This window comes from Pogoniulus pusillus, chromosome 2 (genome assembly GCF_015220805.1).
Source record: "Pogoniulus pusillus isolate bPogPus1 chromosome 2, bPogPus1.pri, whole genome shotgun sequence".
Lineage (NCBI taxonomy): Eukaryota > Metazoa > Chordata > Aves > Piciformes > Lybiidae > Pogoniulus > Pogoniulus pusillus.
The window spans coordinates 7,390,324-8,240,605 of record NC_087265.1 but is presented as its reverse complement, the minus strand read 5'-3'; the positions used below and the strand labels follow the sequence as shown (position 1 = coordinate 8,240,605).

At 47.4% G+C, this 850,282-nt stretch overlaps 14 protein-coding genes and 2 long non-coding RNA genes across 50 annotated transcripts; 9 read left to right on the top strand and 7 right to left on the bottom strand.

Moving 5' to 3' along the window:
• Nucleotides 1-25,587: 25,587 nt before the first annotated feature.
• On the top strand, nt 25,588-38,461 carry HNMT (histamine N-methyltransferase). Of its 2 annotated transcripts, XM_064155622.1 has the most exons (10): nt 25,588-25,672; nt 26,353-26,408; nt 27,136-27,324; nt 28,469-28,524; nt 29,857-29,995; nt 31,648-31,700; nt 35,031-35,138; nt 35,247-35,377; nt 35,847-35,940; nt 37,008-38,461. In XM_064155622.1, exons 3-10 carry the CDS (start codon nt 27,299-27,301, stop codon nt 37,361-37,363), a joined length of 963 nt encoding a protein of 320 aa, XP_064011692.1. In that variant the 5' UTR covers nt 25,588-25,672; nt 26,353-26,408; nt 27,136-27,298; the 3' UTR covers nt 37,364-38,461. The 2 variants fall into 2 exon arrangements, with proteins under 2 accessions (XP_064011692.1, XP_064011701.1); XM_064155631.1 differs by lacking the exon at nt 26,353-26,408 and having other exon boundaries at nt 25,590-25,672.
• Nucleotides 38,462-42,040: 3,579 nt separating this feature from the next.
• Nucleotides 42,041-68,646, bottom strand: MARCHF7 (membrane associated ring-CH-type finger 7). 6 transcript variants are annotated; one of them, XM_064155600.1, is made up of 10 exons: nt 68,511-68,646; nt 63,254-63,455; nt 58,980-59,138; nt 56,856-57,027; nt 54,521-54,688; nt 50,421-51,537; nt 49,997-50,166; nt 47,993-48,102; nt 46,514-46,627; nt 42,041-42,957 (listed from the first exon to the last, which is right to left on the bottom strand). In XM_064155600.1, the coding sequence occupies exons 2-10, from the start codon at nt 63,398-63,400 to the stop codon at nt 42,796-42,798; spliced, it is 2,319 nt and encodes a 772-aa protein (XP_064011670.1). In that variant the 5' UTR covers nt 63,401-63,455; nt 68,511-68,646; the 3' UTR covers nt 42,041-42,795. The 6 variants fall into 6 exon arrangements, 4 of the variants coding, with proteins under 4 accessions (XP_064011670.1, XP_064011661.1, XP_064011640.1 ...); XM_064155591.1 differs by having other exon boundaries at nt 63,254-63,410; XM_064155570.1 differs by lacking the exon at nt 68,511-68,646 and adding an exon at nt 68,377-68,394 and having other exon boundaries at nt 63,254-63,410.
• A 27,712-nt stretch (nt 68,647-96,358) lies between these two features.
• On the bottom strand, nt 96,359-100,702 carry LOC135181981 (uncharacterized). Its single transcript, XR_010305033.1, has 2 exons — nt 100,632-100,702; nt 96,359-99,902 (listed from the first exon to the last, which is right to left on the bottom strand). It is a non-coding gene; the product is annotated as an uncharacterized LOC135181981 (long non-coding RNA).
• BAZ2B (bromodomain adjacent to zinc finger domain 2B) lies at nt 98,708-241,174 on the top strand. 15 transcript variants are annotated; one of them, XM_064155439.1, is made up of 38 exons: nt 98,708-98,818; nt 132,624-132,666; nt 147,449-147,656; nt 164,031-164,186; nt 170,743-170,904; nt 172,896-173,089; nt 181,421-181,624; nt 182,811-183,209; nt 186,744-187,353; nt 188,561-188,857; nt 191,195-191,255; nt 191,809-191,917; nt 192,180-192,281; nt 198,050-198,260; nt 199,569-199,661; nt 199,774-199,835; nt 200,566-200,631; nt 201,360-201,425; nt 204,098-204,142; nt 204,398-204,430; nt 205,636-205,701; nt 207,460-207,600; nt 208,387-208,641; nt 209,848-210,062; nt 211,381-211,455; nt 216,321-216,564; nt 219,805-219,867; nt 223,415-223,559; nt 227,315-227,979; nt 229,994-230,270; nt 230,450-230,605; nt 231,064-231,224; nt 232,095-232,405; nt 232,793-232,928; nt 234,644-234,790; nt 236,880-237,139; nt 237,539-237,682; nt 239,539-241,174. In XM_064155439.1, exons 4-38 carry the CDS (start codon nt 164,033-164,035, stop codon nt 239,690-239,692), a joined length of 6,483 nt encoding a protein of 2,160 aa, XP_064011509.1. In that variant the 5' UTR covers nt 98,708-98,818; nt 132,624-132,666; nt 147,449-147,656; nt 164,031-164,032; the 3' UTR covers nt 239,693-241,174. The 15 variants fall into 15 exon arrangements, with proteins under 15 accessions (XP_064011509.1, XP_064011552.1, XP_064011546.1 ...); XM_064155482.1 differs by lacking the exon at nt 147,449-147,656 and having other exon boundaries at nt 188,561-188,845; XM_064155476.1 differs by lacking the exon at nt 147,449-147,656 and having other exon boundaries at nt 204,398-204,424; nt 229,997-230,270.
• A 3,599-nt stretch (nt 241,175-244,773) lies between these two features.
• WDSUB1 (WD repeat, sterile alpha motif and U-box domain containing 1) lies at nt 244,774-267,731 on the top strand. 4 transcript variants are annotated; one of them, XM_064155389.1, is made up of 11 exons: nt 245,010-245,273; nt 247,522-247,944; nt 252,802-252,986; nt 255,226-255,318; nt 256,675-256,768; nt 258,735-258,768; nt 260,885-260,925; nt 261,017-261,123; nt 262,621-262,800; nt 265,797-265,937; nt 267,003-267,731. In XM_064155389.1, the coding sequence occupies exons 2-11, from the start codon at nt 247,547-247,549 to the stop codon at nt 267,158-267,160; spliced, it is 1,431 nt and encodes a 476-aa protein (XP_064011459.1). In that variant the 5' UTR covers nt 245,010-245,273; nt 247,522-247,546; the 3' UTR covers nt 267,161-267,731. The 4 variants fall into 4 exon arrangements, with proteins under 4 accessions (XP_064011477.1, XP_064011459.1, XP_064011467.1 ...); XM_064155397.1 differs by having other exon boundaries at nt 245,010-245,278; XM_064155407.1 differs by lacking the exons at nt 265,797-265,937; nt 267,003-267,731 and adding an exon at nt 263,932-265,790 and having other exon boundaries at nt 244,774-245,273.
• On the bottom strand, nt 267,600-356,542 carry TANC1 (tetratricopeptide repeat, ankyrin repeat and coiled-coil containing 1). Of its 7 annotated transcripts, none has more exons than XM_064155331.1 (26): nt 356,346-356,535; nt 333,019-333,093; nt 314,979-315,182; nt 306,748-306,849; nt 305,343-305,464; nt 303,931-304,120; nt 298,706-298,963; nt 297,195-297,320; nt 296,231-296,512; nt 295,192-295,343; nt 292,675-292,906; nt 290,070-290,236; nt 289,037-289,644; nt 285,259-285,367; nt 284,918-285,040; nt 283,802-284,038; nt 283,068-283,256; nt 281,580-281,658; nt 277,935-278,068; nt 277,342-277,465; nt 276,582-276,757; nt 275,996-276,128; nt 274,979-275,070; nt 273,465-273,611; nt 271,148-271,248; nt 267,600-270,088 (listed from the first exon to the last, which is right to left on the bottom strand). In XM_064155331.1, the coding sequence occupies exons 2-26, from the start codon at nt 333,077-333,079 to the stop codon at nt 268,717-268,719; spliced, it is 5,520 nt and encodes a 1,839-aa protein (XP_064011401.1). In that variant the 5' UTR covers nt 333,080-333,093; nt 356,346-356,535; the 3' UTR covers nt 267,600-268,716. The 7 variants fall into 7 exon arrangements, with proteins under 7 accessions (XP_064011401.1, XP_064011426.1, XP_064011417.1 ...); XM_064155356.1 differs by having other exon boundaries at nt 305,343-305,428; XM_064155347.1 differs by having other exon boundaries at nt 314,979-315,179.
• Nucleotides 356,543-363,961: 7,419 nt separating this feature from the next.
• Nucleotides 363,962-369,783, bottom strand: DAPL1 (death associated protein like 1). Its single transcript, XM_064155317.1, has 4 exons — nt 369,476-369,783; nt 366,886-366,973; nt 366,016-366,079; nt 363,962-364,224 (listed from the first exon to the last, which is right to left on the bottom strand). The coding sequence occupies exons 1-4, from the start codon at nt 369,576-369,578 to the stop codon at nt 364,105-364,107; spliced, it is 375 nt and encodes a 124-aa protein (XP_064011387.1). The 5' UTR covers nt 369,579-369,783; the 3' UTR covers nt 363,962-364,104.
• Nucleotides 369,784-376,628: 6,845 nt separating this feature from the next.
• Nucleotides 376,629-474,338, bottom strand: PKP4 (plakophilin 4). Its single transcript, XM_064155305.1, has 22 exons — nt 474,202-474,338; nt 437,254-437,387; nt 423,278-423,390; nt 412,718-412,752; nt 407,976-408,101; nt 407,648-407,838; nt 406,115-406,673; nt 404,825-405,016; nt 404,200-404,420; nt 400,442-400,570; nt 397,038-397,251; nt 387,405-387,588; nt 386,907-387,024; nt 385,879-386,070; nt 385,571-385,744; nt 385,076-385,226; nt 382,201-382,396; nt 380,689-380,773; nt 380,467-380,584; nt 379,411-379,542; nt 378,289-378,362; nt 376,629-377,684 (listed from the first exon to the last, which is right to left on the bottom strand). The coding sequence occupies exons 2-22, from the start codon at nt 437,380-437,382 to the stop codon at nt 377,436-377,438; spliced, it is 3,582 nt and encodes a 1,193-aa protein (XP_064011375.1). The 5' UTR covers nt 437,383-437,387; nt 474,202-474,338; the 3' UTR covers nt 376,629-377,435.
• A 172-nt stretch (nt 474,339-474,510) lies between these two features.
• On the top strand, nt 474,511-571,724 carry CCDC148 (coiled-coil domain containing 148). Of its 5 annotated transcripts, XM_064155267.1 has the most exons (15): nt 474,628-474,710; nt 499,770-499,851; nt 506,358-506,479; nt 513,717-513,820; nt 515,185-515,267; nt 516,141-516,286; nt 516,502-516,597; nt 516,685-516,866; nt 527,517-527,655; nt 532,248-532,454; nt 553,150-553,290; nt 559,467-559,585; nt 566,004-566,121; nt 568,950-569,090; nt 570,930-571,724. In XM_064155267.1, exons 2-15 carry the CDS (start codon nt 499,797-499,799, stop codon nt 571,140-571,142), a joined length of 1,866 nt encoding a protein of 621 aa, XP_064011337.1. In that variant the 5' UTR covers nt 474,628-474,710; nt 499,770-499,796; the 3' UTR covers nt 571,143-571,724. The 5 variants fall into 5 exon arrangements, with proteins under 5 accessions (XP_064011328.1, XP_064011345.1, XP_064011354.1 ...); XM_064155258.1 differs by lacking the exon at nt 499,770-499,851 and having other exon boundaries at nt 474,511-474,710; XM_064155275.1 differs by lacking the exons at nt 499,770-499,851; nt 553,150-553,290 and having other exon boundaries at nt 474,511-474,710.
• A 4,894-nt stretch (nt 571,725-576,618) lies between these two features.
• Nucleotides 576,619-587,116, bottom strand: UPP2 (uridine phosphorylase 2). Its single transcript, XM_064166404.1, has 7 exons — nt 587,040-587,116; nt 586,334-586,451; nt 584,719-584,877; nt 581,491-581,605; nt 580,686-580,895; nt 577,344-577,490; nt 576,619-576,802 (listed from the first exon to the last, which is right to left on the bottom strand). Exons 1-7 carry the CDS (start codon nt 587,063-587,065, stop codon nt 576,630-576,632), a joined length of 948 nt encoding a protein of 315 aa, XP_064022474.1. The 5' UTR covers nt 587,066-587,116; the 3' UTR covers nt 576,619-576,629.
• Nucleotides 587,117-595,889: 8,773 nt separating this feature from the next.
• On the top strand, nt 595,890-597,180 carry LOC135187571 (uncharacterized). The gene is made up of 2 exons (XR_010307373.1): nt 595,890-596,145; nt 596,349-597,180. It is a non-coding gene; the product is annotated as an uncharacterized LOC135187571 (long non-coding RNA).
• An 11,193-nt stretch (nt 597,181-608,373) lies between these two features.
• ACVR1 (activin A receptor type 1) lies at nt 608,374-666,733 on the top strand. 2 transcript variants are annotated; one of them, XM_064155241.1, is made up of 9 exons: nt 608,374-608,526; nt 645,346-645,612; nt 646,367-646,584; nt 651,910-652,009; nt 654,041-654,187; nt 658,105-658,380; nt 662,923-663,120; nt 664,275-664,405; nt 665,684-666,733. In XM_064155241.1, the coding sequence occupies exons 2-9, from the start codon at nt 645,366-645,368 to the stop codon at nt 665,816-665,818; spliced, it is 1,452 nt and encodes a 483-aa protein (XP_064011311.1). In that variant the 5' UTR covers nt 608,374-608,526; nt 645,346-645,365; the 3' UTR covers nt 665,819-666,733. The 2 variants fall into 2 exon arrangements, with proteins under 2 accessions (XP_064011311.1, XP_064011320.1); XM_064155250.1 differs by lacking the exon at nt 608,374-608,526 and adding an exon at nt 608,541-608,624.
• A 10,072-nt stretch (nt 666,734-676,805) lies between these two features.
• ACVR1C (activin A receptor type 1C) lies at nt 676,806-713,163 on the top strand. Its single transcript, XM_064166381.1, has 9 exons — nt 676,806-676,884; nt 692,618-692,848; nt 703,231-703,476; nt 704,666-704,896; nt 705,541-705,708; nt 707,481-707,637; nt 709,835-709,959; nt 711,061-711,191; nt 712,901-713,163. The coding sequence occupies exons 1-9, from the start codon at nt 676,812-676,814 to the stop codon at nt 713,024-713,026; spliced, it is 1,488 nt and encodes a 495-aa protein (XP_064022451.1). The 5' UTR covers nt 676,806-676,811; the 3' UTR covers nt 713,027-713,163.
• An 8,317-nt stretch (nt 713,164-721,480) lies between these two features.
• CYTIP (cytohesin 1 interacting protein) lies at nt 721,481-735,981 on the top strand. The gene is made up of 8 exons (XM_064166371.1): nt 721,481-721,675; nt 723,395-723,444; nt 723,727-723,781; nt 730,769-730,871; nt 730,993-731,086; nt 731,957-732,026; nt 734,401-734,467; nt 735,509-735,981. Exons 1-8 carry the CDS (start codon nt 721,529-721,531, stop codon nt 735,979-735,981), a joined length of 1,059 nt encoding a protein of 352 aa, XP_064022441.1. The 5' UTR covers nt 721,481-721,528.
• A 7,891-nt stretch (nt 735,982-743,872) lies between these two features.
• Nucleotides 743,873-748,120, top strand: ERMN (ermin). The gene is made up of 3 exons (XM_064166360.1): nt 743,873-744,328; nt 744,880-744,966; nt 747,454-748,120. Exons 1-3 carry the CDS (start codon nt 744,082-744,084, stop codon nt 747,879-747,881), a joined length of 762 nt encoding a protein of 253 aa, XP_064022430.1. The 5' UTR covers nt 743,873-744,081; the 3' UTR covers nt 747,882-748,120.
• Nucleotides 748,121-754,738: 6,618 nt separating this feature from the next.
• GALNT5 (polypeptide N-acetylgalactosaminyltransferase 5) lies at nt 754,739-770,819 on the bottom strand. Its single transcript, XM_064155229.1, has 10 exons — nt 769,762-770,819; nt 766,672-766,838; nt 764,863-764,982; nt 763,859-763,994; nt 763,377-763,496; nt 762,147-762,264; nt 761,011-761,334; nt 757,706-757,786; nt 756,638-756,793; nt 754,739-755,554 (listed from the first exon to the last, which is right to left on the bottom strand). The coding sequence occupies exons 1-10, from the start codon at nt 770,817-770,819 to the stop codon at nt 755,414-755,416; spliced, it is 2,421 nt and encodes an 806-aa protein (XP_064011299.1). The 3' UTR covers nt 754,739-755,413.
• Nucleotides 770,820-850,282: the final 79,463 nt, after the last annotated feature.

The window sequence follows — 850,282 nt, the reverse complement described above, 5'->3', positions numbered from 1 at the left end:
ACAAGAGAAAGATGTAGGCAGAGCTAAAGGCAGTGCTCAACTTGTTCTGTGGCTGTTCACAGCTTTGTAGAGTGGTTCAGATATGATGGTGGTGCAGATAAGTTTGCTTCCCCAGGTCAAGATCCCACCTGTCCAGCGTTTCTCATGCAGCACTGAACTGAGATGATACTGTGTTATCAAAGCAAGGTCAGGAATATGCTTTCCTCCTCCTGCATTAAAAGAAAAAAAAAATGGAATTCTGAGGAGAAATTCTCTCCCTTTTTTATGTCCCTGAAGATGTTCTCCTACTTGCTACCTTAGAGCTGTAACTGTTTATAAAGCAAGATTTGATGTTCCTCAATGGCATGGGGAGCTAAATCTTTTTCAGTGGTGTCCTATAGAATCATAGAGTCATAGAATCAACCAGGTTGGAAGAGACCTCCAAGATCATCCAGTCCAACCTATCACCCAGCCCTAACCAATCAACTAGACCATGGCACTAAGTGCCTCATCCAGTCTATACTGATCTAGTCTGGATGACTTAGATTAAATCTTAGGAGGAAGTTCTTCAATACGAGGGTAGTGAGGCTCTGGAACAGGTTGCCCAGAGTGGCTATAGATGCCCCCTCCCTGGAGGTGCTTAAAGTCAGATTGGATGAGGCCTTGGGCAACCACATCTAGTTTAGAGGTGTGCCTGTCCACGGCAGTAGGGGTTGTAGTAGAGGATCTCTGAGGTCCCTTCCAACCTAAGCCATTCTATGACTCTGTGAATATGTATAGAGTAAGAATTCCAAGGAGACTACTGATCTAATTCTATTAGGGAGAGTGCTGACAAGTCTTAGTATATTTTTCCTGTAGTCTATGACTTGAGGAGAGTGGTACTTACTGAATAATGAAGCAATAAACTCCATCAAGCAAGCTGTTTAAAAATGCATTGGAGTGGGAGAGTTGGTATAATAATAACCACAAAACTGCAATTGAAGATGTGGTCATTGCCCTCAACACCAGGGCAAATGGCAGTCCCAGCTGTGATGTCCAGCACAGGAGGTGTGGGATGTGTGGTGAGCTGCCCTGGGGAGACAAAGAGCTCCAGGTACAACACTCCAAGTATCTTTGTACTGAGCAGAAAGATCCACTAGTGTGCCTCAGTTTGGCAGTCTCCCTGCAGTCTTTGTCCATTTCTGGCCAGAGCCCTGCAGGGTCTCCCCAGGGACTGCCCATGGTTAGAACTAGATGATCCTTGAAGTCCCTTCCAGCCCTGAAATTTCTATGATTCATACTGGGGCTAGGCACTGCTTGCAGGACTGGCACTGTGCGAAGCATTGGCACAGGTGGCCAAGGGACAACATCTGCTGCAGAGCTGCTGCAGTTCAGTGAAGTGTTTAGGGAATGAAGACACCTGTTTGATTGGATATTAAAATAGATAGAAGGAAAACATGTTTTATGCTGAGAGTGGTGAAACGCTGCCAGAGAGGTGGTAGATGCCCCATACCTGGAGGTACTTACTGATGGTAGATGCCCTATGCCAGCTCAGACTGGTCAGAGCTCTCAGCAGCCTGGTCTAGCCAAAGATGTCCTTGCTCAGTTCAGGGGGGCTGGTTGGAATAGATGACCTTTAAAGGTCTTTTCCAACTCAAGCCATTGTAATTCTGTGACTTTGTGCAATACAATAAAATGAAACAGAAGGAGAGGCTCCCAAGGCTGCTTTTAGAGGCAGCTGTTGCAAGCTGTGTGCTGTGCCTCCTGGCATACACATGCACTCATGGTCCAGCTTGGACAGCGTGGTGATGCAAATGTCACGATGTAATTGCATTTATTTGCTAATTTGGGCTTGAATTAAGCTGTGAAATTAAACTAAGGGATTGGTGGCTCTGCGGGGTCCAGGAGGCTGAGAGTGCAGCATAATGCAAAAGAAAGATTTGGTTGTTTAGACAGATACCGAGATTTATTGCTGTTTGTAGGAGCCCTGGATCTCCTGCTGGGAGGGACGCCCAGCCTCCTGTGGGAGTGCTGGAAATCAATTCCTACCTGCCAGAGTCCAAAATCAGTCATGACGTAGAAGAGGGATTACTCCCAATCCTTGTCTGTGTGGGGTTTCTGAACCTTCTGCTGAAGGAGCTGATGCTGACCAGCACCAAAGACAGGGCAACAAGAAGAATTTCTTCCTTGGTCCTGTTCAGGGAGTAATTCCCCAGCCAGGGCACTCCATTAAGAGTCTCCACGTGGCTGTGAGTGAAAGTATCCGAGAGTGAAAATTTTGCCAAGTGGCAGTGTCTGGGTAGCTAATAACCAGGCAACAAAAGAGTCTGCATTTTGTCATCTTTTGTTTCAACACCTGGTTTCAGTGTCCACTGCCAGTGACTTCCCTGTCACAGCTGTAGAACATGCAGCTCCTGGCTTTTTTGGAATCTCTGTTCTGTGCATTGTCTCTCCTCTGTTCAAAGACTCTTTAATATGCAGCAGCAAAACGAAATAGCAGGAGCTGAAGTAAGACACTGAAGAAAACAAAGTAGCAAGAGGTGCTGAGATATTTGCATACCTACAGCATTCCTGCAGTCATTTTGGCTCTGCTTAGAAATGGGATATTTGCATGCACCGGTGCCATGGTTATGCATATCAGTGTGCCTAAACACTTCTGTAGGAGGGATGCAAAGTCACAGATTCACAGCATGGCCTGGAGGGGTCAGACTGGGTGAACAAGGGGACACAGTCTCAAGTTGTGCTGGGGTAGGTATAGGCTGGATGTTAGGAGGAAGTTCTTGCCAGAGAGAGTGATTGGCATTGGAATGAGCTGCCCAGGGAGGTGGATTCTCCATCCTTGGAGGTGTTCAAGAAAAGACTTAGTGCCTATCCAGTTGACTGGCTGGGGCTGGGTGCTAGGTTGGACTGGATGATCTTGGAGGTCTATGGTTCTATCTGGATTGGATGTTAGCAACAGGGTCTGCATCATGAGGGTAGTAGAACACTGGAACAGATTGCCCAGGGAGGTGGTTGGGGACCCATCAAACTACTTCTTTTCCTTCAGAAATATCCTGAAGTTGTGGAAGGCTTTCACGGTGCTAGGGCTGGATCCCAGCCCTACTCTCTCCAGCAGTCACACCAGAAGCGTCACTGAACGCTTGAACTTCAGGTGCTGGAGTCAAGAACAAAGGCTGTGATTCTCTTCCCTTCGGAAGCAGAGGAGTGGTGTTAAAATTCCCGCAAGATAAAGCGGCTAAAGACTTGTAAATGAGCTTGCGCTTGTATTCTTCGGTGTCGGGGAAGATCCTTATTGCATCGTTTTCTCTGCTTAAGCGCACTTACGTTCATGGGCGGTTTCATCAGGAAATGAAGAAAATATTATCTTGGGGGGGGGGGAAAGAGAAAATCGGTTGAGCACTTCTATTTTGGATTCCTCCCGATAAGAATGAAGCTATTATTAGAGATCAGCAGCACTCGCGGAGCTGCTCTCTGCAAAGATTTCTTTTCTCTTTTTTTTTTAAACATATATAACTTAATTTACACTTACAAATGGAAGAAGAAATGGAGTTTAAAATGTAATTTCAGGGCTTGTTTTCAATGGGGAGGCAGTAACACGGTTAAAAACCAAAGAAAAAAAGTTGCAGCTCAGGACCTTTTGAAAAGATGGCTCAGGATAGCTGATGTATGAACGTGCCTCAGGACAGATTACAGTTGTGGCTGGTTTAAAATGTAATTTGAATGAATTAACTTGCAGCTCTCCCAGCTGTGACACACGCCTGTCCTAGGCAGGGGCTTGATTTATATTACCTTTATGAAGATGTATCTGTGTGCATACCATTAGCTGCCATCAGTATGCGCGCTTCCCGCAGCCGCCGCCTGACAGGTGACTCTGTTAGTGTCACTTAGCTGCTGACATGACTTGTGCTGCTGGCCATGCCGCTAAGCCTCTGTGATGTGACATGGCTTGGTTCCTAAGGCGGCAGGCCTCCTGCTGCTGCTAGTCTTGGAAAATAAAGAGCCACAGGTAAATGCCTCTGGGGCTTAGAATCATAGAATCATCCAGGTTGGAAGAGACCTCCAAGATCAGCCAGTCCAACCTAGCACCCAGCCCTAGCCAGTCAACTAGACCAAGCTAGGAGCAGGTGTGGATCTGCTGGAAGGTAGGAGAGCCCTGCAGAGGGACCTGGACAGGCTGGATGGGTGGGCAGAGGCCAATGGGATGAGATTGAACAAGGCCAAGTGCAGGGTTCTGCACTTTGGACACAACAACCCCAAGCAGCACTACAGGCTGGGGACTGAATGGCTGGAGAGCAGCCTAGAAGAAAGGGACCTGGGGGTACTAGTGGATAATAGCTGAAGATGAGCCAGCAGTGTGCCCAGGTGGCCAAGAGAGCCAATGGCATCCTGGCCTCTATCAGGAACAGTGTGGCCAGCAGGACAAGGGAGGTTCTTCTGCCCCTGTGCTCAGCACTGGTCAGGCCACACCTTGAGTGCTGTGTCCAGTTCTGGGCTCCTCAATTCAAGAGAGATGTTGAGGTGCTGGAATGTGTCCAGAGAAGGATGACAAAGCTGGTGAGGGGCCTGGAACACAGCCCTGTGAGGAGAGGCTGAGGGAGCTGGGGGTGTTTAGCCTGGAGAAGAGGAGGCTCAGGGGTGACCTCATTGCTGTCTACAACTACCTGAAGGGAGGCTGTAGCCAGATGGGGGTTGGCCTCTTCTCCTAGGCAACCAGCAATAGGACAAGGGGACACAGTCTCAAGTTGTGCCGGGGAAAATATAGGCTGGATGTTAGGAGGAAGTTCTTCCCAGAGAGAGTGATTGGCATTGGAATGGGCTGCCCAGGGAGGTGGTGGGGTCACCATCCCTGGGGATCTTCAAGAAAAGACTGAATGAGGCACTTAGTGCCATGGTCTGGTTGATTGGATAGGGCTGGGTGATAGATTGGACTGGATGATCTTGGAGGTCTCTTCCAACCTGGTTGATTCTATGATTCTATGATTCTATCACAGCTCATAAAGCAGCACCTGGCTTACGTCGCTCTCTTCTCCTCCTTTCTACCTGATTGCCTGTGGGATGTATGCACCTGTAAATAGAATCTCCCTTTAAACTGCCAATCAGTGCTCAGTATTTCCATTTTTACTCCCCAGAAGGAGTAAATATCATTTCTGTACTCCAGTCTCAGGTAGCTTATGGCTCTAAACTGGGACTGAAATTAATTGGAGCTTAATGTTGGGCTTGCTTCAGAATTAATTGGTTTGGGTTTTTTTCTAAGAAATGTATGTTTGGAAGTCAAAAATGAGGTTTCAAAAGTGAGATATAACAAAAAAGTTGCATGTGCATGAGGTGGTCATAAGTGTGGCACCTTGGGGTGTTCTGTCTGGAGAAGAGGAAGCTGAGGAGAGGCATTAGCACTCTCTACAACTACCCTGAGAGAGGTTGGAGGGAGGAGAGGGCAAGCCTCTTCTCTTTGGTAAGTGGCAGGATGTGAGGAAATCAGTATGAGCTGCACCAGGGGAAATTTAGGCTTCATATTAGGAAATGTTGAGGTGCTGGAAGGTGTCCAGAGAAGGGCAACAAAGCTGGTGAGGGGCCTGGAACACAGTCCTGTGAGGAGAGGCTGAGGGAGCTGGGGGTGTGCAGCCTGGAGAAGATGAGGCTCAGGGGTGACCTCATTGCTGTCTACAACTACCTGAAGGGACATTGTAGCCAGGTGGGGGATGGCCTCTTCTCCCAGGCAACCAGCAACAGAACAAGGGGACACAGTCTCAAGCTGTGCCAGGGGAGGCATAGGCTGGATGTTAGGGGGAAGTTCTTCACAGAGAGAGTGATTGGCATTGGAATGGGCTGCCCAGGGAGGTGGTGGAGGCACCATCCCTGGAAGTGTTGAAGCAAAGCCTGGATGAGGCACTTAGTGCCATGGTCTGGTTGACTGGCTAGGGCTGGATGCTAGGTTGGACTGGATGATCTTGGAGGTCTCTTCCAACCTGGTTGATTCTATGATTCAAGCAAGCAAGTGGGAACCACCTTACTCTTTGGAATTGTTTCAGAGTCTGTGGTTTATGTTTATTTTAGAGTCTATGAAATACTTCTTCACTGAAAGGGTTCTCAAACATGGAACAGTCTGCTCAGGACAGTGGTGGAGTCGCCAGCCCTGGAGGGATTTAAGTGGCATGTGGGCCCAGTGTGTAGGGACATGGTTTAGTGTTGACCCTTCAGCAATGGGTCAAGGGTTGGACTGGATGATCTTTGAGGTCCCTTCCAACCAGATGTATTCTGCGATCTAAGACTAGAAACATGAGTGTGAAAAACAGAGGAATTCATCTGAACTGCCATTAAACAAATGAAGTTGCACACAGCCATTCTTTGTCCTACCTAGAAATGAGAGTCTTACTGTGAACTCTGATAGCATGGGACCCCACTGACCCTTCAAATGGGCTATTATTTGGCCACACTTTGTGATCTGGTTACATTTACGTCGGGGAGAGAAGCTTAGATTTGACTGAATAGTTAATAATGACAATCGTGGCTACAGGATGCTTTCTGCATGGATTTTTGATGCACACCCTTTTGTTTTTGCAATCTGACACAGTTTATTCCTATTTTAAAATAGAAACCCGTGGTAAAATGGTCACACACCAAACGTCTGAGAAAAGAATCCAGACACCCCATATTTGCACTTGGCTGGTAATTATGCTCATTTCCTTTGATTACATGCTTTGTTACAACAGCATCTAGAAGGGACTATGTGGGTTAAAGCAATTTATAGGATTTATCCTGTCTGTGAAGAGATGCTTTGATGGAATGAAAAAACAGATTCAATTTTCCCCCATAAGGAAGAATGCTAATTTCCTCCTCTGCTTTATGAAAGTTCACCTGCGTGTTGCAAATGTTGTGGTGGTTGCATGCCAATATGACATTTGGGGGGGGGGGGAAAAAGCCCTCTTCAAACCTAATAGCAATGAAGAATCTTTCAACAGTGTGTGGATGAAGTGGAGCACCAGGCAGTAATTTGCCAGATGAGGAGGGTGGCAGTTGTAATTTTCTTTATTTTCATTTTTTGGGGGGGTGTAATCTGGCTCCTACCCCACATAAGCGGGCGTCAAGTAGCTGTTCTGCAGAAGTGTCTTGAGTGGATGGATGCAGCCCAGAAATGGTGCTTCCAGTTTGCTGCCATTGCCCAGTAACCCAAAACTGCACAGCAGCAGGATCAGGCCGAGGAATGATGCAATGTTTTCCCACTCCATCACAACCATCCTTTGTTAGCTGTGTTCTGAAACTTGTGTTTAGCAGAAATTACTCTGTGTGTGCAGGAGGTCACTCCTCTGGCACTGCTCTAGCGTCAGGTGTTTGGAGGGATGTAGCTAATCCACCCAGTAAATGGTGCCTATTGACTTCACTTAGAGATGATCAGATCATTTGTAGGTTATTATCTGCTACTTCCTTGGAGTTTTCCACCTTTAATGCCCTTTGAGAATATGAATTCATCGATTGTGGAACACCTCATGTGGCAAATTAAGTGATTTAATTACATCATTTGGTTTTGCCTTCCACATTGCTACTCAATTTAGTTCAGTGATTGGATTAGAGCAGAACATACCACCAACTGATGGGTCAGAGCAGTGAATGATCCAAGTGTACCATGAAAAATGTGATCTGTGGCTGCTCTCTGCAGCGGAATGGTTAAGGTTCTTGGCTTGTGTGCATTTGGATAGACCAAGCGTATCCAAGTTTATTGAAGTGGAGCAGCTAGGGTCTGCCTGAGGATGGAAATACAGAATGGGTTCAACTGATGGGATGCAACAGAGATTTAATTTATTGTCTACCCTGCTTTGAGGAAAAAAACAGTGCAGAAAGGGCCATGGTTGTAGCTGACATCAGGATTTCTCCTGCTTGCAGTGGATGTCCTAAGTCTTTCCTTGGATGGAACAAAAGCTTTGTCCTCAGGTAAGCAATCCAAAGAAAGACTTTGGGAAAGAAATTTCTCTGTGACAGGCTTTTTACACACTACGTAGAACTTGTGGAGGCTGTGGCCCAGCTGAAGCACCAATGACTGAGGGTGTTTCAGCCTCTACAGGTAAGCTGTTTGTTTCAAGAGGGGTAAGAAACACATTTGCTGAAACCCAGGCAGTGTGCCTGATCTGTCTCTCCCAGTGAAAGGCACACTGAGGCACGGCAAGGAAAAGTCACAGCAGCAACAGCTGGTGGCAGAGCAACTCACAGCAGTCTGTTGTTTTCTCTTAGGGCCCTCCACTGTGTTTTTATCTGGACAAAACACTTCATCTTCCAATATCTGACAGTCCTGGAGCAGAGAAAATGGGGATTTCTATCTCAATCCCAGTTCTAGGTCTGACTTCTATTGCCATGGGCTGTGCCTGATGGTCTCAGCAGAGGAGCTTCAGAGATGTATGTCTGTATAAGCTCTACCCCAAGACTGCAGGCTGCACACCACGGTGGCAGTGATGACATTCAGACAGGTTCCTCATTGCTGGGAAGCTTTGGGAGGGAGATTGCTACTTCTTCAGCAGAGGCTGGTGGAAAATATCACTTCATGTCCTGAATGTGATCAGCTGCAGGAGCCTGTTGAAGAGTGAATGGAGATGAAAGGCTGTAATGCAGATGTGTCACGTCGTGCTTGCACTGTCACTCTGTTCCTTCGTGTGATACGGCAGATCCACAGCAATTACGTTTAAAGGCAGTCTCCATTGCCTCCAAGCAGTAGCTGGAAATATTTGCTATTGCAGTTGCTTCATGCCAAGGGAGATTCCACTCAGTTTGTCATTAAAACCGCTGTCCTCTTCTGAGGGAAGAGACTGTGTTTACATGGAAATGCTCTCCAGTAATTCTGTGGTTTCTACAGGAGTAGGAGCTGGCACCGATTCCCAGTCTCGCCAAGCTTTGTCCACAATTAAAAGGGCTGTGCTGGTGAGCCTGTGGGACCAAAGGCAGATGTAAGGGAAGGGAAGGAGTGCGCTCAAAGGGCTGCAGAAGGGCCAAAGGGATTACCCTCCCATTCCTTTGTCACCCATGCACAGGTGCCATGGATCATCTGTCACCAGAAATACCCCAAACCTCTGAAATCCACAAAAGCTCTTCTGCTTCCAGTTTGCAAAGTTATGCAGTACTTTTGATGTTCTGGCAGAAGATGACTTAGAAATGATGAGCCACTGTCTGAGGTGAGTCTCCTGGGTTCCCTCTGCAGTCCCCACTGCACACAGTTATGATTTCCCTTTCACAGAGATCATACAGCTGGCTGAACTGGCAGAGGCTGAGGGAGCTGGGGTTGTTTAGCCTGGAGAAGAGGAGGCTCAGGGGTGACCTCGTTGCTGTCTACAACTACCTGAAGGGAAGTTGTAGCCAGGTGGGGGGTTGGGCTCTTCTCCCAGGCAACCAGCAACAGAACAAGGGACACAGTCTCAAATTGTGCCAGGGAAAGTCTAGGCTGGATGTTAGGAGGAAGTTCTTCACAGAGTGATTGGCATTGGAATGGGCTGCTCAGGGAGGTGGTGGAGGCACCGTCCCTGGAGGTGTTCAAGCAAAGACTGGATGAGGCACTTGGTGCCATGGTCTGGTTGATTGACTAGGGCTGGGTGCTAGGTTGGACTGGCTGATCTTGGAGGTCTCTTCCAACCTGGTTGATTCTGTGATTCTGTGAAATCACAAAGTGTGGCTCCCCCAGATAATGAAAACTTGGAGCATGTTTCCGTAGAATGCTGGTGCTTTTACTCTCCTCCATCTTGATTCCATCACCAGGAGAAGCAGGAAGGACACTGAGATGCTTGAGCGTGTCCAGAGAAGGGCGACGAGGCTGGGGAGAGGCCTTGAGCACAAGCCCTACGAGGAGAGGCTTAGGGAGCTGGGGTTGTTTAGCCTGGAGAAGAGGAGGCTCAGGGGTGACCTTATTGCTGTCTACAACTACCTGAGGGGTGGTTGTGGCCAGGAGGAGGTTGCTCTCTTCTCTCAGGTGGCCAGCTCCAGAACAAGAGGACACAGCCTCAGGCTGTGCCAGGGGAAATTTCGGCTCGAGGTGAGGAGAAAGTTCTTCACTGAGAGAGTCATTAGGCACTGGAATGGGCTGCCTGGGGAGGTGGTGGAGTCGTCGTCCCTGGGGCAGTTCAAGGCAAGGTTGGATGTGGCACTTGGTGCCATGGTCTAGCCTTGGGCACTGTGGTAAAGGGTTGGACTTGATGATCTGTGAGGTCTCTTCCAACCTTGGTGATACTGTGATACTGTGATACTGTGAAAGTACAACTCTAAAAACCAGAAAGCTGCCTGTCTTCCCTAATCACACAAACCTGGTGATTGGATACTGGGGAAAAACCACATGCTGTGAAATTTGAAATGAAACAGTCAGTGATGCATGCCAGAGCCCAGGGCCTTTGGTGCTGGCTGTAGGACCAGCACCCTCTCAGGGCTTGGCTGCAACAGACAAGGCTTGCTTGAAACTTCTTTTTCCTGTCATTGTCCTAGAAAGGAAAATGTGCTCACTCATCAAGACTGTAGAAATGCAAAATGCACAGGCTCACCTATACCAGCATTAAGCCCCCCCTGTTTAGTCACTGGTCCTCCTCACCCTTAAACTTCTGCTTCTCAAGGTATGAGCCTCTCTTACCCTGGGAAGCAGCCTGGCTTTATTTCACATGTGCAATGGGTACTGTGGGTGGGACTGTTCAGGTGCTGCTGCTAGGACAGTGTTAAAACCTAATTTAAACAGAAAAGAAAAAGTCTGCTTTGTGTTTGGAGATAAACCCTGCTGCAGAGGCAGATGATGGTGGCTGCCAGATGTGGGCCATGGACAGCAGCAGTGCCAGCACTGGGAGCTCTGGAAATCTCCCTATTAAAATGCTGATGGTGGCTGGTGCTGCTGCTTGGTGCAGTCAAGCATGTTCTGTGTTTCTCGTTGCAGTTAATATTAGACACTTTGTCTGGTCTCTTTGGCTCCTTGCTTTGTTTTTCTATTAATTATCTTTGATTTCCTTTTGCTTCCCTATCAGCTTTGCTACTTTCTTTTCCCCTGTAGAAGTTCAGATCAGCTTTCTAAGCAGAAAAAAAAAATGAAGTGGAGCTTTTTTCCTCCCTTGCTGGCACTGTAGCAATGAATATGGATCAGAATTTTCATTTCCTTTTTTACCACATCCTTTTGCTTGATAGAACAAGCTCACCAGCCTAGTTTTACTTTGATGAATCTAATAAGGAAAAAGGACTTTCCAGCTCCATATTATTTTATGCCTTGTTTGTGACTTCAGCATCCCTTACATAGGTTTAAAGACAATTTATTTTTGTTGCCCTTGAGTCATTTTGGGAGAGCACTCCTGTTTTTTCCTGATACAAAAATATCTCCCTATGACTTGATGAATATTGAGTAGGTGCTTGAATGAAAATGAAAGGATGCACTGTGACCTGACAGCTCCATTTATTGCAGCATGGCTGGGAGACAGACAAAGTGTCAGTGTGGTCTGGCTGTGGATGCAGGGATGTGCTCCCAAATTATTTCATCAAGTGGCCAATTTCACTGATGGACCTAGATGCTGCTGTGAAACTTCTTCTGCAGAGAGTAGGTCCTGCTTTTCTAAGAAATGGGTTTGCTTCCCAGCTGAAAGCAGACCTTGGCTGCAAAAACATGGAGCTGGTTTCTACTGCCAGAGGGGAGCAGTACACAACTGGAGTGGATCTTCCCGCAGGAGCAAGGTGAAAAGCCTGAGTTAATTTATAAAGGTGATGATGTGTCACTCCTAGTTAAATCAACAGGTCTGCTGCTTTGGTATCATGAGGGAACAAAGATCAGACACTCACAGTGGCTGCAGCCCCCACAAATCACTCAGCTTCTCCATGTGAGTAGGGCAAGGGCTGAGCATCATGAGGGATATATTACAATAACAACCACCCTGACTTGGGAAGTGGAATCAGTTCCTTCCTCATTCATGTACTCAGGAGGACTTAAACCTAAACCTAACTGTAGCCATAACTAATCCATCTCCATCCTTCCCATAGGATCCCTTCAGGTATTGGAAGGAAAATGTTTAGCAATAAGAAGGAATGGTTTTAAGCTGAGGGAAGATAGGTTTAGACTAGATCTTAGGAAGAAGTTCTTCAGTACAAGGATGGTGAGACTCTGGAATAGGCTGGCTGGGGAGGCTGTGGATTCCTTCTCCCTGGGGATGTCCAAGGATAGGTTGGATGAGGCCTTGAGCAGCCAAGTCTAGTTGAGGGACATCTCTGCCAATGGCAGGAAGATTGGACTAGATGATCTCTAAGGTCCCTTCCAATCTAAGCCATTCTAGGATTCTTTGAGAGAATGTGCTACTTTGAAGCTAGCTAGAATGTTTTGGTGAGAATAACTAGATTACAGGCTGGGAAAGAGAAACAAGAGAATTTGCTTGGCACATCTATCCACCTGCTAAAGGGAGAATTATGGTGGTGACTGGGAGCCCCCAGTCTGGAGATGCAGACTTGCTCAAAGGATTTTTCCTTCAGGATGCTCAAATACTGTGTAAAGAAGGTCAGGTTCAGACACAAGTTCCTTATTTTACCATTCATTGGGTTTATGGTCCACGTTCATGTACATTAGTGAGGAGGCTTTGCCCATTTTCCTTCTGTAAAGAAATAAGTGAGATGAAATTTCCAAGTCTTAGTAGCTGGAAGCAGCAAGGCCAGGGCGACAGGGGAGAGCACTGGGGGTCTGTAGAGCATCTGGGAAGAGCTTTCAGACTTAGAGGACATTCCAACTAATTCCGATCATCCAAGACAGAAAGTCAGAAGGGTTTGCCAAAGGTTACACGTAAAGAAAGTGGTGACCCTACCCTAATGTCCCGCTGGTTGCTGCTGCTGATTGCTGCTGCTGATTGCTTCATCTACTGAGCAACACCTGGAAAAACAGCAAGGCATGCTTTGTGTGCCCCTTCTGACCCTGTTTTCTCTTCCATCTCATCATGTTGACTAGCTAAATCTGGCCATTTTCCCCTCTTTGTGAGCAAGGACGTCCCCAGAACTTTTATCCACCTTTCCAGCCTGGCTTTGTTCCCAGCATCTCTCACCCTTGATGCTTCCATCCAGTGCTCACTCACCAGCCAGTGACAAGCGCAGGTAGTTTGGGCAAGACTTCTGCCAGACTTTCTTTCCTTGGCTGTGCAGTTAGCAGTTGGCCTTGATGAACTTAAAGGATCTTTTCCAACCTGAACAGTTATGTGATTCTACGAAGCACAGTTAGGGACAGGTGCTAAGTGATGCTTGGCCATCAGTCTGAGATGAGCTGCCTCAAGTGTCCATCAGGCATCACCTGCACATCACAGACAAAGAGTGCCCTGACTAGTAACAGCGGTTTAGGGGAGAAGAGGAGGAATAGCTGCTTGTAGCTTCCCCCAGGGATTTAGGGTTATTGAGTAAACAACAGTGGGAAAAGCTCCTCAGGGGCTCCTCCAGTGACAAGGTTCTGCACCAGGTATACTTGGTGCCATGGTCTGGCCTTGAGCTCTGTGGTAAAGGGTTGGACTTGATGATCTGTGAGGTCTCTTCCAACCCTGATAATACTGTGATACTATGATAATAATCCCACCATCTTCCTGGCCTGGCCTGTAGCAAATTGCATTTTTTGTTGGATCTAGTGAGGTTTGTGAGGATTTCTGCACCATTTCTGTCATCGTTATCCATAGTTTCTCTCTTTGTGTAACGTTTTTGCTGAGTCAGAATTGCTGGTGTGTTAAACCACCTCTGTAAACAACTATTGGCATCACTGGTGTTGGTCACATCTGCAGCATAGGACTCCCTCTTGGGTGCACATCCATGAACAACTTTCCCAGTGTCACACCATTGTCCAAAACACAAAGTCCACCTCTGAGCAGCATTGGCAGTGAGATTTTATGCTCTTGTGTCCAGTCTTTAAATAGATGCAGAATCATAGTCAGTGTTCTATCCTGTTTGCTGGTTGTGAATGTATTATTAAGTGTTTATTGGTACCAAAAGAGCATAATTAAATAGCATGCCAAGTGCAGAGGAAGTCAGTATTGATGATGGCTTGTGGCACAGGAGAGGTGTGAATTTTATTAACATTGTCATTTCCAATCGCCAGCATCATAAAGGACTTGGACATTTTCTATTACAGGCACAGCTCTACCTTAATGTTGCTAAAGCAATCATAGTGTGGGAAATTAGGTATACACTGAAAAATAATTAAAGGCCTGGTGACAACTTGATAACACTGAATAATTAAAGTGCTGGTAACGAATCCTGAATTTTAATGTTCTTGCTGTAGCTGATATTAGTAATTGAGATCAAAAGCATCTTCACTCCTTTAGGAAAGCTCACTCACATATGTATTATTTAAGGAGGGGAAGGAAAAAAGATGAAAAACATAGCTCTGGATTAGGTCTGCTAAGAGCTCAGGAATCACGTTAAAGCCTGCAGACAGGGCTGTGCCAGAGCCCGCTGAGCTGCTTCCCTCCAGCACTCTTTGAAGAGCATTAAGCTGCAGGAGGTACCTTCAGCAGCCCCAGCAATGTGTTTTGTATTTAGAATACACTCCCCGGGCAATAAGTGAGTGGAAGTGATCAGGGACGTTAATTTTAAAGCAGATGGCCACTACGCAGGGGCAAATGTGAGCTCTGCAGTGTGCCCAGGTAGCCAAGAGAGCCAGTGGCATCCTGGCCTGCATCAGGAATGGTGTGGCCAGCAGGAGCAGGGAGGTCATTCTGCCCCTGTACTCTGCACTGGTGAGACCTCATCTTGAGTACTGTGTTCAGTTCTGGGCCCCCCAGTTTAGGAGGGACATTGAGATGCTTGAGCGTGTCCAGAGAAGGGCGACGAGGCTGGGGAGAGGCCTTGAGCACAGCCCTACGAGGAGAGGCTGAGGGAGCTGGGATTGTTTAGCCTGGAGAAGAGGAGGCTCAGGGGAGACCTTATTGCTGTCTACAACTACCTGAGGGGTGGTTGTGGCCAGGAGGAGGTTGCTCTCTTCTCTCAGGTGGCCAGCACCAGAACAAGAGGACACAGCCTCAGGCTGCGCCAGGGGAGATTTAGGCTGGAGGTGAGGAGAAAGTTCTTCACTGAGAGAGTCATTGGACACTGGAATGGGCTGCCCGGGGAGGTGGTGGAGTCGCCATCCCTGGGGCTGTTCAAGGCAGGGTTGGACGTGGCACTTGGTGCCATGGTCTAGCCTTGAGCTCTGTGGTAAAGGGTTGGACTTGATGATCTGTGAGGTCTCTTCCAACCCTGATGATACTATGGTACCGTGACATGGGCTGTCCAAAGATGAGCCTGCTGGCCTCAGCCATGGAGTCTGGCTGTGTTCAGAGAGCAGAGGTTACGCTGGAGCTGCTTCGTTTGCTTCTCTGCCGTGGGATTTTTGCAGCGCAGAGTTTGCTGAAGTGTTTGCTGCTGCTCTTTTCCTGACTCCTCACACCTGCCTGGAGCTCACCTGTCAGACAGTTTCTGGGGTAAGTAGTTAAAATCTGGTTGTGGGGGGAGAGGAAATGAACTTTTGCTGCCACAGGAGAGAGCAAGGACAGAAGGAGGAGGCCAGGGCCATCAGGGCCTGTTAGCACCTCACTGGCCATGAAGGGCTTAGAAGAATGAGTCGCTGTAAGGATAACTTCAATGGATCATAATGGCATCATTGCCTGAAAAGATGCCAAGTACCTGCGATTGCTCAGAGCTCATGCTGCATGCTTTCACCCATGTAAGTCACCGGGGCAGCCTCCAAGGGTTGTTGGGGCTGATCCTGAACCCCTCTATTGGCCAGGGCCACCCCAGAAGAGTGGCACAGGGGCAGCTCTGCTCTGCACTATGTTATGCGAGTGCAGCTGCCTCTGGGGCTTGGTGATGAGCTCAGCAGGATTTGTTCACAGGTGGAGGGAGCAGCAGGGGTGCATCATAGAATCATCATAGAATCAACCAGGTTGGAAGAGACCTCCAAGATTATCCAGTCCAACCTATCACCCACCCCTAGCCAGTCAACCAGACCATGGCACTAAGTGCCTCATCCAGGCTTTTCTTGAAGACCCCCAGGGACGGTGCCTCCACCACCTCCCTGGGCAGCCCATTCCAATGGCAATCACTCTCTCTGTGAAGAACTTCTTCCTAACATCCAGCCTAGACCTACCCTGGCACAACTTGAGACTGTGTCCCCTTGTTCTATTGCTGGTTACCTGGGAGAAGAGGCCACCCCCCACCTGGCTACAATGCCCCTTCAGGTAGTTGTAGACAGCAATGAGGTCACCCCTGAGCCTCCTCTTCTCCAGGCTAACCAATCCCAGCTCCCTCAACCTCTCCTCATAGGATTTGTGCTCCAGGCCCCTCACCAGCTTCGTTGCCCTTCTCTGGACGTGTTCCAGCACCTCAACATCCTTCTTGAATTGAGGGGCCCAGAACTGGACACAGTACTCAAGGTGTGGTCTGACCAGTGCTGAGTACAGGGGAAGAATAACCTCCCTTGTCCTACTGGCCACACTGTTCCTGATGCAGGCCAGGATGCCATTGGCTCTCTTGGCCACCTGGGCACATCAGGTAGAAGTACATAAATCATTGAGTTGTTCCTGTGGCACACAGCTCACAAACTTTAAGCTTCCAGCATTGTGCAAGGTGATAGAAGGCTGCCTGAGCTCAATCTTTGCAGCAAAACAATCTCACTTTCTCTTGGCTGCCCTGTGTATCTATGCACTCACACACACAAAGTTCTGAAATCAACTCTATTTGCTCCCTGTGCTGGCACCAGTCACTACTGCACATTCCTTGTCTAATAAACCCACAAAATGACATGCTGACATAATTTAGAAGCCATAATTAAACAACACTGGAGGCTAGAACTTGTATCATGACTCCAAAGTGCGAGGATCTCCTCCATCCTTCTCCATTGACATTGTGTGGTTTGAAGGCAGCACAGACACTTGTGTGAGCAATGCCTTTCCATGGCAGTGCTTCCTCCCCTGCATGTATACCATGTCATTGCACTCATCTGAGTGTTTATTGATCAGCTTTACTGTGCTGGGTTTGACAATGAGCACAGTGTTGCTGTCTCACACAAGACTAGGCACAGTTTAATGTATGGTGAGGAACATTCTGGCTCTGATTGTATGTTTAGGAGTTATTTCCTCTGTTATCTCATTCATTTCTGATCTCAGTTATTATCTGGAGTACTGTGTCCAGTTCTGGAACTTCTGTTACAAGCTGGACTGTTCTACTGAAACATAGAATCATAGAATCAACCAGGTTGGAAGAGACCTCCAAGATTATCCAGTCCAACCTAGCACCCAGCCCTATCCAACCAGCTAGACTATGGCATTAAGTTGATTGGATAGGGCTGGGTGATAGGCTGTCCAGAGAAAGGCCATCAGGATGATCAGAGGACAGGAACATCTCTCTTATGACGACAGACTGAGAGTTAGGATTGTTCAGTTTGGAGAAGAGAAGGCTCTGAGCAGACCTTATTGTGGCCTTCCAATATCTGAAGGAGGCCTATAGGAAAGCTGGTGAGGGACTTTTTAGGGTGTCAAGTGGTGATAGGGCATGGGGGGATTGATCCAAGCTAGAGGAGATTTAGATTAGAGGTTAGGAAGAAGTTCTTCACCATGAGGATGGTGAGATACTGCAACAGGTTGCCCAGGGAGGTGGTGGAATCCCCATCCCTGGAAGTTTTTAAAGCCAAGATGGATGTGGCTCTGAGCAACCTGATCTAGTGGAGGATGTCCCTGCCCATGTCAGAGGGGCTGGAATTAGATGATCCCTTCCACCCCTGACGATTCTGTGATCTTAATATGCTTTGTAGCCCACCTGACCCATTATTTGGAAACCCTTTGAATCAGGTATTGGCTGTGTTATTCAGTGTCCATTTGGGAATCAAATCAAAATCAAACTGTAAATAACAGACAGAAACAGGAGGTGTTTCAGTAGGACTGTGATGCTAGAGTATGCTTGGGGAGAAACTTACACACCTGACACTCAGATCTTTTCCATGGACTAGGAGATCTTGGGCTGAAATAAGGCACAAATACCTCAAAAAGCAGTGATTCTGTTCCAAGAGAATGATAATCTCAGTGAGCAAAAGGAAGAGATGTTGAGAGACAGGGAGGAAAAGAAGAAGTACTTGGATGAGGTCTTGCAGTAGACCAGCATCTCCTCTACTGCATGGCATCCCATGTTCTCCAGCAAACCCATGCCCATGTTTAATCAATCTGTTAAGCATTTCTGTATTTGAAGCAGTCTGTCCTAGGAGCTGCTGCTGGAGCCGATGGGATGGGGAACACACAGCTGCAGCAAGGGTGCAGGTGCTGCATGAGGTCATGCCTGCATGGAACATCACAACTGATGCAGCAGGGCAGGAACCGGTAAGTGCTCCCCACTGCATTTCAGGGATAGCTGCAGCTGGCAGGGGGAGCCAAACTGCAGCAGCCATTCCGAGGGTACATCCTGCACCTTATCTGCTTTGGGTGCTCAGCTCTTGTCTTGATGCAAACCAAGGACAGAATGAAGGTGTATTTTCCAGGCAAGAGTTTGACTCTACTGCCTCTGTAAGAGCCAAGCAGCACAAGAGCAGATTGTAAAGGGGCTCAGGGCCCTGTAACTCTATCAGTTTTGATCAATTTTTCAGTCGAGTTAGTAATACACCAGAGAGCATGTCACCGTGCTTTATGGGGGTCTGCAAGTGCCTACCGTGGCTAATCCATAAAGCTCAAATGGTTTCCTGGAAAACAGATATTTTGTTGTCACCATGAGGAGACTGCTAAGCAGGTTGGGGTGGGGGGGGAAGAAAAAAAAAGCAGACAGAGGCTGCAGTACCTGCTTCGGCTGCTGGGAACATCTCAGCAAGAACCGCAGGCAGCACCTGCAGGACTGCCTCACCACAGCTGCCTGTAGTGTCTGACAGCCACGGAGGTCGGGGGAATAGCCACTGCTGTGAACACAATGTCCTGCGGCCCTTGCAGCCCTTCTACCCTCCACGTGGGAAAAGCCATTGCCTTGCTGCTCATTTCTAATGAAATGTAACACTCAGGTTCCAGCAGTTCATGGAGGTGCAATTCAAAACGTGAAACAATCCCCTTAGCCCTGGCCCCCGCTTCTTAAAACATGAATAGCTACTGAATTGATGCCATTAGCTCTGTGCCTTAAGCATATAGAGTAAGACAGGCATGTAACCACTTAAATTCAGTGTTTCTCACAGTTTTCTGAATTCATTACTATGATATGAGGTTATTTTTTTCCTGCACAACCAAACCATTTTTCTCAGGCTGCATTTCTGAGCTGGGTACTCTGCCCAAGAATTCCTGACTCCCCCTCTCTTCCTTCTTACCAATCACTGACAGTTTTTATGAAATGGCTTTTAAATTAATCAATTTTAGAATCATAGAACCAACCAGGTTGGAAGAGACCTCCAAGATCATCCAGTCCAACCTAGCACCCAGCCCTAGCCAATCAACCAGACCATGGCACTAAGTGCCTCATCCAGGCTTTGCTTCAACACCTCCAGGGATGGTGCCTCCACCACCTCCCTGAGCATCCCATTCCAATGCCAATGACTCTCTCTGGCAAGAACTTCCTCCTAACATCCAGCCTAGACCTCTCCCAGCACAACTTGAGACTGTGTCCCCTTGTTCTGTTGCTGCTTGCCTGGGAGAAGAGCCCATCCCCCACCTGGCTACAATGCCTCTTCAGGTAGTTGTAGACAGCAATGAGGTTCCCCCTGGGCCTCCTCTTCTCCAGGCTGCACACCCCCAGCTCCCTCAGCCTCTCCTCATAGGGTTTGTGTCCCAGGCCCCTCACCAGCTTTGTCGCCCTCTTCTGGACACCTTCCAGCACCTCAACATCTCTCTTGAATTGAGGGGCCCAGAACTGGACACAGCACTCAAGGTGTGGTCTGACCAGTGCTGAGCACAGGGGCAGAAGAACCTCCCTTGTCCTGCTGGCCACACTGCTCCTGAGCCAGGCCAGGATGCCATTGGCTCTCTTGGCCACCAGGGCACACTGCTGGCTCATCTTCAGCTACTATCTACCAGTTCCCCCAGGTCCCTTTCCTCCTGGCTGCTCTCCAGCCACTCTGTCCCCAGCCTGTAGCACTGCTTGGGGTTGTTGTGGCCAAAGTGCAGAACCCTGCACTTGGCCTTGTTAAATCTCATCCCATTGGCCTCTGCCCACCCATCCAGCCTGTCCAGGTCCCTCTGCAGGGCTCTCCTACCTTCCAACAGCTCCACAGCCGCTCCTAGCTTGGTATCATCTGCAAACTTACTGATGCTGCACTCAATCCCCTCATCCAGATCATCAATAAAGATGCTGAACAGGACTGGGCGACTTCTTTCAAAGTATACTCTCTGTTTGGAACCATGGAGTGCATTTTGAGCACCCCACCACAACCCAGAAGCTGAGATTTTACTGTTAAAAATTTGCTAGGAGAGGTTTTTTTGACCTTCACTTGCCTCCAGGAGCTGGGAACTAGTAACACCAAATACCCTGACACTTAAGCTAACACACTAGGATTGGGTGCTCACTGCAGAAGGCCAAGGCGAACAGAGGTCAGAGCAGAACATTCATGTAGAGCTGGAGCCCTCTTTGCCCCTTACCACCCCACAGCATTGCTAATGCCTTCATGGCTTCCCACAGCCCATACGTGCTTGTGGTATACATCTATGGATTGATCCTGCCTCCATTGCTGCCAAGCCAATCTTTCTGGTTTTGTCTCTTTTATTCATGGGAGAATGAGAGATCTCAAAGCAGGAGGAAAGAGAAACTTGCCCAGAGGTTTTCTCCTGAGCCCGAGGGAAATCTCCTGGCTCTTTTTGCACGGTAGCTGTTCCGAAGTATGGCCAATTTCAGAGATTACCAGCTTGCTGAATGCCCTTTCCCCCCCCCCCCCCCCCCACTGTGTTCAATCTAAAGTACTTTTGCTTTCCACAGCCTATAAAAGAAGACTAATCCGTAAACTGAAAGCCAAGTCTTTCACTCTTCCTTCTGCCGAGCCTTGATGCAGAGAGTAATATTCTGCAAGCGGTAATCACATCGCAACTGTTGCCTTAGGCTTGATTCGTACAGGATGAAAAGTCAGCGAGTGATAAGTTTCAAAATGACCTCTGTCAGCTCCTGAAAAGAAAGAGCAGAGACAACAGCCCTTGTTAGCGAGGAAGACCGTCTCCAGCAGAGCTGCATAGGGACCCAAGGGCAAAGGAAGAGCAGGAAGATGTCCTTGCATCCCCATCTAGTGGCTTTTGGTAACATTAAATCCCTCTCGTTGGGACGTTTTGCTCTCTGACTGTTAAAGCAACCTGCTTAAGCACATTGTGAGCTTGAGTCAGAAGGGCTAGGCTGAATGAAAGCTGCTTACTTTGACCTGTTTCTTTGGATTCCATTTTTATACATATTCTTCAGCAAGTTTTCAGGCTTTCAGCTGTTTCCTTCATCTCTGCTCACTTAGTGGCCAAAGCCCTCGCAGCACCAGAGAGCTGCTGGGCTCTGAAATGAACCAGCTGCCAAGCTCCAGAGGGTCTAACTGGCATGTTTGCTGCCTGACATAACGGCCAGGGCTTGAGAATAGCAGGACTTACACGAATAAGGAGGAACTGTTAATCCAACTTAAATAATCTAGCTAAAGATAACCTTTTAGAGAGAAGGGCAAAGCAGAAAGACTCACAGAAAGCTGCTCTGCTGTGAAAGGTAAAACACCCCCACTGGACCCACACCTGCTCTCCCACTCTGCCTTCTCTGTTCATCCAGAAACAAAACAAAAAGAAAGGTGTCCTTGGCTGCATGAAAAGTAGTCTGACCAACAGGTCGAGGCAGGTGATTCGCCCCTCTACTCCTCTCCTGTGAGACCCCCATCTGCAGTATTGCCTCCAGTTCTGTGGCCTCCAACAACACAAGAAGGGCATGGAATTGTTGGAGCAGGTTCCTGGGAGGGCCATGAAGTTGATCAGAGAGATGGAGCATCTTCCCTACGGGGACAGGTGGCAAGAGTTGGGAGTGCTCAGCCTAGAGAAGGCTCCAGGACACCTTAGAGCAGCCTTCCAGTACTGGAAAGGAGCCTACGAGAAAGCTGGGGAGGGACTTTTGGCAAGGGCTTGCAGTGCTAGGGTGAGGAGCAATGGCTTTTTGCTGGAAGAGAGGAGGTTTAGACTGGAGATTAGGAAGAAGTCCTTTACAATGAGGGTAGTGAGACACTGGAACAGGTTGCCCAGGGAAGCTGTGCATTGTGCCTCCCTGGGAGTGTTCAAGGTCAGGCTGGACAGAGGCGACTTGGCCCAGTGGAAGACATGTCTGCCCATGGCAGGAAGGATTGGGCCTAGATGACCTTTAATGTTCATTCCAAGCCAAACCATTCTGTGATCCTATGTAAAGGGCACCTTGTCTTCCCATTTCTGTTGATGCCATAAAAAGAAATATTGTTATTTGTAACAGATTTTTGCCAGGCAGAATGGCTTCTCCTGAGGTACTTTGGCTGCTGTGTCTGCTCAGGCCTCTTTTCTTTGGAGATGGTGCAGTGCCATGCATGTCATGATGGCTGGGCTCAGCCTTGCTGTAAGAAGAGGTAAGTAAAGAGCATTTCTATTCCAATCCTTCATTTTGGGTGTAATGTAAATGTAATCAGGAACATTAATAATTCAGTGCTACTGCTGTGTTATTTACTCTCTGAGCTCTTTATGACCCTTATGGGAGTTCAGCGTCCATGATTCTCTGCTTCTGCCAGCAGCTTGCATCACCTTACAATGTGCTATGATCTATCTAACCTGCCCAGCTGGAACTCCTGCACCTGCACACTTCCTTGGTCCCAGTTACAGGCAGGCTGGTGAGCCCTACTGAAGCACAGGAGCATCAGTGGAGCACAGCAGCAACACTGAGAAATCCTAACATAAGGCAAAGCTCCAGCAACACCAAGCTTCCCTGGATCTGCCCACTCCTCATCTGCCTCAGCCCTGTCAGAGTCCCTTACTCCAGACTTAATCACAGAATGTTCTGAGACCTTTAAAGGTCAAATCTAACCCCCACCCCCTGCAGTAAGCAGAGAGATCTTTGACCGGATCAGGTTGCTCAGAGCCCTGTCCAACCTGGCCTTGAATATTTCCAGGGATGAGATATCTACTACCTCTCTGGGAAACCTGTTTCAGTGTTTCACCACCCTTACATTTTAAAAAAAAATGTTCCTTCTATCTGATCTAAACTTCCCCAGTTTTAGTTTAAAACCATCACCCCTTGTCCTATCACAACAGACCTTGCTAAAAAGATTGTCCCCCATCTTTCTTATAACCCCACTTTAAGTATCACAGTATCACCAAGGTTGGAAGAGACCTCACAGATCATCCAGTCCAACCCTTTACCACAGTACTTAAAGGCCACAACTGGGTACCCCTTCAGACTTCTCCAGGCTGAACAACCCCAGCTCTCTCAGCCTGTCCTCACAGCAGAGATGTTCCACCCCTTAGATCATGTTTGTAACCTCTTCTGGACTCACTCCATGTCCTCCTTGTGTTGACGACTCCAGAGCTGGACAGAGAACTCCAAGTAAGGGGCTTGTCATTTCACTAGAGGCTCCTTCTCCCTTAGTCACTCACACCCCTCTAGGACAGGCTTTTGTATTAGAAAAACTTCTCAGGGACAAGTCTTAGTATTGGTACAGCTGACTCTGAGCCGGGAACAAAACCTCTTTCCCTGGCAATTCTCTACATTTCCATATTGCAAATGCCTTGGTTCTGGAGCACTGTACCTGTCAGATGTGTTTAATCCTGCTGGTTCTGTGCTCCCAGCACATGCTGTTGGCAGCAGTATGGGTTCAGACAGTGAAAATTAAATTCTGAGCATATTTTTTTCCAGCTGAAGCCCCATGATCTCCTCAGGGGTAAGAGGCACACTTTACCAAAGATGCCTTTGCTTTCAGAGAGACCTTTTTGGGGTTTTGAACACTCTCTGTAGAGCACCAGCTGGTCTTCACTCTGAATCAAAGAGCCTTTTCTGAAGGTGGTCGAGTTGAACTCTCTCTCTGCCCTTGCCTTAGCTCTATAATTACAGCTACGTGAGATAGAACCTCTAGTCAAACAGTTTGAAAAGGCTGGTTTCAAAAGGGTTGGAAGAAGTGCAGCAGCAGGCAGGCTTTAATAAAAAGGCAGGAAGGGCTGTGTCAAGGAAAACAATTTATACCCAGACCTAGATATTTGTGGGGTTTGGGAGGTTGAATCAAGCAATGGCTGAAGCAGTTGGGCTCAGCAGCAGTGGATGCTGTTGCACCCAGAGAACAGCTGGGTTCTGCTTCTCCAAAGTAATCTTTTTCAGTCCCATGCTTTTTCCTGTAGGTAAAAGAGCCCTGTGTCCACATATACAAACAAATACTGTTGCTCGAGCTCCAAAATCTGCTGCTACCCAGAAGCTGTTGAAGGTTTAACAGGATGAACGCAAAAACATGTCATTAACTGTCAGGAAAATGGATGCCACAAAGTTGGTGGTTATCTTCCTCTCTACCAGGACTTGCCTTATGAGGGAAGGCTCAGAGACCTGGGGCTTTTTACTCTGGAGAAGAGAAGACTGAGAGGGGATTTAATCAATGTTTATAAATATATGAGGGATGGATGTCAAGAAGGAAGGGACAGCCTCTACTCACTTGTGCCCTATGATAGGACAAGGGGCAATGGATATGAACTACAGCACAGAAAGTTCCACCTCAACATGAGGAGGAACTTAAGAGTCACAGAGCACTGGAACAGGCACCCCAGAGAGGCTGTGGAGTCTTCTTCTCTGGAGATTTTTCAAGATCTATGTGGATGCATTCCTGTGTGACCTGCAGTAGATTATATGGTCCTGCTCTGGCAGGGAGGGTTGGCTCAATGATCTCCAGAGATCTCTTCCAACCCATACCATCCTGTGATTCTGTAATGCACCATAACATGTTTGTAACAAGTATTTAATTTAGGAGAGTACAGAAACTGCTGCCTACACCTTAGAAGATTTGTCTAGGAAGTTGGAAATATCTAACTGATGAAAACACTTTCACTAAAAATAAATCAAAGTTACATGGCACGACCTAAATCAGTAATTTCAGATGGAGCTAGTAATGCCATGAACAGCTCCATAAAAATGCCAAGGATTTCCCTGACATTCATCAGCCTAAAGGCTGATCACTATTTAGAAGAGAAATTCATTGAATTTTTGTTTCCAAATACTAAGACATTCCTGCCTTGTGATGCATGGTGGAGTTTTGTCAGGGAGGGCTGATGGAGGTAGTGCACTGAGGGGGCTCGGCACCATAGATGATACCAGCCTTGGGCAAGCTTGCCCCTGGGACAAGTGAATGACCTGATTCTCCAGGATCAGCCCAAAACTGTCCTCCACAGCCACAGTGTGTGGGGAAAAACACTGGTGCTTTGTTTGTCTTGCACTGCAGCTGGGCTCTAGCTTTATCCATCATCTCTCTGACCAAACTCCCAGCTTTTTCAGTGTGCATGAAAACACAGTTTAGAGCGGATTTAGTCACGAGCTTGCCAGAAAGCACCCCAAAGCACAACGTGTGGAGGGTACATCCTCCAATGCCACCCTGCAGGCAGCTAGCTGCCCACAATGTGCTGTTGTTTCCAAGGCCGGGGGAACAAAGGCTGTTGTTGTAGGCTAATGCCGGCTCAGTTGTGGCATGCGCCTAAGTGGGTTGTTTGGGCTGGGGGGGAAATGGGAGGGAGGAGCAGGGAGGGGTATCAGCCTCCACTGGGTGTACAAGGAGGTTTCCAAGGGCTGTGCAGTTCCTGGATGCTGGAGGTTTCTCTGCAGCCCCTGTTGCTCTGGGGAGGTATGGCTGTCTGATGGCACCCGAGGGGTGTCCGTCCCTGGCGATGGCGCGGTGGGGTGGAGCGGTGCCTGGGCCCGGTGCTGGGATGGGGCAGAGGTAGCATGGCAACATCAGTTAGCTGCAGATGCAACGTGTGGGGCTCGGCTGACAAACGCCAGATGCCTTCTCCAGCTGCATGGTTGGTGTCTGGGGGCTGGCATCTCCAGTGGAAATATTTAGGGATGGAAATGGTTGATGTAAAATTACCACCTGGGTGGTCAAAGAGCATACAGAGTCAAACCTGCATTTTGGAGATAGCAATGAGGCTCTGGTCTTATCTTTGCTATGAATTTTCTGGTTAAGAGCAGTGATGTGGCCATTTCTAGAGGAACATGCTGTTGTGGCTCTGACTTGTGGTAGAGAGAACTTAAATCCACTTGGAAGCCAAATCTAGCATAAACCAAAACAGATCATTTGATGGTGTAGCATCCTGACCTGACAATGTGGTCCTTGGCCTCGGTGAGCTGTGTGGGGCAGGCAGTGTTTTGGGGGAGGGATCTCAGTGAGGGAGGAGGTTTCAGTTGTTGTCTCCTGAATTTATTCTGCCTTTAAGGAAAGGGAGTGGAAATGATCCTCATGCTGTGCTTTCCATCTCTGAGCTTGCATAACCATATAAAGTCTCTACATATTTTCCTTTTTAGCTTTGTGTTATTAGATTTTGGTCAAAAGGAGGATTTCATGGATGCTGTCATTCTCGGTAAGAGAAAAGGGCAAACTGAGGGAGCACTCAGGATTCTCTATATTTGTCATAGTGATCACTGCACCTTCCGTTGTGTCATCCCACTGTGGGGACCTTCATTCACCTTGGCCAGCTCTCCTCCCAGAATGTTTTCTTGCTTTCTCACCCCTGCAGTTTAATGAGCAGAGTAAGATCAGGCTGGGCTTGCTGCCCCTCACCCTGGCTCCCATCCCCCTTGCCAGGCAGGGACAGGAGAGTGCCAGGCTTCCCAGGGGGCTGCTAAGGTCTGCTTTCCCCTGAACTGGAGAGGTTAGAAACCATTTACTCAGGTCTGTGGCTGTCCAGCAAGACTCTTCTCTCTGGAGACAGTGACGATCTCCCACGAAACTCCCCAGCCTGCCCACCAGGCAGTAGCACAACACGGATGCAGGAGAGCAGCTGGTCCCAGCCGGGGCAAGGGGCACAAAGGAGGGAGAGGCAAGGTTCAAGGCAGATTAAAAACCTGAGTAAATAGCCCCCGAGTCTGCCTGATGCCAGCTGACACCCCTCCGCCACTCTGACCCGGCTTTGGCAGTCTCGCTCAGTCCCCGTTTCCTTGTTTTTCTCCCCTTGGGAACGGCTCCGCTGCCCTGCCGTGAGGACGGCCCGGCGGAGGCTCGGGCACCGCCCGCCCCGGCCGCTCGCTGCTTGCCCGCGGGGCTCGGGTTTCGCCTCCGCGCTCCGGTGACGCTGCCTGTCCCGACAGGTGCCGGCAGAGCCGCGGCCGCCCGCCGGGATCGCCGCCGGGCTTGCGATGGGGTGAGCAGCGAGAGGCGGCAGGTGGACATGCTAACGTAGCGGGCAGGCACCTGGCTAATCCCGGGGCCCGTGCCCAGCCGCCGTGTCCCGGCACCACACCCACCCCGACCATGGACTCGACCCCAGAGATGAAGAGGTATGTGGGTTTTGGAGGGGAGTGAGGGCACATGTTCCCTGCGGCTGGAACAGCCCGTCCCCACTGTGCCTGTGTCACCGGAGGGCGTGTGTGCGGTGGGAGTAACAGCAGCTGTGCCCGCGTCCTGGCAGGGATGAGGGCTGCGCCAGCCGTTGTGAGAAGACCTTTTCCTCCGTTAGCAGCCTAAGTTTAGCGAAATGATGAGATGTTCTTGCCGTTAATGTGCTAGATACATTGGGAATTTAAGGATTTCTTCGACTTAAAGGTGACATTTTGAACTCTCTCTGTGCCCTACACCTGCAGTCCAGAATGCAACCTGCTCAGTTCATGGAGGGGACAAGGTTTAACCTTTCTAACTGTGAGCTTCTGCTTAGCCAGGAGCTGTAGCAGCATCTCCTGCCCTCAGCATCCTGCTCTGTGACAGTCACTGCTTCAGTCCTACTACGGACTATCAGGGTCCTGGCATGGGTAGCAGCCACCCAAGGTATTGCAGGTTTTATAGGAAGTCCATTTGGTTTCTGGCAGTAATTAAGGCTGTTTCACCGTCCCAGCAACAAGTGTTAATCAATCTTAGAAACCCTGCCTGGGGAGAAATGACGAAAACCTTGGTGGAAGACTTATCTTGGCATCCTCCATCCTGGTGAATACTTGGGCTGCAGTCTATCCAGGTCACCTGGCAGGTCTCCTGGGATGGCTGGAAACGTTTGACCGGTCAGAAATGGACTTCATGTCCCAGGGTCTTTCTAGCACTTCAAATGCTGAAGCTCGCTGTAGCATTTCCCTGATTTCACTGCTGCTTCTTCTACTCCATTCATGGTTAAAAGCTTCACAGGGTGTGTCATATTAGGTTAATGCCTTCCAGCATATTGACTGGTTGTCAGTTCTTCAGAGGTGGGAAATGCTTTCCAATACATCTCAGAGAAGCACTGGTGCAGGTGGCCATTTCATTGCTGAAGCTCATGGGTGATCAGCTAACCGAGAAGTTTTGACTTTCTTTAGTCTACTTAAAGAGAACAAATAGCACTGATTATCAGGCAAGGGATATCTGTCCTGGAGTATCTTCCTTCTCTTCTGCATTTTCAATGCAGCTTTAGAAAACCATGCAGGTTCTTCAAATAACTGAAGCACTGTATTTTCCTTACAGGAATAGGTTCCCCAGCATGAATTTTGAAGCAGAGATTCTGACAGCTCCACATTCAGGTAATTCAGATGTTTGGGAGAATAAATAAATAAGATACTAAAGGAAAATGTCCTCAGCTTGTTATCACTACAGATATGATTAATTATTTTTTAGTTAGGGATTGCTTGGGGGATAAAAAAAGGACACAGGATACTAAACTGACTACAGTTCAGGTTTAAGTTAAAGTATACATCCAAAGTGTGGAGGGTGGATGTTGTTATCTTCACCTGCAAGAGGGCTGAACATAGAGTCTCCATGCATATCTACCAGAAACACAGCTGGCAATGACATGTGCTTTTGGAAGCAACAAGGGCATTCAAAGTAAGGTTGCACAGCTCTGTATGAGACACACATAGTGTTCTTACTAAGGTTAGCTAAAAGCAAATGACAAATGAGCAGCTCCTTCAAAGGCAAAAAATGAGGGTGAAGATGTTTTGCTGAGTCCTGTCCTTCACCCACACTTTGTTTAGGAGGAAAGGCTGAATGCTGCTTTTCCAAAGCTGATCTCACTTGCTGAAGTCTGACGCTACGACTGCCTTACTACCGCAGCCCTCTGTTTGAGATTGACACCAGAGCCAGCACTCAGCTGCATGACATCTTCTCATGAGCCTTAAGTCTTTAATCTGATAGTTACTCCTCAGACCAGCAGTCAGAGCAGTTGACCAGAGCTTGTGCCCTGGCAGCAGCAGCACTGTCATTAGGATGAGACAGCAGGAAGGTGAGTTTTTGCAATAATTGCTTGCAACCTCTTGAGTAGCCCTGGGTGTTGGTTCAGAGATAGAAATCTTGGTCTCAGCCAGACACAGTTGAGCATGATCCCATTTGGATTAAATGCTTTTGCTATCAGTTGCCCTCCTGACTATGAGATGCAGTTCCCAGTAGGGAATTCACCTCTCCAGAAGCACATTGCCATCCCATGATGGCAAGAGTCAGAAAGGAGGAGCATGGAGCTGACTATTTTTGCTTGAGCTGCAGGTGTCTGGTTTTGTATTGCATCACCCCTGACAGCAAATGTGCTGTGAGTCCAATCACCCCTCTGCAAACTAAGGACCATATATCTGGTTAAGTATTTTGGAGACATTTCCCTCAGGCTGACTTGTAGTAATGAAGCACTTAACAAATATGCTCATGTTAAAGGGAATCTGAGAATGGTTTTCAAGCCCCGAGTGTGAACAAGCTGTAAAGTGTTCACCTGAGCCCATCTGTATGGATGGCTCCTGTGCCATGCATTGTTTGTGCCATCTGCACAAATCTCTGGCTTCTGTTGAGCTGGGATTCTTCCATGAGGTAAGTGCTTTACTCTTTTACTTGCCTTGAAACCACTAAGACACAAATTTCATTTGTTCCCTAAGAGCTATATGTGATCCCTTCTATGAGAAGTCTCACAGCTGAGGAGTATGTAGAGGCCTTTAAGTCATTTTTGGATCATTCAACAGAGCACCAGTGCATGGATGAGTTCAACAAGGAAGAAATGCCCAACATCATGGCTGAGTAAGGAGCACTTCCTCTGGGGTGGCATAGGCACTTGTTATCCTCACAGAGCAACCTACAGACAAGGGTCAGCAAACATGCTTAAACATTTGCTGGGGCAGGAATGAACTTCTAATGCTTTTCAGGTTTAAGTCCCTTCAGAGCAGCCTTTGGGGTATTCTGTTGAATGACTCCAGCCCACATGTTGTTTCAATCGATAAGCTGTGCTGCTGCTCAGCTTATGCTCAGGAAAGAACCAAGACCTCATTTTCATGTCCATCTCTTTTCATTAGCTGATTTTCCAAGGATTAAAGATTGGGAGGGGTTTGTTGTTCATTTGTTGTTGTTTTCCAAGAGAAAGCTCTCTTGTGCTCCTAGGACTTCATCACACATCAGTCCAAATAGAAACACATCTCTGATTCTCTTCTAGTGACTAATTCCTGGCTTTCTCAATCCCCTGAAATCTCCTTATTTCCATCCTAAGTCGATTTGTATTGTTTAAGTAGCAACTGATAATCAGTTTTGTGAAAGATTGATGTAATACATTAATCTTGGATGACTGCAGATAGTTTTAGAACAGCCTAGATCCAAACCACAAGAAAGTTCTTTCAAGTCTGGGTAATTTTTGGATTATTATAGAAACTGTATTCTCCATTGAGGAAAAAGAATAGTCAGGCAAATATTTATTCTACAGAACATTTATATGTAGAACAAACAATAAAAGAGTACATTTTAAAGTAATTTCTGTGGGGAAATTTTAACTTTAAAGCTGAAGTGAATTTTAAATGATGCAAAATATTGTGGCTTCCTGTGATGCTGATTGTAGGTCTCTCAAAGGGTCTTGACCCTCTTTAGGGCTAAGGCTCCTTGACTAGCTCACACCCTCCAGGATTTAATACTCCTTCCCCTCTGATTGAATCATTGCTGTGGTGTTTTCTGCCCCCTCTGATTGAATCATTGCTGTGATGTTTTCTGAGAGTGTGTGGGGGAAACTCAGTCCTTGCCTGGCAGCAGGGTAAGACTATAAAGCAGGGCCAGAGCAGCAAGACATCTCTAGCCTGGGCTTCTCATTCTCAAGCCAGGCAGGGTTTAGATATTGTGCTAGGACCCACATGGTTGGAGCATTTTTGGTCTTTTCACAAGAAGTTTTTCTAAGATAAAAGTTATTGAAGAGTCTGACCTTCCCTCCCAATTTCAAACCAAGGTTAATGTTGAAGAGAAGACTTCCAGTCACCTGGAGAGCCTGATGTTTTACTGCTTCTGGGCATTTTATGCCAAACATTGGAAACTCAAATAGGTCTCCTGAGGGTGTGGAAGTTTCTCTCTGGTTCACCTTGCTCCTGCTCCCCAGCAATGTCTATCCCAGCCAGGCACAGCCCTCAAAGGGAACCCTTTTCCTTGGGGTTTCCCAAGGACTTTTTGCATGGTGCCAGCCACAGCTTGAAGGAAACTCTCTGGCAAAGGATGAGAAACATTCTATCATGATGCTTACTGTACTTTGAAATATGAGCTTGCTAACACAGTGCTGGCTCCCACCATGTAACTAGCCTCCAAAGGCATTCATGTGGACAAATATGAAAATTCCTGTGCTAGCATGGCATCCAAGATACTAAAATTAAAGCATGAAGCCATATGACATAGTGTGGTTAAGTGATGTCTACTTCTAATTTCAGTCTTGGAAATGGAAAACCGACAATAAATGTTCTGGGAGTTGGAAGCGGCACAGGTAAGGAGCCAGTGGTGGGGGATGGAGGTCCTTATGGATAGCACAAAGTGACCCTCAAATTTTGAGCAACAGGGATGAGCACTAAGAAGTTCATAGCAATGTTACTCATTGAAATAGAATAATAGAATCATAGACTGCTTTGGATTAGAAGGCATCTTTAAAGGTCATCTAGTTCAATGCTGCTGTAGTGGAAGTCTTCAACTACATCAGATTGCTCAGAGCCCCATCCAACCTGGCTTTGAATGTTTCCAGAGATGGGGCACCTGTCACTTCTCTGGGAAAGCTGTGCCAGTTGCCTCACTACTCTCACTTGTAAAAGATTTCTTCCTTTTATCTAGTCTACACCTCCTGCACTTCTAGGTTAGAACCATCACCCCTTGTTCTGTCTTCTTGGCCTGAAATAGTGAACAGTAAAATGGGGTGAGGAGCCAGGACGAAGGTGATGCTCCCTCCCTTCCTTCCCCATCTCATTTCTGAAATACTCCTGCTCAAATCTTTACAAGAGTGTGATGATTTTAGCTTAGTTTCTACCTCTTGATAACTCCTGCCTCATTTTTTGTGTTCTAAAGCAAGGAGTCCTACTCTGGATTAGGTGTAAGAGCATCTTTAAACCCTGCTGGAGAGAATAGGAGTTATCCAAGAGTTCAATCCACCCAAAGATCTGCCTTAGAGTATCCCACCTGAAAGGATCTCTCTTTTTACTTCACTTTTAAGCATCTCAGAGGCCAAAGCTTTGCTCCAAATGCTGCAAAACCAGCTGGCCACAACCATAAGCACAGGGCTGCATCAGCTTTTTCAGGTCATGTGTCTTTATTAGTACTGTGCTTTTATCCACTGATAACTAGGGCTCAATTACAAATGATATTTGCTCCCAGAGAGAGATGCAGCTGTTGAAGTAATAGTTTTAATGCACTTGTGGTTACAAAATAAAAATAATTAGAATAAATGAATCATCCAAATTTGCTCAGAAACAAATAAAAAGTAGAGAGAAGAAAGGACAGTTTGATTTGTCAGAGTTTGCTTTTGCTTTAAAGCATATTTCCAGCTGATTTTTAAGTGTTAATGCTTTTAAATGAACATTTTTGTCTCACTTTTTTTTTTTTTTTTGCATGTTTTCTTAAGTAAAATAACATTGAATTGTTTTCCCCAATGGGGAATGTGTTGGAGCATAAGAGAAAGCAAGCAGGAAGAAATCATCCAGTTCTCCATTGTGCTCTGTTTTCATTAAGTAATATAAGACCAAAATTCTGACTTAAGAAAAAATAACCAACCACAAGGAGGAAATGAGCTTTGTGCACCTTCCTCATTTTTCATCAGTTCCTCTTCAGAAGATGTTTTAATGGAAAAGTAAAAACTCTACAGTTTCCCAGATTTCCTGACTGCCCCTCACAGAAGACAAAACAAAGATGCAGGGTACTGACTTGCACTCCCCTCAGCTTACCCGTGGCTGCAAGAGCTGAACTTCTGCAGCCAGGGAGAGGAGTGAGCTAGGATGGCATTGAGCAAAAGGTTATATCTGATCCCTGACCTTTCCAGACTTGGACTCTGATTTCAGACAGCCCCCAGAATTAGTTTAGTTGACAAACATATTAATGGGGATTAGTGACTAACTCCACTCTCTTCAGAGATTGTTGACATTTTCTCATTCACCACATGTTTCCCCATAGCTGGTTTAAATATCCTGGTTGTAACCTCCCAGTTAGAACTAGGGTGGGCTGCTCTTTGTAGAGGGGTTCCACTGTGCTTTCTGGACTACCTTGCTGTGACTAGTGCTGAAGGGTTGTTGCTGGCAGGGCAAGCTGGAGCTCTGAAGCATTGTATTTTACTGCTTGTTTTTGCAGTCACTCCAGACCAGATTAAGGATTTTTACAGAGATGGAACAAAAAGCAAAACCTAAGCATCTTTTTTAAGATACACATTTCCTGTTGATACACCAATTTGCCACCATCAGTGGCTCCAGCAAAGCTCTTCCCTGAGCCTGCAGAGAGCCCACATCAGCACCTCTAATTACTGGTGATCTCCACCCTGGGCACATCCTCACTGCCATTTGGGACTTCTCTAAAATGATTCAGCTGCTCATCATAGGGATCTTCCTTCCTGGCAGCAATATTGGTCCATACATCTACCTTCAATAGATGCAGCAGCAGCAGCCTCTTTCCGTGTGCCTTTGGCCAGCCCTGCACTTCTGCCACTGATCTCAAGGATCTGGGATATTTTTTTCTCCAGTTTCCAAAGACTCATCCTTCCTTGGATGTCTCTGTAGTGCTGGCATGGCTGGCATTTCCCTCCTTAAATTCTATTTACTGCAACACTTGCCAGTGATGATGACTTTTCCTGATAGCTGGTACATCAGCTGAAAGGCTAGGGAAGATGCAGTATCTTGTATCAATCCCCTTGTGGGTGACATTTGCGAGGACAGGATTATTTTTAGGCCAAATCATCAGATAGGACAGGAGTCTCAGAAAGGTCCACCCAAGGTGGTCACTTCTGCTGTTTATTTGTACAGTCCCAGATGGATTTTGTACACTTGGTGGAGTGTGGCCTTTCTGAAAGAAACAAGAGATGACTTCACGTCACCTGGAAAGAGGCTAAGTACTTCCTAGGACAGAAGGATAGGTTCCCACTTGCTCCTCTAGAACTTAGCAACAGAGGAGCATCAATAGCTACATTTGCAGGGTACCTACACACAAATATAGAAGTTTCTATTTGCAGCTCCAAGCTAATTGCCAACTAGGTAGCAGATGCCCAGAGCTGAGGCCACGTGGCTGGTTCCTGAAGAGGAAAGATGCAAAGAACTGTATGTCAATGGGCTTTCCTCTTGCCATGCAGGCCCCCAGGTCTCTAAACCATCTCACACCAGCAGCAGAGCAGCCATCACCTCCCTAGAGCTGAGCCAAAGGAGTGGGCCCTGGGGCATGATGACGTTGCACAAGCGTGCTGATTCCCTCCATGCCCCAAATCAAACTTTGTGGGTTTGTGGAAAACTAATGCTTAGTGGGTTTGGCTTTTTAAAACAGTGACCTCTGATCGTTTTGGCCTGTCTGTCCCATGACCCAGAGTACTGCCATTAGCAGGCTTCTGCACTTCTTAGTCTTACCTGCAAATACCTATAACCTCCAGCAGAGAGATGTCATGGTAAGACTGATTAGATGCCACAGAATCACACACAGGTTGGAAAAGACCCTCAGAATCACCAAGTCCAACCAATAACCTTACTTCACAAGGTTCACTGTAAACCACCAGGTAGAGAGTGCCTCATTTCTACCTGAGACATTTCCTGTCAGCAGGTACACAGACATCCTTTGTAATGTATTTGTGTTTACTGAATAGGTGAGCAGGATTTGAAAATGATCAGGATGCTGCAGGCTGCACACCCAGGGGTCCTTATTGACAATGAAATTGTAGAGCCCAACCCACAGCACGTGGCAGCTTACAAAGGTAAGGCTGTACCTGTCTGCCTGGGGTATAGCCAGGAGCATCTATCTGAACCATGAGCTTTTCTGCTGCTCTGTGAAATTCATGTTTTCCTTCTACTTTTTTAAACAGAGTTGGTGAATCAAGCTCCAGACCTCCAGAATGTCTCTTTTATTTGGCACCAGATGACTTCCTCCAAGTACGAACAACAGGTGAAAGAGAAAGGCTTACATAAGAAATTTGACTTCATCCATATGATCCAGGTAACAGAGCACTGCTTTAATATAGGAGAATTATCTTTAGCTACTCTCTTAATTTCCACTGTATCCATGAAGTTGTGGGCACCTGAGCTCAGCACAGTTTTCACATGAGCAATAACTTCTGCAGCAGCTTTACAATCACCAAACCTCATTTCCTAACCACCCAAGTTTTGATCTCTGAGTTGTACTAGTTTAACTGTGGGTATTTAATACTAGTGAGTAATAAAATAAGATGAATCCCAGGCTGAGCAGAAGGTCCATGGATTTAATCCTAGGCTATTGGTGCCAGAGGTAAGCTGGTGATGCTCAGCCCTGTGGGGCACCCCTAAACACATGTGCTGAGTCAGGAGAGGCTGGGAAGTAACTGGGAAGTGACTTAAAGCAAGTCTACAGAGAAAGGGTTTAAGCCTTATGAAGGGTCACTGCACTGTGAAGGAGGACTTACAGCTGTGTGCAACTCTGCCACTTGTAGATGCTGTACCGTGTGGAGGATGTACCCAATACTATCAAGTTTTTCCACAGCTGCCTCGACCATCATGGTAAACTTCTGATCATAATTTTATCAGGTAAGAGACACCCTCTTATTTTTCATTTAATTGCTGGTGTTTTGAAGAGCTTCGAAATTTAGAAGCCACAAATATTTGTCTTGGGATTTCAGTAATGCTTATGCTATAATAATTACATAAAACAAATGCTGTCTTTGACAGGGAGCATGCTTAGCCTCTTGGAGCCCAATGTCTGATGGCACCATTTAGCTGTAGCCTTTGTGCTCCAGCCTCCTTGATTATGATCTAGATCAATTGCTCCATACTTCAAAGAGACCTCCTACTGTGAAATTACTGGCTAGAGAGAAGTGTGACTGTTCATGAATGAGGGTCAGGCCTTCTTCATGATGAAAGCAGCACTGTAAAAACACAAGCTCAACTTTGGAAGCACCTGCCATTGGGTTCTTCACTCTGTAGAATTGTTCAGAGCCCAGCAGAACAATGGGTACTGACAAGGGCTGTGGATTTATGGCAGGACAGGAAAAAGAGGCACTTGCACTACTGAAACTGATTTTTCTGAAAAGAGTGTTTTTCCCAGTGTGCCTTTCATGAACCCCTGGCTTATGGTGCAGTAGGCAAAGCACATTTCTCCATGCTTGCCATTACAACTCCCTCTCACATCACCAGCAGGATGTTGTCCTTGCTAGCTGGGATTGGCTTTTCTCAGGTATGCATCCTTCAATATGCACTTAAAATTTGGTCCAATATATAAAGACACCTGCACTTCTCTAGAAAGCCTTCTGTGCGGGCTCAGTGCATTGGTGCACTCGAGGTGCACCCTTCCAAATGGACAAATCCTATGCTGGAGACTCTCTCTCCTAGAAGCTTCCTTTAAGCAGGAGACTCTCTCTCCTAGAAGCTTCCTTTAAGCAGGAGAGGCTTGGAAGAAAGGCTAAAGGAGGTCACAGATTTAGACCTCTTCAGGCACTGACGTAGGTAAGTGGACTCAAGTAAAAAGATAACTCTTCTGCTTCTGGAAAGGTTTAGACCAGCAGTGAAGCAGCATTTCAGGCTCATTTAGTAGCTGCATTAGTTGCTGTCTGACTGCCTTGACTTTGCAAAGATAACCTTCTCTCCTGCCCTGGCAGACAGTAGCGGATGGGCCAGCCTATGGAAGAAGTACAGACACTGCTTGCCTTCCACTGACAGTGGCCACTACATCACCTCCAATGGCATCATGGAGATTTTAAAGAGACTGGGCATTGAATATCGTGCTTATGAGTTCCCATCAGGCTGGGATATCACCGAGTGCTTTATCGAGGGAGACCCAGTCGGAGGCCTCATGATGGATTTCCTGACAGGGACAAAAAACTTCCTGGGCACAGCCCCACCAGGACTGCGGCAGCAGCTGCAGGAGGCTCTCTGCCAGCCTGAGTGCAGCAGCAAAAAGGATGGGAGGATCATCTTCAGCAACAACTTGAGTATGATTGTGGTTGAATCCTAGAGTCTGGATGAACTGCACCAGAAAAGTTTGGGTGGGTGTGGAGGTAATGCAGTCATAGAAGTGTGTAGCTTTTAAACAAGGCAACTGGCAGGTAAGAAAGTGGAGTTTAGCTGCAGCCTCCCATGCCCAGCCAACGGCAGCAGAGCCACCTGCAACACAAGGGATGAGCTCTTTGTCCCGCTGACGTCAGGGCCAAGATTCTGAAATCTGGCTGCTTAGTCCAGCCCTAGGAGAACATTTTCCAGAAAGTAAAGAGCTTCAGCTCAACTAAAAACCTAAGTGGACTTGGTTATTTTAACAGTATGCATCCTAGCTGTGATTTGACACAGGGATTTCCACTTTTCTATATAGTTAGCACCTTTACACACCTGATGTGTCTATATGACCAGGCACCACACTGCAGACAGGAGGAGGCTGCAGCCCCTACGCTGGCTGCATACAGACCCATTGCTTCCAGCTGCACCAGGACAAACCAGCAAGGTGTCCCTACTGCTTTGCATCCCCAGTAACATGCCTCACTGGACCCAGCTCTGAGCTGTAAGTTGCTCTATGCTAGGCTATTTCACATGGTTTTACCAGCATAGACAGTTGCTGCCCCAAGCATCTCAGCATCTTGCACTATACTAGTAATAGTAGTGTAGTAGTAGTGGTGGAAGTGTGAGCTCTAGGTAAGCAGTGGGACTTGGCCATCTCAAAGGTCTTTTCCAACCTCAACAGTTCTACGATTCTATGACTGAAAAATGATCTGTCATCTGCTTCCAGAATCAGGCTAGAAGTCATATCAGAGTATATTTGCTGTTAAAAACTCATTTGGTTATTCAGAAGAGAAACAATTAAATCTGAGCATGCAATGGGAAGTTTGTTTTTGTAATTAAGGTCTGTCTCAGTTTCTAGGATTGCTGCATTTCACATGGGTGTCCCCCGTCTGGTCATAATCACTTCATCTTGTTGGGGCCAAATATGCCATCTTTAAAATCTTCCTTTCCCTGCAGGCAGGTCACAAGGCTAAATCTCTTACTGTAAGTAATTGAGAAGCTTTATTAGAGAGGTGCTTAGTGTCACAGCGATACAATAAATAACTCCTCTGGACGTGTAAAAGGGATTGGCATGATTAATTGCAATCCAAGCTCCTGTAGTGTGTGTGGACTGGGATTGAATGCAGAATAGACCAAAAGGTTTTTCTCTTGTTATATTTTTGTACTTCAGAAATTGTTTTACTTTGGTGCAGTGACATAGCAAGAAACACTAACCTTAGTGGCAGATCCCTAACCCTAAAGCTAACAAGCACGAACCCTAATCCTACCCATAACGGCCTTAACTCCCTAAACCTAACTCTAGCTCTAATAACCCGAACTCCTAACCCTAGCCGGGCAGCACACTCCGCTACTGCACTGCAGTACCGGTAAGTAAGCAGTGGGTGGCAGCACTGAGTAGTGAAGGAGCGGCACATTTCGCCTACGACCTGCAATGCCAACAATTAAACACTGGGTGGCAGCACTGAGTACTGCCGGGGCTGCACTATCCAACTGACCGAACGGCACTCCAGCGGAGCGCACGGCGCTACTGTGAGGCAGGCCTATGTGGGACTGCTCACTGCCAACAGACCCTGCACCAAGCCACGTACCACCCTGCCCTCCAGCATGGCAAGCTGCCATAGGTGGCACAGGGACAGCAAGCAGGCAGGCTGGTGTATTCCAGTTCCCCAGCAGAGAACCTGAAGGTGCCATCCTCACCTGTGCAGCATCACCTCTTTACTCCTTGCCACCAAGCACTTTGCTGCCAGCAGAATGCTGTGGATGGGTTCCTCCGACCTTGGGCAGTGCAAGCAGCTCAGCTTATTTGGCAACCGAATTTGCCTCTTTAAAACCCTCCCAATCTCTCACCTACTTTAATACTGACCTGAAGGTTACAGAGCCCGGAACATCTCTTTAACAAGTTGAGGTCAGCTATGCCCGCTGTGCTCCTCCAACTCCATACACCCTTGTGAGCTGAGGAGCAGGGTGCAGGGAAGGTGAGGTAGGGGGGAATGGGAAGACTGGGGGAGATTAGGGGAGGAGGGGGAAATGTGTGTGCGAAAACTGCCTGACAGGTCTGGGTGCAAAACCATTATGAACTTGGGCTTTTGACACATAGGGAGGTATGAGGGTGGCGGGACACTTGGATAGAAAAAAGGTGTGGGAACTTTTATACAGGAAAAAACATGGCTAGAAATACAACCTTCATAATAAAACAAAATCATGCATACAGTACGATAACAGAGCCTGGGCTGCCAGCTGAGGAGATTGCTTAGCCTTGTGTTAAGCACCAGAGAAGATGAATTCCATCAATGTATGTCACATCCTGCTTGATCCAAGAGCAGGAGTGGGAAAAGGAGTGACTCAGATTCAATGATTCATTTGGGTCAAATTATGGCCTTACACCACAGGTTCAGACAAAAAAAGATATTTAAATCCCTGTGTCTATATTCACAGTGTGCCTAACAGAAAGGAGGAAGAATCAGTAAAAACCTGGATCACCGCTCAGACTTTCAGCAGTGTCTCACATGATCTGTTTCTTGGGTCTTTAGTGGTAGCTGCACACCTGTCAGCGTGTCCAAGTCCTTTTCACTCCTTGCTAAAAGGGGCGCTGCTTAGTGAGGTTATCTCCTAACTTGCACTGGGAATCACTGGAAGGCAGTTCTTGCCAATGTGCACGCATACCAAGGGTGAAGGACGCTGATAGTATGCAGCAAACTTCCTTATCTCCCAGGAACAGCCATGAACATGGCAAGGGGACAAGGCCATTCGTGCTCCAATACATTCCAAACCCTCCTACACCGGCGTATTTTGTTATCTTAACCCCAGAGCACACGCTTGTCCTAACTGCAAGGCTGCCTCACACAAAGTTTGAGATACTAACTCGTTTACAGCCAAGTCTGACACTGCGTCCAAGTACCTGAGAGGAGGAAGTAAAGTGGAGCCTAACAGCAGAGGAGACAGTGGACACAAAGTGACATACAGGAATTGCCACTTAAACATGGAAGGGAAAAGTACTTTTTTTTTTTAACTGACCCTTGGAACAAGTCACTCAAAACAGTTGGCTGATTTTCCACCCTTGAAGATACCAAAACCTTAACTGGGTCCATTCGACTGTACTGAGCAGGATGTGTGTAGCATGCAGGTGGTGGTAGCACTGATGTTTGGACTTGTGATCCCTTTCACTAGCAACTGCTCTGTCCATTCATGAACCAGAGGACTCCACAGCATACCCAAAGAGCCAAAGGAGGGGTCCTGAACATTTTGAAGGGCAGATGGAGTCCTTGCAGCAAACAGAAGGGTCTGGCACGCACAGAGGAACAACAACGGGGCATAACACACAGAATGGCAAACAAGGAAGTAATAAGGAAGAGTGCAGGGGAGCAGAGAGCAGGACACCGTGAGTCCTGGAGGAATGATCAAAGAACATGATGCAGCCATGAAAGCACATCATCAAACAAGACAAATGCATGCTTGCACAGGACACTTGCATGAAGATGTTTGCTCTGTGCTCAAAGATACTTCCACGGACTCCCAAAGACTTGCACAAACAAATACTCCCATGGATGGGGATCTGACAGCACAAGTATATTGAAGATAATAAACCATGGCTGCTCCCAACCTCTACCATTCTACAGCCACAGTAGGTCTGGGGTGCAAGGCAGACCCCGCCCAATGGGAAGCAGCAGCATCTCCCCCAGCTGGTGCATTCAGGCCCTCTGCTCTTCCCCAGTTCCACCATGACATTGCCCAACACCACTGCTTCATTCACACTGGAGCTCAACATGGCTGCAACAACAACAAAGCACCAATTCACTTGAACTGAACTAATACCTTGAACTGCAGCTACTTAAAGCTGCATGCCTACATGGAATCCTTTTTGTTACAAGGACAGAAAAAAAAGTTTCAATATCCTTCATCAATTTATTAGTCTATCAGAGCTCAGGGTTGTAACTCTAAATTGTACCAAGTGCATATAAAATACTGTCTGCTTCATTAAGCTATACCGACTAACTCAGGATTAAACATTTAACTTTTATTATAAAACTGAATTCACTGTCTTTGGAAATGAGTTGGAGACATTTTCATATATGCCTGGACCTTCACTTCTCAAACAAATGCCTGAAAGAGAGCTGTATCTCAACTAATTGCTGGAACAACACTTCTGACTATTGGAACTTGAATACCCAAGGCCTAAAGTTACCAGAACGAGCACAGAAATCATGCCATTTCCTTGGTCTTCATTTTCTCTCAAGTTTTGCAGATGACAGGCTGTCTCATGGAATGCTAAAAATCACGAGTTCATTTCATCTGTTAAGGCACATCCTTTCTTTTGCACAAGTTAGTTTTACATACTGTATAATAACTAAACTCTAGGTATTTCAACATACCAGACTTTGCAGATACAGTGTGACTGTAGCAATTCAAAAAGCTAACATAAATATTTATAGCAAATACAATTCCAATACATGTATGACAATTTATTGTATCACCATTCATATAAAGCTTTTCAATCCAAAATGGTCAGAAACAATCTTAAATATCTGCATAAGAATTTACAAACATTAGTAAAGATATACCACAGACTACAGCTCTCTATAGTTTCCAAATCTAAGTTCTGGTAGGTAACTCTCTTAAACAAAATGGACAATACCAGTAGAGATGCATACCTCTATTGTCTTTATTTATAAAGAAGTGACAACACTAGAAAACACATTGATAACCAGTGCTTTGAACAATGAAGGAGGGATCTAAAAAAGTCTGATCAAACTAAACAACCTTAGGTCTTAATCAAGTTGCATATCTGCTAGGAATGCTGAAATGCAAGAGTTTATGCCTGCAATATCCCATGATGGAACAGCCACTTAATATCAAATATAATCTCCAATTTCAAAACCAGTACATAAAAAAGCCATCACTAAGTATTAGAAGACCACTGCAAGTTCTTATTGCTTTTTGAGTTAAATAATCATCTTCAAATAAAATGAAACCAAAACTGTCCCTACAGAACCTTGCTCATCCTCCTGCTCATTTGCTAACACTGGAAGCAATCAGCTATATGATGCAACAACAGAGGCATTTTAAAAAACCCAAACAAAACCTATTTAAGTACATGGACAACCCCCGCCCTCCCTACCCTCCCTCCCCCTGAAACCCACTATAATCACTGAGTGCCCGTGTAGAGGAGCAAACTCCATCGACAAAACCAGAAGTCTGACTACAGTAAGAAGGAAACAAAGGGAGATATAACTTCCTTAAATATTCAAAATCTCATGTCTTCCAAAATAAAGCACATCATCCTCACCATTTAAAAAGGGATGTTGCTTTACAGGTATCTAATCCTTGCACATGCTGAGGAGCTCTCAAGTCCACTGAGTTCCACTGTGCAGCAGTTGTGACTTGGAATTCAACAATGCTTCAAAAACTACGGTAATATTCAATGCACTTTTTACTAAAGAGAGGAAAAAACCCAAATGCATGTTGATGTTCTTGCCAGTCCAGCATTTCTGCAGCAACTCCATTCATCTCTCGCAGTATCAAAGTTCTACCAGCATCAGTCTTCTGAGTCGTCCTCGGAGGCTGTTGGAATAACACAGCATAATCAGAAGCTTTGACAAAGCTCTGTGAAATTAGAACACTTTCAGATGAGTAGTGGAAATAACGGTCATCTTCTAATATTAAACAGCAGACTGTAATACCCACCCAAACCTTGTGTAAGTACATGGCTGAATTTCTGAATACATCTCGTATCTGAAAAATACAGCATCTTCAAAGCAAAACTCAACTTTACAAGACACTGAGCCCTCCTGCCCTTCCTCAAAAGGAAAGGAAAACTTAATCATGCCAGAGATTCAACTTTTATGCAGTGTTTACAGTGGCTAATTCCAACAGTAGTCAGAGGAGAACATATTCAATCCATGACAGCAGCACTCAAGGGAAAGAAATTACTTATGAAGCCATCAGTTTGGACACTACAATATTCAGAAAGGTTCGACAGTCTAAGCAATCCAAAGACTCCTAAAAGTGCTCTTTTATATATGTTGCTTAATGCATTTAAGTGAAGCCTAATTGACAGCAGCTCCTCTCCACTTCCATTTTTAAAGCCTATTCAAAAGGAACGTAAAAGCCACATGTGCAGGATTTTGTTGCTGCAAGGTGAATTAAAAGCCAATCATACACTTATCAACTGTGATTAAAAACGGTCAGTACACACATCTACAATAGGCTTGGAAAGTGTTGGCTTGTCTGTAACAGGAATCTCATCTGTGCTCTTAAGCAGATTCTGCAGTCAAAGTTCATACACTGGAGTAACTTGTTCCACCTCCAACACAGAAAATGAGGTCTGTCTCCACATTTCTCCAGTTCCAGTAACTAAAGTAGCATCAATAACATATTTAGAGCTCAGTATTCCTCACCTGCAAGTTTGGTAACAGCTGAATCAAATACAGATTACTGTTCAAAACAACACTAAGATTTTTACTCTAAAAAGTAATAGAGTAGGAAAAAAATCTGAACTCAAGTCCACCTTTGTCTGCTCTTAAGTGCAGAAATCATCTGCTCCTTGAACTAAACACCCCCCACATTCCTTATTGTACTTCAAAAACATGTTGTGCACTGAAAAGTCAAACTTTGAATGCTGACAGACATTCACATGTACACCAGAACAACAAAAACAAAAGGCAGATAACTACACTTCTACTACCTGTTGATCATGTCTGGAAACTTAGGTTCAGAATATATTTACCAGAAGTCACAATATCATTCTGATCTTAACCACACCAAAGAAGCTACCACGTGAAAAGCAGGCTAGTCCTTTGCCAAAATTGGCAACTGTTATATCTCATTCCTGAAGCGGATTATGTCTGATCAAAGAATACACACAACCAAAATGTATGCGTGTGCACAGAAAAGAAGAAAGGGGAGGAGAGGACGTAAGAAAGGGGAAAAGGCGAAGTGGCAAGAGAAGTGTGGCTACTAAAGTGCAGTGAAATTCAACTTTACATGTTTCTTTTCTGCCAGAGCTCATGTGAAAGGCTACAATGTGAAGGCCATTACCAATTCCATAACCACATGCTACAAGAATTACAATAGCCAAACTGTAACTTAGTGAGGACTCCTCTTATCACTTGCAGAAAATATTTCTGTGGTCTGAACAACTCTGCTGTTGAAAAATTCATCATGGAGAATTAAAACTAGTTCCCCCTCGGAATAATTCTACTGATAAATGGAAAAAGCACTGCTGGATAAAGTCAGATTTTCAGTAATTAAGTTCAGTATTATGAATCTTGGCAAGGACGAGTGTACTCAGTTAACTTTGACGTGATCTAATGGGAGGGGAGGGGAAGAGGGGAAGCACCTACTTTCAATATCTTCCATATGTGCCTGAAGAGTTCTTGCAAGGTTAATAAACTAGAAACAAGGCAAAGAGAAAGTAGTTTAAAAGTTGCAAAGTTATCTGCAGAAATTTGCAACAAGTTAGCAAAGTTTTCTTCACTTTATAAATCCCACAGCTTCATCACTGGGTCGGTTATCCTAACCCACTGGCCCAACTTACAAAAAGACAATGAAAAATTTAATGTAAATCCCCACATAATAGACTTTAAATTGCTATTTCAGTTATTTCAGCTTCCATTCTATGTCAAATGTTTCTGGCAGCAGTTAGTGGCATCATCTTCATGTTCTACGGTCTGTAAGACACATCAATTTTGAAAACAGCACACAAAAACCTGCCAGTTCTACAAAACTGTTCCCAGAAATTCTAATGCAGAGAAACACAATCTGTAAGTACTGCATTAGTTGGATACATTTACTTCACTAATAATATGGCAAAACAGAGCCCTCTGACTGAATGAGGTTAATAGAAAATGCATAAATAAATTGCAAATAAAAAGTTTAAGAGCAGGATTACTAGTAGGCTACTTATTATTAAAAGTACATGGTATCAAAACCCAAAGCCAAAATCCCTAGAACACAAGTTCCTTAGACAACTCTCAAAGTCTCAGTCAAGTAGTTTTTTTTGTCAGTGGCAAACTGATTGACAGTCCAGATACTGAGACACAGAAAATAAAGTCAGACAAGAATACAAAGGGTAGGGTTGCTTTAGCTTAGTGTTATGCTGAGTGCTGAACACACATGGGTGCTCCCACAGGTCTAAAATACAGTGAGTGATGCACAGAGTGTCATGCTGCCTCTCATGAGAAAACAGTAAAAACATCTTATTTCTGCTAAGAGCCTGTACTGGATGCTGGCTACTGTCAGATTACATCTTTTATGTCTCTACACTAGTAACAGAGAAAACTGGACACTTCATTTGTGGATCACGGAATATGAGTTCTACATTAGCTGTGCACAGAAAAGAAGACCACTGTTCTAACAGAGGTAGAACATTAGAGCACAGTCCTGAAAGGCCTGGTACCCCCTAGTAACCATTCCAACGTGTATTGGGCAAGGTTAATGTTTAAATTCTTTACATATGATTGAAAAAAAAACACAAAAAAGATCAGCTTTTCAGGAGCTCAGTTGATGGGGAGCACTAATTTGTTATTTAGGATTAAATAAATGTGTAGAACACAGGATCTGTGTATGAGTCACTCTGCTGTACGATGAGCTCTTATTGGTAAAACTGCACTTACTGCATTTCTAAGCCAAGCTATTCAAGTGACAAGAATCCAGTCAAATCCAACTAGTAGGAGTTTTGAATAATGGCAGAAAAAAATCATACCACAGCTTGTCAGTTTCAGAACATAATGTTCAAGTACGTATGTAGGCACAACCCAGCAGACAAGCGTTGCAAGGTCTAGACCTTTGCAGTGTTGACTGGCATAATGCAAAAAATTAATCAGATAAGATACTCCAACATTCTCAACTGTGTTCTTGGTACAGTGGGAGGGGAACTTTTCAGGTTTGCATAAATTCACACTAATCACAACAACATACATGCAAAGCAATGAAATACTAATAATCTTGATAAGAGTGATTTTGTACCACAGTGACTTCAATAATACCTTCAGTTTCAAAGCAAACATGGTGTTACTGCACTGACAAACTCAGACCATCTAAACCTAAATGCATTAAATAAGCAAGCTTCTTGGGTATCCAGCTTCTGTATCTGACATAAAAATCGTTGCATACTTACTCTAACACGTGTGCTGGCCTCACTTGCAGTTCCTAGCATATCAGAAAAGCGCTGCTCACATAAGTGTAACAACACTACAAGGTAGAGACCAGAGCTGATAAATTCATAGTCTGCCTTAAAAGGAGATAAAAAGAAACATTCAGAACAATATCCAGCAATGTGTCTGCATATACTCTTCAAGAATTAGAACAAAAATTTTAATGAGAAATTATATGTACTTGATCTGTAGTTGCTCCAAGAGAACAAGAGAAATATAATGCTGAAAGACTTCAATTACTGAAAAACTATTTATACTTCTGGTTCTTCCTACCCACCCCAGATCTAGTATTTTATCCTTGAATATAAATAGAAGGAGTTCTACAAATAAAATCCCAGTCAGCATGACTGGTTCACAAGAAGATATCTGAGACTTAGAGTATTACACCACTAGGGAAGACAAAACAAACAAACTTTGCTGGTTCCTTCTCTGGTGGTCCGAACACTTTCCAGAAATTCAACATTAAAGGGAAATATTCTAAAAAAAAATTTATGTTTTAAATACTTTGAGAAATTCTTTAGCTAAGACAAAGGAAAACTTTCCATATGCTACTGCTGAACTGACCATTTAGAGTCAATTCTTTAGGAAAAAGTTTCAAAGCTCTTATTTCTGTTGAAGTACAGTGACAGTAACTATCAGCAGTACTAAATCACAAGATGACAGCATCCTCAAGGAAGGCTTTTCAGAGTCTGGTCCAAATGATAGCAACTAAAGTACTGGGGTAAGAATTCACTCTAAATAATAAAATTAAACAAAACTGGTGTCACTGTATTTTCTTTCAACTTCAGAGGCAGAAAAATTTCATTAGTCTTTCTATATTCATAGACTACAACCCAGAGAATAAGGAAAACTCTGAAAAAAGTTCATTAGAACAATGCCAACTTTTTGTTGTTTACTTGTTTTTAAATGCTACACAGTCCAGTAGTTCCAAGATAGTAACTTTCATAATGAGAGTAATATTAACAGGCCTTTACTTATTTTTAATTTAGGAAATTACTTGAAGGAGTAGCAGGAACCTGTTAGAAAAGAGGTTAGCTTCTACCACTCCAATGAAACAGAAGCTTTTAACGGTATGCTTATAGCAATTGCTTAAGAGTGTTAAAAATCATCTGAAAGCAAAGACAATTCCTAACTTAATGTGAAATTCAATCTAATCATACTCATTTCCACTGCACCTATGTGTCAGAGAACCTAGACTGCAAAGCTAAACAACTAAGAGAAGGATAATAGATGTATTACACTTACTGAGAGTTCAGCTATAGGAAGCACAGCAGGAAGACAGAATTTGTCTGAATACTGAGAAAGAAAAAATCTGTTCCATGCTGACATTACTTTATGGGCGTAACAGTCCTTCTGAAAAGGAGATGCATTTTCCTCCTCTAAAGAAGAGCACCTTCTCAGCACTAAACCAACACTTACCAAATTAGGCAAAATATACTAACTTGTTCATTTGCATGTGCCCTATAGAGTTCATGAATGTCAAAGTCTTCCAGATTCAGATGCAACTTCTCCTTGCACAGTTCGCAAGTTGTTACTGCTTCCAGAGAAGAACCTGGTGGGGAGGGGCAGGGGAAAGTCAGTGTCAAGTGGCAACGATCTATAAAACAGGGCACAATTACACAAGCATTACAAATTCTAACTAGCTCCTGGCTTTATATTGCAAAGTAAGAAAGCCTCTAATACAAATATACTACCTGCTGCTGTCAGAATGTAAATACTACAGAATGTTTATTTTCTATCCAGCTCCACATATTTTTTCTCGTGTTCATTCCAGGTAGCATATGCCTCTTACTGGAAGTCTGAATAAAATCACTGCTTGTACAGTTTGAATTCTACATTGTAATCCAAACATACACAGAAATAGTAATAAATACACTGGAGTATCTTACAGTTACTGTCAGAATAACACTTTGTCTTGAAAACAAACAAGTTTATAGTGGATTTATGTCTTACACACTTAAATACTTCAAATTCCTTTCTCCTACAGACTGAGGCTTCTAACACATCCATACTCTGGTGTGGGTTCTCCAAGTAAAAAGGAGATGCTAGCACCTTCCTTTTGTAAAAAGCATTCCATGATCCATGAGGGTGGAAACTAGCTGAGAGAGCTCAGAGTCGCAAGTCTAGTTGGAGGTACATAACAAGGTGTATTCCCCAGGGTTCAGTACTGAATACTCTGCCCTGGTGAGGCCATGACTGGAACAATGTGTCCAGTTCTGGGTCTCCCTGGTTCAAGGATGGACAGGGAACTGCTTGAGAAGGTGCAGCAAAGGGCTATGATGCGGGGACTAGAACATCTCATTTATGAAGAAAGGCTGAAAAATTTGGGTCTTTTTAGCCCAGGGAAGACTGAGGGAAAATTTATCAATGCTTATAGAGTGTGCATGTCACAGAGTATCAGGGACTGAAAGGGACCTCTAAAGATCATCCAGTCCAACTTCCCTGCAGAGCAGGATCCCCTATACAAGACCACATGTGAGCACATCCAGGTGGGTTTTGAATATGTTCAGAGAGGGAGACTCCACAACACCCCGGGGCAGCCTGTTCCACATCAGGAGCATGGGGACAGGCCTTTTTCAGTGGTGCCCTGTGAGAAGAGGTGACAGCCGCGAACTGGAACACAGAAAGTTCCATCTAAACATGAAGAGGAACTTTTTAAAGGGTGCTAGAGAAATGGAACAGATTGCCCAGAGAGGTGGTGAAGTCTTAATTTCTGGAGTCGTTTCAAACCATCCTGTGCAACCTGTTCTGGCAGAGGGGCTGGACTGGATCTCCCAAAAGTCCCTTCCAACCCCTATCATTCTGTCATCCTGTGATCTTCACGTCTTCTACCAGGCCACATATTTTTTAGTCTTAAAAATACTATAGATAACTGTTATAAACTGGTCGGTTTACCACAAAAAATATTTGTGTAGTGTGTAATTGCTGAAGTGTTTCTTTAAAAAATTCTATATGCACTCTAAAGTACTGTTTTTGAGGAAATAGCTTTAACTACTCTCAACAGGAGTAGGCATCTTTTAAACTAAAGAATATTTAAGTATAGTTACAACAGGAAAAGACATTTTCAGATTTTCAAATTCCTGTCATTCCACTCCAGTGAGCACAGCTACAGAAGTCTTAAAAACTGCAAATATATGTACGAGGAAGTTTAGGGAACAAACTCATTCAAAATGATAGAGTAGCTCTAAAGCTACTTCTGCTACGTTAAGATTTGTGTGTAGAACCCTGGTAGGCAATCCCAAAAATGTAATTCTGTGAATGACACAATACAGTTCTTGGAACTACTCACAAGAGAAGCTGCACAGAGACTCAGCAAGCTTTAAGTGCCACACTGCAGCTTGTCCCCAACTGCTCATTTTTCAAAGACCTTGGTATTAGTGAGAGTAACCCTCCTGATTAGTCTTCCCAAGTACCTAAAGTCTACCTTAGTCTACCTCAGTCTTTACCTGAATTAATCTTGGATTGCAGCCATTTTTTCATGCACTCCTGGTGGACATACTGCAGACTTCCAGTGCATTTGCATGGTTCTATTAAAAGGTTGTCAGAACTTGCAGAGGACATCTGACAGATTCTGCATAAGTCACCCTCTTCATCTTCAGAATCTTCTAAAAGCAGGCTGAATGGGAAGGAACAGTAACAAAACACGTGACACATTTCGTGTAAGACTTCTGGTAATGACAATTCCATTCATCAAATTGTTCACCTACAAGAATTGAAACAAATTTCTCTAAAGATAACAGTGAGAACATAGGTGACAGCAGACTATACTGCTGCCTTTTCTAAGAGAAGCTTCCTTTCTAACACCATGTTTACAGAAAAGGCCTCTCATGTTAAGTCAGGTATATTTTATCTCAAAAGATGCTACTTTACCTCTCTTTAATTTTCTGGAGTCTTTCTGGATCTCTTGAGGGTGGTATTTTAGACTTGCCACTTTCCTGTCCATCAGACTGGTTCCAGCCAGAAGGAATAATATCTACAGTTATCATAAGATTGTCAGACAGATTGCTTCCTAATGTTGGAGGCACTGCAAAGCGAAAGAGAGAACCAGGCAGAATTCCAGAACTTCTCCTACTGTGGGCTGAATCTGGTGTGGAGGCAGTAGCTGCAGAAACACCAGATACTGCAGGTGTTGGTGGTCTGCTAATAGGAGCCCGGGAAGTGCTTTCTGATGCTTCAAGAGAAGTCTCCTCACCCGACTCTCTCCTTCTGAAGATATGTTGTGATCTAGCAGTTGTATCAGAGGTAGAGATCCTTGCAGATTCATCTCTTCCTTCTCTTCTTCTTCTGGAAAACAGAGGAGTACATCTGTTTCTCAAAGACGATGATAACCAGGATCCTGTGCTCCTACTTTCAGAGTCTGGTCTATAACTTTCCCCATCTGAATCAGAGTTATGATTCTGTGAAACTCCTGATAAACCCCATCTCCGTCTAAGAAAACTAAATCCCTGAGAAGCTTCGGATGTCTGAAGCCCTGGAACTTCCGGAACTGCAGATCCACTACTGTTTGACAGAGTAGAAGCTTGACTTCTTGGGACCTCCGTTGCCTCTTCAGAGCCCAACGATCTCGAATGCAATGAGTCTTGGCTAGATCTTCGTGAGAAAAACGTAGATGACATACTAGATGCTAAACGAGACAGCAGCTGTCTGGTTGTGCGCCTCCCTTCACTGTCAGCTGCAGGTTCATTCAGTGACCTCTGAGAAGACAAAACCCTTTCAGAACCACTTGAGGAAGAAGTTGCATCTCTAATAGCACTTAGAGAAAATGCTGTCTGCATACTCCTCTGGGGAGACTCCAATTCATTTCTCCTTTGTCTTGAAGAATAGCTAAATCTTGAAGAGCTCACATTAGAGTCTCTGCTGAAATAAGATGGCTGCTGATCAGAAGGCAACTGGTGGTTCATGGATGTATTCAGCCTCAAAGTGCTTAATGAATTCTCTTTTGGTCTTGCTCCTTCTGCATATGAAGAGGCAGGCCTGTCTTGAAGATCTGTTGCAGAAAAGCACAAGAAAATACTATGACAAGATATGCTCCAATTATTACATTCCAGATGTATGACACTAAACAAACAAGTGCAGGATTTCATGACCTTTACTCAACTACTTCCAATTTGGCAGGTAGATTCCAGAACAATATTAAGCTTAAATTTACTTCCTAGAATTTTAATTTTAAACTGAAACCTAGTGTGGTTTCAGTCTGGTAAACCCCTTTGGAATGTAACGCCCCCAAAATCTTAAGATTTTCAAGATATGACTTGCTTGCTAAACTGTGAATACTGTCAAAACTTATGCAAGAATAGCATCTGTATTAAAACCAAACTATACATTAGTGTTACTCAAAGTTCCATTCTGTCTGTAGACTGAGAAAGTCACGTTAATTAAAACTTCAGCAATGCAGCAGACATTAGAGCACCCACAACAAATGCATGGATATAGCCAAGTACATTCCACATCTATTACAGCAAGCTGCCTTTTATTTCTTCTCCTAAGTTCAAGAAAAGACTGGATGAGGCACGTAATGCCATGGTCTAGTTGACTGGATAGAGCTGGACTGGATGATCTTGGTTGGATAGGTTGGACTGGATTATTTTGGAGGTCTCTTCCGACCTGTTTGATTCTATGATTCTAAGAACATCAAGATCTGCAGTTACAAACACTCCTTAACCAGTAGCTAAATTAGGTACTATAACAATGTTTTAAAACAGGAATTAAAAAAAATATATAATATCCTAGAAATGCTCCAGCCAGGGCCAAGAATGGTTATCTAGTAGTTATTTCTATCAGAGAAATGCAATTATGTTAGTTCACACATTCAGCTACACAATTGACTTAAGCACATCAGCTATTGTGGATCAGCAACATCATCTGCTCTCCCAATTACCCTGACTACTTGTACTTTAGATTAACTATCACCAATGAGTTCTTCCCTACTTTTTAAGCATACATTTGATCACCCAGTGCTTCCCAGGGGCCAAGAGGGTCAAGGGAGGAAATTCTGCCCCTCTGATCTGACCCCATCTGCAGTGCTGAGGCCAGCTCTGGAGTCCTTCGCACAGAAGAAACATGAACCTGTTGGAGCCAGAGGAGGACTCAGCAACGATCAGAGGGCTGGAAGCCCTCTACTGTGAGGCCAGGGTAGGAGATTTGGGGTTGTTCAGCCTAGGGCAAAGAATGCGGCTCTGAGACCGCTGTGTGGTCCAGAAAACTACAGGCCAGTCAGCCTCACTTCCATCCTTGGAAAGGTGATGGAACAGTTTATTCTGGAGGGCATCTTTAAGCACATGGAGAAAAACAAGGTTATTAGGAATAGTCAGCATGAATTCACAAAGGGGAAATCTCATAGCCTTCTATGATGGTGTGACCAGCTGGGTACATGATGAGAGAACAGTGGATGTTGTCTACATCAGCTTTGGCAAGGTTTCTGACATTGTATCCCTTAACATCCCTCAAGAAAGCTTAGGAAGTGTGGGTTAGATAAATGGACAGTGAGGTGGGCTGAGAACTAGGGGAGTAACACAGACAGAAAGTGTGGTGCAGGGTCTAGTTGGAAGTCTGTTGCTAGCAGAGTTCCCATGGGGTCAGTACTGAGCCCAGTGGTGTTCAACATACTCAATCACGGACTTGGATGAATGAACAGAGTGTACCCTCAGTAAGTTTGCTGATGACAAAACTGGGAGGAGTGGCTGACACTCCACCAGGCTGTGCTGTAATTCAGTAAGACCTGGACAGGCTGGATAATTGGGCAGGGGAAACCTCATGAAGCACAGCACAGGTGTGGGGCTGACCCACTGGAAAGCAGTTCTGCAAAGGAGAATACTTACACAGTAAATACTGTGTAAGTACTTAGACACCTTGAGACTTCCACTGTAGCAGAACTGTAGTTAACATCACATGAAACACCTGAAGAGGCTAGTATCAGCTAATCTCCTTCCTCAAGTGGCTTGATCTAGGGAACATGGTAAAGAATGAAGCAGCTGACATAGTTAACCTCACAAGGAGGAAATTACTTCAGAACTTTAACTACTTAACAAGCATAGGCAGAGTAAGGTGGGAGGCAGAAGCTTTCTCCATCTAGCCTGAAATTGAAATCTTTTATGTTTGAAGTGTTGGTAGCATTTTTCTTTTGTTGTCTGGGGTTTATTAGGAAACACAGTTGAGAGGTGTTTTTAATAGCACTTAACAGTGGCACTACTGCTCAAAATGGAGCAGGCCAGCACGAAGCAATGCTGCCCACCCATCCATTTCTCACATAGGCTTTACTACCAGGTAAATGCCAACTGTCCACTTACCAAATAAATGTAGTGTACAGTAACATTAAACCATACCCTTCCAGTAAGGAAAGACAGCAAGATGAAATCTGGAACTATGTTTTAGCTTTTCTGCTCATTTTCTATACTTGTAAAAATGTTTTTTTAATTCTTTCTTGAACTTCTGAATTATTAAATACCATTAATGCATCTGCAAAAAAACGACATAGGAGGACTGATGACAAGTTTCTCTCTAGACAGCTCTAAAAGGCCCCAACACTCTGAACAGAAAGTGAAAATGACAGTGCAGAAGTCTATTCTAGTCCTAGCAGTTACCATGGAACAAATCTCGCCTCTTGCCAAGTATGTGCTTTAATTTTTCTTTTCAGTGTCTCCCTAATAACCACCCAAGAACCCAAAAGGAAAAGAGATAGTATGACAGGCACCTTCATGAAAACCCTTTGCTCAGACAAATTGTTTCTTTTCCCACGTCTGAATACGAAGAGCTCTGAGGTGCTGTTCCAACAGCAAACACCAGTACTACTTCTTACTGCTGACTTCATCTACCAGCTAGACCATTCACATAACCTCTGATGGTTTGGCCAGCACATAAAAAAGTGGCCAACCAACTTTAAAAGGACACCTTAAAATATTAAATGAACAAGTGAAGAAACTAAAAGGCACACAACCTAGGGGTTTACAAGCTTTCAGTTGTACAATACATACATGTTGAGGATGAAAAGTCACTGTTTCTGTAGCTGTGATCCACCAGGTTATTAACAGACAGATCTGCTCTTCTTTCTAACTCTCTTCGCTCTCTCACCAGCTCAGTTCCAAGGGAGCCTAGCATCACTGATGAAGACCTAGGAATCCTACTGTACCTCCAAGAAGAATCTAGAAAGAAAAAGTAAATAAATGCCCTGGGTTTGTAATAATTTAAAGAAAAAAAAAAATCTATGAAAGCTAGTACTTAGGCACTTGTTCTGGTTACACCACATTAGGACAAGTTTAACAACACTACTGAGCTGATCAACTGACAGTTGCCAATAAAGTCAAGAACAAAGCAGCACTCTGCTGATGCTGGCATTTATTTAACCTTGTACTGAGTTAGTTCTGGAAGCTTTAACTGGATAAAAAAGTAATACCACTTCGGTGAAAAGTCAGACCCATAAACTCATACAGGACAGGAGGAGGAAGAGAAATATCATCTCGTTTCCTAACGACAGTGAGTTATTAAATGGGCTTTATGATATCAGTAAAACAGTAGTGTGAGACTTAGTAAATGTTGCCATTCTAATGAAGCTTCTTAAATGCCTCTAAAATATTTTTTTCCAAAAGACAGGAAAGCTTAAATGCAGCTTAGGCTTAACTTAAAGAACAACAACTACTACTGTTCTTGCTCACATTGCAGAGTAAATACTTCAACTTAAAAAGGGATCTTGGGTTTTTTGTTGTTGGTGTTTGGTTTGTTTTTTTTACAAACAGCTCCAATAAGTACCTAGGAAGCTGTACATACTTCAGCTATAAACAAAATTCTTGTTCCAAAAGTGTTCTTCAATGGCTCTGAAAAATTCAACTCAATTTTGTTTTACTGCTAGCTTGTAAATCTAAATTTAAGCATTGTGCTGGTTTTGGCTGAGATGGAGCTAATTTTCTTCCTAGAGCTGCTATGTGGCTGTGTTTCGTATTTATACTGGAAACAGTGTCGACAACAGGGATGTTTTAGTTACTACTGAGCAGCACTTACAAAGAGTCAAGGCCTTTCTGCCTTTCACACCACTCCACCAACAAGGCTGAGGGTGCAGTGACACTCAGAGGGTACAGCCAGGACAGCTGACCCCAAGTGATCAGAGCAACAACTCTATGACATCATGCTCAGCATATAAAACTGGGAAAGGAGGAAGCGTGGGATGTTCAGAGTGACGACATTTTTCTTCCCAAGTCCCCATTACATGATGAATCTCTGTTTTCCTGGAGATGGCCAAATGCCTGCCCACTGATGGGAAACAAATTAATTCCTTGGTTTACTACTATTTCTCTATTAAACTGCCTTTATCGCTCAATCCACAAGGTGTCTTTTACTCATCTTGATTCTTTCCCCAGTGCCAGCAGGGGGAGTGCTTATTTGCGGCTGAGTTTGTTAAACCACGTCACCATTCCCAACCAATCCAGAAAAGCAAAGACACACAGTCCTACACCAAATGAAAAATGTAAATGGTGGCCAATTTTTTAATAAGGAGTAAGAAGCACCAACAATTTGGGGTTGAGCAGGAATTTATTAACTTCTATTTGGATGGCTATATGGCGCCATAAGGGGATACGAAAGAACACTGGTCCATTCTCACAAGGGCAGTAGTCTGAATGGATCTAATGGTCTGTTTCAAAATGTTCGACTTTTAGTCTAAGTTTCTGACCATTATTTCCTGACCTTTAGACTTCTAACAGCATATTGCTTAACTTATATTTATCCAAGTATCTCATATTTACAGTTTTAATCAGTTTTCATTAAAGAGCTCCTGCTGTACAACGTTTCTGTTTGTTTGGCCTACAGAATGAGTTTGTTTGGAGAACAGAACGAGTTCAGGCCTTGCTAACGAAGAACTCTTTCTTCCCAAACCCTAACAACAGCCATGACACTGTGCTTCCTGGAACACAGAGCTAAGTAAGGTAAAAATTTCCTTTTAGCTGTCCCTGGCACACACAGAGCTTTACCAGCATACTCTGACTCATGAAATAATAGCAGCTGCACTCATTCTTTCCTTGAAATCTTAAACAATTAAGATATATTTGAGCCACAAAGTTCAGTTTTACTACAAATGGAAAAGGTACAGGGAATAATTTTTGAAATTACATGAGTACAATTGAGTTTTTTCAAAAGACACTGTTAAAAGCATTCTCAGTACTTTGGATACTGCTATTAGTCTTCTGTTATGCATAGGTTTGTAATATTGGAGTAATAAAAGCATAATATTTCAAAGCAAGTCCTTTACAACTTTATAAAACCTGATCTTCCTATTCAGACAATTCTCATATAACTCAGCTCAAGTAATCAGCCTCTCACCTGAAAAGGCAGTCAAGCCATTACTTCTCACAGAAGAGGTAGATGTACAAGATAGCTTAGGTCTCTTTGAATCACTATCTCGCTGCTGGCTATGCAGTCTTGAATATGCTCCCTGAGTTCTCTCAGACTCACCATAACACCCAGATGTAAAATGAGAGGAAGATGATGTAGACTGAAATAACATTAAAAACAAAATAGAAAAAAAATTACAGACAGTATTTTAGATGTACTTACACTGAACAAAAAGTGTACATAATACAAGACTCACAAAAATATTAAGGAGTAATCTTAAGATGCAAAGCCTTATTTTAAAATAATATAGGACTTACGCTTGTGCTTCTCATCAGTATTCCTAGATTTACTGAAGGCAATCCTACAAACAAAAGCCAATTTCTATGACAATCAGCATTACTTTTCCTTTATAAATAGATGTGGCTTAGAGGTGAAAAAGATATACTGGACTTATAGGATGTTATAAATGTTATCATACACAGCTGTACAGATCTCCAAGCAAATACAATTTTGCTCCCTAGAAATGATCAAAACTGATAAACATCACTATTTAATAGTTTAACTAATCCAGCTTGGTTTTTTACTGACATAAAATACACTTAGCTAAGGAGTCAGCTCTAGCCCTTATTAAGCTGCTTAGATCAGATACATTTTGGTTACATTAAGCTCAAGTGCAATCACAAAGTAAAGATTGGGTCCAATACACAAATTTTCAGAAACTAGTACTAAAAAAAGGAAAACATTGAGTCTGGTTACTTGCAGTCTAGGTATTCATTTTCTATTTGAATTTTTGTTTATATATAAACAACTTGAGCTCAATATAGCTCAATTAAGCTGTCTGTCCTCCCAGAAAGTATCTAAAACCAAGGTCCTGTAAGGGTCAGCCAAATTGGAGCAGAAGTTGTGTTTAAATTTTAGTTATCTTTTTTACTAAGCTTATGCCACTCCTTTTTACTCCTTACAACCAAGAACTATATAAGCACTTCTCTTATCCCATCATAAAAGACAAATGGGGAGACTAACATCATAAACCAAGTACAAAGGTAGATTAATTTCTCTCATGCATCATCTGTTTAACACAACTTGTCTTTTAATCATTTGCTATTTGCTAAGTAGAATTTTTGTGTGTCTTCTGCAATGTTCACCTGCATTAGAATTTAAGAGAAAAATGAACCCTGATGGAAAAAATAACATGCAATTTTGAAAACTCTGCACCACCAATTTATCTGGATATGTAAGCCACTTATAGCCATAGACGGTTTGCATTTCAACTATATCTACCATGAAGGCCAGCATCCCCACACAAATTTCTTGCTCCCCCTTACTTTTATATCAAAGTGTCTTCATCTTTAAATCATACTATGAAAACAAATATCTAAAGTTAGCACTGTCATGTACACAAATAACTTTTTCACTTGTTCACAGTCTTCATCTCAAACATATTCAGTTTTCAGATTCTCTCATCTTCGTACTTTTACTGCAACTGTATTTTAGTGTCACTCTAGAGAGCATATGAATGTCAAAGAAGCAAACTACTTTATTTTTTGGAGTTACGAAGGCACATTCTGGAGCCTAGTTAAGACAAGCTGTTAAGGCCTGAGCCTTGGATCCCAGTCTGGTGACAACTCCATTTTCATTCACAGCACACTGTAAGCAGCATGTATGCATGTGCTGCAAGCACAGACTATGAGCTGCTCCTCCACAAAAAAGTTTTATAAAGTATGTCTGCAAAATCACGAATTGTGTTAACTCACAAAACTTGCACCATCCAAAAAAAGCACCCTTTAGACACACCTGACAGAACAAACTATGAACAATATTGATGTGTATGAGATTAATTGCTTTTTTCCTTCTTAAATGGAAACTTGCAGAGCCACTCTCACTTCAAATTAATTTCTTAACACACCCTTATTATTTTGTTCTCTGAATAATTTAACACCACTATCTTCTTATGAAGGCAAATTAGAGGGAAAGCAAGATCTACTTATCTAGAAACATTATAAGCCTCTGCCAGCAGCTCTTCAGGTTGGAAAGGCAGAGGTAAAACCCTAGGTTTCAGGGGATTTTGTTTGCAATTATTTTGTAGAAGTATTACATATTAACAACTCTCACCAATCTGCTTCCGCTTCCCAAAAATCTTCCAGAATGTGGATGATCAAGTGTCCCTGAGTAGCGAGTTGGAGAGGACGTTGTAAGCTTCCAAGGAGCATCATGGGTGTCTCTTTCTCCAATTCCCCAGTCTCTACTGGAACTATTCAATACACTGGATTCCTGAAGAACAACATGCTTATCATTTGCATCTTGCAACTCATAATGAACTCAGTACCTGATGTGAATACTGACAACACAGGGAACTGGAGGCACTGTGAAATCTGGAAACCTCTCATGAGAAACCTCAATGGATATCCAAGAAGAAGTTAAAGAGGCTTAAGAGAGAACCAGAAGCAAAAAGAAAGTTTGCTTTTTAAGTTACTTCCCACCAATATCAGCTTCTTTATTTGTCCCCTCATTTGACTGTGAACAATAAAAACCTGAAGCAGTGAAGGCTCATGAGGCACTACCCCATCTTAAGATACTTCAGCAACAGGGTAGAGACTCCAAGACTGGAAAAGAGGCCACATCAACAGTGGCTCTCTGACCACCTGTCTTGTCCTGGTCATCATTTTTAATGCAGGAAAGAGTGGATGCAAAGACAGGGAAAAAAAATAAGGCAAAAATCATATTTTGGGCCATATTTTGGGCCATATTTTGTGCGCTGAATTTAGTAAAATTAATAAACAGAGATTCAGCCACTTTATTAGAGTTAACTGGAGTCTGATTATTTGTTCATCCTCTTTCTATGAACAATAAATACTAGAACTGCAGTAGTTTCTGTCACTACCTTAAAAGTTGTACCACTGAGATTTTAAAGACTGAATACTCATACTCACCTCAAGCAAAATTAAACCTCAAAAACCAGTAGCAGCCAGTAAGTTGTCTCATATTCAAATTCTCATTTAATTTCATACGTTAATTTTCTGTCCAAGGGCACAAGACTACACAACATTTCACCTTCAAGTGAAGCTCACTTAATGTGTTCTTAATATAAGGTACATGTAGCAGATTTATGTTGAAATACTTTCCTTTCCTCTTTCTCCAGTTGTTAAAATTCTGAGTGTCTGAGAATTTCACCTTAAGTGTCTAGATTACTACAATAAAGACCTTAACCCAAGAAAAATACACTCACACTGGCACAGTACTAAAAGCCAGTTCATGAAACTACACCCTCTACCACTCTAATGCAAGATAGCCTTTGGTAGCTGCACTGTGCTCATTTCTTTGAAAGATGTTCCATGGTCAAAACAGAAAGAAAAACCCCAATATACTGGGTATCACAAAAGTGGCTGTAAAAGAAAGATGATCAGGAAAGCTCAAGCTAATTTCTATACCTGAAACTAACAACAACATCTCAGTTTGCTTTCTTCTTTCAGTTCAGCTTAAGACTGTTTAACATCTCTTGTCAGAACTTAACCATTAAAGCATTTTGGAAGGTTTCCCGGTTTTGGTGTCTATTCTCTGTAGCAGAAAAATGTGACTGGGAAACCTTTTTAATTTTTTCTATATTTAACTTGACCCTATAATTTCATTATAAAAAAATAAAGAAAAAACTCATTTGCACTTCATTTCTTATGAAATAGCTAATAATGTTGCATCATACAGCATAGGAGAAATGTGATTTTTTATAAGTCACCTAAAAACAATGTTATGTCACATGCATCAGATTAGTTTACCTGCTTGTTATGCCTTCCCAAATGAGCACAGGCTACTACTCAGACTAATCATAAATGTGCATGACAGGTAACCATTATCTACATGGAAAAAAAAAAAGAGAAAGGAAAGAACACAGCCACTAGACAGAAGCTTTCCTGATCTTTTTCTCTCAAGTCTCATCAAAACCAAACACTCAATGTCTTGACAACTATGTCTCTAAATCTTTGAGTTAAGCTACAAGTAAGAATGGTCTCCATCTGTAAAAGCAACTGCATTAAGAAGGAAAGTCTCCGAGTTCTCTTTCCTCTGTATACTCAAAAGCACTACTGATATTAGTACTTTTCTGCTTCTAAGCAACAAACATTTTAAAGTACTTAGACCTGAAACAGCTCTCAATATTTTAAGGCATGCTTCTGAAGGGATTAACAAAGTGAGAAGGCCCACCTACTCCATTCCTATTTAACTGGACATAACCTCATTTAGAGTCATACAATCACAAAATGCTTTGGGTTGGAAGTGACCTTTAAAAGTCATCTAGTCCACCTCCTCATAACAAGCAGGGATAACTGCAACTAGAGCCCCAAACAACCTGACCTGGAGTAATTCCAGAGATGGGGCATCTACTGTCTCTCTGGACAAGCTGGGCTAGCACCTCCCCATCCTCAGTGTAAAGCGTCTTCCTTCTATCTTGTCTAAGTCTCCCTTCCTCTAGTTTAAAACATTGCCTCCTGTCATGTTACAACAGGCCCAGCTAAAATGTCTGACCCCAGCTCTCTGATCAGCCCTTTTAAGCACTGAAAGGACACCAGAGATGCTCCAGATCCTTCTTTTCTCCAGGCTGAATGATTCCAACTCTCAAGCCTGTCCTCACAGCAGAGGGCTTTGAGCCCTTGAATCATTTTTGTGGCACCTCTGGATCTGCTCCAACAGGTCCATGCTTGTGCTGAGGGACTCCACACCTGAACAGAGTATACCAGGTGAAGCCTCACTGGAGCAGAGTAGACTTTCTCTGTTCTCATCCCAGCCCCTTGTAATGTTAATCTGAAAGCAATATTGAAATTTGCTCCTATCAGCTCTGTAAATATCAAAGTCAATAGAGGAGAACTTCCCAGTGCTTTTATCACTAAGCATTAGTTTTTTGTAACAAGATCTCAAGACTACCTTCTAGAAATTGGAGTGGAAAGAAGGGATACAATTTAATCTTCTATACATTTATTTTCCCCTGTAACAGAGAAGTCACAACTTTCATTCCAAGGGGAAGCACTCTGCTCAAAAAGATATAGTCAAAACATAATAGACAGTGTAGTGAACACACTGCACTTCATATGATAAATGACATAACATACACAACTCTCTTGTGTTGTAATTTCATAACAGCAGTAACACATCTAACTTCACAGCACTTGGTTAGGCCAAGATTCATCTTCTGAGCAAAAGCTTTCAGTTCAATATGTAGACTGTGCGGGCCCACAAATTCCTACAAGACTATCTGATTTGGTTTTGCTGAGCAGATAGTTAGTGAAAAGTGTGTAGAAATCCATAAAGAAATAATGACCGAAAATTACCCTAAGACATTCCCTACAGGACACCTACTATGCCTGCTAGATAAGGCAAAATGTAACACATATTCATGTAATTGTGCTAAAAATAATTAATGCTCTATAACTTGTAAAGCTCTTTCTGGAAAAGTCATTATATAATACAGTGTCCCAGATCACTTGTCAGCAGGGACCAAATTCATAACCATTTTACATATATATATATATATATATATATAAATGGAAAAAAAAACCACCCAACCCACAACATTTAATCAGAGCTAAGCCTCTGCAATTTGAAAGACATTTCTAGGCCCAAAACTGAGGTGAGAGGGGCTGACAGAAGCAGAAATGAACTGGATCAAACAACCATCTGTTTCCAAGTGGCCAAAATAATATGTGAAACAGTTTAATCTCTACTTCCTATGATACTTTCACAGTGCAAGTTATCTACAGCATGTGATGACTCACTCTTGAGCAGGACCCCTCTGCCCCACCAAAACAATCTGGTTAGTGTAAAACATTGGATGTGAAACAGCAATGGCCTTTACCCCAGCCCTGTCTACTGCAGGCACAGCCTAGCTCTATTAATATACTGACATCAGTAAAGAAAGGAGGTGCGGCAGAGCAGAATTTCCTGCTAACTTCTAGAACTGCAATAGGTGCCTCTGCTTTTTGCACCATCCACAGATGAAGTATAATGCTCCATACATATCAAAATCTTCACCTCCCCTCCAAAGAAAACTTCTTCTACCCAGATTTAAGACTGCCCTATCTAATGCCAAAGCAGATCCACAGCACTGCCCTTCCCTCACGGAACAGCCAATTCTTAAAGATGCAGTTACAAACAAAAGCAGGTAAAGATGGCATACCTAGAACAATCAGTTCAGCAGTTCAAACTGCAAAACACATTCTTGGGCATGCTTATTAAATATGTGCATTGTACAAGTAATCTGGGGGTTTGTTAACAAATCCAAGGCCCTGGGTGGAACTTTTCCTTGCATCTCCTTTTTGTTGTTGTTGTTTGAGTTTTAGTGCTTTTCTTGGTTAAAAATAGACTTTAATTTATACTTTACAGAAGGAGAAAAAACACATTACCTGGTATCCAGATTCTAATCTTCGTGAAGAGTCTCTTGCACTATATGCACCAGCTAAACTGTTTCCAGTTAATGTTCTAGATCCTAGTGAAGAACTGGAGGCCTGAACAGATATCCTTCGAGGAATTCTTGAGGGCTTTGACTCCATTCTCTGTATCCTGTGTAAGGACACACTGATTATAGTTTCTTTTAGAAGCAGGGACCTATATGCAAAACATGCACAAGTCATTCTGAGTGCATCATAGATATGACTCACATACAAATATTTACACAGTGCTTTGGTCTGACTGTGCATCAGCAAGATGGGGGAATGAGCTCTTATCCTAGTTTTTGTAACCTCTTCATCTCCGATTCTGTGTTGGAAAACACAAAACATAGCTCCTTTTGCTATTCATGTTATTACATCAAAATATATTATTACCATTATATTACAAGAGAGACTCAATCTTACAAACTGTGCAGCACTAGTTATTACCATAGAATGAGCCAAGACACAGCAAAAAAAAATCCTGAGTTCCAGAATTCATGTAGTACTTTTTTATAAATGAACTCATATCAACCCTCACAGAAACTACACTCAGTCCTATTCTTCAGAGTCAAAACTATATGAAACTTTATCCTCCTATCAAAAAAAAACACATTTGCAGTCTACCTGCCTCAAAGAAATATTTCACTTCTCCAAAGAGAACTCCCATGACAAGTAATGTATACAAAAGAGCAAATGATGTCTCACAGGCATATACAGTTACCTCCACGTCACAGTGTGCTTATTTGCTCTTTTGGTACTTCTAAGCATTTCAGAAGTCATGATGCTGCCTTTCCACATGAGAAATAATCCTGTAGTCATTCCTGTCCTTGAAAGGGTATCTAGACTTAAGAATATCTTGCTGAAGACCTCCAAATATCTAGCTAAATGGTTTGCTAACATTCCCAGATTCTTCCTTCTCAGGATAGTACAGAGAGACCACAAAACAGTTTGAAAGTTAAATAAAATATGAACTGCAGTATCCTCAGTGACATGGTGCAGGAAGAGTAACATGGTAACTAAAAGCTCTAAACCAGATGGATGAGAACTCCATTGGTGATTTGCAGAAGTACAATCTGATTTATTTAACCATTTTTAACTAACCAAGAAGGAAAATAGCCGTATCAGGAAAAAAATTAAAAATATATCAATCAGTTAAGCACATTTTTTCCCCACACATCAGCCATACTCTTCAGTAACAGTCTGTGAAAATCTGCAATATTGATCTTTATCATGGCTGGCTGCAGTTTGAATTTGAGTTCATATTTGGGACTTCTGATTGTAGATGGAAGTCCTGCTGCATTACCCATTCTACCTGGTAAAAGCTAATTTGACCAGAACTCCATTGACCAAGCCGTCACAGCAAAGGTTAATAAATGGAAGGTTATTTTAACCACTGTCTGGGTACACATTCAGTGGCTAGCTTTGTAACACAGGTCACAACATAAAGTAACCTAAACCCTAATCTTACACATCCGACTTCTTTTTTTAATTTGGGGGTAAAAAATAAAGCATACCAAGTTTAAGTGACTGCTTGCACACATGTACAAAAGTGCTATGGAGTTGTATTATGGTGAAGCACACCAGATTCTAGGCCATGTTCCAGACACTGGCAATTCAATCACTTTGGCCAGAGACATGATTAGTTAAAAATCAGATCAGGAATATGCAACTCAATTGCCTAATTTTGGATCATTAATTCGTTAAACTTTACAGATCACATTTAAACCCTTGTGAGAGCCCAATGACTTCAGTGTCTCAAAACAATGTATGACATACCTGGTCTGAACAGACAGGGTGATGGCTTGGATAGCCCTTAACAACTCTCCAGAAGAGTGTCTGGTCTGGCAGAATGGCTTAGAGAGAGAATTGGGAATTCCCTCTTTCCTTCTTTTAAAATCACTGCAACAGCATCACAGAAAGGCCAAGGGCAGACACTGCACTGGACAACTCATCTCTGTGCTCGCCTCATTCTGTACACCTCCCTTTGTGATTTACAGAGATAACTCTCCCCCCTTCCCTACTATCCCCAGCCAAAAGGGTATAAAAGGACCACAACTTCTGGGGTTGATATGTTGCATTTACCACAGAAGGAGCTCTGCTGTGATGAACACCCACTACTGAAGGACTTGGAAATATGCCCGTGAAAATGTCACTGGATCCAAGACTGTGATATCTTTCTTTTTCTCTTACTTTTTTCCTCTCTTTCTACTTTTTTCTCTCCTCTTTCTTACCATTTTCCCTCTGCTCCAGTCCAACTAAGCATCTCTAAGGTGAAAAAGAATTTTCATTGGCTCTAATAAGCCTGTTTGGTGCTGGTTCACGCTAATTTACTCCAAAGGGATTTTTTAATCTTAGCACAATCTATCCCACTCCCAAAGCTGGCTCAGAATGCCAGGTCATGACAACCCTGAAGTAAATATTGAGCAACTGTATGCAATTCTCAAAGTTGTAAGTACAGCTGTATTGACAGAAGTCCTCTAAGTCACATTCTGAAGGGCAGAAGAACACTGCCGATTGATGAAATCTAAATGAAATTCAGTGCAGACAAATGTAGTAAACTAAGCCACACCACTCTGAGTGAATCATTTGAGCAATAAAATGTAACAATCATATTTCTTCATATTTCTAAACTTAGATAAGACACTGTAATGACGGTTAATTTAAGCTTTAATCTGCCATAAAGAGCACTATAAGTTCTGTACTTCTATTCTGAAGCTGCACTGAGCATGAAAAATGTCATTAATGAAGGTGCAAACTGTGAAGCCAAATTAATGTCACAATAACACAGACCAGGTGTATGCTGGACAGGAGAGGTGTAAGTCTTGATGAGGCTTCACAGTCAAAGCACTGTTTATCTGTGTTTAACTCCTACACAAAATGTAAGAGACAGACACACAAACAGATTCAACTCTGTGCTATTAAGTACTTCACAACGAGTGCCAGCATCATCACATTCATTATGATTGTGCCCTTTCTGGATCACCCTGTGTCGGGTAGGTGTGGAATGGTTGAAGTAAGTAACACAGAAATCTGGTACAGGCATATGTAGGATATACAAATGTTCTAGAAGGGCTGGAAACTCCTACCAGGAGAAATTAATATCCAGAAGAATAGGAGAAGACACAGAACTGTAAGAAGCTATAAGAACTTCAAGACTAAAACAGAGATCATTTAATACTAATAAAATTGCCGATGGACCATCCATAGTACAGACAAAGGAAGAACAACCAGACAGGAAAGGACAAGGCAGAAGACTGTAGACATCAAAGTGAACTACCTCTAGAAGCTGAAAACTTCTAGATCTTTCTGAAGCTGAAAGCAATATTAGCAAATTGCTTCTACAAACATATGAAAAGGCACCATTTCTTCTCCAGCGGTAATGCTAAGAGGACAATGTTACCACCGAACTTCATCTTGTGAACTAGCACAGGTCAAGTTTTTAACCTATGTTGGGATGACACTATCTATATTGTATTTTATTTCTCTACGTAAAGAAATCTTGCAGAAACTACAAAGTAGCAAATCAAGATAAAGGCAGCACCAAAAAAATAACTTCTCTCAAAAAAAGATAACAATAAAATAAATTTGTGTTGCATTATGAACGGATTTAAAGGTTATTCTTGCCACACCTTAGTCAAATAACACCTTAGTCAAATATGACACCTGCCATGTCCTTCAGTGAGCAACCTCAACACACTACCTTGGCAAAATATACTTCTAGCTTCACTACCATTTTGGCAATACTCAGGCTGGTATCCAACAGAGAAATGAGCAGGGAGAGAAGCACTCCTCATGAAAGCAACATATTTTATGCCACATTACGCAAAGCCTCATGCCATGTAGCAATCAAAACTTCACCCAAAAATCTGCAAACACCTCTTGTGTCTCCTGGAATAAGGGATACATGTGATGTTTCTCAAGACTTGGTAAGAAACCAAGTTCTGAAATCAAACTCAAGTTGTACTCAGGAAACAGATGAACAAGTTGTAATAGGAGGTGGAGTTGAACAGCCTATTTTGAGTACACAGCTCAAATGTCTTGCCCTTCTTGATCTGTCATCCCTCCAACTACACTACAAAATATCAACTAGACCTAACGTAGTCACAGATAGTGACAGTAACAGGTAAAAAATCCAAGAGATCTTTGTGGGAAAACAGTATCATTTCAAAAGGTAAAAATAACACGAACAGCAAACAAATAAAAACGTCTCATGCCCTCCTTCTTCTGCCCTGAACTACCTCACCGTGAGAAACAAGGCCAATCTGAGGTATTCTATCTACCAGTGAGGGAAATCTTTACTAGCTTCCATGGCTTTCTACTGTCAGTTTAAAGCACTCTTGTACAGTCAAGCAGAGGACAACACACTTCACTCCCAGCTCCTAAATTCAAGTTTTCTGCCTTAGAACTACGTGGTAACACTTGTAAGGCTTGAGTTTTCATATCTACAGATTAGTGTATGGTTTAATGTATAACTACTCCTTTCTCCTGAGCAACTTGGGATCATCTCTCTTCCTCTGTTTACTCTGTCATGTTTTTATGACAAACAAGATGGAGTTCAGGGACAAATCTAGTCTGCGTAGTTCTTTGTTTGGGTTATTTTCTCAACCTTCGATCAAAGAACACTGACAAAAACCTCTGCAGCCTCTCAGGAGTCCCACAAACAAAAATATTTACAAATGCCGATCGTCTGCCTACGCTGCAGCAGCTGATAACACGACGCCGGACTGCTCCCCCAGACTACAATCAGCAAGCTCCAGACAGCAGGTGCTCCGCAAAGCCTCTGAGGAGACCACCATACCCTCTTCCCTAGGCCTGAAGAGGCCCGGACAGCAAGGCTCAAACCCCAGCCAGGAGCTCACGGCCGCGCCCGTTGCTGCGCCCGCGCCCCAGACCAACGGCAAACCGGGTCTTGCGCCAGGATGAAGGGCAGCAACGACCACTTTGTCCCGACCCCGCAGGCCAGAGACTGGTCAGAAAGAGGGAAGCCGCGGGACGCTTAGTTAGTGTCACACAGCTCCGTCGCCAGAGAAGACGCAGAGGCGTGCGGCCGTCACAGGAGCTTCGCAGAGAGAAGGGCGGAGGAGGCAAACACCAACCCCGAGACAAAATGGTTCCCCCCAGCCCTGGCACGGAGCGACCGGCTCCGGCCCTGGCCCCGCACACAGGCGCAAGCTCGACCGTACAGGGACATCGTCTCGTCCTCTACACCGCAAGGTGTGTCTGTACTCACTCTCACGGCACAACGCTCACGCCGCATACATTCAAGAACCGAGGATCTCCCAGAAGAGCTAACTCGAACCAGAGCCACAGGCCGCCACACCAAACCCAGGGCCTCTCCCTGCAGCACAATGGCGACAGCGCTGAGGCGGCACGGATGTCAATCACCGCCCCGCCCAGGCCTAGCTCTCGCGAGAAGTGCGGCGGCCGGGACTAGCCCGGGAGCGGCCGGGGGTCATCCCGGCGCCTTCGTCCGCGCTCACCCTCTCGGCCCCGGCGGGCGAGTGGTGCGGTGGCGGGTGGGGGCGCAGCTGCGGAGCGGTGTTCGCTCACAGCGGATAATGCCGTCAGGAATCATAGAATCATAGAATGGTAGGGGTTGGAAGGGACCTCTGCACATCATTGAGTCCAGCCCTTCTGCACAGCAGGTTCACCTAGGACAGGTCACACAGGCAGGGTTTGAGTATCTCTAGGGAGACTCCACAACCTCTCCTGGCAGTCTGTAGCAGTGCTCCGGCACCCTCACAGTAAAAGCGTTTTTTCTCATGTTGAGATGGAATTTTCAGTGATTGAGTTGATCCTCATTGCCACTCATACTAGAATCATAGAATCGGTCAGGGTTGGAAGGGACCACAAGGATCAGCCAGTTCCAACCCCCCTGCCATGGGCAGGGACACCCTACCCTAGATCAGGCTGGCCACAGCCTCATCCAGCCTGGCCTTAAGCACCTCCAGGGACAGGGCCTCAACCACCTCCCTGGGCAACCCATTCCAGGCTCTCACCACTTTCCTGCTGAACAACTTCCTCCTCGTGTCCTGCCTGAACCTACCCATCTCCATCTTTGCTCCATTCCACCTAGTGCTGTCACTCCCTGATATCCTGAAAAGTCGCTCCCAAGCTCTTTTGTAGGCCTCCTTTAGATTGTGAAAGGCCACAAGGTCATCTTGGAGCCTCCTCCAGACTGAACAGCCCAAACTCTTTCAGTCTGTCCTCATAGGAGAGGGGCTCCAAGCCTCTGATCATCCTCCCAGGCCTTCTCTGGACACGCTCCAGCATGTGCACATCCTTCTTGTAATGGGGGCTCCAGAATTGGATACAGTACTCCAGGTGAGGTCTCATCAGGGTGGAATAGAGGGGGAGAATCTCTTCCCTCGACCTGCTGGCCACACTTCTGATGCAGCCCAGGACCTGGCTGTCCCTCCGGGCTGCAAGTGCACACTGCTGGGTATCACTGGAAGCAGACTGGCTCAGTGCTCAGGACAGCCACCCTTCAGATATTTGCAGACATCATTTCAGCCTTCTCTTCTCTAAACTAAACAGCTCCAAGTCTCTCAGACTTTTTTTCGTAAAAGAGATGCTCTTACATCTCATAGCATCTGTTGAACTCTCTCCAGTAGTTCCCTGTCCCTCTTGAACTGGGGAGCCCAGAACCATAAACAGTATTCCAGATGTGATCTAACTGGGGCCGCGTAGAGGGGGAGGAGAACCTCCTTCGATTTGGTGCCAATACTTTTCTTCATGCACCTCAGTGTACTATTGGCCTTCTTGGCCACCAGGGCACATTGCTCTCTGTGCATAACTTACTGTCAACCAGCACTCACAGGTCGTTTTCCCCAGAGCTGTTTTTCAGCGGGTCAACCCTTAACCTATGCTGGTACATGCTGTTATTTCTCCCCAGGTGCAGAACTCCACACTTATCCTGGTTGGATTTCATTAAGTTAATCTTTGCCCAGCTGTCCAGTCTGTCCAAGTCTCACTGAATGGCAGCGCAACCTTCTACCTTACTTCTTCCACCTTACTTCTTCCACCTGATTTTTCTCAACAGTTCTTTTCTCATCCATGCATGTCTCCAGCCTGCTCTACTTGAGTTTTTACTCACCATTTCCTCTTGGACTATGGAGGTCTCTTTCTGTTCCCTATCCCTGTCTTCCAGCTGGAGGGGCTGGCTAACCAGCAAACAACTAGTCATGCTATTAAAGATTGAGGCAAGGAAGGCATTAAGTACCTCAGCCATTTCCATGTCCTTAGTCACCATGGTTTCCCCTCTGCATCCAGTAAAGGATGATGATTTCCCCTAGTCCTCCTTTTGTCATTAATATATTTATAGAAGCATTTTTAATTATCTTTTACAGTAACTAGACTGAGTTGGGCTTTGGCCCTTCTCGTTTTCTCCTGTGTAGCTTCACAGTGGTCAGGTCCTCCTGAGTGGCCCCTCACCTTCTCCAAAGGCTGTAAATTCTCCTTTTGTTGCTGAGCTCCAGCCAAAGCTTTGCATTTGGCCAGGTCTTTCCTTCCCCACCAACCTGTCTTTTGTGGCATGGGGATGGTTTATTCCTGCCCTTTTTCACATTTCCTTCTTGAAGAGTGCCCAGCCTTCTTTGGCTCTTTAGTCCTTCAGAATGGCCTCCCATGTGTGCATCAATCCTAAAGAGGTGATGGTTTCCAGTATCTCTGCCCTCTACTGAAAATGGCAGAGATTCACACTATAGTGTTTTTTAAACCAGGCTTTGAAGAAGACATGTTGTGTTATTGCTACAGAGTCTAGGCTTCTATTGCTGTAGTCACAAGTCTCAGTAATTCACTGATTTAACATCCACCAGTCATCAGTCTATAGCAGGACTTTCCTGAGTCCCAATGTCACAATGAGTGCCCTAGATTGCACTTTTACAAGTCAGATAAAGGAGTATGTAATAGTAGTAGGCTGAGCATTCTTTAAGTAAGGAAAAAAGGAAGGGAAAAAAAAAAAAACCACACCAAAACACAAACAACCAAGCACCACAAAACCCCAAACCAATCAAAAAAAAGAAAAAAAAAAAACCCACAAAAAAATCTCAGAGTACATGATCAGCCATCCTGGCACGGGGCTACAACACATGCAAATTCAATGTATACATGTGCCTAATAGCTCTGACAGATCAGGGACACATGTCTGACTAGCCAGGCTGGTTAGAAACTAGCCAGGTGGCATCTCGAAATTATAGGACAGTCATATGTTTAGCAACATCCTTGATTCTGTTTCCCATTCATGCTTTTAAATGAGTTTTTTCCTTATGTTTGGATTGTGATGGGGTTTGTTCATGATTTGTTTTCCATAGAAGATGTCGGGCAAAGTACTGGTGATGGGGAGATGAGAACAAAGGGCTGGCAAGAGCTGTATACAGAGAAGAAATTGGGGGGGGAGGGGGGAACTGATAGGAGAGAAGGACTGCTGGTTTTTGCTGATGGACACATTGCTTTTCACCAGCATGCCCAAAGCAGTGTTTATTTGACTTGGAAAAATGTTGTCTCTAGCAGCCAGAAACAGGCTGCTGCCCCTGCCAGTGCCAGTTATTTGGCATTTCTGTCTCCAGGGACAGAGGACAGCTGGGAATGGGCCTTGTGAACTGTTCCAGTAATAGAGGCTGTCCTTTCTCCTGGTAAGCAAACAAGAACACTTATAGAAAGAGTTAGATCTACATTAAATTCATTCCTTAAAGGAGACATTCTGTCTTATAGTCATGCATGGATCAACTGTGATCAAGTGAAATGACTGTGAATGCACAGGACGGAGAATATAGGCCTCCTGGTGCCAGAACAGGTCATGGCCACCACTAAGCAAATCCATTATGATTTTCTTTTTAAAGCAAGTTAAAAGGGTAAGCTCCATCCACTACAAAACTTCAGAGCTCTTCAACTCAATTCTCAGTATCATCATCAGAGGATTTCCTTGGGGTGCTAGAAAAGATGTTATACCACTTTTAGCATTAGCCCTGCCCAGTGCAATGCACAATTTGTATTCCTTGAGGGATGATGCAACACCCTTTCATTAGCAACCTAGGAGCCATTTGTTGGCTGTACACTCCTCACAACTTTGTTCCTCTTCTTAGAATTAAAAAGAAAATTACACCAATAATTACACTCATAAGCTTGCATTTATTTTTTCTATCTCCATAATGGATCAAGACTCTGCCCTGTAATATTGCAACACTGCTTAAGTAAATTAGTTTAGTTACAAATATACATCACTGGGAAAGATCAGGATATAATGATCAATATCACAGCATTGCACAAAGACTTCTTTACATTGTGAATCATTGGTAAAATGAGTCTGGAATACAGGTAGAGATTTATTTTAGTGAAAACTTCAAAATGCTGGGTGATAGTGACTGAAGTCACAAAAGCTGTGTAACAATGTGCTTGCAAATGGCAAAGCAGCAGACTTAAAGCACATCTGCTTCATCATGTCCTTTAACCATATCAAGAGCATGAAAACAGGCAGATTCGGTCAGGTAATTATTAACAGCTACTATGTCTAATTTCATTCTTACATCTTCCCCAGGAGCTTTAAGGTATCTCTCTATGGGCCTAAGTTACCAGAATCAAGTAATTGCACTAAGCCAACACATATATACACAAACATACAGAGTTTAACAAGTTTTTTTAACAATAATAATAGCAATATAATTTTTCATTGAAATCTATTTGAGCTCTGTTACTTACTGAGAATAAGTAGGGTGGGGAGTACAATGTTTTACTGCTGTACTGGTGAGAATGGATCAGAATACAGGAAAAGCATAATCATTGTTATTGTGCTATTGTGACTAATTCTGTGTTAAAGCAAAGAAGGAAGTAGGAGGAGCAAAGAACGAGGAATTATTAGTTGCATGCACACACATCAAGGGGATCATTGTACTTTTCCTCTTACTGAAAGACAGGCGGTAGAACTGTCTCACACTCTCAAAATAACTACTTGATTGCTTGTTTGTGTTCCTTTATTTTACATCATTTCTATAGGTAGGAATGAATGACTATGATTAGGAAGCAATAGATCTGTTAGTAGTCAAGCTCTAATAATTAAAAGAAGAATATGATTGAAAATGTAAGATCTATTTTTTTTTCTGATTCTGTAGATTATTCTATATTCTATTCTATATATGTTATATACTTATTATTGAGGCTATGGAGTTGTACAAAAACATGTTACATTTACAAACCAAAATCTGTACCTGCACTCTTTGTAAACAATGTTTGTTGGGAACTATGTGATTGTTAGTGAAACAATCACATTTTTCAAGCCACTGTTCAAATTACTCTTCTGGTTAACATGAAGACTGTTAGTGTTTTGACTGCTGATTTGTCTGCACTTGTCTGAAAGGAAGGAAAACGCAATGGAGGCTATTAGCTTTTTCAGTTCTCATTAAATAATCTGAAAATACAACTACTAACATTTTACTCCTGAAACAATGAAATGTGGGAGAAAAGACTTTTACAATAGGAGCAGCTCCTGCACGCTGAATAGCAGCCAGTAGAAGCCTATTTAGAAGACTTCTGCGTGGATACTGTGCTGAACAAAATGTGGAATTTAAGCTGTTGTTAACTGCAGATAAAGGTCAGGGACTGTGATCTCCAGAAACAATAATTTACCCTTTTTTTTTTAAACTTTATGCATGAGAGGGATGTGCAGTGCAAAGACTAGACAAATCACTGCAAAGTAAGGTTTTCTTGGCAAGCGGGAGGAATTTACTGCTCCTAACAAAGAGCGGCATACAAATGGGCTTGAAATTCAGACACAGACAAGCGTTGTAAAAGAACTGCAGAACAGTATTTGTCTTGCATCAGCTGGCTGCTAGACAAAGGGCATAATCTGACATTTTTTCCTAGGAAGTATTCCTTTTGTTGCTGGAGCTCTTTCTTATGAGTTTATGCTTAGAATTTGTAAGCTTCCTGTTTAGTGATAACCATTTACAGAGGTAAATAATGTTACAGAAGCAGTTCAGCAGTTCATACATATTAACAGACCTGTCCCGTTTACATGATTATAAACATGTATAAACATTCTTACCTACATCATTGCAGAAACATAATAGCACTTACCATAGTGCATTTATCTTCTAATTAAAAACTAATACATGTATTATGCTTTCCATTAGTTTTTGTTTGGTTGGGTTTTTATAAGTTTATTTTTCCTATATCATAGAATCATCGAAGCAGCCAGGTTGGAAGAGACCTCCAAGATCATCCAGCCCTATCCAGTCAACTAGACCATGGCACTAAGTGCCTCATCCAGGCTTTGCTTGAACATTTCCAGGGAGGGCAACTCCACCACCTCCCTGGGCAGCCCATTCCAATGCCAGTCACTCTCTCTGTGAAGAACTTCCTCCTAACATCCAGCCTAGACCTCCCCCAGCACAACTTGTGGCTGTGTCCCCTTGTTGTATTGCTGGTTGCCTGGCAGAAAAGACCAACCCTCACTTGGCTACAGCCTCCCTTCAGGTAATTGTAGACAGCAATGAGGTCACCCCTGAGCCTCCTCTTCTCCAGGCTAAACAACCCCAATGCTCCAATGAATCACAGGTATGTGTTTTGGTTTTGACCTGTGCAGGTAGTGGCATTTTAACATGCTCTTCACCTTCTAGTAAAAACTAATACTGTATCTAGCAATAGTAATACCAGTAATACTGTATCTAGTAATAGTAATATCAGTAATACTGTATCTAGTAATCTAATACTGTATCTAGTAATCACTAACTGCTGGTTAGTGATTACTGATATTGGAACTGGTCTGGCAGACTTTACTCAAATAAATAAGCTTTGTGTATGCAGCTAACAATTTAATGTGAAACTTGTGTTTACAGATCTTACTGGCGTCCTCTGTAAGATAGGCTGTGACTTTCACATCAGATATCTAGCTTGATTTTCAAGCAGCTGTCCTTATATGCTATGTGGGCGTTAGGGAACTTTTCACAAACTTTAAAGGTTAGGATACTCATAAATCTTTGTAATGCTAGAGGTTAAGAGTAGCAAAGCATAAATTTGTGTTGATACGGAGATACTGGCTGTACCAGCTGTGTGTTCCTAAATTTACAATAGGAATCTGGGCTTGGACACCATTGCCATACATTTAAAAATATCTTTAATAGTTTAGTGAGAACATCTCTGGGCTTCCTTTGAAAGAATTTTGGGGTAGCCATTTTAACTGGCTTGGAAATGTAGCCTTGCTTTTACTTACTGATAACCTTGAAACCTTGCCTCTGTAATAACTACAATGATTTTTTTCATCTTGTAAAGACTGGGAAGTCTACAGTCAGGTTCCTTGTATAATGCATACCATGTTTTGTTTTCTCCAGTGAGAACTATGCAAGACTTGCAAGCTGTTTCATTTCCTTTTTTTCAACTTTACATAGTCTTGATGGTTTTGTATAAGTACACCAAAGCTTAGTTCTAATTAATTTCCATCTAATATGTTTATGATCAACATACATAAATGTAACTAATGATTCCAAGTCATCCTAAATATTTACAAATAAGCAATTCCAATTTATCCAAGAAAATCCAACTGTGTAAGAGTTAACTTATGATTGTGATGGCAATTTAATTTTTTTTTAATCAGAAAATATACATAAGAAGAACTTTATGCACAGAAACTCTTGAAAACATTTCTGCTTATATTGCTTGCCTGTAGAGCACACAGTAAATGTACAGGAACAATAACATCTACTGGTGACAAAACTAACATAGCTTATTTTGGGTTTCAGGGAAGGCAGAATTGCTCCTGTAAGCTGTTTCAGAATAGATATGGTTTAGTACCTGGCTATTATACCCGTTCTTCATCTGTGTCGTAGCAAGTTCGAATTCTATTTCACAATTCCCTTCAGATGAAGCTGTCTGCACCTGCAACATCATGGGCTTTGACTTGAATCAAAATAGGCAGAAGGGAAGATAATTTTTATTCCCCAAAAGCCAATGGAGCTTTTCTGATTTTAAGGCAGCTATACAATAAAAGAATTAGAGAGTGTAAATTTGTCTCAGCAAAACAGAAGTTCAAACCTGTCTTTGGTGCAATTTTCAAGACTGGGTAGGAAAGCAATGGATGATGCTAGCACACTTTTGCCCTAGAACAAGTAGAAAAGTCTGTGGCAACTGATGTGGGTTTGTGGATCTGTTAACTTCCATGTTTATCTGACATGCTGCTCCTGCAATTCACAGAAGCCTTCTCATAGCTATTAAATCTCAGCACTGAGTTCCATAGTTTCTGGAATCTCAAATACTTGCCCAGATCAAGATCCTTGCACCTTCTTTGACTGAGATGTATTTTGGTACATTGAGATTGAACGGGTACAGAAGTGATAATCAAGAAGATAAGGCTTTTGTCCAGGTTTTAATTTTGTCTAGTCTTTTGGCAACCCAAACTTGAATTTCATTGCTGGTACGCACTGAAAAGTGTTCACACGCTGCATGGAACCTCTCAGTGTCTTTCATTTGATCACATCACCATTCACTGATCATTCACTTGCATGATTTTAGTATTCCTCCCCCTTCTTTGCCTTTCTAGCTGTGTAACTCCTCTCCATCCAGCAAATTATAGTTTGTTTCATTAGCGAAAGAATTCATCCCACTGCTTTTAATCTTGGATAGAGCGAAGATTGATTGCCACTGAAATTTTCAGGTAGATGTTAATTTGCAATGAGATAATTTCAAGAGCTAGCTAACTTCAGTAGGTATTATATATTGAATAGGAACTGAACAAGATTTAAGTATAACATTCAGAATTGGGTATTAATGTAATCAGGTCAGAATCTCTCTCACTCACTACATTCATTACAATGCCTTTTTCTGGCCTAGTTTGTTCTCTTGTTTCTAAATGAAGTTACAGAATTCTCAAACCATACATAATATACAAATGTAGTATAACTCAGTGTTTTACATAATTATCTGTATCCTGAGAATAAGTCTAATAACCAATAAAAATATTACTGCACAATGTTGATTTTTTTTTTTTTTTTACATTTTTTATTCTGAAGGCCTCAATTCAAACCAGAGAAGCCACAAAAATTTACTTGCTGTCTGGCATCTCTCTTCCCCACTTACTTTGCTAGCGCCTCACTTCTTCCCCACAATCACAGCACATTCAAAATCTCACTTGGAGTGCATTCGATTGTGGTGGTGTGATTGACCTGCTTGCTTATGAGTACCACTAAATATCATCTTCCATGCATGTGATTTTTCTTCTATTCTTCACCTTGATTAAATACTGAGTCTCAAAACCCTTTTAGAAACAGATTTATACAAGGTAGTATTTGCTTAATGCAGTGTCAAAATCTTGACGTGATTAAACTGACGCTATCCCGTGGGTGCAGATGTGTTGGGAAACTTCAGAAATATGCCATTTAGGCTGAAGAGAGGAATGCCAGGTCATTATTTAATAATGTCAAGTCATCAAAAGCACAATCTAGACACGAATCTGTAAGATGAGTTAGGTATATAATACAAGAATTGTATCATAGAATCAACCAGCTTGGAAGAGACCTCCAAGATCATCCAGTCCAACCTATCCCCCAGCCCTATCCAGTCAACTAGACCATGGCACTAAGTGTCTCATCCAGTCTCTTCTTGAAGACCTCCAGGGATGGTGCCTCTACCACCTCCCTGGGCAGCCCATTCCAATGCCAATCACTCTCTCTGTGAAGAACTTCCTCCTAACATCCAGCCTATACCTCCTCAGGCACAACTTGAGACTGTGTCCCCTTGTTCTGTTGCTGGTTGCCTGGGAGAAGAGGCCAGCCCCCACCTGGCTACAGCCTCCCTTCAGGTAGTTGTAGACAGCAATGAGATCAGCCCTGAGCCTCCTCTTCTCTAGGCTAAACAACCCCAGCTCCCTCAGCCTCTCTCTCTCCTAGGAGAGGTAAAAATCAAGTTTAGTCTCTTTCTGGGGAAACTCATAATCTTGTGTGAAATGTCCTTACAGTGCACTATTGGCTATGCTATCTATAAGAGAAAATGAGAAGAGTCATTGCTGTTATGCAGGAAAAGGTTAACCATAATTCAATATCCATGAAAGCTGAAAATGACATTATCGCTTTCAGGACCCTATTGCCTTTACCACTAATAATTGGACACATCCACATATGCATAAATGGTTTGTTTTCACTGAAACAAATTCTTCTTCTGGATGAAAAAACTATGTTTAGATATAATTTTTTCACATCCAAGACATCATTTTAAAAATTATATGTCTTTTTGGAATGTGAATGAGAGGGAATGCATTTATGGAAGCCTCATCCAAACTCCACAGGAACAAATATTTCTCACAAACCCATATTTTTCTGTTGCTGATTTATTATCTTTTCCTCCTTTTATGAGAACTATAAGCCTGTATTCCGTGTCTTTCTCACGCCCTGTTGACACTTGATATGTGGTCCATGAGGCTTTGGTTAATGCCTTAGTGATACTTGGCTACGTATTAGCTGTAGCATGAAGCATGATAAGTTGTAATGACACACTGAATCCTTAGAAATAGCTGCTGTTCTGATACAGAAAGGAAAAAAATATGTTGTTAACCTAGGATGCAAAGTTAGTACACAGGAAACAGGACATAAAACAATGAGAACACATTTCTCACTAGATCAATGGTGCTCCCACCAAAAGGTCATCATATATTTAAAGACTGAATCCTCATCTATATATACAGGAGCCCAATGTGAAAGTGGTTAAGACACAAGTGCCTAAAGATTTCTAAACGTCATTTTCTCTTTGTCAGGTTTCCTGAGAAATAAATTGCTCGTGTGCTTTGGCAGTTCAGCAGATGGCACTCTTGCTTCTGAGTCACTTAAGTACAAAGGTCCTGTACTGTAAGGGGGAGACAGTGTTCCTCTACAGGTGCTAGGGTATTTCTTTATCAATTTGGATATAAAATCAGCTTTTGGAATTACTTACTCCAGGTCATTATTTACAAAAGCTATAATATTTATACTTTTATACTATTTACATTTCTGTTTTTGTTTTTTTTTGCAATTCCAGATTCAACACTATTCACAGAGTCACAGAAACATTCAGGTTGGAAAAACCCTCAGGATCACCAAGTCCAACCCATATCTCTACTCCATAAGATTCACTTTAAACCATATCCCCAAGCACTACATCCAAGTGACTTTTAAACACATCCAGGGGCGGTGAGTCAACCACCTCCATGGACAGCCCATTCCAATGCCAGACCACTCTTGCTGGGAAAAAAAAATTCCTAGTATCTAGTTTAAACCTACCCAGTTGCAGATTGAGACCTTTCCCTCTTATTCTATCATTAATTACCTGTAGGAAGAGATCAACACCAGCCTCTCCACAATGTCCTTTCAGGTGCGATGAGATCTCTCTTCAGCCTCCTCCTTTTCAAACTAAGCAGCTCCAGCTCCTTCAGTTGCTCTTCATAAGATTTATTCTTCAGCCCCATCCCCAACTTTGTTGCCATCCTCTGCACTCACTCCAGCACCCCTCATATAATGAGGTGCCAAAACTGAATAGGATACTCGAGGTGTGGCCTCACCAGAGTCGAGTACAAGGGGACAATCACCTCCTTAACTCCTGCTGGACACAGCATTTCTTATACAATCCAGGGTGCCATTCCTGCTTGTTTAAAACAAGTCTGCAATGTTAACATATATTGTCAAATAGGTATTGAGCTCCATTTCAACAATGGATTCAGTTACCACTGAGCTACAGGATCCTTAGATACACAGTTTGGCCATTATCCCTATATAGTGTCTTGGCTTGTTATGTTGCAGTTATAAAATATTTTGACACTTTGGGATGAAAATCGCTAAATATCTGTAAAATTATTACAGATATTGTGAAAAAAAAGGGTAAATAAAATTAATTTCGTTTTTAAATGCGTAGGCAAGTATAAAAATAAGGAGGATATCTCCAGAATAAAATAAGGAGAGAGTTATTTCTAACTGCACAGGTTGCCAACTCCATAAATCCCCTGGAAACGTTTAAGACCACTAGGTGGGGCTGTAAACAATATTTTATTGGTACCCCTAAAATTGGTCAGATTTCAACTATGCACTGCCAAAAATGCAATCTCCGCCAAGTACAGCAAGCAACGCTACACTGTCAACACAGAAATAAGGCTTTCACAATCATTTATTTACCTTAAAACACCAAATCTCCTATGCAGGTAGGAAAAAGGTTTCTAAAACACACTCCAGGCTGAATGAGTCTATTGTGTCATCACACAGCACTGTGGGCTCTCTCTATCTCAGTGTCCATTTTCCTCACTTATGCAGCATGTGGGTTTGGTTTTTTTTCCCCCTTTTTTGTCATAGTTTATTAGCATCAGTTGACACAGCAACACTAAATGGTGAAATCAGGAAGCTTGTGCTACGGTAAAAACTGATTTTTGTGTACTTTTCCTGTTTCTGCTTGTGAGGAAAATCATTCAGATGAGCAGACCTTGCTCTGTGAAGCTACACAGTGAAGCAATTTTATAACTGAATTCTTATTGATTAATGCTATCCCTGTGATGTACAAAGATGGCAAGAAAAACTGTGCCGCCCCAATCCTAATACTCTCAAACTGCTTTTAAATACCCTTTGAGAAATTGCTTTGTTGCAAGACATTATGCTGCTTTGTGGTGTCATTTATGCGTATTTCTTGAGGGTAACGTGAGAAGGACAAGGTCACTTACTACATCACTGAAATGGCTGAGTGTATATTCTGAGGATAAGTTATCCTCTTTAATTTTTTAGCAACTTCTAATGAATTTACTTCTTTTCTTTGTCTCACTTGCAGGTAAGGCTTGCATCCGTGTAACTGCATGCAAAAGCACCAGTCTTTTTTGTTTGTGTGTCATTATCAGGGGTAAGGATTTTGTAATATGTTAGACACATTCTATTCAGTTTCAGTCATAAAGGTTGCTGTTACTTTCTTTTTGCTTTCTGAGTCTCGGTCAGTTAAGCACTGATCAGCTTTGAAATCAGCCATGGATTTTTTTTACTGTCTTTTGCTTCATCTCCATGATCATCAGTCTTCTTAGCTAAGGCTATGATAAGAGCTTAGCATATTGCTGAACAAGTGATATTGCCTGGGATTTAAATAATGTAGATTCAGTAAGAAAAATACTGGCATTTGAGGGAGAGTGGATTGAATTATGGATTATTGCTTATCTGTGAAGTTAAATGCTTGGATTGGAATCTAGCTCCAGAGAGCAAAAGAAGTGTCTGACAAAAAGAATTTATCTGGATCTTTTTTTGTAGCATAACTCTGTCTACTTCCATTTACTGTGCAGAAATATAATATTCTTATGCTAATCTGTTTAGATTCCTGTGATTACACTTGACATCATTCAATTTAGAATGTGTTTTATTTGGAAAGTGTCATTTAGCCTCTGCATTATTGTCAATTAATAAGACAAAAAAAAAACCCCATATCATAAGAAATACTTGTAATTTCTCATGATTCAAAACATACTCATGCAATTAGTTAAATGATTTTATGTATCTCATTTGATATCAAAACCATAGGTTCTTTTGTTTGCCTTAATATTTAAGCAGGACTGGCAGATTCATATGAAGAGATAATACAGGGGAAAGAAGACATGATTTTAGTCTCATCCTCAGGCTCTATGAGCTGCAAGTGAGAGGTAAAAATAAACACAGTGCTCTTTTAAAATAACCAGTCAGCATTTATCATTGTCAGCTGTAAAATAGTTAAGGTAATATCTACTTTAGGATAAACAGTCATCCAAACCATTATCCAAATCAAATAACATGCAATTAACATTGATTATGCTCCTGAAACCACATAGTTACTGACCTGGAAAAAAAAAAAAAACAAACACTTGAACAATAAAACAAACCAAAAATCAACAATAAAACCAACACACAAAAAACGTCCCAAACCAACCTAAAACCTTCAATGACAGAACATGGGAATTGAGTTTGTATATCGCAACCGTCCAGAAAGTTTGTCAAAAATCATTTATTTAGGCAGCACTTTTAGGCTTTTGAGACTTTAGAGCCATCTAAAGATTTACTCAGGAACAGTCAGGATGAAACTGGTGGTCAAAGCTTTGGCATAATATTAAGTGCTTGACAAGAACCCGAATTGCTGTTTTATAAGATAAACCCCAAAGTTAGACTGTGGCTCTCCAAAGATTTGTTTACTAATAGGCTTGGTGCTTTTTGCAGTGTCTTATCAGATGGTTATTATGCTGGCTTGAGCTATCAGTGACAACAACCCCTAAGCAATTTGGCTGACAACAATCCCCAGAACCATCAGTGAGGCTTTCTGTGCTCACCTTTCGCCGGTCGGAGCATGCTAAGATGTGGCAATTTTGGCTGACGGAGCATTTGGAAAGAAGTCCTTGCAGTGTGAGGTAAGTTCACTGCCTCTAGAAGGATAATGCTTGTGAGGCTGTCAGGATCGCTCCTGAATGATGGAGGAAAAGTTAAGGGCAAAATTAAGAACTAACACAGTAATTAATAATAGTCAGCTTGTTCCACCCAGCTTCTGTGGAACACCTCTTTCTGAAGTTAATAGATGATAGGACATGGAATCAATGCATGGGTTATTACATAGCTTGTAGACTAAAACCTCTAATGTTTAATTCAGTTTTCTTCAACAATTTAGATTGTGGAAAACCAAATGTTTTATTTGTGGAGACAAAAGTACTCCTAAAATTAGTGGAGGAGTAAAAAAAAAAATCAATTTCACAAAGAGAGGACTTGGAGAAAATACTTTTTCATTTAATTTGCCATGTTTACAAAGCAACAGCAATAAAAATCACCTTTGGATTGGAGATGTATGAGTAAAATTTCTCTGACAGAAATGCCAGCATTCTGAGCACAGGAATCTTTAACAAAATTGCCTCTCCAGTCACAGGTCTCAAATTGCTGCTGTGTAATTTTAGCAACAGCAATACACATCAGATTGATTACAGGGAGATATTTTAAACAAGTCTCCAAATGTCTGTTACTACATTGAACATAAATCAGTTGTCCTGTTTGAAAGCAACTGAAGTCAAACTACAAAACCAGATTATCATAGAATAAGAGAATCAACCAGGTTGGAAGAGACCTCCAAGATCATCCAGTCCAGCCTAGCACCCAGCCCCATCCAATCAACCAGACCATGGCACTAAGTGCCTCAGCCAGGATTTCTTGAACACCTCCAGCGATGGTGACTCCACCACCTCCCTGGGCAGCCCATTCCAATGCCAATCACTCTCCCTGGCAACAACTTCCTCCTAACATCCAACCTATACTTCCCCTGGCACAACTTGAGACTGTGTCCCCTTGTTCTATTGCTGGTTGTCTGGGAGAAGAGACCAATCCCCACCTGGCTACAGCCTCCCTTCACGTAGTTCTAGACAGCAATGAGGTCTGCCCTGAACCTCCTCTTCTGCAGGCTGCACACCCCCAGCTCCCTCAGCCTCTCCTCATAGGGTTTGTGTTCCAGGCCTTTCACCAGCTTTGTCACTCTTCTCTGGACACGTTCCAGTATCTCAACATCTCTGTTGAATTGAGGAGCCCAGAACTGGACACAGCACTCAAGGTGTGGCCTGAGCAGTGCTGAGTACAGGGGAAAAATAACCTCCCTTGTCCTGCTGGCCACACTGCTCCTGATGCAGGCCAGGATGCCATTACTCTGACAATTGCTTGTGCATACTAACCGAGGAAGGACAAGAAGCTTCTGCTTCCTCTGCTGTAGTAATGTATGCACTGGAAAGGCACATGAGGAATTCATCAATTCAGAGGCAAGAAGTAGGCCATAAGTAATGATTTCTTTAATCTGGAACAAGAGCAAACATTATTTTAAAGTACATTCTTTGCAATATGATGATTTAGGTCACGAATTAGACCTTGCTTCTATGACACTTAATTCTGGAATAAGGAATCCTGATCTAGCATACCAGTTTATATTTATAACATGTGGTGTTTTTTTCATCTTTCATATGTGGCATATTGGAGTACATATCTGCTAACTTTACTTGACTGGTTTGGATCCTCAGGTCGAGCACCTGTGTTTTGTGAAGATGTTTTCTGGAACAACAGCTCTAAATTGATGTCAGTGGCAATTGTGAATACCCTGTACTTTAAGAAAACAGGTGGTCAAGATGCATATTTAGGTAATGAACAGCTCTATGAATTCAGTTCAAGAAAAAAAAACCATCTCATGTCAGAGGTAGAGACAGAATGCCTGCTCTCCTGTGTGGTGGTCATGTTCCTCAGAGAGCAACAACTCAATATTCCACTTAATTCTGTGCTCCAACTTCTGAGTCAAGAATTCAATAGACAGCTGCCTCCTTTGTGTACAGCTCTGATACCCCACTACACCATACTAGAATAACAAGCTCATGAGCACAAGGAGGCCAAAGTGATATTACACATGCAGCACTAGTTCCATGTGTTGACTCAAAGAGCTTCTCTTTGCAGTCTTGACAATGATTCTTTTTATAACAGCAAAGGCCAGTGCAGAGGTACAGGATTATTTTTAAAATAGATGTAAATTTTCAGTCCTTAGGTCTGCTCAGCTCTTAGATGACTGACATTTAATAGCTGTCAACTTTGTAGTCCTTGACAGGAAGCTAAATCTGAGATCTTTGTCTATTTCACTTACTTAAAAATCTAAACCAATGGAATAGGAATCAAAATGAACAGCTCTTACTGATCCACTCCAAAAGTCTGTTCTTTCTTTCTTCTTTTATAGCTGACACCCAGGATTTTGGAATCCAGATACTTCTTCCTTGGCTATCTAAATTTCCATTTTGTGCTGGCATCTTGTTACAGCCATGCACATCAAGTATATAGCTGCTCATGTGTGTATGATCAGCCCCACTAATGGGGTATTTTCAAGCATCCATGAAGGAGAGGATTTTTAAAGTTCTACTTTCTTATGTAAAAAAAAACCCAAACAAAACATCTCCAGAGATGATTAACAGTTGCACTTGTATTTGCATACAACTTCATATATAAATGAAGCTGCAGAATGTGAAGCTGGCATGGCTGCACATTAAAATGGATGTCAGATTGAAAGGGATGTCATGAATACCATTTGTAGTCCACTCATATTATTTAAGACCATGTAGGCAGGCATGGAAGGACTAATTTCCAAGCCTGATTGCACCAAGCCAGTCCATCAAAACCTAAGCTGTTTATTAATGGGCTAGTTGTGCTGTGCTTTAAACCTAGCCCTAGTCAAAATCCAACTAGTGTCTAGACTTGAGAGCAAAAAGCCTCATTTCTCAGCTTCCTCAAAACATGTATGAAGCTTAGGCTTGTTAGGCCATAGAACCTGTCCCCTAGTTTCTTTTCATTCCATATACTTCAGGATACATAGAAGACAGACAGGAAATCCATAAGTGCTGATGACTGCAAAAGGGATCAAGGTAGGTCTCAGACAGCCTTAAGAGATAGCTTAATAGCTAATAGTAAATACCTGCTGTGTGCTTATAGAATTCAGACTTTCATGATTGTATCAATCAATACAATTACTATTATACAGCAAAGTAGGACAAAGAAATCAAAACTCACATTACTTTTGTCAATGCATTTGACAAGAAAAAATTGGTGGAAGTTAAGACGGCTCAGGGAACTGAACTAATAAATTTGACAATGGGCAAAATACTCTTCTCCCCTATTTTTATCTGAATTCTTAGAATCATAGAATCAACCAGGTTGGAAGAGACCTCCCAGCTCCTCCAGTCCAACCTAGCACCCAGCCCCATCCAATCAACCAGACCATGGCACTAAGTGCCTCATGCAGGCTTTGCTTGAACACCTCCAGCGATGGTGACTCCACCACCTCCCTGGGCAGCCCATTCCAATGCCAATCACTCTCTCTGTGAAGAACTTCCTCCTAACATCCAGCCTATAGCTCCCCTGACACAACTTGAGACTGTGTCCCCTTCCTCTGTTGCTGCTTGCCTGGAAGAAGAGACTGACTCCAAACTGCCCAAAGCCTCCCTTCAGGTAGCTGCAGACAGCAATGAGGTCTGCCCTGAGCCTCCTCTTCTCCAGGCTGCACACCCCCAGCTCCCTCAGCCTCTCCTCACAGGGCTGTGCTTCAGGCTCCTCACCAGCTTTGTCGCCCTCCTCTGGACACCTTCCAGTATCTCAACATCTCTCTTGAATAGAGTGAATGGAAAAATAGTAAAAACCAACACATAGCTCAAGGTCTTGGAGTGGAGGAGTACCCTTTTGTAGCCTGCAAGATGGAAAAAATAATGCCTGGTAAGAATGGGCTCAGAAATGCAGTGTTTCTTTAGTAAACAGGTTTTCTTAATACATGCCCAAGTAGGAAAAGACAGACTGTTGAGGACTTGCTTGGTGACAGCTTTCAACTGTAACTACAGGAATTCTTTGCTAGCAATTTCCATGCCAGCATCTAGATCTCTTGACAGTAGCACTATAATGATACTATTAAGGTTAGCTATTGAGGTTATTTGAGACTTACCTTGATCTTCTGTCTTGCAAACAGCAGTGTCTACAGATTTCTTGGCTGTCTTCTATGTGCACTTAAGTACAAGGGATGAAATCATTTGAGGTTAGCCTGCAATGGAAAAATTGCCTGTTGTTGGCACTTTGTCCTTACTCTTAAACAATGTTCAACTCTGGAAAAACTTGTTGAACTGCCTCTACTACCAGCTCCAATTTTTGACAGCAGATAATATGTCTAATAGAGATCAAGCAACTCTTTGTTATTGGAGTTATTTGTTAGATTTACACATTGGAATCTCATGGGAGCAATTGGTCCTTTCTTTTTGTATTCAATGAGAGAAAAGGATCCAAAGCTGGCTGCTTTTGATTCCTGTAAAATTTGAGACTTGCACTCATGATTTGTCTAGAGGCATTATTATTACCTTTACACTGTGCTTATATTGACTGTGTTAAAGCTTAGGGTTCTTGGCTTCCTACTTCAGACATCATCTACACGCAAATGCACATACATCTGCCTTACTAGCCTCTTGTTCAAGTACTGCTAATAGGTGATTGAAAAGAGGTTTGGGGTATTTTTGCCACTAGCTTCAGTATTTTTACTGTAGAGTTCCATACTAGAGCTAAGTCCAGCAGTGAAAACAGGTTAATGAATATGCCTAACCTCGCTCTTTCATAGCCTTTTAAGGAGCAAGTACATCTACTAACCTGTATGTGTAACTGCTTTGAAAAAGAAAAGAACTGAGCCTTTTGTTTTCCATCTAAACTGTGCTGATGGCTATTCCTTCCCCCACTGTCCACCTTGATTGCTCTGTGCGCAAATATGCTCCTACCTACTCTAAACATTCACACATTTTACATTGAACATTTCCCTTGTTGTTGCCTCACACTTTTTATGTAGGTAAATGGAGTCTTTCAGAAGCACTGCCCTATTTGACACCTACACACATTTTCATCAAAGGAGCACAACTGGATTTCAGTGTATTTAGAAGATTTCTTGACAGTGAGTGAGGATATTGTGCAATAAATCACTCCAGTTGAGCAGGAGGTCACCTCCAATTGATCTTACACTAGTAAAAACCAACTTCAAGCAGAGTTATGGTTTAAAACCCAAGGTGGGCCCTCATCTTAAGTGTTTCCTGGCATTCAGAGGTGGATCTGCTTGGGGGAACACAAGCTCTGGAGAAGCAAGGGTCAGCTCAGTCTAGTGCATGGTCATTTCTGTTACTGTGCTGTGCAGCCATAGAGGCAGGAGGCAGGGCTGTGTCTCCCCTCTCACAGCCAGGCAGGCTGGCACAGCTGTCTGATGGCTAAGTCTGGCTAAGGCCATGGCCTGAGGATGAGTAGGTGGATGAGGGCTGCCATGTGAGAAGCCATTGTCTGAGTGCCACATCAGACCACAGATGTTCAATAACTGCCCTATCTGCATCAGGGGCAGCAAGGGTCACATTTCCTTATCTTGCTAACTGGGTGAAACTCAGGTCATCTTATGTGTGCCTACAGTGGACCTTATTTGGATATTGATGAGTGTGAGGAAAGAGGTGACCAACTGGAAGACAGCCTTGGGGCTTGAGGGATAATGAAGGTATTAAGATGCACCTTGGCTTGATGCTTCTTGTGTGATGGTGTTGGACTGAAAACTCTAGTTTGCATGCTGCTTCAACAGTTAGAAATCAAAAGTACAGCTGAATGTGGGCCAAGAGCCATTAATAAAATCAAAGAAAAGGAGCAGAGTGTAGCAATTAACTCTATAGGTATTCCACTATTTGCTCTCAATTTTATTTTTAATACTTCCTTATTTTTTTTGCTAAACTGCTGAAGTACCACAGAAGAGGAAATGAAATGTAATATATATAGCCTATTAAAAATACTGGGGAAAGCATCAAGGTTACTTTTCACCCTTCAGTTTTAGGAATGTGTGCAACCTTTTACCTTATCTATCATGAAGCTGTCTTTAAATTTGCTGAGTATGATTTAATGTTGAAATGTTATGTTGAAGATTAGACACTTGTAATGTTTTGGTTTTTCTCAGTATTTCTCCATGGGAAATATTAAGGAATCTTTACTGGCTTCCTTGATCAAAATGTGCTCAGAAAACTAGAAGCTAAAATTTGGATTGACATGTTTGAGAACAGTACCTATGATAGTCATAAAAAGTCCAAACATGACACACTTTTTACCACTTAAGAGAATTGTTATGTGCTTTCACAGAACCACAAATGAGTTGTTTTACCATGCCAGCAGCAAGTGCTTTAGGCAAGGTTTCATCATAGAGCTTTGCCAAAAGCTCTCTGTAGGGGATAGTAATAAATTTGTGCAATTTTAATATTCAACAAAGGAAGTTAGAATCACAGAATCACAGAATCAACCAGGTTGGAAGAGACTTCCAAGATCATCCAGTCCAACCTAGCACCCAGCCCTATGCAGTCATCTAGACCATGGCACTAAGTGCCTCATCCAGGCTTTGCTTCAACACCTCCAGGCACTGTGACTCCACCACCTCCCTGGGCAGCCCATTCCAATGCCAATCACTCTCTCTGCCAACAACTTCCTCCTAACATCCAGCCTAGACCTCCCCCGGCACAACTTGAGGCTGTGTCCCCTTCTTCTGTTGCTGCTTGCTTGGGAGAAGAGGCCACCCCCCACCTGGCTACAATGTCCCCTCAGGTAGCTGTAGAGAGCAATGAGGTCACCCCTGAGCCTCCTCTTCTCCAGGCTGCACACCCCCAGCTCCCTCAGCCTCTCCTCATAGGATTTGTGTTCCAGGCCCTTCTCTGGACACATTCCAGCACCTCAACATCTCCCTTTAATTGAGGAGCCCAGAACTGGACACAACTAAGCTTTAAATATAAAGCTTCGTTCAGTTTTCCAGAGCAGATGAGTCTAGTCTGGGTTATTTCATTATGTGTGGGGTGGGTAACTCCCAGACCATCACAAGCCAGTTTCTTTTTGCTGGTCAGCATCAATAAGACAAGGAGCAATGGCTACAAACTGGAATATAGAAGATTTTATCTCAACATGAGGAGAAATTTCTTCACAGTGAAGAGTGATGGAGCCCTGGAGCAGGCTGCCCAGAGAGGCTGTGGAGCTTCCTTCTCTGGAGACTTTCAAAACCTGTGTGAACTACCCTAGGTGATCCTGCCTTGGCAGGGTGGTTGGAGTCGATGATTTCTGGATGTCCCTTCCAACCTCTAAAGTTCTGTGATTCTGTGATTGCTTGCCTGAGATACTCCCAGATGTACAGCAATAAACTTAGTGTATTTTGAATTTTCCCTAGTAAGGAAAAGGTCCTCTGCACGATTGCTTTCATATCACAAGATGCTAGTTATTCAGTGTATGAAACCGTTTAAGATTTCCTTGATAATGTGTTTTAGTCCTTTAAGAAACATATTTTGAAAACTTTCCATATTTTGAAAAATATGGAAGTTCCAATAGCTGGAGTTATAATTTCCAGATCTGTAGTTCACCCCTCTGTAATGCTAGGAGATGCCTGATCTGTATTTGGGTTACCTTGTGCCGTGCATGGTGACGATGTTCTGAGAGGTCTAAGTGACTGTGAGAAGAGTTGAGAAATCAAACTGATGATGCAGAAAGTGTTCTCAGATTAAGAAATAGTGGATTAGCAGGAGTTTCTGAAGACATGGAGATAGGAGAAACTTTTTTTTTTTTTTTAATTACAATAGTCAGCATTGCAGTCATAGGATCACAGGATCACAGGATGTTAGGGGTTGGAAGGCACCCGAAAAGATCATTGAGTCCAACCCCCCTGCCAGAGCAGGACAACACAATTTAACACAGATTACAAAGGAACACATCCAGACAGGCCTTGAAAGTCTCCAGAGAAGGAGACTCCATGACCTCCCTGGGCAGCCTGTTCCAGTGCTCTGTGACCCTTACAGGAAAGAAGTTCCCCCTTGTGTTGAGGCAGAACCTCTTTTTCTGCGACTTACGCCCATTGCTCCTTGTCCTATCCCAGGGAGCAGTGAGCAGAGCCTGTCCCCCTGCTCCTGGCAGCCCTCAGATACTTATAAACATTTATCAAATCCCCTCTAAGTCTTCTTTTCTCCAGACTAAAAAGCCCCAGGTCCCTTAGCCTCTCCTCATCAGCCATGCCCTCCTGTCCCCTATCATCCTCATAGTCCTCTGCTAGACTATTTCCAGCAGATCCCTGTCCCTCTTAAACTGGGGAGTCCAAAACCGAACACAGTATTCAAGATGAAGTCTCACCAGAGCAGAGGGAGAGATCCTTCTGAACACATCTACAAACTGTATTATTAAAAAACAAATTTCTGGAGAGCAATCAGTTTCTGGAATGTGTATTTCTTTACCAACAGCTACAACTAACCCTAGTACAAAACTCTTCCTAATAAGTGTTTGTTTAGTGTGTGGAAGGTAGAACTTAGTAGGACTTAAAATCTCAGGCTTATGGTTTCAGGTCTTAGTTCTATCAACCTTAGTGTTTACCTATAAAAGATCATAATCATTAGCTGTTTTCAAACTTAAGGTTACTGCTTGTGACACAATGAAGCAACAACAAGTAAATGTAACCTTTAAGGAACATTGTCTAATTTACCTTTGAATCCAGCTCTCATCTAGAATAGTATATATGATATAGGGAAACAATCACAAAATCATAGAGTGGTTTGGGTTGGAAGGGACCTTGAAGAACCTCTAGTTCCAAGCCCCCTCCTGTGGGCAAGGACACCTCCCATGAGATTGCTCAAAGCCTCATCTGACCTGACCTTGAACACCTCCAGAGAGGTGCATCCATGACCTCCCTGGGCAAACTGTTCCAGTGTCCCATCTCTCTCACTGTAAATAACATCTTTCTGATACCCAGCCTAAATCTTACTTTTTCTAGCTTATATAAACACAATAAGGACAGACTAAGAGAAGAGCTAAAAACTTCCTCCGAACTATGTAAGCAAAGACAGTTTGTGCCTCAAAACTGAAGGTTGTGAAGGCATCAGAGAGGTTAAGTAAAACCTAGGCAAGACAACAAAACAGGACAACAAAAAAATAACCAACCACCAAAAAATGTCTGTGTTGTGTGGCAGTATTGCTGAGTGTTGAAAACAAATGCTGCGTTATTCTGATTTAATATACTAAAAATCAGCTAGGCAGCATTTGATGTAGCTTTAAAGGTAGCCAATTGCATAGCATTTTATGGATAAAATGATTTAAAGTGTCTTAAGGATAACTTTAATAGTCCAAGTGAAACTCAGATAAGCATAGACTGACAAAATAATTTGTCATAGCTCCTTTTGGTGCATACTGTACATATATACAGTAGTAATATGCTGTGTTTCCAAATTAAGTTCTTGGGCAACTAACAAAGAGTTTGCTGAACTTCTTGCAAGAGTTCTTAATCCTTGTGACCTGGCTGGATTTCAAGTTGGCTTAATTACATAAGGTTATTTCCTGCTTAGCTATAGTTTTATAAGAGATGCCATCACTTCCTGTCCTAAACTATTGTCTAGTCTTGTCTGCTGTGTAACAGCTGTTGTACACCGCCCAAAAAGAGCTTCTTTTCACTTGTAGATGGAATTACTACAGACTCACACTAGATTTTGAGGTGGGGTTTTTAGCCTGGAGAAGAGGAGGCTCAGGGGGGACCTCATTGCTGTCTACAACTATTTGAAAGGAGGATGCAGCCAGGTGGGGGTTGGTCACTTCTCCCAAGCAACCAGCAATAGAACAAGGGGACACAGCCTCAAGTTGTGCCAGGGGGAGGTCTAAGCTTGTTGCTTCGGGATATGCATAAAAGTTTTTGGACTTCTGTCAGTGAAAGTGTTTGGATTTTTTGGGTTTTTGTTTCTTTTTAAAGATAAGTATTTTGAACATGCTGCTGTGGGGATAGGGACAGATGTGATACTCTTGACAGCCTGGACTTCAGGATCTGGTTAAGCCTTAGGTCCTTGGGGTAGCCTGTAGAAATGTGTAACATTGGCGTAGTATAAAGTACAGGATGGATGTTAGGAGGAAGTTCTTCACAAAGAGAGTGATTTGCCATTGGAATGGGCTGCCCAGGGAGGTGGTGGAGTTGCTGTCCCTGGAGGTGTTCAAGCAAAGCCTGGATGAGGCACTCGGTGCCATGGTCTGGTTGATTGGATAGGGCTGGGTGCTAGGTTGGACTGGATGATCTTGGAGGCCTCTTCCAACCTGGTTGACTCTATGATTCTATGGGTAAAGGAGCAAGAAGAAGAATTAAGAAACATACTACATCATTTGATCAGAGAAAACTTAGCTTTAATTTTGGTCCCCCCAAATGAGAGCTTCACAGGCATTAAAAAACAAACAAACAAACAAACAAAAACCCCTCAACCAACAACAAAAACACACAAAACCACCACCAACAACAAAATACACACACAAACAGATAAGAAATCAAAACCAAGCGGAAAAAAAAAGCAAAACCTTAAGCTATTTTATAAAGTATTTCACAATCAGGGATGGGGAAATGCAAATACACCTAAATAGCAAAAAGCATCTGATGCTTTTGAAAAAGATTAAAATTAACTGAATTTGCAAGGTAGTATTTATCTGATTTATTTCTGATTAAATGCTTAGAAAGAAACCTACACAATCCGCTCCTGATTCTTCTTTTTTTTGGGTTGTAGCATCTCTTTTGGTCAGTGGATTTAGATAGAAGAAGATGTGCTCTCGTAGTAATGGAGCATTTTCAGTACCTTAATTGCTAACTTTACTATGTGTTTTTCCAGTCAAACAGAAACAAGTAATCTAAGTATTTTCTAGTATTCTACACTTTTATTACCTGACTTAAATAAATAAATAAGCATATTTTTCTTTCATTCCAAGGGTCAAAATTATATCCTGGCTATCTGGCCCAAATAACTTGCAGCTAAAAGCACTCTAGTACTTAAAATGGAACACTGGTTCTGAGATGATCCATGTCTCCTCTGACAGATCCGTGTGTTTTAACAGTAAGATATAATTAGTACAGAGAGAACTTACTGAAGAACTTTCATAGAATCAGTCAGGGTTGGAAGGGACCACAAGGATCATCTAGTTCCAACACCCCTGCCATGGGCAGGGACACCCTACCCTAGATCAGGCTGGCCAGAGCCCTGTCCAGCCTGACCTTAAACAGCTCCAGGGACGGGGCCTCGACTACCTCCCTGGGCAACCCATTCTAGGGTCTCACCACTCTCATGATGAAGAACTTCCTCCTCACATCCAGCCTGAACCTGCCCATCTCCAGCTCCAGCTTTGCTCCATTCCCCCTAGCCCAGTCACTCCCTGATATCCTGAAAGGTCTTTTTATTTTTCCATCTATCTGCTTTTAAAGGGTTGATAGTTTAATTGTTTAAAATTAACTGACATTTCTTATTGTTAGTGATTAATTTGCTTAATAAAACGCTGGTTTTGTTCTCGCTTGGGGCTTTCAGACAGGAGATGTGGAAGGGATGCTGGGGAAGCTCTGGAAGGCAAGGGTGGAGCATGAGAGAGAATAAATAACAGATTTTGCTGTCTTAAGGAGAGCGGAAGTATCCTTTAACAACTAATAACTGAAGGGAAATAGAATAACTCATAGCTAATTTTGTCTCTTTTCACAGTGAGATGTGTGATAAGCAGACTGCACTTTCTAATAAGTGTATCTGGTAAGTTGTCTGTAACATAGGCTGCTGCAGGAGCTCCTTAGGGAAGACTTTAAGGCTTTGATAGTATGTGTGAAGTTGCAGCCTAGATTCTTTCCCATCCTTTGGAAGTCCTTGTTTTGGCTCTTGTTCAGATCATCTGACTTAAAGTCTGTGTTTTCTGCAAACAGGGCTGTTCTTCTGGGGATTCATTTGCCTCAGCACCTTTGCAAAGCTCCCTACATAGTGCTTTTCAGCAATTAAGCAGCATTTCTTAATGGAAGCAACCTAGCAGTGAACACATCAGTCCAGGCGAAAAGCCTTTTTGTCTTATATAGTACATAAACCTGTTTGTACTTTCAAAGATTTCACAGCGTTTTGTGCTTCTAACCTTTTTCTTTATAGTAAGAAGCTGATCCCTCTTTGGCCACCTTAGAATGACAAAACCAGTGGTGTTAAGAGCATAAAGCCAGGAGTACTTGGATGTGTTAACTTGTATAAACAGCCATCAGAGTGGTAGCGTACCCTCTGCGGTGCCAGCAAGTACCTGTGATGAGAACAAACCTCTTAAACCCAAAGTAAATTCAACAAAAAGGCGACGCTTTCTACTGGTTTACACCATTACTTTTGAATGTAATGATTTAAAACGCAGATTGCACACCAAAATTGAATTATATCTTGTGAGTCTCTTATGAAAATAGAGCTTGATTTATTTTATAATTAATTGTATGCATGAATGCTAACTGTTCCTTCCTTTCATCAGACAAATAGCTACTTCTACTGTCTTCCAAAACCAATTTTTTTCTTTGATGGTAACTTTCTGCTGGTCCTTACCTTGTCAAATCTGTACTAAAGTATTTTATAATGATAAAATACATGTTTTGCAAACACTACTCCAAGACATCTGCTAGTGGAAGAATTGACTATGGTTTCTAGCCTCTAGTGAATACTGCACAACCTTTTAAACACTTTTAAATAGTTTTTATTTCCTTAGATGAGTAAGGAGGTCTGCCAGAATAGGCCACGTTACAAGATCAGAGTCTGGAAATGTTTGTGTGGGTTTTAACTTTACTCATGACCTTAGAGTGTAGCCCCCACAAACAGCTGAGTTGCTGCAAAGGAACGGATGTAAACTCGTGCTGCTAACCGGTGAACAGGGGCAGATCAGACAGTCACCTCTTAAACCGGCTTTGCCTTCAAAGAGATCATTACAGTGAACTTCACCTACATAGTATGATTCTATAGTCCTGTAGGAATTTCGGGCTTGACATTTATGTATGGTATGTGAATGGTCCTAGTGACACCAATGTCGTTATTCAAGCGTGTAAGGTTACATGTCTGTAAATATGGACCTTACTTGATTTTATTTCTGGTTTCTCCCATTTCGGCCATCAAGTTTAGGAATGCATTAGTGGTGGCAAGCGATTAGGTGAAGAAACATTAATGACAGGGTCAATAAGCACAGCAGAAAAGACAAAAGGACCTATGAAATAATACTTTGACTTGGCATATTGCTTTGTTTTGGTGGCAATTATAATGGAAGCCTGCAAAGAATGCAAAAGCTAACTCTATGTGTAAGTAATTCATCATACAGAGAAAGCAAAAGAAACCAGAATCCCATTTTTGTAGTATACATGCTGAAGTTTGAATTTGCATTTTTTGAAACTGAGAATTACAGTTTTAACACTGCCTGGGGGTGAACACACAAATTTGAAAGCAAGGAACCCTTCTGATGTCGTAGTTAATCACTTTAAATGCATCAGTAGCATCCACTACCAGCAGCTTCTGTTGAATAAGCATATTAAAACAAAGGTATTGATACTGTATCTTTTATACCATAGTAAGATGTGCAGTAGCAAAATGGATTGTTTGTGACCACTGGAGAAACAGTAACTTTTTAAACCTATTTGACTGTGGACTATGACAGACCATGCAGTGACCTAAAACTACTTTAAATTGTTGACCAAAGGCCAAATAAATACTCAGTGCAATGCAAAAGGCATTGCTCAGATGTTTAGGTTAAATATACTGCAGTGGTTTAAATTTGGATAGCAGAGTGAACTTTAGAAAAGAGAAAATATATGTGTTGGGGCCTGTGGTGCTGTGTTCAAGTTGATTAAATTCTGTCCTGCTGAGCATTGCAGAAAACAAAGATTACATAACATTGTCCAAACATACACAGCTCTTTATTTTTCATAAGTTATTATGGTTTGGCTTAGTAACAGGAAAAAAATAAAATGGAATGGTTATTTGTAGTAGTAGCAGCAGTAATAACAAATACTATAATTTGTTTTAAATGTTATAAGCAGCTGGTAAATTTGATAGTGAATTATCTAAATCCATTGTTTGCTTCCCCTTCTAAAATCCTGCTATCTCCTGAGTGACAATGCTGTTGTCTTGGAAAATGCATGAGTTTTTGATGCATAACATTCTGAGCAAAACAGCTATTTATTGTACCCATATTCATTCTTATCCCACACTCTTTTTTTTCCCCCAAGACCATTATTAGTAAATTTTGAGGTTAGAGAGGTACTGACCCAATCAAACATGTACAGAGCTTGGCCTCCGAGTTAATTAAATACGGGTTAATAACATATTATAAGGAAATCATTGTCCTTATTACAGTTATTAGGTAGTTAGTCAAATTATAGCTTCAAAGGAATGCAGAGCATGGAGAACTCAGGACTAAATTATGCATCTGAACCTTAGGCCAGCTTTTACTGTTGAGACAGTTTGCTGCTAAAAGAAATTGTGTGTCATTGAAATTAAATGCCTTTCTGAGAATGGAAGGTTCCAGTTTTTAATGAAATTACCGAGTGTGGTGTAGTGAAATGATTAAAATCTGTATTCCGGGAATGTGGTGGACCAAAAAAAGAAAGAAAATCAATAAATGCCACCTTTGCTGCTGGATGTGAATCACGGGAATGAAATAAACTAGTAACCAACCACACCGAAATTTATATCAGCACATTAATGTATTTATCATGAGTCTCGCAAGACATCATCTTCACTAATTTTTAGCATACATTTTACTGTGTAATGAGCAGCTTTCTTCTCTCATATCCATATTAGGCAGCATTTCTGCCCTTCCCCCAGTGTTCCTGCACTGCAATCATTGTGCTTGCACTTATTATGTTACAAATGACCGAGGTAAGGCTGACATTCTCATTGCATGCAAAAAGAGCTAGCCTGCCAAGCTTTCTTTTTTTTTTCCTAATGAAGCAGCTTTGTGAAATCTCCCCATGTGTTAATACTAATGAAGATCCTCCAGCACAATTAAAATCACCGCCAGTGGCTGAAGAGGAAACAGAAAACAATGGCATCTTTCTACATATGCATATTTCTTTATGCTGAGAGCAGCTTTATTTGGAAATAACGTTGATTTTAAAAACGCTGGCGTGTAGCACTTAACAAGGTTAACAAGTTGCGCGTTCCTGGATTCTGCAAGCACGATTTTTACCTGCTTCTACTGCAATCGTTAAAGACTTTCCCCATTGCGCTGGGGTGTAACTTTATAGCGTTAGGGTTTATAGGGAGCAGTCTTCTGGCTCCTGAAGTGTACTTTAACCCCGCTCGAGTTTGAGACTCTGCCGAAGAAAGAAAAAGCACAGAGAGACCATGCGTATACTTTGAAGGGCTGCTGTAGTGAAGCGCTGCTTTTACTTTACAAATAACCTATCTCGGTCGTTTGAGGCAAGAACATGGGTATTTAAAAGATGTACTGGATTTGTAAAAAGTCATTTGTGTGTCAGCAGCTGGTGATTTTTAATATTTCCCCCTGACTTTACCGTAAATCCCTCGCCCTTGCTGCCTTATTAATTTCTATAGTTCCGCTGGAGCATAAAGTTGAACGTTGCATCCACCGCGAATTTCGGGTTTGCTTGGCGTCTTTAAAATGCCTTCTCCTTCGAAACAGGTCTCCTTTCTCCCCCAGCTATTGTTTGTATCGCAGATTCTTTGTGGCCGTGTTAAAATTATTGTTTTCTTTTGAACCTGACCTTAATCTGCAGTGTAGGCATTACTTCAGGTACTTAAGGTGCGCAGTCGTGTTTCTCGTCCGATCGATCCAGTCATCGTTAACAAGGATCAAATACCGACTCGCATCCTTTTGTCGTTGCCTGAAGAACGCCAACTGCCCCTAACTTTTTCTGCACTCAAAACGACCGTGCCGAGGGCGCGTAACGCCCGCGCCTGGGGAGCCGCAGGCCGCTTGGCGCCCCGCTGCTCCCGGGAGGCTGGAAGGAGATAAACAATTCCGCCTGCCGTCCTGCTCACCGCGAATCGCCTCGTGAGGAGCGAGGCCGCCTGACGTCAGCCCTGCCTGGCGAGGCCGAAGCGGCCCCGCGGAGCGACCGACTTAGCCTGGCGCGGGGCACGGGCCGGCCGCCTCCGCGCGCGCCCCCGCCCGGCGCGCGCCCCCGCCCCGCGCGCCCCCGGGCTCTGTTGAGCGCGGGGAGGGACGGCAGCCTTCCCGGCACACGCAGCCCGGCCCGCGGCCAGCCGGCACACCGGCAGCTCTCTCCCCGACTGCGGAGGTGAGTGAGAGCCGCTCCTCCCGCCCTGCGTGGGGAGCAGGCAGAGTTGGTTGTGGGTTTGGTGGTTGGTTTTTTGTTTTGTGGGGCTTTTTTTTTTCTCCTCCTCCGCGACGAGCGCCTTGAACGCCGCAGCGCTTCGCCGTGCCTCGCTTCTCGGTGCAGGCAGCGCCTGCCGCGCCGACCGCTTCCCTGTCGGTGCGTATCGCCTCTTTGTTGTGGTGGGCTGGCCGCGTCCCGCCATGGGGCCCTGCCCGGGCAGGCCTGCGGCCGGGAGGCGGAGGGGCCGCGGGGAGGCGAGTCCTGGGCAGGCGAGTCCTGGGCAGGCGGCCGGGCCGGGGTTTCTGTAGACGGGACGGCCGAGGTCCCGAGCGATTTTAAACTTTACTTACGGCCGCAAGCCCGTCCCTTGGCCGGGCGGCGCCGGTCACGTCTCTGCCGGCGTTCGCCCGCAGCCTCTTGGGCGGCGCAGCAGCTGGCGGCGGCCGCCGGGGCGGCTCTTTTGTGTGGTGCGGCGCGCTGCGCGCCGGCTCTCTCTTCCCCCGCTGGTGCTCCCGCTCTTCTCTCGCCGCAGCGGAGCTGGCCCGGCGGCCGGGGCTGTCAGGCCGAGTCAGGCGTGCCGGTCCCAGGCGTGCTGGCCGGTAGGGCGCGGACCGGCGTCAGCCGTTCGACGGGGCCGCGCAGAGTGGCCGCTGGGAAGCGGCCGTGCGGAGCCAGCAGGGCTCGGCCGCTCACGAGCGGCCCCCGGCTCCGCGGAGCTCCGCGCTGCTTAGCGCGGGCGCGCAGGAGAAGCTCGTTCCGCGGCGTAACGCTGGCAGGGCGGTGGGGCGGGCCGGGAGCGGGCGCCGCTCCGCCGGCTCGCTACGGGCCCCTCAACCTTCATCTTTTGTGCGTGCTGCGTCCTTAGGAAGAGAAACAGGCAGCTGCAGTCCCGCGCCGAGTTGCTGAAATTTCTCCCTTTGTGTATATTTCAATATCCTCCATTTTTCTGCCCTCCAAACAACGAGCCTTTCGCCATCTTGGGCAACATTTATCCCCGACTCTGCCTGTCTCTTTCAGGAGGGGACGCGTGGAAATTCTCAAAGTCCTTTTGGAAAAGACTCAAAGTTTAGGAAATGTTACAGGGACATACAGTGACGTCATGTAAAGTTTAAGGGGGATTTTTTTTTTCCCCCCCAGAGCCTGTACTTCTCTCCGGAATTCCTGGTCTAACGTGCTGTAAAACCGCACTTTAAAGAGAAAGGCTCCTAGTTGCGACTGCACGTTCAGGGAACATTAAGGATGTGTTTCTTTATGTGGCGTTTGGTTTTGTTGCAGAGAGAAAGAATTGCGCTTTTGGGCTGTTCTCACCACCACCCCCCCCCCCTCGTCTTGTTTGTGTGTTTGTTTTTTCTTTTCTTACCCCTTCTCTCCCTAGGCCTTTAGTATTTAATACGTAATGCTTGCTTAACTTAAGGTCACTTGTTTAAAAACACATTCCAAAGTTCTTGTGTCAAATAACGACATATCTGCAGGTTCGTATTGTTTTCGTTTACAGAAAGTAGTAATCCGATGTAAAGTAGGTACTACTAGTGTCTTCCCTGCGGATTAAACAGGTTTTTCTTTAGGGGGGAGAGAAACGTGGGAAACGCAGTTGTTCAGCTTTTAACTGAAAGATTTGGGAGATGTATTTGAAGGCAACTAAACTACGTTGTTAAAAGGTTCTGCTGGAAAGTACCTGTGTCTGTGTGAGGTGCTGTACCAGATCCACTGTAATGTGGGTGGCCAAACGTAGTTACTGTACTAAACTAATTTAAAAAGAACAAAGTATCTTTACCTGTGGCTATGAGCTCTGTGACAGCTGTGGTGAAAAGGGAAGCGATATCTGGCTGTGTTCTATCAATTTACTTCTCAATTGCACCTCTTAAAAAGAAAAAAAATCTCATAGAAGTTTTTCTGGTCACATGATAGGACTTAGTGAAACGCGGAGCACCTGATAAAGAATAACTGTTGTAGCTTAAGTTCTGTCTTCCCATGTTTTTTCCTATACTCGTCTTACTTGCTGCATATTAACAGTCACACTAAGGAGAACATGAAACTGCCTGTATTTAATTTGCATTTTGTCTTCAGGGTTGGGAAAAACACTGACAACTGTTAACATAGGAAGCAATGGGAATAGCTGCTAGTACATCAAGATGCTTTCTCCATCCGAGTCAGTATTGAAGGATGTACCTATGGCATCCTTAAGATTGCACTGGAGCAAATGTCAGATGCCTACCTCGAGGGGTACATGTGGGCTTTGTTGTGTTGGTTTGTTTTTTTTTCAGTGCATCACAAAGCGTGGTTGAATCAAGTATTTTCCCACTATGTGAAAATTAGGTAGATGAAAATGTTTAAATAGTTGAAAGCTTGTACAACAGATGGTTCTAAAATTATACATGCAACAAAGGTCTAGGAGGTTTGACAGATTATAAATGGTGAGCAACAGAGGATAAGTAATTCTAGAAAATGGTAGTGCACTTGCCATCTCATGCCTCTAGTAAACTATGTATACATTTTTGTCACAATGCTGCAAAATCAATACACTGCATAGTGTTAAGAAAATGGTAGCCCAGGTAATTTTTGTGAAATGTGTATAGAGGAAAGATTAGGAGTTGTAAAGGGATCTCTTTGATGCTCAAGCAATTTTATGTTGATTTAAAGCACAGGATATTTATTTAATCATAGATGATACCAAGTCCTTGCCAGCAACGCAATATTAATACTAGGTTGTGATGCAATTCTTAAATAGATCTCTAGATTGAAGAAAATGTTTCTTCAAAGGGTCGGGCAATGTTCTTTCTTCATTCCTCACCCAAAGTGTATTCTGAATTGCACAAAATAAGGTCGTGTGACTACTGTATATTGAAAAGAAATTATAATTGTGGTACCAGTATTCTCATCCCATTTAAAAAAACAACAACAAAACAAAAAAAAAAGCCCTAAATACAACTGTGCTGGGTTCCTTGCAAGTCAGTGTTCCCACAAAAAAAAGTAATTGTTTCTAAGTTTAATTACCATAGAATATTGCAGGTTGCCAATAACGTAAAATTATTTGAACGGTATTACAGGAAAGATAAGTAAATACATGCTTTGTACCTTTCGATGTGAAATAGTTTATCCTCATTAATATGTAATAAAATGCTTTGCATTTTCACAAGAGAAATCGTCAGTGGTTTTGTTATGGAGGCAACAAGCATTGTTTGACCACTGCACTATATTTAATCTTCATACTGGCTTTATGATAAGGAGAAAGTGCTACAAGAATGAATTCCTGTCTTCTTGGGAGACGTTGAAAATGCTAATAAGACAGTAATGTAAGGCTTTCTTTTTAGATCCTGTTGCCTTTTTTCTCGTTTTCTTTGTTTGCATTTTTATTACAGATCTGCAGTGTAAAGGAGCAGATGTTTTGCAAAACATCCTGATGTGTTGCTTTTTCTTATGGGAGTGCATTGCTGTTTCTTCTGATGCATCGGCTTGACAGCTGGTTGATTTCATGGAACTGCTAAGAAGCCATTAGTGGTGTCATTGAATTGAAACAGAAGTCACTCCCAGCTTGAACTGCAGTTGTTAATGTCTTTGTTGCTACTTTTGTGTTCCTACACAAAATGTGGAATCTTCGCTTGCGAAGAAAAGGAAATTTGTGCGTTCTGTCTCATCTCCCTGAAATAGGGGAGGCAGGCATTAGTAATTGACTGCTTTTACTTTTACAATATTCTTAAAATCGCATATATTGACTTAGGAGGTCTTAGATGTTGGGAGGGAGACTTAGCACCACCAAAAATACGCTTTGTTTACACACCCACTCCATGACACAATAAGGACATGCAGCAGTTCAAATTGCTTCACTGTGATCCCACCTGTCGCATCCCTAGCACAGGTATCTTTAAATCAAACCAGAGGTAGGTGGTGTTTGTTTGTTTTTAAATTAGCAAACTTTATTCTAAGAGAATACTAAAAAGAGTGGTACTTTGTGTTGTTCATCACTTGGATTGCTTACAGAAGATTTCCTGAAGTCTGCCAGTTTTCTCTCAATTCTGGTGCAGCTTTTGAGTTAATTTTTCTTTACTACAGTACATTCAGTAAATTATACCATATTTTAAACTAGTTTGTGATCACAAGTTATAAGAAGAAACACTAACACAAGTAGCAGAGGAATCACTGGATTTGGATGGGTTCACATTATTTTCTTTGTGAAGGTGAGAGTGTAGTATATTCACTGTTACACAAATAAGGACTCTGATGCATGGAAGGATTTAGTCTTTGACCAACATGGCAATAATGGTAGAGGTAGAAAGAAAAACTCCATTGACTTCAGTCTGTAGCGTGTTGGGTATGTGTTTCCTTGAAACCTGAAATGCATGGTTTGTTATTCTGCAGGGAGTAATATGGCTATGCTACTTGAGGTAAGTTGAGTGCACATAGTTGTTTAAAAGAAATTGGGACTATGTTTTCACCCAATCTCTGCAGAACGACCAAGCAGGATGTAGCAATTTTTATGTTAGCTTCTTAATAATACATTTTAAATAAACAAACAAAAGCCCTGCCCCCCCCCAAACAAACAAACAAACACAACAACAAACCAACAACCCATCAACCAACCAAAAAAAAAAAACCCCAACAACCCCCAAAAAAAACAAATCCCAACACAAACCAACCCTGGAGCATTTAATTCAACTGGCAGCACACATTTTCACATCTTAGCTTTGTTAAGCTAAGCTCTTCCTTAGTCTTTTCTGTAGGCAGTTATATAGTGCTGTGGTCTTTACTTCAAAAAAACCCAACTTTGAAAAGACTGATAGAGAATTTCATTTGAGACTTAAATGAAAGTAAAGTGCAAAGCCCTTATTTTACAGCATCATTTTGGGTTTTTTCTTCCCACCCTCTCTACCCACCCTGTTTTGTGGGGTGAGGAGAAAGTATAATTTATTTCATTGCAGTAGTGGCATTTAATGAGACCACTAATTGAAAAAAAAACCACTCAAGAGTGAGGAATTCTTATGCTTGCTGCTTCTTTTTTTTTTTTCTTTTCCTTGTTGCTACATGGAAGAAGAAGAAAGAAAACCCCAAAGATACAGGGTGTTAAAATCCCTGCTTAGTTCAACAGAACTAATTTATGCATTTGACAAAATTGCTAATACAATTTTCTTCTTTTTTTATGTGAGTGTTTTTGAGATCTATGGGGAAAAGACAAATAGAAAGTACACACTTTCAAACCTTAGCTAGTGACAGATGATCTCTCAGAAGTAGTCTCTGGAAGTATGGATTTACAAACAGATGCGCTGGGCTTGTCAGTGCCTCCGTGTCAGTCTTTCAGAAGGGTGATGCCTGTTGCCTTTAACGTGAAATCTCTCCCCTTGCCTTCCTAGTCACACCCATCAGGGCCTCCTGAATGTCTTGTTTTCTGTGTGTAAAGGACATAAGACTCTCTTTTCACTTGATGTAGGTCAGGCATTGTAAAGAGCTGAATGGGTTAAGCCTTGGTAGTTTGCAAAAAGAGATTGCAGAGATTTTTCTAGCCCCTGAGGGAGGAATCGCACAAAACCTTCAAATTCAAACTACTGGAAATGGGAGACACTATCTGAACGATTGGTCTACCTGATGGACTGTTTACATTAGCAATTGTCCCTTTGAAATCTGCGGGACTGATGAGTTTTAAAGTGTTGTCTAGAAGGTAGGTTTAGAAGTAATTCAGTGACCATCAGCTGAATTTGTCTGTCTTTTTGGAGCCTCACTTCTTCTCTGGAATTGTTGGGAGGGTAAAATGAAGATTATGAACTTTTGTGTAATGGAGAACCCTACCAGTGTGTTCTTGCAAATGACAGGAAGTATAAGCTAGATTTTGATTAGAATATTTATTAAATATGGTGATTTAAATACACAAAAAGCTCTGCCTAGGTGTTTTTAAGTTTGAGTCGAAGTTGCGAGACTGATGGATGAGAAGGTACAGTTTGGAAATCTTCTAAGGAGAGGGTTTTTTTTTCCTTCACTTTGAATACATTGCTAACAATTTTTGATTGTGATATGAATACATTCATATCCATATTAATTAACACGGAAATATTCTTTATTAAACAATGCTGCATTTTATCTGATACTTGTTCAGAACATTGGTGTGTGGTATTCAAATACAGTCAGCAAAATTCAGCCCTTCTCGAGTCCTTTCTTGTGAAAAAGACTATTATTGCAGATGCATAGGGACATAATTGTGTGGATTTTGCCCCATTTTCTGTTCTTACACTTTTCCACAAGCATGCACTCATTAATCAAAGACGCTGTACTCCTGCTGAGGGCAGAGAGGTTCATCAAATTGGCAGCCAGTTTGGTGTAAAGAACAGTGTGCTGAAGCTCTTAACGCGCTAGGACATAAATAAATCTAAGGTCTTTGTATGCAAACCCTGGAGGTTAATACTGTATAATTCGATGTCCTGTCTTTGTTTTTATGATTGATGTTTTTAAGTGTTTGAAGCTTGACGCAAGCCTTCAAGCAGGTCAGGGCCAATCGTCTGCCTGGCTGAGGCAAAAAAAGCATTAACTTGGCAGAGGGGCTTTCTCCTGTTCTGTGGAGAATTAAAAAATAAGAATTTTTGACTGGAGATGGCTGTTGCATTGCCTGAGCTGCTGTAAGAAAGTTCCAGATTGACAAGCCCTGCTGTGATAATGGACTTAGCGCATGAAATGCTGATGGTTTGGTCCTGTTTGTTCTGAAGCCTACTGCTATTTGTGTCCTTAACAGAACTAACATGTAGAACAAACGAAAACTACTGGGATTTCCCTGTAGAAATAGTGCTGGGATTTGGCTTTAACATGAATTGGTTGCATATTCATAATTTAAGAACAGCTGGTTACAGCAAGCACATAGTCATTTGCACACTATTATAAACCATTCTACTCACACATGGAGGCTGTGCCTGAGCTTTTTTTTTTATTGATCTACCTGCATTTGAAATCTGGTCACTGCAGCCTCAGAGGCCTTTCATTTTAGCTGTGCTTGCATCACAGAACAGCCTCAGTATTAAATATTTAACTAAATGATGAATAAAATGATAAACTGAGCTTTGAAGAAACAAAGTGTTAAGGGTGAGCAGTGACACATCTTAAACACAAAATCTTGTTATGTAAAGCAGCCTAAAAAAAACCTCACATCATCCAACCTTTGTAGTCGTGTGGTAGCTTTTGTTGTTCTGAATAATAAATCTTTGTTAGATTTACCCAAGGTTACCTTGTGGAAAACTGTAGTTGCTGAAATCTGTGGTTTTCATGCATTGTGTGCCCAGTGTTTTTGGAGCAAACACCGAAAGTATAAAATGCAATTATATTTCACAAAATGATGGGGTAAGACAATAGCAGCAAGCACAGTCTTGCCAAATATCACATGGGAAAAAAATCATGAATGTATTAGAAATGACTGTACACTTACATGGGTAAGCTTATCTGCCATTATAATGGGGAAAATGCATATTTGGAAATATTGCTTAGTAATATATACAAGTTTAATCAAATTGATTTCCTTCCCTCTTACTTCAGTTTTGCTCTTCCAGGTTAAAAATAAAGTGGGGCATTTCCACTAGTTTATACATATAGTTTGCTTGCCCTAGAAACTGGAACTTCTAAAAGGAGAACTATACTTTTGACTATCAAAATCAGGTTTTGGAACATCCTTAGTTCTTGTGGGACTAAAAGGGAGTCCAAAGTGCTCACTCAAACACATCTTTGGTGCACTGTGTCGCTAGTTAACTACCACATCACCTGGGCATGTAGGCAGAAAGTATTGCTAGGGAAAGTTGTAAAGAAATTCTTACTTTATGTGTATGGATCCAGGAAAATTGGAATCCACTGAGGAAGGATCCTTACTATGTTAGTTAATGAGTTAAAAAAATCAGACATACATGCCTGAAAGAGTCTAGTTTTTCAAGCTTTATCAGTTGATTTAATACAAGATATTATCACTCCCTACAGCTGTGGTCTTTTCTAAGTAGTTACGGCAATTTTGAAAAGGCTAAACTGTAAGAAATGCAAACCAGTATTTTTCCACTGCAGCTCTGTTCATTTTTCATCCTTGGAGTTACCCTTAAGCACCTCACTGCTTCTTTTCATTGTTGATGAAAGAGCTAGATCAGAGATAATAGTTGAAACTACAACTTCGTGGTTAGGAGAAAAGTGAATCAGAAGTACTCAATAGATGATCTGGGGACCCAACCTCTAACAGCTGTAATGCCAGAAACAAATTCTATGGGGACGCTAAAGAAGTAAAGTGATGCTTTTTTTCTGCCCCTCCTCCTGGGACTAGTCTACTTATTAATCATTCACAATCAGACAACAACAGGCAGTGACTGATCAATATTGTTTGTTTGTTTGTTTTTTCACCATGTTGTCAATATAGACCATGTTAAAAAGTTGCTGAAGGTCTGAGAAAGGGGAGGAAAGCTGAGATCCAAAATCTTCATTAAAGACAATGAAAGTGTGCAGATCAGTGGGGAAAAAAAACACAGTAACACATTCCAGCAATTCTTGATCTTCCTGGCAACTTAGAGAAAGCACTTGGGCTTAGTCATACCTCGAATGCACTGGGAAAATATTTGGAGGACAGGGTTTAAGCAAAGTGAGTGGATGTTTTGAACTCTTAGAATTGCTTACTAGAAGCCTTCAGTTTGCCAAGCTTGTTTGGTTTTGGTTTGTTTGGGTTTTATTACTTCCTAAGAGCTGCCAAATAAAAATAATGTTACAGAGTTTGTACAGTTTACTTATTACTTAATGCATGTAAGGGAGTTTGGAGAAGTAAATTTTGGAAATGGAAAAAGGACCTAAGGAATTAATATATTCCTAGCATGCTGACAAACCAAGGTCCTTTGTTGTTTGTTATTTTACAGTGATACTAGCTAAGTTTTTCTTGCAATTATCTATTTCTTTTCTGGAAAAAGATTTGCAAGCCTTATTCTCCCTTTGGCTTTTATGTATAGCAATTTGTCCTCAGTGAACCAGATGTAATCTTGAAAAGGAGTAGGAAATGTTGATTCTATAGGTGAGCCTTGTCCAGAGGGTTAGTTTTGAAGTAGTTTTCTTTACAGCAGTTTGAGAAAGTGTGTTCATCATGTAAAGGAGTAGTCAAAGGACATGGATGGAAGGAACTCACTTGATTATTTTAGGATGGAACTCATGTGAAGTGCACTGTGTAGTCAGTTGTAACATGTCCTTTTTCTCCTGGCATTAGGAACCTAAAGGAAGAGGCTATCTTAGCTTCTACTTCCTTGTTATCACATGCACATAAAGATACAGAGTATCTTGGAAAACTTTTCCTGTTTTTCCCGAGAGATGTTTTACGTGTATCAAGCTGTCTCTCATAATCGTTGAGGTAAATTTACAATCTTTTAGAGCCTTGCAGATGTTGATAAATTTTCAGCGTTAACAATTACGAGCTTACGGATATACATCATATTGCAAAGATTGTTGTGGTGTTATATGTGATTTATACAGAGGATCTGAGTGGGATCACATCATGCACTTGGTAAAACTGAGCTACCTTTTTTGCAGAGCTGGGGTGCATTCCATTGATTTTATAAAAGATTGAGGGAAGGGTTCACTCTGTAGTGTGTTTCCCTGTCGCTTCCAGCAGCACAGGTATTATATGGACGATTTGAATGTGGTGTTTGGGATGCTCAGTGATCTGTTACTGTGTTTAAAGAGTTCTCTGGCTTGATCGTGAGAAATAGTTGCTGGTGCAACTAATTGTCACTTTTTTCATCCACATTTTGTCTTTTTAAGATTTGTGATCCTTGACTTGGAGAGAAAAAAGTAGAATGAAAAGTAAATCATTGGTATGTGTGAGTTGTTTACCTCTTAGTAGTAGCCATAGGGCATGCACAAAATAGATAAGTGCTTATTTTTCAGGTTAAAACTATTCAAACCTGAACTTTTCCCATGAAAAAGGGCATAAAGGGCCTTTCATTAATGTGTCTCTTCAATTTAATGAAAAGACAGTTACTTCTTTTGCAGTTGGTGCGGTGATTTGGTCTCTCTGGCCCTGGACCCATTGACTGCTACTTGTTTATTGAGCATCCATGTTAATGCTTACAGACTGAAAAATGCAAATGCAAAACTGACTAAACTGTTGCATTATATAGGCTAAGGGGCATCAGATTACTTAATGCACATAGCAAATTTGGTACGAAATTTCATTCATTATGAATTCCCCAGGTACTTTACCAATTTTGGTTTACTGAAATTCTGACTTATTTTTCTGAAAAAGCAGCAGTCCCATTCAGATTAAACCTAAATTAAGACTTCCTGCTAGTTAAGACCTTTCAAACAACTGCTTCAAATTCATGAGACCCTTATTATTTTCTGCTACTGTGTAGCTTGTCCTGAGGGATTTTTCTTTTTTAATGGCTTGGTTACAGTGCAGGATACCTTTAATAAGATATGATTGAAAAAAACTTTATAGGGTATAGACTGAGAATATCTGTTAACATATATTAATTCAAGTCACCCTGTCAAGTAGAATGAAAAGCAAACAAACCTGAAAGGAAATATCAGTTTCAGAACACTTCCCATATGAGATGAGAGTTTACGAGATCTAGCTTGGGCTGTGACTAAGCGCTACAAAGTTATGCTTGGAATAGTAAAATGTATAGAAAGTATTTTTTTAGCATTTCAGATAAGACTGAAATGCAATATTGAACTTATAATCACTCAGTAAAACAAAGCCCAGTACTTTGTTAGCATAAACTGTGAACTTTATGCTAAGATTTAAATGAATATTGAAGTGTCTTTATGTTTTTTTTTATGTGAAGGATTGAAAAGTAATCATCCTTGGTTTGTGATTGCTCACTAAAATTTTTTTTTTCAGTCATCACTGATTCTCCTGTACCTCATTCCTGTTTCTTTTTGCATTGAGTTGTTAATGTGCATTCTTCCATTAACATAATGTAAGAGAGAACAATTTTACGTACTGTAACATTGACCTTGCAGATTTTCTCCCGTCCCTGTGTGTCTATTTAGTCTTAAGGTGTATCACATATGATATTTGTAAACTCAGTCTTCACCCCTTTTCTATAATTTAAAGTATTTGTTTACCTTCTCTCCAGCTCCAGAAGATTAATTCTGAGAAAGCAAAATGAAAATATCCTCTCCTCCAGTGAATTCTCCTAACATCATAGCTGATGAGCCTCATATGTTTCTAAAATAGTCTGGATCTCAAATATTTTATAAATCATATCTTCAGGTAGTACATTTCATACATGGTCCTTAGTCCTAATGTATATATTTTCCATATAAAAAAAAGTCTTAGACCAGCTATGTGTTGCAGTGCCTCTAATATTAAGTTAGCTGAAAACATGGGAATAAAGCCCAAGATCCTTGTAGGGTGTAGACTGTAACCTATTGTTAGTTTCAGCAGAGTGGAAAACAAACCAGAAGTTCCAGGATCAAAAGAGAAGAGCATCCAGAAGGAAAAAAGCTACCCAGGAAATGGCAGGGTAAAAGAACAATGCATGGACCTGAGGAATCCTGTATATTTTATCATACTTCAGTGGCAGAGAGATGATTAAAGTTTTGTTCCATGAGCAGCCTCATTCTGTTTTCTTTTGAGGCAGTAGCCAAGTGTGACTATGATTAGATGGTACTTGCTGCAAATTCTTCGGATTTAGTTTCTACTGCTTGTGGCAGTTCATGACCAAATTGCACATAAAAAAACCCCACAACAACAGAAAAACCAGAAGCTATTTCTGTTCTAAAATAAGACTGGAACAAGCTTGTTTATTGTGGTGCCAGCTATGCATGAGCAAATAAATGACAACTATGTGTATGACAGTATGCATGTGTGTTCTTACATAGGAAGGGAGAACAAGGAAGAAGGATTTTGGTGGGTGTCAGAGTTTTCATGCTGTGCAGATTCTTTTAAAAGTGAAGAGGTTTTGATGCTTTTGTAATTATTTTCACAGGCTGTTTTTTCTCTTCTATCACAGAGCTTCCAATGCAATCTATATTTATTAGCATATCAGAGCACAGAGGTAAGGTTTTTTTTTGGAGGGGGATGGTGAAATAGCACTTCTGCCCTCAGCTGTTGCTTATCTCTTTTATTTGTTTTCCCTAGTGCCATATCAGTTGCCATAGGAACAAAAGTAGAAATGGAGAACCAGCAGCTGGCAACTGAACTGTCTGACTTAGTTTCTCCTTCTCTTTCCATGGGAACATCCTTTAGAGCAGAAGATAAAATAAATACTTAAATTATGCTGGGAAATTTTGCTTTAACTTTTTGTGACTCCTCTGATTTGGACAAAAAGTACTTGAGCCATGAGGGTTTTATTATGAGCTTGGTGAAGAGGCCATGAGTAAGACAGATTAATGTGTCAGGAGAAAAAGAGTTGAAGAGCTGCATAATTTTTTTTTCACTTAAAATCCTGAAATAATTTATTATATTTCTATGTTTGCTTTAAACTTTATATGTTTCCACTAAATTCTGAAAATGGGACAATTTATACTATAGTGCAGGTCTTCATAAATGCCTTTTAGTCATTGATTTGATAAAGGTTTGATAGCTCCAAGTAAAATTTCACTCTGAACAAACTGCAGGGACATTTTACATGCAAAATAATGTACATTTTCATCAAGTAAAGCATTCTAAAAACCAGTGACATGCCATTAAAACCATTCCTTTGGTTTTGAGACTGTGAACAAATACTTGGGCTGGGTCACTACAGACCTCAACTGTTAATCTTAGTCTACTTCAACTAATTCCTAGGATACCAATTACATTGCTCTATTGTAGATGTAAAAACAAAACAGCTATTTCTTTTTTACTTGGACTTTTGAAATAATAGACTGTTTGCTTTGATGCATCCAAATATTTTTTGGGGGATATTTCTGTTTGACAACCAAAACTGGTCCTTTGTTTTGGAAACGGTTTTTAAGCTTCGGCTAGTGTGTGGGTTTTTGTTGGTGTTAGCACATTTAAGCATTTAGACCACAGAATTACAAAGTGCAACAATTCCAGTGTGCATAATGCAGATTATAGCTAATGTGAAACAATTTAGAAGTAGAAATTAAAGCATATACTAGAAAAACAACAAGATGAAGCAGTTCTTCTGTAAATTTGGAATTCTGAGTTTGCCTTTCAAGTGCTAAAGTTCCAAGTCATCTGAAATGGTGTCAGAGGTGCTAGTAATGTTTACAAGGAAGAATATTTGGAGCAAGACTTTGCAACATGTTATTAGAATGGAGATTTAAAAATTAGCTTTTTGTGTGCAATAAGTTTGTCTGGGAAAGAGTTTTAAGTTTTTGATATAGTCTAAATGAACTTTCTGAATGCTCTTGCAACTTTGAACTCAATTTTAGGAGTGGGAATAATGTAAAACATGTAAGGTGCATAAGTGGGGTCAGTTACTTGACTGATAAGGGTTTGTTCTTTTCATTGGGGGAAAAAAAATGTGATACCAGTGTAGTAAACAACAAAACTGTAATGGGAAAAGTACCAATTTCTTGTGAACTGTGATCTAAAAATACCCAGAAGACAAACTATAGCAGGTGTCAACTCAAAGAGTATGTTGTTGGCATTAAATGGGAGTAGAAAATGTCCCAATGTCCTATCCTAAAGACTTCACACAACGTTGCAATTAAATTGTAGCTACATTTGTGCTAATGTGTTTGACTGGAGTAATGAATAAAAGTTTTGAAACTGCCTGTGTCCTGAGTGGCTTACAGTAGCTGAGGCAGAGTTTGCATTTGGTTTAGAGCAGGCCTGTTGTAGCTTGTACACATTAAAAAAAGGGCTCAGAGAAGCCACCTGCTACATACAGTTCTCAGCCTGTTTTCCTTCTGGATCACCTGTGAAAGGAGAAGATTAAAAACACACCAGAAGCTAGTGTGAACATGTTACTCTGTTTGCCCTCTTCTTGAATGCAGCAGGTAATCTATCAGTGCTGCAAATGCGAAGGAGGTAGCTGTTTTGTTAGTAAGCAGAACATTTTGGGGCATAATACAGGTTTTGAAATAAGAATATATATAATAATTATAGCTGCAACAACATTGCTCCTAGGAGCAAACAGCATTATTTTTAAACAGAAGCCTGCATCTGTTAATTATCACAACCAGGCTTGACTGTTAGGTTGGCTTTGTGTACATGGATATATATTGGGTTTGACATCAGCGATAAGAATAAGAGAAATAGCAGTGCTAGGTATGGGAACAAATGTATACAATGGATGAAATATATTTTTGTTCTAGGGTGAGAAAGCATTTTAGATTAAATTTTAAAATGTTTTCTTAAGAGAGGTTTGTGGCTTCAATGTCACAGTGATATTTTTAAAGGATTTTTTTTTGTTTTAGTTACTTAGAAAGCAACTCTTATTTTGATTAGGCTAAATTTAAGTCTCTTGATGAACTTAAGTTTGTTCCTAAATCATATGCATTGTAAAAATTGAGGCTTTCTTTTTGCCAAGTGCATGCGTTTTCTGAATAGAACAGATACAATTGAAGCAAAACTGATCTATCTGAGGACTGTTAAGTGAAAGTAACCTGATCCAGGGTGCGCATTAAAACTGATGTACTGGGTTAACATTGATTGTAAATGTTGATTCAAGAAGAAGGTATACATGTATTCCCAAATCGTGTTTCAGGGAAGGAGATACACTAGGGAAAGTGCCCTGCTGGGTCTGTTGTTTGTGAACAGACAAAGACTTCATGTGAAGGCTGTCTTGGACACAGCAGCTGTGAAAAGGTAGTTTTTGGGGAAGAAAGGAAGGGACTCAGCAGAATTGCTACCTTGTGCTTCTGCAGGGCAGATTTCAACTTGTTTAAGGGCCTGTTTGTCATAGTCCCTTGGAAGTCTTGAAGGGCGTGAATCCAGGAAGGTTGGATGTTCTTCAAGAAGGAAATCTTGAAGGCTCAGAAGCAGGCCATGGCCATATGTTAAAAAAGCTGTTGGGAAAGAATACTAGCCTGGCTGAGCTTTGACTAGAACTTGGGGTGAAAAAGGAGAGTTTCTGACCTTTGGAAAAAGGGGCTTACAGCTCAGGAGGACTACAAAGTTGTGAGATTATGCAGGGAGAAAATTAGAAGGGCCAAAAACCAACTAGAACTTTAGTTACTGCTCTAAAAGACAATTAGAAATCCTAAAATGGCTTGAGTTGGAAGGGGACCTTAAAGACAAGATTAGTTCCAAACCCCCTGACATGGGCAGGGACACCTCCTGTGAGTTTGCTCAAAGCCTCATCCAGCCTGGTGTTACACACTTTCAGGGATGAGGCATCTACAAACCTCCCTGGGCAACCTGTTCACTACCCTCATAGTGAAGAACTTGTTCCTAATGTCCAATCTAGGTCTATGCTGCTCTAGTTTCCAACCATTTCTCCTCATCCTGTCACCACAAGCCCTTGTAAGAAATCCCTCCCCAGCTGTTCTGTAGCTACCTTCAGGTACTAGAAAGCTTCAGTATGGTATCCTGGAGCCTCTTCTTCTCCAGGCTGGACAGACCCAATTCTCTTAGGCTGTCCTCATAGGAGAGGTGCTCCAGCCCTCATCTGAACCCTCTGCAGCAGTTCCATGTCCTTCTTGTGTTGGAGGCTCCAGAGCTGGATGCAGTACTCCAGGTGGGGTCTCAAGAGCAGACTAGAGGAGCAAGGTCACCTCCCTTGACCTGATGTGCAAAAATGTTTCTGTAAATACATTATCAGCAAAGAGAGAGCTAAGGAGAATCTCCATTCTTACTTGGCTGAGGTACTTCTTTGCCTTAGTCTTTAATAGTAAGACTTATTTTTTGAGCTGACCAGACTCCTGAGGTGAAAGACAGAAAGCATCAAGAAGTCCCCATAATCCAAGGCAAAAGGGCTAGTGACCTGCTACATACACGATTTAGACACTCCCAACAGTATGGTGCCAAATGGTATCCACCCAAAAGTACTGACAGAGCTGGCAGGAGTGCTCACCAAGCCCCTTCTCATCGTTTATCAGCATTCTGGCTAACTGGCCAGACTGAACATTCACAAATATGAGGCCCATGTACAAGAAGGGTCAAAAGGAGGAGCTGGGGAACTACAGGCCTGTCAGTCTGGCCTTGGTGCCAGGGAAGGTTATGGAGTGTCATCATGTAGCACGTGCAGGACAACCAGGCAATCAGAACCAGTCAACATGGATTTATGAAAGGCAGGTTCTGCCTGACTGACCTGATCTCCATTTATGACAAGGTGACCTGTTTAGTATGTGAAGGAAAAGCTGTGGATGTTGTCAACCTAGGCATTAGTAAAGCCTTTGACACCATTTCACACAGTATTCTCTTGGAAAAAAACAGCTGCTCATGAGTGCAGTTTGCTGGGTGCAGAACTGGCCAGGTGGCTGGGCCCAAAGAGTTGTGGCCAGTGGAGTTAATTGCAGTTGGTAGCTAGTTTGGAGTGGTGTTTTCACAGGGTTCATTACTGGGACAAGTTCTCTTTAATATCTTTTTCAGTGGTCTGGACAAGAGGCTAGAGGACGCTCAGTAAGTTTGCAGGTGACCTGGAACACAAGTCCTATGAGGAGAGGCTGAGGGAGCTGGAGGTGTGCAGCCTGGAGAAGAGGAGGCTCAGGGGTGACTTCATTGCTGTATACAACTACCTGAGGGGAGGCTGTAGCCAGGTGGGGTTGGTCTCTTCTCCCAGGCAACCAGCAACAGAACAAGGGGACACAGTCTCAAGTTGTGCCACGGGAGGTCTAGGCTGGATGTTAGGAGAAAGTTCTTGCTGGAGTGATTTCCCTTTGGAGTGGGCTGCCCAGGGACGGGGTGGGTTGCCATCCCTGGAGGTGTTCAAAAATGCCTGGATGAGGCACTTGGTGCCATGGTCTGGTTGACTGGACAGGGCTGGGTGATAGGTTGGACTGAATGAGCTTGGAAGTCTCTTCCAATCTGGTTGATTCTATGATTCTAAGTTGAGGATGTGTTGATCTGCTTGAGGGTAAGGAAGCTCTACAGAAGGATCTGGCCAGGCTGGATTGATGAGCTGGGGCCAGTGGTATGAGGTTCAACAAGGCCAAGTGCTGGGTCCTGCACTGGAGTCGCAACAACTCCATGTACACTCCAGGCTTGGAGCAGAGTGGCTGGAAGTTGCTCAGTAAAGAAAGACCTGGGGGTGTTGACAGCCATCTGAATATAAACCAGCATGTGGCTGTGGCCAAGAAGCCTGGCAGCATCTGAGCCTGGGTTTGCATGGCGTGGCCAGCAGGAGCAGGGCAGTGATTGTGCCCCTCTGCTCAGCACTGGTGAGGCCACACCTTGAATACTGAGTTCATTTTTTGAGCCTTCACTGCAAGAAGGATATTGAGGGGCTGCAGCTAGTCTAGAGAAAGGCATCAAAGCTGGTGAAGGGTCTGGAGACCAGGTCTTCTGACAAGCAGCTGAGGAACTGGGGATTGATTAGTTCAAAGAAATGGAACTGAAGGGGAGACCACCTGGCTCTGCATGGCTAGCTGGAAAGGAGACGTAGTCAGATGGTGGTCGGTCTCTTCTCCTTGGTAACAACTGATACAGCAAGAGGAAGTGGCCTCAGCTTTGCCAGGGGAGGTTTACGTTGGGCATTAGGACCAATTTTTTTTCCAGAAAGGGTTGTGAAGGCCTGGCCCAGACTGCCCAGGCCAGAGTCTCCATCCCTGGAGGGACTTAAAACACAGGTTTACTATTGGATGTAGGGCCTGTATCATAACTCAGATGTGGTTAGATTAAGTCAATACATTCTAATCCCAAATAGATTTCACCGCGTGCCAGCATTCATAAGCAGCCATTAACCTACTGACACTTAAAGGAGCTAAGCAGGTAAAATTGTTTTGCTGAATCTCAACCATAAATTGGTCAGTGACTGGGCTCTTCTCATGGTTTCAGTAGTAACATAAATGGCATTTTGCTCTCTGTAGTAATTGTTATTTTTTTTTGTCTTCATAATAACACAAACTTTTTCTCAGCAGAAATCATTTACCAGATTTCAACAGGCATCTCAGCCTATTAAGTGATGTTTCCTTTACTTCTGAGAAATATTTCACCCCACTTGCACTGAGTTGCAGTAGACAGAAGAATTTAAGCCAAAAGAAAAAGTTTTTTTTACATTTTTTTTTCTGTGCAGATTCCATGTCCCAGTGTTTTTATTTATTTAGACATGACTCCTTTTCCTACACACAATCACCAGAGAAGGAAGGAAAGTATCATATGTGGGTGCTGATCCAGTGAATGTGGTACTGTTTGAACGTGGTCGTGTTTTGTACTCAGACGTTTGGCTTTGGTGCAAGTACACTCTTCATATTGTGGCTCTTGATCCCAGTTAAAAAAGCTAGTGATGCATTGAATGGCATTAGCTTAAAGATGGAAAAACAATTTTGGATACTGATTCTGTATGATTTAGACAATCCTTAAATAGATACTGTCGTGAAACTAGAGCCTCCTTAGCCTTGGAGCTGCAGATTAACTTGTATTTACACACTTTATTCTGAACAGAGATTGAACTCAAATGCTGTTTATGAAACTGAGCAAGTGATTTGTGATAAAACCCAATCACTTTTAAAACGCTGCACGTTACTTCTAGTTGTGCAGAAGGTTCTTTTGTGGCTCTTTCTTTTTTAAATACCTGTTGTGAACACACATAAGATGTTATAACCCCACTGTGTCTTTTCACCTGCTTGTCCATGTGACTGTCCTTCCTATGCAGTAACTTATGGCACTCGCATTCAGCCATAATTGAAAGGTGAAGCTCCACAGTTGTCTGGAAATCAGTGACTGTGTTGAAGATGCACAGATCAGACCTGCCAGCTGCAGAAATGGTGGGCAGTACTGGCATGAGTGACTTCACCCTTGCCCCAAGCAGTTCTCCGATTTCTCAGTGTGTGCTCATTGTACAGCGTGAATTTGCAATGCTCACCACCATCACTGCCCTTGGCAAGTGAGTTGCTGCAGTGGGCTTGTATTTCCTGGAGAGGATATAGTAGTGTATGACAGTAGGAGTATTCAGAGGACTGTCATAGGAACACTGCTCACAAGAGAATTTTTTTTCTGCCACACCTCAAAAGTAACATGCACAAAAGGAAAGCTGTAATAAAGAGCTATTGCATGGTACTTTCTTACATATATTCTATATATAATAGAGTGTGGACACAGGACATTCAAGTTTACTTTTTGGATCAAAATTATGTTTTCAGAATAGGTTCAGTAGGGTTTTAAGTTGCTGGTCACTTCCAAGTAATTGGAATAGAATGATGTTTACCTATGTAATACAAGCAACCTATTTATTTCTATTGGTAAAAATACCTTGGAGTCATTCCCTTGTGCACACGTATTTCTTACTGAGGCTGCAGATATGCTAACGCTAGTCATGCTAATTTGTCATTACCTTTTCATTCCAGCATTGCAGGAGAGAATAAATATTTGCATTGATGTGTGAAATGAAAACTTGCCTTTATGAAATGTGTGCACATAATACACACAGTTTTTCCAGAGCTTTCAGCTAGCTGGGCATTTTTCAGAGCCCATCTCTGTGTGCTTAACAGTTTCCTGTGAAGCAGATTGTGCGCACGGTTAGCTTATGGACAGCTGATTGTGGTTTCATCAATAAAACCAGGATGTGCCCTTTTATTCGGTCAAAAGTAAATGAATATCATAGGAGTTTAAAAAGTGTGGTTGTAGCTGCTTGAATGTGAAGGTAGGTGTGGGTTTGGGTTTTTTTTTCTGTGTGTGGGTTTTTTAGTATCATGGACTGGATTACAATGATGCAGTGGCTCATATCTGATTCATTTCCATACTGGAAACTAAACCAGACTAGCAAGAGTCAGACCAGTTCGTCAGATATTAAAGCCTGCACAAATGGCTGCTTTATTGTAATGTAAAGCACACTGGTTCATGCATGTGGCAATAATTAACTTCTGTTGATGTTAGAGAAGAAGCCATGGTATCATTGCTGAAAAACAGGTTTCCGTGTGTTTTGGCTCAGCTAGCAGAAGTTAGATGCCATTAGACAAGTATAAATTTAACTAGTTTTGAACAGCAGAAGTGTAGGGCTATTGTTTTTACTGGACTTGTGTTTTAAACAAGACATGTAAGTTGTTTTCCTTTTTTTTTTTATGGAATATTTTCTATATATATTAAGCAATGCAATAATCAGAAAGCACATCTTTTAAAGAACGTAGACACAGAATGATTATTTTTCAACTTCCCTGTTGATGGCCCACAGAAAATAACCAGGAAAGCAAGCAACAAGTAGTCGGGGTCAGGTTTCTAGGGATCTGTAAACACAAACTGAATGCAATGGTGTTAAGTTTTAGAACAAATGCATCTTAACTGTCTTTGGTTCTAAATAAAAAGTAGTTTGTTAATAAAACTATTCCAGAGAGGATTATTGCTCATTTGCTTTAAGCTTTTGTCTGAGAGATTCAGATGTCACTTGATAATTATGGCAACACTTAAAAACGCTTAGCATTTCTGTTGATACTTTTCTCAGGAGTGTTTTGGACTCCATTAGTAGCAGAGTTCAATTAGCACCAAGCAGAAGTGCAAGATTCATTCTTTAGCTCAAGCACCAACCTTTAAGAAATGAAAAACCAAGGTTATTCTAGTAAGAAACACTTTATGTATTTGAATTTCAGCTAGTTTGTGGCATCTTTCACCATCATACTCTGCAGTGATCCCTTCTACTCAGATTTTAGTGCCCTTCCTTTACAGAATTTTCTTTCAGTCACTGAGCAGATAACTGAGGAACCTGTAGGAGAAAGTTATGTTGTCAAATTTCACCCAAGTGAAAACTCTTAACTTGAAAATTCACAGACCCCAGAAGAAAGTACTCACAAGCTTATTTTTGCCCAGAAATAGTAGAGATACAGAATGAAAAAACTTCTGCATGTAAAGCTGTAGTCTTCAGTCCTGTTATAATCCATGCTACTGTTTGCTTACCATCATCATCAGAGGCCAGATCATTGTTGCTAAACTAGAAAGATGCCAGGATAATAAATTAAATACATATGAATGTTTTGAAGTAAAATATTTATGACTGCCACTAGTTCCTTATTTTTAGACTATTTTGTGTGTATATAACAGACTTTTCCCCCTCCTTGCCCCCTCATATGTGGTGAAGATGTACATCATCAGCTAAGCAAGACTTGGCTCACAGGAAAGGAGAAGGGGGAGTACAGAAAAAACACTGACAGTCCTGGCAGTAGAGTCCATCACCGCCCCCCCTGCCACACCCCCCAATCTCAGTTTTGTTTTAACTAGTAACAAGTTAAATTGCTCACTTGCTTTACAATTCCACTTTCCAGTCATGTGCTGGTGTCTGCTGTTTTGGTGCTGTGCTACTGTCAGTGTTTCTCATCCTGTGGAACTATTTCCCATTAGTATGGAGAAACACCTAGATGCAGTTCCTGTTTTCTTTGAAGTAGTTCTTACCATAATTCTTTATGCCATAAGAATTACCATGATTTGTAAGTTTTTACTGTAACGTGCAGCTGGATACATGCTGAAAGACAGAGGTGAAACTTGTCAGAGGTGTAGAGTTCTGCATCCAGCTTTGAGCCACTCAAGTATGAGAGAAAGATGGAGTTACTGAAGAGTCTGATGAGTGACCTTTAAGATGTTGAAGGGACTGGAGTACCTCTCCTGTGAGGAGAGGCTGAGAGAGCTGGAACTGCTCAGCCTGGAGAAGAGGCTCAGGGGAATTTAATCGTTGTGATAAATACCTGAATGGAGTATGCAGAGACAATGGATCCAGGCTCTTTTCAGAGGGACTCAGTGACAAGGCAAGAGGCAATGGGCACAGAATGAGACACAGGGCGGTTCTTCTGAATATTAGAAAACACTTTTTTTTCCAGCATAAGAGTGACTGAGTACAGCTGCAGGTTGCCCATGGAGGTTATGAAGTCTTCACCCTTGAGGATACTCCAAAGTTGTCTGTACATAATCTTGAGCATCTTAGGCTTTGGGTAACTGCATGAGCAAAGGGGTTTGACAAGATGACCTCCCTTTCAATCTCAACCACTCTGTGATTCTGCATCACTTTTTTATATTTTAGGATGTTATCACAGAATGTCAGAGGCTGGAAGGGACCTCAAAAAATCATCTGGTCCAGCCCCCCCTGCCAGAGCAGGATCACATAGAGCAGATCACACTGGAACGCATCCAGATGGTACTTGAATATCTCCAGAGAGGGAGACTCCGCAACCTCCCTGGGCAGCCTGTGCCAGTGTTCTGTCACCCTCACAGGGAAAAAAAATCTTCATCAGATTGACATGGAACTTCCACCCATTGCCCCTTGTCCTGTCACTGGACATCACCCAGCAGAGGCTGGCTCCATCCTCCTGGCACTCAACCCTTACATATTTATAAACATTAATGAGGTCACCCCTTAGTTGTCTCCTCTCCAAGCTAAAAAGCCCCAGCTCCTTTTGCCTCTCCTCGTAAGGAAGATGTTCAACTTCCTTAATCATTTTTGTGTCTCTGCACTGGATTCTCTCAAGTAGCTCCCTGTCCTCCTTGAACTAAGGGGTCCAGAATTGGACACAACACTCCAGATGAGGCCTCACTAGGACAGAGTAGAGGGGAAGGAGACTCTCTCTTGACCTACTAACCACAGCCCTTCTAATACACCCCAGAATGGCATTGGCCTTCCTTGCCACAACAGCACACTGCTGGCTCACGGCCATCCTTCCATCCACCAGGACTCCCAAGTCCTTCTCCCCTTCACTGTTCTCCAGCAGGTCAGTCCCCAACTTATACTGATACATGGGATTGTTCTTTCCCAGGTTTAGGTGAATTGTGTAAACTAATTTTGTGTTGGAGTGATACTAGGAGTGCATGCAGGGTCCTAACTTCTGATCAGAAGAGTAGAATATTGCTGCAGTCTTGAAATAACTTACTCTAAGATTGGGAAGTCTTTGAAGTTTCATTGGAAGAAGATGCATGAGGATTGAAATTCAATTTATCCAACATGATCTTTAGTGAAGTAACTTACTATTCTGCTAGTTTCTATGATTTGGACAATTAATGCACGATGTCTTGCTAGAGTAGGACTTCATAAATGTCTCAAGGAAACTACAAATGTGGAAAGTACAAAATGTTTTTTTCCTTGCCCCTCTGTTGTATGTGTCATGAGAGAACAACCACACAGGTGGTGTATCTAACTTTGTCATAAACTGTGAGTTCAGGGATATGTGAGCATAACAGGTTAAACTTCAGCTCTTTTTTGTTGCTTTTCCTCAGAATAATAAAAGTGTTGTAAGCTGTCAGAATGGAGCTACAGACAAGAAAGCTGTGTATTTTGTTCAATGAAAATAATTGGTGATTTTCAGGGAAGAACAAAGGAGCTGATTTTTAGAAAATAAAAAATCAGCCTTCTCCTTTCCTCAGGTTTTGGGTAAGGGAGAACTTGGCAATGTAAATATATGCAGTAATCCATCAAAGACAGAACTGAAGAACCTACTACTAAGCCTATAATGAAATTACTGAGTCTAACTGAATGTAAAGCACTTGTACTGTCCTTTTTTTCCTTAACCAGGCATTACAGAGCTGTGGTGTAAGTGACACTATCAGTGTAAATTAAAGCAGTTCTTATCTTTGCTTTGAGAAATGTAAAGTATTTTCCTCTTACTGGAAGTGTAGTTCCTGCATATCTGTCAATGGCCCTGTAGAGTGGAGGATGCATTCTTATGGCTCCTATCTTGTGTCTGCTTATTTGCTTTATCAGTACCTAGCAGGGAGCAAGATAACTTCTCTATTCCAGATTCACATGTGGTAGTCCAAGCTGCAGGTTCTGCTTTCCTTTTAGCTTCAAGGAAAGAGAACTTTCTGTGGCAGGGTTCTGTGCTTAGGAAACTGTAGAACAGCCTTCACTCACCACTGTGGTGGTTGTGTGTTTTTTTGTTTCAGGGGACATGTCTTACACCTGTGTCTATCATAAATCAGCTGGGTATGCCTGTTATATGGCTCTTGGCAGCTGAGGGATAAACAACTGCAGATATCCATTAGTACTATGTTTTTTTTCAGTGGTAAAGGCTTTTATATTGCCTTGGACAGGATTATTTGCACATTGACCAATCTGAAGCCTTTTATTATTCTTCAAGTCTAACATGTTATTTCAAAGTAGCCGTTTTAATCTGATAAAATATGTTCACTAGCTTAATTTTTTCTGTTTGCAATTCTGCCTTTTAATAATCATTCTTCATTTCTGCAGGCGTGAAGCCAATAAAGGGAAAGGTGTAAGCATACTGTGATTCTGAAAATTAGGAAAATGACTATTTGTTCTTTGCCATGTTAAATTTAGCTTGCCAGCTTCAGGGCCTTTTTTTTTTTTTTTTTTTGGTAGACTTCTGAAACTAACCAGAAAAGTGAAAAAATCACCAATCAGCCAACCCAAACCACCCCACCTGTCCATAAAACCAAAGCCATTTTTCACCCCTTTTGTTGATCATTCCAAAAAGTGATGCTGCCTTCACTATTATGTGTGACTAAGGAACGTGTAGTGTGATCCATTATCTTGTGATTTTCACAGTGATTAATAAAGAGCAGTGATCCAAGGTAAGTAGAGTGGTTTAAACCAATAAAAGCTTACTACAAGATTTTTAATTTAAATCAACCATCTCACTAAACACTCTTAAATGAAAACAAAGATGTAATAGTCGAATCACAAAAGGGGTGTTTTATTATCACAGCTTCTTCATACCCCGATATATTTTTAGTACATATTGCTGCTATTTATCTTCCAGTAGTAGGTACTTGTTAACGACACCTCCCAATGCGTGGCTCTGTAACTCAGATTTGAATACATGCTGCTTCTACAGTAGCATAAAGGCAGGCTGTGGTTCTCAAGGACAGAACTGAAGAGTGCACATTGTGAAACACAGAAGAGGGAATGTGATATTACTGTCTAAGCACTATGTGATACGTAAAATAAGTGCTAGTATGATCCATTTCGTGGCAGATGTCAGAGCAGGAGCCTATGATTGTTATCCTGGAAGAAAATGAGCTTACAAACTAGAGGTGTATGGCCTGCTGAGGGGTTACATGTGAGTGCTTGAACATTCTATTATGCTGACTTGGCTTGTGGATAGATGGAAATTTTTGGTTCCTGTTAGCAAGACATCCCAGTGTCTAAAAGTGCTACACCTTTGTGCTTAAAGGAGATAATGTTATCTTGAGCAAGAGTGAGTTAGAATTACAATAAATTATTGTTATTACATATATACATATTTGCAGATAAAAATGTCTCAATTCCTGCAGTTTACAGATTCACAGATTTCATCAGGTTGAGTGGGACCCTCAAAGATCATTTTGTCCAGCTCTCCTGCAGTAAGCAGGGACTTCTCCAACTAGATCAGGCTGCCCAGGGCCACATCAAGTCTGATCTTGAATGTCTCCAGGGTTAGGGCCTCCACCACATCCGTGGGCAACCTGTTCCAGTATTCCACCACTCTAATTGTGAAAAGCTGCTTCTTAATGTCCAGCCAAAATCTACCCTGTTCCAGTTTCAAACCATTGCCTCTCATCCTATCACCACAAGGCCTTCTAAACAGTCCTACCCCAGCCTTCCCACAGGTTGCCTTCAGATACTGAAATACAGCTCTAAGCTCTTCCTAGAGCCTTCTATTTTTCAGCCCAAATTCTTTCAGCCTGTCTTCATAGGAGAGGTGCTTCATCCCTCTGATCATCTTTATGGCCCTCCTCTAGACCCACTCTAGCAGGTCCATGTCTCATTTGTGTTGGGAGTCCCAGAGCTGGACAGGATAATACTCTTCTAGTTGAATCTGTTCTGTCTTTTTTTCCAGTGTGCCTATAACACATATGCACTGTTATACAGTAAATAATATGATCTTAGAATTACCTTTTTTTAAAGGAATCAAATTTGTATTTTCACACCCCAGCTATACCCATATGTTAGCAGGAGACTTCAGTGTTGGGAGACAGTAAAAGTGAATTTTCTGTGTTCTACATATGATTTCTTGCTATAATAGCAAACATGCCCAATAAAGGTACCTAGATCTGTGGTGAGAATTTGAACATTAAAAACTTTGAACTATTTGTATTCACAGTTCTAGTAACTAGAATAATAATGCAAAAAACCCACAAACCTGTCACTTCATTCCTGCACGCTGTTTACCTTTGCCTTTTTCACTGTGGTTTTGTTTTTCAGTTAGGTAACCGAATTTATTACTTTTTAGAAGAAAAAGAAACAACTCTTCTGTTGCCTCTACAATAGAGGGATGTGGTCTGCCCACTGAAGAAAGTAGGGACTGCAGCTGATCCGAAGGCTCTTTCTGACTTTTGCTTTCACAAAGCAGTGCTAAAATACTCACTGTGTGGCTTCCTGAGTTTAGGACAATAGCCATTAAAATGGACAACTCCCATTTTCTGCTGTTCAGAAAGTGATTTCTTTGTACAATGAAACCGAATTAGCATTTCTTAACGTTCATTCTGGTTTTGCAGTTAAGATGTGGGCAAAGGCCTTTGTTTGCTGCCACTTCTAGAAAATGGGGTATTTTAGGGCCACAAACATCTGTTTTCCTTTTTACTATTCCAGTGAAAGAGTCTTTCAGGATGACAGACCTTATCTTGTGTAGAGAAACTTCCTTCAGCATTGGAAAATATTTATGTGCGTTTTAGGGAACAAGTGCCCCCATTTCATCAATGTTACTTCTATCAGATTCCAAGAAACACTTGCTATTCTGTTAACGTTGCTATAAATGTTAACAGGAGGGTGATACACTTGGACAGAGTTTGCCTAATCTCAATTATTCATTCTTTTATAATGCTGTAACTTTGTTAGCTGTCCTGTCCCAGTAAATATCCAGGGCAAAGTCCTGAATTAACTAAGGAAAACAGAATGTAACTCGAAAGCTTATGTTCTTTCAACCTTTGTTTGCAATATAATTCAAAAGGGTACCAAGTAATTCGAGAAAATCCAGGTGTATCTTTTGTGGTATGTTTGCACTGGAGAAAGAAGCAAATTGCTGCTGAGTAAGAAAGTATCTTGCTTCATAGCGCTACACAAATGGTAGTTCTTTTGCTGCAGTCACTGCTTTTCAGATTCTGAGTTTTCATTTAATTGGAAAGATGCCCCTGCCAGAATGTAAACCAGTTATTCTAGTTTTGCTTTAAAAACCACTTTGCAAAGTGATAACAGTAACAAAGGTGGGAATTCACACCACCCAGTCTTCCCACTTTAGGCAAACCTCAATTAGCTCCATTTATATGCTAATATTAAGCACAGGAAACTTCCTTTTTCTTTAAGTGTACATGATAAGAAAATAATGTGGAGGGGGGAAAAAGAGGATAGGTTATATTAGCATAAATGATGAAATCTTTCCTGTGCACGCTAACTGTCCCATTGTTGGAATGAGAAGCACATTTTTGCCTGTGTGTCTGCAGTGCACTGCAATCCATGAGACACTCCACCTGTGCCTGGTGAGTCCTGAGAATAGAAACAGAAAGTTTACAATCTTCACTTTCAGGCACTCTACTGTTTCTTCTCCTTCTCCCTCTCCCTCTCCCTCTCCCTCTCCCTCTCCCTCTCCCTCTCCCTCTCCCTCTCCCTCTCCCTCTCCCTCTCCCTCTCCCTCTCCCTCTCCCTCTCCCTCTCCCTCTCCCTCTCCCTCTCCCTCTCCCTCTCCCTCTCCCTCTCCCTCTCCCTCTCCCTCTCCCTCTCCCTCTCCCTCTCCCTCTCCCTCTCCCTCTCCCTCTCCCTCTCCTTCTCCCTCTTCCTCTCCTTCTTCTTCTTCCTCTCCTTCTTCTTCTTCTAAATATTCATCTTCCACCTATCTCCACGAGTGTGGGATGTCAGCTGTTGCTGGGCTACTATTCTTAGATTGTTAGAATTTTGTTTTCATTTAAGGATTTGTTGGTGTTATGCTTTGTAATCATAGAATCAGCCAGGTTGGAAGAGACCTTCAAGATCCTCCAGTCCAACCTATCACCCAGCCCTATCCAATCAACTACAATAACCAGTTCTGGAAAAAAAATTTCTGAAATTAAACCTCACTAGAATGCTTTTCTGTTGAGTTTTGTTAGTGGAGTGGCAGTGAGTACTAAGAAAGTTGCAATGACTTCTTTTACTGCAGTTAGAAGGTAAATTCTGAGCTCTTCATGTTTCTATGCATGTATGGTTGTGTTAAGGAAGAGAATATTTAGTCTGAAACAATATTCTTTGGTAATTTCCTTTTTTTCATTTGACAGAGAGGTCAGTGTTGTGTAACTTGATAAAGTTCATGTCAAATTATATCTTTGCCATTGAGTTTTAGCTTAGTTTTCCACTTAGTATTTGTGTATTTAAGGCATTGTGCTAGTTTTGAAGCTAGCTAGAATGTTTTGGTGAGGACTAGATCATAGGCTGTGAAATTAATACAAGAGTGATTTCTACTTACCTCATAGGCTTGCTGAGATGAATAAAAATATAAGTCAAAACACAGATGAGACACTGGGCACACCACTCTCACTTGGGCTGCTGGCTGAGCTGCATCTCTCTAACCTCACCCTCCATTTTGGGCTAATCCACTTTGCTTCGTAAGCCCCTGGCCGAACCTCCATTCTTCCTTGGGACTGGGGTAAGGTTGAGAGGGGTAGGGGGAAGGTGCAGGGGCAGTTGAGAGCCCCTCCTGGGGACTCAGGTTTCTGGAAGGGGAGTTGTGTTCCTGTATTACCTTTTTGCCTTTTATCTTTATGTATATAACTGTATATACTGTAAATATCTGCTTGTATAATGTGCCAGCTGTAAATAACAAGCTTCATTCATATTTCCAGAGCTGGCTGAGTCTAGTCTGGGTGATTTCTAAAGGGGGGGGGGAAGGGCAGGGAATGCCCAAACCATCACGGGCATCTGTTTGTACTTCAGATGGTAGAGCCAAAAGAAGTCTCTGCACCTTTAGGAAGAAAAATACTGATGTCTGTAAGGAACATGTTATTTATAAGAGTAGATGCTTCCTCTGGTTTTAGTTTTAAATTTCAAAGCATCAGTCTTGATGTATATATAGATCTGCAGCAAACAGTATGTTTTTCCAGATCTCAGTCACTTGTCTTAGTCACATTTGCTGTAGTCTATTTCTGTGTGAACATAAAATCATGAATTATTCCTTGAACTTACTTTTATCATAAGGGTTTTTTTTTTATGTTAATTTTACAGTTGTAGAGCAAACCTTTACATGGTCAGCTAATGAAAATTCAATTTTGAGTAAAACAGTAAGTTATCAATCAGAATCACGTTTGCCACAATAGAGGTGCCTTTTACTTACTAGTTGATGTCATCAAGTTGGACCTGTTAGCTGTAAAGTGAATGGCAGAAATGTGTGACAGGCAACTGTGCAGTACTGAGGTAATGAAACATCACAGCTACCAAAACTATGTGCTCTTGTTTCCACCTGAATACTTTCTTGTCATCATTTATTATTTTTGGTTCTGATGATCAAAATTCTTGCTTTTCCTAAGAGAGGTTTAAACCAGTTAAAAGTTACTACCACTGAACTGGTACCTTTTTCTATTCTGTGCTGAGGTGTTCCTGTAAGTAGTCCCACTTGCAGTGGCTGCATCCTGACCTTGCTTTGCACTGGACTGCATGTTCGCTCAGCTGAGCAGAGTGAGACATTGACATGTTTATTGTGCCATTGAACACTGAAGATTGACTTCAGCAGGTCTTTAGCCAAAGAAAGTAAGAGAACACAAATACAATTTGTAGGAGAAGTGTGTTTCCCATTACTGTGTGATGTAATTTGTGTGATATGAAGCTTTGAGATGGCTCTGGACAGTATGAAATGATTTTGCTTATGAACATGTCTAATAATGATTTTTTTTTGCTTTGGGAATACTACTTAACACATGCAGACCCGAGAGTATTTGAGCCATAGTAAAGCCTGATTTTAAAGATGTTAATCTGTTTCTATTTGCATTTTTGCCATCCTTTGTATTACGATTTCTTAAGCGCCTATTCCAATCTTTTGGTGAGAACTTATTTGTTTACATTTGTTTTTACATTTGTGATAAAGTTGTAGAGGATTTCCCAAGTAGTGACTGTGTTCATGTACTAAGGACAGAGAAGATACTAAAAAAGCCCTCTTTTCTCTGTCCTTGGTTTACACACTTGCATCCAGTTAGAGCAAAGTGTAGAGGAAAACTCATCAGCTGCTGAAAAAGTGGTGAAGCAACAGATTAGCAGGGAATATCAGGCTGCATCTACAAGTCACTGTTTCCTCCCAGTCGTCCCTTTTGGAAGTGTTGTTACCCTGAGGAAACAAATAGGCTATTTTCCAATGCATTTGGATCCCTAGGGATCTGGGTAGCTTTTCTATGGAGAAACATTTTCTTCTGCTTGGACAGCATGAGGAAGTTGTGACTGCAGCATGCTCTGCCTACCAATGTGGTGGCTGGTTATCATCCCTTACAAGTGGCAAGCTGGAAAATAAAGAGCTGTTTTCACTATCCTCAACTCTGTTGATCCTTCTACATTTGTCCCAAGGTGCAGGTTTCGGTGGGCTAATCACTGCCTTCAGGACTGATAACAAACTCGGAATGTAGCAGTGTCCCAAGTATTGATGCAGGCAGTAGTAGAACATATGTGCAAAATTCTAACAGGCAGCAAGTACATGAGCTTCAGCTAATACAAGAAATACCATGTTTCCATGTTAGAGGAGGAAATGGGATTTTGTTTTCTGCTTTCTGAAGGACAGTTTAGGGTTTCTAATCTGCCAGCAGGATGGTTGAGAGCAGCAAAATTCATGCTTTGAGTTTTTCCTCCATCAAATGCTTTGCTCCCAGCTTTTAAATGGTAGTAGTTACTGTGTCATACCTCCTTCCATCACTTCTCTTGGTTCAGGTCTAATAGGTTGGGAATTTTTTTGATGTTGTCAAAGCATGCCAATAAGACATAGAAAGAAAAGAGTAATGTTTTGATTTCTCCTTGGGATAGCAAACGTGATTCCTTTCCTGTTTAGGTTGATGATGTTGCCACAAGCTGTTAGGAGGAATGATTTGCTGCTGGTTGTCCTTTGACAAGGGAGAAATATACCTGCTGTTTTCCTGTCAGGCCCAGGAGTGTAGTTTTACAGCAGTGGCCATAACAAAACCAACAAGCCCTAAACACAACAAAACAAAAACCCCACAACCTCTTCCCACCCAGGTTAAAAAATCACACACAAAAAAAAGGAGACAATTATTGTTGGTGTTTAATGCTGATACCTTTCCAGCTTGTCATTTAAAAGTAAACGTAAGAGACTGTGACTGCTGATGTAATTACCTACTTTTATTTAAATTGTAACCTAGCTTATCTAATTGTAAAAGAAATTTTAGCTCCTATAGGTTTTTTGTATGTTATTCTTGACAGTGACACTGTGAGACAGGCCAGCTTTATACTCCTATCCACGTTATGCTCTAGAAAAGTGTTCTGTTTCAAGCAAAACCCCCAAAGAAACCAGTAAGAAAAGGACCCTGATGCCCCATTTAACATTGCTTGATATGTGGGCATTTGTGCATCCTTGCTCAGCTGAAGTTTTCCACCAGTGTAGCTGAAGAGAGCATCTACAAACTTTGTATAGCAAGTATGTGTTTAATACATATGGATCGCACAATCACAGAATGGTGGCCTTTGGAGGGGACCTCTGGAGAACATCTAGGCCAACCCCTCTGCTAAATCAGGGTCATCCAGATCAGGTTGCCCAGGATTGTGTCAGCACTGTGCTCAGGTGGCCAAGAAGGGCAGTGGCATCCTGGCTTGCATTAGAAACACTGTGGCCAGGAGGAACAGGAAGGTGATCATCCCCCTGTACTCAGCACAGGTGAGGCCACACTTTGAGTATTGTGTGCAATTCTTGGCCACGCTACAGGAAGGACATTGAGGGGCTGGAGCATGTCCAGAGAAGGCCAACAAGGCAGGTGAAGGGCCTGGAACACATGGCCTGTGAGGAGCATCTGAGGGAGCTGGGGCGTTGTTCAGTCTGAAAAAGAGAATGTGAGGAGACTTCTTCACTCTCTACAACTACCTGAAGGGAGCTCGGAGCGAGGATGTGGTCAGCCTCTTTTTGATGACAAGCAGCAGGACTAGAGGAAATGGTTACAAACTGTGGTAGGGAGAGGTTCAGGCTGGATATTAGGAAATATTTCTTCATGGGAATTGTTACCAAATGTTGGAGTGATCTGCCCAGGGCTGTGGTGGAGTAACCATCTCTGGGAGTGTTCAAGCCACACGTGGACCTGGCACTTAGGGATGTAGCTTAGCATTGACCTTTCAGTGCTGGGTTGAAGGTTGGACTGGATGATCTTGAAGATCTCTTCCAACCAACTCTATTATGCCATTCTGTATCCAGGAAGGTGATACTTTGAAAAGACCAAGCTGACAAAAAGAGTTATTAGTAAACCCCAACAATACCAGATTTCTGCTGCTACAGCAAGTAACATCTTCCTGAAGTGTCTGTATTACCCTGCTCAGTGTGATTAGAAAAGCTTCATCTACCCAGGGAAAAAGAAGTCTGGGAGGAAAACAAGCTAAACCAGTGTTGAAAAATTATTTTTAGTTTTAATTTTTTAAAATTTTCAGTGAAATGTATATGGATTTTGTACTGACATAAAGATGATTTTGAATTCTCATAGTGTGAGGAGAATTGGAAATCCTTCTGTGAGAGAGATTCATAGAATCAACCAAGTTGGAAGAGACCTGCAAGATCATCCAGTCCAACCTAGCACCCAGCCCTAGCCAGTCAACTAGACCATGGCACTAAGTGCCTCATCCAGGCTTTTCTTGAACACCTCCAGGGATGGTGACTCCACCACCTCCCTGGGCAGCCCATTCCAATGCCAATCACTCTCTCTGCCAACAACTTCCTCCTGACATCCAGCCTGTACTTCCCCTGGCACAACTTGAGACTGTGTCCCCTTGTTCTGTTGCTGGTTGCCTGGGAGAAGAGACCAATCCCCACCTGGCTACAACCTCCCTTCAGGTAGTTGTAGACAGCAATGAGGTCACCCCTGAGCCTCCTCTTCTCCAGGCTAAACAGGCCCAGCTCCCTCAACCTCTCCTCATAGGATTTGTGCTCCAGGCCCCTCACCAGCTTTGTTGCCCTTCTCTGGACATGTTCCAGCACCTCAACATCTCTCTTGAATTGAGGGGCCCAGAACTGGACACAGTACTCAAGGTGTGGCCTGACCAGTGTTGAGTACAGGGGAAGAATAACCTCCCTTGTCCTACTGGCCACACTGTTCCTGATGCAAGCCAGGATGCCACTGGCTCTCCTGCCCACCTGGGCACACTGCTGCCTCATCTTCAGCCTACTATCGACCAGTATCCCCAGGTGCCTTTCTTCCAGGCTGCTCTCCAGCTACTCTGTCCCCAGCCTGCAGCGCTGCTTGGGGTTGATGTGGCCAAAGTGCAGAACCCTGCACTTGGCCTTTTTAAATCTCAGAGCATCAGTAAGGCAATAAAATTCTGGTTCTGTATAAACAGGATTTTAGATTCCTGTTGATTTCTGGGAGGCCAGAATTATTTTTGCATTTTAAAGTTAAGGATTCTATTGACTTAGTGTGTGTACATCCAAAGGGAGCACATTGTACCTCACGGTTCACAATTCAGTCAGTGTAGCATGGGTATGTGTATTTAAACAGCTGGCTGCAAACAAAATATGTGATTACATAACATTTGGCTCAAACTATTCTTGTGTTAATCACTACAGTATCTGGCTGTGGGAAGCAGGCTTTTCAGCACACTGGAAATACTTTCCATATGGGATTTTTGGGAGAAATTTTACTTTTCTCTTTGATGTCTTTTCTGTGACCTTGCAAGAGTTGTGCTGAAAGGATGAGCCAGCTGATTGTTCATTATTTCTTTGTTTGCAGGTTGCAAAACAGCAATGTCACAGAACTGACCACATTCATCACAGTAAGTAAGCTGTGGCAGTAAGCATTCTGATAATTTCCTCAGAAGCATGAATCATATTGGGAAAAGGCAAATGTTATGAGTACTAAATCCTGCATCCAGGTCCTGATTTCAGCAAGACATTAAAAACAGGCTTAACTATGACGTTTAGATTCTTAGTTCACATGGACAATTACTTTAGTGACTTGAGGCTTAACTATCAAGTAGGTCTTCAAAAATGAATGTCCGTGATAACACTGTTAAAATTCTTCCTGGATTTCTTTGTCAGCTTGAGAATAAATATGTTAGAATGTAGTTTTACTATGTTGCATACTTTCAGTACACCTTCAGTAGTTTCTGTGTCTGATATTATACAGTTCAGGGAATGTTTATAGAATCATAGAATTGTTAGGGCTGGAAGAGACCTCAGGGATCATCTAGTTCCAACCTCCCCTGCCATGGGCAGGAACACCTCACACTAGACCAGGTTGCTCAGAGCCAAATCCAGTCTAGCCTTTAAAACATCCAGGGACAGAGCTTCTACCACCTCCCTGGCCAACGTGTTCCAGTGTCTCACCACCCTCATGGTGATCATCTTCCCAACATCCAATCTGAGCCTACCCACTTGTATTTTTTCTCCATTCCCCTAGTGTTACCACTACTCAAAATCATAAAGAAGTCCCTCCCCAGCTTTCTTGTAGGCCCTCTTCAGACACTGGAAGGCCACAATAAGGTCTCCTTGGAGCCTTCTTTTCTCCAGATTGAATGACCCAAACTCTCTCAGTCTGCCCCCGTAGGGGAGGTGCTCCGGCCCTCTGATCATCCTTGTGGCCCTTCTCTGGACATGCTCCAGCATGTCCATACCTTCATTATAGTAAGGACTCCAGAACTGGACACAGTACTCAAGGTGGGGTCTCATGAGAGTGAAGATGTGTGTGTGTGTGAGAATCACCTTCCTAACATTTAAAACTAATTGAGAGATGAGTGGAGATTGATAGAGATAGAATTGATTAGATGAGAGTGTTGATTATAAAATCAATTTTAAGGGCTTCAAAAAGTATTTTGAACAGTCAGAATGTGAGATATTTTGGTACATAATGAGTATGAATTGGTTTATTTACAGTAGCCTAGTAGACTATCTATCTATGGAATGAATACTATTAGGAAATGAAGAGTTTTGCATTTATTTACATGAGTTTGCCTGGGCTTTTTTCAGCATGTCTAAAGGGGGAAAAAAACCACATGTTTGTGTCTTACTCCAGGATTTTGCTTTAGACAAAGCTAACAGTGGAAACTAAAACAGATAAAGAGATTTAAATGAAGTCTGGCTGGAGTTGCTTAGCTCACAGATGCAACTTCTGTCAGGTACAAGAGAGGAAAATCTGAAATTGATTTGAAATTACTTTTTTCAAGTTTATTATTTTGGTGCTCTTCTCATAACCATCAATTCTTCATGGAACAGGTGGTCTCGAGTGCCATCACAAAGCACCTACAGGATGGCCAAGGGATCAGGCTCATCCAGCATGGGTTTAGGAAGGGTAGGTCCTGCCTGACCACCCTGATCTCCTTTTATGATCAGGTTACCCACCTGGTGAATGTGCAGCAGGCTGTGGATGTAGTCTACCTGGACTTCAGCAAAGCCTTTGACGCTGTCTGCCACAAGAAGCTCCTAGCCAAGCTGGCAGCTCATGGTTTGGACAGATTCACTCTGTGCTGGATCAAAAACTGGCTGGATGGCAGAGCCCAGAGAGTGGTGGTGAATGGTGCCACATCCAGTTGGCAGCCAGTCACTAGCGGTGTCCCTCGGTGATCAGTGCTGGGCCAAATCCTGTTCAGTATTTTCATTGATGATTTGGACCAGGGGATTGAGTCCATCATCAGCCCTATGAGGAGAGGCTGATGGAGCTGGGGTTGTTTAGCTTGGAGAAGAAGAGACTTGGATGACCTCATTGCCGTCTACAACTACCTGAAGGGAGGTTGTAGCCAGGTGGGGGTTGGTCTCTTCTCCCAGGCAACCAGCAATAGAACAAGGGGACACAGTCTCAAGTTGTGCCAGAGGAGGTCTAGGCTGGATGTTAGGAGGAAGTTCTTGCCAGAGAGAGTGATTGGTATTGGAATGGGCTGCCCAGGGAGGTGGTGGAGTCACCCTCCCTGAAAGTGTTGAAGAAAAAGACTTGATGAGGCACTTAGTGCCATGGTCTAGTTGACTGGCTAGGGCTGGGTGATAGGTTGGCCTGGATGATCTTGGAGTTCTCCTCCAACCTGCTTGATTTTATGATTCTATGAAATGAATTTAAGTCTATGCCGGTTTGAGGCTAATTGGAATATTTTAATGAGAGAAAAGAATGATGAAGTCTATATCACTCATTAGTTTGCTGAAAGGGATAAAAAGGCAAAAAGTGAACAATTCATCCTACTCCGTTTTGGGATGCTTTATCTATTTGCTTCCTCTTTGTGCTGCTCTAATATCTCAGTGTCTCTTGGCTAACACATAACCTAAGCTTTGCTGGTTGTTTTGTTTACCTGTCTGGGAAAGTAAAAGGAGAAAGAGAGGGTAGCTTTGAGCCCCTTCTGGGCAGTTTTCTTTGTCTATATATGTCTGTAAATTTAGCTTTGCTGTGACTATAACTTCATCTTATGTCCCAGCCATCTGAGCCAGTCTGGTAAATTTCAATAGTGTGTGTAGGGAAAGTTCCTAAGCCACCTTAAAGGTCAAAAAAGAACATTTTTTTTAAGTGAACAAAGTGATATGAAAGAAGGTAAGGGCAGGAGGTAGGACAGTCTGCTGTTTTGGAGTGAGGACCAGCAATCAACCAATTTTGCTGTTGTTGTTTGTGGGTTTTGTTTTGTTTTTATTGGTTTTGGTGTTGGTTTTTTTTCTTCTGTTGCCTTTTGAAAGGAAAAACAGAGCTGGGTAAGTCATGTACCTGGGATTTAGAATTTATTGCAGGGAGCAGACATTGTCAAACTTTTTGTGACACAGTAGTATACTGCCAGTTTCTCTAAGGTGAGCTGGTTTTAATGTTAAAAGCTTTCTTTTCCTAAAACTGAGCTCTGATGTGTTTCTGTTAAGAAAACTGAAAGACTGCTACCTTCCCAGCCTCTGTCTCAAGAAGCATGTTGCAACTTTCATACAGAAACTTCCAGCTTTGCAGCTGGTAGGAGGTTGTAGTACCTAACTGGTTTTAAACACTGTCTGTGTCCTGGACTTCAGAAAGTTAAACCTGCTAACTTTCTGACTCCTGAAATCTTGGGTAAAAACAAACAAACGAACAGAAAAACCCAACAAACCAAACAATTTAATCCTTTTCCTTGGGAATGAGATGGAATCTCACCGAGAGAATGCAGCTGCACAGAAATGAGGAAACACTTAATTGCTCGAGTTGAAATTGTCTCTGACTTTCCTGAACACTGAAGTATTCTGAATCCTCTGTCCATAATGTTTTGGGAGGTATTTCACACAAGCAAGTCGAGATCCTACTTTGAGGGGCACTTTTCTGTAGACCTGCAACTGCTGAATTGAGATCTTCTAGTGGCTGCAGGTGACCTCTTACTGTGTGAAACAATCAAGGTGAATACTGAACAAAAAAGTGCCGCCTTACTCAGTAGAATAAGAAGAATGTTCCATAAGTGGTCGAGTTGACATTGATAACTTTTCTCTAACTGCATATTTAAAGGCAGAAATTTATAGCAAAACTTGTGCTATTCAATCAGTTTTTCTGTGGGCCTCTAAAAATACAAGGGAAGCTATAGATGGATAATCTTTCCCTTAGCAAGCTTACTTTTGAGGCTGATTGTTGAAGGTCCATTCCAAAGCGAACAGTTCTGTGAGACTACAAAATAGTGTTTGAAATAGTGCAACTTTTGAATTTGACAGTAAAGGTGGAAGCACCATTTGGCAAGCTCAGATGCAGAGATACGAGCTGGAGTCAGAGTGGCTAGAGAGCAGCCAAACAGAGAGAGATCTGGGGGTGCTGATCGATACCTGCCTGAACATGAGCCAGCAGTGTGCCCAGGTGGCCAAGAGAGCCAGTGGCATCCTGGCCTGCATCAGGAATGGTGTGGTCAGCAGGAGCAGGGAGGTCATTCTGCCCCTGTACTCTGCACTGGTTAGACCACACCTTGAGTACTGTGTTCAGTTCTGGGCCCCCCAGTTTAGGAGGGACATTGAGATGCTTGAGCGTGTCCAGAGAAGGGCAATGAGGCTGGGGAGAGGCCTTGAGCACAGCCCTACGAGGAGAGGCTGAGGGAGCTGGGATTGGTTAGCCTGGAGAAGAGGAGGCTCAGGGGTGACCTTATTGCTGTCTACAACTACCTGAGGGGTGGTTGTGGCCAGGAGGAGGTTGCTCTCTTCTCTCAGGTGGCCAGCACCAGAACAAGAGGACACAGCCTCAGGCTGTGCCAGGGGAGATTTAGGCTGGAGGTGAGGAGAAAGTTCTTCACTGAGAGAGTCATTGGACACTGGAATGGGCTGCCCGGGGAGGTGGTGGAGTTGCCGTCCCTGGAGCTGTTCAAGGCAGGATTGGATGTGGCACTTGGTGCCATGGTCTAGCCTTGAGCTCTGTGGTAAAGGGTTGGACTTGATGATCTGTGAGGTCTCTTCCAACCCTGATGATACTGTGAATACTGTGAAAAAGTGTAAAAGTGTCCGAAATGGTCCACCTCTCAAAGAACAGGAGAAATCACTTCATACACATGTAACACCTACAGATTTAATTGTATCTTTACTTCAGAATAACAGCAACAATTATCATCAACTAAGCAAGTACAAATAATGCAAGTTTAACAGTTTTATGTGCTTACAGTAATTACAGAGTGTAAAAAAAGGCAGAAGGCAATTATGGTTTTTTTTCTACTTATTTTTGCATGGTTATCTTTAGACAAATCATTAAAAATGAGTTTGTTGCTGTGTGTTGCTCACTGGACTGCAGATAGGGTCATCATGTCTGTATGCGTACACGCTTGCTTGTATTTGGATGTTTAGGTTTATTTACCAAGCAAAACGAATTAGCATGCTAAATAAAACAATCACAGAAGTAAAATTACAAAATGACTGAAAGTGTCAAGGAAGGAATTAATAAACTGCATATTTCCCTTTAGAATACCCAGTGGGTTTTGTAGTTTTATTGCATTTTTCTTTTAAACTAACAGACTCATTTGATGTGGTCTGGTTTATAATAGGAAGGCAGCTCTCTAAAAACAAAGCCAAAGACCTCTCCACCACTGACACAACTTCTGTAAGAGTTGCTCTCAATAGTTTTAATTCTCCTGCTGCAAACCAGATTTAATAATGGTTATTTGCTGAAAGGGTTAAAGAGCAGATTTTGATTGTGTGTTGTCAATCCACGATTAACATCTATTAGGAGGAATAAGTGGTTTATTAAGCTTTACTGTACAGATGGCAACTGGAGGAGCTCAGATGTAAATTGAATTTGCAGTAGTATTGTATTGTTAAGACCAGCTGGTTTTATCTTTGCAATAGCAGTGATCTGTTTGCACAAAGCAGTGGTTTTGCTGTTTACAGTTACTTCCAAGGTTTAAAAGTTCAGGAATCCTTCCAAGTACATATGATTAGGAAAGAGTTTTCACATTGCTTGGTTTGGCTTTCTTATAGAAAGAAGTGTTCTTGACTTCTAAACACAAAGTTATGTTCACTTATGGCAAATATTTCCCTAATAATTAAATGGCAGTCTTAATGGGCAGTAGCTTTAATTTCAATGTTTAGGTTAAGAAGGTGTTTCTGGTCAACTCTCAGAAAAGTAATTTTCCATATGCAAGTTCATGCGACTTTATATTTTGCATATGAGCCTTTGGGGAATTTACTGCTGGCAGCTAATCTGAAGGATGATGACTACCACAGACCATTCCAAAGTTTGATAACCCACTCTGTGAAAAAGTATCTCCTAGCATCCAGCCTGAACCTTTGGTGCAGCTTGAAACCATTTCTAGTAGTCTGTTGCTTGCCACCAAGGAGAAGAGACTGGGCCCCTCTTTGCTCCAAACTCAGGGAGTTGTAGAGAATGATAAGGTCTCCCTTTAGCTTCCTCTTCTCCAGACTGAACAACCCCAGCTCCCTCAGATGCTCTTCATAGGCCATGTGTTCCAGGCCCTTCATGAGCCTCACTGCCCTTCTCTGAACACGGTCCAGAACCTCAACCTCCTTCCTGTAAAGAGGGGCCCAGAACTGAACACAATACTCAAGGTGTGGCCTCACCACTGATGAGTACAGGGGGATGATCAGCTCCCTGTTCCTGATGCCCACAGTGTTTCTAATACAAACCAGGATGCCATTGGCTTTCTTGGGCACCTGAGCACACTGCTGACTGTCGACCAGAACTGCCAGGACCCTTTCATGATAGAGAGAGTGTGTATGCATGCATGTGTGTGTCTGTATACATAAAAATATTTATTCAAACAAAAAAAACCCAACAAACTCAAACTTTTGCAAATTCACATATAATCTATTTTATCTGAGAGCCTACTTCTTTAGTTATTCATTCAGTAAGGCAAGATTCTCTTTCCTGCTGTGACCTGTCCCTAACCTGGAATTTGTTTTTTAAATCAGTTTGTATATATGTCAAGAGATGTAGAGCTGAATGTAGTTTTGTTGGTATCAGTGAAGCTGTGACTGTTTATTCTCCATGGTGATCTGTAATAAGGACCTTCCCAGACATGTTTTATTTATTTGGAAAAGAAAAAAAAAATAGAGACTGTGGGCTGTGTATGTTACATGAATACACATTTCAAAGTGATCAGATGTTTTCTAACTGTTTTTACATGTTTTGTCAATATTTGAAAGGTTTCCTTTCTAGGTTTTTCAAAAGTGAGTTATTTAAATGATGCAAGCAATGAAAAGGATGTAGAATTTGGAGGTTTAATTCAGAGGAAGTAAAAGAAATGGTATGTTAGATCACAGCTTAAATGCATCAGTTGAATAAAGGAAGGGCTTGGAGCTTGTAGAGGGGTTTTATGTATCATCTGTTTTAGGTGTATTGCAGAGGTGATGTCAAGGTGAAAGCAGACTTGCAGAATGGTTGGAAATCATTGATATTCTGACTCCGAAGCTGTAAATGGCTCTGTGGCAGATGGAGTCTTTGTCATGGAAGAAAAATGGCAGCTCTGGAACATCATAGATGGTTTTGCTTAGCAGCTCAGCACATAGGCTGTGACCTTCCAGTGTTCAGGAGTTCTCCCTGTGCTTTAATAAATTGTCCTCCACTTTTATTCCCTAAAAGTTAATAAATGGCAATCATCATAATTCCTTACAATTTGGGATATTTCATTGTGGAAAAAACATAAGCATGTGTTACTGCCAGACTTTAAAAAAGTAAGCCTTGAGTTTCAACATGAAGTGCCAGAAATAGTTTTAACTAAGCATTGTGTGGTACTGAAAATAAAGAGGGATGCATGTTAGTGTGCTAGTATAGCAGAAGACTAAAACTGTCTGTGAACTGTTAAATCTCTGGAATAAACCAAAAACAAACTCCCAGGCAAAGTGAACAGTGTTGATTTTTAGATTATGATGATCCTGTGGACTACTACGCCTTTGATTAATTTCAGCAAAACACAGAATTTTAGACTATACTGAAGAAATTATTTTGAGTTAGTTCAGAGAAGATAATTATGTTTGATAAATCCAGTCTCGTTTCTGAGACTGTTACTCTTCATTGATAAAACCTCAGATACCTGTTAAAAGCACCTGGCAGCATCTCATTCTATGTGCTATTCCATGCAGTTTCATCTGTGTTCTTCCATGAGGTTATGCCTCACCTTTTAGGATGAAGGTTCACTTTTATCTGTAGGGCAAATTGTTTCTATAGTCTCATTCCTATTAAGGAAATTTGTGCCATGTTGTGTAAGTGGTGAGGTTTGATGCCTGTACTTCAGATATATACATGTATGTGTCAGGTTTTGGATCAGAATCCCATATTTCAGACATCAAGTAGATTCCAATGCTTCAGAATCCTCATTTAATCATTTAACTTAAGACTGTATCCTATAACAGTTCTCTGTATTCTTAGGTCACATACACAGTCGTTTGATGCTAATAAAAGCATAGCTGTCAGGTGTACTATATGGCTTCAGGAGCCTATCACATCTTGTAGAGGATGCTGGATTGGACAGTTGACCTATATTACAGGGTAATAAGTCACTGTTAAAAGTGTGAGTATTTCACAACTATCACCTGCCAGCCATACTCTTCAGCCTACTTGACAACTGTTAGAATTATAGAAAGCAATCACTGTTTATCACAGACAAAAATGACCCAGCACTTCCAAGGGTCAAGGTTGTTGCATTAAAGTCTCTTTCTTTCAAACCCTGGAGGTTGCATAGTCTTTGCTTTTACAGGTGAGCCCACTATAATTAACTGTGCCTCTATCCATCCAGTCTCGGTCATTTTGCGATGTAACATGGATGGCTTTTTTGCAGGAGGACAAATGCTTTGTAATTGAAACAGAAGCCTTTTTTGATAGTGTGTGATTGAAAATAGTCTTTTACATCTTTTTAGTGGGACATCTTAATGCATGAATGAGAGTAAGACACTTTCATGTGACATATGCTTGGATGTTTATATCATGTAGCCACACAGCCTGAAAAGTGAGAGAAATGGAAGGAAAAATAAGGCCATGTGTTGGATGCTTTCAGCTTCCAAAGCTCTCAATGATGTAAGAGCTAGTTAACTTACAAAGGAAGAATTGGAGCACATATTAAGTGGGTTCATTGAAATTTTTATGCTCTGAATTACTTACCTAGCTCATTACATCCAGTATCTTGATGGTATTCTTCCTGGGTTGTATGATATGACATGGGAATGGTTAAATCCATTTTCAGACATTTCATTATTCCTCTCCTCTGTTTTTCAGTAGTGTCTTATGCCTTCTATTTTTGTGCCATTTAAATTATAGAATAGGTGAATGTCTTCCTTATGTCCTTTATGAGAAAATAAACTAAAAATTAGTTTTGTTTACTCCTAAGGAGTTCTGTATGCAGTTTTAGTTTATGAAAAGCAAACAAATAATTGGTGGTTTACCCTCATGAAACTGGGTTTTTTGAGTGTTAGTTAAAAAATAATTTCAAAAAGAAAGGAGGAAAAAACAAGTAAATGAACCACCTCCCCCTCTACCCTCCCCCCCAAATAGTTGACCCTACCAAACAAGCCAGTAAACTTTGATTCCCCACCCTGCTTTATATTTGGTTTTGGTATGAGTTTGGAGCTTACTCACAATAATTTTGCCTTGATAGTGGTATTATGGTAACAATATCTTTTTTTTTTTAAATTAAAAAGCTCTAAAAAATGAGAGCAGTGGAAAAAAATGTCTGTTTTATTATTTTTAATAGGTTGGGAATGAATTAAAAACATAGCTTTTGATACTCTTAGAGATGGGGGTGTAAATAGATTGTATTTTATCTATGAAGTGTAAGGCAGCATATATCCCACAAAACCAAAATAGGATATTAATATTATGAGAGGAAAAAAATGTCTTTTAAAATAGCATTGTAATACTGTAATTTTTAAGGCCAGCTTTGAGTAGTAGAAGAAACAATTTTCTTACATACTCATTTCTGTTTCAGTAAAGTCTTTTGCCTAACTGAGATGTATACCACACGCCTACGTGTACTGTTACTGATCTGCCTGGATGGTTTTACTTGATTTCCTGGTGATTTTGTATGTTCATGCAAAGCAATTACACCTTTAGCCATGTAATGGTTCTAAATTCTGTTCTTGATTAATAATTAGATAAACAGAGAAGAAAATAATAAAAAAACCCAACAGTGTTGTTCTTGGATTAATTTATTCTGTTGGTTGGAATGCAACTTCAGCTGTGAAGGTATAGTTTGTTTCAAGTGACACCCATTTTTTAATTAGATATTCCTGCTGTTTTACCCAGAAACAAAACTCCTTTGTCTCCTTAGCATCTTTCCCTTCCCACCCCCCCTCCTTCCTTTCAAGGCTATGTTAACAATGCTGACACAACCCACGCAAATAAAATCCACATTTAGCAGTAAGTAAAGGAATAAATTGTGTGAAATAAAAAGTGTACTGCATACAGTGTTAACAAAATATTTTGCAATGTTGCTGTTACTTGAAGCAGAGAAGCCAGGAGGAGGACAGGATACTGAAAGGTCGAGGCAAAATGAGAGAAAGAACAAACGATGCAAAAAGAAAATGACACTGAGGTCTTGGTTTAATACATATGTATTCCAGGTTGATGGCTGATTTCATTAGCAAATCTCATTGTTATGCAATGTCTGTTCTTCTGCAGCAAAATGAATATTGTATTCTCAGAAGGTCTGTGAGTGTAGGTACGTATATGTTTGGAAAAGAGAGAAAGAATACATATTTGCAGTTCTTCTGACCTTGTAGAACTTCTGAAAAATGATGTTTTCAAAATGATTTTGTATTTACATGTTCCAATAAGGTAGTGAGTTAATAATTATGGAAAATACTTTAACCCTTGTTCTCTGTGTACTACTTTGCCTTGTTTGCTACCTATTCAGTCTTTTTTGCCAAACCCCTCAGTTTGACAAAATTACAGCTAATATGGAATTTACCATATCAAACCCAAAACTGTAAGAATATTGATCTCTGTAGTGCTTTTAAATGGATGATAGTAAGGTGTATGGAATGCTGAAATAATTCATTCTCAAACCAGCCTGGATGTGTTCCTGTGTGATCCTGCTCTGGCAGCGGGGTTGGAGATCTTTGAAGGGCTCTTCCAGCCCTTGACATTCTGTGGTCCTGTGATTCAAATCTTGTTAGACTCTGACAGTAAAATATATGAAAATACTGAGAAATGGTTTCTTGTAAGATACATGAACTTTATTATGACATAATACATACATATATAGGACAGTGGGCTCCTGAAGACGCTGGTGTGCTTTAGTTGCTTTTGTTTCTGTGTTGCTAGTTAAAACTATTCCTTCTGTAATATGAGGACATTTTGAGAAGGGTTGGATTCAGTAAAAGAAGAAATAGATGAGAAGGCTGTGGTCTAGGAAATTTAAAATGCACTGAATTTACTTAATTCAGGTAGTTTTCCATGCTCGTTTAGAATTTATTCTCTATCTCAACCTTGTGTGGTAACAGCAAACGTATGAAATGCACCCACGTAAATGATAATTTGAGATCTTGAATAGTTTCCTCATTAGTCTTAAGTAATGAGCCAGCATGAAGAATGCTTTTGGGCATTGTAGTAAAGAACAACGTAAAGAACAAACTAGTTTCCTGAATTCTCGTTTGAATGATGTTTACGTGTCTTGGAACAGTTCTGTTCTTATCAGGGTTTTGTAAGAGCTATGTATTTAGTAAAAGCAGAAGATAAGTGCCTCATTTTGAGTGGCAGTGCTGTAGCACCTACCATGTTTATTCCAATTCCAAGATAGAATTTTAAGGATTAAATCGATAGATGAAGGAAGTGTTCATGCATTTGCTTAATGCAGCAAAGACTAAATGGCCTTTAAGATGAAAGAGGTAGAACATGACAGTCCTGCCTCTCTTTTCTCCTTTGGAAAGGAAGCCTCCTCCCCTTTGCTTTGGCAGGACTCTAACCGCTATAAAGATGCAGATTACTTACTATCAGCTGATGAGTTTTAAAGATTGGTTGGTTTAGTTGGTTTGTGAGAAATTAATTGAAATGAGATCTTTCTCTTACCTAATGTTTTCATTTGTGGGGACCGATTTCAACAGCTGGTGTTATGCTGTGTAACATGGGAACCCAAGAATGATCTATCTCTGTGCAGTAGCACATTTAGGGGAAAAATGGTATTGAGGCTCGTGAATGTTGTCAGAATCCAGTTTACAGGAACACAAATAGGACTTGTTTTGCAGTATACCATTTTGTGTGGGGCTCTCGGGAGTAAAAGGTGATTGAGAGATTTTAGCACAGGTGGACTATGAAAAGGAAAGTTGTGTGTATGGGGGGGGTGTTCATCCCCACCCTCCCCATCTTTTGTACTTTAGCTGGAGATCGTTTTTATTAAGTTGCTAATCTTTCTTGAGTAAAAAGATAATTTAGGACCTCAGGCATCCCACCTGAGAAAATTATTTTTGTAAGTAATCATTTATCACTTCTGTTCCCTCCTTATTTGCCAAAGGATTCCAGTTAAAATTACTAGAAGCAAATGGACTAACACAGTATGTGAAACTTGGAAAAAATAACTGTTACTGATATAAGGTACTAGAGAGATGGCCACGGGAAGTTCATTCTGTCCAAAACTGCTGCTTGCAGGTTTCAGTTCACAGAAGATGCTGGATTTAGGCATTGTGTTTATATTCATAAATTGCTCACTACCTTCAGCAAACGTTTCTGCTGTGATCTCTGTTTCTTGCAGCAGTTTCAATATTGGCATCAAAGTCTGATGCAAAATACAGATCTTTGGCTTTGCTGGCATTCACTAGAGGTTGTGTACAGATGAGATGCTCTTCTCAGGAAAGTATTGGCAGCACTCATGACCTAACTGTTCTTAGATTTCTTTAGCATAGGCTCGGATATTTCTTTTGAGGTCGATACTTGGTTTTTGGATACAAAGTTGAACTGATTCTTATACTCTGTAATACTGCAGGGCTTGGTATGGGTCAAGAATCATAGAGCACAAAGCTGTGTAAGAAGCTGTTCACGTTTAAAAAAAACCCAACACTTTAAAGATTTCAGGATTTTGTGTTTTCATTACGACCAAAGATTTACTGGGCAATGTTTGAAATCTCAATAAACACCACCACCCCCCCCCCGCCCTCCCCAGTTCAGTGCATGCTTTATTATGCACTGTTTGAAAAACATTTGCAGTTAAAAAAAAAAGTTAAAACTTATTTTTCAGCACCTGTATTTATAGCTACAGTCACTACCTATATTTATAGATAGAATTTACTGTATAGAAACTGATATTGTTAAAAAGAAGAATCCCAGGAATACAGTGACTGTTCAGTTGGGCTCCACAGGTTGACACTGCGCCATTTCACGACGGCAGGTGTTGATGTGGATGTAAAACAGTGATCTTCAGTGTTCTGTTAGGCCTGTTTTGTAAACATAATTTTTTCATGGAGCTGAAGTGTTGGGCACCACTATTTTGATAGCTTGTAGAACTTCTGTCTGCCAACAGCAGTTGCTGAATCATTATTCTTACTCCCTTGCTGACTAACATGGAAGTAGTGGGTTGTAGGTTTGTTTATTTACCTTCTCCAATGCCTGCACCGGTGAAAAACAAATCCCTGCTTTTAACGTCTTGCATGGAATGTTACTAGGCTAGGGTCTGATTCAACTTGAGTTCAGAACCTTGACTTTAGACCTTGCTTGGCTGCTTCCAATGCCCTAATTTTCTTTCCTTCTCCTTCAGTGCTCTCTCAATGCAAACCAGCTGTTTCACAGTAAATAGTTTTTATGTAATAAGCAATATTGTATTAAGGAGTTCTGGTAAGAACGTTATTTATGCACTAGGACTTTAACATGTAGAACTACTGAATGTGACTCTCCCTGAGTCATGCAATTCTTTTGTTCCTTGATTTGTTTCTTCAGACCTAAAACTTCAGTGGATTCCCTAGGTATTGTTACATGCTGCTGTTCTGGAGAGAGGGGAAAATGTATTCAATTGACCTTTTTCCTGCCCCCACCTCTGCATATTTCCTCTAGTTTGCAAATCAGCTCTTATTTTACTGCCTCCTAAAGTTTAAGCCCTTGTGCTGTTGTTTTAGGGCACTGAAAAAGTTTCACTTCCATAATAAGTTGATGTATGTATCCCTTAAAGAAATTCTGTCTTCTGTCAGTGGACCAACTACTTTAGTTGCAAGCTTTTTCTTCCTTAGTTGCAAGCTTTTTCTTCCTTTAGTCGCAAGCCTTTTCTTCCTTTAGTCAAGGATTTCGTGCTGTTGGTTGTTTGGTTTAGTTTATTTTGGGGGGGTGGGCGTTGGTTGTTTATTGTTTGGAGGTGTTTTTTTCATAGTAGCCTAGGGCTCTCTTCAGTTCTATGGTGAAAATGTGGTTTGGGGTTTTTTAAAACTATTGAATGGGTTTTTTAAAGACATTAAAGTTAGGCAACAACTAGCTTTTCTCACTGAATGTGTCAAGACCATATTTGATTAATTTTGTTTTAAGAAGGAAAAGTTTTTAAGCTGTTTGAAGGAAAAGTATCTCCCCACATTGTTAGTAGATTTCTTTGAGGGGTGGCGTGGGTGGCCAGTGTATGAGATGGATGCAGAAGTTCTGAACCCACTATTCGTTTTTCTCAGTTTCATCGTTTTTTCCCCCTGGGTTGAGTCAGGTTACCATGATGCTATTCTGGCAGGGGGGTTGGACTCGCTGATCTCTGGAGATGCCTTCCAACCCCTGGCATTCTGTAATGCCGCGATTTCACAGCGCAGTACCAGAACAACTTCTGGAGCGGTGGACACAAGCATTGTTTAAAATGCTTTTTTTTTCCCCTCGGGCTCGGCTTAAAAAAGGACTCCAGCAAAAGTACAGTGGCTGGGAAACGTGGCGGTGAAACATGCCCTTCATAGCTGCGGCATTTTTGTTTGGTGCCTCATGCCGTTTAAGTGCAGCAAGCCTTTTGTCCCGTGGCGGCGGGCACGGGAGGACGTGTGCGGACTGGCGATCCCGGTGCCCCGCCTGCCTCGGCTTGTTTACCAGGAAACCAAGATGTGTACACTGCAGGAAGTACTGTTTGACCCTCCCCGCAGTATCTCATTACAATAATTGCTAATCTCTGAATAAGACAGCCATGTTTTGTGTGTAACACAGAGGGAGGTTGTGGTGGATTTTAGGTGCTTCCTCCAACACCGCTTTGTAAACGCTGCCTTAAATGTCGTTTTCAGGGTAGCTTTTGCTAACAGACATCTGGCGACCTTTGGGCTCAGCAAAAGGCTCGGGCAGGATTGCGTGCGTGCTTTCTTCCTTCTTGGCTGCAAAAAAACACCCCAAGGCACCAACCACCACCAAAGCCACGGCTTGTTGTTTCGGAGTGCTGTCCCTGCTCTGCAGCGACAGGATAATGGCTACTTCCTGATTAAACCACTCTCCACAGTAAGCTCTTCGCGTTCCGTCTCTGCTCCGCTCTAACGCCAAGCGCGCAGCGCTTCTCCTCTCTTGCTTCCCTCCCTTTTCCCCCGGCTTAAGAGTTCCAAATGGCAATAGATTGAGAAAGTATATATGCAGTTGCAACTTTAATTTTGTTGATCCTCTAACACAGATAAATACTGTTTGTTTGGTGTGTTTTTTTTTTTTTAGTGGGGCATATCTGATAGGAGTTTTGAGCAAATAGATCTGATTTGCATGGGATTAAAAACTACAAAACTATATAGGTTTTAGACAGCTAGTAAAACCTTTATGGAAAATACTGGTGACTACTCACTGGAGAAACACCGTGGTGTGAAATGCCTGTCTTTTGTGCATAGTATGAAGTACTGGCATTTCATGGCTTATTTTTCTCTCTTGGGGAACCATTTAGTGTCTAACAAACTTAGTTTTCAAATAGAACAAAGCAGCCTTTTTGTCATCTTTTAGCAACAGAAAACGTTCTCATCCTGTATTTATTATAGTTGATGATCTGTGAGGTCTCTTCCAATCCTAATAATACTGTGATACTGTGATTTTTACGTCAAGTGATTCCTTGGCTGTTGCTGGTGGGGGAGGACTAGGTGGGTGTGACAGATACAACTCAGTGCACAGGTCCAGCTTTATTTTGCTCCCATGTATCAGTCCAGCAGATTTCATGTTTTAAAACAAAGGTGGCAGTGTGGTTTTGATGTTATTCTCCTGTGTAAAATCAATCTGCAATGATTTATTTTCTTTTTTAATCAAGGTTGATCTTGCCTTACACAAGCATAAATGTACATAGAATTTGCAGTAGTATTGTTTGTACCATAACAGAAGTTCTGTACTAGATAAAACCAATGCGTGTTCTTGGTTAATGTCATCAAAGCTTAGAAAGCTGCAAAGTCAAATTTTGCAGTTCTAAAAAAAAACAAACAAACAATATTGTGTTCTTGGTTAATGTCATCAAAGCTTAGAAAGCTGCAAAGTCAAATTTTGCAGTTCTAAAAAAAAAAATAACAAAACAATATTGTGTTCCTGGTACCAAAGACTTCGTGGACCTTTAAAAAAATATATATATGAATATGGGAAAAAAGCTCTAGTGAGTTACTAACCAAAATTACTGTTGCTCTTCAAAATGACCATATCTACAGTAATTAAATTTTGTGCAGTTTCATTTAGTAACAGGAGGTATCCTCTGAGTTCACAGATACTGGAACTGTGAATGATATCTGGGAGAAATGTTATGCAGTTAAAAGAGATGGATTTTTCATCATAGATGTTTTATAGAGTAGCTGTTTTCCAATTAAATGGGTGTTATTAACAACTTAGAAAGTAAAGAGCATATACAATAAATCTCTTGTTTGTTTACATGGTAAAAAAGATGAGTAGGTGAGGAGCTGAAACAGTGTTCCTCCAATTTGGCGTAGAAGGATGTTTTTGGAGTTAGGTGACCTGTTAGTTCACATGGATTGCTATAGAGGTAGGAAAAGGCATGGGCAAGAGTATCTAGAAGGTTATAGGTAAAGGCCTATTTATAAAATGAATGTTTTATGGGATGACCTTAGGTTTCTGATGCATGATGCCTCCTTTACAAGCCCCTTGACACTGTAATTTGAAAGACTGTTGACCTGGAGTACTACTCTATACTAATCCCTCTTACAAAACAAGATTCCATTAGTTTTCTGATGAAATACTGAATTGCTCCTGTTGTTTTAGCTTATTTAGAACATGATATAATAATGCTTAATATTGTCAGTGTCCTGGAACATGTTCTGGTTTGGGTGCCAGCAAAACATGTATCCTCTTCCAGTCTGGCTGGTATTCTTGCACCCCTGGACATTTTTGCCAGTGTCCTACAATCCTGGTGTTTTAAAAATATTTCCCTGAACAATTTTCATCTTTCTTAATGCTGTGTCTCTATAGAGGCTGTTAAACTCAAAGCTTGGTGTCTTACGTCTGAACTTGCTGGCTCAAAGCTTCAGTGGGCTGGCTTGGCAAATCCCTGTTCCTGTAAAACAGGAGGGACTGCCCTAATGGGTGGCTGCTGAGCTGCCTTCCAGTTCAGTCAGAGGGGGAGGGGGAAGAAAAGGGGGCAGCTGTTCTGGCTGCACGGATGAAAGCAGATCCTAGTTGAGGGTGCAGCCACAGGTCATCACTGGGATGTCTTGCTGCCATGCTCTTGGAGTGAATGCCGGGTGGCATTTGGGGCTGCTTTCAGGGGCTTCCTTCTCCCCCACCCTATGAAAGAGCTGCAGTTTTTCTTGTTAATATAACCACGATGTACCAGCTTGCCTTTGCAGAATGCCTTTGAAAGAATGGCTTATGGGAATGCTGTGTATCACTGTTAATCTTTAAGTACCTTCCAAGCTTCGCCAAGGAAACAGTGCCTGATGCAGCTGAAATGGACTCCTGTGTTTTAACCAGTGTTGTGTGATGGTTAGCATGTGGCTTCGTTAGAAGCCTGAAATCTAGATATGGACTTTGACACGTACTTTGGTTTTGTAGATGGAAGTATGCATGGCTTCCTGCCTTCTTTCCCTCCAGTATGTGGAAATAAAAATGTGATCTGTCAGGTTTTTTATGTCTAACCACTTCCTTCAAGTGTGTAAATAGCATTGATGTGTCAGATTTGCATCTATTCAGTTTGTAAGAATAATACTGTGAATGGAGTCATCAAGGATTGTCTTCTGACATGGTAATCACTCCAGAGGCTTCTCTTGAGGCTTGGATTTATTTCTTTGTATCTTAAGAATCCCATTATTATTATTATTTCTAGGTGCTCTGTTGAGGTAAACTTCATTGGACTCCTTGATTGGGCTTTTTGGTTTTGTTCGATTTGGATTTGTGTAGCTTAAATACATATATATAATTATTATAATGCCTTAGAACTGGAAGAAACACTGAATCTAAGAATATTGTGGATACCATGAGTGGATGTCAGTGGTGAAGCTGACTTAAATTGATGGATGGTATGGAACATGGAATATTTCTGTCTAGAACTGGTTCTAGGTATCCAAAGAACTATGGAACAACTTAAACCGGTTCTCTGTTTTGGTCACGCAGCCTCAGACTACTGGTGGGAGCCATTTAATTTCTACAAGGTGACACCAGGAGATGCTGTAAGAGGTTAAAAACTGAGAACTTGGCATTCCTCAAAGAAGTGTTTTAGTCTTAAGTGCCAAAACTCATGTAATGAGGTTGATTGACTTTACTGTCTTAGGGGCTAAAACTAGTCTTTGCTGGCATTGCAGAACTGAATGTACAACTCAAATGTTTAGCTTTTGTTCTTTTTGTTTAAATTTAAAACAAATTGTAGAATAATAAGACTGAGGTTTTGGTGCTGTTATGAACCAGTTTGGGATGCAGTCCAAAAACCTGAAGCAGGTATAGGTGCACATTCAAAAGATTTGTTTCTCCTGAGTGCTTTAATGGAATTCTGACGTATGCAAGCTCCCATTTTTCATCAGAAGATGCTGGCTGGTTTAGTTCTAGCAATTCTTAAGGGCATAAAAATAGTATTTTGAATTGTTAGGATGAAAAAGCAAAACAAGTAGCAGCAAATGGCAGGCTTTGGTTTGTAGTCACTTCTTCCCAGAATTACCCTTCCCGTAGCTTATGCTTTTGAAGTTTAACTGTTGGGATTGACGTTCCACCTGCCCATTCACTTTTCTTTATTGCACTTTTTTCCCAACATGAAGCAAAATACCAGGTGAGCAAAACAGAGTGCTTGTAATGAGTTTTTGTGTAGGTATGTCAAAGCAGATGCCTTAGGTTTCACAAAGTTACCTTTCATTTTAGTGCTTTCTATTGTTCTTCAGTGAAGATAGGCTAGGTTCATTTATGGAAGTATTAACCAGTATGTTTGCCATAAGGATAAATTTTAACACTGATGAATTTTAATAAGTCTCAGACAAACCTGTGGCAGCTTTTGCCATGAAAAGTTCAGCAGGACACATCCTCTTCATTATTTTTTAACTAAAGCTCTGGTGGTGACTGTAATTCAAGTTAAGCCTAGATTGCAGATCTGAGGAGGTAAGTCTGGCTTTTGAACCATGGGAAGGGGTATATAATAAACAGCTACTAAGTTTCTGGGTGACAAAATTCAGCAAAAAAACCCCACCCAAGACTATGCTTTTGGGGGACTGAAAGTCAGGTTTTGGAAAAGTACAAAAGGGAAAGAAAAGTCATTGACCTCAGCTGTCTGGTTTTGAAGTTCTGGGCCACAGAATGTATTTTGTATTGAGTTTCCTGTTTAGCTCTGTATCTGCTCTGAGTTCTAATACAGTTAGCTTGAAGTCACTGTCTTCTGTGAATGCACTGCTGTTATGTTTATTGGTAGGAGTTGAGGAAATAGATTTGAAGATCAAAAAGAAAGGATTTCTTAAGCTAATAAGCAGGATTTAATTAAATACATATTTTGACAGAAGAATTGTGGTATGTTTTAGGGATTTTTCTTAACATGAAGTTAATTTTAAGAGACAAACCCTGACTGTCTATTAAATTAATAGAATGTTTAATTTGAGACCTGCTCATATAGTAAAATGGAACAATCATTAAGAACACAGAAATTGATTAGTTACAGGTAAATCAGACAATGGTCAGAAATACCCAGCTGCTAAGCAGCATTGCTTCATCCTGTGTATTGACTCTCTAATAGTAAATGCCATTAAACAACAGTAAAGAAAGTTTGTGTTGAGAGCTGTGTGCATAACAGTCAATTTCCAAGAGTATCTGTGAAGATGATTTTGAAAACAGTCTGCATAGGTTGCTGCTTTGCTCATGTTGGTTTGCTGCTCACATGCAGTCTTAATGCACAATTGCTAATGTGCAACTTCCAGATGAAATGGAACTTACTTATAATTCTAGGACTTCTAGAAGTACTAGAAGAGAGAGCATCCTTTTGTTTCAGACTTGACTTTCAGTCCTGTTTAATCAGAGTATATGTTAGAGAATGTACTGGTTGTTTTCCCCCTCCACTTCCCTGTGCCTCAGCTTTGGAGTCTAAAAGGCAAAGTTTTTTCCTTGGTCCCATTTTTTTTTTCAATTGTAGAGTTGGAAATATTTTTATTGGAGAGAAAAATTAGGATATATGGAAGGTAAACTTGTTTCTGGAGTATCTATTTAGGCATGTAATTGTTGGAAATGAAAGCAATTTAAGGACATACAGGCACTTCAGTGAAATAACTCTGTGTAAAACTTTGTGGACCTTTGTTTTCAGTTGCTGCTGTCCTTAACACGCAGACCATCGTTACAGAATGTGTAGCTCCATCCATGGGTATCTATACTTCCAAGCGATTTCAGAGGAATTGGAAAAGCCAAACCCAGCTGTCCCTACACGTAGAGGTTTCTAACAACTGGATGACAGAGAGATTTCTAGCAGATTAGGAAAAAAGGTAGCCTCAAAAATTGTCAGGGTGACAGTCCCTTCAGAGGAACATGAGTTCGGTGAAGAGTGCACAGCTTAACCTTGTAGTCCTTTCAAACTGGCTTGCTTTGCTGGGGAAAGTTTTGTGTGCTTTTGCCATTCGAAGGACTAAGCTGTCTTTTCACAGCTGGCCTGATGCATGCTGCAGAAAATGAACACCAGGAGCCTCTGATGCTGTTAGCAAAACAAGATGAGGCAGTGTTCTTCTCTTTATCGTTGGGGCACCATGGTTGTGTTTGGTACCGGGAGGGAAAACACTAAGAGAGGAGTTCAGTTATCTGCTCTCTCAGCTAAGTACAAGACTAGTTAATGCAGTTCTTAGCAGCAGATCCCAGGTATTTAGTCGTGTGAAGCACAGGAACGTTTTCACCTAGGCTTGCCAGTAGAGGATATCTGCCTTTTACTATTAGAATGTGATATCTGTAAAGCAATGATAGCGATAATGTGAGACACTTCAGATTGTCTGCCGCAGGGGCGTTGAGATAATCCTTTCCTCTTCCTCCCTGCTACAGTCCAGTCAGAGATGAGGGGTATTGCTTCTGGGCCTAGGTTTCACTGCTTTAAAGATCCACTGACAAACTTCATTGAAAGTGACTCTGCTCCTGTGCTGCAGCGGTCGTTCCAGCCTCTCCATTTCTAAAATGATGCAATTTGTTGCGTTCCCTTTTTGGTAGATGAAGAAGAGGGCAATCATATCAATGTGCATTCACACTTTTCATCAGTTCTTAATGCATTCTTTCACCTCTCTGAAATGTCTAAGTACTACAAAGCTCTAAAAACCTCAAGTGAAAAATAGGACACTGCATAATAACTGGTAAGTAAAATAGAATCATAGAATCAGTCAGGGGTGGAAGGGACCACAAGGATCATCTAGTTCCAACCCTCCCTGCCATGGGCAGGGACACCCTACCCTAGATCAGGCTGGCCACAGCCTCATCCAGCCTGGCCTCAACCACCTCCCTGGGCAACCCATTCCAGGGTCTCACCACTCTCATGCTGAACAACTTCCTCCTCACATCCAGTCTGAATCTCCCCACCTCCAGCTTTGCTCCATTCCCCCCAGTCCTGTCACTACCTGATGGTCTAAAAAGTCCCTCTCCAGCTTTCTTGTAGGCCCCCTTCAGACGCTGGAAGGCCACAATAAGGTCACCTGAGAGCTTCTTCTCCAGGAGCGTAGTATGGAGTGTATCAGAGGGTAATTATTGTTTTAGATATAAAGTTTAAGATATAAAGTTTTAGATATGAGAAGGGAAGGTAACAAAGTGATTTTTACAGAAGGATTCTGAAAAAAAAATCCAGTTGTTTAGTTGGGAGAGGTGAATAGGAGAAGAGAAGGTAGATGACTACAGAGCTTGGGTGATGGTGCTTGCTCTGGCACAGAATACCAGACTAGGTAGTGGCTAAATAATATATTACTGAATAGTCTTATTTATCTTAATGGTGTTTGGAAACTGGAGGCTTGATGTTCATAGTCCGGGAGCCTTACACACCACTAGGGTTGTAAGACTGCAGAGCAAGATGTGACTGTACCTATATATTTATGCATTTAATTCAGAGTTTCCTTGATTGGAAGTGTATTGCCAGAAAGGAAGACAATGCATGGTCTTTCAGCTCTGTGTTAAAAGTTACTGCATCATCAAGTGACTGGATAGATTGGGCCCTAATTTGTTCTGTAGTTCAAAATGAAAGGAAACAGAATGTTTAACACTGTAGTTTTTAATACATACAACAAAAAGTAATAAGTGGAGTTTTGAGTGCCTGAAATAGGACAAATAATCTTTATACTCCTTAATATTGTGATTATTTTTGCAGCTGTTCTTAGAAACAAGGGTAGAGCCAAATAGTGATTTCTGTAAAAGGCATGCAAGTGGAATTGCTTGCTTATACTCTATTTTCTATACTCCTTCAACACCTAGTGGTTTTCAAATTACTGATGGAATAGGATTTCTACTGTGGGTTCCTGTTAGCTATGTCAGAGCTACCCTAAAAAGGATTGTGACTACATGTTTTAAAAGTGTTGCATTGAATATCAGTATGCAACAATTAATTTATGATTTAAAGAGTAGTAGTAGTAGTTACACTGTGTACTCAGTGCCATCATAAACTTCAGTAACAGCATAAACCACTATCAGTCTTGCTCCTGTAGAACAAGTGCATATAGTGCAAGTGAACCAAGTATCAAAATCAGGATATGAAAAAAGTAGTTCTCTGGGGAATGAAGCATTGGCTTTTTACACAGAAAGGGGAAACTTCCTTTTAATCTGTGTAAGATGAGCTGTTGTGCACAAAAATATAATCTTTATAAAGGATTTTTAAGGAGTCATTGCACTTTCCATGAGCCTTAATGTTGTGTCCACAGAATTGCTCTGAACCATTTTCATCTTGCTATCTGAAACATGAGTGCTCATCTTCTTGAGCTGGATGAATTGCACAGCTTTTTCACTGGCAAAAGTAAATTTTATGATGGGATCCTTTTCTTCTCACCTGATTGAAATTCACCACTCCGCAAGGAGTGGCTTGTGCAGATTAATTGTACTAGCTGGTGGCTTTTGTAGGATGAGCATTCCTAGATTTTAAGTGCTTAAGGCAATCCACACTAATCTATTCTTGTATTTTGAGTGTCTGATTTTGCTGCCCTAAATCAAGATACAAGTGAAAATAAGAGAAGGTGAAGGGACGCTTGCTGGAAATTCGTGGTGACTGCTAAACAGAGAATCATAGAATCAACCAGGTTGGAAGAGACCTCCAAGATCATCCAGTCCAACCTATCCCCCAGCCTTATCCAGTCAACTAGACCATAGCACTAAGTGCCTCATCCAGGCTTTTGTTGAACACCTCCAGGGATGGCGACTGCACCACCTCCCTGGGAAGCCCATTCCAATGGCAAATCACTCTCTCTGGGAAGAACTTCTTCCCAACATCCAGCCTATACCTAAAGTCAGTATAACCTCATACAGAATGGCAGATAGATTCAACTTACTTAAACCAGACTTTTATTGTTGATATTCTGCATATGAAATGCTTCTTTTAAGTAGACTTATGTCACTTCAACAGTAAAAGACTGTACCAGGTGTTGCCACTCACTTCTTGTGGATAGTTTTTATTTCTTACCCAGCATTATGCAGCTTTCAGGGACATATTCTGAGGTTTATCCAGAAGTGAGGATCATAGAATATTGTAATTTGACCTGACCTGTGTGCCCCTCCATGGAATGTAGAAGCAATAGAATTATAATGCCCTTTGTCATTCATGAGTATTCTTTCTTTACTATAATCATGAGGATCATGAAATGTGTGAATGCAAAAGTGTTTGAAATGAGGTTTATTTCTAACTAAAAATAACACAATTACTTGTAAAATGGGAGGAAACAAGGTTTTGAGTGGCAACTTAATTTGCATGTATCATTTAGGGATGATTTTATCTTGTCAAGTGGAGTCAAAACAGATGCCTTTAAAAAATGTCATATTTTATCCTGAATCTATTTAAGATGGCCATGGCTAGTTACCAAGTGGTGGAATGGAGACTTAATCCCTTTTCTGTTTCCATATTTGCCAGTCCTGCCTCACACTAAACTTAAAAAGACTTTGATCTGTGTTTAAGTGGCTTTCAGTAAGTCTCCTTTTGTGGGTAAAGGTATAGAATTGTGATGTGGAATAGATTTATGATTTTGTCTATATTCACTGCTGTGGATTCTGATGCACTTAAACAGTGAGCTGTTAACACCTGAATCTGGTGAGGGCTCTGCAAGAAGACTTTGCAACCCTTCACGACAGTGGCAATAGAAGGAGGAGGACTGTAAAGGGTTTAGAGGATAATGCAGGAACATACGGTGTGCCTTGCACAGGGTTAACTGACAGTAGCATACGAAAGCTGCTTGTGGAGAGAAGTGTCTTTGTAGTTGGTTTTGAACTCATGAAGCACAAGGCAATCTGGCTGTTGATTTACCAAAAGAAGCTTTATCGTGGTGGCTTTTTTTCCCTAGGGAGTTTTATGTAAAGTGCTTAAATTATTGAAAGTGACATAATTGCAGAGAACTTCCACAGAACTTGGAATGTTTCGCACTTAACCTGGCCTTTAACACTTTTACAACTTTTGAGATGCTTAAAGTGAATCTCCTTTTATTGACATCTTTATTTGAGCTGAAAAATGTCATGTGTCTACAACAGTGCAGCAGCAGTAGACTGCGGTAGGTAGCCTGTGACTAGACCTTGTCGCTAGAGAAGGGAGCAGCACTGGCAGCCTCCTGCGTCTGTAGCTTGTCTGAAAACCTGCATTCCTTCCTTTGGGTGCTGCACATCATAGAATCAACCAGCTTGGAAGAGACCTCCAAGATCATCCAGCCCTATCCAGTCAACTAAACCATGGCACTAAGTGCCTCATCCAGTCTTTTCTTGAACACCTCCAGGGACAGTGACTCCACCACCTCCCTGGGCAGCCCATTCCAATGCCAATCACTCTCTCTGCCAACAACTTCCTCCTAACATCCAGCCCATACTTCCCCCGGCACAACTTGAGACTGTGTCCCCTTGTTCTATTGGTGGTTCTCTTAAGTTTTCAGTCTTGTTTGTGTAGTGTACTTTTTTTGTTCCACACCAGCACTTTTGCATCCATTCCTTCTTGTGACATGACAGTGCTGAACCCACGGGTGCCACTTGGCTTGCTGGGTCACCCCCTGGCCAGTGCCCATGCTATGTGTTTATCATGCACTGACCTTTTTGGGCTCTGCCTCACTTTGAAGGAGAAGAGATAGATGTTAAGTTTTACTTCACAAAGTGAGATTGGATTTCAGATTTGTGAGGAACTCTGCTGTGCTGGACTGTCTGTTCTGAAAGACTCTGATGTGTTTTCCTTCAGCAGCTCTAATGTTTAGATTAGAGGATTCATCTTGAGTCAAAAAGTACTCACGGACTGGCAGTGTTATGATGTAATACATTCAGCTGCCTCACTGTAAGGTGAGAGAGTACCAGTGTGGGACTCTTCTGCAGTTGGCTGTCAAATAGTTGTTACAAATTTCACAAATTTCTTCTTCATTGAAGAAGAGTACAGTATATTTGTACCCTTCCACTTTGAACTTACTCACTGTTAGAGCTAGTCATTGAACTAATGAAGCAGTAGAGAGGTTAAACTGGAGGCATTGCTACTGCTGGTAGTGTGTCTCACATCCCAGCTGTCACTGTTGGGTTATATCCTTGGTAATGTCCTGTGGAAGGACGTTTGGAGCATGGGCTTTACAGATAACTTAGCCCGAAGAAATTTCATCTTGCTAAATGTGACAATTTGATTGTTTTAATGTTTCCTGTAGTAAAACTTTACCTATTTTTAGTAGCTTTATTTTTATTAAACATGTATCATTCCCCTCCTCACCCACCTTTTTTTTTTCTTTTCCCAGAAGTGACATTTTCCTTGTGTAAAGCTGCACATCCTTCCATTCTTTGTTCCTTCTCAATGAGAGATTGTTTTCTGTTTTCATTGGGTTCAGTTGCACTCATGGTGGTTGTTCACTATAGAAGGTCATGTGAAAATAGCTGGAGTTTTGGGCAAAGCATGGAGAGCAACTAACATGAATCACCACACCTGGTAAATACAAAGCACCAGGATTTTTGTCTTCCCTAGTTTTACTTCCTGAATTTCTCTTTTATGAATATTAGAGTTTGAAAAGCAATCATCGTTTCATCAAAAGCGTCGATGGGCAAAACACACAGAAATAGAACAAAGGCCTGATTTATACTTAAGTTGAAAATGAATATGGATCTGCTGCAAGTGCATGGACCCTTTTAGTCACTGAACGCATTAGGTCTACAGTGTAATTATTGCTGATCCTGACTAATGACTGTTTCGGGGATTATCTCTTTTGGAGTTAGCCATCTGCTGTGGTTGGAGTAATTAACTAAACATAATTAAGGGTTGACTTGGTTTGAAAGCAAAAGTATGTATGTCTCTAAGAAAAAAGAAGAATTTCTTCAGTTCCAAATCATGCAGCAATGCCAAGATTTAGGGGTTTTATTAATGACTTCAAACAAGCAGCTGAATTAAAGGTTGGTGGTGCAGTCCCTCCAAAACCACCCCCTAGCTGCCCACAAACTAAAACAACGAGGGGAGGAGAAGGAAGGAGGGGAGCCTTAAAAGAGCAATTTATTACAGTTCTTCCAGTTCTTACTTGATGCTGTATTACCACTTCAAGCAGATGGCTTATGCTGGTTAAAAGCTTACAAATATAACTAAATTTACATTTTGCATTTTAAAAAAAGTATTGATTTACCAAAGATATATTCTCATTCATGATACAAGCATGGGTTGCTTATAGGAGGTTCTTTTATCTGCTTATTTATAAAATACATTAGATGGTAAAGACTTATTAAAGACTTAAAGGTTCAATCCTGAGTTTCAAATGTAGTTTATTAAAAGTTAGAAATAATTCCCCCTTTTACAAGTGATTAATAGCACCATTATGATGAGTCTCTAATATTCCATATATACAATAAATTAGCTGTGGCCACAGTGAATTACTACAGTGAATATCAAAATACAACAAACCCATACATTTTTCTACAAACAGCTGCCTGTTGGCCTCACCCTAACTTCAGTCATTCATAGTCTTAAAAAATGTGCACGATTGTGTTCATTTATGTCTATTTATTTCTCTTTCTATATATGTGCACTAAAGATAGTAAATGTTTTGTAGTGGGAAATTATACATCTGTTTGAAATTATACAGACCTAAATCATAATATCATATGAAAGGGTTTTCTATTAATTATTATCCTTAGAAAAACTCCAAAATTTAATGAATACAACATAAACAGCCTACATCAGATGGAGTAGCTTTCAGTGGCCTGCTTCAAGTGAATAGCTGAATTATGTTCACAGGGTACTTCAAATCAGAGAGGTGTTGTTTAACCGTGGATAAAAAATATGGAGTCCCAAATTAATTTTTTTTAACATTTAATATTTTTTTTTTCCTCAAAAGAAAATATTTATCATGGTGGGAAGAGATTTAACAAGGCCAAGTGCAGGGTTCTGCACTTTGGCCACAACAACCCCAAGCAGCGCTGCAGGCTGGGGACAGAGTAGCTGGAGAGCAGCCTAGAAGAAAGGCACCTGGGGATACTGGTAGATAGTAGGCTGAAGATGAGGCAGCAGTGTGCCCAGGTGGCCAAGAGAGCCAATGGCATCCTGGCCTGTATCAGAAACAGTGTGGCCAGCAGGACGAGGGAGGTTATTCTTCCCCTGTACTCAGCACTGGTCAGGCCACACCTTGAGTGCTGTGTCCAATTCTGGGCTCCTCAATTCAAGGGAGATGTTGAGATGCTGGAAGGTGTCCAGCGAAGGGCGACAAAGCTGGTGAGGGGCCTGGAACCCAAACCCCATGAGCAGAGGCTGAGAGAGCTGGGGTTGTTTAGCCTGGAGAAGAAGAGGCTCAGGAGTGACCTCATGGATCTCTACAACTACCTGAAGGGAGGTAGTAGCCAGGTGGGGGTTGGTCTCTTCTCCCAGACAACCAGCAACAGAACAAGGGGACACAGTCTCAAGTTGTGCTGGGGGAACTATAGGCTGGATGTTAGGGGGAAGTTCTTGCTAGAAGAGTGATTGGCATTGGAATGGGCTGCCCCGGGAGATGGTGGAGTCACCATCCCTGAAGATGTTCAGGAAGAGACTGGATGAGGCACTTAGTGCCATGGTCTGGTTGATTGGCCAGGGCTGGGTGCTAGGTTGGACTGGATGATCTTGGAGGTCTCTTCCAACCTGGTTGATTCTATGATTTCTGCTGTTGTTTCCAAGGAAAGGTTGACAGCCTTCATGTTCAGTGCAGCAGTTAATACTATTTTGTGTGCTATACCAGTTTAACTAGTTGATTTTTCAGTATTTGCAGAAATAAATCTAATTCTCTTTTGCATGCATGAAAATTACATATGATAAATAGGGCTATAAAATAAATAAAAACAATTATGCCTCTCAGTGCTGCTTTTTCAGAGTGGCTGTTAGCAGTTTGTGTAAAGGGAGGCAGTTCCACATGATATACTGTATTTCTTTTCTTTTGCACAATTTTCACTTCAGGGAATTAGTGTCTTTTGTTCTGCTAGTTAGCAAGTCTGGAGACTTGAACATAGAAATTGTTGCCTATAAAAAATATTAGCGGTAAGAAGTTAATGATTTGGTTAAAACAGGCATAGTGTTATCTCCCAGATATTTTCACAGTATCACAGTATTATTAGGATTGGAAGAGACCTCACAGATCATCAAGTCCAACCCTTTACCACAGAGCTCAAGGCTAGACTATGGCACCAAGTGCCACGTCCAATCCTGCCTTGAACAGCTTCAGGGATGGCGACTCCACCACCTCCCCGGGCAGCCCATTCCAGTGTCCAATGACTCTCTCAGTGAAGAACTTTCTCCTCACCTCCAGCCTAAATTTCCCCTGGCACAGCCTGAGGCTGTGTCCTCTCGTTCTGGTGCTGGCCACCTGAGAGAAGAGAGCAACCTCCTCCTGGCCACAACCACCCCTCAGGTAGTTGTAGACAGCAATAAGGTCACCCCTGAGCCTCCTCTTCTCCAGGCTAACCAATCCCAGCTCCCTCAGCCTCTCCTCGTAGGGCTGTGCTCAAGGCCTCTCCCCAGCCTTGTCGCCCTTCTCTGGACACACTCAAGCATCTCAATCTCCCTCCTAAACTGGGGGGCCCAGAACTGAACACAGTACTCAAGGTGTGGTCTAACCAGTGCAGAGTACAGGGGCAGAATGACCTCCCTGCTCCTGCTGACCACACCATTGCTGATGCAGGCCAGGATGCCACCGGCTCTCTTGGCCACCTGGGCACACTGCTGGCTCATGTTCAGGCAGGTATCAATCAGCACCCCCAGATCCCTCTCTGTTTGGCTGCTCTCCAGCCACTCCGACCCCAGCCTGTATCTCTGTGTGTGTTTGCTGTGATTCTTGCTTCTGTACTGCCCTTAGCTTTTTCACTGAGAGGAAGCAAGGATGCCCTGTCTTTTGGGGCAATAGATAACACCTTGTATGCTGGGCTTTACAAATGAGCATTTGAGAAGTCATTATTTAGTATAGCTTTGGGTCAGAAGTGCTGTTTAACACAGCTCTTTAAATTGATTAATGTTTGGAAATAAGTGTCTGTGTTGTGTACTTAGTGTTGGCTTTACAAAGACTGGACTGAGGTGTTACAGTCATTGCTCAGCTTAAGCTTAGTATTTGGTCTTTCCGTGGTTACAGTGGCAGGTCTGAGGTAGGCTGCTTTCACAGTAGCTGAAGGAGCCACTCCAGGACAGGAACTGGTTTCTTAGGGCTTGCCTGTTAGGACTTAAGTGTACTTAGTCTCGTTGCTGTGTGGCCAGCACGTCTACACAGCTCATGTGAGACCTCACCTGGAATACTATGTCCAGTTCTGCAGCCCCTATTACAAGAAAGATCTGGATGTAGTGCAGCATGTCCAGAGAAGGACCATCAGGATGATCAGAGGGCTGGAGCTCCTCTCCTATGAGGACAACTTGAGTGAGTTGGGGCTGTTCAGTTTGGAGAAGACAAGGCTCTGCGGAGACCTTATTGTGGCCTTCCAGTATCTGAAGGGGGTCTATGAGAAAGCTGGGGAAGGACTTTTGAGGGTGTCAGGTAGTGATAGGATATGGGGGAATGGATCCAAGCAGGAGGAGGGGAGGTTTAGTTTAGACATTAGAAAGAAGTTCTTCACAATGACAATGGTGAGACAGTGGAACAGGTTGCCCAGGGAGGTGATGGAAGCTTCATCCCTGGATGTTTTAAAGGCCAGGCTGAATGTGGCTCTGAGCATAGGTGTCTCTGCCCATGGCAGTGGGGTTGGAACTAGATAGTCCTTGAGGTCCTTTCCGACCCTTACAGTTCTATCATTCTGTGACTCTGAAAAGATTTCTTTCCACCTTCTTTATGCTCTCATTGTGACTCACCATCAACTGCAGTTGTGGTGGATTCTGTCGGATAGTGGCAGCAGAGTCAAAAGACTACGCTTAGGTCGGCTGCTGGTTTTAAGTATTTAAGAAACTACTTAACAATGAGTATTTTTAATAATAATTTATGTGTATTTTTCTTAGAATGCCTATGCTTGGTAAGTGAAACAATCCTGGTCACTTCTAATTTGGACAATCCATCCACAGACAAAACAGATATATTTTATAAGAAGAGCTTACCAGGAAATAGAAAGCTAGCAACTTACAGGGCTTCTTATAGTTATACTATCTCATCATACTTTCAGTGTCATTCCCTAAATTACCCCCCTAGTTAGACCCTTTTGGCATGTGTTACCTGTTTTACCCCTCTAAAGCTGAGGTCTGTCAGGCAGATGCAGCATTAGGGCTGCCCTGCAAGGTGTGACAAGCTGGCAGTCGAGGACAGTGGAGGTAGGGCTTTTCCCAACTCTGTCTCAGTCTTGCAGGATCTGAACACTGCTGGTCACTAGGTGCAGACAAAATAAAGGAACCTGTCATACCCAAGGTCCCAAGGTCCATCTAGTAGTCTGATGAGCTGTGGCAGAAGATGAGAGCTGATGCAGGCCTGGAGGGCAGCTGTAACATGGGACCTAACCAGGACATGTGAGCACAGGCCAGGCTGCAGAGCTATGGTCTGACTCAGACAAGGGCTCAATCTGCCAGACTGAGTTAAATGGAGCTTCTGAGCAGAGGGTGTGGGTGATGCTCCCAGGTGAGGCTGTTGGCATTCAAGATGAAGTGTGATGTAGCTCTCCACCGGACTAGATAATACTCTTAATTGCTGCAGTTGTGCTGGATTCCTTGAATGACTGAGTGCTGTTTATGTGATGTACCTCTCATGTGAAGGTCTTGTAGAACTACTCAAGAATCGAGTCCAGATCCCGAGACATGGTCAGCTCAGACATTATTGTAGCCCCTGTGTGATTTAATTTCCTGCCATAGAAGACAGACATTTGTCTCCTCTCTTACAGATATGGAGTCAGGAGAGCGGTTAACGTCATCGTCAGTCTCCTCTACTGCAGCTGCTTCGACTCCAGCATCTTCTACTCCATCTGTAGCTTCAGTAGTATCAAAAGGTGGCCTTCCCACAGGAGCTGCATCACTGAGTTCCACGGTCAACACATGTGGTAAGAATGAGTCACTTGCATACTTCAGTGGGAATTTAGTGTTTGGCAACACTGGTCATTATTATTGCAGGTCAAATATAATAAGGGGGAAGAGATGCATTGAAGAAAAGTGTCTGAGGTTCTTCTGCCAGGTAGCATTCATATTGTGGATATATTTTACATAGTACTTGTTTACTGAAGGAGAGGTTTTCACATTGCAAAGCTGCCTCAGAAGCAGGATTAAATGAAAAGTTGAGTGCACTAAAGCAAACTGTACCACTTTCAGATTAAGGTCTAATAATCAACTTACTGAATATGCATCATATTCTCAGCACTGAAGCCCAAGTCCTGCTGTATTTTTCTCTCTGGAGTGTTAGTTTCTTCTAATGGAATTTGAGATTGAAAAGATAAATTTTGAAATGTTGTAGTCTTAGTCTGGAGTAATCTTAGATCCTGTGATCCTCTGATTTGGAGAGAAATGTCTCCAAAGGCCTGTAGTGACAGGACGAGGGGCAGTGGTTTCAAACTTGAGCAGAGTAGATTTAGATTGGATGTTAAGAACAAGGTCTGCAGCATGAGGGTAGTGGAACACTGGAGCCACCCAGGGAGGTGGCTGCAGCCCCATCTCTGGAGATACTTAAGGTGAGGCTCAACAGGGCTCTGAACAACTTGATCTAGCTGAGGATGCCTCTGCTGACTGCAGAGGGAGTTGGAGTAGATGACCTTTGGAGGTCCTTTCCAACCCAGGCCACCCTGTGATTACAGCACAACATCTGGCTGGAATTGAAAACTATGGAAGGTTTCTCTGAGCAATAATCTCATTTTTGTGAATGAAACTCCTACTTGAACTGAATGATGCATATGTCATCAACAGAACAAGAAACTGTAAATAACTCTTGCCTACTTCTTCTTTGGAGAAATCTTGTTCACTTTGGAGAACAAATTATACACATTCTTTTTGTTAGCCTGAGTATTACTGAGTCTCTTAAGATACACAGGGAGTAGGAAGTAAGCTTCAATTCATGGTAATCAACTGTTTGGTCCTTGCAGTAGAGCGTGAGAGATTGTGTTCTCCAAACCAAAAAAACTCTTCTGCCCTCATACTGTGGGTACTGAGTGCACTACTGCAGCCTGTATTTTCTTGTGTGTATTTTCCTTGGGAAGAAAAATAGAAACCACAACATAACAAGAATTACAGCTCAACTATTTAATTGCTATAAAAACAGCCAGAAAAAAAAATATAACTAAACCTGATCAGAACAACCAAGCACATGTCCAAAAGACTTTTGTATCTTACGTTCACTAGCTCATGCCATTTGAAATAGGTCTCTCTGGTGGTTCCCAGAAAGTGGTGGGAAGTTCTGTTACATATGGCTTATAAACACACAGTTCCAAACTGAGGATTTATGTGACTCATTTACCTCTCCTTGCTGCCTTTGCTTTGCTTTGTGTATGCATAGGGTATATGTTTGGACTATATATAGGGTATGTATCTGGTCTAACAAAATACAGTAAGACCAAAGCAGTTGAACAATGTATTAAAGACACTAAACTCCCAGTTTTATAATTAGAATATCAAAGTATTCTTTTTCTCAACCTTTTATTCTTAACTTTTATTAATAATAATAAGACTGTATTATGTGACAGGTGCTAAAGACTGATAGTAATTCCCAGTATTCAGGGATTGCTTCCTTTTTATTTTTTTTTCATGGTCAAATCCCTTGCCTGGCTGCATCTGGTCTTTTAAGAGCATAAATATTTCTCAAGGACACTTTGTATTTCTAAAAACAAGCTTGAATGTAGTTTACTATCAGTAGTGTCCCATCAGTTTTATTTATGGGTGTCTATTTCTCTACCTGACACAGTACACTATGGTTTCTGTTGCACCCCTCTGAAAAGGTATACGCTGTCCTAGGGAGACTTCACAGAAGTATTTATGCTGTCAGGCAGCCAAAGCCTGTTTTCTCATGAGTGACCTGTGGCTGGAACAGCAATTCCAGAGTCAAAACTTTCTTGACTTTTCAAGATACTCTGTAGTCAAGCTAGACTGGTATCTTTATATCCCAGTCTGTTTCTAAACTGAGATGATACTCATTTCTCTGATATTTAAAAACAATTCTGATGATGTCCACCCATCTCAATCTTATAATTGTCTTCACCTTCTCTAGCATCTAATAAAATTGTTTAAGAATGAACTATTATTCTTACTAAGAGAAAGTAAAGGCATCATTTTAAATCTATGCATTATATTAGAGAGGTTCTTTTTATCCCAATTCGTCTATTTATTTGCTTTGCAGCAATCAATAGTCTATTAAGCAGTCTGGCAATAAACTTGATTACATGCCCTGTCAGGTCCCCACGATGCCTGGAGAGTTAGGATTGGGAGTCTTTATGCTTTGCCAGCGAGACTGCACTACAGATAAATTATGTTGGCATGTTCCCAGGTCAAACAGACAAAGCACCTGTATCAAACCATTATGGAATATATCATATACAGTTAATTTAATTGGTTGATACAGCCCTAGTTCCTGAATAATTGAAGCACTCCAGTCAAGTACTCAGATACATTACTCGCTTTCTTGTTCACCCATTGCTGAAAACAGGAAGGCACGTTGGAAAAGAAGCACCAAGCACCTCATAGTTCTTAGATTAAAGCAAGTCTCACTGAGAGCTGTCATGGGATTGATACTTTGCAAAATACAGCTTAGTAGGTCAGCGCTCTGTCTGCGTTCCGCCTATTCTTACTCCTTGAAGTTAATCATCTGCAGTGTTTATGCTGGAATTATGTATCAGCTTTTTCAGTAGTGTGCAGTTCTGTCAATCTCCTTTTAAAAATGGCCTTTTTTTCCCCTTAAAAAAAAAGAACACTAATCCACAGCTACTTCTTTTTTAACTTATGATTTATGAAGGAAAGTTAAAGATGGAGTCCTTGTAATTGTGTTCATGTTTGCTACCTTTGTATTTGTTTCTGTGAGAGCATATTCAGAGTTTATTGAGATGCCTTTTTATATCCTTTGAAATATTAAGGTAGCCAGTGCTTTGCTCTTCATTTAAATGAACAGGTACTTTTGATGTTAAATGAGGGGCCTTGTGTTTTTTTTAAACCAATTATGTGAGTGCATGATTGTTACATGTGTATTTATAAGCCACTTCCAGCCTTTTCCATGCTTTGCAGATTTTTACACTGAGGGATGTTCACCAGTGTCACAAAATTATGCCTACAGGTAGTTTGGAGTCATCTGTACAAGGAGTTTGGTGTTGGAAGGCATTTAGAAGGCAGACTTTGCTAGCACTGTAATAATTAAAGAGCACAGAAGGGAGGGAAACGCATAGTAATTTCTGTCACCCTAAGCAGTTCTCTGGATTTGCTGTGTGAGTTGGAATGCCTTTAGCATTACCATTACCTTAGAAATACCATGTTATTTTTGCATTTCTGCTGGTTGATCCATTGGTGCTTTGTATTTTAAGGCATTATTTAAGTATTTATTTCATTTTGGCTCTATTGATAGCCTTATATTGCACGGTGAAGTTCAATAATTGTCACAAAGGCATTTGGTTATTATTCCTTGTTACTAAGAGACCAGCAGTGCTGCAATGTTTGTTGCCCTTTGGAGTAATATTTTCAATCATTTATTTGTGTAGTGGTTAGAAGAATTTCAAGAGCTGTGCTCAAAAATATTTAGCCTATTTGAAGTAAGTCAAGAATGTAACGAGTGCAGTCTTAATACACAATCTTGCTAGGCAGAGAGTGCATCTGCAGTCAGTAACTTAAAGAGCAAAGACTAAAATAGGAAAATTAAGGAAAAATTAGAATTAATTACTAGACAGACTGTTGATGTTTTCATTAAATAAGAAAGATGAAGAATGTCAGTTTGTTAAAAGGCTTTGCTTCCACTTTTATTTCTTCCATGTTTCTAAATGCATGTTTGAAAATCGATGGCTTTTTTTTCCTAGACACATTAAGTAATTGCTTATGTAGCACATGGTTTGCTTAAGGTAATCATCAGTAATATAGTCTAAAGCCTTTCTTTTTGGGATGATGAAAAAAGAAGTTGGTAAACTTCACAAGCTCAAAGGATGTTTTCACTTGATCCTTCTTCAAAATGTTGTGAAACATCACAGTTTACTGTTGCTCATCAACATCGTTAAGAAATCACAACTGCAGTCTGTGAGGGTTGTTACTGGCTCCTTGGAGGAAAAACTCCCAGAGGTAATTGTGATGTTTCATGATTGAGCTGCATAGCAGATGGTAACTAACATTTAGTATTACTAGTTGTGCATGGACATCAGTTGTGGAAGAAGGTGCATGAATGAGATTGTTTTGTTGTTGTTGTTTTGGGGTTTTGTTGTGGGTTTTTTTAGTGTGATAATTTAAGCTAAGTTCAGCAAACTTGGAACTGAAGTACAGTATCTTTAAACTTGAGCTGAAGGTATAAAGAAATGTTGGCTATACACATCACCTGGAATAGAGTAAGTGAAATGAAGTACAACTCTGTTCTCTTTGAGGAAAAGAAGTAAAGCTGCTCTAGATCATGCACATGCTTTTTCATAGTTCAGGGAGCAGAGAGATGCTCTTTTACACCTCCCAAAAAAGGTGCTCCACACAGCATTGGAAAGAACTGGAAACTTCCATTTAAATAGAAGTACTATTCACAGCTTGTCGTGGAACAGAGTTTAGGGGAATTTCGGGGAATAACATGCGAGGCCGATGTATAAAAAAGTTTAAATGATTTATTACTAAAACACTATAAATTCCCTTCCCCAAACTTATTTATAACCATCCCACCTAAGTTCTTGGTTCGCGGTTGCAATTTAAAATACAGAATGGCTAAAATGAAGAGAGTCTGTGATTTTAAGAGAGTTCATTTGAGTCTTGAGAGATTATTCAGTCTCTAAATAATGTTTATCAGTTACTCACTGTGATGGTTTGGGCTCTTACCCATCCCCCCACACTTTGTATTTGCCCCAGCTAACTCAGACGGACCCTGGGAATATAGATGAAGCAATTTATTTACAGCTAGCAGAATTTACAAGCAGCTATTTACAATATATACAGTTATATACAATTATATACAGAAATATACAAAGGATAAACAATACAAAAGCACAACTCCCCTCCCAGAAACCTGAGTTCCCAGGAGGGGCTCTCAAACCACCCCAACACCTCCCCTGGCCCTCTCAACCTTACCCCAGTTCTCAGGAAGAAGAGAGGTGCAGCCAAGAGGTTAGGGAGCAAGGTTAGTAGGAGCAAGGTTAATGAGATGTGTCTAGGTCTGAAGGCAAAGGCAGAAGAAGAGACAAAATGGAGAAAGTTTACTTCTTCTTCCCAGAGTTCTTGGCAAGACTGTGAGAGAAGTTGACATCAATTGTTTTCATTTCACTGCCTGTTATCTAGTTCTTTTACCAAAACATTCTAGCTTGCTTCTAACTAGCACACTCACTGTCCAAATGCAGTTCAGAGAAGAGTCTTAAGAGTATTTATGAATTTAAGGTGCATTGTCCGAGCCTCTGCAAATCCGGGCTGTGCTGAGCGCTGGCTTCCGAAGTTGACAAGGGTCGGGCGCGGCCGTACCGTCCTGAGCTGGCCGTAACTTTAGTGCTGCGGTGCGAATGCCGAGCGATGCGTGTGCAGGCAGGGTACCAGTCGGAAGAGGGGTGCAAGGGAATGCTCAATTAAGGCAAATGCAGCATTTTTATAGTGTTCAAAGGAGGTGTGTTCAGCCAGTTCAGGCAGACTCAGGTTAATTTTACAGATTGGTACAAAGTTATAATTAATTCATATAATTGGACAATTCTTACTAAAAACAACCTGTAGAACCTCCCAGGGGTCAGCCCCCAGCAGATGTTCGTCGGGTGATGGGAACCAAGGTCTTTTACTCCAAAACATAGGCTATGTTTACCTTTTGCCCCTCTGGGGGAGAAATCTTCTCAGAGGCTCTGTAGCTGCTGGGATAGCAGATAGAAAGCAGTGTTTTGATTTTGTGATGGCTGGCCTTCATGTGAGCCACAACCCTGTGCACAAATGGGGCCTGCAAAAGGGCTCTGCCACCTTCCATGACACAGCTATATAAACCAGCACAGAAACATACAACATGCACAAATCCGTTGTCACCCTCAGCCCAGCTCTTCAATCTGGGCTTACCACAGAACCTCATTATGTCAAAGCTTTCCACAACCATCCCCTAAGCCTCAACGTCCGGCCAAAACCCCAGACCTCATATGTCCCCCCCCATATCTGCCTTCCCTTCCCTGCCCTTCCTTTCCCACCAGGCCCAGATGACGCAGCTAAAAATTCAGCTTGCCAGCACCAGGCCCCACTCCCCTTCACGCAGGAGATAAGGGAGCCTGCGCCTGGAAGGGAGCAGGGAGAGAAGTGGCCCAACAGCTCGTGCTGCTCCTTTATTGAGGGGAGATGTAGGCATTCTGGGAAAGAGATAACAGAAAAATCACACTTTCTGCGCCACCCCTGGATTTTATGGCTAAGACATCCCAGTTTCTTGAACGCATATAACACGCTCACAGAAATATTTAATGATCAGAACAACTGAAGTTTGGTTTTGTTTCCTTTGCGGTGCAGAATGGTGGCGAGCGGCAGACACGCACTCGCGTCCCGGGGCAGCGTTTTTCCCACCACTGCTGGGAATTCCACCACTGTTTGCACCTCCTGCACAGAATCACGATTCTGCTTCGTTTCACTCCAGAGCTACAGGAAAAAATAGTTGGAGCAGCGCAGAAAAAGGTAACGGCTAAAGTTCTAGAGGCTAAAGTTATATCTTACTGAACTTCTGCACACATAGAAAGATGTAGAATTAACAGCAAGATGTTCATTCTACATCATTCTTTCTTCCCATTCCTAGACAGTTCTGTAAAAATTGATTCTCTTAACTAAGCATGAGACATACAAGTGTGGGCTTACAGTAATGAAATACTCTTTCTGCTTATAGTTCTAAAACCTCTTCTTCATTAGGCAGTTTGTATGAGATTGAGTAGTAAGGAAGTTTGGGGGTTTTTTGAAGCCTCAATGGAGGTAGGCCAATGGCATCAGAACATTTTCTTGCATTTCAAACTAGTTGTGATGGTTTGGGCTCTTACCCGCCCCCCCACACTTTGTATTTGTCCCAGCTAACTCAGACGGACCCTGGGAATATAGATGAAGCAATTTATTTACAGCTAGCAGAATTTACAAGCAGCTATTTACAATATATACAGTTATATACAATTATATACAGAAATATACAAAGGATAAACAATACAAAAGCACAACTCCCCTCCCAGAAACCTGAGTCCCCAGGAGGGGCTTTCAAACCACCCCAACACCTCCCCCAGGCCTCTCAACCTTACCCCAGTTCTCAGGAAGAAGAGAGGTGCAGCCAAGAGGTTAGGGAGCAGGGTTAGTAGGAGCAAGGTTAATGAGATGTGACCAGGTCTGAAGGCAAAGGCAGAAGTGAAAGACAAAATGGAGAAAGTTTACTTCTTCCCGGAGTTCTCAGTGTGACTGTGAGAGAAGGAGACACCATGTTTTTCATTCCACTGCCTGTTATCAAGTTCTTTTACCAAAACATTCCAGCTTGCTTCTAACTAGCACACTAGTGTTTTATGCAGTGGCACTGCTCACCTTTTGAAGAGATCAAATATGTGTGTGTGATACTAGGTTTGTTCAGCTTAGAAAAGAAGAGGCTGAGAGTATGAACCCATTGCTCTCTGTAGCTTCCTTATGACAGGGAGCAGAACTAGAGCTGCTACTCTCCCCTCTGGTGTCCAATGACAGGATGAGAGGGGATGGTTTAAAGATGAAGCAGTGGAAGCTCACGTTGGATATTAGGAAGATCTTGCTCAGCAAGAGAGCATGAGCAATCTCATCAGGGAAGTGGTCATAGTCCCAAGCCTGTCTTGTGATCAAGAATCATTTGGACAAAATTCTTAGATCTGTAATTGGAAGTTCTAACCTGTGGAGTTAGGATTTGAACTTGATCCCTTCCAACTCAGTATATTCAATTCTGTAATGTACAGGGCATCTTTTTTTTTTTAGTTTCTTTTTTCTTTTGAGGCAGGGGGCAGGGGTGGTGGTGTTTTGATAGATTTTAAGCCCTGATGTGCATTTCAGAATCAATCTGGAAATAGTTCCAGGATTGCAGAGTAGCAGTTTTGCCTGGTTAAGGATCTTTTCTCAGAAAGCAACAGTCTTCCTGACAAGGAAGTGAGCAAGCTTGAATGTGGATATTTCAAATAACATTCCCACAATTTCCCTTCTACCTTGTTTTACACACTGCAAATCTCATGAAATGTCTTGGATTGTATGTGATTTTCCTTTGGAGCTGACTGATACTTCAAAATTGTAAACAATTTATTCTGAGAGATATTTACTGGAATATATATATATATATATATTTGTCTTCTTTCTTCAAAATCCTCTTTTTTGCCCCTGACTAAATCAAGCATAGGACTTAAGATGGGATGGTTGCATTTTTTTTCCTTCTTACACATCATTAAATGTGTTTGTCCTTTAGATCATGGATACTATGCATGTTGTAATTAAAATAACTCCATGAGCAAATCAAAGTGGCTTTTGGTTCTTGAATTTTCAGCATATGTTGGGAGTAACCTGTGAGCAGTGTAGTGTCTGGTTACGTGTTTATGGAAGCAGGGTTAGTGTGACTGGAACGTCTCAAAGAACATGTCTGCTACTTTAAAAAGCTCTCAAGTCTCACGTTGTAAATCTGTCATCTTAAGGTATAAATGGATCACTGAATGGGAACAGTACCACTGCAGTATCTGGTGTCAGCACATCTGTGTTATCCACGAGTATTGCAACATCTGCAGGACAAGTAAAGGCTATAACCTCAGGAGCAGGAGGCCGCAAATACAACCAGGAGCAGTGCAAAGTTCAGCTTTTGGACACCAGAGCTGACAAAATCAAAGACAAGGTAAATATACAGAAAAAGATCTTTAAAATTCAGACAAAAAATTAACAGGGTAAGTGCACACAGTAGCATTTTGAAGTGTTCTCTCCCAGTACAAAATGTTTTAGGATTTTCTTACTATTGTTTATTAGAGCATCATCTGTGCCCTTGTCTTTCTCAAAGTTCTTTCTTGTGTTGGGGCTTCTTGTGTTTTGATGTGAGGGTTTGGTTTGGTTGGGGGTTGTTTATATTTGCTTCTTCACATGTTTATGAACCAAAAGGTACCATTAGCACTAATTCCACTAGTTAATAGCAATATTCAATAAGTTATTATTATGTAAAGTGTATTATTTTAGCACCAGTATTTGACAGTGTGATATCATAGCGTAAACATCTGTAATTGCAACCTATTGTAAACTCTATTTGTTTAATGGTGTTTTAATGTAACTTAAAAATACAGAAAGTTTCAGAGGCAAATTGTGTTTTTTTTCAGTCATTAAAAGAAAAATGCTTTTCTAAGAGTAATTACCTATCTATTCACTTAAAAACTTAGGTAGCTATCTGATATGAACAACATAAGCTCAAGGAGTTAGTAAACCTTATGTATGGACCCAAGAACCTGCTACACTTGCAATCAAACTACTTAATCAAGACACAGGAAATGGAATATTGGGAAATTGATACTGTCAGAAGAGAAGCTAAGGGAGTAATTTCCAACTGGCAGCCATTTAGGCTGAAACACTTTTATTTGAAAATACTTATTAATATTTTTACTTTGTGAGCAAATTTGGCATAATGTTGTCTCTTTTCTGTTATGGCATTACATTCAAAGCTCTTAAATGAGAGGCTGATCTTTTGAAAGGACAGTTGACATTTGTATCTGCATAGAAATAGCTGTTAGCACCAAAATGGTTTGTTATGTTTGTGTAGCAATGTGGGGTTTAAAGTGATGAGATTTAACAAGGCCAAGCGCAGGGTTCTGCACTTGGCCACAACAACCCCAAGCAGCGCTACAGGCTGGGGACAGAGTGGCTGAGAGCAGCCAGAAAGAAAGGGACCTGGGGGTGCTGGTAGGTAGTAGGCTGAAGATGAGGCAGCAGTGTGCCCAGGTGGCCAAGAGAGCCAATGGCATCCTGGCCTGCATCAGGAGCAATGTGGCCAGCAGGACAAGGGAGGTTATTCTTCCCCTGTTCTCAGCTCTGGTCAGGCCACACCTTGAGTGCTGTGTCCAGTTCTGGGCTCCTCAATTCAAGAGAGATGTTGAGATACTGGAATGTGTCCAGAGAAGGGTGACAAAGCTGGTGAGCGCCCTGGGACACAAACCCTATGAGGAGAGGCTGAGGGAGCTGGGGTTGTTTAGCCCAGAGAAGAGGAGGCTCAGGGGTGACCTCATTGCTGTCTACAACTACCTGAAGGGAGGCTGTAGCCAGGTGGGGTTGGTCTCTTGTCCCAGGCAACCAGCAACAGAACAAGGGGACACAGTCTCAAGTTGTGCCAGGGAAAGTATAGGCTGGATGTTAGGAGGAAGTTGTTGGAAGAGAGAATGATTGGCATTGGAATGGGCTGCCCAGGGAGGTGGTGGAGTCGCCATCCCTGGAGGTGTTCAAGAAAAGCCTGGATGAGGCACTTTGTGCCATGGTCTAGATGACTGGCTAGGGCTGGGTGCTAGGTTGGACTGGAGATCTTGGTGGTCTCTTCCAACCTGGTTGATTCTATGTTTCTATGATATTAAAAGCAAATTTTCTTCATGTTCAGTAGTAAACAGCTTGTGGAGCTGTTGAGGTAGTTACAGGTATTTGGGAAATTTTTACTTTTATCAAGGTGAGATTCTAGTAATTACTGTTTCTAAAATGCTTCTTTTATCCTGGAGGTCTGTGTGAAATATAAACTTTGTTTTTATGGTTGAGAGGTGAAATTTTTCCAGATAATGTCTCTGCACTGCTGATTTTTAAAGGTCTTACACAGAGTACCACATAAATTACTGCTTTTTAGTATCTTCAAATACATTCCCAGAAGTGTGTACTGCATGTAAATGAAAATGGTGTTCTCTCTTCACTTGCTGGCTCTTTGCCTTATTCAGAAAACAGAACTGGTTAAGCTAGTTACTGGTTAACATGATTATCACTGAAAATGTCACATCTTGCCTTTCTCCTCTTCCCCAGATTTCAGTCAGGATGCTTTTGTCAGCAATGTTATCTTCTCCTTCGTATTACCATTTGTCTTTAAGTATAGATTTTTCTGTCCTTTTTGTATGTGGGTACTGATTTTAATGGATTAAGTTAATTTATTCAAGTGGATTAAGTCAATTTATTAAATTAATATACCTCCTCTCTTAAATTTGTTTAGTTTTGTAACTTAACATCTAAGCCATCTAATGCAGATACATTTCAGGTTGTCATTAGTTTTACTTTCCAGGTGTTTTGTAGTAATTGTTCAATATCCAAGTGGAGTGTTTTGTTGTTCATCTTACTTGATAGATCATCATTCTAGATGTTTCTCTAACCCTTATTCCTAGCTTCTTGTCTCCTGAAGTTTTTTGAGGTAATTGATGAGTGTAATGATTTTAACAAACTTTTCCAAACAAAATATACAGATAACTCTCTATGTAGAGAGGACCCCAAAATAGGATCATCAAGAGATTTGATTTAAAAAAATTATAATAACCCCAAATAAAAGAATATTTTTTATATCAGTATGTTAGACAAAGACACAACTGGAAATGAAGGCATAGGAATGAGCAGAGAGCAATAGGCAGATGGAGTATTTTGTGGTGGCCTTGTATAAGTGATACTATCTTTTTTGATTTCAAACCCATTTTCCTTTCTTTCTGAAGAGCACAGTTTATTTGAAAACATTTCATTTATACTTCTCCCAACATTCCTTTCTTTAGGACTTCATTCTCTTAGTATACAGTTAGGGCTGGGGGATAGGTTGGACTGGGTGACCTTGGAGGTCTCTTCCAACCTGGTTGATTCTATGATTCTCATCTGGTATTTCTTCAATCATAACCCTAGTTGTAATTTTCCTTTGAGTTTGGTATAAATAAAAACCAAAATTTTTTTAAAGGCAAAACTGATACCAAACCTGTTTTGCAGCTGATGAAACTCTAGTTACTTTTTGTGCAATGTTGTCTTCTTGATTGAATACTAATTCTGTTTTCCTACCATCTTAGATAGAATCAGTCAGGGTTGGAAGGGACCACAAGGATCATCTGGTTCCAACCACCCTGCCATGGGCAGGGACACCCTACCCTACATCAGGATGCCCACAGCCTCATCCAGCCTGGCCTTAAACACCTCCAGGGATGGAGTCTCAACCACCTCCCTGGACAACCCATTCCAGGCTCTCACCACTCTCATGCTGAAGAACTTCCTCCTGATGTCCAGTCTGAATCTTCCCACCTCCACCTTTGCTCCATTCCCCCTAGTCCTGTCACTACCTGATATCCTAAAAAGTTCCTCCCCTGTTTATTTTCTAGGCCTCCTTGAGATCTTAGGGACTTCTGAAGTGCAGTCTGATGGCAAAGTTGTATTACATGAATTTATTTTTTTTACTGTAGTCTGTGGGGAAAAAAATCTTCTGAATTGACAGAAGCATCTGATCTTTAAAGATGTAGTTACTCAAAGTTCTCATCCAGTTTCTCTTCTCTGAGGTGTGTATGTGGCCCTTCAAAGGGTGAAACCTCAATCTGTCCAAACCATGAGTTTAAAATTGTGCCAGATCCTCAGTCATCGCTGTATATTCATGTTATATTGAGCATAACAGTGTTTTGCTGAAGACAGTAGTCATCATGATGGTCTGATATACTACGCATAAAGTACTTCTTACATGTAAAATTTGGTAGTTGCATTACCTTTTTACTTGCTGTGTTATAGTCACTGTGTTGATGACTTGAATTGTCTTCTTTCAAGCATGCTCTGTTTGTGGCCAAGATAGAACTGCTTTAGAAATAATCATTCATCTGAATGTGCTGCTCCAGCCTCACCAAAGAACCATAGAACTGACTGCCCCTCTCTTGAGCACATGAGTAATTCCTAGGATAAGGAAGGTCAGCAGGATTTTGGCAATGGTAGAGCAACAGTCTCCAAGGAAAAAAGCTTAACTGGTGAACTAGAGTCTCTCCTGGTGTGGAAAAAGTCCCCTACCATTATTGGCAGCTGGTGAGATAGGAATCCTCTCTGAGATCTTGCTCTTGGGGCTTTTACTTATCTGGATTCCAGAACTAGGCTCAGGACACTGGGTTATTAACTGTCCTGACATTCTTTCAGCATTTCTTGCTGGCAACTACCATCTTGCATTTCCTTTACAAACTTCATCGCTTTGAAATCATGACTAAAATATTTTCAACTATCACTTCAGCCACTTTTTTATGGGACTATCTCACCGAGTCATTAAGGTCAGACTGCTGTTCTTGGTACTCTTACTGAATCTAGATGATAGCTTTCTGAGCAATGAATGCTTTCAATTAGCATAACCATCCAGCAGATTTGTTAAAGTTACTGAACCAAAATCAAGTACGAAATTTACTTTAATTGAACCCACTCTTGCTTCAACTTTTATGACTGTGTCGTTGCCAGTAGAGGAACTAGTCAGAATTAAATCTGCATGTAAAATATAACTTAGTAATAAAGTTTTATTGGGTGTATTTCTTGAAGCATTTTAGTATTTTTTTTTTAAACAATACACTTTTTATAGCCTATAAATATCTGCCTATCTTACCTGTATCATCAGAATGTTCTTTTATTTTCCTTCTAGTATATTACAAATGAACTAAAACTCACTCTTCAGTCTGTATTTTTTTCTTCTCTTATTTCCTTTTGTGTCAGCAAGCTTTTAGAACTTCTTTCAAGTATTTTTTGGTGTTCTAAATGTCTATACAGAGTTATTTTTCTTTACAGTTATCTCTTTCTCCTCCTGGCTCATATTATTTGGTTTAGTCTCTGTCCAGTTTAGTGGCACCTTTTTGCCTCAACGCCCAGGTGCTTTATGTTTCATGCTGGATTTGATAGAAAGTTCTTCCTCATGATTAATCCTTTCATATACACAAATGTAAATTTTCCCTATCATTGCATTTTCCTGAAGCTATTAATTTGCCATTCTTTCTTGTGGAATCCTACTAATTCAACTTCTTTGTGTTGGTTTTACCTATGTCAAAAGATTCTACTTGCTTATGAAGTAAAAACTCCCTGGGAAGCATTTGTTTCACAAGGTAGTTAGGTGACTGCTTTGTTTTGAAGCATCTGATTGCTTAAAAGTTATACTAGATTTTATGTCAAAATTAGCTGTCCCATTTCCTACTCGAGGTAATTGTTTGTGAATCAGACTTAGTTGTTGGATGTTGCTTGGTATTTGCTGCTCCTTTTTCATAGATGTGTTTCTGACTCCTTGGTGTGGGGATTTTCTTACGTTCTTGTCTACAGTGTGAAGAAGGAAAGTTGCAAGATTCAGCAGCTAACACATTTTGTAAAAGGGGGATGGGCAGCAAAAGTCTTAGTGTTGACGATTGAAGTAAACACTGTCAGCTAAGTAAGCCTGTCAGCTGCTGCTTTTTCACCAGACTTTTGCATGCATCTCTTCAGAAGCTGCTGTTGCAAAGATTTGTTTCATCAACATTGCAACAAAACTCAATATTTGTGATTTTTAGTGCTCCCTCTTCACATACAGAGATAAATAGAGAACCATAAAGGGGAAAAAACTATAGTCCAATGCTAGAGATGTAATTCGAGGAGGCATTGTTACTTCTACTGCTTCAGATTGTGGTCTTGTCCTTCATTTTATGATCTTAACTTTCACAAAGAGAATTTTGCACCTGTGTCAAACGCTGGACAGGAGGAAACTTAAAAATGAAGGACACCAGCAATGCAACAAAGGGCCTACTGGCCCAGTTATTTGGATTGCTTATTTTTTGTCAGCATACGTTCAGGTCATTGTCCCTCATTCATACTTTCAACTGACACCTTTCTGAACTGAGCAGTGAAGCAGTAAATCCAAATAAGCAGACTTAAATTCTTCAGGTTTCCCAGCAGTGAAGCAATACATGTGATGGTATGCAGAAAGTGTGATATGAGGTATTACTGTGTTCAGAGAACCTTGCTTAAATTAATACAGATACCAACTAGCTGACAAGTAGATGAGACCTAATCCACTCACAGCTCCTGCTCTTTTCACAGCCTTTTCATGATGTAGATTTGGTCCCATTGCTGTGATTTAACTGCAGTGGGCAGTTCAGCCCCACACAGCTGCTTACTCACTCCATCCCAGTGTGATGGGGAGAGAATCGAAGGTCAAGACACAAAGTTTTCTCACATTTGACCTAAAAGCCATTTCACAGAGAGTGCAAAAGCTGCACATGCAGGCAAACCAGAGAATTCATTCAGTGCTTCCCATCAGCAGGCTGGTGTTCACCATTCTCCAGGAAAGCAGGGCTTTAGAAGACCCATGCACTAACTCTGAACATCTTCCCCTTCCTTCTTCCCCCAGTTCTACTGCTGAACACAATGTCTTACAGTTTGGAACTTCCTTTGGGTCATTTGGCATCGGCTGTCCCAGCTGTGTCCTTTCCCATGGAATCATAGAATCAACCAGGTTGGAAGAGACCTCCAAGATCATCCAGTCCAACCTAGCACCCAGCCCTAGCCAGTCAACCAGACCATGGCACTAAGAGCCTCATCCAGGCTTTGCTTCAACACCACCAGGGATGGTGACTCCACCACCTCCCTGGGCAGCCCATTCCAATGCCAATCACTCTCTCTGACAACAACTTCCTCCTAACATCCAGCCTATACTTCCCCTGGCACAACTTGAGACTGTGTCCCCTTGTTCTATTGCTGGTTGCCTGGGAGAAGAGGCCACCCCCCACCTGGCTACAGCCTCCCTTCAGGTAGCTGTAGACAGCAATGAGCTCTGCCCTGAGCCTCCTCTTCTGCAGGCTGCACACCCCCAGCTCCCTCAGCCTCTCCTTGGTTTCAGAGAGAAGATCTGGGAAGGATGGAAAGTTACAAGCAATGCTCACTGGTGGAGTAGAGTGAGGAACAGAACAGTTGTTATTGTGCAAGTGCTGCTCAGGAATGACCAACGTGTTTCTGTAGCACCAATGCTCTTTTGGTCACTCTCCAAAACATAGCACCATAGGAGCTACTATTAAAAAATTAACTATCCCATTCATAACCAGATGAATACTTTCCTATTCTGGTCTACAAATTTGTTCTTTCCAAGAGTTTGACTATAATCTTTGTCAGAGTTTTTCAGCACATTTCAGACCATTTTTCAGCAGCAAATCCCAAAAGCAATTTAATGAGCATATTCTTTTCAGTCTTAAAAATTGTACATTGGCTGAAGCTCACATACTGTGAAACTACAAGCAGAAATGCAGTTAGCATGTCACTGAAAGGTAAATGATGAATCCAGTATGTCTTGTTCTAAGTCAGTTTGCAATAAACCTTTGGTTTGAATTTTCCTCGAAGCAGTACTTCCTATTGAGGTTTGCTGGACCTGATTTCTGGGCCTAAATTTGGTTTGAAATGTAGTGAAGCCAACTGTTCTGCCCATGCATGGTAACAGAACAATGCTTTAGCTGAACCTTGTGACCAGTCTTCCATCATCTTGTGAAGCACTTCTTTAGCCTTCTGCAAAGACAGTCAGTTACATTCAAAGGTTGTGGATCAGTTTAATGCACAGCATTCATAGAATGATAGGGTTTGGAAGGAATCTCTGGGGATCATCCAGTCCAACTAGGCTGTCAGTGCAGGCATGCCTGAATCAGGTTGCACAGGAACATACCCAGGCAGGTTTTGAAAGTCTCCACAGAAGGAGACTCCACAACTTCTCTGGGCAGCCTGTTCCAGTCCTATGCCATCCTCAAAGTAAAGAATTTCCTCAAGTTCAAGTAAAACTTCCTGGTGTTGTAATTCTTACCATTTTACCTTGTCATATCACTGGGCACACTGAGAAGAGCCCAGCTCCATCCTCATGACCTCTGCCTTTTGGATATTTTTATGCATTGAGAAGACCTCATCTCAGTCTTGCCTTTTCTAGGCTGAAGAGCTCTGGGTCTCTCATTATATGCATTGAGAAGACCTCATCTCAGTCTTGCCTTTGAAGAGCCCTGGGTGTCTCAGCCTGTTCTCTTGAGAGGCACTGCATTCTCGTGGCCTTCCGTTGGGCTCTCTCCAGTAGTTTCCTGCGCCGTTGATCACAACCCCCTGTGCTCTGTCATTCACTCAGTTCTCAACCCACCTCACTGTCTACTCATCTAACCCAAACTTCTTGAGATTGCCTATGATACTTGTTGTTTTATGCAATATGGTGTGACAGATTAAAGCCAAACCATTAACAGAGTGTTCATCTTCCTGGTAGAAGCCGAGGAAAAAAGCAGTGGAAAGCTCTAGTAACACCGACAGTGATTCGGGCTCCTCTTCGGATACCTCAAGTGAAGGCATAAGTAGTAGTGACTCTGATGATCTAGAGGAGGATGAAGAGGAGGAGGACCAGAGTGCTGAAGAGAGTGAAGATGATGAATCTGATTCTGAAAACGAAGCACATCAGAAAACCAAGAACAAGGTATGACACCCCCTGTGCTGCTCCCAGTCTTGTCACGCAAAGTGGCATGTGAAAAGCTGCTCACCCCAGAGTACCGGTGAGCAATTACTTAACTACATGGTAGTGAATGCTAAGAATGTTCTTTCTGGGTTTGTTTCAGGAATTTCTTGAGGATTTTTTGCTCTCTTTTTGTTTGTTCATTTGTGTGTTTTGCTGGCTTTTATGGGCTGGAAGTTTTAACAGGTGATAGACTGTTGATTTTTGTAATGAAATGAGAAATGCACAGGAATTGAGTGCTGTGTGCTGCAAGTGTATTGGGAATTTATATTTCCATGGCTACTGCTTTGGCAGCTGCTTTAGTCCTAGCAGAGTGGTTACTTTTCCTGGTAGCTATTAGAGTGACAAGGTTGAAATCTTAGGTATCCTTTTAGGTTTACTACATGGCACCGGTGAGGCCACACCTTAAGAACTAGGTTCAGTTTTGGGCCCCTTACTCTAAGAAAGATGTTGAGTAGCTGGAGTGTGTACAAAGAAGAGCAGTGAAGCTGGTGAAGGGCCTTGGGCACAAGTCTTAGGAGGAATGGCTAGGGGAAGTGGGGAGATGAGGGAGACCTCATCACCTGCTAGAAGGAGATTGGAGCCAGGTGGGACGTTGGTGTCTTCTCACATGTAACAAGTGACAGGACAAGAAGAAATGGCTTCAAGCTGTGCCAAGGGAGGTTCAGGTTGGGCATTAGGAAAAATGTCTTCACTGAAGGGGTTCTCAGGTACTGTCACAAACCATCCGGGGAGGTGGTGGAGTCACCATCCCTGCAGGTATTTAAAAGACACTTACATGTGGTGCTGAGGAATGTGGTTTAGTGGTAGTAGCTTAGCAGCAGTGGTGATTGCAAGCTCTGGATGAGCAGTTGGACTCAGTGGTCTCAAAGGTCTCCTCCAACCTCAGTAGTTCCATGGTACAGTTGAAAATACATTTTAAAACAACCATGTTTGTGCTGCCTCTCTACTAAGCATTCCCTTGCCATGCAAAAGCTATCTGGGGAAAAAACAAAAAGCAAATCATAAATATATGACAAGATTGATTAAAAAAATATTATTGCTTATGTGTTGCTAAGAATAGTATAGAAGTTTTGGAGAGCAGATGATGTTTTTTGTTTTAAAGAAACTTTCAGTGTTGACTGAACAGTCAAAAATGCATATTTTACAGGTGCTAATGCATAGTGGCGTAACAGATGTGAAAAGTGATGGACAAAAACCACACGAGAAGTCCCAAGAGAAAAGAACACACCAGCAGATACCTCTTGTGTCTGATTCTCAGACTCACTCATCATTCCAGTCCCAGCAGAAGCAGCCTCAGGTTTTGTCACAGCAGCTTCCAATTATTTTCCAAAGCTCTCAGGCAAAGGAGGAATCTGTGAACAAACACACAAGTGTAATACAGTCTACGGGATTGGTGCCCAATGTGAAACCTTTGTCTTTGGTACATCAAGCCAAAAAGGAAACCTATTTAAAACTCATAGTTCCTTCCCCTGATCTTCTCAAAGCAGGGAATAAAAATACCTCTGAAGAATCAATCTCTTTGACCAGCGATGTAAGATCGAAACGGGTGAGTGAAAAAAAGACTGGGTTTAAATAATATGTAGCCTCTATTGCCTGCTTAAGAAGATACAACATTGTGCTACCCAGGTCCTTTAAATATAATGCTTTAATAATATGTGTGTGTTTATTTTCATACTGTGTTTTTTTTCCTGTGTTTTTAAAGTGGATACAGATACCCAAATGATGTAAATGAACTAAATTTCTGTGGGTTGTGTATGTTTTGAGTGGTGGTTAGGTTTGTTTGGGGGTTGATTTATGTTGATTTTTTCTTTTAAGAGCAGCAAATACTATGCTTCAATTTTGCAAATGCCCTAAACTGTTCTGTAGCTGTGTCATCTAGGTGCACGTGCACATAGGCACAGCCTCATGCATGCATGATGTGCTCACACACACAACTCACTGCCACATAATGCTAGGCTGCAGTTTCATGCTCATCATGTAATGGAACTTCACATCTCTGTTGAAGCAATCAGTGTATAGGTGGGAGCAACAGGTAGCAAAAGATTGTGCCTTGCATCTCCTAAGGAAAATGAGCAGCTAAAATAAGAGAAGTACTCATGGGTAAATTGTGTGGCTGAGGTATTTTTCCTGTGATTCTCCTAGTTTCAGTTAGAATGCCAATTAAATACTTTCCATGTCTAGTATGTCAATGTGGCATTTCTTTGGTTCGAGTTGGATCCTGGAGGAGAGGAGACTCAAGGGGGACCTTATATCAGTCTACAACTATCCGAAGGGAAGCTGTAGTAAGCTGGGGGTCAGATTCTTCTCTCCCAGGCAACTTGTGCCAAGATGAGAGGGCATGGCCTGAAGCTCCACCAGGGGAGGTTTAGCTTGGATGTTAGGAAGCACCTTTTGATGGAAAAGGTGATTAAACACTGGAATGGACTTCTCAGGGAGGTGGTGGAGTTGCTGTCCCTGGAGGTGTTTAAGGAAAGATTGGATGTGGCACTTAGTGCCATGGTCTAGTCAGTGTGGTGGTATTAGGTCATAGGCCAGACTTGATGATCTCAGAGGTCTAAGTACAGCCTCAATAATTCTGTGATTCTGTGTGATAGTTTTAAGCCACAGTAGTTAAAATTTCCTATGTTCACCATGATTTTATACAACATAGCTGAAAGCCCTTTTAAAAAACAAGTTCCATTTAATCTTGGGGTTTTATTTGCACTTTAAAGACAGGAAGAGATATTCATGTACTTGCCAGCTGTTAAAATTTACTGTGGCCGTTGTAATCAATCTGATTCTCCATTGCACTGATCAGGAGTCTATGACGTGTCTGTCTTAACAGTTCTGTAGCTGACAAAAACTCTTTGTAGGTTCTCACTTTATTTGCTTTGTCAATATTAATTATGGTGTCAGGTGGCAATTTTTAACCATTAGATTTGAATGGGGAGTAGAAGAAAACAAAATTGCAACATTTTAGAGTTGCTGAGGCTCTCTATATAAAAATGTTTTTAAAATGGCATTTACCAAGACAAATTTTTATTAAAGTAAGGAGTACTTAACTGAACTCTGATTCACAGCTAACTTGCAGTCCTCACTGAGGACTGTAAAAAGTATTTTATCACATAGCTTTTATTTTTACAGTATCACAGTATTATTAGGATTGGAAGAGACCTCACAGATCACCAAGTCCAACCCTTTACCACAGAGCTCAAGGCTAGACCATGGCACCAAGTGCCACGTCCAATCCTGCCTTGAACAGCTCCAGGGACGGCGACTCCACCACCTCCCCGGGCAGCCCATTCCAGTGTCCAATGACTCTCTCAGTGAAGAACTTTCTCCTCACCTCCAGCCTAAATTTCCCCTGGCGTAGCTTGAGGCTGTGTCCTCTCGTTCTGGTGCTGGCCAACTGAGAGAAGAGAGCAATCTCCTCCTGGCCACAACCACCCCTCAGGTAGTTGTAGACAGCAATAAGGTCACCCCTGAGCCTCCTCTTCTCCAGGCTAACCAATCCCAGCTCCCTCAGCCTCTCCTTGTAGGGCTGTGCTTGAGGTCTCTCCCCAGCCTCGTCGCCCTTCTCTGGACACACTCAAGCATCTCAATGTCCCTCCTAAACTGGGGGCCCCAGAACTGAACACAGTACTCAAGGTGTGGTCTAACCAGTGCAGAGTACAGTGGCAGAATGACCTCCCTGCTCCTGCTGACCACACCATTCCTGATGCAGGCCAGGATGCCACTGGCTCTCTTGGCCACCTGGGCACACTGCTGGCTCATGTTCAGGCGGGTATCTATCAGTACCCCCAGATCCCTCTCTGTCTGGCTGCTCTCCAGCCACTCCGACCCCAGCCTGTATCTCTGCATGGGGTTGTTGTGGCCAAAGTGCAGCACCCTGCACTTGGAGCTATTGAACCCCATCCCATTGGACTCTGCCCATCTGTCCAGGCGGTCAAGGTCCCGCTGCAGAGCCCTTCTGCCCTCCAACCCAGCCACATCTGCCCCCAGCTTAGTGTCATCTGCAAACTTGCTGATGACTGACTCCATGCCCTCATCCAGGTCATCTATGAAGATGTTGAAGAGGATGGGGCCATCCTCTTTAACCAGAAGATCAATACTGTTTTTCCTTCCAGTTTGTAAGATTTAGCTAAGATTCAACTTCAAATAGTTAAATAAATGTTCATTATGAAAACATACATCTTTGCTATTGGAAGAGACTTCTGCTGTCAGATTTAGGTTTTGAGCCTTTAGCTGATGATACCTCACCTATTTAGGGGTTAGATGTCTTCAGAACTTTGCTGGCAATCACAGAATAGGTTTTCATAATTTCTACCTCAAATGTTTGTAACTTCAAGAATATTTTGCATTTGACTTAGTATTTCAAAATTGATTTATCCACTGTGTTATTTTTTTTCTACCAAAGATGATGTATTTCCTTTTTCCTTGGAAGAGTCTTAAGTTGAGAGATGTTGTAAGCTTGACATGCATTTCTGAGCCGCTACTGATTAAGTTTTACCTGAAGAACTTCCATGTGCTACTTTTTCAGAGTTAAAAGCCTGGCATATCACAGCACTTCTGGGAGAGGTCTTTTTCTCTCTTTCTAACAAAAGTTTTCTGTGCCAAGAGCCCTCTCTGGGTTTCCTGCTAACGTTGCAGCCATTAATGTTTTGTGTTTTCCTTGTGCTTTAAAATGAACAAACTATTAAAGCTAGTTTTGTGTTCTCTAGTGAGATTTTTACATACTTTATATGAGTGAAAAGCAGGGTTTTATCCTATGCCAGTATATAAGCATTGTTTAAAGTTTCTTTTTTTCAAGATGCTTAACATCTTCATGAAAATCACTGTCTAGAGTGATGTAGCAAGTGAAGAAGCTTCCCTACATAATTTAGATCACTTTTATCTTGAGTTCAGTTTATCTTTTCCAGCTTGAACTGCAGTGAAAATAATGAGAGCCTCACCTAACTTGTAGTGGCTGATCTCTTCTCTTACAGCTACTGCTACATTTAACCTGATAAAAATAGCTTAGCAGATGTTTAAGATTTCAGAGAGTTCACCTGCCTGAATATTTTAATCCCTATTTCATTCCTCTGTCTCCTTATTTCTTTAGGAACAATATAAACAGACATTCCCAGCAGCACAGCTAAAGAAACAGGACTCATCTAAGAACCTGAAGAAGGTTATTGCAGCTCTGTCAAGCCCCAAACCAACATCTAGTTCACCAGCTCATCAAAAACTCACATCCTTGGAAAACAACCATTCTAATCCATTCCTGACAAATGCACTTTTAGGTAATCACCAACCCAATGGAGTTATTCAGAGCGTCATCCAGGAGGCACCTCTTGCACTTACCACAAAACTGAAATCCCAGACCAAGATCAATGAAAGTGTAGCCATTTCTAGTAGCACCCCGTTTTCTTTGCCAGTAAACTTGAGCGCCTGTGGGAAAAAGCCAGCTGGGAACCGGACACCTGTTATGGCCTCTACCTCTCCTGTGTTACCCAGTTCAGGAAAGGAGAAACCAGCCAGCAATAACGCAGTAAATGCAGCGAAAACACAGCACCGCCTTCACTCTGCCAAACTGGCAGTGGAGCAGTTCAGAGGGGTCGACTCGGATGCCCCCAGCAGTAAAGACTCTGATGACTCAAACGATGATGATGACGACGATGAAGATGAAGATGAGGATGATGAAGATGATGATTCTGATGATAGCCAATCAGGTGGTTTAATCTTTTTTTTTTTTTTTCTTAATAGAAAAAGCAAAACTTTTGAGTGTTGAAAACATGTATTTGCCATGTAGCCTGTGCAATGTCCTACAGCTGCCCTGGAAAGTAGCACACATCTTCCAGTCCTCCACTGTGCCATGTCCAGAATCACGTTTTGGATATTCTGATACTTGGGCATATGAAAAGTATACTTTCAGCTGTCCTAGTAGGATGCCTCCACAGCCTTCTAGAAAGGTTGTCAGAAACCTACCTTCCAGATCAGTCATGCAGCCTGCGGCTCAGATAATGCTGCTGTTGCAAGGTGCCCAAGATGGGGATGGAGGAATAGGCTGGTTGATGGTTCTGGCAGGAAGAGCCCATCTTCAGAACTGGCTTCTCTAACTAGAGAGGGAATAAACAAAGGCCTTCAAGTTGTCAAAAGTGGCAAGAAGAATATGTTTCTAGGCTTTGTTTGGGAGCATGGTAGTTAACGAGCAAGATCAGAGAAAAATGCCCAGGATAGTTGTAGGGGATTGTGCAGTATTCAGATTACTATTTTAAAGGCTCTTAAGCAATTCAGAAAGGCAAGACCTATTCTGAAGTGTTGATTGTGTGTTTCCAGCCACTCCTTATTCCCCTGTGTGCTGATATCTTTTGGGTCCAGAACCACCTTCATTATTCTCTTTACCCCTCTCATCTGCACGCCCTATACGAACCTTGTTTTTTAACGTTCCATACCCTGTCTACCCCTTAACTCTTGCTGTTCCCAGGTTGCCACACTTCTGGTTCTGACATCTCTCAGTCTGTACCCGTTTCCATGCTTGCTTTGTGCTCATACAGGATCACAAGACCCATGAAGTGCCCTTCCCATGGCAGTGTTTAGCTGCTGCCTAGCTTAAGAGGGATGTCCTAGGGGGAAGCTCATTCTACCTATGCTGCAGTTTCTGTCTCTTCTCATGAAAAACCAAAGAATTCCATCTGAAACAACAGGGCATTATCACACAGAATTACTTTATGCTGTCATGTTTGTAGTTATTTTTTTAAGTTTAGATAGAATAATGATAACTTTCTAAATGCATACTCCAGAGATACTATTTAAAAAAACTGAAGTTGGAAAAGCTTAATAAGACAAAAGACTTTGTGAGTGTTAGAACTCAAATGTATTTGCTATGAAGTTGTAAATTCATAATGTGCTTTTTGCCACACTTCTATTTTTAAACAGAGTCTGACAGTAATTCTGAGTCAGATACAGAAGGGTCCGAGGATGAAGATGATGAGGATGATAAAGATCAAGATGAATCTGATACAGATACAGAGGGAGAAAAAACTCCATTGAAACTGAATAAAACTTCATCCTCTGTGAAGAGCTCTTCCATTGGTCTTGCAGCTCATTCCACCCCGCTTAATTTGCAAGTAGCAAAGACCCCAAGCTCTGCGCCAGCTGCCTTATGTCCTGAGTCCCAGCCTGCAGTTTTTCTTGGAACAGCACCATCTGCTCTTACACCAAGTACACACTGTGGTATCTAAATGTCTTTTGTTATAGTACAATGTAACATCTACCTGGCATGTGTTGTATATATCGTTGTTGTAGAAGTAGCTTAGACACTGGCATCAAATGTGCTTGACAAAAGAGGGGAATGTTTTACAGTGAGAAAATCATTCAGTGGAACCACCTCCCCAGGGATGTGGTAGAGTCCCTGTCACCAGGGGATTTCAAGATGTGGTTGGACATACAACTTAGATGAGACTCTTTAGCACCCTCTCCCGTGAAAGGTTGGAGCAGATGATATTTTGAGGTCTCTTCCAACGTGGACTATTCTGTGATGTATTCACAAGTGTTGGCAGCAGACATGAAAATTAAGGCAGCAGAATTCACAGAATCACAGAATGAAGCAGGTTGGAAAAGACCTTCAAGATCATCAAGTCCAACCTGTCACCTAACACCTCAATTAAATAAACCATGGCACCAAGTGCCTCATCCAACCTCTTTCCAAACACCTCCAGGGATGGGGACTCCACCACCTCCCCAAGCAGCCCATTCCAATGCCAGTCACTCTCTCTGGAAAGAACTTCCTAACATCCAACCTGAACCTGCTATGGTGCAGCTTGAGGCTGTGTCTTCCTCTGTCCCTGGATGTCTGGCAGAAGAGACCAACCCCACCTGGCTACAACCTCCCTTCAGGTAGTTGTAGAGAGCAATGAGGTGTGCCCTGAACCTCCTCTCCAGGCTGCACACCCACAGTTCTTGAGACCTGATCATTAAACTTAGTCCAGGACATTTTAGCTCACATAGTTATTTGAGAGAAGGTAGGATGGAATAACCAGAGTTGATTTTCATTATGTTAAAACCCATATTTTTTTAACATTTTATTCTAAAGTAGTTATTTATTTCTCATTTCTATGCAATATAGTTTGCATTCTGAATCTTCTATTTCTACCCCTCCTCCCTCAATAAATTTAATAGCTGTATTTAGTTAAAATACAACTATTCATTCTAAAATTCTCAGTAGGATTTATGGATTATGTGCACAGAATTATTTTTTTTAAAGTGCATGAAAAGTACATTTAGCATTTGCCTGATGCTATATAGTGTTTATAATCCTTCATTAGCTGACTAAGATTTAGGCATTACTACTGCTGCAGAAAAGAACACACTTTTGAAACAAATCACACCTTCTCAATCTGCATGCTGACAATTAAATGAAATTGCATATTTGCTACCTCGAACTAGAAACTTTACTGAATTAACATGCAAGTAAGAAGACTTTAAGTGGGAACATCCATTCATAAATTGTTATTTATGTTGGGAATAAGAATTTCATTCCATGTCATCGGGGGCATTAGCTTTGAAAGAGTGTGATGTGACCAGCTTCATATTTTCCCCTGAAACAGGCCTATTCATTAGAAAGTTTGTAAAAAAATTCCCAGGCATTAGGAGTAATCCAGGTTGTTAAGATTATGTTTTTTTCCTCAGGAATCTGTTTTGATTTCTATTGCTTTGAAAAAGCTCATAGCAGATTTTTGTCCATTCACAGAGGTGGGAGATAGAATAATTCGGTTTTGTGTCCTTGTTTTACCTGCAGTACTTTTTCCTAATAAGAATCATCAGAATACAATTAAAATAGTTTTGTGTCCATTTTACTTACAGCTGGTCTGATGCTGAAGAGTGTCTCTCCTCTGTATCTCATTTTCACTGGACAACTCCTTTTTTCAGTTCACTTGTGTTTGGGCAGGATCATCAAGTCTAAGCATCAGCCCAACATCACCATGCCCACTACACCATGTCCCCAAGTGCCAGGTCTATACAATGGGCTTTTTCTTAATGCCTTCAGGGACTGTGATTCCACAGCCTTCCTGGGCAGTCTGTTCCAATGAAAAGAAATTTTTCCTTGTGTCCAACCTAAACCTCTCCTAGCACAACTCGAGGCTGTTTCCAGCTAGTTACTTGTGGGAAGAGACTGTTTTAGAAGAAGAGGTTAGAGGAAACTTCAAGGAAAATGTATTTCAAAAGGAGTCAGGCATTGGAACAGGCTGCCCAGGCAGGTGGTTGAGTCACCAGCCCTGGATGTGTTTAAAAGTCATTTGAGTGCGGTGCTTAGGGATGTGATCAAAGGTGCACCTTGTAGAGAAGGGATATCAGTTGGACTTGGTGATCCTGAGGAGCTTTTCCAACATGAATATTCCTGTGATTCTGTCCCTACAATTTCATTAATTTTCTTGGTACTTGAGGTATGTCATGGCTAGAATGTAAAAAGGATTTGTCTTTAGGGGATGTAAGGATAAAAATTGTGTTTTAGGAAGATGTTGTTTTCATTTTGTGAGTTCTCTTAGGTGTTAATCAGAAATTCTCTCTTAGGTATTTCAAAGAGACGAAGAGTAGCAGATGAACGTGAGCTGCGTGTTCCTCTGGAGTACGGGTAGGTGATGTATATGTACATGCCTGGTATTCCTTAGAGGGAGGTAGTAAGGCACTACATCCAAAAGTCACTCAGTAAAGAAACAACAGCTTATCATTGTTTGAAGCTGAATAAAAAGGAAAGGGCTCCAGTGATACAGATTTCCAGCCCTCTGTTTTTAAATGCCAGCATATTTCATATGCTATATTTTTTTTTTGTGCATTCAATTTGCTGTTTTACAATCACAACCTGTTCCTTAGCAGTTTTGCCACTGGAAATTGATTCTGATGGTTAGCTCTGAGCCAGGGCAGATTTCAAATAACTCCCTGAAATCTAGTTCTAAGCTGTTTAAAATCTGGCAATGTGTAAGTAGCCCGATGGCAGTAAATCCATGCATAGCCAGAATTTGGACAGTCTCCATACCACTCAACTCTGTGTTTGCCTATTTGATTTAGAATGCTCTTGTTACGTTTTTTAGGTATGTGCCTTTTTGCTTTCATGTAAAAATCTTCACCAGACATCAATTAATTGTTTCTTAAAAAGTGTATTTTTGTATGCAACTATTTCATGTTAGCTGGCAAAGGGAAACCCGAATAAGAAACTTTGGTGGCCGCCTTCAAGGAGAAGTAGCATATTTTGCACCTTGTGGAAAGAAGCTGAGACAGTATCCTGAAGTAGTAAAGGTACATTCCTGCTTTCTAACTTCTGTGTTCTAATGCTACTGAGCATGCCTGCAATTAAATTACCATTTTTTCCCCCCCTTCAATAAAGATACTTACTTCAAAATATCTTGTGATGTGAGGCGTAATGTATCTCAGTCCGTTCCTGTAAATGCATATCCCTCGATAGAATATGCAAAGCATTACACTCGCCAAGTTAGCTGTACATCAAAGCTAGGTTGTAATTATTTACAAGCTGAAGTGGAAAAATATGTGATTTTTTCAGTATCTCAGCAGAAATGGAATAATGGATATCTCAAGGGACAATTTCAGCTTCAGTGCAAAAATAGGAGTGGGTGACTTCTATGAAGCCAGAGATGGACCGCAGGTATCTGCTTTTTAAAAAGTAAAGTCTTTGATCCAAGGAGCAATAACTTAAATTTAGGTGAAATAGTTTTTGCTACAATCTGAAGCATTGCTGGTTTTTAGTTAATTCTTTCTAAACATGGTGTGTATTTCTTAATAGTAGTGATACTGGGGTACCAAGAGCTTGATCCTGGACAGTGTTGAAAACTGCTCCTCTCAGTGATTTTTACCAGGAGGCTGCAGGAGTTCAACATGCCTTATGATCAACTCTGGTCATGGATTTGTTTCATATCAAAGAACTCTGAGCTACATATTTTATTCAGAAATATCTGGTCAGATAAAGCTTCATTTCTTCTTTTGCTGTATAAACAATGTATGTGTCTATGTTAAGTCACACTCTTTTCATGTGTTTGTGTGCGTGATCCCTATAAAATACATGTTTAAGTAGAAGTGTTTCCTTTGTTGAGAATACAGTCAGTGCTTCCTGGAGTGTGAGGTTTGTAAAGGAGGGAATGCTGAATTTATAGCACTTGTGCTTTTTAAAAACACTTAGACTTTGTGTAGATAAACCACTCAAGGGTAAGTAGAATTAGAATTCTGAAGGAAAGTAATGCTGCGTTTGTGCCACATCTTCTTACTGAATTTTGGTCACACTCTTGTTGCTTCAGGATATGCATAAAAGTTTTTGGACTTCTGTCAGTGAATGTGTTTGGATTTTTTGGGTTTTTGTTTCTTTTTAAAGATAAGTATTTTGAACATGCTGCTGTGGGGATAGGGACACATGTGATAGTCTTGACAGTCTGGACTTCAGGATCTGGTTAAGCCTTAGGTCCTTGGGATAGCCTGTAGAAATGTGTAACATTGGCGTAGTATAAAGTGTAGGCTGGATGTTAGGAGGAAGTTCTTCACAGAGTGATTTGCCATTGGAATGGGCTGCCCAGGGACGTGGTGGAGTCACTGTCCCTGGAGGTGTTCAAGCAAAGCCTGGGTGAGGCACTTAGTGCCATGGTCTAGTTGACTGGCTAGGGCTGTGTGCTAGGTTGGACTGGATGATCTTGGTGGTCTCTTCCAACATGGTTGATTCTATGAAAGCAATACAGAGTTCATGGGAAGAAGCATATCCTAGAAGTAGCTTCCTGATTCATGGCTTGCAGGGTAAAACCTTGCTAAACCTTCTTCACATTTGGCCTTCATAAAACAATTACAAGTTCATGTAGTTGTGAATTTCCTAACATAACTGAATCGAAGGAATTGTGAGGAATTGAAATAATTCCTCACACTGTGAACATTACTCAGTATGAGAAGATCTGCTCTTATATTACCCTCTTAAGTGTTTCGTGTCTGTTGCTCACACTCATTAGTCTTACCCCTTCTCTGGTCTATCTCTTCTCCTCTTTTCAGTCCATGAAACGTTTGTAGATTTTGTGCTTTTGTACTGTAAAACTTAAGAATGAAGGCATTGGGAAGAGCAGGTTTCTGTTGGCAGCAATGGTAATGTGAATATTACTGAGTTGGTGTACACCTCAATGCAGTTTCCACTTGTATAGTTTGTGGTAGGTTCCTTTGAGGTTCGGTTAGACAAAAGGAGATTGTTTTCTTGCCAAGTGGGACTGAGAACTGCTCTTCCAGGTGTACTAAAAAATATTTGCATGTTATGTATGAGATTTTGAAAGGAAAGATTATAATGTAAACAGCAGAGTTACGCTCAGACTGATAATGTGGGCTTAGTAAAACAGTACTGATTCTGATCCTTCATGAAGAGAATTTGTACCCTTCTATCCAACTTCAAAACAATAGGTGATAATCATGTCTGGAGGTAACTTCAGGAATTGTATTTCTACCTTTTAAAAGTATTTTGATTATTCTGTATAGCCTTTCATGGTTCCCTTTTTTGGTTATATATTTCTGTCATCTTTTGGGACATGCAGCAGGGTAAGTTTTGCAAAGCTTAGAAATGGAACAAGATGCAAAGAACATTATCAAAGGGCTAAGGAAGTTGTATTGGAGAATCACCTACAGTCATGGAATAGTAGGGTTAGAGGAATGTTTAGAATTTGACAAATGAGGCAGGACTTCAGGAAACTTTGAAGTGCTGTAGTTTAGAAAAGGTAGTGTCAGTGTGATTTGGGATGACACAAAGAGCATGGATCCTTGTGACTTGGAGTAATATGGATTGGAATACTGTATCAGGAAGAGGTGGAAAAGAGTGTTCTGCAGTGATACTGAGCTGTGCCCCAGCTTGCTGGCTTTGATTAATATGTAACATCAAGAGTATCTGTCACAGAGGTTGTAAGGGACCATTAGAGGTCACCAAACCCCTCTGCTCAAGAAAGGGTCACCTAGAGCCAGCTGTTTAAAATTTCTAAGGTGAGAGACCCTACAACCTCAGTCACCTTCACGGTGACAAAGTGTTTTCTGATGGACAGAGTGTCTCCTCCTATGTTTTAGTCTGTGACCACTGCCTCTTGTTCTGTCATGGGGTCCTTCTGAAAAGAGCATGGCTCCATCCTCTGCACACTCCTGTCAGGTATTTATCACATTGATGAAATCCCCCATGGCCTCCTCTTCTCCAGGCTGAGCAGTCCCAGCTCTCTCACCCATTCCTTTCATAGGTTCATTATGCAGTTAGAGAAAACTTGATTCTTCATGCAGCTCCATTTTAGTTGAAGATTTAACACTAGTAAGGGTAAAATACAGACCTTTTAACTTGGATATATCTCTCTAAGAGTAGGTAAACATGGCATGACTTTTTTTTTGCCAGTTAAGATTTGTGTAGAGCTGTAAAAATAATGGTTTGCATTGTCTTTTGTGTTTGTTTGTTTTTTTCTTTTTCCCCAATGCTTGTCCAGGAGTGCAGCTGAATTCAGGAACAGGAGAGGAAGAAAGTCCTTAAAGTACTTTTCCCTATCTCCTTAGTGTGAAGTAACTCCTATGCACATTAGTCTTTCTCGGTGTGATTTTGGTGCTGCCTCTGAACAAATACAGTTCATCTTTGCAACATGTTAAGTCTACCTATTTTTAGTCAGTTCCTAAGCTGCTTTTTACCTAAAAGACTTGCTCAGTGAATAAGTATCTAGAAGTCTGAAATGTTTCTTGCAGATGCAATAGAAATACCATGCAAAACAGCATATGTGTTTGTAACAGAGGAGCAATTACTTGCTTCCTGTTCTAGAAACTGGAATTTAGAATGTTTGCTCTGGTCTGAATTCTGTAATTCAATCTGGAAAGCTTTGTTGTTCGTGCTTTTTTTTTCAAATCTCAGATGAAATTCATTAAGGTGTCTGCTTCTTGGGAAGCAGTGGTTTTGTTCCTTAGTTTGGTTAACATACTTTGGGCTTGATTCTGCTTCTACCCATAGTTTTCCTTCCCTAGAGGTGTTCAAGAAAAGCCTGGATGAGGCACTTAGTGCCATGGTCTGGTTGTCTGGCTAGGGCTGGGTGCTAGGTTAGACTGGATGATCTTGGAGGTGTCTTCCAACCTGGTTGATTCTATGATTCAAGAGCCAGCTCCATGGCAGGATATTTTCACCCATGGATGCTTCTCTTTTTCTCTGAATTTTGTTTTTCCTGTTTTTTCCCTTTCCTTCCCCCTGGCACTTGCAGTTTGTGGAGTAAAACTTCCTGGGTGAAAGCTTGTAGATGCTAAGTCCAACATTAAATATAGCTTATGTTGCTCAATGGATTGAACCTGGGATAAATTTTAAGTTGAGTGTAAGACTTGTGGAAGTTGAGTGTAAGACTAACTGAAAGTGCATGCTTAAGTAGTATTCTGAAAGACAGGAAACAAATTAACTTCTTGTTAAAGTGGTAGAGGTGACTGTTGTGGATGAGAAGGTCCTTAATGATGCATTGTACACAGGATGATATGGTCATGAGTCTGAACAGCTTTGTTTTAGGAACACAGTGAATAACAATGCTCTTTGGAATGCCTCTAAACAAAGTGGAGTTGTATTTTTGGGATGGTGTTAACTGGGAGAGACTGAGACTTAAAAAGGTATCTCTGGATACCAATAGCTTCCTTGGGATCTGAATTTCAGTTTCTTTAGCAAAATGCCATTTATTTTGTTAAGTCTTTCATTAAACATTTGTAGTTATCAACAATGACAAGAAACAACTGAATTATAAATTGTCAGAATAAGCAAATAAAAATATTTTTTATGGTGCAGCAGATTTGATGTATGTATGGATGTGAAAACTTGAGTAATGCAACTGTAATTTTTCTGAACAGATAATGAATGTGTTTTGTATGTTACCAGCTTTCATCCTTGCTTTAGCAGACGTTTTCAAAATCTTTTACAACCCTTTTAAAGGCAAATCATGGAGTAGCTCTGAAGGGTACTTCACTTAGGTTTTTGTTTCGCCCTACACTTTTCAAAACCTTGGGAAAATGGCAAAGACATTACAACTTTGAAATACTTACATTCAGTCAAGTAGGATCAGATGGACCATGCTCCTGTTAATGTTCAGGAGGTGCAATAAGCTCTGCTTTTCATCACTTAAAGCCGTTTCTCTGTGAAGGCCAACGTGGATGTTTGTATTGGAAACTATTTCAGTATTTGTTTTTGAGACACTACAAAAAAGCAGTGTTAGTAGTGAAGGGGTTGAATGTATTGCTGGGTGTTTGGTTTATTTAGAGACTGTAGGTAAGGTTTCAGTTCAGGTAGGTGGATTGTTTAAAGTTACAAACTTCAAGCTAAACCAAATTTTCTTTCAGTGGATGAAGGGAGAATTAAGTTTTACTAAATAAAACTTCAGGATTGAAATGATTTCTGTGTTTTTCAACTCGGTTGTTGGAATCTGCACCACCCCAGAAGGCAGCATTTGACAATATGCTGCTGCATTTGCTCCTTCTGTATGTCACAATGTCTGTAAACACTAAGAGTTGGAAGATGATGACTCGTAGCTCAACACTTTTTTTTTCTTCACATTACACAGTGGATGATGTGAAAGCAGAGCAGTTTAATTTTTGAGTTTATGTGATAAGGAAGAATATATTTTGCCTTTTAAGGGAAGTTGAGCAATATGTGATTTGGTCAGAAATTCTTAACAGTAATGCAGTATTGGCATACCTGGTTAGATGGTAATTGCATGTCATTGAATAGTCTTTGAAATCTTGCACGGTGGTGTAATTTACAGCAGTTTGCAGTGATACATTCTCAGTATATAGCTTCTGGGCATCATCAAAGCATCACAGTGCCCAAACAGTACATCACAGTGTATTTTACATCTACAACTTGTTTTAGAAGAGTCCCTCTTGCTGTTCATGTTCTCAAGTCCAGAGAAGGGTGACAATGCTGGTGAGAGGCCTTGAGCACAAGCCCTATGAGGAGAGGCTAAGGGAGCTGGTATTGGTTAGCCTGGAGAAGAGGAGGCTCAGGGGTGACCTTATTGCTGTCTACAACTACCTGAGGGGTGGTTGTGGCCAGGAGGAGGTTGCTCTCTTCTCTCAGGTGGCCAGCGCCAGAACGAGAGGACACAGCCTCAGGCTGCGCCAGGGGAAATTTAGGCTGGAGGTGAGGAGAAAGTTCTTCACTGAGAGAGTCATTGGACACTGGAATGGGCTGCCCGGGGAGGTGGTGGAGTTGCCGTCCCTGGGGCACTTCAAGGCAAGGTTGGACGTGGGACTTGGTGCCATGGTCTAGCCTTGAGCTCTGTGGAAAAGGGTTGGACTTGATGATCTGTGAGGTCTCTTCCAACCCTGATGATACTGTGATACTGTGAAGTGCCTTATATTTGCTGTCCCTATTCAAAAATCTTGTTTGTAATGCTTGTGAAATGTGTCAATTAAAAGGGTATGCAGTGGTGTCTTCTGAAGGAAGAGGAAGTCATTCCCCGTATCAGAGCTATGGAAGGGCGTAGAGGACGACCACCAAATCCAGACAGGCAGCACACTAGAGAGGAGTCAAGAGTGAGGCGACGCAAAGGCCGGCCGCCGAATGTTGGCAGCTCTGAATTTCTAGACAGCACTGATGCAAAGCTCCTGAGAAAGCTGCAGGCTCAAGGTAAGAAGTTGTGTATAGGGAGTTAACATGTTTTCTCATGAGGAGTGATGTATTTTACTAGGATGCTGACATAAGTTTTAGTTTGGAAATTTGGGACATGCTTTTTTTGAAGGCTTTGGCTTCTTCAAGATGAATAACTGCACCTGTGATTCAAAGGGAGAAGCATGTGTAAGGTCTTACTCTGTAGTTCATTTAGATGTATACAATCTTAGAAAAGCAGGCATCCAGCAATCTGGTTACCACTGATGTATTTCTTAAATTGGCAAAAATGATCAGACCTTTGTTTTCCCCTGTATCAGCTCAAACAATAGTGGACCTAGAAACTGAGAACTGAACTTGGCATGTATGTGAAGCTTTTGGCTATTCTGGGCTTAACACAGGAGTGCTTAAATGTTGCTCAGTACAGCACGTAGTAGCTGAAAGAAAAGATGGGCTGTCTGACTTGTCACTGTTGTTTGCAGTGTTGGTGTTTGTTCCTATCTGTCCTTGAAGCTCTGTATAACAGAGATTTTATTTTCCAACTACTGGTTCTGTTTCAGTTAAGGTGTAGCTTCTTCTGTGTAGCTGTGCACCCCTTCTTCTTGTGGTGTGCCAGTTTACAGTGCCCTTGCTATCTACACCATCATCCTATCTTTACATGCATTTTTTTTCCATATATTTGCCTGTGTTTTGGTGGTTGCAGAAGAAGCTGGCAGTATTTTGGAGAATGTTCTCAAATTGGTCCTGAACCTCAGTCCTTCACAAAGCAAGTTGAATTGAACCTCCATAAAGTCATCCTTACAACTGTCTTACATCAGTGTGTTCATGCACAGTTCATGAATGTTTCATAAACATTCTCCCTTAAAGTAGTAGAGTACTTTAGGGAGAGTGGCTGGCTGTAGGTAGCCACAGTAAAGAGAAGTGTGACCCACATAAGTGTGCTCTTACTGCATTGCTGAGAAAGGAATAGATGCTGACATGAGGTGACTTACAATGTAAACAGTAATTTAAGCCAGATGTTTTCTGCTTTAAAAGGAAAGAATAAATCAGACAGCATTATTGGCTCGATGCTATTGCCTAATAGATGACTTTTTCCCTCAAACCCAGTATTTTCCTGTATGTAGATGATATTTGTGTTCATTTTTTGCTGTTGATGTAGTTACTAATACATCAGATATCATTAAAAGCAGTTGATGGCTAAATGTTGTCAAGACAAATGTGTGCAGAACAAACCCACTGTTTTCTCTATTTTTACCTCCCCCCAAAGGTCTGCAGTATGAGCTGTATCTTTACTGTTTTTATGAACTCCATATTTCCTTGTTGTAACAGAAATAGCCAGGCAAGCAGCACAGATCAAGCTACTGAGAAAACTCCAGAAGCAGGAGCAAGCTCGAGCCGCTAAAGAAGCGAAGAAACAGCAAGGTGAGTGTAACTTGGGGAGGTTTGTGTGTTTTGAAGAGCAGTGATGAAAAGTTTGCTGCCTCTTGTCATGGTCTGCTGGTAGTTACTGTTTTCCTTTGCTTCTGTTTGTTAGCTATTATGGCAGCTGAAGAAAAGCGAAAGCAGAAGGAGCAGATAAAGATCATGAAGCAGCAGGTAAACTTCATGTGATTGTCAAATACATTGTAAATAATCTTTTGGCTTATTAAATTAGGGGTATTTAAATTACTGAGTAAATTAGGTATGCAGATTATGAAGTGAATACAAATCAGTTTTTAAAGAGTGCAAAGTTTGTATTACTTAAAATTCTAAATGCTCTTTATGTCATCAGGACATAACATTTCTGTCAGTGTTGATTTTAAGTCACCAAACATATGTACAGTATCAGTAAGAGAATAACAAAAATTGTAACAACAGATTTGAATAAATGAGCAAAAATTTCTGCGGTTTGAGAATCTGAAAGTTTTGTAAAGGGAATCTTTTGCATCCAAAGTTACTTTTGTGCGATTGGGTTTTTTTATATTCAATCTGATCAGTATGAAGCTTGCTGCAGAGTATGGAAATGGAGTACTTTGGCTGGTAGTAGCCAAAAGACAAGGGCTTTAGCTTTCAGTGTAAAAACAGTTTTTTTTAGTATTGAGTATCATTATTGCTTTGGGGTTTTACCCTCTCACAGCATCAGAGAACCTTTTGAATGTAGGAAAAGTTGACTTGAGTAGTCCAATTGAACCTGTGGAATTAGCGTGTATGCGTAGTAGAGATTATTTCTGAACCAGAATGAAAAGAATGCCAAAGTATTGTTTAACCCTTTTATGCTCAACATTCTTTTTCATACCATAGTAGCATTTGTAGAGGCTTAAAGGGAATAACTTGCTTCCCCTTGTAGGAAAAAATTAAGCGCATCCAGCAAATCAGAATGGAGAAAGAACTTCGAGCTCAGCAGATTTTAGAGGTAAAAATAATGAATTAATACAACTTTTGTGTTGCCCTTTTAAAGAATGTTGTATGTTAGTAGTCACTCATGCAGTTAGGTATGTAACTGAAGGCAGCTCTAAGAACTTGGACTACTAAAGGCTGGTTCAAAAACTTGTGTTAAAGTATTTTCCTTAAACAAATGATGTGACCTAAATCTTGCAAATGCTCACTTGAATTCCTGACTTCCTGTGGTTAGTCTTGTATTTGCTAAAGTTAACAGAATGACTGTTCCTGTGCTAGAAAACAAGGCTGCAGCAGTAGGATGTTCAAGTAGTGTCATGCTCTGCTCTGCATGAAGTGCAGTAGAGTTAAGGTGCTAAGTTTATACAACTGCCAGAGCATACTGGTGTGCTGTACTGCTAGTGAGCTAGCAAAAGTAGATGGCTGGTTTTCAAGTCTCCATTCAAGAGAAATCATTGGTAATCTTTCTGCCATTTAGATTGTATTGTTTCAGTGTATACTTAACCTTCTTGGTTATAATAGCCAGGTGAAGCCAATTTGAGTGGGACTTGAAATTCTGGTTTGGTTTTCAGCAAGTAAATAAACCCTGAACTGACTGAATATGAAAGCTGCATTGGGGAAATCTGTTGCAATGAAAATGATATGTGATGATGTGATGACTTTTAAAGGCATGTAAGTTTATTTCTAGTCAGATTGTTTTCAAGTTGTGATGGTGTTGTTGTGTGACCTGTTTTGCATGCACAGGCAAAAAAGAAAAAGAAGGAAGAAGCAGCAAATGCCAAATTATTGGAGGCCGAAAAGCGAATAAAGGTTAGTTTAGAGAAGCTCCAAATCAAGAACTGTGTTATTGTGCACAACTGTAGAATAATAGAATTGGTATGTTTAGAAAAGACCTCTAAGATGAAGTCAACCTAACACCAGCATCACCATTTAACCATGTCCCAAAGTGCCATGTCCACACGTTTCCTCAGCACCATCAGGGGATGGTGGTGACTCCACCCACCTTTCTGGGTAGCTTATTCTAATGCCTCAACCACTATTGCAGGAAAGAAATTGTTCCTAATATCCAACCTAAACCTCCCCTGGCACAATTTCAGGTGGTTTTCTTGTTGTATCACCTGATACTAGGGAGAAAATACCAATCCCCACCTCCCTGCAACATCCTTCCAAGAAGTTGCAGAGAACAGTGAGATCTTCCCTCAACATCTCCTCTTCTTCAGACTAAACCAGCCCAATTAATTGCTGGCTCATGTTCAGCCATCTGCCAGCGAGCACTCCCAGGTCCTTTTCTGCTGGGCAGTTTCCAGCCTCCCTGCCCCAAACCTGTAGCATTGTGACCCAACTGTAGGACCCAGCACTTGGTCTTGTTAAACCTCATAGAAGTGACCTTGGCCCATTAATCCAGCCTGCCTAGGGCCCTTTGCAGAGCCTTCCTACCCTCCAGCAGATGAACACTCCTGCCCAACTTAGTGTCATCTGCAAATATGCTGAGGATGCACTCAGTTCTCTCATTAAGATCACTGGTAAAGATGTTAAACAAGACTGGCCCCAGTACTGAGCCCTGGGGAGTACCACTGGTGACCTGCCACCAACTGGATTTAATTCTATTCCCCACCACTCTCTGTGTCCAGCTATCCAGCCACTGTTTGATCAGCAGAGTGCACACCCATCCAGGCCACAGCAGTCATTTTCTCCAGGGGGATGCTGTGGAGGATGGTGCCAAATGCTTTACTGAAGTCCAGATAAACAACATCCACAGCCCTCATCCATGCAGCAGATCATCTTGTCATAGAAGCAGATCATACTTGTCAAGCAGGACGGGCCCTTCATGAACTCATGCTGACTGGGTCTAATCACACAGTTAACCTGCATGTGCTTTGTGACCTTTCCTGCCACTGAGGTCAGACTGGCAGGTCTGAAGTTCCCCAGGTCCTCCTTCTGGCCCTTCTTGTAGATTTGTGGCCATATTTGCCAGTTTCCAATCAAGTGGGGCCTCCCCAGTTAGCCAGGGCTGCTGGTAAGTGGTGGAAAGTAGCTTGGTCAACGCTCATTACCCTTGAGTGTTTGGCATCCAGATGCAGAGACTTGTGTTTGTCTTAAGTGGTGCAGTAGGTCACTGAGCATCTCCTCTTGGATGATGGGGGCTTCATTCTGCTCCACATCCCTACGTTCCAGCTCAGGCAGCTGGGTATCCAGCAAATAACTGGTCTGACTACTAAAGACTGAAGGTAGTGAGTCTCTCAGCCTTTTCCTCATCCTTGACCACTGTGTTGCCTTCTGCATCCACCAGTGGACAGAGATTCTCCTTAGTCCTCTTTCTGGTGCTTTTGTGGAAGAATTTTAACAGTGGAAGCCAGATTAATTTCCAGCTGGGCCCTTTCACTTTTCTCCCTGCATAGCCTCATGACAATCTTGTAGTCATCCCAAGTGTCCTACTCCTTGTTCTGATGCCCACAGACTCTTTTTCACTCTAAGCAGCAGCCAGATCTTTCTGTTGAGCCAGGCCCCTTCTTCCCCACCAGCTGAGCTTTCAGCACATGGGGACAGCCTGTTCCTGTGCCAGGTAATGCATGTAGAAAAGCAGGAAATTTGGAAGAATATTCATTGCTAATGGAACTGTGGATACAGCCTGTGAAGAATGCAGCCCATGCTTATATAAACATGCACAGAAATTTCTGTGTAGAATCATAGAATCAACCAGGTTGGAAGAGACCTCTAAGATCATCCAGTCCAACCTAGCACCCAGCCCTAGCCAGTCAACTAGACCATGGCACCAAGTGCCTCATCCAGGCTTTTCTTGAACACCTCCAGGGATGGTGCCTCCACCACCTCCCTGGGCAGCCCATTCCAATGCCAATCACTCTCTGTGAAGAACTTCCTCCTAACATCCAGCCTATACTTCCCCTGGCACAACTTGAGACTGTGTCCCCTTGTTCTATTGCTGGTTGTCTGGGACAAGAGGCCACCCCCCACCTGGCTACAACCTCCCTTCAGGTAGTTGTAGACAGCAATGTGGTACATGCATGTGCACATGGGATAGACACAGTAATGTTTTCATGTGCCATTGCCAGGAGTTTTGCTCACACTGCACTAGGTTTGCATAACTCAAGATGCTCGTGCAGGAGCATTGTTCACTGTACTCTTTGAAGCAGTCTGTATTAGAAAAAAATTAGCCTGAACAAGTGTAGCCTTTTCTAGACTGTGTGCATGCAGGAGTACAGAAGTCTCTTACAGGGGCTGGGAAAGACAGTTACAGATATACTTCTGTCACTGCTGTGGCAGTCTGGGTGTATTTTATCATGGGCCTCCCAGCTCAGTAGACTGTCAGGTGTACACTGTGTACTGTCTGCTTACTTTTGGGAGGGCAGAGAAGTAAGAGTTTAATTCAGATGTGCTGCATTAATATGGTAAAAATACACATCTTACTGAGTAAGTTGATTTTGAGGGATACTTTAAATACTTCTTTGTTCTTTTGTTTTAAGGAAAAAGAGATGCGAAGGCAGCAAGCTGTTCTTCTGAAACACCAGGTTGGTAGATGTGCAGTTGACCAGACAGACAGAATGCCAGTTGTGAACTAACTTAAGCTGTGTGGTGGGGTGGTGGGGAGGCAAATCTTCAAAACAGGCCCTTTAAAAATTCCTGGGTTTGATTCCTGCACAAATTTTCTTTCGCTTAATGATTTATTGCTCTGCTCTGGTATTGGGGTCTTTTGGGGGATTATAAAGTGGTTTTATGACTTTGTGATTTCTGTTTCATAATGTTGTGCCAACTCTTTCTGCCAGGAGTTGGAGAGGCATAGACTAGATATGGTATGGGTATGTTTATTTTTGTACATCTAACACCGCATTGTGATTTGGTTGTGATATGGTTGTCATAGCAATGCATAAAATGTAGCACTGGCTGCTGTCATATTACATACTGCTGCATGGCTTTACAGCACAGTGCATTGCATACATCTGCTTGTCTTGTCTGTTGAGGGAAAAAAACAAACAAACCATGTCTTGAACATGTGTAGAAATTGAACATGGCAATAAGTAAAGAAGACTTTTTTTAGTTTCTAAACTAGATATCTGTGTTGCTTATGTCCCAGTAGAGATTGGACTGCTGTTTATAATCAGGGATGGATGGAGGCAAAATTAATAGGTGGTAGTTTGATAATTTTCAGAAGCCTTTTCCCATTCACTGGGAATTAGTCCAGATATTTTCAGTACAATTTGAATCAGTCTGTTTTAGAACTCAGAGATGATGTCTTCCTTAAGTTTGCTAGGTCCTGAGGAAGTTAGCTTTCAGTCAGTGGTGAATACCTAAGAAGTAAACAGTGAAAAGTTTGGCTGCTACTCTAACTTTGCTGAATTGGATGATCAAACAACCTTAGCCTTTACTGGGGCCAAGATTTGCTCTTCAGTTTTTAAGGCAGAAAACATATCCTTAGTGCTCTGGAATACAGCTCCTTAGTGATTGGAAGTTACTGACATGATCTGCTCTGAGGGAGAGGCATCAGTAAATACAAGTGTTGTTGCACGTGTGTATGCAGCACCACTGGCTCCATTAAGACTGATCTGGAGCTGAGAAAATTAATTATACTAATTTGTGGCTTGGTTACAAAAAGTTAACATTTTCAGAGTTTGAAAATGGCCACTTAAAATTTCTGCTGAATTGGCTGCTGAAGAAGTAAATTGCAAGTTCCATAATAGCAGATGTAAGGTAACTGACCTGTTCCAGCCAACCATTATGCTTTTTGTTCTGCCAGCTTATGAAGGAGCATCACAACTGACCATAAGTAAACCTGTATGCTTCTTTTTTACACTGTCTCCATGTTCATTGCTTTACCTTTTTGCTTTTGATTGTTCTTGTATTTGCTTTCTAAACCTGAACTAAAACATGCACAGACTTGGCCATCCTTGTCCTATATTTAGTATTTACTGTGACTTGTCTATTAATGCTATAAATTTGTTACTCAGCTTTTTTACCTATTTGAAAATGTGGGTGAGTTTTATCCTAATCTTACCTGCTTCAATAGGAACGAGAAAGGAGAAGACAACACATGATGCTTATGAAAGCCATGGAAGCACGTAAAAAAGCAGAGGTGAGTATTAACCTCTGACAAGTTTGAGGTCCTCATGGTTTCATTCTGCAGCGATCAGTAGAAAAGCAATGTCTTTGTATGTGTAGTTTTGCTATTAGGCTGGCAGGACAAGAAGCAATAGGCACAAATTGAAATGCAGGACATTCTGTTTAAGCCTTTTTACTTTGAGACTTATTGTTGAACACAGGCATAGATTGGACCAGGTACCTTGTGGAGTTGTAACCTGCTGTAGCTGATACTGCCTGTGGGGGAAACAGTGTTGGGTACAGCACGAACACAAGGATAGGGTCTGGATGATCTCAAGAGGTCCCTTCCATACTTAGTGAATCTAAGCAAAAGTAAATAGTAATTGCATAGTCATATGAGAGTCCCTGATACTCCCTGGAAAGGAAGTTTTATTTTCTCTTCTTCACATTGCTCACTTGTATAAGAAGAATAAAGACTTGATCATACTGACTTGCTGAGCAGGTCTTCCTCAAAATTTACCCCTCACAGGGGTAGAAATTCATCTCTTATATTCTAGTCCTGGCTTCTTAAACTTGCAGATTTTGGACCATGATGAAGCCAAGAAAATAGGATTATGAGACCTTAAGAATTTAACTTTTTCTCCTTCAGGAGAAAGTACTGGCTGTGCTACAGAAAAACAGATGTTCCATTTCCTGGTTTACTTCAGATATGTCAGAAATTCTGAACCAAGGGATGGAGAAGCCTAAATGCCTATGGGTCATTTTGTGTACAGTCATTGTACTTTATCCATTTCTGAATCTAGTTGCTTAACTTGTTTTCATTTTTGAACACGGTGACATTACACTGGTAACAAAGACCTGGCTGATTTAAATTTCCAGAACTTCAGGCTTCTTTTGATGCTGATCATCTAAACATCTAGCTACTTGCTTCTGATTTGTTAGTGAAAACAAGACTGTTTCCAAAAGAGCTTCCCTTTCCTTGTAATTAGGGCTGCTTCTTCTGCTGTTTCAACTTATCAAAATGTAGTGTATCGCAGAAGGACCTGATAACATTTGATTATTCTGAGCATCAGTGCTAAAGATTAAATACATATTCTGTGCTATTAAATTGGGTGTTTGTTTGGCAACTGAATTAAACTGCTCCTTTTGAAGTACTGCAAAATAGCAATGCTTTTCATAATTCAAGTTATTACTTTGCTTACCAGTAAAGGAGTTCTGGATACTTCCCTTGGGGCAGACAGGGAGTACAAGAAACTGGTAGTCTGGCATATCCTAACCCCAAATCCATCATGGTATTTTCACTGAGTCAGCTAATCAGGCCTTTAAATTATAGAATCATAGAATCAGCCAGGTTGGAAGAGACCTCCAAGGTCATCCAGTCCAACCTAGCACCCAGCCCCATACTCTTAACCATAGCGATGCAACAAAAGACTGAAGTTGCCCTGAGCTGAAGATAATGTAAAAGTGGTTTTGCATTAGAACTTGTTCTTAAAACCAGTGGAAAGGTTTTAATTTTGCCAGAAGGTTACAGCAGGAACTCACCTATCTGAAATGTTACTCCAAGCAAACTCGATGCTCATTGTCACGTGGAGAGGAAAGGAAAAAGTGGATTTTCATTTGCTCACAGTTCCATGTTTTCTTCTGTCTCTGTAGTTTCCCCTTTCCCTTCTGCTTGAATGCAGATTCCTTAATTGCTGTGGTAATTACATAAATGGTACTTTTCAAATCAGGTTGTTCCACTGTTAAGTGTAGTACCTGAGTTTTATTTTCTGCCCTTTTAATTCTACACAAGGAAAAAGAACGACTGAAGCAGGAGAAACGTGATGAGAAAAGATTAAACAAAGAGCGGAAACTGGAACAGCGAAGATTGGAACTAGAAATGGCCAAGGAGCTAAAGAAGCCTAATGAAGACATGTGCTTAGCAGACCAGAAGGTAACCCTAGCAGTGTAAACTTATTTTCCTGCCTCTTGTTTCTGTATTTTGTCATTGTGTCACTAAGTTTTTTCTTGCAGCCATTCCCAAAGCATTCAAGTTTCAGTCTAGATAAGTATTTGAGATAAATATGTATATATAGATATAAATACAAGTTACTACAGACATTAAAGTAGCATACATTTAGTTAATGAAAAGCACTTCGTTTAAAAGTGGCCTGCTTCCCAAAAAGCACTTGCATGATTGCTTAAAAGGGGGAAAATCAATTACTCTGATCTAGTTTCACAGCAGGAATATGCATCATGTCTCAGTATATAGGCACTAGACAAAGCTTTTTCTCAGATGTGCAGCTACTCTAAGCTGTTACTATAGAACACATGCTATCCTACTCTTTGGTGTTCTTAATTTTTGCCTATCAGGACTTGATGTACCCCAGGTTCAAGCCCTCTCTTCTCAAAGAATTTCCTCTCCTCATGTCCCCCAAATTTTTCTAACTGCCTTTTAAAGTTTGGCTCAGAATAGAGCCTGAGAGCATCTTCTGGCCAAAAAATAAGTACTTATTAATCTCTCTCCTCCTTAAATGTGTGAAAAGGTAAATGTGCTTCAGCTTTAAATTGAATTTCTCGTGTGGGTTGTGCAGAGGCAGCTTCTCTTTAGCCTTTACCTTCTAGCATTTGTCACACTAGGTTGTATGGACCTACCAGCCCATTTCCCTAGCTGGTGTCAAAAACAGTCTTCTTTTGAAATATGCTACTGATTCTGCCACTGCTGTTCTTTGCCTTTCAGCCTTTGCCAGAGCTGCCTCGCATCCCAGGCCTCGTTCTGGATGGAAGCACATTTTCAGACTGTCTCATGGTAGTGCAGTTCCTGCGTAACTTTGGTAAAGTTCTTGGCTTTGATGTGAACGTGGACGTCCCTTCCCTGAGCGTTCTGCAAGAGGGTTTGCTAAACCTAGGGGACAGCATGGGAGAAGTGCAAGACTTACTTGTAAAGCTTGTCTCTGCAGCTGTTTGTGATCCAGGACTCGTTACAGGATACAAGGTGGGGGGAAAAAAAAGGCCAGATTAAACATGCTGCTTTTGCTAATGTGTTCTTCATAATGCATCTTTGACACCTCTGATTTCCATTCTCTTTCCCAGTTCTTCTCTCTGCTGTCACTATTCAAAGTCACTCAAGACTTTCTGTGTCCTGTCAGCCTTGTAATTTTCCAGAAGGGATATTTCTGACCATTTTCAGAGAATTACAATACTGCCTAGATTGGAAAAGGCCTTTAAGAACATTAATTCCAATCACTAGGCTAACATAGAGAAGTCCTAGACTAAACCATATCCCTAAGCCCTGCATCTACACAACTCTTAAATGCCTCTGGGGGTGGGGACTCCACCACATCCCTGGGCAAGCCATTCCCGGGCTTGATAACTCTTTCAGTGAAAACAGTCTTCCTAATGTCCAGCTTCAGCTTCCTTTGGTGCAAGTTGAGGCCATTTCCTCTTACCCTATCACTTTCAGAGAGTTGTAGAGAGCCAGAAGGTCTCCTCTCAGCCTCCTTTTCTCCAGGCTGAACAAACCCAGCTCTCAGCCACTTTCTGTAAGACCTGTTTTTCCAGATGCTTCACCAACTTTGTTGCCCTTCTGGACATGCTCCAGCCCCTCAATGTCCTTGCAGTGACAGGTCCAAAACTGTACCCAATATTTGAGATGCAGCCTCACCAATGCAGAGTGCAGGGATTTTCTTTACACTCCCTTGTTTGCATTTGAACTTTTCTGTGGGACATTATCACATCTGTGGCCATGTATTTTTACACCTTTCTTTTTTTTGCTCCCCTTTTATTTTTTCCCTCATGTTATGCCCAGTGACTATCTTGCCATTTTTTTTCCTCCAAACTCTGCTCTCAATGTCACTTCAGCAAAACTGCTTCACTTGTGATTCTTTATTATCTTTTCTTAAGCCAACATAGATATTTTCTACTCTATAACTCTACATAACATGTTCCACTTAAGACTACAACCTTTTCCATTTAATCTATTTCATTATCTCTGCTCTTAAAAACTTAGAGGTGAAGATGTTCTGATTTATTACCCTGTTCAAGATTTATGTTTGAGTAAAGAGAAATGCTTTTGAATATCCTTATGTAAAAATGCAAACAAACTCATCCCACTGTGCTATAGGCAATGCTCCACCCTACAGAGAAAAGCAATTGTTTTGTCTTTAAATGTGATTGATTGAAACATCTTTATTTGTTTTAGGCCAAAACTATTCTTGGAGAACACTTACTGAATGTTGGTATCAATCGAGATAATGTGTCTGAGATTCTGCAGATATTCATGGAGGCTCATTGTGGGCAAACTGAGCTGACAGAGAGCTTGAAGACAAAAGCTTTTCAGGCACATACTCCAGCTCAGAAAGCATCAGTTCTTGCTTTTCTTGTCAATGAGTTAGCCTGCAGCAAAAGTGTAGTAAGGTAAGATCTTTCCCAAAAGCGCCTGTGAAAATGAAAGTCTCAATATGTTCTAGATCAAAAGTACTGCATGCACTGTTACAGGAGGCTTCCTGATGTTCTTACAATGGAAGCTGAAATTTGCTGTCCTACCAATTCTTAGCTATATGTGCTTCTGATAAGATAGGAGAGTGGAACTTTGCCATGTTTGGTCTCTTTAAGTCTGTTTTCAAAGCTTACTCCAAAATTTCTACACCTGTTTTGGGGTATATGATGAGGCTGATTACAGAGAAATTCACTAGGTGTTCTAGGGAACAGTTTGGAAGAACTGTAGAAGGCTTCTGCAGTGCTCCTGTTCCTTTTTTAACTCTCTCCAGACCTCTTTTTGCCCAAATACTTGTACCTAGTGTCATAAGCTGAGGTGGCAAGCCTGATTTATTACGGTGCTAATTCAAGCAGGTGTATGCTTTATTTGTGGTCAGACATACATAGCATGCCTGAAGTAAAAAAAACCAACCTGCATTAAACAACCTTTGAAAACCCAACAATGTGCAATTAATTTACTTAATTTACACCATGTGTACTTAAATACTGTGGTAAAGTTTTTTTCATCACTGGAGAGCTGTTTTGCTTCCTGGTGAATTCTCCTGCTTTTGCTGTACAGTACTGCAAAAGTGAATCAAGACTGTGTAAGGCAAGAAGGAAAGAGATGTTCCATATCTTCCAAAGCTGAAGATTACTATAATCATCTGAAAGGTTGAGGCTGAAATGTCTCAGAAGTAGGCTTACAGACTGTTGCTGTACTGGCTTGCTTCTCCAAGTGCTGTAGTGAAAAGTGGCTGTAGTTTGTAGATCATGTGGAGTCACCATCCCTGGAGGTGTTCAAGAAAAGCCTGGCTGAGGCACTTGGTGCCATGGTCTAGTTGACTGGCTAGGGCTGGGTGCTAAGTTGGACTGGATGATCTTGGTGGTCTCTTCCAACCTGGTTGATTCTGTGGTTCTATACTTAGAAGACCGTGGATGTAGCAGTGACAACTTTGTTTTCAGTGCAGGGCTTTGTGGCACACATTCAGCTGGAGGCTTGACACTCAGTTAGATTTATGGAAAAAGAAGTAAAATTCTTTGCTATGCTTCTTACAGAAAGAAGGCTGACATGGTACTGTAAATAAAGACTGCCTGACATAGACACAGCAGTTCAGCATTGGAGTTCCCTAGCTTTAAGATCACTCACTTGAAACATTTTTCCAAGGGAATTCTTTAAGACAAAGTATCTGCATGTAAATGTATTCTCAGGAAAAGATGTGAAAGTTCACAGTTAATGGATTATTTTGTCTTTTGACAGCGAAATCGATAAAAACATTGATTATATGTCAAACTTAAGGAGAGATAAGTGGATGGTTGAAGGCAAACTTCGGAAGTAAGTTTCGTTTCCTTAAATATTTTACAACGTGTTGCTTTCTTGCATTTGCTCAGATACACTGCCATACAGGCAGTTGGTTCTAAGGACAAAATTAGCTGATGCAGTTACAGGTTTACCAAGAAGCTGCTAAATGAACTGCTTGATTAGGATGGGCGTGGATTTAGAATAATGCAGAACTGTTTTTTCACAGTCCACGAAAGGTGCATGAGACCCAGAGGGAGTGTACCTCAGAATTGAAGAAAAAGTAAAGTTCATTTTGTATTCTTTGGAAGGAAAAAATGTTTGGAGTATTGCAGGAGCTGTCAGATTGCTGCTGGCATTATTATCAAGGTTGATTTGGACCTACCATAATTACTGATGTTCATTCTGAAAGGCATGCTAAGATGTGGTTTCCATGCGACAACTGCCAGTTGAATTCTGTGTTGTGTTATCTTAGTGTTTCCCATCTGTCAGTGTTGCATTGTTCCCTGTAGCTAGGGATCATTTGTAGAGTGCAAACTTTGAGATATTTTTTGTGTTTTTATTTAAGGAAAAACTGGAACTTTTTAGGGGTTGTCAGTTTCATATCCACTGTTCTCCCATCCTACAAGACAAAATTCCATACAGCAAGCATAACTGCTCCAACTACCAGGAAGCTAGAAGGCATAAAAGTCATGAATCACAGGGGGTAAAAATACATAGCCAACCTTGACTTTCTTTTTTTAACTTAGTCATCTTTACCTCTTTCTAGGAATGGTGAATCCTTTCTTGGTCTTTGCTTTAGGTACTTGTGTTTCTAATGTCTCCCTTTTTTCCCTTTAATGTACCTCAGAAGGAAGAAGGAATGAAGTAAAGAAGAAGGACAAGAGGGAGGTAGAGGAAAAAATCAGGCCAATAAAAATAACTTCTTTACTAATACTGCAGATTTCAGTCTGCACAAGGTTAATATTTTATCTTTTAGGACAATCCAAAATACCTTTCCTTGTCTTCATCTGTATCCTCTCTCTAGGATGTAGTTTTAAAAGTATTTCTGAAGTTCTGATGTAGCTAACTGTCCACTCGTGGAATGGAACCTTTACCTGTCCTTGTCTCCTTAGCCACTGCTTAGTCTTTCTCTCCCTCCATCAAACTGTAAGTACTTGTAGATGTAGGATCCTCCCTTTTCTTCATGATCTCCATTTTCTTAGCTTTCAAATAGTTGGCCTAATACCCTGAAGTCCCAAGCCCTTCTTTCTGTCTACAGTCTTTTCTCTCTATTCCCTGTTTTCCTCTCATGTGATTTTTGAGTTTCAGTAGTGCTGTCCCTATTTTTGAGCGTAAGTATCGTGGGGCTGCTCAGAAACATTCTTCCACTTCCTTGAATTCACTGGATGTGATAAATCTCATCTTTGGTTCAAAATCTTTGGGGTTTCCACTATTTTCTGGTGAAATCCCAGAATCTATTTGTAAGAGCCTTTGATCAATTTTAAAGAAGGTTTCCTTCTTGATTAAATCTGTTGGTGTTTTTTCATAAGCTGTGCAGCTCTTCTGGCTCTTCTGTCCATTTCAGGCTTCCATTTGGTCATTTTTCTGCTTTAAGACTTCACTCTTATGCATGTTATCTTCCCCATCCATTCCAGAGCTTAGTCTAGTTTTTAAGCATCCCAGGCCCAAACAGTTCTGCTGAGTGTCTGGGGTCTTGACTACTCATCATGTGATCAATGGATGAGCAACCCATCATACCTGGGAAAAAGTGTATAGTGGAAGAATAAGAGATACTGAGGAATGGTGGGTTTATTTCATCTCAGCCTCAGTGGTTAGCCACTGTTTGTTGTGGTAAATCTTCATCCCCACTATGCCCAGACTGGCTTGAAGTATATCCAGATGGGATGACAATAGATTCTACCTTTATCAGATGTTTTCACTAAGCAGTTTTAATTTTTGTGCTTACCTTCTCACTTTTTTAAGCTCCTCAGCTGGATACTGGGTGCTGGGGCAGGGAGGAAAGCAAAACTAAATGAGAATTAAAATGAAATATAGCTACCTAATTGAAAAATTAGGTAATATCTGGTTCTTTACAACATTATAATTACTGCAGGACAATTTTTTTTCACTGCAACAATGTTCTTTTTTACATCCTGGTAAGGCTTATTCCTTGTAAATGAATTTATTCCTAGTGAGGCCCTTTCAACTGTAATGGCATATCAAAAGCATTACATGAGGGGAGAAATTACACCCTGAGTTTGGGCAGGAGGTGGTAATGCTGATTTGGGGAGCTTTCATTTTTTGAGATCAAGGCTGAAACATGTTAAATGCACATTAGAAGTACAATGTTTAGAATTTATTTGCCTTGCTTCTACTAAATATTCACAAAATCTCAGCATGGTGGGAGTTGGAAGGGAGCTCTGGAGACCATCCCATCCAACCCCCTTTGCTAAAGTAGGGTCACCCACAGTGGGTTGCCTAGGATCACAGTGTCCAGGTGGGTTTGGAATCTCTCCCAAGGAGACGCCACAGCCTCTCTGGGCAACCTGCTTCAGGGCTCCAGCACCCTCACAGCAAAGAAGTTTCTCTCATCATCACCTCTAGATTCCCTATTTCCTCTTGTCCTGCCTCTGGGCACCACTGAAAAGTCTGTCATCCCTATCTTCTTGGTATCAGTCCTTAAGATATTGCTAAACATTCACCAGATTTCCTCTAGGTGCAAAAATTAGGAAGGCATGAAAATGAAGTCAAAAGGTGAATTTTCCTTACGTGATCTATCAAGCATTGCAGATTAGAGCAGACTTAACTCGCACACCTGATGATCTGATGAGCCACCCACTCTTTTTATAGACCAATAGACATCATAACTCTCTTCACTGTTGCAGATGTCATTTTGGTGTATACCTGAAAGTGAGAAAGATAAACAGTTTCCTCTGGAAGTTTTCTTCTCTGTGATCCGTATATCCAGGTAGCAGCAGGATTATTCTGCTACCTCTTGAAGTATCTGAACGTTTTCCAAGTTACACTCTTTAGATTTTTGCCTCTACTTTGGATCTAAAGTGCTGTCTTCTTACGGTGCTATTAGAAGAGCATCTGTGATTCATGTCCATTCTTGCAACTTGCATCGTTGTGCAACAGGCTTCCTTTAGTGCTTGAAAGTGATTAATCTCTGGTCTTGCTTTCTACAGAAGTAGCCTTCTTTGGTTCTTCTGATTTCTTCTAGATATGTGAAAGAAGCATTTGCTGGTCATTCAGCTTCCAGATGCCAGCTTTATTATTGACTCATCTTCTAAATTACCTTAGTCTGATTGGTCTCTCAAACTGTCCAGCAATGCAGCAGTCAATCCAGCTGTTGACTAGTGGCCTTGTGTGATAGTTAATCCCTGTGTATAGGGAGGAATTTCCAGTCCAAATGGAGATGACTCGATGGTTTGAAGTTGTCCTCTCTAAAAGAGGCTGAGTCACATTGACACTCAGCAAGACTCAGGCTGTGGAACCAGACCTGAAACTGTTACTTCCTTCCCAATTCACTGGGAGGCTTGAGAAATTACTATTCTTAATTACTTTTTTTAATTGCTAAAATAGCTAAAAGTACATCGTGCTGGAAAAACCAAACCTTAACACTTTCTAAACTCTCCAGTGGATTAACCACTGCATAAAAAAAAACCCCAACAATCTACTGCAGCCCAAAACCACCACCCACAAAAAACCCAAAGCTCAGCTGTTTCTGAGCAAGCAGAAGGCTCCTTGATGATTTCTTGCTAATGGTCTTCTTAACGAAGTGAAAAAAGAGCTGCTACCAGTCGAGCAGTGACAGCTTCATTTGAGTAGGTGCTGTTGAGTACTGGCTTTGTTCAGCAGCATTCCAGAAGCCTGTTTGTCAGTGTGCTTGAAGCCAGCACTTGTACAACACTCACCATACTTGTAGCCACTTGCTGTATGGAATATTGTTTTGTAGGATGGGAAGAGAGAAAAGTACGACAAGGAAAAATTACATACTGGTAATTGGTTTGTCGTTACCACTCTACTTTTCCCATCCTACCTTCTTCTAACCATCTCTTACCAAAATCTTTGTCTTTCCTACACGTGTTTTATGAACCTCTTCTAAGTCAGTTGTATTTTTGGTCTGCATTATAAGTGACTGGATAGGGCTGGCTATTGATACCTCCTGTGATTCAGCATGTTTGCCTGCTAGCTCCCTGATAGGTGGAACTATAATTTTTGCTGTGTGGAATCTTGTCTTATAGGGTTTTTATAGAAGAAGAAGGTCTACTACAACCAGAATTACTGGTATGTAAGTTTCCCTTTTCTTTCATAAAAGGAAAAAAAAATGAGTTTGAGTAATCTTCTGGTAGCTTAGGTGCCTAAGATTTCTCAGAAAAGAAACTATTAGAATAAAAAGATCAGCCAGAGGACTAAAATAAGAAGAAATAAAGTAAAAATTAATAAAATCTGAAAAGGGAAAAGAAAAAACTTAACCTATCTTGCTGTTGCCATGCAAATGTAAATAATTCCGTGCTTCCAGCTGAGGGTTTTTGCCTTTCCCCTCAGCCACAGGTATTTTATAATGCATAAACCAAAAGATAACTAGATATGATTCTTTCACCTAATTGTCTTTCCTAATTTTTCAAAGCCTTTCTTGTTTAATGTCTTCCAAACAGTTATGCCTTAAATGTCACCTGGGAGAAACAGAAATCCTATTCAGAGCTGACCTAAGAGGTGTAAGGGCTTTTGTAACCTGATTTTTTTTTCTCCTGTTGCCTAACAGTGATAAATACTGAGCAAATACAGTGTCGTGTTAGAACAGAATGGCTAATTTGCATCTGAAATGTATGGTTTGCTTTCAGTCACCTAGGAAGAAAGGCGCGTTTATGGTACGGACCTGCTCCTCAGTTTCACCCCTTGTCCTCTGTTTTAAGGCTGAGAATCATTCATGCCAAGAAAACTGGCAAAAGGGATGCCACAGGAGGTGGCGATGGAGGAGAGGAGCAGCACTCCTTGGAAACGCCAACACCGGGCCGCAAACGCAGGCGAAAGGCAGGGGACAGTGATTACGACGACGATGACGATGATGACAGTGATGATCAGGCAGATGAGGATGATGAGGATGAAGAGGACAAAGAGGATAAAAAAGGAAAGAAGGCTGAAGTTTGCGAGGATGAGGTGGGAGATTCTAAGCAGAGAGAAAACAAATGCTTTAGAAGCTGTTTGCCTTCTGTTCCCTTGCAGTAGGGCACTGCATCCTCAGCCTTACAAGGAAGAGGAAGGAGCAACAGCTCACCTCCAGTATTCTTCACGTGTTTGCAATGTTTATTTCCTGCAGTACCTTTTTTTTTCTTGACACCTATGATATTTATGGATTGCTGGGTTGATTGGTTCAAGTGGTTGGCTTGGGTTTAGATTTTGTTTTCTTTCCTTTTAAGTTATGATTACTTTTATTTCTATTTTGCTGCTTCCTGGTGTTGACTTATTTTTAGTTTCTCTGAAATTCTGAAGGGTCATACCAGATCCAGAGAACTGCAGCTTTGTTAGAGTCTAAGTATGGTTTTCTCTTGAAGGAGGAAGAAGGTATATTTATGATTTTACACACCTTCATTATTTCATTAAGTTATATTGAACACTGTCTGTTATAAAGCTTTCTCGTTGTATTTTTGCCATAACTTTTCTAGGGTGATCACTGCCTGATCACAAGATCATAGAATCAACCAGGTTGGAAGAGACTTCCAGGATCATCCAGTCCAACCTAGCACCCAGCCCTAGCCAGTCAACTAGACCATGGCACTAAGTGCCTCATCCAGGCTTTTCTTGAACACCTTCAGGGACGGTGACTCCACCACCTCCCTGAGTGGCCCATTCCAATGGCAAATCACTCTCTCTGTGATGACAAATTCAAAAGGATCATAGAAGCATTTTTAGCTCTGAAACATATCTATAAAGGCCCAATGATTTGTGGTGTTTTTTTGGGGTATTTTTAATAGAAGTGCCCCCAGCCAGTAAGATTCACTGCAAAACTCTAGAATTCTCTGCTGGGTCAAACCTGATAAGCAATAGCACATTGCCATGTTTGAGTGCACTGAGTGTTGCACAGAAAAGTGCACTGAGTGTTTGCTAGAAAAATTACCTAATTTTTGCAAGGTTATTGAAGTTCACAGAGAAGTTTTATGGGTGCTGTGGATATGGCTGCTAGAGCAGTGCTTGGATAACAACATAGGTGAACTCAAATCTTTGCAAATACTCTTTAGAAACCTGAGGAGTTTTTTATTGTAGGAGCAGCTCTTTATATTACTGTTCTGTATTTATTTCAAGTGCTATAATGTGTATGAATCTGAGAGGATACCTCAGAGGCATAGAGTGGAGTCCTTACAAAAGAATACTTCAGAATTAAAAAGAAGTAACATTTAGGTATCTAATCTCACATAACCCCATGTAGTGCTGCTGACTGGGGGATGAGTGGCTGGAGAGCAGCCTGGCAGAGAGAGACCTGGGAGTGCTGAGTGACAGCCAACTGGTTGTCATGAGCCAGCAGTGTGCCCAGGTGGCACAGAAGGCCAATGGCATCTTGGCCTGTATCAGGAATAGTGTGGCCAGCAGGACTAGGGATGTCATTCTGTGCCTGTACTCAGCACTGGTGAGACCTCGCATCAAGCACTGTGTGTAGCTCTGGGCCACTCACTTCAAAAAGGATATTGAAGTGCTGGAGTGGGTCCAGAGGAGAGCAACGAGACTGGGAAGGGGGCTGGAGGGAAAGTCCTATGAGGAGAGGCTGAGGGAGCTGGGGTTGTTCAGCCTGAGAAAAGGAGACTCAGGGGGACCTTGTCACACTCTCCAACTACCTGAAAGGAAGTTGTAATAAGGTGGGTGTCAGGTTCTTTATCCAGGCAACTTGTGCCAAGATGAGAGGGCATGTCCTGAAGCTGCACCAGGGGAGATTTAGGTTGGATGTTAGAAAGCACTTCCACATGGAAAGGTTGATTAGACACTGGAATGGACTGCTCAGGGAGGTGGTGAATTTGCTGTCCCTGGAGTTAAGAAAAGATTGGATGTGGTGCTTGGTGGCATGGTTTAGGTGTTGTGATGGTGTCAGGTCATAGGCTGGACTTGATGATCTCAGAGGCATATTCCAGCCTCAGTGATTCTGTGATTCCATTGCATTTGTGCTAGATGTGCTGTTTCAGAGGGCTTCATTCTGGTACACTTTTTGATAGCCAAGAAGTACAAAACCAGATGTTATCTTAGAGTGCAGGTGATTGACTGCTCCTAGCATTGTGGTTGTACTCTTTTGAATACCGTTATCCTCAAAGACTTTCTTGAACAAAATGGTAACTCACTTTGTGGAAATTACTCAGATTTTTAAACAAGAAGAAAGAAACTGTAGCCATCCTCTTAAAAAATCAGCAAGAATAACACTGCAACCTATACAACAAACCTATAATGTTCAGTGGCTCTGCGGTTTCTTGTAGCCATTGCAAATGTGCACAGACCAAAGACTGATAGGTAAGATTGACAGGTTGCATTATTTGATGGGAAAACCACTTAGAAATTGATTTGACTCTGAATCACAGAATAGTTTGGGTTGGAAGGGACCTTGAAGACGATCTAGTTCCAACTACTTGCCATGGGCAGGGACACCTCAGGTTGCTCAAGGCGCCACCCAATCTGGATTTGAAAATGTTCAGCTGTGGACCCTCCACAACTTATCTGGGCAAACTGTTCCAGTGACTCACAGTATCACAGTATCACAGACTCACTGCCCTTATGGTGAAGAATTTCTTCAAATATTAAAAAAAAGCTTTTTAGAAACAAAGATTAAATTCTTGTCATCTTAAGGGTCTGTGCACACACCAAACTATTTCTTCCAGTAAAGAATGTTTCAAGTATCACAGTATCACCAAGGTTGGAAGAGACCTCATAGATGATCATCAAGTCCAACCCTTTACCACAGAGCTCAAGGCTAGACCATGGCACCAAGTGCCACGTCCAGTCTTGCCTTGAACAGCTCCAGGGATGGCGACTCCACCACCTCCCTGGGCAGCCCATTCCAGTAGCCAATGAATCTCTCAGTGAAAAACTTTCTCCTCACCTCGAGCCTAAATTTCCCCTGGTGTAGCTTGAGGCTGTGTCCTCTCATTCTGGTGCTGGCCAGAGTGAGCATTTAGTCATGAGCCTTCCCTTTCCTATCCATTAGGGAGAACTTGGAAAGATTCAAGACACACTTTTTTTTCCAGTTACATGGTTTCTAGTCAAATATATTGAATGAGCACAAAATTTGAACTGTTTTTACCCTTAAGATTTGCCTCTTAATTTTCTGTTCATATGTTTTCACTTGTACTGTTTGTGAGACATGGTAGGATGCTTTTTCACCCTGAAATGGATTGGGCGTGACAGTATGTTTGGTGATTTTAGGATGACGGGGACCAGACAGCAAGTGTTGAAGAGCTAGAGAAGCAGATTGAAAAACTGACAAAGGTGAGAGGTCATTTGTCTTTGTTACACTACAGATTGGATCACTGAATGTAATGAGTTAGAATGTTAACCACCATTTTCAGTGCTCCAAATGGATATCAATTGAAACACGGATCAGCTTTTGTTTAATGAAAACACAAATGCTGCTGCTGTTTGTGACACCCAAGATGGGAGTTTAGCCTAGCAGCACTAAGTGGGTATGACACAAAAAGACAGTTGGAAAGCTGTTGATTATATTTGCACATATTCAAATAAAATAAGGTAATTTTTACCTGGATCTAACTGATACACTTTAATTTGCTGATAATCAGAAGCACTGACTTGTCCATTACACGGAGGACTGCAGTTCTCATTCCCTCCTATAGCTGGCTGATTTCTGCAGCCATGTTCCAGGCTCACAGAGAGCTATCTTAGCTTCAGGTTTTGAGAGAAGAAACAGGAAGAGAAAGGTGAACAAGACAGAATCCTGTTGATAGGGGTGCTCATGGCCCATGGTTTTATTCCTCATATTAGAAAACTGGCCATATAGGACTTGGTCTTTTCTGTCACAGTCCAAATCAGCACTCCTGAATTATACCTGACTTCCAGCAGGCTCAATTTAGCAAGAATTGAATAAAATCAGATCCTTGCTGGCTCTCCTCAGAGAACTGTTTGAGTCTGAATACAGAATTTATTTTCAGATGTTGTTGTTCTTTTATGAACCAGTTAAAACGTCTCATTAGTTTCCCATCAGGAGCTGCAGTATTGGCTACCTTCAGTGCTCAGTATACCATTTGCTGTTACTGTAAAATTAATAGGATTTAAGGTGTTCTTCTGCTGTGAAATCTTTGATCATATTGTCCTCTGAGAGTCACTGTTACAGACAGGACCTACCATCACAAAATGTGCTGTAAAGGAAGACTGATAAGCTGAACCAGTAAGTGACAGGATTCATGGAATCATAGAATCAGCCAGATTGGAAGAGAGCTCCAAGATCATCCACTCCAACCTAGCACCCAGCCCTATCCAGTCAACTAGACCATGGCACTAAGTGCCTCATCCAGGCTTTGCTTGAACATCTCCAGGGATGGTGTCTCCACCACCTCCCGGGGCAGCCTGTTCCAATGGCAAATCACTCTCTCTTTGAAGAACTTCCTCCTAATAACCAGCATATACCTCCCCCAGCAGAAATTGAGACTGTGTCCCTTTGTTCTGTTGTTAGTTGCCTGGGAGAAGAAACCAACCCCCACCTGGCTACAGCCTCCCTTCAGGTAGTTGTAGAGATCAATGAGGTCACCCCTGAGCCTCCTCTTTTCCAGGCTGCACACCCTCATCTCCCTCAGCCTCTCCTCATAGGGTTTGTGCTCCAGGCCCCTCACCAGCTTCCTTGCCTTTCTCTGGACACCTTCCAGCACCTCAACATCTCTCTTGAATTGAGGAGCCCAGAACTGGACACAGCACTCAAGGTGTGGCCTGACCAGTGCTGAGTACAAGGGCAGAATAACCTCCCTTGTCCTGCTGGCCACACTGTTGCTGATCCAGGCCAGGACACCATTGGGTCTCCCAGCAGTGTGCCCAGGTGGCCAGCTCATGTTCAGCTACTATCTGCCAGCATCCCCAGGTCCCTCTCCTCTTGGCCGCTCTCCAGCCGCTTTGTCCCCAGCCTGTAGTGCTGCTTGGGGTTGTTGTGGCTAAAGTGTAGAACCCTGCACTTGGCCTTGTTCAGTCTTATCCCATTGGCCTCTCCCCACCTATCCAGCCTGGCAAGGTCCCTCTGCAGGGCTCTCCTACCCTTCAACAAATCAACACCAGCTCCTAGCTTGGTGTCATCTGCAAACTTACTGATGCTGGACTCAATCTCCTTGTCCAGATCATCAATAAAGATATTGAACAGGACTGGGCCCAGCAGTGATCCTTGTGGAGCACCACTAGTGCCAGCTGCCAACTGGATGTGGCACCATTCACCACCACTCTCTGGGCCCAGCCTTCCAGCCAGTTCTTGACCCATATCAGAGTGAATCTGTCCATGCCATGAGCTGCCAGCTTTGCCAGGAGCTTGCTGTGGTGACGGTGTCAAAGGCTTTGCCGAAGTCCAGGTACATCCACAGCCTGCCCCACATTCACCAGGCAGGTAACCTGATCATAAAAGGAGATCAGGTTGGTGAGACAGGACCTGCCCTTCCTAAACCCATGCTGGCTGGGCCTGATCCCTTGGCCATCCTGTAGGTGCTTTGTGATGGCACTCGAGATGACCTGTTCCATGACCTTGCCTGGCACTGAGGTCAGGCTGACAGGTCTGTGATTTCCCAGTTCCTCCTTCTTGTGGATAAGCACCACACTGGCAGCTTCCAGTCTTCAGAGACCTCTCCAGTGAGTCAGGACTGTTGATAAATGATGGAGAGTGGCTTGGCCAGCTCATCTGCCAGCTCTCTCTGCATCCTAGGATGGATCCCATCTGGTCCCATGGACTTGTGAGAATCTAAGTGGCTCAGCACGTCCCTTACTGCTTCTTCTGGGTTACATGGAGACTATACTGGTCCCTGACTTCATCTGCCAGCTCAGGAAGTCAGTTTTCCTGGAGACAACCTGTCCCACTTATTGAAGACTGAAGCAATGAAGGTGTTAAGCACCTCTGCCTTTTCCTCATCTTTTGTCACTATACTCCCGCCTCCATCTAATAAGGATTGGAGGTTGTCCTTGCCCCTTCTCTTGCCATTAATGCAGTTATAGAAACATTTTTAATTCTCCTTAACAGCAGTGGCAGCCTAAGTTCTAAATGGGCTTTTGCCTCTCTCATTTTTTTCCTACAAGACTTAGCAACATCCTTGAACTCTCCCTGGGACACCTCCCCTTTTTTCCAAAGGCGATACACCCTCTTTTTTGTCTGTAGTTCCTTTAGCAGCTCCTTGCCCATCCAGTCTGGCTGTCTCCCTTGTCATCTCATTTTCCAGCACAATGGCACAGCTGCTCCTGTGCCTTCAAGAGTTCTTTCTTGAAGTAGGTCCAACCTTCCTGAACCCCTTTGTTTTTCAGGGCTGTTTCCAAAGGACCTTTCTGACTTAGTTCCATAAATAAGCCAAAGTCTGCCCTTTGGAAGTCCAGTGTGGAGGTTCTGTTGATGCCCCTCCTGGTGTCACTATATAATGAAAACTATAATTTCATGGTCACTAAACCCCAGGCAGCCTCCAACCACCACATCTCCCACCAGCCCCTCTCTATTCATGTACAGCAGGTCAAGCAGGGCTGCATCCCTGGTAGGCTCATGTAACAGCTGAGATAAGAAGTTGTCCTCCATACACTCTAGGAACCTTCTAGACTGCCTCTTCTCTGCAGTGTTAAAGTCACCCACAAGAACAAGGGCAGGTGATCTTGAGGCAGCCTCCAGCTGTTTGCTCTGTAAGTGACATCAAGACAGCACTTGTGAGTAGAGTATCACATAACACACACAGACACGCAGCCTCTGATAGCCTCCCTGTGTGAGTGTGGCACTTCAGTCTGGCAGTCAGGAGATGTTTTCAGTTATGTTTTCTTTCCTCTATTGAATTGTAATAGTTGCCCTTTTCTAATCCAGCAACAAAGCCAGTACAGAAAGAAGCTGTTTGAAGCGTCGCACTGTTTGCGCTCAATGATGTTTGGCCAAGATCGCTACAGGCGCCGGTACTGGATTCTGCCCCAGTGTGGTGGTATTTTTGTGGAGGGCATGGAAAGTGGAGAAGGTAAGAAGCTTAAGGAATAATGTCATGTCCAAGGCATGCTGTGCCAAGACATACTGCCTACCTTTGTAGGCTTTGATTTTGTGCAGCAAGGTCTTTATGCATCACCTTCAACCAGAGGCTGAACTGGCTGCTGTCAGTAAACCGGTTGATCTCTGTTGGAATGGTTCTCTCTGATACTTCCTTTGTGCTTATGAAATATCAGTTAATATCTTGTAAAATGAAGGTCCATATTTTGGAAGCTTTTGATTGTTAAAGTTCTGTGTATTATGCCCCTTCATATTTACCTACATGGGATACTTTTTTCTTTTGTTTTTGTGGTCTCTTTCCCACTTCTGTATGTGAAAACCAGAATGGCCATAAAATGCAGAAAAAATATTTTCATCTTCACTTGTTATATTTTGTGTCAGTATGGGCACAAGCCAACCTCATGAGGTTCAACAAGACCAAGTGCGAGGTCCTACATCTGAGTTGAGGCAATCTCAAGCACAAATCCAGGCTGGGCAGTGAGTGGCTGGAGAGCAGCCCTGAGGAGAGGGACATGGTGCTGGTAGATGAGAAGCTCAACAAGAGCCACCAGTGTGTACCTGCAGCCCAGAGGTCAAACCAGATCCTGGGCTGCATCAGGAGAAGTGTGGCCAGCAGGTCGAGGGAGGTGATTCTCCCTCTCTGCTGTGCTGAGACCCCACCTGGAGTACTGCATCCAGTTCTGGAGCCGCTATTACAAGAAGGGTGTGGAGATGCTGGAGTGTGTCCAGAGAAGGGCCCCAAGGATGCTCAGAGGGCTGCAGCAGCTCTGCTGTGAGTACAGACTGAAAGAGTTGAGGCTGTTCAGTCTGGAGAAAAGGAGGCTCTGAGATGACCTTGTTGTGACCTTTCAGTATCTGAAGGGGACCTACAAAAAAGCTGGGGAGGGACTTTTTAGGCTATCAGAGAGTGACAGGACTAGGGGGAATGGAGCAAAGCTGGAGGTGGGGAGATTCAGACTGGACATGAGTTGTTCAGCATGAGAGTGGTGAGAGCCTGGAATGGGCTGCCCAGGGAGGTGGTTGAGGCCCCATGCCTGGAGGTGTTTCAGGCCTGGCTGGATGTGGCTCTGGCCAGGCTGATCTAGAGTAGGGTGTCCCTGCCCATGGCAAGGGGGTTGGAAGTAGCTGATCCTTGTGGTCCCTTCCAACCCTGACTGATTTTATGATTCTAATACACAGACTAGTCTGTGCTTGAAGATTTGACATGTGCTTGCAGAACTACACAGATTATTTTTACACAGGTTATTTTTGCACAGTAAAGTACTGTGTTTTCTGGTCAGTAGTATGCTACACTCTGTGTTTTAGCCATTGGTCTCCCTTCCAATCCAGCAAATGCTGAAGCTATTTTTGCCAAAATTAAAATGTAACTTTTGCAGTTGTGACAGGTATAAATTGTGATTAAGTTTTTCACGCACCTTAAAGTGGATAGATGGAGAAAATAAGTGTTTATCACACCTTGTTGTAGATATTAGAATTCTTAAATATCACACTTAATTTTGTTCACAAAATATATCTTATACAGATGAAGCAAAGCCTCTGGGGGTGCTGACTGATACCTGCCTGAACATGAGCCAGCAGTGTGCCCAGGTGGCCAAGAGAGCCAGTGGCATCCTGGCCTGCATCAGGAATGGTGTGGTCAGCAGGAGCAGGGAGGTCATTCTGCCCCTGTACTCTGCACTGGTTAGACCACACCTTGAGTACTGTGTTCAGTTCTGGGCCCCCCAGTTTAGGAGGGACATTGAGATGCTTGAGCGTGTCCAGAGAAGGGCGACGAGGCTGGGGAGAGGCCTTGAGCACAGCCCTACGAGGAGAGGCTGAGGGAGCTGGGATTGGTTAGCCTGGAGAAGAGGAGGCTCAGGGGTGACCTTATTGCTGTCTACAACTACCTGAGGGGTGGTTGTGGCCAGGGGGAGGTTGCTCTCTTCTCTCAGGTGGCCAGCACCAGAACAAGAGGACACAGCCTCAGGCTGTGCCAGGGGAAATTCAGGCTTGAGGTGAGGAGAAAGTTCTTCACTGAGAGAGTCATTGGACACTGGAATGGGCTGCCCGGGGAGGTGGTGGAGTCGCCGTCCCTGGAGCTGTTCAAGGCAGGATTGGACGTGGCACTTGGTGCCATGGTCTAGCCTTGAGCTCTGTGGTAAAGGGTTGGACTTGATGATCATCTATGAGGTCTCTTCCAACCTTGGTGATACTGTGATACTCTTATTAAAATGTCACCCCCACCACGCTGAATAACAAAAAGTATCTCTAATACACATCAGAATGTCATGCTCTCATGAGAATTACATTGTTCTAGAGTTGTTTGTTTAAAGTAACTGGAACTTTATAGCAAAATATACTGTGGAGCTCCTAAATCTAAGCTTGGTTTTCAAGTTATTTTTCTAAAGTCGGCAGCATAAAAAGTAGCTCAACTGTGTCTCCTGTTCTGTGTTATTTAATGCTGTGTGTTAGGAACTGTACTGCAGGCATTCCTTTTGTTCTCTGTATTTATTGTTCTGTAGTCAGATGAAATCCCCAAATGCTTTGGAAATTGTGCACAAAGGAAAATAAACGAAGAAGCAGAACCATGAGAAGTTTAACCAAGACCTGTAGGGCAAACCTGTATTTGTTAATGAAATCTCAATCTCCCTGACTAGCATAATGGGCACATTCTTAAGTACTGAACTACTGCCTCTTACCCTAATCTCTTAGTTTGCTGCTGCAGTAAATTCTGCAGTTTATCAACTCTGGATTCCTTTCTGTAAAGGTTTGAAATGTGACATGTTATCTGTTCACTGAAAAAAACACTTCTCGGTGTAGTGATTGTGTTTCTTCTGCTGATACTCAAACCGTGTGTATCTGGACACAGACTATCCACATAGACTTGAGACTGTGTCCCATTGTTCTGTTGCTGGTTGCCTGGGAGAAGAGACCAACCTCCACCTGGCTACAGCCTCCCTTCAGGTCGTTGTAGACATCAATGAGGTCCCCCCTGAGCTTCCTCTTCTCCAGGCTGCACACCCCCAGCTCCCTCATCCTCTCCTCATAGGGTGAATCAACTGCTGCTTGTACTTAAAATTGATTAGATGCTACACTGTCTGGTTTGCATCTCACTACTTAACTGGAATGTAGAGTCCCAGCTGTCATGTTGGGTGACTTTTTGGAAGTTTTAAACTTTCAAGAACATTGACATTGTTCTGCAGTTGAAGTTTTTAATGCTTTTTATTCAAAGATGTAAAATATTTAATACTATAATGGCTCAATATTTAAGAAATATTTGATTTCACAGCAGGAATTTTGATCCTTCTTTTTGTACTTGGCTGTGAGTTGAATGAAATGCTCTTTTGCAGAAATAAATTTGAAGGGTATAAGCTGCTCCCTCTTGATTAAAACCAGAGGTTTTGTATGGAGAGCCTTCTAAAAAGAAAGCTGCTAAAACCCTGTCCCTTTCAAATACTTTGTACTATCAAACTGCTTCAGACATGCATCTTTAAGGGAGACTACTATAACTATGTTGAGGTTATTTTTCCCTTCAGGTGCTTAGAAGGGTTTAAATCTCTGTATGTCTTGAAGCCTGTTCCCTTCTGCAAAGTGTGAAGTGATTTATTTAGTAAGAAAATTAAAGAGATAATTGTGACCCAGCTTGTGTTGAGCCAAAAATGAAGCAGATTCTTATTTAAGTATGATGATGAAATTGGTCTAAATGAATTGATCTGTTGTATTCCATATAAATTTCTTGTGTATTTTCAGGCCTGGAAGAAATTGCAAAAGAAAAAGAGAAGTCAAAAAAAGTAGAGAGCATGCATATCAAGGAAGAAGAATTTGAGACTGAGGAGAAATTACACTGTTTAAACACAACTCACTGTGAGCAAAAAGAAGATTTGAAAGAAAAGGACAACACTAATTTGTTTTTACAAAAGCCTGGGTCGTTTTCAAAACTGAGCAAACTGTTGGAGGTAGCAAAAATGCCTCCTGAGTCAGATGTTATGTCCCCAAAGCCTAATGGCAGTGCAGCAAATGGCTGCACATTATCTTACCCAAGTAACTCAAAGACCTCCCTCTGCAGCCTTCAAGCCTCTGGATCACAAAGCACCCTTGAGAAGCCTGATTCCAATAATCTCTTCAGCCCTAATGCAAGTGGTACAGGAAAGTTTTACAGTTCTCCATTAATTCCAAATGATCAGTTGTTGAAGACTCTCACTGAGAAGAGCAGGCAGTGGTTCAGCCTTCTACCGAGAACACCCTGTGATGACATGTCTGTTACCCACATAGACACACCAGCTACTACGACTTCCCTTACCCCTCAGTCACATCCACCATCAAAGTCACCTTCACCTGTTCCATCACCTCTTCTGAGCTCAACCTCTGCGCAGAGTCCCATGGGATTAAGTCCTTTTGCATTGTCACCACTGCAGGTAAATGCACAAACTTTTGAACACTCTGAATTTGCTGCCTTTATTTGGGTGGAATTTATGTTCAGACAAACTGTTTTACACAAGTGCTATTGCATTGTCACCACTGCAGGTAAATGCACAAACTTCTGAACACTCTGAATTTGCTGCCTTTATTTGGGTGGAATTTATGTTCAGACAAACTGTTTTACACAAGTGCTATCACTGTATCATGGGTTTAGGAAGGGCAGGTCCTGCCTCACCAACCTGATCTCCTTTTATGATCAGGTTACCCGCCTGGTGAATGTGGGGCAGGCTGTGGATGTAGTCTGCTTGGACTTCAGCAAAGCCTTTGACACTGTCTGCCACAAGAAGCTCCTAGCCAAGCTGGCAGCTCATGGTTTGGACAGATTCACTCTGTGCTAGATCAACAACTGGCTGGATGGCAGAGCCCAGAGAGTGGTGGTGAATGGTGCCACATCCAGTTGGCAGCTGTCACTAGTGGTGTTCCCCAAGGATCAGTGCTGGGCTCAGTCCTGTTCAATATCTTTATTGATGACCTGGACGAGGGCATTGAGTCCAGCATCCCTAAGTTTGCAGATGACACCAAGCTAGGAGCAGGTGTTGATCTGTTGGAAGGTAGGAGAGCCCTGCAGAGGGACCTGGACAGGCTGGATGGGTGGGCAGAGGCCAATGGGATGAGATTTAACAAGGCCAAGTGCAGGGTTCTGCACTTTGGCCACAACAACCCCAAGCAGCGCTACAGGCTGGGGACTGAGTGGCTGGAGAGCAGCCAGGAGGAAAGGGACCTGGGGGTACTGATAGATAGTAAGCTGAAGATGAGCCAGCAGTGTGCCCAGGTGGCCAAGAGAGCCAATGGCATCCTGGCCTGCATCAGGAACAGTGTGGCCAGCAGGACAAGGGAGGTTATTCTGCCCCTGTACTCAGCACTGGTCAGACCACACCTTGAGTACTGTGTCCAGTTCTGGGCTCCTCAATTCAAGAGAGATGTTGAGGTGCTGGAACATGTCCAGAGAAGGGCAACAAAGCTGGTGAGGGGCCTGGAGCACAAATCCTATGAGGAGAGGTTGAGGGAGCTGGGCCTGTTTAGCCTGGAGAAGAGGAGGCTCAGGGGTGATCTTATTACTGTCTACAACTACCTGAAGGGGCATTGTAGCCAGGTGGGGTTGGTCTCTTCTCCCAGGCAACCAGCAATAGAACAAGGGGACACAGTCTCAAGTTGTGCCAGGGTAGGTCTAGGCTGGATATTAGGAAGAAGTTCTTCACAGAGAGAGTGATTGGCATTGGAATGGGCTGCCCAGGGAGGTGGTGGAGGCACCGTCCCTGGGGGTCTTCAAGAAAAGACTGGATGAGGCACTTAGTGCCATGGTCTGGTTGATTGGTTAGGGCTGGGTGCTAGGTTGGACTGGCTGATCTTGGAGGTCTCTTCCAACTTGGTTGATTCTATGATTCTACCTGCATTTCTTCCTATATTGTGGTTTTTTTCTGTTTATAAATGTTAAGAACTAATTCCATGTTACAGATGTTTCATAATGCTAGAAGTTTTTTTGACCAAAAAAAAAAGAGGATTAAGATAAAATTGGGTAAGCCAACATAGGATAAATGTATGTGTATTTGAGTAATTTAATTTGATTTCTAAGAGGTTGGCCACTGGTATTAAAGATAGCAAATAAACTGGTTTGCAGAAATTTGACAGACCACACACCCTTCTTTTAAAAGCAATTAAAGGTATTAAAAAAGCTTAAAGCTTTTAAAAGCCGTTATGTCTTGGGCTTTAACATAAGAAGTACAGGTTGGGCTGGATGATCTTGGAGGTCTCTTCCAACCTGGTTGATCCTATGATCTGAAAGTGTGTCAGTGTTATGCTTGTTTTTCTTGAACTAATGAAAGACCTAAGTAAAGGCCTTGTTCATGATGGATTGTTGTTTGACGAATAGCATTCTAACACATCATTCACTTCTCTTGCTAATAATTAACAGCTGTAGTTGTGATTGTGTTAACAATCTATTCTCTGTAGCAGATGAAGACTGGACTACCTATAATGGGGCTTCAGTTTTGTGGATGGCCTACGGGAGTTCTTACTTCAAATGTTCCGTTTTCATCGCCTTTACCTGCACTTGGATCCGGGCTGGGTTTATCAGAAGTGAATGGTAACTCATTCTTGGCATCTAGTGCTCCTGCAAGTAAGAGTGAATCACCAGCACTACAGACTGACAAAACTGCTTCTGCCCCTTCTACAGCAGTCGAAGTAGCCAAGCCAGTAGATTATCCTACCCCAAAACCTATACCAGAAGGTAAGTATGGTACAGCAGGAAGAGGGAACTATGTGAAGGAGAATTCCTACAGTTCTGCTGCAATATTAACTTTTAAAAGATAATTTCCCTTTTTAATTGAACCAGATGATTTCTCTAGGTTATTATGTGTGATGCCTAAAAATGCCTTGCCAAGTGATTATGTGCTTGTCTTGATTTAGAAATGCAGTATGGGTGGTGGAGGATTACTGATCCGGAGGACCTAAAATCTTTGCTTAAAGTGCTGCATCTCAGGGGAATAAGAGAAAAGGCCTTACAAAAGCAAATACAGAAACACATGGATTATATCACTCTGGCCTGCATGAAAAACAAGGATGGTATGTAACTGATGGTTGTTAAGTGTGGTGTTGGGGTGTTAAGAGATGACTGGCATAGAGCTCTTTCAGATGAGTTTAGATACAGAGTTACAGTAGTGACTGAAGGAAAAAGGTAAAGGTCTCCTTGTCTCTGTAGTTGCCTTCCACCAGCCTTGTTCTGGAAAGCTGCAGGACTGGAGAAATCCTGTTTCGTCTAAGTTGCTGTAGTGATTGAAGCGTTGGTAACCATTATGAGCTCTTTCAGCTCTCTAACACTTAAGCTCTCCTTCCCCTTCTTGCCTTGAAATTGCAAGTTTGACAACCTACAATTTGTTCTCTGTATGGGGTATCTTAAGAGTAGTGTGCTTTTACAAACAGTTCCTCAGCTTTGCTTTGGACTGACAGGTGAATCAGTTTGAATTTACTCAGAGAAGTTGCAATACTAATTAAAATAATAAAAATGTGATTCTCAAATACAGTTGCAATTATTGATCTCAATGAAAATGAAGACAACCAGGTAACTCGAGATGTTGTGGAAAACTGGTCAGTAGAAGAACAAGCAATGGAGATGGATCTTGCTATTCTTCAGCAGGTGGAAGATCTAGAGAGGAGAGTTGCATCAGCTAGTTTACAAGTTAAGGTAAAACCAACTTTTAGTAAAATGTCTCTTTAAAATAACTGGTAAGAATTTAAGGTAGATAGTAATGGTCCTACTGTTGGTAAGTGCCTTCTTATTCCATCTCTAATTGTCTGCAGGTGAAACAAATCCATTGCAAGCAGTGTTGTGGATATTTGTGTTTGAAATGTTTTGTCGCTGTTAAATCTTCAGCTGAAGACACTGAGAATGGCAGTTCCTGGAGACTGTTCTTGTACAGTGTGCAGTTCCCTGCACATTTCTTCACCTTCTATGAGCACAATGATTTTATTGCATGTAACTTGCTTGGTTAGAGTGGGGTTGGCCACAGTTCTGTCGAGTTTGGATAATGCTTGCTGTCAATGCTTTCATAAAAGCCTTTGCTTGAGTATTGTGTTTCTGAAAGGGTTAAGACTTTACTGGTCGTCGTTACAGCTTGGAGTTTTTCCAAGGTGGGGGTAAGGATATCAGCTTGCATGTGCTTGGTTATAAGCACAGATGCAGGTTTTGGCATCTAGTCTGTTCTGGGGCAATGTTGTTTCTGTGTGACAAATTGATGCTGTCTCCCGGACCCGTTGGACAGACAGACCTGTTCTGATGTTTTGACCATTAGAACAGGACACTTCGAAAGGAGATGAGAATGCAGACTGTTGCAGAAGGGTCCCTTCAGAAAGTCTGGTAATGCTTGTATTTTTTGATTAATTATTTTAGTTCTCTGGATATTTTGGAAACTGTCTCTACAGATGGATTACAAGTAACCAAGATCTACTGGGAAGAGCGCTTCAGTTGCTTAGATTGATTCCATAGAGCAGTTCCTCTGTGTGCACACTCAGTTAACAGCAGGCAATAAATGCACAAACCTTTCTATTAACATAGGGTTGGCTGTGTCCTGAACCTGCTTCAGAGAGAGACGACTTGGTATATCGTGAACATAAGTCACTTACTAGATTGCACAAGAAGCACGATGGCGATTGTGCTGGAGGCGGAGAAGGCAGTGCCAGCTCTCTAGAGCGGAGGAGTGACAACCCTCTAGATATAGCTGTCACCAGGCTCGCTGACTTGGAGCGGAACATAGAGCGAAGGTATCTGAAGAGCCCCTTAAGTACCACCATTCAGATCAAACTGGATAATGTGGGCACAGTTACTGTCCCTGCTCCTGCACCATCCATTAGTGGTGATGGTGACGGGTAGGTTATTGAGATTAACTTGAAAAATTATTGTGCTTCTTTGCTAATTGGAGCCTATTTTCTTATTGCCTGTTATCTTTGTACTTTCTTGTATGTCTCTGATCCACACGGATCACGTTATTCTGCATGGTGCTTTGTAAAGATATTTTTTTGTTACGTTTGTTGATAATCTTGCAAAGTTATCTTACATTTAACTGGTTGTGACTAAGCTTTGAGGCACGTAGCCACAGTCTGTGCACTACATGAAATTTAGTTGCTTAAGCCTTATACTTATTGGCTGTGTACGTTTTGTCATTGCTTGGCTTTCAATGTGACGATGATCGTTCCACGTGTAAATGCAAGCCAACACGGACGTGACCTACTTAGTTTCTCTGTATTTCAATGCAGAACTGAAGAGGATATTGCTCCAGGGCTAAGGGTATGGAGAAGGGCATTGTCAGAAGCGCGCAGTGCTGCACAGGTTGCTCTGTGCATTCAGCAGCTGCAGAAATCAATAGCGTGGGAAAAATCCATTATGAAAGTTGTAAGTGGCTTGATTTTTTTTTTTTATAATGCCTGTAACTAAACTTTTTTTTTTTGCTGTCTCCTTTTTTCCTACCTGATGCATTTTAAGATACCACAGTTAATAATGCATTTCTTTTTACAGTGTGTAAAACTTCATGCAGGTAAACTGTGTATTATGCACACACAATCCTGATGGAGAAAATTGTCCCTTGCTTACCAAATTAAGCATCCTAAACTTTTGAAGATTAAAAAGTCCTTGTAACTGCTTTTTTAAAGATGGCAGTTACTCTTTATTGTTAACATTTAGGTAAAAAAAGAGTAATTTCTGTCTCTGTCTGATGGAAGATGCTCTTATCTGATGGAGAATTTGATGCTCTTATCTGATGGAGTATTTCTGATCTCACCTGGGGCATAAGCCTTGTGGAGGTTCTTCATCATGTATCCCAATTAAGAACTTTATTGGTCAGACAGTAGGGATGCTCCAAATGTGTGGCTTCTTTGCAGGCACACTTCTCACACCTGAAGGTGCAAACTGGGTAGATATGGGAGCAAATAGGCTGAAATCCTTGTCTCCTTGTTCGCATAACCAGACCTGTGTAAGTCATAGAATCATCTTGTCTCCTCACACTAGGCATCACATCTGAGGAATTCAATCTCTCTGTTATCCATAAGGGAGAGCAAATTTTCAGCCACATGCTGTGGCAGACAGGATTGTGGCAGACAGAAATGATGAATACAAAGAAGGCCTGCAAAGTGTCAACATTTGCACTGACTTTTGAACCTCAAAGTTCTGAAAACAAAACTATTACTACAGCAGCAGTGACGAAGTGTGGCCAGTGCTATGTAATGTGTGGCAAAAATGATTCTTCTATTAGTGGTCTTTTCACTGGCTCTTTTTTTGGTTAATTTCTGATAGTCCTACATAGATTCTAATTACATTTGGACAACTACAAAATAATTTAAGCAAAACTATCGTGTAAGGCTGTATGTTTGAGTTGATATAGCTATATTCTTAAAGCTGTATCTTTTAAAGCAAAAAAAAAACCCACCCTTTGAGTTCAGTAGGAGCACTTGAAAAAGCATTTGAAAGTTTCAAGTGTCAAGAATTTATTATTACTTTTTTATAAAGTAAATTCTCAATTTGGTTGGAGTGTTCTGTGTATTTAATTACATAGTAAGCATAAGTATTTGGTGAAAATGTGGAGACTTTTAAGGTCCTGAGGGGAAAAAAAAAGTCCAGATGTGGAGAGTATCAAAGTCACACAATGTATTTAAGAGAATTGAAAATACATCAGATCCTTTGAAGTTAGCAGTAAGTTTAGGAAATGCTAGGATCATTTGTCTTGCCTTACTGAGTTTGGCATAGATGAAGGGAAGATTTCTGAGACGGTATGTGTGGGCCAGGTGATTCTGATGAGTATAAAGATACCTCTACTTTTCATGGACATTAATGCAAAGTAAAAAGTATGCACAGTTTGGTGTGCTCTAGGACACAGGTGTCTTAAAGCCACCTGCTGTTCAAATGTCTTCCCAAAGGCATCCTTGAGATTAGTTCCTCACATCCTGCATGTACATTCTTTTGAAAATGTGATTGTTAGTAGGCTGATTGTGGGAAAACAAAAGCAGAATTATCTTGAGAGTGCCTTTGTGTGTTTGGAGGGGAAGGGTAATTTAGGTACCACTCCCATGTTTCAAAAGTAACAAGTGAAATGAAAGCCATTTTTCATGTTACAGTACTGCCAGATTTGCCGAAAGGGAGACAATGAGGAATTGCTGCTGCTTTGTGATGGCTGTGATAAAGGCTGCCATACCTACTGCCACAGACCCAAGATCACAACTATACCAGATGGTGACTGGTTTTGTCCTGCTTGTATAGCAAAGGTAACAATAACCAGTGAGGTGTCCCTCAGGGATCAGTGCTGGGGCCCATCCTCTTTAACATCTTCATAGATGATGTGGATGAGGGCATGGAGTCAGTCATCAGCAAGTTTGCAGATGACACTAAGCTGGGGGCAGATGTGGCTGGGTTGGAGGGCAGAAGGGCTCTGCAGCGGGACCTTGACCGCCTGGACAGATGGGCAGAGTCCAATGGGATGGCTTCAATAGCTCCAAGTGCAGGGTGCTGCACTTTGGCCACAGCAATCCCATGCAGAGATACAGGCTGGGGTCGGAGTGGCTGGAGAGCAGCCAGACAGAGAGGGATCTGGGGGTGCTGATTGATACCTGCCTGAACATGAGCCAGCAGTGTGCCCAGGTGGCCAAGAGAGCCAGTGGCATCCTGGCCTGCATCAGGAATGGTGTGGTCAGCAGGAGCAGGGAGGTCATTCTGCCCCTGTACTCTGCACTGGTTAGACCTCACCTTGAGTACTGTGTTCAGTTCTGGGCCCCCCAGTTTAGGAGGGACACTGAGATGCTTGAGCGTGTCCAGAGAAGGGCAATGAGGCTGGGGAGAGGCCTTGAGCACAGCCCTACGAGGAGAGGCTGAGGGAGCTGGGATTGGTTAGCCTGGAGAAGAGGAGGCTCAGGGGTGACCTCATTGCTGTCTACAACTACCTGAGCGGTGGTTGTGGCCAGGAGGAGGTTGCTCTCTTCTCTTAGGTGGCCAGCACCAGAACAAGAGGACACAGCCACAAGCTACGCCAGGGGAAATTTAGGCTTAAGGTGAGGAGAAAGTTCTTCACTGAGAGAGTCATTGGACACTGGAATGGGCTGCCCGGGGAGGTGGTGGAGTCGCCGTCCCTGGAGCTGTTCAAGGCAAGATTGGACGTGGCACTTGGTGCCATGGTCTAGCCTTGAGCTCTGTGGTAACAGGTTGGACTTGATGATCATCTATGAGGTCTCTTCCAACCTTGGTGATACTGTGATACTGTGAAGTGAGTTAGTGACCACACGTTTCTTTCAGTGAGTGGTCAATTTCTTTCTTTGAGTGGTCTGTATGTTCTTTGTTTGGCTACTGCTAAATCATGGAATCACAGAATTGCTTCAGTTGGAGAAGACCATTAAGATCATCAAGTCTAGCCATTAACCCAGCACTGCCAGGTCACCACAAAACCATGCCCTTCAGCACCACATCTGTATGGCTTTTCAGTCTCTCCAGGGATTCAGACTCTACCACTGCCCTGGGCAGCCTGAGCCAGGCCTGGACAACTCTTCTGGGGAAGAGATTATTCCTAATGTCTAACCTAAAGCTCTCCTGGTGCAATTTGATGCAATTTCTTCTTGTCCTATTGATTGTTCCTTAGGAGAAGAGATCAACACCCACCTTTCCTCAGCCTCCACTCAGGGAGTTGTAGAGTGTCAGGTGGTCTCTCTTGGGCCTCCTTTTCTCCAGGCTGAACACTCCCAATTCCCTCAGCTGCTCCTCACAAGACTTGTGCTCTAGATCCTTCACCAGCCTCGTTGTTCTTGTTCACACCTTCTCCAGCACTTCAACATGTTGCTTGTCATGAGAGGCTCAAACTGAACCCAGTATTCACAGTGCAGCCTCACCAGTGCTGAGTACAGGGGGATGCTCCTTTCCCTAGTCCTGCTGGCCACACCATTGCTGATCCAAGACAGGATGTTAGTGACCTTCTTGGCCACCTGGGCATACTGGTGACTTCTTAAAAGCTCTCTTTTGATTTTGCCTATCTTGGAAATATCAGAGTTGTTTGGAAATGAATATACTATTCCAGCTGTGGTAACATCGGTCTTCTAGGAATAGGCAAACTGCTTTGTCAGGAGTTGCTATGTCACCAATCTGAGGGTTGGGTGCTTTCATATTGTCACAAGTTGAGAATCTAAATCACTAACCCCAGGCATTTGTAGAGCCTTACTTAACCTTAGTGAAAAGCAAAAAGTAAATCTCTGATAGAAATATTTAAATTCTTTTGGTGCTTCTGCATGTTTGATGTTCGTTGCTGTCTCTCAGCAGCAACAGAAGAGTCTGCAGTGTCTTGGTTACTGATTATTTAAGTTCTTTCTGTTGTAGGCAAGTGGTCAAACTCTAAAAATAAAAAAACTTCAAATCAAAGGGAAAAAAAGTAATGAGCAGAAGAGAAGCAGGAAATTGGCAGGAGATACAGAAGATGAAGACTCTGCAACTACAAGCGCCTCCGTAAAAAGAGGAAAACCAGACCCTAAAAAAAGAAAACTGGATGAAAATGTTTCTGTAAGTCAATTAAAGCAGGAAAATTTCACTGCTGTTAAGAAACCAAGAAGAGATGACTCCAAGGACTTGGCTATGTGCAGGTAAAGACAAATTCTAAATTTGGGTGAGCACTGCTGAAACAAGTAGCTTCTGATTCTTTTGAGCTCTGTTCTGGGGAGCAGTTACATTTCCCTCTGTCACATTTCCCATAAAGGTTGTGATAATTTGGGTGCATATATAAGGATTTGCTGTGTGTATACAGAGCATAACTCCTGTATTTGGTAATGAAGCCTAAGAGGAAAGTACCCAGTGTTAGAATATGGTCTCTGAAATCTCCTCCAGGCCCTTCCAAGACTTAGAGAGGACACAGAATAAAGTGCTTTCTTTTTATGAGGAGAATAGGTTGGCAGTATATGCTGGATTTATGGAACAGGTCAAAACTCATGTAAATATGTGAGGAGCTTAAAAATACTGATTTAAACTTTCCTTTATTATTTCAGTATGATCCTCTCAGAATTGGAAACTCATGAAGATGCTTGGCCTTTCTTACTTCCTGTAAACTTGAAACTTGTTCCTGGTTATAAGAAAGTTATTAAAAAACCTATGGACTTCTCCACCATTAGAGACAAGCTAAGTAGTGGACAGTAAGTAAACCTATTGTAAATTCTACTGTACATTTAAAAAAGACTTAAATAATGAAATACACTACATTAAAGAAAAAAATATAGTTAAACTCCTTTGACCTTCCTGCTCTGACCCCTTTGCGAATGCTTTTACAGTCAAAATGAAAATTCTTAGTGGTATGCTTTTGTCTTTGCCCTAAGTGGTTAGGTGGAAGGACACTTGTAGCTGGCAGAAAAACAATAGAACTACCAGGTCAGATGCATAAAAACAATGGGAACTATTTTTCCTCCTCATCTTTTCTCATTTTGCTATCTTAGTGTAAGTGTGATGGTTTGAGTATTCCCTGCCCACCCCCCACTTTAGAAATCACCCAGACTAGACTCAGCCAGCTCTGGAAATTGAATGAAGCTTATATTTACAGCTAGCACAATATACAAGCAGATATTTACAATATATACAGTTACATACAGAAATATACAAGGTAAAAGGTAATACAGAAACACAACTCCCCTCCCAGAAACCTGAGTCCCCAGGAGGGGCTCTCAACTGCCCCTTCACCTTCCGCCTACCCTTCTCAACTGTACCCCAGTCCCAAGGAAGAATGGAGGTTTGGCCACGGGGGTTAGGAAGCAAAGTGGATTAATTAAAGAAATGGCAGAGAGGCTAGAGAGAGGGAATGCAGCTCAGCCAGTTCACCAGCAGAAGTGCTGAGTGTGTTATCTATGTTTTGATGTTTGTTTTTATACCTCTCAGCAAGCCTATGAGTGAAGTAGACATCACCATTGTTTTCCTTCCACAGCCTGTAATCTAGTTCTTCTCACCAAAACATTCTAGCTAGCTTCAAACTAGCACAGTAAGCAAGAATCAACTGTGTGGGCTTTAAGCTAAATGATGTAGCTGAGGAGTGAATTGGTACTCTGTGGTGGGAAGCCAGGTAACATTCCAATAATGGTGGTTACTAATTTTATAGTCCTAGAATTAGACTGCAAAACTTCTTCTGTGTCTGTTCCTGTTCTCTCCTTGTTACATCCCTGTGCTCTAGCCTTGAGCACTGTGGTAAAGGGTTGGACTTGATGATCTGTGAGGTCTCTTCCAACCCTGATGATACTGTGATACTGTGACTCCCCACCACCGAAGAAAATGTTGTCATCCACAAAGCCTAACCCTCTTCAGTATGTCAGCTCCACAGAAAGCAAATTTCCTAGATGGCACAAGGAGCTATTTAACTTCTTCAGGCTTTTTCTCCCGTGAGTGTGAAATTTAAATGCTCCACATACTGGCATCAGTAGTCTTGTGACTTGTCTTAGCAGTCCAGTGTTCTCAGGAATTATTATTTGGGCTGTGTATTTTTAGGATAATACAGAAAATACTAACACAGGATTGACTGAACAGCTGTTTTGGGTTTTATTTTGTACCTGATTGTTCCTCTCTGAGGTAAATGCAGCTATACTCAACACTTTTTTTTGGGGGGAGGGACGTTTTATGATGTCAGGTAGTGATAGGGCAAGGGGGAATGGAATGAAGCTAGAAAGTAGTAGATTCAAACTGGGTATTAGGAAGAAATTCTTCACCATGAGAGTAGTGAGAGCCTGGAATGGGTTGCCCAGGGAGGTGGTTGAAGCCCCATCCCTGGAGGTGTTTAAGGCCAGGCTGGATGAGGTTCTAGACAGCCTGATCTAGTGTGAGGTGTCCTTGACCATGCCAGGAGGCTTGGAATTAGGCTTTGTATTAAAACTCATTTTATTCCTTGGGTAGTTGTAAATTGGCTGACGTTAACATAGTTCTTTCTGATGTAATTAAAAGTTTGGGGTGTTTTTCCCCCCTCCATTTTGATTTTCCATGTTCCAAAAATGATTCACCTTTCTTCTTCTTTCAGGTACCCCAACCTTGAAGCATTTTCTCTAGATGTCAGGCTTGTTTTTGACAACTGTGAAACCTTTAACGAAGACGATTCTGACATAGGCAGGGCTGGCCACAGCATGAGGAAGTATTTTGAGAAAAAATGGACAGAGATTTTCAAAGTGAGCTGAAGTTACCAGAACTCTTTCCTTGTCGTCTTCTTTTGTTGTGTTGTTTTCTCTCTCTCTCTCTCCATTAAATGAGGACTGATAAGACCAGCAATGTGAACTGTATTTACATGAGAGTGCAAGGCACATCCGTAACTAATGACTGGGTTTTCTTTTTCCTTTTAAGAATATCACAGAGTTGTGATACTCGTCCTAAAGGCTTCACTCCTACAGCAACCATGGCCCCTTGGTTATTGGTTTGTGTGTTTTAACAAACTAATTTAGGTAGAACAGGGAAGCACACCCAAAGAATTTCAAAGAAAAGGGGTGTTATAGTGCAATAGCAATTTAAAGTATATCAAAACGCACTGAATATTCAACCACCAGAGCTCTACTCCAGGGAAATGGTTCTCTTTTCCCTTTCAATAAATATCTATTTTTCTTTTTTCTTTTTTTTTTTTTTACTTTGTAGTTTATTTTTTAGTGAATGTATTTAATTTTATGAATTATTTATGATTATACAGCATTCAGAATCTTCGTTTTCTGTGAAAAGGAAGAATTAGAAAAAAAAAAAAAAGAGAAAAAAAATTGCTTTAAATCTTGAAAATACAACAAGGAATGTTTTAAAATATAAAAACAAAGCCAAGTAAAACTGTTTACACTGACGTGCTGTGAAAGCACTAAAAATTAAACTTTACTGTAGAGTTACGAGTACATTTATATATATGTTGCTGCATCACTTGTGTAGTTAAATTGTATTTCAAGACAGTGAAGAAAAATTGAGACCTGTACATACTGTTCATTATTGTTTATATTAAGTCTTGTTTTAAATATGTATGATGTGTACATATTGTTTGCAGACATTATGGTTTATGCCTTAGGAGGACGGTAGCATTTTATTTTAGTCTTAAGGTAATAGAGCTCTATGGCTTGTACAGTAATTATCCTCTACCAACACTGTGGAGTCTCCTTAATCTTGGTAGTGCCTGCCTTTACAACAGGGTGTAGGGGATATTTAGTTTTCCATTTTTTTCTATTTTGTTATATAATTTCAAGCCACCATGGCCTCAAATCCAAGTATAATCATTTGTATCCACGTGGAATAAAGTCGTGACAATTTCCTACGCACACAGTATTTTTTCATAGAAACATTTCCTTCCATTTGCCTTGCCACAGAAAGTAACAGGAAGAAAAAAAAACCAACAACAACAAAAAAAAAAACCCCAAACAAAACAGGAAAAAAAAAAAAAGAAAAAAATAGAAAGAAAGAAAAAAAAAAAAAAGGAATTTGTAACCACTGTGTTTTATCTACTGTGTGTTGTGGCGGCCTGTCGGGGCAGATAGATCAGACTTTTTTTGTACTAATGTAAGAGTACTTAAAGTTTTATTTAAAAGAAATGTTGTGGAAAGGTAGCATTCTTTTTTCTTTTCCCTTTTTTTAGGAGTGTTATTTTTCACTAGTATGTGTGGCACGGAATACAATAAAAGACTGTTTTGCAAACCAGATTTTCTTGGCGACTTTAATACTTCGGATCCTGCGCACGCAGGGATTTTTGGAAAGGAATACCTCCAGAGTCTTGCCTGTAACGTTCTGTTCTTAACCATGATGCATCTAATTCTCCTGGATTTTAATGGCTGCTCAAAGAGAGGCAGTCACCGTGCAGCCAGAAGAGGCAGTTCAGCGCCTGTCTGAGCGTGAGGGTAAATAACATTAGCTGAGGCTTTCAGGTGCCACACTGGGCTGCCCAGTCTCTGACCTGTTTCTGCCAATCCTGTTTGCTGCTGTTAGAGTGTGAGTGTCACTTCATGCCACGTTTCTGCCCCTGCAAGGTTTTGCCCTGTTTTTTTTTGTCTGTGAAAACACTTAAATCATACTCCTTGCACTAGAAAAACTCTACTCATGCTTCTTGCTCTGAGTGAAGGAAACAGAGAAACTGCAAACGGATATTGTGGAACTCAAATACCTGTAGCTCCTATGCCAAGTAACATTTTGGAGTGTTTCTGGGGGGGAAGATGTAGGGGTTTCCTTCAAAGCTAGGCCTTCCATACCTTGTTTATTATATACTGCCTTGTCGTTGTACATGTCCTTGCTGAGAGAACAGTCAGTTCCAGGGTTTTAATATTTTTTTTTGTTTCCACTGCTGTCTCTAGAACATCTTGTTCAATACTGTTCTTCTTCTCTAAAGTCCTGATAGAATAATTTGTTTTCTAGAATAAAAAAATCAAACTCGGGTGTCAGGCATTTTAACATGAGCTCTAACCACTGACTGCTTCATGTCTTTCCATCACCTTTTTGACTTCCAAACAAGCGTTTGCTGACGTGTTCCAGAGATGGGAAGATTAATCAGTGTGTTGGACATAAGACATGAGGCTTGCAAGTTACAAGTATGCTTAGATTACTGGGACATTCTTTGATCCAAACCAGTTAATGCTTTTCCTGCCATGTTAGATGCAATTCTAGTTTCCTGAAAAACAAAACAAAACAAAACAGGACATTTCCAAGCACATTTCCTGCACATCTGCATTTTTTTTCAGCACCTATCCTGACTCAGATGAGCAGCTGGAAAAGTGGCAAGAGCTGCTGCAGCAGAGACGGTGAGACAAGCATCACCTCTCTTAACTGGACATTACCCACTTACTGCTCTGGTCACTAGCAGTCAGTGTCTTCATTGCTATTGCAGTAAAACTAAAGTGACAAGAACTACTGTATTTGACTGGCAAGCTTGAATCAGAGACATGCTATCATGTATCTCCATAGAAAAGAGCAGGGATTTAACTACCTGAAAAATGTGCTTAACGTGTATTTTTTGCCTTCTCTCCAGTTGATGGTTTCTTGTCTGTTTTCTTAGAGGAAAGGATTTCCAGTGTGCTCTCTTCCTTTCTGAGCTGAGCAAAGTGTGCTGGCCTTAGTATAGAGAATTCATTGACAAGCTGTCAAACTCTTTGTTTTAAAGCATTGTTAATGCTACACGGTGAAGAATGTTCTGGTTGTGAGTGAGTGTGGCTTCTGTCTCTTGGCATGTCTCTGAAAACATCTGGATGATGTACAAGCAGCTGGAAATCAGAAGTTGTAATTGCCTTGAACAAAATGCATGTCTGAAAAAGAGGTGTAAAGCTTTTTCTTTGATCTTTTCATGTGATTTCTGTAGTTTCCTAATGACAAAAAAGGTGGAGGTGCTCTGTTAACTGTGAATAGGCAGAGACTTTGCAAGGAACAGTCATTTTATATGTGCTAAGTGGCCAAGGGGACTTTATTAAACCCGCTTGGGTTTACCAAAACGTGCCTGCAGACTGCAATCAGCAGCACCACGATTAAGCTATTTAATGATGTACCTCTTTTCAAACAACCTTGAGCATGTAACTTCAAAGTTAAAGGGAAACTTTCATAGCTAGTGTGTACATCCAGAGGAAAAAAAGAAAAGAACGTGTTATTTTTGCTTGTTATACAGATTTCTATTGCTTGTATTGTCATAGAATCATGGAATCATAGAATCAACCAGGTTGGAAGAGACCTCCCAAGATCATCCAGTCCAACCTATCACCCAGCCCTAACCAATCAACTAGACCATGGCACTAAGTGCCTCATCCAAACTAACCATCATTGCTAGAACTGATAGTATCTGAATTTCTAGGAATGTTTTAGATTCACAGTGTCTTGTTAGTGTCTTAGAAAGTAGTACGTTTCCCACCCACAAAGTATTATGGAATGGTTTTCTAAGTGTATTGGTGTGGTATTGATAATCCACATGCTCTTAAGTGGTGTGGTATTTGCAAATCAGCTGTCTGTGCAGTTAAGAAATCTCTTTGAGATACAAAGTTCTATTAAGACCATGAGGTGTTAAGTAACCTGTAATCTTACGTGTTGCTAGATGGGTGCAGCACAAGGGAAACAGGCTGAGTACTTTAAAAGGGACATTGAGATGCTTGAGCGTGTCCAGAGAAGGGTGACGAGGCTGGGGAGAGGCCTTGAGCACAGCCCTACGAGGAGAGGCTGAGGGAGCTGGGATTGGTTAGCCTGGAGAAGAGGAGGCTCAGGGGTGACCTTATTGCTGTCTACACGTACCTGAGGGGAGGTTGTGGCCAGGAGGAGGTTGCTCTCTTCTCTCAGGTGGCCAGCGCCAGAACGAGAGGACACAGCCTCAGGCTGTGCCAGGGGAGATTTAGGCTGGAGGTGAGGAGAAAGTTCTTCACTGAGAGAGTCATTGGACACTGGAATGGGCTGCCCGGGGAGGTGGTGGAGTCACCGTCCCTGGGGCAGTTCAAGGCAGGGTTGGACGTGGCACTTGGTGCCATGGTCTAGCCTTGAGCTCTGTGGTAAAGGGTTGGACTTGATGATCTGTGAGGTCTCTTCCAACCCTGATGATACTGTGATACTGTGTGATACTGTGATACTACCCACCACCTAGGGTTTGGACTAATTAATGGGCAGTAAATCAGATGGCATGCAGTCAGGTCACATGTGCTGTAAAAGAAGAGATTCCAACATCATCTACACAATAGGGGATGTTTCCTGGGCCATGATTGATTCCAACGAAGTGACTTTTTTCCTCGAAAAAATGTAGGTGTTTTTATAAACCGTTTTATTCTGCAGGGATTTCTGTGTACGTATCAGGATGTGAAAATGGCAGCGGTGTAAATTTCCTGGTAGCTGTTGCCTGAAACCCCTTCAGTGGAGCTGCTCTTTGCAGGGAGCTTCGCCCCTTGTTGCACATCTTTCACTGGCTGGAGCAGAGGGGGGGAGGCCAGTCCTGAGCTTCCGCAGGGGGCATGCTGCTGGCGTGGCGACAGCCTGGAAAGGAGAGCCAGGATCTTCCGCTCCATCAGCTAAGAAAGCAGTTCCGCAGCCCTGACAGAGGCAGCCTGTCTCGACATACTGCGTGCGGAAGCATCTGGCCTTGTCGGCACTGCCACGATCCAGAGTTGATCCGTCCTGAAGACACATCGGCATCCATGCCGAAGCACTTCTGCTCCGAGGACTCTTCAGAAGCTCTTCCTGCAGCACACTGCCTTCCTCAGTGCACTGCCGAGACCGCCTTAATCCCGCCTCCCAAAGACGGGTGCCAGCGCCCCTGAGCAGGTTGTTTGCGGGCGTTAACAGATCCGGGACGCCGGACCTGAAGGGTTTCGGGCAAGAGCTGCGGGCACAGCGAGGGCAAAAGCGACGTTGATTTGGCGCAGTGCAGGGGGCTGCGAAGAGAGGTTAACGGAGCAACGCTGCCTCCCGCTTCGACCCTGCGCGGCCCCCGGGCGGGGCAGCCGGCCTGGACTGGACCAAACCGGCGAGCGGGGGGAGGCTGCCGGCGGATTCGCGCCTGCGCAAAGGCCTGGAGGCGAGTGGCGTAGAAGGGGTGTCCGCAGCAGGAGGGGCAGCGCCTGTGTCCTCCTCCTCCTGGGGGCTCGGGCCAGTGCCGAGTGGGGCCGTCCCTAGGCGGCTGCCCGTCGCAGCCGTGCCCGAGAGCGGCGGTTCGAGAAGCGGCGAGCTGGAGTCTTTGCGGTGCGCCGGTCTCTGCCGGTGCGGAAGCGCTGCGGTGCCTTCCGCGCCACCTCGGACCGCCGAGGCGGGGCCCTGAGGAGTGTTCACCTGAAGGCGCCATTGGAGAGCGGGGTGAGGTACCGGCCATCCTTGCAGCCCTTCCCTGCAGCCTTAGGTGGTGGCAGACTGTGGGCGGTGATAGGAAAGGGGTTCTCAGCAGTGCCCAGAACTGCTCTAATTTCTGTGGGCACTTGCCAGCAGGTTAGGAGAAGAGTGTAATTACTGGAGAGGGTAATCTCATTACAGATGGTCTAGCTGTGCCTTGCTCCCCCAGCCAGGCTATAAATTACCGATACCAGAGTCTCCTGGTCCTGGTCTTGCTTTTCTGCTGTGAGCTCCTAGAAGCTATCAACGGGATTAAGGTGCCTTTCCTGATGCCAGGCTTGGTCTGACTCTTCAGTTTGCCTTAGTCGAAGGAAGTGCGTTGTTTTCCTCCTCCGGATAGATGCTGTTGATGCTACTTGATCTGTTCAGTGTCCTTCAGAATAGTAATAAACCAGGGAAAAGCTAAAATAGAGCGTTCAAAGAGCTAACCTCTTAACTAAATTGGCATACCAGACGTTGTCTGAAATTGGGCATACATATACTCAAACCTGCCCGTGGTTTCCTCTTAGCACCGAAGTTACTGTTCAGAATGAAGCTGGACTTCATCTGCATTGCTAAGTACAGTCCTGAGGCCTCTGGCACAGGAGAGACGTGGACCTGTTGAGGTGGTCCTGGGGAGGCCACAGGCGCGGTCTGAGGGCTGGAACCTCCCTGCTGTGAGTGCAGATTGCTCAGCCTGGAGGAGGCTCTGGGCAGACCTGGTGGCTTTTCAGTGCTTGAAGGGGACAGTTTTAAACTGAGAGTAGATTTAGATTGGGTATGGGGAAGAACGTCTTTACTGTGAGAGTGGGGAGACACTGGAGCAGAGACCTGAGTGCCTCATCCCGGGAAATGGTGAAGGCTGAGGGCTTGAAGCAACCTGATCTAGTGGAAGGTGTCACAGAGCACTGGCACAGGCTCCCCAGAGAGATTGTGGGGTCTCTTTCTCGGAAGACTTTCAAGGCCTGTCCAGATGTGTTCCTCTGTGATCTGTGCTGGATTGTGTGGTCCTGTTCTGGCAGGGGGGTTGCACTCAGTGATCTCCTTGGGTCCCTTCCAACCCCTGACATCCTGTGCTCCTGTGTTCCTGCCAGTGGCAGAGGGTTTGGAACAGATCATATCTGAAAGGTTCCTTGAACTCAAACCATTCTATCCTGGGGCAACCCTAATTAATGCTTTGTCTGTAGTCCCATTTACCCCATTGCTTCTAGTATGGCTGCAAATGACAACAAATTTGAGCAGTAAACTTCACAGCATAAATTAAATCACTAGAGTAACTTGTTTCTCCACTCCTCTAAGACAAGGTAGCTGCTATGTAATCTTGTGTGTTCTACTACAGAACTGCAAGTTGACATTAAGAGTTCAGCTACAGTAATACTAACCAAATCATCTGAATTTCATAGAATCAACCAGGTTGGAAGAGACCTCCAAGATCATCCAGGCCAACCTAGCACCCAGCCCTGTCCAGTCAACCAGACCATGGCACTAAGTGCCTCATCCAGGCTTTGCTTCAACACCTCCAGGGACGGTGCCTCCACCACCTCCCTGGGCAGCCCATTCCAATGCCAGTCACTCTCTCTGTGAAGAACTTCTTCCTAACATCCAGCCTATACCTACCCTGGCACAACTTGAGACTGTGTCCCCTTGTTCTGTTGCTGGTTACCTGGGAGAAGAGGCCACCCCCCACCTGGCTACAATGCCCCTTCAGGTAGTTGTAGACAGTAATAAGATCACCCCTGAGCCTCCTCTTCTCCAGGCTAAACAGGCCCAGCTCCCTCAACCTCTCCTCATAGGATTTGTGCTCCAGGCCCCTCACCAGCTTTGTTGCCCTTCTCTGGACGTGTTCCAGCACCTCAACATCTTTCTTGAATTGAGGGGCCCAGAACTGGACACAGCACTCAAGGTGTGGCCTGACCAGTGCTGAGCACAGGGGCAGAATAACCTCCCTTGTCCTGCTGGCCACACTGTTCCTGATACAGCCCAGGATGCCATTGGCTCTCTTGGCCACCTGGGCACACTGCTGCCTCATCTTCAGCTTACTGTCTGTCAGTACTCCCAGACACCTCTTACCTCGTTGCTGTGGTTGATCTCTGGTTTAAGTTGAAGCTAGAACTGCGGTGGGAAATCTGCCTCTGCACGTGAACTATGATGTTTTTTTGCTGGAGAATGTATCTTGTTAAGGTTGTGTGTTTGTTTATGAAACAGATAAGTCTTAACTGTTAAACTTTTTTTTCAGATTTTTTTGTTAAAAGTAGGCAAAAATGGTGACATTAATTCACACTTTAGCTGATCACAGTGACGATGTCAACTACTGTGCCTTCTCCTCGTCGTGCTTGGCCACTTGCTCCTTGGACAAAACAATTCGTGTTTATTCTTTAGAGGACTTCACTGAGCTTCCATACTCGCCTTTAAAAGGCCACACATATGCTGTCCACTGCTGCTGCTTCTCTCCGTCAGGACACTTTTTAGCTTCGTGTTCCACAGATGGCACTAGTGTGGTATGGGACTCTGGCAACGGTCAGATGCTGGCAGTGCTGGAGCAGCCCAGCAGCAGTCCTGTTAGAATCTGCCGATTTTCACCTGACTCCACTTGTCTGGTGTCAGGGGCAGCTGATGGCAGTGTAGTCGTTTGGAACGTGCAGTCTTTAAGGATGTACAGGTGAGTGCCTTGTTTGCAATGAGAAGAGTGTAATTAAAGTGACGAGCAGTGCTCTGTGTGAGGCTTGTAAGGCTTGCATGTACAATGATTGATATCATGAAGAAATAGGAATGGGATTTAGAAGACCAAAGAAATCATCAGTGGGAGGGTGAGAATTGCAGAGCCTTTTTAGATTAAGCAATGCAAACTCAAGAAGTTTTAATTTTTACTAAGTTATTTTTCATCTTAATCCTGATTTTTTGTTGAAGTTCACGGCAGTGTTGTTGTTGATTTAACAGTGAACAGGTTTCCCAGGGAGGTTTTAGATGCTTCCTCCCTGGAGGTGTCCAAGGCCAGGTTGGATGAGGCCTTGAGCAACCTGTTTTAGTGGGAGGTGTCTCTGCCTTTGTCAGTGGGTTGGAACTGGGTGATCTTTGAGGTCCCTTCCAACCTAAACCATATTATGTGTCTGTAACTCCTCTTTTTCTTGTAATCTGTTTTCCAGCACACTACTGCTTTCATGGCCTTTGCCTTTGCCTTCCACAGCAGTGACGTAAATGGGAATTGTAAAAGTCCTCGCAATAATGTAGCTATCTGAAATTGTGCAAACCTGGAAATCTGCCCCTAAACAGATTTCCAATAGGGTTTTGCCACCTAGTCTTTTGTAATGCATACAGAAGCACTGAAGTAGTTGGTTTGCTTCCAGAGAATAAAGAGGTACACATTGCTGCTTAGTTATACCTTTAACAAAAACTTAGAATTTCAGTCATTAGCATTCTGAAATCTAAGAGTTTATTCATTTTGAAGTATTACCAGTGAAGAGATATTTTTATTGATTCATTCAGCAAGACAGGGAAAACCCCAGAAATACTAAATGCTGATTTCTGCCATGATCTAGTTGACTGGCTAGGGCTGGGGGATAGGTTGGACTGGATGATCTTGGAGGTCTCTTCCAACCTGGTTGATTCTATATGCTGTTAATTTATGCAATAATGCATGTTCTCGAGCTGCATCTCCAAATCCCTCCTAGCCAAATGGTGGATGTGTAAGGTTTGTGGAGAAATTATATTGCTTTAGGCAGAAGTTGTTCTACTTTGGTGTTTCCATTCTAAAGAAACAAGAAATAACTTGAAGGTTCCATTCCTGTCACGCTTCACTTTTCAAAGTTCACTTCAAAGTATTAGCATGCTAATAGTGGTCAGCTTGACTGCATTTGTAAATACTTTGTGATATGTGTGTGTATATATATATATTCAGATGATGATCATTGATGTTTGTAGTTGCAGATAGAAAAGTGCACCTTTTCTGTTTTCTTAAAGCTGAGATCAGTGTTACTTGGAAAATATCAAAGTGCCTCGAAATTATAGCAATATTAGCTAGAAATTATCAAAGTGCCTTGAAATTATATGAGAATATTAGCTAGAAATTAAGTTACTCAAAATTATATCAGAATATTAGCTAGCAATTAACTAAGTTACTGAAAATTATATCAGAATATTAGCTAGAAATTACCAAAGTGCCTCAAAGTTATATCAGAATAATAGCTAGAAATTAACTAAGTTACTGAAAATTATATCAGAATATTAGCTTGAAATTCTCAAAGTTCCTCAAAATTATATCAGAATATTAGCTAGAAATTATCAAAGTGCCTCGAAATTATATCAGAATATTAGCTAGAAATTATCAAAGTGCCTCGAAATTATATCAGAATATTCGCTAGAAATTATCAAAGTGCCTCGAAATTATATCAGAATATTCGCTAGAAATTCTCAAAGTGCCTCAAAATTATATCAGAATATTAGCTAGAAATTATCAAAGTGCCTCGAAATTGTATCAGAATATTAGCTGGAAATTATCAAAGTGCCTCGAAATTATATCAGAATATTAGCTAGAAATTATCAAAATGCCTCGAAATTATATCAGAATATTCGCTAGAAATTATCAAAGTGCCTCGAAATTATATCAGAATATTCGCTAGAAATTCTCAAAGTGCCTCAAAATTATATCAGAATATTAGCTAGAAATTATCAAAGTGCCTCGAAATTGTATCAGAATATTAGCTGGAAATTATCAAAGTGCCTCGAAATTATATCAGAATATTAGCTAGAAATTATCAAAGTGCCTCAAAATTATATCAGAATATTATCTAGAAATTATCAAAATGCCTCGAAATTATATCAGAATATTAGCTAGAAATTATCAAAGTGCCTTGAAATTATATCAGAATATTAACTAGAAATCATCAAAGTGCCTCGAAATTGTATCAGAATATTAGCTAGAAATTATCGAAGTTACTTGAAATTATATCAGAATATTAGCTAGAAATTATCAAAGTTACTTGAAATTATATCAGAGTATTAGCTAGAAATTATCAAAGTGCCTCAAAATTATATCAGAATATTAGCTAGAAATTACCAAAGTGCCTCAAAGTTATATCAGAATATTAGCTAGAAATTAACTAAATTACTTAAAATTATATCAGAATATTAGCTAGCAATTAACTAAGTTACTGAAAATTATATCAGAATATTATCTAGAAATTCTCAACGTTCCTCAAAATTGTATCAGAATATTAGCTAGCAATTATCAAAGTGCCTCGAAATTATATCAGAATATTAGCTAGAAATTATCAAAGTTACTCGAAATTATATCAGAATATTAGCTAGAAATTATCAAAGTGCCTCAAAATTATATCAGAATATTAGCTAGAAATCATCAAAGTTACTCGAAATTATATCAGAATATTAGCTAGAAATTATCAAAGTGCCTCAAAATTGTATCAGAATATTAACTAGAAATCATCAGAGTTCCTCAAAATTATATCAGAATATTCGCTAGAAATTATCAAAGTGCCTCAAAATTATATCAGAATATTAGCTAGCAATTAACTAAGTTACTGAAAATTATATCAGAGTATTAGCTAGAAATTATCAAAGTTACTCAAAATTATCAGAATATTAGCTAGAAATTATCAAAGTGCCTCAAAATTCTATCAGAGGATTTTAGTTAATCACCTGTGGTCCTCGATTTGTTTTACAGCAGCTGTTTGTGTCAATGCTAGAGAACACCTTTTAGCACACCTGACATAGATGGTAATTTACAACAAAGAGATGCAGCTGCTCTTTATCAGCTCAGCTGTGGTAACTGACTGTTCAGATTGTGAAGTAGGCTGGCAATTAATATCATCCCTTGATGGGTGTCAGCACCACCAAACCACATCAGGATGAGTATTTCTTGTTGGGATGTGTGTTTCTTGAGGTGTTTGCTATTTCCCTTCTATAGTTACCATGCTGATACCTGGCCTGCGAGCCTTCAGCTTCTTCTCTGAATGCTTCTAGTACTATTTATTTTACTGCTAGGTTTTCAGAGCACAATCTGCAGCTTTTTATGTGAAGGGAGGAAAGTTTTAAAAGCTACACTAAGGGAGAAAGGACAGGGGATATAAACCCAGCAAGCAGTGTAATGCATTTGCAATGGTGAGGGTACTCAATGCACCATTGAAGGTCCTGTTTCTGCTGCAGAGATTCTCAGCAAAGTTTTTTGACATGTCTTCTGTAGCATTAAGTCTGACACCTCTGGCAGTAAGTAAAAGTTTTATCAGCAGAAGAGAATGAGCACCTGCTCTACACAATGCAGTGACATGGCAGCACTTAAAGATTCAGCCCTGCATGCTGGGCTGGATCTGGCATCCGTGAGGTGCAAGGCACTTTCACTGTCAGATAACCCAAAGGATGTTAGCTTGGCCTTGCCTCCTTCCCAAGTATTGACCACACTTCCATATCTGCTAGGAATTTCCCTTTAAGATGAGTTTTACAATGCACTTGGACTGAGTTAGTTAAAGGACAGAAATACTTTTTTCATGTTGCTTCCTTTTTTGTATGAGTAGTTCAAAACTAGCCCTATATAGAATCATAGAATTGACCAGGTTGGCAAAGATCTCCAAGATCATTCAGTACAACCTATCACCCAGCCCTATCCAATCAACTAAGTGCCTCATCCAGGCTTTTCTTGAACACCTCCAGGGAGGGTGACTCCACCACCTCCCTGGGCAGCCCATTCCAATGCCAGTCACTCTCTCTGTGAAGAACTTCATCCTAGCATCCAGCCTATGCCCCCTTGTTCTGTTGCTGGTTGCCTGGGAGAAGAGACCAACCCCCACCTGGCTACAGCCTCCCTTCATGTAGTTGTAGACAGCAATGAGATCCCCCCTGAGCCTCTGCCAGGCTGCACACCCCCAGCTCCCTCAGTCTCTCCTCACAGGGCTGTGTTCCAAGCCCCTCATCAGCTTCATTGCCATTGTCTGGACACGTTCCAGTATCTCAACATCTCTCTAGAATTGAGTGGCCCAAGGTGTGGCCTGAACAGTGCTGAGTACAGGGAAAGAATAATCTCCCTTGTAGTATTCTTGGCTACAGCTTATCATGTGGGTTGGGAGGTGTTCTGTTTTGCTTTCATAAACAGTTTTGAGAGTCTGTTTTCACTGTTTGTGCACATATAAGTCTGTGTTGTGATAGCTTGTGTTTGTATTTGACTTTTAAATCGTAGCCTTAACAGTGTTGTGTCTTTCAAATGGTGAATCCATGCAGATTGTCTTTAGTTTGAAAATTATTTTATCACTTAAAGTTTTGCCTTGGGGAAAGTTTTTGCTCCTTGTGGAGCCATCTCACATCTCAAAGAGCAGATCCTGACCCTTCTAACTGTACTGTACTTTGTGTCTCTGTCCACAGTGGGTGTGAATTTCTCTCCCTTCTGTTACCAGGTTCCAAAGTGCATAACTTAGAAGAGCTTGGCTTGTTGTATCACATTGCTTTTTAGAGATCACTTATTTAGAGCATTGTTTATTCTAAACTCAAACCCTGTGTATTCTCTGCTTTTCAGATCTGGGAATGTTAAAGATGGTTCATTGGTGGCCTGTGCGTTTGCTCCTAGTGGAAACTTCTTTGTCACAGGATCATCATGTGGTGATTTAACTGTTTGGGATGATAAAATGAGATGCCTGTGTAACGAAAAAGCACATGACCTTGGTGTGACATGCTGTGATATTTCTTCACAGCCAGTTTCTGGTTAGTCACTTATGTCAGGCGAGGAACGTGTTAAAAAAGAGTCACTTTTTTTCCTTCTTTTGTTTTCACGCTCTTTTAATCATCAGTGCTTATGACACAAAGGATGCCAGAAGGAGATGTTGGTTTAGAATATTCTGAATAGTCCTATGTAAAAGTTGTGGTCGAGTTGATGACAGGGAGTCTAGGTCAACAAACAAGGTGATTAGCTTGCTTATGGTAGCTTTCAGTAGCAAATTATCCTGCCATGGTTATGGAAAATATTTGGATAGTGACTGTAAACAGTGAAGCCTAGCCCAGGGTGGACAAGGGTGTTAGAAGAGGCAGTGCTTGGGTACTTTTTCCTCTTTACTCTTTTATGCTTTGGTTCTCCAAGGAGCACAACTAGGTTAAAACAGTGCAGAGAACTGCGAACCTAACCAGCTGTGGGATGTGAATAGATTGCCTGTCTTCCTGTGCCTCACTTTTCTCAATTTGAGGAATCTGAGGGAGCAGTGAGTGCAGAATCTCATGTGCTCACTAAAAGATGTGGTACTGATAAAGTTGCAGTGCTGCTCCCTCCTCCTGAACAAGTAAACTTGAGTGAAATTACCTAGCCCTACTGGTAAAAAAATGGGCAGATCATGCTAAAATTTTCTAGTGAAGCTGACTGGAAGACAGCAAAGTCCTCCTCTTAAGTTATCCCAAGGAGCTCTGCCTGTACAACACTGTACATAACCCATTAACCAGTTGGTAACTTGTAAAACCGTGTCCAGGTCAATGTGCATTGTCAGTATTCTCATCCAGGTGGAGTTCCCAAATCACAAGTTCTTACCAAGAAACGTGTTTTTACACCAGGATAGCTCATAAATACATGCTCTTCCTCTGCCTGTAAGACCTAAATCTGACTGGGAAATCCTGGCAGCACTGATGCACTTTGGTGCTTTTGTGTTTAGCAGATTTCAAGTGAGTCCTGAAGTGTGCCACAGTCATGCAGCTCTGGTGGCTGGTTAGAACAGACAGGTCTGTGTGCACTAGGATTTTGCAGCAATAGCTGTATCAATTTGAAGTACACTTTCTGTGTGTGATGGTTTGGGTGTTACCCACCCCCTCCCACACACACACACACACACTTTGGAAATCACCCGGACTAGACTCAGCAGCTCTGGCAATTGAATGAAGCTTTATATTTACAGCTTAGCACAAGATACAAGCAGGTATTTACAGTCTATACAGTTATATACAGAAATATACAAGGTAAAAGGAAGCACAACAGCCCTCCCAGCAACCTGAATTCCCCAGGAGGGGCTCTCAACCGCCCTTCCACCTTCCTCCCACCTCTCTCCCTTACCCTCTATCCTGCCTTACGTTTAAGGTAGTGTGGAGGGTCAGCCAGGGTGATTAGAAAGCAGATGGATTAGTCACACAGATGGCAGGTTAGGTTAGAGAGAAAGAGAAGCTCAGCCCAAAGCCCAGACAGCAACTCTGTTATCTATATTTATATTATTGTTCTTAATACATCTCAGCAAGCCTATGAGTGAAATAGACATCACCGTTGTTTCCTTTTCACAGCCTGTAATCTAGTTCTTCTAACCAAAACATTGTAGCTAGGCTCAAACTAGCACACAGTGGTGGAAAAATGGAGATGAATTGTCTGGAATTACTTTGTAAGACACTTGACAGTAAATACTTGGACAGAGCTACACAGTCTTCAGATGATTTCCAGCCTTAGTCCTGGTGATTCTTGTAGCAACTCCTACAAGTTGGTAGTGGCAGTGGTAATGCCACTGAAGGATTGTTGTGACTCCTGTCAGGCTGGTGTGCCACCTCTGTGGAGTAGAGAAGCAGAAACAGTTTGGTACAGGACTTGGAAAAACAGAAACAAACAAAGAGAAAAATGGAATGGAATGGGCTGTCAGGTTTTTGTACATGCATATGTGGGTAAGCCTTAGAGGTAGGAAGTGTAGAAGAAATGGATGTAACCATTTAATTTACATTACAAAACTCTAGTGTTGTGCTCAATAGGTACAGGAATCAAACATTTATCACCAAGGAAACTTAAAATATGAGGCCAGTTCTGCTCTTGATCTACCAGCTCTAGGAAACAGTATAGCAGATATACCTATTTCTTACCTGTAAATAGTTCTAGAGCTCTGAGGTGAAGGAAATGTGCCAAATTCCCATGTAAGAATGCTGTTGTACTTAACCAATACGCTGCTGCTGTCAGTGCTTTTGATTCACAGTAACATTTGAATTTTATCAGATGGTGAACATGCATTCAGATACTTCCAGATGGCTTCTTGTGGTCAAGATAATCAGATCAAACTCTGGCTTATTTTGCTTGCAGATTCCTCAGGTGTGTATAGTGATTTATTTTTTTTCATATTGCAGTGTATTTTAGGCTGTTGGTGACTTAACATCTAAGATCAATGTTGTACTGTTGTCATGGATTCACAGCCAAACTAACCAGAAGCTGAAAGCTTTCTTTCGTGTGTTTAGGCATGCAGCACTTTGTGGCATTAGGCCCTGTAGGTTCCATTTAGTGGTCTATTTATCAACTACTGTAAAAGTAAAGACTAAAGAAACCAAATAATTTCTCTTTAGTTCTCTCAAACCTAATGTTATGATAGGCATTTGGGTTTAATTAGCATTTTTATCTTTTGGTAGCCAATAATATTTCCATTGTGGCCATTGAGCAGGTTGGAAGAGACCTCCAAGATTACCCAGTCCAACCTATCCATTCAGTCCAGCTTATCCAACCAAGATCATCCAGTCCAGCCCTGTCCAGTCAACTAGACCATGGCACTAAGTGCCTCATCCAGTCTTTTCTTGAACACCTTCAGGGATGGTGATTCCACCACCTCCCTGGGCAGCCCATTCCAATGGCAAATCACTCTCTCTGTGAAGAACTTCCTCCTAATATCCAATCTATACCTCACAACTTGAGACTGTCCCCTTGTTCTGTCATTGCCTCTTCCTTTCCCAAGCCAGGGAGTGGTTACCTTTCATCTTTCAATACATCTTGGCCCTTGAAGCAAGTGCTAGAGACATGGAAAGTGTTGCCCCCTACTAGAACTGCAGTGTAGATGTGTGACTGCTATGCAGAGACAAGCCAAGTCTTCAGAGAGCATTTTTTTGTTTCTAGTCACTGTTATGTAGAAGTCTGAGGAATGACTGTTGTGTGTACAGATGCATATTTAATGATCTAAAACACTCCTAGGCATGCTAAGACTACGAAGCAAGAAAGTCAAATATCTAATGCTCTTTTATCCCTTGTTTCGTAGTCACTGTGTCACAGTCAGATCTTGGGTGCAGCTCCCTGAAAGGAGGTTGGAGTGAGGTGGGGGATTGGGCTCTTCTCCCTAGTATCAGCTGATAGAAAGAGAAGAAATGGCCTGGAATTGTGCCAGGGGAGGGTTAGGTTGGAGATTAGGGAAAATTCCTTTGCTGCAAGAGTAGTCAGGAACTGGAGCAGGCTGCCCAGGGAGGTGGTGGAGTCCCCATCCCTGGAGGTGTTCAAGAAACCTGTGGCCATAACACTTGGTGACACAAGTGGCTGTGCTGATGTTTGGTCCATAGTTGGACTCAATGATCTTAAGAGGTCTTTTCCAACCAAAACCAGTTTGGTTTTGTGAGCTTTAGGCTTCTAAAAGCAGCTTCTCTTACGCATTGTCAAATATCTCCACATCTAATTATTTTTGTTTGGTTTTAGGTGTTGAATTAAAATACAGATGCACATTGAATGGACATTCGGCCCCAGTTCTGGCTTGTGCATTTTCTCCTGATGGGCAGATGTTAGTTTCAGGGTAAGCAGTACCTTTTCAGTGTTTACATTTCATGCAGATGCCTGCCTGGGTTCAGTATTGTCAAACAGAAAGGTGAAGTTTTCACAATAATAATTAAGGAATAATTGTGTGACCTCCAGAACTATTGAAGTGTCTTTCCACTTGGTTTTGTGTCTTGTGGGTGATGGATTTTGACACCCAGGATGTTGCACAGCTTTTGACTTGGTCTCTCAATGTCATCAGAAAACTGATGCCTTCCCAAGGAGAATGAAAAGACTACAATAGGCAGCAAATAAACATAAAAACATACAAGCCTCAGGAGACATTAGCTTAGTCTGGCATTTTCCTCTGTGTTGGTTTCAAAGGAGTCTCTTTCAGTGTTTGAAGATCATTATGGATTGTTTGTGATCTATTTTCCATTAGATAAATGGATTCTTGTTTTCACTTACCTTGTTGCAAGCAAAATGTCTACCTCATAAAGTGTTTGAGGAAAAACTGCTGTCATGGTAAATAACTGTGCTGTGCAGTCTGTGTTTTGTGAGATATGTATTGATTGCTTTGCACCACTCTTATCCTGTGTGTTTATGGCACTGCTTCCTCTGGCTTGCTTTGCAAGTGAAAAGGTTTCAGAAATAAAGAGAAGTGCTGAGAGCAGATCATGGATTCTGGACATCTGCCTTACAGAGAACTGCTTGCAGAGACCTAAAGAACAGAGAGTGGGTAGCAGTGGGAGCGAGGGACAGTTTGCATCAGCACCGTGCAGATCCTCCATGTCAGATATTCTCATGGAATTGTAGAGTTTCTGTATTTAATGACTTTTTCTTACACAGTGCTGGAGCTAATTGCTGGTAGTGTTTTAAGGTGGATATGGGTGGAGGGGATTTAGGCAGAATCATTGAATTGTTTGGGTTGCAAAAGACCTCTAAAGTCCAACTGTCAACCCAGCACCACCATGGCCATTAACCCATGTTCCACAGTGCCATGTCCACGCCTTTCTTGAACACCTCCAGGGATGGTGACTCCACCACCTCCCTGGGCAGCCTGCTCCAATCCCTGACTACTCTTGCAGCAAAGAAATTGTTCTTAATCTCCAACCTAAACTTCCCCTGCTGAAGTTTCAGGCCATTTGCTCTTGTTCTATCACCTGATACTAGGGAGATGAGACCAACCAGCACCTGGCTCAAACCTCCTTTCAGGGAGTTGTAGAGAGCAGTGAGGTCTCCCCTGAGTCTCCTCTTCTCCAGACTAAGGACCTCTCAGTCCCTCAGCTGCTCCTCACCAGCTCTGTTCTCCAGATCTTTCACCAGCTTTATTGTTCCTCTCTGGACACACTGCAGCAACTCTGTGTCCTTTTGAAATGAGAGGCTTTTCATAAGGTGGTGTTAAGAAACCTGTTTGCTCTTATTTTGCTTGTGGAAAAAGGTTTTTTCCTTCCTCTCAATTAAAAATGGTCCTTTTTTTTTTCTTCTTCTCTCTAATTATAGTCACTGTTCATTCATAGCTAGAGAGAGAGAGATACACTGGAGAGAGTCCAATGGAAAGCTGCAGTCTTGCTAAAAGGACTGGACTATCTTTATGATGAGGAAAGGCTGAGGGCTCTGGGGCTGTTTAGCCTGACGAAGACCAAGACGGGGTCTTACCAATGCTTATCAATATCTAAAGGGTGGGGGACAAGAGGATGAGGCCAGTCTCTTTTCAGTGGTGCCCAGCAGTAGGATAAGGAGCAACAGAAACAAACTTGAACACAGAAAGTTCCATATAAATGTAAGGAAAAACTTGTTCACTTCGAAGGTGATGGAGCACTGGAGCAGGCTGCCCAGAGAGGTTGTGGAGTCTGCTTCTCTGGAGACTTTCAAAACCTGCCTGGACATTGCGACGCTGAGAGACCAGCTTTACCAAGAGGGTTGGACTGGATCATCTCCAGGGGTCTCTTCCCACCCCTACCATTCTGTGATTTTGTGATTTTAATAGATTTCTTTTTTTAAAGGTCTGTGGACAAGTGTGTCATCATACATGAAACTGTAAGTACACAACAGTGCAAGGTTGTTGGGTTGTTGTCTTCAAATGTTACCACTGCTTCTGCAGTGTCTTAACAACCTAAAGAAATACTAAACAAGAAGAGCTCTGTAAACCCGAAATATTTACTGCATGTGGAGCAGGGGAAGGAATGTGAGGAAAAATACCTCTGGAGAATTGATCAGGCTTTCACAGTATTTATTTACATTCCTTTGAGGGGGTTGCCGTGTGATCTATTTACAGGAGAGCATTATTCACTGAATTCCATACACACAAGCTGCCTTCACAGCCAAGCAGAGGGATTTTTTTGTTATGCTAAATCTGTCTTAACTTCCAGGGCAAGAAGGGGGCTGTAGCCTTTGACCTAAAATTGGGAATGGTGATAATAGAAATTCTTCAGTTAATTGTACATCAAGTGCAAAGAATTAAATGTTTTTTCATATGTTAAATGCAATGTCTTTAAAATGCATTGTTTAAGCATTTCCTGTAATGCTGTTGTTATATCCTTCATTGTCTACCTGTTAGTGATATTTGCCTTTAGTAGTTTATAGCATTAATAATACTATTTTTGCTGAAAAACCTTAAACTTCTTCAATTTGCTCTGCAGTTACTCTTGTACTCACGCAATTGTTCAGTTAGGATCACAGCCTTCACATTTTTTGGCCCATTTATTTCAGTACTTTGAAGCTTAGACAAGGATGTAGAGTTCTTTGGACCCCCAGAAAATTGACGGGCAGAAAATTACAGCTACAAATGTTTCTGAATACTGTTTGTCACCTTTGTGCCCTTAGCTTTTTACTAAATGAGAGAATAACTTCTACAGCTTCTGGAGGAGAGTTAAGGACAGTAAAACCTTGTGGGAGAGATTTTAACCAAAAATAGGGCACCTTTCTGATCATGGACAGATAGAAAACCTGGAGGGCTGAGTAATCAATTAGTGACTGAGAGCATCTTTGCCCTTCATCTTTCAGTCTGTCTGTACCTGTGTCTTTCATAAGAGGGAAAAATCTTTCAAATCATCAGTTGAAGCTGTGTGGAAATTCAGGAATTTGGGTTTTAGTAGCATCTAGTGGCCAAATAGATAATCACAGGTGGGATTAGCCCAGCTGAAGGACTAGAGCAGGAAGTCTACTTCAGTTTCAGATCAGAGGACGTTAGCTGTTGGAAGGGACCTTCATAGATCATCGAGTCCAACCCCTGTGCCAGAGCAGGACCATAGAATCTAGCTCAAGTCACACAGGGATGCATCCAGACAGGTCTTGAAAGTCTCCAGAGAAGGAGACTCCACAGCCTCCCTGGGGAGCCTGTTCCAGTAAAAAAGCTTCCTTGTGTTGGGATGGAACTTCCTTTGCTGTAGTTTATATTTATTGCACCTTGTTCTATCAGAGGGCACAACTGAGCAGAGCCTATCCTCTTCCTCTTGACACTCAGCCCTCAGATGTCTATAAACGTTGATTAGATCCCCTCTTAAGTCCTCTCTTCACCAGACCAAACAGCTCCAGGTCCCTCAGCCTCTCCTCACAGGGCAGTGCTCCAGCCCCCTTCATCATCTTTGTAGCCCTCCATTGGACTGTCTCCAGTAGATCCCTGTCCCTCCTGAACTGGGGAACCCAGAACTGAACACAGTAGTCCAGGTGAGGTCTCACCAGGGCAGAGCAGAGAAGGAGGAGAACTTCCCTCGATCTGCTGACCGCACTACTCTTAATGCACTCCAGGATCCCATTGTACCTCTTGGCCACAAGGGCACATTGCTGTTACCTCTGCACTTGTGGTCATTTCTGATCCTAGATTCATAGACAGTTCTTGCCCACATGAGCAACCAACCAGTATGGGTGTGATGAATTTGGTAGGTATTTCTGCGCTGTTACACTAACACTTCTGTGCAGGCTGCTTGCTGAAGGCTAGCAGTGTTCCTCTTAGCTGAAGGGAGGGGAGGCTTCAAGCAGCACATTCAAGTTGCATTCCTGATTCTGCTGCTGGTCAGTGTTTGTCAGACTTGTCTGAAGTTACACAATTTCTGTCATCTTCCAAGCAGCAGTGCTTATGTTGAAAGGAAGTGTACCAACAAATGCTCATTCTTTTTATTCTTTACCATTTAAAATCACAAATATTCTCTTACAGAGTACTGGCAATACCCTACATACTTTGTCTCAGCACACCAGGTGAGAATCCAGTGTGATTATTCTGTCTAAGTAGATAAAAGAAATGGCATCCTTGTCTTGTGAACATTCACACACTTATGTTTACTTGCAGATACGTTACAACATGTGCATTTGCACCATGCAGTCCCTTACTTGCCACCGGTTCCATGGATAAAACTGTGAACATCTGGCAGTTTGACCTTAAGCAAGCCTCTGCAGGTATTTGTGTCTGCTCTTTAAAGCATGGTGTTGTTGAACACTTCCTGAAGATGCAAAAGCCCCATGCAGTTAGTTAGTAACCTCAGGCTTATGTGCATCTTCACAGAAACACAGAACTGTCAGGGCTGGAAGGGGCCTCAAGGATCATCTGGTTCCAACCCCACTGACATGGGCAGGGACACCTTCCACTAGATCCAGCCTGGCCTTAAAAGCACATCGAGCCTGGCCTTAAAAACATATAAGGATGAAGCTTCTACCACCTCTCTAGGCAACCTGTTCCAGTGTCTCACCACCCTCATGGTGAAGAACTCCTTCCTAACATCTAATCTAAATCTCCCCTCCTCTAGCTGGGATCCGTTCCCCCCAGTCCTGTCGCTACCTGACACCCTAGAAAGTACCTCCCCAGCTTTCGTGTAGGCCACTACAAGGTCTGCTCAGAGCTTTTTCTTCTCCAAACTGAACAATCTCAACTCTCAGCCTGTCCTCACAGGAGAGGAGCTCCAGCTTTCTGATCATCCTTGTGGCCCTTCTCTGGACATGTTCCAGTATGACCAGACCTTTCTTGTAACAGGGGCTCCAGAACTGGACAGTACCAGGTGGGATCTCTTGAGAACTGTGTAGAAGGGCAGAATCACCTCGCTCAACCTGCTGCCCACAGTTCTCTTGATATAGCCCAGGCTACAGTTGGCTTTTTGGGCTTCAAGTGCATACCAGTAGCTCGTATTGAGCTTTTCATTTACCAGCACCCCAAGACCTTTTCTTCAGTGCTGCTCTCAAGCCAGCCTATATTGGTGCCTGGGATTGCCCCAACCTGGATGCAGACCCCTGCACTTGTTATTTATCTTTTGATCTTATTAATGTCCTACAGAGGTATTCTCCTTTTGGTTTTCAAAGAAAAGAGGTACTAGAAGGATTTTAGTTTTAGTAATCTGCTCATCTTCTTTTCTGATACTCAGGACAGCATTTAAGAGGTGAATGTTATTCCCCGTGCACTGAAAGACTTTTTGGACAAGTGTCATTGGCAAGGAGTTAAAAAGAACATATGCTAATTGTAAGCATAGTTCTCAACCAGGAATACAGCTAACGAGTTGTAGGTGTAAAACCCCAGGATAATTAATGTTACAGAGTATGTGGAACAAAGGTACATAGATCTTTGTTTAAAGCACAGGAAGAAACCTGGTCTGGAGTTGAAACTTGTTTCAGTGTCTGCTGATTTTCTGTCCTTTAGTTTAACTCAAGCTGGACGGAAGTGTAGGCATCTGAGAAATTCAGTTCCTCAGGCTTTGAAAATTCATAGTTAAAAGACAGAGCCAATTTCTTGCCCCCACCCATGATGTCCAATAGGCATTTCTGCTGTTGGAATGCTGGGGAATGGATTGTACTGAGAACACCTGGAAAAACCCTGCCTTCATTAGATCTGGGATTTTAATTGCTGGGTTTGGGGGCAGGGAGTTGCTTGGAGTTCTGTTAACTGTCTTTTATCTTCCCTTTTCAAAGGAAATGCTGTAAAAAGTGAATCCAAGGTGGCTGTTGAGGACTGGTCAGAGGATGATGTTTCAGCTTGGCTTTGTGCACAAGACTTAGCAGACTTTGTTGGACTTTTCAAAAGGAATAACATTGATGGCAAGGAACTCCTGAAACTTACTAAAGAAAGTCTGGCTGGTGAATTAAAAATTGGTAAGAGCACAGAAATCCAGAGAATCTTTAATCTTTCAAGCACCTGTGATGTGTAGGAATGAAAGGAAGTTAGGAGCTCCACACATCCACATTTTCCATATTTTTCCCTGAAATGTGTTTATTTTATTACCAAGGCTGCTGCCCCCTAATGTCACATTCTCCTCAATACTCTCTGAACCTTCAGTTTAGGGGCCAGTGCCATACAAAGTGTTTTGTACCAGAATAGCACAAATTGTAAAGAAGTTGGAGGTGTTCCAAATACTCTCCCTTCTTCTGTAGCACGTGGAGAAGGCACTATCCTTATTTAGGGTAAGAGACAGTTCAGCCCTGATGGTGTGTGTCCTTGGAACATAAAACTAAGGCTGATACAGATGACCTGAATTTGGAAACCTCTGATCAGGCTGACTTTGTCCTCTCCATCAGCACTGTGCTTGTAGCAAAGATGTGAGAGTTTTGGTTGTCCTTTTTGTATTCTAAGGTTTCACTCTAGAGACACACAAAAAGCATGAATCCTAGAATGGTCTGTGTTGGAAGTGACCTCCAAAGGTCATCCAGTCCAACCCCCTCTGCAGTAAGCAGAGGCACCCTCAACTAGATCAGGTTGCCCAGAGCCCTGTCCAGCCTCACCTTGAATATCTCACAGGGATGGGGCCTCAACTACCTCCCTGGGCAACCTGTTCCAGTGTTGCACTACTCTCATGGTCACAGTAAGGTACAAGTAAGGTCATTCCTATCCCACATCTTTAGCAAGAAACTTTGGATCTGAGAGTGAGTCTAAACCTCAGTATTTTGGCACTGAATTTGACTCTTGTGGTTCACCATTCCTTACAGGGTACACTGAGGAAGGAGCAAGCTCAGTACAGATTAAACAGGAAATTGCAGCTGCTTTGTGCACAATATCTTACTTAAAGTGTTCTTCTGTAACTGGTTTTTGAAAGATGGTGTGTCATGGGTAACTCTTTAATCCCTGACCAGAGATTTAATTAGGAGGTAGTTCACTAAGGTGCAGACTAGATGCAGTTACCTGTTGGCATGAGAGAAATTCCTGCACGATGAAGATTGTAGAAGATGCCCTCAGAGTCCAGTTCTAACTAGAATTATTTGGTTCCTTTTTTGTCTTTCTTTCCTTAGGTGATACTCTTAACTAATGTTTCACAACTCTCAACCTCATCTTGTAGATTGTTAAACATTGCCCTGCAAACTCCTCCTGATACATGAACTTTTATTGTAGTTCAGTGCTGTATCTCAAATCTTGCATTGCCTTTATCTGTGCATGTTATGATATAATCCCTCAAGGAAATGCAGGTTGAAATTTTGGTGGTGGTGTTTATACTTTTGCATATGTTTTTCTCCCTCTGTGACATATTTTGTCTTTACTGATAGAGATGACTTTTATCAGTGTGCCTGAGTTTTATCCCTTGGCACACAGTGTGAGGCAGCTGATGGGATTGTGCAGCAAAGCTGGGAGCAGTGATGTGTTACAGCTTCTGCTTGGCAGGCCACAGAGGGAGTGGCACAGCTGGTTGGAACAGCATTGTATCAACGCTTTGTTTTAGTGCTGAAGATGGAAAATTAACCAGAGCTGGAAACAGTATTTGCTAGATGGGAAGTAAAGGATTGTGACACCTGCACTGACACAAAGCAGTTTTTAAAAGGAGAGATGTTTGCTGCTGCTGCTGCTGCAGGGTGAGGATTGCTGCTATCTGGGATGCGTTTCCAGTCTTGACAGGCTAAAATTGTAGTGTGACAGTTTATACAAAGCCATTTTTCTCATTGTCACATTTTTCTCCCACATCTACTCACAATTAAGTTGGAAGAATGGCTGCTGTCTCAGACACAGATACAGCTCTTCTTTCAGATCACAGCAACTGTGTATTCTCAGTAAATGGGTAACAAATGCTGACATCAGCTCAGGGATGCTTGTGAATGAATCCGTGTGAATTGGTGCTTGTGATGCCTTCCTTACCTGATCACGTGTACATGGTAGAAAGAAAGGTTTCCTGAAGCAGAAGCAGGTAACAGTGCAGTGTGATTTGCAGGCACAGTGCACAGACCTCATGTCTTGGTTGAAGACAGCAAAGTTATTTGTTGATGTCTTCATTTTATGGGGTCAGTTGCCTCTGAACTAGAGTCCGAAAGAAAACAAGGCAACCTGGCAGAACCAGAACTGTGTCTGTGGTTTATCTTTAGGTTAGGATGACATTAAGCTTTAAAACCCACAGATTGAGGGATTCTTCAGCTGTCTCTTGGTGGGCCACAGGACAGCAATACTGTACCAGAAAGGAGTTGTATTGAAGAGACACTATCACCATGTGTGACAGAGGCTAAAATGAAGTTTAAGGAAGCGTCCTGAAATGGTGTCCCCTTCCATTTGGCATGGCTGGGAGGACACAGCAGGCAGTACAGAGAGAAGCCAGTCCATGGAATGCAAGAGCTATTCAGACTTTTACTCTGGAATTACTTTTCTAGGCCCCGTAGACAAGCAGGGGCAGTGGGCATTTAGAGAAATGCCTCTGTGGCTTAGAGTTAGTTTGTGCCAGCTCCTTCTGGTTTGGATTTTGACATTTTATGGCTTGTATTAAGTTTCAAGCAATGCTTACATCACTGGAAATGGTTTAAGCTCTAAAAGTTGTGTCAGTAAAGGCATTTTTCTGTGGCTAGTATTAAAAAGCCATTCTAAGATTTGTTGCTGAGCTTTTTTTTTTCTCCAGGGTGCCTCTGGCAGGGCAGTATCTTCCATCTTTTACATCTGGCACAGTTGGCAGTTAAACTTTGCCTGTGGCGTGGTGGAGTGGGGAAAAGGCACATCTGTGAGGTGTTTGGATGTGTGACACTGTGACAGGATGTTGTTGAGTTGCTTGTGGTGGTGGCTGTCGGCAGATCTTGCTGTATTAGGTGGAGCTGTCTCCTGTAACTCAGTTGCTAATTAAGGCAAGACCCAAGCTCTTTGTCTTACGTGTCTGTGTTGTTAACTTTATGTACAAATAACTCTTCAGAGTCCCTGGGCCTGCGCAATAAAGTCTTCCAGAAAATTGAAGCATTGAGGATGGACATGAGAGCTGCTACTGTTCCTGTCCCTGATGAGTTTTTGTGTCCCATAACAAGAGAGCTTATGAAAGATCCTGTCATTGCAGCAGGTAGGTGTTTAAGTGGTGGATTGATTGCTTAAAGGTAAAAAGAGATGGGTGGGAACACAAAACTAGGCACACCTTACCAGTTACAGAAAGTGTTCTAATAGCTGCTGCAGGAAGAGAGAACTGTGGTGCATGCTTCATTTGCCAGCAGACATCTCTAGTAGGGCAAAGAATGCCACACCAAGCAGCAGCAGCAGCAATGCTGATCAAGCTTGCTACTGGTCAGTGAACTGATGCAGCAGTAAGAGATGGGTCCAGAGTGCTTTGTGAAGCAGCTTGTGCTGGTTTGGTCAGGTCACAAAGATCAGGATAATCAAAAAAGCTGAACCAAATTTTGGTCTTACTGCTGCTGTGTAAAGTTTTATTGTAATGCATTTAACTATGTGATTTGCAGCAAGTCTGCAGGAGTGTATGGGCAAAGCTTTCACAAGCTCTGTACATTTTTGTCTCAGTTTGCCTGTTGGGAAATGCTGATGCCTGTCCTCCCATCCCTTTTGAGATGGAGTAGCTAACCCCTGGGTGGTCTATAACATGAGTACTGTGTCCAGTTCTGGGCCCCTCAATTCAAGAAAGATGTTGAGGTGTTGGAACATGTCCAGAGAAGGGCAACAAAGCTGGTGAGGGGCCTGGAGCACAAATCCTATGAGGAGAGGTTGAGGGAGCTGGGCCTGTTTAGCCTGGAGAAGAGGAGGCTCAGGGGTGATCTTATTACTGTCTACAACTACTTGAAGGGGCATTGTAGCCAGGTGGGGGGTGGCCTCTTCTCCCAGGCAACCAGCAATAGAACAAGGGGACACAGTCTCAAGTTGTGCCAGGGTAGGTCTAGGCTGGATATTAGGAAGAAGTTCTTCACAGAGAGAGTGATTGGCATTGGAATGGGCTGCCCAGGGAGGTGGTGGAGGCACCGTCCCTGGGGGTCTTCAAGAAAAGACTGGATGAGGCACTTAGTGCCATGGTCTGGTTGATTGGATAGGGCTGGGTGCTAGGTTGGACTAGATGATCTTAGAGGTCTCTTCCAACCTGGTTGATTCTATGAGTCTATGAGTGTCTGTGATGGTCTCTTTGTAGATGGTTACTCCTATGAGAGGGAAGCGATGGAGAACTGGATCACCAACAAAAGACGTTCAAGTCCCATGACCAATCTTCCTCTCCCCTCTCTCATGCTCACACCGAACAGGACACTGAAAATGGCCATCAGTCGCTGGCTAGAGACTCAGCAGAAGTAACCCACTACATTTATGGCTTGTGAAAGTTACCTGACATTGGACGTAGCTAAAGGAAATCACCGTGTCAGAGATGAGGGTGGTGCTGCTCTGATCTGCAGCTCTCATGTACATGTGCAATAGGAAGAAAGTCTTCACTGCTGGAAGCCCTCAGAAAATTACTGCAAAAAGCCTTGAAGTGATTGGTAACTTAACTTTCTGGCATTTCTGTTTTAGGAAATGAAGTGTTGAGATGCACACGTTTTCAGCTAAGGTTTTCTTTAAATCCTCACTAATGAGCCTTTTGAATCTTGATTTTGCTAGGACCAAGGTAAGAAGGTAAGACAGCAAAGTGTCTAATCCTTGTTTCTTGTTTCAACCCCCAAATGAGTCTCTCTGTTTCCTGTTCCTGAGGATGGAGCGTTTCTCCCGTAGCCATCGCTGACTGCGCTCCTCCCACAGCTATATTAATAATCTTTATTTTGTATGGAAAAAATACAGTAGCTGTGCAAAAATAGAACTACAGGACCAGACTAATAGAGGACTTGTACAAAATATCAAAGAAACGGTAAACAATAAATAAGCTGAAGCATAATGATGCAAACTTGGGGAAGAGGGTTTGACAGGGTGGGCACGGCTGCTTCCCATGTCCACGGACACAGAGGAGAGGTGGAGGTGCCTGCGTTGGGCTGACCAAGCTCGCTGCACGCAGGAGCTCGCCACAGTTATGCCCAGAGCAGCCTCACCAACGCAAAACCACCTTTCCTCCCAAAAGCTTCACAACTTCATCCTGCACAGACACTTCTCACTCCATCCACTCGTGTTTCCCACGAGAACACTTACCGGCCAGTTCTGTACCTTTATCAGGGACAAACAATAACTCAGTTGAAGATAGCACCCAGAGGTGATTAGATAACCTAGATAAAGTGCGATTATTGGTAATATGCCTTAATGTTGTGTTCTTCAGGGCAGTGGCCAATATGGTCACAGCCTTTCCATACACATGCAAACCTCATTGTTTAACTTGAGATCTAGTTACTAAAAATAGTTCTATTTACATGGCTGCTTATGGTTGTTTGCTCATACACAAATTATTGATGCCTCCTAAATGTACATCATGCAACCCCAGTCAGATCCCACTAGAAACGGATAAAATACTCTCTCTCTGCTTTACAACTCCACACACACAGCTCTCAGCCCTGCCCCCCCTGCTGCCTTGGGAAGGAAGCACTTAGGCGTTGCAGAGGCATGGTCGTTGGGTCAGTGGTGAGCTGTAAGGTAACCAAAGCCATGACTTAAAGCCTACATAAAAGGAAAGTCTTGATGGAAAGGATTTCTCTGCTTAAGGTCCTGGCTTGGTGAACCAATGATCCCAATTGCCTCTTTGCACACAAATTTACCATTCCAGTTACTGCAACTGTCCTGTAGTGGTAGGAAGAGTTTGAAGTGGTTGTATCCCATTAAGCACTGGCCTACAGGGACAGCCTGCTCTGCTGCACACATGACCAGCCAAGTCAGCATTCCTTCCAGCAGTAAAAGCCTGTGAAGCTCTGAGATAAGCTCTGCAGCCCTGCCAACAGCTATACATTTGACTCGATGAACGATCGCTTTGGTTTTGTAGCTGTCACCTGGCTCAGATGGGCCTCCTTAGTGAGGTGAGGCTGCTGTGGCCTTGACACAGCATCTGGGTATGACTGTGGGGCTTGGCTTGGGGCTCTGCTGTCTTGGCAGTGGGTGGGTATTTGGCACTTCAGCTCCTCACATTCCTTAGCTTGCACACCGTTCTGGCTGCTGTCTCCTGGGGCAGCACCAGCAGAGTAGATTTTAGTTTGGTAGGGTCTGACTGAGAAGTGCTCAAAAGTGGAGGACTGAACACCCCCAGCAGCAGTGTTTGTTGATAGTCCGTCTGAAGCCTGAGGGTGCCAAGTGCGACTGGACTGAGCGTTCTGCTGCTGGAACCTTGCAGTCTTGTCCATGATGCCCATGAAGGGGGTGTTGCGAGGTCTGTGCTCAGCAGCAGCAGCCTGACCTTGGCTGCTGTGGCTCTCCTTGAGTCGAACGTCTGGGCCCAGCCCCTTAATGCTCTCTGAAAAGCTGCTGGCTGAAGATAAGCTGCTGCTTGAGGTGGCAAGAATCGTACTGCTGGCTGGGGAACTAGAAGAGGCAGCAGGGGCTGCAGGGCTTTGCTGCCTGGTTTCACTGAAGCTTGCCTGAGTGGGGGCTGTTGGCCGCTCAGCAGCTTTAGGCTTGCTTGTGAAGGAATGAGCAGAGAGGCTCTCTGCACGCTGCAGATGGGCACTCTGAGCAGGTGGCACCTTCTCACCATACAGCTCGGAACCAGGGCCCGTGGGAACACTGCCAGATGTCACTCTGTGCGTCCCTTCCAAATGCTGAACCTTTGCGTGCTGGACTGGCAAGGGGCTTTGGGGAAGGTGCTGACAGGATGGCTGTGCCTTTGTGCTGCCCTGGCTGCTTCCTGCTTTGGACCCAGGCTGGATGGAGCTCAGGTGCTGATTAGTTTTTACAATCTGTGCCTGCTTCGTGGGCTGCATGACCAGGCCTGGTTCTCTCAGGTATCTGCTGCCTGCTCTGCTCTGAGGGGATGCAGCTCGTGCCTTCTGCTGAACGGCTTCTTGAAGGGTCCTGCTGTAGGAGGCGGCTGCAGACTGCTGCAGCCTCTGTGGAGGGGAAACAGATTCATCAGGGTGTGGCAGCTCATCCTCCCTGTCCTGAGGATTGAAATTATCATTCACACCCTGGGTAACGCCCTCCTCCTCATTATCAGAGCTGTTAATTTGCTGTAGCAGCTGTGGAGACTGCTGCTTCTGTTGCTGTGTTCTCTGGAGCTGTTTGCATTCCTCTTCCACTCGAGCCAGGAGACGTTTTATCTCTTGGTTGCTGGGACACAGCTGTGTGGCTTCACGTAAATCAGCAAGAGCAGCAAGCAGCTTTCTGTTCAGGGGAGAAAACAAAGTGACTGAATAAAAAGCCTGGGGCAAACCTGAGTTTCAGCATTGCTGCTGTTAATCCACCTGTGTCACTTGCAAAGATACATTCTGATTGGTCACCTGCAGATGCTGGCAATGTAAGAACTGGATGTTCTCCCGGAAATTGGGTGAAAATACAGAGCCAGCCCTGAACCCTTCCCCTTGTACCCTAACAGCTCTGTCATGAAAGCAGCAGAAGCCTGCTGCTAACACTAGGCACTGAGGCTTTGTCTTCTGCACTGTTCTGAGCGTAGGTGAGTTGCTGAACTCAGCCTTGTGACCATTTATTGTGCTGCTTAGGAAAGACACAGTTAACCACAACAGCAGCTCTCCTAGGCTTCGGTTATGCCACTACACCTTGGCGGTTCTCTAGGTTCAAGAGATGGTTCCTCCTCTTGCTCCTTGTGTTCATCTTGAACTGTTCATGGTTCAACATACCCTGGCCTGTAAAAGCAACCAGCAATAGAACAAGGGGACACAGTCTCAAGTTGTGCCAGGGTAGATATAGGCTGGATATTAGGAAGAAGTTCTTCACAGAGAGAGTGATTGGCATTGGAATGGGCTGCCCAGGGAGGTGGTGGAGTCACCGTCCCTGGGGGTCTTCAAGAAAAGACTGGATGAGGCACTTAGTGCCATGGTCTGGTTGACTGGCTAGGGCTGGGTGCTAGGTTGGACTGGATGATCTTGGAGGTCTCTTCCAACCTGGTTGATTCTATGATTCTTGGTAATAAACAGTGCAGAAGGTTGGTGGCATGCTGCTGCTTGCTGAGCACAAGGAACAGAAGAACCAGTCACCCTTTCTTCTTCGTAGCCGTTACTTACTTTCTGCACTGCCTAATAATGACTGCAGTGAGAATACTGCTATCTGGATTTGGTTAGTGTTGATGCAGAGACCTAATACAGATGGAAGGGCCACAAGGCAAATAGCTTTGCAAATTCCAAATGGAACTAATGGAAAAGAGAAGGAGTTTTTGCAAGGGTTAGGCAGTTAAAGATAGCTGTGCAGCCATGAATCAGACAGTACCTGCTGTTCCTCTTGGCTCGTGCTCGAGCGTAGTATGCTTCGTACGACTTGGGTTTCAGGTCCAGAGCTTTCGTAGCAAACTCTTCAGCCAGCCCAAAGTCCTGTAATGGCAACAGAAGCACCCATTACACACTGACAACAAAAGCTGCATGCTCTTCAGTTCTGGTACAGCTCCAGAAGTGTGGAGAACCTGTGCAGTGCAAGCAGTCATCAGCACGAGGGCAGACCACATCCTGGGCTGCATCAAACAAAGCGGTGCCAGCAGCTCCAGAGAGGTGATTATGCCACTTTCCTCTGCTCCAGTCAGACCTCATCTGGAGTGCTGTGTACAGGTATGGAGCCCTCAATATAGGAGGGACTTGATGGAGTGGGTCTAGAGTAGGACCACAAAAATGATCAGGGGGTTAAAGCTACAAAGACAAGTTGAGGGAACTGAGGTTGTTCAGCATGGAGACCTAATAGCAGCCTTCCAGTATCTGAAGGAGGCCTACAAGAAGGATGGAGAGAGACTGTGTGGTGATAGGACGAGGCCTATCACCACACAGTGAGGTGGTTTGGGCCCCATCCCAGGAGATATCCCAGGCTCAGCAGGGCTCTGGGCAACCTGATCTAGTTGAGGTCACTTCTGTCTGCAGCAGGGTTGGACTAGATGACCCTTGGAGGTCACTTCCAACCCTAAATCATTCTATGATTCTGTGTCTTCTGAATGATTGAGAGTAGACCTTACTTTGCCAGCCCTGCCTTTCGTGTCTGAGAGAAGTGGACTCCAAAGTGGCTAAAAAGCAATATGATTATATATTATATATATATAATTATAATATATAAACATACTATATATAAAAAAATATATTATATTATTTATATATTTATATATATTTATATTTCTTATATATATATATATATAACTATTTATATATATTTATAATTATTTTATATATTTATAACTATTTATATTTTTATATAAATATATATATAGTGTAATATATTAAACATAATGTAATATATCGTATATAATTGTATATAATATATAATTATGATTGTATAATATATATATAATATTACATATTATATATGACAGCCAGGGTCATTTTCAACCCAGAGATATGGAAGTGCTGGAAGGGGCTGAATGTTTAACAGGCTAAATGACTTTGGACAGTCTGGAAAAAAGGCCAGCTAAAGACCTAGCACTGTAGAGCCCAAGCAGGAGCTGGGATGGACTAGTCCAGAGCTTGCTTTGATAAGGCAGGTGGAATTTTGAGAGAACAATTCCACTAGACATAGAGTCTTGGCCTTTGCTTAGCAAAAACACAGAGTAAGAGTTTAGCAACTTGCTGGTCACACTAAAGACTAATTAACAAAGCAGGAGTGCAGTTGGGCACAGAGGGCTCCAGGAAGGGTGAGGCAGAAGCAGGTCTAATTTTTCTAACAGCCACGCATAGCACGGGGCCTTCCTAATCCTGAATGAAGTGAGCCTGGTGATGCATGAGGTTGGATGGTAGTAACGCCTGAAAGCCACAGCCTGAGATCTCATCCAAGAGCAGGGTAACAGCAGCTTTAGATGTGAGGTGGAGCACTCCAGGATTATCAGGTGTAAGAGACAGGAGTCTTCAGTGGGGTATGGTGAGAACCACACACAGGAGCTGTTTGCAGAGCCACTTTCTGCTAATCTGCCCCAAGTGAAAAAGCCAGGCTTGTTTAGGAAGGCAGCAGGAGAGGCCTTACCTCTTCTAGCACAGAAAGGAAAGGATGAGTACTGCTCTGCCAAGCACTCAGCTGCCTGTGTAGAGTGCTCAGAAACGCCTCAGAGCAAAGCAGGGGCCAAGAACACCCAGCAGAACACCAGCACGATACAGCTGCAGCAGCTGTACAGCAACCAGGGGTAGCGGTGGCAGTTTCCATTTAGTGTTTTTGGAGTACCAAAGCCATCCAGCAGCTGATCATTCCAAACCACCTGCACTGCATGCAAAGTACTTTACACTGCCCCATCTTGGTGAGTTCCAGGCTAGGCTCTGAGCAACCTGGTCTAACAGGAGGTGTCCCTGCCCACAGCAGGTGACTGGAACCAGGTGGTCTTTCAAGTCCCTTCCAACCCAACTCATGGTGATTCTGTGACACGAACAGCTGTAACAGATCCCCCATGGCAATGTGTTTTCATCTTCTGAACCCTTCTCGTTTGTTTGCTGAGACAACAAAGCCCATAACCAGGGTGCGGTGAAAAGGATTCTGCAACAGCAAAACTAAAGGTCCAAGTACAACCTCAGTGGCATAACCCAAGTCTAAGAGTCCCCTGGCAGAGAGGCTACCAGCAAGAGCTTACATTTGTTTTTCGGCGGCATCGGGATAAATTCAGGTACAAGGAAACTCTCAGCTCGTTGAATGCTTTCATTTCTTCTCCAAATCCTTCTCTTGGAAACTTCCTCAGGGCATACTGATAGCGCTGAGCTGCCTCTTTCATCTTTCCTTTCTGCAGATGTAGGGAACAAGAGGCTTGTCACAAACTCTTCACCTTGCAATACTCTTGCAAAAAGCCACTTCTCTATGTGACATCTACCAAGAGCTGCTCTTCAAGGAGATGTTCTCTTTACTGCTATTGTACAAGTTCATTCCTTTTCATAGACATTTGATGTCTTTATTTACTTCATCTTAATGAAGTGGTGAAAATCTGCTGCAGGCAGTGAGCATGCTCAGCTGGATGTTACTCTGCACAACAACCATCAGTTCAAAACAGCTGGCAAATAAAACCAGAGCATACTGGGAGAAGGCGATGACCTGCCACAGCTCTGGGAAGTCCATTTCAATGACTCTAATATATTAAACTCAGCACTCTAGAGACAGAAACCAGCCAGGAGTTCAACTCCCTGTAGGAAACCCCCTTTAGCCCTGAGGCTTGCCCTACTCTGGTGTCAGAGTCCCAGCAGCAGCTTGAGGGGACCATGAAGAAAATGAGCTGCTGCTGGTGACGTGGTGGCACCTTTTCCCTGATCACCAGTGAGTCACATCTGACACACCACTGGAGGGGTGTGACATGGGGGAGCCTTGCTGGGGGTGACAGAACTGCCTTTGTGGCATAAAGTCTGTGATCCTTTAGGCTGCTCAGAAGGCAGATCTGCTTGCATGGAAAGCCCTAAGACATTTCAGGCTCAATACTCCTGGTCAGTTGTCTAAGTGCATTCATAAGGCTCTTGTACAGAATCTAGGAGAACCTAAGCAGGTGCATGTGATACAGACCAAAGGTCAGAGATAAGGTGACAGATATTTGAGGCCCCTTATAAAACCCCTACAAATGACAAGTCTTGTAGCTAGAAGAGATGCTGAGTGACGCTCGTGGAAGCCATGCAGCACTGTGCTGCACTGGTGAAAAGAGCACAGCACACAAAACTACTTCCAGCCTCTCTGCTGGGCCATAGAGCACCACGAGCAAATAGACTATATCCAAAGAACTGTCAGTTTCCTCATTGTGTGTTTAAATACTGTACAAAAGGACATGATCTGAAGAAAAGGAGATTGACCACAGGTCCCTTAGTTCAAGACAATCAGCACCTCTCATTTGGAGCAGCGTTTAAGAAGCAACTGGCTGCTAGAGATACTGACTAGAGAATTGCTCAACAGAAAGTGCACTTGGCCATCTTCACTCTCATTCATTTTACACACAGGAGGTTTCAGTGTTTCTTTCCCAGAGTCCTCAAGATTTCAGTCTCATTCCCCACATGAAAGCACATGCAAGTGCACATCGTGCTTTAACAGGGAAGGAGGTGCAAAGAACTTCAATCTCCCTTCAGTCAGAAGTCCATTTAAAGTACTCTACTATCATCAAACAAATAATTTACCTACTTTGTACAGTATATTTCCTTCCTCCATCAGTTTCTGCAGCAGAATGAGGAGGATATCAGGTTTTGAGGTGGCCATCGCCCATGCTGCATTTCCTGCAAGTTAAATTTTAAGGATCTCTGATGAAAGGGAAGTGTCTCTGATACCTACTCACACCAGGAATCCTTAATCCTGCTTCAGTTAGGTATTCTGCCTGCCTGCAACTATGGTTATTACTGCCTACAAATATAGCTACATTATCCATACGTTTATAATACCCATACCTGCCCCTTGCCTCCCTACAAAGAAAGCAGACAGGTATTAAAACTAGTCCAACTCATTTCACCCCTGGTCTAAAGCCAATACAGGATGGTATGGAAGTCACAGTAGAGGTCAGGCCTAAGTAAGGACCTGTGTTTGTTCCCCAGAAATGGTGAATGATGATTTAAAGCTACAAGGGATGCAGAAATTATCATCCACACACCTGCACCACCTACTTGCCTACTGATCTGAGAAGATTTGGACACAGGCTTGGTGGGTTTTTTTTTGCCCACTGTTTGCAAAAGTGTACAAATTCTATGACTTATTAAAATAATATTATTTAAGTGTAAAACTTTGAAATCTAAGTCGTTCCTAGTGTCAGCATTAAGCATCACTAGTAAAGTTCCCATCATTTTCTTAGTTCACCTATATTGTGGGAGAGTAAGCATGTAAGGCTGTCTCCTTTAGACCTCCTCTTAAATATATTGTGATAGAGTAAGCATGTGAAGACTGTTGTCTCCTGTAGACCTCCTCATCAGCACAGAGAGAGGAACAGAATCAGTTATTTGCATTGCCTCACTGCTGAAGTGAGCCTTCAGTGTCTGCCCTTACAAGAGAGCGATGATTTCTCCCTATCGGGCACCTGCCAACCACACCACCTCCCAGCCTCCCATGTCTATTTGCAGCGTTACTCATTTAAATCCACTTTACAACACCACCAGCCACCTGGCAGAGCAGACAGCTGGTTGTTCCTGTGGAGCAGGAGCTGGTTCCACTAACCTAGCTTGGCTCCCTTTCTCAGGAGCATGACCACCACTGCCGTGTTGCGACAGCCGATAGCTCTGTCCAGCGGCCGCATGCCGCTATGGTCGACGTGCTCGATCATCGCTCCTTTCTCTACCAAGTACTGCACCTGGGAGAAGAAACAAGACAGCCCTCTCATGGTAGTTTTGGTAGGAAAGGCAGAGCAGCAAAATGTGCAAGCTACCACTGGTCCTTGAAGCGCACCAGCCGCACGCTCCAGATGTGCTCAGTGCCACCTTTGCAAGGGTAAGGATTTCCAACAGTTCCTCCCCACTCAACCGAGGCATGTGAGATAGCCATCAAAGTCAAGTTATGCTGTCTTGTGATGGAGAAGCAAAACCCTTTTGCATTACTCTGCTGTAAAACATAGCAGCATCATGCTGGACTCCCTCACAACCAGCTTGGTACTAAAATGCTTTCCTACAGTCCAGATGCCAGTTGTGTAAGCAGTTTGCCCACTTCCCCAGCTGTCCTCTCTCTTTTGCTCAGCAAGGTCTTCTCTAAGCTTTGTTTTGCATTTTGAAAACACAGGCTTAGTTTTCCTGCTCTTAGTTCTACTTACAATATCAGCATCTCCATAAAAAGCTGCCAGGTCCAGGGGTGTTCGTCCATTCTTGTCTGTCTGATCAGTTGTTGCGCCTTTCTCAACTAAGTACTGAACCACCTCCCTGTGCCCTTTCAGGCAGGCCCAGCTCAAAGCTGTTAGTCCTTCCTTGTCCAAAGATGAAAGAGCTGCTCCTGTAAAATGGAAATTAACTTTGTTATGTCCTGTTCAAGAAGAAGTTCACAGGATGTCAGGAGTTGGAAGGGACCTCTGAAGACCAGAGAGTCCAACTCCCCTGCCAGAGCAGAACCATAATCTATTGCAGGTCACAGAATCACAGAATCATAGAATCAACCAGGTTGGAAGAGACCTCCAAGATCATCCAGTCCAACCTATCCCCCAGCCCTAGCCAGAGGAACACATCCAGACAGGGCTTGAAAGTCTCCAGAGAAGGAGACTCCACAGCCTCTCTGGGGAGCCTATTCCAGTGCTCTGTGACCCTTAGAGTAAAGAAGTTCCTCCTCATGTTGAGGTGGAACTCTCTGTGCTGTAGTTAATATCCACTGCCTCTTGTCCTACTGCAGGGCACAAGTGAGCAAAGGCTGTCCCTGTCCCTTCCTTCTTGACACCCAGACCTCAGGTATATATGTTTATGAGATTCCTCTCTCAGTCGTCTCCTCTCCAGACTAAAAAACTCCATGGCTCTCGGCCTTCCCTCACACAGCTGTGGTCTCTGGGACAGCTGTGCAGCTCTTTCAATCAACCTTTCATTTCCTACCTTGAGAAAGCAGAAATTCCACAGTGCTTAAATGTCCTTCACAAGAAGCCACCATAAGCGGAGTTCGGCCTTGCTTGTCACTCAAGTTCACATCAGACCCATGCTCCACTAGAAGCTTAGCAATCTGAAGGAGAAAAGAGCAATGGAAGAACAAGTTGGCAGATTTAGATTTTAGCCCTGATAGCACAAAGAGGACTAAGGTGTTTCTAGCAGTCACTGAGAAATCCTGCACAGCTCAGGCCTGCTCCTGACTGGAGTGGCCAGCACGAGGAAGGCTCCTGACTCTAAGGTTCTCTCCCCATTAATACAGAAGCAGCAGAGGATCTGAAATTGCTTCTCTTCTTGGTCTAGGGATTATTTTAACTCCCATGTGTGGCTTTTGAGGTCTATCACACCTAAGGTTGTCATGCAGCCTATGTACTTCCACATCCCTTGCATGGTTTCAAGTAACCTCAAAAGGGAGCTCCTGAACAGGTCCCTTTGAAGCAAAGGGGCAGTGGAAATGTACAGTAATTTATGAGAGGGCTAGAGACAGAAGGAATCGAGGCCCACTTCCCAGAGGAATGCCTTTAATTGGCAGAGATGTGCCAGACCTGCCAGTGCCCCTGCCGTACTGCACAGAGGAGGGGAGGCACCCCTCTCCTGTTGGCTCTCGTCACGGCTGCTCCGTGCTGCAGAAGTAACTCGCAGACCTCCAGCTTTCCTCTTCCTGCAGCAGCTGTCAGGGCTAAAGAAAGCACGTTCATCAACAGCAGCTCTTAGCTGGCTTACCACATCTCCTGACACATGCACATTGTAAGAGTCTTACTGAATCCCCCACGTTTGTCAGCTCAGCTGCTCCATAAGAGTTTTGTCCCTCAAGTCAGTCAGAATCAGGTTAGGTCAAGTCAATAAAGCCACACACACATTCTGTGCTGAACAAAAAGAGAGCTCCCAAAGGTAACAACTGTACGACATGCATAGTTTTTGGGTTAAAAAGGATCTCTATGAAAATTCTGGATACAGGCAGCAGCCTGAGCCAGTTCCTTTTCCATTAATCACTTTTTTCACAAGAAAGCTTCGCCCCTATCAGACCCTGCTCAACGCTGCAGATGGGAACAATGCTGGGATTCGACAAAGTGCCTGGAACTCAAGTTTGAGGAAGCTGTTTACTCCATCCCCAGCAGTGATGTCATACCAAAAAGCAGGAAGGTGGGAGCTTGGACATCTTAGCTCCACTATACATTAGCTAGAATTGCTTTCCTAGTTTCTCGTGGTGCAAAACACAGCAGGACGGCAACCCAGAGCTGTAATTCCTGCCTTCACCCTTGCTCCAGACATCAAGGGATTACTGCATGTTTTCCAGTACACAGGAGACATTCTGGTTCACCTTGGAAAAGCCTCTTTTCAGCTGAACAGTCTATGCTGCCTGGACATCCAGCTACAATGCAGTAACCTTTTAGCTCCTGCACAGACAGAAGGCACCTCCTGAGCCCCGGCTGCAAACACCAGAGCACCACAACTGCACACACACCCCCATGCGGGCTGCCGAAGGAGCAGCCCAACAGCGCTGCAGCAATCAGTGCTGCACAGCACAGGGATAAAGTCACCACTGTGATCTTTATTTTAGGCACCTGCAGGATACAAATCCCTGCATCTTTTTGTTCACAACATCTGGCTTGTACGATAGCAGGTCAATTCCCCACATAGAATCATAGAATCAACCAGGTTGGAAGAGACCTCCAAGATCATCCAGTGAACCTAGCACCCAGCCCTAGCCAGTCAACTAGACCATGGCACTAAGTGCCTCAGCCAGGCTTTTCCTGAACACCTCCAGGGACAGTGACTCCACCACCTCCCTGGGCAGCCCATTCCAATGCCAATCACTCTCTCTGCCAACAACTTCCTCCTAGCATCCAGCCTAAAGCTCCCCTGGCACAACTTGAGACTGTGTCCCCTTGTTCTGTTGCTGCTTGCTTGGGAGAAGAGCCCAACCCCACCTGGCTACAATGTCCCTTCAGGTAGTTGTAGACAGCAATGAGGTCACCCCTGAGCCTCCTCTTCTGCAGGCTGCACACCCCCAGCTCCCTCAGCCTCTCCTTAGAGGGTTTGTGTTCCAGGCCCCTCACCAGCTTTGTCACCCTTCTCTGGACACGTTCCAGCACCTCAACATCTCTCTTGAATTGAGTGGCCCAGAACTGGACACAGTACTCAGGGTGTGGCACCGCTACTTTGTGGCTCTGCTCAGCAGTAGAAGGCCAAAGTTTAAACACCCAGCCTTGCAGCACTGCAACCTGCCACCTTCTCCTGCAGCTTATTGCGCTCCCTGCTTCTCACTAGGATGCTCGCTGAAGCTTGACAACATTTCCCCCACCACGATTTTCCTCCCCCCTCTTCCATTTCCCTTACATCAACTCATTGTGTGCTTGAAATGGAGCTTGAAATTCAAATGCTGTTGCTGTTAGTGTCAAAGCGCCACGGACGCTAATGCCATGTGGAAAACGGGGCCATGTGCAGCAGCTTCTGCAAGAGCGGTGGAAGGCTCACCCCCCGTTCCCTACAACCTGATCCAGTCCATTCTGCAGCAACAGCTGGGTCAAACTGTCAATCTCTTACATTTTTTTTAGCGTTTTCAAGCATGATAAAGTAGTTTTCAAACTCCAGTGGAGGCTGAAATTCCAAACACTGTAGTAGGCAGTAAGTTCTCTGCTTTTAACATTGTCACTCTTCACTCCCTCACTAATTCACTCTTACACTGTTTAGCTCCAAACAAGTGGAAACCAACTGTGACACAAATGGGCATGTCCAGTTCTGGGCCCCTCAATTCAAGAAAGATGTTGAGGTGCTGGAACATGTCCAGAGAAGGGCAACAAAGCTGGTGAGGGGCCTGGAGCACAAATCCTATGAGGAGAGGCTGAGGGAGCTGGGCCTGTTTAGCCTGCAGAAGAGGAGGCTCAGGGGTGATCTTATTACTGTCTACAACTACCTGAAGGGGCATTGTAGCCAGGTGGGGGGTGGCCTCTTCTCCCAGGTAACCAGTAATGGAACAAGGGGACACAGTCTCAAGTTGTGCCAGGGTAGGTCTAGGCTGGATATTAGGAAGAAGTTCTTCACAGAGAGAGTGATTTCCCATTGGAATGGGCTGCCCAGGGAGGTGGTGGAGGCACCGTCCCTGGGGGTCTTCAAGAAAAGCCTGGATGAGGCACTTAGTGCCATGGTCTGGTTGACTGGCTAGGGCTGGGTGCTAGGTTGGACTGGATGATCTTGGAGGTCTCTTCCAACCTGGTTGATTCTATGATTCTAAAGGCAAAGCAAGCTGTGCTGTCCAGAAATGTCAGTGCCAGCATTTTGGGTACAAGGTGTAACCAGCAGCACAGCAACAACACAGCTCCCTAAGCCTTAGCCAGGAGTTGGAAGACAAAGTGAGGCCATCACCTAACAATTCCTACAAATAAGGCTTTCAAGCTGCAACTGGGCAGGTTTAGACTAGCTATTAGGAATTATTTTTTTTCCTAGCAAGAAAGAGTGGTCAGGCATTGGGATGGGCTGCCCAGGGTGGTGATTGAGTCACTGACACTGCCTGTGTTTCAAAGTCGTTTGAATGTGGTGCTTGGGGATATGGTTTAGGGTGCACCTTGTAGAGTAGGGATATGGGTTGGACTTGGTGATTCTGAGGGGCTTCTCCAACCTGAATGTTTCTGTTTTATAAAGTCCTCCAACAGACTACCTGGACTGGAGCTCAAAGGATCACAGGATGTTAGGGGTTGGAAGGGACCCAAGGAGATCATGAAGTCCAACCCCCCTGCCAGAGCAGGACAATACAATCTAAGACAGATCACAGAGGAACACATCCAGACAGGCCTTGAAAGTCTCCAGAGAAGGAGACTCCACAGCCTCTCTGAGAAGCCTGATCCAGTGCTCTGTGACCCTTACAGTAAGGAAGTTCCCTCTTGTATTGAGGCAGAACCTCTTTTGCTGTAACTTACACCCACTGCTCCTTGTCCTATCACAAAGCACTGTTTCCACAGACAATAATTTCCAAGTCAGATCTACAGTAATTTCAGTATCAAACAGCTCTTCATCACATGAATAGTTTCAGTCAGTTAAAAACCCTACCCTTATAAACTCTATTTTGTTATTAAAAATGGGTTGTTTTCCCATGACTTTTATCATAAAAAAACACCTGAATTTAACAAAAATCACTATTAAAGCCTCTTACTTGGTTAAATGAATTACAGAAACTGTGAGAAAGGCCATACCTGTTTCTCCCCACAAGGCATCAGTCTCGTTGATGTCTACATCAAGGTCCTTCTCGATTGCCAAGATGTAGCAAACCACCTGTCAAAGCAGAGATGTAGTGAGGCACATAACCCATGTGCTGTAACAAGACACAGCAATGGGTAGGGTAAAAGGTTTAAAGTTAGTGAGAGTGCTTCTCAACCAAGTTCAAGCAAGGTCTGGGTGCTTTTTAGTAAGGCTTGAAGGTGACTGAATGCTATCAAAAGCAGTGTTTAACAAGCCCAGCACCTTTCAATTAATTGGTTCAGGCTACTTTGCATGTGTGAAGTGTCCCTGCCCGAGGCAGGGTGGGGTGGAACTGGATGATCTTTGAAGTCCCTTCCAACCCTGACAATTCTGTGATGCCTGTGATTCACTGAGCTTTAGTGGATTCTATGATTATCACCAGTAGAGGTTTAAGTCAACTTCCAAAAACAGAGAGGAAAAGGTAGACAGAGAATTGTATGTAAACAAATCCTGAATGAAATCATAGAATCAGAATTGTCAGGGCTGGAAGGGACCTCAAGGATCATCCAGCTCCAACCCCCCTGCCATGGGCAGGGACACCTCGTGCTAGATCAGGCTACTCAGAGCCACATCCAGCCTGGCCTTAAAAACTTCCAGGAATGTGGCTTCTACCGCCTCCCTGGGCAACCTGTTCCAGTGTCTCACCACCCTCATGGTGAAGAACTTCTTCCTAATATCCAATCTGAATCTACCCACTTCTAATTTTGCTCCATTCCCCCCCAGTTCCATCACTACCTGACACCCTAAAAAGTCCCTCCCCAGCTTTCTTGTAGGCACCATTCAGATACTGGAAGGCCACAATAAGGTCTCCTTGGAGCCTTCTCTTTTCCAGACTGAACAACCCCAACTCTCTCAGTCTGTCTCCACAGGAGAGCAGCTCCAGCCCTCTGATTATCCTTGTGGCCCTTCTCTGGACACACTCCAGCACATTCAGATCTTTCTTGTAACAGGGGCTCCAGAACTGGATACAGTGCTGCAGGTGGGGTCTCACCAGAGTGGAGTAGAGGGGGAGAATCACCTCCCCCAGCCTGCTGGCCACACTTCTGATGCAGCCCAGGCTCTGCTTGGCTCTCTGGGCTGCAAGTGCACACTGCTGGCTCATGTTGAGCTCATCCACCAGCACCCCCAGGTCCCTCTCCCCAGGGCTGCTCTCAAGCCAGTCATTGCCCAGCCTATATCAGTGCTTGGGATTGCCTCAACCCAGGTGCAGGACCTTGCACTTGCTCTTGTTGAACTGTTGAATAATTCTCGTTGAAGAAACTGTTGAAAAATATGATTGGATAATTGATTGCAGCTTAAAACCAACTGCTAAGAATGCAAACTATTTCAAATATCCTAAGTCCCAACAGTTCTGCTTTTCAAACCTGTTTTAAAACCAGCTGCAAGCAGTGCTGTACAATTCCCAGGAATTCAAACACCAGCACCTGAACTACCCAACCTACCTGGCAGTGTCCCATGCTGGAAGCTGCTGTCAGAGCTTGCTGCACTGCTTGGCTTTTTCTTAGTGAATTTTGTTCTTGGGAAGAAGCAGTTGTCCAAGCAACATTGAGTAAGTACTGCAGGATGTCACAATGTCCTCTCAGAGCACTATGGACCAATGCACACTGGCCTTTCTTGTCTACATAGTCAGTCTGCATTGAGGGGAAAATGACATTAGAAAGTTACAAAGCCCAGGGAAAGGCGATGGAGAGGAGAAGCTCCTGAGCACTGCAGTGTCAATCCTATCATCAGGGAGGGCAGGAAGGAAGAATCAGACAGCCTCACCACAGTTGCAGGGAAGGTGAGGGAAAAACTATTCCTGGAAACCATTTCCAAACATGGAAACGACAGGAGGGAGACTGGGAGGGGTCAGCATGGATTTACCAAGAGGAAATCTGGCTTGGTGTATGAGAGGAGAGCAGGGGATGCTGTCTACTTCAACTTCAGTAAGGCTTTTGACACTGCCTCCCATGACAGTCATGGACAAGCTAAATGCATGGCGAGGCAGACCTGGAATTGCCTGAACAGATGGGCTAGGTAGAAAATGCTTCATGGAAGGCTGTGCAGATGTTCTGGACTCTTCCACTGCCCTGCTCCAAATCCACGAGTGTGAATTGTGTATCAACAACATCTTTCTTAGGCCTCTGCCTGACTTTTTTTGGGCTGCAGGCACTGCAGTCTGTGTGCACCAGCTTACCTTTGCACCTCTTTTGCACAGCAGTGAAACTATGTTCATGTGGCCCGCAGCGGCTGCGTAGCTAAGTGCTGTCATCCCATTTTCTGAAGTTCCATCAACTGCAGCTCCAAATTCCAGCAGAAGAGTGACCACTTCTTCATGCCCAAGGTGTGACTGAACACACAGCACTGGAGCATTATTCAGTACTTCAGTCCTGTAATTCACATTTGCTCCTGCCAAGATCAGCAGCCGACTCACCTGAAATTGAGTTTAAACAAAGCAGTTTCTCCTCAGTTTTGTCTGATTAAGAGACTTGATGTCTTGGGTCAGCCACTCACAGGCTACTCCCTAAAATTTGGATGTTATTGGTAGACATTGACTTTTTATCCCTATATAGCACCATGAATGTTTAAAATCAACTGTTAGCAAAGAGATTATTGCATTAGTGATCTCTTTACTCCTGGTAGAAGATTCAGCTCTTCCCTGAGTGAGGCTCTCTGCTCTCTCACCACAGTTTCATCCCTGTGACTTGCAACTACTCTGTAATTGATTCTATTAATAAAGAACTAGACTGCATAGAAAGCAATCTGACAAAAGTTATCAAAGCCTGGATGTGTGTGTGTATGTGTGTGTGCAAGTACACACACATTGCCAATCAAAAGGCTTAGCAGCTGGCCAGAATGGCAGCTCTCCCATTTGGATTTCTCTATCCTTAACCCAAGGACTCCAATAACAGAGCAAAGATTTGGTACTTCACATCCTTTCACTCGCAGTATTTCTCCTTTCACAGTTCTTGTGGTACTTGGCCATGCAGGAAAACATGGCTGAAGTGTGGCCAGCAAACCAGGTGGCGCATCTGACCCCTGGGAATGCATCCACACACTGATCCCTGCTACGTGGGTACATCGGAACCGGGGGTGAAACCCTTCCTTCCATCAAAACTATCAAGGAAGAGTGAACTGGAATTTAACAACAGCTTTAAAAAGCACAGAAAGACTTATTCTAAAGGAGTTCAGTTCCAGGTGCAGAGGGGTGGATGTTTTTTCTCCTAAAGGTTGGCAATGATTTCAACGTTCATCAGAGTCCCAGCAAGAGTGGCAGCTGAACCTTGACTGTACGCAATGCTTACTCCCTTACCTTCACATTGGGTGTGTAGATGTTTCTCAGAGAAGCAAGGGCTGCAGACAGTCCATCAGTACTGTAACCAATCCACAGGGCTTGAAGATGACTGGAAGAAATTCCAGTCCTTTTACTGAGACCCTAACAGAAATGATATAACAGGAGATCTCTCTATAGGATTAGAAATGCTATTGACAGCTACATCTCAGCAGTACGAAGAGAAATGACAGTTCTGTTCGTTAGCACTACCAAGTGGTTTGCATAAGCCTCTAACAAAGTATCTAAAGCAACTCAGAGAAGAATCCCTAAGATGCATTCAGATGAATAGATCATAAAAGCTGTTAGGCTGTAAAGCTTACCTTAAAAATGTGAGCTTTAAGTATATGGTGACCAAGTTCCATAGTCTGTTGGCGGTTTAGCTTTCCCTCTTGTCGAGAAAACATGAAAGCCAGCAGAGAGTGCCCATTCCTAGCAGAAAGGGTGGAGAGAGAGCTGCTTTTATAACTGTCCTCTCAGCAAATACCCTAACACAGCTGCAGGCCTGTCACAATAGTTCATCTTGCTCTGGCAGACTTCTGAAACATGCCATGGTATCCAAACAAAGCTCCTTCCACAGCCAAATAACGCAAAGAGGGAAAAAAAGCCAATTTCCAAGTTGAAATACACTCCTAACATTTCCCTCCTGTCACCTCCTAGGAAGCCTGTGTCAGGAACAGCACAGCCTTGGACAGTGATCTGCACACTGCTCCCCTCCTGTCTTGTTCCATCTCCCAGTCAGAAACTGTAAGTAGCTCAGGAAAAACCCAGTCCTTTCAGAAGATGTGAACCTTGGGCAGTGCGGGATTAACACCTGGACTCGATCTCAAAGGTCTTTTCCAACCTGCACAATCCTATGATGCTGTGAACTCCTTTGAAATTTGAGGTAAAATGTGTATTTAGTAATTGTCCACCTACAGCAGCTGGTGGTCAGTGCTCTGGGAAACTGTGGAAATGGCAGAAGCCTGAGGAACCAACGTCACCACACACTACACAGTCATCAGCCTATGCAGTGGAACTGGACAACTAACCACATACTAATTAGACTATCTGGGGGATTGCTTTTACAAGAAGGATGTGGAGATGCTGGAGCGTGTCCAGAGCAGGGCCACAAGGATGCTCAGAGGGCTGCAGCAGCTCTCCTATGAGGACTGACTGAAAGAGTTGGGGCTGTGCAGGCTGGAGAAGAGGAGGCTCCCAGGTGACCTTACTGTGGCCTTTCAGTATCTGAAGGGAGCCTACAAAAAAGCTGGGGAGAGACTTTTTAAGCTATCAGGGAGTGACAGGACTGGGGGAATGGAGCAAAGCTGGACCTGGGTAGGTTCAGACTTGACGTGAGGAGGAAGTTGTTCAGCATGAGAGTGGTGAGAGCCTGGAATGAGTTGCCCAGGGAAGTGGTTGAAGCTCCATCCCTGGAGGTGTTTAAGGCCAGGCTGGATGAGGCTGTGGGCAGCCTGATCTAGGGCAGGGTGTCCCCACCCATGGCAGGGGGGTTGGAAGTAGATGATCCTTGTGGTCCCTTCCAACCCTGACTGATTCTGTGATTTGCAAGGCCCTTCTCACCCCACCTTCAGGGACTTCTAAACAGAGCTTTCCAAGGAGGGCAGCTGTAAGTCAGAGTGGGCAGTGCAGAGCAGGCAGTGTGCTTCAGGAATGCAACAGGTCCAGTGTGTGACTGGCAAGGTGAAGAATGGTGGGGCTGAACAGCCTGCAGCCCTGGCACTGCCACCTTTGTTACATCCACAGAGGTTCTGGGTTAGTGACCATTTTAAATGGCAGAATTATAGATTCTTTTGTCAGAAAAAGAACAAGAAAGAAAAAGTAAACCCCTGGGGAGTATGAAAAAAAATGGAAGATGCAGACTGGGAGAATGTGCATGTGCAGCTTTCTTGTCTCCAAGCTAATTCATGCTAAGTCAAAGGTGAGATGGAACAAACTGAAGCTCTGCCATGAGGATACAATTATAGAATGAAATGCCTTAGTGTTTTCATGTTTAAAAGGGCCCAAACAATCTGTTCTTTCTATTCCTGCACTCCAAATAGACAAGGTGCTGCTGCATGTCACTCTCACCAGTTCTGCTCTATTAATAACAGCCTACTACTCTCATTTCTGCAGGAAGGTAGCAAAGTCAAAGGCAAATCTGCATATTTTACAAAGTATGCATTGTAACCTCTGATACTTCTGGTCAGCTCTACCTGTAAGCATGTTCATAGAATGGTTGAAGTTGGACCTCAAAACTCATCCAGTTCCAACCCCCCGCCACAGGCAGGGACACCTCCCACTAGAACAGGTCACTCAAGGCCTTATCTGACCTGGCCTTGAACACCTCCAGGGAGGGAGCATCCATATCCATCCCAGGCAACCTGTGCCAGTGTCTCACCACCCTCACTGGAAAGAACTTGGAAACATAGAATCAAAGACTCAGGCAGGGTTGGAAGGGACCACAAGGATCATCCAGTTCCAACCCCCTGCCATGGCCAGGGACACCCTACCCTAGATCAGGCTGGCCAGAGCCTCATCCATCCTGGCCTTAAACACCTCCAGGGATGAAGCCTCAACCACCTCCCTGGGCAACCCATTCCAGGCTCTCACCACTCTCATGCTCAACAACTTCCTCCTCATCTCCACTCTGAACCTACCCATCTCCAGCTTTGCTCCATTCCCCCCAGTCCTGTCACTCTCTGATAGCCTAAAAAGACCCTCCCCAGCTTTTTTGTAGCTCCCCTTCAGATACTGGAAGGCCACAAGAAGGTCACCTCAAAGCCTCCTCTTCCTAACTTCTTCCTAACATCCAGTTTGTATCTCCTCTCTTCTATTTTAAACCCATTCCTTCTCATTCTGCCATTAGAAGACCTTGTAAATAGTCCCTCCCCAGCCTCCTTGTAGGCCCCCTTCAGATGCTGTGGAAGAAATTAAGCATGCTTGTATTTTAACAGTACTCTTTCCTCTCAGCAGTTGTTGCAATCAATCAACACAGCTGCTGAGAGGTGATTCTGCCTCTTTACTCTGCTCTTCTGAGACCCCACCTTGAATAGTGCATCCAGTTCTGGTGTCCCCATCGTAAGAAGGGCACAGAACTGCTGGAGCATGTCCAGAGGAGTGCCACAAAGATGATCCAAGGTCTGGAGCACCTCTGGAGCTGGACAGGCTGAGGAAGCTGGGAATGTTCAGCATGGAGAAGACTCTGGGGGGGGAACATCAGAGCTACCTTGCAATACCTGAAGGGATCCTGCAGGAAGGCTGCAGAGGGACTTTTCATATAGGTGCTTAGCAATAGGACAAAAGGGGAATGGTTTGAAGCTGAGGGAGAGTAGGTTTAGACTGGGTCCTAGGAAGAAGCTCTTCATTATGAGGGCAGTAAGACTCTGGAACAGACTGCCCAGAGAGGCTGTAGATGCCTCCTCCCTGGGGGTGTTCAAGGCCAGGCTGAATGCAGCCTTGAGCCACTGAGTCTAGTTGAGAGGTATCACTGCCCATAGCAGGGAGGTTGCAGCAGACGAGTAGATGAGTGCTGTGTACAGTTCTGGAGCCCCCAGCACAAAAAGGACATGGAACTGCTGGAGTGAGTGCAGAGGAGGCCACCAAGATGCTCAGGGGGGTGGAGCAGCTCTGCTATGAGGACAGGCTATGAGAGTTGGGGTTCTTCAGCCTGCAGAAGAGGAGGCTTCGAGGAGACCTTGTAGTAGCCTTTCAGTAGCTGAAGGGGGCCTGCAGGAGGGCCGGGGAGGGACTATTTACAAGGTCTTGTAATGGCAGGACAAGGGATAATGGGTTTAAACTGGAGGAGGGGAGATTTAAACTAGGTGTTAAGAAGATGTTTTTTACAGTGAGGGTGGTGAGACACTGGCACAGGTTGCCCAGGGAGGTTGTGGATGCTGCCTTCCTGGAGGTGTTCAAGGCCAGGTTGGATGAGACCTTGAGCAGCCTGTTCTAGTGAGAGGTGTCCCTGCCTACGGTGTGGGATTGAAACTGGCTGAGCTTTGAGTTCCCTTCCAAGCTAAACCACTCTATGACTGATTCTATGTCTAAGGTGCCTTCCAGCCCAAGCCATTCTATGACTCTGTGATTCTGTGGCCATGGTTTCCCAGAGGTGCCACTCACCTGGGCTCACACAAGAAGTCGGTGTTGTCCCCGTCTGCTCTCCACACGAGCCATTCCCTGAAGGAAGGGTGGCAGAACATGCGTGTTTTGTCACGCCTTTTGATCAGAAAGCAGGAAAGGGCTTCCATCCTCTGGCTGAAGTCTTCCCATTTCTGTTCACCATTGATCTGGCCTGCATTGATAGCCTGGAAAATCTGCTCATCTGTCATGGGATGCAGGGACGCCAGAGCCACGTTCAATATTGGCAGGGCTCGCTCAAAGGCAGAGTTGGTCATGAACTTCATGTTGCACTGCAGCAAGTACAGTTCTGACAGCGACACTGGGACAACCTTGTAGCTGGCACTTTTGATTACTAAGTGACCTTTCTGGAAAAGATCCAGGGTGAGTTTCAGATAGAGGTATGAGCCCAGGCTTCTCATGATCAGGTGGTTGCTCACTTTCCCAATAATAGATGCATCAGCTTTGCCATTTAAAGAGATGTTGTTTACAATTTCCTGGCTGTTATTAATTCTGTGCTGAATGTAAGCATTCAAGTCTTCATGGATTTCTTTGTTGTCTGGAAAATTGTCCAGGGATATTGTGATAAAGGGAAGTGAATTTACTATTTCCTATGAGGGGGAGAGAGGTGGGGGGAAAAAAAGAGAAAACAAATCACAGAGGCATTAGAGTTTTCCAGCAGCAAAACCACAACGAAGCATCTTTGCTGTATTTTTCTTCTGTAATGAGTACCAGAGAGGTTAAAAAGAAATTCCTTGTCCCATTTCACTCTTGAAGGTCAAGGAGACACAGTCTGATTTCACCACCTCTTGTATTATTGATTCCACTAGCACACTCGAAGTGATTTGAAACAAAAAAGGGCCTCAAATAGCACACTTGTACACCGTAAATAAACATGCAACAACAAAAGGAAGGGAGGAAAAAACCCAAGAGTCTTTACTTGGAATCCCTCTAATTTCCCACCAGTGCAGCTGCATCAATACAAAAACCACTTAGTCTTTGAAGGTGAGAGAAAAGTCAAAAGGTGCTGTTATACCTGGAAGTTTGTTCTGACGGTCACAATGAGCTTCAGCCAGGGGGGGAACTTACAGATGATATTTGTCATGAATGAAGAAAGTGTGTCACCATAATCAGGTTTGTGAAATTCAGCATCATTTAAACCATCTATCAAAATGATGTAATCCTCCTCAGGAATTTTCTGCTCTGAAATGACAAAAAAACAGAAGAGGAAAGAAGAATGAATGCAAATTCTCCTATCAATTCTCCTATCAAATGATGTATTTTTCTCCCCAGGTTTTGAACACCAAGAAATAAAACCCCATCTTTTTATGCACAGCAACACACTTTGCAGCATTAAGTATTGCTTGGGAGACTCAAAGCAGCATCAGGAGATATAAAACAACACTGCCATAAAGTGAAAGAAGGGGAAGCAATCACAGCAGAGCTTTTTCACTGCACTCTTATTATGGATCCACTTCACAATCGATTTATAAACAGCTCCTCTAGTGGAGCTGCCAAACAAAAATCAGTTCGTGGTTGGCAAATATCAAAGGCATTGGTTTGCAATTTCAGTGCTGAGGAGAAGAGGTTCTTCTGCCCCAGCTTGAGAAACCAGCAACACTAGTTTTGCACACTCCTAAAGAATGAAAATCCCAAGGGGTTAACACAAGATCTGCCAGTGGATTTCACAGGAATTCTGTGGCCTGGCAACAAAATTCAAGAATCATAGAATCAGCCAGGTTGGAAGAGACCTCCAAGATCATCCAGCTCAGCCTAGCACCCAGCCCTAGCCAATCAACCAGACCATGGCACTAAGTGCCTCACATCCAGTCTTTTCTTCAACACTTCCAGGGACAGAGACTCCACCACTTCCCTGGGCAGCCCATTCCAATGCCAATCACTCTCTCTGCCAACAACTTCCTCCTAACATCCAGCCTAGACCTCCCCCAGCACTTGAGACTGTGTCCTCTTGTTCTGTTGCTGGTTGCCTGGCAGAAGAGACCAACCCCACCTGGCTGCAGCCGCCCTTCAGGTAGTTGTAGACAGCAATGAGCTCTGCCCTGAGCCTCCTCTTTTCCAGGCTAAACAACCCCAGCTCCTGCAAACCAGGTTTCAAAGGAATGGCACAGGCTCTGCTCACAGCTGGGCATACTCTGCCCTGCACCAGGTACCTGCTCACGCTGGCACAGACTGTGGAGCCAGCTGATCTTCAGGAGGGGTATGCTGGGGTTTTTCACAGTATGGAACTCCTCCTGCCACATGCTTTCTTGGAAAACTGCTGCATCCATTTTACAAGCCAGCAAAACCCACATCCACTCTGCAGGCATTTCAGGCACAGAAGTTTACAACGAACAGAAAATGACAAACCAAGGAAGTTTGGCAAAACTCAATAGCATCTGAAACAAAAATCTTCCCTGCAAATGTGCTGGCCTTCATTTCAAGCTGCAGAGTTGGTTTTGGGCTTTCTGGCAGAAAAAGAAATGCAAAGGTTCCATGACTTCTACTAAGTTCCATAGAATTTTAGTTTAGAACATGAAATATCTGTGTAAAACCTGCCTCTTATTGCTACAAACAGCTGCCACAGTTAAGAAATCCCCTTCTCTGGGCATATTCTGCTTGCTTCATTTGCCTCAGAGCATTAAAACACACATTCACAGAACCACAGTAGAGGTTGGAAGGAGCCAGCAGTGTGCCCAGGTGGCCAAGAGAGCCAGTGGCATCCTGGCCTGCATCAAGAATGGTGTGGTCAGCAGGAGCAGGGAGGTCATTCTGCCCCTGTACTCTGCACTGGTTAGACCACACCTTGAGTACTGTGTTCAGTTCTGGGCCCCCCAGTTTAGGAGGGACATTGAGATGCTTGAGCGTGTCCAGAGAAGGGCGACGAGGCTGGGGAGAGGCCTTGAGCACAGCCCTATGAGGAGAGGCTGAGGGAGCTGGGATTGGTTAGCCTGGAGAAGAGGAGGCTCAGGGGTGACCTTATTGCTGTCTACAACTACCTGAGGGGTGGTTGTGGCCAGGGGGAGGTTGCTCTCTTCTCTCAGGTGGCCAGCACCAGAACAAGAGGACACAGCCTCAGGCTGCACCAGGGGAGATTTAGGCTGGAGGTGAGGAGAAAGTTCTTCACTGAGAGAGTCATTGGACACTGGAATGGGCTGCCCAGGGAGGTGGTGGAGTCGCTGTCCCTGGGGCTGTTCAAGGCAGGATTGGACGTGGCACTTGGTGCCATGGTCTGGCCTTGAGCTCTGTGGTAAAGGGTTGGACTTGATGATCTGTGAAGTCTCTTCCAACCCTGATAATACTGTGATACTGTGACCTCCAGAGATTGACTCCAACCTCCTTGCCAAGGCAGGCTTCCCTAGGGTAGTTTGCACAGGAACACATCTAGGAAGGTTTTAAAGGTCTCCAGAGGAGATTCCACAACCTCTCTGGGCAGCCTGTTCCAGCGTTCCGTCACCCTCACTGTAAAGAAGTTTCTCTTCATGCTGAGGTGAAACCTTCTCTGTTCCAGTTTGTAGCTGCTGCCCCTTGTCCTATTGCTGCTGACCACCAAAGAGAGATTGGCCCCAGCCACTTGACAACCACCCCTCAGATATTCCCCCTCCTTTAGATTCTGCTTCCAAGTCACTTCCAGCTCAACCTACCTTTCCTGAGGTTCACAAGTGGCTCCAGCACTCCTCTTCTGAAAGCTGCTGCTGGGTCCTGCACACAGGACCTGAGGCTGAGCATGCTCTGCAGTTGTGGCTCTCTGATGAGGAGATCTCTGTAGGCTGTCAGCTGGCTGGAGCGGCACAGCAGAGCCGCCACGCTGTGCACGAACTCCGGCACCAGGCAGGTGTAGGTGTTGTCAGCCTGGCAGTAGTGGTAAGCAACCACCTGCAGAGTTTGGGACAAACACAAGTGGCACCCTTCAGTGCTCCTGCTGGCCACCAGCTAAGTCTAATTGTGACCAACTGACACTGAATTTCTCCTTCAGCTACAGAATATTTCTCAGTGTTAGAACAATTACCTAACCCCAAGGCTGGTGTCAGATGGATCTGACCTGTGTCAGAGACACAAAAAGGAAGACAGTGAGACTGATTCTGACCTTGTAGAGTATGCAATGAGGAAAAGAAACCAAAATGTCAGATTCTGGTATGAAAACAGAGTAATGTGAGCTCAGGCTGCCTGGATACAGCAGGTAGACAGCTAAGTAACTAAGCAGAACATGAAAAATAATTTGAGGCTCCCACTAAGCCACCCAATAGCTGCAATTTAACTGTGCTGTAATCACCCAAAGACTAATCTGATCCTCATCATCATCACTCAAGGGCTAATCTGATCATCATCAGGCAAAAGGAAACGACAGCTAATAAAGACACTCACATAGCAAACAGAGGAAGGGAACAATTTGCTTTATTCTGACTATTGACTGTGTATTACCTAAAAAGGGAAGATAACACAGGAAAACCCCAAACAAACCAGAGTGAAAACAGGGTGTTCTCAGTAAATAAAGTCTGAACTTCACTGACTTTCCTAACACTGTTTTCAAACAATACAAATCACCTTACAGACTGAAACAATGGCCTCCAGTTTTCTTCACAGCTCTTTTGTGTGAAGTGTGCAATTCATTGCTTTTACTGCTTAGGCAAAGAATGAAACACCAATCACAACACTGCAGTGCACAAACTAATTGCTTGCTACAGACCCTCAGAGTATGGAAAACAGAATGACTGCGTTCAGACACGGCCTGTGTCTCAGAATACAGAGGGATTATACACAGTGCAAACGTTTTCTGTTCACTTCTTCCCAGAGTTTTGCTTTTGACCAGGTTGGAAGAGACCTCCAAGATCAGCCAGTCCAACCTAGCACCCAGCCCTAGACAATGAACTAGACCATGGCACTAAGTGCCTCAGCCAGTCTCTTCCTGAACATCTTCAGGGATGGTGACTCCACCACCTCCCTGGGCAGCCCATTCCAATGCCAATCACTCTCTCTGCCAACAACTTCCTCCTAACATCCAGCCTAGACCTGCCCTGGCACAACTTGAGACTCTGTCCCCTTGTTCTGTTGCTGCTTGCTTGGGAGAAGAGACCAACCCCCACCTGGCTACAGCCTCCCTTCAGGTAGTTGTAGACAACAATGAGATCATCCCGCCTGAGCCTGAGCCTCCTCTTCTCCAGGCTAAACACCCCCAGCTCCTTCAGCCTCTCCTCACAGGGTTTGTGCTCCAGGCCCCTCACCAGCTTCCTTGCCCTTCTCTGGACACATTCCAGCACCTCAACACCTCTCTTGAATTGAGGAGCCCAGAACTGGACTCAGCACTCAAGGTGTGGCCTGAGCAGTGCTGAGCACAGGGGCAGAATAACCTCCCTTGTCCTGCTGGCCACACTGTTCCTGATCCAGGCCAGGATGCCACTGGCTCTCTTGGTCACCTGGGCACACTGCTGGGTCATCTTCAGCTACTATCCACCAGTACCCCCAGGTCCCTTTCTTCCTGGCTGCTCTCAGCCACTCAGTCCCCAGCCTGTAGTGCTGCTTGGGGTTGTTGTGGCCAAAGTGCAGAATCCTGCACTTGACCTTGTTCAATCTCATCCCATTGGCCTCTGCTCACCCATCCAGCCTGGCGAGGTCCCTCTGCAGGGCTCCCCTACCCTCCAACAGACCCACACCTGCTCCTAGTTTGGTGTCATCTGCAAACTTACTGATGCTGCACTCAATCCCCTGGTCCAGATCATCAATAAAGATATTGAACAGGACTGGGCCCAGCACGGATCCTTGGGGAACACCACTGGTGCCAGATGCCAACTGGATGCGGCACCATTCACCACCACTCTCTAGGCCCAGCCTTCCAGCTCAGTACACTGAGCATCTACCTGTAGAGGGCCCTTGTGCAAGTGACAGATCCCAACCTCTTGTACACACAGACACCAGGTGTGACATTTTTAATGTAACTCTTTCTATGAGCAAGCAGCATTCAAGCAATGACCTGACAGGTAGAAGAGGCAGGAAGCTGGTTTCACCAGTCATGAAACACACATGCCTTCTACAAGTGTCCAGGGTGCCACTTCTCCTCCCACTAGTGACCACTGGCCTAGCCAGTAGGCTCTGCAAAGCAGGTGTGCCCCCCAGGCTAGAGGTTTTCTAAGCCACCAAAAATCTCTGGGGAAGTGGAAGCTCACCTTTGAGGCAAGGCGCCGGACAGAATCACCCAGCTGATTTTGGTACTCAGGAGCCCCAGAGCCACTCGGAGTCCTCATGGTGCTGGTACCACTTGTTGGAGGAGCAGAGGAGGGTAGGTGACTTAAGGGAATCTCCTGGCAGGAGTCACCACCTACAGTTCAAAGACAATGACTGTAAAAAGTCTGAACTTGCTGGTAGCAGGCTAATTTATAGTAAAACTCCATGGAGTATCATAGAATCAACCAGGTTGTAAGAGACCTCCAAGATCATCCAGTACAACCTAGCACCCAGCCCTGTCCAATTAACTAGACCATGGCACTAAGTGCCCCAACCAAGTCTCTTTTTGAACACCTCCAGGGAGGGCAACTCCATCACCTCCCTGGGCAGCCCATTCCAATGCCAATCACTCTCTCTGCCAACAACTTCCTCCTAACATCCAGCCTAGACTGCCCCTGGCACAACTTGAGACTGTGTCTCCTTGTTCTGTTGCTGGCTGCCTGGAAGAAGAGATCAACCCCACCTGGCTGCAGCCTCCCTTCAGGTAGTTGTAGACAACATTGGGGTCACCCCTGAGCCTCCTCTTCTGCAGGCTGCACACCCCCAGCTCCCTCAGCCTCTCCTCACAGGGCTGTGCTCCAGGCCCCTCACCAGCTTCATTGCCCTTCTCTGGACACCTTCCAGTATCTCAACATCTCTCTTGAATTGAGGAGCCCAGAACTGGACACAGCACTCAAGGTGTGGCCTGACCAGTGTTGAGTACAGGGAAAGAACATCCTCCCTTGTTCTGCTGGCCACATCGTTCCTGATCCAGGCCAGGATGCCACTGACTCTCCTGGCCATGCTGCTGACTCATGTTCAGCCTACTACCTAGCAGCATTCCCAGATCCCTTTCTGCCTGGCTGCTCTCCAGCCACTCTGTCCTCACAGCACTTGCTGAGGAGCTGATGAAGCCTGACCACCCCCATCTGAAAAGCAACCAACACTGGGCTCTTGTTACCAGCACAATAACCCCAACAACTGCTCAGAACAGGAACATACTTTTAGGAGATGAATGAGGGCTGTTGGAAGCTATTTGCCTCATGCGACTCCCATGGCAGCTAAGTGCCACCAGCCGTGAAATGATGGCAGTCTTCCCAAATCCCACGTTGCCAGTGATGACTGCTCCCCTGTTCTCTGCTGGGTCACTGTCCCTCAGCCTGTCCTCAATCTCCTGAAACAGCCATTCTCTTCCAACGAACACCGAGTCCGTTGTGATGCTTGGCACTTCAAACAGCAGCGGCTTCAGCAGAATGTCTTGAGGCTTGTAGGGGATGAAACGAGCTGAGGAAAGGTGGCACAGAGAGCAATTTATTAGGAGAAACTCTGCAGGCAACAAACCAGCACTGGGTTAGATTACTTCATTCAGTGCCCTTGTTAACAGCATTCATTGTCAGGCTTGTTGGAGCGTTCATGATGACAACAATGAAGACCGAGTTGCTCACTTCATTCCATAATCACTCAGGTCGCTCCCTAATTCCTGTGTGATTTAAACGCTAGAGGAGAGATGCTACAGGTATAACTTTTTTTTATACAAGGGAGCTTGAGTTAGTAAGTTTTCTTTAAAAAAACACATGAATAATTCTGCAAATGAGGAAGTGCCTAACATTCTTCTGTTTAGAGTGAACTACACTGCTGAGCCTCTCCCTGTCAGGTCTTCAGATCTGTAAAGGCATTTACAGAGAAACAGAAAAAGGTGCAGAGAATAAGTGAAAAAAATCTGGTTTAAAAAGAATAATGATAAAAAAAATATCATTAATAATGATTATAACCATTACTTTACTGATAAACATATATTAATATAGCTGATATATTAATATTATACTAAGTCTTATTAAATAATAACAATAATAATTATTACTACCCATTTTTCTGTCCTTTTGCAACCACAGATGCACTGTGACACAGCCCAGTGACTTCAGTCTGCCCAGCTGGGAGGTGCTAGAGCTGTGAGAGAGGTGCATACCTTTGCTCTCCTGAGGCACTCTGCCACCAGCAGTGTTGTGCCACGGCAGGCGAATGGAGGTGCGTAGAGGAGCATTTCTTTGTCCGTCCAAGTAACTCAGATCTTCCAGTTTGGTTGAACTTGTGGCTGGAGTTTTAAAGGACTGAAGGTTATTTTGCTCTCAGTGATAAGTTACAAGGAACATGATTACATAGCACAGTGCTTTCCTCAACAGAGTGCTTACAGACAAGCTTTTGTAGACAGTGGCAGTGGTTCATGTTACGACCTTTACACAATCTTTTCAATCAACCTCACTAAAGATTTAGGTTGGTTTTTTTTTCCCCTTCCAGATAGCCTTCTCATCTGCCTTAACTCCCTCACAGGGTAAACAGTTCTCATGTGAATTTGTTACTATGAGAACTACCACATCAGAAGGGTCATCATAGGATGGCTTAAGTTGCAAGGGCCCTTACAGATCATCTGCTCCAACCTTCCCTCCATGGGCAGGGACACCTCACAACTAGACTTGGCTGCTCAAGGCCTCATCCAATATGGTTTTGAACACCCTCGAGGAGACATCCACAGCGTCCCTGAGCAACCTGCTGCAGAGTCTCACCACCCTTGTACTGAAGAGCTTCTTCCTAGGATCCAGTCTAAATCTACTCCCTCAGCTTCAAACCATTCCCTCCTGTCCTACTGCTACACACCCTTATGAAAAGTCTCTCTCCAGCCTTCCTGAAGGATCCCTTCAGGTATTGGAAAGCAGCTCTAAGGTCCCCCTGAAGTCTTTTCTTCTTTAGGCTGAACAATCCCAGCTCCTTCAGGCTATCCTCAGAGCAGAGATGTTCCAGCCCTTGGATCATCTTTGTGGCCCTAATCTCGCCTCACTCCCAACAGCTCTGCCTCCTTCTTATGATGGCTCAGAAGGCTTAGGAGCAGAATTCTGGATTACATTTTTTATCTGTCTACATTTTTCTACCTAAAGGACAGCTGTGCAGAAGAGCTGAAAAGCCAGATAACAAATGTGCCAGCGGATATCAGGGATATGTATTCTTTCACCAAAAGTAAACCAAATGAACATTCACATTCAAACAAGCAGCTTTCAGACTGGCATCAAACACATAAACCTTCTGTCTGCTGGAGGGACCACACAGCAGGGCATCAGCAATTCAGATTTCTGGAGTGCAATGACAACAACTTCCTGACAAAGGTGACTAAGAAATCAAAAAGGAAAGATGCTCTGCTGGACCTCATACACAAAAGGAAGAACCTGTCACAGGAGTGAAAATTAAGAGCATTCTGTGCTGCCAGCGACCAGGAGATTGTGTAGCTCAGGAGCTCAGTATGACAGAGCAGAGCAAAAAAGCAGAAGCACAGCTTTGGTAATACTCATCTTTGCAGCTTAGAACCTACATTTTCTTCTCTCTTCCCCACAAAAACACTTTCAATCTTAACAGCCTAACTTCCACAGAAAGCCCCAGCAGAAATGTCCTGTCAGTGAGAAGAGCCTTTTCTCTGTCTCCTGAATTTACCTGCAACAGAGTTTGGACGAGGCATTATTAAGGACCCAGAACTTTGTGCATAGTTAGTAGGACCCTCTCCTGCTGGTACTTCTTGTGTCAGATTCTCAGCAGATCCAACAGCCTCCTCTTCTGCCACTGGTGAGCAGTTGTCTGTTCTTCGATCGTGACTGACACCTTGGTGCTTCCCAGCTCGGAGACTCCCATCCTTGCTCCATTCCAAACTGGATCCACTACGATCATCATTTTCTGATGAACTTGTTATTGTTGCTGAAAAAGGGAGGAAAAAAAACCCCAAACAACTTAAAACACACATCAGAGGGAAATGGAGCACAAGTGATCACATACTCAAAGGGCATTTTGAGCCAGCAGATACTGCAGGATTTCTTCGCTGAGTATAGAATCATAGAACGGTTTAGGTTGGAAGGGACCCCAAGGATCATCCAATTCCAACCTCCTGCCATAGGCAGGGACATCTCCCACTAGAACAGGTCACTCAAGGCCTCATCCAAAATGGCCTTCAACACCTCCAAGGAGGGAGCAGCCACAACCTCCAAGGGCAACCTGTTTCAGCATTTCACCACCCTGTATCTTATTAAATATAAGGAATGTTATTGATCTGAAAGAGCCAAACAATACAGCTTGTCAGATTGGGGAAAACACCTCAGAAAGGAGGCAAGAAAACATTCTGAGGAGACCAGATTGATCTTCAGATCTATGTAATTCGTACTGAGAGGGTAAAAACCTAACCACCAAAACTTCTTTATATGAAGAATCTCGTACTTCAATGAGACATATCTTAACTTCCTTTGACGTTCTAGGATGCCTTGCTGCAAATTTTCATAGACTCAGAATCAGGCAGGGTTGGAAGGGACCACAAGGATCAGCCAGTTCCAACCCACCTGCCAGGGACACCCTACCCTAGGGCCAGGCTGGCTACAGCCCCATCCAACCTGGCCTTAAACATCTCCAGGCACGGGGCCTCAACCACCTCTCTGGACAACTCAGTCCAGGCTCTCACCACTCTCATGTTCAACAACTTCCTCCTCATCTCCACTCTGAATATACCCACCTCCAGCTTTGCTCCATTACCCTTAGTCCTGTCACTCTCTGATAGCCTAAACAGTCCCTCCCCAGCCTTTTTTGTAGGCTCCCTTCAGATACTGGAAGGCCACAATAAGGTCAACTCGGAGCCTCCTCTTCTCCAGAGTGAACAGCCCCAACTCTTTCAGTCTGGCCTGATAGCAGAGCTGCTGCAGCCCTCTGAGCATCCCCCTGGCCCTTCTCTGGACAAGCTCCATCATCTCCACATCCCTCTTGCAATAGGGGCTCCAGAGCTGGATACAATACTCCAGGTGGGGTCTCAGCAGAGCAGAGTAGAGGGGGAGAATCACCTCCCTCTACCTGCTGGCCACACTTCTCCTGATGCAGCCTAGGATCTGGTTGGCTTTTTAGGCTGCAAGTGCACACTGCTGGCTCATGTTGAGCTTCTCATCCACCAGCACCTCCAAGTCCCTCTCCCCAGGGCTGCTCTCCAGGCACTCACTGCCCAGCCTGCATTTGTGCTATATTTTCCACCCATTCTACAGTGGTGGAGCCAACAAAAGCTCACCAAGAAGCAGCTCCTAGAGCAAGAATCCCACCTTTTTGATAATTCACATTGTTAAAGACTGATCTTTGCAAAAAGAATTCAATTCTTTGAAAAGACTTGCACAGTTCTTCCAAAGATAGGAGGATTTCCACAAGCCTCCTTTTGTGCATGTGGTGGGTTGAAATTACTCCCAAAATACAATCATCAGACTAGCTCAGAAGGTTTGGAAGCAAAATGAAGCTGTATTTACAAGCAAGCTAAAATGTAAAAGCATAAAATACAATGTACATGTACAAAAAAGACTCAGATCTATTAACCATTATCTACAATTCAGAAATAACACAAACCCTCTCCTTCAATTGTTCCCCCACCCCTCTGGACAACAGTACAAGGGAACAGCTCTCCCCCTAGACAGAAGTCAGCCACACTGCTGCTATGTACTCAGCCACAACAAGAGCCTCAGCCAAGGTCAGTGAAAGCCATGCAAAAAAGATCAGCCAGCAGCAGCCAGAGCAGAGTGGAAAGGAAGAAGGAGTGGTTTGTGCAGCACACTTGATCCTAATCCAGCAAGTGAATGGAATGATAGAGAGTTATCATTACTTTGCTTTTGTAGCTAATCCTCTATTACTATCTTTTATTATTCAATGTCCCTGGAATTTTCCTGCTCTGTGTTTCAGGCTAGAGGGTTAGTTTTAAACCACCACAGAGCATCTTTACTTAGCTTAAATTGTGAAGAATTTATAGCTCTAAATACGTAGCCAGCTGTGAGCCCACGTGGCCAGGAAAGCAAATGGCATTCTGGCCTGGATCAGGAACAGTGTGGCCAGTAGGACAAGGGAGGTTATTCTGCCCCTGTACTCAGCACTGGTCAGGCCACACCTTGAGTGCTGTGTCCAGTTCTGGGCTCCTCAATTCAAGAGAGATGTTGAGGTGCTGGAACATGTCCAGAGAGCTGGTGAGAGGCCTGGAACACACACCCTAAGAGGAGAGGCTGAGGGAGCTGGGGGTGTGCAGCCTGCAGAAGAGGAGGCTCAGGGCAGACCTCACTGCTGTCTAAAACTACCTGAAAGGAGGCTGTAGCCAGGTGGGGGTCAGCCTCTTCTGCCAGGCAACCAGCAACAGAAGAAGAGGACACAGTCTCCAGCTGTGCCAGGGGAGGTCTAGGCTGGATGCTAGGAGGAAGTTGTTGGCAGAGGGAGTGATTGGCATTGGAGTGGGCTGCCCAGGGAGGTGGTGGAGTCGCCGTCCCTGGAGGTGTTCAAGACAAGTTTGGATGAGGCCTATCCTCAGAGTAGAGGCTTTCCAGCCCTTGGATCATCTTTATGACCCTCTTCTGGACTCACTTCAACAGCTCTCTGTCTGATTTATGATGGGGACACCAGAACTGGATGCAGCATTCAAGATGAGGTCTCACAAGAGCAAAAGGGAAGAATCACCTCTCTTGCCCTGCTGGCCACACTGCTCCTGATGCAGCCCAGGACATGGTTTGCCTTTTGGGCTGCATGAGTGCACTGCCTGCTCATGGTGAGCTTCTCATCAATCAATACACTCAAGCCTCATTATTTTCAGAGCTACTCTCAACCCCACACTCTGCACCCAGCCTGGATTTGTGCCTGGGATTGGCCTAACCCAGATGCAGGACCCTGCACTTTGACTTGTTGAACCTCATGCACTTTGCACTGGCCCACTTCTCAAGCCTGTTGCATTCAAAACATTTTCAATGTTTAAACTCCCACTGAAGAGCTGAACAACAAATCCTTAGTTAAGGGTGAGCCAACACCCAATGCATTTTGAACACCTGGATGCAGCAGAAGGAAGTACAATGTAGGATGAAAGGACAACAGGATAAATAAATACAAAGAATAAAAAGTACAATCAGTGCCAATTCAAATAATATCTAGGTGAACCCCAGGCTAAAATGTGAAGTGTGAAGGGTTTGTGTGTGGTGATTCTACACTGCACTGACCAAACCATTAGGTAAAACATTCCAGCATCTTGGACTGCTCATGAAATAAAAATGCACTGACTGCTCCTTGGAACTCTGAGGCTTGTCTAACCCAAAGCACCAGGCACCAACTCCTCTTCTTTTAGACCAACTGCACTGTAGCTTCAGCCCCGCAGAATGATGAGGCACTTGCACAACTCAGCATTCCTCCAGCTTAGCCTCACATTCACAAAGCATTTAAGATCTGCTGCTTTCATTCAAGAGCTCCTGTTCTAAGGAATACCAATAATAGGACACACATTTTAGAGGCAATGGAAGAAAAAGCTTTTCAGGCATCCCATTAACCTTTGCACACAGCCTAGGCTACGCTTCTGTATGACAAATCCATTCCATTGTTATGGTTGTGGCAAAAAAAAATTACTCTGGCTCCTCCTGAAGTATGAAATATTTAAAGCTATGATTCTTCTTGGAGTGAAATGTGGCATCAGGAAACCTTGCTGCTGATTTCCATAGTGAAGCAGTGGCATATATCCACACAAGCTTCTGCTCTGGCCTGTGGCCCAGTCTTTCCTCCTACTTAGCTCACTGCTGAAGATTAAAATCTGCCTCCACCACTATTATGTCAAACCCAAAAGCAGCAAAGAAAAATTCAGCTAGAGCACTAAAACAGAAAGCTAAAGGGAACTTGAACCGTAAGTCAAAGAGAGGGAAAAGGAGAAAAGAGAGATTTCCCATCAGAGCCTACTGGCCCAGAAAACATAGTGGGAGTAGGAGCACAATGGGAGCCCAGATGAGGAACATGACAGAGGAGGCAATTTTCATGGCTGGATGAATTCTGTCAAGGACATTAGAACACATACACTTGCTAGACCCAATTGATAATGCACACTCACTACTACTAACAAATGCACAGACACATTCATGTCCAAGAAACAAAGAACAAAACCATGGGTCACTTTCACAGACAGGCTTCTTCTCTCCTTTCTTGGTTTCAGGCCTTTTGAGATGTGCTGCCACAATTTGCCCAGAGACAAAGAGTGTTCAAATTCTCCCTTAACTTGAAACCTGAGTGACAGCTTGGCAGAACTACAGCAGATGATTTTCATATGGTCCCATGGTCATCAATCGTCTATACCATCCTTCAGCCAACTGATCTTCTTCCACCCCTGCTCTCAAACAGCTCCTTAGAGGAGGACTGTGGAGAGCCTTGACTCAGTCATCTACTCAGTGGAGAATCACACTATTGCATCTCTGCCCTGATATCCAAATTTAGCCTTACATTCATGCCTGTTACTCAGAAGTTTGCACTGTTTTTAAGCAGTTTGATTTAGGTTATTCTAAGTTATTTTTCCTTCAGCTGGAAGTCAAACCAGCTCTAAGCCATGCTGTGCTTCACCATTATGAAATGCAATGGAAATATACAGTGGAAAGGGGGAAAGGTAGAAGAAAAAAAGAAATGGAGATAGAGGAAATTAGATGTTTTAAAAGATAACATGAAGACATTAAAATTGCAACAGAGAAAGAAGAGAAATGCCCACCAAACAATAATAGCTAGAGCCAAAGAATGTGATTTCAATCTCTCAAGTACAGAGGGTTTGAAACAGGCCTCATGGACAGCATAAAATGGAACACAAGGACATGAGGCAGCAGATTTGTAGTGTCAAGAGATGAATAACTTCTATTCCTAATGAAGATGCTCACCTATAATTCCACTGTCCTTGCTCTCCAGGGTGGAGCTAGGGCTGCTGATGGTTCCGCAGGGACTACCTTTGTTAGCTGCTGCTTTGCCCACACAGCTGTTGAGTGTGGAGCAGGGACTGTCAGTGCTGGGTGATGTAGTGCTGCTTGTGAGGGTGGAGCAGGGACTGACTCCTTGACTGGCTACTGTACACTGCAAAGTGAAGAAAAACAAAAGAGTTATTGCACAGCAGGCACCACACCACTGCACTGAACATCAGACACCTCAAAGTGAAGAAAAGCAAAGCTAAGAGCCCACTTCTCAAGCAAGAACTTCCAAGTAATGGAAGCTTCATCTTGATGTGGAACATTAATGATGTTTTCAGATTCCAGTTAAAAGCCACTTGTGAACTAAAAAAGGGATGACATAGTTCAGTACAAGAGATGCAGTGAGATAGGTTAAACGTTTTACTGGATGCCCTTCCCCTCTGCCCCCAGTATCTATTTTGGGGGGTTTAAAGCAATAGAACTGCAGTTGGAGTCACATTTCACTTTCAGTGAAACCAAACTGGAGGCACCAAGATTTCTGAGGCTCAGGGCTAGAAGTGGAGAGAGAACAGAGAACAAAGAGATGTTGGTAAGTACTGTGCAGTTTGAGTTAGTAGATCAATTCATACAGATGGTATCTGCTGGTTTCTCCCCAATTCCTCTGCCTCTAAATGACAGGGAAATATTGTCAAATGGAAGTGAACTTCTTGGATAAAACAAAACACAAATGTCCCAGAAGCATGTTCCTATCCTAACAAACCATCAACACCTTCCATTCTCATATATCACTGAGAGCAGAAGGAAAAAAAAAAGTTCCTCCTAAATACTAAAATGAGGCAGAGGACCCTAGAAGCTGTTCACATTCATAGCAGATCAGATTTAACTTCCACAAAGAAGTCTATTATTTTATCTTTAAGAGTGCAGGATCATCTCACAAACACACACATTAATTTAGAATCATAGAATCAGAATTGTCAGGGCTAGAAGAGACCTCAAGGATCGTCCAGCTCCAACCTCCCTGCCATGGGCAGGGACACCTCGTGCTAGATCAGGTTACTCAGAGCCACATCCAGCCTGACCTTAAGAAACTCCAGGGATGAGGCTTCTACCACCTCCCTGGGCAACCTGTTCCAGTGTCTCACCACCCTTATGGTGAAGAACTTCCTCCTAACATCCAACCTGAATCTACCCATTTCTAGTTTTGCTCCATTCCTCCCTGTCCTATCACTACCTGACATTTAGAACTTACAATTCTACTACCATATGTCCATTAAAATTGGTTGCATTTTGCCAAGTACCAAGCAACTGCATCTAACAAATAGAGGAAGTAACATTAGTGCTCTCAGAAAGGAGATGAACATTAAATATGTTGTTTTTCATTGTCCTACCATGACTTCATTTTTCTCTTCTATACGAGCAGACGTTGGGATCCCTTCTCCCAGTAAGAAACCCAATCTTGTCATCAATTCTTGTGCTGCAGGAGAACAGCTTGAGTCTTTATCAGGCTTTGCTTTGGAGTGGAGGAAAAAAAGTTGAAGGCAAGAGGCTTTGATTTGTAGCAGAAATACAATTAAATGTCAACACCAGCAACAGATCTGTCTGATAAAATCCTGTCAGCAACGCTACCTACTTTTTGACCATTAGGCTTTAAATTGGTGGTGGGTCTTGAATCCTCTGCATACCTACATATATCTAAAGAAGGAAAAACCCCACCCTGTCAGTCAACCCAGAAATGGGTAAGAGCAATCAGCCCACCACTGTGCTGATGTCCCCCCTGCTTTTATAGATATTTCGACATGAAGGGGGAGTGAGCCAAACATGAATCACCTGGTGGTGTTATGATCCACCCCTGGGGAAGGGTCAAAACCACCTGGAGCCAGTTCAAAGTCACTCCCCCAGAAAAGTTAATCTTCTATAACCACACAGGATAAAAAAAGAGGGGGAAAATAGAGAATGAATATTTCAGATGGCAGTACTCAGTGACTCAAGAGAAAAAGCCTGGTTATTTAAATGTTATTAAACCTTTTAAAAGACATTTTACACCTGAAGACTACATATGCAAAAGGTAAAAAAACAGCAACTCAAGCACTGGTTCATTCTGAAGGGCAGCAGAGAGCAACATTTCACCACCAGAGGGGCAATGAATGTATTAACCCTCAGCCTAAATACATGGGGACTACGTACTGTGTGTATTAGCCCACTTGTAATCTATGATTCTATGACTGTTCTAACAGCAGCAACCAACTCAGTGCTCTCAAAGCTCAATCATAGAATCATAGAATCAATCAGGTTGGAAGAGACCTCCAAGATCATCCAGTCCAACCTATGGCAGACTGAAATTCTGCCCAGCCATTTTTAATGGTTTCCTGTAATGTTAAATTAGTTAAGTTCTGTAATGAAAAGTTAGGGGTTAATAACACAGATGTTTTGTGATCTCACAGTTAAAACTACAACTAACACCACAGATCTTTCTGTTGTGCTTGCCCTGCAAAGGCTGTGACATCAGTTGCAAACATGGCAGCTTTTCTGGTTGTGAAAATACTGGATTTTATCTGTATGGTGCTTTAAAAATGAGTAAAAGCATGCTGAGGAAGATTCCAGGAGACCTTTGGTGGCTAGCACTCAACAGCACTGGCATGTCACATGGCCAGCAGAGCAGCACCATGGTAAGTATCTCCTTACCATGCTGCATCTGCAAAGCTCCCTTACAAAGAGTCAGATGTGCTTATTACGCAGGCTCCTTTGTATCACTGTTTGAAATGAAGAGCTGCTCTACCACATAAAGTTGCTTACCATTCTGAGGGAGTTCTCCTTGCTCTGATCCTTTCCTCAGTGGCAGAGCTGCCTCACCTGGCACTCTAGGACTTTCCACGTACTTGGGCTTCCTGACTGGACCTGCAATGGGAACAAGTTGAGCATATGTTAAGTTTTCCCAAATACACCACAAGTTTTCCAAGTCCAATGCTGATCCTCCACAATGCACAAAGGGAATCACAGAATGGTAGGGGTTGGAAGGCACCTCCAGAGATCACCGAGTCCAAAAGCAGGATCACCTAGGGCAGGATGCACAGGAATGCATCCAAGAGGGTTCTGAAAGCATCCAGAGGAGGCTCTACAACCTCTCTGGGCAGCCTGCTCCAGTGCTGCAGCACACACACCATAAAGAACTGTCTTCTCCCGTTGAGATGGAATCTCCTGTGTTCTAGCTTGTACCTTCTTCCTTGTCCTACCACTGGGCACCACCAAGAAAAGGCTGGCACCTTCATATTTACACCCAAATCTCATATATTTATAGACATTGGTAAGATCCCCTCTGAGCCACCTCTTCTTGTAGAATCATAGAATCAACCAGGTTGGAAGAGACCTCCAAGATCAGCCAGTCCAACCTAGCACCCAGCCCTAGCCAATTAACTACACCATGGCACTAAGTGCCTCAGCCAGGCTTTGCTTGAACACCTCCAGGGATGGTGCCTCCACCACCTCCCTGGGCAGCCCATTCCAATGCCAATCACTCTCTCTGCCAACAACTTCCTCCTAACATCCAGCCTAGACCTCCCCCAGCACAACTTGAGACTGTGTCCCCTTGTGGCTGGTTGCCTGGGAGAAGAGACCAACCCCCACCTGGTTACAGCCTCCCTTCAGGTAGTTGTAGACAGCAATGAGGTCTGCCCTGAGCTTCCTCTTCTCTAGGCTGCACAGCCCCAGCTCCCTCAGCCTCTCCTCACTGGGTGCTGGGGTTGTTTAGCCTGGAGAAGAGGAGGCTCAGGGGTGACCTCATTGCTGTCTACAACTACCCGAAGGGAGGCTGTAGCCAGGTGAGGGTTGGTCTCTCAAGACTAAACCACGTAGAGGAATTATTTCTTACACGCAGAGCTGCTGCACTTCCCCTCTGCTGAGAAAGGAAGGCTTTCTTTGGGCTCATCAGAACGCAAAGGCTGCTGGAAAACAAACCCAACCTGCTCACTGTGACAAACCTGAAAACGTTCCCTGCGTATATATGAAGTGAGCAGCATTTTCATGTGCGAACTCAGACAACTTTCAATGGATCTCCTTGGTTTGGAGCTTTGATTTTCCACTCTTACCAGGAAGATGATTTTGTGATCAGCATTTCTTAAGCTAGAAGAAAAAGGCTTCAGGAAGACAGCTTACAACATCAAGACACTAAATAATTCAAACTCCAGAAGCTTTCTATTACAGCATGCTTTCCCCAAATACTGACACATGTCATTGTGCTAGTTTGAGCCTAGCTGGGATATTTTGGTGAGAAGAATTAGATTACAGGCTGTGAAAAGGAAACAATGGTGATGTCTGCTGCACTCATAGGCTTGCTGAGATGTATAAAAACAAGGACACAAATGCAGATAACAGAGTTGCTCTCTGATTTTGGCTGCCTCCCTTCTCTCTCTAACCTGCTGTGTAACTAATCCTTCTGCTTCCTAACCTCCCTGGCCAACTCTCCAAACTCACCTTGAACATAAGGCAAAGTCGGGGATAAGGTAGAGGGGTGGGAAGGAGGTGGAAGGGTGGTTGGGAGCCCCTCCTGGGGATTCTGGTTTCTGGGAGAGCTGTTGTGTTTCTGTATTGCTTTTTAACCTGGATATAGTTGCATATGTTGCAAATGTCTGCTTGTATAGTGTGCTAAGCTATTGGACACTGGAATGGGCTGCCCGGGGAGCTGGTGGAGTCACCGTCCCTGGAGCTGTTCAAGGCAGGATTGGACGTGGCACTTGGTGCCATGGTCTAGCCTTGAGCTCTGTGGTAAAGGGTTGGACTTGATGATCTGTGAGGTCTCTTCCAACCTTGGTGATACTGTGAAATACAAAGCTTCATTCTTTAATTTCCAGTTGCTGAGTCTGGGTGATTTTCTTAAGCGTGGGGGGGCAGGTAACACCCAAACTATCACAGTCCTCATCAAGAAAAATGGTGGAGTTCAGAAAAGGAGAACATTAATAGCTACTAACAGCTCCTGGCTCTATTAAACAGCAGCATTCCCAGTAACAAATTTAGGAAGTTCACAGCCACACATCTTCAGCAGGAAGGGAATTGTGTATTCACACACACTGTTCCAAAATAAAACTGATGCAATCTGTACTCTCACTTTTAGCCTCATGCTCTGCTTTCAGGCTGCTCAGGATCCTACCCTCTGCGAACTATGGGTCAGCAGCAAGCACAGGAAACCTAAAGTGCAGGAGTTCTCCAGCAGAAGGGGGGAATGATGCTGCCCTCTGAAGGTTCACCAGGAAACGTGTGCTGACACTACTGAGCCAGCAAACATCTGCTGGCACCACAAACAGGCTGAAACTCTGGTCTTCATTCAGCAACTCACAGCTAGGTCTACTACACTGACACATAACCTACCACAGAACTGAAACTCCACCACTTATTTATCCACATCCTAACCAATAATGCCAACAGAATTCTATACCAATGAAGCTATTTGCAACACAAAGAGTTTGGGAAAAGCATGAACAGGTAAAGTTGCAAAGTTACACTGGAAAGCTAAGACTGCATTCCCCATGCTATTTAATCTGTGATACTGAAAACCCAAATGCCCATTTTTGTGCAGGGTTCTGCACTTTGGCCACAACAACCCCATGCAGTGCTACAGGCTGGGGACAGAGTGGCTGGAGAGCAGCCAGGCAGAGGGACCTGGGATACTTGTTGACAGTGACTGAACATGAGCCAGCAGTGAGCCCGAGCCCAGGTGGTCAAGAAGGCCAATGGCATCCTGGCCTGTATCAGGTATACTGTGGCCAGCAAGACCAGGAAAGCCCTTCTGCCCCTGGACTCAGCACTGACTAGGTCACACCTTGAGTCCTGTGTTCAGTTCTGGGCCACTCAATTTAAGAAAGATGTTGAGGTGCTTCAATGTGTCCAGAGAAGGGCAATGAAGCTGGTGAGGGGGCTGGAGCACAGCCCTGTGAGGAGAGGCTGAGGGAGCTGGGGGTGTGCAGCCTGCAGAAGAGCAGGCTCAGGGGAGACCTCATTGCTGTCTACAGCTACCTGAAGGGAGGCTGTAGCCAGGTGGGGTTGGTCTCTTCTCCCAGGCAACCAGCAATAGAACAAGAGGACACAGTCTCAAGCTGTGCCAGGGCAGGTTTAGGCTGGACATTAGGAAGAAATTCTCCACAGAAAGATTGACTGGCATTGGAACAGGTTGCCTGGGGAGGTGGTGGAGTCGCCATTCCTAGAGGTGTTTAAAGGTGCCTGGATGAGGCACTTAGTGCCGTGATTTAGTTAATCAGAAGGTGTTAGGTGATAGGTTGGACTGGATGATCTCGAAGGTATTTTCCAACCTGCTTAATTCTGTGATTCTGTGACTTTTAAAATCATCTCCTCTTACATTTTCTGAACTGATGACCACTTAGTTCCAAATCATCACCAGAGGGTGCTCTTCCAACGCCACTTCCTAACAACAACAAGGGGCACTGGCCTTGGTGGAAGCAGCTAAAAATACACTTCTCTGAAACAAAATCACATTCTTTAAGGGGACAATAGTCCAAATCTGTCATCTGTAAGCAGCAGTATAATTAGACATGCCAAAGTTGAACAACAAAAGCAACCAGAATGACACGTAGCAGTCATGTAAAATAGATCAGAGTGGAAATACCTTCAGGATGTATTTTTAACACTCATACTTTATGGAAGAGATCCTTTACTGAATATTCTTCCTGACAAACTGATGTGAAGGTGGCTTACAGTACTTGCAGATCTGATGGATGACATTGCACTAGCCAGGAAATTCATGTTAAGTTTATTTTCATGCACTAATCAGCAACAGGACACATGAATTAACCCATGGATGAAAAAGGACCCATTTAAAGGTGAACAATGGAAGCTCTCCTCCAAACCTGCACAACGGCTGAATCAGGTCTGATAAAAAGTTCATCTGGGGCAGCAGTTTATCATCAGCAAAGAGCAGAGAAGAATCTAAGCTAGAGAAAGCATGTTTGCCTGCTACACTTCTGACTTGTGCCGAGTGGCTTATCATTTCCTGAGTCAGTATGGGTCACTTTCAGATGGGTTTTCCTTCCAAGAATCTATCCTGCAATGTGCACTGTCCACAATTAACCCAGTGTTGTATGAAATGGTAATCATACTGTCTGCTTGCTTTTCTCACCATTCCCTTTCTCCCTGGCAGAAAAATACCAGCCAAATTGATGTAAATAACTTCTCTTTGAAATAAACAACTAACTCACATATTTAGTCACTCCTGCAGCCCTTCTCTAGCTCTCCTCTGGCTCTACTATGGACTCTTAAAGCTGGTACCACTAGAGCTACACCTGTGTCTTCCTCAGGAAGCATTTTGGGGGAGGAATGATCTTTTGCTTTCCTAGTAATTTTTAATGTTTCTTTTTTGACTGCTAAAGAGATGATTTTCCACAAGAACATTTAAACCTGTGCATCTCCTTTCCATTTCTCTGCGCTGGCTTCCCCTCCCATCAACATTAAACAAATCTCTACCTATACTGATACTGAAGATTGAGCCTGACCCAGAGCAGAGCTTACTGCGTGCAAGAGGAATCACTTTCCAGTGTGCTCAACATCAGTCTGCAAAACTTAAGTTCTCTTACCTAGTTGAGTCTCAATTATGAGGCATGCTGGTTAATTTGTTTAATTAAAGTTTAATTTCAAAACTATCTAAAAAGTTCTATTGCACATTTATGGAAGCCTCTGCCAGCAGTCACTGATGTCTTTAAAAGGAAAACTGCTTCTTTGCTCTGTTCAAGCACGACTAAGTCAGTAAACATTTACTTCAAGGGCAGCAGCATCATCTTTCATTCACAACTTAAGTTCCTTAGACCTATTTTTTGGAACCTCTGTTATAAATCAGTATTTTCATTCTTTTAGCTGACCCCTGTAAATCACTCAACTATTGTCCCTTTAAAAACATGAATACTGGTTTAGCTGCACACCTGTAAGGTTACCAATCCAAGCAATGTTCCTTCCAACTTTATAGCAGAAGAAACTCAACTTACTGTGACAGTTTTTCCATTTACTGCTCCTCCTTCCCAGAGTGGTCCCACTGACAACCTTCTCCTTGTCCTGTTTGTTTCTGCTCTTTCATCCTCATCCTCCTCCTCCTCAATGAACTACTTCATTAAGGAAGCTTTTAACTCCAAATGAACCAGTCGCTTCAGTTGTGCCAATAATTTTAGGCTCCTCAGTAATTTAAGACATAGTTTCTCTCTTTCCTCCTTTTATAGTTAGAGGACTGAACGGGGGCCAGAAACACTGGTACTCTTCCAAGCTCTCCTCACAAAGGAAAAGCTTCCCCACCTCCTATGCAAATAATTAACAGACAATGTCACTGACAGCAGACAGTGCATACGGGATCACGCAGCTCTGTGTCCCAGTGAAGAAGTTCAGCTTGCTCTCCCCTGCTTTTGCCTGCCCATGTGTTATGAGGTTCTAGTGGCTGACCTACTTGCAGATGGATGTGCAACAAAGCAGCTATGACCACACATGTGCTGCTGCAAAGATGCCTCTCAGTTGTGTACATCTGCCACACAAGCTGCAGGACGTTATGCGAGGGTATCGCTTTGTGTCCCACCACCAACGTGCCTGAGTTACACAAACAGAACTACGTAAAAGCAGCAAAGGTAGAACAAATGACTGCATGCCAAGGGACAGGCTTCTCCTCTGCCCTGTGACACAGCTCCAAAGACTTTAAAAGAACCCCAAACACCATGATTTACAGTGAAAAACACATCTCTAAGTAGATGCTTTGTCTTCACCTGTAAAGTGACAGGACTGAAACTAGAATTTTGTTCTACAGCTGGTTAGACAACTTCACCACTACATCTTAAGTTCAGAATACCACTTCCAACTTTCTGTGCAATTCTGTCATCTACCATGTTCTGAACTATCTTTAACTTGCAACATGAAAGCTATAAAATCAGGGTGGTCTCTCTTAGAATCATAGAATCAACCAGGTTGGAAGAGACCTCCAAAATCAGCCAGTCCAACCTACCACCCAGCCCTAGCCAGTCAACCAGACCATGGCACTAAGTGCCTCATCCAGGCACCTTTAAACACCTCCAGGGATGGTGACTCCACCACCTCCCTGAGCAGCCCATTCCAATGCCAATCACTCTCTCTGCCAACAACTTCCTCCTAACATCCAGCCTAGACCTCCCCTGGCACAACTTTGAGACTGTGTCCCCTTGTTCGGTTGCTGGTTGCCTGGCAGAAGAGACCAACCCCACCTGGCTACAGCCTCCCTTCAGGTAATTGTAGACAGCAATGAGGTCCCCCCTGAGCCTCCTCTTCTCCAGGCTACACAAACCCAGCTCCCTCAGTCTCTCCTCATAGGGTTTGTGTTCCACTTTAGCATACTGTGTCTTTTTCACAGAACCATAGAATGGCTTCGGTTGGAAAGGACCTCAAAGATCATCTATCCTAACCTCCCTGCCCTTGGCAGGGATGCCTCTCAACTAGACTTGGCTGCTCAAGCTCATCCAACCCAGCCTCAGATGCTACCATTTGTATTAATTCATCTTTCATCAGTTATATTCTGATTGAAAGGCAAAAGAACAACAGAGAATGTCTTCATTAGCACCTGGTGAGTATTTGCAGAAGATAATGATACACAAAATACTGTGTCCAGTTCTGGGCTCCTCAATTCAAGAGAGATGTTAAGGTACTGAAATGTGTCCAGAGAAGGGTGACAAAGCTGGTGAAAGGCCTGGAGCACAGCCCTGTGAGGAGAGGCTGAGAGAGCTACGGGTGTGCAGCCTGCAGAAGAGGAGGCTCAGGGGGGACCTCATTGCTGTCTACAGCTACCTGAAGGGAGGCTGTAGCCACATGGGGTTGGTCTCTTCTCCCAGGCAACCAGCAATAGAACAAGGGGACACAGACTCAAGTTGTGCTGGGGGAGGTCTAGGCTGGATGTTAGGAGGAAGTTGTTGGCAGAGAGAGTGATTGGCATTGGAATGGGCTGCCCAGGGAGGTGGTGGAGTTGCCCTCCCTGGAGGTGTTCAAAACGAGACTGGATGGGGCACTTAGTGCCATGGTCGATTTGACTGGACAGGGCTGTGTGACAGATTGGAGTGGATGATCTTGGAGGTCTGTGTAAGGCTCCTCTTCAGCACACAAATCACTTGTAGCAAGAGTAGTGTAGAACACTACTCTGTGACTCAAAATGTTTATGTGAACTGTCAAAACCAACTCAGAAATTATTTAAACATGAAGTGTGTTGTTTTTAAATTCTGAAAGGGAAAAAAACCCCTATGAATAGGCAACCTGAACTAACAATACTTTAATACTTCTAACAAACTTTATTTATCACCCTTTAGCAATTCTTTGAGCAACTTCTTTTATGCAAAAGGGGTAATTAACAAACGCATTTCTCGGTGCTGACAAAACCCAACCTTTGATATTCTGTGTTCCTAGATCTCACAGACTGTACAATAAAGAACCTCAAAACTGTTGAGGAAAAGAACCTCAAAACTGTTGAGGACATAGGAACATGGACAATTTCACTTGACGCTCAAGCTGTGACCTGAGTGAACCCAAGTGATGCTAGCGTGCTGGAATGATTTCTATGTGAGAATGCTGATAAAAAGAGAACCAGATGGAGCACCTTATTTAGCCAGGCTCACACAGAAGCATGAGGTCATTACTAAGGATACAACTGTTGAAAATTAACAAGTTTCTTGTCACCACTTCAGCAGCAATTTATCTGCTAATACATTTAAGTAGGTAGCAGGAAAATAAATGAACTACTAAAGCCACAAATAACATTCACTCTTACACAGTCACTGGTTTGCATCTGTCTTCCACCTACCTGATAAATACATCATAAATAACCAGTTTTAAACACATCCAGACATTTCAATATAGGTATCTGCAATACCTGAATAATTCTTTGCCACTTGAAATAATATATCTTATTCATCACCAGTTAACTTCTTTACCTGGCAGCATGCCAAAGGCATGTTTCATAAAGTTAGTATGGTTTCACTGTGTATCAAAAGCTCAGTTCAAGTGTGATTTTTAGTAGCTGATCAGTTTCCTTTTACCTGGAGACTTTTTGTTTGCTCTTGACTGCATCAAATAGGACTGGCGTGGCAGCAGAGGTGAGGATGGCAGGGACATGGAGACTCCTTTGGCCAAGTTCATTCTGTAGGAGTCGTTGCAGCCCAGCTGATCGACCACAGGGAAGTCTGCATCGTGGCCAGGTGTGGCTGCGACCTGGGAGGTGTTCTCCAGGCATGAGTCACCTGCTAAAGACACAAGTTTGTCATCCCTTCGGTAAAGCACCAACATAAAAAGCAGAGAGCTGCACTGAAATATGAGTATTTAACACAGGAAAATGTGTTTTTCAGCAACAAGTCAGCCTGACTTCTGCTGCGCATCCAAGTGACCACCAGAAAAATTGTGCTAGTTTGAGCCTAGCTGGGATATTTTAGTGAGTGGAATTAGATTATAGGCTGTGAAAAGGAAACAATGGTGATGCCTACTGCACTCATAGGCTTGTACAAAAACAAGAACCTACATATAGATAACAGAGTTGCTCTTGGGCTCTGGCTGCATGAACTTCTCCTTCTAACCTGCTAATCCTTCTGCTTCCTAACCCCCCGGGCCAATTCTCCAAATTCACCTTGAACATAAGGCAAAGCCTGGGATAAGTGTGATGGTTTGAGTGTTACCCACAACCCCACACACTTTGGAAATCACCCAGATTAGACTCAGCCAGCTCTGGAAATTTGAATGAAGCTTATATTTACATCTTAGCACAATACACAAGCAGATATTTACAGTATATACAGTTATAGACAGAAAAATACAAGGTAATCCAGAAACACAACAGCCCTCCCAGAAACCTGAGTCCCCAGGAGGGGCTCCCAACTGCCCTTCCACCTTCTCCCATCCCTCTCTACCTTACCCCAGACATTGCCTTGTGCCCCAAGGAAGAATGGAGGGTCAGCCAGGGGGGTTAGGAAGCAAGGGGATTACAGAGAGACGGAGGGTGAGGTTAGAGAGAAATGCAGCTCAGGCTGTGCTCAAACTCCCTTATCTATGTTTTTACTCTTGCTCTTACACATCTCAACGAGCCTATGAATGAAGCAGACATCACCATTGTTTTCCTTTCACAGCCTGTGATCTAATCCTTCTCACCAAAACATTCTAGCTAGCTTCAAACTAGCACAATAAGGTAGAGAGATGGAAAGGGAGTAGAAAGGTGGTTAGGAGCCCCTCCTGGGGACTCTGGTTTCTGGGAGGGCTGTTGTGTTTCTGTATTACTTTTCTAACTTGTATATTTCTGTATATATATTGTAAATATCTGCTTGTATATTGTGCTAAGCTGTAAATATAAAGCTTCATTCTTTAATTTCCAGCTTGGCTGAGTCTAGTCTGGGTGACTTTCTTAAGTGTGAGGGGGGCAGGTAACACCCAAACCATCACAAAAATGTAAATACACAAGCAAGAAAATGGTTTATAGAGATGTAACAGAGACAGCAAGAGGGAAGGAAGATCTCACCTTCAGTAAAGTAAGTACTTTTCAGATTTCATCCTCCTTAGAGGTAAACCTGAGTTTCCCACAGAGATGAAAGCATTTTTAGAGCTGAAGGGGTATTTTTTGATCACTGCAATATCCTGAAATCAAGGCAGTTGGAATACAGTCTACCAAACTTCTTCAAGGAGGAACTGGGTTACCCTTTGCACTCATAGAATCAACCAGGTTGGAAGAGACCTCCAAGATCATCCAGTCCAACCTAGCACCCAGCCCTATCCAGTCAACTAGACCATGGCACTAAGTGCCTCATCCAGTCTCTTCTTGAACACCTCCAGGGACGGTGACTCCACCACCACTCAATCCAAAGGTGGATCACTAAAAGGTACACTCACAGATAGCCAGTCTAAGCTTGATTTTTTTCTGTTTTAAAACTGAGAGGTCCAGTTCTGTGCAATTTGACTGCAGCAAGAATTAATTTTTTTGGTAAATGTAAAGGAAAACAGAAGCTGTTGGTTCATGCCATAGTAAAGTGGCACATCAAAACAGGGAAATACTGTCCAAACAGAGAAATTTCTTGCTGGTGCAACAAATGTCACTTCAGCTAAATCAAGAATTTGTTATCAAAACAACAGAAGAATCTATTGCTCACAGTAATGAGTCAAAGGCAGCAGAAACTCAAGTTTAAAATGCTAGATTTTTCTCCTACTCAGCTGATGGAACCAGAGCTTGAAAAACTGAAGTTAACAACTAACTACAGCTTTTTTCATGAACATCCAATCTAAGGGACTGCCAAATCATTCACAAGAGTTACTGTTGAATTGCTATGGCCAAAGATAAAAAAAACCCAGCCAAACAAAACTGATGCAAAGAAGAAAGAGAATGCCAGAAAGCTTCGGTGCCAAGCACGTATGCAACACACCAGCATGGCTGAAGCCCTGGAAGCCAAAGGGCAACAAGGAGAAAGACCAGCAAAGGAAGATACCTTCTCACATGCCAGTCACTCCCACCAGGTTTATTTTTGCACAGTAAGAATCATAGTATCAACCAGGTTGGAAGAGAACTCCAAGATCATCCAGTCCAACCTAGTACCCAGCCCTAGACAGTCAACTAGACCATGGCACTAAGAGCCTCATCCAGGCTTTGCTTCAACACCTCCAGGGATGGTGACTCCACCACCTCCCTGGGCAGCCCATTCCAATGCCAATCACTCTCTCTGCCAACAACTTCCTCCTAACATCCAGCCTATACTTCTCCCAGCACAACTTGAGACTGTGTCCCCTTGTTCTGTTGCTGGTTGCCTGGCAGAAGAGACCAACCCCACCTGGCTACAGCCTCCCTTCGGGCAGTTGTAGACAACAATGAGCTCTGCCCTGAGCCTCCTCTTCTGCAGGCTGCACACCCCCAGCTCTCCTCACAGGGTTGTGCTCCAGGCCCCTCACCAGTTTCCTTGCCCTTCTCTGGACACCTTCCAGTACTTCAACCTCTCTCTTGAATTGAGGAGCCCAGAACTGGACACAGCACTCAAGGTGTGGCCTGACCAGTGCTGAGTACAGGGGCAGAATAACCTCCCTTGTCCTACTGGCCACACTGTTCCTGATCCAGGCCAGGAAGCCACTGGTACACTTGGCCACCTGGGCACACTGCTGGCTCATGTTCAGCTACTATCTACCAGCATCCCCAGATAGAGAGTTGGCCTTCAGCACTCAAGCGTGTTTAGTTTTCTTATCTTCCATGCATACTTCCAAAAAAAAAGGGAGAGTTAAATTGACAACACATTTTTTACTTCTCTCAAAGGGTTAGGTTCTGAAAGAGTGTGGAAATTCATGGCATGCAGTTCGTGCTGCCTGTGGTGGGATGTGGCAGCAGAACAGCTGGTAAAAGCCAAAGGCAACAATTGAATGACAACATAACAAACCAAAACATGGCTTTTGTAGAGCCACGTTTATCTGAAAGTGTTTCCAGCAGTGTTGGACTGGCTGATCTTGGAGGTCTCTTCCAACCTGGTTGATTCTATGATCAGCAAAGGTGCCTATATTTAAGGTTAGAGGGTTTTTTCCCTAGCCATACCATTTTCCACACGAGAGCTATGTATCATAAGTGACCTTGAGGAATGCTGTGCTAGATTTAGACTTTTCTTAACAATTCATAACTATAAAACTTTCTTTCCTCTGAAGCCAGCTGAACTACTACCTTCCATAAGTTCTCCTCTCTGTTCAGACAAAGTTCAGAAGCACTGATTTTAAGGGAACAACTCTACTTTCATCAAGTCAATATGAATCATTGTATCAGTGAAGGTTGGAAGGGACCACTAGGATCATTCAGTTCCAAGCCCCCCACCATGGGCATGGACATCTCACACTAGATCAGGCTATCTAGAGTCTCATTCAGCTTGGCCTTAAACACCTCCAGGGATGGGATTTGACCACCTCCCTGGGCACCCCATTCCAGGGTCTCACCACCCTCACGGTGAAGAAGTTTTTCATAGTGGAAGTTGGAAACTAAAAACTGAGTAACTGTAACTTTATTCCAGGTTCATCGCAACTATTACAGGAGTATAACTATTGATTTAATATCCTGAGAACTAGGAAAAGCAGCTTCAATGTTTCAGCAACCTGGCTGCAGCACACTGTTGTTAGGGGTGGGGGGAATACAGCTTAAGGATATGGCAGGGGGTTTGGAACTAGATGACTCTTGTGGTCCCTTCCAACCCTGACTGATTCTGTGATTCTATATATTTAAAATAAAAAGGCTAAATATTTGAGACACACTAACCACATGTATGAGACTTTTGGGAAACACCAAGATACCTCCATTACTGAGTTTCCACTCCTTTAACGTGGCAACCAAGAGGCTAAGGATTTTGTTTCATAGAGCAACCAACCAGGTTGGAAGAGACCTCCGAGATCAGACAGTCCAACCTAGCACCCAGCTCTAGACAGTCAACTTGACCATGGCACTAAGTGCCTCAGCCAGGCTTTGCTTCAACACCTCCAGGGATGGTGACTCCACCACCTCCCTGGGCAGCCCATTCCAATGCCAATCACTCTCTTCTAACAACTTCCTCCTAACACCCAGCCTAGACCTCCCCTGGCACAACTTGAGACTGTGTCCCCTTGTTCTGTTGCTGGCTGCCTGGCAAAAGAGCCCAACCCCACCTGGCTACAGCCTCCCTTAAGGTAGCTGTAGACAGCAATGAGGTTTCCTCTATTCCTTTAACAATCAAAACTCCCCCGAGGGCTGGTTTTAAACACAAATGTAACATTAGGTTTGTTATGATTTATTACTCAATAAAGTACATGTGAGCTTGCTTCAGAAATTGTTGGATGAGGCAGAGAGGAACTTGTGATATTCCATTATTTCCTTTGGACACAAGCATGGTAATGCAGCTAACTCCAGCTAGAAAATACTGCTGTTCCTGTCAGCTTTTTGCTAGACACGTTGCCAAGGCTGAAACGGGGAATTTGTGCAAGCATTCTATTCCAGCTGGAATGCCAGCGAGGGGATGCAAAAGACACAGCAAACAAAAATTACCTCCTCCCCTCCTCCAGGGTTGGTAACTCCACCTACAGTTCCCCCGGTTCTGTTTTCCCTTTTGACTACCACACACACACACACACACAATCAGCGTTTTAACTCATTGCCTTCTTAGCAGGCTTTTGGAGTCTGAGTTAATTTTAAGTTTCTCCTCCTCTATTGCCCATGAAACGTTACACTATGGCAGAGAGCTAGGTGGGGCTCAGAACTCTGCTGGTGGGACACTAATAACTAAGTTCAGATTACCTGATCAGGGTAATCTTTTACAGGCTCTATCTATGCACCCATGCACCTTGGCAATTTTTGTTAAGCAGGACTCAGACTTTTTCATGGTGCTGATCTCCTGCTAGCAGAGGTATAAAGCTGTGTTTTCATGACTCAGAGTCTGAGAGCAGTAGGACTTCAAACCCAGAAATCCAAAATACCTACCACAGGAATCCTCCTTTTCCATCACTTCTTTTCCTAACTTTGTAACAGGTATTTGCTTCCTGTCACTCCTATACCCACACTGTTAAGATTAAATAGCTCTTTAGAGCAGCAAAATCACACCCTGAGAAAACCCAACTCAAACTAGCTTCGATCTGTGAGGACACCACAGCCTCAGTGCCCTTGGAATGTGTTTGAACAGCAGTGGATTCTGCTGAAGCAGAAAAAAAAAGAGGCACATTTTGCATAAAATATGGGAGGCTGCTATGGAATAGCAAACAGCCACCAGAAACAAATCATTCCAAGACAGCAGAAACTGCTCTGTTGCTTCTCCAGGCCCGTTCTAAAAGCTATCAGCTGAAGACAATGCTAGCTGCCAGACTAATCCCACATCTGCGACCTCACCAAACATCAGCGACAGGCACAGAAGGGAACCAACAGAACCCACACACCCCAACTCCCCTGAGTACTGCCCCAGCCACAGAATCATAAAATCATAGAATCAACCAACCAGGTTGGAAGAGACCTCCAAGGTCATCCAGTCCAACCTAGCACTCAGCCCTAGACAGTTAACCAGACCATGGCACTAAGTGCCTCATCCAGGCTTTGCTTCAACACCTCCAGGGAGGGCAACTCCACCACTTCCCCTGGGCAGCCCATTCCAATGCCAATCACTCTCTCTGCCAACAACTTCCTCCTAACATCCTGCCTGTACTTCCCCCGGCACATCTTGAGGCTGTGTCCCTTTGTTCTGTTGCTGGTTGCCTGGCAGAAGAGACCAACACCCCCCTAGCTACAACCTCCCTTCAGGTAGTTGTAGATGGCAATGAGGTCACCCCTGAGCCACATAGCTGCAGGAGGTCTGGAAGCAGACCCTGTCTCTAGCTGATACTAGGACGAGGCTCACCTTTACCAACCCCATCTAGCAGAGTCCCAGCAGGAGGAAGAGCTGCTCTGGGGTAGGTGAGGACAGCGAGATACCGAGTTCCCACAGAGACAATCCACTTCAGCTGTCAAAGCACTTGCCTCACACACACGACTCTACAATAGGCTTCTGCAGATGACCTCTATTTCTTGGTCCCATAGGCTAAGTGAACATACAAAGTGTGTCACATCTGCAGTACAGTGTGAAGGGAATAGTCACACAAGGAATGTTATTTATGGCTGGCTATGGGTAAATTACAGCTGATAATGTGGGATAACAAGCTTCACTTTGGATCACAGGATCACAAGATATTAGGGTTTGGAAGGGACCTCCACAGATGATTGAGTCCAACCATCCTGCCAGAGCAGGACCATAGAATCTAGCTCAGGTCACACAGGGCTTGAAAGTCTCCAGAGAAGGAGATCCCACAACCTCTCTGGGCAGCCTGTTCCAGTGCATTGTGACCCTTACTGTAAATAAGTTCTTCACATTCAGGTGGAACTTCTTGTGCTGTAGTTTATGCCCATTACCCATATGTACTCCTATACCCATATATTTAGATCATCCTTTCCTAAATCCCTGAACCCATCATATGTATTTAGTTTACCCTAATCCTGCACCTGCTATGTCATCTGAATTGAGCTGATGACCCAATCTACTCATCCAGCTTAGACCTAAATTCCCACAAAACTTAGGCCTGCACTTATGAAAGGACAGACCCAAAGTGAACAAGCTTGTGGGGTCCACAAAGTAATACATTATGCTTGCCACACAAGGCTCTGATACTAGGGAAATCACACTTTGAAATATTTCAGCTAACAGAACAGTAATTTACATTTACATGACATTCCTTGGTCTCTACCCCAATGTAAAGCAGACAAACAGCACTTCTGGAACAAGAGGAGGTTGATAATGTCAAATTAAAACATCAGGAAAGGTCCTGTGAAATTCTGCTTTCTTACTTTTGAAAACTCTTGAGCTGCACATCTTCCACTGCCAAACAGCCTCTGCACAAAACAGTTTCACAAGCATCAATCAACACCAGAGTTCTCACCCAATGGTCAAAGTAACCATAGGAACAACTTAATAGCTTTAAAGCCACACAGACAGAGCTTTGAGAGTGGAAATCAAATCCCAGTGTAGTTGCACCTAGGGATGCAACCGAAAGGCATAATCTGATTAACAAATTACTTGTCTTTTTTTCTTCCTTAACATACAAAAAAAGATACAAAGATGACTAAAGTAATGATTTTGGAGAGCTTAATATCCTAAAAGAGAACTTGAACTTGAAGATTAAACTAATCCTTCTATTGAATAGAGAGGATAACCAAAATGAAAACCTCTACATGTCAGTATGTCAGTATCCAACACATCTAACTCTCCATTCAATACATGCTGCCTGGAAACCAGAAGAATGCTAGCATGTGCAAACTAGAGTTGGGTGCAGGTGTTGGAATTGAGATTATCTGAACATGAAGGAATAGGATTGCAACCTTCAGAAAAGTGAAACCTAAGCCAAGGAGTGGAAAAGTCTGAACACTGAAAGGAAAACATCTATAGACTGACAGAATGAGCTAGGTTGGAAACGACTCTATACACTGGAACACAGAAGGTTTCACCTCAACACGAGGAGAAAACTTCTTTCCAGTGAGGGTGACAAAGCCCTGGAACAGGCTGCTCAGAAAGGTTGTAGAATCCCCTTCTCCAGAGACTTTCCAAACCCACCTAGATGCATTCTTGTGCAAACTATGCTAGGAGATCCTGCCTTGGTGGGGATGGTGGAGTTGATGATCTCTGGAGGTCCCTTCCAACATCTAAAATTCTGTGACTCTGTGTGATTTTGTGACCTTAAAGATCATCTAGCTCCAACCACCCTGCCATGAGCAGGGACACCTTGCACTAGCCCAGGTTGCTCAAGCCTTTACCCAGCCTGGCCTCGAACCCCTTCAGGGTGAGAGCATCCACAACCTCCCTGGGTAACCTGTTCCAGTGTGAAGAATTTCTTCCTAATCTGCAGTCTAAAAATCCTGAGGCAGCTGATTTTGCCTTTTTTTTCTTCCTTAGTCTTTCTACTAAAGTGAAATAGAAGACTCTTAACCCACTTTAAAAAAATATATCTGATAGAAAACTGTGTCATAGGGGAAGAAATTCTGCAGTTCTGCCAAAGATGTTTGATTTTAAAAACAATTAAAAAGGTGCTAACACTATAGGATCCTATTGCTGAAGAATGTTCCTGGCCAGCACCATGGGCTGAAGTGCACCGACAACACCTCCCAGACAAGTGAGAGCTTGACTCTAACAGCCAGCTCTGACCAGAGCGTGGCCTGGAAAGGAAAGCAGTGAACAAAATCTGCCATGTAAGAGCTGAAAACGTTGTACTTTTACAGTATGTTTGGGGCAGGAGGCTAGAAGGGGGCAAAAACCTGGATGCCACTGCCTCGGCAGTCCTCAGAGATGCCTCAGCATCCAGAGAAGACAAGGCAGGCACCAGTACTGCCTATAAAGAGAGGACAACCAGCTTCAAATCTGCTGGCTGGCTCAGCCTCAACCTGCACTCACCTTCTCTGCCTGCAAACTGCCATGGCACTGCTTCTGGCACAAAGGAATCACCACGCTGTCAGCCACCAATGTTCTGCCCTGGTCCAGAACTGTGGGGTGGCAGAGCAGAGGAAAAGGCTGCTCAAGGAGGCTGCAGAGGCTCAAAACCAGCCCTGGGAAAGCATGGTGCAGCAGTTCTGTGGTAGCTTCTGCACACAGCCATCACTGAAACTCCTGCAATATTCTTCACAGAATCTTCGTCAGCAAAACCTTTTAAAGTCATCTTTTAAGCTATTAATCCACTGCTATGTTAGAGCAAAGACAGTGGTCTGAGTTGAGATGGACACATTGACACAGGGAGCGTGCAGAAGATTGTAAGGACAATAACTGCTGCTGGGGTGTTTTGTTAGCTGCTTTACACAAGGATTCTGTTCTCTCCACATCAAGCTCCCCATGATACCTCTCAGACAGCTGCTGAGTCTGAAGAACAGCACAAGAAGCAAACTGTACCGAGTGACACGCTGGGGGAAGCGCTGTGAAAAGACAGAGAGTCTGCAGAGAGGGACACCCCAACGTTCAGATGTGCTTACAGGCTGCTACTGACAGGCCTACTAAACTTTATCCTGCTTTATGGGATGTGCTTCATCCTATCAAATGTTCATAGAATCAACCAGGTTGGAAGAGACCTCCAAGATCATCCAGTCCAACCTAGTACCCAGCCCTAGCCAGTCATCTAGACCATGGCACTAAGTGCCTCATCCACGCTTTTCATGGACACCTCCAGGGATGGTGACTCCACCACCTCCCTGGGCAGCCCAATCCAAATCACTCTCTCTGGGAAGAACTTCCTCCTAACATCCAGCCTAGAGCTCCCCTGGCACAACTTGAGACTGTGTCCCCTTGTTCTGTTGCTGGTTGTCTGGGAGAAGAGACCAACCCTCACCTGGCTACAGCCTCTCTTCAGGTAGTTGTAGACAGCAATGAGGTCCCCCCTGAGACTCCTCTTTTCCAGGCTAAACAACCCCAGCTCCCTCAACCTCTGCTCATGGGGTTTGTATTCCAGGCCTTTCACCAGCTTCATTGCCCTTCTCTGGACACAACTTGTTAATAAAAGATGAGAGACAGACAAAGATGAGAGACAGACAAATTCAGGAGGACATTGATGAGTGGGAAGAAGAAATTAGTTGCATGGCATGTGAAAAGCCACACAGCTGGAAAGTGCTTTCCAGAAACAAAGCATCAACATGCCCAAGCAGTAAGAAACTGTTTAATGATTACCAAACCCAGTGGTTTAATACTTTTAAATCTATTTTTCTTTTATGCTCCATTCCCATCCTATTCATCCAGTTCAACAGAACTGACAGGCAGTTGTGGACAGACCTCTGCAGCACAGTTCAGTGGCTGTGTATGAGGTGCTTTGTTTTAACTGCAAAACACTGACCATTTGCTTTCAAAGGATCTGTGTCTCTCAAAACTAAAGTGCTTGCGTGCCTGCATGTATCTGCAGGTACACAGCCAGCCCAACTTAGCAAGAGGGCAGTCTAGGAGGACAGAAGGTTCACCAAGTGATCTACTTAGGGTTGGACTTGATGATCTGTGAGGTCTCTTCTAACCCTGATGATACTGTGTGATACTTGAGGATGCCCTGGCTTGCTGCAGAGGGGGTTGGACCCTCAAAGGTCCCTTCCAACCCAGACCATTCTATGATTCTCTGATCAGTCACTGCTACCAGCACTAACTGGGAGCTGAAGGAAAATTGACAGCAAGTGCAGTCAGTCAGCAATCAGCCTTTTGGGGCAGCAGAAGAGGCTTCTGGCATAGAAAATACAGGCCGGAGGGAAGACCAGCATTTAATTGTTTTGCTCAAGACCCTGGAGAGACCAGAAAAAGGGAGAAACTAGGCTGGAATGGGAAGAAACCTCATTATGGCCTGAGTAACAGAAGCAGTGAAGTGCATTGAGTGAGAAACAAAACAAGTAAAGATGAGAATAAAAGGTCCAAACGGATAACCTTTGCCAACTCTGCTCGAACTTGACATTATTTGCTCACTTTCTGGCATTTATTTCTGAACTCTGGATTACTTTTTCAGTACTCAGAATGTTTTCTTGTAGTGCTTACTTAAAAAAAAACCACCTACATAAAAAGAACAGTAATCCATTTAAAAAGAAAATATAGTGGTAATTATTTGGGTTTGTTTGTTTATAGGTACAGGGGATGCAGCACTGGAATGAACTTCTGGGATAAAGACATTCACCACATTAACTATTCACTGCTCAGCAAAAAAGAAGAGTTAAAAGTCTTAAATAGCTGTCAGCAGCTGCAGAAAGTGGGCAAAGCCATGCAGAATAATCAAAACCAGCTCCATATTTTAAGCATGAAACAATGCTTCTTCTGTTGCAAGATATTTTTAGAGTAACAACAAAAAGTCAAACCGAAGCTTTGAAGTACTCCACTACATGTTCAATGTCCCAGCTAGTGGATGTGTATTTTATGCACCCACAAAGCCCCTTTGCACTTAAAATTCAAAGCCCTAATAACATAAAGAGAGAGTCTGGAGAGAAGAAGCCAATTAAATTTGCATATTCCATTTTAAAATGCAAACTTATTTTATGTCAGGATTTTCAAGACAGAAGGGTAAATTAAGTTCTTGATGCCCAGTTTCAAGCATGTTAGATAGAGCTGTTTAATGAGACATAACACAAGAAAGGTGGGGTTCAAAATATGCATTTAGCTAAACAAGTTCAGAGGAGAGTTGGCACAAAGTTTCTGCTACAGGGAAACAACTCTGAAAACACTCAATGCTAAAATAATTATTAAGTAGTTGGGTCTTAATAAAAGATCAGGCCTTCTGGCACAGCAGCTTCACTTCTATTTTAAAGTAGCAATTCAGCTGCCATTAGCAAGCAAGGAAAAAAAAGAAGTGTCAGTGAACGTAAGCAGATTTCTGTGTCTCGTTTCCAAGTGCTGCACAAGTGCTGCATGTCAGGCTTTTAACAGCAGCCCGTGCTAATAGGGAAGGGGAAGAGAAACCCAGGAATGGCAGAATGTGATACAAGCCATCAACAGCTCACACCTTGTGAAAGCAATTCCATTTTCCAAAGGGAAAGCTAAAGATAACCTCAGTATCTGATGATATGTTAAAAAAGAAGGGAGGGAGGCATTTCAAATCCACAGATTTTCACCCAACTTTAGTGCAAGAAGCTGGTAAGAGCAAAGCATACAAACAAAATAATCAAGAGCATGCCAACCCAGAACAGAACATAAATATATCCATTCCACCCTAACACTCCAAACTCTGTACCACTCACACTTAGGTCAAAGATACTTTTAGAGAGACACTGGAATGCGAGAAGAAGGAAAACCAAATAAATGAAGTCTCCAAAGTGTGTTGTGAAAAATTAAGCCTGAATCTACGAGAAGGATCCAACAAAACCCAAGACAGGTCTATTAACATGCAGCTTTTCTGTAGCCCAGATTAAAAGGTCTGAAGGCAGTCACTTAAAGTATGATGCATATGAATTCAGAAGCACTTCAGCACCTTTTGTGCCATCTTCCAGAAATCAAACCCACTCATCTGATCTCTCCAGGTTCTCCACCTTTAAAGCACTAGGGTATTACTTTCTCCACGTTATCTTTTTGCAGGCATAACAATCTGCCCTTGTTATTTAAGCACTACAGGAACGTCTAACAAGCTTTTAAACTGAAAACTTAAAGCCCCAACTACTTACCACATTAATTTCTACTGAAATCAGTGAAGTTTTCCTGCATACTGTGTACTACACTTGATGCTAAACTTCTGGTGGGGTTTAGTGGAGGGAGAACACTGCAAACCAAGCACAATACTTCCATTATTCATGTTCCTTCAGGCCTGATATTGGGTCAACAGAATGACAATGCTCACGCTACCAAAAAGCCATCTCAAGTAAACGAGCATGTTCAGTAGAAACAGGATTTGCTTTTTAAGTTGCTATGCATTACAAGGCTTCCATGCTGAAAGGTCTTTTGCTTCCCAAGTGGAAAAAAAAAAAAAGAAAGGCAAAACAGATTCCCAGAATGCAGGCAAGTTGCTGCCTTTAAGACAGTTAAAGAAAACAAACATAATTACATACTGGAAAGCAGCTGGCAGCATACAAAACCAACAGGAAATATTAATACAAATCTCTCTCTGAAGCATTTTTAAGCATCAGGAACAGTCTGGCCAGTAGGATGAGGGACGTTATTCTGCCCCTGTACTCAGCATTGGTCAGGCCACACCTTGAGTACTGTGTCCAGTTCTGGGCCTCTCAATTCAAGAGAGATGTTGAGGTGGTGGAAGGTGTCCAGAGAAGGGCAACAAAGCTGGTTAGAGGCCTGAAACACAAACCCTATGAGGAGAGACTGAGGGAGCTGGGAGTGTTTAGCCTGGAGAAGAGGAGGCTCAGGGGGGACCTCATTGCTGTCTACAACTACCTGAAGGGAAGTTGTAGCCAAGTGGGGTTGATCTCTTCTCCTAGGCAAGCAGCAACAGAAGAAGGGGACACAGTCTCATGTTGTGCCGGGGGAAGCATAGGCTGGATGCTAGGAGGAAGTTGTTGGCAGAGAGAGTGATTGGCATTGGAATGGGCTGCCCAGGGAGGTGGTGGAGTTGCCCTCCCTGGAGGTGTTCAAGAAAAGGCTGGATGAGGCATTTAGTGCCATGGTCTAGATGACTGGCTAGGGCTGGGTGATAGGTCAGACTGGATGATCTTGGACGTCTCTTCCAACCTGGTTGACTCTATCATCTGAGTAACTGAGGAGAGCTTCTACTACACCAATCATAATTAAGAAGTACTTTTTTGTTCATATTCTGAAACTTATTCTGTGTATTCAGAGTGCATGTGAGGAGGAAGCATGAGAGTGGTGAGAGCCTGGAATGGGTTGCCCAAAGAGGCGGTTAAGGCCCCATCCCTGGAGGTGTTTAAGGCCAGGCTGGATGGGGCTCTGGCCAGACTGATCTAAGGTAGGGTGTCCCTGCCCATGGCCAAGGGGTTGGAACTAGATGATCCTTGTGGTCTCTTCCAACCCTGACTGATTCCATTCTTTATAGTATCACCTCATCATAGGCACAGGTGAGACTTGCAGGTAACCCTGTAGAACTTGAGTTTGAACAACAGTCTTCTGGCTTTCATTTCTGGAGTTCCTCTGACACTAAGATACCATTCTGTGCTGCACTCAAGTTAAAAGTTGAACTCCCTCCCAGAGAGGCCAGAGGCAGAGAGTCTCCCAGTGACCACAAGAGGTGGATTGAAAAACCTCAAGGCAAGGACTGGAAAACATAACAACCCACATCAGCTATGGCAACAACGCAGAAGAGAAAGCAGAAACAAATTTCTGAGGCAAAGAAAGACAGAGTAGAAATAAAGACAAAATTATCTTACATCTAGAAAATAAAGTCCATTAGCAGAAGAAAGGCAAAGGCTAAGGAAACAAAATGTGTGCCCTAAGCACAATTCGCAAGGTGAGAACTACACTTAACACATTCCCATCAGAAGGACCAAGTCTGCCACTGCTTACTAGAAAGATACTTTATAAAGAACCTCTAAAGCACCTGAAAACTCTTTCTGCCTTGACACAAATAATACCTATTTAATGACAATAACCTGAGAAGGAGGAGGAAACATCAAATTTTTACTTTGTTTCTGAGGCTGAGTGAAAGCCTTGAGAAACAAAGGGAAGCTGAGAGTAACCGCTGTCCCTTTCCAGCTCACATCACATTCCAGGACACAAAACCTGATGTTCCTGTATGTCCTCTTCCTTCTTGCTTCCAAACATTCACAAAATAGGTTTCTGTTACTACTGGTGACATTGTTCCATCCAAAAGTGAGATTCTCACCTTCCATCTGATTAGGGAAGAAGCTGTTTCTATGAAGACCTTCCAATGGTCTTCAGCACAGCACTTCAATCTCTCTCCCACAAGCATTAATACTGATACCTGCCACCCTCTTTTTCAACTCGTTCAACTCTGAATTTAACATATTATTAGACTTTAACATCCTCAACAGCTGGGATTCTAAACTGTTATGTACATCTTCAGTTCCTCAGCCCTTATGTCAGGGTTAAGGAGGAAAATGTAGCATTAAAACCCGCGCAAGCTATTTTTAACGAACAGCTCTCATTCTGTGCCCTTTTAACCCTGTTGCAGACTTTTTAATGCTACAGCTGTGCCTTCAATCCAGAACGAACCCCATTCCTGTTTGCAGTGGCTCTGCAAGGCTGACAGATGTGAGGCACAGCTCATGCACAAACAGGAAGCTCCGCTCAATCCAACAGGAACCGTCCCGCTCGGCTCTGAATTGCGCACACTTCCAGGCCTTCCTTTGGTGCAGGAGCAATCCCACGGGCAGCAGGGTTACTTCAGTTTGAGAATAAGCTATTTCTGTTTAGCCTAAATCTCTTCTAGCTTGACTTCTGTGGGAGTGGAACAATCACAGCGGCCAGGACCGAGCTTTCGGGAGCTCCTGCTCCTCAGCTGCAGTTCTGCACCTCAAACTATCTCCTTTGCCTGCTGGGATGCAAAGGCATGGGTGCACAGAGCACCTGAGCAGGGGTCTGCAGGCACCTTCCTGCTGTCCATTCTGAAACAGATTCCACTACCCTCTAGCTGTCCAGCACCATTCCTAAACTGGGTGTATGCTGAAAAAAGGTCACGGAAGTCTTCCTTATAGCTTCAGTCTGGCTTTACCGAGCTGCACTCTACTTCCTGCTACATTCTGGAGCTCTGAAAAGCCTGAAAACCTTTTCAAAACAAAACAAAACAGATCAAATCTGTGTGTCCACCAAGCCAAGAGAAACATCTGACTTAACTACTGCATTCATCTGAAAGGGTGGCTGGAAGGATGGATGTTTCCACACTAGCTGTCTCTCAAGCCAGCTTCCAGCATTGTATTTTCACTCTCCTCGCAGCTCTTCAGAATAGTAAATTTGAAGAGCTGTTGTTGCCACTAAGGACCTGAAGGGACACGAAATTGGGCAACTCTACAATTAGAAAAAAAGAATAAAATTCCATTTCTCATTGTCTGGAGTTTAAGGACCTGGGAGAAGATGAGGTCTGCAAAGGCCAATGGTCTTTGCCTTGCTTCACATCCTCTCTAAAGGCTGAGAAGCATCTTAAGGCTGAAAGAGCTGGAAGGTCCCTTGGAACAAAAGAGAAAAACCAAAGAGAACCTTACAGGAAGTCCTGGGTGTAGCCCAGAACGGAATGTACACATTTCAAACTTTTCACAACATCTTCCAATACAAAATAAGCCAAAATCTCTGGAATCTACAGCACAAATTAATTACTTCCTCCCAAAAAGCAGCTCCTGCACTCCTCCTTACTCTTAAGTTTCACCAGCCAGATATTATTTTCCAAATAATGGCTTCCACAACATTCAATTCATATAAAAAACAACAGAATCCAAAAAACCCTGAACCAAGAATGAAACTGAAAAAAAAAAATCCCCAACTTCCCACACTATGACACTCCTCTTGGAGTTAAGAAATACACTGATTTGTAAAAGCAGAGGGAGAAAATCCTTTCTTCTGCACACATTAATCCAGACAGATGTGAGGAGATCCTAAAATGAAAAGCTATGTGTTTGCTGACCTAAAGGAAACAGGCTTCCCGAGCTTCAGATTTTAATCAAAGCCTGGTCAAAGCTCTGTTCCAAACGGCCTCATTTTCCTTTTGAGCTTAAACCAATTTCCAGCCAGTATTCTAAAGAAAAATGTACCAATGAAAGGCTCACCACAGGAATCTTTAGCACACTATGTTTAAACAACTCCAGCTGGTAACTTCAGTCAGCCAGTACACCAAAAATTAACAAGGATGCCTTTTGCCTCGCTCTGCCATCGCTTCTGTGCATCTCTGATCTAGAGTCAGTGTTTTCTCTTTTCAGGACAGCTCTCCTCACCCTGTCACTCAGAGAGAAACAGTGGCAGAATGCAAACTTCAGAAGACCACAAGAATGTCCTGAAGAATGTACTACCTGGATTTCCTGAAGAACATATTACCTGTCAAAGGAACACAGAGCTGCTTCCTGCAGAACACCACTTAAAATGCCTCCCCCTTGTAAAACTCTGTGTAAGTTGGCGTAGTTTTAAAAGCTGCAGTGCAAGAGGTATGGATAATTTGGTTGTAAAAGAAAACAGGATTGCATGTTTAGAAGTTCTGACAACTGTGAGTGTGGCAGGCTGTGTAACGTTCTGTACTTAACACATCCAAGGAGTAAGTGTGCTTAACATTGTTTCTATTCTGTGAGTATTGCTTTCTGTTGCCAAAGAGCACTGAATTCTCTTCCAAAGATAATTTAGGACCTAACTCAGAAATATCAGGTGCAAAATCACAGCAACAGTTGGAAGTGAAAAATGGGACTGTGAAGAAAAGGTACCTGTCACTCAGGTCCGTCAGCTTTCCACAGTCACTGCTCAGCACGACCTGCACAGGGCAGGCTGGTTTAACACTCGGCCACCACCCCTACACTTCTGTGACCATCACTCCTCAGAGAGAGCACTGCTGGTCCTCCTCTGCCCTCCAAACTGGCAATTACAGTTCTCAGTTACCCTTTTTATTTTCCACAGGCAAGCAGTGGCCTACTGAATCTATGGTTAATATAAAATAAGCTTTATTTTTTGGAAAGTAACATTTGATGATGATTAATTCTACCTTCAAAAACCTCTGTAAAGCAAAACCTGGAAGGTGACAGAATTTTGATAACCAACTTCTCAGCACATTTATTTGCAATATATTTTTTCCTAAATACATGAATAATAGAACTGTTTTGTCCATAATGCATAGATTTGTCTTTCACAGTATAGCTGAACAAGTAGTTTAAAATATACTTCTGAACCTCTGGATGTGTTTGGGCTGGCAGGACTAAACACACAGCCTGCTCTCCGTATCTCCACGGTCAGCACCAAGGGCAGGCTGCAGCCATCAATCCCTCCAGGCAGCAAACCAGTGAGGAGTGCCCTGGAACCACCTCCCAGGAAGGCTCAGAGCTGCCTCCTGTGCTCTGCCCAACACAGAGTGAGGGCTGTGGACTACAGACCTCCTTGCACCTGGCCTCAGCATCAGGAGCCACCTGGTGCCCCAAGATGGGGCATCTCTGCTGCAACAGAGTTGTTAGATTTAGAATGCACAACTCATCTACATTGGGAAGAATTTGAGTAATATTCATACCTGAATCTTTCTTGTTCCCTTTTCCACCCTCTCGACTCTTCTTTAAAACTGCCTTTAGCATTTTAAATGTTGCTCCTAAAAGAAAACAGAAACAGAAATCAATGCCACATGAACAGCATCCATTCACACAAAAGCAAACACATTTAAGTCAGTATCAATACAAATAAAACAGGCAGGCAGAAGAAACATTCAGGTAGTTACATTCACTCTTGTATGGTAGGTGGGTTAAGGAAAGTCCTGATGCACAAGGAATGTTTTAATACTTGAGCTAGGCAATTAGAAGTTCACTGTCTTCTTGCACAGGAAAATGCTCCAGCATTCCCCACGTTCCACATCTAATTAAGGTTGTAAGGCTAAACCCGTGTGAGTTACTGTAAGAGGCTGTAGGGAAAATAAATCAGAAGAAAAGGCTCACTCCTGACCAGAGTTCATCTGCTGGGGAGGCAGCCATTGGTTAGAAACCCAGTCAGCTGGAAGCCCCCAGACTTCAGGAGCACAGAGCTGAGAGGTGCCAACGGGACACGGTATCAGCACACTACTGACCAGCAGGGACAAAGCTGCCCAGATGCCCCACAGCACTGCCCTGCTGTGCCCGTGTGCCTGCACACCCATGCCAGTGAACACACCTTCCTGTCCTCCACATCTCAGATCTAACCATCACCACCTCAGCAGCAGTGGCAGACTCCAGAAGATTATTAATTAGAAGACAAGTAGACCTAGGATATAAACCTGGAAGAGAGTTAAGTTGTTTCAGGTAACCATCTTCAGTCAGGACATGAGACAGGCTGAAAGAGTTGGGGCTGTTCAGTCTGGAGAGGAGAAGGCTCTGAGCAGACTTTACTGCAGCATTCCAGTATCTGAATGGGGCTACAAGAAAGCTGGGGAGGGACTTTTTAGAGTGTCAGGTAGTGATAGGAAGAGAGCAAACTAGAAGTGGGTAGATTCAGGAAGAAGTTGTTCAGCATGAGAGTGATGAGATACTGAAACAGGTTGCCCAGGGAGGTGGTGGAAGCCTCATCCCTGGAGGTTTTTAAGGCCAGGCTGGATGGGGCTCTCAGCAACCTCATCTAGTGTGAGGCGTCCCTGCCCATGGCAGGGGGGTTGGAGCTTGAGGTCCCTTCCAGCCCTGACAATTCTATTCTATGACTCTGTGAGGAAAGTGGAATGAGAGGAATCATGCAGGGCACTCCTTTCTTAAAAGGAGCATCTATAAATTCTGATTTCATTTGTTGACTGAAAAATTCCAAAGATGTCTCATTTTAGGGAATGTGAAGTACAGAACATGCAACAAGAAGGACAAAAGAAAAAAAAAAAAGGAGCAACCTGACCATGCTGTTTTATGTAAGGGATTTTCTGTTGATTTCTCATGGCAAAGTGTAAAACTTCCATCCAAAAAATATGGATTCTTCAGCAAGTTCACTTCTTTTTTTATGAAGTAAAGCAGAACAATGAGTAAACAGAGATCTTGAGCTTCAATGAGTAACCTGAAGCACACACATCTAACTCAAACCAGCAAACTGGGAGGTTTCCAGAGCCTGTTTTCCACCCCGTGCAGGAATTCTCAGGCCAGCTCTGCAGAGGCACAGCTGGGCACACCAAGCTGGTCACCTGGCAGGGACACACCTCTGGCAAGCTGACTCCTCAGTGGCACACAGCACAGAACCGACAGGCAGGCAGCCAGGACATCATCCTGTGTGCTCTGCAGCCCGGGCAGAGGATCTGCTCAGGATTGCACACGGAGAACAGGCTCTCTGCCGATACCATCGCTCTGCAACCTCAGGAGCCAAACAAGTTCTGCAGCACTCGTGGGTGTTTCCCCAAGAACCTTACCTAAGCAGCCCTCTCCAGCTTCAGCATTAAAAACACTTGGAAAAGCCCTCAAGAACACCTCCAAAATTTGAACCACAATCTCTATGTACTCATCACTGAGTATCCATCATACTCTGTAGGCAGCGTGCTCACAGAGCGAGTCAGTTGTCCCTGTATCTGATCAGCAACACAGAAAAGGCTGGATTGAAAAGAAGTGGTTAATGATGTTCCCCTGAACATCCCAGTTTGCTGAAAATAGGAAAAAGACTCCAAAAATTCAACCACAAGATCATGAGAAGGAAAAACTGAATGCACTTTCTGTCATCTTGCACTGCAACAGCTTGTCCAGAGAAGCTGTGGAGTCAATCCTGGAAATATTCAAAGCCAGATTGGATGGGGTCTTAAGCAGCTTTGTCTAGTGAAAGGTGTCTCTGCCCATGGCAGGGGGATTGGAACTAGATGATCCCTAAGGTGCCTTCCAACCCAAACCATTCTGTGAAGTTGTGGAGTCAATCCTGGAAACAGCCAAAGCCAGACTGCATGGGGTCTTAAGCAGCTTTGTCAAGCAAAAAGGTGCCTCTGCCCATGGCAGGGGGACTGGAACTAGATGATCTTTAAGGTGCCTTCCAACCCAAACCATTCTGTGCTTACTCATTTGTCTGAGTCAGATACACCACAGCAAAAAATCTCCCACGATCAACTAGAAAAGCCTAAAACAGAACAACCTGAACTAAAATTCAGCTGCATCCCTGCTTCCTCACTTTGGAATACCATACACTTCATATTCCCCAACAGCCACTTACTGGGGGAATGAGAAAGCCAGCAAGAGCTAGACCTCCACTCTCACTCATCATGTGCGCTCACAGCTTCCCTTTTCCCATGACTTACACCTTTTAGCTTTGCCAAGGGAAAAAAGAAGCCCTGCTCCCTTACTCAGCAGCTTGCACAGAAAGCAGTGACATGGGAAGACGACAAGTCACGTCCCCAGCTGTGTTGTTAGCCAAAAAGAATGAGAGACTCGGACATGGTCAGCATCCACTGGAAAAAGGCCCATCTGATGACAAGAGAAAATAAGCCACTTATGAAGTTGTACAAAGATCAACTCTGCCAACTGGATCCCAGCTTATGCTGAACACATTTTAAAATGGGTGCTACCCTCAAACTGGTCCAGCTGTTTGTCTTCGGATCCATGACAACTTCCACACAACTGCCTTAACCCCAGAGCACAGAGGAAAGAGGTGGAAAGTCCCTTACTTAAGAATGTGTATGATCAGCTTGTTTATAAATGAGGGACTCCAAGAGAAGATTGGGGTTTGAAGATACAAATGCTGGGCTGTGGAAAGAGTTGGGAGCACAAATGCAACAGTTTGCCTCATTCCTAACCTCCTACAAATTCACTTCACTAGTCAGGGAATCCCCTATGAAAAATAAAACTACATGGGGGAAAAAAAAATTAAATCTCATGCTGTAAATTTCTCTCAAAACTCCACAACCTCCTTTCTTGACTTTCCAACTCTAGCTACAGATGCCAACATCAGGAACAAGATGATCCACAGCTTTTGTTTGCCTGTTTTCCATCCCTCACCCATCAGAGTGAGTTATTTTCAATGACCTACCCACGAGAGTTCATCACCTCTGGAGAGCCCAAACCCTTTGGCATGTAACCACCTCATCTAATGCCTATGAACCCCACATTTCCTGCTTCCCCAAGCTGTGGTGTTCAACCTCTCATTTAAATCCTGAAAAAAAACCCCAACAGTTGGCATGTATTTGCAAAGGAATGAAGGGTGGGATGTGTTGGTCATTGCATCACCTGCACAGAAGCGTTCAGGACTCACCACCTTCCAGCGTGGGATTTATTAAAGGCGCACTTCAAAAAACACTCTGGTTTGAAAAGTGTATTTTGTAAATATACCAAGATTCAGTTCTAAGCTTTCCAGAAAGCTTCTTCTAAGGCTTTTACTGCCTTTAAATGCGTTAAGAATTTTGGTGTTCACACAAAGTCTCAACATTTCCTTTTTCTGGCAGATTTGAATGTCTTTAGCTTGACTGCATTGTTCAAAGGAGGAAAACAGAAGCAGTAAAAATGCTTGCAGCAGTAAGGTGTTACTGATGTAACAGAAACCAAATCAAGGTGGTAAGTAAAAGAAATCCTTTAAAATGATTACATCTTGGGTCATCAATACTAACATTTTACCATAAAACAAAGGGCATATTCCCAGATCTAAGATGTACTTCAGTGTGTTCAGCAGGTCTTGAGAGGTTCTTCTCTCACTCTCTTTTGCCCTGGTGAGACCACACCTGGAATACTGTGTTCAATTTTAGGCTCCCCAGTTCAAGAGAGATAGGGACCTGATGGAAAGAGTCCAGCAGAGAGCCAGTAGGATGACTGGGGGACATGAGCATCTCCCTATAGAGAGAGACAGAGAGCCCTGGGGCTGTTTAGTCTGGAGAAGACTGAGAGGAGATCTGATCAATGTGTACAAATATTTGAGAGGTGGGGGTCAAGTGGCTGGGACCAAGCTCTTCTCAATGGTCCACAGCAGTAAGACAGGGAGCAACAGCTACAAATTGGAACAGAAGAAAAACCACCTCAACATGAGGAGAAACTTCTTTCCAGTGAGGGTGACAGAGCACTGTGTGCTAATTTGAGCCTAGCTGAGATATTTTAGTGAGAGGAATTAGATTATATGCTGTGAAAAGGAAACAATGGTGATGACTGCTGCACTCATAGGCTTGCTGAGATGTATATAAACAAGAACACAAACATAGATAACAGAGCTGCTCTCTGGCTCTGGCTGCACGCACTTCTCTCCCTAACTTGCTGTCTAACTAACTGTGTAACTAATCCCTCTGCTTCCTAACCCCCCTGGTCAATTCTCCAAACTCACCTTGAATGTAAGGCAAAGTCTGGGATAAGGTAGAGGGGTAAAAGGGAGGTGGAAGGGTGGTTGAGAGCCCCTCCTGGGGACTCTGGTTTCTGGGAGGGCTGTTGTGTTTCTGTATTACTTTTTAACTTGGATATTTCTGTATGTAGCTGTACAGACTGTAAATATCTGCTTGTATATTGTGCTAAGTTGTAAATATAAAGCTTCATTCTTTAATTTCCAGTTCGGCTGAGTCCAGTCTGGGTGATTTCTTAAGACTAGGGGGAGGTGGGTAACACCCAAACCGTCACACACTGGAGCAGGCTGCACAGGGAGGTTGTGGAGTCTCCTTCTCAGGAGACTTTCAAAACTTGCCTGGATGCATTCCTGTGTGGACTACCCTAGGGGATCCTGCCTTAGCAGGGAGGTTGGATTCGATGATCTCTGGAGGTCTCTTTTAACCTCTCATATTCTGTGATTCAAGGGGGAAGTATAGGCTGGATGTTAGGAGGAACTTCTTCACAGAGAGAGTGATTTGCCATTGGAATTGGCTGCCCAGGGAGGTGGTGGAGTCACCAGCCCTGGATGTGTTCAAGAAAAGCCTGGATGAGGCACTTAGTGCCTAGATGACTGGCTAGGGCTGGGTGCTCAGTTGGACTGGATGATCTTGGAGGTCTCTTCCAACCTGGTTGATTCTATTATTTGAAAATGAGAGAAGAGTGAGGGTTACTTTCTTTTGTTTTAAGGTGCTACTTCTGATGAGATGTATTGGTTTTACCAGCATTCAGATGCAAAAATGAAAATAGTAAAATCACAGAAACACTCAGGTAGGAAAAGTCCCTCTGAAGGAATCTGCGCCAGGGGAGATTTAGGCTTGAGGTGAGGAGAAAGTTCTTCACTGAGAGAGTCATTGGACATTGGAATGGGCTGCCCAGGGATGTGGTGGAGTCGCCGTCCCTGGGGCAGTTCAAGGCAAGGTTGGACGTGGCACTTGGTGCCATGGTCTAGCCTTGAGCTCTGTGGTAAAGGGTTGGACTTGATGATCTGTGAGGTCTTTTCCAACCCTGATGATACTGTGATACTGTGTGATACTGTGTCTGACTTCAAGCAGTAAAGAGGTAAATTGTATTGATGATGTCTTCAGTGGACTACATTTAGCCAAATCTAAACAAATTAACTAAAGTTCAACAGCTCTTATTGAACTATTTTTTCTACAATACCCTAAACAAATATGGTCTTTGCCCTTTGCAGTCATTTCTTAGGTGGGAAGATCAATACAGATAGACAACTGACAACTCACACTGCATCTGTTTCACTGCTGCTCACTCAATAACCGAATCATTATTAACCTCACCTAGGAGAGACTCCACATCTCCCCCATTTCTATCTGATGCTCCTAAAAGCTATGCACCAGTTGAAGAGGAGACTGCAAAAGAACACTGAGGTTTGCAGTTTGCTGCTCACTTCTCAGTAGTGGAAGGATGCCCTGGAGCACTATTAAAATACAACGAAAAGAGGTGAAAGATGAGGAAGCGTGAGAAAACCCTCATTATCATGCTAGCTATTAGAATGTGCTTTTGCAGTAGCTTTTTCCCACCAGTCTGGTTCTAGATTTGGCTTCCCAGATGTCACAGATGTATCTACTCCAGCCTGCAATCTCCCCAGTTCTCTGCTAGGCTACTCTTTTACCAGTAATTTCGGCCGCCAACACAGGGGAAGAAATGGTCTCTTCACTTGACTGCTGTCCAAAAATGTTTGGTCAGGTGCCAGATACTGCAGAAATGACTGTTCATTAGTTTCAGAGATTACTCTTCCCCAGCTACTTGTTACTACCCTGAAGCACTGAAGAAACTGGTCTTGCCCTGGAGAAGGCAAAAGCATTCACAAGGCAGAAACATCAACTCCAAAGGTCGTAAGCACCTGTTTGAGAGGACCTGAACAGTTCCAGCCATGACTGGGATGAATAATCACAGGCTGAGTCACTTGCCAGTCTGCACTGGGGAAAGGAGCAGCAGTTGTCAGCAGAGAAGCTGTAAAGTCCTTGAGATTTGCAGCTGTTTCTTTGCTCTGAACCTCACCCCTCCAGCTCTTGTCATTCACAAGACACTGCTAAATTCTTCGAAGCTCCACTGTGCCCTCTCGGTCTCGTTTCATTCAGCCTAGCTCTGTTTTCCCCATTCAGTTTGCCTTTAGGTATCAAAGCAGTGCAGTACCCTCTATCATTCCACTGTCCTTTATTTCTAAATTCAATAGTTTATCTTCCCTTTCTTCCAGCTTTGCAAGACAGGGATCAGTGCAGATAGATCATGCCACAAAATCAGGTTTTGCTTCAGGGGCAAGAAGAAGGTGGGAGGGTGTGGTGAGAGCAGAATAATGAAGGGTGGGTAAGGAGAAGACTCCTTGCTGCTTGTTTTCAACAATAATCCTCTCCTCAACAAAAAGGTTTCAAAAAACCAGTTGGTCCTTCTTTAAGTGGCAGGTCACTACTTAGAGAGGTTTTCTAGAATGAAATAAGGCCTAAAAAAACCAATCCTGGTGAAATCCCACTGCCAGCACCCCAGCCAACAATCCCTAGGGACTAGTGACTGCTGCAGTAGTAGTTTGCACTAAGGCAGGAGTGAGCAAAGGAAAATTAAACAGGACCATAGATCTGTAAATTCCTTGCCTTTGTCATAATGGGCACTTTCATCCCATCTCTCTTCCCATCCTAAATACAGAAAAAGTGACAAACTCCCTACTTTAAAACCAATTATGAAAGGGCCAAAACACAGAGGAAGAAAAACTCACTGCGTTCCAGCTGGCAGAAGTGACACCCTGCACACACTATGTCAGCACAAAATCAGAAACCTAAAACTAGATGAAAACTAGGTCAGAAACTGCCATTGCAGCTTTACCAGCACGCAGGAAATGAAAGGAAGACAACAATCCCCAAATCCTGCCCTAACTCACAGCAATCAAGTCTCGTTTTACCGACCGGCTGTATGCTGAGGTTACGACAACACAGTCCTCTCCACAAAGCATGGAAGATGAGGAGTGCAGAGATAAAATCTGTCTCCAGTTTCTCAACTGTCCTAGATACAGTCCTAATTTCCAGACAAACATCAACAAGCTGCTTGTAAAACACAACCCCTCACTCCCAGCACCCAAAAGGAAGTGCAAGGCAGAACGCATCCATCCGACGTTACCCAGGCAGCAGCTTCAGCCTCCTTCAGCCTGCCACTCCAGTTCAAACCTGCTTCCTCCACACTGCTGCAATTCCAGACATGGTTTCATGACCCATAAAAATGAAGACAGGATTGATCTGGCAAAGTAAAACTGGGGACAGATAGCACATTGGTATCAACAACTACCTGAAGGGACATTGTAGCCAGGTGGGGGTTGGTTTCTTCTCCCAGGCAACCAGCAATAGAACAAGGGGATTCTCAGTCTCAAGTTGTGCTGGGGGAAGTCTAGGCTGGATGTTAGGAGGAAGTTGTTGGCAGAGAGAGTGATTGGCACTGGAATAGGCTGCCCAGGGAGGTGGTGGAGGCACCGTCCCTGGAGGTCTTCAAGAAAAGCCTGGATGAGGCACTTGGTGCCATGGTCTAGGTGACTGGCTAGGGCTGGGTGCTAGGTTGGACTGGATGATCTTGGAGGTCTCTTCCAATCTGGTTGATTCTACGATTCTATGATCTCCATTAAGTGACTGCAATGCTTTGACAGGCTGGGCCTCCAGAATCCTCAGGCATCATCCAGTGCCCAGCAAACCCTTCAGAGGAGTTCTGGGTCCTCTAAAATAAGATCAGGCAGACAGCATGGGTTAGTCTTTGCAGTTTGTGTTTAGACAAGCTGCTTCTGCTCTCATTAAACTACATATGCTATTAAGGAATCTTCATGCTCTAGAAAGTTAAGCGGGGCAAGAAACAAAACCCACAACAAATCCATCTATATGTAACAAACATCTTAGTGCTAAACACAAGCAATAACCACAAGTAATGCTCACTTTGCAAAAAATCTCTGGTTGCAGTCAAAAACTTCCTCTAACAGTACCAAACTGACCAGCCACACACCAAACCTGCAATCATTTTGGGCAGGGTTTTCAAATGGCTACAAAAATCTATTTCTGGTCAGGGATTCTCTCTTCTTTGTGCTGCAGCAAAGGGAAAAACATAGCTTCTTCTAAATCACCAGGAGTGAAGTCTTCACCACATGAAAAGTGAGCCCAGTGACAGTTCATTTCATGTCTGCATAGCAATGTAATCCCACCAGCTGGTTCAGAAACACTACCTGGCACATCAGATCCATTATGCTTTGGAACTCACATGCTGTTTCCTCCAGCTCTGCATGCAATTTTAATGCTCTCCTCCACAGAGAAAGGAAAAAAAAGACCAGATTTCATTTAATGGACAGCAAAATGACATCCTGGCAGCTAAATTCATCAACTTTCTGGTGCAGAACTTTCTTTTAAAATGGCCAGTGCTTCCTCATCAGGCAGCAGACACAACATTTCTGTGCTGTCATAATGCAGGGCAGAACTGCCTTAACCAAGACCACTTCTACTCAGAGCCCACTCAAGCCTCATGAAGAGCGAGCAGTCAGGGGTCACATTTCCCTCATATGTGACTACTGAGAAGATTATAAGGTCCACTCAGGGAGGCTGAATCCTAATGACCTAACCTTCCTAGCCTCACTAAATATCACTAAAATCCTCAAGCTTAGCAAGTGACCTACTGCAGCTGAGATGGGGGAGCCACCATCTGCTTGTTTATTGTGGCCTTCAGACTGCAGCTGACATAAGAAACAAATAAATTACTGCTTGTTTCAAGCACCTCAGAACTCCTAGGGGAAGGAAGTTATCCCATGTACAGGGATTTAATATCACAGAATACTTCATTAGAGGGAAAGATCAGGCTAAACCAGTAACAGGAGGGCTAAAGCTATTAAGTGTCACTTTCATCTTGCTTAACACTTTCAACTTGCCAAATACAGCAGATGAGAAATCCAACAGATAAAAAAATCCTACCTAAACCCATCCAGTTTTGTGCCTGCATAGAGTTTTGTTTGCAGATTGAAGATGTGTATTCGTAACCCAAAAGATGTGTTTGCAGATTGAAGATGTGTATTTGCAAAAGCAAAGCAGCTGTTTCTATTATTTTTCAGCCCAAACAATACCAACCAAGTTCTTAGCAGCCTGAATACTTAAAGGAAAAGAAAAGAAAACAGCAAATAATTTCAGAGTATCTTTTCCAAACTCAGACCTGACCAAAATGAGCACTGAGAATTTCAGTGAGGCATACCGGTCAGTTCAGCACTGGTCAGGCCACACCTTGAGTGCTGTGTCCAGTTCTGGGCCCCTCAATTCAAGACAGGTGTTGAGATACTGGAATGTGTCCAGAGAAGGGCAACAAAGCTGGTGAGGGGCCTGGAACACAAACCCTATGAGGAGAGGCTGAGGGAGCTGGGAGTGTTTAGCCTGAAGAAGAAGAGGTTCAGGGGTGACCTCACTGCCATCTACAACTACCTGAAAGGAGGCTGTAGTCAGGTGGGTTTTGGTCTCTTCTGCCAGGTAACCAGCAGCAGAACAAGGGAGGACAGTCTCAAGTTGTGCCATGGGAGGTCTAGGCTGGATGTTAGGAGGAAGTTGATGGCATAGAGAGTGATTGGCATTGGAATGGGCTGCCCAGGGAGGTGGTGGAGTCACCATCCCTGAAGGTGCTCAAGAAAAGCCTGGATGAGGCATTTAGTGCCATGGTCTGGTTGACTGGCTAGGGCTCGGTGCTAGGTTGGACTGGATGAGCTTGGAGGTCTCTTCCAACCTGGTTGATTCTATGATTCTAAGGCAGCTCTCAAAATAGCATTCCAAGCAATACAAAAAAAACCCAAACATGTCTTCAAAGTGATGTACTACCACAGATCTCCCCTGGACCATCAACCCCCCCTCATTTCCACATTTGCTCTGTCTACAAAGTCACACATAGGAAGCCAGCAAAGCAAAACAAGAACAAAGGACAAACATCAGGTGATTCAAGGTTTGAAAAAAACCAACAACTTTGTTGTACCTCAAAATGAGATGATTTTACCTGGAGGTGTTCAAGCAAAGACTGGATGAGAATCATAGCATCATAGAATCAATCAGGTTGGAAGAGACCTCCAAGATCATCCAGTCCAACCTTGCACCCAGCCCTATCCAGGAGAGGACTGGAGCTGCCCTCCTGTGAGGACAAGCTGAGAGAGTTGGGGCTGTTTGGTTTGGAGAAGAGAAGCCTCTGAGCAGACCTTATTGTAGCCTTCCAGTATCTGAAGGGGGGCCACAAGAAAGTTGGGGAGGGGCTTTTTAGCATGTCAGGCAGTGATAGGACTGGGGAGAATGGAGCAAAACTAGAGGAGGGGAGACTCAGATCAGATGTTAGGAAGTTCTTCACCATAAGGGTGGTAAGACACTGGAACAGGTTGCCCAGGGAGGGGAGGTGGTGGAAGCCTCATCCCTGGAAGTTTTTTAAGCCAGGCTGGATGTGGCTCTGGGCAACCTGATCTAGCGGAAAGTGCCCCTGCCCACGGCAGAGGGGTTAGAACTAGATGATCCTTGAGGTCACTTCTAACCCTGACAATTCTGTGATCACTGAGTCCTAAAGACTGCAACAGACTAAGTGGTGATCTTTGCAGCAAAGGATAACAAATTGCCTCCAAATGCTAAATGAAATCACGATCCTGAGCCAAAGCCGGCACTGATGAAGCCTGGCAGTATTTGATCAGTAGGCACAGAGAACTCAAGGAAAACACCCTAGGACATAACATGAAAATATATGCTTAGTGCCTACAAGTGAAGGCTTCATCCACCATCTCTTTCATCCACTGAAAAGCAAATTTGCAGCAAGCTTAGGCGATTTTCCTCATCTCTCTGGAACAACAGGAAAGGGGATCAGCCAAAACAGAGTGCTGATACATACTGGCACTGTACACTGCTTGCCAAAGTTACTGCCCCACAGCTTCCTTCCTTTCAGAATCTTCAGTCCTGTCTCTGGCTGCAGATACTCAGTACTCAGCAGGACAGATCCCTACAGATCCTGAGAACAGGAGAAATAGTGAGAGAGTTGATACTGAAATGAATGCACAGGTGTAGGAAGCAGCCACCCAGCTGCCTTCAGCCTCTGCACACTGGTACATCACCACTTTTCTCGCACACAGCTGTTGATCTTGCATTCCTACAAGGTCTGTTCCTGGAGGCTTTTACGGATACATGAAGGAAGCTGAACCATCAGCACTAGAGAAGTTCCATCACCACCTGGGTGAAGTGAGCTGGCCAGGGAGAAGATCCGTTGGTGTAACATCTCCTCTGCAGCCCAGAGCTCCTTCAGACACTGCTCTGCTGCTCAGGGACACAATGCAGAGCTGCCCTGGAACCAAACTGCCCCTGAACAATCACTCCAACACAGCAGCCCATTGGTAAAGCTGGCCATGGGAGAGCAGAGCTGTCCAAGGCAGCATTTCAGTTCTGGAACCCCTATTACAAGAAAGACCTAGACATGCTGGAACACACCCAGAGAAGGACTGAGGCTGATGAGAGAGCTGGAGCATCTCTACTATACAGACACACTGAGAGAGTTGGGGTTGTTCAGCCTGGAGAAGGGAAGGCTCTGAGCCAGCCTTACTGTGGCCTTCCAGTATCTGAAGGGGGCTGCAAGAAAGCTGGGGAGGGACCTTTTAGGGTGTCAGGTAGTGATAGGACTGGGGGGAATGGAACAAAACTAGAAGTGAGTAGATTCAGACTAGATGTTAGGAAGAGGTTCTTCACTGTGAGAGTGGTGAGACACTGCAACAGGTTGCCCAGAGACGTGGTGGAAGCCTCATCCCTGGAGGTGTTTAAGGCCAGGCTGGACACGGCTCTGAGCAGCCTCATTTACTGTGAGGTGTCCCTGCCAATGGCAGGGGGGCTGAAGCTGGATGATCCTTGAGGTCCCTTCCAGCCCTGACAATTCTGTGACTCTGTTACACCCAGAGCACAGCGAACATGGCTTCCTCATTAACACAGCTCCTTCCCATCTTTGCAGGGGATGCAGAATGCCTGAGATTGGGTTTTGCTAAAAAAGGACAGACTGGTGCAGCTGCATTTCCCTGAGTAACGGCAAGATGGTGCTGAGCAAACTCACAGCTTTTTTCTATTTTAGGTTTTTATCATATCTAGCTCCAGACCTCCTATAGTCTTCATCCAAAATCAATCCTTCTCCTCCTGTTTTACTAAGAATTTTCTCCTTAACAGTACAGGTCTCCATTTCAGACATCAATGCCCAACACAGGTACCATGTTCTGGTCTGTTGGGTTTTTTCCCCCATGTCAGTTATCCTTACAAATTCTAGGACAATATCACAGTATCACAGTATTATCAGGGTTGGAAGAGACCTCACAGATCATCAAGTCCAACCCTTTACCACAGAGCTCAAGGCTAGACCATGGCACCAAGTGCCACGTCCAATCCTTTCTTGAACAGCTCCAGGGATGGCGACTCCATCACCTCCCCAGGCAGCCCATTCCAGTGTCCAATGACTCTCTCAGTGAAGAACTTTCTCCTCACCTCGAGCCTAAATCTCCCCTGGCACAGCCTGAGGCTGTGTCCTCTTGTCCTGGTGCTGGCCACCCAAGAGAAGAGAGCAACCTCCTCCTGGCCACAACCACCCTTCAGTTTTCTATAATCCCTAATCATAAAATACCTCATCCTGCAATGGCTGGGAATCACAGCCACTCACTGCTGCCAGAAACCAAACAGAGAGCTCCATCCCAACCCTGCATACAAAGGACACATTATTCATACACTTCCTGCCTCACAGGCCTAAAGATGGAGATAAACATGTCTGTTGTTAAGTGAGCACTTCTGGAGGCTGAAACAGGACTTTTAAAATACATTACTCTGCCTTCAAACTGCTGCTCATATTTTTTCATTAGGACATCCATCTTCTATCCTCCATTACTAGAGTGCTATGTGCACAACAGCAGCTTGAAGTGATGACAAGAAGTAACCACACTCAGTAAGATTTCTTTGATTAGGGTAGTGTAACAGAACAGCTGAGGGTGGAAGGGACCTGTGGAGGCCATCTGGCCCAAGCCCCTCCTCAGGTCAGGCAAGGCACACAAGAAAATCCTGGAAACTGGTATTAAAAATGCAACGTAGACAGAGTAATTGCCTTGAGAGAATGCAGCTGTCTGAATGGCTCTGTTAACAAACATGTGTGCCATGGTCTAGTTGATTGGACAGGGCTGGGTGATAGCTTGGACTTCATGAGCTTGGAGGTCTCTTCCAACCTGGTTGATTCTATGATTCTATGTCTTAAAGAGGGAGCAAGGTGCAACTCACCAGTGACTCTAAAATATGGCAAGAAGCAGGGACAGCAGGCTCAAGCGTACCAGGGCTGTTATCCTTTCCCAGGACACACCAGCACAATCCCACACGTACAACAAAAGGAGAGTACAATGTTGTAAACTCAGTGGGTAAAATGAATTAGCAGACTTGGGAATCTAAAATGAATGTTCTCAAGGCTGCCCAGAGACTAGATATTGCAGCTAATGTCATCTAGAGGGTGTGTAGATAAGGATGTGTCTCAGACGTTCCACCTACCGCCTCTTCTTCCTCAGAGCAGCTCAAAACGGATTACAGCTCCCAACAGTCTGCAGGGAGGGTAGGAATCTTGGTTCCATTTTACTCAAGAGGAGCAAAACCCAGCTTGCTCGAGGTCAGAACAAGCTCAAGGTCTTTACAAGACAGCCAAAGGGGTCAGCTGTGTGCTCCTGCTGTGCCATGCCAGCACTGATAGGGGTTTCTGTGTGCACGCTGAACTACACCACAGAGTCTGATGGGCAGTGAAGATGACAGAGGAAGAAGAGCAGGATCTCATGGCAGGTAAAGGGGAAGGAAAACCACTTCTTTGAATCACAGCTCAATTATCTCCCAAAATCTCTCACCCCTAGGAATGTGGCAAAGCAGAAACATTACCTTCCCTGCTTCCCATCCCAAATCCTGGGATGCCACAGTTTTCTGTCTCCTGTGAAATGTAAACCTTCTGGTTTTAATTACTTGACGATGCTGTTTTATAGACCAGACTCAGACATTCTTCTACAAGGGAAAACTCTAACATCCATATATGCCTTTCCCTTAAAGCACTTTTCATGTTAATGTGCAATGCAGCAGCAACAAGAGACCTTGCTCCAGTGTTAAAATAAGCTCTGCTTGAACATTTATGAGCAGCAGTATCCAAAACAACTGGCTTACAAACAAGGCCTTCAAGCCTGCCCCCCACTCAGCATGTGTGCACTCTCTTCCCACGAGCAGACCACTGAAAACAGTGAGCTTACTCACAGAAACTACTGTACACACACACTTTAGGTATGAGTCCTTGTTAGCTGTATGTCCACTGCAGAGCTCAAACAAGGGACAAAAGCATACACGGAACATCCCAAAGTTTGCTCCTGAAGAAAAGCTTGTCGATACATGGGGAAAAGTGCTTCACATTCACACCCTGCTTCATTCTGCAGTAACTCCCTGGTGCAGACAAGATCCTACATGCTCTTACCAAAAATATGAACTGCCTGGCAAGCCTGTATTTATGAAAATTTTACAGTTGTCCTATTGCTGGCAGCAATTAAACAGCCAACACCACTACCGCCTCTGATTCAGAAAGCATTCCCTTCACAGGCAAGTGTTCAAAAAGAACACCAAAATGACAGCCTCACAACCAGGACTTAACCAGTAGTGGAATGCAAGCTTGTATCCTTCAAAAACCTAAATATTCATGAACCTCTTAGGTCTGTCTAAACCCTTGCCAAGAGGGTCTGTTCTGCCTCACCTTGACCTGTTAACAGGATGCTTGCAAGCCCTGTGTAACTCAGAGCAGAGTTCACTGATTCATGAGGAGAACAGATGTAACACCAAGAAGAACTCATTTAGCTCCAAATCCTGTGAACAGAAGGAAAAGCTGCAAAGAAAAAAAAGTTCTGTTTCTCCTGGGGAAAACTAAGAACTGAAGAAAGGAGGCTCAAGCCAGGCTGACTGAGGAGAAAAAGATGTTTTTCCTATTAGCAGACAAGATCAAAATAGGAAGGAACAAACCTTGTTTCTACCAGAGCAGGTGAGAGTGTTTGATTTCTCAGTCAGATCCAGGTAGCCAGACTCTTGGAACACTTCACTAATAATATAAACTCCCTCAAGAAGCCCTAAGTGACCCAAGATGGAGCTCTGGTGGCACATGCTGCTGCAGAGGATGCCCTGGAAGAGCCCTCTATGCAGGCATGGGGTAGAGAGGAGAAAAAGAACAAAGTGCTCTCTAACAAACAACTCAGTATATTCCTCTGGTGCAGACTCTTAGAAAGCTCTGAATTTTAGCAGAACAAAACAACTTAATGTCACTTTTATTCTCCTTTCTTTATTGTCCTCCAAAGACAAAGAGCAGCATTTTTGGTCAGGGAAAAACCCAACCACCATTAATTAGATCTTTTTTTTCCCCTCTGAGCTTTCAAAACGTGCAGAGTACCTCTGAATGAGTGTAAATTATAGAGTGCTCCTGTCAGTCACTGATTGACCTGCTGCAGGCTTACAGAAAACACATCTGGAAATGCACCACAGAGGCACAAGCCCCAGCTCAGGCAGAGAACAAACAAGAGCTCTGCATTCCCAGAGTCTGAAGTGTGTCAGTGAGTCCTGAAGCTGTAGGTCAGTGTGGCACATCATTCCAGAGGCACAGTGCTCCTACACTCCCTTCTACCTTTGCAAGTACAATTTACCTGAGGATAAAAGTGAAGTTTAACCTTGATGCCTTTTCATTGGCTCTTGAACTCTTCAAAGTGATTCTCTGCACGCACACAAAGATTCTGCATCAGCAGTTGGAAAGGGCTGAAAATTTTACTTTGTCATAGTAAAACCATGCCTACACTTTGCAGCAGGAATATATTCCTCACTCCATCCTTCAAGCTTTCAGTTTCTGGCATATACTGTAGAAAAATCCAGCAACTCAGGCCTCAACTAACAACCAAAAAAAAAAAGAGAGAGAAAAAAAAACCCTCTTTGTGATCTCCATGGGAATTTTGCCCTAAGTAAAACAGATCTTGAAGGATATTAACTAAATAATCAACACAACTCGAAGGCATTTCTGGTGTAAAACACAAAACCTGTTCCTCTCCAAAATGCATATTGAGAATATTTTGTGTTTTGTCATTCTTGATCAAAAACAAGAAGAAGAAAAAAAAATGAACAAAACACCACACAAAAAAACCCAACTAAAACCAAGGATGAATGAAAACCAACCCACACACCTACAGTCTCTAGCAAATTCCATCTCATTTAAGTTTCAAAAAGCAAAGGTCATATTTTACTTTTCTTTATTCTCTTTGTTACTGTTCATTCAAACCCTACCTTGTTAAGGTCTAGAAATATACATTCTAAGGAAGGATATCTGTTAGGAAAGAAATGGGTTAGTTTAATTGTAAATGACTGCAAGAAATAAATCCCAATGCTTAGATTACTCAAATCCTAGTGTTTTTCCAGGTAGAACAAAGCTGAGGCAGTTTAATCCGGACTCTGTCTTTCCAGCAATTAAACACCTTCAGCTATTTTAAGTGCAACAGCTTTGAATTTGACTCGAAACTACTAGCTTTTGACAAGTCATAGATGTTTAATGATTAATATACTTAATTACATTAAATCCACAGCAGTGACGTTCCTCCAGAGCCTAATAAAACATGTGAAGGTGCAAAACTGCTCTGAGCCCAGCACAGCTCCCCACAGCCTAACTCCAGCCATGTAGCTGAGAGGTCACGCTCACACAAACACACACATCAAAAACCTTCTGCAGGGCGTTTCCTGTGCTGCTAACAAGTTCCAGCTTCTCTCCTGCTCCATCTAAATTTAACCAAGACTAAGATCAAGTCTTAGGAAGAAAAAAAGAAAAATAACCAACGCAACAAAAAGCCAAACAAACAACAACAACAAAAAACCCCAACAAACCAAACAACAACCAAAAAAAAAGACGCCCCACTAACAACTCAAAAACAGAAGGAAAAAATCAAACCCACACCAGACACACAACTTCAATGCAACGCAGTGAGCGTTTCACAGGCACCTCTGTTTTTCAAGCTGTTAATTATCAAATCTGTGATAACGATAGAGAGAACAAGCAGCAGCAGCCCCTCACCCATTTGCCCTATGCATTTCTGAGCCGGCGCTTTGTATGCCAGGAGGTGTAGATAACACAAGCGCTAACACCAGCTGCTAATTCAGTAAATGGATGTAGAAGTGAGTGACCTTCACAGGGGAAGTCAGGAGTTCAGCCAGAAGCCAAGGCTCTTTGCTATGGCCAAGTGTGCTTTGCTATCTGGATTAGAGGACTAACCACAACAGTAGCTGGGATTAAGCTGAAAAGACGCCTTACAAAGTCTTCAGACCTTGTTCCAAATGTGCTAATTCTTGAGTGCTTTAATTACAGATTTCTCTGAGCCAGACGGGGACATGCAGGGAGAAAGGAAAGGGTAAGAAATGAGGTGAGGTCAAGGAGCTTCAACATTCATACTGATGACTCCAGCCATGGACTGGCACATTCACACACCTCCACTGTCCCAGGATGCCAATGTGGTTCCTTCTCCAGACCACCCACATGGGCTGTTCCCACTCCAGCAGCACAACTCCTTCACTTCCCATACATGTATATATTCACCTTCTGCAGTCTTCTTCATCAGTGCTGGAATACAATCATCTTACCCTTAAAGGTGTTAAGAGTAGTCTATGGATCACTAATCAAAGAAAATCTGCTGAGGGCAAATATGTGACTGTGAACAATCCAACCTCAGGTTATGGAGATTTTGTTCTCTTTTAACACCACCCAACAGGTTAAAAATCTAAAACATGTATTGATAATTAACAAGTTCAAACTTAAAGACAACACCAGGAATTTAAGGCAGCTGAGAAAAAATGCAGAGAGAGAGATTCCAACTGTGTATCTGTGGCTTTGTACCTACCATGGGTACAATAGTTAAGAACAGCAGAACTGAGTTGCATCTGTTTTATTTCAGTCTCATACAGGGCTAGGTATAGCTGAATTCACCAAGGCACACATGGCAGAGCTAAAGAACTTCTAGATCACAGAATTAACCAGGTTGGAAAAGACCTCTCTGATCACCGAGTCCAACCTATCACTTAACCCTTCTAATTAACTAAACCATGACACTAAGTGCCTCAGCCAGCCTCCTCTTAAGGTCATCTGGACTGTGGAAGTGCCAAAAAACCACTTCACAAAGCAGTGCTTCACCAGGTCAGTCATCATGCAGACACAAGGAGACATAACCCCTCCACCTGCTGACACAGAGCAGAAAAGGGTCAAATGTGCAGTGATTTATTGAACACTGCCACCAACTTCAGTGACATCAAGATCCTAGGGCTGTTCCTGATCTGACCTCAGAGGATGAAAAGTTCTGTGAACAGCTAAGCAAAGTCCTCAGTTAGTGCTATCACTGAAGTGGTCCCTCTTTAAGACTCAGGAGACAGTCTCTGAAACCCAGCACACTGTCCTTCTCCAGCACTTGCCAGCTGCCATCCCTCGCAACAAGACACCAGTGAGGAAACACTTCAAATCTGGCAAGCTGGCTGCTCTGAAAGCCATTTTGTCCAACAAGCTAGTGGAACTTCTGTTGTCAAATTGGCACCCTCATTACAAATTACTACTCCAGACCAAGAAGAGAAAAGAGAGTAAGTGAAAGACGAAACTGGAGATGGCACTGCCTGTGGAAATCAAGCACATACTCCAGTAACCACTCCCAGTCACACACTGGAGAGGGAACTCCAACAGACACCTTGAGGCCTTCAGCCTCTGGCCTCTCATAAATATTCCTTAGGCACAGGAGCATCTCCACATCTTGCAGACAGACCATGGACTGCACTTCAGATATCAAGATAGGTATCAATAGTGGGACTGGTGCCATTCAGCACCTTTGCTGGGGACACGGACAGTGAGATCAACGCACCCTCAGTATGTCTGTCAACAACACCAAGCTGTGTGCTGCAGCCAACACACTGGATGGAAGTGATCTATCCAGAGGGACCTGGACAGGTCTGAGAGGAAAGTCTATGCAAACCTCAAGAGGTTCAACAAGGCCAAGAGCAAGGTCACAAGATCACAGAACGCACTTGGTTGGAAAGGACCTTTAATGGTCATCTAGTCCAATTCCTCTGCAGCCAGCTGAGGCATCCCCAATAGAGAGACCACTCAGAGCCCCATCATGCCTGACCTTGAATGTCTCCAGGGATAGGGCCTCTACCACCTCCCTGTTTCAGTGTTTCACCACTCTCACAGCAAAAAAACTTCTCAATTTACCCATCTCAATCTACCCTGCTCCAGTTTCAAGTGGGCTGCAAAGGCACATTGTTGGCTCACGCCCAGCTTCTCATATACCAGCATCCCCAAGTCCTTTTCTGCAGGGCTGCTCTCAATTTAATCATTCCCCAGCCCAGACTGCTAACAAGGACTGCTCTAACCCAGGTGCAGGACCTTCACCTTCTTGAGCTTCATGAGGTTCACTCAGGCCCACTCCTCCAGCTTGTCTCTGAATGGAACTGTGTCCGTCTGGCATATTGATCACACTACTCAGCTTGATGTCATTTGCAGACTTGCTGAGGGTCATTCAGTTTCACTATCTGTATCATTGATGAAGGTATTAAGCAGTATTGGTCCTAAAACAGATCCCCTGAGGGACACCACTTGTCACCCATCTCCATCTGGACATCAAGCCATTGACCCTTTGGATATGACCATCCAGACAATTCCTTATGCACCAAACAGTCCACCCCTCAAATCCACATCTCTCCAGCTTAGAGAGAAGGACATTGTGGGTGAGTGTATCAAAGGCCTTGCAAAGTTCCAGAGAGATGACATCCATCCTCACTCTGGGGAGATACCACTTGGAATACTGTGTCCAGCTCTGGGGCCTCCAGTGCAATAAAGACATGAACTTGCATGTGTGGGTCTGGAGGATGCTACAACAGGGAGGCTGGAACCTCTCTGTGAGGCCAGGCTCAGAAAGCTGGGCTTGTTCAGCCTGGAGAAGGGTTCAGGGAGACCTTCTGGTGGCCTTGCAGTGCTTAAAAGGGGCTACAGCAAAAGTGGGGATAAACTCTTTATGGAGGAGTGCAGTGCCAAGACCAGGGCTAACAGTTTTAAACTGAAAGAGGGTAGATTTAGATTGGATGGTAGGAAGTTCTTCACTATGAGGGTGGCGAGACACTGGAACAGGTTGTCCAGAGAAGTTGTGGATGCCCCCTCCCTGGCAGTGTTCATGCCTTGCTTATTATTCAGCAGTCAGTTTTCCAGCAGCAGTGTCTCCTACACACAAACGTATTTTTTAGCAGCAAGACCTTACACATTTGCCAGGCCATATGCCTTTGTCTCTTTCCACTGCCACAGCTCTGTCATAATAAACTCTCCAACCTCCAGCTCTTGGGAGCTGAATGCAACCCAAAGAGAGGAACTAACCCAGATTTCCCAGACCTGACCCACACACAAACAAAAGCTGACTTTTCTCTTTTTTTTTTTTTCCTCTGGAAAACATTTTGGTCTACCCTCTGATAAAGCCCCAGACACCAATTTTTCAGTCAAAACAGCATCTCTTAATTGAAACCTTAATTCAAACCCCATTAATATAAATGTTGACTTACAGATGTTTATGGGTGTCATTACAAATAACCAACAGATCAGGCTGATGTTCTTATATGCGAGAGTTTGAAGGCTTGCTGATTAATCTTTCATCTTCAAAGAAAGGTTTAGTCTTGATGACAGTTAAGAAGCTCAGCTAAAGAAAAACAGAACAGCTCTGCTAAGGCTGCCGAGTTGTCTTCAGAAGCCTATGCTCAGATCATAGAGTTGCTATGGCATCAACTTCAGGACTGTGGTCAAGACACACAAAACATCTTTTTCCTACAGACTGCTATGGGAAGCTGAGCAACTCTGGCCAGGAACCAAATATGTTTTGGCTCCAAAGCAGACATAATTCATCACCATTTGGACATTCCGATGGTTAGCTAAACTGAGAAAGCAGGACACCCAGCACTTTAGACCATCTCTGTAAATGAGGCGCAAAGTACACCGCAGTAAGCAGAAATAAACTGTATTTGTGCTGACCTTGTCCGGGGGCAGCATTTAATAACACAACGCTGTTTTTCCAGCACTTAACAGTCAGATCAGAACAACCGGGAAAGGTTCAATTTTGGCAGCAGGAGGGAATTCTGTAGGATCCAAGCTATCACATTTATTTCCTTCATTCCCTGGTATTTTTTATAAGCATCAGGCTATTTTTAAGCAGCAGCTAGCAAAAAATACCATCTAAAACGGGACCGTTGCTTGCACTGAATAATCCTGCACAACTCTGAAGCAGCTTGGATGAGCAAAACACTCAGCACAGTCGAAGGCAGCACACCTCCTGCAAGCTGACAGGCAGCAGTGACAGCAGCCCAAGGCAAACCTCCCACACCCCCAACTGTTAGCTCTCCAAACGCTAGCGCAGCGCTTGCTGCTTCAGTCAGAAAACACCACCTCTGAAGCACAGCAGCCAAGGGCCACTTTCACTCTGCCACCAAAGAGGGCGACCAGGTAGGTACAGGGCAGAGAACGGGGTCGAGGGGACCCACTCAGATCTAAACTCCCCCTTTTTTTCCCGCCCAGGCTCATCCTCACACAAAGATCTTCAGTCACATTCTGTTTTTGAAAACAAGCCTTTTCGGACCTTTCTGTCCCAGAAATGTTGAGAGGCAAGGGCAAACGGCTCACTGAAATAACACTGCTGAGAAATGAGGAAGCTTTAGAAAGTATACCACACACTCTTACTGTACATTACTAGCATGAAAACAGCATTTTATCAGGCGACACTAACGACCACAAGGGCAGGACCTTCGATTGCAGCAGTCACAGAAAGTCCTTGCCCACGGCCACACATCCCTGCCAGCCTGTAGGGTGAACGCCTGAACTTCGCACACCTCTCCTCCTGCCAGCGCTGCCCAGGGCACCCCAGCACCCGGCTGCACGCCGCGGAGCTCCCCTTGCCGCCACCGCCGCCAACTTCAGTGCCATCGCCCCGGCAATAGCGGCTCCTGTCCCTGGCAGGGGCTTCTCCGCATCTGACTACCAAAAGCAGCCACAGACCCAAGTTTTCCCGAAAGCAGGATCTTTCTCTCCAGAAACGCTGGTAGCAAAGACACAACTGTGCCAGTCAGACGGAAAGGTGTGTGCGAGGAGACGGAAACCGCGGCCGCGTAGGGAGCACCAGGCCTCGCCCCCGCGGCAGCGCCCGGCAGCGCCGTCTCCTCCCGCCCGCCCCGGGCCCCGGCCGCGGCCAGCTACTGCCGCCTGCCCCGGTCCGCGCTCCTCCCCGCCCTGCCCCCACCTGTGCCGGCCCTGATACCGGTCCTGCTCTCGGCCCCACCGGCATGGGGCAGCCGCCGCCTCCGTCCCGCCGCCCTACCCCCCCGAGTCGCCTCGGCCCCGGCCCCGGCTCCGCATCCGTCGGGCGCGGTCACAGCGCGACATGCCCGGACTAGCTGCTCGGCCAGAAACTTTCTGTCGCGATCACGCTCCGCCGAGACCCCCGCGCAGCCCCCGAGAGGCCAGGCGAGGGGCGCGCCCCGTACGGCGAGGGGGCGGCGGCAGGACTCACCTCCGCCCGCGGGGCCCGGCCCCCGCGCCCAGCGCTCCTGCGGCGCGGCCCAGGCACGGCTGCTCGGCGGCCGGCCCGGCGCGTCGGCGGGATGAGCTCACTGGGAGCGGGCGGCAGCAGTCCCCGCCCCGCGCACCCCGCGGCCGCCCCTCCACAGGACCGGCTCCGCGGGGCGGAGCGGAGCAGGTCCCGATGCTGCCTCAGCCCCCACACCGGTCTCGCACGAGGCCGCGGTTCCTGGTGACCCCACAGGACGGCAGCGAGGGTGGGCAGGCAGCACGGCCCAGCGGCGCCCGTCCTCCGCAGCCCGGCGTAGGGCACCCCGGGCCCACGCTTCACCTCCATAACTTACCGGGGGTGGGCGGGAAGGGCTTCGGGTGCTGCCCAGGGCCGGCTGAACGCAGGTGGTGCCGCTCCGAACACCTGCACAAGCGCTCTTCCCGCACCTCCCTTAACAGCTCTCTCGGACCTCGGGGACCTCAGCTCTGGGGCTTGGGCTGTGAACCGCAGCACAGCCACTCTTCGCGGGTGCCCCACGCTGGGGCGGGCAGAGGCCACGGGGAAGCCCCGAGGGCTGCGGGTGAGGTAGTCGCACCCCACAGCCCTCAGCCCTCCCGAGCAGTACCCTGAAAATAACAGCATCGCTGCTTACGAGGTCTGCACGGCAAAGACAGGTGCAGTACGAGTAACGGAGGCAGGTGATGTGGCAGCGACCCCATGCCTGGGCCGCGCCGGGCGTGTGGCACAGCCAGGCTCACCAGGAACGTGCAGACAGGGACGAACTCTGGAATCCTGTGAGAGGGTTTGGGGCCATAACGGTAAAGCCTTGCAGAGTGAATGCTGCTGCCCAGAGAAACCCACACCTTGCCCCTTTACAGCGGGGATCAGCGAGCATGTGCGGAAAGGTGGTGCCACCTCTAAGCCTGGCTTCGGTAAAACCAGCCCTGGAGCACCACTTGCAGTCACTCTGTCTGTATTTTCCCAGATACTGGAAAATTAGAGAAGAGAGCAACAAAAGTGATCTGAAAGCTGAATGTGACACCTATCAGTAAGCGTTAAAATATTCAGTTCCCTGAAAAGATGTCTCAGAAGGGGCTTATCAGAAAGAAAAGGAGGTTTGGGATTTCCACGTTGGTACACTTGAGGTCAGTGCTGCCTGTGGTGACCCAGATGAGCTACATCAAAGTAGCCACCACAGAGCATTATCTGGAGGCGTGTTCTCTCTGTTTAGATAACCACAGAATCACAATGGGTTGGGTTGGAAGGGACTTTATAGATCATCCAGATCCAGCCTCCCTGCCATGAGCAGGGACACCTCCCACTAGACCAGATTGCTCAAAGCCACATCCAACCTGGCCTTGAACACTTCCAGGGAGGGGGCATCCAAAACCTCCCCGGGCAACCTGGTTTTGTGCCTGGGATTGCCCCAACCCAGGTGCAGGACTTTCCATTTGGCCTTGTTGAACTTCATGTCCAGGTGCATCTTGAGGGCATAGAGGGAAGTGGGGGTTGAACTAGACGATCTCCAGAGGTGCCTTCTAACCCCTACCATTCCATGGCTCTGATTCATTCTGTGATCCTTCTCACACCAAAAAAGGAAAACACAGGGACAATTTAAGACATATTTATAAATATTAGAAGGGGTTTGCTAGGCAAACTGTGATTTATCTTCATATGTAATTCATCGTGGAAAACTGAATCAGAGTTAACTGCAGTGTAATGATGACAGTGCTAGAGTACTCTAGGATGTTTTCCACACTACACAGGCGTTTCTCAGGGCATGTCTCCATGTGTGTCTGTAAGGGAAACAAGAGAATCCATGTGCCTTCAGAAACAAGTCACAGGCTTGCACAGGAGGAGTGCATCCCCTCCAGCACATGAGATACAATTGCCTTGTATGGTGCTGGAGGAGCAGATGCTCTTGATTACCCCACAGAGCAGTTGGGTCTCCTGCACTTCTCTGGCTGTGCCTCGTTCCAAGGCCAGGGTGGGATGCTGCATGTGCCCCAGCCACCAGCCTCTCTCTTTGGTAGAGAACCCTCTGAATCACACTCTGCCCTTCCTTGTGGCTGTGTCATGAGGTGCCTGTCTGGAAAGAAAGTTTTCCCTCTCTCAGAGGAAATGTCTGGCAGCCTTTGATGATTTAGTCTTTGTCTCTGAAATCTGAGACAAAATACTGAGCCATGACTCCACTGTTCTGGGATCTATTCCTCATCAGGCCTGGTGCTATCTCTTCCTCTGAACCCAGAGGTTTGGGAATAGTATTCACAGTCAGCTGTATTTAGGTCCTGCTGTTCCACAGGAAAGCTCTGAACCAAAGTATTCCTAACTAGGGCTCGATTTTAGCTCTTCCCTATTTGTTTCAGCAGCTCAGTGTTTTAGATACTAGCAATATAAAGAGTTTTGCTCTCGTCAGTAGCTTCCTTTCAGGAAGAATTTATCCCACAGCTGTTTTTCTGCTTTAACTGTTCTGCCCTCTGCTCTTTCCATGCATTTGTTCAGACGATTAGTCCGTTCCCAGCCACTGAAATTCTTCAGCTCTTATTTTTTTTTGTCCTGACAAAGATTATGGCTGTCCTCAGTCTCACACATACCATGCAAGCTTCTGGTAGTTTTTAAAGCTTTTTTTTTTTTTTTTTTCTGAAACAAGAGCTTTAGAGCAAGCTGGAATATAATAGCAGCAGTGTTCACTGTAATGCTGGGGACTAGGGGAATAAATCAAGACTCCTCACTTCAGTGTTGTTCAAGGTACCTTGGGCTCTTCAACCTACCGCATCAATTCTTGGCTTTGGAGGACTGCTTCAAAGAAGATGACTTTTAGGAGCTTCCTTTCAATGTAGCTACTTTGGTGCTGTCAGATCCATTCTTGTGCAGCATTTAAAAAGTTCTTAGACAATTCTTGATTTACTGACTTGAAGAAAACCAACTTGTTCTAGAACTAGCAGAATTACCACCTTATAGGCTGCTACTAAAGTACTTGCAGCTGTGTTTTCAACTTAATTGGAGGGCTCTTCATAACATTTAAAGGTTTAGATCCTCCTTTCCCTTCCTTCCTTTTCCTTTCTCCCTTCGCTTCCCTTCTTCCCATCTCTTCTCCCTGGGGACAAAGCAAATGGGACACAGTCTCAAGTTGTGCCAGGGTAGGTATAGGCTGGATATTAGGAAGAAGTTCTTCACAGAGAGAGTGATTTCCCATTGGAATGGGCTGCCCAGGGAGGTGGTGGAGGCACCGTCCCTGGGGGTCTTCAAGAAAAGACTGGATGAGGCACTTAGTGCCATGGTCTAGTTGACTGGATAGGGCTGGGTGATAGGTTGGACTGGATGATCTTGGAGGTCTCTTCCAACCTGGTTGATTCTATGATTCTATGATTCTATGACTGGCAGCTCTGAACTGCTCCAACAAACCCACTTCATTCTAACGTTGGCTTTTTGATTTGTTAGTTTTTAAGGCTGAAGTTAAAGGGTTTCAGTTTCAATAGACTATTTTGCTTTTCATTGTGTTTTGATTTTTTTTTAATAGTAATACATACAAAAAACTGTTTCAGGCTTGTGTAGCTTCAAGATAGCTCAGTTTGCTCCAACTCTTTACCTCTGGAGAAAAAAAAAATACCAAATATGCTCTGTGCTAAACAAACACACACAAATAATAATAATGATAAATAAAATTAAGTAATAGGAAAGCTCCTTGTAAGAAAATAGATGGATTTGGAAGGTAGCTCAGGTGGCAGAACCTCAACCAGCTGTAAGTAGACAGCAACCCCTTGTGGCAAAGATAGTGTACATGTAGGAATTGAGAGGTACTGACATTTCTAAACTACTCATGGTAAGAGTCAGAAACCTTTGTGAAATCTTGACTGTCAGCTAACAGCTGGAGTGTTGGAGAGCCTCTGTTAGCTGGACAGTCAGCAATCCTCAGACTTCAGCACTGCAACAGCCCTTGTGTTCAATTAAGAACAGACTAAACATGGCTAGCCTGTTATAAGTAAAGTGCCAGACTGAAATTTCTGCTAATAAAATAATCTCAAAATCAGCGAGAGTGGAATAGTGGCCAGGAGCAGACTGACAAGAGCAAGAAACATTCTGTTGTGCTGAATCATTGCTCTCTGTGTGGCTTTGCTGAACAGAAAAGCTGTGGCTGGCTTCACCAGTGAAGTCCAAGTGTCTGCAGAGCTGACAGCTGAGCAGGACTGGAAACAGAGTAGCTGTCTGGTTCAATAGCGCAGCACGCAGGCGGAGCAGCAGCCCTTTGGCTGGTAGCAGGGAAGAGAAGAGTCAGGCAATACCATGGGCCTAGAAAACAGAATTAAGGAACCCTGCTCTCTGCCAACAATCACATCTCTTTGGAAAGATTTAGCTCACAGGGTGAAGTGCAGATTCCTCCAGCTGAACTGACAAAATCCTGCTCGTGCTAACCAGGAGAGGACAATCCAGAAGGTGCATGGAAGGAGCAGGAGGAACGGCAGCATGTTGAAACAAGGATCTTCAAGGACAGTGGGGGGGTTTAAAACGAGGCTTGGAACTGCTGTGCAACTGGGACACGCACAATGAGTACTGCAGGTGACACCAATCAGACCAAGGAGGTGTTTTACATTCCAGAAATAACTCCTCCACCTGAAACTAAAGATGAGCTGAGCAAATGCTTGGGTTTTTGTGTGCATCAGTTACCAGAACTTTGGGGGTTTGTACATGAGGGTGAGGTTACTACACTTGAAATCATCTGCATGAGTACTGCAGGTGACACCAATCAGACCAAGGTGTTTTACATTCCACAAATAACTCCTCCACCTGAAACTAAAGATGAGCTGAGCAAATGCTTGGGTTTTTGTGTGCATCAGTTACCAGAACACTGGGGGTTTGTACACCAGGGTGGGGTTACTACACTTGAAATCATTTGCATATCTCTGCACCCCACGTGGGAAGGAACAGGCTGAACAAGAACATCTTGGAAGAGCTAGAGGCTTGAAATAACAGCAAATATTTATTCACATTAAGTTTTTTGTTCTTTTATTGTAGCTTCCCATATCTGCCATGTGTAATTCCTTTGCCATTTCATGTGCTGCAGTCTTGTCAGAAGTCACAGACTCTCCATGCAGATCTCAGTCCGCACCCTGAGCGGCAGACCCTACAGCTCATTCCAGAGCAGTCCATGACAAATTCCCAAGCAGCTGTCAGGCACCACACAGCCTGAGACTGTCAAAACTTAAAGGCATAGGCTCTCCCTTGCCTGTGAGTAAATTCCTCCCTGCAGAGAAGTCCAGCAAAACACCTCTGTTCCTGTGGCCATCGCCATTAGCAGCGTGTTACATTGAAATGAACCAACCGGACAGCCTTTTCTGAGGACACAACCAGGTGGACATATGATGGTAGTGCAGTGGATATGGTTTGTCTTGATCTCAGGGTAGTATCTGACTTCATTTCACAGCATCCTCACAGCTGAACTGAGGAAGTAAGTATGGCCTGGGTGATTCGGTAGTGAGGTGGAGGAAAGAAGTCAGAAAGATGTGGCCAATGGCACAGAATCAAGTTGGAGGCCTGGATCTAGTAGAGCCTCTCAGGGGTTGATACTGGGACCAGTACTATTCAATATATTCAACAAGGACCCAGATAAGAGCAGAGGGCACTGTCAACAAGTTTTCTGATGACACCAAACTGGGAGGAGTGGCTGGCACACCCAAAGGCTGTGCTGCCATTTAGCAAGACTGGGACAGGCTGGAGAGCTGGGTGAGGAGAAACTGTAAGAAACACAAGGACAAGTGCTTGCACCTGGGAAAGAACAACCCCATGAACCAGTATAGCCTGGAGGCTGACCTGCTGGAAAACAGCACAGGTGAAAGGCAGCTGGGGGTCTTGGTGGACAGCAGGATGACCATGAGCCAAAGCCATCCTGGGATGTATTAGAAGGGCTGTGGCTAGTAAGTTGAGAGGTTCTCCTCCCCCTCTACTCTGCCCTGGTGAGGCCACATTTAGACTATTGTGTCCGGTTCTGGGCCTCTCTGGGAACTGCTTGAAAGAATGCAGCACAGGTGAAGGGAGTGGAACAGTTCCCCTGTGAGGAAAGGCTGAGAGCACTTGGTTTCTTTAGCTTGGAGGAGACTGAGGGGTGACCTCATTCATGTTTCTAACTGTGTGAAGAGTTAAGTGTCAGGACAGAGCTGGGCTGATGTTGGCAGTGTCCAGTGACAGGACAAGGGGCAACGAGTGCAAGCTCATGTGAATATAAGGAAAAACTTTCCCTGTGATGGTGACAGAACCCTAGAACAGGCTTACCAAAGCAGTTGTGGAGTCTACCAGAGACATTCAAAACTCATCTCAATGCATTCCTGTGTGACCTTCTCTAGGTGATCCTGTTCTGGCAAGGGGGTTGGACTGGATGACCTTTTGAGGTCCCTTCTAATCCCTAACGTTTTGTGAGTGTAGCTGTGGTTCATCTAACTCAGCTTAAATATCCATTAAGTTTTTGTCCTGTAAAATATTGGGTTTGTTTTCCAAGTAGCTACCAGTCAGTTAAGGAACCCAGGAGAAAACCCAGACTTCTTTATAGGAACAGGAGAGTTTGATTTCTTCCTGCTTATCCTAGGTGTAACCAAATTACTTACTGCACATTCCAGTCAATGCCTCCTGTGATTTTCATCTTTAATCCACATCTAAAAGGGGATGAAAACAGTATGCATGGAGGGGTGAAATGAAGCAGACATTCCTGTTACATGGTAGCACTAACTCTGGATAACCCACCTGGGATCACCAGTTTCCTAGATTTTCATAGATTTCCATTGTAGAAAGCACAGTATGAAAACAAGCCTCACTGAATGCAACAAAAAAGTCAATTGATTCCTTGGCTACAACTTCAGCAGCATCTGCCATCACTACCTTAAAAAGAATAGTCACAGCAGAATTAAATTCAGAGCAAGAAGTCGTCTGAGTTACCCAAGGAACTAGTGACAGGAGGAGCATTAACCTCTGTACTGAGTAGAAGCAGGCAAGACTGAGGGATATTTCCTGCCCTTGTGTGTACATTGCTCCTGTCCATTACTAAGCCTGGCTCCTGAACACCCTGCCCATGCTCAGCCTCATTTCCCTTTCTACCCGTCCTAAGCTCCACATCTGACTAGCTGCAGTCTCCCCACCCCTCACGCATGCCCTTTTATCTCACTCAGGTACTTCCTGCACTCTTCCACCTCACTGCCAAAGAGGTCACAGACAGAATACACTTGGTACTCCCTGGAGCTCAGCAGAGGAATCTCTGCAGGGGAGATGGATTTCCTTACAGAAAGGCAAACAAAAAGAGGTACCTTTTCCACCGCATGGAAGTCTTTCCCAGCACCTTCTGAAGTTTCTTATGGTACAGTAAAGCCAAGGAATACACTCAGCATGGAACACCTCAGCCCAGATAAAAGCAAAGAGCATGACTTAGTTGTGAGCTGCTTTCTTAGGATCATGCTTCAGCTTTTGACATGGAATTAAAAAAGGAAAGAGGGTTGACAGTTTCCAGTGCTTCAGTCAAAATTCACTGCAAAGTAAAGCTGTTGTACTTCTTGGCACTGAGTCAGTGCTGTGCACCAGCAACCCAAGGCTAGACAGGGAGACCCTGTATTACAATAACCCCCAGTACATTTGGCAACTCTTAGAAAGTATTTTATTGTCAGTAAGAGAATTACAGAAAGATAGAAGGCACACAACTTGTGATCATCTTACCAGTGTGCTAAGTGCTACTCACAACAGAAACTCGCTTTAAAGTAAACAGAATATTTCAGTGAATATCTTAACATCTTCGTGGCTGTTGAATAATGTAAATTCTTTTAGGCAGTATGAACTTCTCCAAGGCAGGCTGTGGCTTTTGGTGAGCCACTTGTAATGCTGTGGCATGAACTTTGTGGCTCATCTGTAGCATTAAAGGGGAGAGAAAGAGCAGTGATAGAACACAGTTTTTCTGCTCATCTCCTCCTAAATTCCATCATGTGAAAGTAGTTTAAAAACCCAACTGCACAAAAGCTTCATATTATCAGTACATAATACTCAGCAACTGCACACTGAAAGCAGAAACTATAATAAAAAGTTCTATTAGCCTGACTATGTTCAATGAACTATTTGGTTTGGGGTTTCCCTCCCTTTTTTCTTTCAGTACTTCATAGAACAAGCTGTCAAGGAAAGCAGAGCAAGATGCTTCAACTGTTTATTTTCCCAGATTCAAATCACCATCATTACAGTATCTAACTATTACTTCCTAAACTACTGAGAAAGTTTTACGTATGAGATTCTGGAAATCAACAGAAGAAAATGACAGGTCAGAAGAGAGGAGACAGGGGCAAGTGGAAGAGAAACAGTGTGAGCCGTGTCTTAATAAACAAGCCTAAGCAAAAATGCAAGATCTCCATACTAAGGCTATAATCACACATGTTGATGAAAGACTCATGCTGAAATGTTGCAACCAATGTTTTTTAAACCAAGCTCTACAGATGAGGAACTTGTGTGTTTCAGAATCTAAAGACTTCAAGAGCATGAAAAAAACAGGTGATAGCTGATAGGTCTTCAGATTAGCATGCAATTTAAGGAGAGCTGTCTGTGCCTTCTGTCCTGGGGCTCATTTGCAGTGGTGTGACACAAGCTGAGCACTTGTCACTGGCATTTGTCACTGACACTGCCTACCTCCTTCAGGAAGTCATCTTCTCACTCTGCCAGCTGGACCCATGCACAAGTTAAAGCCATTTCTACAGTGGAATAAAGAACTGAAGACTGTGTTTTGTACTGGGTTGCCATCCCAGCTCTGCTACAGACTTACTGTGTGACTGTTAATTCCTCCCTACCTTTCCATAAACGTGAACCAACATAGCACTTCAAAACAGTGATACACCTTCATGCCTTGCTGTGCTTTTCTGTGACATGCAGACACAACCACACTGGGATTACTTAGTGCTAAGGAGGAATGGGATCAGAGTAAGGAGAGAAGGCTTGCCACTTGTTAACCATTGTCTCAGTTCTAACTTAAATTCCCCAGAGACTCAAATACAGTTAATAGAACCAATTTATAGGATGCCTTTCCCTCTTCCCTCTCCTTTCCCAAAGAAAAGGAATTAGATGTAGAAAGAGAACAGGTAAGCACACCCAAATAAGTAATCTCACTTCAGTTTGGAAGTTAAAAGAAGAAAAGGTTTAACAGTAAATAAAAGGTATTTGAGGTAGGGAAGTTACAAAAGGTATAGGGAAGGGAAAACAAAGTACAAAATATATATATATACACACAATATATATACACAGATTTGATAGCAATAGGTTTGTCAGCCTCGTGGGTTATGGCCACGTGGTAAAACAAATAGCAGCAGGAAACAGAATGGTGATGCCCACAAGTGGGAGGCAGAGAAACAGGAAGTTCCTCTGCTTTTTAAACGGGGTCTTAGACAGGAAGTGGGAGTGGGCAAACCACCACACCTGGTAGTGTTTGGACCTACCCCCAGGAGGGGTGAGGACCACCTGAGGTCAGGGTCAAGACCACTCCCCCAGGAGGGTTAACCCTTTACAGCCATCCAGCATGTTAGCCCCCAATTGCTAAAGAAATAGATGCCAAACCTATAGATAGCAAATAGCAGCAGTTAAAAAAGTAATTTAAAACTGTGAATTTTCCTTATGTTTAGCTTCATGGATACCAACAGGTATCCTGTTCTCCAGATGCACTTACCTTGTTCAGCACCTCTGCAACCAAGAGATCCACATTCCTGTGCTTCGACAAGCTGACGAGAGCACTGCAAAGCAAACCCAAACACATTCAGCATTTCCACCTCACAGAAACGCTCTCACTTCCATTGCACAGACCACACAAAACATTCTGTAACACAAAGTTAGGATTTGGAGCTAAATCATTTAATCATTTAAAAAAAACCCTCATGGTCCTCCAGAATAGAGCAGCGCAGTCAGTGTTGCAAGCCATTTTATTTAGACGTAGAGTTTTGTACCAAAGTCTCTCCATAAAATATCAGATATCTCAAATGGGATTTTTTTTTGTACTGTTGAGCAGCTTCACAGAAGCTGAGCACTGATAACTACAGAATCTGACTTCATAATTTTCTTGATTCCAATTGAGACCAAATGTAAAAAATATCCCTCCTCTGCTTTTGCTTTTTTTCTTTCCTTTGACCACAGCAGTTTGTCAGGCAAGAAGTTTTAGTACAAGGTACTATTTTCAGATGGCTTAAATTCAGTCTTTCATTTCCTCACAAATTTCTTAATCATCCCGTGGAGAAGGAGATGTACACTGCTTCCTTGTACAGCAAGGTCAACTATCCAGAGACAGCAGATATCTTCCAAGAGCAAATCACTGGAACAGGCCCCTTTGAACAAACCCTTATCAGCATACTGGCTGATGTCTGAAGACACAACAATTGAGGGGAGTTAGGTGTTCAAAATAACAGCAACTCTAGATATGTCCCAAGGGAACTACAAGCTTCCCAAAGGGAACATTTTTCTGCAAAAAAGTGGGTATTACCTCAGCCCACATAAAACTTTTAACTGTGGGGGGGGGCAGGACAAAACAAGCTCTGTAGTGCAATACCTTCTCTTGTCTTTTCCTGGAGGTTTAGCACTTTTCTCTAGGTGTCTGTTTTCTTGCTTTTTAGACACTCTGATACCTCCAGCTTTGGCTGCAAGAAAACAAACAAAAATCCAACAATGTATGTAAAATTAATTACAGAATCACATACTACACTGTGTACACTTGGAAAAAGCCCCAACACCCATACCTCAGGTAATTAGCAAGCAATCATGCCTCCATATTTAACTGTGCTTCATTTTTAAGCACACACAGAGAGCAGGCAGCCAGAGACATCCAATAAACTCCTCTACCACAGCACACTCACAGCAGCCTCCAAGCGATTAAGGAGTCAGAAGGGCTTTGGCCCCTGCTAGCTATATTAAATCTTAGTACCTTCTAATGTTAATATTCATTCTTCCCCCATTAATCTGAGATGTAATAGTTCCCAATTAAAATTTTGGCAAGCAAATCAAACCAACCTGTAAACACTTTCAGACTGTGGAACAACGTCACTAAGAGCAGTAAAAGTGTCATGATTTGCTCAAGGTATTCCAAAGCAAACCTAGCAACACAGATAAGACCTAGCTGCACACTCATCTTGTACTTGGGTTCTAACATGGTTAATTATATTTTATTAAGATACCTGCCAATCACAAACTCAATGAGCTCTAATTAAGCTACAGACGACCTAACAATAACAATTTAGGTTCTGAGGCATGTCAGAAAATGCAATCCTGAGCAGAGACTGTGCAGAGTTATCTAAAACATCCTGTTGAAATAAATATGTTTTTCCCCCTCTCCATGAGGGTGTTTTGAGTTTCAAAAAAGGTGAGAGTAAGAAATAAGCTTAGTATGTATTTATCCTTATTTTGAGAGGTTACAGCAAGGCTCCTGTTCTGATCATGGGTAATCCAGACCAGTTTTCAAACTGTGTTGGGAGGAAGGATACCCCAAATGAGGCCAGTTATCTAAATGCTAAGGGGCCACTCAGGGATTCAGTGTTCCACCAACAAGCCCACAGAATAAAGTTATTCCAAATTACTACTTTAACCTACTTTAATATTTGCACTGACTCAAAAATATTGGCTGCCAAACCTGCTCATACACACTTGTGGCAGAACAGTTACAACATGGATACTTCTGGAATGCACCAGAAAACTTTTGCTTGCTTGGTTTGTGTTTTGGTGGTGGTGGTGTTTTTGGGTTGTTGGGGTTTTTTTTTTGTCTGTTTTGGTTTTGTTTCCAAAGCAATTTGGATTCTGTAGTTTTAAGAAGCAGCTACATTTTGGAGTTTAAGTGTCAAAAGCCTTACTTCCATATTTTAAACACCATACATTTGTAAAGGAAGTAAGGAGGAACATCCCCCTTCACCCCAAAAAGAAGTCCCATCAAAACAAAGAAAGAACCCAAAAATATGAAGTAAAAACAAAAGTTCTGAGCTCTCTTGGATCCCGAAGGGAGTTACAGATACTGCAGTTGGAATAAAGGTGTCCACCTCCAGCCTGTTTCGATGACCAAGGGGAAGAAAGTTCAAACAACTAAGTTGTTACCCAAACTAAGCTGAAAAAACTTTTTGTTGTCATCCCTTCCTCCCTTGTTAGCGGTGGTCACCTCCACTGCAGCGACAGATAAGCCTCACCAAGACACAACTCACTGCCAGGCAAGTTAAGAAACACTCACACCACACCAGGTCGCCTGGCTGCAGTGGGTTCCAAGCCCTTTCAGACGCAGCCAATCCATCCCTACAATAAGCAGAAATTCAGGAGCGGGCTAGAGACACGCTGGGAAAACAGCTGCCATTCCAAAAGGTCAATCTCTGGCAGGAAGCAAACCGAGGGCCAGTGCTAGCTTCTTGCTTCGGTCCGTCAGCTCCACAGCTTGCAAGTGTGCTCGCTGCCCGCCTGCACTGGCACCATCTCCAGCGAGCTCAGGTACCCCGCTCGTACTACACCGCTACACGCTGCCCGGTACTGCCCAACACCGCCCTGAGCCCTCCTCAGCCGCGCTCCAACGCTCAGGTAAATGTCTCCAAGGGAAGGGAAACAGAAGGAAAAGGTTTTCAGGTCACGCTGCGAGGCCCGAGGTGCGGCTCTCCAGACGCCCAGAAGACTGAGCACAGCAGGCTCCTTCTGCCCGCGCCACGGCGAGCGGCGGCGGCACAGTGCCCCCCGCTGCACGAAGGCCGGCCACAGGCACTGCCAGCCCGCCAAGAGACAGGGCGGCTCCGCCGATAGGGACCCCCCGGCCCAGTTCTTCCGACCCCTGTCGTCCCTCCACAGCCCCCCGGGAAGGGCGGGCATGGGGCGGCAGGTGCGAGAGCGCCGGTTGAAGCGGGACAGCGCCGCTCGTCCCGGAGATACGCACTTGCTGCGGACGGCCCGTGTCAGCAGCCCCAGAGACTCGTGAGCCGCCCGGGGAGCCAGGCTGCACGGGGGTCCCGCGGTACGGGACACCGGCTCCCCTGAGCCCGCCCGCCCCTGAGAAAGCGGCCGTCACAGGCGGCAACATCCTCCCTGCCGGCACCTCCCGCGCAGCCCGCCCGAGGCGGCCCCGGTCCCGGCCCTACCTGCACCGGGGCTGCATGAGGAGCCCAGGGCGGCTCCGGTCCTACCTGCAGGGGGGCTGCTCGGTGAGCCCGCGGCTCCCCCCGGCCTGCCCGCCGGAGGGCAGCGGCCGCCAGCAGCCGGGAGCCGCGCGCGCCGTCGCCGGGCCATGGCGGGGCGAGACGGGCACGCGGCAGCGCCTCTGGGGGCGCGGGGCGGGGCGCGGGCTGGGGCGGGAGCGGCTCCCGTGGGGCGGAGAGCAGGGAGGGAGGGAGGGAACGGACCGGGCGGGGCGGGAGCGTGAGAAAGGATCGGAGCCCGGGTGCGAGAGCCGTGGTGAAGGCTAGGGAGCAGCGGGCGGTTGGGTGCTGACCAGGCGGACCTGGAAGATGCGCTGGCACGGCGGGAAGGAGCCTGTCAGAGCGACGCCCGGGGCGGAGGCGGGAGCGCGGCGGGTGACCGCTCCGCCCCTACACGTTACCACCGCGGTGGCTCCCGGTGATACAGTATCACAGTATCACCAAGGTTGGAAGAGATCTCACAGATCACCAAGTCCAACCCTTTACCACAGAGCTCAAGGCCAGACCATGGCACCAAGTGCCACGTCCAATCCTGCCTTGAACAGCTCCAGGGACGGCGACTCCACCACCTCCCCGGGCAGCCCATTCCAGTGTCCAATGACTCTCTCAGGGAAGAACTTTCTCCTCACCTCCAGCCTAAATCTCCCCTGGCGCAGCCTGAGGCTGTGTCCTCTCGTTCTGGTGCTGGGCACCTGAGAGAAGAGAGCAACCTCCTCCTGGCCACAGCCACCCCTCAGGTAGTTGTAGACAGCAATAAGGTCTCCCCTGAGCCTCCTCTTCTCCAGGCTAACCAATCCCAGCTCCCTCAGCCTCTCCTCGTAGGGCTGTGCTCAAGGCCTCTCCCCAGCCTCGTCGCCCTTCTCTGGACACTCTCAAGCATCTCAGTGTCCCTCCTAAACTGGGGGGCCCAGAACTGAACACAGTACTCAAGGTGAGGTCTAACCAGTGCAGAGTACAGGGGCAGAATGACCTCCCTGCTCCTGCTGACCACACCATTCCTGATGCAGGCCAGGATGCCACTGGCTCTCTTGGCCACCTGGGCACACTGCTGGCTCATGTTCAGGCGGGTATCTTTTGTCGATGAGGAGCGGTGTGTTCAACTGAAAACATCACAGTTCCCTTTTGGAAGCCTAAATGTGCTTCAACTCGGCAGCACTAAGGCAGCAAAAGACCCTAACCCCTGACCGATGCAAGCAGCCTTCCTGCGGCTCAGTCTACAAACCCACCTGAGTATTCATTATTGCCTGCTTGCTTAAAGAAGAAAACTTAGTAACAAACTGTTGGCAACAATACAAAAAAGGCATGGCAACACTTAGAAGCTTGAGAAAGAATGCATCGTGGTCATGGGCAGCTTCAGAATGAATGCTTTGGATGCACGGTATCTGCAGCTCACTAGAGAGTTCCCTCTGCTCTGACATTCAGGCCACCTTGCCAGCTGCAACATACAGATACCATCTCTCCATCGTGCATCATACGCTTCCCAAAAAGTTTCAGAACCCCACTTTGTTTCCAGTCCCCTTAAAACCAGCTGTCACACTCAAAAATACAATCATGCAGCCTTTAAACATACCCTTCTAGATTGCCTAATGTGTTGTAGAATCAACCAGGTTGGAAGAGATCTCCAAGGTCACCCAGACAACCAGACCATGGCACTAAGTGCCTCGTCCAGGCTTTTCTTGAATCCTTCCAAGGATGGCAACTCCACCACCTCCCTGGGCAGCCCGTTCCAATGCCAATCACTCTCTCTGCCAACAACTTCCTCCTAACATCCAGCCTATACCTCCCCTGGCACAACTTGAGACTGTCCCCTTATTCTATTGCTGCTTGCCTGGGAGAAGAGCAATAAAGAGCTACATACCCCTTATAAACATTTCACATAGTTTAGTAAAGGTACCCACCTGTCATCATTTTATCCTATTAAATAACTTATGATCTTAAATTGCCAAATACTTCACACAGCTTCTGCCAAAACGATCCAGGTCTGGCATTCAGAAAATCTCACCCAGATTTCATGTGCTCTTTGAAAAGCTGTGGCAGGGCATTAAATCTTTGGCTACAGTGAAGTCTCCCTGCCTTCAGCAACACCACGATTTCACCTGTAATTAACACAATGTCCATAAGGTGACTTTGACGTTGCTGTTAGAGGGATTTCCAAAGCGCTGACATCAGTGATGTACCAATGAAAATGCCATTCCAAAGTGCCACTGAACCAGGAACATCCATTCTTTAGTTAGTTTAGTGCTTAATATAGTCAATGTGTGTAATTAGCCACAGCAGGCTTCAGTTACAAATTTCCCAGCCCAAGCAGATGCCTTATGTGTGATTTTACGTCACTTCCCCTTTATTGTAATTGCTTTCCTTCTTAAATGCCAACCCAGCAACTTGGTGACTGAGTGTCACTGAAGTGTGGCACCTTCTGTTTCAGCATTGCCATCAGTGAAAGACTTCTCAGCAGTTGGTATGTCTCCTGAAGCTGATGTTCCTGCCTCAAATCAATATTGAGACAGCCTGGCTGCAGGTATACCCTGCAAGAGGTGAAGAGAAGCTCTTGCTGCTAATGACAAAGCACCTGCTTTTGAAGGCAGGGGCAATTAATGCCTTTTCATTCTTCACATGAAGTGTTTTCTGTGATTAATACTTAATTCTAAAACAATTCTACTGTGAACTAAGTGAGATTTTCTGAGTCCTGCCTGTGGATTTTTGCCAAATAATGCAAAGGCTTGTTTCTGCAATGCTGTTAACAGGTTCTGCTTTGCTTTGCCAAAGCATTTGTCAGAAAAAAATAGCTCTTTTAGAGATTCTGAAAGCCAAACAAAAAAAAGCAGAAAAATCCTTAGTCTCGTGAGGTATTTGAGATTATTTTATTTCTTGGTTGTCACTAATTAAAAATGAAAGGAGAAAGAAAATGTAAATGGTGAAGCAGAATCAAATGAAGGGGAAAATGAAGCAGAAAAAGTAGAAGAGAACATGAAGTAAAAAACCCAGCAAAGATTTCATAGAATCATAGAATCAACGAGTCAACCAGGTTGAGAAGAGAACTCCAAGATCATCCAGTCCAACCTAGCACCCAGACCTAGACAGTCATCTAGACCATGGCACTAAGTGCCTCATCCAGGCTTTTCTTGAAGACCTCCAGGGACGGTGCCTCCACCACCTCCCTGGGCAGCCCATTCCATTGCCAATCACTCTCTCTGCCAACAACTTCCCCCAAACATCCAGGCTAGACCTCCCCCAGCACAACTTGAGACTCTGTCCCCTTCTTCTGTGGCTTGTTGTCTGGGAGAAGAGACCAACCCCACCTGGCTACAATCTCCCTTCAGGTAGCTGTAGACAGCAATGAGGTCCCCCCTGAGCCTCCTCTTCTGCAGGCTGCATACCCCCAGCTCCCTCAGCCTCTCCTCATAGGGTTTGTGCTCCAGGCCTTTCAACCAGCCTTGTTGCCCTTCTCTGGACACCTTCCAGCACCTCAACATCTCTGTTGAGTGACTGCTGTTGGCTTGGATTTTAAAGCAGCAAAAGGCGAAGTACATCCAGTTTGAAACACATTTGTTTGATGGTTTAGTTCTGTACCTATGAGGCAGGAAATAGCTTTGAAAAGCAGCAATTTCCTCCCTAGAAGAGCAACTTACTTTGCAATATTAAAGTCAATAGTACTGCATGTCTCTGCTAACAAGAATTTAGCTTGGAGTGGACAATGACAGTTTTGATTGGGGAAAGAAATTCTTTCAGATAAAACAATTGGAACAAGAAATGACAAAAGAAACTTTTCCTTAAGTATTTGTTCAGTGGTGAGGGATTTTCATGTTGATGTTAGTCTGCCTCAGAAGAGAAATACTGACTTTTTTTTCAGTTAATTTACATGTCCTTGGGTACAGTACCCTCTTCCTACCAGAGCTGAAGAGTCTGGGAGCTTTTCCTTAGAGGAATACATTATTTGTTTTCTCTGCACCTCTTCAAAGCAATGAACCAGAGTCAGAATCTCATCACCTTGGCAGCAGGTGGCAGAAGTTTCTTTTTCCTATGTGCTTGCTAGTCACTACTTGGAGACTGTCGGCAGGACTGGGTCCTAGAAGCTATGAGACCTATGAGGAGAGACTGAGGTAGCTGGGGTTCTTTAGCCTGGAGAAGAGGAGGCTCAGGGGTGACCTTATTGCTGTCTACAACTACCTGAAGGGAGGCTGTAGCCAGGTGAGGGTTGGTCTCTTTTGCCAGGCAACCAGCAACAGAACAAGGGGACAGATTCTCAAAGTTGTGCTGGGTGAGATATAGGCTGGATGTTAGGAGGAAGTTGTTGCCAGAGAGAGAGATTTGCCATTGGAATGGGCCATCCAAGCAGGTGATGGAGTCGTGTGCCTGGAGGTGTTCAAGCAAAGCCTGGATGAGACACTTAGTGCCATGGTCTAGTTGACTGGCTAGGGCTGGGTGCTAGGTTGGACTGAATGAGCTTGGAGATCTCTTCCAACCTGGTTAATTCCGTGATTCTAAGTTGAAGCACACAACAGCAACCCTCTTCACTCCTTACTGCACTGCTTCTTCCCTAACCACCCAGCTCTTGGCCAAGCTCTATAACGGAGCTGTGATCTAAGTGTTTTGTTCTTAACAGAGTCTGGAAAGTTATGGTGGTGATTCCTCTCCATGGTGCTTTCAGCTCACAGTTCAGGCCCTGTTAGAGCCTATCTACTTGGATGAGACAGAGCCCTCACCAGTGGATGCTTTTATGTCAGCACATTAAAATAACAGGCATTAAAATTATTTTCTCCCATCCTGTTGTTTTTTTTGTTAACAGCAGTGCAAAGAATATTACTGGTAAGTAGCTAATGCATGGAGGAGAGCAGTTAGTGAAGGCAGCAGAGTGAGGTTTTGTGTTACCATTGTTCACGAGTTGCAGGCTGTGGAAAGAGAAGTCTGGGGGAAGCACATCCTTCTTGTGATCTTCCTTAGATGCTGCTTAGAAGGTGCAGGAGGTCATTTGTCCGTGCTGCATCGACAAGGAAACAGAAGCGTTTGTCTCATAAACGTAACTGTAGAAAGTGCCACTAGGTGGTGGTCATGAAGCAGAGGAGATGAGCGTTTGTCGTAGCTAAAGCTGAACGGAGCTTCCCAACCTGTCCAAACCTCCTCTTAACACACCGGCTTTGTTGAGCGAACAGCTTGCACCCCTCTGCAGCACCAGGGCGGCTTTGTGCTATCTGAAGAACAATCTTCATTCACCTCGGTGTGTTCGTCCTCAGAGCAGGACAAGTTGTCCCTATAACGTGCAGCCAGACAGCTTGCACAGCACCTTCTGTACCGTAGGACCAAGCAGGCTGCATGGCCTGCACATCACTGTATTTGCAGTTATCAGAAAGATAGTAGCAAAGCATTCCCCAGGGCACCCTTTACTCTCTAACTCCCAAAGCAGCATCACCGTCTCCTAAGGACCATTCCCCTAAGCTCAGCTCTGGTAGGAAGAGGGTACTGTATCCAAGGACACATAAAAAGCAAACATGTAAGAAGTTAACATGCAGAAAGCTAACAATGTTGTCATTCTCAGTGGAGCATGTCTGAATACAAACTTGAATGCTCTGCCTTTTAAAGAGCAGTCACCTGAAATTTCTGCTTCTGACACTCTGAAACAGGCCCAGAAGCTTGAAATGCAAATATGCCCCTTCCCTGCTCCCAGTCTGGCACTGGACAGAGGGAAGGTAACCAACAAATGCACTGTACAGATCGTTTTAATGGTGTAGTGCCAGACTGAGTGGAAAAACACATAAGGAGGCCAACAAAACCAAAACCAACGTAATGAACTATTTACACACATATTCTACAGCTTGAAAGACCCAAACCAGGGGTGCTGTCCAAATCTTGCTGCTTTTAGTCTTGATGAAACTGTCTCAGATAAGCAGCAAACCCATTCTACCACTCAGCCCTCTGCTTTGTGGAAACGCCTACTGCCTGGTTTAGAGCACCACCAGCAGCTCCAAAGAGGCAAACAGTAACAGATGATCACCCTCCAGACTGTTACTTATTATCCAAGGCTAATTTCATTTTTCCTGGGACAGGGAAATGCCAAATCATTACATTTGGCTGAGGGCTTGCTGCCTTGAGGCGGTCACAGGGACACCAGACAATCAACCTTGGCCTGCATTACTCTGCATAGGACACTGCAGGTAGTTAGATCAATGATGAGAGATCAGTGGTGAAATCATTAACAAGAAACAAAGTCAAATACATAAAACCTACTTTCTAACTTAAAAGAAAAAAGAAAGCCTTCCAGGAAAGAAAAGGCACCATCTGCACAAGAGTGATGCTCGGCACTGCAGCCCGTGAGGACCTGCACAGCTGCTAGCTCCAACCTGAGTACTCATGGCGCTGCTTGCCCCTGCCCCAGTCAGGGGTTGGAGCGGCCTGAGGCCAACCTGCCTTCTAATGCACTGCTCACTCACACAGCCAGGGTGTGAAACTCCTGAGAAGCACAGGGGGAAAAAGGAACAGAGTTACAGACAGCATCGAGGTAAGACTCCATAGCACGAGTTCAGGACATGACCGAGTTACTTAAAATAATCACAGGGTTTTTATTGCCAATAAACCAAAGCAGAATGTAGCCAAAGTGGAGAGTATAAATGCCCTGAAAGCAAGACCATCTGAATTTTCTTGGGCAGAGCAAGAAGAGGAGCAACGGGAAGGAAAGAGGAGAGGGTTCAGAAAGATCCTGGACTGCCCATACCACAAGTGAAGGTACCAGTCTAAGAATGGGGAGGGCAGTGCCTAGCCACAGCCCTTGGCCTGCCAGCCTGACACGTTCAGAGTGCATGCGCTAAGGGAAGACTCTCTTCACTGAGAGAGTCATTGGCTACTGGAATGGGCTGCCCGGGGAGGTGGTGGAGTCGCCGTCCCTGGGGCTGTTCAAGGCAGGATTGGACGTGGCACTTGGTGCTATGGTCTAGCCTTGAGCTCTGTGGTAAAGGGTTGGACTTGATGATCTGTGAGGTCTCTTCCAACCTTGGTGATACTGTGACACTGTGTGATACTGTGTGATACTGTGAAGATGGAGCAATGGCCCAAATGTTTGGATACACTAACCTGCTCAAAAGCATGGAGTCAGACTGCCTGGTGCTAACTTCCCAACATCAGACACAAAAGAAAATGAAGCGGGAGCAGCTTTCCATGGATGAGACTTCCATATTTATTTGTATTCCATGTGCATAGAAAATGGCAGTGACCTTCTTATGGAAGAGGCAGGAAATGGGAGGTGTGGATTATACCGGACTGGACTTTGTGCTTCAGAATTAACACTCATCAGGTTGGTTTGTTTTTTTTTTTTAGAAGTCTTTACTTTTTTTTTTTTTTTCCTTTTAAAATCTCTAACATTTCCTTGGAATTTTTTTTTTGGTGCATGATGTTTCAGATCCCTGTTCAATGACACACAGATGGATGGCACTTGGAACCGAGGTGGCATTTCCATATTTACACCAACGAGAGAAATTTACACGACGCAATAGCATACAATCTTGACACTGAGTAATAGCAATAAAACAAGGGCATCCATTGTATTTCTGTGTTGTGGGTTTGGGTTTGTTTGTTTTCTGTACAAACTATCAGAACAAGACTTTTATTCACATTAAAAAATCAGCTGCAATTTTGCTCTGACCTACACACTTTCCAAATTCATTTTTACTCAATTCTCAAACCTTTCATCACGTCGCCCGCACCCTCACCAGACTACAGGAGCTACAAGTAATTATACCTAACACCTAAACAGAGCAAAACCCATCCCTGCCAGCTTACCTTCCTGACAATTCCTCACTCCAAAAAATAAAAATGGTTAAAAAAAAAAAAAATCTTCCTTGTTCCTTCTTTTTAATTCACTTTCACATCTCATAACCAAAACAACAAACGAGGCCATTCCATTTCTTCTCAAGCAAGGTGAGAAACACACGGCTGCTTCTTTTTTCTTTCCTCTTTGATGCTACACCCAGGAGTCAGGTGAACCTGGGTACTGTTCTGCTCTGTAAGAGGAGCGTCTGGTGGAATAAAAGTCTACGTAGTTTGTGGTGGATTTCAGTCCATACTGTGCTGTGTAATCTGACGCGGCAGGGAAGTGAACTCGATCATCAAAATAAGGGTCCTCATAGCTGTGTGGGGACTGCAAGTATAACCTGTACGTGTCATAGTTCTTTCTGGTGGTGTCTTCTTGGCTGTAGTACAACTGATGGTGCTGTTGGAAAAATGAGAGGGGAAAAGTAAGCTTTCAACGTGTAAATAGTTTGGCAAACTTACACATGTGACAGAGAAAAACGAGGGGAAAAAGAAGCTTTCAACGTGTAAACAGTTTGTCAAACTTACACACGCACTAGAGAAGGGTTCAGTGCAACTCTGCCAGTGATGAAACTAATGCAGGTTTCAAACCTCCATGGGATGTACCTAGTTTTTAAATGAAATTTAATGGAGGAGAAACCTCTGAGCTTGCCTGCTGGTCTCCTCCTGAACTCACTGGGACCTCTCCAAGAGCAGCACTTCAGAACTTGAGTAGGAAGTTACAGAACCTGTCTACATCTACCAAAAAAGCCCCAGTCAAGTCAGAAAAGCAGGCTCAGATGCCACCATAAGAAGAACACGCTAAAACGTGTCACTATAAAAAGACAGCACAAAGGGGATAGAGGCAGACAAGCAACTGTCAGCATACACTGATGCCAGTAACAGATTCACTGTGCCACAGACAGTCTCAATAAGCTCTCAAATGCCACACAGTGTCCTGAACCTGACACCATGTGCTGAGCCTTGCTGTCGGCTCTAGTTCAGAACAAAGTCTTAGGAGTCACCTGTAGTCGTCTGTTTTGTTCTCTTGCTGGTGAGGAATAGGAACTGATGTAGATTGGTGAAGGTTTGCTGGAACCTGTAAGAAGAGTTTATGGCATAAGCTTCAGGCTTTATTCTTTCTCCACCAAGCCTGTTTGCTCCTCTTACTTAAAAAAGGAGTTACACAGCACCCAAACCATTCACCCTGCAGGCTTTAGTATCTGCAAGCAATACACCACCACAACACAGGCACATGCTGCCCCTCAGCAGGAGTCAGACTGAAGTCAAGAGCCTTTGCTGCGTGGCAGGGTTTGTTTTAAAGACTCATTAGTAGCCTTTAAAACTGGGAATTTCCTTCTCTATTCACCTCAGCTGTTTTTGTGGCTTGGTTCAGAAAGAAGGAAAAAGTGAAGGTTTGGTACAATTTGTTATTATAACATACATGTTATAGTGGTACATGTATTCTAACAACATAATAACAAGATACAGAATATGCATGGTAAAGCAATTTTCTGTGGTAGGACTTTAAGCAGAAATAGACATTCCAGCTCCCTTTCATCTTGCAGCCTACCAATAGCACCTCTCTCACTCGGGTCAAGAGTGCAGTTTCAAAGATGACTTCAATACATTGAGTGACCACAGAAAACAAGAGGAAGCAGTCAGAAGCCTGCTGAGGCAGCATCCATGCAGTCACAGAACCACAGAATTCTCAGGGCTGGAAAGGACCTCAAGGATCATCCAGTTCTAACCTCCCTGACATGGGCAGAGACACTTTCCACTAGATCAGGCTGCCCAGAGTCACATCCAGCCTGGCCTTCCACCACTTCCCTGGGCAACCTGTTCCTTACAGTGAAGAATTTCTTCCTAACATCTAATATGAATCTCCCCTCCTCTAGCTTTGGTCCATGCCCCCAGTTCTATCACTACATGACTCTAAATGTCCCTCCCCAGCTTTCTTGTAGCCCCCTTCAGACACTGGAAGGCCACAAGAAGGTCTCCTCACAGCCTTCTCTTCTCCAGACTGCATAGCCCCAACTCTCTCAGACTATCCTCATAGGAGAAGAGCTCCAGCCCTCTGATCATCCTTGTGGCCCTCCTCAGGACATGTTCCAGTCACAGAGCCAGCTGCAGCCCACCTGCCTTACCAGTGTAGATGTCTTTATGCGCGATGCCGTCGCCCTGGCTGCTGTAGTACTGCAGAGAGGGCTGTGTCCGGTCATACTCGGAGCGGGGCTCTCGAATTCCCAGCAGCGCCGGTGACGAGGACGTGCTGCCAACTATTGCCAACAGAGAGAGCATCAGTGTGCACCATGCCACCCCTGCCCACACCTTGCTTTCTCTTAACTCCCTCCTCATCCCCTCCATCCTCAGGGATTAACAAAGCAGAGATGTAAGGGAGAGAACTAGGACATGGTTCCTGCTGAGTGAGCATCCCAGTGAGAGTCATGGCCTCAGCAGAGATCTGCTGCACCGAAGACGAGAGGGAACTGGGGAGAATACAATGCCCAGCAAAGACACTGTACGAAGCCGCCAGTAGGTTTTGTGTCAGCCCCCTCATGAAGAGCTACATCCTGGCACTGAAGATGTTAAAGGAACAAAAGTGAGAACTGGATAAGGAGTCATAGAATTAAGACTTCTTCTATTTCCCTGGCTTGTCCTATGGGATATTCCATAACTGGGAATGAGAACACCTTCCTTGTTTTTGATCTGTTGCTTTCTATGCTGCAAGTACTCATGTGTGCTGAGGCTACACCTACAGTGCCAAGTGCCACAGCTTTGTGGAAGGGAACAGCTGGTTACAAATCTAGGTGCGTGCTCTGGTACCTGGCACCAAGCCTTGTCTGCTCTCAAGGACTGCCCATTGGCAGCTGACAGGTACAAGTGCTCTGGCAGCACACCACTCGGTGTGGTTCATACAAAAGGAACACAACTCACATTCTGAGACTGCACCAAGGAGTAAATGGTGAGGTTTGCTGCAAGGTGCTCCTTACCCAAACCAGAATGCTCACGTGGAGACATTCACAAATCCTGTGGAACCTGAAGCCAGCCAGTAATGGTGGAGGTAACAGTGCAGTGTGTTTAAATACAGAAGAGAAACAGCACAGCCTCTGTGTTTTGGACAGGATGAGCAACAAACTGAGAGGCTGTTTGGGTTAAAACCAGGGGATACTAGGTACATCTCTTTACACCTCCTGTCTGACCTGACTGCATGATGGGTGACATCTGTTGATTGGTTGTTGATAGAGAAGGATGTGACTTGAATCTCTCTCGCTCTAGCGTTGACACTGGTGTTATAAAATGACTTTGATTCCATCCATCCTGTGGAGTGGCAAGAAGAGAGCAATATCAAACCAAATCATTTCTTGCTGAGTGAGGAGCTCTGGCAGAGCTGTTCTCCAGGGCAGGCTGATGCTGCCATTTACCTTTTTATAGATGCTGCGCAGATCCCGGTACTGCCATAGCGTGTTCAGCACCTGGGCAGCTGCCTTCACAACCTTCAGCGATGATCTGGGGATGTAAAGAATACTAAATTACCACAAAAACAATGACTTCCACTTAAAAAGAAAGGCTTCCCTGAGGCACACAACAGCCTTGCTGTTAGGCAAGCCAGGTCACCTCAATACATGACTGCACTGACACAGTGTGCCCAGAGCCGCGCCAGCAACCCATCAAAGGCTGGTGCAGAGCCTGGCAGTCACTTCTCTTGCCAGCCCAGACACTTTCTCTTCAGGTCACTCAGGTAAGGAATGCAGACAGAGGGCTTCTGTCTGTCACTGTCTGCAAGAATTAAAACTCAGGAAAAAGATATGTTCTATTTAGTGCATTTCATACAGAGACAACATGCTTCAAATCAACGTACAAAACCAGCTGTAGGAAAAGGTTAAACAAGAGCAGGCACTGGGTGCCTCCAGCCCTCCTGACTGCAGGGCATCCTGACTTCCAGCCAGACTGTTCTCGGCCCTGTGCTGCACAGCTGAAAACCTTTACTGTTTGGGAAAACACATCAAAAGCAAGGCTAGGAAAATGGTTCTGGCTGTCACTAAGAAAAGCCATGTCACCTTTGTAAGGAGAAAAGGAGGTGAGCTGGCAGCGGTGCTGAAGCAGTGGTTTGACATGAAATGTCATGGCATGACATCTGTGTTATGCATGTGCCTTTTCCTGCCACTAGGATCACTCCTCCAAACGCAGCTTTTGGAAGAAAACGATTGAAAACAATTGCAGTTGATAATGAACTTAAAATTAACTTAATAAATTTAGTCTAGGAGTAGGCAGTCTTAATGACCACCAGGTTTCACACAGGTTTAGTGTACCCTGGTGCCTCACAAATGTAAGTGCAGATGTCTCCACAGACCAGTGAAATCACATAAAGGATCACTGCAGCCACACTTGCAGCTGAGTCCGTGTGCCTTGAACATCAGAAGTGTTGTTAATTGTGGATACTCAGAGTACAGCTCAATGCCTCTGGAAGAAAGCCTTTGTTAAAATGGGGTATGTTTGTCACACTGACCACTTTCTCTAGAAGAGGTCCTTTTCCTTCCTTCCTGCCTGAGACAATCCCATCAGCCAGGTGAGCTGCCTGGTGGAGGCTAGGTTTCTGCCACACCAAGTGGTCAGGCCAGATGTAGTTAGTATTGGGATAGATCTGCTAACAGTGCCAACAGCTCTGACTCTGAGCAGCTCTAAATGTTCTCTTGGGCTTGATGGTGTTCCAGAGGGTAAAATTCCCTTTCATTCCATTGAAAGTATCACTGATGTGACTCCTGCAGGTGAGTCTCAAAGCCACCAGCACCCCTGGAGAGAGAGCGGTGGGAGAACTGCACGACCCACACTGTCCCAGCTGCTCCCACCTGGGCTGCAGAAACCACTGCCCCCATGGTTCAGCACTTGAAATGGAATGGAGGAACCGCTCAGGCGGGACGCTGCTGCCTGCTCACCTGTCCCCTCTGCCTTTCGTTATGTTCACCAGCTTCTCTATGCCGCCAGTGTCGGCCAGGGCCTTGGCATTCTCCATGTTCTTGCTGGTGACCTCGTGCAGGGCGCAGCAGATGGCTGCCACGGTCTCATCCGACAGCACGCTGGGGCCGTTGCCCCCGGGCAGGCGGTTGACCAGATCCCTCATGGCGTATTTGCCTGCGAGCAGAGAACCAGCTGAGGACACATCCCATACCGCACAGATGCAACCATGGGGCTCGGCGCACAGCTGCACCAGAAAGCCACAAGGATGCAGGAGCAGAAGCATTCCACCAACTCACATTTACACAGGGCCAAGAGAGGCCAGAGATTAACTTCTGAACTTTTTTTTTTTCCTTTCCAGTGTGAAAAGTTACCTTTTTGCATTAGAGCAGCAGCCTCTCTAAATAGGGGTCACATGGAGAAAGCAGAATCACTCAAGGACCTACTTAGAATCATAGAATCAACCAGGTTGGAAGAGACCTCCAAGATCATCCAGTTCAACCTAGCACCCAGCCCTATCCAGTCAACCAGACCATGGCACCAAGTGCCTCATCTAGGCTTTTCTTGAACACCTCCAGGGACGGTGCCTCCACCACCTCCCTGGGCAGCCCATTCCAATGCCAATCACTCTCTCTGCCAACAACTTCCTCCTAACATCCAGCCTATACTTTCCCTGGCACAACTTGAGACTGTGTCCCCTTGTTCTGTTGCTGGTTGCCTGGGACAAGAGGCCACCCCCCACCTGGCTACAATCTCCCTTCAAGTAGTTGTAGACAGCAATGAGATCACCCCTGAGCCTCCTCTTCTCCCGGCTAAACAACCCCATCTCCCTCAGCCTCTCCTCATAGGGTTTGTGTTCCAGGCCTTTCACCAGCTTTGTTGCCCTTCTGTTTGTTGTGGCTCAAGGAGTACTGCACACCGCTACATTTATGGGCAGGCTACAGAAAGGCTTGCAGTGACCTGGGATTCTTTCTGACACTGATCCCATCACTTGTCGCCTTCAGAACAGCAGGACTTGGCCCTTTTCAGTTTCCCTTCCTGAGCAACGCACAGAACAGTCACACTGCAGGCAAAGGGAATTCACTAAAGCTAAGACAAAGTTTCTTTCCCTCTTTAGGCCACACTGTTAATAGAATGATTAATGGCTTTTATTGAAGACATCTCATTGTACATAGCAGTGACTAATGAAGAGGCTTTACACAAAGTCACTAGCTAGCTCTTTACGTAACAGGCATAACCCAAAAAGGAGTTCTGCAAACAAAGGGAACAACTTTTCAAACGGCCTGGAAAGCTGTTGGCACCAGCAGTGCCATACCCAGCACTGCCTGGTCACTGCCATACCCAGCACTGCCCAGTCACTGCTCCTCCACACGTGATGGCACCTACCCATTTATACTGGAGTTTGCTGGAGCCCCCAGTCTCTCACTTCCTTCAGCACTTAGACCACATAAAGAACAAGGGTTCCTGCCCCTACCGAGGACAGTGAGGTTGCACAAAGCGGGTGACCGGCGAGGGGTGATCTGTGGCTCACTACATGTCCCAGCACATTTCACACAAAGCTGAGAGCCCCTCTGGAAAGCAGATAACTCACGCAGTGTTAGGGCCCTGGCAGGATGAGGGAACAGGTGCAGGCTTGCTCCTGAACTGAAAAACTCTGCCAGGAAGGGGAGACCACGTAAGGAACAATGCTTCCTGCCCCTACCAAGGACAGTGAGGTTGCACAAAGCAGGTGACCAGCAAGGGGTGATCTGTGGCTCACTACATGTGCCAGCACATTTCACACAAAGCTGAGAGCCCCTCTGGAAAGCAGATAACTCATCCAGTGTTAGGGCCCTGGCAGGGTGAGGGAACAGGTGCAGGCTTGCTCCTGAACTGAAAAGCTCTGCCAGGAAGGGGAGAAAAGTATCCTGACAAGAGAGTGTCACTTGAGTGTGACCTGCACATGTCTGGGGCTGCAGAGCAGAGGCTTTTTTTTTACTCATTTCTTATGCATACAACAAGTGACTCACAGAGAGCTGCTCTGAACAGCCAGGCTGGAGAGGCTTCAAAAACACACAAGAGAATTCTGTTCACCTGCAGTTATCTTTTGGAGAGTGAGATACTCTTACTTGTATCAACAGCTGTTCTACACTTATCCCACTGGCCTACACCACCAACAAAAAAGCTCCTGGAACAAAAATGGAATTTTTGAGATGATGACATGTGTTGGCAGGGCTCAAAGTCACAGCAGTCTGAAGCCAAGGGTGAGGCATGTCCAGCACTTCCACGGCAGACTGAGATTCCTGATCAAGGCAGGGAAAACATAGTTTGGGTTTTTTAAGGAATAGGTTAGAAAGGCACAGCCGAATGCTTGAAGCATTAAACACTGAAGATGACAAAAGGGAAGCTGTCAGTTTTTGCTGGCGAGCACCCTAGCTGATGATTTCATTCAGTACAGACTTCCGTTGAGCAGATTTCTCCCCTCTCTCCCTGTCCAACACTACCAAATAAAGTGCTTACTGAGTTACTGGCAGCGCAGCTGCCCCAGCCTCTGCGTGTATGTAGGAGACCCTGGCACCCTCTGAGGTGACCAGTGAGCTGTGAGGAGGTAGCCTTGTGCTCTCCTCCACATTCCTGCGCAGCTGAGTTTAGCTGAGGTGACTTCCAGCTGCCATAAAGAGCCCACCATGGGCTGGCTAAAGGCAGGCTGAAACATCATCTGAAAAGCTGCTGCGTTGAGCAGGTTGACTGCCGTAGCACAGTGACACAATGCAGCAGTCGGCAGTGCTGCCTCTGCAGGCAGGATCTCACATGGGCACCTGCTGAGTGCCAGCCTGCTGCTGGCCGTTGCGCTTTCCGCAGCAGCTCTGCACTCACCAATGAGCTCCTTGTTCCGAACGTCCAGCGCCATGTTCCTCAAGGCAGTTGCCACAGAGGAGACCACTCTGTCGTTGTCCATTCTCAGCAGCTCCACCAGGATGGGCAGCCCCTTCTCCTTCCTGACAGCAGCTCGGATGTACGCTGCAAACTGGCACAACACTCAGTCACTCACAGAGCCACAGCGCTCCTACCAAAAAGCTCTGTTTGACCTGCTCTGCACAGGAGGAAAGCTTTTTTTCCCCGTTCTGTGCTCGTTTGAAATAAACAACATCAGCTTCCAGGTCAGTTTCCACCTTGTTCCTCCTGTCTATCCTCTGTCACCATTCTTGGCTGTGGTATTACCATTCCTGCAGTACACCAGCACTAGTAATGCACTTGAGAGAGAAAGGCCCAGGTGCACCCTAGACCATTCATGTTCCTTCTAAACACAAGCCAGTATTTTAAACGCCAGCTAAGACACAACTCCAGGAGGAAGAGCAGGACTTGCCATACCTTCCAGTTGCCTGCAGAGAGGTTCTGAAGAGATCCTGCAGAGCCCTCCAGGGTGGCCGGGTTGGAGCTCTCCGCCAGAAGTGTTAGGTATGGCTTCACCACGGATGGGTGCCACAGCATCTCCACCCCTTTGGGGGACTTGGAAAATCCTGGGATGGGGCCAACTCCGTCCCACTGAGAAAAGAAGACAGCTCTGTAAGCAGGGAAGACCTCTCTGTGTTTCACTCATTGCTCTCCTTCAAGCAATGTGCTCCCCACCATTAACCAAACTGCTGTTCATACATTTGAAACACAAGGAAAGGACAAACCTGGTCCTCCTGTGAAGTTTTTTTTTTCTTCTTCTTTTTTTTCCCCCAGCAGCTGGGCTCTGAGTCTTTGCTAGGTGACTCCTTTCCTAACAAGTCATCCAGTTCATTGATTCCCAGCAGCCGTGCCTGAGGTACCTCCACCTCCAAGCGGTAGGAAAGGTTTCTCAAGGTGCACACACAGTTTTCCACTGTCTGAAGCCAAATCAGGGAGATATTGTGTCATCTGTTACTTTCTTACAGAGTGATAAACCAAACTAAAGGAGAAAAGGCATCTGGAGCAGAAGAACTGAATTCTCATTTGGGGCCTTGGGTATTGCTTTGTCTGTTTCCTTGGGAAAACTGCACCCTCTCTCCTGATATCCTCTGTGTTATGGTTTAGAGGTAGCACTTTAGCCTAGTTCCTAATTGCAAACAAGAATAGCAATTTTCCAGAGACTTGGAGCAAAAGATAAATAAAGTTAGGGACTGGACACGGAATAATAATCATAGGATGGTTTAGGTTGGAAGGGACCTCAAAGCTTGGCCAGTTCCAACTCCCCACCATAGGCAGGTACACCTCCCACTAGAACAGGTTGCTCAAGGCCTCATCTAACGTGGCCCTGAACAGCTCCAGGGAGGGAGCATCCATAACCTCCCTGGGCAACCTGTGCCAGTGTTTCCCTGGAGTTTGTTTGATAATTCACTCCGGTGGTAAATTCCAATTTGTTGGGATCCAAATCCAACCCACAACACTCAAATATAAGCATATTTCTAACAGCAATCTCAGCTGCAGTGGCTTATTTGCTAGTTTTCTGCACAAGAAAAGCACAAGACCTGATTTTGTTTTGTTGAAGACTAAATACTTAATAGAGCTGAGAAGGAGACACACAGCGAGTTACCCTGTGGCGTGCAGCACAGTTGGATTGTGCATCAGGAACAGGGTGGTGGAAGGGAAAGCAGCCCAGCACTGAATGACTCTGTGCTGCCCCAGAAGGCCCTGGCACACGTGGTTTGGCACCCAGAGTCACCCCGATGGAGCGTGCACACACCTTGCTGTCATAGTCGGACGTGTTCACACACGTGTGGATCACATAGAGCAGTGAATCCACCAGCCCCTCACACGACCTCATCTGCTTCCGGGCCTCCTCTCCTGCTGAGCTCAGGTTCCTGCAGGACAAAGGGACAGGGCATGGTGACAGACAGGCACACATCTTCTTCCCAGCTGCTTAAATGCCACAATCATAGAATTGTCGGGGTTGGAAGAGACCTCAAGGATCAGCCAGTTCCAATCCCCTTGCCATGTGCAGGGACACCTCACACTAGATCAAGCTGCCCAGAGCTCCATCCAGCCTGGCCTTAAAAACCTCCAAGGATGGAGCTTCTACCACTTCCCTGGACAACCTGTTCCAGCGTCTCCCCACCCTCATGGTGAAGAACTTCTTCCTATCATCCAGTCTGAATCTCCCCGCTTCCAGTTTTGCTCCCGTCCCCAGAGAATCACGGGTCACGCACAGAGCACCATAGCAGTGCTCCCCAGCAGCGGTTACCTCAGGCAGCCTGTGGTGTTGCGTAGCACCAGGGACGTCTGGAATTTGATTTTGTGGTCCTCATCGAAGGAAGAGCTGTTCCAGCCCGAGTGGGGCACGATCACCGTGCTCGTCAGCGTCGACAGCGCGTCTCGGATGATTGTCATCTTCACCGCGTCGCAGGAGGACAGGTTCCAGAGAACCCCTGCAGGACAGATTCCATCGCAGTGAAGTCAGGAGAGACTGAGCAAACAGAAAGCAGCACTAGCAGCTGAAAAGGCCTCACCTTAAACAGGAGCAGAATGATTTCCCTATGCAAACCCAGAAGAAATAGAATTAGCTTGCCCTGTAATTTCATTCCGACAGCTGGCATTAGAAGGTTCACTTCACAGCCTAAAATCATCTCTCTCAGCGTCAGATCTGAACGTGTTCCACAGGCTTCGCTCTCCGCCTGCCCTGGAAGCAGGTGACAGCCAGAGTGCCCCTAAGGGAGCAGCCACTAGCACTGCATGCCCTCTGTGCATGGGTGATTGGCTCCCTAGTGGCATTTGCAGGTGGTGCCTCATTGGCTCCAGCCAGCCAGCAGCCTGGGGTGAGATTCACCAGAAGAGAAAAGCCTCTGAACTCCTCATCCTGCTCAAAAAAAGGCATAAACAGAGCAGGGCTTCAACAGCCCTGTAAGAAAGAGGCTTGGGAGAGGGAAGAAATGGATCATAGAATCAATCAGCTTGGAAGGCACCTCTAAGATCAAACACTCCAACCTAGCACCCAGCCCTAGCCAATCTAGACCATGGCAGTAAGTGCCCCATCGAGTCTTTTCTTCAACACCTCCAGGGATGGCAACTCCACCACCTCCCTGGGCAGCCCATTCCAGTGCCAATCACTATCTCTGGCAACAACTTCCTCCTAACATCCAACCTAGACCTCCCTTGGCACAACTTGAGACTGTGTCCCCTTGTTCTATTGCTGCTTGCCTGGGAGAAGCACCCAACCCCACCTGGCTACAGCCTCCCTTCAGGTAGTTGTAGACAGCAATGAGCTCTGACCTGAGCCTCCTCTTCTGCAGGCTGCACACCCCCAGCTCCCTCAGCCTCTCCTCACAGGGCTGTGCTCCAGGCCCCTCACCAGCTTCCTTGCCCTTCTCTGTACACCTTCCAGCACCTCAACATCTCCCTTGAATTGAGGAGCCCAGAACTGGACACAGCACTCAAGGCGTGGCCTGAGCAGTGCTGAGCACAGGGGCAGAATAACCTCCCTTGTCCTGCTGGCCACACTGTTCCTGATGCAGGCCAGGATGCCATTGGCTCTCTTGGCCACCTGGGCACACTGCTGGCTCATCTTCAGCCTACTCTCTACCAGCACCCCCAGGTCCCTCTCTCCCTGGCTGCTCTCAGCCACTCTGTCCCCAGCCTGTAGTGCTGCTTGGGGTTGTTGTGGCCAAAGTGCAGAACCCTGCACTTGGCCTTGTTCAGTCTCATCCCATTGGCCTCTGCCCACCCATCCAGCCTGGCCAGGTCCCTCTGCAGGGCTCTCCTACCTTCCAACAAATCAACACCAGCTCCTAGCTTGACGCCACCTGCAAACTTACTGATGATGGGCTCAATCCCCTGGTTCAGATCATCAATAAAGGTATTGAACAGGACTGGGCCCAGCACTGATCCCTGGGGAACACCACTGGTGACAGCTGCCAACTGGATGTGGCACCATTCACCACCACTCTCTGGGCCCAGCCTTCCAGCCAGTTCTTGACCCATATCAGAGTGAATCTGTCCAAGCCACCAGCTTCCAGGTTTGCCCGGAGCTTGTTGTGGCACATGATGTCAAAGGCTTTGCTGAAGTCTACATTCACAGCCTTCCCCACATTCACCAGGCAGGTAACCTGATCATAAAAGGAGATCAGGTTGGTCAGGCAGGACCTGCCCTTCCTAAACCCATGCTGGCTGGGCCTGATCCCTTGGGCATCCTGTAGGTGCTTTGTGATGGCACTCAAGACAGCCTGTGCCATGAGCTTGCCTGCACTGAGGTCAGGCTGGCAGGTCTGTGATTTCCCGGTTCCTCCCTCTGGCCCTTCCTGTGGATGAGCATTATCCTGACTGATTGGAAACTTGGAGATTAAAGTTATGAACTACTTCTTAAAAAGGACCATGGAAGAGATCAGGCAATATTCTTACAAGACTGTTTACACTGGAAATCTCTAACACCCTGCAGGCAGAACAGCTAACAGCTGAAGGAGGTCACAAGAATGCCACAGCAAAAATGAAGTGAGAAGAACCCAAATCTCTGGACCTCATGGCTGGAAGATAATCAGTGTTTGGCAAACGTGAGGTCTTGTGACAACTTCCTGAGATTATGGCAAAGATGGATTGGCAGCTGGGTGCCTGCCATGGAAGAGTGCTCAGTGAAGGCCCCAAGTCTGAGACATGACATGATTCCACACCAGGCAGAACCTGGAAAGGCAGCATCTGAAAAGGAGGAGCGGGAGGTGAACACTGGAGGGGAGATATGGTTTGGGTATTTCTCCAAGGATAAATGTGTGTGATTGTGACATGATTCCACACCAGGCAGAACCTGGAAAGGCAGCACCTAAAAAGGAGGAGCGGGAGGTGAACAGTGGAGGGGAGATATGGTTTGGGTATTTCTCCAAGGATAAATGTGTGTGATTGTGACATGATTCCACACCAGGCAGAACCTGGAAAGGCAGCACCTAAAAAGGAGTGAGATATGGTTTGGATTTTTCATCAAGGATAAATGTGGGATGAACACTGACCCTGCCACCTTCTCAAACTGTATATATGAAGGATTAGATACCGAAGAGCTGAGTGTTCAGACCCGAGGTAAAAATCCTACAGAAACTTTCTTCCTGGAGACTGCAGCAGGAATCCTGGAGCCTGGAGCTGTTTACATTCACCTAGGAGCCATGGGAAACTGCATTTCCATGACAGCCCCACCGGATTGCTCCAACAAACTACGTAGCCTTTGCTTGGGACTAGATCTTGAACTTTAGCTTCCTCAGAAATACGCCCCAGGGGACAAGAGAAGACATGCTGGAGGAGTTAACAAACCACACACCTGTAAGCTGAAGTTTCTAGTAGAGCCACACAAACCCAAGAAGTCCAGAGCCCTACCCCTGTCCTGCCCCAGAGCTGGGTAAATAGCAAACTGTGACTGGTGCAAAGCCAGCTAAGGGCTTTCTGTCCCCTCTGAGGACATGCTGCTAGAGCTTCCCCTCAGCAGGCTGCAGGAACAGGGACGTTCAGACAGAGCCCTGCTGCAGCTGCTCTCAGGCCCTCTGAGCACAGAGTCCTCAACTCCTGGAACTTCACTACACCCACTCCATCTCCCTGGCATTTTCACACTCCCTGTGTGGCAGAACACCTTGGCTAATATTTTTGTGTACAAGCAGCCTTGTCACTGGCACCCACCTCCAGTTACCTGCAAACCCCCTGCTCTTGCCCAGACACAAGGGTCCTGGGAGAATGTGTGCTAGTTTGAGGCTAACTAGGTGAGAAGAATTAGATGATAGGCTGTGAAAAGGAAACAATGGTGATGTCTACTGCACTCATAGCCTTGCTGAGATGGATAAATTCAAGAACATAAACACAGATAAAACAGTTGCTCTCTCTGGCTCTGGCTGCCTGCCTTTCTCTCCCTAACCTGCTGTCTAATCCTTCTGCTTCCTAACCCCCCTGGGCTGATTCTCCACACTCACCTTGAACATAAGGCAAAGTCTGGGATAAGTTAGAGGGGTGGGAAGGAGGTGGAAGTGTGGTTGGGAGCCCTCCTGGGGACTCTGGTTTCTGGGAGGGCTGTTGTGTTTCTGTATTACCTTTTTAACTTGTGTATTTCTGTAGATAGCTGTATATAGATTGTAAATATCTGCTTGTAGATTGTGCTAAGCTGTAAATATAAAGCTTCATTTTAATGTTTTCAGCTCAGCTGAGTCTAGTCTGGGTGATTTCATAAGAGTAGGAGGTGGAGTAACACCCAAACCATCATAGAATGACACATTTCTGCCCAGCAGCTGGACACAGAACACCACCAAACCTTTGCAACCACCAGAACCATCTCATTCACAGCCTGACAGTCCTGAGGAGCTGAAGGGGGAAACTCTACACAAGGCACACTTCACATCTTAAGTGTTCAGAGATCCTACATGCTTCTTACACCATCACAGGCCCACTTCAGAGCCACAATAAAAGTATTATTTGTGACTTTTAACTCCAGCTCCTGTACAGAGAAACTTGCAGTAACTAAAGAGAATGGTTACAAACAGGGAAATAAAGCAGTTTTAAACCAAGTACTCTTTACAGTTCCTGTGTAGGGCTTTGCCATAAGAGTTTTTGAGTGATTCTCAAGAGTCATTCCTGGCTTTGCCAGGCTTAGTATGGCATTCCATCTGCACACTCACAATCAGCTGCAGTTTATTTAGTCTTCAGATTTAAGAGTTTGATCACACAAAACAAGCTATTTCAAATCCATATCCAAGCTGATGCTGTAAATCTCTTCTGTGACTTTGCCCTGGTTAAAGAAAATACTTCATGGGTAACTAACAGCAAGAGATGAAAGTGCTGCACTGGCCTGTAGCTTCAAGAACATTGAAACTTTTTTCCATGCAATTTGTGATGCAAGCTGGAACTTAGATCTCACCTAAACCTCCTCCCTGCACCCTAAATATTTGTGGTTAAAGCAAACTATGCAAGAGAAACCCAGTCTCAGACTGCCCTTACTGATCCAGCAAATGGAGGGAAGCAGGTGCTCTATTCTGTGTGATCTAGCTTTGAAAACATCACTGTGTGGTTACTCACAGGGTTACTCACACCTCTCAGCCTCACCATGCGTGACTGCCTCGAGGTGTTTACTGCTCACCTACAGCCTGAGAGACAGCTGGAGCAGCTCACAGGCTCACAGGATGTTAGGGGTTGGAAGGGACCCAAGGAGATCATCGAGTCCAACCCCCCTGCCAGAGCAGGACAATACAATCTAACACAGATCACAGAGGAACACATCCAGACAGGCCTTGAAAGGCTCCAGAGGAGACTCCACAACCTCTCTGGGGAGCCTGTTCCAGTGCTCTGGAACCCTTACAGGAAAGAAGTTCCCCCTTGTGTTGAGGTGGAAGCTCTTTTTCTGCAACTTACACCCATTGCTCCTTGTCCTATCCCAGGGAGCAGTGAGCAGAACTTGTCCACTTGCTCCTGGCCAGTCCTCAGATACTTATAAACTTTTATCCCATATCCTCTAAGTCTTCTCTTCTCCAGACTAAACAGCCCCAGGTCCCTCAGCCTCTCCTCATCAGCCATGCCCTCCTGTCCCCTCATCATCCTCCTAGCCCTCTGCTGGACCCTCTCCAGCAGATCCCTGTCCCTCTTCGACTGGGGAGCCCAAAACTGAAGGCAGTATTCAAGATGAGGTCTCAGCAGGGCAGAGTAGAGGGGCAGGAGAACCTCCCTTGATCTGCTGGACACACTCCTCCTAATACAGCCCAGGGTCCCATTGGCCTTCTTGGCCACAAGGGCACATTGCTGTGCCATGGGTAACTTGTTAGCCACCAAGACTCCCAGGTCCCTCTCCACAGGGCTGCTTTCCAGCAGATCACCTCCCAGCCTGGACTGGTGGAGTTTATTATTCCTCCCCAGATACAGGACTCTGCACTTGTCTTTGTTGAACTTCATCTGGTTCCTCTGATGTTGTCTGAAACACCAAGGAACCCAGGAGACCTGCTCCACACCTGAGCACTGCCTGCAGCCACAAGAGCACAGGCCAGTCCTGTAAGGGGTGACATGGCACATCCCATCCTGCCTTTGCAGGGACATGGTAACCCAAATAGTGGCGAAGAAATGGGAAAAGAACAGCCAGCAGCATCTTCTTGTCATAGGTGAGCACAGTGGCACAGACAAACCAGCTGGGGAACCTCCAACTCTGGGGAACCTCCAACTTCATCCCTCCAGGAAGCCTGTTACACTTCCACAAACATCATCTTGTCCCCAGGGAGCAGCCTGGAGCATTCAAAGAGCAAAGCACCGAAGTTCCACTGAGTACATCAAAACCTGGCCAGAAGCTGGACTACCAAGGAGGCAGCTTTGCTTAAATAATTAATGATTTATTACCTCTGGGTTCATTAAAGCTCTCACTAGGCTACTCCATTTCTTAATCTGGGAGAAGTTCTCAGCTATTAATTTTACAAAGCAGCATTGTGCATTACACTGCCCTTTAGTCTCCACATTAGAGATGAGAATTACAAGCTGAGTATTTGTAAAGCACTTACTGTAAAGTCACTTGAGACCAAATTTAGAGCTTATTGGAAATAAACCCTGAAGGCAAAGGGGAAGTTTCCATTCAAAGAGAAGGAAACTGGGGATAATAAACCCTGAAGGCAAAGGGCAAGTTTCCACCCAAAGAGGAGGAAGCTGGGGATACCAGCTGGTACTACACTGAGTTAAGGTAAGGTCTGAGAAACTTCTTGGGATTTCAGTGTAAGTCATTTCAATGCCTTTTTATTCCTCTGTGCTATGGAGGTATCCTTAAAAACAAGTATTTGACCATTACAGAATCATCTGCCAGAGTCCAAAGAGATAGTTTGAAAGGGGATGAATTTCCAAACTGCAGCATTAAAATCACAAACCACACTGCTGTGCGTGACCCTGCTCATGCAGGGGGAGGACAAAGTGGCCTCCACAGGTGCCTTCCAACCTCAATCATGCTGCACTTCTATGGTAACAGAGACCTGAAGTCCTGCATTAGAGGACTCTCCAAGAAGAAACACTTAAATCAGTCAAAAATATTGAACTATAGAGTCTCTTAAAGTAGATCAGAAGGATTTTCTTCGACCCCCATCCTCCCTGGCAGAGCAATATTTGCTGATAGCAGAGCTTGTAATTGGCATTTACAGGGCTTTGAAGCTGTTTTAGACCTCAGGTAAGTACACAGAAGATGCAACAAGGAACAAGACCAGCTAGCACAGCTGATAAAGTGTGTGGAAGCATTGATAAGTTATCAGTGGGAGGCAACAACAAAACCTCCCTCCAAGTAACATACTGTGGATGAGGTTGAGGACTTTTGAGACAAGGGTAAGGAACCTGAGGTTTGCTTTACAGATGCAGAAGAGAATTCTGTTTTAACACCATCAACTTCACAGTCATCTCATGTTTGAAGTCAATGGGTGCAAAGAGGCTGAGAAAAGCCAAGGTACTCTATTGTCCAGAAGTGATAGCAACTTGAAATAGTCCTAGGGGGTTTTTGGAGGGTATCTTCCACACACATCAGCACCTGCCAATGAAAGAAGAAAAGCCTTGCCCATAGACCTCTGGTTTGATAGACTGAAAACTCTAATACTTAGAAAATAAAAAAAGAAGACATTTTAAACCCTTGAACCTGAGGAGCTTTGGCTAAAGCTGAATGACTTTGCCTGTCCAAGAGAAAACAGGACTAACTGGAAGAGCTTCCTGAGGAACTGACTGTGGAAGCGAGTGCTGAAAAGGAGCAGAGATGAACCACGCTGAAGGAACACACACATGGAGCAGTGCAGCAGAGGTTGGTTTAACAGCTCTCTCCTGAAAAGCTGAACCAGCATTTTGTTCACAAGGTCCTGTGTCTCTGACTCTAAGGTGATGGCCAACGTGTTCCAGCACACCTTCACTAAGGATCTTTGTACCCACAGATGTTGTGCCGAAAGGTAACAGTGTAGTTTGGGGAGGGTTTAAGAGTGACTAAACACCTTCTCTAATTAAGATTCTGACTTTGTCTGTGGAGCCATCCCTAACATGTTAAAAGCACTTAAAAGTGGTTTACATGCATAAAACATTAATTTTGTTGAGCAGACAAGGCAGCTAATGCACAGTTCTAGCTTGAAGTGTTCCATTTCCATAAGTTCTTAAGGAAAAAAACCTGTCCTCCTAGAGAGGAGGACACGAAAGCTGCAGGTTATCTTAATGCTTGCTCATGTGGAAAACAAGGCAAGAAAACAGCCTGCATTAAACTTTGGATACCTTCCAGACAGAGCCCTTCTTCTCTTTAATAGTCTTCTAAACAAGGAATCACTTGGAAGAGCTCCCAGTGTGACACCTCTGCCATGTCCAACTTGAGCACTGCTCTGCAGCTTTGCTTAGCAGAGAACTAGTTCAGCTTCACAGCTTAACAAAGTCAAATGAGGGAGCTACTAAAACCTGCAAGAGGAGCTGTTTAAATGAGAGGGCAAATTCTGCTTTTTCCTATCCTCTCCTATTTTTCAATCCCCTAAAACCCTCACAGACAAATTACTCCTGTATTAAGAAAAAGAGACAGCAGATGTGTGCAGTGCCCAACAAATCCACCTTGCTTGGATGGAAAGGGAACCCCTTCACGTGGTAGAATTGTAAATCATTAGTTCTGCTCTTTCTGTCTTCACCAAGGGCCAAGCAGGTTGATGGCTTCTGAACTAAACCTGCTCTCATTCTCGTGTGACCAGTGGTGTGTCCACAGTCACAGCTGAGCATGGAGCTGCTTCTGTAATTGGCATGCTTGCACTTTTCTGCTTGTTCTTGAACACATTCACATAGCTTGGGTCCACCTCATGAATTCTGAAAGATCTTATTTAAAACTGTTGTCAGTGGATGATAAAAACAACAGCCTGTAACCAAAGTCAAGAATCAGTAAAGAAATCCCTGTTCAAGACCTAGCTGTGCAAGTAGGACAACCATCCCAGGGGAACATCTACCCTAAATGAAGCTTTGGTGCAGTCCCCTTGATTCCCTGCTCTCAGTGGATCTGCACTCCTGTGCTCACCCTGCCAGTGAAAGGAGTGATTTTGCAGCCACAAAGAATCCTGATGCACAAGCAGAAATCACAGGCTCACAGGATGTTAGGGGTTGGAAGGGACCCAAGGAGATCATCCAGTCCAATGCCCCTGCCAGAGCAGGACCACACAATCTAACACAGATCATAGAGGAACACATCCAGACAGGCCTTGAAAGTCTCCACAGAAGGAGACTCCACAGCCTCTCTGGGGAGCCTGTGTCAGTGCTCTGGGACCCTTACAGGAAAGAAGTTCTCCCTTGTGTTGAGACAAACCCTCTTTTGTGGCAACTTACACCCATTGCTCCTTGTCCTATCCCAGGGAACAAGTGAGCAGAGCCTGTCCCCTGCCTCCTAGGCAGTCCTCAGATATTTATAGACATTTATCAAATCCCCTCTCAGTCTTCTCTTCTCCAGACTAAGCAGCCCCAGGTCACAGTATCACAGTATCATCAGGGTTGGAAGAGACCTCACAGATCATCAAGTCCAACCCTTTACCACAGAGCTCAAGGCTAGACCATGGCACCAAGTGCCACGTCCAATCTTGCCTTGAACAGCTCCAGGGACGGCGACTCCACCACCTCCCCAGAGAGCCCATTCCAGTGTCCAATGACTCTCTCAGTGAAGAACTTTCTCCTCACCTCCAGCCTAAATCTCCCCTGGCGCAGCCTGAGGCTGTGTCCCCAGTCTCCTAATCACCCTCATAGCCCTCCTCTGGACTCTCTCCAGCAGATCCCTGTCCCTCTTCAACTGGGGAGCCCAAAACTGAACACAGTATTCAGTTGATACAGCCACTCCCAGACACTTGGCAGTTGCTCCAGGCTTGTCCCCTTCAGAAAAGCCACCTGTGTGACAGTCACCTGCCTGTTTCCATCCAGAACTCACCTGTGACAAGCTCTTTTACTTCAGCATCCACAGATTTCCTCAGCAACCGCAGGAGGGCAGGTATTCCCCCAACATTCTTCATTGCTATCTTGTTCTCATCAGTGGACTTCCCATAAACAAGGTTCCTCAGTGCACCACATGCATTCTTCTGAACTTCTAGGACTCGGTGATCCAAGAGGTCAACCAGGTGCTTGATGCCTCCCAGCCTGCACACCTAGCAAATGGAATGTGGGGAACATCAGCACCTGTCTGTTTTACCCTCTTTGCCCTAGAGATTGAAAAGGCTTTTTGGTTTTGTTAAAACAAGGATGTTCCACTCCACTCCAGACAGAAATATTGCTGGTAAATCTCTCCAACTTGATTGCCCACACCGCACTGAAACTTCTGCAAACCACTCTCATCCTGCTGAAAAGGCTCCTGGACACTCAGCCACCTGTGTGTGCTTTTCAGTTAGCTCTGCCTCTTCCTTGACACCACCACACACCAAACACTGCACCTGCGCTGCACAGCTAGAGCACAAGTCAGGACACACATACCAGCTTTCCTGTTTGTTCCAGCTTTATATCTGCACTTCAAGTTCAAGCTGGACTAGAAACCTCCTCTTAAGAGGTTTAGTTTAGGGAGTCATGATTTTAAAACCAGGCATTTTCAGGTTTTAAATGTAAAAAATACATTAAAAAGCAGAATTCTTGTGAAATGCTACATCCATGAAGAGTGCATGAGCACTGTATGCATTCACAGACAGATATTTCTTACCTGGAAGTGGGATTGATTCATTCTGGGCACTTTCATAGCTCATGTAAATGGTAAAGATTCCCCCTAGCAAACAGATTCTTGTGCCTACCTTTACATTTTGGCAAGGCAAGCACTCTAGTTAATTTTGTTGGGCTTCTAATATCCTTAATGCCCAGCAAATTAATCAGGTCTTTACCACAGCAATAAAACAATGAATTCCAATAAAACACAAAAGCAGGCTTCACTCAATTTGGCACTGAAAGGTTTATGTTCTTTTCCTGTTCCAAACCATTTCTTGTGTTGGCCTCTGCTGTGAAGGGAGCACGAATGGCCACTTCCCTCTTGCCAAGGACATCATCCTCTTTCCAGAACATGCTGGTGCCTCCCCTCCACCCTGACTCGAAGGATGGTCTTCTGACTGTTGGGAGCCTCATCACCAGCAGGGACATGGGGCTGGCTGTCCCAAAAGTGCTGTAATATTCTCTGCTCTGAGAAGCCAGACAGCTGCATTCTTTCTGTCCTAGCATGTTAAGAATGTCTAACAGCTGATCATTCCCATTTGAAAGAAGTAGCTGCCAGTACATAAATCTGCTCTCCTGGGAAAGGAGAAGTTCTCTGTTCCAAAATTCCACACACTAAGTGGGAGACAGGCTGTGTTTACAGCTGCCTCTCTGACCACTGTGACTCCTCCTGTCTTCTAAATCAAAACCAAGGCCTTTTTCTTTGGGTGAGGTTTTCATGAGTTTGATTAGCTGCAGTCTATAAACTTTCACACCTGACATGACTGAAAAAAAACATACCCAACATTTATAGTGCTAGGCAGGGTAAACAACTGAGATATCACTTCAGCCAGGCTAGAGAAGTTAGCAGCACATTCAGGTTCTGCTTTCTGTACATTTGAAAAAGGTACAGTAGAGATCTCACCACTCCAAAGCACATTCTGTAATCATGAAAAAGAGTATCACAGAAACACTGAGGCTGGAAAAGACCTCTGAGATCAAGTCCAGTCTATGACCTAACACCACCACAACACCTAAACCCCATGCAACCAAGTGCCGCATCCAAGCTTTTATTAGAGACCTCCAGGGATGGTGACTCCACCATCTTCCTGGGCAGTCCATTCCAGTGCCTCATCAACCTTTCCATGAGGAATATCCAACCTAAACCTCCCCTGGTGCAGCTACAGGCCATGCCCTTTTGTCCTGTCACAAGTTGCCTGAGAGAAGAGCCTGACCCCCACTTGATTACAACTTCCTTTTAGGTAGTTGTAGAGAGTGATAAGGTCCCCCATGAGTCTCCATTTCTCCAGGCTGAACACCCCCAGCTCTCTCAGCCCCTCTTCATCAGACTTTCTCTCCAGCCCCATTCCCAGTCTTGTCACTCTCCTCTGGACCCACTCCACACCTCAATATCCTTCATGAAGTGAGTGGCCCAGAGCTGCACACAGTGCTCGAGGTGAGGTCTCACCAATGCTGGGTACAGGAGCAGAATGACATCCCTAGACCTGCTGGCCATGCTATTCCTGATACAGGCCAAGATGCCATTGGCCTTCTGTGCCACCTGGGCACACTGCTGGCTCATGTCCAGCTGGTTATCACCCAGCACTTCCAGGTCCCTCTCTGCCAGGCTGCTCTCCAGCCACTCAGCCCCCCATCTGCAGCACTACATGGGGTTACTGCAGCCAAAGCGTAGGACCTGCACTTGGTCCTCTTGAATCTCATCCCATTGGCCTCAGCCCACTGACTCAGCTTAGCCAGGAACAGTGAAGAAGCACAAGATCTCCTCCAGGTGAGCACATGCAGACAAATAACATCCCAAGAACTCCTCAAGAAGCCTTCACACCCCTTACAAAAGAGCAAGATCACCTTGCAGATCTGCCTATACCCTCTAACTGCTGTGATCCTTACTAGAACATCCAAACCAACACCATCTTTCCATCTGCCCTCCAGTGACTGAATTATGTTGGGCTATCTTATGAAAGCTGCACCAACACTTCAGTCTCATAAGCAATATTCACTGAACCCATGACAAACAAGTAACACATGGGTATGGTATGGATGAAAAAGCCAATTCACAGACTCATGCAATGCAGTGGGTTGGAAGGGATCCTTAAAAGTCATCTAATCCAACCCCCCTGCAGTCAGTAGGGGCATCTGCAACTATGTGTCCTTCGAATCAACAGCTCAAAGCCACTCTGCAAAAAGAGCAGCTCTTCAAAGACAGGCAGTTTCTAGAAATATCAGCAACAAGCTGTGTTTTCTCTCAGATGTATCCTTCCTCCACACCTTACTGACACAAATACTGCCCTCTGTACATTCCTAGGGCTGGATTTCTCTCCTTTGCCTGACAGCTCACTCACGCCCTCTAATACTTATTCTTGATCAAAACCACTGAACAGCCTTCCAGAATTCTTATTTTCCTTTGCTCCTGTCATCAACAGGTTACATAAAGCCAGGCTCTGGTAAACATGTTGCAGTTCTGCCTGATCACACATCCTGAATGTAAAATATCCTCATGCAGTTTCCCTGCAGCCCCTCATGACAGGGAAAATCTGTGTGTAACTACAAACAGAACCACAGAAAGGTCTAAACTATCATGTTGTGATGAAACCTCCATCCCAAGAGCTGAGAGGCTCAACTCCCCAGAACAGAAAGGGACTCCAACCATACCTCAGTTTTCACTTTGTTATCCCCAAAGCAGAGGTGCTGGAGGTAGGCAGCGGCGTTGGCCTGCACCGATGGGAACTGGTGCTGGAGCATGTGAATGACCTCAGGCAGCTCAGGGTCTCGCCAGGCAAACTCCCTTGGTTAGAGAACACATTCAAGGAAAGGTGTTAGTCACAGGTGTCTGGTGACAGTTCTGGAGCCCCCAACACAAGAAGGACATCAAACTGTTAGAGCGGGTCCAGACGAGAGCCACAAAGATGCTCAGAGGGCTGAAGTAGCTCTGCTACGGGGACAGGCTATGAGAGTAGCCTGGAGAAGAGAAGGCTTCGAGGAGACCTTGCAGTAGCCTTCCAGTATCTGAAGGGGGCCTACAGGATGGCTGGGGAGGGACTATTGACAAGGTCTTGCAATGACAGGATGAGGAGTAATGGGTTTAAACTGGCAGAGGGGAGAGGTGGTGAGACACTGGCACAGGTTGCCCAGGGAGGTTGTGGATGCTGCCTTCCTGGAGATGTTCAAAGCCAGGAAGGATGAGGCCTTGAGCAACCTGTTCCAGCAGGAGGTGTCCCTGCCTATGCTGGGGGGCTGGAACTAGATGATCTTTGAGGTCCCTTCCAACCTAAACCATTCTATGATTCTATGACTTACTGAGCAGCACTGCTGGAGCATCTCAGGTGTTCCACAAGTTCTGGGTTTGTTGTGGAGCATTGGAGCCGAGGGGAAAAGGAGGTACATTGGAACAGCTCACTCACATCACTTTTTGGTCTTCCCAATGGAAAAAGGACATTTATATTCTATGTTCTTCAGTTAGGTTGGTTGGTGAGCACATAAATAAATACAGGCACTACAATGATGCCAGGTCAAACACTGCAGCCTACAGAAACCTCCCCAAACTTAAAAGCATCATGCAACTGATACCCACTCAACAGCACTGCTCGGGGGCATCTCTGCCACACAACATTTTCCTACTCTGAAATAAGTTATCCTTCAACAAAACCTGCACAGCCTCAAATTTCATCATGATCAGATGCAGGACGTTTGCATAACCAGAGCCATTCAGGGATTGTACTCTTAAAATCATTAAAATCAAATCTCCATCATGACATAAAATGATATTGTGTGGACAAAGTCTGGAGAAATCATCATCTATATCCATGCCTAATTCACAGATTTTGAGATACTCATTAACACCTGCTAGGCTGTCTTTTGTCTATAAAGCAAGACTGAAAGGGGGTAAAAAAAAGTAGTATCTAAGTTGTCCCATGCACAAAAATGCAAGTAAGTATTAATGGAAAAGGCAATTTCCAGAGCAGTGTTTGAGGAGCTACTGAAAGGTAAATGCTGGCTTGGCCAACCAGGCCTCCCTCACAACAAGAGGAGGCTCAGCTGGGTGCTGCCCTGGGCAGCTCAGCAGTCCAGAGGGGACTTCTCCATACCAAGGATGAAAAGACCTTACCCAGAAGGGCCTTTCTAATGCAGCCTTCAGCATCCTGAATGGTTCCCCCCAGAGCTCCTGTTCTACTGCAGTACTGATGGCCTGGTCTGAGAGGACTGCACTAGGGAAGAGCTAGATTCTGCCACAAGCCTTTCATAGGGTGGGAAGCCCAAAGGATGCTCCAGCCTGATGTTTCTGTCTGAAAGCTTCCCAAGGCACCCTGAAGCCTGTATCCTTCAGCCCAAGGTGCTCTGCTTTCTGTTCTCCCCAAACCAGTAGAACATGCAAGGTGCTTCCACAGCCAGGATATGTTCAGGAGCTGCCTGAGGGAGCTGGCAGTCTGGAACAGACTGGAATTTCTAGCAGTCACACCCCATGCTGAAGACACAGAGCACCAGAAACCCCTTCGAGCTCTGCATGGACTAAGTTTTGACCCTCCCATTTTAAAACACAAGCTTCCAATGAGCAGTGTCTCTAATAAATGTTAATGGTAACATCACACCTGTCACATGCCCCTACTGAGTACAGGCACTCACAATATCAAACTAGAACTATTTTAAAGGCACAAATGTGATTTACTTCCAGAATGGTCTGTTTGTATGTAATTTTTAAACTTAAGTTGTCCTGAAATGTAAGCAGGCTGCTCTTGAAGGTATCACAGGATCAACCAGGTTGGAAGAGACCTCCAAAATCATCCAGTCCAAGCTATCAAGTGCAGGGTTGCACACTTTGGCCACAACCCCAAGCAGTGCTACAGGCTGGGGACAGAGTGGCTGGAGAGCAGCCAGGAAGAAAGGGACCTGGGGGTACTGATAGATAGCAGGCTGAAGATGAGGCAGCAGTGTGCCCAGGTGGCCAAGAGAGCCAGTGGCATCCTGGCCTGCATCAGGAAGAGTGTGGCCAGCAGGACAAGGGAGGTTATTCTTCCCCTGTACTCAACACTGGTCAGGCCACACCTTGAGTACTGTGTCCAGTTCTGGGCTCCTCAATTCAAGAGAGATGTTGAGGTGCTGGAAGGTGTCCAGAGAAGGGCAAGAAAGCTGGTGAGGGGCCTGGAGCACAGCCCTGTGAGGAGAGGCTGAGGGAGCTGGGGTTGTTTAGCCTGGAGAAGAGGAGGCTCAGGGCTGACCTCATTGATCTCTACAACTACCTGAAGGGAGGCTGTAGCCAGGTGGGGTTGGTCTCTTCTGCCAGGCAACCAGCAACAGAACAAGGGGACACAGTCTCAAGTTGTGCCAGGGGAAGTACAGGCTGGATGTTAGGAGGAAGTTGTTGGCAGAGAGAGTGATTGGCATTGGAATGGGCTGCCCAGGGAGGTGGTGGAGGCACCGTCCCTGGAGGTGTTCAAGAGAAGACTGGATGAGGCACTTAGTGCCATGGTCTAGTTGATTAGCTAGGGCTGGGTGCTAGATTGGACTGGATGATCTTGGAGGTCTCTTCCAACCTGGTTGATTCTATGATTCTATGATCACTCAGCCCTATCCAATCAACTAGACCATGGCACTAAATGCCTCATCCAGTCTTTTCTTGAACACCTCCAGGGAAAGATTCATTCCAATAAATGAGGTATGGACTTTCCTACATTCATGGAACAGTTTGGGTTGAAGAGACCTTAAAGATCACCCAGTTCCAAACTCCTGCCATTAGTAAAGGACACCTTCTACCAGACCAGGTTGCTCAAAGCTTCATCCAACCTGGCCTTGAACATCTTTAGAGAGGGGCATTCACAACCTCTCTGGGCAATTCCAGTGTCTCACCACTCTCACTGGAATTTCTTCCTAATCTCCAGTCTGAATCTCCCCTCCACAAGCTTCAATCTATCACCCCTTGCCCTATCACTACAAATCCTTGCCAGAAGTCCCTCCCCAGCGCTTCTGTAGCCCACTTCAAGTACTGGAAGGCTGTTCTAAGGTCTCCTTGGAGCCTTCTCTTCCCCAGTGTCCAATTTTCCACCTCCAATTCCCACGCCTGTGAAGTGGAAGCTCACTGGAGTATCACAGGTTGCTCTGCAGAGTTACTCAGAAGCATCTCACCAAACTAGTAACTATTTTATAACTCTTTCAAATAGAACTATTCAAAACATAATTGTTTTATAACTATTTCCTGTAGTAACTCCTACATGAAAAGACAAACTGAATGCACAAAAGCTGCTCTTTTTACTGCAGCAAGCAGACTGCACTTAGGACTTGGGCTCCACAGGCACAGCCCTCAACATCTACACCAGTCCTGACAGTGGAAGCGACGTACAAATAAACACACACAGAGTGCCACAGAGATTTCAGGGTTGGGATGGCTCGGGGGCGTGAGCCCTGGGAGCAGGAGGGACTTGCCTGGGGTCTTTCTGAATGCTGTCGATGGATGGGGAGCGTGTAGTGCCGTCGTCGGCGGGCGCGGCGTGCTGCAGCCGGCTGTAGCTGGCCTCCGACAGGCGGTACTGCACCGCCCGGTAGGGCTCGGCGTAGGGCGCGGCGCTGCCCAAGGCGTAGTTGTTCCTTTGGTAGGTCAGAGTGCTGCGCTGGCTGGAGGACCTCTGCAGGTTGCCCACACCTAGTGTGAAACCAGCATTAAAACAAACCAGGTCACAGAGGGCTGGAGAAGAGAAGAGGCAACACGTGCTTAAAAGGGTGAGCAAAACAACAGTGGCTTCAAACACTCTGCATCACAGAGACACAGAATGGTCTGAGCTGGATGGGACCTTCAAAGGTCATCCGGTGCAGCCCACCCTGCACTCAGCAGGGACATCCTCAACTAGATCAGGTTGCTCAGAGCCCTGTTGAGCCTCACCTTGAATACCTCCAGGGAAGGGGCTTCAATCACCGCTCTGGGCAACCTGTTCCTATGCTGACAGCTTCCACCAGAGTGGAGGGAGAAAGGACCCAGTGTCTGGGAGAAGGCTGAGGTTACAGAACTCAAAGCCTGGTGGAATCAGGCTTCAGAAGCCCCTCACCCACCTGACCCCGTGCGATACAAGGCTGACTGAGAGCCCTGGTGCAGCTCCACGGCCCCGTGGTTGGGGCTGCGGTACAGGGGGCTGTAGTAGGTCCTGCCTTCATAGATGGGGGTGATGTGCAGGTCTGGAGACACGGTTGAGCGCAGCTCCTGGCCCAGCTGGCTGTGCTGGCTGGCATAGGAGCTCCTCAGGCCTGCAAGCAAGAGGAAGGAAACGTGTCCACAGCCTGTATCAGTTGCAAAGAGCAAGGCTGTCACGCCTCTGCCTTTCAGCAGAGACAAGGCATCAGTTACACCTACAGTTATAAAGAGCTATCCATTAGGCAGCGATCCATGCTGAAATTCACTGACTGCTGTGTTTCATCACTCCTTCCTCATCTCCCACACTCCTGGATCTGTTCCACTGCCTTACAGGCTCCCGGCTGACTGTCTCCTAGGCTGAACCTTAGCACTGCTAAGTGCTAAAGAAGACTTCAGCTGTTCACAGTAAGTAGCACACAAGACAAACCCATGTTGACTGTCCAGCTTTATTATACAACTATGAAACACTTCTGCCACCTACAGCAGCTTGGGATTTGAGTACTACACCACCAGGAAAATTTTCTTTAATTTCAGAATCCTAGACTGGTTTGAGTTGGAAAGGACCTCAAAGATGATCTAGTTCAAATCTCTTGCCATAGCCAGGGATATCCCCTACTTGATCAGGTTGCTCAAAGTCTCATCCAACCTGGCCTTAATCACTTTGAGGCTTGGAGCCATCACAAGTTCTCTGGGCAACCTGTTCTAGCATCTCACCACCCTCATGTGAAAGTATTTTATCCTCATGTCTAATCTCAAACCAGCTTCTTCCAGATTGAAGTCATCACCCCTTGTGCTGTCACTCCATGCCTTTCTACAAAGCTCTACTTGAGCTCTCCCGTAGCCCCCTTCAAATCCTGGAAAGCTGCTCTAAGGGCCCCCTGGAGCCTTCTCTTGTCCAGGCTGAACAATCCCAACTCTCTCAGCCTGTCTGCAGGGAGAAGGTTTTACTTCAAAATGACTGAAATGCCTCAGTTTGGAAGACTCAGAATTTCACGTGGCTACTTAAAACATACACCTTAATGTAACACAGAGCTCACAACCAAGCAATGGAAGAGGAAGAACTTTTGGCATGACTGATACACAGTGCTTAACTTTGGTATTCCCAACTGATTTGATGGCCACCCCCAAGACTGTCCCAGTTTCACCCATAAGTGAGCACTGCAGCAGGGGCTGTCCCAAATGCTGAGCTGTGTCTTTACCTGGTTACTAACCTGTGAGGCTGTCTGGGCGTGGTGGCACCATCCTCTCGTAGATCTCGTACTGCTGCCCGTACTGCTCCACGTCGTGCAGCGTCCTCTGCAGCGTGGCGCCCAGGTGCTGCGGCACCGCAGTCATGCCAGAGCGCTTCGGGGAGGAGGACCCCAGCTGCGTCTGGGATGGAGAAGCCACTCTGGTTTGGGCATCGGCGAGGGCCAGAGGAGAGCCGACCCTGACGGAGGCCTGGTACTGGGCGGTGGTGCCGTTGGGGTTGGCGGGCTGGCGGGAGGTGATGGAGCCGACACGCCGCACCGTGCTGGGGGAGGCAGGTCTCTGGGCAGTGTACGGCGAGGCCGCCCGTGGCGTGGGCAGTGTTGTGGAAGAGTAGGGGTGAGAAGGGAGGGCCCTCTGCTCAGTGGCTGATGGGGAGCCATAGCTGCTGCCCAGAGATGCCCGCAGCGACCCCCTGGAGGGGGAGACGCCCGTGCTGACCATGTAGGAGGGGGACTGTGCTCGGGATGGCACCGAGCTGACACGCCTCATGACTCGGTTGGTACCAATGTTCGCCGATGGCTGTCAAAAGCAAAGGCGTCCGTTAGTGCTACCCTTCGGGCAGGCAGCAGGCACTTCTCTCCCGAGAGCCAGAGAAGCCAACAGGAAAGCCACACAGTTTAACAAGACATTTATGCAGATGAAGAGTTTGTCACCTTGATCAGAATTCCTTCAGGTTTTCCTACAAAACAGCTTTCCTTAGTTATCTTAATATATATTACTGAAGTGCCTCACCGCCCGCATGGAACAGGCTGCCCAGAGTAGTTGTGAAGGCTCCAAACCTGGCACTGTTCAAGGCCAGGCTGGATGAGGCCTTGAACAGCCTGGTCTAGTGGGAAGTGTCCTGCTCGTGGCGAGGGGTTGGAACTAGATGGCACTTAGGGTCCCTTCCAACTCGAAGCATTCCGTGATTCTATGACGTAAAATGGCAATTCACCTTTGAAAAGCCATCTGCTCCTCATCCTTATTTGTCTTCCTGTTAATAAGCACTTAGGCTTTCATTCCTCACTAAGCAACCACCTTTGGAAATTCAGGAACAGGAATGCAAAGCTCTAGTCTAAGCTAATAAAGTTTTGTTAATTACTGTCTTCTTATCATTCTGATTAATGAGAAAGGAGAGGGAAAAAATACAGGAGCAGTGGAAGGTACAGGAACACAAATCCCACCTTGCTTTAAACACTATGCCTGCATACAGGCTACGTTCTAGGAGCCTCTCCCAAAACAACACAACTGGATTTTAAGCGAGTGCTGCTCTCCTGACGTTACACCAGGAGCATGCTCTTGCACTTAGCAGTCCTCACAAGTTTTACTTAATTTCAGCAAACAGATCTCTCTCTGCTGCAAGCTATCTCTGCTTTTGAACTAGTGAAGGTGCTAAACAAAGGTGTACTTAATTAATGTTAATTGCAGCCCACACAAAGGAAGGTCCAGCTACACAATTGTTGTTTCTAAAGCTGAGCTCCAGGCAGAGGCAAAGCACATGGCTCTGGGCATACCTGGACTGATGTCTGCCCTTCAGCTCGCGAACTCCTCACCAAATGGTTAGTAGTGGTTCCAATTATGGAATGCTGCTGTCTGCTTTCTGATTTGCTCAAGTTCTGGCTGTTATGGAAACTGCTTACTTCCTGGTACCCGCTGTCAGAGTAAGAGTTCATCTGTGTGGAGCTTCTCGAGTTGCCTACAGACCCTGCAGACACGAAGCCAGCATAAGAACAAAGGCAACAAACATGCTGTTTTCTGCAGCACTGACAACTGCATGACATTGTCAGACAGGCAATACAGAAAGAGGTTCTAATATTTAAAGTGCACACAACAGACCCTCACTTTCATGGAGAGACGTCTGCTCTGGTGAGTAGAGGCTCCCTTGCTCTGGTTCTGTCCTAATGTCATAGGCATTGGGGTGAACGCTCTCTGACACTTGGGGTTTGTGCACACTGGTGGTCTGGGGATCTGAAAGAAGAAGTGAATCAGATAAACCAAACATTTCCTACGTCAGCTTCCTGCAAACTCAATCACGGGCATTTTTTCACACATACTAGCAAAGAACTTGGAACACAAGCAGAGCCTGCTAGCAGACAGCTACCAGACTAAAGGAAGAGAACACGAACAGCTGAGAATCTTCTTTCCTCTAGTTTTGGTGTAGCTTTAGAATTCCAATTTTTCAAATGTATGTTCCAACCTATTTCAATGAAAAAATGTACCTGATTACCTAGCAAGTATACTTTGGGGATTAAAAACCTCATGCAGCTGTGGTACAGCGCACAGAGAGCAACTACCAGTTATCTGAAGGGCAAATAACCTCAGGAGCATCTCAAGTAAAAGGCTGAGTGGAATTCCATCCTTGTTTTGTGTGCCACCAACAGAGGTTGCTGCACATCCTGTATGTCATTCCCTTCGTGTACCCCTATCCAAACATACCCACAATTTAACAACTCCCAAGTTAACTTCAGTTCTAAGGATACTGGTTGGACTTTACAGACAGCAAAGTGTCACCTAGAGAAACATTACAACACTATTCACGAAGAAAGGAAAAAGTCAAGCATAGGCTGGGGGAAAAAGGACAAAGATGAGGACACAAATTAAAACCCAGAGTGTTTGTGCCTAAAAGCTGTGAGGAAATACTCTGTTTTTTACCAAGAGCTGTCCTGCTGTCTCACTTTTTGTACAATTAGCCATAGCAGAACACTCACACTAAAAATGTTCCTTGTTAATTGCGATGTCTGAACACGACTCAAACGCCAGACTTAAGAGAAAAGAAGTTACAGATCAATGGATGTTAGAAATTACAGGCAGTCATCACAGTTCTGCATCAGGAGTACACTCTTAGGTCAAAGCCATCTAGTCAAACTTGATGCCAATTAATTCCCTGTAATAGGAGTGTTACATGCAAAATTAATGAAGATTTAATCAGCAGTGTTAGAGCACTCCCATCAGTCTCATTGCGGGCATGCCTAGAAATGGCACAAGGAGCCAGCACTCAGCTTAGAGCCCCTCACGGGCTGTGTAGCACTGCCTAGGTCACAGCTTGGTGCAGCTATCAGTAGGTACTGCATGTTCTGCAGTATCAAACACTTGTGGGGACTGGGTCACTTAAATTATAGCTATATTCAGCTTCCATACTTTAATCTTTAGTCTGTTCTGTTTAGATAACACGAGCCCCTGTTATTTTAGTTACTTGATATTACATGATGCTGAATCAATGTCAAACTGGCAAAGGATCAGTTTGGGGAGAAAGACAGAGGCAGACTGAAGCTCAATTGTGCAGTGCTGGACAGATGTTCCTGAGACAGAGCCCTGAACCAAAGCTCGCTCCCATCGCACGTTGGCCACCAAGCAAAGGCTTTCACAGGGCTAAAAAATAGATTGTTTGGGCTCTCAAACAAAGGCAAGAATGTACAATACAACCCATTGTTGTCTTTCTGTCTCTCTGCTACTATAAATCATGAGGAGAGTGCCCTGCATCGAATAACAGCCTATTTACAGGCAGTTGCTGAGCAAATATTCTATTTATAAGCATCTGTGAAAACAACATCCATTTTATTTCCCTGTTTAAAACTCTGTATAATTCTAGTGATGCATAAAGCAATTACAGCCATAGTCACATCTTATCACATCACCTCCTGAAGCTTTTTGCTATAAGCTACTACCTACAGTGAGGGGAAAAAAAAGTGAATTGAGGAGTGTTCTCATTCATCAAGAACTCCAGTATGTTCCACAGAGCAGTTGGCAAAGCAACATCCAGTGACAATTCTTCGAAGCAAAACTCAAGAGTGAGCCTTATGAGGATGTAAAATCTGTAATCCTTTTATAATTGTGACAGAAAGATAAATATTGAAAGAAAATTGACATCAGGAAGTTCTAAGCACATGAGGTACTTGTTTAAACACACCCATTTCTGAGCAACTACCCCAGAAAAGCCTTGCTTTAGATTCAGAGGTAGGCAAAGGAGACATCTTGATTTATATTCATGCCTGTAGTATTTAAGTAGAAATAGGGTTTGTTGTTGTGTATTAAGTGACTTCTTTGCAGGGATGTTCAGAGGAGATTTCTGAAGAAACACACAAATGGGAGGAAGGAATTAAAGGATAAAATAGGAATATGAGCTGCAGAGAGGAAAGAGAAGAACTAGTAGAAAGCCAGGGAGAAACCCAAGCAATAGCCAGGGTACACTTGAGGAGGAAATATGTTGCTGCCATGGACAGTGGCACTGAGTGCACCCTTAGCAAGTGTGCTGAGGACACCAAGCTGTGTGGTGCAGCAGGCAGGCTGGAGGGCAGGGATGCCATCTAGAGGGGCCTGGACAGACTGGCGAGGTGAGCACAAGCCTACCCGTTTAGGTTCAACAAGACCAAGTGCAAGTTTCTGCAGCCCTGAGGAGAGGGACTTGGGGGTGCTGCTGGAGGAGAAGCTCATCAGGACCCAGCAGTGTGCACCTGCAGCACAGAAAGCCACCCAGAGCCTGGGCTGCATCAGGAGAAGTGTGGCCAGCAGAGCCAGGGAGGTGATTCTCCCCCTCTACTCCACTCTGCTGAGACCCCACCTGGAGTACTGCATCCAGCTCCGGAGCCCCTTGGACAAGAGGGATATGGAGATGCTGGAGCGTGTCCAGAGCAGGGCCACTGGGATGATCAGAGAGCTGGAGCAGCTCTGCTGTGAGGACAGACTGAAGGAGTTGGGACTGTTCAGTCTGCAGAAGAGGAGGCTCCCAGGTGACCTTCTTGTGGCTTTCCAGTATCTGAAGAGGGCCTACAAAAAAGCTGGGGAGGGACCTTTTAGGCTATCGGGGAGTGTCTGAACTGGGGGGAATGGAGCAAAGCTGGAGGTGGATAGGTTCAGAGTGGACATGAGGAGGAAGTTGTTGAGCATGAGAGTGGTGAGAGCCTGGAATGGGCTGCCCAGGGAGGTGGCTGAGGCCTTGTCCCTGGAGGTGTTTAAGGGCAGGCTGGATGAGGCTGTGGCCAGCCTGCTCTAGGGTAGGGTGACCCTGCCCACGGCAGGGGGGTTGGAACTAGATGATCCTTGTGGTCCCTTCCAACCCTGACTCATTCTACAATTCTATGAAATAAAGAAATGGGAAGCAATTGGATGAGAGCAATCAGTGGAACAATGACCAAGCTCTGTCTGAAGGTGTCCTTAGCAGCTGTAAAACATCACTGGAATGTTACAGAATCAGAGGAGACAATGTGATTTAAAAAAAACCTCACCAAAAATAATGTTTGCACTGAAAGAAAAATTAGCTTCTCAACCACTTCAACAAATCTGACTTCTGTTTTAAAACACCATTAAAAAGAACCCCTGAAAAGCACCACTGTGACTGGCAATATTCAAAGGCCAAGACAAGTGGGCTGTTGAGAATCTTAGATCCAAAAGCAGGGCAAAAAGCCAATGTGCCTCACCTGAGCTGAGGCAATGCCATAGTGACACCTGACAAGTGACACACTGAAGAGTCTGGTGTCTAAATAAAACAAAAAACAGGAAGGGAAAGGAAAGTGATGTAAAATAGTCAGAACTGTGAGCAGGCTTGAGTGAAGCAGCAGATAAGCAGGCTGTGTTATTCTCTGTACAGCAGAGCCTGAACAGCTCTTCAAGCTGCACAACTCTCCCTGTGCAGAGAGAGGCTATTAGAACTATGAAGAACTTAGTCAAGCTCCTAACAAGCTACTGAAAATGCCAGGTGCATTTTGATGGCATGAGACCAGTTCTTCTTAAGCTGGCATTCTGCCAAGAGGATGTGATGGAGATCGAGAAACACAGTCCAGGGCAAAAAGATGTTTGCAGGGAGCGGAGGTCCCGCACCTGTTCCTGCTGTGTGGTTTGACATGTTGACTTCTGCAGATCTGCCTCACTCTGAAAGGATGACACTGCTCAGAAAATTGACTCTGCAATATTGAATATTTTAACTGATGTAAGCCCTCTGAGGAGGGAGATGCTCTGATCTGTGAAGGACAGGTTGGATTATCTCAACAGACACCTGAATGTCACTGTTAAGATACAGTCCTGTCCATTCCATCCAACATACCCAGTAGGAGATACAGAGCTACTGCAAAACAAAAGTTTCTTGGTTTGGGAAGAAAGTTCAAGCCCTTCTGAGACAAAAAAAAACAGAAAAAGCACTCTCAGGAAAACCTTCACTTATTGGAGATCTTCTTAGTTAAATAAGCATAATTACAAAAAGAAAACTCAGCATCCAAGCTTCAAAGATTCAGTGGTTTTTATGACCCCTACCTGCCAGGGGGGGACATTTTTTTTGGTCCTTAATTCCAAAGAAGACCCAGTTCACAAAGCTGTTGTTATGGTCATATCCCACACAAAAATGCAAAGACACAGGAAGGTGCAAGGAAAGTACCTGCAACTTCTTCTAAGGCAAAACAACTTCTTAAGTAACAGAGGAACACACAAGTCTCTCCAGGAGAGAGAAAAAGGGCATTAATGTTACACTTCAGAAACTTGGCAACATCATCTAGCATTGCTGTGAGTACTCAGTTCACTTCAAAAGAAGACATGAACGCCAAGAAAATAAAGTTGCAGGGGCTTGAAATCAAAATGGACACAATAAAAGGTAGTACCTGATGATCTCCAAGGAAATGACTTCTCAGTAGAGCTGCAGAAAGAAAAACAATTATCACAAAAATGAACCATCAGGCTGGCTTGGAGTCACTCTCTGTTTTTTGAACCAAAGCACACAAACCAGCACAAAACCCCCAGCAGACAAAGGTGGAGTAGCTCATGTAGAGAGCACTGTGATATTTCATGGCTGAAGCCTTGGGTATTGACCCTGAGAATGCCCTCTGACTGCAGGGCAGATTGTGGAGAGCAGAAATCTATCCACAGCAGGCCAGGCAGGAGCATGGTGTAGCCAGGAGGCTCCTGTGTGAGGTGGGATGACAAACCAGCACACAGCAGGTGTCCAGCAGCGGGTGTGTGATGAGCAGCAGCCAAACTGCTCTGAGCACAAGGGCACGCACTGCTCACGGCAGGGTCTCACTTTGGGAATCACCACCTTGGAGCATTTTGCTCCTACATGTAAAGCACTTTGAAACACACAAACACAAACAGACCCACAATATTTACTGTTGTTCCATTTCCCAGTTTGCCAAAGAGAAAATTCAGACCCTTTGCCCAGGATGAGAAGCCAAACCATTGGACACACCACAACAGCACACAGCTACAGGTGAACAGAGAACAGATTTCACACCAGCAAGGTTAAAGAGCTGCCCTAAGGAACAACTATCTCACAAGATAAAGCAGGTAACTGTCGAGTTGGCCTCTCTTCTAGGTCGTGGGGGAGAGGGAGAGACACCAGGCTTACACCAATGTGATGCATAACGGTCAATCTGTGTATTGAAGCTAAGAGTGATACCTATAGAGTGGGGTTTGGTGCAGGGGTGTGTACTTTGGTAAGCTTCCATGGGCAGAGATGGGCTGTCCACACGCACAGAGGCAGACCTGACCAACTACCCCCTTTAGTCCCCCTTTGCAGCAGCTTAGCCACAACATTGCTTGTTCCCAGGCTGATCAGTCTGCCTTCCTGCACAGCTCAGACCTGACAGCAGCTTCTCTGCCAGCCTCCCAAGGCCACCCACCTGCAGCTGTGCCTCCTTATCAGAATGACCCAAGTCTGTTCAGTTACTCTGCCTGTTCTTTTCACTTTGGTTCTGCCCAAACCCCAACAGGTAACAAGTATCAGAACCAACCCAATTTCTCTTAGTAATCTCCCAATAACTATTTTCTATCAAACTGCCTCAACCACTCTGTTCTTCCACAAAGCCACGTTCCTGACCATGCTGATAATAGCACAGACACACAAGTTTGCCTGCAGACAAATGCATCCACACAGTAGATGCATTTTTCCATAACAACACAGAATTCCCTACCCTGCACATGAACCATCCAACTTCTAATGTTAAATCATTTCTTGCAGTGATTCTAAGCTGCAAAAAGCTATTTATAGGAAAACCAGGGAAGTCCACCAGCCTTTGTCATGTCAGCTCATGCTGAATGTGATTTCTGGCAAGGCAGATCTACTCCTAAATCAGTGTTATTTACTTGACTGCTTTATATTACAGCTATCAATTGCAGGAGACTTCAGCACAGCACATGAACAATACCAGACACTCATTGCCTAAAATAAAAGCAATCATTTAGGAGCCTTTTTTTTTGGAAGCAAAGTATTTGGCATTTGTATAGAGAGTGATGAACTACAATTCTTTGACATCTAAAGAAAAAGGAGAATTGGAAGGCAGGCTTCAAAGACCTGAAAGCCAACTTCATCTCTAGGTAGCACGAGATTTTTCACAAGGTATTGGTTGTTCTTTCCTTCAGTCTACAGCTTTAGTGTCCTTAGTTTCCTTCAGAACGTGCATCAGGTGGGTCACTGGAATAGACTGAAACTTGGTGCACAGCATTACAGGTGAAGAACTCAGCTCCAGACAGAGACTTTCCAGGCCCATCTCTGTCAGAAGTTTCTTTGTGTTCCACTGTCTTTCTCAGATGCTTGTGGAAAGAAGAGTGCTTAAAACACAGATTGCATCACGTTCAGGTGCATGCTTGAACTCTCACTGGTAAATTCTCTTTCCTGAAGGACCATCTTGTCCAAGCTCAGAAGCACAAATATTTTAAGTTTAGACAAAGAGGAGGTTACTTAGCAGCACTGCAACTCCAGTCCAGTGTCAGAAACCCTAAACACGAATACAAACACAACCAAAGCAGGTGAAGCAACTAGTTCAGCTGAATATCACCCCATGGGTTTAACCAGGGTAGTTTAAGAACTTAGCCTGCAACAAGCAGCAGCTGCTTTCTCCAAAACTCAGTCTCTGTCATCACACCAGTTCTGTTGCACCAGTGTAAATCAGGTGGATTAAACTACAAGGAATTTAAACTGGGATTTGAATAAAGCCAGACTATGCATGACAGGACTTGCCAGGGTGTTTCAGGAAAGCTCGTGGCCTCCAGCTAAATGGAGGCAAGGAGCTGCTGGAGAAGGTTCTTTCTTAAGCTATGACAGCTTTCTCTGCAGAACAGACCAAGGGAAAGGGACACACAAGCCAGAAAGCTCTGTATCCAGAGACACCTGGAACTGTGTAGCAAAGGAGCTGTGTTACCATCACTTGGCTATTCCAGAGGCCCAAGCAGTGCCATGACCACCAAACTTGACTTTTTCCACAGCCTTGGGTTAAAGAGCATTCAAGACAAAGAGGCCCAAGCAGTGCCATGACCACCAAACTTGACTTTTTCCACAGCCTTGGGTTAAAGTGCATTCAAGTTAAAGAAGTAAAAAATATTTCTTCTTTCTAGTTCATTACCCTTGAATCCAGCAAGTGCATTCACTCCAGGATGTGTCCTTGGCATGTTTGGGGGGGATTATAATTGCATGGCAAAGTAAATTCTGTGCCGTTCTGCTCGTTCTTTGCTTGCAAACTGAACTGTCCTGATGAAACCTTTAAACAATATTTTTGTTGTTAAAACTTCATAAGGAAATTTGTACCAAAACTGGTAGTGGACTCAAAAGAATTCGAGTAACACTGAATGAATTTTAATTATTGAAAGCTGAGTTCTGAAAGTTAATCTCCACCAGTTCTTTGCAGAGAATAAATCTGGATATAATGTGGGGTTTTTTAATCAGTCACTGCTAGCCTACTCATTAGCACTTTGCTCCACTGAAATGAGAATATATGAAGCCTATTTGACAGCTCCCTGTGAATGCTAGCCCCAAAATTCTCATGCTGCCTGAACATTGAGTTTTACGCTCTTCACCTTGTAGTTTATTCCTCAGACCTTCTGGAAACTCAACTCCTTCTAACGAGATGACCTCATTCTGAGGTCCTGGCAGAGGTAGAGAGCACTAAGCATGCAGAAACTCTTGACTCTTACAAGACAAAGATTACAAAACCCCCAAAGATATCTCTGCCCACATATCTGGCTACTCAAATCTTCGTGTGTAGAGGACTTAAGAGCAATGAAGGTAGTTCTGACTATGAGTCACAAGCAGAAAGCTACTCAAGAGCAATTGGACTCGATTCTTATTCAATCACTCTTGCAGCAGTCCAGCATCTACCACCTCCTGACTTCACCATCTCATTCCGGCACCTTAAAAGATGAAATGTTCTGAAGTTACCAAATCCTTCAGCTCTGGTAAGCAAGTCTAAAGCATTTTCTTCCCCTGTCTAAAAACCCAGTGTGGTCAAATACTGGTCACTGCAGTGAGCAGCTGCTGCCATTAACTACTCACTGTGTCTCTTCCTGAAATTAAGGCAGAACACAGCTGAAGGCAGCCTGCATGTGGTGCACCTCTAAAAATATCTCCTCTCAGCCCACTATTATCCTTGGACAAGAACTAGGTTAGTAGGGTAGGCATGAAGAACTGGGATTTTTCCTTCAGAAGAGTTTGGAGTGGCATGTATCTAAATTCTTTAATAGGAGACTACATATTATTGCAGTAATAGCAGCTCTTTTTAAATGCTATGAAAGGAAAGCAGAGATAAAATATCTGACAGTCCTGTGCTTCTCAAGAGCTCCTCTGCTCTGCAAGAGCACAAAGAATAAGTGAAATAAAAACAACACTTCACTAAGTGCATGTAAAATAGACACACTGAAGCCTTTTTAGCCAGGAACACAAATATTTGGTAACTGAGGATGCAGCATGCACACAAACTGCTGAAACTGAAACCAGTGTAGGCATTTTTGTGATCCTTGGCACTTTTTCTCCTTATTTCCTAATTATTTGGATTTTTTTCCCCTTTTGGATTTTTTTTGTTGTTGTTTTCCTTGGCTTTGTGTGGGTTTTGTTTTCTCTGTTTCTCAATTTCACACCTTTCCTTTGCCATTTACAGCCTGCAGTTCAAAGCCAATGTCTTAGACACCAAAATGAGCCAGCTGCCAATCCGGTGAGGACTGATAAAAAGGTCTTGCCTGAAGTCATTAGGAGACAAAACACACTGGGTATCACTCCTACCACTTTAGGTCCTTCAAGCAACAGCTCTGAAAGACTTTCCACATCTCCATCTCCATTTAGGAGGAAGTTCTTCACAGAGAGAGTGATTGGCATTGGAATGGGCTGCCCAGGGAGGTGGTGGAGGCACCGTCCCTGGAGGTGTTCAAGAAAAGACTGGATTGAGGCACTTGGTGCCATGGTCTAGTTGACTGGCTAGGGCTGGGTGCTAGGTTGGACTGGATGATCTTGGAGGTCTCTTCCAACCTGGTTGATTCTATGATCTCCTTGGAGGAGGAGGCCAACACCCAGCTCAAGAGCTGGGCACACTGAAGGGCCAGAAGGTGCCAGGAAGGTCACACCAATCTGACACTCCCATGCAGGGCTCAGCTACAGGAATCACAGTACAGCTCAGACAACTGCAGAGCTCTCATTTCTGTTCAGGTGCCTTAAAAAGGCAATTCCAAAGTAAGGGCATTTCAATCAAATACTTAAGATAGAAGAAGGGACACTCAGTGAGGCTGTTCTGAAAACCAGGGGCAATAAGCCTAGGACAGTGCATGCTCAAGTTGTAAAATGAAGGTCACAAGGCATCACTGGAGGTCTGATTGGACAGGGCTGGGTGATAGGTCAGAATGGATGATCTTGAAGGTCTTTTCCAAGCTGGTTCATTCTGTGATAATAACCCCCAATCTTCTCATGTAATTCTTTGAGACAGAGGCAATGAGAAGTCTACAGCCAGATTAAAGATTTGCAACAGAGGAAGTAAGATCTGGAATACCTAAATCAGTTCCAGCATGGACCAGCTTCTAACAGAAGGGATTACTGCATCCAGTTCTGGGAAAGATCTGGATATACTGGAATGTATCCAGAGAAGGGCCATGAGGAGGATCAGAGGGTTGTAGCTCCTCTCTTGCGAGAACAGGCTGAGAGAGTTAGGGTTGTTCAGTCTGGAGAAGGGAAGGCTCTGAGGAGACCTTACTGTGGCCTTCCAGTATCTTAAGGATGCTAAGTATCTTACAAGAAAGCTGGGGAGGGCCATTTTAGAGTGTCAGGTATTGATAGGACTGGGGGGAATGGAGCAAAACCAGGAGAGAGTACATTCAGATTGGATGTTAGGGAGAAGGTTTTCAGCATCAGGGTTTTGAGACACTGGAACAGGTTGCCCAGGGAGGTGGTGGAAGCCTCATCTCTGGAGGTTTTTAAGGCCAGGCTGCATGGGGCTCTGAGCAACCTGATCTAGTGTGAAGCATCCCTGCCCATAGCAGTGAGGTTGGAGCTGGATGATCCTTGAGGTCCCTTCCAACACTGACAATTCTGTGATTGTCCCCATTCTGCAACGCAGAGGGGCACTACCTCAGCATCAGCAATGTTCAAGGACCTGGTTGCTGGTTACTTTGACATGACAAGGAGCTCCCAGAGAGCTCCTAGAGACAGAATTAATATGTGTTTTTTCTAAATTGTTAGGGTAAATGTGATGTGCAACACAGCCCACAATATCCTTCCAGTAGCACCCTGATGATCAGCTGGGAGGTCTTGATCTGAATCATTCCTTACTGTCTTCTGTCATCCTATGCTGCATCAAAAGATGCATTGCCAGCAGATCCAGAGAGGTGATTCTGCCACTTTGCTCTAGTGAGACCTCACCTGGAGTACTGCATCCAGGTCTGGAGCCCTCAGTACAGGAAGGACATGGACCTCATGGAACAGGTCCAGAGGAGACCACCAAAATGATCAGAGAGTTGGAGCACCTCTGCTACAAGGACAGGCTGAGGGAACTGAGGTTGTTCAGTCTAGAGAAGAGGGAGCTCCAGGGAGACCTAAGCACAGCCTGCCAGTACCTGAAGGGCTACAAGAAGGATGGAGAGAGACTTTACAAAGGCCTGCAGTGACAGGACAAGGGGCAGTGGCTTCAAACTAGAGAAGAGCAGATTTACATTGGATGTTAGGAATAAGTTCTTGTGAGGGTATGAGGGTAGCAGAACACTGGGACAGGTTGCCCTGGAAGGTGGTTTGGGCCTCATCCCTGGAGATACTCAAGGTGAGGCACGACAGGGCTTTGGGCAACCTGATCTAGCTGAGATGTCCCTGCTGACTGCAGAGGGGCTTGGACTACATGACCTCAGAAGGTCCCTCCCAGTCCCAACCTATTCTGGGATTCTATGAATTGCTGCCTGCTTTCCTTGTGGGCTGAAGAGCTGCAGAGAACTGTAAACATCTCCTTCCTTACTTCCTAATTTTGTGTAGCTCTTTCATTTGCTTTTAAATTACAGTAAGTGTAATATTAGTGCAAATAAATAAACAGTTTTAATTACCCTGATTCCTCCTCTTTTCCCACCCTGAAAACACAGATTGATTCTAAAAAGGTGGTTTTTAAGGAGCTTGTAATTTGCCACGGGAGTTTGGTGACATCGTGTACTGTATTATGCACAAGTTCAAATACACCTCTTGGAAAGGCTGAAATATTTGATATGTCATAGGAACAAAATTAAACCACTCTCTGTGAGGATAATTACAGCCCAGCCAGTTCAGTCTGAGCAGTCCTGTCAGGACAAACCTGCTCCCACATGCCGTGGAAGAATCCGAGGTGGAGGTGGCTCGGAAGGTCTCACAGGCGGAACAGAAGCTGCGGCTCAGCGCCATGGCTGCCAACCTCCCAGCAGGGCTATTTGCTCTGCTCATTTTTGCTACCTGCTCTGGTACTTTTACCAACGTTCTCCCATTGGATGAGAGAAGTGTGACCATGAAATGCCATGCCCTTTCCTCCTGAGGAAGCTTACAGCCTTCAGTCACAGGGTGCAGTGTTTTACTGACTCATTCTGGAGCGTTTTCTACTGCCACAAGAAGTGCAGGGAATGTGTCAGCTGGCACTGGGTAAAGCAGAGGCACATTGGAGCATTCTCTGCTGCCACAGGAAGTGCAGGGAACGTGTCAGCTGGCACTGGGTAAAGCAGAGGCACATTGGAGCATTCTCTGCTGCCACAGGAAGTGCAGGGAATGTGTCAGCTGGCACTGGGTAAAGCAGAGGCACATTGGAGCATTCTCTGCTGCCACAGGAAGTGCAGGGAATGTGTCAGCTGGCACTGGGTAAAGCAGAGGCACATTGGAGCATTCTCTGCTGCCACAGGAAGTGCAGGGAATGTGTCAGCTGGCACTGGGTAAAGCAGAGGCACATTGGAGCATTCTCTGCTGCCACAGGAAGTGCAGGGAATGTGTCAGCTGGCACTGGGTAAAGCAGAGGCACATTGGAGCATTCTCTACTGCCACAAGAAGTGCAGGGAATGTGTCAGCTGGCACTGGGTAAAGCAGAGACAATAAACCATCCCTGGTGATGAAACATGCTAAATTCTACACAGCTCAGAAGGCTTGGGGGAGGTGTCTTACTGCTCAGCCTGACTGCCCAGCACTTGGTGCTCAAAGCCTTGCATCCTGATGCAATCTGCTGTGCCACTGCTGTACTTGTCTTCTGCTAAAGCCTTTGTGACAGGCTGCTGCTGTGAGCGCAGCATTCTGCAATGAAACTAGCAAGTATGAGCCTTTTGGCTCCCAACACCACCTAGTTTTCATGAGCTACATCAGATACCTCAGGAAAAGAAGCATCTGAGTGCCAGTCATGGCACAACTCCCACCTGGGAGGTTAGATGGTCTGACACAGTCAGCCTGACTCCTGCCCCGTGGTACACACTGACATCTGCCTGACTCAGCACATTCTCCAACACATCTGGTAGCCAGCATCAAGTCTAGCTGCATCCGATGGAACGTGCTGCATCTGTCTGGGAGGCTCTCAAGATGTCTGAAGGTGCACAGGGTGCCAGCAAATATCTTACAAGTGCTGAACACTAATTTATAAATGCAATTATGGGAAGAGGTGATGTTAGCAGGCAAGTAATCTCCAGGGACACAGAAGAAAAGCCATGAGAATCCAGGGCTGCAGCTGATCCAGTGCTGTGCTTCTGCACCCCTGATGCCACAACTGCTTCAGACCCACACATCTGCTCTTTCCTCACCTTTCACACTTCTCTTCAGAGAGCAAACCAGCCAGCTTCTTGTGTTGCTTGCATTTAGAATGTAGCTCTAATGCAGGTGGGCAACAAAGCTGAACTACAGGTACCTCTGTTTCCTGTGTTGGTGTGTACAGAATAACAGGTCCTAGGTAAGGACCAGCACTAACAGAACCAACCGTGTATCTAAAATGAGTCCTCCTCAGGGGCACTCAGGTAGGTGACAGTCTGATCATTGGTGTCTGCCTCCCGAGGGATCTGCCCAGGTGCACATCAGAACTGCTGCAGTCCACCCTGTACCAGCCTTTGGGCTCAGAGCCACAAAGCCCAGCTGCTAAGCTCCATATACTAGCTGCAGCAGCTTAAGCTGGTTTAGGGTACTGACGTCACATCTCCCCTTCTCTCACCAGCTGTTCCCAGCTGGCTCACTGGGACAGCTTAACCGACAGACAGAGCAGCCTGAAAACCATGCTGCACCCACCAGGACAGGTCTCTGTAGCCACGAAGAACCTGTGACTTTCATGTCAGCCACTGTTCAGCAAGGCACCACCAGCACCAGGCCATTACCAGCTTGCTGGGGTCCAGTTTAGATGTATGTAAATCAGAGGCAATTCTACAGTCACCAAGGCCAACAAAGCCTTTAGCTGGACCTCTGAAATGAACTGCTGTTGACCGTCTGAACCACACAAAAGGAGATTCAAGCACCACTTTTGAAACAAAGCACTGCTGATTCCCTCAGGGACAGAGCACTTGGACAAAGGATCAAAATAAAGAGGTGTGTGCACCTTAGCTTCAGTTGCATTTGCTCCTTCAGTTTTTGCCACTGCTTTGGTTTGTGCTTTATTTTTCTATGAGCCTGTCAGGCAGCTTTTACACTTGGCTAGGAGAAACATGAACTTGTTCTCCAAATGCTTGACTGCTCTATGTTTCTGGGAGCAGGCTGTTAGCTGACCCATCTCTCAACACAGCATGCTGGTCCCCAGCCTCTCCTCCATGCCCTCTCCTTGTTTGTTCAATTTCTTGTCAGTCACAGCAAGACATTTACACCACCTAGTTTGGGGAAAACATAGCTACCTATTCCCCACCTCCAGGTACCTCTTTTTTTTTCCCCCTCACTGAAAAGGATCGTTCAAGACTAATGAAATTTGGCTGAAGGCACAAAATAACTGAAATTTTTAGCTTATTCTTCTATAGGAATTCAACTTTCTTTCAGTGTTCAAAACAAAATCTGAGCACCAGCTGTAGAAATCTTTGGATCTAGAGAGAAGACAGGCAGGCATGAAGGGTATACAACAGTCACCTTGTCCCAGGGATGTTTCTGAATAGCTCAGTTTCTCATTACATTGTCAACACTGTGAAATGACAACTTTGGTGAGGCATTTGGAAGTATAAAACAACTGGCATGCTGAATTTTACATATTCCCCTCTTCCAATAACCACCTCCTGTTTCTTAACTTTTTTAGAACTAACTTCCCATTTAACTTGCAGAAAAATGTTTTTCTGCAACCCCAAACACCATGTACAAACGTTTCACAGGAGAACACTCTGTTAACAAGGCTTTCAGATTCCAGTGCTACCAACCATTTGATACACTGGAGGTGAAGGAGTGGCCAAACACATTCAGAGTTTTAAAAGTTTGCTAAGGAATTAAAATTAAATTAAAAAAAAAAATCAGAATATTAGTTCCAGATAAAATGCTTTAGCTGCTGTCATTGTTGTGTGAGGTGCATCAGGTGTGTTTTGCACTATTCAAACATGCTAACAGTGCAGTCAGAGCAGGCTGTCCCCTGGAAACAAAGGTAACAACAGACAGTATTTCAGAAACGCTGGGTGAAAGTAGACAGCTACATCAGGAAAACACAAGAGTTGGGTTACTGCATTTAACTAGCACTGCTACTTCCATACAAATGTGTATAAAGCCTACTTTTATTTCTCTTTGGCTGAATGTTAATAGTCAAGTCAACATATTTAAGGAGAAATGAAAGCTTTACATGCATTCTATTGAGAATGGCATTAATTATTAGAGAGGTCTCTAAGTTGTCCCCATAACTGCTTATGGACAAGGAGATATGCAAACCTGCATTTAAGACTTCAGATATGAATGGAAGGTGAACAGTTCTCAGTGGTAGTATCTGCATGTAGGACATAAGTCCTTTAATTGATGGGACATATGAAAGCAAAGTCATGAGGACCTGTACCTTGTGCTGGCGATACTTGGTGATTCTGCTCCCAGCCTACATCTTTCTAGCTGATTAGCCACAATTTGCCTTTCCACTTCCAGTTCTCTGGTAAGTCTTTGAAATTGGAGCTCCTGAAATTTCAAAATAAAAAGAAAAGCATTCTTGATGTTAAAAAGTGGGTGTGGATTAATTCTGAAACCATCACTGTTTCATCACAATCATCTTTCTTGTTTTGGCTCTTCCTTAGTGGAAGAAACTATCAGAAGATTAAAGTGGGAGTTTAATGGATCTCTAAATCAGTGATTCATGCAAATGTTGATTTATCACCTGTTACAAAAGGAAAAACATGTTTAAGCATTTGTGGATTTTATTTGTCCTGCAATTAAAATGTTTCTGTCTCCTTATGTTGCCACCATCTAGCAGTCAGTGCCTGTAGTCTGTCTCCAGTGTCACCTATAAATGAGGTAACTGGAAAATATTCTGTCCTAACCTTTCCAGCTGTACAACTTCAAGTCCTAAGCTATGTCATTCCCACATTCAAAACCTTAACATTCATTATTTCTAGCTGAGTGAGGGCAGAGATGTGCAATTTCCCCCTTCTCTGACTGCAGCTTTTGCTGTATTTCTTGGTCAAAGGCATCAGACTCAGCCTGCGTGAAAGACTTTTAGAAGATAATGCTCAGAGGAGGACATGTGCAATGCACACAGCATGTGCTTGAGTTATTAAAATCTGCAAATTCGTTCTATAAATGTGATTTCTGAACCCTAAATGCTGTCCCCAAAGGATATCAGGGATGTTTTCATCCACAGGTAGCTTTTGTTAACGATGGCAAAAAGATTGCATTGAGCAGTTGTATTACTTCTCAAAGTGAAGCTCTACATCCCCTGCAGTTAAACTGTTCAATAGTACTCAAAACCAGGCAAACACAGGTATGTAATAACGTGAGGAAGCAGGTCTGGCACAGAGTCAAACACAGCACAGAACTGTTTCTGTGATTCTGAAGTGCAAACTACTAACAGGGGTGTTCCTCTGAAGGCAAACTGTGTTACACAGGAGCTGCAGGCCTTGCCATGTAATACAGGCACCTTCACCCACAGGTCAGAGGTGCTCTTCACACCTTTCACACCTTCCATCACATGGAATGAGGCTTACAAGTTTTCTTTTCAGGACTAGTCCCTGGAAGAGCTCTCCAACCCTTGCAGTTGGTACCCTCTGCAGTCATATGAAGCATGGGTCAGCAGTGCAGGTACTCTGCTGCCTCTCCTGGGCTCCAGCCCTGAAGTGCTTCACAGCAGGGAACAGAGAGCTCAGAGTAACGATGTAGTAAATACTGCTCTAAAACCCCAATTCACTTTACAGGAGTAGGGACGGAGTTCATCTACCCACCCCCGAGATTACCTCCAAGAAGTCCAAACAAGAGGCTAATTAATACTTATTTCATTAGGAAGGCAGCTGAGGACTAAGTCAAATAGCAGCTGCTGTACTGCTGAAAGGATTCTAGGGTTTAAGAAGAAAAACAAACACCCCCAAAACCTACTTCTGAGAGCCTGCTCTGAGATTCCAACAAGCATCTGGGCTGCTAAAGATAACCACAGAAGCTACTGTCCTCCCAGGCAATAGGAGGTGGTGTAGACACTTTAAAACACTCCTCAGTGCTCACTGACCAAACTGAATACACACACCCTGGCCAGCAACACCGCTTGTCTGCAGGACATGGCACTCACCAGCTGCTGCCACAGGACACAGAAGAAGACTGCTCTACTAAGAACAGTTCAAGGGAGCAGCATTATCTCCAGTGCTGTTAGAAGAAAGCAGGCAAACCACAAGATGTGGTCACTGACCTCCTTCTGACCACCCCTTCCATCAGGCATGCTTCACTGTCAAGCTCCAACATTAGACACACTCAATACTTAGTGAAGGAGCATTTGAGATGTGGTTTGGGCCCCATCCCTGGAGATACTCAAAATGAGGCTCAAGAGGGCTCTGGGCAAACTGATGTAGCTGAGGATGCCCCTGCTTACTGCAAGGGCATTTGACTAGATGAACTGTGGAGGTCCCTTCCAATTCAGACCATTCTATGATTCTATGATTTGTGTCCTCAATTTGGATTTTACGACAACCTGCTTTTAGACAGAGCTCTAAAGCTCAATCCCTTTAATCCTGAGACCCAACATGAAAAGCCCCATGAAGACCATAGCAGATGTTACAGGCCTGTCTATGGACTAGAAAGCATGAGTGATCTCAGCAGGCCTGTAGCACATGTGACTGGATGCAGTAGCAGAGGTCAGCACAGGCTGGTACCAGGTACTCCATGTTGTACCAGCAGTACACATGCCCCATTCAGCTGGTTTGGACAGTTTGCATTTTGGACAGAAAATACCAACAAGTCCATTAAGCAACAAAAAGTCCAAGAAATGTACAAATGAGTTTATTTTCTCACTCTAAGCCTAATTATGGGTAACACACCCACCTAAAAGCTGATCCACCAGCCAGGCATTACTGTGCTAATGGAGAATGTGCAACAGTCAAAAGATGCTGAAGCTCTGTAAGTTCTGAAGCAAATGTCAGCAAACAAGCTTTCTTCCCAGGTAAAGCACCATGTGTTATACAACATGTAATAAACACAAGCCTTTAACAGGCTTGTTTACAGGAATAATGTAAAACATTTACCCTGTTCAAAGCTGTTTCCTCTCTCTTACTTTTAAATCAGCCTTTCAGTAGCATCACCGATGCAAACTATGAATTTGAATGCAAAACTCAAGTTACTTTGTTGTTATTTCCTCATATTTTAATTAGAAGACTACAACAAAACATATGCTAGGCATTATTTGCTTTCATTCAATCAGTCTCTGTTAATTTGCCTTTTTATTACAGGCAGAGGCACTAATGAAAAGAGCATTACTGTGGAAAACAAACTCTTGACACGTGCAATGAGCACACACTCGCCCGAGCACTCTCCTCCCTTCATTACCTTCTCCTGCTCTCTAGCACAGCCCTCCCACCAGCTCACACCTAGCTCTGCAGGAAGGCAACTTATAAGGCACCAAATGGCATTAAATTCTCAAAGGTTGGCCTTTTTGCATGGAATAAATCAGTTAAAAAGGAGCTGGTAACAAAGGACCCAGGACAGGGCTCTGGCTCCAGCAGTTATGATGACTTTTCAAGCATGACACAGCATGGCTTGGCAGCTCCATCAGCCAGCTCTCTCAGCAGCCTGAGATGCATCATCTCAGGTCCCATTAACAAACCTGCAGCTTAGAATCATACAATCAACCAGGTTGGAAGAGACCTCCAAGACCATCCAGTCCAACCTAGCACCCAGCCTTATCCAGTCAACTAGACCATGGCACTAAGTGCCTCTTTCAGTCTTCTCTTGAACACCTCTAGGGAAGGCGACTCCACCACCTCCCTGGGCAGCCCATTCCAATGCCAATCACTCTCTCTGCCAACAACTTCCTCCTAACATCCAGCCTATACTTCCCCTGGCACAACTTGAGACTGTGTCCCCTTGTTCTGTTGCTGGTTGCCTGGCAGAAGAGACCAACCCCCGCCTGGCTACAGCCTCCTTTCAGGTAGTTGCAGACTACAACAGCAATGAGGTCACCCCTGAGCCTTCTCTTTTCCAGGCTAAACTGCTCATTTAAGTAAAAAACAAACAAACAAACAACCCAACAACCCTATTTTATCCTCCCCTTTACAAAAATCCAAGATAGTCAAAACAAAAGAACTGTACTTCTGCATTTTTCTTGGAGTGGCAGAGGTGAACGCCTCAATGGAGGACACAGCAATGAATTTGTTTCTCCAAGCCAGCCTCTCTGGAATCAGTGGAATATGGTCCTCAGGCAGGACACTTCCATGCAACTCTGGCTGCTAGCAACAGGGAAGCTGCTGCCCTAGGCAAAAATCACAACTCATTTTTGTAGTACTGGCCTGGGGCGAAGAAATAAGATGTCAAATAAAACAATCAATAAGCTTGCTTTCATTTGCAGAACATCTATGTGGTGAGGACATACTAACAGCAGAGATTACCAAATATTCTCCCATACTGCATCTTTTAGGAGCAACCAAACCTTCTGAAACACACTGCAATGGCTTGGCCAGGGCTGCTTTCTTTTAAAGTGATCCAATACACGTTGAGGGGAAACAAAAAGCCCTATTGTTCTATTCACCTGCTCAGCAGGAGCCACTTAATCACACTGCAATGGCTACAGGTTTTGTATTCATAGCCTGAATTCCACTACGAAACCATAGACCACATCTCTTCACCCCCAGCTACAAGAAATGCCAGCTTTAAACTGTCACAGTGAAGGAACAGGAAACACAGGGGTCAAGCCAGAAGAAAGCAACTGGCTTTAGAAAGACAATCCCAGACTGTGGGAAGATGAGATCTCACAAATGAAAATGAAAACCTATCCAATTGGCTGTGCAATTCCCTTTCAGAGGCTGCAGTTTCTAGAGGAGCACAAGCGCTGTGTGGCCTTCTGACTCTGTAGAGTACAACCCAGAGCCCACCAACAGCTCTCCTTTGGGCAAGCTCTACATGCCAAGTGGTAGCCTGCCTGCAGTAGCAGTGAGATCTCACTCAAGAAGGCACTACCAGGTCTTCACTGGCACAAGACAGAGATGAGTTCTACCAATCCTAAGAACAAAACACCCCTCTCATTGGAAAGCTGTGTGCCTCTGCCAGGCTGATGTCTCCCTGGCAAGTAGGAGCTACGGCCAGCACTGTGCTGGGCTGACATCAGCAGACAGCTGAAAAGAGCTAAGTAATGGGAATGCAATGTGCATGGCTGGCCATGAAGACTTTCATTCTCCTCTTGCAGGCTTTGGACAACAGAAGATTTAGAGGCAATTCTCTGCTTCCTTTCTGCATCCCACTATGATACTACGCAGCAGAGATCAATCTTTGTCACTTTTGTTAATGAGGAACTTTTATCCCTCAGTAATATGGATGAGAATGAGGAATCCATGTTCACAGTGCTGAGAAGGCAAAATCTTCTTTTCCCCTGCCCTGTTGTGATTTGAAAATCTCTGGCAAAACATGGCTTACTCTGAAGAGTGATCCAGATGGCTGCCTGAAGGGTTTCTGGTGATACCTGCACAAGAATGGTACAAGCAGTGATGGCAATTCACAGACTCTTTGGGAGTGGTAGGTGCCTGGCCAGTCAGGTTGGGCAAGCTGGAATGTCTGGGAGAGGTGATACTATTGACAGAGATGCATCTTAGAGCTTTGCAGCTTCTAACAGCTCTCAGTGGATGCTGTGGTAGGAGATGACAGGGCTGGGCTAGGCTGTTATTTCAAGTTGCAATGACTCTGGGATATATATGCCAACACACTGAGAGTTGGGGCTGTTCAGTCTGGAGAAGAGGAGGCTCCAAGGAGACCTTATTGTGGCCTTCCAGTATCTGAAGGGGGCTACAGGAAAGCTAGGGAGGGAAGCTTTAAGATGTCAGGTAGTGATAGGACTGGGGGGAATGGAACAAAACTAGAAGTGGGTAGATTCAGATTGGATGTTAGGAAGAAGTTCTTCACCATGAGGGTGGTAAGATACTGGAACAGGTTGCCCAGGGAGGTGGTGGAAGCTCCATCCCTGAAGGTCTTCAAGGCCAGGCTGGGTGGAGTTCTGAGCTGCTTGACCTAGTGTGAGGTGTCCGTGCCCATGCCAAGAGGGTTGGAACTAGATGATCCTTGAGGTCCCTTCCAACCTTGACAATTCTATGATTCTAAGTCGCTTCAACTGCTGTCACTATGATTGGACATGGCACTTGGTGCCATGGTCTAGCCTTGAGCTCTGTGGTAAAGGGTTGGACTTGATGATCTATGAGGTCTCTTCCAACCTTGGTGATACTGTGATACTGTGTGATACTGTGATCTTTGTGAAACACCAATAAAGGAACTGTGAGCTGAACTAAGAAATGTCTCCCTAATCATGGAAAACATTACTTGTTAAGCAGTTCAGTCAAGCCTCTTCCAGTATTTGAGTTGATGACCTAAGAGAGCACAGCCTGCATCCAGGTGTTTACTATTTCTCATTTAACTGCAACAGAGACCGCAGAGCCACACAACTCCTGCTGCCTGGGAAAGCTGTTAAAGGTGTAAAAGAAAAGGCAGCTGCACTTTGGAAATGCTATGACAGAAACATGCAACATGGGAAAGGACAACCAAAATGAAGTTCATCTATTCTTTGCATTAGCCTCCTGCACTGACCATTGCAGAGCTCTGCCTGTTTCCATGACCATGATCTGGGGGTAGATAACAAACTACTTAAGTGATTACTCTCTTTTCCCAATATGAATATCATACCACAGTGGCCCAAGACTTAAATTCTCTACCAGAAGCCACTAAGCAGCAAACTGTACTTTTTACTAAGTGTATTAGACCAACCTCACCATTTTCTGTGAAAGTGAAGTTTACTCAGGCAGACAACTGCATTTGCATGCTTTCAGGATCTCAGCATCTTCCAGAATAGAAGACAAAAGACAAAAAATTGGGCAGGGTGAAGAGAATCACAGATTACAGGATGTGAAACAACACAGCAACAATTATTGGCTGATGGCATTTACTCTGCATTCAACAGCAGCAGACCATGAAAGCTCTTAATACTTTCACGCCTGCATTGTTCACTAGTCTGGTGGAACAGCTTCATGCTGCTCTGGCTGATAAGGGATCAAAGTTTAAGCCATTCATAGAAAACCCACTCTTGGTCAGTGGTAGATAGAGAGAATGCCACTTCAGGTATTCCCAGACTATATCTGAGCAGCATTCCCTTTGCAAGCTGTTTATTATAATTTAGTTAGCTGTTTGGTTTTAATTGGTGCTGAAGCTCAGTGTTTGTTCTGTCAGCTGCTGCTCAGAGGCTGGCAAGCCAAAATTCCAAGCACCACCAAGAGTGTATTTTAGGGGTACACACAGTTCTAGAGAGGCTCTTTTCCAAAGGACTTGTGCTAGTTGGAAGCTAGCTGGAATATTTTGGAGAGAATAATTAGATTATAGGCTGTGAAAAGGAAACAGTGGTGATGTCTGCTGCACTCATAGACTTGCTGAAATGTATAAAACCAAGAATACAAATATAGATAATAGAGTTGCTCTCTGGCTCTGGCTGCCTCCCTTCTCTCTCCAATCTGCTGCCTGTGTAACTAATCCCTCTACTTCCTAACCCCCCTGGCCAACTCTCCAAACTCACCTTGAACATAAGGCAAAGTCTGGGATAAGGTAGAGGGGTAGAAAGGAGGTGGAAGGGTGGTTGGGAGCCCCTCCTGGGGAATGGTTGCTGGGAGGGCTGTTGTGTTTCTATACTACCTTTAACTTGTATATTTCTGTATATGGCTGTATAGATTGTAAATATCTGCTTGTATATTGTGCTAAGCTGTGAATAGAAAGCAACCATTCTAATTTCCATCTTGGCTGAGCCTAGCCTGAGTGATTTCATAAGAGTCGGGGGAGGGGGGGGAGGTAACACCCAAACCATGACAGGAGTTTTTTCTTAGAAGCCTAAAAGTACATGATGAAAAAAAAAATAATCCCTAGACCTTTTCCTTAATAAAAAAATTCATGTGCAAAAGTTATTTCAGCTGAGAGAAGTGTGACACACATTGTGTCTGAGAATGTGAGCCTTAAGAAATGGACTTCTTAGACCTGATCCACCAAGATTGGAAATGCTGGTAAACAGCAGAAACAGCAAACTTCAGAATCCTGAGAGCAAACAGGGAGGAATGATCTACACAAACAAATGCAAGGTTAAGAGACTTATTAATATTCTTAACATTTTTCTGGTTGTGCAGAAAATGCTGACAAAGCTTTGTGTTTTGGCCACACAAAGCTTGGAAGTCCATTTGGTGAAAGCACTGCTATCATTTCAGCACTGAGACACACTGACACACAAACATGGAACTTTAGAGGTTGGAAGGGACCTGAAGATATCAAGTTCAAACCCACCCCCCCCCCCCCAAAGCAGGATCCCCTAGGGTAGTTCGCACAGGAATGCATCCAGATGGGTTTAGAAAGTCTCCAGAGAAGGAGACTCCACAACCCTCCTGGGCAGCCTGCTCCAGGGCTCTGTCACCCTCACTGGAAAGAAGGTTCTCCTCGTTTTGAAGTGAAACCTTCTCTGTTCCAGTTTGTAGCTACTGCTCTTATTGCTGCTGACCACTGAAAAGAGATTGGCCCCAGCCACTTGACACCACCCACCTCTCAGATATTTGTATACATGGATCAGGTCTCCTCTCAGTCTTCTCTTCTCCAGACAGCCCCAGGGCTCTCAGTCTCTCTTCATAGGGAGATGCTGAAGTCCCCCAGTCATCCTCATGGCTCTCCACTGGACTCTCCAAGCAGGTCCCTGTCTCTCTTGAACTGGGGAGCCCAAAACTGGACACACCTAAATGATCACAGTTGGGAGGTGAAGCTTTGAATGCTTGAGCTTAATTACTGGGAGTGGATGGAGAAGTTTTTTGTGCAGGTATCTTGGTAAGCAACTTGCCCGCACAGGCAGCTTAGAGTACTCAACACAGAGCACTAAATATCTGAATTGGAAATGAAAGCTCCCAAACCTAGCATCAAAAACTTGTCATTCTAGTAAAGATGTTTTGAAACATGCACTAATAAATTGTGTGGTGTGTGTAGAACACACTCTTCCCTCCATTTCTATCTGAAAAACTTGGACTTTTGCCCTTCTTCCCCTGCCCTGCAAATCTTATCAAATGTTCTCAAGAACTATGTAAGGAATTTTGTACTTGGAAGGGGGAAAGAAAAGCCAAGTGGATACTTTTAAAGTGTATGATTTAAGTGTATGTTCAGGACAACTGTACAACAGGAAAAGATCTTGCTGAAGTGTTGAACAAAAGTGAACACTTCCAGAAATAACACTTAGGAAAACCAAAGAGGTTTATTATTAATCCAAAAGCAAATCCACTCTACTGTCACCTATTTACCACAGGAAAGGTGAAAGTTGCCCATTTTTAGGTGTCAAAAGTAACTAGACCAAAGAACAAGGAAACTAAGCAAACTCTGCTGCTGCAATTGCTTCTCTCTCAGCACAGAAACTTATAACTGGATCCTTGGAGACCTTTTCTCTCAGCCTCATCACTGAAAACTGATGTGCTAAGCAAGAAATTCACAGGTCCAACTGATCCCATTGAATCTTGCCAGCTCAGCAACAATGCATTCCAATTCAGCAGTGTCCAGGCTTGCACCTGTGCAGGGATTCCACAAATCTATCTGGCATGGCTAGACACCAGCTGCCCCTGTGTTCCAATCCCTCCAAGAAGTTTCTGTTGGGATGTTGCCCCTACAATTTCAAGCAACTTCTAGTATGAAAATACTCATTTTACTCCTAACATAGATATGAGAATCCCTACAGAAGGCTGCTAAAGTTTCATCCAAATACTCCCCAGGATTCAGAAATACAGACAGGAATATTTTAATGCTTCAGTTTTACTTGAAACTTGCTTCAGCATCTCCTAAGATTTTTTTTTATTCATAAAAGTATGGATTATTTGTATCTTTTTAGAAATCAAATACATGTTCTGGGTAAAAGCAAGAAACTACCTGCAAAAATAAACCCTGAGAAAACAACCTGCTTCCCAGATCAAAAAATCACAGGATCACAGAATTAATCAGGTTGGAAAGGACAGAATCACAGAATTTCTTAGATTGGAAAAGACCTTCAAGATCATCAAGTCCAATCATTAGTTTCACACTGACAAGCCCTTGACTAAACCAAATCACTCAGCACAACTTCTAATCACTATGAATTCCTATGGCTAGAAAGGACCACCAGGAGCTTTGAGATCATCAAGTCCAACCTAGCACCCAATACCTTCTAATCAACTAAACCATGGCACCAAGTGCCATGAGACATCCAGTCTCTTTTTAAACACCTCCAGGGACAGTAACTCTACCACCTCCCTGGGCAGCCCATTCCAATGCCAATCACTCTTTCTGCAAAGAACTTCTTCCTAACACCCAGCCTAAACCTGCCCTGGTGCACTTATGGCTGTGTCGCCTCATTCTGTCACTGGATGCCTGACAGAAGAGACTAAAACAAATCCAAAAACCCCACAATCCATTATTGAATCCTCTGAAAGGAAAAACAGAAAAGGTCAAACTATGTTTCAGTTCATTACAGTTAGCCTTAGGAATTCCCTGCATTCAAAAAGGAATTGCTCTACAAGGGATTCAACATAAGCCAGGCAGAGTCAGTCCTGCCCTTGGTTTTCACCCAAAGCTGTACCCACTGGTGTATCTGCACACAGAGTAACTTAGCTTGGTGAAAGGACTACCCTCATCTACTCCAGTCAAAGTCAGTGGTGGGAGTGACACAACTTGTAACAGTCAGGGATGCCTCTACACATGAAAACAAACCTCGAGCTTTGTTGGTGCAGCTTTGTGCTTCACTAATCTCAGTTTCTTCACACTTGTTCTGCACATTTTATAACATGAGAAGTTGGTGTTAGAAAAGGTCTCTTTCCTAAATGGCATCCTGGGGTGTATTAGAAGAGCTGTGGTTAGTAGGTCGAGAGAGGTTCTCTTCTCCTTCCACTCTGCCCTGGCATGGCCTCATCTGGAATATTGTGTCCAGTTCTGGGCCCCTTAGTTCAGGAAGGACCTCAGGGAACTGCTTGAAAGACTCCAGCACAGAGTCACGAAGATGATGAAGGGAGTGGAACACCTGCCCTATGAGGAAAGGCTGAGGGTGGTGGGCCTCTTTAGCTTCAAAGAGACCAAGAGGTGACCTCATTCATGTTTATAAGTGCAGGGCAGTGTCAGGAGGCCAGAACCAGGCTCTTCTCAGTGACATCCAATGATGGGACAAGTGGCAATGAGTGCAAGCTGGAACAAAGGAAGTTCCATGCAAACATAAGGAAAAACTTCACTGTGAGTGTGACAAAGCCCTGGAGCAGGCTGCCTAGAGAGGCTGTGAAATCTGCTTTACTGGAGACACTAAAAATCCACCTGGATGTGTTCCACTGTGACCTACTCTAGGCAGTCCTGCTCTGACAGGGAAGGTGGACTAGATGATCTTTTAAGGTCCCTTCCTATCCCTAACACTCAGTGATTCTGTGAAATGTCCAGAGCTGCCTGACAGCTCTGCCTAGTGAGAGGCTCTTCAGAACTCAGGGGACGCACTCCAGCTCGTTAAAAAGTTGCTTTCAACTGATTTGGGGTCAGAGCAAAAAAACTGAGTTTATTTAAAGTGGCTTGTAGGGTTCCTAGACTAATTAGTGCAACTTCTTATATAATCCTATCTATGCCACTGTGATAGAATGCTCAAAAGAGTCATTTAATAACCCTATGTTCCTATTTCAGAGCTACTGAAGTAAGTTTCAATGTCTTCTCTCAGCTCAAATTTTGCACAACCTGGCAAGTAATACAATAAAACCAAAAGCTTTCCTGAGCTGTGCTTCCACCATACAAAGTGCTTTTGAAGCAATGAAGCTAAGGTGTGGCAACTATTCTACAAACAGAGACGTACTGCAAGCAAAGAGAGATTCCCGTACAAAGGGAAGTTAGGCCACAGCATCCTAGTTTCTCTTTAAGCTTAATAAAGTAAATAGCTGCACTGGAAAATATTCTGTTCTGGGCTTTCTGCCATACAGGAAGGGTGTTGAATGTGTCAGTGACCGTAATTATTATCAACAGAAAAATACCAGAAAGCCACAGTTCAGCTCTTAATTCTTTCACACTATCATTTTCTGGAGAGAAGCACAACTGGCATCTTCCTCCACCCAAGGATTTGTTCTAAGGCACCCATGCATTCTAAGTCAGCCTGCAGTCCTCCAGTTTCTGTTTCATTACTAAACACAATTTTATCTTTTCCTTTCATCAGAATTGAGTTACTTAGCAGACCACATGTTTAATGGCCTTATGAATAGAGAGGGGAAGAAGTTTTAACCTCCTTTTTCTCCAAGGAAAAAAATAAAACCATTTCTTGGGTAGGAGAGGGAATGCTCTGAAAAGTCTTTTTGCTGTATATTCTGTACCAATCGATTATGGACACTGCTGTCATGATTGTATGTTCAGCTTAAGCAGCCACTGCTACAAAAGCAGCTCTGGAAGGCAATCACAGCAGCAAGATGATGGGCCAGTGATCACCAGCAATTACAGTGCTGCCACTTACTGCAGGGCTGCTCAGCAGCCACGCTCCCGTTACCAGCATGCTCCTTGTGAACTGTACAGGCCAGCTTAAGATCACCACAAACTGTATTTTAAGGAAATGAGCTCTAATTAGCATTTGTGATAAGACAGCACAAGGAAAATTCCTGTCTCAGATAAGAAGTGACTTAAATCACTGTAACTCAGACGGCCCTAATGACTTTCATCTCAATAGCCTCCAGTCTGAATGTCCTCCGTGCTGGAAGACTGAATGTTAGTTTCAACATCACTGAGAAATCACTAGAGTTGATATTGTCATCCTAAAATACTTCTGAAAACTACTAATTTAGGCATGAAAACTGTGCTAGTTTGAGCCTAGCTGGGATATTTTAGTGAGAGGAATTAGACTATAGGCTGTGAAAAGGAAACAATGGTGATGTCTACTTCACTCATAGGCTTGCCGAGATGTATAGAAACAAGAACACAAACATAGATACAGGAGTTGCTCTTTGGCTCGGGCTGCATGCACTTCCCTCTCTCTTAACTTGCTGCCTAACTAATATGTCTGCTTCCTAATCCCCCTGGCCAACTCTCCAAACTCACCTTGAATGCAGGACAAAGTCTGGGATAAGGTAAAGGGGTGGAGAGCAAGTGGAAGAGTAGTTGGGAGCCCCTCCTGGGGATTCTGGTTTCTGGGAGGGCTGTTGTGTTTCTGTATTACTTTTTAACTTACATACTTCTGTATGTAGCTGTATAGGTTGTAAATATCTGCTTGTATATTGTGCTAACCTGTAAATAAAGCTTCATTCTTTAATTTTCCAGCTTGGCTGAGTCTCCTCTGGGTGATTTTCTTAAGTGTGGGAGGGGACAGGTAACACCCAAACCATCACAAAAATAAAGACCCATCCTGTAGTAAGTTTTCCCTTAAGAATGAAGGTTCTGTGGGTACAAGAGCTGTTGATGGGGAGGATTATAATCTAATTCTCACCTTTTTCATAAACTTCAATATGGGACAGCATATGAGAACTAACACATCAAGTGTTTGCATGCAGAGTAAACATCTTGAACCAAGTACTGACCTATCCTAGCAGACATTCTGAAACAGAGACAGCAAAGCAGATTAATTCTGAAACTCAGATGTCACCTTTTATGTATGAAGCCAAGAAAGATGATAATTAATTCTGATTCTGATTTGATCCTGAAAGCCAAAATATCACTTCTCTCTCTCTCTCTCTCTCTCTCTCTCTCTCTCTCTCTTTCTCTCTCTCTCTCTCTGTTCTCTTTAAAACAAACAAACAAAACTCCCTAACACACCCACTAAAGAACAAACCAACCCAGCCCTCTATTTGCTGTTTCTTTGTAAAACTGCAATTGTTTTCCCCACTTGAACGATCTTCACAAAGACTGAACTCGATTTCAAACACAGCTTTGTTTTGTCTATCACCGAGATACATCTCCATAGATGTGCTGTAGATTTAAACTATGTTTACTGCCTTGGTATTGGTAGTTGAAATCGATGTTTCAAGCCCATTCTTTAAGGAAACACAACCACAGCAAATCTTGACATGCAGGTTTCTGTGAGACAGGACACGCATGTGCAGGACGTACAAGGACGACTGGTTCTCAGTGTTGCATCAGTTCTGCACTAGCTTTTCTTTTTTGTAACAATAGCCCTGCATTTCCAGCCTGATTTACAGCAGCGTGCACATTCCAAGGGACACAGGATACTGCAGTGATGCTTCTGTTCCTTGCAATTACCTGAACCCTCCCGTTCAGACTCCAGCATTCTGACAGACAAAACACTAACGCTAGGCAACAGGATTTGTAGAGACAATGACTTTTTTTTCCTGACAACAGTTAACTCCACAAGGCATGCTGAATTGCTGAAAGCAACACATATACCTGTTCCTTTACAGAAGCTAAAATGGTAGTGGCAGTGGTCTCTGGTTCCATGCCTGGGCCCGTGGAAGCCTCCTGCGCTGTCTGTGGCAGCCCCTCCTCCACCATCGGGGTCTGCTCAGGGGCTGGCATCTCGCCTGCAATAACAAGAGTTCAAAATAGTTTACACCTTGAGCTAGCGAGGTTTAAAGCTCACCTTTCCAAGATTATAAATACTTTTTCACTAAAGCCTTTCCAGACTTAAAGGAGAAGAGAACTTTGTGCTACTATAATCGATGTTTGCTGCTATTTTCATGCTTCACCTTCACATCCTGCAATCAGAACGTGAGGGGCAGGCAGGAGCAAGCAGGCAGCATGGCACGTAGAGATTATGTTTAAAACACTGTTTTGTGGTGGATCCTAAAAGTGGCAACATCCAAGGCGTGTGAGAAATACTAGCGTTAAACATTTAGAACAGCCCAGATCAGCAAGAGTTTACCATATGCGCAGTCCTTAGCACAGAACGACAACGTGTAGCAGCAGAATGCTTTGCTGTTAGGAAAGAACCAGGGAAGAGACTAATTATGATAATAAAAACCTTAATGGGAATAATGCTTCTAGTGCTCTTTTTGCAGAAGAGGGAAATTAGAACGCTGAACTTAAACCAACTGCCCTGGGCTACGGATAGCGCGGGAAGGTCCAACGGGATTAGCGTTCAGGAATCACAAGCTCCGGCATCAGGGAGCCAGCACACCAGCAGTTTCAGGACGTGCAGAGGAGGCAATTCACAGTATCACAGTATCATCAGGGTTGGAAGAGACCTCACAGATCATCAAGTCCAACCCTTTACCACAGAGCTCAAGGCTAGACCATGGCACCAAGTGCCATGTCCAATCCTGCCTTGAACAGCCCCAGGGACGGCGACTCCACCACCTCCCCGGGCAGCCCATTCCAGTGTCCAATGACTCTCTCAGTGAAGAACTTTCTCCTCACCTCAAGCCTAAATTTCCCCTGGCACAGCCTGAGGCTGTGTCCTCTCGTTCTGGTGCTGGCCACCTGAGAGAAGAGAGCAACCTCCTCCTGGCCACAACCACCCCTCAGGTAGTTGTAGACAGCAATAAGGTCTCCCCTGAGCCTCCTCTTCTCCAGGCTAACCAATCCCAGCTCCCTCAGCCTCTCCTCGTAGGGCTGTGCTCAAGGCCTCTCCCCAGCCTCGTCGCCCTTCTCTGGACACGCTCAAGCATCTCAATGTCCCTTCTAAACTGGGGGGCCCAGAACTGAACACAGTACTCAAGGTGTGGTCTAACCAGTGCAGAGTACAGGGGCAGAATGACCTCCCTGCTCCTGCTGACCACACCATTCCTGATGCAGGCCAGGATGTCACTGGCTCTCTTGGCCACCTGGGCACACTGCTGGCTCATGTTCAGGTGGGTATCAATCAGCACCCCCAGATCCCTCTCTCTTTCTGGCTGCTCTCCAGCCACTCCGACCCCAGCCTGTATCTCTGCATGGGGTTGTTGTGGCCAAAGTGCAGCACCCTGCACTTGGAGCTATTGAACCCCATCCCATTGGACTCTGCCCATCTGTCCAGGCGGTCATTTAACTACACAAGTCAGCATCGAGAAAGATCACAGAGGTAGTTATGAAGTGTGTTCAATACTTCGAGAGTAGCAAGTAGGTGGTACTCACGTAGCTTCTGCACAGAGACCACACTTTAATTTCCTTCAGAACAAAGAAAGAGCTCTTGAAGTCTATTGTTAGCAGTAGTCAATATTTCATTTCAGATTTTCAGAACAAACAAACTCGGTGTTACTAGACAAGACATCAATGAACAGCAGCTTTCTTCCCTTCATTTCACGAAGAGCAGCGAGCAGCTGATGATGCTCCAAGGCTGGGATTTGGACTTGCAAGTCCTCTCAGTCCTGACCTGTTTTAACCATGACTGCCCCTTCACCAGTATCTGCCTTTTACGTGCTGAAATCATCACAAAACTCCACAGACACCATCCTGTGGTGGAGGCTCGCACAGGCCCCAAACGACGGTGTTTACAAATCTATTCATGCCCGGACATGTTGTTCCCCCAAAGGGTGCTACCCTGCCTAAACTTGGGGAAAACAAGTTAAGGGGGACAAAGGAGCCCAATAGCACTGGTGCCTTCGAGTCGGGCCTGGCCTGCTTGAAGGTTGAAGTACACAGAGTTATGTAAGCTCACATGCCTAGGGTGGGGATCCGCCTGAGCCCTCTCCATATTTGGGGGTACCGGACCCCTGGATTTCATAGAATCATGGAAACAAGCAGGTTGGAAGAGACCTCCAAGATCATCCAGTCCAACCTAGCACACAGCCCTATCCAATCAACTAGACCATGGCACTAAGTGCCTCATCCAGGCTTTTCTTCAACACCTCCAGGGACGGTGCCTCCACCACCTCCCTGGGCAGCCCATTCCAATGCCAATCACTCTCTCTGCCAACAACTTCCTCCTAACATCTAGCCTAGACCTACCCTGACACAACTTGCGACTGTGTCCCCTTGTTCTATTGCTGGTTGCCTGGGAGAAGAGGCCAACCCCACCTGGCTACAATGTCCCTTCAGGTAGTTGTAGACAGTAATAACATCACCCCTGAGCCTCCTCTTCTCCAGGCTGAACAGGCCCAGCTCCCTCAACCTCTCCTCATAGGATTTGTGCTCCAGGCCCCTCACCAGCTTTGTTGCCCTTCTCTGGACATGTTCCAGCACCTCAGCATCTTTCTTGAATTGAGGGGCTCAGAACTGGAAACAGCACTCAAGGTGTGGTCTGACCAGTGCTGAGTATAGGGGAAAAAGAACCTCCCTTGTCCTACTGGCCACATTGTTCCTGATGCAGGCCAGGATGCCATTGGCTCTCTTGGCCACCTGGGCACACTGCTGCCTCATCTTCAGCTTACTCTCTACCAGCACCCCCAGGTCCCTTTCCTCCTGGCTGCTCTCCAGCCACTCAGTCCCCAGCCTGTAGCGCTGCTTGGGGTTGTTGTGGCCAAAGTGCAGAACCCTGCACTTGGCCTTGTTCAATCTCATCCCATTGGCCTCTGCCCACCCATCCAGCCTGGCAGGGCTCTCCTACCTTCCAACAGATCAACACCTGCTCATAGCTTGGTGTCATCCACAAACTTACTGATGTTGGACTCAATCCCCTCGTCCAGGTCATCAATAAAGATATTGAACAGGACTGGGCCCAGCACTGATCCTTGGGGAACACCACTAGTGACTGCCTGCCAACTGGATGTGGCACCATTTCACCCTATTTGGTATGTTTTGGCCTGCTGCCAAACCCTCATTGGACAGAACTGTGGCCCAAGGACCATTATGTTGTGGAACGTAGTTTAGGGAAATTCATGGGGAAAGACATGCGAGGCCATTTTGTGAGAAGCTTAAATGATTTATTACTAAGATACGAGAAATCTCCTTCCCCAAACTTATTTGTAACTATCCCACGTAGATTCTTTGTTCGCGGTTGCAGATTGCTTCTTCTGAAAGAAAGATGCCGGTAAAAATGGAGTGTCATTATAACCTAATTCTCGCCCTTTAATGGACAATTCCTCCAGTAGCTCTCCCCACGTCGTGTGGGGAGATGGGCTCTCCCCTGATCGCATACTCTCTTGTAATTCTTCCTCAATTCGCTCTCTCCTCGCATTGCATATACCTCTTAAAACACCTGGCAGAGCCTTTACCAAAGGTCTCAGCCTGTGTGGTTCTATCGGGGCATTCGTAGGATTTGGATGAATCCCTCTTTGATCCATAGCCTGTATACATGTCAGCTTAGTAACTGTTTCATTCAATTCATCACAGTTTGTGACCCAAAATTTTGCGGGTTCATCTCTATCTACAGGATCAAAAGAAGCAGTAAAATATAGGATTCTAGGACTCAATGCGGGATCTCCCTCGGGACCTGTACTTAGGAACACTTCAGGTCCCCAGGAATATCCCTGTAACTCATCGTGGGATCATACCTCACAAAAGGGACAATTCAGTGTTCCTGCCACCTCCCTCCTCTCTCCTGCTACCCTCTACCACCCACCGCTCCTAGCCTCTTTGCCGCTTTTGGGGACCACTGCCGCTGCATGATTCCAGCCCACGGCACCTCGCACCAGCCCAGGGAACTGACCAAGGCGCTCCTGGCCAGCTGCCGCCCCAGCCCGTCGTTCCCAGCTTGGCTGTGCCCGTGGAAGCTCCAGACAGCGCACCCCAATAAGCCCTGATCTGAACTATCCAAACCCATGAGGGTTAACAACGTGGCTTTGCCGCACATATTTGCGACCATCGAAACTGACTCCTGCCAGTGAGTAACTGAGCAAACTTGATTGAAGCCAGCATAGACTCTCAGTAATTTTACCAGTGGCACTTTCATGCCACAGACTCTCTTCCTAAATATTTCCAAACCTCTGCTAAATTCCCAATTTTGCTGTATATAGACATTCTGCAGTATAATTTTGGAACCACATACAAAGAACTTGTGTGGGATAGCTGAATATAGTTTGGGGAAGGGGGGAATTCCTTGTGCATATAATATTAAATTATTTGAACCCTTTTAAATTCAGCTTCATATTTCATTCCTCCAAAGCCCAGACAAACCCCTTCACAACACATCCTAAGACAAAAGACAACCTAGAAGACCATCAGCTATGCTGTATGGCTGCTTCTTTCTGATTTGAAGAGCAGTTGAATTGAACCTCACAGAGTCACAGAAACATTCAGGATGGAAAAGCCTCTCAGGACCACCAAGTCCAACCAACGACCCTACTCTACAAGGGCCACCCTAAACCATGTCCCCAAGCACCACATCCAAATGACTTTTAAACACACCCAGAGTTGGTGACTCAGCCAGCTCCCTGGGCAGCCCATTCCAATGCCTCACCACTCTTTCTGTCAAAAAAAATCTTCCTAATATCTAGTCTAAACCTACCGAGTCTCAGCCTGATCCTCAAGGGATCTCAACAGAACCTCATGGGATCTCTTCTGGAATCACCCTTGGGACCGTTTGCCCTCTCAGGACATTGTCTGTTCTTGTGGCTGTACAAGAAGGCTGTACAAGGCTGGGCACAGTCAAAGCACTATGTTGTCAGAGGACTTCTATGCCAGTACAGGCTGCCCTGGGCAGAAAAGACACATGGAAACCAGAAGAGAGTCATTCTGCCCCTGTACTCTGCACTGGTTAGACCACACCTTGAGTACTGTGTTCAGTTCTGGGCCCCCCAGTTTAGGAGGGACATTGAGATGCTTGAGCATGTCCAGAGAAGGGCGACGAGACTGGGGAGAGGCCTTGAGCACAGACCTACAAGGAGAGGCTGAGGGAGCTGGGATTGTTTAGCCTGGAGAAGAGGAGGCTCAGGGGTGACCTTATTGCTGTCTACAACTACCTGAGGGGTGGTTGTGGCCAGGAGGAGGTTGCTCTCTTCTCTCAGGTGGCCAGCACCAGAACAAGAGGACACAGCCTCAGGCTGCACCAGGGGAGATTTAGGCTGGAGGTGAGGAGAAAGTTCTTCACTGAGAGAGTCATTGGACACTGGAATGGGCTGCCCGGGGAGGTGGTGGAGTCGCCGTCCCTGGGGCAGTTCAAGGCAGGGTTGGACGTGGCACTTGGTGCCATGGTCTGGCCTTGAGCTCTGTGGTAAAGGGTTGGACTTGCTGATCTGTGAGGTCTCTTCCAACCCTGATAATACTGTGATACTGTGATACAAGAGAAAGGGCTTTCCTTCTGCTTCATACATGTGCACCAAGAGAGGGGTGACTTCTCTTCGGGCTTAGCAGGTGGACTTCCTCAACCACACAGTTCCAGACTGCCATGAGAGCTGGTACCAGGGCAACGTGCAGCCAGCTACATGTCTGCTGCTGAGAGAGTCAGCAAAAACGGAGATGAGCCATGGGAGACAGAGGACTGGTCATGGGGGTCACACGTGCCCCAGCAAGAGCTGGGAGGGACTTTTTAGGCTCTCAGGGAGTGTCTGGACTAGGGGGAATGGAGCAAAGCTGGAGATGGGTAGGTTCAGAGTGGACGTGAGGAGGAAGCTGTTCAACATGAGAGTGGTGAGAGCCTGGAAGGGAGGCAGTTGAGGCCCCATCCCTGGAGGAGTGTAAGGCCAGGCTGGATGAGGCTCTGGGTCAACCTGGTCTAGGGTTGAGTGTCCCTGCCCACGGCAGGAGTGTTGGAACTCTATGTGGTCCCTTCCAACCCTGACTGATTCTGTGATTCAGATGCTGGAGACCTGTCTTGGTCACTTGCAGACCTGCACACGCAGGTGTTGGGCTAGGACTGGGACCAGCTGGGGGCGTGTGATTCTCGTAGAGGCAGGGAATTAACATGGCAGAGTCAGGAATCATAAAAACAGAATGGTATCATTTTCCTGAAAACTCAGCTTCTACCACCGCAGGGAAGGGAAAGCTGCTCCCAAGAGCAGCTCAGCGCAGGTGCCTGGCCCAGGCTCAGTCCCTCCCCGGACAGGGCCTCTCCTCCCTGCAGCGCCTGCACAAGCGACACAAGGAGAGCGCTGGGTCACCGAGCACAGGCTATCGACAGCCCATTCTCACCTTACCTCCAGCAGAGAAAAGCAGCTGCGGCAGCGCCGTGCTGCCAGGTTTCTGGCTCAGGCCTGCAGAGGGAAACCTGAGCATGCTGGCTCGGGGGGACAAAGAGCAGCTCCTTCACTTTCTCACCTCCCGGCCCGGCGAGCCTGGCAGCCTAACGATGTTGTCACCCTGTCCGTTCTCAACTAAACCAACTGAAGTCTGGAGCACCTAGGGTTTCCTTCCAACACCACAACGGCGGCACCTCCGCGCCCAGCCGGGGTCTGTGGGGCACGGCGGCAGGCACTGCTCCCGCCCCGGGCGGCAGCTCCTGCCCGGCTCCAATCAATCTGCTCTCTGCTCAGACGCCAGAGATGTGCAAGGGAAAGGGAAGGGCTGAGGACACTGGAGGGGGCCACGACACCATGTTCCCGGCCCTGCCATGGCTCCATTTCTCCTGCTCCCCTGGAGAGTCAAGTCCTTCAACTGCCAGAGTCCTGCCTCTGCAGGAGAGGCTACAGTACAGTCAGCTGTACAACGAGGGGTAAGGACCACTGCTTCCACTGCTCCAGAGCACCCCAGATCCCTGCGCGACTTTGAAGCTAGCTAGAATGTTCTGGTGAGAAGGACTAGATCACAGGCTGTGAAAGGGAAACAATGGTGATGTCTGCTTCACTCATTGGCTTGCTGAGATGTATAAGAACAAGAATCAAAACAGATAAAGCACTGCTACTCCTGCTGGGGAGCTCTGAGCTGCATCTCTCTCTCTCACCTCACCCTCCAGTTCTCTGACAAATCCACTTTGCTTCCTAACCCCCTGGCCCAACCTCCATTCTTCCTTGGGACTGGGGTAAGGTTGAGAGCCCCTCCTGGGGACTCAGGTTTCTGGGAGGGGAGTTGTGTTTCTGTATTACCTTTTACCTTGTATATTTCTGTCTATAACTGTATATACTGTAAATAGCTGCTTGTATATTGTGCTAGCTGTAAATATAAGCTTCATTCAATTTCCAGAGCCGGCTGAGTCTAGTCTGGGTGATTTCCAAAGTGTGTGTGTGTGTGGGTAACACCCAAACCATCACAATTCCTTTCTTCTTCCCCTCCTCAGGAGAGTTTGAATGGGGAGGAGGAGGAGGGGGAGGAGGAACCTTTCTGCACATGTGCTGACCCCTGCAGAAGCCCACACTGCAGTCGGGCTGGTGGTTGGCTGGGTTTTCGTGCCCAGTATAAAATGGCAAATGGACACTTTGTCTAGAAAGGATAAACAGAGCAAGGGAGAAGGCAAGGGGTTCCTGCCTGGACAGAGTTCCTGACAAGACAGATTCCTGCTGTGGCAGAATTCCCGTTTTGGACCATCCCCACTTCGGGACGGCTCTTATCTTTTTACACAGCTCTTGGTTTTACACCATCAGCAATGTAGTTTGAATGGATAAGAACATCATGAAAGCATATGGAAGATTTGCCAGCACAGTATTCCTTACCTTTTGAACTCAGCTTGCTCCCTGTAATATGTTTAGTGCCATGGAAATCATAGAATCGACCAGCTTGGAAGAGACCTCCAAGCTCATCCAGTCCAACCTAGCACCCAGCCCTGTCCAATCAACCAGACCATGGCACTACTGCCTTTGGATGGTTCTCCTCACTTCTGCACCATTCTGTGCAAACTTGCAAGCTTGGCAAGTCCTGGCGTCCATTGGAGAGAACTGCTGGTGCCACCTGGATCCTGCTACTCTCAGACCATATCAGCAGCCAACTTGTGGCTGCTACTCTGGAATGAGGAGACCCTAGCAGCTGGCTCTCCCCTGCCACTGCTGAGGAAGCATCACTTCCATGAATCCCTGTCTTGTGGCAGCCCTGTCTCAAGACACTTGTGAGTTCAGCAGCTTTGCCACTCACCTTGGGCTTCTGCCATGTGGGTCCAGACTAGTGAATGTTGCTTGCAGCATCAGAATCAGTTGAGCCACAGAGAAATCCAGCAAGGAATCATCGTTGAATACCTATCTCACCTCTATGAGTAAAGCCTGCTGTTCTCTTAATTCTCTGCCCAGCCTGATTGAGAGTGAGCTAAAGCTGTGTTTATAGCTTAGCCTTTTCCATTTCCTGACTTCCTAGATCTCTAAATTTGTCCATAACATCCTTTAGAAGAATTTCCAGTCGAATTAAAATCTGTAAACAAACCTAAACTAGTTTTGTAGATAGTTTGGGGCTGAGTTTTCAGGAAAATTATACCATTCTATTTTTATGATTCCTGACTCTGCCATGTTAATTCCCTGCCTCTACGAGAATCACACACCCCCAGCTGGTCCCAATCCTAGCCCAACACCTGCATGTGCAGGTCTGCAAGTGACCAAGACAGGTCTCCAGCATCTGCATCACAGAATCAGTCAGGGTTGGAAGGGACCACATATAGTTCCAACACTCCTGCCGTGGGCAGGGACGCTCAACCCTAGACCAGGTTGACCCAGAGCCTCATCCAGCCTGGCCTTACACTCCTCCAGGGATGGGGCCTCAACTGCTTCCTTTCCAGGCTCTCACCACTCTCATGTTGAACAGCTTCCCCCTCACGTCCACTCTGAACCTACCCATCTCCAGCTTTGCTCCATTCCCCCTAGTCCAGACACTCCCTGAGAGCCTAAAAAGTCCCTCCCAGCTTTTCTGCAGGCCCCCTTCAGATACTGAAAGGCCACAAGAAGGTAACCTCAGAGCCTCCTCTTCTCCAGAGTGAACAGACCCAACTCTTTCAGCCTGTCCTCACAGCAGAGCTGCTGCAGCCCTCTGAGCATCTTCATGGCCCTTCTCTGGACACACTCCAGCATCTCCACATCCCTCTTGTCACAGGGGCTCCAGAGCTGGATGCAGTACTCCAGGTGGGGTCTCAGCAGAGCAGAATAGAAGGGGAGAATCACCTCCCTCGACCTGCTGTCCACCTTTCTCCTGATGCAGCCCAGGCTCTGCTTGGCTTTCTGGGCTGCAAGTGCACACTGATGGCTCATGTTGAGCTTCTCGTCCACCAGCACCCTTAAGTTCCTCTCCTCAGGGCTGCTCTCCAGCCACTCACTGCCCAGCCTGGATTCGTGCTTGGCATTGCCTCGACCCAGCTGCAGGACCTTGCACTTGGTCTTGCTGAACCTCATGAGGTTGGCTTGTGGCAAATCTGGAACTGAACCTCCTCTTGGAGAACAGATGCAACATGCTACCTGGCTTCCAAAGCTCCCACCATATTAACAGCCAGCCATATCTGGCTGTTTTTGAAACAGCATTTTTATTCACTTCAGGCTTGCCAATACAAAGGCTGCCTCACTGAGATCTCTCTAAGCCAGCCTAAGCCTGGCCTGCACCTAAAGCCTCGAGGGTCCTTGTTTCTACAAGTTAACAGCACTCAAGTCAGCAAATTAAAAATGTGCTCTAAGAGTTACAGAATAGGATTTCAAAAAGTCAAAGTGAAAGGTAGCTATAAGGCTTTGGAAAATAAAAATGTATTCTTTTAAGGTTTTCCTTGTAAAATTCAACTCTTTCATCAGGCTCTAATAACAAAAAGAAAAACCAGGACACATTACAATTCATCTTCTCATCTCAGCTCGCTGAAGTAACTCTCCAACCTGTCTGGGGTAACAAACCAGTCAGGGCAAGGTACATCTGAACCAGTTGGAAGGCATGGTCATTCCTGCACAGAAAATATACCAAATATTGAGTCTTTAATAACACTAAACTAATCATTAATGAAGATGTCAGTGTTAAGGGCACATCCATCCTGGTGTTAGAGGTGCAACTGGAGTGCTGCACCCTCCTACTCAGGCAGTTAACTGCTGTTCTCTCAGCATCTCTTGACAGAGTTACTGATTTTCTAATCTCAGTTTCAAGATCAGACAACTGTTGGCTTTGATCCTACAAACACTTTTGGACACACTTCAGCTCACACCAATGAGCGTGTGCTCATTCACCCAGACCTCCTGTGTGACCAGACAGCTCTGAGGCACAGGAGCCCAGGTGATGGGGGTGCAGGAGGGGAATGGGGAGAGGCCTTCCACAGCCCAGCCCCAAAGAGGTCCCAGTCCGTCCCCCACACCTCCATCTAGGCATTCTTTCTAGGCAAAAGAACTCACAAGGGCAATTTAGATTCCCATAATCACCTTACAAGGGCAGAAATGCCAAATTCAGGATTTGTGAGAGCCTTAAGCATGAGTAAAACTCTTGAGGAGTTAATATGAAAAACTCTTTCCTCTTTAGGCTAAACTGGGATTTACTGGATGAAGATACTCCCTGTACTTGGTTGTGCTACACACTCCTTTGGGTATGGATAACTGATTCTTTATTGGAAAACAATCAGCCAGACTTCATCCCTCAAAAAGTCAGGTTCATAATTTGCCTGCCTCATGTCATGGCTCAGCAGTCAGGTGTCACCCAGAACAGGAGACTTTGTTCCTGCATCTGTGCAAATCCTCATCCTCCACAACCCTTTACTGCAGTGTCACAACCACTGAACTGCAGTCAGGATGGACTCTTTCACAAACTTTATGCCCCTTAAAGCTTCCCTGTACTCCAGTTTTCCAGTTCTCAAATTGCTCCTCACATTAAAGACATCAAAATCTAGGTAGAGAGAATGAAAACTCAGAATATGTTTGATCATTCTGCTGCTCTGTGCAAAGCATCTCAGCACCACTTTATTCGCATCTTAAAACCACTGAGTATGAGAGATTTAAGTTCTCTGCTATAGTAAAGAGTGCAAGAGAGATGAAAGATTGAAATGTTCTGAGATGATCTTTTGGTGGATGTTGCAGAACTACAGATTTGTGAAGGGTGGAAGTGGTTATAGCAGTGCTGAAAAGTGTTGTGCGAGATCCTTTGAAACCTTCAGTGCAAGGAAAATAAATCTGCTCCATTTGACACCTCTAGCCTGAAATACTCTAGAATAATCCTGAAAGCAGCAGCTTTTCTGTCCTCACTGCACTCAACAGCAAGGTTCCATGAAACCCTTTAAGTCAGAGCAAACCAAGCCAGCAAGTGTATGGCACAGGCCATCTCTGCAGCCACTCACCGCGACCACCTCTTCAGAGGTTACCTTCTGCCTCCGCTGTGCATGGCTGGATGCTCTCATCGCACACACCAAGCTCCTCAAAGCCTCCCAGATGTTCTCCCTTTGTGCACCCTGGCACCCCAGCACTGAGAACGGGGCAGGTGCACCCACTGTCTTTAGCAGCTTGCCAGCCCTGGCTCCCACACCAGCGCTTCATGCAGGCTGCCAGGCTGGGGGGTGCCCAAGTGGCCAATACTTCCCTTTGTCTCTGATGGAATGGTCAAACAGCTGCAAAGCAAATAGCTTCAGTGAGTTCATCTAACACAAAGCCAGGCTTTTTTGGGGGGGGGGAGGGAGAGGAGCTGAGAGGGACAGAGTGCATTTTTCTGAACCAGCTGATCTTGCAGCCATACAACTACTGATCCAAGGAAGGGACAAGAACACTCAGTGAGAATAAATAAGAAAGCTCAGTAAAACGAGTGTAGGAAACTATGCTTTAATGCTTCGTTCTCATTGCTCTCTACTCCCTGTCTTTCATTTCTCCTCCTGTCATTTTTTCAGGGATAGACAAAGTTTTGCCAGCACCAAGTAATTCCTGTCCTTGTAGTGCAGACCCAAGGAGAAGCCAGAGCTCCTAGACTCCCTGCAAAACTCCAGAAGTGCTATCCCCCAGCTTCTTACTCGCTCCCCTTTGTATTCCTCTTGCCTTCCTTACAAAGGCTATTTCTCCTTCCCTTTCTGAGCCTCCCATTGCTGTCCTGAAGCCAGTAACAAGTCACCAGAGGTAATATAATTCTTATTCACTCTGTCAGCTAGGATAGAGTAGACAGACTGTATCTATTTCATGAGGGAAACGGGAGAAAAGCAAGAAGCAACATCTCATCACTAACAACCCTCATATTCATCTAGCTACGAGAGTAACTCAAGCAACAGGAGTAAATCACCAAGGACATTAGAGTGACACTCTGTAGTGGAAAAAAGCTCCAGTGAGCTCAAATCAACTTCCTGGGACAGTGACATGTTATTTATTATACAACTACATTACATTACATTATAAATCTACACTTAAGCAATGTGGCAGATCTTGGTTCTCAATCAAAGACTCCTTTTCCATCCTTTATAGTGTATGTGAAAGCCAAAACCAAAACAAGACTTACTACATTTATAATTTTCAGATGAAGACATGATTAAAATTTATCTGATGTTTTGAGTTACTTCACAAACGTGTCAGCACACTTCCAGGTATGAGTAGTTCTCACTATCTCCATCCTGCTAGAAGGATAGAGAGATGCTCACCCTTAAATCAGGCAGCGATTTACATCAGGCTTGGTGCAGCCAAGTGACTGAACCAAGGCAAGCTCTGCATTATGTCTGCCAGCCTGTAGTTATGTGACTGCAGACAAGGCAGCAGATGACGACTTACCCACTTGCAAAGTTGCTGCAAGCAATTAAAAATAGATTATGTGCAAGACAGGCTCAAACGTTTACATGAAGAACAGGTTCTCCAGACACAGTAAGTCAAGATGCTCAGAACATCACCACACTACAGGCTAAAGGCTGTGAAGAGATCAGGCTGCCCTATGGACACCAGAACTGCAGAAGTTCTGTTCGTGTGGACTTGAGGATGGAAGTAGGGAAATAGAATCATAGAAACAACCAGGTTGGAAGAGACCTCCAAGATCATCCAGTCCAACCTAGCGCCCAGCCCTGTCCAATCAACTAGACCATGGCACTAAGTGTATATATTTAATTTTCCCCCCAATATACTATATTACAAAATTGGAAAGCATGCTTTAGTAACTGCATATAACATAAATGTGGGTTATAATGCTTCCAGTTGGAATATACCTAGAATCATAGAATCAACCAGGTTGGAAGAGACCTCCAAGATCATCCAGTCCAACCTAGCACCCAGCCCTAGCCAGTCAACCAGACCATGGCACTCAGTGCCTCATCCAGGCTTTGCTTCAACACCTCCAGGGACGGTGACTCCACCACCTCCCTGGGCAGCCCATTCCAATGCCAATCACTCTCTCTGCCAACAACTTTCTCCTAACATCCAGCCTAGACCTCCCCTGGCGCAGCTTAGGACTGTGTCCCCTTGTTCTGTTGCTGCTTGCCTGGCAGAAGAGACCAACCCCCATGTGGCTACAATGTCCCTTCAGGTAGTTGTAGACAGCAATGAGGTTTGCCCTGAGCCTCCTCTTCTGCAGGCTGCACACCCCCAGCTCCCTCAGCCTCTCCTCACAGGGTTTGTGCTCCAGGCCCCTCACAAGCTTTGTCACCCTTCTCTGGATAAATATATTATTCCTGATGAAAACACAGGAGAAACTAACAATGACAGGACAGAAAAACCACCCCCACAGGCTGAGTGTGGCAGTAACAAAAGGAATCTACGTGCAGCAGATCCCTGCCTGAGAAATGTGAGAGATGTGTTCAACTACTACCTCCTTGCTAAATTGGGTGTCTTCCTCACTGCCTTCTTTTCAGGATACACTTTCCCCTCTCTATTTATTTATTTCTTTCAATGCCTGCAGGTTCAAAAGACATGAGGTGCTCTGTCCTTTTCACCACGTCAGCAGTTATTACCCCAGCCTCTGGATAAATGTATTTTTGTTACAGCTCCTACTAAAAGACAGCCTTTTTTTTTTTTCTCCCACCTTTTGGCCCATGGCTACATACTTTGAACTCCACTTTAAGCCAGCAGGCAAGATTCTACATCCGCAAACAGCCAGTTATAACATGCTCACCAGATTCGTATTCTTTATAGCTTCCAAAGTAACCATTCACTAGAAAAGATCAGACAGGGATAGCAAAACGTCTTTCAATAAAGGCATATTTACAAGCAGGGCCCTCAGGGCCTGAGGCATCATTTGTAGCTCACCTTAAAAAAAGGAAAGAAAAGAAGAATCTTTGTCATCTGAAGGATGTCTGGAGAGTGTTCACACTTCAAAGTATGAAGTACCACAAGCTGCCTGGCAAGAAATGGAGTTTTCAGTTGTTTGAGTGAATAAGGCTCCATGCCTTAAAGAAAAGGCAGACAGAGCCCAATGCTGAACCTTCTCTTTGGACCATCCCAAGCCTGCACTGCTCTTCTGAATCCACTGCCATCCAAAAGAACCTCAGTGCAGAGCTCCAAACCAGTTCTGCAGACTAGCAAACAAACAGCAGATTTATCTCCAGGGATAAATTCAGTCCTACTCTAGTGCAGACAGAGGGGGAGGAGGGATGCGTGGCATCACAGAAGGATTTTAGGTTTTCCAGACTGTCAGGTGACAAAGACATTCATCAGCTATTCACTTAGGCACTCATGGAAGGATAAATTCTTAGCTTGGTGTTGGAATATTCTTAATTAATTCAGGGTATGAAGTCATTCAGAATGAATGTCACAGAACAACATCATTTAAAGAACTGGAAGAGCTGAGCAACTGCAATGTGTGCAGGCTCTGCAGCACTGCTACTGAGTGCTGGCAACCTGCAGGAGCTCCACATGGGCACCTCTCAATCTCCCACCTGACAACTCCTACAAACAAGGAAGCAGGAAATAAACTGAGAAAAACTGCAAGTAAAGACACAAACACTACCAGGCAGACCAATGGCTGCAGATGCTATTCAGTTTCCACTTCTATTTCTTCCCAGCCCTATAAAATACCTTGCTACATACAATGCACACTAGCTATAGGCAGGTGTCCTTAACACTGGTCAGGCCACACCTTGAGTACTGTGTTCAGTTCTGGGCTCCTCAGTTCAAGAGAGATGTTGAGATACTGGAATGCGTCCAGAGAAGGGCAACGAAGCTGGTGAGGGGCCTGGAACACAAACCCTATAAGGAGAGGCTGAGGGAGCTGGGGGTGTGCAGCCTGCAGAAGAGGAGGCTCAGGGCAGAGCTCATTGCTGTCTACAACTAGCTGAAGGGACATTGTAGCCAGGTGGGGTTGGGCTCTTCTGCCAGGCAACCAGCAACAGAAGAAGGGGACACAGTCTCAAGCTGTGCCAGGGGAGGTCTAGGCTGGATGTTAGGAGAAAGTTGTTGGCAGAGAGAGTGATTGGCATTGGAATGGGCTGCCCAGGGAGGTGGTGGAGTCACCAGCCCTGGATGTGTTCAAGAAAAGCCTGGCTGAGGCACTCAGTGCCATGGTCTAGATGACTGGCTAGGGCTGGGCGCTAGGTTGGACTGGATGATCTCGGAGGTCTTTTCCAACCTGGTTGATTCTATGATTCTAGGTATACTCCAACTGGAAGCATTATAACCCAAATCTATGTTATATGCAGTTATTAAAGCGTGCTTCCCATTTTTGTAATACAGTATATTGGGGGGGAAATTTAAATACATACACACTTTTCCCCATGATGATAATTAACAGCCACAACTTCAAGAGACAGCTGAAGAGTTAGAGACTTCCACAGCTTCCCTTGTTTTGCCAGCGCACGTTGTGGAGGGATGTGGTGAGAAGTGCATCACTGGGATGGTCTGGAACTAGACATCACCAACCCCCTGCTGCATCCTGCCTTTGCAAAACAAGCAGAGCAGATCAGTGGTGGGATTTAACTGGGAGCAGACTCACACAGTTGTACTGACGCTGCAGTCTCCATCTCTTCATCGAGAGCGGCAGCTCAGGAATGAACCAGCAGCTTAAATCTAGTTTAGCAGGGAGGAAAATCCAGCTGTGCCCTTGCCAAACTTAGAAATGGATGAAGTTGAAACGTTGGCTTTTACTCAGGATACATTTACAAGTTCTTTAATGCACTCCATGGTTGTTCCTGCTCACATGACCACTAAGGAAACACCAAATTCTTGTGTCACATAAAGTTAGACTGGGAAATGCCACTGTTCCCTAACAGAGTGTGGGAGTAGCAAAAGGTTTTAATAAACTGAAGTTTTATTCATTACTGAGCTGTATTTTACTCTTCATTTGCTCTGAAACAGAGCTGCTCAGCAAAACTCAGTTTGTTGCTACAAACTTCTATGTGTCGAAGCAGATGGAGTTCCCTCCTGCTCTCCAAGCTACAAGCTAAAGAAAGCTGCAGATAGTAGCAAACTCTGCATGAATCAGACTACAAGGGTCTGGCTTCTAAGACAAGAAATAGCACTACTTCAATCAGTTCTGCAGTCTCCCCCAAAAATGAGGTATCATTGGTATTATTTTTCTGAGGTATATTTAGCTTTGTTCATGCTTAAAGAATTGGTACTAGGATTACACATTACAGAGAATGTGATACTTCTACTAGCACTTCATTTATAAAGTATTTTTCACAGGGAAGAGCTGTGAAGCAGCAACATTTACAAGTGACATGAGATTAGAGGAGTTCAAAGACAATTGGGTAACCTGAGGTAACCATAAAGCAAGGTGAATGAGCTAATGCTGGTAAGCACAAATCCAGATGAACTACTCCCCTCAAAGTTGAACCACAGTGTAGGGCAATCATAGAATCATAAAATCATAGAATCAGCTAGGTTGGAAGAGAGCTCCAAGCTCACCCAGACCAGCCTAGCACCCAGCCCTGTCCCATCAACCAGACCATGGCACTAAGTGCCCCATCCAGTCTTCTCCTGAACACCTCCAGGGATGCCGACTCCACCACCTCCCTGGGCAGCCCATTCCAATGCCAATCACTCTCTCTGCCAACAACTTCCTCCTCACATCCAGCCTATACTTCCCCAGCACAACTGGAGACTGAGTCCCCTTGTTCTGTTGCTGGTTGCCTGGCAGAAGAGACCAACCCCCACCTGGCTACAGCCTCCCGTCAGGTAGTTGTAGACAGCAATGAGCTCTGCCCTGAGCCTCCTCTGCTGCAGGCTGCACACCCCCAGCTCCCTCAGCCTCTCCTCACAGGGCTGTGCTCCAGGCCCCTCACCAGCTTCCTTGCCCTTCTCTGGACACCTTCCAGCATCTCAACGTCTCTCTTGAACTGAGGAGCCCAGAACTGGACACAGCACTCAAGGTGTGGCCTGAGCAGTGCTGAGCACAGGGGCAGAATAACCTCCCTTGTCCTCCTGGCCACACTGTTCCTGATCCAGGCCAGGATGCCATTGGCTCTCCTGGCCACACTGCTGGCTCATGTCCAGCCTACTATCTACCAGTACCCCAGGTCCCTTTCTTCCAATGACTTAGTCTTCTCCAATCTGAATAATTCCATGTCTCTACAAGCTGTCCAATAGCGGGAGGTAGATGGTAGGGGCATAACCACATAGTCAGATACAGCCAGGTTAAAAAGGCATGAAGACTTTTTACAGAAGGAAAATCAAAGGCAGGTCAGTGGCAGGATAAATAACATCAATAATTTTAACCACACACTGAAACAGATGCCCACAGTGCAAAATGTAGGAAGCTCAGTACACAGCCACAAGGAAATTCAGGGGGATAGAAATCCAGATACCGAAGGGATGAAGATTTAAGTGTGGAAATGGTCAAGGAGGGAAACAAATAGTGATGGCAAAAGGTCCAGTTTTTTTTCCTGATGCTCAGTCAAAATAAGAACTCTTAGATGGGCACTCACAGGCTTCCTGTTGTGTGGAAGCACCACATCCAAATGCAGCACTCAGCCCTGTTGCCAAGATGTTATTTTCTTCACTCCACGAAAAACATTTCTTCCTGTAACATCTGCTACAGGTATGCAATTTTGTCATGAGATGGCAATATTTTGCATCAAGCTTTACCAGATGGAGATGCAATCTGAGATAGCTTTCCTGCCTCACTTCCTGAGAGACAGAAAATATAACTTCTATGTATCTTAAAAGCTCAAATCCAATGTTTCAAAGAAATCTCAAATACTGCTTGCTACATCATTCTTGTTTCTAGCCTTTAATTCCCTGCTTTACATTCTAGTCTAACTCTAATTTCTGAGGAGGCAAAAATCAAGCACACCAAAACCAGAAACAGGCACTAGAGCTTCAAGTGTTGTCAGGAGTAGATTGCATCAAATCCACCTAATTTTATTCCATGACAAGAGCACTAGAAGAAATCCATTTTGAACATAAAGCTTTTGACACTGCCACAGGCCCTTCTGACAAGCAGGGATTGTTTAGCCTGGAGAAGAGGAGGCTCAGGGGTGACCTTATTGCTGTCTACAACTACCTGAGGGGTGGTTGTGGCCAGGAGGAGGTTGCTCTCTTCTCTCAGGTGGCCAGCACCAGAACGAGAGGACACAGCCTCAGGCTGCGCCAGGGGAAATTTAGGCTGGAGGTGAGGAGAAAGTTCTTCACTGAGAGAGTCATTGGACACTGGAATGGGCTGCCCGGGGAGGTGGTGGAGTCGCCGTCCCTGGAGCTGTTCAAGGCAAGATTGGATGTGGCACTTGGTGCCATGGTCTAGCCTTGAGCTCTGTGGTAAAGGGTTGGACTTGATGATCTGTGAGGTCTCTTCCAACCTTGGTGATACTGTGAAGCAACCCAGTTAGCATGGGTGAAAACAGCACGGGGCAGAAGAGGCAATCTGTGACACTCCTCAGAGGCTGCACCCACAGTAGTAGGCGCTGGTTGCCTCGCATTGAAAGGAGGCTTGAAGTGGGGCAGTGTCACAGGTACTGCTCTGACATAGTTAGCTGGGACAGCAGGTGACAGCCAGCACCATTGCCAGGATTCTGGAGATGGTGGCTGGGGGCAACAGATAGGAACACACACACTGCTGAGTGGTAGGGCCAGCACTGGAGAGCATGAACTGCAGGAGAGCATCTAAAAACAAATACCAAGCTCAAGAGCAGCTGATCCCAACTCGAGCTGAACGCTGGTGCTTCTCTATCCATCCCAGTGACACCACTGATGTCTTCTTACCTCCACACATATGCCATTCTGGCTTGCCTATTGAAGCTAGCTGGAATATTTTGGTGAGAAGAATTAGATTATAGGCTGTTGTGCTAGTCTGAAGCTAGCTAGAATGTTTTGGTGAGAAGAATTGGATTACAGGCTGTGAAAAGGAAACAATGGTGATGTCTGCTTCACTCATAGGCTTGCTGAGATACTTAAGAACAAGAACACAAATACAGATAACAGAGTCACTCTCTGTCTCTCTGGGGCTCAACCTCTCTCTCTTACCTAACCTGCCATCTGTGTGACTAATCCATCTGCTTCCTAACCCCTCCGGCCGACCCTCCAAGCTACCTTGATCATAAGGCAAAGTCTTGGGTAAGGTAGAGGGGTGGGAGGAAGGTGGAAGGGTGGTTGGGAGCCCTCCTGGGGACTGTGGTTTCTGGGAGGGCTGTTGTGTTTCTGTATTACTTTTTAAACTTGCATATTTCTGTATATAGCTGTATATATATTGTAAATATCTGCTTGTATATTGTGCTAAGCTGTAAATATAAAGCTTCATTCTAATTTCCAGCTTGGTTGAGTCTAGCCTGGGTGATTTCATAAGAGTGGGGGGGGCAGGTAACACCCAAACCGTCACATCCATGTTCAGATTCACTCAGGCTGCAAAGATGATCCAAATCCTGCACTGAAAGAGGAACAAACAAGCACAGAAGCAAACCACAGCCTTGTGGAAAACAACATGCAGTTGGGATACCTGCAGTCAAAGCACTTCCCTGTGACAAAGGAAAAAGAGGGGGGGAAAAGGAAAAAACAAACCCAAACATGACTCCTGCTGATTGTCTTCCATTCCCCACTGCACTAAAATGCACAACCTTCCCGGGCTCCTTAGCTGAAGGAGGGCAATCCAGTTGTGTGCACCAAGTTCAAGTTGGATCAATTAAAAGGTCAGAAGGGAGAGACCAAAGCTACACAGATTTTCTGTAGGAGCTGCCTGTGTTTGGTTACAAAACACGACAGGGAAAAGTGACAACAGCTGAAACACTGAAGCGACTGCAGGAAAGGCCAAACAATAATCGATGGCAGCATCCAAAAGCTACTTCTTGGCAGCTATCAGACAACATCAGCAACATTAATAATTAAAGTGGAACTGAACAGGGGTGCTCTGCTGCTTTCTAAACTCCAACCAACTGGGTTTTTAACTGCTTTTCATAACTACATGCCACAGAGGGTGGGAAGGGGTGGAAATATGCTCCCAGTTAGGATTTAGCTACACCTGACAATTAATACTGATAGATTTTAATAAGCAACTCTGCCACCAGGAAAGGTACAAAGTGAATCAGTTCTTTTCACTGTGCTGTAACACAGGGCTCAAAATGAGGGATTAAAAAACACAGCCATCAAAAGCAAATCGTCTCAATAGCACAAAGTAGTTGGGAAATGATGTGATTTTAAGCCTTGAAAGAATGCAGCAATTAATTACTGGTTGAGGGGATTTCCACATTCAAACCAGAGAGAGCCTGCTCTTGCTTGCTCTGTGCAAGCCCAGGGAAACGCCAACACCACAGCTCAGGAAATAGACTCAGGGATGACAGCAGCAGAAAAGAATGCACTTCCAGGACTTGCAAGATTGCTATTTCATCTAACACTTAAAATAATTATTGGAGTTAGAGGCACATCTTTCTGTTTTTAGAATGCCTTACCTAAGCTTCATAAAAATATATACCATTGCAGGTATTAAACTAAGCTTTCTGAGTGCTGCAGGGTGAGGAAGAGGAAGCAGCTGAGCACCGGGCAGGAAAACACCTTAAGCTAACCAATGCCCCAACACCCTGCAGCAGAGTAGTGAGCTCAGTACCATACCAAAGGGAGGGCTCAACAAGCAACACCCACATGGCTGCACCACAGGAATTGAAAATATTTGTTCTATCTATGTATGCTATCTGTAAATGAAACATTTTGGGAAGTGCTTTAAGCCAGTTCCTACCTATCTTCTCAATATCCTAGCCAGCAGGATCAGTCACAGATGCTAACAAGATATGAACCCACCTAATGGCATTTTGTGCCTTTCTGTTTGAGAGATTACATTTTAAACACTGTGAAATGGAGCTGCTCAGCAAACACACAGAAGAGGTTGTACAGAGGGCTTAGCCTCGACTACTTCTTTTACAGCTCACCTCACACACTCAGTTCAGTTCTTATATCACCAGACAGGTAAAGCTGTAAGTGCCAGAGCAAATGGGAACATGCCCAGCAAAGGAGGGGCACAAACCTCTGCCTGACACTTCTCATGTTCAGGGGAAGTGTCCAACATTCCAATTCTTTTGTCAACCAACAGCAAAATGCAGGCAATAAAAAATGTCTGCATGACATCAACTGCATAGAATTACTTCACTAAATCAATGTTCTGAAGAAACTGCTTTCTCACCACAGCAAACACTCTGTGGAACTTGTTTCCCTGCAGTAATGCTGCTGGTTAACTCCAGGTCACTCTCAACACATCTTCTGATGAATGCTGTGACAATCTTTTTGGATATGCTCTATTAAAACTAGGCTTCAAGAAGGCTGTGAACACAGACTGCAGCTCAACATGCCCCAACACAGCAGGGCAAACCCACTCACACGTTGCCTTGTCCCATTTTCATCCAGTTTAACAATGATGCTGCTGTTTGTCAGCAGCCCCTCCTTGAGCCACAGGAAGGGTACACCCAATTCTTTTGTCAGATACACTGAGCCAGATATGGTCCCCTTCAAAGGCAGCATTTACTTGCACCTGAACTGATGGAGCAAGAAGCCCATGAGAGAGCTTCTGTCCTCAGACTAAAAGTGGCACCCAGGGGTCAGAGCAATACTGGCATGCAATGTTATGAAAGGTCATCTTGCTCAACCTCCCAGCAGTCAGCAGGGATCCTTCTTAAAAATGGGCACACTGCTTCCTTTCTTCCAGTCTCCAGGAACTTCACCTGATGGCCAGGACTCTCCAAATATCATGGAGAGTGGTGTGCCAACTTCATCAGCCAATTCCTTCAGGACTCTAGGATGTATCCCATCAGGTCCCATAGATTTATGTCTGTTGAGGTTCTTCAGGTAGTCCTCAACTTGATCTTCCCTTACAGTGGGAGGGATTTTAACCCCCTAGTCCACACCTTGTGGTCTATCAACTCATGAGGGATGAGGAGCAAGATTGCCAGCAAAGACTGAGGCAGGAAAGTTATTAAGCCAATGGAACAAACCTTCCTTTTTGACAGGCAGAAACCTTGCAAAACAGAGCCCAAGGAGATACTGTTTTGTATGAATATTTGGGGGTAAAAACAAAGATAAGGAGATATTTGAGAAAACATCAAATAGTTTTTCAATGACCACAGCAAAATTTATCTCTGTAACTATGAATTAGTACATTTTTCAGTGCAAGGAACATCTTAGAAAAGTGAGCTTTTGGTCTCTGAGTGTATCATTGACAGGAGGCTCTCTGGTGCTATTGTCAGCACTGCTGCGACTGCAGTTAGGGTCCCTGAAGTGGGTCCCCATCATGCTGCTAACACCAGATTTAATTTCTTATATTTACACAAACAGAACCATAGCTACCAAATAAAGTTTCAGCAATTCCATCACACAGTTAACCCAGCAGCTCCCTCCCCTGGGATGTTTTGAGTCAGTATTGTTTTGATTCACATCCTGCTGGCATCTTTGCAACTGGAAAACGTTCAGGTCAAATCAAGGTGGTAGGCTTGCTTTCCTTCTGTGGTAGGGCCACTTCTATTAGGGCTCTTGAATAAAACATACACAAACATCTTCATGCAGTAGCAGAACTTATTAATAATCAAAGCAATTTCTACATTTAGCATCTACTCATAGCACTGAGATGACCCCGGGTACAGCTGGACAGCCACAAGAGTTTTGGAATCACACATCCAGGTTCCACCACATTTAAAGGTATAAATTGGCACCTGAAAACAACTAGTTCATGTCACTGCATCTCTTTCTGATAGTTCTAGGTTAAGACTTCCCATTTGGGTTTAAATTCACCTGGGATTGCACAGGGATCTGAGACAGACTGTTTACAAAGACCTGCAGTGATAGAGCGAGGGGAAACAGTTACAAATGAGAGAAGAGCAGATTTAGATTGGATGTTAGGAACAAATTCCTTACCATGAGTGTAGTGGAACACTGGAACGGGTTGCCCAGGGAGGTGATTGAGATCCCATCCCCCGTAAGGCTCAACAAGGCCCTGGGCAACCTGACCTAGCTGAATGCCCCTACCTGCTGCAGAGGGCTAGACTGGATGACCTTTGGAGGTCCCTTCCAACCCAAATCACTCTATGAAACCTGCATACCTGTAGTTGTGCCATGTCGAATGGTGACTGACTTGGGGGAGATGCTGAATGTGCCTGCACAGGGAAATCACCAACCTACAAACCTACCCAAAAATGCTACTCTGCAGGAAGCCTGAGAGCTGCACATTCTTGCATTTAGATGAAGAAAGGATCTTGGCGCTGGCCCCAGGCACAGTCACTGCATCTCCTAATACATGCTTCAACGCCAGAAAAGGCAAATAAAGTCGGGCATTAGCACCACATCATTCAGTGTTAATAGGACCACTTCCAAGTGGACAAGTTTCATGACACTGCCCACTAGTTCTATCTGCAAGGAGAAGCCAAGAGGAAAGCTAAAAGCATGCAAACGTGAAAAGGTGCAGTTGGTGTTTGCACACCTCTGAAGTCACAAGTTTTACACCTTTAACACACTACATCTTGAGACAACATCACACCAGACTGCTTCACATTTGGATTACAAAACTACAGAATCACAGAATTAACCAGGTTGGAAAGGACTTTCCAAATCACATCCAACCTATCACCCAACACCATCTAATCAGCTAAACCATGGCACCTTTTTAAAACATTTCCAGGGACAGTGACTCCACCATCTCCCTGAGCAGCCCATTCCAACAGCCAATCACTCTTTCTGCAAAGAGCATCTTCCTAACAGCCAGCCCTGGTGAGCTTGAGACTGTGTCCCCTCGTTCTGTCACTGGGTGCCTGAGAGAAGAGACCAACTCCCACCTGGCTACAACCTCCTTTCAGGTAGTTGTAGAGAGGAATAAGGTCTCCCCTGAGCCTCCTCTTCTCCAGGCTGAACACCCCCAGCTCCCTCAGCCTCTCCTGTAGGGCTGTGCTTCAGTCCCCTCACCAGCCTTGGTGCCCTTCTTTGGACACATTCAAGCACCTCAACATCTTTCTGAAATTGAGTGGCCCAGAACTGGACACAGTACTCAAGCACTGGCAAGAAGTCTGAACTTTGGGCCACAGAAGGCTGTCCCCCAGGAAGCACACTAAGCCCTCAAGACTATTGCAAAGATGGCTGTTCACTTGCCATGCCATGGAAGGGATTACTGAAAATCAGAAACCCTCCTAGTTTAAAGGCCAGCATGTCCTCACTCACAGGACTATCTTGTTTCAAGCAGACTGAAGAAGCCCCAGTAGCAAGGGCACATGGCAAACCTAGCTGACACAGAGGTTTCAGCAGAGGGACATCCCATCAGCCTGACAATGCAGGCTGCCAGTGGCCTACAGCAGGTGCTGGAGAAGGACCAGAGCAGCATGCAGGTTTGGATCCCTGGGTTCTGTGGTTTCCCTGCCAGCCACCATAAGGAAGCAAGGCAGCTGCACAAACCAATCTTCAGTCACCAGGCTCAGCTGAATGATGGGAACTGAATGGTAAAGCAGATACAGAGTCCCAGCTTACATTACCTTTAAAGAAGCTGTGTTATATAAGGGAAGAAATATCTTGAACACTGAATATTGGAATCATAGAATCCTAGAATCAGTCAGAGTCGGAAGGGACCACAAGGATCATCTAGTTCCAATACCCCTGACATGCCCAAGGACACCCTACCCTAGAGCAGCCTGGCCAGAGCCTCATGCAGCCTGGCCTTAAACACCTCCAGGGATGGGGCCTCAACCACCTCCCTGGGCAACCCAGTCTGGGCTCTCACCACTCTCATGCTGAACAACTTCCTCTCATGTCCAGCCTGAACCTACCCATCTCCAGCTCCATTCCCCCCAGTCCTGTCACTCCCTGATATCCTGCAAAGTCCCTCCTCAATATTAGCTGTTTCCCAGGGGTTCCTTTTTCCATAGTCTGCAAAGAAAAAGCTTTCAAATACAAGTGCCAGATCCTTACAATGCTGAAGAACAGTAGTTATTCAGCTGCTGTCTGGAATCAAACCTCCATTCTGCAATACAGGCCAAACAAGCTCAGGAGTTTCAAATTTCAGTAGATTATTCTCTTCCATAAGGATTCTTAAGTCTTAGCTAAAGAAATCAAACTCAGCTGACAAGTGTAAGTAAAAAGGAGAGCAATAGGGTGGGAGTGGGATACAATAAAAGCTGTAACAATTAAGAAAGTTAAGAAGATGGTTTAGTTATCACAAGCACATCTTTGCTTTCCTTCTGGCTGAGGTTGTTATCAATTGCCAGAGCAGATGCTCTGTAGCTGTTAATTAGTTAATGAGTGTTAGTAGAATGACACTGTAGAGGTTTCCCAGGATTTATTTATGGTGGGGGAGAAGGACACATGACATTTGAAGTTTTACAACTAGAAGGCATTTTTGCACCCAAGATGAACATCTCTAGCTCAGCTACAACTCAGTGCAACATGCAAATCATATTTTTAAGGCAAGAGACTAAAACTAAGGCAGCCCTCGGGAGATCCTGGGTGAGGTGGGAAAGAGCAGAAGGGGAGTTGATGCAGAACCCTGCCTGCCCTCCCTCCAATGTGTTTGCCCATCTGAAAGCTTGGAGGGGAGACAGACATGCCAAGTATCTTGAAAGAGAAGCCCAAGTAGGCAGGTGACTGCATGCCAGGCAGACAACAGCAAAAGGCTTCACACACCCTCTGCTTCTGCAGTGAACCTGGGGGTAGGTTCACTCAGGGCCACACCACACCAGTTGTCATCTCCCAAAGAAGCATCAAATACTGCAGCAGGCACCTACCTGCTTTGTGACTTTGTAAGAAAAAGAATTCTACACATGAGAGAGAACACATTTGGTTAGACAGTCAGGTGAAGCACTCCTGAGCTGCTGTCCTGAAGGCATGGTCACCAAACCAGGCCTGCCATGAGATGAGAGGCTGAGAGAGCTGGGGGTGTGCAGCCTGAAGAAGAGGAGGCTCAGGGATGACCTCATTGCTGAGGTTGCTGTAGCCAGGTGGGGGTTGGTCTCTTCTCCCAGACAACCAGCAACAGAACAAGGGGACACAGCCTCAAGCTGTACCAGGGGAGGTCTAGGCTGGATATTAGGAAAAAGTTGTTGGCAGAGAGAGTGATTGACATTGGAATGGGCTGCCCAGGAAGGTGGTGGAGGCACCATCCCTGGAGGTGTTCAAGAGAAGACTGGATGAGGCACTTAGTGCCATGGTCTAGTTGACTGGACAGGGCTGGGTGCTAGGTTGGACTGGATGATCTTGGAGGTCTCTTCCAACCTGGTTGGTTCTATGATTCCATGTCATGCAGGAACATTCTAATGGGTGATCACTCTCAGCCTCCATCCACAAGGAGAAGATGTTTACACCTCAAAATGCAAAGTGCCTGCATAGCAAGATGCTTTGTTTTCACAATACTCAGTCACAGCAGGCAAGTTTGAGAACAATCAATTCTGAAAGCCATGATTCAGTAAACACCAGAAAACAGCCCCAACAAACAGCAAAGAGCTGAGGACTCACAGGTGTTCCTTCTTCAGAGACCAAAGCAGCAGCTTAAAAACAACCTGCCAAGAGCCTGCAGGAAGGATTCCTTGGCTGGCAGCACAGGAATTTTGCTGTTTGTACTGATGCTCCCTGACATTAACTAAGCTACCAACTTGGTGTTGGTCCACCAACCCTTCTGACTCGCCCAGACATCTGACATCTTCTGACATAAGATTGGGTAACCAATAAACAAAGTTTTTAGCAGATGGCCTTAAGGAAACTGTCACATACTAAAAATAACATCCCAGAGTTTGTGATGCTGTCCAGAGAGTATTATTTGCACCTCGGTGTAGCAAAACTTACCTGGAATAGAACCACAGCAAAATATTTCTCTTGCAATATGATACTCTGAAGTAAAGAAAAGCAAAGGAAAAGGCTGAGGGAAATGTCAATAACTGGAGTTATTTCTGCTATCTAAATAAACAAATAATTGTATCTTCTTTGTGTCTTACAAATTTCAGTCCTTCTGAGATATATTATTCATCAATTTCCCAGCAATACAAGGCAATTTGATAGTACAATGCAAATTCACAGAACAAGCCACATGGTTCAAATAAGGCAAAGCTTTCTACCCCTGATGAACTGTACCCTTCCTACGAGCAAGCAAGTTGTGATTTAAGGGCTCTTTTTACATCTGTTACAGTAAGAGATGTAAAATACTCAGTCCTAATGAATACCAGTAAATACATTAGGTTTAAGAAAAGTCATCTCTTTATACACTGCGAGAGTAAATTCTCAGTCTCCACCAGTGCAGGAGCAACTGACAGCTGGACTGTGGGATTCCTACTCCCTCCTAAGCACTCAGAGTGGGCAAAAAGAACTCAGGAGCTTCTCAGACAAGTCTGTGTACAGTCTGCCTTGCCAGTTCAGCAGATCTGCAGTTACTGAGTGCCTTTGGGGTGGGGTTTCTCGTTGATAGTTTTATTTTTCATTTCAATGTCAGCATATGACTCTGTAACTTTTTTCTGTGCTGCTTAAAAATAACTTCTGTGTTCCACAACAACGTTAAAAGACTCTCTCAGCACTGGAAAACTGATTACATCAGCCTGAACTAAAAAGCATCTCACAATAAGCAGTGTTCTCTACCAGTACTTCAGATCTTCCTTAAGAAATTTCAACCCTTTGAACCACAGCAAGTTGGGCTTTGGTTTGTTGGTTTTTTTTGAGTCTGTCTGTCTATTCTGTGATGCATTCTAGACAGAGATTTTTAAAAACACCTTCTGGAAGAAGCATGTCTTTAATTACAGCGAGGTCTTACCAATCTCAGCGCACACTGTTGCTGTGATCTATGCTAAGGAACAATGGCAAAGCTGAGAAAACTTGGCAGTTTATTTTAGTCCAAGCAGCATGGAGCAGATGGACACATCTTACAGAGCCACAAGCCAGTCTGAAATGTCTGGGTTCAATGCTGTTCTTCACCTTTTGTTTGAAATCTAAACACGCTCCCAGAAACAAGTGATCCATTGTATCTGTCATATCACATGCCAATATTCTCTATTTCAGCTAAAATATGGCCCTGGTTATTTTCATTGCATTATGAGGACAAACCTTGAAATGAAGGCTTCAGAGGAGCACCAGATGGCAAATTCTGCTGGTGTCCCTTTGATTAAGGCTGAATCAAACCACAGAGACCAACAACTCAGCTTTACTACCGGGTCACAAGTGCCCTGAACAAAGGGCCACACTGCAACAAGTCCTCTTCTTCATTTCTGCTTCTCCACTCATTCCCATCTACCTCCTCATGTTTTGCCTTTACTGGGTTATGCAAAAGAATGGTGAAATGTGGATGGAGTTCTTGCTAGCAGAGGACATGAATTGATAAACATGAGCAACCCGTGCTGTGGAGTGTCCTTGAGCCCATCCTGGAGGCAGGAACTATGATGGTGAAGCAAACCCCACATCCAGCTGCAGGAGGCAGGGTCTGCTGGCTGCAGGAGGCTGACCCTACAAGTTGTTTATGTAAGTTTAACCTATCTGCACCTCACACATAACCTTAAGCCTATCTGTGCCTTCCACATGTACCAATCTTAACTAAGCTAGCTATGCATGCCTCTTCCAAGTTAGCCTATAAGTCGCTGTATCACTGCAATAGGGGGGAGAACAATGATCTAACCATACTGGTGTAATGACTTCTTACTCTGGGGTGCAATGATGGCAGTGAAATACAATGTGTTCCACAAAAGAACCTGACATTGGCAGAAAGAATGTAGATATGTTGTTAAGAGTTCTTTTGCAGATGATTGTGGCACCCATAAAACCCTTGAAGGACCCACCATACATGAGCCAAGAGTCCTGCTCCATCCCATTTACTGAGGAAAACATCTGAGTGCTTCTTGAAAACCTTTGAGCTAGCCAACACCTGAGACAGAGGGAAATGAGGAGATGAATGACTGGGAATTGGAGAAAAATGCCTGAAGCCTGGACACTGATTGCCCACAAGACTGATGTTATCCCTAGTTAGATGGAATGACTTGATGCTGCAATGGGAATTGTAGTAAAGGGGTGGATTATGGCTGTTTGAGCTGATTTTCTAGCTCAGACATAGGGGAGAGGTGAACATTCCAGGGATAGGCCATATAATGGCAACAATGGATAAGCTAATATCATTTCACTGGAGTATCAAGAGCTTTATGTCTAGAAGCCCTGGTTGTTCTTTCCCCCTTGCTGGCTTCTGCTGTTTGAGCTGTGCCTGCCTGCTATCTTCCCCAGCTGCTGCTGCTTTTGCTGCTTCACTGCTGCTTGAGCCCTTCCCCATCTTCCTTAGGGTTATTATAGTTTTTTCCTCTAGCAGTTTATTTCTCTTTATACTGTTATACTTACACTATAAGAAATACAATTTCATCTTTCCCTGACTTTCAAAAAAATCTGTGTTGTGGTTGAGTTTATTCTACCAGGGGAGGGATCCATCCTAACCCAGGACAGGTTGTAGGCTGTGGAGTATGTGTTGCCCTCTACACAAAAGGGCACATCCACTTGGAGCTCAGGTGCTACCATAGTACAAATGCAATCTTCTTTCATGCTTCATACTGTTGTCTTCTTAAAATAGAATTCTGGCAATTCTAGTTTCAAATAAAACCAAGATGGAACTATCAACTCAAGGGCAGCTGGAGAGGGACTTTCTACAAAAGCATGGATATGACAAGGGGTGCTGGCTTCAAACTGGAAGAAATTGGATTTAGAGGAGACACAAGGAAGAAATTCTTCCCCACGAGGATGGTGAGGCACTGGAACAGGTTGCTCAGAGAAGCTGTGGAGGCTCCAAGCCTAGAAATGTTCAAGGCCAGGATGGATGGAGCCTTGAGCAACCTGGTCTAGTGGAAGGTGTCCCCACCCATGGCAGGAGGGTTGGAACTAGATGACCTTGGATGTCTCTTCCAAGTCAAAGCATTCTGTGACTGTTGAATTCTCTTTAAGATCTGTCTCCTCATTTACCTTTAGATACTGTGCAAGACTTGAGTAGGAGCCTGTGCAAGACAATCAATGGCCTGTGCCAAACATCTGCAGAGAGACTTTCTTACTTGCCCCAAGCCCTAGAAATCCATCACATTACATACACCCTCTTGGTTTTATTGTAGTGGAAGATATGAAACACCTCATTTTCACACGTATCACACTGACAAGGCAGCTCTCTCTCTGAAATTGCTTCTGAGATCAGGGATTTTTTTCTCTGCTTTTACTGGAATACAAGACAGGAAAGAGCACGTTTCTGGGCTGAGATTTCCTTCAGAAGCACTAAGGATGGACTGCCTGTCATCACCTTTCTGGGCAAGATGGGGACACAACACCACAGCAAACTGGGAAGTCTGCTGCTCACATCCTACCTCAAGCAGAGCTGGCACAAACAAAATAATTTACAGCAAATTAAGATAGTGATGAGGCACTTTCTGTTTGCACAAGTGCACTGCAAAGGTTTTTGGGTACCCCTGTAACAAAAGCTAGAAGTACAGCAGAGGTGACAGCCCAAGGCCTCCCACACTGTGTGCATGCCATCACCACTTTTGTTACACAGGGGTAGAGAGGAAAAGCTTTTTGGCACCCACACAAGCCAACAGAAATGTAGATTTTTTTTTTCCTGACACTTCTTCCCTGCTTCTTACAGCTGAACTCATGGAGGGAGGGCAATGCCTGGCACCACATGTTCTAGCTCCTCCTTTTCCTCACTTGATGCCCAGAGCTCTGAACCTGAACCTGCCTGGCACTAGAAAAACTGCTCCCACCTTCTTGCCTCCAGCTCCTCCATCTCCTGCCAGGACACTCTCCCTCTTGCTCCTGCTGCCTCTGGAGATGAACCTGGCTATGCTGAGGAGAGTGACTGGCCAAGCTGATGCTGTGCAGAACCACTCCTGCTGCCAGCCAGCATAAGCACACTCCAAAGGAGAGAATCCAGCCCGAGTTCTCCCACTGCTGCTCCGAAATGCAGAGGGACCCAGTCCCTAAACTACCTACAAGTTCAGCAAACAGCACAGGCTGGCTAATTACACCCCCTGCTCAGTACCTGTGAATCATCTGCTGTGCAGATCCAATCCCCAAAGGGTGATTTTACTCACTGCCCACAATTACCACCCCACGGCTGCATAAACAGTAAATAGATTAAAAATCCCCACAGCGAGCTGGGATGCAGAGGGCAAGTTTCAGCTCGCACACCTTCAAAGGACTCACAACAGACTCATTTCTTCTCTTTAATAATGAATTAATCACAATATCAGAGTATTAGATTGACTATAAATGCTGGTTTCAGGTTCACAAAGCCCCACTGCGTTTCAGTTAGATCTCAAGCAAAAGGCTTCACTATTGGGGGTGGAGGGGAAAGGAAGAAGTTTCAATGTTAATTATTCCTTGAAGAATGGGTCAATGGCTCCCAAATAAAGCAACAGCTCACAGTTGTATTTTCTCCACTAAAATAAAGGCATAGTTGAAATGACTTTCCAAAGGCATTAAACAGGAAGTTGTCTGGTGTTCAGTCTCTAGAGCTAGGTAAGGACTTTGCAGAATGCTACACAGATTAAAAAAGAAGGGGGAAGGTCTGTAACAGATGGCTGTGGAGATGCTTGGAGAAAGAGCAACTCTTTCTTCTAACAGTATCTTAAAATTGCATTAACAGGAGAGCAAAATGTGTATATGAAAAGTATGCCTAACTCTTTTGGGTTAGTTCTGGTAAGAAAACACCTTGTACAGAAATCCTGAAACAAGGGATTTCCTCATACTCTTCCCACAGTGCCTCTGTCTTCATAGGATGAAATGTAAAGGGCTAGAAAGTTAAAGGCAGCACCGGAAAATCTCCACAGCTCACTTTAACTGGAGGGCAGGGCAGGTGAGGCAGGCAGCAGACTGGCTGAGCTGGTTCTGAGTTGTGCTCTTCCTGCAGCAGTGCCAGACACTGCTTTTCAGGAGCAGAGAGCTGACTCATGAAGTTGATCTCAGAAGGAGGACAAGCCTGTGCTGGAGTCACCTCCATGACCCAGTGACACATGCCCTAAAAGGAGGACAAGCCTGTGCTGGAGTCACCTCCTGGCCCAGTGACACCTGCCCACCCCACACAGAGCATGGCCAGCCTGGACAGGCATGTCCTCCTGCCTGTTAGTGGCTTGGAGAGCAATTAAACCTCTGTGAGATACCATCCAGAGAGCCTTCTCCTTAAGCCTTTCCTTTTCATGATGGCGCTGGAGATTTCACTGTTTAAAAGCAAATTAATCTACTGTGAGACCAAAGGAGCCCATCCTCATTCTTGAAATACGATCTCCCCTGCTCAGGAAGAAAACAGAGCAAAGGCACTAAGGGCTGAGAGGAAAGAGGCAGCGAGTGGGAAAGGAGCAAAGGTCCAAATGCCAGTGCCAGCCACAGCGATTTTAACTGACAAGAAGCTGCGGTTTTCTTCTGTGCAAGCAAAAGCTCTGGGAAAGTCACCAGAGGCAGTTCTTGGCTCTCCTCATCCACCTCCTTCCTCCCTCCCCTCTGCAAGCCTTCCCCGAGGAAAATAAATGAGTATTCCGTTTGGACGGAGAACATGAAAAGTTTATCCAATGAAGCAGGACATATCTCAGGCCTTAGGAAACACAGCAGAGAATCAGAGGAGCTGCCAGGCATGCCCAGAGAGCTGCCCAGCACCAGCAATCCCTGCAGCCCCACGTGCAGCTCCTGAGGCGAGGTTCTGATGCAAGACTCAAGCGAGAAGGTCCACGTCCCTCAGCCTGTGCAGAGCTGCAGTCATGTGTCCACTCTCCATCTCCACCAGTACTTGAACTGCTTTCTTGTCAGCAGCACTTGCAGTCAAGACAGGAACAGTACAAGTAATATCTACAAGCCACCTCCAAACCTCCAGCTTCAAGTCCATCTCTCTGCTCACTTGCACATAAAGCCATGCTAGCTCTGCTCTCCCTGACGAGCGAAGCTGGAAGTGGTTCCGTTTGCTTCTGGAGTGACAGCACATGCCACAGCCACACTGTTTCGCTGGAGGAAAAAGCCCCACATGAACCTAACCAAAAACCTCAGCAAGTTCCAGACTTTTGACCTGCACCACCCTGAGTTACTCACGACTTGCAGGTGCACTTTCTATGGGAGGTGGCCAGATGTTCTCTCTGCAGCAGCTCCTATGAGCTGCTTTCCACCAAACCCTGGCAACCAAAGCCACTGTTACTCCTGCAGCAGTGAGCGCCAGGATGTGCCCTCAAGGGATAGCAGCACAGGGTCCCAGGGCACCACCAGGACTGTCCTGCCACGACAGACACAAACCTGTGCGCTGTCCATAAAAACCTCTCTGCCCAGGGCAACTGAGCTGAGCTGTAAAGGGCTCAAATGCAGTGCGGCTCTCCATACAGGGGAAAAAGCCAGGTTTAGCCTAGACTCGCTGATTTACTGAAAACAATCATGTGAAGCAGAGCAACACAAAATACACGACAAGGTCTGGAGTAACAAGGTCACAGGTATTTTCTTCCAGACAATTGACACAAGTCTTGCTTGCTTTCTAGGGGCCTTTTCTATATCATGTTACTATATCCGCATTCTGGTAATAAATCATCCTTCATTATACTTAAAACAACCTAAGTCACCGGGATCCCTGAACTAGTAAAGGCTTTTTAACACCAAATAACCAGCTACCTGCTTGCAGAACTTGCTTCTTTTCCAGTGAAACCCAATGACATTAAGATAGGACTGACAGAGTCCCATCTTTCAGAACAGCCCTTCCCCTGCTATCATTGTATTTAAATAATCACCATGAAGTGAAGCAGAAGTGCATAAAGTTCTAGCTGATGTTTTCTGGTTTGTTACCATGCCCTGTGTTCCACAGAGGCTCCTCTCAAGACGGGCAGAGTTGCTACACTAAACATTTGGCACAGCTTACTAATGAAGCTGACCATCGTTTTTACACAGCACACTCAGTATCTAACCCCCCCCCACATGCACAGAGATGCTACTTTGTAAGTACTTTGAAGCCATGTATCTATCAGTCTCCTCCTTTATACTGTGTGACCCAATTCAGCTGGCCATTATAAGAGGATCCTGCACTACTATGCAAAAGAGCAGACACCAAAAGGTGCATTACTGTCAACGTTCTAAGGAAAAATAGAACAAATTCTCCCCTCTTACAGCACACTGCTCTGTCAGGAAAGTTGATCCAACTGTGCTTTGTGGATGAAGTTTTATCACTATTTATCCTATTTATCCTTTATGTCTAACAAGATGAAAGGAGAAAAGCCATCCTTTTTACTGGAAAAGCTCCATCAGCTGTTCCACCTTAATTATAAATATTAATAGCAACTCATTTCATCCAAGCCATTTAAACAAGGGGAGAAAGTCAGTGCAGTCTGTTTGTTCAGAGACAGGTTGCACTCATTTGGGTGCAACACTGCAATATTTAATGAGAGAATACAGCATGTCAGTGCTAGCAATAACTTCTTGTCCCCAAAACACATTCCTACCACTTTTAATGAGATGGACATGACCAAATGAGTGCAGCTCCACTAATTAAACAAGTACATGTGGTACGATCCCAGATTTTTATCTCAGTGAAAATATTATTTGGTGTTTACCACCAAAAAAATATAGTTACTAATTAAAGGGGGAAACGTTGTCATCCTTGTCTTCTAATCTCTGAACTCCAAGTTACCAAAATGCAAAAAGACTTGGGGGGGGGAATAAAAAAAGGAGAAGGCAGTGAATGAAACATTGCTGCTGCAAGTCCAGCCACACCTCCTCCTTCAAACAGCCAGAGCTCCAAGCCATGACTAATGTCAAATTAACACGGAGCAGAAGGTTATTAAAAAGAAACAGTGCAAAGGTCTCGGGGCCAAGCACCAGCCCTTCAGAAACACCCAGTTCTTCTTCGGTGGGATGTGAATGTGTTTTGCAGCATGAGCTGGGAGTGGGAAAGGATCAGACATCGAAAGCTGTGTGTCTGTGTGGCATTTAGCATGTCTACCTGCTACACAACTTATAATCACAGAAATCACTTATTTCATGAAGCAGACCGGACACAGTGTCAGATCAGCTTTATTCTCCCCGGATTCTCTGCTCCAGCTCGCATACGCGGGCTGTGGCCAGCGATTCGCACCCTGCACTCCCGGTGAGGCCACTGCAGAGAGCCCCGGGCACCGGCAGCCTATGCTGCACCCACTGCACAGGCAACAGCCAGCTACTGGCACCGGGCGCGCTGCCACACCACCCACCCAAGGCTCCGAGCTCTACGTGTGCTGCTTCTCCCCGCCTCGTTCTCTGGGGTTTGCTCACACAGGGGGAATCCTGCACAAAGTTACCGGCTCCGGGAGCTGCACAGCCAGCGCATCCCCCGCCTTTCGCCGGGACCTAACGATGCATAGCCCGAGCCTGGCGGTCACACAGAGGTTACAGCCTCTCGCACCGAAACTGCCTTCAGTTGAGCACATGGCGACGGGAACTGCCCCGGAGCCGCGACACCGGGCAGCCCGGTACGGACACGGGGTCCATGAGGAAGGAACGCTGCCGGCCGGTCCCGCCGGGGCAAAGCAGGGCAAGGCAGGGCAGAGCAATCCGCCGCTCCCGGTACCCGGCACGGGGCTGCACCACGCGCGGCCCGCCCAAGTCATGACTCCGTTGTTGCGGGGTCCGGCGACCTTCTCGGCTCGGTCGTGTCCCCGGTGCTGCGAGGCCCGGGGGGGTATCCTGGGCCCAGCGGTGTTCCCGGTGTTGCGGAGCCCGGCGGTTCCGTCCGACGGGAACGCAGGCTAGGACCGCCCCACCGACATCCGTAATCCCCAAAAGTTTCCACCATACCCCACCTTGGCCCCACTGCCCCTGCTGTGCGGCGCTGCGGCCGCGGCACGCCGCGGAACGGCTCCGGCGGCCCGGCCCTGACTGCTGCGCCTCAGTACAGCCCGGTACGACTCGGCACAGCTCCCAGCTCCCGCCCGCAGCGCCGCGCACCGCCGGCGCCCTCCGGCGTGACCAGGAGCTGCGCATCCGCCGCGGGCTCGCCCCGCGGCTGTGGAAGCCGGCGCGCCCGGGAGGGAGGAAGAAAGCGGCCGCAGCGGGCTGAAGGCAGCGGGCCCAGACTCGGCGACCCCGACCCGCAGCTGTCTCAGGGCCGGCCGAGACCGCCACTATGGACTTCCAAAGACGAATAGCATGCACCTGCCCCATCGGTGCCTGCCTGTTCCCGGGATCCCGCGCTTCGCCCACTCCGGTGCTCGGTACGGAGCCCGGGGCAGCAGCACCTCCGCCCGCAGGGCCCGGGTGGCGCGACCAGGTACCGGACGGCAGCGCGGGCGCAGAGGGCACGCTGCGCTCCACCAGCGGGAAGGCAGCCAGCAGCGGCGCGGGCAGTATGCAGGTCCGCCTGACGCGGCAGCTCCTCAGCTCCGCCGCCCCGGGCCCCCAGCGGGTTCCACCACTTCACCTCCCACCTCGCCCTAGCCCTAGTCCCGGCCGGCCAGTAGCTCCCCCAGTTCCTCAGTCCACTCACCGCGCTGAGGGATGAGGAGAAGGAGAAGGCGGCGGAGGAGGAGGCGGCGGGGCCGGCCCCGCTGAGCGCGCCGGCGGGCCGCGACGGGCCCTAGCCCGGGGTCTCCATGGTGGCGGTGGTGGCGCCGGCGCCGCCGAGCCCCGCCGCCCGCTCCGCCTGGCCACGCCCCGCCCCGCGCAGCGGCGTCAGCGCAGCGCCCAGCCCTGCGCCCGCGTCCATTGGCTGGGTGTGGCACAGGGTGGCGCACTATTGGTCGCTGCCCCGCGTTAAACCCGCCAATGGCAGCGGCACTTGAGGTTGCCGTGGTTACCGATGCCGTGCGGCGGTAGGGTGGGAGCTGCTGCTGGCCCCTCGGTGCTGTTCGCGGTGCGGCTGGGGGTCGGGCCGAGGGGACATGGTGGCTTTACGCTGCACCTGGAACGGCCAGAGACAGGGTCACCTACTCTGGAGAGCCCACTGGGGTGGCAGGCTCCATCGGCTGCCCTTCGACGCCCGCCGGCCTCCTCGCGGTGAGTGTCCGTGCGCGGCACGGGAGCGGGCGGGGCACAGGTGGCTGGAGCAACCGGTTGCAAAATGGCCGCTGCGGCGGTTCGCCGGGGCCGGGGGTGCGCGTCCCCTGGCTGTTGCGAGGCTGTCCCGGCGGCCTGCCTTCGGGGTGCCTCCTGCCCCGCTGAAGGCCACCTCAGAAGTGGTCAGGGGTGGTGCAGCAGCCGCAGGAGCGGTAGCCGCGGCTTCATTCAGGTGGTTCTCGGCGGAGCGCGATAGAGCCGCAGGCCGTGTAGCCCCTGTATGTGCCCGGGCCCCGCGGGGGCAGCTGGGGCGGCTGTGAAGATGAGAGAAACACTTTCCTCGTGTTCGTGGCGTGAAGAGTTGTGGATAGAGAAAAGCTAAGCGGAATCGTTAGAAGGTACCGTACAACGCGCCAGAAGCAGTCCTGGGGCGAGTAGCCTGTGTTCAGTGCTTGGGCTCTGTGAGTTACGTGCCTGTCCCGAACACAAAACCCCTCTGTGATCCCCAAGGGTTTCTTCTCTTTCCAGCATCCTGCCTGTATCCTTGTGCTAGGACGCTTGCCCCTTCACTGACTCAAACGATAACGCTTTGAATGGCTAAAAGAAGCCCAAACCGAATTGCCCCTGGACTCGCCCTAGAAACACGTGTGTTCTCCCGTTACTCTACTTTTGCCTTTCATCTCTTGCTGACGCTTGCCTAGTGCACTAGGATACTCTCCCATAGCAAAACTTGAGTTAGAGATGTTGCTCAATGAGCAGCTCTTGCTGGCCGTAGTGGTTGTCTTATTTACCTCCTTCTCCTGTTGCGTTGATGCAGCCTGTCTATGAATCCTGCTCGAAAAACAACCACCAAAGTGATCTCTGCATTTGTACTGGTGTCTGTTTTTTCAGCCTAAGTTAGCTCTCTAGTTCAGTGTGCAGTGGGATGTTTGCTGTTTTGTGCTTGGCACAAAGACACGTGGTGGTAGGAGCTCTGCTGTGGTTTAATCAGTGCTGACACTACAAGTAGAACAATTGTCTTAGCCTGTGTTCAGGAAGGAAATGCAGGTAAGAAGAGGAAGCTGAACATGGGGAGTCACCTGTAAAATCGAAGTCCTTTTTCTTAATTTCCCACTTAGATGTAATCTGTTGTGCTGGGAACTATGTAGGTTATTAGTATCATTATCTGTTGTAAGTCGTATGGGTTAATAGAATAGGAGTTCTTACAGCCCAAATGGAGATATCAGCAGGGGTCTTGACTCCTCCCTGCCCTGAAAATCTCATGATTCAGGCTTTAAGTGGATAAAAAAGCTACCAAACCAGAATGGTGGCCTCCTTCTAGGAAATAGGAGTTCTGAAGAATAGAAACTTAAAACAGGGAGTAACATGCATGAAGCAAGAAAAGGAAGGGTCAAATAAGAGTAGAAAGCAAAAGAAAAGTAAAATGTGAGATCAGGATTAGTAGCTCTAGAATGAAGGGATAAGAAAGCACCTCTGAGAGTAACAACCTTCATTAGTTGCAAGGCTGCTTCTACTAAAAGTGCAGTGGATGAAGTGAATCAGTTCCAGCTGGTTTTAATCTGCAGTTTCATAGAATCTTAGAACCAGACAATGATTTGAGTTGGAAGGGACCTTAAAAGTCATCTAGTTCCAACCCACCTGCCTGTAACCATCTTGTCAGGTCTCATGGACTTGTGCACCCTCAGGTTCATTAGATGGTCTCAAACCTGTGTTTTTCTTAGAGTGGATGGATCTTCATTTGGATGTTATTACACTGCCTGAACTGCTACAGCTAACAGCTCTCAGAAAATGAAGAAGCTTGCTTACCTCCCCTGGAGAACGGAACCATTTCTGGATGTTATTGCTGTGCCCGTGGAAGGCACAATCTACTGGCAGGATGTGCCATCACCAGGCCTTCCAGAGTCTCTGTGGTTCCAGGTGGATGGCCGTGACCCTCAGTGTTGTGAAGAACAGGCTGTCCCAAGCATCCCTGCAGAACCAGGGCTTGCTGTGTTCTGGAGACTGAGGCTGGGGCAAGATGGGAAAGGGCAAGAAATAACGGCGAGGAGGAGAGAGTGATCTTGAGCCAGTTTGTTTTGGCACAGCAGCAGTATAAAGAATTAAAAGCATTTTGAGGACGTGTCAGATTTGCAGATGCACTGAATGACTATGGGTGAGGAACAGCCGTTTCATTCTGTCTGGTGTTACTCACACAGTCATAGCTGTTCTCTTTACTTTGGCACCCAGAGCAGCCCATACAATATCTCATGTGCTTGCTGTGTGTCACAGAACAGCAGTTCCCACCCCACCACTCTGAGTCCCGTGAGGACTTAGGGAAGGGCATCCCACCTCAACTTTCCAAAACAGACAGCTGCATGGTGGGGTGATACTTTTGATTTCTTATTCCAATATCTGGCATTAACTTTGGCAAAAACCTGCTTAAACTCTTTAGGATCAGTCATAGATCAACCACAAACAAGTCCTGTTTCTTTTTATTCACCTCCCTCGGGCTGTGACTTGAAATTAAGATGATCTTTTTTCCTTCTCAGCATCTCAGCACTGACTCGGTATTTGCAAACCTTTTAAAAATCCAATGACACATTTTTCCTCCTGAACCTTCATGATGTCTTAGGAGCCTTAAATCTGATCCCTTGAAACGATTGTGCTGGTTTCCAGCTTTGTAGACAAGCAGTTTAGTTAATGGGGATTTGCTGGTCGTTTTGCTGCTGCTGTGCTCCTTCGGTATTTCAAGTCATTAATACGTTTTTCTGCTTCGTTTAATCTATTCTGAAAGTAATCCAAATTGGAGTGGGGTTTTTTTTTTGGTCTGGTTTGTTTTGTTTTTAGTATTGCACAGATGTTCACAGCCCTTGCAGAATGCTGCCGTGCCTGTCTTGGATTTTAGTGATCCCTTCTCTCTTAGCCTGATTTCCTGGCTTTTCCCATTTTATGAAGGCATGCAGGCGACTGTGGCTAGAGAGCTGGAACTGTCAGCACAGGATGCTTGCTCCTTGGGAAGGCAAGACTGTGAAGAGAAATATCTGTTACAAAAGTAGTGTTGCCCTTCCCCCCACCTCCTCCTTTTGTCTTTCTTTCCTGGAGACTATTTAGTACTACCTGTTTTATCTGTCCTGTCTTACAGGTACTGAAATTACAAAGGTTTGGGGGGAAAAATAACAGGAGAAAGAAGTGATGCTCACAGCAGAGTGACTGAACAAATGAGCAGCTGTTTAGCATCCACAGGGGAAATTATTTAGATGTGTGGGGTGTTTTTCCCCCTCGTTTAAACCTGCAATTGGATTTCAAAAGTCACTGCAAGCCATTGTGTTGGTGTCACAGCAGCTCAGTCGTTCATGATGCACTTGACTTGGGGTAATTTGGAAACTGTAATTTCATCTGGTTGAAAAAGCAGTCGGTGTTCTCCTGGGTTGTTTCTTGTTGAAGTGGAGAGGTGTGACACTTAGCAGAAGGTGTATTTCTGAAGCAGCAGTGGACTGATGTTTTGCTGCTTCAGCAAAGGTTTTGCCAGAAACTTTACAGACTCACAGAATTATAGAACGGTCTGGGCTGAAAGGGACCTCCAAAGGTCATCCAGGCCAACCCCCTTTGCAGTCAGCAGGGACATCCTCAACTAGATCAGACTGCCCAGAGCCCTGTTGAGCCTCACCTTGAATATCTCCGGAGATGAGGCCCCAACCACCCCCCAGGCAACCTGTTCTAGTGCTCTGCTACCCTCATAGTAAAGAACCTGTTCCTATAGATTTCAGTTGGCAACATTCAAATTCTTCCTCTACCATGGGTATAGATTTCTCTGTCCCTGTGGGAAAACAAAGTACTGAGGAATACAGGCTCCTTCTCCAGAGACTTTCAAGACCTATCTGCATGCATTTCTGTGTGACCTGCACTAGATTATGGTCTTGCTCTTGAAGAGGAGTTGGACTCGATGATCTCTGGAGGTCCCTTCCAACTCCTAACATCCTGTGAAAACTATTTGTGTGATGCCAAGGTGTTTGTGTTTTCTTAGTCTCCATGGCTTTGAGGCAGCAGTTATGACTATCTGATTCTGGATCCCACAAAGTGCTCAGTGTGATCAGCTTCTGATTACACATCCACTTCAGTCTGGTTGAAGCCTAGCTGCAACGGGAAGGAACAATGCTGCCTTGTCATGGTATCTCTCCAGCTTTCCTTCTGCCAGCAAGCATGCTTGTGCAACTGTGCAGGCAGCTAGATTACAAATTGATCTGCTTTCCCCAGAAAACTCCTCACAAGAAATGCTCTTGGATTTCAGTTGGATCACTTTCCACATCCAGCTCACTGTTCTGCCTGTCATGCCTGGACTAAGCAATCTGCACTTAGTACAGAGGGAGCCTGGGACCTCCTCTTTTGGCAATGCTGCAATCTGCAGGTAGTACAGAGGGAGCCTAGGACCTCCTCTTTTGGCAACACTGTGATTTTTAATTTTTTTTTTGCCCTGGCTACTTGTTCCAGCAAAACAGAGCTCTGAGTAGCAACAGCTCGCAGGGCCACGTTTTTAGCTCAGTTGCTGAGTTGGTTCAGGTTTAAGGAAAGTAGTAACCTTTTCTTAGCAAAACAGAAGAGTCCTGTACTAATGTATTGATCCAGCTTCGTGTGGGGCTTTGGTGTTTTGCTTGGAGGTAGCATACTGAGGTAGGAGAGCAGGAAGCAGTGCTTGGTGAAGTCTTCTGTAAGCTCTGCTGCTGAAGCCAGCTGATGGAGAAACCAGGCTGTAAATGTGGGTTGCTGTTGGGTATTGCTTCATCTGACAAAACCAGGTGGCTTGGCAGCAGCCAAATGGATGACCTGGTGAGAGGGTGTGAGGAAAAGGGACGACCAGTAAAGAAAAGGTGATTAAACCACAATAACCAGTAATTCTGTGGGGTTTTAGAACCTAAACTTCTGATTTTTGTAGAATGAACAACCAACCACAACAACAAAACCCAAAGCAATCGAGCTCTGGAGAATGCAGGTACTTGGATCGGCTGAAAGACAGGGGAAGACCTGCTGAAATCCTTTGCACTTCCTTCTGCCTGTTAGAATTCTCAAGCTGAACAAAGTAACACCCATCTTCTTACTGGGCCATATTTTAGGCCTGGAAAAACTGTTGGGAAACATCCCAAGTGGTAATCTTCCTTATCAGTTTTAAGGGTGCAGAATTTCAAACTGAAATCTAGAGATCCTTTAGGAGAAGGACACAGCGAAGGACATGTGTAGAGAAGATTAATTCTTGTTTCTGGGCTGCACATTTCCAGGGGCTGCACATGGGAGGATTCATACAAGCATGCTTTGGTTTGGTTTTTTTTATGTAGTGGGATGTCAAACATTGTGCAGTGATAGAAAGTGAAGCTGTGCCAAATGCTTCCCTGTGTGTAGCTCTGCAGGCATGGCCTAGCAGAGCTGGCCAAAGCTGTACAAATCTATAGAGATGCTCCTGACAAAATCACCTGCAGTGGCTTCTCAATCATATGAGTGATCTGTCCCTCTTGCTTGCTGTCTCCTAGGCTGCAGACAAATACTCTGAGGCACCGTGGATGCTGCTGTCAGACAGCAGTCAGCTAGGCTAGCTGAAGGTATGATGATGGTCTTTGGTGTCAGCTCATGAGGTCCTACTGCCTCCAGTTCCTCTTCCCCTGTGACTGTTAGTCCTGCTTGCCTTCACCTGGGGTTTGGTTCATGAAGCAGCTTGTTAAACCCTTAGAGGACTGTTGCAGAACTGCTTTTAAGTATAGCCATAAATGTACAAATCACTGCAACTGAGAAAGCTACAGCTTCCCACAGGGCACAATGGGAAAAAGGATCTCAGCTTAAGGAGAAATGTGGCTTACTCAGAGGAATATGTTCTTGAGGCACTGATAGAGAAAGACTGGACCCCTATGCAGTACAAACCAAGTCAGCTGAGTTCTGCCTGAAGCTCATTAAGAAGTGCTTACACAAATTGGTCTGACAGCAGAGCTGTGGGGAGCAGGCCCCCAGCAGTGGGTCGGTGACCCTTTCCATACAGGTTTGTGTTTCTTAAAGGAGAAAATATCAGTAATGAAGCTAGGATGAAAATGAAGTAGGTGGAAATGGTTTAAAATACTGCACAGAAGGCAAGAGCAAAGGCAAGATCATGTGCAAAAAAAAGGGAGGACAACTTAAAATATTTTGATCCAGTCTATAAAACAAAGAACTGCACTTCTCTGCCCCTTCCTGCTTTGAGAAAATAGGGACTTCAGCCAGGTGAGAAGAAGAAGAAAACTATGATGACTCTGAAAAATGTGTGCTTGCCTCATTTTGCAGTGCTGGGAACAAAATCACATTAATCGGTCTGTCTGAAGAGCAGCGGAGATGTGATTTTACAATATTCATCCACATCCTTTGTCCTCAATTTTTAAGCCCAGTCTTCAGGAGGTGATTTATTTTCAGAGTGACTTGATGACTTCTGCATACTCTGAGCTGCTTTAGCTGTCTTCTGCTGCTGCTTAGTTCTGAGTATTTTAGTATCTGATGGTTTAGTGGATGTGATGCCTCTCACAGGACACTCTGTTCTTCCACTGCTCCTTTAGGGTCTGTATCCTTAGCTGTCCCCTGCCTGTCAGATTATATCCTTTTTCTACTGGCCCTGTACTGTTACACATAGAATCCACCTCTGAAATTGCTGAGGTGCAGTGCAGAGCCTCTCTCTTGATAGGAAGCCGTTGCATTTGAATTGTTGGTTACTGCCTGTGCTTGTTTTGGGTCAGATCACCCGTGGCAACATGGCTTTGTGGATGCCTGGTCTGCATGAGGAGATGGGGTCTGTTTGGCTCAGCCAGGTCACAGGCAATCCAGCACTCACTGCAAAAATATGGTTGTCATCAGGGTAGTCATCTGGTGGCAGGAGAACATCACTAACCGAGAGCACTTCTGTGTCACCTTGCTCTGAGAGTCACCTGAGGAGTGCCAGCCCATCTGTTTGCATGGGTTTACTCTCTTGACTGGCCTGTCCCAGGCTGTGCACTCTGGAACCTCCTTCATTTCCCAGCTCATTCAATTGCTCCCAAACTCCTGACTCTACTCTCATCCCAATCGTTTCCTCCTTGTTTTTCTTACACCTTTACAACACATTTTCTTTTTAGCCTTCCTTCTATAAAAACTGCCATGAGAAGATGCTGCTTTTGTGATAATCTAAAAGCTGTCAGGTTTTATGTGGTTAACCTTGGTTAACATCTCATTAAATGTTCTACTTGCGTATAAGCAGGGAGAATTGATTTGATTTGTTTTTAGCAGGTCAAGTTTTGGGCTAGGAGCATCATTTCATTGGTGCTATAAAGCAAAGAAATCCCAAAGAAGAAAATTACTTACAACAGTGCAGAAAAGTACCAAGAGATCTATTCCCCTTGTTCATGTGAATCACATCCCTTTTTTGGGTAAAAAAAAGACTATGTAGGTTTATATGAGTGTCTGAAATACTTGATTCTGAAACTGGTGAGCCTTAAGAGATAATGAACTTGCAATATTTTGTTCCACTAACATCAATCACGTTACAGAGTCTCAAGCTATTGCTTTAGCTTTGTTTTTCATTATCAGAAAAGGTGTGGGGAGAAGATTCAAGGCAAAGCCTGGATGCCTTATAGTGCAGGGAACATTGTTTCTCCTCAGTTTCCTATTACAGCATCTTAACTTCTGTTGTGCTAAATGAGTGATGTAGTTTTAAGCATTTTAGGTGATGGGCAGCAGCGTGGTGAGTTGCTGCACCATTAAAAGTCCTGCTTTCCACAGAGGCTACTGAACAAGCAAATAGGCTTTATGAGTCAGGCAGGTGAAGGTTGATTTAACTATACAGTTGTTACTACTTAAGTACTGGAGAAAATTGTAGGGTGCTCACTCACATCTTCCAGCAAATCTTTAACACGCCGAAGCAGTGTCTGTAACCTTCTGTTCGATGCAGAGGTAATAAATAGGACTAGGTGGAACCTTAATGAAAAAGTGTCTCATGCAGCCCTGGAAACTTCTTGTGTTCAAATCCAGAAATCTGTAGATAATGCCCTGGCATTTTTGCCTTCAGCTGAGCAAGACAGCATTTTGTCCAAGGTTGAACAGGGAAGTTGTGAGGCCTCCAGCCCTGGAGGTGTTTGAGGCCAAGTTGGGCAGGGCTCTAAGCAACCTGGGCTAGTGGAAGGTGTCCCTGCCCATGGCAGGGGGTTGGGACTAGATGATCTTTAAGATCCTTTCCAACCCAAACCATGCTCTAATAATTAACTACTGAAAGCAGAGGAGCATTTTCCATGGCAGCCTCAGTTAAAGGTCAGCTGCCAGGTGTGGTGCCTGAGCTGGCTGGCACTGCAGCGGGAGCATTGGGTCAGTGGAGTGGGTTGTGCACGCTTCGTTCCACGCAGCGAAATGCACTGCCAGCTGACTCTTGATTCAGGCTGCATGCTGGACTGGGTGACTTCACTTCCTACCCTTTCATGTCAGTTTGTTTTTTTTAAAAAAAAATCTCCTTTATTTTCTTTGCTTGTTGCAGGTCTTATTGTCTGTAGGAAGTGTTTTTGAAGCTCATTTTGTCTCGGATTAGCCACTTAGAGCATTCAAGGAATAGAGAGGGAATAGTAGTTCTCCTGTAGTGTGCAGACACTGCAAGCAGATGAGCTGTTCTCCCCCCACCCTTGCAGCTGTGACAGAGTATTCCATGAGGCTGATTGTTTTAAGTGTTACTCAAATTGATCAGCCTACTTTGGATTAAGTTTTACTTAATGAGGAAGTAATGAGATTATCATGGACAAAAAAGACTCTTGTCTCTTTCGGGGACATGCAAGTTCTGAGACTTGCCTTTATTTCAAGCAGAGACAGAACTCCTCCTTTTGGGGATGCAAATTTAAATGATAATCAAACTCTGGGACTTGTCTAGCAACTGTTTTGACACCGACTGATAAAAGTATTATATACTGCGTGTTTAATTCCTGGGGAAAGGATTGACTGCTGCAAGATTAAAAGGTTCTGGATGGGTGCCATTTTCAGATAGTTCAGCTAGAAGAAGAGAATGGATCTGATTAAAGGATAAAGCTGGTTATTTGTTTGGTGGTTTTACTCCATGCCTACAATGGGAGCGATTCTCTGCTGCTTTTCCCTAACGATAATTGGGATCAGAGGCTTCCAACAACTGCGTGTTAATGTTCCTTTTCTAAATGGCAGCGTGCTAAGCAATTAACATTTCCTTTAAACCTCAAAATCTGGAAAAGAACCTTCCACAACGTAAGAAATCTCCAGGTATTCAGAAACGAGCACAGGAAATAAAGGATTCCTTCGTTTGGGTTTCTTTTCCTGAGTTGGGGTGGTTTAGGAAACATCTGTCGTAATCTGTCATCACAGTTCCCCTCGCTGTTGTGTTCGGAGCTGTTGATGAAGCCAGGGGCTCGTTTCAGGTTTGTAATTGCCTGTGCCCAGGAGTCCCTTTACAAGGACCTCTGGCAGGATCCTAACCTGGGCTGCTGTGAAATGAAGCATCCTTCGCTCGCACAAAACGTGGGTTGCTGTTAAATGGTCTGCATCAGGAGCAGTGTGGCCAGTAGGACAAGGGAGGTTATTCTTCCCCTGTACTCAGCACTGCTCAGGCCACACCTTGAGTACTGTGTCCAGTTCTGGGCCCCTCAATTTAAGAGAGATGTTGAGGTGCTGGAGCATGTCCAGAGAAGGGCAACACAGCTGGTGAAAGGCCTGGAGCACAGCCCTGTGAGGAGAGGCTGAGGGAGCTGGGGTTGTTTAGCCTGGAGAAGAGGAGGCTCAGGGGGGACCTCATTGCTGTCTACAACTACCTGAAGGGACATTGTAGCCAGGTGGGGTTGGGCTCTTCTCCCAGGCAACCAGCAATAGAACAAGGGGACACAGTCTCAAGTTGTGCCAGGGAAAGTATAGGCTGGATGTGAGGAGGAAGTTGTTGTCAGAGAGAGTGATTGGCATTGGAATGGGCTGCCCAGGGAGGTGGTGGAGGCACCGTCCCTGGAGGTGTTCAACAAAAGCCTGGATGTGGCACTTAGTGCCATGGTCTAGTTGGCTGGGTAGGGCTGGGTGCTAGGTTGGAGTGGATGATGTTGGAGGTCTCTTCCAACCTGGTTGATTCTATGACTGCACTGTTGATGGTAGTTGGTGCAGGGCTGGGGTGGCTTTGCAGTATTGATTGCCACATTTAGCAACGTGGCTGATTTAAAATACGCACCCAAAGTTCTGGTTGAAGTAGCAGTGTCTAAATCATTACACACTGCCTCCCCACCCAGTGAGTTTTGCCTTTCTGCTGATTCAGGACCTGAATCTGCAGAGATTGATGCGTGCGAATGGCTTGTGGAACCCAGGCAGTGTAATCTGGGCTCCTTTCAGAGTTAATGTTCAACTGGTTGGGGAGTGCTCATGCTTGTGGAGCTGGGACCTTCCCCGGGAGCAGCAGCATGTGATGGGGTGTGATAGGTAGGCTGCAGGCTCTGTCTGCTCCAGAAGTGCTGACTAACACTTGTGGGAGAGTTTCATTTCTATTTAAATGAGAGGGAGTAGGCTCTTGCCTTCTATTTGCTGTTCCCATGTTTAAGAATACTCTTAAGTCCTATACCTCAGGCACACACGAGTGTTTACATGAAGAAATGTTTGGCTGAATGGGCGGCATAATCTTTTAAGAGGTCATATTTGTTATTAGCTATAAGAGCTCTGAATTGTAAAGAAATTCTAAATTGGTGGTGGCTGGTTGTAGCCACAGCTGATTTAGCATGCCTGGGAAAGGCTTTCTCTGCACTACAGGCTTTTTGCTCCATGTCACTTTGAGCTTTTGCACTTTTCCTTTCTGAGATGCATCAAGACTTCCTACCTAGAGGCTGTAGTGAAGTTTGAACCAAGCCTTGAAGCAGGGTATCTCAGTTCAGGCTTAGATGATCTTCTATAGTAAGGAAGAGGTTTTTAAGCTTATCAGCATTAAGCCAGAAACAAATTTAAGTTGCAGTGCTTTTATCATTTCAATTGGTACATTTACTGGTTCCTGAAGATAAAATACAGGTTTATACAGTCTTGCCCTTTCCAAAACCATCTTAACATTAATTTTCAGTGTTTTAGTGAAGTCATAATGTTGAACTTGTGATAACAGAAAAGAATGTCTCTTACAAGGCTGAGATGAAATGCAAATGTGTGACATCGCTGCAGAAGAGAGGAAATGGGTAGGCTGGAGGGGAAGGAGCGCTTCATCAAACACCATAAAATTACAGAAAATGGCCAGTCAGTTGGGTTTTTTAACAGCAGTTCTGTTGTGGCAGATGTATTCTCATGCTTCCATTTCAAAGGAGATGAAGCTGAGGCAGGTATGTGAAGTTTTGTTCAGATGCTGACCTTCTATCAGAAACATGTCAGTACCAAAAATAAAGGGACCGGTAAGTAAATAGCCCAGAGGGACAGCTCTGCTGCTGCTAATCCTACTGGTATCCATCCTTGGGTTTCCAAAAGCACAGTGTCTCTTCTGTTGGGAGAAACTACTCATTTAAAAACTGGCCAGATGGACCCAGATTAGGGTGATGAGTCCTAAAATGTGCAGTACAGGAGAGTGATGCTAATCTGGCAGCTGGGCAGGGAGCAGTAAAGGTAATAAAAGTAATAAAACGTTTTTATAGAGAGAAGCAAGGGGTGATGGATGCAGGCTTCTTAAAGCTTTCAAATACACCCCATTTTTCAATAATAAGGTATTTTTGCCTTCATATAGAGTTAGGTGGGAGTTACCAGGTAGTGCTTGCATCATGTGCTTCCCAAGTTTAGCAACAGAAGTTGTTCTAGGGTAGTCAGAAACCAAAAAGGCTGGTAGGAGGAATGCTGCCTGTCTAGAGCAGAGAAGCAGAGATTATTTTAGGCTCGTGAGAGACTGGATTGTTAGCTCCCTGTGCAGTTATTTTTCTGGAGACAGATGTTGAGTCCAGCCATTACATTGCTCATAATTTTGAAATGTCCCTGCAGCCTGATTCATTGTATTTAACCTAATAAAAATCTTAACCCCGCTAAAGGTTTGATGGGATAATGAAACTGTGAAGTGGTATCCCCTTCATTTCTAGCTGAAGTGCCTGACCCTGATCTGGTTTAATTTATTTTTAAATCCCATGCTATTGTGCTTTAAAAGAGCTGGAACAGGTACTGTGAGCTGATGGGGAAGGCAGGAGAATGACCAGAAGCCAGCTTGGGAGCTGGGCTGGGGATGCAAAGCAGGGGTTTAGTTGTGCAAGACACTGCTCCTGCTGTCAAAGTTGGCTGCAGATCGCTGTTACTTACATCCTCCAATCGTACAGCACATAGTGCTGCTTGGCAGAGCTCCCTAATGCAGCCTTTTGATTTCTTTTAAAGCTTTCCTCCAAAGCTGCTGAGCTGTCTAGTTCTTAGTTCTCAAGCTAAAAGGCTTCTTTGCCCTTATACTGCTGCTTAGGTCTCCAGGCTTGGACCCTGCGTTGGTACCGTCATTAAAGCTGCCATCCTGCTGCTGGCAGCACAGGGTGGAGAGGGAAGCATTCTGTCGGTGAGAAGGGATCTGGCATTGCTGGGAGCCGCAGTTCCTAAGCAGTCCTTGCTTTCAGGGGAGACAGGAGCCAGCACTTTGTCTCCTCAGGCACCTGAACCACCTACATCCAGTGACTGGATCAAGTGTTTTGGGTCAAACACTCCAGTGTCACAACATCTCACTTTGGTTCAGACTGTTTGGATGTGAGGTGGATGCACTGTTCTAAAACCTGTGGAGTAGGTTACCCCTTCCTATGTATGGATAAGACCAGCATCCAGGGTGTGGAAACTCTTGTGGTTCCAGTGCCTAGGAGACTGTGGTGTTTTTAGAGTTAAGACTCTGGCTTTATTCAACGTTTTAAATACAGACTTGTCTTGGATACAGAAGAACAACCATAAGATAGGTCTATATCATTCCATTAGCTTGCTGTTTAGGGTAAAGTCTGATGCATGAACAATTGTCTTCAGGAGGAGCAGATCACAGTATCAACAAGGTTGGAAGAGAACTCCTAGATCATCAAGTCCAACCCTTTACCACAATTCTCAAGGCCAGACCATGGCACCAAGTGCCACGTCCAATCCTGCCTTGAACAGCTCCAGGGACGGCGACTCCACCACCTCCCCGGGCAGCCCATTCCAGTGTCCAATGACTCTCTCAGGGAAGAACTTTCTCCTCACCTCCAGCCTAAATTTCCCCTGGTGCAGCCTGAGGCTGTGTCCTCTCGTTCTGGTGCTGGCCACCTGAGAGAAGAGAGCAACCTCCTCCTGGCCACAACCACCCCTCAGGTAGTTGTAGACAGCAAGATCCTACAGAAGGCTCTGCTAAGGCAAATGAAAAAGAAAGCAGAGGTGATTGGTGGTACCCAGCAATGGCTTCACCAAGGGCAGGTCATGCCTGACAAATTTGGTGGATTTTTATGATGAAGTCACAGCAACAGCAGACAAGGGAAGGGCAACTGATGTCATCTACCTGGACCTGAGTAAGGTGACTCTGCCCCACATGACATCCTGGTCACCAAACTGGAAAAACACAGACTTGGTGAGTGGAGCACTGCTGGATAAGGAATTGGCTGGGTGGTCACATGCAGAGAGTGGTGATCAACAGAACAATGTCCACCTGGATACCTGGGACAAGTGGCTCCCTCAGAGGTCAGTGCTGGCACCAGTGCTGTTTAGCATCTTTGTCAGCAATATGGGCAGAGGAATTGGGTGCACTCTCAGCAAGTTTGCTGATGACACCAAGCTGTGTGGCAAAGTCAACTTGCTAGAGGGCAGGGATCCATCCAGAGGGACCTGAACAGTTGCCCAGCCTGTATTTGTGCTTGGGATTGCTCCGACCCAGCTGCAGGACCTTGCACTTGGTCTTGTTGAACCTCATCAGGTTGGCTTGTGCTCACCTCTTCAGCCTGTCCAGGTCCCTCTGGATGGCATCACTGCCCTCCAGCCTGTCTGCTGTGCCACGCAGCTTGGTGTCATCAGCAAACTTGCTGAGGGTGCACTCAATGCTTCTGTGTCCATGGCACCAACAAAGATGTTGAACAAGACTGGTCCCAGGACTGATCCCTGAGGGACTCTGCTTGTCACTGGCCTCTACCTGGGCTTAGACCCATCGACAGCCACTCTTTGGGTGTGGCCATCAAGCCTGTCCTTTGTCCATCTAGTGGCCCACCCATCAAAGCCATGGAGACCAGGATGTGATGCGGCACAGTGTCAATTGTAAATATGCTTTGTACATATGCATTGTATTACTTGCTTTAGCATTTTAGCTTGCTGTGAATACACACCTTCATTTGCTTCCAAGGTGTGCTAGTTTGAAGCTAGCTAGAATGGTTTGTTGAGAAGATTTAGATTATAGGCTGTGAAAGGGAAACAGTGCTGATGTCCACTTGGAGGCTTGCTGATATGTAGAAGAACAAGAACACAAACATAGATAAGGCAGTTGCTGTCTGGGCTTTGGGCTGAACTCTCTCTCTAATCTAACCTGATGTCTTTGTGACTAATCCACCTGCTTCCTAACCTCCCTGGCTGACCCTCCATACTACCTTAAACATAAGGCAAGATCTTGGATGAGGTTGAAGAGTGGGAGGAAAGGTGGAAGGGCGGTTGTGAGCCCCTCCTGGGGACTCAGGTTTCTGGGAGGGCTGCTGTGCTGCTGTATTGCCTTTTAACTTGCCTATTTCTGTATATATTGTAAATATCTGCTTGTATTTTGTGCTAAGCTGTAAATACAAAGCTTCATTCAATTTCTAGAACCCCTGAGTCTAGTCTGGGTGATTTCCAAAGTGTGTGTGTGGGAGGGGTGGGTGACACCTGAACCATTACATCTGGCAACTTTTATTTGAGGGTAATTTTCAACCCATCAGAGAGACCCTTCAGAAAAAGCACTGGAAACTCAAGTTTTTCTCTTCCATGCCTCTTTATCCCTAACCTCTGGAGCAGAATGTTTTTGGGAAGGGAAAGTCCCTTTTTCTGTTGTGAGTGGTACCCAAATCGCCCTGTGGCTGTGCTCTAAAGAGGATTTTTAATGTTTATTTGCTAAGATGTCAATCTTCTTGAATCTTAATCTTTCTGCTTGCAAACATTAAATGGGTTGACCAAATTCCAGCTGCATTTTGTGAATGATATTAAACTAATTGACACAAATACCCACAGAAACAAACTTGTTCCCAATGGAAATGCACTCTCAGCAGCAGAGCAAGAGAAGTGAAGTTACTCTTTTTCTAAGGAGCTCTACTCATTGAGTAATTTTCCTTCAGGAAAACAACAGGTGAATTAAAATTGTGTTGTAAACTGTGAAGGTGAAAAGATTTACTGTTTTTTAAGGCAGTGAAGGCTTCCTGAAGTTGGTATTTCTACTCTTGTTTTTTAACTTCAACCTCACATATATAGAAGAAAATCATTAGCTGTAGCTCATTAGCCCTGCTAAAGGTTTGCAGCTGCTTTATAAGTTAGTAATTTTCATCATTAAGTTTGAAGTCTGGCCTGTAAGCTGAAATATTCACCCAGTGCAAAATCTCTGTTGAAGCTGACAAGGGCTTGCAGGGCAGAGGCTGAGGCAGCACCCCCAGAATTAACCCACCCCTGTCAATTGAATTTGTCACCTATAAAGCCACAAATAATTCCATCTTTGTAACAGCATCCTTATGATGTGGATATCAATTTAGGGTGAGGCTTGATATCTTTTTCCTTCCCCCTTTTAACACAGACTCCACACCTAGAATTGCTAACAGATCATGTAGGGATAGGTTGGAGTGGATGATCTTGGAGGTCTCTTCCAAGATGGTTGATTCTATGATTCTATTCTATGGTCATAGAATCAACCAGCTTGGAAGAGACCTCCAAGATCATCCACTCCAACCTAGCACCCAGCCCTAGCCAGTCAACCAGACCATGGCACCAAGTGCCTCATCCAGACTTTTCTTGAACACCTCCAGGGACGGTGCCTCCACCACCTCCCTGGGCAGCCCATTCCAATGCCAGTCACTCTCTCTGTGAAGAACTTGATCTCAGATTTTAATGAGGTCGTGGACATAGTGGGAATTACTCTTTTTAAAAGTTAAAATGCAAAAATCCCAACCTTCTCCCCTGGAGCAGAAGGCTGAAGGTGCTTGAAAGCACTGCCAAATGCAGGGGCTGCGGTGAAAGTCTGAAATGCCCACTGAGTCATTTCCTTTCACAGTCTGTCAACTGGAGTGAAAATGCAAGAGGGGGAAAATGCTGCTACATGTGATTTTTCATGGCTTATGCTTGTAAGAATGAAAAATGGAAGTAGATGTTATGGTCTTTTAAAGTGCTGAATCACAGTTGTCCTGCTCGGGCTGGCATCAGGGGGATTTCCTCGAGTGCGGTGCAAACCTCAGCTCCCAGAGCGCTGCCAGGCAGCAGCTTCTCCTGTCCATGCAAGTGTCTGGTCCCAAGGAGGTGGGGGCTGTAAACTGACAGTGGGGGATTCTAAGCCCTTCTGGGGCCTAACCCTGTGGAAATAAAAGCAGAGCCAGAGAATCTTATGGGATGTATTGTTTATTTCATTCCACTGTACTCAAATACCCACCCCAGAATGTCTGGGGAAACTGGGTGACCAGAATGGAAAGTGCTAGCAGACAAGGCCAGCCAGGTTTTGTTTTGTTGTTGCAGAGCTCTCATTTTCACTTTGCAAGGGACTGATGTCTCACTCTGTAGTTTAGGGCTATTCCATGTTGTGTTTCCCTTTGTAGTTGTATTTCCCTGCCTTTAATCTGAGGGATTATGCTCTCCTGAGACCCCACCTGGAGCACTGTCTAGTTCTGGTGCTCCCAGCATAAAAGGGATGTGGAACTGCTCAAATGGATGCAGAGGAGGCCATGAAGATGATCAGAGGGCAGGAGAACCTTCCCTGTGTGGGGACAGGCTGAGAGAGTTGGGGCTGTTCAGCCCAGAGAAGAGAAGGCTTCAAGGAGACCTTGGAGCAGCCTTCCAGTACCTCAAGAGGGCTACAGGAGAACTGGGGAGGGACTTTTGACAAGGGCTTGTAGTGCTGGGACAAGAGGGGCAATGGTTTTGAGCTGGAAAAGGGGAGATTTAGGCTGGAGATCAGGAGTAAACTCCAGTGAGTGATGAGACCCTGGAACAGGTTGCCCAGGGAGGCTGTGCATGCCCCCCTCCCTGGAGGTATTCAAAGCCAGGTTGGATGGCACCTTGAGCAACCTGGTCTGATGGGTGCCTTCCACGGCAGGAGGTTGGAACTAGATAATGGTTAAGGTCCCTTCCAACCCAACCATTCTGTGAAATTATGACTTCTGTCCATTTGGTCAGAACTGCTGCTTTCACTGGGCTGTTACACATCTAAGAAGTCCAGATGTTTCCATGAAGCTGCAGCCAATCCACTGCAAGCCTGACTCAGACATATTTGTGGCTGTTTGCAGGATCTTGGAACATGGCAGCCTTGCTGGTATCTGTGCTAAAGAAGGTCACAGTTGCTGTGTAAATATTCACCATAATACACAAGACCTTGTGGGAGAACTTTCTGCTGTCTGAAACGCAGGCTGCTGCTGGGCAGAGCTCGAGTGGCTCTGTTGGAGAAGGACCATACTTGTTCAGAATCCTGCTGTGGGTTCTCCTCTCTAATGTTCTTGGCCCTGTGTGACTCCAGGTAGTGTGTGGTGGTGTAAGAGATGCTGGGTGAAGTTTTCCTGCTCTTTTAGGTTGGTGCAGGTGTCTTTAGGGACACAGAAATGTTAAATGTCCACATCTTCCTGAATGAGGCTGGGAATTGTGATGATGAGAGAGATCTGGTTTAGGCTCATCAGTCAAAAACATTTGAAATGAAGAATTTCAGTCTGTGTGATGGTTTGGGTGTTACCCACCCCCCCCACTGAAGTAAAATCACCCAGACTAGACTCAGCAGCTGGAAATTAAAGAATGAAGCTTTGTATTTACAGCTTAGCACAATATACAAGCAGATATTTACAGTCTATACAGATAGATACAGAAACACAACAGCCCTCCCAGAAACCAGAGTCCCCAGAAGGGGCTCCCAGCCACCCTTCCACCTCCTTCCCCACCCCTCTACCTTACCCCAGACTTTGCCTTACATTGAAGGTCAGTTTGGAGGGTTGGCCAAGGAGGTTAGGAAGCAGAAGGATTGATCAGGCTAATGGCAAGTTAGGTTAGAGAGAAGTGCATGCAGTCAGAGCCCAAGAGCAACTCCCTTATCTATGTTTGTGTTCTTGTTTTTATACATTTCAGCAAGCCTATGAGTGAAGTAGACATCACCATTGTTTCCTTTTCACAGCCTCTAGTCTAATACTTCTCACCACAATATCCCAGCTAGTTTCAAACTAGCAGAGTCTGTCACGATGCTTTCCCTTTGTTCTAAATGGAGGTGTGTGGCTTTCCAAGGGGGGAGTAAAATTCAGCCAAGAAGTATGCCTGGGGTTGGGTTTGATTCACATTGAAAACCTGAAGAGGAAACTGGCAAGCACCACTAAACAAATATGTTGATTTGTCCTCTAGTGTTGTTTTTTTCCTGCTTTTTGAGCTTTTATTAGTGTTTTAAGCTTCCCCTTTCAACCTTTATCCTCTTATTACTCTAAATTCAGTGGGAGATTATGTCACATAATTGTGCTGGAGTTTCCAGAAAGTAGTGAATATTACAGGATTCCACAGGTGATTATGGCAGTTGGCAGGATTTTACTTCTTGTTTGGTGATTTTGTTGGGTTGGTTTTGAGACTTTTTTTCCCCTCTTGCCCCTTTTAATTACAGAATTTCTTTTGTCATCTTCTCCTTCCTTCTGGGAGGATTTTGGAAGCTGGAAATCCAAGGGAATTATAACACTAGGGATACTAAAGTTAAATCCCCAGGATTCTGTGTTGGGGCCACTTCTGTTTGATGTCTCAAGTTGTGCCAGGGGGAGGTCTAGGCTGGATGTTAGGAGGAAGCTCTTCAAAGAGAGAGTGATTTGCCATTGGACTGGGCTGCCCAGGGAGGTGGTGGAGTCACCATCCCTGGAGGTGTTCAGAAAAAGACTGGATGAAGCATTTGGTCCCATGGTCTGGTTGATTGGATAGGGCTGGGTGCTAGGTTGGACTGGATGAGCTTCAAGGTCTCTTCCAACCTGGTTGATTCTGTGATGATATTGATGAAGGCCTAAAAAGTGTGTCATCAGTAAGGTCACAGATGACACCAAGTTAGGTGGCAGTGTTAATCATCATGAGGGCAGGGAGGCTCTACAGAGGGCCTTGGATAGATTGGATCCATGTGCCAATGTCAATGGCATGAGCTTCGACAAGGCCAAATGCCATGTCTTGCACTTGGGTCACAACAACCCCAAGCAATGCTACAGGCCTGGGGCAGTGTGGCTGGAAAGGGATCTGGGACTGAATGAGCCAGCAATGTGCCCAAGTAGCCAAGAAAGCTAATGGCATCCTGGCTTGTATTAGCAATGTTTTGTCCAGCAGGAGCAGGGAGGGGATTGTCTCCTTGTACTTGGCTCTGGTGAGGTCACACCTCGAGTGTTGTGTTCAGTTTTGGGCATCTCAATACGAGAGGGATGTGGAGGTGCTGGAGCCAGTGCAGAGGAAGGCAAGGAAGGGAAAGGCCTGGAGAACATAAAGAGCAACTGAAGGAGCTGGGGCTGCTTGGTTTGAAAAAGAGGAAGCTAAGGGGAGACCTCACTGCTATCCACAGCTACCTGAAAGGACATTGTGGAGAAGCTGCTGCTGGTCTCTCCTCACAGGTGATAGAACAAGAGGGAATGGCCTCAAGCTGTGACTGGGTAGGTTTAGACTGAACATTAGGAAACATTTTTCCCAGAAAGAGTGGTCAGGCATTGGAACAGGCTGCCCAGGGAGGTGGTGGAGTCACCATCTCTAGACGTGTTTAAAAGTCATTTGGCTGTGGTGCTTGGGGATGTGGTTTAAGATGTACCTTGTAGAGTAGGGTTATCAGTTGGACTTGGTGATCCCAAGGGTCTTCTCTAACCTGAATGTTTCTGTGATTCTGTGACTTGTAAACAACCTGAAAAAAAAAATAATTACCTTTAAATGTCTTTTTTTTAATTGTTCAGCCTATAGCTTAAAGATTTGTGTGTTGGTGATTGAATGCTTCCTGTTCCAGTTAATGTTTTCAGTGATTCCTCCAAGGAACAAAGACCAACCCTTGCATCACTGACATGCCTAAGAAGGAATAGAAAAATATATTGGGGCTTTAGTGGGAAAAAGGAGCAACAGAATCACTGAACATTAGGGACTGGAAGGGACTTGGATAGATCTAGTCCACCCCCCCGCCAGTGCAGCATCACCTAGAGTAGGTCACACAGGAAGACATCCAGGCAGGTTTTGAATGCCTCCAGAGAAGGAGACTCCACAACCTCTCTGGGCAACCTGTTCTAATGTGTTGTCACCTTCACAGTGAAGAAGTTTTTCCTTATGTTCACATGGAACTTTCTATGCTCCAGCTTGCACCCACTACCCCTTGTCCTATCACTGGAAATCACTGAGCAGAGCCTGGTTCTGTCCTTCTGACACTCACCCTTCACATTTATAAACACAAATGAGGTCATCTCTCAAGCCTCCTCCTCTCCATCTAAAGCAACCCACATTTAAGCTGTCCTTGCATCTTGAAGAAATAAGTAAGGTAGATGCCATGCTGCACTGTTAGGTAAATGCCTACCCTTGAGGCTTTGCATTGGTAATTAATTTGATTTTAAATCCCATCTACTCCAAGGGAAGTGTCTCTGCAGGTAGGAAATGACATGTGGATAAGTTGATGTATAGATAAAGCATTACCATGACAAATAGGCTGAAGTTGTTTCTCACCTGGAGAACTGCCTCTCTCTCTGGGTGAGTTTGGCAGTGCTATATAGGTACAGATTGAAACCAAGTAATTGCTTTAAGCAGAGAAAAATGGAATCAACAGCAGTGATGTCCTACCTTTCTTTCCCTTCCTTTTCCCCCTCAGCTTTTGAGGGGTGCATAGAATTTGGGATGGAACTGTGGATTTATTTCCAGGTGGCTGTTAGATTGTAAAATACACATTATTCCTTCAAAGGGCATTATAAGAGGGATGTGGATGTGCTGGAATGTGTCCAGAGAAGGGCCACAAGGATGCTCAGAGGGCTGCAGCAGCTCTGCTATGAGGCCAGACTGAATGAGTTGGGGCTGTTGAGTCTGGAGAAGAGGAGGCTCCCAGGTGACCTTCTTGTGGCCTTGCAGGATCTGAAGGGAGCCTACAAAAAAGCTGGGGAGGGACTCTTCAGGCTATCAGGTAGTGACAGGACTAGGGGGAATGGAGCAAAGCTGGAGCTGGGTAGGTTCAGGCTGGCCATGAGGAGGAAGATGTTGAGCATGAGAGTGGTGAGAGGCTGGACTGGGTTGCCCAGGGAGGTGGTTGAGGCTCCATCCCTGGAGGTGTTTAAGGCCAGGCTGGGTGAGGCTCTGGCCAACCTGCTCTAGGGTAGGGTGTCCCTGCCTATAGCAGGGAGTTGGAACTAGATGATCTTTGTGGTGCCTTCCAACCCTGACTGACTCTATGAACTCCCTCGTGCATGGCCTTACTTCCTTATCCTTGTGTGTCCTTGTGATCAGATGATGCTAACACAGCTTCTGACCAGTTGATGTTGTCAGTTTCTTTCAGAACTAATTTGAGGAGGCTCCTTTATTGTTAATAACTGCCCACTCTGGAGGGAAGATGGGTGATACTTAAATTTTGAGGGCCTACAGGAAAGCTGGTGAGAGACTTTTTAGGATGTCAGGTAGTGATAGGACTAGGGGGAATGAAGCAAAACTAGAAGTGTGGGGATTCAGACTCGATGTTAGAAAGAAGTTCTTCACCATGAGAGTGGTGAGAGCCTGGAATGGGTTGCCCAGGAGGTGGTGGAAGCCTCATCCCTGGAGGTTTTTAAGGTCAGGCTGGATGGGGCTCTGAGAAACCTGATCTAGTGTGAGGTGTCCCTGCCCACTGCAGGGGGATTAGAACTGGATGATTCTTGAAGTCCCTTCCAGCCCTGACAATTCTGTGATTCTGTGGTTAGTGCAAAGGGCAGCTTCAGAGCATTGCTAAATAAAACTGGATCACAGGAGATCAGTGGTTGGAAGGGACCTAAGGAGATAGAGTCCAACCCCCCTTGCCAGAGCAGGACCACACAATCTAGCACAGAACACAGAGGAACACAGCCAGACAGGTCTTGAAAGGCTCCAGAGAAGGAGACTCCACAGCCTCTCTGGGCAGCCTGTGCCAGTGCTCTGGGACCCTTACAGGAAAGAAGTTCCCCCTTGTGTTGAGGTGGAACCTCCTGTACTGCAACTTACACCCATTGCTGCTTGTCCTGTCCCAGAGAGCAGTGAGCAGAACCTGTCCCCTGCCTCCTGCCCCCGACCCCCAGCCCTCAGATATTTATAGACATTTATTAAATCCCCTCTCAGTCTTCCCAGACTAAAAATATCCAGGTCATAGAATCAGTCAGGGTTGGAAGGGACCACAAGGATCATCCAGTTCCAGCCCCCCTGCCATGGGCAGGGACACCCTACCCTAGGTCAGGCTGCCCTCAGCCTCATCCAGCCTGGCCTTAAGCACCTCCAGGGATGAGGCCTCAACCACCTCCCTGGGCAACCCATTCCAGGCTCTCACCACTCTCATGCTGAACAACTTCCTCCTCGTGTCCATGTCCCTCAGCCTGTCCTCACAAGGCAGTGCTCCACTCCTCTAATCATCCTCATAGCCTTCCACCGGACCCTCTCCAGCAGATCCCTGTCCTTCTGAAACTGGAGAGCCCAAAACTGAACACAGTGCTCAAGCTGAGGTCTCACCAGGGCAGAGTAGAGGGGAAGGAGAACCTCCCTTGATCTGCTGGATACACTTTTAATACACCCCAGGATCCTGTTGGCCTTCTTGGCCACAAGGGTCCACTGCTGTCCTGTTGATAACTTGTTACCCACCAGCACTCCAGGTCCCTCTCCACGGGGCTGCTCTCCAGCAGATCACCTCCCAGCCTGGACTGGTGCTGGAGAGTCTGCATGAAGCAGCACTGAGAATTGTCCTGCTTTATCAGTGAGTGCTCGCTGCTTTCTTCCTGCTTTGGTCGTGGACTACTGACCATGCAAAGCCTGCTGGCCATGAGTTCTCTTTGCCTTGTGGCTTGCATGGTGAGCATGAACACCAAACTGCCTTTGAGCTCAAGGAGCCGGGAGCGTGTGAGGATGTGACTGCTGGTGTGACTGCACCCACTGCTTGTTGGCTTTAGCTGCAGCAGCTCATTCATGCAACTGTTGTCCAGCTGGGTCACATTTTCACACTTTAGCTGGTTTTGATGATTCTGCAATGCAGATGGTGTCATGAAGAAACATAGCTCCCAGGGAAGTGCAGCGCTGAATCTCTTGGGTTGCAGCCTCGCATTTTCATTTGACTGTGGCAGTCAGAGCAGTTCCCTTTTCATTGTTTCTGCTGCTTTTCCTTCCCTCTTCCTTGTTGTATTGTTTCATCCTTGGAATTTGTATGGATAAATGGTTCAGCTCACTGGAACAGCAGAGAAATGACCTCACAGTACACAACTTTGCAGACTTAGCTGATCTGCTGTTTACTGAGGTGTTCTTTCCTGTGGGATCAGGCAGATGTCACAGGTGTGACAAGGTGTATGGAATCCTAGAATCATGGATCACAGAATCAACCAGGTTGGAAGAGACCTCCAAGATCATCCACTCCAACCTAGCACCCAGCCCTAGCCAGTCATCTAGACCATGGCACTAAGTGCCTCATCCAGGCTTTTCTTGATCACCTCCAGGGACAGCATCTCCACCACCTCCCTGGGCAGCCCATTCCAATGCCAATCACTCTCTCTGGAAACAACTTCCTCCTAACATCCAGCCTAGACCTCCCCTGGCACAGCTTGAGACTGTGTCCCCTTGTTCTATTGCTGGTTGCCTGGCAGAAGAGACCAACCCCACCTGGCTACAGCCTCCCTTCAGGTAGTTGTAGACAGCAATGAGGTCCCCCCTGTGCCTCCTCTTTTCCAGGCTGCACACCCCCAGCTCCCTCAGCCTCTCCTCATAGGGTTTGTGCTCCAGGCCCCTCACCAGCTTCCTTGCCCTTCTCTGGACACCTTCCAGCACCTCAACATTTCTCTTGAATTGAGGGACCCAGAACTGGACACAGTACTCAAGATGTGGCCTGAGCAGTGTTGAGTACAGGGGAAGAATAACCTCCCTTGTCCTGCTGGCCACACTGCTCCTCATCCAGACCAGGATGCCATTGGCTCTCTTGGCCACCTGGGCACACTGCTGCCTCATCTTCAGTTTTGTGTATGGGAAGCTTTGGGATGGCTGGAGCTGGATTTGAGGGAGAGGGTTTGTGAGGAGGCTGTTTGAAGATGACAGCCTCCTCCTGGCATGACTCAGCCGAAACACCTCTTTCTGATCTCTCCTGCTGCTGTTTGTATGCAAAACTTGTGCTGATGCCCAATGCATGCTTAGCTGAGGTGAAAGTAAGGTTTTTAAGACAGTTTTTTTTTCACTGCCTTGTAGACCTTATTGCATCTTAATGTCAGGTTTATCTCAAGGTGATGTGAATGCCTGATGTGTGCTGCCTGCCATGGCTGTTCATCAGGAACCGAGCCACTGTCTCTGAAACTGCTGGCTGGAGTTGACAAGTGTTAATACAGAGACTCTTATAGGGGGAGTTGACAAGTGTTAATACAGAGACTCTTAAAGGGGGAGCTGACAAGTGTTAATGCAGAGACTCTTAAAGGGGGGGAGTGTCTCTACACCTAAGGACTTTTTCATTTCTAGAAAGCCAAGAACCCTGCAAAGACTACCCTTACCTCAAGGTCAGTAGGGTGGTTGTATTTTGAAGGCACAAAGCAAATGGATGATCTGGGGGAGGGGAGAGGGTCAGCACTAAAGATTCATTTAGGAAATAATTTGGTTTGGGTAATTTTTTTTAGCTGCTAAATGCTAGGAGGCATAAGAGGCAACTCCTGAAGTGAAAGATGAACTTGTAGAGTTCCTGTTCTGTTACATTTAGTGAGGTGTGCCTGCTCCTCTCAGCAAACAGCACTGGATGTGCTGGTTTAGATTGCACCCACAGCATTGGCATTCTCAAAACATCTGTTTGTTTCTCAACAGGTATCAAAAACACATCAAAAAATACAAATGAGTGACCCAGGCCACGGCACATTCTTTGCTGCTCATAGGATTGGTGATGTAGGTATGTATGCTATCCTGTTCTGATTTAATGGCTTTATCAGAGTCTAGAACAACACTGCTTCTGAAATACTCGTTATGCTGCAGCATTCTGACCATGGAATCACAGGCTCCTTTGGGTGGAAGGGACTCTCAAAGCTCATCTGGTTCAACTCTCCTGCAGTCAGCAGGGACTTGTTCCATTAGGTTGCTCAGAGCTACAGGAAACCAGACCTGGAATGGTTCCAGGGATGGGACAGCTACCACTTCTCTGAGCCACATGGGACAGGGTCTCCCCACCCTCAGTGTCAAACGTTTTTTCCTTCTCTCCAGCCTGAGTCTCCCTCTTTTAGTTCAAATTATCATCCTTTGTCCTGTCACAACAGGCCCTGCCCAAACATCTTTCCCTGCTTTTCTTATAAACCCCCCTTTATATATTGAGAATCCCCACTAAAGTCTCCCCAGGGCTTTCTCCACACTGAACAAGCTCAACTGCTTCAGCCTGTCCTCATAGCAGAGGTGATCATCATCTTCCTGGCCTTCTCTAGCCCTGCTCTAACAAGTCTGTGTCTCTTCTGTGCTGAGGACTCCAGAGCTGGCTCCAGCACTGCAGATTAGGGTCTCATCAGAGCAAAGCACAGGGCAGAATCCCCTCCATCCAGCTGCTGTCTATGCTGCTGAGGATCAGAATCACAGAATATCAGGGGCTGAAAGGGACCTTGAAAGCTCATCCAGTCCAACTCCTGCCGGGGTAGGATCTCTTATACCAGATCACACAGGAGTGTGTCTAAGCAGGTCTTGAATATCTCCAGAGAGAGACTCCACAACCCCCTTGGGCAGCCTGTTCCAGGGTTCTGTCACCCTCACAAGGAAAAAATTCCTCCTCATGTTTGAAGAAACTTCTGTGCCTCAGCTTCCACCCATTGCCCCTTGTCCTGTCATGGGGCATCACCCAGCAGAGCCTGGCTGCAGCCTTCTGCCACTCACCCTGCACATCTTCATCAACATTGATGAGGTCACCTCTGTCTCCTTCAGGATAGAGTCCCAGCTCCCTCAGTCTTTCCTTGTAAGAGAGATATTCTATTCCCTTCATCATCTTTGTGGCTCTGCCCAGGACATGACTGGGGCTGGGCTGGGTGTGCACGGCGCTGGCTTATCTCCAGCTGTTCAGCCCCCAGCACCTGCAGCTTTTCTCTGCTGGGCTACTCTCCAGCTTTCAATGCCCACTTCTTCTGGGAACTGCCCTGGGGGATGACTTGAAACAATCCTTCCACACTGAGTCATGATCTAGCAGTGTTGCCAGACCTTCTATGGACATGTGGCACATAACAGTCCTTAGGGCAGACCTGAAGGAGGTATGATCATAGGATTTACCTTAGCATTTGATATGGGACTCCCCTGCCCAACCATGCCAGCCACACTGCTTCCAGCCAATGTTCTCCTAATACTAGATGGAAAAGATCATTCTGCTGATACCTCATGGCCAGTTTCACTATGAAAGGAACCTAATATGGAGGTTAGAAAGACAAAACCCATTCCTTATCCTCTGAGCTTCCTCCCTTGTGTGAAGTTACTGAGGATCTGTGTGCTAAAGCTTTACAGTCCTGGGGCAAAAGGCCAAATATTTTCATTTGCTATTATCACTGTCTAAGGCTTTAGCTAGTATTTGTTACAGAAAATCATGGAAAAGGCATTTTAAACCCCACAAGTCTCATATCTTGTCTTTTTATTCCTGTCTGTATATATTTGTGTGTGTACAAAGAGTGTTAAATTCGTAAGACTCATCCAGTATATTACTCACTCATGCAAAGTTTGCATCCTATGTGCCAAGTCCCTGAATTTGGAGTTGATCTCCTGTGGACAGACCATACTGACTCCAGAAAATTTCTCAGAGTTAAGTTCTCAGTAGAAGTAGAAATAGAGAATTATTAGTAGCAGAGATTCATAAGGTCCAGATGTGCAGGCTAAAGGCAAAAACATACTGAAAGCCAAGACAAAATGAAATTCTTTGAGTTTAGAGGTTTGGAAAGGGAACCTTTTTCAACTCATTCTTCTGTTAAACAGGAGGGACATGAAATTCAAGGTGAGTTACCTGAAGAAGTACCTCAGGTTCTTGCTTGCTCTTCCATTAGCTCTCTGCATAGCTGTCTATAGTTATGTTTCATGTAAAGCTTGAAGTGTATAGAAAGTACCAGATTAGGTTGCTAAATTAAACTTGGGACTTTCAGAGACATCTCTAAGGCTTCCAAACACTGTTGCAAGCTTTTGTTGTTGTTTAGAAACCAAACCTAGTAAGAACCCTTTTTTTTTTAACCTGGGTACCACTGAGTTTAGCCTTCTTAAGTAAATTCATTCTTTCTGCTTAATTGCTGTTCTCTGATGCTTTTTCATGTGGTTAGAAGAGATGAGAACACCCTAGCCAAAGAAAAACAGTGCCTCTCCCTGTTGTTTGATAGCATTCCTCCTCCTCTCCATCTCCTCACTCATCAGGAAGGTTCTTTCTCCTTTCCCTGTTGTTTCCTGCACAGTGTGTGTTGCTATTTCACATCCATGCGTTTACACTTCCACATTTTTCATCCTCTTTCCATGCTTTTTGTTGTCAACCCTCTTTTGTATTATGAGAAGGAAAGGGTACAAAGAAGATTACATGGATTTGTGTTTGGATCACGTCTCTCATCCTTACTCCACTGTAGTGAGGAATAAAGCTGGCTTAGAGAAGCAGGAACACCAACTTAAGGACACCAAACTGCAATTTCATTGAGTACCTGAAGGAGATGACAGTGCTGACATAGAGACCACAGGAAACTGGTCAGGATGTTGCAGTTGTGAGTTCCTGTGCTGGTTTGAGGCTCATTGGAATATTTTTAAGGAGGTCATTGGTTGTGAAAAGAAAATAATGGTCAAGTCTATATCATTCATTGATTTGCTGAAAGGGATAAAAAAGCCAAAATGTGAATAATTTGTCCCCTCTTTGCTCTGGGATGCTTTTCCCTTTGCTTCCCCTGTGCTCTGCTCTAGTATCTTCAACTGATCTTGGCTAACCAGATAACAAGTAAGCTTTGATGGTTGTTTTGGTTTCTGTCTGGGAAGGAAGAGAGAGAGGCTCTGAGCTCCTTCTAGGCAGTTTCTTTGTTCAGGAGGGAATTTGGATTTCTATATTGTTTCTAGTTTGTATATACTTGTAAATATATTGTGTATATATGCTTGTCAGTTTTGTTCTGCTGTACATAGAGCTGCATCTTACTTCTAAGCCATCTGAGCTGGTCTAGTAAATTTCAGTAGTGGGGGGGGAAGTTTCTAACCCATCACAGTGCCATACTCAGATGGGGTTCCTACCCCTGGATGTCTCTATGACAGCTCAGAAAAAGTGGTGGGAGAGTTCCATGCTAGTGAGGTGGTTGAACAACTCCTTCAGATCAGGAGCTGTAAGCCAAGTGCCAAGGCTAAAAGCTGACTGCAGCATGAGAACCTTGCCAGTGCATGCATTGACATGCCTGTAGGAAGGCTTCCAAAATCATTGACACTAGGCCCTGGAAGTGCTGCAGGGAGGCAGTGAGATCTCTATCTCCCCTGGAAGGTGACAGTGTCTCCACCTTTGTTGTTACACTTAGCTGCACCGTAGTGTGCTATCCTGGAATTACCTGAGGATCTCTGATGCTGGAACACCATGCAACCCTGGCTTCCAAAGCCAGCTGCCTCCAGGCACTTGCCTGAATGAGCAGTGCTCTGGAGTTGCTCTGAAGCTCCTGCTGCTGGTGTGTGTGGATGCTGCCTGAAATGTCTCCTAGCAGGCTGGGCATGATTGCAAGCCTTTGGGAGCAGTATTGCCAGGAGTAATAGGCTTAGGAGGAACAAGCCAATGAGAGGCTTTTCAGAGCATTTGGTGACAGAACTTCTACTGCTTTGAATGTGAAATGATGTTCTATGATCTCTGTGGGACAATGCTGTAAGCATTGTCTAAGAGAGAGAAAAAAATCTTACGTATAACCTTGATGGTTTAGGGGTGAGAGTTTGAGATTGATGTGAATAAAAGTCCATAGATGAACAAAGCCACCTAAAGGCCTGGAAACTGGGAGAAAGGAGATTATTCCTGCTAATCTCATAGGAGAGATAAAAGGGAAGAAGTTAATGGATCAAGAAGCTATGGGACTTTTTTTTTTGTCTAAGGTATATAGAGAATAAAAAAGTAGTCATAGTTCAAGATCGAAGCTGTAATCTGGTTAGCACAACACTGAGTTGGTGGAATAATTCGAGTGTTGAGAAGATTAGCGGAGAAGAAAGCAGGGCTGACAAGCAGGAGGAAAGGAGGATGCCTTCCTCTGTGTAGGTGGTGTATCCTCTTAAGTTCAGGGAGTGAAACTGCTTGTGGAAACTGTGGATCAGGGCAGGAGGGGAGGTAAGCTGCTGTTCTGCTTTGGTGGGAGACTGGTGCAGGTCAGCGATCCAGGAGAACCTGTCAGTAGTGGGCAGCACCACAGCCAGGGTGCTTGAGGATGCCTATGCCTTGCTGCGTGGATAGTTGAGTTGGGACAGGGTTTGCTTCTTGGCTTGCATCTTTTTAGGATGTCAGGTAGTGATAGGACTGGGGGAATGGAACAAAGCTAGAAATGGATAGAGTCAGATTGGATATTGGGAAGTAGCTCTTCACCATGTGGGTGGTGAGACCCTGGAATGGGTTTCCCAGGGAGATGGTGGAAGCCTCATCCCTGGAGGTGTTTAAGGCCAGGCTGGATGAGACTCTAGACAGCCTGATCTATTGTGAGGTGTCCCTGCCCATGGCAGGGGAGTTGGAATTAGATGATCCTTGTGATCCCTTCCAACCCTGACTGATTCTGTGATTCTGATCTGGATGCTCAGTTCTTATCTTACCCAGTATATACTTAATATATTTTAGGTGACCAGGAAATGCTGATATTAGCCACACCTAGGAAGTTGGTGAGGAGGAAGAGAAATAAAGGCAGTGGATGCTAAGAATGTGAATGTAAGCTCAGAGGAGGACACCGGAGTAAACTTGAAGTGAAGTAGGTGTTGTTTGGGAGCTTGCTGTGGGACAGGCAGGAAAATCTATTTAGCAGCTTTGGGACCATGGGCATCTCCAGTCAGCAGGTGTTGGTGTTAAATGAAGATCAGATGGCTCTCCTTTGGCTAAAACTGGTAGAGCAGGGCTACAATAGCAAACACCCAATTTCAAATCACCTTTTGAAGGCCAGAGTGAGGAATATGGCAGGCCCCCGGTGAAACTTATCAAAGGAGTCATGAAGAGGTGCCTTCAGTATGTGTGCTGGAAGACCAGCTTGGTGTCATCTTGAACTTCAGCTGCTTTTCCAGCAGGACTTCCTCTGGGCTGTTTTGGACAAAGCTCTTTCAAGTGCTGATGATAGGACTGCAGGAAGTGGGTATTATAATCTGTATTACATGCAGCAGGGGCCAACTGTGATGTTTTCCTTCCAGTTTAGTGCCTTTTTCTCTTGTAAGGATGTACATTGTTTTGCCAGGGCCCACAGAAGTTTAGTGGAGAAATGATGCTGTTCTTATGGGTGGAGAACTTAGTTGAATTCCAGTACACTCCATTTGAAATGAATTATTTCTTAAGTTCCTATACAAGGGTTCATATATAAAAGATGATCAGAAAGCTGGAGCACCTCTCCTGTCAGGATAGCCTGAGACAGTTTGAGTTCAGTCTGGAGAAGAAAAGACACTGAAGAGACTTCCAGTATCTGAAGGTGGCTACAAGAAAGCTGGAGAGGGACATTTTAGGGTGTCAGATATCGAAAGGACTAGGGGGACTGGATCCAAGATAGAGAAGGGGGGAGATTTAGATTAGATGTTAGGAAGAAGTTCTTCAACATGAGGGTGGTGAGACACTGGAAAAAGTTGCCCAGAGAGGTGATAGAAGCCCCATCCCTGGAGGTTTGTAAGGCCAGGCTGGATGTGGCTCTGGGCAACCTGATCTAGTGTGAAGTGTCCCTGCCCATGGCAGGGGAGTTGAAACTAAATGATCCTTGTGGTCCCTTCCAACCCTGAGAGTTCTGTGAAGATAAAAAAGCCTTTTTTAATAAACTATTTGTAAATAGGCAGATCATAGAATTGTTTAGGTTGGAAGGGACCTCAAGCATCATCCAGCTCCAACCCCCCCACCAGAGGCAGGGACACCTCCTCCCACTAGAACAGGTTGCTCGAGGCCTCATCCAACCTGGCCTTACAAACCTCTAGGGATGGGGCTTCTATCACCTCTCTGGGCAACTTGTTCCAGTGTCTCACCACCCTCACTGTAAAGAACTTCCTCTTAACATCTACCTTAAATCCTCTCTCTCCCAGTTTAAAGCCATCACTCCTTGTCCTGCAATCTATAACTTCTGACAGCTTAATGTTTGTTCTAAATCCTTACTCACCAGCAGCCTCTTTGGTATGGAAACTCTTAATGTTTAAAATTGTGCTGTTTCTAGTTTCTGCCTGTAATGCTTTCAGTTTATCACCCTTTCCCCATGCCTCCAGAGTTTGAAATGACTGTGTGTGTTTTTATGTGACTAGAAAACCTGGTGGTCCCCACAAGAAATGGCCTTTGCAGACAGAAGTATAAACCTGTTGACTACAAACATCTATACGAGCTTGCTGCAGCAGAAAAAATGGCATCTGCAGAAATTCAGCTGAAGGTATGATTTTTGTGCTGTTTGTAATGGGAATGGTTTAAAAAAATGCAGTGATCATGTTTCTTTTCACTGCCCCAGGGAAGCTGAGAGTCAACAACAGTAACACATTGCTGGGACAGCATCCAGCTAAAAAAGGGGCAAAGGATGAGAGTTTCTCGCAGTTAGGGTTATGGTGATTTGGACGTGTTAGTGTCCCAGTGTGGAGTTCCTTTGAATCAGAGGTGCCAAAGATGTGTGGATTCTGCTTCTCAAAAAGACAGGAAAAGATTTTGTAATCAAGTGCTTTGAGGAAAAATAATGCAGGCTCCTTACATACACTATCCAAAACGCTGGGTGATGAATCGTAGAATCAACCAGGTTGGAAGAGACCTCCAAGCTCATCCAGTCCAACCTAGCACCCAGCCTTATCCAGTCAACCAGACCATGGCACTAAGTGCCTCATCCAGGCTTTGCTTCAACACCTCCAGGGATGGAGACTCCACCTCCCTGGGCAGCCCATTCCAATGCCAGTCACTCTCTCTGCCAACAACTTCCTCCTAATATCCAGCCTAGAACTCCCCTGGCACAACTTGAGACTGTCCCCCCTTGTTGCCTGGCAGAAGAGACCAACCCCACCTGGCTACAACCTCCTTTTGTTGTAGGCAGCAATGAGATCCCCCCTGAGCCTTCTCTTCTTCAGGCTAAATAACCCCAGCTCCCTCAGCCTCCCCTCAAGGAATTTAGGGGAACAAATGGAAAGGGGATGTTGATCCAGAATGAAACAAACCAAAAGGATATGAAGAGAGGATGTCAAGAAATCAAACTGAGGTAGATGTTGGAAAAGAAAATTAAAAGGTAGTTTTAGCACTGAAATGTAAGTGTGGAGCTAGATAGAAAAGTACAAATAACTGCTGCATGACCTGGGTGGTTAAGTAAGAAAGTAGTCTACCTAGTGAAGTTTAATAACACCTTCATTATTCTTAATAAAGGTAGAAGTGATTTATGGATAGAGTAAGATCACCAGCAGAACTGAAGGAGCCACAGCAGTTGGGACTGTCAGCCTGGAAAGAAGACCAAGTTTTACTTGGCCATGTCAGTTCTGTGATGCCTCCTTTGGCAGACTTTTTGTCTGCCCTCTTGTAGCCAGCAGGGTTGGATCTGGCCTTGTTCATCAGCTTGAGTTTGGTGCTGCACAAACTCTGCCTCCAGAGTCACATGTGTTGGGGACACAGATTAGCTCTCACATGGCATGGAAACCTAGCTGCTTTGTCCTGATGGACACATTGGAGTGGAGCTGTTTAGATGCCTTTGTGGCATGCTTCTGGGACAGGTCGTTTCAGCAGCAGTGACCCTGAGCTGGCTGCCTCTGGTTGGGTTCCAGTGACACTGACCAGCTACTGTGTGACACCATGCAGGTGGCAGTCAGACTAGGGTGGGTTCTGAAACCTGCAGTGGGTTTGAGAGCAGCCAGACCTTGCTGGGTAGAACCAGCCTGGAGGCAGCTTTTGAAAATTGATGACCATCTTGAGTACTGTGTTCAGTTTTGGGCTCCCCAGTTTCAGAGGGACAGGGATCTGCTGGAGAGAGCCCAACAGAGGGCTATGAGGATAATGAGGGGACTGGAGCATTGCCTTGTGAGGAGAGGCTGAGGGACCTGGGGATTTTCAGCCTGGCAAGACTGAGAAGGGATCTAATAAATGTTTATAAATATTGGAGGGCTGGGAGTCAGGAGGGGGGGGACAGGCTCTGCTCACTGCTCCCTGTGATAGGACAAGGAACAATGCATGGAAGCTGCAGCACAGGAGGTTCCACCTCAACACAAGGGGCAACTTCTTTACTGTAGGGTCACAGAGCACTAGAACAGGCTCCTCAGAGAGGTTGTGGAGTCTCCTTCTCTGCAGAAGGCCTGTCTGGATGTGTTCCTCTGTGACCTGAGCTAGATTATGGTCCTGCTCTAGCAGGGAGGTTGGACTTGAACTCTTTGGGTCCCTTCCAACCCCTAATATCCTGTGATCTCTGTGTCTTGCTTCCCAGGCTGTCCTCTGAATATGTATCTCCTGCCTTGTCAGTCTCAGTTGCACACAGCACTGTAGAAATGATGAATTTCTTTACTAATTATTACCTTTAGTTTTCTGCCATTCTGACAGGGTGGTTCTTGTGACTTCCAACATTACCTACAAACAGAGGGAAAACATGGAATATTTTGGCAGCAAGCTCCTTCAAGCCTTCCCAGACATTTGGGGTTGGTGTTTGTGTCATCCACAAACTAGCTAGGTGTGCATTGATCCCACAGGAAGACTCCAGCCTCTCTGGAACGTGTGTTGCTGGCTTTGGGTGTTCTCAGTTGTGTGGAGATAGTGCTTCTGGATCAGCAGTCTATGCTATGGAGTGGTAAATGCCTGTGAGCTGCTTTTGGTGTACAGCTCCTTCAGTGATGAGTGCTAGATGGATAAAAAAACAGCATCATCTTCACAGGGAGAAGTGTGAAACTAACACTGATTCACATTCATCTGCAACAGCTCATTTAGGCTGAGAGACAAAAGAACAAGGGGCGGATGACAGATTTGAAACAGTCCTCTGCAGCAGGTGTGTTACCTGAATGCTTGTTCAGGAAACTGCCACTCCAGCATAAGGGTAACACAGTTTGTGTGCTTAGCCTGTGTTAGTCTGCCCATTTATTGTCTCTCTTATCCTTGGTCATTCCTCTGGGCAGGATGGCCTTTGGAATGAAAGGCTGCACTGAAGTGTGTGGAAAACATGCTAAATGTAGTGCCTGCAGTGTTCTTGTGTGGATAGCTGGGAGACCTGATCCGATGATGTCTTCAGTGTGTATAAAGCATAATTCAGAGTGTTCATTCAGACAGGATGGCAGAGATGCTGGACAAACGTGAGATTAGGATGGAGTTCTGCCCTGGGTGATCCTGCTTTGCCAGGGGAGATTTCCTCTAACCCTTAACGTTTTGTGTGATTCTAACAACCCCCAAATCCCTTTAAATTCATGTCTAAAACACATTTAGAAAGTCTTTGAATGACAGCAATGAAGTGAGCTCTGTTAGTTAGCAAGGTCATCATATACTACTTTGTTCTGATGCTATTCCTTAAATCTCAGTACGTGGAATATGTAGAAGCCTAATTTATTAGCTCCCTCTCCTATCCTGAAGCCTTGCAGCAAAACAAGGGGTTGCTTGTGAAACTTCTTTTTGTATTTAAGATAGAAAAGGGTGACAGTGAATGAAAGCAAAAATACCTACTTCCTGTAGAGCATTGCTCTCTTTAATGCAGGTAAGTATAGTATAGTAAAAGCTCTGACAGCTGTTTTCTCAGAGTGGCAGTACAAAATTCTACTGGATTCATTCAAGCTTTAAACTAATTTGTCATCATCTCTTGGTATTTCACCTTTTCAAGTGTTTTCCAGCTGAGTAGGTAGTAAAACAGATCTGCTGAAAGCTCCACAGAATAGACTCTGTGCCCACCTATTCCCTTTGTTGCTGATTCAGGCTGTCCATGTTCTGAGTGCTGGGTTGTTCCCGCACTGAGGCAGAGCCAGAGCAGCAAGTGATGAATCAGCTGTTGACTGCTCAAGAAAGGGAAATGCAACACCTACAGGGAAAAAAAAAAGAAGCTAATATTGCAGCAGCTATACATAAATGTCACTGCTGTTAAAATAATCTCAAATCATTTCAGCTTTAGAATGAATTTAAAGATAGGTGTAATTTCAAATGACTTTAAATATAGCACTTTGTTTGCTAAGTTTGCTTTTAAGCACCTCATGGTAAGGGGAAGCAATAAGTAACTTTTAAAACATGAAGATATGTAAGCAGTAAAGATAAGGATACATTATCTTTGATTCAAAAGCATTGTAAAGTGCTGATGGAATGCATAAACCAGGTGTTTCCAAGAGCTCTCATGGTACAGTCACACGTAGGCCTTCCTATCAACCCCTTGTTTCTCATTCACTGTTCTCTCCATAGCCTCTGTTGCAGCTTCTTACCTAGGTGACACCACTAAAGCAGGGCTGCTGTAAAGCCACAGTGGGTTCACTACCTTCTAGTTGTGTTTCCTCTTTATGTGACTGTCTAGAAACCAGCTGTAGTCAACCAGGCACCTTAACCTCAGCTTCGTTTGAGAGGTGTAAGCATTTCTAGCTTCAGTATTTCAGGTGTTCTGTTTTAAAGTCAGACTTTAGCTTTGGTGGTGGGTGAAGGATGAGCTGTGGTTTGAGAAGTGATGGGATTCTTACTGTGTGTTAGTGCTGCAAACAGTACCTGTAGAGCTCTCCTTGGAGCAGGCTGCTAGTAGCACATGCCTGGCTGTGGAGGGTGCAGACAACATGTTTGGAGGGGTTTGCTTTTGTGTCCTTCTGCATGTGAGCATGGAGTGGGTAAGGTGTGGTTTGGTGCAGTGCCATGGGCTGAATGCCATGGGCATCAGAAGAGAGAGGGCAATGCTTAATGCAAGCAAATTCCAATCAGTTTCTTGCATTCCAAACATGTGTTTTTATACCATTCATCAGAAGGCTACAAATTGTATTAAACTATAATTGGTTACATTTACTTGCTTTAGAAATTGCATACTAATTAGTGTAGACGTTCATCATATTCTCTCAAGCACATGTACATTGTGTCTGAGCAATCTAAGTCAGCAGAGATAGGTGAAAACCACAGGCTGCAGCCTTGCATTTGTTTCTCTTTGTTACACCATTCTCTAAGGTCACAGGATGTCAGGGGTCGGAAGGGACCAGGTTGATCATCGAGTCCAACTCCCCTGCCAGAACAGGACCATACAATCTAGCTCAGGTCAGAGAGGAACACATTCAGACAGGTCTTCAAAATCTCCAGAGAAGAAGACTCCACAACAGGCTCTGGGAAACTGTTTCAGTGCTCTGTGATCCTTACAGTAAAGAAGTTCTCTCTTGCCTTGAGGTGGAACCTCCTGTGCTGCAGCTTACATCCATTGCTCCTTGTCCTATCACAGGGAGCAGTGAACAGAGCCTGTCCCCCTTCTCCTGACCTGGAGTCCTCAGATATTTATAAACATTTATTAAATCTCCTCTCAGTCTTCTCTTCTCCAGACTAAAAAGCCCCAGGTCCCTCAGCCTCTCTTCACAAGGCAGTGCTTCAGTCCCTTAATCATCCTTGTAGCCCTCCATTGGACCCTCTCCAGCAGATCCCTGTCCCTCTTAAACTTTAAGGAATGACTTCCTTAAACCAAAATTAGGAGGGGTCCTTCCAACCTTCCATTTTATCTTAACTCAGCACCTCTGAGCTCCTGCACTCTTGCTTGTCCATGGCTTATGCTCCAGTGTATAACATTCAGACAATTCTATGGAATCACTACATTTAATATTACTATTCCAAACAGTCCAGCTGGTGGCAGGCAGGAAAGGTGGCTGAGTGTTTCAGATTGCTTCCACCTGAGCCAAGTGGAGAACCAGCCCTTCACACAGTATCACAGTGTCATCAGGGTTGGAAGAGACCTCACAGATCATCAAGTCCAACCCTTTACCACAGAGCTCAAGGCTAGACCATGGCACCAAGTGCCACGTCCAATCCTGCCTTGAACAGCTCCAGGGACGGCGACTCCACCACCTCCCCGGGCAGCCCATTCCAGTGCCCAATGACTCTCTCAGTGAAGAACTTTCTCCTCACCTCCAGCCTAAATCTCCCCTGGCGCAGCCTGAGGCTGTGTCCTCTCGTTCTGGTGCTGGCCACCTGAGAGAAGAGAGCAACCTCCTCCTGGCCACAACCACCCCTCAGGTAGTTGTAGACAGCAATGAGGTCACCCCTGAGCCTCCTCTTCTCCAGGCTAACCAATCCCAGCTCCCTCAGCCTCTCCTCGTAGGGCTGTGCTCAAGGCCTCTCCCCAGCCTCGTTGCCCTTCTCTGGACACGCTCAAGCATCTCAGTGTCCCTCCTAAACTGGGGGGCCCAGAACTGAACACAGTACTCAAGGTGAGGTCTAACCAGTGCAGAGTACAGGGGCAGAATGACCTCCCTGCTCCTGCTGGCCACACCATTCCTGATGCAGGCCAGGATGCCACTGGCTCTCTTGGCCACCTGGGCACACTGCTGGCTCATGTTCAGGCAGGTATCAATCAGCACCCCCAGATCCCTCTCTGTCTGGCTGCTCTCCAGCCACTCCGACCCCAGCCTGTATCTCTGCATGGGGTTGTTGTGGCCAAAGTGCAGCACCCTGTACTTGGAGCTATTGAACCCCATCCCATTGGACTCTGTGACTCAGAAGGTTCTTTCCTAAGCTAGACCTGGAGTGAGATTTTTTTTTTTTTTACTTCTTTCTCCCTATAATAAACTAGGACAAGATTTATTGGGGTTTTTTCTGCCCTTTCTTGTCTCCCTACCATCCTGCAGCAGAATAATATATCTGCAGGAGGTATGGGGAGGAGGAGTGAAGAGGGCTTCATGTGAATGTGGGAGCCCCTCGAGTCAGAAGAGGGCTTGTCACTAGGAGCCAGCTGGGGCAGGTGTTGTGGGAGAAGGCAGCAAAAAGAGAAGAAGCAGGAAAGTAGCCAATTCTAAATTGAAATGCTGCTTTGCCCTGAGTATCCACTGAGCGGCCAGAACACAGTTGTGGCTGGAGAATGAGAGAGAATTGACTTATCTCAGGGGATTCTGGCAGCCAGTTGTCTTCTGATCTTTTTTCCTCCAGTGTTGCTTGGCCAGAGTCATCTGGCTACTGCTTCACCAGCCTTTCCCTGACTGCTTTTCCTCTAGTTCAAGCAGGAACTCCATCTGTCTCAAAAGCAAGTATTTCTATTTCATCTGTGGTTGGAAGCAATGTTTTTGTGAAGCCCTCAGACAGTTTCAGAGCCTCTTTAATTGGATAGATTTTGAAAAAGCACTCTTTTTTAGTAATCAATTTTTGAACTTCTTTTTCCTGGTGGAGAGACTTTCTCACTCTTTCATCTTCCCACCTGTAAGGAGGTGTATTTTTTTTTCCCCCTCATGCTCATCTTTCCCCTTTCACCTCCTGGGAAATAGGGATGGGAAAGAAAAAGAGAAAAAGAGGAAGAAGAACATGGACTGCATTTTTTTTTCTCATTTAATTGGGATTTGGAATGGATTTTTTTTTCCATGAAAACTGGCTAGATATGAACCTGTTTTTCTTATGAAGAAATAACAGTTTTGAATAAAGCTTTTGGGTTCACTGTTCTGTAGCTAAAAGCTTCCACATGAAGGCAATTGATAAAGCTGTTGAACAGATTCAAAACACTTACAAGCTTTATTTTTCCCCTCCCTTTGCAGCTTAAAAAAACAAAACGAGTTTCAAAAATGAACAAAGAGCAATTGCTGCTGAAACAGCACCAGCAAGTGTGGTGGCAAGAGCATAAAAGACTGAGTGAGAGCAGGTAAGAGCTGAGGAATCTTAATTAGCCATTGTAAGAGAAAGCCTTCAGTGGCCAGACTCCGGTGTGAGACCCTTGATTCAAGGGGCATTAAGAGGGAAAGATTAAAATACCTGAACTGAAGATAGTGGATTTTTTTTTGTGCAGGGTATGAGAGTCGTGACCTGCATTGAAAAGAGTCACAAAGAGAGTACACAAAAGGAGGGGAGAGCAGAGTGGAGTTCTGGGGCCCTCAATTCAAGAGAGATGTTGAGGTGCTGGAACATGTCCAGAGAAGGGTGATGAAGCTGGTGAAAGGCCTGGAACACAAACCCTATGAGGAGAGGCTGAGGGAGCTGGGGTTATGCAGCCTGCAGAAGAGGAGGCTCAGGGGTGACCTCATTGCTGTCTACAACTACCTGAATGGAGGTTGTAGCCAGGTGGGGTTTGTCTCTTCTGCCAGGCAACCAGCAATAGAACAAGGGGACACAGTCTCAAGTTGTGCCCGGGGAGGTCTAGGAGGAAGTTGTTGGCAGAGAGAGTGATTGGCATTGGAATGGGCTGCCCAGGGAGGTGGTGGAGTCACCGTCCCTGCAGGTGTTCAAGAGAAGCCTGGATGAGGCACTTAGTGCCATGGTCTGGTTGACTGGATGGGGCTGTGTGGTGGCTTGGATTGGATGATCTTGGAGGTCTCTTCCAACCTGGTTGATTCTATGAATCTATGTTCTGTATGCACCTTTCTGTGGTGATCTCATGTATTTGTGAGGGCAGCAGAGGTTTTTAGACACTTTTTTCAGACACTACAGAGCCTGTCTCTGGGTATGCATATTGAGTACACCCAACAGGGAGCTTTGATACTGTTCTGTTGGCTTGTGTATTGTATGTACAGCAGATCCACAAGAGCACTTTTTGCTCAGAGGAGAGCAGCACCTATCATAGAACCAACCAGGTTGGAAGAGACCTCCAAGATCATCCACTCCAACCTAGCACCCAGCCCTAGCCAGTCAACTAGACCATGGCACTAAGTGCCTCATCCAGGCTTCTCTTGAACACCTCCAGAGATGGCAACTTCACCTCCCTGAGCAGCCCATTCCAATGCCAATCACTCTCTCTGGGAAGAACTTCCTCCTAACATCCAGCCTGTATCTCCCCTGGCACAACTTGAGACTGTGTCCCCTTGTTCTATTGCTGGTTGTCTGGGAGAAGAGACCAACCCCCACCTGGCTACAGGCTCCCTTCAGATAGTTGTAGACACCTTCAGGTCTATGTCCTGCACTTCATGCCTTCCCAGGCACATTTACTTTATTAGACCATTTGAGGCTAATCATTCTTGCAAACTTAATGAATAAGAAATTAAAGCATCTGTACAACTCTTTCATACCTTCCAGGCGAAAAGCAGAAGCAGAAATAAAGACATTTCTTGAAGAAGAAAACCATAAGCACAATTTCTTTGTGGATATGAGAGACTTGGGTAAGAATTTTGTGTTAATTTTATATGAATTTATTATAGTCCAAATTATCTTGATTATTTGAGGTTTAAAATCCCTGTCTTGGCAGGTGTAGATTGGAAAGGACAAGATATTTTGTGTGTTTGAGAAAGCTTTCTGTCTTGCACCTGGGAAAGAACAACCTCAGGTATCAGTATAGGTTGGGAGGCAGTGAATAGGAAAAGGATCTGGGGGTTCTAGCTGATGGGAGGTTGACCATGAGCCAGCAATGTGCTCTGGTGGCCAAGATGGCCAGTGCTTTCTGGGGTGTATTAGAAGGGCTGTGGCTAGAAGGTCAAGAGAGATTTTCCTGCCCCTCTACTCTGCCCTGGTGAGGCCTCATCTGAAGTACTGTGTCCAGTTTTGGGCCCCCCAGTTCAAGAGGGGCATAAAACTCCTTGAGAGAGTTCAGCACAGAGCCACAAAGATGATGAAGGGGTTGGAACATCTCTCTTATAAGGAGATAATATGGGAGCTGGGGCTTCTCAGCTTGGAGAAGAGGAGAATGAGAGGTGACCTTATTAATATTTATAAAGATGTGCAGGGTGAGTGACAGGAGGCTGGAGCCAGGCTCTGCTGGGTGATGCCCAGTGACAGGACAAGGGGCAATGGGTGGATGCTGAGGCACAGGAAGTTTCTTCAAACATGAGGACGATTTTTTTCCCTAGGAGGATGAGAGAACACTGGAACAGGCTGCCCAAGGGGGTTGTGGAGATATTCAAGACCTGCCTAGACACATTCCTGTGTGATCTGGTATAAGAGATCCTGCTCTGGCAGGGGGGTTGGGCTAGATGAGCTTTTGAGGTCCCTTCCAGCCCCTGACATTCTATGATTCTGTGTTTGCTTTTGGGATCCAGAGCATCATTTATCAAAGGAGCAGGATGCATTTCGAAGAGATACTGTAGCTCCTATCTGGCAGCTGAGAGAGCATTTGAAATCCAGGCTGTCTGAAATGCTGTCTGGTCTGAAAGCTAAGATCAATCCAGCTGAGATGTTACAGCAGGTTGGTATTTTAACTTTGCTTTGGCAATTCATTATCTCAGTGTGTTTAGCATTTGATTTTCATGTAATGCTTGGAGAGTGTAGCTGACATCCAGAGCTTCCAGTAACCTCTCTACTTGCCTATGCAGGACTGGAAATCAGGCTCTTGTCTTGTTTCAGCATGAAAGCTCTTCTTTAGAAACCAAAGAAGTAACTGTAATCTGTTTCATCAAATAGATCCAATTTGTGAAGCAGCAACAGAAAGCAGTCTTGGAATTCCTTACCCATGAAAGCCTGGCTTTGGAAAGAGAGCTAGAGGACTGTAAAACAAATGTAAGCAAGCTTTGTAAGCTTCATTAGCAAGTGTTTTGAGAGAGAAAATACAATGCAGGGTAGTCTGAGCGCATTTTTTCATCGCAGGCATTAGCACACTGTTGTGAAGAGATAAGTGGAGTTTTCCTTGAAGTTCCTTCAGCACTTCAGTCTTTGGAATGCCCCTACCCTGATCTGAAGACCTTCCTTATCAGTGAATACCGAAAGCTTGCAAGCAGCTTCTGGTCTAAGCTCCAGGAGATTGATCAGCAGTTGGAAGTTTTACATAGGTAACTGATGTCTGGCTTGGGATTTCTTTTGCTGGGTGTGAAATACACAGCTATGGTGTGTTCTGTAACTTGTAGGTGCTGCAGTTGCCTTTGGCATGAGAAATTGGTTCTGGGTTATGAGAGCTGAGAACTCTGCCTGACTCTTTGGGGTTAGACAGCCCAGGAGAACTGAGGCAGTCCCTTCCAGAGCTCTCATCTGATATAATCAGTGAAATGTTCCGGGGATTAAAGCACTAAGACTGGTGTGCATCAAATATTCTCTTCATGTGCCCTTGTATGAGCAGAAATGATTATTCCTATAAGTTAATTACCCTCAGATGTATGCTAGGAAGGTGCAGTCTTTCTGAGAGAGAGCTAGGATGTTTTATCTCTAAAGCAGATAAACAGGCCACATTTTTTCACAAGGTTTGCATCGCTGCAGTAATCATAGAATCAGACAGCGTTGGAAGGGGACACAAGGATCATCTAATTCCAACTCCCCTTGCCATGCTCAGGGATACCCTACCCTAGATCAGGCTGGCCAGAGCCTCATCCAGCCTGGCCTTAAACACCTCCAAGGATGGGAATAATTGTCTTAAAGCAATGTATGAGGTATGTGTAGCTTGGATTCAGAATAACCAAAAGGAGAAGATTTTTTTTTCTGCTAACTCAAATGTTATAGGAAATTATATTAAAAATCATGAACCCCTTAAATATATAAACCAGAAAGATCTTAAATACTCATAATGATCAAGAGGTGTAGCATACCTGCATAGCTACAGAATAAAGCTTAGCTTTGCTATGGTCAAAGCCAGGTTGGATGGCACCTTGAGCAACCTGGTCTAGTGGAAGGTGTCCCTGCCTATGGCAGGGGGTGGGAACTAGATTACTTTTAAGGTCTCTTCCAACCCAAACCTTTCTATGATTCTACTGAGGCTACCTTGATTCTGAAGATACTGAGCTGCAGATACTGGGCAAGCCTTGACTTCTTTTTGCCATCTACTGATATTCCTCTGGCTTAGAAGGGCATCAGGCTTTAGAACTGAGACACCCTCCCATTCTCAGTCTGCATAGGCTTTAGAACTGAGACACCCTCCCATTCTCAGTCTGCATCAGGCTTTAGAACTGAGACACCCTCCCATTCTCAGTCTGCATAGGCTTTAGAACTGAGACACCCTCCTATTCTCAGTTTGCATCAGGCTTTAGAACTGAGACACCCTCCTATTCTCAGTCTGCATAGGCTTTAGAACTGAGACACCCTGAGACACCCTCCTATTCTCAGTCTGCATAGGCTTTAGAACTGAGACACCCTCCTGTTCTCAGTCTGCATAGGCTTTAGAACTGAGACACCCTCCTGTTCTCAGTCTCATTAGTTTAAATTTCCCAATGACTCAAATATAGGTAATAGAACCAATAACAATTTATAGGATGCCTTTCCCTCTTTCCCCTTTTTTTTTAAAGAAAAGGAATTAGATGTAGAGAGGAGAAGGTACAACACACTCAAATTAGTTGTAGCCAGGTGGGGTTGGTCTCTTCTCCCAGGCAACTAACAATAGAACAAGGGGATATAGTCTCAAGTTGTGCCGGGGGAAGTATAGGCTGGATGTTAGGAGGAAGTTCTTCCCAGAGAGAGTGATTGGCATTGGAATGGGCTGCCCAAGGAGGTGGTGGAGTCACCATCCCTGGAGGTGTTGAAGCAAAGCCTGGATGAGGCACTTAGTGCCATGGTCTAGTTGACTGGCTAGGGCTGGGTGCTAGGTTGGACAGGATGAGCTTGTAAGTCTCTTCCAACCTGGAAGAGAAATCAAGATACTATATATATATATAACCAGATTGATGGCAATGGTTTTGTCTGCCTTGTGGACTGATGGCCACATGGTAAAACAAAGAGCAGCAGGACCAGGAAGGTGATGGTGGAAGGCAGGGAGTCAGGGCAAGAGAAGATTAAACAGGAAGTTCCTCTGTATTTACAGGGGGCCAGACAGGGAGTGAGAGCAGGCAAAACACTACACCTGGAGTAAGATTCAGACCCACCCCCAGGGAGTAAATAGGATGTAGGGTCAGGGTCAAGACCACTCCCTCAGGAGGGTTAACCTTTTACAGAGGGTCAGTGGAATTGTTTGAAGTCTGGGCAGAAGAAACTAGAGAGAGCAAGAAAGTCCTGATGTTTCTTTGGTAAAACAGTCACATGCTGCCTCTAAACCTCCCTCGTTCTTTGTATGCTCCAACAGCAATGCTCTTAAATCTCCTGCCACTGCTGCTGAATCATTTTGGGGATGCTGAAACAAGTGGAAGGTGTTGGATCTCATACGAAGTGAGGTGTTATAATAGGGAGATTGTAGCCAGGTGGAGGTTGGTCTCTTCTGCCAGGCAGTCAGCAACAGAAAAAGGGGACACAGTCCCAAATTGTGCTGGGGGAACTATAGGCTGGATGTTAGGAGGAAGTTCTTCCCAGAGAGAGTGATTGGCATTGGAATGGGCTGCCCAGGGAGGTGGTGGAGTCACCATCCCTGGAGGTGTTGAAGCGTGTAGTTGATTGGTTAGGGCTGGGGCTAGGTTGGACTGGATGATCTTGGAGGTCTCTTCCAACCTGGTTGATTCTATGATTCTACTTAGTACTTAGTGCACAGACATTCTGTAGGTGGCTCTTCTGTTACCTGACACCCATGCATGATTAATGTAAGATCTGGCTGTAAGAACAGAATATTTAATAAAACTGTTCTGATCTTTCACATATTTGTAACATTTGTTAAACAACAGGTGGCAAATTTACAGCATTTCCTTTTGCTCTCTGATATTTAGTTACAGTTGCTCTCGTGGAAGAAGTTTTAAGAACCTCTATGAGGAAAATCTCTGACGAATGCTAAATCATTAAATATGCACAAAGTTTTTCTAGTGGTTTTAATTAAAATTGGGCTGAAGTTCATTATCAACACAATTTGGGAGAAAATTCACGAGCCTCAATCCCTTGATCCACACAGCATGTGTATGAAAATGGTTGGAAAATCTACTGTGGTGTTTCCATTGATCACACACCAGGTTTGAATTGAATACTTGAGCTAGCTAATTCTGCGCTGGTAATTAAGTGCCAGCCAGACTGAAAGATGAACTACCATATCTGTAAGGGAAAAGAAAGCCAGTTGTGGGTGTGAAAACAGGCAGTGATCCTTTGAAGGAATGGAGTTCTGGTATCTAGGTGGGAAAGAAGGAAATGCATCTAGCTGAAGGAAGTGCCTGGTGGTGGTGGCCATCAGTGATCTGCTGATGGGATGTGAGGGGAGGTTGTGAAGGACAATTATCACAGTATCATCAGGGTTGGAAGAGACCTCACAGATCATCAAGTCCAACCCTTTACCACAGAGCTCAGGGCTAGACCATGGCACCAAGTGCCACGTCCAATCCTGCCTTGAACAGCTCCAGGAATGGCGACTCCACCACCTCCCCGGGCAGCCCATTCCAGTGTCCAATGACTCTCTCAGTGAAGAACTTTCTCCTCACCTCGAGCCTAAATCTCCCCTGGTGCAGCCTGAGGCTGTGTCCTCTCATTCTGGTGCTGGCCACAACCACCCCTCAGGTAGTTGTAGACAGCAATAAGGTCACCCCTGAGCCTCCTCTTCTCCAGGCTAAACAATCCCAGCTCCCTAATTGAACCAGTTTACACCAGTGCCTGCCAATGTTGCTAGCTAGGGATGTATGAAATCATAAATGAACCACCAGCTATGGTCTTATTTAAAGCTAGGTCTCTGTCCTTTGCTTGTTTGCCTTCCAGTCTCCAAATCTTTAATGTGTTGCTCTGTGTTGTTTCTGTGGTTTTATGCACAGCAATGATAAAATGTCTTTTCCATGAAGAAAAGCAAGGCTTTGCTCTTGTAGTGTTGTTTACTTCCAAAATCTGGGTTTTACGAAGGACACCACCACACTCTCTGTCCCTTCTTACACTTATTTTGGGCTAATTTGCATGCAAATATGTTATTATGGGTTTGCCTTGTGGTTTAAGTGTTCTATAATTCATCAAATTAACTTTGATCCGGCAATCCTGTCAAGAATTGAGTGGCAGGTTTGTGACCTTGGTCTGTATCCACTCTCCTGATGAGTGAAGCCTTTGCAATTATCCTCACTGCTCTGTGCCCAAAGATACCAAACATTCTCCTGCAATATGTTGTTTTCTCACTTCTGTGATTTGCTCACTAGAAGGATACCATAACAGAACTTAGTCACTTTGAGGAGTCTCTGTCATTCTTCCTCTCCTGTCACATGCTTGAATGTACAGGAAAGAGACCTGAAGTTGATAGCAGCCTTCTGGTGTTCCACACCTCGTTGTTGAACTGCTCAGACTGGCAAAGTGTGCAGAGAACTTCCAAAATAAAAATCAGAATAAAGTAGTCATCTGCTACATTTTTGGGTGTCCTTTCCAGCCCTTCTGAAGCATTCATTACAGTTTATTGCTTTTGGAAAGGAAGGATTTTGAGACACTTGTGGTTTGGTGGTTTGTTTTTTTTCAAGCATGTTTTATAATCTAAATGAACTTCTTTTGCTGCTGCTGCTGCTGCTGCTGCAAGACAAATGTGTGTTTGAGAAATACCCAAGCCCTGAATTATGCCAGGAACTGTGGATTTGGAATGGATGTGTTTGTCATAGCTGGTGATTCTCTAAGCACCATGACTACTTTTTTTTCCCCTTCCTCCATGGTTTCCAAGGAGTTCTGAATTATTTAGTCAACTGAAGGATGAATGGAGTGTGGCGTGTTCAGCCTTGGATCCTCTGCAGCAGCCTTTCAGATGAATGGGGTATTAGGGTTAAGTCCAGAAAACTCAGTTCCTCTTTTAAAGCCTCTTCCCGGGATGTTTCTGCTGCAACAAATGGTGACTGAGATAATTAACAGTCAGGGAGGTTAACAGCTCACTGAGTGTGCTAGTTTGAAGCTAGCTGGAATGTTCTGGTGAGAAGAGTTAGATTACATGCTGTGAAAAGGAAACAATGATGATGTCTACTTCACTTAGAGGCTTGCTGAGATGTGTAAGAACAAGAACACAAACATAGATAAGAGAGTCAATGTCTGGGCTTTGGGCTGAACTTCTCTCTCTAACCTAACCTGCTGTCCGTGACGCTAATTGACCCGCATCCTAACCCCCCTGGCTGACCCTCCATACTACCTTAAACATAAGGCAAGATATAGGGTAAGGGAGAGGGGTGGGAGGAAGGTGGAAGGGTGCTTGAGAGCCCCTCCTGGGGACTCAGGTTTCTGGGAGGGCTGTTGTGCTGCTGCGTTACCTTTTAACTTGTGTGTTTCTGTATATAGCTGTATAGACTGTAAATAGCTGCTTGTACATTGTGCTAAGCTGCAAATAGAAAGCCTCATTCAATTGCCAGAGCTGCTGAGTCTCGTCTGGGTGGTTTCCAAAGTGCCTGTGTGGGGGTAACACCCAAACCATCACACTTGGTGGCATTGCGGCAGTCTGTGCGGCTGCAGGTTCCACTAGGGGTATCCATCGCTGTTGCAGAGGGTCTGTGGGGAATTGCAGGGTGGAGAAAGGGACCGTCCCTTCCCAGTTGTTTGTATTCCTTAGCTTGTGTGAAGCCAGAGATGGCTGCAGGGTGAATCTGTTTCAAAGGCAGCAGCTGCCTCAGGGCTGTGGAGTACAAGACAATTGCTGTGTTCCAGTTCTGACACAAAATAAAGATCGTTCTGTTTTCGGGCAGGATGATCCACGGGAGGAAAGCAAACACTCCGCTTCAGATTTGGGTCGTGCCTTCAGCCTTCTGAAAGGTTGTCGATGTCTTGACTCTGAATAAGCCTGGTATCAGCCCAAATATTCCTGTAAATGTGTTGGCACTGCTCAAACTCATTTGAGATTAGCTCTTCCTTTCTGGAATGTCACAGCCGTTGAAGCGAGGCACATCTTGAGCGCAGGCAGGCAGGCAGGCAGGCTAGCTTCAAATTCTCCTTGCATTTAATGGCTATGAATACACTGGCCTGAATCATGCTGCCTTTTTTCTTTTGGGCTGTTTGTCTGTGAACAGCTGACAAAATCTCAGCACAGCTGACGAATTTTGGCACAGCTGACAAGCCAAGGCATTGGCAGGCAGTTTGTCTCGGCTTACAGTAAACTACTTGTAGCTTTAGCTATAGCTCATCGCTCCTCAGTGTGTCTTCCACAGACCTTAATTTCTCCATCTTGTTCCCCAGGTGTGCAGAGATTCCTTGCTAGCTGGCTGTAGAGGAACAGACATGTCAGGGGAAAGGGTCAGATATGGGAGGCAGAGATCACCAGGCTGGCCTTAAGACTGCAGGATCTGCAGCTTTCCCTGCTCTCAGGTTCATGGCATGGCATTTCCTGACCAGGCTCTACCTTATTCTGCTTGAGACAGACACCTGCATTTCTTCACAAGCCTGTATGGCCAGGAATATCCAAGATAGACTGTTAGGAAAAAGAATTGTCTCATTGCTGTCACCAAAATAAAGTTTTCAAGCAGCATCAGCATGTCCAGAGAAGGGCCACGAGGATGCTCAGAGGGCTGCAGCAGCTCTGCTATGAGGACAGACTGAAAGAGTTGAGGCTGTGCAGTCTGGAGAAGAGGAGGCTCCCAGGTGACCTTCTTGTGGCCTTCCAGTATCTGAAGGGGGCCTGCAAAAAAGCTGGGGAGGGACTTTTTAGGCTCTCACGGAGTGACAGGACTAAGGGGAATGGAGCAAAGCTGGAGCTGGGTAGGTTCAGGCTGGCTATGAGGAGGAAGTTGTTGAGCATGAGAGTGGTGAGAGGCTGGAATGGGTTGCCCAGGGAGGTGGTTGAGGCCCCATCCCTGGAGGTGTTTAAGGCCAGGCTGGATGAGGCTGTGACCATCCTGATCTAAGTTCCAACCCATGGCAGAGGGGTTGGAACTGGCTGATCTTTGTGGTCCCTTCCAACTCTGACTGACTCTATGATTCTAAATTACAAGTAGTAGTGGTAGTTCAAAATCCAATTCCTGCACTCCTTACGATGGTTACTCTCTGAGTGAAGTCTCTCTTAACAGACAAATACAATATTTGGGCTGAAAAGACAAGAATGCCAGGTGCTGTCTTAAAGAGAAAATAACAAAAGAGCATTTTCCTCCTCAGTTCAGCATGAGTAGGAACAGTTGCAGTGAAAGAGATTTAGATCCTACCGAAGAATAATTAATTGGTTCGTTAAAGATATTCTTCAGGAAGCCTATATCTCAGAGCATCAATCTATGGCAGGGAGATTCTAAAATTAATAAATGAACTGATCTCACAGAAAAGCTCCCTCTGGAGAAAAATGAAGAGTTTAAAACATTAATTTCTGAGGGTCGGCTGCACAAGATTTTTCTTAGAGGCAGTAAATTCTTGTCTTTGGAGAACTGTGTCTGCTCTTGGAGCACTGCAGCTCGAAGGCTGTAAGATACTGCTGCAGCAGTTCCCTCTGTGAAGGATTCCTGAGCCCTATTTCACTCTCCAGGGCACTATTTCTTCTTTAGACTTAGCTTATGAAAAACACTTAGCTCAGGCATCCATATTCCCTGTCTGGCTTGGGAGATGTAAGCAGTCACCTGTAAGGAAGCATTTCCATTGCCATTCTGCCTTTGCTGGTGTAATTTCACTTCTTATGCTGGCTGCAGCATTTCCTTGGTAGCTGTCAGTAGCTGCAGGTAAACTCTTTTTGCAGGAGCTCAATCTTTTCTCTCCCTCCTTTCAAAGCCACCTCCATTTCTTTTCATGGTGGCTGACTCTAACAGCACTGAGCTGGGTCCTAGAAATGGTTTGTCAGGGGTTTCACACAGTTAATGGGAAGGAAAGTTATCTATCTATCTTGTGTAACTTGCAGAGGGAAGCAATCTCTTTCCTCAGCTTTATTAATTTCAGCCAACTAATGAGTCTCCAAGACAGTGTTATTAGTATAGTGCTGCTAGTCTTAAATCTGTATCTGCTCCAGGATGAGGAGCTCCTGTGTAGGAGCTTGCAGTGTTGTGCCCTAACACATCCCTCATGCAGTGACGTTTGAAGTCTGGGGAGGCAAGCTAAGGTGTGATGGAGTGATAAGGCATTATACACCCTGCTCACCACCCCGGGAGGGTGAACCGTGAGCTGCCTGCTCAGGGTTTGGGCTTGCTGTTGAGTTCTGTTTATTGCTGGCTGTGTTTTGTGATGTATTCTAGAGCTGCCAACATGCAGGTTGCTTGGAAAGACCAAAGTGGTGGTGTGTGATCTCTGTCTTAAGGACACCTCAGGGTTTTTCAAAGATAGTTTTTCACATCGCTTTGTTCTACTGATAAACAGAAAAGCTGCTCAAAAGCACCACCAGAGAAGGCCAGCTAAGAGTTAGTGCTTCCTATTTCCCACAGAAACCCCTTCCATGACTGGACTCTCTGTGTACAACACAAACATCATTACTGCAGAACTCTGCTTTGTTGTTTTGGTTTGAGGCTGGTCGGTTTGTTTGTGGTGGGGGGATGTAGCACTGACAACCACCATGGTGTTACTGGAGGCATATCAAAGGAGGTAGGAGGCAGTTTCTCCTTATCTGTCCATCTTTATTATGGTGCTGTTTGCACAAGAGACAAGAGTAACTCCTAACACTCATTCAAAGAAAAACAGAATACAGCAGCAGGGCACAGAGAGTGTGAGAAACAAGGTGCTCATGGCTAGGGAATAGTAGCTGCAGTGTTTCCTCAGCCTTGGCTCTCATTCAATAGCCACCGTTCTGATCCTGGAATGATGATTCTGTGCTGAAAATAATTAGGGTAGGAGAAGAATCTTTTTTATTATTATTATTTGTTTGTTTTTTCTTTTATTTTCCCCCACAAAAGTCAGAGGATGAAGAATTGAAGTGGGGAGGAAGGAACCTCTCATCAGTAGCTGTCTTCAGAAAGATGAGAGGGCTGCTGGTTCAGGAAGTCTCAGAGCAGCTGTGGGGGGAAAGGGGAGGCAGGGGGAAAAGGGGCAGAGTCATGTGAGTACCTTGCTTTAATTTTTCCTAAGCTTTTAGTCACTTTTGCCTAACCTTTTGGGTTGACTCAGTGCTGCTGTATGTGCCTTAACGCTGATAACAAAAGCCTGGCATTAATCCCTCCAAGGCCCAGGGTTAGATTGAGGGCAAAATCTAATCTACTAAATCCAAACCTGTGATGCTCTGCTTTGGGTTTATGTTTCTTCTTGCTACTCAGATTTCTGAAATGAGTGGATGCTGCTGATTGCTGCACCTACTGCTTTGGCAAATTCTCAATCTTGGGCTTTGCTGATGAGGGTAGGAGTATCAGACTTGCTCTGTAAGCTGGTTCCTTCTGTAGCTACACCTAGGTGTCATCACTTTGCATCATGTCGTGCTCACTTGTGCTCAGTGGCAGAGACTGATCATCTCCTTCCTTTGTGCATTGTGTTTTCTGTGTGGTGTGACTGGATTCATGTCACAGGTCTGGGAAAGTCAATTTCACTTCCCCATAAAAAGGCAGCTCAGGAAAGGAACCATTCACTCGAGTGTTTGCACGAGAAATGATCATGTTAGAAAAGCAGTAGGAGTCTGCTTTGTTTAATTAAAGTTAATCAAAATTATCTGTGGGGCAGCAATGTGCCCTTGTGGCCAAGATGACCAATGGTATCTTGGGATCCATTAGTAAAAGGATGTCCAGCAGGTCTGGGGAAGTCACCTCCCCTTCTGTGTTGCCCTGGTGAGACCAAAACTGGAATACTGTGTCTGGTTTTGGGCTCCCCAGTTCAAGAGAGACAGAGATCTACTGGAGAGCATTCAGTAGGCTGAGTTACAAGGATGATTAAGGAGCTTGAATGTCTCTCCTATAAAGAATGAAAGAACTGGGATTGTTTATCCTGGGGAAGAGAAGGCTGAGAGGGGATCACAGGATGTTAGGGATTGGAAGGGACCCAAGGAGACTGAGTCCAACCCTCCTGCCAGAGGAGGACAATACTATCTAACAGATCACACACACATCCAGACAGGCCTTGAAAGGCTCCAGAGAAGGAGACTCCACAGCCTCTCTGGGCAGCCTGTGCCAGTGCTCTGGGACCCTTACAGGAAAGAAGTTCCCCCTTGTGTTGAGGCGGAACCTCTTTTGCTGCAATTTACACCCATTGCTCCTTGTCCTGTCCCAGGGAGCAGTGAGCAGAGCCTGTCCCCTGCCTCCTGGCAGCCCTCAAGTACTTATAAATATTTATCAAATCCCCTCTCAGTCTTCTCCAGACTAAGCAACTCCAGGTCCCTCAGCCTCTCCTGTCTACAGATATCTGAGGGGTGGATGTCAAGAGGGAAGGGGAGAGGGTCTCTTCAGTGGCACCCAGTCATAGGACAAAGAATAATGGATATAAGCTAGAACACAGAAGTTCCACCTCAATATGAAGAAAAACTGTGTGGGTGATGGAGCACTGAAGCAGGTTGCCCAGAGTGGTTATGGAATCTCCTTCTCTGGAGACATTGAAAGCCAACCTGGATGTGTTCCTGTTTGGCCTGCCTTAGGTGATCCTGCTTTGGCAGGGGAGTTGAACCTGATGATCTCAGGAGCCCCAGACACATTCTATGGTTCTGTGATTCTATGTATGATTGCTCAGCTCTGCTTCAACCTGCAGTTTACAGGGGCAGGGTTGTGAGCCCACCTAAAGGTCGGGCCTGTAGAAATCCTTCTCACATGTGTTCTACTGGTGCTGTTTGGTTTGCATTTCTGCAGGAACATTGACTGGAAGGAAGAGGACCAGTGGATTTTTCAGACTGTCATCAGTCAGTATCCAAGTGATCTCTCAAGGAGGAGGACTTTGTACCTGGATGCGCTGCAGCGGCACCTTCCTCACAAATCTCGGCGTGACCTGGTCAGTGTCCCTTTAAACCAGACCATTTCTGCACTTGGGCCACAACGACCCCAAGCAGTGCTACAGGCTGGGGACAGAGTGGCTGGAGAGCAGCCAGGAAGAAAGGGAGCTGGGGGTACTGGTTGATAGTAGGCTGAAGATGAGCCAACAGTGTACCCAGGTGGCCAAGAGAGCCAGTGACATCCTGGCCTGCATCAGGAGCAGTGTGGCCAGCAGGACAAGGGAGGTTATTCTTCCCCTGTACTCAGCACTGGTCAGGCCACACCTTGAGTGCTGTGTCCAGTTCTGGGCCCCTCAATTCAAGAGAGATGTTGAGGTGCTGGAAGGTGTCCAGAGAAGGGTGACAAGGCTGGTGAGGGGCCTGGAGCACAAACCCTATGAGGAGAGGCTGAGGGAGCTGGGGGTGTGCAGCCTGCAGAAGAGGAGGCTCAGGGTGGACCTCGTGGTGGAGTGGCCGTTCCTGGAGGTGTTGAAGCAAAGCCTGGATGAGGCACTTAGTGCCATGGTCTAGTTGATTGTCTAGGGCTGGGTGCTAGGTTGGACTGGATGAGCTTGGAGGTCTCTTCCAACCTGGTTGATTCTATGATTCTATGACGGTTTGCATTAAGGAATGCTTCTCAAAGCTGAGGGCTGCTTTGTGCCTTAGCCATAGCTTTGATTCTGCACAATGATGAAAAGGGTGTCCCCATCTCCAAAACAGATGAACCTGAAAATTTGTCTCTTCTTCAGACTGAGCCCTGTGGGGATTTTACAGCTCCACGTGCTCTTGCTGCCAAACTCACCACCTTAATGGGTTGGCATCGCTTCTGCTGTATAGCTTTATTGTTCTGCCATGCTCTGCTGCTTCTGGTGTTTGTTTTTTATGAGGATCTACAGCACTGTCTCCCTGTCTAGGAACAGTTATTTTAATTGCTCTGTGGCACATCTCTAGCAGGAAGAGGGAAGTTATCTCCTGCTCTCAGGGAGAGGTTATTTTTATATGCCTAACGCCTTTCACGTTGATTGCTGATTCCTCTCACACTCCGCAGTGAATGAGCATAGAGCAGCTAATAGAGAAACCCATTTTAAGGCCAGAACACTTCAGGATGTCATAAGTAAAGCAGGAGGCTTTTTTTAATCCTTGCATGTATTTTTAGACCATCTACTTGCTGGTGTGTTCGAGGAGTTCCTAGTGCAAAGGAGGAGTGACAGCCAAGTGGTACTGATCATTAGCATAGTTTTACCAGAAATGAACTTCAGGGGATTTCAGAATTTTGCCTGTGAGAAGTGGGCTAAATAACTCTCTGCTTTGTATGGCAGAGCTGTATTTTAAACATAGACATTCTTAATTCTTGGGAGAGTCATTGAAGATTTCAGATTTCTGAACTTAAAAATTCATCATTTGGCATTGAATTGTCTCTTAGAGCCTGTCTTAGAGTCATAGAATCAACCAGGTTGGAAGAGACCTCCAAGATCATCCAGTCCAAGCCACCACCCAGCCCCATCCAGTCAACCAGACCATGGCACTAAGTGCCTCATCCAGGCTTTGCTTGAACACCTCAAGGGACAGAGACTCCACCACCTCCCTGGGCAGCCCATTCCAATGCCAATCACTCTCTCTGCCAACAACTTCCTCCTCACATCCAGCCTAGACCTCCCCTGGCACAACTTGAGACTGTGTCCCCTTGTTCTGTTGCTGGTTGCCTGGGAGAAGAGACCAACCCCACCTGGCTACAGCCTCCCTTCAGGTAGTTGTAGACAGCAATGAGGTGACCCCTGAGCCTCCTCTTCTCCAGGCTAAACAACCCCAGCTCCCTCAGCCTCTCCTCATAGGATTTGTGTTCCAGGCCCTTCACCAGCTTTGTTGCCCTTCTCTGGACACCTACTAGCACCTCAACACCTGTCTTGAATTGAGGGGCCCAGAACTGGACACAGGACTCAAGGCAATTTGGCATTGAGTTGTCTCTTAGTGCCTGTCTTAGGGTGACAGATACAGAAATGTTAAAACAGCATTAAGATCTATTCTTAAAATGTTTGTGCTACATGAGAATCTTAAACTTGGAGCCTTCTGTACCTTCTCCTCTCTGGAGAAGACTGAATTAGTGGACAGGCACAGTGCTTGATCCAGCAGCAGCTCCTCAGAGAGGACTACGCTCAGAAGCGCAAACTCCCCGCTCTGTTTCTTGCTTGCATGTGGCTTAGCTTTTAGGTCTAGCTGGGTTTGTGGCAGCAACAATAGCAGTGTGATCTGACATGATGGCCTGTGTGCATTTGACCTAATAGAGGCTCCAGAGGTAGTGGGAAAGCTTGATCTTCATCCAGCTATGAGCTGATAAGGACTACTTGTGAGCTAGGCACCAGATGAGTCAGCATCTCCCTAGTCCTCTGCCCAAGCCTGCAAATTAGCATCAGGAATGGTATCTTTGACACTTGGGATCAGATGGTTATCACCAGGATCTCCTTCATCCCTGTAAGTTGGGCTTTTGTGGTCTATAAGACCAATCCATGACTTAACTCCTTCAGTCTATGCAGCCTTACCTGTTACTACTACTGTTGAAGTCTTGAATGTCCTCCAGAATGTCACTGAAGGAGGCCAAAAAGATATATTTAAGATTAAATGCCATTTTTGCGAGGTGTTGGCAGCAGGCTGCTTTCCAAGATAGGAATTGATTTCCAAATGTCCTGTTAGGAAAGGAGAAATGAAGCTAATTGTCATCTGTACAGCACCTGTTCAACTGCTTTAGTGCTCTCTTTATGGAGCATCACTTAGCCTTATCTAAGAAGTGCTGGATACCTCTGCAGATGCATTAGAAGGACCCCCCTTGCACTTGGTGTGCTGTAGGCTGGGAAGGAACCACTGCACTGCATTTTTTCCTGCTGCAGAAGCACAGTTCAGAAGAGAGCAGTGGGACATCAGGCTACTGAAGTGCCTTGTGGTACAGAGAAAGGCTGGAGTGATGCCACAGCTGATCAACCCAAGCAGCTGGCAGCATACCTGGCACCTGGCAGGATACTTTTGGGCCCTAAATTGTGGATTCTATAGGCATATTGGATGGAATGTTAGAAAAGACCCTCAGGATCACCAAGTTGAACCAATATCCCTACTCTACAAGGTGCACCCTAAACCATATCCCTAAAGCACCACAGCCAAATGACTTCTAAACACATCCAGGGTTGGTGACTCCACCACCTCCCTGGGCAGCCCATTCCAGTGCCTGACCACTCTTACTGGGAAAAAAATGTTTCCTAATGTCTAGCCTAAACCTACCCAGTCACGGCTTGAGGCCATTCCCTCTTGTTCTGTCACTAATTACCTGTGAGAAGAGACCAGCACCAAGCTCTCCACAAAGTCATTTCAGGTAGCTGTAGACAGCGATGAGGTTTCCCCTCAGATATAGCAATGAAATGCTGTCCCCCACAGCAAACTGCTGGCTAAGCTGTCAGCCCATGGCTTGGATGGCAACACTCTGTGCTGGGTTAGGAACTGGCTGGAGGGCCGGACCCAGAGAGTGGTGGTGAATGGTGCCACATCCAGCTGGCAGCTGTCACTAGTGGTGTCCCTCAGGGATCAGTGCTGGGCCTCATCCTCTTTAATATCTTCATAGATGACCTGGATGAGGGCATGGAGTCAGTCATCAGCAAGTTTGCAGATGACACTAAGCTGGGGGCAGATGTGGCTGGGTTGGAGGGCAGAAGGGCTCTGCAGCGGGACCTTGACCGCCTGCACAGATGGGCAGAGTCCAATGGGATGGGGTTCAATAGCTCCAAGTGCAGGGTGCTGCACTTTGGCCACAACAACCCCATGCAGAGATACAGGCTGGGGTCGGAGTGGCTGGAGAGCAGACAGACAGAGAGGGATCTGGGGGTGCTGATTGATACCCGCCTGAACATGAGCCAGCAGTGTGCCCAGGTGGCCAAGAGAGCCAGTGGCATCCTGGCCTGCATCAGGAATGGTGTGGTCAGCAGGAGCAGGGAGGTCATTCTGCCCCTGTACTCTGCACTGGTTAGACCACACCTTGAGTGCTGTGTTCAGTTCTGGGCCCCTCAGTTTAGGAGGGACATTGAGATGCTTGAGCGTGTCCAGAGAAGGGCGACGAGGCTGGGGAGAGGCCTTGAGCACAGCCCTACGAGGAGAGGCTGAGGGAGCTGGGATTGGTTAGCCTGGAGAGGAGGCTCAGGGGTGACCTTATTGCTGTCTACAACTACCTGAAGGGTGGTTGTGGCCAGGAGGAGGTTGCTCTCTTCTCTCAGGTGGCCAGCACCAGAAGGAGAGGACACAGCCTCAGGCTGCGCCAGGGGAGATTTAGGCTGGAGGTGAGGAGAAAGTTCTTCACTGAGAGAGTCATTGGACACTGGAATGGGCTGCCCGGGGAGGTGGTGGAGTCGCCGTCCCTGGGGCTGTTCAAGGCAGGACTGGACATGGCACTTGGTGCCATGGTCTAGCCTTGAGCTCTGTGGTAAAGGGTTGGACTTGATGATCTGTGAGGTCTCTTCCAACCTTGGTGATACTGTGATACTGTGAAATTCATTACATTCAAGGTTTACCAAAATGTCTAGAAGTCTTTAATTCATCCCTAGGCTTGAAACTTTTCTGACATGCTCTCTGCCTCCAGGTTGCTCATGAGAAGGCCTGGGATCGTTGCCGCTTTGCCAGGAGCCGGCGCAGAGCCATGGCGCTGGGCTGGGCTCAGGCCAGGGAGGCCTTTCTGCTGCGGGCAGTGGCGACTGCTGCCGAAGCCTCTGCTGCCCAGGAGGCAGAAGTGCTGCTGGCCCACACCAGGCAAAAGCAGCAGCAGCTTTGTGCTGAGCTGAAAGCAAAGGTGAGTTCAGTTAGATAAGTGCTGCTCCATGGCTGTATTCGCTGGTAAATTCAGAATGCATTTGCAGTGTTGAAGTGAAGATCAACTAACCAAAGCTTGCTGCCGTTGTCCTATTTCTGACTGTCCTCTGGTGGAATTGATTGGGACAGATGGGGAAAGTAACAAAGTGTAATGTGCTGGCAGAGTGCAGTCTTCTTGTGAAGCTTGTGGTTGTGAAGATGCTCAGTTTCGTTACCAGGAGTCCTTGTGAGTGTTTTGACCAACTCGTGAATTTAGTTTGTCTTCTCTGGGGACAGAGTGGCTGGAGAGCAGCCGGGAAGAAAGGGACCTAGGGGTACTGGTAGATAGTAGACTGAACATGAGGCAGCAGTGTGCCCAGGTGGCCAAGAGAGCCAATGGCATCCTGGCCTGGCTCAGGAACAGAGTGGCCAGCAGGACAAGGGAGGTTATTCTGCCCCTGTACTCAGCACTGGTCAGGCCACACCTTGAGTACTGTGTCCAGTTCTGGGCTTCTCCATTCAAGAGAGATGTTGAGGTGCTGGAAGGGGCAAGGGTGCCCAGAGAAGGGCAAGGAAGCTGGTGAGGGGCCTGGAGCACAGCCCTGTGAGGAGAGGCTGAGGGAGCTGGGGGTGCGCAGCCTGGAGAAGAAGAGGCTCAGGGCAGAGCTCATTGCTGTCTACAATTACCTGAAAGGCAAGCAACCAGCAATAGGACAAGGGGACACAGCCTCAAGTTGTGCCAGGAGAAGTATAGGCTGCATGTTAGGATGGTTGAGGCACTTAGTGCCATGGTCTGGTTGACTGGCGAGGCCTGGGTGATAGGTTGGACTGGATGATCTTGGAGGTGTCTTCCAACCTGGTTGATTCTATGATTTTATGATTAAGGATTTGATTACCTAGCATTCTTTTAGGCCTTACAATGAGTTTCATACTCTGTCTAAACTGCAAGCACATTTATTCTGGTGAAGTTTGAGCACATTGAAGAGTTTGAGCTGCATTTGAGTATTAGAAGAACAAGATCACGGAATCAGCCGGGTTGGAAGAGACCTCCAACATCATCCACTCCAACCTAGCACCCAGCCCTGTCCAGTCAACCAGACCATGGCACTAAGTGCCTCATCCAGTCTTTTCTTGAACACCTCCAGGGACGGTGCCTCCACCACCTCCCTGAGCAGCCCATTCCAATGCCAATCACTCTCTCTGTGAAGAACTTGCTCCTAACATCCAGCCTAGACCTCTCCTGGCACAACATGAGACTCTGTCCCCTTCTTCTGTTGCTGCTTGCCTGGCAGAAGAGCCCAACCCCACCTGGCTACAGCCTCCCTTCAGGCAGTTGTAGACAGCAATGAGCTCTGCCCGGAGCCTCCTCTTTTCCAGGCTGCACACTCCCAGTTCCCTCAGCCTCTCCTCATAGGGTTTGTGTTCCAGGCCTCTCACCAGCTTTGTTGCCCTTCTCTGGAGACCTTGCAGCACCTCAACATCTCTCTTGAATTGAGGGTTCCAGAACTGGACACATCAGTCTGCAGTATCAGAAACTGTGAGCAATCTGCAGGAGGAGAGGTCTGGCACCAGGAGGAGAAATCAGGCACCATATTCTTTGTGTTCCTTTGTAACAATGGCAAATCACAAAATCACTTGTGTGTGTGTGTCTTTCTTCCTCAGGAAACTGCCAATGGTATCCATAGTGACTGATTCATAGTTCATAATGGTTTTTAACACAAGAATGCCCAAAAGTGGCTGCAAACCATTCCATTCATCCCTACTACCACAGCGTTTTAGGTCTGCTTTCAGAGAAACAACGAGTATCTTCCTTCCTTTCTGTCTAATTGCAAGAATGCTTTTGAGACCTCACTAAGTGGATCCCAGGACTTGTTTGCCCTTGTTACAGAACTTTCACAACATTCTGAAAGGTGATTTTGCTGTGTTAAGAGATTGAAAAAAAGATTTAAAATAGCTGGGTTGGTTTTTTTGGTCATGTTTTGTTTGTGGGGTTTGGTTGATTGGTTTGGGGGGGTTTTGTTTTGGTTTTTGTTGGTTTTTTTCCCCTTTTTCTTTCATTTGGTTGTGTTGTTTTGCTTTGTTGGTGATGTTTTTTTTTTTCCATCCTGTGTAAGACACTAGACTGAAACAGGAGGAGCCTGAACAGAAGAGGAAGGGTTATGATGTTGATGCCTAAGGCATTTGTAAGGGGAATCACATTTCTGGGCATGAAAGGCATGTTGAGATTTGTTTAAACTCTGCTCTGTGATTTTTTTTTTGCCCTTGCACAGAGTTTAACATCTGAACACTTACACACTGTGTTCTTTTCTCACTTCACCAACGGTATCTCTGCTGAATCCTTACCCTAAGTGGAATACTAAACACTTGCTTTTGGTTTCCTACCAGCAGAAAACTAGAGTGAAAACTGTATTGTGATGAGGGCTTTTGATGCTGGTTTTTCAAGCAAAGCACCTTCTGTCTCCTGCTCCTGGAGCTGTCTGCCATAGGAAGGTTTGAATCTAAACATGTCAGGATTAGAAGCTGTCTGGGCTTGACTGAGGAGTACTCCATTTTAACTCCTGCAGTAGACTTCCCTGGAGCCACGTGGAGAATGCAGTGGTTCTGCAGAGTTAGGGAGGAAGGAGGTGAAGTGGGGTGGGTTGGTTTGTTGTGGTTCTTTTTCTACCTAGGCATCCCTTTATGGACCTCCTGTGTCTCTCTTACCTGCACAGAGCTGGAAGGGCTGTGTACTCCAGAACCACATCAGCCTTTTGTTCTTTTTTTAATTCCTTGCAAGTATTAGAGAATCACAGAATTGTCAGGGCTGGAAAGGACCTCAAGGATCATTTAGTTCCAACCCCAATGCCATGGGCAAGGACACCTCACACTAGATCAGGTGGGTGGGAATGGGAGCAGAGCTTCTCAGGCACTGAGGGAATGCTTTCTGCTGCTATCTCACGTTTCCTCCCCTGACCACAGCTGACAGGATGAGCTCTCACATAGGGCAAAAGCCCTACCTATGTCATAACCATATTGTTTATAAAGTATCACAGTATCACAGTATCACCAAGGTTGGAAGAGTTTGTCCCTCTGGACTTCCAAGGAGTCCTTTGCCATGATGCCTTTGTTATTTATTCTTTATAATGAAGCTGCTAGAATTAATTCCTAGGAAAGACAGCGTAAAGAAACATCCCTGTCATTAAACAGTCTTCAGAGCTGTGATTAAAAGGGTTCCAGGGGGCAAATGAATGTCTCTGTAGACTCTGTGTCAATTGCCTCATGATGTGACTGACTGATGGTGTCTGGTCTTGCATTGAAGCTGTCCTTGATATCTATCACCTGGTTTCTTCCTTGGCTCTGAAGGGATGAAAAGACTACAGTGGGATGCTCCAAAAGCCCTTTTGACTCTGCTGAGGAGTCCAGCAGCCTGGCCTGGACTAGGCCCCTTCTGAGGCTAGCAGTCCCCAAATACTCAGGCCTTTGGGCTAGTACCCTTGGATGTTTTTTGGTCAAGGCTGTGGTGTGGTTATCTATGCCTGTAGCACTGTCACACCTTGGTTATCAGACAAAACCTGGGTCCCATTCCCATCGACTCTGCATGATGGGCTCTGGTGGCCAGTTTTGCTAAACCTCACAGTAAACATCACAGTTTGTTATTTCCTATTGAATATTTATGGACAGTGTCTGAAAGCAGAGTTTTAATGATGTTCTGCTTATCACAAGTTGCATCAAGGTGTACCTACAGTGCTTCTAGGAGGTAGCCTCACTGAAACTAATCAGCTACACTCATTTTCCAGCCTGTGGTTTATGCAATTTGTTATTTACTGTGGTACTTAAAATGTCTTAATGCTCAGTTTTCATAGATTCATAGAACTGTCAGGGCTGGAAGGGGCCCCAAAGGTCATCTAGCTCCAACCCTGCTGCCATGGGCAGGGACACCTCACACTAGATGAGGTTGCTGAGAGCCCCATCCTGCCTGGCCTTAAAAACCTCCAGGGATGAGGCTTCCACCACCTCCCCAGGCAACTTGCTCCAGTGTCTCACCACCCTCATGGTGAAGAATTTCTTCCTAACATCCAATCTGAATCTACCCACTTCTAGTTTTGCTCCTGTGATAAGTGCTGGAGTACTTAGGTTGTCTCCACAGAGCCTTAAGATTCTCACTGGTGCATTGAATGCTGTCTGAAAGCTTTCTGTATTCTGACCTCCTGTTCCCATTGACCTGGAACTGTTTGAAACTTAAACCTATCAGGCTCACACTTTTCAAGGGCTGCCCTCAAAGGTGGCTTTGTTAAAAAGTTCAACGTTTGAACAAAAACAGTTCACCTGCTTCCCAGAAGAGAGGAATTAAAAAGGTACTATTTTCTTTTTCATTAGAGGAGGATATTGTTGCGACCTTGTTTTGATCAGCTCTGCAGCTGGAAGGGCTGGAGGACAGAAGCTGGAGTTGGGCAAGAAGCTAGCTGGCTTTCAGAGGAATTATTCTGACTGTATCCATGGGTTTTGTTTGGATTCTGTGGGTATGTGTGCAGAACTGTTCTTCCAGGCTTGTCTTTCTACTCCTCTGATGTGTGCAGCTACAGAATGTCACACAGGGGAAGGCAGCTGTTGGCAGCTAACAGGGAAAAAGGTAACTTGCAGTCTACTGAGCTAATTGACACTGATAAAATCCATCCTGAGGAGGATGAGGTGCGATGGGGTGAGAAGCGAATCTGTTGCTAAGGGAATGAGCCTAGAGCTGGACAGCAGGGATTTCCTGCTTGCTCTTTTGGGGCAGAAATATAATTAATTCTTTTTGCTTTTCAGTAAGTTTGTCACAAGAAAATCTCAACTTGTATCACTTTGCTAGGGGGGAAATGTAGACTCGTGAAGTGTTTGTAGCCTGAGTGTGAGATGCAGGTGTCCTGCACCACACCAGCAGGACTGTGTAGCTGTTTCATTAGCTGTGACGTTGTCATAGAATCAAGCAGGTTGGAAGAGACCTCCAAGATCATCCAGTCCAGCCTAGCACCCAGCCCTAGCCATTTGATTAGACTATGGCACCAAGTGCCTCATCCAGTCTTTGCTTGAACAGTGACTTCACCACCTCCCTGGGCAGCCCATTCCAACAGCAAATCACTCTCTCTGTCAAGAACTTCCTCCTAACATCCAGCCTATATCTTCCCTGGCACAACTTGACTGTGTCCCCTTGTGCTGTTGCTGGTTGCCTGGGAGAAGAGACTGAGCCCCACCTGGCTACAGTCTCCCTTCAGGTGGTTGTAGACAGCAATGAGATCACCCCTGAGTCTCTTCTTCTCCAGGCTAAATATCCCCAGCTCCCTCAGCCTCTCACCCTTGCCCTTCTCTGCACCTCAACATCTCTCTTGAATGGAGGAGCCCAGAATGGAGGACACAGCACTCAAGGTGTGGCCTGACCAGTGTTGAGTACAGGGGAAGAAGAACCTCCCTCATCCTACTGGCCACACCGTTCCTGATGCAGGTCTTGGTTTGACATGGTGCCTTTAAAAAAGCAAGCATCGAGTTACAGACCTCCAGGAGGTTCAGAGTGTCCAGGGCTGGGAAGGAAATTGTAATCTCTTATTTCATTCCCACAAGGCCTACATCTCTATAAATCTGCCTGCAGAGTCTGTTTCTTTCCCCCTTTTCCCCCCTTCTCTTTTTCCCCCTTTCTGTCTCCTTCCCTATGCTGCTCTCTTGTCTTGCTTATTTTGTGGGAGCTGGGCCTAAAGCAGCCTTGGAGGAGCCTGGAGCTGCCAAGCTGACTTTTGGCTGTGTCACACAGGTCTGGTAAGGGGGGGTGCAGAGAGGCACAATAGATGTGGGGGCCTTCAGGCCTGGGATTTTGGCTGCATTGGAGAGAGGTTTGTAGAAGCTCTGGTTTTGATAGGCTTCTGCATTAAACCTAGACTATGGCTTTTGTGTGTTTCACATGCTTTGCACTGTAGCATTGTAGTTCATGAGCAGCACTTCCATTTAGACTTCCCATAATAGTCTGTATTTCTATTGCAATCCTATCTAGAGTTTTCAACTACTTTGAGACTAGTTTTAGAGCCTGTTTTAGTCCACTGCTTAAACAAAGGCAGGCACACATAGAGTGTAAGATAAAACAAGCAGGTCTAGAAAGGCAAAGGATTGTTAGATCCTTTTTGCAGACAAACTGTGCAGGAATATAGTAAAATCAAAATGGATTGGTTAAGCAGCTGTTAATGATAGAGAGATGTTGAGGTGCTGGAAGGTGTCCAGAGAAGGGCAACAAAGCTGGTGAGGGGCCTGGAACACAAACCCTATGAGGAGAGGCTGAGGGAGCTGGGGGTGTGCAGCCTGGAGAAGAGGAGGCTCAGGGCAGACCTCATTGCTGTCTACAATTGCCTGAAGGGAGGCTGTAGCCAGGTGGGGTTGGTCTCTTCTCCCAGGCAACCAGCGACAGAACAAGGGGACACAGTCTCAAGTTGTGCCAGGGGAGCTCTAGGCTGGATGCTAGGAAGAAGTTGTTGCCAGAGAGAGTGATTGGTGTTGGAATGGGCTGCCCAGGGAGGTGGTGGAGGCACCGTGCCTGGAGGTGTTCAGGAGAAGACTGGATGTGGCACTCAGTGCCATAGTCTAGTTGACTGGACAGGGCTGGGTGCTAGGTTGGACTGGATGATCTTGGAGGTTTCTTCCAACCTGCTTGATTCTATGACTTCTACACTCTGAATAATACCTGTCATTGAACTCCCTGCCAGTAAACCACGTGGCCTGTTCACTTGCTTCATTGCAAAAGAATATCTTGCTGTAAATCCCTGTGCTGCTTTGCCTTTGTGGGGTTTTTCAGGAGTTTTTCTTTCTCTGTGTGTGAAATTCAGTTAGTTCCTAATTGCAGTGCAGGTTGAGCCATGCAGAGCAGAAAGGAAACGGTCATGTGTGCAGGTTGTGCATTTTGTCGCTACTGCAATAACCATATGCTGTCACCTAACTTTTGTATAGCTCTTTTCATCTGCCTACACCAAACTCAGCAAACAGACTAAAGAAACCATGATTTAAAGCTGTTTTGAATGTGCCTGAAGCAGTTGTTGCCATCAGTGAGACTCTAGGCCTTTACCAGCAAGGGGTGGTTACAATTAAAAAGTGAAGCAGCAGGGAAGTTAAAGTTTACTGCAGTTTTTACCTGGGGAAAGAACTTTGGAGTCTTTATTCCATGTTCCATCCCACAGAAGATCAATGTGTGTCCTTTACAGAAATCAGAGTCCCTGAGGAGGAATTGTGAAACAATTCAAGAAGCTGAGGTGGAATAACTCATGAGGGCCATATGGAATGGAAGTCATCTGAGTGAAATCAAGTGTGAAATGGATGATGCTAGTGGGGATGTACTGGACGTTCTTAAAGAGGAAATGTTCCTGGTCCAGGTCTTTAACAGCCTTGTTTGCCATGGGGAACCAAAGTGAACAAAGCCATGACAGGTTTATACTTGGAATAGGTGATCAAGTGTCGCTCCTGCTTGGAGTGTTTAATGCTGTGTGGTTATGGAGACAGCTGGGAAGGACGAGGAGCCACAGAGCCACACTCCCCAGGGAAGTGGGCAAGGGGACTTTGAATCATTCTGTGCTGCTTTCTGTGCTTCTTGAGGACAGTATCACAACTGTATGCTTAATTTTCTGCGCTGGGCTTAAACTTCAGAGGTTTGGAAACAGAGCTGCAGGGTACCCTGCGTGGGAGGAGGCCATGAACTGACCTGTCAGCTCAGAGATCCATTTAAACAACCCATTGCACCCCAAAACTTCAGCCATTCAGAGGAGCACATAGTGCCTCAGCCTGAGAGGTGCCTCACTTGTTTACCTGGCTGTCAGTTTATCAAGGCTTGTGGGATCTTGGGCATGTTTGAGGCATACACTTCTCTCTCAAGTCTAGTTGAAATTGCCCATTGATCCTCAGGCTTGCTTGAGGGTGGGTAGCTGGGCAAGTAGGCAGCTCATGCCACCCTGTTTTCTTAGGGGAGTTCTCTCCTTCATTCAGCTAGGAAAGCAAAATAATTAACATTGTGCCGAAGTAGTGAGGGACCAGAGGAGCTCTTTGTGCACCTGCAGAGGGGACTGGCAGAGTCACTGCCTCTGTGAAAGGGCAGCACATTTGGCTCAGCAGTTGTAAACAGAAACGTGGCTTGCTTAAGGCTGTGCAGGTCTGAGTATTTCAGCCTGCATGAGATTGCAAGCACCTTATTCCTGTGTTTAACTCCCATTGTCAGGAACAGAGAGATGTTGTGACTGTTGCTGGCTGAGAAGAGAGAGGAGGTAGAAGGACAAGCTGTGAGAAGCAGTTTGTTCACAGTGCGAAGGTGTTGATGTGCTTGCAGCTCCAGGGAGCTAGAACCAGTCCTATACTGGATCACAGAGTTTGTAGGTACCAGTCCCAGCCTCTGTGACTGGGCTTCCTAGCTGGAAGTCATGCATCTTTTTACTCCTCATCTTATGGCTAGGGGTTATGTTCAAATGCTGTTTGCTCCCTTTTTCATATTTAAACACTCTTAGAGCTGAAGAAAACATCTCTGCCTCTCTTAGTGATCAAAGCAGTTACTTTTAATTTTAAATTCAAAATATGCTTAAAGCTTTCTGAGGGTGGCTGTGGAGGGGTTTTTTATTGAACAGTATTAATCCTGGTGCCAGTAGCCTTGCTTTTCTCCAGTATTCCTTGCAGAGAGCTTAGAGGCAGCCTGTGGAGCTGTACCAGTCTAAAGAGTCACAAGTCTCCCAGGGCTGTGAGCTTCCCTTGCTTTGCTAATCACAGTCAGAAGGAGATTATCTTCTGAGATCAGCAAACAAACTCAGGGGTGTAGCATTCCTCGATGATCCCTTTACCAGATGCTCTAACACTGGACTTCTCCTAGGGCTTGTATGTGTCAGTCAGAAGCAGCATGCTGCTAGGTGGTACTATTTGCTGTTCTGTCACTCAAGGCCTCATGGAATCTGGATGTGGTTCCAGGTGCTGTTCAGCAGCTGCCAGAGAAGAATCCTCAGTCTAGGGGAGGAACAGGTTTTTAGAGCTGCAGACCACCATCTGTTCTTATCCCACAAGCTGCCTGTTGAGGTACCTACTGATGTCAATAGGAGTAACTTCTTGTACTAGCTTGGTGATCTCAAGAGTTGATAGACGAGGTCATTGTAGTGACAGTGCAGGACTGCTGAGTGACCTGCTTGTTTCCTGCCCTCTCACCTCTGTCACAGAGGAGTGGTGGGCTTTTGTATGCAGGGCTGGGTGTTGGCATGAATGCTCAGTGTCTGTCCAGAGGTTGAGGCCGGCAGGACTCTCCGTGCTGTGTCGCAGCACAGTCAGCAGAGTGTCTGACACCAGCTCACCACCATGGTTCCCTGGGCCACTGCCACCAGTGCGAACCAAGGCATGCAAACAGCAGTGACTCCTGCTAAGTATTGGTGCTGGATTGTGATGTTTCAACATCCATTTGGCAGCCAGTCACTAGTGGTGCTCTCCAAGGATCAGTGCTGGGCCCAGCCCTGTTCAACATCTTTTTTGATGATCTGGACCAGGGGATTGAGTGCAGCATCAGTAAGTTTCAACATCCATTTGGCAGCCAGTCACTAGTGGTGCTCTCCAAGGATCAGTGCTGGGCCCAGCCCTGTTCAACATCTTTTTTGATGATCTGGACCAGGGGATTGAGTGCAGCATCAGTAAGTTTGCAGATGACACCAAGCTAGGAGCAGGTGTTGATCTGTTGGAAGGTAGGAGAGCCCTGCAGAGGGATCAAGACAGGCTGGATGGGTGGGCAGAGGCCAATGGGATGAGATTTAACAAGGCCAAGTGCAGGGTTCTGCACTTTGGCCACAACAACCCCAAGCAGGCTGGGGACAGAGTGGCTGAGAGCAGCCAGGAGGAAAGGGACCTGGGGGTATTGGCAGGTAGTAGGCTGAAGATGAGGCAGCAGTGTGCCCAGGTGGGCAGGAGAGCCAATGGCATCCTGGCCTCTATCAGGAACAGTGTGACCAGCAGGACAAGGGAGGTTATTCTGCCCCTGTACTCAGCACTGGTCAGGCCACACCTTGAGTGCTGTGTCCAGTTCTGGGCTCCTCAATTCAAGAGAGATGTTGAGGTGCTGGAAGGTGTCCAGAGAAGGGCGACAAAGCTGGTGAGGGGCCTGGAGCACAGCCCTGTGAGGAGAGGCTGAGGGAGCTGGGGGTGTGCAGCCTGGAGAAGAGGAGGCTCAGGGCAGACCTCATTGCTGTCTACAACTACCTGAAGGGAGGTTGTAGCCAGGTGGGGGTTGGCCTCTTCTTCCAGGCGACCATCAACAGAAGAAGGGGACACAGTCTCAAGTTGTGCTGGGGAGGTCTAGGCTGGATGTGAGGAGGGAGTTGTTGTCAGAGAGAGTGATTGGCATTGGAATGGGCTGCCCAGGGAGGTGGTGGAGGCACCATCCTTGGAGGTCTTCAAGGAAAGCCTGGATGAGGCACTTAGTGCCATGGTCTGGTTGATTGGATAGGGCTGGGTGCTAGGTTGGGCTGGCTGAGCTTGGAGGTCTCTTCCAACCTGGTTGATTCTATAATTCTTGTGGAGCTGAGATTCCTTCCACGGCAAACTGGTCATGGGCACCTTGGGCACTGCAGACATTCATGGTCAGCTCATGAGGGTACTGACTTGAGAAAAGCAAAGCAGTATCTATGGTGCTTATAAAAAAGGGTTTCCTGCACTTAAAAATGGTACCTTTTTCACATGGCTTTTGCAGACTGCCCCCTGCCCTGTGACACTTCACACTCCAGGAAGCTGTTGTTAACATACATTTTAGTTTTCCCCCTTTTTCTAAGCTCTCCTGTTCACACCTTGAGGCACACATCTCCTTGTCGTTCCAGTGGGAATGTGTGCACAGCCTCTCTGTGCTGCTTTTATTTCCAAGAATAACACTGTTAATATTTTATGTTTCCATGTGTGGTGGCTTTGATTAGTGCAAAGGAGCTTTTATTTGCAGTACTGATGCAATCTGCTGTAGATCCCAGTTTCCCTGGAGATGTTGGCTGTCTTGGGGCAAAATATGCCTGTCACTTCCAAAGCCTTGGCAAACCAGCTCATACAACCACAGAGTGCCTTAGGTTGGAAGGGACCTTTGGGATCATCTATTCCAGCTTCTTCACTGTGGGCAAAGATACCTCACAACTAAACTTGGCTGCTCAAGGCCTCATCCAGCCTGGCCCTGGACACCCCCAGGGAGGAGGCTTCCACAGCTTCCTTGGGCAGTCTATTCCAGAGTTTCACCACCCTTGTACTGGAGAACTTCTTCCTAAGATCCAGTCCAAACTTACTCTCCCTCATCTTAAGACCATTGCACCTTGCCCTATTGCTGGAAACCCTTATGAAAAGTCCCTCTGCAGCCTCCCTGTAGGATCCCTTCAGGTATTGGAAGGCAGCTATAAGGTCTTCCCAGGGAGGCTGAACAAGCCCAGCTCCCTCAGCCTGTCCTCAAAGCAGAGGTGCTCCAGCCCTTGGTTTATCTTTGTGACCCTCCTCTGGACTCAGTTCACCAGTTCTGTGTCCTCCTTATGCTGGAGACACTGGAGCTGGCTGGTGTCTCACAAGAGCAGAGTAAAGGGACAAGATCACCTCACTTGCCCTGCTGGCCACACTCCTTTTGATGCAGCCCAGGACACGATTTGCCTTCTGGTCTGCATGGGCACACTGTCAGCTCATGGTGAGCTTCTCATCAGTCAGCACCCTCAAGTCTCTTTCTTCAAAGCTACTCTGAACACACTCTGCACCCAGCCTGGATTTGTGCCCAGGGCTGGCCCAACCCAGATGTTAGCTGGAAATCACTAAGTCCATGAGATGCCCACTGTGCCAGTGTACATCTGCTGTCCAGCACCTGGGCTGGGAGTTCTGAGCATCTGGCATCTCTAGAATCTGCTGCACTTTGGCAAAGGTCTCCAGCAGGCCCAGTGTCCCCTCAGTGTCACACTTCACCTTGAGCACTGTGTCCAGTTCTGGGCCCCTCAGTTTAAGAAAGATGTTGAGGTACTTGAACATGTCCAGAGAAAGGCACCAAGGCTGGTGAGGGGCTGGAGCACAGCCCTACAAGGAGAGGCTGATGTTGTTCAGCCTGGAGAAGGGGAGGCTCAGGAGAGACCTTATTGCTTTCTACAGCAACCTGAAAGGAGGTTGTTGGTCTCTTTTCCCAGACAACCAGTGACAGAACAAGAGGGCACAGCCTCAAACTGAATGTTAGGAAGAAGTTCTTCACAGCAAGAGTGACTGGCAGTGGAATGGGCTGCCTGAGGAGGTGGTGGAGTCACCATCCCTGGAGGTGTTTAAAAGGAGGCTGGATGAGGCACTTAGTGCCATGGTTTAGTTAATTGGAAGGTGTTAGGTGATAGGTTGGACTCCATGATCTTAGGGGTCTTTTCCAGCCTGGTTAATTCTGTGATTCTTTGATTCTGGTGCATGCCCAAGCCCTCAGTGCAGAGCCTGTCCCAGGAAACACTGCAGAAGCTGATGCAGCTGTCTGGGGAAGGCTGCAGCAGCTCTGACCTGGAAATGCAGATGCTTTACAACAGGCACTCATTTTCTTCTGCTTAGTGCCTAAAAAGTTTGAGTAGTTAAAGCAGGGTTTGTAATGGACCTTGGGTCAGTACAAGTATGCTTGAAAACACCCTGCTTTGCTTGGGGGAGGGGAGGTTTAAAAATGAAATGCATTACTTTCTAGCAGTCATCAAGTAGACCTTCCTGCATAATTAGTGACCTACAGAGATGGTTTTAGTTTGGCAATGCAGATTTCTATTGTCCTGCTCCATTTATAAAACATTTAAGTCTCAGGGATTTATTATCCCATTAACCTGAGTGGAATGTGTGTGCTTATCTTCTATTAACCTCAGCAGAAATAGTCTGCCTGAATCCTTGTTCTTCTGTGGGAGACTAGCTCTTTAATTTTTTTCCCCCTCTGCATTTCCTTCCCCCTCTTCTTAAAAATCTTTCCTTTCTTTTTCCATCCCAGAGTGGCAGGGAGTTGCTCAGGCGAGAGCCATAGCTCAGCAGAGCACTGCCTTGAGCTGAAGTATTAACGACTGAGCTCTATTGCCAGCGAGGAGGCTATGCTGCTGCTAATGAAAGTCACCTCTTAATGAGTTTTCCATGTTAATCTTCTAGGGATCTCACTTGGACTCTGTTCCTTTGCCAGTCCTAGAGTAGAGAAAAATAAAGGAGGGTGTGCAGAAATGTTTCAGAGATGAATAAAGCTCTGGGAAGTTCTGAAGGTGGTGTTGGGTTTAGGTCATTTCTAAGGTTGAAAGTGAGCTTGAGAGACTTGGGATGGGGATTCCTGAGGATTTTCTTTTGATGATAAATAGTGCTGACTTCATCACAGGATTAGTGGGAATTCCTGCTTGGAATTTCATGGCTTAGGGCCACGAAAATGATCAGGAGTTTGGAACACCTCTGCTATGAAGACAGCTTGATGGAGCTGGGGTTGTTCAGCCTGAAGAAGAGATGGCTCCAGGGAGACCTAATAATGACCCTCCAGACCTGAAGAGAGCCTAGAGGAAGGATGGAGAGAGGCTGTTTACAGAGGCCTGCAGGGATAGGATGAGAAGCAATGGATTCAAACTAAACAGTAGGTTTAGTTGGGTTGTTAGGAACAAATTCTTTACCATGAGGGTGGTAGAACACTGGAACAGGTTGCCCAGGGAGGTTGAGGCCCCATCCCTGGATATATTCCAGGTGAGGCTCATCAGGGCTCTGGGCAACCTGCTGATCACAGAGGGGATTGGAACAGGTGAGCTTCAGAGGTCCCTTCCAACCAGACTGTTCTAGAATTTGAATTCTAGCAGCTTATTCTCTCTGTATAGAATGGGATCTGGAGCTCTGTGCAGTCTTTTTATCATAGCATCATAGAATCAACCAGGTTGGAAGAGACCTCCAACATCATCCAGTCCAACCTAGCACCCAGCCCTATCCAATCAACTAGACCATGGCACTAAGTGCCTCATCCAGTCTTTTCTTGAAGACCTTTTTGCTTGCGTTGTGCTCTGATCTCACTTTTCAAAGGCTGGTTTTGCTGCTCACACAACCTTCATGGTGCAGACCCTCTTTGTACCTTTCTCCTGTGTTCCTGTTTGCCCTGCTGAAAGGAGCCCCAGTGCCAACTCTCTTGTCACCCTGAACATACTCAAGATGTGTTTGTAATGGAAGTCAGCATTGGTTAAAGAGAGAAGCTGACAGGGTGCTGTGTTACCATGTGCTTCATTTAATGGGAATGCCCAAGGATAGTTCTCAGAAACAGTTTTTGTCATTAAAAAAAGATCTCTCTGTGGCATTAAGGACATGGTAAATATGTTCTTGCTATTCAGATGTTAGAGCAAAAGAGCTAATTCATTACTTGAATTAGTTTGTAGTGTACTTTACATGATTGTAATATGGACTATTGAAATAATGGGCTGAAGATAGGTAGGTACACATTCTGCTCAGCACAGCAGCTCAATAATTCACTTGGCAAAAGCTGCTCTAATAATCCATGAGCTGTGAAATGTACTCCAAATGCCGTTTGCAATTAAAAACTTTCAGCACTGGGTGTTGGCAGGGCTTGCACTGCTCCAACCTAAGCTGCTTTGTGAAACAGGCAGTGGGGGACTCAGCTCTGGGTGTGTTTTCAATATTAGTTTAACTGCTCAGGGTTGGGTTTTTTTAATATTGAAACAGAACATTTGCTGTTGACACAGTAAACTCTACCCTCCCTGTTTTGCACTCACAGCAAAGAAAGAATGCAATCAAGAACACATCCATTTTGGTTTACCTTTTCTTTTTTTTTGGTGCTTTCTGTGATCCCCAGGTTACTGCTTGAGTGAGTCAGAGTCGTTCAGGTTTTTATTGTGCTCTTCAGATCTGCACAATCTCAACCTCTGCAGGAAAAGGATCCCATGAATACAGTGGAGTTTCTTGAAAACCCTGAATGGCAGCAGTGCTGGAAATTCAGCATCAGGTAGTCGCTTTCTAAAGAGCTGAAAGCGTGGCAATGGGTGCCGCAGAGATTGCTCAGCTGCTGTGCTCCCAGTCCCTGCCCCTCGCTGTTTGCCATGCAGCAGTGCCCAGGGGCTGTCCTGTGGGTCAGGCCTCCCAGTGCTGTGCACGCTGCAGGGTCAGCCCAGTTGCAGGCTGTGTTTCTGAAGGGACATTATAGCCAGGTGGGGGGTGGCCTCTTCTCCTAGGCAAGCAGCAATAGAATAAGGGGACACAGTCTCAAGTTGTGCCAGGGGAGATCTAGGCTGGATGTCAGGAGGAAGTTCTTCACAGAGAGAGTGATTGGCATTGGAATGGGCTGCCCAGGGAGGTGGTGGAGGCACTGTCCTTGGAGGTGTTCAAGAAAAGACTGGATGAGGCACTTAGTGCCATGGTCTGGTTGATTGGACAGGGCTGGGTGCTAGGTTGGACTGGATGAGCTTGGAGGTCTCTTCCAACCTGGTTGATTCTATGATTCTGTAATGGGCAGGCCTCTCTACCCTTGGTTATCATCAGTTAAAAGACAGCCTAGCTCTTCAGTTTTGACTGTGACAAAGTGGGCAGGAACTGTTTGATGGTATCTTCAATCTGGCCCCTGCTATCTCCTGGAGCTGGTCCTCCCTTGAGCGAGGTCCCCTTTGTAGGCAGGCTGGCCCCCAAAACAAGTGAGGGCTGTGGAACTGGAACTGCTGTCTGGCAGAGAGGTGTCGTAGTGTTGGAACGAGTTGCTGCAGAAAGAGAACTAGGTTGGCACTTGGATCAGCAGTTTAATTCCTAATTTTGGTATTTCTTGCATAATAAACCACTTTAATTCAGCTCAGCTCCCTTAAGAACACTTTATCCTATATGACTTGAACTCTGTGTGGGGGGAGCCATGGCACACTGCCAGCCTGCAGAGGCACAGTCTGTACATAGTTTGCAAACAGTGCTTTGCTGGGCTCTGCCCATTTCTCATTGCAATTGTGAATCATTTTGTAAGGGAAGTGACTCTTCTTTTGCCCTGGGAGAGGCAAGGATCGTGTGAGCTCTCTTCATGTGCTGCCTGCCCAAAAGGATCGATGGGTGCTGGGGGAAAGTGTAACACGGTGAAGCTTCCCCTCCTTCTGCCAGCCTTTACCCGTTTTCTCAGCTGGCAATGAGCTGATGCAATCAAAACCCTTAACCAGATGAAAATGGAAAGCAGGTTGTAGCCACTGAGTAAGTAGCTGTGGTTAGCAGCAGCTGAGGGTGGAGGGGATCTGCAGTGGGTTGCTGGCACATCAGTTTGGTCTTTGGGTCTCACTGCCTGGCTCGTGTTTTGTCAGCTGAGGGCAGTGACATGTTTGGTGCTTGGTTGTGCTTGCTTGTTTGTGTGGGATCTGCTGAGAATCCAGACTGTGCCCCAGCATTGGTTTCTGACCTGGCTCAAAAGGCTTCAGCAGAAGCCCTCTGTGGAAGAAACTAGGGAAAGTGGTTCTGGCCTGGTATGAGGTGGGTGTGGAACATCTGCCGTGCAGGCAGCTGCTCATCGCAGGGAACGGGCAAGAAGGCTTGAGATAATTCCAGACTAGATCGCTATTTGCATCTGCTCACTGCTCTCTTGTTTGCTTTCCTTCAAACAGTGCTGGCTCTGACAGGGTCTGCTGGGCCAGCTCTACTCTCAGCACCCATTTCTGGTCAGCAGCTCCTTCACATTGCAACCTTTGTGGAGACCATTTAAACAACTGACCGTGCTAACTAATGGCTGCAGTCAAACAACTGGAGACCCCTGGTTGATAAGTATATTCATGTTTAGAGAAGATCAGGAAAGGATGAAGAGAATTCCCAGGCTTGGAGGAAACTGAAGCTGCATCGTGTTCCAAGCTGACTTATATTGGCATGTGCTCGCAGCCCAGAAGGCCACTGGCATCCTGGGCTGCATCAAAAGTGTGGCCAGTGGCTGGAGAGAGGTGATTCTGTCAGTCTGCTCTGGTGACATCTCACCCAGACTACTGTGTTCAGCTCTGGAGCCCTCCATACAGGAAGGATGTGGACCTGATGGAGCAGGCCCACAGGAGGGCCATGAAAATGATCAGGGGGTTGGAGAACTTCTGCTACAAAGGCTGAGGGAGGTAAGATTGTTCAGTCTGGAGAAGAAGAGGCTCTGGGGAGGGATGGAGAGAGTCTGTTTACAAAGGCCAGCGGTGACAGGACGAGGGGCAATGGCTTCAAATTAGAGAAGAGCAGATTTAGATTGAATGTTAGGAGCAAGTTCTTCACTGTGAAGGTATTGAAACACAGGAACAGTTTGCTCAGGGAGGTGGTCAAGGCTGCATCCCTGGAGATAGTCAAAGTGAGGCTTGACAGGACTCTGGTCAAGCTACTCTAGTTGAGGATGTCCCTGCTGACTGCAGAGGGGCTTGGACTGGATGACCTTTGAAGGTCCCTTCCCACTCAAAGCTTTCTATGATGTATCTTATTGAGGAGAGTTGGAAAGGGTTGTGAAGCAGGAGGCAGGAAAAGGCAAGCTTGCAAAAAGTCTCTCTTTCCTTTTTGTTAGTTTGGCTGCTACCTCAGTTCAGAAAATCTCAGAGATGTTATTACAGAAGCTTAAATTTGCTGCAAGTGCAGTTTGTTGTAGCTCCAATCTGAGCAGTTACCAGATCTCATTTTGTGTGTGTGTGTGTTGTTAGGGTTTAACGCTTGGAGCGTGTGCTGTTGCTGCAGTCTGTCTCACAAGCGAGGTAGCAATGATTGCAAAGCTCTCCCCCAGTCGTTTTCACAGCATTCCTTTTCAAGTTTATTGGTGCAGCAAGTGAAGAGGAGCTGAAACAATCCAGCAGTTCCTTTCAGATTCTTAAACTGCTGCAATGCCTGAGCAGATTGCTGGCAGAATTGCCAAGTAAACGCTTCTGGTTAGATAAAGACCTTGTGTTACAAGTTGTGCAGTGTGGGGGTGGTTCTTGCAGGTAGTATAGACCCAGGGAATGGTTTGAATTGGAAGGGACCTCAAACATCACCTGATTCCAACACCCTGGCCTTGGGCAGGGACACTCAGTGGCCAGTAGGACAAGGGAGGTTATTCTGCCCCTGTACTCAGCACTGGTCAGGACACACCTTGAGTACTGCATCCAGTTCTGGGCTCCTCCATTCAAGAGAGGTGTTGAGGTGCTGGAAGGTGTCCAGAGAAGGGCAAGGAAGCTGGTGAGGGGCCTGGAGCACAGCCCTGTGAGGAGAGGCTGAGGGAGCTGGGGGTGTGCAGCCTGCAGCAGAGGAGGCTCAGGTCAGAGCTCATTGCTGTCTACAACTACCTGAAGGGAGGCTGTAGCCAGGTGGGGTTGGTCTCTTCTGCCAGGCAACCAGCAACAGAAGAAGAGGACACAGTCTCAAGTTGTGGCAGGAGAGGTCTAGGCTGGATGTTAGGAGGAAGTTCTTCCCAGAGAGAGTGATTTGCATTGGAATGGGCTGCCCAGGGAGGTGGTGGAGTTGCCGTCCCTGGAGGTGTTGAAGCCAAGCCTGGATGAGGCACTTAGTGCCATGGTCTGGTTGATTGGCTAGGGCTGGGAGCTTGGAGGTCTCTTCCAACCTGGTTGATTCTTCGATTCTATGATTCACCCTCATGGGGAAGGATTTCTTCCTAATATTTCATCTCAGTCCATCTTCTTCTGGTTCGAGGAAGACAGACTACATCACCTCTTGTCCTGTTACTCCATGCCTTTGTCAAAAGCCTTTCTCCAGCTCTCCTGTAGCCTCCTGCTAATCTTGGAAGGCTGCTTTAAGGTCTCCCTAGAGCCACCTTCTCTCCAAGCTGAACAAGCCCAACTCTCCCAGCCTGATGTCACAGCAGAGGGCTTTCAGCCCTATTGTCATTGCTGTGGCCTCCATGGCCCTGCTTTAACAGTTCCCTGTCTCTGTGCTCGAGGATTCCAGAGCTGGCCCCAGCACTGCAGGTTGGGGTCTCAGCAGAGCAGAGGGGCACAATCCCCTCCCTCCAGCCCATGCTGCTGAGGATCAGTCCAGGGCATGGCTGGGGCTGGGCTGGGAGTGTGCAGTACAGGCTCATCTCCAGCTTTGCACCCACCAGCAGCCCCAACTTCAATACAGCCAAGCTCCAGAAAATAGGGTCCTGTGACACCATCCCTTTTGAAGTCTCTCGGCAGCTGCTTGTAGGTTCATCTCCTGTAACCTTCACCCTGGTTTTATTGTCATACTGTGCTTCTGTGTAGATGGATGGTCTGAGGTTGTTCCTAGCTGTTTTCATTCAGCAATCCACATTCTCCATCTGACGCTCCCAGGACCACTCCGTGGTATTCTCCTTTCTGTGTGGCTTAGAGACTGCCAGCTTGCTCCCTTTCTGCTCATTGCATCCATTACAGGCAGAGTGTTTCTTTAACAAGCTACCTGTAAATCTCTTAATGAAGAGAGAGCTGCATTCTACAGCTACTGTAAGAGTTTGTTACTGTCATGTTCTTGCTGTGCCTGCAAGAGAGTCACAGCAAGGGAGATGACTCTTCCTCTATATGCAACACTGGTCAGGCCACACCTTGAGTACTGTGTCCAGTTCTGGGCTTCTCAATTCAAGAGAGGTGTTGAGGTGCTGGAACATGTCCAGATAAGGGTGAGAAAGCTGGTGAGGGGTCTGGAATACAAACCCTACAAGGAGAGGCTGAGGGAGCTGGGGGTGTGCAGCCTGCAGAAGAGGAGGCTCAGGGCAGAGCTCATTGCTGTCTACAACTACTTGAAAGGAGGCTGTAGCCAGGTGGGGGTTGGCCTCTTCTCCCAGGGAACCAGCAATAGAACAAGGGGACACAGTCTGGAGTTGTGCTGGGGCAGGTCTAGGCTGGATGTTAGGAGGAAGTTGTTGCTAGAGAGAGTGATTGGCACTGGAATGGGCTGCCCAGGGAGGTGGTGGAGTCACCGTCCCTGGAGGTGTTCAAGCAAAGCCTGGCTGAGGCACTTGGTGCCATGGTCTGGTTGACTGGATAGGGCTGGGTGCTAGGTTGGGCTGGATGATCTTGGAGGTCTCTTCCAACCTGGTTGATTCTATGATTCTTTGACACTTTGCACAGAATAAACATCCTGGTTATTAAAGCAAACTCGGCACCACCTGGGGTGCCACTCACAGAACCTCAGACCGTATTAGTGCTGGCTTTCTGAGATAAAAAAACCTTTCCCTGGCAGGCAAGAGTTAATAGAGGCTGTGCACACAGGTGGTGAAACAGTAAAGGTGGCAGAACAGAAGTTTTCTTCTCTTAGCATCGAACTGCTGACTGTGGAACAGAAAAGCAGCTGAAAGATGGCTGGGGTGCTCGATCCTTTGTGGGATGGAGTTCTCTTAGCACTTGACAAAGCCATTGCAAACAGCTGGCAGGCCAACAAAGAGGAGACATCCTTCATGCTGTGGAAGGCATCATGGAGCAGATGAGCGCAGGAGAGCTCAGGACAGCACCAAGGTGAACTGGGCACCTGTGCTGGCCACGAGGCACTGCCGGTGGTGCAGATACCTGGTGTTCAACCACCACAGCGTGCCAGGATGTGTCCAGAGCAGGGCTTGGTGTGGCAAGCTATGACCCATCCTGTCCTGACAGGCTTTGCTGAGCAGTGTGGCAGAGGTGGCAGGGCTGGTCCTTGCCCTGCCCCTGCCATCCGCACAGTGACGCTCGGAGAGGTGGCGCTGGCTAAACGCCTGCATGTTGCTGCTGAGGGAATCGGTCTTGGCTGGACATGGGTTCCTCCTGGGCTGCCTTGGGCAGTGTCACACAAGGCTGCTGCAGGGCTGTTTGCTCAACCCTTTCTTGCAGGTTGTGCAGTGGAGAGCGCAGCAGGAAGAGGCTGCTGAGTTGGAAGCTGCTGTGGCTGCCAGAAGAAAAGAAAAGGAGGATGAGAAAGAAAGGCTGCAGAAGGAGCAGGAGAGGCTTCGCAGAGCTGAGGAGAGCCAGAAAGTATGGGAAAGTTTTGTGTTTTAACTTTAAATGCTTATAATTGCCTTAAAAAGAGGCCTTTAATTGACCTCTTTTCCCCCTCTTCTTGTAAGGTGTTGGGTGCTAGTGTGAAGGAGAGCAAGCACTTAGCTAAGTCTTGCTGCTGTCCCCCCTGCCTAATTGCCTGTTCTTACCCCCCCAAAGGAGTGCACACCAGTGAGTGTGCCAGGCTGTGCCACAGGAACCATTGCAGAGGCACTGCTGGATCTGTAACTCCTGCAGCTCTGTGTTGTGGCAAGGGCTGCCAGCACTGTCAGTGCTGCTGACTCAGTGACTCCTCCAGCTCTGTGCTGCCCAGCACTGTGCTGAGGGCTTCCAGTGCTGCTGGGTCTGTCACTCCTGCAGCTCTGTGTTACCCAGTGCTGTGCCAAGGGCTGCCAGTGCTGCAGTGTGTGCTGCAATGCAGCAAAGGAGCCTCACCAGGGGGTCTGCAGGAGAGGCACTGCCCTGCCAGCACAAGGGACCTCCCAAGTGGCCTGAAGCACAGGGTTGGTGTTCACCATGGCAGGGCACCTGAAGGCTGTCGTGTTTCCTGAGCACTGCTGTGGTGACACCTGGGAAAGTGGCTTTGGTGCACGAGTCTGAACTTCAGCTTCACAGAAGATCAGAGCTCAGCTGCAGTGCCTGCAAGTGTTTTCAGCAGCTCAAGCTGTGTCACAGGTAGAACCCTAGAATAGAAAAGATCTCTAAGGTCATTCAGTCAAAGCATTCCCTGACTCTACCAACCAGTGCTAAGCCATGTCCCTCAGCACCACATCGCTACCTCTTTGAAGCACTTCCAGGGATGGGGATTCAACCACCTCCCTGGGCAGCCTGTTCCAGCCTTTGAGAACCTTCTCAGTGAAGAAGTTTCTTGTATTGTCCAAGCTAAACTTCCCCTGGTGCAACTCTGGGCCGTTTCCCCTCATTGTCACTTATTACTTGATGGATTTGTGTGGGCCTTTATGTTTAAATGCTATGGCAAAATTCCAGGAGGTTATTTTAGTGGAACTTTACCTTTTTTCCTGATTATTTTACACTGAAATCTGCCATCCTTAGAGTCCAGCTGTCCTGTGGTGTATTTAAGACTTCATCATTATGCCTGGGAAAAAAGAAAATTGGAACCTGTCACCAATTCTTTCTTTCAAATGCTGATGGCTCAAGAGTGTCTCTTTAACGTTGTGGGACTAGTTGTGCTAACATGTTTGCAGGAAGGGTCACTACATCTGTGCTTTTCCAATGTGCCAGTCAGAAGCAGATTTAAGGCTGAACTGTTTCAAGCAGAGTGTTTTCATGATGCCTCTGAAGGCTTCATTGACATCAGGATGTGTCACTCTGCAGAAACCTTGTGCAGAAGAAGGTAGAAGAAATGATCTTTACCTTCATTATTATCTTAGTTGATGAAAAGCTCAAGATGAACCCTGCAGTATGAGTGCAGCCCAGACAGCTGCACATCTGTGTGCTGGGCTGCAGCAAGAGCAGTGTGGGCAGCAGGGCAAGGGAGGGGATTCTGCCCCTTGGCTCTGCTCTCCTCAGACCCCACCTGGAGTCCTGTGTGCAGTTCTGGAGCCCCCAGCACAAGCAGGATGTGGAACTGTTGGAGCCAGTCCACAGGAGGCCATGAAGATGCCAGAGGGCTGCAGTAGCTCTGCTATGAGGACAGGCCATGAGAGTTGGGGCTCTGCAGCCTGTAGAAAAGAAGGCTTCCAGGAGACCTTGGAGTGGCCTTCCAGTATCTGAAGGGGCCTACAGGAGGGCTGGGGAGGGACTACTGACAAGGTCTTGTAATGACAGGATGAGGAGGAATGGGTTTAAACTGGCAGAATGGAGATTCAAACTGGATGTTAGGAAGTTGTTTGCAGTGAGGGTGGTGAGACACTGGCACAGGTTGCCCAGGGAGGTTGTGGTTGCTCCCTCCCTGGAGGTGTTTAAGGCCAGGTTGGATGAGGCCTTGAGCAACCTGTTCTAGCAGGAGGTGTCCCTGCCTATGGCAGGGGTTGGAACTGAATGATCTCTGAGGTCCCTTCCAACCTAAACCATTCTATCATTCTTCTGTCATTCTATTTTTTCTCTTTATATTTGCCTTCTTGATTTTATATCTGCCAGGTTTCTGTCTTGCTGGGGTTTGCTGGTGGGACTGCAACACAGCCAGCTAGACACACTAGGATCTGATGAGTTCTTGTGTGGGTGGAGCTCTGGCAGTGATAGTCCTTGCTGGGTGGAAAAAGCAACACAGACAAAACTAACCATAGTTAACAACAGTTTGATGAAGTTGTTAGTAAAGCAATTTACACTTCACTAAAAGTGGGGAAGAAATTACAGCAGAGTAAAACAAATTACTTGCAGGGGAGGCCTGGAACTGCCTTAGCAGAAGAATGAACATCAAGTTCTACACCACTTGGAATTTGCCTTCTTTAATAGCACTCAAACCTCTTCCTCCTTGATTTGCCAGTGAAATGTGTCCTCATGCCATGTCAAACAGGTCAAGAGCAGAAGCTCTTGTGGCTTATTGTATTCCTGGTGGTGCTTTTGAGTCACTGTTGAATTGGGTTGCATCAATACCTCTGCCAAGATGCTCTTTACTCAAAGTGCCACTTGGAGAAAAGCTGCTGTGCATCTCCAGTGCTGCAGCCACTGTTGTCTCCTCATTATTTCTCACTGCTGCAAGTGCCCAGAGCCAACATTTGAAAAGCTGCCTAATTTCAAGTTGATTTTGAGTTGGGTTTTGTTGGGTACGACTACACTTGCATGTTGCCTGTATCCAGTTTCTTGTCTAGCTGATCTTACCCCTTGGCAGAGGACAGCATTCCTCTTAAACTGTGCAAAACCAGAGTTAACAAAACTGCAGTTTGTTGTCTCAAAGTCAGCATCCAGAGATGTTCCTCTTTCCTGCAGAGTGCTTTCACTGCACCTAGGAATCAGAGTCCTCATAGAATGGCTTAGGTTCAAAGGGACCTTAGAGATCATCTACTTCAACATCCCCTCTCAACTAGACTCAGCTGCTCAAGGCCTCATCCAACCTGGTCTTGAAAGTCCACAAGTGAGGAGACAACCATAACCTCCCTGGGCAGCCTATTCCAGACTCCCACCACCCTCATACTGAAGAACTTCTTCCTAAGATCCAGTCTAAACCTACTCTCCTTCAGCTTCAAACCATTCCCCCTTGTCCTATTGCTAAGCACCCCTACGGAAAGTCTCTCTGCAGCCTTCCTGTGGGATGCCTTCAGGTATTGGAAGGCAGCTATAAGGTCCCCCTGGAGTCTTCTCCCCTCCAGGCTGAAAAACCCCATCTCCCTCAGGCCATCTTCATAGCAGAGGTGCTCCAGCCCTTAGATCATTTTTGTGGCCCTCCTCTAGACTCACCACAAAGATGATGAACCAGAAAAGTTCAGATTGGAAGGGATCTCAAGAGTTGTCTAGTCCAATCTCCAGCTCAGTTATGAGCTCTGACCAGGTAGCTTGTGGCTTTGTCCTTATTTTGTCTTATTTATCCTTCTTTATTGCCTGAAGTTGTCACTTGAGGTTCAGAAACTGAAAAAGCCAAATTTATGTGTTTGCAAACCTGGCACTTTGAGAGAACTCCTGGCTCAACTCCTTCCTCTGCAAAAACAAAATGTCCAGCTCAAAGAAATTCTTGGCTTAGAGGCTGAGAACTCTGAAGGAAAAGCACTGTTTGGCAGAGCTGTTTTGTTCTGAATCGTGAGAGTTAAAGGCTTTCCTGCACAAAGTCAGTCATGTGAATAGTGTGGTATTTTGACTGCCATTTCAGCTCTCCAGAAGAGGCTGAAATTCAGCATCCTTCTGTGCATGCTGCAGAAGTTGCTTTTATTGCCCTTTTATGAAGCTTTTCCTATGTGAGATGACTTTGTAAGTTAAATCATAGAATCAGTCAAGCAGGTTGGAAGAGACCTCCAAGCTCTTCCAGTCCAACCTATCACCCAGCCCTAGCCAGTCAACCAGACCATGGCACTAAGTGCCTCATCCAGGCTTTGCTTCAACACCTCCAGGGATGGTGCCTCCACCACCTCCCTGGGCAGCCCATTCCAATGCCAATCACTCTCTCTGCCAGCAACTTCCTCCTAACATCCAGCCTAGACCTCCCCAGCACAACTTGAGACTGTGTCCCCTTGTTCTGTTGCTGGTTGCCTGGCAGAAGAGCCCAACCCCACCTGGCTACAGCCTCCCTTCGGGTAGTTGTAGACAGCAATGAGGTCTGCCCTGAGCCTCCTCTTCTGCAGGCTGCACACCCCCAGCTCATTGTTAAACCATTCCTTGTATTTTGGGAGGCAGGATAAGGTCTTAGACCTTCACAGGAACCTTATGCATTTCATTGCAGAGCGATCACTGAGGTATAATTTCAGTTGATTCTATAATTAATCTCCTAATTAGCATTTTCTTAGGTTATTAAAATCCTTAAGATGCTCTTAGGTTTGTGCATCTTTTCCTGAAGCTTCTGGTCTGTGTTCCTCCAGCTGGATTTTAAACTGTAGGAGCACGATGCTGCTTTTGTCAGTGAATGACAAGTGGCAGCATTGTCATGAGCTTCTGTCATCAGAAACAGTCTTTGCAAACACTCACTCTTGATTTTTCAATATCAACACTGCCTTTCTTTGGCTGGAAGCGATGCTTCTCAGTCAGTTTTGTGTTTTTCTCTTTCCATTTGTGGTAGCAATTGCCTAGAACTCTGTTAAGGCTTAGGAACTAATGGGTTTAAGGAATGAAGTCAGCCCAGAGGTGGTATGAAGCACCATGCCGTGCTCTGGCTGTTCGTGTGGTTTCTGAGTTGGTAGAACATCAGGGTATGCCTGGACACATTCCTGTCTGCTCTAAGTGGTCCTGTTTTGCAGAGTGGTTGGACTTGATGAGGGCTGCACAGGGAGGTGGTGGAGTCACTGTCCCTGGAGGTGTTGAAGCAAAGCCTGGCTGGGGCACTTAGTGCCATGGTCTGGTTGATTGGACAGGGCTGGGTGCTAGGTTGGACTGGATGAGCTTGGAGGTCTCTTCCAACTGATTGATTCTATGACCTCTGAAGGCCCCTTCCAACCCCTAGCATTCTATGATTATTTCTGTGTCCCAGCTTGTCTGGGGGTGCAGGGGAGAAGTGGAAATGAAAGACTCAGAACAACAAAGAGAAACTGCAAAAGATCAAACCCTTGTAGATCATCAGGTCATAGAATCAAGTGGGTTGGAAGAAACATTTGAAATCACAGAATATTAGGGGTTGATCTAGAGATCAAGTCCAACCCTACTGCCAAAGCAGGATCACTTAGGACAGGCTGCATAGGATTGCATCCAGGTGGGTTTTGAAAGTCTCCATAGAAGGAGACTCCACAACCTCTCTGGGCAGCCTGCTCCAGGGCTTCAGCACCATCACCTTAAAGAAGTGTTTCCTTGTGTTGCAGTGGAACCTGCTGTGTTCTAGCTTGTAGCCATTGTTTTTGCCCTATCATTGGGCACCACTGAAAAGAGCCTGGCACCATCATAGAATCAAACAGGTTGGAAGAGAATTCCAAGATAATCCAGTCCAACCTAGCACCCAGCCCTAGCCAATCAACCAGACCATGGCACTAAGTGCCCCATCCAGGCTTTTCATGGACACCTCCAGGGATGGCAACTTCACCTCCCTGGGCAGCCCATTCCAATGCCAATCACTCTCTCTGCCAACAACTTCCTCCTAACATCCAGCCTAGACCTCCCCTGGCACAACTTGACACTGTGTCCCCGTGTTCTGTTGCTGCTTGCCTGGGAGAAGAGACCAACCCCCACCTGGCTACAACCTCCCTTCGGGTAGCTGTAGACAGCAATGAGGTCTGCCCTGAGCCTCCTCTTCTGCAGGCTGCACACCCCCAGCTCCTTCAGCCTCTCCTCACAGGGTTTGTGTTCCAGGCTTTGGCAGCAAGGGAAGTGATGGGAAAATGGAAGTGGTGGGCTTTGATCTGCAGGTGAAATGTACGCTCATATTGGTGTTGCTTTTTTAGATCAGTGGTGGGGGCCCAGCCTCTCTTTTTCTCCTAGTAATTCTTCTGGCAGCCCATACTGTTCAAAATGTAACTTTTCTCCTTAAAAAGGCCAACATGGGCAGTTTCTTGCTCTGTTTCTCCTCTGCCTTGCCTTGTGAATGGTGATGATTTTGTTCACTGTGTTTGTTGGAACTGCAGGTGAGAAAGTACAGGGCTGAGAAACAGCTCAGGTGTCAGGAACAGGAGGAGAAAGACCTTCAACGTCTGGAGGAATTAAGGAAATTAATGGCTGAACAAGCAATTAAAGACAGAGAAAGGTAAGAGAAACAAAATGTGAATACTCAGAGTGTGGATAGGACCTTCTTGGTCTGGTTTGCTGCGGTCTCCCAGCTTCCTAAATTAGAATAAATTGAGATAAATGATTATTTTAGTCCTCCTGTTTGGCTGTTGCCCCCAGTCAATACACCAAGGTTACATTCTGATTGTGGATGCAATTTGTTTCTAGCCTGAATTAATTCATGTCCACCTGAGTTTTAGCCTGAATTAATTCATATCCACCTGAGTTTTAGACTTTTTGTAAGTGCTGAACCATTGTGGTCATGGTAGGGTGGAGGCAGGGGGAAGCCAGCTCCCTTTGTGATGTCTCAGTTGCAGCTGGATAAGAGGAGCTCCTGCATTCCCTTCCCACTTTGGAAACTCACTTATGGCCAGGTTTGGTTTGTTTGAGAGGTGCACAGGTTCACAGCCTCCAAGATGTTTATTATTCTGTTGGAGGTCCTTAAACTGCACATCTAGTCAGAGCTGCTCTTCACTTGTTTGATGTGGTTTGAGACTTGAGCCTGTTAATGCTGGAACCCTGGCCAAGTCCTTGGTGTAGAAGATGGCCTTTAATGACCTGTTGAGGAAACACTGGATTTCACAGAGGAATTCCTGTCACATAGGGGAGCATAAAAACCTTCCATATGGTCTACTTCTAATTGCTCTCAAATCACAGCCTTACATCTTTACACAGAGGGAGGCACCAAAATTGCCTGGACCAGAAATGTAATTAAAACAGGGTCAAAGCACCAGTGGCAGTGAATATTAAACCTCATCTTAAGCATTCTGGGGGGGAAACACTGCTTTCATCTTATTTTGTTACAATACTTTGCTGTCAGCTACATTTTAAATGTCTGTATCCTTATTATATCTCTGCCTTTCCTTACCTGCAATGATTTTTAGCTCCTATCAACAGAAACACACACACACACACTGAGTTTTCAGCAGAACTGGTCAGCAAAAAACAGCAACAACCTAAACCCCCAAAAAAGCCTTTTCTTTAAACCTGTGTACTGCACTTTGTCATACAATTGGGGAATTTGCTTTTCTAATGCTGATAAACATTGCAGAATAAAATGCAAGGCAATGGCACAGCTCATTCAGGAAAGAAATAATCACACCTCCAGGCTGCTAGGAAGCAGGAGTGGGTAAATGCTTAGCATTGTGCTTCCCACAATTGGAACAAAATAAGAGTGTAAAGAAAAATGCTTGCTGTTTGTGGAAATGAAAGGCATTAAGTAGGGGGAATGGAGCAAAGCTGTAAATGGGGAGATTCAGACTGGATGTGAGGAGGAAGCTCTTCAACATGAGTGTGGTGAGACTCTGGAATGGGTCGCCCAGGGAGGTGGTTGAGGCCCCATGGCTGGAGGTGTTTAAAGCCAGGCTGGATGATGCTGTGGGCAGCCAGATCTAGGACAGGCTGTCCCTTTCCATGGCAGGGAGGTTGGAACTGGCTGCTCCTTGTGGTCCCTTCCAACCCTGACTGATTCTATGACTCTGATTTCAAAAAGTAACTCATCTGTGTCTAGTTTTGGGCCCCCCAATTCAAGAGAGACAGGAGAGAGTCCAGTGGAGAGCCACAAGAATGACTGGGGGTCTTGAGCATCTGCCCTGTGGAGAGATACTGAGAGCCCTGGGGCTGTTTAGTCTGGAGAAGAGAAGGCTGAGAGGAGATCTGATCAATGTGTACAAATACCTGAGGGGTGAGTGTCACATGGAGGGGGCCCATCTCTTTTTGGTGGTGCACAGTAATAAGACAAGGAGCAGCAGCTACAAACTGGAACAGAGAAGCTTTCTTCTCAACACGAGAAGCTTCTTTACAGTGAGGGTGATGGAGCCCTGGGGCAGGCTGCCCAGTGGGGTTGCAGAGTCTCCTTCCCTGGACTTTCCAAACCCACCTGGATGCATTCCTGTGAAGACAACCCCAAGTGATCCTGCTTTTGGCAGGGGGGTTCTGTGATCTTCAGAGCCATCTTAGGCACTGGAATGGACTGCCCAGGGAGGTGATGGAGTCACCATCCCTGGAGGTCTCTAAAAAAAGATTGGATGTGGCACTTGGTGGCATGGTTTAGCTGATGTGGTGGTGCTGGACCATAGGCTGGACTTGATGATCTCAGAGGTCTTTTCCAGCCTCAGTGATTCCATGATCAGAATCATTAATCAGAGAAGGGCAGAGAGATGCTACTGCTGCAAGTACCACGTGTGTGGTCTAAGGCACTGTAAAATGCAGGTCGTGCTGAGTGCTGGTGCAGTGATTGCAGGGTGCAGAGCTGAAGCCTTGTGCAAGCCAGCAGTGTTCTCAGGTATTTCACCTGTTGCAGCACGTAAATTGGTCCTGTCTTTGCAGAACTGACCATGAAAGATCACAGTATCACAGTATCAACAAGGTTGGAAAAGACCTCATAGATCATCAAGTCCAACCCTTTACCACAGAGCTCAAGGCTAGACCATGGCACCAAGTGCCACATCCAATCCTGCCTTGAGCAGCTCCAGGGACGGCGACTCCACCACCTCCCTGGGCAGCCCATTCCAGTGCCCAGTGACTCTCTCAGTGAAGAACTTTCTCCTCACCTCCAGCCTAAATCTCCCCTGGTGCAGCCTGAGGCTGTGTCCTCTTGTTCTGGTGCTGGCCACCTGAGAGAAGAGAGCAACCTCCTCCTGGCCACAGCCTCCCCTCAGGTAGTTGTAGACAGCAATAAGGTCTCCCCTGAGCCTCCTCTTCTCCAGGCTAACCAATCCCAGCTCCCTCAGCCTCTCCTCGTAGGGCTGTGCTCAAGGCCTCTCCCCAGCCTCGTCGCCCTTCTCTGGACACGCTCAAGCATCTCAATGTCCCTCCTAAACTGGGGGGCCCAGAACTGAACACAGTACTCAAGGTGAGGTCTAACCAGTGCAGAGTACAGGGGCAGAATGACCTCCCTGCTCCTGCTGACCCCACCATTCCTGATGCAGGCCAGGATGCCACTGGCTCTCTTGGCCACCTGGGCACACTGCTGGCTCATGTTCAGGTGGGTATCAATCAGCACCCCCAGATCCCTCTCTGTCTGGCTGCTCCCCAGCCACTCTGACCCCAGCCTGTATCTCTGCATGGGTTTGTTGTAGCCAAAGTGCAAAGATGGTGCAGGCCAGTACCATGGCTCTGAGTTGGCACACTGTCAGGGTTCTGGGGGAATGGAAAAGATTTCTGGGTTGTTGAGCTGACTGGCTGCAAGATGTGGCCTGGGTAATGCAGGGAGTTTCTGATAGGGGCCACAAGATACTAAAAAGGGCCTGCTATTGCACTGGTTTGCTCTTAAAATCAGTTTAAAATTAAACAATGGGACTTAAAAAAAGGAAAATTATTGTCAGAGTGCTCCTGTGCTGCTCTGTTCAAGTCTCACTCTATGAGTAGCCAGAGCTATGACCAGGCCTTTATGGAAAGGATTGAAGACACCTGGAACTGGATCTGGAATTTCAAGTGACTTAGTCTAAATTTACTTTCTACAACTCCTCTACTTAGTAGCTGTCTGACAGTGGAGACATTTAACAGATTGGACATTTCAGTTTTGGGCCTGGAAGTTGCTAGGTAGCTGCAGTTTGTGTTGTGTGCCTGTCTTGGAGCTGTTGTCTGCAGAGCAGCTGTAGCTCTGCTCCCCAGCACCTGTCCAAACCCCTGTGGGGTTAAGTTTCTGGAAGCTCCCATGGGCCTTGACCAAGAAAAAGATGTCAAGAGCAGGGGGTTAAGCACAAAATTAACAAGCAATGCTGTCTGCACTCAGGAACATGGGAGAGAGGCAAGGATTGTGCTGTGACTGCTGCTCCAAGCACAGCACCACCTGCGCTGTGCCAGCAGGGGGCTGTTGGGGTGGGCGCTCACAGCAGCGTTGCTCCCATAGTGCTGGTAGGTCTGAGCGAGTCAGAAGAGCAGGGGCTGGGCTGTGCATCCCAGCACCGCACAGTGCTTTGGCTGCAGTTGTCTCTAACTAGCAAAGGATCTGGTCCCTTGGTTTGTCCTAGGAACCAATGACTGCTCCTGCAGTGCTGAGATGGGTATCAAACACTGCCCATCCCGGCTGCCCCATGCTTGGTGATGCTGTATAGGTTCAGTCTGTGGTGAGTGGGAATGGGAGCAGAGCTTCTTGGGCACTGAGGGAATGCTTTCTGCTGCTATCTCACATATCCTCCCCTGACCACACCCAACAGGATGAGCTGTCACGTAGGGCAAAAGCCCTACCTATGTCATAACCCTATTGTTTGCTAAACCTCACAGTAAACATCACAGTTTGTTATTTCCTATTGAATATTTATGGACAGTGTCTGAAAGCAGAGTTTTAATGATGTTCTGCTTATCACAAGTAGCATCAAGATGTACCCACAATGCTTCCAGGAGGTAGCTTCACTGAAACTAATCAGCTACACTCATTTTCCAGCCTGTGGTTTATGCAAATTGTTATTTACTGTGGTACTTAAAATGTCTTAATGCTCAGCTTTCATAGATTCATAGAATTGTCAGGGATGGAAGGGACCTCAAGGGTCATCTAGCTCCAACCCTGCTGCCATGGGCAGGGACACCTCACACTAGATGAGGTTGCTGAGAGCCCCATCCAGCCTGGCCTTAAAAACCTCCAGGGATGGAGCCTCAGCCACCTCCCTGGGCAACCTGTTTCAGTGTCTCACCACCCTTATGAAGAAGAACTGTTCCCTAACATCCAATCTGAATCTACTCCTGGTTTTGCTCCATTTGCCCCTAGTCCTGAAAAGCGTTTAGCTAAGGTTGTTCCCTTTGAAGAAATAGCAGCTCAAACCTTGCAAAGAGTAATAGACTCAGAGAGAATGAACAACTTTGTTTGGATGTGGGTGCTGTGAAACGAAACTCAAGTAAACATTGAAAGCCAAGTATAGAAAGTATTGGAAGAATGTTCCAAAGGAGGCACACAGCATGAAGCTGAATGTGATTTGCCAGACTGCCTCCCCTGGGCAGGGAGTTAACAGCTCTGCCTCTGCCCTCTGACAGTGAAATCTAATCTTTGTTAGTACTGGCCTTGTTCTCCCTAGCATCAGCAAGATGATGATCTCCTTGGGATAACACAGCCATGAAAACAGGAACTTTCTGCTCAGGAGCAGCAGGTGCTGCCTCAAGATGCCAGGTCCTTGCTCAGCTCTGGTCTGCCAGGCAGTGACTGTGGCCATCAGTTGTAGTCACACCAATCCAACCTGGGTATGAGATGCTGTCGAATGTTCCCATTTGCAATGCTTTACATCCCTGGGTGCACGTAGATTTAGGCAGCAGAGGCAAAGTATTTGAAGCTAGACCTGGATGAGTGCCCCTGAATTTTTCTGCATGGTGCTTAACAGAAGATTGGGAGTGATGTGTTTCTTTAGGAGAGGCTTTGAGGAAGTTCTGCCATGCACAGATGTCAGAGAACATTTCTTCTTGGCAAAAAGAATGGAGGTGGAGGGAAAGAGTCACAGAGCTATATAAAGCATGATATAGAAGATCTCTGCACTGGAACTGGAATCTGAAAGGTTAGCAGAGTTCTCTTGAAACAAATTCAAACAAAATAAGCTCCCCAAACAAATAACTACAACCACTCAAATCCCTCTTCCTCAAATTGCAACACTCCAACTAAATGAACTCTTGCAAATGGAAAAGGAGACTTTGTGGTTTTCAGTGGTTTGGTGAGCCACTGTGGTGTTACTAGAGGGTACTGGTCGACCACCAGCTGAATGTGAGCCAGCAGTGTGCCCAGGTGGCCAAGAAGACCAATGGCATCCTGGCCTGTATTAGGAGTAGTGTGGCCAGCAGGACCAGGAAAGCCCTTCTGCCCCTGGACTAAGCACTGGTTGGGTCACACCTTGAGTCCTGTGTCCAGTTCTGGGCCCCTCAATTTAAGAAAGATGTTGAGATGCTTGAATGTGTCCAGAGAAGGGCAGCAAGGCTGGTGAGGGGCCTGGAGCACAGCCCTGTGAGGAGAGGCTGAGGGAGCTGGGACTGTTTAGCCTGGAGAAGAAGAGACTCAAGGGAGACCTCATTGCCCTCTACAACTACCTGAAAGAAGGCTGCAACCAGATGGGAGTTGGTCTGTTCTCCCAGGCAACAAGTGACAGAACAAGGGGACACAGCCTCAAGCTGTGCCTAGATTGGATGTTAGGAAGAAATAGACATTGGAATGGGCTGCCCAGGGAGGTGGTGGAGTCACCATCCCTGGAAGAGTTTAAAAATAGACTGGATGTGGCTCTTGATGCTATGGTTTGATTGATTAGATGGTGTTAGGTAATAGGACTTGGTGATCTCAAAGATCTTTTCCAACCTGGTTAATTCTGTGATTGTTATCAGATGGGTATAGAATCAGACCAGTTTCCAAACTGAGCTATGATAAACTATTTACAGTTTGACCTGAGGGATGTTTCCCACCTCTGTGTGTGTGTGCTGGTTTGCAGGGTGAAGTTCAGACAGGCATTGCTGGAGAAGAGACTGCTGGAGAAGAAGGAACTGGCCCTTCAAGCAGCACGTAAGGAGGAGGAGAAGGAGAAATGCCTCGAGGCACTCCGACAGCAGGTGGGATTTATTTCCTGTCTGTGGGATTTTCATATACAATGATGATACAAACACACACTGTCATATTATGTGGGTGATAAAAAGAACAGTTTCTCCAAAGCAGATAAATGAAGAAGTTAAAATGCCCTTTTAGTCCAACTTCAGCAGTAATTCTGTCACATCATAAATCCTGGGCGCTTGGTAACTGACAGCAGGAGCCTTCTGATGTTCAGCTGCACTGCAGAGGCTGTTGGTATCTGAAAAGAGATAATGTTTGGGGTTTTTTTTTCTGCATTGGATGTGATTTCTCTCTTGGATTATTTTGTTGTTTTGTTTTTCTTTTAATAATCTTAAGTCTACCTTGAGCTGTAGTCAAGATTTATGAGTAATTTAAATTCTTCAGTTCAGAAAACTTGCAGACCTTGGGTGACTTTTCTTCAGCAAGGGAAAAGTGAAACTCTGTGAAACTTCTGCAGGTGCTTTTGAAAAAGACACCCCAGAAAACACTCAGTCATGTCTGTCATAGTAAATACAATGTTGGGTTTCTTTTATTTCCCTGCTGATGACTTCTGAAGGAGCCATTCTACCTTCATTTGTATTTTTGTGTCTAATCTGCTTGGATTTCTCTCCAAAGATTAAAAGGGAAAAATCCAGAGTTTGCATTCTTTGCATTTCAGGAGCTGCATCCTAAATGTGTAGCCAAAGGGGGAAAAAAGGAAGAGGGGGAAAAGGTGCTCTTGAAACCCTTTTGATTTGGGTTAATTTAAGCAGCACTAATGCAGCAACTCTCTCTCTGGGACTACCCATGGTTAAAGCTGTAATATTTGATGCAGCCTTGACCTCACCTTCAGCATGTCCTTCAGCTTGAGGATTAACCATCCCAGTATAGCAGGCATGCCAGTGACATTGTTCCCTGGTCCCTGATGGACTGCTTGTGGCCTTCTAAGTGCTTTCACTCCAGAGTTTGGGTGTACAAAGGCAAGAAAGAAAGAAAAATATAACAGAGGTCAACTGCTCCCAGCCACCTTGTGTGGGAGAGCTGAGCATGACAGGAATAAATAAACCAAAGGCATCACTGGTCTGTTATTGCAGTCATCTTTTAACCTCAGGCTTATTTCCAGTCAGTAATGCTTGAGTTTTAATAATCTGGATCAATGCAGTGTTTTGCAGCATTAACTGTTATTTTAGACTGTCAATGCATGTTTAATAATAACAACTCAGTTAAATCATTTCTAAGTTACTGGTCACAAATTGCATTGTCCTGTGTCATCTTTTGCAAAGAGACTAGTTGAGAGCCATCATTGTGTGGCTCTCTTCTGACCCAATTCCCTTGCTAAGGCAGAAAAAGCTTCTAGGATGGGCTTTTAACCAGGATGTTCCCACTGAAGTGTGGGGACAGAGTTTTGTAAGCAGGAACTACAGCTTCATAAAATACACCACTTGGTTGCATGTGGCAAAAAGAGCATTTATCCAGTCTGTGTATTTTGACAGCTTATAAAAGCAAAGATGACACTGCCTTAAAGAGGTGGGAATCAGGACTATCAAACCCAGCTGTAAATATCTTTTGGTGTGTTTTTTTTAGCCATTCAGGTGGTGTCCTGACTTGGGTTATTTTGTTGAGACATCTTTTGTTTGTGTTTTCCAAAGTAGCATTAGCCTACAGCTGAATATCTGAACACCCCAAAGAATGATGTTCCTTGTACTGCTCCTGGCTCTGTGAGGGCTGTGAACTGCTGGTCTGAACACCACGCTTTCCATCAGCAAAACAAGTGTGGGCTTCCAGGAACTGTGGATTCTGCTAGAGATGAGTGTGCTGGGACTTCTTGGTTTCTGGTTTTGAAGGACAGAGCTGGTGTGAGACTCTGATGGAGAGCCCAGGGTGCTGCTGGCTCTCTCAGCATCCTTGCTGAGCCAGGGCTGTTCACTGTGATTGCACTGCAAAATCAGAGGTGCATGCAGTTGGGGAGGGCTGGGCTCTGGCTGCATGAAGCTGAATTTCCTATTGGGGATGTGATGAGGCAGCAAAATCACAGAAAGTTAGGGCTTGGAAGGGACCTCCAGAGCTATCTCTGCCAAAGTAGCCAACCTGTCTCCAGAAGAAGAAAAGAACAGTGGCACAAGTCTCTCCAGCAGGAACACTGCAGGTTGCACAGGAACTTAGGCAGGTTCTGGAAGCATCCAGAGAAGGAGAGTCTGCAACCTCTCTGAGCAGCCTGTTCCAGTGCTCTGGCACCTTCACCTTGAAATGTCAGCTTGTGTTGAGGTGGAAATTGCTGTGTTCTGTCTTACACCCATTGTTCCTTCTTGTATCACTGGCACCACTGAAAAGAGGCTGGCACCTTCATCCTGACACCCCTCCAATAGATATATAGATGTTGATAAAATCCCCTCTCAGTCTTCTCTTCTCAAGACAGAACAGCCCCAGGTCACTCACTCTCTTCATGGAAACACTTCCCAGCTTTCAAGTTCATGTTGTCAAGGACTGGCAGTTGGCAGTCCTGACATGCAGGTTGCTTTGTGCTGAGCCTGCCCACATGGCAGCCAGTCCTCCCCTTGGCAGCAGCTCTGGGCACACACACTGCTCTGTGCAGTCCAGACTAATTCAGTTGTCTCCACTGGGAAACAAAAAAGTTCTCCCTGATGACTGATCTCTCTCTGAGTGGTTTTGCTTTGGATTCAAGCTCTAAGCTTCACAGCTTTGATACATGGATACAAAGTGGTTTAAGACAAGCTAGGGAATGTTTAAACCAGAGAAACAAACTTGCTCTCTTAATTATTGGTGCTGCTAAGCTTTTCTCACCTTAGCTCTGTGCAGAGTAATTGTTATTTTCATCTGTAATGTCTTTTAGGTTGCTGTCGTTGCAAAATTAGACCCTGCTCGAGTGGTGGCTGACACGGTGGCATCTAAAGCTCGGATGGGCATTGGAACCAATGAAGAGTTTGATCTTCAGAAGCCACTTTTTAAGTTGCACACATACAGTGAGGAGCAGGTAGTGGTCTGTACTCATATTACAGAGTTTATGGTGTGCACGTACCTTGACAGCAGCATAGGAACAGCAGTAGAGCCTGAACAGCAGCCACACAAAATAGAACACCTGTGTGGAATTACAAACATCAGCAGCAAGAGCTGGGTGATCTCTCTGACCCAATGTAGGTGCTGGAGGTGCACAAGAGTGGACCACAAAGGTCATTCAGGTCCAGTGTAGGACTTTTGGGCTCTCCTTGAACCATCAATACAGCACCAAGTAGTTTATAATCTCCCTTTGCCTCCGCTGAAGAGAGGCTGCTGGGCTCAGCAGGCCAGTGGGGAGTTCTGTCTTTGCCAGGCACTTTGACTGCTCTCTGTGCTATTTTTTAATGTTAAAACTTGGCCCTTTCACATTTGATGCATTTATTGAAGAGTGCCTCCATTAGTGCTTTACTAAGTGTTTGAAGTGAATTAACTCCACATAGCTTTCCCGACTGCATGAAAGAGCTGTGTCCCAGGTAACCTGGGAAGTTATGCACAGCACAAATCTCTTCATAAGCTGAAAATTAGTATCCTGACTGTCTTAGCACTATTGCTGGCTTGAAGATGAGTTGGGATGTGAAACACAAAGGCTACAGGAGAAGAAACCAGTGAGGTGTAAATGGAGCTAGAAGCTGAAGTACCTATATCCCTGTTTCCAGGTCACCCAGATTGCTGAGGACACTGCTAGCTCCATTCCAAATTGAATGAAAGCAACATAGGGGAGGATTTTTTTGATGCCTTTACTGTTGCCCATCTGCTCAGCCTATGCATTTGAATTTATTCCCAGTCTGGAATTTGGAAATTCTATTTGCAGAAAGAGAAGTGCAATGATAGAATTCTGTGGCATAAAATCTTCCTTTTAGCACTGAATAAGCCGAAATGTAACATGTCTATAACTGACTTTGCTCAGCACTTCCCATTTGAAGGTGTTTTAAAGCTTCTCACTTGGGTGAGGGAGAGATGTGGCACAAGAGATGCAGCTTTTGTTTGGCTGTTAGAATTCACCCAAATTTTAGCATTGTATGAGGTTCTGGAAAGCCCAAGCTTCAAAATGCTCTGAAGAGCTGTGTTTGAGATTGATACCTGAATTCTCAGACTATCCTGCCTGTTTGCAGGTGAGTTCTGGCACTGGTCAGATTGCAGCCCGTGATTCCTGCCAGGCACATTAGTGTGCTCCACCCCAGGAGCTGCAGTGATGATGCTTCATGGTCCCCAGTACTGGACCTCCCAGCAGCTCTGAGCACTGGGACTGATGGTACAGGAGCTGAAGGCAAGATGATAGTCTTGCACTTAATCTTCCCAGCTGCAGAAGGATTTGGAAGAGGCTTACAGATTTTATCAAGTACCCTTTTGGCAAACTGCAGAGGTGCTTCCCCTGGGCATTATTGTTTGAGTGTGAAATGGAAGTGGTGCTGCTATGTGGTCTTAAGGCAGTGCTGGGAGAAAACACAAACCTGTCCCAGTCACTCAGATTCCACAGGAACACACAGGGAAGGGGTTAAAAGCCTTGTTCTGGGAGCAGGGCTGTGTGGATGAGCAACTTAGAGAAGTTAGCAGCTCTGCAGGGAGTGGGCTGAGTTAGGAGTCCCTCATTTTCTGACCTACCCTTTGGTTTTGCTCTTCATTAACAGAGCTTGTGATCATTGATATCAAAAGGTGTGTGCCATGAGATGAAGCTTGTACACTGTGCAGTTCCTCTGCTTTTGAGAGCTTTCTGACTGTCTTTTAAAACCCTTTAAGAACATCCATCCCTGGATTGCCTGTGAGAGGGGAGTGTTGGTTGGTTTCTGTTAATCATTGCTGTGCTTTGTTTTAACAGATCATTTCTGACCCCAGACTCCGTGTGGAGCTGGCTCTGCGGGAAGCTGGACTCCACAAAACGCCTTATGCAAGAGAGATCTTACCAAAAATCCCTCCCCTGAAGCTTCCCAGGAGAGACATGAAATCTACAGCTTTTCAGATGCAGAGCACCTCTGTGCCAGGAGCAGCCCCAGGAGCACCATCTGGCCTGTGCTGTGAAGACCTGAAATGAATTTCCCCTGGGATACTGAGCGTGTGCCACAGCTGGGAAGCCCCCGTGCCTTTCTCCACAGTGCTGTGCCACAGCACCCAGCCACAGGCTCTGAGAGGTGTGGTGGGCATGCTCTGGGTTCTCCTGTCCTTTCCTGCCAGCAGCCAGGGCAGCTGGAGGTGACAGTCCTGCCAACAGCCCAGGTCAGTGGGATCTGTGGCATGTGGAGCAGGAGCTCTGCTGGCAGCAGGCAGCAAAAACCCCAGCTGGCTTTGCAGGACTCTAGGATGCATTACAACACATCAACACATCCCACAGTTTTCATTCTGGTTTTCTGAAGGATTTGATCCTGTTAATTACAAGATCTTCATTCTCAGAAATGTTTCTGCTATTCCTTGATTGTTATCAGAAGAGGCTTCACCTCTGTCTATATTTAGAAACCAATTTACTGAGTCATATTTACTGCAAAGCAGTTGTGCAGTTTTGTACTGCAGAGCAGTCTCCAGCATAAATCATAAATTAGAAATGACATTTCTGGTCTGGGATCTTTGCTCTGGAGCTCAAACTGCTGAAAGAGATTCTATTAAAATGAAAGGAAATTGATGTCCATGCATTTTGTGAGTGATGATGTTTTCAAGCCTGACATAGAATGAGTGCAAAATGCATGTAAACAAGTTCCAACTGGCAGTTTAACCAAGGGTTTTGAAGGGTGATGAGTAGCAGGAATACCTGAACATCCAGAACTGGGTATCCAAGTAATTACAGGAACTTCATTAATCATAGAATGGCTTAGGTTGGAAGGGACTTTAGAGATCATCTACTCCACCCTCCTCACCATAGGCTGGCATGCATCTCAACTAGACTTGGCTGCTCAAGGCCTCATCAAGCCTGGCCTTGAAAATTCCCAGGGAGGAGACATCTACAACCTCCTTGGGCAACCTCTTCCAGAGTCTCACCACCCTTGTACTCAAGAATTTCTTTCTGATGTCATAGAATGGTTTAGGTTGGAAGGGATCTCAAAGATCATCTAGTTCCAACCCCCTGCCATACGCAGGGACACTTCCTGCTAGAACAGGTCACACAAGGCTTCACTCAACCTGGCCTTGACCACCTCCAGGGAGGGAGCATCCACAACCTCCCTGGGCAACCTGTGCCAGTGTCTCACCACCCTCACTGTAGAGAACTTCTTCCTAACATCCAGTTTGAATCTCCTCTCTGCCAGTTTAAACCCGTTACCCCTCCTCCTGTCATTACAAGACCTTGTCAATAGTTCCTCCTCAGTCCTTCCTGTGGGCACCCTTCAGTTACTGGAAGGTTACTGTCACTTTAGAACCTCCTCACAGTCTCAAGTTGTGCCAGAGGAGGTCTAGGCTGGATGTTAGGAGGAAGTTGTTGGCAGAGAGAGTGATTGGCATTGGAATGGGTTGCCCAGGGAGGTGGTGGAGTCGTTGTCCCTGGAGGTGTTCAAGCAAAGCCTGGATGAGGCACTTAGCACCATGGTCTAGTTGATTGGCTAGGGCTGGGTGCTAGGTTGGACTGGATGATCTTGGAGGTCGCTTCCAACCTGGTTGATTCTATGATTCTATGTAGGAGAGCAACCTCATCCCAGTATTGATGCTGCATTATTTTAATGGGGGAGAAAAGCTGCAGCCTGACTGCCCCATTTGGGGGGCAGGCTGTCTCCCTTGGGGGCAGGCTGCCCCATTTGGGGTAGCTCAGTATTTTCAAACACAATTGGCCAGCTTCCTAACCTGCTGGATATTCCTTCAAGGAAGACTCATATTGCTATCCTCTTCTGGAAACAGGTTGGCTGCTAGACAGCTGCCCAGAAATGGAAGAGTCAAACTTCAGGCAGTAGATTTTCTTCTGCTTACCTTTAAGGGCAGATGTACAGGATTATTTCAGTGCTGCAGGATCTTTTCAGATTGCAGTTGTCATCTTTGATGAATACCAAGGCATTTATGGAAAAACTAGTTGAAGCTTTGTGCCAGCTCACATGCCTGTAGGCTTACAAGGACATTTAGGTGTGTTTATCAAGTGACAGTGATGCCAGCTGTGGAGAGGGCTTTGCAGCAAGGGTCTTAAAAGGAGCTCACCCAGGATGTGCTGTCTGAGCTCAGTCAACAACTGACTTGTCTGAAGTCCTTAAAGAAGGCTGGACTTTGGAAAATATGCAGCAGAAGAGCTATTTAATGACACAATTATTAAGCTAAAAGCAAAATAAGGTGGCCAAGACTCTCTTCATGGGACAATGTTTTAGGAAACAGAGTTCACTGTTAGTCACCAGGATTGTTTCTGGAGCCATAGGAAAGCAAGCCTCCCCCACCAAACCAAGCCAAATGTTTCCAGTATCACATTTCTTTTCCTGGAGTTGTCTTAAGTTGTTTTCACAAAGGACTTAAGGTATGTTGCTATTTAATGTTGTTAAATGACACCAAGCTAGGAGCAGGTGTTGATCTGTTGGAAGGTAGGGGAGCCCTGCAGAGAGACCTTGCCAGGCTGGATGGGTGGGCAGAGGCCAATGGAATGAGATTGGACAAGGCCAAGTGCACGGTACTGCACTTTGGCCACAACAACCCCAAGCAGCACTACAGGCTGGGGACAGAGTGGCTGGAGAATAGCCAGGAAGAAAGGGACCTGGGGGTGCTGGTAGAGAGTAGCTGAAGATGAGGCAGCAGTGTGCCCAGGTGGGCAGGAGAGCCAATGGCATCCTGGGCTGGCTCAGGAAGAGTGTGGCCAGCAGGACAAGGGAGGTTATTCTGTCCCTGTGCTCAGCACTGGTCAGGCCACACCTTGAGTGCTGTGTCCAGTTCTGGGCCCCTCCATTCAAGAGAGGTGTTGAGGTGCTGGAAGGTGTCCAGAGAATGGCGACAAAGCTGGTGAGGGGCCTGGAGCACAGCCCTGTGAGGAGAGGCTGAGGGAGCTGGGGGTGTGCAGCCTGCAGCAGGGGAGGCTCAGGGCAGAGCTCATTGCTGTCTGCAGCTATCTGAAGGGAGGCTGTAGCCAGGTGGGGTTGGTCTCTTCTGCCAGGCAACCAGCAACAGAACAAGGGGACACAGTCTCAAGTTGTGCCAGGGGAGGTCTAGGCTGGCTGTTAGGAGGAAGTTGTTGGCAGAGAGAGTGATTGGCATTGGCATTGGCTGCCCAGGGAAGTGGTGGAGTTGCTGTCGCTGGAAGTGTTGAAGCAAAGCCTGGCTGGGGCACTTAGTGCCATGGTCTGGTTGACTGGCCAGGGCTGGGTGCTAGGTTGGAGTGGAAAATCTTGGAATTCTCTTCCAACCTATTTGATTCTATGGTTCTATGAAATGGGCTTTGGACTTAACAGAACTGAGTTTGGATGGCAGGTTAGGTTGTGTGTTCAGTGACTGGAAGCTTTGTGCCTCTTCTGGGGTGACTCTGACTCCTGTCATGGGATTCATCCCCATCAGGTTAATATTTGAGCATAAAACCTGCAGTCCTGGGAGGGAAATTAGGGACCAGTCTCCTCCTCTTTAACAAAAATTGCTTTTCCATGGCACAAACCAAATGTATTCCAGATCAGGATGCTGTAAGTTGTTGGAGTAGCTCGGGGGGGACCATGGAAGTGGGGCCCCAGTGGGTGGGGAGCACCCTGGACTGCCTCACTCCACTGCCAGCCTCACAGCCAGGAAAGGGACCTCTGCAGATAGGAGGAAAGAGAGTGACAACGTGCAGTAGGGTGACAAGAGGGCCACCAAGAAAAGTCTGCTTTTCTTGAAGGCAGACTGAGCTGTACCTCTCTGTAGAAGGACATCTGGGGCTAGAGGGACCTTGAGGCTGTTAATTTAGCAGACCTTAGGATGCTGGCTAGAGGAGTTCCTTGGGGATGGCTCCTTGGGCTGTCTGTAAGGATCCTTACACTTGAGGGGTTTTGTGCTCACTATTGCTAACATCTTCAGGTCTTCTCCCAGTGTTTTTGATACGTTAAACTTTTGTTTACCAGAACACTTAAATCCCCTAAGTTATTGTTGCAAAGGTGTGAGGATTCGTTTGGAAGCAAACACAATTAGCAAACCTTAAGAACTGGAAGGGATTTGAGTGGAAAAACCTTCAGGCTATAGGTGACCCTTTACTGAAGCCAGTTCAGCTTCTTACAGCTTGCAGAGGCACTCAGAGATGATTTTCTGAGTTGATGATGTGTGTTGATTAGCAGACAAATGTTGAAGATGCAGTCCCTGGCAGTTACATAAAGTCAGGTCAAGGTTGTATCAGTAGTCTGTGTGTTCCCAGTAACATGCTGCAGCCCTGACCCAGGCTGCTTAAGGGAGGTTGTGGAGACTCCTTCCATGGTGGCATTCCAAACCCACCTGGACATTGCCATCCTGGGCAACCTGTTGTGCAATAGATGACCTCCAATCCCTCCTTCCTTCAATCCCCATTGTTATGGGAATTTGGGATTCCTTCCTGCTAATGGTGTGACAGGAGTGAAGCTGTTACTGCTTGGCTGGGCACAGTGTGGGCAAGGTGGGCTTCCCACACACCAACCTCTTGTGTCCAAGCATTCTGGTAGGGGCCTGGTTTTGACAGATCTCTTTAAGGGTCTGGCTCTGGCATTCTCAGCACAGTCAGGGGCCTGTTGGAGTGGGGCCAGAGCAGGTTCCAGCAATGCTGGGAGGGCTGGAAGCCCTCTGCTGTGAGGCCAGGATGAGAGAATTGGTCTTGTTCAGCCTGGAGAGGAGAAGGCTCCAGGAACAATTCCCAGTGGTCTCTCAGTGCTTAAAGAGGCCGCTCAGAAAGCTGGGGATAGACTTTTGAGCAGTGGTGTAGGGATGGAACAAAGGGTGGTGGTTTGAATTAAAGGAGGGAGGTTGAGACTGGAGAGAAGGAAGAGATGTTTGACACTGAGGGTGGCAAGACTCTGGTCCAGGTTGCCCAGAGAGGTGGCAGATGCCCCATGCTTGGAACCATCTCAGGTGAGCCTGTGCGCACCCTGCTCTGGTTGCAGATGTCCCTGCTGCCGGCAGGGAAGCTGGAGTGGATGACCCTTAGAGGTCTCTTCTGCCCCAGAACGTTCTGTAACTCGGTGGTGCTGTCTGAACAGAGGTCTGAAGAGCTTTCACAACCACGGTGAGTAACAGTCGTGGTCACAAATGCGGGTGGATTTCATTCAGTCCTTTACTGAAGTGTTTGCTTTCTGCCAAGGGCAAAGGTACCTCCTTCTGGGAGGGCTGCTGTGGCCCTAACAGGTCAGTGCTTTACAACCGCCTGAGATGGGGGCGAGGGCTCTCCGCGTCGGTTGTGCAGGTTCGGGCCGGAGCCGTCGCTGGCAGTGCCAGTGTCTGGCTCGGGCCACAGCGCAGGTCTGCGCGGAGCTGTGCGCTGGCTGCGGCGGGCGCCGCCCGTGGGGATGCCTGGCGGCGCAGCTGTCCTGCCACGCTCCGGAGCGAGGGGCCACGCGTGTGGGGTGGGGCAGGGCCTGCGCGCCGCTCCCGGGGCAGGAGCGGGACGGCAGTGCGCAGGCTGGCCCCGCTGCGGCTGCCCAGCCGCCCCTCAGCTGCCGGGGCAGGGCGGGGTGCCCGCGGGCAGGCTGCCCGCCAGGCGCTGCCGGATGAAGGCGGCGATCAGGCGCTGGGGCCGCCGCTGGTACTCGCGCAGCACCTCCTGGGGCGCCCGGATCTGGTCCCCTTCCAGCCGGTCCAGCAGCGTCACGCAGACCACAGCAGCTGCAGGACAGCCCAAGGGCGCCGTTACCCTGTGTCTGCCCGGTGCCCGCCGCCTCCAAGTGCTGCCCGCGGCAGGAGAGGAGACCCTGCTCCCGCTGCCCCCCAAGGGTAGGGGGCGAGCCCCGGGGGCCGGTGCCGTGGCGCTGCTCTGCCAGCATGCCCTGCCCCGTCTCTTCCAGCCAAGCAGGGGAGGCCAGCTCTACTCGCAGGCAGGACTTGGGCTCACAGAACGGTTTGGGTTGGAAGAGGCTTTGAACCATCGTTCCAGCTCTGCTGGGACTCGTTCTAAGGCCAGGAGAGGACTGGGGGGACTGCCACTTCTGTTTCACCCGCCATGCTCTCAGCCCTTGGAAAAACCAAGCCTGTGTTTTACTGAGCCCCAGCATTCCCTTCAGCGCTTTTCTAGTTCAAGTGCTTAGGAATGTGGCTTTGGGCTCTAGGCTTGCTGAGCCTCACACCAAACCGAGCCCTCAGGTCGAGCTGGGGCTGGCGGGCAGCACGCAGAGGTGGCCGCGCTGGGCACTCGCCTCTCAGGACTCACCTCGCAGGCCACACAGCCCACACAAGGCAGCGAAGGCCGTGGACTCCATCTCAATGTTCCTCACCCCGGCCTCGTAGGCTCTCCTCAAGTACTCCAGCTTCTTTTCACTGGAAAAAGAGCACAGTGCTCCGTCTAATCTCCCCTGACCTTGAAAGGAAGCAGAGAAGCGTCACTGCTGGCCTGCCTGGGTTTGCAGGCAGCCTCAGTGGGGATGGCTCCGCGTGGCAGGGCCAGCAGTGCCCACGCTGTGTCTGAAGCTAGCTGGAACCCTTGGAACTGCTGCTGCACCCTGTTAAGCTCAGTGCTGCCTGTGCACGGAGGACATCACACGTGTGTAAAGCCAGGAACCATAGAATCATGGAATCAACCAGGTTGGAAGAGACCTCCAAGATCATCCACTCCAACCCAGTCCTACCCAGTCAACCAGACCATGGCACCAAGTGCCTCATCCAGGCTTGGCTTCAACACCTCCAGGGACGGCAACTCCACCACCTCCCTGGGCAGCCCATTCCAATGCCAATCACTCTCTCTGGCAACAACTTCCTCCTAACATCCAGCTTAGACCTCCCCTGGCACAACTTGAGACTGTGTCCCCTTCTTCTATTGCTGGTTGCCTGGCAGAAGAGACCAACCCCACCCGGCTACAATGTCCCTTGAGGGAGTTGTAGACAGCAATGAGGTCCCCCCTGAGCCTCCTCTTTTCCAGGCTAAACACCCCCAGCTCCCTCAGCCTCTCCTTGTAGGGTTTGTATTCCAGACCCCTCACCAGCTTCGTTGCCCTTCTCTGGACACCTTCCAGCACCTCAACATCTCTCTTGAATTGAGAGGCTGGGAGAAGGGACGAGTGAGCCTCAGGCTGCTGAGTACAGGGGGCACATGGCACTCTGCAGAGTGGCTCCTCTAGGGTCCATGGTGTACATTATGGCAGCTGTGAAGGGCCTGCCAGGTTAAACTCAAACCATGCCAGACTGCTGTGGAAGAGGCATGGCAAACAGTGCAGAATGTGTAAACTGGGGAGAGGAAAACACCCTAACGTAGGTTTAGTTTCTCTCAAGGAGCTGCCATGGGTGGCAGGCAGCTGGAGCGCCCTGCTTGGATGGCACTGGTGCTGGCTGGGCAGCTGGGTCCCAGGGCATTGGTACTCCCTCCTAGTCTCACCACAACCCAAGGCAGGACCTGTTACCATGCCTGGTGCACCCAGGCCCTGGCACCCATCCTGACCCTCTCCTCTGGTGGCTTCGTCCTGCAGCCACAGAGGCTGAACGGAGGCCATGCCTGCTGCAGCAGCAGCATCAGCATCTCTTGCAGCGTGTGAAGTCCTTGGTGGAAGCCAAACGTCTCTGCAGTCAGGCCCATCTGGGCAGAGTGCTTCCCTTCAGTGCTGCTCCTGCTACTAAGCCGCTCCAGCGGCTCTGCTTTAAATAAAACGTGGCCTGGAGCAACACACAGATGGGCGCCTCTGCGAACAGCTCCAGAGGGCTAGAGACAGTCCTCAGACTATTAATTCTTCATTTATTACATTTCATGCGAGTGCAGAGGAGGGCAACGAAGCTGGGGAAGGGCCTAGAGAATAAATCTTATGAAGAGCGACTGAAGGAGCTGAGGATGTGTAGTGTGAAACGGAGGAGGCTGAGGGCAGACCTCATTGCTGCTACAGCTTCCTGAAAGGACCCCGTGGACAGGTTGCTGCTGGGCTCTTCTCACAGGTAGTTAACGATAGAACAAGAGGGAATGGCCTTGAGCAGTGACTGGGTAGGTTTAGACTGGACAGTAGGAAGGATTGTTTCCCAGCGAGAGGGGTCAGGCACTGGAATGGGCTGCCCAGGGAAGTGGTGGAGTCACCAACTGTGGATGTGGTTAAAAGTTGTTTGGCTGTGGTGCTTATGGTTCATCTTAAGGAGGCCTACAAGAAAGCTGGGGAGGGACTTTTGGGGCTGTCAGGTAGAGGCTGGTGAGAGGCCTTGAGCACAGCCCTACGAGGAGAGGCTGAGGGAGCTGGGATTGGTTAGCCTGGAGAAGAGGAGGCTCAGGGGTGACCTTATTGCTGTCTACAACTACCTGAGGGGAGGTTGTGGCCAGGAGGAGATTGCTCTCTTCTCTCAGGTGGCCAGCACCAGAACAAGAGGACACAGCCTCATGCTGCACCAGGGGAGATTTAGGCTGGAGGTGAGGAGAAAGTTCTTCACTGAGAGAGTCATTGGACACTGGAATGGGCTGCCCGGGGAGGTGGTGGAGTCGCCGTCCCTGGAGCTGTTCAAGGCAGGACTGGATGTGGCACTTGGTGCCATGGTCTAGCCTTGAGCTCTGTGGTAAAGGGTTGGACTTGATGATCTATGAGGTCTCTTCCAACCCTGATGATACTGTGATACTGTGATGGGACTAGGGGGAATGGAACAAAGCTAGAAATGGGTAGATTCAGACTGGATGTTAGGCAGAAGTTCTTCACCATGAGGGTGACACTGGAACAGGTTGCCCAGGGAGGTGGTTGAGGCCTCATCCCTGGAGGTGTTTAAGTCCAGGCTGGATGAAGCTCTAGACAGCCTGATCTAGTGTGAGGTGTCCCTGCCCATTGCAGGGGGGTTGGAACTAGATGATCCTTGTGGTCCCTTCCAATCATGACTGATTCTCTGATTCTTGGGATATGGTTTAGGATGCACCTTGTAGAGTAGGGATATGGGTTGGACTTGGTGATCCTGAGGGGCTTTTGCAACCTGAATGTTCCTGTGATTGTATGATCTACCTTGCAACCAGCCTCTCATTCTGCAAAGGTTAGGTTCCAGAGTAACCAGAGGTTGTTGACCTGAGTGCCATGAGCTTCCTGACATTTCTCTAGAGGTTGCTAGTTCTGGAGTTACAACCTGCTTGTGGAACCATTTGGTATAACCCATGGGCAAGGGGCTGCTTTCTCTAGCAGGGTGCAGCTACTGGCCTCATGCTGCAGGAGTCTGTGCCCACACACGGCTGCCATGTAACAGCTGTACTGGGGGAGCAGCAGAGGTCCCTTGGGCACATGCATTGATCCCAAGGAGCAGCTGCTGCTGGGTAGATCTTCACTCATGATCCACCATCAGCTACAGCACTGCTGGTGACGTCGCAAAGTTTGTCAGATGCACAAGAGACCAATTAGCAGGGAAGGTCTTGTCCCAGCAAAGTGCCAAAGTTGGGATCGTGCGTTCCCAAGGTGTGCCCTGCTCTGGCCCCTGAGCAAGCTGTGACCTAGCAGCTAGATCTGCTCCCGCAGCCCTGCCTAGGCTTTGCCAGCGTGGGTTGTGCCACCTGCAACTCCTCGTAAAGACTCAGCGCTGTGCGTGGGGCAGGCAAGACGCTCAAGGATGGTTTTACCTTCATAGAAGTCAGAGGTGCACATAGTGTGGCCCAGGAGAGTGGGGAAGTCAGCCATCTGCTTGCTGCAGGCGAGGAGTTCCTCCGCCAGGTGCTTGTCCAGCTCTGTGCTCCGCACCACCACATCGTCCAGCACCACCTGCTCAAACCGTGGCCTGAAGAAGGAGTCCACCGCAACATCTGTGATCACAACAGACCCGGCCTCGACCCCTGCAGAGAGGAAGGCTGAGGCTAAGCCAGAGCTGGTGACGCTTGGGACCTGCTGCAATAACAGCAACATGAGAGGAAAGCCTCCCCAGGGCTGTGTGTGACAGAAGGGGCCACTCATTTCAGCTCAGCAGATGCCTGAGGATGGCTGGAACTCAGGCAGCAGTATGCAGGCAGGAGCAAAACGTGGGGGTCAGCACCAGGTGAGTGGCTGTGGGAATGTGCGGAGCCACAGAGGGTTAATTGCTTCTGGCTTGTAGAGGTTATGCCCCACTGCAGGCATGAGCAGTTCCACTGCCCTGGCCAGGGCCCCATCAGTGCAGAGGACACCAGGGCAGCAGGGGGGTCTCAAAGCACGAGAGTCCCTTCCAGCCAAGTGTCGCTGTTCAAAGAGCACTGCCCAGTTGTTGTGAAGTCAGAAATGTGCTCTTGGCTAAGCCAGGTGCTAGGAGCTTGCTGGGTTTGACCACAGCCCAAAACCTCCCCGTGTCTGGAGAGCTGACAAACACTAAAGCTCCTCATGGTGTGATGAATGGCTGAGAATTTTCCTGGCCTTTGATCCTTCTTTTGCTGTGGAGGAAGATGGAGGGCAGCTTACCCAAGCCTCCAGAAGTACCCATGCGTATGATAGTGACATCTCGGCACCTGGCGTGGTGCAGCAGTTTGATGAGCTCATGCAGCATGATGGAGATGGAAGGGATGCCCATCCCGTGCTGTTGGGAGGAAAGGGAAGATGTCATTCCCTGTGCTGCTGCAGCAGGTGACAGGTATGTGACTGCAACAGGCTTAGCATTATGCTGTGACCTCTTTCCACTGATTAGGCCAACAGCGAGCGTTTGAGGGGGGAGAGACATCTCGGGGGCCTTGTAGCCCCTCCTGCTACCACATCCATCCCTCTTATCCTCCACTTCATGCTTTTAACACTCTTCTTGTCACTAGAGTTGGTGTCCATCACTGAGGACTAGTATGTCAGGCAGGCAGAGGTTGTATCTCCCTCAAGAAAGGACTCCATAAATCATAGAAACGAAGAATCAACCAGGTTGGAAGAGACCTCCAAGCTCATCCAGCCCAACCTAGCACCCAGCCCTGGCCAATCAACTAGACCATGGCACTAAGTGCCTCAGCCAGGCTTTGCTTGAACACCTCCAGGGACGGTGACTCCACCACCTCCCTGGGCAGCCCATTCCAATGCCAATCACTCTCTCTGTGAAGAACTTCCTCCTAACATCCAGCCTAGACCTCCCCCAAAGGCAGAATGCTCCAAGACCTTCCCCTTGTGCTGCCCTTCCTCATGCCACATGCAGGCTGTTATTGTGTCATGCCCCGCTCGTGCTCTTGGACAGGTCTATTTCAGTGAGGACAGCCTGAGCCTCCATTTCTCTGGGTGTATCCTCACTCTCTGTTGGAGCACCTCTGCCCACATTGCTGGGTATCAAGGACAATGGATGGGGTTCATGCCCCTCAGTTAGGACCACTTTTGGGGTCAGGCATTTGCTGCTTGAAACCTTGTGTTTTGCAGTCTGCCTGCACTGCTCCTGGCTCTCGTCACCCATCTGGGCCCCCAGTTTAGGAGGGACATTGAGATGCTTGAGCGTGTCCAGAGAAGGGCGACGAGGCTGGGGAGAGGCCTTGAGCACAGCCCTACGAGGAGAGGCTGAGGGAGCTGGGATTGGTTAGCCTGGAGGAGGCTCAGGGGTGACCTTATTGCTGTCTACAACTACCTGAGGGGAGGTTGTGGCCAGGAGGAGGTTGCTCTCTTCTCTCAGGTGGCCAGCACCAGAACGAGAGGACACAGCCTCAGGCTGCACCAGGGGAGATTTAGGCTGGAGGTGAGGAGAAAGTTCCTCACTGAGAGAGTCATTGGACACTGGAATGGGCTGCCCGGGGAGGTGGTGGAGTCGCCGTCCCTGGGGCTGTTCAAGGCAGGATTGGACGTGGCACTTGGTGCCATGGTCTGGCCTTGAGCTCTGTGGTAAAGGGTTGGACTTGATGATCTGTGAGGTCTCTTCCAACCTTGGTGATACTGTGATACTGTGATCCTAGTGTCCCTGCTGCCTGCAGATGGCAGATGTCCTGCAGATCTCCAGCTGTTGAGGCCTCTCCTGCTTTCTGCCCAGCACTCCCTCACCTCACCACCTCACTTTTCTGCTGTTTTTCTCTGCTTTCCCTCTACAAACAGTATCACCACCAAGGTTGGAAGAGACCTCATAGATTATCAAGTCCAACCCTTTACCACAGAGCTCAAGGCTAGACCATGGCACGAAGCGTTCGGAGGGGGGTTGGGTTTGCTTCGCAGGGTTTTAGGTTTGCTGCCGTGTTCAAACCCTGCTGGCAGCGATGCCAAGCAGCACAGTGACCATACACAGCTGGTCCTCCTTCTGCTTGGCCTCTCCCCCTTTGCCTGCCAGACTGCTGCCCTCCCGTCGTGGTTTAGATCTGCAGCCTCTCTGCCCGTTGCTCTCTGCACGCCAGCCTGCCTTATTTGCCAGCGCCCAGAGAATTTACTCTCGTTGTAAATATTCAAAGCAGGAAACTGTTCCTGCCCCCCGCCCCCGGTGTTTGTGTTCGTGTTTCTAAGCAACTGGCAGAAGTGGGATGCTGGCAGCTCGCAGGAGCTCTGCCCTGTGCCCCCTCACAGGGATGAGTCCAGGGGCTCAAGTGCCTTCTGCACTGGTGCAAAACTGGTGCACGGTCAAGGGGCCAGCACAGGCTTCTCTCCTCATTGTGCTACCACTGCTGCCAGCCTGGGGAACAGCAGAACTTGTGGGCTTTTTCCCCTTGGATCCTGTCAGGTTGATTCCCTCGGGGTTTCTGTTCACAGGATCACACAGGGTGTTAGGAGTTGGAAAGGGCCTCCATAGATCACTGAGTCCACCCCCCCTGCCGGAGCAGGACTATAAAGCATAGCTTCCAGAGAAGGAGGCTGTTGGTTTGCTTTTGTCAGAGGGACCAAGTGTGAGCTCTTGGTGTGTGAGCGACTCTCTCCTGTGAATCAAGCTCAGGGCTAATCCTGTGCCTGGCAGAGGGACAGAGCCTTGGGGCATGAGTGCTCACCAGCACCACCTGCATTGGCTTGTTTCTATGTGCAGGGCCAAAAACCCTGCTCTTAAAGGGCAATTAATAATGAAGCAAGGTTTTTACTGCCGAGCTTCTGTCGACATAGTGCTTCCAGCAACGTTTCATAGCTGGGGGATGGTGGGAAGTGGTCTTTGCCTCTCCAATTGCCAGGCTGCTGAGCTGGGCACTGTACCTGTGTGTTCATTTTTAATGCTGTGCTTTTAATCTCGGCACGTTAGGGTGTTGAGAAATAGCACTGGGCAGGAGCAGGTTTGCCATATCTGAAAGGTGGTGCTGGTGGCAATGGCTGAAAACTGAAAAGAGTCAATCTGCTGGTGCAGGAGGGACAGGCCATGCCAGGTCATAGAATCACTGAATGGGCTGGGCTGGAAGGGACCTCCAAAGGTCATCATCTAGTCCCCCAGTCAGTGAGAACATCCTCAACTTGAGGCCCAGAGCCCTGTCAAACCTCACCTGGAGTATCTCCAGGGATCATGCCTCAGCCACCTCCCTGGGCAACCTGTTGCAGTGTTCCATCACCCTCATGGTGCAGAACCTGTTCCTAACATCTAAATCTGCTCTTCTCTAGTCTGAAGCCATTGCCCCTCACCCTGTCACTGCAGGCCTTTGCAAAGAGTCTCTCTGTGCCACATGCTGTGCCTGTGCCAGGGAAGACGGGCCCCCATTCCAGCCTGCTGTGGGCCAGGCTGGCAGCAGCAGAGGCAGGGCAGGGGCTGCTGAGGGGCTCTGGCTGCTGTGGGGTACTCACGCTGATGGAGAGCACGGGCCCGGCGCGGTACATGGCGTAGCGGTCTGTGCCCGCGCAGATGTCTGCCAGCTCCTCCCCGTCGCCTGCCAGCCCCAGCTCCTTCTGCATGAGCTGGGCAAATGCCCTCATCCTGGCTGGGCTGCCGCCCACGCAGACAAACTGGGTGGAAACAACATGAACATGTTGGTACTTCTGACAGGGAATCACTCTGCTTTGGTGATCATCGAGTCCAACCACTGTCTAACTCTGCCAGGGCCACTGCTACCCCAGACCCTTGAGCTCCTTAAGACTTTAGGCGGCTCTCAAACACCTCTAAGGATGAGAGTTCAGCCATTTGCCTGGGCAGCCTGTCCCAGTCTTTGAGAACCCTTTTGCTATAAGACTTTCTCCCTCGTGTCCAGCCTAAACCTCTCCCGGTGGCACTTTCCAAAGGCCATAAACTCTTCTTTTGTTGCTGAGCTCCAAGCAAAGCTCTCCATTCAGCCAGGCCCCTTCAGCCTGTCCCCTGTCCTTGCACTCTTCTTCAAGAGTGCCCAGCCTTCCTGGACTCCTTTGTCCTTCAGGATGGCCTCCCAGGGGACTCTGCCAGTCTCCTGAGAAGACCAAGTCTGCCCTTCAGAAGTCCAGAAGACACCAAGAGTCAGGCTTCAGGTGGCAGTGGCCAGAGCACAGCAGGATGCAGCTTCTTCACAGCCACTCAAGGGACACGGGAACAACTTGGTGTCTCCAAACCAGCAGTTAATATTAAACCCAAGCTGTTCCCCCTTGAGGGTTGTGATCAGACCAAGTTCAGAGCAATGCACAGCTGCACAAGCCTGGGTGTCCAGTGAGCAGTCCCAGCTCAAGACAACCTAAAATAACCCAGCATCTTTAAGCTGTTAGGATCCTTACTGACAGCAAAGCAAACCCAGATGTTAGAGGAGCTCACTCTCTAATTTATTCTCTCAGCAGCACTGGCTGCAATTAGGGAGTACTACTGGTGACAGAGAGGCCATAAAGTCAGGCAGGAGAAAGGACAGATTTTACATATTAAAGGAAAAAGTGGTCCCTGAAGGCAGGAGGGGCACCAGTGTAGGGCTGCAAGGGCAGTGCTGCTGATCCAGCTGCCAGGCACAAAGGGGAGCAGGATGGCAGAGCATGCATGAGCCCTGGTGCCCCATGGCTCTTCCCCCACAGCCTTGGGGAAATGCTGTGTTCTAAAATGGAGGAGGATGCAGCAGTGACAGACTGAGTTTAACAGCAGGCCTCAGCCAAAAATACATCCTCCTTCCCTTATCTTCAGCCTGCAAGGATCAGATGCTTTGGACAAATGCTTCCTCCATCTGTCCTCCAAAATGGGGCTGGTATCAAATCAGGTGTTAGAGAACTGCAGGTTTTGAAAGGGATCATTTTCTATTGGGATTTCTACCCAGAACAAGGGAGGGTGAATGATCTCCCTGCTGGGGCTGCCCCAGCTCACTGCAGCCCCTTGCTGGGCAGCCAGACCCTGTTTCCAGTAGGGCCACCCACGGCAGTGGGACTCAGACGTGGGCCCTAGCAGAACACCATGGGATTAGGGAGTGGAGAGCCCTGGGGGCTGGGAGCTGCGGCCCCTGCTCTGGTAGCTGCTCTTTACCTTGATGTCCCCAAACATCGCGGGCAGGTTGTGTGTCTTCGTTCCCAAGGCCAGGTGGTAGAGGACATCCTCCTCCAACGAGTCCAGGTGTGGGTTTTTAACATGGACGAGCCCACTGCTGTGGGGGCACAGGGTGAGATGGGTCAGGGGCAGTGCCCTCAGCAGTGGGGACAGGACAGGACAGGGTGTGGAGTGGACTGAGAACCCCGCGAGGCACATGCTGGCATCGAGGAAGAGGCAGGATGGTGACAGGGGTGAGCAGGCACTGCAGGGCATCTGGGGTGGCTGTCCTGCTGTCACACACTGCCCTCCTTGTGTCCATCACCACTGGTAACCTTTCCAGCATCTCTGTGTGTTTGGCAAAAGCCACTCCTCGGCACTTATCATCAGGTTTGTCAGTGGCAACCTTTGGTGGCTGTGCCAGAAATGCCCTGTGGGTGATGCTGCCTGGCATGTGACAGATCTCAGCAAACCAGGGCTGGATAATTATATTGCCCCAGAGAGCTGCCTGCCAGCACAAGTGCAAATTAAATTCAGATCCTGCAGACAGCAGGAGGCCAGTTTGCCTTCCTGTTCCACCTGCTTTAAGAGGTGGAAAACAGCTAAGCAACGATAGCGGTCAGTTGTGTAAGTAAGGCTGAAATAGCCCCAGGGGAGGTTTTCCTTGCCTTGCTAAAACAAGCCCCAGCCCTCCCCTGGCACTCACCCCGAGTAACCTGTTGTTTCGGTCATAGCAGCTCTACTGGAGTCAGCTGGAGGCCACGCTCTGCAGACAAGGTCAGGAGGACACCCGCTATTGCTTCAGCTGCTGCTTTGCAGCCCAGAAGAGGTCTGAGTGGCTCTGCAGGCAGTTAAATACCCTCTGCGCTGCACAGCCCCCAGAACCAGCAGCAGCCTGTCCCCCTTGGCTCCATCAGCTGCCAGGGCTTGCTCCTGGCCAGGGAGAGGTTGGCCCCAGATTGGCTGTTTTTGCAGGTGTGTCACCCTGTCGTCTCGCTCTCAATGGCTGGTGATGACTGGGGTGGTGACCTGCTGGCCCTCCAGCTGGCGGGGCAGGTGCCATGGCATGTGGCTGGCACACGTGCACCCCCAGGTGCTGGCCAGCCTGCCTCAGGATGTGCCTTTGTGCACAGGGCTTGGCTGCATCCTGCTCCTCCCCTGGGCACCACCACCATGGTGCTGCTGTCCAGGGCATCAGTGCTGTGCCCACCCCAGGATCACTCCTCAGACCGCTCCTGAGGGCACAAAGTGCTTTGCAAGTGTCCAATGTCAGCAGCACTCAGTGGCTGTCCTGGTCCCGGGTGATGGCCATGCTTCATGGGGCAACTCCTGATGTTCCTCAGGAGCATGCCCAGGGTCTACCCTGGGAGGATGAATAAAGTCTAGGAAGCAGGCAGCAGAGCCAGGGAAGCCACCACAGTGAAGGGCAACATGGAGGCTGAGCTGCCTCAGCCAGGCCAGGTCCCTGCTGTTCCTGTTGTGGGGCTGAAGGACACAAGCAAGGCTGCAGGAGCTCCATCTCTGCTTTGGCACTCCCCAGGTTTGCCTCTTGAGCTGCTGCTGGGACAAATATGCGAGCAGCCTGCACCTCAGGAGCAGTGTGGGGCTGGAGATGCTGGTCCTGCTGCCTGTCTTGGCACGACGTGGCCCTGGGAGATAGTCGAGGCAGGGGCTGGAGGGGCAGAATCTGTCACTTGCTGTTGGCCCCTGGCAGTGCTAGATGAAAGCTCCAGTTAATTAGATAAGCACTGGGTAATTAATGGCCATGCTGAGCTGACCCAGTAAACACATCTGATTTCAGAGCAGGTTTTGTCATCTCAGGACTTTGATGTGCTGCTGTCCCGGGTCACACCTCTGTGATTTATGTGATCATCAATGGCAGGACCTGGCTGTTGGGGCAGAGCCTTGTCCTGGCAGAGCACCAGAGCCTGCGGCAGTCACCCCTGCCCACAGCCCCTGGGCAGCAACATCACTGGAGGTTTTCCCATGTCCTCAGCTTTGTCATCAGGCTGTGGGAACATGGTGGGGCCTGGCTGGACCTGAGCTTCACAGAGTGACCTGCCAGGATCTGGGCTGGGGCCAGGATGTTGCTGACATTGCTGTGCCCTGGGGCTTTGCTTCCTGGAGCGCACCAGACTTTAGTGCCATGGTCTAGATGACTGGCTAGGGCTGGGTGCTAGATTGGACTGGATGATCTTGGAGGTCTTTTCCAACCTGGTTGATTCTATGATTCTATGACTGCACCAGGAGGTACCCAGGAGTTTCCTTGGGGCTGTACACATCCTCCTCCTGCAGCCTGGCACTGCCCCAGGCACTTAGCACCACTGCTGGAGTTTTTCAGGGTGAAACTCCATGTTTCAGGTACATGAATGCAGTGATTGTCATGCAGATCTTGACAGTTTGGCCCCATTAGCATTAGGTGGTGTATGGAGCACCAGAGGAGGCTTTGCTGCTGGCACATGGGGAGGTGACATCACAGTTTAAGATTCTCGGGGGTTGGCAGATTCCCTGGGCACTGCTGGTTTGGTGCAGGGAAATGAAGTTCCCCTGTCCTGTTAGCAGGGGATGCCTTCAGCATCGCTTCCTGAGGGCAATGCCATCCCTGCCAAGGAGGGCTGAAGCTGGAGGAATCACTGCTGCCTGCCCCTCTCTGTGTGCCCTGAGCTATGCCTGCCATGTGCCCATCACTTGCATGAGGGGTTGAAGCCAGGGCCTTTGTGAAGAGGTGGTTTTGGCACATGGAGGCTGTGTTACTGGTGTGGATGCACAAAGGGGAAAGGCCAGACTGTGCCTTGGGCTTGAGCGAGCTTCCTTTGCATCCTTTCCTGATGCACAGCTGGGAGGGAAGGAACACAGCAAGTCCTTGCCCTGCTCCATCATCTTCTAGTGGCTCCAGTGCTGGCTTGCAATGCACAGCCCCGAGTGGGGGGAGGGACTTTGGTCCTGCTCCAGCACAGCAGCTCTGTGGGCTGAGCTTTCCCTGAGTGCTCGATGACCTGCAGGGCAGGGGCTTCACTGGGGAGTGAGTGTTCAGTGGGGGTAGAGGGGGGGGCAGGATTGGATGGATGGATGGATGGATGGATGGACAGCCAGCTGTTGTCATGGAAGGGACTTTGTGGCAAGGTAGGACTGCATTTGGCCCCAAGCCAGCATGCTCTCTGGGGGGTGGGTGCTGGCCCAGCCCTTCCCTGTCTCCCCTTCTCCACCTTTTGTGCCAAAGCATTTTTGGTCATGCCTGGCAAAGTCTGCACCTGCAGGGTTGTAAATTGTCTCATGATGAAAGAATTTCCTGGAGCACATGGACAACTCCTTAGCTTAAATATTTACTTCTGAGCTGAGAGTGTTATTCCAGCACACCCAGCTGCCCTTCACGGTGTCCTTGCCTGGTGGGCAGTGAAAACCCCATCCCAGACCCACCACAGCCCCCAAGTGTGCTCAGCAGGGACCCCTCTGGCACTCTGCATGTGGCAAAGGGGCAGGATTTTGGAGCCAGAAGAGACAGGCTCTGCTTGGGAAGGTGGGCTGAGAAATCACGTGTAAGCAATGTTCCTGGTGCTGTTTGCCAAGGTAAAAGGAACAAGTGTGTTCTTTTTGGGTAAACACGATTGCATCAAGGGTTGCAATCCTTTCAGCTGTGCTTTTGGCTTCTCAGAACTGCTGTTGAGGGGAAAGAAGAGCGGTGGCACAGGTCAGCTGGCTGCCTGGCCTGTACAACAGCTCTCTCATCCTCGGTTGTGAGGTGAAAGGGATGGGATGGAACAGAAAACACCGAGGGGCCCTACGCTGATGCCAGCCCAAGTGCCTGACTGGTTTCCTCTGGGAGGCAGGCAGGGACATGCGGATGGCGAGGAGCAGAGCCCAGTGCCCCGAGCCAGTGTTTGTTGGTGAGTGAGTCAGCGCTGAGCCCGGCTCCCCGCGGCACAGCTGCTAGCCAATGTGCAGGAGGATGGCAAATAAAGCCCGGTGGAGTGTGCGGCAGGAGAACATATGGCGATCTAGACAGGCTCTCGGTGAGCCAGCGCTCCTGCACCCATCCCACACCTCCAGGCATGGTGAAAGCTATTCTGGGACAGACAGCAGCATGGCAGCCGGAGCACGGCAGATAACATTCCCCACGCTGTGTCCTGCCCGAGCTGCTGCCATGCCTGCTCCCAGGAAGCCTGAGCACTTCTCCTCAGCTCATCTCTGACGTGTCTCCTGCGGCACTCTGTCGCAAGGCTGTGCTCCCCGACGCTGCTGCTGCTGCTGCTGCTGCTGCTGCTGCTGAACCAGATATTCCCGGAGCCTGGAGAGAAGTACTCGGGTGCAGGATGGCAGCTCCAGCAGCCCCGTGGGGCTCGGGCTGGGCAGGAGGGGACAGAGTGTGCTCGTTGCAGGAGCAGGCTCTGCCACTACCGCCACGGCAACCCAGGCTCACACGAGTGCATTAATGTCAGCTTTTTAAATGAGCAGCTCTGGGTTGGTAGCAGAGAGCTGATGAAAATTCCCAGCCCAGGAGATGTCTGATGTGTTCCTCTAGTGATCACCTCCAACGGCTGGCATCCAGGGGCAGGAGAAGGGCTGGGGAGTTTGTACCTGCTAGGAAGAGGGCTGTGTGCCAGTGCTGCGCAGCCTCCCTCCCCCCTGCCCCTTTCCTGCTCTGTGGGCCCTCAGCAGCAAATGAGGTGGGCACAGTGCTGAGCTCTGCCAGCTCTGTGCGCTGGCTCTTGGTTTTGCTTTGCTCTTTATCAGTGTGGTTCTACCCCTGGCCTTGGCAGAAGTCCTGCAAGCCCTGAAGAAAGCAGGCACCAGGAATCCTCACTAGGACATGTGTTGCCCTGAGATGAAGCCCTGCCATAAACCCAGGGATCTCAGGCGTCCCTGGAGGTATTTAAGGCCAGGCTGGATGAGGCTCTGGCCAGCCTGATCTAGGGTAGGGAGGCTGGAACTGGATGATCCTTGTGGTCCCTTCCAACCCTGACTGATTCTATGATTCTATGACTCAGCTGCCCCTGTGTGCAGCTACTCAGTGCTGCTCAGCAGTGCCAGAAGGGCTGAGCTTTGCTGCTTTGCTGCAGGAACGGTTCTGGGAGCTGTGGACAGGGCTCTCTGGTCTGCTGGGAGGATTAGCTTCAGCAGCAAACACTGTTTTTGGCACATTGCTTCTCCAAAGGCAGAGCTCCTTCTGTGCCTTCACGTGGGATGGGTATTCAAGTGCGAAGAGTGAGCAGCTGTTGCTGTCACACTGGACCTTCTGTGCGGGGCTAGGGGCAGCTGCAGCACTTCTGCCCTGGGCACAGGACCTGCACAGGCACAGGTGCCCTTGGGCTGATGCTGGAGGCTGGTGTGGATGACAATCCTGCATTGCTGCTGGCTCTGTGGGATCAGAATCAGAAAATCATGGGCTCCCAGACTGGCTTGGGTGGAAAGGGACCCTTAAATGGCATCTGGTCCAACTGCCCTGCAGTCAGCAGAGACATCTCGACATGAGAATTGTTCTTTTCACTGTGAGCATGCTGGAGCACTGGAGCAGGCTGCCCAGAGAGGCTGTGCAGTCTCTTTCTCTGGACATCTTCAAAACCCACCTGGATGCATTCCTGTGTGACCTGCCCTAGGTGATTCTGCTCTGCAGGAGGGTTGGGCTCGATGCTCTCTGGATGTCCCTTTGAACCCTACCATTCTGTGATTCCATGACCTGTAGCTAGAGCAGGTTGTTTGGAGCCACAAACAACCTGATCTGGAATGGTTCCAAATAACACATCCAGACAGGTTTTGGAAGCTCTCCAGAGAAGGAGACTCCACAATCCCTGTGGGCAGCCTGTTCCAGTGCTCTGTGACCCTTACAGTAGAGAAGTTCCTCCTCATGTTGAGGTGGAACTTCCTGTGTGGTAGTTTACATCCATTGCCCCTTGACCAATCACAGGATGGAACTGAGCAGAGCCTTTCCCCTCCCTCTTGACACTCAGCCATCAGATATCTATAAACATTGATTAGATCCCCTCTAAGTCTTCTCTTCACTAGACCAGAAAGCCCCAGGTCCCTCAGCCTGTCCTGACAGGACAGTGCCCCAGCCCCTTCAGCATCTTTGTGGCTCTCCTTTAGGCTCCAGTAGATCCCTGTCCCTCCTGAAGTGGAGAGCCCAGAAATGAATGAAATATTCCAGGTGAGGTCTCACCAGGGCAGAGTAGAGAGGAAGGAGAACCTCCCTCTATCTGCTGGCCACACTCCTCTTAATGCCCCCCAGGATCCTGTTGGCCACAAGGGCACGTTGCTGTTCCATGGAGAGCTTCTTGTCCACTAGCACTCCCAGGTCCTTCTCCACAGGGCTACTTTCCAGCAGATCACCTCCCAGGCAGGCACCTCTGGACATCCAGGCAGAAGTGGCTGAGGAGTTCATCACCCTGAGTCAACCACAAAACTGCCCTTAGTGTTCCATGTTCTGCTTTTCCTGACAGAAGTGCACAATCCAATGATTTTATGATGCTGAGCCTTTGAAACAAAGTAGAAATACATTAGAAAGCTGAAAAAAAAAATGGCACCTGAAGCCAGGGCAGAGGGGAGAGGGTCAATAATTTGCCCTGCACCACTCAGAGGAACAGAAGGTTGTGTATTTCCATCATGGCAGAGCTCAGAGCTCTGCGACTTCACTCTCAGCCTGCACCTGATGGGTAAAACAGAGGCTTCAGAGTAAGACAAAATTAGAGCCAGAAAAAGAGTCCTGTGAGAAAGTCTGGGTCTAGGCTTATTTCTGCACACACAGAGTACCAGTGGTTGGCAGCTGGTAAGGTTCTTCTGTTATACACAAATGGTATTGGCATCAGCACATAAACCAGCAGTGGCTCTCCTGGAAGGGCTGGCACAGCACCTGTTGGCACACAGAGGCACAAGCCAAGCTGGAATCAGCTGCTGGAAACCTCACCTGGGTGCAGCCAGCATTAGGCTAGAGCTTGTCATGGTGCACCTGCTGCTTGCCCCAGTGAGCTCCTGCATCAAGACAACCCTTAGTTTGGGGACAGTTGCTCTACAGGGATGTGTGTGACTACAGCCTTGGTCAGCAGCTCTTCCAGTGATTGCAGGCACATTCTTTTTGACTTCCACTTTAAGGAATTGCTGGACAGAGTCCAGTGGAGGCTCCAGAGATGCTGAGAGGCCTGGAGCATCTCTGTGAGGAAGAAAGGCTGAGAGCTCTGGGGCTGTTGAGCCTGGAGAAGAGTAGCCCCAAGAGGGGATCTGGTCAAGAGACAAAAGGGCCTGTGGGGGTCAAGAGGATGGGACCAGACTCTTTTCAGTAGTGCCCAGGGACAAGACAAGGGGCAAAGGGCACAAACTGGAATGCAGGAGGTTCCATCTGAAGAGGAGGAGTAGAAACTTGTTTGGTGTGAGAATGGCCCTGGGTCAGGCTGCCCAGATAGCTTGTGGTATCTCCTTTTCTGGAGAGCTTCCAAACCCACCTGGCCATTATGATGCTGGGCAGGCTGCTGTGGGTGCCCCTGCTTTAGCAGAGGGATTGGACAGGATGATCTGCAGAGGATCTTTCCAACCTCACCGTGCTGGGATTGTGTGGAAGTGCACAGAGCCTGCCTGCTGGGACAGAGCACACCCAGCCAGGAGCACAACCCAAACCAGGCTTTCTATTTGCAGAGGCTCCCAGCAGCACACAGCAGGCATTGCTGCCAGAGTTAATGGTTAACCTCTGAAACTGGCATTGATCCACTGTCAGTGCCAAGGTATGTGGGGCTGACCATGGGAACCCAGGAGCTGGCTGAACTGCCCTGGCACAGGGTGGGTGCAGCGAGGCTGGGCAGGCTGGAGCTGCTGGCAGGCTCCCAGCATAAAGGGCCAGTTTGTCCAAAGCAAACGTTTCAGAGAAGACAGAGTAGCGGGACAGGAGAGGGAGGGGCATTCACCTCAGCAAAACACCCAAACAAACCCTTTTGGAAGGGCACAGGCAGGAACCTTGTTACTTTGGAACAGAGCTCCTGCTCCATTAGAAAAGGTCACTTCTAAAAAGCTGCAATTGGAACAGGGTACATGGAATGGAATGGAATGGAATGGAATGGAATGGAATGGGATCAACCAGGCTGGAAGAGACCTCCAAGCTCATCCAGTCCAACCTATCACCTATCAACCAGACTGTGGCACTAAGTGCCCCATCCAATAAAACATCTGCCCCTACCTCAGCTCAGCTCTGATCTGTAGAGAAGTACCAAAACTGTAACTTCCACTTGGTACTGCAGCAGACAGTAGCTGGTACTGGAGCAGACAGTAGCTGATACTGAAGCAGAGAGTAGCTGGTACTGGGGCAGACAGTAGCTGGTACTGGGGCAGACAGTAGGTGGTACTGGGGCAGACAGTAGGTGGTGCTGCTGGCACGACTGACGTTTTGTACCCCACACTAGCAGCAACAGCTCTGCTGCTCTCTGAAGCCTGCTCACTTAGCCAGATCCCTCAGGAAATCAGCTGCCTCAGCTTACCAGCCACGGAGCCATCTTCATGACAGTTCTGAGGTGGACCTGAGGATGGCCATAGGCATATCAGGCTGCTGGCTTCAGGCCAACCTACTGGAGTAGGGGGTGAGCACCTCACTTAGCACAGCCCTGGCATCTTGGCCATGCCACGGCCCTGGCATCAGCTGGGTAGCTGATACAGAAGGCTTTCTAGCTGCTCTGCATTTCCAATATGCGACCATATTTTGTGTTTTCTGTGTGTGGAAAGGTCAGGACCAAGAGACAAAGCCTGCAGTGGGAGGCAGGCCTCCAGCATCATCTGCATGCAGAAGCACATCGCCTGTCAGCAGGGCTATAACTGCTCTGCACTCTGTGAAAAATGAACCAAAATCCCTTCACTGGGAGAGGAAGTCGTAGGGATACAACAGGAAGCTCTGCCAGATGAAGGGCAGGGCAGACCCACCAGAAGCCCATCATCCTCTCTGCCCATTTGCAGCAGGGTGTGTTGTGCCCACATGCTGGGGTCAGGGGATCCCCAGAGTGACGTGGGCTGGGCAGGGGTCCCCTTGGCTCCTAGGCCTGCCCTTGTGTCTCTGGGTGACTGAGGCTCTGGGCATCAGCCAGCCTGTCCCAGAGCCAGATACTCCAGAGCTGACTCTGCTTGTGCCAGCCTCATCGGTCCTGCCTGCTCCTCGCTGCTCGGCACCAGCACTGGCCACGCAGAACTCGCCCCTGCTCCTGCGTGTCGGTGCCTGGGAAAGGGAAGCAGCTGGTGATGAGTGAGCAAAGGACCGACTGCATATCCTGTTTGCCAGGAGCTCGTTTTCAGAGTTCCAGACGCCTGCTAGCTTCTGGGAGAAAGGCTGGATGGGAAGGAGAGAGGTGCCACCTTGTGTGGAAATGCTTCAGCGTGCAGCAGGCACAGGGGGAGCTGCTTCTCCTTTGCGTGTCCTGGAGAAGCTTTTCACTGAGCACTGAGATGCAGCCAGCTCCTCATCAGACCACTCCAGCTGTTCAGAAATGCAGGGTGGCACAGGACCACTGCCACTCAACGTCGGAAGATGCAGTTTGCATTCTAAAGTACTTTGCCTTGTTCTTCCTCTTGCTGATGTGTCCTTTTTGCCTCACTGAGCACATCCCTGCTCTGCCCCTGCCTCATGCCCAGGTGTTGCTGGGACAGAATCCCAGGCCAGCCATGAGCTGCAGGTTGGAGTCAGCCAGGACACCTGGCTCAAGATGCCTCCAGGTGTATCCCATCCCATAAACACCACACTCAGCATAAAGGGTGAAGTTTGCAGAGGAGAAAGTTCTTCCTGCTTGGACTCCTGCTCCTGTGCTGGCTCCTCCTGACCATGCTCCTTTTCCTGAGGACTTGCCTCTAGTTTGGTATGGCCATTCTGCATTCCCTGGGCTGATTATGACTTTACAGTGGGGTTAGTTTGGCTCTTTGGTTTGCAACCCGTGGGGCTTCTCCCCTTTCTCTGCTGGGCAGGGGTAATCAGGTGATGGAGCAGCTCCTGGAGTTTAGCCCCAGACATGAGCTGGACATAGACACCCTGCCATGAAGTGAATGCCTGTTTTTTTTTCAGCCCATGGAAAGATCCTTCTCTGACTCTCAGCCCCAGCTGCACAGCACCAAGCAGGGATCCCCAGGTGATGCCAGAGTGGAAAAAGCTTCATTTATTCAGCACTAAATAGGCACCCTTGGGGGGTGGGGGGATCACTCCCAAAGTCCCAGGGGGTCCCGAGGTGAGCCGAAGTTTTTGTGGCTATTAATACAGGCAGGATCTTTCACTAAGTCACACCTGCCTGATGCAATTATTCCTTCTGCCTACATTCATGGGCTGTGACTCACTGGAGTGTTTGGTCATCCACACCTGCACAGACAGTCAGGCCCCTCTCACCTGCTTAAGACCCAAACTCCCTTTCTTCTCTGTCTTTAACTGGCACATTGACTGAATGAAAAGCTCAAAGACAGCACAAGCTTATTCTACAGCTTCTGAGAATCTTTGTAGGTATTCCAAAGCAGGAGTGAGCTCGTGGGAAACAAAACCTTGGTTTTGAAAGGTGAGGTTGAGGAATAGGCTTTAAGGCCTGATTTTTGAGGTGACACAGGCAGAGGAAGGCTCTGAGGGGGGCTGCAGCTCCCAGAGAGCAGAGGCTGAGCGGTGAGGGCTCTGCTCCTGCCCAGGTGATGCCTGCTGCCCCAGCATTCCAGAGGAACCATGCCCTGCAGCCTTCCTGCTTCTAGGTCAGTCCTCACGCTTTGGGGTTGGAATGCTGCCACTGCCAAGGCTGGGTCTCTGCAGAGGGCCAGCTCTGGGGTCTTTTCCGTGGAGGAGGCAAGGCAAAAGCAGCAAAACTGAGGCAGACCGGTGAAAGAGGCTCCTTCTGCCCATTTGTGGCCCTAGCAAAGGTGATGCCTGATAGCCATGCTTCTGGGTTTCAGGTGCTTCCCTCTGCTGCCCTCCTGCCTGCCCAGCCCAGTGCCTAGAATGCCTCCGCTGGCTCATTCCTCATGGCAGGTAATGAGACAAAGGCAACTTAATTAACCCGGGGCGGGCAGCCTGCCAATCGATCCTGCACTTAGCACTTCAGGACAATTAATACCTGAGCTGTTCACTGCCAATAGCCAGCTGCCTGGGGCTACATTCTGGCAGGAGCCAGGTGAGCAGGTATTGTCCTTGTAGCTGCTCTTTGTTCCCAGATGCCTCTCACTTTGCTAGGTTCTGAAAGCCCTTCCTTTGCTTAGCCGGCAGTTGCGACCCTGTCATTCATCTGGGTTTCAGATGATCACCGACTCTGAGGTTTCCTTGTGGCTTTGCAAAAACGAGCCTTAAACAAGCTATAAATAGCATAAAGGCCAGTGGAGCAAAGCATCCTTGTCACAGCCGCGACCTGGCTTTGTTTCTTTCTTGGTGCTGATAGTCCTGTCCAGGGTGAGCAGATGCTCTGGGCAGGAGGTGTCTCTCAACTGTTTAACTGCACCCTCCCCTGTACCTGCTCCCCCAGGCGCTTCTTGGAGCTAAGCCATGGCAGCAGCACTTGGGAATGGTCCACAGCATGTTTCAGCCGTGCCTTATCCTGCACACAACTGCGCTTCTGTGGTGGATTAGGAACTTTCCACCCCCTACTATTGAAGTTTACTAGACTAGCTCAGATGGCTTGGGAAGTAAGACCACAGAGTGTCAGGGGCTGGAAGTGACCTCCAAAGATCATCTGGTCCAGCCCTCCTGCCAGAGCAGGATCACCTAGAGCAGATCACACTGGAATGCATTCAGGCAGGTCTTGAGTATCTCCAGAGAGAGAGAATCCACAACCTCCCTGGGCAGCCTGTTGCCATGCTCTTGTCACCCTCAGTGAAAAACTTCTTCCTCAGGTTCACATGGAACCTCTTATGCATCACCTTCCACCCACTGCCCCTTTTCCTGTCACTGGGCATCACCCAGCAGAGCCTGGCTCCATCCTCCTGGCACTCATCCCTTACATATTTATAAACATGAGTGGGGTCACCCTGTAGTTTCCTCCTCTCCAAGTTAAAAAGCCCCAGTGATATGAGAAAAGGGGATAGAGAACATAGAGTGTAGCAACCTAGTTAGACCATTAACTGTGTAACTGTGTAATATCATCAACCAGATAAACACAAAGGAAGGGGGGGGGGGGGGGGGGGGGGTTTAAGCTTGAGAGGGTCTTGAAGCACTCTCATGGAGAGGAAGAATACTGCATTCAAAGAAGAGAACATTGGAGACTCTAGCCAAGAATGTGACCCACAGCTGATGCCAGGCAGTCGAAAGGTAGAAAGGTCAGAGGGAGGAAGACCCCAAAAGACGACCACCAGGTGGCAGTGAGCACGAGTGAAGAGGTGGGACACTATGGAAACGAGTTTCAGGAACTAACTGTAATGTCTCCTCCTGCCCCAAAACCTCATTGCAATAACCCTACCCCTGTCCTGAATACGCATGGTTTTGTAGCATAAATATTGTACCTGACCCAGGTGAAGGTGTGCAAGGACCTCCCCTTGCCACCCAGTGCTGATTAGAAGCATATCATTCCTGATAACACCTTGTGTGTTGTGAGGTCTCATTTTCCATACATCACCAGATCCCTCAGGCTCTCTTCATAAGGAAGATGCTCAAGGTGAAGCTGTATTCACAGCACAGGTAAGATTACAAGCATATATACACAATATAAGCATTTAGAAGTATATACAAATGAGAAATAATACAGAAATCCAAACTCCCTCCTGGACAAAAGAAAGTGCCCAGGAGGGTTTAACACTACCCTCTTCTCTCTCTGCTTTCCCAGACAGACAAAGAAAACAACCAGCAAAGCTTACATTGTTATGTGTTAGCCAAGGTTAGTGGAGAGATACTAGAGCAGCCCAAAGGAGAAGTGAAAAGGAGCAGAGTCACAGACCAGAGTGGGACTCATTGTTTATGCTTTGGCTCTTTATCCCTCTCAGCAAACCAATGAATGTTATAGGCTTCCACATTATTTTCTTTGCACAACCAATGATCCAGTTTCTCTCATTAAAATATTCTAATTAGCCTCAAACCAGCACAGCTTCTGCAGATTAGCAGCCTTGGGTCACTTTGGTCTCACAGAATCACAGAAGCATCCAGGTTGGCAAAGCCCCTCAGGATCACCAAGTCCAGCCTAGAACCCTACTCTACAAGATTCACCTTAAACCATAGCCCCAAGCACCACATCCAAACCACCCTGAAACACATCCAGGGTGGGTGACTCCACCACCTCCCTGGGCAGCTCATTCCAGTGCCTGACCACTCTCTCTATGAAAAACTTTCTCCTCATGTCCAATCTAAACCTCCCCAGCCTCAGCTTGAGGCCATTTCCCCTTGTTCTGTTTCCAGTTACCTGTGAGAAGAGCCCAGCAGCAACCTCTCCACAGTGTCCCTTCAGGTAGCTGTAACAGCAGTGAGGTCTGCCCTCAGCCTCCTCTCTTTCACACTAACCATCCCCAGCTCCCTCAGTTGCCCCTCATAAGATTTATTCTGCAGGCCCTTCCCCAGCTTCATTGCCCTCCTCTGGACCCGCTCCAGCACCTCCACATCTCTCTTGTTTTGTGGTGCCCAAAACTGAAGAGAAGTCTCATCCAAGAGAGCAGGATGTAAGTCAGGCTGCAGCCTCCCCCATGCCAGTCACAGACCTGAAGGGATCTGGGCTCTCCCCAGGTGCTTTCTGTGTCAGTACAGTGGTGCCTCACCATGTGCAGCCCTCGGTGACATTGGGCTGGCTGCCCTCTGATCCACGGCTGGGTTATTTCTGTCCCAACCCACATGAACAGACGTCCTCCCTCTTGCCCTCTCCAGCTGCTCAGAAGCATCACAGCCAGCAGACTGGTTCCATGTCCTGAGTCAGATGATGAATTGCACGTCTTCCCTTCACCAGCTACTTAATCAGCGGCCCCTGCGGTGCCTGGCGTTAGGAGGATTGATTTATGGGAGCAATCTCCGTGCTGAGGCTGCCACTCCTCAGCCTTTCCCTCGGAGGAGCTGCTAGGGACCTGTCTTGTGCTGCTCTGATCTCATGCCCTGTGCTTTGGAGGCATCTGAACCATGGTCTCTGCTTGGCAGATGTTGTAATAGGCCGGGCCAAGCCCTTACCTCCTCTCAATCCTGGGTCTAAATTTGGCACCTGCAGCCCACTTCTCTTCCCTGTTCTGCTCCTCGAACAGGAGAGCATGTGTCAAAAGCTGACCTGAAATACCCAGTGCAGTTTTCCAGCACAGAGCCTGGCTACATCCTCCAAGCAGAAGGGTAAATCTCCCAGAGTGGGTCTTTCAGAGGGGGTGCAGGCACCTTTGAGGGAATCCTCAACCCACGGCGGGGTGGGAAGTCATAGAATCATAGAATCAGTCAGGGTTGGAAGGGACCACAAGGATCATCTAGTTCCAACTCCCCTGCCATGGGCAGGGACACTCTACCCTAGAGCAGGCTCTCCTGGCCTTAAACACCTCCAGGGATGGGGCCTCAACCGCGTCTCTGGGCAACCCATTCCAGGCTCTCACCACTCCTATGCTGAAGAACTTCCTCCTCATGTTCAGTCTCAATCTTCCCAGCTCCAGCTTTGCTCCATTCCCCCCAGTCCTATCACTCCCTGATAGCCTAAAAAGTTCCTCCCCAGCTTCTTTGTGTGCCCCCTTCAGATAGTGTAAGGCCACAAGATGGTCACCTCAGAGCCTCCTCTTCTCCAGACTGGACAGTCCCAACTCTTCCAGTCTGTCCTCATAGGAGAGCTGCTCCTGACAAAGATGAGTGGGAGAAGAGGACAAGATAGCTGCTAGACACCTGCTTTGCTGCTGCAGAGGCAAGGGTCCCCTTGATTCAACCTCAGGGCTTTGGAGCATAAAGAGACAGGTCTGAAGACTGCCTGGAAAATCTGGAGGGTTACAGATTTCTTCCCTCCCCCCCCTCCAAATGCTCTTTGGGGTTTAACATTTCAAGCTCCTTGTCCTTCCTGACCCGAAGGATCAGAAGCCTCTCTCCTTACTCTTTACAGCAGGACCTGTGGCTCTGGAAGCCTACACTGCAGTGATGAGGGAGGTGCACCCCAGCCTGAGCACCCAGCACCAGCTGATCAGACCAGCAACAAAGCTCAAAGGTCATGATAACCAAGTGTGAAAGAGGAGCAGGGATGCTCCTCTGGTAACCTCTGCTGTTGCTTTAGGCTCTTTCAGAAGCCAGGGACACTTGGTTAGACAGCTGTGGGACAGGCATTGCTCTCCATGTGTCATAGGGATTTGCCCAGCTTCTGTGCTGTGACAGCTCTGGGGATGCAGGAGCATCCTGCTGGGCAGCCTGGCACTGAGGGCTCATGGAGGGGCAAGAAGCAGGAGGCCATGTCCCAGCTCCACGTGTGCAGACCAGCCGGACAGTGATCTGTCTCTCTCCCTCCCTCTCTCTCTCCTTTCTGGGTGTTCTTTGTAGGCCTCACTATATAGACCCATTTAATAGAATCAGGGAATGGTTTTGTTTGGAAAAGATCTTTAAGATCATCAGGTCCAACCATTAACCCAGCACTACCAGGTCACCACCTGACCATGGCATTCAGCACCACATCCACTTAGCTTTGAAAGCCCTCAGGGGATGGTGTGGGAACTCCATCACTGCTCTGGGCAGCCGAGGCCAGGGCTTGACAACCCTTTTGGCAAATAAATTGTTCCTCAAGTTCAACCTAAACCTGCCCTGGGGCAACTTGAGCCCATTTTCTCTTGTCTTATTACTTGCTCTTTGTAGGAAGAGACCAACCCCCACCTGGTTCCAACCTCCTTTCAAGGAGTTGTAGAGAGCCTTAAGGTGTCACTTCAGCCTCATTTACTCCAGGCTGAACAACCCCAGGTCCTTCAGCTGCCCCTCACAAAACCTGTTCTCCAAACCCTTCACCAGCTTTGTTGCCCTCTTCTGGACCTGCTCCAGACCCTCAGTGTCCTTCTTGGAGTGCGTGCCCCAAGCCTGAACCCAGTATTTGAGGTGCAGTCTCACCAGTGCCCTGTACAGGGGCACAATCCCTGGTCCTGCTGGTCACACTACTGCTGGCCCAAGCCATGATGCTGGTGGGTTTCTTGGCCAGCTGGACACATGCTGGCTCACGTTCAGCCAGTCACCCCCAGCAGCTCCCTAGTCACCTAGCTAAGGTGATGTCCACTTGCTGGCACGGGCCTGAAACGAGTGCAGAGAAGGGTTGGGAAGCCTTCAGCTGGGCTTGGCAAGGGGATTCTACTAACATGTGCTGCAAGCCCTGGAAGCGAGGGATTTTGCTGCTATAAATGTTAGCAACGAGAGCTCCTGTTACATGTAAATGCCAGAAGACAGCAGCAAAGGCCAAAAAAAGCACCCTCCCAGGCCAGCACCGACAGAAAGGGCTGCTGTGTCCAGGGCGCTGTCGGGGCACTGCAGAAGCACTGGGGGCAGCCACAGGAGGCTGCAGTGGGCAGAGGGGATGGCACAGCAGGAAGGGACTGGTGCCTCGCTCTGCCAAACCCCACCTGGTGTGGCACAAAGCAGAGAGGTGCCAGGACTGCAGGGAAGGGCTCGCTCGTTTGGGCTTTGCTGTTTGAAATGGTGAGGAGCTCACAGAATCACAGAAGTAATCAGGCTGGAAAAGACCTCCGAGATCCCAAGGAGGTGGTGGAAGCCCCATCCCTAGAGGTGTTTAGGGCCAGGCTGGATGAGGCTCTAGACAGCCTGACCTAGTGTGAGGTGACCCTGCCCATGGCAGGGGTCTTGGACCTGGATGATCCTTGTGGTCCCTTCCACCTTGACTGATTCTATGATTCTATCATCAAGTCCAACCTATCACCCAACACCATCTAATCAACTAATCCATGGCACCAAGCGCCTCATCCAGTCTCTTTTTAAACATCTCCAGGGATGGTGACTCCACCACCTCCCCAGGCAGCCCATTCCAATGCCAATCACTCTCTCTGGGAAGAACTTCTTAATGTTCAGCCCAAACCTCCCCTGGCACAGCTTGAGACTGTGTCCCCTTGTTCTGTCACTGGTTGCCTGGGAGGAGACCAACCCCACCTGTCCACAACCTCCTTTCAGGTAGTTGTAGAGCAATGAGGTCTCCTCTGAGTCTCCTCTTCTGCAGGCTGCACACCCCCAGCTCCCTCAGCCTCTCTGTGTAGGGCTGTGCTCCAGCCTCCTCACCAGCCTTGGTGCCTTTCTCTGGGCATGTTGGAGCTCAGCAACCTTTCTGCCCCCATGCAGCCATGTGCCCCCTGACTGCAGCTGAGAGCTGGCAGGTGAGGTCTGCACCCAGCTGGGGAGCAGCTCTGGTGGTTTGTTTCTTGACACAACTTCCATACATCATCTGCCCCTAAAGAGCACCCAGACCAGGAGGAGGCTGCATGGCTGGGTGAGGCCAAGCCTTGCAGTCAGAGAACTTGCAGGCTTCTGGGTGGAGGTGCTGGTGGAAGCCAAATGTTTGTTGATTTGTATAGAATGGTTTGGGCTGGAAGGGACCTTAAAGATCATCTAGATCTAACTCCTCTGCTATGGGCAGGCACACCTCTCACTAGCCCAGGCTGCTCAAGGCCCTATCCAACTTGGCCTTGAACACCTCTCTGAGGGAGCATCCACAAGGTTCCTGGGTAACCTGTTCCAGTGTCTCACCACAACCTCCCTGGGCAACCTGTTCCAGTGTCTCACCACCCTCACTGGAAAGAATTTCTTCCTAATATCAAATCTAAATCACCTTCCTCAAGCTTCAATCCATTGCCTCTCACTGTATCACCACAAGCCCTTGTCCAAAGTCCCTCCCAGCTTTCTTGTAGTCCCCCTTTAGGTACTGGAACCACCGTTTGGCACTTGAGGAACTTGGAAAGCACAGAGGACTAATTGCAAGCACTGTTTTTTTTTGGGGGGGGTTGGGTGGTTTACTTTTTAATGCAATGAAAATTAGCTATGCTGCTAATGCTCAGATGCAAGAACATGGTTGGCTTAATGTAATGACGCCGTGTAATCAGTGTAAAACCCAATTAGTAGCAATTACAGGTTACTGCTAACGACGTGGAGCTGGGGCTCTCCTCGCTGTGCTCAGGCTGCACAGCCCCCAGCTCCCCAGTGCCACTGAGATCCCTGGGATTTACACATAAAGGGCTGCGTGCATGGGCTTGGAAAAGGAGGGGACAGCAGATATGTCCCCCGTCCTGTCCTCACACTAATGGCATCTCGGAGGAGCTAATGGCAGCTGTGCACAGGCAATGGAGCTGCCAGGACAGGACTGGCTGGCTGGCTGCGGCTCCTTTGTGACTCAGGGCTGACTCACCGACGCCTGATGAAATGCCTGTGCTCACTCACACTTACCACAGCTAAGGATGAAAACAGGCTCTGGAACTGCAAAGCCGAGCCTTTCCTGGGGTCTGCTCGGCAGCTGTACCCACAGCAATGCGATGCAGGGTGCCTGGGAAGGGGCAGTGGTGAACCAAAGCATGGCTATGTTACAACTGAGAGATGTGCTTATTTGCATGCACGTATATACGTGTGAGTGTGCGTGTTTAGACATTCCCCCAAGGCAAGAGAAAAGAATCCATGGCAAGCAGCAGCTTGGAAGGTCACCTGGATTATTCTTTCTGTACCACAGCTCACCTCCAACACATTAGCCAAGTCTTTATGTGCTGATTTTAATTACGCTAAAAGAGCCTTAGCCATGCTCCAGGTAATTACTGGGGAGGCTTTTTCATCTGCAACCTCATTTCATGGGCCTTAACAAAAATACCTTTTGCTGTGTATTTCAGAAGGAATAATAGTGCTGGTTTGTGGGTTTGGTGTTTTTTTCTTTGCTGAACAGGCCTCATTGCTCAGCTCCATACTGACCTTGAGCCATCCTACTGCATCGCTGCTGGCAGCGCTGCCCAGACAGGCTGCCTGGATCTAGGCAGGTGCCTCCAGCCTTGTGGATGAGCTCAGGAGGCTTCATTGCTCAGTGGGGACGTGTGGAGCTGTGTCAGCACAGGAAAAGTCCCCCAGACTTTCCTGAAGTAGATAGGCATTCCTCATGAACACCCGGCACTTTGGCTAGCTGCTGTGTGTGCCAGGTTGGGGCTGACCTCCTGAGAATGACAACTCTCCCCTTCCATTGGAAAGACACAAGAGTCCAAAGAGAGATGTTTCTGCTGAAGGAGGTGACTGGTCTGGGGTCCAGCAACTACTTAGGTCTTCCAAAAATGTCCTCTGTGTCATCTTTAAACTGTGCCAGCGTTGCAGAGTGGTCTGACTTGACATTTCATCTGCTCCAGAGAGTGGCAGAATGGAAGAAGGACAAAAGGGGTTTCAGGTTCCCATGGCAACAGTTCCCAAACAAGCCTGTTTTTTTGCTGTGCTCACTGCCTTGCTGGGGGAGCTTTCTGCCTGAAGGATGGCAGAGTGAACCTGCTCTGTGGCAAAAGGTGTGCTCTGCCTGCCACTGTACTCTGAGGCCCACATGCTCCTTAAGAGCCTGAGAGTGGCATTCATTGTGATGGGTTTATTGTGATGCTGTGCCTGGCAGTTCATGCACACAGCACTCCTTCCCCACGGACACGCTGTGCTTACACCCAGATTCATACAAGCATTACCCAGAAGCTGCACACTGGCACGGGAAGGAGCAGCTACCAGAGGCACTCTGCTGTGAGCTGGAAGAGCCCACACAGAGCTGTGCTCCACTCCTTGCACCTCGGCAGAGTCCTCTGTGTACGAATCACCCATTAAATCCATAACACCTTTCCCTAGGGGGCTGTGGCACATTTGAAGTTCTACTGGGGTTTACAGTCCTCAGTGTGCCACCATGGCAACTGAAGCACTGAGACAGCCCAGTGAGCCCCCACAGGTCGCCAGTCAGCAGCAGAAGCAGCCACCTGAGGTGTCACTGCCAGCCACGAAACAGAACACCCTGCCACCATGTTCACCTTAGCCTTCAGCCCTGGTTTTCTCAACACACGATGCCATTACAGATAAAATCCTACTGACAGCTGGAATTTCCTACCAGTGCTCATGATAGAAAAGAGAACTGAAAAAAGCCCTGCACCTTCTGGAGAGCAGATTTCCTTGTGAGTGTGCCCATGATGATGAATAAGAAGTGGTATTCAAAATGACAGAAACCCAGTCACGTTTGCAGATGATGCTGAGATTACTCCACTAACCTTCACTATTAACTAAAGATCAGCTGCATGTAAGCTGTAGGTGATCTTGTACTGCAAGGCTGCGGGCAGGAGATGCTGAGTCCTAATTCCAGGTTCTAGCACTGGTTCCCTCTGTAACTTTGGTGGAGCCCTCAGCAACTGCCACCCCTGAGCCAGCTGTGTGTGGGTTACACCCCAAACACCAGCATCCAGAACTCGTTCATCCACTGAAAGTCAAGCAGAGGATTTTCCTCCCACAGTGTTCCACAGGATGTCAGGGGTTAGAAGGGAACCCAAGGAGATCCTCGAGTGCAAGTCCCCTGCCAGAGCAGGACCACACAATCTAGCACAGATCACAGAGCAACACACCCAGACAGGCCTTGAAAGGCTCCAGAGGAGACTCCACAACCTCTCTGGGCAGCCTGTGCCAGTGCTCTGGGACCCTTAGAGGAAAGAAGTTCCCCCTTGTGTTGAGCTGGAACCTCCTGTGCTGCAGCTTACACCCACTGCTCCAGTTGTTTCCAAGCCATGCAGTTCCTCCTGTCACCTGGAAATCCTGCAACCAGCCACCAGCTAGAAACGGCTTTTAACCCAGCAAGGTGGTCTTTAGCGATGGGGGAAAACATCCATGCGGGCTGCCATTGTCACCAGTGCTTCAAGGCTGGAAGAGGCAGCTGGGGTTTCAGAGGTGCTGGCTGTCAGCACCACCTGTGGAGCCTCAAGGGAAGCTTGGCATTTCTGCAAGTTTAGCTGTTTACTTAGAGTCTGCAAAGTCCTATTTAGGGACCCAACCTTTAGTCTTCTCTTTGAGCAAACGGTCCTTGTTAGAGCTGTGTTTTCTCCTGAGGAACACCTACACATGAGCTATCGAATGTCACATTCCGCTGTTTGGCAGCACACCCTGGAAAATTACTGGCCTTGTACTGTTGAGCCAAATGTAGGCCTAGCTGTGGTTTTGAGGGAATTAGTGCTCTTTTCTCTGTTAAAAACACTCCTGTTACTCATAATGAGTCAAAGCCTGGCCCCGTCGGGAGAGCGGTGCGCAGCCAGGCTGCAGGCACGCAGCAGCTTCTGCGGGAGCCCTTCCCAAAGCCTCCCTGCCGCTGCCCTCTCCCAAGGGAACCAGCAGCTGCTTCCCGCCCCGACACCACCGCGGCGCTTGCTGCCCATACTGCCGCAGCCGGACTCAGCTGCGTCCTCATGCCTGTTTCCCTCCTCAGCCTCTGCCCTCGTCTCTCACAGCCGTCGGTGCCGCTGCCCGGAGGTGCCGCGCCTGTGCGGGCAGACAGCTCACAGCTCATCGTCCGGCACACAGGAGGCATGGCGCAGGGACAGCGCTCCGGTCCTCTGGCCTGCAGTCCTTCCCTGCCGCCTCCGCAGCTGCAGGCAGGGCTCCGGCCAGCCCCGAGATGCTGTGCCAGACACAGGAGCAGAGTTTGCCGTGGGCCGTGCACAGACCTTGGTGCCTGCCTCTCCTGGATCCCCCATGGCTTGATAACCTTAAAGGTCTCTTCCAGCCAAAGCTGGGCGTAAACCCGGGCGACTGGCCCGCTGGCCGCTATGGGCTGCTAATGCCACTTGGGCTCTGCCTCTGTCAGCAGGGCTGTGCTCGATGGGGCTGCCGGGGAAAGCTCGCCCGCGCCTGCTCAGCCCGGAGCGCAGGGCGATGCCACCGGGCGGGCGAGAGAAGGACGCGAGTCAGGGCGGTAGCTCCGCGCTGATGGCTGACCGCGGCGGAAGGGCCCTTCCAGCCCGCACCAGTTGTTGATTCCAGGATTCCATGGCATGAGGTGTGCCGGCAGACGCAGGGCCACGCCGGCCGCAGCAACGCTCCGCGCCTGATGCTCTGCCCCCCGCACTCCTCCAAGCACCCTCCCGGCACGGACACGCCACGCCGATAGGGGGCGCCACCCCGACCGGAAATGACGTTCGGGTCCGGCGTGACGCGTCACGGCGGCCATTGGCGGGCGGGGCTGCCCCGCCCGCGCCCCGCCCCGGCCCCGCCCCGGCCGCTGCCGTCCCCTTTGTCAGCGCTCGGCGGCGGGCAGAGTCCCGGGCCTGGAGAGCGGTGTCCGCGCCGCCCCCGCCGCCCATGGACGGCACGCCGCCTCCCTAGCGACGTCCGCTGCTGCCGCCATGAGGAGGTGGGTGCAGCCGCTGGGGTGGGGGTCGCGGCGGGTCGAGCCGCGTCAGCCCGAGGCGGCTGTCGCGGAGCTGCGGGAGGAGCCCCTTCGGTTTGCCGGTGAGGGGTGCCGCGGCGGGGCCGGGGAGGCAGGGTTAGCGTGGGGTCCGTCTGGCAGACGCTCCTGCAGGGCTGGGCGCTGCGGGTGGGCAGGGGGTTGTGTCCGCCGCCCCTCTGCCGCAGGCCCAGCCCGTGAACCGCTGGCCTGGCGGCCGCTCCCGCCGCGGTCCTTGACCGGGGGCGCCGAGCGGGGAGCGTCATGAAATGCAGGAGGGAACATTTCAGCGACCGATGGGAGGCTTGGCCCCTCGACACCGGAGCTGCTTCCAGACAAGGCTGTGCGCCGGAGAGCGGCGGGGCCGCGCTGCTCGCAGCCGGCCGTGTCCTCGCCGCGCACGGGGGCTGGCTCCGCTGCCGCAGAGACACAAAGGGCTCGGTGCCGGTGGCTGTCGCAGGATCCGCGTGTCGGGGCTCTCAGCGCTGCCCTGCTCGCTGGCCGAGCCAGCCGCCGTGCCTGCCGAGAGGGGCACAGCCTGGGGACTTCTTTCTCTCTTTTAACCACATCAGATGGGCCCAGACAGAGGGGCAGAGCTGTGCCGCAGCGCAGGGGGCTCTGGCGGAACCGGACTGGCGCTGCTGATGTCAGCCTGCCGAAGGACCGTGGCTTGGTGGGCGAGGGCAAGTTAGAGGCCAGAGTGCTTTATGAATCTGCTGGAGGCCCTTCTTCTCCTGCCAGCTGTCATGGCGTGCCGCACAGCCAGCCGGCAGCAGCCCAGCGCTGCTTGCTTGCTTGCAGCCGGGCGGCTTGCGATTTCCGAAGCAGACAAAGCGGGTGGCAGGCCCCGAACTGCTGTGGGGACTTCTGCTGGCGATGGAGGCCAGGTCCTAGAAGAGGACAGCCATTCCTTCAGTCTTCCCGGGCCTCCAGGCTTTTAAAACCACATGCTGGTCTGTGACATCTGGGGCGTGAGTGTAGTAGGAGAAGCTGCCTGAGCAGTCTTTCCAACTCTGTTAGTCCATAAATAGGTCTCAAAATAACTTGTTTCTTGCAGCACTTTTGCAGCAGTCTGGGACCGAAGCATTTCATTTTCTCAAAAGTGTGAGTGAAACTCCTTCTCAGCAGGTTTGGAAAGAGCAGAGGTTCCTGTGGGTGTGCTGGAGGGGCCAGTTCATCAGAAGGGTGTTGTTACTGGTGGGAACTTGAAGATGCTGGGCTGAGCTGCAGAACTGACACTTCTTTGTGTACAGGCTTTTTGGAACCGGGTTGGTTTCCCAAATCTCACGGGTTTACGGTGTTGCCAGGCTCAGCCTTTGGGTTGAGAACGCTCCTATGGTTGTAGCAGTTTGCTGTGGGCAGCAGCAGGGCTATTTTTACATCTTCGGGTTTCTTTTGTTTCCTGTAATAGGATCTTTTCTTTGATCCTTGTACTTCATCTTCAGAGGCGATGTAGTGACCTGGAATGCAGCAGGCGCTTTGTAAATACCCTCCTGGTTCTCCCCTCGAATCTCTAGTGCTGTTTGAAGAGTTCTGGCTTGCCTTGGAATTGGAGTGAGGGAAAGCTGCAGTCCTGGATGTGGAAAGCTCTCAAGTGCACGTCTGGTTTCTTTGATGGCCCCAACTCTTTTTTTTTTTTCCTTTTGAGGAGGAGGTGTTACAGATCTATTTTAAGGGAACAAAAAGTTCTGTGTGTGCTGTGCTCTCCCTCGGAGGTGCTAAGTGTGTGCAAGGCTTTGAAAGGTTTGCCTTCCATCCCAATGTTTGGTTTGCTGGGATAAGACCTGCATTCCTCTGCTGGGTTTCGATGGGGTGGGGGTGCTGCTCCCTGCCCAGTGGCACAGGACTGGGGATAGTTACTGATTGATTACCCATCTCTGCTGCTCCCCTCCTTGTGCTGCGGTGACAGGGGTGTTCAGTTTGTCTCCGTTTGGGACAAGCTTTAAGGGCTGTTGCAGTAGGGGGGGAGACAGGCTCTTCTCACTTGCTCCCTGGGATAGGACAAGGAGCAATGGGTGTAAGCTGCAGCACAGGAGATTCCCTCTCAACACAAAGAGGAACTTCTTTCCTGTAAGGGTCACAGAGCACTGGCACAGGCTGCCCAGAGAGGCTGTGGAGTCTCCTTCTCTGGAGACTTTCAAGGCCTGTCTGGCTGTGTTGCTCTGTGATCTGTGCTAGATTGTGTGGTCCTGCTCTGGCAGGGGGTTTGGACTTGAGGATCTCCTTGGGTTCCCTTCCAACCCCTAATATCCTGTGACTTGGGTCATTTCAGTTTGTCCATAATCAGCCTTTGCAGGTCTCTATCATAGTTAGGCCAAAACTATAGGAGGTGAGGCTGCTATTTAATTTAAATAGCCTGAGGGAAGAAAACTATGTTTATATATTTTTAGTTTTAGGTCTTAAACTCATTTCAAAGTTGTAAGTTGGGAAAGGGAAATCCTCCTGACTTGGTGCTTCCAGAGACCTGGTAGACAGCCTCTGCCTAAGTTCCTCTGCACAGTAACTGTTGCTAACTTGCTTTCTCTTGACTTATTTTTGTGTGTGTTGGGAAACTGGAAATATTTTGGTTGTGTAGCTGCTGAAGTTGTTACTTTCTGTTTACACTCTCTGTAGAGAGTACTATGGCTGCCTTAGTTACTTATAGAACTGAAATGAGGACCTGAACAGCTCATGCAGAAATTCATCCTCTGCCTCCATGGACTTAAGTCATGAAGCAGCTTTGGCCATGGTATGTTCTTGGACCTTGCCATTTCACACACTTGAAACATGATAATTTATTTTGATGCCTTAGTAGTTGGATATTTGATATAGAGAAGTGGAAATAATGATCAGGATATTAACATTTATTAAGTCAGTTGCCTTTTTTCCCCCCTTTTTCTGAGGTGACCTGCTAAAGCTCACCTCTAACACCACTTCTTCCACAGGAGGAGGTGTTGAGGAGCTGAAGTGAAAGGGGAGGGCTAAATATAGCCATTTCCTGCAAAACTTATCTCATTTTTGAGGCTAGCATTCCAAATGAAATCTGTCTTCCCAAGCCTGCAGAGAGGATTTATTTTCCTGCTCTACTCTTAACAGGGAATGTTGTTGTTGTCTGCAGCCTGACTGTGTTACCAGTGCCAGTGTAGGGAAAGCCAGAAGGGTTGGTAGCTTGGGCTGGGGGAAACAGGCAGGTCTGTGGCCCCCTAACTTCACATGGTATTGTTCACCCATCTTCAGTCTGTGTCCAGCAGAGAGGGAATGGAGGCTTGCATCATCTTGCCAAAACTGCCAGGCACAGCAACAACACAGCCATCAAATAGCTTATTTGGGAGGGATGCAAATGAGCCTGGGAGAGGGATAAAAGTCTTGTGGAGAAACACCTCCCCTCTCTCCTAAGCCCTTCTCTGTCCTTGTATTGCTCTTTCACGAACTGCCTGCTTTTGGGGAGGGAAAGAGCAGTGGGCTCTTCGGCAGTGAAGCAGCTCTTGGGGTGGGAAGAGAACAGAGTGAAGGAAAGAACACCAGTGGGGTGTTGTGGGTGGGTTGTGTTTCTGGTTTTTTGTTGTTTTTCTTGGGGATGTTTTTTTTGGCCAGCTGGTACTCTGAAGTCATGCTTAAATTTAATGAAAGCCTAATGCTAAAATAGGTTCTAGGGACAGCCGTTGTAGAGTAATTAGGCACTCTTTTAGCCCTGATGGGAAAAAAAAAAAGAGCTGCTTGAATTCTCTTGCATTCCGAGGTATTTGAGCTCTTAAATGGGCATCTCTGTATCTGCTCTTGTGCCTTCTGTCTCCTTTACTGTGTTTAAACAGGTTACAAATTTGGTGTCCTCTCTCGTTAGGTTAAAACCAGACTCTCGCCCCTGCAGCTGTGTGGAGCTTCAAAACGTTGCAGCAGTGATGCTGAATGCAGTAGATGCTGGAATGGATTATCCAGAGGGGTTGTGGATGCCTCCTTCCTGGAGATGATCAGGGCCAGGTTGGATGGGGCTTTGAGTAGCCTGGTGTAGTTGAGAGGTGTCCCTGCCCGTGGCAGGAAGTTTGGATAAGATGATCTCTGAGGTCACGTCCAACCTAAGCCATCTTATGATTCCCCAGTGACTCCTGCAACCTCTCTGTGTGTGGAGATTCAGGGAGACCCACTGGGATGGATGGCAGGGTGGCCTTGATGAGGGTGTGCAGCCTGTTAGGGGATAGTTTATTTGCTTGGAGACCTGAGGGTAGTGAAGACTGAGATAGCTGAAGAGTGTGTTAGTTACAAAGGTATCCATCACTGTCTGAAAGCCAACCTTTTGAATCCTGCTGCAGACAAGTTCAGCAACTACACATGAAGGGCTAAGTCATTTACATCTTGTACATATGTGTAGACATCTAAAATAAGGACTGGTAGTATTGCTTAGTGTTGGAGAGATGACTTCCCAGAAGTTTACAACGTGGTTTAGGATCATGAATTCAGGAGAAGCTGTTGGCTCTGACGTGAATGGATTTTGGTGGAAATGCTGGCAAGAAACTCCCTTTTTTCCTTCACTCTGTTTTCAGCCAAAGACATTGAAGTGTGGTCAAATGGCTGTGAGTAGCTGTAATGAAACAATTCTGTTTGTCTTGTTGGACCGGGGGTGTCCATGTGCCTGAATATCAGAGTGACCCCTTAAAATGTGGCCTCTTGGAACTGCACACGTACAGTTCAGCATTCCCACGCTCCTGTTGCAGTAGCTCACATCTGTAAGCCTTACTGGGATCACTACATGCTCTCCAATTTTCACTCTCGTGACCAGCCCTACAGTGAACTAACCATGAAGTAGGACTGCATCCAGCTTCTGAGGTTCATTCTGTGTGATGGCAAGCATTTTCTAGAGGGAGCATCAAGAGTCTGCTGATACTGCTGGTGAAAGAAGCACATTGCCACTGCTTTGTGTGCAGGACGGTAGCAGTGTGGTTAGAAGTGTGGTGGTGTTCTGTGCTTGCGGTTCAGGTGCTGGCTCTTCCCTGGAAGGCCAGAGCTGCCTTCATGATTCATCTGCCAGTGAGCAGTGAGCATCAGGTGCTGCAGTTATTATATGGTCCTGCCTTTGAACTGGGCCCTTTTGATCTGCTGCCTCATATGAGGCTGAACTCGCCCTGGCTGGTTGCTGTGTGGTGTGGTGGCTGTGCCTGGCAGCGCTGGGCACAGGGCATGTTGGATGGAGGATTCTGCCCAGCTCTGCTTAGGACATGTTTCATGGTTTTTGTGTCAGCAGACTAGTGTGCCACCAGCTCTTGCACACCTCTAAACTCCCAAAATCAACCTCTCTCATCTCCAATGATCATGGTCCCCTTCAATTTAAGTACAAAGGCAACATAAGTCTCTAAGCAGTTTGGGTCTGAAGGCTGAGGACTTACCCTCAACTGCTTTGTGCTCAGGGAACAGCTTTTTAGTTTTACATGGTGGTTGGCTCAGTCTTGTTACAGAATTGTCGGGGTTGGAAGGGACCTTAAGGATCATGTACAAAGCTTTTGCTCTACGAAGCTTTGTGAGGTGCAGCCTAAATAAACTGCCTTTTGCCGAGGAAAGCAATGTTCGAAGGGCAGTGTTACAGAGGTCTTAAAGTGGCAGCTGAAATGTGAGTCAATGGAGGTGATGATTTTGTATGATTTGCTCTGCTGAGAAATAAGGAGCTAACATGTGGACAGTCAGGAGCTGTAGCATGGAAATGTACAAGATTGTGTGGTGCCTGCAAGTTGCAGAATGATTGTGGTAGGACACTCAAGAGCTTTGGGGATGGTGAGTTTGGATCTTATCTTGATTTTTGTTTGTTTGTTTCATAAAAGGAGTTGGCTATGTTCTTAGGGCTGTGGGTGGACCATTACATGCAGTGATCCAGGAGTAGTTTGGGGCTTGGGAATTTACCTCTGACTGGGAAGCATGGAGTGGGAAGGCAGAGGAGGGTGGAGGAATGACCTTTGCATGCTTTGTCCTTGTGCTTCTTTCTAAGCTCTGCTGCTAGCCCCTTCTGGAGGCAGCAGGCTGTTGTTGAGCTAAGTGTACGTTTTGTTGTGACCTGAAAAGGCAGCTGCATGCTTCCTTGTCCCCAGAAGTACTTTTTGTCAGTGTATCCCCCTCTTGAAATGCTCCTGGCAGTGTCATGCCATGTTATTGTTGGCTACCTGTAGTGTTCCTGGGAAAGTCCACGTGGAAGTGTCTGTGTCTTACTGTAAACTAACTCAAGCGTGCTCCAGGAAAAGAAGACTATGGCTTGATTAGGAAGAGCTTCTTAAAACAGAAGACCTGCAGTTTGGTGATGGTCCAAGGCAGACTTCAGGCTCTTCACTTGCCTTGTCTGGAATGAATAAAGATGGAGGTAGGAGGTGGTGGAGTGGAGCACCAACAGCTATTATCTAGGCCTTTTTACAGACAAGGAGGTGATGCTGCAACTCCAAACCTTCTGTCCTAAGTATCTGAAATGTTCCTTCTCGGCATGCTGAAGCCACAGATGGTCTTCAGTTGAATGGAAACTGGTAGGAGGACTTCTTCCTCATCTCCCAGAGCAGTTGTAACACGCTGTGCTCACTGGAGGTCAGGCATTTCTTGTTCTGACTGCAAACCTTACCTCTCTGCTAATAAGCTGCAGAAGAGAGGCCAGCAAACAGCTCTTCTAATTGCAGGTCTGCTGTTTGTCTGGCAAGTCTCCTGTAACAGGAGCAGGTTGGCAGCTCTTCGGCAGCTGCCTTTGGCTGGGCAGATAGCTTGGAGGCTAGAGGTGGCTTCTTTTGAAGTCCTGCAAGCTGCTGATCTCTGCTTTCAGGAGCCTGTGTGCCTCGGCAGGCCCCTCCAGCCTCTCTCCCATGGCCTGGGGTTCCTGGCTGAGCAGGCAGTCGTAGGCAGTTGGTGCTGTGGTTGTGCAAGGCTTCTTGCTGGCTGCTAATGCCAGAGGAGTGAGGAGTCATGCTTGTCCCCCTCCATGTGCTCTCTCTCCTCCTCTGGCAGTGCTGGGGCCATCTTGGTTAGAACTTAGCCTGCTTTTGCCAGATGAGGTCCAACCCGTGTTAATTTCTGCTTTGTTTTGTCATGCTGATGCCAAGGAGAGATCTGTGAGTGAGTGGCTGGGCAAAGGTGTAGGACTGTGAGCCACCTCGATGTGCTAGTGAAAGCTGTGACCTTACTGCAGTGTGGTGTGGGTGTGGAGTTTTCTGTCTGTCACCAAGGCTGGTGGCAGGGTGCCTTGACCTGGTTTGTCAGTGCCAGAGTAGATCTGCTGTGATCCACTCCCCTGGAAGAGTTCTTACGGGTTTCTTTGCTGCCTACTTATTCTTGGCTCAGGTTGTTGCTCCAAGGCTCAAAGACCATTTTGGAAGCTCCACACAGCACAGCTTTTGTACCATGGTTCTGCTGTCCTCCTGTCCTTTGTTCTTGCAGGAGCTGGGACTGGCATGGTGGTCAGCCTCAGACGCTGCGCACTACGGCAGAGCTGCTGAAGTTACTCATCCCTCTGGGGTGGATGATCTCCTACAGTGTCAGCTGGTATGGAATTGGAGGGAGAAGAGATCTCCATCTCCCTAGGAACAGATATAAAATTAAACAAAATGTGTGTTTGTATTAGTCAGCCCAAAACAGACGCTGCTATTTAGGGCTCTCCACTGCAGTAAAGTTGTCTCTTGTGTTTGTGGGGGAGGAATGCAACAATTAAGTAATTTTAAGCCTGAATCTTAAAAGATAAAATAAAATGAAAAGATAATGATTTGCTTTAGGAGAAGAAATTAATTGTATCATGTTACCTTAGAGAAGAGATAGATGGGAGCTGGCAGGTTTTTTACTACTGTTAGAAATTGTGTCCGTGTTGGAACTTTTTCTTGACTTGGTGGGGGTTTTTAATCTGTTAAATCTCACTCTACTGATGCTGAGAAGTTGAAGCTGTAGTTCTGGCTGGCAGCCTGCTAAAATGTGGCTTTCATGGATTCTGGTGGCATAGGCTGGAGGATGACTTGGCAATGCGTTTGTGTGCAGAGGCATGATGTGCGTGACTCCTGGTTGCTGCTGTCAGAATGAAAAGGTGTGTGCCTGTAGTGCACTTGGTGTTTCATCAGCTAATTCATCTCTGCCTGGGAGTGGAGTTAAAGGACATTGTGCAGTGGTGTTGTGGTTTTTTTTTTTCCTTAAAGTGATGTTTTTGATTTAAATTTCAAATGCTGACTCAAGTGAAAATGGCAACAAGAAGTATTTTGGAGGTAGTCTCAGCTCAGGAAGGAGGTGCTGATCCTCCTGGATTAAAAACCAAACCAGAAATGCAGTGGCAGGAGGTGTGCTTTTGATGGTCATGTTTGTAATAGGAAAGTAAAAATAGCTGTTTGGAAAACTTGGGTTGAAATTCCTTCCCACACACTCATTCTTACTTACCAGGTATTGATCAAAGTAGTTTTTATTCCGCTTGACCGATATTTTTGGCGTGAATTGTAAAACCTGTGTGCATCCTGAGTGATCATGGTGATAAAAAGATGCTTGGGTGGCAGTTTTGCCTCCACCTGCTGCCTTTCATCTTGAGGGTAGGAGGTGTCGCTGTGGCGTGGGACCATTCTGGAGCTATCCTCACTGCAGCAGCACAGCTCTGACTGATGCAGCTCTTGCCCTCACCTCTCTCTGGGGCAGAGCCCTGCTGCTGCCCCTGAGCAGCCCTGTCTGTCCAGACTAGCTAACCAGACACGAGTCTGCAGGGGCAGAGGTGTGCCTTTGCTTTGTGGTTACGAGGAAGGTTAAATCATTGGAGCCTTGGCAGTTCTCCAACATCTTTGCATAATGTGAGCCCTTCTCTGTCCAGAAGGAAACATGCAAGTTACTTCAAGTTGCTGGGAGAGAAGAAAAAGCTCCACCTAAGAGACTGTGAAGAAAGCTAGGTTAGGTTTCCCCTGACTGCAATCCCCATCGCACACCTGCGGCAGCAGGCAAGGCGCAGTTGGGAGCTGTTGGCTGGTGGCTTCCCACTTCTCAAGTGTGTCAATCAGAACCTGGGCTTTCCTCTGTGCCTCTTCTCATGGATTCAGCCCCTTGGCTTTGGGGATCGTGCACAGCTTAAAAATCCCTGGGCACCTCCTTGGCATTGCTTTTGCTCTTTTAACCTCACGTTAGCTGCTTGTCAAGTAAGCCGGTGCCGACGTGCCAGCAGTGCCGCGCTTGTGTGTCGGTGGACCCGGCGTGTTTGCATCAGCCTCTGGTAGAGAATCGCCTCCACGAGTGACGTGCTGCAGCTTGCCCAAGCACCAGGCTGCTGTGCTGCCTCTCTGCCGGCGTTCCACACCGCTGTAACGCTCCCTCGTGTCCGTGCCTCTGAAGCAAACCCGTGAATAATTGTATTGCAAAACCTGTTCTGGGCTCCGGAGCTGTTCAGACCCTTCCCTTCACACACGCTCCCTGGGACACACGTCGTGTTTGGAAGACTGGGTGCTGCAAGAGGACCGCTCCTAAATCCTGGCAGCGAGCCCCTAAGTGCCATTAAAATCCAGTTTGGAAGAAGCATGAGATTTCCATAGCTTCTGCAGAAGCTTTTAATGAGTGGAAAAGTCTTTGGCTTCGTGTTTTCAGCTGGGATTTGATCCTGGATGTTGGTTAGACGTTCAAATAAAACACTTAACTGGATGCTGATCCAGCATCCAGGGTTTTGAGGGAACTTTGTCTTGTTTCTCCATTAGGAAGGCCAAAATGACATGCAGTGCTGAGCCAGGAGACTCAACTGGCTTTCAGAAGCTGTCAGGTTGCTGGAGTCTCTGGTGAGAAATTGGAGTTTCCTAGCCTCCAGACCAGTTTTATGCCTTCTTTAAAGGGTCTGCTGGGAGTAAAACTTGCATCATGCCCAGTCTGGGGACTGTTTAGAGCTTTGAGATGCAGACCAATTAGAATGATGTTGGTTTAGTTCCCAAAGTGGATGCTCTTTATTCTCAAAGAAGCCCCACTGCATGGAAACAGGAGCATGGAAGGCTCTGCAGTGTTAGCATGTGGATGGACTTGGCTTACCTTTACAATCATTATCTGCTGGCCATGGAGCTGTGGGGAGTGGACCGAAGAACATGGGAAAGGTGAAGCCACCTGGAGTTGTTCTGCAAGGCTGCATTTAGAGAGCCACAGTGGTACGTCAGCATGGTGGCAGATGAAGACAAAAGGAAGGGATATCATACAATCAGTCAGGGTTGGAAGGCACCCCAGGGATTATCTAGTTCCACCCCCTTGGCCATGGGCAGGGACACCCTACCCTAGATCAGGCTGGCCACAGCCTAATCCAGCCTGGCTTTAAACACCTCCAGGGTTGGGGCCTCAACCACCTCCTTGGGAAACCCCTTCCAGGCTCTCACCACTCTCATGGTGAAGAACTTCCTCCTCATGTCCACTCTGAATCTTCTCCCCTCCAGCTTTGCTCCATTCCCCCCAGTCCTGTCACTCCCTGAGAGCCTAAAAAGTCCCTCCCCAGTTTTCTGTAGGCTCCCTTCAGATACTGGAAGGCCACAAGAAGGTCACCTGGGAACCTTCTCTTCTCCAGACTGAACGGTCCAACTCTTCTAGTCTGTCCTCATAGCAGAGCTGCTGCAGCCCTCTGAGCATCCTCATAGCCTTTCTCTAGACATGCTCCAGCATCTCCATATCCCTCTTGTAATACGGGTTCCAGAACTGGTTGCAATACTCCAGGTGGGGTCTCAGTAGAGAGAGAGAATCACCTCCCTCGACCTGCTGGCCACACTTCTCCTGATGCAGCCCAGCCTCTGGTTGCATTTCTGGGATGCAAGCGCACACTGCTGGCTCATGTTGAGCCTCTTGTCCACCAGCACCTCCAAGTCCCTCTCCTCAGGGCTGCTCCCAGGCCAGTCACTGCCCAGCCTCAATTTGTGCTTGGGATTGCCTCTACCCAGCTGCAGGACCTTGCACTTTGTCTTGTTGAACTTTATAAGCCCACCTCTCCAGCCTGTCCAGGTCCCTCTGGATGGCATCCCTTCCCTCCAGTGTGTCTGCTGCACTGCACAGCTTGGTGTCTTCAGCAAACTTACTGAGGCTGCACTCAATGCCTCTGTCCATGGCACTGACAAAAGTGGTGAACAAGACTGGTCCCAGGACTGATCCCTGAGGGACTCTGCTTGTCACTGGCTTCCACTCTGACATGGAGCCATTGACAGCCACTCTTTGGGTGTGGCTATCAAGCCAGTTCTTTACCCGTCTAGTGCTCCACTTATCAAACCCCTGTTTCACCAGCTTGGAGACCAGGATGTGGTGTGGGACAGTATCAACAGCTTTGCTCAGGTCCTTTCTATTTTGAAGCTCTTGAGAAGTGAAATGGATGCAGTTACCAGGGTGTGGTTCCTTTGCACAGTGTCCTCTTGTTGTTCTTGCTTTGCAGCATTAAGCCCTGCATGACCCAGGCCAGTATCCCTCTCAAAGGAAGAGTGAGGAACCTTCCCTGCATCAGAAACTGGCCTTTGACTTGTAGCTTTTGAAAGATTCTGGTGTTTGTCCTGTGCTATTTGATGATTCTTTGGAGGCTTGCTGGAAGAAAGCAACAGATTCCTTCTCTGAAGAGGGAGATTTAGCTCAAATCTGGCAAGAGAAGCAAGTGTGCTTCTTTGGGCACCTGTGTCCCAAAACATTCTCCAGATCATTCGGGCCAGGGTGGTGCTCAGGGTGCTGGTGGACGCTTGCTGCACGCTCGCTGCCAGGGGACTCGGAGCAGGCTGGCGGCCAAGCTCTTGCAGCCAGGCATGGTGACAGGCTGGCGGTGCTGGCACCTTGGTCCCCTGGGACGGGGAGTCAGCTGGGGCTGAGGAAGCAGCAAACCATGTTTCCATCTGATTGACGAACTGAGAAATGGGGTGTGTTACACCCACACAGCCTCCCCCAGGTCACCCAGACAGGCCCAGCTGGCTGGTTTGGGCTAGATTAGTTCACCAACTGCAGCTGTGGTGGCCTTTGGCTTAGAAACGTCTGATATTTTGCTTTAGCAGCGAAATAAGGCTTGGTCATTTGATAGGGTTGATATTCTTGCATGCTTAGCAGAGCCAAGCTGCTGTAAGCTGTTTTCCAGGTGAAAGCAAGCTTTTGGAAGATTCTGTTTGTGAGAGAGTGAATAATCCAGGTATGTGTTGTGCTGTCTTACAGTAAAGCTAAAAACTGGCAGCTGGGTATCTGGGTGTGGAAATAGAGGCATGGAGCTGCTGTGGACAAGGCCTGGTTAGTGAAATTCCCCAAGTGCAGTCAAACCAGTCCTGAGCAGGGCTTAGGCTGCCTGTTGTGGGCACTGCCAGCCATGTCTGCTCCTTCCCATGCTGTCTCTGTTTCTCTGCCATTGCTCTGCATGCTTTTGCCTGAGTTCTTGGTGGAGCAAGTGAAGATTTCTAACAGTAACGCTGGGGACTATCCCTCCCCATCTCTGCAAGCAGTCACAACATGCTCTCAGTAGCAGTCAAAGATCATCTTAGAATCAACCAAGTTGGAAAAGATCTCCAAACTCATCCAGTCCAACCTAGCACCCAGCCCTGTCCAGTCAGCTAGACCATGGTGCTAAGTGCCTCATCCAGGCTTTTCTTGAACACATCCAGGGATGGTGACTCCACCACCTCCTTGGGCAGCCCATTCCAATACCAATCACTCTCTCTGGGAATAACTTCCTCCTAATCTCAAGCCTATGCCTCCTCCGGCACAACTTGAGACTGTGTCCCCTTGTCCTCCTCCCCTTCCATCCTCTGTTCCTAACAAATCTGCCTTTTATTCCTTGGGAAATGTTCCTTAAAGCCTGCGTTTAGCTACTCTTGGAAGTACCCCAATTTGTGTTGGACAATAACAAACCTTTCTTTAGAGAAGAACGAAAGCTAAGTGCAAAATCAGATGTAAAATTGGTTAAGTTGTGCCTCAGCTTGCTAAGTTAAATCCCCTCAATCAGCTAGGCAGTGTTTCAATCCATCCCAGACCTTGGCATGAAGCCTTCACCTGTGCCCATGTAAAAGGCTGGTCTGAAGCCCTTGAACACCAGGTGAAATCCTAAATGGTGCGTGGGGGAGATTGGGCTTTGGGGTTTCTTTTTAACTTTGAGTTTTGCTTAGTTTGCCTTTGAGTCATTATGCTCACACAATTACTCAGGAGGGTTTATTTTGCATTTCTGTAGATACTTCCCCCCCCCCCACCACCCCTGGTAGTAGTCCAAAGGAATTTCCATCCTGAGTACAGAATTCCCTGTTCCAGTGAAGTGGCTGCAGCAAAAGGGAGAGTGTGTTTAGGGAGGAGGTATATTGATTCTGTGGGTTTATCCAGCAGGAGCTGAGGAGGGCTGGAGGTATGAAGTACTTTGAAATAATATTATTGTTCCTTGATGCATTTTGAAGAATTAAGGTTTTGAAGCTGAGGGAAGAGACAGGAGGAAGGGAATGAAGTTGTAAAGCAGAGTGGAAGCTTCCAAGAAAGCTTTACTCTTCTCTAAGGGCAGTGTGTGGGATCATGCAGCCCTGGAGCTGTGCAGTAGGGAGCTGGGGCACTCTGTGCAGTGCTAAAATCGTTCTGTGTTCCTCAGCCCAAGCAGCCTATGCAGCCTGGCTGGATTTTCAGGTGGCCAGGATTGCTTTCTCCTGGGGAGCAGTGTGAACCTGCACAGCTCCCCAGCTCCTGTGCTTCTGCCCACAACTGCTGGCTTGGCAGCTCTGCCCTGAGGACGTTTACCACAAAGGTATTTTGAAGCTGTTTGACTCCTCTGCAGATTTGCTTGTGGGAACCTGGGTGCTTTTTGGGCTGTGCATCGTGGCTGTTCTGAGCTGGCCTTACTGCTGGCCCCTGTGCCCTAGTGCCATGGCAGAGCTGGGCAGACATCTCCTGCCCTTTCCTGCCCAGCTGGTGACGAAAGAGCTGATACTGTGCTGGTCACATGCAGACCCCCAAGCTGAGCCTGTGCTTGGAATGCCTGTTCCCAGCAGGGCATGGACGTGCCCTCTGGCTTCTGTCTGGTGCCCCTTGTCATAGAGCCATGCAACAGCTGCAGGACTTGAGGAAAGCAAGCAGGCTGAGGAGTTCAGGAGGGAGAGGTCCAGTGAGCAGAACTGGAACAAAGCAAGGTACAGTTGCACAGCCAGAAACACTCCAGGCCCTCTATGCAGCTGCAGGTAGAAGTATGTTACAAGGGCTGTTATTTGAAGACTTCTCCTTAGACGTGTTTCTTGCAGCAGTGTTTTCTGTCGGTGGCTCAGTGTTCGTTTGTGTCCAGCAACGCTTGTTTTCACTGAACCTCAGATGCTGTGTTGGTGTTGCTGAAGATCGCAGCTGGCTGGCACCCTGTGCACTTCAGACACTGGGAGGAAAGGAGGGGACAGAAAAGCATTGATCCTGTGTAGAAATAGTTGGTAGTTATACACTGCATTCAGGTGTAAAAGCTGCTTCGAGAAAACCCAAGGATGAAGAGGCAGATGGTTACTTCTCTCTGCTTAACCTGCTGCTGAAGTGCCCTGAGTGAGATTGACCTCAGGCTCCCTGTTCTTCTGAGCTACAACTGAAGGAGGAAATACTCAGGCAGTGTTCACAGTTGCCTCCCTTAGCTTCTCATTTGACATCAGCACGAGTTCTGTCTTGTCCTTTGGTAAGCAAGGGGACAATGTTTGATAATCATCTGCTCTGCAGCTTATGGGAGGTTCTTGTAGTGCAGAAGGCAGCTGGGAGAGAGAGTGGCCAGAAGAGAAGTACATGAACCAGAGGGCAAGGAAGGTAGAGGGGTGGAGTGGGGGTGCTCCAGAAATTGGAGCTTTGAAGGGCTTGATGTGAGTGAAGGCACTGATGGTGTTAGTACAGGAATAACAGAAGAGGAGCAAAGTGCTTTTCTTAGTTAAATGAGCCATGCCACGATACTTCTGTAGGTAGCTAAATGTCAGATGAACGCCTTGGCATGAAGGGTCTGAAGAAAATGCTGCATTGGCCCCCTGACTGGAGAAGATTCTAGGCAGAGAGAAGGTCTTGTTTGATCATGTCGATGGCTCTTCATGCAAAACAAACCTGCCCAACAAACAGCTTCATGCAGGAGCAGTTCTCTGGTTGGGTGGTTGGTTTCAAACTCTGCTAGCCTTGGTCTTGATTGCTTTTACTCTGGGAATCGAGGAGGAACATTGAGCCATATGCTCTGAAAATGGTGAGCAGGACAAGAAGGAAGCTCTTGCCTTCAGACAGCAGGAAAACATCACAAGCCCGAAACTTTGCTGTGTCCATGGTGAGTGTTACAGAAGTCAAAGGCAAAGGCTGCTGCACAGATGGGTAGAGAAGGCTTTTATTTTTACCAGCTCAAATTGTCTCAAGTGGGTTTGTGTTCTTTGGGCAATTCTGGGACTTCTGGAGATGTTCTGGTAACTTCTGAGTTTGTGGAGCTAGCTGCTTGTGGGAAAAGGCCATGTTAAGAGCACTGAGCAAGGGTTCCGTCCCCAGCTCTATCCCACTTGTGTGCTCGCCAGTGCTTAGCGATGTTTGGTACAAGGCTGCTTGTGGTGTGGGTTGGAGCCTGCGGTGGCAAGTGCATGGGGTGATGGCACCCACTGCTGTTAGCAGAGGTGGGTGTGCGGGGAAGCTGTTGCCGTGCCAGTGCTTCTGAGCTCGGAGTTAATCCTCCTGTTCAGCGAGGAAACAGCTAATAAGTGAGGAGATGCCTGGAGAATAGGCAACAGCTGGGTGCAGAGCAGAAATCTGCTAAAGCAGGAGTAATTTCTGTGGTGCTGCGTGGAGGGTTTTGTCTGCATTCAGCGGGGAAGGCTGTTGTTGACTCCCTGGAGCTGGCATGAGAAGTCTGTTTGAAGCTGAGACTTTGTTAAAGCACGGGTACAATGTGGCTGGCACCCTGTCCCTCCGCTTGCAGCACGATGGGCTCCGGTCAATAGGAGCTATTTTAATTGCTTTTTGCTCTGTTATGCTAAAGCTCCGCTGCTGGATGGAGAAACCCCTGACATATGTTTTGTCTGCCCCTGGAAGCGAACACTTTATTCTGCTTTGGTCATTCAAATGAATTTTGGGTGATTGTCAGCTGAAAACCGCCGTGCCCCTGGCAGCCCTTCAGCAGCCGGGCAGCTTCCTGCGGGCCGGGGGTGTCAATGTCCCGTTTGTGCGGGGGGCTGCGGGGCGCTGCAGGCAGGAAATGCCTCCCCTGGCAGCTCGCGTTGCCATCGCCACCGGGAGAGGAGAGCTCCCTTGGGCTGGTGCTCCTCTGCAGGGTGATGGCTGGTTAGGAAATAACCAGTAGCCGTGGCTTCTGTTAATTACCCGCCGAGGTAATGCTGTTGGGAAAGCTGGTCCGTGTCTGTCTGGCACCTCTGTCTCCTGAGGAGGCTGCTGCTAGTTGGTACACGCTCCATTGCCGCGTGTCTGCAGCCTGCTCTTGTGCTTTTTTGTCTCGATTGATTTTCATGATTCATTGCCCATGATCTCAGCAGAAAGCACACTTAGATGACACTGGAGACAGCTGTCTGTAGCAGGGGGACATTTCTGCCTGCTGAAACGGCGCCAGGTTTTGCTCCATCACTTTATCAAGTAACACACACGCATCGGTAAGATTTCCGTGTCTGATTCCCTTCTCTAGGTCACTGGTGTGTCACCTTTGGTTAAGGAGCCGTGCTAAACTCTCGCTCTAAACTCCCCTATCAGTTTTGTTCCTGTTATTTTTCTGATAATCTCTCTTGAGGTTTACTCTGCAGTGGAATGGGCTCTGCCCTGTGTGTGTGAAGGGCTCCAGCAGAGCTGTTTGGGGGATACGTGTGGGAAATGGGGGTGAGAGCAGAAGCCTGGAAGAGTCTGGGAGCTGCTGTGTCGCTTTTTCCAGTTCTAATCTGTCTCTCTCCTTTGCATGGCAAGCTGCAGCTCCAGATGTTGTTTTGCCTTGGAGATAGTGAATGGGGGAAAATAAGCATCCTTAATGTGCACAGAGTCAGCCTGGCTGGGTCTGTGCTGACAGGAAGCCGCAGAGATAAAACCTCCATTACTGGTGCCTGCGTCGCCTGAGTGGCCGATAAAACAATGCCATCTCCACTGAAACCAGTCCCAGACTGGCAGCAATCTGTGCCAACTGGGAGAGGAGACAGCTGCAGAGACTGAGGAGTGTGGCAGTGGAACTAAACATGAGCTGAACTTGGATACAGCAGCAGGGCTTTGCTCAGCCCTGCAAACACTCTCCCCTTTTTTCCATTAAAAGTTAATTCTTGGCCCTATTTTTTCTTCTTCTCCCCTACCCTACTCTGGAGTCCTGCTTGCTTGCTTCCAGTCACTGGTGGTGGCTGTTGGGTCGGGGTGAGAAGCTGGTGAAGGTAAGGTAGGAGAACATCTTTCAGGGTCAAGTGGCTTTATGGCTCTTAACTCCATCAGAGTTGTGTCATGGAGCACCAGTGTGGGTTCTGAAGCTCATCCCCTGGTGGGCTCTGTTTGTTGTGAGCTGCAGTTTGGTTTAGGCACATGCTGGATTCCTTCTGCAGAGCTGCAAGCTCTGTCTGCTGTGCAACCAACGTGCTCCAGCCCAAAGCGTGGGCATAAAGATCTTGGCCTCTTCTGGACAGCTTTGAGCCAGATGTAGTAACAACAACTTCCAGCAAAGGGCCCAGGCTAAATCTGCTCTGAAATGAAACTGGTGACAAGCTTGTGAGGAGCGTGCCTGCTGGCCAGGAGTGCCAGCTCCCGTGCTGCTCTGGAAGCTCTGTGTGTAACAGTTGATCCCTCTGCCACGTTACCTGAGTGTCCTGTGTCTCTTTCTGACCCCCTCCTCCTGTCCTGCTGATTTCTCAAAGGTATGAGCAGTTCACTTTGAAGTGATTGCTGCAGTGCTGCTGATTTCCTCTTTCATCTTTTCTTTGTTTGATTCTTTTTCCACTGCTTCTCCTGGAAGATGGCTGTTTCTGGTCAGCATCTGCTTCTCCCATCCCCTATCCCTTCCAGGCTGATGTAGCTGTCCCTCAGGGTTTGCAGACATCTGGGCAGTTGTGGAATGCTCACTTTGCTCACCTTGGTTGATACATCAATGCCTTGCTGGCCAGCTCTGCTTGTGTGGGCACTGCCTGGTACCCTAGAAATACCATCCTGGGAAATGCCAAAGGACTAAGCTGTGGGAAAGCTTCAGGATAAAAGGGCTGTTGCAGATGTTACTGGAGGAGGGCACCGAGGGCAAGCATGGAGGCTCCTCCTGCCCACCTCTGCACTCCCAGCATTCCTCCCACTGCTGCCTGTGGGCAGCATTGCCTGTCTTGCCCATGTGGTTCATGATGCCAGCCAAGCCCAGATGTGTTTGTGCCTGATCTAGCCCGTTTTCTGAAAACAATTTTGGATGCCTCAGTCCATTTTACTGTGGTTTCCTCAGTGTCTGGTTCAGCTGAGGCTGAGATGATTCCTGGTCATGGGCAGACATGGCAGCTACTGCTCTGTCTGCAACCCTGTTTCTGCTGGCTGCAGAGAGCTTGGATCTGTGCTGGGGACAGCCTGAGCACGAAACTCAGAGTCTCTCCTGCAGCCAAGAGATGGGTGAAGACTTGACAGGTTGCTGTGGAGGTGGATTTGGCCTGGTTGACCCATCTGGCTTCCACTGTGTAGATTCACTGACTGGGTTGGAAGGGTCCTTAAAGATCATCTAGTTCCAATGCCCTGCCATGAGCAGGGACCCCTTCCACTAGACCAGGTTGATCAAAGCCCCATCTAACCTGGCTTTGAACTCCTCCAGTGAGGGGGGCACCTCTGCAATGTTCCACTAAGCAGTAGAAAGGACGTGGACACCTTTTCCATTCTGAGTTGTTTCCATCAGTATTGTCATCTGTGCTGCCAAGCTGATGACCATAACTATCTAGGGGCATCCAAAAGGTAGGTCCTTGTGCCTTTGGCCATGCTTTTTACCCTTTTGGTAGGACAATTTCCATGAAAGGTTATTTCTGGGCCATACAGTCCCAGCTTTAGCTTGTGCATTCTCATCTTGGAGGGAAAAGGCTTTGTGCCAAATGCTTCCTGACACTAAAAGTAGTGTGGCCACCTGCTCTCCATGAGCAAGTGCTGTCCTTCCTGGTATCCTGTTCAGAATGGGCTCTTACTCTATCACTTCCCATCAGTGAGGAGGGCTGGTGACCCAGCACATCCTTGGGCATTTCCTTTTCCAGCAGGAGTTAGTGGAGCTTATCTTTGACTTGTTGTCTGGATCTTCCATGTGGAGATGCTGAATCTTGGCAATGCCAGTGGGTGTGTGTCATAAGCTTACTTTTTCTGTGGTCAGAGGCAGTTGCTCTTAGGTGGTCCTTCATCCAAAGCTGGACATGTCTGGGAAGAGAGTTCCAGCTTGTGTTCTGCTTCACATTTGCAGCCTGATCAGTTACCAAGAGGGACTTAAATGTCCATCTGGGAGATCCAAATGGAGAGGGCCAAACCAACAGTTGAGGGACATCAAGACAGTGGAAACTGGAATGAGGTCTCAAGCTGTTTTACCTGTAGGTTTGGTTGTCATCTGGGTCAGAGTGGACAGGGGAGGCAGCCACACGGAAGAGACCTGTGATGAAGGTTGTGGAGCAAAGCCTCGAGAGAGAAAGGACAGCTTGCTGGGTGCATTAAGGGGGGTGGAGCAGAGCCAAGGGGCAAGGATCATAGTGGAGGGTGGACTCAAACTCTCCTGTAGGCAGCAGCCCAAGTATCTTCAAGGTTCATCATACCACTGTGGGGGGAACAGAAATCTCATTGAAGAGTTCTAGGGTGGGGAGAACCCCCAACTGCTCTTCACCTCAGTAGCTCCTTAAACTCAGCTTTGGGCTCTGTTCATCTTACAGTGCTGAGTGACCTTCCCAGACTGGGCATAATGAGGTTCTGCACTTCTCTGTGCAATGCTATCCCATGTGCATGATGTCAGCAGAAGAAGAAAAGCTGAGGCCCACCATGCTTCTGACAGAACTTGGTTTTGTCTTTGTACCTTAGAACAGAATCACACTGCTCTGGCCTGTCCAAACAGGCAGGACCAAGCTGGAGAACAGTATTGTTGAAGTTTTGTGGTGGGGTAAAATAACCTCTGAAGAATTTGGCACTCTCCTGCAGCAGGCTGTTCCCTTCGTTTCTGGATGGCTAATTGCAGCCAGCTTCTTGGACTCCCAAGTAACAGTTAATGAGGGAAGCTGAGGAGATGAAAGGCTGCTCAGCCATAAAGTGCAAGTGAGGGCTGGGAGCTCCTGGGCTCAGCCTGTTAGGACTGAAAAGATTTGATTCGTTTTTGTTTGGCTTCCTCTGGCACACTGGGGTTGGGGAACAGTTCCACTGTAAGCAGTGCACACCCCTGACTTTTCTGTATCTTTCCTACTCTGGAACATGCCATCACTCCTGAAGAATGCTGTTCTGACCACCCCTGAGCAGTGAGCCTGAGGGGTAAATCCTCCTCTTGCAGAATCCCAGCGTGATGAGAGTGGAAGGGACCTCTGGAGATCATCCAGTCCAACACAGCTGCTAAAGCAGGGGCACTCACAGCAGCTTGCCCAGGATCAGATCTAGCAGGCAGGGGAAATCCTGCTGGGATTTGTGGTGTGCAAACCAGGGTCCTCAGGGGTGGTGAGACATCTGCCTGATAAGAGTCACCAGGAGAGTCCTAGGGCAGTGAGGGAGCTTCCAGCAGCTCCAGCTGTTCACTCACAGTTTTGGTGCTGAATGATCCACTCTGCTGAGAGCAGAGGCTGAAAATCAAAAGCATTTGCACCTCTGAAGGCCCCTGCATGTGTGAGGACACAGGAGGAGACTGCAGTAAGGCTGCTCAATGAATGCTTCTGCAGGAACCAAATTGCATCTGGATCTTCCAGCAAGGCTTGCAGAGTGAGAGATACTCTTTAAATGCTTCTCCCACCATATAATCAGACTTGAACTTCTCTATTAAAACTAAAACCCAAAACCCACCCAAGGTGGGAAAGTGAACATGGAAGACTTATTTAAAAGGAAAAAATAAGGGGGGAGGGGCAGACCAGAAAGAAGCTGAACTACTTTGAGGGAAAATTAGGACTGGTTTTGGTGAGACTGAAGATAAAGATTTGTTTTCAGAAACGTTTGGTTTGTATTGGCTGCAGAGTTCCTCAAAGCTTTAAACAGGCAGTCTGTGGAACATTCCAATAGTGAGATGATGAACCCCTTGGTCTTAGCTTAGTAGTCATTGATCAAAGCTTCAACCCTCCCAGTGTCTTGCTAGGGTTATGCAGTTTTCTGGAAGACTTTTGGTATCCCAGCACTGTGCACAAACCCTGACACAACCCCAGGCTTCTGAAGGGCTTGCCAGACGTGCAGTGGTTTGATACTTGGTGCCAGTCCCAGGTGATGATGGAATGTGTTTGAGTGTCTGCCCAAACACCAGTGCAGAGATCTTCTGTCATCCTGTGTGCAGGCCTCCTTCTGAAGCTCTCTCAGCTTGGTCAAGCTGTTTAGTTTTGCAGAAGCTAAGTGTTCTTTCAGGGGACAGCAGCAATGGTTCTGAAGTGGTCTCAGGAACTGGCAAGGAGCAGCCTGCCAAGAGGCCTCTTTGCTGAGCTCAGTGTGTCTCAGGAAGGAGAGCTGGCAAAAGCTTGGTGAAGGAAAGTGAAAGTGACTGAGAAAATGGGAGCTTTGTTTAGACTAAACCAACAAAACTCCTGAGAAGAAAGTTCTGATGGAAGTGTCTCTTTGCTTGGCAGGTTGGTAGGACTTTGCTTCACAGAGTGGGCTTGATTTGGAGAGAGAATTGTCAGGACCCTGCTGTCTCTTGCCAGTTCTCATGTAAGGACCAAAGGTGTTGGCATTGTGGTGGCTTTTTTTTGGTTTGAGGTTTGGCTTCCTTTTTCCTCTTCCCCTTTTTTTTTTTCCTTTGCTTTCCTTTTCTTGTTTTATTTTAAATCAACCTGACTTGTTGCTGCTGTGAAGGGGTGCCTGTGTCTGAGCTGAGCTGTCCCCACCACCTCCTGTGCTCGCACTGAGACATGGCACTGCTGGGCTCAGCTGTGCATGTTCAGTCCTAGGGAAGGCTGAATGCTCTCTGATCTGATGAGTAGCCTGATCCACCTCACCCCATGGCCTTGAGATCACTGCAGCCCAGAGGAGAGGTGAGAGGCTGCTTGGAGCAATGGTCTGCCCTGTGTTAGACTCCCTGTCCTTTCTGCACAGGGTTTCTGCCCAAGTTCTTGTTCTGCTCCTCTGTTGGATGGGTGTGCCAAGGCTGGGCTGTGAGCAGCGCTTGGAGCACTTGCAGGCCGCGAAGGTGAGCTCTGCTCTGAGCAATTCAGTCATGTCCTGCACAGATAACATCTGTAATAAAGAGTCTTGCTGGCTGGGTGAGAGCAGGGCTCAGGGAGGTAGACCTTGACTAAGCTCTAGTAGCTGTTACTGTCTGCACTTAGGGCTTGGGTGGGCATTTTGTTTTTTCCTCAGGAATGCAGAAACAGTTTTATGCAGGCAATTTCTGACAGCTGAAAATTACTTGTGTTTGTGTCTTATTCACAGCTGGTGGATGAATCCAGGTCTTTTCTTTAGCCTAGAGGGAGTTTACATCTCCACTGGAATATCAGCACTGAGATCTGACAGCAGACCCTGGCTTCTGAGAGAACCGTGCCAGGGGAAGAAGCAGAGTGTCTTGCAGCAGGATTCAAAAGAGTCTTTCACTTCCTTCTTGGGCCCAAGGCCCCAGCACAAATTAGGTCTTCATGGAAATTGTCTCCACTTTGTAAAGGCAAAAGTGAATGGTACTCAAGGTTGTCCACAGCTCTTGGATATTTTCCCCATCAGAAACAATCCAGAAATTGGCTGTTGTAGCTGTGTTGTGGAGCAGGTAGAGAGTGCAGTGTTGCCCAGGTGGGAGCTGTGTGTGCCATGCAGTCACCCCTGTGCAGGAGGGAGAGGCATGGAGAATAACAAAGTAACATGCAGTCGAAGAGCATCTTTGTTTGTAGGTGAGGTACCTTTAGAATCCACCAGTGTCTGGAGCTGGTCCTTGCTGGCTGCCTCAGGCATGTGTTATGTGCTTGTTCCCTTGACTGTCCCCTGGAGCTCCTTGCAGGTCCCTACTTGATCATTTGCCCATGTGGGTGAATCCAGGTGCACATGTGGAGTCACACACCCAGCTTCCAAGGTGCTCTTAGCCATGACGTGGCTGGTGAGCCCTCGCCAGGAACTGCTGTTCTTCAGGTGTGCTGCTGCCTCTACGGGAGGAGGCTGTTCCATGGTGCAGTGTCAGTGCCTGAGAGCTGCCTCCTGGAGAATCTGTTTGCTCTGCAAGGCAATCAGCAGTACAGAAAGATCTGTGTGTGGCTCCAGAGGCACTGGGATGCTGCAATCTCTATTGGGGCATTCAGATCAGTTTGAAAATGGCCTGTGCTTGCTGCATCCCTTGAGTAAGCCAACACTGTTGGCTCGCTAAGACACCTGTTCTGGTGCAACACCTACATACAGCCCCAGATTCTGCCCCTGCTGCTGACAGGCCCCTTCTGTCTTCTGTGTTCTCAGCCAGGCGGAGATGTTTGCCTGTCCATACGCGTGACAGTGAGGCCACCTGCTTGGCTCGTTATTTTGAGGCTCTTCCGTGCCCCTCCACACATCCTGGGCCTTCAGCTGCTCTACTTTGTTCTCTGCTCTGCCTGTTGTCCAGCAGTGACCCTCCCGTGGGCTCTGCCTTCCCTTGGTTAGAGCAGAGGCTGTGTGGGACACTCCTACTTTCCTGGCTCATCCAGCAAGGAGCTGAGGCTGCTTCTCCTTCGCTTGGCTTAGGCAAGACCTTCTCTCTTAGGTGAGTGGTTGTTGTACCATCGTGTGTCTGCCTCCCCACCTCGACACCACGAGTGTTCCTTGTCTGTGGTCCCCCTTCTGTGGCTGCTGTCACCTGGAGCCTTTGAGTGCCAGCAGAGACAGAAAATGGGTTCTTGTGTGCATGTGGCAGGAGGAGTCTAAGCAGTGTTTGATTTTGTGAATGATGCTTCAGTTTTGGAACTTTTAAGAACCTAGAAAGTGGCTCTTCATGAGTGTTCAAAGCAACTAGACTCATAAGTAGCATTTGTGACATTTCACATTGTGTGAGCTGTTTTCCTCCCGGTGGTTTTCTTCTTGCTCAGCAGTGTTGTGATTTGCTGTGGAGAGGAGGAGTGTAGCAGAGCCAATGTCTTGCACTCTGCTCTTGGGCTGCTTGGGTTGGGGCTGTTCAGCCCTTGGAGGTGGCAGTCTCTGAGCTGGGTTGTGTGGATGTGTGCCTGGGGCACTGGCGGTGGGTGCCAAATGGAGTCGGTGGCTGGCTTCCATCCTGCTGAGTTCTGGCAGCAGAGCTCAGGCTCTGAGAAAGGAGTACCCAGGGCTGCGGTCCCTGGTGCCAGGAATGCCTTTGTGTGCCCTGCTGAGGTACTGAGTGAGTTTGGGTGAGCTTCAACTGAGAAAGCCTCAGCCAAGCTGGGAAGCTTTTCAGTGCACAGCTTTGCTTCTCAAGAGCCAGCTGCTGAGGAGTTCAGCTTGTGTGTGGCTATTGTGGATGGCAGAATTACAACCCAGCCTTGTGGATGTTTGCTTTTGATACTGATCTGGTGAGGTACATGCAAAGTATGTGCAGCCTTTGGGCTCTTGGCAGGCTGCCACGGGGCTGTCAGTGATAGTGTGGGTGCTTCTGATCTCCTCTGAGGAGTCGGAGCTCCTCTGATGGGTCTGTTCCCATGTCTGTGTCATAGTGAGATGAAATGTAATCTTCAAGTTCTGCACTTAATTGGACTTGTTCTTTTGTCTGGCTTAGTCTTTGCTCTGTGTCAGGCTGAGTGCTGTATCCCACGGCCTGTGCTGGTGTCTGTGTGGTGGCTCATGTCCTGCTGCTTCCCTCCCCTGCAGTTGGTTGAAGTGATCTCAGCAGTCCCAGGTATGGATCCGGGTTGCACCTCATGCCCGAGTCACAAAGGAGTGACTTGGCAGGAGATGCTTTTCTTGGGAAGAAGTGAGCAAGCAATTTGTCCTTGCTGTGAAAGTGGAAGAGCTACTGGGAACTCCAGGACTGATTTCTTCAATTGGTGGGATTTCATTAATACAAACCCTAAGAATTCTGTCCATTCTTTTCTCAAATTAGATGCAATTAGTTGTGCATCTGCCTATGGAGCTGTGTATCCCAATCAGGTGTTCTGTCTGACATAGCAGTATGCTCACTATTGCTCCTTTAGGCTTCTGAAAGCACTTCTTTGAAACCCAAAGCTGGCCTCAGCATGGGTGCACATTGCCTGCTCTGGAGCTGGCTTCACTTCCTCCCCTGCACTGCACAGCTGGCTTTTTTGGGAATCTGTTAACAAAGAGATTTCTTCTTTGTGACCTGTCACAAATTTCCCATTTCCTAGTTGTATGCTTTTGAAGGAAGAGGATAAAATCTTCTCGGTGTAGGTAGATGGAATTCTGAGCTGGAACAGCTCTCCTTTGGTCACCCTGAGGACTTGCCACCAAATCAGAGTAAAGATGGATGTGTCTGGAAAGGAACAGAAATGGTGTGTTTGCTGGTTGCTTTCTAGTTCTTCTTTCTGTATCTGGATTAAATCCCAGCCCTGCCCTTTGGAAAACTTTGTTCTGCACTCCAGACAGCAGCTGGATATCTCATGGATCTCAAGTTCCATAGCAACTTGCTATGGAGTTTTATTAAAGAACGATTTGTTCTTTCCCTGAAAGCTTGCATTTGCTTTTTCCCTGAATAAGTGGAGGAGAGATGCTTGCTGGGGTCACCAGAACTGTAGTTTGGTTCTTATGTGTATTTAAAAAAGTAGAGGGTTACTTATTTTCCCCTGGTGATGGAAACGAGGCTCTTAAACTCTTCCCCCACTGCGTCTGCAGTTTGCAGCTGAGCTAACCTGCAAGTGCTCTGGAGCCCAAGGCCTGGCTGCAGTGGTGCATGTGGGTTGTGCGCCTGCTTCAGAGGCTGCTGGGGGAGCACAGATGGCTGGAAATGCAGAACACCACTTTAGAGCCATCCTTCGCCACAGCTCCAGCTCCACCCCAGCCCCTGCCCTGCCCTGAGTGGCACTCCTGCAGAGGGACTTCCCAGCCCCTCACCCCACGGCTGCCTGGTAAGCATAGAGCTCTGCACTCTGTTACTGCTGGCTGGGCAGAAGGCAGGCATGGCATGCCCTGGGCAGTATTGCAGCCAGCGAGAGACCACGGTGAGTCCCAGGCTGTCTGAGCAGCATGGGATGGAAGCAGTCTGGCTAAGTAGCTCTTTGCTCCTAGAGCAGGGCTTGATGTGGCATTAATACAATTCTGCAGCTCCTTGGAAGGAGGTTGGAGCCTGGAGGGGGTTGGTCTCTTCTCCCAAGGAATGAGTGATAGGACAAGAGGAGATGGTTGCAAGTTGTATTAGGGGAGGTTTAGGTTGGAGACTAAAATAAAGGTCTTGACTGAAAGGGTTTCCAAAGACAGGCTGTCCAGGGAGATGGCTGAATCCCCATCCCTGGAGGTGTTTCAGAGACTTGGTGGAGTTGAAGAGCAGTTGGACTTGATGGCGTTAAAAGACTTTTCCAGCCAAAATGATTCTGGGGTTCTCGCAGTGGTTTTATTTGTAACTTCTAACTAAACTACTGCAACAGATGCACTTGCTCTGGTATGGTTTTTGAAGGAAAAGCAGTATTTTTGCAAAGTCCAAAGGTTCCCTCCCTCCTCCAGTCTCCCAGCCCCAGCTGAGGTGGTGTAACTGGGCCGTGCCTTGCTGCGGGCTGTGTGGGAAGCTTGCCAAGGGGCAAGTCTGCAGCCCAGTCTGCACATACACAGCCCAAGGTTTTAGCTGGTGATGAGTACGCACAGGCTGCTGTAAGCATGCACAGCACTTCCCAGTGCAAGCAGAGCAGATATTCTGAGGCTTTTAGGAGAATGAATGTCTGCAGGAGCAAAGTTTCTTAGGAGTGGGGTTCAGTCGTGGTGCTTGGCTCTCTTCCATTGAGGAGCAAGCCTGCTGTGCAGCGTATGAAGTCATGATCGCCAGCATTTGGGGGCTTTAGTTCCTTATTTGATCCCTTTGAGGATTTTCACAACCCCCATACTTGTGGATTATCTGCATTACCTCAGCCCTCGCTGGCTGTGGCCTGAAGTGCAGACATGGACTTGGGGACATGTGGATGCGGAGCTGATTCCTGGCAGAATTGAACCCAGCTCCTTGCAGGTTCTGCTCCAGCTCTCCCTGCTTTAGCCAGGCTTGAGTGGAGGGAAAGCTGGCATGGCTGAGGCTGGAGGCATTTGTGGGTGGTCAGGAGCCCTGCAGACGGTGGGTAGGAGGTGGTGTGATGGCTCCTCACCAGCATCAAACAGCTTAGCACTTTGTAGCTGGGCGTGGAGGATGCAACCATGAATTGCGACCTGCAGAAGCCTCAGCAGCACACTGCCGATGCCCACTGTCTCAGCCCCTTCTGTGGTGTGCAGTTCCCTGCTTCCTGCGAAGCCCTTTCCCCGTGCTTCAGTGTCCCAGAGAGGCTGTGGGGTGTTGCAGGTACCCATCCCTGCCAGGTTGCCCCCACACTGCCCGGGGCGGCTGGCTTGGCTCGCCCAGCCCCGCTGCGGTCAGCACCAGCACAGCCTCAGCTGCCTGCCGCTGCTCTTTGAACCGTTGGGGTGTTGAAAGCAAGGGCAGGTCTCACCAGCCACCCGTGTCTGGACTTGCAGAGAGCTCTGGGTGCAGTGCTGAGGAAAACGCTGCTGTCAGCTCTTCAGCGAGCACGTAGGGCTGCGGAGGGCTGCATAGCTTTCCTGGCCTGCGGCCACTCCACCTGTGGATCCTTCTGAGCTTTAAGCATGGAGTTGTCCCCAGGGCCAGCTCTCCTCTCCCGAACTGCCCATGCTGGATCCCTCAGTGACTCTGCTGTCTGTACCGTCGTTGCATCATCTTCCCAGTGTGCTTGCTGAGGGCTAACTGCTGGCACATCGACGTGTACAGAGAATGAGACGGCCAAGTTTCTTGGTGAAGGGATGTTTGGAAGTGAGGGTTTCACTCCTCCAAGCATTTAAGGATTGAATGCTGCCTGGTTCTTTCAGGGAGGACAAAAACTCTGAATTACACAGGTTCAGAAAATTTTGGTCATTTTAGCTGGGGACGAAGCAATTACTGAAGTGTTTCTTTGTGTTCTGCAGACCAAATGCATGTCAGGAAATAAACACAGAAGTCGGTGGCTTTCATCACCAGGCACTTAAGCAGCCTGGTAATGACTGGAAGAGGCAGCAGCAGGAGATCTCTGGAAGAAAAATGGCAATATCAGCCTTGTTTTCAAGTTTTGTCTGCTTCCCTAGGAATAAATCCGAACAATGAAGACAAATCCATGTAAGAAGAGTGGTAATGACTCTGTGTCTTGGTGAGGGACAGTAGCTCTGCTATGCAGGCATCACTTTCTGCTTCTGACTGAGATTTCCTGGCAGGTGGAGAGTGTGGTAAAAGACCAAATATCCTGGGAAAGACCTGAAATGCACAGCAAAATTCTCTCTTCAGGCACTGGTTAGAGAGACCTCTGCTGATAGACTGGAAACAGCCTGAGATGTAGTAACCTGTCTGCAGCAGGGAAATGAGCTGGGCTGCTGGAAGGAAAACCCTTGGGAAGCAGCTTAAATGGGAAATCACTCTTCTGAGAGTGTCTCCTTGATACATCTTGTTCTTGCCATCTAGCAATGGTTTCTGCTGGTTAAATGAAGTTATCTAGCAATGGTTTCTGCTGGTTAAATGGAAGTTATTCTGGGTTTTCTAGCACACAGCTTTTCAGACCTCTTCAGGTCACAGTAATTGAACTAGTAAACATACCTTGTTTCAAATGTCTGCAAGGTAGTGCAAGAGTTCATTTTTGCCTACTAACGCACTCCTCTGCCTGCACTGGAATTGCACCTGATGCTTCTATGACAAAAAAATCAGATTTAAGAAATTGCTGTAATTGGTGAATCTTACAAATGAAGGTGGTGAGCTGGGAAAGAAAGCATGGTAAAAGAACAGCTTGTTCTGTATTTTGTGTGAGGAGCTGCTGAGATGTGGCTGAGTTTGGGGTTATGTTGGAAGATAACAGTGAATGAAGGTGTGCACAGCTCTCATGTCTCCTCTCGTTCAGTGGTGGATGGAGCTGTGACTCTTCCAGCCTCTTTCTACTGGTGGACAAAGAACAACAAATGCAATCTGGAACACAGGAAGGTCTACTTGAACATGAGGAGAAACTTGGAGGCCTGGAATAGGCTGCCCAAAGAGTGGAGTCTCCTTCTCTAGAGACTTTCAAAACCCATTTGGATGCATTGCTGTGTGATGTGCGCTAGGTGATTGTGCTTTGGCAGGGATGTTGGACTTGATCTCCAGAGGTCTTTTCCACCCTCTACTATTCTATGATGGTGCTGCCTCTTCCCTCCCCAAGCTGGCAAGCTGAGGGGTGTGTGTGGCTGCTGTCTGCTGCCTGAGGAGCCACCTGGCCCTGCTCCAGGGCACCAGGCTTGTTTCACATGCTGACAATGTGGGCATGTTCTTTTCTGCAGTGAGGTGTTTGCTTTCCATCTCCTCGTGCTTCAAAGCATGCTCACTGCCTGTTCATGTGTGAGATTCACAGCATCTGCAGCTGATCTGAGTCTTGCCAGGGCTGGGGATGGCAATGGGTGACCCTGTTGGAACAGCAAACTGTCAAGCTCTGGACAGAGAAAGTCTTTGTGGCCCCTGAGCTGAGATGCCTTTGTCTTGCTCACACTTCCCTAAGTGAAGTTTTTAATCTGAGAAGGTTCTCTGGCATAGTCAGCAAGGTGTTTGGTGACATCTTCATGATTGCTCCAGTAAGGTTTTTGCCTAGGAAAGTGACCTTTCCATCTGTGGGCTACATGGCTGGTTTGAGACATGCAGTGTGCTTAGGATTTGCTGTGGCAGAATAGGAGGAGGATGTTTGCGCTTCCCTGGAGAGGCAGGAATGGTGCCTTTGAAGGTCTCTTGGGTGTTCTGGGAGATACCTGACTATGCTTTCAGTGAAGACATTTTTCCTAATATCCAACCTAAACCTCTGCTAGCATAATTTCAAGCCAGTCATTGGAACAGGCTGCCCAGGGAGGCGGTGGAGTCCTCATTTCTGGAGGTGTTAAAGAAATGTGCGGCTACGGCACTTCGGAACATGGTTTAGTAGCCATGGAGGTGTTTAGTTGATGGTTAGACTTGACAATCTTAGAGGGCTTTTTTCCAGCTGAAGCAATTCTATGGTTCTGTGACCTCCTGAAAGGTGCATGCTTGCCACTTTACAAGCACTCTTCCAGAAAATGTTGACTAAGGTTTTTTTTTGGTGAGTAATTTGGTTTCCTGAATTCGCAGTGAGCTGTATGCGGTATTTGTTAGGGCATTTCTGTGCTCCCTTGTATTTGCCTTGTGAAATCTCTTTCTGAACTGCTCTGCTTGACACAAATTTATTTTCAAACATTGATGTAAATAATGATAGGCAGAGTATATTGAATGGGATGGTGTTAGAATGGGTGCTGGGAGGTGAAGATTAAAAATGCGCTGAGGTCTGGCGGTTGACTCCAGTCATGAATAGGAAATGGAGATGGAATTTAAAAAGGGAGGCAGCTTGGATGGATGTTTGTAGGAATGCATTAAGCTGCTGCTGCTATTGATACAAGATTATCTGGAAATAGAGCTGGGTAGCAGTTATCACTCAGGCCCCCTTATCACTCTTAAAGGGCAGCTGTCTGCTGCTCAAAAATGTTGGGCAGCTTTCAGAGCTGCTTATATTAAAACTCTTAAACCACCTGCCTTTTACACCCTCAACATGAAAAGCAGAGAGTGGAGAAGAGATGGAAAGGGTGAATTTCCAGTTAACTTCTCTCACACTGTGTGGTGTTAGGCTGGATACTAGGAAATGCCTTTGCTGAAAGGGTTATCAAACATTGGAGCAGTCTGCCCAGGGCAGTGGTGGAGTCCCCCTCCCTGGAGGAATTTAAATGGCATGTGGACGTGGTGCTTAGGGACACGGCTTAGGGCTGACCTTGTAGTGCTGTTGAAGGTTGGACTAGATGATCTTGAAGGTCTCTTCCAACCAAAGATATTCTGTAAACTGAGTGCTTGTGCTGCTTATCTGGTGCATCTCATGGAACAGCATCTTCAGCCAGCCTCCCCTGCCAAAGCTGGCTGCAGGTGTTGGGGTTTGGTTGCTTCTTTGTTAAGTGTGGAAGGAGACTCAACTCCAGAGCAGAGCTCTTGCTGAGTGATGCAGTCCCTGCGCTGGAGACAGTGAGTGTCCAGAGCACTCCTCACAGAAGCACACTTCACTTTTGTGAAGTGGAGAAGAGTGGCCAGGCTCAGGAGCTGCTGCTCAGTGCTGGGCAATTAAACCTATACAGAATCCATCATTAAAGGCTGCCCAGGGCAGCAGCAGAGTCCCCATCCCTGCAGAGGTTTTCAAGCTGTAGAGATGTGGTGCTGAAGGCCATGGTTTAGTAGTGACCCGGCAGTGCTGGTTTAAGGGTTAGACTCCATAATTTGAAAGGTCTCTTCTAACCTAAGTGATTCTTTGATTCTGGCCGTTGTGTAATCCTCTTTGCTCACACTGCCAAAGAAAAGAAGCCTCTGAGTGGAGCTGTCGTCTCTGCAAGCTTCTTGCTCCGTGTGTCCCCAGAATGGCTATGGTGATAAAGGGGAAGGAGCCACCGCAAAAGAGCTGTCTAGTGGACAGCCAAGTAGCCTGTGGTGTAACTTCTCCAAGTCTCTGTTCCTTCTCCTGCGGTTCCCTATGTGGTGAAGCCCTGGCAGGTCCCACCTCTCCCCCCGAGCCTAGCCGCTTGATGTAGTATTGCTCCTTTAAGTGTTGTGCCCGGTGAGTGCCGAGGCCCTTTTGTCCTGCTGGAGGTCGCAGCAGCTCTGACCCCAGCTCCCCCTGCCACGTGTGCCTTTGCTGGGCTGATTTCGGGGCTCCTCTCTGGCGGGAGCGGTGCTGCCGCGCAGGTGCCGCCGGGCGCAGCGGCGGGGGCGGGAGCTGGGGGGCGGAGGGCCGGGCCGGGCCGCAGCATGACTGCAGTGTCTGTGCATGCTCAGCATGCGGGACGGGGCACAGCTGCGGGGCAGCGCCCCGGCTGCCAGTGGCGCTGCTGGCCTGGCCTGGCTCCGTGCTGAGGAGGAGCTCTTGTACCGCTCGCGGAGCTCCTGCTCTTCCGCAGTCGTTTCTTGGTGGGCAAGGGATGTGTGTCACAGAATGGCTCGGGTTGGTAGGGACCTGAAACGTCATCTAGTTCCAGCCCCCCTGTCATGGGCAGGGGCACCTTCCACTGGCATAGGTTGCACATCCCACCTGCCCTTGAACACCCCCAGGGAGAGGATATATGCGATCACCCTGAGCAGCCTGTTCCAGTGTCTCACCAGCCTTCCTGCTAAGAATTTTTGGCTAATCTCCAGTCTAAATCTGCCTTCCCCAAGCTTCAATCCATTGCCCCTCATCCTATTGCTACAAGTCTTTATCAGAAGTTCCTCCCCAGCTCTCCTGTTGCCTCCTTCAGGTACTAAAAAGCTCATCTAAGGTCGCTCTGGAGCCTTCTTTACGCTTGTGTCAGGTTTATTTGCCTCTGCTCAGCTCTGGCCATGCAGCCAAGCAGTGAGAGGTCTGGTGGTGCCTTGGAGGTTGTGCCTCTGAATACTGCCATGTGCTCTGTGCTGGGCTTGGTCTGCAAGGTGAATTTCAGTCCTTTGAGGAGCAGTGGCTTGGACTCTGATCCCTAGGGTCCCTTCCAGCTTGAGACCTTTAGTGATCTGACAAGATTTGGAAGGGGAGGGCGTGCAGTGGTGGTGCATTGCTGGAAGGCAGTGAGCTGATGTTGTTCAAGCCAGCTTTAAAAGGTACATAGAGACTGTGTCTTCAGAAATCTGAGGCTCTTTTGGGATAGGTTTTTACTTTTTTAGGCTTTTAAAAATTTCTTCAGTATTTGCTGACATCACAACTAACTCAGACATCTTTTCAAGTCAAAGGCAGCTGAAGAAACTGCTGCTGTAGTGCCAATAAACCAAGGCAGCCAAGTGCCTGTAATACCAGCTGTTCCACTGGACAAGAGGTGCTCTTCTAGCTGTGAGGAGATCTCGGCAGCATGTGTAGTGCATCTCCTTGGAGAAGAGAACTTTGGGCAGTTACTGGTGTTTGCAGCCCGGGAATGGGGCATAAACCTGAAACCAACCTGCCTAGGCTGGCTGTGCCAAATCAGCTTTGCACAGAGGTGAGGAACTTGGCTTTGTTCTCCTGCATCTGCACCTCTTTGTCGGCTGGTGCTGCCAGAGCCCTGCCTGGGGGGTGTCTGGTGGCTTTGGGCTGGGTCAGCTGGGGTCCTGTGCTGGCACTGTCTGCAGCATGATGTGGCCTGCACAGCCACCCAGGGCTTTTCTGAGGGAGGTGTGGAGTGTTCTGGGTTGTTTCTGAGGAGACACCTGGGTGAGGAGTCAGCAGTCTGGGTTGTCCCCTTGCAGGAAGCGAACTAACCAACCCGAGGAGCTTCAGCACTTCACAGGATCACAGGCTGTTAGGGGTGGGAAGGGACCCAAGGAGATCAACGAGTCCGACCCCCCTGCCAGAGCAGGACAATACAATCTAACACAGATCACAGAGGAACACATCCAGACAGGCCTGGAAAGGCTCCAGAGAAGGAGACTCCACAACCTCTCTGGGCAGCCTGTGCCAGTGCTCTGGGACCCTTACAGGAAAGAAGTTCCCCCTTGTGTTGAGGTGGAACCTCTTTTGCTGCAACTTACACCCATTGCTCCTTGTCCTATCCCAGGGAGCAGTGAGCAGAGCCTGTCCCCTGCCTCCTGGCAGCCCTCAGATACTTATAAACATTTATCAAATCCCCTCTAAGTCTTCTCTTCTCCAAACTAAGCAGCTCCAGGTCCCTCAGCCTCTCCTCATCAGCCATGCCCTCCAGTCTCCTTATCCTCCTAGCCCTCCACTGGACCCTCTCCAGCAGATCCCTGTCCCTCTGAAACTGGGGAGCCCAAAACTGAACACAGTAATCACTGGTGAAGATGTTGAACAGGACTGGCCCCAGCACTGATCCCTGGAGGACACCACTAGTTGCAGCTCTCCAGCTGGACCTGGCACCACTGATCACCACCCTCTGAACTCTATCTTGTAACCAGTTCCTAACCCACCTCACTGTCTGCTCTTCCATCCCACACTTCCTCAGCTTGCTCACTAAAATGTCATGGGAGATGGTGCCAAAGGCCTTGCTGTGGTCAAGGTAGACTACATCCACTGGTGTCCCCAAGTCAACCCATTCAGTTATGGCATCATAAAATGCCATCAGGTTAGTTAAGCATGACTTCCCCTTGGTAAATCCATGATGACTACTCCTGATAAGCTTCTTCTCTTCCAAGTGCCTTGAGATGCCCTCCAACAGGAGCCACTGCATCATTTTTCCAGGGATGGAGGTGAGGCTGCCTGCTCTATAGTTCCCTGGAACCTCTTTCTTGCCCTTTTTGAAGACTGGAGTGCCATTGGCTCTCCTCCAGTCCTCAGGCAGCTCTCCTGTCTGCCAAGATTTGGCAGAGATGATGGAGAGTGGTAGAGCAATAGTATCAGCCAGTTCTCTCAGCACCCTTGGGTGCATCTCCTCAGGGCTCGTGGACTTGTGAATGTTTGATTTGTGTAACTGATCCCTAACCCAATAATAAACTTCCCTAATAACGAGCTAATAATGTGGCTAATGAGGAATTGGTGCAGCTCTCTGCCTGTGTGGCAGGTGGGATTGCTGGGTGTGCACAGAACACAGGGGCCAGAGGCGCAGCAGTGGGTCACAGCACCCAGCCCTGCACTGAAGGTCTCCAGCTGATGGCAGTGGCTGGCAGCTTGGCTCCTTGCCCGACTGCTGCCCAGGGGTTGTCTCCACAGCCTTCTGCACCTAGAGCTGCTGCTGCCCAGGTCCTGACCCCTATGTCTGGGGGAGCTGATCTGCTCCAGAACCACTTGATTGCAGCTGGCTGCCTCTCGGATGGTACTTAAGTTGCAGCTGCTCTTCGGATCAGGACTTCTGCTGTTACTGCAGACCTCCCCAGTTGGCTCCTTACAGGCTGGTTCTTGTCAGCGGCACCAGAAATGCTGCGCTCTCTGGGAGGTACCAAAGTCCCTCTTGCTGAGAGATTTTTTTGGGAGGGCTGTCCTTGCCAAAGGTGTGGATCTGCTGCTCTTTGGCAGCTGTGACCGTGCCTGGGGAGGAAGCCCTTGGTAGGTCTGTGCCTCTGGATGACAAACCCAGATGAAGGGCTTGCGTGTTGCAATACCAGTTGTGTTTTACTGCTGCTGTCGTGGGAGGAGAAGGAGCAGAACTTTGGCTTGGAGAACGTTTGACTTTTTTTTTTCTTCCTCTTCTTTTAAACAATTCCACCAAATGAGTGAAGTTGTTGCTCAGAGGGTGTGTGCCAGCACTTGAAATCAGCGTGACAGCCGCTGTCTGATTTCAGATTCTTTCCTTAATTTAGTGTTTGTTCCTGGTTCAGAAATGGAAAATTCTCTTTGTGTGTTGGTCTGTTGTGGGAGGAGGGGAGGAAAACAAGCAGAGCTGTATTCCCAGTGGGCAAGCTCTAATGATAGCCTGGAGAGGTCCCACGCATGGTGTGCTCAGCTCCTATTTTAGGAGTGTCCACTGCATTTGTGGCTGGGAGCTTTTCTCATGGGCTAGACCTGAGAAGCAGAATGTAGCTGTGAGTGAGGTCAGCGTAAATGCCTGTGCCAGAGCAATGCCCAGCCCTGCCTCCACTCTGCCAGCTGCAAGGGCACTGCCCTCTTTGCCATCAGTAGCCCCTGTGTTCTCCAGACAACCAGAGAGCTTCCAGTGTTCTCCATTAGCTGGTGGAGAGTGGTGTCCTCTCCTGTGGAGGAGACCAGAGTGACCTGTGTGTTGTGCTGAAAGGCTCATGCCATGCCCCAAAGCCATGTGCATGACTCTGCATGGGGAGAGTGAATTTGTCCCAGCTAGGTATCTCCAGGCAGTTGGTTGAGAAGTCTTGGGTTAGTTTCCTGCTCTACATCTTCTCTTAAATTCATAGAGTGGTTTGGGTTGGAGTGGACCTCAAAGATCATCTCACTCTAACCTCTTTCCACTAGATCAGGTTGCTCAAGGTCTTGTCCAACCTAGCTTTGAAGACTTCCAGAGTGGGGACATCCACAACCTTCCTGGGCAACCTATTCCAGTGTTTCCCCACTCTCACTGTAAACAATTTCTTCCTAATCTCCCCTCCTTGAGCTCCAATCCATTCCCTCTTGGCCTAGCACTACAAACCCTTCCTGGCTTCCTTGTGGACCCCTTCCTCTTACTTATCTGAGGCACCTGGAGCTAGGAGGGAGGTGCTGGGCTTGCTGACACCGTGTGCTGCTGCTTGTTTTGCTTCTCTCTGTGCTCCCTCAGCCTGCCAAGGCGCTTCCTCAAGGACAATCTCCCTGGGAAGGTCACTCCAGATGGACTTATCCAGCAAGCTCAGTCCTGTGGCATTGTGTCCACAGCACCTTTAAGTGTCCTTCCCTTGGTTTGATTCAAGTCTTTTCCAGAATGCTCCAGTGTAGCTATTTCCACATAGAAGTGGCATGTGGTTCTGCAGATCCGTTTCAAATGCAGTTGGTTGGGTTTTGCCTTCTGCTGAGTGTCTCTGTGCAGCTGCCTCCCATGCTGAATGCCCCCAGCAGTGTGTGTGTGCCAGAGCTCCTGCAGAATGCCACTGAACTCCCCAGGTCTTGAGTACTTGGAGAGGCCAGATACGACTGGCATTCCTTTGATGGTGCCAGCTCTTGGCTTTGTCTTGCTGAATCGGCTCAATTGGTATCATTAGCTCCTACTTGGTAGTCCCTCAGCACTAGCTGCGAGTAAGATTTCTTCCCTTGAAGAGGTTTCATTGTCTAACGATTTGGTTGTCTCTATGAAAGCCTCTGTTAAGCTTTTTCCTCAACTGCCCTCTTACAGATGATGAACTAAAGCTAAAGATGGTCCACTACGAATGTGTGTGTGAAGGCACGTCCTGCGGCAATAGAGACCGCTGCCATGGCCAGCAGTGCTTTGCTTCCCTGAGCATTAATGACGGTGCCAAGGTCTACCAGAAAGGCTGCTTCCAAGTCTATGAACAAGGGAAGATGACCTGCAAGACCCCTCCCTCTCCAGACCAGGCAGTGGAGTGCTGCCAAGGCTACCTGTGCAACATGAACATCACTGCCCGGCTGCCTTCTTCTAAAGGTGGGAGCTTCCCTGGTAAACAGGGGAGGTGATGACAAGAAAGGTTCAGCTTTTCTCTACCGTGCTGGGAGTGGGATGGTGAGGGTTTAACCAGGGCAGCAGGACCCTTTCATAGGATCACAGAATTGTTTTGGCTGGAAAAGGCCTCCAAAATCGAGTTCAGCCATTGATGTAAGATCACAGCCATTTAATCATCTCCCACAGTGCTGTGTCCGCAGGTTTCTTGAATGCCTCCAGGGATGGTGACACTATCACCTCTGTGGGCAGCCTCTTCCAATGCCTGACCACTCTTGTAAGAAAGAAATTGTTCCTCATCTCCAACCTAAACCTCCCCTGGTGCAGTTTTGGGCTATTTGCTCTTCTGTCACCTGGTGCTAGGGAGAGGAGACCAACCCTCACCTCACTTTGCTGCTTTGTGAGCCCCTGGGGCTCACTGGCACTCAAGTGATGTGCCGGTTGGATGGCATGTGATGTTGGGTGGATGGCAGGGGGCAGGGTTAGGGGCTTACTGCCTGGGATTGTATTTCACAGGTGAGGTTTGGGGAGCTGTTCTGAGGTGGCTCTGACAGCTCTGCAGGAAGCTGCTGTGGTGCCATCTGCTGTCAGTACAGCTCTGGCTGGGGCATAGCCTTGCTTGCAGCCTAGGTGGCTACCAAATCAAGTGTGAGTGTTGGTGCTGTTGGTATCAAACGCTTCTCTGGGAATCAGCACATTTATTTTTGTCTTTTCATTTCCTCCCTTCTCCTTTTCCCAGGCCAAACCTTCCAAGGAGATGCTGCAGGTTACAGCATGGAGACACTAATCATTGTGATCCTGGCTCCCGTGATCGTGCTGGTGGTGTTCTCCGCAGTGGCTGTGCTGATCATCCGCAGGATACGGAAGAACCACATGGAGAGGCTCAACTCCAGAGATGCAGAATATGGCACAATTGAGGGGCTGATTGCATCCAACGTTGGGGACAGCACCTTGGCAGTGAGTGATGGGAACATTGGTGTCAGCCCCCTTCATCTCCAGACTCTCACCATATACCCTCCAAATGTGGCCTCATTAATGACAATACTCTTTGCTGTCACTCCAGGGCTTCTGTGGTGACATTTGAGTGCTCACAGACCCTTAGTTTACATGAAATGTAAACACTCTTTTTATGGAGATTTTCCAAATGTCCAGTCTAAGCCTACCCTGCTGCAGTTTGAGGCTGTTCCCCTCTTGTCTGTTACTAATGACCCATGAGAAGAGACCAGCACCAACCTCTCCACAATGTCCTTTCAGGTAGTTGTAGAGAGTGATGAGGTCTCCCCTCAGTCTCCTCTTCCTTAAAATAAGCATTTCCAACTCCTTCAGTCACTCCTCATAATATTTATTCTCCAGGCTCTTCCCCAGCTTTATTGCCCTCCTCTGCACTTGCTCCAGCACCTCAACATCCCTCTTGTAATGAGGTTCCCAAAACTGAACACCACACTCAAGATATGGCCTCACCAGTGCTGGACACAGCATTTCTAATCCAAGCCAAGATGCCACTGGATTTCATTGCCACCAAAGGAGAGCTTTAGCAGGCATAGCTCCTTTGAGCTGGAGAAGCTCTGTGAGTTGAAGTCAGGCTGCTGTTCCCAAAATGAAAATCAGGGAATGCCTGGTGGTTGAGGAGTCCAGAGTGATAGGAGGGGTGTAAAAGTATCTGAAGGACAGCCTGAAAGGTCAGAAAAGTTGTGGTGCTTGCAGAAGAGAAGACATATTTATAACTTCTACAAACTTCAAACCTGACTCCCATGATCTCAGAAGAAGGGCTCTGGGATGAGTAGGAAATGAGTGACATTTTGTTGACAGAAGAGTGACAGGAATTGTAAGAAATGAGAGCTGCTTACTCAAAACTGAGCTTTTAGAGTATGTTCTTGTTCACACAATCTCTGGAAAACAAAACAATGTGGGGAAGTGTTTCCTTTTTCAAGACTTCATGTGTCTCATCCTTTCACTGGAGGTGAGAAAGAAGTGTTCCCAGCAGCTTTCCCTGTTTTATCAGAACTGAGCCTTCAGAGGCAGCTTGAGTGTTTGCTTCTGAAAACAGTGCAAAGAGAAGTCTTTTCAATGACGTGAAGAGGTTGGAAAACATTTTCCATGTTGGTGCTTTCCCACCATAAGTTGCATGCAGTGCAAGGTTGAAAAGTGCCTACAGAAAAATGGCCCAAACCAGAAATGGTTTTAATAGTGTGTTACATGGGCTGGGTATTTTCTTTCTAGGATTTGGACAGCCCATCTCTATAGGATAAAGAAACCAAAAGGGACATTTCCTTTAAGTGAGGAAGAACCTTTGATAATTTCCTTAGAAGGTGCTGGTTACCAAACCTTCTTGGGAACAGTTTTGACTACATCTAAAAAAAATACCCTAGGAAATGGCTGTACCTCCTTAACTGAAGGTTGATAATCTGCTTTGCAGATGTCACTATGGGAACTTAGTAAAAGAAATATATGTGGGACCACTCAAAATGGAACTGTTCTGGGGAGCTGAAAGATGTTTCTTGGCCCTCTGTGTTTTGAGGCAGAGACATTTGGATATGCCATTGGAATGGGCTGCCCAGGGGGGTGGTGGAGTCTCCATCCCTGGAGGTGTTCAAGAAAAGACTGGATGAGGCACTTAGTGCCATGGTCTGTTTGATTGGGTAAGGCTGGGTGCTAGGTTGAACTGGATGAGCTTGGAGGTCTCTTCCAACCTGGCTGATTCTGTGATTTCTGTACAATCACAGAGTTGCCAGGGTTGGAAGAGACCTCAAGGATCATCCAGGTCCAAGACCCCTGCCATGGGCAGGGACACTTTCCACTAGATCAAGTTGCCCAGAGCCAAAAAAAAATTCCAAGGATGGGGCTTCCACCACCTCTTTGGACAACCTGTTCCAGTGTCTCACCACCCTTGTGGTGAAGAACTTCTTCCTGGCATGAATAAGTGCTGAGAGACTCACATGGAGAGCCCTCCTATTCCCAAGGTGTTATGGAAGCTTTCAGATGGTCAGTAAGGGTCACAATGGCAGAAGGTCTTTCTTTAAGGAAGAAATGATTAAATCTGTGGAATCAGACTCCTGGGTAGCTGGATCCCCCCACTATTCATTTTTGAAGCACCCTGTGTGAGGAGAGGGCAAATCAGAACCAGGTGGAAGGGTCTGGCTCTTATTCTGGGGTGGCACACAATGTGATGAAGAGAGGGTAGAGAGAACTCAGTTGTTCACCTTTCACTATACAGGAGGAGGGAGGAGAAGCATCAAAATTGGCAAGAAAGAGCAAGGATAAAGATAAGGAAGGTAGCTCTTAGTGGTCAGTGAGCTTGCAGAACCCTTTGCCCAGTGGTTTTTCTGGATGCTGGCAGTAGGTTAAGTGAAATAAATAATTCAAAGTATCCAGCTGAGGTAGTCCTTGGGGAGAATGTGCTTGGGAGCTGGGAGAGCATTAGAGGGAAGGATCAGGTAAGGGAGTCCTTGGGCAGAATGTGCTTGGGAGCTGGGAGAGCATTAGAGGGAAGGATCAGGTAAGGTAGTCCTTGGGCAGAATGTGCTTGGGAGCTGGGAGAGCATTAGAGGGAAGGATCAGGTAAGGTAGTCCTTGGGCAGAATGTGCTTGGGAGCTGGGAGAGCATTAGAGGGAAGGATCAGGTAAGGGAGTCCTTGGGCAGAATGTGCTTGGGAGCTGGGAGAGCATTAGAGGGAAGGATCAGGTATGTTAAGGTATTCCCAGGAGAGGATCAGGTGTGTTAAACGTTTCCTCTATTCATTTCTGATGCTCTCCCCTCTGGTATCCCAGTTTCCCAGCACCCCAATGCCCCTCTGCACTTCCCCATGTCTATTTCTGTGCATCCAGGACCCCAGATCACTCCACTTGTAAGAGGGCATTGTCCTTGGGTGGGGTCAGAGACAAGGTCCCTATCTGGGAAGACTTGAAGGTGCCCGTTTGAGTACCAGGATTTTGGCTTTTCACTGCCAGCTTCCTGGGAAGGATTGAGTGATGGAAATTGGTCCCTCCTGCTTGGAACTCCAAATCTCCAGGCACTTCAGGATCAAGGCTGGTACAACTACTGCAACTTTCTACTTCGGCCCTGCTCTTTTGCTTCAGCTTGGCCATGTGTAAATGGACTTGATAAACGTTAATGCCTTTGTCTCTCTTTAATTACCTCCCAAGGCACGATTCTGTGTTACTGGTTTAAACCAGCCAGCTTGGCTATGTTCACCATGTGCTAGGCATATGTGCAGCTGGTGATTTGTCTTTAAGCACCGACTGCCAGCTTTTAGCAGCTCCTATCTCTTTATCAGTGCAAGGCCATTTCCATGCCGTTCACAAACCTTTTGCACTTCAGATCGTTTGTTGTTAGTTGGAAATGGTGACAAAGCCTGGGAGAACAGACCAAAATTATTTGTAAAGGAGGCAGGAGAAGATGCTGACTGGGGAGGCTTGGTCTGATGGAGCTGGCTTGTTCTGGGCTGTCAGACCCTCTCAGCTTCATCATGGCAGTGCCTCTGGAGAGCTGATGGAGTGAACAAACCATTGCTAGTTCCTTGTTTCCGAATGTTCAGTTAAGCAGTCAGTCACTTAAATTCCAGGCTTTTCTTCTCCTTTGTGTTTTAAATCCTAGGTTTGTTACACATTAGTTTGCATTTAGGATTAGTCTCCATAGTGTAGCAAAAAGCTTCAAGCCCTCCTTAATCTTCCCAATGGGGAGTGGAAAGAGCTGTGGCCTCCTCAAATCTTGTTTTTACAGTCAGTCGCTGCAGATAAGTTTGTTTGGGTGTTGGGTTGGTGTTTTTTTTTTCCCCCTCTGATACAAGCAGGAAGGAAAATGAGGTCTGTTTGTATTAAAAAGCAAAACAGCAGTCTCCTGCCGTTCCCAGGCTGTCTTTTTCTGGAGCACTCATTAAAAAATTGTTAGGAGAAATGAGATTTCCTGGGATCTGGTTAAAGCTCAGAAATGCAGTTTGCTGGAAATGCTTGAAAGTTGATGATTCTTATGCTTATTTTTATCCTCTTGCCCTTTGTAAGGGAAGGAAGGGGGGGAAAAAAAGTCCAGTAATAGAGTTGTTAATGCTTTGGAGCTAGCAGAGAAGCCCTAGCAGAAAAGCAGCTGGATATTAGCACTTGACAAGGCTAAGCAACTTGTAACCTTCAGTTAGTCTCACTCTTGGCTTTATAGAAGTCTGCAGTTTATAGTCTGGCTTCCATGCCCTAAAATGCCAGAAACTGATAGAAGTGACTCATTGTGGAAACTTTTCTGCATCTCACTGAGGTATCTGGTGTAGGTGATACTGGGAGTGCTCCTGCCTCCTGCTTTGCAGTTAGCTGTGGTGTTGGGGAAACTTCCCACACAGAGTGATGATGCCAAAGGTGTAGCTCCTCCACTAGTCTCTCCTGGGCGTGGGATGTGCTTTGCAGTGGCAAAACCTTGCAAAGGACATTCTCTATCCATCTGTATCACAGAATCACTGAGGCTGGGAAAGACCTCTGAGATCATCTAGCCCAGCCTATGACCCAGCACCATGACATCAGCTAAACCATGCTACCAAGGGACTACTTACAAGGACTTGTAATGACAGGATGAGGAGTAATGGGTTTAAACTGGAAGAGGGGATATTTAAACTGGATGTTAGGAAGAAGCTCAGTGAAACCCTAGAACAGTTTGCCCAGGGAGGTTGTGGATGCTCCCTCCCTGGAGACGTTCAAGGCCGGGTTGGATGAGGCCTTGAGCGACCTGTTCTAGTGGGAGGTGTCCCTGCCTATGTCAAGGGGTTGGAACTGGATGATCTGTGAGGTCCCTTCCAACCTAAACCGTTCTATGATTCTAAGTACCACATCCAATCTTTTCTTGGAGACCTCCAAGGATGGTGACATCACCATCTCCCTGGGCAGTCCATTCCGGTGCCTAATCAACCTTTCTGTGAGGAATTGCTTCCTAATAGCCATCTCAAACCTGCCCTGGCACAGCTTCAGACTATGCCCTCTTGTCCTGTCACAAGTTGCCTGGCAGAAAAGCCTGACCCCCACCGGACTACAACTTCCCTTGAAGTAGTTGTAGAGAGTGAGAAGCTCTCCTCCAGGCTGAAAAGCCTCAGCTCCCTCAGTCTCTTCTCATACGACTTTCCCTGCAGCCTCTGTGTGGTGGCAGCAAGGCTGTGTCTTGCCCCTGAGCAACCAGACAGTATCACCAGAATCCTTCAAATGCCAGTGAGCTCTAACTCCCCCTGCTCTGTGAAGTGGTGGACCTCTGTGCACTTAGGGGGCAAACATAGTTCTCACAGGGTGTGAACTTCTGCTTTTGCTTTTGAACAGGATTTACTGGACCATTCCTGCACATCTGGCAGTGGTTCTGGGCTTCCCTTCCTGGTGCAAAGGACAGTGGCTCGCCAGATCACGCTGGTGGAGTGTGTAGGTTGGTATCCTTCTCCTTCACATCTGCTGCCAAGCCTTGGAACCAGTGCAGAGAGAAGGCTTTGCCTCCCATCTCATCAGCTGGGTTTCCTCAATTCCTGATATCAGCTGTGAAATCATTCAGGCTTTGGGTTTGGAAAGTGGACTGAGGAAAAATCCCTTTCACATCTTAGCAATCAAAAGGGACAAATATTATCTGTGCTTTAGCATAGCAATGCCTAAGCTTCAGTCAGGCAATGTTAGAAAATGCAAAGTAGACTCCTTTGAGTACTTCATGAGCCAAATAAAACTTTAGCTTTTTTAGAAAAGCAAACTAAGTGAAGCTTGGAACTGTCAAACTGTGAAGCCAAGTATTTGTTTATTAGGTGGTGTTCAGTTGGAAAGCTGTGAAGTTAGTGCAGGATCATCTTGATTTGGGATCTGGAGCTGAAACATCAAGCACAGTGGCATCTGAGAAACCCAGAACAGCCCTCCTGTGACACTGCCATTCAAATGAGGACACAAATGGTCTGCAGCTCACTGCTCTGCACTCCTGCTTTGGGACCATGATGCACTCCTGATGCTCTTGTTCTCCTTGGAGAGAGAATCTCTCTAGTAATTCTTCCCTAAAACTCTTCTGGGCCTTTAACACTAAATTTCTGTGGAAAAAAAATAATTTAAAACTCCATTAAATTTCTCTTCAGCACCTATACATTATTAATTGGGTAGTGTTAAATTGAAATAGAGTCAGTTTAGGGAGCATTTGGGTCAAAGACACCCTGAAGGCAGTGATGTTGAGCCAAGGTGCAGTACTGGCACTGAAGAGGTGAGGCAGGGGTGATAATGCAGGAAAATAAAAAGGTTTGAAGTGGGTTTAAGTTGTTGCTTCAGCCATTTGTACTCAGAAATGACACCTTTCTGTAAGTCAGAAGCTTGGACTCTGCAGGACATAAAATCAAACCCAGTTAAGCCAGAGCAGTCTGTAGGGCCTGGGTCTACATTTTCCCAGCATGTTTTGCTTGTGGTTTGTATTGAGTAGGCACAAATGTTCACACTGGCATGAAGTCCTCTGCTGCTCTGCAATGGCTCTTCCTCAGAAGCTGCAGAAGAGGAGAAGCATGATGGTTTTGCCTGTGAAACAGGCATCTCCCCTGTGCACATCTGTAGATATGAGTGTCTCTGAACTGCAGCTGCTACCAGGCTGGCTCAGCTGGCACTCTCCAGAGACCACGAGTGCTAGGCTGGAGAGCAGAAAATGCTAGTGCAGGAAGGTTCTTCTCGATGCCAGCATTAAGACATCAGGGTTGGGTATCTTTCCTTTGGTCATACCTGCTGCTGACCCAGATGTGCCTCTAAAGGGCAGAAAGCAGCAGAGCAGGGGAGGGCACAGTTTGGGGATTCGTTCCACAAAGCAGCAGGCTGTTGTGTTTGGACTGTGGTGAAAGTGGCAACGACCAGAGCTTGCACAATGTGCCTTGTCCAAGATCTTCCTTTGCTTCTGGGTACCTGATCATTTCATACTTGTATTCTCAGCTGTTTGGGTAAAAAGCTTAGCATGCAGACAGTGTCCTGATCTCTTCAGGCCAGAGCTGGGGTTTGAGGTGTCTAGCTTGGGCTGATGATGTTACAGAGATGTAAAGCTTGCATCCCCAGCATTGCCTGTCCCTTCTGTACTCCTAACTGTAGAATCCATGGATCTGGTTGTCTGGTGGACACTGACTTTGCAGTGTGCTGCAGAAGCAGTTTCAGTGCTGGTAGCTGAGTTCTGATCACTGAGTAGTACAAACCCTCTGGACCCACAAAGTGTTCCAGAAGGAGGGATCCCTGCTCTCAGAGCTTACTGTTGAAACCAATAGGAGAAATTAAGGGACAGTAGATCACAGCATGACTGTGAAGTGGTTAAAAAAACATGTGCAGAGGTGATCAGACTACACCAGTGTGATATCTGGGCCATGACTGTTGGATTTCCAGCCCATTAGCTAATCCTGGCCTTCTGCCCTCTGAAGACTGTTGGCTGACAGCTTTTTCTGTGTTGTTTTTCCTCCCCCACCAGGAAAGGGCCGTTATGGAGAAGTTTGGAGGGGTCAGTGGCAAGGAGAAAATGTTGCTGTGAAGATCTTCTCTTCAAGGGATGAGAAATCCTGGTTCAGAGAGACTGAGTTGTACAACACTGTATTGCTGCGGCATGAAAACATCCTAGGTAAGCAGAGCACCTGTGCTGGTGTCTCCTAGTGTGGCTGGGTATAAAGTGAGTCAATGGAGCAGCTCACACTGGCCTGGATCTTGCAGTCTGAGGTTAGGGTCTTGTGTTTGTGGTAAAATACCTGAGGGGAAGTTTTAAGAGGAAGCCTTGCCAGGAAGGTGCTGAAACTTGAGTGCCCACTGGACAAAGTGTGGTAGCAACCATGAATCGTTGTCCTCCTGCAGTGTTCTGGCAAGAAGCAGTCAGCTGGATTAACGCAGTGTTGGCAGCAGGAGGTGCCACAGATGTTGAGGTACTGGAACGTGTCCAGAGAAGGGTGACGAGGCTGGTGAGGGGCCTGGAACACAAACCCTGTGAGGAGAGGCTGAGGGAGCTGGGGGTGTGCAGCCTGCAGAAGAGGAGGCTCAGGGGTGATCTTATTACTGTCTACAACTACCTGAAGGGAGGTTGTAGCCAGGTGGGGTTGGTCTCTTCTCCCAGGCAAGCAGCAATAGAACAAGGGGACACAGTCTCAAGTTGTGCTGGGGAAAGTATAGGCTGGATGTTAGGAGGAAGTTGTTGGCAGAGAGAGTGATTGGCATTGGAATGGGCTGCCCAGGGAGGTGGTGGAGTTGCCATCCCTGGAGGTGTTGAAGCAAAGCCTGGATGAGGCACTTAGTGCCATGGTCTGGTTGACTGGCTAGGGCTGGGTGCTAGGTTGGAGTGGATGATCTTGGAGGTCTCTTCCAACCTGGCTGATTCTATGATTCTATGCTGGGAGTTCAGCCTTGCAGCTCTTGCAGCAGGGCAGCCACATGGCACAGTGTGAGGTGGAGGTGGTCTGGTGGATCTGTGTTTCCTTACAGCTTCAATTTGCCTGGGGGACATCAAGGGATAAGAAGTGGGGAGGAATTTATAAGAGATTTAAATATTGGAATGCTTTTTCCTCGTGCCTGAGCAAAGTGCAGTGCCAGTCCATTATTTTCTTTTCTGCTCAGGGTCATGCTATAAGCCCCTGTGCTGTTTGGATTTCAAGTGCAGTTGCCCCTTTGTCATGTATCTCATTTCCCTGTAAATATGAAAGTGTGCTGATTTTGAGTTTTCTGCATCCCTTGTACCTTGTGTGTCCCCTTCCTGAGAGCTTAGGAAATTTGCTTTTTGAGTTGTGTGCTGTGGCTGAAGTTTAAGGAGCTTTTCTGGTTCCTGGCAGATGTGACCTTCTCTCCCTGGTGTGCCAGCTTGACAAATCAAAGCAGCAGCCTGTTTTCTGAGTGCTGACATTCACTCACCTGCAATCTGTCTGTCTTGAAGCAGTTCTGCTTTAGTCTTGTTTCCTGCCAGAGAATGTTCCTGGGCTCTGTGGCTCACCCAGCTCGGCATTTGTCTAATGTTTCCTGAGGCTGTTGCTTTGTTGCTATAAAAACCATTTGGTGGCCTCCTGAAATAGGAGTTATTGAACTTCCCTTCCCCAGAGAGCAAACAGCTTGGCTGAAATTACATTAGGCATTCCCCATGTTCCTCTGACTGCCTGGAGTCTTTCTTGCCTAACTGTCAGATTTGTTGGCTATCAGAGAGAGTTTTGTAGGTGTGCTACTGAACAGCACCATAGCTTGTGAAAGTGTCACATTGTGCAGGGATCTGACTTGAGGAGAGAAAGCAGTGTGGGTGTTCTCTCTGACAAATGTCCTCTCTGGGCCTTTTGTAAACAGGGTTTGTTCCTCTCGCTTTGGAAATAAAACTTGGTGCTTCCCAGCTAAAGCTGTTGGGGTCAAGAGTGTGCTGCTAAGTGATGACTTCTGAGGTAACGGGAAGCGAGCTGCTCCTGAATTTTGGGCTGAATTAAGGCACTTCTTTTTTCATATAATCATAGAATGGTTTGAGTTGGAAGAGGCCTCATGATGATCATAGAGTCATAAAATGGCTTAGGCTGAAAGGGACCTTAGAGATCATCTTCTCCAACTCCCCCGCCGTGGGCAGGAATGCCTCACAACTAGACTTGGCTGCTCAAGGCCTTATCCAACCTGGCCTTGAAGCAGCCCCAGGGAGGAAGCAACCATGACATCCCTGGGCAGCCTATTCCAGAGTCTCACCACCCTCATAATGAAGAACTACTGGAGAGCAGCCAGACAGAGAGGGATCTGGGGGTGCTGATTGATACCCGCCTGAACATGAGCCAGCAGTGTGCCCAGGTGGCCAAGAGAGCCAGTGGCATCCTGGCCTGCATCAGGAATGGTGTGGTCAGCAGGAGCAGGGAGGTCATTCTGCCCCTGTACTCTGCACTGGTTAGACCTCATCTTGAGTACTGTGTTCAGTTCTGGGCCCCCCAGTTTAGGAGGGACATTGAGATGCTTGAGCGTGTCCAGAGAAGGGCGACGAGGCTGGGGAGAGGCCTTGAGCACAGCCCTATGAGGAGAGGCTTAGGGAGCTGGGATTGGTTAGCCTGGAGAAGAGGAGGCTCAGAGGTGACCTTATTGCTGTCTACAACTACCTGAGGGGTGGTTGTGGCCAGGAGGAGGTTGCTCTCTTCTCTCAGGTGGCCAGCACCAGAACGAGAGGACACAGCCTCAGGCTGTGCCAGGGGAGATTTAGGCTGGAGGTGAGGAGAAAGTTCTTCACTGAGAGAGTCATTGGACACTGGAATGGGCTGCCCGGGGAGGTGGTGGAGTCGCCGTCCCTGGGGCAGTTCAAGGCAGGATTGGATGTGGCACTTGGTGCCATGGTCTAGCCTTGAGCTCTGTGGTAAAGGGTTGGACTTGATGATCTGTGAGGTCTCTGCCAACCCTGATGATACTGTGATACTGTAACTTCTTCCTAAGATCCAGTCTCTACCTACTCTCCCTCAGTTTAAAATCATTCCCCCTTATCCTATCGCTGGACACACTTATGCAAAGTGTCTCTCCAGCCTTCCTGTAGGATCCCTTCAGATATTGGAAGGCAGCTGTAAGGTCCCCATGGAGTCTTCTCTGAGCTGAACAACCCCAGCTCCCTCAACCTATCTTCATAGCAGAGGTGTTCCAGCCCTTGGGTCAGCCTTGTGGCCCTCCTCTGGACTTGCTCTGGCAGTTGTGCCCTTATGATGGGGACACCAGAATTGGATGCACTATACAAGGTGGGGGTCTCATTAAGAGCAGTGTAGAGGGGAGGAATCCCCTCTCTTGACCTACTGACAAGCTTTTGTCAGGTCAGGGACGGTTATTGGAAGTGCTCTGGTAGCCTTCCCTTGGCTGTGAATGTGAAGCTGGCACAGCATCTAGGGTCCTTTTTACTGGCCATGATGCATAAAGTCATCTTACCCCTCTTCTGGGCTTGATGATCTTGGAGGTCCTTTCCAGTGTGAGTCCAACCATTGAGACCTCTGATTCAATCTCAAAGGTCTTTGCCATCCCAAACATTTTATGATTCTGTGATTCTCAGCAGCCTGTGCTGGCTGCTGCTTGGCCTCAGAAATGGAAATGGTTCCTTAGGACTGGTTGATTCTATGATTCTGTGACTTCCCTGCTGAAGGTGTTGCTGCTTTCCAGGATGGGCCTCTTGAGTGGACAGCAGCAGATGTGCTAGATCCTGGGATTGTGTATGCTTGGTTTAGACTGGATACCTGCCCACCTGCAAGTCCCTCAAAAAGAACAAAGGGAAAAAGGAGTTAAATAACTTCATAAAGTATGTGGTCTGAACAAGTAGCTGTACTTGGTGTGACTGATAAAGGATGTGGGTATGCTCCTGTGGGTAGACCTGAGCTAGAGCTTCCCAAATGCCAGCTCTGCTTTCCTCACAGGAACACCTGCAGCTTGTTCTCAGGGCAGTGCAAGGAAAAGTTTAACCAGAATTGCACGTTGCAAGAAAGGCCTGGCAGCAGTGATTCTTCACTTGGAGAAGTCTTGAAGGAGCTCTTGTTGCTTCATTTCGTTCTTTCTGCTTTCTCTTTCCTCCCTCCCCAGGTTTTATTGCATCTGATATGACTTCCAGGAACTCCAGCACCCAGCTGTGGTTGATCACTCACTACCACGAGATGGGGTCCCTGTACGACTACCTGCAGCTCACCACCCTGGACACGGTCAGCTGCCTGCGCATCGTCCTGTCCATCGCCAGTGGGCTGGCACATTTGCACATCGAGATCTTTGGCACCCAGGGCAAGCCTGCCATCTCCCACCGCGACCTCAAGAGCAAGAACATCCTGGTGAAGAAGAACGGGCAGTGCTGCATAGCAGATCTAGGTGAGCTGGCTTCTCCGGGCCGTGCCGAGCGCGGTCCTGCGCAAGTCACCCAGCCTGGGCAGCTCCAGCCCGGAGAGCCTTACGGTAACCGTGAGCCCCCTGCCCGCGCTGTGCTGCTGCCCTGGGGGACGACAGCGGCCGCTAGATGGCGCTCGGAGCACACCGTAGCCGCCTCCGCGTTCAGGAGCAGTTCTGGCGGTCTGGACCTTTTCTTCCCTTTTCCTTGGTGAATTCCCTTCGCTGATCCCAAAAGGCAGCAGTTATTAGGCTTCAGCTCCTTTTTGAACGAATCATAGAATTGTCAGAGTTGGAAGTGACCTCAAAGATCATCCAGTTCCCCCCGCAGCCATGGGCAGATACACTTCATACTAGATCAGGTTGCTCAGAGCCACATTCAGCTTGGCCTTACACACCTCCAGAGATGGGCCCTCCACCACCTCCCTGGGCCAGTGTCTCACCACCTTCATGGTGAAGAACTTCTTTCTACTATCCAATCTCAATCTACCCACTTCTGGTTTTGCTCCGTTCCACCTCTTAGTCTAATCACTACCTGACAGCCTAAAAAGTCCCTTCCCAGCTGTCCTCTAGGCCCACTTTAGATGCTGAAAGGACACAAGGTCTCCTCAGAGTCTTCTCTTCTCCAGATTGAACAACCCCAACTCTCAGTCTGCCTGCACAGGGGAGATGCTCCTGCCCTCTGATCATCGTCATGGCCCTTCTCTGGACAAACTCCAGCATGTTCAGATCTTTCCTGCAATACTGGCACCAGAACTGGATGCAGTACTCGAGGTGGAGTCTCACCAGGGTGGAGAATAAAGGTCCTTCCATTGACAGGCACTCTGCACTTGCTGTCCCAAGCTCCCTAGATCCATCCAGCATGAAGTTTTTGCTGGGTAATTCATTGAGCTCCAGGCTGGATTCTCCATGGCCACTTAGTTGTAGACTTGAAGCTGGTAGGATGCTGAGAAGCAGTTGCAGCAGTATGGCTCATTTACACCTCGAGGGCATGTCTGGCTGGATTGTGTTTCTATTTTCTCTGAAGACAAGGGAGGAGATAGCAGTAGAAGAATAGTACTGGGGAGTCATTGGCTGGACAAAGGCTGTGAGGAGCTGGAGATCTGAATTTTGTTTTTTTCATTCATTTTTGCTTGTGGGACATGAGAAAGAGGTGGGGAGAATGTGAAAGCCACACACTTGGCCCTATCTAAACATGCAGATAGTATAGCAAGTTGAAACCAGAGAAGTGAATTGAAAATACAGAGCTTCAGAGACTGGCTTTTCAGTCAATTTGTGCCTGACATTGAGGAGGGGGACAACACAAGCTGACATTGACATCACACTAGCAAAGTGACATCTACTGCTTGCTCTAGAAGCTTCAGATACTTGAGGTTCCCTGAGATAGCAGAGCTGTCAACCTTTGTCAGTTAGGTCTTGTGGAGGTAAAATGGCTGTTCTTTAAAGTGTGAACTCCTCAGGTGTCTGACATGTTCTTTGTTCCTTACTTGTAAAGGAATCACCAAAGAGCTTCTGGCACATATTCCTGCCATGTTTTCTCCATAGCTTTGTTGCCTTTTCATAGATTCATAGAATGGTTTTGGTTGGAAGGGACCTTCAAGATCATTTAGTTCCAACCTCCCTGCCACGGGCAGGGACACCTTCTAGGCCATATTGCTCAAGACCTCATCCAACTTGGCCTTGAACACCTCCAGGGCATCCACAGCTACCCTGGGCAACCCATTCCAGTGTCTCACCACCTTCAGTGTGAAGTCTTGCAAACTGTAAAGTTTGATCATTTGCATAATGTAAACCCAAAGAAGAATTTTATCCCTGTGAGGGTGACAGAACACTGGAACAGGCTGCCCAGGGAGGTTGTGGAGTCTCCCTCTCTGGAGTGATTCAAGAACCATCTGGATGCATTCCAGTGTGATATGTTCTAGGTGATGCTGCTCTGGCATGGGGGCTGGACAAGATGATCTTTCAAGGTCCCTTCCAGACCCTGACATTCTGTGATTCTATGATAATTAGACACAAATTGTTTTACTGCGTCACTTTGAGTATCTGCAACGCTGAACTTCTGCCATCCACACAGTAAATGTGAGAAAATCAGCGTGTGAGTTCAGAAGTGATGAGCTTCTACCCCTTTTGCCACATTTTAGCTTTGACAGCAGTCACTTTTCCCCCTCATTATACATGGAAAATGTAAAGATAGGATGAAAAGGCTGCTTGAAAGTGGAAAATGAGATAGATGAATGCAAACTTATTGGGAGTTACACAACTGCCAGGAATTTGACCTCCTCTAGTCACCCTCATTCCAACACATGCACCATGCAGGAGAAATGGCACTAAGAGCAGATGGGAACATTCCAGACCTGAGCTGGATTTGGCTTCTGGTGGCCACACCTGCAGTGTACCCATTAAGAACAAGTGTCAGCTCTGAAAGCAGAGAGCAGTAAAGGTGCATCTGGGATGCTGGGATGGAGCAACTCGTCTGAGGTGCATCTCCTGGGTGCTTCAGGTACCTTCCAGCCAAGCAGCATGGGGTGCTCAAGTCCAGGGGTGAGTGTTGGTCTTGCTGCAGTCTGTCTGCCCTGTGGAAAAGCTGTAGAGTCATAGAATGGTTTGGGTTGGAAGGGACCTCCAAAGTTCATCTGGTCCAAACCCCCTGCAGTCAGCAGGGACATCCTCCACTGGATCAGGTTGCTCAGAGCCTTGTCAAGCCTGACCTTGAATATCTTCAAGGATGTGGCCTCAACTGTCTCCCTGGGCAGCCTGTTGCAGTGTTCCACCACCTTCACGGTGCAGAACTTGTCCCTAACATCTGATCTAACTCTGCTCTCTTCTCATTTCAAACCATGAGGATTAGGAAAGTTCTGTCTCTCTGAAGCACTTTGTGTGCACGCTGCTAGGTCTTCATTGAGCAGTGTTAGAGAAGAGCAGAGCAATGCTTATCCCAAGAGAAGAAAAAAGCACACACTGCTCTTCCTCCCTTCTGCCCCGTGCCCCTCCATTGCAAAATGGTGAGTGTCACTTTGAGACCAGGAAGGGTGCAAACAACACTACAAGAGGTGGCTTCCCTGACAAGTGCTTGTCTGTCCTTCAGTTAAATGTGCACTGAGACCTCCTGGGAGAGGAGAAGCTGGAGCAGGGCAGTATCTGCTTCCCAGCCTTTGTGCAGAGACAGCCCCCAGTTATGCCAACACAGTCCCGTGGCTATTGCAACACTGGGGTGTGTGGGCCACTGATGTGCAGCCTTTCACCTGCTGCTCTATTAACTCTGTCCTGCCCACTATGTCTGGGCTGGAGTCTTGTCACTGCTGCCACAGAGCTCTCCAAAGCCTCAATGCCTTCAGAGTCTGACAGGGAGCTTGTTTCCTAACCTTGGTTTGTCTCAGTGTGGCCATCCAGGTGTGTAAGTTTAGTCTGAACCAACAAATGAATGCATACAGGTGTCTCTCTCTGTCCTCTCTGGGTGCATGGCAGAACACACTTCACCTGGAGGGCAGGCTCTCCAGTTCCTATTCTCAGCAGCCATGGGGTGCTCAGCAGGTGATACCTTTCTAGAGGTGCCACCAAGATTTTCTTAGCAGCCTGAAATCCCTTGCAAGTGCACCACAGTAGCAGGCAAAGTGGTTTCCAGGTGGTGGTTCTGTCGAAGAGCAGCCTGTCTTTTGGAAGGAAAGAGAATTCATGATCTGGTGACAGGTCAGGATTTTGTGGGACCCAGTTCAAAAGCTTTTGAACTCTGATGTCCAATAAACTCAGTGGTGTGTGTTGTCCTTACCAGACCGGCTGAGGAAATGAAGGAGAGCGTTTGTGTCATCGTCGGCATCTTGATTGCTTGGTTCCGTCATGCTCCCCCGGCTGTTCAATTTGCAACCTGCTCTGTTTACCATGGCAAAAGGAGGACTCTGTCTGTTTCCAAATTTACAGTCGTTTAGTCCCTCACATAATGTTCTTTACCTAAATGTTTAGTAATTAGCAGAAACCAGGTAGAGTGGTTTGGAGCGACTGATTTTAGCTCAGATGGAGGATGTTTATTCTCCGAGCTGCTGCAAACACGCTGGGGTCTCTAGCCCAGCTTTGTTTGCTGACCATCCTGCAGTGCTGTGTTGTGGGCTTTTTTTCCCCTTCTCCCTTCCCCACAGTTCAGATGTATCCACCTACCCCAAACTTCTCTAAATACATTTGAATGCTGCATAAAATTGTTTTCTTCCAAGCAGCAGATGTTTGGCCTTCTGCATGTGCGTGCTCAGGGCGCTGCTGACATCCAGTGGCTGCAAAACACTTTCATGCCCACGTCTTGCACCAGGGCAATAACTGTGCTTAATGGTGGTCCCTGAGGAGGTAATTGGGCTCAGGCCGTGGGCACAGGGGCTGTTTCTGAGAGCTGATTTGGAGATGACACAGTTGGTCTTTGGACAGTTGGACTCTTCAGCTCCTTCTTCTTGAACTCTCTGAAGGATGTTGCTGCTCACTGTCATTCTGAATGTGTGCTGCCATGGCTTTAAAGGGGGCTAACAGTGGCTGCGTTCTGTCTTCCAGGCCTTGCAGTGATGCACTCCCAAAGCACCAACCAGCTGGATGTGGGGAACAATCCCCGTGTGGGCACCAAGCGCTACATGGCTCCAGAGGTCCTGGATGAGACCATCCAGGCAGACTGCTTCGACTCCTACAAAAGGGTGGACATCTGGGCCTTTGGGCTGGTCCTCTGGGAGGTGGCCAGGCGCATGGTTAGCAATGGTGAGTACTAGGGGCTCCTCCACTTCTTTCAGGAGGGGTTCATCCAGTGCGAGTTCACAGCAAAGCATCTGCCACCCCCTGAGGTACGTGGGATGCACCCTAAAATACTGCATCTCCAGAGTGCTTTGGTTCCTGGTGCTTTGCTCTAGTTGTTGGTGATGAGTGGTGGTGAATAACTGTGATGAGAAGTGATTTGTACCAAACAGCTCAGGTCGTAAGCCTCCAGGTGTCATTAAGTCACAGTAATGCTTTTTGGTGGCTGTTTTTTCATGGCAAAGTCTGACAGCAGGAGAACAGGTAGTGAGTGAAGAAGTGATCAGAAATCAGGGCTGCTCTTGCTTTATGAGGTGAAGTGCACCCACTGAGAAGCCAGGAAGTCATAGAGTCATAGAATCAACCAGGTTGGAAGAGACCTCCAAGATCATGCAGTCCAACCTATCAACCCTGATTTCAGACCTTTGAGCTGTGGGTAGGCTGAGGGACTGGGGTCTCCCCTTGCTCAAGGAAATGTGTGGCAGGTCTGTGCCAGTGCTGGGAGCTGTGGTGGGACAGAGGTGGCAGGGGCTTGCTGGCGCTGGGACAGACCATATGGAGCTGGGCTGCTCCTGTGGGTGCAGGATGTGGGGCTGTGGTGGATCAGAGCTCTGCAGAGTGACTTGGTTGGAGGAAAGGTCAGAGCCACTTCATCTGGCAGCTATTACTACATGCCTGATCTGAAAGAGCCAGGGTGTACTCTATGCCTTGGGAAGCCACGTGGAAATGGGGAGCTGGAGCCAGACTCTCCCTTCCAGTGGTAAAGTTCATCTGTAAGATCCTGCTGACCCTGGAAGTGTTGTCAGGGCTGTGTGATGTAGCTCTGCCTTTAGCTCTTACAACAGCAGTGCTCCATCTGAAATGGAGATCCAGGCAGTGTGGACAGACCAGAGGTGATCTGTGGGGTTTGTGGTCTTGAGCTCTCACCAGGAGGCTTTATTCTTCTGTGCTTTGGAGGAAGCAAGAGCACAAAGACGAGTGCAGGCAGTGCTGTTCTGCTGTCTCATGGCTCCTTGAAGCTGAGGTGTTTGCTTCTAAAGGATTGTGCTTTGTGGAGAGTGAGGTCAGGCCTCGTCCTTCTGTCCCAGCTGTAAAATAACCTCTTGTTTGTGCCTCCCCAGGTATTGTGGAAGACTACAAACCACCATTTTATGACTTGGTGCCCAACGACCCCAGTTTTGAAGACATGAGGAAAGTGGTCTGTGTCGATCAGCAGAGGCCCAACATTCCCAACAGATGGTTCTCAGACCCTGTAAGTGGGTGTCCTGTGGGCTGACCTCCCTTCTTCTGGAATGAATTACTGGAGTTAGTTATTTCAGTGGTCACTTGAAATTGAAATGCTCCCAGTGGTACTGAGGAGCTCAGGAACATCGACCAGAAGTGTGCTGCCGTGGAGCTTCATGTTGGAGCAGGGAGAAAACCCAGTGAGCAGGCTCATGGCTGTGAAGTCTGAGCTGTTCACAGAGTAGCCCTTCAGGAGCACCATTTATTATTTACTAACAGCTATTTTAAAGCTCTTCCTCCTATGTTGTTGTATCCCCTCCAAGGGGGAATTTCTTTAAGAGGCACCTCGCCCATGCAGGCCTTTCTGTGGCTCCCAAGTGTGCAGATGGAGAGCTGAGTCTAGGTCTCTCCGACCCACAGGATAAGGGCTGTTGTTCCCTTTGAAAGGCTGGTGCTGAAATCTGTGTTCTTTATCAGAACCTGCCTGGCCTCTCCAGGCTGCCCAGCTCTTCTGTTCCTTTTTGCTGAAGCTGTGGAGGTTGGCTTGACAAAAAGTTGTAGTGACAGGGTAAGGGGCAGTGGACTGAAGCTCAGAGAGGGGAGATTGAGACTGGACATTAACAAGAAATTCTTTCCAGTGAGGGTGGGGAGACACTGGAACAGATTGCCTAGGGAGGTTGTGGGTGTCCCTTCCCTGGAGGTGTTCAGGGCCAGGTCGGATGTGGCCTTGTGCAGTCTGCGCTTGCGGAAGGTGTCCCTGCCCGTGGCAGGTGGGTTGGAACTAGATGGTCTTCAAGGTCCCTTCCAACCCAAGCCAGTCTGTGAGTCCTGTGGGCTGACCAAAGCCAGTGAGAGCAAGAGGTCCTATCTGTAGGGTATGGATCATAAAGCCATGAGCTGTGCTGCCACACACACCAGCCCAGCTGTGAATCCAGGTGTTCAGAACTGCTCTGGGTGTGGTGAAGTCACAGCCAGAAGATCTGTACCTTTTCTGTCTGCTTTCACTGATCTTACTGGAGTCAGCTTCACTGAAAAGAGTGTTGCTTTCATTAGAAGAAGCCCCCAGACTCTGTTGTTTAAGGTCAGGTCAGCTCGTGGCTGCAGTCAGCTCTTCTCTTGGTTAACCTCGTTACCAAATTCGGTTAACTTCGTTACCCAACTTGGGACTTCTCCACGCCTGGAAGCTGGCTGAGAGCGAGCAGTGACCTCTGAAGGATCTGAAAGCTGAGCCTTAGTGAGCCAGCCAAAGCTTGGTGCATTGGTGCTGTGCTGCCTGTGCTCACAGGTGTTGTGTGTTTGTCCCCAGACGCTGACGTCCCTTGCCAAGCTGATGAAGGAATGCTGGTACCAGAACCCCTCGGCGCGACTCACAGCCCTGCGAATCAAAAAGACTTTGACCAAAATTGACAATTCCTTAGACAAACTGAAAGCTGACTGTTGACCTTCTCCTGGTGGTGTTCTCCCGGTAGGAAGGCATCTGTCTGGCTCCGAAGCAGCCTGGCTGGACAGGTTCTGTGGTGTTTCCCCACGGGGCTGCTCGGAGAGACAGAAGGTTCTCACTCGGGGGCCAGCAGAACCTCAACGGACCTTGCCGAGTGGCTGCCAGGGGCATTTCACCAAGGGACAAGCTACAAGGACTCACGCTGGATGAACTGTTGCAAAGGTAGTGGCCTGAAGGAAGACAGAGAAATCCTAACACAAGATCAGGGCATTAAACGATGGCTTTGAACAGCTTTTTTTTTTTCCTCTCTTTGTTTCGTTTGGGTTCTTTTTTCATTCATTCTCCTCGAGAGAGGGGGAGGTTGGGGTGGGGTTAAAAGATTTTAATCAGCAATATTGCCTGTGCTTCTCTTCTTTATTGCACTAGGAATTCTTTGCATTCCTGACTTGCACTGTCACTGTTAATTGGGATGACAAGACTTGCCAAACCCACCTCGATTGGCTTCGTCCTGCATTGATCTATGCCTGAGTTGGTAGGAATTTGGGGAGCTGCAAACTGTACCTATCAAATAGATGATATCTCTCTTTTTTTTTTTCTCCCCTTCCCTAAGCCTCATTTTACACGTGTACTGATGTTTACAAAACAATGCTGAACATTAGGAACTTCTCCTTTCTACAAAACCCTCCAACATTTATTTATTACACAGCTCACTCATCACTTGTTCTTTTGGGGTGGTTTTTGCTTTTGTTTGGGGTTTTTTTTTTTCCTTTTTAAACTGTTTCCAAAAAGTTTTAAGTGCATAAAGTTTTAAAGCTTATTTTTATGTGGCCTCTTTTTCTCTCTCCTGATTCCTTCCCCCCCCCACCACATCTTTGGGACCCTTAATTCTTTTGGTAACACAGTATAATAACCTGAGACATGACCTTGTTGTGTTTTTGTTCTGTATTCTCCTATTACAGCTCAAGTAGTCACAGTTTTTTTCCAAGTGCTTCACATTGTGTGGTCTATAACCTGTTCTCAGTTGGAACACAGAAAGGTATCTATAGCCATTACCCACACCATGTCAACTCTGCTGTCTCACCAAGCCTGGACAGGAAAGCAGTGGAGGCAGGAATGAGAGTTTTTAGGTCATGAATGCTGGGTAAGGGGGGAGGGAGGGAAGAAAAAAGAACTAAATGCATTTTATCTCTTCTAAGCTATATAATATGCATTTAAACTCTGCCATAAAAAAAAAAAAGTAACTATTTTGTTTTAATCTACTTTTTCTATTTAGTAGTTATTTGTATAAATTAAATAGAATGTTTTCAAGTCAAACCAAAGAGTGGCTTAGTTCTGTTCTGGATGGTGACCGAGAGGGCTGCAGCGCTTCTGCTGAGAGGGCAGGTTGAAGGAGTTGGAGTTGTGCAGCCTGGAGAAGAGAAGGCTCCAGGGAGACCTTAGAGCTGCATTTTGGTATCAGAAGGGGATGGACAGGAAGGCTGGGGAGGGACTGTTTGGAAGGGCTTGTGGGGATTGAAACTGAAGCAGGAGAGATTTGGGTTGAACATTTAGGAGGAAGTTCTTCACAAAGAGGCTGATGAGACCTCAGACCTTAGAGCTGCATTTTGGTATCAGAAGGGGCTGGACAGGAAGGCTGGGGAGGGACTGCTTGGAAGGGCTTGTGGGGATTGAAACTGGAGCAGGAGAGATTTAGGTTGAATATTTAGGAGAAAGTTCTTCACAAGGAGGCTGGTGAGACCCCTGGACCTTAGAGCTGCATTTTGGTATCAGAAGGGGATGGACAGGAAGGCTGGGGAGGGACTGTTTGGAAGGGCTTGTGGGGACTGAAACTGGAGCAGGAGAGATTTAGATTGAACATTTAGGAGGAAGCTCTTCACAAAGAGGCTGATGAGACCCTGGAAGCTCTTCACAAGGAGGCTGATGAGACCTGGACGTCTGGACCTTAGAGCTGCATTTTGGTATCGGAAGGGGATGGACAGGAAGGCTGGGGAGGGACTGTTTAGAAGGGCCTGTGGGGATTGAAACTGGAGCAGGAGAGATCTAGGTTGAACATTTAGGAGGAAGTTCTTCATAAGGAGGTTGATGTCCAGAGAAGGGCCACGAGGATGCTCAGAGGGCTGAAGCACCTCTCCTGTGAGGACAGACTGAAAGAGTTGGGGCTGTTCAGTCTGGAGAAGAGGAGGCTCTGAGGTGACCTTCCTGTGGCCTTCCAATATCTGAAGGGGGCTTGCAAAAAAGCTGGGGAGGGATTTTTTTAGGCTATCAGGGAGTGACAGGACTGGGGGGAATGGAGCAGAGCTGGCGATGGGTAGGTTCAGAGTGGACGTGAGGAGGAAGTTGTTCAGCATGAGAGTGGTGAGAGCCTGGAATGGGTTGCTGAGGCCTCATCCCTGAGCTGTTTAAGGCCAGGCTGGATGAGGCTGTGACCATCCTGATCTAGGGTAGGGTGTCCCTGTCTGTGGCAAGGGGGTTGGAACTGGATGATCCTTGTGGTCCCTTCCAACCCTGACTGATTCAGTGATTCTACTTCAGCAGAAATGAAAGCTGGAGTCTTGGCTCTCCCTCTCTGTCGAGCATAAACCCCATAAACCACCCCATTAATGTCCTTTGTTAGGTGATGGAGATTCTCTAAGCAGAGTAGAAAAACCTACCCACCTCTGGCACTCCTGGACACCTATGATAAGCCAGGCAAGGTAATTTCCACCAGTGCTGCTCCTAGAAGCTTCCTCTCAGATCTCAAAGCATCCAGGGAGTACTTTAAACAAAACTCATGTTCATGCCCTGGTTAATGAAGTGATTTTGGTCCAGGCTTTGAACTGTTTGAAATCATAGAATCATAAAATTGTTGGAGTTAGAAAAGACTTTTGAGATGATTGAGTCCAACCATCAAGTGACTGGAGCATGAAATGCTAATTAAATTTTTTGTTTTAATTGGGTGACTATTTGGAAAGCTTGAGTCAAGAAAATTGAGTGGAAAATAATCTCAAGGAGTAATTTTGTAGCAGTTTTCTTATCCCTGGTCTTGGGGATGAGCTATTCAGCACTGTGCTTTGCTCCTGAAAAGGCTTGGGGTCCATGCTTCCAAAACCCAGCAGGAGCTGTGAACAGTGTTTGAGTGAGCTGGAGGGTGTGCAGCTGGGAGCAGAGGGCAAAGCTCAGTGGCCTTGTGCTGTTTAACCTCCTTTCCAAGTGCCTGGGCAGTTGGAGGAGCCAAAGTGTTGCTGCTTCTCCCCTCAAGCTGTGCAGGCTTGGGCAGCCAGAGACCTTCCATGGGATATGTGTGCAGGTAACACCCACAGCCCTCCCCCCACCACTTTATTAGTCGTTGTTCCTCCAGTGCCCCCTAAAATCTAATCTCCTAAAGAGATTTGCCATGCTTATGGATAATCTGCTGCATTGAGGTGTTGCTGCATTACTCACTCTGGAGATGGCTCAGGGCAGCAACATCACTGAGGCTGGATTGTTCCTCTGTCTGGTGGGTTTGAGTGCACACCAGGATGGACCTGGGCTGCTGTGCTTCCAGTGGTGCCTGGCCACAGAGTAGAGTCCAGTACAAGGAGCTCCAGCAAGTAGAAGATAAATGCCATGGTGCAGGAGTGGCACTGCCTGTGGTTCAGCTGTCCTCTGGGTAGGTCTGGCCACCTCCCAGTTACAGGAGAAGGCAGGCAGGAGCCAGAGGTGTCATGGACTTTGGGGGGAGGTGGAAGATTGTGTTTGGATTTCTCTTTCTCCTCTGCTGAAGTTTTCTTTGTTAGTTAGGAGCACCTTGCACTTTGACAGGGGTCCTGGGACAGCCACCTAAAGCAGCCTGAAGCCAGTGACTCCAGTGAGTGTTGCTGTAGTAAAGTCACTGAAGGCTCTGAGGCTTCCTTCCACTTTGTAACTTCCCTGTGGGCCTCTTATGCTGGAACTGCTCATGAAAAATGTATCTCAAGCCTTCCAGAATCCTTATTTACCTGGATGAAGCTGTTTTGTTAGGAAAGGAGGAGAAATAATTCCCTTCCTCATTGGGCAAAAACATCAGCCTTGGCCTCATGGTTGGCATAGGAGAAAGGAAGCAGGATTGTTGCTGCTGCTGTTCCTTTGATACAGAGAGAAGCTCAGTCCTTCTCAAGCACAGAATGCTTTGTTCATTTAGAGCCCCATCCCTGGAACCATTCCAGGCTGCGTTGTTTGGGGCTCTGAGCAACCTGCTCTAGTTGCAGATGTCCCTGCTGACTGGAGGGGGATTAGACTTAGGTGGCCTTGGAAGGTCCCTTCCCACCCAAAGCAGTCTGAGATCCTATGATTTGTGTGGAGAAAGTGTTTTGTCAAATGCAGTTAGATGTGCAGGGACAGAAGCTCTTGCTTGAACATGTTTGCTTTATCCCCACTTGGAAGGAAAAATCCCACTGTGCCTCTAGGGCCTGAACCAAGAGGCTGTGCCAAGACAGGAGCCACAGCTCATGCCCAGGATGAGCAGAGCTGTGCACAGGTTAGGTCTGGCTCAGCCTGTCATGGTGGAAGAGAGGCTGCAAGAGGGACCTCTGGTACAGAATCACAGAACCTTAGAGGTTGGAAGGGACCTCCAGAGATCAAGTCCACCCACCCTGCCAGAGCAGCATCCCCTAGGGTAGTTCACACAGGAATGCATCCAGGTGGGTTTGGAAAGTCTCCAGAGAAGGAGACTCCACAACCACTTGGGGCAGCCTGCTCCAAGGCTCTGTCACCCTCACTGGAAAGAAGTTTCTCCTCGTGTTGGAGTGAAACTTTCTCTGTTCCAGTTTGTAGCTGCTGCTCCTTGTCTTATTGCTGCTGACCACTGAAAAGAGCTTGGCCTCAGCCACTCAGCTATTTGTACACATTAGAGAAGAGATGACTCAGAGGAGATCTCGTCAGACTAAACAGCCCCAAAGCTCTGGCTCTCTGTCCATGGGGAGATGCTCAAGTCCCCCAGTCACCCTTGTGTCTCTCTGCTGGACTCTCTTCAGCAGGTCCCTGTCTCTCTTGAACTGGGGAGCCCCTGGAGGAGAAGCTGGGACCTTCTCTGTGGGGAGTGCAGTTCCTCACTGTTTATGAACTCTACCACAGAGGGTCTGGAGGTAAAGTTAACACCCTTCCAGCGGGGCTGGGCTGTTACTCACTGTGTCAACCTGCCCTGTACCAGGCAGAGTGCTCAGAGGTCCAGGAACGTAGTCATCTTGGGTGGGGTGGCCTGCAACACAGCACCCCAGAGTGCCTGCCAGTGGTCAGACTTGGGAGGTGGTTGGGGGTGTCTAAAAAAGGTGACCCCTTTTCCACTGCAGTCTCTGCTGTGTGTGGCTGTGACTTCTGATGTGTTTGTCCCAGTAATGTGTCTGAAACTGGGGATACAGCCCTGGCAGAGCAGCCTGAGAGTGGTGTACGTGTTCAGTCCTCCAGTCTGGTGTGGTGCCTTGGAACTCTTCAGTTACAGATCCAATAAACATCTCAGCTGCTTCTTTAGCAAAGTCTTCCTACCTTCATTATCTGTCTGGCTGGACAGTGCTGTGCAGTCCCCTGGGTTGTGCTTGACCCCAGCCCCAGGCAGGGTCACCCTGGATGAGGACATGGAGGCCTGTCCTCCACTGAAGGGATCAGGGCTGTGGGATGAGTGGTGGCCCCGGGTGGAGGGGTGAAAAGCATCCTGCAGTGGCTACACACTAGCAGAGCTGCTCTCTTCTCCAGGTGACTGCAGTTGTGGCAGGTGCCAGCCAGCTGTAAGGACTCTCTTACCACGCCACATCTCTGCAGCAGTTGTGTCCACTGTTCTCCACCCAAAACCTCCCACCCCAAACACCACTAGTAGTAGGTCTCTCATGGTGTAGGTCATTCTCCTCTCATCTTCCTCCCCCAGGAGAAAGCTCCACAGTGGCCCACCAGGAGCTCCCCACAGTGAGTGAGCCCTGTATGTCCAGTGCCCCCTGACCCAAAGCCCAGGGCTGGTGTCACAAAGTGATGGTGAGACTGAAATGGTGCATTCTCATCTGCACCAGTACTGACATATCTGGTGGGGACATCACTTCAGGAACATCTCCAGCAGCTGTCCTCCTCCAAGCAGTGGTCTCTCTGCTCCTGCTTTTGGCTGCTGGTTAATGGGCACAAGTCCTGACTCTGTTAGGTCAGGCAGGAAGCAGAGCATGAGCTGAGAAGCTGGTCTGGGCTTAGGATCACAGAATGTTAGGGGTTGGAAAGGCCCTCTGGAGATCACTGAGTCCAAAACCCCTGCCAGACCAGGACCATAATCTAGTGCAGGTCACACAGGAACACATCGAGGCAGGTTCTGGAAGCTCTCCAGAGGAGACTTCTCTCTGGGCAGCCTGTTCCAGTGCTCCATAACCTTTACAGTAGGGAAGTTAATCTCATGTTGAGGTGAAGCTTCCTGTGCTGTAGTTCACATCCATTACCCCTTGTCCTATCACAGGATGCAACTGAGCAGAGCCTTTCTTCTCCCTCTTGACACTCAGCTCTCAGATATCTATAAACATTGGTTAGATCCCCTCTAAGTCTTCTCTTCTCCAGACCAAACAGCCCCAAGCCCCTCACAGGGCAGTGCTCCAGCCCCTTCAGCATCTTTGGCCTCTCTCCTGTGGATTCCTGTCCCTCCTGAAGCGGAGAGTGCAGAATTGAATGTAATATTCCAGGTGAGGTCTCACCAGGGCAGAGTAGAGGGGGAGGAGAACCTGCCTCAACCTGCCGGACACACAATGCTGCAGAAGGCACCAAGGAGGAGCCAGGAACAAATAGCCAAGCCAGCAGCTTCATGTCACCATCAGCACTGGGATGGTGGAAGAGGATGCTGCTGCCAGTAATCCCCAGAGCAGAGGTAAGGGGTGTGTGTGGGACATGGTCCCCTTAGAGAACTACCTTTTTAATTACACTAATGGTTGCTCTATAGACTCTCCTGAGTGTCTGACCAATGCTGAAACATTCCAAGGAGCTCCATTAGCACTTGGCTCACCCAGAGGCACCTGCTCAGATGAAGATGAGCTTCAAGTAGATTGATGGGCTCCTCTTCCATGGATTCCAGAGCTGTAGAAGGCAGGGGGTGTTGACTAAGGAGTTGTGAAATGCTCCTCAGAACACTGTGGGAGCGTTTTGGCTCTTCCTAATTGCTACAGCCAGGAGTGAAAGTGATTTTGCAGGAATGCATCATTCTGGTGGCAGCTTTGGGAAGGTTTCAGAGCATTTCTGGATGAACCAAGCAGGGCACAGACTAACTGCAAGACAACTCCACCTGGGCCTGGGGGATGTGGAGGGCTAAGGGAAGTGGTTGCCATTCTGGGATGCCTCTGGGTTTTGTTTTGTTTTGCTTGCACAAAATGACAATAGGCCTTAGTTGTGTCCTGGTGTGGAGCAAAACAAATTACAAAACAGAATTCTTGCTCCCCAGCCAACCCTAGAAGTGCTTCCAGTTGGCCAACACTTTGATGGTGTCACCCATTTCCAAAGACTTTTGAATCCCCAAGGTAATACTCTATTTCTGTCCCACTGTGAACCATGCCATGCAAACATCTAACTTAGGGAGCACATTGGCCTCGTGATAGCCTCAAAGTGTGGAGGGGTTTTTGTCCTCCATCCCTTCTTTTGCTGCTCTTTATTTCATTGGTGCTTGGTGTGTCAGAGGCCTGAAGAACATTAAAGACAAAAGGTAAAAGATCTTGGTCGTGGGTACCTGGGACCCAAAGCTGTGATAGGATGGGAGCAGCTGGCTCTGCTCCCTCTCTGCCCTTAAAGGTGATTTTTAGTAGATGCTTCAACCATCTCTTCAAGAGTGACTTCTGCCTCAGTTGTTTTCAGCAGGAGCTGCTCCTGGTGTTTGCATGAATGAACCCTGACAGTGAAGAGGGGAGGAGGAGGGAGCAGACACTTGCTGCTGCTCACTCTGACTTCTTCGCTGCTCAAATCATACCTAGGGAATTCTGCTGTTCAGTTGCAGAAGCTCAATTTAGAGTCCAGTGCCTGTATTTTCTGCTCTTCTACCATCTCCAACACTTCCTGGCTGTGGAGTTCAGCACCCTTGGTAACCTTTAAAGAACCCAAAAAAAGGCCAATGCTGACAGCAGAAGCTTTGTGCAAAGGCTTTCAGTCACCCCCAGCTGCTGCTTCAGCCATGGGCTCTGCTCTGTGTTGTAGTAACCTCGTACACTGGAGGCAAGCAGCAGGGAGCAAAGAGAAGAGCTGAGAGAGCAGGGGTGGGTTCAGGTTTGGTTTATTTTAATCTCAGAATGATTTTCAAGCGTACCCAGCTTGTGATTCTGTATCCATGATGCCTCCCATGCCAGGTATTTCTGTGCAGCCTAGTGAAGGAGAAGGTTAAAACCCATCAGACAGCTAGAGAGGCATTGTTCAGCCCCCCCTGATTGGCTAACAAGTTACCCATGGCACAGCAATGTGCCCTTGTGACCAAGAAGGCCAATGGGATCCTGGGCTGTATTAGGCAGAGTGTGTCCAGCAGATCAAGGGAAGTTCTCCTGCCCCTCTACTCTGCCCTGCTGAGACCTCATCTTGAATACTGTGTTCAGGTTTGGGCTCCCCAGTTGAAGAGGGACAGGGATCTGCTGGAGAGGGTCCAGCAGAGGGCCAGGAGGATGATGAGGGGAGTGGAGGGCATGGCTGATGAGGAGAGGCTGAGGGACCTGGGGCTGTTTAGTCTGGAGAAGAGAAGGCTTAGAGGGGATTTGATAAATGTTTCTAAGTATCTGAGGGCTGTCCAGGAGCAGGGGGACAGGCTCTGCTCACTGCTCCCTTGGATAGGACAAGGAGCAATGGGTGTAAGTTGCTGCAAAAGAGGTTTTGCCACAACACAAGGGCGAACTTCTTTCCTGTAAGGGTCATAGAGCACTGGAACAGGCTGCCCAGAGAGGCTGTGGAGTCTCCTCCTCTGGAGCCTTTCAAGGCCTGTCTGGCTGTGTTCCTCTGTGATCTGTGCTGGATTGTGTGGTCCTGCTCTGGCAGGGGGGTTGGACTTTGTGATCTCTTTGGGTTCCTTCCAACCCCTAACATCCTGTGATCCCTGTAGCACAGAACACAACAGCCTCTGAAGTGCCCAGATGATGAATTTGTGATCAGAGAATCACAGAAGCATTCAGATTAGAAAAGACTCTCAAGATCACCAAGTCCTGTTAGCAGCACAGTGTTAGATTGTGTTGAATTCTCAGATCCCAGGAGCTTGCTGTGACTCTTTGGAAAAGGCACTGGGAACTGCTCCAGCTCTGGTGTGAAAGGGAAGCAGTGGAGGGAGACAAGATAATGAGGAAGCTCACTTGTGGCTCTACATCAGGATCTGGAGCTGAGACCAATCTTGTGAACATGGTCAGTGCTGTGACTCAGGATAAATAAATACCTCAGGAAAACAACATTCATTAAATCAAATCTGAACGTGAGGCAGCAGTGTGCCCAGCTGGGCAGCAGAGCCAATGGCATCCTGGAGTGGCTCAGGAGCAGTGTGGCCAGCAGGACAAGGGAGGTTCTTCTGCCTCTGTGCTCAGCACTGCTCAGGCCACACCTTGAGTGTTGTGTCCAGTTCTGGGCTCCTCCATTCAAGAGAGATGTTGAGGTGCTGGAAGGTGTCCAGAGAAGGGCAACAAAGCTGGTGAGGGGCCTGGAGCACAGCCCTGTGAGGAGAGGCTCAGGGAGCTGGGGGTGTGCAGCCTGCAGAAGAGGAGGCTCAGGGCAGAGCTCATTGCTGTCTGCAGCTACCTGAAGGGAGGCTGTAGCCAGGTGGGGTTGGGCTCTTCTGCCAGGCAAACAGCAACAGAAGAAGGGGACAGAGTCTCAAGTTGTGTCAGGGGAGGTCTAGGCTGGATGTTGTTAGGAAGTTTTTGGCAGAGACAGTGATTGGCATTGGAATGGGCTGCCCAGGGAGGTGGCTGCCTAGGGAAGTCTGAAGGGATTGATGGGGATGTTGTCATACCACCAGTGTCATGGAGACCTGGAGATGCCTCTGACAACGTGTGGGAAGTTGGTATCTTGCTTTAAAACAAGGCAGAGATGTGGAGCATGCTCAGCACCCTCCTAAGGGCATCCTGGACTCTGTGGTCTGCTTGTATCTTGCTTGTCTCTTGGCATCAGTTCAGTTGATCCATATGATGATGCCCACAACTCCTCTGGAGGCATCTGCCTTAGTAGCACAGTGGCTTCCAAAGCTGCTGTGGTGGTCTGCTGGGTCCAAGAGCTTCTGAGATGCTTGTGTGATCCAGGCTTTGAGGAGATGGTCCTGAGGTTCTCAGTATGGAATAGGTCATAGTTGGAGTCATAGGATCATATTAGAGAAATTCTTCCCAGTGAGAGTGGTGAGGCACTGGAACAGCTTCCTTAGGGAAGCTGTGGATGCCCCTGCCCTGAAGGTGTTCCAGGCCAGGTTCGATGAGACCTTGAGCAACCTGGTCTAGAGGAGAGCACCCCTGCTGAGGGCAAGGGCATTAGAACTCGATGGTCCTTCAAGGTCCTGTTCGATGACTCCACGATTCTGTCACTTTGGTGTGGAAAACACCTTTAAGAGTGTCAAACCCAACAGCTAAAGCTGAAGAAATGCTGAGAACAACTCCGAGCTTTGCTGCTGGTGGGAGGGTGGGGAGAGTTTGGGAAGCAGCTAAGGGAGGGATGCCAGAGCCCAGCAGTAGCTGTTGGGTGTGTGTGTGGGAGCATAAATAAGTCGGAAGCGGTGAGGAGATCCTCTCCTCCTTTCTGAGCTTGGTCCATGCTTACCTGCGGACGTGACCGCGACCCACCCAGCTGCCGCTCCAGGAGCCGGTGTCTGCCTCCGACCGGCGGTGGGAGCGAGGGTCCCTTTCCTCTCGTCCCCGGGCTTCGCACCGCCGCCTCCCAGCCCCGGGGGATGCTGAACCTTGCTCCGGCCGCGGTGCCGGCCCGGGCGGGGAGGCGCGGGCGGGGCCGGGCCGTGCTCCTCCCCCGCGGCCCCGCTAAAGCTGCGGGCTCGGCGCGGCACCGGGGGCTGCCGGCGGCGGCGGGATCCGGTCCGGCCCCCCCGGCCATGGAGCGGCCACCCGGCCCCGCGCTGCGGGCGGCCCTGCCGCTGCTGGCCGCCGAAATGGCCCTCTGCGCAGGTAGGGCGGGAACGGGAGGGGGAGCAGGAGCCACAGCGGGAGCTGGGAGCGGGAACAGCACCGCGGGAGGAGCAGGAGCGGCACCGGCGATGCCCTGCCCGCATCTGGGATGCGCTACCCTGCGGGGCGGAGGGGATCTGGGATCTATTCACCGAGCACCGGGACCCACACCCCAGGGTCCCTTCCCTGTCCCGTTCGGCTCCTCGCCGCACCGGGACCCCTGCTGGCAGCGGCATCCCCGGGCGCCCGTGTCCCCCGGTGCCGATGCCTGGGTCAGCGCCGGTTCCCGGAGGTTAAGGCGCTTACGGCGCTGACCGGCGCTGGGCGTGCGGGCAGAAATGGGTCAGAGGGGGCTTACGGCAGGGCCCGGCCCACGCGTGGGGGTCCCGGCTCTTGGGCTGGGCAGGGGACACCCGGCACAGCCCGCCCCGAGGGTGGCCTGGGGTGCGCCCAGCGCTCTGCTGGAGCTCTCTTGTGCTCTCTTGTGCTCTCTTGTGCTCAGAGGCATCTTCCCGGTCTGGGTGCTGGAAGTCGTGGCAAGAGCCCCCCCCCCCCCCCCCCCCCCCCCCCGCTGGGCATCATGTCCCATCCCCCCTTAATTCATCCTGAACCACCAAGTGCCTGGTAGAAAAGGCTCCCAGCCGGCTGGGGGGCTTTGGGCAGGCTGTGAAGTACACGGTGCCCAGGCTCCGGGCGTGCAAGTTCTGCTGTGGCACAGCAGCTGTGTGCTGTGCTCACTCCCCTCAGCCCTTACAGACCCAGCCTGTGCCCTCAGGCACTGCGCTGTGAGCCTACCGCCGGGAAGGCTCAGGGCAGTGGGACATGAGAGAGGTTTTTGTCCCAAGTCGACTCCAATCTGCTCTCAGTGCTTTCTCCTCAGGAGTGTCTGGGTGCTCTTGCAGAGAGGGGTGGCCACAGCCTCAGGATGAGAGGAAGGACTGTCCCGGTTCCTTGTCCAAGTGCTCCTATGATCCCATCTTTTGGGAGAGAGGGAGTCCCAGAGCTCAGCTGCTGATGTTTGCAGTTCTTCTCTATGGTACTGTCCGTTTGGCAAAGTTTGGTTACGTTCACAGAGTGTTAAGGTCCCATCTACCCAAGCTGTGCCCTGTGCTTTAGTGTCCATGCTTGGAAGTGACCCCCAGACACAGCCATGGGCACTCCTGTTCTGCTTTGGTGTGCTCGAGCTGAAGCCTCAGCGGGGCTGTGGCCATACCACATCCCTCTGGGTCTGCTCAGTACATGTAGCCAACAGCCAAGGCCAGTGAGCTTCATTAATCAAACAGCTTTCTCTTGCTTTGTTCTCTGTAGCTGCAGTAGTGTTCCCTTCTGGTTTGCTTACCTTCTAGTAGCCCATTCAGAGCCTGGATCAGCTATGGTCCAGGATGGGCAGCTTCTTCACTCTCCCAGCTCTTCAGAGCAGGTAGCAGGGAAGTCAGTGCAGGGTGCTGCACTTTGGCCACAACAACCCCATGCAGAGATACAGGCTGGGGTCGGAGTGGCTGGAGAGCAGCCAGACAGAGAGGGATCTGGGGGTGCTGATTGATACCCACCTGAACATGAGCCAGCAGTGTGCCCAGGTGGCCAAGAGAGCCAGTGGCATCCTGGCCTGCATCAGGAATGGTGTGGTCAGCAGGAGCAGGGAGGTCATTCTGCCCCTGTACTCTGCACTGGTTAGACCTCACCTTGAGTACTGTGTTCAGTTCTGGGCCCCCCAGTTTAGGAGGGACATTGAGATGCTTGAGCGTGTCCAGAGAAGGGTGACGAGGCTGGGGAGAGGCCTTGAGCACAGCCCTACGAGGAGAGGCTGAGGGAGCTGGGATTGGTTAGCCTGGAGAAGAGGAGGCTCAGGGGTGACCTTATTGCTGTCTACAACTACCTGAGGGGTGGTTGTGGCCAGGAGGAGGTTGCTCTCTTCTCTCAGGTGGCCAGCACCAGAACAGGAGGACACAGCCTCAGGCTGCACCAGGGGAGATTTAGGCTGGAGGTGAGGAGAAAGTTCTTCCCTGAGAGAGTCATTGGGCACTGGAATGGGCTGCCCGGGGAGGTGGTGGAGTTGCCATCCCTGGAGCTGTTCAAGGCAGGACTGGACGTGGCACTTGGTGCCATGGTCTGGCCTTGAGCTCTGTGGTAAAGGGTTGGACTTGCTGATCTGTGAGGTCTCTTCCAACCCTGATGATACTGTGATACTGTGATACCTAGCAAGGTCTGCAGCAGTGGTTGCTGTGGAGTGTCAGGTGCTTAGCTCTGTGTCTGCTTGATAAGCTCAACTTCTCTTCATTCTCCACCACAGACCTGTCTGGTCAAGGTGTGTGACTGGCCGTGTTCTGGTACACTATTCCCCCCCAGCCTGTTCTTTCTCATGTGGGTTTGAAGATGCTCTGCTGGGCACTGGAGGTCTCCTGGAGAGTGTCCATTGTGCCCCAGCACTCAGGAGTATTTACAGCATTAAGGAGAAAAATGCTTTGCTGCTGCTGTAGTGAACGTTCCTACTGCACCTGCTCCCCTCCCCTGGGCTTCTCAGAACTGCTTCCTCCTCAGCCCATACTACCTCTGCTCTGCATCATCTTCAGCTTGTTGTACCCCTTGATTTGCAAGCTCTTCTGCACCCCTCACACATTATGGTGGGGGAGGGGAGTGGAAGGTCCTCAGTGTTCTGGAGGGTTCCTAAAGACAGAGGAGCTGAGGCTGTTGGTTGCTGCAAGGAAGCTTCTCTGTGCATGGTGGTGGCACCTGAGCCTCTCACAGTGCTCAGCACTCAGCTGGTTGGTTTTTCTAATGGGAGGTGTCCCTGCCCATGCCAGAGGTGTTGAAACTAGCTGATCTTGTGTCCCCAGCATAAGAGAGATATGGAACTGCTGCAGGGGTTCCACAGGAGGCCACGAAGATGACAGCCAGGGCTGGAGCATCTACTCTACAGGGACAGGCTGAGAGAGTTGGGGCTGTTTGGCTTGGAGAGGAGAAGGCTTAAAGGAGACTTTAGAGCAACCCTCCAGTACCTGAAGGCGGCTACAGGAGAGCTGGGGACAGACTTTGGCTAAGAATGTGTAGTGATAGGACAAGAGGGAATGGACTGAAGCTTGAGGAGGGCAAAGTTTTACTGGAGGACAGGAAAAATTTCCACCCAGTGAGGGTGGTGAGACACTGCAACAGGTTGCAGACATCTCCTCCCTGGGGGTGTTCAAGGCCAGGTTGGATGAGGCCTTGAGCAACCTGTGGAAGGTGTCCTTACCCATGGCAGGGGGATTGGAACTAGATGATCTTTAAGATCTCTTCCAAGCCATTTGATGATTTTCTGAATCTTAAGAGAGCCTTCAGGCAAACTCCAAGTTTGTGAGATTTGGCTTCCCACTGAAACGCATTTTAATTGCCCACAGTTAACCCATGAGCTCTCTAGGCAGATACCTGCGTGCAAACCAGACAAGTGTGAGACAGCTCCTCACCGTGGTGCTGGGAGAGCTGTTGCTCTGGGTGTCTGGGAGCACCCACTGCCAACAGCCTGGTGTGGTGCAAGCTCTCTCTTTGAAGAGAAGGAGCAGGAGGGGTTGCTGTGGGAGCTGCGATGGGAGGATAAAGGCATGAGAGCAACATAAAATTGGCCTCCTGCTTTGTGAGGAGAGCTGTGTCCAAGCAGCATTGTCACCTTGGCTGTTCCATGCTGTAAAATGGCTTTTCTGGAGCTATGAACAGCTGCTGGAGCTGCCTCCTGAACTCTAACTCCAGATTTTTAGCACACTCTATTCACTCCAGGGCTTCCTGTGGAACAGAAACTGGGAATGGAGGTCTGAGGTACACAATGCAGTGGTGCATGGCCCCCACACAAAGCTGGGCACCAGCCTCACACACTTCTGTAAAGCTGTGGCACTGGCAGGTGCAGGGGATCACCACCACCTTCTAGTCCTCATTGCAGGAAAGACATTGAGAGGCTGCAGCAGGCCTGCACTCTCTCACAGAGAGAGTGATTTCCCATTGGAATGGGCTGCCCAGGGAGGTGGTGGAGGCACCGTCCCTGGAGGTGTTCAAGAAAAGACTGGATGAGGCACTTAGTGCCATGGTCTAGTTGACTGGATAGGGCTGGGTGATAGGTTGGAGTGGATGATCTTGGAGGTCTCTTCCAACCTGGTTGATTCTATGATTCTAAGGGCAGCAAAGCTGGTGAAGGGCTGGAGAGGAGCAGCTGAGGGAGCTGGGGGTGTTCAGTCTGGAGAAAAGGAGGCTGAGGGGAGATGTCATTGCTCTCTACAGCTCCCTGAAAGGGGTCTGCAGCTAGGTGGTGGCTGGTCTTTCCTCCCAGGGAACAAGTGATAGGATGAGAGGAAATGGCCTCAAGGTTAGAGATTAGAAGAAACTTCTTCCCTGATAGGGTTCTCAAAAATGGAACCAGGTTCTGCAGACAGGTGGTCCCCCACCTCTGATGGTGCTTAAAAGCTGGAGAGATGTGGTGCTGAGGGATGTGCTCTGGCACCAGACTTGTTAGAGTTCAAGAGTGGTTGGGCTGGATGACCTTGAGGTTCTTTTCCAACCCAAATGGTGCTGTGACTCTGCAGAAAGCCTTTTGTTCCAGTTTAGCAACTTGGCTTGCTCAGTCCTGACTAAATAGTGGTAGTGAAAACCCTTCATAGAATCAAGCAGGTTGGAAGAGACCTCCAAGATCATCCAGTCCAACCTAGCACCCAGCCCGAGCCAGTCAACCAGACCATGGCACTAAGTGCCTCATCCAGGCTTGGCTTCAACACCTCCAGGGATGGAGACTCCACCACCTCCCTGGGCAGCCCATTCCAATGCCAATCACTCTCTCTGACAACAACTTCCTCCTAACATCCAGCCTAGACCTCCCCTGGCACAGCTTGAAACTGCATCCCCTTGTTCTTTTGCTGCTTGCCTGGCAGAAGAGACCAACCCCACCTGGCTACAACCTCCCTTCAGGTAGCTGTAGACAGCAATGAGGTCTGCCCTGAGCCTCCTCTTCTCTAGGCTGCACACCTCCAGCTCCCTCAGCCTCTCCTCATAGAGTTTGTGTTCCAGGCCCCTCACCAGCTGTGTTGCCCTTCTCTGGACACCTTCCAGCACCTCAACATCTCTCTTGAATGGAGGAGCCCAGAACTGGACACAGCACCCAAGGTGTGGCCTGAGCAGTGTTGAGTACAGGGGCAGAATAACCTCCCTTGTCCTGGCCACACTGTTCCTGAGCCAGGCCAGGATCCTTCATGTGGTCCAGCACCAAAACCAGCGTGTCCTTGGAGTGATCTCCCACTGGAGCACTCCAGCTGTGCCTCACCAGCCAGTTTCATCCCCTGCTTTGTGGCATTCACCAGTCTGATGCTATTTGCTTGTTTCTGTGAGTAACCAAGGCTCTGTGTTCCTTGCTCTTGGTAAAAAATGCTTTAATAGTAATGAAAGAGCCTTAATGAGACACTGTGGGTGGGAACTGTGAGCACTTCATGGCTGGGCTCCATCATCTACCAGCCTGTCTGCCAATAGCTGGTGTGTGGGCTAAGGGGATGCAATTTAACTGTGCCTTTTGGAGGAGGCTCTAGATCCTTAATGCTCCTTGCAGATGACTACTCTGGGCTCTGCTCTTTCGAAGAGCACTGCTGGAAGGGGAGCAATGTGGTTGCTCTCCATCCTAACTCTCAAATTTGCTTGTTCTTTCAGCCCAGTTTGTGTTGGAGCACCTGCCCAAGGCTGAGTTCTGGACAATGGCATTGAGACATGGAGGATCTCAGCAAAGATTTCCAGGGAAGGGGACACACCTTGGTGCTGCAGCCCCTCAGACCTGTTGCCTCTTGCCTCATTCTCTCTGTCAGGTGTCAGAAAGAGAGGCTCAGGGCTTTTCCCAGGCTTATTTTGTAGGCTGGAAATGAATCTCCTGGTGTCTGTGAAGGTGCTGATATCCTGGTCATTAACAGAGCCGTCAGACGGAGGTGTGCAGAGGTGGTAGGGAGGAGATGCTTTGCTGATATCTCCTCCCCAGTTCAGAAATGCAACCTGAATGACTTTCCCAGTTCAGAAAGTCTCTGGATGACCCTGGGCTGTCTCTAGCTGTCTGCAGAGAGCAAAGTCCTACTTGGTGGCCAAGCTGGATGCTTAAGTTTGGATGCTGTAAATAGCGGGCGAAGCTCACCCTGCCCCAGCAGCTTCAGCCACGTGGAGCTGAATCCAGAGACGTGCAAATTGCTTTGATAGAGGTTGTTAGGTCTTGTAGGTGTGGTAGCACAGGTAGCACCCTGTGCTGATGGCTTCAGTGACACTGAAATGCTCTGTCCCCCAAGCTGTCCCTAGCCCTTCCACTGCCTTGTGCTGAGCAATGGATGTAACCCTGCCCGTGCTTCCATCTGTGCTGGGCTCATCTGAAGGTGAGTGGTGGCACAAAAGCTCTGCATCAACAAGCCAATGTTTTCCTGGCTCCATGCTTACTGATTCTAGGTAACCAGAGCTGTTTTTGCAGGACTGCTGTCCTCCTTACTTCTCCAGCAGTAGGTGTTTGCAGTCTGACAAACAGGGCAAAACCAGCAGCAGTTAAGTGAAAGGGGACATTTTTGGTTGCCAAATGTTGTTTTGAAATGCTTTGCTGCTCTTAACCCAGTAATTCTGGACCATTCAGGTTTCCATCTTCAAAGCCAAGTGCCATTCTCCAGCAGTGCCTGCTTTCTGTGCAAAAGGCTCTGTAACTGGAGGGAAGCTGGACAGGAATGGAAATGTCTGTGAGGATGCTGAGGGGCCATGAGCATCTCTGTGAAGAGGAAAGGCTGAGAGCCCTGGGGCTGTTGAGCCTGGAGAAAAGCAGCCCCAGAGAGAATCTGATCAATGCTCAACAACAGATAAAGGACATGTGGGGGGCAAGAGATTGGGGCCAGGCTCTTGTCATTGGTGCCCAGTGACAGGCCAAGGGGAATTAGGCACAAACTGGAAGCCAGGAGGTTCTGTCTGAAGAAGGTGGGAAAGTTGTTTGTTGTGAGGGTGCTGGAGGCCTGGAGCAGGCTGCTCAGAGAGGTTGTGGAGTCTGATCTGGAGAGATCTCAACCCCTCTGGGCATTGTGATGCTGGGCAAGATGCTGTGGGTGCCCCTGCTTTTGCAGGGGAGTTGGAGTGGATGATCTCCAGAGGTCTCTTCCAATCCCCACCGGGCTAGGATTGTCTATCAAGCCCATCAGTGTGGTTTCACGGTGTAAAAGACCTTCCCAGGCTGTGTTTAGGTGCTGGCTGCACTCAGCTTTCCGTGCTGGGTTTTTGCTGCTGTCTGTTCCAGACCTCCAGTCAGTAAGTGCTGTCAGCGCTGTCTTATCGCAGCCACCTCCCCATGGAATTTGCACCCCGGACACTCTGTCAGCACCTTCTGGGCTGAACCCAGCAGATTCTTCCTCAGTTCCAGCTGTGGGCTGTGTTTCCCAACACTTGCAGGGTGTTTTGCTGCACACCTTATCTTCACGAAGCACCTTCCCGAGGGACCCTCGCCTAGTCCAAGCTAACCAGCAACCAGAAAGCTCCTTTGGCAGCTCCTTCTGACACAAACCATTTCCCTGGCTTTTTGCTGCCCTTTCCCTGCTCTGTGTAATTTGAATTCCTGGCTTCAGCTTCCATCTGCTGGGATTTGGCGGTGGTTGCTCAGCTCTTCTAGAAGAGAGGGTTTGAGCACCTGGGGTTCTCCTTCCAGAACCAAGGTGCTGGTTACTGGAATCCCTTCCCATAGAAAGGACTTGAAAGAAATCAGAGCACTGCAGTTGTTTGATGTCTCCCATTCTGAGACACTCTCTTCAGTTCTGCACTAATGACTTTTGTTCCCTTTTCTTTGTCTGCCCAGTGTTTGCCTGGGTTGGTGCCCACCCTTTCTGCAGGCTGTTTATGAAGGGAGCTTTTACTCTCTGATTGTTCCTGCTGTTATCTCCAGGGAGGGAACTGCTCCACAGTTTCTATAGCAGTCCAAGAAGCACATTTTTTAAGACCTGTCTCTGTTGCTTCTGAAGCAATGTGTCAGAGGAGGATGAATCTGCCAGCCACATGCTCTCACTCCCATGGAGGATGCAGCTGCTGGTGGAGCCAGATCCCTCTTTCACAGGATCATCCAATCTCAGAATGGTTTGAGTCGAAAAGGACCTTAAGGGATCATCTTTCTTCTAGGACAAGTTGCTCAAGGCCCCATTCAGCCTGGCTTTGGACACTTATTGCTGTCTACAACTACCTGAGGGGTGGTTGTGGCCAGGAGGAGGTTGCTCTCTTCTCTCAGGTGGCCAGCACCAGAACGAGAGGACACAGCCTCAGGCTGCACCAGGGGAGATTTAGGCTGGAGGTGAGGAGAAAGTTCTTCACTGAGAGAGTCATTGGACACTGGAATGGACTGCCCGGGGAGGTGGTGGAGTCGCCGTCCCTGGGGCAGTTCAAGGCAGGATTGGACGTGGCACTTGGTGCCATGGTCTGGCCTTGAGCTCTGTGGTAAAGGGTTGGACTTGATGATCTGTGAGGTCTCTTCCAACCTTGGTGGTACTGTGATACTTTTGGGATGTGGTTTAATGGCCATGGTGGTGTTAGGTTAGTGGTTGGACTCAGTGATCTCAGAAGTCTTCTCCAACCCAAACAGTTTCACAGTCCTATGACTTCCAGGCTTGGAGCCTCTCACAGCATTAGTCACCTTCTGCCAATCTGTCTCAGCTCTCACCATTACCTTTTGAGGTGGCACTAGAGCTGTTGACTTGGCTTTGCTGTCAGCTGCCCTCACTGAGCTGGGGTCTGAACTCGTGTCGTTGTCTCTTGTTCATGTCTGCTGTCACTCCTGTTCTTCAGTGGGCTGGTGAGTCGCCTGTGTGAAGCTGCCACTCGAGGAGAAAGGGATGGGAGCCCACCACAGTCCTCTGTGGTGCATCCTTGTGTTGGTCTGTGGTGAGCCAGGTGCTGGTTCCATTCTTCCTGCTCCCGGGGTTACCCCATGGTGTGTTTGTCTGGGAGTGCTGGGAGTTTTCCTGCACTGAGAGCTGATAGGAACAAAGATTGCTTTCTGGGCAAGTCATGCAGCTTATTTTCTGCTCCCAAGAGGATGCAGCCTGTCCTTGGTTCATGGTGGGTCCCTCCAAGCCCTTGCTATAAGGTCTCAGCTCCTGTTGCAGTGCCAGCAGCAGAAAATTCCTTGAAAATGGAAACCTTAGAAGTGCTAAACCAGGGAACACCTCTTGTTTGTGGGCTCTGGATCTGCGAGCTCCTTTGCTTGGGCATCTGTTGATTAGTGAGTCAGCTTCCCAGCCACTTCGACTGGCTGTTGGTATCTCCCAGTGTTCACTTGGGTCTTGCCACGGCCACACTGCTCTTTGTGAGACAAGAGGGACTGCACATCTCTTTGTCATGCAAAGTGTCTGTGTAGCTGCTGTCCCTAGGGAAAGGACCCTGTGATGTGGTACTTAGAATCATAGAATGGTTTAGGTTGGAAGGGACTTCAAAGCTCATCCAGTTCCAACCCCTGCCATAGGCAGGGACACCTCCTGCTAGAACAGGTTGCTCACAGCCTCATCCAACCTGGCCTTGAACACCTTCAGGGAGGGAGCAGCCACAACCTCCCTGGGCAACCTGTGCCAGTGTCTCACCACTCTCACTGCAAACAACTTCTTCCTAACATCCAGTTTGACTTTCCACTCTGCCAGTTTAAACCCATCACTCCTCATCCTGTCATTACAAGACTTTGCCAATAGTCCCTCTCCAGCCCTTCTGTAGGCCCCTTCAGATCCTGGAAGGCCACTCCAAGGTCTCCTCCAAGCCTTCTCTTCTCCAGGCTGCAGAGCCCCAACTCTCGTGGCCTGTCCTCATAGCAGAGCTGCTGCAGCCCTCTCAACATCTTCGTGGCCTCCTCTGGACTGGCTCCAACAGTTCCATGTCCTTCTTGTGCTGGGGGCTCCAGAACTGCACCCAGAACTCCAGGTGGGGTCTGAGGAGAGCAGAGCCAAGGGACAGAATCCCCTCCCTTGCCCTGCTGCCCACACTGCCCTTGCTGCAGCCCAGCACAGGGTTGCTGTCTGGGCTGCACTCACACTGCAGGCTCAGGTTGAGCTTTGCATCACCCCAGACCCCCAGGGCCTTTTCCTCAGGGCTGCTCTCAGCCATTTGCCACCCAGCCTGGAGTTGTGCTTGGAATTGCACCGACCCAGGTGCAGGACCTTACAGCTGTGTCCCCAGTCTGCCCTGGGCTGTGCAGTCAGTCACAGGAGGACGAGTTGCTCATGAGCATCCCACGGATGCAGCGCTTCGGGGAGACTTGGGCTAGATTAGTTAATGAGTGCTGCAGAGTGACGTGCACAGAGACCTGTCACTGAGTTTGGATGTCTCACAGAGCTCTCTGAGGCTGTGGAGTGTGCCAGTTGTTCACTTTCTCCTAATTTCTCAACCAGAGGAGGCCACGTTTGGAGGGAAATGTTGTGCTGGAGCAGCTAAAGGAGTCCTGCTGCCTGCTGGAGTAGAAGTGCCTTAGTGTGAAGCTTTGGGAGCACATCTTCCTTCCCTTTTGCTCCTTCCCCCTTGAACTCTTCCACAGTCACCTTATCCTGTGAGGGTGGAAGCCCTGAGAGTTCTGACCAACACTGGGTTTCTTTTGCTCCTTGTGCAATGGCTTCTCACAGAAACACCTCTGTGGAGGATGGAGCTGGCTTCCATAGGTCTGGGAACCTGGAGCTGTTCAAGGCCAAGCTGGATGGGCCCTTGAGCAACATGGTCTAGGGGAAGGTGTCTCTGCCCATGGCAGGGGTGGTGGAACTAGATGATCTCTGAGGTTCCTTCTGATCCAACCCAGTCCATGAATCTATGAACGCTCTGTTGTGGGCTGTGCAGTGGACACCTTGTTTTGAGCAAACCCTTCAAGCTAAAGGGAGAAATGAAGTCAGAGCCTTTCTGTCAGTAATGTAGAAAGAAAATTAACCTCCAGCAGAGCAAACCACTCTCTGAATGCAACAGACTTCAAGTGGTGGCACCTCTTGCTTCCCTGCTGAGCGAGAACTCGTACCCCAGTGTGCCTTCCAGTCAGCTCTGGTGACTAATGGGTACAAGGCCCTTTTCATCCTGGAAATTACTATTTCAGATGGTTGGGGTGAGGTGACAGAGAACTGTAGAATCATAGAGAAAGAAAGGTTGGAAGAGACCTTCAAGATCATCCAGTTCAACCTAGCACCCAGCCCTGTCCAAGCAACCAGACCATGGCACTAAGTGCCTCATCCAGGCTTTGCTTCAACACCTCCAGGGAGGGTGACTTCACCACTGTCCTGGGCAGCCCATTCCAATGCCAATCATTCTCTCTGACAACAACTTCCTCCTAACATCCAGCCTAGACCTCTCCTGGCACAACTTGTGACTCTATCCCCTTGTTCTTTTGCTGCTTGCCTGGCAGAAGAGCCCAACCCCACCTGGCTACAGCCTCCCTTCAGGCAGCTGCAGACAGCAATGAGCTCTGCCCTGAGCCTCCCCTGCTGCAGGCTGCACACCCCCAGCTCCCTCAGCGTCTCCTCACAGGGCTGTGCTCCAGGCCCCTCACCAGCCTTGCTGCCCTTCTCTGGACACCTTCCAGCAACTCAACATCTCTCTTGAATGGAGGAGCCCAGAACTGGACACAGCACTCTAGGTGTGACCTGCCCTCTCCTCACCCCATGTCTCCTCGGAGCTGTTTGGGGCTGGCAGTGATAGCTTCGATCAGCTCCTCTCAGGCAGTCTTGAAAGTCCCAGAAGATGCTGAAAGCTGCCAGTTAGCTGCTGAGGTGACGTGGGGAAGGCCATTTCCCATTTTATTGCTAGGCCCTGGCAGAGGGGGAGGACAGCAGCAGCGGTGGTGACGGCTGCAGCGCTGGAGGCGTTGCGGCAGCCTCACGTTCATTTCCTCACCTAATGGGTCTGTTTTGCGGTGTGGGGGGCGAGGTAGTTCCTTTATTCTGCTGCTAGATCTCTGGTTCGTTTGGCTCAGACCAGTCTTGCTCCTGGCAGCTGTTCCAGGACCATGCTAATGTCTTTAAGGAAGAGGTTTGCCTCTCTTGTTGCTGGGTGACTGTGCCGAGCGAGAGTCAAAGCAGGCAGTGATGTGGCTCCTGGCATTCCCTGAATCCAGGATGAACACGGACATCTGGTGCCAAGGAGGTTTGTTGTGGGCCTGAGCTGAAGATGAATGCCACAAGCTGCTCCTTCAGAAGGGTGGCACAGGATGGGGACTGCTGTGAAGACAGCAAATGGTGTCGTGGAGGCAACAATTGGATGTGTGATGATGCCTGTCAGGACTTCTCCGCTCTCTGGAGAGTCTGAGATAGAATCATAGAATCAACCAGGTTGGAAGAGACCTCCAAGAGCAGCCAGTCCAACCTAGCACCCAGCCCTAGCCAGTCACCTAGACCATGGCACTAAGTGCCTCATCCAGTCTTTTCTTGAAGACCCCCAGGGACGGTGCCTCCACCACCTCCCTGGGCAGCCCATTCCAATGGGAAATCACCTGCCACAGCCAGCAGTCACCCAACCATCCTCCTCCTCAGCCATGGAGGTGGGGCATGGTGAATGGCACCCAGAGCTGAGGTGCTGTCAGGTAAACTGGGGTGATGACAGAAGCTGGCTTAAGTCCTGGTGTGGTCAGGGAAAGGCAACAGGGAGAGAAATGCAGCAGCTGCTGGAGTGTGCTGCCTGCTGGGGGCCAGCTGGGTTGGGGGGATCGTGGACTCACAGAATGGGTTTGGTTGGAAGAGACCTTCAAGGGCAGAACTCCAACCATTAGCCCAGCACTGCCAAGTCACCACTAAACTGAGTCACTCAGCACCACATCTCCATGGCTGTGAAACACCTCCAGGAATGGTGACTCCATCACTACCCTGGGCAGCCTGAACTAGGCCTGGACAAACCTTCTGGGGAAGAAATTGTTCCTCAGGTCCAACCTAAACATCCATGCAGCTTGAGGCCATTTCTTCTTGTCCTGTCATCAGAAGAAAGTTCCTGTTGACCATCCTGGTTATCCTTATGTAAGAGAGACAGCCTCCCCCTGCCCAATTCCCAAAGAAGCAGAGTGGGTTAGTGGATGAAAGCCCTTTGTTGTTGATGCCCTGGCTCCTGAGAGCTGGGGTCAGTCCTGCAGCTGGCCCAGGAACACGTTCTCACCTCACTCCCTGAGGAGGGGTAAGCACTGTTTAAGCCAAAGAGTGAAGAGCCCAAGTCTCTGTACTCTAAAATGAATCCTAGAATCAACCAGGTTGGAAGAGACCTCCAAGATCATCCAGTTCAACCTAGCACCCAGCCCTGTCCAATCTACCAGACCATGGCACTAAGTGCCTCATCCAGGCTTTGCTTCAACACCTCCAGGGACGGTGCCTCCACCACCTCCCTGTGCAGCCCATTCCAATGCCAATCACTCTCTCTGCCAACAACTTCCTCCTAGCATCCAGCCTATACTTCCCCTGGCACAACTTGAGACTGTGTCCCCTTGTTCTGTTGCTGCTTGCTTGGCAGAAGAGCCCAAACCCACCTGGCTACAATGTCCCTTCAGGTAGTTGTAGACAGCAATGAGGTCTGCCCTGAGCCTCCTCTTCTCCAGGCTGCACACCCCCAGCTCCCTCAGCCTCTCCTCATAGGGTTTGTGTTCCAGGCCCCTCACCAGCTTTGTTGCCCTTCTCTGGACACGTTCTGGCACCTCATCATCTCTCTTGAATTGAGTGGCCCAGAACTGGGCACAGAAAACAATGGCAGACTGCCATGAGATGCTGCTGGGTTGTTTTTGTTTGGTTTTTTTTTTGTCAGAAACAAAATGCTCATGTGAGGTGCACTTAAGGAAGGGCTTGCTGCAGAAACTGCTTTCAGCCCAAGGTTCAGATGTCACTGCTGACCTGGGCTCCTCAGCTTGGCATGAAGTGAGCAAAAATCACTTGTTCTGAGGCTGGTGAAGAGCACAGGGAAGGCAAAAATGTTGGCTGTGGACATATTATGTTTCATTGAGATGATGTGGTTTTGGTTCCCCTTCTTCTTCCTGGTCTTGAATGCTTCCAGGGAGGATGCATCTGTGACCTCCCTGGGTTAGACATTTGCTGAGTTTGCCTGTCTTCTGGGCTGCATGGGAGAGGGAGAGACACCAGGCTTACACCAGTGTGATGCATAAAGGTCAATCTGTGTATTGAAGCTAAGAGTGATACCTATAGAGTGGGGTTTGGCACAGGGGTGTGTACTTTGGTAAGCTTCCATGGGCAGAGATGGGCTGTCCACACACACAGAGGCAGACCTGACCAACTACCCCCTTTAGTCCCCCTTTGCAGCAGCTTAGCCACAACATTGCTTGTTCCCAGGCTGCCCAGCCTGCCTTCCTGCACAGCTCAGACCTGACAGCAGCTTCTCTGCCAGCCTCCCAAGGCCACCCACCTGCAGCTGTGCCTCCTTATCAGTTCAGTTAGTCCTGCTTGCTCTCCTTATTTTCTCAGACTATTCAGTTCTGCCCAGCTCTGCTCAAACCCTGGCAGACATTTTAATGCAACCCAGGATCACCTGGTTTAAGAACTTGTCCCCTCTGGATGTCGAGGACCTGTGCTGTTAGGGGCTTCCCAGGGCCTGTTCACCAGCACAGGTGATGGCCCCAGTGTGGGAGGTGTGCTGGAGCTCCTGCATGGTGCTTGTGGGGAAACAGCTCACCTTGGCCAGCTGTCAAGGCAAGCTGGCACTGCTACTGTGGGTGTCTGTCTTCCTGGGGTCTTCTCATGAAATCTGGTGTCTTGGGGTGCAGCAGGAAAAGCGTGTCCAGCAGGTCTTGGGAGGTTCTTCTCTACGCTGGTGAGATCACACCTGCAATACTGTGTCCGATTTTGGGCTCCCCAGTTCCAGAGCAACAGGGATCTGCTGCAGAGAGTCCAACAGGGAGCGAGCAGGGTGACTGGGGGACTTGAGCATCTCCCCTGTGGAGAGAGACTGAGAGCCCTGGGGCTGTTTAGTCTGGAGAAGACTGAAAGGAGATCTGATCAGTGTGTACAAATACCTGAGGGGTGGGGGTCAAGTGGCTGGGGCCAAGCTCTTTTCAGTGGTCAGCAGCAATAAGCCAAGGAGCAACAGCTGCAAACTGGAACAGAGAAGGCTTTACCTCAACATAGAATCATAGAATCAGCCAGGTTGGAAGAGACCTCCAAGCTCATCCAGTCCAACCTAGCACCCAGCCCTGGCCAATCAACCAGACCATGGCACTAAGTGCCTCAGCCAGGCTTTTCTTGAAGACCCCCAGGGACGGTGCCTCCACCACCTCCCTGGGCAGCCCATTCCAATGCCAATCACTCTCTCTGTGAAGAACTTCTTCCTAACATCCAGCCTATACCTACCCTGGCACAACTTGAGACTGTGTCCCCTTGTTCTATTGCTGGTTGCCTGGGAGAAGAGGCCACCCCCCGCCTGGCTACAATGCCCCTTCAGGTAGTTGTAGACAGTAATAAGGTCACCCCTGAGCCTCCTCTTCTCCAGACTAAACAATCCCAGCTCCCTCAACCTCTCCTCATAGGATTTGTGCTCCAGGCCCCTCACCAGCTTTGTTGCCCTTCTCTGGACATGTTCCAGCACCTCAACATCTTTCTTGAATTGAGGGGCCCAGAACTGGACGCCAGAGCCCTGGGGCAGGCTGCCTGGAGAGGCTGTGGAGTCTCTTTCTCAGGAGACTTTCCAAACCCACCTGGATGCATTCCTGTGCAAACTACCCTAGGGGATGCTGCTCTGGCAGGGTGGGTGGACTTGATCTCTGGAGGTCCCTTCCAACCTCTAAGGTGCAGTGGTTGTTTTTCAGGCCTGAAGTGCGTGTGCCAGCTGTGTGAGCACACCAACTTCACCTGCCAGACGGAGGGAGCCTGCTGGGCCTCCGTCATGCTGAGCAACGGGCGTGAGGAGGTGATCAAGTCCTGCGTCTCCCTGCCGGAGCTCCACGCTCAGGTCTTCTGCCACAGCTCCAAGAACATCACCAGGACCGAGTGCTGCTACACCGACTTCTGCAACAACATCACGCTGCACCTGCCCCTGGGTGAGTGCAGGCTGCTGCTGCTGCTGCGGCAGGGGGACAGAGCAGAGGTGCTGGCCGCCAGGGGCAGCTGACAGGGCTTTGAAGGACACCTCTAAAAGGGTAGCTGGGCTGCAGGCAGGAAAAGCCAGCCTGCAGCTCTGGGAAGGGTCAACACCTTACCCCTGATACAGATGTGCCAGGTGTTATCACAGGAACATTCTGGTGGGAAAAGCCCCTCAGGATCACCAAGTCCGACCCAAATCCCTACTCTACGAGGTGCACCCTAAACCATATCCCCAAGCACCACATGCTAATGACTTCTAAACACATCTTGCCTCCCACAGGCCCTTTGTCTCTTGCTGAGCACTGAGAATCACAGAATCAACCAGGTTGGAAGAGACCTCCAAGATCATCCAGTCCAACCTAGCACCCAGCCCTAGCCAGTCAACCAGACCATGGCACTAAGTGCCTCATCCAGGCTTTGCTTGGACACCTCCAGGGATGGTGACTCCATCACCTCCCTGGGCAGCCCATTCCAATGCCTGACCACTCTTTCCCTGAAAAAAATCCTTCCTACTGTCCAGTCTAAACCTAGTTGCAGCTTGAGGCTGTTACTTCTTGTTCTATCACTAATCACCTGTGAGAAGAGACCAGCACCAACCTCTCCACAACATCCTTTCAGCCATGAGGTCTCCACCTCCTCTTCTTTAAACTCCCCAGGCATGAACCATGGTGGTGAAAGGAAGTGTCTGAAGGAAGGAGTGGTAACCTCACAGGTGTTGTGGGCTGGAATATCTTAAGGAGGTTGTGATTTGAAGTGCCATTAGTCCAGGTGTTGGGAAGATGCTATCTGATGGACTTTCTTTGTGGCCTTGGATCAGCTGTGAACCAGCCTTGTAAGGGGCTGTTAGCTGGTGCATCCTCAAGAGGCATTGAAGACCTTGCTGAAGTGTTTACAGGTTCAAAGGTCTGTGCACACAGCTTCAAAGACCTCCTTTGGGCGGCTCAGGGAAGGATTGAAACTGGAGAGGTGTGGAAGGAAGGTGATTGGCTGTATGTGGGAAATGCACCTCCACCTTTCTCAGACAGACCCACGTCTGAATTGGTGGTGAGGTCTGACCCACGATGGGACAGTTCCCCAGCATGTGAGGAGCAGCTCTCCTGGGTCATAGATTCATAGAATGCTTTGGGTTAGGACCTTCAGAGGATGTCAGGGGTGAGAAGGGACCCAAGTTGATCATCGAGTCCAACCCCCCTGCCAGAGCAGGACCACACAGTCTAGCACAGAACACAGAGGAACACAGCCAGCCAGGCCTTGAAAGGCTCCAGAGAAGGAGACTCCACAACCTCTCTGGGGAGCCTGTGCCAGTGCTCTGAGACCCTTCCAGGAAAGAAGTTCCCCCTTGTGTTGTGGCAAAACCTCTTTTGCTGCAGCTTACACCCATTGCTCCTTGTCCTATCCCAGGCAGCAGTGAGCAGAGCCTGTCCCCCCTCTCCTGGCAGCCCTCAGATACTTAGAAACATTTATCAAATCCCCTCTTAGTCTTCTCTTTTCCCAATTAAAAAGTTCCAAGTCCCTCAGCCTCTCCTCATCAGCCATGCCCTCCTGTCCCCTCATCATCCTCACAGCCCTCCGCTGGACCCTCTCCAGCAGATCCCTGTCCCTCTTCAACTGGGGAGCCCAAATCTGAACACGGTATTCAAGGTGAGGTCTCAGCAGGGCAGAGTAGAGGGGCAGGAGAACCTCCCTTGATCTGCTGGACACACTCTTCCTAACACAGCCCAGGGTCCCATTGGCCCTCTTGGCCACAAGGGCACATTGCTGTGCCATGGGTAAGTTATCCTTGAAGATCATCTAGTTCCAACCCCATGCCACAGGCAGGGACACCTTCCACTAGACCAGGTTGCTCAAGGTCCCATCCAAGCTGGCCTTGAACGCCTTCAGGAAGGGGACATCCACAACCTCTCTGTTGTCCTTGGCCAGCCTGTGTCCCCAAGTGCCATGTCTTAGTGGTCTGCACTGATGATGCAGCTGGTGCTGGCTGTGGTGAGGAAAGCAGAGGAGTCCTCTCTGCTGGTACGGGCCACAGGGCTGCTGAACTTTCTGCCATGGCTTGAGAGGAGTGTAGGGCACCAAGTCATTGCTGGAGGATGTCTGGGCTTGTTAGGCTGCCTTCAGCTTTGGGTTTCTGCAGCTCATTTTGGCAGCCTGGGAGGCAGCTTCTCTTTGGCGTTAGATTGGAGCCATCGATCCTTGCCCAGCGGGGACGAGGTGGTGCAAGATTCCTGGTCCCAATTAGAGGCAGAAGAAGATTTGCACCTCCAGGTGCTCTGTGTACTGCACAGCTGGTACTGAACTTGGTCTTCCAGGAGCAGAACTGTGTAAATGAAACCCAGGCTTTCTCAAAACAAATATTTACCCTATTTTAAGGTTCCATTCTTTGCCCCTTCTTTCCAAGCCTTGTGTTTGATCCAGGCTCTTGGACAGAGCTGGAGAATGCTTGGCTTGTCTGCACAGGCAACAAAGATGCAAATCCATAGATGATTTATAATTATAGCTTGATTTTTAAGCTGCTGTCATGTGGTGGGCTTTAGAAGGCTGTTACTGGAAGCACTTGAAATGCTGTAAGATAGAGGAGGGCAGCCTGTAGGGAGTGTTGCTGTGATAGCCTAGGGGGCTGTTGTCTCCTGGTGTGGATGAGCAGATAGTGCCAGGGAAGGTCTGTGCCCACCAGCCTCTGGAGGAGCTAGCTGAGGTAGGAGCCTGGCAGCTGACAGGTCTGTGCCTTGGCACCTGATCTTACCTCTTGCCTGAAGCAGCAGTAGGATCATAGAAATGCTTTGGTTGGAAGAGATCTTCAAGACTGTGGAGCCCATCATTAAGCCAGCAGTGCCAGGTTGCCACCAAGCCATGTCCCTCAGCATCACATCTCAATGGCTTTCAAACCTCTCCAGGGATGGGGACTTCAGCACTACCCTGAGCCTTGACAATCTTTTTTGGGGAAGAAATTGCTCCACACATCCAACCTAAACCTCTCCTGGGGCAACTGGAAGCTGTTTCCTCTCATTCTATCCATCAGGAGGATTTCAGTACTTCTCCTTGAGTTAGCAGCAGAAGAGAAATCTGAGGGTGGCCATGCTCTAGAAATGTGGAACTACAATGCCATGCTGTGTGTTTTTCCAGCTGGGATGCTGGAATGTTGGGAAGAACACTGCTATTTCTAGCGGAGCGGTGGCGGCGTGCCTGTGGTCCTGGGGCTTGGGCTGGCCATTGCAAAACCTCAGCCTTCATTTTTCAGTATCAGGGAAAATGAATCTTTAGCCTGAGCCCTTTGCTCTAAACACGTGGGGGGAAGTGGGAGATTGAGCAGTGCCAACGCAGGCCTCCAGCTGGCCTCCTCCAGCAGCCCTTCTTCGAGGGTCACATCAGAGCAGAGCTGCCTGTGCGGCCCCAGTGACAATGAAGTTTCCAAGGGGCGTTGCTGGGTGCGTGGGTGCTGGAGCAGGGCTGCAGCAGCCAGGCTGTCCCTGCTGTCCCTGCAGCACACCCACCTGTTGTGCTGAGACATGGCATGCTGGAGACGTGCCTGCCGTGCTGGTGGGCTTTGCCGTGGAATGCCAGTCTGCATGCCACCACCTAGGCTGCCTTTGGCAGGGCTCTCCTGTGCTGAGGAAACTGCTGCTTCCAAAGCGAGTTTTCAGGCAGCTCCTTACTCAGCTGGAGCCCTTTCCTTCCCCTTCTGGTCTGATATGGCACTCAGAATCCAAACCTAGATGGTGGAATCCTAGAATAGTTCGGACTGGATCTTCAGCTCATCTCTGAGAGCAAAGCACACAGAGTGGAGACACCATAGCAGGTAACCAGTGCTGGAATTGTCACCTGCTCTGACACAACATGGAGGTGGTCCCAGGTTCAGGACTTAGCTCCTTATCTCACTGACCTTCTGGAAGCTTTCGTTCCCACCACTGAAATGGGCTTAAACCAGTTGGCATGTGCTGTGCAAGGTAGGACTGCTTGGCCCAGAGGTCCACCTCTTCTCCCAGCACGTCCCTGTGCACCATGTATGGCTTGTCTCATGTCAGCTGATTGTCCCTTGCCAGCTGTGGACCACAGACCTGGCAGGCTTTCTGGGCTATGAGATCCAGCTGCTTGCCAGTGCAATTAAGGCAGTGGGATCTTTGGGCTGTATTAGGCAGAGTGTGTCCAGCAGATTGGGGCGGGGGTTCTCCTGCCCCTCTACTCTGCCCTGCTGAGACCTCGTCTTGAATACCGTGTTCAGTTTTGGGCTCCCCAGTTGAAGAGGGACAGGGATCTGCTGGAGAGGGTCCAGTGGAGGGCATGGCTGATGGGGAGAGGCTGAGGGACCTGGGGCTGTTTAGTCTGGAGAAGAGAAGACTGAGAGGAAATTGGATAAATGTTTCTAAGTATCTGAGGGCTGGGGGCAGGAGGCAGGGGACAGACTCTGCTCACTGCTCCCTGGGATAGGACAAGGAGCAATGGGTGTAAGCTGCAGCACAGGAGGTTCCAGCTCAACACAAGGGGGAACTTCTTTCCTGGAAGGGTCCCAGAGCACTGGCACAGGCTCCCCAGAGAGGCTGTGGAGTCTCCTTCTCTGGAGCCTTTCAAGGCCTGTCTGGCTGTGTTCCTGTGTGAACTGTGCTGGATTGTGTGGTCCTGCTCTGGCAGGGGGGTTGGACTCGTTGATCTCCTTGGGTCCCTTCCCACCCCTAACATCCTGTGAGCCTGTGAACCCACCTCCCATCACCTATTCTTAAAGGACTCATAACCCATGCAGTGTGACACCTCGCACAGATATCTTGACATGGAAGTCCTACCTACCTCCCTCTCTCAATGGTGCAGACCCTAGTTTAAAAGTAGAGCAGATGGCTCTGAGAGCTTGCCTTTGGGCAGGAGCGGAGATTGCAGTGAAGTGGAGGTTGGTCTCCTTTCCTTCCCACGAGGTGAAGAATAAGAGGAAATGGTCTAACATTTTGCCAGGGGAAGTTTAAGTTGGACGTGAGGAAGAATTTTTTTGCTTAAAAAGTGGTCAGGCATTGGCACAGGCTGCCCAGGGAGGTGGAGGAGTCACCATCCCTGGAGGTGTTTGAGAAACCTGTGGACATGGCACTGTGGATCATAGAATCAACCAGGCTGGAGGAGATCTTCAAACTCACCCAGTCCAGCCTAGCACCCAGCCCTGGCCAATCAACCAGACCATGGCACTAAGTGCCTCATCCAGGCTTTGCTTCAACACCTCCAGGCATGGTGACTCCACCACCTCCCTGGGCAGCCCATTCCAATGCCAATCACTCTCTCTGACAACAACTTCCTAACAACATCCAGCCTAGACCTGCCCTGGCACAACTTGACACTGTGTCCCCTTCTTCTGTTGCTGCTTGCTTGGTGGAAGAGCCCAACCCCACCTGGCTACAGCCTCTCTTCAGGTAGCTGTAGACAGCAATGAGCTCTGCCCTGAGCCTTCTCTGCTGCAGGCTGCACACCCCCAGCTCCCTCAGCCTCTCCTCACAGGGCTGTGCTCCAGGCCCCTCACCAGCTTTGTCGCCCTTCTCCGGACACCTTCCAGCACCTCAACATCTCTTGAATTGAGGAGCCCAGAACTGGACACAGCACTCAAGGTGTGGCCTGAGCAGTGCTGAGTGCAGGGGAATAATAACCTCCCTTGTCCTGCTGCCCACACATGGTGGTGTTGGGTTGATGCTTGGACTGGGTGATCTTACAGGTCTTTTCCAACCCAATCATTTCCATGATTCTGTGATTCATGGAGGAGGAGAAGCCTTGAGACAACCCAGCATGGTGCAGATGAGGCTATTGCCTCCCGGTTACTGCAGCCAGGGACGTGAGCCTGTTCTCCAGCTCATCTGCTCTGGCTCAGCTCAGTGTTCACCCCCGAGCAGCGATGTCCATGAACCAGCAGCGCCTGGAGACCAGCAGCAGGAGGCTCTCTGAGGGCAGGGAGGGCTCTGCGGGCTTTAGCTGCCCGTGCGTGAATTCCCGCAGCAGAACTGCAGATGGCATCGCCTGCCTGGCACAGCTCCTGCTCCTCTGCCTGCCTGCCGCCAGCTCCGCCTTCACCTGGCTCAGTTTGCTACAAAACGCTCATCTGCGGAGGCAGGTTCTGCTTGGACCTCTGGTTTGGGGGCTCCTTGCTGTTGGCAGCCCTCTCCCCGTGGTGTTCTGAGTGTAGAGACTCGGTGCAGAGGTTTCTCTGTTACCCTGAATTAGTTCCCAGGCTTCTACTGTTTGAACTACAGGCTGGGAGGTGACCTGCTGGAGAGCAGCCCTGTGGAGAGGGACCTGGGGGTGCTGGTGGCTAACAAGTTACCCATGGCACAGCAATGTGCCCTTGTGGCCAAGAAGGCCAATGGGACCCTGGGCTGTATTAGGCAGAGTGTGTCCAGCAGATCAAGGGAGGTTCTCCTGCCCCTCTACTCTGCCCTGCTGAGACCTCACCTTGAATATCGTGTTCAGGTTTGTGCTCCCCAGTTTCAGAGGGACAGGGATCTGCTGGAGAGGGTCCAGCAGAGGGCTGTGAGGATGGTGAGGGGACAGGAGGGCATGGCTGATGAGGAGAGGCTGAGGGACCTGGGGCTGTTTAGTCTGGAGAAGAGAAGACTTAGAGGAAATTGGAGAAATGTTTCTAAGTATCTGAGGGCTGCCAGGAGTGGGGGGACAGGCTCTGCTCACTGCTGCCTGGGGTAGGACAAGGAGCAATGGGTGTAAGCTGCAGCAAAAGAGGTTCTGCCTCAACACAAGGGGGAACTTCTTTCCTGGAAGGGTCCCAGAGCACTGGCACAGGCTGCCCAGAGAGGCTGTGGAGTCTCCTTCTCTGGAGCCTTTCAAGGCCTGTCTGGCTGTGTTCCTCTGTGATCTGTGCTAGACTGTGTGGTCCTGCTCTGGCAGGGGGCTTGGACTCGATCTCCTTGGGTCCCTTCCCACCCCTAATATCCTGTGATCCTGTGAACAAGTTCCTCAACCTATCCTCACTCTCCCTGGGGTCAAGCATCCCCCGCCACCATAACCAGCTGTAAGCATGGGGTTGTCAGAAGCTCCAGCAGTCTGCCCCAGGAATGCAAGGCAAAGGTTTGTAGTCTACAAACAGGCTTTGTGAGATGCAAGTCCTGCTCCCAGGTGGGGTGGAGGCACAGATGACAAGCACAGACTGCCAGATCTGGCCTGCAGACCCCTTGAGACACAAGCCTGCAGCTAGAAGCCACCTCCTGGATCTTATCAGCAGCTCCTCAAAGCAGCCTGTCACGAGCTGATGTGTATGGAAGGCATCCAAAAGGTGTTCTGAGGGAGAGGTGTGTAGGGTGTTCTGTTCAGCTCTGCTAGGATAGGGAAGGTCACCTTCAGTCACCTTCTGGGGCAGAAGGTGCCCAGTTTACAGGATCACAGGATATTAGGAGTTGGAAGGGACCCAAGGAGGGGTTGGGCGGCCTCTCTCTCTGGAGATATTCAAAACCCACCTGGACATGGTCCTGTGTCATCTGCTCTAGGTGGTGGAAGAGCAGCCAGGCAGAAAGGGACCTGGGGGTACTGGTAGATACTAACTGAACATGAGCCAGCAGTGTGCCCAGGTGGGCAGCAGAGCCAATGGCATCCTGGGCTGGCTCAGGAGCAGTGTGGCCAGGACAAGGGAGGTTATTCTGCCCCTGTACTCAACACTGCTCAGGCCACACCTTGAGTGCTGTGTCCAGTTCTGGGCCCCTCAATTCAAGAGAGATGTTGAGGTGCTGGAAGGTGTCCAGAGAAGGGCAACAAAGCTGGTGAGGGGCCTGGAGCACAGCCCTGTGAGGAGAGGCTGAAGGGTCTGGGATTGTTTAGCCTGGAGAAGAAAAGGCTCAGGGGGGACCTCATTGCTATCTACAACTCCCTGAAGGGAGGCTGTAGCCAGGTGGGGTTGGTCTCTTCTCCCAGGCAAGCAGCACCAGAAAAAGGGGACACAGTCTCAAGTTGTGCCAGGGCAGGCCTAGGCTGGATGTTAGGAGGAAGTTGTTGTCAGACAGAGTGATTGGCATTGGAATGGGCTGCCCAGGGAGGTGGTGGAGTTGCTGTGCCTGGAGGTGTTGAAGCCAAGCCTGGATGAGGCATTTAGTGCCATGGTCTGGTTGATTGGCCAGGGCTGGGTGCTAGGTTGGACTGGATGATCTTGGAGGTCTCTTCCAACCTGGCTGATTCTATGATTCTGCTCTGGAGAGGGGGTTGGACTGGATGAGCTTCTGACATCCCTTCCAGCCCCTGACTTTCTGTGATTCTGTGAATACCTAACAGCAGCTTGGGAACTTGTGTAGTCTGGGGCTCTGGCAAGCCTTGTGGTGCCCAACACGTGCCAGAAGCGAGGCAAACACCTTGTGTGAGAGGTTGTCTGGGGCGGAGGGGGCAAATAAATCCTTCTTTATTCCCCCTCCCCCCCCCCCCCCCACTTAAAAGTACTGTTTTGTTTACAGCTGGAATGTAGCTGTCCTGCGTTGTGAAACTGCTAACTCTTGCCAGATGAGAGCTATTTCTGTGCCATGCATGGCAACATGTCTTCAGCTTCTGTTCTGGAGCAGGCAGGCAGCGAACAGAACGTTCGAAGTGGGGGTTGCAAAAGGCAGTGATTTATGGCGCTGGTTTGCTGCCTTTAGGTCATCACGAGGGGGGTTGTGTCCCGAAGAGCTTAGTGTTGCACAACTCCTGCAAACATCATCTGGTGGTGCTGCCTTCAAGCCCCGTTTGGACCCTGCCTGTCATGTGTTTTGCTCTTTGGCTGTTTGTCCCTGCTCCTGTGTCTGTGGTTTCTGTGGTGGGACTCAAGATCCCAAGGGATCGTGGTGTGGGCACAGCTGTAGTCCTGGCTGCAGGACACCCTGGCTGCAAGGGGTGAGGGTGGAAAGTGGCCCACAAGCAACTGTAGAGCAGTTTCCCATGTGTGCTCTATGAAGAATTGGAGAGGGTTTGGATAGTTTCCACCAGCCTTGATCTGCACTTTCTCTTCAGCATAGAATCACAGAATCAAGCAGGTTGGAAGAGACCTCCAAGGCTCAGCCAGTCCAACCTAGCACCCAGCCCTGGCCAGTCAACCAGACCATGGCACTAAGTGCCTCATTCAGGCTTTGCTTGAACACCTCCAGGGACAGAGACTCCACCAGCTCCCTGGGCAGCCCATTCCAATGCCAATCACTCTCTCTGGGAAGAACTTCCTCCTAACATCCAGACCATTAGACAAGAAGGACCTTCTTTCTCCTCAGCCTTTGCTATGCCCAGAGCTGACAGCTTGGCATCCTCCTCCATGGCCTTTGCCATGTCCAGAGCTAGCATCTTGTGGCTGCATGCAGCATCTCTCCCTATATGGCCCTGGGTGGCTGGAGCAGCTCTGTGGGTCAGTGCTGGAGTTCCTGTGATGCAATTCATACATCAGAGGGCATCTCTGCCAGGTGGAAGCATCATCAGAACCAGCTTAGGAACCCACGGTGTGTTGGTGAACACACAGCAGCTGCAAGGAGGAATCCTGCTTACAAATCCTCTTATAAACCTACCTGATAAGCCCTGAGTGTCCTTTTGAAGGCTTCTGAAGGAGAAGCTCCTGGCCAAGACATACCAACTGTGCTCTCAGAAGGACTTAGTACCACAGAAGCAGCACTTCTCTTGTAAAGTTAGCTGAGGGGAGGAAGAGGCAATGCCAAGAGCCATCAGGCTGCTGCTGCTCACTGGGCCCCTCCCTCACTCCAGCATGGACACTGAGGTGCTGCAGTGTGTCCAGAGAAGGACAAGAAAGCTGGTGAAGGGTCTGGAGCACAGGTCTTGTGAGGGGCAGCTGAGGGAACTGGGGCTGTTTAGCCTGGAGAGAAGGAGGCTGAGGGGAGACCTTCCAGGTCAGGTTTACCTCTGAGTGACCTGACTGAGTTGAAGATCATCACAGTATCACAGTATCATCAGGGTTGGAAGAGACCTCACAGATCATCAAGTCCAACCCTTTACCACAGAGCTCAAGGCTAGACCATGGCACCAAGTGCCACGTCCAATCTTGCCTTGAACAGCCCCAGGGACGGCGACTCCACCACCTCCCCGGGCAGCCCATTCCAGTGTCCAATGACTCTCTCAGTGAAGAACTTTCTCCTCACCTCCAGCCTAAATCTCCCCTGGCGCAGCCTGAGGCTGTGTCCTCTCGTTCTGGTGCTGGCCACCTGAGAGAAGAGAGCAACCTCCTCCTGGCCACAACCACCCCTCAGGTAGTTGTATCATAGAACAGTTTGGGTGGGAAGAGACCTTTAAAGTTCATCCTCTTGTCCCCTCTCTCCACAGTGAGCAGGAGCATCTTCAACCAGCTCCTTACAGAAGGAAGCATTGCCTCACTTACTGTCTTTCCCCCCACCTCCCTCTCCCTTCTGTCTTCCAAAAGCATCGGAGCCTCCCGGCAGAGCCAGCCTGGGCCCCGTGGTGCTGGTGGTGACGGTGGCAGTGCCAGTCTGTGTGGTGTCCCTGCTGGCAGTGCTGGCAGCGTGCGTGTGCCATGGCTGGCGCCGTGCCTGCGGCAGGGCCAAGCAGCCCAGCGTGGAGGAGCCTCTCTCAGAGTGCAACCTGGTCAGCTCCGGGAAGACGCTGAAGGATCTCATCTACGACATGACCACCTCTGGCTCTGGCTCTGGTAGGTGGTTGCCCTGCTCACCGCTCTCCCCTTGGCATGGCTGCCAGCAGCTGCAGGCCTCCCTGCTGCCTGCGGGGAGGATTGGACTAGACTGCACTTTAAAGGTCCCTTTCCAACCCAAGCCACTCTGGGATTCTTTGATTCATTCTCTTCTGTGACCAGTTCCGTGTCAAGGGGAGTTTTGTGCTGATGCACTTGGGCACAGCTTCCAGAGGCAGCAGGGCTCTGCTTGCTCATTCAAATGGCAAGAGTCTGATTCTCCGTTTGAATGGAGGAATTCAAGGAGCTCCTCCAGCAGGCAGCTTCACTGGGGCACTAAACCTTGCTGGCTGAGCTGGCAATAAAGGGTATGAAATGTAATGAGGGGCACTCATGAGCACAACCACCTGGGAAGTGTCCACCTCTGGGCCTCAGCAATCTCTGCTGAAGTATTCCACAGCATCTCCCACCCATCTCTCTCCCTCCCTCTCTTTTTCTCTCTCTCTCTCTCCCACACCTCCCTCTCTCTCTCCCTCCCACACTTCTCTCTCTCTTTCCCTCCCTCTCTCTCTCTCTCTCTCTTCCTCCCACCTCACTCCCTCTCTCTCTCCCTCTCTTCCTCCCACCTCCTTCTCTCTTTCTCTTCCCCCCCTCTTTCTCTTCCCCCCCTCTTTCTCTTCCCCCCTTCCCCCCCTCTTTCTCTTCCCCCCTTCCCCCCCTCTTTCTCTTCCCCCCTTCCCCCCCTCTTTCTCTTCCCCCCTCTCTCTCTTTCTCTTCCCCCCCCTCTCTCTTTCTCTTCCTCCCCCCTCTCTTTCTCTTCCCCCCGTCTCTCTTTCTCTTCCCCCCCCTTTCTCTTCCCCCCCCCTTTCTCTTCCCCCCCCTCTTTCTCTTCCCCCCCCTCTTTCTCTTCCCCCTCTCTCTCTCTTTCTCTTCCCCCTCTCTCTCTCTCTTTCTCTTCCCCTTCTCTCTCTCTCTTTCTCTTCCCCCCCTTTCTCTTTCTCTTTCTCTTCCCCCCCCTTTCTCTTTCTCTTCCTCTTCCCCCCCCTTTCTCTTTCTCTTCCTCTTCCCCCCCTTTATCTTTCTCTTCCCCCTCTCTCTCTTTCTCTTCCCCCTCTCTCCTTCTCTTTCTCTTCCCCCTCTCTCTCTCCTCCCCTCCCACCTCCCTCCCACCTCCCTCTCTCTCTTCCTCCACCTCTTCTTTTTAAACTAGGTTTACCCCTGCTGGTACAAAGAACCATTGCCAGGACCATTGTCCTGCAGGAGATCGTAGGAAAAGGTCGGTTTGGTGAAGTCTGGCGTGGAAAATGGTGCGGGGAAGACGTGGCTGTGAAAATCTTCTCCTCCAGAGATGAGCGGTCCTGGTTTCGGGAGGCAGAGATCTATCAGACAGTGATGCTGAGGCACGAGAACATCCTGGGATTCATTGCTGCTGATAACAAGGGTGCGCTGCCAGTCACCCTGGGAGGAGTGGAGTTGTGCAACAGCTTTGATTGGAAGAGACTTTTAAGCTCATTGAGTCCAACTGTTAAGCCAGGTCACCACCAAACCATGGCCCTCAGCACCACACCTCCATAGCCTTATAAACCTCCCAGGGATGGGGACTTCACCACCGCCCTGGGCAGCCCAGGCCAGGCTTTGACAATCCTTTTGGGGGAGAAATTGTTCCTCGTGTCCAACCTAAACCTTCCCTGGTGCAACATGAGGCCATTTTTTCTTGTCCTATTGCTTGCTTGTTGGGAGAAGAGACCCAGCCCCACCTGGCTTCAATCTCCCTTCAGAGAGCTGCAGAGAGCAATGAGGTCTCCCCTCAGGCTCCTCTTCTCTGGGCTGCACAACCCCAGATCCCTCAGCTGCTCCCTCAGACTCTTGTTCTAGACCCTTCCCCAGCTTCTCTTAGACCTGCTTTCACTGCCCCTCCCTCCCCCCACCCCCCAAGCTGAAACTCCACTTTGAGCCTTGCAGCTCTCCTGAGGTCCCTCCTGGTGTGGTGGCCAGCAAATGTGTCCCTTCAGGTGCCTGAGCAAGCGGCAGTGCGGGAGGCGTTTAGCCGAGGTGAATAACCAGTAGCCTTGCTTCCCCGGGCAGATAACGGGACGTGGACGCAGCTCTGGCTCGTCTCCGAGTACCACGAGCAGGGGTCCCTCTTCGACTACCTGAACAGAGGCACGGTGACGGTGGAGGGCATGGTCAGGCTGGCACTGTCGGTGGCCAGCGGCCTGGCACACCTCCACATGGAGATCGTCGGCACGCAAGGCAAGTGCTTCCCTCCCCAGTGTCCCTCGGGGGCTGTAAGGAGCCCCGGTGGTCTCTGCAAAAGCATGGTGTGGTGAAGCACCTTACAGAGGCTTACACCAGGAGCAGCAGCCCCAGTGTGTGGTGCAGCATGAGGTGAGCAAGGACACCACAGTATCAACAAGGTTGGAAGAGACCTCACAGATCATCAAGTCCAACCCTTTACCACAGAGCTCAAGGCCAGACCATGGCACCAAGTGCCACGTCCAACCTTGCCTTGAATTGCCCCAGGGACAGCGACTCCACCACCTCCCCGGGCAGCCCATTCCAGTGTCCAATGACTCTCTCAGTGAAGAACTTTCTCCTCACCTCCAGCCTAAATCTCCCCTGGTGCAGCCTGAGGCTGTGTCCTCTCGTTCTGGTGCTGGCCACCTGAGAGAAGAGAGCAACCTCCTCCTGGCCACAACCACCCCTCAGGTAGTTGTAGACAGCAATAAGGTCTCCCCTGAGCCTCCTCTTCTCCAGGCTAACCAATCCCAGCTCCCTCAGCCTCTCCTCGTAGGGCTGTGCTCAAGGCCTCTCCCCAGCCTCGTCGCCCTTCTCTGGACACGCTCAAGCATCTCAATGTCCTTCCTAAACTGGGGGGCCCAGAACTGAACACAGCACTCAAGGTGTGGTCTAACCAGTGCAGAGTACAGGGGCAGAATGACCTCCCTGCTCCTGCTGACCACACCATTCCTGATGCAGGCCAGGATGCCACTGGCTCTCTTGGCCACCTGGGCACACTGCTGGCTCATGTTCAGGTGGGTATTGACCAGCACCCCCAGATCCCTCTCTGTCTGGCTGCTCTCCAGCCACTCTGACCCCAGCCTGTATCTCTGCATGGGGTTGTTGTGGCCAAAGTGCAGCACCCTGCACTTGGAGCTATTGAACCCCATCCCATTGGACTCTGCCCATCTGTCCAGGCAGTCAAGGTCCCACTGCAGAGCCCTACTGCCCTCCAACCCAGTCACATCACCTCCCATTGCTTGCTACACTGACTTCTGCGAGGCAGCTGTGCTGAAGGATCTTCCACAGAGATGTGGAGACAACCTTTAGAGATCCCTTCCAACCCAAACCATTTTGTGATTCCGGTTCTACATCCACTGTTTCCCAGGGCAGGTTTAGGCTGGACGTTAGGAAGAAGTTCTGCATGGAAAGAGTGATTGCGCACTGGAATGGGCTGCTCGGGGAGGTGGTGGAGTCACCATCCCTGGAGGTGTTTAAGAGGAGGTGGGATGAGGCACTTAGTTTAATTAACTAAACCTCATGGTTTAGTTAATTAGAAGGGTTAGGTTATAGGTTGGACTCGATGATCCTAGAGGTCTTTTCCAACCTGGTTAATCCTGTGATTCTGTTTTGTTCCTGAGGCATAGATTCTGGAGCTAAAGTGCCCTGATGGGGTTTTAGGCCAGCAGCATTTCATAGAGTCATAAAATGGTTTGGTTTGGAAGGGATCTTGAAGATCATCCCATTCCCACCCTCCTGCCAAGGGCAGGAACACCTTCCCCTAGACTGGGTTGCTCATTGCCCCTGCCAGTGTGGCCTCAAACACTTTCAGTGAGGGGACAGCCACAACGTCCCAGGGCAACCTGTTCTGGTGTCTCACTGTTTAGCCAGAGCTTTACTTGGGACACAAATAGGCTTCAGGGGTTTTCTTAGGGTGAGCACAGCTGGGGTTGCCTCCTTGCTGGCTGTTCAAGGAGCTGGAGTGCTGTAAGCAAACCCGAGGTGGGTGTCTCCTGTGTGGGCAGGCAAGCCAGCCATCGCGCACCGAGACCTGAAATCCAAGAACATCCTGGTCAAGAGGAACGAGACCTGCGCCATCGCCGACCTGGGCCTGGCCGTGAAGCACGACTCCGTGATGAACACCATCGACATCCCCCAGAACCCCAGGGTGGGCACCAGGAGGTGGGTGAGGGCAGCAATGGCCTCTCTCAGCTTTTTCCTCCCTCGGTGCTCACTTCAGCCACTATTGTTGGATCTGTTGAGCGTTGGTGACAGATCCAAGCCCTCCACCTCCACTGGCTGGGGAGGATGCTGTGGCTTGGGCTGGAGCTCACCACCTCACAGGGATCACAGCTCTACAGTGTGGATGTTCATCAGTGTCTTGGTGCTAGTTTAAGTTTCCCAGAGACTCAAATAGAGGTAATAGAACCAATAACAATTTCTAGGATGCTGGTCAGGGTCAGGCCACACCTTGAGTGCTGTGTCCAGTTCTGGGCTCCTCAATTCAAGAGAGAAGTTGAGGTGCTGGAAGGTGTCCAGAGAAGGGCAACAAAGCTGGTGAGGGGCCTGGAACACAAACCCTATGAGGAGAGGCTGAGGGAGCTGGGGGTGTGCAGCCTGGAGAAGAGGAGGCTCAGGGGGGACCTCATTGCTGTCTACAACTACCTGAAGGGAGGCTGTAGCCAGGTGGGTGGTAGCCTCTTCTGCCAGGCAAGCAGCAATAGAACAAGGGGACACAGTCTCAAGTTGTGCTGGGGTAGGTCTAGGCTGGATGTTAGGAGGAAGTTGTTGGCAGAGAGAGTGATTGGCATTGGAAGGGGCTGCCCAGGGAGGTGATGGAGGCACCATCCCTTGAGGTCTTCAAGCAAAGCCTGGATGAGGCACTTAGTGCCATGGTCTGGTTGACTGGGTAGAGCTGGGTGCTAGGTTGGACTGGATGATCTTGGAGGTCTCTTCCAACCTGGTTGATTCTATGATTCCCTTTTCTCCCCCTCTTTTTTTTTTTCCCAAAGAAAAAGGAATTAGATGCAGAGAGGAAAAGGTTAAACACACCAAATGAATAGTTAAAAAAGAAAACTTTAACAATAAATAAAAGGTATTTGAGGTAGGAGAGTTACAAAGGGGTACAGGGAAGGGAAAACAAGATACAATACATATAAAACACCAGATTGATGGCAATGGGTTTTGGCCACCCTCGTGGACTGATGGCCACGTGGTGAAGCAGAGAGCATCAGGAGCAGGAGGATGATGCTGGGAGGCAGGGCAAGAGAGGACAAACCAGGGAGTTCCTCTGTTTTTATAGGGGGCTAGACAGGAAGTGGGATTGGGCTAAACACTACATCTGGAGTAAGGTTTGGACCCACTCCCAAGGAGGAGTCAAGAGGACCTAGGGTCAGGGCTAAGACCACTCCCCCAGGAGGGTTAACCCTTTACAGTCAGTGCTAAGTGCCAGGCCCTGCACTTGGTCACATCCCCATGAACAATCCAAGCTGAGGGCAGAGTGGGTGGAAAGCTGCTCAGTGGAAAAGGGTCTGGGGAGATTGGTCAGCAGTGGCTAAAGATCACAGAATCATAGAATCAACCAGGTTGGAAGAGGCCTCCAAGATCATCCAGTCCAACCTAGCACCCAGCCCTAGCCAGTCAACAAGACCATGGCACTAAGTGCCTCATCCAGGCTTTGCTTGAACACCTCCAGGGATGGTGACTCCACCACCTCCCTGGGCAGCCCATTCCAATGGGAAATGAGCCAGCGTGTGCCCAGGTGGCCAAGATTCTGGCTTGAATCAGCAATGGAGTGGCCAGCAGGACCAGAGTAGGAATTGTCCTGCTGGAGTGGGCATTGCTGAGGCCACATCTTGAATACTGGGTTCAGTTTTGGGTCCCTCACTACCAGAAGGACATTGAGGGGTTGGCGCATGTCTGGAGAAAGGCAATGGAGCTAGTGAAGGGTCTGGCGAACAGGGCTGGTGAGGAGCAGCTGAGGGAGCTGGGATGTTTAGCCTGGATGAAAGAAGGCTGAGGGGAGACCTCATTGCTCTCTACAACTCCCAGAAAGGGGGCTGAAGCCAGGTGGGTGTTAGTCTCTTCTCTCTAGTGACAAAGGCTAGGACAAGAGGGAATGGCCTCAGGCTGCCCCAGGAGATGTTTAGGTTGAACTCGAGGAACAATTTCTTCCCTTTGAGGGTTGTCCAGGCCTGGCCCAGGCTGCCTGGGTTAGCAGTGGAGTCCCCATCCCTGGAGGGGTTTCAAAGCCATGGAGATGTGTTGCTGAGGGGCATGGTTTAGCGGTGACCTGCTGCTGCCTGGCCCCGAACGCCGCAGAGCAGTGCAGGCTTTGAAATGATCTGCCTCTGGCGCCTGACCTTTGTGTGCTTTAAAGGTACATGGCTCCTGAGATCCTGGATGACATGATGAACATGAACATCTTCGAGTCCTTCAAGCGTGCAGACATCTACTCTCTCGGACTGGTGTACTGGGAAATAGCCCGGAGGTGCTCTGTGGGAGGTGAGCTTCCTGCCTTCCCCTTCTGCAGTCCAGACCAATTCCATCTCAGACGGAACAAAAGCGCTGACAGCTGCGTTGGCTCTGTGTGGAGGTAGAGGTCTGTTGTGCTCTGGTGGCTCAAGGTGGCCCCAGATGGTTTTCTGTTCACAGGCTCACAGGATGTCAGGGGTTGGAAGGGACCTACAGAGATCATCGAGTCCAACTCCCCTGCCAGAGCAGGACCACAGCCCTGTGAGGAGAGGCTGAGGGAGCTGGGGGTGTGCAGCCTGCAGAAGAGGAGGCTCAGGGCAGAGCTCATTGCTGTCTGAAACTCCCTGAAGGGAGGCTGTAGCCAGGTGGGGTTGGGCTCTTCTGCCAGGCACCCAGCAACAGAAGAAGGGGACACAGTCTCAAGTTGTGGCAGGGCAGGTCTAGGCTGGATGCTAGGGGGAAGGCTTTGCCAGAGAGAGTGATTTGCATTGGAATGGGCTGCCCAGGGAGGTGGTGGAGGCACCATCCCTGGAGGTGTTGAAGCAAAGACTGGATGAGGCACTTAGTGCCATGGTCTGGTTGACTGGCTAGGGCTGGGTGCTAGGTTGGTCTGGATGATCTTGGAGGTCTCTTCCAACCTGGTTGATTCTATGATTCTATGACCATAGAATCTAGCTCAGGTCACACAGGAACACATCTGGACGGGGCTAGAAAGCCTCCAGAGAAGGAGACTCCACAACCTCTCTGGGCATCCTGTTCCAGTGCTTTGTGATCCTTACAGTCAATAAGTTCTTGACCATGTTGAGGTGGAACTTCCTACACTGTCGTCTGTATCCATTACTCCTTGTCCTATCCTAGGGCACAATTGAGCAGAGCCTGTCCCTTCCCTCTTGACCCACAGCCCTCAGATCTTTATAAACATTGATTAGATCCTCTCTCAAGTCTTCTTTTCTCCAGATTAAAAAGCCCCAGGTCCCTCAGCCTCTCCTCACAGGGCAGTGCTCCAGTCCCTTCACCATCCTCCTAGCCCTGTTTTTCTGTTCTCTCTTAGTGCCTGTAAAACCAGTTTAGAGGTAGTTCTGGAGCAGCTGCTTTGAGTGCTGTGTTACTCACACCATGAATCCTTCCTAGGAGTTACCGAGGAGTACCAGCTGCCTTACTACGACGTGGTGCCTTCTGATCCTTCCATAGAAGACATGAGAAGGGTGGTTTGTGAGCAGAAGCTGAGACCAAATATTCCAAACCAGTGGCAGAGCTGTGAGGTAAAAAGCATCTTTGCAGTTTGTTGCAAGAGTTACACTTAGAAGAGAGTTTTCTAGTGAGACACAGGGGACTTGATGTCCAGCTTCTCCTGGGTGGAAATGTGTTTTGGATGCTTAGCTGTTTTTTTGAGCTCCTAGATCAATCCATGGAATCTCTCTTTGCATCAAAGTGCCAAATCCTGTCCCAAATCGTCAGAGTCATAGAATTGTTTGGGTTGGGGAGACCTCATTGCTGTCCACAACTACCTGAAAGGAGATTGTAGCCAGGTGGGGTTGGTCTCTTCTGCCAGGCACCCAGTGATAGAACAAGAGGACACAGCCTCAAGCTGTGCCAGGGCAGGTTCAGGCTGGATGTTAGGAAGAAGTTCTTCACAGCAAGAGTGATTGGCATTGGAATGGGCTGCCTGGGGGTGGTGGTGGAGTGACCATTCCTGGAGGTGTTTATAAGGAGGCTGGATGAGGCACTTAGTGCCATGGTTTAGTTAATTAGAAGGGTGAGGTGATAGGTTGGATTCAACGATCCTAGAGGTCTTTTCCAACCTGGCTGATTCTGTGAGTCCAACCCAACACCACCACAGCCCTTAAACCACATCCCAAAGTGCCATGTCCACACATTTCTTGAACACCTCCAGGGATCGTGACTCCACCACCTCCCTGGGCAGCCTGTTCCCCTGCCTGACCACTCCTGCAGCAAAGAAATTGTTCCTAAAATCCAACCTAAACCTCCCCTGGTGCAATCTCAGGCCATTTCCTCGTGTTCTATGATTATATAAATAGTACCTGAATTTCTGAGGTTTGCTCTGGTACCACCACCTCTAGCACCCAGTGCTGCACTTCAGAGATGGAATCATAGAATGGGCTAGGTTGGAAGGGACCTCAAGGATCATCCAGCTTCAACCCCTCGTCATAGGCAGGGACACCCCCCACTACAGCATGTTGCTCACAGCCTCATCCAACCTGGCCTTAAACACCTCCAGGGAGGAAGCACCTGCAACCTTCCTGGGCAACCTGTGCCAGTGTCTCACCACCCTCCCTGGAAAGAACTTCCTCCTAACATCCAGTTTGAATCTCTCCTCTGCCAGTTTAAACTCATCACCCCTCTTCCTGTCATTACAAGACCTTGTAAATAGTCCCTCCCCAGCCTTCTTGTAGGCCCCTTCAGATACTGGAAGGCCACTCCAAGGCCTCCTTGAATCCTTCTCTTCTCCAGACTGCACAGAATCATCGAATCAACCAGGTTGGAAGAGACCTCCAAGATCATCCACTCCAACCTAGCACCCAGCCCTACCCAGTCAACCAGACCATGGCACTAAGTGCCTCATCCAGGCTTTTCTTGAAGACTTCCAGGGACAGTGCCTCCACCACCTCCCTGGGCAGCCCATTCCAATGCCAATCACTCTCTCTGCCAACAACTTCCTCCTAACATCCAGCCTAGACCTCCCCTGGCACAACTTGAGGCTGTGTCCCCTTGTTCTATTGCTGGTTGCCTGGGAGAAGAGGCCACCCCCACCTGGCTACAATGTGCTTTCAGGTAGCCCCAACTCTCATAGCCTGTCCTCACAGCAGAGCTGTTGCAGCCCTCTGAGCATCTTCATAGCCCTCCTCTGGACTCACTCCAACAGTTCCACGTCCCTCTTGTGTCGATGAGGTGGCAGAGGTGGTGGTGGTGGTTGTGTCTCTGGGCTGACCCCTGGGTTTGTGACCCACAGGCGCTGCGGGTGATGGGCAGGATCATGCGGGAGTGCTGGCACACCAACGGGGCCGCGCGCCTCACCGCCCTGCGCGTCAAGAAGACCATCTCACAGCTCTGCGTGCCAGAGGACTCCAAAGTCTGAGCGACCTCCCTGGAGCAGGAGGAGGAGGAGAACAAGTTCTTCTGTTCATCTTTTAACGTGTGATGCGATGCTACTTTTATTTTCCAGTCTACCTCAGACACAGCTCAGTGTTGGAGTGCCCAAACCATCGCACTGATGTCCAACCGCACCCTTGGCCGGCGGAAAGGGCAGCTCTTGGCTCATCACTTGTGTTCTTGACTCATCACTTGTGTTTTATGCAGCAGGTTGCTGACTTGCTTGGAGTTCCTGCAGTCAAAGTGATGCTGAGAAAGGAGCTTAGGACACCGTGGCAGTGTAGAAACACCTTTGCTGGCTGTGCTTTCCATCCTAGCCGAACCCTGACCGTCCTGGAGACAGCTGGTGTTGGTCACAGCCTGTTTGCAGGAGCAGCCAGATGTTTTAACCTCAAACCGAGTGAAAGACCAGAAATTGAGCCAGCTTTTTAGGTATTTTGACCCATAAGGCTGGAAAGGAGCTGTCAGTGAGGTGTGGATTTCAATACTCTGTAATTGTTCCCTAAGGAAATCAGAAGGGTGAAGGCTCCACTGAGAACGTAGCTTGTGAACCAGAGGCATCTCATCAGCTGCTCATTACCTTTCATTTTGCTCTGTTCATTGAGCATCTCGAGCAAGGGACAGGTTTTCTCTCATCACAGTTGGTAGGAAAAATAAGAGAGGCAATATTTTTGTGCTAGGTAGGTAGGAGTGGAATGGGGGAAGTTCCACCTAAACAAAGTCTATGTTTTTAAACCTCATCTTGCCAATCTAGCTCTGCTAATGCTTTCCTCCCCCTTTTTTTTTTTCTTCTTTTAGTGCCTTTTGATGTTTTAGGAGGAAGCTTTACCAAAATATATCACTGGCAAACAGTTGAAACTTGGCCAAGATATTCTTTTGTGGCTGTGGTGCCTCCACCTTGCCATGCCAGGGGACTTAGGGGATGCCTCAATGCCCACCAGCCACTCTTTGTCCCCTGAATAGGTTAACCTGTCTGCATAACTTCTAAGTCACTCCTGCTTGTGTTGAATAACCCAGGTCCTCTCGGGAGCTGCTGCCTGAATGCAGAGGACATTCCTACTTCTAAGTCACTTGGGTTTGTGTTAACCCAGGTCCTCTCAGGAGCTGTTGCCTGAATGCAGAGGATGTTCCTACTTCTCTTACTCCTGCTTGTGTTAAATAACCCAGGTCCTCTCAGGAGCTGCTGCCTGAATGCAGAGGATGTTCCTACTTCTCTTACTCCTGCATGTGTTAACCCAGGTCCTCTCAGGAGCTGTTGCCTGAATGGCAGAGGACATTCCTACTTCTCTTACTCCTGCTTGTGTTAAATAACCCAGGTCCTCTCAGGAGCTACTGCCTGAATGCAGAGGACATTCCTACTTCTCTTACTCCTGCATGTGTTAACCCAAGTCCTCTCAGGAGCTGTTGCCTGAATGGCAGAGGACATTCCTACTTCTCTTACTCCTGCTTGTGTTAAATAACCCAGGTCCTCTCAGGAGCTGCTGCCTGAATGCAGAGGACATTCCTACTTCTCTTACTCCTGCTTGTGTTAAATAACCCAGGTCCTCTCAGGAGCTGCTGCCTGAATGGCAGAGGATGTTCCTACTTCTCTTACTCCTGCTTGTGTTAAATAACCCAGGTCCTCTCAGGAGCTGCTGCCTGAATGCAGAGGACATTCCTACTTGATCCTGAGGAGATTTTTCTCCAGAGTGCTTTCTGAGATGTTGTCAAAGTCATCTCCCAGGTGTAATTCTTCTGTTCTTCTGACCTTTCAAAGCTATTTGAGGAGTCACTGCTGCTCCTGCAGGACCCGGAGTGTGATGCTGACTTGAGTGTCAGAAGATCTGCAAAGGCAAGTTCCAGCATTTGTTCCTGCAGGAAGTAACCCAAAAAGAAATCCTTCAGTGGAAGAGGAACAATCAAAGAGTTGTTATTTATTTTTAAGTAGGAAAAGGGAATGTCCTCTCCACTGGAACTGTCTACTCTTCAATGTGTAGAACAGGCTGTCTGGTGGCAAAGGTAGTGGAGGAAAAGGACTTTTACATCTTTCTAGGCCTGATTATTCAAAAGTATTTTAACTCTTATCCTGTTCTGAGCTAGACCAGAACTAAATCTCTCCAGAGATGCTACTTTTCAGCTTGGTCTCTTCTAAGTGACTTGCACCCACTCTAAGTATCTGCATCACCTGCAGTGCAGGTGAGATGAACTTTCCAGAGCTGCTTTAACTCTCTGAAAGATGCCCAGAAGGGCACATTCCATCTTTCCAGAGCTTCTGGTGCTTGCAGACCATCTTTTCCACCTCAAGGGCACTCAACCAGTCACCACATTTAGCTTCTCCTGACAGATGCTTCTAGTTTTGGGGGAGTTGGTAATTGTTTTTCTTTCTAAAATTCACTTCTAATATCATCCAAGAAAGGTGATGCATGGAACGTGGACTGAAAGGGAAAGTTAATTAACATCTTCTCCAGCACCTCACTTAGTTGTGTTTCCTTAACTGCTCTCCCCTGGAGGATTTCAAACTCTCATCTCCTTTGCACTTTGCTGCTTCTGTAGGCATCTGCCCTTGCCCGAGCTCATTCCCTGCTGTAGCTCCAACAGATCCTGTGGCACTGCAGTCGTTGTGATGTCACTTCTGGTTTTGGCACTAGATCCAGGAATTAGAGTAGTTTAGAGATGTGCTTAGTCCCTGCAACAGGCCTGAACGCTGAGTGGAGCAGGATCTCCTTGCCTGCACCTGGCAGGGGAGGTTGGACTCTGGAGGTTCCTTCCAACCCCTGACATCCTGTGATCTCCTCTGACCACGAATGGGCTTAGGGATGAACCCCCAGCACATCCCTGCTGGTGGGAAGTGTTTGTGTTCCTCAGCGTTGTCCAGAATGTCTCATGAACTTCCTCACCACTGCATGGACATTTTCAGCACTGGCACTGCCTGCTGGGTAGAGCTTCTGCAGGGTCCCCACCTGTGTGGTGGGTTTCACTGTGAGGATGGAGAGGGGAAGTTGCTTCATCACATCACTTGTGGCCTACAGGTGCTCATTGTGGTGTAGTGGTGTGTGCTGACAAAGGCTAACAATTCCTGCTGTGGTTTAGTGTGGCTTTTGTCAAGCTGTCCTTCACAGCATGGGGACTTTTGGTGACAGGGACCAGCCCTGCATGCTGTGGTACCCCAGTCCCTGTGAAGCCTCTAGGGAGGGCATCCGACGCCCTGTGTGTGAGCAGGCAGCACCGCTTGTGGCCTCCCAGAAACACAGGCTAAGAGGTACAACAGGTTTCTGCAGGAGAGAGGAAATGTGCAATAAGAAGTTGTGACTTGACTGAATGTACTTTTGCCAGAAATAGGCTGTGAATGTATTTTGAATGCAGCTTTAACCTCTGTGTCTACATCTGCTGTGGCTTTCAGCCCCCAAAGAGAAACGTGCAGTGTGCTGTGAATCTGTGAGCTGCTTTTTGAGTGCTCTGGGTTTTCTTCTTCTTCACAGGAGTGTTTGTGTTTTATCTGGACATCTGGCACTGTTTGAGACCTGAGGCTCTCTACCCTCACCTTGTGGAACACTTCAGCTAGGGTCCACCACAGCCAGATACTGTCACAGCTGTGGCTGAAGCGCTTGCTTGCTCTGGGCAGCTGCCCTGGCTGTGAATAACTGGTTTGCACTGGTGTATTTTCATGTCTGTTTTCCATGCCAAGGCACTTGCAGAAAGATGTGGCAGTTTTAATAAACTCAGCACAGTCTGCCCTCGTGTTCCTCTAAGTGTGAAGCTGTTTTAACATAATAGTTACTCTAAATCTCCACTGTTTTAGTTTAAAACCTTCAGCCCTCATCCTCCATCTCTGGCTTCAAACTAAAGCAGATTTAGATTGGATGATAGGAATAAGTTCTTAACTATGAGGGTGGTGGAACGCTGGAACAGGTTGCCCAGGGAGGTGGTTGAGGCCCCTGCCCTGGAGATGTTCAAGGTGAGGCTTGACAAGGCTCTGATCTAGCTGAGGATGCTCCTGCTGACTGCAGCAGGGGTTGGACTGGATGACCTTTGCCATTGGAATGGGCTGCCCAGGGAGGTGGTGGAGTCGCTGTCCCTGGAGGTGTTGAAGCAAAGCCTGGCTGAGGCACTTAGTGCCATGGGCTAGCTGACTGGATAGGGCTGGGTGAAAGGCTGGGCTGGATGAGCTTGGAAGTCTCTTCCAACCTGGTTGATTCTATGATTCTATCACTACACTCCCCAGTAAAGAGTCCCTCCCCTTCTTTCCTGTAGCCCCTTTTGAAGGACTGAAAGGCTGCCACTTAAGGTCTCCCTTATACAAAGGTAAGAACTCTTTAGGATGCTAGCATTACATCAGCTTACACTCAGTATCTCAGGTGGTTTGCTCATGCTCCTATGTGTCAACAGTTCAGCAACAGGAGATGTGGCACCTGGGGACATGGTCTGATGGCCATGGTGGTGGTGGGTTGACAGATGGACTTGATGATCTTTTCCAACTGAAGCAATTCTCTGGTTCTATGACTGTTCTGCTGAGGAGAGCAGAGGGGAGCCCAGGGGATGGATCAAGAGCTGTGCTGTCAGACACGGGGCTGATGCTCCTCTGGATGCTCAGCCTGTTGCTCTGAGTCATCACACGGCTCACCAACTGCTCATCAAGTGGCAAAGGTGGTGGTACAAAGGACTGACTGCCTGGAACAGCTCATGTGGTTTGTCTCCACAGCAAGGACCCCAAACCTGAAACAGAAACCATGGGCAGAAGCTGTTTGAAATCCCACATGAGATTTTTGTCCCAGTCTCGGGGGGGTTTGTGCACAGTCCTAGAAGGAGGCTGTGTCACCATGACTGAAGTTAGTCAGCTCAGACCAAGGTACAAGACCATCCTCATGCTGCCTCTTCAGTGAGATCATGCAAGAACTTCATTCTCTTTCCTTTAAATGCAAACCCATCCCAGGTCTGTGGCCTCCCAGCAGATGATTTAGTGCCAAATCAGTCCCTTAGTGTCACCCTGGGTTTGGGTTCATTTCAAAACTGCTAGAAGTTGGGTGTAAGTTACAGCAAAGGAGGTTCTGCTTCAACACAAAGGGGGACTTCTTCCCTGTAAGGGTCCCAGAGCACTGGCACAGGCTCCCCCGGGAGATTGTGGAGTCTCCTTCTCTGGAGACTTTCAAGACCTGTCTGGATGTGTTCCTCTGTGATCTGTGCTAGATTGTGTGGTCCTGCTCTGGCAGGGGGGGTTAGACTCAATGATCTCTTTGGGTCCCTTCCAACCCCTAATATCCTGTGAGCCTATGAAATAGATAGCTCCAAGCAGCTGTAGGAGAAATGGTTGCAGCCAAGTCTAACCTACACAGAGAGAGCACCAGGCTTGGTTTGGCAGCAGCTACTCATCATGCCTGAGCTATCCCAAAGGTGTCTTGTGGCTGTGGGCCACCATCTTTGCCAATGAGAGTGCTTGAGCCCTGGAGCAGCCTGAGAGGGCATCTTCTCAATCCTCAGTAAGAGCTAAGGGACCTTTTGGTGGCAAGGAGACTGACTTGTCAGTGGTACCCAGTGATGGGACAAGGGCCAACAAGAACAAACTGGAACCCAGGAGGTTCCATCTGAAAAAGAGGAGAAACTTGTTTGGTGTGAGGGTGCTGGAGCTCTGGAGCAGGCTGCCCAGAGGGGTTGTGGAGTCTCCTCTTCTGGAGGGTTTCCAAAACCCAGTTGGCTATTGTGATGCTGGGCAAGCTGCTCTGGGTGCCCCTGCTTTAGCAGGGGAGTTGGACAGGATGATCTCTAGAGGGCACTTCCAATCCTTGCCATGCTGGGATTTGGGGATTCTGCAGTCCCTGCAGGGGTTTCAAGGAGATGTGGTGCTGGAGGCCATGTTTTTAGTGGTGTCCTGGCTGTGCTAGATTAAGGGTCAGGCTCCATGATCTTAAAGGTCTCTTCCAACCAAGCCAATTCTACGATTCTGTGGGGTGCATGGCTGGTGTAGGGGCCGGTGGCATCACCCAGGGACCAGTGGCACCACTGCTGAGGCAACTTCAACCAAGGTCCTGCCGTTTGCTCTGATGGGAGGTGTCATTTGTTTCTCCTGCCAGCTCTTTGGAGATGAGTCACTGGTTTCAGAAGTGCAGAGCCTGAGGAACTGAAATGCACTTTGTTTGTTTGCAGAGGCCCTTGGCAGGGTGACTGTGAGCAGGAAAAGGGGAAGAGGCTTTGAGTCACCAAAGTCCTCGCATTACTCAACCTGCTTAACCAAGTGGGTGGATGCCACTCTGAGATAGAGCTCACCTCTCTCAACAAGAGAAGAGAGCTGCCTCCACTCTGCATTGCTTTTCTAACCCTCTCTTTTCTGACCATGGATCATGGATGGAGGAGAGAACCAGAAAGTGTGAGCGGGGTTGGTGCCACCTTTAACCCAGAGAGCTCCTCAGAACTGCTGGACATTTGCAAGCCCTGCCAGATCGGATTGGTGAAGGTGGAGGTGCCCACTCAGCAGCCAGATGAAGCACACAAATGTGGGTGTCTCTGCACCTTCTCCAAGTCACTTGGCTCCTAAGGGCGTTGGGAGTTCTGCTTGGTGGCAAGAGGAGATGTCACAGGGGTTAAAAAAAGAAGTGAGGGAGACCTTTACCAAACCAGTTCAGGTATGTGGAAAGGCATGAGGTGTTCTGGCTGTCCTTTTGGGCATGGCAGAGCACCTAGAGGGATGTCAGATGGATGGAGGCATGGATGCAGCTCCTGGTGCTGCAGGAGGAGCAGCCACGGTTCTCCTGTGCCAACCCCAAGCCCGTGCTGACCGATGATGTGGGCAGCGAGGCCAGGCAGCTCCTCCCTGTGAGGTGACGTGGTGAGGGGCTGGCAAAGGAAGGAGGAAAACAAACTTTCTGTGTCAGTAACATGATTAGGATCAGCCATGCAAAGAAAGAGCAAACAAAGCTTCCTGTGCTGGCAGTCAAATTCTATTGATCCTTGAGCTGAAGGGCCCCATGCCACCGTGCTCCTGGCTCTGCCCACCATGAGTTCTAGCTTGAAGTGTGATGTGAGGGGCTCTGCAGCTCTCACCAGGCCCGCTTCTGGCCTCAGAGGAGGCACAAGTTTCTGTTTGCACTGCTACTGACTTTACAAGCTCCTGTTGCCTTTTCACAGCCCCCCACCCAAAGGCTGTTCCATTCCCCGTGGGTGGGGGTCCCCAGCCCATCCCTGCCCTGCCTCCGCCACCACGGGCAGAGCAGGGCCATGCTGAGGGCATGCAAATCAGCTCGGAATTAATGTGTGGTGACAGCACATGCCAGGCTGCACTGAGCTCCCACAGGGTCAGCAGGGACAGAAACTGGCAGCCGTCACCAGCGGCGCTGGCTGCCCCTGCCTGTGCCCCCTGCTGCCCGAGCTTCTGCCAGCCTGGCCCAGGTGTCTGTGGGGAAAGGTGCAGGGAAGGGATCTGCTGAGAAAAATGAATCCAAGCATGCTGAGATTGGAAGGAACTTCTGGAGATCATCCAGTCCAACCCCCTTGCTAAAGCAGGGGCACCCACGGCAGTTTGCCCAGCATTGCAATGGCTGAGGGGGATTGGAAGCTCAGAATCAATCTGAGCAGCCTGCTCCAGGGCTCCAGCATCCTCACACCAAAGAAGTTTCTCCTCCTCTTCAGGTGGAACCTCCTGGGGTTCCAGTTTGTGCCCATCACCCCTTGTCCTGCCACTGGGTACCACTGACAAGAGTCTGGACCCATCCTCTTGCCTCCAAACCTTTATCTGTTGCTGAGCATTGCTCAGATCCCCTCTGGGGCTGCTCTTCTGCAGGCTCCACAGCCCCAGGGCTCTCAGCCTTTCCTCCTCACAGAGATGCTCCAGGCCCCTCAGCAGCTTTGCAGCCTTCTCTAGACTCTCTCCAGTAGTTTCCTGTCTCTCTTGAACTGAGTAGCCCAGAACTGGACCCAATACTCCAGCTGTGGCTTCACCAGGACAGAGTAGAAGGTAGGAAGAACCTCTCTTGGTTTGCTGGCCACACTCTTCATGCACCTCAGAATGCCATTGCCCTTCTTGGCCACGAGGGCACATTGCTGGCTCATGGGGGACTTGTCTCAGCACTGCCAGGTCCTCCCCAGAGATGCTTCACAGCAGGCCACGCCTCAGCTGTACTGGTGCAGGAGGTGATTCCTCCCCAGGGGCAGGACTTGCCCCGGCTGAACCTCTCTGCTCGTCTCCCCAGCCCGGCCAGGTCTATCTGGAGGGCAACCAGCAGCGGCGCTTGGAGGACAATCGCTGCAGGGCGCAGGAGCTGCTCGGTGCGAACTGGTGTGCAGGAGTGGGGAAGTTAAGCAGATTTCTGTCGGTGCCAAGCCCAGCTCTGAGCCCTTCTCGGAGCGCAGCCCCTGCCCTGCTGTGTGCCTGGGAGGGATTTGCATAACCTGCACCCACACCACAGCTGACGCAGCTCCCTTCCTGCCCCTGCTCCTCAGCACCCAGGGGCCAGGCTGGCTTCGGTTCCCTCAGCCCTGCCGCAGCGCCGAGCGATGCTGCTCTGAACCCCCTGCCCCCGAGATGGCCCTCAGGAAACTGCTCCAGCAGAGCCACGATGCCAACCTCGTCGCCTGCGGCACCGGCGAGGAGCAGGCTGCGCCGATGGACAGCAGGAGGGTCCAGCAGCTGGCCAGCACGGTGGGCACGCTGCCACGGGGGCGCAAGCAGGTACGGGGTGGCTCCTGGGGAGGGGAACGCCTCTGTCCCACCCGGAGAGCTGCTCACAGCCTGCATTGGCAGAGCTGTGCAGACATGGCCAAGGTTCCCCAGGTGACCCCACGGCTCCCTGTGGTTCCTGATTTTGGGGCGCTGGAAGGAGCACCTCTGGGGACTCAGCTGGGCTGGGACAGCAGTGCCATCTTTGCAGCACCACAGTGTGGGTACCTCCTGAGAGGAGTCTGCAACAGGAGTTCTGCGTGTGGGGGCTTGGGTGCAGAAGGTGCTGGTCAAGCTGAGGTCCTGCCCGAGCAGTGCTTCCCCATCCCTCCCGTGAGCTTTGCTGCTTGGCTGCTCCTTTGCGCTCACCTTGGCTGCAGGCTGGACTGCCCTCCCCTCTGCGCTGCTGACAGACAGCATCAGGGCTTTCCATTCTGGAGTACCCTGCACAGCTTTGGGTCGATTGGGCTGCTCTTTCCCCTCTGGGCCTGACCTCCAGAGCAGCATCAGCCAGCAGGTTGCTGCTGTGTGCTGCTGGTTTCACACCTAACTCTCTCTTGCTGATGCTGTAAGCTGCCAGCTGAGCAAGCCCAGCCTGGGTCTAGTTGTCCAGTGTGAAGAGGCCCAAGCAGAAAACGTTTGAGACACTCAACAGCCTGAAAGTGTCATCAGAAACTGGCACTTAATGGCTGCACAGGCAGGCTGATGCTGGGAACAGGGCTGCTGGGTGGCATCCAGCTCCCGTGCCCGTGGGGGCAGCTTTGGGTGGCAGCTGGAGACGGCAACGGCTGCGAGACTGCTGCTGGATGAGTTACAGCAGGGGCAGGACCCACCAGCCCCGGGGTATACATGCCCCTAGCTCTATGACTATGCAACTGGTCTCTCCCCATGCCCTTCTGCTCTCTCTCTGTGTCCTTAAGGACGTTTCTAAAGATGGTAACACTGTGGCATCGTTTTTTATCCCTCTGGAGCTGTCGTTTGGCTGCACTGACTGCAAACGTTGCAGTGAGGAGGTGATTCCCTACCTTTGGTTCAGTTTATGGGAATAGTCACTGTTTAATACCATCCTGGCTTTTGGCAGAGACAGCTTCTGGTCTGAAGCAGGGCTCTGGGATGCTTGTTGCCAGGGCCATGCATCGGTGTAGGAATGCTGTGCAGCCACCACACCCAGCTGCAGGGGGAACTGCCTGCAGGCACTGTCTGTTCTGTCTGGTTTCTGCTTTCTGGGTGTTGAGGTTTTAAGTTTATAATATGAAGTTGAGGAGATCTTACAGCTCCTAGGGAAACGTTTTCTCTTCTCAATTCCCTGGAAGGAGGCTGGAGCCAGGTGGGGCTTGGTCTCTCCTGTCAAGGAACAAGTGATAGGGCAAGAAGAAGTGGCCTCAAGTTGCACTGGAGGAGGTTTAGGTTGGCCATGAGGAACAATTTCCTCCCCTTGAGGATGGTCAAAGCCTGGCCCAGGCTTCCCAGGCCATTGGTGGAGTCCCCATTCCTGGAAGGGTTTCAAAGCTGTGTAGATGTGATGCTGAGAGCCATGGTTTAGTGGTGACCTGGCAGTGCTGGGTTAATGGTTGGGCTTGAAAGGTCCTTTCAAGCCTAAACAATTCCATAGTTCTATGGCATGATGGCACCAGGTCATTTTAGTTTCCCTCTAAACTGCTGATTTTAGCCATGTGCCTCGAAGAACCATGAGCCTAACTGACCCTTTTCCATGCCCATTTCTGATTGCAGCTTGCCTTAGCCAGCTCCAGCTCCCTGGGTGACTTCTCCAGGCCACAAAGGTATGAGGAGATCCTTCTGTCCTCCCTGCTTTCACTTATTCTGCACAAAACCTGTGTCCTGGGGAACCTTCCCATCTAGCAGCCCTCATGGCATCAGGGCTGAGAGTGGTGCCCAGCACCTGGGCTGTGCAGGTGAAATGGTGACATTGAGTTTGGGTAAGGAACCCAGCACAAAGTCTGAGGGGTGGGCAGCAGCGGGCATGTGATGGTTTTGGGTGGAAGTAAAGAGACCTGAAGCGTGGCACCTCAGTGTTCACCCAAAACTCTGTGTTCTCCTTGCAGACACCTGGTTGCTATCTTAAAAGAAGACAAGGAGCTGTTTGGGTTCGAAATCCAGGTAAGGCTGAGCTGATTTTGGTTAAAAATAAAAGGTGCTGCAAGCCCCAAAGTGCCACAGCCTCAAAATCAGAGCACAGAAAGACGTCTGTTGGTGCCTCCTGACATGTGATGGTGAGGAACCAGGAGGCAGCTCCAAGGATTTTCTCGTGGTGAAGGCTGTGGATGAGGATTTCTGTCCTCAGAAGTCAGAGCATCGAATGTAGGAGGAATCTCATCCCAGCCCAAGTGTGAGGCAGTGGCCACGTCTTACCCCCCATGAATGAATATTTTTTGGGGAGAATTGTGTAGGAGAATGATCTCATCTAAAAAGAGAGAGATCAAAAGTGCTTCTCTCCAAAAATCCCTTCTCCTAGCATTTGACTGCCTGCTTGCACATGGGGTCACCCAATCCCTGAATGGTCTGGGTGGGAAAGGGACCTCTCAAGGTCTTCTGGTCCAACCTTCCTGCACTCAGCTGGGACATCTGCAGCTAGAGCAGGTTGCTGAAAGCCCCAAACAACCTGACCTGGGATGGTTGTACGGATGAGTCTCAAGTTGTGCCAGGGGAAGTATAGGCTGGATGTTAGGAGGAAGTTGTTGCCAGAGAGAGTGATTGGCATTGGAATGGGCTGCCCAGGGAGGTGGTGGAGTCACTGTCCCTGGAGATGTTCAAGAAAAGACTGGCTGAGGCACTTGGTGCCATGGTCCAGTTGACTGGCTAGGGCTGGGTGCTAGGTTGGACTGGATGATCTCGGAGGTCTCTTCCAACCTGGTTGATTCTATGCTTCTATGAGTCATCTCCCACTTCTCTGGGCAACCTTGGCCAAGGTCTCCCCACCCTCAGTGTCTGCATCTATGTGTAAGAGAGATGTATTTTTAAAGTAGATGCACAGCTTTGGAGTGATTTTTGGATCATAACTGCCAAGCATGACTTTTGGAGCTAAATTACAAGGGAAGAAGTTCTGTTAGGTGTGGAAGCCAATGACCCACCAAAGGGTCCAAGCAAAGTCCTGTCAGGGGTGCTGCTGCTATGGGAGATTTCTTTTCTGTGGCTGTTTGTGAGCAAAGCAACTCTTGGTCAGCCCAGCAGGAAAATCCTTTTCATAAATGCAAATCTCAGGAATAATAGGGTGCAGTTTTGGGAGCACAGCCTCATACAATGGTAGGGTGTGGAAGGGATTTCTAGAGATCATTCAGTCCAGCCCCTCTGCTTTAAGCAGGGTCACCTAGGAGAGGTCACACAGGAATGTACCCAGGTAGGTCATGAAATTCTCCAGACAAGGAGACTCCACAGCCTCTCTGGGCATCCTACTCCAGGGTGCCAGTACCCTCACAGTGAAGAAGTTTCTCCTCATGTTGAGGTAGAACCTCCTGGGTTCCAGCTTGTCCTATTGTTGGGCATCACCAAAAAGAGCCTGGCACCTTCCTCTTGACATCCACCCCTCAGGTGTTTAACAGACAGCAATCAGGTCCCCTCTCAGTCTTCTCAACCTTTACACAGCTCCAGTCTCTCAATCTTTCTTCATATGAGAGACATCCATTCCTTCATCATCTTCATAGCCTCTATTGGACTCTATCAAGTAGATCCTTGTCCCTCTTGAACTGGTGAGCCCAGAACTGGACATAATATTTCAGGTGAGGTCTCAGCAGAGCAGAGTAGAGGGGGAGGAGAACCTCCCTAGACCTACTGGGCACACTTTTCTTGGTGCAGCCCAGGGTTACCATTGTCCCTCTTGGCCACAATTGCATTTTACTGCCCCAAGGACAACTTGCTGTCCAAAGTCTTTCTGCATGGAGCTGCTTTCCAGCAGGATGACCTCTGGTCCATACTGGTGCTGGGGGCTGTGGCAGTACCGTGGAGCTCTGCTCATGGTGGGACCCACTGGCGAGCCTGAAAGACTCTCTCCTGTCTCTGTTTCACTCCCTGTGGTGTCAGAGCCACAGCCACAGAGCTCACTGCTCTCTGTGCAGAAGGGAAGATGGTATCTGCAGTGAAAGGGGAACGCTGGGAGGAGCTAAACTGCTTCCACTTGGGTCCTGGGACTAATGAGCAGGGAGCCTTCAGCTGGCCAACAGTGGGGAGCTTTCAGGAGGGAGGATAATTGAGTCAATTATTGGGCTTTTGTGGCCATTGTCAGAGCAGATTTGCATTTCCCCTGATGTTCTGATTAAAAATAATTGTTCTTGGCACATTTTCTTCCTGGACCTACATTCAGTGTGAGGGCTTCACTGCAAGGTCCAGGGAATGGAGAGGCAGCATCCGCCCCGTACTAAGCGGTTGGTTAGCAGCTGTAATTCCCTTACTACAAGTCAGATTTAGGCCAGCCAGAGGAGGATCATGTGAAGCTTGAGGTCTACCATCTACAGGGAGGTCTACCATCTGCAGGGAGCTCATGAGAGCTGCAATGATGGCTGAATGCCAGAGCTTCTCCCATGTTACTGCTTCTCCTGCTTCCCACATGTGAACCAGAGCCTGAGGCCAAGAGCTCCCAAAGTGCCCAAATGTTTGCAGAAGAGATGCTCTGGTGGCACATCTCCCCTCTTCCTGCAGTATCACAGTATCACCAAGGTTGGAAGAGACCTCATAGATCATCAAGTCCAACCCTTTACCACAGAGCTCAAGGCTAGACCATGGCACCAAGTGCCACATCCAATCCTGCCTTGTAGCCACCTAAAAGCTTTTTGTCCCCTCCAAAACTGGCCCAGCTGTCTTCCACAGTGAGCAGAAGGAGGAACATAAGAAGCAAGCCCACCCTCCTGGTTGGAGTCCTTCTCCTGGGGCCCTCAGTCATGCCCTGGTGTTGTTCACCTCTCCTGGCAGCTCTGGTGGGGACACTGAGACACCTCTGTGCGGGTGGCTCCAGTTAGGTGTGACAAATCCCATCTTCCTTGTCCAATCTGGCCCAGCTGTTTGGGTTGGTAGGTGGGACCTAGCACTTTGAAACAGGGCAAAAAAGAAAAAGGCAAGTGTGACCTACTCCCTCGGTGCAAGGTGTTGCTCTAAGGGCTGAAATGGCTGCAGTGGTGCAATCTGGCCAGGTAAGATCTGAACTTCCCTGATCCTCAGCCCTATCTCTTCCACACTGACTGAGAAATGTGGGGCTCTAACAAGATTTCTGCTATCTGGGGCAGCTGTGGCTGCTGTCAGGTTTCAGGAAGCTCAGCTTCAGTCATCAGTTTGGGTAGGCAGGCGTGGCTGAGGTTTGCATGTAACCAAGAAGACATTTCCTGTTGCTGCAGGACCTGCTGGGCTCCCATCATCTGCTCTAGCGTGGCTCTCAGGGCATGGCAGCGCTGACAACCACCACGGCTGGCTTCATGTTCCAGAAAAGCCTGGATGGGTGTGATGGTTTGGGTGTTCCCTGCCCCCCCCCCACACTTTGGAAGTCACCCAGACTGGATTCAAACAGCTCTGGAAATTTGAATGAAGCTTATTATTTACAGCTGGCAAAATAAACAAGCAGGTATTTACAGTATATACAGTTCTATGTACAGTGAATACAGTTAGATACAGAAACACACAGGGTAAAAGGTAATCCAGAAACACAACAGCCCTCCCAGAAACCTGAGTCCCCAGGAGGGGCTCCCAACTGCCCTTCCACCTTCTCCCACTCCCTCTCAACCTTACCCCAGTCCCAGGGAAGAATGGAGGTTGGGCCAGGGGGTTAGGAAGCAAAGTGGATTCATCAGAGAAGCAGTGGAGAGGCTAGAGAGAAGTTCAGCTCCGAGCTCCCCAGCAGAATGACTCCCTTATCTGTGTTTGGATTTTTGTTCTTATACCTCTCAGCAAGCCAATGAGTGAAGCAGACATCACCACTGTTTTCCTTTCACAGCCTGTGATCTAGCTCTTCTCACCAGAACATTCTAGCTAGCTTCAAACTAGCGCAATGGGGCACTTAGTGCCATGGTCTGGTTGATTGGACAGGGCTGGGTGCTAGGTTGGGCTGGATGAGCTCAGAGGTCTCTTCCAGCCTGGTTGATTCTATGTACAAGGCAGTTAGGGAGTTTCCCTCCCCACCAACACACACACACACAAATTCACCAGACTAACTCAGGCAGCTGGAAGTTAAATAATCTTTGCTGCTGCAGGAATCCTTCATTCCATTTACAGCATGGCACAATTTACAAGCATAGAGATACAACCTAGGAAGAAGTTGCTGGCAGAGAGAGTGATTGGCATTGGAATGGGCTGCCCAGGGAGGTGGTGGAGTTGCTGTCCCTGGAGGTGTTGAAGCAAAGCCTGGATGAGGCATTTAGTGCCATGGTCTGGTTGACTGGCTAGGGCTGGGTGCTAGGTTGGACTGGATGATCTTGGAGGTCTCTTCCATCCTGGTTGATTCTATGATTCTATGAACATACACAGATATTTGCAGCTATAGACAGTAATCACAGTATCACAGTATCATCAGGGTTGGAAGAGACCTCATAGATCATCAAGTCCAACCCTTTACCACAGAGCTCAAGGCTAGACCATGGCACCAAGTGCCACATCCAATTGACAGTGAGACAGGGATACAAACCCCTTCCTGACCAGCAGAACTCCCCAGGAGGGCTTTCAAACCAACTCCTCTCCTTCTTCCTTCTTTTCAACCCCCCCACCCTTATCTCAGCATCCCCTTTATGTGCAGGGTGAGCTGCAAAAGGTTGGCAAGAGGTTAGAAGAAGAAGAATTAGTTTGAGTTAGGCAGGTTCAGAGATAGTGAAGTGGGTGACAGCCAGCCAGACACTGACTACCTCTGTTTATATTCTTTGCTTTCATACTGTGCTAGTTTGAAGCTAGCTAGAATGTTTTGGTGAGAAGAATTAGATCACAGGCTGTGAAAGAGAAACAATGGTGATGTCTGCTTCACTCATAGGCTTGCTGAGATGCATAAGAACACAAACACAGACAACACAGTTGCTGTCTGGGCTTTGTGGGCTGCACTGCTCTCTCTAACCTTGCCTGTGGTCTTTGTGATTAATCCACCTGCTTCCTAACCCCCTTGGCTGACCCTCCAGGATACTTTGAGCATAAGGCAAAGTCTTGGGTAAGGTAGAGGGGTGGGAGGAAGGTGGAAGGGTGGTTGTGAGCCCCTCCTGGGGACTCAGGTTTCTGGGAGGGCTGTTGTGTTTCTGTATTACCTTTTACCTTGTATATTTCTTTATATAACTGTACAGACTGTAACTATCTGCTTGTGTATTGTGCTAAGCTGTAAATGTAAAGCTTCATTCAATTGCCAGAGCCAGCTGGGTGATTTTCCTAAGCATGGAGGGGGCAGGTAGCACCCAAACCATCACACATATGTCTCAGCAGAACAAATGGGCAATACAGACACCACTGTTGTTTTCTTTGCACAGCCAATGATCTAATTTCTCTCATTAAAATATTCCAATCAGCCTCAAACCAGCACATTGTAGAAGTCAAGAATACAAAGTGTTGTTAGGGTAGGGCATGGATGGGGTTAAGAGGCCAAAGGGCCAAAAAGTAGGTTCAGCTCTCCTTGCTTTCCAGTTCTCACTGGGGACCAGTCTCTCTGGCAGCCCCAGCTGCCTTCATGTGGCAGTCACAGCAAGTAGGAGTCAACCACCTTCTGAGAGGCCTGACACACACCCAGCTCTGGTGTCCTTCAGTAAAGCAATCCACATCCTGCCCAGCAGAGGCCTGACTGAGGTTTTGATGAAGATCTAAGACCAGGGTTTCTGCAAAACCAAGGTGCAGGCAGCTCTTTGGTGTTTGCCCATCTTCAGCATCAGAATGTGGTTGTTAATCGTTGTGTCATTGTGGTGTTCCCACTTGCTGGTGAGAGCCACACCCTGCTCAGCACAAAGTGTGTGAAAAGGCATCTCTCTGGTGAGAAGATGCTTGAGAGCCCTGGGGCTGTGTGCCCTGGAGAAAGGCAGCCCCAGGGGGCATCTTCTCTTGTTGGCCACAACAATCCTAAGCAGTGATACAGGCTGGGGACAGAGTGGCTGAGAGCAGCCAGGAAGAAAGGGACCTGAGGGTGTTGGTAAAGAGTAGCTGAAGATGAGGCAGCAGTGTGCCCAGGTGGCTAAGAGAGCCAAAGGCATCCTGGCCTGCATCAGGAGCAGTGTGGCCAGTAGGACAAGGGAGGTAATTCTGCCCCTGTACTCAGCACTGCTCAGGCCACACCTTGAGTGCTGTGTCCAGTTCTGGGCCCCTCAATTCAAGAGAGATGTTGAGGTGCTGGAAGGTGTCCAGAGAAGGGCAACAAAGCTGGTGAGGGGCCTGGAGCACAGCCCTGTGAGGAGAGGCTGAGGGAGCTGGGGGTGTGCAGCCTGCAGTAGAGGAGGCTCAGGGCAGATCTCACTGCTGTGTACAACTACCTGAAGGGAGGCTGTAGCCAGGTGGGGTTGGGCTCTTCTGCCAGGCAAGCAGCAATAGAACAAGGGGACACAGTCTGAAGTTGTGCCAGGGCAGGTCTAGTCTGGATGTTAGGAGGAAGTTGTTGGCAGAGAGAGTGATTGGCATTGGAATGGGCTGCCCAGGGAGGTGGTGGAGTTGATGTGCCTGGAGGTGTTGAAGCAAAGCCTGACTGGGGCACTTGGTGCCATGGTCTAGTTGATTGGCTAGGGCTGGGTGCTAGGTTGGACTGGATGATCTTGGAGGTCTCTTCCAACCTGGTTTATTCTATGGTTCTCAATGCTCAGCAAGAGACAAAGGGCCTGTGGGAAGCAAAAGGATGGGGCCAGACTCTTGTCAGCGGTGCCCAGTGACAGGGCAGGTGGTAATAGGCACAAACTATAAGCCAAGAGGTTCCAAGTGAAGAGAAGGAGAAACTTGTTTGGTATGAGGTTACTGGAGACCTGGAGCAGGCTGCCCAGAGAGATTGTGGAGACTCCTTCTGTGCAGAGCATCCATCCTCCCCATGTCATTGTGATGCTGGGCAAGCTGCTGTGGGTGCAGCTGCAGAGATCCCTTCCACCACTCTGGGACTCTGTGACTATGATTTTTAAATGATTTTCATTCCTGTATGGCTGGTAACCCTGGGTCCCTTTGGTGTTACAGACCACTAGGCTTCCACACCAAAACGATTGCCCTCTGGAGGTGCTCACCTACATCTGCAAAATTCAAGAGGAAAGCCCTGCCCATCTTTCTGGTCTCCAGCCTGGTAACTATTTATGTCTTCTCCTGCTGAGGGTGGCCTTATCTTGCTATTGCCCCAACTAGAGCACATGGAAGACATCCATGACCTCCAGACACTAATGTTCACCCCTGGGTATCTCTAACAGGTGATATCCTCTCCAGCATCAATGGTGTGAACACCTATGGCTTCAGTCACAAGCAAATAGTAGACTTGATAAAGTCTTCAGGGAACTATTTAAGGTAGGTCTCTCCTTCAAATGGTCTAGAGGTCAATAGTCTGTCCTCCTGGGAGCTTCTCTCACTGCCCTGCAGTCCTGTGTTGTCCCAGAGGCAGAACTCCCCCTGGTCTGGTTGTGCAGAGCCACATTCTTCCTGTAGGAAAGGGCTGGGGATGGGGAGAAGAGCTCTAAGAAGGTGCCCCAGTGTTGCCCACCCTGTTATAGAATGGTTTTGGGGGGAAGAGACCTTTTCAGCTCATTGGGTCCAACTGTTAGCCCAGCACTACCAGATCACCACTAAACCATGGGCCTCAGCACCACATCTCCACTGCTTTGAAACCCCTCCAGGGATGGGGACTCCACCACTGCCCTGGGCAGCCTAAGCCAGGCCTTGACAACCCTCAAGGGGAAGAGGTCATTCCTCATGTCCAACCTAAACTTCCTCTAGTGCAACCTGAGGCCATTTCCTCTTGTCCTATTTCTTCTTCTTTGGGAGAAGAGACCAACCCCATGCCTGGCCCCAGCCTCCTTCCAGGGAGCTGTAGAGACCAATGAGGTCTCCCTTCAGTCTCCTTTTCTCCAGGCTGAACAACCTCAGATCTCCTCACCAGCCCTGTTCTCCACACCCTTCACCAGCTCTGGGCCCTTTTCTGGACTGCTGCAGCCCCTCAGTGCCCTTCTTGTTCTTGGTCCTTTTTCTCCTGCCCCTGCTATGAGCTTACTTGACTTGCACCAACACCTGAAGACATGCATGGAGCAGAGGGTCCAGCCAGACCTGTTTCCACATGTGGTTGCTCCCACAGTGTCCCTGTGGCACCATGAGGGTCTGGAAATCCTGGCAGAGCTTGGTACACCTCTGCTCTGTGATGCCAACATCTCCTGTTCTTCACAGGTTAGAGACTGTCAATGGGGCCATGTTCCTGCGGAAAATGCAGCTGGAGACCAAGCTGCACCTCCTGAAGGTAACCTCAGGGATAGTCAATCCCTTGCTGAAGGCAGAGTGCTGCTGTGGGTTCATTGCTGATGGGTCAGCTGGGGGCTGAGCATCCTGGCAGGGCAGACACCTGTCTGTGTCCTGCTGCCAGCACCTCCAGCTGTGCTCCCTGTCATATTGGTCACTGTCAGTTCTGCCTAGAAGATGGGCAAGGAAATAGAGAGCAGAGCTCCATCAGCTTGGATTCTCCTCCAAGGCTGCTCAAAATGGTGTGGATCTGGGTCACTGTCAGTTCTGCCTAGAAGATGGGCAAGGAAAGAGAGAGCAGAGCTCCATCAGCTTGGATTCTCCTCCAAGGCTGCTCAAAGTGGTGTGGATCTGGGTCACTGTCAGTTCTGCCTAGAAGATGGGCAAGGAAAGAGAGAGCAGAGCTCCATCAGCTTGGATTCTCCTCCAAGGCTGGTCAAAGTGGTGTGGGTCTTGGGCACTGTCAGTTCTGCCTAGAAGATGGGCAAGGAAAGAGAGATCAGAGCTCCATGAGCTTGGATTCTCCTCCAAGGCTGCTCAAACTGGTGTGATCTTGAGGATGCCTTTGGAAAGAGCTGGGCTGATTTTTGGCATTCTGCCCTTACAGCTGCTTGTTAATTTCTCTCTGAAGGAGAGCAAAGTGACCGAGGGATGGGGGGAGGCTCTTGGCTGATGGGAGAAGCAAAGGTAGCAAAGCCCTGCAACCTCTGTGTGGTTGGAGCTGTTGGGAGATAGTGGTGAGGGCAGGAGCCATGCTGGCCTCACGAGGTGCCACTGCACCTGACTGTGTCCCCTGTGCTTGAGGCTGGTAGGATCTGGGGCAGTGGCTGGGCATGCTGAGACCACCTGGCCAGGTGTCTAGCTGAGAAACTAGCCAGAGCCAGAGAGGCCACTCTTGTGTCAGTGAGATAGATCCCAGCAGCAGGAAACTTCCACCCCAGCCGTGACCCAGCTGGTGAGTCTGGTCTCTTGGAAAGCAGGATGAAATAAGCAGTGAAGGGGGGGCTGCCTTCCACCCCCTGCCCCTTTCCAGGGCAATGATAAAGCCCAAATCTCAGGATTTTCTGGAACAGGCTGTTTCAAGAGGGGAGCTTTAAGCTAAGGACCCTTTCCCAGTGGTGCCACCTCTGCCAACAGCATGGGCACAAGGTGACTCTGGGCATGTGGCTATGGTGGAAGAACCTCACTTGTGTTAGTCACCCTCTTTGATGCCTTGCTGAAGGGTGTGCTCAGCTGCTGTGACCACAGTGAGATGGTGAGATGCTTGTGAGTGTGAGACACCCCAGGTTTGGGTTTCACAAAGCATGTCTTGCCCTTAGGGTGCAGCACCCAGCAGCTGGGACATGGACACCTTGGTATCCACCATCACTGTGGTAGCAGGACAGGCATCCAGCTTGTGGGCTGATACTTGCTCCATGCAACAGTTCTTCTGCCCATCCCACTGCTGTTCCAGCTGGGTGGTGGGACCAGGTCTGTCTACAACTACTTGAAGGGAGGCTGTAGCCAGGTGGGGTTGGTCTCTTCTGCCAAGCAACCAGCAATAGAACAAGGGGACACAGTCTCAAGTTGTACCAGGGCAGGTCTAGGCTGGATGTTAGGAGGAAGCTCTTGCCAGAGAGAGTGATTGGCATTGGAATGGGCTGCCCAAGGAGGTGGTGGAGTCTCTGTCCCTGGAAGTGTTCAAGCAAAGCCTGAATGGGTCACTTAGTGCCATGGTCTGGTTAACTGGCTAGGGCTGGGTGCTAGGTTGGACTGGATGATCTTGGAGGTCTCTTCCAACCTGGTTGATTCTGTGCCCAGGAGGCAGCTGTTCTTTTGGTTGGGTCTGGATGAGGAGAACCTTTGGACAGCTCCTCAGAATTTCTTGGATACAATTTACTAGGTTTAAGTGAGCTATCAACTTCAAAAAAATGACTTTATGTAGAGATAGTGAGAGCAATTATCTGTAGAAGCTCTCCTTGCTCTATCCTGCTGGTGAGCCTGTTCCAGTGCTGGCAGTTATGGGAAAGCTGGAGCCACCCCATACCTATGATTTGGCCAAAGCCACCAGGAAGGGTTTAACTGGGAAGAACAACTGGAAGAAAGCTGTGTCACAAGCCTTGGTATCTTGTGGCTCAATCTGGAAGTGACCTCTGGACATCATCCAGTCCAAACTCCTTGCTAAAACAGGGCACCCACAGCAGCTTGCCCAGCATCACAATGCCCAGCTGGGGTTGGAAGCTCTGCAGAGAAGGAGACTTCACAACCTCTCTGGGCAGGGTTTCCCAGTGTCCTTTTGTGTGGCTCCTGCTCAGAGCATTGAGGGAGCCCCAGGAAGAACCCTCATGCTGGGACTCCCCCAGGATGTGTATGTGATGGACTCTCTCTCTCCACAGAGAAGCCTGCAGCAGAAGGTGGTGGAGCTGCGCTCGCTGCTGGTGCAGGAGCAGTGCTTGCTGCATGGTAGGTTCTTGTGTCCAGCTGAGAAACCACAGTGTGGCTTCTGCCACCTCCTCGTCTGCCTTCTCTTTCTCCTCTCAGCAGAGGCATGGGGCTGGCCCTGGGAAAGCCTTTTCTTTGAGGCACAATGAATGTGGATGCTGCTTGATTGGTGCATCCTGCTGCTTGGCTCTTCTGCTCCAGGAGATGTGGGATACAAGGACTTTGCATTCTTATCTTGGGCTTATTAGAGAAGGGGCTGGGTTGGTTGCTTGCCAAGGATTGGTTAGTTGGTTGCCCAGGGTTGGTTGGTTTGTTTGGTTGGTTGCCCAGGGTTGGTTTGTTTGGTTGCCAAGGGTTGGCTAGTTGGTTGCTCAGGGTTGGTTTGGTTGCCCAGAGAACAGCTTTGACCCTGCCTGGGGAGATGGCAGTGGCAGGGAGCACTCCACAGCCATGGCACATCTTTCCCTAGAGACAGGGAGGTGAGACACTGGAACATGTTGCCCAGGGAGGCTGTGGATGCTCCCTCCCTGGAAGTGTTCAAGGCCAGGATGGAAGAAGCCTTGAGCAATCTGTTCTAGTAGAAAGTGGGGTTGGAACCAGATAACCTTGTCAGGGTCTCTCCCAACCCAAACCATTCTATGAATCTATGGCAGAGGCTGCTCCCCACACTGAGCTGCCAGGCATGGTGTTTAATATGCCACTGTGTCATGAATATCCTGCTCTCCAGCCTTAGAGTCATGGAATGTTTTGGGTCAGAAGGGATTTTGAAGGTCATGTAGTTCAACACCGTGTAGTGAGCAGACACATCCTCCAGCAGATACTGGAGAAACTGGAGCAAGGTTAATTTAGGTTGGACATTTCTTCAACAACGAGGGTGGTGAAACACTGGAACAGGTTGTCCTGAGATGTGGTTGAGGCCCCATCCCTGGAGACATTCAAGGTCAGACCTGACATGGCCCTGCACAGCCAGTTGGAGGTGACCCTGATGGACAAGATGACCTTTGAGGGCCCCTTCCAACCCGCTGAGGTCTGTGAATAACTCCCCTTCGGCTTCCCTTCCAGGGGAGGTGAACGCCAACGCCACGCTGGGGCTGGAGCTGGGGCTGGAGGAGCCCAGCGTGCTGGGCGGCTGCAGCACAGCAGGAGCCCTCTTCCCAAGGCAGCATCACTTCTCCAGCGGGAGCAGCTCCCGCCTGAGCTCCATGACCCTGGGCAGCGAGGACAGCTTCTGCCAGAGCGCAGCCTTCGAGGACTCTGCCGCCGAGAGCCTGAGCCGCCAGTCCAGCATGGACGATGACTGCTTCCTCCCCAGGGATGGGGACGGCGCCGCCAGCAGCAGCTCATCCCTGCGCCGGATCCGCAGCGTCAGCCTGGCCAGCAGCGGCTCCATGTCGCCGCTCTGGGAGGGCAGCAGCTGCAGCAGCAGCTTTGGAACCCTTCCGCGCAAGAGCAGGAGGTCCAGCGTCCGGAAGCAGCTCCTCAAATTCATCCCCGGCCTGCACCGGGCGGTGGAAGAGGAAGAGACTCGAGTCTGATGCCACATCTGCCAGCCACCCTTCCCTCCATGGGCACCGGGGGTGGCTTTGGGGCCCTCACCCAAAGGACATGGAGGGGATGGAGCAGGTGCAGAGAAAGGCAATGGAGCTGGTGAAGTGTCTGGAGAACATGGCTGGTGAGGGGCAGCTGATGAACTGAGGGTGTTCAGTGTGGGGAAGAGGAATCTGAGCAGAGACCTCATTGCCCTCTACAGCTCCCTGAAACGAGACGGGAGTGAGTTGGGGGTTGGCCTCTTCTCCCTGGTGTATCAGGTGATAGGATGAGAGGAAATGGCCTGAAATCATGCCAAGGGAGGTTTAGGTGGCAGATTAGGAACGGTTTCTTGACTGCAAGAGTGGTCAGGCACTGGAACAGGCTGCCCAGGGAGGTGGTGGAGTCCCTATCCCTGGAGATGTTCAGCAAACCTGTGGCCATGGCACTTTGGGACAGGCTGCAATGGCAGTGGTGGTGCTATGTTGACTGCGGGACTCGATGTCAGAGATCTCCTCCAACCCAATCAATTCCATGATTCTGTGATCTATGATGCTTGAGACTCTGTGTGGGACTCCTGCATGGCCTGGAACTGAGTCCAGCAGCTCACCCAGAAGCAGACAGTGGGTGAAGTGTGGTGGCACTGCATGGCCATAGCATCATAGAATCACAGAATCAAGCAGGTTGGAAGAGACCTCCAAGATCATCCAGTCCAACCTAGCACCCAGCCCTATTCAGTCAACCAGACCATGGCACTAAGTGCCTCAGCCAGTCTTTTCTTGAAGATCTCCAGGGACAATGCCTCCACCACCTCCCTGGGCAGCCCATTCCTCTAGACAATGGTACTGAGGCTACCTACAAAGCTCTGGGGTCTTTAATTGCATTAATTTTCAGTCAGGGCATGCTGTGGACCTCTTCATTAACCTGAGCAATGACCAACTCTGAAATGCTTTGCACGCTGTTGTGTCCTATCAGTTTGTAACTGCCTGCAGAACTGATGGCTCTTCCTTTCCTGTTCCCAAAGGGATGGCTCTTCCTTTCCTGTTCCCAAAGGGATGGCCTTCCAAAGCTCTTCAACAGAGCTTCTGCTCTCCCCAGTGACAGAGCCCTGCTAAAAAGAGGATGAAGGCCAGAGCATGCAACAGAGGCCCCAGGTAGTAATGTTCTGAGATGAAGGGCAGAGGATCAGCTGTGGTTTGTAGTGGGTGATGCACATGGATGTGCTGGAGTGGGCCAGGACCTCACCCACCCCTTTCATTCTGGGGCTGCTCATGCTGGCTCCTGCTGCACAGAGATGCTGCTGATGCTGCTCCCTGGGGACATGCATGGTCCATGTGTGTCACAAAGGGAAAGGGCAGCTCCACAACCCACTTCCCAGCCCCTGAAGCAGGGATCAGCTCCCATGGTCTCTCCTGCTGACAGCAAAGGATGATAAAGTCCTGGAATTGTTTTGGCTTGAAGAGAACTTCAAGATCATCAAGTCCAGCCACTAACCCAGCACTGCCAGGCCACCACTGAGCTGTGGCCCTCAGCACCATATCTGACACCTCTCCAAGGATTGTGACTCCATCACTGCCTGGGGCAGGCTTTGCCAGACCTCAGGAGGAAGAGAGAGTTCCTCATGGCTAACCTAAACCTCCCCTGGTTCAACCTAAGGCTCTTTCCTCTTGTTAGTTGAGATAAAAGACCAACCCTCCACCTGGCTCCAAGCTCCTTTGAGGGGGTTGTAGAGAGCCAGAAGGTCTCCCCTCAGCCTCCTTTTCTCTCCCTTTTGGCTAAAGTTGCCTGGCCAGAATTTTAGGAGGTCTGGGGAGAAGCTCATCCACCTGCAGTGCCCTAACTTGCACAGCTCAGGTTGATTTGGCCTCCTCAAGGTGAGTGAAATAAAGGCAGAGATGAGCAGGATTATTGTGTGTTGGATGTGGTGACAGGTTTCACTGTGGGGACCACCTTCGAGGGCTGTGCCCAGAACTGGTCCCTCTGCAGTCCCAGGGCTGCAGGAGATGCCCATGGGGCTGATGTTCTGCTGCTCCTTGGCAGGAAGGTCGCCAGCTGCTCACATTTCTGCAGGAGCAGAGGCTCCAGGCAGCCAGATTAACTTACAGGAGGTGATTTAATAAATGTGGGCAGAGATGTGAGGAGAGAGAGAATTTCCTTTCCCTCAGGCAGGCCGGGACAGGCTCTTCGTTCAGCCCAGGCCACCTAATGATGTTTTTCAAACACAATTGGAGGAATTTTAAACATGATTTAAATGCCTTGTGTGAGTCATCCCTCTCCTGACCCAGCAGAGCATGCTGCTGTTTACCAGGCAGTGCTGCTGGGGCAGGGGTCCTTGGGCTTCTCAGAAACCTCAGGCTAAACCCAAGAGCTCCCCTCTCAGATGAACCTCAGATGAAAACAACCTGTTCCCAGCACTGCTCTCATCAAGGAAGGTCGCTAAGCCAGCAGAGACTGAACTGGTGTCTGTCAGGACACTTACAAGCATTAAGGAGATGCTGAGACCCCACCTGCAGTGCTGGGGCCAGCTCTGGAGTCCCCTGCACAGCACAGGCAGGGACCTGCTCGAGTGGAGCTAGGGAAAACCACGGCAGTGATGGGAGGGCTGGAAGGGCTCTGCTGTGAGGCCAGGCTGAGAGAGTTGGGCTTGTTCAGCCTGGAGAAGAGAAGGCTGCAGAGAGACCTTCTGGTGGCCTTGCAGTGCTTCAAGGAGCTGACCAGAAAGCTGAGGACAGACTTTTGAGCAGGGTCTATTCTAACAGGCTAAGATGTGATGGCTTGAACTGATAGAAGGAGATTGAGACTGAAGAGAAGGGAGAAACGTTTGACACTGAGGGTGCTGAAAGCCTGTCCCAGGTTGCCCAGGGAGGTGGGAGATGCCTCACGCCTGGAACCATTCCAGGTGAACTTGGTTGACTGGGGTGATGGTTTGAACTGATAGAGGGCGATTGAGACCGGAGAGAAGGGAGAGATGTTTGACACTGAGGGTGATGAGAGCCTGTCCTAGGTTGTCCAGAGAGGTGGGAGATGTCCCATGCCTGGAACCATTCCAGGTGAGGTTGTCCAGGGCTGTGGTTGCAGATGTCCCTGCTGGGTGCAGGGGGGTTGGGCTAGGTGCCCTTTAGAGGTCCTTTCCCAGGCAAACCCACCCATGCCTCTATGAGCCTGTACGTGCCTGCTTTCAGTCTGGAAATGCTGGCTGAGGCTGGCCACTCAACAAGCTTCAGGAAGACCAAACACACCATGCTCTTCCAGCAGCAGTGAGAACATGCACGAGATGACAACATGAGAGGTTCACAGCCCTGGTTGGAAACAGGATGTGGGTGACAGGCAAGCGCTGTGGGGACGCTGCGGTGGGAACTGAGATCAGCGTGCCCCAGCCTGCTGACGGGAGGAAGGAACTCACAGGCAAGCCAAGCAGCTCAGAGAGCAAGATGAGCAAGAAAGCTCTTCTAAAGTGGCTTTTGTTCTCTCAGGCAGCCATGAGCAAGGGTCCTGAGAGGCAGGGCAGGAGGAGGGTGGGCGTGTGGACTACACTGCATGGTGATGCTGTGGTTCATGGGGCTGTGGATGCTGTTGTGGACCTTCAGTGGATGTGATGGTTTGGGTGTTACCTGCACCCCCTCTTAAGAAAATCACCCAGACTAGACTCAGCAGAGCTGGAAATTAAAGAGTGGAGCTTTCTATTTACAGCTTAGCACAATATACAAGCAGACATTTACAATCTATACAGCCACATACAGAAATATGCAAGGTAAAAAGGTCATACAGAAACACAACAGCCCTCCCAGAAACCTGAGTCCCCAGGAGGGATCCCAACCACACTTCCACCTCCTTTCCATCCCTCTACCTTATCCCAGACTTTGCCTTACGTTCCAGGTGAGTTTGGAGAATCAGTCAGGGGGGTCAGGAAGCAGAAGGATTAGTCACACAGACAGCAGGTTAGGGAGAGAAGTGCAGACAGCCAGAGTGCAACTCTGTCATCTATGTTTGTGTTCTCAGCAAGCCTATGAGTGCAGCAGACATCACCACTGTTTCCTTTTCACAGCCTATCATCTAATTCTTCTCACCAAAATATCCCAGCTAGGCTGAAACTAGCAGAGTGGAGGAGGTGTCCTCACTGACCATGGGGTGGTGGAAGGGCTTGCTTCATTTCCTGACAGCCAAGGGATGACCTTTCCTCTTCTTGCCCCAGCTGGAGTTCACAGCAGAAAGAAGCGCAGCTGCTCTGAGGAATGCAATTCCTTTTGAAACCTAGAACCTTAATTAATCTGCTGAGTGCTACTGAGCCTGACCTCATGAGGGTTCTTCACCACTCAGCAGGGTCTTGTCCATGCCTAGATCTAGGTAACTCCTTCCTGCATTCAAAACCCTACATCGAATGGAGATGTTCTGGTTGCTTTTCTGTGCTTGAAGGGGCCAGTCAGGAAGCTAAGGACAGACCTTTGAGCAGGTCCTGTTGTGGCTGGACAGGGGGTGAGGGTTTAAAACAAAAAGAGGGAGATTCAGACTGGAGAGAAGGGAGGTGGTGAGAGCCTGGCCCAGGTTGCCCCATTCCTGCATGCATCCCAGGTGAAGTTCTCTGGGGCTCTGAGCAACCTGCTCTAATTCAGATGTCCCTGCTGGCTGCAGGGGTTGGACTAAATGAACTTTAGAGGTCCTTTCCAACTCAAACCAGTCTGGGATTGGATGATTCTATTAATCAGCAGCTCCTGCATTCCTCTCTGACCTGTGCTCCTGCCTGTCCTGGCTTTTGCTCCATCTCAGACATGCTTGGAGCAGGTGGGTCCACCACTTCATCAGCTTCATCTCTGCTCACCTTTTGGGGGATGGTGACTGCTTTCCTGTGGGCACTTTTGATCTGCTGGGTTGTGCTTTCCTACCCTGCAGTTCCTTTTCCATGCAGCTGCTTTAGAAGGCTCCAAGTGGAGCAGCAGGTTGCACCCAGCTTTCGAAGGACTGAGAAGAAGATCACAAAGCACAGATGTTGTGGGTCACTGGCTCTGTCCTGCCCCTGCCAGGTCAAAGAGAAGCACACCTGATAGGAAGCCAAGAATTTACTGCTGTGCTCCCAGCACAGACCAGCTGCAGAAGACATGGCTGTGCCACCCACAGATAAGAAAACAAAGCAACCTCACCATGGGCACCAGGTCTGCCACAGGAGTCCCTACCACAGGCAGACCAAGCCAGCAAAGCCTGGGCAGACCCCCTCCAACCAGCCCCAGTGCTGAGTCTGTGCACAGATCTGAGATAGAGTGTGGCAGTGCTACTGTGCTGCCCTTGGCAGTGCCAGGCTGCACAGATGGAGAAGAGGAGGTTCAGAGGTGACCTCATTGCTGTCTACAACTACCTGAAGGGAGGCTGTAGCCAGGTGGGGGTTGGTCTCTTCTGCCAGACAAGCAGCAACAGAAGAAGGGGACACAGTCTCAAGCTGTGCCAGGGGAGGTCTAGGCTGGATGTTAGGAGGAAGTTGTTGGCAGAGAGAGTGATTGGCATTGGAATGGGCTGCCCAGGGAGGTGGTGGAGTCGATGTGCCTGGAGGTGTTGAAGCCAAGCCTGGCTGAGGCACTTAGTGCCATGGTCTGGTTGACTGAATAGGGCTGGGTGCTAGGTTGGACCAGATGAGCTTGGAGGTCTCTTCCAACCTGGTTGATTCTATGGGAAGGGGTTGTCTAACCAACAGATGGGACCAGGAAACACCTAAAACTCTTTCAATAACGTCTTTCAATCAACAAGGCAGGCAGGCAGGGTCCTGTTCCCATGCCTGTGCCCACAGTGGGAGCTGTTGTGGCTCCTGGGTCAGTGGGGCTCCATGTTGGCCGTGGTGCCATGGTTTCAGTTCTGAGTTGTTTCAGTTTTGAAGCTTGGCCAGGAGTGTGCCTCATGCTCAAGCTCCAGACTTGTGCTGGCTGCACCAAGAGGGGTGCAAAACTCTCCATGCCATGTGCCCAGACTGTCAGCATCACCCTGTTACTGGCCACCCAGCTCCTCCTCCTGAGGGCACCTACCACTGCATGTTGCCAACTCATTTTCAAACCTCACCATGCATTTTCCTTGGACAGTTTTTTCCCAGCTGCCTGGAGATGTTCAAGGCCAGATAGCATGAAGTCTTGAGCGACCTGGTCGAGTGGAAGGTGTGTCCCTGGTCATGACAGGGGGCACTGGAAGCAGATGATCTTTAAGGCTTCTTCCAACCCAACCCAGGATTCAGTGAACAGTGCTGAACTCATCTGCATAACGATGATGAGAAGGTGTTTGGTTAGAGAGGCAAACTCACAGAGGAATAAGACCAGTGGAAGGGCTTTGGATCCATTTCTAATCCTGCTCTGAACTCAACAAGAGGCTTTCCAAACCCTAAAGCCCAAAGATGCCAGAACTATTGCATTATGTGAGCACACAAAGTCACTCAGGGCAGGAGCTTACCCCCTTATGTAAAGCTGGCCCTGGGAACCAGGGGTGAGATGAGTTCAGCCAGGTCAGAAGAACTCTGGTGCTGATCAGGTGCTCCTCCTGCTCCCCTCTGGCTCCTGCTCACTGGAGGTGCCACTGATCTAAGTGTTGATCTCATCTCCTGTCCCTTTGATACTCCTTTAGAGGGACTTTCTTCTGCTGTGGTCAGAAGCTGCTTCTGCAAAAGGGAGTGGAAGAAGCAGCACCATGCTGACCTGCCCGGGCTGCCAGCAGGCAGCAAGCACCTGCCTGGCTTGGCCACCTGGCACCTTGGTTCCCATCTCACCACAGAATGGCACTTTGGCTGGTGCTTTTGGGTTTCATCTTCTCTCCCTGAGAGCCAAGCCCTGAAGATGGGCTTCATCTAGCAGGGACAAGAGTGACAGGGGATGGAGTTAAATCCAGCTGGTGGCCTGCACCTGTGGTGTTCCTCAGGGCTCAGTGTTGGTACCAGTTCTCTTTGGGACCTTTGTCAGGGACTGCACCCTCAGAAAGTTTGTGGCAGACAAGATGGGTGGGTGTGTTGTTCTGCTGGAGGTTAGGAGGCTCTACAGAGGGACCTGGCCAGGCTGGATCAATGGGCCAAGGCAAATTGTATGAGGTTCAACAAAGCCAACTGCTGGGTTCTGCACTTGGGTCACAGCAACCCCATGAACGCTCCAGGCTTGGGGCACAGTATTGGCTGGCAGCAGCTGAAGATGAGCCAGGGTGTGCTCAGGTGACCAAGAAAGCCACCAGCATCCTGGCCTGGGTTAGCAATGGTGTGGCCAGCAGGAGTAGGGCAAGGATTGTCTCCCTGGACCGGGCACTGGTGAGGCCACAGATTGAGTTCAGTGCTGGGCTCCTCACTCTGAGAAGGACATTGAGGGTCTGGAGTGAATCCAGAGCAGGGCAATGAAGCTGGTGAAGGGTCTGGAGAGCAGGGCTGGTGAGGAGCAGCTGGGGGAACTGAGGACGTTTAGCTTGGAGAAGAGGAGGCTGAGGTCTCCTGCAACCCAAACTATTCCATGGCTCTATGACAGGGCAGAAGGTGGCCAGGCTGAGGCTCCTGCGGCAGAGGAGCATGTCCCTGTGCCATGTGCAGGCCATGTGCCCTCCCAGGCAGCTGGCTTGCCGCCGAGCGATGCAGAATGTGGGCATTGTGTGGGCACGGCACGGCCAGGTTTAGGGGCACACAAAGCCATGGGGAATGTTAAGAAGGTTCAGGTGGCCGCAGCGCAGGGGCCAGCGGTCACCCCCCGGGGATTAGGGGTCAGAACAACGGCGGTGGCTGTGGGCTGGCTGGCACACAAAGGGCCGTTGTGCCCGCGGCACAAGATCCCCGTTTGTTAGCGCGGGGCGGCCGCGCTCGGTGCCAGCGCGGAGCCGCCTGCCGCAGATTGTTTGTTGATGGGCATCAAAAGGGCGCATTTAATTATGCAACGGGAGCAGCCGCGGCAGGGCCAGCTGCTGATTGGTCTCCCCACGGCCAGAGCCCGCTGGCCGCCCCTCGGCACAGCTGATGGTGCCACCGCGCAGAGGGGACGCGTCCTGACCGTCGGCCCAGGGGAGCGGACCCCGGGGCAGAAGGGGCGAGGAGCGGCGCTCCCCACCCCGGGGCGCAGCAGCGGGGCCCCCGCGGGCGCTTGGCGCCGGTGGGTGGGCACGGCAGGGTCCTCAGCATGACGGAAGAAGTGCCGGTGGCATCCGACGTGCCTGAGTGCAACGGGAGCGTAGCCCCGGAGAAGGGCTCGCTGCCGGCAACCGGAGTCATCGACGAGAGAGCCAAGCCTGTGGGGACACTGCCATACCTGAACGCGGGCACCAGCCTGGCCACTCCACCTGCCAGAGGAGACCAGGAAGAGAAGAGAAACTCTTTGGCAGAGGACACAGTTCAGGAGCATGGGGATGGAGAGGAGCGATGCAAAGGTAGGTACAAGGCTGCCTGACTTCAAGGCAAAAGATTCCTTCCCCTAAAGGGAAATAGCCTCAGGTTTCACTAGGGAAGGCTTAGGTTGGCTGTGAGGAACGATTTCTTCCCCAGAAGGATTGTCCAGGTCTGGCCCAGGCAGCCCAGGGCAGTGGTGGAGTCCTCATCCCTGGTGGAGTTTAAACGTGATGGAGATGTGGTGCTGATGGACACGGATTAGCGGTGACCTGGCAGTGCTGGGCTAATGGTTGGACTTGAGGATCTTAAAGGTCTTCTCCAGCTGAAAGGACTCTGATTCCATGACTCTGAATGTTGGGAAAGAAAGATGTGCAGCCAGGATGGACTGTGTGTGAGTCAAGGTCCCAACCCATGGTGGTTGTGGCAGTAACTCAGTCAGGGACAAATCTGATCTCACAGTTACCCAGGACAGGATGAAACAAGCAATTTCTTCATCTATTCCTGGATCTGCTACCAGTCTGCCACCATTCACCCCAGCCTCCCTCCCTGACTGCCCCACCAGCCCATGCCTTCTGCTTTGTGTCTCCTCTAGAGAAGCCAGAGGATGGTGGTGGGACACTGCAACAAGGAGCAGCTGACACCCAGGACACAGAGCTGGCTGGCCAGGAACCAGAGGAAGGTAAAATGGAAAATGCTGTGGGATGTGAGGTTCTCCTGCAATGGGCAGCCTTGAAAGGCAGTGACATACATTGCTCAGCCCCTGATCTGAGCAGTGACTCACAGAGAAGGGACCCTCAAAGGTCACCTTGTGCAACCCCAACGCAGTCAGCAGGGACGCTTCTGACTAGATCAAGGTGCCCAGGGCCCCATCAAGTTTGATCTGGGGCCTCAATCACATCCTTGAGCAACTCATTCCAGTATCTCACCATCCTCATCGTGAAGAACTTCCCTCCTTAAGTCCAGATTTCCTCCTGATGTCCCTCTGTAGAGTAGCCTTAGAAAATGTGGCTGGTGTCCTTCTTCCTGAGGTTTGCACTTATCTTTGTGACCATGGATTATTGAAGCACTGTGGGAGCTTCAACCAGGAGGTCTCCAACAGCCTTATGAGCCTCAGAGATGCTTTATCTTCTGCTCCATGCTGGGAGCCCAGAGGACAACCTAGGGAGGCTGTCAGGAAGAAATGTTTGGCTTTGAACCTCAAACCTTTCTCCTGCCTGACTCACCAAGTGTCTAAACCCCCCCTGGCACCCAAGCATCGAGCTCCTAAACATCTTCTCCTGGGTTTCTCTACTCAATCCTGGGTGAAAATGGTAGAACTCAGCTGGAGCCCAGGCTGGACCTTGCAGCTGCCTCCGTGGTGAGCAGCTCATTGAAGTTTGGTGACTCTGTAGACAATGGCAGACGAATTCACATACAGTGTGCAAAGTGCAGCCCCTGCTCAAAACCTGTCTTCTCCCCCAAAAGTATTTGCTCCTCAAGGCTGCTCCTCAGGGAGGATTTCCTCGAGCACCATTAAAGGAGGGAAGCTGCATCTCCCTGTGGGTGGGCTTTCAGCATGGCTGCCCTTCCACATTTCCCACCCACGGGCTCTTGACCAGCTGCTTGATTCTGGTGGCCACAGAATGAGGAGCAGCTTGGCTGTGGGGCTGCTGCTGATGTTCTCCTCACCACTGACCTGTGGGTCTGCTCTACTCGCAGCACACAGCTGCGCTGGGTCCCTCCTGCCACTTCCACACCCACTGGCAGCACTAAGCTGGTATTTTCTGTGTGTCACCTGGCACATCAGTAGGAAACCTCTCCTCAGAGAAGAGCAGGCTGGCAACCTGGAGTAGCTGTGGGAGTCCTGGCAAAGGCAGCACCACGGAACGAAGCTCTAAGACATGTTCAGGCCATGCCCTGCACACAGAAACTTTGCTTTGACCAGGAAAAGGAAGAAAAATAATAGATGAGCCTTTGTCAGGGTCAAACCAACATGTGATAGCAGCTGCCTGGGCTGTGAGGAGGTGAGCCGGCGATGGAGCTCCACGGATGGAGCTGTGCTTACTATGAGTGCACAACAGAACCTATCAGCCCCCGGCACAGCCCCCAGCCGCAAGCACTGCATCTCCCAGTGGCAGGCAGCTCTTTAGTACCCAGCCAATTTGCTCTAATTAACGCAGACAAAGGCTTGAATAGACCATTTGTTGAGACGTCTAATGTGGGACAGACAGGCCAGGCAGGCGGTGGTCATCACAGCCCGGTGGGCCACCTCTGAAAGAGGAATGTGGCTCAGGGGCTCCTGCTACACAGCCAGCAGAGTCTCGTGGTGGGGTCTGCCCCATGGGGAGGGGGTGCTGCTCCAGAATGGGGAGTTTGGCTCCTTGAGCCCAAGCTGAGAGCTTTGGGAAGGATGCCTGGAAGGCACCACAACAGAGTCCTGCAGAAGGATGCTTGCCAGCCATGGATCCAAGGGCAGGAGCAGATCTGCAGGGTGGTCCTGGGGTGCAGGGGGGATGCTGAGCTGCTCGTCCCTCCTCAGAGCTGGACCGAGAGCATCTGCATCACCTCTCCTTTCACAAGAAAGCTGGGGAGGAACTTTTTAGGCTGTGAGGTAGTGATAGGACTGGGGGGAATGGAACAGAGACAGAAATGGGTAGATTCAGACTGGATGTTAGGGAGAAGTCCTTCAGCATGAGGGTGGTGAGAGTCTGGAATGGGTTGCCCAGGGAGATGGTGGAAGCCTCATCCCTGGAGGTGTTTAAGGCCAGGCTGGATGAGGCTCTAGACAGCCTGATCTAGTGTGAGGTGTCCCTGCCCATGGCAGGGGGGCTGGAACTAGATGATCCTTGTGGTCCCTCCCAGCCCTGACTGATTCTATGATTCCTTTCACAAGAGAGCTGTGGGGAGGGCTCCCTGGGGGGGATGGTACAACGGAGATGGGTAGGTGGCCTTCAGCAGTGAGTTTGGGAAGGCACAAAGCCTTCCTAAAGCACACCTGAGTGTCTGTGCTGATGGGTGTCCACGCTGGAGATGTGGGCACTCCTCACCATGCAGCTCCAAAGGATGGGGCTTTGGTGGCAGGAGGTGGTAAGTCACCAAGCCTAGTGCCACATAGACAGTGTGTAGGGCAGGGGCACAGAGGTGGTGCTGAGCCTGTCCTCACCTCCACACCTTCTGTCTGCTGCAGGCCTGGGCAGTGAGGAGACATCTGTGAGCAGCGGGGAGCTGGGATTGGCACCCACTCCTGACAGGGAGATGGTGGAGCCCCCCATGGCCAGTGCTGATGGGAGAGGGAACACAACTGAGGAGGAGGAGGAAGCAGAGGAAGAAGAGGACACAGAAGAGGACGAAGTGCAGGTGATTGACATCAAGAAGGAGAACAGCGAAGCATCCCACCTAAAACCACCCGACAGCAGCAAGGAGGCACCTCCCCCGACCACCCTTGGCTGCAGCCCCTCCCAGGTGGAGAAAGGCATGGAGCAGCCCAGCCTGGGGAAGAAGAACGACATCTCCAGACACAGCTACTCCAGGTACAACACAATCTCCTACCGCAGGATCCGGAAAGGAAACACCAAGCAGCGCATCGACGAGTTCGAGTCCATGATGCACTTGTGAACTGAGGTGGGGCATGGCCTGGCCACCTGGGTGGGGCACTCAGGTTTGGGGTTCTCTGTTGTCACCCCCTACCCCACCCCAACCCCAGAGGTACCTCCTCACACCATGCCAGGTCACTGCTTCTCTCCTTTTTGTACATGCTTTGGTGACTCCCCGTGACCATGTAACACGTTGGCTGTGGAGCCAGGGCAGGGCTGGCAGCAGTGCCAGAGAATAAATAATCCCTTTGCTAAATCCAACCCCTCGGATCCAAAGTTCATCCTCCTCTTTTCTCTCCAGCTTCTGGATCTTAGGAACAGTTTCCTTGCTGCAAGAGTGGTCAGGCACTGGAAGAGGCTGCCCAGGGAGGTGGTGGAGTCACCATTCCTGGGGGTGTTCAAAGAGTGTATCGATGTGGCACTTCAGGGTATAGTTTGATGGTCATGGTAGTTGGGTATGGTCGGGCTCCATGGTCCTAAAGGTCTTTTCCAACCTTTGTGAGTCCCTGTAGCCACACTCAGACAATGGATTGTCTTCAGCTGGCTGGGGCTGCCCTAGCAGCCACCACAGATGTGGCCCATGCTGCCAGCGGCGCTGCTCATGAGCTGGCAGGGCAGCAGCTCGGTGACACTGGCCAGGGCAGGGTGAGGAACACAACAGATGCCTGTTTGCCACCCCAGTGAGCTCTGTTCTGCTGTCTGCCCCTGCTGGCAGCTGCCTGTGCTCTGGCAGCCACCTCTTGCCAGGCACTGCTGTGCTACAGCCAGGTCTGAGAGTCATGAAAGTCACAGAATGGCAGAACGGTAGGGGTTGGAAGTGACCTCTGGAGGTCTTTGAGTCCAAGCTCCCTGTCAAAGCAGTCACCTAGGGCAGGTCACACAGGAACATTCAGGTGAGTTTGGAAGCTCTCCAGAGAAGGAGACTCTACAACCTCTCAGTGCAGCCTGCTCTGGGGCTCCAGCACCCTCACACTGAACAAGTTTCTCCTCATGCTGAGGTGGAACTTCTTAGGTTCCAGCTTGCACCTGTTGCTCCTTGTCCTATCACTGGCACTGCTGAAGAGAGCCTGGCACCTTCATCTTGACACCCACCCCTCAGATATTTACAGACATTGCTAAGATCTCCTCTCAGCCTTCTCTTCTCAAGACTAAGCCCCAGGTCTCTTAGCCTTTCTTCACAGGAGAGATGTTCAAGTCCCTTCATCATCCTCACAGCCTCCATTGGATTCTCCCTTGTAGATCCATATCTCTCTTGAAGACAGAAGACCCTCCCTGTCTCCTGTCTCAGAAGACCCTCCTGCTGAGATGCAAGGTCCAGGTTGGACCTTTTTGCTCTCTAACCTTCCTCTCAGGAGCAGTCTGGGGGCAGCTGGATTCAAGCTTAGCCACTCACCCTGCAAAGCAGAGTGTGGGCTCCAGAACTGGTTTATTTCTGCTCTAGTAGGTGTCTATGGAGAGGGACTCCTGACAAAAAAAGTCCCTGGCCAGGGATAGCCTGACAACCTAAATACTTGGGGACAGCCTTGGACAGGGACAGACTTTTGAGCAGGACCTGTTGTGACAGGACAAGTGGTGATGGTTTGAACAAAACGAGGCAGATTCTAACTAGATAGAAGAAATGACAGCCTAAATACTTGGGGACAGCCTTGGACAGGGACAGACTTTTGAGCAGGACCTGTTGTGAGAGGACAAGTGGTGATGGTTTGAACAAAATGAGGCAGATTCAAATTAGATAGAAGAAATGCTTGATGCTGAGGGTGGTGAGACCCTGGCCCAGCATGCCCAGAGAGGTGGTATATGCCCCATGACTGGAACCACTGCAGGTCAGGTTCACAGGCTCACAGGATGTTAGGGGCTGGAAGGGACCCAAGGAGATCATAGAGTCCAACCATCCCTGCCAGAGCAGGACCACACAATCTAACACAGATCACAGAGGAACACATCCAGACAGGCCTTGAAAGGCTCCAGAGAAGGAGACTCCACAACCTGTCTGGGGAGCCTGTGCCAGTGCTCTGGGACCCTTACAGTGAAGAGGTGTTGTGGCAAAACCTCTTTTGCTGCAACTTACCCCCATTGCTCCTTGTTTCATACCAGGGAGCAATGAGAAGAGCCTGTCCCACCCACACACCCCAGGTAAAACATAAAGCAGCAAGCTCCCACCATGTCTAGCTCTAGGGGTGCATATTCCAGTGCCACAATCCTGCATCATCTTATAGAACACCCAGGTTGTTTGGGGCTCTGAGCAACCTGCTCTGGTTGATGTTCCTGCTGACTGCAGGGGAGTTTGACTGAATGGCCTTGATAGGTCCCTTCCCACCCAACCCATTCCATGATTCTATGGGCAACCTTCTTTTTCACAGTGTCCCTAAGTACAAACTGGGCAGAAGTCCAATGCTTGTGACCTAAGACTTTAGTCAGTCCAGCTGCTCATGCTAAGCAAGCCACCCATGCCCATCAAAGCCAAACAGGCTTCAATTCAACCTCATTTTGAAGTGATGACAGAATTAACCCTAATGGCCTAAAAGTGAACTGGTTTAGTCCCCCACATGTTGGTGGGATGGAGAATATTTGCATTTGTGGGTCTGCTGATGTGCAGAAGTGAAGAGAGATGAGAAGACTTCAAGGTCCCTCTTCCCCCACTGCCATCCCTGATACTTCCAAGGGCTCCTGGATTCCTCATGTAGGACTTGTAGCCAGGTGGGGGGTGGCCTCTTCTCCCAGGTAACCAGCAATAGAACAAGGGGACACAGTCTCAAGTTGTGCCAGGGTAGGTATAGGCTGGATGTTAGGAAGAAGTTCTTCACAGAGAGAGTGATTGGCATTGGAATGGGCTGCCCAGGGAGGTGGTGGAGGCACCGTCCCTGGGGGTCTTCAAGAAAAGACTGGATGAGGCACTTAGTGCCATGGTCTGGTTGACTGGATAGGGCTGGGTGCTAGGTTGGACTGGATGAACTTGGAGATCTCTTCCAACCTGGCTGATTCTATGATTCTATGACTGAGTCAGCACTAGGCAGGACTGGTACTTGAAGAGTTGTCACCAAGGATGTCTTCAGAACAGGCTGCCCAGGACAATGGTGGAGTGCCCATCCCTGGAGGGGTTTTGAAGCTGTGGAAATGTGGTGTTGACACCACCAAAGGTTTAGTGGTGACCTGGCAGTGCTGGGTAATGATCTTAAAGGTCTCTTCCAACCAAAGCAGTTCTGAGTCTATGATGTCACCTGCCTACTGCAGAATCACCAAGCCAGCCCATCTGAAGGCAGGGTTGCAGCCAGTCCCACAAAAGCAGCTCCTCTTCTCCACTGCCTCCCTGCCCACCCCTGATGCTGTGCACACCCCCTCACTTGCCCCAGGGGCACCCATCCTACCCTTGGGCATTGCTATCAGTGGTGCCCAGCTGTGAGGGTAGAGGAACTCTGGGGAGGTGGCACCTCTGATGTCTGAGTTGGGACTAAGCTTTGCAAATGTCAGCCAAGGAAGCATCTGGTGGTGCTGAGAGCAGCTGACCAAGGGAGGGGAGGTAAGACCAACGTTAGCCTCCAGATGCTGTGGCCTCCATCAGCCATGAGAGCTTCTTTGAGGGCTGTTTTGACATCTCCAGCAGCACTGAGCATTGCTTGGGCTCTCCTTGTTCTGCACAAAGGCAGTGGTTGATGGGTGATGTGGAAACAACCATCAATGCTCAAATTCTGCACTGTGCGTGGCAGACACAGCTCCTGTTGTGCTACTCAGAGTTGTTTGTTTGCTCTCTGCCCTCTGTGACCTCACAGCTTTGCTTGTATGGACTCAGACTGTGGACTTGTTTGCCCAGGGACAGCTGCTCAGTGCTCCTGGAGGAGCAGCACGTTTCTCCTAGGGATGTGACCACTGCTGCCCTTGGGGAACTTGCTGAGGTTGTGGGTGGCAAAGTGCTCTGAGCTGCCCAGCCCCTGCTTCAAGTACCTGCATGCCTGCTGCCTTTGGAGTAGGGCAATGAAGCTGGAGAGGGGACTGGAGAACAGGGCTGGTGAGGAGCAGCTGAGGGAGCTGGGGGTGTTTGATCTAGAGAAGGGAGACCTCGTTGCTCTCTACAACTCCCTGGAAGGAGGCTGGAGAGAGGTGGAGGTTGGTCTCTTCTCTCTTGTATCAGATGAAATTGTGCCAGGGCAAGTTTAGGTTGGAGATGAGGAACAATTTCTTTCCTGCATGAGTGGTCAGGCACTAGAACAGGCTGCCCAGGCAGGTGGTGGAGTCACCATGCTTGGAGGTGTTCCAGAAATGTGTGGCCATGGCACTTTGGGACATGGTTTAATGGGCATGGTGGTGTTAGGACAACAGTTGGACTCTGTGATCTTAGAGGTCTTTTCCAGCTGAAACTGTTCTATCATTCCGTAAGGTGGTGCTGGTGACCACCACCTAGACCTGCTGTCTAGCCTGATTTGTGCTTCACAATCCCAGCATGATGGCATTGTTGGACCTTCTATGGAGATCATCCAGTCCAACCTCTCTGCTAAAGCAGGGGCACCCACAGCAGCTTGCCCAGCATCGCAAGGGCCAGAGGGTTTAGAAGCTCTGCAGAGAAGGAGACTCCACAACTTCTCTGGGCAGCCTGCTCCAGGGCTCCAGCACTCTCACATCAAACAAGTTTCAACTCCTCATCTTCCATATGGAACCTCCTGGGTTCCAGTTTGTGCCCTTTGCTCCTTGTCCTGTCCCTGGGCACCACTGACAAGAGTCTGGCCCAAGCCTCTTGCCTGCCACAGGTACTTTAGTTCTTGCTGAGCATTGATCAGATCCCCTCCCGGGCTGCTTTTCTCCAGGCTCCACAGCCCCAGGGCTCCCAGCCTCACAGAAATGCTCCAGGCCCCTCAGATCTTTGTAGCATCCAATCATGACCCCTACAGCATGCTGTGCCTTGTCCCTCCCCCACTACAGCTTAGGAGCTCTTTATTCTCCTTTGAGAAAGTTCTGCCTGTTTCCTGTTGCTGTCCTGGGGGGGACAATAGTGGCTCCCAACCCCATGCCAAGTGGGTCCTTCCCACCCATGGCATCTTCCTCTGTTCCTCAAAGCTCACAAAGCCTGCACAGCCCCAGCCAACCCCAGCACCACCACTGAGATTCACAGAATCCTAGAATGGCTTGGGTTGGGAGAGACCTCAAAGATCATCTAGTGCCACAGGCAGGGACACCCTCCACTACAACAGGGTGCTGAAGGCCCCTTCCAACCTGGCCTTGAACACCTCCAGGGAGGGGGCATCAAGATGGCAAAAGGAGCAGCTGGCTGGGAGGAGCAAGGTGTCCATCACCAGGTCTGCAGAACATGCTCTTGTTTCTGGGCAATGATGTTTGGCTGGTCCAACCTGAGCCCTTCTCAGTGTTGTGCCACAGCCAGGCCACTGCTCACTGTCAGCAGCTCCCTGGGCATGCTCCAGTCCTGAAGGGAAAGGCAGCAGGATGGAATTGAACAGGCAGACATCAGGAGGTGGAAGTGAGCACTCAGACACCAGGGGAAGGGAAGCAAGTGACAAGCCTGGCAATGGGATGTGACCCTGACGTGTGCCTGCTCAGAGCCTGCTCAGTGACAAGTGACTGAATGTCAGCAAACGGCAGCTGCTGAAGTCCAGGCTCCTGGCAGAAGATGACTGCACCAACATCATCTCTGTCATCTTCCTGATGCTGACTGCAGGCTTGAGGCACTGAAGGAGGCAGAGGAAATCAGGAAGACAGCTGGAGCAGGAGCAGAGTGGGGCAATCTGCTGGGTCACTCCACGCTGTGGCAGACTCAGCCTGTCAGGCACTGTCACCGTGCAGCCACCACGTCAGAGGTAAGCTTGTGGGGCCTTCTGAAACACCCAAGCAGAAGCAGGAGGGGTTTGGGGAAGGGGGGATGGTGATGGCTTGACTGTGGTCACCAGGAAGGTGCAAAGTGGCATGCTCAGCCCCCGTGTATGCCCAGCAGCTGGGGTTGGAGAAGCTCTTTCCCTGGGCACAGCAGGGCAGGAGATTTGCTGGCCCCAGTACTGTCACAGCTGGCCCAGAGGCAATGACTCACAGTAGGAACTTCCCCATGGCAATGACAGAAGAAATTCTGCCTGGTACACACTGGTGTTGCAGATCCTGGGATGGGATTGATCCTCCTGTCAGACCTCTTCCCCCAGAAAAGGTGTTGATGGCTTTTGGAGGTGAAGGGTTTCACAGAATCATGGAATCCCAGACAGGTTTGGCTGGGATCTTCCAAGGCTATCTATTCCAACCTCCCTGAACCCAGCAAGGACATCTGCAACCAGAGCCCCAGACCACCTCACCTGCAGTGGTTCCAGGCATGGGGCAACTACCACCTCTCTGAGCAACCTGGGACAGGCTCTCACCACCCTCAGTATCAAACATCTCTCCCTTCTCTCCAGTCTCAACCTCACTCTTTCAGTTCAAACCATCACTTCTTGTCCTGTCACAATAGGCCCTGCTCAAAAGTCTGTCCCCAGCTTTCTGATCAGCTCCTTCAAGCAGTGGAAGGCCACCAGGTCTCCCTGTAACCTTGGGCTGAACAAGCCCAAGTCTCTCACCCTGCCCTCACAGCAGAGCCCTTCCAGCCCTGTTGTCATTGCTGTGGCCTCCTCTGGCCCTGCTCCAACAGGTCCCTGCCTGTGCTGAGGACTCCAGAGCTGGGCCCACTGGGAGCACTGCAGGTGAGGGCTTGGCAGAGCACAGCAGAGGGGCAGAATCCCCTCCCTGCCCCTGCTGCCCACACTGCTGGGGATCAGCCCAGAGCAGGCTGGGCTGGGAGTGCACAGTGCCAGAGAAGGAGCCCACTTTGCTCTTCACAGACAGAGAGCCCTGGAAGTGCTTGTGTAGCTTCTGTGATCTGGTGGGAACTGAAGAAGTTTTGCTTGCAGGATGAGAGGCTTCAGAAAAATACTCCCATTTATTGACAGAAAAATGTGTTGAGTTTTTGCCAAAGTGTCCCACAAGGAGGGAAAACCACAATGTGTGTCTGCTCCAGATACAGCTACACCAGGTGTGCTGCCCCTGGAATCCTGACCCCTCACTCTGCTGGTTGAAACTATGGATTTCAGTTGTCATCTACACAAAAATCACACAATGATAGGGGTCAGAAAGGACCTCTGCAGGGAGATCATCAAGTTCAGCAGCAGGGAGATCATCGAGTTCAACACTCCTGCCAACATGGGTCACACGGAAACACACAGAGGCAGGTTTGGAATGTCTCCAGAGATGGACACTCCACAACCTCTCTGGGCAGACCACTCCAGGGCTCCATCATCCTTAAATTGAAGAAGTTCCTCCTCCTGTTTAGATGGAACTTCTTGTGGTCAAGTCTGTGCTCATTATTCCTCATCCTGTCATTGGGCAACACTGGAACATGCTTCCTGACACCCACCCTTTAAGTATGGATCAGCATGGATGAGATCTTCCCTCAGCCTGCTCTTCTTCAGACTGAAAGGAGCCTCTCAGTCTCTGCTCATTGGAGAGATGCTCACTTGGAAATGAGCTTGCAGTCTGCTGCTGTCCTCACTGCGGTCACAGCTGGAGATGTAGGGTCTCTGGCTCAGCTGTGCTCCATCAGTCTGCGTAGTAGCTGCCAAACTGCCACTTCTGGTGAGGATTTGTGGAGTCACAGGCACTCACACTCAGGGCTTTGCCAGGGGGATCCACTTCCAAGCACGCTGGCTGCTGGAGGTGCTCTGAGATGAGGTGGTCTGTCTGCAGAGGAGAACCACAGAAAGGCTTAGGTTCGAAGGGACCTTAGATATCATCAACTCCCATTCCCCTGCCATGACCAGGGACACCTCTCAACTAGGCTTGGTGGCTCAAGGCCTCATCCAACTTGTCCTTGAACACCTCCAGGGAGGGGGCATCCACAACCTCCCTGGGCAACCTGTGCCAGTGCCCACTCTGTGCCTCTGCAGAGATGCTTCATTCTGCAAGCCCCTGGGAGCTGAGTGCCAATCAATAGCAGTCATCTCCACTAAGTGCTATTGATGTGTTCTGTGTAAAACCAGGACACTTTGTGACTGCAGAGCCCTGCCAGAGCAATCACCTCAAAAAGACCAGCATGTCCCCAGCCCCTGGGCACGTGGTGCTGGAGCGTGAGCATGATAAAAGCTCAGAACTGTTTAGGTTGGAAGAGACCTTCAAGATCACCAAGTTTAGGTTGGATCACCAACTGTTTAGGTTGGGAGACACCTTCAAGTCCAACTATTAACCCAGCACTGCCAAGTCATCACTAAACCATATCCCTCAGCACCACATCTATGTGGCTTTGAGAGCCCTCCAGGGATGGGGACTCCACCACTGACTTGAGTAACCTGAGCCAGGCTTTGACAACTCTCATGTCCAACCTAAACCTCTCTTGGTGCAGCTTGAGGCTGTTTCCTATTGTCCTGTCACTTGTTACTGGGGAGAAGAGACCAACCACCCACCTCAGGCCAGCCTCCTTTCAAGGAGTTGCAGAGATCCAGAAGATCTCCCCTCAGCCTCCTTTTCTCCAGATGGAACAACTCCAGTTCCCTCAGCTGCTCCTCACCAGCCTTCACCAGCTCCACTGCTCCTATCTAGACCTGCTCCAGCCCCTCAATGTCCTTCTTGGAGTGAGTACCCAAAACTGAACCCAGGATTGCCCAGTCCAGGGGGACAATCCTTGCCCTGCTCCTGCTGGCCACACCATTGCTGGTCCTAGCAGGAGACCTTGTAGTGAGCTGCAGCTGCCCATCACTTGGCACACTGGCATAGCAGCCCAAAGAGGGGCTGAGGGGCTGTGGCAGCCCTTGATGGCATCTCACTCACCAGCTGTGGCTGGAAGGCAGCCAGTGCCCGGTGCAGCCAGGCCATGTTGGGGTTGCTTGGCTGGCAGGGACGCAGGGACACCATGGTGCCAGTCGGGACGACGCAGAGCTCCCCGTGCTGGATCCTCCTCAGCCAGGTGTAGTTGAAGTGTTGGTGCTGTGGGGAGAGAGCAGGGCAGCTGTGAGCCCACTCATCTGCTGGCAGGGCTGGCAAGCAGACAGCTGAAGCTCCTGGGTAGAGGCTCTCCTCACCCTCCTCCTGCCCTGTGCCAGCACTGAGGGAAGCTGTGATCCATGGGAAGGCCATAGAATGGCTTGGGTTGGAAGGGGCCTTAAAGATCACCTAGTTCCAAATCCCTGCCAAGAAGCAGGGACACCTTCCACCAGACTAGGTTGCTCAAGGCCTCACCAAACCTGGCCTTGAACACCCCTAGGGAAGGAGCATCCCCAGTCTCCCTGGACAACCTGTTCCAGTGGTTCTCCGCTCTCACTCCTAACTTCTCCCTAACATCCAGCCTAAGGATCTGCAGGGCTCAGAACCTCAGGACAACCCTGGCTTGGGCTCTGGGAGTGCCTTCCACCACACCACAGACCTCAGATCCAGGTGCTGGGTGCTCCTCTTGCCCTGTGACCTCTGCTGGGGGCAAATGGATGAAGCCTCCCACACAGCTGGGTTCCACTCTGCACACTGTGTAACTCTGTGGGGAGCAGCTAACAGGGTCCTGCCCACAACACACTGCTGGAAAGGAAAGGGAAGGGCGTTCCCAGCAGCTGCTGCCCACCTGGCTGCAGAGCACATGTCCTGCAGCAGCAGCAGCACAACCCCAGGCCTGGGGTTAAAGGCTTCTCCTCAGGCAGCCTCATGGCTTGATCAAACTTTCCCAGTTTCAGCCCAGTTGCTGGTTCTGGGTTGCTGCTTGCCCTCAGGCTTTGCAGACAGAGGCAGATCCTGCTCCTGGGCACCCACCAAGGCCATGTGCCTTGGCTGGGATGGTCTGGATTAGCTCCTGGTGGTCAGGTCAGCATGGGGAGGTGCAGGAGCTCCACACCAGCATGGGGGTGTCCTTACCTTGTTGCTCACATCGCAGGCCTCCAGAGCCAGTGTGGTGTTTTCTATGGTGATGCACCTTGCTGTGGCTACATTCAGGAGCTGGAAAACGACACCAAAGAGAAGATTTAGGCATCAGAACCCCCGGAAGGGGAGGCTGCTACCCTGCTGGATTCACAGCATGCTGACTACCACTGTCCACTTGGGTGAGGGAAGCAGAGATGCTGTGTGACAAGTCTTTGGAGGGCTGTGTAAATGCACATCTGGGCCACTACAGTTCTTGTGTTGCTCTACTCAGAGAAGCTTGAAACTAACCCTGTCTAGAAACACCAAAAGCTGGACAAGACACCTTCTTTTTTGGGTGTTTTTTGGACCTAGCTCATGCTGCTGTTCTGCAAATGCCTAAAACAACAGCTCCCAACAGGTGCAGGATTCCTTCCTATAGTTCTACACAAGGCTGGGCCAAATGCAGAACTCAACTTTTATTCTTCACAGAATGATAGGGGTTGGAAGTGACCTCTGGAGATCAAGCCCAATCCCCCAGCCAAGGCAGGGTCACCTAGGGCAGGTCACATAGGAACATGTGCAGGTGGGTTTTGAATGTCTCTGGTGATGCAGACTCCCCCACTTCTCTAGGCAGCCTGTCCCAAGGCTCCACCACTCTTCAATTCAAGAAGTTCCCCCTTGTGTTTAGATGGAACATCTTATGCTCAAGTTTGTGCCCATTATGCCTTGCTCTGTCACTGAGCACCACGGAAGAAGGACTGCTCCCATTCTTAATTCACCTCTTGATGCTGGTGAAGCGACACAGCAACACCTGTAAAGCAGCTGCACAAGCAGTAACCTGCGCCAGAGAGCACCACGTTCCCCAGCATGGAGCTGGAGGGAGGAGAACTGGAGCCTGACCTGGTTATGGTCCTCAGCTACCCAGCCAGCGAAGGGCTTGGAGAGGTAGAATTTAACCCAAAATGGACTTTGAGGTGTTTTCAGCCTCTGACTCCTCCCGAGGTGCTGAAGGAAAGGCAGGATCCTCGCAGGGCAGCTGCATGGGCAGGACCCTCGCAGGGCTGCAGCAAAGGCAGGACCCTCGCAGGGCTGCAGCAAGAGTAGGACCCTCGCAGGGCTGCAGCAAAGGCAGGACCCTCGCAGGGCTGCAGCAAGGGCAGGACCCTCGCAGGGCTGCAGCAAAGACAGGACCCTCGCAGGGCTGCAGCAAAGGCAGGACCCTCGCAGGGCTGCAGCAAGAGTAGGACCCTCGCAGGGCTGCAGCAAAGGCAGGACCCTCGCAGGGCTGCAGCAAGGGCAGGACCCTCGCAGGGCTGCAGCAAAGACAGGACCCTCGCAGGGCTGCAGCAAAGGCAGGACCCTCGCTGGGAGGCAGCAAGGGCAGGACCCTCGCAGGGCTGCAGCAAAGGCAGGACCCTCGCAGGGCTGCAGCAAGAGTAGGACCCTCGCAGGGCTGCAGCAAAGGCAGGACCCTCGCAGGGCTGCAGCAAAGGCAGGACCCTCGCAGGGCGGCCGCAAGGGCAGGACCCTCGCTGGGAGGCAGCAAGGGCAGGACCCTCGCAGGGCTGCAGCAAAGGCAGGACCCTCGCAGGGCTGCAGCAAGAGTAGGACCCTCGCAGGGCTGCAGCAAAGGCAGGACCCTCGCAGGGCTGCAGCAAGAGTAGGACCCTCGCAGGGCTGCAGCAAAGGCAGGACCCTCGCAGGGCTGCAGCAAAGGCAGGACCCTCGCAGGGCTGCAGCAAAGGCAGGACCCTCGCAGGGCTGCAGCAAAGGCAGGACCCTCGCAGGGCGGCCGCAAGGGCAGGACCCTCGCAGGGCGGCCGCAAGGGCAGGACCCTCGCAGGGCTGCATCAAGGGCAGGATCCTCGCAGGGCTGCAGCAAAGGCAGGACCCTCGCAGGGCGGCCGCAAGGGCAGGACCCTCGCTGGGAGGCAGCAAGGGCAGGACCCTCGCAGGGCTGCAGCAAAGGGCAGGACCCTCGCAGGGCTGCAGCAAAGGCAGGACCCTCGCAGGGCGGCCGCAAGGGCAGGACTCCTCCTGGCTGCCGGCAGCGCGGGGCTGAGAAGAGCAGGGTTCTGCTGCGCTCTGCTGGCAGCACGGCACCAGTACAAACCCTGCCGTGCTGCACAGCGTCCATCCCTAAAAAAGGAAGTCTTCCTCTCTGCCCTGCCAAAAGGCTGGGTAGGTAGGGATGGTGCTGGACCTTCCCTTTTGAAGGAGTATCTCCTGGCCAGAACTGGTGTGTGGGCAGCTGGGCTGGTGTTTAAAATACCAACCTGGCTCCTCAAGGGGAACTTGGCTCTTGGGGCTGTGACCAATTGATTTTATTTTACAGACAGTGAGGAGCCCAAACCACCAAAATATCTCACAATGTGACCAAATAACAGGGGCACAACCCAGAGACTGCCAGGTCACCACAAAATCATGTCCCTCAGCACCACATCTCCACAGCTTTGAAACCCCTCCAGGGATGGGGACTCCACCTCTGCCCTGGGCAGCTTGTTCCAGGCTTTGATAACTCTTTTTGGGGAAGAATCATAGAATCATAGAATCAATCAGGTTGGAAGAGACCTCCAAGATCATCCACTCCAACCTAGCACCCAGCCCTATCCAGTCAACCAGACCATGGCACTAAATGCCTCATCCAGGCTTTGCTTGAAGACCCCCAGGGACGGTGCCTCCACCACCTCCCTGGGCAGCCCATTCCAATGCCAATCACTCTCTCTGTGAAGAACTTCTTCCTAACATCCAGCCTATACCTACCCTGGCACAACTTGAGACTGTGTCCCCTTGTTCTATTGCTGGTTGCCTGGGAGCAGAGACCACCCCCCACCTGGCTACAATGCCCCTTCAGGTAGTTGTAGACAGTAATAAGATCACCCCTGAGCCTCCTCTTCTCCAGGCTAAACAGGCCCAGCTCCCTCAACCTCTCCTCATAGGATTTGTGCTCCAGGCCCCTCACCAGCTTTGTTGCCCTTCTCTGGACATGTTCCAGCACCTCAACATCTTTCTTGAATTGAGGGGCCCAGAACTGGACACAGTACTCAAGGTAATTGTTCCACATGTCCAACCAGACTTTGGTTTAGCAGTAGTGGTGGGACTGTGAGCTCCAGGTGAGTGGTTGGACTCGATCTGAAAAGTTTCCTCCAACCTCAACAGTTCTAAACCTCCCCTGGGACAACTTGAGGCCATTTCCTCTTGTCCTGTCACTTGTTCCTTGGGAGAAGAGAACCAAGCCCCACCTGACTCCAACCTCCTTTCATGTTTAAATAATGCTAAATGATAAATAAAGAAGGCCAGGAAGTAATTCAGGCACCTACCAACCCACTGGCTTTAACTAGGGGAGCATCCAGGTCCGGGTAGACGTTCTCCAAGTACCACCTGAAGCTTTTGCACTGGAGCTTCTTTCGTAGTTGGATCTGTGGAGTCAGGTCACCAACATCCAGGTTTCTCAGGACTAAGTGGTAAGCGTGGCCATAGAAGAGCTGCTTGTACTCGTCCAGCCAGACCTCCGCCACGCGGGCCAAGTTCCTCTCCACCGTGCTCACCCGGTCTTTGGGGAAGGAGTAAGGGTTGTCGTTCCTGAAGATGTGCCCAACTCTGGAGCATGGAACGATCTCAATCTCTCCTCCACACATCCAGACCTGAGAAACAAGAGGTTGTTCTGATAGAAACACGGGCAAACGCTGGGCAAAGCCAGAAGAGAAGTAACCAATCACACAATTAAGCAGGTTGGAAAAGACCTCTGAGATCATAGAGTCCAACCTTACCCTTCTAATTAACTAAACCATGGCACAAAGTGTCTCATCCAGCCTCCTTTTAAACACCTCCAGGGATGGTGATTCCACCACCTCTCCAGGCAGCCCATTCCAATGCCAATCACTCTTTCTGTGAAGAACTTCTTCCTAACATCCAGACTAAACCTGTCCTGGTGCAGCTTGAGGCTGTGTCCCCTTCTTCTGTCACTGGTTGCCTGGTAGAAGAGACCAACCCCACCTGGCTACAGCCTCCCTTCAGGTAGTTGTAGATAGCAATGAGCTCTGCCCTGAGCCTCCTCTTCTGCAGGCTGCACACCCCCAGCTCTCTCAGCCTCTCCTCACAGGACTGTGCTCCAGCCCCCTCACCAGCCTTGGTGCTCTTCTCTGGACACCTTCCAGCACCTCAACATCTTTCTGGACACAGTGCTCAAGGTGTGGCCTGACCAGTGCTGAGTTCAGGTGCAGAAGGACTTCCCCGATCCTGCTGGCCACACTATTCCTGATACCGGCCAGGATGCCATTGGCCTTCTTGGCCACCTGGGCACACTGCTGGCTCATGTTCAGCTGCTGTCAACCAGTAACCCCAGGTCCCTCTCTGCCTAGCTGCTCTCCACCAAGGTGCCAAGGATGGGCTCTCCAGCACAGGGCTGCTGTGGGGAGCCCCACTACCCCAGGACAAGCTTCCAAGAGCAACATACCTTGAATGAAATCTCCATATTTTCACCTCCCCAAACATCCAGACCTGGGTCATACATTCCCAGCTCAAAAAAGTACTTCTTGTCGATGGAGAAGAGGCCACCTGCCATGACTGGGCACCTGGGGACAGCATCACACAGAATCACAGGATGCCAGGTTGGAAGGGACACCAAGGATCATCCGGTCTAACCCTTCTAGGTGATAGTATAGCTGAAAGGAGATGGCCCAGCAGCCTTTCAAGCTGAGGCTTACAACTGCCCAGTGGAGGGGAATCCACTACTTCCCTTGGGAGATTATTCTGATGTCCAAATGTTCTCATGGGGAAACACCTTCTTCTGGAGCACCAGCAGAACCTCCCAGCACCAACTTGTATCCACCATCCCCTGTCTTTTCCATGGGACTCCTTGTAAAAAGGGAGTCTCCATCCTGCTGGTGGCCACCCTTTATGTGCTGTCCATGCTAATAAAGTCTCCCCTAAGCCTTCTCTTCTCTAGGCTGAACAGACCCAGCTGCCTCAGCCTCACATGGCAGGGCTGTCAGGCCTCTCATCATCCTCATGGCCCCACATGGGTGCAGCTGGTTGAGAAGCACCTGTCTCTTCCTCTTTGCTTTGAGAAGGCAATCACTGAGAAGCTGTAGACTACTAAATACTCAGGGATGCTGCCTGAACCTGCACTTAAGAGACAGCAAGGGTCAGTTTGTCATGTTGCTGCAGGGTGGTAAATGCAGTGTTAAAAGAGATGGCATCTGGGTAGTCTTGCCTGAAAGCTGTAATGGAACATGGAAGGGAAATGTGCAACAGGACATTCCTCCAGCCCTGGTGGCATCAGCAAAATGCTGGTGGCACTGTTGAGGAGAAAGGCTTGCTGGGCTTTGCCCAGGTCTGGAAATGTGACTGCCCACAGTGACCACTTAAGGAGCAGAGATTTAGACTGGAGATTAGGAAGAAATTCCTGACAGTGAGGGTGGTGAGACACTGGAACAGGTTGCCCAGGGAAGCTGTGGATGCTTTCTCCCTGGAGGTGTTCAAGGCCAGGTTGGATAAGGCCTTGAGCAACCTGGTCTAGAGGGAGGTGGCCCTGGCCATAGCAGGAATTTGGAACTAGATGATCCTTAATATCTCTTCCAACTCAAAGCACTCAATGAATCTATGATTCTGGCCTGGAGCCTTTGCTCCTAACTACTAACAATTTGATTCACAGGGCTCTCATATCAGGGTTTTTTTCTTTTACCTGATGACATCAGTTTCCTTGATTTTATTCTTCTCAATGACCTCTTGTGGAATTTGCCTCCATCCAAAATTCATTGGCCAAGTGAAAATCCCACGCTGGAAGTTGTCCACAGTCATGTAACTAAACGGGGAAAAGATGGAGATGACTAATTCTGAGTCACACTGCTGAGCGAAATGCCACCCTTAATGAGTGAAGATGAAGGTCTGTGCATCATTGAATCAGGGCTTTAACAGATTTTGTCAGCAATCTCCCCTCCTGCAGTAGAAGACATGGAAAGTGAGGGAAAGGAAGGGGTCATGTCCACTGCTCGTGTTGATTTCTGCTGTACAGCACCCACGGATGTGTCCCCTGGGACACGCTGCCAGTCAGGAGGTCTGGACCTATGCCTTCCTGTAACAAAGCTGTTGGTAGTCCCATTAAGAGGCTGTGCTCGTGCCACTGGCATGGATTTTGGGTTTCCTAGGGGGGAAAGCAAACTTTACCTCATGTCCTTGTCACTGATGACCTCGATGACAGGGCAGGCGACCTTGGTCCGGCTCAGGCGGACCCTCTCCAGCAGCGGCTCCAGCCAGCCCACATTGCACTCCACATGTGAGTCCAGGAACGTCAGGACAGTACCTGTGGTAGAAGAGAAGGCAGAATCCAGCTCTGTCCTCATCCTATGCCAGCCAGTTTGGGGTGCTGCTAATGCTCCACGGGACCTTCTACAGCTCCCAAACCCCTCCCAGCCATAACCCAGACCATATTTTTACTGCTCGGTCACCGTGGTCTGGACAGGAAAGCAGGATGGCTCCCAGCAGAAGTGGTTTGGTGCTGCCATGGCCTATGCAGGTTGTGGAGCTGGGGTGGCATGGCTGGAGATCCCAGCCATTCCTGGGCAGGGCTGTGCTGAGGAACCAGACAATCACAGAATCGTTCCCGTTGGAAGAGATCTTTCAGATCAAGAATTCCAACTATGAACCCAGCACTGCCAGGCCACCACTAAGCCATGGCCATCAGCACCACATCTGCACAGCTTTGAAACCTCTCTAGAGATGGGGACTCCACTACTGCCCTGGGCAGCCTCTTCCAAGACTTGACAACCCTTGAGGGGAAGAAATTGTTCCTCAGCTCCAATCTAAACTTCCCCTAGTGCAACTTGAGGCCGTTTCCTCTTGTCCTATCATTTAATCTTTGGGATAAGAGACCAAGCCCCATCTGTTTCCAATCTCCTTTCAGGGAGATGTAGAGAGCCAGAAGGTCTCACCTTAGCCTCTTTATTTCCAGGCTGAACATCCCTAGGTCTCTCAGCTGCTCCTCACAGGACTTGTTCTCCACACCCTAAGCCAAGAATCTCATCAGACAAGCCACAGCTTGTTCCCCGGTCAGACTCTCATGCTTCACACACCAGACAATGCCCTTAGTTCATTGGAAAGGGGCCAAAACTCAGTGTTGGAGATGGCTCTGGTGGGGTCCAGACAGGACTGTAAAAAGGCTTTCATCCTACCTTTGGCAATCTCTGCTCCTGCCAGTCTGGCTCGTATCAGACCGTGCCTCTCCTTGAGGTGGAGGATCTTCACCTTGGGGAACTGTGACATGTACTGGTCCAGCTTCTCCTTGAGATACTCTGCAGAGAAGGAATAGAAGAGGGTGAGGCTGACATCACACTCACTTCTAGGGTGAAAAGGAACACGGACATTTTCCTTGGAAGCATCTCCAGAACACACCAGGCTCTTTGGGTCTGGGGTTCAAACATCCTGGGTCCAGTTGTGGGCTCCCCAGTTCAAGAAAGACAGGGTGAAAGACACTGAAGAGACCCCAGAGAAGGCTGTGAAGATACTGAGGGGCCTGGAGCGTCTCTGTGAGAAGGCTGAGAGCCCTCGGGCTGTTGAGTCTGTGGAAGTGCAGCACCAGAGGGGATGTGATCAATGCTCACCAACAGATAAAGGACCTGGCAGAGTGCAAGAGGCTAGGGCCAGACTCTTGTCAGTGGTGCCCAGTGACAGGATAAGAGTCAAAAAGCACAAACTGAAAGCCAAGAGGTTCCACCTGAAAAGGAGGAGAAACTTGTGAGGGTGCTGGAGCAGGCTGCCCAGAGAGGCAGTGAAGTCTCCTTCTCTGGAGAGCCTCCAAACCCAGCTGGCCAGTGTGATCATGGTCAGCCTGCTGTGGGTACCCCTGCTTTAGCATGGGGATTGGAGTGGATGATTGCCAATCCTCACCATGCTGGGACACCGTGATTGTAGGCTCACTGTATGTGTGGCAGGAGCTCTGAAGTTGTTCTGAGACAGCACTTTCCCTGAAAAACCTGTAGCTGGAAAATGACCTCATTCCTGGATTGTTGAGGGCTGAAGTCAGCAGAGCTGAAGCATTACTGACAGATGTTTGACAGCATCTGGAAGGCCTGAGTGCACAAGCAAAGCCACCCTGACAGCAGAGATCCTTGGCTCACCATGGCTCTTACTGCAGCTCTCCTGTTATCTGAGCAAACTTGGTAGTCAGGGTTGGAATAGATAATCTTTAAAGGTCTTCCCAACCCAAAACATTCTCATTAAGGGGCAAGGGCTTCAAACTAGAGAAGAGCAGATTTAGACTGGATGTTAGGAACAGGTTCTTTACTATAAGAGCCACTGGACACTGGAACAGGATGCTCAGGAAGGCGGTTTGGGCCCCATCCCTGGTGATACTCAAGACGAGGCTCGACAGGGCTCTGGACAACCTGATCTAGTTGAGGATGTCCCTGCTGACTGCAGGGGAGGCTGGACTGGATGACCTTCGGAGGCCCCTTCCAACCCAGACCATTCTAAGATTCTCTGATTCTACAGTGCACACTGTCCTCCCCTGCTGTCAGCTCTGACAACACAGGGCACTCCTCTGGGCATCGCAGGGAGCAGGGTGTCTGTGTGAAGGCCCTGGAGCCAGGATGTCCTGAAAATGAGAGAGCTGGGTAGGACTGAGCTTCCTGGTGCTCCAGGACCTCCTGCTGCCTCCACCAGCCTCCAGCACACGAGTGTTAACATAGTGATGCGCAGCTGTAAAAGTAGCAGCTGTTTCACTGGGATGGGAGAGATGGGAATGGTGAAATCTGGCAGGGTGTTGAGCAAGAGCTATATCTTGATCTACCACAGCCACCCGTCAGAGCTCACCTGGCCTCTTAAGCCCCTTATCTGGAGAGGTAACAGTGTCAGGGCCTCAACAGAGCCAGAGGAGAAAAGCTGATTTCTCTCTGCTCCTCAGAATTGAATTAACAGAGAACAAATTGCATTTTGGCCTCAAGCTACATGAGCTTCATAAAGGCAGAAGAAGCCTCCCCTACCTTTTGTGCTGAAGTCGTCCACCAAAATGATTTCCTCGATCAGGTGGGAGGGAGATCTGCTGAGGATGCTGTGGACGGAGCGGAGGAGGGTGGACCACACTTCATCCACAAAGCACATGATGATGGTGGTGGAGGGGAGGTCGTTGTGAACCTGCTGATCAGAGCACCTGCAACAAGAAGAGAGGCTCACAGAGAAGGGTCCCCTGTGCTCCTGAGAACCTCCAGGTTCAGCCCCTGACAAGCTTTCTAATTTAGGATTGGTTTGGCAGTGGGAGCAAGGAAACCACAGGCAGCTGGCACAGATTGTTAATTGCTTGATAAACCTGGAGTTGTCAGAACTTCTCAGCTGTCCTACTGAACCTGCTGCCATCCAGCTTAATATTTGAGAAGGATGTCTTTGGATGAGGTCTGTTCTTCACATCTTGAACATAGAAGATTTCACCTCAACGTGAGGGGAAACTTCTTTCCGGTGAGGGTGACAGAGCACTGGAGCAGGCTGCCCAGAGAGGTTGTGGAGTCTCCTTCTCTGGAGACTTCCAAAGCCTGCCTGGATGCATTGCTGTGTGGACTAGCCTAGGGGATCTTGCTTTGGACTTGACGATCCCTGCAGGTCCCTTCCAACCTCTAATGTTTTGTGATCCTGTGAAAAAGTGTAGGGGTGAAAATGCCAAACGTGAAGCATGGAGGGCAAAGCCCCGCAACAGGATTGTGTTGGGAGAGAGAGCAGACAGGGGGCAGGGGGACTCCCCACACAGCCCTGGACCTTCCTGTGGGCAGTCCCACGGGATAGGATGTGCTCAGGGACCTCTGTCCGGGGGCCCCTTTACTTCTCTACTCCAGGTGACTGCATCTTCTCTGTAAGCAAGGAGTGCCAAAGCCCCAGAGGGGGAGGCCAGCCCCAGCTCTGTACTCCCAACCCTGGGGAATGCTGCAGGGAAAGGATCCTGTGATGCTCCCAGCACCCACAGGGCTAGGGATCCCAAGGGATGGCCTTACTGGAAGAAAATAACTGGTACAATGTTCACAGTGAGGGAAATGGTCATCCCTGTGAAGGGTTATTCAGCATCTAACTCATGGAATCACAAAATCACAGAATTGTTTGGGTTGGAAGAGACCTTTCAGATCAAGTCCAACAATTAACCCAGCCCTGCCAGGTCACCACTAAACCATCTGGCAGCTTGGGCCACAGTTTGACAGCAATTCTGGGGAAGGAATTGTTCTTTGTGTCCAGTCTAAACCACCGCTGGTGCAACATGAAGCTGAGGTCCAGGGGTGCCCAGTGCTGGCCTCTCCCAGCTGGCAGGCACAGCTGGAATCCCTTCCCACCCATGCCACCTCACCCAGACTGTACCACATCGTGCTGCCAGGAAAACTGGGGTCTTTTCTAAACCCTGATCACTTGGCTTTCCCAAAAGAGCAGTGTGGGCAAGGGTCAAGGGCACATGAGGCTGCTCACTGCTGGTGCCACAATCCTGGGCTGAAACAGGGTCATAGAATCATAGAATTGTTTGGGTTGAAAGAGACCTCTAAGATCACCCAGTCCAACCATCAACCCAACACAACTCATGGCCATTAAACCAAGTCTCAAAGTGCCATGGCCACACATTTCTTGAACACCTCCAGGGATGGTGGCTCCATCACCTACCTGAGCAGCCTATTCCAATGCCTGACCACTCTTTCAGAGTCCTGAACTGTGCTCTGCAGGGAGTGCTCCCCACAAGTCTCCTGGCTACCATGGCCTTCCACCTGAGTGGCTTAGGCATCTCTGTCCTCTGTGATGGAACTTGTCCTTCAGGTATTTCTGCTGAGGCGGAGCCCTCAGCAAGCACTGGCAAAGGTCAGAAGGCAGCAGGCGCTGGCACGGGGACAACCAGACTGGAGCCTCCACAGGACAAGTTTCCTGATGGCCACACTTCAGTGGTCCAGTCCAGTACTCTAGCAAGGACCACGAGACAAACTGGAATCTGAGCTGGGAAAGACTCCCACAAAATGGTAACATGCTGCTAGACCACCTACAGCTCCCAAGAGCCACTGCTGTGAGCTGGCTGCAGCTGTGCCAACAGACTGAGGGCAGAGCCTGCAGAGGCCCCAGGGGAGCTGCTGGTGGCCCCATGCCCAGCGTGGCAGCACCAGTCCCCTAGCAGTGTCGGTGACACACCCCTGTTTGACCAAGGTGTTCCTCATGACGTCTGGACATCGATGCTGTCCCCTCCCAGGCAGCTCTCACGGCTCACTGAGGCTGCCAGGTGCTCCGGGGAGGTGTTCCTGCTCCACAGCTTCTGGGCTTTGCTGTCAAAGGCCAAACACAGTGCTGGGCTGGAGTGACCACGGCTGTTTCCTGTGTGGCTTCCGCAGCTGGCATCCTCTGCCCACCAGAAAGCAGCCCTAGTTGTCTGCCTCCTTCCCTGTATCACTCCTTCTTGTGCAGGGACTAACAGAGTCCCAGCACGGTGGGAGTCGGAAGGGACTTCTGGAGATCACCCAGTCCAACCCTGCCAATAAAAGCAGGGCACTCACAGCAGCTTGTCCAGCATCACAATGGCCAGGGAGGTTTGGAAGCTCTCCAGTGGAGGAGACTCCACAACCTCTCTGGGCAGCCTGCTCCAGGGCTCCAGCACCCTCACACCAAACAAGTTTCTCCTCATCTTCAGATGGAACCTCCTGGGAGCTCTTGGGGTGGGGGACTCTTGGGGTACCTCTACATCAAGTATAGGGCAGCATCAGCTTGAGGTGTGAGAGCAGCTCTGGGCAGGTGCCAAAGCAAATGGCAGGAGCACTCCAGAAACCAGACACAGGAACACTGAGGCAAACAGAGCTTGGTGCTGCACCCAATATCCAGATAGGGGCATTAGGGCACCAAAAGGCCTGAGCCCTACGTGCCTTAACCAGGCACAGCTGCGCTCAGTGGGGCAAGGCAATTTCCAGACTTCACCCAGTGTCACGTTCAACAAGAAGCTGCTCTCACCTGGGAAGGCAACGCCATCTGGCTACCATGGACCTCGGTATGACCGGCAGCCCTCCTGGGAGCCACCGCGCAGCCCCGCAGGGGCGCAGCACAGCGGCGTGCCCAGGGGCAGCCGCGGATCTTACCCGGCAGGCCTGGTGTCTGCTATGGCTCGGTCCACGGGGATCATGTCGCTGAGGTAGACATTAAAGTTCCCTTCTTTCCACCTGCTTTTGGCTTCTTCCTGTTTGCCATCGGGGACTGCAACCGGGCGCCCGAACTGCCCGGGAGCTCGGGGGTCTCTGGGGGCAAGCGTTGCATCTATGGCCAGGACCCGGTGCGTTCCTGGCTCGCCATCTGCCCGCTCCTGCTTGTCCCTGATGCTGGAAGGAGCCCTCTGAGCTGTTCCCTTCCTCGCACCCAGCGTCCAGCCAACCTGTGCCACAGCCCGGGGGCTGGCACTGGCAGCATGAGCATCGTTTTCCTTCTCAAGCTGCGGCTCTTCACGGCTCTTCGCCAGGGTCCCCGCGGAGCTGGGAGCAGGGCGCGGAGCTCCGGGGCCGCCGGGCTCTGCCTCGTCTTTGCCGACGAGGATGAAGCGACTTTCGGAGGGCGCTTCCCTCCCTCCCGGCTTCGTCTCCTCTGGCCGCAGGGCTCTCAGCCCCGCCGTCGCGGGCGGCCGACTGGCGGTGCCCACCGCATCTGCAGGTCGGTACCAGCTCCTGTTGGTGCTGCGCCCGCGTCCCTCCACCACAGTGCGACCAGCTGGCCGGGCAGCCTCGGTGGCCCCGAGGGCCGGGGCAAGGGACTCGTCGTGGAGCCGCAGCCGGGCCTTCCACGGGGCTTCACGGGCTGCCCCGGGCCCCGCATCGCCTCTCCGGCCGAGAGCCACCCACGGCGGGGCCAGCCGAGCCCCTAGACGCTGCCCTCTGATGCCAGGCGGGAGGCTCGGTGGGCCGGGGGCTGCCCGGGAGGCCGAGCTCCCTCCTCCCCCGCGCCGGGGCAGCCTGGAGGGGTCCGGTCGGGGGCTGCCTCCCAGCCCTATCCGCCGCCGCTCCGCCGCCTCTCGTAACAACCTCCCGCCGGCGTCGCCGATGGAGAGGCGGAGCGCGGCCATATCGAGGAGAAGCCAGGCGACGGAGGCGGCGAAGACGAAGGCTAAGGCTCGGCCGCTGCCGCGGAACAGCCGCCGCAGCCCGCTCATCCCCGGGCCGGGCCGCAGGGAGCAGCGCGGCCGCAGCCGCCACGCCGAGCCCGGAGGGAACGGGGAGGCGGGACAGGGCCGGGCCGGGCCGGGGGGGCTCCCCTCGCCCCACCCAGCGCCGGGAGCCGAGCTGTAACCCAACACCGGGGCTCTAATCCGGTGCTCTCCGCCCACGGCAGCCGGGCTCGGAGCGCCTGGCCGCGTGTATGCGTGGCACCGGGCAGGGCAAACGGGCTCCGGTGGGGATTCAGGGTGAGCTGTCTGTGCCCGGCCCCGGGGACCCCCCCAGGGAACGGGGCTGCAAACAGGGCTGCGGTTACGAGGGTCCCCGAATTCCATCGTGGCGGGGGGTGGAAGGGACGTCTGGAAATCGTCCGCTCCAATCCCCCTGCTAAAGCAGGGGCACCCACAGCAGCGTGCCCAGCACCACAATGGCCAGGGGAGTGTGGAAACTCTCCAGAGGAGACGCCACAACCTCTCGGGCAGCCTGTGCCAGGGCTCCAGCACCCTCACACCAAACAAGTTTCAACTCCTCATCTTCAATGTGGAACTTCCTGGGTTCCAGTTTGTGCCCATTGCCTCTTGTCCTGTCACTGGGCATCACTGACCGCGGTCTGGCTGCATCTTCTTGGCCCCCACAGGTCCTTTATCTGTTGCTGAGCATTGCTCAGATCCCCTCTAGAGCTGCTTTTCTCCAGGCTCAACAGCCCCGGGGCTCTCAGCCGTTCCCCCTCACTGCTCCAGGCCCCTCAGCAGCTTTGCAGCCTCCACTGGACTCTCTGCAGTAGTTCCCTGTCTCTCCTGAAATGGGGAGCCCAGACGTGGACCCAGGACTCCAACTGTGGCCTCACCAGGGCAGAGTAGAGAAAAGCAGTAACCTCCCTTGACCTGCTGGCCACACTCGTCTTAGTGCACCTGAGTGGGTGCGCAGAGCTGGAGCAGTGTACAGGGACTGGTTGTAGGTGACAGTTGTCACAGAAAGCTTAAAGTTAAGACGAGGTCTTCACATTCACCCTTCAGTGACAGGGCGCAGGAGCCATGGCCAAGTGATGCTGGCCAAGGAAGGCAAAGCTCTTCAGCCAAGCTGGCTGAGACAGTGCTGGGTTAAAAAAAGGAGCTGAGGAACCACCCCTCCTGCTCCTGCCCTGTACCGCAGAGTGATACATGGCAAGCTGTGCTGGCTGTACTGGCTGTGCTGGCTGTACTGGCTGTACTGGAGGTGTTGACCGGCAAGAGCTGGGTCTGCCTGCAAGGACCAGACCACAGCTCTGCTCAGGTGGGCTTTGCAGCAAGCTCCAGAACCAGCCCTCCCGGCAGCCCTGCTGTGCCCACTTGGGTCTGTGTAGCTGTGGTTATGAGTTAGCACTAGCCCAGTGTCCACGGGTACCAGGGTGCCAGGCTGTACAATCTGCAGTGTAAACAGATTGCTTCGTCCCCTCCGGTGTGAATCTCCCTATTTGAGTTTTGAACCACCTCCTTTGCCCTGTCACAACAGCCTTTGCTCAGAAGTCTGTTTCCAGCTTTCTGATCAGCCTCTTTAAGCACCGAAAGACTGCTCAAAGGTCTCCCGGTCTCCCTGCAGCCTTCTCTTCTCTGGGCTGAACAATCTCAACTGTCTCAGCCTGGCCTCACAGCAGAGGGCTTCCAGCCCTCCCGTCATTGCTGTGGCCTCTTCTGGCCCTGCTCCTGTGTGCTGAGGACTCCAGAGCTGGACACAGTGCTCCTCAGCAGAATTGGTTCCTGTGGAAGTGGTTGTTTGGGGTGGCCTGTGCGGGGTTAGGATGTTTGGGAGATGCTCTGCAGGGGGTGAAGGTGCACCTGTTGGGGTGAGCTCTGCGTGCTGTGGCATTCACACAATGACTGACTGGCACCAACTGAGCAAACCCATGACTTGGGGAGTCTCTGCCATCCCACCACTGCCTGGAGCCTTGCAGTAGAATCCTATCACCAGGCACCATCCCACTGCCCTGCCCGGCAGACTCAATTCCCTGTGCCAGAGCTCCTGTCAAGCAGCTTCCTTCGTTTGGTGAACACTCAGCCCATGAGTGGGGGCAAGGCTGCACGGTAAGGGTGGCACCTGTGGACACGGCCAGGGTGAAGAGCTGTAAGATGAGCTGCAGTGTGTGGACATCCGTGGTGAAAACTCGGGAAAGGGGCACGGGCGTGGCAAAGCAAATCGCCTGAGCAGCACATATGAATGCTGAAAGGAAAATAAATGAGTGAGGGGGGAAATTAGGACCATATTCCTTATAAAAACAGTCATTTCAGACTCCAGCCTTGCGTTATGGTGTTGTGAGGTAGAGAAGAACAGGACAGCTTCGGAACTCTTGCTGGCTTTTCAGGGCTTTCTCCTTGCGAAGCCAACTCCCCTGCAACGTGGCAGCGGGGTTTGCCTGGAGATGGTGCTGCTGCAGGGCTTGCAGGCAGGCGGAGGGAGGGATAAGATTACAAAAGGGCTGCTAAAAGGGAAAGAAAGGAGCAGCGGTTGGAGCGAGGGAGCCCGGAGCCCAGATTACATTTAAACAGCACCTTCAGGTTACAAATGAAAGCTCCCGATAGACCACGAGCTGCGAGTTCCTTCACCACGCTGGCATCGCTGGCTCCTTTTTATCGTGATTATTACCATGTGCAGGAAGACCTAACTGGGAGCTGTGTGAGTAGCCAGCCCTCCAGGGACCTCTGCAGATGGGAAAGCCTATCCAAGTTTTGTCCTAATGGTCAGACACACCATCAGCAAGGTCCAGCCCGATACAGGGTTCGAACCATAGAATCATAGAATCATCCAGGTTGGAAGAGACCTCCGAGATCATCCAGGCCAATCTAGCACACAGCCCTGTCCAGTCAACTGGTCCATGGCACTAAGTGCCTCATCCAGGCTTTGCTTCAACACCTCCAGGGATGGCAACTCCACCACCTCCCTGGGCAGCCCATTCCAGTGCCAATCACTCTCTCTGCCAACAACTTCCTCCTAACATCCAGCCTAGACCTCCCTTGGCACAGCTTGAGACTGTGTCCCCTTCTTCTGTTGCTGGTTGCCTGGGGAAGAAACCAACCCTACCTGGCTACAGCCTCCCTTCAGGTAGCTGTAGACAGCAATGAGCTCTGCCCTGAGCCTCCTCTTCTGCAGGCTGCACACCCCCAGCTCCCTCAGCCTCTCCTCATAGGGCTGTGCTCCAGGCCCCTCACCAGCTTTGTCACAGTGAGACCTGAGATGTTACCCTGAGCTCCAACATCACACTTAGGAGTTCTGACAAAGCAGTTGCTGTTGTGGTGTGGTCAGGAGTTCTCTTTGGCTCTCCTCCCTGGCAAGTGCAAGGTTCCAAATAGCTGAGCAGATTCCCTGACACAAGACAGCTGCTTTTGTAGGGAGGAATTAATTTCACCAGGGCTCCTCCATCATTACAATAATCTGAAGTGTCAGATGGAGAAGTACAGAGGCAGGCTAACTTCAAAATGAAAACTAAATGATTTTGCCAGCCAGCAGTGTCCCAGAGGAGGAGGTAGTGTTGTAATAAGTCACTCTGGGCCTCTGTATCATATTTTGGTACTGTAAAAAAACCCCTATTGTCCAAAGGAAGGATGATATCTTGCTAAAGCTTAGGAGGTGCTGGCCAGACACAGCACAGGTAGCCCATGGTGACTTGGCCACAAGCTCCTTTGATCACTTCCTAAGATCTTAGTTAACAGTGCAAATGATTGCAAATAAAACCTTCATTCTACATTGAGGGTGGTCAAATCCTGGCCCAGATTGCCCAGAGGGCTGGGTGATGCTCCATCACTAGAACCATTCCAGGTCAGGTTGTCTGGGGCTCTGAGCAACCTGCTCTAGTTACAGATCCCCCTGCTGACTGCAGGGGGATCAGATTAGATGACCTAGAGAGTTCCCTTCCAGTGCAAACCAGTCTGGGATTTCATGACTCTGTTGCTGGTGGGAATGATATTTTCTGTCATCTGATGCTGGAGTTGGGGTTGCATCCAGAGAAGGGTGACGCAGCTGGTGAAAGGCCTGGAACACAAACCCTATGAGGAGAGGCTGAGGGAGCTGGGGGTGTGCAGCCTGCAGAAGAGGAGGCTCAGGGCAGAGCTCATTGCTGTCTACAACTACCTGAAGGGAGGCCGTAGCCAGGTGGGGTTGGGCTCTTCTCCCAGGCAACCAGCAGTAGAACAAGGGAATACAGCCTCAAGTTGTTCTGGGCAAGGTGTAGGCTGATGTTAGGAGGAAGTTGTTGCCAGAGAGAGTGATTTGCATTGGAATGGGCTGCCCAGGGAGGTGGTGGAGTTGCCATCCCTGGAGGTGTTGAAGTAAAGCCTGGATGAGGCACTTAGTGCCATGGACCAGTTGACTGGCTAGGGCTGGGTGCTAGGTTGGACTGGATGAGCCTGGAGGTCTCTTCCAACCTGGCTGATTCTATGATTCTATGATTCTATGGCACTGAAGGAGGTCTCACACATGGCAGACTTTGCCAACCTCTCTTGGCTACCCTAGACCTCTCTGTAAGGAACCATGTCCAGAAATCTAGACCACCCTGCAAGTTTTCCAGGTGAGCCTTGATGAATGCTGACCAACAGCCAGGCAGAGTCAGTTTTGTTGTGTGCCAGAAAAGTTCTGCCTGCTCCGTGGTGCAATCCACCACCTTCCCAGATGCAAGCTGTTGATGTTCTGGGGTTGTGAATATGTGAATGACATAAACACAGCTGTGTCCTACAGTGTCTTGGCAAACCACAGAGAAGCCTTCACACCTGAGTTCAGTTCTCATCTAACTTCCAGCAGAGAGGAGCTTCACCTCACTGTGTGTTTTGTGAGCAGGAGGCTCATCAGTTCCTAACTGTGACCTCCCTGTTGGGATACTTTGTTCCTCTTATGTTGGGCACTGCAATACAAGAGAGATGTGGAGGTGCTGGGACAGGTCCAGGGGAGGGCAACGAAGCTGGGGAAGGGCCTGGAGAATAAATCTTACGAGGAGCCACTGAGGGAGCTGGGGATGGTTAGTGTGAAACAGAGGAGGCTGAGGGCAGACCTCATTGCTGTCTACAGCTACCTGAATGGACATTGTGGAGAGGCTGCTGCTGGTCTCTTCTCACAGGTAATGGGAGACAGAATAAGAGGGACTGGCCTCAAGCTGAGACTAGGGAGGTTTAGATTGGACATTAGGAAAAAGTTTTTCCTAATGAGAGAGTGGTCAGGGACTGGAATGAGCTGCCCAGGGGGGTGGTGGTTTCACCAACCCTGGATGTGTTTAAGGGTGGTTTGGATGTGGTGCTTGGGGCTATGGTTTAAGGTGAATCTTGTAGAGTAGGGTGATAGGCTGGACTTGGTGATCCTGAGGGGCTTTTCCAACCTGGATGTTTCTGTGACTCCGTGAAATTCAGTCAGGAAAAGCCTAGGAAACACTCAGTTTTGAATCCCTTGGAAGCTCATTTATCCTGCCAGGGTATCCACACACAGCAATGACACAATCAGACTAGAATGGAAACTCTGGCTCTGGAAGGAGTCAGTGTTCTGCAGGAAAAAACACAAAGCAGTAGGCGTGGGAAACTGGGAAATGTAAGGCACTTGTGTGCTGGCTGTCTAAAACTCTGAAGGTTTAGAAACTGAAGTTTATGTTTCTACTTTGGAAGGTTTCTGGAGTTCTTCCAGATAGGCTGGAGAGCTGGGCAGAACTTCATGAAGCTCAACCAGGGCAAGTGCAGGGTTCTGCCCCTTGAGCGGAACAACCTCCTGCACCAGTACAGGTGAGGGGTGACCTGTTGGGAAGCAGCTCTGTGGAGAAGGACCTGGGAATGCTGGGGGACAACTTCGACACCTCTAGCAATGTGCCCTCATGGGCAAGAAGACCAGTGGTCTCCTAGAGAGCCCCCTCCAGAGTGGAGGCTCTGAAGATGCTGAGAGGCCTGGAGTGTCTCTGTGAGAAGATGCTGAGAGCCCTGGGGCTGTTGAGCCTGGAGAAGAGCAGCCCTGGAGGGGATCTGTTCAATGCTCAGCAAGAGCTAAAGGATCTGTGGGGCACAAGAGACTGGGGCCAGACACTTGTCAGCGGTGCCCAGTGACAGGCCAAGGAGAAACAGGCACAAACTTGAACCCAAGAGGTTCCACCTAAAGAGTAGGAGAAACTTGTTTGTTGTGAGGGTGCTGGAGCCCTGGAGCAGGCTGCTCAGAGAGATTGTGGAGTCTTCTCTGGAGAGCTTACAAAATCCCCTGGCTATTGTGCTGCCGGGCAAGCTGCTGTGGGTGCCTCTGCTTTAGTAGGGGAGGTTGTGCTGAATAATCTCCAGAGGTGCCTTCCAAACCCCATCCATTCTGTGAGCTTTGCGTTGCTAAGTTTAAGCTGACCTCTTTCTCCCAGGGATGGGCTGACACTGTGTGCAGTAGGGTGGCCAAGTTCTATTTCTAGGTGTCCGTTTGCACCAGGTCTGGCTGGAGAGCAGCTTTCCCCCCCCAAACCGGAGCCGGTTATGCAATCAGAGATTAAAAGGACCGCTTCTGCCTGATTTTTGGTTATAAATAGCGGCCTAGATTCCGCCTGGCTCTGGGTACGTGCGCCCTGGCACAGGAGGAGGGCGCGGGGGGTCGCCCGCGTGGGCTCAGGAGTGGGACTAGCGGCGGGGCTGGCTGATTTACACAGAGGTCATGTTTAGCTAATATAGGTGCCTTGTAGAAGCAGGCAGCATGCAAAAGAGGACGGTTACAACCTGACCCGGCGCTGGTTTTAAATTTCAAATTACGCATCCAGCCTGCATTAAATTAATTAGGGAATTCATTAAGAAGGGGAGAGCAAAGCAACTGGTGAGCGGCGTGCGGCGCCGGGCGGCGCGAGCCGTCCTCCGTGGTTGTTGCCTATAATTTGTCTCATAACGCTGTCCTTTGATAAACCATCGCGGCGTAACGTGATCTATGTAGCTTATTAACGGTTCCATTAATTACTGTTAAGAGCAGAGGCGCTGGGAGAGCCTGGCGCGCATTTGCGAGAGCAAATGTGGCAGCAGATGGTTGGCAGCAGCGGAGCGCGAGCGGCGGCTGGACCCTTCCACCTAACCGCAGCACTGCGGCAGCAATAGTTCGGCTCGGCTCGGCGAGGCCGCAGCAAAGCGCTGGGGTCCTTGGGGGTGCTGCCGCAGCGTGGGGGTTGCCCCCCGGATCCTAACTCCCTGTGGGGTGCAGAGACTCTTTGGGTGGCCTCCACTGACCCAAACCCCTGTGCCTTGCTTGTGCCACACCACACTCACATATAGCCTCATTCCTGGAGGCTGTGGCCAGCCTGATCTAGGGTAGGGTGTCCCTGCCTATGGCAGGGGGGTTGGAACTGGATGATCCTTGTGGTCCCTTCCAGCCCTGACTGATTCTATGATTCTATGATCCTGGGTCAACCTCTCCTTCCTTTCTTCTCTTTCCCCTTCCTCTCCTCCTCCTCCTCCTCCTCCTCCTCCTCCTCCTCCTCCTCCTCCTCCTCCTCCTCCTCCTCCTCCTCCTCCTCCTCCTCCTCCTCCTCCTCCTCCTCCTCCTCCTCCTCCTCCTCCTCCTCCTCCTCCTCCTCCTCCTCCTCCTCCTCTTCCTCCTGCTGTTCTCCTCCTTCTCCTTCTCCTTCTCCTTCTCCTTCTCCTTCTCCTTCTCCTTCTCCTTCTCCTTCTCCTTCTCCTTCTCCTTCTCCTTCTCCTTCTCCTTCTCCTTCTCCTTCTCCTTCTCCTTCTTCTTCTCCTTCTTCTCCTTCTCCTTCTCCTTCTCCTCCCCCTTCTCCTCCCCCTTTTCCTCCCCCTTCTCCTCTCCCTTCTCCTTCCCCTTCTCCTTCCCCTTCTCCTCTCCCTTCTCCTCTCCCTTCTCCTCTCCCTTCTCCTTCTCCTCCCCCTTCTCCTCCCCCTTCTTCTCCCCCTTCTCCTCTCCCTTCTCCTCTCCCTTCTCCTTCTCCTTTTTCTCCTCTCCTCCTCCTCATGGGGTGGCTTTGGTCACCAGCCTTGCCTGTGGGGTGGCTGCAGAGCAAGGTGTCCCCAGTTCCTCCCAGTTTGCTGCTGGAGGCAGCTGCTCAGCTGCGTGCTAATGCCAGTGGCCCTGCCATGAGTGCATTAGCAGGAGTGTTGAACCTCTCCTTCTCGATCTGACTGGTGCATAGATAGACCCAGATGTTCTGTAAACAGATACCTCTGTGTGTGCTGGGCTCACAGGGCAGTCGACCTGGGGCCTGCCACAACAACGATTGAATATTTGAGGTGCTTGAGAGCTCAACTGTGTGCTCTGTCTCCTGCCTGGAAGGCCAAAGCCCTTATTAAAGCCCTTACAAGTCTATAGAATGAGTTCCACAGCTGCAGCCCTGTACCACTTCTTCTGCCAGCCAGTGTGGACATTAGAGCAGCTCTGATGTCTGCATGAGCTGGGCTGGACATGCCTGTGTGAACCAGGAGCTATAGCACATACACAAGTCTCCAGCTGCTGGTCTGGGGATGGCTGGTGGGCTCAGGTACTCTCCAGCCCATCCAGGCACTCCTACAGCTTCTTCCTCCTTCTCCTTCAGTATTTGGTTCAGTTTTGCACCACTCACTCCAGGAAGGACATTGGAGGTGCTGGAGCGGTTCCAGAGAAGGACAGTGAAGCCGGTGAAGGGCCTGGAGAACAGGGCTAGTGAGGAACTCTACCAAGTGTGGTGCTAAACCATGTCCCTCAGCACCACATCTCTCCAGCTTTTAAACACCCCCAGGGATGGGGATTCAACTACCTCCTTGGGCAGCCTGGGAGGATTTGAGAACCCTTTCAGTGAACGATTTTCTTCTAGTGCCCAACCTAAACCACCCCTGGTGCAATTTTCTCTTGTTCTATTGCTTGTTCCTAGAGAGAAGAGACCAACCCTCACTTGGCTCCAACCTCCTTTCAGGGGGTTTTGAGGAGCCTCCTTTTCTCCAGACTGAACAGCCCCAGTTCCTCACCAGCCCTGTTCTCCAGACCCTCCACCAGCTTTGTTGCCCTTCTCTGGACATAGACCAGCCCCTCAATGTCCCTCTTGATGTGAGTGGCCTCAAACTGAGCCCAGTACTGGAGGTTTGGCCTCACCAGTACCCATTACAGTGGGACCATCACTCTCTAAAGCTGAGTCTGTGATGAACCACAGAATCACAGACTGGTTTGTTTGGAAGAGACTTTAAAGATCTAATTCCAGTCCTCCTGCCAGGGACAGGGACACCTCCCACTAGACCAGTTTGCTTTCTGCTGGAAAGCATATGAGCCCTCAACATGAAGAGCTTAGACCTTCCCTGTCCCCAGCTCCCTGATCTGGAGCAGATGGAGGCAGAGCACTGGGCACAGTGATGCCCACACTGCTTCTGCACCTCCCAGAGCCTTGCACACCACACTGCAGCTGCAGCAGGAGGTGATTTTTGTTTGTTCCCTATGGGCAGTGGCCAGGCTCACTGGTCAGAGGTGAGAGGGCAAGAACTGGTGGCAGGAGGACAGTGCTGGCTGCCCTTTGAGCCACTGCCAGCAGCAGCCCAGTGTGAAAGCAGGGTGCCATCTGGTGAGTGGGTATGGCAGCATCTGAAGGGGGTGGCGGGCAGCAAAGCAGGGCCAGATCTGCTCATCCTATGAGCTTGGGAGAGGAGGAAGAATTCCAGGCCCAGAATATCAGTGCCAGGCTGTCCTGTGCACAGATGGCAGAGAAGATCCTCTCCTGTGAGTCATGGAGAGATGGAATAAAAATAGGTTCTGCTTCTCTGGGAAGAAAGTAGCAGGTGCTACTGGGGATGCTCTGGTAGAGCCAGGAGGGTGCAGTGGGCACAGAGCAAGATGCCCCCAGGCCTGGCATGTGAAGACCCAGCAGAGGGGCTGGACTTTTCACAGAATCACACAATTAAGCAAGTTGGAAAAGACCCCTGAGATCATCAAGTCCAGCCTATCACCTAACCCTTCTAATTAACTCACCCCTGGCACTAAGTGCCTCATCCAGCCTCCTTTTAAACACCTCCAGGGATGGGGACTCCACCACCTCCCCAGGCAGCCCATTCCAATGGGTTGTAATGATAGGATGAGAGGTAAAGGATTGAAGCTTGGGGAGGGAAGATTTAGACTGGAGATTGGGAAGAAATTCTTTCCAGTGAGGGTAGTGGACACTGGAACAAGTTACCTAGAGAAGCAGTGGATGCCTCCTCCCTGGAGGTGTCCAAGGACAGGTTGGATGCGGTCTTGATCAGCCTGGTCCAGTGGAAAGTGTCTCTACCCATGGCAGGGGGGTTAGAACTGAATGATCTTTAAGGTCCTTTCCAACCCAAACCATTCTGTGATTCTGTGAATCTATGAACCCTGAATAGTGCCAGGTGAAAGGCTCTGCAGCTGTCCTGCTGCTGTTGGTGACACACATGCATCTGAGTGGCTCTTTTTCATTCCTATTCCCCAGGTGTTGATTTGGGCACTATCCCTGTCTCTGTTTTCCTGCCTGAGGGACCATTTGTTTTTAAACTGTGTCAGATTTTTATATGATATGGTGCTGACATTTGATGTGAATAAATTAAGGCAATTAGTCTAAAACTTGTGTTCTTCCTTCCTTGGCTTCTCAGCACCTATCTGCAGGCAGGTCCTGTTGGTCAGGGTGGTCTGTGAAAAGACAACAGGGAATGGTCTAGTTGATTGGACAGGGCTGGGTGCTAGATTTGACCAGATGATCTTGGAGGTCTCCTCCAACCTGTATGATTCCATGATTCTATGAAGGCACAGCTCTGCTGCTGAGAGCACCTTCAGTGCTGCCTGGAGACCCAAACCAGGGGGTTAACATAATTTAGGAAGGGGCCCTGTGGCTGGGTAGAGCCTTGTCAGTGCTGTCAGCCTCTAGCAGTGGTGCTTCATGCTTGCAAGTGAGAAAATCATCTGTAGACAACAGAATGTAGGGCTTGGGCTTTCAAGATGCAGTGTGATGCTGTGGTCTGAGTGTGTTCTGGACTCAGACTTCAAGTAAGAAGTATCAGCAGAGGAGTGGGGCAAGCCAGGACATCTAGTAGGCCTATTAGCCTTCCAGGACAAGGATGCAGGAGGCAAGGATGCAAAGGTGCAGAATGCAGGATGCAGGGTGCACAGGTGTCAAGTACAGGATGCAAGGTACAGGGTGCAGGATGGAGGTGGCTGAGATGGATGGAAGTGGCAGTGGTGAATGTAAGTTATCGGGGTGGATGGAGGTGGCTGTGGTGGAGGGAGGTGAATGTGGTTGATGGAGGTGGCTGCAGTAGATGGAGGTGGCTGCAATGCATGGAGGTGGCTGCAATGGATGGAGGTGGCTGCGGTGGATGGAGGTGGCTGCGGTGGATGGAGGTGGCTGCGGTGGATGGAGGTGGCTGCAATGCATGGAGGTGGCTGCAGTAGATGGAGGTGGCTGCGATGGATGGAGGTGGCTGCAATGAATGGAGGTGGCTGCAGTGGATGGAGGTGGCTGCAATGGATGGAGGTGGCTGCGGTGGATGGAGGTGGCTGCGGTGGATGGAGGTGGCTGCAGTAGATGGAGGTGGCTGCGATGGATGGAGGTGGCTGCAATGCATGGAGGTGGCTGCAATGGATGGAGGTGGCTGCAATGGATGGAGGTGGCTGCGGTGGATGGAGGTGGCTGCGGTGGATGGAGGTGGCTGCAATGCATGGAGGTGGCTGCAGTGGATGGAGGTGGCTGCAATGGATGGAGGTGGCTGCAATGGATGGAGGTGGCTGCGGTGGATGGAGGTGGCTGTGGTGGATGGAGGTGGCTGCAATGGATGGAGGTGGCTGCAATGGATGGAGGTGGCTGCAATGGATGGAGGTGGCTGCAATGGATGGAGGTGGCTGCGGTGGATGGAGGTGGCTGCAATGGATGGAGGTGGCTGTGGTGGATGGAGGTGGCTGCAATGGATGGAGGTGGCTGTGGTGGATGGAGGTGGCTGCAGTGGATGGAGGTGGCTGCAATGGATGGAGGTGGCTATGGTGGATATAGGTAGCTGTGGTGGATGGAGGTGGCTGCGGTGGACGGAGGGAGGTGGCTGTGGTGGATGGAGGGAGGTGGCTGCGGTGGATGGATGTGGCTATGGTGGATATAGGTAGCTGTGGTGGATGGAGGTGACTGTGGTGGGCGGAGGGAGGTGGCTGTGGTGGATGGAGGGAGGTGGCTGCGGTGGATGGAGGGAGGTGGCTGCGGTGGATGGATGTGGCTATGGTGGATATAGGTAGCTGTGGTGGATGGAAGTGGCTGAGGTGGATGGAGGTGGCTGTGGTGGTCCCATCCCTTCACTGCTCCAAGCTTTTGCCCCTGAGGAGGCTATGGCCAGTGGAGCTGCTGTGGGCAGACAGTGATCCTGAGGCAGGAGGGGAAGGAGAGAGCTGAGCTCGTCAGCGTGCCTCCGTCGCCTGACACTTGTACAGCAAAGTACTGTTAATAACAACTTAAATGCTTTGCTTGTCACTCACTGCTCTTTCTTTGTAAATGTTGCTCCTTTCATAAATAAATCAGAACCTGCAGACCCTGGGTTTTCAGAAACTTGAATGCTTTTGTTAAAATTGCATGAAGCAAGTTCACAAACAGATGATTTATATTATCTCGGCGCAGCACAGGAGATGATAGAACATACTATTTAAATGAACTCCTCTCCCAACAAATGAAATCAATTCTCTTCTCGGGGTTACTTTTCATCTGCCTTTTGTCTTGTTGCCGAATCTTTTCTATTTCTTTCACTCATTCATCTATTGTGCCCTTTCCTTGATCTGATAGCATTAAACATATAATTAAGTCATAAAGGAGGGAACTGATGAGTATAGCAGATGGTAATTGCTTCCTACATTTGAATGAAATGATATGCATTGCTACAATTTACAGCTCTCGCCTCATATTTTATTCAGGAACCTTTTATCTCTTTTCCTGCAGAATTATTCTGCAATAAATTTAGACATCTTATCAATAGCTGGTGTGATACTCGTGGAAAAGGAGGGGAGGTGGGGGGGAAAAAAAAAAAACAACTTCTGAACTTTGTGCATCTAAATGCTTCAAATCATTTCCTGCAATAATTGAATGATCGACCAGCAAACAGCGGCCCTAGGACCTGCCGGACCTGCCTGCTTTCCTCTCAACAGCTCACCCCGTGAGAAACTGCCTTCTGGAGCTGCAGCTTAGTGGGCTAGGAGATGCTGGGGAACTCATCGAGCTGCCTCTCTTTGGAGACCTCATAGAATCATAGGATTGTCAGGGATGGAAGGGGTCTCGAGGATCATCCAGCTCCAACCCTCCTGCCATGGGCAGGGATGCCTTGCACTCCATCAGGTTGCTCAGAGCCCCATACAGGATGGCCTTAAAAACTTCCTCACAAAGCCACCTCTCTCTCTTTGGGAACCTCACAAAGCCACTTTTCTCTCTTTGAGAACGTCACAGAGCCACTCCTCTCTCTCTGAGGGCCTCACAAAGCCACCCCTCTCTCTTTGGGAACCTCACAAAGCCACTTTTCTCTCTTTGAGAACGTCACAGAGCCACTCCTCTCTCTCTGAGGGCCTCACAAAGCCACCCCTCTCTCTTTGGGAACCTCACAAAGCCACTTTTCTCTCTTTGAGAACCTCGCAGAATCACTCCTCTCTCTTTGGGGGCCTCACAAAGCCACTTTTCTCTCTTTTAGAACCTCACAGAGCCACTCCTGTCTCTTTGGGAACCTCACAAAGTCACCTCTCTCACTTTGAGATCCTCCCACAGCCACTTCTTTCTCTTTGGAAACCTCACAAAGCCACCCCTCTCTCTCTTTGGGGACCTCACAAAGGCATTTCTTTCTCTCTGGGAAGCTGACAAGGTCACCTCTCTCTCTTTGAGAGCTTGACAAAGCCTCTCTCTGAGGTGAGTTGTCTTTTGCAGTGCTCTGGGGTGCTTGCTGGGTCCCAGGTGCTGAAAGATGAAGGATGATCATGTTGAATCTTGGTATGTCTCACACCATTAGCATCATCATGGAATCATAGGATTGTTTGGGTTGGAAAAGACCTAAGATCATCCAATCCAACCATCAGCCCAACACCACCATGGCCATTAGACTGTGTCCCACAGTGCCATGTCCACATGTTTCTTGAGCACCTACAGGGATGGTGACTCTGACATCCCCCTGGGCAACCTGTTCCAAAGCCTGATGCTGGAGCTGTGCCTGGGAGGACAGGGGACAGCCCCATCTCAGGACATGGCAACAGGCTCTGGGAAGGCCTTAGAGCATCCTCTTGAAGGGTGCCACAGGGCAGCTGGGCAGGAACTTCTGGCAAGGGCTTGCAGGGATAGGGTGAGGAGTGATGGCTTTGGGCTGGAAGAGGGGAGATTGAGACTGGAGATTAAGAAGAAATTCTTGAGAGTGAGGGTGGGGACACACTGGAACAGGTTGTCCAGGGAGGTTGTGGAAGTCCCCTCCCTGGAGGTGCTCAAGTTCAGGTTGGATGGGGCCTTGAGCAGCTTGATCTAGTGGGAGGTGTCCCTGCTCCATGTGTCCCCTTCTAGGTGGATCTAGAAGAACTTTAAGGTTCCTTTCAACCCAAACCATTCTATGATTCTCTGAACCAGGAGGAGCTCTGCAGAGAAGTGAGCCAAGCCCCCTGGTAAGGAAGAAGGATTGCCCCCCGCAGCAGGGACATCCTGGGGGATAAGGCAGGGTCATGCTGACAGCCCTCAGGATGGAAATGGATGTGGCCACTCATGGCCACGCTCTATTTTCTCACAGGAGATTGTTATAAGAGTATGAAAGGTACCAATATTGCCAGAAACTGCTTTCTCTTGTTCCCTCATCATCTTTTTATTAGGTTCAAGCATGATGGATAAGAGTCCCTTGGCTGGGCTGATGGTGGGAGATGAACATGAGCAGAGGTCAATGCCATGATCAGACCTGCTTGGGCAGCTGCAGCACGAGAAGGTTTGGTCTCCTCTTGGAGGCTGACACAGAACAGTCAACTTTGGGCTGAATATTGTCCCAAATGTGTCCCAGTGCAGCGGTTCCCACCTGGGAACTCAGCTGCAGGGAGAGGACCTAGGGATGGGGTAGGGGGAAATATCAGACTAGGCTGGAGAGGGTAAACTGTGACCAGCAAGTCAAGGAAGATTCTCCACCCTCTCTGCCCTGCCCCTCTCAGGCTACATCTGGAGTCCTGGGTCCAGTTCTGGGCTCTGCAGTTCAATAGAGACAGGAAACTGCTGGAGAGAGTCCAAAGGAGGCTCCAAATATGCTGAGGGACCTGGAGCATCTCTGTGAGGAGGAAAGTCTGAGAGACCTGGGAATGTCAAGCCTAGAGAAGAGCAGCCCCAAAGGGGAATCTGATCAATATTCAGCAAGAGCTAAAGGACCTGTTGGGGGCAAGAGGCTGGGGACCGACCCTTGTCAGTGGTGCCCAGAGACAGGACAAAGGGCAAGAGGCACAGACTGGAACCCAGGAGGTTCCACCTGAAGATGAGGATAAACTTGTTTAGTGTGAGGGTGATGGAGCCCTGGCACAGGCTGCTCAGAGAGGTTTTGGAGTCTCCTTCAAGAGGAGCTTCCAACCCCAGCTGGGCATTGTGATGCTGGGCAAGCTGCTGTGGGTGCCCTGCTCTCAGAGAGGGGTTGAACTGTGATCTCCAGAGGTCACTTCCTAGCCCCACCATGCTGGGATCGTGTGAGGGGAACAGGTTGATGGGTGATGATAGAGCAGCACTTGATGAGTGATGATAGAGCAGCAGGCTCTGCAGCTGTCCATGCTCACGTGGCTGCAGTCTGTGTGTCCTGGGTGCATGTGGCAGCAAGCACACGAGCTGGAATCATGGGAGGCATCTGAACCTGTCACTACTCTCCTGCTGTGGAGTGAGGCGAGGCAGAGTTGTCAGTACTGATTTCTGGAGCAGTTTCTGAAAGCCCAGGCCTCCCTCCTGTCTGGGTTTTAATGAAGGGTCACTGCTCCCCAGGCTTGCTTGGAAAATGATTACCCATCAGCAAGACAGAAGACAAGCACAGGAGCTATTGACAGCAGCACAGAGCAAGCCCCTCATGATGGCTGCTCAGAGACCACTGCTGTCTCTTTTCCACAGCCTGTCTGGAATTAAGGACTTTTGGAGGCTCAGTGCTGTGCTGAACCTTGTGAATTCACATCAGACAAACCCTGGTGGCCCCAGGTAGTGTGACCCCACCGGGGTCCTGCTCCCACACCTGTGTGTGCTGTCCCCTCCCTGGAGGATCTCCCCTTGCAGAGCACTGTGAACACAGCCTGGCTCTTGGGATGATGAAGATGATGTGGTTAGTGACCTGCCAAGCTTCCTCATCAGATCAGGGCAGGAATCATGCCTCCAGGCTGGGCACTGGTGAAGTCACACCTTGAATCCTGGATTCAGTTTTGAGACCCTCATTCTGACCAGAGAAGGGCTACAAAGCCAGTGAAGGATCTGGAGGACAATGAAGATCAGGGGAGAAGCTGGAGCTGTCCATGCCCCATGGTGTTGCTGGGGCATTGTGATGCTGCCAGTCAAGCACACTCTGGGCAGCTGAAGGAACTGGGGTTGTTCAGCCTGGAGAAAAAGAGGCTGAGGGCAGACTTTCTGGATCTCTCACAAGTCCCTGAAAGGAGGTTGGGGCCAGGTGGAGATTAGTCATCTCTCCCAAGGAGCAAGTGATAGGACAAGAGGAAATAGCCTCAAATTGCCCCAGGGGAGGTTTAGGCTGGACATGTGGAACAATTCCTTCCCCAAAAGGGCTGCCCAGGGCAGGAGTGGAGTCTCCATCCATGGAGGGGTTTCAAAGTCATGGAGATGTGGTTCTGAAGTACATGATTTAGTAGTGACCTAGCAGTGCTGGGTTAACCATTGGACTCCATGGGCTTAAAGGCCTCTTCCAAAGAAACCCATCCTATGAGTGTCTGATTAGCAGGCTCATGTGCCACGACACTTCCACAGCCTGCTGTAAACAGCACAGTAGGGAAAGATGTGTCAGCCTGCCCTTCTTCCCTAGCTCATTCTAACTTGTGGCCCTGGTGGTGCTTGGTCAGTGCTCTTAGAGGTCTTTTCCAACCAAAGGGATCCTATGATTCTGTGATTCCATGAGGAACACCACAAGCAAGCCATCAGAGCTCCCTGCGGAGTCCCCATTGTCCATGTTTTCATCAGGGCTCCCTGGCATTCCTTCAGACCCATTTCTCCAAGAGCCTGGCACAAAGGCAGGCAGGGGAAGGGATGGCTGAATCCCCCCTGAGCAGGTTCCAAGGCTGGTGTGGAGAGCCTGGGTGGGCACTGGCACCTTCCTCATAGCTGTCACACAGCTATTGCCATGCAGCTGGGATTCAACAGGGCACAAACTATTCCCAGCTTTGGATGAAATTGTAACTTCCTTTTACCTTCAGCTGAGGAAAAACAGGGTCCTAAGGTGGAGACCCCTCCGTGAGGGGACTGGAGTGGTTGGTATTTGGGAGCTATGGGCTCCACCTTCTGTTGTGTGTGTGGTCAAGCTGCTGTCACACAGCTGAGATTTAAGAGGGCACAAACAATTCCCAGCTTTGGATGAAATTGTAGCTTCCTTTTACCTTCATCTGAGGAAAATCAGGGTCTTAAGGTGGAGACCCTTTCGTGAGGGGACTGGAGTGGTTGGGATTTGGGAGCTCTGGGCTCTATCTTCTGTGGTGTGCAGTCAAGCTGCTATTGATGCCGGAGCATTTCCAATTGCTGGTAATAGACTGGGGAGCAGGGATAATGTGTGGGATCGATCAGCTGGGACAGATCTCATCGAGGAGATCAATAGCAGTTTGCACTCAGCAGAGCAGAGGGACCACCTTTGTTTTCCTCTTTGATTGAATAAATGTTTTCCACGAGGCTGTGGATGTGGAACCATTCTGACCCATTCCTGAGCTGGGGGGACACAGCTCCTGCTCCACCATCGCTGTGGGCAACGGGGGGCTGAAGCTGCCCAAACAAAAGTGGGGTGTGCAGGAGACCCGGGAAGTCTGGTGTTCCTGATTCCCAGCAACTTGAGGAACTTGGCACTTGGGCACATTTTCCAGGGGTGGGTAGAAAAGGGCAGGTTTTATCCCCAGTAATTTTCATTTGGCACGTGTAATTCCTTCAAACCTTCGAGAAGATCCGTGGGAGGGTAAACAGGCAGGGGAAAACAGCTCCAGCTCCACTAACATATGTTGCCTCTTCAGAGGTTGGATTAGATGATCTTGAAAGTCTCTTCCCACCAAATGCATTCTGTGATGCTGTGGTTTTGTGGCCATGGTGGTCTTTGGCTGATGGTTGGACTTGATGACCTTGGAGATCTTTTCCAGATGAGGGAATTCATCAGCAACCACCACATCTCCATATTCTTCTGCAGCACTGGGGGGGGACCCAGGGTCCAGGCTGATAGCTGCCCAGAGTGGACTTGGCTGGAAGCACCACAATGCCTCAGCAACACCATGGGGCCTGGACAGCTCCAGTTTCTCCCCTTGGTATGATCCTCATTGTCGACGTGAACTTGCTGGTGTCCACTACTGTCTGGAAACAAGCAGCTCAACCCCAGAATCATCTTGGGGGCCCTACAGATGTACCTTCAGTTCTCATATGGGCTTCTCTAGGGGTGACTCCAGGTGAGCTGGTGACCTTGTCCAACCTACTCATCACCACCTGGTTACCATCTGAAAAACCATCTGCCTCTTCTGTTGGGTCAACAGAGAGTGCTCCCTCCCTGAAGGTATCACAGTATCACAGTATTATCAGGGTTGGAAGAGACCTCACAGATCAAGTCCAACCCTTTACCACAGAGCTCAAGGCTAGACCATGGCACCAAGTGCCAGGCTGGATGAGGCCTTGAGCAACCTGATCTAGTGGAAGTTTTCTCTGCCCATGACAGGGGGGACTGAAACTAGATGATCTTAAAGGTCCCTTCCCCTTCCAACCCAAACCATTCTATGACTCTACGAATCACAGAGGTGGGGCTGCTTTTTTTTTTTGCAGGAGAAACCCATTTTTGCCGAGTTTAATTTTTCATGCTGTGCTTTCCCCCCCATTTCTGTTGTCGCGGTTGATGAACTCTCTCTCTCTCTCTCTCTCCCTCTGCAAGTGGATTCCAACCAGCTTTGGCTGGTGGCAGAGAGTAATTAAGTTCCAGATGACGCAGATGATCACTTTCCCTTGCAATATGGAGCAAATGCCAATAATAAATGCAGCGAGTCCCTAGCTCCAGATGCATCAGATTGTTTCGTTAGCTCCGCTTGCTCATCAAGGCTGCCGTGGCCAGGAGCCTGTTTCTGAGAGGGATCTGGGGCCCGCTGCCTATTTTGGGCAGGCAGCTTGGGATTGTTTCAAATGCATATTGTCTGCGTACGTCGCAGCAAGGCAAATGCCAAGCGCCAGCGCCGCGGGGCTGCTCGCCTGTCAGATGGTTAAGTCTTCAAGACTCGCAGCCACGGGGTCGTTATCGATGGTACTTCCAGGTCATCGTGCGCCCAACCGCCTTGGAGGCAGTGGTTGACCTTTGGACAGCACTGGAGGGTGGTAGCAGAGCTTGGGAAGACATAAATAAAGCATTTCTCATTTGGGTTTTGTTGTTGTTGTTGTTGGTTTTGGTTGTTTGGTTGTTTGTTTTTTTTTGTGAGGGGGTATTTACTTACTAATGCAAATCCGCTGTAGCATTTGTGACTTAAGGTTATTCAGCTGGGGAAGCAGAATGAGTTTCCTCCCCTCCTTGTTTCCCCAGTGGGTTGCCAAAGGAAATGCTTAATGTGGGGGGGGGGAGGGAGGAAAGGGAAGGGATGGAATAAATAATAACAGCGATGAGGAGATTCATAGCATACCAGGTTGGAAGGGACCTCAAGGATCATCTAGTGCAACCTTTCAGGGTTAAGAATACAGTTTAGATAAGATGGCCCAGCACCCTGTCAAACTGGACCTTGAGAGGCCTGGAACACAGCCCTGTGAAGAGAGCCTGAGGTGTGCAGCTTGGAGAAGAGGAGGCTCAGAGGTGACCTCGTTGCTGTTAACAACTACCTGAAGGGAGGCTGTAGCCAGGTGGGGTTGGTCTCTTCTGCCAGGCAGCCAGCAGCAGAACAAGGGGACACAGTCTCAAGTTGTGCCAGGGGAGGTCTAGGCTGGATGTTAGGAGGAAGCTCTTGCCAGAGAAAGTGATTGGCATTGGAATGGGCTGCCCAGGGAGGTGGTGGAGTTACTGTCCCTGGAGGTGTTCAAGCAAAGCCTGGATGAGGCATTTAGTGCCATGGTCTGGTTGATTGGCTGGGGCTGGGTGCTAGGTTGGACTGGATGATCTTGGAGGTCTCTTCCAACCTGGTTGATTCTATGATTCCATTAATTTCTCTGCTGCAAGAGTGATCAGATTGCCCAAGGAGGTGATAGATTCACCATCCCTGGCGGTGTTCAAGAACAGTGTGGACATGGCACCTGGGGACATGGTTTAATGGCCACGATGGTGTTAGGTTGGTGGTTGGACTGGGTGATCTTATGATCTATGATTCTATGGTCACTTGCACCGCTCTCCTTATGATTGTCAAGTACTTCTTGTCAGTGACACGCTCCACGCAAAGACCCTTCTCACCGCGCAATTAAGTTTGTGCAATTAACAAAACCCAGGCAGCAAGCTCCTTGTCAGCTTGGTTCCCTTCCCTTGTCAGCTTGGTTTCCTCCCATGCCTGATGCCTAGCATAAAGCTCCTGCATGTGTGACCTTATTTTATACGTAGCACACAGAGTGGGGGAGCTCTCTGGAGCCTTCCTTCCTTCGTCTTCAATAAATTGTAAAGCCAGACCTTTTAAAATCCTGCCTGCTGCGCTCCGTGGTGACCTGACTTCCATGCAGAAGCCATGGGCTGACTTTATTTTTATCTGTGCAGGAGGAATAGTTGTTTATCAAACTCAACAAGCATCAAACAAGGTGCTCCAGGATTTATAAACAGCCTTTGAAAAGGTTCCGCGATTGCACGCCGCTGCAGGGGACGCCGCGGGGCGGATTTCATCTTGCGCTCAGGTAAATGAGGAGGTTTGATCAAGAAAGGACAGGATGTGGCCAATAATAACAACAACTCAATGAATCAGCTGTGAGACGATCTGGTGGTGCTCAGCTTCCTTTCAACACATAATCAGAAAGCACTTAATTGTTAGAAGTTGGGCAATTACCGCGCTGGGGCTGCGCGTTCCGCGGCGCGATGATTTCCTGTGCCAGGGGCGGTGGTGGGGGCTTCATCAGCAGCCAGCCATCGAATAACCCCCCCCCCACACACACACACAGATGAGCTGCAGTCTTAATGCCTCTCTGGTAGGTGTCTGACAGTTTGTTTAAAAGCAGTGCCTGGAGTCCTTCGTGCTCAAAGTAGGCAGAACTGAAAGCACAGCACAGCTCTGTGTGTGGGGTGGTCATGGAATCATAGAATTGTTTGGTTGGAAAAGATCTCTAAGACCCTCAGGTCCAACCCTCAACCCAACACCACCATGGCCACTAAACCATGTCCCAGAGTGCCATGTGTCAAAGGTCCAGAGAGCAGAGATTAAAAGTATCTCTGTTCAGAGGAGCAAGATCTGTTCTTATAGATTTCCATGTTGTGAAATGAAGGTGCAAGAGAGACCAGAGATCACCACAAAATTATTTATTAAGGGACAAGGTTGGACAAAACAGAGGGAGAGAGAGAAGGGAGAGAGAGAGAAAGAGAACAACAGAGAAAAAGAGAAGAAGCAGGGAAGGAAAAGAGCTGGGATCGTATTGCCATCAGCCACAGATGGGGGGAGAGAGAGAGAGGGAGGGACAGGTGCGAGGCCCAGGGGTGATCTGTGGAGCTTGTCAGGGGTTCTTCTGGTGGTGCTCAGCGCTGGCAGTGCTGCTGGTGGTGGTGGTGCAGCTCTGGTGGAGGTCCACACTTTGGCAGGCATTGCTCATGTGTTTTTATACAGTCTTTTAGTTCGGTGTCCAGGTGCAGCTCCCCAGGGAATCTTCCTGTGTATTCTCATGCATTCACAGGGGTCCTGCGGCAGTGCTGGGGGAGGGCCTCTGCCCCCTCCCTGTGCTCTACCTGTCCATACCCCCGATACACAGAAGCCTTTTCTCTTCGGGGTAGCTGACATAAGATGTACACATTCTGGGCATTCAAGCCAGGCTGAGGTCCAAGAATTTCCAAGGCATTGTCCTTTGATCTGCATCCCTGAGCTTTTGGCCAAGCACCCAGTCTGAGTCCAGGAGGTTAACAAAGGCAATCTCTATCATAGAATCATAGAATCATAGAATCAACCAGGTTGGAAGAGTCCAACCTAGCACCCAGCCCTAGCCAATCAACTAGACCATGGCACTAAGTGCCTCATCCAGTCTTTTCTTGAAGACCTCCAGGGACAGTGCCTCCACCACCTCCCTGGGCAGCCCATTCCAATGCCAATCACTCTCTCTGCCAACAACTTCCTCCTAACATCCAGCCTATACTTTCCCTGGCACAACTTGAGGCTGTGTCCCCTTGTTCTGTTGCTGGTTGCCTGGGAGAAGAGACCAACCCCACCTGGCTACAATGTCCCTTCAGGTAGTTGTAGACAGTAATAAGATCACCCCTGAGCCTCCTCTTCTCCAGGCTAAACAAGGCAATCTTTATCTTCGTTGACAAACTAGAGAGAGGATTTAGACTCTCACACCATGTTCACTCGTTTCTTGCCCATCTCCAGGGGTGGTGATTCCACCACCTCCCAGGATCAACCCGTTCCAATGCTTGAAAAGGATATGCAGATCTTAGAAAACTGGTGCTGAGGTGGTGAGAACCAAATGTGCACACAGGAAGGAAGGAAGGGATCAGGTGGACTCAGGTCAGCAGATCATCACAGAATCACAGAGTGTCAGGGGCTGGAAGGGATCCTGAAAGATCATCTAGTCCAATCCCCCTGCCAGAAAGGAGCAAAGCAGAGCAGAGCAGAGCAGAGCAGAGGGGTGACCACAGGCAAAGCAGCCCTGTCAGGAGCATGCAGCCATTGGTATGCAACTCCACCTGCCACCCTCAGACTCAGCAGGAGGACTCACAGCATTCCAGTGTGGTGGTGGATTGGAAGGGACTCTGGAGCTCACACAGTTCAGATTCCCTACTAAAGCAGGGTCACTCACAACAGCCTGCCCAGGATCACAATGTCCAAGTGGATTTGGAATCTCTCCAGAGGAGGAGAGCCCAGGCCAGCAGAAACTTGCAGCTGGAAGGGCCAAGCAGAGCCTGGGCTGCATCAGGAGAAGTGTGGCCAGCAGGTCGAGGGCGGTGATTCTCCCCCTCTACTCCACTCTGCTGAGACTCTACCTGGAGTATTGTATCCAGCTCTGCAGGCCCTTTACAAGAGAGATGTGGAGATGCTGGAGAGTGTCCAGAGAAGGGCCATGAGGATGCTCAGAGAGTTGCAGCAGCTCTGCTGTGAAGACAGACTGAAAGAGTTGAGGCTGTGCAGGCTGGAGAAGAGGAGGCTCCCAGGTGACCTTCTTGTGACCTTTCAGTATCTGAAGGGAGCCTACAAAAGAGCTGGGGAGGGACTTTTTAGGCCCTCAGGGAGTGATAGGACTAAAGGGAATGTAGCACAGCTGGAGGTGGGGAGATTCAGGCTGGACATAAGGAGGAAGTTGAGCATGAGAGTGGTGAGAGGCTGGAATGGGTTTCCCAGGGAGGTGGTTGAGGCCCCATGGCTGGAGGTGTTTCAGGCCAGGCTGGCTGAGGCTGTGGGCAGCCTGCTCTAGGGTAGAGTGTCCCTGCCCATGGCAGGGGGTTTGGAACTGGCTGATCCTTGTGGTCCCTTCCAATCCTGACTGATTCTATGATCCTATGAAATGGTCTGCCTTGGGCACAGAGTGGGCAGCAGCCACTCCCAAGCCAAGCCAGGAAAGATGCAGCCTGTGACAAAGGTGCCTTGGTGACCAGGAAAGGTCTCTCCTTCTAATGCAGCAATGTCTCTTCCCAGTGGGCTGGCAGCCGTGTCCCTCCGCACCCTGTGCTGGCGCAGAGCGGTGACAGAGGGGACAGCAGCTGGGGGAGAGGTGCTGCTGCTCCGAGGAGGTGCTGACACGCCACTGAGAAGGAGCACCTGCCATTTTGTGGACACTTAGGAAATTGCTGTGACATTTGGGTGACATTTTCCTTTGTGCTCTGACCAATTGCCTCTTACCTGGGAGCGGTGAGCCGCGAGTCTGCTGCCAAGTCGTTAGGAAGGAGCTTGGAGAAGAGGTGGTTCCTGCTGGGGACGTGCTCCTGGGGTGAGTGGGATGTGCCTGTTCTTAGGGGACCATGCTGGGCAGCGTGGGGTTGGGAGAGAGGTGGGGAGCAGGCTGGTGCTTCACTTGCCCTTCCTCCAAGAGCTTGTTGCTGCGCAAGGGCAAAGAGTGGGCAGTGACCGAGGTGGTGACCCAGAGCTGCTGGCTTCTCTTGCCCACACGTTGCCAACACGACCCGAGGAGCAGCATTTTCCCTGCCCCTAGAGCTGTGGCTGGGCTTGGGGGAGGGCTGAGCGGATGGCCCAGGGCAGAGCTGTGAGTCAGGAGCCTGCTGCTGGTACTCACCAGAGGATCTGCAGAGAAGAAGATGCTGGAGGGGTCTTCCCTGCCTGCTAACCAGCAGAGCAGGAGGTGAGCAGTCTGCATCCAGCTCTGGACAGACAGGAAAATGTCACTGTGACTGAGCAGCTCTCTCTGTGAGCCCAGTGCTTGCTGTTTAGCCTCATGAAGTTCAACCAGTAGGGTCATGCACCAGGACAGGTGAGGGGCTGACCTGCTGGGAAGCAGTGCTGGGGAGAAGGACTCATGAGTGCTGGTGCACAAGTTCCCCAGGAGCCACTAATGACTTTGTGGCCAAGAAGGCTAATGGTCTCCTGGGGTACAAGAAGAAAGGGGTGGTCATTAGGTGGAGGGAAATTCTTCTCCCTCTCTCCTCTGCCCTGGTGAGGTCACAGCTGCTGGGATTCTTTGAGTGCAGTGGGAGCTGGGGCTGCACAACTCCACTGCAGTAGCTGAGACTGAGACTTGGAGCAATTCAAACACTATCAAGGATGAAAAGTCATTATTGAAGTTTCAGGTAGTCATTCCAGATCACAGAGGTGCTTTGGAGGGCTGCTGAGGCACCACCTCTAGACACATACGGGAAGCAGCACCCTCACATTCCCTGCTCACCTTCACTGAGTGTCTGCTGGTGGCAACAAATGATCTGGATGCCTCATGGTATGATTTTGCCATTCCCACGTGATCAGGTCACGTTTTGACATGTCTATATTTACAAGATGACATTTGTCTGGCACAGGCTCAGATCTTAGATGTGTGGTGCCTTGTCCTGCACTGCTTAGTCTGGTGTCCCCTTGTCAGTGCTGGCTGATAGCTCCATGGTCCCCATGCTTTCTACAGGTAATGGTGAGACACTGGAATGGGTTGCCCAGAGAAGCTGTGGATGTCCCATTCCTGGAGATGTTAAAGGCCAGGCTGGATGAGGTCTTGAGCAACCTGGGCTAGTGGGAGGTGTCCCTGCTCATGGCAGGGGGTTGGAACTGGATGATCTTTAAGGTCCCTTTCAACCTAAACCATTCTATGCTTGTATCATCCTTCCAACAATGATTTCCAGCATGACCCCACCTCACCCCGTAGCTCCATGCACAAATGGGACATCACATCAAGTGCATCACTATGGCAGCTTCTCTTCATCACCTTCCAACCCAACCCATTCTTTGATTCCATGAAGAACTGACCTTGCTAATGGCTGGGTGGGGATTTTGAATCCCTGTCCTTGCTGCTCACCCACCCATGGCAGCCTCTAACAGGGGGCACATGTGAGGTGTGGGTTACTTCTAGGGGGTCCCTTGAGATTCTTGTGCAGGCTCCTGTGACCAAAAAGAGAACCATGGGCATTTGCCAAGACTTTTCTGCAAGGAAAGAAGGAGGAAAATCCCCTTGGCAGGAGAAGGGGCTTTCCTGGGGTGACTGATTCCCTTCCCCAAACAGGGACCACATCCATTTCCATCCTGAGGGCTGTCAGCATGACCCTGCCTTATCCCCCAGGATGTCCCTGCTGCGGGGGGCAATCCTTCTTCCTTACCAGGGGGCTTGGCTCACTTCTCTGCAGAGCTCCTCCTGGTTCATAGAATCATAGAATGGTTTGGGTTGAAAGGAACCTTAAAGTTCTTCTAGATCCATCTAGAAGGGGACACATGGAGTAGGGACACCTCCCACTAGATCAGGCTGCTCAAGGCCCCATCCAACTTGAGCTTGAGCACCTCCAGGGAGGGGACTTCCACAACCTCCCTGGACAACCTGTTCCAGTGTGTCCCCACCCTCACTGTCAAGAATTTCTTCTTAATCTCCAGTCTCAATCTCCCCTCTTCCAGCCCAAAGCCATCACTCCTCATCCTATCCCTGCAAGCCCTTGCCAGAAGTTCCTGCCCAGCTGCCCTGTGGCACCCTTCAAGAGGATGCTCTAAGGCCTTCCCAGAGCCTGTTGCCATGTCCTGAGATGGGGCTGTCCCCTGTCCTCCCAGGCACAGCTCCAGCATCAGGCTTTGGAACAGGCTGCCCAGGGGGATGTCAGAGTCACCATCCCTGTAGGTGCTCAAGAAACATGTGGATATGGCACTGTGGGACACAGTCTAATGGCCATGGTGGTGTTGGGCTGATGGTTGGATTGGATGATCTTAGGTCTTTTCCAACCAAAACTACTTTAGAACTCTGTGATTCTGTGATTCTATAATCACCGAGTAACCCCACCAGACCCAGTGCAAACCTCCTTCAACAGCTGCAGCTTGTTTGCAGCCTGGAATCAGAGGCAGTCTGGAGCCTTCCCTGAAGCTGAGGGGGAGGTTTAAAACAAAACAACACAAAACAAAACAAACCAAAACAAACCCCAAAGCCTGCCTTTTGTTACCGTTCTGAATTAGCAGGAATTAAAACCTGACGTTGTCCAGACAAGGCTTGGAAGACTGTGTACAGCAAATCAGGAGCAAAGCCCAGCCGCTGCCCCGGGGGCTGGCTGCTGAGCCCCTCGCTCGCATGGTTAATTAAAACACAAGGCAGCTTTTTGCAGCCCCGGGTAGCCCCTGGGTATGCAGCGTCCCCTCGCCTGATTGAATCCGGCAGCGCAGGCATTTCGCCTGCCCTGCTGCGAGGGATGGCGAAGATGTAAAGCTGCTGGCTGCTGCTCCGGCTGAAACCGTGCGCCCGAGGAGCGCGGCGGCGGCAGCTGCGCACCGACGGCTCCGGCTCCTCACGCACGCCCCTCTGCTGGGCTGGAATGAATCACAGAATCGTGGAATCAATCAACCGGGTTGGATGAGACCTCCGAGATCATCCAGTCCAACCTAGCACCCAGCCTTGGCCAATCAACCAGACCATGGCACTAAGTGCCCCAGCCAGGCTTTGCTTCAAACACCTCCAGGGATGGTGACTCCACCACCTCCCTGGGCAGCCCATTCCAATGCCAATCACTCTCTCTGCCAACAACTTCCTCCTAACATCCAGCCTAGACCTCCCCTGGCACAACTTGAGACTCTGTCCCCTTCTTCTGTTGCTGCTTGCCTGGTAGAAGAGACCAACCCCACCTGGCTACAGCCTCCCTTCAGGTAGTTGTAGAGAGCAATGAGGTCTGCCCTGAGCCTCCTCTTCTGCAGGCTGCACACCCCCAGCTCCCTCAGCCCTGAGCCTCCCCCTCTCCAAAGGGGGCTACAGGAAAGCTGGGGAGGCCCTCAGGAGCCTGGGCTAGTGGGAGGTGTCCCTGCCCATGGCAAGGAGTTAGAACTAAATGGTCCTCAAGGTCTCTTCCAACCCAAACCATAGGATTCTATGAGCCAGCAGTGCCCAGGTGGGCAGCAGAGCCAATGGCATCCTGGCCTGGCTCAGGAGCAGTGTGGCCAGTAGGACAAGGGAAGTCCTTCTGCCCCTGTACTTAGCACTGCTCAGGCCACACCTTGAATGCTGTGTCCAGTTCTGGGCTCCTCAATTCAAGAGAGATTTTGAAATACTGGAAGGTGTCCAGAGAAGGGCAACAAGGCTGGTGAGGGGCCTGGAGCACAGCCCTGTGAGGAGAGGCTGAGGGAGCTGGGGGTGTGCAGCCTGCAGAAGAGGAGGCTCAGGGCAGAGCTCATTGCTGTCTACAGCTACCTGAAGGGAGGCTGTAGCCAGGTGGGGTTGGTCTCCTCTGTGCCAGGGGAGGTCTAGTCTGGATGTTAGGAGGAAGTTGTTGGCAGAGAGAGTGATTTGCATTGGAATGGGCTGCCCAGGGAGGTGGTGGAGTTACCCTCCCTGGAGGTGTTGAAGCAAAGCCTGGCTGAGGCACTTAGTGCCATGGTCTGGTTGATTGGATAGGGCTGGGTGCTAGGCTGGGCTGGGTGATCTTGGAGGTCTCTTCCAACCTGGTTGATTCTATGATTCTATGACTCACTCCCCACTGCAGATTTCTAGTTCAGACTCAGAGGTGGAGAGGGAGTGGATGGAAGTGGCCCCACTGTGTTCACCATTCTGTCTCGAGGTCTGTAGGTGTGCAGCATCTCACATCTCTGCTCATGGGTACCAGTGCCTGCTCAGAGCCAGCCCGGGGGTAAGGAGTGCAGCACTCTGGGGCAGCAATGCCTTCAGTTCTGCTTCTATGATTCTAAACCTCCCCTGAGGCAACCTGAGGCCATTTCCTCTTGTTCTATCGCTTGTTCCCTGGGAGAAGAGACTTATCCTCACCTTGCTCCAACCTCCTTTCGAGGAGCTGCAGGGTGACAGAAGGCCTCCCCACAGCCTCTTTTTCTCCAGGCTGAACACCTCCAGTTCCTTCCAGCCCTGTCCTCCAGACCCTTCACCAGCGTTGCTGCTCTTCTCTAGACCTGCTCCAGCCCTTCAATGTCCTTCTCAGAGTGAGGGTCCCACAGCTGAACCCAGCATTTTTTTTTGGAGTTGCAAAAGCCACCTCAATTCTCTGATGCTTGCCAAGGTATTCTGACTTCCACAACCTCTCATCCCTCTCAGGAGGTTTCCAGCACAGCCCTCAGTCACCTCCACTCTTCCCAATGTCCCTCCCATGCTTCAACACACAGCTGGGCACAACTTTCCAGGCTGCTCCTGTGGCTGAGGCTGTGGTGAACCTTGTGTGCCAGGATGTGTGGGTCTGCCTGCTGATTGTCCTGCTGCTATCACAAGCAGTGCCCTGATGTGTGGAGATGCTCCTTGGTGGGTTCTCCTTCTCTTGCTAGTGTTGCTTGGCTTGTTTTTCTGTTCTTCCCCAGAGAGGAATGGTTCCAAGTTGATTTCTCACCGGTTTTATATTCCCTTTAATTTGGGCAAACAGACATCAATAGCAGAAGGTGCTTTCTGTGTGTACAACCAACACATCGATGATCATTCATCCTGCTTCATGGTTAGAGAGCAAAGCTGGAGCTGCTTTGTCTCCTGAGCCTCAGCCTGACATAGACACAGGGCCAAAGGGCAGCAGCTGGGCTTGGGCTTCCCCACCTTTACTGTGGATGGAGGTTAGAGGGTTGGAGATGCCTCCCAGGAGCCAAATGCTGCTATGATCAGGTGGGAACCTGGGGCCATGGATCTGGGGCACTAAGGAGATGCTCAAGCCAAAGTTGTCGCTGTTGTGTGGGGCCCTCAGATGCTAAACATAATGATTAACAGAATGCTTAACAGAATGATTGAGCCCATTAAAGAACTGCAATTAATTAGGCATTATTTTTAAATTAAGAGAGATCTCTCCTGCACCAGGGCAGCCTCATGCCATGGCAACCAAGAACTTCTGCATGCTTAGCCCTGTAATATTGCTTCCTGGCAGTAGAGAGTTCTGGCAGTGGGTGGCATGGAGACACCAGGGTGCTAGGGGCATGGTCATAGAATCATAGAACCAACCAGGCTGGAAGAGACCTCCAAGATCATCATCCAGTCCAACCTAGCATCCAGCCCTGTCCAGTCAATTAGATCCCATGAGCCACTCGGTGTCACAGATTGCCAGCATGGTGGGTGTTGGAAAGGACAGCTGGAGATCTTCATGTCCAGTCCCCCATTTTATATCTATATATTCATTGGAGCTGCCTTCAGCCTTCACTTCTGCTGTGGACATTCTCATAGGGTAGCTTTAGACTGGAGATTAAGAAGGAATTCTTTCCAGTGAGGGTGGGGAGACACTGGCACAGGTTGCCCAGGGAGCTTGTGGATGCTGCCTCCTTGGAGTTGTTCAAGACCAGGTTGGGTGGTGCCCTGAGCAGCCTGGGCTAGTGGAAGATGTCCCTGCCCATGGCAGGGGGGTTGGAAGTGGATGGTCTTTAAGGTCCCTTCCAACCCAAACCACTCTATCAGTCTATGTGGATTCACCAACCTCGGGGTACCCTTAGTTCCCTGCACGCTTCCATGCTGGGAGGAAGGCTCAGCCTCTCCACCCAGCTTCAGAGCCTTTGGCTTCTGTGGGGAGGATGGAAATTGTTGGGATTGGCAGCTTGAGCAGGAGAAAAAGGACATTGTAAAGGGACCTTACTAGTTGTAGGCCAGCAAATACCAGTGATAACCACTTTAATTCATCTCCTCTGACACGAGCAGGAACTTTCTCCCACCACTGAATATAAATAGAAGTTGGCCATAGCATTACTATATGAATAAATGAATTAATCAATCACTGACAGAAGCACACTGTGTAATCAAAAGATTTTTCATGTTCAGATTAATTTAGTGTAATACCCCCTACATATTACAGCAGCCCCTTGACATTGACTTATAAGACACGGGGCTGGGAAGGGGGTGCAGGGCTGTGGGTGCAGGAGGTGGGATGGAGCTGGGAAGTGGGTCCCTGCCTTGGCACCGGTTGGCACCTCCTCTGACATGTCCTCTGGCACCTCCTGCTCGATGGGCAGGAGTTATCCCTGGGGGGCTGCAGGGCCAGGAGCAGCAGAGTCAGCTCCTTGAGCTATGGGGCAGCCTAGTGCACGGCAGGGAATGACTTCCATTGAATGGATCCTTTTCTTCTGTTCCTTAATCACAGAATCCCAGTGTGGTGAGGTCTGAGGTGACTTCTGGAGATCATCCAGTCCAGCCCCGCTGCTAAAGCAGGGGCACCCACAGCAGCTTGCCCAGAATGTTGGGGTGGGTTTGGGATCTCTTCAGAGGAGGCTCCACTGCCTTTCTGGGCAGCCTGCTCCAGGGCTGCAGCAGCCTCACAACAAACAAGTTCCATCATCTTCAGATGGAACCTCCTGGGTTCCAGTTTGTGCCTGTTGCCCCTTGTCCTGTTACTGGGCACCACTGGCAAGAGTCTGGCTCCATCCTCTTGCTCCCCACAGATCCTTTAGCTCTTGCTGAGCATTGATCAGATCTCTTCTGGGGCTGCTCTTCTCCAGATTCAACGGCCCCAGGGCTCTCAGCTTTTCCTCTACACAGAGATGCTCCAGAGCCCTTAGCATCTTTGGAGCCTCCACTGGACTCTCTCCAGTACTTTCCCATCTCTCTTGAACCAGGGAACCCACAAATGGACCCAGTACTCCAGACGTGTCTTGACTAGGGCAAAGCATAAGGGTTGAAGAGCCTCCTTTGACCTGCTGGTCACAGTTTTCTTCATGCACCCTGGGAGACCACCAGCCTTCTTAGCCATGAGGGCACATTGCTGGGCACATATTTCCTGTGTCCATGTCAGGTGGCCTGCAGTAGAACCTGTGTGATCATTGCTACTGCAGACCAAGGCCACAGCTTCTGGGCTGTGCCAAGGGAGGTGGTGAAGTCACAGTTCCTGGAGGCATTCAAGAAGCTTGTGGACATGGCCTTTTGGGACATGGCTCGATGGCCACGGTGGCGTTGGGTTGACCCTTGGACAAGGATGATGTTAGAGATCTTTTCCAATGCAAAGAGTTCTATGAAGCTGAAGGTTGCTGCAGCTTTGGGTGCTCCCCTCCCCGGTGGCGACGGCAGCTGAGGGCTCCCGCTGCTGCCAGCGCTGGCTCCCGCGGCTTCGCCTGCTCGCGGTAATTAATCTAATGAGGCAGCTTCTCCTGCCATGCTCTGTGTGCCGCCTGCCTTCCCCGGCAAACGAGCACGCAGCCTAAAAATATCATCTCCATGCTTCACTCCGAGTTGTGCTGGGAAGTTGGGGTTAGCCAAAGCCAGCCTTGAGAGAGAAGGCATTTCTGAGCAGCGAGCGGAGCGAAGCAGATGGAGCAGTTACTAGGGGAGCTGCACACCCCCCGGGGCTTCATCAGCCCAACCAGACCACACAGCCCTCCACTGATCTGCTTCCACTCAGCTTGGTGGTGGACGTCGCTGATGGCCAGCACGTGGCCTCGTGCTGTCCCCTGGTTGGGTGCTGCTTGTGAAGCTTGCCTTGTGCGATGCTCCATGTGGGTGTGCTCCTGCCTGGGGCAGCTCAGCTCTTCCATATCTGTAAAAGATGCAGCAGATAAAGCACTCTGCTCCTCAGGCTGTCAGGATGATACTATCCCCCATCTGAGAAGTGATGAAAGAAATGTCCACAAGACTGGGAAAGCCACTAGTCCTCACAGAGCATATCATGGTAGAACTGTGGTGAGATGCTGGAACAGGTTGCCCAGGGGAGCTGTGGGTGTCCCCTCCCTGGAGGTGTTCAAGGTCAGCTTGGATGAGGCATTGAGCAACCTGATCTGGTGGGAGGTGTCCCTGCCCCTGGCAGGGGGGTTGGAACTAGATGATCTTTAAGGTCCCTTCCAATCTAAACCATCATATGAATCTCTGCAATCTATGAACTGTTTGGGTTGGAAAAGACCTCTAAGATCATCGAGTCTGAGCATCAACCCAACACCACCATGGCCATCAAACTATGTCCTAAAGTGCCATGTCCACAGGTTTCTTGAACACCCTCAGGGATGGCAACACCACCACCTCCATGGGCACACTTTTCCATCCCCATGGCCATGCAGGGCTATGCAGTCATGGCCAGGTGGGGGGGATTGTGCTTCTCCATGTGCCATGGCAGGGTCTGGGGTGGGGTTTTCCCAAGGCTGGAGAAGGTTCTTTGAAGCCCATGCATGTATGGACCCATTCTCTCCAACTTGTATGTCTTGAAATGTTCAAATCAGGTTGAGTGGTTGTGGAGCAGGAAATGATGATGTGGTGCCTGTGTTTGGTGCTGGTGAGATGATCTCATCAGGGGAAGAACCTTTTGATTTTGCATTTATGTTGTCTATTGATTTCCTTTAAAGCAGTGACATGGGCTATTGCTAACACCTGCCTAGTTAATACTCAATGGCAACTCTGCTCCTGCAGCCAAGAGAACAGTTCTGGAATGAGTGGGGAAATGTGCTGCTGTATAGCCAATTCTTGAGTGCTTTATCTGATGGAGGAGAAGCTGGACATGAGCCAGCAATGCTGCTCTTGCAGCCCAGAAAGCCAATAGCATCCTGGGCTGCATCTAAAGAAGCATGACCAGCAGATGGAGAGAGATGATTCTGCCACTCTGCTCTGCTCTGGTGAGACCTCACCTGGAGTGCTGTGCCTGGTGCCCTCAACACAAGAAGGACGTGGACCTGCTGGAGTGGGTCCAGAGGAGGGCCACAGGGATGATCAGAGGGGCCGGAGCACCTCTCCTACAAGGACAGGCTGAGGGACATGGGGATGCTCATTCTGGAGAAGAAAAGGCTCCAGGGCAACCTTAGAGCATCATTTCAGTACCTGAAGGGGGCAACAGGAGAGTTGGAGGGAGACTGTTTAGAAGGACCTGTGGTGACAGGATGAGGGACAATGGTTTGAAACTGGAAGAGGGCAGATTTAGACTGGATATCAGGCAAAAAATATTTACAGTGAGAGTGGTGGAACACTGGAGCAGGTTGCCCACAGAGGTGGTGGAGGCTCCATCCCTAGAGACATTCGAGAACAGACTTGATGTGGCCTTGAGCAACCTACTGTGATTGAAAGTGTCCCTGCTCACTGCAGTGGGGGTTAGACGAGATGCCCTGTGTGGGCCCCTTCCAGCCCCATGCATTCTGCAATCCTGTGATTATTTCTAAGCCAGATTTGCAGGGATTTTGGCTGAAAAAAGAAAAAAAGGAGCAAAGGGAGTCAGATGTGCTCTCCTGAGAGGCCCTTACCAGGTGCCTCTGTCCGAGGCCAGCATTCCCCTGCTGGTGTTGCACAAGAGGCCAGTTTCACTCGGCAGCATCTCAGAGACGTTGCCATAATTCAACTTTATTGTCGCCTTCTTTTTTTTTGTGCAACACACACATTTTTCTAACTTTTTATGAACCAAAAAGGTTCGAACAGAGTCAGGAGGGGACAATGGCTGCGGGGAGGGAACTGCAACGAGAAGGTTTGCTCCTGGGAGAGCAGGAAGAGGCGGCTGATGCCATGGAAGGCTGAAATGCGAGCAGCCAGGAGGGGGAGGAAGTGCTCTTTGCTTGGGGATGGAGATAGAGTTGGGCTTGAACGCAGAGCCCAGCGCAGCTGCTCAGGAGCCTAAGGAAGGAGTCCGGGGCGTGGGGCTGGGGGGGGATGGGGTGAACTGCTTCCTGCCCAGCATCCAGGCTCAGGTAACTACCATCCACGAGATGCCACCACCTCTGACCAGCCACGCGAAACAAGCCGTCCTCCCGCCCCCTGAGGTGCTGCTTTGGCCGCTGCAGGCTCGTCGCTGTTGCAACCCTTTCCCTGAGCTGAGGGAACTGGCTGGGGCTTGAGGCCATGTCCGGAGTCAGCTCCCACTGCAGTGTCTCATCGCCACCTTGATGGTGGGTCCTGGGAATTCTCCTAGAGACCCAGGCAGGTGTGAGGGCAAACCCACCCCCTTCCTCACCCCTATTTCAAAGTCATAGAATCATGGAATGGTGTGGGTGGGAAGGGGCCTTACCAAATCATCTAATCCACCCCCTTGCAGTCAGCAGGGACATCTGCAATCAGAGCAGGTTGCTCAGGGCCCCAGACAGCCTGCCACGGAATGGTTTCAGGCATGGGGCATCTCCCACCTGGGCCAGGCTCTCACCACCCTCAGTGTCAAACATTTCTCCCTTCTCGCCGGTCCGAATCTCCCTCTTTTAGTTTAAACAATCATCCCTTGTTCCATCACAGCAGGCCCAGCTCAGAAGTCTTCCCCCAGCTTTCTGCTTGTCCCCTTTGAGCACTGAAAGACCACCAGATAAGCGTCCCTGGAGTCTTCTCCAGGCTGACCCAAGCTCTCTCACCCTGGCCTCACAGCAGACAGCTTCCTCATCTCCCTCATCTGTCACTAATCCCAGTGCTTCCACCACGCTGTTCCTGTGCCATATCTTCCCTGTCAACACCAAATCATGGTGCTGCTTCACTCCTGGTGCACTCACCACTGTGGGTACCACCAGCCCCTCAGGCATCACACCACACAGACATCTCCTGGGAGCAAGAGTGACATGGACACACGCAGGCAGGAATCGCTCCTCTGGTTGCATTGCAAAAGCAAATCGAGGTTCTCAGAGCTCCCAGTGCCGGGCTGCAGGTGCAGAGCAGGTAGCAGGGAACTCGTGGCTCTTGGCTCTGCACCTGCAGGAGAAACCAGCCTGAGTCTTCTGCAAATTCACCCCATAATGAGAACCATATGTTAGAGAACATGGCTTGCTACAAACCCAGCATTTGCTGCATACTTTATGGTTAAGTCTGAATGCAGTCACAGCTGTCATGGGAATTATGGGTTCCTTGATTTTCATAATTAAAAAGAGAGGGAGGAAAAGAAGGGGGAAGGAATCAGGAGCGTGGAGCCTGGTGCTATGGGCACTGCCCAAGAGGGTGGCTTTGCTGGGGGGGGGGGGGGAGGGGGGGGGTGGAGACATTGTCCTGTTGGAAACTCACTGAAATATTCCCTGTGCTGGGGGTGGTGGTGTGAGTGGGTTTGCAGGGAACACTGTGGTTAATTAAATAAAAGATATTCCAAATGAAAAACTGGATTCTGGTTTGGGGCTCTTGGGAAATCATTACTGCCTGGTGACCTCTCTTAACCTGGATAAGGTTCATACAGGAGATGTCAAAGCGTGAAGCATAGCAAATATCCATGAGCATGTACAATTACAGGTTTATTAAAGGGAAACAAGGACCATGGGATAAATGGAAAAAACCTCTCCTATGGACACGGTGAGGAGGCCTCTGCAGAAACAGCCAAACTGCTGTCAGGAGGGGCTATGCTCCTGGAGCTCCAGCAAAGCTGTCCGGCTGGGAATGGAGGTGTGGATCAGCAATGCTACCCTGTATGCCTGCCAGCACCCTGGGCAGAGACGAGGCTAGAGCAGTGGGTGAGGAGGGTGTTAAAATGTGTTATTTCACGTGTTAGAACTCTGCCTGGGGAAGCACCTGGAGAGAGAAGGGGCTGCCTGGGCAGGACCAGCTTGTGTAGGCAGGCTCAGCACCATCCATCAAGGCTTCTCCATCGAGGCTGTCACCCCAGCGCAGGTACCAGGGAGTCCCAAACACGATTCCCCTTCAATTTATGCAGGGCATGACATCCCCACCTCTAGTGCCCTCTGCTGAAGGTACAGTAGCCCAGCCAAGGACCCATCACCGCATCACTGTGCCCAGCAGCGCATCCTCCTCTCCCGCAGCATTCCTTGCATTTACAGCTCCGTGTAATTAATGATGTTTTCAGGAAGGGCATTTTCCTTGCGTTGGGAAACAACGCTCCTCAGACGGGCTGTAGATCACCCCAACAGACAGGTCACCCAGGGAATAAAGCCAGGGTGGCATTGAGGAGCTGCCATCCATCACCCTATCCTGCGCTACCAACACTTCTGACACTCACCCCCTGCTCTCGGGCGCTCGTTCTGTTGGCATCAAAGGTTTGGTTTCTCCCCTCCCCCCCGTTTTTTTTTTTCTGGGGGAAATAAAACATCAAACTGCTTCCCAAAGTCTCTTTGACTTTCACTTGCTTGTTAGGGAGATGAATTTATGGGCAGGGCGCTAATCTTTTGTAATCACCTTTTATAGGCAGATGCCATCGGGTTTGCATAAGGAGTGACATTAACCGCCGCAGCTTCCAGCAGAAATCGGAGTACAGCAATGTAAATAACTGGGGCGGCGGGGGGGGGGGGAGGGTTTAATGTGCAATTAGTGATGCGGAGCTTCAGTTCCAATATTTAATTACCAAATCGGGGGCTGCTTCCCCACGCTCACTCCGCAGCGCGGCTCACTCCACGCCGCGGCTCTCCCGGCGCCTGCGGAGTCGCTGGCGCTCCCCGGCAATCCCGCAGCCCCGGTAGCTCCGGCATGGCTGGGGCTGCACGGATTTGTGCAATTGGATAAGAACCCGAAAACCGAATCCTAAATCCTATCTCTTAGTGGGGATTAGCCCGCTTGGCTAATTCAGAGAGGTGGGATTTTTGGTGCTTCGCCTCGCAGAGCGCATCCCCGAGGAAATCAGGCAGCGGCATCCCTCCAGCCTGCACCGCTCGGCACCGGCGGGTACCCGACGCCGCGGCAGCAGTGCCCATCGCATGAGAGGAGAGGGGGAAAACTCTCACACCGGCTTGCTCACAGCCCAATTAAAGGCAGATTAGCAAGTTTATTTCCCCCGCTTTAAGCAGCAGCCCACCTCCCTCCCCTCCCCTTCGCCAGCCAAATGCCTGAATGCTGCACGGAATCTCCAGTGTCACCTCAGCCAAGCTGTTGCTAGACAGAGGGAAGAGAGGGAGCGAGATAAAATGGGCTGCCCGGGGAGGTGGTGGAGTCGCCGTCCCTGGGGCTGTTCAAGGCAAGGTTGGACGTGGCACTTGGTGCCATGGTCTAGCCTTGAGCTCTGTGGTAAAGGGTTGGACTTGATGATCTGTGAGGTCTCTTCCAGCCCTGATGATACTGTGATACTGTGTGAAAAGAAGTGGGCAAACAAAGGAGAAAGGACAAAATGCTGCTTGGTTTCTGTCCAGCAGCCCAGGAGGAACTTCCCCAGCACCAGAGGAGCAGTCTGGAGGTTTGCACAGAGAGTTTCTCTTCAGTCCTGGCCTCACTGCAGCCTTTGGGGAGCTCTGGTGATTTGAGCTAGTGTGTACCCCACACAGCTCCTGCCATGGGAATTCCCTGCCCAGGCTGGGGACACACTGGGAAATTTCAGGGCTTGGACACCGTGGGAAATTTCAGCCTTACCCCTGTGCTGGGTCTGTCCTATGAAAGCTCCACACTGTCTCTCACTGTCTCTCACGTCATGGAATCGTGGAATCATTTGGGTTGGAAGAGACCTTTAAGATCAAGTCTAGCCATGTCCCAGCTCTGCCATGTACACTAAACTATGTCCTTCAGCCCCACATCTCCATCATTCCATGGGCACTCCATCACTGCCCCAGGCATCCCAGTCTAGGCCTTGACAACCCTTCTGGGGAAGAAATTGCCTCATGTAGATGCTAAATCTCCCCTCTGATGCAACAGATGCAATCTTCCCTCCCTCTCCTCTGATGCAACATGAGGTGGCTTCCTTTTGTCTTATCACTTGTTCCCTGGGAGAAGAAACTAACCCTTACCTGGCTCCAACATTCTTTTAGGGAGTTTTAGAGAGCTGTAAGGACCTTGTCCCCTGCAGCTCCCCACCTTCAGCCCCTGGAGCTCACTCTCTCTTTCAGGACCTATTTGACACCTTTTCTGGGGATGATGATACTCTGTAATTGTCACTGCCGAGGTTAACTGGCCCCAGGGGGCCCCATCAACAAAATACCACTCTGCTGTGTCTCACTGGGTCACCTGGGTCTCATTTCTGTGTCCCTCCCACAAAGCTAACATAACCACCCCACTGTGCAGCAGAAGGATCGGAGGCTAGGAATCTGGGTGGAACCAGACTATGGGGTGTGAATGGTGTGGATTTTTGTCCTCAGAGGTGACGTTTTTAAGCCCATCTCTTTGACCTGTGAGCAGAGCTTCTGTTCCTCACACAGGGGTTTGCAGACCTCCTCCTGGGCTTGGTCCCAGCAGGAGGTTTCTGTGTTACCAGCTACTGTCTCAGTGCAGTCCCCACTAGTGCACAGGCATTGGGAGCAACATGTGTTGTGCGCTATGACAGCAACCAAGGATCCCCTCTGCAGCTCAGTTCTTCCCCCAGCTGAGGGCAGAAAACGCTCTGGTTTGTGTTGAGAGGACTCGAGCTGCACTGAAGAGCCAGTTCAGCCTCTGCACCGCTGGTGAGGGCTGAACCCTATTTTTCTTTTGAAGGTTTAGATTGGAGATTGAGGAAAAACTTCTTTGCTGCAGGAGTGCTCAGACACTGGAACAGGCTTCAGACGCTGGAACAGGCTGCCCAGGTGGTGGAGTTGCAGTGCCTGGAGGTGCTTAAGAAACGTGTGGATGTGGGATGTGGTTTAATGGCTGTAGTGATGTTAGAGTGATGGTTGGACTCAGTGATCTTAGAGGTCTTTTCCAACCCAAACGATCCTGTGATTCTAGGAACAAGGATCCCCTCTGCAGCAGAGCTCTTCTCCCAGCTGAGGGCAGAAACTGCTCTGGCTTGCGTTGAGAGGACTGGAGCTGCACAGAAGAGACAATTCAGCTTCCATCCCACTAAATTATCTGGCGAGGGCTGAACCCCTTTTTGCTTTTGAAGGTTTAGATTGGAGATGGAGAAAAACTTCTTTGCTGCAGGAGTGCTCAGACACTGGAACAGGCTTCAGACGCTGGAACAGGCTGCCCAGGTGGTGGAGTTGCAGTGCCTGGAGGTGCTTAAGAAACATGTGGACGTGGGATGTGGTTTAATGGCTGTAGTGATGTTAGAGTGATGGTTGGATCCAGTGATCTTAGAGGTCTTTTCCAACCCAAACAATCAGGTGGGGGGTGGCCTCTTCTCCCAGGCAACCAGCAATAGAAAAAGGGGACACAGTCTCAAGTTGTGCCAGGGTAGGTCTAGGCTGGATATTAGGAAGAAGTTCTTCACAGAGAGAGTGATTTCCCATTGGAATGGGCTGCCCAGGGAGGTGGTGGAGGCACCGTCCCTGGGGGTCTTCAAGAAAAGACTGGATGAGGCACTTAGTGCCATGGTCTGGTTGATTGGTTAGGGCTGGGTGCTAGGTTGGACTGGATGATCTTGGAGGTCTCTTCCAACCTGGTTGATTCTATGATCTCTTCTATGCTCTATGATCTCTTCTATGATTCTAGGAACAAGGATCCCCTCTGCAGCAGAGCTCTTCTCCCAGCTGAGGGCAGAAACCGCTCTGGTTTGCGCTGAGAGGACTGGAGCTGCACAGAAGAGCCAATTCAGCTTCCATCCCACTAAATTATCTGGCGAGGGCTGGACCCTATTTTTCTTTTGAAGAAGAACAAGGGCGCTGAAATAATTTGTGGATCGGGGTTCCTAATATTAAATAATTCTTTACCATTTAAAACAGTTTTGGTAGGAAATATTTTATAGTTAGAGAAATAGTTTTTGACATTTTGGGGGGGAAAAAGAACAATGGACCGTTTACAGGTCTACACAGTAGATTAATGAATCTAATTGAGTCTGTAGGGAAATGCCTCAGTTTAACTACTGGAACTAATTTATACATTCACTACATCGTAATAAGTCAATTTAAGTTTCTGGAAATAAAACTGGATATCCTGGGTATAGATTTGAACTATAAATTTCTGCGAGAACGGAGCCTGTGTGTTCATTATACATTGTAAAATTACCATATGGACCTGTCAACACTTCTTAGCACAGCTTTGTAATAATGTCATTTAGTTTAACATTGTAATGTGCCAACTGAATTAATGCGCGTGGCACAATGAATGCCGCCTCCCCACCGCTGAGGCTGGGGAGCTCTGCAACTTCTGAAGGAGGGTTTCTTCTTATGCTAAAGAGTTTCTGCTCCTCTTGTTTGCAAGGGCTTGATGCCTGCCCTTTGCTGGGGTGTTACCAGCCTCAGCGTGTGGCTCTACTCCCAGGCAACGACTCCTGGACTCGCGGGAATGGTGATGGGAGCGGTGGTGAGCACCGCAGGTCCTCCTTACGGTGTGCGGGACATGGTCTGGGAGGCTGAGAGAGCTCAGTTTGTTCAGCCTGAGAAGAGAAGGCTTAGGGGAGACTTTATTGCTGTGGGCCAGGATGTAAAGGGTGGCTATCAGGAGGATGGAGACTCCCTTTTAGGAAGGAGTGATGTGGCAAAGACAATGGGTAATGGGTAGAATCATAGAATCAGTCAGGTTGGAAGAGACCTCCAAGATCATCCACTCCAACCTAGCACCCAGCCCTGTCCAGTCAACTAGACCATGGCACTAAGTGTCTCATCCAGGCTCTTCTTGAACACTTCCAGGGACGGCGACTCCACCACCTCCCTGGGCAGCCCATTTCAATCACAACCTAGAACCTTGCACTGGAATGTGTGAGACATCCAACAGGATTGTCACTGTGGCTTGATGTGAGTTGGAGGAATACTTGGCCAAGAGACATGACGAAGAAATTCCTGGTACCAATCCTGCTGTGGATCACAGGATCATAGAATCATGTGGGTTGGAAAAGACCTCTAAGATCATCGAGTCCAACCATCAACCAACACCACCATGGCCATTAAACCATGTCCTCAGGTGCCATGTCCACACATTCCTTGAACATTTCCATCTTAAATTATCCAGCAGAGCTGAGTTTGACAGGTCTCAGGGAAGCTGGTAGGATCCCAGGATGCTTCTCACTTGTGGCTCTGTGACGGGGACATGTGGCACATCCAGTCCCACTCCCTTACCCCCAGCTGGGAGTGGAGACCCTCACCCTGTCTCCATGCTGTTCCTCTGGCACAGCATATCAGAGATTCCCAGCAGAATCTGACTGTGGTGGATGGAGGAGAGCAAATTGCATTTCTTCTCCTCTCATGAATTAGCAATGATTTTGCCCACCCCTGATCCTCAGCTCCTTGCTGGTGCTGCAGGGCACAAATGAGTCCGTTGGGATTCTGCAGGTCCCAGGTCAGCTCTGTGGCTTGCACAGTCAGGAAGCTCTGGCTCTGCCTTTGGCTCTGAGTAAATTTGATATGGGAGTCACCAACAGAGAATAAATATGAGCCACTGAGGTGGCATTTACTGTCCCTGCAAATGTGACCCTGCCTCGCCACACAAGGTCCCAAGGTGTTCTGCTCTCAACGCAGTCCTCACTTGCAGGTACATCAGGAGTTTGGGGGCCAACTTCTGCTCTACTTTTAAGAAACATGTGGCAGACCCTATGTTCTCACTAGGGTTTTAATAGCCTGAGAGATCCCCCCTAGCTGACACCCAAGACTGGTGCTAAACCATCACCCTCAACATCACATCTCTGCGGCTCTGAAACACCTCCAGGGATGGGGATTTGGCCACCTCCCTGGGCAGCCTGTTCTAGTCTTTGAGAACTCTTTCATTGAAAAAGTTTCTTCTAATGGCCAACCTGAGGTTATTTCTTCTTGTCTTATCACCCAATAATAGGGAGAAGAGACCAACACCCACCTGGCTCCATCTCCTTTCAGGGATCTGTAGAGAGCCAGGAGGTCTTTCCTCAGCTTCTTTTTCTGCAGGATGGCAGATCCCTCAGCTGCTCCTCACAAGACTTCTGTGAGCTGCTCCTCATAAGACTTGAGTGAGCTGTTTGGAAAAGGCAGAACATGGTGGTTGTTGTTCTCCCAAGGAACAAGAGGGAGGTGTTCAAGAAAAGACTGCCTGAGGCACTTAGTGCCATGGCCTAGTTGACTGGATAGGGCTGGGTGATAGGTTGTTCTGGATGAGCTTGGAAGTCTCTTCCAACCTGGTTGACTCTATGATTCTATGAAACAGCCTCTAGTTGCCCCAGGAGAGAATTAGATTGGCCTTGTGGAGCAATTTCTTCCCTTCGAGTGTTGCCAAGGTGTGGCCAAGGCTGCCCAGGGCAGTGGTGGGATCAAAGTTGATGGAGGTGTGATGCTGAGGGACATGGTTTAGTGGTGACCTGGCAGTGCTGGGTGAAGGGTTGGGCTTGAAGGTCTCTTCCAGCCTATATGATTCTGTGATTCTATGTTTGCTCAGGCATGGCTATGCCTGGAGTGTGCTTGGAGAAAACGGGGGGGCTATAGAGCTCTCCTGGAGGGGACAGCAGAATGGGGTGAGAGTGACCAGGCACGAACATTGCCTGCAAATGAAACTCTGTGAGTCAGAGTTCCCAGCACTGCCATCGTCAGCAGTGCCAGGCAGAAAATACCCTCTTTGTCCACACAGGAGTCATCTGGGGCGTGCACGAGGATGGTGCCTCCAGCAGAAAACAGTGGTCTGTGGGGATGTGCTGGGTGGCCCCACACCAGCCCCACGCCCTGCTCCATTCCTTGCCCTGCCTCTAGCCGTGGTAGAGCTCCTGGCAGCTTTGGCACGGCTCGGGCACAACTTCACCTCTTGCGAGCTCCAGGAGCCGGTTTCCAAGCAGTCCCATTTGCTTGTACCAAATGAGACTGCTAATAAGTCCATGTCTCATTATCCAGTGGACCCTCAGCTAGTTTGATGATCATACAGAACTGGGAGCAGTGGCTGACACCCCCTCAGGCTGTGATGCTGTTCAGTGACACCTGGACAGGTTGGAGGGTTGAGCAGAGGAGAACCTCGTGGGGTTCAGCCAGGGCAAGTGCAGAGTCCTGCACCTGGGGAGGAGCAACCCCCTGCACCAGCACAGGTGAGGAGTGGCCTGCTGGGAAGCATCTCTGGGGAGAAGGACCTGGCAGTGCTAGTGAACAAGCTCCCCATGAGCCAGCAATGTGCTCTTGTGGCCAAGAAAGCCAATAGTGTCCTAGGGTGCATTAAGAGGAGAGTAGACATCCCATCAGGGGAGGTTCTTCTCTGCTTTGTCCTAGTCAGGCCACGTCTGGAGTACTGGGCTCAGTTCTGGGCTCCCCAGTTCAAGAGAATGAGGGAACTACTGGAGAGAGGCCAGTGGAGGCTCCAAAGATGCTGAGGGGCCTGGAGCATCTCCGTGAGGAGGAAAGGCTGAGACTTGGGGCTGTGTAGCCTAGAGAACAGCAGCCTAAGAGGGGATCTTCTCAATGCTCAGCCCCTGTGGGGTGCAAGAGGCTGCGGTCAGACTCTTTTTAGTGGTGCCCAGTGACAGGACAAGGAGCAAAGGGCACAAACTGGTACCAAAATGAATTGGTTCCATCTGAAGCTTGAGGAGGCGAAACTTGTTTGGTCTGAGGTACTGCAGTCCTGAAGCAGGCTGCCCAGAGAGGTTGTGGAGTCTCCTCCTCCAGAGAGATTCCAGCCTCACCTGGCCATTGTGATGCTGGGCAAGCTGCTGTGGGTTCCCCTGCTTTAGCAGGGGGCTTAGAGTGGGTGATCTCCAGGGGTCCCTTCCAACTTCATCGAGCTATGGTTTTGTGACATGGACCCACTGCAAGCTCACGGACCAGTGCAGGTTGCTGGGCTGTCTGGTGGCCAGAGTCCAAGCCCTGTTCCAGAATGGGCAGTCCCTGTGGGTTAGTGAAGAATGCTGCTGGGCAGAGCACACAACACATCGCCGTTTGTTTCTCTCAAACTGATCTTGTTTCTGCTGTGGAAAGAGTCGGAGCAGTGTCCCAGCAGCTCTGAGTCATTCCCAGTATTTTGGCTGACTGATGCCTAAAGAAAGTGAGCATTCATGGAGCGCAGCCTCGCTGCCTGGAGAGTCCACTTGAAGATCACAATAGGAAGATTGTGGAGGGACAATTTGAAGCAAATAATCTGGAAAATATTTAAGATAAACGTGACTGGAGTGGTGAAGTTTTCCACTTGTTTGCTTTTTTTTCCCTGGCAGAGCCCCGAGCACATCAAGAGCAGCTACTGAGCTGCTGGAGGGGCTTGTGGTCACTTGGCAGACATTTCTGTCTTCTCTCCTGTCTGAATCTCCCTCTCGTAGTTCAAACCATCACTCCTTGTCCTGTCACAACAGACCTTGCCCAAAACTCTGTCCCCAGCTTTCTGAAAGCAGACTGGAAGGTCTCCCTGGAGCCTTCTTTTCTCCAGGCTGAACAATCCCAGCTCTCTCAGCCTGGCCTCGTAGGATAAAGAAACAACAAGTGGGCAGGAAACAATTCCAAATGCCCACTCCAGCATTTAGACTTCATTGCTGGGTTTCCTAACATCTTCACAAAGAAATATTTGACACTGAGGGTGGTGAGAGCCTGGCCCAGTTTGCCCCAGAGAGGTGGGAGATGCCCCATCGCTGGATCTTTCCAGGGCCATTTTATTTGGGGCTCTGAGCAGATGTCCCTGCTGACTGCAGGTCAATTGGAACTAGATGATCTTTAAGGTCCAACTCGAACTGCTCTGTGAATCTATGATCTTGCAGAAGGTGTCCCTGCCCATGGCCAGGGGATCAGAACTAGATGATCTTTAAGGTCCCTTCCAACCCAAACTGTTCTGTGAGTCTACGATCTAGTGGAAGGTGTCCCTGCCCATGACCAGGGGATCAGAACCAGATGATCTTTAAGGTCCCTTCCAACCCAAACTGTTCTGTGAGTCTACGATCTAGTGGAAGGTGTCTCTGCCCATGACCAGGGGATCAGAACTAGATGATCTTTAAGGTCTCTTCCAACCCAAACCATCTTATGAATCTATGATCCTTGGTGTCCCTTCCAACCTGGCATTCTGTGATTCCTGGCTCTGAGTAGGGAGCAATTTGGGGACCCTCCAGTCACACCCCTCTTAAGACCAGCAGCTTTTTTCTGAAGAAGGGGCTGCGGCTTCTGGCTGGTGACGTCAAAGCTGAGGCTTTATCATTGTCACCTTTCTGTAAGCAAACAGATGGGACGCTCCTGCCGGCATTGTGCGGGGCGGCGATGGCACTGGCGATAGCGGGTTTGATACAGTTGTAAACCCTGAAAGAAGAAGGAGCTGCTGAAGAGAATGGCTTTATTTTCTTTTTTTTCTTTCCTTTCCCCCCCCCCCCCCCCCCCCCCCCCCCCCCCCTTTCTTTCTTTCCTTGCTGCCTCCGCCACCTTCCAGCCGCGGGCGTAAATCACTTGTCAGCTGATGGCACATGTACCCGTGTTCGGATCGGAGGGAAGAAAAAGGGAATAAAGTGCAGATAATCTCTGCCGCCGTCGGGCTGGCAGCGGCGGCGGTGGGAGAGTGACAGCCCTTCAGTTGAGTGGCAGGTGTCCTTTGAAGCGCCGGCGAGTCCCTATCTGTGCAGACTGTTGAAATGCATATTTCCATCCTTATCGTAAAGGAATGGATGGGCAAGATAGGTGCCGTTAACATTGCAAATAGCTTCGGAATTATTCATTGTCAGCTCCCGGGCAAAGAATGGGGGGGAAAGTTTTATTATTCACGGCGCACAATAGGCGGGCGCTTAATGATTCCTCGCCACCTTGGCAGGATTGTCTGCCGACTTCAGGCGCCCGCGTTGGGTGACACAGGTCTGGCCAAGTGTTAGAGCAAGATCATACGTCCCGGGCCCATTTTAATTTCTAATACATTAATCTTCCCCTCGCAGATGCACAATGAATATTCCGCAGCCCCTTGTTTGTCAGGAGCTGTCTGCCTTTCATCTATTCAGGTGGTTTCATTGACTCTGAAAGCGCGCTCAAAAGGCCCGATCAGTCAATGACAGCGGCGCCACAATAGCGGCAAGCCGGCTCCCCCGCGGCCCCGCCGCCGCCGGACACGCTGACACCCGCTCCCCGGGGAGCCCGCGGGGGATGGGTGCCCTCCCCGGGGGACTGGCAGGACGGCGTGCGGGGAGGTGATGGAGGCGGGGTGGTGTTTGGGAGGGTATCGCACGTCGCCAGCCGCTGGCCCCGACCCGCGGAACGGTGCGGCCGGGCGCTGTTCGACACGCACCGCCGCGGCCCGGCGCTTTGTCTCGGCCTGCTAATTGCGATTGTTTTAAGTTCGTTATCCGCAGCCGCACGTCGTCGCCGGCGGGGACCGCGCCGTGTAAAGCGCCGGCCCCGCTCCGGCAGCTGCTGACCCTTGGGTTGTTCGCTGCGCCCCGTGCGGCGCCCGACAGCGCGGCGCGCAGGCTGCCAGCCCGGCCGCGGCTCCCCCTGCTCTCCGCGCTGATGAGTGAGGCAGCAGCTCCTCCAGCAGCGCTAAGAGCTGCTGAGCATCCCAGGGCTGGGCTGGGACGGGTCAGAGTCCCAGCGAGCCGCTCGCCCCAGCGTCATCACAGCTCTTCCTCACGCTCGCAGGCTCAGGGTGGCCGATCTTAAAGGTCCCAGCTCATTCTGAACGTGAGCCAGCAGTGTGCCCAGGTGGCCAAGAGAGCCAGTGGCATCCTGGCCTGCGTCAGGAATGGTGTGGTCAGCAGGAGCAGGGAGGTCATTCTGCCCCTGTACTCTGCACTGGTTAGACCACACCTTGAGTCCTGTGTTCAGTTCTGGGCCCCCCAGTTTAGGAGGGACATTGAGATGCTTGAGCGTGTCCAGAGAAGGGTGACGAGGCTGGGGAGAGGCCTTGAGCACAGCCCTACGAGGAGAGGCTGAGGGAGCTGGGATTGGTTAGCCTGGAGAAGAGGAGGCTCAGGAGTGACCTTATTGCTGTCTACAACTACCTGAAGGGTGGTTGTGGCCAGGAGGAGGTTGCTCTCTTCTCTCAGGTGGCCAGCACCAGAACAAGAGGACACAGCCTCGAGCTACACCAGGGGAAATTTAGGCTGGAGGTGAGGAGAAAGTTCTTCACTGAGAGAGTCATTGGACACTGGAATGGGCTGCCCGGGGAGGTGGTGGAGTCGCCGTCTCTGGAGCTGTTCAAGGCAGGATTGGATGTGGCACTTGGTGCCATGGTCTAGCCTTGAGCTCTGTGGTAAAGGGTTGGACTTGATGATCTATGAGGTCTCTTCCAACCTTGATGATACTGTGATACTGTGATTCTGTGATTGTGTGTCCTTCCCAGCACAGAGCTCAGCTGTGGACCCGGGACCAACATGTGCCACCACATCACCTACCAGGACACTACTACATAGTCTCTGCCAAGCCAGAGGAGAGTTGAAGGACACTACTAACACGAGGCAGACCCACAGGGAACATATTCACAGGGCACACCAAGTGTTCCTTGGACTGGGGATGTTTTCTTCAGCTTCTCATGGAATCCTTTTGGAGAGAGGAGAGTTTTAAGATCACCAAGTCTGACTGTTAACCCAGCACTGCCAGGTCACCACTAAAACATGGTCCTCAGCACCAGATCTACTCCCAGGCAACCAGCAACAGAAGAAGGGGACAGAGTCTCAAGTTGTGCCAGGGGAGGTCTAGGGTGGATGTTGTTAGGAAGTTGTTGGCAGAGAGAGTGATTGGCATTGGAATGGGCTGCCCAGGGAGGTGGTGGAGTCACCGTCCCTGGAGGTGTTCAAGAAGAGCCTGGATAAGGCACTTAGTGCCATGGTCTAGTTGATTGGATAGGGCTGGGTACTAGGTTGGACTGGATGATCTTGGAGGTCTCTTCCAACCTGTTTGATTTTATGATCCATATAAAAACCTTTCTGCTCCCCTTAGCATACAGACCCTTCTCCAGACAGGAATGCATGGACCATATAGGAGTCTAGGTGACCCTGCTTTGGCAGGAGCCTGGACTCGATGATTTCCAGAAGTCCCTTCCCACCCCTACCCTTCTGTGACTCTTTGAAACCTTGCAAACCTCTGCTGGATGTATTTTCTATCTCTGTATGCATGGATGTGCATTCCAAAACATGACAAGGCCATCCTGAGCATCCTTAGCAGGCCTGGGGGCTGTGCTGTGGTGTTGGAGGGAGCTCCTGAAGCACTGCTGGTGCAGCTGCACCCATGGGACCATGGCAAGGAAATTGATGTTACAGGTCCAAGCACAGTCACACGGAACTGGGGACTAGGGCTCCCCAAGGGTGCACTTTTCATCTGACTAACGAGAGTAGTCACAAGCACAGACTGTGTAAGGAGGCCACGTGCTGGGTGGTGGAAACTAATCTGTAAATCACAGAATTGCAGAATTGTCAGGGCTGGAAAGGACCTCAAAGTTCATCTAGCTCCAACTCTCCTGCCATGAACAGGGACACCTCACACTACATCACTGGAAGATGCTTCAGGAGACTTTAGTAGCTTCTCATTGCTTACCCCTGGGGCTGTGTGAAGGTTTTGGATCTCTAGATTGGAGTCAGAAACCCTGTGGCTTATGGACCACCACCCAGACTGCCAAAAATGAACCTACTGCTGGTGGCACAGCCCATTTGTTGAACTCTTTCCTTAGTGAGGAACAATAAACATGCAGCACTCTCCTACATTTGACCCATGCATGACTGGACTAAACCCTTGGTAGTAGCTAAGGTTAAATGTAGTTGCAGGTTTTTTACTGAGGAGCTGGTGGTGGACTTCTGCTTTGCTCCCGAAGGCTGAAGGCTCCAAAGATGCTGAGGGACCTGGAACATCTTTGTGAGGAGGAAAGGTTGAGACACCTGGGGCTGTGAAGCCTGGAGAAGAGCAGCCTGAGAGGAGGACAAGAAGATGAGGCCAGGCTCTTCTCAGTGACAGGACAAAGGGCAACAGTCACAAAGTGGAAGCCAGGAGGTTCCACCTGAAGCACCACTTGTTTGGTGCTGGAGTCCTGGGACAGGCTGCCCAGAGAGGTTGTGTAGTCTCCTTCACTGAAGAGCTTCCAAATGCACCTGGTTACTGTGATGCTGGGCAAGCTGCCATTGGTTCTCCTGCATTAGCAGGGGATTTGGACTGAGCGATCTCCAGAAGTCCCCTTCCAACCCTCACCACGCTGAGATTCTGTTTGGTTTAGGTTGAATATTAGGAAAAATTATTTCCCTGAAAGGCTTCTCAAGGCCTGGCCAAAGATTCCCAGGGCAATGGTGGTGTCTCCACCCCTGGAAGGATTTCAAAGCTATGTAGATGTGGTGCTGAGGGACATGGTTCAGGTTTCAAAGTTATGCAGATGTGATGCTGAGGGACAGGGTTCAGATGTCAAAGCTATGTAGATGCAGTGCTGAAAGACATGGTTCAGTAGTGACCTGACATTGCTGGGAGAACAGGTGGACTTGCTGCTCTTAAAGGCCATCTTTTCCAACCCAAAGCATCCCATGACTCTGTGCTTCTCTCCCCTCTCCATCAACCCCATGTCACATTGTGTTGAGTTGGATTTTACTCCTCCCATTCTCTAGGGCTTCCTCTGGCAGCGTCACACCCCTGGTTCACCAGGCAGAGACACACAGGGTCTGAAGTCCCTTCAGCCTAGCCCTGTGCCAAGGCTGGCCCCTGCTCTCCATAAAAGCTCATTAGGAGGAGATTATGAACATCTAACAATACATTCTGAGTGTGCTGCAATGATCCATAAAATTGGTGTGGCTAATTAGCAGATCAAACCTCTCTGAGCATGGGATCCCTTTAATATCCGTGGGTAGTTTAATTCTGGAGGTGTTTTACTCTCCACACATGTTTAGTAAAATTAAATAACAGTATAAATGTTCAGTGGGATTAAAACAGCAGTAAAATGAAACCAAACAAGATGAGTTGATTTTGTTAATAGAATAACAGAGAATCCCAGTGTTGATAGAACGTTACACAAAATCTAGAGCAAACACAGCCTGAATCCCAGGCTCATTTCAGATGTAATTAACCTTTCCCAATCAAGCTAAGCAGCCCTCACACCTCTTGCATGGTGGCTGTGCCCACGTCCCTGCTTGCATCAGGACAGGAGGCAGCCAGGCTTGGCAGCTCTGCTTCTTCACCAGCACTGGGCTGGTGCTCATCTCCATTCTGGGATCAATGATGGGAGCACTGGTCCCAGCCCAGTGCCAGGGTGGAAGCACAACTAACAGGGAGCACAACTAAGAGCCAGCAGGTTCATAGCATGGTTGGGCTGGTGCTCGTCTCCTTGTTGGAGTCAGTACTGCAGCACTGGTCCCAGCCCAGTGCCAGGGTGGAAGCACAACTAACAGGGAGCACAACTAAGAGCCAGCAGGTTCATAGCATGGTTGGGCTGGTGCTCGTCTCCTTGTTGGAGTCAGTACTGCAGCACTGGTCCCAGCCCAGTGCCAGGGTGGGAGCACAACTAACAGGGAGCACAACTAAGAGCCAGCAGGTTCATAGCATGGTTGGGCTGGTGCTCGTCTCCTTGTTGGAGTCAGTACTGCAGCACTGGTCCCAGCCCAGTGCCAGGGTGGGAGCACAACTAACAGGGAGCACAACTAAGAGCCAGCAGGTTCATAGCATGGTTGGGCTGGTGCTCGTCTCCTTGTTGGAGTCAGTACTGCAACACTGGTCCCAGCCCAGTGCCAGGGTGGGAGCACAACTAACAGGGAGCACAACTAAGAGCCAGCAGGTTCATAGCATGGTTGGGCTGGTGCTCGTCTCCTTGTTGGAGTCAGTACTGCAACACTGGTCCCAGCCCAGTGCCAGGGTGGGAGCACAACTGGCAGCCAGCAGGTTCATAGCATGGCTGGGCTGTACTGGAGTTGCTGTTGGGAGCACTGGCCTCAGCCCAGTGCCAGGGCAGGAGCACAGCTTTCCAGCCAACAGGTCCCTGCCCAGGAGTTCAGCCTCAGACAGTGGTGGGATGGGCTACTGGGTGCCCTCTGCTCTCACCACTGCTGCTTAAGGTGCCCTGGAAAGACACTGGGCAGGAAAATGCTTGGAATGCTGGGGACACCTGGGAAGTTCTGGAGGAGTTCAGGTCCTCTTGTGCATCCACATCTCTTTGGGGAGTAGAACGGGAGGGTTTCCCTTTTATATGCTCCTTGCAATGAGTATTTGGATGAAGATGCTACTTCAAGGTTTGAACCTTCACTCTTCATGTAATTCATTACTAACAACACCTACCTGGAGAGGACATCAAGTAGAATCAGGCCAAATATTTTATTTTCTTGTTTTGTTTTGCTTGATTAAAAAAAAAGGAAAGAAAAAAAGGAAAAGGGAAAGGAAAAGAAGAAGAAAAAGAAAAAAAGGGGGAGAAAAAGAGAAAAAGGAAAAGGAAAGTAAGAAGAAAAAGAGAAGAGGGAAAAGGAAAAGAAAAAGAAAAAAGGGAAAGAAAAAGAGAAAAAGGAAAAGGAAAATAAGAAGAAAAAGAGAAGAAGGAAAAGGAAAATAAAAAGAAAAAAGGAAAGTTAAAAGGAAAAGAAAAAGTAAAAGAAAAAAAAAGAAACAGAAAAAGAAAAAGAGAAAAAGGAAAAGGAAAATAAGAAGAAAAAGAGAAAAAGGAAAAGGAAAAGAAAAAGAAAAAAGGAAAGCTAAAAGGAAAAGAAAAAGAAAAGAAAAATAAAAATAAAAGGAAAAAGAAAAAGAAAAAGAAAAGGAAAAAGAAAAAGAGAAAAAAGAAGAGGAAAAGGAAAAGGAAAAGAAAAAGGAAAAGGAAAAGGAAAAAAAAATAAAAAGAAAAAGAAAAAGAAAAAGGAAAAGGAAAATAAGAAAAAAAGAGAGAAAGGAAAAGGAAAAGAAAAAGAAAAAAGGAAAGCTAAAAGGAAAAGAAAAAGAAAAAGAAAAAGAGAAAAAAGAAGAGGAAAAGGAAAAGAAAAAGGAAAAGGAAAAGAAAAAAAAGAACAAAAAGGAAAATGAAAATATAAAGAAAAAGAAAAAAAAGGAAAAGGAAAAATTAAAAGGAAAATAAAAAAAGAAAAAGAAAAAGGGAAAGGAAAAGAAAAAGAAGGAAAAAATACAAAGGAAAAAAAAAAAAAGCAAAAAGAAAAAGAGAAAGAAAAAAAGAAGTATCAGGTTAGAATCAACCAGAAACCAGAAACTAGCTCAGGTCTCCTTCCCTACCCATGTTAAAAGAGATTTGCTTTCATTCTGTTTTCAAGGGTTTCTGCTTCTCCTCTTCGCAATTAAAGTGCACTCTGGCAACTCGAGGAAGACAATGAATCTTGAGCCAGTCAATGATGTCATTTCTAATATCAATATCAACTGTTTGCCAACAATAATTCTGTGGTTCAGAGCCCAATTACAACTTCAGTGAGTCAGGAAAATCAATCCGGGGGAAATCGGGCTGATGGAGGCTGGGGTGGTTCAGCCTGGAGAAGAGAAGGCTCCAGGGAGACCTAACAGCAGCCCTCCTGTACCTGAGGGAGGCCAACAAGAAGGCTGGAGAGAGACTGCTTACAAAGGCCTGTAGGGACAGGATGAAGGGCAGTAGCTTCAAACCAGAGAAGAGCAGATTTAGGATGCATGTTGGGAACATGTTCTGCACTGTGAGGTTGGTGGACCACTGCAACAGGTTGCCCAGGGAGGTGGTTGAGGTCCCACCCCTGGAGATATTCAAGGTGAGGCTTGACAGGGCTGTGGGCAACCTGATGTAGTTGAGGATGTCCCTGCTGACTGCAGGGTTGGGGGTTGGACTGGATGACCTTGGGAGGTCCCTTCCAACCCAGACCGTTCTATGATTCTGTGATTCTCTGATTCTATGATTTATTCTGTGACTCTGTGATTCTCTGATTCTATGATTTATTCTGTGACTCTGTGATTCTCTGGTTCTGTGATTCTATGAGTCTCTGGTTCTATGATTTGTTCTGTGATTCTATGAGTCTATGATTCTATGGTTTATTCTGTGATTCTCTGGTTCTGTGATTCTATGAGTCTCTGATTCTATGATTCATTCTGTGACTCTGTGATTCTCTGGTTCTGTGATTCTATGAGTCTCTGGTTCTATGATTCATTCTGTGACTCTGTGATTCTGTGATGCTGTGACTCTGTGATTCTCTGGTTCTGTGATTCTATGAGTCTCTGGTTCTATGATTCATTCTGTGACTCTGATTCTGTGATGCTGTGACTCTGTGATTCTGTGATTCTCTGATTCATTCTGTGACTCTGTGATTCTGTGATGCTGTGACTCTGATTCTGTGATTCTCTGGTTCTGTGATTCTCTAATTCTATGATTCTATAAGTGGTTCTGTGATTCTCTGGTTCTCTGATTCTTTAATTCTCTCATTCTATGATTTATTCTGTGATTCTATGCAACTGTGATTCTATGATTGATTCTCAGAGTCTGTGATTCTCTGAATCTATGATTCTATGATTTGTTCTCTGATTCTGTGGTTCTCTAGTTCTGTGATTCTCTAATTCTCTGGTTCTATGATTTATTCTGTGGTTCTCTGGTTCTGTGATTCTATGATTTATTCTGTGATTCTATGATTCTGTGGTTCTATGTAGTATGTCCAACCTGAAGAAGACCCTGGGCACTGGTGCAGATAAGAAGCTGCTCAGTAAGCCTGGCCAGTGGACAGGAGTGGCAGCAAAGCCTATCCATTGTCCCATGCCTTGGTCAAAGGCTCCTGTGTCATGCTGCAGTCCTTTGCAGGACACTGCCCACTTTTTTTCTGTGCATTGCCCACTGCCTTGGTTCTACTTCCCCTCCCTGGAGGTGTTCCAGTCCAGCAACCTGTTCTAGTGGAAGCTGTTCCTGTCCATGGCAGGGGGACTGCAACAAGATGATCTTGAAGGTCCCTTCCAACCCAAACCATTCTATGAATTTATGATATTAATGTGAAAAGTTGTGCCAGTATCAGACTTATTTGTTCAACTGTTGATCATCCCTGTCTCTTTCCACCACAGTTCCCTGTTCCTGCTGCTGTTTGTCAAGAAACACCATGTCAAGGTTCCTAATAACATAATCATGGTCCTGAGGGAGTTGGTGGATGAAGCTGCTCAGACACTGTCCATCATATTTGAGAAGTTGTGGTAGGCTGAAGAAGTTCCTACAGCCCTGTGGAGAAGGACTTGGAGTTGTTGGCTGACAAGAAGCTCAACGTGAGCCAGCAACATGCACTCCTAGCCCAGCCCCAGACATGTCCTAGGCTGATCCCCAGCAGTGTGGGCAGCAGGGGCAGGGAGGGGATTCTGCCTCTCTGCTGTGCTCTGCTGAGACCTCATCTGCACTGCTGGGGCCAACTCTGGGGTCCTCAGCACAGCACAGGCAGGGACCTGTTGCACAGGGACAGAGGAGGCCACAGCAATGCTGGGAGGGCTGGAAGGGCTCTGTTGTGAGGCCAGGCTGAGAGAGTTGGGCTTGTTCAGCCTGGGGAAGAGAAGGCTGCAGGGAAACCTTCTGGTGGCCTTGCAGTGCTTCAAGGAGCTGATCAGAAAGCCAGGGACAGACGTTTTCTCAGGGCCTGTTGTGACAGGACATGGGGTGATGGTTTGAACTGATAGAGGGAGATTGAGGCTGAAGAGAAGGAGGAAATGTTTGACACTGAGGATGATGAGAGCCTGTCCCAGATTGCTCAGAGAGGTGGTATGTGCCCCATGCCTGGAACTATTCCAGGTCAGGTCAGGTTGTTTGGGGCTTTCATCAACCTGCTCTGGTTGAAGATGTCCCTGCCCATGGCAGGGGGATTGGAACCAAATGATCTTTAAGGTCCCTTCCAGCCCAAACCAACCTGTGATTCTGTGATAATTTAGAGCAATAATTACATTTTTATTCAATAGCTATGGGAAAACACTGCCTTGAATAATGAGCTAAAAATGAGTGTCTCAGCCCTACCAGGACATTAATCAACAGATTAACTGTGTAGGCAAACTGATTTCAGGCTGTTAGGGCTTAATTTCTCTCAAAATCATTATTTTTTATGTATTGCATAATGCACTTCAAAGCCATGTTGGGGCAGCGCTGCGCAGGCAGGAGATGCTCTGCTGTCTTCTGCCCTGTGCGAGCACTTTTGTATCACAGCCAGCCCAAAGGCCTCACTGCTCACACTGGCATTTGGGAGCTGGGCTGGGACAAGCCTGGAATCTTCTCCTCTGTATCTTATCCTCCACAGAGCTTGGTTTCCCTCCTCCCCCACCTCTTTCTGAATTAGCATATTTCATGTTTCTGGGCAGCATCCCATTGGCTCTGAAGCTTTTCTCCCCTCTTGGCTTTCCCTGTTGGATTTTTTTGGTGTTGTTTTTTTTTTTGGCTGCTGGTGGGGATGAGTGATGTGGTGGGACAATATCAGGCCTGGTGAGCCCTGGGTGCTTAGCATTGCTAATGTCAGATGCCAGACGAACTGGATGCGGGACAAAGAGCAGCAGCAGCCACTCCAGCATTGTTGTGGGGCACGGAGCTGGCTGCCACCCCACATTTCAGGAGGCAACGGTCCAGGAGGTGTGACACAGGGTGGACAAAGTGGGGCCCTAAAGAGTAGTTGGGTGGGACTCTCAGGAAGGAAAACAAAGCTGAGTTAAATCATAGAATCACAGAATCACAGAATGCCAGGTTGGAAGAGACCACAAGGATCCACCTCAAGGGCCATGAGGATGCTCAGAGGCTGCAGCAGCTCTGCTATGAGGACAGACTGAAAGAGTTGGGGCTGTGCAGTCTGAAAAAGAGGAGGCTCCAAAGTGATCTTCTTGTGACCTTCCAGTATATGAAGGGAGTCTACAAAAAAGCTGGGAGGGACTTTTTAGGCTATCAGGTAGTGACAGGACTAAGGGGAATGTAGCACAGCTGGAGGTGGGGAGATTCAGGCTGGATGTAAGAAGGAAGTTGTTCAGCATGAGAGTGGTGAGAGGCTGGACTGGGTTGCCCAGGGAGGTGGTTGAGGCCCCATGCCTGGAGGTGTTTAAGGCCAGGCTGGACGAGGCTCTGACCAGCCTGATCTAGGGGAGGGTGTCCTTGCCTGTGGCAGGAGGGTTGGATCCTTGTGGTCCCTTCCAACCCTGACTGATTCTATGATTCTATGATCTGGTCCAACCTTTCCAGGTAATTGAAATAAGGTAGCCCAGCAGCCTGTCAGGCTGAGTCTTAAAACTGTCCAGTGTAAGGCTAAATGATCTAGCCAACCATTCCCAACCTGATTGAGTTGGGAATGGCCCTCCTTACTGCAGGTGACCCTTTCAGTGCTTGTGAACTGTCACTCTGTGTCTCTAAATGTGTTCCCTCAGATGTCTGTTTTCTCTACCAAGCACTTGTGGTCATCTTTAAAGTGCTACAAATCACACCTTTTGTGCTCAGCAGAGAGACTTTTTTCCCCCCCCATGTGTTTTATTTTCCCATTCCTGGTGGATTTTTGTATCCATCCAACCTGGCCATCCATACTCTGAGCTGATAGTCTCCTACGTAGACTCTGTGCATCAGAATCAGGCCACCTCCAGGTGACCTCTTCCCTGGTGTCCCTTGAAGTGTTTTAGCCTAATTAAAGGTTTATTAATCTATTGGGATTTTTTTTTCCCAAAAGGAAGACTGGGATTACTGCCATGGGAGGTTTAAATTGGACAGCAGGAAGAATTTCTCTGCTGGATGCACTGGAACAGGCTGCCCAGGGAGGTGGTGAAGTCACCATCCCTGGAGGTGTTCCAAAGCATGTGGGCATGGCACTTTGGGACAGGGTTAAATGGCCATGCTGGTGTTGGGTTGATGGTTGGACTGAATGATATTAGAAGTCTTTTCCAAGCCAAACAATTCTCTGATTCAATGAATTGCTGCCAGAAGCATGCAGGCAGACAACAGTGGGGTGAGAGGCATCATGCAGCTGAATAACTCACCCGTGATGGGTGGCCATGTGTCCCTGTGTCCTTGCAGGATGGCTGGGGCTATGCTGGGTGGGAGCACCACCAAACCCAGCTGAGCTTGGGAAGGGATGTCTCTGAGAAGTGCTGTGAGAAGGAGCATGGTGGATTTGACAGCCAAGCTACTGAGATGTAAGAGCTCAAAGCTGGGATTCCTCTGCCATGGTCAGGCAGGAAAAACCCTGGCACCAGACACCAGCTTCTAATTTTGGCTGAACAAAAGGCTTCAGGTTGCTCCAAATGGCACTGAGGGAGGAGGAGAGAACTGGATTCACCTCTGCTTTGCCAATACCCCCTCGTGGCACAATTCCCATCTCTGTTGGACCGAAAGCAGCACCCCTGAGGGTGCCAGCAGAGCCCAGGGAGCACAACCCATACCACATTGGCACACCTGCCAGCACAGTGCACAGAGGGTGGATTTAAGGTCCCAGCACAGCATCAGAGTCTGAGGTCTTTAGCTTAAAGCTTGGCCCTAGCCCACTTCCCCCTTTCCTCTTCCTCCTTTGCTTTTCCCAGAGGGAGAGGGGCTGGGCCAGCTTGCCTAGACCACACTTTTCCAAGGAGGGTTGGACCAGATGAACCTTCTGGTCCCTTCTAGCCTGGTGATGGAATCATTCAATTATTTTATGATTTATTTTCACTCTTTTCCTTGTTTTCCTTCCCCTCCTCTTCCTCCTTCCCTTTCCTTTCTGCCTTCCCTTTTTCATTTCCCCCTTTCCCTTTTCCAGTTGTCTTGTCTAGACCATGCCTTTGCTAAGAAAGTTTGGACCAGATGATCCTTGAGGTCTTCTCCAACCTGAGATTCTAGGATTCTGTGATTATGATTCTACAGTTCCTTTTCCAAACACCAGACACCTAAACCTGCAGAGCAGAAGCCCACTTGAAGAGGTTTGATCATCCCCAAAGCTAATGGATGTGCAGAAGTAGCTTGGGCTTTGCCCTGAACAGGTTGGGGGAGCTCAGAACTAGACGCAATACTCAAGGTGTGGTCTAATCAGGGCAGAGTAGAGTGGAAGGTTCATGACCATGGATAGTTTTGTTGGTGAAACATTAACTAAGTACAGTTCTGGTGTGGAGAAGTCCAAGTTATTTTGGGGGATGCCCACAGAGAAAGCCAGGTCAATCCCGAGGGGCCTCTCCCAATGAACTCTTCAGCTCCCTGGGGTGTTGTTTTCTCTGCCCTCTCTGTAGAAGCTGTGAACAGTTCCTGTAGGTGTCTAACCTGCTCTCCTCCCTTGTGCAGGACAAACCCTGCCCTGCAGTCCCACACCACCCCTAATGAAGGTTTCACCCAGAACATTGGACTCCAGCTGCCTGCTGCTGGCTCACATCAAGCCCACCCCGGGCAAAAGGAAAGCAGAAGGATGCCAGGACAGGTATTTCCCCCTGTTATTCTCACCCGAAGGAACTTCAGGTACTCTCCTGTTGGCTGGAACCCATGGTGGAGACACACACAGCTCACCTGAAGCCAGCCACTTGGAGGTGGCCCTCAAGGTCACTGTCCCACAAGCACAGGATCAGTGCCCTCTGGGGGGGACACTGATGCGATCCTGCCCACCCTGGGGGGCTGAGGGCACCAGAGACTTCTTGGCCCTGGGAAGACACTGACCTCTGGTCGGGCTGGGCACAGAGCTGGGGGTTATGTGCTGTTAGGAAAGACCATTGCCCATCCTCCACTGCCCACCCACTGCCCCCCAGTGCCCACTGCCCACCATCCCTGCCTGCTGCCCAGTGCCTGGTTCCTGCCTCCTAGTGCCACTCGCCTGGTGCCTGCTGTGTCCTTTCCACCACTCACCCCTCACCTGGTCCCCTCTGCCTGTCCCCAGTCACTGTTTTCCCCCTGCTCACCACCTAACACCTCTGGGTGCCTGCTACCCTTCTCCCCTTGCTGCTGCCCACTGCCTGTTGCTTCCAGCCCACCTCTTGATGCTTGCTCCCCAATGCCTGCCCGGTGCCCTCTGCCTGTCCCCAGTCACTGCCCCCTGCCCACCACCTAACACCTCTGGGTGCCTGCTACCCTTCTCCCCTTGCCGCTGCCCACTGCTTCCAGCCCACCTCTCAGTGCCCTCTCCCCAGTGCCTGCCCGGTGCCCTCTGCCTGTCCCCAGTCACTGTTTGCCCCCTGCCCGCCACTCGGCACCTCTGGGTGCCTGCTACCCTTCTCCCCTTGCCGCTACCCACTGCTTCCAGCCCACCTCTCAGTGCCCACTCCCCAGTGCCTGCCCGGTGCCCTCTGCCTGTCCCCAGTCACTGTTTGCCCCCTGCCCACCACTCGGCACCTCTGGGTGCCTGCTACCCTTCTCCCTTTGCCGCCGCCCGCTGCCCGCTGCCGGTTGCTTCCCGCCCACCTCTCGGTGCCCGCTCCCCAGCGCCTGTCCCACCACCGCCCAATCTCCGTCCGCTGCCCGGTGCCCGACCTCCCTTGCTTTGTGCCCTCCCGCAGCCCAGTGCCTGCCGCCTGGTGCGAACCCATTGCCCGGTGCCAAAGTCTTCCTCCCCGCCTCCTGCTCCTCCTCTTCCCCCCGCAGCCTGCCTCACTCCCTCCCGCCGCCCGCTTCTCGCCGCTCGTCGCCCCCTCCCGGTGCCCGCTGCCCGCTGCCCGCCGCCCGCCGCCCGCCGCCCGCCGCCCGCTGCCCGCTGCCCGGTGCCCCCGGCGCTGCCGAAAGAGGGCAATGTTGCCGTGCGCAAGCGGCGAGCGGCCGCTGGGCCCGGAGAGGCGGGGGAGGCTCCGAGGGCTGCGGAGCCAGCGGGGGTCACCAGCCGGGCCAGGGACGGGAGCCCGGCTGGCATGGCACGGGTGGCGCTGCAGGGGCGGCCCCGGAGCCTGAGTTCCAGCGCAAAGGCAGAGGGAGAAGCAGGGGGTTTCGTGCCGAGCAAAGCAGGGCTTGCTTGGCCGAGAAGGAAGGTCCTGGACACCACTCGGTGGCAGCTTGCGTGGGGTGGTGGCGCTGGGCGCAGGCGAGGCTTAGCCGGGCTGGACGAGAGGGAATTGCACCAGGGGAGGTTTAGGTTGAAGATGAGGAACAATTTGTTTGCTGCAGGAGTGGTCTGGGATTGGAAGAGATTGCTCATAGAGTGGTGGTGTCCACCTCCAGGGGTGATGGAGTCATCATCCCTGGAGGTGTTCAAGGAATGTGTGGACGTGGCACTGTGGGACATGGTTTAATGGCTGTGGTGGCATTGGGTTGATGGTTGGACTGGATGATCTTAGAGGTCGTTTCCAGCCCAAATGATTCTATCGTTCCATGGAAGGGACTGAGGGACAGGTAGAAAGGGAGCTGGGGGTGCTGGTAGAGAGTAGCTGAAGATGAGGCAGAAGTGTGCCCAGCAGAGCCAACGGCATCCTGGGCTGGCTCAGGAGCAGTGTGGGCAGCAGGACAAGGGAGGTTCTTCTGCCCCTGTGCTCAGCACTGCTCAGGCCACACCTTGAGTGCTGTGTCCAGTTCTGGGCTCCTCCATTCAAGAGAGATGTTGAGGTGCTGGAAGGTGTCCACAGGAGGGCGACAAAGCTGGTGAGGGGCCTGGAGCACAGCCCTGTGAGGAGAGGCTGAGGGAGCTGGGGGTGTGCAGCCTGCAGAAGAGGAGGCTCAGGGCAGAGCTCATTGCTGTCTGCAGCTGCCTGAAGGGAGGCTGTAGCCAGGTGGGGTTGGGCTCTTCTGCCAGGCATCCAGCAACAGAACAAGGGGACACAGTCTCAAGTTGTGGCAGGGGAGGTCTAGGCTGGATGTTAGGAGGAAGTTGTTGTCAGAGAGAGTGATTGGCATTGGAATGGGCTGCCCAGGGAGGTGGTGGAGTGGCCATCCCTGGAGGTGTTGAAGCCAAGCCTGGATGAGGCACTTAGTGCCATGGTCTGGTCGATTGGGCAGGGCTGGGTGCTAGGTTGGACTGAATGAGCTTGGAGGTCTCTTCCAACCTGGCTGATTCTATGATTCTGTGATTGTTTAGTTAGCTAGAAGAGGTAGGTGATAGGTTGGGCTCCATGGTCTTTTCCAGCCTACTTAATTCTGTGATTCTGTGGCTATTTGCCAGCTGGGCTGGACCTTCATCACTGTAGAACAAAAAGGTCACATCACAGGTTCTTCTTCATTTCCAACTACTCCACTAATGTGAAACTGGACCATCAGAGACAAGGGTGGTGAGGCACTGGCACAGGTTGCCCAGAGAAATTGTGGATTCCTCATACCTGGAGGTGTTCAAGGCCAGGTTGAATGGGGCCTGAGTATGGTGATCTAGTGGAAGGTGTCCCTGCCTGCAGCAGAAGGGGTGGAACTAGATGATCTTTAACATCCCTTCCACCCCCAACCACTCTAGAACACTGTGGTTTTATGACTCTGTTGTAGGACCACTCCAAGTCTGGCACATAAATTACATGGGCTATTGTTACACAAGCTTCAGGTGGTGAAGGCAAGGATTGGGTCACAGAAAAGATGCTTCCAGAGGTGCTGGAGCAGCACCCAGAAATTCAATCATGCCTCGTATGAAAAGATACAAAAAGCCACACCTGCAAAATTTCAACCCTTAAAGGGAGCTTGGAAAAACAACAGAAGGGCAACAAAAGTGTGCCAAGCAGCTCCCAGTAAGAAAGAAAAAATATATGTATAGTATTGGCTGTAAAGAGGTGGAGCTGCTGTCAATAGAGCCCTGATCCCTGCAGCTTAAGAAAGCACCAAGCTCTGGAGCTGAATTAGCAACTGGTTGAAAACCAAGTCATGCTCTGATTGATGCAGTCCACCCTTCACTGGCAATAGCACTGAAGGGATGAATGATCAGGGGCTGGGAAGTTGGATAAGAGTGGAAGAAATCCCAAATTACAGCGTGCTGGGATTGGAAGAGACCTGTGGAGATCATCCACTCCAATCCCTCTGCTAAAGCAGGGGCACCCACAGCAGCTTGCCCAGCAGCACAATGCCCAGCTGGGGTTGGAAGCTCTCCTAACAAGGAGATTCTTCAACCTCTCTGGGCAGCCTGCTTCAGGCCTCCATTACCCTCACAACAACCAAGTTTCTCCTTCTCTTCAGATGGAACCTCCTGGCTTCCAGTCTGTGCCCATTGCCTCTTCTCCTGTCACTGAGCACCACCGGCAAGTCTGGCCCCAGCCTCTTGCCCCCCACAGCTCCTTTATCTCTTGCTGAGCATTGAGCAGATCCCCTCTGGGGCTGCTCTTGTGCAGGCTCCACAGCCCCAGGGCTCTCAGCCTTTCATAAAATCATAGAATCACAGAATCAACCAGGTTGGAAGAGACCTCCAAGCTCATCCAGTCCAACCTAGCACCCAGTCCTATCCAATCAGCCAGACCATGGCACTAAGTGCCTCATCCAGGCTTTGCTTCAACACCTCCAGGCACGGTGACTCCACCACCTCCCTGGGCAGCCCATTCCAATGCCAATCACTCTCTCTGACAACAGCTTCCTAACAACATCCAGCCTAGACCTCCCCTGGCACAACTTGAGACTGTGTCTCCTTGTTCTGTTGCTGGATGCCTGGCAGCAGAGCCCAACCCCACCTGGCTACAGCCTCCCTTCAAGTAGCTGCAGACAGCAATGAGCTCTGCCCTGAGACTTCTCTTCTGCAGGCTGCACACCCTCAGCTCCCTCAGTCTCTCCTCACAGGGCTGTGCTCCAGGCCTCTCACCAGCTTTGTCGCCCTCCTGTGGACACATTCCAGCACCTCAACATCTCTCTTGAATGGAGGAGCCCAGAACTGGACACAGCACTCAAGGTGTGGCCTGAGCAGTGCTGAGCACAGGGGCAGAATAACCTCCCTTGTCCTGCTGGCCACACTGCTCCTGATGCAGGCCAGGATGCCATTGGCTCTGCTGCCCACCTGGGCACACTGCTGCCTCATCTTCCTGCCCATAAGCCCAGTCTGTTCCCCTTGCTCATTAGGAGTCCTCTCATCCAAAGCAGGAAGGTCACCAGTGACCATGCTTAGAAACACAGACTCTGTGGGGAGGGGCAGGTCAGGCACTGCTTGAGCTTTCTAGGGGGAAAATCAAGCCTCAAGGATTTTTTCTTTTATTAATAGTTCCATTTGGATTTCATTAATCAATTTTTACCCAAAAGTATCAACGATGGAGCCCAAACCCATCAGATTACTGCTGTGTTTCATAGGTTCATAGAATGGTTTGAGTTGGAAATGACCTTAAGGATCATCTAACTCCAGCTCTGCTGCCATGGGCAGGGACACCTTACACTAGATCACATTGCTCAAGGCCCCAGCCAGCCAGGCTTGGAGCACCTCCAGGAGGAAGGGGGCATCCACAACCTCCATGAGCAACCTCTTCCAGTGTTCACTGCTAGCAGCTTCCCCCCACCCCAAGTATATCATCTAGATTGCTCTCGAGGGCTTTGAGCTGCTCCAGGAGCCTGCCAGGACATGCTGCTGCTTCTCTCTTCTCTGTGCTCTTCATCCTGCCACCAGGTTTGTCTCAGGGCTCCCATAAGTGAGAGGCTCAGGAAATTTCTGCTGTCAGTCCTGCTGTCCAGGAGGACAGCAGTCATGTGAACCAGTCAGCTTTTGGGCTTCTTCAGAGGGAAATTTATGCAGGACCAATTGATCTTGGATGTTACCAGACTTGGCAGTGAGTCAAAGAGGTGTTGTGGAAGTTCAGTGTGGATGGTGCCTGCGTGTTTAATACACCAACCCATGCACACACACGAGGGGTTGGGTGAGACCTGTGGCCGTCATTCACTCACAGACAGCTCCTCAGCAGCTGGAACAAAGCCAGCAGTGGGGGTGTGCAGTGTGAGAGCTCCAGCTCTGCCAGCGTCCAGCCTTTCTCAGCAAAGCCATCACCTGCATGCTTAGCTTGGATTGTTTAAGCCCCATTCAGCTCTGTGTAGAGACCCAAATTCAGCTCAGCTTCATAGAAGGCCTCACAGACCATTGTGCATCAAAAGAATGGTGCTTGTGTTGTCCAGTGCCCATGGCTCCAGCTGGAAACCGTGCAGGGAGTGGTGTTAGGAGTTTGTGATGGCCACAAGATTGCTGTGAGTGCATTAGAAGCATGATAGGAACATTTGGTGCTTCATCTCTGGGCAGAGACTGCTTGGTCTGGTGGGCAGCAGCCACTCAAAACAGCTCACCAGAACTTGGAGGCAGGAGATGACCCATGGCCTGCTGCAGCCACTGGCCTGTAACCCTACTGCAGCCACTGGCCCATCATCCTGCTGCAGCCACTGACCCATGGCCTGCTGCAGCCACTGACCTGTAACCCTGCTGCAGCTCCTGACCCATCATCCTGCTGCAGCCACTGACCCATCATCCTGCTGCAGCCACTGACCCATGGCCTGCTGCAGCCACTGACTTGTAACCCTGCTGCAGCTCCTGACCCATCATCCTGCTGCAGCCACTGACCCATCATCCTGCTGCAGCCACTGACCCATCATCCTGCTGCAGCCACTGACCCATGGCCTGCTGCAGCCACTGACCTGTAACCCTGCTGCAGCCACTGGCCCATCATCCTGCTGCAGCCACTGACCCATGGCCTGCTGCAGCTCCTGACCCATCATCCTGCTGCAGCCACTGACCTGTAACCCTGCTGCAGCCACTGGCCCATCGTCCTGCTGCAGCTCCTGACCCATCACCCTGCTGCATCCCCTGACCTGTGGTCCTGCTGCATCCCCTGACCCATCATCCTGCTGCATCCCCTGACCCATCACTCTGCTGTGAATCATGGCCCATCATCCTGCTGCAGCCACTGCCCCATGGTCCTGCTGCAGGCTCTAAGCCCTCTGCCAGCCCACCAAGCCCAGCCTCACCCACCTCTGTCCAGAGGAACGTGGGTTTAATGTTTCCCCAGCCAACAGCCTGGCATTTTGGGGGGGAAAGAAGTGCCAGTCTCTGGATATTATTTTCACATAAATTCCTTACAAATCCTAAAATGAAATGTTCAAAGCTGATTCCCTTCTACATTCCCAGCTGTGTTGGATGCCCCTGGTCATATTTCTCTCTGCCATCCTATTTCCCTGTACTGTCCCTATTCTCCTTCTCCATCCATCCTGCTTTACCCTCTGACTGCAGCAGTGTGTCTGCAGCTTTGCTGCTACACCAACACTGCTCTGATTTACACCCAGGGCAGGAAGGAACCTGAGTCCTTGGATCCAAGCATGGGTGTTTCCTGGTAAGGAACTTAGGCCTGGGCACTTGCTGTCAGGTAGTCCTGGGTGTGCTGTGGGTGTTGGTGGTTTGAATCACAGAAGCATCCAGGTTGGAGAAGCCCCTCAGGATCATGAAGTCGAACTTATAACCCTGCTCTACAAGATTCACCTTAAACCACAGCCCTAAGCACCACAAATAATGACTCCTAAACACAACCAGGGTGGGTGACTCCACCACCTGCCTGGGCAGCTCATTCCAGTGCCTGACCACTCTCTCCATGAAAAACTTTTTCTTAATGTCCAATCTAAACCTCCTCAGCCTCAGCTTGAGGGCATTCCTCCTTGCTCTGTCTCCAGTTACCTCTGAGATGGACATGAAAAGCTGTGGAGGAGCTCTACACCTGCAGGGAACCCTATCCTAGCTTTCTTGTTCCCTTGCACCACTCACAGCTTAGAATCATAGAATCATCTCAATTCAGGAGAGATGTTGAGGTACTGGAAGGTGTCCAGAGAAGAGCAATGAAGCTGGTGAGGGGCCTGGAACACAGCCTTGTGAGGAGAGGTTGAGGGAGCTGGAGGTGTGCAGCCTGCAGAAGAGGAGGCTCAGGGCAGACCTCATTGCTGTCTGAAACTCCCTGAAGGGAGGCTGTAGCCAGGTGGGGTTGGGCTCTTCTGCCAGGCAAGCAGCAACAGAAGAAGGGGACAGAGTCTCAAGTTGTGGCAGGGGAAGTCTAGGCTGGATGTTAGGAGGAAGTTGCTGGCAGAGAGAGTGATTGGCATTGGAATGGGCTGCCCAGGGAGGTGGTGGAGTCACCCTCCCTGGAGGTGTTCAAGCAAAGCCTGGATGATTCCATAATTCCACATCCTATGTCTGTCTCTGTTCCTAGCCTAGCTCCTTATCTGCTCCTTTAATGTGATAGAAGAGGACGTTCCTCACCTATTCATGACTATAAAGTGGTCATAGTAGCCAGATTATATTTGGACTTGATGATCTTGCAGGTCTTCATTGGAAATGATTCCATGGATCTATTCAGGAAGCACTACCAGCTCAGAATCAAAGCCCTTGCCAAGCAGTTTGTGAGATGAGAGCCTGGGATACAGATGTGGAATAGTGGAGGCAGCAGTGTGCAGGGTCTGTCCCTCATCCCTGACTGTGCTACCACTGGACACATCTGTTAGCTCTTGGACACAGCCAGAGCAACGTTCCTAAGTGTGACCATCAGGATGAGGGAAGTGATTGTCCCCTATTCTCTGCTCTCATGAGACCCCAGCTGAAGCACTGTGCCCACTTCTGGTGCCCCCAGCATAAGAAGGACAAGGAACTTGTGAAACAGATCCAGAGGAGGCCATGAAGGTGAGCAGGGGGTGGAGAACTGCCCCTGTGGGGATAGGCTGAGAGAGTTGAGGATGTTCAGCCTGATGACCTTAGAGCAGCCTTCCAGTACCTGCAGGGGGCTACAGGAGAGCTGGAGAGGTACTTCTGACAAGGGCTGAGAGGGAATGGATGGGAATGGATTGAAGCTTGAGGAGAGCAGGTTTAGACTGGAGATTAGGAGGAAATTCTTGAGAGTAAGGGTGGTGAGACACTGGCACAGGTTGCCCAGGGAGGTTGTGGATGCTCCCTCCCTGGAGGTGTTCAAAGACAGGTTGGATGGGGCCTTGAGCAGCCTGATCTAGTGGGAGGTGTCCCTGTCTGTGACAGAAGGGTTGGAACTGGATGATCTTTAAAGCCCTTTCCAGCCCAACCATTCTGTGGTTCTATGAATCTATGAGGCTTTAATAGGTGGGCAAGGTAACTGCACATCACCATGGCTTAGCTTAGCCATGGTGGGCCATAGACTCAGGAGGAACTGTTAACTAATAAATCAAAAGTAAGTGATGGTTTCCTGCTGGCATTAAGGAACTTCTGCCCAAAAATTAACCTGTGAGCTGTCTGACATCCCAGAATGATCCATCAAAATGCTGCCAGCATCCCGATCCCTCCCCGTGCTGCCGCAACAAATCAATTAGGCTACCAATTCTGTTCATTAGAATTCATTTAAATCTCAATTAAAAAGTTAATTAAAAGTAAGAGTGAGAAGGAAATCATGTCTAACATTCTTATTAAACTCAAATCACCAAATTAATTTTAAATCCAAATCAACAATCAGAAGCAGAGACAGGAGGAGAAAGGGAAGAAAGCAGCCCAGGGTGGGCTTGCTGCAGGGAGAAGGAAGGAGGTTGCTCTTTGGTACCCCCTACAGAGGAGGGTTCTCTGGACCATGACGCTGCTCCTAGCTCTGCTTTGTTGTAAAACAGAGATCTGATTCCTCAGGTAAATTTGTCTTTGTCAGATGGAGCTTTCAGCTACACCCGGGGAGTTCAAACTAAGCCTGCTCTGCTCGCTCCAGACTGCTTCACAGGGGTTGATTTCCCTTCCCTTCTGCGTTAGGGAGACTTTGTTGTGAGAAGGCAGCAGCCCACCAGCTTTGAGATTGGATTGCCAGCCCTGGGGAGCATGCTGTGCAGGGAGGCAGGGGTGTCCCAAAAGCTCTGCCCCAGCAGCATCCCCCCCTCTGGGGCAGAGGGACAGGGCTGCAAAGCTCATCTGGCTCCAAGCGAGCTGTGAGGGGTGACCTGTGACTTTCAAGAGATGGGTTTTAATTAGGACATGGAGCGTCCCTGCTCGGCTGGAAGCCACGGCCTGGCCCCTTTTGTTTTCCTAAGGTCCAAAAATAGAGCTCATTTCAGTGGCCATCGTCCTCCTGACAAGCTCCAAAAGCCTGGGACTAATTTCATATGCAGTTCTTGGCACCGAGGTCTGGGTGGAGGTGGGCAGGGTCCACCCAGCCTTTCAGTCTCATTAATCATTTGGCTTTCCCTGGCTGCTTTGCAGCATCTTCTGGAGGAACCCTTCTCTTTATTCATTCAGACAACCCTTTGGATTAAACAGAGCCAGCTAAATGTCAAACCAAATCTGAGTCTTGATGCAGATAATCATTTCAATAATATTTCTCCATTTGTGCCCAAACACCAAGGGAATAAAGCTTTGCTGCTGTCAGGTAGTGTAAGACTGCAGTTGGTGTAAATGCTTGACATTGAGCCAGATGGCTTAGCCGTGCTGCAAACATATGTTCAACAAGCAGGCTTGCACACACTGGAATTTTATTATTGTGAACTGGTGAGCCATGCATATTTATTTACTTGACCCTGCTTTGGTGTCACTTTGGTATTAAAACAGTCAGCTGTGGAGCATCTCGAGGTAGCCCTGCTCTAGCAACGCCTTCCCAGGCTCTGCATTGTGCTTTGGGGTGGGGGGGAATGGTTCCTGAGGCATCCCAAGGCATGGAGGAGCTTCCCTTCCCCTGGCAAAGGTTTGCTCTGCTGTTACACACTGGGTTTGGGGCAATGGTTTGAAACTGGAGGAGGGAGGTTTAGGTTGGACATGAGGACTTTTGTGGCTTTTGACTTTTTGTGGGAGGATGAGGAGGAATGGGTTGAAGCTTGAGGAGGGTAGATTTAGACTGGAGATTGGGAAGAAATACTTCACAGTGAAGGTGGTGGGACACTGGAACAGGTTGCCCAGGGAGGTTAGAATAGAAACATAGAATTAGTCAGGGTTGGAAGGGACTACAAGGATCATCTAGTTCCAATCCCCCTCCCATGGGCAGGGACACCCTACCCTAGATCAGATTAGGAAGAAATACTTTACAGTGAAGGTGGTGAGACACTGGAACAGGTTGCCCAGGGAGGTTAGAATCATAGAATCACAGAATCAGTCAGGGTTGGAAGGGACCACAAGGATCATCTTGTTCCAACCCCCCTGCCATGGGCAGGGACACCCTACCCTAGAGCAAATTAGGAAGAAATACTTTACAGTGAAGGTGGTGAGACACTGGAACAGGTTGCCCAGAGAGGTTAGAATCACAGAATCATAGAATCAGTCAGAGTTGGAAGGGACCACAAGGATCATCTAGTTCCAACTCCCCTCTCATGGGAAAGGACACCCTACCCTAGACCAGGCTGCCCAGAGCCTGGCCTGAAACACCTCCAGGGATGGTGTTTAAGGTGTTTAAAGGTGTAAAAGGTGTTTAAACCACCTTCCTGGGCAACCCAAGTTGTTCAAGACCAGGTTGGAAGGGGCACTTGTCCCAAAGTGCCACGAAGTAATCCAGAGCTGTGGTCTAGAACAGATGGATCTGCAAATGAATTTTCAGCTTTGTGGTATTGTTTGGTTTGAATTTATGTATTTTCTGAGCATGTGTGCAGGTAAAGAATGTGATGATTGAGTTTTGTGACCTGTTCTAGTGGGAAGTGTCCCACCTTCTGGCAGGGGGATTGGAACAAGATGATCTTTAAGGGTCTTTCCAACCCAACCCATTCTATGAATCCATGAATAAGGAAGAAGTTCTTTTCAGTGGGAGTGGTGGAATACTGGGATAGCTTGTCCAGGGATGTGGTAGAGGCCCTGTCTGTGAAGACACTTGAGATCAGACTTGAAGTGGCCCTGGGCAGCCTCCTGTAGTTGGAGATGTCCCTACTGACTGCAGGGGAGGTTGGACAAGATGACCTTGGAGAGTCCTTTCCAACCTGATGCAGTCTGTGAATTTCCTCACCTTGAAAAGCAAGGCCTCCTTGATGGGAAGTGTATGATGCTCTAGTCACAAGTGTCCTTAGCATCTTGCTGAGGTCACCAAAGGAGAACAAAATTTCAGTGCAAAAGGGAAAAGAATGGGCAAGACACAAAAATTAAAGCCTTTGGGAGGAGCAGTGTCAGGCAAACACTGAACTGAGCAAAATCAGGCTTTCTTTTCCCCCCCTTTTCCAGACTGATATTAAATGACTGGACATAAATCAAACTTGACAAAACAGCAGCAGAATGACCTGGAACCCCATCCAGACATCATTGAATGCTGCAGAAAGCTCTCTTCTACCTCACACCTGCTCTGGAATGGGCCCAAGTTGCATTTTTAGGTCCCATCCCTGGAGCTGCAGAGTGCAGTACTTCATTGCTCCAGGGCAAGAGCAGATAGAATCATAGAGTCACACAGCTGTTGAGTCTGGAAGAGACCTTTGAGATCATCAAATCCATCATCTAGAGCTCATGAATCCACCACTATTGATAAGCTGCTGCCACTAAACTGTGTCCCTGAGCACCACATCCACACATCTCTGAGAATCATTGAATTGCTGGGGTTGGAAAAGCCCTCTAAGATCAAGTCCCAACACTGATCTAATGCCACCATGGCTACTAAACCGTGTCCCAAAATGCCATGCCCACATGTGTTTTGGACACCTGCAGGGACAGTGTCTGTATCACCACCTGGGCAGCCTGATAACCCAGGCATTTCTTCTAATATCCAACCTAGATCCACTGCTGCAACTGGAAGTCATTTCCTTGCCTCCATCCGTGCCTGGAGAGACATTTCCATGCTCATCCATCGTGGTGATGACTCCTGCTTGGCTTCCATAGAATGCTAGAGGTTGGAAGGGACCTCCAGAGATCAGCCAGTCCAATCCCTCTGCCAAAGCAGGATTATCTAGGGCAGGTTACAGAGGAATGCATCCAGGTAGGTTTTGAAGATCAGGTTTTGAGGATGAAGCAGCCTGCTCCATCCTCAGCTCTACAGAGACAGACACTAACCAGTCCAAACCAGGATACTGTCCCTGCTTCATGCACTGAGTGGAAATCAGAATCACAGCATCACAGAGTGTCAGGGGCTGGGAGGGACCTTGGAATCTCATCCAGTCCAACCCCCCTGCCAGAGCAGGATCACCTAGAGCAGGTCACACAGGAACACATCCAGACAGGTTTTGTATCCCTGCAGAGAGGGAGACTCCACAACCCCCCTGGGCAGCCTGTTCCAGGCTTCTGTCACCCTCACAGGGAAAAAAATCCCTCCTCATGTTTCCATGGAACTTCCTATGCCTCAGCTTCCACCCAGTGCCATTCCACCCACTGTGATCAGAAGCAACACCTTGCCGCAGCTGCGGGTCTAGTGGAAGAGAAGGAACCCTGCTCTGCTGTGGCACTCCACAGCCCTGCTCGCTGTTGGCTAGGGCTGCTTTTGTTCTACTCCAGCTCCAGGGGGGCAAGGACCATCAATTCTTTATGTCCCTAAAGTGCCACCCGCATCCAGGCTGCTCTTTAAATAGCAATCATGATGGTAACGTTGTGGCTCCTGACAAAGCTTTGCCTGCGTTGTGCTCCTCCAGCCTGCTGCTGCAAATTGCTAAGCAACACCCATCCCTCTGCTGTTCTGCAACTGTAGGGCACATTATGGGAGCTCCTGGTGGCCTCTTACCCTGAGGGGCAGCCACTGCTCACAGAGGTTCTGCTGGTGCCAAACGTGCTTGCCTGGAGCCACTCCAGATCTTCCAAGAGCTGGGATGCATAGATTCATAGACTGGTTTAGGTTGGAGGGGACCTTAAAGGTCATCTAGTTCCAACCCCCTGCCATGGGCAGGAACACCTCCCAGTAGATCAGGTTGCTCAAGGCCTCATTTAACCTAGTCTTGAGCACCTCCAGGTGCAATTTTCTGGGCACCCTGTTGCAGTGTCTCATCCCTATCACTGTAAAGATGGAGCTGCTGAAGCTCCAGGTGCTGAAAAACAGCAGGTGATGGAGAAATCATGAGCCAAGAGCCCAAACACCTAGAAAAGCTGGGAGCTGGCTGACAGCTCTGTGGTGTTCACAGAAAACCAGAGATGGTTTCAAGATGATGGCCTCTCTGTTTCTCCTCTGAGCTTTCAGGAGTTGCTCTTTCCTCATTTTCACACTCACATCACTTCTTTCTTTTCACAGAATCCCAATGAGGGTGAGGTTTGCAGGGACTTCTGGAGGTCATCCACTCCCACCCCTCTGCTAAAGCAGGAGCACCCACAGCAGCTTGCCCAGCAGCACAATGCCCATCTGGGGTTGGAAGCTCTGCAGAGAGGACTTCACAACCTCTCTGGGCAGACTGTTCCAGGCCTCCAGCACCCTCACACCAAACAAGTTTCTCCTTCTCTTCCTCCTGTGTTCCACTTTATGCCCATTGTCCCTTGTCCTGTGCCTGGGCACCACTGGCAAGAGTCTGACTCTAGCCTCTTGCACCCCACAGGTCCTTTGTCTCTTGCTGAGCATTGAGCAGATCTCCTTTGGGGCTGCTCTTCTGCAGGCTCCACAGCCCCAGGGCTCTCAGCCTTTCTTCCTCACAGAGATGCTCCAGGCCTCTCAGCAGCTTTGCAGCCTTCACTGGACTCTTTCCAATAGTTTCCTGTCTCTTCTGCACTGGGAGCCCAGAACTGGACCCAGAACTTCAGATGTGTCCCCACTGAGAGAGAGTAGACAGGGAAGAGAACCTCTCTCGACCTGCTGGCCACCCTCTTCCACATGCACTCCTCTTCCCTGAAGGAAGGAAAAGGATGCCATGGATTTCTCTTTATTCTGTAGAAACAAAAGGCTGCTGATGTCACACCTGCATGTGACAGCTTTGTCACACCTTGGCCACCACAATGGTGTCTCCTGGAGCCGATGTTCCGATCCTGAGTTCCCTCGCTTGGATCCTGGATTCATCGCGTACAAAACAGGATTACCCTTAAGAGGAGACACAATTCTTCCCTTCCCAATTCCTGAACCCTTGGAGGTTCTAAAGGGCACCCACAGATGGGCAGAGTGACTAAATGAGCTGTGCCATGCCGCGACAGCTCAGACAGATGTGGCATGTTTGGGAGCGGGTGTGTGCTTCCAGCAGCGCTCGTTGCCAGCCAATCAGCCCCGCTCGGCAGTCACTGTGATTTATAGCTGGGCATAAATCATCCTTCCCCAGTGGTGTCCAGCTGCAAGCCAGCTGGGAGGAGAAGGTGTCTCCTTAAAGTGCAGGAGGAGCCAGGAGGATGCTCTGGCAGCCTTGGAATTGCTGGGGCCTCTCTGGGAACGTCTCATACTTCAACGTCATGGGAAGGGTCTGGAGAGCAGGTACTGTGAGAAGTGCCTGAGCGACTTGGGCTTGTTCAGCCTGAGAGAAGGAGGCTGAAGGGAGACCTTCTGGCTCTCTACAACTCCCTGGGAGGAGGCCAGAGCCAGGGGGGTGCTTGTCTCTTCTCTTGGGAAATAAATGATAGGATAAGAGGAAGTGGCCTCAAGTTGTCCCAGGGGAGGTTTAAGTTGGACATGAGGAACAATTTATTCTTCTTGAAGGTTGTCAAGGCCTGGAGGAGGCTGCCCAGGGTAGAAATGGAGTCCCCATTGTGCTGGGGGGTATGGTTTAGAGCTGGCTTAAAGGTTGGACTCAATGAGTGAGCAACCTGCTCTAGTGGAAGGTGTCCCTGCCCAATGCAGGTGGGGTCCCCATCCCTGTAAGGGTTTCAAAGCTGTGGAGAGGTGGTGTTGGGGGGGAAGGTTTAGTGCTGGCTTAAAGGTTGGATTCAACGAGTGAGCAACCTGCTCTAGTGGAAGGTGTCCCTGTCCAACACAGAGGGTAGGTACTAGATGATCTTTGAGGTCCCTTCCAACCCAAACTATTCCATCATTCTACAAATTTCAGAGAGAGTGATTGGCATTGGAATGGGCTGCCCAGGGAGGTGGTGGAGTCACCATCCCTGGAGGTATTCTTTAAAAGCCTGGATGGGGCACTTAGTGCCATGGTCTGGTTGATTGGCCAGGGCTGGGTGCTAGGTTGGCCTGGATGATCCTGGAGGTCTCTTCCAACCTGGTTGATTCTATGATTCTAAGTTGTGCCAGGGGAGGTCTAGGCTGGATGTTAGGAGGAAGTTGTTGTCAGAGAGAGTGATTGGCATTGGAATGGGCTGCCCAGGGAGGTGGTGGAGTCACTGTGCCTGGAGGTGTTGAAGCAAAGCTTAGATGAGGCACTTAGTGCCATGGTCTGGTTGACTGGCCAGGGCTGGGTGCTGGGTTGGGCTGGCTGAGCTTGGAGGTCTCTTCCAACCTGGTCGATTCTATGACTCTATGAAATCTATGAACCTCCTCTCCCCACCAGAACCCTGCTGGGCAGCACAGAGTCAATCACAGCTGCAGGTGCTTCTCCTCCAGCATAAAAACAAGACAAAACAAAACCAAAAAAAACCCCGAGCAGGAGCTGGAGTTGACTCAGGCTCTGCCTCTCTATCCCCTCAGCCAGTGCTGCGTTGTTTTCTCATAAACTGGGCTGCTTCTCTCCCTGCCCTCTAATAACTCTGGGCAGGCTCATTTCCCCGCGCCCCGCTGTGCAAACACCGAGCCGAGCAGAGGGGCCCTGCGGCTCATCCATCAGGAGTGCTGCTGGCCAGAGAGGCCTTGTTTACCTACCTCAGTCATTGCCTCACGGATAATGTGCATTTGGAGAGCAAAGGCAATCGCAGATTCACACATCTCACGTGTGGCAGCTCCGGCGTGGCCAGCAGGTCACAGCTCTGGAGTGTTTCCAACCCCCACCGCCTTGCCTCCCAGCCTGCAGACTGGGAACTGGGAGGGAGCCACCAGCTCTGGCAATGGCAGGGGATTGGCTTTGAATGCCTCCCACAGCTGGTGGGACATTGCTCTTGATGAGTGAGCAAGGACCCCTCACTCACTTGCTCCCTGTGATAAGACAAGGGATAGGACATTGCTCTTGATGAGTGAGCAAGGACCCCTCACTCACTTGCTCCCTGTGATAGGACAAGGGATAGGACATTGCTCTTGATGAGTGAGCAAGGACCCCTCACTCACTTGCTCCCTATGATAAGACAAGGGATAGGACATTGCTCTTGAGTGAGCAAGGACCCCTCACTCACTTGCTCCCTATGATAAGACAAGGGATAGGACATTGCTCTTGATGAGTGAGCAATGACCCCTCACTCACTTGCTCCCTGTGATAAGACAAGGGATAGGACATTGCTCTTTGTGAGTGAGCAAGGACCCCTCACTCACTTGCCCCCTGTGATAGGACAAGAGATAGGACATTGCTCTTGAGTGAGCAAGGACCCCTTACTCACTTGCTCCCTATGATAAGACAAGGGATAGGACATTGCTCTTGATGAGTGAGCAATGACCCCTCACTCACTTGCTCCCTGTGATAAGACAAGGGATAGGACATTGCTCTTTGTGAGTGAGCAAGGACCCCTCACTCACTTGCTCCCTGTGATAGGACAAGCAGCAATGGGTGTAAGCTGCAGCACAGGAGGTTCCAGCTCAGCACAAGGGAGATCTTCTTTACTGTAAGGGTCCCAGAGCACTGGAACAGGCTTCCCAGAGAGGTTTTGGAGTCTCCTTCTCTGGTGGCTTTCAAAGCCTGTCTGGATGCATTCCTCTCTGACCTGAGCTGGATTATGGTCCTGCTCTGGCAGGGGAGTTTAAACAGATGATCTCTCTGGGTCCCTTCCAACCCCTGACATCCTGTGATCCTGCCATCCCATAAATCATTATTAGGGCATTCCTCACGAGGAAAGATAAATGTCACCAAAGGTAGGAGCTGATCTGGGTCCTGTATGAGGAGGTTCACAGAATCACAGAATTAACCAGGTTGGAAAAGACCTTCGAGATCATAAAGCCCAACCTATGACCTAACACATTCTAATTACCTGAACCATGGCACTAAATGCCTCATCCAGTCTCCTTTTAAACTCCTCCAGGGATGGTCACTCCACCACCTCCCCAGGCAGCCCATTCCAATGCCAATCACTCTTTCTGTGCAGAACTTCTTCCTAACATCCAGCCTGAATCTACCCTGGCACAGCTTGAGGCTGTATCCTCTTGTTCTGTCCCTGGGTGCCTAGCAGAAAAGACCAACCCCACCTGGCTACAGTCTCCCTTTAGGTAGTCCCTCCCAACCTGGGCAGCCTGCTCTAGCTGGAGATGTCCCTGCTTACTGCAGTGGGGTTGGACAAGATGATCCTTGAGAGTCCCTCCCAACCTGGGCAGCCTGCTCTAGCTGGAGATGTCCCTGCTTACTGCAGTGGGGTTGGACAAGATGATCCTTGAGAGTCCCTCCCTACCTGGGCAGCCTGCTCTAGCTGGAGATGTCCCTGCTGACTGCAGTGGGGTTGGACAAGATGATCCTTGAGAGTCCCTCCCAACCTGGGCAGCCTGCTCTAGCTGGAGATGTCCCTGCTTACTGCAGTGGGGTTGGACAAGATGATCCTTGAGAGTCCCTCCCTACCTGGGCAGCCTGCTCTAGCTGGAGATGTCCCTGCTGACTGCAGTGGGGTTGGACAAGATGATCCTTGAGAGTTCCTCCCTACCTGGGCAGCCTGCTCTAGCTGGAGATGTCCCTGGTGACTGCAGTGGGGTTGGACAAGATGATCCTTGAGAGTCCCTCCCAACCTGGGCAGCCTGCTCTAGCTGGAGATGTCCCTGCTGACTGCAGTGGGGTTGGACAAGATGATCCTTGGGAGTCCCTCCCTACCTGGGCAGCCTGCTCTAGCTGGAGATCACAGTATCACAGTATCATTAGGGTTGGAAGAGACCTCACAGATCATCAAGTCCAACCCTTTACCACAGAGCTCAAGGCCAGACCATGGCACCAAGTGCCACGTCCAACCTTGCCTTGAAGTGCCCCAGGGACGGCGACTCCACCACCTCCCCGGGCAGCCCATTCCAGTGTCCAATGACTCTCTCAGGGAAGAACTTTCTCCTCACCTCCAGCCTAAATCTCCCCTGGCACAGCCTGAGGCTGTGTCCTCTCGTTCTGGTGCTGGCCACCTGAGAGAAGAGAGCAACCTCCTCCTGGCCACAACCACCCCTCAGGTAGTTGTAGACAGCAATAAGGTCACCCCTGAGCCTCCTCTTCTCCAGGCTAAACAATCCCAGCTCCCTCAGCTGAGGAGAGATGTCCCTGCTGTCTGCAGTGGGGTTGGACAAGATGATCCTTGAGAGTCCCTCCCAACCTGGGCAGCCTGCTCTAGCTGGAGGTGTCCCTGCTTACTGTAGGGGGGTTGGACAAGATGACCTTTGAGAGTCCCTCCCTACCTGATGCAGTCTGTGAATCTATGACTCTTGGGATGTTTGGGGACATGGCCCTTCAACTCGCCCTGGGTGAGGACTGGGAGCAGGGCTGGGGTGGGATGGAGCAGAGCCTGGCACTGGGGAGGAAAGTTTGTAAAGAAAGTACTGAACACAGACTTCCCGGGGTATCAGAAGGAAAATTTATGCCTCGCCTTTGAGTTCAACTTCTCCATTAAAGCTTTTTCCCTATAATCTAGGGAGTTCTTATCTTGGTGACTTATGATGTTATGGAGGGGCTCATGCATGGAAAATGTCAATAGAAATAGTAACTCTAGAAGGGAAGGGCCTCCTAATTAGTCCCCATTTAGATTTTATGATGGCTTTGAGATCTGCTCATCCTGACAGTGCGCACTCTGGTTACATATTGTTCTAGCCTGAGGGAACCATAGGAAAATCCAGATTTATTGTACCTATCATACCAGCATATTTCATTTGCCATTATGAGCAGCCATCTCGCAATGATGCAGGAGTATTTATTACAGATTAAATTGTAGGACCTGGATGGTTTAGTGAGGTTCTTGAGGTATCATTTATGTCATTAACTGGCTCATTATCAGATCTGCAAATCTCAATTCTCTCTTTTTCTCCTCCTCCTCCCCCACCCACCCCTCTTTGCGTTTTGCACCTTCTGCTGAAGAGCAGGGATCTGGGCGGGGGGTCTGGTGGGTCCTGGAGTGTGTTGCATGCCTGCACACCTCTGTGTGTGTGTGTGTGCATGATTATGGGGGCATGGAGGGAGTGAAGGAACCTCTTTCCCTAGGGAGGATGAGTGCTGAGCGCTTCCAGCTGCCTAGGGACCATGGTGACAGTGTGGAACCACCAACTGGGTGGGTAAAAGCTGGGTCACAGGGATGTGGTTGAGGCCCCATCACTTGGAAACAGTCGAGATCAGACTTGATGTGGCCTTGGGCAGCTTGATCTGGTTGGAGGTGCCCTTGCTGACTGCAAGGAGGTGTTGAACAAGATGACCTTTGATGGTCCCTTCCAGCTTGATGCCATCTAGGAAGACTTGGAGCAAGAGGTTTGGGTATATTTCACCCCAAATAATTTCCTTCCCAGCTCCTTCCCATCCGACCACAACCAGGCAAAGAAAAGCTGGCAAAGGCAGTGGTGGGAGAGGAGGTAATCTGATAAGGTACTTTAATGACTTAGTCCACTCCTTTTGTTTAATTATTTACTTATTTAACAGGCATGAGGTTCATTACCAGTGGTGAAAGTACACAGCAGATTATTTTCTCTCTCTCCCTCTCTCTCCCTCTCCCTCTCTCTCTTTTTCATGCTTTATCACTACTTGGAGAATTATTTGAAGAGGTTTAATCCAGTCTTGATTGTTGTTGTTAATGGAAGGAGAATAGGTTGTTCTTACATCTGCTCTCCAGAAGAGCCAGGGGCAGAGAGGAGCTCCCAAGCTCCTCCACTGCTCCTCCATCCCCTGATATTATTTGAATTTATTGTTGGATGCAGCTCGTGTCCCCTCCCTTGTTGGTATTTGCCCTGTTTACTCTCCTATATTGCTTTTTCATCAAACCAGGCAGTGGCATTTAAGTTGTTGTGTTCTTTGGTATTAAAAGGCACTCGGTACAAGCCCAGGAGCACATCCTGGATTGTGGGGTTCAGGGCACGGAGCTGCCCCACTGTTTGGTTGCTCAGATTGATTAATTCTCGTGATGGGTGATATTGGTGGGGGAGATGGATGCTTGGGAAGGGGGCAAGAACGTGGAAAAATCTACCTCCCTTCACTTCTGCAAGCCAGAGGCAGCAGAAAAGATTTCTGAAGGTGGTTGATTGCATCTGAGAGTTAGTTCTGTGCAAGTGATGATCTGGGGGCTCTGAATTGGTGGCATGAAGAGGATCAGTGCAGGCAATCAGTGATCTTTGGTGTTCTTCAGAGATCACTTCATAGAATCACAATGGTTTGGGTTGGAAGGGGCCTTAAAGATCATCCAGTTCCAACCACCCTGCCATAGGCAGGGACACTTCCCACTAGAGCAGGTCACTCAAGGCCTCATCCAACCTGTCCTTGAACACCTTCAGGGAGGAAGCAGCCACAACCTCCCTGGGCAACCTGTGCCAGTGTCTCACCACCCTCACTGGAAGGAATTTCTTCCTGATCTCCAGTCTCAGTCTCCTCTCTTCCAGCTCAAAGCCATTGCATATCAGAAGTCTCTCCTCAGATTTCTTGTAGATCCCTTCAGGTACTGGAAGGCTGCTCCAAGGTCTCCCTGGAGCCTTCTTTCACCTGATCATTAGTTCTGATTGCAATCTCAGAGTTATTTCTCTCCAAGTG

Coding starts and splice junctions, on each gene's coding strand:
- CYTIP (XM_064166371.1), top strand. CDS start 721,529: ATGGCCCTCAGGAAACTGCTCCAGCAGAGCCACGATGCCAACCTCGTC. Junction 721,676..723,394: donor TGCCACGGGGGCGCAAGCAG/GTACGGGGTGGC, acceptor TTCTGATTGCAG/CTTGCCTTAGCCAGCTCCAG. Junction 734,468..735,508: donor GGAGCAGTGCTTGCTGCATG/GTAGGTTCTTGT, acceptor CTTCCCTTCCAG/GGGAGGTGAACGCCAACGCC.
- ACVR1C (XM_064166381.1), top strand. CDS start 676,812: ATGGAGCGGCCACCCGGCCCCGCGCTGCGGGCGGCCCTGCCGCTGCTG. Junction 676,885..692,617: donor CGAAATGGCCCTCTGCGCAG/GTAGGGCGGGAA, acceptor GTTGTTTTTCAG/GCCTGAAGTGCGTGTGCCAG. Junction 711,192..712,900: donor ACCAGTGGCAGAGCTGTGAG/GTAAAAAGCATC, acceptor TGTGACCCACAG/GCGCTGCGGGTGATGGGCAG.
- CCDC148 (XM_064155258.1), top strand. CDS start 474,596: ATGGTGGCTTTACGCTGCACCTGGAACGGCCAGAGACAGGGTCACCTA. Junction 527,656..532,247: donor ACAAATCTCGGCGTGACCTG/GTCAGTGTCCCT, acceptor CTCTGCCTCCAG/GTTGCTCATGAGAAGGCCTG. Junction 532,455..553,149: donor GTGCTGAGCTGAAAGCAAAG/GTGAGTTCAGTT, acceptor CCTTTCTTGCAG/GTTGTGCAGTGGAGAGCGCA.
- UPP2 (XM_064166404.1), bottom strand. CDS start 587,065: ATGACCGAAACAACAGGTTACTCGGG. Junction 581,606..584,718: donor GGCCCGTGCTCTCCATCAGC/GTGAGTACCCCA, acceptor TCCTCCCAACAG/CACGGGATGGGCATCCCTTC. Junction 580,896..581,490: donor GGGTACTTCTGGAGGCTTGG/GTAAGCTGCCCT, acceptor TCCTCTCTGCAG/GGGTCGAGGCCGGGTCTGTT.
- HNMT (XM_064155622.1), top strand. CDS start 27,299: ATGGACTCGACCCCAGAGATGAAGAG. Junction 27,325..28,468: donor TCGACCCCAGAGATGAAGAG/GTATGTGGGTTT, acceptor TTTTCCTTACAG/GAATAGGTTCCCCAGCATGA. Junction 29,996..31,647: donor ATGCCCAACATCATGGCTGA/GTAAGGAGCACT, acceptor TTCTAATTTCAG/TCTTGGAAATGGAAAACCGA.
- GALNT5 (XM_064155229.1), bottom strand. CDS start 770,819: ATGAGCGGGCTGCGGCGGCTGTTCCGCGGCAGCGGCCGAGCCTTAGCC. Junction 766,839..769,761: donor GCAGACACCAGGCCTGCCGG/GTAAGATCCGCG, acceptor TTCTTGTTGCAG/GTGCTCTGATCAGCAGGTTC. Junction 763,995..764,862: donor AGGAGCAGAGATTGCCAAAG/GTAGGATGAAAG, acceptor CTTCTACCACAG/GTACTGTCCTGACGTTCCTG.
- PKP4 (XM_064155305.1), bottom strand. CDS start 437,382: ATGCCAGCCCCTGAGCAGACCCCGATGGTGGAGGAGGGGCTGCCACAG. Junction 404,421..404,824: donor CTTGTATCGCACGGGGTCAG/GTGGGTGAGGGG, acceptor GTTTCACACTAG/GTGTGGGCAACCTGCAGAGG. Junction 380,774..382,200: donor ACGAAAGGCAGAGGGGACAG/GTGAGCAGGCAG, acceptor TTACATCCCCAG/ATCATCGCTGAAGGTTGTGA.
- BAZ2B (XM_064155448.1), top strand. CDS start 164,033: ATGGAGTCAGGAGAGCGGTTAACGTCATCGTCAGTCTCCTCTACTGCA. Junction 181,625..182,810: donor ATCAGAAAACCAAGAACAAG/GTATGACACCCC, acceptor CATATTTTACAG/GTGCTAATGCATAGTGGCGT. Junction 230,271..230,449: donor CCCAAAACCTATACCAGAAG/GTAAGTATGGTA, acceptor GTCTTGATTTAG/AAATGCAGTATGGGTGGTGG.
- TANC1 (XM_064155331.1), bottom strand. CDS start 333,079: ATGCTAAAGGCAGTTTTAAAGAAGAGTCGAGAGGGTGGAAAAGGGAAC. Junction 285,041..285,258: donor TTAAAGCTCACATTTTTAAG/GTAAGCTTTACA, acceptor CATTTCTGTTAG/GGTCTCAGTAAAAGGACTGG. Junction 271,249..273,464: donor GATGCCGCCGAAAAACAAAT/GTAAGCTCTTGC, acceptor TTGCCATTACAG/GACTTTGGGCTGGCTGAAGA.
- DAPL1 (XM_064155317.1), bottom strand. CDS start 369,578: ATGGCCCGGCGACGGCGCGCGCGGCTCCCGGCTGCTGGCGGCCGCTGC. Junction 366,974..369,475: donor ACCGAGCAGCCCCCCTGCAG/GTAGGACCGGAG, acceptor GTTTTCTTGCAG/CCAAAGCTGGAGGTATCAGA. Junction 364,225..366,015: donor TTGCAGAGGTGCTGAACAAG/GTAAGTGCATCT, acceptor TTAATGCTACAG/ATGAGCCACAAAGTTCATGC.
- WDSUB1 (XM_064155389.1), top strand. CDS start 247,547: ATGGTGACATTAATTCACACTTTAGCTGATCACAGTGACGATGTCAAC. Junction 255,319..256,674: donor TTTGCTTGCAGATTCCTCAG/GTGTGTATAGTG, acceptor GTTTGGTTTTAG/GTGTTGAATTAAAATACAGA. Junction 256,769..258,734: donor GGGCAGATGTTAGTTTCAGG/GTAAGCAGTACC, acceptor CTTTTTTTAAAG/GTCTGTGGACAAGTGTGTCA.
- MARCHF7 (XM_064155600.1), bottom strand. CDS start 63,400: ATGGAGTCAAAGCCCTCAAGAATTCCTCGAAGGATATCTGTTCAGGCC. Junction 59,139..63,253: donor GATTAGAATCTGGATACCAG/GTAATGTGTTTT, acceptor GTTGTTCTTCAG/GAATCCAGTGTATTGAATAG. Junction 51,538..54,520: donor TGACTTTTCATCCTCAACAT/GTATGTATTGTA, acceptor TTTCTGCAACAG/ATCTTCAAGACAGGCCTGCC.
- ACVR1 (XM_064155241.1), top strand. CDS start 645,366: ATGGTCCACTACGAATGTGTGTGTGAAGGCACGTCCTGCGGCAATAGA. Junction 654,188..658,104: donor GCGGCATGAAAACATCCTAG/GTAAGCAGAGCA, acceptor CTCCCTCCCCAG/GTTTTATTGCATCTGATATG. Junction 663,121..664,274: donor CAGGCGCATGGTTAGCAATG/GTGAGTACTAGG, acceptor GTGCCTCCCCAG/GTATTGTGGAAGACTACAAA.
- ERMN (XM_064166360.1), top strand. CDS start 744,082: ATGACGGAAGAAGTGCCGGTGGCATCCGACGTGCCTGAGTGCAACGGG. Junction 744,329..744,879: donor TGGAGAGGAGCGATGCAAAG/GTAGGTACAAGG, acceptor TGTCTCCTCTAG/AGAAGCCAGAGGATGGTGGT. Junction 744,967..747,453: donor TGGCCAGGAACCAGAGGAAG/GTAAAATGGAAA, acceptor TGTCTGCTGCAG/GCCTGGGCAGTGAGGAGACA.